This window comes from Lepus europaeus, chromosome 7, assembly GCF_033115175.1.
Source record: "Lepus europaeus isolate LE1 chromosome 7, mLepTim1.pri, whole genome shotgun sequence".
NCBI lineage: Eukaryota > Metazoa > Chordata > Mammalia > Lagomorpha > Leporidae > Lepus > Lepus europaeus.
Window position 1 is genome coordinate 80,549,501 of NC_084833.1, and position 1,129,851 is coordinate 81,679,351.

The 1,129,851-nt window shown below is 40.6% G+C and overlaps 3 protein-coding genes, 1 non-coding gene and 3 pseudogenes across 5 annotated transcripts; 6 read left to right on the forward strand and 1 right to left on the reverse strand.

The window, feature by feature from the left end:
* Positions 1 to 89,747: 89,747 nt before the first annotated feature.
* LOC133763864 (large ribosomal subunit protein eL15-like) lies at positions 89,748 to 156,169 on the forward strand (annotated as a pseudogene).
* A 41,160-nt stretch (positions 156,170 to 197,329) lies between these two features.
* Positions 197,330 to 198,744, forward strand: LOC133764627 (MICOS complex subunit MIC19-like). Its single transcript, XM_062198304.1, has one exon. It carries the CDS (start codon positions 197,381 to 197,383, stop codon positions 198,062 to 198,064), a length of 684 nt encoding a protein of 227 aa, XP_062054288.1. The 5' UTR covers positions 197,330 to 197,380; the 3' UTR covers positions 198,065 to 198,744.
* A 216,237-nt stretch (positions 198,745 to 414,981) lies between these two features.
* Positions 414,982 to 948,817, forward strand: FAT3 (FAT atypical cadherin 3). Of its 2 annotated transcripts, XM_062198305.1 has the most exons (27): positions 414,982 to 418,273; positions 578,836 to 579,150; positions 753,694 to 753,755; positions 814,161 to 814,475; positions 816,800 to 817,010; positions 824,801 to 824,940; positions 843,993 to 844,268; positions 846,878 to 847,088; positions 851,933 to 856,006; positions 860,522 to 860,718; positions 862,330 to 862,483; positions 865,003 to 865,236; positions 893,394 to 893,787; positions 896,335 to 896,545; positions 897,881 to 898,018; positions 898,907 to 899,050; positions 901,991 to 902,188; positions 904,952 to 905,750; positions 916,075 to 916,209; positions 918,641 to 918,798; positions 925,798 to 926,266; positions 939,300 to 939,453; positions 941,219 to 941,880; positions 944,845 to 944,958; positions 946,927 to 946,986; positions 947,540 to 947,575; positions 948,195 to 948,817. In XM_062198305.1, exons 1-27 carry the CDS (start codon positions 414,982 to 414,984, stop codon positions 948,815 to 948,817), a joined length of 13,776 nt encoding a protein of 4,591 aa, XP_062054289.1. The 2 variants fall into 2 exon arrangements, with proteins under 2 accessions (XP_062054289.1, XP_062054290.1); XM_062198306.1 differs by lacking the exons at positions 946,927 to 946,986; positions 947,540 to 947,575.
* LOC133764628 (small ribosomal subunit protein uS10-like) lies at positions 647,970 to 648,369 on the forward strand (annotated as a pseudogene).
* On the forward strand, positions 741,186 to 742,119 carry LOC133764630 (phosphatidylinositol N-acetylglucosaminyltransferase subunit C-like; annotated as a pseudogene).
* On the reverse strand, positions 763,806 to 764,005 carry LOC133765017 (U2 spliceosomal RNA). Its single transcript, XR_009866560.1, has one exon. It is a non-coding gene; the product is annotated as a U2 spliceosomal RNA (small nuclear RNA).
* A 103,070-nt stretch (positions 948,818 to 1,051,887) lies between the features above and the next one.
* MTNR1B (melatonin receptor 1B) lies at positions 1,051,888 to 1,123,512 on the forward strand. Its single transcript, XM_062197580.1, has 5 exons — positions 1,051,888 to 1,052,110; positions 1,063,566 to 1,064,433; positions 1,066,132 to 1,066,260; positions 1,121,864 to 1,121,921; positions 1,123,447 to 1,123,512. The coding sequence occupies exons 1-5, from the start codon at positions 1,051,888 to 1,051,890 to the stop codon at positions 1,123,510 to 1,123,512; spliced, it is 1,344 nt and encodes a 447-aa protein (XP_062053564.1).
* The last annotated feature ends 6,339 nt before the right edge of the window (positions 1,123,513 to 1,129,851 follow it).

Sequence of the window (1,129,851 nt, forward strand, 5' to 3'; positions counted from 1 at the left end):
TTATTGATTTGGGTCTTTTCTTTTTTTAGTTAGTTGGGCCAATGGGCTGTCAATTTTGTTTATTTCTTCAAAAAACCAGCTCATCGTTTGGCTGATTTTTTTGTAATTTTTTTTTATTCAATCCTGTTGATTTCTTCTCTGATTTTAATTATTTCTCTTCTCCTACTAGATTTGGGTTTGGTTTGCTGCAGATTTTCTAGATCCTTGAGATGACTTGAAAGCTCATCTATTTGGTGCCTTTCCAATTTCTTGATGTAGGCACCTATTGTTATAAACTTTCCTCTTAACACTGCTTTTGTTGTATCCCATAGGTTTTGGTATGTTGTGCTGTTATCCTCATTTACTTCCAGAAAATTTTTGATTTCTCTTTTGATTTCTTCTATGACCCATTGTTCATTCAGGAGCATGTTCTTCAATCTCCATGTATTTGCATACTCTCTAGGGATTCCCAAGTTGCTAATTTCCAATTTCATTCCTTTGTGGTCTGAGAAGCTGCATGGTATGATTCTAATTCTTTTGAATTTGCTGAGACTTGCTTTATGGCCTAGTATGTTGTCAATCCTAGAGAAGATTCCATGTACTGCTGAGAAGAATGTAAATTCTTTAAGTGTAGGATGAAAAGTTCTGTAGATATCTGTTAGATCCATCTGGGCTATAATGTAGTTTAAATCTACTGTCTCCATGTTGATCTTCTGTCCTGTTGATCTGTCTATCTCTGAGAGTGGAGTATTGAAGTCCCCCAGTACTATTGTATTGGAGTCTAAGTCTCCCTTTAAGTCCCTTAACAAGTCTTTTAAATAAACCGGTGCCCTGTATTTAGGTGTATATACATTGATAATCGTTATATCTTCCTATTGAATGGATCCCTTAATCATTATATAGTGCCCCTCTTTGTCTCTCCTAACCGTTTTTGTGGTAAAGTTTATGTTGTCTGATATTAATATGGCCACACCAGCTCTTTTTTGGTTTCTGTTGGCATGGTATATCTTTTTCCAGCCTTTCACTTTCAGTCTGTATGTATCATTGTTGAAAAGATGTGTTTGTTGTAAGCAGCAAAAAGATGCATTTTGTTCCTTAACCCAATCAGCAAATCGGTGTCTTTTAACTGGAGAGTTGAGGCCATTAACGTTCAATGTGACTATTGAGAAGGAGTAACTTTGCCCTGTCATTTGCCAAAGATATTTTCTAATATCTGGTTTGAGATTCCTGTGATCTTTTGCTGTGAGGTTTCCTTCCTTTACCTTCTTTCATATTGGTGACTGTGTTTCCATGTTTCTTTGTGTAACACATCTTTAAGCATTTTGCAGGGCTGGATGAGTGGCGACAAATTCTTTCAATTTCTGTTTGCTGTGAAAGGTCTTTATTCCACCTTCATTCACAAATGAGAGCTTTGCAGGATATAATATTCTGGGCTGGCAGTTTTCCTCTCTTAGTACCTGGGCTATATCTCACCATTCCCTCCTAGCTTGTAGGGTTTCTGATAAGAAGTCAGCTGTGAGTCTACTTGGAGATCCTCTGAGAGTAATCTGGCGTTTCTCTCTTGCACATTTTAGGATCTTTTCTTTATGTTTCACTGTGGTGAGTTTAATTATGACATGTCGTGGTGAGGATCTCTTTTGGTCATGTTTATTAGGGGTTCTATGAGCTTCCTGTACTAGGATGTCTCTGTCTTTCTCCAAACCTGGGAAATTTTCTGCTAGTATCTCACTAAAAAGGCCTTCTAATCCTTTCTCCCTCTCCATGCCTTCAGGAACTCCTAGAACCCGAATGTTGGGTTTTTTAATAGTATCCTGTAGATTCCTGACAATATTTTTTAGATTTCTGATTTCCTCTTCTTTTCTTTGATTTGACTGTTTTCTTTTCTGTTCTCTGTCTTCTGAGTCCGATATTCTCTCTTCTGCTTCACTGACTCTGTTTTTAAGGCTCTCTAATGTGTTTGTCATTTGATCTATTGAGTTCTTCATTTCATTATGGTTTCTCATCACTATCACACTTTCATGTTCTACTAGTTGTTTCATTTCACGTTGATTCCTCCTTAATATTTCATTTTCACACAAGAGATTTTCTATATTGTCCATTAAGGATTTCTGTAGTTCAAGAATTTGTTTTTGAGAACTTCTTAATGTTCTTATCAACTTTTTGAGATCCACTTCTTGCATTTCCTCTATCTCTTCATCTTCATAATCTTGAATTGGGGTGTCTTATTCATTTGGGGGCATCATAGTGTCTTCCTTGCTCTTGTTACCTCGGTTTCTGCATTTGTTGTTTGGCATATTGGAGATAATTTATGGTTTTTTTGCTATGGTGTTTTTTTCCCGTTATACTATGCCTCTAGATTAAGTGGGCTGTCTGCTTTGATGGATCCTTAGAGGCTGTGATGGGTGTGGCCAGAGAGCTCTGCTTGATTCTTCAGGTTTAAGGCTGTGCAAAAAGTGACTCACCCAGATTGTTCCCTCCCTTGCTTGCTCTTTTTCCTTTCTTTCTTTTCCGTTTTTTTTTTTTTTTACTCAGTTGGGAAGTAATTCCGCACAGCTGAGTGGAATTGAGGGTAGTTGAAATCTAGCCTCTGTGGGTATTCATTTGATCTATCCCAGGGACCTCACAAAGAGTTTATGCAGCCCTCAATGTGTTCTCAAATTTCTCCACAGTCCCAAGGTTACCGAGTTTGTGTACTTGGTGATTTCGCTCGCCCCCCCCCCCCGATTTTCACAGTTTCAGATTGTTAGCTTCACCTACTTTCACTAGATTCTAACCTCCTGTTATTTCTCCCGAGCAGAGTCAAGTTTTTCTGCTTGTCTTGCTCAGCTTTGTAAGGTGAGTGGAGAGAGAGGCTAGTGTCCATGCTGGTTCCCCTTATTTGTTTGTTTTTTTTTTCTCTCCTCCAATCAGCCTGGTGAACTTTCCCCAGTGGGGCCTCCAGCCTCGTTCTGCCTTTCCCCACCAATGTCTCGGGTTTCTGAGGTTTTTGTCTTACCTCCCCTTATTGCGCTGGCGAGATTCTGTGGCTCGGCTCCCGCGGCTGGGCTTCCATGCAGTGGGCTCCCCGTAGGTCCTCTCTGTCTCATCCACTAGATCCGGAAGCATTTCCTCTGCAGTTTTTTTCTTGAGTCTTTTCCTGAGGCTATGGTAACTCGACTTTTATTAAACTATCTTTTCCCAGACTATTGGTGCACACCCTCACTATCTGCCATCTTGGCTCCGCCCATATCTATTGAATTTATACTGTTTTCTTATCAAAAGAGAATATCCAATTACATTTCAGCCAAATTATCTTCATTTTATTTAAGTTCCACATGATTTATGACCTACATTTTATATTTAGGAAAATTAAATTTTGTATAGATCCAGTAAACATATTTAGCATGGCTATTTTATACAGCTTACACATCAGAGGTGCTCTGCCAGGTTCTGGCTTTCTTTCTTTCTTTCTTTTTTTTTTTTTTTTTTTTTTTTTTTTTTTTTTGACAGGCAGAGTGGACCGTGAGAGAGAGAGAGACAGAGAGAAAGGTCTTCCTTTGCTGTTGGTTCACCCTCCAATAGCTGCTGTGACTGGCGTGCTGCAGCCAGCGCACCACGCTGATCCGAAGCCCGGAGCCAGGTACTTGTCCTGGTCTCCCATGCGGGTGCAGGACCCAAGCAATTGGGCAATCCTCCACTGCACTCCTGGGCCACAGCAGAGAGCTGGACTGGAAGAGGGGCAACCGGGACAGATTCAGGCGCCCCAACCGGGATTAGAACCCAGTGTGCCGGCACCACAGGTGGAGGATTAACCTATTGAGCCGCTGCGCTGGCCCAGGTTCTGGCTTTCAATGCTTTTCAGACAGGACTACTGAATGAGCCACATGGTAGACCTCTACTCTTGCACTGAGAGCTCACCTCTGCCTCACATGGATCTATTGGTTATTATGCACAGAACTCTTACTTTTCCTACAGAGTTTAGAGAAAATTTCCACTGAAACAAATGCAGTGTCTCAAAATCATACTGCAAGAGTTTTTGTTTTTCTTGATTGTTTTGCTTTTACTTATTTGTTAATGCAAGCAAATGATAAGTTTTTACACCAAAGGGTATACAAAGAAAAGTGTGCACTATTTCACCTAGCTCTTAATCCCACACTCTGGAGACAACCATTGTTAGTGTTCTTTGTGTATTCTAGAATAGTGATTTAAAGGGAAAGGGAAAGCTGATAAATGACAATCCAAATCAACAAGTAAATCCACTTTTGTGTACTGAGTACCTACTAGCTTCTAGTACCATGCAAGGTTCTCTTGTTGGGCCCCTCCCCACTTCACAAAGCTTCTAGCTAAGGGGAGTACCACAAGCAGGATGTTAGACCATGGAATAATTAGTGCAATAATTGTAGAAGTGCCAGGTGCTGGGGGAAAACACAAACTTCCTAGAAATGATAAAATCCACTACATGGTTCCAGTAGGAAGGATTTTTGTCAGACAAAGAGGAAGGAAACAATCTCTACAGATAACTTTTGGAAAGCCAAGAGTTAAGAGTAAATGTCTAGAAAGTTTCACAAACTGGAAACAAAAAGGTCAATTTGGTTGGAATTTGTGAGGAAAGAAAGGACAAAGAAAAAGAGACTATAAAGGGAAAAAGTAACTTGGTAGCACATTTGGACTGCCCTTGTTATCATATCATTGAACAAAAAATTGCATGTGGAATAAGAGAACCAAGTTTGAAATACTGGTTAGTTACCTGAAAACTTCAGTTGTTTCATGTACAGTGGAGAAGAAATCAAATTCACCTCACAGGGTTATGAAACAATTAAAGTCAATTATATGATTCATGTAGGATGCCTAAAATTTCTCCTGGCACATCTTCATCTGGTAAAGCATCACATGTAAAGCTTTGAAGTGCCAGGACACTGATGGCCAGGGAGTCCATCATCCCAGGAAAACCGAGAGGCCATGGTCTGCCGTCTTAGTGGTTCTACCTTAAAGCCTGGGATATGTTTGGAACTCTCCAAAGTGTATAGTAAGGTAATATACTGCCTGCCTCCTAAGGGCTGGTATTACTTAAAACATTACTGCTCGATCAAATGAAAACACTATTACACCTGGGAGATGGCAAAACATCTCTATAGCTTGGGAAGCAAATAAAGCTCAAATCAAATCTCCTGATTTTCAGATTGACATTATGTAACTGGCAAATGTTTAATGTTTTAAAGACTGGTTGTAGGCCAGTGCCGCGGCTCACTTGGCTAATCCTCCATCTGCGGCGTTTGCACCCCAGGTTCTAGTCCCGGTTGGGGCGCCGGATTCTGTCCCTGTTGCTCCTCTTCTAGTCCAGCTCTCTGCTGTGGCCTGGGAGGGCAATGGAGGATGGCCCAAGTGCTTGGGCCCTGCACCGGCATGGGAGACCAGGAGGAATCACCTGGCTCCTGGCTTTGGATCTGCGCACCACGCCGGCTGTAGCGGCCATTTGGAGGGTGAACCAATGGAAAAGGAAAACCTTTCTCTCTGTCTCTCTCTCTCACTGTCTAACTCTGCCTGTCAAAAAATAAATAAATAAATAAATAAATAAATAAATAAATAAAGACTGCTTGTATTCTTGCATACTTGCTTCTTGTGTAGCCACAGGTAAACAAAAGTACTAGCAGAAAGATTATTTGATAACGCATTATCTTTAGAGAAATAGAGCACTCGAGTTCTTTAGATGGTGATGCTTGGCTTATCATCTTTATTGAGAATTTCTATGCAGCAACTGGTTTTGTGCAGAAGACTGAAGCATCACATCGCTGTAGCTGTGTACTTTTGCCCTCTAATTACTATTAGTTTGCACCAGAGTGCTTACAAAATGAGTGTGAAAAATGAAAATTAAGTAGTAATTAGAGGAGAGGAGACATACTTGTGTGATTTCTGACATCCAGCACAGAATTCCAATAATAAGGGCAAATTAACTATTTATAGTTCAGGCATCTGATCCACTTTAAGCCTATGATGAAAGCAAGGGAAATCCCAGGAGTTAGAATTTTGAGAGTTGGAGAGACAAGAATCTACATTTGAACATATGAACTTGTAGAAAGTCCATAAGTTTTATAGTATTAGAACTTTATAACTTCTTTAAATAATCTTGTAGGTGTCTTATATGCATATGAAGAAATATGTAGACCTCTTTGTAATGACTGGGTACTGTTTACAGTATGCCAAAATCAATAAGTAGGTGATTTTAACCTTGCTGCAGACAGCAATTCATTCATTTGTTCATTCACTCATTTATCCAAGTCATGGGCATTTCTTGAGCACCTACTAAAAACTTAGGCTAGATACTAGATCCTGGAGAGTCCACAATAAATCAAACATAATATCTAACTTCAAGAAACTCATAACATAGTGTACCAAGAGCTACAGAAAAAAATTAACCATTACTACTTTGTTTATAAAGAAAGGGAGGGAAAGAATTTGATCAGGTATCGAACATGCTAGGTACATGATTGATCAGGATATAAAAATAATAAAATGGGGGCAGCATTGTGGCATAGCAGGTTAAACTGCTGCCTGTGATGCAGGCATCCCATATGGGTGCCAGTTCAAGATCTGGCTGCTCCACTTTCTATTCAGCTCTCTCCTAATATGTCTGGGAATGCAGTGTGAATAAACTCTAAGTGCCTGGACCTCTGCACCCACGTGGCAGAACCAGAAGAAGCTCTGGGTTCCTGACTTCAGTCTGGCAAAGCCCCGGCTGTTGTGACATTTGGGGAATGAACCAAAGCATGAGAAGATTCTCTCTCTCTCTTGCTTTCATTCTCACTCTCACACTAGCTCTCGCTCTGACACTTGCTCTCGCTCTCATACTCACTCTTGCTCTTTGTCTCTCCTCTCTCTGTAACTCTACCTTTCAAATACATAAAAATAAATCTTTAAAATAAGTAATAAAGTAATTATTAATTCAAATCCTATGCATTTATCAATACAGAGGTTACTGTAATTTTGACTCTACATAGAAAATCAAGATCATTGCCCACCTAAACAAAAAGGAAAAAGTTGATATAGAATAGCATTTAGTGACTCTTACAGTTTCAACCACAGAGTATATCTAAATTATTTGATAAAAAACCTATTATTTTTTAAGTAATAGTATCTTGAGTTTAGTATCCAATATTCAGTCGTATGGAATTTTATCCACTGAAACTCTCTTGATCTCTGCAACCCAAAGTTAAGCCCTTTGGGCTGGCGCAGTGGTGCAGTAAGTTAATCCTCTGCCTGCAGCGCTGGCATCCCATCTGGGTGCCGGTTCTAGTCCTGGCTGCTCCTCTTCCAATCTCTCTATGTAACTCTTTCAAATAAGTAAATAAATATTTTTAAAAATATAAATTCCTTTGAGTTTCTTTTAAGAGTACTTTAAAAAAGATTTATTTTATTTATTTGAAATGCAGTTACAGAGAAAAGGGGAGAAATGGATAAAGCCAGTAGTCGGAAACTCTATCTAGGTCTCCCATGGGGGTGTCAGAGGTCCAGGTATTTGGAACATCTCCCAATGCTTTACCAGGTGCATTAGCAGGGAGCTGAGTGGAAAGTGGGGCAGCCAGGATTTGAGCCTGTACTCATACGGGATAAAGGTGTCAGAGGCTGCAAGTTAACCCACTGTACCACAACGCAGGGCCCTTAAGAGTTTCTTAAAGATTCCCCCTCACCTTCTTTGATCAGAATACATCTTTTCCCAACATGGAAGGAAAAGAAGTTTTGAAGACTCCAAACTAGCCCTTTTTGATAAGCATTTTTTTTAGGGATGTTCAAGTTCACACTAACCATACATACTTCATTGAGTAATATACATCTTTGAAGTTGTGTTAAAAGTGATTTTATTAAACTTTGTTACATCAGTGTTTTTCAATAAATCTCTCAAGATGATACTTAGGGTTGGATAATTTCTTATTCATATGTTACTATGTAGTCAGTAACATGTAGACAAAATGGGAACTGGAACACATAATTATCTTTTTGTGCAAAAAGTTTTATGTAACTAGAAAAGTCAAATATATGATAACAGCATATGAAAGAATTTGAGACAAATCAGTGGCTTACAGTCTATCCAAAGGAAGGTGTCTTACAAATTACCCAGATCTCTCATTTTAAATTCGAGGAAAGTTAAACCAAGGTGGAGAAATCAATACTTCATCTTGGGCTACATAGCTCATAGCAAAGATAAAAATAGACCTGTGTCTTTTGACCCTGCTTTGTATCATATGCTTAAAGGGTAGTAATGGTTTGGGGATGAAATATTCCCAAGTTATCTCTAATATATCTAACATATGATGCTAAATGCCACACATCTAGAAACAGAGAAATTCAATGATAAGTTCAATAAGTGGTGTAGGATGATGAAGCAAGATTATATAAAGAAGTTTATTGTCTTTATGATTATCCTTAAGAGACCTATAAAGTGTGTGTTAATGAAAGAGTGAGGATAGTCTAGGTAAAACCAATTAGGAAATTATATACCAGATAATGTTCTGGGAAAACTGGAAAACCATGATCAATGAGAACAAGCTCTCCACCCTGATACAATCTAACAAGAGTATTTATTTGCACACAATGGATAAAAATCCTGCTGGAAACAGGGTAGACAAGGGATTATTCAGGGTATTCTGAAATGAGAAGGCATAGGCTCAGAAAAAAAATTATGTAGAGGTGGTAATGCTTAATCAAGTTTGAAGGACAAGCATTTATTTAGGAAGAAGGAGAAGGTAAAAAGGCCTTCTTAGCTGAAGAGACTCAAAGTATGAAGATACAGGGTCATGAAAAGACACACATCACTGGGGAACTCCAAGAAACTAGATGTGGAGGTGGACCTTTGGTGCACTGCTTAACATGCTGCTTGGGATGTCCACGTTCCCCATGAGAGTGTCTGGGTTCAAGTCTCAATTACATCCTACTGGAATGCACATCCTTAGAGTGATGCAGCAGATGATGAATCAAGCACTTGGGTCCCTGCCATTTACACGGGAGACTCAAATGGTTTTCAAGTCTCCTGGCTTTGGCTTGGCTCAACCTGGTTGTTATGGGAATTTGGGGAGTGAAACAGCAAATGAGAGATCTGTCTCTGTCCGTGTATTTCTACATTTGGAATAAATAAAAATGAACACAATTTGTATTAGAAAAGAACATCCATGTGTCTGTGTGAGGAGATGACAGGAGTGAGGTTGGAGCATGGGGGTCTCTATAGGTGGCAGAAAAGACTTTCAGGAACAAGTGAAACTCTTGCAGATTTTTACTTACTAATTTTTTTTTTTTGCTTCCTAGTGTTCTAGAATAAGTTTAAGACCTTAAAATGGTTAATATCCTGTAAGGAGAAGGACAGATGGAGGCCAGATCATGATGAGGCTTGTATACTCCTGTGCTGTGCTTGAACTTAATTCTGAAAAGTATGAGTTACTGTAGCATGTGAAGCATGGAAATTGTAGGATCAGATTTGTATTTTAGAAACGTCAGCTTGCAAGAACAGTGGAAGATACATTGGCAGGAAAAGAGATTGGGAACAGAGAATCTAGTAAGTAAATTGTGACAATAATCCAGGTTATCAGAGGAAGGACCCAGAGTAAAGCTATGGCCAGGATATGGAGATGTGAGAGAGAAAAGCAATAGGATTTGAAGGACAAGGAAACGTTATGTTCAGCAGGGCTGCAAGGATGAGGAAGAGGGAAAAGAGTGTGCCTTGTTGAATTTCCATGTTTCTTTGTTTGAGTGACTGAGAGAGGTGTTGTCTTTAAATGCAAAATGGGAAGCAATGAACTTATCAACATTTGTGTGGTGGTTGATGCCACAGAGTAGATGGGACTTTCCAAGGAGGATATCCAGTAAAAAGATGGAGTGAGATGTCCTTAAGGAACTAGCATGAAGAGGCAAGAAGAGGACTGTGAAGGGAACTGACAAATATTGTTGGGAGAAAAACCAGAGAAACATAAAGCAAAGGGATCGGAGAGATAGGAATAAGCAAAATGTGGTGTGGAAGGAAAAATTGTGAGAATAGCTTAGTTGGAGCAGAGTGTAGGTAATGGGTTTGTAACAGTTCTTTATAGGACAAAGTCCAGTGGAGAGGGGATGGCAGCCTGTGTGCGGAATTTGTCCAATGTAGAAAACACCGTGGTGATAGTAATTCAGTACATTTTCTTGGTAGCAGTAATAATAGTATCTTTTTCTTTTGCTTTATCCCATTTTTAAAGTTCTTTCACAATCATTAATGTTCTCACCATCTCTTCTGGGGAGACAGAGAAGAGCTAATTATGCCTACTTCACAGATAAGGAAACCAGCTCCCAGAAATAGCTGAATGATTCAGCCTCACTTACATAGCAATTAAGGGCACAGCCAGGACTGGAATTCTGATTCACATCAAATATTCATTCTAATGTACATCCCACCAACCCCCAGGCATTGGAAGCACAGCAGAATGCATATGTCCTTCCTAAAACCCAAGGAGGGCCACCACCCCTCTGCCACTCTCCTGAGTCTCCCATGACAGCCAGAAATATGTAAAACCATAACCCTCGCATGGCTTCTTGAGAGAAATCAAGCAGAACCTCCACTAATCCCCTGCTCCCCTCTGGCTGCTCTGGATGCTCTCCAGAAAGGTGAATTTGCAGCCACTGCTGCTGGTTTTCACATCCTGCCTGATGAATGGCAAGGAGCCACCAAGCTAGACATGTGGGGAGCAGTTCTGTTTTAGAACTCAGTTCAGACATACAATTCTGAGGAGTGCAATTAACAAGATGAAAACAAAGCTCAATTCTTCAACACAGTTCTGCATGGACCAGTTATCACAGCCTTGCCTTATGGCCACACTCTGAAACCAATTCCTATTTGCTCAAATGCACACCCCTTGCCAAAAAGGTTAGTAGGTGAGGGACTGACAGAAGGTTGTTGCATGCATGGAAATCCATTCCTGCCACAATAAAAATACATAACTTGTTTAAAATGTCAGAACTTTTGGAAGAAATCCACAACACTCTGCCATCAAGAGTTTGAATCTGGGGCTAAAAGCCCTGAACTGTGATTTCTGAATATTGAAATCACAATGAAATAACTTTTAAAATGTGCAAGAAAGCACTTGGACATTCTGGTTCCTACTCTGTGTCATTCAGAAGCTAATAAATCTGGAGAACCAAATGGATTCTATTCTTGAATCTCCCATTAAACCTTTTAAGATCTTAAAACTACATGCAGTAAGTCCAAATCAATTTCATAAAAGAACTGGTAAAATAGAACCAAAATTTTAGCTACAAAGGAAATGGAAAGTATACAAAAATACTAGCTGAAATGCAAGCAACCTTACTCTATGCCCTGACTAACTAGAATAAGACAGCTGTGGAACATGAAGAATCAAAAAAAAAAAAAAAGGCACACTGGACATGGTGCCTGTAAGTGTGATAGAGATCCAGGAACAAGCAGAGCAACGGTAAGCGGGAAGTGTGGTGAGGGGATCTTCAAGACAGGGAAACTCACATTGGTGTGTTAGGAGTCAGGATAATACAACTGATTTTTCCATCCTTCTCAAATGTCAAGGGTTCCTGTGACCTTTAATAGCCTTGGTTCCATTGGATTTCTGAACCAAGCTTAATTAGAACAAAACTAGCATTTTGCCAACTGCCTTACCAGGAGGGTAAGAAATTAATCTTGAGGTCATAGACCCACCACAACAAATCAGTTTGCTTCAGGACAAAATTGCTGATTCATTCACAGTATACCAGTTACTGCTGTTTTGGACCAATCCATATGATTGGGCTTCTATTTCACTTCCTGTTTATGAGTACAGCTTCCTGAAGATCAAGGATCTGAAAACTGCAGCCCCTAGGCTAAATCCTATCCTCAACCTGCTTTTGTAAGTAAAGTTTCAAGTCACACCATTTTCTTAGGTATTGTTTAAGGTTGAGTTTTTGACCTGTGATGATAGAATTGAGTAGTTAGTTATGACAAAGACCAGGTGACCTACAAAACCTAAAGTATTTACCATCTGGCCTTTGGTAGGAAACAATTTGTCAGTCACTGCTGTAGTGATGAAAACTCTGACCCAAATCCCAGAACATAGATCAAGCACTCTCAGGCACTATGGCTTGTTGTACATACTCCCTGCCAGACCTGGCTCCTATACTATCCCATACCTCCAGTCACTCTCTAGGTGGCAGCATTAAATGGCGAGAAGGCCGGCGCCGTGGCTCAATCAGCTAATCCTCCGCCTGCAGCGCCGGCACACGGGGTTCTAGTCCCGGTCGGGGTGCCGGATCCTGTCCCGGTTGCCCCTCTTCCAGGCCAGCTCTCTGCCGCGGCCGGGGAGTGCAGTGGAGGATGGCCCAAGTGCTTGGGCCCTGCACCCGCATGGGAGACCAGGAGAAGCACCTGGCTCCTGGCTTCAGACCAGCGCAGTGCACTGGCTGCAGCGCGCCGGCTGCGACGGCCATTGGAGGGTGAACCAACGGCAAAGGAAGACCTTTCTGTCTCTCTCTCTCACTGTCCACTCTGCCTGTAAAAAATAAATAAATAAATAAAAAATAAATGGAGAGAATGCTGGAATCAACTCCTCTGGAGATAAAACCTAGACCAAATCAAAGTGCCCGGTCGGGGCACCGATCCTGTCCCGGTTGCCCCTCTTCCAGGCCCGCTCTCTGCTGTGGCCAGGGAGTGCAGTGGAGTATGGCCCAAGTGCTTGGGCCCTGCACCCCATGGGAGACCAGGAGAAGCACCTGGCTCCTGCCATCGAAACAGCGCGGTGCGCTGGCCGCAGCGCGCTACCGCGGCAGCCATTGGAGGGTGAACCAACGGCAAAAGGAAGACCTTTCTCTCTGTCTCCCTCTACTGTCCACTCTGCCTGTCAAAAAAAAAAAAAAAAAAAACCTAGACCAAATCAAAGTGGATACACTACAAGGCCCAGATTGAGCCATTCCACATCCACAGTGCATACAAGAAAACTGTCCTGGGTTTTGGGAGGATGATCTGAAAGGGCTACATTCATGAACTCCTATCTCAAAGCATGAGATAAAGATGATAGATGGGCATTTATTTTTCTACCCTTCTCAGTAGTCTTGGCCGCCATCTAGGACCCTTGACCGAAGTCATGGAGTCAGCTAGGCAGCTCTTTCCACAGAACATCTGTCTCCAGTTTCTGAAAATTGCCCCCACCCCTAGCTCCTTGGGCTTGCAGATTGTTATGGCCACCACTATTACTAATTCAGTGAATTGCTCTATCCCTTTTCATTTTCCACATTCTGCCCATATCCTTGTTAATGATTCCTTTATCAAACTCTCCATAATTATCCAGTTTTACACTACCATCTATTTCCTGTTAGAATCCTAACTGGTATGGCGATTGGACTCAGGATCCCAGGAAGCAGACTCAATTATGAGTCACTTACATAACTGAGGAAAACATAGACAACTTCCAGCAGCAACAGAAGCTTGCATAATCCACAAAATCTGTGGCAATGAAATCACTCAAATTATCGCCAGTATTGGCATGAGGACAAAATGCAGATAGAGAGCAGGCAGGCTATGACACTTAGTTGCCATAATCTCAAAAGAGATTATGGAACCATCTACCTTCTCTTCACAGTGCTAGGAAGCCAAAAGAAAAAAAAATAGAGAAAAATAGGAAATTGAAGCTATTCAATTAAGGATACACTGCGGAAAACCATAAAGCTTTAAACAACTTAGAAGGATTTCCCACTTTGTGAAAATAGTCACAGAGTAGCTGTTACTGACATCCCAGACGTGATGGTAAGAGTAGAAGAAAAGCATTCTAACACAGAGCTAAAGCCCACCAGATCACTTACACACTGGCTGGGAAAAAAAACAGGACCTTGAGATGTATCCTAAATCTACTTGTAATATTTTATTGGCAAAAGAGACCTGTTTCCCACTGTGAGAAAATCAGAGTTCACCTGTGTGGAAGTTGGGCAATGACTGAAGCTCGGACAGTGCTTCACCAACGGTGCCAATTTTCCTGAGAGCCCCAACATAGCATTGATTATTGCCTGCAGGGCTCAAGTTAAATGGGAGTTAAATTCCAATAGAATCCAGATGGAGAAACACATGGGTTTCTCAGGAATAAGATCGCCTGTATACAGGAAGATTTCTACAACTACACCATTCTTTATCTCCATCAGCTTGCAGCTTATGTTATAGGAGTAAATTCCACATTCAATAAATAGAAGACAAATTTAAGTTACAATCAGCTCTAATTAAATAAGATGTATTTATTTGACCTAATATTTCCACAAATGCATGAGACTGACATTCATTAACGGGTAGGTGGTTTATAGTTAATGAGATAAAAATGCCAGAAATTTCCTGATACGCCTTAGAGGAAAATGGCTGTATCAATCATATATTTATTTTCTATACCTTTTGATGTGTTGACATCTTGCAGACATGTGGATTGAGGGAGGGACTGCCCTTCCCAAAGATAGCCAATTCCTAGAGACAGCAAACAACTGGCCTGAAACCATGCTGTGATATGGAAACCATGCATATACCCAGACACTTCCTTTACCATACTCTCATACCATGCCACTATTTCCCCTAAGAGTCAGGTACCTGAAAACTGGGGATCCCCCCTAATATCCAGTGTCCCTTGAAATTATCCAAATCCTCCAAACCTAAATTTACTCAGCATATCTATCTTTCCTTGATAATTTCTTCCCATGAAATCTATAATCTCTCCTCTGCCTCCTAACTGACGCTGGTTCAGATTCCCTATGTGGCTCTGAAAGGTAAGGCATGCCCTCCTTTTTTTAAGAACTATAAATGATAAACTCTTCTTTCAAGGTAGTTCCATATCTGTCATCTTCCCATGCCTGATTGAAATAAATTCCTGGGTAAATTTTAGAACAACATCTAAAGTCTTAGAGATAGAGGGTAATAGAATGAATCAATTGTGTGTTCCTTAATCACATAAACTATATTTTACTGAAGGTCCCAGAAGATACTTGTTTCAAATGTGAAAGATATTAATGATGGAGAACAGAGATGGTCAGCTTTCATAAGAAAAAATTCTGTCTTGCTGTCCTCTATGATGGAAATTGCTACACTGAACAGTTTTGAATTCAAAGGGATTAATGGAGTGCTAACCTAGGTCATGACACTTAATTCTCAGAGTAAAATTGAGTGCAACTATAAGATATGGAACAATGCTTATCAGAAGTATTTTTTAAAGATTTATTTATGAATTTACTTGAAAGAGTTACAGAGAGAAAGGAGAGACAGAAAGGGTGAGAGGAGAGGGAGCTTCCACCTGCTGGTTCACCCTCCAGATGGCCACAATAGCCAGGCTGGGCCAGGCCAAAGCCAGATGCCAATGACTTCATCCTGGTCTCCCACATGGGTGTTAGGGACCCAAATACCTGAGTTATCTACCATTGCTTTTCCTAGGCCATTAGCAGGAAGCTGGATTGAAAGTGGAGCAGTTGGGACACAAACTGGTGCCCATATGGGATGCTAACATTGCAGGCAGTGACCTTCACAGCTCTGGCACAATGCCAGCCCCATCAGAAGTATTTTGACCCATAGAGATCTGTTGCAATAGCTAATTGATCACAGGTTTCCTAGGAATAGTATAAATAAGTAGCCCAGTAAAATATAACTTGGCACACATAGAGTTCCAATGGTCAGAAACGTAATTCAAATATCAGTAATGAGGATTCACAATGTTTTACACAATTTCCTGATCTAAACCAGTTAGGTGGCTGTGTCCATTCAACTAAGGAGGAGTTAAATGGTTTAATGAAGAAGTGACATGGGGCTGGTGCTGTGGCACAGCAGGTTAACACCCTGGCCTGAAGCACCAGCATCCCATATGGGTGCCGGTTCTAGACCAGGCTGCTCCTCTTCTGATCCAGCTCTCTGCTATGGCCTGGGAAAGCAGTGGAAGATGGCCCAAGTCCTTGGGCCCCTGCACCCATGTGGGAGACCCAATAAAAGCTCCTGGCTCCTGGCTTTGGATTGGCGCATCTCCAGCCATTGACACCATTTGGGGAGTGAACCAGTGGAAGGAAGACCTTTCTCTCTGTCTCTCCCTCTCACTGTCTGTAACTCTACTTCTCAATTAAATAAATAAAATCTTTGAAAAAAAGAAAGAAGTGACACTAATTTGAAATTTTTAAAAATTTTATGTACTTTCATTTTATTTGAAATTTTATTTGAGAGAGAGAGAGAAAAAGAGAGAATCTTCCACATCCCTCTGGCTCACTCCCCAAACGCCTACAACAGCCAGGCCTGAGTCAGGACAAAGTCAGGAGTCTAAAACACAAACCAGATTTCTCAGGTAAGGGGCAAGCATCTAAGTACTTCATTCATCATCTGCTGCCTCCCAGGATGCATTAACAGGAACCTGAATCAGAAGTGGAGGAGCTGGCATATGAACAAGACACTCTGATATGGCACACAGGCACTCCAGCCAATATTTTAACTCTCCACCTCTCAAATATATTTCTGAATGTTGAATTTTTAGAGAACAAATCAACTCAGTTCTTGGAAACTGATATGCAATTTTTAACTTAATCCATGTTTTCCCCATCCCTATCACTTTTTAAAAGCAATCAAAACCAAGTGTCCTTAACTTGACATGGACAAAAGCGTATGTTTGCCACCTTGTCTGAGAGCTTTATCAGTTTTCCTGTTTGCTGTCACATAGGTCAAAAGGAACTTCACTATCTTACTAATTCACAGAACACCATGCTGTCAATTATATCAGTGGCATATAGACTTGATAAAGTGATAGTATAGATATATACTTATGGTCAGTAATGATTTCTGAATATATCAAATAGAAAAACATGTTATAACATAGTTCCTTATTATGATTTTTTCATAAAGAGCTTATTTTTGAATGGATATATATATATATATATACAGTAAAGACTTCAAAAATATCATCCTCAGATGTAAACATTTATCCTTTACTTTTTGTATCATTGAATTTGTAATAACACTTTTATTTCTAATAAGCATTTTTAAAAACTAATTCAAATTTAGAAACATGTAAGAAGCACTTTCCACAACTTGAGTTCAACATTTGAGAAAGACCTGTGTCACAACAGAGAATAAAGAATTTTAATAAGCTTTGTACAATCTCCCTAATAAAATATGTAGGCTAATAACTCATGCTGGAATGAACATACAGTTGATGATTAAATGGATCCTGCCAGGGTAATTGTAGACATTCAGGAGCAGGGATGGAGGAAGGGGCTATGAGTTCTCCTGCTAGAATTTCTAAGGTGGGAGTGAGCATTGGCATGCCCACACTCCACATCAGAATGCCCGGATTTAAGTCTGCCCTACTCTACATGCCAGCCACCTGCTGATGAGCACCCTGGGAAGAGGCAGGTTATGGTTAAAGTGGCTGGGTCCTTGCCACCCATCTGGGAGATGCACATTGAGTTGCTGGCTCCTGGCTTTGGCCTGGTCCAGCCCCAACTGCTGCAGGCATTTGGGGATGGAGAAATGGATGGAAGACTTCTCTGTCTGTCTTTGATTCTGTCAATGTATTTCCTTTTTTCAACTAAATAAGACAAAATTTTTAAAATGGTACAAGGAATTCCTAAGATACGTACACACTCTAGTGGTCCCACAAGGGGAACAGAACCATGAGGAACTGCAAACTCTGAATGAAAATAAGGAATAAAGTAGATATGTCTCACAAATTTAATAACCCCTGCCTCCTGATTAAATATAGAATTATTTCATCCCACATATACATTTCAACTAATTCAATTTTATTGTGTCAGGCACTGTACTGGATATCATACATAAAAATCTGAACAAAACAGAAAAATTGAACTAGCTCCTGTCTCCATTGAACTTGTAATCTAGTAGAAATCAGGACAAAGGACAATCATAATGCACTCAAATGACATGAAGAGAAAGTGAGGTGGTAAAAAAAGGCACAGCATTGGACCTGACCAGTGTTATAGTACAGAGAGTTACACTGCTTAGACACCTGTATCCCGCATGGGAGTTCCTGGTTCAAGTCCTGACTACTCTATGTCCCCAATCCAATTTCCTCCTAATGTACCTGGGAGGCAGAACATGATGGCCCAAGTACTTGTTCCTGCCATCCATGTATAAGCCAAACAGCACTGGTTGTCACTCTGCCTTTCAAATAAATATTTGTGAATGCACTTTAAAAATATCATTGTATTAGAATATGCAGTATTGGATAAATTCTAGAGAAAGGAAACATTTTGTAAAGGATCTGAAGAGTGAATGGGAGTAAATAGTTGTAGTGAGAGGGGATATAGAAGGTGATGTTGGGGTACAAGAAGTGAGTCTTGTAAGTGGAAGAAATTTAAAGTTCTCTAATGAAAGTCTTTTTCTGCTATATGTATATTCCCTGTAAGTACTTATGCTTAAATATTTTTAGCAATAGGAAATTGCTTCCTCTCAAAACAGTCAGTTCCATTTTGAACAGCTCTACATGTTTGAAAGCACTTCCTTAAATAGAGCTGCACATTGCATCTCTACCCACTGATCTTCTGCACTTGGAGGTTGTACACAATGAGTCAAATTCCTCTTCCATGTAATATTCTGTCCTGTATTGGAAGTCCATCAACAGATTCTCTGCTCACAACTCTACTAACAGTTCTCTCCTCTTCTTTCTTCATGCTAATTTAAAACTCACTCAAAATCCTAGTGATGGTCCACTAGACATCCTATGAGATGCCAAGTTTCTTCGTAAATATTTAAAAATCAGTAACAATAATGTTGCCAGTGACATGAAAGGGCTAAGGCATTAAGTGGGCAGTTTCTGACCATGTGGGGCTTATATTCTAGTAGAGAAAAGATTAGATATACTTATAGATAGATGATAAACAGGTAGATAGACTAACATATTATTTTAATTTGTGAATCGTATTACTGGTAGGCATAATAACCTTTTGCATTTTGTGCATTCCTTGTTTATGTCCTTTTTCATTATTCTGAAAGTGTTTTATTCATGTCAAATATTTGTATACTTTGTCACATAATGACATTAAATTTGTTTCTGCTATATGTTAAAAACAGTTTATCACATAGACGTGTTTGGAAGCCTTAGATTTTATCACTGTAAAATCTATCCTTCATTTTCCTCATACTTTCTGGTCCTGGCTTCCATATAGTTCTTAGAAAATTCTTCCCTACATTGTCATATAAATATCCATCTATAATTATTTCTGATTGTTCTATTAATTTTAAAGCCTAATAACATTTATTTATTTATTTATTTATTTTAGTAAATACAGTTACGCGAGAATCCTTGTTTTTTTTTTTTTTCTCTTAGGAGAACATTCCAATCATGTCAACAGTATTCTAGCCCCATTTATTTTACTTTATTTATTTTTAAAGATTTATTTATTTATTTGAAAGGCATAGTCGCAGAGAGGCAAAGGCAGAGAGAGAGAGAGAGAGAGAGAGAGAGAGGATTTAGAGTTCTTCTATCCCCTAGTTTACTCCCCAGATGGTTGCAATGGGTGGAGCTGTGCTGATCCAAAGCCAGGAACTAGAAGTTTCTTCCCAGTCTCCCACACAGGTGCAGGGGCTCAAGGACTTTGGCCATCTTCTACTGCTTTCCCAGGCCATAGCAGAGAGCTGGATCAGAAGTGGAGCAGCCAGCTTTACTTGCTATGCCACAGTGCTGCCCCCCACCCCAAAATTATTTTAAAACTCCATTGATCCTTCTATTTATCATTGCGTCTGAATAGATCACATGTAGATCTAGATTTTTTTAAGTATGAAAAACAGAAATATAAGAAACTCATTCATCCACAGCTCTATCTGCATAGTGGCTGCCTCTTTTAAACAAAGCATATGTGAAGTCTGCCTCTCACTATACAAAACCAGGCACCACTCTGTTCCTGTAGGTGAGTGTGGAATTCTGCCATAGGACACTTTCATAATCATCAAGATTGTAACTCTATTGAACGTCCATCTAAGCTCTGAAACACCTGGAATCCTAAAAATCTTACTGATATTAATAAGAATGCCAAAACCTCTCTCTACAGTAGCAACACCTGTACATCTGGAGAAAAGTAGCTGGGATTCGGGTGGTGCAGCTTGCTCCCACACAGAAGTGGCTGCTCTGAATTTAAGTGGTTCCTGAACAGAGGGGAGGAATCTACAGTTACGGACATGCCAGGGTGCTGATAAATGCAGGTGTCTAATTTAGTTCTACAAAATAAACTAGATAATATGACTAGACAAGAGTGGCAAGTTGGTACTTTTTCCTCTTCGTTGGTTTATGCGTGTTCCTTATATATGCACCCAGAAGCTGCTGCTGTGGTATATTTTTCATCAGGCAGTCACAAAATCAGCACCCTTAATGCAGGTAAAATGCTCCAAGTTCTAGGGAAGCCCACAGACACCACAAAAAAAAAAAAAATAGCTTGTGGCCCCACCATCACAACCAGCTATCATGTAATGGAAGTGAGGAAACAAATAAGGGAGCAAATGGAAACGCAGACTCTGCTGTCAGGATTGGCAGCCCAGGTATCTCCTGCTGTTTTCTAAGCTCAGAAGGATCACGTGAACCTGGCATTAGTCCCAAACATAGACGACATCTTAAATAACAAATGTCTTAGCAAGATGACTCCAAGAAGCATATCTTCACAATTAGGAGCAAAAACAATTAACTCTGCAGTTGATGGTAAGGAGGAAGGTATGGGAAAAATTAAGAGAGGAAATAAGAGAGGAAGGAGGAAGGGTAGGAGCACAGGTGGGAAGTATTGTGATGTTCCTGAATCTGTGTATATTAAATATATATATGAAATATATATTTATATATTATATATATTATATATTACATGTATTATATGTATATTAAATGCATATATTAAATACATGAAATTTGTATATCTTAAATAAAACCGAAAAAATAAAAAGAAATGCAGGAGTTTTAAATAAGAAATTGCCCTTTGTAATGTGGGTGGGCCTCATCCAATCGGTTGCATGTCTGAGTAGCACAAAATGTGTGACTTTCTCCAGAGGGAATCCCCAGCAGTCTTCCACTGGACTTCCTCTGCATCCCTGGCTCTCCTGAGTCTCCAGGCCAGCAACCTTTGGACCAGAACACACCTTCAGTGTTCCTGCCACTTGAGCACGCCAGCGCACACTGCAGATGCAAATTTCCTGTCTCCAAATCGCATGAGCTAATTCCTTAGATGAAATCTCCTTCCTTATATGTGCACACCAGGTTGATCCCATTTCTCTGGAGATCTCTGACTAATGCAAAGGTTAATTTTCATTAGGGAAATTTTTGAAAAGTCATCATACCTCATTACCAAATTAGTCATCCACCTCTCTAGCCTCTGAAAAAAAAATACACAAGATACATAAGCTCCATGTAAAAGGCAAAAATAAACAAAAACTCAAATAAAATCAATTCCCTCCTGCTGCAGATATCTGAGCATCTGAAGGGCCCCAGAAAAATCACGGACATGAAGGGAAGACGTGGAGGAAAGCAATAGAACTGAAGGCAGACCAGCTGGCATTTCTTTTCGTAGAGCAACACCTGAAAGTAGTAAATAAGAAGTAAATACGTAAGATGCCAGCATTGGTGGACTGTGTTGGGGTCCACAGATCAGAGTGATGTGAGTCACAGGACAGAAAGTCATAGGTGATTTGTCTGTATTAGAGAGACCACTGGACAAGAACAACATTGCTGAAGAAGCTATGGCATGTACTAGATCCCTATGAAATCCTATTTTTTTTTTTTTAAGGCAGAGTTACTGAGAAAGAGAGACAGAGAAAGGTTTTCCTTCCGTTGGTTCACCCTCCAAATGGCTACTACAGCCGGTGAGCTACGCCGAACCAAAGCCAGGAGTCAGGTGCTTCCTCCTGGTCTCCCATGCGGGTGCAGCCCCAAGCACTTGGGCCATCCTCCACTGCCCTCCCAGGCCACAGCAGAGAGCTGGACTGGAAGAGGAGCAACCAGGACAGAATCCGGTGCCCCAACAGGGACTGGAACCCGTTGTACCGGTGCCACAGGCGGAGGATTAGCCTAGTGAGCCGCAGTGCTGGCCGATGAAATCCTATTTTAAAAATTAGAGAGTGAGGCCAGCGCCGCGGCTCACTATGCTAATCCTCCGGCTGCGACGCCAGCACACTGGGTTCTAGTCCCGGTTGGAGCACCGGATTCTGTCCCTGTTGCTCCTCTTCCAGTCCAGCTCTCTGCTGTGGCCAGGGAGGGCAGTGGAGGATGGCCCAAGTGCTTGGGGCTGCACCCGCATGGGAGACCAGGAGGAAGCACCTGGCTTCTGGCTTTGAATCAGCGCGGTGCACCGGCAGCAGCGGTCATTGGAGGGTGAACCAACGGAAAAGGAAGACCTTTCTCTCTGTCTCTCTCTCTCACTGTCCACTCTGCCTGTCAAAAAAATAAAATAAAAAATTAGAGAGTGAAAAAAACAACAGTGGGCACTTTAGTAGTCTTATACATGGTGAAATTAGAAAAGAAATTATTTCTTACACTTGCCATTCATGAGATCATGGGTAAATTATGATCCTAATCTATCAAGAACAATGGAAAAATAATTCCTACTCAGATAAATAAACATTATTAGTTAGAAAAATGTATCTAGCGCTATAGACTCTAAATATCAGATTCTTTAATTCTGATCCTAATATTAAAATTCATATCATAGAATTTTCCTTCTAAATATTGCTCTAATTTTGAATTCTGGCCTAAAAACCAAGTCATTATGAGACTTTCAACAATCAAATGACTGCCACTTCATGCCTTTCCTTTGTGAGAGTACCAACAGGCCTGTTTGGTACTGATGAATTTTTCAAAATAAATGTATCACCAGTATCCCTCCAGTCACATAAAACTAACAGACCAAGATGGACAGTGGTTCCCCCAAGTTACCTCTCACATTTGGTTGGTTCCTCAGTCCTATGCACCTCACCTCCACGATGCTCATCTCCATGTTCCTCCCTTTGCTTCATTCCCAAACTAGTTGAAGTCTCCTTATTGCTTGTCTTCACTATGACACTTGGCTCTCAAATAAACCTTTCTGAAGCTTAGGTCAAATGATGCCATCCTGCTACTTCGTCTTCCCTGAAAAAAAGAGATAATGTTAAAACACAGTTCAAAGATTAATTGAAATAATACCTATAAAAGCTTTCAAAAGTGTACCTAGTTACGGCATATGAACACTTGGCTCTCATCATTATTATTTGTAGCATCATAGTCATCATCATTATCATCACCATTGTTATTACAAAGAAAAGAATAAATAAGTCTGTTGCTTACGGGCCTCTTAGGGCTAGCCTCAGCCTATGTTTTCACCCAAGAAGCAAACAGTGAGGAACTGCCTGTCCCACCCTCACCCTGGCGTTTGATGAAATGGTAAAGTTCCAGGCACCCTAGATATCTAAGAACGGTGCCGGGTGTCTGGTAGACAAGCAGGAAGGATGCAGAAGTCTCAGAATTTCTGTGCTGAGACACACAACATCTGTGTATTTTTGAATCCCATTTATCATTCTGGTGAAACCTAGTAGCTCTTGCTATTCTGGTGATGAAGCTACAATTGGCTGAGAAGAGGAGGTGGGGCAGCCTTCAGAGAGCCTACACTCATTCATGCCATGGCAGTCTCCCATTCGGTATAGAAACACAACAAGCTCCAGGGTCTTTTAACCTGACTTCTGTAGCTCATTATAATGTGGCATTAGACTATTATTTAACACCTCTCTGTGACGCAAATTTCTCATGATAAAAACTATATCACAAAGTTTTGTGAAAAATAAATGGCTTAGTACCTACAAAGAATAGAAAGCAGTTCCTGGTATATGATCAGAACTCAAAAATATCACATACGACTGCAAGGACTTGTCCCCTGCATCCCCTGCCTCCCAGGGACTGCTGCACTGCTACTGCCTCTTTCCTCATCCTAATTCCAGGCAGTGGGTTCTGTAGCTGTCTGATTACTCTCGTCACTGTTGCAGTTTTTAATTTCTATGTGTCACCGTAAGACTGTCTTCTTCCCCCAAGTAGATTTCATCCTCACTAGAGTGGAGATGACACCTGTTTGTTCACTTCTGTACACCCACTGACTAACCACTAGAAGAAATTCAGAAAACATTGCTAGAGAATCGAGTAAATTAATGAATAAATTACAAAAAGAAGATAATTCTAAAATATGATACACTTTTTCTGAATATTGTTTAAACTAGAAGACCCCCACACAATTAATATCTCTAATGTTTTTCTCAGAAAATATACAGAATTTCTTGAACACTTCTATTACATTTCAAAATTTCTATTCCATGATAACATATAAGTAGTTTGCCTTTATTAAAAATAAAGGAACAAGGGTAAACATAAGAAATTTAAAACAACCACAATTCAGTAGTCAGAGGTTATTATTATGTATTAGTAATATATATATATATATGTGTGTGTGTGTGTATATATATTTTTTTTCTATGGTTTTTAATAAAAAATGGAGAAACCCTGACATTTTAAAAGAAATACATTCCTTGTTATGCTTACTTTATCAGGAATATATTACTCCTTTAATAAAGAATTTAAAATAGGATTTAGTCACTACATTGTATTATTTTTCATGGATGTGTCATAACTTGTTTTCAGAATATTGTGTTATGGTACTAAATAAGTTCATGGCTAGCATTCTCTATCTAAAAATCCTGGAAATTAAAACTTTGTGAACACACTTGATGACTTTCTTGGAATCAAATCTTATATCTGGAAGTGTGGGTCAAAGTGTATGCAAATTTCTAAAGCCTTTGGCACATGCTGCCAAACTGCCCCCAGAAAGGTTGCAATAACTTGTCTCCATCAACAATGCTGAGATGCTTGCTTCTTTGCCATTGTGGCAACACTGGATATCATCTGCTTTTTAAATTTTTGCCCATTTGATAAATAAATATTATATCCATGCTTACTTGGATTTCTTTAATAAATGTGGCCAAATATTTTTCTGATGTTTATTGGCATCCATAGTTTTTTTTTTTTTTGTAAGTTAATTCTATTCTTCTCTTGATGATGCAAGGTTTTAGTTAAGAATGTAAAGTAATTTTTTAAGGTGAAGGGGATGTGGAGGTGTTTCTCCATACTCTCAATACTTTAGCATGAACTTTCAGATTTTCTTTTACTGCACATTTTAGGACAAGGAAAGGGGTGTAGGAGGGGTGCTCACCCTCACGGAATCATCAGCATACAAAACACCAAGGGGCCTACTTACCGAAATCAAGGGGGGATCTTGCCAGTCCATCACACTGTCTCTCCCTCACCCACACTGGACACCAGATGTTGCTGTGGATTCATTCTGAGAGGAGAAATGTGGTGGAGGCAAGAGTCGTGGAGTCACCACACAGACACTGGGAGTCAGGTGAAAGCGGGCTAGAGGCGAGCAGATCACAGACTCATTTATTTCAGTTGGTACAGCAGCTTATATAGCTGAGGCTGCCAATCTGGTCAAGGGGCAGTTTATGCTCTAACCAATCACTGCCTGTTGCCAGGCAGGCTCCTTTGCCAGGTGGGTTCTGCCGCCATTTCCTGAGTAACTGAGGCTCGCTCGCCAGCGCCATCTAGGTACGGCCTTCTTATTCCACCACATCTCTTAACTGTGCATCAGCTATCATTTCTTTCTACAGCCCTTACATATTGCCACCAGTTCATTGTACTTCCTTTTTCATATCTTATTTCTAGTTTTCCACCTGCTAAATTCACAAACTGAAGATTAGGAAAAAAAACAAGCTTAAGACAGTAGCAAATGAATAGAAATGTCCCGCATAATGATGTTTGAAAAATTCAATTGTGGGGCCAGCACTATGGCACAGCAGATTAAAGCCCCATCCTGCAGTATTGGCATCCCATATGGGCACCAGTTCAAGTCCCTGCTGCTCCACTTCCAATCCAGCTCCTTTCTAATGTGCCTGGGAAAGCAGCAGAGGATGGCCCAAGTCCTTGGCCCTTTCACCCATGTGGGAGACCTGCAAGAAGCTGCTGGCTCCTACCTTCTGATCAGCTCAGCTCCATCATTGCAGCCATTTGGAGAGTGAACCAGCAGAGGGAAGACATCTCTCTCTGTCTCTGTCTCTCTGTAACTCTGTCTCTCAAATAAATTTTTTTAAAAAATTTAAATTGTAACAATTATTCTGGTAGTTGTGTATGACAAAAGAAAATTTGTAAAACTGCTGTCATGGAAAATAAAATTTGTATCAATTCAGTTTAAAAATCAGAAAAAAAATAGCAAGATAATCAGCTTTGTTAAAATCTTGCCAACAAAATGTAAAATGAATTCTGAAATTAACTCAGGCAACCCATCTGCTGCCCAGGCCACACTGTGACCGGCTTCTTGGTGCTAATGGTGACACAGAAAATGCACATGCCCAGGTAAATTCTTCTGAATGAATAAGAAGTACTGGGTTTGCATTTGTATCTTCCTTATCTAATGGAAACTATCTAGAGTTCTGAAACATTGAAAATTCTGAGAAATTTTGTCAGTCCACAATTGTTGGGAAACAAGTCCCAATTAGAACCAAAAAGTCCTGAGAATCCCCTGACAGCTTTTCCACAAGAACCTTCTGGCCACCCAGGGAAAATCAGAATAGCTCCTGCCTGCCTCATCATGGGCTCGGATTAGCAAGAAGAAAAAAAGTTCTCAGGAGGTCTTACCACTAAATTTAGTCACTGACTTTCAGACACCTTCACTGCATAAATAGGCTAAGCCAGATTGTTCCAAAAGCCTCTGAGAAAGGAAGTCAGATAAACTGTAACAAACTTGAAAATGAGCCAGAAGGATTAATAGAAGCTGTTTCATTGCTGTCTTGTTTCTCTTTCTAATTAATATTTATGTGCACATATTCCAAAGACACTGGTGTTTGCTTAAGAATACACTATTGCAATATTGTAGGCTACAGCTGTTTTTGCAATAAGAATTCATTGAGCAGCCTAAAATTGACAGATTAATACTCTGGTAATTAAATTTCCTAAATGGGAGGAGCTATTTCTCCCCCCAAAAATGGGAAGGGGGTAGTAACAACAATAGGTGGAGAAATATCATAGATCTTGAAATGCCAAAAGGACTTTTGGGAATCAGAAGCATGTTAAATTTCTGTTCTCAAAGCACTGTTATGGGATGAAGACTCTTCAGGGTGAGTTCTTGTTCTCCAGGGACAGGACAGACATGAGAGTCAGGAGGGATAGGAGAAGCAGGTAGAGTAAGCAGTTGTGAAAAGTCAATGCCCTTTTCGAGAACCAAGTTTGTGCTGCTAGCAATTGCTGAATGTCTTTACAGCGGCTTTATTATCACAGCTCCACTGCATTGATCAATCCCATTACCAAGAAGTTTCATTCGTACCAATGAGTCATGAAGCAGGCTGGTTTTGACACAGCAGCAAGAATTCAGAAGGATCAGGAGCAGCCTGTGGATTGCAATGCCTCTAACAATAACACAATGACACAGGGAAGTTATCTGAGGACTTCTGTGCCAGCAAAACCCCTAGGAAATCCATTGTGGTTTGTGGTGAAGGACCCATGTCACCCAGACACCTGAAAACCAAAAACCTTTCTAGCTGTCTGCTGGCAAAGCTACATTTGGCTATAATCCTCAACCGAATTCCAGCATTTTTGTTATTTAACATTTACATAAATCTTAGTACTTTCCAAGTGCTTTGCAGTCATTGATTAGTTATTAGCCCACTCATGATGGATGAGCACACAGTTCCTAAATTACACTCTGCACCAAGCGAAGCAGACCAAATGAATCAGTAACTCACTCTCCCTCTCCCTTTCTCCATCATCTTCCTCCCTGCCCCACCCCCAGTTGCACGCATTCATTCTGGTCTGATCCACTCTCAGCCTGATGAGGAAGCTCTCCATCATGGCAAACCTGGACTCCCTGAGCCTGTGACTGCCTCCACCCAAAAGACTTCTCCCAGCTGCTCCCTGATGCTGCACAGTAAAGTCCCTTCCATCACCAGGCCTGTCAGTCACACGTCCCTTGTTGGATGTTACAGTTTGGCTTCTTTTGCCCTCCCAGACTCCAATAGCTGGGAACAGATAGTGCTGTAACTGCATGTTTATTAATAAAACATTTGCCTCCCTTAACACAAGCAGTAAGTAATTCGAAGTGACATTGCTGTTATGTTCACAGCTATTTCTCAGTACCACTGAGAAATGTATATATTTGTCTCTGTTTTGGGAAAGTCAAATTTACACCTTTAGTTTTTTTGTTAAAGGCACACATCACCCTTTGTAGTTTGCCTTCCTTTCCAGCTGCATGTTTTGGTTTGTGCCATGTCTGTAGGTACCTGTCACTGGAGATACTTGGGGTAAGCAGAAGAGAAATATTGAGTATTTTGAAATCTTACCAGAGGCACTGTGCCATCTTTTCCTCTATTTCAAATGATATTTTTAATTGCATAAAGATTCCAAATTCTGTGGAAGTATTTATTTTGTTAAATACCCTGAGTGATCCTTGATATGATTTCACTCTTTGTCTGAAAATTGGCTTAATATCAACTTTGTAGCTGCTTACAGCAGTATCGAGGGAACATAACAGCTCCAATGCCACCACTGGGTCTCAACAATCAGACCCATTTCAGACATGTGGCATCTCCTCCAGGTTTCACTTCTTGCCTCCAATTCAACAATTACTTTGTATGAAAGTGTAAGGCTTTAATTGCTCCCCCTTTGCTGGCTAACACCAAGAGTAATAATTCAAAGAAGCATTCTTGCAGTATCCCCACTGATTCCAGTTAATTTGCATTCATAAGGGTCTTACTTCATGGTATCCTGACTAATTGCTTATACCCAGTCTTCACTTGAATTAGGAAAAAAAAAAAAAAAAAACTTGTAAGGAAAACATCATCAATGTTTTCTGTTTGAATTTTTTTTTTAGCATACTTGAAGCTTCTGAATGCTCTTTTCCCAGAAGGATTTCAGACCACGGGGATCGTCCTTAAAGCAGAGATCAGTTGCATCTATAATATTCCTGGTAACATGTGCATTAGTAATGCTGTCAACTAATTAGCCTGGGCTATACAGCAGGAGCAAATCTTGTTGCTTCAACTGCACACCAAATAACCATCTCTGCTCCTTCGAGAAAACTGATTAACCTTTATCTCCCAATTTAAGAGTCTAGAATAATGTTACAAACAATTACCTCTTGAATCAATCATAATTAGTTCACTTGTTTGTAGTGAAATAATACCTTGAAATTCTAAAATTTGTTAATTTGCTAAAATATTTATTGAGTACTCACTATTTGTCAGGAATGGACTAGATTTTGGGGTTGTCAAAAATTGATGAAGCAAGTAGTAAATGGTCTATGGCAATAGATTTACAGAGGGATTAATCAGAGAAATGGGTGGTAAGCAGAATAATGGCACATAAAGGTTATACTCTAACCCCACAATGAAAAGATAGTAGTGTCTTAGTGAACATGTTGCTTTATTTGAAAAGGATGCTTTTCAAATGTGTTCAAGCTTACAGCCTTGAGATGATTATCCTGGATCCAATCTGTAAATGAAAGTCTTTTTTTTTTTTATTAAACTTTTATTTAATGAATATAAATTTCCAAAGTATAGCTTATGGGTTACAATGGTTTCCCCCCTCCCATAACTTCCCTCCCGCCCGCAACCCTCCCCCCTCCCGCTCCCTCTCCCCTTCCATTCATGTAAAGATTCATTTTCAATTCTCTTTGTATACAGAAGATCAGTTTAGTATATACTAGGTAAAGATTTCAACATTTTGCCCATATAGCAACATCAAGTGAAAAAACTACCATTGGATTACTAATTATAGCATTAAATAGCAATGTACAGCACATTAAAGACAGAGATCCTACATAATTTTTTTTTTCAAAATAATTTTCTATGCCATTTCCATTTTAACACCAGGTTGTTTTTTTTTTTTTTCATTTCCAATTCTCTTTATATACAGAAGATCACTTCAGTATATAATTAGCAAAGACCTCATCAGTCTGCGCCCACACAGAAACGCAAAGTATAAAAATACTGTTTCAGTACCAGTCCTAGCATCACTTGGCTTTAGACGACACATTAGGGACAGATCCCGCATGGGGTGTAAGTACACAGTGACTCCTGTTGCTGACTTAACAATTTGACACTCCTGTTCATGGCGTCAGTAATCTCCCTGGGCTCTAGTCATGAGTTGCCAGGGCTATGGAAGCCTTTAGAGTTCACTGACTTTGATATTGTTCCGATAGGGTCATAGTCAAAGTCTTTTAAAATTGGAAACCTTCCCTAACTGCATTGCAAAAGAGATACAATGATGGATCAGGATCAGAGAGATGCTGTATTGTTAGCTCTAAAGAAGGAAAAGGGGACCTTTAAAAGCTGGAAAAGGTAGGAAAGCCAATTCTTTCAGGGAACCTCCAGAAATAAGTAATGACACTCTGTATACCTTCATGTCATTGCAACAGCAGAAAACAATCTTGTTTTCTGGATTTAAAGAACACCTGTACTGTTAGCTGTGCAATTTGAGCATTTTGATCTTCTCAGTGTCTCAGTTTCTTTATCTATGTTAGAGATGTTTCCTTTACTGGCTCATGAGGAGAGAAACAGTGAGGATCATGCCAGAAAGTCATGAACATTTAGTGAATATTACTGAATGTATTATTGAAACACAACTCTGGAAGTCATCTATACCAAGTCAGAAACACATTTAGTATAATGTGTTTATCTATGTTAGAGATGTTATAAATAAATGTCCTCTTGTGCAGACTTACAACCACACAGGTTTCAAGTAGCCAACAGAAGTGTAGAGATGATTTAGGAATGAGAGAAGAGGACCCTACCATGAATTCAATAGAGAATATGCTACAAAATGTGCCTGATTAAGGCACATGATCGCTTTTCTCATTTCACCATAGCTCTTGAGATATTCCATTGCTTGTGCCAGGACCACCGCTATTTATCAGAGACTACAATCTATATTCGGCCTCATTCCTGAGCACCTACCAGAGTTAAAGCACACATCTAACTACATAGAGTTACTGGTTTCTCTCCATTCACATCAATTCTGTCAGTAGTGAAGATGCAACTGAGGCAGCACTACAGAGAATCCATAGTAAACAAAGTGATCTGGATGTCCCAGTGACATATATGGTTCTCCTGACATTGGTTGACAGTCTCACAAACTAAGAGCAGAAGTCTGGTTAAATGAAAATATAAGCCCACAGAAAACAGACTTTTAGTTAATTAAAGAGCCTTTTCATTGGCAGAAAACTTAGTGGTTACTGGGCTCAACCTATTATGGATAAAGCAGGAATGGAAGGAGGAAGCAGTTCACAGCGGTTTGAGGAAGACTGGTGAATCTCTAAGGGACGCAAGCTGGTGACAATATTTTAGCATGGCTTTCCATAAGGTGTACATTGAAGATTAATAGCTAAAACCTCATAAAGATAATATATTTTAGTTACCCATGAAACTCAATTGTTAAGAAAATTTTCTCAAATGGAATGTGCAATTTATAAGGAATAAGAAGTAGAATCTTCAAACAGAAGAAAGATTACAGAAAATATTCTTGAATGTGTAAGGGAAGATGAGGTCATACAAAAGATAATTTCCAAAGCTAAAATTGGACGTTACCTTGAATATATCCTTAGTCTTTTGAGATTATACACCTAGAAAAGAACCTTTTTTGAATAAGAGGTTAACCTAGTGAGATGTATACTTAAGAACAACAAGGAACTTTAAGTACTCTTTAAATTTCCCACTGATTTAATGTTAAGTCCTAGAAGAAAAACTGTGGCTAGTTTCTTGATATTTTAAAACATACCAGAGTTCTAGAAAAAATGTTTCAAGCTCCATTGGAAAGAAGAAAATAATCAAAATTGGCCAAATAAAGCAGCACAGTTTTGCTGGAGAAATACCATCCTAGAGGCTGGAAAATAAACTCTTTAAGGAAGAACAAATAAATTTTGCTTTTTAAAGAGGCATTAATTATGCAGCTCAAATGCTTCAAGTATGTGTCTTCTCTTTAGATCAAATACTTTTTACAGAATCTCTTCTGTGACCTTCACAAAAGAGCTGTCTGAAATCTCCTTTCCCAATAGTTTCCATGTTCCCAGCACAGAAATAAAAGTCTTGTCTTTCTGTTTATTAAATCTCTTCTTCTCACTTCAACTTTCATCCAAGAAACCCCCAAACTGGAAAGTCATTTATTTTTCCTGGCGGCAAAACATTATATATCTTTGTGACTTTGATTAAACTCCTTCATTCTAAAATTAGTATAAAACTACCTATTCCTGAATGATTTGAGTTCTCCTCCAGTCCCTCCACATATTTTAAAGTATTAGTATGAAATACCCTATGAATTCATTTTATTTAGTCAATGTGTAATTCATATACCCAAACTATGAGCTTCCACCATTCTTGCCACTGATAATTGGACTTGTACACAGCCGATTTCCAGGACACTGTCTCAAGAACAGTTTCTTCTGACCCAGCTCTGTTCTACTTATTTTTTTTAATATTAGAGATGTGTTTATTTATTTGAAAGGCAAAGTGACATAAGAGGGAAAGAGACAGAGAGAGACCTTCATCCACTGGTTCAGTCCACAAATGGCCACAACAGCCAAGACTGTGCCAGATCCAAGCCAAGAGCCAGGAACTCCACCTTGGTCTCCTACATTTGTCACAGTGGCCCAAGTACTTCGATCACCTTCTGCTGTCTTCCTGGGTGCATTAACAGGAAGCTGGATCAGAAGAATAGAGAAGTCTCAAGCCAGCACAATGATACAAGACGCCATATTCTAAGCAGCAGCTTAACCCATTGTGCATAATATCATCCCTTTTGTTTCCTTTTTTGACACACCACCACTAACTGCCTTTGTTGATAAAACTCACTATTTTGATGTACTCAGCTGTCATTACCAGTTACCACAGTTATGACCACCAACTCCAGCCTCAGAAGAAATGATAGAGCTATTACTTTTAAAAATATTGCCATTGAAAAATGAAAGCAAAGAATAAGATATGACGGTAGAAGTGTGGCCAGGAGGCAGGATAGGGTGGAAAGTATCATTATGCACTTAAGTCTGCAAATGTGAAACACATGAAATTTTTTCACCTTATATAATTTTTAAAAGTTATATAAAAAGATTGTTCCAAATGCACAACATTCCCTTTCCCTTAATTTCTTACACAATATGAAAGACCAACCTATAACTTATAATGGAAGATCTAGGAATAATGGAATACAAATAAATAAGGCAAAGAATGGTTTTCAGCAAAATTACATGAGTGCAGACAGCTCCTGATGTTTCCTAACAGCAGTATCCCTGCCTCCCTCTGACTGCCTCCCTGTAGCCAAACGTAGATTCCTATTTTTTACATTTTACTTTTATCCTTTTACCCAGGGAAGGGTAAAAGCTTTTCCCTTAGTTCACCATGAAATCTGTATCTTAAGATGACACTTTTTATGTTAATATGCTCTTCCTTCCAGAACAATTAGATAATAAGTTGAGGCTGGTCCTTCAGGACTTTAAGACAATTATGGAAAATCTCAAATCTTTGTATTTTTCAAGATGTGTTATCATGCTGTAAAGTCTAATTGACAGGTAAAAGTGGTGTTGCAAAACCAACACCTCATTACTGAATTCATAACTTGGGCTTTTTGTCAAACATATCACACAGGCTCAAGTTGATACATAGTAAAGATCCAGGTATGACAGTGGTTATCCCAGGTTTGTGAACAAACTTAATGTACAAATCACATTGGGCTCCATCCTACTGTGGAAGATATTCTTTCTAATAATATGCAGAGAAATGCTGAGTGGTTTGAATTTCCTCTATTTGTACATATCAGTCACATGTATGTTTTTATGGTGAAACAGAACAAAAATTGACATTCAGAAATTATATGAATTTTTAGATCTATGCAAGGGGACAAAGTAGAAGATAAACTTTTTCAGTCACAGGACAGAATAAGTTGCCTTCTGAAAATCCATCAGCTTTTTAAACTCATTATTCAGCAGCATATATAAAAGCCAGAATGGAAAAGTGGAAATGGAGCTAAAATTTGATGAAAGCCAAGTGTATAGGAGTGAAATTGACATTTTGAGATACAATTACAGCCCTTGCCTCTAGAGTTGAAAAACAGTGTTTTCCTATTATTATTATTTGTTGAAATCTTTACTTAACATACGGTTAATTTTATGAGTGTAAAGTAACTAAAAGTAGATCATTGTAAAAATTAAGAGAGGAAGGAAGAGAAAGGGTAGGAGCATGGTGGGAAGGAAGAGGGGTGGGAAATATCACTATGTTCCTAAATCTGTGTAAGAAATACATGAAATTTGTTCACCTTACAATAAAATCAAAAATAAATAAATAAATAATGAAAAAAAGGATAAAATTATTTACATAAGCTATCTAATTTAATCACAACAACAAACACTTGAAAGGTAAGCCTTTTTCCCCTCTGTGATGGATTTTATCTTTGGACTATGTCTCTGTGGATTAGTGGAATGTCTGCTCTTTCAGCGATTACCCTGAGGCATGTGTTTGGTGTGGCCATAAAGCTCTGTACAGTGTTCAGGGTGAGGGGAGTGTCCAAAGTAACAAAATGGGTGTGGTAAATCTCTCTTTTTTTAATCGGAAGGTAGGATTAATCTGCTCTGTTGGCATAGTCTTATGTTCCTCTCCACCCCTCTAAGAGACCAATACATGGTCACTACCCCACAGTGGGTATAATATTTGTTCACACCACCACAGAACCACACAAAGGATCTTTGCAGTCCTCAGCGTAAGTACAGATCCTGCAGCAATGACCCTCACCAGGGAATCAGAGAACCTCAAACATGTGGAGCAGTCTGCAGTGACTACCCAAAGACCCAGCCACACCCTGCACCCTCACACGCAGCCACAGTGTTTTCACAGTCCCAGCACACAAAGCTCCCACAGTCAGCCCCCTGTCAATTCTTGTCTCCACTTGACTGGTTGCTGGACATGTGGACACAAGCTGGTGCAGGTGTTACATATGTCCAAAATGGCACCTGCCCTCTCTTGGCTAGTTTTAGGACACTAGTGCTGGATGGTTGGGGAGAGACAAACATTCCATCTTTTTCTTTCCTCTAGGTTAGCAGGTACACTGACACCCACAGGGCTCCAAGACATACTCAGGCAGGCTCTTCCCACAGCTTTATCTCCAATGGCTTGGGCTACTGCAGTCTGGTCTGATTTTATTCTCCAAAGCTGGTGCTGAGGCTCTTGGCTGCTGGAGTCCTGAGCTGTACATGTCCACACCCTCCACATGGGTCCACAGTGTCCCTATAATTTGCATGGAGTTCCTTCAGCTGTTTTCTAACTAACTGTTCCCTAAGGGGGAAAAAAATAAAACAAGTATCTCCACAAATGCCCAAAAAGAAACATAGCAACTTAAGAAACAAGAATAAGGAAGACAACATGATGCTTCTAGAGGAACACAACACTTCAATACTAGAATGTGAAAATGAAGAAATGCTGAAAACAGAATTCAAAAAATTGATCATAGGATAACTTAGAAGTACTCAGAAGCAAATCCATGAATTAAAGAAATCCATACATGACATGAATGAACATTTTTCCCATGAGATTGAGATTTTAAAGAGAAATCAAAATGAAATATAGGAAATGAAAAAGTCAATAGAACAAATAAAAAATGTGATGGAAAGCCTTATCAACAGACTTAGTGAGGTAGGCAAAAGAATATCCAGGTTAGAAGACAAATCTCTGGAAATTTTACAGGCAGACCAAAAATAAAAAATAAAAGGGAAGAAATTGGAAAACTAAAACACAAACAGTGTTGGAGATGTATAGGATACAATCAAATGACCCAACATATGGGTCTTAGGAGTTCCTAAAGGTGTGGAAAGAGAAAATGGATTAAAAGGTCTTTTTAGGTCCCACAAATTAAAATGTATCTTTGATTGATTTTAGCAGCTTAAATTTATGGACAATCTTATCTATAAGCCATTTAAAATAAACCTCTTAATAAAATTTCCCCATGTGGACATACAATATGTACACACATATAATATAGCATAATAGACCAATATAGCAATTTTAATGATAGCTTTTAAAATCTTTAACTCTTTTTGTAGATTGGCAATTGATTTGAATTGCTTTTTGTTTTTAGTAACCTCAGTTAACCATACTTTCTCTCAGTTGGTACTGTTAATACATTATTGGCTTCATCTGTTTACATAGCCATCCCAAAGTACTGAATACAATAAAAGTGGCTGGAAAAAGTCCATAGGAACCTATAGGAGGACAGCTAAACACAGAACCAACAACGCTTTAGTTTTATGAGCAGCACATCATATATAACTGTGGATGACAAAAGACTTTAAGTTGCCATGTTTAAAATTATAAACTCATCAACCAACAAGAGGCACTTGCTTACTTCACAGTATTTTTGAAAGCACCTGTAGGATTTTACAAGTATTTAACCCTTTAGGCCTCTGGGGCTTTCTCATTAAGATAACTATCATGTCTAGTAACACAAGATCATTAGACTTTTTAATTCTCAAACATTTGTATTAATAGCATTTTCCATTATAGAAACTTAAAGTCTGGTACCACTCAAAGATACATTTTAATTTGTGGGACCTGAATCTGTGTATCATATGTTTTAGACTTGTTGGTAGAAAGAAACTAAAAACGTTTTAGATGGTTGTGCTTAAGTTTACTGGCTAAACAAACTACACCATGTTAGATATTTAAGAGGTGTTTTCAAATACATGATTCTTAAAATTTAGAGAAGGCATTGGACCTTCTGGTAAATGTTTTCTTAAGTTGTTATCTAATGGTTGAAATGGTTTGCTAAGTATTCATGTGATATTGCTATTGTCAGCAAGCGATCTAGGACTTGCTCCCTCATTTCTCTATTCTAAGCTCAACTTGTTCTTTCATTTCTCTATTCTCTTCAAGGTAGGAAACTAATTCTATTATGAAGGAATCTGTAGGATGCACAATTTAATCTTCAGACCTTATAAAAGAGATGGCTAACAATTTTCTGCAATAGCATAGCCAAAATAAGAACTTAAATAATAATCTCATAGCTAGATTCACTTCGCCATCAGCCAAGTATACAGTAAGTAGAAAAAACCTCCCTTTCAGACCAAAGGGAAAGAAAGTTTTAAAGTGAGAATATAATTTTCCTCATGGGCATTGTCTACCTTAGAAAAACTACTACAGAACATGCCTGTGACTATAGACTTGTAGTTCAGGCCACCGAAGATTAGAGATGGGACACGGGCACTCCCTTGACTTGCATCCTCTGGTCTGCTTTAACACAAACCAGGAGGAAAAGAAAGCTAGGCATCAGAAGCAATGGGTGGCAGGCCTATTAATGGCTGATCTGTACAGTGATCTGCCCTCAAGGAGACCCAACAGGCCAGTCCACTGCAGTGGCTTTCCATGTGGTAAGCCTGGGCTTCAGCAGAAGTCAGCTTGTGAAGAGCCCTGGCAGCTCTGCCAAGAGTTGGATCACTGGAAATGGACCTGCCCTGGAGTCGAAGGATGCCCAGGTCAGAGCCACAGATCTTATTGGCTCTAAGCTGAAAAGCCCTTCACTCAGCCCAACTTCCAAAGTGACCACTGCAGCTGAGGGGATGGTCAAGTAGGGTCAGCAACATTGCAGGCAGAACTGTACATTTCTTGTTAGAGATGCCCCCTGCCTTTACCTGGCCAGCTCTCCTCCCAGGCCAGCCAAGTCATGAAAGTCAACAGAGTGCCTTCCCCTAGGAGGTTCACACCTCCCTTAGGATATACCCCATGTGAAGAGATAGATAGGTCTGGGCCTCTGAATTTACAAGGCCTAAAGCCCACCAGATTATTATCAAGCCCCTTCTATCAGGTTCTATTTGCCTCTCAATCAGAAAAATTACTTGTAGCTTAGACAGCACCTTTCTTAGCTCCTCTAATAATGACTCTGTCCTTTGTTCTAGACCCTGTCTAGTGCACTTGGGCCTCATTCCTTCGTAATCATTACCTCTACTCTACCTCCAATGGCTCTACTCCCAACTTGTGTGTACTGATGGTCCTCTTCCCCACTTAATGCTGTATAATTGTTCAAACCTGGTAAATGCCACTCTTAGGATCATTGGTTACTATCCTCACTCTGTCTTTTATGACCTTGTCTAAATACGATCAGAGTCGGCAAACTTGGAAGGCTTCCATAGCCTTGGCAACTCATGACGACAGCCTAGGATGGTTACTGGCGCCATAAACTAGAGTGTCAATTTGTTGGGTCAACAACAGGAGCCACTGTGCACTTGCTCCTCATGTGGGATCTCTGTCCTTAATGTGCTGTACATTGTGATTTAATGCTATAACTAGTACTCAAACAGTATGTTTCACTTTGTGTTTCTATGTCGGTGCAAACTGTTGAAATCTTTATACTAAATTGATCTTCTGTATATAAAGAGAATTGAAAATGAATCTTGATGCAAATGGAAGGGGAGAGGGAGCGGGAGAGGGGAGGGTTGCGGGTGGGAGGGAAGTTATGGGAGGGGGAAGCCATTGTAATCCATAAGCTGTACACTGGAAATTTATATTCATTAAATAAAAGTTAAAAAAATAGGTCTTTTTAATGATATAATGACAGAAAACTTCCCTGATTTGGAGAAAGAAAAGGATGTCCAAGTACAGGAAACATATAGAATTCCTAATAAACATGACCGGAAAAGCTCCTCACCACGACACACTGTAGTCAAACTCTCCACAGTAAGACAGAATGAAAAGATTCTTAAGTGTGCAGGAGAGAAATGCCAGATTACTTTCAAAGGATCTCCAATTAGACTCACAGCTGGCTTCTCATCAGAAACCTTACAGGCTAGGAGAGAATGACGAGATATATTCCAAGTCTTAAGAGGAAAAACTGTCAACCCATAATACTGTATCCTGCAAAGCTCTCATTTTTGAATGAAGGTGAAATAAAAACCTTCCATAACAAATAGAAATTGAAAGAATTTGTCACCACTCACCCAATCTTACAAAAGATGCTTAAGGATGTGTATACAAAGAAAAATGGTCATCACTATGAAAGAAGGTAAAGACAGAAATCTCCCAATAAAAGTACAAAGTAAATCCAAAGTAAACAACAGGGATATTTATGGAAAAATGGCAGGTAAATTGAACTTACTCTGGTTTTTCTTCTGTAGTTCCTTAGATTTCAGAATATCCTGACACTGGGAATCTAGCCATGTATTAAGGCAATGTTTTTGAATCTTTTTAAGAAGAAGAAATTTATTACATTGGTGCATCTTTTTTTTTCCTTCTCTTATTAAATACCATTTGGTGCTTACAGTGTTAAGTCTTAGTTCTTATGTCTGGGCAGAAGAGTGTATCAGTTTTCTTAAATGAATTTCCCCCTGCCTTTGAAGATCAGTCCACAAGTGTGTTGTTGGCGCAAAAGAAATACTTGGGTTTGCATTACTTGACTACTTGAAAACTGAAATTGATAATATACATTATGTAACGGATTAAGTTTTTGTTTCTGGATAAAATTAGAAATGAAATAAAGATTTGAACTACTTAAAGGATGAAAATAATGAAAGTGCTTATAAGCACTGAGTACCCTTTTGTGTCTGAGGAGTCCAAAATTCAAGTGTTTACTAGATTTTTCTCCTGAAATCCTGCTCTTCTTTTCTTTGCTTCATGTATTTGCTCTTATTATTGATGTGGTAAAAGAGCAGGGTTAAAGTGTCATTATACATGTGTACATTATGAATCCTACAGCTTTTCTAGTTAGAAAAGAAATAGTCCCAAAAATACTCGTAGTGTCATTTTTGTTAATATTTTAACCACTAATGTTATTTTAGATATCTTTAATCATTTAATAAGAAGTCTATAAAAATTGGAAACATTGCATATTTGAATTTGTTAGTGAAGAGTAAGAAAAAGAACTAGCTTATTTAGACTATAGATGCTCCATGAGTTAAATTTCAACTTTTTTTTTTTTTTTTTTTTTTTTTTTTAGCGTGTGTGGGAATAGTTTATTTTGTTCTCAAGGAGGCATCTCCAGCTTTGGGCACTCAGTCATCAGGGCAGCTGATGGCCCTGATGGCTAAGAAAGCAGATGACTTTAGATTGATCTTCCACAAGGTTCGTACAACCACAACGGGTTCTCATTCTGATATCTTTTTCTCTTCTTAACCCACTGTGCCACAACACCAGCCCTATTTTCTCTTCTGAATGTCCACAGCATCTGTATGTTGTAAGTGGAAAAAAGGAATAGTCTTGTGTGGTGAAGCTTCTTTTTTGTTTTGAAAATTTAAATGAGGCAAATGTAACATATATGCAAGTTGCTTTCAATGCAAGACTTTTTTTTTTCAATCTTAGAATTTGAAGTAAAGGCTTTCTTCAATTTTTTGTCTAAGATAGGAAAATACAAATGACATTTTGATCTCATTTCAGATCTTACTAGGAAAGGCTTGTTGCTGACCTAAATCTGGGACAGATTCATATTGTGCTCCCGAGTCATACTTAGCAGAGTCTTATTTTAAATACAGCTTCTAGTTCGTAATTATTCACTTTGCAGTCTGATTAAGTAGAGCTAGTTACTTTGGTTAGTGCCAGGTATTCTGTTGATTAGGAGGAAAAGTGTTTTGTAGTAATGAAGGAAAATAGCAAGAATTTGTCCACCTGAGGCTGAGGATTTTTTTTTATATAATTAATGGCAATGCTTGCCTGATCTGATACAGCACCTTAAAGGCTGTTGTATTTATTTTGTCTTCTTTGGCTAGGCACAAGAACTAACACTGAACTTCATTTATTTTTTTCTGCTTTTCCATATCTGTGTGCATGTACCCATATTACTGCTTCCTTCTGCTTAAATTAGGTTCAGTTGGCTGTTCCCTTTCAAACTTTTAAGGTGAAAACTTAGCTAACTGATCTGAGAAATTCATTTCTCATATAATCATATGATGCTATAAATTTTCCTCTAAGTATTGCTTTAACTGCTTCCTCAAATGTTATATATTTTAATTTTTACTAAGGTTAAAATGTTTTAAAATTTTTCTGCTGATGCCTTCTTTGACAGTGGGTTATTTAGAAGTATGCTTTTTAAATCTCCAAAGATTTGAGGATTTTTTCCAAACATCTTTCTAAGTTTCCACTTTAATAATCGTGTGATCAGTAAACATGCTTTATATAAATTCAGTTTTAAAATTTATTGGGGCTTTTTTAAAAGAATTGTTTAGTTTATTTGAAAGAGTTACAGAGAAAGGGAGAGAGAGAGAGAGAGAGAGAGGGATCGTCCATCCTCTGGGTCACTCCCTAAATGACTGCATTGGCTGGGGCTTGGCCATGCCAAAGCCACAAGCTAGCTCCTAGAAGGAGCTCCTAAATTTCAACATTTTTAATAAAGGAACTCTCAGAGATAGGTTGAGACCCAATGGTATCCATTAAACTAACTCCTGTGACATAGGAAGAAGAAACAGCAAGAGGGCATGTGAGGGCATTTATTTGTCATGGTTGCGGTTGTGGTATGTTCATACTTAAATACAGGTAGTGACACACTGACATTTTTGTTGCCAATAATCTGAAGTAGTGCCCTGCATTTATCTGTACTAAAATAACTAAATTAATGGAATCTACAAAGAAGAAATTTTATGACTATACTGTATTTGGGAGCCTTTGTACAGCTAGGTAAAGTTTCCATGATATAAAATATTTGGATTTTTTTTTATTAAACTTTTATTTAATGAATATAAATTTCCAAAGTATAGCTTGTGGGTTACAATGGCTTCCCCCCTCCCATAACTTCCCTCCCGCCCGCAACCCTCCCCCCTCCCGCTCCCTTTCCCCTTCCATTCATGTAAAGATTCATTTTCAATTCTCTTTGTATACAGAAGATCAATTTAGTATATATTAGGTAAAGGTTTCAACATTTTGCCCATATAGCAACATCGAGTGAAAAAACTACCATTGGATTACTAATTATAGCATTAAATAGCAATGTACAGCACATTAAAGACAGAGATCCTACATAATTTTTTTTTTCAAAATAATTAATTTTCTATGCCATTTCCATTTTAACACCAGGTTGTTTTTTTTTTTTTTCATTTCCAATTCTCTTTATATACAGAAGATCACTTCAGTATATAATTAGCAAAGACCTCATCAGTCTGCGCCCACACAGAAACGCAAAGTATAAAAATACTGTTTCAGTACCAGTCATAGCATCACTTGGCTTTAGACGACACATTAGGGACAGATCCCGCATGGGGTGTAAGTACACAGTGACTCCTGTTGCTGACTTAACAATTTGACACTCCTGTTCATGGCGTCAGTAATCTCCCTAGGCTCTAGTCATGAGTTGCCAGGGCTATGGAAGCCTTTAGAGTTCGCTGACTTTGGTCTTATTCCGATAGGGTCATAGTCAAAGTGGAGGTTCTCTCCTCCCTTCGGAGAAGGGCATCTCCTTCTTTGATGGCCCCGTTCTTTCCACTGGGATCTCACTCACAGAGATCATTCATTTAGGTCTTTTTTTTTTTTTTCCCATGATATCTTGGCTTTCCATGCCTGCTATACTCTCATGGGCTCTTCAGCCAGATCTGAATGCCTTGAGGGCTGATTCTGAGGCCGGAGTGTTGTTTAGGACATCTGCCATCCTATGAGTCTGCTGTGTATCCCACTTCCCATGTTGGATCTTTCTCTCCCTTTTTGATTCTATCAGTTAGTATTAGCAGATACTTGTCTTGTTTGTGTGATCTCTTTGACTCTTAGACCTATCAGAGCTATCAATTGTGAGCTGAAATTGATCACTTGGACTAGTGCGATGGCATTGGTACATGCCATCTTGATGGAATTGTGTTGGAATCCCCTGCACATTTCTAACTCCACCATTTGCGGCCAGTCCGATTGAGCATGTTCCAAATTGTTCATCTCCTCCCTCTCTTTTTCCACTCTTAGATTTAACAGGGATCACTTTTCAGTTAAAATTTAAACACCTGAGAATAATTGTGTGTTAATTACTGAGTTCAACCAATAGTACTAGAACAACAACAACAACAACAAATACTAAAAAGGATAAAGTATTACATTGTACATCTAAAGTCAGGACAGGAGCTGATCAGTTCATTGTTGCTTATAGTGTCCATTTCACTTAACAGGTTTCCTCTTTGGCGCTCAGTTGTCATCGATCAGGGAAAACAAATGATATTTTTCTCTTTGGGACTGGCTTAATTCACTCAGCATGATGTTTTCCAGATTGCTCCATCTTGTTGCAAATGACTGGGTTTCGTTGTTTCTTACTGCTGTATAGTATTCTATGGAGTACATGTCCCATAATTTCTTTATCCAGTCTACTGTTGATGGGCATTTGGGTTGGTTCCAGGTCTTAGCTATTGTGAATTGAGCTGCAGTAAACATTAATGTGCAGATGGCTTTTTTATTTGTCAAATTAAATTCCTTTGGGTAAATTCCAAGGAGTGGGATGGCTGGGTTGTATGGTAGGGTTATGTTCAGGTTTCTGAGGAATCTCCAGACAGACTTCCATAGTGGCTTAACCAGTTTGCATTCCCACCAACAGTGGGTTAGTGTCCCTTTTTCCCCACATCCTCTCCAGCATCTGTTGTTGGTAGATTTCTGAATGTGAGCTATTCTCACCGGGGTGAGATGGAACCTCATTGTGGTTTTGATTTGCATTTCTCTGATGGCTAGTGATCTTGAACATTTTTTCATGTGTCTGTTGGCCATTTGGGTTTCCTCTTTCGAAAAATGTCTATTGAGGTCCTTGGCCCATTTCTTAAGTGGGTTGTTTGTTTTGTTGTTGTGGATTTTCTTGATTTCTTTGTAGATTCTGGTTATCAATCCTTTATCTGTAGTATAGTTTGCGAATATTTTTTCCCATTCTGTTGGTTGCCTCTTCACTTTCCTGACTGTTTCTTTTGAAGTACAGAAACTTCTCAATTTGATGCAATCCCAAATGTTAATTTTGGTTTTGACTGCCTGTGCTGTTGGAGTATTTTCCAGGAAGTCTTTGCCTGTGCCTATATCTTGCAGGGTTTCTCCAATGCTCTCTAATAATTTGATGGTTTCGGGTCGTAGATTTAAGTCTTTAATCCATGTTGAGTGAATTTTTGTGTAAGGTGATAGGTATGGGTCTTGCTTCAAGCTTCTGCATGTGGAAATCCAATTTTTCCAGCACCATTTATTGAATAGACTGTCCTTATTCCAGGGATTAGATTTGGATCTTTGGTCAAATATAAGTTGGCTGTAGGTGTTTGGATTGATTTCTGGTGTTTCTATTCTGTTCCATTGGTCTATCCATCTGTTTCTGTACCAGTACCATGCTGTTTTGATAACAACTGCCCTGTAGTATGTCCTAAAATCAGGTATTGTGATTCCTCCGGCTTTGTTTTTGTTGTACAGGATTGCTTTGGCTATTCGAGGTCTTCTGTGTCTCCATATGAATTTCAGCATCATTTTTTCTATATCTGAGAAGAAGGTCTTCGGGATCTTGATGGGTATTGCATTGAATGTATAAATTGCTTTTGGGAGGATAGACATTTTGATGATATTGATTCTTCCAATCCATGAGCATGGAAGATTTCTCCATTTTTTGGTATCCTCTTCTATTTCTTTCTTTAAGGTTTTGTAGTTTTCATTGTAGAGATCTTTAACGTCTTTGGTTAAGTTTATTCCAAGGTATTTGATTGTTTTTGTAGCTATTGTGAATGGGATTGATTTTAGAAGTTCTTCCTCAGCCGTGGCATTGCCTGTGTATACAAAGGCTGTTGATTTTTGTGGATTGATTTTATATCCTGCTACTTTGCCAAACTCTTCGATGAGTTCCAGCAGTCTCTTAGTAGAGTTCTTTGGGTCCCCTAAATAAAGAATCATATCATCTGCAAAGAGGGATAGTTTGAGTTCGTCCTTCCCGATTTGTATCCCTTTAATTTCTTTTTCTTGCCTAATAGCTCTGGCCAAAACTTCCAGAACTATATTGAATAGCAGTGGTGAGAGAGGGCATCCCTGTCTGGTACCAGATTTCAGTGGAAATGCTTCCAACTTTTCCCCATTCAATAGGATGTTGGCCGTGGGTTTTTCATATATTGCTTTGATTGTATTAAGGAATGTTCCTTCCATACCCAGTTTGCTTAGAGTTTTCATCATGAAAGGGTGTTGTATTTTATCAAATGCTTTCTCTGCGTCTATTGAGAGAATCATATGGTTTTTCTTCTGCAGTCTGTTAATGTAGTGTATTACGTTGATTGTTTTGCGAATGTTGAACCATCCCTGCATACCAGGGATAAATCCCACTTGGTCTGGGTGGATGATCTTTCTGATGTGTTGTTGCATTCTATTGGCCAGAATTTTATTTAGGATTTTTGCATCTATGTTCATCAGGGATATTGGTCTGTAATTCTCTTTCAATGTTGCGTCTCTTTCTGGCTTAGGAATTAAGGTGATGGTGGCTTCAAAGAAGGAATTTGGGAGGATTCCCTCTTTTTCGATTGCTCTGAATAGTTTGAGAAGAATTGGAGTTAGTTCTTCTCTAAATGTCTGGTAGAACTCAGCAGTGAATCCATCTGGTCCTGGGCTTTTCTTTGTTGGGAGGGCCTTTATTACTGTTTCAATTTCTGTGTCAGTTATTGGTCTGTTTAGGTTTTCTATGTCTTCCTGGCTCAATTTAGGGAGGTTGTATGTGTCCAAGAATCTGTCCATTTCTGATAGATTTCCCTGTTTGCTGGCATACAAGTCCTTGTAGTAATTTCTGATGATTCTTTTTATTTCTGTGGCGTCTGTTGTTACGTTTCCCATTTCATCTCTGATCCTATTGATTTGGGTCTTTTCTCTTCTTTTTTTAGTTAGTTGGGCCAATGGGGTGTCAATTTTGTTTATTTTTTCAAAAAACCAGCTCCTCGTTTGGCTGATTTTTTGTAATGTTTTTTTGGATTCAATCCTGTTGATTTCTTCTCTGATTTTAATTATTTCTCTTCTCCTACTGGGTTTGGGTTTGGTTTGCTGCAGATTTTCTAGATCCTTGAGATGACTTGAAAGCTCATCTATTTGGTGCCTTTCCAATTTCTTGATGTAGGCACCTATTGATATAAACTTTCCTCTTAACACTGCTTTTGTTGTATCCCATAGGTTTTGGTATGTTGTGCTGTTATCCTCATTTACTTCCAGAAAATTTTTGATTTCTCTTTTAATTTCTTCTATGACCCGTTGTTTATTCAGGAGCATATTGTTCAATCTCCATGTGTTTACACGTGCTCTAGGGATTCCTGAGTTGCCAATTTCCAATTTCATTCCTTTGTGGTCTGAGAAGCTGCATGGTATGATTCTAATTCTTTTGAATTTGCTGAGACTTGCTTTATGGCCTAGTATGTGGTCAATCCTAGAGAGGGTTCCATGTACTGCTGAGAAGAATGTAAAGTCCTTAGATGTAGGATGAAATGTTCTGTAGATGTCTGTTAGATCCATTTGGGCTATAGTGTCATTTAAATCTACTGTCTCCTTGTTGATCTTCTGTCCTGTTGATCTGTCTATCTCTGAGAGTGGAGTATTGAAGTCCCCCAGTACTATTGTATTGGGGTCTAAGTCTCCCTTTAAGTCCCTTAACAAGTCTTTTAAATAAGCTGGTGCCCTGTAATTAGGTGCATATATGTTGATAATCGTTATATCTTCTTGTTGAATGGATCCCTTAATCATTATATAGTGCCCCTCTTTGTCTCTCCTAACAGTTTTTGTAGTAAAGTTTATGTTGTCCGATATTAAGATGGCTACGCCCGCTCTCTTTTCATTTCTGTTGGCGTGGTATATCTTTTTCCAGCCTTTCACTCTCAGCTTGTATGGATCATTGTTGGATAGATGGGTTTCTTGTAAGCAGCAAAAGGATGGGTTTTGTTCCTTAATCCAATCAGCCAATCGGTGTCTTTTAACTGGACAATTCAAGCCATTAACATTCAATGTGACTATTGAGAAGGAGTAACTTTGCCCTGCCATTTGCCAAAGATATTTTCTAATATCTGGTTTGAGATTCCTGTGATCTTTTGCTGTGAGGTTTCCTTCCTTTACCTTCTTTCATATTGGTGACCGTGTTTCTGTGTTTCTGTATGTAACACGTCTTTAAGCATCTTTTGCAGGGCTGGACGAGTGGCGACAAATTCTTTCAATTTCTGTTTGCTGTGAAAGGTCTTAATTTCACCTTCATTCACAAATGAGAGCTTTGCAGGATATAATATTCTGGGCTGGCAGTTTTTCTCTCTTAGTACCTGGGCTATATCTCGCCATTCTCTCCTGGCTTGTAGGGTTTCTGATGAGAAATCAGCTGTAAGTCTAATTGGAGATCCTCTGAGAGTAATCTGTCGTTTCTCTCTTGCACATTTTAGGATCTTTTCTTTGTGTTTCACTGTGGTGAGTTTGATTACGACGTGTCGTGGTGAGGATCTCTTTTGATCATGTTTATTAGGGGTTCTCTGAGCTTCCTGTACTAGGATGTCTCTGTCCTTCTCCAAACTTGGGAAATTTTCTGCTAGTATCTCACTAAAAAGGCCTTCTAATCCTTTCTCCCTTTCCATGCCTTCAGGAACTCCTAGAACCCGAATGTTGGGTTTTTTAATAGTATCCTGTAGATTCCTGACAGTATTTTTTAGATTTCTGATTTCTTCTTCTTTTCTTTGATTTGACTGTTTCCTTTCCTGTTCTCTGTCTTCTAATTCCGATATTCTCTCCTCTGCTTCATCCATTCTGTTTTTAAGGCTCTCTAATGTGTTTGCCATTTGATCTATTGAGTTCTTCATTTCATTGAGGTTTTTTTTCACTATCGCAATTTCCTGTTCCACTAGTTGTTTCATTTCATTTTGATTCCTCCTTAATATTTCATTTTCACGGGAGAGATTTTCTATCTTGTCCATTAAGGATTTCTGTAGTTCAAGAATTTGTTTTTGAGAACTTCTTAATGTTCTTGTGAATTTTTTGAAATCTGCTTCTTGCATTTGCTCTATCTCTTCATCTTCATAATCTTGCATTGGCATGTCTTGTTCACTTGGGGGCGTCATAGTGCCTTCCTTGTTCTTGGTAGCTCCGCTTCTATGTTTCTTGCTTGGCATGTTAGAGATAATTTGTGGTGTTTTTGTTTTTGTTTTTTTTCTCTCGTTATACTATGCCTCTAAGTGAGCTGTCTGTTTTGTTGGAGCCTTAGGGGCTGTGATGGGTGTGGTCAGAGGGCTATGCTTGTTTCTTGAGGTTTAAGGCTGTGTAAAGAGCGACTCTCCCAGATTATTTGCTCCTTGCTGGGACGCTCTCTCTCTCTCTCTCTTTTTTTTTTTTTTTTGTTTTGACTTAGTTGGGAGTGGGGTTGAGGGTAGTTGAAATCTAGCCTCTGTGAGTATTCGTTTGATCTACCCCTGGGACCATACACAGCGTTTATGCAGCCCTCAATGTGTTCTCCAGTTTCGCTAAAGATACTGAGTTTGGCTGAGCTTTACATATGTAAAATCGCGGTGCTCTTTGTTTTGCTTGGTGAGTGAAGGAAGAGGCCTCTGTTCCCCCTCCCCCCAATGTCTCGGACTTCTCAGGTCTTTTGTCTTTCTTACCCTCCTCCGTTCCCGCTTGGCAAGTTAGAGATAATTTGTGGTGTTTTTGTTTTTGTTTTTGTTTTTGTTTTTTTCTCTCGTTATACTATGCCTTTAAGTGAGCTGTCTGTTTTGTTGGAGCCTTAGGGGCTGTGATGGGTATGGCCAGAGAGCTATGCTTGTTTCTTGAGGTTTAAGGCTGTGTAAAGAGCGACTCTCCCAGATTATTTGCTCCTTGCTGGGAAGCTCTCTCTCTCTCTCTCTTTTTTTTTTTTTTTTTTTGACTCAGTTGGGAGTGGAGTTGAGGGTAGTTGAAATCTAGCCTCTGTGAGTATTCGTTTGATCTACCCCTGGGACCACACAAAGAGTTTATGCAGCCCTCAATGTGTTCTCCAGTTTCGCTAAAGATACTGAGTTTGGCTGAGCTTTACATATGTAAAATCGCGGTGCTCTTTGTTTTGCTTGGTGAGTGAAGGGAGAGGCCTCTGTTCCCCCTCCCCCCAATGTCTCGGACTTCTCAGGTCTTTGTCTTACCGTCCTCCGTTCCCGCGCTGGCGAGATTCTGTGGCTCTGCCTCCTCTCCCGCCGCTGCCGCTCGGCTTGTCTCGGTTGGTTTTCCACGCGGTGGGTTCCCTGTAAGTCCTCTGTGTTTCCTCCACAAGATCCGGAAGCAATTCCTCTGCAGTTTTTTTCTTGAGTTTTTTCCTGATGCTACAGTAATTCCGCTTTTATGAAAGTTTATTTTCCCAAACTAAGGCACACGTCCTCACTATCCGCCATCTTGGCTCCGCCCCCCAATATTTGGATTTTTAAAATTTACTATTATAAGGAAGAAGACACTGCATTATTCCATGTATTTAAATGATAACTTGCGGCCTGCACCGCGGCTCAACAGGCTAATCCTCCGCCTGCGGCCCCGGCACACCGGGTTCTAGTCCCGGTCGGGGCACCAGATTCTGTCCCAGTTGCCCCTCTTCCAGGCCAGCTCTCTGCTATGGCCCAGGAGTGCAGTGGAGGATGGCCCAAGTCCTTGAGCCCTGAACCTACGTGGGAGACCAAGAGAAGTACCTTGCTCCTGGCTTCAGATCAGCGCGATGCGCCGGCTGCGGTGGCCATTGGAGGGTGAACCAACTGCAAAGGAAGACCTTTCTCTCTGTCTCCCTATCTCACTGTCCACTCTGCCTGTCAATAAATAAATAAATAAATAAATGATAACTTGCTTATTGAGTTTCAGAAGAAAAAATATGAAAGGAGTAATTTTCACTGCATTAGCTATAATGTGAAATTAGCAAGTTCTAGCATAAAGCTTAAATCCCCGCTTCTTAAATATGAACCAAAGTAGTCTAATGCTGCTTTGTATTTACTGTAAATGCTACAAATAGTCTCAGCACTGAACATGTATTGATACCTCTCAAATGAATGCAAGCTCTGATGGAGGTGTTTCAATATGCCTCAGAAAATATCTGCGTGTCTGCAAATTTGTTAATCTGCTTGATAATGAAGATGCTTCCTTTTTTCTGTTGTTGTTCCATATTTCCATGTTTAAATTTGAATTTTTACATGTTTACTACTGTTATTTTAAGTAAAATTTGTTCAGTGGTTAAAATGGAGTTGTCAGTAAAGAAATTTAACAACAGCCTCATTCATGCGACTGCCTAAGTAAAAACTACATTTTGTGTTCTATGTTCATACACTTTTAATTATCTGTAACTCTCTTTAAATTATAAATGATGATGTTTAGGTTTTGTTTTTGTTTAATAAGGATTTTTATCTTTGAATAAATGAAGAACTGTATCTTTTTGAAGATATTTATATTCTATAAACAAAAATTGGTGGAAACAATAAAAAGGAAATAAATAAAAAAGTAAGTTCTGTTATTCTAAATTTAATGAATAAGAAGAATGAGATTCATAAAGAATATGCAACTTGGAAAGTGTCATGCAATTAGTAAATAGAAAAGTTTAGATTATTTAAAACTTCTACTTGGCAGCAGTGACTGTGGTCTGTCTTTAAAACACCCACTAAGTTGTAAATAGTAAGTGAAATTTAGGTCAGGGGGTAACTATTTTAAAATTTTTGTAAAATAAATCTTTATTTGTTTATTTATTTTGCAGAATTTCCATAGCCACAGATAACTTGGGCTTCCATGTGATGTGGTTCCATAAGGGATGCTTCATTAGCTCCTGTTGTAAGTGAGGAAATGGCCTGAAGGTTGATGAGGGCTTGCTCTCCAAGAGAAGAAGAATGAATTGCAAAATGAAAATGTCCAGGTTGTTTGGTACATCAACATTAGTGAAAACAGAACCTACTGTTGCCTGATTTCCTGACAATTGAGTAGAATTTTAGAATTACAAACACCATATAGTTGCTAAGAGCTCCTATTTGAGCTCATAAATCCTATAAGATCCCTGCCAGTGAAGTACATATGAATGATATTTATTATGTACACTTTACAGGTGAGGAATCTGTGGTTCCAAGAAGTTATATAGCTTGCAATCAGTGAGGGACAAGAATCAAATCCAGCATTGTCCAATTCCACGTTAAGAGAATTTTACTCTACCATACAGAATCAGAGATTTCAGGCACCATTTACAATTTGATATGGTCAAGAACAGGAGAGTGTACACGTATCTGAAAGAAAAATTCACTCATGAAGCCGAATGATCAGTGGTGCAGCACCAAGTCAGTGTACCATGAACAGATTTTTCCAGGGGAATTTCAGGACAGGAAGGCTTACTTTTTTGTCAGTTAATAGACCCTAGGATCATTTACCTCCTGGGAGTGGAGCAGTAATACCAGTACAGGTAGCACACTAAAGAAACAGAAACGAAGAATTTATGTTAAAAATTAGAGGAAAATCTATAAACCAAAACGACGAGACCAATAACATAAAACTTTTTTCCCAAATGCTAATGGACGAACATATAAAATATTAAATATGAAGCAATAAATATTAAATTCAAAAAGCAAGAAATCCTGTTATAAATTTACAAAAGGAAAACACTACCACCAACAATTAAGTGTATTGTGCTATGTTTTTACTGTCATTATGTAGTCAAGAACTACTTGATTGAATATTTTTAAATAAACATATTATGAGGTGTTACTCTTCTCAATCTGGCTAACAGGCTTAAAAAAATGGATCCTTCAAATAATTTGTCAGAAGGAAGAGCATTTTACAATTGGCTTAGGAAATGATTTAGATACTTTAAAATGATTTGGTTGCTTTCAGTTATATTCTTGATTTAGTGGTAAAGGTAGACAGAGTATGTAAAGGAAAGAGAAACAAAGCAAAATCTATACAAGTATTCATTGGATGCGTCTTTTAAATATGAGGGGTAAATGCATATTACAAAAAACCTACACATGGATTTTTTAAAAAATTTTAGCCAAACAAACTTGCCTTTTTTGATCCAGGAATTTAGCCTAGTGGTTCAGTCACCCATGCCTCACAGCATAGTTCCTGGTTAAATCTTAACTCTGGTTTCTGATTCCAACTTTCCTACCATTGCAGATCCTAGAAGGCAGCAGTGATAGCACAAGTAGTTAGGTTACTTCTGCCCTTTATGGTTGACTTGTATTTTAGTTCCAGCTGGTGACTATGGTCCCAGTCCAGCCCTGGCCATTGTGAGCACTGAGAAATTGAACCAGAAGATGGTATCTCTCTCTCTCTCTCTTTCTCTATTTACCTATATATCTTTATCTCTCCCCTCTCAAATACATTTTTTTTTGACAGGCAGAGTGGACAGTGAGAGAGACAGAGACAGAGAGAAAGGTCTTCCTTTTCCATTGGTTCACCCCGCAATGGCCGCTGTGGCCGGCGCACCGCACTGATCCAAAGCCAGGAGCCAGGTGCTTCTTGGGTGCAGGGCCCAAGGACTTGGACCATCCTCCCCTGCACTCCCGGGCCACAGCAGAGAGCTGGCCTGGAAGAGGGGCAACCGGGACAGAATCCTGCGCCCCAACTGGGACTAGAACCCAGAGTGCGGGCGCCGCAGGTGGAGGATTAGCCTATTGAGCCAAGGCGCCAGCCTCAAATACATTTTTTTTTAAATAAGTTAGTTTATCTTTTAGTTCCATTTCCCATGAGTTTTTTGAGGTAATCTCATACACATCAAAGAAGAGGGGATGAGAAAACAATCAAGTGATTCATACATGTTAAAAGTTCAAAAAACTGGCCAGCGCCGTGGCTTAACAGGCTAATCCCCTGCCTTGTGGCGCCGGCACAGAGGGTTCTAGTCCCGGTTGGGGTGCCGGATTCTATCCCGGTTGCCCCTCTTCCAGGCCAGCTCTCTGCTATGGCCCGGGAAGGCAGTGGAGGATGGCCCAAGTGCTTGGGCCCTGCACCCGTATGGGATACCAGGAGAGGCACCTGGCTCCTGACTTCAGATCAGCGAGATGTGCCGTCCACAGCGGCCATTGGAGGGTGAACTGACATCAAAGGAAGACCTTTTTCTCTGTCTCTCTCTCACACTATCCACTCTGCCTGTCAAAAAAAAAAAAAAAAAAAAAAAGTTCAAAAAGCCTAAAACATGTCTCAATTGTTTCTGTCCTTAACATTCACAATGAACAAGTGAACAAGTTTTCCTGTGTTAGGTTGCAACACATTCTAGCCATTGTGTGGCTTGATCCTTGTTAACACATGAGAAAATCTTTGACAAAAAATGAAGATGGTTATGTAATCTGGTCATAAGAAAGGATCTGAATTTAGAAAAAAAGTTTGTATCATCTATGAAAAATTCTGTCACAAATATTTCTGAGCAACAGTTATGTGTCATTGTACACACCATGCGAATCTGCACAGCCTTTGACTGACGTTGAATTCTCTACCCTGTAACTCCAGCTCACAAATAACTAAGGGCACATGAGGTGAATTTGAATTTTTAATAGGACTAACTGACATTTCTACCATCAAGAATAGGATTTTGAAGGACTCCCCTTTCCTACAATGATGGATTAACTAGTACCAGACTTACCTTCCTGCCATAAACAAACGTTTCATAAATTATGAGGGGCTATGGTTGTCAGACATTGGCTAACAGCATGACTCTGGAATCCCAGAGGAGTAAGCTCCAGGAACTCTACTGATGTTTGTCTGGATAGCAAAAATTTCCTAACCACCACACCAAGAAATAGAACCCAAGAACAGCTGAGCTAAGGAGTGAAAGAGCAGCATGCAAGCTTCCCAAAGCACTTGGAAGCTGCAGCACAGATTACCACAGAGGAGGAAGTTGTAATGTGGGAGACAGCAGGGTAACATGGGAAGGCCAAGGTGAATGGTGCTACAGAGTGGAAACACTTTGTTATTACCTTGATCGGGTAACTGAAATACCAGAATTACCATACATCACTATGTAAAACCATAGTTCAGTGGAAAGCTGCGCTCCACCTGCATTTACAACAACCAGAGCCCCAGTAGAATGAATGGCACCTTCCAGGATGGAATAGGCTACCAGAACAAAATTTAGGGCTTATAAAAGAAGACAATATACTCCCAACTCTCTGAAAGGTATATTATTTTCAATGTCCAGCATAATTTTTAAGACATTCTAGACATATAAAAGTGCAAAAAAATATGATCCATAATCAAAAAGAAAAAACCCAAAGTAGAAAAGTACTGAAAGATCCCAGATGTTAGAATTAGTAGAGTTATCATAAAGCAGTATTATATATGTTGAAAATTTTAAATAAAAATATAGTGTTCATAAATTTCCTGATAGGGAAGCTCTTCTAGGAAATGGAAAATGTTTTGTAAATCTGGTTAGAAATACTAACTTGGAAAATTTCTGCTATAGTTGGAATGGATTGTTGCTCCTACCCGAGTTCTGTGTTGGGATTATCTGTCCCTTAAATTCATCTGCTGAATTCTGATCCTTAATGCAATAGTATTAAGATGTGATGATAATAGAGATCAGAGCTGTGTTTGTGTGAGGAAAAGTTCATTTCCATTCTAAAGGAATATTCTAAAATACTAACAGGAATGATCTCTTTCTGGATTTACACTTTTTTCAGGATTGAACTCTGTGCCCAAAATCTGTGCATATCTTCTTACATAAATTATGGGAGGGTAGAAGGGAGGGTGGGACATATCATTATGTTTAAAACTGTATATATGCATTGTCTCTATATATTAAAATATAATCTTTTAAAAAATAATATATTTTAAATGTAAAGGAACATAAGATAATCACAAAGAAAAAAGAATATTACCCATAATCCTGTCATGCACAGGTAATTATTTAAATTTTTATATATTTGTATCTTTCCATAAGTTTTTCATACTATAAATAACATTCCATGGCCTTTTCATTTTAAACTTTAGTAGTGTTTAAAGCATTTTGCATAAATAAATGTGCTCTGTTTCAGCATTTTAAAATGGTTACATAGTATAAATATCACTGAATTAAAGGTTCATTTAGATATACAAAATATTTAAATATAGCAATAATATCAAAAACAGTTCTTCACTGCAAATTTCTACTGTTGAATTCTCCTACTGAAGATTAAACTTTTTTAATTTTGCCAATTCAAAGCACCACCATGTTTATATTTAAAATATTCACTTCAGGATAATTACTTTTTTTCAGGATTTCTTCCCACATCTCTTGGATTCTCCTTCCCAGGCTGCTGTCTCAGTGCACTGATGATACTCTTATGGAATTACGTGAGGGACATCTGGGTCATATGATATAATGTGCGTATTTTCAGGATTCACTAGATTGCTGATTGACATGACTGGTCAATGGTTGTCCTCCCCCATTATCTGATATCAGGTATGGGAAGTTCTGTCTGATCTTTTCAAAGGCACACTATGGTCCAGAGGTGAGGGCTGTGGATATTGCCCTTTAAGTCCTTGCAGTTAATCTTTTTGTCTGCAATCAAGTCTCTCACCATTTGTAAATAATACATAAAATACTAACCTTCTGAGTTGAAAATCTGGTTGTTAATTTTGAAGTGAAATTATTTGAAACCCAAAGCAATGATGTCATGCTCGTTTTCTTTCCAGAGTCAATAAGCTCAATCTGAAGGCCTACTGGTAATGGTAAAGGATTGTAGGACCAGGACTGACCAAGAAGGAAAAATACATTATGCCAAACATCAAAAAAGAATCTGGTTCCAATAACATTCCATAGAATGCATGCCCTCAAATGTGTTTTATCTCTCTCCTACTGTCGCACATTTAGGTTGCTGCTCATTTTCTTTTTTCATTATCATTTTACTTGAAAAGGGAATTTTCAAGACTCAAGAGCAGGGTTTCTAGAGAGAGGATACAAAGGTATGGGTAGACGAACAGGCCAGTGTTGTCACAGAATCCCTTCCCTGCAGACGACTCACTGGCCTTACCCTTGGAACCTTGATTTGCTGCACAATGAAGAATTCAGAGTAGAAATGCATTCTTCGGTATTCCATCAGAACTTCTTCTAACAAGCTCTTCAGTGCCCTGATACATGGCCTCACTTCCTCAGATACAATCCTTATAATGTCATGGCAACCCCAGTCAGCAGTCCCCTATATGGGGAAAAACATAGATTTACAATCCACAGTGACTTACCATTTTTAATAAACTAAATGCCAGGCATGGACTCAATAGGTGTTTTTGAAGACATTTCAATCATTTACACTTTTTCTTATTGAAGAGCTGTTATCTATTGAACACACCCTTACCCTACTCACCACACCTTATCCATCACTAAGTCATGTAAATTCTGCCTCCAAATTCCTTCTCTGGTTTTGTGTACTGCTCTTCATATCCAGTTCCATTATGCCAGTTACATCTGTTTCTTCCATGAATTCTACTCAATCTGATGACAGTTTTTCCTCTTAGACCCTATAACCTTTACGTAGCAGCTAATTACCTTATAAACACAAAACAGAAGCTCCTCCTTTTCTGTTTAAACACTCAGTGCTATAAAAAATGCAAATAACCTATCTAAAAAGGCAGTGAGTGATCTGACTTCTGCCTTCCACAATTCATGTCATATGGACATAATTCCTCAAGTTACATATGGTTCCTTTCTGTTCCTTGAACAGTGAGAGCTCTTTGCTGCCTTTGGAACTTTACATTTGCTTTCCGCTCTACCTGGATTCCTCTTCTCCTTGCTGTCACCATAGTAGACTTCTTCCCATCCTCAAGTCTAACATCAAATGTCACCTCCTTAGGGTGGCCTTCTCTTGCTAATACTATCAATGACTCCTCAAGAAATTCTTGTACTTCTCTCATATTCATCACCATCCGAAGTTATTTTTGTTGGTTTTGCTCCTCATTGGTTATTGCATCTGTTTCCAACCAAGACTTTTAAGGTCTCTAAGGAAATACACTTTTATGTCTTCATTCCTAGATTCCTAATGCCTACCTGCAACCTGACACATAAAGGTATCTTATCTAAATAAATATATGTTAAATGAATGCATTAATTACTTTGTTTTGTTCTCAAAGTGCCATAATTCTCAATGTGGGCTCAGTGACCAGAGGCATCAGCATAATCGTGGAACATACTAGCAATATAACTCATGGACACCACCTCCACCAGACCTACTCAGTCAGAAGTTCTGGGTGTCCTAGCCATCTGTACGTTACAAAGTCCTCTAGTTATAATTAATCTTTTTCATTTCCCCCACTTTGCAAATTAAGAAACCAAGAAGGGTTGAATAATGGTTCAAGCTAGATCTGGACAACTGAACCATACTGCTGTAGGGCTCAAAAATTTAAATAGCAGTAGAATAAAGTGTCTGCCTTCATGATACGCACAATGTGCCAAACATATGGACAGATAATTGTAGATCTATGGGAAAATGTCTACTGTTTGGACTATTTACAAGTTTCTAAGAGAGCATAGGGGCAAGACAATAAAAGTCTTCCTAGAAGGATGACAGCAAAGTTTAAATCATACTTCATTACAGGTGTGCCTTTAATAACAGGTGATAATGAGCTTAACAGAAAAGGAACAGTGTGGGCCATTCCACTTACTTTGAAACCGTGGCTGAGCTGAATTGGGGAAGTGGCAGAATTTGAAAGACTGTAAGATGCGCCAGACTCTAAGTGACTGTGAGCTACACTGACTTGGTTTACAATGACAAAATATCCAATGCAGGGGCTTACACACAGACATTCTTTTTCTCAAAGTTCTGGAGGCTGAGATATCCAAGATCAAGGTGCTGGCTAATTCAATTCCTTCTCAGATAGTTTTACTGGCTTGCAGATGATCTCTTTCTCACTATGTCTGCACACGCCTTTTCCCCTGGGTGGGCATACATATGGGGAGAGAGAGAAAGATAAAGAGAGATATACTTTCGTGTACAGGGCCACCAATCCTAGCAGATTAGGACCTCAACCTTTTGACTTAATTTAAATGTAATTATACACTGATAGTCTTAACTCCAGACATCGTAGTATTGTAGGTTAAGGCTTCAACATATGAATTTGGAAAAGACATAATTCAATCCACAGAGTCCTAACCCTAGCCCCCAAATCTGTGTCCTTTTTGCATGCAAATAGAAATATTATGCCCCAGAAAATCCAAATGTCTCAACCCATTGCAGAATCAACTCTACTGAGTAAAGACACCATGAGGCAAAATTCTTGTCTATCTGTGAAGCTATCATATACTTGCAAATTATATATGTCCAAATTATATTGGTGGACTTCCCAACTTGAACCCTACAGATTGGCCCCAACAAAGAGGAAGTCAAGAAGAAATGTCATTCCATCACTAATGAGAATGAACTATCACCATTACCAAATGTAGTTATGGAGTGGGCTGCAAGAAATGTAAACTTAAGGTACTTAGAGAAACTCATATATTTACCACGAAGAAGGGGGAGATTCTGCATGTATGCATTGATATCAGGCCCAACAAAGCTGTATGAGCCAAAAGGATAGGACTATCTCATGCTGTATCCACATGAAGTTGTCCAGAAAAGCATAATGAGAATAAAGATTCAACAAACAAGTTCTCTATTTCATTTTCCTGTTTATCGATCACCATTTACAAAAATCCACTGACATTCAATGTGAATGAGAATTAATTTAATTTTCAAAGTTATCAAAGCACAAAAAAAGTATGGATGGAGGAGAGAGAGCTCTAAGATGGCGGAATAGGGAGGGAGCACACTGATTGTCTGGGAAAAGATAGTTCAATATAAGTGGAGATACTATAGTCTCAGGGAAGAGTTAGGAAAAAAATTGTAGAGGGGCCGGCACTGCGGCTCAATAGGCTAATCCTCCGCCTTGCAGAGCCAGCACACCGGGTTCTAGTCCCGGTCGGGGTGCTGGATTCTGTCCCAGTTGCCCCTCTTCCAGGCCAGCTCTCTGCTATGGCCCAGGAGTGCAGTGGAGGATGGCCCAAGTGCTTGGGCCCTGCACCCCATGGGAGACCAGGAGAAGCACCTGGCTCCTGGCTTCAGATCAGCACGGTGCCAGCTGCAGCGCACTGGCCACGGCGGCCATTGGAGGGTGAACCAACTGCAAAGGAAGACCTTTCTCTCTGTCTCTCTCTCTCACTGTCCACTCTGCCTGTTAAAAAATTTTAAAAAAAAATAAAAGAAAGAAAACTGCAGAGGAAACTCTTCTGGAACTAGTGGGACACAGTAGACCTATGTGGATGGCTTGGGCACCAATGGAAAGGAAGGTGAAGCGAAACCGCAGTAGCCAGACACTGGCAGAAAAGCAGCAGGAAGAGTTTAGAAGGAACGAGGCTTGAAGACCCATGGGGGAAAGTTCACCAGCCTAACTACAGGAGAGAAAAAAAATAAAAGGAACCAATACAGACACAATTCTCTCTCTACACTCACCTCACAAAGATGGGGAAAACATTACAGCAGGCAGCATTTTGGACATACCTAACAGCTGTGCCAGCTCAGGGCTGGGCCTGCCCTCAGCCAAGCAGAAAAACCTGACTCTGGTGGGGAGAAATAACAGGAGATTAAGCCCTAGTGAATGTGTGGAGCTTATGAACTGGGACTGTGGAAAAAAAAAAAAAACTGAGGGTGTGTTGGAGGACTCACGGTGTGCCTGAGATGTACTCTCAGTGGGAGATGCCACAAACTCAGTAACCTTGGCAACCCGGTGGGAGACACTGCAGGGGAATCTGAGCTTACACTGAGGACTGCACAGATCCTTTGTGTGGTCCTTGGGATAGAGCAGATGAATATTATACCCACTGGGACTAGTGCTCAGGCACTGATTGCCATCAAGGAGAATAGATCAGCGGAGCAGAATTACTTCCCTTCTGAAGAGAGAGATATATAGAGAGAGAGATACCACACCAAATCTGGGTGTGCAAACTTTGACAAACCCTTAACCCTGAAGAACAGAACTGAACAGAGCTCTGTGGTCACACCCACCACAGGCCTCTAGAGATTTACCAAAAGCAGAGAGTCCACTTAATCTAGGTTCATAGTATAATGAGAAAAAAAATTTAAAAAAAGAAACCAAAGAATATCTCCACAATGCCAAACAACAAACACAGAAACCAAGGAAACAAGAACAAGGAAGACATTATGATGCCCCCAAATGAACATGACACTCCAATACAAGATTATGAAGATGATGATATAGAAGAAATGCAAGATATTAGAAGTATCTTTGGGAAAATGGCAGGGCAAAGTTACTACTTATCAATAGTCACATTGAACGTTAATGGCCTAAACTCTCCAGTTAAAAGACACAGACTGGGTGAAGGGATTAAGGAACAAAACCCATCTATTTACTGCTTACAAGAAACACATCTTTCCAACAAAGATGCATACAGACTGAAAGTGAAAGGCTGGAAAAAGATATACCATACCAACAGAAACCAAAAAAGAGCTGGTGTAGCCATCTTAATACAAGACAAAATAAACTTTAACACAAAAAACTGTTAAGAGAGACAAAGAGGGGCACTATATAATGATTAAGGGATCCATTCAACAGGAAGATGTAACTATTATAAATGTATATGCACCTAATTACAGGGCACTAATTTATTTAAAAATATGTTAAGGGACTTAAAGGGAGACATAGACTCCAATACAATAGTATTGGGGGACTTCAATACTCTACTTTCAGAAATAGACAGATCAACTGGACAGAAGATCAACAAAGCAATAGCAGATTTAATCAACACTATAGCCCAAATGGATCTAACAGATATCTATAGGAGTTTTCATCGAACACTTAAAGAATTTACATTTTTCTCAGCAGTACATGGAACCTACTCTAAGATTGACCAAATACTAGGCCATAAAGCAAGTCTCAGCAAATTCAAAAGAATTGGAATCATACCATGCAGCATCTCAGACCACAGTGGAATGAAGGTAGAAATTAGGAACTCAGGAATCCCTAGAGAGTACGCAAACACATGGAGAATGAACAATATGCTCCTGAATGAACACTGAGTCATAGAAGAAATCAAAAGAGAAATCAAAAACTTTCTGGAAGTAAATGAGGATAACAACACAACATACCAAAACTTATGGGATACACAAAAGCAGTGCTCAGAGGAAAGTTTATAGCAATAGGTGCCTACATCAAGAAATTGGAAAGGCACCAAATAAATGAGCTTTCCATGCATGTCAAGGGTCTAGAAAAACTGCAGCAAACCAGACCCAAATCTAGTAGGAGAAGAGAAATAATTAGAATCAGAGAAGGAATCAACAGAATTGAATAAAAAAAAAAAAAACATGTCAAAGGATCAGCCAAATGAAGAGCAGTTTTTTTGAAAAAATAAACAAAATTCACACACCATTGGCCCAACTAACTAAAAAAAGAAGAAAAAAGACTCAAATCAATAAAATCAGAGAGGAAAAAGGGACTGTAACAACAGACACCACAGAAATAAAAAGAGTCATCAAAAATTACTACAAGGACTTGTATGCCAGCAAATAGGGAAATCTATCAGAAATGGATAGATTCCTGGACACATACAACCTACCTATATTGAACCATGAAGTCATGGAAAACATGACCAATAACTGAGACAGAAATTGAAACAGTAATAAAGGCCCTCCTAACAAAGAAAAGCCCAGGACCAGATGGATTCACTGCTGAATTCTACCAGACATTTAAAGAAGAACTAACTCCAATTCTTCTGAAACTATTCAGAACAATCGAAAGAGAGGGAATCCTCCCAAATTCTTTCTATGAAGCCAGCATCACCTTAATTCCTAAGCCAGAAAAAGATGCAGCATTGAAAGAGAATTACAGACCAATATCCCTGATGAACATAGATGAAAAAATCCTCAATAAAATTCTGGCCAATAGAATGTAACAACACATCAGAAAGATCATCCACCAAGACCAAGTGTCTATTCAACAAATGGTGCTGGGAAAACTGGATTTCCACATGCAGAAGCATGAAGCAAGACAACTACCTTACACCTTACACAAAAAGCCACTCAACATGGATTAAAGATCTAAATCTTTGACCCAACACCAACAAATTATTAGAGAACATTGGAGAAACCGTGCAAGATATTGGCACTGGCAAAGACTTCTTGGAAAAGACCCCAGAGACACAGGCAGTCAAAGCCACAATTAACATTTGGGATTGCATCAAATTGAGAAGTTTCTGTACTGCAAAAGAAGCAGTCAGGAAAGAGAAGAGGAAACCTACAGAATGCGAAAAAAATATTTGCAAGCAATGCTACAGATAAAGGATTAATAACCAGAATCTTCAAAGAGATTAAGAAACTCCACAACAACAAAACAACCCACTTAAGAGATGGGCCAAGGACCTCAAGAGACATTTTTCAAAAGAGGAAATCCAAATGGCCAACAGACACATGAAAAAATGTTCTGGATCACTAGCAATCAGGGAAATGCAAATCAAAACAACAATGAGGTTTCACCTCACCCCAGTGAGAATGGCTCACTCTCAGAAATCTACCAACAATAGATGCTGGAGAGGATGTGGGAAAAATGGACACTCACCCACTGTTGGTGGGAATGCAATCTGGTAAAGCCACTATGGAAGTCAGTTTGGAGATTCCTAAGAAACCTGAACATAACCCTACCATTCAACCCAGCCATCCCACTCCTTGGAATTTACCCAAAGGAAATTAAATTGGCAAATAAAAGAGCTATCTGCACCTTAATGTTTATTGTAGCTCAATTCACAATAGCTAAGACCTGGAATCAACCTAACTGCCCATCAACAGTAGACTGGATAAAGAAATTGTGGGATATGTACTCTATAGAATACTATACAGCAGTAAAAAAAATGAAATCCAGTCATTTGCAACAAAATGGAGGAATCTAGAAAATGTCATGCTGAGTGAAATAAGCCAGTCCCAAAGGGAGAAATATCATATGTTCTCCCTGATCGGTGACAACTAACCGAGCACCAAAAAGGAAACCTGTTGAAGTGAAATGGACACGATGAGAAAAAATGACTTGTTCAGCCCTTGCCATGACTGTTGAGGAACAACTTAATACATTATCCCTTTTAGTATTTTTTTTGTTCTACTTAATACTATTGGTTGAACTCTGTAATTAACACACAATTATTCTTAGGTATTTAAATTTAACTGTAAAGTGATCCCTGTTAAATATAAGAGTGGGAATAAGAGAGGGAAGAGATGTACAATTTGGGACATGCTCAATCAGATTTGCCCCAAATGGTAGTGTTAGAAACATTCCTGTGGATTCCAATTCAATCCCATGAAGGTGGCATGTACCAATGCCATCTCACTAGTCAAAGTGATCAGTTTCAGTTCATAATTGATCATAATAATAGGATTAAGAGTCCAAGGGATCACATAAACAAGACTAGTGTCTGCTAATACTAACTGATAGAATTAAAAAGGAGAGACAATCCAACATGGGAAGTGAAATACACAGCAGACTCATAGAATGGCAGATGTCCTAAATAGCACTCTGGCCTCAGAATCAGCCCTTAAGTCATTCAGATCCAGCCAAATAGTTCATGAGTGTATTTCAGGCATGGAAAGCTAAGACACCATGGCAAAATAAAAGAAAAAAAAAAACCCTAAATGAAAGATCTCTGTGAGTGAGGTCCCAGCAGAAAGAACGGGCCATCAAAGAAGGAGGTACCTTTCTCTGAAGGGAGGAGAGAACTTCCACTTTGACTATGGCCTTGTCTAAATAAGATCAGAGTTGGCAAACTCAAAAGGCTTCCATAAACTTGGCAACTCATGATAAGAGTCTAGGGTGATTACTAACGCCAAAAACAAGAGTGTCAATTGTTAAATAAACAACAGGAGTCACTGTGCACTTACTCCCCATGTAGGATCTCTGTCCTTAATGTGTTGTACTATGTGAATTAATGGTATAACTAGTAACCAAACTGTACTTTACACTTTGTGTTTCTGTGTGGGTGCAAACTGTTGAAATATTTACTTAATATATACTAAATTGATCTCTATATAAAGATAATTGAAAATGAATCTTGATGTGAATGGAATGGAATGGGAGAGGGAGTGGGAGATAGGAGGGTTGTAGGTGGGAGGGAATTTATGGGGGGAGGAAGCCACTGTAATCCAAAAGTTGTACTTTGGAAATTTATATTTATTAAATAAAAGTTTAAAAAGTTATCAAAGCACAAAAGAAAAAATTTGCAGTTGTGGGACATGATAGGATAGATTCAATGCAAAAGTATTAAGTAGGATAAAGGAAAGAAGAGTGATTTAAAGCAAGACAAAATACTGCTAGTGCAAATGCCATTAGTTATTAAGGCTCAAGAATACTCTACTTTGACTCGATGTCTTACTTTCCAAGTCCACTGTGGCAATAGATTCATCCTCTTGTCTCTGCAGGAGCAACCCTAACCTTGCCTGGTTGACGTACCACCACTACTGCTCTCTGTAACAGCATCACCAACACAGCTCTCTGCAGTGACTCTATCCTCTACAACTGAGAAGAACCGTCTTGACCCAGAGCCTGTGATGGAAGTAACAGCCCTGATCCTGAGTCATCTCTTGGAGGCATTTTTGTCCTTTCATTGAAAAATAGCACATATTCACAGCTTAATAGCTAATTGGTATGTTCTTGTAAAAGCTAAGAAATGCAACAGCCTTCCTTCATCCCATCCTACTTTATCTGTCCACATGTGTTCACGCTGTTATTGTTGCTGCTGGCATAATGTCATGCCCATTTATAACTTCTTCTGATAAACATAATAGATAATTTTTATATGGACTGATTGGCTTCACTACTGGTGTTCTCTCTGGAATAAAAATCCTCATTTACTACAGTATGGCCAGTCTGAGAATTTAAAAAAATTGAAGTTCTCTTTTCCTTAATAATTCTTTCTCAATTTTTCTCACTGCATTCAAATTTACCAAAAGCATTCAGGAGGAACCAAGCTGCTTTTTCAACACTGAACTTATAAATCTCTTCTATTAAATATCCAATTTCCTTGCTTATGAGTTCTATCCTCCACAAAACAATGTAGTACAAATCAGCCACGTTTTTTGCCACCTTATAACAGGAATTACCCCTCATAAATCTTCCAATAACATGCCCTTCATTTGTATCTGAGACCTCAGAAGAGGCCTCTTCATGTCCATATTTCTGTTCATGGAAATATAAGGTTTTTTCTAACAGCCACATAAAAACTCTTCTGGATTCTAATTTATCCATTACTCAGTTCCAAAACCACTTCTACATTTCTAATCAGTTGTTATATCAGCACCTCCAGTTCCCTGTATGAAATTCTATTCTGGTCTACTAGGGTTGCCACAAAAATATACCATAGGCTTAATGTGGTCTAAGCAATATGAATTTATTTCTTACAGTTCTGATGGCTGTGAGATACAGGATCATGGTGACAACAAGGTAGCTTCCATTCTTGGTCTTCTCTTGGCATGCAGGAAAGCATCTTCTTGTTGAGTCCTCACATAGCAGGGGACAAAGGAAAAGAGGAAAGAGATTGCATAAGCTTTTCTTAAAAGACCAATTCCAGAAAATTAGGAATCCACCCTTGTGACTTTATTTAACCTAAATTATCTCCTGAAAACTACATCTCCAAATACAGTTAATATTGAGTGTTAGATATTTTGCATTTGCATTTCAAAAGGATACAGTTCAGTCCATAACCAATAGGGAATTGTTGATTTTAGTAAAAAGGCAACTACAATGATTCTTTTCTTATTCCTTCTCAGCAAGGATATGCCATTTAAATTCTTAAAAGTTGGTTCAATATAATTCTAAATAAATAATGAGGCAGCAATGGAGTCATGAGTACTCTTGCCTAACTGAAGTGTAGAGCAAATTTCCTGCTATGGCACTTGTCAGAGGCACCTTCACACTCTCAGTCACTTGGATTCTGCACTGACTTCTCTATACATTTTTTTAAATCATACTCTGCCCTTCATTGGGAACTATGTTGTATTTGGGAACTAAGCTTAATTAAACGTCATTTCATAAAACAATCTGCAACTGATGATAAAGGGAAGTGACCAATCTAAATTATGTGACCTTTGTATAATGAGGCAGCTTGTGGGGACTGACTTTCCCAAATGGATTGAGCATAAATTAGGAATTTTGTCTTGGAGTCATGGAATGATACTTTAAAATGCGTGTATAAAAATTACATGTACTTTGCAAATAATTTGACAGGTACCTGAAATTATACGTATGGCAAAATTTTTAAATGTTTGTTCTTAGTTCTTAATATGCAAATTCAATCTATGCATGAAGCATTTCCCTAGCATATCTTATACTCTGAAAATTTGAGAAATAACACATTATCCAGAAAATTTCTTGAAAAAATTCTGGAAAAATTCTACACACGCACAAAGATTTTAATGTGAGGTATTTTAATGAAGTCCCCATCAACCACAGATCTCTTTGTTGCATCATGAGTATGACTCTATGTGAATTGTGAAAAAGAATCACATCATTGGATATGAGTAAGACCATCTGATTTATGGAGATTCAATTCAGTTAAAAAGAGAAAACAATATATGAATGAGTCAGGTACTCAGAATTGCATCACAAATTGGAACACAACTATGAAACTACATAAAAAGTCAAACAAGTTTAACTTTTAAATGCTGCAAAATGTGTGGTTCATTAAGGCCTATCATCTTCCAGAAGACATTCTTCAGGCTCAAGCTGAGTTACAATAATAGCATGCTCCCAAACTGAGCATCATGAACTTTGGAATCATTTTGCAATTGGAAATTCTTTGGAAATTTGCTGTTAAAAATTGTTGATTCCTTGCTCTGTTTTTCCATGTCACCTACACAACTTGAAAGAAAATATAGACTTACTGGAAAAGATGGCATATTGTAATTGTTGATTTTCAAATGTATACACTTAATTAAGTGGAAGTGTACCAACTGATTAAAATTGACTCTTTTGGGTTTTTTCCCTCTAAATTTAAAATGAATCTAACATCAGTTTGGAAAAATACTGATAGATCTGAAGGACTCTGACTATTCCCAGGGCAGGAAATGGGAAATGCATAAATTCAAGAATCAAGCAGGAACCTTTCTGTTTCCCTATTAGTGTCTTTCCATTAATCCTAAACTCATAGTGTGGGATTTAACTAAATCTAAGATGCCACCAGTTAATTTACACACCTCTATAGTGGACCCCATTGTGTTCATTGAATGTACTGGATCTCGCCTGATCCCCTGTGCTATGCTGCTTCTCCTCCTGCCATGTTCAGAGTCTACAGCTGTTCCCTGGTTATAAGCATGTGGTTAATATCTAGCTCTATGCTTTCCAATGCACAGAGCCAGATTCCATTGTGTTCACTATGGTGGCATCTCCTCAGCCCCTGCTCACAAAGTCAATCCATCCAGATGCCCATAGGCCTTCTCTTCACAAGAATTTTCCTGGAGAGATCAATAAAACAACCCAGAAGTGGGGTTTTAGTTATTTTGACCCATGAGAAATAGGTTATGTGAAGGAAATTGTTCACAATTCCACTACACACATCTAAATATTCCTCAATAGAACGGTTCCATGTAGGTTTGGCAGACCCACACTTTCTGAACTGGAAGTGGCTGGTTCTCTTGTGAAGAAGCTACGACCTGATTGATAATTTATCTCCCATTTTGCTTCTCTGCTTTCCTGACTCATTTTCACTTTGCACTTCTCTTCAGGATTGAAGTCGTTCCCTCGCCCCACTCCCCGTTATAAAACATCAGTATGAATTCTTCATCTCAAGCTCTATTTTTTTTTTTTAGCTAATATGACTGGACACAATGGTTTTAAGTGAATTCTCAGTTCAGATATGTTATAATGCACTAATGCTTATAAAGCTAATGCCAGACATTGTGCTGAGCATGCTGCAAATTATTGTTTGATTCCCCATTGTATCTATTTGACGTAGGTAGAGTTTATGTGACTTGTCCGAGATTGTAGACGATTGGTTGACAAAGTCAGATGAGAACCCAGTTGTGCGTGTGTGTTTTATGCAAAATCACAGGCTTTAATATCTACACAATACTTTCCATGCCCTCCTTTTCATCGACATTATTGATTCAGCTTAATTCTAGAAAAAACTGTCAGTGTGTGGCCACTGGGACCCTCACTTGCTTAAAATACTTATTTTAAAAATGTATTTGTGGGGGCCAGCGCTGTGGTACAGCAAGTTAATGCCCTGGCCTGAAGTGCCAGCATCCCATATGGGCGCTGGTTCCAGACCCGGCTGCTCCACTTCCGATCTATCTCTCTGCTGTGGCCTGGGAAAGCAGTAGAAGATGGCCCAAGTCCTTGGATCCCTGCACCCATGTGGGATACCCAGAAGAAGCTCCTGGCTCATGGCCGGAGCTGAGCTGATACAAAGCCAGGAGCTAGGAGCTTCTTCCAGGTCTCCCACATGGGTGCAAGGGCCCAAGCACTTGAGTCTTCTTCCAATGCATTCCCAGGCACATTAGCAGGGAGCTGGATAGGAAGTGGAGCAACTGGGAATTGAACCGGCATCTATATAGGATGCTCCACAGGTAGCAGCTTTACCCATTATGCCACAGTGCTGGCCTTTATCATAATACTTACAGTTACTCACCTCAGTCAATTATTCAGACTCTGGGGAACAATTTGTACATTTATTATTGCATGCATTACACTATAAGGGGACTGGTAAAGCATCATAAGTAATCCATTATCAAAAAAAATCTATGATTTCAAGATATAGCTGATAATATTAACTATCTGATTATTTTACTCCAATAAATATTTGGAATCTCAACTTTTTTTAAAGATTTATTTATTTATTTGAAAGTCAGAGTTCCACAGAGAGAGGAGAAGTAGAGAGAGAGGGAGAGTGGTCTTCCATCCAGTGGTTCATTCCCCAATTGGCTGCAATGGCTGGAACTGCGCCGATCCGAAGCCAGGGACCAGGAGCTGCTTTCAGGTCTCCCAAATGGGTGCAGGAGCCCAAGGACTTGAGCCATCTTCTACTGCTTTCCCAGGCCATAACAGAGAGCTGGGTCAGAAGTGGAGCAGCCGGGTCTCGAACCAGTGCCCATATGGGATGCCGGCGCTTCAGGCTAGGGCTGAGATCTCAACTTTTTAAAAGCAGTTATTAATTCCTTAGGACAGCCATGAGCACTAGATCAACCACTTTCAGACTGTTGACTCTAGCCTCATGCACAGATTCCTAAATACCAACTGGCATTTCACTGTTTCACTGACAACTGGCATTTAAGTGTATATGCAACGCTGGTGGGCTCATGTGAAGCCTTCTACAGAAACTGATCTTTTCCTATACAGAATAAGATTGTTTCTTCACATCTAAACCAGTAGGGAAATGGAAATAATTCCCTGAAAGATGGATCTGCTTTCCTTTATTTTTTAACTATTAAGTTATTTCAGTCTGATTAAATGATGTATGGAGTTGTGGAATGAGATGTCCCAGCAATAAAACTCCACACCCTGCAGGTCACTATCCCATCAAACTAACAACCTTGATTTCCAACATTACAGAAAAATCCAGGGAAGGTAGGCTGCAGAAATTGGGGAAAGGGGAATAACAGGATAAGCATAATAGGTTTTTTCTAATGACACTAGATTTATATCTTGAATAATACGGTACTTGACTTACCCTCCATAGCCAAAAATAGCATAAGCTTATTTTGCTTGCCTATTATAACTCCAAATCTAATTTATCATCCTTTAGCAAGACTCCAAGGTCTTTTTCACTATCACAGCTTTCCAGGTTTTTCTAAGCCATTTAATATCTGTGTTTTACATTATTTTGTCCCATATGTATCAGGTTGCATTTGCCCAGACTGAATCTTTTTCTATTGGTTGCTGTTGCTGATACTGACCTTTTCAGACTCCCTCTTATGACTTTTCCAGAAAGAGCCCTCACCACACTCCAGTACAAAGCCTGTCTCATTTTTGATACAGTGCAATGTGTTTGCTGACCAGTGACCCTGTATAATAATAAGTATAATAGCAATCCAGCCTCCATATGCATACTAAAATAATCCAGATCCCTGGGCACCTATCACACACACAGAAATGCACCCCAGGCTATTTTCTTCTAAAGGCATGCATGGATATACACCCTGGAATGAGTTCTTTGCCAAACCATAAGGATTATCAGGAATTGCAGTACTCAGTTACAATCATTGACCTTGCAGACACATTAACCTGAAAAAATAAAATGACTTTATTATAAGTTCCAAAATCCTGAAATTAAATATGCAGCATCTTCCAATTCAGGTTTTGAGTCTCAAAGTTTAATCTTGGATACAAACAAGCATTGACTTAAATACTTGCTTCCCATTTCAAACCAAATATTAACTATATAATCCCCTTAAAAGTCAAGTGATATAATGAATACAATAATCCATAAGAAAAATAGAATTATCCAAGTGATCTGACAGGCTAGAACTCTGAAAATTACAATGGATATAGTGTCTTCCAATTATAGAAATGTGTTTGTCTGCTCTGACATTTTCTGATTGGTAGGCATCTTGATGGGTGGAAAACAGAATCATTCAAGGGGGGAACCCCATGACTAGCATTCACTCATGAACCTCCTACCCTGCTAGGCAAGTCAATACTTCTCTTGTCTGCATTTTCACTAGTAACTGCAGGGTGAAGGTAGGCCATCTTAAGAACAGATAATAATGTGATATTTTGCAATGTATTTTAAATCTATTGAATTCTGCAATAACTCAGTAAGCCTGGATAATAATTTTTCTTATACATAACCAGTAAAATCAAAAGTAACTTCAAGAACATAGGTCTATTATCTTTTTAAATAAAGTATCTGTATTTTTGTGAAACAAATTTTATATCGTTAAATAATATTGTAACTAGAGTCTGACCAATTCTCATTGTACAGAAATAAATTTTGACTTTCAAATACTTCCACTCCCAAATCTTCTAATGTAAAACTCTTACCATAACTATTTTATTGGAGACTTGTTAAGCAACAAGAACCAATACACTAGACATCTATTTTATTTCTATTAATAACGATGAAAACCCTCTATCTTACCTGTGAATTAGATAAAATGAGACCAATTAACCTGTCAGAGTCATATTATATGTGCCACAATTCTAACATATAATACTAAAACTAAACTTTTATATTTTGCATTGAGTCATTGTATAGTCCCTTTATAGAATAATACTTAAGAGACCTAAAAACTTTGGTAAAGAGAGACAAAAACATGCCACTGTTGTTGCTATGAAACTTTAAAATTAGATGCAATGGAAGGCAGTTGGCTTCGATTTAATCTACTTCATTACAGGTAGTATATCATGTATATGAGAGCAGTTATGAGGGATTCTCCATGACATTTCAACTCATGTCACTAATTTTACCTTAAACACTAAAGAAATGCTGTAATCAAAATCTCCAAGTCTATCACAATTTTACAATGGCAGAATAGAAGGCTCCAAGTGGGTGAGTGACTTGCCGATGACCACTGAAGTTTTAATAGGCACAGGATCTGTGCTCTGGCTGGACTCCTGGGCATATCCTCATAAAAGTACTAAATGCCAACTTTAATCTGTTAGCTGTGTGTTAATGGGGCAAATAACATTGAAGGCTTTCTGATACTTACCTTTGTAATGCTTGCTGAAGGGCTTATCATCGAACTTAACAAGAACAAATTCTGGACTGTCTAAACACCTAGCCTAAGACTAGCCTAGAAAGTAGCAGGCCCAAATGTAATGAAAACTCCATTGGTTTGAATTTGGAAAGCCTAAACTAGGATTCCAGTTCCATTGTCTGCTTTAATCCCTAAATCTCTTGATTTGCTCATCTGTAAATTAGGATTATTGTGAAAAGCACCAGGAATGTGATTGGTTGTGTATCGAATTTAGTTGTACTCCATCATTTATTTTTATCCAACTGGAATCTTCACAAGATGAAATTTTATGTGGTAATAATACATTTTAACAGTAGCCCTCATCATAGACCCCATGTTAGGATGATGAGGAGAGTTAAATATATATCTGTGCCCCAACACAAGAGGTTCAGAGTGGTTGGATTTGGAGTGGAATTGGGCACTGGGCATTGAGTTTTGTATAAGCTCCCCTGGTCATTCTAATGTGCAGCTAATGTTAAAAGTTAATGAATCCTTGTAAACAATAAGCATCACCACATTGTAAAGCATTAATACTCACAACTTTACATGGTAATTATTTTGTTTTGCTTAAGAAGAAATTATGATTCCATTAGATAACTTTTAAAAAGTCACATAAGAAGGAAATGGGTTGTGAAGATCTGAATTTGAGTCCTTGTCCTTGAAGCCCCTGTTAGTAGCTAACAGCTAATGCCATGAAGTCACAGACCATTGGTATGACGCTATGAGTCACATTCTCTGTTTCTCTGTATTGTTAGCATCACATTCACACTACAGTGTAAACAATCATAATTTGTTCCTAAAAGGAGCTAAGCTAGACAACAGGGATCAAATCACAGGCCAACTATAATTTGGCAGTGCCAAAATTTTCTGCTGTTTCAGCAGCAGAGACCTATACAGAAGTAGAAGGCGTCCCAGTCTTTTGCATGTTTCTCTGACTCTATTTGCTGATCACCTTTGCCTGCCGCCTCATTCCTCATTCAACCACATTGCCAAATGGATCAATGGAAAATTACAACTTGGAATCATTCAGTGTCACTCCAAATGTGCTTGGCAGGAGGGAGGGCAGGGTGGAGGGAATTGGTGGTAAATGAGATTGAATGACAAGCAGAAGCCTTGTCAGAGAGACTCAGAACCGGGAGACAATTGATTAATGCCCAACTCCAGCAAGAAACTGAGGGTGGAAGACATATTGTCTGACACGGTGCAATAGGTCCCCATTATTTCCATCACCTCCCATTTAGCATCTGAGTCTCTCAGGGGTTCACTCTAGTTATTGGCCCTTGTCTAACACAGAGTGCAGTCAGCGGAAAATTTTAAGTATTCAGCCACATTCAGGAAAAATCTGAGCTTCCTCTCAAGAGATTTTCTCTGACTTTCTGTGACTTTAGACCCTCATTATAAGACTGAATTAAAAACTTTCTAAGAGACAAAGGGCTACATCAGTAACCTCAGAACAGTTAGGTTGGACATTAAGCCCTGGGTAACCCAAGCTTCCTTGTCATTAACATTTGTATCCATCATTCAGCAGGAGGAAGACTCTGATCCATCAGAGAGAAAATTTCATTGGAAGCCTGACATTCTTATATTGGTAAAATCAGCACAACTTAGTAAAATGAGAGGAAGGTGCGCATTCCAGCTGACTGCATTGTATGCCTGCGAACTTGAGCAAGTCCTTTAAACTCACATAAATTGAAGATAAAGTGACTTCCCCCCAGGGTTGTTGGAGAAGCAAATGGACTAATGCATAAGACGGTCCTTACAAAGCACTTGCCATCATAAGGATTAGCTGCTGTCTCCTGCAGCTGCAGAGAATCTGTACCTGTAGTTAAATTAAAAGTCCCTGCTGCCAGCCACACTGAAGCAGGCAGCACAGAGAAACCCAGCTGAGAAGCAGCCTCCACACAGATCAATGGAGACTATTGAAAGCACCTACCCTGGCGACTTTCACTTTAAGGCTCTATTTGAAAGCATCATAGGTTTTCTCATTTGTGTGCCATTGTTTCCCTGGGTCCAGATCACAGAGTTCTTCAGTGATCCTCAGTTTTAGCAATTGCAGAGAATGACTCTTAGTTGCTCTCTAGAACCTATGCAAAATTACTCTTGCATATGCTACATATATTCTTAACTCACATTATACAATTCCTAACACGCATCAAAAATTGGTGAAAACCCATCAAGCCATTTTTACAAGCTGTGAGAATTGTCAAGGATATAGGAAACTAATCACTTTGATTAACATTCAGTTAATCTTTTTTTTTTGAGATTTTTATTGATTTATTTGAAAGGCATTGTTACTGAGAGAAAGAGAAAGAGAGAAAGAGAGAGAGAGAGAGAGAGAGAGAGAGAGAGAGAGAGAGAGAGAGATCCTCCATCCACTTATTCACTCACCAAATGGCCAGGATGACTGGAGCTGGGCCAGGCAAAAGCCAGATTGGAGCTTAATCTGGGTCTCCCAAGTGGTTGCAGGGGCCCAAACACTTGGGCCATCTTCCACTGTTTTCCCAGGCACATTAGCAGGGATTTGGATTAGAAGTGGAGCAGCCATGATTTGAAGCGGTGCCCATATGGGATGCCGGAGCTGCTAACTGTGGCTTAACTCACTCTGCCACAGCACCAGCCCCAATATTCAGTTAGACTTAATAGGCTTAGTTGATGATGCTATGGTAGACATTATGTTGTATGCTAGAAATATAACAGGACATATTTCCAAATGTATGGCTTCCCAATATAGTGGGGAATACTTACAAAAGAGGTAAGTTCATGTACTGAGGCATGTTCTATATTAATGTTTATCCTAGATGCTATGGGAATACTTTGATGGGTGTAAAATATTAAGAGAGACAAGTGGCTGGCTTGGATTAGCAAGTTTTGACTGATCTATTTTTTTAATCCTAGGGTGAATCTAAGTACATGATATAAATATATAGGTACTTGTAAAATCTGGGAAAGTTATACTTTTACAAAATTGTAGGCATTTCTTTGCTCTTTCAATTATTCAGTCAATAGTAATACCAAGGATCCATTAAGTGCTAGACAGTGTGCTAAGATTTGAAGGTAAACAGAAATGCAACATATTCTTTGCCTTCAATGCCTTCCTCTCTAAGGAAAAAGGAAAGCATGTGGTGGAATAGATGCAATACAGTGTGATAAATTGAATAATAAACAAATATACAAAGCATGTTGTTGGCCCAAATAATTTTGAGATTGAGACTTCTTTTGTTGGTCAGGAAAAACATCATTGACAAAGAAACATTGAACTGAGTTCTCAGAGGCCCCAGATAAGGTGGGGTAGAGCCCTGAAGAGGAGGGACAGGGAACAACACATTGAAGGCAGAGAAACAGAGTCACACAGTATTCCCCAGGGAATGAGAGCCCCCATTCCAAGACAACTTACTTCCCCTCAACCCTCATCCCTCTGTGGCATGTTCACTGAGTATATGACAGCATGTCTCTCACACAAAACCTAGAAAATGATCCTGAGCATTAAAACATGAGTGATTATGTCCCTGTTTGACCTGGCTTGTCACGTAACTGAATATGTCTCATTCCCCTTTTGAGTCTCCCTGGCTAATGGTCTCAGTTGTCCCCAACTCCTCAACATCTCAAGCTTTAAACAAAGCTATTTTTTAATAGATTGGAAAACGAAACCCAGAGAAACCTGAGTATGTAAGTAGTTGGTGACAGAAAGATTAGAATCCCAGTCTCCTGACTTTTAAGGCAATACTATTTTTTACCATGCCTAGGCAATGAGACTGGAGTGCAAATGAGATCCTGGACATTCTCAGTTCACCCTTCTCAGTCCACCTTTTGCCCTGCTCCTCTGTGCTCTCTGCAGAGAGCTGATTTCCATAGACTGTGTTAACCATACCTGTCTGATTCTTGGTTTCCCACCGGCCTCAATGGGTCATAGAGAAAGAGACCAGAAAAGGGATGGAGGCAGAGGTCAGGGTATTTACCCTCCTTTAGCCTGCTTTCCCCCTTCTTGGGGATTTTCCTCTGGCAAAGGCCATAGCCATTGTGCAGTGGCCCTCTGCTGGGGACTCGGATAGAGTGCTGGGAACTACACCCGCCAGATGACACTTCAGACCTGGCGGTGCTTTTGATTCCTCAAGACAGCAAGTGCAACAATGCTTATATTCGTTTCTTTTTGCTGTCCCACTATCGCCATGAAATTGGGTAGCTTAAAATAGCAGTAATTTATGGTCTCACCATTTTAGAGGTCAGCAGTCTTAAAGTCAGGTGTCAGCAGGACCATACTCCCTCCACAGGCTCTAGAAGAAAGTGCATTTCTTGCTTTTACAGCTTCTGGCAAATGCCTGCATTCCATGGTTTGAGACCACATCACAGGTATCTATGCCTCCATCTTCACATTGCTTCCTCCTCTTCAGTGTTCTCTCCCTTTGCGGCTTTCTTGCAAGGACACTTGTGAAGGCATTTAGGAATCACTTGCTTAATTGCAGATAGTTTCTGTATCTCAAAATCTTTAATTACATCTGATACCATACAATATATTAGAAGCAATATTTACAGTTCCGGGAATCAGCACACAGACACAGGCATTGGGAAGGCTACCATTCAACCCACTAAAGTGCTACCCTAGTCTGTTAGTTTCCCTTAGCTCTCCATTCCCTATTCAAAATAGTGCCTTCCACAGACACTTGTAATTACTCTCTTTCACTGTGCCATCATTTTTACTCAATCTACTGTAAATATTCTTTGGCTAACCTTGTGGCATTGATGGAGTATGGGTATAGAAAAACAGAATTAAAGTAATGTACCTGTTCAGTAATCAATTTTATTTAACAGCAAATTCAAAATATGACTTTTCTATTTAAAAAACATAGGAATTATGTGAAATTTATGTGACTTTTAGAGATAAGACATAATTTGAAAGAAATAAATTTTCCAGTGAAAGTCATTTTTGGGGGCTGGCACTGTGGCACAGCAGGTTAAAGCCCTGGCCTGAAGTTCCAGCATCCCACATGGGCGTGGTTCTAGTCCCAGCTGCTCCTCTTCCAATCCAGCTCTCTGCTGTGGCCTGGGATAGCAGTGGAAGATGGCCCAAGTCCTTGGGCCCCTGCACCCACCTGGGAGACCCGGAAGAAGCTCCTGGATCCTGGTTTTGGATCAGCGCAGCTCCGGCCGTTGCGGCCACTTGGGAAGTGAACCAGTGGATGGAAGACCTCTCTCTCTGTCTCTACCTTTCTCTGTAACTCTGTCTTTTAAGTAAATAAAATAAATCTTTTTTTAAAAGTCATTTTAGCGGCCGGCGCCGTGGCTCAACAGGCTAATCCTCCGCCTTGCGGTGCCGGCACACCGGGTTCTAGTCCCGGTCGGGGCACCGATCCTGTCCCGGTTGCCCCTCTTCCAGGCCAGCTCTCTGCTGTGGCCAGGGAGTGCAGTGGAGGATGGCCCAAGTGTTTGGGCTCTGCACCCCATGGGAGACCAGGAGAAGCACCTGGCTCCTGCCATCGGAACAGCGCGGTGCGCCGGCCGCAGCGCGCTACCGCAGCGGCCATTAGAGGGTGAACCAACGGCAAAGGAAGACCTTTCTCTCTGTCTCTCTCTCTCTCTCACTGTCCACTCTGCCTGTCAAAATTTAAAAAAAAAAAAGTCATTTTAGCTACACTTTCTATTGCTTTCATCGAAACCTAGGACAACTTGACTCTTCTCTGCTATAAGATTGGAGAGTTTGGCTTACCCTAGGATAGCTCACCTTCAATTTTTGGTATATTTGCTGGTTTTAGTGATTAGTTTACATGTTTGGAGGGTTTTGTCCATGAAAAACAGGGGTTTTATAGTTCTGATCCTTTCCCTTGGGGACTAGAAAACTCATTTCACCCTTTTCTCTGGTTTAACTGCTTGTGCAGTGAGTAAGATGATCAGGTTGGGTAATGAGGATATTTTGGTCATATTGATGAGATTTTCAGTAGTGGATCATGGGAACACTTTCATTAAAGGGATTTTGGATAAGTAGTCATTCTAATGTTTTCTCTGGTTTCCAGAGCTCTGAATGATGAGTGAAAGGCAAAAGTGAATGACCTACAATTTAGACGACAAGTGACAAACAAAAGGCTCATGGTTACAAAATCCAACAATTTTGGATTGGCCTCCATGCCAAGAAGACATGACAAAAGAATCATAAACAATACATTATCTCCCCTAACATATACTTCAGTCACCTAACTTTGCCATTTTCAGTACCTAATTTTGCCATTTCTGACTCTTTCTTCTTTGGCATGTCTTACATGTAATCCATCAGCAAATCTTGTTAGATCCACATAAAAAAACAAATCCAGAATCCAGATACTCCTTACCAGCTTCCTGAGCTACATTCGCTCACATTCACTCTGTATGATTCCAGAGTATACAAAAAACCAAACAACCTCCTGCTTCTGCTCTTCACTCTATAGATGATTTTAAATACAGCCAAGAGGTCTTTCAAAAATAGGAACTGGATCATGTTCCTCTGATGAAAATCTTCCAGTGGCTATCCACATCACTTCTAGCAAATGCCGAAAACCTTGAAATGGTTTTCAAAGTCCCCACTCAGTGTTTCTCAGTGAGGTGGTGATACAATGAAGGAGGCCTTTGAAGACCCTTCAGGACCTGGCTGGCACGCAGAGTGCCACTCCTCTGCTGCAAGATAGCCTGCGTGAGTGGATGTCCTGCACACTGAAGAATCCTGTGCCTTCTACATGACTTCCTACTATCCTTTCTGGAAACTATGCATCACTGCATTTGATCTTTATCAAGAATTGTTCTTTTGGCTGGCGCTGTAGCTCAACAGGGTAATCCTCTGTCTTGCAGCGCCGGTCGGGGCGCTGGATTCTATCCCGGTTGCCCCTCTTCCAGGCCAGCTCTCTGCTATGGTCCGGGAAGGCAGTGGAGGATGGCCCAGGTCCTTGGGCCCTTTACCCGCATGGGAGACCAGAAGAAGCACCTGGCTCCTGACTTCGGATCAGCGTGATGCGCCGGCCGCAGCGGCCATTGGAGGGTGAACCAACGGCAAAAAGGAAGACCTTTCTCTCTGTCTCTCTCTCTCACTATCCACTCTGCCTGTCAAAAAAAAAAAAAAAAAAAAGAATTGCTCTTTTAACAAAGTTGTATCCACAATGGCAATGAAACTTGTGATAGTTGAGTCACTACTATATCACACCTTCAGCCATCTACATATTCATATCAAATTTATGGTGATTCTGACTAAAAGCGAAGCTTTTGATTACTTCATTATTTCTTTTGGTGTAATCAAACACTAGTTTACATATTTCTATTAATTTCTCACATACATTGCTATTAGGGGGTTAAATTATTCTAAATTATATACATAAGTAGATCATGTTATCTATGAATTGCAGGTAAGGATAACAGAACAGGTATCACAAAATATTTGTTATAGAATGGGTTGTATGTCTGACAGGTGATTTATTTGCCCTGTGTAATTTGTAGTGTCTACAAGATCCTATCCCCTTCACCTGCAGTAGTCTCTCTTAAGTAGGGGCTTAGCACTGGCTTTTTTTTTTTTTCTGCTTAGAATGCTTTCTTCTCATATATTCTCATGAGTATTTGAGTTATTTCATTTTTTAATATTGACTATTTATTATTTTAATTGAAAGAGTCACAGATGGCTCACTCCCCAGATGACTATAACAGCCAAGGCTGGGCCAGAATGAAGCCTGGAGCCAGCAACTCTATCCAAGTCTCCCACATGGGTGGCAGGGACTCAAGTATTTGAGTCAACAACTGCTACTTCCCAGGTATATAAGCAGGGAGCTGGATCAAAAGCTGAGAAGCCAGGATTCAACCAGGCGCTCCAATTTGGAATACATTCATCCCCATCCGTGGCCTATCCTACTGCTCTACAAGGCCTGCCCCTGAGTTACTTCAAGTCTCTGCATAAACATTAAGTGGGCAGTGAGGACTTCCCTGACAACCCTTTATAAAAGCGCAACCTCCTATTCTAGGAATCTCCTTACCCCATTTTACTTCACCCTAGCACTCATCACCCAGCTGAGAATCTCTGTTTTACCCGATACACATTTGATCATCATCTCTCTCTCCCTGGTACCATATGAGATGCCAGAGGTCAAAGTTTTTTTCTTCTATTAGTGCTTAGACCACAGCTGGCACATAGCAAGCATTTACTATGTGTTTGTTGAACAAAATTATTGCTCTTCATATTGCTTTAAAATATTGACTTAAAGCTAAAAAATATCTTATAATCAGTGATGTAGGCAGGGAGGTAGCAAGAGAAAAGGAAGTGAGGACTACCAGCAACTGCACTGCAGCCCCACTTGCACCACTCAACCCCTACCCTCTTCCACACAAACACAGCTGCTGGAGTTTTGCCACCTAGAAATAACCAACATGGCTGCAGGATGGGTTCCAGGACGACAATTAAAATTACCATGCCCAATTAAAATTACCATGCACACAATGCTGTGACACATCCGAGATTTCCAAAAAAGTGTAAAAATGGCTAATTCAAATCCTGACCAAGACTCCACTCCCATTTGATAAGGGTGGAGCCCTCAGATACCTCCTGTCCTATAAAAGCACCACCCCAGACTTTGTTAATTGCAGCTCTTTCTCATGAGAGTGCCAGCACTTCATCTTAAGTGTACACTTACCCTCTGCCTTTAAATAAATTTGCTTCCCTGCTCACTTGTGTTGATGTCTCCTTGAATTCTTTCTTGAATGGAGATAAGAACTAGGACCAAGCCTAGCCAGGGCCCACCCTCTCAACACACACACACACACACACTTATTTAGGAACTCTTTATTGTTTGCTACATGGTCTTATTTTTTATAGTATCCTGATCTTATTTCATGAACATATTTTCATGACTCTAAAGATGTTAATGGTATTTTTATTTGTGTTGTAATAATTTCATCTTGCATTTTCTGTAACTGGCACTATGCAATGAAGAGTTACATGTATCCACCATTTTCTGTCCCAGGCCTCAGGATTTCACCTTTCTGTGCTTGTCATGCCATCTCCCCTCTCTGATTCCATTCAGCCAACATCACTAATTTATTCTGGGTATAAACTATAAGCATAGAGGGATGCATCATTCCTTATATAGAATTTCAAATAAATCTGTCTCACACACACATTTTATTTTAACTCCTTGGTGCTTAGTACTGCAAATCCATCACTGTACAAGTTTGTGGGGTAGATCATGGCATTTCTCACAGGTGTCACGGTCTGCAAACATTTACTTTAATTTTCCTCTCTGTCGTGAATTGACTTATCATTCTTCCATTTGTCACAGAGCTGCATGGAAGACAATGTTTGTGTTTTGTCTTTCGATCTCCTTGTTTGGGGGTGATCTATAAATAGCAGGGAAAAAGTAAAAGTCTTTACTCCACGATTTTGAAATCACTTGTCTTTAATAATGATGTATAAGATAACAAATGGGGAGATTTTGTTTTCATTTTTATATCATCAAATACTGTTTTTCTTGGTTTCTTCTGCTGTCTAATTCACTTGACATAATATTCTTTGAGTAGTCAATGTGTGTTAAATGATGATTGGACACTAGGGTAAGTCAGGTAGACACAGCCTCTGCTTTCACGTGAGATTTACTGCAATGTGGAGACGGACACCAACTTGAAGTCGCATGTGAGGAACGTTCAGAATGCTATGCAATCATTCTGAAAGGTACTCATCACAACTTAAAGTATTAGAAATGATAACTAAGCTGGCTTAATGCATCAGGTTTCGAGGTTGGGATTTGGGACAGGTGTAGAAAGGAGAAATAGACCATCCAGAGAAGGCAAGAGCAAACCAAAGCAGCAGGCAGGACCTAGCCCAGGATTTTCAAGGATCTGAGAGAAGTCCACTAGTGAGGAAACACAGACTCAGAAAAATGATTCTGGATAAGAATAAGAAATAGGATGAGATCATATTTGACTCTCAGATATTAGTCTAAAAGTACCGGAAAGTCATCACTCCAACCAAGGATTAGCTATTTGGTTATGTGTGTTACCTTTATGTGTGTGTACATGTGTTCATTTAATATTAAATGCTAAATATAATTAATTAATCTTAATTCACAAGGGTTCTATTTTTATATAGGATTGGTGCAGGGGGGAATGCGCCTATCTCGATTTTCTTTTCCAAACAGAAAAATTTTCAACACTTATAATGCCTCTTCAGCCACATATAAATTGTTACATAAACTCAAGTTGCCTCTGAATTATCTATTCTATTTCACTGATCTCTCCTACTATTCTTACACTAATTCACAAGATTTAAATCACTCTGATTCTCAAATATCTGCTCACACTGGCAGATCAATTTCTTTCTAATTACTCTCATTCAGCATTGAATTGAATTAGAAAAATCTTGATGAATTTATATTCCTCCACCAGAAGATGTTAAGTCTACATACACAGTAAAATTTCTATTTTCTGTTCAATTTCAGAAAATGTAAAGAGCAACTCATGTCAAAGAACCTTCTCATTTTTAGATAATAGCAACAAGAGCAAGCACTCGTTCGACACTTAGCACTCTACCAAGTGATCTGTATGCACCAGCTTGTGTAGCTGGCCCTCTCCCTGCTTGGCAATCGTCCCATGTCCCAGTCCCAGTGCCAGTCAACTCTCCCCATGGAGATAAGTTCTTTAGCTATCTCCAATTTTCATTTGAAGAAACTAAGGCTTAGATAGATTAGTTAATTCACCCATAAAAGGTCACCTGGTCAACAAGAGATAAAACCTGATGATCTTTCTTTTTTTATATAAATGTACTCTATAGTGCATATTAATTTCTATTCCCAATACCCTAGAAGCCATGTGTTTAAGTTTCTATTACTGCCCTTACAGTGCTCATTTGCATTCATGTGTTTCTCCATGTCTCCTGCCACACCTGAGAGGACAGACCCTTTATTCATGTCTATGTGCCAGTATATAATACAGTGATTTCACTGTCACCAGGCAAACACTTGTTGAATGAATTAACTGTTTACTTTTGCTTAAACTGTACCAGAGACTGAGCAATTGGGATTGGAAGTCAAAGGCAGGCAAATAAACAGTAAGAACAAGAAATGTAATACCTTCTATACAATCTTACTAATTGATTGGTCTAATACAAGCAGTTATGGCTCCTGCTTTACCTCTACCTTATAAAGAATGAACATTAGAACCAATGGAGAAGCATCTTGGAATCAGTACATGTGTGTCTCCACAGCCCAAACCCCAGACACAAAAGACCTTACATTGTGACAGCTCACCTCTGTCTAATGCTGGAAATATTTCAACATTGGCAGCTGCAGACTTGGAGTTTATTTAAGTTTAAATTCTGGGTAATGATACACCCTTCGTATATTAGCTGGTGCCCCACACAGAGGTAACCCCAAATGAGAAAGAAATACATTGTCTTCATAGTTTCAATGGTGTTTTATAAAATTTCCATCACTTAGCAACCACAGCTACTTTATCCTCCCTTCAGGACCCACTGCCATCCTATTAAAACCAATAATCAGTTTCAATATCTCAGAAAATCTCCAACAACTCAATTGATATTTGAGATGAAACTAAAAGCTGAAATCATATTTATTTATAAGCATGTTTCCTCTTCAATTTAGAACAGCAGAACAAGCTAAGTAGCTTTCTTTTGGAAGAGATGTCAATTTTTTCATGCTGCCAGGTGACAGGTCTATCCATTTTTTGTATTCTATATTAGAAATGTTCTAAACATGTACTAAATGGCTGTTAGTGTGGGGTGCACAGTGGAGGATACCAAGATGAATAAGACAATGCACTTGTATATGGGATTTGTAACCTTCAGGGAAATGAAAACACAGAAAAAAATTAAATTATAACAGGATAAGGAATTTTTAAAAATATGAGTAAAAATTTGTGACAAAAGTGTTCTTGTCAGTTTGGTAGCAGAGTAAAGCCTTCACAAGAAAGATCCCCTGCATCAATAATAGGTGGTTAAAAATTTGGCTAGCAGATGTGAGGGTAAATTTTTTTGATGAATAGATAAAGAGAGAGGAGAGAGAAAGAGAGAGAGAAGGAGAGAGAGAATCTTCCATCTATCTGTTGGTTTACTCCCCCAAATACCCACAGCAGCTAGGGCTGGGCCAGATGGAAGCCAGGAGCCAGGAACTCCATCAGGGTCTTTCACATGGGTAGCAGTTTTTCAGGTACTTGAGCAATCATATGCTGATTCCCAGACACATGAACAAAGAGCTGGATCGGATCGGAAGCAGAGCATCTAAGACTCAAACTGGCACTCTAATATGAGATAAAGGCATCCCAAAGGGACACTTAACCTGAGGCAGCAGAGCCTATCTCTAGATATCAACTTAATCAAAGCATTAGCTAATTGTTATTAAACAGATGTGATATGCCACACACTGTGCTAAAAGCTTTATGTGCATTTTCTCATTCCACAAACAACCCTTTATGAAAAATACTTTGATTCATTTCATAAAAGCCTTGTGACTGAATACCATGTCCTAGCTATTGTTCTGATAAGTAACATCACCCTTAAAGATGAACAAGTTGGGACTTAGAGGATCAGGACAATTAGGATTGGAACTCAAACAATCTGCAGGCTGACAGAAGCACTATCCATTACTAACTCTCACAGAGAAGCATTTTAAATCTGGCTGTCCAATCTGGGAACCACTAGTCACATGTGGTGACTGAACACTTGACATCTGCTGGTCTGAACTGAAATGTTCTGACTGGAAGTGTAAAAGCACACCAGATGTTAAAAGCTTAATGCATTGTTAAAGCTCATTTCCTCCAATATTCTATTTTTTTAACATGATGAGTAAAATTTAAAATTTCAAATGTGGCTTACATCATGGTTTTATGGAACTGCCCTAGAGTTGACAAAAGTGAGTACAGAGATGCCCACAAGATGATTGCATTGCAACCTGGTGAGGGGATGGGATTGTGTACAGAGCTGTACAATACAATCCAAGGCAGCACTGCCAGAGTGGGGTGCATAAATGCTGGTTTTATTTAATGAGTCCACAGGAGATAGCATTTTCTTCTGACTAGGATAATTGGGTAACTCTCTTGTCTTGGTTATAATTGAATTTTCATAGCATTCTAAACCCAAATATTTTTTCTAACCCATGGGTTATCATGGAAATATGAAGAATCCCGAAAGCTTAAAGGAAACATCTGATTACGAATTCTGATGGCTCAATCAAGACTGAAAATAAAATAGATCAATAAAATTCATGGCAACTCCAGAACCCAGTTAGTTCAGAACTAATAAGTAGCAAATTTCCTTCATCTAGAAAATTTCTTCAGAGACTATCCAAACTAAGACTAAGAGATTATAATCATCATTGCCCTAGAGGGTCCATTTTGCCTTCTCTGTGCACAAATTACAGATTATAATGATAGGGAGAGAACGGAACAAAGGTAAAAATGGGTACAAGGCAGAAAGTGGGGGGAAGCAAGTACTCTGAAAAATCCACAATTTCAGCTAAGTAGCCTCTGATAGTGAAAATTAACTATATGCACATATTTCCATTGGGACTTTTCTGGCTTTTTTTTTTATTAATTTAAAGATTCCCAATCTATTTTATGAGCCAGCAAGATGTTTCGAAATATAAACAAAGCTGTTGGCCATTTGAATTTTTCCTGGCTTTGTCCAGCTCCAATTTCAAGTTTACCTCATTCTCTCAATTGTTATGGACTACTTACTCTTTGACAACTCAAAGAACCAGATGTGTTTCAAACCAAGAGGCCAAATTCTTCTCCTGAGAATTCTCCTCCACGGGAATTCCTATAAAAGGTGCTATAAAAAGTGAATCTTCCTGGAACATTTTGAAGGAGAGCTCTTTACGCCACATGGCATCAAGTTACCTGGAGACTGCTCAGCATTTATGGTTCCTGAGCCATAATTTTCAAATGCAAATGTGATACAAGCAAGACCACTTGAGATGTGAGAACATATTGAGATGTCATTGTAATTACATAGGACTCAGACCTGGACAGCAAGCCAGGACTATGTACATGCATGGGTGGTTTGCTTCCAGCTAGCTCATCTCCTCAACTCCCAGAGGTCCAGACAAAAACACAGACAAACCAAAGCAGCATGAGTACTTTCTGGAATTGTAAACACTGACAACAAACCCTCCGAGTGTGAGCCAACACAGTCTCTACCATATGCCAGGCACACCACTGACTTCAGTTCTTGCAACAGTGCTAATTAAAAATTATTACTTTCCATTTTAAAAATTAAGAAGTTGTGGTCCACATTGTGGCATAATAGGAAAAGCTGCCACCTGCAATGACACCATCCCATATGGATGATATTTTGGGTCTCAGCTGCTCCACTTTTGATCCAGCTCCCTGCTAATTTGCCTGGGAAAGCAGCAGAAAACAGTCTGAGTGTTTGGACCCAGACACCAAAGTGGGAAAATTGGAAGAAGCTCTGGCTCCTGGCTGTTATCTGGCCCAGCCCTGGCCATTACAGCCATTTGGAGAGTGAACCAGGGGTTGGAAAATCTCTGTCTATCCCTCTCACTCTGTATCTCCAACTTTCAAATAAAAAAAGATAATAATTAAGAAACTGAAATACAAAATGACTAGGAACTATAGAATGAGTTAAAATATTTTATTGTTTTTTTTTATTAAAAGATTTATTTATTTATTTGAAAGAGTTACACAGAGAAAGAAGGAAAGGCAGAGAGAGAGGGAGAGAGGTCTACCATCTGCTGATTCACTCCCCAGTTGGCTCCAATGGCTGGAGCTACGCTGATCCAAAGCCAGGAGCCAGGAGCTTCTTCCCAGTCTCTCACGCAGGTGCAGGGGCCCAAGGACTTGGGCCATTTTCTACTGTTCTCCCAGGCCATAGCAAAAAGCTGGATCAGAAGTGGAGCAGCCAGAACTCAAACTGGTGCCCATATGGGATGCCAGCACAGCAGGCGGTAGCTTTACCCACTACGCCACAGTGCCAGCCCCAAAATGTTTTCTTTTAAAAATGTAAGGTTGTATGCTATCTTCCATTTTGCAAGGCAATTTTATATAATTGATCAAATTAAGACATGGGTTAGTTATGTTTCCTATCTTTTTGAATGGGTCAATGGTAACAATCCACCATAATATCTGGTTCTTAAGAGGTTATATGCAGCCCTTTATTTAATTTAAATGCTTTATTTTATTTAATTAATTTAATTCTACTGAGGGTTTGCAATGACTAGACAAGTTAAATAACCCCTCTGGGCCCCCATTCTCCATCTACAAATAAGGGTAGTAACACCAACCATGTACCGACACCTGGAGTTGCTGAAATAACGCATCTGAAAACACTATTGCTAGGTGCTGTATTAGTGTGATTTTACAGGTAAGCATGAGAGCTGATGAAGAGTTACAGAATCCAGGACCTTATTTGATTTCTTCTCTTAACCCATAAAAAAGACGAGTGAAGTGAAACTGAACACTTCATTCTCTTGTTTTTCTTTCAGTTACCCACAAACTTGGGATGTACTTCTTTCAGTTAATTCATCCTGACACTCATAGCTTCTTTCCAAGGAAAGATGATGGCAGGGCTCATCCCAGAACCTACTACCTGCAGGAATGTTTCTAGAGCAGAGAGTGACTACTGAATGGGCAGCTTTGGGTTACTTCGCAGAAATCCCCCAGGTATTGTTTTCAGGACAGCTCCATTCTACAAGTAGGGTCAGAGAGTAAAGTGAAGCCCTCACAGGTAAATATTGAACCAGGTGTTAAAACACCACCAGACACCATACATAAATAGCAGCTGCTAGATGGAATGTAGAGACCTCATCACCTGGCAACTGCTCCAAAAAAAGGCTTCCCCTTGAGAGATGGTAGGAGAAAGAAAATCAAACATCCATGGTGTGTGGCCAGCCTTCCATGTCTGCACACATCGAATCTTCCTCAAAAATGTAAAAGGGGTTACTTAAGGACTATTAGCAAATGGCAAGACCGTGGGATGGGAGAGTGTTGTTCTTCTGAAATAGTAAGTAGGAACGGAGTAGGTCAAACTCTTTTCTGCACTTCCAATCTTTCTATAATTCTTTGTTCAGCAATATCATTGGGGAAACTTTCCTGATATGGCTCAGATTTTCATCTTGTGAAGTTTGTACCAATGTCACACATATAGGAGAGAAAACAAGGAATTAGCATTTATTGAATGCCTACCATGTGCCATGTCATGTGCTAGCTGGTTACTTCCCATTGTCTCATTTGATTCTCACAAGAACTTCACAGTTTTCTGAAACCGAGACTCGGAGTTATGCTCAGACTACAGCAAGTCAGCATTCAAATCCAAATCTCTGTTTTTCCAAAACCCCATATTCTTTCCACTTTACCATGATCCGACATTGTCTCAGCAGTAACTATAACTAATTGAACTTTCTCAGTGTTCATTCATCCATCATGAAATACATGATATGAAGGGCCAGCATTGTGAAACAGCAGGTTAGACCTCTGCCTGCAATGACAGCACCCCATATGGATGCCAGTTCGAGACCCAGTAGCACCACTTCCAATCCAGCTCCCTGTTAATGCATTTGGGAAAGCAGCGAAAGATGGCCCTGGTCAATGGGCCTCTACACCCATGTGGGTGACCCAAGAGAAGTCCTGAGCCCCTGGCTTCAGCCTGGCTCAGCCACAGCTATTTGGGGGAGTGAACCAGCAGGTGGAAGATCTCTCTCTCTCTCTCTCAATCTCTCTCTCTCACTCTCTCTCCTCTCTCTTTCTCTGGCTCTTCTCCTCTCTGTGTAACTCTGCCTTTCAATTAAATAAAAAAATAAATTTTATAAAAAAGAAATGCATGATATGAGACTTGAACTAGGATCTTGAGCTGAGCCACGTTAAACCATGATCTCTGGTCTCCTAAAAGTTTGCTCTAGCATGACTCAGGTGTCTATTTACTCTATTTTGTTTGTATCCAAACAGGGTTTTAGGTGGAAATCCTGTAAATCTATGGATATAGAAGACTATTGCTTAAAGGGTGGTAAAAAAAATGGTCCAAATTCTTTAATTTTAACAATGAAAAAAACTGAGATACTAAAGGTATTAAGAGTATTGATTTGGGGTCACATTCTTAGTAGAAGATAAGAATGAAGCCCAGGGCTATGTCTATATCTGGATACTTTAATATTGTGTGTGGTATCATCTAAAAGCCATAGGAATAAGTGGAATAAATCTATACACACATACAAGAGATTTTCAGTTTATGGAAAATTCACAAAAAATGTTGTGTGTGTGTGTGTTTGTGTGTGTTTGGGTATCTCCCATCAGATGTTAATTGTTTACTGTTTCCATCTAAAGGGAAGATAAGACTTATTAAGCATAATTCATAACAGGAAAAAAGCCAAAAACATAAACTCAAGTAATCTGGATTTAAATTCATTTGCTTTGTGATTTTTTTTCCTTAACAAACTTTTGTTGTAGCCTACAAGTCTCCCTCCCAAGCTGCCTCATAGCTCTCCTCAGACCCAACGCAAGGCAAGCTGACCACATCTTGTACTTTGAGGTGGGGGAGCCTCCTCACCTTTGGTCTCTGCCCCAGGACACCAGATCTGCTGTAGAATTAGAATTTGTAAACCTATACCAGGATCAGGGCTAACATCCCACCAGTTGGCTCTGGCCAAGAAGCAGGGCCTTGGCAGCTCCTAAGACTCCATGGGAGCCCCAGAGTTCATGGACAGGAGGTACTGCCACAACCCCTTCCTTAGGAGTCAGGTAATAGGGGTGGGAAACATACCAAAACCCTGCAGAGGTACCTGCTGGGTAGAGTAGAGCTTAACTGGGAGAAGCCAGAGAGCCAGGCAAGATTTCCTCTGGCCTCTCTCCTTGAGGGCAGTGCTGCCAGTCCCCTTGGCCTAACCAGGAGCCAGGGCCCCCTTGCATTCACACCAGCCAATAGGAAGCAAAAGCAGTGAAAACAAACTTAGTTGCCAGGAAAAAACAACAAAACAACCCTAAATATTAAAAAGTAAACTTCACACTGAAGTCACTAAACCAGCAGTGAACTGAGGGGACCTTGAATGCAGACGCAGCACCCACCTATCCCCATCCTATTTCTCCAAGCCCTGGGGTCCCCAAAGACAGGCAGAGGGAGCAGTGGGGCTGGGTCTGTCTCTCCCCAAGAGGCAGCAGCCAGGGAAACAAAGGCTAGGGTATAGGCATCAGGGTGTCCCAGCCCAGAGTGCCTTTCTGGATAAAGAAGGAGCGCTGTGGTGAGGAAAGAACACAAGCCAGCACTCAGTGTCAGGCACAATGATCCCTGCCGAGGGGCTCAGTGTGAGGGGCCAGAATGGGGCATGGTGGGGAGCTGGATGCAGGGGGCTCCAGGAGCCAAGGCTCTGCAGGTACTTTTGCTCTGCCCCTGGTCAGCATCTGGACTCTTCCTGGGCAGTGAATTAGCCCGTGACCTCCCCTCCCTAATTGAATCTACCAGGTCAGCTCAGACCACACTGCCCAGCCCAGGACCAGAGGTCAGGTGAGCTCCCACGAGGCCTCACCCCAGGCCGAGGGCAGAGCACCTGCTCCAAGAGTGGGTGACTGAAGGATGCAGTCCAGGACTGTCAGGAGAGCCTTCGAGGGCCCAAGGCTGAGAGCAGCACCTGCAGGCCATGCAGGGGCCCTGAGTACTGGACCAGCTCACCCCACTGGTTAGACAGATGCACCTGATTCTTCACTGGTGGCACACCCAGCTGGCTTCCATACCTGCTGCTCCCAGAGGCAGGCAGGTCTGGAGCAGGCCAGCTCCCTTGGTAGATGCTGGAGGAAATAGCCAGGCTCAAAAGTGGCGCACCACAGCAGAGCCTTCTCTGTCCACACCAGGGTCCCTGTCAGCAGCCACCAGGACCACGACTGAGTGCATGTGTGCTTGTCAGACCACAGTTCCTTATGAGGGCCCCCCTCCCTAGGTGAACTGTGGGCCCAACTGAGGTCTGTGGCCAGCATGAGGCCCATGCTGGGTACATCAGATGGGGCCTGGCACTCAGGCTTCTGGGGGTGCACCCAGTCCCCAGAATCCCCTTAGAACAGGGCATGCTGGAACCGGCAAGCCTGAGCTGTATCTGAGTCAGTCTCTCAGTCATAGAGTTCTCAGAGGCCAGCATCTCCCAGAGTTGCAATTCCCCAAAGCCATTTCACTCAGCTCTCAGGACCAGCTTTGACCATGATTTCCGCAGGATCAGGCCCCAGTCTCTTCAGGGCTGGGCCTGACAGCAGGACCTGGGGCTTGTATTCCCCAGAATCAGGAGCCCTGATGACTTTGTGGCAGGCCCTCCCCCTCCTGGTCATGGCCAGGCCCTGCCTTCAGCACCTGCACCCAGTGGGTGCTGAGACCTCCAGGCAGAGCAGCAGTGGTGCGACCTGGGGTCAGGAGCTGAGCTGGCAGGAGTGACTGAAAGGTTAGAGAGGGTTGTTCTTCCAGAGGGCATTCATTCTCCTTGGGCTGAAGGGCTCTGGTAGATGGGGAGGACCAGATGGTTCCCAGGATGCATGGCCACCAGTGGCTGTTCCATCTCGCTCACCACCAAGCACAGGTGGTCAAAGCTGGCCCACAACTTATAAGCACAGGCCCAGGCCCCGACAAAACACACAGCAAAGGTGAGCCCCTCAGCAGCCTCCATCAGCTCCACCTGCAGCCCTCCAGGGTAATGAGACCTAGGAGGTGGCACCTGGCATGGTCATCGAAGTAGAAGAGTGCATTGTGCATGGCAGGAACCAGTGATGCTGGGAGGCCACAGGAGCACACCCTGCTTGTGCCAGAAGCCAGCGTGGTCTACCTGCTCATCACACATGGTGTCAAAGGCTAGGTAGTGTTTGTTCAGCTTCATGGCACTGAGCCTGGGGCCTAGCAGACGTTCAGAGCCTCCTAGGCCTCTGCTCTCCTGGACTGTGCCCTATGCCCACATCCAGGCTTGGGTCCCTCTGCTCCAGGCTCAAATGTTGATTCCACAGGACCTGGTCTGGGTGACTGCAGGCAAGCTTTTAGTCGTTCTGGATCTCTCCTTCTTTGTCTGTGTCCTATTTACCAGCTCTCAGGCAGAGAGTGTGGTGTGAATTCCTAGCCAAGTAATAGGTGCTCAGACACCTCAAGCAAAGAAGTCGGAACAGCAGGTGCTGGGATTGAGCCCCACTGCCTGTAAGTCCCCTAGCTGTGGGTGTGGGGGAGAGGTTGTGATCACCCAGACTCACTGTGCTGACGTAGGTTGTCCACAAGACTGGAGGCACAGAGCTGGGGGCTGGCCCAGCCATGGCACAGGATGAGCTTGGTGGCCATGGAGGCCTTGTTTTATTTGCTATTTGTGGTCTTGAAGAACCTATTCAACACCTTGAAATTTTGGTTTCCTTTTACATAAAATGGGAATGTTGATTATTTTTGAAGATTTCCTGATTAATGCAGACAAAATATCTGGCACATAGTAACCATAATTCAACTTTAGTTCATTCCTCTTACAAATTTGAGAAAGGAAGAGAAAGCAGTGATGGCACTAATGCAGTGGTGAATAATATTTTTTCAGCACACTTAAATTCTAGAACTATGTGTGCAAACTTAAGGGAAAAACCTCACAACTGCAAGTTTTAGACTAGTAAACAAAACAACTACCCAATCACTACTACACATAAAAATATAAAACCATTCTGGTGAAAGTAGCAATGGTTATCCCACTACACTGTCACCTGCATATTAGTATTGAGTCTTATTTTTTTTTTGTTTTTTATTTGTTAACTTTTTTTTGACAGGCAGAGTTAGACAGTGAGAAAGAGACAGAGAGAAAGGTCTTCCTTTTTCTGTTGGTTCACCACCACCCCCAAGTGGCTGCTACAGCTGGCGCACTGTGCTGATCCGAAGCCAGGAGCCAGTGCTTCTCCTGGTCTCCCATGCGGGTAAAGGGCCCAAGGACCTGGGCCATCTTCCACTGCCTTCCCAGGCCACAGCAGAGAGCGGGACTGGAAGAGGAGCAACTGGGACGGAATCCGGTGCCCCAACCAAGACTAGAACCCTGGGTACCAGTGCCACAGCCTAGTGAGCTGCAGCGCTGGCCAGTATTGAGTCTTAATACAGATCGATTTTCTTTAATTTTCCTAAATGTGCTCATCCAATGCTCACCAGGTGTATGTCTCAACTGATACCAGATATGTCTTCTTTTGGCAACAGTTTGACATTACACTCTGCCTTTTCCTTTTTGCAACAATCAAATCTCAATTTTATTTCAATCAACCTATACCATGTCCTGAAAACAATGTATATACTGGGATGTAGCAAAACTAAATGGTATTAATTAAAGGCAGCAGCACACCTATAAAAGCAACCAATGCCTAGCTATGAATGAGGCAATGGTGTGCAAGTGACCTGCAAGATCAGCCTGCCAATGGGTCCAGATTCATCAAGACTGAGAAATCTATAGAAGCCGCTCCACCCAGAATTTAAAAGTCTGTTTGAGTCCTAGCTACCCAGGATGGAATCCAGGAAATGTCCCAGTATCTCACTTTCTACTTCCTTCGGATATGAATGATATCTTACTGTCTACAAATCAGCATAGTACTCCAAAAATGAAATCTTTTAAGGATGCACTTAAGAATTAAGTTTTTAATTATATAGATTATGTCTCTAATACTGTCTTCTTCATACAGAATCACTGCATTTGACTCACAGAAAGTGGCAGGTCATTCTTTGCCATGTAGGATATTAGTTCAAATTTGTCATTGCAGATAACGACAGGCAATTGTCTCCAACTGCATGCTCTGTTTGTTGGTTTTAATTGAGTGTACACTGAACAAATATTCATTGTCAGGGAACTAACTCCACTTGATCTCCCTGGCATTTCCAGCAGTGAGAATGAAGATAAAGAGGGGGTGACAGGAGGAAGGGAGGGCAAGAAGAAAGAGGGGGAAAAATAAAATTAAGCTCTTCTCACCTGCCAAGACTCAAAAAATTCTGAATGTCATCAGTAAAGATATTAGAATTGAAATAGAAAGGTTGGCCCACACTTTATAAAGGTGTCTACAGGCCATTTTATGAGGACATGGTTTCTTGCCTTGCTCTGCCTCACCTGTGACCACCCACTTGGGATACATCCCCTCCCAGGGAACTTAGCATTAAAGAAATCCTTTCTACTTGTATGTCAGACCTCATTATTGGGTTTCTTTATTTTTTCCTGTGATCAGGTTATACACCTTGTATTCTTATCCTAGAATTTGAGTTCACATCATTTCCAGGATTAAATCCCTGCTCCTCCAAAATTATCACCTAATAAATCATTTACTTAAAGAACAAAATAGAGTTATCCATATGAGCTGAACATCATGTAAAATAAACCTTTGTACCTTATTTTGACCCTCACAAAATCCATTGAAGAGAGGTATAATTATCTTCGTACTATAGAGAATACTGAAGTTTAAAGGGATTACGTAGCAGTAGTAGGTAGGACAATGGGATTTGGAATAGTTTTCCACTCTAGAAACTAATTTGTTTTTAACTGCACACCACAGTAACTCCCTTATTCCTGCCTTTTTGGGAATCGCAATGTAGCACTGCATGGAGACAACAAAATAAATAGCACATGAACTTGATGACAGGTGCATGTAAACCATGTCACATTAGCAGGGGAAGAAGCAATTCATTCTTCCTAGTGAGCCTGTGGAAGGCTGCTTTTTAAGAGGAGTCGAAAGAAGAGGAGGAGGAAGCATGACGATGGGATTTCAGGGAAAAGGAGATGCACAAACATCCAGTAGTAATTTAAGGTCAGAATTAAGGTGTTTGGTTCCTATGTGGTTCCTATGTTCCTACGTGGCAATGGAAGAAGCAAGAATGATGTTGGATACTGATTAGAGAATGATTTCAACATTGCTTTCAGACAGGGAGGATTTTAGTAAAAACTATCTTTGCTCAGTTTAAAAGACAGATGAGAGCCAAGAGAAAGCCAAAGCAGAAGAGCTTTTAAAATACACACTAGGGACCGGTGCTGTGGCGCAGTGGGTTAATGCCCTGGTCTGAGGCGCCAGCATTCCATATGGGCACCGGTCCGAGACCCAGCTGCTCCACTTCCTATCCAGCTCTCTTCTATGGCCTGGGAAAGCAGTAGAAGATGGCCCAAGTCCTTGGGCCCCTGCACTGTGTGGGAGACCCAGAGGAGGCTCCTGGCTCCTGGCTTTGGATCGGCACAGCTCCCACTGTTGCGGCCAATTGGAGAGTGAACCAGCAGATGGAAGACATCTCTCTCTCTCTCTCTCTCTCTCTCTCTGCCTCTCCTATATCTGTGTAACTCTTTCAAATAAATAAATAAATAAATAAATAAAATACATACTCAGGTTACAAAGCCTGATTTGATCTGTTGTGGAAGAGTAGAAGAAAGACAGTTTGGAGATCAGATTTGAAATTCTGTAATTGATGGCCAGTTGAGTTAAAAGGATGGAGGGTGAAGCATAGTTGAAGTTTCTAATTGGGCAATAGTACCAGAAAAGTCATTTCCCTCAAACTAAAAAGTTTACATCTTGAAGAACTGAAAGAGCAGAATAAGAGAAAGTACCACATAACCATATAACATGCTTAGGAAATGTGTAAACTCATGAGCAGCTACTCTAAAAAAGTGCTTCTCAAAATTAGTATGCACTCAAATCATTTGTAAAAATTATTCAAATGTGTATTCTGGTTTGGTGGTGCTGATGTGAGGTCTAACATTCTGTATTTCTAACAAACTTCTAGTGATGCTGATGCAGATGCTGGCCCAAGGCCACACCTTGAGGGACAGGATAGAATATACAAAAAAGATTTCAAGGCTTTTATACAGATGAGGTAGATGTTTTATGCATCAAGAAACAAAATAGGAATGGAGGGTTTGGGGGTGTAAAGGGGTAGAATTCAATCTTCTCTTCTGAAGATGCTCTGTAGAGACTAGCCAAGGCTTCTAGTGTCCTGACTGCGACCTTGGAGGCCATCTTGGCAGCTCTTCCTCGGGGTCTTTCCAATGGATGAGATGAAAGAATGAGCTCCTTGTGACTGCAGAACTATTTCCATCACAGCCAAGAATGTTGACCTTCTATAAAATAGAGGGTACCTTGGCTTCTTCCTTCGTCAAGACTCAAATACTCACACTGGAGGTGGAGATGAAAACGTTTAGCAGTAGGTGCCCTGAAGGTATGCTGAAAATATACCCCAGGGATCTTTACCTAAAATTTAATAATTATTGTTTGGCAAGTGGTTGGAGTAATGGATGGAACATTCCATAAATCGTATTTCCTCTTTTCTTACCCATGACTATCTCCTTATGTTAGTTTAGAGGGGTTATTTTTAAGTATTTTTTTGTTTGTTTGTTTGAAAGGCAGAGGTGCAGACAGAGAGGGAGAGACAGACAGAGAGATCAGACATCTGTTAGTTCACTCCAGAATTGGCTGCAATGGCGAGGACTATGCAAGGTCAAAGCCAGGACCTTGGAAATTGTTCCACGTCGTCCATGTGGGTGAAGGGGCCCAAGCACTAGGGCCATCTTCTGCTGCTTTCCCAGGTGCATTAGCAGGGAGTTGGGTTGGAAGTGGAGCATCTGAGACTTGAACCTTCACCCATATGGGATGCTGGTATCACAGGCGGTGGCTGAACCTACTATGCCACAATGTCATCCCCTTAGAGTTATTCTTGTTGTTATTGTTTGTTGGTTTCTTCCATTTTAACCTGGTTTCTTACAAAGGTATCTAATAAAAATAATTTTTAGGAAATGCGTGCTAACTTCCACTCCCTAAATGTGTCATTTCTGTAAAATTAACAGCTCCAAATATTGAAGAGAACCTTTAAAATTAGCTTAGTGCTTCTATATTGATATTCAGCTAAGTGATTGACTACACTTTGCTTGAATATCTCCAGTGCTGGTCAGCTTAGCACCACTCAAGAGATCACACTACACCTTCATAAAGCAATTTTGGGAATTTTAACTTATGTTATCCCAAGCTGGATTCATGAATCTTTCAATGATTGGTCATTGTTTTACAAAGAAAATTGTAACCACTCTCTCAAATAGTAGTTCTACTATGTTCTTGTAGAGCCCTCGTGTATCCAGGTTAAAAATTCTTTGTTCTTATAACTGTTCCTCATATAAAATGAATTCAAATCTCTTCTGTACCTGATAGCCTGTACCCTAAAAATGCTCCATTTTCCTCTTAAACCGTGATGTTCTCAATCAAAGGTAAAACTCCCAGTAGGACTCTTAGTAGCTTAGACTAACATAGGTCTTCCATTCATTATTTTTGTCACCATAACATATCTTGAGATCACACTACAGACTCAGGAAGAGAAAATGAATATGGGTCCAGAGGGAGAAAGAGAGAATGAGGAGGAGATGGACCTGAGATTAGTAAAACAGCTCCAAATCTTACTAGCTATATGAACAAGTTCTTTAATCTTCCTAAACTGAACATTTCCATCTATAAAATGACAAAAGTTAAACTTAGAAACTAAGGGTGGACCTGAGATCCACAAATAAAATATGCAAAGACCCTGACATTACCTGACACAGAGTAAACATAATTATTAATTTTGAAATTTTGCAAGACATATTTCTCTTCAATCTATATATCAGATAAAAATTTCTAAATCTTTTTATTTACCACATTTTACTAGCATAAATATTTTACTGTGGAACTAGTGACACAAATTTAGCTTTAGCTTTATACATTTATTTCTTTCAAATGTTAAACTGCTGCTTCAGTGTTCGGTAAATTCTTTATGGATAATTGTGGATCCAAATATTTTAAGTGCTCTTCTTAACTTATTATCAGACATAAATTCTGGTGTTTTTTTTTTTTTTTTTTTTTGGGTTAGACAGTGAGAGAAGAGAGAGACAGAGAGAAATGTCTTCCTTCCTTCCATTGGTTCACTCCCCAAATGGCCACCACTGCCGGAACTACGCCGATCCAAAGGCAGGAGCCAGCTGCCTCTTCCTGGTTTCCCACATGGGTGTAGGGGCCCACGCACTTGGGCCATCCTCCACTGCCCTCCCTGGCCACAGCAGAGAGCTGGACTGGAAGAGGAGCAACAAAGACTAGAACCCGGCACTGATACGGGATGCTGGTGCCGCAGGCAGAGGATTAACCAAGTGAGCCATGGTTCCGGCCCCTGAGATAAAAATTCTGATAAGCTTCATGTTCTGATTTAAAATATCATGCTTAAAATGTAAGAAAAATAATAGAAAAGGGAACATGGACACAGTGCCCCCTACACACACACACACACGTTTGAAGACAAGTCCGGTGGCTCTAGAAGAGTCATAGTTCAAGTATTCATCCTTTGAATCTAGCCCTCAACCTTCCTGTGGATTAATTTATTTATACTAAATCATCTCACTTCTTTTCACCCAGTCACAAAAATGTTACAAGAGACTAACTTCATGTTGAAATCCAAATATGTGCTATGTATGCCTGAGTCACCAAAAGGAAATGATTCTAACAAGTGCGGTTTGTGTTTTATGAACCCAAGAGTCTAACAGTCATAACTGCTTCCTTCTCCAAATACTTGTAAAATCTCTTCCTAACAGTCCATTTTCAGTTCTTGCTCAGAATCCCAAAAAAGCAAGTTCTGTGTCATTAATTTGAAATAAGAAAAATGATTTCACATAATCTTTTAACAAAATTTCTAATCTAGCAAGATATTTTTCAAACACATGTTACAGACAAACTTATTCTAGAATGATGCTCCATTTAAAAAGGTATTTTATAAGTTTTTCAAATAAGTTTGGGAATGGCTAAAAAGCTATGAATGTTTTGGTAAGTCTAAATCAACATTATGAAAGACTCTAAGAATTCTTGTAAACAAATGAATTTCCTTTTTTTTTCTTTTTTATTTAATAAAGGAAAAAATTCATGTCTTTCATATATACTTTTTGAGAATATAGTGATACTACCCCCCTTACCCTCCCTCCCTTGCTTTCACCCTACCTCCACCTTCCTTTCTTGTTTCTCTGTTAATTTTTGCAATGACACATTTTCTTTTTTAAGATTGATTTATTTATTTGAAAGTTAAAGCTACACTGAGAGAGAAGGAGAGGCAGAGAGAGAGAGAGGTCTTCTATCCACTGCTTCACTCCCCAATTGGCCGCAATAGCTGGAGCTACCAGATCCAAAGCCAGGAGTCAGGAACTTCCTCCGGGTTTTCACACATGGGTGCAGAGGCCCAAGGACTTGGGCCATCTTCTACTGCTTCCCTAGGCCATATTAGAGAGCTAGATCGGAAGTGGAGGAGCCGGGACTTCAACTGGTGCATATATGGGGTGCCAATACTGCAGGCAGAAGCTTTACCCACTATGCCACAGTGCCGGCCCCTACAATGACATATTTTCAATTTACTTTATAATCACAAGCTTGCAACTTCTCAATATATTTGGCCTCAAATTTATACTTTGTAGGTTCCATATGAATGCATCCTTGGATTTCTTATTTAATTTTATTTGGTTAGTTCACATACTATAAAATTTCAAAGTATTTAGATTAATTGAGACTTGTCTTATGGGCTAACTAATAGTATATCTTGGTAACTATTTGTCACATAATTACAAAGAGTACATATTCTGCCCATGTTGGATGGAATGCTCTATACATGTTAAGTCAAGTTATTTCTGATTTGATCTCTATTTTGTATTCACAGATGCTGAGAAAGAACTTTGAGATCTCCAAATATAACTGTACTTTAAATCTGCTTCATTTTCAGCTCTGTCAGTATTTGCATCATATATTTTGAAGCTCTTTTATTAAGAGTGTTGAGATGTGTTCTGTCTTAATGATGATCTATCTTCTTAATCATTAGGAAAATCCCTTCCTTACCATGAGTAATGTTCTCTATTTCTGAAAATACTTATTTTGACACTAATATAAGCTATTTTTCATGCTTTTGTTTCATATTTGCTTTTCCATTAGTTTAACTTAAAGTAACATGTAGGTTCATATATAACTGGATTTTATTGCATATAATATTTTTAATCCTGTGTAATTATGTCTTTCATTTTTTTAATTTTTGTTAATGCAAGGAAAACAGATTTCAGATATTTCATAGCTACAATTCTAAGAAGATAACCATACTTCCTTCCCTTCCTCCTTCAGTCCCCATGCTTCATTCTTTTTTCCCTTTAATTTTAGCAATAGCATAATTTCAATTTACTTTATACTCACAGGCTTAATGCACCACTAATCATAATGTTCAACAAGTAAAATGTAGAAAGATCATGTTCCACAGATGTACATAAAGGCTAAAAACAATAATCAAATCATAAGATGTCAGTTTCATTTTTATACTTTTTTGTACTCTATATTAACTACCACATATCAAAGAAAACATGAAATTTGTCTTTTGAAGACTGGCTTATTTCACTAAGCATTATGGTCTCCAGGTGCACCCATTTTGTAGCAAAAGACAGGATTTTATTCTTTTTATATGTCTGAATAGTGTTTCATTGTGTTTATGTATGTGTGTGAGTATATATAATATATATATAACATTTAACATATAATATATAATATATACATATATTATATATATAATGTTTTATTTATACACTTATTAGTGGATAGATATCTGGGTTGATTCCATATGTTAGCTATTGTGAATGTAGCTGCAATTAACATGGGGATGCAAATAATAATTTCACATTATGATTTAACTTCATTTGGGTAAATTCTCAGGAGTAGGATGGCTTGGTTATATGGCAGATCTATTTTGAGATTTCTGTGGAATCTCCATACTATCTTCTATAATGGTTGATCTAGTTAACATTCCCACCAACAGTGTCTTAGGGTAGCTTTTTCTCCACCTCTTCACCAGCATCCATTATTTTATGATTTTTGAATGATAACCCTTCTGACTGGAGTGAAGTGAAATCTTATTGTGGTTTTATTGTGAGTTTCTATGATGTCTAATAATATTAAACATTTTTTCATGTATTTTGGCCATTTGCATTTCTTCTTCTTCTTCTTCTTTTTTTTTTTTTAAAGGCAGAGTGGACAGTGAGAGAGAGAGACAGAGAGAAAGGTCTTTTTCCATTGGTTCACCCTCCAGTGGCCGCTACGGCCGGCGTGCTGTGGCCAGCGCACTGTGCTGATCCAAAGCCAGGAGCCAGGTGCTTCTCCTGGTCTCCCATGCGAGTGCAGGGCCCAAGGACTTGGGCCATCCTCCACTGCACTCCCAGGCCACAGCAGAGAGCTGGACTGGAAGAGGAGCAAACAGGACAGAATCCAGCGCCCCAACCAGGTGCCGGCGCCGTAGGCAGAGGATTAGCCTATTGAGCCACGGTGCTGGCCTATATTTCTTTTTTTTTTTTTTTTAAGATTTATTTACTAATTTGAAAGTCAGAGTTACACAGGGAGAGGAGAGAGAGAGAGAGAGAGAGAGAGAGAGAGAGAGAGAGAGAGAAAGGCCCTTCATCCAATGGTTCACTCCCTAATTGACCACAACGGCCAGAGCTGCACCGATCCAAAGCCAGGAACCAGGAGCTTCTCCCAGGTCTCCCATGGGTGTGCAGGGGCCCAAGGACTTGGGCCTCTTCCACTGCTTTCCTTGGCCATAGCAGAGAGCTGGATCGGAAGTGAAGCAGCTGGGTCTTGAACCAGCCCCCATATGGGATGCCGGAGCTTCAGGCAAGGGCATTAACCCATTAAGCCACCACACTGGCCCCAGGCCATTTGTGTTCCATCCTTTGAAAAATGCCTGTTAATATCCTTTCCCCATTTCTTAACTGGATTCCTTGTTTTGTTGTTTAGTTTTGAGTTCTTTATAGATCCTGGGTATAATCCTTTATCAGATACCTGATTTGTAAATATTTTCCCCCATTCAGTCAGTTGCCTTTTCATTTTGTTGATTGTTTCCTTTACTGTGCAGAAAGCTTCTTACCTTGATGTAATCCCATTGATCTATTTTTGCTTTTATTGTCTGTGTTGCTGGGGCCTTTTCCAAGAAGTCTTTTCCTATGTCAATGTCTTGTATAGTTTCCTCCATGTTTTCCTCTAGTATTTGTTGGTATCACATCACGGATTTAGATCCCTAATGCACTGCGAGTTGATTTTTGTATAAGGTAAGGTAGAGGTCTTGTTGCATATTTCTGCATGTGGAGATTTAATTTCCCCAGCACCATTTGTTGAAGAGACTTTCCTATCTCCAGACATTCATTTTATCTTATTTGTCAAAGATTAGTTGATTATAGATCTGTAGATTAATTTATGAGGTTTCTAATCTGTTCCAATGGTCTATGCGTCTATTGCTGCGTTAGTATCAGGCTGTTTTGATTAAAGCTGCTCTGTAATGTGTCTTAAAACTCGATATTCTTATGCCTCTGGCTTTTTGTCATTTAATATTGTTTTAGCTATTTGGGCTCTCTTGTGTTTCCATATGAGTTTCAAGATCATTTTTTTTTTTTTTTCTAGAATTGAGAAGAATGTCCCTGGTATTTTGACTGAGATCGTATTGACATTTAGATGATATTAATTCTTCCTATTCACAATCATGGAAAATTTTCCTATTTTTTTGTGTTTTTTTTCTATTTCTTCCTTTAATGTTTCTTAATTTTTATTGTAGATATCTTTCACATCTTTTGTTAAACAGATTCCAAAGTATTTAGTTTTTTGGTAGTTGTTGTGAATGGTACTGATCTTACAATTTCTTTCTTAGCCACGGAATTATTTGTTTACAAATGTCATTTTTTATGTGCGGTGATTTTATAACCAGAAACTTTGCCAAACTCTCTTATGAGTTCCAATAGTTTGTTTTCATTCCCCTATTTATAGGATCATGTCATCGGCAAACAGGGATATTTTGACTTCCCCCTTTCCAATTTGTATCCCTTTGATTTTCTTTTCTTGCCTAATGGCTCCAACTAAAACTTCCAGAGTTCTATTGAATGGTGATGGTGAAAGTAGGCATCCTTGCCTGGTTCTTGATTTAGTGGAAATGCTTCCAGCTTTTCCCAATTCAACATGATGTTGGTTGTGGATTCGTCATATATGGCTTTGATTGTGTTGAGATATGTTCCTTCTATACTCATTTTGCTTAATGTCTTTATCATGAAAAGATACTGTATATTACCAAATTCCTCCTGTGTTAAAATAATCATGTGGTTTTTATTTGTCAATTTGATGCTTCACATTGATTGATTTGCATACATTGAATCATCCCTGCATCCTTAGGATAAATCCCAGTTGGTCCAGATGCATGATCATTTTGATGTGTTGTTGCATTCTGTTAGCTAGAAAATTGTTGAGGATCTTTGCATCTATGCTCATCAGAGATATGGGTCTATAGTCATTTTACTTCATTGTGTCTTTATCTAGTTTGGAACTAAGGCAATTGAGGCTTCATAAGATGGAATTTGGGAGGATTTCCTACCTTTCAATTGTTTGAATAGTTCAAGAATTCAGAGTAGTTCTTTTTTAAAAGTTTGGTAGAATTCAGCAGTGAAGTCATTTTTAAAAGGAATACTTAGACAATATATGTTTAATGTAATTATCAGCATGATTAATTTTAATTGGTCTTTGTTTCCCACTTATCTCTTCTATTTTTAATTCCTTTTTCTATTTTTTCTGCCTTCTTTTGGTTTAAGTGAACTCTATGATTTCATTATATTTCTATTATTGATTTGGAGTGTTTATTAGCTATGTAATTTTATTTTAAAGTAGATGATCTAAGGCTTATATATTCATCTTTAACTTACAAAGTAAAATGCAACTTCACATAAAATGTAAAAATTTGACAGCATGTTTTCATTTCTTCATTCTGCTTTTTTGTGCTAACACTTTAATATGTTTTACTTATACTTGTGCGATAAGTTCCAAAGGATATTGTAATTATTTTTGCTGTTAGCAGTCAGTTATCATTTAAAGAAAAAGGAAGAAAATTCATAAATGCTTATCATTTCTGCTGTTTTTTGTTCTTTTGTGTAGATCTATGGTTCCATCTGGTATTGTTTTCCTTCTGTCTGAAGAATTTCCTTTAATATTTTTTTTTCTAGTGTAGATCTGTCAGCAATGGATTCTGTCAGCCTTTATTTTCTGGAAAAAGTATTTTGCTCTCATTTTTAAGATGTAATTTTGTTGGATATAGATTTCAAGGCTGAAAAATGTTTCCTCTAATCACTTTAAAAAATATCTATTGTTCTCTGACTCACATTGTTTTGGATAAAATTTTGAGGAACTTCTTAATCTTTTTCCATCTTTCTATACACTTTTCTTTGTTTTTTTTTTGTGTTTATTCTGCTTATAGGTGATTGAAATTCTTGTAGTCATGTATGTGTAACTTACTTCAGATTATCACTCTCCAATAAAGTACTATAAAGCACTATAAAGTAAGGAGTGACATATTTTTCTCACATTTTTCCCTGCTGCCTCCTGGATTTCAATTGTACATTGACCAGCAGGTCACAGAACTTCTCTTCAATTTTTTTTTTTTTTTTCCTGCTCTGTGCTTCAGATTGGATATTTCTGTTGCTAGGATTTCTAACTCAGCAAACTTTTCTTCTGTGAAATCTAATCTACTGCAAGTTGACCCAGTGAATTTTGCATTTCACAACTAAATAAGACCACTGTGTCCTACTTGCCTTGTGCCCTCCTTGCCACGGTTTATAAATTGGTTCCAGAAAGAAAGTTAAAGTGCTTGATGAAGGCACATCCGCACATTCTCCTTTTCTTGGGGATCATAGACTTGTATAGCTGCTTTGTCAAAAAAAAAAATGGTTTCACGCATTTTCTCAGTGTAATTGTAGTTTATATTATAAAGACAAATCCCCTGTCAGTTTCTGCTTCGTGATTAGAAGCAGAAACCCTCTGTGTAATTGGGTAATGCTGAACTGGAGAATTTACGTGGATGCTTTGGGAGTTTTCCGTATTTCTGCTACTCGTACTTTCTGGTAATTTATTAGAAGGTGATAAATATTCATAGGAATTTTTAAAATGCAAAGTTTATGTCATAAATTGGTATTTAATGACCAGGAGACAAATGGCATGTATATCATTTGAGGAGGAAAAACACTTAAATTAAGTCAAAATATTTTAAATATAGCTGATCCAGGAGACACAAATAGTAAGATCATATTGCATTTAATTTATCAGAAGTTCTTACTCAGTTATTAAAGAAATTATTCTTGTGAGTTCCTTAATTAAAACATTTAAGTCAGCCATCCAAGAGATCACCCAATATTAGAACCAAAAGAAATATGTGCATCATCCTTTGCAACCCTCACATTTCACAACTTTGGAAAGGAGAGTCAGAGAAATTAGGGAACTTTTTCATCCAGACAAACAGCATAGCCTACAGTTGGAAGAGCCAATGCTTCCTAACTCCCAGTCCCATGTATCACACACTGTTCACTTTCACCTCAGAATTCATGGTACTGATGAAAGAATAATCAATGTAAACCAATAAAGTGTTATCTCTCTAAGAATTAGAATTAATTTCAATTATCTTTATGCTGTATTTTCCTTAAATTGTTAATTAAAACAAATGTTAGATTAAATTCTAGTACATTTTGCATTCTTTACAGCCAATTACAACTTCTACAAAAATTAAACAGTGAAATATTGGTACAAAGGAAGTGGGAAAGGGATATATCTTTTTGAAACCATTTGTTTCATCTATTCATTCTTTAGCACTTTGCAATGTTACATTGACCTAAAGTCAAAAAAAACTGTTATTGTTTGAGCCAATGGAGAGTTTGTAAGGAATAACATTTTTCTTAAAAACCCATGTCCTTATAAAACATCTGATCCCCTCAAGAGGCCACTCAAAGTTTTATTTTTATGATTTTACTTATAAAGCATTTAAAGAAACAATTCATCTAAGACATCTACATAGTTGAGTAGAATCTTCAACAAGCTTGGTTAGAGCGATTAAATAGCGTCCTAAATGATGTTTAAACAATTTAGAATTAGTGATTGTAAAAAAAGCTTATAATTTCCATCACTTATTTCAATGAGCCTTGACTAATATCTGAAATACAGAAAATAAAAAATCCTGGCTAGGATGTAGAGAAAAGAGAATACTTATACACTATTGGTGGGAATGTAAATTAGTTCAGACACTGTAGAAAACAGTATGGGGATGTCTTTTAAAACTAGAAATAGACTTGCCATATTATCCACCAATACCACTTCTGGGTATGTAGCCAAAAGACGTGAATACATTGTATCATGTTTTAGAAGCACTGTTCGCAACATCCAAAACATGGAATCAAACAAGATGTCCACCATCAGGTGAATGGAAAAAAAAAAATATGGTACAGAATCTTATTCAGCTATAAAAAGAATGATACTTTATCATAACAAAATGAATGGAACTGATGGACATCATGTTGAGTGAAATAAGCTAGATACAGAAAGACAAATACCACACTCTCTTCCTTATATGTATAAGTTAAAATTAAAATTAAAAAAGAAAAAGCAATAAAATAGCCAAAAAAAGAGAAAAAAATGACTGTGTATACCAGTATTGATGCAAAAATAGTTTTGTTGAACTTTGTTTTATATTTTTGTCAAACCAATGGTTAAGAATGTTATACTACTATAGTTTTAATTATCTTTGATGATCTTATTTATTTTTTTAAATTTGATTTAAGTTATGCAAGTTTCATGTATTTCATGTATACAAATTAGGAACATAGAGACTTCCCACCCTATCCTCCCTCCAGCCCATGCTCCAATCCTTCTTCTTCCTCCCTCTCCCATTCCCACTCTTATTTTTACAAAGATCTATTTTCAGTTCACTTAATGATCATAAAGTTCACCACACAGAAAGTAAAAGAGTTCAACAAATAGTATGAAATAAAAACTCTTCCTCAAAGGAAGAGACAGGGCTACAAACAATCATCAAATCTCAAAATGTCCATTTCAGCCGGCGCCACAGCTCAATAGGCTAATCCTCCACCTGTGGCACTGGCACACCAGGTTCTAGTCCCGGTCAGGGCACCGGATTCTGTCCCGGTTGCCCCTCTTCCAGTCCAGCTCTCTGCTGTGGCCTGGGAGGGCAGTGGAGGATGGCCCAAGTCCTTGGGTCCTGCACCCGCATGGAAGACCAGGAGGAGCACCTGGATCCTGGCTTCGGATCAGTGTGGTGTGCCGGCCGCAGTGCACCAGCCGCAGCGGCCATTGGAGGGTGAACCAACGGTAAAGGAAGACCTTTCTCTCTGTCTCTCTCTCTCACTGTCCACTCTGCCTGTCAAAAAGTAAAAAAAAAAAAAAAAGTCCATTTCACTCCAATACATTACATTTTAGGTACTCTATTATTGATTACCTCAGATCAGGGAAAACATATGATATCTGTCTTTTTGGTACTGGCTTATTTCACTAAGTATATTGGTTTCCACTTGTGACCATTTTGTTGCAAAAGATAGGATTTCATTTTTTATAGCTGAGTAGTAATCCATAGTGTATACATACACCCTGATTTCTTTATCTGATTAACAGCTAATGGACATTTGGGTTGATTCCATATCTTAGCTATTGTGAATTGTGCTGAAATGAACATGGGGGTACCAAAAACTCTTTCATACACTGATTTTTTTTTGTTTGGGTAAATTCTCAGGAATGGGATGGATGGATCATATGCTAGGTGAATATTCAGATTTCTGAAGTACTGCTATACTGTATCCCACAGTGAGTACACCAGTTTACAATCCAACCAACAGTGGATTAGGGTACCTTTTTCTCCACATCCTTGCCAGCATTTGTTGTTTGTTGATTCATGTTATGAAAGCCATTCTAATAGGGGTGAGGTGAAACATCATTGTGGTTTTGATTTGCATTTCCTTGATGACTAGTGATCCTGAGCATTCTTTCAAGTGTCTGCTGGCCATTTGAATTTCTTTTTTGAAAAAATATTTATTTATTCATTTGAAAGAAAGAGCTACAGAGAGGCAGAAGCAGATAGAGTGGTCTTCCATCCACTGGTTCACTCCCCTGATGGCCACAACGACAGGAGCTGTGCCCATCTGAAGCCAGGATCCAGGAGCTTCCTCAGGGTCTTCCCACATGGGTTCAGGGGCTCAAGGACCAGGGACATTTTCCACTACTTTCCCAGGCCATGGCAGAGAGCTGGATATGAAGTGGAGCAGCCAGGTCTCAAGCCGTCACCCATATGGGATGCTGGCACAGCAGGCAGCAGCTTTACCTGCTCTTCACTTTATAGCTAAGTAAACTGATAGTCAAGGACTCTAAGTAACTTGGCCAAAATGAAACAACTAGCTAAGCACAGTAAGGATACCAATCTACCAGTGCTTATCTCCAAAACCTGTGTTATTTACTAGGTTCTATATGCTTCATGACAATAGTTACTATTTTTTAACACAGGCTTGTGTCAGGCTTTGCACTATGCACTTCACAAATATTCTGTAATTTAGTTCTCACTGTGACCCAACTATGAATAATGTTGTTATCACCAGTTTTCAAATGAGAGGTATGAGGCTCTGTAAATATAAGACACTTGTTCAAGGCCACATAAAGGAAATCAGTAGTGAGAGGAAACAACCAGATCCATCTGGTTTATCAGTCTTTCTGCCACATCACACTGTTGAAGGAGAATGTAATGGGACCCCAAAATTGCACATCAACACAACATTCCTTTGCTATTCATGAATGGGAACTTGTATTTTCTGTTTAAGAGTTTTTGGTGACAAGGTGCTCACTATTCCATGATTTGGTACACTTTCCAGTTGGATATTCTACTAGTAAGGAATGTATTTATTCTGATTCAAAATTGTCCTTATTTAAACTTATTTTGGGGATTCTATTGTTTGTTTCCCAAAGAGCAACAAAATGTTTTCTCTGCCTTTTCCACAGCACAGCTGTCTGAGTATCTCATTCCTTTCCAACTCTTTAGTTTACATCTACTATGTGCTATACAGAGGCTGAGAGGCTACAGGTATAATAGTGAGAATACAGACACAATATCACTTAGCTTACTAATAAACCAATGAAATAATTATACAAATTGAAATACAACTACAAAATATGGTAATTAACATATATTAAGGAAAAATATAAAGGCTGTGAGAAGTACATTTTAGGGGAACTTAGTGTACATTGTGTTGTGATGACATCCTGGAAGGCTTCCCAAAGATAGGATATTTAAAGACTGAATAGACATTAATAAGGCAAAGATTAAGTCAATAGCAATTTCAGTGAAGATTTAGTAGTAAGAAAAGCACATGGAAGTCTTTGAGGCTGGAGGGAGTACAGGACCTTTCAGCCACAAAAGGAAACACAATGAGGTTAAACAAAAAGAACAACTGAGAGGATCAATTCAGAGAAGTTCACAGAGGAATGCAGGATGTGGCTCAGGCATGAAGCTCCTTACCTGCCATGGTAATAATTTTAATCTTCAGTAACAAGTAAATTTGGCACACAGATCTTGGTCTCTGATACTGTTTTCCAACAAGAGGAATCAAAGCTCCTTGGCTATAGTGATATCAGAGAATGAGCCCCTAAAATCTATACAAAAATGTGGCCCCTTAAAGTTCCCTGGAAGCACCATCTGGGATGCCACATATGCTACCAGAATTTGGGGTGCCATACGATATCACCATATGCTTACTAATAAATCCCCAGTATTAATAAGCCTGAGAGGATTCTTGCCTAATATTTAGAGAAGAATTCTAAATACCAGCATCCATAAATGAGGTAGCATAGTACATTTTAGGCTTGGCAAAGGTATCAGGTAGGGTGTGAGGTCACACAGGGGCATGGCGAAGGCGTGGTCTTCCATCTCACAAATCTAATTGATTTTAACTTATATGGCTACCTACTTTAATAGTAGTAGAATAAGAAATATAAAAGGTGAATTTATAATATAACATGATGTCAGTAAGAAAGTGCTAAAAAAATTTTAAATATGGAAAAATAATGTTAGGACTATGTCAAAAGGACACAGGAGGCAACTGAAAGGATTTGAATAAAACAGAAAATATAGTGCTATTGGATTATAACTCACAGTATAAAATAAATATCCATGAGTCTATGTTCATACAAATAAATGATTTAGTCAATACAGAAATGAGAGAAACTAAAACATCTCCCTATGCACAAGAATTCCAAATAATTTATGTAAATGTTGTGCCCTCAAGAAGATAAAACATAATTCCCATTCTGCAAGTATGTGCTATACATAATGACATCCTTCCAAAGGGATCAGTAGGGAAAACAGACAAGATATTTTTGAAGTAGAAAACTGACAAACACTATCACGTCCAGGTGACTGAAGTCAGCACTGACAGACATAAATCATATTGACGATATGTGCTTTGATATGACATGATTAGAAGGGTACTTAACATTGTGATCTTAACAAAAATCCATATCCCCCACCTAATCAAGAGAAAAAGATCAGACCAATCCCAACATAGGGACATTTTATATCTTGTTGACTTTAAGTCCCAACCTTTCCCCTCTCCTTGATTTTCTCAAGGGGAATTTCTTCCCACCTGAAAAGACTGTCCATTCAGCTCTAACTTCCTCAACTTCCCTCTCTCTGTCCCGGCAGGACCACCCTCCCTTACAACTGTTCTCACCCTGCTCACATGCTTGCTCTCTCAAACATCTTCTCATCTCATCTTTCCCAAGAAGAAAACTCTCCAGGAGTTTTCACTGCCACCATTCCCCACCCCTCAAGGTTATTTGAAAGTCCTCTCATTTCCTGAATGTCTTGTCTCCTTATCTTTTCTCATGATCTCTCTCTCTCTCTCTCTCTCTCTCTCTCTCTCTCTCTCTCTCTCTCTTTTTCTACTTCACACTATTCTACATTCACTTCTTCACTTGGCCTTCAAACTTTTCTTCATCCTAAAGAACAAGTTTTGGTCAATGTATACTTCTGATTGTCAAACAGTGATATTCACTTCATTAATAATTTATATGTTATTTTGTTTGCTAAGCATATTTTTTCAAATATGAATATAAGCAAAGAGGAAATATGATAATAAAGCAAATAACATACTGGCATTTAAAATGTGGGAACCAGAAGCTGAGATGCTCTATAGCTGCATCTCGGTTTGCATGTTCCATAATTCAACTCTAACTTATTCATTTGTCTTTCCAGATCTTCTGGACAGGGACATTGCTACAGAGCTCACATCATCCTGTCTCCTATTTTATTAGGTTGTTGACTTGTCTACAATTTTCCTGAATGAAGCTTTCCTATCATATTTATCTTTAACATATGATCTGATGTTAATTAGTCATTATAGAAAAAAGGATGAACTTTGTTCCGAAGTATCTGTTACTATTAACTTTTAAAATAATTTTAAACATTTTATTCCTAAAATGATTTGAGGTTTTTCTCTTCTTATTACAAAATATAAAGAAATAAAATTGAGCACAGCCCAAGGACCTAGATAATATAGAAAATCACCCTCGCAATTCATGTGATGTAGATTCTACAAGCTACCCAGGTAGGTTCTTGAGAGCAGAACCTATTTTGCTTTATCTTTTGTACAGTGCCTAAGTCGATCGGAATTCATGGCAAATAAATCAAGGATGAAAGCTATGCAACTGATGGATACAGACAGTTGAGACTCCTATCATCTATTTTCAGCTGCAGAATTGCATAGATAGCCTTTGGCCTCAAACATGGGGCTTTGAAAGTTAAATTCTTAAACCTAAAAATCAGAAATGATACATGCACACTTAGCTGGTTTCAAATGATTTTTCTTAGGGTAATGACCACAAAAGAACAAAGTATTGCCTTTTACTGAGCAGAATAAATAAATAGCCTAGAGTCTCAGAGAGTTCTATAGAAATATGACAAAACACATTCTATCCATTCTTCTAACTTCTTTGCTTCCAAATAGTTGTATTTGTATTCCTTTTTAATTAGAGCTGCTGGTTTTCATAGTTGCTTAATTAATTTGAGAGAATATCAATTTTCAATGCCTTTAGGAAAGTGGTTGCAATTATAGGGCCAATCTGTTAGAAAAAGTAAAAAGAGGCCAAAATATTTTAATAGTAAAGTTACTGGGAACAAAGGATGAATATAATAAGTTAGAGGCATACTCAATAATTAGTCTATTAGCTATGTTTTACAAGAGTTTCTCTAAGAATTTAACTTGAAACTCTTATATGCAAGGGATAGGTATGCAATTTAGCACACAAGTAGTTGTATGGTCTACTTTAGTGGTCATTTGTAGATACCATAGTGAAGGCAAAGCATTGCCCATGCTATGGCAGATCAGACACTTAGCGCAAGTAGTAGATAGGTCAACCTTATTCACAGGGACCCAGTCCATGCTGTTGAACTCTTTCATAGTTCTCATTTGTACCACCCCAACTGCTCCCTTGTTGACCCATTTTGCAATCCTGGGGTGACTAAAGACAGAAACTGGCCTGCATCACCCAAGCCATCTGACTTTTCAATGCTTTTCTGTAATATATGCTCTCTATTAGTTATTTATTGCTTCTTAACAAACTAACTCCAAAACCTGGCATATTAAAACAGTACATGTGTATTATATCATAGTTTCTGTAGGTGAGGTATTTAAGCATTTTTTTTTTTTTTTTTTTTTTTTTTTTTTTTTTTTTTTTACAGGCAGAGTTAGACAGTGAGAGAGAGAGACAGAGAGAAAGGTTTTCCTTTTTCTGTTGGTTCACCCCCCAAGTGGCTGCTATGGCCGGCGCATTGCTGCCGGCGCATTGCGCTGATCCGAAGCCAGGAGCCAGGTGCTTCCTCCAGGTCTCTCATGTGGGTGGAGGGCCCAAGCACCTGGGCCATCCTCCACTGCCCTCCCAGGCCACAGCAGAGAGCTAGACTGAAAGAAGAGCAACTGGGACAGAATCCAGTGCCCCGACTGGGACTAGAACCTGGGGTGCCGGTGCCACAAGGCGGAGGATTAGCCTAGTGAGCCAAGGCGCAGGCCTCAAGCATGCTTTTCTTGGTCCTCTGCTTAAAGCAAAACATCAACAAAGTGCCATTCAAGGCTGCAGTCATATCCAAAAACTCCATGGGGGAAGGCTCTGTGTCTAAGCTCAGATAGTTGTTGGCAGAATTCATTTCCTTGCAGGGACATCAACTTACCTTTGCCACAATATACTGATTGGACATATTAGCTAGGCCATATCATAATTAAGGAGGAAGATTATACAGGGTATGGATTATAGGAGACAGTGGTCATTTGGGATAATCTTAGAATATGCCTACCAAAGTATCCATTCACACACGTGTTTCCCAGATCTCCCTGACTCTTCCAATATGGCTCCTCCAGGCTCTTGAACAAGCTAAGACATTTGATATTGCTCAGGAATCCGTGTGTCATCAGCCTTACCTCTGATTGTCTACAAGAGAGAGTGGATGACTAGATGACTCTTCAAAGCTCTACACACTGGAAGGATTTCCCCTCATTGTTCACCTCTGAGTAGAGTTGTCATATAGAACACTCTATTAGCTCGCACTAACATGTCAAGCCAATATATTCATGTGCTAAGTCTAGGTTTTGTCTTGACTTTTCAGTTTAGTTTTGGTTTTAACGTGCATTTATTACATTATTCCTAGTTTCAAATGACATGTTTTAACTATGGATGTGTGAATAGTAAATCTAAACCAATAAAAGTGTAATCATTTGTGACTACCTCCCAGAAAAAAACAAATACTTGTGTGTGCATGTATATGTGTGCGTACATGTTTGTGTGTGTGTATGTGTATGGAGAAAGAGAGAGAGAGTTGGATCTGGTATTTGATTTGACCTCTGCTGCTGCTGTTTAAAGATACAGACAGGAGACATAACTTCCTGGGTCATAGACCAAGAATTTTGTAATTCAAGCAGCCTGAACATCTACATAGTCTACACATTTGCATAGCTCCCCTTGTGCTCAAGTCCCATGGGAATAATTTGGCAGGCATAAGTTTTTTCCATTTCTATCAGGTGAACAGAGAACCTACCCCCCAAAGATAAGTATGAGCTGAAGTTGGGAAAAGGAGTGGTGCTAAAACAGGTGTAGGTAACTTGGTATTCTGGGATACTCATTCTGGTAAATGGCCATGCCTTCCAGACTTGATTTGATCTCATTTCTATTGTACAGTTTCCTTCATATAATGAGTTCTTCCTATGCCTTCCCAAATATATGACTTGTAGAATCTGACAATACTTTTGATGGATAATTCCAGGTATATAGTCACTTGATGGTCCATGGTCAGGAATTTAGTCACTGTTAAGAACCAAAGCCCTTTGAACAGTGATTAGATATGCTACAAAAGGAATGCCCTTGTTCTAGAGCTTTGATAATCTGCACTAAACCTAGTTAATAACTAAATTAATATTTAACTTTCTCATTAAAGGCAGATGTCTTTTTTAAAAAATGTATTTATTTATTTGGAAGTCAGAGTTACACAGAGAAGGAGAGGTGGAGAGAAAAAGAGAGAGAGAGGTCTTCCATCCACTGGTTCACTCCCCAATTGGCCACAACTGCTGGAGCTGAGCTGATTCAAACCCTGTAGCCAGGAGCTTCTTCTGGGTCTCCCACACAGGTGCAGGGACCCAAGAACTTGGACCATCTTCTACTGCTTTCCCAGGCCATAGCAGAGAGCTGGATCAGAAGTGGAGCATATGAGATGCCAGCACTATAGGTGGTGGCTTTACCCATTACACTTGTCTGCCGGCCCCATAAAGGCAGATGTCTTTAGCACCAATGTATCCATTCAATCTTGTTGTCCAAGAGGCAGAACAACACACCACAGTCTCAATTTGTTTCAAAGCATCAGTTTTTCTGAATCTGACTCAAAACTTCCAGCTATCTCTGTCACTTTATAAATAGGTTTGAGCAGTATTTTTAATTGTAGTATAAGGTATTTCCAGGCTGATATTGTGGCATGGTGGGTAAAGCTGCTGCCTAAAATGCTGGCATCTCATATGGGTGCCGGTTCAAGTCTCAGCTGCTCTACTTCCAATCCAGCTCTCTGATATGGCCTGAAAAGTGGTAGAAGATGGCCCAAGTCCTTGGGCCCCTGCACCCCATGTGGGAGACCCAAAAGAAGTTCCCGGCTCCTGGCTTCGGATAGACCCAGCTCCGACCATTGTGGCCATTTGGGGAGTGAACCAGTGGATGGGTCTCTTTCTCTCTTTCTCTCTCTCTTTCTATAACTCTTTCAAATAAATAAATAAATCTTCTAAAACAAAGCTATTTCCAAAAATGTCACACGTGTCTATATTTTATTCTTAATGGTTGTAGTTACATATGTGAAATTCATGTTTTTAATTTTTAAAATAATTTCCTTATACATCCTAGACTACTTTACCAATAAGCAAGCCTCTTAAACACTGTAAGGTTATCTTGCATGCTCTGGTACCTTTCCTGGGAGCTCATACGTGTGTTTGCTACTTTCTACTCACTGTATCAGATTGATTTGATATCATCAATATAGTAGACCAGGGAAATGCTGGGTTGGAATGCACATGAATGGCAAATGTCAAAAGGAGACAGTCAATTCTGTGGAGATAGTCTCTAATCCCAAAATACTTTAACTTGGGAAAAGAGAAATATAAAAAGCAAGTAACAATAGATTTTATGCGGTATTTGTCAAATTTGTAGCAGGGTCAAAAAATTATATTAGTTTAAAGAAAGGCAAGTGTATTATAAATTGGGTGGTTATATAACACAACACATAGACCCAGACTTGCATATTGGCGTGGACACTAATGAGAGTATTTTTAGACACACACACACACACACACATATATTTCAAAGAATTTCCAAATCAGCTGGAGGAGTCTACTACACATCTATGCAGAAATATAGGCATGTAAAAAATTTACCATGCTCATTATCTGCTTTTCTGTTTCACCCTGGATGCTATTAGTGGAAAGGAAGCACTTTCATGTATACACTAATTTTATGGATCTGCGAGAGGTTCACCTTACATTCACTCTCACATTCTATTGGCTTCAACTCAGTCAAAGAGCCAAAGCTAACTATAATCAAAGTTGAGAAATGTGTTTTAACTACATGGTTGATTACACAATTAGCAAGACCATTCAAAATGGAAATATGGGGACCTATGTTCAAAAAGCAAGAAGAGGCCGGCGCCGCGGCTCACTAGGCTAATCCTCCGCCTTGCGGCACCGGCACACCGGGTTCTAGTCCCGGTTGGGGCACCAGATTCTGTCCCACTTGCCCCTCTTCCAGGCCAGCTCTCTGCTGTGGCCCGGGAAGGCAGTGGAGGATGGCCCAAGTGCTTGGGCCCTGCACCCCTGGGAGACCAGGAGAAACACCTGGCTCCTGCCATCGGATCAGCGCGGTGCGCCGGCCGCAGCGCGCCAGTCACGGCGGCCATTGGAGGGTGAACCAACGGCAAAGGAAGACCTTTCTCTCTGTCTCTCTCTCTCTCACTGTCCACTCTGCCTGTCAAAAAAATTAAAAAAAAAAAAGCAAGAAGAACTGCATTGTTGTCAAACATAGTAACATAAAAAAATTTTACCCTCTTCTATGGTCTCCTCCTTTATTTGTCACATAGTTTTTTTCTTATTATTGGCACTGAATGTCATTTTAAGTAGAGAATTAAAATTTTTAATTACCTGCATAAATTCTGCTATTCATCTTTATGTTGTGCAATGTCAGCTTTAAATGGAAAAAAAAGTATTTGATTCATAAGTAGAATCATTAAAATTCAAATTTTGCATCATAGCTTGCATATGTATACATAGTTTTTCTTAACAGAACAGTGGACACAAACTATACAGAACGAGTCAACTATCAACCGTTTTTATTTCACTTCTTGATACGGTACAGTCTGCCAACACTATGTTTAGCTTGATAAGGAAGAACTGAAAGATAAAGTCCTTATATGCATCATGTTCAGTGACATTTATTAGACAATATAGGGAAGGAACATAGGAAAGGATATAATGGAATTTCCTACTACATTAATTTCTACTCTCAACACAAGTTCAGGTTGGAAGGGAAAGCCTGATCTCTCAAGGTGATCAGTAACCACACTCCTTTAATCACAGATATAACCCACTTACTTTGTCCTTGAGCTGAGTTCCACATAACCTGGATACACCAGAATTGTGTACTCAAGAGACACTGTAAATGCAATGTGTGAATAGTGCAGCCAGAAACAATAGACAATTATATGATGTGTAATCTCTCTGATCCAGCACATGTTCTACTGTGCCATTGGATTTCACTTACAAGATGAAAAATAAAATTAGTGAGATGTTTTAGGATGGTGACAGAAGAGAATCAAACCAAGCACAGGTGCTTTTGAGCACACTGCACCTGCACAGGTTGTACACTTACAAGGTCAGCCTTGTCTAGTTGTGTGTCCAGAAAGATGTTAAGAAAAATTTCATCTTATGAAGTGAAAGCTCTATGTAAGAGTTGGTGCCTGAGAAAATCCCAGTATGTAAATCATTCCCATGCTTTATTTATTTCCCATTTACAAGTATGGAAGTCATACATTTAATGTACACTAGCTATACAATCATTGCAGGAATTGTCTCTAACTTGCAAAACTGAAAACATTCACATTCCTAACTACAGATGAAAATCTGATGTTCATAGATATTATGAGATTTCTCAGCGCCACCAAGCTATCAAAATTAGTCAACGTCCATTTCACTATAAACTCTTGTTCTTTGTACTGACATATCCATGCCATATATATTGTCAATAACCAAACTAAATCATTTTTCAAGATCTTTTCATTACCAACAGCATTCACATTATCTTCATCATTTGTTTCCTGTATATAAATGGTCAAAGACAACCCTAATTAAGGGACTTTTGGTCTAATGAAAATGATTCCTTTCTATTATCACAGTAAGTAGTTATTCATCAATTGTTTAACTCTTCCAAGTGTTGAAAAACTTACTTATTCTCAGATAGATATTCCATTAACAGAAAGCTCCCATCAAAGTAAATTCAAAGCAAATCAAGTGCAAAAAAATTTTTAGACTGTACATTTTTAAGTCATAAAACACTATTCCAAAGTAATATTAAGCTAAGGAAACATTATATTTTAGGGAACACCTATGCAATAATATTGTTTGAGGGACATGGAAAATTCTTTTTCTTCTATTCATATCAGTGATATCCAGTGCAATAAGTTCCCAATGAGAGAACAGCCTGGCTAGCAGACGGCTGGGGTACAGGTGAAGGAGCTGCAAAGGCAGCAGTCTCTTGCCTTTCATGTCCTGCCTTTTGATGGATTTGTGAAACACAACCTGAGAAACAGAAAAGAGCAGAGCGGAGGGTCTGAAAGGCATCTGGATTCGAATCTCAGTTCCTCAGCCCATTCTGTGTCTCACTATCCACGTGCAGTTGGAGTAGAAAAGAGCTGCACCTGGGCTCTGCTTCCTCATCTGAAGATGAGGAAAGTTTCATGTTCTTGACAGAATCATTAGGTGCACCAGATGGAGTCAGACAAGTTGATATACATGAGTCATCTTTATAAATAACAAGGTGCTACCAAAATATAGATGTCATCATGACCTCCAGTACTTAAACCCTGTGAATAAATGTGAAAATAAACTGGAAATGAGAGAGACAGACTAAAAGCAGTGCCAAGAGAGAAGAAGAATGAAAAAAAAAGTGGATGACTGAAGTTGGGAAAGCAAACAATAGACAAAGAGGACAGCTGTCCTGCATTCTGCTTTATTAACATCACTATATGCAGTATTGCTAAATACTATTGGAAATTTTGTGAAGTAGTAGAAAAGGTGGTTCTGATCTCAATGAGGGATTCTGCTTCAAATTTGGTGACAGAAGACCTCAGCTTCTTAGTTACCTGACTTGTCCTGTGATTGTGGTCAATGCTACAATCAATTTGACCTTCCTTTCCTCATCTTTAAAATGGGAATGATAAACATCTATATTCCTGAATTGTTAATGAAAATTAATTCAGAAACCATCTGGGAAGATATATTATGAATATGTTGGCTATTACTGTGTTTCTGTTGATAAGCACAGATGGGCTGGTAAAAATATTGACAGGGAAACAATTTGGGTAGGCTAGGCAAGGACTGCAAGGCTGTGCTATTACCAAATGATATTTGAAGCATGAACCAGGGAGAAGCAGAGCCATGATCAGGATAAAGAATCTTTGAGAAATCATATTTATCTTCCTGTGCAAGTACGGTTAAGATTTTGGACTTGAGCTCAAGGGGAGAGAAGGGAGAAAGAGGAAGAGAAATAGAGAGCAAGAGAGCTGATGCCATCAGGCTGTGTTCCAGAATTTCAGATTCCAGATATACACTTGGAAGTCATCATCTTTGTTTGACAAATACAACCATAAACCTAAAACAGGAGAGTCAAACTAAATTAAAAACTAGATGACTGTTCTGTAATGAGAAGCAAGATTTTTCCATTTTTAGATCTTAAAGCCTTGAGCATTGCAATCTGGCCTAAGAATATTAATACAAGAATACAATTCAGGTAGAGAGATGGTGATTTCAGTTGTACTTTTTTTTTTTACCCTTTAGATTCCTTTCAGATCAAGTTCTTGGACTTTTGTTTCCCCCTGGTGCTAATTCAGAGTATTTAAACTCAGGGGATTTTTGCCTATTTGTTCATTAGCATAGCATTCCTTGTTTCTCAGTAAAAAAGCGTTGTTATTTACATTGGTATAATTGGCTTTTTAACCCCATGTGCTCCTGATGGACGATAAATAATGATATCATTACTTTTTAGAGGGGAAGATTCAAGTTTGCCCAGTAAGATATTGAGTGAATTGACAAAAGAATTGAAAAGTTGAGTAAATTGACTTATTTTGTTGTGTTATCTGATGAGGCTGTGATTAACTCTTCCTGCCTGGATTTCCCAAGAATTCTCCTGCTTTAAGGCACTTCTAACAGTGGTTTCACAAATGTTCCTATGCGGTTTTGAGTAAACTCATACACTTCCACTAAACAATTTACTTGCTTAAGTCAACCAGAATAGGTTTATGTTGCTTACAACCAAAACAAACCAAAAAATGCAATGATAGACTATTCTGGTAGTGCTGAAAAGCCGTTATCCCAGTCAACTATAAGACTTGTAAGAACAAGTATTATTCTAATTTATTTTCCCTTTGTACTATTCACACAGCAGAAAATCTGTAACTAAAATTATCCATCTTTGCAAGGCATGAATTCCAGATGTTCCTGTTTCACAGATGAAAGACTATTCTTTGGTGGCATTTAATAGACCAGTTGAACACAGTCCAATATAGCTATTTTTTAGCCTCTGTTTTTGATGTCATATCTAAGAAATCAAATTGTAATTTGAAGTATGAACTTTTTTACATTTTCTTTTAGATTTTTATAGTTTTAGATCACATGTTCAGTTATCTGATCCATTTTGAGTTAATTTTTGTATATGACATAAGGTCACAAATGGAAATTTAAGGTCTAATATACAGGTAACTATAGTAACAACACTGTAGTGTATATTGAAAATTTGCTGATAAAAGAGATTTTAAATGTTCCCATCACAACAAAAAAAAGCCATGTAAATTGATGGATACATTAATTAGGTTTAGGTTTATCGTGGTAGTAATTTCACATTGTATATATGAATCAAATCATCATGTGCACACATTAAATTTATGTGATTTTTGTTGATCGAAAACAAAATGAAGAAAAAAGTTAAATGTTTTGTAATAAAGAAAAAACACTTAAACATAGATACTATTATAGCTATTATCTAAGAAAACTGACACTCTTTAGTAAAATTTCTGACAAAGTTTGTCTATTGAATCAGGATCCTTAATCAGGAAGGAATAATATATTGTCAATTGAGATAGCTCTTCAGGCATGGTATAAGGAAACATGGATTTGGTAAGTGTGGTTTTGACACTTCCCCATAAACTTTATAAGAATCTAAGGTGCCCTTCTAGCACTCAATCTCTGCCTTCTCTTTATCCTTCAAGGCCTACTCTCTGGACTTCAGACAAGCGATCACCAATGCAAGTGCTAGGAAACAACATTTGTGGAGCACTTGATGTGTGCAGGAAATTTCATTATCTCCCTTAATAGCATTTGAAAATTTTGTTCTTATCTGCTAAAGACATGACTGCAAGTGCATTAAAACAGAGAACTCAAGGATTAAAAACAACTTTTAAGCCTATTTATTCCTTCCCTCATATATTCATTTGTTCTTGATTTTTGGTTAAAAAAAAAAAAAAAAAAAAAAAAAAACTTAGTACCAACTATGCCCCAGGTACCATGTTGAAATTTAGAAATACAGCTATTAAGAAGCCCCCCCCAAAAAAAATAAAAATAAAAATAAATAAATAAACTCTAATGTGGATGGTAGAGATAATGCAATGATTCATTAAATATAAAAAATATTGACAATGGTAATTGCAAATATCATATTTTTGTGCAAATACTTGAATAAAAAATCTTGTGCCTATATCTCATAGTACTCTATTCATGAAGTCTGTCCATACTCTGCTTCTATCATTTATTATGGATATAATCGAAAGTGAAGCCATAGTATTAGGAATTTTTACTGGGTCAGAGACCAGATGGTACAAATAAGCAGGAGGAACCAGACCACTGTGTCTCCTAGAATATCCAGTTACAATTCAACTCAATAATCTCTTATTTTCATCATGTCTTATCATCAAAAGATGACTTCCCACTGAAAGTTCAATCAAAACAAATATTGAAGTGTGTTTCTATGTTAACTGCAGCCCGAGCCACAGGTGTCACTGTGTGGATGGCTAACAGGTCACTGGGTTCCCCCCGTTTGGTGCCCTGACTTTGTCCACACTCTTCAGTCGCCATCTCAGGCATTAAAAGGTGTCCTAATCTTGTATTTTAAAACAGATGTAAATCCACAATGGAGATTGTCTATGGTTTCATGAAGACTTTTTCCTGAGATAGATGGCAAAACTTGCCTTTTATAGAGGTTTTGATTTTTTTAAAGTCAGGATTTGGTTTTGTTTTTGTTCCTCTTTCTTTTTCCGACAATTTCTACATTTTGTTTTGTTTCATTTTTCCATGTGGGGTAGGCTTTTTCTCAGAAGTCTGTCAGGCAACTCCAGGAGGCAGTGTCCTTCAACATTTTCCTGATGCCAATCCCACAGGGGATTGTCAATTTAGAAAGGACCACAAATTCAAACAGAGCCAGATGACTCATTTGATCAGAAAAATGAAGTACACTAAACCAAACTGCTCTGCATCTCAGCTGAGAATGGGGAAAGTGAATGGTCTGTGAGGAAAGCATTTGCAGACAATGGAAAGATATCTAAAGTGGATCAACAGGACAGACACACCCATACTTCGTGTTTTCCGACACACACAGACACTTTAGCACCACAATGGCTTGTATTCAAAAGATGTCAAGCTAATGAAAACTTTCTTCAGACTTTTTGAAATATCTCTCTAATGAGAAATTAAAGCTAAGAGAGCGATAGCTATCAGAGAGATTTTCCCCCCTACTTTCCTTTGATTGGGAAACAAAATCCCTGAATACTCTTTTGTGACTGGACTTACCATTTCTGGAGGCCTGGAGGAATTTCTTTATGTGGTCATTTAGAAGACTCGATTCAGGTGGGAAAGGTTGGGAGGTGTCAGCTAATTCATCTTTCCCCAGAGAGAGCTCAAAAGGAAGAAGAGAGTGAACACTGATAGACAACACACAGGAAATGCTATTTGCTGGGTTCAGAGGTGCTCTTACTTTGTCAATATCCTATTTTCATTTATTGAGCAACTGCACTCCACAAGGCACCTGATCAAACATTGACCCAGCTGAGATTTCAGTTCCTAAATCATAAAAAATGAGGCAGAAAGCAACGGCACAGAAAGATGAGAACATGAGAATCCAATCTACCTAATCATGCAGGATTAGGTAAGCTACAGAGACCAGGCTTTTGTCTGCTTCCTGAAGAAGTAAGAAGCATAAATGACCCAGTTTGGAAATGCAGCAATTCAAAATTCAAGTTACTTTTCTTCCAAGTAGATAAGCTGACTACCACACAGCAGCCTGATCTGTGCAAATGTAACTCATTAAAATTCAAATTTATACATACTCACAGAATACATTTAAGATTTGGAGGCCTCTTGTCGTTGAATCGTTGAATCAGTGGTATGACCTAGTGTCTGAGGCCCACTTTGCAACCAGGATAGACCCTGGCTGTCTCATTAATCATTGTGTCCCCATACCTGGCACAGTGCCTGAAACACAAAACATTTCAAAAAAATAAATAAATAAATAAGACAAATGAAGAAAAGACAGAAAATAAATGCCAACAAACCTAAAGCTATTATCAGTATGTGTTCTGTGACACTGACTTCAGTTTGATTAGAACTCTGGCCACTTGTTCAAGTTTTGACTTTCCTTTTCATTTGATTTGATAGACTAGAAGTTCAAATATCAAAAGAAGATGTTTTTTTTGTTTTAGATGAAGGCTGGGGGCACAGACCATGGAAATCATATTGGGTCCTTCCAGCATGACAAGGACTTCTCCTAATTTTTGTCTGCATATCATCCCCTGTCTCCACCCTAAGGGTATAGACATACTCATGTTTCTAAGAGGAAGAACATCATATAAGGACATAGCAATTAGACTCTGGAGCAAATATATCCATGCACCAAAGGAATAAGAAAATATGAGGGGTGTTCTGGCCATCTGTCTTCTTCCCTGCTTTTGCACTGAAAGGAAGCATCTGTTCTACAAGCCTTAGGAAATGAGCTAAGTCCCGCAGATTGCTTCCCTTCTTTCTCATTCCATATCCCCTACCTGAATTCTCCCTGCCATGCATTTTCTTTCTTTCATGCTATCTTTAATTCCTTTCTTTGTTTGTTCTTTTCTAAAAGTTTCATTTGTTTATGTTTCTCAAAGTCAGAGAAAGGAAAGAAAGAGAGAGAGAGAGAGAGAGAGAGAGAGAGAGAGAGAGAGAGAGGACTGGATATACCCAGTGTGCTAAGTCATCCCCAAATCCCCACAACAGCTAGGGCTGGGCCAGGCCAAAACCAGGATCCAGGAATTCAGCCTGAGAGGGATTCCCACATGGGTGGTAGGGACCCGACTACTTGAGCCATCATCTTCTGCCTCCCAGAGTGGCCCTTAGAAGGAAACTGGAATTGGGGACAAGGCCAGGACTCCAACCCAGGCATGCCAAGGTGGAATGCAGGTGTCCTCTGTGCCAGATGTGTGCCCCAACGGTCTTTCCTTTCCTTCTCATGGCGAGAGCGGTGAATTCCCCTTGTTCAGACAATCCTCTCCTCTAGGAGGCTCTGAAGCAGAGGCTGATGTGGCTCTTCCTCTAGATCTCTGTTGCTTGTCCCATGTTAAGTTGCTTGACCCGTTTAGATCTAAGTGTGGATGAGTTCAGTGGTTCTCCTCCAAATGCCACTTAGATTCCCTGAAAGCTCTCCTACACAAAAATTCCTGTCCCTAGGCTGCCATCCCAGCATGCTGTCCTCCCACATAACTCAATAAGCTCTCATTCCTTCACTGAGGCAATGTTAAAAGGATCAGCAATAAAAGGCCAGTTCTGTCTATGACAGAAATGATTGCTTTTTTATTTTTGATTTTTACTTATATAAAGGGAACAAATTTCATGTATTTCATATGTACAGCTTTAAGAACAGAATGATGCTCCCCACCCAACTCTCCCTCCCTCCCTCCTCCTTCCTTTTATTTTACTCTTAATGTTTGCAAATGACACACTTTCAATTTACTTTATAATCACAAGCTTAACCCTCAACTAAATAAAATATTCAACAAGTCATAAGTAGAAAAACCACCATTCCTCAGGAGTATAGACAAGGGCTATAAACAATAATCACATCTCAAAAAGTCAAATTTGCTCATATACATTGCATTATTTTGTATTCTGGGTTATTGTCAATCAGTATAGTGCAGTGATGAATAACATAAACTGTGAGCTCACACTGGAATTTCTTTTTTCTTTTTTTTTTACTTGACAGGCAGAGTTAGACAGTGAGAGAGAGAGAGACAGCGAGAAAGGTCTTCCTTCCATTGGTTCACCCCTCAAATGGCCGCTACAGTCGGCACACTGAGCCGATCCGAAGCCAGGAGCCAGGCGCTTCCTCCTGGTCTCCCATGAGGGTGCAGGGCTCAAGCACCTGGGCCATCCTCCACTGCACTCCCGGGCCACAGCAGAGAGCTGGACTGGAAGAGGTGCAACCGGGACAGAATCCAGCGTCAAAACCCGGAGTACTGGTGCCGCAGGCGGAGGATTAGCCTAGTGAGCCGCAGCACCAGCCCACACTATGGAATTTCAATCTCAAGTCCTTCATTTACAGCTTTCAGACCCTGGACAAGTTACTCCTCTCTGTCCCTTAATTTTATTATCTTTAAAAATAGGTTTAACTATAATACCTATCACCTATGGTTGCTGTAATGACTGAATGAGGATAGATACACAATTAATATATACCTATATATCAATGTAAATGAATTTATACATAGAATAATAATTGGCACATAGTTTTCAAGATGCCTTCCCTATCATAGTTATTATATAGAGCTTTAGAGTATTAAGTACAAGGCAGGGAAATCACATGAAACCTAAGAACCAAGGTGATCCAGAAGGTCAGGCCTATCAATCAAATAGTAAAAATAAATCATATATTTTCAACAGGACATCAGTCTCTTAATAATTAGATAGTTGGTTAAGTGCCAAAGGGCTCACAGGGATTTAGGGTCAATAAGCAGGTTAACATGCACAATGCTTGACACAGAAAGCTTGCAAAAAAAATTTTTTTTAATCATCTTCATTGCGTGGTCAGGAAGCCCATAGTGATAAGATGAACTTTACTTCGTGTTTTCGCAGTGTGGGTTCATAAAGGGCAAGAAAAATCCTTCCCCCCGAAAACAGCTATGATAAAGTACCCTGGGGTTCTACTTTCAGAGGGCTCTCAGCATCTTTGTCTGCAGTTGGAAAGCACAAATATGTTTTTGCACAGCAATCATACCACTGTCATTTGGCATTCTGTGGTGCAGCCCCATGACAGTCATTTGCAGTGCAAATTCGAGTCACATCCCAGCAATTTTGCTATCACTCTTAGTGTGAAGTCACCTTGCAGGTTTCCTCTATGAGGCTATGATTATTTTTCAACTTTTTTGCTAAGCTGATTTGTTTTCCATTTGCTTATTGATGAATTTTGCTGTTAACCAAAAGTATTTGTTTAGTGGTAGTAATAAGTCCAGGGAATCTTTACAGGACAAACCTTATGAACCAGCAGGAAAAACTAATGGGAATGCAGCTCTCATTGTTCATTCTGAGGCTACTGTTCCAGGCACTTATCCATTTATTCTACCGATAAGAATGGCAAGCTCACAACAAAGTCATAGAGAGTGAAAAACAATACATCTGTGCCCATTATTTATTCATGCCAGACCACATAGATGACAAATACTAACCATTACCACCAGAGTGGTAATCTTTTATGGTAATTGTGCCTTTGCTTTCTTTACCATTGACCTCCACGGTTGCTACATGCAGCAAACAAATGGTGGTTTGCTAATTAGTTATTAGTGATTCCTCCCCCTTAAATGTGGGTCCAGAGAAAATAGTGTCTGACTGTATCTATATTGTTGCAATAAAATACACAAATGATGGAATTCAGCCCAAACTATAATCTACATAAATGATTGTGTTCTACATGCAAGTCAACATATATGTCATAGATGTGTTGTCATGGTTTATATCCTAGGTTTCTAAAGTTTATTTATGATTAAACTGATACAATCATATTTAGGAATTATTCCAAATAGTATGTTTAAAATCTTGATGCTTTTTGTCCCTCCAAAAATACTTACTATTTATATAATAAATAAATAAATAAATCTAAATACTAGATTTAGACAGAGAGAGAGAGAGAGAAAGGTCTTCCTTCCATTGTTTCACCCCCCAAATGGCCTCTGCGGCTGGCATGCTGCACCGATCCGAAACCAGGAGCCAGGCGCTTCACCATGTGGGTGCAGGGGCCCAAGCACCCAGGCCATCCTCCACTGCCCTCCCAGGACACAGCAGAGAGCTGGACTGGAAGAGGAGCAGCCGGGACTAGAACCAGGTACCCATGTGGGATGCCGGCGCCACAGGCAGAGGATTAACCAAGTGAGCCATGGTGCCAGCCCCTTTGCCTCTTAAATAAAAAGAAAAATAAGTAAATGTTAAAAATATTTTCCTGCTTCATAAATTTATTATTACTGTATAAGCAATGTGATATTATTATATATTTAGTACTACATTATTTCCTTTACACTAATATGGCTTTTATAAAAAAATAGATATCATCCTCACATCAGTTATATATCTTGTTTTTCAAAAGTATTATTTAGCAACATTGGTGAGGAAATCATAAAAATAATTGCCTACACAAGGGTAGCCATTTCAGTTCTGACTTTTGCTCTTCTGTGTTTGCCATTGTTTAAAGCAGAACAGTGTGGACTGCATCTCTGGATGGGTAGGCACTCCTAGGACCTGCAGCAGCATTCCAGTGAGGGACACTTGGAGAACCCTTTTATCAAGAAGGTATAGATTGCAGCAGGAGATGAAGGGACAAAGTGCAGAGGGCAGCACGAGGAGAAAGGTAGAACTGAACAATAATTTGTCAAAAAGAAAACCAAGGTACTGCTGCTCATTACATAGATTCCCATGCTAGAAAAGATTAGAAAAGTTTCTGTATAATGATGGAACAATTAGAGTGAGTTTAAGGCAGTCTTGTTATTTATGATTGAGCAAGGTCAACCTGATTAAGTCTCTTCCATTATTTATAAGTTTATATGTGATTATTGTAAATTCTAGGTGTTTTGTGTGTTGTAATAAAATTCGTGGTAATGTTATTTTGGGCCCTCATGATGCAGCTGTTTATCCCAAAATTTTAGTCACTGAACCAAAAATACACACAGTATGCTCTGACATTAATCAAAGCAGAGCAAAATAATTTTTGGCATACTAAATATTTTTTTAAAAAGCATAGGATAATGAAAAGCATAGTCATTTTTATTCTTTGTCCTTTAATGGTGGAAAACAATTTTTAAAGTAGTTTACATCACACTCTTGGCTTGAATTTGTTGACATGCTGCTTTTGGTGGCCACTTATAATTAAGCACACAACTCCTATGATTAATCTCAATGTGGTGAAATGAGTCAATTGTTAAATCAGATATAGTCATGAGGTGTAGGAATAAGCAATGAAGGAGCATGCACCTCTAAATTTGCCTAACTTTTTCACATCAATAGGGAAGTTCATTTATTGCGTCTATTTCAGACACATAAGAATTTGATTAAACTATCAACCACCATGGAACAAATATCAACACAAGAAACCATGACCTAACTATATTGTGAATTTTAAACCAGAGATAAAAGTTGTTCTCTAAGTCACTCATATTCACTGGTTTCATTTCCCAGAAAGTTAGCAAATATATTAGAAATGAGATATTCTCTAGCAACACAGGTAAGGGAGACTAATCGCTGATGTATTACCAATTTTTGTCAACATCATCTAAAATACAATTTAATAACAGTGCAAAGATTTAGTTAAAGAAGATCAGAAGTTGGAGGAAGGAAGGGAGGTTACATTAGAAGACAGGGCAAAAGTTTTCATAATTCCTTCCTAGCAGATAAAAACTAAGATGAATCCACATCAGAGCCTTGACCTTGTGATCCCACCTGTTCTCTGACTGCAAAGGAGAGAAGCTGTGGATGTGTGTATGAGAGACAGGGATAATTCAGAGGAATAGTTGGTGCTGCCATAAGGGAGCCCACCCTGTCAGTTTCCCTTAAGTTAGCTCTAAATAGTCTCTAGAATGTGCTGGTAGCTCAAAGACCCATTATGGATCCAGAGCCTTTCTCATACTACCTGAGAACAGTGTGGAAAAGAGGTTATCCATCAGTCTTCCTGTTTAAATTATACATGTAGTTATGATCATTCAGAGGTGGAGCAATACTGGAAGATAAAAGTCTGGGGGGGGGGGCGGCATTTGGAGCAGTGTTTAAGCCATTCTTTGTGACACTCACATCCCTTGTTGGAGAGCCTGGGTTTGAGTCCCAACATTTGACTGATGTTCACCCTGCTAATGAGTACCTTGGGATCAGCAGGTGATGACCCACTTGGCTGAGTCCCTGCCCCCCACACAAGGGACCCTGGTTTTTAGTTCTCAGCTCCTAGCTTCAGCCTGATACATTCCTGGTTACAGCAGGCATTTAAGGTGTGAACCAAAGATGGGAGAGCTCTGTCTGTCTCTCTGCCTTTCAATTAAATAAATAAATGCAAATTTTAAGAATAGAACAGCAAGTTCTGTATTTGCCATTGTGAGCAATAGGATGTCATCTTTATGGAATATGCTAAGTAGGTTCTCACTTCTCATGTCTCAGGCATACTGCTCTCTCATCCTGCCATACCCATAGGATGTATGAGTTCTGTCTTATTTACTGCCTTGTACTCAAAATTGATTGGTCTCTTGCTAAGAAAACAATGGATAGTTAATTGAAAAGAAAAGACAGGATTGGCATTTTATGAAATGATACTACCAAATCACAGCTGCAAGAATCTTGTTTGCCATTAATCTAGCAACAGGATCACACATCTCACTGCTCCACACATTTGTCCTATATACTTGGTACTGCAGCCACACCTTACTCAGACACATGTACTTTATCTCCCAGACTTTGCTCCTGCTGGGTGCTTGTCCTACTGCCAGATGCCCTCCATGTGCCTCTTCTCCATCTAGCAAATTCACAGTCTTGCCTTCCTGTCTAGCTTGGGTATCTAACCAGGCTGGTCCTCCTTCTATGCTCCAAAGTATTTGCACACACAAACTCTTCAACTGCCTTAGCATGCTGCATTCTGACTTAGTGTATGTATTCATGTGTTCTTTTGATTATGAATTCCACCACAAAAGAGATCTTGATACAAAGACAAATCAATTCATGCAAAAATATCTTCAACAGAGCTATCTTTCAATAGCTCTGGACTTTCTTTAATTAAAGTAGGTGTAACCTGGGGGAAAGAGAAGGAATTAATATTCCTGTTTTCTTTAGAGACCCTTTTCTTAACAATGAACAAACCATGCTAAGTTCTCAGTCTACCACAGTATGAGAGTAGCACAATAGCCCATTAAATAGATTGGACACCTGTGGTGTTGAAACCACATTAATACTCACAGGGGAACTCAGAGATTCAATTTATTTCGAAGGACACTATGCACTGGAAATAAGGGTTACAAACTAGCTATATCGTTCACTCTGGGCAGGTAATTAGAGGTATAGTATGTATCTGTACAGGACTGGTATCTGTAACAGTAACCTAAGGATGAAGTCCCAGTCCTTTGTCAAACAGAATATTTAACTTTGTGTTCGTGGCATACAGGATTGGCTAACAAAAATGTGTAACTATTTAAGAACTGCTACAACAGCAAATGAAAATTCACAGTATTTTTTCATCCCTTTAATATTCCATATCAGCCTTTCTAGGTAAATAAGCTAAGAGAAACTTTTCTGTAATTTATGAAGCTTTAAAAGAGCTGAACTAACACAAAACAGAGCAGTTATATATCAAATTGCAATGAAAATAAACTAGGGAAAGTCAGAGATCTATAATCTTCATGAAAACACGTGGTTTTTTTTCTCTCTGTTGATATGCTCATGGAAAAATCCCACTTAAAACAGGATCCCTGTAACCAGCAAGCTTGTGGGTGGGTTGCAGTCTTCTTAGCAATCATTAAGGTCCATATGCTTCCTCACAGCTGCTAATTACATTGATTTTTTTTTCATTACTAGGAAAAATAATGCATTGGAGGAAGACACTTTGTTCCATGAAATTGTAATGTACAAAAACCCAGAAAAGGACCATTCAGAACTGGGTCAAAAGTTCTCTTAAGTACATAATATACAGATCAGGAAGAGCGGTCCATGTTAACCATCTGTGATTCCACTCTCCCCAGTGTCTCTTAAATCCACTGCATTCAGAATCTTCTTCTGAACCTCCCTCATTCTTCTCAAACTCACCATGACTCCCACATCACTAAACCCAATAGCCACTTCTCAGTCCTCATCCTAGGAATCTACAACAGTATTTAACACAGCTGCCTCACATCCCCACTGATGTTCTACCCCAACTCACTGGAATTTCTACCTCCTTTTCTAGACCATCCTTTTCTCCAGCCTTTTATATGGGAGAACTCCAGAGCTCAGTTTTTGCTCACCATCCCTCTGCTTGATAAACTCACCTCCTGTAAGTACCATGTTCATACCAGTGAGTCTAAAGCATATACCTCCAACATAGACTCCTCAAAGTCCAGTCTCACCCTCCACTACTCACCTCAACATCTCCACTCACATGTGTACACAAAAATGTCAAACCTAACATATCAGCAACTGAATTTGTTCTGATCTTCTCCTTTGAGCTTATTTTAAGCTTTCTCTTTTGCTGTTCATAACAATGTCATCTGTCCAGTTGTTTAGGCTATATAATACAGGTATCCTTGACTAATTTCTTCTCCAGACTCCCACATCCGCTTCTTCAGCCCTTTCTTTGGGCTCTATCTTCAAAATATCAATCCAAAGAACCAATCATTTCAGAAATATCCTTGGGAAGAAACCACAGTTTTCTACATCAAAATACACATATAATGTAAGCATCACTCCATGCCCATCATCACATGGACCTCTGTATCATGTAAGATCCCATTGAACAAACTGCATCTGCCATCTGAGACAATCATGTCTGTGACCATGCATAACAAAAGAACACTCTTTGAGCTTAAAGTCTGCTTTAATTTTTTTCAAAATATCTTTATTCTATAGTTATCATAATTAATTCAGTATTAGAAAGTAGCTTGTATTTCCAACCCCCTTCCCACAGAAGAGCATACTACTATTACTTTGGCATTCCAAGGAGTCTATTAATCCAATTGAAAGTATGGGAGAGTAATCAAAGACATACCACTTTTAGCTTGATGTGCCTGAATAATAATTAGTAAGAAAGAAATCATTGATTACCACCTGTTAATGATTGCATATTTCTTGTTTTTATTTTTTTCTATCTAATGATAAAAGGCATATTTATACTCTAAAGCAAACATGTTGCTCTTTTTCTCTGTGTGTGTAAGACACATTTTATATCAGACAGGGTTGCAACATTGAAAATAGTACATATTAACACACTTGTCTCCATATTCTATAGAAAGAATATAGTAAATGAACTTAATGACACTCATCCTTTGCATTTATTAATCTATTTAACAAACATGTTTTAAACAAAGATAATGTACCAGGTACTTTGCTAAGGACTGGTGATTCAATTGTGGTCAATGCAAATATACTCTGCTCCTAAATACAACTCAAAAATCTAAGGGATAGTTACAGACAGAAAAATGGATCATTATACCACCATGATCTACCTGTTCCCTATTGAGATGGGTGAAGAATGGAGTTTCATAGAAACACAAAGGAGGGAGACCAAGTATCAAATCAGCAACAGCCTATTAGAGAAAGTTACTTTCAAAGTATGATCTGAATGATAACTAGGAAGAGCCGGCTTATTAGGGAGGGAGAATAGTGTTTTAGTTAGAAGAAATATCTTGTGCAAAAGGCCCAGAATTGAAACAACACAGTCTTTAAAATCCTAGAGGTTTAAAGTATTCAAAGAAGAAAGGGGTACTGAGAAAATGAAACTGAAAATAAACTAGGACCAATATAAGCCATGGCAAAGAAACCTCACTTTATACTAAAGACAATAGAGAAAACTTAGGCAAGAAAGTAAACAATCAAATGTGTGTTTCAGAAAGATCACCCTTACTGTTTTGTGAAGAAAATAATAACAACGAAACAAGATTGGAAGCAAGAAAACAGAGAGTAGTTGGCATATTCTTAGAAATCCTGGTAGTCTAAACTAGGACAATGAGACTAGGCAGAGGAAAGTGATTTTAAAAAAAAAAATCCTACAAATTTTAATCATTGCCAAAAAAAAGTTTGGCAACACTGGAGATCGTAAATTTTAACAACACATTCGCTCAAACCTGTTGAGCATGTATTATTAAAGTATGCAAACCATCATCTGGAAAATAAGACTCCAAGATATTAATTGAATTAATTAAGGTCACACAGATAATTGCTGGCATATCTGAGTCTAATATAGGTCTTCTAGTCCAGTGATTACAGTTCAATATTTTATATGTAAAAATGCTCCAGTTACCTCAATAAAATGAATTCACACCCACTCATCTAAAATGTTACTGAAGTAAGGTTATGAACCACATGTTTAAAATGAGCTTAATTCTGATCCTTAAAATTCACATTTTAGAAATGTAATTTGGCTGAGCACCTTCCCCCAAATAGTTGAAGTCCCTTTGAATTAGTCTGTACATACAATTTCATCTTCAACCAAGAACAGACTAATACTGTCTGCCAGAGGCTGCCTCTGGCCATGCCAGTCAATTGTTAGTGCCATTAGCAGACAAATTTATCACATGCATTAACCTGCTGCCTTGAATAGAAGGTTACTGAAATAATGACTAGGAGTATCAAAATCATGAATAAAATATGGGAATCAGTACTGCAAGTTCTGATAAAGTTCTTTTCAAGCCTATAGACTACATGTGCTTTCAAATATGGTGGGCACTTCCACCTTGAGTGATACAGATACATTATAATGCTCATTTTAAAAAGAGTAGAAGAGCAGATTAGCACCTTAGGTTGGATTCTGTTAACGTTGTTATCAGAAGCAAATAAAATGTGTTATTTTTGTGTATGTGTTTTCTCAGAGTTCTCAGCTGTGAAAATGGAGGTGTCTTGTGGAGCAGAAGATATTAAAAAGTGAAGATAAAATAGGTCTTCCAGGAGGCAAAAAGAGTATGGTAAATGAAGAGAATATTTGGTTAAAATGAATTTTTTCTTAATGCAGAGATACATTATTAGCTTGCTTAGAGAGAGCGAGCACGGAAAATACAAAGTAAATTTGCCCTGCTCGTGTGTGATGGGTAGAGGAAAAAGGTGTGGCATCGTTCCACAAAAGGAGAAAGGCTGTATGTTTAGACTCCTGATTTGGCTTATCTAGATAAGCTTTAATGAAGCCAGAAATATTTTTAAGTGGTCCTGCTGACTCCTTACAAATTCATTCATAATCTAAGCACTTCAGAGAAGCTGACAATTTTTAAAAGCCTTACTGCTGGGGCTGGTGTTGTAGCTCAGAGGGTAAAGGCTCTGCCTGCAATGCTTGCATCCCATCTGAGTGCGGATTCATACAGCCGCTGAGCTTCTCATCCATCTACCTGCTCACGTGCCTGGAAAGGCAGCAGATAATGGCCCAAGTACTTGGGCCCCTACTACCCACATGGAAGATCTGCATGGATTCCAGACTTCTGGCTTCAGCATGGCCCAGCTGCAGCCATTGCAACCATTTAGGGAGTGAACTAGCAGACAGAGCATCTCTCTCTCTCTCTCTCTCTCTCTCTCTCTCTCTGTAATTTTGCCTTTCAAATAAATCTAAAAAAAAAAAAAAATGAGTCTTACTGAGAAGGTTCAAATTAAGCAGACCTGACTGCCTGCTGTCTGTTTTGTGCTTAGACTCCGTCATGAAGGTCAGCTTTGAGTCTGCTTGATCTCCAGAGCAACTCGGCTTGTTTGTGGAACTTGATAGGGAACTACAGTCTGTGTTTGAAGGCAATGGCTTGGTTGTTTTTAATTACAGGGAAACAAAAATTTCACTAATTCTTTACTTATTTGAAGGTGCGATTTTTCATCTTTGAATCAATACCTTTGTATCAGGCAGGTAAAATCATCCTTTGTACAACACGGTGAAGAGTAATTTTTCTATTTCTTACAGGAACTCAGTGCTTTCAAGCCTTTTAAAGTACCAATTTACAGAGAAGTTGGAATGGTAGTAGCTCAGAGAGGAAGGCCCAGCCTATTATTAGGTGCTTCCTAACATTAGACAGTAAAGGAATGTTCCTTCTCACATCTGTCTCAAAAGTGTAGACCTTAAAAATTCTATCTCCTCCTTATAATTCAGGAAGGATTCATCTTTCATCTTTTCTCCCATACCTAATGATTTAAAATCTTTCACTGAATCATTATAGCAATGCTAACAAGTAGGGTTAGTTATCCTCAGACTGAGGCATTTACTCTTTCAACAAGTGTTTATTCAGTACCGACTTTGCTGGAGGTGACACTATCAATAATGGGTGGCACTGGAATTATTAACAAATCTGATGTTGGACGTTTTCATCAGACCAACTTGTATGGCAATCTCCTTAATTTAGTAACTTTATGAATTGGGCAAGTTTCCTAAATTTTTGACACTCAATTTCTTCATCTATACAATGGGGTTAACAATAGGACCCACTGCACTCCCTGTAAGATAACTCATGTGAAGAGTGTTGGTGTTGGCTTTAAGCTAAAAGTGTTGTGCATTTCCCTTTATTCTAACCTGAGAGGATATATTGGGATCAGACTCAACATCTTCTAGTCACTTAGCCATCAAGTGGAGTCACCCAGTAGAATTTAAAGACCATTATGTCTGGCTTGATCTGGTTCTCTTTAATTTTTACCTGGCATCTACGTAGAAAAAAAACTCAGGGTTTGCTTGGTTTTGCTCTTATGTTTCTCTCTCTCTCTCTCTCTCTCTCTCTCTCTCTCTCTCTCTCTCTCCACCCCTACCACTACCACTACCACTACCACAACCACTCCCACTACCACCACCTTTCCACATTTTTCTGAATTCTTTGGCAAAGGGAGGTGAAGGAGCTAGACTAGACTAGCTCTGGTCACTGGTGAAACCATCTGTCTTTTTCTGTCTCTACTACCACTTCCTGTTCCTGGAAAATTTGTTTTGGATGGCCTTTCCTCCCACTAACAGGAAAGAGAATAAGTTCTGGCTTGAGCTTGGGAAAAGTTGGAAATGCTGATCTTGCATCTCTTTCCTTCTGGAAGATTTTATCCTAAATAGTTCAAGGGGGAAATAGCCCTTTGGATTAGCTAGTGGGCTGGTATAATTTGCTGGATCAAAGTCCTGAGAAATAGAGTTATTTCAACAGGCTTCAATTTTTTTTGTATGGACTAACCTCAGGCACTTCATATCAAGGAAGCAAGGCTGAACAAAGGCAAAAACAGTGTGTCTGTCTTAGTCCATTTTGTGCTGCTACAATAGAATACTTAAGACTGGATAAATCAAAATCATTTGGCTCACAATTTTGGAGGCTGAGAAGTCCAAGAGCATGACACCAGCATCCGGTGAAAGCCTTCAAGCTGTGTCATCCCATGGTGGAGGCCAGAAAGGAAAGAGAGGGTGAAAGAAAGACAGCAAGAAGAGGCTGAACTCGCTATTAAAACAACCTATGCTTGAGACAACTGAGGCTCCCCCATGCTAATAACACTAAGCCATTCCTTAAGGCAGAACTTTCATGGCATAATCATTGCTTATTATCCCTACCTCCTGAATCTTTGTAAGTAGAGATTCAGTTTCTAATACATGAAATTTTTCTAGCACATTCATATAAAAACAAGTATCACAATACTCTTCCATTATTATCTCAATATCTGTTATAGTCATTAACAAATTATTTCTCTCCTAGTCCCAGTTTCTGTAATGTGGGGCAAAGCCTTAGTGGTTTAGTTTATCTATGTGTTTCTTATTTTAATGACTGCTCCACTTATAGAATCAACATTGTATAAAAACAAACTAATTTTAAACGCCTCTTCCAGGTTAATATGTAGTTGCTAGCCTACACCATACCAAGGAAATGTCTTCCTGAGTAATTCTTTAAAATGGCATTTTATTTTGTAAAGTTTTATGTATTTGAAAGGGTGAAAGAGAGACAGAGAGAGAACGAGAGTGAGAGGGAGAGAGGTGTCATTCATCTGCTGATTCACTCCCCAATAGCTGTGGTTAGGCGAGGCTAAATCCAGAGGACTGGAACTCCCTATAGACTTCTCATGTGGATACTCGGGACCCAAATACCTAAGCCATTAACTACTGCCTCCTAGGGTGCACATTGGCAGGAATCTAGATTGGAAGCAGAGGCAGGACTTGATCCAAAGCACTCCGATACAGAATGTGGGCATCCCAAGTAGCAGCTTAACTCTAAGCCACTACGCTCATCCACTGTCTGTAATTTTATCTCATTGTAAAAATATTACATTTTTGTAATATACATTCAGACCTTTCACTAATTTGCACTGGTCTTTTTCGTAGTCAATCCCAAATAGTGTTATTTTTTACTCATAGGCTTTCTTTTAACCTTTATTTATTTCAATCCCAGACTCAGCTTTATTATCCCTAAAACAGGAGTGATGGAACAAGGTTTATTTCCTAGCACATGGAATTCTCTAAATAAAAAATGCTGTGTTCCAATAAAATGCTTTACAGGAAGGGTGTAATGTGACTGAATGAAGCATGGAGAAATAGTCATACACTTAGAGCTTGAGTAAACAAAATAACGCAGACATTTCAGTTAAAATTACCTTCTCATTACAGAAACTCTGCTGACATAAGCTCTGTTCCAATTGTGGAAAACTTGATTTTATAATCAAGTATTAGCCTTATGGGTTTTCCCAGCAAGCTGTAAGATTTCATAGTATCATTTTTAGCTATATAATCAAATGGCCATAACCCAAGATAGTCAAGTGGCTTTAAATGGCACTCCTGATGCAAAATCTTTCTAAATTATTGCTTCTTTTAAATATACAAACTCTGGAAACAAAGGAGACTTGGGGGATAGGATCTAACCAGATGAATAAAAGATTCCAATATTGTCATACAGATAAAGTCATTGAAATGCTTGATAGACAGGCATAGTGATCTATGATTGAAATATCTTTTAATTTAGCAAACATTTATTAAGTGCTTACAACATGACAGCCCGGAACTAAGTTACACTCAAGAGTTACAGGAGCAAATTAGCCATGACTCCAGCCAGCAGGAATTCCCAAGTTAGTGGACAACGTTACACGTGTACAATACATTGGGACTCGAATAAGTACTCATTGTCTATACATGAAACTCGAGAGTAAGCTGCACTCAGTTCAGGGAAATTTTGTACCATGAGTTACATATTTCCAAACACACTTTCCTGGGTAGCAAAAGAACAGATGCATTGAGATATGAGGAACCAACATTTATTGACTTCTTGAAACATCATATGTATCATTTCATTAATTCTTCTAGCAGGCCTAAGAGGCAAGGCATTATTATCCTTCTATGGGTAAAGTGATCCAGGCCCTGTGCCTAACAGTTGTCTCTCTTCTCCTGCTATTTCTATATGGCAATCCTGGGATGCATGCCCAGATAGGTTTGTTTCCAAAGCTTGGTTCCTTCTGCTGCTCCACATGCCTTCTATTATGGGTGGGGAAGTCAGGCTTGATCTGAATCTTGTGGGGAAAGGAGCCCTTACTTCCGTTTCAGAGAATACACGTGGTACATGGGTCAAATTGGCTGCAGAGAAAAGAGCCAAGTAACCTACTTGGCTCAAAAAAAAAAAAAAAAAAAGCAGGATCCTGGCACCACTCAATATACATAAATAGATGGCTGATGATGCATGGACCATGTTTGCTAATTTGCCATCCTTTCTTGCCCAGAATGTTGCAACATACAAGAAAAGGTCTGAGGGGCCCAGGCTGTGGCACAGCGGGTTAACGCCCTGGCCTGAAGCACCGGCATCCCATGTGAGTGCCGGTTCTAGTCCCGGCTGCTCCTCTTCTGATCCAGCTCTCTGCTGTGGCCTGGGAAAGCAGTGGAAGATGGCCCAAGTCCTTGGGCCCCTGCACCCTCATGGGAGACCCAGAAGAAGCTCTTGGCTCCTGGCTTCGGATCAGTGCAGCTCCAGCCATTGCATCCATCTGGGGAGTGAACCATCAGATGGAAGACCTCTCTCTCTGTCTCTACCTCTCTCTGTAACTCTGCCTGTCAAATAAATAAAGTACATCTTAAAAAAATAGGAAAGAAAAGCTCTGATATACAAAAGGGCAAAAAATGGCAATAACAGTTATATACTATATTGTCTATTACAACAGTCATAATAGATTAAATAGTGCATCTTTACTGTTAGCCCAAATATAAGTACTGGCTCCATGTCTGGTTCCTTGGCAAAAGCTTGGCAACTGACAATGATTTCACACAATAGAGTCTTGATATTTGTTGAAAGAAAGAATGAATTATTGAATAAATAAGTGATAGAAAGAAGCACACAGAAAACATCTACCTCAATACAAATTGCAAGCCACGTTTTTCTTTCTTAGTCCAGCGACCCAAGATCAGTGATTGGGCTTGTGAGAAAGCCTTTGGCTCTGATGCACAAGCTCCAATTTACTTCCTTACAGACATCCACTCTCATCTGCATCTTCTTGTAATTTCTCTATTGCTCAGCTGTAACGCCTGCTTAAAGGGCACCCTTGGTTCTTACCTTAGAACTTAAATGCCCAGCAGTCATAAGTATTCTCGGAAAGCTCTTCTGTGTTTTTTATAAGGAGACAGAGCTTTCTTTCCAGGCATGTCTAGTCTACAAATCAGCATAGGTAAATAAATAATGGTGCAATCTCTCAGAATCTTCAGCCCTGTCTGTTCCTGGGAATCAATCTAATTACCACTAGGAGTGCTCGATTCTGCAGTACATATACTAATTACCACTAGGAAGAAGCAAATAAGAACTAACTCTTCAAATGACCTTCCCTGTGTGAATGAGTACAGAGAGAGAGGTAAGGGGAATGAAACAGGTAGGGTGCTTCAGCTTCAGAAAAGCCATACGTGTGCATTACAGGAGTTTTTGCATTAGTCTCACTGTGGTCATAGGTTAAAAGATAAAAGCGAGCATATCTGGGAGGTAGTATGAAGCGGAAAGAACATGGGCTTTGATGACTTACAACTTGGGTTCAAATTCTGCCTCTGATAGCAGCTTTGCCATTTGACCACGGACAGGTTATTTCACTTCTCTGGATTTAAGTGAACTCATTCATCAACATGAATCATTGCAATACCTTTGTGGGTTATGGTAAGACTTAACTGAAGAGAACTATGAAATCAAAATCAAAAGTACTTCGTTCCTAATAAAAACCTCACAGACATTAGAGTCTTTCATTTCTCTTCCTTCAAAAAGAGGGAAACATCATTTGCTGAGATGTTCCTTAATTTGGGGTTTTCTGCTCGCTATTTGCTGAGAATCAGTTTTGTCATCATTGCTAAATCCAGAACTAACAATCAAGTCATAACATTTAAGGAAACTTTTCTGATTACCTATTAGAGACCTTGTTCATCTTGTCCTGACTACATCAAAAATACTGTCAGAAAAAGCCCTTACCATAAAGCAAATACCATTATCATTAAGATTTTCAGTGACCTGTATGTGAAATTGGTCACAGTAGCCACAGCATCCATGTAGAGAGCACCCCATCAAGAAGGCAGAGTTTCCTGATAATAGGGAATGTGGATTTTGGAAATCTCACTCACCCACCAACTAACTGCATTTTTCTGGGCAATATATCTTTCTTCTTTACGCTTTGGTCACCATACTTATTGGTGTAATGTGAGAATAGGGATAGGGTTTACTTTATGGGAATGTTGTCAAGACTAAATGAGATATATATAAGACAGGCATTAGAGTAACATCCACTCTGTGGTACATGCTCAGTATTTGTTAACTTTTAATGTTATTTAGTTGATACTACAGACATCTAACTTAATCATTTGGGCCCACTGTAGTTGAGGCCACTACAATTCAGAGAAGTTAAGGAATTTTCCCAGCCTCCCATACTATCTTTTCTTTATTGATTGTGCTCCTTCCATAAGGTAACTTCTTCAAAACTGTCCAGAGCAGATAGTCACCTGCAGAATAAAAAGAGCACCCAAGTAGGAGCTGTGAGACAGTTTAAGCAGTGATTACTCCACTTATGGCTGCATACATGGCAACTCTCTTCACCACTCTGCAAATGAGAAGGTTTGACAAGGTGTCTGCTCAGGTCCCTGCTGGCTCTGACACATGGATTTCATGTGACAGGCTTAGAGACTAGAAGCAGCACACACATCCCCAGGGACCTGTGTAGGCCTAATTGATTGTGATGACATTACTGGGATCTTCACCCTGCTGCCTTTGCTGTTCCACACACAAGGATGGCCCTGTCAACCCTCTTCCCACAGGGAATGGAATGAGGTTCTCATTAGAATTCAACTTCCTCATCTGGAAAAGCATATTTCCAAACAACAATCAGGTTTCCATATGTAGCAAAGAGCCATTCATTTCCTCTTTTTGCTTCTTTTGATTTTTCATCTTCAGTCTGTGTTGTCACAAGTTGGGCTTCCTTGGATATGTTCAGGTTATAACCAGTAGAAAAAAATAGCCAGGGACATAAATATTAAAATCATATATATCATTGTGAATCCTAATTCTAAGGGTAGATTTAGATTACATTGATTCTGAGGAGTGGTTCTCATTTAATACTAAGATTAAAATGTAAAAGTAGTACTAGGTAAACTATTTAAATTAAAATGATGATAATCTCAACATACAGGTAACCTGTATTATTTATTGCCTTATAGTATTTAGCCATGTGTCATGCACTATGCTAAGAATTTCGTAAGACCCATATTTAATTTTCACAGCACCTGATTATTCCTGAACTGCTAATAACTTCATTTTATATATAGGAAAACTGAGAGAGAGAGATAAAGAGAAAGAGATCTTCCATCCACTGGTTCACTATCCAAATGGTCCCAATGGCTAGCGCTGGGCCAGACCAAAGCCAGGAGCCAAGAGCTTCTTCCAGGTATCCCATGTGGATGCAGGGACTTGGAGCCTTCTGCTACTTTCCCAAGCACATTAGCAGGGAGCTGGATCAGAGGTGGAGAAGCCAGATTCAAAGCAGCACTTATATGGGATGCTGGTGCCACAGCGGTCAGCTCAGTCTGTTAAGCCATAGCGCCGGCCTCAAACATATGTTTCTTAAAACAGAAGATGACTTTATCTGAAAGGCTGCAAGAGCTGGCTCACAGCATTGAAAGTTCCTGAGGCAGCCAGTGGCGCTATGCAGTCTGTACAACTTGATGGTGAGAAGCACGGCCATATTCTTTATAAAGCCATTGGTTTAGAGCCTTTTTTCTGTCCCCTGTTAATTTTCTTGAGCAGACAATAAAACGTAACAGAAGAGAGGTCAGTAATGCCAAGGTTTCAGACGGCAACCGCTGAAAGACAAACTCCCTCTCAGCTGAATTCACTTACACACAGATTACGCTTAAACACTGGTCATTATGCAGGCCTAGATAAGATTTCCAGATGTGCACATATGGGATACTGCATGTTAGAAGACCGGACTGAATTGTGTTTTCTCTGATGATGGATGATCTCTTCACCTGTGGATTAACTCTCCGGGAAGATAGGGACCATCATGTCTGGTCACCACAGGGCTAATCCCCAGGTCTGAGGCAAATGTGAGGCTCCCATCCCAGCTAAGGCAAGACCCTCATCCATCAGTGAAAGGAAATCTATGTTCTTTAGTACAGTAAGTTACTAAGGAGACTTGGAATGTAGGAGAGTGGGGTGGCTAGAATTCTGGAGCAAAATCTAGAGTTCTCTCTTCTTGTGCAGACTCTAAATCATTCAGGGTATAAAACACTGCCCCTTTATCTCCTCTGCTACTTTTTTTCACTAATAAAAATGGAGTTGTGATAGTGATACCTGTGTCTAATTATAGCAAGGGAAAGGATTATGTAACACAGTTCAGTCAAGATGGTTAAAGCACTTTCAAAATACAGTTCAGCCATCCTCTCAAGCTTCTTCCATACTCATAAGCCAATTTCTGAATGCTAAAATTATTTTAACAGGCACAGAGCATGGTACATTAATAAATGATCAAAGAGGGTGCATTTTCTAATGTCCCTTTGGCCTCCATAAAGAAACAAGCAAATATTCCATTAACCACAAGCCATGGAGTCATTTTTTAAACTTGAAAGGTATTTCCCCCATCTCATGCTGAAGGTGGGTCACAAGCATTGCTTAGTTTATGCACTTGAAAACTGGCTTCTTAAAGAAAAAGGTTGCAATGGATTATTTATGAATAGGCGTAAATTATGTAGTGATTTCATTGAGATTTCTGGGACTTCTATGAAGTAGAATGTCCCCTGTGGTGGCCACATCTCATTTAATCCATCCATTTCATCTTTTCCTCCACTTCAGAGACTTCCCATATTTTAAGGTTCACTTTGAAACAATAGTTCATTTTGAAATGTAATTTAGAAATCTATTTATTATGTGTTCTTGTGTAGCACAAAATACTGCTTTAGGAAAAAAAAAGACATCTATGTAGTAGACATGAAAAGAAAACTGTACTTGGGAATAATCATTCATGATAAGAAGATATGTGTGTAGGGGGGCTAATAACATCAGGCAAAACGGCATAAAGCAAGAACAATGAGGAAAAGTGAAAAATAATAGACTAAATCGAGCTATGTGCAGCATCATTCTTCCTGTAGTTGCATAAATTCTCCTATCTCCACTAGCAAGGATGGAAGCAAGTTTAGTTTCATTTTATCAGGTAAATATTCAAGAACATAGAGTTAAATCACACACCATTCCCACAAAAATGAATCACTTGCAGAATAAACATCAGAAATCTACAAAAAGTATTATTTTCATAGATGAACTTCCATAGGGAAAGGAGTCTCTGATGAAACAGGTAATCCAAATATATGAATGGGTGAATGAATGAGTATTTGCATCCATTGAATTGCCTTCTTATTCCCACATTCCATTCCTTCAAAAATGTTTCAAATCTTATCTCCATTGGAAACTCTGGTCTATCTCAACCTGAAATAGTTTCATTGATATCCTTCTTTATGAATAAACTATTTCTAGTAATTTTCACTGCTCTGTGCAGTTCTCTTATAATTGTTAACTTTATTTGTCAAGTTGACTGTGCTATGGGACAACAGATTGAATATTATTTCTGGGCAGGTCTATCAATGTGTTGCTTCCAGATAAGATAAGCAGTTGAATCGGTGGACTTGGTAAACTGCCTTCCTTTTGTGGATAGGACTCAGACTGGATTTATGACCCTGGATTTACACCGGCTTTCCTGGGTCCTCATATTTCTGACTGCAGATCATGGGACTTCCAAGCCTCCTTAGTGGTATGAAACTATTCCTCATAAAAAACATATTTTAATCTATCATTTAAAAAAGTATTATTTTCATCTCAGCTGCAGAGTTACAAGACATGAATGACTGGGTCTCTTTTTGGCCAGCGTTCCAAGAAACACTTCCATATAAACAATTAAATAAATTTGCATAGTTAAACTCTATGCTTACATATGTTTATCATTACCTGATCACACAAGCAATATCTAAAGAGGTAATATTGCAAAAATATGTTCATTAAGCATTTTATTACAAGTTTTGGAAATTACTTTAATAATTATTAAAAGATTATATTCACACAATAAAACACCAAGTAGAAATTTAAAATATCTTGAGATTGGGGCCAGCACTGTGACATAGCAGGTAAAGCTGGCATCCCATATGGGCACCAGTTCCAGACCCTGCTGCTCCACTTCCTATCCAGCTCTCTGCTATGGCCTGGAAAAGCAGTAGACGATGGCCCAAGTCCTTGGACCCCAATAACCCACGTGGAAGACCTAGAAGAAGCTCCTGGCTCCTGGCTTCAGATTGGCACAGCTCTGGCCATTGCAGCCAATTGGGGAGTGAACCGCTGGATGGAAGACCTCTCTCTCTCTTTTTCTCTACCTATCTCTATAACTATGTCTTTCAAATAAATAAAAATAAATAAATCTTTAAAAATATATCATGTGATGAAAATCTTTATTGACATAGAAAAATGTTCTTATATTGTTGAAAGAAAACTAGATATCAAAATAGCACTTAAGTTACGATATTTATAAAGAAGAATTATGAAAAACCCTGGCAGATCATGCACAAAATTTTAACAGTATTTATCTTTAGTGATAGAATTATGACTGTTTTTCATTTCTCTATAAATTTACATGATTTCTAATGGTAATATATTGTTAACTATGGTTGAAATAAGAGGAAAATCACAAACTATTTTTTGAAATATAAAAAAAAAACTTTATAGAGAGGACACGCCTTGTATACCAACTAAATGATGTGGGGGATTCTAGGGATTTTGTTCTAGAACTTCCCAAGTTTTGCACTGGTTAAATATGTACTTATGGCTTTGAGGCCTTGGCTATCAAGTCAAAAAGGAAAAGATCAGGATTTTCAAAGGCCTCCTCCTTAATTTTCAAAATACACATGATACATAAAATGAGGAAAATTTGATGTGGATTTCTTCATAAATCTACAATTCAAAGCATTCATGTTCAGAACTCATCAGGAGATGCCACATAAGGCTTTGAGGTTATTATCATTCAATGTCTAAGCTGGTTCAATTGTTTAGCTTAGTTCAAACAATATTTATTAAATATGTAATAAATGCCAGCATGTGCCTAGTGAATGGCGGGGGAGGGGAGCAGGGGATCAATAAGACAATACGCTTCAAATTCCACTGTGAAGACTGTGTGTAATGCAAAAAAGCATAGGCCCCTATGTTAATTCAGAAAATGGGTCTAAATGCACTGGGGGTTATGAGAGTAGAGTAAGGCTCGCTCTAGCTGATAGTTTGCTACTAGTGTAGTTATGTGATAGAACTTGAAGTCAAAGACAAATAGAATTGACATCAAATGTTATTTTCGTTCTTTCAAATGTGCTGGCTCCCACTCATGCTATCATGACCAAGCATAACTCTTCCTGTAGTTAAATTACTTAAAGAATAAAAAGAGAATGGAAGAAAGAGAAGTCACAAAACAGAATTGTGAGGACACCAATATTTAAAATAACAAAAGGAAGAAAGTCCCAAAAAGAAAATGATAACAAGTCAGTTATGGTTTTATAGACCTGAGTTCAGGATTTGGTCAGAGCTTATTGCCACAGAAAGCAGTGACATAAGAACCAACTCTCCACTGGAAGCAGCAAATGGGATGGAGCAAATTGGAAACCACTGGTGGTCTAGAAAAAGGCTTTTCCAACAGACTCATAGAATGGCAGATGTCCTAAACAACACTCTGGCCTCAGAATCAGCCCTTAAGGCATTCGGATCTGGCTGAAGAGCCCATGAGAGTATTTTAGGCATGGAAAGCCAAGACACTCTGGAAAAAAAAAAAAGAAGAAGAAGAAGAAGACCTAAATGAACGATCTCTGTGAGTGAGATCCCAGTGGAAAGAACGGGGCCATCAAAGAAGGAGGTACCTTTCTCTGAAGGGAGGAGAGAACTTCCACTTTGACTATGACCCTGTCAGAGTAAGATTGAAGTTGGCGAACTCAAAAGGCTTCCATAGCCTTGGCAACTCATGACTAGAGCCTAGGGAGATTACTGATGCCATAAAAAAGAGTGTCAAATTGTTAAGTCAACAACAGGAGTTACAGTGTACTTACTCCTCATGTGGGATCTGTCCTTAATGTGTTGTCCAATGTAAAGTAATGCTATAACTAGCACTGAAACAGTATTTTACACTTTGTGTTTCTATGTGGGTGCAAACTGTTGAAATCTTTACTTAATATATACTAAATTGATCTTCTGTATATAAAGAGAATTGAAAATGTATCGGAGGAGCGGCAAGATGGCGGAATAGGCAGGGAGCACACTTAGTCCGGGGGGAAAGAAAGTTTAATATAAGTGGAGATACTGCAGGGTCAAGGAAGAGTAGGGGATGAAACAACAGAGGAAACTCTTCCGGAACTAGTGATTCACAGTGGACCTGCGTGGAGAGCGTGGGAGCCCAAGTTCGGGACACCAGCGGCAGACTCAACGCACCAGCGCTGGAACGCGAGGTGAGCCGAACCTCAATAGCCCGAGAAACCAGCGGGCAAGCGGAAAGAGGAGGCTAGAGGGAACGAGGCTTGAAACTCCGTGGGGAAAAGTTCACCAGGCTAACTAGAAGGGAGATAGGAAAAAAAAATAAAAAAAGTGACCGATACAGACACAAGTTTCTCTCTCTCTGCTCACCTCTCAAAGGCGAGCAAGACAGAGCAGGCGCCATTTTGGACATACGTCATAAGCAGGGCGACATCAGGTCTGCACCAGCCCTGAGCCTAGCAGAAAAACCTGACTCTGTGGGGAGGGGTGAAATAACAGGAGATTAACATCTAACTTGGCAACCCAGTGGGAGACTGCAGGAGAATTGGAGCCCACACTGAGGGCAGCAGAGATTCCCTGTGTGGTCCTTGGGAAAGAGCTTCCAATCTCTGGCTCCTGAGGGTATATCATTTGCCTGCTAACTACCTCCAATTACGTTCAGCTGTGCGGAATTACTTCCCTTTTGAATCAAAAAAGAGAGAGATTTACCACACCTAACCTGGGAGTGTCATCTTTGACACACCCTCAACCCTGAGGAACCAAACACAGCTCTCAGTCCACACTCATCTCAAGCCTCTGGGGCTCCACTGAAAGCAGACAGTCCACTTGATATAGAGCCATAGTGTAACAAGAAAAAACACCACAGTGAAGAAACCAAATATCTCCAACATGCCAAACAACAAACGCAAAAACCAAGCTAACAAGAACAAGGAAGAAACTATGATGCCCCCAAATGAAAAAGACACCCCAATTCAAGATTATGAAGATGATGAGATCGAAGAAATGCAAGAAGCAGATCTCAAAAAATTGATAAGAACATTAACAAGTTCTCAAAAACAAATTCTTGAACTACAGAAATCCTTCATGGACAAGATAGAAAATCTCTCTCGTGAAAGTGAAATATTAAGGAGGAATCAAAATGAAATGAAACAACTAGTGGAACAAGAAACTCTGATAGTGACTAGAAATCATAATGAAATGAAGAGTTCAATAGATCAAATGACAAACACATTAGAGAGCCTTAAAAACAGAATGGGCGAAGCAGAAGAGAGAATATCAGACTTAGAAGACAGAGAACAGGAAAGGAAACAGGCAAACCAAAGAAAAGAAGAAGAAATTAGAAATCTAAAAAATATTGTCGGGAATCTACAGGATACTATTAAAAAACCCAACATTCGGGTTCTAGGAGTTCCTGAAGGCATGGAGAGGGAGAAAGGATTAGAAGGCATTTTCAGTGAGATACTAGCAGAAAATTTCCCAGGTCTGGGGAAGGACAGAGGCATCTTAATACAGGAAGCTTATAGAACCCCTAATAAACATGACCAAAAGAGATCCTCACCACGACATGTTGTAATCAAACTCACCACAGTGAAACATAAAGAAAAGATCCTAAAATGTGCAAGAGAGAAACGTAAGATCACTCTTAGAGGATCTCCAATTAGACTCACAGCAGACTTCTCATCAGAAACCCTACAAGCTAGAAGGGAATGGCGAGACATAGCCCAGGTACTAAGAGAGAAAAACTGCCAGCCCAGAATACTATATCCTGCAAAGCTCTCATTTGTGAATGAAGGTGAAATTAAGACTTTTCATAGCAAGCAGAAACTGAAAGAATTTGTTGCCACTCATCCTGCCCTGCAAAAGATGCTTAAAGATGTGTTACACACAGAAACACAGAAACATGGTCACCAATATGAAAGAAGGTGAAGGAGGGAAACCTCACAGCAAAAGATCACAGGAAGCTCAATTTCTCTTTGACATAGAATTAAACTCTGATGCTCTGTTAAAGCAATGTGTTAAAGTAATCTATTATGTTCTCTTGATGTCTGTTAAATTCTAATTGTTCAAAAACAGCTGAATTTTTATTAAGAGCTATGGATTATTTAAATATGTGCTTTTTTCAAAAATTTGAATAATCACCTTGTAACAATGATCAAAGTTGGTCTATGTTATGTCATGATTTTAAGGAATCTTATTTCAACCAGATATTTTGGATTTTGAGCCTTCTTGGCATTCTTGACAGGCATTCAAAAAATCAAAGTTTCAAACAATCTGGTCTCTAAAATTTCCAGTAAATCCTGGACTTTGGTTTTTCCAGTTTGGGCCCAACTGAAAAAATCGAAGGACCTATGTCTCTCATCTTATAGAGACACCAACTAATCAGTCTATTTGGAGTATATTAGAAGGACTGTCAAGATGTGATGTGGTACCAGACTTTAAGTTTCTATAATGGAAAATGCTATTAATACAAATGTTTGAGAATTAAAAAGTGTAATGATCTTGTGTTACTAGACATGATAGTTATCTTAATGAGAAAGCCCCAGAGGCCTAAAGGGTTAAATATTTGTAAAATCCTACAGGTGCTTTCAAAAATACTGTGAAGTAAGCAAGTGCCTCTTGTTGGTTGATGAGTTTATAATTTTAAACATGGCAACTTAAAGTCTTTTGTCATCCACAGTTATATATGATGTGCTGCTCATAAAACTAAAGCGTTGTTGGTTCTGTGTTTAGCTGTCCACCTATAGGTTCCTATAGACTTTTTCCAGCCACTTTTATTGTATTCAGTACTTTGGGATGGCTCTGTAAACAGATGAAGCCAATAATGTATTAACAGTACCAACTGAGAGAAAGTATGGTTAACTGAGGTTACTAAAAACAAAAAGCAATTCAAATCAATTGGCAATCTACAAAAAGAGTTAAAGATTTTAAAAGCTATTATTAAAATTGCTATATTGGTCTATTATGCTATATTATATGTGTGTACATATTGTATGTCCACATAGGAAATTTTATTAAGAGTTTTATTTTAAATGGCTTATAGATAAGATTGTCCATAAATTTAAGCTGCTAAAATCAATCAAAGATACATTTTAATTTGTGGGACCTGAATCTGTGTATCATATGTTTTAGACTTGTTGGTAGAAAGAAACTAAAAACGTTTTAGATGGTTGTGCTTAAGTTTACTGGCTAAACAAACTACACCATGTTAGATATTTAAGAGGTGTTTTCAAATACATGATTCTTAAAATTTATAGAAGGCATTGGACCTTCTGGTAAATGTTTTCTTAAGTTGTTATCTAATGGTTGAAATGGTTTGCTAAGTATTCATGTGATATTGCTATTGTCAGCAAGCGATCTAGGACTTGCTCCCTCATTTCTCTATTCTAAGCCCAACTTGTTCTTTCATTTCTCTATTCTCTTCAAGGTAGGAAACTAATTCTATTATGAAGGAATCTGTAGGATGCACAATTTAATCTTTAGACCTTATAAAAGAGATGGCTAACATTTTTCTGCAATAGCATAGCCAAAATAAGAACTTAAATAATAATCTCATAGCTAGATTCACTTCGCCATCAGCCAAGTATACAGTAAGTAGAAAAAAACCTCCCTTTCAGACCAAAGGGAAAGAAAGTTTTAAAGTGAGAATATAATTTTCCTCATGGGCATTGTCTACCTTAGAAAAACTACTACAGAACATGCCTGTGACTATAGACTTGTAGTTCAGGCCACCGAAAATTAGAGATGGGACACGGGCACTCCCTTGACTTGCATCCTCTGGTCTGCTTTAACACAAACCAGGAGGAAAAGAAAGCTCGGCATCAGAAGCAATGGGTGGCAGGCCTATTAATGGCTGATCTGTACAGTGATCTGCCCTCAAGGAGACCCAACAGGCCAGTCCACTGCAGTGGCTTTCAATGTGGTAAGCCTGGGCTTCAGCAGAAGTCAGCTTGTGAAGAGCCCTGGCAGCTCTGCCAAGAGTTGGATCACTGGAAATGGACCTGCCCTGGAGTCGAAGGATGCCCAGGTCAGAGCCACAGATCTTATTGGCTCCAAGCTGAAAAGCCCTTCACTCAGCCCAACTTCCAAAGTGACCACTGCAGCTGAGGGGATGGTCAAGTAGGGTCAGCAACATTGCAGGCAGAACTGTACATTTCTTGTTAGAGATGCCCCCTGCCTTTACCTGGCCAGCTCTCCTCCCAGGCCAGCCAAGTAATGAAAGTCAGCAGAGTGCCTTCCCCTAGGAGGTTCACACCTCCCTTAGGATATACCCCATGTGAAGAGATAGATAGGTCTGGGCCTCTGAATTTACAAGGCCTAAAGCCCACCAGATTATTATCAAGCCCCTTCTATCAGGTTCTATTTGCCTCTCAATCAGAAAAATTACTTGTAGCTTAGACAGCACCTTTCTTAGCTCCTCTAATAATGACTCTGTCCTTTGTTCTAGGCCCTGTCTAGTGCACTTGGGCCTCATTCCTTTGTAATCATAACCTCTACTCTACCTCCAATGGCTCTACTCCCAACCTGTGTGTACTGATGGTCCTCTTCCCCACTTAATGCTGTATAATTGTTCAGACCTGGTAAATGCCACTCTTAGGATCATTGGTTACTATCTTCACTCTGTCTTTTATGACCTTGTCTAAATACGATCAGAGTCGGCAAACTTGGAAGGCTTCCATAGCCTTGGCAACTCATGACGACAGCCTAGGATGGTTACTGGCACCACAAACTAGAGTGTCAATTTGTTGGGTCAACAACAGGAGCCACTGTGCACTTGCTCCTGATGTGGGATCTCTGTCCTTAATGTGCTGTACATTGTGATTTAATGCTATAACTAGTAGTTAAACAGTATGTTTCACTTTGTGTTTCTATGTCGGTGCAAACTGTTGAAATCTTTATACTAAATTGATCTTCTGTATATAAAGAGAATTGAAAATGAATCTTGATGCAAATGGAAGGGGAGAGGGAGCGGGAGAGGGGAGGGTTGCGGGTGGGAGGGAAGGTATGGGAGGGGGAAGCCATTGTAATCCATAAGCTGTACTTTGGAAATTTATATTCATTAAATAAAAGTTTAAAAAAAAATGTATCTTGATGTGAATGGAATGGGAGAGGGAGTGGGAGATGGGAGGAGTGCAAGTGGGAGGGAAGTTATGGGGGGGAAAGCCATTGTAATCCATAAACTGTACTTTGCAAATTTATATTTACTAAATAAAAGTTTAAAAAATAATAAAAAAATTAAAAAGATACAATTAAGTCATTAAAAAAAGAAAAAGGCTTTTCAATGGAGAATTTTAATGAAAGGCAAATTATTACAGGTCAGGGAATAAATGAGAAAGAGATGATAACTTGGAAGTGAAGGGAAAGATAGGAAGCAAGAAATAGAGAATTGGTAGTCAAGGTCAAGGGAGAATTTTCCTCATGCTTTTTACCTTATACTAGTGGAGGAATAGGAATATTTTAGTCTGAGAGAGGAGGAATAGCAGACATTGAGGAAACAGAGCAAGGAAACAACAGAGGAAATCAGATCTTGGGGTACAAGAAGTGCCCAAGCAGAGATGGTAGGATTAGCTTGGGGCTGCCTTCTTCTGAAATGAGAACAATATAAAGAAAGGCGGTTGAGATAAATAAGACTCCTCCAAATTGTAAGAATTAATCGCCTCTGAAAGCTATGTGGATTATGCTGTGCTCAACAGATCCTTGGGCTTAAAGATTATTTAAAAAACCAACAAAAAAGAGATTCTAGCATTAAGATATATTTAAAGTCTATAACATATTTAAATAAATTTTCTCAATCATTTTCCCATCCAGAATATTATTCTATTATTCTAATGGAAGAATCAAGAAGAAACATATCATCTCTCTCATAAACCCTGCTGATCTTAAAAAAAAAAAAACAGAAATTTTCTGAGGCCAAAACAACAATTAAAATCATAAATATGTATTGCTACATCAAGTCAAACAATTGGAAAACTCATTAAGAACATTTTAGTCACCTCATTACTTCTGTGACTTGGTTGTGTATAAATAATATAAACTCTTCTCAGCTTACATTGAAATAAAAAACTTGACAAAACAAATCAGTTTTTGTTTTGTTGTGTTTTTTCTCAAGGTAAAAGCTAAAAGACCTGGGTACTTCCTAAGGGATAAACCTTTCAACAAGGAAATAGGATGAGGAAAGGCATATGGACATAATGACATTTTGGTTTAATTATTGAGAACACTGTACAAACAAGTGTTGTTAACAACAAAACAAGTCTGCTACCAGGTTGCTGTAAACAAATAAATGAAAAATGCCACCCACAGATGATACTCTAATGTAGAATGCTAAAAGTGGCCTTTTCAGGTTTCACAATTAACTTGATTGCTGGAGATTCACTTAGAGCTGTCTTCACCTTGCTGATGCACAAGCTTCCCTGAAAGATGTGGGATGGACAGTCCTACATCTGAATTGCAGCAACTATCAAGGAAGTGGATAGAGTCGTGCATACCAACATCACCCCCCTCTTCATCTCACTTCTCTCTCCCCACCCTGCCCACCCTAGGCTGGCCATCAGTCTTTATTTCCAGCCCCAGCCACAGGAGAAAAAAGGAGTAGCTTTCAAAAATGACAAATACATATTCTTGCTAGAGTTTCAGTTGTTAGCTTTGCAGTGTGCTACATCACATTGTACCATCGGCCTATAGTCTGGTGCAACAAGATGTATTTTCAGAGTCAGTAGGTAATGGAAACAATGTGAATAAGGCTTTGCTTCACATTCACCTGAGAAATAAGGAAGGTTTCTCTCCTCCACAAGCCCAACAGTGTCACTGCCACCAATCACCAGGATACTCAGCCAGGGCAAAGCAAGGAAAGTTTTCTAGGAGATAAGTGGTTAATATTGCACTGTGCACAATGCCAGCAGAGATGAAGGTTGTTTGCTCTCATTGATTTTCCTTTACAAAAATGTCAGTGCTTTCAGTCCAAGAATGGTTTAATAAACATGCTTATTTAAAAATTTTTATAACCTTAGAAAATATATTCTGTGTATGTTAAAAACACATTTGGCCATTCATCATGCTTATTATTATAGCAGAACAAACACAAAAGGTAACTTACTCCTGACCAGACCAGGAAAAGTTGTTTTGAATAGAAAAAGGCTTTCAAGAATTAAATATCACTGCCTCCTAGGGCAAAAAGCCAAAAGTGGGTAAAGAAAGATTTTAGCTTCAAATGGAAAGAAAAAAGTAGTGTATGTGTCAGGTAGGGGTCATAGAAATGATTTTATTCCATAGTCAATGTCACTGAAGTGACTGATGGCAAAGATGGGACCACTGTCCTAAGATGATTTCAGGCCTAACGTTAGCAGAAGCCTGGGTCCTTCTATCCATCTATCTATCTGCTCTATCTTCCCCTCACACCCGTGCTCAGGACACCTCAGACAATCCGCCCAGCAAGTGATCATCACTCCTGAGACAGATAATAGACACTCTGAGCCCATTATTTTTTCAGAACACTGAAGAGAAGTCAGAGGAAATCTGAACACTGTCCAACATGTGTCCATTCATTCACTTTTTCAGTTAACAATCTCAAAATGTTTATCAAATAACTTATGAGCTTGATGCAACTCAGAATAGAGTGAGGGATACAAAAGGTAAATAGTTCCTATTGCTCAACAATGTGATCACTGCAGGAACAGCAGCTTTGGGGTATGGATGAACAATGGGAGTTATAAGAGCCAGAATCATGTTGGTTTGGTTCATCACTGTCTACCAGCACCTTGCAGATTCCCTAGAACCTGGGAGATACCCAACACACAACACTGAATAAGTGTAAAGCAACCTCATAAGTGTGCTAGGCACTATGTGAGGTGGGGAAACAACAGTGATAATGGACACCACAGTCACCTTACCACTTGGTGGGATCATGGGGTACCAATCCAAAAATTAGTTCAGAGACATTGAGTGCTCAGTTCTAAGGGCTCCGTGTTAATCTTGGATGGAGTGGAAGTGGGGATGCTAGCAGAAAGAGCTAAATTTGAACTGAGATCTGAGTCATGAATGACTGAACTGAATGAAGGAAAAGTCCTGATGTGAGAGAGAATATGGAGCAATCAGGGAACTGGTCCAAGTGGCTATAGGGCAGAAAGGCAGAAATGGACCCAGACTACACAGTATACATGCAGGGAATGTTTCAAATGAACAAATGAGTGAACAGGTAACCAATTACATAATCTCCCAGGATTCCAGCCATTTCCTCATCCAACAATACTCAATAAAATCCCACATATTTATTTATTCTGCTATCTTCTAGTTTGCTTTTTTAAAATCCAAGTTTAAGGAAAGTGGGGAACTTTGATGGGAAAAAAATTAACAAACAAAAAAAAAAAACAGGGCCACCTTCTGCAAGACATGCAAACCGCTATGGGAGAGAAGTGAATGCAGAGCCAGGGCCAACAATCCATGCACACACAAAAAGCAGAGTGTTCTGTACTTCAACTAACATTTATTGGGAAAACATTTAAGCAAATCTATTTTTTTAAATTAATTTTACTTATTTGAAAGACATGGTTATGGAGAAATGTATGGACAGTGACGGGGTGGGGGGAGGCGGGGGGGGGTCTTCCATCTTCTCATTCATTCCCTCCCCAAATTGCCTTAATGGCGGAGCTGAGTTGATCCAGAGCTGAGCTTATCCAAAACCAGGAACCAGGAGCTTCTTCTAGGTCTCCCACTTGGGTGCAGGGATGCAAGGGCTTGGACTATCCCCCACTGCTTTTCCAGGCATGTTAGCAGGTAGCTGGATTGGAAGTGCAGCAGCTGGGATTTGAATCAACACCCACAAGGAATGCTGGCCCTGCAGGCCAGGGCTTTAACCCACTGAGCCACAGTACAGGCCCCTAAGCAAAGTCATATAACTGTTCACTGTTCAATTCAACTAATAGGTTCCAAGCACCTGCTTTCTGTTGGCACTTGCTAGATATTCTGTGATATATATTAATATGAATATGAATATAAGTATAAAATAAGGTTGTTCTTGTTTCAAAGCAACTCAGAATATAGTGAGAGTCACAACAAGTAAATAGCTCCTATTTGCAGGACAATGTGATCACTGCAGGAACAGTAGTTAGCGGGTATGAAAGGGCAATGGATATCCTAGAACCCAGAATCATGGTGGTATTGTTTATTACTGTTCACCAACATCTCACACATTCCCTAAGACCTGGGAGATACTCAACATACAGTACTGAATAAATGTAAAACAACTTCATAGGTGTGCCAGGAACTTTGTGAGGTGGTTCCATATGCATCATCTTATTTAGTCCTCACAACAGTCATAAAAGATAGCCATTATTACTGTCATTGTTAAAGGAGCAGAAAGATTGTTACCTCGCATTAAGTCCTGAAACTTGAGTCCTATGCAGGTCCATTTTCGAGATTAGTGATTCTCCACTGGGGCAGTTTTACCCCCAGTGGAATATTTGACAATGTCTGGAGACACTTCTGTTTGTCACAAATTGTGGATAGAAGCCAGAAAGGCTGCTGAACATCCTACCAGACACAGAACAGCCACAACCAACAACGAGTTACCAGGCTGAAAACAGTGATAGTGACCAAAGTGAGAAATCTCTCTTTACACTCTCTTCTGTCTTTGCAAAAATAATTGTTCCTTTCTGTCTGCTGGCAGCCATCAGGTAAGCCAAGACATATATATCCAGGAGCTATGGAGAAAGAACTAGTGGGAAGTGATGCACTTTCTCCTGAGGGTCAACTGCTGGCAGTGCTACCAGTTCTCCTCCCTGCCCAGGGTGATCTCCCTCACCCAGCCCAAGCTGCACAGACTGGGATACAAAGCCAAGGAAGGCTATTTCATGTATAGGATTCATGTGTGCCTAGTTCCTAAGGGTATAACCTACGGCAAACCTCTGCATCATGGAGTGAACCAGCTAAAGTTTGCACGAAGCCTTCAGTCTGTTGCCAAGGAGCCAGCTGGGTGCCACTGTGGAGCTCTGAGAGTCCTGAATTCCTACTGCATTGGTGAAGATTCCACATACAAATTCTTTGAGGTTATCTCATTGATCCATTTCATAAAACTATCAGAAGAAATCCTGACATACAGTGCATCATCAAACAGTCCACAAGCACAGGGAAATGTGTGGGCTAACATCTGCAAGATGTAAAAGTGGTGGTCTTAGAAAGGACCACAATTTCCACCACATTACTTAGGGGTTCTCATTGTGCAGCCTGAGAAGGCACAATACCCTTCAGCTGCACTGTTACTGCTAATATAGATAATGTTTGTAAAATTCATGCCTAATAAACCATTTAGGACAGTCAAAAAAAGAAAAATAATTGTTTTACCTCCCCACAGCAGCACAAATTAATGCCTTGCAGGAAATTATGAAACCATTAAATGATGACTTTTTTGTCAAATTTATTCTTATTCTCACTGAGAAAATACTTCGTAGCACAAAGTAGATACCCAGTTATCATGTCTTCTTATTGCATTGAAATTGATTATTTATTTGATAAAAGGGGTTTGGTGTCTTCCAAGTTTAAGAGTACAGGACATACTATCAAGGTAAAGTGGTTTACAGTAGTAGCCCAAGGTCTTGTCCGGAGTGAGACGTTTTCTCAATCTCAGAGGTGACCAGGATTATAGGAAATCATAACTACAAATAGACTCAAAATGTTGTGTCCTAAAAAAATCATAGCTCTAGAATCAACATGATCTCCATGGAAGAATAAACTTCATTTACACTGCAGATTAAAAAGACATTTTTCTTTTTTTAAGATTTATTTATTTATTTGAAAGTGAGAGTTACACAGAGAGAGGAGAGGCAGAGAGAGAGAGAGAGGTCTTCTATCCGATGGTTCACTCCCCAATTGGCCACAGCAACTGGAGCTGTGCCAATCCAAAGCCAGGAGCTTCTTCTGGGTCTCCCATGGGGGTGCAGGGGCCCAAGGACTTGGGCCATGTTCTACTGCTTTCCCAGGCCATAGCAGAGAGCTGGATCAGAAGTGGAGCAGCCAGGTCTCGAACTAGTGCCCATATGGGATGCCGGCACTTCAGACCAGGGCATTAACCCACTGCGCCACAGTGCTGGCCCCCTAAAAAGGCATTTTTCAGCTCCCCATTTCTCCTATCTCCCAGCCCCTGGTCACAACCCTTCTAATATCTATTTCTTTGAGTTTGACTTACTTATTTACAATATTTTTTAAAGGTAACCACAAAACAGCCCAACTTTCTAAAAATTTAATTAATTAATTAAAAATTTATTCTATTTATTTGAAAAGCAGAGAAATAGAGATCTCCCATCTGCTAGCCCACCCCCACAAAGGCCCAAAACACACAGGGCTGGGCCAGGCCAGAACTGAGAGCAACAAACTCAATCCAAGTATCTTATGTCGGTGGCAGAGAATCAACGCTTTGTGCCATCACCTCCTGCTCTCCAAGGTGCACATCAGCAAGAAGCTGGAATGGAGTGCAGAGACAGCACTGGAACCCAGTCACTTTGATATGATTGTGGACATCCCAAGCAGTTTATAACCCACTACAACAAAGGCCCACCCTGAGACTCAAGGTTTTTAATTCCACATGTAAGTGAGAAAATACAGTGCTTGTCTTTCTGTGATTGCCTCCTGCACTGAACATAATGTTCTCCAGGTTCATATGTGTTGTCACAGATGGCAGAATGCTTTCTTTGTTAAGGCAGAATAATATGCCTTTATATACTTACCACATTTTCATTGCCCATTGATGGATATATACAATGCTTCCATATCTTCAGTTGACAGATTGTGAAGCTATTGTAAGCAATGCTTCAGTTAACATGGGAGTGCATATTCACACAATGTACATTTTAATATAAGTATGTACAATATAACTGGGGGAAATGCATTTCAACAAATTGGCACAGCCATTTTGGAAACAGTTTGGCAATCCCTTGAAAATTTAAACACAGAGTTATCATATCATCCAGTAATTTTGCCCAGGGGTACATACCAAGAGAATTAAAAACATATGTCTACACAACTATTTTTACATAAAGATTTATAGCAGAAATATTCATAAGTTAAAAAATTGTAAAGTACTTCAAATATCAACTGATAAGTAGGTAAGAAAAATGTGGCAAATCCATAGCAGCAGAACATTATTAAGCCATGGAATGGTAAAAGTTACTATACATGCTATAATATGGATGAACTTGAAAGCATTATGCTAAATAAAAGAAGCCAGACAAAAATGCCACATAATATATACTTGTATTTACATGAAGTCTCCAAAACCATAGATACAGAAATAGATGCATAGTTGCCAGGGGCTGTGGGAAGAGGGACTGGAGAGTGACTACTCACAGGAGAATACTAATTGTGGGGTGATGCAAATGTTCTAAAATTAGATAGTGGTTTATGTTGCACAACTTTTATGAATATACCAGAACCACTAAACTGTACACTTGAAAATGATGCCTTTTATGGTATATGTTAGAATATACTAACAACTTCCATATCATTCTTAGCTCTTTGAAGTGTTTTGTTTGTTTATCTTTAAATAGATAACAGTGATTCCAAATCCATTTTGTGACTTTGTGATTGAAGAATACTGTTTCTGAAGGTGACTTTGCCTGTCCCATGGAGTTGCAATCCTTAAAGGACCTTTCCCACCCTCATTCTCAGAATAGGCTATTCCTCTCACTTCCTCAAGGGACCCACCCTCAGGGATGTCATCCCTGTGAGCTGCCCTAGGGGTGTCACAGGACCAGACCAGATAGAACTGAAAGCTGAAAGGTGAAGACTCTATGATGTTTGATCAAAAATTATTATTAAACCACTGCCTAGAGAGTGAGAGTACCTGTTTGTTTGTTTGTTTTCTTGTGTCATCTATGTTGAAATCTTTTCAAGATTACCAGGGAAACTATATTTTGAAAAACTACGTCTATTCTCAAAGTCCAATCACTTCTAATCCTTCAACATTTCCATCCTGGTGTTTATTAACTATATTAGTAGGGAGAACTTTAAAGATTAAATTGTAAAGGACACTAAGATGCCACTCCCACTCACTATTTCTTACAAACCAGTGGCCTTTCTTATACCCTTGCCAGCCGGTACCTTCCAAGGAAGGAAGGAAGTAGTCATACACTTTTTGATTTTTCCTAAGTTCCTTTTATGAGCCCAGAGTAGTCAATCCTTTAAGACATTCAGCAGAAAAAGGGAAGACTAATGTAGAGAAGATAGTGGGTTCTGAAATTCTGACTTCCACATCAAAAATATTGACAATGAGCACACAAATGGGTAGCACCATGATGCCACCTGGAGCACTTGAGTCCTTCCTACACTGCAGGGATCACTGATGCCTGGAGGTGTCAGAGGCTCAACTTGTCATGAAAATACAAAATTCTGGCCGGCGCTGCAGCTCAATAGGCTAACCCTCCGCCTGCGGCGCCAGCACACCAGGTTCTAGTCCCAGTTGGGGAACCGGATTCTGTCCTGGTTGCCCCTCTTCCAGGCCAGCTCTCTGCTGTGGCCGGGGAGTGCAGTGGAGGATGGCCCAAGTCCTTGGCCCTGCACCCACATGGGAGACCAGGAGAAGCACCTGGCTCCTGGCTTCAGATCAGTGCAGGTGCGCCAGCCACAGTGGCCTTTGGAGGGTGAACCAATGGTAAAGGAAGACCTTTCTCTCTGTTTCTCTCTCTCTCTCACTGTCCACTCTGCCTGCCAAAAATAAATAAATAAATAAATAAGAAAATACAGAATTTAATGGGGGGAAGGCTGAACATGAAATTTCACATCTCACCCCAAAAGTAATTATCTATGCAATATCTTCATAATACCAGAATGAGAAACTCACTACGTGGGAATAAAGTAACTTAAACTTGCTTCCCTGCTTTAGAATTAATGCAACCAGGTGACCTTTTGTAGCAGTAGTTAAGATGCCATGCGAGAGGCCACATCCAATATCAGAGTCCCTGCATTTTACTCCTGAAACTGCTTGTGATTCTGGGTTCCTGCTAATGCTCACCTTTGGAGGCAGCAGGTAATGACTCAAATACTTTCATCCCTGTCACTCACAAGGGTCGTCCAAACTGAGTTCCAGGATCCTGACTTCAACCTTGCCCAGCTATGGCATTCAGAAAGTAAACTAGAAGATGAAATAATTATCCACATTTAAGATAAATTAAAGGATCCAGCAATGTGGTGCCGTGGGTTAAGCCACTACTTGGGAAACCATTATGTATCAGAATGCCAATTTGATTCCCAGCTGCTCCACTTCCAACCCTGCTTCCTGCTAATGTGCCCAGAAAAGCAGCTGATTATATTCAAAGTGCTTGGGCCCCTGCCACCCACATTTGACACCCTGTTGAAATTCCTGGCTCTTGGCTTTGTCCTGGCCCAGCGCCAGCCAATGGAGCCACTTCAGGATTAAACCAATGGATAGATCTCTCTGTTTCACCCTCTATATCTATTACTCTGTCTTTCAAATAAGTAAATAAATCTTTAAAAGAAATAAGATATAAGTAAATAAAATTATAAACATAGAGCATGTTTTCATCTAAAGTTTAATTGTAATTGTAATTTTATCACTTACCAATTATGTAATCAATATTATACTTGTTATTATTCCCCACTCTCCCTTTTAATCATATTCCCATCTTCCCTCTCAGAAGAAGTGGTGGACCATGTAGAAAAGTCAGAAATGTTGTGTTGACTTTCTGCCCACTTCAAGTCTGTAATGGGGCCAATGCTGTGGCTTTGCAGGTAAAGCCGCCACCAGCAGTGCTGGCATCCCATATGGGCACCCATTCAAGTCCTGGATGCTCAACTTCCAATCCAGCTCTCTGCTATGGACTGGGGAAAGCAGTAGAAGATGGTTCAAGTCCTTGGGACCCTGCACCCACATGGAAGACCCAAAAGAAGTTCCTGACTCCTGGCTGTGGATTGGCTCAGCTCTAGCCATTGCAGCCATATGGGGAGTGAACCAGCAGGGGAATGAACAGAAGACTGCCTCTCTGTCTGTCTCTCTCTCTCTGCCTCTGCCTCTCTGTAACGCTGCCTTTCAAATAAATAAATAAATATTTTTTAAAAGTCTGCAAATAATAGAGCAGAGCAACTGATTAGTAAACACTAAAAAGTACCATACATCCTTAAGAAAATTAGATAGGGAGCTTGCCTCCATCTAAATCTATTCCAAGAAAAAGAAGTCCAGGTTGTACTGCGTAATTTAACTGCCACCATTCAGAAGACTGAATGCAATCTGGTCACTGCCCTTGAGAAGGAGGCCTTAAGCAAATAAGAGGCAGAGCATGCATGAACATACAGAGGAGAGCCTGATCTATGGCATCAACTCTTTCACTGTGTTTCAAGATTTCATTTAGGTTTAGGGGGGATATTTTTCCCTAATCATATGCTATGTCATAGATTATTGAGTAGAAGAGAAGGAAAGAAAAATCCATTTAATATTTACTGAGTAACCATAAAGTGCCAGATTCTATGTCAAGGTACATTACAACCAAGTCCTTACCAAGGCAACAACTAAAACCAGAAGGTAGAACTGAAGCCAGGTATTGAGGCACAAGCCAAGAATCTACACTGCTGCTGAAGCATTCTCCAGCCCTCATCACCACCAGAGGATCAGTCAGACTAACCTGTGTCAGTAACCAATATCCTCCTTGAATCTCTGATTTTAAAGCCCAAAACAAGCAGTGCAGTTTATGAAAGTTTCCCAGTACAACCCCTAATTCTGAGATGGAGGAAACCAAGAGAAATTATTTCAACAAAATGAAGCAAAGACTCCCCGAAACTCACAAGTAGCCACTCCTTGAATGCAGCAAGTGAAGCACCATAGCATGGCTCACTGTTCTGTCTCTGGGACAGTCTATGCTCTGTAAGTCATTCATTGAAAATGTTTTGTGTCTTACTGTGCCAGGCACAAAGTAGGAACTTGATTATAAGCAAAAATTTGTCTCTGTGTTATGGAGTTAGTACTTTTTTAAGAAAGCTGGGAGCGTACAGCTATCTCTGAGAATTGAGATGTTGCCGGGTGCTGCAATAGAGTCTAAACAAGCTGACAATACAACCTAAAGGAAAAGATCAATTTCTACTGCAGCAATCCAGTAAGCTTTCCCCCAAGCTGACCCTTAGGAGAGGCCTAAGTAGGGTACAATGTCATTATTTGTAGAAAACATAGCATTAATGGCATAAAAGTGTTTGAGAAGTTATGTAGATTACTTGATTATGAAGAACATACCTTGCCATTGAATAAAACCACTGTTAGACTACACCAGATTATGTTAGCAAGCTTGGCAGCTGTCACATTTTGATTAGTGTTAACACTGATACTGAAACATGTAGAATGGATTCACCAGGGAATGAGAAGACAAGAGAAGTCAACAATGTCCTTGAACAATGTCTTAATATGAACAATACTATCTTCTTTTCTTTTTTTAAATATTTATTTATTTATTTGAAAGTCAGAGTTACACAAAGAGAGGAGAGGTAGAGAGAGAGAGGTCTTCCGTCTGATGGTTCACTCCCCAGATGGCCGCGGAGGCCACAGCCGCGCCGATCTGAAGCCAGGAGCCAGGAGCTTCTTCTAGGTCTCCCACACAGGCTCAAGGGCCCAAGGACTTGGGCCATCTTCTCCTGCTTTCCCAGGCCATAGCAGAGAGCTGGATTGGAAGAGGAGCAGCCAGGACTAGAACTGGCGTCCAGGATGCTAGAGCTTCAGGCCAGGGCTTTAACCCACTGAGCCACAGCGCCAGCCTCAAACAATACTATTTTCAAAGAGCAATTATGAGCTCAGAGAACCTGGACTGACTGGCCATATGAAGTAATTTTCAGCTGAGTCTTGGATACAAATTCAGTAACTAACAATATGAATGTTAATCCTAGCAAAGGCTAAACCTTTCCCTCAAAGGTGAGTAAAGATGAAAAGGCAGCAGAGCCAAGGGCACATTTTTAGCAACATCTTAAAGTCTGGTTTATCCAACAATTAAATAGTACATTTGATAGTAAGGTTTGATTAAGAACATTTTGAATACTATATATATATATATGTGTGTGTGTGTGTGTATATATACACACACACATATATAGAATACTACATATATTATATATAGCATATATACATATATATATATATATATATAATTTCTCAGGAGATGCTGAAAAGCTCCCAAAGGTTTTGCTTAGAATTTGTTGGTCAAAGCTTTTCTTAATGAGGTTGATATAGATAACCGAAGATAGAAGTGTTTAGAAAAAGAATGGAAAAGAGAAGATCAATGGAATGCTGTAATAATAACTAATTTTATTGGAGCATGTAATTACTTTTATATGCAATATTCCACTTAAAATTTACTTACAATGTCAAAGCTTACTTGATCTTCTTTGAGGAAACTATGTGTATGAACTATGTGTAAGAAACTATGCTGATTATGACTCACAGCTTCAAAACTGTAGAGCTGAGACATATCCATCCGAAACAGTATTTGAAATCCCAACACAGGATAGCTCCTGACATATAGTAAGTACTCAATGAAAATACTGAACTACTTTATTAAATTTTTTGAAATTTTATTAAACCATGTTAATCCCAGGTCCTAGATACAACATATATTCAAAGAATATTTTCTAATTTTTGCACATAAAAATTGATGTATTATTCTGTATTCTAAGTTCAGTTGGAAGTATGTCTTGCTCAAATTCATGGAGAGCCAGGAAATGCATCTGATTCATCTTTGTGTGTATCACAAGACGTACAAAATAGTGCCCTCCACAGAGAAGAGATTTGGCAAACACACGATGAATGAGTGAATGGGTGAATGAATAAATGGGTAACATTTGCTAAGTCATGTCTTCTTTTCAGCACAGGTAAATTTCAACGAATTTTCATGAAACACCCAAGGCACATAACTGACTCAGAGTTCTCAATCAGATAATTCCTTCCATTTTCTTTTCTGATGAGAATCTTTATTGGATGTTACTTAATTTAATCAGTACATTCATACTTTCTTTATAAAAGCCCAGAGGCTCTTAGGTAGCAGGTTTTGTTAATTAAATTAAATCAAATAATAATGATTTTTAATTTCCTAAAATCAGGATCATCGAGCATGTGTGGAGCATTATTTGACACATTTTTATGATGTTCTTATTTCTATGTTAACAGAGTTATGGGTGGGCTGTTTCTACTCAAGACCTAAAAAGTCTCCTTACTTTTATTCTCACATCAACTTATCCTGCTCTCACCAACTTATCCCTCTGTTTAAAATTACGCCATCAATATAGTATTCCTTTGAGTCAACAGGGTTCCCTTTCAAAATGCAAATAAACCTTGTCAGGGAAAGCAAAATATCATGAGATTTATCATTTTGCTTTTGTCTTTTTCTGCACAGGGGAAAAAAAACAAGCCAATATTTATTCAGCAATATCTATATAGTAGGGTTGTACTAGGGACTTAAAATTCATCATTTCATTTAAAATTCACAACTCTATGAAATATTTCTTTAAAGGTGAGACACCAAGGCCAGCTCTGTGGCATAGTGGGTAAAGCTGCAGCCATGGGCACCATTTCAGTGGGACTCCACTCCCAATCCAGCTCCCTGCTAATGCACCTGGGAAAACAGCAGAGCATGGCCCAAGTGCTTGGGCTCCTGCTCCCACGTAGGAGACCTGAAGAATGGAAGATCTGTGTGTGTGTGTGTGTGTGTGTTCTCTCTCTCTCTCTCTCTCTCTCTCTCTCTCTCTTTCTCTCTCTCTCTCTCTCATATACATACACACACACTCAGCCTTTCAAATATATAAATCTTTTTAAAAAGTAAAAAAAAAAAACTTTCTCTTTCTCTCTCTCACTGTCCACTCTGCCTGTCTGCCTGTCAAAAAAAAAAAAAAAAAGTAAAGGTAAGATCCCTATAACTCAAAGAAGGTAGGTAAAATGGACAACAGGGAACAGCTGAACTGGGGTGTTGGATTTGTTTTTTCCTGACTTGGTAGTACTTTTTACTCTATTGTGCTACCTTCTCTCTTTTATATATGCCATTTCACTTAATTTTTACTTGGAATACAAGAATGACATAGTAAGCCTATACCAGAGTCTATAACAAGAGACTGAACTTCTGGTGAACACCTGGGGTGATTGAAAGGATTCCAGGAGAGGCCGGCACCATGGCTCAACAGGCTAATCCTCTGCCTAGCGGTGCCAGCACACCGAGTTCTAGTCCCAGTCGGGGCGCCAGATTCTGTCCCGGTTGTCCCTCTTCCAGGCCAGCTCTCTGCTGCGGCCAGGGAGTGCAGTGGAGGATGGCCCAAGTGCTTAGGCCCTGCACCCCATGGGAGACCAGGAGAAGCACCTGGCTCCTGCCATCAGATCAGCGCAGTGCGCCGGCCGCGGAGGCCATTGGAGGGTGAACCAACGGCAAAAGGAAGACCTTTCTCTCTGTCTCTCTCTCTCTCACTGTCCACTCTGCCTGTCAAAAAAAAAAAAAAAAAGGATTCCAGGAGAAAGAGAGATAATTAGTTCATTATGGGGGCAGCACTGTAGCATAGCAAGGCAAAGCGACCATCTGCAGTGCCAGCATCCCATATTGGCACCAGTTCAAGTCCCGGCTGCTCCACTTCTGATGCAACTCTCTGCTATGTGCTGGGAATGCAGTAGAAGATGGCTCAAGTCCTTGGGACCCTAAACTCATGTGGGAGACCCAGAAGAAGCTCCTGTCTCCTGGCTTCAGATCAGTGCAGCTCCAGCCTTTGTAGCTATCTGGAGAGTGAACTAGCAGAAGGAAGACCTCTCTCTCTCTCTGTCTCTTTCTCTCTCTGCTTCTGCCTCTCTATAAACTCTGCCTTTCAAATAAAGAGAGAGAGAGAGAGAGAGAGAGAGAGAGAGAGAGAGAGAGAGAAAGAGATGGTTAAGAGATTCCCTGGCCATAGAATACCGTAGGTCAACATTCTTTATGGAATGTCTAAAGGTTGGTTAGTAGCAGCAGATGCTTGCTGACAAGTCTCATTCTTTACGTATATAAGTCAGAAAATGCAAAAATATATTACATTTTTTAACTTAGCTCTTTGTGAAAAATTATATTTTGAGGGATCTCCCCAAACTTTAAACATGTTTACACACCATTGATTCTGAAATATTCAGAGGTCTATGATGTAGATTGTGAAGGTAGAATGGAAAATTATTCAGCCATACGAAAGTTGTACCAACATTTCGACCTGACTCAGAAACAAAGACTTCTTAACCTCATTCAGAATGATATGTGACATATAGTCTGAACCTTACAATCAAACATGCCCCCAAGAGAGTGGCCTGCATAAAACTTGCAAGATATTAGAGCTACTTGTTCAGCTTTAGTGCCTTTTCTGAAATGGGCTCAATCAGCCTGCATTTCTCTCAATTGCAATCTTTTGGCAGCATTTCACCTTCAATTTTACAAAACTCACTTTGGAAAAACTGTGATTTTTATATTTTATATTTTTCAGTGTAAATTAATTCTTCACTCTTAATTTTTATGCTCATCAATAATAATTATAGAATTGGAACGGGGGGGATGTTAAGTAGCTAGCAAAATTAGCAAGTTTAAAGAGCAACGATATCTAGATAAAAACAACATGCAACTTTATCTTGGGTTTATATTTTACATCTGAAGGAATTGCCTCTGCCCAAGTCCCCCTACAATCTACCCCTGTGAGTGGGAAATGGCTCCAGTGAAACATGTACATCATTTTGTGGTAAATGCATTGTGAGTTGCTGCTTACAGAGACACCGCAGGGTCAATATTGCAGGGCACCCTAGTGCACTATATTATTGTTAACATCCTGCTGGCTAGAATTCAGATTTCCATTTAATTGTATTCTCATTTAAAAAGTCTGCTGCACTTGTAGCCAACTTGATCAGTATTAGCTACTTGCCTTTTATTATGTACATTTATCAACACTGAAAACTTTAGACACATTTTTGCAGAGATGCAGACATCATAAATCATGAGATGATAACATCTCACATGAAAAGAAAGTCTTCAATAAAACCAACCCAGTGTTGTAAATATTGAATTTACCAGCAATGCCATATCCCTATGGAGGCTGGACAATAGGCCATGTCTTAAATGGCAAAAGGGATGAGCTCCCTTCTTTATCTGTATTCACTTTTCCTTTTATTTCATTCCTGGGAAAGAGAAATGCCAGAGGAGAGGCTTAAAACAGATTAGCCTGTGAGTACTGTATATAGGCTATTACATCATAACTGTCTTTGAAAACTCTCAAACAGCTGACCTGTTTATATTACAAGACAGGGTCAATTTCCATTCTAGCGACTCTTTTGATGTTTGTGAATACTAATGCTCTCCCCAGAATACTGGCTTTAGAATAACAGCAATTGAACCATTCAGCCTTCTCTGATGCAATCTTTCTGCAGCTAGATAGGATTCTATACATGGATTTCATTGAGCCACACAGCTTGGCATGATCAAAAGCTTTGCTGGAGCCGTCAGTAAATGATGTTTCAAATAATATAGTCATGCTGATGCCTACAGTTTCTACTCTAGACACTGAGACTGTGTGTGTGTGTGTGTGTGCGCGTACATGTATAGCACAAAGCCACAATATTGCTGCTGTTGGAACTCAGTATGATTAAACATCACAATGATACAACAGGGTCATTTTCTTGGCAAATGTCTGAGTAAACAAAAGAGTTGTACAGCTACAGAAAATATTATACAAACTGTGTGGCTTTAGTGCAAGCAAAACACTGATTTGACTTAAACTTCCACATTTTGTCAACTGTGGGAACTCAAGCAATTTACTTGACTTAGGCCCTTGATGCCTTATTTCTAAAATGGAGATGACATCATGAACTTCTCAAGGTTGTAAAGCAGAATAGCATACAACAGCAAAATAACGACAATCATAATGGTCAACATTTCCTGGAAAATTCTCGTTTTCAAGACAATTTATGACCATTATCTCAAAATATTCTTCATACCAGTCTCATGAAGTCAGTGCTATATTTATTCCATTCTACATATAAAGAAACTGAGACTTAAAAATAAGATGTTCATCAGTGAGTAAATGGTTTTCCATACATACCCATTCCCCTTAAGATAAACCGAACAAGCAAGTTATTATATTCTGCCTGTGTAAACCTGAGCGATTGCAGGCTCCTTAATAAAGAGACTGACTCTTCCACTCAACATTTTATCTTTGAACATCAGCACTGGAAATTTCTTTACAGTCTGTGTAGTCCCAAACCTCAAAGTAAGAATTCAGATATTGTCATCCCTGATCACCATCCTCTTCACCATCTTTCAGCACCAAAGATCTCCACCTCACAAACAAGTCTATTCCAGGGTCAGAGAATGCTCCTTGTTAGGAACAGACTATAATCTGTTCCATACATACTCGACCCCTCAGCTCTCAGGAGTTGAAAATATCTGCCCTTCAGTTATTGAAAAATAGTCTTGTTATTTCCCCTAGATGTTCCCAGGGCTGAGCACCATTGACGCTTCTCACTAATTGTTATCACATTCTCAAAATGCATCTCCATTTTTCAGTATTCCCCTCAAATATGACAATCACTTTCTAGCCTTAATAAGCCTGCATTCTCTTTATATTGTGCTTTTTAATTGAAAGTAATTGGGAGTAGTGCTATTTTGGAGATTTATTTTTTAAAAAAATTCAACTCTTCATTTCTGGAATAATCAACACAGATTCCAAATATTCTTCTCTCCAAGACTTAGTCTTCTACTGGAAGCTTCACTGCCACTTCCACTTGCACCAGAGAGGTCTTGCTATTCAGAGGGAGGCAAATTATGAATTATTTAAATTGCATTTAAATACCTTTCCAGAGTTTAATCTTCCTCAGCCAGCTGGGCACCAAATGTCTGATAGCTTCGGTGTTGTACTGGCAGGTGAATCAGACAGAGACTTCCAATGGAAATACTGACTCTAAAAGCTTAATCACTGAAATTATTATTTGCTCCCTTTAGGGCAGGTAGGGGACCTGAATTAAAGACATTTTCTTGCAAAGTAAGGGATTCTTTTTTATGGCAATGGTCCCATGGTTCAAATTGATTAAAATTTTATAGTATTTTTTATTCCACTTTGAGATAGTAGAATATTTCAGTTCTGTTATTATCTGGTCTTACTCATATTACTGTGGATACTTTTGTGTATCAATCCTTCATCTATGGAATGGGTATAATATCTATCTAAACAAGCATGCTCTGATAATTAAGCAAAATATTTTATATGAGAATATAAATATTTTAATATAATTACCAGTGGGAAGGAGAAGGGGCCATAAGGTAAGAGAAAGATGTGGCAGAAAGAAGAGGAGGAAATTAATATACCAGAAGGGGACAGTCAATCATTTTCTTTGCAACAAGTTAATTTACTCATGAACAATGTATTGTATGTGTATGGTTATTTTGCTTTTATCTACACCTTTTAATGAACCTTAAAACAGTCCTGTGATTCATGTTGATCCATGCCACCATACTTTACAAGCATGGAAAGAGAGGCTGGAAGAGATTAAGTATCAAATCCCCATGATCACTGAACCCAATGAGACAAAGCTAGACAAATTATACACCAACCTTCAGCTTCAGTTCTATTTTCCGTAAGATTCCAATAATAACAGCTATTTTTCAGCCAGTGGTCACAGGAGAAACTATATACATAGAAATATATATGTATAGCTTACACTATCTATATAGATTGATTGATAGACATTTAGGAACATATATAGACACAGATACATAAAGACAGAGACTAAGGAATGGGCACATAGTTGTGGGGAGGAGCAAGTCTGAAATCCCTAGGGCCAGCCAATAGGCTGGAAATTCATACAGAATTTCTGTGCTACTGTCTTGAGCAGAATTTTTCTTCCCCAGGAATCTTGGTTTTTCTCTTAAGTCATTAAATTGATTGGTTTAGGTGCAGTCACATTATTGAGGATAGACTTTTACTTAAAGTCAACTAATTATAAATGTTCATCACATCTACAAAATGTCCTCACAGCAACATTTAGACTAGCGTTGGTCCAAAGAAATGGGTACCATGTCCTAGACAAGTCCACACATAAAGTTACCTATCACAATAACTTACAGAATGTTTGTTAGATGTAAAAGAATTATTATGTGTGTGGCTCAAAATAGTGAGAGCTGGTAATAAGCATAGGGCAATCTGGGAATCAATGAGTTGCTTAAGATACACACAGGGTATCAGGACAGAATTCCCAAGAGAAGACATGTTTCAAAAAGTCCACTTGCCACTTCCCAGTGTCCACAGTCAGAGATGGGTTCAGGCATAGAAGGCCTAAAACGTCTAGGTTTTGGAAGTCCTTTTTTAATAAAAAGTAGGTATAGAGGTGAATATTTATGTATAATGAAAAAGAATCACAATAATTACAAACTTAAAGCAAATGAAAAATTACACAATTATGATTTGAAGAACCATGACTCATTCTTTCTTTTTATCTCTTAAATTTACTTATTAAAGAATGGTGAAAAATCACAAGTTAATATATGAAAGAATTGTGAATAAGACAAACACTGTACTCAATAAAAAGCATTTGGCATGGAGTGAAAAATTGCAAAAATACTACCTATACTCAATGCAGTAACTTAATAAGAAAGAGAGATGTATTTTGAATGGCAGTAATGAATAGACTTCAAGACTGTTTGGTAATCCAGTTAATAGAAAGGAGCAATTCATATGACATTAGCAAAATATTTTAATTCTTGTTTATTTGATACTTCAATTAGAAAGACATATCAGACTTAGAAGACAGAGAACAGGAAAGGAAACAGGCAAACCAAAGAAAAGAAGAAGAAATTAGAAATCTAAAAAATATTGTTGGGAATCTACAGGATACTATTAAAAAACCCAACATTCGGGTTCTAGGAGTTCCTGAAGGCATGGAGAGGGAGAAAGGATTAGAAGGCATTTTCAGTGACATACTAGCAGAAAATTTCCCAGGTTTGGAGGACAGAGGCATCTTAGTACAGGAAGCTTATAGAACCCCTAATAAACATGACCAAAAGAGATCCTCACCACGACATGTTGTAATCAAACTCACCACAGTGAAACATAAAGAAAAGATCCTAAAATGTGCAAGAGAGAAACGTCAGATTACTCTTAGAGGATCTCCAATTAGACTCACAGCAGACTTCTCATCAGAAACCCTACAAGCTAGAAGGGAATGGCGAGACATAGCCCAGGTACTAAGAGAGAAAAACTGCCAGCCCAGAATATTATATCCGGCAAAGCTCTCATTTGTGAATGAAGGTGAAATTAAGACTTTTCATAGCAAACAGAAACTGAAAGAATTTGTTGCCACTCATCCTGCCCTGCAAAAGATGCTTAAAGATGTGTTACACACAGAAACACAGAAACATGGTCACCAATATGAAAGAAGGTAAAGGAAGGAAACCTCACAGCAAAAGATCACAGGAAGCTCAATTTCTCTTTGACATAGAATTAAACTCTGATGCTCTGTTAAAGCAATGTGTTAAAGTAATCTATTATGTTCTCTTGATGTCTGTTAAATTCTAATTGTTCAAAAACAGCTGAATTTTTATTAAGAGCTATGGGTTATTTAAATATGTGCTTATTTTCAAAGATTTGAATAATCACCTGTAACAATGATCAAATTTGGTCTATATTATGTCATGATTTTAAGGAATCTTATTTCAACCAGATATTTTGGATTTTGAGCCTTCTTGGCATTCTTGACAGGCATTCAAAAAATCAAAGTTTCAAACAATCTGGTCTCTAAAATTTCCAGTAAATCCTGGACTTTGGTTTTTCCAGTTTGGGCCCAACTGAAAAAAATCGAAAGACCTATGTCTCTCATCTTATAGAGACACCAACTAATCAGGCTATTTGGATTATATTAGAAGTACTGTCAAGATGTGATGTGGTACCAAACTTTAAGTTTCTATAATGGAAAATGCTATTAATACAAATGTTTGAGAATTAAAAAGTCTAATGATCTTGTGTTACTAGACATAATAGTTATCTTAATGAGAATGTCCCAGAGGCCTAAAGGGTTAAATAACTGTAAAATCCTACAGGTGCTTTCAAAAATACTGTGAAGTAAGCAAGTGCCTCTTGTTGGTTGATGAGTTTATAATTTTAAACATGGCAACTTAAAGTCTTTTGTCATCCACAGTTATATATGATTTGCTGCTCATAAAACTAAAGCGTTGTTGGTTCTGTGTTTAGCTGTCCTCCTATAGGTTCCTATGGACTTTTTCCAGCCACTTCTATTGTATTCAGTACTTTGGGATGGCTCTGTAAACAGATGAAGCCAATAATGTATATACAGTACCAACTGAGAGAAAGTATGGTTAAGTGAGGTTACTAAAAACAAAAAGCAATTCAAATCAATTGGCAATCTACAAAAAGAGTTAAAGATTTTAAAAGCTATTATTAAAATTGCTATATTGGTCTACTATGCTATGTTATATGTGTGTACATATTGTATGTCCACATGGGGAAATTTTATTAAGGGTTTTATTTTAAATGGCTTATGGATAAGATTGTCCATAAATTTAAGCTGCTAAAATCAATCAAAGATACATTTTAATTTGTGGGACCTGAATCTGTGCATCATATGTTTTAAACTTGTTGGTAGAAAGAAACTAAAAACATTTTAGATGGTTGTGCTTAAGTTTACTGGCTAAACAAACTACACCATGTTAGATATTTAAGAGGTGTTTTCAAATACATGATTCTTAAAATTTATAGAAGGCATTGGACCTTCTGGTAAATGTTTTCTTAAGTTGTTATCTAATGGTTGAAACGGTTTGCTAAGTATTCATGTAATATTGCTATTGTCAGCAAGCGATCTAGGACTTGCTCCCTCATTTCTCTATTCTAAGCCCAACTTGTTCTTTCATTTCTCTATTCTCTTCAAGGTAGGGAACTAATTCTATTATGAAGGAATCTGTAGGACACACAATTTAATCTTTAGACCTTATAAAAGAGATGGCTAACATTTTTCTGTAATAGCATAGCCAAAATAAGAACTTAAATAATAATCTCATAGCTAGATTCACATCGCCATCAGCGAAGTATACAGTAAGTAGAAAAAAAAACCTCCCTTTCAGACCAAAGGGAAAGAAAGTTTTAAAGTGAGAATATAATTTTCCTCATGGGCATTGTCTACCTTAGAAAAACTACTACAGAACATGCCTGTGACTATAGACCTGTAGTTCAGGCCACCGAAGATTAGAGATGGGACACGGGCACTCCCTTGACTTGCATCCTCTAGTCTGCTTTAACAAAAACCAGGAGGAAAAGAAAGCTAGGCATCAGAAGCAATGGGTGGCAGGCTTATTCATGGCTGATCTGTACGGTGATCTGCCCTCAAGGAGACCCAACAGGCCAGTCCACTGTAGAAGCTTTCAAAGTGGTAAGCCTGGGCTTCAGCAGAAGTCAGCTTGTGAAGAGCCCTGGCAGCTCTGCCAAGAGTTGGATCACTGGAAATGGACCTGCCCTGGAGTCGAAGGATGCCCAGGTCAGAGCCACAGATCTTATTGGCTCCAAGCTGAAAAGCCCTTCACTCAGCCCAGCTTCCAAAGTGACCACTGCAGCTGAGGGTATGGTCAAGCAGGGTCAGCAACATTGCAGGCAGAACCGTAAATTTCTTGTTAGAGATGCCCCCTGCCTTTACCTGGCCAGCTCTCCTCCCAGGCCAGCAAAGTAATGAAAGTCAACAGAGTGCCTTCCCCTAGGAGGTTCTCACCTCCCTTAGGATATACTCCATGTGAAGAGATAGATAGGTCTGGGCCTCTTAACTTACAAGGCCTAAAGCCCACCAGATTATTATAAAGCCCCTTCTATCAGGTTCTGTTTGCCTCGCAATCAGAAAACTTAATTGTAGCTTAGACAGCACCTTTCTTAGCTCCTCTAATAATGACTCTGTCCTTTGTTCTAGACCCTGTCTAGTGCACTTGGGCCTCATTCCTTTGTAATCATGACCTCTACTCTACCACCAATGGCTCTACTCTCAACCTGTGTGTACTGATGGTCCTCTTCCCCACTTAATGCTGTGTAATTGTTCAGACCTGGTTAAGGCCACTCTTAGGATCATTGGTTACTATCCTCACCCTGTCTTTTATGACCTTGTCTAAATATGAGCAGAGTCGGCAAACTTGGAAGGCTTCCATAGCCTTGGCAACTTATGACGACAGCCTAGGGTGGTTACTGGCGCCATAAACTAGAGTGTCAATTTGCTGTGTCAACAACAGGAGTCACTGTGCACTTGCTCCTCATGTAGGATCTCTGTCCTTAATGTGCTGTACATTTTGATTTAATGCTATAACTAGTACTCAAACAGTATGTTTCACTTTGTGTTTCTATGTCGGTGCAAACTGTTGAAATCTTTATACTAAATTGATCTTCTGTATATGAAGAGAATTGAAAATGAATCTTGATGCAAATGGAAGGGGAGAGGGAGCGGGAGAGGGGAGGGTTGCGGGTGGGAGGGAAGTTATGGGAGGGGGAAGCCACTGTAATCCATAAGCTGTACACTGGAAATTTATATTCATTAAATAAAAGTTAAAAAAAAAGGAAAGACATATCATTAACTTTCTGGATTTTGTAATGCATGAGTACTATCAGATTTTTTTTTTTGGACAGGCAGAGTGGAGAGTGAGAGAGACAGACAGAGAGAAAGGTCTTCCTTTTCCGTTGGTTCACCCCCCAATGGCCACTGCGGCCAGCACATCACGCTGATCCGAAGCCAGGAGCCAGGTGCTTCTCCTGGTCTCCCATGGGGTGCAGGGCCCAAGCACTTGAGCCATCCTCCACTGCCTTCCTGAGCCACAGTAGAGAGTTGGACTGGAAGAGGAGCAACCTGGACAGAATCCGGTGCCCCAACCGGGACTAGAACCCAGTGTGCCGGCGCCACAGGCGGAGGATTAGCCTAGTGAGCCGCAGCGCCAGCCAACTATCAGCTTTTAATCATGTATTTTTGAAATTGAATTCACTGAATTATTGAGAATCTTCCAGACAGGAGAGAAACACTTTTACCAGGTATCAGAAAGAAATGAATTCTCTGCTTACAATTTTGTATGCATGATGTTCAGAAGAATTCTCCATAGATCAGTTTCTGGCCGCATACATATTAAACCTCCCTCTCTTCCACTACCCATATGCTTCCACTGATGGGTCATGTTTATGTGGGATGTGCTCTTATTACAAGGTAACTTCCAGTCCTGAATTTTTGGTTCATACCACTTGTGTCAGCAATGAGCAACAAGAATATTCTTGGAAATTGTCCCTGCATCAAGATGACTAGCAATAATTTAACCTCACAGAGAACTAACTGTGAACCGCATGTCTCTGACCCACCACATGCAAATTCTCCAGCCAGCCCATTACCTGTTGCCACCTCTGTCCAACACAGGGTGGAAAGAAATGAACAACTAATAGTAGCACAGTCATCTACCTAAGTTCACCCATGATGACATAAAAGACAACTTTTATGGCTCTCCTCAGATTTCTGGGATTCTGGTCACCTTATCCTGCTGCCATAGAAAAATCACTGGGAAGATCTGGGAAGCTCTGCCTCCCCCTGCCAAATAGTTCATTCTGATCACCCCTAACTCCTCACATTAATAACTGCTGGATTCTTATGAACTTTCGTGTAACAGGATTTGAGATTTGAAATCTCTACATGGGACAAATTGTTACCAGTTGCAGACAGGATAAAGTGGGGAAGCAGAAGATAAATTTCCTCTGCCTTGCTCCCACTGATAGTCAGACTGGAGGTACTGTACTGTTTGTCTGGAGACATCCTACAAGGTGGTGCTATTGTGCCTAGCAATTGTAGATCCTTATGCCATAGTGACAACACAGCACTGCACCCTATGGCATGATTTTCCTAATTGCTTCACTTCTTTTTTCATTCCCAATATCTAGAAGGGCATCTCCCAAAGAAGGCACTAGCAATTAATCACGTTCTAAGCCTTTGTATTTTATAGAAATTAGGCTAAGACTGATACCATTAGTATTGCCATTCTCCCATCTTAAACATGAGGAAATTGGGAGTCAAAGAGGATAAGTAATACTTCCAAGGTGTCATAGCTGAGTGAAAAATTCAAGATGTCAAATAAGGATTTTGTTTTTCAGCTACAAAGCATATATTTTCTTTTGTTCCTTCTATATTATGCGGCTTCCTTAAGAAGTGTAGGACCTAGGAAAATTGAAAAACAGGGCTCTACTCCTAACTGCACCAGTGAATTAAATAAATAACTACTGGTGATTTAATTCAAGTGGCAATGTGATAATATTAATAAGTATTCAACAATAATAATTTCATTTTACATAATAATAGCTAACAGTTATTGAGTCCTTGGCATGTGCCAGGCTCCTTTTAAAGTAATTTATATGTGCTAATTTAATTTCTTTAATTTTAATTCAGCCTTATACTATATTTATTTATCTACTTTTTACTTATTGGAAAAGGAAATCCCAGGAGAAATTTTTCATTCAGTGATTCACTCCCCCACATACCTGCCAATCACTGGGTTTGAGTCAAGGTGAAGCCAGAATTCTATAACTCAAGCCAATTGGCAGGGATACAAGTACCTGAACCATTATCACCTGCTGCCCTCAATGTTGTACATTAGCAGAAAGCTGGAATTGGCATCAGAGTCAAAAAGATGCAGGTAACCCAGGCAGTTTCTTAATTGCTGTGCCAAACACCCACCCCCAACCTCATAGTATAAGTAGCATTATCAGTACTTTATGGGTGAGGATAGATGGCACGGAAGGCTTAAAACCAAAGTTTCCACAGATACTAAGTGGTGTAGTCTTTGTATGCCTCATTTTTCTTGCCTTTTAAATGTGGACATAATTCCTCTCTTTTCAAACTTACAACATTCTTAATCAAAACAATGAGGGATGTAAAATACATGAGTTCCATGATAGGCCACTGTTGATTGGCCCCTGGACAAACTAATCACAACTGGGCTCTGATGACTCCCTGATTGGTTCATGTAGAATATCTCATTAGCATACACCTCAACCAATCAGATGAACTTCCTTGTTTAGAAACCCGTAAAAATCCAAGTCAAGCAGACCTGACATACAGCCAACTTTAACTCTCAACTTTGAATCCTGGCCTTGTTCTTTTCCCTACGTCTCAGAAACTAGTCATGTTCCTTTATATCATATTTTATATATCAGAGGCATAACTAAAGAGCACATAGTACAATGCTCTCTAAATGGTAGCATTAAACATTGTGGGCTGATTGTACTTGAAATGAAATTATTTCTCAATTGTATCCTAAAATTCATGATTTTGTATTGATGTCAGTTGCTATAGTTTATTTCTCAAAACTGAAAATGTAACACTCAGCTAACATAAGTTGTAAAGTTTTATGAAGATAGAGACTGTTCCTTTTCTCTAAAGTCTGCTTTATCTGATAGTATCATAAGCACACCTGCTTTTTTTTTAGATTTATTTATTTATTTGAAAGTCAGAGTTACACAGAGAGAGGAGAGGCAGAAAGAGAGAGAGAGAGAGAGCTCTTCCATCTGATGGTTCACTCCCCAATTGGCCACAACAGCTGGAACTACACCAATCCAGAGCCAGGAGCCAGGAGCTTCTTCCAGTTCTCCCACATGGGTACAGGAGCCTAAGGACTTGGGCCATCTTCTACTGCTTTCCCAGGACACAACAGGGAGCTGGATCAGAAGTGGAGCAGCCAGGTTTCAAACCAGCGCCCATATGGGATGCCGACACTTCAGGCCAGGGCGTTAACCTGCTGCACCACAGCACCCGCCCCACACCTGCTTTTTAAAAACTTGTTGGCATAGTGTGACTTTTTCCATTCTTTTACTTTGAACCTACCTATGCTATTGTATTTGAAGTGAGTTGCTTGTGGACATCATAAAATGAGATTATGTTTTTATCCACTTTGGCAATCCTTGCCTTTAATTGGTATATTTAGACCATTTACAGTTGTTGATAATGATAAGGCTTACATCTGCCACAGTATTTGTTTTTTTCTTTGTTTACTCTGTCCTTCATCCTATTGTTTCCCTTTTTTATGGGTTGTGTAAACATTTTTTACAATTCCTTTGTGATTTGTAGTATTTTTTTAATGTCACTATTTGTTGTCTTAGTAGTCTCTCTTGCTATTGCAACTCATGTTCTACTAATGTCCATATTTTATCACTTCAAGTGAAGTATAGAGATTTATTTCGATATAGATCTCTTTGTTCTTTCCATGTTGTAAATATACAGGTGGTCTTTAATTGACAATGATTTCCCTTCTGATTTTTCAACTTTGCAGTAATACAAAAGTACAACCATACAGCAATGTTTTCTAATTTTCAATATGTATTTCAATAAATTACAAAAGCTATTCAATACTTTTAATGAAATACACTTTGTCGTAGATGATCTTACCCAACTATAGGCTAATGTAAATGTTTTGAACATGTTTAAGGTAGGTTAGGCTAAGCTATAGCATTTGATAAATTTGGTGTAGTAAGCATATTTTGCCTTATGATATTTTCAACTTATTTTCAAGGTAGGAGTAGAGGCTGTCACTGAGCCTCAGTGGAACCAACATCGTAAAGAAATCAGAGTACTCCCTGCTTCTTCTGGATGAAGGGTAGAAGAGAAATTTCCATTCAGTCTGCAAGCACCATTTGGTGAGAGTTGGAATGCTACCCACCTGCCTCTTCCAGGCAGCCTAGTTGGCCCAGCTGACATCAACCAATGGTGAACTGGGCATACAATGTCTATTTCTACAGGGTGGGAAATGGAATGCCATATTATCTAATATTTAGTCAGCTGAAAGTCTGAGAAACATATGGTATGTTTTTATTTTCAATTGATGTTTGGCTGGATTAGGGTAGATCTTGCCAAAAAGGTTCTATGTTGTATGGTACCTTTTTTTGTAGTCTCTTTTTCTAATGGTAAAATTCCTGTGTTGGAGATTTTCCTCTGTGCCTTTTAGTGATTCTGGCTTGAAGCCTTGTGCAACACCTTATCAACTTACCACCACAGTGATCTTTCTGTTCCTTGAGTCTTGATATCCATAGGAACCTCAGCTTTTCTTTCCATCTTTCAGACTTGCTAGGCTAATTTGTTTTGTCAAAGTTGTTTAGTCAAAGGAGGGAGAATCTGGGAAGAATAGTGCTATTCCATCTTGCCTGACCTCTAAAGACCATTCCTTGTTCTGAAAGTTTGTGTACATTAGGAGACTATCTGGCATGCATGAGACATTTCAATAAATATTTAACCTATGAATGATAGAGTTACAAATGCAAAGATGAATATAGTACACTCCTTTCCTATAGTAGTTCAGATCTGAATTCTTTCCAGTCAAAATTCACATTCTAAATCTACAAGTGATCAGTTTAGGCAATGTCTTAAATGCTTTAAGATTTATTATCTATAAAATATATATTCTAACCATTCCTGTTGGGAGTAAGTGATCTTACCCAACCCTGAGGCTTCTTTCTATGTCAAAATTGCTTCATTACCAGGATAAGCCTGGCCTAGCTCCCTAACTTCCTTTACTCCACACCTGGCAAATGGAATGATCTACCTGATCAGTGAGTTTGGAAGAATAAGTTGAGTGTGCATATTGAAAATGTAAGTTCAATATACAAATTATCCATATAGGTGCCAATAGCACTGGACAGGATCATGTCTCCCACCACAGCATCAGAACCTCCCCTGTAGGATCAAGACATAATGCTTGTCTCAACCAAACATTTTATTTCAAAAGAGAAGATGACGAACTCTTCATGCCCAGCACCAGCATCCTCTATTGGCACCAGGTTCTAGTCCCAGTTGTTCCTCTTTCAGTCCAGTGCTCTGCTGTGGCCCGGGAAGGCAGTGGAGGATGGCCCAAGTGCTTGGGCACCTGCACCAGCGTGGGAGACCAGGAGGAAGCACCTGGCTCCTGGCTTCAGATCAGCATAGTTCTGGTCATAGTGGCCATTTGGAAGGTGAACCAACAGAAGAAAGACCTTTCTCTCTGCCTCTCTCTTTCACTGTCTAGCTCTGTCAAATAAAAAAAAATAGCTTATAAACTTCTACCTCTCCCAATTCACTGTAAGTTCCTTTAAACTAGCAGTAAATCATTTAATAAATACTTCTGGAGAACTGACCAAGGGCCAGAAATTGCGTTATACAATGACAAATATGTTAAGATGTCTACCCAGCATAGCACATAGCCTATTTGGAAAATTGGAAATACAAATTGTAATAGGCAAATAACTTCTTAAATGCTGTAACAAAAATATGAAAAGTATGGTGAATTGACCCAAAAGTGTAGAGCAGACATAAACTTTGACACACATTAACAAATTCAACAGAGCTACTCCCCACTTACCCCCAAAAAGCCATGGGAGTTAATTGTAGTAATAACCTCAATACTATAGACTAACATTTAGATAAAGGGCTAAGTGCTTTATATGCATGTATTTCTTAATTATCACAGTAACACAGTAAGGTTGGCGTTTTCCTACCTTGATTTTATGATAGAGAAAACTAAAGCACAAAGGAGTGAAGCAGGTTTCCCAGGATCACATAGGTAGCTAACAATGGGTGTACCTATCATCGAAGGTATCATTTTAACCACTCAGACACACTGCCTGTTATGCAAATGAAGACATTGTGGCTTAGTTTTATTCATTTTTGCATGCCCAGTACTTTACAGCATTTCTGGCAAATGTCAAGAATTTAACAACTATTATGGGATTAAAAAAAAATTTCTAGGAGGGAAGAAACACAGAAAGGGAGGTTCTCTGACTTAGAGAAAAAAATCATTAGCCAGAAAAACAGAAAGATATATGCATGTGGCTTTTGTGATAGTGGTAGGACAATTGTCACCAGGAAGCAGTCATTGAAGGACAACATATTTGCAAATATTTAGCGTTCTGGTTTGACTTGAAAAGGGTATCCTGCATACACAGCTGCTTTCACTTTTGGATATTGTTTAGTCTATAAATAATAGCAGTGTAGTGTAGAGACGGTTCTGAGGCTATGCATAGCAATTATTCCTGAGTTCCTTATCTCACCCCCAAGCATCCCAGATTTCTGTGCCTAGGTCTACATCACAAAATAAAGATGTTCTATGCTATTCAACCCTGGACAGAGAGTTGGGACAACATAGACCCTCATCAGAGGAGGAAATTAATAACAATGGTCAGTGCTTGATTTTTATTTAGTAAAAAAAATGTGTTAACTCCATGAAACCATATTTTATTTATGATTTGCACTTTTAGTTCAAATTAATTAAAAGTTTTAACACCAATTAGAATTAATTAATTCTTTCAAAAACAATGTAGTGTTTTGGTTATTTTTAATTATCTTTCCTCTCCCATATATTATATTAAATTATTCTCATGTGTGCCTGTCTGACATCCTGGATATTCACACTGTATTGGTAAAAGATTAGTCTTTGTTTTATTGTTTTAAATGTCTTCATCCCCTGTTGTGTGCATAATGAGGATATAAAATGATGCATGAAATCACTCAGTAAGTGACTGAGAAAAGCATGAGTAAAGTAATCTTTAAATATTCAATTTGTCCTCATACCTCCCAATGTAGACTACTAGGAGGTTGAGTATTTTACTCAGAAATGAATGTAGGACTTAATGTGTCCTCAGCTCCCCCCTTCGCTACCTTCCCAATCAATCCATTCAATCTTCTGAACCCATTTCCTGCACATCACCTTCAAAACAGGAGATTGGGCTGCATATTTTCTAAAACTATGTTTTCTCGCATGGTATCCTCTATTCACAAAAGTCTGTTTATATTTAAATTGGTTAACCTTAAGTTATATTAAATATTCAATACTTCATTCACACATGTGCCATTTTACAGGCTCCATGGCCTTGCATGACCGGCAGCTACTGCAGGGGTAGCACAGATGAACAACACTTCTATCCTCACAGAAAGCTCCTATGGATGGTGCTGGTCAAACCACCTGGGGCAGTCCTCAGCTCTTATGGTCACAACTTCATTGAGAGGCTAGTTTATACTTCTCTCATATACATCTATGTTTTTAAAATGCACAGAGATGACTGTTACAATTTTTCAGAGTAACCTGGAGGCAGGCACAGAAGTGGTAGGAAATGTCTAGGGAGCTATTGATAAAAGAACAGACTGATGGAAGTGTCTGGGAATGACTGGGTTCCACATGTGAATCAGCTCTCTCTAGGACCTGTGTTACTTGAGCAATTACATATCTAGGGTTAGATGATTTACATTCTGATGAGGTTGAGGGGTCAGGTCAAAGAACAGTGCATCACTCCATTCTTCTCCTGCAATGTGAGAGAGTGAGTGTGAATCATTTATATTTTCCCATAAATATTTATAGCAGGTAATATTTATGTATAGACATATGTATATATTTACTCTATGTATATCGTTAACATTCATCTACATTAGATTTGAAAGACTTAATGTTTACAGGCTGCAACAACTGTTGTGTGACTAGAAATCACTTTGAAGGAAGGAGTGTTGGGAGGATGCCCTTGCTGAGGCAGAGCTGCCAGGGGTGAGCAGCCTGCAAACAATATGCCTTTTCCCCAGTCGTATTTTTTCCACCCTCCCATCATTGGTATTGAAACCATCGCTGTGGCTCTGTGGAACTGTCTGCCTAGTTCATCATGGTGTCCCCATGCTTGTCAGGCTGCTCACTCCCATCGCTTCCCTTGTGGGAATAAACCATAGAATTTCTTGTTATCCACTCACTTGAAAACCACTTTGATGGGAAAAAATGCTTTGCTGAAATAGGCTGGTTTTCAACATTGCTTTATCTGTATCAAATGGAAATATTGCTTCATTTACTGTGAATTTATTGAATGCTGACTGCTTACCGTACCCTAGCTTTATTGGACCAAAAAGCTTACTTGATCATGAAGATACTCCATAAGGGCAGTACTAGTAACATACCCATTTGAGAGATGAGGCTATTGAAGCTGTGATAAGTATCTTTTTCAAGGTCACACAAGGTAACTTTCAAGATTCTGATTCAACATAAAACACACCATTTTAAAGACATTAGAAAAGTGGGTGACTCGGAATGGAGGAAAGAGGCTCTGGTGTTGTACATCTTTGTGATTTATGTGTGCAACGGAACTGCCATTGTCTAGGGACACTTGCCTAATGTGGAAAGGCCATTCGTGCCCTGAACTTGACACTGACTCTATAGTGTGTGTTCCTGCTGTTATTTCCCCATGGACATGATCATTTTTCAACCACAGTCTTCCTCCTTAGTTCTAAAACTGGTACTGTGCACAGTAGCAGAGCAGAACATAGGTTTGTAGATTGGTGAATTCCCTGTGCACATTCCTCAATTTCCTCAGCTTTCATTTTCACACTCCTAGAAAGAGGCAGTGGCAGACACCTAGGGAGAATAACTGAGCACAGGCTATCTCTGGTTTCAGATAAGACTATTCACAAAGACAAAAGCCTGGATAATTTAACAAATGCAGGTACAAGCAGTCAGTTCAGCCTACCAGGGGCAGGAAAAATAGATTACAGTGTCAACTTAATCAATGGTTCATCACTGCACTTTTTCAGTGTTTGAACCTTATTAGGATTGAGGCTGCATTGCCTGGCTGAAAATCAATCTGGAATTTTTCAAACAGCTCCAAACTGCAGAAATACAATTGCAAATAATTTGATAACTTTTCAAAAGGGCTTGGGAAAATCCAAGCAAACATAAGCGAGGCTGGTTCATGGATGTCTCCGACTGGGGCTTAGGGGTTGGAAAAGGGCAAGAAGTCAGCAGAGTGCATGGTGCAGGCAAATTAACTGAACTCGGTGTCTTGGGTCACTTTTGAAGATGCAGTGACTGAATTCAGTGGTATGAAGGTTAGGCTCTCTCAATACAAAAACTGACTTTAGGCTAAGATTGGAGTAACAGATCCCTTACAAGAATCATTTAATTTCTTGCTGAACCTGACTAAGCATCAGAAATGGCTCCAGGGATGTTATGGATTGCCAGGATGGAGGAAAAGGGACAAAGTGACAATAAGACATGAGCTGACCTAACAAAGGGGTGAAAGAGAGTCTTTTTTTATGATTTAGTTATTCATTTGAAAGGCAGAGTTACATACAGAGAGAGAGAAAGACAGAGACAGAGAGGAACAGAGACAAAGAGATCTTCTATCCTATTTGCTAGTTCACTCCTCACACGGCCACAACAGCCAGAGCTTGATCAATCTGAAGCCAGAAGCTAGGAGCCAGGAGCTTCCACCAGGCTCCAACATGCTTACAGTTGGACCATCTTCCACAGCTTTCCCAGTTGCATTAGCAGGGAGCTGGATCAAAAGTGGAACAATGGAATTTGAACTAGTGCCTATATAGGATACTAGTGCCACAGACTGCAACTTTACCTGGTATACCACAGAGCCAGGTCTGAGAGACAGTCTTACAGAACATAGCCCGAACCAGGTGTGTAGGCTCAGTTAGGCTATAACTAAATATATGACACAATGCTCAATGTAGGCATTGGGTGAAGAACCTCTAAAGTTATGAGACGTAGGAGTTACAATACAGTTTACAGGCTCACAGACATTAGAAAAGAGAAATGCTTGCATGTGGACCTTCAAAATCAGTTAGATTAAATCCAAGCCCCATCATTTAAGTACAGAAAATGATATTTAAATTCTTTGAGTTTCAGTTTCACAACTGTTAATAATTCTAACAATTCCCACCACGCAGACTTGTTGATAAGGTGAATAGAAATAATTAAATTCTGAAAGTCATTATTGGCAGATAATGTATTCCCAAATGGTAGACTTCAATGTTACCATTATTGGAAAGAGCAAATGTAGGGTTTTGGTGTATTCATTGTTAGGGGTTGAATTGTATATCTGCCAAAACATGTATGTTGAAGCTCTAACCCCTAATGTCTGAAAATGTGACCATATTTGAAAATAGGCTTTTTGCAGTTGTAATCAAGTTCACATAGTGTCATCAGAGTAAGTCTTAAGCCTATCTGGCTTATGTCATTTTAAGAGGAGGAAAACACAGAGATATGCACAAAGAACAGACGAGACAGGGACATACAGAGAAAAGATGACCATGAAACCAAAGATAAAGATTGAGTTACCCAGCCTGGAGCCAACAAATGCGTGAGGATAAAACAAGCCAGAAGATCCAAGAAAGGACCGTCTCATGAGATCTCTGAAGGGAGCGTGGTCTGGCTAACACAATGATTATAGACTCTGGCCTCCAGAACTCTGAGAAAACAAATTTCAGTTATTTTAAGCCAGCCTGTTTGAGGTATTTTTTAGAGCAGACACAAGAAACTAATACAGTCATAATTCTCAGCCAGGAAAATCTCTCCACTTAACCAGGAGTTTATTAACTGTTTATCAGCTAAAAGTGCTTTGGTTCACTAGGAAAGTATGCAAAAATACAAGAAGAATATTGTAACTTGGTGATGCAAAAAGTATTTTGGTTAAGCCTGTTAACTTGGATTGTCTTAACAAAATACTATGGATTGGATGAAATTTATTTTCTCACAGTCTTTGAGGCTGGAAGTCCAAGATCTGTCAAAGAGGGGTGAGGTTCTGGTGAACATGATCTTTCCTTTGGTGGAAGGCTATGGACAAAGAGAGAAGAAGTTCTCTGGTGTTCTTATTCTTCCTTTTTAAATTTTATTTAAGGTATACAAATCTTATGTATTTCATGTATACAGATTTAGGAACACAGTGATGTTCTCCACCCTACCCTCCCTCCTGACAAAATCCCACCCTTTCCTCCTCCTTCATCTCCTATTCCATCTCTTAATTTTTCAATGATCTAGTTTCAGTTTATTTTATACTCATAAGATTAATCCTACACTAAGTAAAGAATTCAACAAATAGTAAGAAGAAAAAAAAACATTTTTCTTTAACAGTAGAGACAAGGGCTGTAAATAATCGTGGAAGCTCAAAATGTCCATTTCACTACTATATATTACATTTTTGGTACTCTATTAATTACCACAAATCAGGGAAAACATATGTATCTGTCTTTTGGGGACTGGCTTGTTTCACTAAGTAAAATGGTTTCCAGTTGCATCCATTTTGTTGCAAAAGACAGTAATTCATTCTTTTTATGGCTGAGTAGTATTCCATAGGGCATAAATATCATAACTTCTTTGTCCAGTCATTAGTTGATGGACATCTGGGTTGATTCCATATTTTAGCTATTGTGAATTGAGCTGCAATGAATATGGGGTACAAATAACTCTTCATGTGCTGACTTCACTTCATTTGGGTAAGTTCTGAGGAGTGTGATTTCTGGGTCATATGTTAGATCTATTTACAGATTTCTGAGGAATCTCCATATTGTCTTCCACAATGGCTATACTAGTTTTCATTAGTGGATTAAGGTACCTTTCCCCCCACATCTTCAACAGCATTTATTGTTTGTAGATTTCTGTATGGGAGTCATTCTAACTGGGGTGAGGTGAAACCTTGTTCTTCTTAGAAGGGCATTAATCTCTTCCTATAACTGACTAATATCCCATTCTCATGACCTCATCTAACTCTAAATACAAACCCAAACCTATCTCCCAATATCATCAAATTGTGAGTTAGGGCCTCAATGCATGAATTTGGAAGAGCAATATTTAGTCCACAAAATATGTGCTAAACTAGCAAGCTGTGTATCATCACTTTCTCTCCCAATTATACTATGAAATAAAGTCAATGAATTTCAAATAACTTTGGTGGAGAGGGGCAGAATATTCCTAGGGATGAATAACACATACTGCTGTGTCCCCCTCCCCTAGTCATCTTACTGACTAATGGGAGAGATTGACTGGTAAAAGGACTTTCTGATATAATGTGGTAGGTGCAGGGCTTGGGGGAGCCCCAGGAGCAGGAGAAATTAATCTTCATGTGGGAGCCACTGAGCTAAGAAAAGTAACCATGTCTCATTATTTTTACCCATGAGAGAGCCTAGAATCCTATAGTTGGTACTTAATAAATACTTGAAAAATGAGTGAATAAATAAATGAAGCATATTGTCATTAAATAGAACACCTAAAATCTTACTGAGTTCAAATGTACTCTATATCAAAATCCCACTATAACATTCTGGAGCATAGATTGATGTAATGAAGGTAACATATTGGCAAAAACACTGAACTAGAAATTTGAAGAGTAGGTTTTAGTCCTGACTACTTTCACTAGCCCTGGGACCCTGAATAGGGGACTGAAGGATAGTCATTTATCTAAGAGTGAAGGGATCACACAGCTCTAGCCAGGTCTAAAACTGTGATTATGCAATTCCCTCCCTGAATCCTGTCTAAAAACCCTAATACCATTTGAAATGTTAAAGGGAATTCTTTAATCACTTTAAGGTGGTAACCCCTAAATGGGTCAAAATAATCCAAATAATTGTCACAAAATAAACATTTGTTGAATCAAAAGAATAGTATTCATTTAACTACAGTGAAATGTCAGGCTAGGAGCCAGATAATGATATATACACATATTTATGTCTTTATATAAAGGGATATATATAGCTACACATACATAAATTTTTAAACACTAAAATGTATTTCCCCCAAGAAATTTTCTAAAGGAGTCTTCAAACTTTTTAACCTGAGTGTTCTATCTCCACAATCTTCAATTACTATTATTCTAAGGCAAGAAATTCCATATAATGCTTTTAGTGCTTGGCTGTTATATCTGAACCATGTGGTTGTTGTAGTTGACAAACCCCCAAAAAATAGCTTTTACTCCCCCTTAGAATTTAGAAAGTCTAAATAAAGTTATACTTTATGTCCAGTTTCTTGAGAAGTCAGTCTGTTTTGTAAATCTCTTTGTATTCAAGTCCTTTTCAGTGCCATTCAGATTCCCTTTTGACCATCTCCTATGTCCTAAAAAGATAATAGAATTTAATTATAAAAAGGAAATGTCAATCCGAGTCTTGTCGACTCTCTGATCCAAAGATACCCAGAATCTTAATGATAAAGTGTCCATAATTTAATCCAACCTCATTTTACAGATAAACGATCAGTTTTAGAGGAACGAAGCAATTACCCATGGTCATTCAACTAACCACAAGTAGAGCTGAGATTACAGCCAGATCTCCTCACATTGAGCTCACAATCTCTCCATGAAACTATACAGCCTCATTGTTTTGTTTATTTCTGTCTTTTGCATAATTTGGCTCATGACTATAGACAATCTCAGATCTCTGCCATCCATCCTATCTGTCTACCTCAGGGACTTTTTCAAACTTTTTCTATTATGGGCAATATAGTAAATACTTTAGGTTTTGAAGCCCCTGTAGTCTTTTGTGTTATCTACTCAACAAAATCAGCCATATACAATATGTAACCAAATACATGTGCCTATGTTCCAATAAAACTTTATGAAAACAGAAAGTGAGCCTGATTTTGCCACTGGGCCATGGTATGGCTAAGTTCTATCTTTTCTACTCCTGATACTAGAAGCCTATTTCCTCTGCTTCTCAGGGATATGAATTAAGATATTGTCTTTCTGCCCTTATTTTAACATATGATTCTGTCAATTTAACACATGGACTCAACAAAAGCCTAATGAACACCTAGTCTATGGAAAAAGAGTAAAATCAACTGTACTACTAATAGTGTTTTATCTATTAAAATTCCTCGCATGTCTCAGTTAACATTACTGGATAAAGTACTTTAGGAATATGTCTTTCATTATCCTGTTAAAATTTCTTATTACTGCTAAGATATGTAAGACTCTGCAGATCTAAGAAACTCATTCAAAGGCACAAAGCTAGAAAGTCCTACTGCTGGGATTTTAATCCAAATCTACTTTGCTCTTACCAATGTCATCTACTGACATCTTGAGATTATGAGTGGTTTGGTTACTTGTTATAAAGGAAGCATAGCTTTATACTTGGGTCTAAATTGCCTGTGTTAGTGCAATGGTTGCATCAATCTATTCTTCCACCTCTGCTACCTTGTTTGGCATTCATTTGTGTCCACAAAGCAGTAAATTATTTGAGCTATTGAAACAAAGAACTAACAGAAAATCATGGTTGTATATTAGTCTAGGTTCACAAAGAAGTTGATAGAAAATACAAATATATGGGTGTGCATGTGTGTGTTTGTACATCTGTGTGTATTACAGTGATCTGCCCAGCAAAACACAATTTCAGGCACTGCCACTCATACAAACAAGATTTTGGATTGGAGGCTGAGGATTTCAACTATTTAGCATAATTGGGGCCACCACCCTGAATATTGGTCCTTATCCATACTCCTTTAACAAAAAAAGAGAGAACTTTGGTAAACTTTAACTAAAGCTCCTTCTGGCTCAAATATTCTAGTTACTCAGTTTACAAGGAAGTTTAAATGCTACACAAGCAGCCTTTATGGGCTTTGGAATTCTTTTATGAATTATTCCTGCTCCACAGTGTCTTAATACAGATAGTTCTAGAAACTAAAAATCAATGAAGAGCCCACAACTTGTATGCAAGGGATGCACATGCATGAATGTGATACATATATGTAGACGTTTGCCCAACACTATAATATCTTGGTTAATAGCACAGACTTGGGTCTCAAACAACCCTAGTACCCTACTGTGATTTGATCACTTGTAACTGCATGCCTCCTGCAAAGGGAGCATTAAACTAGACTGGACAATAGATATTTCCTAGATAAGATTTGAAAAGAGGAGGACTCTAAGGGATCAATGTGGTAAAACATTGAAGCACTGGTGACTATGGGGGAAATATCAGATCCAAATACATCTTAAAAGGAAAGGAAATTAATACAATGGCAGTGAGTTTCTTGTCTATTGAAGAATTCACATACAGCTAGATAGTAACTTTCTGAAATTTATAAAAAGGGAATTCAGGTACCTGTTAAGGATGTTTCTTAATCTGAAATTCTGTGACCTGTGGAAGAATGAAAGTTATACACTTGCTCATCTCTTAAAAAAATAAAATAAAATATGGAATAGTCCAAGGGCCATTTAGATATAGATTCACTGTCTTAGAGGATCATGAAGAACACTTAGCAAGGCCTTTGAGCATCCTTCAAGGGTATTATCTTCGTGCCTTATTTCACTAAGTATAATGATTTCTAGTTGCATCCACCCTGTTGCAAAGACAGGATTTCATTCCCTTCAATGGCTATGCAGTATTTCATAACACACACATATATATATATGAAATATATATACATATATATATGTATATATATACCATAACTTCTTTATCCAGTCATCAGTTGATGGACATCTGAGTTGATTCCGTATCTTAGCTATGTGAGTTAAGCTGCAATAAACATGGGGCACAGGTAACTCTTTCATATGCTGATTTCATTTCATTTGAGTAAATTCCGAGGAGTGGGACAATTGGATCATATGTTAGATCTATTTACAGATTTCTGAGGAATGTCCATACAGTCTTCCACAATGGTTGTACTAGTTTACAATCCCACCAGCAGTGGACTAGGGTACTCATCAGCATTTATTATTTTTTTAAAATTTCTGTATGATAGCCATTACAACTGGAATGATGTAAAATCTCATTGTATTTTTATTTGCATTTCCCTGATGGCTAAAGATGCTGAGCATATTTTCATGTGTCTATTGGACATTTGAATTTCATTCTTTGAAAAATGTCTGCTCAAGTCCTCTGCCCATTTCTTAACTGGATTGTTTTGCTGTTGTTAAGTTTCTAGAGCTCTTATAGATTCTGGATATTAGTCCTTTATCAGTTGCATAGTTTGCAAATTGTTTCTCCCATTCTATTGGTTGCCTCTTTGTGAGTGTTTCCTTTGCAGTGCAGAAGCTTCTTAGCTTGATGTGAGGGTGAGAGTGTGGGTGGGAGGGAGGGTATAATTGGAAGTATTGTTATGCTCCTGAATCTGTTTATATGAAATAAGTGAAATTTGTTCACCTTATATAAATTTAAAAATTAAGAAAATAAATGTGTGCCAAGGTGTTTCAATGTAAGACGTTGAAAAAATGAAAGCACAAGAGTTAATTTATCCCTACTACATCATGCCTTATAATTCTTTCCCTTGATATTTTAGCTATTCTCCTATTGTAGAAAGAACTATGCTACCAAAGACTTAAGGTGTGAGTGTTGTAGAGAGTGTTATGTAGGGTTTCCTAAAATTCATTCAACTGGTTTATTCAGGAAGTATTCCCAGAAGTAGAGAATGAATGATACAGGATAAATTAGGGGAAGAATAATCAAATAGTCTCAGCTAGACACTACTTTCATTCAAATGTCACAGAGAAGCTTTAGATAACACATTGCACAGACTCAGTCCCAGCCTGTGGCAAGTGGGTTAGGCTTTTAAATTACTATGCCAGTGAGTCTTTAACTGAAGATTTCCCCAAAGCAGGAAGGGAGAGAATAGATAGTCTTGCAGGTGAGATGGCTCTTTTTCAGACTACTGCAGTTCTCCAAAGAAGGGGACACCTGTTCATTATCTTAGCCAAGATCACCAGCAGGAGAGTTATGAGTACAGAGGTTGACTAAAGTATTTGGGCCAGACATCAGCGGAATCCATAGTAACTTCACTTCTTCCAGATATAGCTTCTTCATAATTATGAAAAATTCATATTTCTCAGAGAATTTACATGAATATGATTAATTGGGATGAAATTTCCTGCTTCTGGTGCCATTAAGGCATAACTGATACAATCCCAAACTTCTAATGTCATTTTAGAAATAATTTTTCTTGGACCAAGATTTTCACTAATCTATATGAAGTATCTGGTGGTTTGCTCCAAATTTTTAGCCCTAAATGATCTGAAACCCTGGATATTATGTTCTTCCTAGGCCAGGCTTGCTCTGTTTTCCAATTTGAAGTTACAAATGGGATGCTATTGCCAAGAAATGCCAAGGTGAATTATAATTGTGCTAAATATATTCCTCCTTGACTTATCATGTGGAAGCAATCCTTCCACTTCATAATAATCAGGTCAAGTATTGCTGGCACTTTCTAACTTTTTTGCTTTGGATGACAATCAACTAATTTGAAAATGGCTAGCACGATCATGTGACATTCATAGGTTTAGGTTGGTAATATTTTTATTGTGTCCTCTGGCATAAACATCCCCTTCTTGGGCTTGGAACATCTAAACCTATGTATGGATTTCAAAAATTTTTGCACCAAAATGGCTTTTAATTCTGTCCCACATGGTACTATTGTTGCATGTATAGGCAATATAAATCAACTGAGAAGTTTGTGTAACTGATTTGGATGTTTACACTATCACTTAACATGATCCATTGGTTTTGGTAGGCCTCAGAATGACAAATAAGGGTATGACAGAAATCACCAATCCTAAGGTCAGTATGTTTTCCTGTTTTTGTTCATTTAAGGAGACAGTTTTGGTGATTTCATCTTGGCCTTTCTTAGAATAGTCCTTACTGTAAATAACAAGGAACCAGTGTAAGGGTTCTGTTAACTGTTAAGCATGCCTCTTCCAATTATTTGTTTGGAAACATGGATGAAGACAGATGGATTTGTGACATTAGTGTACCTACATATTCTCTAACACCATTGTATCTTCAGACTATCAGACAGATCATGGTGGTACAAATCAATATAAACTTAGAGTCTGTAGCCAAAAGCTACAAAAGCTCTCAAAAGATTTAGAATTTATGTATTTCCCTTTCCAAACTGTATACATACTCAAGGAAATAGCAATTAGGGAAGAGCCACAGGAATTATTATTGAATATACCTGCCATAATGTGTCAGAGTCTTTCATTATGGGGACCAGCCTCTTCAGGGGATGGCCTCTGAGACTGGAGTAATCTCAGGTACAGAAACTATGTAGGATATTATGGCTTCCATTAGGGCAGTTAACCTCAGCCTTTTGTTCACTGATTTGTGGTCTCTTAATTAAATCTATTAAGAAGAGAAAGGAAGAAAGGAGGGAAGAAAGGAAGGAAGAAAAGAAAAGAAAAAAAGGAAAGAATGAAGGAAGGAAGGAACAGAAGAAGGGAAAATCAATATATTCTTAGAATTGTACTTAGCAACTACATTGAATCCTTTAAAAACTAAGAAATAAGAAATAAATTTATAAAAATAAATGTATTTTAGCTCCTTATTTCACTCATTTATGAAATCCATGTTCAACAAGCCATATCCATATGCAATTCTGGGAGAAGCCCCACCTCACCCCTGGCTGACTTCCAACTTGGTTACCCATGACAGTAATTACATCTCCTTGTATCTGATTGTTAGGTGCTATCACCTGTCCTCTGTTATGATTCCATCATCTTGCTGCAAGCACAGAGACCAGTTCTGTAACAGAATCTTCTATTCTCAGCCTTAGTCTGTACAGAAGAGTGAGTAGGATCTTATCAATGATATCAGAGTTTCACTTACCAACACATTCCTTATTAGCCAGTCAATGAGGTATCTTCTAGGATTTCCTGAGGAAGATGATCATTTGTTGACTTTTCAAGTCTTTTGTAGTTGTCCAATTCCAGCACACCTAGTTCTTTGAACATTTTATTCCTCCCTCCACAGTTTGCCACAGAAATTCTGGCATTCTGTTTTGTTTAATGTGGACCACTACTTATTTCCAACAGTGGGAAAAAAGCATCCCAACACTCTGAGTACTTGTCAAGGCACTAAATCCTGTGTCACTGCCACTTGTTTCATTTTGGACTCTATCCTGAGGAGCTATTCACAAATACACTTGTAGTCTTCAATTCCTAGCAGTACATATTAGCACCGTCCTGAAGCTATTCCTGCATATAGTCCCTCTCCTAATTTTGTATGACAGCTGGATTATATTTTAATTTGGCCCTGGTTATGCATATGGGGACAAGAGTAGTTAGGGAAGGTTCTGTGTTGTCTTGAAAGGTACCTGAATCATTTAAGGTTTTCATGGTCTTCAAGCAAGGGCCAGGATAGCAGTACTCTGTCTCCAATAAAGTGAAAGAAGTTACCTCTTTTAGCCAAAAAATTCAGAGGAATTTGGAGACTCAAGATTCTCAAGGACATCCATTAGGTTTCATTATTGCAGGTCTCAGAATACCATGTCTTTTTATGAGACAGAGAAGTCTTGATTTTGGCATAGAAGTCTTACATGGGCTGAGATTTCAACTTTCTCTGCACCTTAAGCTCTCTTCTAGTTATGTTCTGTTCCCAATTTTCATATGTGCTTCCTCAGCAGACAAGGACTGTTTTTTTAAAAACTTCCCAGGAAATACTTTGCCTCTCACTTTTCTTTAAATCGCTGATAGCTGTATCTGAGACTGTGATTTTCTGCTGTGCATGATTCAGTGGTGCTTAGAACAGCTACCTCATTCTGTAATCCTTGTAGTTGCCGTTTCCTCATACATGCCCAACATCCAAGATGTTGCATCAACTAGTACATCTCTTCCACATGTAGTCTATCCCAGTTCAACTCAGGCAAACATCTTGGCAACTGCACTGCCACTGCATGCCAGAGACTATCAAGATCCCACTTAACACCAGTAATGGAATTCTCATCACCATCCTGCCAGTGAATGATCCTGTGCCAGATTCCTATCCCAGGACCATTTGTAGTACCAGCTGCCCCATATCTTGAAGCAGAGCCTGAAAGGGAAAATAGAAGTGCTCTCAAGAGAATGGCAGCAATAGAAGCAGGGTCAGGGACACACAAATGCTAAGCAAGAATGTGACCTCAGTTGAAGACAAGCTTTGATTTGATCCCACAGGCACACTGAAGCGCACAAACAATGCAGTCAACTTCACCTCGAGGCAAGTGGGCAGACCTGTGCTAGTCTGTCATTATCTAAAATGTGCAGTAGGTAAAGAGAAGGAGCACAGCAGTGACCACTCTAATTTGTCCAATAGGTAATTCTGTAGAGCCAGGGCAGCTGTTAATTGGAATAATATAATCCTCACTACAGCTGGTAGAATTGGTGTACAGCAGATAAGGGGAATCTGGCTGAGCCCCAACAGCATCCATTATACAAGACAGTAGGATTCTGTTCAACTAAATTTCAAAGCTTCTAATAGAATTAACTATTTATTAGTATACTACTAATAAATAAAATAATTGATTTTAAGTTAATTGAGTCATCACCAGCAAGGTTGAAGTCCTTTTCACTAGAGATGCAATCTGTTCTGGCTGGTCATTTGGAACTGGCAAGTCATAAGTCCAGCTGGACTTTAAGTTCCTTCCCACATTCAAGAGAGAAATACCATATTTCAGTGGAGAAAGAAAGACATGAGACGTGATTAGGAAAGAAAATGTGTTGAGAGGAGACAAAAGGATATCAAAGAATAGCATATTTTTCTGGAGTCATCAATCACAGACAGGTTTGAGGGTACTTATGAACCCTTGAAATGTTATGCTAAATTGTGTTTGAATGTGAGAGAACATCTTAGCAATAAATTAGTTCATATTTTCTCTTTTTTTCTCTTTTTTTTTACATTTGCAGGCCTTATTTTATTTATTTAAATCACAAATAAAGTTGCAAATCAAAATAATTTCATATGGGGCCGGTGCTGTGGCATAGCAGGTTAAACCTCCACATGTGGCATTGGCATCCCATATGGGTGCCGATTTGAGTCCTGACTTCTCCACTACTGACCCAACTCCCTGCTAATCGCCTGGGCCCCTGCACCCACATGGGAGACCTGGAAGAAGCTCCAGGCTCCTTGCCCTAGATCAGCCCAGCTCTGGCCATTGTGGCCATCTAGGGAGCGAACCAGTGGATAGAAGATCTGTCTCCCTCTCTCTGTCTGTAACTCTGCCTCTCAAATAAGTGAATCTAAATAAAAATAATTTCACATGATATAATTTACATCTTTTTAATGAAAACTGTAGGGCAAGCAATTTTTTTTTTTTTTTGACAGGCAGAGTGGACAGTGAGAGAGAGACAGAGAGAAAGGTCTTCCTTTTGCCGTTGGTTCACCCTCCAATGGCCGCCGCGGTAGCGCGCTGCGGCCGGCGCACCGCGCCGATCCGATGGCAGGAGCCAGGTGCTTCTCCTGGTCTCCCATGGGGTGCAGGGCCCAAGCACTTGGGCCATCCTCCACTGCACTCCCTGGCCACAGCAGAGAGCTGGCCTGGAAGAGGGGCAACCGGGACAGGATCGGTGCCCCGACCAGGACTAGAACCCGGTGTGCCGGCGCCGCAAGGTGGAGGATTAGCCTAGTGAGCCGCGGCGCCGGCCAGGGCAAGCAATTTTATTTCTAACTTTCTCAACAGTATCAATTCCTTTTTTTAAAAAATTATTTATTTTATTAAAAGTCAGAGTTACAGACAGAGAGGAAGAGACAGAGAAGTCTTCCATCACTGGTTCACTCTGCAAATGACAGCAATGGCCAGAGCTGAGCTAGACCAAATATTTTCTTTTAATATCATCAGAAGGGTCTGTGCTATAAGCATATATTAAGAACACAGTGATTAGGGAGTCCTTCTTAGAGAAGTAGAAATTCCTCACTGGGTACTTCTACGTATCAGGGCTGGGCTTCCCTTGCACTGTTTTGAACAAGTGTTGACTGAATTTCTCTGAGAGAATGAAATAAGAACAACAGAGAATAGTCTATTTTTTCGTAGAGCTAATAAGTTTTAGACTGAGATTTTTCAAGATTATAACGCTGACAGAGATAAGGAGATCAAAGTGACTCAAGAGATTTCATTTGTGCTAAATCTGAAACAGGGTCATGCCTGGTGACTGCTACCACAACATAATAACCCATCCCTTTGCCATATATATTTTAACTCTGACTTCAGGGGGAGAAAGCTCAAATTTGGGAAGAAAATTACAAGGGGGATGGGGAAGGATTGCCTTAGAGAACAGAAAAATCCCACTGTATAGGTCACACATTTCTCTGGAATCCAATATATCTCCACTCTGTGTCTATAGCTCACGGGAAGAGGATAAGACATGCAGTTCTTCTTCCTCACTCAGCAGCCCCACTGCATAACTCAGCAGTGAGCTTGGATCTGACCTGCAGGGCATGCCCTTCTGTGGTTTTTATGATGACAGCCTTGATTTGGTTTATTGGATTGACTCTCAAAAAGGATTTTGTGATTCATCCAAACGACTTCCTCATTTTCCCAATAAATAAGCTGAGGTTCACAGTAAAGAAGTGTCATGTTCAAGCATGGCTGAAGTGAACTTAGTCACAGATAATATTGTTCAGAACTGAGAGCAAAGATCCTGCAGCCACATTGCCTGGGACTAAATCTTGTGTCTGCTGTTTACTTCACTGCAGGTTATGGGATTTGCAGCAAGCTGAGTAACATCACAGTTCACTCACGTGTAAAACACGAATAATGATACTGCGGAACCCTGGTGCATGACATTGCTTAGCACGGGTATACTATACAGTAAGAACTCAGTTAATATGAGCTCCATTGTTGTTATTTAAACATAGACCAGCTGCCCGGCACGTTGGCGCGCGTGTGCGTGGAGTTGTGAAGTGCCTGTGGTCCGTGCTGGATCCGTGCAGGAGCGGAGGCAGGAGCCATGGGCGAGACCGCCAGCACCCGCCGGGTCACCTTCGAGGCGGACGAGAATGAGAACATCACCGTGGTGAAGGGCATCCGGCTCTCAGAAAATGTGATTGATCCAATGAAGGAATCCTCTCCATCTGGTTCCAGGTCTCCGCGGCATTCTGGTGTTTACGGAGCCTCAGTTTCTGATGAAGAATTGAAAAGGAGAGTCGCTGAGGAGCTGGCATTGGAACTAGCCAAGAAGGAGTCTGAAACTCAGAAACGACTGAAGCAAGATAAAGAGCTGGAGCGAGAGCGGGCTGCCGCCAACGAGCAGTTGACCAGGGCTATCCTCCGGGAGAGGGTGGCGAGCGAGGAGGAGCGCGCCAAGGCCAAGCACCTGGCTAAGCAGCTGGAGGAAAAAGACCGGGTGATACAGAAGCAGGATGCCTTCTACAAAGAGCAGCTGGCTAGACTGGAGGAAAGGAGCTCAGAGTTCTACAAAGTCGCCACCGAGCAGTATCAGAAAGCCGCTGAGGAAGTGGAAGCAAAGTTCAAGCGGTACCAGTGTCATCCAGTGTGTGCTGACCTGCAGGCGAGGATTCTCCAGTGTTACCGCCAGAACACCCATCAGACCCTCAGCTGCTCTGCTCTGGCCAACCAGTACATGCACTGTGTGAATCACGCCAAACAGAGCGTGCTACAGAAGGGAGGATAGTCACCTCTCAGAACGCATGGAACCCCTGCAACATTAATTCCAGAGGCGGAACTTTTTTTTTTTTTTCCTAATAACAAAATAACCCATTTAAACAGAAGACCCCCAAAGAGAAGTCCCGGAAAGTCGAGTCAACCGAATCATGTCACGTCTCGGATCAGCACCAGTTGGAAAAGCCAAGGCCGAGATCCTGGACCAGTCATCCCAGGACACCGCGCAGTGTTCGTGAACCCCATTTATGATGAATAAAAGACCCCAGCGGCCTTCTCCCCCTTTTTGTACTTTCTCTTCAATTTCTACCAACCCTAAACTGTGTCCCATCACTGCTGGACCTCAGCTCGGACGGAGCTGGGAGGCTCGGCTCCCAGAGCGGAGAGAGGGGAGCTTGAGCCCGGCGGCCCTGCCTGGAGGGGTTGTCTAAGCTGTGGCACCTGGGTTTTCCCTCTCTCTCTCTCTTCTTCGTTGATTGTGTAAGAGCGATTTCATTTTAACTTATTATTGTGATCATGCAAGTAAAAAGACAAAAAGGAGAGAAAATGTTCCTCTTTTACTGGAATAATGTTTATGATTGAAAGTGAAGTCAGGCATTTTTATCAATATGAAAGCAACCTTGACTTCTGCAACCTCTGTCGTGAATACTGACATCTCTGCTTCACTCGCTATCAATAATAAATATATTTTCTGACCAAAAAAAATAAAAAAACATAGATCAGCTGACTCCAAATTCAGAAAAATGTCTGCTCAGATCCTTTGATCTCTTTTAAAATCGAGTTATTTGGAATTTCCTATTACTTGAGTTCTTAATCTACTTTAAATATTAATCCCTTATGAGATTTATGATTTGCAAATATTTCTTCCCATTTGGTAAGTTGTCTCTTGACTCTCTTCATTGCTTTCTTCATTATGCAAATGCTTTATTTAATACAATTCCATTTATATACTTGATTTCATTGCCTGTGCTTTTAGAGTCTTAAACAACAACAACAAAACCTTGCCCTTGGGACATTGTGGCACAGTGCATTCAAATACTCCTGGCAATATCAGTATCGCTTTTTGAAGCACCAGTTAAAGTCTGATCCAACTCTAAATAGCCCAAGTACTTGAGATCTTACCACCTATATGGGAGACCTGAATAGAGCTCTAGACTCCTGGGTTTAGCCTATTCCAGTCTCATCTGTTGTGACCATTTGGGGAAACCAGCAGATGGAAGATTTCTCTGCTCTCTCTGTCTCTCCCTCTCTTTCTCTGTCACTCTGTTATTAAATAAAAAATTAATAAATAAATATTTTTTTCAATTTCCCAGACCAATTTCAAGAAGTTTTATCCCATCTTTTCTCTTAGATGTCTTTTATTTTCATGTCTTAGGTTTAAGTCATTAATCCATTTTGAATTAACGTCTGTGTGTAATGTAAGGTAAAGGTCAATTTCACCCTCTGCATGTGGCTATTGGGCTTTCACAGTACTATTTATTATAGTCCTTTCCCCATTGTATATTCTTGGCATTCTTGTTGAAGACAAGTTGATCATAGATATGTAGATTTATTTATGGGCTCTTTCTGGGTACAATTGGTCTCTGTGTCTGTTTCTGTGCTAGTGGTAAACTGTTTTGAGTAATGTATATCTGTAATGTAAATTGATATCAGGAAGCATGTTGTCTCCAGCTTTTTAATTCTTGCTCAAGTTTATTTTGGCTACTAGATATCTTTTGTGTTTCAGATGAAATTTTTTATTGTTTTTCAATTTTTGTGAAAATATTAACAAAATTTTATTAGGGTTTTCACTGAATCTGAAAATTTATTTGTGCACTATGACCATGTTAACAATATCAATATTTCCCCAATCCATGAACGTGGGCTAGCTTTCCATTTATTTATGTCTATTTTGACTTCTTTCATCAAAATCTTATAGTCTTTGGTATATAGATCATTCACTTTCCTTGATAAATGTATGCCTAACCATTTTACTATACTAGATGTTATTGTAAATGAATTATTTTTCTTGATTTCTTTTTTCAGAGAGTTTCTCATTATTATATGGAAATACAACTGATTTTTGTTTGTTGACTTATGTATATTGGCACGACTATATTTGTTAATTTGTTCTAACTGTGCTTCAGTGGAATAATCAGTGTTTTCTATATAAGAGACATCAACAGAAAATATAGGCAATTTCACTTATTTGCAATTTGAGTACTTTTTTTTTTATTGCCTAGTTGCTCTGGCTAGGACTTCCAGGTCTATGGTAAATAAAAGTGGCAAGGGTGATCATCCTTTTGTTTTTCCTAATTTTAGAGGAAGAGCTTTCAAATTTTCATCACCTAGTATGATGCTCACTATGGCCTTATAATATATGGCCTTTATTGTGTTGAGGTACATAACATCTCTATCTAATTTGTTGAAATATTTTATCATGAAAGGTTGTTGAATTTTTTCATGTATTATTTCTGTATTTATTGAGGTGATCATATGGCTTTTGTCCATTGTATTAATATGATAATATATATTATATGGAGATATTCAAGATGTTCATTCCTCTCAAGATGTAGGAAGTATTCAGTAATTGTTTCTTTAAATAAACTTTCTCTCCTTCTCTCTCCTTTTCTATCTTTCTATCTCCCCTTCCTCCTCACCCCTCTCCCTCTCCCTCTTTCTCTGACCTCTTTCTTAGACTCCCATAAAGCACACAATGATTTCCTGATGCTATCTCATTAACTCTAGAGCATTTCTTTATTTTTTTTAAATTCTCCTTTCTTTTTTCTCCTCTAATTGTATGATTCAAAATGACTGTTTTTTCAATTCTCACATTCATTTTTCTGGTTAATTGAATCTGCTGTCAAAATTCTCTATTTAACTTTTCACTTCTGTCATTAGATTCTTTAGCTCCAGAACTTCTTTTTCTAATTTCTCTTTGTTCAACTTATTTTGTTCTTGTGTTGTATCCTAATTTCATTATTTGTCTCTTTGTTCTCTTGCAACTATTGAAGTTTTATTAAGACAATTATTTTTAATTTTATGTCAAAAAATTCATAAATCTCAATTTTGTTGTGCTTGGTAATTGGAAAATTACTGTATTCCTTTATTTTTCATGTTCCTTGAATTTTTAGTTTTGTATCTTTGCATTTGAAGAACAATGTTTCTCCACCTTTTCTTGATTGACCTCAGGAGAGAATGAAATTTATCAGTCAGCTTGTCTAGAAATTCCTGGGTTCTCTCAGACCTTTTCTATGGATAAACTTCCTCCACTGTCTTTATTCCACAGGGTAGGGGGAAGTTTTAGGATTGTATGCCTTCTCTTAATCTTAAAAAACCAAGATGGATGTTGTGAGTCACTTATTTTCCCTGACTTAATGCCCAGAACTGGTTACAATTAAGTGCCTTCCTCCAATCCAACAAAATCAAACTAGCTGTGTGTGTGTGCACGCGCATGCACACACATGTATGTGTTTATATGTGATCTATAGAGGCTTGCACATGGCAGTTTTGATGTTGTGGGAGGGAACATGCATTACTGGGGCATGCATGGTTTAGTTGGGTGGTAGAGCCACAAGTGATATACTCAGCTAGGTCCATTGATATACCCCTTGGCAGAATCATAAAGCAGTTAGTAGAAACCATGCCCTGCTTTTTGTGAACCCCACCCTTTCTCCTTATGCTTAGTTACCTCTACACTGTTAAGTCATAGTGATCTGCTCAGTTCTCTGAGTGAGTTAGAAAAAAAAAAAAAAAAGGAAGTTGGCCTCTTTGAAGCAGATCACATGGCAGGGGGTAGTTAGCCTCTCTCTGATATCTTGCTTTCCCAAATGAGTGAAATTGGAGGCTGACAGGGAGCTTCCTTGGCTGTGAGCTGGGATACAATGAGAGAAGGGTGACATCAATAAGGTTAGAGTATTCTTTTTATCCTCTTCAATGTGTTTATTCTCATATTTTTATACAAAAGAACTCAGGGATCTCTTTTCTGAACTCCTAGGCTCTTGTTTGTGGACAGGTGTCAAAATAGTATTTGCAAGGTGGTTGTAATGATATAGTGAGTTAAGCTGCTGCTTGGGACACTCCCAATCCACACCAGAGCGCTGGTTGAAGTCCTGGCTACTTTGCTTCCTTCTGATGTACCTGGGAGACAGCACAAGATGGACAAATAACCTACATGGAAGATTCAGATGAGTTCCAGGCTCTTGGCTTCTGCCTGGTCCAGGCCTAGCTGTTGCAGGAATTTAAGAGTGCTAGTGGATGGAAATATCTCCCTCTCTCCCTCTCTCTCTCTCCTTCTCTCCACTCTTCCTCCCTCTCTCTCCCTCTCTCCCTCTTGCTCTCTCTCACTTCCCCCATTCTTCTCACACTCCTCTTTCTGTTTAATTTCAAGTAAATAAATAATAGTAGAGCTTCTGTGAAGGAATGACAGCTGAAAATTCTGTTATCTTGAAGACTTTTTCAATGTTTTACATGATAAATCACATATAATTTCCACAAAGAAAAATCTGAAGGGGAAAATATTAACATACTCAACCTCTGGATGAATACATTTAGGCTCAAAGCAGTGAAGTAATTTGTCCAAAGACATTCAGCTGTTAAAGGATGGATGAGATGGGACGCAAATTGAAATCCAGGTCCTGAGCTTAAGCTCTTAAACACCATACTAAAAAGACAAGCTAATAAACTTTATAAAGCTGAAGTAAGGGCCAACAACAACAAAAAAGCCCACTTTTATAAATACAAAACAATTTTACAACATATGAAAGGAACTCAGTAGATGGGCTTTGCCTGGCCTGAATTACATTACCAGAAAAAAATAAAATATTTTTAGTTTATGGTTTTGTCATCTTCACATATGGATACTGTCTCCATTTCAAAGTTTTACTGAGGAATCTGAAGGGATTTATGATCAAGTTTACCTAAGTATTCCTACCTCAGCTAGAATACACCACTTAAAAAAAAGAAAAAAAAATGGCTTCTAAAGACAATGACCCTCATCCCAGGGTATTCTAGAAAGGAAATTAAAATAACATTTCAATGGAAAAATTTGAATTTATAATCTTGTATATTTCAATCTGTTCTTTTGGAGCTTGGCAGTATTACAGATTTATAGGCACCTTCTTTAAAGAAAACACTGTTGGAAATCTGACTGGATTATTTTTACATAGCCATTCTCATACTGGCCCTATTTAGAAGAGGGTAATCTTGAGGAACATTTATCTCTATTTTAACTTAAAAACAAATCAGAATAATTTCCCTTCTCCCAGAGAAAAAGTTTTCAATGCATTTTAATAAGGCTCAAACTGTCCTCCCGTGTACTTTCCCTTCAGTTTTCCATTTTTAATTGTCTCTAGATCTTGGCATCTTGATGCCATGGATAGGAACTGCGGCTCTATTCTTTCAGTCTGCCCCACCTCCTTCCTCATATGTTCACTGAAATAGGCTTAGCAGCCATCTGCATCTCTATGTGGAGGCAGGCTAAATGCCACCCTCCTGTTGGCTCCACAGAAGAGAGCTCAGTAAGACCTGCTGCTCTTGCACCCAAACTGCTATGGCCCTTGCTTTGTTGGGTTGTTTTTTTTTTATTATCATTATTAATATTTTAGCACTTCAGTTGCATGTGCTGGAAAAGCACTTTTGTCTTGGTAGGGAGCAAAAGATAATCTCAAGTCCAGAGAGTTTCTCTCATAGATAGAGTACTGCCACTTAAATATGAATAAAGACTACAGTCTCACTAACTCTTCTCTGTCGGGGGCTTAGAGGGACTAAGTGCTCATTTTAAAATTTAAGAAAGGCAAGAGAGAAAGGGGGAGAAATATACATGGAATAAAATATTGAGTACAAGAAAAGAATGGGAGAAGGAGATGATAATGAAAAAAGCTAAGATAGAGAAGGCAGAAAAGAAAGTAATAATTGTGGAGAAGAATGATGACAGAAGACAAGGATGTAGCGTCTATGCTTAGTATTGAGTTTCCAATGCTAAGTAAACATAAGCAGAAAGGAAATAGTGGTACGAGGAGACAGGAAGGAAAGAAGAATGAAATGAAGGTATCTGTCATGCCTACTATTTATCAGGCATGTGTTTGGGGCTTATGATATCCACTTCCATCCCATCTTTACCACAAACAGACTAAGTAGGTATGAAGAGAGTTAGGCCTAGAAGATTTTCAAAGTTGCCTAAATTTCAAAGCTAATAGCATAATCACGAAGCAAACATTTGTTTAACACCTTTTAAAGAGATGCCATATGCTGTGCCAGTTGTTCAAATAAGAGATACACCATCTCCACTCTCCAGAATATCACCATAAATTAGAACAGATTTATCTGACAACAGGTGGAAGTTTAAACTCAGGTTGACTTCACAGAGCTCACAATCTGGAACAATCTGTACAATGGAAACTGGCCTCTGAATTTCAATATCCAATTAGGAGGTAAGGTTCATTTTGGGTTGTATGAAGTTGCTCTATGTTGTTCACACTGTTAATGGAAGCTCCTTAGATGTAGAGTTTGTGTATTACCTTAAACTGGAGGGTTTAGCTGAGGTGAATGTTTCCCATACTTAGGGAAGTCATTCTTGAACATATTTGGCTCACGGTATTAGACCACATAAGACTCTCAGTCTTGTCATGTGAAAATGAAGAAATAGTTAAGAATGGCTGAATCTAAAGGAATATGGAAGAATCAGATAGACAAGTAAAGATTGTAAATTTTTGCAAGTGTTTTAGATTTTAACCTAAACATAAAAAGAAGCCATGTCGAATTTTAATCAGGGAAATTATGTGATCTAATTGTGTGTTTGGAGGTGACTTAAGATGGTGGAGAGAAGGGCAGATGAACCACTAAGGAAATGAGAGACTATTTGGCAAAGCAATTTAGAAATCTAGGTAATAAAAGATCATGACTGGAACTGGGTAGTAACAGTGGAGATGAAGCGAAGAGGTTCAGATTCATAACAGTGATGTGGTCAATGGGACTTTCTGATCATTCAGATGTGCGGGGAGAGAACAGACATGGAGGATGATTTTTGTTTCTAGTTTGGAAAACATAGTGGAAAATGGTGTATTTACCAAGACCTGAAAGAGTGGTTAAGAAAAGAATTTTCCATTGTTGCTGTTAAGCAGTGATTGGCATGTAGAAACAGTAATTTTCTCTTGGACTTTTTAGTTTGAAATGCATGTTAAATACACAATTGGAGAAAACTAGTAGGCAGTTAGACATGCAAATCAAAATTTAACTGGAAAACCAGGAAAGAGGCACAAATTGTGAAGTCTTCAGCAAACGCATGAATGGCGGTATAGACAGACAAAAGGGGAGACCAAGACCTAAGGCATGATGTACCCCAACATCTAATAGGCCAAAAGAGTAAAAAGAACAAGTTCAAGCTCAGAAAGGATCACTTTTTCTTGCTGAGAGGTAAGAAGAAAATTAGGAAACTTTGGTGTCAAAAAAAAAAGAAAGAAAGAAAGAAAAAGAAAAGAGAGTGTTCTTCTAGGAAAGGAGTGGTCAGAGTGAGCTATATACTGCTAAAAAGTTCTGGAAAACGAGAGCAAGAGATAGCCATTAAATTAGTCCCAGATAGAGATCACTGGTGACATTGAGAGGGGCAATTTCAGTGGAGGGCTTATTTTGGAAGTATGATGAAAACAGTATGAGCAAGGAAACAAGGGAGAATTAGAAGCAAATTAAATTAAGTTAGAAGATTAAAAAATCTGTAAAAGGGCTAGAGCAGGTGGACATTTTGCAAAGCAGTTAAGATGCTGCTTGCAATGTCCCCATACTCTACCATAATGCCTGGGTTCGAGTCCCAGCTCTGCTCCTGACTCTGCTAATACGCATCCAGGAGGGCAGCCATGATGGTCAAGTCACATCCACGTGAAAGACTCCGACTGAGTTCTTGGCTCCTTTCTTCAGCCTCGCCCAGCCTGTTATTCAGACACTAAGGGTATGACCCAGCAGATGGGAGATCAGTGTCTGTCACTGTCTCTCTCTCCCTCTCTCAATTTCTCTGATTGTCAAATATATAATGCATAAAAAAGGAGCAGAGTTTAGAGATGAAACCACAATTAAGAGAGTATTTTTTTTTCCCCTCACAATGCAGAAGGTGTTGGATTAGGTTTCCTTGAGATGAGAATACATGAGCAAGTAATTTGTGGTGAAAGCATTCCCATATGAGCCAGCATTGTGGTGCTGAGATTAAGCTACTGCTTACAATGTCTACCTTTCATATTGGAGCAATGGTTCAAGTCTTGGTTCCTCTGCTTCCAATCTAGCTCCTTGCTAATGTGCCTGAGAAAACAGCAGAAGATGGCCAAGTATTTGGAGCTCTGTCACCTGTGGGGGATCTGGATGCAGTTTCTAGTTTCTGGCTTAGGCCTAACATTGACTGGGCTGTTAGAGCCACTTGGAGAGTGAATCAGCAGATGGAATCTCTCTCTCTCTCTCTCTCTCTCTCTCTCTCTCTCTCTCTCTCTCTAATTCTAATTCTAATTCTAATTCTAACTCTGCCTTTCAAATAAATGAACAAATCTTGGAAAAAGAAATAAAAAAGCATTCCCAGGAATACTAATAAGGGAGGGCTGGGAACAGGATGAGATGAGAGGAAATCCAACAAGGATAAGATCCTTGGAAAAATCCTGCTGGGAGTAGCACCAGCCTGATTCTTGGAAGAAATTAAACAGTGTGAGATACTCTCGCAGCTTTCCTGACCAGAGGCAGAGGGAGCTGGGCTCTCACAACCCTGCCCTTTCCCCACCCTGAAAGCACATTCCAGGCACTTTTGGATTCCTAAGAGGACTTTAGAAGAACAAAGTTCAAAGGAAACAGAGGGGGTCTCAGAAGAGCACAGGATAAGGGACTGATCTCCTTTCCCGAAAGGAACTTCAGGGAAGACAGGCCACTCTGTCCTCCTATGCAGCGAAGATTTTCATTTCAAAGATATTTACTGAAGACATAGTACGTGTTTGCAATGAATTTGCACTTCCATATAGGTGGGTTTGCAGAAAGGCATGGTTTTGGGGGGTCTCGCTATACTAGGCTGTGTGATTATCTTAATGTGAATGCAATTACGTGCAGTCCAAAAATGAAAATTTGCAAGGATCAAAGTGCTTTAATCATAACTTTAATACTCATTCACAGTTTACCTCTTTTAACCTCAAGCCCTGAGTACTTACCTGCTGTTTAGTTTTTTTGTTTTTTTTTTCTTTTTAAAAAGTGATTTTCTTCCTGCCTTTGTCCAGAAATAAAGATTTTAGAATTCAAACTCTGATGACAATTTAGTTGTTGGCATGAGAGAGATAATGGATTCCTTCTCCCCCACTGTTCTATTGATGAACGAAGAGCATAGCTAACACCCACAACTTGCAGGAAAAAGACAAGAGGATTATGCAGTCCAATTTCATACACCCCTGCTTTAAGTCATTTTGGGTGACAACAAAAACACATATTCAATCTTCAGTGTAGCCTATCCTCTTTGGTACTTAAACTGCAGAGATAAGACATAATCTGCTTTTGAAAAGCTAAACAAAATCCAAAGATAATGCAGAAACATGTACTCTCAGCAGACATCAATCTAGAACTAAGTTTATCCATTCTCATTTCTGTCCTTTATAAATTGCTCATTAGCATTCACTCTGGAATACTGTGCTATAAAGTTTCCTTAATCTCATTTTTTGGTACTTCCTTTCTTTTCCATATCCAGAACTGATGGTTTATTTTACAATTTTGTTTTCTTGAACAAAGAAACAAAGAGTGATAATACCCCCAAAAGAGTCCTAGACCACCTTGAGACCCAGCTCTATAATGTTGCTTAGTATTTAGGGTAAGAGAGTAGGCATGCTTCCTGAACAGGTGCAGATCTGCTCCCTCTGTCAGTTTCTTCAGACATTCTCAAGGTAGCCTTATGTGACTGTCTATTTCATTGCAGGGAGGTATAGCAACATCAGAGGTGTAAGAGTCAGTCAAGGGTGGCTTAGAGGAAACTCTGAGCCAGCATTGGTCAAAGCTGGAACAAAAAGTCTCCTCCATCCCAGCAGCATCCTGGAATTCTTTTCGTAATGCTATGATGTACCCCTACTGGCCCCAGTCCAGGAATGAGGCATGCATCGCATTGCTGCTCACTGTGTTGGCAACTGTATTCCTTTCCTAAATTGCAAGAACAAAATACCTCACAATGGCTGACTTCAGCAACAGAAATTTGTTTTCTCAAAGCTCTGGAGGCTAGAAACCCAAAACTAAAACGTTGGCACTGTTTGATCCTTAGGAGGGTTGTGAGAGCTGAGTGTCTGTGAGCTGAACATCCATTCCATACATCTCTTCTAATTTCTGTCGTCTCAGGCATTCCCTGGTTTATAACAAGCAATCCCCCACGACTTCATAACATCTTCCCTCCACATGTAGCTGTTTCTATGCCCAGATTTCTCCCTTTTAGTAGGAACACTGGTCATATTGATGAGGGCCTAACCTGTCGAGCTCCTAAATTGAATCACCAGCAAAGACCTTTTCCCAAATAGGTGCACATGACAGGTGCTGCAAGTTAGGACTTCAACATCTTTTGGAGGTGGCACAGCTCAGCCCATGACAACAACTGAAAACTCACAGATAAAAACCCTCCGGATGCTACTGTCAGTTAAAGAGAGCCAGCTCTCCCAAGCTGCCCTTTCCTGTGTCAACTGCATCCTCCCAGTGGTCAATGAGGGAAAATAAAGGCCTAAACTGCCAGCCCTGACTCGGAAAAATTCTGAAGGATTATCTCAGTTCCAAATCTCCCTATAATTGGCAGCGATCTCTGCGTGGTCTTTATTCTCTCACGTCTAAGGCTGGAGGACATACCATAATAAACTTCCTGCATGCAAATACCCAGGCCAGCGTCTGGTTCCCCACTCATACCCCTTGGCAGCAGTGCTTCTCTAAGCTTGTCCTGTGTCAGGTGCTGCCGTGTCCTGCCCTCTGAGAGCTTCTCCAACATCAGAAATAGGATCCAGTGTAGAAAGAAAACCTTGGCTCACACAAGACCTGTGTTTCCTGCCTCCACATTACTTGTTCTTCTCTCTCATCTCCACCAATGATCACATCCTTCTCCCTCATCAAAACTTTTTCTAGAATGAATAAGTAAAGACAAATTATTGTCAAAGCTGACCTTGAGCTACACATTTTATATGCAGGCTCATTTGATTCTCCCAACAATCCTATTGCCTTCGTGGCACAAACAGAGACACAAAAATTCTAAGAGGATCAATTATCAAGGGCCTATAAGTCTTGTTTGTGACAGATCCAGCAATATTAGGATCCAAGGGTCTTTTGACTGTAAAGTCTGTGCTCTTTCTACCACACCATTGGCTCCCAGACCTACATTATATAGGCCCAGTGAATTTTTTTAAAAGTTGGCATACACAAATAGAGTTAGTAATTTTGGATTTTCATCAGAAACATTAAAAAGTAAAAACTTCAATTTACTAACACTATCATTTCATAATAAACGGGGCATTTAAATCCAGGAAATGTAGCAAATCTCAAAATAGAGAATCAGCACTTAAAATTAAATGAATTTAGTTTCTTGGGACTTACCATATTGTCCTTCGTTTTATTCATTTTGCCACAAAGCAGTGTATATTTTTAAAGATTTAAGATTTTAGAATTAATTACAATCATAAAATACAGCTTGGAAATCATCTCTAAGAGGTCTAGGTTTTATTCACACGGAAGTGTAAATGACCTTTTAGAAAAGTTATTTACCGGCCGGCACAGTGTCTTAACAGGCTAATCCTCCACCTTGAGGCACTGGCACACCGGGTTCTAGTCCCAGTCGGGGCACTGGAGTCTATCCCGGTTGCCCCTCTTCCAGGCCAGCTCTCTGCTATGGCCCGGGAAGGCAGTGGAGGATGGCCCAAGTGCTTGGGCCCTGCACCCGCATGGGAAACCAGGAGAAGCACCTGGCTCCTGGCTTCGAATCAGCGAGATGCGCGGTCCACAGTGGCCATTGGAGGGTGAACCAACGGCAAAAAGGAAGACCTTTCTCTCTGTCTCTCTCTCTCTCACTATCCACTCTGCCTGTCAAAAAAAAAAAAAAAAAAGTTATTTAGCAAAATATTTTGAGTGTTATGGAAGTTGTATCTAAGTTAGATATGATCAAACATAACTCCAGGCTACAAGGGAATGCTACATTTCAAGGAACAAAGTGAAACCAAAAGGAAATAATATTTTATAACTTAGCTATTTTCTTTCCCCAGATCCCAAAACTCTCTCAGAACTCAAGAGCTGGCAGGGGTCCAGTCTTCAATCAGAAGATTTTGCTTTGACCCTATCCATTTCTATTTGAATTCCCTTTAAAAGTTACCTTCAACAATTCTTATTCTACCATGTTAACTTTGACAGAGAACAAAGGTCAGAAATCACATTGATAACGGAAAGTTTGTAAAATGCCAGATCAGAATTGAAAATGGATGCACTCTATAATATTTGTTGCACATGCTTTCTAATTATTGGGAAAAGTATAATGAGCTAATATATTCAGTAGTGGCAACAAATGTCTTGTGCAGGAACACTGACTTACCTTTATAAGCATTTTTTATCTGGAGGGCTCCCAAAGCACCTTAGAGATGGCATAAAGATCAGCAGCCTGCCAGTAAAAGGTGCATGCCTTCGGGTGAAAACTCGTGTCTGAGGTTTTATTAGTGCACAGAGCACACTGCAGTATTAACTTGGGTGAGGCTCTAATTCCCCAAGTATTACAGATTTAGAACTGACGTGAGATTTCGTTTGAAGAACAGAGTATTTTAAGAAGCCTGAGTGCAATTTTGAAGTGGCAATCATTCCTTACAGGCAGCTTGTCATCATTGAAAGAATGAAGCCTCAGGAGTTCATCAGAGCTGGGTCTGAATCCGAACTGCACTGCTTACTCAGAGGGGTAACTGGGAACGCAGCCCACTTCCTCTTTGCAAAAGTGGGGATGATAATGGTGCCTCCTCAGGAGCTTACTGTAAAAATGGAATGAAAGATTGCACCCAGGAAGTGATAGCTGTTGTTATTATTTTGACTGTGGAATGGAGATAGTGTGGATTTGAAAGTGTTGTCAGATTAATAAAAATGACAATAAGAAACATTTAGTGAGGAGTTATGTGACAAGGAATGTGTTTGGTGCTTTACATGCATTATCTCATTGTGTCCTCACAATAAATACAGTTTCACATCTTTACAAATTGAGTCATAAGACAGAAAATTATTTAGCCAGGGTAGCTGCACAGTTAGCAAGTGCATAGTGTTTAAGTGCATGGATTGGACCAAACAAATAATATTTGGTTAATGTCATTAGAGAATGTCTTCGAATGCTTTCATCTTTCATTGCTTTTTCCGAGCTGCCCTCTTGTTGAACAATCCAATCAGCTCTCACTGCCAGTAAAATAAGTCATATGACCACAAGGTTCGCCTTAAACTTCTTCCCACTTATCTTTCCAACTTGATCTTTTCCCTTCATTCCAAGAAGAATGGTCTACACATTGTTGCCAAGCATGAGATAAATATTATCTCTACATCTATGGTAGAATAAAAAGAGCATTGCACACAATGCACAACTTGGAGCAATCTAATGTCTATTATCACTTCAAATTCTAGGACTGATATTACCTCCAACTTCTGGATAGCTCCTGTTGGCCTATTATCTAGGTCCTGCTTCCAAAGCTTGATATCCCCAGCAAACCATGCTGGACTCTCAGCACTTGCTGGCAATTCCGTGAGCATCTAAACGTCTTCAAATAAATTCTCTTTTGCCCAAGTAATCAAGAGCATTTATGTTGATTTTAATTATACAGTGCGTGGCTTACTTGGTTAATTCTCCACCTGTGGTGCCGGCATCCCATATGGGTGCCGGGTTCTAGTCCTAGTTGCTCCTCTTCAAGTCCAGCTCTCTGCTGTGGCCTGGGAAGGCAGTGGAGGATGGCCCAAGTGCTTGGGGCCTGCACTCACATGGGAGACCAGGAGGAAGCACTTGACTCCTGGCTTCGGATCGGCACAGCACCTACCGTGGAGGCCATTTGAGGAGTGAACCAACCAGAGGAAGACCTTTCTCTCTGTCTCTCTCACTGTCTATAATTCTACCTGTCAAATATATATATATATATATATATATATATATATATATATATAATTATACAACTTTAACTCAAACACAATCTTCCCTTCATCCTTTACTCTCCCTTCCTTTCCTTGGACACTTTCATTCTTCACACCTCTCTAAATTTTCCCCAATTAAATTCTAAGACCTTTTAAAGCAGAGACCATGTATTATAATTTTTACATGTCTCTCCAAATGCTTGGGATAGTTTCTTGAATAAAACACATGTGATTTGGGGCCAGTGCCGTGGCTCACTTGGTTAATCCTCCGCCTGTGCTGCTGGCATCCTATATGGGCGCCGGATTCTAGTCCCGGTTGTTCCTCTTCCAGTCCTGCTCTCTGTTATGGTCCAGGAGGACAGTGGAGGATGGCCCAAGTGCATGGGCCCCTGCACCCACATGGGAGACCAGGAGGAAGCTCCAGGCTCCTGGCTTCGGATCGGCATAGTTTCAGCCATAGCTGCCACTTGGGGAGTGAACCAACGGAAGGAAGACCTTTATCTCTCTCTCTCTCTCTCTCTCTCTCTCTCTCTCTGTCTAACTCTCTGTCTAACTCTGTCAAATAAGTAAATAAAAAATATATATGTGTGTGATTTAGTTGGGTAATTCACTACCCCCAGGGGTTCAAAGTCACCTTTCTGTATAAATTGTCCCTATCATCCTGACATCAAACTAGTTATGGAATTTTTTCAAATCATTAGTAAACTTTTACCAAACGAAACTAAACTATGATGGACAGGAAGCATCCCCGTGCTGTAACATTTCCCTGATGCTGTTGCTTATTGAAGATTGCAGCCCTATGAACATCTGCTTAACAACAAAAACCAAATTACTACAGATTAACTTGATTTCTGATCTTCCTCAATAAAAATTTTAGACTCCAGTACACATCAAAGCATTTTTAAGTCCCACACTGCCACTGCAGAACACAAACCCACCCCTTTTCCTATGCTCAGGAGGTGATGGTTGGGCTTAAGAGTCACAGGCCCTCTCTGCAGCTCACCAGCCTCCATTCAGTGCCATGCTCATTATACAAAGTATGTACTCTTGGGTACCAATGCTGATTTTCATGAGTGGAAAGAATGTTGATAAACCAAGTGAATTTACTATGAATCTTGCCTTTCTAGTTACCATATGAAAAACACACCAAAATCATACTACAAAACTAAAATATTTTTAATCTTCCTTTTGCAATTTCATATTACTTTAAAAGTAATTTCACATATACTTTAGAAGTATCTATTTCTCCAGAAAGAGATTTCAGAACACCTGGTACAAGGATTTGAATCTAAGCTATTGAATTTTGATCCTGTTTATATAGCTCAAAGCCTCAGACCTTTCTCCACAGAGTTTGGAACATATACCAAGTAGGTACAAACATAGTAAGTATAACTCAGTCTTGGGCAAAAATTTTGAAAATGTTCAGTAAATTTTAGTGTAATGAAAATATCTTTCCTTCCTAATTCTTGTCTCTTCACTCTTCAGTCCCTGGGAACTTTAAAAATGGGGGTGTACATATATGCAAACACTGATAACCTTCAAGATTGGACTTAAGGATTGACAAGGAAAATTGTGCTCAAACCTGAAGCAATCTCAGTGATGGTTTTTCCTTGCAGGTAACATTTCTTCTTTGATATTGTAAAAGAATTCATCTCGGGGTTACATTAAGAATAAACAAATTATCTTCTAGAGATCTTAATGCTAAAACTCAGACAGTGAGTGACACAATTTAGATTTCATATGAAGTCTGTCTCCATCAAGAATTCCTTAGACAACCAAGTACTACTTTTAGAGCTCTTATTCTCTCCAGCACAATTGAAAGTGTCACATGCACAAAAAAGCCAAAGTTTAATCATAAGAAAACAATGTGACAATGTCTTGTCTTCCTTCTTTATCTGACTACTTCACTGCTTATTACTATTATTATTTATAATAAGCATTCTGTACCAGTAAAACATTCACAGAACTCTTCATCTATAAGCTGCTTCTCAACCCTTGCATGAGAGGAATCCATTATATACCTATTTTATTAACAGTAAAACAAAGACTGAGGCTTAATATAACTTGCTACTTCTAAAATTCTTTCATTTAACAGAAAGAAATTAGAATCAATATTTTTTTGCCACACATTAACACCCTGAAATACTACAAGATACAACATGCGCATGAAAAATCCACCAATTTATTGAGGTTATGTTTTTGACAAATAACCTCAAAGATAGTTCCCTGAGTCTACAGCTTTTTCTCTGCAATTTTATCAAGGAGAACAAATGTTAACATTGTACCTAGACTTATCTTAAACCTCTCTGAACAATTGCTTGAAAATGCTGCTTTTAATTATGAAATTTAAAGTCATTTGTGACAGATCGTGACAGAAACCTTGTTTTACTCAGAACGATGGAGCATTCTAGCTGTGAAACCAACTCAGCTGCCAATTTATCACTCATCACAATACAGAAAACACACAGTGTCTCTGGCAACTCAGTAATGCATGGGTGCAATTCCAAAATAAGACATTTATCAACTGCTTGTTCCTAAAACCCCAAATGCTGAAAGCAGAACTACAAGGTATTTTCAAATGTTTGTGGAAAATGTCTATCATGAAAAAACTTTGCATGATTTTCAAAAATGTCCTACCAAATTAAATGTATCTTTTGATTTCATTTTCCAAAAACTTCTTGCAGTATCCTGGTGCTGGGTGGTTCTCCCCCTTAAAAAAAAAAAAAATGGTGTCAGCTCATCATTTCTTTAAACACAAACAGTTGAAAGAGAGAGAAGAAAAGAAGAAAGACAGGCATGGCTTTGGATATCTGTTGCACATCCAGTGCCAATGATCACATTCCTCCTGCAAGAGATTATGTACCTAAGCATCTAACATGGAGTGTGGCTTGCAGACAGTAATCTGTAGTCGATAAAACATTAACAGAAAGAGGAAGGGGCCAGTACTGAGGTACAGCAGATTAAGCCCTGGTTTATGACAGCAGCATCTCATATCAGAGCAGCAATTCGAGTCGCAGCTACTCCAATTCTGATCCAGCTCCCTGCTAATGCGTCTGGAAAAGCACCATAATAGCTTCTGCTGGGGCCTGCTTAGGCCCTTGCCACCCAAGTGAGAGACCAATATGGAATTCTTGGCTCCTGGCTTCAGCCTCAGCCAAATCTGGCTATTATGGCCATCTGGGGAGTGAACTAATAGAATGGAAATTTATTCTCTCTTTCTCTCTCTCTCTCTTTCTCTCTCTCTCTCTCTCTCCCTCTCTCCATTGCTCCCTTCCTCTGTCCTACTGCCTTTCAGATAAATAATTCTTATAAAAGATGAAAAAGTCAATGAATTTCTCCTCTAATTGGCATTTGACTGGTATAAATGCAATAGGCATTTTTTTTTTCTTCTTGTCCTCTAAGTGTTTATTTCTAGAAGACTTGCTGTGCTGACTGAGATTTAGTAAGGCCCTCTGTTGTCTCTAATTTACCCATATGCTTTAAACCATGTAAGCAATATATTATATAGTTTTTTAAAAACAGAAAAGAGTCATTTTTTGGAATTTTGATGAAAGTAGAGAATCATGTCAGCTCACAACCTTATGTTCCTCATCCTATTCCCAATGTAGAAGAACAAGGCTACCCAATAGCCACTGTCCACCGAGAAACTCCTGCAGGACATCCAGTGATCAGCCATAGGGATGGCCCTACCTGGATGCTTGCTGTATGGTAGCCCTGTAAGATTTCTTGGCAAGCATACAGGACTTCAGAGTAGATACAACTTACAGCAGGTGCAGCCTTGATGACTCCAGGGCTATGATTCAGCAAGGATCTCTGGCTTTTCCAGTGGTGGGAGAAACGGAGTTGTACTGATGGGTCTCAAGGGATCACTCTGACTAATGAATGTAGTGACAACTGTGGGCATTAGTGCCACGATGACTGGCCTTTATGAAGGACTCAGACCTTCACAGTGGGCTCGGTCACCACTTCCTAAGTTTGCTGGCCACTCCTTGCTGCAGCTATTCCCTTGGACACAGGAGCTTTTCCTTATTGCTGTCTCCCCCTGAAACCTAGGGAAAAGGGCTAAGAGCTTAATAGCTTAATAGCTCAACTAGAGAAATATAGTAAACTATAACAATCTTCCGCTTGAGTAATATTGACCAATATAAAGAAATCTTGTTTTTGTCTTCTATTCTTTTCATGTCAAGGCACATCCATTAAATGGCTCTAATTTTGGCCTTTATGACTTCCATTATTCTTTACTTCTAATTAAGATCAAAATGATTCTTTGTAGGAATATTCCTGATATACAGACTGGCATATACATTACTTTTTTCTGATCCTTTAGTTTAAATAATTGCAAATAGAACATTAATATTATACATATATAGCATTTTTCCATTCAGTTAATAATGAGCAGTTTTGTAAATGCTAGTGATAAGCAAGGAAGAGCTGCCTACTGCGCTTAAGGAGACAAAAATCTGTTTTCAGGATATTAAAAGGACTCAATGCTTTTGCCAACCTAAATTCTTCTAAAAGGGGAAAGCATCTCAACCAGTAGGAATTCAGCAGTGTTTAACTGAGGGTAAAGAATCATCAGTCCCTCATGGAACTGACCCAGTATTCCAGAAATGTCACTATACATGCAGACTCCTTTTTTAACCTTCTCTTATCAAAGTGAAACTTCACCCCAGCATATTAGCTGCAATGTGCATACAGGTCCCTTACTAAAAGTGTAAACATGCACCTTGCAGCATGCTGAAGATACAATTCCTGGCATTGTTTCAACTGCACATTTCAACATGGCATTATAGCTCCATGGCGGGGGGGGGGGGGGGACAAAAAAGTCTGGATTGTACCAGAGACAACCGAAACCCTACAAATCAGGAACAATTGATCATGTTCCACATTGATCCCAAGATTCGAAGTTACTTAAAGAAAAAGCAAGGGCCTTCATTGTGCTCCATGTGGGGACTCAGCAGTCTCAGGTCCCAGGTGTCTCAGGCTCAGATGTCTACAGTAGCTTCAGTTAGAAATTTCCCTAGACTTCCAAAAGGACTCCATGAGTTGAAATCAGCTGAAGCCCAACTCTCCAGTTTGTTACCTAGAGTAGGCCTATTGCTACGCTCAAATGCTCCCATAGCTCTTATCATCTTAATGCACATTACCTCTATGCTTCAGGAACTTTACCCATGGCGGGGCTTTCCTAGACACACACACACACACACTCACACACATGTGCACACACACATGCATGCACATGCACATGCTTGCACACAGACACACATATACACTTCACCACCAGGGAAAATTCTTAATTATCCTGAAAAGCATGTACCAAATTTTGATTCCTCTATGTCAAAATCTCAGGGACAGCATGCCCATGGTACAGTATTCATTTTTCCAATTAGAAATTCCACACGCTATATTGTAAGGTGACCATCTCCATATACATAAAGGTTCTCCAATTAGACAGTAAAATCCTCAAGGCAGGAAGTGGAGTCTATTTACCTTTTATCCTCAAAGCCTCACAAGATGCTTAGAGCTCAGCAAGTGTGTATGAAATATTGAATGAATAAATACATGAGTGAAAAAAGCAAAATTCTCCCATCCAAGATTATGTCATAGCCCTGTGACCCCAATGGTTATCCATCCAGACAACCATTTTTTTTTTGGGGGGGGGGACTTTCTTTTTGACAGGGAGAGTTAGACAATGAGAGAGACAGAGAGAAAGGTCTTCCTTCCGTTGGCTCACCCTGTAAATGGCTGCTACAGCCGGCACTGCACCAATCCGAAGCCAGGAGCCAGGTGCTTCCTCCTGGTCTCCCAAGCGAGTGCAGGGCCCAAGCACTTGGGCCATCCTCCACTGCCTTCCTGGGCCACAGCAGAGAGCTGGACTGGAAGAGAAGCAACTGGGACTAGAACCCAGCACCCCAACCGGGACTAGAACCCGGGGTACTGGCGCCACATGCAGAGGATTAGCCTAGTGAGCCACGGCACTGGTCCCAGACTACCATTTTCAAGTAGAACTACATTCACTTTAGATCTGGAGCTAATCTTGAGAACATCAGACTCTGTGAGACTTTGAGATGTCAGCCTTAAGTTTTTAAAATTATAGCTAAATATATATTAATATAGATATAGATGTGGATATAGATAGAGAAATAGATACAGATCTAGATATGGATATGGATATAGATGATATAGATATAGATAGATATAGATATAGGTATAGATATAGATATAGGTATAGATATAGATATAGGTACAGATATAGATATTCCAAGAAGCTCTGGAGAGTTTGGGAGAGTCTAAAATTCAAGGAAAAGAAATGTTCCATCTCTGGCACAATCTCAAGGACTGAGGGCTGAGACTTCTTAATGAAGTGCTAATGAAGCATTAGCTTAAGCCCAGAATGTTGTTAATTTGCACACTTCTTGGTTAATAATGTTAAAATGGGATTTCATAGATGCTAAATCTTGTTTCATTTTATGGAGCTAAAAATGCCTGTTAATGTTATGGATTCTATCTCTTAGTACAGAATAGTCTAGTAAATTAAAACATTCATTTCCTTACTCCAGAATGGTTATAATTTTAAATTTCAAACAATACATTACTTAATTGTATTCAGAAACTTAAAGACTGGATGGCCTAGAATTTCAGAGACAACATCTTTTTCCTAAGACTTTGAGATTTTTTAAACTGAAGAAAAAATTAATAACCAATAGGCCCAAAGTAACCACAGAAGCATCAGAGGAAAGGCATTAAGTGCCACTGGTCAGATTGCATCACTGTGTTTTGGAAGAGTAATTACCTTCTGAAGTATCCTCCATCAGTAAAGTTATATACATAGTAAGTACACATAAGGTAATTGCCGTTTGACTTCCTCAACATTTTCCAGAAGATGTTCTCTTGTTCCATGGCCACACCTACTTCCCTAGTTTAAATTTTCATCTTTTCTCTTCTGGAGCACTCCTATGCTCTGTAACTTCACTATTTTCTCTTTTGAATCCATTCTCCAATCTGTTATCAGTGATTTATCTAAAATCCAAACATATTTCCTGATGTGAAGCCATCCAATGATGGCTTATAGGACACATTACTTATAGGACAGGTTCATATTCCTTAACATGGCGATAAAGAAGTGACCCTGTTTATCTTTCAGTCTCATCTCCAATGATCCCATGTACTATTTTTATTTTTTTAAAGGTTGATTTAACACCCAAATTCCATATGGGTGCTGATTGAAGTCTGGCTGCTCTACTTCCAATCTAGCTCCCTGCTAATATGCCTGAGAAAGCAGAGGAGGTGGCCCAAGTTCATAGACCCCGAACTCACATGAGAGACCCGAAAGAAGCTCCTTGCTCTTGGCTTAGGGTCAGCCCAACTGCAGCCATTGAGGCAATTTGGGAGGTGAACCAACAGATGAAAGATATTCTCTCTCTCTCTCTCTCTCTCTCTCTCTCTCTCTCTCTCTCTCTTTCTGTAACTCTGGCTTTCAAATAAAATAAGATCTATTTATTATTTATTTGAAAGGCACAGTGAGCAGGAAGAGGGGATGGGAAAAGAGAGAAAGAGATTAATCTTCCATCTGCTGGTTCATTTCGCAATTGACTTTAACAGCCAGGACTGGGCCAGGCTGAAGCCAAGATCTTGAAACTCCATCCTGTCTTTTAATATGGATGCCAGGGACCCAAGTACCTGTGCCATCATCTGCTACTTTCCCAGGTGCATTAGAGGGAGCTGGATTAGAAGCAGAGCAGTCAGGACTCAAACTAGCATGCCAGTATGATATGCCAGCATTGCAAATGGCTGTTTAACCCACTGTACCACAATGCCAGGGCTGTTGTTTGTCCACCAAACACTGAGCTCTATGAAGGCATGAGCTGTTTTATTTATCCTCCAACCTAACACATTGCCTGGCAGATAGTTAAATGAGTAAAAATGGAGACATTATCAATCACTCCTTACTGCTCTTAAGAAAAGAATGCATTCGATTCTTAGGCCAGAGAGGCTGGTTGAAGTTCTACCACCTGCTTTTTTGTCATTCTTCTCTCCACTGTTCATTTATTTCACTAATTCTCATAATTATGCTTTCCTCTTCCCTTGTCTTAGAGTTTATAAAACTAATTCCAGAAATTAATGACTTAAAGATGGTTTTCATTACTTTTGTTTTTACAGCTCTAAACACTTAATTTTCTACTGGATATAGCAATTCAAGATTATAAGGCTGAGGGTCAGTGTTGTGGCATAGTGGGTTAAGCCACCACTTGTGACACTGACACCCCATATCAGAGTGCTGGTTCAAATCACAGCTGCTCTGTTTCCAATTCAGCTTCCTGATAATGTTGTTGGGAAGGCAGAAGAAGGCAGCTCAAGTACATGGTTCCTGAGCCACCAATGTGGGAGATCAAGATAGAATTTCTAGCTCCTGCCTTTGGACTAGCCCTTGCCCAGCTATTGACCTAGAAAATAGATCTCTCTCGATCTCTCTCTCTCTCTCTCACTCTCTCTTTCTCTCTCTCTTCCTTCTCCTGCTTTTACAAATAAATAAATCTTGAAAAAGATGGAAAAGTATAATAAACACACTCTACCTTCACCTTCCTAGTATAATTTCTAACTTAAATATTACCTGAACGATGTCCCCAACTGAGCAGAAATAATTGTCCCATGTATGAATTCTGGCATTATACTAATGTACAAGGAGCTGAAATATAGCAGTGAATAGTATATTATCTTATTTTCTTTTTTTTTTAATTTTTATTTTTTGACAGGCAGAGAGGACAGTGAGAGAGAGACAAAGAGAAAGGTCTTCCTTTGTCGTTGGTTCACCCTCCAATGGCCGCTGCAGCTGGCGCACCACGCTGATCCGCAGGCAGGAGCCAGGTGCTTCTCCTGGTCTCCCTTGGGGTGCAGAGCCCAAACACTTGGGCCATCCTCCACTGCACTCCCTGGCCACAGCAGAGAGCTGGCCTGGAAGAGGGGCAACCGGGACAGGATCGGTGCCCCGACCGGGACTAGAACCCGGTGTGCCGGCGCCGCAAGGCGGAGAATTAGCCTAGTGAGCCACAGCGCCGGCCCTATTATCTTATTTTCATTAGGACTTGTGGAAACAGTTGTAATTCAGTTGTTCACCAGAGTTAGTTTTTGAGCTGGAGTCCCAAAGACAGAGAGCTGGGGTTCAGGAGAACAACTGATCTCCACCAGCAGTCAGTACCCACATTGCTCTAACACTGCACTGCCTGCTCTGCCTTATGCCCAACAGAGGAAGGCCCATCAGTGTCCTGGAAATGATCAGTAGATGTGTTTTAGCTCTTCAACCACAAAACAAAAAAGCAAACTGCTGGCACTGCCTTCACAGAATAGCCTGTTAGGAGGACCTGCAATTCTCAGGATAGAATTTCAGGTGACTCAAGTGAGAGGCACCTCCTCAAATTCCTGACTGTGCTCCTTTAGAAGAGACAATGATCAAGACCTGGCTCAACTTTGATTCATAGCTCAGAACAGCAGTTCCCTTAAGATTCATGAAAGTGTTGACAACTAAGCCACTGCTTAGAAAAGACCAATGTAAATTTCTTAAGTGTGTTAGCCAACTAGTTAACCTAATCCTGAAGAAACTTGGGATGGATACATGAAGTTCTTTCGTGTATTTACACATTTATTCACTTAATAGATATTTATGGAAAGACCTCAGAGTATGAGGAAATGAGGTAGAAAACGGAGAGACAATTATTAATAAGACAAAGCCTGTACCCTCAAAGGTCCACCATTTACCAGTTCAAGCAACCTGAAAATTATAATAGAATATTCCAAGTGCACATGATGCCGTGTGACTCTAGGAACGGAAGATAACCCACGCCTGGGGTATCATAAAAGCTTCTCAGTCAAGGTAATCTCTACATTCAATCTTAAATGAATAAGAGAAGGACTTATGGACTGATTTCCATTTGCCCTTGCAATGTCCAAATGTCTCAAATCTCCTTTGATACCCCTGTGTATCCATTATGCTGAAATGCTGGAGATCTTCTCCTGAAAGAAAGGGAGACAATTTGCAGGGGCAGAGAATGGGGTTCTCTCTCTGTGCAGTCTTGCTAAATGAATACCGGTCCCAGTTGTATTGGTTACAGAGTAGATAAAAATATGGAAATGCTTTATTATTGTAAAATTATTAATGAATATATTCTTCATACAAACCACACTCCTCTTTATCTAAACTTGTGAGGCACAAAAATTTCTGTCTTAATTCTGGAAATCTTTATCTATATTTGCCTAATTGAATGAGCCAGTAACAATGAGGACAAATTTATATATTTTTAACTTTACCAACTGTATTGATTTAACCAACTTTATTGGTTCTGAAATGAAAAGTTGTTAGATACATTATGCTTTTCTATAGAAAGATTTTAATATTATTTCTTATTTTTAACCACAGCTTAATAATCAGACATATGAATTTAAGAATACTTTAGTGAACAGTTGTCATTGTTAACAGTACAAAATCTTCTATAATGTACTATCAATATTTTCTTTTTGTGATGGGCCCTTAAATTGTTGAAACTAAATAGTTATCAAAATTGTTGTCTTGTGTTAAAATGCCACCTGGGTTGCCTGCATCCTATATTGGAGTGCCTGGATTCAAGTATTGACTCTGCTCTTGATTCCAATCTCTGTTAATGCACACCTTGGAAATAACTTGATGATGGTCCAAGTAGTTGGGTCCCTGATACTGAAGTATAGAGACCCAGATAGAATTCTCAGCTCCTGGCTTCAGCCTGGTTCAGCCCTGGTGCTGTGGACATTTTCAGAGTAAACCAGCAAATGGGAAGTGTCTCTCTCTCTCTCTCTCTCTCTCTCTCTCTCTCTCTCTCTCTCTCTCTTTCTCTCTCCCTTCCTTCCTCCCTCCCCATCTCCTCCTGGCTCTCAATAACAGTAAATAAGTTTTTAAGTCTGTCAAAAGAATCGCATATATGGTATTGGGGTAAGTTTCATTTTTCACTTTGAACATTTCAGAACTTGGACTCTCTTTTGTAGTAATGAAAACCATAATAAAGATGGAGGCCATGACACCAGATTTTAACTCTACTATAGGACTCAGAAGAATATATTTCCCATTTCTGGAAAGTTTTTTGTTACAGAAGACAGATAATTATAAAGAAATATTATATTAACTAAGATTCCAGGTGTAATGTTGCATTTAAAACTAAGCCCATGTTATTACCATAATCTCCCTTTTCCATGGGTATCAGAAATATAGTATATGAGAGCTGTAACACCATCAGCAAAAGAAAACATAAAAATAAATGAGCAGATAATTATGCTGACACCAGTTTAATCTCTCCATTAAAGGGCACCCTCATTGGCATATTTCCAGTTATGAGACAAATAAGCGAACAAGGTGCCTGCTTTTAAACTTCTGAAGTATTTTCTGTTTGCTAAATCTTAGAATTATGAATTCTTCAAAGAAGAATCATAAAAAAGGCATGGGACCATCTACAAGAGTAATGCAAGTAATATGAAATAGATTTAAAAGAAATCAGGTACTCTCTATATGACCAGACCATGGTACCAGAAAACATAGGTTGACATCAGAGCAACTAGCTGAATGTGAAAAGAAAATCTTATTTATGGAAATACACAAATTTTCATATCATTCAGTGGGATTGTCAGCAATTTAATCTGTAATTGATAGAAGAGAAATAAATGGCAGAAGCAATAACCTAAGGTAACTTCATGTGATTAGATTATTTTACCAGCCTAGTCAATGCATACAACTTATTGTAAACCACTGGGATCCAGGAAATCAGTAAATGAGAGTTCAAGTGATGCCTTTAGTATTAGCTGCAACCTTCAGAAACATACTTCATGTCTGTAACATGAAGATGACACTTGCCTTTGGGCATCATAAGGCATTTAAGGGTGCAGCCAAGGACTTCTTGCAAGCACTTGAGAAAAGTCAGAGTTCTTTCATTAGGGAAAGAGCAACTTTACCAAAAGATTCTACTACTTCCCAAGCTCCTAGTAAAATAGGTTGGTCTTCTGATTCGTCTTTGTTGTGAACACTCTTAACTTTCATAGCAAACGTTGACTGCCTACCTCATGTCTGATGCCTAAAACATGGAATGGCTGCACCCAGGGCAGTTGCAAGAGAGTTATATTATGAATTGTTTGAGATGTAGCACCTGCCAGGGACTACTTTAAGATATTAAGACGTTGGATGTTTGAAAAGAACAGTCTAATGAGGATGTTAAAATATTCGTCTTTCTAGATTATAACACTTTAAGTTAAATCTTCAGGAAGCAATATACCTGAATCAAATTAACACAGTTCTCCATATAAATGCCTTCACTGATTGATGATATGAGGTTTTACCCTGAGCCTTTACAAAGAGTCGATATGAAAACTGTCTCATCAGTATTTCCGCTGTTTTTTGTGAAACTGTTGTCAGGTTGTGTCCACCATGCTGGCAAATATTGGTTTTTTTAAAGGAGTCCACAGAAAATCACTTCACTTCATTCCAAGAAAAGGATTGATTCTGTCTGCAAACTGTATTCTTTCTTTTATCTGCAGTGAACACAATTTAATGTTAACATTAATTTAATTAGCTATCCCTTTCACCTTAGATAGCAGGAAACCAGGAACTAGATTCACACACTCCTTAGAAGTTAACTCGCCTTAGGTTATGGTACTATGTTCATAGTGGGGGTTATTTTATTTCCATATAGTTTATACTATTGCAATCATCAAAACCCATTTTGTGTGTTTAATGTAGAAGCTGCTTTCTATCTTTTCCAAATTCTATAGGAATATAAATGAGGACAAGCAGAAAAGGAAACAAAATTGACTAAACATTTACTTTGCACAGATAGTTTACATATATAGCCTTAGGGATTTAGATAACACGATGTCCTGGTTTAAATGAGATTCAGGCACATCAAGTGTATTTCAACTAATTCTTTCTGTTTTTGTCCAAGGTACATGCTTCCATTTAAGGTATAATGTATAACTATCATACAGGACTTCTTAACTGTTATAATCTTGTTATGAGCTTGATTATAAACTTAACTGAATAATTAACTTAGTACCTATTCCCCTTTGTAGTATTGTGAAAAAATAAAACTAAGGAAATGAAAGCACTTTGAAGAATTGTAAAATGGTTTACAAATGTGAGGTGTTTGATTATCTGTTGTTCTCCTATACTTCCGATTGCAAGGTTTGAATCATTATATGAAAACTTGATGGTACAATGTAAATATGAAATTCTAAATCTTGAATGCCCCACTATTCACTCTATTAGTACTCTCAACAATGACTTTCAACCAACTGGAAAGCCAAAACCAGTTTAGATAAAAGTCCTTGGATGTGAAATATTTTATATGAGTTCATCCAAAAATGACCTTCTAAAATAAACTTCAGTTCATAAAACTTCTGTTCTGGTAAAGAAATTATTCCTACAGCACATATATAGTACCTTCCTGCAAGCCAACTGAAGCCATTCACCTGGAAATCCTACAATGGTCCTCTGACCCACAAACAGATATATTCTCCATGTGTGTGTCAAAAAAAAAAAAAAAAAAAAAAAAAAAAAAAGGCGGGCTAAAGAAACTTCCTTTCCTGTGTCCTGAGAAACAATCTCTGACTTGATGAAATGATCAACCTTCTCTAAACACAGATGAGAATTGTCTCTTCACTCTTTATCCCAGCCCAAATCCTCAGCCAATATTAAATGCAACCTCATCAGACTTGATTCTATTTCATTAATAAGTTTCATCCCCTGCTCTCATTCCAGTTCTTTATCCTTCCAGAAAATGACTTTCGCTATTGGAACTCTTGATGCTAATTATGTTTCTCACTTGGTGTGTGAGTCCTAGTTCCCTTAGCTTGTCAGCAAGAAAATATTTGAAAATATACTGCCTTTAAAAGCCTGAGTATTCTTCCAAGCCTCAACTACAAGCATCATACAATGAAAACATCACTCTATTGAAAAGATGTTGGTGCTGTTAACTATTAAAAAGACAAACAACTCAGGAAGCAGACTGCAGGAGTGGGTGCTATTTAAATAAACCCTCATTCTTTCAGGAAAATACTACACAAACTGTTGACTAAATATTTTCTCTATCCTATTTTTAGCTTAATGAATTGCAATAATATCCTAATCTAACCTTTGAACATACTTTAACATTACTGGTTGTGGGAATGAGAGTTTTTTCTAATCTCATTTTTCTATGTATTACCAGGGGTCCTTGGGCAGTATCTAAATCATGTGGTAAGAAATGTCACGTAGGCTTCCGATGCCATATTTGTCATAAATACAAGTGAAATAATCATAACACATGACTTTTGGAACCAGGATAACAGTACTTTTCCAGTGAGTCACAGGGTTAGAGAGTAGTGGCAGAAAGGAACGTTTAGGCTACAAAGATGAGAAGGGCCATCACTTTCTGAGAGGAATAGCACTGATCCCACAGACCAACTGAGTGTCAGTCCAGGAAGTGCGGTGACTCCTTCAAAGCCATGGGGAACACAGAAAAGTAGCCAATGAGCAAAGAAGCTGGTGAGTGTGCTTGTCAGGTTCCCTGGAATTGGAGCCTAAGGCAGAGATCAGGGATGTAATTGGTGACAGAGGGAGGGGAGTAGAACATCAAATAGAAAACACAGAAAGGACTTGGTGTCCGGTGAAAGCCATCCTTGGCCTGATGCTTTCCAGATAAGTGAGGCTCTAGAAAAGCAGTTAGCAGTCTTTGTGTGTATGTAAAGGGCTTGCACCTCTGCCATAGCGGCATGAAAACAGTTAATAGACAATAAAATAAATTAGCCTGGCTCTGCTCCAAAACAAAAACAAACAGTGTGCTTAATTTGATGATTTTCTGACTCCTTCTCCAGAGTGCAAATCACATCCCAGAGTTTCCACCTCCCTCCAGCCACAGGGGCAGGGAGTTTGGACTGCTGTGTCCTGTATCAGTCAGTCACCAGCTGTGATGACGGGGCAATGTGGTCACCATCATTTGCACATGGTGTCAAACTTCTCTGTGAATCAGAGTCACAGAGTATTAAAACAGATTTCTGCACCACAGCCAAAGAGAATCTGATTCAGTCATTCTAGAATGGGGCCTGAGAATTTGCAGTCTAGCAAGTGTCCAGGTGATACTCATGCTTCTTATTTTTAAGTCACTCTGAAATCACTGAGCTTGGATAATTTTCTGGATTAAGGGGAACCTATGGGCCTTGTTGAGCCTTAATGGCCTAGAGGCCAGATGTACTGGCCTGGGAAAGGAATCTAAGCAGGGCAGCAATACCATCCAGCAAACCAAGTGGCTGCATGGAAAAATGTGGATTTTAAAAAATGTTCATTCATACCACACTCTATTTTTTGTGACACTGCTCAATTTTGAACTCTCCTTCTTGCCTAACATACTCTGATTCAGCTGCTTCTTAATATTTAGATATGTCCTTCTGAGCACGTATGCTCATTTCTTCTTCCACTTGCTTATTGAACCATTCCTTGGTATGCACTGGCATACGAATCTTTGTTAGGTTCTAATCTCCTTGAGAGCACAGACCTTGTGTTTTCCTAATTTTATAACTAACACTACCAAGAGTGGAGAATTCCATATACTTCATCACTTCTCTGAATCAATATTTCCCCAGGGAAAGTGAAACTGGTATCGCTGAGAAAGTAAGTGCTCTTTTATTTAGTTCTTCTCATAATTTCTTTCTTGTTCTTCCCCTCTATTTCTGTTATCATAAAATACATTCCCAATTGACATTAACAGTGTAAACAATGAGTCTTTCCATAAACTTATCCTCTAACATATTATAGTCCCTTTCCATGAGCACTCTAATTCCCATTCCTTCCCATGAGCACTCTAATTCTGTTTCATGGAGTTGTGGTAAGGAGATCAAAACAGGGGAAAAAAGAATAATCTCAAAGTGTGCCTTATGAAGTCAGTTCTCCGAGGTTCTTATAATTTAAGGACAAAAAAATAGATTACTGTGTCCTGGACTGTGTACCTAAAAACTGACTTCATCTTTCTTAACAATCTTGAAGAAAATGCAGAAAAAATGTGGCTTGCTACTGTGACTAGTTAACTAGATAGGCTTTTTTTAGAGTAAAATTATGTTTACCTAAAAAATAATAAGTTATTTCTATTCAGTGGTCAGATATAGCACACACAGATTAGCCAAGGAATAACTCTCAATTGGTATGCAATGGGTTTTGGAGACTGAGGAGATGAATAAAATGAGATGTAGTATACCACATAGGTGGAAGCAATACAAGCTACAGGAGCAATCTCAGGCCAAAATATTTTAGAAAGTTCTTGGAGTCAAAAATCAAGCAAATTAAGTAATAAGATCAAAAGAGAGAAGAGGTGGAATGTAAGCTATAGAAGAACCCATGTTTAAAAGAAATAGATGGGGTTAGAACATGAGATCATTTAAAAAGGAAGGCTAAACACATGGACATACGTGATAACAAAAAGGAAGATAAACATGAATGATGTGTGATGCTTTCCATGTTTAAAAGGTGTGGGGCCATACATTAAAAATCAAGGCAAAGTTTTTATTTAGTGAGATCAAATGTTAGCATAAATGCCGTACAACCTGGCAACAATTCTAGATATATGTTACAGAAACCCACTAACATTAACTGACAGATGTGGGCAAGAGTGTTCAAAATGGGGGTGTTCATAAAAATAAATAACTAGAAACAACCCAAATGCCCATTTATAAAAGAATAGATAAATTGTGGTATCTCTGCTTAGTAAAATATTATACAATGGGGGAATGAACTTTAACTACATATGACAACATGAATGAATTTTAAAAATTTAATGCTGGGGGCCAGCATTGTGGTGCAGCAGATTAGCTTCCACCTGTATAGGCACCAGTTTGAGTCCTGGCTGCTTCACTTCCAATCCAGCTCCCTGTTAATGTCCATGGGAAAGCAGTGGAAGATGGCTCAAGTGCTTGGACCACTGCACCCACATGACAGACCCAGAAGCAGCCCTGGGATCCAGTTTTGGTCTGGCTCAGCCCTGGCCTTTATGGTCATTTGAGGAGTGAACCAGTGGATGGAAGATCTCTCTCTCTCTTTCTCTCTCTCTCTCTCTCTCTCTCTCATCTTTGTCACTCTGTCTCTCTTTCTCTCTCTCTGCCTCTCTGGCTTTCTGCTTCTCTCTGTACCTCTGCCTTTCAAATAAACTTTAAAAAACACTATAAATATAAATGTGTGTGTGTGTGTGTATAAAATGTTGGGCGAAAAAAGTAAGTCATATAAATCCTACTTAACTCTAGAAAACTGCAAGACAATGTTGTTCCATATTAATAATAAAAGAACATATAAATACATAATCATAACATTTTTTGGAACCCACCAGGGGGATAAGGTCATAAGGCAACTATGAGAACTGAATTCCAAAGAGACTAGACCTTCCAAGGATAGACAAGACACAGAGATTATTTTACCTTTGTCAGAGCACAAGAGAAATAAGGAAGCCACTCTAGAAGGTGAGAAGAAATCAGTTAATATTTTCATAAATTGCTAACAGCCAAATGTGGGCTAGCAAATATATTCAGAATAACTAAGGGTCTCAGACATGAGGGTAGTTCATACTCACACGCAAGTTCTTCTCCAGGAATTTCGAGTACACACTCTCAAGAAAAGTTATAGGACTTAAACACTAGTGAGAAGTCCCTTCTATGGTGTCAGGTTGCAGTAGGTGAACTTCTGCTTAGATTCAAACACAAAGCAACATTCTCTCCCCTAGACCCTCCTCTCATTAAAAATCAGAAGCCTTAAGCCACTTGGGGAGAGACAGCAAATCTTACCACAGCCAGAGTCAACAGGCAAAGTCAAGAAGTAAAACAGATCTGCCTTTGGAGTATCAGCATGACACAGTCTTTCCATTTTGGAGAAGAGAAGAAACAAAGTTGCCTTTCCTGGGGAAGGAAAAGGAAAATCTGTATATCCCAGCAACTTGCACTAATACAAAGAGGAGGTCTTGCCCAAGATGTTGATCTAGGCAATGGATATAAAATTATGAATAAGACGCCATACTTAACTTTGAATAGCTTACAGCATGGTGGGCAAGTCCACTGTCAAGTCCCTTGAAAATAATACTTTGAATTTGATTTAAAATCACCCGATGATGGGGGTCAGAAGGGTGGAGAGAGAAAGAGAATGAGAGAGAGAGGTTTTTAGACAGACAGAGTAGGTTCAGGTACAGATGAAACAAGGTTGGCCAGGTGTTGACAATTTTTGAATCTACGTGATGGGTTCAAATGCTCATTAAACTATACATTGTATATGTTAGAAATTTGTTCTAAAAAAAGAATTTATTCTGTTTTTATTTTAAAAGATATCTTGTTTACTACTTTCAAATAAACAAGAGGATAGGAAATTGGTAAACCTTTAAATCAACAGTGAAAATATTGGGTAACAGCTTCATTTTGCAAATTTTTGACAAGCTAGGACAAAAGTTTAAATTTAGAAAAAGAAAAATGCAATACAAAGGCAAGAAAAAAAAGACATACAGGTTAAAAAGGAAAGCAGAAAACTGTCTCTGTTTGTAAATGACATGATTTTCTATGTAGAAAATTTCAAAGAACCTAAAGAAATCTATTAAAACTAATTATGAAGTGTATCAAGGTTAATCAATCATATTTCCATGTACCATCAGTGAATAATCATACATCTGAATTTTTGAAGGGCCATTTTTAATAGCTCCAAATAGATTCAGGATAGTTATATACAAATCATACAAAGGTCTGGGCCTCTTAACTTACAAGGCCTAAAGCCCAACAGATTATTATCAAGCCCCTTCTGTCAGGTTCTATTTGCCTCTCAATCAGAAAACTTAATTGTAGCTTACACAGCACCTTTCTTAGCTCCTCTAATAATGACTCTGTCCTTTGTTCTAGACCCTGTCTAGCACACTTGGGCCTCATTCCTTTGTAATCATAACCTCTACTCTACCACCAATGGCTCTACTCTCAACCTGTGTGTACTGATGGTCCTCTTCCCCACTTAATGCTGTATAATTGTTCAAACCTGGTAAATGCCACTCTTAGGATCATTGGTTACTATCCTCACCCTGTCTTTTATGACCTTGTCTAAATATGATCAGAGTCGGCAAACTTGGAAGGCTTCCATAGCCTTGGCAACTCATGACGACAGCCTAGGGTGGTTACTGGCACCATAAACTAGAGTGTCAATTTGTTGGGTCAACAACAGGAGCCACTGTGCACTTGCTCCTCATGTGGGATCTCTGTCCTTAATGTGCTGTACATTTTGATTTGATGCTATAACTAGTACTCAAACAGTATGTTTCACTTTGTGTGTCTATGTGGGTGCAAACTGTTGAAACCTTTATACTAAATTGATCTTCTGTATATAAAGAGAATTGAAAATGAATATTGATGCAAATGGAAGGGGAGAGGGGAGGGTTGCGGGTGGGAGGGAAGTTATGGGAGGGGGAAGCCATTGTAATCCATAAGCTGTACACTGGAAATTTATATTCATTAAATAAAAGTTAAAAAAAATCATACAAAATAAGCACAGGTTATGTATGTTGGAAACTTTTAAAACATCAAGGAAATCAAAGAAGACCTAAATAAATGGATAGACTTATGAGTTCATAAATCAGAATATTCAATATTGTTAACGTCAGTTTTTCACAAACTGAGCTACAGAGTCAACATAATGCCAACAAAATTTTCGGTATATAAAGATAATTGAAAATGAAAAAAAAAACTTGGTTTTAAATTGGACATTGCATAGAAAATTAATCAATTATTTAAAAATATCATGTAGGATCTCTGTCCTTAATGTGCTGTACACTGTTATTTAATGCTATAATTAGTACTCCAACAGTATTTTTCACTTTGTATTGCTATGTGGGTGCAAACTATTGAAATCTCTACTTAATATATACTAAACTGATCTTCTGTATATAAAGAGAATAGAAAATGAATCTTGATGTGAATGGAAGGGGAGAGGGAGCAGGAAAGGGGAAGGTTGCGGGTGGGAGGGAAGTTATGGGGGGGGGAGCCATTGTAATCCATAAGCTGTACTTTGGAAATTTATATTAATTAAATAAAAGTTTTTAAACAATTCAGAATGATTATTTTTAGAAATCAAGAAACTAATTTTTAATTTATATATGAAGTCAAAGGAACTGGAAAAGTGAAAACATTTTTTTAAAGGAGAACACACTTGAAAGTTTTACATTACCTGATTTTCAAACTTATTATAAAACTACAGAAGCCAGACCTCTGGAGAAATAAACCATAGGTATATAAAGAAATGGGATTTGAAGAGAGTCAGAAATATACCCATACATATACTACAAGTTAACATTTTGTAAAGTCTCAGAGGCAATGCAATGGAGAAAGGTTTTTGTAGCAAATGATGATCTGACAATTGGATAACAATAGGAAAAACTTTAATAAACCTCAAAGCATTCTTTCTACTCTATAAAAACATTAACTAAATGGATGGTAAATTAAAAAATCTAAAGCTGTAAGAATTCTAGGAAGAAATTCTAGAAGAAAAAATAAGAGAAAATCTTTGCCTTCTTGAATTAATGATTTATTAGATATAACATCCAGAGTGCAGTCCAGAAAAGAGAAGATTTGACAAATTGTATGTACTTGAAATTAAGAAGGTCTACTTTCAAAAGACAATGCCAGCAGAATTAAAAGAAAAGCCACTGGCCCATGCTGTGGCACAGTATGGTAAGTTTCTGCCAGAGGTGCCAGCATAGCATATGGGTGCTGGTTCGAGTCCTGGCCACTCCACTTCCAATCCAGCTCTCTGCTATGGCCTGGGAAAGCAGAAGAGGATGGCCCAAGTCCTGCACCCATGTGGGAAACCTGAAAGAAGATCCTGGCTCCTGGCTTGAGGTCAGCATAGCTCCAGCCACTGCGGCCATCTGGGGAGTGAAACAGTGGATGGAAAACCTCTCTTCTCTCTCTGCCTCTGCCTCTCTGTAACTCTGACATTCAAATAAACAAAATGTTAAATTAAAAAAAAAAAAGTACCCATGTAGAAGAAGTGTGAGAACTAATAATTAGTTCAGTGCAAATAAACACTTTTGGGTGTGGTCAAACATAAGGCCCATTCAGATCTATTAAGATATACAAAGTTCAGAATTAAGGGTGAGAGTTGTGTTATATATTAATGTTAGCCATCACAAAACACACCGGGCACCGGAGTAAGGGAAAGGGTTTATTGGGGAACACCCAACAGACCAGAGTGAAGGGGCGGCAAAGAGAAAGAGAGAGAAAGTATAAGAGAGAAGAGAGATGAGAGGAGAGGAGCCAAGAGGGAAGAGCCGAGAGAGCGCAGGAGAGAAGAGCCAAGAGAGAAGAACCAAGAGAGCACAGGAGAGAGGGGCCAAGAGAGGACGTGTTCAGGAACAGGCCCTTTTAAAACTTTGCCTGAGGGCGGACAGGGAAGCAGGAGCAGCAAATCCCATTAGGATGGGGGTGGAGCCTGGCTCAGGTAGCTGGGCCATGTGGCCACCTGGCTAAAACTGCCAGTTTCCTAACGAGTTGTACCCTATTGTTCTATAGTACTGAGATCAGATCTGGGGCAGTAACAGTACCAGACCAGATGGTAAGTAGATATGAACCAAATACCACTGTCTGTAATACCGCTCCAGCCCATGTGAATCCACTACATGGCCATTCACCACAAAAGGTATTCAAACAGAGGTGAATTTTGAGTGACTTAGTGAAGTCAGAATGTAGGAATTGGGTTTGTTTTTACATCCAAATCAACATCAATAAAACACCTACACTAGACCAATAACTTTATAGGCATGAGAATAAGCAATGAACAAAGTAGATGTATTCCCAGTGAAGCCAAGACCTGGTTGAAGTTGGAAAATTAAACATCTTTCCCATAATCTCTACAGTTAAGATAGAATTGCAGGGAGCAGAACCTCCTGACATATTATAATTATGTCAGGAAACCTTAAAGTCGACATGATTGTGAAAAGTCAGCCAAGTTCTAATTGAATGCTTGTGCTGTAATTCAGTTCTTGTTTTGGTCTGTTCTGTTCTGTGTTTGTATCTTGGATACTAAATCTGGACTTTCTCAGCATGCTTACTTCTTACCTTGAACCTCTCTCCAATTAGTATTTAAAATGATGTTACTACCAAAGCAGAGACAAGCAGTTTATCATATACCTCTGCTTTTACTGAATCTCATTATATGCTTGATGGCATGTAGAACAAAAACCCAATAATGGTCTTGTTCCATAGCTTTGGCACTCCAAGTAGAAGCTTTTTCCACTTGTCATATTGCACACATTTGTCATATTGCACAATGATTAACTTTATACATCTGGCCATGACTTTCCCTTGCAAATGCACATCTCTTTGTTAATAATTTCTTAATCACTTAGAATTTATTATAATTCATTTATCAACTAATTAGCTCACCTGCATTTATCAAATGACTACTATGTGCCACTTAAACCGCTAGGGTTTCAGGTACCAAAACATAATTGTTTCACAAAATGGGAAAAATCATTTTGCTTTAGTAACTCAGACCACTGGAAAATGTATTGCTGATTTCATTTTCAAGCTGATAGCTTTTTCTTTTTCAAGCTGATAACCAACACACAAATATTTAATTCACAGTAGATAAACCTACATTTCACATCACACATACACACACACACACACACAAGTAAAACACTTGTTCCTCACTTTTTCTCGTGGAAATCTATTTTAGTTTTTAAAAAACACCTCATTTGTGAAGGTTTCTCCAACTTTCTTCAGCCAAAATGGTTTTCCTTTTAGTGATTTTCTTTAGTTTTTAAAGGTTTATTTACTTATTTTAAAGGCAGAGAGAGAGAAACCACCCATATACTAGTTCAATTCCTAAATGACTACAAAGGTCTGTGCTGGATCATGTCAAGACCAGCAGCCAGGAACCCCATCTGGGTCTCCTGCATGAATGGCAGGAACTCAAGTATTGAAGTCACCATCCACTGCATCTCAGATGTGTTAGCAGGAAGCTGAACTGGAAGCAGAGCCAGGACTCGAATCCAAGCACTGTGCTTTGGGGTGTGGGCAGCCCAAGCAGTGTATTTACCACTATACCAAATGACTTCCCCTGGGTATCATGTCTTGACTCAAGCTGCAAAAGAATAAATTTCAACTTACTAACCCTATTTTCCATGTTCCTGGTCACCCTCTCCTCACTTTTAGATTTCTATTGATCTTGTTTCACCAACTTTAGAAAGTACATCTTGACTATTTTTTTTTTTTTGACAAGCAGAGTTAGTGAGAGAGAGAGACAGAGAGAAAGGTCTTCCTTCCATTGGTTCACCCCCCAAATGGCCGCTACGGCCGGTGCACTGTGTAGATCCGAAGCCAGGAGCCAGGCGCTTCCTCCTGGTCTCCCATGCGGGTGAAGGGCCCAAGCACTTGGGCCATCCTCCACTGCCTTCCTGGGCCACAGCAGAGGGCTGGACTGGAAGAGGGGCAACCGGGTCAGAACCAGCGCCCCAACCAGGACTAGAACCCAGAGTGCCAGCGCTGCAGGTGGAGGATTAGCCTAGTGAGCCACTGGCGCCGGCCCACCTTGACTCTTAAATGATCAGTGATCCTACCATTTATTTCCCCTCTCCTCACTCACAGAGAATGTTCCTACTATCTGTGTCAAAGGGGTGTATTTGTGTTTCACCCTGTATATTGTTAGCTTGTATGATACTTCTTTTCTTCATCTTTGGACCATGACTTCTGGTATAATTTTTCTTTGGTTTCATTTTCTCAGTAGTCTGTCATTGTCTTTCTTTTTTTCTTCACAATAATAATAATATTTTTCACTAATATTGCTGATTTCCCACCCTCCAATTGTTCCCTCTATTGTCAATTATATACCCCATTCTCTTTCATAAGGCCTTTTTCATAGAGCCTTCTGAAAGTCTTGCAATTTACAACATTTGTTTTCTAGACTTGTAACAAAAGTTGTCATTACAGGGTATATCTATCATTCTCTCAGCTCAGTCCCACAATTTCTTGATGTTTTTCTCCTTTGTTGGTTTTCAATAACATTTTTCTGGAGTCCAGTTTTTAGGAAGAGTGCATGGAGGTGTGGTGTGAAGGACCTACACTGTGAATGTATGAAGATATTTTTAATTTTCCCCAAAAATACTGTGTCTGAGATTGGCATTCTAGACTCCCAAGTTTATCCTGTAGAATAAATAATACTAAAGGCATCTTTCTGTTGTCATCTTAAGTCAGTGTTGTTAAGAATTTCTGCCCACTTGATTCCCCTACGACTGTAGGTAACCTGTTTTGATTTTTCTCTCTCCAGAAGCTTTAAAGAACTTCTCTTTTTGTTTGAAATTTTGAATTTCATGGTGATTTATCTCAGTGTGTCAGTCGGGATCCTAATAGGAATAGTCAGCATATTCAAATCAATTAAGGCATTAAGTGAGATTGAGCATGGAGTGTATTTATAAAGGTATTGGAATGGGAACAGTAGCAGAACCACCCAGAGTGATGAGAATGCCATCACGTGGGATTAGTAATTGCAGAGCTGCTCCCAATTCTAAGCCTAAAGGGACATGGAAGCATGGACTCACTAGAACCTGGAAAGAGGGAGCCACCCACAGAAGACCACTTCAAGAACCGTCACCTGTGTTTGAAGAGCACGGTCAGCCTGAGGAGATGCCATAAAGGAGAAAGGAAATCAACACCCCACACCTGCCCTTCTGCCTCCCTCCCATCACTAAGCACAGTGTCCTGTGGACAAACCCACCCAAGGACTCAGGGAATGAGGACCAGATGTTGTCCTCTACGCATGTTAGGAAGTGGTGAGCAACGGGGAGTGAAGGCAGAGGGACAAACAGAAGGGAGCCAATGCACATTTTATGGCCTATTTCATCTGTCTTGCTCTGTACTGAATGGGTTCTTCCAATCAAAAGGCTTCTCTCAACTTAGCTCTGGGGAGGTTTGTTCTACTTTTTTCTGTTATAACTCCCTCCCCTCCCCACCCAACCTTGTTCTTCCCTTTGTATTCTGAACTCTTTGTTTTCTCCTTCGGCAATACTTTATTTTTTTGTTGTTGTCACAAAACTAAACTTCAGGAATACAAATTCCTTAATATCTTGTCTACAAAGGCAACCAGCACAGTAGCTTGAATACAAATGGCCCTAAGAAAAATGTTTGCTAAATTGAATCAAGTGTAAACAGTTTTCACTTTAGGTAGTGGATGCTGCATAATGTTTGAACCATGACCATAAGTATTTAGAAGGAAAGGCCTGCAGTAGTAATATGTACAAACTGTATTTTAATTCTGAATTTACTTTCAATTTGATATTAACACTGGCTCACAAAAGAATCATGGCTGATTTGTTAAATGCTTGAATTAGAATGAGAAATGATTATATAATTATTAACTTAAAATGCACATAACACTTAAATCTTTACTAAAGAGGTAATAAAGAACTAATAAATTACTGAATTTGCACTTCATTTGAAATAAACTTTAAATATTTTAAAGACCCTACTGGGATTTTGTGGTACAATTTAAGCTAACATGATGCAATCTGTGAGTAGAATCCTTTATTATTACACTTTGCTATTTGAAATCTTGAGTTCTTTCATTGGCAACAGATATTTAGAAACCAATCAGGTTGTTTTTGTCTGATAACGGTAGATCATGTAATTCCCACAGTTTCTGAAATTAGATAGACAAATTCCAATCCAAGGTTTGTATTCTAATATCACCCCTCATGCATTGAGAGTAATCAGTCATATTATTATCTCTGAATTCCAAATTCCTCACTTGCAAAGTAACTTAGATGACAATTCATTGTGAAATTATGAAAAATACCTTGGTGTCAATTCTGTCAGTCACCACTCCAAAAGGATCTGCCCCCACACATGTAACTGTCTAATAAAAAAGACAGACAATTAAGTAAAGGAATTACTTAAATAAAAAAATATATATATATAGTGAGGATATGACTGGAGATGTTTGGAAGACTGAGTACAGAAAACAAAAGAAGCGGTTTTAGGAGGGCAGATCATAATAATGAATATGACGAGTGGACTAGGATGGAAACATCGCATTGGAGGCATATGGAACACCAAGTGTGTGGCATGTAGTTAGTGCTCAAAACAGGTAGCAAATATTATTCAGGTGCCTACTAGAGTGATGGGCATAAAGGTAAGCAGTAGAGCAAATAAACAAGGCTTACAGGGCAGTGCAGGCACCGCCGTCCTCTGAGTAATCATATGATCTGTTCTTCCCTTGAAGTGAGTTGAAATCTCAGTCTCCAAAGTTTGTCCACTCACTCTTAATATAATATGTGCACACACACATGCATACACAGAAAAATATAAACTAGTTATCATCAGTCCAAAAATGTTCTTGTTTTAGTAATGAATATCCTATTTCAGTATGATAAAGTTAGTCAAAATTAAAGCTTCTGTGAGCTACTTCTTTCCTCCCCTCTCCACTCCCTGGGCTATGTAGGTTCCTCCAGAGTAGAAGCCAAGGAAGAGAAAAGGCATAGAGAAGACATAAGGGCAGTGCACTGATGTAAACTACAATACTAATTCTAGGCTTAACTGACAATGTTAATCTACATTTGGCTTCTGCTGGATTTGGAGCAAGTGTAAAACTAAGTCTTTTTGGATCTGGGGTTTTCATGGACAGCATCATTACTGGCATCTTTCACCTGAGTCCCTGTAACCAAAATGATGACTCATCTGCCTGGTGCCTTAAATTACCCCACCTGAATCTACTTCCAATAGCCTCTCCTTTTAGAGGCTCATCACCCTTCCTTTTTGGAAACAACCATTTAAAAACAGGTCTGGCAGATTTGGGTTCTTGATTGGTCTATACCTCCTACTCTGGTAACTGTCATTCCCTCAAACAAACTCTTGGATTCAGATTTCTCACACTCCATCTCTCTTCACTCCTTATGGACATGACTAACCACAGTCTCCTAACCTTAGGTCTGTCTAGGTTGACCTAGAGCTTCAGAAGACACAGGACAGGTTCTATTAGTGGTGGCTTTGAAGCTCTTCTCACCCAATGTGGGATGAATGCGGATGGAGTGGGGAGTGAAATGAGTGAAAATGCCACAATATTCCAAAAATATTCTCTAATTGCCACCTATAAATTATTTTAAAGGCAAGTGTTTAAAAACTGAAGTTTAAAACCTCTTTGCAAATTCAACGCATTTACTCACAGAAGGACATTTTCATCTGCTGATTTGGGGTCTCATCCAAAACTAATTCAGGAATGGTCCTTTTTAAACATACTATAACTCTTAGACTCAATAAATAATATTCTGCCAGTAATTTGAGTGGGAGATGACTCCAATATATGTAAAATAAGCAGCCTCTAGGGAATAAAGTGTCAAAAAGATAAAAATATTTTAAGGCACTGGTACTAAGGATTGCCCCTATTGGGCAAAATTGAAATAAATAATAAAATAATAAAACTTACAATACTAGATAAAGTAACAATACTTACCAGTTAAAATTTATTGTATTCAACCACAATGTCAAGCATTTAATAAACAGGATCTCTTTTGAACCTTAAGCAATATTATGAATTAAATATTATTGTCTTAAAATTCACATAAAGAAAACAAGGCTGGGAGAGGCTGAACAACTTTTCCAAAGTCATAGTTTTATATGTGTAAGTTATAAAATCCTTGTATAATGAAGTATAAGGACTGAAAGTCCTCTTGTAAAGATATTTTGGGATATTGTTAAATGGAAGATTTGAATTCGTAATACCCAAATAGCCATCAAAAGCCAAGATTCTGGAGCCTGTGCTGTAGGTCAGGTAAAAACAGCAATCATTTGAGTAACTAAATCATTTCTACTTATGTGAGGGTACTTTAAAAATGTTTATAAAAAGGATTTAAAAGATAAGTTTATTTTGCTACAAATAAATTTAAATCCATTCATAGTTTTTCATAATACACATGTTCATGAACTTTTTAAAGACCACTCATGTTTATGGCATCACATTGTAAAATATTCATTTGTAGAAAAGAAACTAAAAGTATCTTCAGAGACTTCATAAGGTAGATCTTCTAAGATATAATTTCAATATAAATTGAACCATATAAACTGGATTTTCCCCAATTTAACCCCTAGCCTTTTTTTCTAGTTTAAGGAAAAGCCATTTTTAATAAGAAGGAAAAAAATCAAATATCAGGCATTTCCTACAATTCGTACGGTGTCCTTGTAGAATTTCCTGACACGATATGTCTCTGATGATTCAGTGTGATTTGACAGAAGTCCCTTTGAATGCTATTCTTGCTTCTATGTTATAGTTCCCAAAGCTCTTTTGTTTCTTGGATATCTTGTTGCCTGTCATATATTCTTTAATTTGCTTTCTGAGATTTTAAATTTACCTTTTATGTTAGTCATCTGGAAAGAATATCAACCTCACAGCACCACACGTGAAAATACCAAATACCAAATATGATTAAATAAAAGCATTCTTAACCTTTTACTCATCACTGCCAAGCACCCACCAATCCCCAAAGCCAGCTCCTCCTCTACGCTCTTATTTGAACAATGAAGATCAATAAATACAACTCACAGGGGTAATGCTTCTGACAGGTGTTCAAATCCATTCTTGTTCCTTCCTCCTGAGTCCCCAAACCTCTCCATCAAATCACATCAGTATCCCGCCAACTTTTTTTTGTTTTGTTTTGTTTTTTGCAAAAAGCACGTGGTTTTTACTGAACGTTTGCGCAAACCAGCCCCTACCTCAGGCAGTGAGGAGCCCTGAGCGGCAGTTTCACACAGGTTATATAGGCAACGAATTAGCATATTCCTAATGCGCATGCGTAGGATTGGTCAGTTCAGAGGGACCATTAGCATATGGGAGAATGCTGGCGAAGAACACTGGTGGAGAGTGCTGGTGTAAAATGCAGAGGTGGCACGGGATTGGCTGGTTCGGAGGGACAATTAGCATACCGGAGAATGCTGAGGGAGAGTGCTGAGGTGTTACAGGATTGGCCGGTCGCAGTGACATCATAAGTGTGCGCCTAGAGACTCTCCGAAGGGGAGGGGCAGCTCTGCTCTGGGCGCGCCCAGAGGTTTCCCGGAGGGGAGGGGCAGTTCTGCTCTGGGCGTGCCTAGAGATTCTCTGAAGGGGATTGACTTTTCCTTCCCAGAGAACATCCTGCCCGCTAGACTCTGGAGAACATCTAACCTCTTAAGAAGCCCCTGATATTTGCCCAGGCCTAGTTTCTTGTCCCTCTCCCCCATAAGGGTCCTTCACTACTGCAGTGAAATACCTGGGACAACAACCTTTTATAGTTATTTATAAATTTTCACTTATTTGAAAGGTAGAGAGAGACATAGACAGAGAGGGATCTTCCTTCCATTGGTGCACTCCCCAAATACCTGTAACAGCCAGGGCTGGGCCAGGCCAAATCCAGGAGCTGGGAACTCAATCTAGGTCCCTCATGTGGGTGTTAGGGACTCAGCTATTAGAGCTATCACCCTTGTCTCCCAGACATACATTAACAAGAAAGTAGAACCCATAATGGAGCCAGGACTTGAACCCAGACACTCCAATATGGCATGTGGGTGTCCCAAGCAGCATTTTTTTTTAACTTTTATTTAATGAATATAAATTTCCAAAGTACAGCTTATGGGTTACAATGGCTTCCCCCCTCCCATAACTTCCCTCCTACCCGCAACCCTCCCCTCTCCCGCTCCATTTCCCCTTCTATTCACATAAAGATTCATTTTCAATTCTCTTTATATACAGAAGATCAGTTTAGTGCATATTAGGTAAAGATTTCAACAGTTTGCCCATATAGCAACACAAAGTGAAAAAACTACTATTGGAGTACTAATTATAGCATTAAATAACAATGTACAGCACATTAAAGACAGAGATACTACATAATAGTTTTTTTTAAAAAATTAATTAATTTTCTATGCCATTTCCAATTTAACACCAGGTTTTTTTTTTTCATTTCCAATTCTCTTTATATACAGAAGATCAATTCAGTATATAATTAGTGAAGACCTCATCAGTTTGTACCCACACAGAAACACAAAGTATAAAAATACTGTTTCAGTACTAGTTATAGCATCACTTCACATTAGACAACACATTAAGGACAGATCCCACATGGGGTGTAAGTACACAGTGACTCCTGTTGCTGACTTAACAATTTGACACTCCTGTTCATGGCGTCAGTAATCTCCCTAGGCTCTAGTCATGAGTTGCCATGGCTATGGAAGCCTTTAGAGTTCGCTGACTTTAATCTTATTCCGATAGGGTCATAGTCAAAGTGGAAGTTCTCTCCTCCCTTCGGAGAAAGGTACCTCCTTCTTTGATGGCCCCGTTCTTTCCACTGGGATCTCACTCACAGAGATCTTTCATTTAGGTCTTTTTTTTTTTTCCATGATATCTTGGCTTTCCATGCCTACTATACTCTCATGGGCTCTTCAGCCAGATCCAAATGCCTTGAGGGTTGATTCTGAGGCCAGAGTGTTGCTTAGGACATCTGCCATTCTACGAGTCTGCTGTGTATCCCGCTTCCCATGCTGGATCTTTCTCTCCCTTTTTGATTCTATCAGTTAGTATTAGCAGACACTTGTCTTGTTTGTGTGATCCCTTTGACTCTTAGACCTATCAGAGCCATCAATTGTGAGCTGAAATTGATCACTTGGACTAGTGAGATGGCATTGGTACATGCCACCTTGATGGGATTGTGTTGGAATCCCCTGGCACATTTCTAACTCCACCATTTGCGGCAAGTCAGATTGAGCATCTTCTAAATTGTACATCTCCTCCCTCTCTTTTTCCACTCTTAAATTTAACAGGGATCACTTTTCAGTTAAAATTTAAACACCTAAGAATAATTGTGTGTTAATTACAGAGTTCAACCACTAGTACTAGAACAACAACAACAACAACAAATTCTAAAAAGGATAAAGTATTACATTGTACATCTAAAGTCAGGACACAGCTGATCAGTTCATTGTTTCTTATAGTGTCCATTTCACTTAACAGGTTTCCCCTTTGGTGCTCAGTTAGTTGTCACCGATCAGGGAAAACAAATGATATTTTTCTCTTTGGGACTGGCTTAATTCACTCAGCATGATGTTTTCCAGATTGCTCCATCTTGTTGCAAATGACCGGGTTTCGTTGTTTCTTACTGCTGTATAGTATTCTATGGAGTACATGTCCCATAATTTCTTTATCCAGTCTACTGTTGATGGGCATTTGGGTTGGTTCCAGGTCTTAGCTATTGTGAATTGAGCTGCAATACACATTAATGTGCAGATGGCTTTTTTATTAGCCAAATTAATTTCCTTTGGGTAAATTCCAAGGAGTGGGATGGCTGGGTTGTATGGTAGGGTTATGTTCAGGTTTCTGAGGAATCTCCAGACAGACTTCCATAGTGGCTTAACCAGTTTGCATTCCCACCAACAGTGGGTTAGTGTCCCTTTTTCCCCACATCCTCTCCAGCATCTGTTGTTGGTAGATTTCTGAATGTGAGCCATTCTCACGGGGGTGAGGTGAAACCTCATTGTGGTTTTGATTTGCATTTCTCTGATTGCTAGTGATCTTGAACATTTTTTCATGTGTCTGTTGGCCATTTGGATTTCCTCTTTCGAAAAATGACTATTGAGGTCCTTGGCCCATCTCTTAAGTGGGTTGTTTGTTTTGTTGTTGTGGATTTTCTTGATTTCTTTGTGGATTCTGGTTATCAATCCTTTATCTGTAGTATAGTTTGCAAATATTTTTTCCCATTCTGTCGGTTGCCTCTTCACTTGCCTGACTGTTTCTTTTGAAGTACAGAAACTTCTCAATTTGATGCAATCCCAAATGTTAATTTTGGTTTTGACTGCCTGTGCTGCTGGAGTATTGTCCAAGAAGTCTTTGCCTGTGCCTATATCTTGCGGGGTTTCTCCAATGCTCTCTAATAATTTGATGGTTTCGGGTCGTAGATTTAAGTCTTTAATCCATGTTGAGTGAATTTTTGTGTAAGGTGATAGGTATGTGTCTTGCTTCAAGCTTCTGCACGTGGAAATCCAATTTTCCCAGCACCATTTATTGAATAGACTGTTCTTATTCCAGGGATTAGATTTGGATCTTTGGTCAAATATAAGTTGGTTGTAGATGTTTGGATTGATTTCTGGTGTTTCTATTCTGTTCCATTGGTCTATCCATCTGTTTCTGTACCAGTACCATGCTGTTTTGATAACAACTGCCCTGTAGTATGTCCTGAAATCAGGTATTGTGATGCCTCCGGCTTTGTTTTTATTGTACAGGATTGCTTTGGCTATTCGAGGTCTTCTGTGTCTCCATATGAATTTCAGCATTATTTTTTCCAGATCTGAGAAGAAGGTCTTTGGTATCTTGATTGGTATTGCATTGAATGTATAAATTGCTTTTGGGAGAATAGACATTTTGATGATATTGATTCTTCCAATCCATGAGCACGGAAGATTTCTCCATTTTTTGGTATCCTCTTCTATTTCTTTCTGTAAAGTTTTGTAGTTTTCATCGTAGAGATCTTTAACGTCTTTGGTTAAGTTTATTCCAAGGTATTTGATTGTTTTTGTAGCTATTGTGAATGGGATTGATTTTAGAAGTTCTTCCTCAGCCGTGGCATTGCCTGTGTATACAAAGGCTGTTGATTTTTGTGCATTGATTTTATACCCTGCTACTTTGCCAAACTCTTCGATGAGTTCCAGCAGTCTCTTAGTAGAGTTCTTTGGGTCCCCTAAATAAAGAATCATATCATCTGCAAAGAGGGATAGTTTGAGTTCTTCCTTCCTGATTTGTATCCCTTTAATTTCTTTTTCTTGCCTAATAGCTCTAGCCAAAACTTCCAGAACTATATTGAATAGCAGTGGTGAGAGAGGGCATCCCTGTCTGGTACCAGATTTCAGTGGAAATGCTTCCAACTTTTCCCCATTCAATAGGATGTTGGCCGTGGGTTTTTCATATATTGCTTTGATTGTATTGAGGAATGTTCCTTCCATACCCAGTTTGCTTAGAGTTTTCATCATGAAAGGGTGTTGTATTTTATCAAATGCTTTCTCTGCGTCTATTGAGGCAATCATATGGTTTTTCTTCTGCAGTCTGTTAATGTAGTGTATTACGTTGATTGTTTTGCGAATGTTGAACCATCCCTGCATACCGGGGATGAATCCCACTTGGTCTGGGTGGATGATCTTTCTGATGTGTTGTTGCATTCTATTGGCCAGAATTTTATTGAGTATTTTTGCATCTATGTTCATCAGGGGTATTGGTCTGTAATTCTCTTTCAATGTTGCCTCTCTTTCTGGCTTAGGAATTAAGGTGATGGTGGCTTCATAGAAAGAATTTGGGAGGATTCCCTCTTTTTCGATTGCTCTGAATAGTTTGAGAAGAATTGGAGTTAGTTCTTCTCTAAATGTCTGGTAGAACTCAGCAGTGAATCCATCTGGCCCTGGGCTTTTCTTTGTTGGGAGGGCCTTTATTACTGTTTCAATTTCTATGTCAGTTATGGGTCTGTTTAGGTTTTCTATGTCTTCCTGGCTCAATTTAGGTAGGTTGTATGTTTCCAAGAATCTGTCCATTTCTGATAGATTTCCCTGTTTGCTGGCATACAAGTCCTTGTAGTAATTTCTGATGATTCTTTTTATTTCTGCGGCGTCTGTTGTTACGTTTCCCTTTTCATCTCTGATCCTATTGATTTGGGTCTTTTCTCTTCTTTTTTTAGTGAGTTGGGCCAATGGGGTGTCAATTTTGTTTATGTTTTCAAAAAACCAGCTCCTCGTTTGGCTGATTTTTTGTAATATTTTTTTGGATTCAATCCTGTTGATTTCTTCTTTGATTTTAATTATTTCTCTTCTCCTACTGGGTTTGGGTTTGGTTTGCTGCAGATTTTCTAGATCCTTGAGATGACTTGAAAGCTCATCTATTTGGTGCCCCTCCAATTTCTTGATGTAGGCACCTATTGATATAAACTTTCCTCTTAACACTGCTTTTGTTGTATCCCAGAGGTTTTGGTATGTTGTGCTGTTATTCTCATTTACTTCCAGAAAATTTTTGATTTCTCTTTTAATTTCTTCTATGACCCATTGTTCATTCAGGATCATGTTGTTCAATCTCCATGTGTTTGCATGTGTTCTAGGGATTCCCGAGTTGCTAATTTCCAATTTCATTCCTTTGTGGTCTGAGAAGCTGCATGGTATGATTCTAATTCTTTTGAATTTGCTGAGACTTGCTAGAACACAAATCATTCTCTGATATGGGAAGATGTTTGGAGTTTAACCATTCTGCAGGTTAGTGAATTTGTCTTCAATGTAAGTAGAGTTATATCTCTAGATTTTGTTTCCTTTTTGGAAAAACTCTCTGGAGCCTACCCTTTTCCTTCCTCACAATGGGTAGCAGAGGTGGAAATGATCTTTCAAAGAAGCTGGGACTTGAACACTTTGTAGAAGCAAGGCCTAGGAACTGGTATGCTGAAGCCAGCTTATGATGGCTCCATTAGGAAATTTTTAAGGATTTTACTAGATAATTGCTAAATTCAGGGATTATTAAAATTAAATTATATAATTTTATCATTTAAATAAATTTTGTTCAAAGTAAAGAAAAAATTCCCAAAACTCACCATTCCTTAAACATAATGCTATATTTTACTATCATATTTATTGTTGAAGTTATTTAGGTTTCTTATGTCTTTATAATAGAAATACTATATAATAGTAAAATATCTCTTCTTAATTCTATGTTTGGTTAAGCCATGATGGTTATATTTTTAATTTTTTATTTATTTGCTTTCATTTTGTTTGAAAGGTATATAGAGAGAAGGAGAGAGGGTGAACCAGGGCTGGGTAAGGCTGAAACTTGGAGACTGAGATTCAATCTAATTCTCCCACATGCGTGGCAGAGACCCAAGTCCTTTAGCCATCATCTTCTGCTTCCCAGATGGTGCACTGGCAGGAAGATGGATCAGAAGTGGAGTAGGTATGACTCAGACCAGGGACTCTGATATGGGATGTGGACACCCCAACTAGTGACTTCACCACTGCACCAAATGCCCACACTAATGATTGTATTTTGTAGCAACTATGGTAAAACAGGACTTTATTTACTGTTTTATTGATTTTATAGACTTAGAAAAATAATGCAGAAGATGTTGATTCCTATTAAACTTAAATATATTATATGTCTATGTCTAATACATTATGAATAGCACAACATACTACAAAAATATCCTTTTAGTGTTCAAAAACTAATATTCAAGTTGGCAAACAAGTTGTTGTCACTGATCAATGAGTAAATATCTGACATGTTTCTTTTGTTTAACTTTTGCTATACTCTTCAGTGTAAATATCGACCAGTATTTATGTAGGATCCATACTTGTTTGTCAATTGCAATCATATGTTGTCCATAGGCACTAAAGTTCAGCAAATCAATGATCTTATAAAAATTGAATGTTATACAGATTTTACCATGAAAAGCATGTATGTTTTATAATTATTGTAAATCATGTGTTACATATCCTGTTAGTAAAATAATATATAAGTTATATAGAATTATTTATATATTAGTACATACATGTTGTTTCCTGGAGATCCCATTGTTGAATCAGTGCATCACCATGTGTAGGCTACTTGGTGAAGAATGAAATAGTGAAACATTAGTGAGACATTAACACTGATCTTCATGCAAGAGTAGGATGAGGCCTCTAACTACTTGTATTTGTAAATTAAAAATGAGAGTAAACCCTGAATCCTGGTACTATCAGGCACATCTGTGTTACATATTTGTAAAATATATATGCATGTAGACAAGGACGAGGTAGTAATGTATATCATGAAGTATAGTTTATAAATAGGTTTTACCTTTACCTTAAATATCTTTTATTATCTTGAAAACATATAAAACATAAGTACATGATTGTAAAGAGAAGTAATTTTGTCCAACGCATTAAGAGTACACAAGTTCAAAAGATTTGAAATCTAGCTCTCAACTTGTGACTAGCGTGGGTTAAAGAGTTTGGCTTCATTTATTCTGCTTTTTTCCCCAAGAGTGAAATAGCAACCTGGCTCACCAGGTAGCCTTGAGGAATAAGCAATGCAGTGGCTTGTCAGCTTGATCTCTTAAAAGAGTGATAAATTGAAAAAAGAACACTCTACATTATAGGGATGCTAGAGGTAAAGCTAAACTATACTTAAATATATTGTTTCTTTGGTGGTCAACAGACATCCTTTATCAAATCCAATACTATGAAATACCTAACATCTCTCTCTGGACAACTCTTCATTAATTCACCTAAGTGTCATTTCCATCATTAACTTGGAAAAGTAAGAAATATATTCTAATCAGAGTGTTAATTATAGAAAGTACTTTATTTCCTAACTTGGTAAACCTTGTAAAGCAAATGCTTTGCACTCTATAACAACAAAGATGCAAAGATATTTATTCTTTAAGGCTGAAAGTGACAAGCAAAATTCCCAGAAATGCCACTGGATGACATGAGGTCCTAAGACTGACCCTGATAACTTGGGAGGTTTCTTTTATTGTAATAACACTTGATTTCTCATCTAAAATTTTATATAAATTGATGATAATATTTAAAGGTAATTGCTGTGTTAGATGAGGATAGAAATTGACAATATGACAGGTAAAAGAGGGTTGCAATTTGCAGGAAAAAACAAGTATTTATTTTAATAAGTGGCCTTGTTTAAATCTCATTATTTTTTGTTACCTTCAATTGGTGTCAAGTTGAGATCAATATCTCATCCCTACCTAACAGGACTCCTGTAAGAATTAAGTGATGCATAAAGTGCTTAGAAGAGTCACAAAATGCACATTATAAATATGTTGCTATTGTACTATTATTCATGTTGACTATAAAAATTGGACTTCCACTCAGTGCCTATCTGGTGATGCATTTCCAGGGTACAATTGGTTATATCTTAAATATGTCATTCCATCTCCTTTAGTGGTGTTTGCTTTTCTAACTACTTTCTTGTTGCTTTAGCCAGTCTTCTTCATGATTCCTTGGCTGCCTCATGGAAATCAGGGGTAGATATCTAGTCCAGGAGAGGCATCTAGGTAGTAGATCTCCTAGGTCTTGGTTCAATTAAAATTTATAAATTCCAATGATGATTGTGATTGCTTCTCAGGATTTTGTCTCATTGTTTTGTATGGAATGTTATTTCTTATCGTTTTATTTTATTTCTTTACTTATTGTTCTTAGTAGTAAATATAGAACATTTTTTCTACTTGTTATATTTTTATAAGTGGCCAGTTATCTTTCAGTTATGGAATTAAGAAGAAGAGTCTGAGCCGGCGCTGTGGCTCAATAGGCTAATCCTCCGCCTTGCGGCGCCGGCACACCGGGTTCTAGTCCCGGTCAGGGCGCCGGATTCTGTCCCGGTTGCCCCTCTTCCAGGCCAGCTCTCTGCTGTGGCCAGGGAGTGCAGTGGAGGATGGCCCAAGTGCTTGGGCCCTACACCCCATGGGAGACCAGGAGAAGCACCTGACTCCTGCCTTTGGATCAGCGCGGTGCGCCTGCCGCAGTGCGCCAGCCGCGGCGGCCATTTGGAGGGTGAACCAACGACAAAGGAAGACCTTTCTCTCTGTCTCTCTCTCTCTCACTGTCCACTCCGCCTGTCAAAAAAAAAAAAAAAAAGTCTGAAAGATTAAGTCAAAGTTGTCATTGAAAGTCAGATATTTCATCCAAAACTTCCATTGAAAACCTCACACATCTCATATCAAACCCAAATAATGGGCATCTTTTTGTGTTTTTCTTGTTTTTAATCCATTTGCCCTTCCTGTCATGGGAGTGGTTAACTGACATAGGCTGGTCAAAGTACCTTGTCATTCTGGATACTGCATGACCCAATGGTGAGCATGTGATCAGTATAATGCTGATCACTGTTCTTTGGAGGTTAATTTGGATGACAGGAGAGAAGCCATGCTCTTAGTACTTAAAGCCTAGAATCAGTTTAGTCACCACATGGAGAAGTCCTCACCAGAGAATTTAGTGTATTCTAATTAAAGCAATATTTTGCATTTGTTGTATACAGGACACATGCCAGGCATAGTGCCTGGTACTTCAGAGTTATTTGATCTTTGCAACACTGTTTTGAGATAGGCATTGTTTTCCATTTGTTGATGCAAAATTCAACACTCAGGAAAGTTAAGTTATTTGGCCAATGCTACATCACCCTTAAATGGCAGAGCAGGACGACTCTGTGTCACACACCATGCTGATAAATAACCTCTGTGAAACTGAAAATCATCCAGTATCTGAAACAACCTTCTTCCCCTCAATGAAGAGGATGAGTGTTCCTGTGGTGAGGGCTGAATTGGTATACGACTAGACTGCTATTATAAAATATCATAGCCAGGGCACTTTGTAAACAAGAGAAATTTATTTGTATGAGGCTGCCAAGCTGATTCATAAGGGCTCAATTCTCATGATCTAATCACCTCCTAAAAAGTGGTGGTGAGGATTTCAATACACCAGTTTGGAGGCAAAGTTTATAAATATTCAGATAATAGCAGCTGGAAAAAAAAACCACGTCTGCCCTTGTTTCTGCTTAGTGGAGACACACTACTACTTTGAAATGCACCCACTTACTGGCTGTGATGAGAGCAGTCACACCTGGCCTCTGATTGCCAGGCTGCATCACCAGATATGCATGGACAGGGAGCAGAGCCTGAATGTTGCTTATGAAGATTTACAGCCAATGCATGCTAGTAGGAATTCCCTGTATCTTTCAAACAGTGGGTCAAATTCAGATTGACAGTAATTTTGGTGTCATGAATGATGAGTTCCTTCTGTGCCTTGGAGTAAAAGAAGTAAAAAAAAAAAGAAGAAGTAATATGAGAAAGCCACAGACTGTGCCCTCTGGAAGTTGCCAGTCCAATGGTCAAAAGAGAAAAGAGTCATGCAAATAAAGAAAAGGAAAAAAAAAAAAAAACAGTCACTGGAAACTGCAGCCGATGCTCTGATTGAGTTATATGCTGCCTGGGGTTTTCCAGGAAGCTGAGATGAATTCCACTTCTGTTCTGATTGCTGATGTCATTCTATTGATTTAATGTGTCCTGACATAAGAATGATTGGATTCTCTTCCAATGAGTTCTTCAAAGTGCAAAAATAATTTCGTTTGTACACACACACACACACACACATACACCCACCCCTAAACCTCCCGTCTTTTGTTCATCTTTCTTCTCTTCATGATGCAAATTATTCGTGACATTACTTTGAAACCCTGCTTACTGTGCTTCCTACCTTTGCAGGGCATTTCTGAAGACACAGGACTGAAATCAACCAGTGGAGAGCTTTGCCCTGTTCCGGTCTGCAGCTCTAGGCAAGCCCTGACTATAGAGTGTGGCAGTGAGTTAAGTGATTTACACCGTATTTTCCCATCCAAAGGGAAGAATCATTCTTTTTTCTCTGCTCAGTGTTCCTTTTAAAAGCACTTTTCTCTGGGCTCCCTCCTACTCTCTTTGGTATTTTGTCCCTTTCCAACATAACTCATTGTCCTCTCCCCATTTCTCATTTTCCTGATCTGTTACCATACAGTATTGAGGCCTTATTTCTGTTACCAATAGAGGTGCAGTGTAGAACGAGCAAGAGCAAGACAAATTCCTCCTAGCTCTTTTTTTTTAAAGATTTATTTATTTATTTATTTGACAGATAAAATTACAGACAGTGAGAGAGAGACAGAGAGAAAGGTCTTCCTTCCGTTGGTTCACTCCCCAAATGGCCACAACGGCTGGAGCTAGGCCCATCCGAAGCCAGGAGCCAGGAGCTTCTTCCTGGTCTCCCATGTGGGTGCAGGGGCCCAAGTGCTTGGGCCATCTTCTGCTGCTTTCCCAGGCCACAGTAGAGAGCTAGACTGGAAGAGGAGCAGCTGAGACTAGAACCAGCGCCCATATGGGATGCGTGCACCACAGGTGGAGGATTAACCTAGTGTGCCACTGCGCCAGCCCCCTCCTAGCTCTTAATACAACATGCATGCTGGCCATGGTGGCTCTGGACCAGTGCTGCTCCTTGGTCTAAACTTTCCTAGAAAACCCTGAACTCCTGCGAGCAATAACAGCATTTGTCACAGGTCATTCACTGTGGTAAATACAGCAAATCATCTTGGGTGACCCACTAAGTGATCCTTTCGAACAGTATCTCCATTTGCAGATGAGGACCCCATAAATATAAAAGAGATGCTTCTTACTTAAGGTCACAGAGCAACTGACAACATTTACACTCATACCTGTTTTCCAGTTCCAAAGCCTTCATTTTTAATATTATTTCTTCCTAAGGGATATACTAGAAATTTGGACTCAGAGGGCCTGAGTGAAAACCTCTGTTCAGGGGTCGGCTCTGTGGCATAGCAGGTAAAGCTGCTCCTTGCAGTGCCAGCATGCTACATGGGTGCTGGTTTGAGTCCCAGTTGCTCCACTTCCAATCCAGCTCTCTGCTACAGCCTAGGAAAGCAGTAGAAGATGGCCCAAGTGTTTGGGCCCCTGCACCCACATGGGAGACCCAAAAGAAGCTCCAGGATCCTGGCTTCAGATCGACCCAGCTCCAGCCATTGTGGCTATTAGGGGAGTAAACCAGTGGATGGAAGACCTCCCTCTCTGCCTCTCTCTCCTTCTCTGTAACTCTGCCTTTCAAATAAATAAGTAAATAAAAACAAACAAACAAACAACAACAACAACAAAAAACACCTCTGTTCAGCTTCTTATCTGCATTGTGGGCTTGGATATAATTCACTTTCTCAGTCAACACACCCTCCCTCTAAACAACCTGCAAGTCTTCGAGTCTGCCTTGTCCTTGCTGACCTTGTTCCTTCTGCCTGGAATGCCCTCCCACACCAGCCGTGAGTGGCTAAGAATCACCCCCTCTTCAGCCTCAACCCTGATGTCCTGTAATATAGGTTGCTGCCCCCTCAAGTAAATTCCCATCTTCTACACTCACTTTGTCAAATGCCTCATCAGAATGCCCTGCAAGCTCTATTTTTTGGCATGGTCTCCACATTTTTTCAATATTTGCATCCTATCAGGGAACCACATTTGAGTACATAGAATACATATTTATGTATTTATGTAAAATTTGCAGCACTATTTTCTGATATATAATGTATAGTATAAAACACAGAAAATTTCAAAAAAATGTATATGGAGTTTTATAGAAATGATGTTAATATCAGAAAACTGTAATATCTTCAGACAACCATTCTTGTCAATAGTCTAGGGCAAATTGTCTACTTGGGGGGATGCCCATTATTAACAGAGTGGTGATAATTCAGCATTTTAAATAGACACTTCGATGTTATATTTTTAGGTGAGTCATCAATAGATCTGATTAGAATGACATTGGTCGCCATAATGTGGCTGACAATATATCTGGCTTGCCATTTTTACTAGTATTATTAGTATTATCTTCTATCCCTTCTTTACTTGAAAGGATTTTTTCAAGCTGTTTCTCCATTTTGTGAGACATAGATGTCCATAAATCCACTTAACAGACACCCATATGACATGGCACACACAATGAAGGACAGTAAATAAGTAAATAAAAGAAACTTCCTTCTCCCTTGTGGGTTGTAGAACTGCTGCTATTCCAAAGTCACCTTCCACTCTCTCTGCTCTCCAAGAGACAGCCTGTGGGTCCATGGAGGCCCACGCAGAAACGATTGTGATGGCCTCATGTATTTCCCTTTTTGGATGAAAGAAAAATGATTAAGAAAGATAAGTGGGATTTCTCATTTTGTATGATGATCCATAGCACTTGCACCCAACATTAGAAGAGCGGTGCTCTAGACAAATTCCTAGAGGGCAAGGACTGTGTTCTCCTTATTGTTCTTTTTAATTCAATCTGGAAGATTTTCTTTTTAAATAATAATAAATAGACAAAATTTTAAGCTATTTTACCCTTATCACTTAATCCTCTCAGGAAAAGTAGAAAGTAGATATCTTTATTATCTCTGATTCATAGAGAAAAAAATGAGTCATAAAGAAGTTCAATTTTCTAAGATCACATAGTTAGTGGTAGAGCTGGGATTTGAACCCAAATATTAGACTATCTGATCCCATAGTCTTCTCAACAATTTTATTCTGCCTTAATAATATATATGCCCTATGAACACAGGTACATACTATGAAAAACAGCAGCAATGGGTAAATCCAGCCACAATCATACCACAATACTCTCAATCTCATTTTTCCTGCATTTCACCCTGTGCAGCATTTATCACCTTCTAACACATCATAGAATTCAATTTACTTATGTATTAAATGTATTCTATCTCTCCCCAACTAGATTTCAGAAAAACAGGGTTATTCATCAATTTTATTATTTGCTGTACCCTTAGTGCTTAGAACAGCGTCTTTTCCTACTTAAAAATATTAGTTGAATGAGTGAAAAAATTCATGGATGGATGTATAGAAGCAGCACGGTGAGTGAGGTAAGCAGACTAATGGCTTAGTACATCATAATCCCAAGACACAGTGAATGTTATCTTATGTAGCCAAAGGGATTTTGCAGACATGATTGTTAAGTATCTTCAGAAGGGGGAATTATCCTGGATTAGCTGGTGAGCCCAAAGTAACCAATCACAGTGATCTTTGTGAGAGAAAGTAGAAGGCATGAGTCAAGGAGATACAAACACAAAAGCATATGACGGAGTGATGCAGTTGCTAAGGGGAAGCCATGAGACAAGAAACATTGGAAGCCACTAGAAGCTGCAAATACAAAGAAAAGATTCTACCCTATAGTATCCAGTAGAAAGGCAGCCTTGCCTACACAGTGATGTTAGACCACTGTGATTTCTGACCTCTAGAACAGTAAATGATGAATTTGTATCATTTATTCCACTAAGTTTGTAATGACTGTTATAGAAGCAATAGGAAACTAATACAATGAGAAGGTAGAGGGCAGTAGGAGGTTAAGACAAGGCAATCACTAAGGCCAGATCATGTCATTTAGGCCATTCTTAGGACTTCAGATTCTACTCCACATGATACGGCAGCCACTGGAGGGCTTAAAGCACAAAAGCACATGATCAAATTTATGTTTTGAAAGGCTCCTATGCAAGATGTTGGGTGAAAGATTAACAGGCTGGGGCGGTGGGTGGGAATAGAGTATAAGGTGCAGTGTTGAGCGAGGTATGGTCAAGATGGAACTGGCCACTGATAAAGACAATTGAAATTAGCAGTGAAAAAGGGGAGACATATCAAATATTTGTTGATGGACTAGAATATAATATAAAATACTAGAAGAAGTCAAACAAAATGTCAAAGTTCAGCCTGGGCAACAGGAAGTACAGAGTTGCTATAAATAAACTGAGGAATGTCTTCCAGGTAGGTTTGGGGTGAGAGCACTGAGGTGTGGTAGAGATCAATAATTCAGTTGGAATATGTTAAATTTATCATTTGCAAAGGCAGCTGTTTGTCATCATTCTAAACAAAATTGAACTTACTCCTTTCATTTTCTGATTTTTGTAATTTTCAACAACCATATTTTTCCTGGATGATGGTTGTCTTCCCAACCTGCCTTCTTTGTGAAGTGATGCATTTTTTACTGTACCTCTTTTAAAATCTCCCTGATAATTTGGAAGTCTTAGGTTATATGTTTATTCCTTACTGTGGGGAACTGAAGAGAATATAGAAAATGCTAAGATATTTATAAACACGTCCGAGAATGTCTTACTTAATATTTTCATTCTTTCCTAAACAACTCAAGGAACTTGGTATGTTTTATATTTTAAGTATTCACTGAAGGCCTCTGAAATTGTCACAGCTGATTTTCCTTATTATATAGTTACCTAGAGTTTTTCTCTTATTGTGAAAGACAACAAAACAAAATTAATTCCACCAAAATTACAAATTTCCCTACATTTTATCTGTGTCTGCTCATTTTCCTTTCCTCTGTTTCTTACTCATCCTTCCTTTCTTCAACTTCACTTTTCTGTTTTCTGTAGTGATTTTTTCATGAGACTCTGAAGGTGATAAACTCATAGTCGTTCTATATCTGTACACATATCTTTTTGCCTTTATTATTAAATGATAGTCTATCTGGGGTATATAAATCATATAGGCAGTTACTTTTCTGTATAACTAAGTTATTGTTCCATCAGACTTCCAGTAAATAGTTTAGCCGACAAAAAGCTTCTACTTCAGTTTTGTTACTGTTCCTGGTAGATAATCTGTCTTCTGTCTTTGATAGCTTTTAGTATATTATTTTCATCCTTAAAGTTGTGGGTAGGTGTGTATTTTTGTTTGTATTCATCTTTGTCATCATTCAAAGTACGCTTCTGATCTGAGGGCCCTGGTCATTTCTCTGTTATAGAAAATTTCTCCCCATCACTTCCCCAGGTATGGCCTGGAAAGTATCACTCCAGGGCTCTGTTCTCCCCCTGAATCCATGCATGTTATACAACTTGAGCTGGTAGCTCAGAGTTTGCACAACAGACTTGTTTCCCTCCATTCTCTTAGTCCCTTTGTCTAAAATTGCTATTGGGCATATTCTGGTGCCTTCCAATCTATCCTCAATCTATCATTTATCTGTTTTCTTGTATTCATTTGTTATAATGAATATCACATATACAAAAGAATGCTACTATGTAAGTAAGATACACTTTATCAGTAATCCCCAACTTTAACACCTTTTCCCACAAGAAGAAACCAATAATGTAGATTTTGTATGGAAGTTCCTTGTTTTTCTTCGTAGTTTCACTACCTTTTCATGTATCCCCAAAGTTATTAGGTTTAGAACATTTTTAAAATGTATACAAATGATACGCTGTATATATTCTTCCATTTCATGATTTTTCACTTAACATAATGACTCATGACATGTATCTTTCATAGCTTTTGTTTATTCATTCTCACTACTGTGTATTGCTTCATAATAAACATATCACAGTTTATTTCTTTGAGTCAATATGCTGTTGCAAATAATTTTGCTAAAGTCTGCTAGTGAATATGCATAGGATTTTTTTCAAAGGTACACATTTTATAATTACAATATTCACACTAGTATTGTATAAGAATCTCAGTGATCTAGGGGGACCTGTTCTGATGTGATAGGTTAAGCCACTACTTAAGATGACTGTATCCCCTATCTGAGTGCCTGGAATTGAGTCCTGCCTTTACTTATGATCCAGCTTGGGAGGCAACATGAATGTGCACCATGGGAGGCAGCAGAGAATGGCTCAAATACTTGTGTTCCCACCACCCACATAGCAGACCTCTTTGGAGTTCTTGGCTCCTAGCTTCAGCAGGGTCCAGCCCCAACTGTTATGGACATTTGGGGAGTAAACCAGTATATGGAAGTTCAATCTCTATCTCTCTCTCCTCCCACTCCTTCCTTTTCTCTCTTTCTTCTCTCCCTCTGTTGTTCTGTTTCAGATAAATAAAAATAAATACATAAATTTAAATTTACAAAATAACTCCAGTGATCTATACATACTTACTCACATTTAATATGTCACTTTAATTTTTGCTAATATGTTGGGTATGAAATCATGTGAGGGTCTGGGGAAAATAGAATGAGCAAGTAAGCTTATTTTGGTGGAAGAAATTTGAAATCCATACATTTGTATGTTTTGCATTTCCTTCATTACTACTGAAGCTGACGCCATTCATATACATATTCTTTGCAGCTTTGTTTGATGAAATGCCTGTTCATGTCTTTTTACTGTGTTCCTACTGAGATTTTTTAAAAAGTTGATTTGTGAGAGTTTTCATTGATTTGGAAGAGTTCTCTATATGTTCTCATATATCTTTTTATTGACCTGTAAATATCTTTCCTCTAACAGACCTTTATATAATATTCTCAGTTTTAGACTTATGTAGATTTGCTGCATATATATATATATATTTTTTTTTTGCTTCATGGCTTTTCTTTTCAGCTTTTAAATGCTGTCTTTAAATTTTAAAACAAGCTTTTAATTCCAATAATTTTTTGAATCTTATTATACTGGCTATGATCTCCAACATAATGTTCAAGAGCATTCATGATAGTGGAATCTTTTTTCTATGTCACATTTTAAAAAGAATGCTGTTAATATTTTACCATAAAGAATTATATAGGAAAAAAGTAAAAAAATTATATAGAATATTATTTTAAATATCTAATATTATTTTTAAATATCTAATTATTTTGGTTTATTTCTACCTTGTTTGAAAACACTTTCTGATTTTCTTTTTAATGGAGATATCTAATAATTTATTTCTTAAAAAAACAAGCATACTCATTATATCATCTACACTCACATTCTTCAATTTATTTACTCTGTGTTCAGTTCATCCTTTCTTTGTGAACTTTTTGAACTTCCTTAACTAGTTCATTTGTTTTCAAATGTGCTTTGGATTTGGGGAATTGCAGATTTATCTTGATAGAAATGTTTCAATTTCTCTCTCCCTTTCTCCATCTTTTCCTTCCCTTTCTTCCTGTTCCCTCTCCATACAGGATTGCCACAAGGCTTAAAGTAGTCAGGTGTGACTCTTGCCTTTGGGTTTTGTATTTTTCAGTTAGTTTTGTGCCATCGGAGTTAGTACCTTGAGAAATGTCTCATGGTTAGACAGGAGTGTGTGGGAGGAAAAAAGATCTCACAACTGCCATTCCCCCTAGTCTGAGTGGCTTTTGCCTCAGGGTAGATTTTGGGTGAGAAGTCAGGTACTTCATAATTGGAAGGAGGTTGTGAACTCCAGACTTAGGAAGGAAGTCACTGGGCCTTGGGATGGAGGAATTCTCTGTCGGGTGGCGTATGCCAGATCTCTAAGCTAAAATAAAATGAGATGCTTTGTGTGAAAGAATTTAAAAACATGCAATCCTAAACTTGCAATATGGAGTTTCAGAATCAAGCAATGTACTTAACCTCTCTTTGATCTAGTCTCCCCAAACACAAATCCTGAGGTAGAAATTTTCTGCTTTTCATAACCCCATAGCATGTATTAACAGTTGGTTAAGGGTGTCAGTGAAACACTTTCAACCTACTGGAGGAGAAAAGGGCAGCTCTGTGTATATTAATTTTTAAGTGCTTTCATATTGATATTACCAGTAAAAGATTCAAAATATTATTTTATGAGTCCTTCTGATTGAGGTGTTTATTGCACATGCTTCACAATTTGGTTATTATATTACTTTTCCTTAACTTTATTTTTCTCATATGTAATTTAAACAATTTAATAGTAGAACTTGGTTAGGAAAGGCACTAAAACTCCCATTCCCTTTGTTACACATGATAAAACTTAAATATCCAAGGAGAAATATATTTTAAATATATCTGTATTCACCATAAGGCAAAGTTCTGTCTCTACTCCCTCTTTGAACCTGAGAAGCATTTGCATATAACAGATGATTTTGGGGTGGCCATTTTGAATGGTGGCTGCTCTAAGACTATAAGTAGAGTCATATCAAACCCCACCATACCTGTCAACTTATTGCACAATGTATATTTGGCTGAAAAAATGCTCTTTTGTAATACATAAAAATAAATGCACTCATTAAGGGGCCAGATGCTATGGAAATAATTCTGCTCAGTTTGAAGGTGGTTTCATGAACCACGATTTTCAGGAATGAGAATTTGTTTCTGATCAAATGTGAATAATCAAAATAAAAACAGTTCTAAAGACAAAAGGGAAGTTGATGTGAATATTCTCAGAAAGATGCATTTCCTAATAGGAGGTAGCAGTTATAATAGGAGCCTACAAAATATTTGTCATTTATAAATAGATTATTTGCATTCTTTCCTGAATCCAAATACCATACTATGATTTGTATCAAACAGTTCAAAGGCTATGAATCCTGATAAAATTTAACCAAGAGTTATTGTACTTATGTCATTACAATAAGAAATCCCTTTTATTGCTTAAGGATCTGTCCACATTCATTTTAACCCTGATTTCTGCAGGCTTTTCATCTCACTATATAACCATGTAAAGTGTTGGATTCGACATAAATTCTTTAGAGGTTTAGGTTTGTACCAATTTTTTCACTTCCTTAATCATTTTCACATATTTTACAGTCATTTCTATACAACAAATCAATTTGACATGAAGATCAGAATATTCTAATCACTTGGGTTTCAAAAAAGGTAATATTTCCATTCTACGTTGAATTACTAATTTATTGGGTTTAAAGTCTAGAATCTGGCATTTAGTAATATTTTCTGATATTACTATTTTCAGGTAGTATGTATCATTTGATCCTTAACACAGTCTTATAAAGCAGAAATCCCACCTCCAATTTTATCAGCAAGAAAAGGAAGTCTCAGAGAAGTTAACAGACTTGCCCAAGGTCACAGAGTAAGCAAGTGGAATATACAGGAGACAGGCATGCCAAACTCCTTGATGCCCACACCTTAACCTGTGTGGTTAATTGCATTAGGAGGAAGCTGGAGTCAAGAGTCAGAGATAGGATTTGAACTCAGGCATTCCAATGTGAGATGTGGTCATCCCAATCAGGGCCTTAACCACTGACAAACACCCATCCCTTTCCTTATGAAGAAGGAAACCAAGTCATTCACATTAGATCAGAATCCACCCTAATAACCTCACTTTGAAGATCCTATTTCCAAATATGTTTACACTCTGAGCTACTGGAGGCTAGCATTTCAACAGATCTTGTCCGGGGAGAAGGTAGTCACAGTTCAACACGTAATATTGAGTTAAAGCTGAAAGGGTAGTTTGAGAACTACTGTGAAGAACCATTCATTTAAAAAATATTATCACATATCGCAAGCCAGACATTTTGCAGGAGAAACAAATGGTTTCTACTCACAAGGACTTCAAAGTTATTTGAGTTATAATACAACAGATTTAGTTTGTGGAAACAGAAAGCGCATTGTACCAGGAAATGCTCTTTAATTCATCATTCCACACTTGGTGGTTTAAAGCAACAATCATTTGTTACTGTTCATGCATCTAAGGGTCAATTGGGGGCCAACTGATGCAATCTGGGCTTATCAGGATAGGTTCTGCTGTGTCTTCCACCCTCCTGATCACAGACAAATCCAGGGCATGTTCTTCTCATGACAATGGTAAAGGAGCAAGAGAGCAAATGGAAATAACAAAGGATATTACATTTGCTCACACATAGTTGGTCAAGGTTAAGCTCAAGATTTAGAGGGAACAACTGTAAAGTCACAAGTCATGGGAAGCAAATACAGGAAAAAGGTGAAGATTTGGGGTAATCTCCATATGGGTTTGTACTCAGATAGCTCTAAGATGAAGTAAGGATATAGATAAGTAGATTTTCTATATCCTTTTTCTTTCTTTTTTTTTTTTTTCTGACAGGCAGAGTGGACAGTGAGAGAGAGAGAGAGACAGAGAGAAAGGTCTTCCTTTTCCGTTGGTTCACCCTCCAATGGCTGCTGCAGTAGCGCGCTGCGGCTGGCACACCGCGCTGATCCGGTGACAGGAGCCAGGTGCTTCTCCTGGTCTCCCATGGAGTGCAGGGCCCAAGCACTTGGGCCATCCTCCACTGCACTCCCTGGCCACAGCAGAGAGCTGGCCTGGAAGAGGGGCAACCGGGACAGGATCGGTGCCCCGACCGGGACTAGAACCCGGTGTGCCGGCGCCGCAAGGCAGAGGATTAGCCTAGTGAGCCGCGGCGCTATCCTAACATAACACACACACAACCTTTATATATAACCCTAATGTTAATATCAAACATATGATATGTTACAATTTAATGTCAAAACTCTTCTTTCATTACTTCTTCTCTTTTCTACTTGCCCATAATTTGTTGTCTAAGAGGGGAAAAGCTGATATTCAGGTTAAATGATAAGGACTGATGATGGTATAATATAGTATCTTCCCAGAAACACATTGAGAGCTTCTGCCTAACTTGGTGGTAGGTATTGTTTAATCTAACACAACAAAGTGATAACAGAATTTCAGGTATCTGTGACAAACATTTGGATTGGCAAATTTCACTGCCTGGCAGTGATTTACCCATATGTAAATAATTTACCCATATGTAAAGAAACTGCAATGCTAGGGTATATAAAAAATGTTTCTGTATTCATTTATCCTTATCAATCATCATGAATGGATAGTAATATCAAGGCGTGTCAGGATTCCTTATAGGAATGTGAACAAAGTCTAAAGCTGGAGACCATGTTTCCCTCTATGCTCTGCCAACACCTTAATGCTGTCAGCACTCATTCAGTGCTCTACCCATCCCCATTGTTACTGTCATCCATTTCATCCTCCCTCTAGAGAATCTACACTCAGCCTCCCTGACATAGCATCTCCCACACATCTAAGTGTGAAGCCATCCCTGAGCTGCTAGTGGTAATTGAATTATATCACAAATCCTACACCTGTGTAAAGGCAAGGCTCTGACTGTCATTGTGTTCCATCAGGCAGATGCATACATTTGCTATTATGGAAGTAAAAATTAAAAGGAGGAATAAATGACTCTTTAGGTTCATTCTTAATAGCTAGGAGATTTGTCTCTAATTTTATTTATGCTTAAGCTTGTTTATTTATTTATTTATTTATTTGAGATGCAGAGATAGAGAGAGACAGAAATGAGAGAGATAGGAAGACAGAGAGGTAACTCCCATTCACTAGTTCACTCCCCAGATGTCTGCAACAATCAGGACTGGCCTGAGCTGAAACCAAGAGACAGGAATTCAAACTAGGAATTCCTCCTGAGTGGCAGGGACCTAATTGCATGAGGATCTGCCTTAGCAAAAAGCTGGAGTCAAGATCCAGAGCTGGAACCAGGTACAAAGCAAGGTCTTCCAACGTGGGACACTGGAGTACCTTATCATCTAACTGGTAACTTAAGTCGTAGACTAAATGCCCACCTCTAATTTTAAGAGTAGAGTATGATCGTAGACAATTGAAAATTTTCTGTAGGAAATTGTAGAAAGGCACAAAGTAGAACCACCTATAACATCTTCACCCAGAGATAACTATAGTTGACATTTACTGTTTTTCTTGACTATTGCTCTTGTATATGGGTAAATATAATGTATATAATACACAAAGTGAGACCACAGAAAATAGATATCCTACTTTTTATTTACCCTTAGTATTACAGGCATTAACCCAGATAATTTCATTAGATATTCTTTAGGAATGTGATTTTTATGGCTTCAGGGTACTACAGCAAATAGATCAATACATACTCACACATTTCATTTTTTCAAGTATGTTTGGATATATGTATGTTTGCTTTTATTTGAAAGGCAGAGAGAGATATCTCCCATCCACTGGTTAATTCTCCCAATGCCCATGAAATCCAGGGTTGGCCAGCCTGAAGCCAGGAATTTGATCTACAGCCCCCATGTGGGTGGCAGGGACCAAAGCTTTTGAGCTATCAAGCGCCTGTCTTCTGGTTTTGGCCTTGCTCAGTCCTGGGCTGTTGTGGCCATTTGGTGAGTGAACCAGTGGATGAAAGATGTCTCTCCCTTTCTCTAGCTCTGTCTCTCCTTTGCTATCTTTTTCAGATAAAATACATATATACATATTTTTGTAAAAATGGAGAACAAAGGCAAAGACACAGGGAAGGAAGGAGAGAAAATACAGGAAAGTCACAGGACTGTCCAATAAGCTGTAAAATCAGAATCACAAGATCACACAGAGGAAGATGGATGGAAGGGATTTTATCTGTATGCACCCATCTCCTGTTGAACATAAATTCACTCACATGGTGCTAATTCTCTGCCCTTCTGAGTGCCACGTGCACAGATACCACGAGCAGTCCTTGACCACTGACCTGAAGTAAAGGACTGTCCATCTGGGTCTGCTTGAAGTAGGAAGAGCTGGTGCCCAGTGGCATCCAGAAATAGGGCAGGTGGGCCTGATGTGGGGCAAAAGAGATGTCCGATTCAATGTCTTGTTTACCCTAGGCCTGTACCTCCATATTCTAAAACTGAAACCAAAAAAAAAAAATACATGTTGTTTAAAAGAAATATTTTATTGTTATTCTTGCAACATTAGAAGATAAACAGAAATAAGAGAGAAGAAATCCAAGGGGCAGAGTTGGTATCATATCCTAGTAGGACAGTCACAGTTATCCACTTTCTTTTCCTTCAAAATCAACCTAAAAATAAGTGCTCTAGGATGACTTTATTTATTTCCCACAAAGGAGCATTGTTTGTCTGATACTCTCATGGTATTTTTGTGTTCTCTTCCTACTTCACTCTTCATGACAGAATAGCAGGTAGATTCTCAACTGAATAGACTACAAGTTTCTAATAATGACTATTTAGTCATATATAGGTATGGTTGTATATGTGTGTGTGAGTATGTGTGTATGTGTGTGCCTACTCAGAACTGTGAAACAATTTAGAGCAAAATTAGAGCTAAGGGAGCTTTATTTCAATATATAAATAATATAAAACTCCCACTCTTTAAATAGCAATGTTTTGGGAATTTCAGTAGACATTTAGACTAATTAGATATGGCAGTATGTCCAGTAATAAGGTAGCACAAGTATTCACATGTTTTATCCAACAAATACTACATGATTTTATCATGCTTAGCATGACTAAAACAAATAAGAACCAGATATCACCCTTTATTTCAAAAATTTTACTGTAGAAGAAAGAACACTCTACATTTGATGCAGGCTGTAAGAGTGTGTGTGTGTGTGTGCGTTCATAACAACCCTGGGAAATGGAGGCTAAGGCTCCAGTCTCTGGATTAGGATAGAGGTAGTTTCAAATTTGGTTTTCCCACTATTGGTAGGGTAGAGATGGAATTCCAAACCTCACTTATGACTAAAAATGAATAATAATAATAATATGACAAAATGAACTTTGTTGAGTTGCTATGAGAATAAGATAAAATCATCATGCATGTAAAGCAGTTCCTACATTGTCAAGCTAATAGTAACAACAAATTTTAGCTGTTATATTATTCTGATTTCATGGTGAGTTTAAATACATTGTTTAGAATCACATGTAACAGCCAGGGCTACAATTATTGTCTGTCTTCCCTTCTAGTGATATTTCTTTTGAGGCCCAACACTGAAGAGAGTGGATGCTAGTTCCAGACTTTCAACACTGACATCTAGCAAGCAATCTGCATATAATGGATAGTCAATAAATACTGTTGAATAACTAACTGGTGGCAGACTCTAAGTCAGATTATAGAGTTGCTAATGTATAATAAAAATAAAATGTGCTTCAGTGCTTTGCCTGGCATTGCTTTAGAGAGTATTAAAGAAATCAAACCGTTTGTTCTTTTGGTCAACCATCTGGTGATAAGAATTTTAGGTACTCAGACTGTGAACAAATCCTTCAAGGGTACATTTTGCTTTATCACAGTTGGGCTGAGCACCAAGCTGTTTAGGGGATAATTCAAGTTCCTAATGTCTTATCAGATGAAAACCAGGGGGGACTGTCTGAGGATAGGAAATGCTTTTTGGTTCTGGCTGAGGGGTTATCTGTGGCAGAGATGCCTCTTGTGGTCCTTGCATCTGCGAAAGGGGAGACTGCTCCTGGATCACTAGCATCTAACTCACTGGTCTATGACAAGCATGCTAAGCCCACACAGGCACTGAAAATTTCAAGTTACTGAAGCCCAAGCAAATTAGAACAAAATGATAGAGGATTCCTTGCCAAAGATCTGTGGGATGCAAAGCTATATTCTGAAATGTAAACCCATGCTTGTTCTACAGAAATAAATGGTTACAGCAAAGTATGTAGATGCACATTTTCTATTTCATTACCTGATTATTATTATTATTATTATTATAGTGAAGATTCTAGTCACCATCTAATGAGCACAGGCCATGTACCAAGCACTGGACATGCATTACCTCATATACTTCTCCCAATTCTCCTGTATGCATGAGGAATTAGAGCTCAGAGTATGGGTTTTGTCACTTTTGCTCATCTCTACACCCTAGTGCCTAAGACAGTGCCTAGTAGAATAAGTTCTTAGCAGTCTTTACTGGAGGATAACTATTACCATTCAAACCTGAAGCTCAGCTTTAAGAAATGGATGAGTTGAATCTAAAGCCCAGATCCCATGGGTTCCCAATCTTTCCCTTGGCCATTGTACTAGTTGCTGTTATCAGTTTCAAGGCAGAGTCCATGCCCCCATCATTAGTTACCAATAACACTGTCTTCCTTTTGCATTTATCAACTAAACATCCCCTGGTCTCTTAGCATGATGTTCAGATCCTGTGACATAGCATTACAGGGCTTATAAAATTTGGCCTCCACATTCTTACTTTGCACCAGAGTTCTCACAGAAAAGCTCTAACCCAGCACTCTCATTATCCCTTGGGTTGGTTTTGTGCATTTCTGCCCTCTAAATCACTTCCCTTATATGTCTTTTGAGATGACCAAGTCATTCTGCTCAACCATCTGATTTCCCTCCAATCCTTCAGGATTTAACACAATTGCACATCTTTTATAAATTTTTCCATGTCAGCATGAAGTAATTTCTCACTTTCCATAAATTTCAAAATACCTCATCATATGCCCCTTTCTCTAAGATATTAAACAGTGTCCTTCACAATTACAGGAATTTGCTGAAAATATAACATATTTCTCCACAACTAAAGTGACACATAATGAGAGCAAGGATCATGACCAGAGCAACCTTGTACCAGTCCCCATGTTCAGCACTATGTCTAGCACATAAGAATTAGAATGATTAATGAAGCTAAGTCTTTTAGGAAAAGCTAACTAGATGTATGAGATTATTGATTTAGCATAAAAGAAAGCTCTAAAACTCACATTTTGATACTGGAAAATGTCTCTTACTTTTTCTCTTTCTTTGCTCCTGGCTTTTACCTACTGGGAGAGCCCTTGTGTATCCCTGTTGCAGGTTAGAGACCACCAATGCTGGGATGCACCTGGCTGAGAGAGAAATCCAGGGTCAGTGACACCAGCCAGGATGGGTTAGAGTCCCAAGATCATGGCCATGATTTCAAACTGGCTCCATTCAGGATCTAGGACTTTTGAGTGACAAATTTTGCTTCAGGATTACTGCTGACAGTGTTTCTGATTTCAACAGATAGCACCAACAATGTCAAATCAAATTAGGAACTGGCATTGTGCAAAGAAAGAATTAGGAAAGATAACTATTTATCAACTCTTACTAATGAAAGAACTTCTTTTTTTTTATAAAGATTCAGATTTTTTAAAGATTTATTTATTTGAAAGTCAGAGTTACAGAGAGAGGAGAGGCAGAGAGAGAGAGAGAGAGAGAGAGAGCGAGCGTGCCATCTTCTACTGCTATCCCAGGCTATAGCAGAGAGCTGGATCGGAAGTGGAGCAGCCGGGACTGAACCAGTGTCCATATGGGATGCTGGCACTTAAGGCCAGGGTACTAACCCGCTGTGCCACAGCGCTGGCTCGAAAGAACTTCTTATGTTATACTTCTTGTATTTAGGATGGAAATATCATTCAGACTAAGCACAACTGCTTTAAATTAATCAATTGCATGGAAAATGCAAATTTAACTGCAAAATGTACACCATGCTACAGAAGAGGTAGAGGAGATGCCATCTCCTTTTTGCTTTGGCATATACCATGACAATAAGTAAATAAAAAGCTGCCTAAGCCCGTTCTGAGAAGGACTGTTTCTATTTCACTTAGAGTAAGGGAATGGTTTGTGCTGAGTAATTTCCCATCAGCAGCTGTTCCTACTCTCAGAGGAATCCAGGTGTTCAAGGGAAAATATTATTTGGAAAAAACCAACAACCTGGGATTCTTCAGGAACCAGATTGGATCCTCAGTACCATATAGAGCAGAGACAGATTTGAAATACTAGTAGCTGATTGGGAAATGTTTTTCAAATAGTAGTTCACTTTTTTGAAAATTGGTTTTCTTTTTTCTGTACAGTTATCAGAGCAGGTTGGGGACTTAGAAATACTCTCAAAAGGATAGTCACTCTGAAAAAGAAATAAATGTACATAGTACCCTGACTAGAAGCTGAAACTATTGACTTGTCTTCCAGGTCCTGCACTGGTGTGTGAATGTAACTAGAGTACGATGCAAGCTGCCTGATGTAGGAGCTATGTCATGTTAACCTCTAGGCTCTCTGCTTCTGGAACATCACGAGCTCTCAAGACTGTTTGCACAATGGGTTTACGCTTGTACAAGTAAATACATAGCTAATAAACCAACAATAGTCATGGTCTTTTTTCTATAAAAGCTGTTATTGAGTGAATTAGTTCCAGGTCATCAGAACTTCTTTTCTTCTTCTTTTTTTTTTTTTGTTAACTATCACAGATAATACCAAAATATAGAATAATTAAAACCTAGTATTTCCTGAATTTTCTGTAGCTTCCAAATATTCTAACCATGAGGAACTAAAAGTAAATCTGTTTACTCAGAGTGTTCCATTGGGAACCTGTTCCCAACTAAATTCACAGAACAAAGGCTGTGGTATGAACACTCTGTTACCTTCAGGAGCTGGACAATGCCTGACAGATTTGCGGGATATTTTCACACTGCTCCTGCCCATGCATTAGCTTCTGAGAGCACTGCTTCAATACTTTGCAATGCCATTACTGTCACTTCCAAACAAGCTCAGATATAAGTACTGAGAAATGAAATTTTCTTCAGACATTTCTTCGACTAAGCCTTCCAACTCTGGAGGATGGAAGGCTCTATCAGGTGAATCAATTTTGTCTTAAAAGCAAATAAAAAGTTATTGGCACCAGGTTTCAAATATCTCATGGGAAGTAATACTTGAGCATGGCTAAAAAAAATTAAGTTTCTGATTTGGGGCACAATTTGATGAAAAAGAAAATACTTTCCATGTAACTCTGTAAGCATTCTTTTCATTTTCCAAGTGCTTAATCCTTGTAAGTAATCTGATTACTTCTTATTACTGACTAGGATGCTTGTAATTACTTGCCTCAAAATTCCTCTTTCAAGGTTTCAGAAATAAAGCATGCCCCTGTGTATAGGAGGGCAACAATGTTCATAAGGTGCAATTTCAGCCCATGCAAAACTGCACTTCCCAGGAAATGTGAGGATAAGCAAAAAGAATTTATCCCAGTGAGTTAATTCCCTTCTACCATGGTTCTATATGGGTAGATGCTTCCTAATGTACTTGACAGTGTACCCCAGTGCTTTTGCCACTCCTGAGTCAGATATCAGTAGCATAAAATCATAGGAACCAGGGTGTGAAAGACAGAAACCTGCCAGTTGGTCTGAGCAGATGCAGATATGGGCTCTGTCCTCTCAGTGTCTCATTTGCTCTCTTCAGCAGGTATCTAGCTGGCTCCATTTTGAGCAAAAGAGTAGACAACACATTTAGGCTACTGTGAATGGGTGTTGCCTCCAGCAGGGCCTACCTAAGCAAAATGAATTGCCTAATTGGAGCAATTACCTGGCCATTCAAACCCAAATACTCACCCCACTGGGAAGCAGGGAGATAAATTGGAGTTTTCTGCCAAATTAGTCAGATTAACTGGGTTAAAAGGGTGTCAAACTTTTGGCTTCAAGGACAAAGGATAAAGGTCCACCTGAAAACCCAACTCTGTCAGGAAGACCTGGGTTAGTGGTTCTCAAATTTTTGCAAGTAGCAGAATTTGCATCATGGCTCATTGAAATGCAAATTTATGGATTGTACCCCAGGATTTGATTCACTAGGTCTGGCCTGAGACTTGGTATTTCTAGCAAGTTCCCAACTGGCAAAGATGCTGCAGTATGAGGTGCTGTGTTTTGAGAACCACTGCTTTAGACTTCCCTCTTAGGAAATGTAAGGCAATGTAGGACTTCTTATGGTAACCCCATTATCTGCCATCTCCAGAAAATCCAAACAAATGACACTGGATTATTTTTTATTCATTCAAAAAGCACTCAGAATGGATTAAATATGGCCCTAAATATGGGCCTGGTGCTGTGGCGTAGTATGTAAAGCCACCGCTTGCAGTGCCAGCATCCCATTTGGGCACTGGTTCAAGACCTGGCTGCTCCACTTCCTATCCAGCTCTCTGCTATGGCCTGGGAAGGCAGTAGAAGACGACCCAACTCCTTGGGCCCCTGCACCTGCGTGGGAAACCTAGAAGAAGCTCCTGGCTCCTGGCTTCAAATCAGCACAGCTCCAGCCATTGCGGCCATTCTCTCTGTGCCTCTGCCTCACTGTACCTCTGCCTTTCAAATAAGTAATAAATAAATCTTAAAAGAAGACCTAAGTAACCATAACCATCAAGTTATTAGAGAACTTTGGGGAGAGCCTGAAAGACATTGGCATAGGCAAAAACTTCTCAGAAAAGACCCCAGAGAAATAAGTAATTAAACTCAAAATAAACAAATTCTCATCAAATTGAGAATGTTCTGTACTATAAAAGAAACACTCAGAAAAGTGAAGAGGCAACCAACAGAATGGGAGAAATTATTTGCAAACTATGCACCTGATAAAGGATTAATAAACAAAATATATAAAGAGATCAAGAAACTCAACAACAGTAAGACAGATAACCCAGTTAAGAAATGGGCAAAGGACTTAAACCACCATTTTTCAAAAGAGGAAATCCAAATGGCCAATAGACACATGAAAAAAAATGCCATCAGGGAAATGCAAATCAAAACCACAATGAAGTTTCATCTCACTCCTGTTAGAATGGCTGTCATACAGAAATCAACAAACAACAAATACTGGCAAGGTTGTGGAAGAAAAAGCTACCCTAACCCACTGCTGGTGGGAATGTGAACTGCTAAAGCCACTATAGAAGACAGCAGAGAGAAACCTCAGAAATCTGAATATAGACCTACAATTTGACTCAGTCATCCCACTCCTGGGAATTTACCCAAGGGAAATGAAATCAGTACATGAAAGAGTTAGCTGTACCCCCATGTTTATGCAGTTCAATTCACAATAGCCAAGACATGGAATCAACCCAAATGCCAGTCAATTAAAGACTGGATAAAGAAACTATGGGCTATGTATACTATGGAAAACTACACAGCAGTTCAAAAAAAAAAAATGAAATCCAGTCATTTGCAACAAGATAGATGAATCTGGAAAACATCATACTTAGTGAAATAAGCCAGTCCCAAAGGGACAAATACTATATGTTCTTCCTGACCTGTGATAACTAATAGAGCACCTAAAAGCAATCCATAGAAGTGAAATTGACACTTTAAGCAGTGACTTCATCAGCCCTTGTCTTGACTGTTGAGGAATATTTTTTAAACTATTTTTTGAACTCTTTACTTAACATAGAGTTAATCATATGTGTATAAAGTCAATGTAAAATAGATCTTGGTGAAAATAAGTGTGAGAATAAGAGAGGGAGGGGGAAAAGGAATGGGAGTATGGGTGGAAGGTAGGCATAGTGGGAAGAACCACCATGAGCCTAAAGTTGTAATTATGAAGTGTATGAAGTTTGTAACTGTTAAAAAAAAAAAAAAAGAGGCCCCAAGTCTGGTAGGGAGATAGACCCCAAAACGTGAGGATGAGGCTAAAGCAGTGTGAGAGTTGATGCCACAGAGACAAAGGAGAACACCAAAACTCCACCCACTAATGGTCATCAGGTGCCCCTCCCCTGGTTTGATGGGGTAGCAAATAATTGAAAACACGGGTGTTAAGGTTGCAAGATGTGTCAGTATTATGAGTCTAAGGGCAAGGCTAGACCAATGGGTAAGTTTCCTATGTCAAGAACCATTTATACCACAATGCTGTCCAATACCAGCATTCTGCTCAAAGTGATTTTTCAGCATATAAGTGACTTGATGTCAATGCTTAGTACTCACAACTATGTATAATAACCACCACCCCCCAACCATGGCAAAATATACTGAGAGAAGAAGCTTGCTTCAAATTGACTCCTAAATCAGAGCCAAAGGAAACCATCTTTTAACCACCACAAATCTGATTTGAATTTGGACTGGTAGATTTTTATTTTTGTAATTTTGTAATTTTAATTAGTTTTTTAACAGATTCAATGTGATTTGTATATACAATTCTAAGAACATAATGATATACCCTTCCTCTCTCCCTCTCTCCTTCCCTCCCCCTCTCTCCTACCTTTTCTCCCTTTCTTTCTTTTTATTTTTTTTCATTTTTCAGATATTTTACATCTACATTATAGCACAAAGGCTTAATACTTCACCAAACAAGAAGTTTAACAAGTAAGAAGCAAAAAGACCCTAGTTTAGTGGGACTATAGATAAAAGCTACAAACAATAATTAAATGGAAAAATGACCATTTCAACCACAAACAGTAAATTTTAAGGTAATCACAGATCTTTAAAACTACAGTAGTATAACATTCTTAACCACTGGTTTGACAAAAGTATAAAGCAAAGTTTTAAAAAATTATATTTACAGCAATACTTATACACACATTTCCTTTTTTCTCTCCTTTGTTTTTTTTTTTTAAATTTTAACTCCCACATATAGGAGAGAACATGCAGTATTTGTTTTTCTGAATCTAGACTGATAGATCTTGAAATAACAATAATAAAAAAAACACACCTGAATCCTATTATCAACTTGTTGAACCTGCTACACCTTGATAATCGGATCTTTCACTTCACTGAAAGTCAACTGTATTTGGTAACTAGTGATTTTCATGTCTACAAAGTTACCAGATATAAAAACAGATTAGTTTCTTCCAGTTTATTCTGGATGGCAACCACTGGAAGTAAGGTACTTGTTCACAGTACCAATTTTTTTTTTTTTGTAAATGTTTTGAGTCATTTTACTTTAGAAAAATTGTATTGACAGTTATGGCTAACATTTGGCCTGGTGAAATGAAATACTTTACTCAAAGCATTCAAAACATTAATGAATTAAAAATGAAAAAGATATTGATGTGTATGCCTTAATTCGAGGTGATATGTAAACATTTTATTTATTATTTATTTTGACAGGCAGAGTGGACAGTGAGAGAGAGAAAGACAAAGAGAAAGGTCTTTTCCATTGGTTCACCCCCCCAATGGCCGCCGCAGCTGGCGTACCGCGTTGATCCGAAGGCAAGAGCCAGGAGCTTCTCCTGGTCTCCCATGTGGCTGCAGGGCCCAAGCACTTGGGCCATCCTCCACTGCCTTCCTGGGCCACAGCAGAGAGCTGGCCTGGAAGAGGGGCAATTGGGACAGAATCCGGTGCCCCAACCGGGACTTGAACCCGGGGTGCCGAGGAGAGGCAGAGAGAGAGAGAGAGAGAGAGAGAGAGAGAGATCTTCCATCTGATGGTTCACTCCCCAACTGGCCTCAACAGCCGGAACTGCGCTGATCTGAAGCCAGGAGCCAGGAGTTTCTTCCAGGTCTCCCACGTGGGTGCAGGGGCTCAAGGACTTGGGCCATCTTCTACTGCTTTCCCAGGCCATAGCAGAGAGCTGGATGGGAAGTGGAGCAGCCAGGTCTTGAACTGGCACCCATATGGGATGCCGGCACTTCAGGCCAGGGAGTTAACCCACCACGCCACAGCACCAACCCCACCTCAAGTTTTTGTTAGCCATATTTCCAGCACATAGCAAAGCTATGTCTATATAATCTTTGAATCAAAGTGAATGATGGAATGAATAAAAATATCCTATAGTCTAAAGACTATAGTCTAAAGACTATAGTCCTATAGTCTAAAGACTATAGGATTGTGTTAAAATTAATGTATGGAATTACATTTATTAGTCTCTGGGTAGCCACAGAGAAGGGGGAACAGTAGCCAAAGGCAGGGATGTAAAAAGAATTTCCCAATAGGCACAGTTTGCAGGTAGGACAACTAATCTGGTGAAAACTAAATGGTTGGATGTGTCTTAGTTTAGTTGCAGTTGCAAAATAAGAGGGACCAGAATTGACCAGCCTTATGTCAGTAAAGTGGCAAAGAAGACCAGGTTAAAATACAAGTAATGAGGTACCAAGAATGGACAGGTGGGATAGGTGTGCACAGCACACACGTGGAATCCAGCAAGGAAAAGTCAGTCTGTTTTTTAGTATTACTATATAACTGCAATTTTTAAAACATCAGTGACAAAATATTCCTCCATAACAAGATTTTTTTGGGTCTAAGTTCCAAAAAAATTCATGCAATTACTGTTGATTTTTAATTACACATGGGTAAATTCCAAATTAGCACATTTTAATTACTTACGCCTTAATAAACCTTGGAGTCTAAGTGGGAGTAATCCCAACAACTTCTAAATGTGCTCAACTACTACAGTGTTTGTTTTCATCATTAATTGTTTTCATCATTAATTCTTAAGCATTTTGAATTTTCCAAGTTTATTTCACATATAATTTATGTTTCCAGTTCCTACAATACTAGATAGTCCTCTATCCAAACATTAGACTTAAGAAAGTAATGCTTGCACAATAACTAAACAGATAAGGGAATAGATTTGGAGACGTGGATTAAATTTTCTCCTGCACAAAATTTTTCTTAATCTGGTCTCTATGGAGGGACTTCAGAGGAACATGGAAACTACAGAAAATGCATGTCTTCTTTAAAAATGGCTCCATAGGTTTAATAAAATGGGGTCTGTGACCCAAAACCCACACAGAACCACTGAGATGGAGTACATGTAATGTCATTTGCATATCCTACATTTACATGGTTTTATTATCCTACATTCATGGTGTCATAATACACAGAACAAAATGAGAAAAACATTTTCCATAAAAATATTTGAATTAAAACTATAGTCATATATGACATACATATGATGTGTGTTATTTCAGGGCAGCTGTTGTGGCACAGCAAGTTAAGTTACCCTTTGGGGTTCCTGCATATCATATTCGTGTGCCTGAGACTGAGTCCTGCCTCTGCCTCAAATGCAGGTGCCTGGCTGAAGATGATGGCCCCTGGGTTCCTGCCACCCACTTGGAGGACCTGAATGAAGTTCTTGGCTCCTGGCTTAGGCAAGAGCCAGCCTTGCTGCTGCAGTAGATGGGAAGTCTTTCCCTCTGTGTGTCTCTGCCTCTCTGTTACTCTGCCTTTAAAATAAATAAGTCTTTTTTAAGAGTGAATGTGAATCTAACAATCTAATAATGTGAAATCTAATGTTAGTAATGAAGAACAAAGAGCACATAAATAACTGTTCTCGTCCACAAGTGGGCCCTTTAAATAAGTTCTGTGGGTTGTGTGGTATTAAATATCTGGAACATCATCATCTTGCTGTTATTTGAATAAAAGTTTGACTTTTATTCAATAATAGCTACATAGATAATACAATGTAATTCTAGATCTAGAATTAAAATCATAGAATTTTAGCATGGAAGTTATACTACTGGAGCCTGAACTTTTTTCTAACTTCTAGCAATTACTCTAAGCTTAGAAGATATAAAATAATTGCCTAAATGGCTAGTCTCTAAAAGAATTATAATAGCTACACTTTTTGAACACATGATTTTATGAGTCATCTATTTTTACAATAATCTCTCAGAAATTTACCATTATAGATTCTATATTACATAGGAAGGAACTAGGGCCCTGAGGAATTAGGTAACTTATCCTAGATAATGCAGCTTTCAAGTGGAAAGTAAATTGAGGTAGTCTCTCTAGAATGTGTCAACTAAAATACCACACTACAGTGACTCCCAGTCGTAACAGAATTGGACTTCATCTGTTTTATTAAAGAACTTTCCTACAATTGTATAAGAGTCACCTGGCCTTCACTGAAATACTTCCAGGGAAGGAAGTAACCTTCCTCAATAGCCCATGCTGGTAACACATTCTTCTTTCAATAAAATGATTATTGAATGCTTATGGCAGGGTAACAATCAAACACTGCCTCAAATGTCACTCTAGACAAGTTCTTCCCTGGTTACCAGTTCTAGGAATTCTGAATGGGATTAATGTGAACAGATTGAGGTAGAATATAGTTGGTTACAAGGAGATAATGCATATTTAATACACATACATAAACATACATTCATATATGTGATCAATTCTATAAATTATATGATCAATTCTATACATATAAATTATATAGGTAGTTCATATGTATTATGCTAAAGGACATTTTGAAAAATCATTACTGGATGTAAATATTTCAAATTGATAGGTGTCTTAGTCTGGAATTGCCAACAACTACAGCATGATGTAAGAACTTACTGAAAATACTTTATTGCTCCCAGGGAGGGATAGGACAGGGAAGTCTGGACAACCAGTACAAGGATTTGTTATCAATCTGGCCACTACTTTGGGAGAATGGCTGCTTCATTCATTATGACAATCCAAGGCACCAGCATTTGGTGCAGCACCGGGATGCCCCTATCTTGTACTGGAGCTCCTGGCTTCCTGGATCCACTCCTGATTGCTGCTTCCTGATACTGATCCTGCTGGGATGCAGTGAGATAACTCAGGTGGTGGATCCCTTCTACCCATGCAGGAAACCTCAACTGATTTCCCAGTTTCCAGCTTTGGTCTGACCCAGCCCTGACTGTAGTGGGCATTTAGGGGGTGAACCAGTGGATGGGAGATTTATTCTGTATCGCTGTCTCCTCCTGTCCCTATCTTTCTTTTTTGCTCTCTCTCTGCCTTTCAAACTGATGAGAGAGAGAGAGAGAGAGAGAGAGAGAGAGAGAGAATCTGAGAAGCTAAGCTGGATGCACATTTTTACGATCCTCTGATTACAGAGAGAGGAGAGCAATTTATCCATGCACTTTGTTTTCCATTGGTTGAGGACTTACCATGGAGTTTTACTCTCTCACACTTGTCCTAGTTCACACCAAAGCATCAACCAAGAAGCCTCTGGATGGGAGGCCAGAAGCAAGAGAGGCCTGGGGCAAGGCACTGTTGATTACACTCATACAAAGCTTGTTGGAGCCCATTTAGAACTGGTGGTCTCTATGGCTAAAAGGGACAGGTAAGGAGCAGAGGGTGTGAAGGGGCACATGGGAGGTGTGATAAGGCAAGTGAATGATTTTATTATTGTGTGCAGTTGTTCATGTTTTGTCTTTTCTTGGGTGGACTTTTATGTCTTGTATACCATATTCATTGGGTCTAGCAGAAGATTCTCAAGCTTCCATTCATTCTATGAACATTTATTGAATAATTACTTGTGTCCAGCATTAGGGGTTAGAAATGTAAACAAGAGAAACAGATTCTCTGCTGTCATAAAGCTATCAACCCTACCATCCATAGTACTGCTGCATAGTAGGCAGTTTTTAAATAAATAAACTGGACTTCTAGTACAATCATGGTTATTAGCACAATGCCTATCTGTTATGACCAAAGGGATATCTCACTAGATAAACCACTCTACTCTTCTTTGCAGGAATTCTCTTACCCATGTGGCTATAAATGCTCATGTCTGCCCTGGGAGTAGAGACTGTTTGCTTTATTATCTATGCACTGCCGAGGGATGGGGAGGCTGAAATCTGGACAGATTTTTGTACTTATCTGTAAGGCACCTCTGAGGCATAGAAGAACATTTGGGGGAACTGAAATCCAGGAGCATCAGCAGCGGCGGCCACTCCTTCCCCTACTCACCTGGCAGCCTTCCCAGGCAGAAGGTGGAAGACGCTGTCTCACTGCCAACACTCCTTCCTTGAGCATCCCAGTGGCCAAACAACCACCAGCTGACTCTACCCCAAGTGCCTGGTTTCAGGAGCCAACTTGTTTCAGCACTCTCACAGAAGCACTCGGGTGGGAAATACATTGATTCATTAAAATCTGACGGAAAGTTAGCGGCATTGTGTCCGTTACATGGAAGATGCCATACCGAGGACGTGTTTATGTGGCGATAAACTTCTAATGCTTTAGAAAGCTGCTAACCGAATAAAAATGAAATCAGAATAGAATTATCCAAAGGACAACAGTTTGGAGAGCAGGTGTCAGTTTTTTTCTGGCCCTGTTAGTGGTTCCCTTCAGTTCAGATCCATCTTCTGGCCTTCGTGACAATGAAGCCCTTGGTAACATCATGCTTATTACCCCCAAATTAGCTGATGTATGGGGAGCTGTCACTGCTCCTTAGTATTCCCATTAAACTCTCAGGGTGGAGTGACCAGAGCATACTCGGTGCTTTATGGGGCAGTCAACACAGCGAGGCTGCTGGAGGCTTTCAAGGGAAACTTTCCACTGGCAGGGAGGGATGGGCCTTTGTGAAGCTGCAGCCAGAGCAGACGCCCTAGGTTGGGAGCCTGGAAGCCAGAAAGGTAAACTCACTGTGCTCTTCAAAGGGCTTGTTCTAGTGACTGAGCACAAAGCCCCTCATAGCAACTCCTACTTTCCTTCCAAAAAGAGAATGTCACAGTGCGCCAAAAGGAGCGAGTTCCCCTGGGGACGAGATCTGCAGGCCTGGCATGCCTCTCCCTCCATGCCAATGGTAAGTGTCAGGAGAGAAACTGCCTGGGAGAGAGCATCCAAGGCAAAGCACTGGCTTGCACGCCTGCTTTGGAGACAGATGTGAGTTGCCGCGTGGGTGCTGTAGGGGGCCAGGAGGGTGTGAAGTCTGCCTTTGTGCCAGGAGGGGAAGGCGGAAGTGCGAGGATACACAGAGCAGGGTGGGGTGGCGTGGGGTGGGGGCATGAGGGTGGGCCCAGCTGCAGCAGCATAGGATGGGGACAGGGATGCGCACAGCACGGTCAAGGAGTCCCAGGACTTGTGTGGATGGTGAAGACAGGTGGGCCTTGTAAATCAAGCCCCAAACCAATCACCGATGCCCCTTCAAAGTACCGCTACTGCAAGTAGGAGGCAAAGGAGGGAAGAGTATGCACACCCTGTTAACCTCTTTTGTTTAATGCCCTCTGCCACAAGGTACTGGGAGGATGCCAGGATCCAAGTATGTGTAGGGAATAGTAGCCCTGTGTGGGCAGCAAGAGGCACACCGCTTGATGGTTTAATATCCACCCTGCAAATTAGACTTTGGACCTCAGGTGCAACACGTTAACCTCGTGGCGCCTCAGGTTCCTCGTCTGTCCCAAGGGAGGAATACGTTCTCTGCCCGGTGCTGCGGCGTGAGCGAGCTCGGGGAAGCCGGCAGCACGCTCCTCCCGCAGCAAGAAGGCACGCTGGTGCGATCCTCCGGCCCCGAGAGAGGGCTGCGGGGAGACTCGCGCTCTAAAATTAGCCCAGCTCCAGGCCCCGCGCCGGGAGCGCCCTCCCCTCGCCGCGCCGCCCCCGCAGCCCCCTCCCGCCCGCCCCTGCTCCCCCGCGCGGCGCTCAGAGATCCCAAGTCATCCCCGACGCCGAGGCTTCTCTCCCCCTCGCCCCTTTCGCTCGCGGTTCGGGAGGAGGAGACAGTGAGGGAGAGCAAGAGGGGGAGACGAGAGAGAGAGTGAGAGAGAGAGAGGTGCTTGGCCGCGCGTCGGCGCCGGCTGCGATGGGGAGCCCCGAGCAGCTCGGCGGCGGCGTGCAGTAGCGGCGGCGGCGGCTCAGAGCAGACGCGGGAGCACGCTCTCCTCCCGGCAGGCTGCGCCGGGATCTGGCTGCGGACTGGGATCTCGCGCCCCCGGCCCTCTCCTCCCGCGGCCGTTCTCCTCCTCCCGCCTCCGCCTGCAGCTCTGCCGCGGCGGCGGCGGCGTCCCGAGCGCCTCTCTCCGCGGTCCCAGTCCCGGGGAGCGCGCGCAGGCACTGCGGCGGCGGCGACCGTGTGGCCCGGCTCGCCCTAGGCGACAGCGCCTAGAGAGGAAGACCACGGGAGAAGCGCCAGGTGGAGCCGTGGATCGCCAGCTGAGGCAAGGGTGCGTGGGGGCTTGTTAGCGCGATTATTTAGCTGCCTGGTGCGCCGGCCGAAGCGCGCCTGCCCAAGCACAGCCCCAGTTCCAGGTGTAAATGGGCTGCGAGGTGGGTTCCGGGAAGCATGAGCCGGCACAGCGCGTGGGGGAAACTTTTCACCTTGTTAAGTTCCTGCTTCGGTACCGACCGGAGCTGGGGGCCGCCGCCGCTACTAGCAGAAAGGGCGGGAGGCTCGGCCCTGCGGCAGGAGCCCAGAGGTTGACACGAAGAGTTGGCTAAGTTTGGAGGTGAGGATTTGGGGCGGGGGTGCAAGAGAGCTTGGAGGTGGAAGCACCCATCCCTGCAGGCCGCCTCCCCGAACTCGGGCCGCCCGCCCGCCCGCGGCAGGTGGATGAGAAGGTCTAGGCAATCAGCCTGCTTGGGAGTCGGTGCTTGTCGGGCGCTGTGGGTATGTTCAGATACCAGTGGAAGCGCAAGTTGGGTTGTCTCCGGGCACCGCGAGGAGTAGGGAGCCCCATCTCCCCTTTAACTAGGAAGGGGAGAAGGTTCCCACGCGGTCTGTGGTCCTTTCCCGGTGCCGGACTCCGTCTGCCAGGAGCCGTGGGCAGGGTGTGATGCATTGAGTTTGGCAGCGGCTCTCGGACTGGGGCGACAGCCGTTAGAGAGTGGTCAGGAAGAGAGGCTGTTCCTGCTGTCTTGACAGAGGGAAACGCAACGCTTTGGAAAAGGGCTTGTTTTTTGGCGGGCGTGCGGGATGGCTGCTGCTCTTTGAAAAGAAAGCAGCGTGGTCTGACCGTCCCGGAGGGTGCGGAGCAGCCTTCTCCATGTCGGGGGTGGAAAGGCGAGGGCGCACTGGCTCCGCGCTCAGGGATTCTTCCCTGGGAGGCACTGGGTGCACCCCTGGCTGGGACCAGTGTGTGTGCAAGTCTAGGGTGTTGGAGCAGGGTGAGGGGGGAGGTTGGGAGGGTCTCAGGAGCGCAGCGGAGGAGGCAGCTAAGGGGGTTTGCACCGGCTTGGCTGTGCTCGGCGCGACTGGAGCGTGAGGATTCCGCCAGTGGGGGTCGCTGAGCTAAAGTGCATCTGGCCCCCGAGCCTGCGGGAAGTGGCGAGCCCGGGTATTTTTAGCAGTGCTGTGGTCTGAATTCTCCACTCCGCTCTCTCGGACTTGTGTCGCGTGTGCTTTCCGAAATGGTTAAACATTAGCCACGATTAAGCTTCGCCGAAAGCAACTTCTATTCACTTTTTTGCAGCACGCTCGTGGGCGGGGGTGAGCTGGAGGCAAGGAAGCGGGGGTGGCGGGAGTTTGGCTGCGACCTAAGGGACCTCTTGTATAGCCTGCAAGGAGAGGCGGGGTGGGGGTGTTCCTTGGGTGTGCGCGCTAGCGGTGGCATCCTGAGGCTGCAGCTTGGCTTGATGGGGGCAAGCCAGGCGGAGCAGGGGATGGGCAGCTTGTGTGTGCGCAGGGGAAGAGGCTGCGAGGAACCGGCGCGGTCCCCGGGGCGGGGGGAGGGTACGGACAGGAGAGGTTCCCCGGAGCGTGGGCGGCGGGTGGCCCTGGCCCGCGGGTGTCTGGCCAGCTCCTGGCGCCTCTCGCCACCGCCTGCGCGCGCCGACTGGACTCGGCTTCGCATTGGGCCAACCTGCAGCAGCCACTGCTGGAGGGAGGGAGAGACCCGGACGGTACTAATGATTCCAGAGAGTCTTTTCTCCTCCTCTCCCCTCCTCCCACTCCTCCCCGCCCCCAGACTCCAGCGCGTTTGTTTCCAAGTTGGATCCCACTTCCATTTACAAGTGTCAGACAAACCGCGCGAACCTCCCCCACTCGCCCGGGCCTCAGCCAGACGACCCAGGGCGCGCGGGAGGGGGGAGGGGCGAGCTGTCTGGGTAGCGCCTAGTGCGATGCGACGCTCCCACGGGGGGCGACACTGGCTTGGGCTTCTCCGTGTGAGGCCCTGATGTTTAAAAGACACCCATGAGCGAATAAAACCCAAACCTCTCCTGGCCACTTGTCTTCCACCGCTTTTTCTCCTCGCCTCGGACATATTAATTTTCTGGGCCCGACGTTTGTCTTTTCAAAGGCGAGTCGGGGTGGTGGGAGGAAGGGGGCGGGGGGAGCTGGCCGACCAGTTCATCACGGTGGATTTGTGCTCCTGGCTTTGTTGCTAGGATTAGATTCTCTGGTTGCGTCGGGGCCGAGTTAAAATAAATGCAAAAAGACTGCAGAGGACTTTGCCCTAATCCAGGAGGCAGAGTCAGGTGGTGGAAGAGGGAAGCCCGCCATCTAGGAATTGAGGACCAAGACGCCCGCATCCCGGTATCGATCAGAGAGCCCAGCGTTCGCCTCCTCAGGCTTGCGCAGAACAACTTTTCACGTTTATCGAACCAGTGCTAGTGGGATTGGGGTGGTTTGGATAAAAGGAACAGACAGGAGGGTGAAGAGAATGAAATTCTGCAGAATTCTAGAAATTGCACCGACGGAGCCGATTGCTTCTGCTTTAAGTTCTGGTTCCTAAATTGGAGCAGTTGAACAGTGAAAATAAAGAACAGCCGAGAAAAGGAGGGCGCCAAGAGACAAAGACCAAAAAAAAAAAAAACAAAACAAAAAAAAAAAAACAAAACCAAAACAAAAAAACAAAAAAAAAACCATGATAACTTAAAGCACTTTGATGTGCTTTCTGAGTTGGAATGGGGGAAGGGTTTTTTAAAAACATTTTTACAACAAGCAAAGTTGTCTTTTAAAATTAAACCGAATGCTGGCATTCAGTCATAATTCTCTGTTGTTGCCTGCTTGGAACTTAGAGTATGCGATATGCTGAGGCCAGCTTCTCTGGATGTGAAGTTCCCAGAACTGTCCAGGTATGATGTCTTCATAACTGAACCACACCGAGGACTCCACGTGAAAGGCAGCTGGCTCAGATAAGAAATTGGTCAGCTGCTCCGAAGGTTCCTTTCTTGTCTGCAGGATTTTCACGACCAGTATCAGTTGACCAGTGACTGGCTATGAAGCTTTTTTTGGTCTTTGTTTCAAATATTTTTCTGATTCTTGGCAATCATTTTGGATATATTTTTAATAGTCAGAACCCAGTTTGTCTCTTCCATAGCAATTACAGTTGTGCTGAGCTGCCCGGAAATGAAATGAGTAGCAATAAACAGAGTGGATGCCCACTGACCTGTATAGTGTGTGATTATTTTGCTAGCCCACAGCCTTATGTAAAACAGGGACTTTTCATGCAGCCCACATAACATTTTTGATGTGTCAGGTTGTGTTATCCCTGCTTTCTTCATACGCTGCAGAATGACCTACTCTAATTTAGCTGATGAATTACGTCAAATAGAAAAAAGCAGGCAATTACCAGTAAGGAGAGGGTGTTTAGTCATTACCAGCTGGTCTGAGGAGCATTCACCATGGGTGGCTGTTGTGTTATGCTACCTTAATAACTCACAACACAAAATGACCATATGACTTCATCTTTCTGGGTGTGGATCTGGGTATGACATGTCTGTGTATCCACATGTGTCCAGTTGACAGCAGTGTTGGCTTTTCCCTCCTAAGCAGGAAGAAAAATGGTAACAGCGGCCATGTTTGTTCCACTGTGGGTCATTCCCAGGTTTTTTGTTTCTGCAGAGCACAGAATAGGAATCACCTGATGGGATCAGGTGGGCCAGTCCATTGTGATTGATTTCCTTTGATTGCTTAGGAAGGACTATTGATGAATTGTTGTCTGCTGATTGTGACAAACAGCAGAGTTGGAATGAAAATTTAAAAAGAAATCTGACTACAGACTTGGAAGACTTGTGTCCTGCCTCGTTCCTTCCTGAAGATAGGCAAGCCTCCTATTCCCACAGATTTGCATAGCCTGAAAGGTATTAAAGGAAGAAACATAGCTCCTGTATAGCTTACTCAACTTATTGGTAAGGTGTTCTGCAATGCAATTTTTTGTTTTAATGATTTTATTTATTTGAGATGTAGAATTACAGGCTGAGAGGGAGAGACAGAGAAAGGTCTTCTGTTGGTTCACTCCCCAAATGGCCGGAGCTGTGCTGATCTGAAGCCAGGAGCCAGGTGCTTCTTCCCAGTCTCCCATGTAGATTCAGGGGCCCAAGGGCTTGGACCATCTTCTGCTTTCCCAGGCCACAGCAGAGAGCTGGATCCAAAGAGGAGCAGCCAGGACTAGAACTGGCGCCCATATGGGATTCCTGTGCCAGAGTTGGAGGATTAACTTGTGCCACGGAGCAGGCCCCTCTGCAATGTAATTTTGATCTCTAATTGCTGAGTATGTAATTAGCAGAATTTTCCTACACGATTGTGAGGATTGTATCTGTATTTTATAGCCTGGCTTTTGAGGATTACCAGAGGGTGATACCTTCCACTGGGAAAACTCTGGAAATAACTATCTTGTCTGTGTTTTGGTCAATTTGATTCTATAGGCTTCTCAAATTTATTTGTTCTTCTGTTAGTTGCAGAGTAGCTACACATTCAGTATGATTTTACCCTTGTATTTGTTATAATTATTTATTTTGACAGGCAGAGTTAGACAGAAAGGTCTTCCTTCCGTTGGTTCACCCCACAAATGGTCAGGAGCCAAGTGCTTCTTCCTGGTCTCCCATGTGGATGCAAGGCCCAAGGACTTGGGCCATCCTCCACTGCCTTCCTGGGCCACAGCAGATAGCTGGACTGGAAGAGAAGCAACTGGGACAGAATCTGGCGCTCCAATCGGGACTAAAATCCGGAGTGCTGGCACCGGAGGCAGAGGATTAGCCTAGTGAGCCACAGCGCTGGCCCTAGCCTTGTATTTTTAACATTGTTTTGCCTTCCCCAAATATCTTTCCAAGAATAATTTTAGGATAGCTTATCTTTTATAAAAATTTCAGCTCAATGCCACACATCAGATTTATTGAACATTTTTGACACTTGGCTAGTGGCTTTGAGCCAGTTTTTGGCCAACCAAAATAAACTATCAGTTCTATCTAACAGTGACAGATTACCCATTTTGGTAGTTCAAATTGGAGTAGCATTTCCAGGTTAATCTTTACCTCAACCTATTTTAGGATTGAGGTTTTTGTTTTTTCCCTGTTAAGTGGGAGGGATGAACATTTGAGAATGGGGGATAGATCATTGGCCTAGCCTGTTAAGAGGCTGGTTAGGACTCTCAAATTCCACGTTCCTAGGTTCCATACCTGACTTTGTTCCCACATCCAGCTTCCTGCTAATGAGCATCCCGGGTGAAAGCAGATGGAGGAAGACTCAAGTAGTTGGGTTCCTGCCATGCACCTGGAAGTTCCTACTCCTGACACAGCAAGAGGTGGTGTTGAGGGCAGCTGAGGAATGAACCAGTGGATGTCTGCCTGTTCTCTTTGCATGTCTGCCCCTCTGCCTCTTGGGATTAAAAAAAAATTAAGAATGAATATCCTAACATGATCAGAAAATATTTTAGTACTTAATACTTAGGTTTTTTTAACTTTTATTTAATGAATAAAATTTCCAAAGTACAGCTTATGGATTACAATGGCTTTCCCCCGCACCCATAACTTCCCTCCCACCTCCCACTCTCTCTCCCCTTCCATTCACATCAAGATTCATTTTTAATTCTCTTTATATACAGAATATCAGTTTAGTATATATTAAGTAGAGATTTCAACAGTTTGTACCCACACAGAAACACAAAGTGAAAAATACTGTGGAGTACTAGTTATAGTATTAAATCACAATGTACAGCACATCAAGGACAGATTCTACATGAGGAGTAAGTGCACAGTGACTACTGTTTTAACAAATTGACACTCTTGTTTATGGCGTCAGTAATCACCCTAGGCTCTTGTCATGAGTTTCCAAGGCTATGGAAGCCTTTTGAGTTCGCCGACTCTGATCATATTTGGACAAGGCCATAGTCAAAGTGGAAGTTCTCTCCTCCCTTCAGAGAAAGGTACCTCCTTCTTTGATGACCTGTTCTTTCCACTGGGATCTCGCTCGTTAGGTTTTGTTGTTGTTGTGGTTGTTTTTTTTTTTTTTTTTTTTTTTTTTTTTTTGCCAGACTGTCTTGGCTTTCCATGCCTGAAATACTCTTATGGGCTTTTCAGCCATATCCGAATGCCTTAAGGGCTGATTCTGAGGCCAGAGTGCTGTTTAGGACATCTCCCATTCTAGGAGTTTGCTGTGTATCCCACTTCCCATGTTGGATTGTTCTCTCCCTTTTATTCTATCTGTTAGTATTAGCAGACACTAGTCTTGTTTATGTGATCCCTTTGACTCTTAGTCCTAGCATTATTATCAATTGTGAAGTGAAATTGATCACTTGGACTAGTGAGATGGCATTGGTACATGCCACCTTGATGGGATTGAATTGAAATCCCCTGGCACATTTCTAACTCCACCATTTGGGGAAAGTCTGATTGAATACTCAAGTTCTTTATACAAGCAAAGTGTTACTTGTTTCACTAGGAAGGTACATATCAATATGGAGACTCCAGGGGAAGTGTGGGAGTTGCTGGGCAGCATGTTGTGAGGATGTTGCCTTCCCAGGGCAGAAAATTCATATAGATGACCTGAAAAGGATCTTTGAGAAAACTGTAGTATTACTCCTCAGTAAGCTTTCAGTTTAAATTCTGTGAATCAGACCCTGTTTAATTGAAATTTCCTTAACTCTTGCTCTTAAACATGTCTTTAAATTATCACTTTTTTTCTGAATTAAAAAGATTGATTTATTTGAAAGGCAGAAAGATCATCCATTTGCTGGTTCACTCCCCAGATGGCCACAACTGCCAGATTTGGCCCAGGACTAAGCCAGGAGCCAGGAACTCTCCATCCTGGTCTCTATAGGTGGCAGAGGCCCAAGGACTTGGGCCATCTTCCATCGCCTTCTCAGGCACTTTAACAGGAAACTGGATCAGAAGTGGACCAGATTGGATACTGATATCGCAAGCATCAGCTTAACTTGCTGTACCACAATGCCAGCACCCCACATGGAATTCAAGGTCATTTCTCTCTCTCACTAAAACGTTCATTTCTTTTGAAGTTCATTTCACAGCTATTTGCTGAGTCAGTTTGTCTTTTACAAGGCAGTAAGCAGGATTCAAAGTGAAATATATCCATAGCTATTGTGCATTTATTGTTTTGCTGGGATGATGGGGGGTACCCAGGTGTGTACAGCAGAAAACATAGTAGTATTTATTTATGATAGAACAATGTCTCTGAGCAGAGACAGAAGAATAGGAGCTAGAGCAAAGTTTTAGGAGTCTAAACTGATTATGACCCAGTTTAATAGTTCTTAGGGAACCTTTAATGTTAAGACATACAATTCATGCTTTCATTTCTTTAGAGACTCAGAACACTCGCTTTTGGATGAGTGTATTTACAAGACAGGCCACATTTGATGTTGGGATGTAATTCAGTGGTTTCAGAAGACTGTAGAATTTCAGGCCCTTATTTCATTATCTTGTTCTCCAAACCCCCAGTTCAAACAGGGCTTTAGGCTTTGTGACTATGTCTGGGAGCCTGCATGCAGGTGCATCTGGTGGATTCTTAGTTCTTTGCCTTCCTATGCTTGATGCTTGCTTATGAATCCCAAGGTGAGCTTTGTCATATACTCTGAGGTGTTCTGTCCTTTGAGAATGTAGTACTTAGATCTGTTGCCTGTTTTAAAACATGAAGAAAATCAAGTAAATGGTGTACCAAGTAATGGTAGCTTTCAGCATGTGGATAAAAGGGCTAAAATTTTTACCTTGAATATTCACCATAACTTGTTTGTTTTTGCTTTTCAGGGCAATTGCAAATAATATTTTAGTTATCCTTTGAGGTGTTGGAGAAAAGCATGTCTCTTGAATGAGGTACAGATATGAAAGGATAATAAAGTGCAGTTGTAACTTCAGGATTTCAATTACATTGAATTCCCAACAATGATAAAAAATCAAGACTGCTAGTACCATGGAAGGCTAAAAAGAAAGCACTCTTCAGCAGCCACTAATGTCTCACATTTTGAAATAAACTAAATTATTAATATTTCTAAATATCACTGAACATCACTTATTTGTAAACATCTGAAAGCATGCCAAGTCATACAGATTAAAGATAGTGACAAGTGTGCTTAATGCTAGTGTAAATGTCAGGTATTTTTCTATTGTATGAACCCTGTGTGTGCATGTGGGTTAGCTTTGAAAGCAGAATGAGACTATATCTTAGGAAGAGGAGTGGACTGATCTTTTCTGAAACTAGAGCATCTATGAAACATTCTGTTGAGTTTCAGTCTTAAGTAGGTGATGAATATTTTGGACATGTGAGTCTATTTTTAAATCTGGCTTGAAATTCTCAGTTTGGCTCTGAGTGACGACTAAATGATGGCAGTTGCTGTGAGGGGCTGAGAGTTGTGTTGTGTGATTCACGTGGCATGGTCCCATGCCTGGCTGGGTTTTGTAGCTATGGTTTTGTCAGATTGGCTTAGCTGTAGAAAAACCTCACTGCAAAGAAATGTACACATGAAAGTGGGCAATTGCAGACGCCTTTAACATTGCTCCTGTTGTGGATGGAGTAGAGGTGAATCTTTCCCAAACATAACATAATGTTTGAGAATAACAGTTTCAATCAGAATTCAGGAGTGTGTGGTAATCTCCCTTGAGAATTTGGTACCTATCTGATAGGACTGTAAAGGCATTTCAGAATGTCAATTAAATGGAAAAATATGCCTGGAATTGAATATAATTAAGAAATGTTGAAGCCTGGTGTCTACATATTCAGACACTGTATAAGATGGTTTAATTAGTGAACACGGATTGGGATTTATTGACAGAAGTTTTCTTTCTCATGGCGTGTTTCACTCATTAAAAGCTCATAATGTCTTGGATCTTTTTAGTTGTTGGAACTTGACCGTTTGCCATTTTGTGCTTCTTGACTTCAGCACTGTGTGCTTTTTAAATTTTTTTCTTTTCTTAGCTCTGCGACAGAGTAGGATGATGTTTTCTTCTGTTTCATGGCTATTCCCATGAAGCGAATGCATGGTTTCTCTAATGTTTTGAAGCATCAGTACTTCTGCAAAGCAAGGATTGGGAAATACAAATATTATAGTGAAATTTATGCTCTAGCAACCTAGAAGTAATTTGTGAGTAATTTCATCTTTATAACTGGTTTTATATTTATCTGTCATAATTTATGCTTAAATTCACATTTCTCTGAATCCTGTATGGTTTTGTGATTGGTGGTTTCGCATACAAATCTTTTTAATTCTTGAGTGTTGGGTTGAAAAGTTTCCAATCATACAGAAGATTGGAAAATTCTTTTCTTTTTAATATCCCTGTTGTGGGATATATTTCTTTTTAACTGCATTTTAGATTATAAGTGCTTGAAAGTACTGCAATTAGTAGAAATAACTTGGGAATGTTGACAGGTGAGGAAGAGAGAAACATGGTTCACTGACTCCTTAAGGATTTGTCAGAGCCTGTTTACAATTTAAATTTGGGCTGTCTCCCATACTGGTATTAATTTGAATAGCTGGTTTTATAAGATTCCTCAATTTCTCATCTTCATAGGTATGGTCTCTAGCTAGGAGCTGTTTAAAGTAATCTAGCATTCCATCTTTCCTATAGACACAGCAGATCATTCACAGTCTGGTTAAACTAAGTACACATTACATTGTTATTCTCTCTAAAAGCATTTGCTGGGCTCTTCAAGTCCATGCTGTTGGTGGCAAAAGTGTATTGAGTGCTCTTATTACCTTGGACTAATTTTTGCCTATGGTATATTAAATTTGTTGCTTGACCCTGCAAAAGCTAACTTTTTCAGCTGGATGGTATTTTCTTAAATAGGGATAAAGGAGGACATAATGTGTGTGTGGTGTTAAATCACTAACACGGTGAATTAAGTCATTCCATCTGCTTGGAAGTCCCTGGATTAACAAAAGACAGGAATCCCTTACATTTAGATTCACGAGACAACTACTATGATGAGGAAATTGGACAATCTAGGTATTGAGCAGGAAATGGAAAATAAAAACATGTTGCCAGATCAGTTTCCTAGATCTTGAATTACCAATAATTAGATAATTTTTTCACACGGAAGTGTAGATACTGTATGTGTAATTACTTGCATTACTTTATTCCCAAATTGTATTCAGCAGTGCATACCTTCTATTCAATTTACACTTTGTATATTTTTGTTACATAGGTAGGATTAATAACATACTATACTTCCTCTCCAAAGAGATGGGGAAATTCAGGTATTTTAGGAGATTAACCACTTTCATATAGCTCATCAATGGTTATTGTGATTATTAAAGTGAGTAAGCTGGGGCTGGCACTGTGGCATAGTAGGTTAAGCCTCCACTGGCAGTGCTGGCATGACACAGGGGCTCAAGTTTGTGTCCTAGCTGCTCCACTTCTGATCCAGCTCCCTGCTGATGTGCCTGGGAAGGCAGTGGAAGATGGCTTAAGTGCTTGGGGCTCTGCACCCCTGTGAGAGACCTAGAGGAATCTCCTGGCTTCAGACCTGCACAGCTCCAGCCATTGCAGCCATTTGGGAGAGAACCAGCAGATGGAAGACCTGTGTCTCTCCCTCTCTAACTCTGCCTGATAAATATTTCTTTAAAAAAAGTAAATAAGCCTAGATTGCTCTTAAACAAGATATGTATGTAATAGGAATGGTTTATTGTCAGATGGGGGGAAGCCTGAAAGGCTGAGGGGAGAGGGCAAGAGAGATCAGGAGAGAGGGCACCTGTGTTGAAAGCAGGTCCTGTTGTACCTTTGCAAAGGGTAGGGAAATAGCAAATTCCATTAGGGTTGGGGTGGAGCTGACACCTGTCATTGGGCCATGGGGTCACCTGGCTTCCAGCAATGGTGGTTGGGCTAGAGCCTAGGATGGTGTTGGGGTGTAGATCACGCCATAGATAAGACTGCACCATTTTACTAATATTCCCCCACTTTTTTTATGAAGAAAGTATTGTATGGGATTCCATCAGTCCCAAAAGTCCAGGAGGGTGGAGGGACAAAGATCTATCTTTAAAGCTACTTCCTGCTGACTTGGGGATGATGACTCAAGCTACAATCTCCTGAGTGGGGAGACAAGTATATCCCTGTAGCAGGATCTGGTTGACTGCCTGTTTGCTGAAGGCTTTGGTTCATTGTGTTATCACCTCCTATAAATGCTTAAACAGATAAGATAATGTAAAGACTAGGGTGAGAATAGCAACTAATTGTCCTAAGAGTGGCATTAACCAAGGGGAGAAGGAATGGGTGGGGGGATCTATAGATCCTAGTGAAGACTGTTTGATGGATGTGATTCTACCTGGGCTGATTGTTAACATAATAACAACACTGTTAAGGCCCACCTGTCCCATAGTACCATGCTGTTAGTGAGGTGGTATGGCCTTGGAGACCTCAGATGGCATCAGCTGAGATCCCGGTGCACCTAGTGACCTCTTGTAACTGTTAGAGTTGTTTTGGAGTCGGTTGCTTGAGATAACATTGTGACCCAAAGCTGTTCCTGAGATCACTACTGAGGAGAGAGAGGCTATGAAGCTGATCCCAACCAAGACTGCGAGAAAGGCCGCTCATCTCTTACTGGTAGAAGGGTTTGTCTGTATAAGAATTCTGAACATTCATTCAATGTTAAGTGAGGGAGAGGTCCATCAATACACATGGGTTGCAAGTAGAGCCATTGATGGAAGAGTAGAGGGTATGATTACAAAGGAATGATGCCCCAACTGGGCTAGACAGGATCTAGAACAAAAGACAGAGTCATTAGTAGAGGACCTAAGAGAGCTGCTGTCTAAACCATGAATAAGTTTTTCAATTGAGAGGCAAAAATAGAAACTGACAGAAGGGGGCCTGATATCAGGTGGGTTTTAAGGCATTGCCAGTTATCTCTCTACACATGGGGTGCATTCTAAGGGAGGTGTGAACCTCCTTGGGGAAGACACCCTGTTGACTTCCATTACCTAGCTGGCCTGCGAGGAGAGCTGGCCAGGTAAAGGTAGGTGGCATCTCTAACAGGAAATTTCAGTTCTGCTTATAATATTGCTTGACCCTACTTGGCCATCCCCTCAGCAGTGGTGGTTACTTTGGAAGCTGGGCCGAGTGAAGGGCTTTTCAACTTAGAGCGAACAAGATCTGTGGCTCTGTCCTGGGGCTCTTCAACTCCAGAAGGGCAGTTCTGTTTCCAGTGAACAACTCTTGGCTGGCAGAACGGCCAGGGCTCTTCATAAGCTGACTTCTGCTGAAGCCCTGGCTTCCCTCATCGAAAACCAATGCAGTGGACTGGCCTGTTGGGTCTCCTGGATGGCAGATCACTGTGTAAAACAGCCATTAATTGGCCTGCCATCTATCTTTACATAACCTCTGATGCCTAGTTTTCTCTTCTTCTGGTTTGTATTAAAGCAGACCAGAGGAAACCTTTAGGAGGGTGCAAGTCAAGGGGGTGATCAAGTCCCATTTCTTTGGTGGCCCAAACTAGAAGTCTACAGTCACAGGTATAATCTGATAGTGGTTTTTCTCTGAGTTAGACAATACCATTGAGAAAAGCTTTCTCTACTTTTGTTTGGTCTGAAAGATTTTGCTTGTTTACTTTGCCCATGGCAAAGTAAATCTAGGCGTGAAATCATAATTTAAGCTTTCATCTCGGCTATGCTATTACTACAGAAAAATGTTAGCTATCACTTTTATAAAGCCTAAAGATCAAATTGTACATCCTGGAGAGTCTTCAGTATAGAGCCGTTTCCACCTCGAAGAGAATAGAGAAATGAGGGAATAAGTCAGGGTTAGAGTAGAGAAATGAGGGAGCCAGTCAGGCTTCTCAGATTGTTTATTGACAACAGCAATATCAAATGAAAACATAGTAAGCAATTTTAACTGTTAAATAACAACTTATGAAAACATTTACTAGAAGGTCCAATTCCTTCTATAAATTTTAAGACAACACATGTGTTTGGAAATGTCTCAAATATCTAACAGTGTACCTGTTTGACCAACAAACTCGAACACAAACATGTAAATGACTTAAACATTCTTAGTTCTTTCTACAAACATTTAAAACATTGGATACAGAGATTCAGGTCACATGAACCAAGATGTATCTTCAATTAATTTAGCAGTTTAAATTTATGAGCAATCTTTTATCTATAAGCCAATAAAACAGTTCTCAGATTTTCCCATGTAGATGTACAATATGTGTACACATATAACATAACATACAAGATAGAATAATAAAGCAGTTTCAGTAATAGCTTCTTAAAATCTTTAACTGTTTTTTAAATTACCAATTGATTCGAATTACTTTCTGCTCTTAGTAACCTCGATTAACCATACTTTCAGTTGGAACCTGTAGTGCCTTATTGGCTTCATCTGCTTACAGAGCCGTCTCAAAGTACTGAATACAATAGAAGTCGCCGAAAAAATTCTTCAGAACCTATAAAAAGACACAGTTAAACACAGAACCAACAATGTTTTAGTTGTACGAGCAGTCAATCTGATTTTAGTGTTTGGTGGATAACAAACTGGATGACAAAAGACTTTCAATAGCCATATTTTTTTTTTTTGACAGCAGAGTGGACAGTGAGAGAGAGAGAGAGAGACAGAGAGAAAGGTCTTCCTTTGCCGTTGGTTCACCCTCTAATGGCCGCCGCGGTAGCGCGCTGCGGCCGGCGCACCACGCTGTTCCGATGGCAGGAGCCAGGTGCTTATCCTGGTCTCCCATATTTTAAAATTCTAAACTCGTTAACCAACAAGAAGAGGCACTTGCTTATTTCACACAGTATTTTGAAAGCACCTGTAGGATTTTATAAAACATTTAACCTTTTTAGGCCTCTGGCCCTTTCTCGTTGAGATAACCATCATGTCTGATAACACAAGTTCATTAGGCTTTTTAAACTTTCGGACATTTGTATCAGTAGCATTTTACATTATCATAACAAAATGCTCAGGCAGCTGCTGGACAGGTCCCAAGGGTGGCTATGGGCTAGGGGTCGATGTGCCAGGGACAGGAAGTCCACTGGAGATTGTTCACCATTATGTTGGGTTAATGGGAGAGGCCATCTCCCAGAGCAGGTGGCTAAGCCTCCAGAGATTGCTGAGGAGGAGAATCTGATAGGTGATGGAATAAAGGGCAATTAGAGAAATGCAATATGTCTGGAAATAGTAATTCACCTGGTAAGCCTGTTGAGTTGAAGGGCCAGTAGTCTTGATCGTTATTTCACATAGGCTGGGAGAGATATATATCTCAGGGTAATGTGAACACTGCTGGGTAGAGGGCTTCAGGGCCTTCTTGGTGCAGGGTGGGAGAGATGCCAGGGTGGCTAGGTTAGGAGGGAGGTTTAGGGAAAGAGTCAGTTTAGATTGGGCTGTTAACTCAGAGCTAATGACAAAGTATCTAGGAAATGCTCCCTAATGGGACTAGTCTATAGGCATTGAGGAGACCTGGTGAGTTCAGCTTGACATTCAGTTAAAGTGGGTACAAAACCCATCAAAAGATCTGATTATCCTGTCTGACTTGCTCATGATAAAAGAGCCATCTAGCGGGCACTGTGGCTCAATAGGCTAATCCTCCACCTTGTGGCGCCGGCACACCGGGTTCTAGTCCAGGTCGGGGCGCCGGATTCTGTCCCGGTTGCCCCTCTTCCAGGCCAGCTCTCTGCTGTGGCCCGGGAGTGCAGAGGAGGATGGCCCAAGTGCTTGGCCCTGCACCCAAGGGAGACCAGGAGAAGCACCTGGCTCCTGCCTTCAGATCAGCGCAGTGTGCCGGCCACTGTGGCCATTGGAGGGTGAACCGACGGCACAAGGAAGACCTTTCTCTGTCTCACTGTCCACTCTGCCTGTCAAAAAAAAAAAAAAAAAGCCATCTAAAGGGTGGGATAGGTGACTTGAGAGGTCAGGAGGAAGGATTGCAGCTTCCTTGCTATTGTTATGGTAAAATTAGAACAGGAAGGGGAGGGGCAAAGGGTGATGCCATGGAGAGGGCCCACTCCCAAGCTTGCCTTTGCCTCTCTGAGAGGAGGGTGTTAGGATCATAGGGAATAGGCTTTGGACAAGGGCTGATTCTGAGATAAGGTTGAAATTCCTGGGCAGGAGGGGGACGAACAGTGAGACAGTGAGCCAGAACTGTGAACATAGAAGAAAGGGGTTTGGCTTTTTAGCGAGAGCTTTGGAAGTTAAGAGAACTTGAGCCAGAGAAGGTTTAGAGCTGGGATAGGAGAAAGCATAGACAAAGGAGATTTTCTTCCACTTTCCTGAACACTCACAGAAGTGATAAAGTTCTTGAATAGTGTTAGGGTCAAACGTGGACTGGTTGTCGAGGTAGGAGACAACAGAGAGGAGGTATGGGTGGAATGCTGGTTGGAGAAGCTCCCCTGGTGACCTATGGAGTCAGACTGGTGGATATCGGGTGTCCCCAAGGTCATGGCTGATGGGGAGGGTACTGGAACAGAGTGGGGGTTGTCACCCACATACCCAACAGAGCCCAAGGCATAGAGCCTGTGGAAAGGCAGAAGGCCCTTGGAAGGCATAAAGCCCATGGGAGTTTGTATGCCTGTACCAGGACTTCAAGATGAAGCAGAGTGGAACCACAACCCATGGTAGAGGTTGCTGTGAGAGAATTCCCCGTTCCCCGACTTCCTTCAGGATTTTGAATGGCTGATGTGTGGATGAAGATCACAGAGCATTCAGTGGCATGGAAGGAGGTCTGGGGATGTGTTTTGTGACTGGCATAAATCTAGGACCGCAGAGCAGCTCAGATCCCAAGGAGAGAGCAAGATCAATGGAAGAGCCTGGATCTGAGTCACAGCACCAGTGTAAGGCACCACAAAACACACCAAACACCAAAGTTAGAGGAAAGGTTTATTGGTGTGGGTGGAGGGGAGGGAAGGGCGAGAGGGTAAGAGATCAGAGAGGGGCAAAAGATATATTTTTAAATGTTGAGATTAGATCATATTTTTCAGAGCAAATTAGTCATTTAATGAGGGGAAAACACACTAAGCAGGTTGGTGACAAAATGTTTTATAAATAGGATTCTTAATTTCTCTGTCTTATGTGGTTTTTTTATGTTGAATCTCTTGGAGACAAGACTTACAAACTTTGAACGTGCATTTTTCTTCCAAGTTTATGATAAACTTAAAAGAGTTTGATGTTCTCTCTCAATATACAACTTGAAGCTACCTCGGAGGGAAACCTGAGAGAGAAAGGATTAGAGTTGGAGAAGATAGAAATGTCCACATCTTTTATGGAGAAGTTGGAGACGTGTTGAGGTTTAAGAATTTCCAGAGAGTTGGACCAGACTAGTTCAACCCAGGAATATACCGCTGACAGTAGCAGCCCTTCTGTGAAGATACTAACTACTCAGCCCTGTTCAGTCTCTGGAGCGTCCTGAGAAGCAATTTCAATTTTAGGGCTTCTTGCCTCCCAGGCTGCCTCCTTCCTTTTGCTCTCCTGGTGCTTGTTAGTCTCTCTATGGCTCCCCACCCTCCCTAGCTCCTGTTGTCACTGGTGGGAACCCTGTATCATTCTGAATATTTTAAACCTAGCCGTTAGGTTGCTTCTTCATGCCTCTGCTCCCTGGTACCCACTACAATTTGTATTACTATCACAATACCATTACTATGTACCTTTTAATGGAATTACTTGTGTGAGTGTAGCTTTCCTTTAAAGACCATTGTTCCTGGAGTCAGTGGTATAACTTGTTAACCTTTGGTCTTCCACTCTTACTAGTACTACATCTTGCAATGTTTAATATTTAAAATAGAGTGACCATATTTGTTTGTGTCCAGCTTGGGTAGTGATTGTCGGCTTTCTTAGCATCTGTGACCAAATATCAATATACTTCTGGTGAGGTGTCGAGACTACATTATGATTCTGGTACTGGGGGATGTGGTATAGTGGAGGTGGCCATTTTCTACTTGAGAGATCCTCCAAATGGATACAGCCAGGTTCTTGATTGGTTGGTTTGTCTTTAAGTTCTTGATGAGTGTGGTAAAGACACAAAGTATGCAGAACATATTCTTATGTCTGGTTACCTTTCTGTATCTTTCGAGAAAGACCTGATAGAGGAACTACTTACCTAATGGTGCATTCTCATGCATTTTGAGGTTCACAGTCAAAGGTAAAACAGGTTGGAAGATAAGAGCATGTATTGGTGTCACACTATTTCTGTCAAGGAACCATGAAACATTACTTCAAGGGTCTCTGGAGTCTTTCTGTTTTCAAAAATTAAGTCATTTGTTAACACCTGTGCTGTTACTGTTACACTAACTTGAATACAAGGCTCCTTATAAGCGATTGAGACATTCCAATGTATTCTGAGACAAGGAGGTCCCAAGGGGTGTCGCTTACCCTATTCTGATCATTGTGGGCCAGAGAATCTTGCTTTAAGGACCAGATGTAGAGTTTCTAGTACATAATAAATGCTGCCTGTATATAAATAAATGTGTGAAGTTACCTGGCAGTCAGTACTAGAGTAGATGAAAATGCAAGACTTTACACATTGCAAATCCTCCTTCCCTTTCTTTCACTTACACTGCACTCTATGCATTATTTGAGGGGCAGGCTAGTAAAATCAGCATGTGAAAGTGTGTGTCTTGAGAATGTCATTTTACAAAATGTTCAATAACTTTCTAGAATTAATAGAAATTGGAAAAGGCTGAGCCTGTCTTTTAGACACTTTGTCATTTGAGCTTAACAAACAAAATCTCATTAACACCAAATCCATGGGAGCATGAGAAATGTGTAATGCTCTTAATTTCTTATTAAGTGATCAGTGTTTATTGAAAATTGGCTTGAAGGTACACTGATCATAATTCATACTATTGAGTTTAGGTGAGTCTGGATCCCTCCGTCTTTCCTAGGCTTAGAATTTGCTTACAGTTCAGTATTGGCATAATGGATAGGAAGAAGGATATCTTATTTCTGGAAGGCTTTACTGAGATACGATAATGAGTTAGACTTGGGAACTCTCTGTCATGCTCTTGTGCTTTTCAGGTTTGTGATTGTTTCAGACCTTTTTTTCTCTAGGCGTACTTTGTACGTGTCTGTAAGCAGATGAGAAGGAGAACAAGGGCACATAGGGGCTGATAGAGGCAAATGTAAATCCCATTTTTTCCCTATTAACTCATGAGGCCTGCTGGGCAGCAGCAGGCATTACCAGGCATTTAATTGTGTGCTAGGTAAGGCTGGCACAACTCCAGCATCATGGTGAAGAAAGAATTACACTAATCAGCTGGGATATACTGCATATATTGATTAGAGTTGGATTTTGTTATGCAAAAAAAATCCTTATAAATAGTGGGAAAGTAATTGAGAGTAATTAAAAAGGCAGAGAGTTAATTCACAGTCTTTTAGATGAAAGGGCATTTTGATCCTTTGCTTCCATGCAGATTTCCGGGCAGGATGGAGCAGCTTGTGAGTGCTGAGTCTAAATAGTATGATCAATGTTACCACTCAACTGGAAAGAAAGTAAATGGGCAGGCTGTGTAGATGATGCTCTGCTGACCACTTTCCAGCAGTTTCTTGTTGGTGACCTTCTACTGATGGAAGTCTCCTTTGTTTGGGTTTAGACCTTTGCACTTTTTCTCTGGGATTCTCTAATCCCTTTTCTAATTGATACCTCTGAGGAAAGCTGAGTTGGGATCCTGGTATGCTAGTGAACTCTGGAGATGTTAAGCTACACTGCACTTACTTGAAAATCTAGCATGGTTTGACATTGTTTTTCTGATGGAAAACATTTCGTTGTTATGGCTATCACAGAAAATGTCATCTGTGGGAGACCTGGATTGAATTTTAGGCTCCTGACTTTGGCCCCAACCCAATAGCCAGCGTTTGAGAGTGAACCAGTGGATGAGAGTTCTGTCTCTGTCTCTCTTTCCCTCTCCCCTTCTCTTTTTCTGTCTCTGCCTCCCAAACAAAAATTTAATTATGTTGATTTTACAGTCTGTTCCATGATAAACTTGTTTAAATTCAAAATATTTTAACTTCATTACTACTTTGTTGCTGAAATATATATTTTTTAATTTATTGATTTTATTTGAAAAGAGACAGACATGGTGGGTAGTAGAGAGAAAAAAAGAAGCAAATGTCTCCCATCCTGGTTTACTTCCCAGTTGCCTGTGACAAGACTGGGAAAGGCCAAAGCCAGGAACTCAGTCTGTGTCTCCCACATAGGAAGCAGGTACCCAACTATTTGAGCCTTCACCTGCTGCCTCCCAGGGTACACATTAGGAGGAGGATGTAATTGGAAGCAGAGCCTTGAGCAACTTCTATTTATTTACTTATTATCTATCTAACAGGTAGAGTTGCAGACAGACAGAAAGGTCTTCCACCCAATGGTTCACCCCATCTAATGGCCACAATGGCCAGAGCTATGCCAATCTGAAGCCAGGAGCCAGGTGCCTCTTCCTGGTCTCCCATGCTGGTGCAGGGGCCCAAGCATTTGGGCCATCCTCCACTACTTTCCTGGGCTACAGCAGAGAGCTGGACTGGAAGAGGGGCAACTGGGACTAGAATTCGGTGCCCATATGGGATGCCGGCGCCGCAGGCGGAGGATTAACCTAGTGCACCAAGGCGCTGGCCCAGGGCAACTTCTTAACCACTATGTCAAGCACCTGCCTCTGAAATCTTTAAGTAACTGAACCACTTAACAGTTGCTCCAAGTGTATCCACAACACCTCTGGAACTTCCAGATATGGAATCATAAATCATAGATGGTATTCTGATTGGAAAGGTGGACTTAACATATTTCTTAGAAACAAAATTTCGAGATATGCTTTTTTTTTTTTTTTTTTTTTTTTTTTTTTTTTTTTTTTTTTTTTTTTTTTTTTTTTTTTACAGAGTGGATAGTGAGAGAGACAAGGAGAAAGGTCTTCCTTTTTGCTGTTGGTTCACCCTCCAATGGCCGCTGTGGCCGGCTCATCACGCTGATCCGAAGCCAGGAGCCAGGTGCTTCTCCTGGTCTCCCATGCGGGTGCAGGGCCCAAGCACTTGGGCCATCCTCCACTGCCTCTGGGGCCATAGCAGAGAGCTGGCCTGGAAGAGGGGCAACCAGGATAGAATCCAGCACCCCAACCGGGACTAGAACCCGGTGGGCTGGCGCCGCAAGGCGGGAGGATTAGCCTGTTAAGCCATGGCGCCGGCCCTTCTATTTTTTTAAAGATTTATTTATTTATTTGAAAGAGTTACACAGAGAGAGGTCTTCCATATGATGGTTCACTCCCCAATTGGCTACAATTGCTGGAGCTGTGCCGCTCTGAAGCCAGGAGCCAGGAGCTTCTTCAGGTCTCCTGTGTGGGTGCAAGGGCCCAAGGACTTGGGCCATCTTTTGCTTTCCCAGGCCACAGCAGAGAGCTGGATAGGAAGTGGAACAGCCGGGTCTCAAAGCGGCGCCCATATGGGATGCCAGTGCTTCAGGCCAGAGCATTAACCTGCTGTGCCACAGTGCCTGCCCCAAAACATGGTTTTCAAAATTTAGATTGTGTGCTTATTCAAGACTCACCTAGGTGTGCTAGAGATGGAGGGCTCAGCTTCTGATTTCATCTTTATCCAGGAGCTTTAAGAACCGTTGTTCTAACTGCTTTAATCCAATTTTCAGAAACCCATGTAGGAATATAGTGTCCTGAATTATTTGAATAAGAACAGTGATAGCAATGACAAATAATGTGCATGTGGTTAATTAGAGAACCTTGATTATGCAAATTTTACTTTAGGATTAATAGTTTATGGAAGTAACTTAAAGAATATGTATAAAGAATCCTGAAAAAAATAAATGATTTCCAAACTTTGCAATGCTCAGCTGGTGCTGAATTCATAGGTGAGTATTACAAAGGAATTCTTGACAATAATAATAGTAACTTGTATTTGCTTTGAACTTTACTATTTACAGTTTCAATCTTTTTTTGCATTTATTAGTAAGAACTACTGTCAATGAGAACTTTATGTGTATTAGCTTGCTTATCTCTAGAAGTGCTATCAGGCAGATACTATTGTCGATGAAGATACTGTCAATGAAGATATTGAGGCTCAGAGCTGATGAATGACTCGCCCAAGGTGATACCATTTAGGCAGTGTCAGATTCAGGATCTTAACCTGGATTTATCTAAATCGACAGCCTGTACCTCTTACTCCTGGGAACACCTTTCTTTCCTTACTGGAGTTCTGAGCTTCTGGCATGTGTCCAGCGTTAGTCACTTACTGTGATCCTGCAGTGATGCTGGAGAATCATTTAGCTTCTTTAGACTACAGTAACCCTTAAAATGCCTGCCAGTGCATGGCAAATATGGTTTCATTTTGTAAGGAAGGAAAAGTTTCCTCAACCTCCTAGGGTTTCTATATATGTCTGAAATAAAATTGATAATGGGAGGCAGCACTGTGACATAGCAGGTAAAGCCACTGCCCACAGTGCCAGCATCACATATGGGCTCTGGTTCAAGTCTTGGCTGTTCTACTTCTGATCCAGCTCTCTGCTGTGGCCTGGGAAAGCAGTGGAAGATGGTCCAAGTGTTTGGGCCCCTGCACCTGTGTGGGAGACCCAGAGGAAGCTCCTGGTTTCAGATTGGCACAGCTCCGGCCAGTGCGGCCATTTGGAGAGTTAACCAGCAAGTGGAAAAACTCTCTCTCTCTGCCTCTCTATAATTCTGCCTTTCAAATAAATGAATCTTGAAAAAAAATGATAATGACAGATTAACAGAAGAAAACATTTATTTCATCAAAGATTTACGCAATATCGGAGCCTTCAGAAATGAAGATTAAAAGACCCAGGGAAAGCTGTTTTTTAAAGATTTATCTTAATTATTTGAAAGACAGAGTTAGAGGGAGTGATTGATCTTCCATCTGCTGGTTCACTCCTCAAATGGCTATAATGACCAGGGCTGGGCCAGGCTGAATCCAGGTGCTTTTTCTGGGTCTCTCATGTTGGTACAGGGGCCCAAGCCATTGGGACATCCTCCACTGCTTTTTTTTTTTTTAATTAAGATTTATTTATTTGAAAGAGTTACTGAGAGAGGTAAAAGGAGGTCTTCCATCTGTTGGTTTACTCCCCAGATGGTCGCAACAGGCCGGAGTTGCACCAATCCAAAGCCAGGAGCCTCTTCCAGGTCTCCCACGAGGGTGCAGGGGCCTAAGGACTTGGGCCATCTTCTGCTGCCCTCCCCAGGCCATAGCAGAGAGCTGGATCAGAAGAGGAGCAGCCAGGTCTTGAAGTGGCACCCAGATGGGATGCTGGGGCTTTAACCTGCAGCGCCACAGCACTGGCCCCCTCCACTGCTTTTACAGGCTATTAGTAGGGAGCTGGATCAAAAGTGGAGCAGCTGGGACTTGAACCAGTGCCCATATGAGATACCGAGATGGTATGCGACAGCTTTACCTATTATGCCACAATGCCGGCCCCAAATCTGACTATTTTATGCATGGGTTCAGTGAAGATAGACAGCCGTGTAGAAATGCAGTTGGACAAATAGGCTTCATCTAATTGTAATAAACTGAGGAGAAAGCACAACCTTGTCTGTGAAGCATTGCTTCCTTCTGCTTGTGGAATGAGAATCTTATGATCTACTTTCAGACAAGGTAGGCAAGAGATTGTTTAATGACCACCTCCTACCAGAATGACTGGGCAAGGTTAGAGTGAGAGTTCTACTTATTAGGATTTTCCTTGGGAAAAGGAGTTCTGGTTTCTTTGACTTGAATTGTGGGGTGGAGGAGTACAGATGAAAGGGGAGAAGGTCAGGAAGATCTCACTTCTGAGACTTTTGGATTTTCTTCCATTCAACGTGTTCAGTATCCCAACGTACCATATTTTGAGATAGCATGTTCTGGGCCTGCGTAACTTTTTTTTTCTTTTCCTTTCTGCAAGCAGAATTAGAGACAGACAGAAAGGTCTTCCTTCCATTGGTTCACCTCCCCAAATGACCGCCACAGCCAGCGCACTGCACTGATCCAAAGCCAGGAGCCAGGTGCTTCTTCTTGGTCTCTCATGTGGGTGCAGGGCCCAAGCACTTGGGCCATCCTCCACTGCTTTCCCGGCACAGCAGAGAGCTGGACGGGAAGAGGAGCAACCGGGACAGAATCCGGCGCCCCAACCAGGACTAGAACCCAGGGTGCAGATGCCACAAGTGGAGGATTAGCCTAGTGAGCCACAGCGCCGGCCTGCGTAACTTTCTAAGATCTGCATGTGCACTCCAGTCAGCAGGAAGCAAATGGAATGCCCCCAGAGATTGAGTGTGCCCCCTATTGGACAGAACTTTTCCTTTTCAGGCTGTTTGAAGGCAGAACTACAATGAGAAAATTAACCAGGGTCCCCTTTTTACTCTGCCTGAGTAATTGACCACCTGCTAGAAATAACTTCAGAACTGCTCTTGATCCATCTTGTTTTAACCCCTATGAGATTCTTGGTGACTGTCATGCCACCGTTCTCCATGGCTGAGAGGTTGAATCAAGAAGTCAGAAGTGTACTGTTTCTTGATGTTGGCTTCTGAGCTGAATGTAAATAAAAAGATGGGAGATAAAATGTAGAAAATTGCATTAGCTTGATTAGGGTCTTATTTGCATAAAAGAGTCTTTGAATCACAATTACCCTCTGGCTTTGGACCCTGCTTTTTTTTTTTTCTATTATCCAGTCCAAGGTCATTACTAAAAGGCTTCCTGTTTCATGGAAGAAGACTTATTGAAATATTAATTTCATTGCCCAAAGTAAATTCATGATGTCTGCTGAATAACTTGAAGTCTGTCAAAATCACTAAGGTAAGAGTTATTCTTTATGCTTTCAGAAAGGAAGTTTAGGAATTTGAGCAATAGGCAGCTAAAAGTTCACTTTCCTTTTGCTGTCTTTATAGCAGAAGTGAATAAATATCTTTATGTTCTTTGGTAATTACTGCAGTGAAACAAGCATAACTGTCTTAGTAGTTCAAGGCATCTTGGAGAAGGCTTTTTGTTTTTCATTGCATTGCACTGTGACTCGGTTTGAAGTCTGAATATAATGTAAAAGGCTTGGAGAGAAATGAACTTGTGACATTTGCAGCTTGGGAACATTTTCCTTTTTTTTTTTTTTTTTTAAAGTCAGTGGAGGTTGAATACTCAAGAATTTATCAAATGTATTTTCTGTTTGTAAGTACTTGTAACATAGAACTTGACTTAAAATGCTGTTTTTCCTTGTTCATCAACTTTGTATGCGTAATTTAATCCAGTGTATTAAAAGTTGGATTCTTCAATGGCAGAGGTAAAATCCCCCACTCTCCCTTCCCTAGTATTACCTAATGATGATAATACTTGTAAATGCAGTTTTTTAAGGCAATAAATCAGAAACTGTAATTGAAGGCTTTTGCATAAATATAGACAATAGCCTAAGGCTGTAACAGATGTACTTTGAGAGAGTTTGGCTCATTCTATTGATACATTGGTTTGCCTGTTGTAAATAGATGAGTATAATTCTTGGTCTCAAATAGCATGAATCAGTTGACAAAAGCTAGCAACTTACTTACTTGGTCTTACATTGGGAAATATCCCTTGAAAGTTATTTTTGCTTTTCAGCTGGTTTTGCTCAAAGACTGACTCAGTGGCTCTTTTTTGCAAATCTCTTTTCTAGTCTGTTTTATAACATGCATCATGCCCTCCCCCATGCTGGAACCATTTCTGTTTTTACTTGAAAAACCAGTTTGCTTAATGTCACAACAAAATAACGCATGGATTAGAAACAGCATTGCAGTTTCAGACTTAATGCCTTTGTGACATCTCGTTGCTATGCAAATGAGATTCAAGAAGGTCATCCTGTTAGCAGTTGCTGTAGCCCTGGTATCTACTTGATATTCCTTGGCCAAACTTACTAAGCATTCATGACTGAGCTATTCTAGGTGTTTAACTCTTTATTGGCTTCCCACCTGCTATATGAGGCTGCTAAGCCTGACAGTTCCTTCTCTAGTGGGTGGTTTTCTTTTCTGGGACCTCTATGCAATTTTTTTTCTGCTCCTCAGCATTCTGGGTCCCTTAGAAAAGCAAAAACTCCTATTGCAAGATCCGCTTGTTTTTATGCCAAGTTAGTATTGGGAAAGCTCGTTTGTGATATGTTTCTTTTGCTGTCGCAAGTATTTTTATCATTGCTAAATACTGTATTTTTAAATAGATGTTTTATTCAGTCACATCTGTGATGAGTTCTTTGAGATATTTCATAGAAAAATGCGAGTCTGCTGGTAAATGTTCATGTAATACTTTAAATTGTCTGAAATTCAAATTTGATTTCATCTGATTTAGCAGATGTGTTAATAGTAAGTAGTTGCTGAAAGTGGAGGAATCTGATTTTAATTCAGCAGGAACTAATGGCCTTAATGAATATAGATTATTGCTGGGGTTTTGTTTGCTTAGTTAAAGGGTGTTTTTTGATTATGTTTTTCTTCCCTGTTCTGATAGTTTTAAAAATATATGTACATAGCTATTCAGGTATGAGCCTGCTCTGAAATAATTCCAGCTTGTTGTGTCTTTTGCAGTTTGAGAAAGTTGCCATGGCCATATTTTATATAGTTTACTCATTAAATAATTATTCTTTTAGTGTTAATTCAGTCCAGTATATAGTGCAGATACAGAGTTGCCTAAACACTGAGTTTACACTGATATTTTGGCTAACATTACTGCTAACTCAAGGAAGGCACACCTTACACTTGGTGTGAGAAATCTTAGAACTGGGAAAAAGAACATGCACCAAATTCTAGTTGCCTACACATTGAGAACTAGAATGATGACATTGATGGCAGGGGTGATTTGAGTAACTGTTTGTGTTTGACACTGAGAATTCTAGGATGAGAGGTTGATTCTTTTTTCAAGGATCAAGAAGGCATCTCTAGATTCATGTATTGAATCAAACAGAAAAATCTTCAAAGATGCTACTTTGGCCTTTTATAAGCCAATACTTTTCTGGAAATGTCTTGTCTATTATTGGTGTGAAGGACTCTGCAGACATCCGATAAAGGCAGGTTATCATGAATTTGGCTGAGAGAGACATTCTTCTTTTATAACTTTGATGAAGAACATTAGAAAACTAGTAGTGAGAAGACAGCAGATGAGTATTTGAATGACCGGTTCAGTGTGACTTTTACATGAAAGGCTTAGAATCATCTTTTGTGTATAGTTTCCCACCTTCTATCCTATCATTTATGTCTGACAAATATCCACAGGACCTGTTATACAGCAGGAGCCAGCTGGATGCTAAGAGGGTCAAAGAGAAATAAAACAGTTTTTGATCTCAAAAGGGTTTAACATCTGGGAGTGAGATAAGGCCTACAGGCAATGATTGAGAGGTAGAAAGCAGTATGGCTGTAGCACGTGTGCTCTGCTTATTCAAACACAAAAATGTCTTTCTATATGAGTGGGAATTGGTTTCCCATTTGAATCTGAGCATTGCTTCTAAGACTATTTCTTGAGGAGTCAAAGTTCTCAACTTGTTGATCCTGATCTGTCCTGGAAATGATTACTTATCCAAGGAACCACTAGAAGTGAATCTTAACTCAGTGGTATATTCTAGGTGGGAAAATATGTAATATTTGGAGGAATACTTTTTTTTTTTTTTTGGACAGGCAGAGTTAGACAGTGAGAGACAAGAGAGAAAGGTCTTCCCTCTGTTCATTCACCCCCCAGATGGCCGCTACAGCCAGCACGTTGAGGCCGGCATGCTGTGCCAATCAGAAGCCAGGAGCCATATGCTTCCTCCTGGTCTCTCATGCTGGTGCAGGGCCCGAGCACTTGGGCCATCCTCCACTGCCTTCCCGGGTCACAGCAGAAAGCTGGACTGGAAGAGGAGCAACCGGGACTAGAACCCAGCGCCCCAACTGGGACTAGAACCCGGGGTGCCGGTGCCGCAGCTGGAGGATTAGCCAAGTGAGCCACGGCGACGGCCAAGGAGGAATACGTTTTAAAATGTGAAATATTTTTAAAAAGTCTTACCAGTTACCTTCTTAGAGACAACATAATTTATGCTCTATAAGATTGTATGTATAAAATAATGTTAGAATTTGCAAACCATTTATTTGAAAGGCAGAGCAACAGATAGAGACAGAGAGAGGGAGATTTTCATCTGCTGATTCACTCCAAAAGGCCACACGAGCCAAGTCTGGGAAGGCCAAAGCCAGGGGCCAGGACTTCCATCCTGGCCTTCCATGTAGGGGACATGGCCCAAAGTATTTGGACTATTTTCCACTACCCTCCAATGGCACATCCGCAGGAAGCTGGATGGGAACCAGAGAAGCCAGGACTTGTACTGGCACACTGATAGGGTATATCAGAGTCCCAAGTAGCAACTTAACCAGATTGTGCCAAAACACTGGTCTCAACATTAGAAATTTAAACTCAGAAATGGCTGTATCAAGTTGCAGATTGTCCTGAGGACTGCCATCTGTCTTTTCCCGGTGGTCCTTCTTTTTCCACCTAAACCAGATGTTGAGTGGAAGAACTGTAGAATTGAAATCAACTTAGATTTTTCAAATGTAAAAGGAGACAAAAGTATGCATTAGCTAAAATGAGATAGTCTGAATTTCATTTGTTTCTGCTGCTTATTTCCATTACCACAGATGATTCAATTGGATGTGTTCAGGCATGGGTGAATTATAGTGGCACTAAGTTTTCTTTTGGAGCTTTTGGGAAAACCTTTAAAAAATGAGTTTGCTCAGTTAAATAGAAATGTTCTTTGCCAAAGGCTTGATTTTTTTTTTTTAATGCCTTGCTTTCTGTTCTAGGAAATTGTCTTTTTCCTAAAGAGAGAACTGTCAAAACTTTAAAGAAAAATTAGTTAAATATTTTGCATTCTACCCAATCAATTGTTTTAGAAATCTACTTTCTCTCAGTTAAAAGGATACTGGTTTTCTTCTCATTGTTGACAGCAGTGTTTGCAAATACACCATTGAAGATTGCTTCCTGGATCTTCATCCTGCTAATAGGGGAAAGTGCTACCAGATGAGTGGCAGTGCTTGGGTTTGTGGTCTGGAGTCAGTACCATAAGCCAAGAAATGTAAGTGTAGATCCAGATTCCAAGCCATGAAATTTTCATTGGGTATCATTTTTATTAAAATAATAAAGATGTAAGTTTAAAGATAGGTATATCTGAGTATTAATACCTTTCTATTCCATAATTATTCATATGCCAATCTTTTTCTTATACATACATTTGATTAGAATGTTCCTCTCTACTTTGCTACTCTTCCATCATTCCAGAGTCAAAATCTCTTGCTCTCACTCTTTCTTGGGATATTTAGAAGGGACCTATAGGGTAACTTACCTCAAAGATATTATAGCTGTCAACTGACATGAGGGAAGAGGGAGGTTTTAGGAATGTGAGATTTTGAGATTATCATTATTTTACACTGTATTTTTATTGGCTCTATATTTAAATTTTGTGATTTTTTTTTTCCTATAGAAACCCTTTTAGTGCTCATTTTATTACTCCTGCATGGGATTATAGATTCAGTAAACAAAAGTGCTAGACTCCTAATTGAATTTTAATTTCAAATGTTTCATAATTCTTTAGCATAAGCATGTACCAAATATTGCATGAGACATTTCTACCTGGTAACCCAGTCCCTGTACAGATTACAGCTTGTTCTTGTAAAGAGTATAGAGAAAGGGGTTGTAGAATGACTAAATGAGCCTCCAGGTGGAAATGTATACTTCAGAGCGTAGTACAGCTTGATTTAAGAGTCACAGTCTCTTTTGTAGATTGTACTAGAAGCTCTGACTGTAGTCTAGGATGATTGTGTAGACCAGCAGTTCTCAGGGTTACCTCCAGAATCGCCTGGAGGATTTAAAATGTACGTTCATGTGACCTACCTTACAACTTCTAAGTGGACTTAGGTAGGGCACAGGAGTTGTGTTTCTCCCAAGTTCCCTGGCAATATCAATGCAGCTAGTTTGGGACAACACTTTGGGACGCACTGTGTAGACTCTCTAAGGAGAGAATGGCACATATTTTCTTTAAAGGGCTAGAGAAAAGTATTTTAGGCTTGGGTACTATCCCTGTTTCTACTGCTCACTGCTACTTTGATAGCTCAGAAGCAGCCCTGGATGATAACATAAATGAAGGAATATGGTACTGTTTCAGTAAAATTTGATTTGTAAAAACTGACCACTGGCCAGTTATGGCCCATGGGCCCGGATTTCCAACCTATTCCCTAGAGGGAGAAATGATGAGTTGAGGATGGTTGAACTATGGGAATGTCCAAGTTTAAGGATTGGTCCAAGAAAAAGCAATCAGGGCTGTGGTAGAAGACCCAGACTATGGGAGTATCACCACAGCCAAAAACTCGGATTTTTTTTTTTTTTTTCAGTGAAAACATGAATGAAAGCACGTGTCCCCCTCATCTGCTGTTGCAGGGTGATTAAGGATGCAGGAGTGGATGAATGCTGAAAGAGACCATTGGATTTGGCAGTTAGGCCATAATGACTGCCCGTTCTCTGAGCAGTTTCAATGGAGTGGTGGGAAGGGATGCCTGCCAGATGGCACTGGGCTGAGTGAAGGAGGAGGTGGAGGCAACAAGTATTGAATACTCTGTAGCAAAATTTGGCGGTGAAGGAAAGGAGGAGGTTGGGATGGATGCTCCTGGAGAGAAAGCTGTGTCCTGTAAGGGTTTTTGAGAATAGGAGGAAAACAAGTATGTTTGTAGGTAGAGAGGAGGGAAATGATAAACAGGAGCCTGGATTGCAAACACTTGGCTTCCTAAAAAAATGGGATCCTGTGAGTACAGACTGAGAAGGGAGAAGATGAAAATATAGAAAAGTAGATAATTAACATTTCTGCAAAGTGATAGGATGAGAAGAGATTAAGAGGGCTTATCCACGTTGCACCTTTGACTGGAGAGCTACTGCCTCTCAAATAATAAAGTAAAAGTGAGGTAAGGATCACTCAACAGGTGTAAGGAGCTGGAGGAGCAAGAGAAGGAAAGTAAGGGTGTTCCCAACTGATGAAGCAGGCAGCTAGCCTAGAGTAAAGCAATTGTAGGAAAGGTCAGGATTCTAAGGCAACTGATGGAGATTTGGAGTAGGCGATGTGGCGGTGAATTATACTGAATGTAAATACAGTTTTCAAGGCAGCTGTGTTGGGATTGGAACTCATGCATCATACAGTTATGTGGAAGTTCCTGCAATCCATAAAAACCTGGGAACTGTAGGCAGCAAAACACAAGAGGCATTCAGAATTGCAGGTCATCAAGAGATGTGGCTCAGAAGGACATATAAGGTGAAAGCATTTAAGATGAATGAGAATATTAAGGGAAACTAAGTGGAAAAGGAAATGAAACCAAGGCTGGAACATTTGCCACAGGTTTAAGATAGGGACGTTGCTTTATATGAAGAAAGAGTTGAGAGGGAGCTGGAAGGAGTAGGGGAGGTAGATGGATTGGAATTTATAGGCCAGAATTTAAGAACTGTGGCAATTTGAAGGAAATTGTGTAGCTGTGAAATTAGGCTACTGAAGTGGAGTTTAGGTGAGTGTTGCCAGCAATGGAAAGGAACATGTTGGATAAGATAGCCGGGCTGATCATGAAGTAAAAGATCATCTAAGGAGGAAAATGTAGTTCTTGCCACATCAGGGAGACCTGACCCTCTATCTGCCTGAGCCTTGTGTATATGGCCGAGCCTTGAGAACCCATCTTCTCTTAATGTTGGTAGGGTCCCTCTCCTTTCTCCCTCCCTCCCTCCCTCCCTCCCTCCCCTGCCTCCTTTCTCCTCCCTCCTCTCTTCCCCTTTTTCTTTCTCTTTCTCTCTGCTTCTGCCCTTGATTTGCATGATACACCACTTATGTGACTGCTGCAGTAAGTCAACACACATTTTTCACTCTCTCCTCTTCTCCCAACTGGTAGAAACTGGAGAGGTTTCAGATACTGCAGTATCTGTGTTCGTTATCTGATCATCTGAGACTGTCCTGTATTGGAATCATTTTCATCGTCCAAGCTCCCCCATCCAACTGAGTATTACCAGTTGTTAACAGTTGCTTAACATACTGGTGGCTCCATTCACTTATGACTTTTTTTTTAAGTTCTTTTTTTTTTCTTGTTCTTTTGTTTGTTATATAGTTATTTTTTATTTCATAAATGTGAATTTACAAAGTGCAACTTTTGTATTGTTGTGGCTTCCCCCACCAACCTCCCTCCCTCCCGTGGGCCTCCCCTCTCCCACTCCCTCTTCCATCCCGCCCTTCATAGAGTTTCTTTTTTTTTCCACTTTCTTTTTTTTTTTTTTATTTCATAAATGTGAATTTACAGAGTGCAACTTTTGTATTGTTGTGGCTTCCCCCACCAACCTCCCTCCCTCCCATGGCCGTCTCCCCTCCCTCTCCCATTCCACCCTTTATCGAGTTTCATTTTCAATTGCCTTCATATACTGAAGATCAACTTAGTATATACTAAGCAAGGATTTCAACAGGCTGCATTCACACAACCGCACAAGGTATAGGGTACTGTTCGACTAGTAGTGTTTTTCAGTTTCATAGTAAAACACATTAAGGACAGAGATCCTACGTGGGGAGCATGTACCCAGTGACTCCCGTTGTTGATTTAACAACTGGCACTCTTATTTATGACGTCAGCAATCACGCGAGACTCTTGCTATGAGCTGTCTAGGCTATGGAAGCCCCTTGAGTTCACCGACTCAGAACTTGTTTAGTCAAGGCCGTGTCACAGTGGAGGTTCCTTCCTCCCTTCAGAGAAAGGCTCCTCTCTCCTTGATGGCCTGTTCTTCTGCTGGGGTCTTGTTCACCAGGGTCTTTCATTTAGATTGTTTTTTTGCCATCATGTCATGGCTTTCCATGCCTGTGAGACTCTCATGGACCTTTTAGCCAGATCCGAATGTCCCAAGGGTTGATTCTGAGGCAGGAGTGCTGTTTTGGGCATTTGCCATTCTATGAGTCTGCTGTGTGTCCTGCTTCCCCCGCAGGATCATTCTCTCCCTTTTAATTCTGTCCATTATTTGCTTACCCTGGTCTTATTTGTGAAATCTCTTCAACACATACCCTATCTTTTTGATCGGTTGTGTATTTATACTTATCACTTTACCAAGTGTGCTGGCATTGGTACCTGCCTCCTTGGTAAGATTGATTTGAAATCCCCTGGCACAATTCTAGTTCCACCATTGGAGGTAAGTCTGAGTGAGCATGTGCCAACCTATATATCTCCTCCCTCTCTTATTCCCACTCCTATGTTTAACAGAGATCACGTTTCTGTTAATTTTAAACACCTAAGAATGATTGTGCATTGATTACAGAGTTCAACCTTTTAGTATTTTTGTTGTTGTTGTTGTTGCTCTGTTCTACGTAAGACCACTGGTTGAACTCTGTAATCGCTTATGACTTCTTGGAGAAGACTGCCTGCTGTTAATAGTTTGGGTTCCCCTGTCATCAGTATTCAAGCTTCAGATTTCAGACTACTTTGTAAAGATGAACTAGACCCCTTTCTTCTAAAAAAAGAAAGTTCATGTCAGTAAAAATTTTAGTGAATTAGGAATAAAAATGTAACATGTGGGGCCAGTGCCATGGCACAGAAGGTTGATCCTCCGCCTGCAGTGCCAGCATCCCATGTGGGTGCCGGTTCTAGTCCAGGGTGCTCCTCTTCCAATCCAGCTCTCTGCTATGGCCTGGGAATGCAGTGGAAGATGGCCTAAGTGCTTGGGCCCCTACACCTGCATGGGAGACCAGGAAGAAGTGTCTGGCTTTGGATCGGCATAGCTCCGGCCGTTGCGACCAATTGGGGTGTGAACCAACGGAAGAAAGACCTCTCTCTCTCTCTCTCTCTCTCACTCACTCTCACTCTGCCTCTCAAAATCTTTTTAAAAAATGTAAGATGTAAGAAGAGTTTAAAAAGTCGTTAATGGCCCAGTGCTGTGGCATAGCAGGTAAAGTTGCCCCCTGTGGTGCTATAGCATTCCCCTGTAGGCACCAGTTCAAGTCTCGGATGCTCCATCTCCAATCCAGCTCCCTGCTAATGGCCTGGGAAAGCAGCAGAAGATGGCCCAAGTACTTGGGCCCCTGCACCTATGTGGGAGACCCAGAGGAAGCTCTTGACTCTTGGCTTCAGCCTGGCCCAGCCCCTTTCAAATAAATAAATTGTAAAATAAATAAATAAAAACGGTTAAAGTGCTTTCACTACAGAGGCTCTGTCTTTTGAAAGGAGCATTTCCCCGTTACCTCAACCCTTTTTCATCCCTCCCTTTCTGCCTCACCTTATGGCCATTTTCTTTCAACAGCAAAAGAGGACTCCAATTCCTCTTTATCACAAAAAAATTTTTGTAGGAATGGTTCAATTTATATCTTACACTCATGTATCAGTTGAAAAATCAGATATAAATTTGGAAGAGTGTAACATTTTTAGCATTTGGATCAACACATGGAATTGCCAAAGGATAGATGTAAATATGGAGTGTTGGAGGAAGATTAGGATATCTGATATTATGAAGACTACATTTTACTGAAATGCCTGCAAGTTTACCTATGATTGGGCAGAATAATTGACACTGTACTTGACATGTATTGAGAGTCAAATCATTAAGAGTAAATTTAAAATTTTTTATTTTCTTTTAAAGCTCTACCCCAGCTTTGTTTATAATTTCATCGTGGAAAACATTAGATGTTAGAAATAATTGATGGGAATGGTATTTGTAATTTAAGCATAGGCGCTCAAAACTGTTACTGCATTAAAATAATGCATTCATACACATTTTAGTAAGGCACAGAGTTTGGTGTTAAAATGATCTGTACTGGATAGACATTTCCTCAGGGGCAGAATAAATTTCAACAGTAGAAGCACATTAATGATCCCCCAAAGATGGAGGGATCAGAACTTTAGGACTGAAAGCAATTTAAGAGTGCATCTGAATTAATCTTTTCTTAGAGATGCACTGAGATTCAGAGAGGATGAATGGGTTACTTAATATCAGATAATTAGGGAAGGAATCCAGTATCCTAAAAGTTGAATTCTGTGTTCCATCACAAATTGACCGTTTAGATGGAAGCATTTCAACATGTTCATCTTTTCAAGTGAATTTTAAAGTTGTGGCCACTTTGGAAGACTTCTGTGGTTTAAAAGTAAGTCAGGCCGGTGCCACAGCTCAACAGGCTAATCCTCCACCTTGCGGCGCCGGCACACAGGGTTCTAGTCCCGGTCGGGGCACCGGATTCTGTCCCGGTTGCCCCTCTTCCAGGCCAGCTCTCTGCTGTGGCCTGGGAGTGCAGAGGAGGATGGCCCAAGTGCTTGGGCCCTGCACCCCGTAGGAGACCAGGAGAAGCACCTGGCTCCTGCCTTTGGATCAGTGCAGTGTGCTGCGGTGGCCATTGGAGGGTGAATCAACGGCAAATGAAGACCTTTCTCTCTGTCTCTCTCTCTCTCACTGTCCACTCTGCCTGTCAAAAAAAAAAAAAAAAGTAAAAGTTTGTTCATTTTGCCCCTGAGATATGGGGGCATTTTGACAGGTGCCTCACTGTGGAAACAAATGTTGCCACCTCAGATGAACTTGCAGGGAGTAACCCGGATGGCAATGATGATCAGAAGGGGAGTGGGAGACGCAACAAGGCAGCCTGTGTGTGTATGTACAGAGCCACCACCTGTGACTTAGAACTGAAAACGTAGAGGCACGTGCAATCTGAAATGTCTCTCACTCATCAGTCAGAGTTTATCAGAATGGGAGGTCTTAGTAAGTGAACTGAATGCTTTCAATCCAGACATGTCAGTAATTGCCATCGACCAAGTGTCTGTCACACCTGCCTGCTTTTCTTTCTTTTTCTCTTTACTTCATTACATATTGATTGACTTCTTGGGTTTTACAAGTTCATAAATCACCTTCTTTTTAGAAGCTTCTTGGCTTTTGTGTGTGTAGACTGAGAATACTGGGAAAGATTGATACTTGAATCATAGTAACAAAGAACTTCATCTTCCCTCAGCTTCGTATGCAAGAGCAAAGCATCCAAAGGCAATGTCATTCTGATGAAACATTGAAAGACTGCACAAACACCTTATGAAAATGGCAGTGCCAGCAGCCTGCCCTCCTGGGTGTGATGGGGGTGCTCGGCTTGCATACCTGGAAGCCATTGGAGAGAGCTGGAGAGCCTTTATGGCCAAGTAGAGGGTTTAATATTAATTACAGAATGAGATGCCATTTTTGTAAAATAACTGCAGATTTTATTACCTGAATACAAAGCCATAATTTTGGTATAAGACTAGGTTTGAATCTGATTTGGGGGAGGGTACATTTTATATTACCTACGGAACAACAGATGAGATGGCACCTGTGTTCTCTTCTCCTAAGAACTACTGAATGAGTAAATCCTAGGAAGTGGAGTTTGTTGTTTTTACTGTAGAAGATTCATAATTCTGTTATGGATGTGTTTGATTCTGGTTTTATACTTGAATCCCAAGTCATGAATTTCTTAAGGAGCCAAAATGGTAAATATAGAAACTCTGACTGGATTTTTCCCTATTTGTAGCATCTAAATGTTTTTGATTTTAATATAAACCAATTATATGACATTCTAAATTCTTGCTTTATAGTTGGCTCTTAAAACATTCATTTCTTGCTGTTTATGAATATAAACTGGTACATGAATACTGAAGGGTAGTTTTCTTTTTATTTCCAAGCACTTTTGATTATAATATAAAGCAATTATAGGGCACTTTTTACAGAAAGGCCTATGCATTTGTTCAATATTAATGACCACTGTCCTTTTAAATAACAAGTGAGTCTATTTTTTAGGTTGGTTGTTCAGTATTAGCAACAAAAATTTTGTATTCCAGGCAGTCTTTAACAGCTGATTTAATTTGAGATATTTGGTCATTTCTTTCTGAATTAATTTAATTTCTGACAGCCAGTTTAATACATCAAAAGGGAAAAAGAAAGCAAAACTGCATTTGAGGAGGTCTGTAATTAATAGAGCTGACTTCTGAAGAATGGTTAAACCTCACATGTGAGAAGTGGCTTATACTGGAGGCCGAGTGCTTTGAAAGAGGAAAACGGCCGAGGCTTGAGAAGGGGGTCTCTGAACCAATTTCCACTTTAGTGATTCAGAGCCATTGCTTTTGTTTTCCCTGTGAGGATGAGGCAGGAGGAGGATGAGATGTGTTCTGGGAATAGCTGTCACTTCTTAATGGAGTTCGCAAACATCGTTTATAGGCATAAGTGTGTCTTTTGCACCATTTTAGTAAAATGACATTCACTCTCACAATGTTGCTACAGAAAGTCAAATCAACAAAGTGATGTGATAAAGATAGCCATGTTTACTGTGGATCAAATTCTACTGTGCATGTGGTGTTTTCTTGAGACAGTTTTAGTAAATAAACATTTAGAGAAATTCCCTTTAAAGCAGAATAAAATTTCAAGCAATTCAGTGGTGATACACATGACTATTATTTAAAAGCTGGCTATGTGCAGATATTATGCTAAATACTGCCCAGACATGATCCTGTAAGCCTTGTCACCTCTGAGGTAGGTGGGTGCCCATCTTTCTGAAGGAGGTTTTGCACTCCTTGATGGCTTCACACAGAAGTGATGGAGCTAAGCATGTTGGAGACTGATATGTAACTGTGGCATATATCATGTTCTATTAGCTGAATGCATCCATTTGTCTTAATTCCTTTAGGAACATTTAGAATGTAACATTTAGACAAAGAAGTGTTTAATTCATAAAAATAATTGAAAATAAATTGTCCAAATGAAATCACCTCATAATTATTTTATACCAGATTTTTTTCCCCATATCTTGGTTTCCTTATCTTCTATAGTAATCTGTTCATAGAATTCAAGTTGATCTTGGTATCAGTGGTAGTAAAACTCTAAATTTAAAAATAAAAATTCTGGGAAGAGACTCAATGAATTATATTTCATATTTATGAGTGACTTTTTGAATTACTTCATTGAATAAATGAGAAATTAGTTTGCCCACATTGTACCAGACTTTCTTAAACCTTCTAGGATAAAATATAAGGTCTCTTATGAAGATTTTATATATATATATACATATATATAATGTGTATATATTTAGAAAATACAAATAATAAATAATTAAAGGTGATCTAATTTATGTTCATCCCCTATTTTGAATTACCCATGCTTCATAAACTTCCTAGAAAGAGCATACGCTAAAACTGCTGTTGGTTTACTTGGAAAACTACATCTTCTATGTTGGGTTGATGAGATTGAAAGTTGCACACAAGTAACCTCTAGGTTACTCTTTAGAGATGTTGAGGTTATCTGGGGTTCGGTTTCCAACAGTTACTAATACATGATTTGTAAGGCTCAAGGGGCCTTTAGTAGGTCCCAGTGTGTCAAGAACTCAGAAGCCAGTTGGGCAGGTGGTACAGCTACAGAGACGCCAGGGATTAAGAACAATACAACTGAGAGAAATGGAGTGCCAGAGAAGGGGATGCAGCAAGCAGTTTAGTAGCTTCTGACTTAGAGATGAGAACATGGAGATCCCAATTAGCATGATTTCATCAGTATGTATTGTATCTGTGTGTTGAAATATTATACTATACTCCAGTAATGAGTGCACACTTAGTACATTAAAATCAAAAATGATAAAAAGATTTTTTAAAAATATCTATTTATTTGAAAGAGTTACACCAAGGAGAGGCTAAGAGATGTCTTCCATCTGATGGTTCACTCCCCAATAGGCCCCAACGGCCAGAGTGTGCTGATCCAAAGCCAGGAGCTTCTTTTTTGGTCTCTCAGGTGGCCGCAGGGGCCCAAGGACTCGGGCCATCACCTACTGCTTTCCCAGGTCATGAGAGAGAGCTGGATGGGAAGTGGAGCTGCTGGGTCTCTAACTGGCGCTCATATGGGATGCTGGCGCTTCAGGCCAGGACGTTAACCTGCTGTGCCACAGCGCTGGCCCCAAATGATAAAAAGATTCTAGCAGCTTTACCTGACTCCGGACTTCTGCATAATACTTGGAATGGAAAACTTTTCTACTCCGTTGTGTATCTGATCTAGGCAGGGTTAGTGGAATGGAGCCAGAGGAGTGAAGCCCTTTAGGCTCAATTGTCTTTTGTCTGTGACCATCTCACCACACTAAACATCTATATTTCCCCAAAATGGCATGCTTAAACAGCTGCAACGCAAGAGCTGTAGCTTCCAGACTCTTTCTCTGGAATCCTCTCACATCTAGGAGAGAACAATATTTCTATAAATCGCATCAGCCAAGAACCTCAGATAATTTACTTGACTGAAAGCCCTGCACTGGAATGGAGTACCCTTTCCTTCCCTTCCCACTGCCATAACCTGTCCACCTCTCTGATGATGCTAACAATTATGAACCAGAGGGAAAGGTGTTTCCTAACCTGTGGTTCTTAGACCTAGTTGTGCATAAGAATCAAGGGAACTCTTAGAGACAGATTCCTAGGTTCCAGTAACTTTGACCACTTAACATGGCAAAGAATAAGCAAGTAAGTTCAGGTAAACTTTCCTCCACGAGCAATGAGACAAATTATTTCTCTATGAACTCCCATAAGCAAAAGTACTGGGAAGTCTAATTTCACCAGCCCCCACGCCTTCCTGCTTTGTACAAGTTTCTCCCAGGGATTGGCTGTCACACTGAGGCCATGAAAGAAGGCTGGGTGCACCCTGCTCCTTGTCAAATTCTTGCCAGACTTGCTTTTCCTCACTGCTTTGGACCTGAATCAAACAGGGTTTTCCAGGGTCACTCACCTCTCTCCCATTGCCCACAGGCAGCCCTTCAGGGTACCTTTTCTTTCCTTTGGGAGGCTTAGAACTCTCACAAGTTTGCAACAAGAATTTTTTAAACATTTTATTTGTTATTCAAGTTTCATGTATTTTATAAAATATTTTATAGAGACTTACACAGTGACACTTCCCACCCTACCTCCCACTCACACTCCAACCCTTCCTCTTCCTCCTCCTCCCATTCCCACTCTTGATTTTTAGAGATCTTTTTTAGTTTACTTAATGATCATAGAGTTAACTCTAAGAACTCAACAAATAGTACAAAGGAAAAAAATCATTCCTCAATGGAAGAGACAGGGGCTATAAACAATCATCAAATCTCAAAATGTCCATTTCACTCAAAAACATTACATTTTAGGTACTCTATTAGTTACCCAATATCAGGGAAAATGTATGGTATCTATCTTTTTTGGACTGGCTTATTTCACTTAGTATAATGGTTTCCAGTTGTGTCCACCTTCTTTCAGTTTTTTTATACCCAAGTAGTACTCCATAGTGTATATATAAAAAGATTTTTTTGTTTAATACAGTCAACAGCTGATGGGTGTTTGGGTTGATTCCATATCTTACCTGTTATGAATTGAGCTGCAATGAACATGGGGGTACAGATAACTCTTTCATATGCTGATTTCTTTAGGTCTGGGTAAATTCCCAGAAGTGGGATGGCTGGGTCTTGGCAGGTCTATATTCAGATTTCGGAGGTATCTCCATACTGTCTTCCACAGTGGTTTCACCGGTTTACATTCCCACTAACAGTGAATTAGGGTACCTTTTTCCACGCCATCCTTGCCAGACATCCTTGCCAGCATTCGTTGTTTTGATTTCTCTGAGAGCCATTCTAACCTGAGAAAGGTGAAACCTCCATATGGTTTTGATTTGCATTTCCCTGGTGGGAAATCCTCTCTTGAAAAATGTCCTTCACCCATTTCTTCATTGGATTGTTTTGTTGTTCAATTTCTTGAGCTTATTATAGACTCAGTTATTAACCCTTTATCAGTTGCATAGTTTGCAAGGAATTTTGTTGCAATGCTGAAGCCACTTCACCTTCTCTGTTGCTGAGTGGAACTGGGCAATATATGGGTATCCACTCGGAGTAAAACAAGTCCAGCACCCAGTGAGGCCTCCCCCTCTCCCTCACCTCTTGTGGGAAGAGGAGCTTCTCCTTCCCTTCTTTCCTGTGCACTATGGATGTGGTTCCTCCTGTTGGGGGTGCTATTTTCAGTTGATGTGTCCTCCTCTTGATGTATTTAAACATGGCATGGAAAACACTAGCTTTCTAGTTGTCAGCATTATCCTTTGTTCCTAGTATCATTTGCTTTCTTCTTTGGTTTCTGCTCAGTTTTTCCTCCATGGACTGGGACTTGGATTTGCCAAGGGTACTTCAGACATATTTATTGGCCCCGTGGTAAGGAAACCAACTGGAAAGCTTACGGATAACTGTTCAGTACTTTGGATTTATAGAGTGCGTTTCTTCACAGTAACTCAGTTTTCTTTTAATGTGAAATAATACTATTCGTAGTCAGAATTGTAACCATGATTTAGCAGTGTATTTTCTCTGTAGTATTTTTTAAAAGGCAACCTTTCAGAAAGTCAGCCTCTGTAAGAAGTTTGTTGACTACAAAAATGTCCAAGGTAGATCATCCAGGATGAAAGCAGAATCTACTAGGAGGGGCTCATTGTTTCAGTCTTCCAGAAAAAGATTTCCACTGTTTTACTTTTGATGAATTCTAGACTTAGAAAACGACATTGTAGATTCTTGGATTTAATTCACTTGTTTTTAGATACCTGAACTAATTCAAACAAGTTATCAGAAGTTCTCTAAACATTTATAGTGATGGTACCTATCCTATATATGGAAATACTCCCTGGAAGCCCTAAACTCAAAAGTTCCCTGGTTGCTTGGAAAGGGAGCTTCACACTCTGATTTAAGAATTTTTTATTCCTTTATTTTCATTTTTGAAAGACCAAAAGAAATCTTCCATCTGCTGTTTCACTGCCAAAATGCCCTCAATAGCCAGGGCTCAGCTGTGCTGAAGCTAGGAGCCCATAACCCAGTCTGAGCCTCCAAGGTGGGTGGCAGGGACCAGGTATTTGATCCACCATTAGCTGCCACTCAGGGCATGCATTAATAGGAACCTGGATTGAAAGTGGAGGCACTAAGACTCAAACCAGTCTCTGTTAAGGGATGCAAGTGTCCCAAGCGGCATCTTAACCACTGCATCAAGTGCCTGCTCCAGGAGTTTCTATGTTATTCTCTGTCCTTTCTACCTAGTATGCTGAACTTCTCGCTGAGAGATGGTGGAAGCAAAATACAAACCATCAACTCTGCCTTCTCTCTATCATTAAATGATACAACCTCTTCCACACCAAGGGCTTTTCTCATCTAAATATGGACTTTGAAACAAGATGAAAGAAATGCTGACATCCTGAGTAATCTTGCAAAAGGATCCAAGATCTTTAATTAATCAGAGATAAGTTTTATTTACTAGACTGTTTAAATCTTTCTAAAATGCATTAATATAGAGTTTTAAGAACAAAGTAAAGGAAAAGTTTCAGTCATTTAAGACCATACTGAATGCAAATAATTACCCTATCCACTGAGCATTTGAGAACTTTAGATGTTGTTTATGAAAACTTGCAAATCAAAGGCAAGAAGGGATCCTCCATAAATTCCGAGGTGATATCAGATGCTAAGCTAGAAGGTAGAGAAGCAATTGAGATTTTAGGGCTGGGGAAAGCATTTATTTACACATTACCATATTGGATCTTTGTAGGTTCTCTTCTAACACCTAGGAACCATAGGAAGTTAGGGTGATTGGGAAGACTGGCATTTGGAAACACAGTTGGAAGCCATCTTGTATTTTTCAAAAATCATCAGCAATTTCCTGAACAGTCCACTGGGCAGGAATCAGACGTCCAGGTTTTATGGAAACAAATACAGTGGCCACTTTGCTTTTGTAGATGCTATTGCTGAAGTTAACCCAGTCCCCATCCCTGACACCAAATGTCTGTGTTCCTTTATTCTCCAGCCCGGTTTGGGTACCTCTGCTTTGTCTGTACACAGACCTCTTCATGGGATTGTCACGTTTGTCCTGGTTTTATTTAATTGCTTACATACTTATTAATTTTAGTTTTAAAAATTATATGTAGTTATTTTAATTTTTAGGGCTTTTAAAAATTCTCATTAGCACACAGACTTTTTTGAGCAGATACAGCAGGTTTTCTTCATTATTGGACTCTGCTTCCTAGTACAGTTCCCGCCATTTAGTAGGGGTTCAATTTAAAAATGTGTATTGAACAAGTGAATGAGAGAATTTGTCACTCCAGAAAACAGACTTCTACACGGTTATCAGTGGAGAAAATCAAGGAGGCAGTCTAATGGAGTGGTTAGGAGCAGATTTCTGAGTACAGAATCTAGCTGTGCTATTCCTCAGCTGGTAGGATGTTGGGAATTCTCTTAACTTCTCTGTACCCCAGTGTCCTTTTGTGAAAGAGGTGGCAGCAATAACACCTACCTAGCCTGTAGACTTTTTTTTTTTAATTATGTATTTATTTGTAAGAGCTGCAGAAAGAGAGGGAGATATCTTCCATTCACTGGTTCACTCCTCAGATGGCCACCATGGCAGAATGGTCAGGACTGAGCTAGGCTGAAGCCAGGAGCTTCATCTGGGCCTCCAACATGGGTATCAGGGCCCAAGTACTTGACTGTCTGCTGCTGCTTTTCCCTGGGCCATTAGCAGGGAGCTGGATTGGAAGTGGAACAGCGGGGACAAAAACTGGTGCCTAAAATGCTGTCTCCACACCCCCAAACCCCACCCCATAGATCTTGTTGACTGTCAGATGGGATCTGACACATAGTGGTTGTTCCATATTTGAGGGGAAGGGTTTATATGAAAGAACTTGATCAACAATTAAGTAAGGGAAAAGCTAGACTGTTACTCATATTTCAAACTGTAGTTAGTACCAGTGCTTTTGCTATGACAAAGATGTCAGGAGGGGGTGAAACCACATAAAGCATTCACTGCCCAAATAGCTGACATGTTGAGGTGATATTAACCCTCATTACAGAAAAAAAAAAAAAAAGGAAAACTAGAATATTTAGTTTTGACACAAAAATAACTTTTTGTGAAAACTGTTCTAAAAAGTGCAAAAAAGCTACCATTCTATCCAGATAAGAAATTTTGGTAATAGATAAACCCTGTTGCAACTAAATGACACTGAGATTCTTCGGATGTTTGTTTCACTACTACTTTTCCCTTCCAGCATGAAAGGAGTTAGTATCCATCAGTTGGCAATAGAAATGCTGTTGGTCAGGTGTGGAGTAGGGTGTGGAGCTTCAGGCAGAAGTGAACATGTGGTGTAGACCACCTTAAGAAGAGTTCACATTTCAGTTCCTTCAGCAACAGAGGAATTGCTGTAGGTTGAGAATTCAAGAACCTGAGTAGAAGACCAAAGAAGAACTACACATCATTTGGCATGTGTGACTATGAACCTTTCCGAATCCAGGGTGCCCTGGTGGTTCTGTGAGGTATAATGGTGATTTAAAAGTTTGTGTTAACATTAGTCTTTGTCACGGAGTTAATTTGGGCCACAGCATATTTTGGGTTAGGCATTTAATATATATTGTGTCATGTTCATCACAATTCTATGGTTAAATAGCCTGTGCTCATTTTTGGTCAAGAAATTATAGCTAACAAGTTGTGGAGGCAGGATGTGAACCCGGAGCTGCCCTGATCCCAAGACTGTCTACTCTTGACCACAGTTAGGCTGTAAATCATCTAACCTGAGCCCTCGGGGAAGTTCAGATTCCTTGTAACACTATAACACTAGTCGCGGGTCCTAGGGTGGTGGGCAAACTTTACTCCTCCCTCTTTCTGTTTTTTGTTTTTTGTGTTTAGAATTTCTAGCCTGATCTTGACAATTGCGTTGATTTAGAAGAATTTCAGTTAAAACCTTCTTGTCCTGGCTCAGATGTTATCGCTTCTTTTGAGAATGACAAAATGAATAAAGTAAATGCCTGTGTGTTAAGACTTGTGGGAGAGCAGCTACGATCAGACTAACTCAGAAATGCCTGAAATACTGACGTGGTCTTTTCCATTTGTGCTTAGGATTGTCTTGCCCCCATGCAAAAAGCAGAGATCCTGATTTTAATGACTGTTTGCAGTTTCAGCTTGGGTCCTGTTATAAAGTTTACATTTAAAGCTTTACCGTGGTACCAGGTTCAGGCCAAATTTGAAAGTAGCTGTGGGGGAGAGGACTTTAACATTTCCCCAGGGAAGTGGACTGGAAAATTGCTGGAGAGTAAACTGTAGGGAACAATCTTGAATTGGTCTCTAGGGCTGGACATAATTACCTAATGGATTTTCCATCTCAAAATTTTAGGAAGGAAAAATTGCTTTAAAATAACAACAAAAAAGTGAAACTCACAACTTCTTTTTCTCTTTAGGATTATAAACTCAAGCCCTTTCATTGATCTTTTGAAGAATGGGAGCATCCTGGGGTAGGGACAAGCAAAGGGAAAGCACGTGGAAGAGAAGATGAGATGCATTGTGGTTAAGGCGGGTGTTTGCCGTAGCAGTTAAGACAGGATGCCATTATCTAATGTTGGAGGGCCTGGGATTAGGTCCCAGCTTTGGTCCTGATTCCAGCTTCCTCTCATGCAAATCCTGGGAGGCAGAAGCAGCAGAAGAAGATGGCTCAAGGAATCAGGCCACAGCCATCCAAGTGGGAGACTAGATTGAATTCCCAGCCCTCAGCTTTGGCCTGAGTCAGGCTGTTGCAGTCATTGGGGCAATCAACCAGTGGATAGGAACTCTGTCATTCATTCTCTCCCGCTCTCCCCCACCCCCCATGTGTGTGTGTATGTGTGTGTGTGTGTGTGTGTTTCTGCCTCTTGAGTTGATAAGTAAACAAACAAGCTAAAGTTGTATGATTAAAAACACAAACAGAAATTATATAGCTCTGTTTCCCTCCTCTAAATCATTAGCAATTGCTGAAATTCAGCTCCTTTTAAGATTATTTTGGGTGCAGCTGGAACTGTATTTTAATGAGCAGTATAACCTAATTAAGATTGAACATTTTATTTTTTCATGGGCTCTGAAGGTATTTGTTGAGTGGCTTAGCTGTTTGCATACCAGGATTTCCCAAAGAGGCCCATTATGCAATCAGTTTTCACCCAGAACACCCACATCCATATTCTCCCTCTTGCTTAGAAGGCTTTGGGACTACAAACATTAAACCCAGTTCTCCCCAACCCCCTGGCTATATCCCAGTGCACTTCATGTTTAAGTGTGATGTATGATTCATGATTCCTCAGGAATGGCAAACCATCTACTTGTTCTACCTCTGTTTTATGATTGGCTGATGTGTGTCAGGCCATGCTTGGCATTGGGAATGAATATGGAGGTATTCAGCCTCTATCACCCCAAATACATTGATCTAGAATAATAACAGCAAGTGCTTGCTATATATCTAACATGTACAGTTGGTACACATGTGAGGGAGGCACTGGCACATTGCTTTCTTGAGGGGTGGAAGTCATTTAAAGGAGGAACAAATGCCAGGCATAGAATGGTAAGAGCTCTAAGGGGTCAAAGTGCTATGACATTCAGACTTGAGGGATCATGGGAGAGACGGGAGAGGCCACCTGAATTAACTGCAGTCTTGACTGCACCGAGAAGGGATGTTCCCAGTGAGTACAGAAGCACAAGGGCAGTTCCAGGGCTGGGGAGCACAGGGTTCCTGGCAGAGGACTGTTCATGGCTTCAATTGATTGGAGTTTGGGTTGTGTAGAGATGGTAGTGAGAGAGAACATTGAAACTAGCTTGTTTTGGTTGTCAGGCTTCCCTGAAGAGAACTGGAAAAGTGTTTTAGTATTCACTGTGAGAACCTGGGTAAGGATGGAGTTACATGGAGGCTGCCTGGATAGGAGGGACATGAGAAGAGAGACACCTGCTGGGGCAGGTGAGTTAGGATGAGTGTTAAAAACAGGTGGACCTTGGGGCCGGCACTGTGGTGCAGCAGGTAACTCCCTGGCCTGAAGCGCCTGCATCCCATATGGGTGCCCGTGCTAGTCCTGTCTGCTCTTCTTCCCATCCAGCTCTTTTCCATGGCCTTGGAAAGCAGTAGAAGATGGCCCAAGTCCTTGGGCCCCTGCACCCACGTGGGAGACCCAGAAGAGGCTCCTGGCTTCGGATCAGTGCAGCTCTGGCCATTGGGGCCAACTGGGGAGTGAATCATTGGGTGGAAGACCCACTTCTCTCTCTCTCTCTCTCTCTCTCTCTCTCTGCCTCTCCTCTCTCTCTATAACTCTGACTTTCAAAAAAAAAAAAAAAAAACCACCTTTTTATTTTTTTAAAAACAGGTGGACCTCAAGCAAGGGGAATGGATAGGAGGACCTGAGACAAGGGACACTCTACAATGAGAATGAGGAGAATGAGTACCAACATTTTAACCACTGATTCAATGGTTGTAGGAAAAGACAAAGGATTAGAAGTTGGATGGAAACAAGAAAGAAAAGTGTTTGGGACATGCGTGTGAGGGGGGTGTTGCTGGGAAGGAAAAGAGCTGTGGCCAGGATGGCTCTCTTTCTGATTCAGATCTGACATTTCTTACCAATAACTGTGAATAAGTTGCTTTACTTTCCTGTGATTCATTATTGCAAATGCTAGTTGTATAAGAGAGAGAAAAGAATAGTTCAAGAACGTCTGGGAATCTAAGAACAGGAAATTTCAGTATGGAAATCTTCTGACCTTTGTCCTGCTGCATAGGACTTAAGACACTTGACATTCAAAGAGGAAAATCATAATTTAAATGAATAGCAGAAGGATATGTTAATTAGTTGGTGAAGATGCAGAAGACTCTCCTTATCCACTTAAGGTGGAAATAATTTGGGGCAGCACCTACACTGGCCATGATTATGATTGAAGCTAATTGTGCAATGGGTATTAAATAGGAAGTGGGTTGAAATGGGTATTACATAGGAAGTGGGTAGACCACACTGATGGACTTTTAGAGATTCCAAACAAGAGAAGAAACCATACCTTCAGGTTCCTGTCTTTACCTTGCTACTTAGTAAATGTCCCAAGAAGAATCCAGCTGTAGAGCGTCTGGCACTCAGAACTCAGCCCTGCAGAAAGAACTGAAATCCTTGTCCACAACTAAAGTCTTGCAGGTAATCATATGGCTTCTAAGTTACTTGAAATGTTGACTTGAAGTGAATTGAAAATGAACCAGATCTGCTCCGGAAAACCAATGGATGGAACATTCCTAAATGCTGAAGGGAGCCTAAATGACTTCCCCAGCTTTCAAAGGAGGAGGTTTTCCACCTGCCTTTATTGCCTCTTCCTTATTGGTGCTTTTCAAGTGCGGGTGGAGAGCAGAGATGTGGTTGATGTTTGTAAGATGGGACTAGAGTTTACCCTTAAGTCTTCTAAGGATTACACAGTTTTATTTACCAGGGTGAGGATCTATTACATCCTGAGCAGCTGCTATTTTTGAGGCAGGAAAATGAAGCTGAGGAGCTTTGTACAGCTGTCATGCAGAATTCTAAGCACTCATTTGATAAAACCTGTCAGCGTGACCCGGTTTCTTGGGCAGATGCTGCCTTTGGCTGTAGCCTCTTCCCTTTTAGCCCTCTTTTTCATCACTTTTGTTTTTATTTCCTCTTCAAACTGTTCCAAATTTAGCAGCTTAGAAGTCGTGTTGGGTTGTGTGTGTGTGCACACACGTGTGCATGCTTTAAGAGTATTTAGGTACCTGAACTCAGACACTCATTTGTCTTCCAGAAGTCATGTTAATTAAAAAAAAATCCAGACTCTGGAAATTTTATCCTACAGGGAAAAGAGGAGAAATCCTTACCAGCTTTCTTATTTGTTTATAAGAGTGGTAGGGCATGAAATTGGAACAGATGGCATAAAAATAGCTAGACTTATCTCCTTTAAGTGCATTTTGCTAACAATTTCTGTAAATCCTTATGAATTCCACATACAATGGTTCTTTAAGGAACTTTAAGGCCCTGTGTGTAAATGTGTCAGTGGAACAAGCCCTCATCCAGGTAGATTGTAGGAAATGGGCCATGAACTAATTCAGGATCCATGATCTAGACCAGGAAGCTAATTTTCTCCATTGTAAAGTTAATACATCACCTAGTCTCTTGTCTATCTTGAAGTTCAGACAGTGTCGTTATCATCTTCGGCTATACTTGAAGGGTGGGCTATATGTAGTAGATGACCTCTCTTTGGAAAGTTAACATTGACTTTAAAACATTCTTTAATAGGAGAGTTGGTGTAGTTTTGAGAATTGCAAGCTGTGACTGTGTGAACCAACATATAGGACATCAGATAGACAGCTAAATAACTTAAGTAGTGGGTATCCTATTCACTTTTTTCTGCAGATACTAAACAGTATGAATAGCTGGGAAAAATTGTTATATCATTATCTGTGGATAGTGTGTTGATAGTTTATTATAGGGAAGAGTGACTGAAAAAGCTGTATCATTATTCATATTTAAAAAATACTGTGACAGTATACCACTTCAGATGAGTGTTGTTCCCATTAATCCCAATTCCTGTACTCTGGGGAATTTTGAAAAGTGTACTTTGTTGCAAAGTTATTTTAATTTCCTCATGGAAGAAATTTTAGAATATGAGGAGGAATTTAAGTAAGAAAGCCATTTAACTTGTTCATAAGCTTAAGTGGGAGGTATATATCTAAACCCAGGGTAAAGATATCTTAAAACAGCTCTTCCCCAACTTACAGCCTCAGACTAGAATGTATAGCTGATGTGTATTGTCTGCTGATTGCATGAATTAAAATTCAATTCTTTGTTAGGATTAAAAGGGTCTCATGCTCATAAGAATTGGAATTATTCTCTAAGGTAATACATCTTATAAACAGTGCTTAAATTTTATATTGCACTATGTTTTTGCCTTTTGCCTTTTATTTATAGAATTTATGCTAAAAAATCTTAATGTGTGACATTTTAGCTCAGAACTACACAAAAAAGAGCTACAAATTGGATCCAGTTTAGGATAGCATTTAGTCTGAGTCTTGTAAATCCAAAGCTTTCTATTTTTCCAACCCTGGTTAGCTGTGTACCTTATATATTAAAATACTTGATTTTTTTTCAAAAGATTTCTTGGGGTCGGCACAGTAGCTCACTTGGTTAATCCTCCACCTGCGGCGCCAGCATCCCATATGGTTGCCGGGTTCTAGTCCTGGTTGCTCCTCTTCCAGTCCAGCTCTCTGCTGTGGCCCAGGAGGGCAGTGGAGGATGGCCCAAGGGCTTGGGCCCCTGCACCCACATGGGAGACCAGGAAGAGGCACCTGGCTCCTGGCTTCGGATTGGCGTGGCGGCCATTTGAGGGGTGAACCAATGAAAGGAAGACCTTTCTCTCTCTCTCTCTGTCTATAACTCTACCTGTCAACCGGTCAAATAAAAAATTTCTTTTTAAAATCCTAATGGTGCTACAAGTAAGAGTTATGTGTAATATGGTGGAAACTCCAAACAAGTAGTTCTGTGACCTGCCCATGTTATTTGGATAAGGGACTGTCATTCATTTCATTATTTTTAAAGATTCCTTGAATTCATGCCTTCTGATTAATTATACATTTATATCAATCCTATCCTCATTTAAATCTATCCTCTTCCACTTGCATTCCGGATTTCCTTATGTCTGTATTGTTTATTTTCAATATGCATTTACTTCTCTGTTTTCAAATGCTTAGATCTCAAAAAAATGGAGTCAAGCATTCTTTTGCTTCCATGGGATGTAAAAAAAGCTTTCATAAAGGCAGCCATGTTACATTAGCTTGGGCTTATTTACCACAGCAGTATCTGAAAAGATGGAATAGTGGTGAGCACCTCCTAAAAAGTAACACTTAGTTGGAAATCCTATTGACAAGCTCAGGAAATAGAAGACCTCTTCAGCTGCCCTTGATCAGTGATGGCTGCCTGTCTGGGGCGTTAATGGCCTTCAGAATTCTTGATCTTCCTCCTCATATATTTTCTTGTAAGTAGCAATCTCATTTCAGAAGCAGTTTCAGTGAATCTTTTGAGGACTGGGTACAAAAAGCAAGAGTATCCTCACCTTTTTTGAGTTCAATAGAGTCACTTGACCTGTTAGACTTTTCCTGTCCCCCAGGGAAACCTTAGCCATGAATTGAAGACTCAATCTTTTGATCATGAGATACTTGTAAGGAATCCTTGGCTTGGTCCTTGTTAAAATTCAGAAAAGAGCATCAGTCCCTGTAATGAGACTTCCAGGATCTCAGGGAATTAAACAAATTTTTTTCCTCATCCTGTGGAATTTTTTCTAGACCTTTAAGAAATAAGGCACAGCATGACATATTCCAAGTAATTTAAATAAAGTGAATGGAAACAAGGTTTGCTTTGATAATTACGAAGGAGTTTTGTTCTTGCCCTCTTGAGAAAACTAGATCTCACATGGGATTACAGTGAGACCAGGGTTAGGACACTGTTCCCAGACAAAACGATAGGGTGACACTCTCTTTGTCTCTGAATCTACAACTGGCTGAGATGCAAGTGATTTTAAATGTTTCTGAAGGGTGTTTGTCAGTGCCATCACATAAGTAAAAGAAAAATAGAAACGTAGAACACCAGCAATGATTACTGTGGTCAAGATGGCCACGCTGAAGTGTTTCTATCTACCCCTGTTGACTTGCAATTATGTCTTTAAATTTTCTCTCCTTTTCTTTCTTTACTTTGTAGCTAGATGCTAGAGCCCACATTTGTTTCCTGAAAAGTAGAATAATGACTATGCCTACCTTAAAGTCCTTGGTGACTTGTTCCCAGTGTCCACAGCTCAAGGCTGAAAAGTTGACTACTTGTGTATTTGGATGTTTTTGTTTAAGTACAGACAACATTCAGTGTGCACTACTGTTCTCATGTTTCTGTCCATTTTTTTCCAATTCATTTAACCTGGTTTGCCTCAGATGCCTCACAGTCTGGAATTATACAGCTCGTGTTTGCCCTTATGCCACATTAGATAGTTGTAAATAGGAAATTGATTTCTTGAAAAGAAATCCTGTGGGAGCAAAAACCGTATCTCTGATTTATGAAGATTTTAAGAAGTTTGTGAAAAGCTGTTCATTCTTCTCTGAAATTTCATTTTTGATGTGAAGATTGGCTCTTCTGAATAAAATTCTAAAAATAATGTTGATAAAATAAATGTGTTTGAATGTAAGTATACATGCATATACATATAATTTTAATTCTAAATGTTGAAAAATGAGCAAATTATGGATAATTTCCCACTATATTATCTGTCAGAGTTGATCATCTCTTATATTGTGTTGCTTTTATTCATTTTTTTCTCTTCTTGACTTTGCTTTTCTGGCTACATTTCTAGAGCGTCAAAAAGCAGAGATCTGAATTTGACATTAGTAGCTTATAAAGTGAAAGAAAGCTGATGTATGAGAGGCTTTTAAAAACTGGGAACAAATGAAATTAAAAAGTAATGTGAGTTTTCCATGAACTTTTGAAGCTGCTCTTTCACTGAACAGTTACTGAGTTCCAGGTGTTGTGCTGAAGATGTGATGCTCAGAATTTCTTCAAGGTAGATATCGTTACCCCTGTATAACAGATTGAGAAAGTGTGCTGCAGAGTAGTTGGGTCACTGTATGCCCATGAGTATTGGGGGTGATGTGTGGGTTGAGGGGAGAACAGGATATTCAAGAAAATGAATGAGACTAACGTCATGTGTCCAGAGAGCTCATAACTTATAAGTATGAAGATAACTGACATAAAAGGCAGAATATGATTTGGACCAGTAGTTAGGTTGGAGTTACCACCATATCTAAAATCTCATTTTGATCTTACCATTATGTCTCTTCTATTGTGCATCCTAGATGTCATTTTGTTGACTCTGGCTAATTTAATGATAGAAATGGTAAATATCAGAATAGCATGATATTTTGCTTGTCTGGGGATTAAGCCCAAGGACCTAGCTTCTGATGCTAATGCTTACTTTAGATTTTTAACTATAGTACTTTGTGACTCAACTCTGAGCCTTGTTTACACCTTTCAGGACAGTGGGGCTTCCTGCATTGGTTACTGTGGGTGAAAAACAGAATGTGAATGGCTATTTGCAGTGTGAGTGAGATTGTATTGGAATGGTTAAATTGTATAATCGTGGGTTGTTTTAAGGACATTAAAGTCACTTCTGCCCCTTGTCCTGTGGAGAAAACAGTACATTTAGAGGGAATTTAACTAGTGATTCAGAATGACCACTATCACATACCATATACTTAGTGTGGGTTAATCCAGGTTGCTATGACAGTGGAAATATTTTCCTTTTCTCTTCTTTAGACTATAAACATGTGAATTCTGACTATTCCTTAAGTTTGCACTTCATATTTTTGTTTTTTGCCTTAAAGCTACACAAACAAATATGTGGAGAAGATATAAGCCATACATCTTCTGAGTTACACCATTGATTTTTCTCTTTCATTCCCAGCTCTTCTTGGAGGTCCTAGAACTCGCCTGAGCTGTCTGTAGGTTACTCAGACATCTGTCCTGACAGACATGGCAAGACATCGGACATTTTCCCTTATGTCTGTTATAAATAGAAGACTAACACAAGTTTATTTTAACTAGGATTTGAAATCTGAATTTCCTTGGGTCAGGAGGATTCCTGGTCAGAGATACTCCCTCGTTTCTCTTTAGATTGTAAGGACTTAAGGCTACATATATCCTGTGGGAGGCTTTCTGGGCACCCAGAAGGAAAAAACAAAAACAAAAACAAAAAAACGAATAACTGCTGAGTCAGTCTCTTCATGTTGGTTATGTTCCATGGGACTGGCTGTGAGAGTTAAGGGGACCACTTATGAGTTGGCTGTAGATGGCTCAGCTATTTTTGAGTTACCTCGATCCTGAAGCACTGTATTTGGAAAAATAAGAAACCTTATTGCCTCCTGCTCAACTAGGCTAAGAAAAATTTTCTTTTTCAGAGATTAAAAACAACTAATAAAACCATTCTCTCCCTAGTGCCTGCTCTTCTCTCCTCCTTCCTCGAATCCCCAATATTGACTGACTGCCAGGAACTGTGTTGGGAGGTGCAGATTAAGTAATATATGAGGCAGACTTCTTTTTCTGTCTTCCTAGAGTCCCAGTCTTCTGGGGACAAATGCAGTGTGGTACTAAACATTCCATGGGAGGGCAAAGTGAACTCCAGGGTCACAGGTGCTGAGAAGGTCTCCTGGGGGATAGCTGAGGTTGGGCGCCTCAGGCCACTCGGGCTGTTGTAACGTGAATCAGAGTTTATAACCAATTTATTTCTCACAATTTTGAAAGCTGAGAAATCCTAGATCAAGGCTGCAGCAGATTTGGTATCAGTTGAGGGCACATTTCCTGGCTCATAGATGGCACCTATTTGCTGTGTTCTCTCATCTCTGGAGTCTGTCTCATAAGGGCAATAATCCTACTATTAAAGCTCTACCCTCATGTCTCAGCTACCTTCCAAAGACACCATCTGCTGGTATCATCACCTTTGGGGGTAGATTTCAATCATGAATTCTGGGGGAACAAAAACTTTGCAATCTTAGCATTGGGGAAAGGACGGGAGGTGCAAGAGGCTTCTTTTTTCTTATTCCTCCCTATTTCCTCCATCATTTCTTCCTGCTTTTTGGATGTAATTTGAGCATTTGTTCCAGCTAAAATTATGGATCCAATAACCACTTTTTATTATTAAACATAGGATGCCATTTATAATATTTTCCAACAAGTCTTTAACTCAGGAGATTTCTCAGGTCCTAAATGGCTCTTTTAGAGGAATACCGATGGGTTTTTCATTAAGATACAAGGATAATAAATAAGCTACATTGCTGTTTCAGAATTCATTGAAGTAACTCTCTGAGCAATTCATACTGTTTATTTCATTCTCTGATGTGAGACCTGGCCTCACCATGAAAAATTATGTCCAAATATCTTTAAAACTGCCTTTTCTCTTTATTATGTGCAAAAGCTAAAGAAGTGTCTTCAACACCCAAATGTTATTTATTCTGTGTTTGACACGAACAAATCCCTCTTGATAAAGTGTCATTAGGGAAGCATATTGAGCTATGTGGCCTTGGTTGATAGGTACTTTTCAGCTTTTATTGCTGTCTGTGTCAGAAAATTAAGTGTAATCTGGGGTGCTTTCATTCTTAACTCTAGTGGGTGTATTTTATATTAGGGAACTTGCTACAACATTTTGCCTTAGAGAATGTGTGTCCATTTCCACACTAACAGCCTCAGCCATCTCAGTCTGCAGTGGCTGTGGCCTGAGAGCTTTTGTGCCCACCCTTAGCTGGAAGCCCTCAGTGGAGCATGGGCCGCAGTGGTTTTCAGAGACTTGCCTTCCTACTTAGGCTTTGCAGGCAGAGGGATGGATCATCTGTTTCCAGGGGTGGTGGCCACTCGTCAGAAGTCTTAGTGAAATGCCGTCTGAAAATGTGGTGTGCTTCCTGGGGTGCCTTCCCCTGATTTCCCGTGGTGATACACATTCTCTCTGATGTAGGCTCCCTGATTGTCCGTTAACCCTGCCATATCACTCATGGAGCTGCATTCCGTGAGCAGCGACCCATTAGCCGGTGTCTGTGTACCACCCTGTGCTGGCATAAATATTCTGGAAGAACTTGGGACTTTGCCACTGCTCCAGGCTGGTGTGTAAGGCATGAAAGGCTGCCTGCCTGAGATACCTTGTCTCTTTCAGGTATAGCTCCCTAATTCCCCACCCTGCTGACTCCTGTACCTACTCACTGATTGAAAATGCTTCATGGAAAAGAAACCTATGTGGTATTTGCAGATTTAACATACCGTTATTCAGGATGGAAAAAACAAATGGGACAGAAGAGAAATCCTTATTACGTGTTCTTGCACTCCTCAACAGGGTAGAGATTGCTAAGGGCAAACACATTCCTTCTTGTTCTCAAAGAATTTCTCAGTAAATGCAGAAACTTCCTACCAGAAATATAATTAGTTAATTAGCTGTAATTAGTTAAATGTAAGAAGAGAATGATGGATGTAATTTACTGGGGAAAAGAGGAATGAAACCACAAGAGCTGTCAGTTCCCTAAGTCGCCTGGAAGATGCACAGAGTTTGGCAGAGGGTTCTTGGGCTAAGAGTGACAGCTTGGAAACAACTACTTTTAGTAAGCAACAGCCACGTTTAGTAAGCAACAACTACAGAGTTTGGGTATATGGAAAAAAAGTGGTGGTGACAGGAAATGGTAAGAAATAGATCCATCAACTGGATCTCTTGCCTCTTGTCTCGGTTTTGGTGTACTCTCATTAAGTTGCTGAAAGATAGTTTTACCTGGAAGTATATTAAAATAAAAATCTTTGATTCTGTTAGTTCTCATTCAGAAGCTGTTGGTAAGAATTATTTACAGATATTCCTCTTTCAGTCCAACATCTTAATATTCTTGAGCAGTCCGAGTCTGTAAAAGCCCTTTATGGGACTACGAAAGTCTGTGTTCTTTGGAGGATGACATATATGAACACTTACGTTCTGGGGAATTGGGTCTCCACATTGATTGAAGTAATACATCCTCATGCACCTATTCAGCTTACTGAAAATTGAGGTCTTCTTTCCTACAGTGTACATTAATAGCATTGTAGACTTTTAGAGTGAAAAGGGAATTTTGTTTTCTTCCTCAAGTCCCTCATCAACAAACCAAACACATACATACACACACACGCACACATACACACAAATGAGTAAGGAGGAAACAAGGGCAAGGAAAGCAAACATTAGTTCTGTTTTCAAACTGAAAACTTTGAGTACTGTGACATTTAATCTTAGCCCTGAAAAGTAGCTACCATCCCCATTTCAAGTGGGGAAGCTGTATTCAGAGAGGTTAAGGAGCTTGCTCAGGGAACTACAGCAAGAGACAGATGGGTTTAGAAATCTAGATCTGTCTAGGGCGATGCACATATTCTTACTGCTTGCCCAAGTTGAGGCCCTTCATTAAGTTAGTGACAAAGAGATTGGACTGAGACCCAGGGACCTTAACTCCACTAAATGATCTTTCCAAAACATGATACTGTTTAACTTGGAAATATTTGAGCATGTATGCCAATTGTAAAAGAGATGAGTAATGAATTTCTTAATTTTTTAAAATGTAAGAATAATTTTTCTTGAGGCTGTAATTTCAAAATCTCTCTCTCTCTCTCCCCCACTCCCCACCCCCTGGTTTGGCTTCTTACATAGAAGCTAATTGAGCTTTCAGATGCATCACTAACTTAATTTTAATCTCTGGTTGCTCTTCTGTATTTATTTCCTTTCCGTCCAGATGATCAGTATGCAATTGTGGTTAACCTGATTAATGTTTTACATATTTCCCCAGGCATTCGTGGAGAATTGACTAAAATATAAGTTACCCTTGGCTTCAAAACACTTCTGATTGGCATTTAAAACATGCACAAAATATACCCCTTGGTAAGTGCTGTTCCAACTTAACAATTTTTTCTTCCTTTTAAGGAAAAAGGAAGAAAAAAAGTGGAGATACTTGAAAAGAAGGGTTTTGATTATAGTAAAGAGAAACTATGGTTTGAAACCATTATTTTTTTTCCATTTTACCCGGCATGGGAAAAAATTAAAGGATGGATGTATTCAGGTGTTTTTCACATGATGAGTTGGAATGGAATGCAGAATCAGCCCTTTTCTCTTCTTCTTCTCAGAACAAAAATATCACCACATCTTAAATTTCCTTGGGTCAAAACACTGTTTTGAATTATTCAACAGTTTGAACTGGTGGAATTAGAGGATTCATTAGACTGAAGGTCAGAAGTTAAGTTAAAAACATTTCCTTACAGTTACGATATGATTCACAGTGTTGACAGATTCCAAAAGGCTGCAGGAGCTGAGCGATGCATGATCCTAATGAGCTAGAAGCATTCTTTCTTCTGGTCAGCTAGCCCCCTAATCAATCAGAAGTGCACTGATTCAAATCACGAAGTCTATATTCAGACATACAAGCAAGGACTCCTGTGTTTTGGGTAAGATGCCCACTGGTTCTGTTCACAAAATATTTAGATGAGAATGAAAAACGATCTTAGTGATTTTCATTTTCCTGGTTTTGTCGACATCCCATGAAAAAATGAGTCTGGGTCACTTAATTTGAAGAAGCAGCACTTTGCTCTTAGATTGATCTTTAGGTTATTGTTGGAAGAGTCTGTGGCTGAAAGCCATTAGGTGGAAACCATATTAAGAGGATTCTCGATAGTAGAGATAGAAAAAGAATAACTATCCTTTGTATGTCCAGAGTTCCAAATTCTTGGGCGTTAAGATATTGGCCCACCTTCTTTCTAATTCACTTGTATGTAGAGAGTACTGACGTTGAGTATCAACATTTTAGAAATGGGAATATGTGATTTTTTTTTAAATTAAACTTTTATTTAATGAATATAAATTTCCAAAGTATAGCTTATGGGTTACAATGGTTTCCCCCCTCCCATAACTTCCCTCCCGCCCGCAACCCTCCTCTTTCCCGCTCCCTTTCCCCTTCCATTCATGTAAAGATTCATTTTCAATTCTCTTTGTATACAGAAGATCAGTTTAGTATATATTAGGTAAAGATTTCAACATTTTGCCCATATAGCAACATAAAGTGAAAAAACTACGATTTTTTTTTTTATTCAGAGCTTGAGAACTCCATTCTTTTGAGATCAATCTACCTCTTCCCATTTTGCAGTTGATCAGAAAATTTGGGCTCAGGAAGTGTTCTATATTATGTTCTCTTGTACACCCCAAAAATTCATTTCTTTCTGTTGAAGCTCACTTCTTTAAGATGCATTAAGTTATTACTTTGGATACTTCAACAATAATTCATGGTAAAGTCATCTGAGGAATAAGATGTTCACTTACTGCCTTGGCTGTGGCTGCTGCCCTCTCCATTAGGGCTCGCTCTCTCTAGCAGATTGATGTGTTCTTCTTGATCTGCAGTTGAAGATTCTAAGCTGCCAGAGGGGATGAGGTCTGTCAGCATGTGGCACATCTGGCCACTTCCTCCTCCTCCTCAAAACCCCTTTCTTGTGGGCTTTGCTCACATTAGCCTGCTCTGGTGCTGTTTGCTTCTCACTGGTCTATTCATCCCACCAAACTCTAAATATTAAGGGTTCTTCAGAACTTGAACCTAGGGCTTCTTCTGTCTTTACCTACAATATTCTGTCCCACCTCTAGTGATCTTACCTGATCCATTGGTCGTAAATACCATCTGATTATTCTTAAGTTTATATATCCAGCTAGATTCCCACCTAGATATCTAAGATATCAGATACAGACAAGGTTAAAGAAAATAACTATCCCACCTCTAAATTTACTTTTACCCTAGGCTTTCTAGTGTCTGTAAATGGCACCAGCATCCAAGTCATTTCTTATGGGAACAGGGACAGCCATTGTTCCTGCCGCCTGAATGTTCTCCACTGCAAAATCCAAGTACTGGAGCAGATGTCATCAAGAGCGGACTCTGGAGAGCTGGCAATGCTGTTTCTCCCATTGCATGTGGGTTGCACGGCTCTGCTCAATTTGTGAAAATCCACCAAGTTGCACACTTAAAATCTGTGCTTTTTTGTGCATGCCCTTCTTAAATAAAAAGTTTGCATAAACTAGAAAAAAGATAGGAGGAGTCAGCAGATACGAGACAATAAAATTTCTTAGGCCAGAAATCTCAGCCATCCTCCATTCCTCTTTCCCTCATTTCCTACATCCAAACCATTAAGCAAATCCTATGTTTTCCTTTCAAAGTATGTCCCACACCAGACCACTTCTAGCCATCTCAGTCATGGCAACCCTGTGCAAGCCATCAATCTCTTTGCCCTGTGCTCCTGTAGCAGCTTCTACACCTTGTCTCCAGTCCTGCACTCTTCCAGTCCACCCTCCACGCTGAGTCGGTGGTCATGAGACCACATCACTGCCTTTTTAAAAACCTTCCGTGGCTTCCTATGGAGATCTGTGTAACATTTAGATTCCTTCCCATAGCTGCCTCACTGATTTTCATCTCCCTCTACTAAATCCATGGTTCTCTTTGCCCAGTTAACCTTCTCTGTACCTTACTACCCCTTCCCCCCCACCCCAGATGTTCCTGGGTCTCTTGGCCTTTGTCTCAGCTGCTCTTCTGCTTCTTTTTTGTCCAGGTCTTCCCTGTGCTGCTCTGTCTTCACCTTTGACTCACCACCTCCCCAACCCCCAGCAGCCTTTCCTGACCATCCTGGCCAAAGCAGTTCCTTCTCTGCTATCCTTTCTTAGGATGATCCTGTCTTATTTTGGTGGCAGCACATTTTAGCACTTCAAATGACCTGTGTTTAGGGGTCTTCAAAATGTTCGTGCACAAGGCGTATTATTAGAAAACTGGGCATAGATTTTTACTTTTTTCCATTAATTTTTTTAAAAAATTGAAAGAGTTAGGCAGAGAGACAGAGGGGAGAGAGAGAGGTCTTCCATCCACTGGTTCACTCCCCCAAATGGCTGCAATGGCTGGAACTGGCCAGTCTGAAGACAGGAGCTTCTTCCAGGTCTCCCACACAGGTGCAAGGGCCCAAGGACTTGGGACATCTTCTACTGCTTTCCCAGGACAGAGCAAAGATTTGGATGGAAGCAGGGCAGCCGGTACTTGAACCGATGACCATAGGGGATGCCAACACTGCAGGCAGTGGCTGTACCCACTATGCCCAGTACTGGCCCTGTAAACTTATCTTTTTAATTCCATTTTTCCACAAACCTTTTGAAGTGCCCTTGTATATCCACCACAAGACTTACGGATCTTGGTGGTAGAAAATCTGTATATTCATTGCTCTTCCTGCAGTGCCCAGAAGAGCGTGTGGCATATAGTAGCTGCTAAATACATACTGGTTGCCTGAATGACATTTGATGCTCTACATTTGCCTTTCCATTTCTGCAGCTCTTTTGATTTATCTTTTAAAGAGAGAGGTAACAATTCCCTTTGATATGCTGCACTGAGCAAATTGGGTTTGCCCCATTCATTTGAAGAAGCTATGCTGCCAGGTACCATTAATCTTTTCAATGTAACTTGGCATAACTTGGCTTTTTCTGCCTTCCTCTAGATACCCATTTTGGAAGTGGATTTATTTTATGTTGCAATACTGTTGTCCCATTTTTCAACCTGTGTATGACAGCTCTTGGAAGAAGACTATGCTGCTTCTTTCACTTCTTTCTTAGATTGGGAGTGGTTTGCTGTGCAACTGCACATTTTCCATCATATGGCTGAGTAAGAATTTATATGAACTCTTCCATGTAGTCCTTTTCCTCCATCTTACTCCTCTGGAATTGCAGAAGGAAAGCTCCTTAGCTTAGTTATCAGAGTTCACAGTTATTGATGCTGTCTTAAAATTCACAATCAGATATAGTACTGTTGGTGAGAAGGAGCAGTGAAGCCACCATGAGGTTCTGGAGGATAAATCGGTATATATGGGAGGTTCCCAGTGTCTGTGGTACCCTGCGTGTATGGGAATCCCAATTGTCTGGGATTGAAAATCGCCAAGCAAGGTAAAAGTCTAGCATATGGGACTGGTTGGGCTATGCCATCTTTCTGGTTAAGTGTTCCTGTTCTAGCATGAACGTTGTATTCCAATGGCATAGGTAAACCACTTCAGAGTTCCTAAAAAGTGTATGGAATTTTGTGAGTTATCGAGCAGTGGTGGTAATGGGTATGCTGGGGGGACAGGATAATCTGGAAGTTAAATTAGATACATATCATGTGTTCAAGTTGCTGCTAGTTGGTTAACATGAAAATAACAGATATAAAAGAGTATGATTTAGACCAGAAAAACAGAAATGTGATGGATGTTTAAAAGGGTGTAGGGAATCAGATGTGAGTTAGAAGGAGGATAGGAGACAGTGAAGAGAAAGTTGCATGGAAATGGTGCAGTTTAACAGAAATGTGTGCTATAGGGCGAGTCAAACTGGAGAAAAGTCCCAAATGACTGGAGTATTAAAGGAGGGGATCCTCAGGTCTCCCCAAGGTCTCCTGGACATCCCAGTAAGGGAAATGTTTGCCAGGGAAGCCAAAGATAGATCTGCTGAACCAAAGTATTCATCCCACTGACAGACGGGGATCTGGCCACGAGCCTTGCCAAGTTTTGTGTCAGAAACAAAACATGGGCCGGCGCTGTGGCTCACTAGGTTAATCCTCCACCTGCGGCGCTGGCATCCCATATGAGCATCGGTTCTAGTCCCAGCTGCTCCTCTTCCAGTCCAGCCCTCCATTGTGGCCTGGGAAGGCAGTGGAGGATGGCCCAAGTGCTTGGGCCGTTGCACTCGCATGGGAGACCGAGAAGCTCCTTGCTTTGGATCAGTGTAGCTCCGTCCGTAGTGACCATTTGGGGGTGAACCAGTGGAAGGAAGACCTTTCTCTGTCTCTCTATCTATAACTCTACCTGTCAAATAAATAATAATAAAAAAATCAGGAAGCTCACCCCATGGGTCCCAGAAGGTTGGGTTTCCCACAGTTAGATGCTCTTGTGTCATCTTGTACTGTTTGCTAGTGATGGATACTTCCTGTACCATTACTTACATCATATGTTTTTCTTCAAATCTTCTATTTTACTTAAGTACATCTAATTCTACCCTAAACAGTGGTATCTGCAATCTTGACTCTGAACCAGTTACATGTGCTCCCAAATTATATGCCACCTGCATTTGTCTCATGTAACTTATACAAGTGATGCCGTATCTGCTTACAGAAAACCTGAATTTCTGCCTTTAAAGTCATCTCAGATTTTAGAAAAAATAAAATTATTTCTTCAACATCTTTGTAGCCATCCCATTAGGTCAGTCCTCCCCCTCAGATCGCTCTCTTGCTTCTGATATTCCCCCCTCCAGATTCTGCAGCATTCTCAACCCGAAGGGATTGTAGAGGACATAATGAAAATGATCTTGGGTATTTTAGGATTTGAAGTGCAATGAAAGGAAATTACTGCACACTGAATCGCCATTTAATGGAAGATGGTGATATCGATCTGGTAATGTTTCCTGTGGTCTTAGTTGTAATAACTGTATAATATCATGCACTTCATCAAAATAATTTAAAAGCTGGCAAATAAAGTTGTTATGGAGCCTCTGAGAAAAATGAAATGAAAGTCAGAGGGTATAGAAGATGGTAAGGGGGGAAGAAGAGGAGAAAAGTCTGTAGAACTAAATTAAGGGAAGACCATGAGGTTTGGAAGCCAGAATAGATTTCTGAGGACTAAACTAACGTCTCCACTGTCTTCCTGGGGCACCGATTCTGTGGGACCCTGTTGTTCTACAGAATACAGAGTGAAGCCCCCACCACCTCATGTGCTCTCACCGTTCTTACTCTTCTGTGCTGACATAAGTTAGCGTGTCAATGTGCCTGATCTGTAGATCATGATTATGTTTATTAGAGCATTTCTCGTATAATAAACTGACTTTATGAGGGGTCTGTTATCAGAGGTTGCAAGTTTAATGCAGAACTCAACACATTGATTTTTATAGCCATAATGAAGCGCCTGATATTACCAAAAATGTAATGAAAATTATGATGGTATTCCTCAGCTTCCTTATTAAAAAATCAGGTCTCAATATTTCTGAAACTTTCATTATTACTTTAATCACTTATCCTTCTTTGGCAGGAAAGTTCTTGAACTTTCACCTGTCAGTATTTCTTCACTGCTTTCTTCATGTGCATAATCCAGAATAAGACTAGACAAGTGATGGAGCATGCTTAAAGGATATTCTCCTTCTTAGAGAAAATAAGCAGCACTTGTGTGTGTGTGTGTGTGTACAGCCTTCGTAATTTGGTCTTCAATTAAAAATCTCTAATAACTTAGTCACCAATGTTTGATTTTTGCATGAGTGACTAAAAACCGGGGGTTCTAAAATTAAATAGTAAAAATACATTGTAAATGATAGGCTTACATTTACAGTCCCAGATTTTTGAGCACTGCAGTGGCATTAATTGGTGGACCACTTCAGGTTTATTTGCAAATCTTACCTTCTGTAAATGTGATATGTCAATTATAAAAGATTCCTAAATAATTAAACTGGTACCTTTTATTCTAGAAAATGTTTTGGCCAAGAATATTACACATATACTTAAACCTTTAAAAATTTTAAGCCTTTAAAATTATAAAAATTTAATATTCCATTATATTTCTATTCTTCCTTTACCATTTTGGGAGCAGAACTATAATATTTATCTTAATATCTTAATAACACAAATTTACCCATTTTTGAAACCCAGAGGAAACTAAAACACTAAATTCTTGACTTTCCCTCTGACTCCATGGGCATTCTATTTATCCAACCTTTCTTATTTGTTTTGTTGAGTTTGCTTCTGTGGGTGTTAGCATACAGTGCTTTTCACAGATGTGGCGAACCCTTAGGTTCCTATAAAAGAACAGCAGCTTTTGTAAATGTGTTTTGACAAGAGATTTTTTTTAAAAAGGCCCATTTCCACGCATACATGATGACTTCTGTATTTTAGTTATGTTTGCTGAGTATTGAATGCAATGTGAATAAACAATAACAAGGAACTTTCACTGCGTGTGCCATGAACTCTAAGCCCTTGACTGCAGTCTTCCCAGGTAACACACTGAAAACAGGTGCTCCCATCCCTGCCTATCCTTTGGGGTGCTATAATTTTTGGCCACACCCTCATCTCCTTATCTCCTTATCTCATGCCACACTAGGGCCATAGCCCTTTCCAAGATTTCTGTGTCATTTTCCCTTTCTCCCAAACAGTCGCTCTGTTTTGCCATGGTAATTTCCTAATTGTAGCCATTTTCAACCTTTAACTCCTTCTCAATGTCAAATCCAACCTCTCATGTATGAATTCCAAATGTATGATAATGGGCTTCAATCTCTGTGTTCAACCCTACTTTCCTCAAGGGAAAGGTCCTTCTGCTCATCTGTGGTTCATTCTATCAGTTGACAAACATATCGTGCTTACTATTATGTGCATGGCATTAGTTAGGCCCTCTCTGCTCCCAGCTGGACTGTAACATGAGGATACGTAGTTTGGTTTAAATATCTGTCGGGATTGACTTGGCCGCTGTCCATGGTGTGATCAACCCCAGTATGTGACTCGGGCTCTCCGACTGACTGCTGCTCAAACTCTCATCTCCTCCACACGTGCAGAGAATAAAGTGTAGGTCAGTTTGGAGACAGAGCCCCAAGGTGTTGATCACATTATCTGTCAGGAGTATGAAATAAATGTTGACAAAGGGAAAATCTGGAGAGACCCTGAATAGAGCATTTGACATTAGGGACAAGTAGAAATGCTTTAGCATTTACATCACATGCAAGCTAACCTCTCCCTTTTAAATGGGAGAGGCCATTAATAGAGTGTCAATTTGTTGGGTCAACAACAGGAGCCACTGTGCACTTGCTCCTCATGTGGGATCTCTGTCCTTAATGTGCTGTACATTGTGATTTAATGCTATAACTAGTACTCAAACAGTATGTTTCACTTTGTGTTTCTATGTGGGTGCAAACTGTTGAAATCTTCATACTAAGTTGATCTTCTGTATATAAAGAGAATTGAAAATGAATCTTGATGCAAATGGAAGGGGAGAGGGAGCGGGAGAGGGGAGGGTTGTGGGTGGGAGGGAAGTTATGGGGGGGGGGAAGCCATTGTAATCCATAAGCTGTACACTGGAAATTTATATTCATTAAATAAAAGTTTAAAAAAAATAGTTATCCCTCATCCAGGGTAACTTGGAAATCAGTCACCGCATCTTGCAGGCTGAAGTAGCTTAATATACCTTATATGTATTTCTTTTTTGACTAATTGGAATAGTAGCTCTGTTTAATTTTTTTGAACTCATAGTATTTGTCTTTTACTTTTCTAAGTGCTTTGCACGTCTTAACTCAGCAAGTTATCACATTTTTTGAGAAGATCCTTTTTTTTTTTATCTCCCATTAAACTGATAATGGAGATTAAGCAGTTTCTCAAAGTAGGTGTTTAGTACAGCAGTAAAGATGCCTGCATCCTGTATCAGAATACCTGGGTTCCAATTCCAGCCTCTGGTTCCTGGCTATGGCTTCCCACCAATACAGATGCTGGGAGGTAGTGGTGATGGCTTCAGTAATTGGGTTCCTGCTTCCTACGGGGGAGAAGTGAATTCCTCTTCCAGCTTCCATCTGTAGAACCCTGCCCAGTCATAGCTGTTACAGACTTTTAGGGAGTACACCAGCAGATAATAGTTCTCTGTCTCTGTGCCTCTCAAGTTAATTAAACTTTTGTATGGATAATTAGCTTTGATTTTCTTTCTTTTCTTTCCTTTATTTGGAAGGCAGAGAGAGAGAGAATGAAAGAAAACTTCCTGTCAGTTTACTAGCCAATGAATGCAACAGCCCAGGCTGGGTCAGGCCAAAGCCAAGAGCCAGGAGCTTCATTTAGGTCTCCAACATGGGTGGCAGGGGCTAAGTACTTAGTCTTCCATTGCTTTCCCAGGTGCATTAGCAGGGAGCTAGATGGGAAGTGGAGCAGCTGGGGCTCAAACTGGCAGTCATTTGGGATGCCAGCATCACAGGCAGAGGGTTAATCTGCTGTGCTACAATGCTGGCTTCCTCAAATTAGTAAATTTTTTAAAAAGAACATTTCTCAAGGAACATGGTAAGTTAGAAGTAGAGATAATTTGAAATGAATCTTGAGCCACAGTCTTTTGAATCATTATTGTTAATTGACAAGTTTTTTTTTTTCAAGGAAAATATTTTTTTCCTAAAAATAAGGGTTTATAACCCATCTTTCTTTTATTGATCTTATATAGAATCAGGCATCCATGACAAAGCTGACCATAGTCTTCACCCAGTACCATAGCTTCCTTCCACGGAAGAAATAACGTTCCCAGTTTGCTGAAGGATACAAGACATGAGTGGAGGTTTTCCTGATACCCGGTTAGCTTTTACATTATATCTCATAAATGTAATATCACAGAGGCCATCATAGCAATTATGAATACTGGGTATAGGAGAGAAAGTGATTTAGAGATGTGGATATAATAATTTGAAATACTTTTTTTAAATGTTCAGAAGATTTTGTGAGCAAATTGAAGAAGTACACTTTTCTCTGACACTTAGAAAGTGTCACTTAAATATAGCAGAGATCATTTCAATTTATCACAAATTATGTTTTTGCAAAAATTAAAGGGTAAGGAGAGGGTTTGAGGGATGGAGGAGCGGGGGAAGTATGGTTATCTTAGAATTGGATCTATGAAATACATGAAAACTGTTCCCCTTATATTAATAAAATTTTTAAAAAGCAGTAATTAATGAGAATGGGAGCATTAAACATGTGTCAGTATCCCTTTTTATACATTACTGTTGTCTTCTGGTCATTTGTTCTTCCAGCTATTGCAGTAGTCCTCAAAGGGGTCCATGTTGTCCCAAGTATCCCTATCTGTTGTTGCTACCAGCATGGACTTTCTAAGTCACAAACATTATCATTTTCTTATTTTCCTTAGAGTATCTCATGGGTTCTCCCCACTCACTCTGTGATGGAATTAAATCTCCATAACTGAGCTCTCAAGGCTGTTGGTTTTGGCCCTGTCTCTTAAGCTTCACTTCTGTCCGCCACTCCCTTACCCCAACATGCACACCCCTTTGCTTTAGCTCTCACCAGATCCGTTGGCATTCCTGGAGGTTGTCATGCTGTTTCATGCCCACGTTGTTTCATACAGACAATTCCTTGTGTCACACTGTTCTGTTTCTGCAGTATTTTATTCACATTTGTTCTTTAAAGCTCAAGCCTATTTACAAAACAGTATGTTTTCCTTGGCTTCATAATTCCACTTTTAAGAACCTCTTTTAATGGATCAAATATTTATGTGCAAATGCATTTATTGCTACCAATAACACTAAAAATACTGTACTTGAAGCAATTAAATATCTAACTTTAAGGGAATGGAGTAGTAAATATTGTGTGATAGTATATTGCTGTTGGATTTATATTTTCATAGATTTTTATGACATCAAAGAAAAACATCAGTGAAAAGAGTACTGAATAGATCTGCATACACACAAAAACACACATATTCCCATTTATGTGTTTTATGTGTTTTTTGTGTCTGTAACAATGTTTAACAGGAAGGGAAATAAAGATTGCAAAAGATCATTTGAAGGAAATATATTAACATTAATAGAAGCATTTTGGGTGATAGTATGATGGGGTTTTTACTTTTTCTTATAATTAGATTTTTTGAAAGTTGCTACAGTATGGATGTATTTTATGATCAAGAAAAAAATTTTAATTAAACACATGCAAATGAGTTCAAGGATCTGCCTGCCTGGAAAGCTTCCCACGAACTCCCCTGCTGATTTGGACGCCTCTTTGCATTTCCGCAGGCCCAGTGCTCAACTTTGCTTGTGCCTTTGTGGCACTGAATGCTGATCACTGATTTATTCATCTCTCCCCAGTTTTACACTATGATACCCTTAAGTGCAGGCATGAATCTTACATGATGTTTCCTCAGAGTCTAGGACAGTAACTGTTCTATGGTGAGTGCGCAACAAAGGCAATTAATGAATAAACTGGAAATGAAGCCTCTCCCAGAGTTAGGCAGCCACCCTAATCATTCTCTGCTTGCCTGTGTGATAATGTTAGCCCTGGAGAGAGCTGGGTCTTGGAGGGAAGACTGCATGTTGAGATCATCCTCTCTCCTAACACATTGAACTTGAGTTCTCATATTCAGGGGTGCTAATTTTGAAACCCCGCTCTGTTCCATCTGACTTGGACCAACCGTGTTCCTTCTTTAAGGTCTGTTTCAAGTTCCGTGAACTCCTTGGGGCCCTTCCTGATGTTTCTAATCTGATCTGTGGAATTTAAAATCTGTCAGGATTTATTGTCTCCTGCCTGTGGTGGCCATTTTTGTCTGCATTGTATTTTTGCATAAGAGTTTAAGGACTAAATAATTCTCCAGTGATACCATAGATCAAAATGACATTATACATCCTAAGAATATACAATTATTCCTTTCTCTAGTTACATTTATTGAGTTTTTTTTAGAAGGCTTTAAGGACCCTACATGTACAAAGCAGGTCTTGTACAGAATTCAATCCTTAACAGCACATAATAGTATTTTTAAATACATAGTGGATGCCTTGTAAGTGATTGTTACTTGTGTCATTCATTCTGATTTATGAATTTTTTTTCACTTGGGCCTGCTCTGCGATGATCATTTAAAGTTTTACTTTTGCTTTCTTGGATTTTCATCTCTCTGATCCTTTTTCTCTTTTGTCCTACAGTAATCATCACCATCAGACATACTGGTTGTTTGTAACAATAAGTAACTAGTGGAGATGACTGTGTCTTGTCCATGGCTATATTCCCAGAGCCCATGACTGTATCTGTTACATAAAAGGTGCTCATTAAGTATTTGTAGCACAAATGCTGAAGGATGAATAAATTCAGTTCCATTCACCTCAACAAGCAGGTGCCAACTATATACTCTTCAGAAAGGCATCGTGGAAAGAATTTCTGATAACCCGAAGATGCGTGGCTTCTGATCTACGGTGTGGTTTTTCAGCCTCTTGTGAGACACTATCTATAGATAAGATACACAGCATGGACTTTGATAAGTACAGTGCTAAAAGTACTGACGGCGTCTGGTTGCGGGGAGGGTCAGGAGTAGAAGACATGATCATCACTAAATGTATCTATGAAGGCCTGTTGGAAGAAGTGAAATGTGAACCAACTCTTTAAACATGGGTAAAAACTGAAAGTAGAACCTAAAATAGTATGGCCTATAGGGATGACTGGATGAAATAAAAAGTAAATGATGATGGGGTGAAGAGAAGGCAATAAAGAGCTTATTTGTCTTAATTGAAGCGAAATATATGGGAGAGGTTAGTAGAGGAAAAGATCTGGAATTTTATGTAAGGACAGGAGGCAGACCTGTGGGTACTGAGCAAGGTACTAATGTAGTCTTAGGAAAGGCAATAAATAGCTGGAGTTAGAATGAGGCCAGGGAGCAGAGAGATCAGGTGGGAGTCTTGTGGAATTCACCTACTGTGAATTGATTAAGGGCTTGAATTGGGTGAGCATATCATAGAACCAGAATATTAATTCTTTTTGTCTGGTTCTGCATAGAAAGCATACCTTAATCTGTGCTCATCATTAACTTTTTCTGTGAAGGCAGGTAATCTCAGCAGTGTAGGAAACCTCAGTAACCTTCTGACTATCTTTTATCCATTTCATTTGCTGGAAATTTATAATCTGATTTAAATTGTACAAAATAAAGCTTTGAGATAAGCATGCTTGCTTGATAGATTAGAAAGCTAGAGGCTGAATAATTTCTTCACAGCCACATAACAAGAGCTAGGAGGCTAGCACTGGAATGTGGTGTTTGGTATGCTCTCTCCTGTACAAATCCTATCCAGTGCTCTGTCTGCAGCCCAGCTCAATTCTCTGAATATCTGTCAAAATCTTCCTCCATTACTGTGTGTTCTTTAGGAAAAAAAATCATACCACCAGCCATATTATTTCCATTAAAGCAAAATCATATCTGAGATTTCCTTATCAGTGACAAGCCTTGCTTATGGCTTGGGAGGCTTTCAAGGTTTTTCACTTGACATGTAGGTTGGAGCATCATAAAGTTCACCAGTCAAAATTTTTGACACCAAATTGCTACCTTGAGAATTAAACCTTAAATCATTTTCTGAGGCATCTGAAGGTACTGCAGCAGTGAGGTAAGCCTAGTTCCTATCAAGACACAAGCTCTAACACCCCCAAGATTTTCTACCCATTAGTCTACACGGTTTGGGTTTCAGAGGTTTTTTAGCTGGCAGTTCAGTGAATGCCCAAAGAGTTGAATCCAGTTTCTTTTGCAATTTATAGTTAATGATGGCCTATTCACTTGAATAGGCTTCTGGTTCCACCTTCAATTCAGGAACAACCAAGCAATTTACTTCTTGCATCCCTTCTCCATGGGACTGGAATAACATGTCTTCATGGTTTCTGGGAGCATTTGTTAAAGTCGCCTGCGCATAAAATGAGATCCACAGGGTGAATTTGATATTCATTAATTTATTCATAGATGTAGTTCCCTATTTCCCACACTATTTATTATGCAACTCCACCTTGAGAGGGCTGAACCAGACATTGATCTGGGCCTCAAGAACCTTAAAGTCTAGAAGGAAGGATAAAACACCTTTTTCTGGAAGTTTTTGCTGACTTTGCCCAAGCAGGTGGTATTCTTACTTTAGGAATGCATTAATTCCTTTTTCCTTTGTAATGGCTTTTTATATATGTCTTTGTGAGTTTCCTGAGGGAGTAGAACAAATTGTAATCATTCATCGCTACCTCTACCTCTACAGTACCAAGCCTAGCACAGGAGAGACCTTCAATAAACATGTGATTTATAAATAGTTGAGCAAGATGGGCATGAAATCAAGTACACATCCAATTGGAGGTTGGTAAAGGAAGAGGCATTTGAGCTGTTATGGATGAATGAAAAAAAAACAGAGGTAAGGCATTACAGCAATGAATGTAGTAGATCAAACATATGGAAGTGGAAAAGTGTAAGGCCTCTGTGAATTGTAGGGAGTCATTCTAAGTGGAAGGGACATAGACAGGGTTCCCAGAGTTCCCGGAGGAGGAAAATGGAAATAATTTTGAAAAAAAGGAGCTTGGGGTCCAGTACTGGTTTTGTAGAAGAGGCAGTAAATAATTAATGCCATAACTGCTCACTAGATGTGGCTCCAGTTCTGGAAACTGAGTTATTTTATGTTTCAAGGTGGAAAATGTGAAGGAGTCAGAAGGGGACTGTCATGTTGCTAGAGATCAGAGCCTGAAAAATCCTTCATGGAGCACTGGACCAAGTAGGAATAGGGTGGGAAAAGTGCTTGCCTTCAGTGGCCGGTTACCAAGCAGCCAGGGCTCTGGAAATGGGCGTGTTCCACCTGAGATTCTTGCATGTTGAATTCATCTGTCAGTGTTGGGGCTCACTGTGTTTGAACAAGCCTTGGGTTAGAACTTTCTGGTGAGCTTGGCTGAGCACTAGGAGGCCTTTGTGGCTCTTCCCCTTAGCTCTCTTGCATGCTTCCAACATAGTACCTCAAATACTGGCCTAGGAATGCTTTGGGGTCAGTGTTCTCCAGGAGGTGGTTGGGACTGGATGGTGCTTCTGAGTTCCCCCAGAACTGAGTACAGTGCTGGCTCCAGGAAGTTCCTCTGTAAAAACCCTCTGAGTGGGGTGGAGTTGCTGAAAAATAGCCAATAATACTGTTACCTCAGGGATGTCAGAAACAGGAGTTCTCATCTGGAGTTAGGTGCTTATAGTTCATGGATGAAAGAATCTCCTGTGAAGAAATGACATTATGTATATGGCATTTCTGCTTCCTTTATGCAATGGGAGTGGAACCATAGGACACTGGGTTGTGATATTTGTAGTTGTCTGAGATGTGGATTTGGGAATATTCAGAAAAGCTGAGGTTGCATACTGAAGGTAGAAAACGGATATGTTCTGTTTCTAATAGAGAAATGAGAGAATTCAGAGTATATAAGATAGCTATGCAGGTGCTGCTTGTGAGTTATGTGTGTATAGCTACAGCTGTACCTTAGGAAAACACACCCAGTCTATTTGCTTTTTGTTAGACAGCCACTTGTGAGCATTCAGTTTTTTTTTGTTTTTTTTTTTTTGTTTTGTTTTGTTTTGTTTTTTTAAGATTTATTTACTTGAAAGAGTTACAGAGAGGAGAGACGGGGTGGGGGAGGTCTTCCATCCGCTGGTTCACTCCCCAGTTGGCCGCAATGGCTGGAGTTGTGCCAATCTGAAGCCAGGAGCCAAGAGCTGCTTCTGGGTCTCCCACATAGGTTCAAGGGCCCAAAAACTTGGGCCATCCTCTACTGCTTTCCAAGACCATAGCAGAGAGCTGGATGGGAAGTGGAGCAGCCGGGACTCGAACCGGCGCCCATATGGGATGCTGGCACTGCAGATGGTGGCTTAACCCACTACGCCACAGTGCGGGCCCCAAGCATTCAGTTTCTATAAAGGACAAGCTAGTATCCATTAATGTGAAATTAAGAATATTATTTTGCCAAAAATTGGGCTTTCTATAGTGGAAGTAAACTGAATATATGGTGCAAACTTTTGTGCGTGTGAAGGAATGAGAAAGAGCTAGGATACTGGTCAGAAGTTATGGCCATTACAGGTTGTCAAGTGCTGAAAATGTCTGTTCAGGGGAACGCTTCCACTTCTTGTGGCTCCAGTGCGGCTTGACTGAGGAGTGGCTATTTCATCATCTGTGTAACATCTGGGCACAGGCAGTTAGATCTTTTCTGCTTTTCTAAAATAAACTATCTTAGCCAAATCTGAAAATTTGAACTTTATGCTTAGGGAAAAGCAATCATACGACAGATGAGTCTTATGTCTGGTCCTTTTGTGCATGCTCTGTTTTGTCTCATAAGTATTCGTCTATTTTAAATTCAGTGCCAAAATTAAGAAAACGACTCTTTCCACACTTACGTATTTGTGCATGCATGTTGAACTGAGGCATGAGGTGGTAGAAATGGCAATGAGCTTATTTGGAGGAGTTAGTCTGTTTTGTTTTCTAGAATGTTCCACCTTACTTCCCTGCCCCTCCTGGCAGGATCATGGGGTGTGGTGGGCAGGATGGCAGGCAGCGGGTAAGCAGCTTGGCAGCATCCTTGAGTACCACTGCTAATGCTCTTCCCTAAGACAAGAGCATTGGCACAGACCGCTGCTTAACAACAGCGTGACGCCCCCTCTCTCTGGAGACGGACTGTCTTCTCTTTTTTGTTGGCCTGAGGCGTTAGATCAGATGGTTTCTAATGGGAAACTCTCCCCGGTTTTGGCAGTGAGGATACACATTGCTGGGGATGTTCTGTCATTCTAGCGGCTGATTTATTGCGGAGATTCACTGTGCCGTGTCTATGTATGGGAAGGATTCAGGGTTCAAGTCTTTATTATTGACTTCTAGGCAGATGATTCCTTCAGTGACAGAATCAGTCCAGGCATGTTGATTTTTGTGTCACAAAGTCTGGATAATCTAGCTGCTAGGTTAGTGGGAAATGGATGTAGTGCTGAGATCCTGGTAATAGCTTTGAGAACCTTTTTACACTCATAGAGGGAACTCACTCTGTCCATTTGGTCTTTTATGCAGTCAGCAAACACATAGAGCAACTGAGTGGAATGGATCGTATAATTCAAATATAGATTGTGTTTCTTGTGTAGCTGTTTCTCTGAATGACCACACTTGAATTAGCAAGTCTCTGATAACTAGTTTGTTTAGAAACGTGTCACATTTTCCTTGTTTTAATAATATGTACTACACTTAGGGCATGGTTATGGGCATCTTACTACAGTGATACCATGAGAGTAAACACTTGAGCTGCTGCCAGCCGTCTTTTGGTTATGCACTGAGAGCTCATTTGCCTTTTGCTATTAAGGCTTGTGGCATCTGTTAGGGAAAAGCTGCTCCTGGTGGTTTGGACTGCATTAGGGGGTGCTGCCTGAAGTAGTCAATGAATCAAACTGTGACTACAAGTTGGCTCGTCACTCCCTCTTGAGCAAAAGATAATATGTGGAGAATTCTGATTATAGCTCCAATCTTCAGGCTTAAGAAGCTGCCCTTTGAGCTTGCTCTGTAAATAGTGATTAGTTGCAAACCTTCAATTTGGGTCTTCCACTACCCAGAATGGTGCCTGGGTACTGAAGAAAGGTGCTTTTCCCACTGCAGAAGCACTTTAAACAGTGGTTTCTTTTGCAGGGAGTCTCAGAGAGGTTTCCTATTGTTCAAATGGGTGTTTTAAGTGCTTTGCAGGTGTATCTTAGAGAATAGAGGTATTTATTTTTAATGAGAAGAACTGAAGAATAAAACAAGCACAGCCTTGGAGAATTGCAGATCAAAGCTTTTTACATTATAAAACAAATGAAGGCCTCCATCCTAGGAGCTGGCAAATTCATTAATTTTTAATAGATGAATGAGCTATAAATGGTAATTTAATTCTTTGGGGAGAGGATCCTTTAAGTGGTGTTTAGAAATCTACATACTTAGGTGGATTGGAGTGAAAAACCTGCTGTGACATCCAAGGTAGTAAATGTACAGTGCAGTTGAAAAGCTTGTTCGGATGCACTGTGGGTTTTTTGCCACTGCTCTGTTCCTCCTTGGGTATGGCGCACTATTTTGTACTCGAGCTATGTTTAGCTGTGGTTTTGGAGCTGGGTTTCCCACCTTGCTGTTTAAATTAGGAATGCCACTGTCAAGATGTGGAGTGTATGCAAGAATAGCAAGTAAATCCCAAACCTTTCAAATCTTCTATTCCGTATTTTTCCTAATGGATCAAGATCTCCCTTTACCCTTCCATATACTTGGGCTCCTCCTTAAGTGACCCCATTGGGTGGTTTATTTTACTCTTTGGCTAGCAGCTCTAATATTTATTTTTTAATTATACTTAAGTTATGCAGGTTCTGTGCAATTCATATATACAGATTTAGGAACATAGTGATACTACCCAACTTACTCTCCCTCCCACCCACACTCCAACCTGTCTTCCTCCTCCCACTCCCATCCCCATTATTTATTTTTACAAATATCTACTTTCAGTTTACTTAATGATCATAAGGTTAATTCTAAGAGTTCAACAAATAGTATGAAGAAAAAAAAACTGTCCCTCAACAGAAGAGAGAAGGGCTGTAAACAATCATCAAATATCAAAATATCCATTTCATGCCAATACATTACATTTAGGTACTCTATTAATTACCCCAGATCAGGGAAAACATGATCTGTCTTTTGGGGACTGGCTTATTTCACTAAGCATAATGGTTTCCAGCTTCATCCATTTTGTTGCAAAAGACAGGATTTCATTTTTTTTAGCTGAGTAGTACTCCATAGTGTATATATACCACAATTTCTTTATCCAGCCTTTAGTTGATGGAAGTTGAGTTGAGTCCATATCTTAGCTATTGTGACTTGAGCTGCAATGAACATGGGGGTATAGATAACTCTTTCATATGCTGATTTCTTTTGGTTTGGGTAAACTTCCAGGAATTGGATGGCTAGATTGTATGGTAGGTCTATATTCAGCATTCTGAGGTACCTCCACTATGTCTTCCATAGTGGCTAGACCAGTTTACATTGAAAAAGCATGTTCTGTTCCCCAAATGATAGTCATGTCCATAAGAGAGCCAGTCTGCTCAAAAGTGCCATAGGTCCATGCGGCAGCTGCTCCAGAAATGTGTCTGCTATGAACTGAACTGATTGGATTGGTCAGGCAGTTGGATTCAGTGATGATGTTTGTTAATGTGAGTTTAGAATCATTTTGAAGGCACAGAAAAATTTGAGAACAAATCAGTTGTGTGCGATGTAAGTATGTAGATGAAGGGATGCATTTGTAAGATAGAAGGCACTGCTGTAATGAGAAATGCATTCTGGGAAAAAAATTGTGAAATCAAAAATGTTGAAGCAGGTTCATCCACAGATGATGGGGTCAAGAAAATATGGTATATACGTAGAGTGGAATGCTATTCAGCCTTTCAAAAGAAGTAGATTCTGTAATATATGACAACATGAATAAATTTTGAGCATATTATTCAATGTGAAAAAGCAGTCAGAAAAAATTGCTAAGTTCATAGTATCAAAGTGTGGGTTGGTGTTTGCTAGAGGTTTGAGGACAGGTGGAATAGGGAGTTACTATTCAGAGTGGGTTTCAGTTAAGATTAGTAAGTTCTAGAGATCTGATCTACCTATGCTGTGGACACCAATGGAACATCAACTGATTCTATATTCAGCTTTAGAAATGAGGAAACTCTGGTTCATAGTGATTAAGGCCTTGAGTCTTAAACCAATCAGTATCCGAGTCTCGATCATTTCCAGTGTGTTAACGTGCATGTGGGTGCTGACATAGTTAAGTATTTCCTTGTCTTAAATTCTTTCCTGGAATAAGGCATCATATATCTGAATGACTGAGTTTACAAATGTGCTGTGTGCTTTAACTTGTTAATTCTTACCAACTTATGTGCATTATAAATCTGCAAGTTTGCCTTATTTCCCTTCTCTTCCCCATCTATAAGTTTAGAGTTGCATGAAGATAAGAACCTTGTTTAAACTCAAATAAGCATGCAGCATTTAAAATTCTGTCATGTGCCTATAAGTATTCAAAAATGTTGCTAGGGAATGCGCATCGTAAATGAAACAGAGGCATTTTTATTTTCTAGTTTGTTGGACCTCACCGTTAGCTCTTGAGTGAGGGGCAGCCGTCTCTTAGCTAGCAAGAAGAAAGCGCTCCCATGACGCTGCCTCCATCTCTGTTGCTTGTGACCGTGCGGACAGCTCTGCTTCTGAACTGCTGGAACCTGCATAGCAATCTGCTGTGTGCTTCAGGCCTTGCTTGAGGGGCTCTGCCTCAGCTGGGGTCAGGCGTTAGCGCAGAGGGATTCAGGGCGGAGAAAACAATCATAGATAGCCCTGTTGTGGTCCATCCAAGAGTACGTGTGCTCCAAATTATCTTTTTTGGTGGTTTTGATCACATACTGTGGCTGGCAGTTCAGAAACTGCTAGTTTTTGAAGGGTTCACCTTCTGGGGTCAGAAGTCCAGTGTTTATCCAGGTTTGGGGGATCTCTCTTCCTTGCCTCTAACCAGTCTTTTAGTTTCCATATACTCCAGGCTTTAGTATAACTCATGGTTGCTCCACATCCTAAACAGGATCGTTAAAGGTGTCTTTAAAGGGTATCTAAAATGATGTCTCAGAATGGATTGCTGGCTCTTTGTGCATTAGATGCTGCTTCTGCCATCTTACTTTTCCAATCTAAATGACAGCTCCATTATTCTGGAAGGATAATGCCAGGACTTGATGTCTCCAGGATGGACACACACACACACACACATGTGCGCTTCTATTTCCAATATTGCATCAATCCTGTTAGCCCTATCTTCAGAATACATCCAGAATAATCCGACTACTTCATGTTGTGACAAGCTTAGTCCAAGTCCTATCTCTCTAGGATTATTAGAGTAGAAGTTTATTTTTAAAGATTTACGTATCTATTTGAAAGTCAGAATCACACAGATTGAGAGAGAGATCGATTGATTCTCCATCCTCTGGCTCACTCCTCAGTGGCTTCATCTGAGTCTCCTATGTGTGTGCATGAGCCCAAGCACTTGGGCCATCCTCTGCAGCCTTCCCAGGAACACCAGCAGGGAGTCAGATCAGAAGCGGAGCAGCCAGGACTTGAACCAGTACCTCCATGGGAACCAGCATGGCAAACAGCAGCCCAACCCACTGTGCCATAGGGCCAGCCCCTGCGATAGACCTTTTTTATTTTTTAAGATTTATTTTATTTATTTGAAAGATTTACAGAGGCAGAGAGAGAGAGAGATCTTCCATTCCTCTGGTTCACTCCCCAAATGACCACAATGGCCAGAGCTGAGCTGATCTGAAGCCAGGAGACAGGAACTTCTTTGGGGGCTTCCACATGGGTGCAGGGGCCCAAGAATTTGGGCTGTCTTCTGCTTTCCCAGACCATAGCAGAGAGCTGGATTGGAAGTGGAGCAGCCAATACTGAAACCAGCACCCATAGGGGATGCCGGTGCTGCAGGCTGGGGCTTTAACCTGCTACGCCACAGCGCCAGCCCGTAATAGACTTAACTGGTCAGCTTGCTTCTCCCATTCTTTGTTGTTCACAACACATCAGCTCCATGATATTGTTAAACATTTCTCCTCTGCTCAAAACACTAATGGGTGTCTAACTCAGAGTAAACATCACAAAGGCACCAGCTCATCTGGTCCCTCACTTCTCCGTGACTATATTTACCATTTTCGACTTGTTGACTTTTGCCACACAGTCTTCTCTTGTTCCTGTAGCATTCCAAGCCTGCTCCCCATTGTGGTCTTTGCTGCAACCCTGTCCTCTTCCCTTCTGTCTACAGAGCTCACTCCCTCATCTCCTTCAGGTCTGTGGCTGCGTGTCCTTTGTTCAGTCCCACCTTACTAAGTACCCTATGGAAAACTGCCTGCCTGTGCCCCGCTCCTGCCCTCTTTCCATAGACCCTGGCATCGTTTGAAATTCATATATTTTAGTTATTGTCTTCATTTCTTTTCTGTCTCCCTTCAATGGAATGTAGACCCCTTGGGGACAAAGTATATTGCCTCTTTTTTGTCTGGGCCTGTGTCACTGGCTCCTTAATGGTGCCTGTCCTATAATATGCCATCAGTAGATTGAATCAATGAATGGATGCCGTTCAGCAAACTCTGCTGTTTCATGGCCCAGAGGTTCTGTTTTCTGGGGTGTTAATATTTAATAAGAGGTGTTCCAAGCTTACTGGCAAGAGCAATGGATTGGGGTTTATAAAGCTTTCTTCAGCTGCACACTACCTTGTAACAAAATTATTTCTTCTCTAACAGGGAAGCATTTCGTGTCATCATAATGGTGATATTATAAATAATAACTTAAACTGGGATTTACTGCCATGTATGAGCAGCTGGGTGCTCTTCAATTATTAGTTTAAGGGACCAACTACAGCAAAAATATCTTAATGCTCATTGAGCATTTACTACAGATTATACTGTGCTAAATGCTTTTTTAACACACACACACACACACACAGGCCCCTTACCCCTACCCCACCCCCACCCTGGGAGTTGAGTGGGTGTTTTCTCCATTTTCCAAATCAGGACTCTGGAGGTGTAAAGAGCTTAAGCAACTTGTTGAATTTAAAGGTTGGTAGGTGGCAGAGTCAGGATGCCTGTTACCCTAGCTCTCCACTTTGCTCTGGAGAGCTTCACCTGCACTTCAGCATTCAGCCTAGAAAAGAACACAATTGAAAACTCAGTTAATTTTTCCAAAGAAAAGTGAGGACAGTTCACAACATCACGGTTTGCTTTTACGTTTGTAGTTTATTTGCAAAAACTATTAATTTATGAAAGTAGTGCAGCATTTGGATACTAGCATTTGAAGGTATGGTTAGTCCTTCAATCTCATATCTAATGCAAGCAAAATTAGGATATGAATTCCAAACAAGAATATTTATTAACAGGCATCGATGGCCTGTAATCAAAGCTCAGCCTGTTGGTTAAGCATAATCTTAGACTAATGAAAAACACGGGAATCATCTTTTTAAAGACACAAATGCTAAGTGTGTGTCTTGAGCATAGATGTGTGACTATCTTAAGCATTATTATCCTTAGGGAGAAAAGGCGTTAGGTTACTTTTTAATGAATCCAGATGTCTAGAACTGAATTTTTCCTAGAATCACCTCCAGCAGCAGTTTCCAAGCTGAAGCTGTTGAACATGACCATGGGGATGGTAAGGGAGGTGAGACAGCTGCTTTTGTCTGTAAGGAAATTTAATTTGTGTGACACTTGCCTTCTGTCTTCCAGAAAATTAGCATGTATAGTTTTAAAACACAGAATGGAGATACTATAGTGTTAATTACCCAAATCCAGTTTATGTCCCTGTATATCTGTGTGACTACACACAGAAATGTTTAGATTGCACTGCATGTAGCAAATTCCACTACCTGAAATAATCCTTTTATTTAAAATGGGTGTTTAAGTGTGGGGCACAGTAGGAAGGCAGATAATGGAGTTTATTGAGAGTTGGCATGAATGGGCTAAGATGCATGCTTTGTGTAAAAATTGGCATTTCCTGCTAGACGCTGGCGTGAGAGGTGATTTAAGGACAGAATGATGGGGATGTGGTATCTTAAAACACTTCTGGATTAAGTAAGCTCTCAATTGTCTGGAGTGACGGAGAACAGCAAGGTGGCGCCAATGCAGGTGATCTCCCAGAGGCTTTTTTGGTTGCTCAAGATTGGGCAGAAGGGACTAGCATTGTGGCATAACAGGTAAAACCACTGCCTGCAATACCAGCATCCCATTTGGGTGCCACTTGAGTCTCAGCTGTTCTACTTCCAATCCATCTCCCTGCTAACATGCCTAGGAAAACAGCAGAAGATGATTCAAGTGCTTGGGCCCCTGCACCCACGTGGAAGACCTAGAAGAAGCTTCTGGCTTCCACCTGGCCCAGCCCTTGCCTTAGTGGTCATTTGGCGAGTGAACCAGCAAATGGAAGATCTCTTTTTCTGGGTCTCTCCCCTCACTGCCTCTCACTATTCTTTCAAATAAGTAAAATATATCTTAAAATTCTGCCTTTTAGCTCCTGCCCACTTTAATTAAGGAGAGGTTGTAGAGAGGGGGATGAGGTTCCCACTTGCTCTAAGTCATGTTCTCCTCTCTGTTCCTGCTGGAGAGAGGTTTTATTATGATATCAGTGGGCAGGATATTAGTCTTTATTTTGAAGAGTGAGTAGCCTTCAATTTCTTCGTTTCCCTTAATTTAAATTTAATTCAATAATTATTGGATATTTATATACAAATATAAGCTAGAAAATTATAATCCTGCCCATGTACATATAACACTGATAGATGACCCTTGCTATCATTCTGAAGTAGGCCTGCAGATATTAAATATATAGCTTTTTCTTTGTCTAATTTAAATGTAGTGTAACATTCTTCTCCTGATTGGTTTTCTCAGCTGAGCAATTGAGTAATAAAAGCCATGTGGGTAGAAGAGGACTCAGAAAGGATTAGGAGTCCTCCTAGTCCTTGCTGTCATTGGAGATGATGAGACCATCAGAGCACAAAGGCAGGATCCTCAGCTCTCCTGTAATCATAAAGCACCAGAGCCTCATGCTCATGCAGCCCTTTAATTATTCAGATGTCTCTGACTCTTACGGTATCACTAGGAGTAGATAAAGGAGGTTTGATCTTGTCCATATGAGAGATGAGGAAATGAGATATTTGGCTATAGCCACTTGCCCACAAGTACATAGTTGGGGAGAGATCATATTTCTAATGCAGCAGCTTCTCCACCACATTATTAAATCCATCAATTTCTTGTTGTCTTAGTCAGCTTGAGCTGCCATAACAAAATATAGACTGGATGACTTATATAATATGCATTTACTCATGGTTCTGTAGGTTAGGAAATGCAAGATCAAGGTTTGGGCCAGTTTTATTTCTGTTAAGGTCTCTTTTCCTGTCTTGCAGACAACTGCTTTCTAGGTTTGTCCCAACACAGCCTTTGGTACATGCATGTGGAAAGAGAGAATGTGCTCTGATGTCTGTTCTGGTAAGGACACTACCGCATTCAGATCAGGGCCTCACCTTTATGACCTCATTTAACCTGAATTATTACCATATAGGCCCCCTCTCCAAATACAGCCACACTAGGGTTTTGGGTTGCAGCATATGAATTTTGGAAAAAACACATCTAGTTCCTAACATTTGTCCAACAATCATCATTTGGTGCCTATTGCTGTATTGCTAAGGAATCTAAGAAGTAGAGATGTAGATGTAAGCAATTGCCGTATTATGCTCTAGGGGAGACAAGTTGAACCTGGATAGGTCCATAAGTTAGAGAAAGCAACCATTGGGAAGTGACATGTGAATCATGCCTTGAAAGACAAATAGGTGTCAGAGGAGGGACAGCCACCAAGGGTTGACTCTATTGAGTCTATTTTTGCAGAATTTGTTTTTGCCTAATCTTGTTCTATATAACTTTATTTTGCTAGATTGTAGGAAATTTTGTAAGCTGTGTAAATCCTCCACTCCATCCCTTTGTTTGTAAAAGTAGAATATGAATAAATGAAATAGAGAACCTGGCATCAGAGTTGTCATGTTAATTCCAGGCAGGTGTTCCAGTTTCCCTCTTCCAAGTCTTGTTTTTGTAAAGAGGTAGTTGAAAGGTTTGGTACTGCTTAGGTAATCTTTATCAATCCCTACTGATCTCTTCTAGTAGCTTCCTTGCTTTATTTAGTGGCCATAGGCATGGGTTCTTTAAGTGTCTGATCATCTCGTCAGGTGCAAACCTGAAACCTCAACGCTACTGCTAAGGAAAAGACAGCAGAAGGTTTTCTGTGAAATGTATTTCTCATGTCACTATCCATTTACTCATTCAATTCACATTTACTGAGCCTTTGCTACTTGCCATTTTAGGTAAAACTAGTAAGTATGCAGCAAAATTAAATAATTCTTTACCCTGAGCTGCATGTAGGCTAGTGCAGTGATGCAAAGTACTGTTTAGCTTCTACACAGACTTCACAGAGGCTGCTCAGAGTACCTATAGAAGAGATTTCTGAGGCTACATTAAGACTCAGCTAGGAGGCTACACTAGATTAGTAGGGGCCACCATGGGTCATGGTTAAGGAGTTAGGGGAAAAGGAGGTAGTGACATGGAAATGGCATACTTTCCATCCTGGGCTGGGCCATGTCCAGATACAGTACTCTCACTGAATTAAGGATGCAGGATGAAAAAAAAATGCATCATCTTCCAAGGAGAGAAAATACCAGTCTCCAATAATGATAAGTTATTTTGTTTTTAAGTTTTGGTTCAAATACACTTTGATCCTTTGAAACTTTTTCTCTCATGATTTTTCTTCCTTGTCCTCCTTAAAATTTGGGTTACAGTTGGGAAATTGTTCTGTTCCTGAGTGAGCAATCCATCATCAGCAGAGATTTATTAGTGTGCTTCTGCAAAAGCCTGGGATGAAGCTAGCTGCTCTGCTGACTGAGGAAACAGGGGGCTTCACATAAGTAATTCTTTTTCTTACATGTCCAATAGAATCAGCTTGAATGCTCTGAAAAACTCAGGATCCACCCCAGACCATAGGAACTGTGGGTAGCATGCAGGCATCAGATTTCAATTTGCAGCCTTGGAGAATGACTGTCTTACGGGAACAAGTGCACCCTCCACCGGATTTTGGTTGGTCAGATGGTTGGTCTGACACAGCTGTCCATGGTTAACATAGGGGATGGGACATGGGAGGAGAAGGCCACATTACAGTTTCTCCTGGGTCAGGAGTCACTGGAGAAACAGCATGGACAGATGGTAGACACAACCAAGTTTTCCTTTCCAGTTCTAGCCTCTCAAACTTTCTGCTATACCTGGAATAAAAAACCTAGAATTGTCCCTATAATTTCCACATAGTCTCTGGGAAGTAATACAGAATTGAGGTAAGAAGCACATGGTTAAGACCATAGACTTTGGCGTTAGAAAAAAGAAAATCAAATGCTGAGCAAGTGTGTGGCCTTCAGGAAATTACTTAATGTTATCATGGCTTGGTTTCTATCTGGAAATTGATGTATGATACATGCATGTAATGAGTATTTGTTGATTGCACAATGAGCAAACACTTTATCTTCCTGGGTGACGAGGGGAATACTCAGTAAACATTGGCTCTCATGGTACCAGTATAGCTAGTGTGGTGGTCAACCACAAATAGTGGGCTACTGTTGCCACCACAGTACTACCAATGCTGGGGTATCACCATCCACCTGATTACTGGGGAGTAGGAGACAAAGCCTGGAAGCTACTCATGACCAAATTCATGTTAGGTCCAACTGGTCTGGATTCATGTGTTTCAGAAGTTTTTGACATGTAAGGTACTGTGACCAAGATGGGAGCTGATCTCAATGGTCAGCCTGCCTTTTCCATCTCATCCAAATCCTTCCTACTTTCTGAGATGGTGCCCAGGCTGCTCTCATTGATGATTGGTAAAAGTCTGCATGCCACAGCTTTCACTAGATAGGAGAACTGACCTCCCTCCCTGGTTTGAATGTATCTCCTGTGCTATTAGACAATACAGTGACACACAACAGTGAGCACCGAGTGATTCCTATATTTGATTTTGGTAATGAAATTTTGATAATGAAATCACCCAAACTTTAAACAATGAACAAAATTATACCTTAAACTTTATCTTACCTATACCCTGTCCTGTAGTAATAGACAAAGCAGTTTATGAAAGGAAGAGGAGGAACAACAAAATTAAATTGTTCATCCCGAGTACTGGGATGTTGAAATTGGCACAATTCAGTTCCTGGACACAGGCTTCTGCTTCATGAAGCTCTCCTTCAATTCCTGTCTTTGTCCAGATTCTGCAAGGTCTTGTCTCCTAGTGGTTCACTGACTTTTTGATGCCAATTTTTCTTTTATGGAAATTATTGGTGCACATATTTCTATAAGCTTCTGGGGGGAAGGTCTCGTGTTATTTCTTTTATCCTCCTTAATAGCTAACATGGAGCCTTTTCTATAGGCAACATTTGTGAGCTAAGTGGATACATGCTTTTGAACAATCACAAGAAATGAACACATTCCATCAAGACTCACTCTTACTCTGACCATAAAATGACACCTGCCATCTATTTTTTTTTAGGTATTTAATTGCAATGCCGATATTCAGACCATTCAGACTCCCTTTAAGAATTTTTTTTTTTGATGCCTAATCCATTCTCTTGAGAAAACCCTTGGTCAAGAGCAGTGAAGAATTTCCACCATTAATTTTTCCCTCCAGATCCACTCCTTTTTCTAAGTGTGCATTTGCAAATGTATTGTTTTCTGTGTTCTCCAGTTTGAGTGTAGTTATCATTTAGAATTCTCCCACCTGCTTCCAGATGTCAAAGGTGGGGGGGATTACTCTTGAGAGCTCATCAATTCTGCTTCAGTGGATGCTGGGAGGATGTATGATGGATAATTTTGCCTGCAAATTCTCTTTTGAAATCTTAAATTGTCCACAATCTATGGCAACTCTTACTTTATTAACTCAGTGGAGAAGGTAGAAGGTAGGTAATTTGAATAAGAAATTCTGTCCAGCAGAAGCTGGACATAATAGACCAGTATTTGTCTTTCAGATGGAAAGCTCTGTTTGGAAGAATAAGCTTGTTTCTGTGAGCAAAACAAGGAAATGGGGGTGGTGAAGACATCCAGGATAAGACAAGTGGTGATTGACAGCCCAGCTGGTGGAGATGGGTAATTGGAAATTCATGGCACATAAATCTCCCAGTACTTATCTTGAAGCACAGGAAGAGAGGAGATCTGAGCGGGGGAACATTTAACTCTTTCAAAGGGATCTAATAATATAGCAGATCTTTGAGTTCTTCATTTTAACTTTAATTAAATTACAGTTTTCTGTCTTGCAGAGATAAATGCACTCAGCATAAGGAAATGACTGTGCCTTATACATGGCACTGTGCAGAACTGTTTGGAGAAGTTCTTTGGTTGTTTACTTAGAGTATGGAGTCCTTTCCCATGAGTCCCATATCTTCAGAGAACAATTGTTTCCCTTATTCTTTATGGGCTCTGGTTTCTTTGTGTACAGAGCTCTTTTATGGTCTTAAGTTTTGAATTTTCAAACTAGTGTTTAAAAATGAGGTATGATTCAGATCATTAGTAAGTTGAATTAAAAACAGCATATAATGGAAGGTACCGTCATCATACTTGAAGTCTCATGCTTTTTCTGACGGTTTGCATCTTTGACTTAACATCACTGAGCTAAACAACCACCTTTCATTATCTTCTTCATAATAGATAGCCCGTATTATTAAAGATCACTAAATTACTTCTAATATTTTTCCAAGCCAGACAACTCAATTCAGCCTAAGTAATGAAAAATTTTCAATATCAACAAAGTTGAATGTCATCAACTTGTCAGAATGTGAGTGAGACTGGAACATTCACCGAGTCTGATGGATGGGCTTCCTGACTCCTTTCTGAATATGGGGGTTGGGTCTCTTCAAGGAGTGAATCTGTGTCATCAGCAGGGCTATCACAGTCTCTGTCTTTTATTGAAGTTCAGAATATTTATCTAATCTTGACGCCCTGTATGTGTGAAGATTTGTGGCCACATCTGTGTTATTTCTGGCTGGCAAAGTGCTGCATCTGTTGCCATGCCAGAGTTCCTGCTGGTGAACAGAACTACACAGTAGGAAGCTGGCTTCAGAGCTTCCATGAGCATCATGCCCTAACATCTGGCTGATGTCAGCAAAGGGAGTAGAGATCAGAGAGGTACACTGGAGTACAAAGACAGAAACGATGGTGGGATACAAGGTGTATTAATCAATCTGAGGGAATGCATTGAGCTGTGGAAGCACTCAGCCCCTGTGTTGATCATCCTGGAAGCATTCGAGAAAGACGAGGTATGTATCCTGATGCCTTGGAGTTGCGAGACTTAGGTTGTACTATTAGTCATCCCAGGAACTGATCTGGTTACCTGGGTTGGGCTAGATCTTTAGGTGGGATGAAAGCATTGAACTACATAATAGGGTGCAGTAGAAACAAAGATGCCACAAACTTTTTTACTTATTCCAAATAATTAAGCCCACTCTATGATACTAATGTGTGATTTGTGTTATCTCACATAATGTCCTTTGCCATGCACACAATAAATACATATGGATTGACTTAATTCATTGTGGAACAAGGTGATGGCAGAGGAGTGGGTCACAGAGAATGGGTAAAGATTTACATTTAACAATCACAGCGGAAAACCTTTAGCAGAAGTGATTATCAAGCTTTTAAAACCATGTTTCAAGTCTTCAAAGGCACTACAATTAATATATGTCCCCAGGGAAGGAAACAAAAGGCACATCTTCATTTAAACAACGTCAGCCACAGCTGTCAGAGCTACCAATAAGGGCTTTCCAAGTAAGGCTTCCCAGGTCACTGGTAGGTTACATTGACTTTAGTTGCCTGAAGATTAGTTGTAAGCTGTAAAGCCTTTGGTGACCTCCATAACCACAGTCCAGACCTTCAGCCTGCCACACCCCAGCCTTCTTGAGCTGCTGTTGTCCTTTCTTTCTACTCCTCATCAACGGATATTAACTCACTTTGAGTGGCAGGGATGGTTCAGATACTCTACAAGTGAGTAGAGTATATGCTAAGTGAGTTTCATTTTAGAGTATGTACGTTCTAATAATGGAGAAAGTGTGAAACTCATGTAATCAGATACTTGTAAGTTACAGGAGTAATTTAGACACAGTGCCTGTTCAGGCCATAGATGTGTCACACACATTCATGCCACTGCTCCTTTGCTCGTTGTTTTTCCTGTGCTTAGAACCATGTTTTTATTTTATTAATATTACTTATTTGAAAGGCAAAGGAGGAGAGATGGATCTTCCATCTGCTGGTTCACTACCCAAATGACCACAACTCCTGGAGGTAGGCCCATTCAAAGTCAGGAGCCAGGAATTTCTCCCGGGTCTCCCACATAGGTGCAGGAGCCCCAGCACTTGGGCCATCTTCTTCTGCTTTCCTAGGCACCTTAGCTGGGGTCTGGATTGGAAGTAGAACAGCCAGGAATTGAACAGGTGCCCCTATGGGATGCTGGTGCTGCAGGCTGCGACTTTACCTGCTATACCACAGTGCTGGCCCCAGAACTGTGTTTTTAATATGTCCTGCACTGAAACCCAACTCCCAACTCTTCAATCAAGTTCAGGCTTACAGATCACTTCTACAGACCTTTTTCTGTTGGCGATCACTTGAGAGTTTGTGTGTGTACTTGCTATGGCACTGGGTCTCTGGTCCCCACTGGACCATGAGAACTTCAAAGGCAGAATATTGGTCTTGCCCACCTTTGAGAAGAGCAGGGACACCCTGACAGTTTACCAGACTGCAGCCAGGCTGCTAGGCCAGAGACTTGGAGATTGCTCTCCCCTTTGTCCAGCATACTCTCCCCTGAGACTGTGGAATGGATGACTTGCTCTTGGAGAGGTCTTTCTGACTACCTTATCTAAAATTCATCTTTCATTTAAGTCTCTCTTATCACTTTGTTAGGGTGGGTTGCCTGTAAGTAGCACAGGTTACTGTGTGACATCCCATATTGTCATCTACTGCTACTCAGTGTAAGCTCTCAAGGTGGAGATCTTGTCTGTCTCGTTCCCTGCTTATAACCTGCAACTAGAACAGTGCCTGTATAAAAAATACTGTTTCAGTACCAGTCATAGCATCACTTGGCTTTAGACGACACATTAGGGACAGATCCCGCATGGGGTGTAAGTACACAGTGACTCCTGTTGCTGACTTAACAATTTGACACTCCTGTTCATGGCGTCAGTAATCTCCCTAGGCTCTAGTCATGAGTTGCCAGGGCTATGGAAGCCTTTAGAGTTCGCTGACTTTGGTCTTATTCAGATAGGGTCATAGTGTGGGCGCAGACTGATGAGGTCTTTGCTAATTATATACTGAAGTGATCTTCTGTATATAAAGAGAATTGGAAATGAAAAAAAAAAAAACAACCTGGTGTTAAAATGGAAATGGCATAGAAAATTAATTATTTTGAAAAAAAAATTATGTAGGATCTCTGTCTTTAATGTGCTGTACATTGCTATTTAATGCTATAATTAGTAATCCAATGGTAGTTTTTTCACTCGATGTTGCTATATGGGCAAAATGTTGAAACCTTTACCTAATATATACTAAATTGATCTTCTGTATACAAAGAGAATTGAAAATGAATCTTTACATGAATGGAAGGGGAAAGGGAGCGGGAGGGGGGAGGGTTGCGGGCGGGAGGGAAGTTATGGGAGGGGGGAAGCCATTGTAACCCACAAGCTATACTTTGGAAATTTATATTCATTAAATAAAAGTTTAATAAAAAAAAAAAAAAAAAGTGCCTGGCCCCAGCGGCAAGACCTTTGGTATGTATTCGTCAAATATGTGAGTGACATTTGCTTTCCTTTTTATCTGCTTGTGTTTGCAGTCTAACACATCTTTTTAACTATTAAAAGCAGAGGCCTTCACAGCTTTTCATAGTGTTTTCTGCTCTCTGTGGGGTTGTTTGAGTTGCTCTGGTACCTTGAAGATAATGGCAGCAGGGTGGCATTTTGCTTTGCCACATTTGGCTCCGTGCTGTTGACCTTTCACAGAATTTTCCTCAGCAGATGTTGCACAGAAAATGAGATCTTTCTGAATTGCGGAGGCTCAGACCCTCCACTCGTGTGCTCTTGGTGTCTGCCAGCCTGGGGTCAGGGTTTGGCTTCTGATCTCCTTTGCCTTTCACAGCTGTTTGTCTCTGTCGAGTCAGCTGGCTCATGCTGATAGAGGAGTTACATTTGAGAGGGAAGAGAGATGACTTTTTCTTCTTTCTTTTTTGATTGCTGACAGCTCCGCAGGGAGTAAGGATAGGAGATGAGGTATTACAATGGATAAGCCTGTGGCTGGGAAATCCTGGAGCACCATCCACGTGAGTATCCCAGTGCAGTGGATTGGAGGTCACCTGGCTGGAGGCAGCTGGTAGCATCTCTTTCTTCCTCTGTGAGATCTAATTTCTCTTCTTCTCAAAAGGAAGCAAGGGGAGAGAAAACAAAATGCTCCAAATCGAGGTCCACAGCTCTCTGCCAACAAATCATTTTTACACTTTGTCATCGTCTTTGTAGTCTAGAGGTGGGTGATGGAGGCAGGGATGCAGAACCAGCTGATGGAAATCCAGCACTACTCTGTTGAACACACGTTACCCATTAGTCCTGGAAGAACCAGTTATCATTGTTGTTTCTCTGTTGTAAGTGAGCTTAGAATTTCACAGCTGTTCAGGGTAGTATTGCAACGAGCGGATCTCAGCTATTGAAGTGCTGTACATCATAACCAGATCACCATTGTATGTCTTACAGTGGATCTATTACTTTGTGACAGATGTTTGTTTAGAGTAATCTACAAGCACAAGGTTTCATATTGTTCCCTACCTCTTTCCAAAGAGCTCTAAAAAACTCTTGGCTCATTTTATATACTAACTGTGCAGCCCATCCCAGAATTCCGCTGGCCTGATCCTAATGAACGAACATCAGGGACTAAAACAGAAGGAGTGATTGCAAGTGTTCTGCAGCGCAGTGGAGGGATTGTAGTTCATGATCACTTGTTAAGCATTTTATGGAGAGTTTAGAGAAAAGAGCTTAGAACACCCAAATATGAAGTGATGACAAGGAGATGGGATGGTAAATTACCATGATTTGCTTGGTGCACATTGTGTGAGTATGAATTTACTGAAGTAGCACACTTTACCCCACAGATATCTGCAATAGTGAACTGTTAATCTAAAAAGTTCAAGATGGAAATACTAAATAACCTGATTTGGTCACTTTACATTGTACATATGTTTCTAATTATCACACTGTACCCCATAAATAATTACAATTAAAAACTTTGAAAAGATTGAGGGGTTAACCCCTCCAGTCTCTGATTCAGGACTGGGAATGTGTGCCTGTGCGTGCACACACACACATGCACACTCATGCACTCACGCACACTTGCACACTCACTCATACACATCATGACCCTCTCCACCATTAGGAGAACATGATTGCCTTGTGTTTGAGTGGTGATTATTAGCATAAGTGGCAGAAACTGCCTTACAAAAGATGCAAAGTATTTCTCTAAGAAGTTTTAAATTAGCACCGGGTAATAATATTCAAGCCTCCTGGTGAGTTTGTGTCACAGAAACTGAAAATTCTAAGGAAAGAAAAATAGCCTTTGTCTGTAGCGGGGCTACAATAATGAACTAAACTAGTTTAGTCAGCTGAAAAAGCTCTGGCAGTGTATCGTGCAGGCGTAAATTGTAATTTTCCTAACCTTTTCTCGTGTTAAGCTTGCTATTCAAAAGGTTATTTTATTTTCTAATTTTTTTTTCTTTCAGCATTGGCTCTACTGAATTGTATATTAAGTTTAATTTGGGGAAAAGAAAAATTGCTAAAATCAATTGGTAGTAATCACCTCTTTGTGGGATGTTATCTAACTTCTGTGGTTATATAGAACATTCTGTGTTTACAAACAATCTCTACATTGAAAGCATAGTTTTAACACCTGCAGAAAAATCTGAACAGACTTTTGGTTCTACTTTGAGTAATAGTCTCAACTTGGAATTTATTAGTATAATCACTGTTTTTATTAATCATTTAACAGTTATGTGGTGTTGATTAATTTTCTCACAGTGTTATGTTAATAAGATTTCCAGGAAGGGAAAGAAGTCATTTCTTTATGTGGATTTAGTTTAATTTTATTCACCAAAATGGTATTTACTTGGTAACAACTATAGAAACCAGAACAGACTGGGGCTTTGTCATCTTCCATGTTAGTGCCTAGCTGCTGAATAGAGTGGGTGCTTGTGAGAAACAGGTTGGTGGACCTTTTCAGGGGTGTGAGTCATTTGGACGTGCTCCGACCACATTAGTGTTTGCAGTTTGGATCAAAGACATTCGATGTCTACCGCGGTGTGATGTGTCCAGGGATGCTTGGTTGATACTGATTAATGAGGATTGAGAGCCCCTGTACAATTTTGAGTCTGTGCTGCTTTCTAAATGCACATAAGGAATCCCCCCCAAGTTGAAACTTTAGTTGGTTTTCCAAGAAATTTATTTTTAAATTTAGAAGGATCATTTAGAATCGAACCATTGGCCCTCATTTGAAATGCCGCTGCATTGCTTTTTTTAAAAAAATTAAAATTCATTTTTTTGGACAGGCAGAGTTAGAAAGGTCTTTCTTCCGTTGGTTCACCCCCCAAACGGCCACTATGGCCAGCACTGTGCCGATCCGAAGCCAGGAGCCAGGTGCTTCCTCCTGGTCCCCCATGTGGGTACAGGGCCCAAGTACTTGGGCCATCCTCCACTGCCCTCCCAGGTAGCACAGCAGAGAGCTGGACTGCAAGAGGAGCAACCGGGAAAGAACTGGTGCCCCGAACGGGACTAGAACCTGGAGTGCCGGCGCCATAGGCAGAGGATTAGCCTAGTGAGCCCTGGTGCCGGCCTAATTCATTTTTTAAAACATTTTTTTGTTAAACACAAGTTTCATGTATTTCATGTATAAGATTTAGGAATATAGTGATACTTCCCACCTTATCTTCTCTCCCTCCCACCCATGCTCCAACTCTTTCTTCCTCCCTTTCCTTTTCCTACTCTTAATTTGCCTTTTCCTCTGTTGTACGGTGACAGATTGCTTTTTGTCAAAAAGGATGCTACATAGCAGCCACCACTACCTTTCTGTCCTTGAGGTTGGGAGCATCTTGTGAACATCTTTAGAAATCATCCGCTTTTCTAACTCTTAAAAGTACCACACAACAACAATAAAACACATAAGCAAATTTTTGAAAGCACCATCTGCATATTTAATGCTTTTAGGGATTAACTAGACTTAGGATTTGAAGAATTGAGGCCTATCCTCTCAACCAAGGGATAGGTATTGCTTCAGTATTTTTCTTAAGTCTGGAAGGTCTTTGAAATTCTGCCCATGAAAATGAACCAAAGAATAATACATTTATTATTTAGCTAAGAGTCCTGTAACATACCTTAGGTGCTAAACTATCTTAACTTTTTTCCTTTGTGAAATATTTGTAGCTTGGGATGAATAGAGAAATGATAACATCCTAATAGGTGGTTTGGAATCATCTCATCACCTTATTTCATTTTAAATGACAGTTTAGCAGCTAATGCTGCAAGCCTTGAGAAAGTATTAAAAGCCTGTTTAGTTGCTATTTAGAGAGTTTTAGACCCAAATAATTAATATAGAAACCTGTTTTATCAGTTGTGTTGTATAAAGATTTCAGATTGTGGACACCCATGGGGTAATTGACAGAATAGAATCATCTGTTGATTAAATCATAGTATCATCAGTGTTAACTTTCTGTCATTATTTATATGGTTGTTCAAGATGTTAATATCCAGGAACTCTGTTGTCAATTTTCCAGATTTTTTTTGGGGGGGGAGGGGTTAAATTTGAAATTGCTTTAAAAAGAAAAAGCAAAACTGTTTTCTTTAGGAGACACTAAGCTTTACTCATTAATTCCCTCATGCCCTTTCTCTGCACACAGTGAACCTAAGCAAAGCACCCATAGACTTCCATTTGATGTTATTGTGTTACTCAAATATTTGGCATAAATGGTTTTAGCTTCTTCAGGTGACCCTCTGCTCCTGTCATCCCCAATAAGGAAACAGATCTGCAGTTCTGTGGGAGATGGGGCAAAAACAGCTTTTCCCTGTACCTGGTCTTTCTGTCTGCTGCTTCTGGCACAGTCCCAGTGATGGGAGAGCCAGGCTTACTATGAAGTCATTGTAGCTTAAGTTTTGGAATCCTTGACCATGGTGGGATTCTGCCAATGTCCTCATCTTAATTTTGTATCCATAATCTTGGGTTCTTCTCCTAGAGACGGCCCTGCAAAGGGAATTAAGCATCAGGCCCCACCATACCTAGATCTGCTGCTGCTCATAGGGACAACTTTGCTTGAGGCAGCCCTGTCCAAGGCAGCACAGCCTGTGTACATCCTGGCTCGTTTCAAAACAGCGAAGAGCAAAACAACAACATGTTGAAGCCAAAATAGGATATTTTGGATGTTTCCCTTTGTTTAATTTGGCTCACTACGTGGCAAGGCAGAAATACAATAAATGAAACACAAGTACATGCAAATGCAAAGTTTTCTTGTAAGCAGAGAGAAATTGAGTCCGTTTAGTGGGAAGATCAGCATTGCCTCATCCAGCAGATGAGGAGTGCACTGTCCAGAGGAACGCACTTTGGATCCTTGCAAGTATCACTCTGCCTTGAAACTGCAGCTGAAAAGGCCAGCTGATCCTTGTGACCGTGGTTCCTCTGCCATGGCCACCAGGCCACCGAAACATCCCACTGCACTGTGTCTCTCAGATAAGCTCACAGCCCAAGGTTCTTCAACCTTCGATTCTAAAATACCAGACCTCACAAGGGGTGGCAAACTAGTCTCCTGTAGAAGTCTGTGTTAAATAAAACACGAGATCAAGCCAAGGAGCATGAGATTTGGAATGGTGTTGACAGCCCCTCATTCCTGTCACTTTATTTTATTCCTCCTCAACTTGTGTCATTGCCTAAAAATTATTTAAACACAGGCTTTCCTATTCTGCGATTTAACTCTTTAGAACCTTTGGTTGCACATGGGAATTAGTGATCACTTTTTTTATGACCGTTGTAAACTGAGCTTTTTCTGTTGGAAATTTGATCTTTAGTAACTTTATCAGAGGGATTTTTTTGGTTAAATGTAAACCTAGCCATTGTAGCTCTGAGCTTATTGTGAACATTTTTTTTTTCTGGTTTTACACTTTTGAAATCAGAAAATTAGAACTACAATATCAGAAAGCTGGCACTGACTTTGAAGTTGCCCTCATATCTCCTGATACTACAGTTTGTGTGTCTGTGTATGTGTGCTGGTGGTGGGGCAGACACAGTTTTGGGAAATGTTTGTTCTTGCTACTTTGTTGCACAGGATGGTTGAATATCTGTGCTTACAGGGTAGGCTGAAGACAGGATGTAGCAGTGGCTTGAAATCAAACTATTTGCACTAGGAATGAACTGCCACAAAATGAATAGCTGTTGGGAAATCAATCGTCACTTGGAAAAAAAGTTTTTTAATGACAAGCTTAAATATACCAGTGCTGTTTTGGTTGTTTTATCTCTTGGATATGGGGAGAAGAAATCAGTTGTTTGGTAGTGAAATGAAATCAGAACCAGAGAAAGAATATAATTTTTTTAAAGATTTTATTTATGTATTTGAGAAGTAGAGTTACAGAGGGATAGAAAAGGACCTTTCACAGAAAAAGGTCTTCCATCTGCTGGTTCATTCCCAAAGTGGTCACTGTTTCTGGAGCCAGGCTAATCCGAAGCTAGGAGCCAGGAGCTGCTTTCAGGTCTCCCATGTGGGTGCAGGGCCCAAGGATTTGGGCCATCCTCTGCTGCTTTCCCAGGCCATAGCAGAGAGTGGCAAGAGGAACAGCTGGGACACAAACTGGTGCCCATAAGGGATGCTGGTGGCCCAGGTTGAGGTTTAGCCTACTGTGCCACTGCACTGGCCCAGAGAAAGAATATCATTTTTAAGAAAGACTTAATAACTGTAAAGTTAACTGTGAGAATCGAGCTATGTTTACCAGAGTTCTGTAAAATGTGTCTGAGTCAGTCATTTGCCAAAACACCAGAGCTATATGATGAAGAACCCTGAAGTCATGAGATTCCCTTGTGAGTTTCACCCAGAAAGGCTTGTGAGTAAAACTACGTACTGGCATCAGAGAAGGAGGGTGCAGGAGCGAGGATTTCACTGACTTCAAAACTCCGTTAGATCTAAGGTTCTTAAATATGTTCAACCAGGTCTTGTACTTCTTGTCCTTGCTTAATGTCTGATACATGTGTGGCTACTCCCTCCCACCTGACTTTGGCTGTCACTCTACAAAAGAAATAAAAAGCAGCAGACCCAGTTCCCAAGCTGTTTTGTTTTATGGAGATGCTAAAAGGCAGCTTATTTCATATTGATCATACCAGGGAGCTAGCCAAGTATGGTGTTAATTGGGTCCTCTGGAATCCTACACCCCTGGGACTGAGAGCTTTCTAGAAAGGAGAGGAATAAACCCACAAGCTGCATAAAAATGAAATCCAGGAGCCCACAATAATCCCACGTGCTGATTGCTGGTGACTGGCCCAGTTCATTTTGTATCCAGTTTGCTTATTTCAATTAGCTTGTTTTGTGTTGGTTCCCTCACACCCCACTTTCCTGCAAAACTGTGAAGCCTTGTTTTGAAAACTGCTGCCCCAGAGTGCACCAGCTTGGCAGTCCTGGCCTCATTGTTCTAATGCTCATTCCATATGTGGGTCACATCCTTGCTCTCTCCCCACCCCCCACCCCCAAGCCCTCCAGCCATGCCCCCTTCCCTTCCTTGTCCATATATTGGTGTGTGTTTCTCTCTTGCACACGCGTGGACGTGTGCTCACTTTTCTCCTGTTAGGAGGCAGAGGTAGGGCAGATTCTTTCAGGAGCTTGCAAGCAGGGCCATTGAAATTTACAAAGCTGGTAGCTGTGCATTTAGTTTATGGTAAACACCACTTCACCTTCATGAAAGAAATTATTCTGTTCTTCTCCCTTTTTCCTGCATCCCACCCCTTCCTTGCCCCTTTCCCTTCTCTTCTTCCAGGACAAAGGGTTTTTTTTTTTTATTTCTTTTTTCTTTCTTTCTTTTTTTTTTTTTTAAGAAACTAAGATTGCTGCTTTGTGCAGCCCTTTCTTGTTACCCTGGTAGCGGGTGTCTCAGTGAATGAAGGATGCAGCAGGCCGGCTGGAGTTTGGTTGTGCAGTTCTTTGGAGATTGCAGAAGTCTACTTAGAAATGTGCATTGCAGGCATGCCTGCTGAGTTTATTATGCAGGTTATCTGTCACTTATTCTGACTAAAAGGTAAGGGCTTCTGTAATTTGTTGCTACAAAGAATTGGTGCATTGTTCTCTTTCTAAGACTTCCAACTAATTGGTTCTTAAGGGAAGATTGGAATGAGAGTTTTGCTTGGCTTTTGTAACTTGTTATATCTTTTTTTTAATATCTGAAGGATAAATATTCTTGCCAATCTATGGCTATTGGTGGAATATCTATTTACTTGTTTTTAAAGAAAGAAGACTTTGAGTTTCATGACTTTGTTTCATTTAAAACTTTTCATTTACCAGTGAGGGAGAGAAGTGGTGTATGTGTAGTCAACATTTTCAATGATTTCTGTAAACTTTATGAATAGGAGTTGTAATCTTACACTAAGATAAGAATGATTTAATTCAGAAGATTGCATTTTTACCAATTGAAAATCATAGAGCATTTTACTAATCAGTGAGAAAAGTTAGACACCATTTAAATAGAGTAGTAACGTTTACATTGATTAGTCAGTTCCTCTTGTGTTGGTAAATACATGTTGATAAATATAAATCACCAATTAAACCTCTTGTTATTCTGTGTGTTTAGAGGAAATTTTTGTGTTAAGAATTTCAGTGTGAATATAGGCGAGAAGAATTTTAGTAAAGTATTAGGCATGTAAATCTTAAGGTTATGTTTTTAAATTTACCTGTTAATTGAAACAACAATGTCAAGTACTTATTATTGCCATGAAAAACTTATTTTTGGTTGAGAAACATAATTTCAAAAAGCTAATCACTATGGAATCTGTGCTTGGAAACCAACTGAGATTTATTGAAAAAAAGAAAAGGTTACATCTTATTTTCTTAAGGGCTGGTGATTTATAAGGGCTCTGGTAGCAGTCTAGGAAGTATTTTATTGGGAATGGAGATCCCTTTAAAGATATTTTCTTTTATGGCTACTACTCAGGGCTTGTGATGTGTGTTGCAATCTAGCTCTACTTATCAATCTGTCTCCTGAGCCATAAATGAAGGAAAGGTATATGTTTGGATACCCAATTTAAGTCAACCTATTCTGTTTATTACCTCATAGAATTTTGTCCACAGAACATGTGGGAAATGTTTCCACCACAAAGACAGATTGATGCATTTAGTTAAACAACCTGGTGGTGTTAGTAAAACTAACTAGGTTTCTCTAATGATTAGACTTTAAGGCAATAAAAGAATCTAGATATTGAAAAGAGGATGCAATCTGTAAAAGGGAAAAGTTTTATTTCTTTGACCTTGGCGTACAACTTCATATTGCAACTGTTGGAAACTGAGTAGATGAAGTAGGTCTCAGATTTTAGATCCTGTTTCTCTTCTGGCACCTGACCCTCACCTCCGTCCTCTGTCAACTAGTGTCTTTCTCATCAAGTCTTCTGGTTTCCTTGTTGTGGCAGCAGGAGGGCTGCACCTTCCTTTCAAAATCAATGTGGGGTGGCCTAGAGCAGCACTCACCTGTGAGTACTTGAAGGTTTTTTTACTTCTGAGTTTTATCACAAAGCACTCCTACTGTTTAATAAAAAGAAAAATTAACAAGGAAAAAAACTCAGATGTTTCTGGAACATACTCAATTTTTCTTCTGTGTGGTTTTTTTTGTTTTGTTTTGTTTTTTGACAGAGTGGACAGTGAGAGAGACAGAGAGAAAGGTCTTCCTTTGCTGTTGGTTCACCCTCCAATGGCCGCTGCAGCGCACCGCGCTGATCCAAAGGCAGGAGCCAGGTGCTTCTCCTGGTCTCCCATGAGGTGCAGGGCCCAAGCACTTGGGCCATCCTCCACTGCACTCCCTGGCCACAGCAGAGAGCTGGCCTGGAAGAGGGGCAACCAGGACTAGAATCCGGTGTGCCGGCGCCACTAGGCGGAGGATTAGCCTGTTGAGCCACGGCGCCGGCTCTTCTGTGTTTTTAAACTTTGTTACCTTTCCAAACTTTGAATTTAATGCATCCCTTCCATAAAATCTAGCAGTTTTATGATATTCCTCCATATACTGCGTTAGCTGTCAACCTAGGGGTGTTCAAAGGAATTAACCTGTAGAGTATTTAAATAATGCAGATTCCAGGTGCCACCCCCTGAGAGTCTGATTCTGAAAGTCTTCTTTAGAGCCTGGTCCATGGTAGGTGTTCAGTAATATTTGCTGAATGTTAAATACTGATAGATTTTCCAAGTAGACTCTGATGGGTTCTGTTGGATAAAGCTCATTGTAAAATCTTTTCCTCTTCCATTGAACTTGGGGGAAAAAAAGGCAGTTTTTTACTTCTGTGCTTCCTGCAAATATTTGCGGAAAAATAGGACTTCTTTGTCAGGGTTTTTTGAACTTCTGCAAGTAAAATAAATCAATTTAAAGGGCTAATAGAATCTGTCATTTTTCCACCACTAAATACAGATAGTAACTTCTGTATCAGTAATGCTAGTAACGACCATTGTAGAAGTGACTGTGAACATCTCTGCATAACTGCCATGAACCTCAAAATGGAGAGAAACCAGCAAGTGGAGAAGATTCTCTTTATATAAACACATGTTTCAGATGACACTTCTTACTTAGTAGTAGTGTGTGTGTTGGACAGTAATCTTCTAGGACACTTACACTCAATCCGGTGAAACACTACAGCCATGGACTTGGAATGGGTCCATGATTTATATACTTGGTTTTTCCCACTGTAGTTTCTCTCCTCTTGTACCTTAGCTACTTTAGATTGAGGAAGTATGAGTCTCTGAGGCTATAGGAGCAAGTCCCTGGGGAAAAAACAAAAAATAAAAAAATGATGCTCATGTCTTAATAGTTTCTATAGAATGAAGACTTCATTTCAAATATATGATCCTTATGTCCTTCTCAGCTCTCTAATCTCTGCATTAATTTTATTTCTTTGAAGAGTCTCAGTAGAGTCAGTTATGCTACAACACTTGTTTTGAAACTGTGAATCTATTACAAAGCAATTGATGTATTAAAGACAAACATAAAGCAAATGTATGTTTGCTTACGTGTGATTTCCTTCAAGAGAAACCCTAGGTGAGTGTGGAAAACTGAAGCCAAACACAACAGAAGAATGCCGTAAATGCACCAGGTATTAGGAGTCACACCCACTGATGCTGCACTTTCCCTTCAGTCCAGCACACCTGTTCCCAACCACTTCACAGTAACTCACAGACCACTTCCTTCACACACCCACTTCCACAGCAAAGTCTAGGTTGTTTGTGAGCTGCATGCCGTATTTACTGAGGTAATGTGTTGCACCGATCCGAAGCCAGGAGCCAGGTGCTTCCTCCTGGTCTCCCATGCGGGTGCAGGGCCCAAGCACTTGGGCCATCCTCCACTGCCTTCCCGGGCCACAGCAGAGAGCTGGACTGGAAGAGGAGCAACAGGGACAGAATCCGTTGCTCCAACCGGGACTAGAACCCGGTGTGCCAGTGCCGCAAGGCGGAGGATTAACCAAGTGGTTTTTACTCTTAAATATACGTAGTCTAATTTATTAGTAAACTTCTGGTTGAAGACAGGGAGCCTAAGAAATGATATTGAGATACATAAAAATCAATCAGGAGCCTAAAAACGATCATGCTAATAACTTTGTCATTATTCTGGGCAGATTTTCAAACTGAGATGATCAAGGTTCTGATGCAGTACATCAGGGGCTAAAAATATAAAATACACTGCCTTTCCTATCCAGTTTGGCTCTTCATTTAATTAAAATTATTCATACCCACTGTATTTGTCAAGAGGTACTTGAAAATCAAACCCTGAAATTGTGAAAATTAATAAATTTACATGTATTTAAGTTGTTGAAGCATATGCAAACATTTCAACTATCAGGTCACAAAGTTTGTTCATTTTTGACATAATTTTGGGTAGTAAACTCAAAGTACATTTTAATATGTGCTTGATTCTAAACAACTTGAGGTAATATTTAAAAATTTTCAAATTGTAGACAAATGATTTTTCTTACAGATAAGTAATGCATGTTGTTTAAGTGGGGGAGGTTAAAATTTGTCTTCATAATGAATACTATTAAAATTGTCTTAAATGAACTTTGTGATAAAATCATTAATAATGTATTGATTTCAATTGAAATGCTTTGTTTTAAATCCTTTATCATATACCATGCAAAAAAAAAAATGAAATCATTAAGCAATTCCCTAAGGGATTTCTAGTGATTTCTACATTATTGTAAAATTAGAAAAAAGGCTTCTCAAGCAAAACAGTGAATAGAGATATGAGGCTGAAAGATCTACTAGCCCTCTGTGGAGTTTACAGTTCTCTAATACACCTTGAACAAAGCAGAATTAGAACAAAGACAGGTAGGAAGAGGAGATTACCAGGAGCTATAAGAGAGATGTTCCTCTTGGAGTCCAGTAAATACAGAAGATCTCACTTAGCTGGAAAGAGTGAGGTTTAAATACTCGGACAAAACCTGTGTCCAAAGTTAACTTGTGGGTTGGCAGCGGTGTGATTGTTGGTTCTTAAATATATAACAAATGCCTATTAATTAGCTATTTTGATGAAAACTAATTTAAACATGTTTTGTTTTTCTGTTGACAATGGTGGTCTCGATACCATGCCAAAAATATACTCCCAGCTCTGCGTTATCATTTTGAACTTGGGATGGTTTACCTCTTGAGTACATCTCCATTTATGACTTCTGTTAGTCTTGGCAAAGTATACAACCAAATTGCTGATCTATTTTCTGATGTCTCAGCAAAATTAAACTGGAAAAATGCATGCAAAAATAAATTACTGCTGGAATTTGAGTGCCCACCTTTTTCTTTAGTTAAGGAAAATTATTAAATACAGTTTTGCAGCTTTATAATCAACTGTAGTTTCTTTGATCATAGGTCTAGATGAGGGAAAGTACGTAAGAACACAGCTTAACTGTGTGCTAAGCTGAATAAACTTTAATAGCCACACAGTGATTTCTTATGCAATAATTTCCTAGATTCCAATCTTTCTCCACTCTGGAGCCAGCCTTGATGGGAAATGGAAAACCCATGGTTTAAAATTGAGCAAAGAAGGAATTAACCAGTCGTGTTGAAAACATGTTCCACAGAATATGTAGCCTGTGCCACGGAGGAAGTGGCAAATGAGGAACCTGAGACCTCATGACTAATGATGGTGAAACTTGATATGGCATTAGACACTTTGCAACAGGAGCATATCCTGCTTAGGGCTACTACCGAGTATTAGAGTGAGACCATATAAATGAAAGAGAATAACAAAGAAAACCATGAGCATTCATAATTAGAAAGTGATCCTTCCTCTCCCCCTAAACGTGAGATTTAAGTAAACTCTTCCTTTCCTTTAATTCTATTCTTTGTTCTCAGGACTGCTTTTTTTTTTTTTTTTTTTTTTTTCAGTTGAAGTTAATTTTTGCATACAGCTGAGGGATCAAAGGTGGGCAATTTTGCATCAAACCCAAAGGGTTTTGTGGCTTGTACTGTGTTAGCATCACAAAGGAGAGTTGCCTGATGGTGCTATCTAAGATAACCTTGCAAAATAGACAGGGCTGGCTTGATGGGGAGAGGAGATTCTTTGGGAACCTAGCAAACAGGGAAGTCTGTATAGACAATGAATAATAAAGCCATGCTCTATTAGATATTGCTGAATATCACATTCTGCTTCTGGGTTGGGGTGAATCTATCGTAAACGGTGACTTCTTTATTGTCTGTATATGTTCAAGACTAAATGGTGACTTCTTGTATGTTCTGGTGCTCAAAGCTTTTTCAGAGTCCTGTTGCTTTCTTCAGACTAGAATTTTGCTTTCTAGAGGGCACATGGGGGTAAAGGGAGTTCCTCTGGCCAGGACCAGGAGACAGGGTCTTGGGTGCTGTTGCTGCTCAGAATCCACCTGTGTGAAGTTTTCCCAAAATGTCCTCACTGTTGTCAGTCTTTGATTAGCTTTATCAGTCTTTAAACTGTGGTGCCTTGATTCCAGTAGTCTTTATTTTTTGCTTTGCATTTGTTCAGTACCAAGGCTCCCACCTGTGAGGGAGGTGAGCATACAATGTCTGGTTGGAGTTTGAGATGCTTTACTCTTTAGCAGGGATTGTCTTTACTCTGAGCATTTTTTGTGAAGTGTTTTGCAAATGCAAGCTCACATGATATCTCTGTGGTCTCATAGCACCAATATAGACAGGTAGTGCGGCAACCTCCACACTAATAGTGACCTTGTGATGAGGCAGGAAGCGATGGTCTCTGAGATTGCAGAAAAGTACAAGTTATCAATCCCTAGGAATGAGGATAGGATCTTCTGTGCTTTCAGCTTTTTCTTTTCACTTAGTCAGTGCAAAGCATTCTCCCATTTTTGCAGCTTTATTAGTAGTACTGTTCTGGGGATTAGCAGTAGTAGTCTTTTGAAACTAAGTGATATATGTTATGTAGGAGAAATGGAGAGTTTATAGGGTGCATTTGCACATGGTTCTGACAGAAGAATCCCCTCCTTTACAGATTATTTAACCCTAATTACCTGTTTCCCCTTTGCACTATCGACTCCTGGAAGACAGATTCCTTGAAGAAAAACTCCAGTTATATGGAAATAAAGTCCCTTGCTCATAGTAGTTACTTGGAATTGCTATATCCATAAGGGTAAAGGCATTGTTTATCTTAAATATATTCAACAGTATTGACCAATCCAGAGGTCTTTCCTGAATTATTGGCTCAGTCCAGGAAGAGGGGATTGTGGAATAGGCAGGACCTGCAAATAGGATGCTAAATACTGCAACTGCATCACCACAAAAACGCATGTGCTTAATGTGGAATTCATTCCTTAATTCATTTACAACTATTTACAGAGTGCATCCTGTGTGCTGGCACCACTACAGCAGTGAACAATACAAATGTCATTTTCTCATAAAATCGTCATTCCTAGTGGGAGAACTTGATCAAATGTGCATGCACGCACACACACACACTCTCTCTTGCTTCATCTATAAGGAAAATCCAAGTGTTTATTGGATAGCTGTGAAACAGACTAGACAATAAAATATCAATCATGTATCTTTTCCCCCAGGTGACTACAGTGTTTCATAATTGAGGTGTAAAATATCATAAAAGCTTTCCTCTGAAAAGTATGGTAATTTCTATTAATGCTCAAATAGATTGAGATATACGAAGTTGGTATTATGGAATGAGTCAATGTGACAAATCTTGAGTGAAACATGTACAACAGGTAATACTTAGCCATCAAAAAGCACATATTAATGGAATTCTTATATTTTTGGTTGCCTGATACTTTAGGCAATGATAAACCAATAAACTTTAGGCAATGATAAAATAAGTGCTTCAACTCATGTTTTTTATTTAAATATTTTTTTCATTTATTTGAAAGGCAGAGGTACAGAGAGAGAGAGAGAGAGATTACATCCACTGGTTCACTTCCAAAATGGCTGCCTGGGTCTCCGACATGGGTGCAGGGACCCAAGCACTTGGGCCATCCTCTGCTGTTCTCCCAGGCACATCAGCAGGGAGCTGGATCGGAAATGGAGCAGCCAGGTCTCAAACCAGTGCCCATGTGGGATGCCAGCACTGCAGGTGGTGGGTTCACCCACCACAGCACAGGCCCCAATTCATATTTTTAAAAAAAATAGTTCTAGACTCCTTGAATCCCTCCTTGTGTTTAGCAAGTATAATAGTATGAATCTTCCTTCCATAAGCTCCAACAACATTCATTCATTTTACACTTAGTGCAGGGTATTGCTGATAGAAAAATGAGTAATACATAGTCACTACCCTTAAGGAGCTTACAAGATTGGGGATTGGAGGTATTATGAGAATCTGCTTCTGAAAGTCATTTTTTTTCTTTTATAGCTCTGTAGATGTATGACTGTGTATAGGGGAGATAGGAGACATTAAGCTATGAATACGAACCACACTGTACATATTCAGGAAGTCCTTTCCTAATAAGCATCTACTGTAGATTTGTCTGCTAGTAACATTTACTGTTTCTGATCAGGTAGGAAGAAGATTCAAAAGGTTCATTGCAAATACATGTTATCTTGTAATTTAATGTTTTTTTTGCATTCCTTCCCCCTTGTATAAGTAAAAATGAAATTGAGATTTTAAAGGTTCAGAAAATGCTGAATGTACTAGTGTTCCACAAAGTTTATTCAATAGAATAATGTGCATGGAGCAAGTAGGGGTATGGATGGTTAAGGAGTTTGTCAAACATTGGGCTCAGGGAAATTGGCAAACTTTGATGCATGCTTTTCTCTAACCTTTAATTGGCTGATGTGTATTGTGAATCTCTGACATGGGTGCTAGCAGGAGTTCCCAAATTAAGCATCATAATCACAGAATCCTAGTGCTCATAGGTTCCTTGAATCAAAATTCTGGCAATGGAAGCAGTTTTCATTTAAAACACATTTCAGAGATTACTGATAGAGAGCCTTAGCCTGAGTTACTTTGGGGCAGAGGTAGTCTACTTCAGTACTGGTCCCAGGTTCTACTGAAGCAGAGAGCAGCCCTCCTCAATGTGTTTAACAGCAGAACTCCTCGTTCCAGAAATGCACATTGACATTTGTGGAACTCAGTTTGGAAAACGCTGCCTCACACATTCTTTATTAAAGGCTTAAAGAAAAAAGCGATAGTTAACAGGTTTATTGGTTTAGGTCTTGATACTTGAGTTATATATTTTGTGTGTGCTGGTTCAGATAGCACTGAGGATCAAGCCCATGTTTCTGAGCCCACATTGATGAGTTATTATGTTTAAAGTAGTTCTTCACTTACGTTATTCTAGTACCTTTTAAATTTTTTTCCACTGACATTTCCACAAAAACTGGATGTCACATGGAGTAACTTTGTTCTCTCACTTTGCTGGAGAATAATGCTTGAAAGCTATTGGATTGCTGAAGACCAAATCCTTTAAGACTGGAAATCGCATAATTAGAGTATATTTCATATGGTCATGGCATGAAACAGGTGAACCTTTCAGGACACAAGAGAGTGAAAGTGTTTTTAAAATATCTTGTACATTTAAAAATATCTTGTACATTTTAGACTATTATGCTGAGGGGTGTTACAGTGGTGTAATTAAAGGGATATAGTTGGATAAAAAATTTACTGATCTTGAAAAGATGGTGATTTGCTCAGGAAAAAAAAAAAGGGCAAAACCTCTCCAAAGAGGCTTAACTTTCTCCTCATAAACACATCAGTGCCACTGGTCAGAGCAAAGCTGTTAGCTGGGCTTGGGCAGCTACATAGCATTTTCACGGGAGCCTTGGAAGCAATGAGTCTTGAGTGGAGATAATAGTCCATAAGGGTAACCCCGGCCACAGCCTTTGGCATCAGATGGATCTAAATGCAGCCTTCTTTTTACTGTGTGTGTGCTGTGTGGGAAGCTTATTTTTATAAACAGCCATTTGAGTTCTGTTTACTCACTTTGTTCATTTAAATGAGTGTGGTAAAGACTGCATGTCAGGAACTTTGAGATTATTGGTGTATGAATGGGCTTTGAAACTCTGGACAGTTATCACTGAAAACTTTAATTGCTGAAACACGGATTCTAGTTAGGTGTAGACCTTGTCTCGACGTCCAAAGTAAGATTTGAATAGAAGATGGCAAGTACCATCCTAGTGCATGAATGGTGGTGGCCTCTTAGCCATTTCATGGCTGTGACAATTGATCTAAAAGTACAGTGAAGAACAGACCAATTACTGCTGAAGTTCCTGCAAGCTGGAACTCTTTGTAGGTTCGCCTGAGGCCTTCGCTGAAGACTGACACCAGGAATTGGAGGATGATTCTAGCAGAGATATTCTTAGAATGGGACCTTTAATCTGGTAACATTTAAAACCTATTTCAAACATGTTAGGCAAATCATGTCAAGTCTCTGGGGGGATGTCTCTGGAATTGGAACATTCTCTGGGGAGCCTTTTTTGACATTTGGAGCAGGTAAGAGTCCTAGAGCTTGTAAAGTCATTAAGGTGCAATTATGACAAGCTTGACTTGATCCATTCTGATTTGCCTGCCAACCTTGACAGCTCCAAACAGCTGGTGGGGAAGTGAAGGCACTTCTCTGGCTTCTTAAACTGTAAATGGTGAAAATATTCTGCCTGTGGCTAGAGCCACATGAAAGAAACTTTTGCTGAGGAAAGGTAGACGGCCCTGAGGTTGATGGTTGCTGTTAAGTTGGATATCTTGGCCCTACCAGCAGTGACTCCCTAAATGTACAGAACAGATATAATAGTTTTTCTTTTCTTACTTTCCTTTATCTTCCTTTTTTTTTTTTTTTTTTTTTTTTTTTTTTTTTTGACAGGCAGAGTGGATAGTGAGAGAGACAGACAGAGAGAAAGGTCTTCCTTTTTGCCATTGGTTCACCCTCCAGTGGCCACTGCAGCTGGCAGATCCTGCTGATCTGAAGCCAGGAGCCAGGTGCTTCTCCTGGTCTCCCATGCGGGTGCAGGGCCCAAAGACTTGGGCCATCCTCCACTGCCTTCCCGGGCCACAGCAGAGAGCTGGCCTGGAAGAGGGGCAACCGGCATAGAATCCGGCGCCCCGACCGGGACTAGAACCCGGTGTGCCGGCGCCGCAAAGCAGAGGATTAGCCTGCTAAGCCACGGCACCGGCCCATCTTTTGTTGTTGTTGTTGTTCACATTTTAATTAAAGATAGATGTTTTCTCATTCTGTCAGGTCACACCTTACCTCAGCTCTTGATTGACGTTTGGCTAAAATTATGTCTCTGATTTTGGGATGCAGGATGGTGGCTCATCTGACACAGATTGAGTGACAGAGATTAAGGGTCATCCTTTATTTGTGCAATGTATGCATTGCTGAATGCATGCTTAAGCACTCATAGCTTAGGGTCTGGCTTCCAACTGTAATAAGCATGTTGGTACAATAGTTTAAAGCAGACAGTACATGTTGAGTAGGGAACATGATGTTGCTGGCGAGCAGCACAGAGCGCTGGGACCACAGAGACTCCTTCAGGACATAATTATGCCACACAGAATATAGAGTGCAGCTTTGAAGCCTCAGTTTCCTGATCTGCTTACCTGTGCAAGTGCCTAATTGAACCTTCCTCATAGGGTTGTCTTAAGGAGAAATGAGACAGTGCATTTTAAACACTGGGCAGTATCAGGTACACAGGAAGTAATTTCTAGTTACTGTGATTACTGTGTGGAGTCAACAGCACTAGCATAAAATACATGCTTTATTTGATTTTAGAGGACAGGAGTCTTAGAGTCTATCACCTTACATGATAAATGCTATGAATATGAAAGGGGAATAGGCTTTTTTTTTTTTTTTGACAGGCAGAGTGGACAGTGAGAGAGAGAGAGAAAGGTCTTCCTTTTGCCGTTGGTTCACCCTCCAATGGCCGCCGCGGTAGTGCACTGCGGCCTGCGCACCGCGCAGATCTGATGGCAGGAGCCAGGTGCTTATCCTGGTCTCCCATGGGGTGCAGGGCCCAAGCACTTGAGCCATCCTCCACTGCACTCCCTGGCCACAGCAGAGAGCTGGCCTGGAAGAGGGGCAACCGGGACAGGATCGGTGCCCTGACTGGGACAAGAACCCGGTGTGCCGGCGCCGCAAGGCGGAGGATTAGCCTAGTGAGCCGCGGCGCCAGCCTGAAATAGGCTTTCTAAATTAATGCATCTCTGCTCCCAGGAAATTATCTTGCTGACTTTGACTATGACTGAAAACAAAACAAAGAGATTGGGACTTGTCAGTATCAGCAGACTTTAGATTACTAGCAGTTTTTCATATTCCTTAATTTCTCCTTTTGCTAAGGTCAAAGATTTTCCTCCTTTAGTGATGCATAAATATATTTTATCAAGTGAATAATTTTAAAATAAGTTAGAAAATATACTGATCATAAATGCATGTGGCAACAAGTAATACAAAGTCCAAATATGGCAGCTTAAATATATAGATTTTTCTTTCTGACTCTACAAGGAGTCCAGAGGTGGGTGGTTGCTGGCTTTGGTTCAGGATTTCAGCAGTATGAGAGCCAGTGTTTCTGTGATTTTGTTAGGTTTTCCTTGTGGTTTGTTGTTTGTTTTTAACCACATGGTTAGAGTATGGTTGATCTACTCTGCACATCACATTTCCATTTAAGACAGGACAAAGGAAAGCAGTGGGAACTATTTTGCCTGCCACCTGATAGCTAGAAAACAAAATGTTCTACACACTCTTCTCCCTGTCCTTATTTTTGATAGTTCCATGGGCCTGAACTGAATTCATCCTAGCCACAAAGATGATCAACAATGATCATCACTTGGGTTGCACATATTTTCTCTCTAGATAGTTTATTTAAGTAACATCAAGGTAGTGAATATTGGGTTGATAAAAAGTATGCGACATTATACACTCCAGTCTAGTTTTGTGCAAGTTACCTTTTGAGTTAGAGGAATTAATAGCAGGAAATGGTTGATCCTAATTATTCTAAGCGTATTTCATGTGAACTGAACATATTAAATGTCTGGACTATTTGTTAGAGTGGACAACAAAGAATAGATTTAAACCAGCTACCTGTATACTCCAAACCCCACCCTTTGCTTTAAGTAAGCATCTCTTCCATCAGGAAGCTTATAGTTGATGGTGATACATTGGATATGATGTTGGACTATATTTATTCTGGCTGGCTCCCCAGCAAAGGACATCCAAACCAACAAACATGAAGCTGTTACTCCTGACCCACCATGTTGGGACCAAGTACAGCCTCCTGGTGTGTTCTTGCATGGTCTTCAGGATCTTAATTCTCCCAGCCCCTTCAACAGACTGCAGGCTTATTTCCTATTAGCTATTTCCCACCAAGATTCAGAAAATAGGACCCAGATAGACTCAATTATTATCCAGATTATTAAGTCAAAGTTTAATAATTCTCTAATAGGTTTAGCATGACTAGAGCTTTCTGAAATTACCATTCACTGGCCCGGCACCAAGTAGGTAGCTGCTTTCTTACCCTAGTATTGCACTTGGAAAGCAAACTTCCAAGTTTCCTTTCTTGTACTCTCGTCATTTGTAAGGGGAAATTGGCATAATAAAAACTTTAAAATATTCCTTATGTAGTGTAGATACCTTTTAAGTAATATTTACTAAAAGATATGGAGTTGCTTTTGCTTATTATGCAACTTGTTACTGACATTCTCTTTCTTTATTCTTCATAGAAAAAAGAAGACTTCTGTAGGCATCCCATTAAAAAGCACCTCAGCTGAATGGAAAGTTTCTTTTTATTATTTTTTTTCTACTTGCAAAGCAAGGAGTCAGAAGTATGGAATCAGATAATTCAAGTTTCTTTATAGTTCAAGCACAGTGAAGGGAATGGACAGAAATAGGTCATATTGTGTTTGAAAGACCATGACTTCCCAGGCGTGCTTAGACTCTGATTCTTATTTTGGGAGAGAGTATTTTGGAAAATTTGGAAATCAAGGATTACAGTGTACAGTAGCCTGTAAAACATTTTAAAAACACTAGTCTGCACACTTTTCTAGTAAATTGTCAAATTAGCAGTTTTCTTAAATCACTTGTCAAAGATGAGTGAATGCGTTTCCCCAAGATGATTAGAGGGTGGGTTAAATACATGGCTCTGGCTGCCTGTTGCTTTGAATGGTTTTCAGACATCACTAACTCCCTAAATGTTTAGGTAAAGGAGACAGTGGTGGTGGCCCTCTCAGAGGCCGAGAGCCCTGGGTCCTTGCTACAGGAATTGCTAGTAACCAGCCCATCAGCAGTGACTTTGAGGAAGACATTTAACCTAATAGAGTTCTAACCAATAAAACAAAGCTATTTGGCCTCTTCAATTTGTCAGGTAGAATATGTTCTCACTTTGAAGTGTTTAATTTCAAGATAACCTGGGAATTTGTGGGTCATTGCTCTGGGCCTAAAAAGTCATTAACCATGAGAAGAGATGGAAGCTTCCAGGAGTCCTTTTGCCACCTTTGTTTTTCCCACTTCCCACAAGAGGACATAGTGGTACCTGGGAGGCTGGTGGTTCTCAGTTTGCAGATCAGTTCTGGGTGTAGTGTGGGCGCCACTTTCTGTCCTGTTCTTGCTGCCCTTCAGTTTAGGATGTGGGTACGTTATTCCCTCTGCATCTCTTCTGAGTCCTGCCTGGACATTCTTCAGACTTGCCCTCATGCTTCCAAATGCTGCCCCTTACCTACCTCTCATCGATTTCTCCACTCTCCTAGCAGGAAACCGAATTTAGCTCTTTGACAGATCATTGGTTAAAACAGTGGCCATTATGGTGACAGATGGTGCAGGGCTTCAGGGGTATTTGCATTTTTGGCATCTTGTACCCTGAAAATTTTCTCTATCTAGAGAAGATCAGAATAATAGCTTATATACCACTTTCATCCTATGCAAAAAGCTTTCATGTTACTCATCACATTTATAATAATCCTCACATAAGTGATATCATCTGGGTTTTTCATTGCATTTTGTTAACAACTCAGACTCAAGTTGGGCAGAAATCATTCAGGGTCATCTTGATAGAACAAGAACTTGCATTCCAGTTTCTCCTCTGATGCTGTGGTTTTCGTAAGAGACACCACATCACAAGTGCCATGATAAGCTCCTCATCTGCTTTTACCCTGTTGAATCAAGTATGCTGGCCACTTGACAGTTGTGTTTTCAAGGGGCATGCTGACTTTAAAAATTGGCTGCCAGATTGGATACAACTCTGTCAGCTGTGGGCTCAGGTTTGCAGTAGTAAAACAGGTACTACCACCTTTTAGACGTGCATCATCTGGGCCCTGCGCTGTGGCGCAGTGGGTTAATGCCTTGGCCTGAAGCACCAGCCTCCCATGTGGGTGCCAGTTCTAGTCCTGGCTGCTCCTCTTCCAATCCAGCTGTCTGCTATGGCCTGGGAAAGCATTAGAAGATGGTCCAAGTCCTTGGGCCCCTTCACCCACGTGGGAGACCTGGAAGAAGCTCCTGGCTCCTGGCTTTGGATTGGCACAGCTCTGGCCATTGTGGCCAATTGGGGAGTGAACCAACAGACGGAAGACCTCTGTCTGTCTCTACCTCTTTCTGTACTCTTTCAAATAAAATCTTTTAAAAAAGTGCATCATCATTTACAGGTGAATTCAGTGAATACAGAGTTGATATTGTTTGGCTGAAAGACATAGGAATACTTTATACCATGGCTTGGGCAGTTGTTTACTTGGTGATAGAAGTAGGGTAATATGACCTGAGGATAACTCAGTGGAATCAGGAACAGTACGGGGCCATCACCTGTTTGGTTCTTTAAAAGATTGTATTTAAATGGTTGTTTGAAAATCTTCAAAGAATAAAGAATACAAAATGAATGTAAAGTCTGTACTGTTCCATTCAAATTTGTCTTCTTTTGGATTATTTGAGTGGCTAATCTTCTGGAGTATATACCAGTCAAATACATGTATGAATAAATTTTAAAGAATGATTCTTAGTTGCTTTGCTTACCCCCTCCCCCAACCTCTGTTAGTTTTCCCTATTGGTAAAAATGAGATACTGCTAGAGTTTATCTGTGGTTTGAGTGTGGCCTCCAACGTTCCTCTTGCTGGAGGCTTTGTCCTCAGTGTGGCAGTGTTGAGGCAGTGGATACCTTTAAGAGCCCCATGGAAGGTTAGTGGGTCATGGGAGTTGACCTTCATGAATGGGTCAATTTTGTTTTGCTGGAGTGAGTTTGGTCTCATAAGAGTTGATGGCTGTGAGAGCTGATTGGTCCTCCTTGCTTGCTCAAACACATACTGATTCTGCCCATTCCCTTCTCCATTGCTCTGCCATGTTGAAATGCAGCCAGATGGCAGGGCATATACAGCCATCTGAATTGTGAGACAGATAAACCCCTGTTTGTTTTATACATTATCCAGTGTCAGATACTCTGTTAGAGCTACATAAAATGGGTTGAGCATAGACTTACCTGATTCTTCTAAATGAGTGCATAATAGTCCACTGGATGGTTCACTGGAGGTGTTTACCCTTTCCCTACTGAAGGGCGTTGAAGTGTTTATCAGTTCACCTCTGGTATACATAAACTTCCAAAAATGTATTATGAGAGTATTTTGGAAGATAAACATGAAGTGATGAAATTGTAGGGTCAAAAAATGTATTCCATTTAAGTATTAGTAAAGGCTGCCTATTTACTCTGGAAATCTCATCCCAGATTACTAGCAATATTTGAATGAATCCTGTTCATCAGATTGGACAATGTCAATTTGGTTTGCTATTCCAATAAATAGGAAATAGGCTCTAGATTGAATTTATATTTCCCTGGTCATATGGTTATTTTATATATATATATAAAAGCAAAACCACAAAACATCTTGTATGTTTATATACATACAGAATGTTTTGTTGTTTTGTCCTTAAAGACTTTTTGATTTTTTTTTTTTTGAAAATTTGTTTTTATTTGAAAGAGTTACAGAGAAAGGGAGAGGTAGAGAGAGAGCAAGTTCTTCCATCTGGTGGTTCACTCCCCAAATAGCTGCAATGGCCGGGGCTGCGCCAGGCCTAAGCCAGGAGCCAGGAGGTTCATCCGGGTCTCCCATGTGGGTGCAGGGGCCCAAGGACTCGAACCATCTTCTGCTTTCCCAGGCATATTGGCAGGAAACTGAATCAGAAATGGAGAAACTGGGACTGGAACCACTGAACCACTGCCCATTTGGGATGACAGCATTGCAGGTGGCAGCTTAACCCATTATGCCACAACCTGGCCCCATTGTCATGGTTTTGTTTTCTGCTATTTATGTTGTCGTTTGTAAAAGGCTACTTCATAATCTTGTTCTAAATTTGTTTTGAACTATTTGTTTTCCTCTTAATAGTTTTAATGGATAGCTCTTACTATTATCTTTTTTATGCATGTAGGAAAATTTTCTTCCTGGTTTGTTTTTTTCTGTTTTAATTTTGGTTACAGCATCTCTTGTGGTTCAGAGTTTTCAGATGTATATATGGTCAAGTCTGATAGTCCTTTTCTTCTGGCTTCTGAGTATCATGTCATGATTAAGGAAGACTACTCACCTGCCAAGATTATATAAATATAATCAAATGTGTTTCTAGGAAGTTTAGAGGTTTTTCTTTATTGTTTTGCTTTTTGTTTTTGTGTTTAGATTTCCGATTTGCATAAGAGTCCATGTAGATTTCTAATTTTGCTTTGAAGTTCTCTATTTGACAAATTGTTTAGGAAAGAAAATAAAATTTCATCAAAAACCAAAGTGTACTCTTGGTGTAGTTCAGGATTTGTAAAACAATTGAGGGTAGAATTTGTGAGCCAAATCACTCACAGAGTGCTGGTGTCCCCTGAGGCAGTTTTGCCACCAAGATCATGGAAGCTGCAAAGTAGGGCATGTTACTTTTTTGAAGTCCATGAAGATGTGCTTCTGGACCAAGTCACTAGTGTTTCGTGGCTTAGGAGAAAGATAATGGATCAACTGTTTGAACTGATTTCTGAGAAGATAGTGTAAGAGAACAGATTTGCAAAAGGAAGCATCTTGAGATTAAGTGGGAGGTTTAGTGGAATAAATAAAAGACCCACATTAAGGCTGGACTTAAGAATTTGTATTTCATTTAAACAACCAATAAGGAGATGCAGATATTCGAGGTACAGAATAAGAAGCCAGCAGAGTTCATGAAAGATGTTCAAATAATATGAGCTCAGAAACATTCAAAGATCATTAAATTGGAGAATTGCTTATAGAGGTAATGAAGCCAGAAAAAAATGCATGCAGAAGGGATCCAACCTCAGTAAGTCATTCTTAGAAAAACAACCATATTTTAGGAGGATGGTGGGCTGCAAGACAGTTGAAGATCTTTTGATCTAGTGTGAGATCCCCGAAAATATCTTTAGGTCCATGAAAGTGAGCAAAAATGAAAATTAGGCTGTGAGGGATGTGATCATCACAAAGGTAGGAGATGAGATCAGCAAGAGAGTTCTCAGCTCAGTTCAGTCCCTGGCCATGCTTTTCCTCGGAGTGGACAGCCACACATGACAGCTTGGCATGCCACAGAGAGGGCATTCAAAACTTCTCCATGTGAAGAGATAGATAGGTCTGGGCCTCTTAACTTACAAGGCCTAAAGCCCAACAGATTATTATCAAGCCCCTTCTATCAGGTTCTATTTGCCTCTCAATCAGAAAATTGTAGCTTAGACAGCACCTTTCTTAGCTCCTCTAATAATGACTCTGTCCTTTGTTCTAGACCCTGTCTAGTGCACTTGGGCCTCATTCCTTTGTAATCATAACCTCTACTCTACCACCAATGGCTCTACTCCCAACCTGTGTGTACTGATGGTCCTCTTCCCCACTTAATGCTGTATAATTGTTCAGACCTGGTAAATGCCACTCTTAGGATCATTGGTTACTATCCTTACCCTGTCTTTTATGACCTTGTCTAAATATGATCAGAGTCGGGGAACTTGGAAGGCTTCCATAGCCTTGGCAACTCATGACGACAGCCTAGGGTGGTTACTGGCGCCATAAACTAGAGTGTCAATTTGTTGGGTCAACAACAGGAGCCACTGTGCGCTTGCTCCTGATGTGGGATCTCTGTCCTTAATGTACTGTACATTTTGATTTAATGCTATAACTAGTACTCAAACAGTATGTTTCACTTTGTGTTTCTATGTGGGTGCAAACTGTTGAAATCTTTACTTAATGTATACTAAATTGATCTTCTGTATATAAAGAGAATTGAAAATGAATCTTAATGTGAATGGAAGGGGAGAGGGAGCGGGAGAGGGGAGGGTTGCGGGTGGGAGGGAAATTATGGGAAGGGGAAGCCATTGTAATCCATAAGCTGTATACTGGAAATTTATATTCATTAAATAAAAGTTAAAAAAAAAAAAAACTTCTCCAAAGACATTTCCCAGGATTAAATGTTCACTAAACCAATTATAACTTAAATCTACTGAAGAAAAACACAAACCCTGATGCTGGATTAATGTTTGGCTTCTCTGTCTTGGGGCATAGCTGAGGTTATTTAATTATTTTATTTATGCCATGGTTTCAATGTGTCTCCCAAGGTTCTTGTGTTGGAGACTTAATCTCCTGGTTTGTTTGGAGATAGTATTCAGCAGGGGGGTGGTGGGGAGGCATTTAGGGTTAAATGAGGTCATGGGAGTAGGACCCCTGTGATGGGATTAGTGACTTGTAAGAAAAGGCAGAAGAGCCTGAGCTTGAATGCCCTGGGGTTGTGTGGTCCTGGGCTGCCCCCACCATGTTGTCACACAGCAAGGTGGCCCCGTTAGAATGCCAGCACTGCAGCACTGGACTTCCCAGCCTCTAGAACCAAGAGCCAAATAAATATTAGTGGTCCATAAATGACCCAGTCTCTGGTATTCTGTTACAGCAACATAAAATGGGCCAATACATTTGGTGTCTTGAGTAATCAAGGCTGCTGTGAACCAGGAGTCTGGGGCTGTTGGTCCTTGCTCTGGGCTGTCTGAATGGATTGACTTGCCCAAATCCCTGGACTGCATTGAGCTCCAGCTTCTACATCTGAAAAAAAAAAAATGCCCCCTTCAAGCAGCTGCTGAGAAGACAAAGCTAGCTGTGTATTTAAATATTTCCTGAATAATTTTAAGACCTTATGAGGATGGCAAAGATTATAAAATATATTGGTGCTATGAATGATTGTAAGCCTGTTTTTGAGGATTTCTTTCTGATATGCATCATGTTTCTTCTGGTGTCAGTAAAACTTCCACTTGCTTCATTGTATCCTGAGGTACTTGGCATTATAAATAATCTTTGTCGGAATCATGATATTAGAAGGGGGATTTGAATTGCATTTTACACACAGTAGAGAAAGGTGTGATAAATTGAGCTTTTCTAGGGCAAAGATCACATCATCTACTGTTTTATCTCCCAGTGTCCTGTTGGCAGGTGCTAATCTCCTGGAGGGCACCCAGTAGAGGTTTGTTGATGCCCCCAGATGAATGGGCCATGCTCCAGGTTCAGCTGGGTTACAAATGTCCTTGTTAGAATCTCTTAGTACCTCTGTATTGCTTCTCTACCTGCCCAGATTAAAATTCTGGGATTTCAAATGGGTCAAAAACCCTCCCACCTCTTGTTTTGAGGGCATAAAGGGTGGGTAGAGATGGACACTGGACATCCATCCACTGCCTTTGTCTACATTGTGAACTACCTGCCGTAAAGACCTGTGACTTCTCACTTGCCCTAAAGCTCACATTTCCAAAAACCTGACCTTAGAGAAATTTATGGGAAACAGATCTTTGCAGGCAATTCCTGGACAGACATTAGTCTTTCTCCTTTCTGCATTCATACATCTCTAAGAGTTGTTTGCACCAAACACAATCTTGACAGTTAAAACCTTGAGCCAGCTGAGCCCTAAGGACTCAAGGAGTTGCTGGGGGAAAAGCTGCCTGTGTAGGCTAGCTTGTTTTAACATCAACTCCTGAAAGTTGGGGGCCACTTAAATTCTTCCTGTTAAGCTGCTGTTGCTGGGCACCTATCTTTCTTTGTTCCTTGTCTGAGACAGTAAATAGAGGATAATGGTTGCACAAGCACCAGGCTCCTTTGTGATAGCCTGGGAGCTTCATGCAAAGGATTATGCACAGGTTGCAAGAGAGAGGAATGCAAAAAACAAAACAAACAAAACAAAAAACACTGTCAAAACAAAAAATAAGTCACAACAACAGAACCTCTCCCTCCCATGCTAGCTTGTTAGATTTTTCCAGCTTTAGCCCAACAGTTTCTGCAGCAACAATAAACTGTCAAGGAGAATTGAAACTTGCACACTGAGTGATAACCTAGGATGCTCTTACCTGTCCCTGCTAACCTTGGGCCTCATTTGAACATATTTTTCACAGTAGCTAGAAATAAGTTATTACAAGTATTAAAATGGATTTGACCTTTTAATGCTTTTAAGTGAACTTTGCAAGCCATTAGAAAAAGACAAACAAGAGACAAGTTCCAAAACAGTTTATATGTAGCAGAAAGAGAACTCAAAAAGTAGGAGACCCTAATTCTCTTCCCAGATGCCATTCAGACCTTCAGATTCCTTAAATATGGAAAGATGATGCTGTACCTCCCATATGGAAGTGAAAATAAAATGCTAATTTTTTGAAATGTCACAAGACTCTATGTATGTTGAAAAAAATAGTGCATTTCTAGATTTACTTTTGTTGTAAAAATATTTGAAAGATGAGAGAGAGGGAGGCAGACAGAGAAATCTCCCACTTGCTGGTTCATTCTCAATTCTTTCAACACCAGGCTTAAACCTGGAGTTAGTAACGAGAACTCATTTGAAGTCTCCCAAATGAGTGGCAGGGACCTAAGTACCTGAGCCATTGTCTGCTGTATTTTAGGGTGTGCTGGAATTGGGAGCAGAGCTGAGACTTGAACTCAGGTACTATTATGTGGGATGCATGTGATCCAAGAGGTGTGTAAACTGCTGTGCCACCTGGCTGCCTGTGTTTCTAACTTTTCTGATGGCAGAATTTGGCACTGATTCCTGGAAGCTACCCTGTCTACCGATGTCCTAACATTTGTTCACTTATTGGGGATGCAGCGCAACTTTCTTAGCTCTATTGTCCTCTGTTTTTTGACTCTGAGCTGGAATTTTTTTCTCTTGTGTTCAGCTTCCGAAGTGGTACAATGAAAGATGCAACGTTTTAAATTTTAGAGTGCTTCCAGATACACGATTTCTGTGCAGGAGGAGCAAGGTCAGCAGAGTGTAGATGTTCTGCACATATGATAAATAGGAATGCAACTCACATCTTTGGCTCCATGGCCAGTTTCTTCAGCTCTGCTGCATGCTTTGGGTTTATTACAATCTCTGAGGACATAGCACTGGGTAATGGGCAAAAATAAGCAAAATGAATGGAGTATTTTATTGCTTCATTGCTATTTATTTGTGTAAATACTCATTTGAATGTTGCTATTATGGCTCCAAAATGTGTAATTGTTTTATTATTGAGAACATTAGTACTTTGGAAAGAAAGGCTTTAAATATCTGATAAACACAGCAAATATTGAATAATGTGAAGTATTTTAATGAGTTTCCATTGACTTTAGTTTGCAAATTATGGTAATTGGAGTAAAGGGAGGGATTTCTTTTTAGGGAAACTGACAGGAGTATGGGGTGTTTGTGTGCATGTAAGTAAAACATGTACAGCTACATTTATAGCTGTTCAGATATTATTGAATACTACACACAACTGTGTAAATACTTAAGAAAATAAAAGCTGTAAAGAAACACTTTATCATGTCAAATGGAATCTATACTTAGGCTGAAAACTTATCTCAACTAGTGCTCCTATCTCTAAGATGTAGGATCAAGAGTAATTGAACATTATTTAGCACTCCTCTTGCACAGTTAAACTTTATCTATGGTTGAATGGGTAATGAGATGTTGTGCACAGAAGGTATGCTCTCTTCCTTTTTTTCTTTAACAAGAGTTCTGCTGAAACCTCTCTCAGATATTAAACGTCCTTTTCTGATCTGAATAAATATTTTCTCTTCAGGTAGGTCATATATTACAGTTTGTTTAACCAAATAAAGGCTTGTGGCAGAGGCATATGAAGTGTAGATAATGGTAACCGGGCACTGGACGTAAATCCCAGGGCAGGTGCACGGTGCTGTTTTAGTGAGAAAACCTTCCTATTAAATAGCCAGACATGGTGCTTTAGAAGCAGCTGACCTTCTTTCTAACCAGACTGGCTGTAAAGCACATCCTTGCTGCTCTGCCTTTGTTGCAGACTAAGATGCTCCAGGACTGAGATGGTCATTGTCTTGTCTTTGGCTATGTGAATGTCACAACGTAATGGAACCTAAAGTGAATGGAAAACTAGATTTATACCTGGCTTTTAAAAGAATAGAGTTCTTCTTTCTTTCTTTGTGAGGCTCAATTTTTTTTTATTTGATGGAGTTACACGGAGAGGGAGAGGTAGGAAAGAGGGGCACAGCTTTCCATCTGCTGGTTCAGTACGCAAAGAGCCACAATGGCCAGGGCTGGGCCAGGTGGAAGCCATCAGTCAGGAATTCCATCTAGGTTTCCCACGTGGGTGGCAAAAGCCCAAGCACTTGGGTCATCTTCTGTTCTCCCAGGCACATTAGCAGCTAGCTGGATCAGAAGTGGAGAAGCTGGAACTCCAGCTGGCACTTATATGGGATGCCTGCATTAGGGTGGCTGTGCCACAGCACTAGCCCCAAGCTTCAATCATTTTTAAAATCAATTGACTAAAGGTAGTATTGGCATGGAAAGGGGGCTTTATATGTGCCCAACTGTTGCATTAAACAACAATCTATAGAAACTACTGAATCTGGGATGAACTGACTTGATGAAGGACTGTGATGTTTTCTGTAGATGGCTGTTTCCCAGCCTAATGTTCCTTTCAAACCTCTGTGCCTTGGTCTATCTGCTTCTCTCCGTCATATCCCACACACATTGACTACCAAAGATTTAACTTTCTTGAAGCACACTTCTGTCATGATTCCTTCCTGATGAGTAAGGGCGGGGTAGGGGGGATTCCAGCGTGGCCTCTAGGTCAAGGTTCAAGATCATCTTCTGTCCTGATGCTTCCTGCAGTCCGGCAAGCTAGCTCACTCATTGCTCCTCAGGCATGTCTTGCACTTTTCACAACTGTGTTGTTGGTTCCTTTGCTCCCTCTGGAGTTGGAACCAGAAAGGTTTCAGTTAACTATTAGAATTCTTTTTGTCCTCCGTGACACATCTCAGATGAGAGGATGGTAACATGGTGTAAGGGCCCGAGCATTGATGCCCCATGTATTCGGACTGGAATTAGAGTGCTCATATGTGAAGGAGAACACAGGCAAGGACCTGAAACTCTTTAAACCTCAGTGTCATCTGTAACATAGAGATGGTGGCATCTTGTGAGTCTATGGTATGGAAAACAAAATGCTATACATGAGGGATATATGACCACCATGCCTGGTGTTTGGTTGGCACTCAAGAAGGTATACTTTATTCAACACTTGTTCCATGAGATTGCTCTGTTTTCATGTTCCCACACAGCAACTTGTCCCCACTCTGTTTTCACAGTGCTTTGTGTGCCTACTCTCCAGCACCTCCCATGTTTCATTGGCATTTTTTCCTTCTTTTAAGCTCCTTGTTGTTGATATCTGGTAGGTGTTTCACAAACATTGGTTGCATTAAGTTGAACTGCAGAACCAATACACTTAATGACAGTGGGGTTTAAATGATTTCAGCATGAAAAAATGGGAATTTTAGATAATTGATGGTTCCTAGGTCTTGCCAAGGATCCTAGCATCATGGTTATATAGTCCAATACCTGGAAATTGAGCTGAAAATCTGCAGAATAGAAGGCCAGCTACTTATGTTGTAAGTGCTCTGCAAGTGGGGAAGATTGAAGTGGCCGAATAGCCAATTGAAGGTTACTCAGCTAGTGTGTAATTCCACATAGAACCACATCAAGCTGTTTAGGCTGCAGCACCTCTGTTCTGTACCACACCCTTTGTAAAATTGCAAATATTTAATGTAATAGTGACTCTTACAAATTTTAGATTTCATTATGCCATATTAGCAATATTATTTCCTTATTATAATTAGTGGTTTACCTGTAACATTGAGATTCTAGTGTAAAAGTGTCAAGGATTCAAGGACAGGGGCAGCTGGCACTGGCACTGTGACCAGGTAGGAGGCGTGGTGACTAATCGGTGTGTAGTGTAAGCATCACTCTGCCCCTCCACCTTGCCTTCTCTCTTCTGGATGTAGATGTTTTCTCTGGGAATCTCCTTATCTGCCACAGAGTTTGAGACTTCAAGATCTGGAAGTTAATCGTAATTCTAGTGTTGAAGTACCAAGCAGCAAGACTGTGCCAGTTTCTTTTAAGCTCTAATCATGTTCAAATTACCATCCTTCCTACTCTGCCTTGTAACTGTAAGTCTTAATTTAAAGGCATATTTTTTTTCTCCATCAAGACAGGGGCAAGACATCTCTGAAAGACGGACAAGATGTTTGGGCTTCTTCCTAGTTACGTCTCACACACATGAACTACAAAGCATTAATACTCTTCCTAAAGCTTCTCTTTAATTATGAGCCTCCTGAACCCTCCCGATTAAAAAATAAATAAATCTACAAGGGAGATAAACTTTCATGTTCTCAGTAATGCAGATTGCATTAGGTCAGAGAACTGAGGGTGAAAGCACAGCAGTTGATCAATTTTCTGTTTACAGATTTGTCCTCTTTTAAAGTGAAATGATGAAGAAAGGAGAGGAATAACTTACAGGGGGAAACACCATTCTATTTGGTAGAGCTTTGAAATTAAGAGAAACTTACATTTAGTATTAAAATTAACTTTGGCTAAAACAGTGCCTTATGACTCTTGTCGGGATTCACTTTTTTCAAGATCAGTTACACACTTTCAAAAAATAACAGACGACTCTGAGTTTTTCTTGCTTATTCTTGCTTTTAATTTCAAAAATGTAGAGGGAATATGGAGGAATGTCTCTGCCCATGAGTTTAAGAGCTTGTCCTACATGCGAGTAATGGCACTCACATCTCACGATTCTGTTCCTGGTGGACTGTGGAAGCACCACCTTGAGGAGTGAAGATAACTGTCTCAATTATGGAAAGGCTTGGAAACAGCCCCAGGCCAGCATCTGTGGAACCTGTTCAGAGCTCCTCTCTTGTGGCTGTGAAGAGCTGACTCAGATAAGAATTTGTCACAATTAAATTAGATTTATGTGAGGGATGTCAAGCTGGAGGGACTGCACTGTATGTTCACGGTGGATTAGGCTTTGGAAATTCTCCACTGGAAGGGAGAATTGGTTTCCAGGCTCTTGATGAACTCAGCATCTAATAGGGAGGAGAAACATCTAGCACATCGAATGTCTGATGATGCCACAGAGGCAGCATTAGACCCATAATCATCTCTGTCACCTGCTTGCTTTGCTATCTTGCTCTCATTTTGTGTGTTGGATCCATCATCTGTTGGTCTACATGAGGAACCTAACTACTTGTTTTTGTTTTAAAAGGAAAAGGAATCCCCCCAATGTCTTTCCCTCCTGATTTAGACAGTGAATGTATACCAAATTCTCAAAGCCTCTCCGATTGAAGGTTTCACTGTCTGCCTTTTATTGGGGTTAACTGGTTGATTATGGCTTTGTTGACAGGCCATGGGAGTTTCCAGTCAGTGGGATGAGGGACAGAAGGTGATGTATTATTGTTACTGTGTACTTCCTTGAGCCTGAGTCAGGTAATTGTTTGGAATCATGGAGTCTGTAGTAACTGTTTTCCTCCATCCTGCAAAAAAAAAAAAAAAAAAAAAATGAGGTTCTGGTGCAAAAGTCAAATGCTCTGCATTGTGTGTCAGCATATAAATCTAATGTAAAAATACTGAAAAGTATCCACCTTGCAGGAAGTGCATTAATTTTTTTAAATTGTGGTAAAAAATAATACACAATTAAGTGTGTTATCCATTTTTGGTTCAATGCTGTTAAGTGTATTCAAACTGTTTTGCTAGATTTTCAGGTGGTTCTGGTCCAGAGTCAAGGTGACATATTGTGTCATATAAATCATAAGCATGTTATAAAATGAAATGAAATGAAAATTAAATCAGTCATTTTAAAACCAAATAACCAGTAATTACTTGATCACAAAACCAAGCAACTCTAAACTACAAAGTAATGTTTCTTGATGGTTTCTTAGTGAGTAGGAAAAGCAGTGTTGCAGAATATTTGGCTTTATCTAATATTTGGCTTTCATCTAAGATTCCGTGAGAGTATGATATACAAGCATACTTTTCAAATTCCCAAAAATAATTTCAAAATGTAATAGTATTATAACTATTTTTGGTCTGGAGCTGGGCTCTCATCCCAGTGCTGCACTCAACTCTGAGCTCCAGCATTGGACTTCCACGGCAAGGCTACAGCTCTAAACCAAACCTGAAGTTCCTACCTCTCAACATCCCTAACTCTAGAAACACAATCTGCAAGTTATCTAGATGATACAGCAGTCATCCACAAGATATGGCAATGTGGTAAATGCTTATTCTGTGTTAGCTATTACTATTATTATTATTATTTCCCAATTCACATATTTTTGACTGCCTAGTATTTGATCTTGCAGACTCTATGTGAAGTAAATGATAGGTGGTAGACACCCAAATATCTGGTTAAGGACTTTTATTCCATGCAATTTTTACTAAAGTACTTGTTCTTCTAAAAGCATATAAGTAATGGAAAAGTGTTATATTATCCACTGAGAATGAGAGCCAACATTTTTTTTTTGACATGGAAAATAACGGTTGTTGAAGACAGTAGTATAGACTAATAGATTTTTGAAGCTCGGAACTTGAAGTGCTCTGTGTGCAGACTTTTCTGTTGCTCAGTTCTTTATTAATATCATTTACTTTTGCCCTATAGCTGATAACACTTGGACATTGAAAGGCAAACTTCTGTGCTTATATTTATAGTGGCTGAATGACATTTGCTCATGATGGTCAGATCACTAGGCTGCTTTTTTTTAAGTTAGAATAGGAACTGGGAAAGCCATGTTAAACAGAGCAATAGAAATTTATTCTAAAGCAAAATTCAGATTTGAACCCCTTGGGTGGAATATAGTTTGGTAAAGGTTAAACAAACCTTCTCTCACTCTTATGGGATTTTAAAATAAATTTCATCTAAATTCTTGTCAGCTTCCCTGTACAGCTGTCCCTAAACATCTGCTGTGGATGCTCAAAACTACTCCTTCCCCCTTTCCTGGTTTACATATGCTTGTGTAAACTATTTATTTGTAATATGTAATTAGTGGCAAAGTGTATACTTGGTTTTTATCTATATATACTCATGGATGGACTAAAGGAAAACTATCTACTTAACTGTGGGGAATGAGTCAACTTAGTTTAAGGATTGTTGGAGCAACACTTCCATTCACTTTCCAGCAACTGTTGATATTTAATGGGTGTTTTAAAATCTGTTTAAGTTACTGTAGCTTGAGGTAGAATTGTGGGAGTTGTGCTCAGTTTCTCAATCCAGGGTAGTGTTTGACAGCTACCACCTTATAAACCAGGCTGCAGGGTAAAATTATTCCCCCAAAGTCATGGAAAAGTGAAGCCACTCGAATACTTGGGAGGCTGTGGTCTTAGTAGTTATGCAGAGAAAATTATGTAAACCTCTGGAGCTTTGGCTCTGTGTTGACCTGGAAAGATCGATCTTCCAGGGTCTTGATTTTGTTGGCAGAATAAATGCTTCTGTAGAGAGTGAGATCCAAGTCAGGTTGGTTGAAAAGTGGAGAACATTAGTCCCCAGGAGCAAATGGGGATTCTAGCTGTCAGTGTGACTGATGGCTTTGCCACATGTGAATGCTTCCTGTAGAAGCTGGGTCAAATAGTCTGCCACCGAGGGGTAGAGGGCTCCCTTAATTCTCTGCAGAACCCAGTCAGGTTCACATTGTGGGATAAAAAGTCATTCTGGCCATCACAGAAGGGAACCCAATTTTTAACTCCAGCTTCCTAGAGCTTACATCACCAGGGGCATTCTCCCAGGAAGTTCTCAACAGCAGAAGTGCTCAGTGCGCTATTATTGCTAAGCAACCATTCTTCTTGGAATTGTTTCTTCTATAATTTTTGGCTCTATCCTTCTCAGTATAACTGCACCAGTTTCTCTAATCAGAGTTTCCTAATCTTAGCATGACTGAGATTTTAAGGAAGTTAAATCTTTGTTGTGGAGGCTGTCCTGTGTGCAACATTTAGCAATGTGTCTGACCTCTACCCACTAGATGCCAGTAGCACCCTTCTCATTGTGGCAACAAAAAATTCCTGTTGTGATTGTCAGATATTCCCTGAGGGACAGAATTTCCCTGATTGCAGGAACAATCTCCATGAGGCTTACATTTTCTTGGGGTTTTATAAGATACTTAAAGGTTATCCAGCAACAGATATTTAGTGAATAACCTCTATTGCCAAGCAGTATGTTTGGAATAGAGCAACAATAATGTACATCTGAGACAGTCTTTACTTTTCTGTAATTTATAGTCAAGTTGGGATGGCAGATATTAAATAGTCTTAGTAAAATGTCACTAGAATTGTATTGTTACAAAGGAAATGCTCTGAGTGTTTTGAGGACAACACAGAGGGACACAGATAGTTGGAAATCTTAGGGATATAGAGGTTGAGATGAATGTATGCATGTGTTTGCATGTTGGGAAATTGGGAAGAAGAAAAGGATTGAACTTAGGGGAAACACATGCAAAGCACCTGGGACAGGAGGTGCTCTGCCAGGAAGAGAAGAGAGACAGGTGTGCCTAGAAATCAGAGGGTTTGAGACGAGGCCAGAAAAAAGAGTGGTAGAAACTTCTCAACTAGGTTAACGACTCTAGACTTTATAATGCATTAAGTATGTGGCTGGTTGGTTGCACCAGAAATGCAATGGTGGAGGCAAGAGTGGGTGTTTTAAGCTAGTGAGGATCTTTACGCAGAGCACTTGTGTCTGGAGGTTTGCGCTATTCCATCTACGAGGTCCTGGATTAGAACTCATCAGATTCCTATATATTATTATTTTTTTAACCTGGTGTACTTGATTGATTTCTCACTTCGAGTTTTAATTTCCAAAAATGTTATCAGAGTTCCCAGGAGATGGGATTGGGGAAGCAAAACAAGTGCGTATCCTTGGTAATGGACCTTATTGCAAGGATACAGTGTGTCCCAGGAAGCCCCTTCCCTAGTCCACTCACACTTGGCTTTAATTCTTAGAAAATTAAGATGTGCAGCAGGAGTCTTGGAGATCCAGAAAAGCCATTCAACATCTCTGAGGGTGAGCTCCATTGACCTACATTGTTCATTTTTAGTTTTCCAGAGAGGATCTTCTTCCCTTGGAATGCACTGTGGGAATGCCTTTATGGGGCAGCATCTTGTGTGGCCTTGGTGTTGTCACACCTTCTCTGTTCATGGCTGCTTTGTGATATCAACCTGTCTTGGAGCTAGTATCTCAGGCTGGATGGTATTTATGCTGAAAGCAACTAGCTGGGGGCTCTTGGACAACTTCTTCAAGTTGTATCTACAAAAGTGTCTACAGTTTGGCCACCTGCCTGCCACAAAGGAAGTGTTTTAAATGAGTGTAGAAGAGGAAGACCCAGCTGACTGACTATTCTGCAAGCTTGAGGCTTTCAGTTGAGATGGAGGGTAGTTGAGAGCTGCCTGCGCTGATGTGTTCTAGGAAGATAGGGTTGTCTCGCGTGGGAACTGAACTGCTAACCTGGGTCTCATTAGTGCTGAGTACTAATACAGGCAGCACTAGCATAAATACATCAGTCGATAACAAATAATGTTAATGCAGGACAGGGGAGAACTGAAGGAACCATATTTGCATTTTTTCCTTGTTTATTGAGACACATTTTCAGTGATAGCAATGTGAAGAGATGCGACTGACAAGATTTCTGGGTTGTCAGCAAGCTTGCAGACTGCATTCTTGACCATCATGCAAGGTGTCTTAAATCCTGCCTGCTTCCAAATCATCTTTGTCTCCTCCCATGTTACAAATTTCTGTGTCTCTCCATGGTGGACCCTTCCTTCCATACATTATATGATTTTCTCATCTCTTCCCTTTTTTAAAAGTATCAGGATTACTGTCAAAGATTGAAGTGTCAGCCATTAATGTGCACAGTTTTTCTCCTTCCCCTACCTGGCAACAAATACATGGTATTGTTGTTTGAACTGGGTGTGCGTCTCTTCCCCATTGGATTCCTGTAGCAGTTTTACATTGTTTACCTACTGCGTGGGGAGTCATTGACAGTGCTTTACATTCTGGGAGTGATGTGTAGCCACAGAAACAGGCACTTCCATAACAGCCCTCTGCAGTCTGTGGAGTCTGCTTTGTCCAGGGCGAGCCCTGTGAAAACCTGGGAAGAAGCGGAATTGAATTATAGTATATTCTCTCATAAGTGCTCCCTCAGCTTCAGGATGTTTCATCACTGATCACGTTTTCCTTGGAGTCTCAGCTCTTGGGAGAAGGAACACCAGAAACCCCAGTACCTCATTCACTTGGGAGAGCTCTGAGTGCCCAAGCCCTCCTGACAGCAGGCACTGGCTTTTGGCTTGCCCTGCGTGACCTCAGCTTTCTCAGCAGGGAAGGGGTGCAGTGTAAAAGCTGCCTCACTCTGCCTTCCTCACTGCAGGCTTTACCACGCAGACACCCTTCCTTGAAGGAGATGCATTTCTAAAAGGGAGTGGCAATGGGGATGGTGAGTGTGAACTTGTGGACATATGGCAGAGGGCAGGAACATGACAGCAGTAAGTATCCACTGGGTCCAAAGTGCAAGCAGAGACTGAACACCTTTCCTCCACAAGCCACTACTGGAGTTAGCACTGTTTAAAGGTCCTACTCACTTTTAGGCAGCTATTCCAAAGTAAGGGCTGGCACTGCACTCTAACTCAAGCATAGAAGAATACTAACATATTTACCCGGCACCCCAGAGAAATATTGAAATCATGCATTTTTCTGGAACCTTTGCACAGACAGCCAAGCATAGGAGCAAATTATATCCTCTCTCTTTTTTCTTTTACACAATGATGAATTTCTTTCTCCAGAGAGAGAAGTGATTTTTAAAAGGCTTGAACAACATGCTAATCTTTCCTTCTGATAGCCCCTGGTTGAATTACCCCTGCATTTGAAGCATTTACTGATGAAATGATACTTGACATTAACCAGTGTTGTATGGAAATATTCCCAGCACCTGGGGAGAAAATAAAGGAGGGTATTCATAACACTGCCGCTGTGTGGCTGGATCTTCCATTTTTCTCAGAACCAACTTGAATTACGCTTGCTTCATGCTGACTGACTTTTCTCCTGAGAGACCACTTTCAGACAACAGGAAGATTTGCACCACTGGAAAAAGGCAGAATTTACAGTATTATTCTAATGAAAAGGGTACGGCTTGGGTAATGGTCTGCCTGGCTAGTTGGCAGAAATGACTGTGGGCTTTGGTTTGAGATTTTTTTTCATTGTGCAGGATGACAGAAGGTGATATTATATCCTTGTATTATTCTTTTAAAGCTTTGCTTAGATGGAGGGTTCACGGTATATAAGCAGGAACTTCCAGAGAGAGGTGCAATATGAACTTAGCTTTAGATTTTGCATCTCAGGGTATTTTCTGGCCTTTGACTAAGTAAAAATATGTAATAGAACTTATGAAAATGGATGCATGAGTATCAAGTATTAATAAAGTTCTTTCCTTTGTGTAGCTCACAGAACTCTGAAATTACTAGTTTTGTTGTTATTGGGAAAAGAAAAATAGCAGAGCAAACTGTTCAACAGTTATTTCATTGTTCAGTTACAATATGACAAGTGTTAGAAGTGTTATCTTCAGGGATAACTCAGTTTAGTTATAATGAAAACTATTTCCCCATGCTATGATGTAAGGAGAATAATGAACTAATCTCATGAACCCTAGGATTACACCCACCTGCAAAGCTTTCCAGGTTGACGTTTGAGCTGCAATACATAGCTGTCTGAACTACAATACGTAGCTTAGACTCAACCAGTATTTCCCGAACTGTATTCCACAAAACACTCTTCTGTATGCACTGTAGATGTGTGTGTGTGTTGTGTGTGTGTTGTGTGTGTGTGTGGGTTGTCAGCTGAAGGAGGGCTGGTGGTAATGGAGGGGGTGATTCATGATCAGATAAACTTTAGAAATGGTGTACATTGTAGCCCTAGGAATCACAACTGCATAGTAGGCTTGTGAATGCAGCACATGTTTGTGAAATCCTGACTCTGCACCATGAAACGTCTAAAAGTGAAAATTTATAATGGATATACACTGTTATTTTGTATGGCGATAAAGTAGGACAAGTTTATAGATTACTAAGAATTGAAGATAGAGAAAGTTTGTATTGGAGTATATTAAAGCTCCAAATTAATTAAATCTTTACCTTTGTTCAACCAGTGTTTCATAAAGAGGCTTCTAGTTGCACACCTAGTCATATCTAATGAATTAGTGTCATGGGATGCAGTTTGGGAAATGGTGGGTTAGCTATTTCCCCCACAGTCTCCAAATGTTATGATTATAATCCTTGACTTGTCTGACACTCATTTTCATCTTCTTGGAATAAGCTTCAGAGTTAGGGTATGTGTTGACTAGCCCAGTTCCATTGAAACAATTGAATTTTTGCCTTTTCAAGGCACTTTGTTGGATACTAAAAAAAAAAAAAAAGGCTTAAGAATTTCCTGTAGGGAGATTATGGTCTACTATGTAATTCAAAGACACACAGAAGCACGAGGAAGTAAGTGCTTTTGGGAAAGCTCATGGAGACAAGTACAGTGGCTCTGAAAGTATCGTCACAGGGCCAGCATGTCCTGGGGCATTGTCAGAATTGTCAACTCTCAGGCCCCAGCCCAGACTGACAGAGTCAGAAGCTCCAGGGTGAATGGAGCCGTGCAGTTCTGCCACCGTCTGTAGCTCAAGAGTTCAGCTGTGCAGGTGGGGCTCACGTGCCAGTGGCGAGAGTTTGCGATGGCTCTGTAGAGTAGGTGGGGGACAGTTTAGCGAAACCTTAGAAGATGAGTTAAAACTTGTAGATGTGGGTGAGTAGAGACCTGAAGTCCTAAAGGAGGCAAGAGCAAAAAAAGAGAGTTAAATTCACAGTGGAGAGTGAAGGTCCAGTTTTAGCATTTTTATTGCTGAGCTGTATGACTTTGTCCAAATCACTTAGCTCCTCTCAGTCTTTCCTCAGTGGTGTAAAGCAAGGCATAGGACGACACGGTTGTAGGATCCTTTGGACTGTAAAACTCGGGGACTTCACATGGCTTTGTTCAATGTATGGTTTTATAACCTGAGTAATGGCATGAGTCACTGGTGATCCAAATACTTAGTATACTATCGTATATAGTCTGTAGCTACAGTGGTTTATGTAAAACTAATATATATATATATATATATATATATATATATATATATATATATATATATACACACACACACACACATATATATATACACACACACAGAATGAACTTTTTTTTTTTTCCTTTCCAGGCAGTCATTAGCCAGAGAATGAAACTTCATTCCCAAGTGTGTCATACAGTCAGTCTATAACCAATTCCAGGAGCAAGGACCCAGAACATGAAGTAGTGCCAGGAGGATGGTAATTTGAGCAGTATCACAAGAGGCTCCTCTAGGAGATGGGGCTTAGCAGCATCTGGCTGCTCTGAGACCCACCATCGTACAGGGAACTCATGGTCACACTCCTCAGGAATTAAATGCTGCTCCAAGGACTAGCTCCCCAGGGCAACTTTGCTAAGTTGCAGAGAGTACAAGAGGAAGTTGGAATCAATTACATAGCTGTGGTAATAGCCCTTGACCCTTGTCACATGCATAGAACCTCTCTGAGACACTGCACTGCCGCCCCCACCCCCAGCCCTTGATGGGAGTTGGGGATCTGTGGAAGGGTGGCTTTCACATTTGTGAGAGTCTCCTTAGATCCTTTGTACTTAACCCAGTTTCTACTAGTTTTCCATTTTGTGCATGTACTTCTGAACACACTTACTGTGTGTCAGATGCTATGGGGAGCCTTGCACACAGAGTGAGAATTCTTACAATCCCCATTTTAAAGATATGGAAATGGAGACTTAATAAGCTTAAAGTAGTAGCCTCAGGACAACCAGCTATTAAGCAGCAAAGTCTGCATTCAAAAATCCACCTTAGTTAATGATAGCAGTAGCTAATGATTGCATATTTATGGGCCATAAGCAGTTTTATGTGCTTTATATTTGTTAATTCACATCCTAATAAGTAGGCGCCATTGCTCTATCTTAAAAAAGAAGGAACTTAGGCACAGAGAGGTTATATAAATTGCCAAAGTTTGCACAGCTATTAAATGACAGAGCTGGGATTCCAACTCCCATACTCCAGTAACCACTGCATATCCTGCCTTTGTGTTGGTGAGGGGTGTGAACTTCACACAGTAAGTAGTGACCTTCAGGTTGCAGTTCAAACACAGGTCATCTTGATGAGGCCATCTGTAAGGGAAGACTTGTCATCTATCGCCTTTGTTTCACAACTTATCATAGCACACTTCCTGAGTACCCTCACTGTCATGTTAAAAACAAATTATAGGACAGGAAGAGATGGAGTGAAAATAGAATATTTTTCCAAGATTCCTTCTTGACTGTTCAGAACGCTCAGCTATTTGGGGGGGGGGGGGGGCAGTTAATGGTGGCAGAACACAGATTCGCAGCTGGCTAAGGCTGGAGCAGGCACTGATAGTGTCCGGGCTATCCCAGAGACTGCCCTCTGGTTCTTGCTCCCTGCCCCCACGCCCAGGTCGTTGGCACTTGTTCAAGTTGGGAAGAATGAGGTCTGCATGTCTTTTGAGGCCCCCCACTAAGACCATCCTCAGAGCAAGGAGGGCCAGATGGGGAGGCCTACCAGGAGAGCCCCTGAGAGAGAAGGGTCTCCGAGATTGGTGGCTTGATGTTCTCTTTGGAGATGATAACAAACATTACTGATTATGGTACTGAGTCATAGGAGATAGACTCAGAGGTTGGAAACTAAGTGCTTTCTTTAAAATATTCCAGAAGCAGTAAAATAAATCAATGTGCAGAGCATCAAAAAAATCATAACTATCATATTGGCGTCACAAATAGCTTAGCCTCAATATGCAAAAAAGCGATATTCTTGAAGAAAATGCACCAAAACAGTTGTTTTAGCATGCTAAAAAAAGCCCAAATATTATTTTAGTATTTGTAATATTTTATAATATTCCTAACTTTTAGCACTACTTTATTTCCTAAATCAATGGAAAAGCTGTAAGATTTTGAAATAATTTGTGACAGATAGGGCTTTTATTTTTCTTTTGCAAAAATCAAGAAACAAAAGCCTTATGAGGTATTTCAGTTCCAACAACTGAAATTGACAATCTTAGCACTGCTTAGTTGTTTTTTTTTTGGCATTAAATTCAAATTTCAGTACACAATAATACTACTCCATTTAAGCTTTGTTTGATGCATTTTCTGTTTACATTTAAGACCATTGATTCTGGTGTATAAGAAAGAATTTCAGTGATGTATCTTGCTGAAAGGAGAACTCAGTACGCAGAGGTACCAATTTTCAAATAGTTAAATTGAACGATGCTTTTTCATATTATGACAGCATCCTTTACTTTGAAAGATTCACAGAAGGATTTGTAAAAGTTACTACACCCTGGGGGCACTTAAATGATTTCTTATAAACAATTAACTACCTAGAAGAAGGAGTAGCACCAGCGAGAGTAGTAAGGTGTCAGAACGTGAAGATTGCTCTGCAATGATGACAAACCACAGCTCTAAAGTTGTTCTGTCCCTCAGTGAAAACTAATTTGATTGTCACACGTGTGGGTTTGGCAGTAGCTCTGAACCTGGGAGATCTGAGAGCTGGTAATAGGGAAATGTTTTCATCTTCTATGGGCCTCAGTTTCCTCATCTGTAACCTTAGGAGGTCAGGCTGGATGATCTTTACAGCTCCTTTGAGCCTGTATAATGTCTTCATTCTGTTCTGCGGAGTAAGACGTGCTTATTTTGGGGATTTGGAAGCTTCCCTGAACGGCTCCTGGGTCTCTGGTTACATCTATGCTTTAATGCTCTCTGCTCAGCAGGTTGCTATTGTTTGCCACCTATGTGGCAGCACTGGACCCTGGGAATGGAATGATGCACAAATGTAGCTCCCCTGGGCAGCATTTCTTCAGGGGTGGCGCAGGGTGGGGATTGGGAGGCGGACTAAGAAAAACTTCAGATAAGTCGCTTCTACCTTTGTGGAGATCTTGCTCTCTGGTGTTCATGGAGTGTGGACTCCTTGGACAAAATACCAACAGAAGCACTCTCATTTGCAGTTTCCTCAGCTGCAAATAGTGGGAAATGAGGCAGAACTGGACTTTGTATTTCCCTGGAGGACTAGGGGAGTAGCCACAGTGTGTTACTTTGAGAGAATGTAGCATGGCCTTTGCATTCCTTCTTCAGAGCCTCGTCACCCTCCACCTTGCACACAGTGAACCAAAAAACCTACACTGCTTTTCAGCGTTTTTAGATAATGATCTACGAGTCTGTTGAAGCATATGGAGTATCTTTAGAGCTCTTGCTAGTTAGCAGCCGTGATCACTAACAAGAAGCCTGGTGCACCCATATCCCTGCTGAGTGTGTGCTGCAAAACAGGTGCCTCAATCACACCAGTACTGTGAGGTTCTCTACTCTCTGAATTTGAACATTTGAACCTGCTGCATCCAATGTATAGTTTTCCTACCAAAGATTCCTCCGAAGTGACCTACAGCCCATTGGTGTCTTTCTATGAACCTAGTGAGTAAGGCAACGAACTGCCGCCTGACTCGGTCCTTGTGCTGTTCTCTGAGCCAGTAGCTGTATTCTGCCTCTTCCACGGGGTTAGCATGTGAGTGGTTTCCTAAGGACAGATTGTCTAGAACTGCATGTGAAATTAACTGTCATGCAATGCTATCCCCTCTCTCTGCTTTGCAGTTCTTGTGTCAGTTCTGCCTATAAAAAATCCCTCTATGAAACCTGGGATTTTTTTCCTATCTGCTATTCATGAGTTTCTAGGTACTTCAGCACATAAGAGCAGTGTGTTTCATCTGAGTTGGAACTGAACAAATGCGTGTCCAAGGCTTTGTTTTATCAGAGTATCATGTAGAGCAGAGCTGCATAGAATTGGAGCGTGGGGGGTTGTGCATATAGAGACAGCCTGAGTTCTACTTCCTTTCTGCAGTGAGGAAGATGAGGTCTGATGTTTTCTCTACAGCATGGCTATAGTAATACTGGCTTTGACAGACTTGGATATGAAACAGTTGTATAAACAACAAAAGCAATTTATGCTATTTTAAGATGTTGAATTTCTATAGGATATTTTTTAAGCTTGCATTCAGTAATTGGACTTAATTTAAAATCAGAAAGGAGATAAACAGGGAGAGGTACTGGATGGGTTTTATGCTTTTTAATTAACAATAATACATAATAATTAGCTCAATAGAATTAAAATATGACAGGTGCCTCTAGGAGCCTTAATTATTTCCTTGTTTACAAATAATTTAAAGAGAATGGTAGTGGGGTGGAGGAAAATATGGATGTAAGAGTTAGAATGCTCAGGGTGTAAGATCCTGTTTTGCTGCTTACCAACTGGGGGACATAGCTTGAGCCAGTATGCGACCCATGTAGACTAACTCCTCTAAACCTCATTTTTCTAATATACAGTTGGGAAAAATAATATGTATATTAGGTTTGTTTTGAAGATTAAGTATAACAAAGTAGAAAACTAGTTAATACGTTGCCTAAGTTGTTGGGTGACTGCAAAATGATAACATTTCACAATGTGCCTCAGCTCCTTGGGTGCTGTAGAAGAGGAAGAGGAGACTGTTGGGGGCTGTAGAGTATGGCTTGTTTTAAGAATTCATATTTAGGGATTTCCAAAATCTGAGCCATCAGGATGTATATAAATTTAACTGTACCTTGATAAATAGCCACTTCCCTGAGTTCCGCCCCATTTAAAATACTTGATAGATTTTACTGGTGACAATAGGAAAGTGTTTTTAATCTTTTCATATGCGTGGTCATAAAACTGGCGAGAGATGAAATTTCATAGTCACTCATGAACATAAATGCAAGTGCCTCTTATAATCCCTTAAATTTTTCTTGAAAGAAATCTCTTCTTTAGGATGAGGTGTGCAGTCCAGCAATGGATGTAACTTAGGTCATGCCACTCCTTAGGGACTGTCTCCTCTCTGGTGTCTGTGATACTTTGCTCATTCTCATGTCGTTGGATGATGTTTGCATGTTAACTAAAGTAAGCAGGATAAAGGATGGTAATATTTTCAGTATTTCTCTAAGAGATTATAATTATATAAGGAAGTATATAACCATTGATGAACATTGTTCATGGGAGACAAATTAGCAAATGCAAATATACCCCCAAATCTCACAATACAGTTAATCTACTTTAAACATAAAGGTGAAATTATACTTACAGATGTTTAAATAATAGTACCATACCCCATATGCTGTTTGGTGATCTTTGGTTTTGTTTAGCATTACATCTTTTTCTAAAAAAGATGTATTTATTTATTTATTTGAAAGAGTTAGAGAGATAGAGGGAAAGATACACACACACACACACACAGAGGGGTGGATCTTCCATTCACTGATTTACTCCCCTGATGGCTGCAACAGCTTGGGTAGGGTCAGGCTGAAGCGAGGAGCTTCATCTGGCCTCCCAAATGAGTGTCATGTCCAAACTCTTGGACCATCTTCATGTGCTTTTCCCAGGTCATTAACAGGGAGCTAGATTGGAGGTGGAGTAGCTGGGACATGAACCAGCACCCATAGGGGATGCTGGTCATGCAGGTGGCAGCTACACCCACTACACCACAATACTGGCCCCAGTAATACATCTTACTGCATCTGAAAATACATATCTTTTTATTATTTCCATTGACTGCATAATATTATATAAATGTATGATGAATTGTTTGATTCTCTGTTGATAGACATTTAGTATCTTTTCTGTCTTTTTAAAGTATGCTGTAATGAACACTTGCCTAAATATCTTTATAATAATTAACTTGTATAGAATTCTAAGTCAAAGGTAAATGCACTAAAGGTCTCTAAGACCTATTTCTAAATTGACCTTCAGAATGTAAGAAGCCTCACATCAACAGTGCAAAAGTGTCATTTGAAAACATTCAAACAAGATAAGATTAAACCCTCATGATTGTGAATTCTATATTATCTAGTAGTGGTAAGGTTTCTCATTTTTTCCCAGTATTGATGTTTTATTAAAAAGATTTTATATGAAGTTTTCAAGAAGCTCAGCTTCATGACAGTTATTTCTTATTCCATCTGCTCCTCTCTTCCAGGCTAATTTATCTTTTTTTCTCTTCCCTCCAGGATGAAAGTATGATGTGATGGATATAATTATGGGACACTGTGTGGGTACACGACCTCCTCCTCCTTGCCTCGTCCTCCTGCTCCTCAAGCTTTTGGCCACTGTCTCCCAGGGGCTGCCAGGGACTGGAGCCCTGGGCTTCCACTTCACGCATTCCATTTACAATGCTACAGTGTATGAGAACTCCGCAGCAAGGACCTACGTTAACAGCCAGAGTAGAATGGGCATCACCCTCATAGATCTGTCCTGGGATATCAAATACAGAATAGTGTCTGGAGATGAGGAAGGCTTTTTCAAAGCAGAGGAAGTCGTCATTGCAGATTTCTGTTTCCTCAGAATAAGAACTAAAGGTGGCAATTCTGCCATACTGAATAGGGAAATTCAGGACAATTATTTATTGATAGTAAAAGGTTCTGTCAGAGGAGAGGATTTGGAAGCATGGACCAAAGTGAATATACAGGTATTAGATATGAATGATCTGAGACCTCTGTTTTCACCCACAACATACTCTGTTACCATAGCAGAGAGCACACCTCTAAGGACTAGCGTTGCTCAAGTGACAGCAACAGATGCAGATATTGGGTCCAATGGGGAATTCTACTACTACTTTAAAAACAAAGTTGATCTCTTCTCAGTTCACCCCACTAGTGGTGTCATCTCTTTAAGTGGACGATTAAATTATGATGAAAAGAATAGGTATGATCTGGAAATTTTGGCTGTGGACCGGGGAATGAAACTCTATGGAAACAATGGAGTGAGCAGTACTGCAAAGCTTTATGTTCACATTGAACGCATAAATGAACATGCTCCAACCATCCATGTGGTCACTCACATACCTTTCTCATTGGACAAAGAACCAACATATGCAGTGGTGACTGTTGATGACCTAGATGAGGGAGCCAATGGAGAGATTGAGTCTGTCTCCATTGTGGCTGGCGACCCTTTAGACCAGTTCTTCCTGGCTAAGGAAGGAAAGTGGATGAATGAGTACAAGATTAAGGAGAGGAAGCAGGTTGACTGGGAGAGCTTTTTCTATGGCTACAATCTCACTCTTCAAGCAAAAGACAAAGGGTCACCTCAGAAGTTTTCAGCATTAAAGATGGTCCATATTGCCAACCCCAGAAGAGACACTGTCCCAGTTAAGTTTGAAAAAGAAGAATACGATGTGAGCATAAGCGAGTTTTCCCCTCCTGGTGTCATGGTTGCTATAGTAAAATTAATTCCTGAGCCTCCAGATGTGGAATACAAATTATCTCCTGGTGAGGATGCAGAGTACTTCAAAATTAATCCTCGATCAGGGCTGATTGTCACAGCTCAGCCACTGAATACTGTTAAGAAGGAAGTTTATAAATTGGAGGTGAAGAACAAGGAAGGAGATTTAAAAGCACAGGTAACCATTGGCATAGAAGATGCAAATGACCACACCCCAGAGTTTCAGCAGCCATTGTACGATGCTTTTGTAAACGAAAGTGTTCCTGTGGGAACCAGTGTTCTGATGGTTTCAGCTTATGATAAAGATAAAGGAGAAAATGGGTATATCACCTATAGTATTGCCAGCCTGAATTTGTTACCATTTGCCATTAACCAGTTTACAGGTGTTATTAGCACAACTGAAGAACTGGATTTTGAATCCTCTCCAGAAACTTACAGATTCATTGTTAGAGCTTCTGACTGGGGTTCACCATACCGCCATGAAAGTGAGGTAAATGTGACTATTCGAATAGGTAATGTCAATGACAACAGCCCCCTCTTTGAGAAAGTGGCTTGCCAGGGAGTTATTTCATATGACTTTCCAGTTGGTGGTCATATCACAGCTGTCTCAGCAATCGATATTGATGAACTTGAACTTGTAAAGTACAAAATCATTTCTGGCAATGACCTTGGTTTCTTTTACTTAAACCCAGACTCTGGTGTTTTGCAGCTTAAAAAATCACTCGTGAACTCCGGCATTAAAAATGGTAATTTTGCCCTGAGAATTACAGCAACTGATGGAGAGAATTTTGCAGACCCCATGGCTATTAACATTTCAATTCTCCATGGGAAAGTGTCTTCAAAGAGCTTCAGTTGCAGAGAAACTCGTGTGGCTCAAAAGCTGGCAGAGAAACTACTCATTAAGGCAAAAGCAAATGGGAAACTGAATCTGGAAGATGGATTTCTTGACTTTTATTCCGTTAATAGGCAAGGACCACATTTTGACAAGTCTTTTCCTTCTGATGTGGCTGTGAAGGAGGATATGCCAGTTGGTGCTAACATTCTGAAGATTAAAGCCTATGACGCCGACTCTGGCTTCAATGGAAAGGTGCTATTTACAATCTCTGATGGAAATACAGATAGTTGCTTTAACATTGACATGGAGACAGGGCAGCTTAAAGTCCTCATGCCCATGGATCGAGAGCACACAGACCTCTATCTCCTTAATATCACCATCTATGACTTAGGGAATCCACAGAAATCTTCATGGAGGTTGTTGACCATCAATGTGGAGGATGCTAATGACAATAACCCAGTTTTTCTTCAGGACAGTTACTCTGTTAATATTCTGGAAAGTTCAGGCATTGGTACTGAGATTATTCAAGTGGAAGCCAGAGACAAAGACTTGGGTTCTAATGGAGAAGTGACTTACTCAGTCTTGACGGATACACAGCAGTTTGCCATTAACAGCTCAACTGGAATCATTTATGTAGCTGACCAGTTGGACCGGGAATCCAAAGCAAACTATTCTTTAAAAATAGAAGCCAGAGACAAGGCAGAAAGTGGTCAGCAGCTGTTTTCAGTTGTTACTCTTAAGGTTTTCTTGGATGATGTCAATGATTGCTCCCCCACTTTTATTCCCAGTAGCTATAGTGTGAAGGTTCTTGAAGATCTCCCTGTTGGCACTGTCATTGCTTGGTTGGAGACTCATGATCCAGATCTTGGATTGGGGGGTCAAGTACGCTATTCTTTGGTCAATGACTATAATGGGAGATTTGAAATAGATAAAGCAAGTGGTGCCATCCGCTTGAGCAAAGAGCTAGACTATGAAAAACAGCAGTTCTATAACCTCACAGTTCGGGCCAAAGACAAAGGGCGGCCTGTCTCTCTGTCATCTGTTTCCTTTGTTGAAGTAGAAGTAGTGGATGTCAATGAAAATCTCCACACCCCCTATTTCCCGGACTTTGCTGTCGTTGGATCTGTAAAAGAAAACTCACGCATTGGAACAAGTGTGCTACAGGTGACTGCTCAAGATGAAGACTCTGGGAGGGATGGAGAGATCCAGTACTCCATCAGGGATGGCAGCGGGCTTGGAAGGTTCAATATAGATGATGAAAGTGGTAAGTTTAATATTTTATGCTGCAGGTGATACCTCTCTTAAATCATCAAAATTGTAAAAAGGGATATGGGCATTATAAAATAGAGTGATAAATGATACTACATTTGATATAGAGATGCTCAAGTTAAAGCTTTTTCTTAGAATGTGTTGGCTTGTAAGATCTGTTCATACAATAAGATCCATGCTCTCCAGTGGGCATTTCACTTTAGTTTTGTTTTTTTTTTCTTGCTCAGCTATACTGCTACCAGGTTGTCTCTTGATAAGCATAAGTAATTGTAATTTCTGATGATTGTACTTCTGACCCTTACAAAATGAAGGGCTCTGATAAAGTAAATTAGATTTGAATTGGCTTTAAATTAGAGATGTGAAATGGATTTTCAAATGGATCTTATAGAATAGAAAGCTTTTCCTTTACATTAGGGCTCTGCTGAAGAGGTATTGAATTAGTTTCTTGGACTTTCATGGTTCATAGATACATCTGACTCATGAATGATGGGCATTTGCACTGTATATGTGCCACTAATATACAGATATGTGCTTTCAGAAATGTTCTCTTAGGATAGAGGAGACTTGAGAATTTTATTAATAGTTGATTATAATATTGTATTTGTAAGAATTGTTTTATAGAATACTTTAAAATATGGAGAAAATTTTCCAATATATTCATTTTTCTCTTATTTATCCTCCATCATAGACACAGACATAAATTTTTTTGAATTCTTATTGTCATTTTTCTTTAAATGTGCTTGTGTCTGGATATATGCAGGTGTGTGTGCACATGGGTCTGGACACATGCATGTGTGTGTTCCTATAATAGCACAATGCATTGAGATTTTCTACAATTTAATGATGTCATTAAACTGTGGAAATCTCAAGAGAGGGGCTGTGTCTTCTCTATTGTTTATGTAGGTGATGTTAAAACTTTCAGGGCATGTTTATTAGATAAATTTCTAAAAATTCATAGAATGCTTATTTTTTACCATTTACACATATTTTAAATATTTCACAAAATATTTAAAAGTCTTAACTATTCAACCAACTCTTTATGGTTTGAATATGTAGCATCTTTTTTAAATTAAGGTATACAAATTTCATGTATGCCATATATACAGATTCAGCTTTTCTTTAGTTAGCTTAGGTTGCTATAACCAAAGCGAAAGACTGGGTGGCTTAAATGACATGTGTTGATTATAGTTCTGGAGCCTGCAGTGCTCTGAGATCAGGATGGCAGTGTGGTTATGGGGAAGGCCTTAGGCAGGGCTTGCCGAGTGACCACACTTTATTGTGTCCTCACATGGTGGCTTTGGTCTCTCCTCTTATGAGAGGAGGGTTCACCTTCAAGACTTTATCTATATGTAATTACTTCCAAAAGGCTCCCCTTCTAAGTACCAACACACTAAGGTTAGGGTTTCAACACATGCGTTTTGGAAGGACACAAACCTTCGGTCCGTGACAGCCCCAGTGACGACAATGATTAGAACAGGTAGCCAGGTAGCAGGAAGTTGTCATTTTAGAGGTGCTGTTCATCAGTAACATTAGAAAAAAGGTTTGAAAAGCTGTATTGAATATAACTAGGGCCATTGTTGTGGTGTAGTAGGCTAATCCAGTGCCTCCAATGCTGGGATCCTATCTGGGTGCCAGTTCCAGACCTAGCTGCTCCACTTCCAATCTAGCTCCCTGCTAATGCACCTGGGAGGGCAGCAAGCATGGACCAAGTGCTTGGGCCCCTGCAGCCATGTGGGAGACCAGCAGGACACTCCAAGCTCCTGATTTTGGCGTGACACAACCCCTGCCATTGTGGCCATCTGGGGAGTGAACCAGCAGATGGATGATCTGTTTTTCTCCCTCTCTCTTTCTGTAACTCTGTCTTTCAAATAAAAAACCTTAAAATCAAAACTGAAGGCACCATCTCAAATTTAAGCTACAATATTTTATCCATTGGTTCTAATTATAGCTAGGGTAAATTTCAAAATTGGTTTCCAAAACCATAATGAAAGAAAATGTCAAAATCAGGAAAACTCAGTCCTGAGTTAGGCACATACTGTATTTTATTGTTACTTCATAATTTGGTTGGAATGTATTTGTACCTTTGAAGTACAAAATGAGAAAGGGAGAGTTAACCTTTAATGAGTGCCTATTCCATGCTGCTACCTCGAATAATAAAGACCTCATCAAGTACTTACAATGTGTAAGACACTGTACAAAGGGTTTTATAATCAGGTATTATTTAAATGTCCCAACAGCCACATGGGGAAGGACTAATAATTATGAGCTCATATGAACTCATATATAACATAATTATAAACTCATAATATGAACCTCATGACTGAGGTTTAGAGAAGATAGAAAACTTGGAGCCAGCTTTCAAACTTTGTCCTGAGGACCTACAGTACACTGTGCTATCCCTCCTTTAAAGATAAGTAATGGATTTCCTTGTATAATTACAAATACACTTAAATTTGATCTAAAATCTCAGGGTGATAAAGTGTTAAACAGATTTCAAAGTTCTTGGAATCATGGACCCATTGACTGATGACAGTGATCATCCTTTCGTTTTTTTTTTTTTAAAGATTTATTTATTTATTTTTAAAGATTTCATTTATTTATTTGAGAGGTAGAGTTACAGACAGTGAGAGGGAGAGAGAGAGAAAGGTCTTCCTTCTGTTGGTTCACTCCCCAGATGACCGCAACAGCTGGAGCTGCGGCGACCTGAAGCCAGGAGCCAGGTGCTTCTTCTCTGTCTCCCATACGAGTGCAGGGGTCCAAGCACTTGGGCCATATTGTACTACTTTTCCAGGCCATAGCAGAGAGCGGGATTGGAAGAGGAGCAGCTGGGACTAGAACCGGTGTCCATATGGGATGCTGGCCCTGCAGGTGGCAGCTTTACCTGCTGTGCCACAGTGCTGGCCCCATACTGATCATTCTTTCTGTTTTCTTTGTAGTCCCATTGTTTAAGTGATGCTCCAGCTAGGGAACTTAGCTTTGCAATTCGATTAGATGTGGGTAGATAGGTCAGTAGGAAGAGGTTGTGCTGAATCATTAACCACCATTATCTGAATGACTGCACCAAGCCATATTGAGTTATTTTTGTCGGGAAGTTGAATCTTGGTCTTACACCTGGATAAAGTGAGAAACAGGAGCAGTTCAGTGAGAGTGGCCTAGATTTTGCCCCTATGTACCATATTATTTGTTTTTACCTTGAGTGTTATTTTAGAAACAGTATGCATAGTTTCATGTGATGATAAAACTGCTCCCAGAATTCTTGACTCCAAGAATTTGATATCCTTTGCCTCTGTTGAAACAACTCATTGCCCTACATTTGTTCTGCTACATTCTGAATTACAGAAAATACATTTTGTCACTGATGATGATAATGGCACTTAGTTTTGACATTCCTTGCTGCCTTACAAAGCTCTTTCCTTATAAACCTTAACTCCCTTGGGTGAAAAAGTGGCTCAGTGAATCATGTAAGGTCACATTTATATTAGAGGATGTAAACAGGACCAGAACCCACATTTCCTCAGTGGTAACCCATTGCTCTTCCATTTGCTTTTAGTGCATATGTTTCTGATTTACCTCCCCAGAGGATGTTTTAATTTTTAAAAATACAGTCACATTCCCCTTGCCTCATTATATTTTCAGCTTCCTTCGTGTAGAAAAGAAAACAAGTTTTTTCCTCTACTATAGGGAGAGGAAAAGGCTTGAACTTCTTGATGTTTTTTTGTTGTTGTTTTTGTTTTGTTTTGTTTTTTTTTGACAGGCAGAGTGGACAGAGAGAGAGACAGAGAGAAAGGTCTTCCTTTGCTGTTGGTTCACCCTCCAATGGCCGCTGCAGCTGGCACACCGCGCTGATCCGATGGCAGGAGCCAGGTGCTTCTCCTGGTCTCCCATGGGGTGCAGGGCCCAAGCACTTGGGCCATCCTCCACTGCACTCCCGGACCATAGCAGAGAGCTGGCCTGGAAGAGGGGCAACCGGGACAGAATCCGGCACCCCAACCGGGACTAGAACCCGGTGTGCCGGCGCCACAGGTGGAGGATTAGCCTATTGAGCTGGGGCGCCGGCCCTTCTTGATGTTTTTGATATAGATTAGGATTTCTTTATAATAATGTTCTTAATTGGGCAGGTATTAGGTATAGTTTGGGACACCCCCATTATGTATCAGATTGCCTGGATTTGATTCCCACCTCTGCTCTTAATTATAACATTTTATTAATGTATTCCCTGGGAGACAGCAGGTGATGATTCAAGTATTTGGGTCTCTGCTACCCATGTGAAAGGCATGGATTGGGTTCCTGTATCCTGAGCATTTGGGGAGTGAACCAGCAGATGGAAGTGTATATGAGCTTATCTGTCTCCCTCTCTAAAATTAAATAATTTAAAAATGATAACCATCTTTCTTCCTTCTCTCTTCCCCACTACTGCTTGAAGATTTTAGCCTTCAAGCTCAAGAAGCTAAAAACGACTGATTGTCTAGACTTGTGCAACAGTGATGCTAGGGTTGAAGAGAAGTTTGGAAATAGTATGTTCAACAAGAGAATTGTCCTCTCGATACTGCTGGGTCCACACTACTGTTGAATGATCATCAATTGTTTGCCTCCCACTGCTAAATATCATAATTTACGCTTCTGGCAGAATGATGGCCAGTTAGCCCTGCAGACTCTGTCACCTTCACTTGATCTGTGGGCAGAAAGTAGATTTTTATTTTCAAAACCTTATGGTTAGCAGCCGTAGGTTACTCAATGACTTGCATTGAGTAGTAGTCCTCAAACTTACGGTGCTCAGGAATCAGCCTCAGAGTGTGTTAACACTGATGCCAAGGCTACATTCCCACAGAATTCTGATTCACTAGGTCTGGAGTGGGAGCCCAGGGACCTTCACATAAGTACTCTTGTGCTTAGTGGCTTAGAAACACTATGCTGCCTTCCCATACCTGATTGTATCTTTTCTTTAAAGTCTCAGGAGTTGAGTTCTTGCCTTAGATAAATTTCTTTTCCAGTCAAATTTTACAATCCAAATAAATCTTTTGTTACTCCCTAGTGGTAATGTTTTCTGAATGCCTTTTCTATAGATCAAAAATCTTTTTCTTTGCTTCAATAATTGCAAGTGCTCCTGTTTTGTGCAGGTGCATGTGTTGGGATTAGTTAATGCTTTTAGAACTTCATGCTCTTGACTTTTTGGAGCTCAGTGAACAAAACCACACATTTGACATACTTTAGCTTGCACAAGCATTTAATAAATGTTTAATAGTGATCATGGTAAATGGATTAACTGGGCACCTACTGTAGATTTGATTGAAATTTAAATCACTAGTCTGGAAGATGCCATCTAATAATTTTTTCTTCACAAAGAATGCATTCTTTTACTCTGACAAAACAGGGATTCTAATTTGTGACTACACAGAGGTTTTAGAAAGCACATTGTGTATTTCAAACTGCAGTTTTCTACTAGATGCTTTTGCAAGCTCCAGACTTGAGCCATGATCTCACTATTTACCTGAGGTTTGTTATAAAGAAATATTTAATTGAGATGAAGAGTTTCTAGTTCAGCATGTTAATAAGCATGGATAATTGGGAAGATACTGTGCCATCCCTTATTAATTGTTATTTCTTCCTTTTATCAACTTGGATGTCGGGCACTGTGATAGGTGATTTCTAGATACTGTTAATAGAGTAGTCCATGGAGGAAGAGTTAACTGAGGCTTGCCCAATCAGGGTGATGTATCCGGTAGCTATCAGGGATGTGGTTTGAACTCTACTGAATTGGACCCTGAATCTTATGTTACTTCCACTTTTTTATTCTAGCATGCCTTTACTACCTTGTTAATATGGATTAGTCAGATTGTTCTGTATTATTGCTCCATAAAAAAATTCACAAAATGTTAATGGCTAATGGAAACATTTTTTCCTTGCTTAGGAGTCTGGGAGAATGAAGCAACATTGTTGCAGGTAGTTCATTGGCTTGTGATCTAGCGCACACCTGGTCCCACACTGGGGTGTGGTGTTCCTAGTGTGGAGGGCAGGAGATAGTGAAGACTTGCAGGGGCTCTAAAAGCCTCTGCCTGCAGGGCCCATATACCCTTAGAGCAGGTCTCAGGGCTAAGCTAAACATCAACGTGGAACACAAGAGCATTCTCTTTGCTATGGTCTGTTGATGACTCCATCCCCTGCAATTCTTATGTTGGAACCGGTACCCACTGTAGTAATATTCAGATGTGGGACTTTGGAAAGTAAGTCATGAGGGCCCCACCTTTCTGAATGGGATTGTTGCCCTTAGGAAAGAGGCTCTGGTGAACTCCCTTGTCCTTGTCCTGCCTGTAAGGTGTCTTCTATGAGGAATGGGCTCTCGCTAGACAGTCTACTGGCACGTTGGTCTTAGGCTTCCCAACCGCCAATCATGAACAAGAAAGTTCTGTTGTTTATAGATTACTCAGTATAAAGTATTTTGTTATAGTTCTAAAATAGAGATCCTCTTTTAAGAAGGGAAAGGGAGATGAATAATTACTGAATAATAGGGTGGTCAGACAACCTTCACTGTTATCTTCATTAGCTGACCTTAACTGATCACTTCATATATGTGAAGCACTAGGGCCAGGCACTGTGACACAGAGCGTCAGGTGTAAGACATGGGGTACTCCATAGTGGGACGTTTGTCAGTCTGTCGGAGAGGTCAGAATGCAGGTATGGCAGTCACAGCGATGGTTAACATTGACTGAGTACTGTTTGTTTGTGTGCCAAGCGCTATGCAAAATGTTCTTTACAGATGGTGTCGTTCCATCATTCCAGGACGTGGAGATTGTTATTTCTTTACTTCTACGCATGTGCTTTTATCTTAGGAGGAGCTTACATGCACAGTGCAGATGCATGTACATTGATCTTTCTTTGTATTGCTCCAGCAAGCATTTCTCCAGTTTCTCTGAACAGACAATGGTTTCTTTATTCCAGGTGTTTTGATAGGAGACCTAATGTACACTCAGATTCAATGAGATGCCCCAAAGAGATGTCTCGAGCATGTTAATTACTATAAAATTAATGCCTACTTTTTATAAACAGATTATTCCAACCACAAATAAATAGAACTTTGTAATCATGCTCGATGTTGACTAGTTCACTCCCTGTTGCCTCTCCAGATCCCCTCAATGTCCTTTCTGCTCTGTGACCAAGAGGCTATCATCCTTGGTTAGTGGGCTGTTTTGCTCTTTGACATCTGTTGATTCTGCCAGTGAGAACTCAGGGAGAAGACTTGGGTCAGGATAGTTACCCCACTTGCTCTCACCACATGGGTTACTGTGGACTGGTTGCCTCCCTTGACTGCAGTAATATTCCTGCTGTGATCAGCCCTGGGGTACTGCATCATTGTTTGTTTTATTTTACTTTGCCACACCTTGGTTTGTTAGATAATCCTGTTACCCAATTTGAGTAAGCCCTTTGTTTTCTGCCAGGATCCTGACTGATGAAACATTTTTCTTATGTAGATATTTCTAAGGCAGATTTTAAGTTGAAAAATATTTCTAAGACTGATGTTTTCCAGCAATTCCTATTAATTCCCGATTCTGTAAAATGGTTCTGATGCATTGGCACATTTTACTGGCACGCTGGAGAAACATTAGAGAAATAATCTCTCATTTTAAAAGGCAAGAAGGTGCCGGCGCCGCGGCTCAATAGGCTAATCCTCCACCTTGCAGCGCTGGCACACGGGTTCTAGTCCCGATTGGGGCGCTGAATTCTGCTGTGGCCAGGGAGTGCGGTGGAGGATGGCCCAAGTGCTTGGGCCCTGTACCCCATGGGAGACCAGGAGAAGCACTTGGCTCCTGCCATCGGATCAGCGTGCTGCACTGGCTGCAGTGCACCGGCCACGGTGGCCATTGGAGGGTGAACTAATGGCAAAGGAAGACCTTTCTCTCTGTCTCTCTCTCACTTTCCACTCTGCCTGTCAAAAAAAAAAAAAAAAAGAAGAAGAAGAAGGTGAAGCCAGAGTACTGTATCTCCCCATCAAATGTATGCTGTCCAAATCTTTTCTGTCACTAAAGGACAACTTCTACATTGCTTAAGACCCCGTCCCACCAGACATAAGGAAAAGGGGGTTCAGCTGGATGGTAGGGGATCAGAATCTTTCAAGCTCACAAACACTGTGATGCTGGATTTTTTTTGTCTGCAGGTAGAAGGATTCATTTTAGCTGGTGGCCAAGGAAGGAGTGAAGACATAGAACTGATACCGTTGGTTTATTAGTGCTACTGAAGAGCTGTGGACTAGCTGCTGCTAGTGCCCAGACAAGTATTGCTTACCTGTAGTCACTGATCATCAAATGGTCAAGAGCAGGTGACTGAAAGCCCAGACAGGACAAAGCTGTGCTATGAGGAAACAGGAGGTGCTCTTTGTCACTTCAGTCACCCTGGCCCCAGCCCAGTCATACAAAGAGGTAGTCTCCACAGTAGCATGCCTCTTGCGTACTGTAATGTAAACTTCCTTTCTCATATTCAGAAACACCAGGGTCTTATTTATCCTGTGGACTGTTGTTAATCTTCCTAGCTTCTTTTTCTCCAACTTGCCTGGTAACTCCTCTTTGACATGTTGAGGAGGAAGACAGATGTTATTTGGCGGCTTTGGTGTAATTCATGACAAATCTGGACTAAATGGTGTTCGCTGTCCTCATTCTTTTTTGTGAGATATGTATTTTTTTTTATCCCCCACCCATCTAAATCAAAAGAAGTTCATTGAATTTTGGCCCAGGCTTGCCCTTAAATTTTCCCCTTGGGACCAGAGCAAGCGAAGGAAAGAAATGAAGTTATGATCAAGTGACAGCAGAAAGTTTTCTTGGCTCTAGACTTTTTGTCCGTAATTATTCAGGAGAGAAATAATGCTTCCCAGAGGAGCTGTAAACACTGTACAGCATTCTGATGAACATGGTAGTGGTCATGAGAGCCAGGTGGGAGAGAGGATGAGAAGCTTCTGGAAAATAATGAACAGCATGTTTTCATTACTGCTTTCAGCAGGTGCCGCCTTCTTGACCTTTCCTTAACTGTTGGCTGAAGACAATTTAGGTTTTCAGAGACGATTGTTGGTTCAGATCTGTAATTACATCTGCATTGTGTATCCAGCTTGAGCTGCTATTGTCCTTGTGTAACTAGTGAATGATAAAAAATCACGGCCATAAAGAAGCCAAATAGGGTGGCAAGTCAGGCATTTGGAAACTTGTGTGATCTTTTCTAAGTAGTCCTCCTTTCATAATTAATGATAGATAATTTCAGTGGCTAACTGGACCTTCAGGTCAGTGTCTTCATTTTACCTGTGCTAAGTGATTCTATATTGTTTATATTTCTTAATTGACAAAGAGTAAAATTTCAGAAGCACAGTAAGCAGAGGTTAGAAAAATTACCAAATGATTGCTTCCTGTATTAGTGGTCCTCCAGAAGGTAGGAGGAGAAATTTATTGCCCTCCATGACTTTGGATAGCTTGCATCTCATTTCAGTCTTCTAAAAATGGTTCTTTAGAGGTATTTTGTATGCGCATTGAAGGATACTTTCATTTATCATTACAGTTGGAAGAATTATAGAGTTTGATAAATATTTATGTGATGCTACTACAATCACAATGTTTCATTGAAAAGAAAATAAAATGAAAATGAAAATGGGCTGTAGTCTGTATTTTTAGCTTGCCAGGTTTTATGAAAGCATGTTCTATCAGCAGATAGAATCTACAAAAAGTTGTGTGCAGGATTTAGTTCAATTTATATTAAATTCTGGGCAATGGTATACAAATTATTGACTATAATAGAACTCTTCATATTTTCCCATTGGACATTGTAGGATTTAGTGGCTCCTCTGGGCCACTCTTTGTGATTAAATTCACAGATTTTCATTTGCATAGCATAGTTAATATTCTAGTTGCTTTTAAAAAGGCAATACAGTGTTGAGAATAATACTGAGTAAAATAACATGTCCAATGTAGGACGTCTCGAGCTAAAGAGTGTATAAAATTTGAGATAAATTTGAGATCTACACACATACAAGCACATTAAAAGATACTGTGGGAAAAAATAAACTTTATGGTCTACCCTCAAAATCGATATGATAGAGTTTAAACCATTTTCACAGTTTTTTCCTCCACTTCCTTCCTTAAAAGCCTGCCTCCTCCCTCCCGCCTGGCATTGCTGCTTTTTGCTAGCCCTTTGCCTCTTCTTTCCTCATTCCCATCTTTCCTGCATCTGATCTCTGAGGGCGAAGGGCTTTACACGGAAGAGGCTGCATAGAAGATTAAGTTAAGGACTGGCAGACAGAAAAGCATGCAATTGCAAACCATGTTGATATGTAAGTGACATAACACAAATGAGTGTCTTCTGCTAGCCATTCATCATCTTTATCGTGGGCTCCACATCGCCTTTTGGCATTGTGAGACGATTTTTACAAATTCCAGTTGGAGACAAGACAGTATGAAAGATAGCCAGAGCATTAAAGTCAGTTGATGACATACAGGCAAGGCTTAATTATCAAAAAAATGGCTAATCCCAGAGATGAATTGGTTTTGTGGAGCTTGGTGCTCATACGATCCTGGGTAACTGCTTTGAGCAAAAGAATAGGAAGTGACAATAACAAAATCGTGTCTTGGTTGAGAAGTAGGGAAAATCACAGTAACATATGAATTTAAAAGTCAACAAATCAGATTTCATGTAACGCAGAAAAAATTGCTTGTATTGATGAAATATCTGACACAACCCTCAAATGCTTATTTTCCTGAACTTTTTGGTTTGACTGACTTCCTGTAGGGTAACAATTCTGTAATCATAGCTGCGCAAAGATGATGAAGTATTTCTTCAGGGGAACTTGGTTGAAATTTGTTTATAATATTGAGAGTCCCTTCATGTTTCCCCAGAGTCACAACTTGCTGTTGTAATGCTGTGTTAATTTTCAGCATTGATGTCAAATCTAGGAAAGAAAAAATACACCTCTATCAAGTTTCTAATATGAGCTATTGCCAAGATTATTCTCAATAATTTTGCCACAGATTTGTGCTCCATCAACAATGAAAAAACTTCCAGTAATGTCTACTTCGCTGAATCTGATCAATTACAGACAGACATTGTAGAGTGTTTTTAATTTGTATGCTGCATTATCTGGGAGAGATCTTCCATTAAGACTCTGTAAGTGACAACCAAACCTTTGAATTTTAAATTTTCATGTCCAGTGATTGAGGAATTTTTCACAGATCAGCTTCTGGCCCTGTCTTTGGTGCCTTGTTTCTCCCCCATCCTTGCCACAATGCAGGTGCAGCCACAACAGGATGTCATCACATAAATGATACAAGTCCTGGTCACTCTGTGCTATAATGCTAGGATTCTTGGTGCAATGGGGAGTAGGAGTATTATTGGAAGCCATTCCTATACTGGGAGTGTTAACAGTTTGTATGTGGAATTGATGATGATTCACATAAATGCTAGCACTAAATGCAAACTAAATGTATCCTCAATTCATTTATCCCTTAGACAAATCCCCAAATTGCCTGTGGTCACTCTGTCTGGATGATGTGGACTGTGAAAGTGGAGGGGAAAACCAGAGAAGTTTTAAATCGTTGTCATTAAAATATAGTACTTTTAAAATAGTTACCCTAATCAGAGGTGTGTCCAAGTGAACCATTGCCAGGATTCTGCTTGGAACTTGAAAGTGTCTACTTTGATAATTTTGTGTTAAAAATGCATCTGTGCAGCTATGTTCGTAAGTGAACTTTTTTTTTCTGAAAGAAGTCTTCAAGATAACAAGAGGGAGAGTGTCTGAAATAAGCCAGGCCACAAGTCTCATCTTGATTTGAAGACTGGTACTAGTGATATCTAGACTAGGTCTCAGATTTTTGGCACGCTTGTGTGTGATGGAACCAACAGGCAAACAGTATGGAGGACCTAAGATCAAGGTTTCACCTGGCTCCTTAATGTCTGTCTCAGGGAGATACCCTAGGTATTCTATAGCCAAAGCAGCTCTTCAAGAGTAAGAAATCTGCAAATTCAAGAAGCATAGGGGCCAGTGCTGTGGCTCAATGGGTTAAAGCCCCAGGCTGCAGTGCTGGCATCCCTTATGGGCACCAGTTCGAGTCCCAGCTGCTCCTATTCCGATCCAGCTCTTTTCTATGGCCTGGGAAAGCACTAGAAGATGGCCCAAGTGCTTGTACCCCTGCACCCAGGTGGGAGACCCACAAGAAGCTCCTGGCTTTGGATCAGCTCAGCTCTGGCCATTGTGGTCATTTGGGGCATGACCCTGTCTCTCTCTCTGGCTCTACTGCTTTCTGTAACTTGGTCTTTCAAATAATAAAATCTTTTTTTTTTTTTTTAAGATTTATCTTATTTGAAAGAGTCAAAGAGAGAAGGAGAGACAGCGAGGTCTTCTGTCTGCTGGTTCACTCCCCAACTGGCCTCAGCGACAGGGGCTATGCCGATCTGAAGCCAGGAGCTTCCTCTAGGTCTTCTCATGTGGCTGCAGGGGTCCAAGTACCTGAGCCATTTTCCACTGCTTTCCCAGGCCATAACAGAGAGGTGGATCAGAAGTGGAACAGCCGGGTCTTGAACTGGGCCCATATAGGATGCCGGCATTGCAGGCGACAGCTTTACCTGCTATGCCATCGTGCTGGCCCGAAATATTGTTTTTTTTTTTTTTTTTTTAAACAGATCCTTGGGCTCACAGCCTTTTTTTTTTTTTTTTTTTTTTTTTTTTTTTTTTTTTTTTTTTTTGACAGAGTGGATAGTGAGAGAGACTGAGAGAAAAGTCTTACTTTTCCTTTGGTTAATCCCCAAGTGGCCGGCGCATTACGGCCAACCGAAGCCAGGAGCCAGGTGCTTCTCTTGGTCTCCCATGCAGGTGCAGACTTGGGCCATCCTCCACTGCACTCCGGGCCATAGCAAAGAGCTGGATTGAAAGAGAAGCAACCGGGACAGAATCTGGCGCCCCAACCAGGACTAGAACCCGGTGTGCCAGCGCCGCAGGCGGAGGATTAGCCTATTGAGCTATGGCGGCGTCGGCCAGGCTCACTGCATTTTTTGGAGGGCCACTGTCTTTTATAACGTCTCTTCGGGAATTCACTAGAGATAATATGCCAGTATCCTGGAAGCTAATGAAAAGGGCCTTTGAGAACTGTGTTAATTTTTTCAGAGTTCTTTTACTTAGGTTATCAGTATTCTAAAAGTATAATGTGGCAATTTCTCCTGTCTCCTGAATCTTAAGGATTTTAACTTAACTATTTTTTGACAGAGTTAGAGAGACAGAGAGAAAGGTCTTCCTTCCATTGGTTCACCCCCCAAGTGGCCACTACGGCCAGTGCACTGTGCCTATCCGAAGCCAGGAGCCAGGTGCTTCCTCCTGGTCTCCCATGTGAGTGCAGGGCCCAAGCACTTGGGCCATCCTCCACTGCCTTCCTGGGCCACAGCAGAGAGCTAGACTGGAAGAGGAGCAACCAGGACAGAGTCTGGCTCCCCAAGTGGGAACAGAACCTGTGGTGCTGGCGCCGCAGGCAGAGAATTAGCCAAGGGAGCCGCAGTGCCGGCCACTATATTTTTTTAATTCTTGGAAATCCAGGAGCTCTGTTTGGTCTCCCATATATGTGGCCAGAGTCCAGATACTTGGCATCTTCTGCATTCCCAGGCATATTAGTAGGAAGCTGGATAGGCAGTAGAGCAGCTGGGACTTAGAGTTGGTGTTGTTAGAACTTATTATAAACAATAATTTAATTATGTGCATGTTAGCACATCTTTTAACTGATTATTTCTTTTCCTATGGGCCACTGGGTTTTGTAGGACGATTCTGGTTTCATTGATGGGCACCCAGATAATACATTATGATTAGTAAAAAACCAGCATTTCTTTGAAGTCAGATTTGATAGGGAATTCTATATTTGGTGCATTTAGATATGAGGCCCTGAGATCATGAATGGGCTTGCTGTGGAGATGGAAAGGAGGCTAGTCTCTTTATTATGTGTTGTTGGCCTTCTGTTCTTGGATGGATCACACATCTCTCCCCAAACCTGTGATGCATTTCTTTGTTGTGAGATACCTCTAATGAAATATTTATATCTAACAAAGTATAAATAAATTATAACTGATAATGACATAACAGTAAGACTGAGCTTTGAAATGAAAGCACAGTGAAAAAATATTAGAGAACCAGTTTCTAAAATACTGCTATAGATGCCAGTATATCAGGTGTATTCTTTCTTGTGTCTGACTGGCGTTTATCATAATACAGCAATAAACAACCAGAAATGGAGTGAGTGCGAGTTCTATTTATGGTCACTAAAGTTTTCTGTTTCACAGTTAGGATAATGCAGCCATCAATGGATGTTAATGCGGTGCAATATTCTATATTCCACAGGCATACACCATGACTGAAAAGTGAGTCATGGTATTTTAGTTAATTTGGAACTTCATACTTGTTATGATTTACTCAAAAACCAGGATGTAAGCAAAAATTGCTATTGGGAGCCTTTTCAGTTGCCTTTATGAAGAATTTGCACTAATCTACAGTATCTTGTGTGTTTACACAGATCCTGTATATTTCTACTTTGCACATAATTCTAATAACACAGACTTGAAGATAGATCATCCTACAATATTTTAGAAATGGAAAAGCAGAGATGTTGCCTCGGTTGGCAGGCTGACAACAGTGAGAAAGACGCTGCTAACCAGGCAGCAAGAGAAACAGATAGCTAACTCCATTTGTGTATTTACTACCTGGTAGATATTGAATAGTAGCTTATTTACTTTTCACAAAAAAATTAAAAAGTAGATATTCCTATTATCTATGTCTTACAGATGAAAAAAAAAGAAGCTTGATTTTTAAATTTCTTGTTCGAGGTTCCATAGCTCGTGCCAGAGCTGGGATTTGAATGTGGTGGGTGAGCAACAGTGCGTGTGAGTGCTTAACCAGGTCGTTCAGACACTTCCTATAGAAACAGCCCTAAGCACCTCCTGCAGGGTTCAAGTCCAAAGGGAGCTCATCACTTCATTACCACACAGTGCAGTAGCCAATCATTGTGGGGAAGGGTCAGAATCATTGTCATGGCCCGGGTTCCCTGGAAAACGGGGCCTGCATGCAAAGTCTCAGTACAGGATAATGTTTCATTAAGCGTACAATCCCAGGGGAGCACGAGTGAGGAAAAAGGGAAGTCGGGCTGCACAGAAGAGACACCAGATATAAATTGGTTGCAATTAAATTGGTCAGTGCTTCGTAGCACTGAGGCTGCACGTCTCCAAGGAGGCCACGGAGAACCCCTGCTTCTTGAACCACGCAGCCTGGATGTGCGTGGCAGGACAAGCCGTTTCTTTGCTGGCTGTTTCCCATGTCTGGCCTCTTGCTGCTCCAACCTGCCACACAGGGCATTGACTCAACAAAACTCAGGGTTTGTGATTGGTGCACCTGGGAGTGTGGGGAAGCTGCTGCTTTTGTGGGTTCAGTGTTTCCCCATTACAACAGCCCTTTGTCAGTGAGTGCTGTCAGGGAGCTTCTGCCTCTGTCTCTGCAGCCCTGGAGGCTGATTGGGATTCTTGGAAGGAAGCAGGGGACCCAGTGCAGGTTCAGGCCACTTCAGAGCAGACTGGGCCGAGCAGATCCTGGTGGTGTATGAACTGTGTCTGGGCTGGGAATTACATTTTGAGAGGAAAAAAAAAAAGAAAACGGACAAATCAAAATAAAATGCCTACAATTATCTGCCTGCCCAGGGTGATTACTCAACTACTTGGAAAACACAACACAAAATGACACATTTCCCAAAGTTTGGGTAGAATGCTTAGAACTACAAGGGAAAAACCACTTTGCATTCTGTTTAATATGAGCGGTATAGAAACACACACACACACACACATGCGCACCTGTGGCTTTCACTTCCCAGATGCCTGCAATGCCCTGCCCTGCCCTGCTCAGGCTGGGCTGAAACCAGAGCCTGGGAACTTAATCCAGGTATCCAGATGAGTGGCAGGAACCCAGCTACTTGGGCCATTACCACTGCCTCTGCATTAGCAGGAAGCTGGAATCAGGAGCTGGGATGTAACACCTGAACCAGCATCTTAACTTCTAGGCCAAATACCCACCCCACTTTGTATTCTTTGGCTGATGGGGGCAACGCATCTTTTTATATTCCTCCTTTCTTACAATCATCTACAAAGAGTATTATTTCCTCCAGTGTATGTTCATGAAATGATGGACTAAAAATGGGAATAGAAGTGGAAGAGGGACTGGCTTGTGGGGATTTGAGAGAGCTTCACCTTCTGAGCTTTCCTGTCATCTTTCCTAGTCACAATATTCCTCCTCCTCCCTCTGCTTCTCTTCCACACTGTCACCACATCATCTAGCACGAGACAGCTTTCTGCTACGTATTCTGCAAGGTGTGGCACATACTTAAGCTCGTTCAAACCTCAGATTAACATTAAGGAGTAGGTACTCCTATTACACCAGATTTATAGACATAAGAATTTATTTTAGAGAAGTCAAATAGTATTTTCAAGTTCTCAAAGCTAGTTAGTGATAGAGCCATTATTTCAACTTGGCCTCATCTAACTCCAAAACTGTTTCTCTTGTCCGAACCACATGTTGAACCTTGGGTCCTCTTAAAACAGTGCAAATCCCCTCCTCCATATACATGCCATTTTCTCCTGTCTTTGTTGACAGGAGCTGAAAGGGAATTATCTGTATCATTCATTATAATATGTAGTATATACAATGCTATAATGAACATATAAATTATAGACCACTAATACCAAGAATTTGTAATATAAAATAGTATGTAGTACATGTACTCTATAGTCTGCCATTGGCATATATGATATGTATTATGCCTATTACATATTAATCACATATGTTCCTAGCTTTGTTCTATGCACTGAGTTAAAAAATGTTCCAAATCAACAGAAATCTATCCTTGCAATGTTGTATATTAGTGTTCTCCATAAAGACTGGAAAAAAAATAGAATGCAGTGAGAGGTATACATAGAGACATGAGAGAGGATGTATTAGGGAATCTCAGGAGCTTATGAAGGTGGAGAAGCCCCATGATAGACTTTCTGCAAGGTGAAGAACCCGGGAGGCTGGTGGTGTGGCTCAGTGTAAGTCCAAAGGCTTTAGAATCAGGAAAACCTATGATGTAACTCAGTCCTTGGCCAAAAGCCCGAGACTCTGGAGGCAGGGTGGGTGCCAGAACAAGTCTTGGAACCCAAAGGCCAGAGAACCTGTAATTCTGATGTCCACGGGCGAGAGAAAATGGTGTCTCCACTCTTAGAGGGAGAACTCACCTTTTCGATTCTTGTTGAGATCCCCAGCTGACTGGGCGGTGCCTACTCACATCAGGCGAGTGCAGATCTTTCTTGCTCGGCACACTGACTCAAAGGCCAGTCGCCATCAGAAACGGGCTCACAGACACTCCCAGAAATAATACTTTCTGAGTATCCTTTAACCCAGTCATTAGTGAACACACACGCACCATAGCTAAATTACTAATTTTCAAATAGAGTAATATACTTCCTGATAACATTATAATCAATTTAAAAAAATTGATTTTTCATTGGAGTCCGTAGAACCTAGTGCCTGAAGTGACATTTGAGCAAAATTAGACCCAAAGTAACTTTGCTATGGTCCGACAGCTGCTCTTGGTACAGCCAGCTGAGCCTTTATCTTGGGACTTGTAACAAGGGTGCTCATTTGCTCAAAACTATCTTGATCATTTAGAAGGTGTTTTGATGTGTTAGGTTGTCTTTGTTAGCTGTGTTTATTACTAAGTTCTAGAGTTACTAATGTGGCTGCAATAAATATCATGTTTACTCTGATGCCAGAGTTGACTATGTTTGTGCTTTGTACTATTGATATAACCATCACTTTTAGTACTTCGTTTTCCTTATTTGAGAGAGGCAGATAGAGAGCTCCCATCTACTGGTTCACTCCCCCAGATGCAATGCAATGACTAGGACTGGGCCAGGCTGAAGCCATGAGCCAGGAGCTCAATCTGGCTGTCCCATATGAATGACAGAAATCCAGTTACTTGAGCCTTTTCTTGCTGCCTCCCAGGGTCTGCCTTAGCAGGAAGCTGGAGTAGGTAGCTAGAGCCAAGAATCAAACTCAGGCACTCTGATATGTGTCTTAACCCCTAGGTTGCCTGCTTCCTGTATGATATTTTATGATACTTTACAACTTAATAGTTCACATTTTGTTGTGAACTAAAAAACCCTCACATGAACATCTGAAGCAAAGATGAAAGCACATTTTTAAAAATCGCACATCTTCAGCTTTCGGTTACAGAATTCTTTGAATTGTCATAAACATGTGCAAACACTTCTTTTCCCAAAATGGTTTTTTTTTCCACCCTGCAGTTATTATGTTTTTTTTTGCTAAGAAAAATGAACTCAATATTAAAACACTAGACATTAAAATCAGACATAGTAATGTTGTTAGAGAATATTAGAGAGCCTTGCAAAGCATCAACAAATTCAGAACATCCTCCTTGTGGCTGCAGGCAGTGAGTTTTAAAATGTCACCCCCCTGTGCTTCAGTGGATGTGTCACTTTCCTGGGATGGGTGGAGAAAGGAAGACTTCTGCATTATTTTTTGTTTTTTGTGGTTTTTTTTTTTTTGGTTTCTCCAGCTGTGAGGTCCAGTTTCTAGCTCCTTCAGAAAATTAAATTGTTTGCTTTGTGTATTATCAGCTCTAGTTTCAGGCAGACCTCCAAGTGATGGTAGGAAAACAACTGGTGTGGGGAACAAGAGCAAATGTGCTGTTGGTGAATAGAATCATTCTGGGGACCTGAAATGCTCACTTAATAATGTGGAATTTGGTAACCAGCTTTGTGTTGATGATCTGTCATTCTTAAGAAGACATCTCTCTATTGCCAGGGAATATTTCCTAGTCTGCTCATGGGATTCTTAACTAAGATTTTGGAAGCAGCCGTCCTGCCTGTTTTGGCTTCCAGTTGGAAGGTGAACAAAGGAGAGAAGGCCACTGTCCCTCTCAGCCAGCTCCTACTGTCTCTTGTCTCTGATAGCAAGAGTGCTTTTGTTTTCTTTGTTGTTTGTTGTTGTTGTCTCCTGTCCTCATGTTTCTGAGCCTCTGTGGCTTGGCATAGACATGTGAGCCCCAATTAATTATAGTGAAAAATACAGAAAATATTGAGCAAGAAGCTCTTGGATTTCCATAAGTAAGCACATATATTCCAAGAGCTCATGGGTGAAAATTGCTTTTATTTAATGAGTTGCTTTTATCAGAAGGTAATGATTATGTCTAGGGCATAAATACGGTATAAATTTTTTTCAGTGGACCTTAAAAAGATGATTCTCAATTGGAAGCAGCTTTTTAAAGGGCTTAAGGATATTGAGGTATAAATTTTCAAACCAACCCTCAGCATTCTGGATGTGGGTGAATAAGAAGTGAGTGAAACCCATCAAGGTCTCCAAGATGAGAACAAATGTGTATGACCACAGCTTTGGCTTCATATAGCAACTTGAAGAAGGGCATATAATGATGCAAAGTATGAGGGTTTTAAAAGTATTGTTGTATGCCTTGGGTTATTGTCAGAGGTTCCCTATTGGTTATCTCCCTCCTTTATATAAACAAACAAATTGAAGTGCAGGAAGTTAAGTGACTTTGCCTAGATAATATTTTCAACACATGTCATGCTGCTGCTTTTTGTGCTGTATGAATGTATAATTTTAACAGATAGTAATTTAAATAGGAGTGCTCTCCAAGTCTTGACTTTTCCTTTTAGGAATATTCAACTAGGAATAGGATTTCTTGTGAGTAAACCTAATTTTCAGAATTATTTTTAAAAGATAAAACTGTGGTGGGGGCAGCACCGTGGCGCAGTAGGTTAATCCTTCACCTGCGGCGCTGGCATCCCATATAGGTGCCCGTTCTATGCTGTCTGCTCCTCTTTCAATCCAGCTCTCTGCTGTGGCCTGGGAAAGCAGTAGAAAATGGCCCAAGTGCTTGGGCCCCTGCACCCACATGGGAGACCAGGAAAGAAGTACCTGGCTCCTGGCTCTGGATTGACACAGCTCTGGTCATTGTGCCCACCTGGGGAGTAAACCAAGGGAAGGAAGACCTTTCTCTCTCCCTCACTGTCTGTAACTCTCTCAAATAAATAAAAAGTATTTAAAAAAAAAAAGATAAAACTGTGTTCATCATATCCTCGGGAAATAAAACCTGTTGTCCAGTCCCTGAGTCATGTTCCGATTCTATGTTCTACATTCTGTGTTTGGATTCTGTCTCTCTACACTGACAGCAAATGATGAAACTTATCCAGCTGATCTTCATATTGCAAAGATACATCACTCTCTGTTCCCCCTTAGCTCTGTAGGCTCAGCTGATTTCATTAGGATTTCCCAAGCAGTCCCAGCTTGAACACACACTGGCAACGTTTTGTTGAACTGAGGTTCAACCTCAGTTGTATATTTGTCTTCTTCCTTCTACTTGATTTTAATCTCCTTGAAGGTAGGCTTTATTTCTCTTTTTTTCTTTCAAGATTTCTGTGTTGATTTGAAGGCAGAGTAAGAGAAAGAGAGGTAGTGACATATTAGATAGTGATTTTTCTCTGCTGATTCACTTTCAAAATTGCCAGAACATCAAGGTCTGGGCCATGCTGGAGCCAGGAACCAGGAGCCAGGAATTTCATCCTGATCCCCCATATAGATGACAAGAACACTAGTATTGGGCCATCTTCTGGTGCCATCCCAGGCATGTTAGCAAGCAGTTTGATGGGAAGTGTGGGACAGCTGGTACTCAAATCTGTGCTCTGACATAGGATGGCAACATCACAAGTGGCAGCTTAACCCACTGTGCTAAAACTGCAGCCCCAGGATTCATTTCTAATGTTCCATCATGTACTGTGCCTGTCTCAGTCAGAGCCTGGCGTAAGCTCAATATTCAGGAGGTTTTTTTGGAAGGAGAGGAAGGAAGAAGGGCACGGGTGGGCTTAACGTATGCAGTGGCAGGCCAGTGTCCATGTCTAGTTCCTTTCCAAAGGTTGAATTAGATGAGGAAATTCTTACTGGACATTAGCTTCACCTTTGATTATGTGACAATCTGTTGCTGTATCTTTTATCTTTTATGGTCTGTGGCTCTGAATAATCTAGATGTCAATAAAAAATAAATTTAAAAAAACTGAGACATCAAGGAGCTTTGAAGCAATTGATTACAAATTCTGGAGTCTTGTCATTTTTTTCTCCAGCAATTTAAGGTGATCCAAAAATGATAATGGCTCACTTTCTAAAACATTTGACTTTTCAGTAACATTCACTATGTCTCACTGATGCCAGCAAGGATTTTGGCTTCTATTTATGACTTCTTTCTTCAAACTCCAATAGAGCCAACAAAACATCTATGTATCTGCCTATCACTTTTTTAAAAAGTGAGTTGCTCAGATTTCCAGTGTTTTCTTGTCACCTGACAAGTGCTGCTCTCATGTATTTCGAGTTCTCTTGGCCACTTCTTAGGCTGATACTTTTTGTATTTCTATTATCTGGAAAAAACTGTATCCTCAAGATAGATACTTTATTAACTTTCTCCTCTTTTTCATTAGAGCCTCATAAAACTTTTATTGGTGACTGCATCTTGCCAAGCACTTGCATAGTCTTACCTCCCTTCAGCAGGTGCTCTCTCATAACCTGGTTGCAACTTTGGGTTCATTTCAGCCTTCAGTTTTTTATTAGGCATCCTATATTTCCTCAGCTGTGCCAAAGCCTTTGATTTTTACCACCTCCTTAGATTTTTTTTAAATAACTTCATCCTCGATTCCTCCAACTTTTATTTTATAGGCATTGATCTCTTTTGGTATTTCTTTGCAAAAGTTATTTAGTACTTGTCTTAGTCCAAGTACTTAGCAACAAAAATTGGGCTGCTATACTAGAATTCCATAAATGGAGTAGCTTATAAGCAACAGAAATATTTACTTCGCCTTTCTGGAGACTGGAAGGTTAAGAAGCTCGCTCCGGCTGATTTTCTTATTTTCTGGTGGTGGTGTCTACTGGTGTTTTATTTTTGTTAAGATTTATTCAAGAGGCAGAGTTACAGAACGAGAGACAGAAAAGTCTTCCATCTACTGCTTCACTCCCCAAATGACCAGAGCTAGGCCAATCCAAAGCCAGGATCCATGAGCCTTTTCTGGGTCTCTCATGTGGGTTCAAGGGCCCAAGCACTTGAGTCATCCTCTACTTCTTTCCCAGACCATCAGCAGGGAGCTGGATTGGATGTGGAGCAGCCAGGACTCAAACCAGTGTCCATATGGGATAGTAGTACCTCAAGCTGAGGCTTAACCTACTATGCCATAGCATCAGCCACTCTACTGGTTTTTTTATGTGGTGAAACAGGTGACAATATTTTTGGGGAGGCCTCTTTAATAAGGATGCTAAATCCATTCATGAAAATACTACCCTAATAATCTCATCACCTGCCTAAGATTCTGCTTTCTAATGTCTACCTTGGGTGTCAGGATTTTAACATGCAAGTGTATTTCAAAAACTTTCTGGAAAAATGGCATTTAAGTTCATTTTGGTGAAAAATATTGAAATCCATACATAGGAAGGGGTCTTCAAAAGTTCATGAAAACCATGTATGATGAAAGAACTATGCATGGCTTTGAAAATTTTTTGCACTAAAATAAACTTACCCTATAATTCCATTTTCCATTAATTTTTTTGAAGTGCCCTTGTATGAATTTGGGTAGGGGGAGATAAAATCATTGAGATCATAGCAATGTTTTCCTATTTAGTCATGACCTCTGCCAAGTTCCATATGTTTTCTGTAGGCAACATTATTCTGACTTCTTGACCTCATTAAAATATTCTTTCTTCTCTTTGAGCTTGGGAAAAAATAGTTTTAAGCTTGCTTCACAGCCAATTCCATTGTACGTGCTGAGTTCTATCATTATAGCACAGAGCTCAATGCCTGGATTTCCTATATTTCTATTTCAACCTTTCACATTCCAGAAGACATTCATAAATTTGAAAGACAAAAGCGATAAATTTTCAAACATTTCCACATTTACAAAGCTATAGCTTCATTTTTGTCCTGACAGGTAAATAAGCTACTTTTGATGAGGTTACCCTATTTGATGGGACCAGGACAAAGGCCCCATGTTCATGGACCAGGGGTCTCATTCTTGCTCTCACTAGGAAGTTGTAATGCTATTGGTAACCTGACTGAGGCAGATGATTCTGTACTTGCATCCGTAAAAATCACCTTGCTGAACTATGGGTGGGGTGGGGGGAGGCCTCAAACCTTGGACTTGGGATAGCTGGAGGACTTCTATGAACAAATGAGGGACAGGTTTGCAGGTCATCTCCTGGCACCTGCAATTGTTCACAACTTAGAATCTTAAGGGGCATGATGAAAAATACCAGAAGTACTAAGGGGGAAAATTCTGTTTTAAATGTTGGATCTGAGTCTTATGCCTCTGGCTGTTTCAGAATTGCTAAAATGACTAGAACAGGGTCTTTGGAGCAAAAGAATTGGAGAAAGAAGCTGAACATGGAATCAGAGAAGGGGCTGTTAAGATTGATGTCCAGCCTGTGGCTGTGAGGTTAGGAGAGGTCAAAGACCAGCATAAAGGAAGTAGTTAGGTCATGAACAGGAGGAACATTTGGCGGAAATAACCCTGAGAGACAAGAGGGATGGTGCTATTGTTTGATGATGTGGTTGAATCAGAATGCCATCAAATAATCAAATTCCTGTGTGTGTGTGTGTGTGTGTATTTAAGGAAGGAATGAAATACCACAGGAGTGGTTCTACTCTCAGGATAATTGGTGTTAAACTTTGCAGCGGAGATTTTATGTATGGAAGGTTAAATTTGAAAACAACGTGAGTGCACCTGTCACTTGGAGTGAGTGTCTTACCTTCACAATCCCCATTTGCAGTTGACCTTTGGCACGGACTGCCTGTCGCTGATGCCTGGAATGAGCGGCTTGGACCTGGCACATGAAATTCCACTCGCTCTGTGGCTCCCAGTCCTTTGTGGAGTTTCATCAGTCCTGCATGCCCCTGTCTTCCTCCTCTGTCAAGATTCAGCCATCTGCTTGATCTGTCAACTGCAGTTTGTGCAGCTGTTTCTTTTCTTCCTTTTGAACACCCCCAAAGAAACCACGTTGCCCGTACTCTGTCATGGGAAGTAGTGTTCACGTGATGCTCACAGTAACCCCAGGAGGCATAATTATCTACACTTCAGAGATAGGAACACACAGCCATATAATTTATCTTTCCTAGTGGAGCTGAGGCAAAACTCAACTCCTCTAGCCCTCAGGCCAACTGTCTTTTGAGAGATTACCTCTTGGTGACACTTTGCTTTTCGGTTTAACAATGAGAATTCTTTTGTATATTGAGGGAGATGTGGGGTCACATTTTCATGAGTGGCTCCTGGAATCCAGACTCCCACCCCATAGAGGCATACTCTCCATTGACTTCTGCTGATGGGATGATATATTTAGAGAAACATTAAAATTGCCCTGTTTTTGTTTTATTGAAGTACAACTCACATACTGTAATATGCTTCATTTTAAAGTGTACTACTTCAGCAGCATTTACTGTATTCTCCATGTGGTGTAACCCTGCCTCTAAGAGGTACCCAGGAATTCTCAGAACCATACTAAGAAAATCCTGTACCTATTCAGTCATTGCTCATTCTCCCTCCCTGGGCCCAGGGTATCCGCCAGTCTGTTTTCTGTCTTCTGTTTTCTTCCTTTTTTTGTTTCATCAGAATAGAGTATGGCCGTATAAAAGAATGGGAAGCAATGTCCTTCAATTATTCCAAGATTAAAAGAAAAAGTAGGATCTTTGGGACTGGGACTTTTTTATGTTATAAATCCAGAAGTTGGGTTTTAAGAATATAGCTGCATTTTGCTTTGTCTGCCCTTTAATAATGAAACAAGACTTTGGTTTTTTAAAGCAATCTTGACATGACTTTGAAGAATGAATAGATTTTTTTTTTTTACTTTACACAAATAACCAGGTAGCCGAAGCATTAATTTAATTAATTATCTTGTTTACATTTTAAGCTGATTTTTAGTGTTTGACTCATCTTAGTAATTATCTGGAGGGAAAAATTGGAAATGTATGGGTTTCTACTGCATTACCACATGCCACTTCATTTTTCAAAAAGGGAAATATTTTTGAGATGCTGATTGAATATTCATTATGGGAAGATAAGTGCACCTGATATTAAAAGAGAAGAAAACAGAAGGAGCTGCATTTTTCTCAAACACTGACGGTTAGTTTTTGTCTTCTCAGCAGATTTTTGCTTCAGCAGATTTCACTGGTTCTTCACTGAAGCACTGAGGTTACTTTCAGAGGGCTAGCTTCATAAAATGCCAGGATACCAAGGAGAAAATTGTACTCTTTGGCTCAGCTCAGTTGGATATTATGTTAGGAGACAGAGGTTGTGTGAAAATGCCTCATGTGAAAAGGCAGGAGCTGATTTCTTCCTTTGATTCCAGATTTGAATATCAACTTCTAGTATTTAGTGATAAAAAGACATGGCTTCACATGTATTTTTAATTTCCTCAAGTTTGAAAGTTGCATGAGACTTAAACTGGCCCTTAGAAGTGGATTTCAGAGTTGGTATGTAAAATATAAAAAAACACAGAAACTCCTAATGGGGGTATGGGCCGGAGAGTCTGTTTACTTGGTTCCTTGTTCAACGTTTTGTGCCGTTTTCATCTGGGAAATCTGGTTGTTGTGAAGCTGACCAAACTAATAGAGTTACCTGCTGATGGAATTACCTGATGTCTCTCCCAGGAAGGCACTGGCACTGAACCTTTCTTTTACTTAGGGAAGACTGGCTTTAGTTCCTGCCTTGCAGGAAGCCCCCTGCCTGGGGGTCACTGGCCCCTGCCTCCCCAGGGGCCAGTAATCTTTCCCCACCATATAGTGCCTGGCAGTCTCACCTCGAATTCATTTCAAGAGATGCTCCTTAGTCTTCCCTTGAGTTCAAAGCAAAACTTTCTGAACATTTCTTTCCTCCTTCAGGTTGTACTAATTTTGAGGGAGCCAGAGTTTAATGGTCTTTTTTTAATGTGTGTATAGAGAAGGATGCTCACAGACACGCTGACTTAGAAGTCAGGATCTACCCTTTCATATGACCATGGTCTGGTTCATGTATTTCATTCTTTTTTTTTAATTATTTATTTGAAAGGAAGAGTGACAGAGTGAGAGGGAGAGACAGAGAAAGAGGGATTTTCTATCTGCTGGTTCACTCCCCAAATGGCTGAAGTCAGGAGGCTGGAACTCCATCTGGGTCTCCCATGTGAGTGGTAGGGACCCAAATATTTGGGCCATCTTCTGCTTTCTCAGGTGCACTAGTAGGGAGCTGGATGGGGAAGCTGAGCAGACAGGACTTGAGCTAGCACTCCAATGTGGGATGTTTATGGTGGCTTGAATTGCTGTGCCACAATCCTGACCCCAGTTCTTGTATTTCAAGAGGGGTCTGCATGGACTCAGCAGGTGTGACATGACCAGGCATCTGTCTCTTAAAAGCCAGCATTTCTGATGATTCTGATGTAGGCAAGATGCAGACCACACTTTGAGAAACATCCTCTCAGCCTGTTGAAATAATATTTAGCCCTTCGTTTTCTTGACCAGCATAGAGGTTGCCCCCTCATAGGTCTGAATCATGTGAACATTTGGCGAGAAATCTGTGACCTCATCTCGTCATTAGGAAAAATGTTGACAGACACAAGAATGAATTCAGAGCCCTGAGGCAAACCACTGGAGACTTTTCTCCAGGTTGACACTTGCCTTGTGAATACAGAAACTCAGTCCATTTTAAACCATCTTCTTTGGCTTGTCTTTCAGCCCACAGTTTCCTTGTCTTTTCCTCTGGGATGGCATGAGAGATTTTTGTCAATTGTCTTGCTGACATCCGGATATTTCTAATCTACAGAATTTCCCTCATCCATCAGTTCAACAAACACGTTTTAAAAGGGAAAGAATGAAGGGGGGGGGGGACAAGAAGGGAGGGACAGACAGAGAGATGAAAATAAGATGAAAAAGGTGGGAAAACACGGTTTAATAATTCTGTAAAATACCTTTTCCTGCTGATCCAAAGATACAAATTTAACACAAGTTTCTGAAGTGATTTCACCTGGTGCCCTCCAATTATAAGGCATACTTCACAGCAGACATTACTGCTTACCAAAAATACGTGCATTTTACAAAGAGAAGTTCCCGCCCCACAGGAATATGTACAGACCTAAGTAAGTATAAGTCACTAGTGCCAGCCTCCTCCTCTATGTTGGGAAGGGAGTAGTAGGGCATTAACTCGGAAGCAGTGATTTGGGGGAGGGACATTTTCCTGTACAACTCTGGAAGGCTTCAAACCTGTCTCTGATGTTGTCAATCAAAGTCACACCCCTCCTCCTCCCATCACGTCTCAGTGGTCCAGAGAAGTCTGTTCCTCCTGTGTTCTGGGGAAGAAGCAGGTGAGCTGCTGCCCTTCAATAGGGCAGTTCTTAGAGCACATTTGAATGACAAAGCTGTATTCCTCAGCTGATGTATTCCTAGCAAAGGGGGTGAAAATAGAAGGAATAGATTTGTCTTGAATTCTGACCCTCAAACCACAGAAGTCTGACCCATAGCCCATTTAAGCTAATTCTCACCAAGCCCTTTGCCTCACAATGTGGTGATTCATTGTGAAAATTTGTAGACAACCAAATTTCCCCACATGCAGAAGCCAGAGTGCTGGGTGTCAGAGATTTCACACGCTGCTATCATTCCTGGAGGACTGAGAGCCAAAAGGTCCTGCTGATAGTCTTCCTGATGTACAGATGAAAAAGAGGGGAAGAAAAACTAATTACATTCAAATAGAGTTTAAAGGAGACTAATCGGTGCAGGAGAAGAGAACCAGAGCTGTGTACAGATGTGCCGAAATGTAGGAGAATCAGTATTGGCTTTGTCTGGAAGGAGGAGTGGGGCACCTCCTCTCCAGCTAATTAAAATGGGCTTATCTGTGAATTTAGTTATTCATAAGGCTTGCTTCCACTGAGCTGCTGATTTTCTAAAAGGATGGGAAGGCTGAGTTTCTGCAAATGTGGGTCAGCCGTGTGATTGAGTGACCCAGATTCCTACAGACACTCAGAAGAAAGAGCAAAGAGAGAGGATCTGCCAACTGGATCCAAGCTGCACAGCGCAGCATGGGTGCACCTGGTGCCTACTCCATAGGCCAAAGGCAGAGCTTGAACTTAAATGTTTTCACTTAGAAACCATATCAGAACATTCGTCCTTAGAAAAACAAAAGGGCAATACTAGCCACCAGGTCTTTCTATTTTCAATTATATGTCCTTCTAAAATCTGGAGGAGACCTTTTAAGCATTTAAATTATGGTACATCATCATGGGATGTGGCTGTGGTTGGATTAGCTGGCACCACAAGAAGTGGACTGATGTCCCCAAGTGTCCATCAGTGTTGAGTCTGCACTCATGCTGGTTTTGGACAGCTCATCTCATTAGCACATTATTATCTCTCTGCACGTTTTCTCTATAACATAGCAAGTGTTTTCATTGCATAGACAGTTTTTCTGTTATAAATTAAAGATTACATGGTTTCCTGTTGAAAAATCACACAATATGGCTATACAAAACACTATAGAAAATAAAAAGTGAGAAATCTCATCCTTCCTACCACTACTCAGCAATAATTGTTATTATTTTGAAGCAGTGAGCAAGAGGCACTTTTGCTGCCTGGTTGGAAATGATCGCTCTGTGGCTTCTCAGCTGTGGGATTGAGCAAATTATCGATCTTGTTTTATTTCAGTTTTCTCATTGGTAAAATATGCCTTGAAACACTTAAAAGACTTGTAACATAGTGAACATTCAGTGAATATTTGTTGGAAAAGACATTCAATGATGCTCAGGCAAAACATTTCCCATGTGATATGAAGCTGTTCATGTATCCAGTCCTTAGTCCATTGCTATACTAAAAATCTAATGGAACTTGTATAAGCATGAGCAGTGGACATTTTATGAGTGTGAGTTATTGTCTGGCACATTATTAGTATTTATTAGATGTTTGTGCAATGAATGAATGTTACACACTGCCTATGAATAGTTTAAACTTGAGAGCAAGACAAGATTCATGACACAAGCCACTTAGTGCCCAGTTTGAGGGGAGAGTTCCCTAGGGACTGTTGTACTGGGAGTCGTGTTGGTGTGTTCACTTCATGAAGCTGCTCCCATGACAGCTTGAGTGATACTGGGTAATTGACCTCAGACCAGATCCGAGATCATCCCACCACAAATGGGGAATATATCACGGCTTCCTTCATTCGTCTTTTTCTTCCCTTGTCAACAAGCATTTCCTGAGGGCTTACTGAGTGGCAGGAGCTATGTCAGATTGTGAAGATCCAAAGATATTTGTAGAGGCCATGGTCTCTTGAGGGAGACCTGTTGCTCAATGGGGGATTGAGGAGAGTGGGCAAGCTGGGAGGATGCACACCCACCATAGACCTATATAGTGAGGGAACTGGGTTGCAGAGGAGGTATGAAAAGTCTTCCCTAAGTTTGATGGTAAATGGGAGTAGCTGTACCTGAATGAGTGGTTTTAAGCCAGAAGTGACATGACTGGAGTGACAATTTTGAATGCTACATGAAAGCCACGTGCCTGGGCTTGGGACTGGACTAGAGTCAGGAAGACTAATTGTAGGAAATTCAGAAATAAGGGCCTGGGGATAAGCATTTTTCACAGTGGCTAAGATGTCACTTGAGACGTCTGCAACCCATATTGGAATGCCTGGACTTGATTTCCAGCTCTGCTCCTGACTTGGCTTCCTGCTAGCACACACTCTGGCAGTTAGAAGGTGATAGGTCAAGTAACTGAATTCCTACCCTCCATGTGGCAGACCTGGATGGTCTGGCTCAGCCCTTGCTGTTTTGGGCATTTGAGGAGAGAACCAGCAGATGGGAGATATTCTCATTCATTCTCTGTCTCTCTCTCTGTCTCTCTCTCTCTCTGTGTCTCCTTCTCAAATAAAAAACAAATGAAAAGTTTAAAGAATGAAATAAGGGACTGGAGTAAGAGTGGGAGAGCAGTAATGAAGTGAAGGGACCAATTAAGATATTGAGAGGCTGGTGCCGTGGCTCACTAGGCTAATCCTCCGCCTGCGGCACCAGCACCCAGATTCTAGTCCCGGTTGGGGTGCCGTATTCTGTCCCGGTTGCTCCTCTTCTAGTCCAGCTCTCTGCTGTGGCCCGGGAGGGCAGTGGAGGATGGCCCAGGTCCTTGGGCCCTGCACCCGCATGGGAGACCAGGAGGAAGCATCAGGCTCCTGGCTTCGGATCAGCGCAGCGCGCTGGCCGTAGAGGCCACTTCAGGGGTGAACCAACGGAAAAGGAAGACCTTTGTCTCTGTCTCTCTCTCTCACTGTCTAACTCTGCCTGTCAAAAAAAAAAAAAAAAAGATATTAAGGAGGGAGAAGTCCCAGATTTTAGCAACAGATAGATATATCTGTGTGGCTAGAGGGAGGGGCAAGTGACTAAAAAGGAATTAATGGTTCTCAAGTGTGTGACTTGTCATGGTCTATGTGGAATGGTGAGACCTTTTGATCAGATTGAAACTGTAGAAGAGAGAGTAATGTTAAGGTGGGAAGATGATGTCCAAATGGATTTTGGTGAGCTGCTGACACATCGGATAGAGTTTCCAAGTAGAAGTGGCACTGAGAAGCAGCTGCTACGGAGACAAAGCTAGAAAGCAAGGATGTCTTCATGTGTTTCCTCTTCGCATTTTATCAGTTCATCTCTCTTGATTTCTCCTCAGTAAGTAGCTACCAGCTTACATTAAATTCTGTCTTTCAAGAGTAATTGTCCTGTCCATAAAGAACCATGGTATGTTCTTATTTTAAACCCAGTACAAAGATCTTTGCTGGCCAAGGGACTTAATCTTATCAACAAATTTCCATTTTTGGGCTTTTTGCCAGGCTATTTGAGGCAGCACTTAAAAGAAGTAGATTAGTACTGACTATGGTTTTTGATGTTTTCTCCAAGCTGATAAAGTAATGAAAATTTTATGGTTTCAGCACAGTTTTGTGGATGTGTCACAATTATTTCTCTGCTGTTTTTAAAGTAAATGAAGTTAAATTCTTTGAGAAACTGTGTCCTCACCTTGCAGCCATGTCTCTGCCTAGTCCCGCCCACTACATGATGTCATTTTAAGTACAGGGGAGAAGCCTTCTCATCACCTAATGCTCACTGAGGAGTTTAGAAGGCAGTACTTCTTGCCCATTGGCTTTCCAGCACTTCATGCCTCTGGTCAAAATAGCTCCTGCAAGAGCAGTAATAAAGAAGGGCCATCGCTGTGGCTTAGCGGGTATAGTTGTGGACTGCAGGGCCAGCATCCCATATGGGCACCAGTTTGAGTCCTGGCTGCTCCACTTCCTATTCAGCTCCCTGCTAGTTTGCCTGGTAAAGCAGCAGAAGATGGCCCATATACTTGGGCCCCTGAACCCACAAAGGGCACCCAGAAGAAGCTCCTGGCTTCATACCAGCCCAGTTCTGGCTGTTGTAGCCATTTCAAGCATGAACCAGTATATAGAAGCCTTTCTCTCTCTCTCTCTCTCTCTCTCTCTCTCTCTAACACTTTCAAACAAATTATTATTATTTTTTAATGATAAAGAGGCAATGTGCAGAAAGAAAGGTAAAGACATGGCCACAGTGTATTTCTTAATTGTTCTGTCATTGTAGATTCCAGACATAGAAGATAAATAATTGAGTTTATGTTTCCACCACATCTTTTAAGACATATTATTATGTACTAGGTATTATTAGATTGAGTTTCTTGGGATGGGTGAGAATAAGGAATTGCCTAGGTGTGTATATAGTCTCAAAGAACAGGCATGGTAGTTCTGACCTGGAGAATCTTATCAACCTCCTAGGGAAGGTGGGTTTCCAAAGAAATAAATACAAAACAGTGAGAAAACTGCTGTAATCATACTATGGGAGTTCAGATCGTAACATCCTGGACACAGCAAGGAAAGACTTTCTTGAGGATTGCTTTCTAGGCAGTGTGCGCTCTGGTCTGTCTTGTTTGAACCGAATGGCAGCCATGTCGAAGGCCGTTTACCTCCCCTGCAGTGAAATTTCTTTCCATTTATCTGTGCCTCCAATGCGTTACCTTGGCTTTGTAGCATAGTTTCTTCGGTATGACTCTTTGTTCCTCCACTCTGCTGGAGCATCTTCAGGGCAAGACCTCTGTTTATTCAGCTTTCTTTCCCCAGCCATGCACAGCGAAAACAGGTATGCATTCCCACATTTCATTCTCAGAAAAGTACTATAACATGATGTTTTCGGCCCTATTTTTTCCACTTAAGAAAACTGATATTCAGAGTCTTAAAAAAATTTTTTTTCAGTATATCTTGATGAGTCTGGGCAGTTTTACCAAAATAGCATAGAATTGGTGGCTTTATAAATAAAGATTTATTTCTCACCGTTTTGGAGGTTTGTAAGGCCAAGACCTGCATGATCAGGTGAGGGCTTACTTCTTACTTGTAGACAGCTGAGAACAAGAGGGAGAAGAGAGCAAGCCCTACCCTGTGTCCTCATGTGCTCTACCTCGTGACCTCATGACCACCCAAAGCCCTCCACCAACGCTAATGTCATCATGTTGGGGATTAGGGTTTCAGTATGAATTCAGCGACACAGTACAATATCACTAGTTCAGCAAGAATCAAGTCAAGATCCATATTTTTATGACTTTAACTCTGAGGCTTTTTTTTTTTTTTTTTTTTACTAAACTACCCTATTTGCTTGTATTCTCATGCGTATTTGGAGATGAATATATAATTATATCCCTGTAAACTCTTGGTAAAAATGGATCAATATTTATATAGGAGTTCCTACTGCCTTAGTTTGGGCTTCCAAGAATGTGAATTCTGTGAGGTTTTTTTAAAGGGGAACCCTGATGGGAGCATCAGCAAAGGAAAGCAGCTACTAAACGACATATTATTCATTATTTACAACAGCAGAGAAAGTCTGAGAAATGATATAAAACACAGTTCAGAATTTCTCCATTCAGGGGATGAGGGAACTGGGGTAGTGAGGTACTGTGTCCATCCAGTCTTTGATGAAGGGTTCCTGGGAGCTGGAGATCTTAGTGCCCTGCCACATTCAGCCTGTGATGAGATGGCAGAATGACCTTAATTCATTAAAAAAATTCAAGACTATAAATGCAGCAGGAGGTCATCCAAAGCATTCTGAATTGCTAAGGTCACAGAGATGTCAGCTAGGCACTGAGAGTGTGTCCTCTCCCTGTCCCTGCCTTGCATGGACCCAGGGTCCTAGCAGAATTTCTTGGGAACACAGATTTTTGCCCACAAGAGATCCAACAGTGGTAGCTACCATTCTCTTACTGGGCATTGGCTTAACTATTCATGAACACTTCTACTCAGTGTGTACAACCTCACAAGGTAGGCTACTATTATTCTTGCTTTAAAGAAGAGAAAATAGTGGACAAACTTAAGATCGAGTTTGGGAAAAAGGAGATACATGGAATAAATGTTAAATAAAAATAGATTTAAATATTAAAGACTAATGGTATTGGAAATACCTTAAGGCAGAACAGACAGTTGCCAAATGTATGGTATATAACAATAACTACCGTTTATTGGGTGGAATGGATGTGACATATTCTTAGTAAAACTCTTTATAATAATTTCATCTTCACAGTAGCAGTTAGAAGTGAGGACAATTACTTCTGCTTTTACTGATAATAAAATGGAGACATAGAAGTTAATTACTGATAATCGCATATGAATAAGTGTCAGATTAAGTGTCAGATCTGTCTCTTTCTAGTGCTCATTCTGCCAACTACATAATCTGGAATTATACAGTGCAACACCTGGAGCTATTAAAGTGAGTTTTTGCTTTCTACACAGTCTTATGCCTGTTTTTTTCCAAGCAGCCGGTGGTCTCCGTATTACCTTGTATAAAATCAGGGGCATTCTAGGTAGGGAGCAGAATAAGAGGGAGGCATGTCCATAGAAAAGCAAAAAAAGACTACTTTTTTTTTAACTTCCAAATAGGCTTTTGAAGCCCACATCAAAAAAAAAAAAATGACAGTTTTAAAAGCAGAGTTTCTGATCTTAAGAGCAGGTTTTGTTGGGAGAAGAAAAGCCTCCTGAAATAAAAATTGAAGGTCTCTAAAAAGCCAAGAATAGAATTTATGCCCTGATAGATTGGAGAGAGACCAGAGAAAGATCTAAAAGCTTCCCTTATGCCTCTCCCAACCCCCTACAATTCTCCCAAGACAAACGTAGCACCCTGAGGCCAGCAGAGAAAGAGAGTGAGACAGGGCTTGCTCAGGGAACAGGCCTCAGGCTGTAGAGATTGGACTAGTCTTGGGCTTCTCTTTCAAGGAGAAAAGCAAAGCCAAGTAGAGGTACTTTGCCCAACACCAGCCGTGGCCATCTGTGGGACCTCAGCCAAAACCCTACTCTCATACACCTTTGGAATGAGCACTGTAAGTCCCCTGTATCTAGAAGCTATGATGGCTTCCCATCAGGCCTTCCATCAATGGCTGGCTGTGTACAGCATCTGGCATGCCCACCCGTGTCAGTGTCCCTTCCCTAGGCTCTAAGCCTCTAAGCCAGGTATGAATTACTCAGTTTGGGCACTTCCCCTCAAAAAACTTGTTTGTTTATTTGAAAGGCAGGGTGAGTGAGTAAGCAAGTGAGTAAGAGAGAGAGAGATTGGTCTTACATCTGCTGGTTCACTTCCCAAATGACTGTAAGAGCCAGGGCTGAGCCAGGCAGAAGCCTGGAGCCAGGAATTCCATCTGGGTCTTCCACATGGGTGACAAAGGTTGGACCATCATCACCTGTTGCCTTCCCAGGTGCATTAGGAAGCTGGATTGGAAGATGAGTGGCCAGGACTTGAACTAGCACCCTGATATGGGATGCTGGCACAGTGCTGCACCTCTGGGTATTCCCCTTTTTGTGTCTCAAGATACTGGAAGCCCTGTAAATGAAACCCAATTCCTTTTTTTTTTTTTTTAAGGTTTATTTGTTTATTTGAAAGATTTACACAGAGAAGGAAAGGCAGAGAGAGATGTCCTTCATCCACTGGTTCACTCCCCAATTGGCCTCAGTGGCCAGAGCTGTGCTGATCCAAAGCCAGGAGCTTCCTCTGGGTCTCCCACATGGGTGCAGGGGCCCAAGAAATTGGGCTATCTTCTGCTGCCTTCCCAGGCTGTAGCAGAGAGCTGGATTAGAAGTGGAACAGCTGAGTCTTGAACCGGCACCCATATGGGATGCCAGCACTGCAGGCTGTGGCTTAACCTGCTATGCCACATTGCTGGCCTCGAAACGCAGTTCTTATCAGGTATGACGGATTGTGTTCCCAAAGAAGTGCAGAGTACTGTAAGATGGCTTCCTGAGACAGGTGGGATGCAAGCAGGATCATGGTGGATGGATCAGAGTGAGAAGGAATGAGGGATGGGAGAAGCCTTCAAGTCAGGGACACAGAGTGAACAAAAGCACAGTTGAGAACAATTATAGCTGATGTTTTGGAAATACTTCAATCTGCTGGCTAACTTTGGGGCCAGAATCTGACATGGGGTGTCTTAAGTGCCAGAGTAGAGTTCTGACTTCAGTTTGTGCATATTGGGAAAGTATTGAAGCCTTCTTTCGCTGGTCAATTTCTATAATGCCTTGATGAAATCCTCTAGCATTTCACAAAGATACAGGACTCAGTTAATATTCAGGAACAGCTCCAGAGAGGTTAACTCCATGTAGCCAAAGGCTACATAACTGGGAAGGAGTGGAACTCTGGCAGAATTTGTATTTACATCTGCAGGAGACACAAAGGTGAGCTCTTCCAACTCTTCCAAGCTGCCCTTCAGCTCCTACCCCACCTCTGACAATGCTGGGGTCAAGAGCAGCCAGACTCCAGTTGGTGTCCAGTGGACAGAATGTTGAAGATGCATTCCTGTAACTTGCCAATCAGTGTGTTCCTACCACCACCAACCTTGCCAGAGTTTTTTTTAATCTGGTTATTCCCAGGTTGTGTGGCCCCTTGTTCTAATTTCTGCCTTGACTGGAAAGTGAAATCACTGTCAGTCACCCATGAACTTGGACCCCAGGGTTGTATGGAGAGACTTCTTTATCTCAATATCTTACTTCCTAGATCTGTACTTTGTAAATTCTCACTTCTTCAGAGTTACTTCATTCCTGCATTAAGGATAGATGATTTGTATTCCTTCCTGTGAGTTCTTTTTTTATATGTGGTTTATGTCTGCATCCTGTGAGCTCATTAATTTGTCTACTTTTCGTCAGTTAATGACAAATGTGGGCTATGCAAATGTTTGACATTCAAAACAGACAGCTAGGCAGTTTTGTGCTTTTAGAACATTTATCCGTCCTGACATAGAGATTTGTCTAAATTAGCATGACAGTGGCCACATTTCCTTACATTTGCACCTGTCCTTTCTGGGGTTCTTCTTGGCACCTCAGAGTTAGGAATGGGATATGTTAACTTCAACAGTCCTTTGAGGTGGACAGGGCAAGTGTCCTGGTGATCTTTTCACAGAGGAGGTATTCACAGCACACATAAGTTACAGTGTTGTCAGTGGAGTAGTGACTGTCCTGGAAACACTCACCTCTGGGTCAGTGGGGTAGTGACTGTCCTGGAAACACTCACCTCTGGGTCAGTGGGGTAGTGACTGTCCTGGAAACACTCACCTCTGGGTCAGTGGGGTAGTGACTGTTGCTGGATACACTCACCTCTGGCCATTCTGTTATCATTTAGAATCCCACTCAGGTGGAAGTAACTTAGACTTCTGTCATTAGGTGCCCAGCTCCCTCCCCCTCCCCCTGCCCTATCCTATCCCCCCCTCCCCCTCCTATCCCTTCCCCTCCGCCTCCTCTATCCTATCCCTCCCCTCCCCCTCCCCCTCCTCTATCCTATCCCTCCCCTCCCCCTCCCTCTCCCTTCCCCTCTCCTTCCCTGTCTCCCTCCCCCTTTCCCTCCTCCTCCCCCCACTACATTCTAGCCAGATTGAGCCGTGTGTTCCAGATGTTATTTCCTCCAAACTTCTGCAAGTGTTGTTATTGTTGATAATAATAATAGCAACAATGATAGCTATCAACTGTTACATGCTGTGCTCTTTACTCACATTTTCTCATTTAGTAGTAATGTTTTCCAACTTGAGACATGAAGAATTAAGGATAGGAGAATTTGATGAACCAGGATGCATTTCTGTCTGCCCCTCCTGCCTTGGCTGTGCTTCCTCCCTCGCCACCTAACTCTTCACATTGATCCTTAGGACTCAACACATCCACCTCTCCTCTCCCGAACTCCACTACATTTCCAGTCTGTATTGAGCATCTCCAGCACCCTGTATCTTTATAGCGGCACTTTGCACACTCCCCTGTGTTAGCTGAATCACCTGGCTAGGCTAACTCCTTTACTAATGACAAAGATCACCATGTCTATTGTGTTCAGTTTCCTGTCCTCAGGCTGAATACAGTGCTGCAGCCTCATTGCTTAGTAAAGGTAGAGCGAATGACTGCAAATGACTTGGCAGTTGTGGATGGAGAATGCCCCCCAGGACCCATCAGCTATTTTGAGGACGAGACTCTTGAAGACCCTCCTTTCCTAGCCTATAGCAGATGATCAACACATATTTGTTGACTGAGTCTGATGAAGATGGATCTGAACAATTTGTGACAGGGAGCCTTTGGGACATGGCAGTGCCTCAGACCACCAGGGGGGTTTGGGGGTGGAGGTCAGGTGTGGGAGAATGTAAGAGTTGGGGGTGGAGGGCTGTCCCTGAGTCCACCTCTAAGTTGGTAACAGGCCATCATTTCTTTGGTCTTTGTGCATTTGATGGGAGGCTGACGGTGGCTTCCTGGTTTCTGAGTGGAAGCTAAACAGTTATGCAAGCAAAGAACAAAATAGCTCTCTAGTTGTTACTTCTCTTCCAGCTGGCTTTATATCAGTTGAGACAGATGAAAGACACCTGTGGAAGGCAGAGCTTACCTGATTGAGGGTGCACAAGCGTGTGTGTGTGTATGTCCCCACACTCGTTCAGGTCTGTCTGGGGGGTTGGGAGGGTTGTGTTTTGCCACCAGCCTCTCCAAAAGGCATTGCTGTCATCACAGTGAAACATGTGGCATCAAAGCAGCAGCAGCAATTATGCCACCATTTGGATGTCTGTGCCACGGCAGCATCTGCTGATGCTCTGAGACTTTTCTGCCAGGATGGTGCCTGCCAAACCATCCGAACCATATGTTCTCATCAGCGGGAAGACTCACATCCCAAGTTTTTCAGGGGCGAGGCATCATAGATCAACGACCGACATCTCGATCTGGATAAGCAAAGCTAGTGTTTGGCTTCGCTAACAGAGGAGAGAGGAACAGGATGCTTTGCAATTTGGGTGTGGGAAACAGTAGGTATTAAAAGGAATGCTGAATTTACTTCTGATCCACAATAATTGACAGTGTAATTAATGGATTAATTAATTACAACGAGTGCTGTATTTTTCCAAGGCCTAATCTGTTGGCTCATTGTTAGGGAGAAGCATCATTAAACAGAGTAACATGTAGGGCTTCACTCAGAAGCAGTTGTTTTTCTAAGGGGCAGGTGCACATCTTAACTTGTGTTTGGAGAAGATTGCACTTCCCCTTGGCACTGACAGGGATTTTATGTGCTGCTAACTTCATATCTTTCAATATCTCAAGAATCGCTTTTGTTTGCTTTCTATTTATTGAAGATGGGTATGTTTTATTTCCCACCCCTCTTCCTCTAAAAAACGGGATAAGACTGAAGGATAAGGACCACATACTCTATGTTGTTCCTTTCTGCTGTTAGGAAGCTACTATAGTACTAATCACTGAGGAGGTATTTGATAAACTACTCACTAGAAGAATAGTATTGGCGATTAAGATTTATTTGGGAGGTGTTATAAGCCACTGACATAAAAATTCAAAATTTGTATTGAATGGTTTTCTACAAAGAAGAATAAGGCATAAAACTCATTTTTTGAATTATATCCATAAGCTTTCCAATTTCTTGAACAGTCTACAATTAATAGGAAAAATACATTTGTGTAATATATATACCATAGAGTATTTGTACCTACCTAAGCAGATGAAGGCTATTAGAACTTTTAAAAGGGGTAAACATTTTTTAGTTTCCTATTCCTTCATAACATTTTAAAATAAGACTTAGTAAATATGTGCACAAGTCAGCCTCTTTTCAGGCAGAGATGCCCATTTTGTTTTCTGTCTTGCCTCTTGGCTACAGGAGTACTTGGCGCATGGTAGCTATTAAATATTTGCTGAATTAATGATTGAACCCGGAATCCTTTATAACCCAGCTGAGAGTAGTGTATAGTAATCATTTTCTTGCTTAATGCTGCAGTGTCCCTTTAGTACCCTCTGGGTACTGGCTTCTAGAATTCATCTCAGGTACGAGAATCTACTAATATTCAAGTCCCCTAAATAAAATGTCCTAATATTTTTGTATATTCAATGGTATCCTGCTATACATTTTAAAGTATCTCTAGATTTTGTATAATACCCAATGCCATGTAAATGCTATGTAAATAGTTGTTACACTTTATTGTGTGTGGGATAACGACAGGAAGGAATGCGTCTACACATTCAGTACAGATGCGTTTGTTCCAAATGTCTCCATCAGTGTTTGGTTGACTCTCAGGATATGGAACCCAGTTGCACTAGTTACAGTGATTTCAGGAATACTAAAAACTCTTTACTACAGTTTTCACAGATATATTCCCTCCCTACCTTTTTACTGGTTCCTTGTTTTTTCTCTATAAAGTAAAAGAGTTGAGGCTTAAAAAGACACTGAATTGATTGACAGTATTGACATCACTAAGCACTTGGAGTCTTACCTGTCACAAAGTGGATATTCCAAACAGTACTGTGTGGTCAGGCTGATCTTCCATCCCAGCTTTCTCTGCCCAGAATCTAGCACCCCCCCCACCCTGCCTTTACCACCTTTCTCACTGTTCTACAAATACACTCCTTGTTTTCATGCCTTCCTTTGCCTCCCTGCTTTGCATCAATTTGACCCAGATTTAACGGCCCCATTTTCTGATGTCTCCCTCAGGCATCCTTGGGTCCTTATTCCTCCATAGGTGTTACTGTTTTTGTTTTGTTTTTTAAGCTCAATGTGGTCTTTCCCAAAATCACTTTTTTTTTCTCCCAAAGAAACCTTTTATTTAAGGAATACAAACTTCATGCATTTTATAAGTACAGCTTTAGGAATAGTCATTCTTCCCACCATAGCTGCCTTTCCACCCACTCTAACAGCCTTCTTCCTCCTCCCTCTCCATTTCCAGTCCCATTCTCCACTAAGATCTATTTTCTATTAACTTTATTTACAGAAGACCAACTCTGTACTAGGTAAAGAGTTCAATTTTCATGAAAAAAAAAAAAAACTGTAGAGACAAGGTCTGTTCAAAGTCATTGCATCTTGAATGTTAATCTCATTTGTCTCTCTCTCTCTCTCTTTTTAGAACCTTAATTAACTTTAAAGAAGCACCCAGGAATGATACATCTTTTGTGAGCACTTAGACATAATTATAATACAACTCTTTGAGGGCAGAAGTTCTGCATGAGAAGTTAGTGCACAGTGACTCTTGTTAATTTAACAATTAACACTCTTATTTATGATGTCAGTGATCACCCAGGGCTCTTGCCATGAGCTGCCTTGGCTGTGGAAGCCTTTTGAATCCACAAACTCCGTCAGTATTTAGACAAGGCCGTAAGCACGGTGGAAGTTCTCTCCTCCGTGGGTGTTAGTGTTTAACTACTAGCACTGTCATGTGCACCAGTCTGAATGTCTGTGTCTTTAGAGGAAGCTAGCTCTTTCACCCTTGCAGCCTTCCCCATGTCCCTTCCTCTACAGCGGTCCCACCCTGACACCTACTCTGTCCCCAGCATACTTGAAACACTGTAAAGGTTTGCAGAAAGAAAAGGTGATAGCTTCCCTCATGTACAAGGGTAGCTGTCAATGGAAGTTGCATTGAATAAATTTGAGAGGAATGCGAATAGTGCATATCCGTGATGTAGGCATTTTACAGTGTTAATCCTCAGAAGCTGAGACGTGAGTCTGATGACAAAATAACTTTATTCTGAGGAATCAGATGTGGAGCTACTGACGGTAGGGTTACAATGTGAATCCTTGCAAACCACAGTTTGTTGTCTGATCTAAGCCTTTCTTGTTTTGCTTGTTGCTGTCTTCCTGTTTTATGTATGGGTGGTGTGTAGCAGCCAGAGACTCAAAAGGGAAAAGGGAATCCAGTAGCTTTCATCCAGCCTGGCCGTGGGAAATCCAGTTTATTTATGTGGATAACATCATGGAGTGGTTTGCTGCCAGGGGAAATTAGCTGTTGGGGTGTGTTAAGAAGCAGTTTTTTTTTTTTTAATTTATTTCACAGGTAGAGTTATAGACAGGGAGGGAGGGAGACAGAGAAAAAGGTCTTCCTTCCATTGCTTCACTCCCCAAATTTCTTGTCCCATCCTGGAGATGGAGAATGGCCAGTGGTCCCTGCTAAAGTGTTGTGCCAAGGCAGGCAGCTCAGGAGCACAGCATCCTGGTTTACCCATCTTGCCTTCCTGTTCTCAGTAGCAGACTACATCTCCCTTTGTGCTCTTGGCCATGCACCTTATTAAATAAATGAAACTTGGGAATCATTCAGTTTTTCTCTAATAATGATAGTATGATACCATGTTGTAGGAATTTTGTGCCACTTAACTTGTGTGACCTGTGTGCTCTACACCAGACTGTAGCAAGGCTAAAACTGTTTACAAAGTAATTTTTGGTTTGGCCTTTATTTAAAAAAAAAAATTAACAGGGATTTTTTGGGGGGATTGAGGCATTAAGCAGTACATTTGCCCAGATGTTAAAAGTTAATTTCTAAGGGATGGGAAGATCTTGTTTATGGTACATGAAGGAAGCTTACAGGGAATTAGTTTAATTGTGTAAGAATATTAGGCAATCTTCAGCCGTCTGCTGTCAACAGTGTATGGGTCCCTTAAGGTCCGCTTTTCCATTATTCTGATTTTCTCCCTGTCTGGATGGAGTGCTCAGTATCATTAACATGCCTCACATAGTTTCTCTGGAAGCTTGGGCTGGGATAAATCATTTTTACTTATGCAAAGTGGATTGGCTAAAGCCTTTTTCTAAATACCTGCCAAAATCAGCTATTTTGTTTTCTCTTGCAAGAGACACACGGTCAGACTCCAAGTGGATCACCAGCCTACCAGCAGCTCTATTTAACTTCCCACCCTCCTTCCCAGAAAAGCACCCTCTCTTTTGGAGCTTCCCTTCATCTCCCCTGCCACAAAGACCCCACCTCTTTTCCTTCCTAGAATGTTCTCCCTTTCTCATGTTTCAAGAGGATTGCCCAGATAGCTATCAGTGACAATCTATTTGCCCTTCTTGTGGAACACTGCCAAACTTCTTTGGCTCACAGTCCACAACAGGAATTATTTTCTGTTACAAGCCAGAATACACACACTTAAACATACATGCACGTGTGTGTACAGGCACTGTAAAGACTTTCTTATTTTATGGGTTTCCTAGGACTTCCATAATAGTGTTCAAAAACTAGATGGCTTCCAAAATAGAAATATGTGGTCTCATAATTCTGGACACGGGGAGGCTGAAATCAAGGTATCTGAAGGTCATACTCACTCTGAAAGGACTAGAAGAAAGTCCTTTCTCATCTCTTCCGAGGTTCTGGTGGTCAGCAGCATTCCTCAGGGTTCCGTAGCTTGTAGATGTGCCGCCCTGGTCACACTGTGAGTTCACATCCTCTTTACTCTGTGCGTGTCTGTCTCTGTACCCACATTTCCCCTTTTATGAAGAACATCAGTTGAATTGGATTTGGGTCCACCTCTGTGACTTCATTTGTAACTTAATTGCTTCTGTAAAGACTCTGTTTCCTAACAAGTTTGCATTCTAGTGTGTCTTAGAGTCAGGAATACCTACTCACATAGCACTACAACATTTGTTTTTTAGGGAGACCCAATTCAATTTATAACAGTTAATCCTTAAACAATGCCATATGTCTATTGTGTTGTTTTTTAGAAAATGTTGGTTGTTTCTCACTAAGTCAATTTCATATCTGTTTGAAAATACTGTTTAAGGGGCTTGGTGTTCTAACACAGCTGATTAAGCTTCCACTTGCCACGCTGGCAGGCCATATGCGAGTGCTGGTTTGAGTCCCAGCTGCTCCACTTCTAATCCAGCATCCTGCTAATACACCTGGGAAAGCAGTGGATGATGGCTCAAGTACTTGGGTCCCTGCTACCCACTTGGGAGACCTGGATGGAGCTCCTGGTTTCAGCTAGGCTCAGGCATGGCTGTTGAGAACATTTAAAGAATAAATCAGCAGTTGAAAGATTCTCTCTTTTCTCTCTCTCTCTCCCCCCGCCTTCCCTCCTCTTTTCCTCTTCCCCCTTCCTCCCTCCCCACAAACACATTCTGCCTTTCAAATAAATAAGTCAATCTTTTCTTTTTTTAAAAAAAAATATTTATTTATTTATTTATTTATTTATTGAAAGGCAGAGGCCGGCGCCGTGGCTTGACAGGCTAATCTTCCACCTTGCGGCGCCGGCACACCGGGTTCTAGCCCCAGTTGGGGCTCCAGATTCTATCCCGGTTGCCCCTCTTCCAGGCCAGCTCTCTGCTATGGCCCGGGAAGGCAGTGGAGGATGGCCCAAGTCCTTGGGCCCTGCACCCCATGGGAGACCAGGAGAAGCACCTGGCTCCTGGCTTCGGATCAGCGCAATGCGCGGTCCACAGTGGCCATTGGAGGGTGAACAAATGGCAAAAAGGAAGACCTTTCTCTCTGTCTCTCTCACTATCCACTCTGTCAAAAAAAAAAAGGCAGAGTTAGAGAGGTCTTCTATTTGCTAGTTCACTTCCCAAATGGCTGCAATGGCTGGAGCTGAGCCTATCTGAATCCAGAGACTTCTTCCAGGTCTCCCACTTGGGTGCAGGGGCCCAAGGACTTGGGCCATCTTCTACTTCCTTCCCAGGCCATAGCAGAGAGCTAGATGGGAAGTGGAGCAGCCAGGACTTAAACCAGTGCCCATATGGGATGCTGGCACTGCAGGTGGCAGATTTACCTGCTACACCACAGCTCCAGACCCAATATGTCAACCTTCAAAAAAAAAAAAAATGAAAATAATGGTTAAGATAATGTTTAGAGTTTAAATCCTGGCTTCTCTGATTTTCACTCTCTTAAAATATACAATTCTACTTTACATAATTTTAGTGAATACCAAGAAAACATGAGAAATACGTAGTAAGTTAAAATAGTCAAAATGACCAGAAAATTCTGAACATTATTAGACAGTTCAGTAAAACATGGGAGACCAGGATAGGCACCTGGCTCCTGCCATCGGATCAGCGCAGTGCACCAGCCGCAGCACGCCGGCCACGGCGGCCATTGGAGGGTGAACCAACGGCAAAGGAAGACCTTTCTCTCTGTCTCTCTCTCTCACTGTCCACTCTGCCTGTCAAAAAAAAAAAACAAACAAACAAACAAAAAAACACCAGAAGATCAGCCCTTCACATCTGATATGATCAGGACTTTTAATTAGTTATTAATAAAAGCAGTGAAATCATAGGATTATTAATTATATGCACATAGGCAAGCATACCTTAAAAGCTATATCTTACTTATTTTTCCGTAGTTATATAAGAGAATTTTGCTTTTGTTTTTGTTTTTTTGATGAGAGTGCCATGGTTGACATTTCATGTTATCTTACTTACAGAAAGCCCATATCATCTACAGTTTCAGCTTGAAGGTTTTTTAAAGTGGAACAAAAATTAAAGACAAAAAAGAAACTGAATGTAGAAGTCTAGGTTTTCTCAACTGATGCAGTAATGTTTTGCAATTGTCTTATTCACCTCTGATTGATATAAAAAAAGGATTCCATTCAAATTAATTTGTTTTTGTCTGCACCCATTTTCTTTGACTTATGAAATCTTTTTACTTGAATTATAAAATATTGTTAACGTGCCAGAGGATTCCAATTAAAACCCATCAAGGTGGCATGTACCAATGCCATCTCACTAGTCCAAGTGATCAATTTCAGTTCACAATTGATGGCTCTGATAGGTCTAAGAGTCAAAGGGATCACACAAACAAGACTAGTGTCTGCTAATACTAACTGATAGAATAAAAAGGGACAGAATGATCCAACATGGGAAGCGGGATACACAGCAGACTCATAGAATGGCAGATGTCCTAAATAGCACTCTGGTCTCAGAATCAGCCCTTAGGCATTTGGATCTGGCTGAGGAGCCCATGAGAGTATTTTAGGCATGGAAAGCCAAGACACCCTGGCAAAAAAAAAAAAAAAAAGAAAAAGAAAAAAAAATCTAAATGAAAGATCTCTGCAAGTGAGATCCCAGTAGAAAGAACTGGCCATCAAAAAAGGAGGTACCGTTCTCTGAAGGGAAGAGAGAACTTCCACTTTGACTATGACCTTGTCTAAATAAGATTGATGTTCACGAACTCAAAAGGCCTCCATAGCCTTGGCAACTCATGACAAGAGCCTAGGGTGATTACTGACTCCATAAACAAGAGTGTCAAATTGTTAAGTCAACAACAGGAGTCACTGTGCACTTACTCGCCATGTAGGATCTCTGTCCTTAATGTGTTGTTCAATGTGAATTAATGCTATAACTAGTACTCAAACAGTATTTTACTCTTTATGTTCTGTGTGGGTGCAAACTGTTGAAATCTTAATATATACTAAATCGATCTTCTGTATATAAAGATAATTGAAAATGAATCTTGATGTGAATGGAATGGGAGAGGGAGCGGGAGTTGGGAGGGTTGTGGGTGGGAGGGAAGTTCTGGGGGAGAAAAAGCCATTGTAATCCATAAGCTGTACTTTGGAAATTTATATTTACTAAATAAAAGTTTAAAAAAAAAACACAAAATTGCTATAAAAGAAAAAAAAAATAAGTTTTCATAGTTGGGGCCATAGCTGATACGTGAGGGGTATTGTCAGTGAAAGCAGAAGAGGAGATGCTCTGGGGAAATGCCTGCTGGTCATGACCCTTCAAGCTGACCATGTGCATGGGTTCACATTTTGCATAGGGAATTGAAAACCACAGCTGTTTTAGTGAGCTGGTTGAGTCAGTGGGTGAAGGGAGCTTGTATATTTTGGCAACACTCACACAAACTGGGCCTCAGCTATGGACAGCCTAGGTGGTTTAACAGACTGACTTCTGCAATTCTCCCCATCTATGTCTCCAGCATACAAGCAGCGTATGTGACTGGGGAAACAGATCTGGCAAACAGGAGGTACATGAAGAGCAAAATAGTACAGAGAAAGGGGCCTGTTGAGTGAGTTTCTGTGTGCCTGCTGAGCCTCAAGAATGCTCTCCATATGGAATTGAAATATATGCTCTTATGTAGGGGTGGTTCTTACCCAATATCTCTGAAATTGTCAGGAAAATAATACACATCTTTTCTGCTGATGTAGGTAAACTTTAGATGTCAGTATTTTCATGTAGTAAAATGAGTTTAAGATGAACTTAAAAAAAAAAGGCAGATGTGTAACTTCATTATGTATTTATTATGAGATGTCAAGTGGTGATTTATTCACATGGTGATGGCATGCCAAAAAATCCATAGGAGGCTTCAGCCTGGCTTGGAGCAACTGTGAGCCACTGTGTTATAAGCGTCTTATGCTGGCACCACTTACCCACAGAATGAAGATGCTTCTGATTTATTGTGTTCTTGTAAGTGTTTTCTCAGCAGATCACAGTCCTCCACGAGTAGGCATACTGCTCAGAAGATAAGGTTAGAGCGAGATGGCCAGCATTGTATGTGAGCCAGATGATGAAAAAAATGCAAAATAACAGTGTCTGGAATGATAACTGTGGTAGATTGACAACAAATAGTCCTGTCATCTCCCAATCTCCCAGATGAGTGCATCTCTTGGTTTTTGTGCATTTTCTTCAGCCCAGTGAAGAAGGCACGTTCTATATGCCACCCCCTTCAAAGAAACTGAGCCTTAGACATTGAAATGTTAGGTAAGTAATAACCCACCCACCCATACAGAAGGAAAACACATACAGAAGTTAAGTATAGCATATAATAAAATAATGAAATTAATTGATGTGATCTATAAGTAAAAGGAAACAATTCCTGCAGATCATCAGAATTAAGATCCAGATATTCCTACCACCTGATGACATCTGGTGGTGATAAAAGAGTACATAATTTCAGGTTTAGTAGAAATTAAGATTTATATGTATATATGCACACACTGACCAAAAGAAATAGAAGAAATAGAAACCTGAGAAGATTAAAACCATATAGCTTCCTACTAAGGTGGCTGCAAAGGCAGAAGAGGATGGCCTAAGTGCTTGAGCCCCTGCCACCCACATAGAAGACTTGGATAGAATTTGGGCTCCTGGCTTCAGAATGGCTCAGCCTTGATGATTATGACCATTTGGGAAGAGAACTAGCAGAAGATCTGTCTGTCTCTTCCTTTCTGTAACTGCCTTTTGGTTAAATAAATAAATCCTAAAACAAAACAAAACAAAAAAAAAAAACAAAAACAAAAACAAAAAAATGATAAGACCACAGAGATGGAGACTGTTGACACGTAAAAGGTTTGGATGTTGTTAAACTCATCATTACAAGAAAGAAACAAATGGACAAACTGGAAATTGATGTTTCTTAAAATTTAATTACCTGGAACAGAAACTGCCAGATGCCATAAGGTGATAGGGATATTTTGATGATAACTTTGTTGAATTACTGGAGACTAGTGAGAGGTTGAGTGCCTCCCAGGGACCACTATCCACAGGGGTCCTGTCCACTTTCACAGGTGTTCCTATTGGAACCCTACCAGGCACTCAGAGGGAAGACTCAAGAAAGCTGCAGTCATGGCCCTGGAACAGGAGTTGGAGTGGGGCAGTCATAAGTAAACCATCCTAGATTCTTGTCCCCGACAAATGTATTGACTCCAGGGGGACGAACTTCTCCAGAGCACAGTCCCAATATAGCATGTCAGCTGGGAAATGGGGACCAGGCCCCTCTCTGGCACCTTCCAGTCTTTCTCAGCATGTCGGTAAACTAGTACATGAAAGGCACAGTCAGTAGGGCACTGAGCTTCAGGGAAATAGACTGGGGCTGTAGGAGACAGGCAGAAATAAAGAAGCATCCTGGAAATGAAGAGAAAATACTTCTAAATTTTATTTCATTTTTTTAGAAAACTGTTATTTAATATGAATTTTGAAAGCACAACTTTTGGATTATAGCAGTTTTCCCCCCCATAACCACCCTTCCACCTGCAAACCATCCCATCTCCTACTCCCTCTCACATCTCATTCTTCATTAAGATTCATTTTTAATTATCTTTATATACAGAAGATCTACTTAGTATATACTAAGTAAAAATTTCAACAGTTTGCACCTACATAGCAACACAAAGTCTAAAGTACTGTTTGAAGACAAGTTTTACTGTTAATTCTCATAGTACAACACATTAAGGACGGAGATCCTTCATGAGGCATAGGTGCACAGTGACTCCTGTTGTTAATTTAACAATTGACACTCTTCTTTATGACATCAGTAATCACACGAGGCTCCTGTCCTGAGCTGCCAAGGCTGTGGAAGCCTCTTGAGTTCACAAACTCTGACCTTATTTAGACAAGGCCTTAATCAAAGTTCTCCCCTCCCTTCTACATTTCAAATCTACACCTCTGAATCTCAGGGTCAGGAAAAATCAGAGTTCATTAGCCTATTTGAGAATGCCCTCCTCCCCTACACCCTACCAATACAATAACAAACCCCCTGGAATAACAGTGGTGGAATTCAGCCAAAACAAACAAACAAACTGCAAGGTGGACATTGTTTCTGAGGAGCAATAAAAAGGGAAGCTCTAAAGCTAGTAGTACAGGAGCAAAGAATTCATTCTAAGAATTGGGAAGCTTTGCTATCAATAGCTACAATAAATCTCAAACACAGTTTATCTCAGATTAACACACATTCTCACGCTAAAGGACCATGTGCTTCAGTACCCATTGTTCTATACAGCATCTCACTTTCAGCAAGAAAGGAGGACAGTGCAAACGAGGAGACAAGAAGAACAGCACAGAAGTGTGATGATATAAAGCAGTCCTCAGAACCAGACTCTCATGCAACACAGATTTTGAAATTATCAGAAAATGTCAAGTGATTATGGATAATATATTGAATGTACTAGTGAAAAATTATACAGTATATAAGTGCATATGGGTATAGTAAGCAGAAATATGGGGTCTCTAGAAAAGAATCAAAAGGAAATGTTGAAAGTAAAATACATAGTAACCAACATACAGAATACTTTGAACAGGCTCATAGATAGGCATAACACATTCAGGCAAAATGAATGAATAAATCAGTGAACTTGAAAATAAGTCGGCCGGCGCTGCGGCTCAATAGGCTAATCCTCTGCCTTGTGGCCCCGGCACACCACGTTCTAGTCCCGGTCGGGGCTCCGGATTCTGTCCCGGTTGCCCCTCTTCTAGGCCAGCTCTCTGCTGTGGCCAGGGAGTGCAGTGGAGGATGGCCCAAGTCCTTGGGCCCTGCCCTCCATGGGAGACCAGGAGAAGCACCTGGCTCCTGGCTTCTGATCAGTGCAGTGTGCCGGCCGCAGCGGCCATTGAAGGGTGAACCAACGGCAAAAAGGAAGAACTTCCTCTCTGTCTCTCTCACTGTCCACTCTGCCTGTCAAAAAAAAAAAAAAAATCAACAAAACAGATGTAAAGAAAAAAGGGATGAGAAAAAAAGGGACAAACAGAACACCCAAGAAATGTAGGATTATGTACAAGATATATTTATATAATTAGAACACTAGAAAGAAGAACAGGTAGAAGAATTAGTTGAAATAATATTGGTCAAGAACTTTCCCAAATTAATGATAATTAAAAAAATTCTAGGTCTGTGAGCTTGGAGAATACCAAACAGGGTAATATGAACAACAGCAGCAGCAAAATACAGCAAAATCTCTATACCTAGATGTATAATATTTAAACTGCAGAGAACCAAAGAGAAAATCTTGAAGTAACCTGGGTGTATTAATCTCTGTAATGAAATGCTTGAGGCAAGCTAACTTTTTAAAAGAAAAGGGGTTTATCTTAGCTCCTAGTTCTGGAGGTTCACAGTCCGTGTGTTTGACTTCTGATTTTGATGGTATTCTGTTGGCAGAGTCCCAAGGTGCCACTGAGCATCATGTCTCTAGAAAAAGGGCCTGTGTCTATGTCTCTTACAGAGCTTCTAGGATTCACTCATGGAGACTTCTCCCTAGATCTAATCCAATTAATCACTTCCCCCAGAGCCCTACTGTAAGCACCCTAACTATAGTCCCTGCCTTCTTAGTACCATTAACATAGGTCTTAGGGACTTATCTCCTAGGTTTGGAAGAACAGATATTCAAACCATCACAGGAGGTGAGGACCATAAGTGGAATCAGAAGTCAAAACTGTCCTATTTTTCCTTCCCACCACCTCTGCCCAAATATAACTTCTTCATTAACAAGATGAGCTTTACAGCCAAGTTTTTCTAACTTTTAAGAGATCCGTAATTTCTATTTTGTGCAAAGTCTCCAAGGAAATTAAATAAGAAGAAACAAGTGGGATAGAAGGAAACGCCACCATTTGTTTTATAAGGCTAATCTTTTCACCAAATTGAGATCAGCACAGGAAAACTGTAAGCAATTCTCACTCGCAACTCAATCTGTGTGACCTCTCAAGTAAAATATTAACAACCTAATTCAACAGTGCGATCTAAAAGCTATGTTGTGTCCAAGCAGCATTTATTCCAGGAGATGGTTCAGTGTTAAGAAATCTGTCAATTCAAAAAACTGGTAAGCAAATTGAAGAGGTAAAGTAACTGGCACAATCATAGAACATTTAATTGGTAGTGCTATAGCACCTTGCACCTCCAGAGCCTAAGCTCTTCTGTATTCTGTTTCTCAGGATAGGCAAAAAAAAAAGGGGGGGGGAGACTGGGACAAACACAGCTGTAATGACAAGTTGTGGTCTCTGAATAAGATGTCTGATTGCATTGATTTTTGTAGGTTTTATTTATTTCTTTATTTTACCTAGTATTCTGAGTTCCTACCCTCAGTGTCTTCACAAACTGTTCAATCTGCTTCCAGCTGACTTGCTGTGTTTCCCTAATTGAGTCTTACTCCCTCTTACTCATAAAAAGGAAAGTTTGCCTTTGTGGTATAGAGAAAGTCCTCAGATATAGTGAATTAAATATAGGTCTTTGCAATATGTGATTTTGTACCAGGTGGATGTTGAAGACCATAAACACAACAGGTTTAGAAGTAAGAACCAGGTGTGGGATTGAGAAAGGTAAAAGAGTTAGACTTGAGCTGGGTGTTGAAATATGTCATTGCCATTTGCAAAGGTAGAATTGACTTGCATGGGCATTGTTAAAGGGCCAGAGGTAGAAATACGTAGTATGATGTCCTGGCCAGTATGTTCCATCTGGAGAGAAGGGTTTATATTGAGGCATGGTAGAAGTGTAGAAAAATTTTGTTATGGACTTTGTTCTTTAAAGAAAAACAAGTAAAGATTTTGGAACATTGATCCATGAGTTCATCTATTAGTTCTTCATTCAGCAAGTATCGAACATGTTTTCCAGGCCAGTCCCTACACTGCCACTCCAAGTCTAAGTATTAAAAGCTTTATAGCTATGACAGATGTGTGTCTAACTAAAATACATCGTGACAGGTGCTGTACTGTGGAATGTGCGGCTAGTTCTGGCTGGCCCAGCAAAAGGAGTGGTGATCAATCTGTCAGGCAGGAGGAAGAATAACAGAGCTAGGAGAATGTAACCCCAAGTAAACCACCCTGGATAATCCCAAGTAGAGCAGGCGTCTTTGTCAGATTCCCAGCACTAACTTTCCCTGAGAATTCAGTGGAAGTTGGAGATGTTCTGTTGCACCCTAATCCTGTTGTGTAAAAGCCATGACGTCAGAGCCCAGTTTGGTGAGGGAATGAAGCTGGCCTACTGGCAGTTGCTCCAGGACACCTGTGATGGTAAATTGTAGGTGTCACCTTGACCAGGCTTTGTGGTATCCAGAAACGCTATTTCTGGATGTGTCTGTGAGCATGTCTCAGAAAGACATCAGCATTTGTATCTGTGGGTTGAATAAAGAAGTTTACCCTCAGCCCTGTGGGTGGGTGACACCCAATCCGCTGAGGGCCCACACAGAAGAGAATAGCAGAGGAAGGGAAAATTGGTTCTCTCTTAGCTGGGCCATCCATCTACTCCTGCACTTGAACATGGAAGCTTCTGGTTCTCAGGCTTTCAGACTCGCACAGGGACTTACACTGTGGACTGCACTGGTTCTCAAACCTTTGGGTCTGCACTGGTTCTACCCTCCTGGCTTTTGTAGGCCTTCACTGGCGCAGAACAGATTGGGGACTCCTCAGCCTCCATAGTGGCGTGAGCCAGCCCATCCTCATAAATCCCCTTTCTGCAAGTAACTGCAGAGCCCTGAGCCCTGACTGACACAGCATCCCTTCCTGTGTGTTCTCAGTGGCCATTCCTCCTCCACGGAGCATTCCTGTTTGACAGATGCCCCATCCCGTGTGCATGTGCACCACCCTGTTGGAGGTTGCCCTTTCTTGGTGTTCTAGAGGAGTGAAGGGTTTGTTGAGAGTGTACTGGCAAGCATTGTTAGAACAGCACCTGTTAATATGAAATTCATTGTGGAACAGTCTGTCTTAGACCCTGACCACAGAGATTTACTGTTCAGCCAGAATTTGCTATAGTATGATGGCAACTAGTACTCTTCCCGGTGGCATCTAAGGGTGGCATTTGAACAAGCCTCTTGTTTATACGCGAAGATCTGTTCCTCAATGGGAAAGCTTGTAAAAAAGTGTATATTGAAGGAGGTGGGAGTAAAGAGATGAGGAACAAGAGTAGATAATGTTTTTGTGACCTTAGGCAATTTGTAGAAATTTAAAATTTTCAATGACTGGTGTCATTGTATTCTGTTTTTAACAAAATTGCTTTGCTTTCATCTTTTTCTTGATTTTCTTGTTAGATCTGTGAACATTTTGAAACTAAATATTTCAAGACACAGTCTTAAAATTTCAAATATGGCTCTTTATTGTAAAGCTTTACAAAAGGCTGAATTCCTTGGCTCGTGAGTGCACATGGCCTCAGTCCGGTAGTGCTGTTTGTGGATCTTTCATAATCCTCTCTAGGAATTCAGTTGTTATTTTTTAATCTGGAAATAGCAGATTCTTTAAAGGGAGGCTCTTTCAACACTTGAGGCACACTTTGCATGACTTTGTCTTACTACTCCTATTGAGATGGTCTTGTTCTCTGAAAAATAAGCTACTTTGGGAGCTGCTATTCTAGAGACTTAGATATATTTTATTTCTGATTTGTTGTGTTGTCATAGGCCCTTGTAAAGCCATATTTTAATAGCAGTTTTTATGCTTCCTCATTAATTATAATTGTGACACACAGGAATCCTTAAAAAATCCTTCATAACTAAGTGTCCCTTTCTTAAGTGTTCCTTTCTTAGTAAATATGTTAGTGCCTCCTAAATTGGAGTAACCAAGGGAAATGGTGTTCTCACTTTGCTGAACATGATCTGCTATCTTCGATCAGTGACCATGGATCACTTTGTTGGCCCAAGGCCATACAGACGGCAGTAGACTTATAGAATTGTTTCTGAAGGGAGAGGTAACTTACATGGATCCTTCCTATAAGGTGCTGGGTGTGAGGCTGGGCTGGAGGAACGTTTTGGTTCTCATCCCTTTCCATGAACCAGGAACAGCAAATCATAGCAGCTCCCCAGTGAGCAGCCTTGAGCTTCTTCGGAAATCTCCAGTGTGGGTCAGGTGGATGAGTCCTCATAGGCAGGGTTTGTCGTTTTTTCCTTATCAGCTGAAGAATCCATCATGCAGAACCTCATGGCAACTCACTCTGCTCAGGCTTAAACTGGGTGAGGAAAGCTAAGACTTCTTTAGGAGATAATGCAAGAGAGTAGGAGGGGCAGACTGTTTGAGAGAAAGAGAGATGACTAGCAACAGTTGAGATTTTTTTCTAAGAAAATCCATCTGTTGGAGTAAATATTGATCTCCAGATGATATTTTAGGATCTGGGGATACAGCGGTGAGAAGGCATAGTGAGCAGAGTTTGGGTAGAACTTCTTATAGTTCTGCTTTGTCATTTCATATATCCCCAAAGCACCTAGAACACTGCCTACCACCTAATGGGTGCTTGCTAAGTATTTGCGGAATACCATCAATTTACCATATATTAGTGATGTGTCTTCTAAAATTTCAGCACCTGTACCATAGCTTTGGTTCATGCATTAACTGTAGTTTGTATAATTCATGGTTGATTTGAGAGGAAATGCCCTTGATTACAGAAATACAACCAGTCAGGACTGATCAGTCTGAAATCTAATGTAAGCACCTAATTTAATGAGTAGAGAAAAAATTACCCAAACAAGAGGGTGTGTAATTATGCTAAATTTCATGACTTCAGGGTCATAAATGGATTTTTCTTGATGTTCCTCTGACATGAATTAATTCTTGTTGTTGCTGACTGTTAAGCAGCAGCTTGCAGGGTCCTTTATAATAAGAGGGCATTAATTCCTGTTAAATTAGGATGCGCTTCCTGCAGAATTACACATTTCATTTATATGGATGTCGCTAATAAGGATATAAGAGACCAGGAGAATCAGAAAGAAGCTTTTGTTGCAGATGGGGTGGGGATGACCCTTCCCATCTCATGAAGGAAACTAATGGGGTGAGCTCTGGAGCGGGCATGTCCGTCTGCTGGGGCTGCTGTAACGGAATGTAACACAGCGGGTGACTTCCTGGCAGAAGTGTCTCTTCTCCCAGTTCTTGAGGCTGGTAATTCAAGGGCAAGGTACCAGCAGGATTCAGTTTCTGGTGAGGACTGTCTTCCTGGTTTGCTGGTTTGTTGACTGCTTTGTCCTCGCAGAGGTTTCCTTTGCTTTCTTCTTTCTTTTTTTGTTTTTTGATACTGAGAAGAGAGAGTGTGCAAGTGAGCAAGAGAGCTCTCTGGTATTTCTTGTTATAAAGACACTCTGTGAGATCGGAACCTCACCCTTATGCCCTCACTTAACTGTAATCACCTCCATGTAGGCTTCAAATGCAGTCACATTGGGGTTGGGATTTCAGCATGATTGGGGGAGGGGCAGGAATTCAGCCTGTAGCTTCTGGTTTGCTCTTCAGTTCTATCTCCACCCAGCTGCTTGACTTCTGGCCAGTTGCTTAGGCTCCTAGAGACATACACTCCCGTAGTTATACCAGGGGAGTGACAATCACAACCTGAGTGGAGGATCACAGTGAATTAAATGGTGTATGAAAGACCTCACACAGGCAGGGCACCAAGTGGACCCTCACCAAATGCCAGCCCTCTGCCTCCTCCCTTGTTCCGTTTTGTCATCCTTTGCCTGAATAGGCTGGGTTTGTAATTTGCAGGGACATTGTTGGTACTGTTGCCCCTCTCCCTGATTAGTGGATCATATTCCAAGGGGGCAGAAAAATCTTCAGAAGCATAGCTCAAATCTGGGATGTGTGGTTATCTAGGTAAGCGGTGATGTTGAGAAAAATGAAAGGATTAGTAAATGCGTTAATTCCTATGGAAATTATGGCATAGTGAAGCTAGGGAAGGCATTTTTAATGATTTGAATAAATGAGAGAGTGACCTTAATTCTATTCTTTCAAATTATGGGATTAAGTAAAGGGTTTGCTTTGATGAGAAAATAAAATGGAATAATTTTCAGCAGAATTTCATTTTAAAATTATGCCCATCTTTAAATATTTTCCTTTAATAATCCTGTCAACCATTAATGAATTAAACATTATGTATAGAAGTGTTGTTTTTATTTCCTATGCTGCAAATAAGTCTCATGGGAAAAGATTCTACATCTTTGCTGGGCTTTCTTCTTGCAGGTTTTGAAATTAATTTCCTCTGGCCAAGTGTTGTATGTAATTCTTATTCATGATTTTAGTACACATGTTAATAAATGTCACCACAGTGTATTTGCTTTCTTTATTAACCTGAATTAATGAAGCTTTCATATACATATAAATAAATACATATAATATAGACATCAGTATAGCTGAAACATCAGCCCTTTTAAAGGGATATGCATACATTTCTCTTCCTTTGTACTTAAGAACATTTTATCTGGTGTCTTGTTGTGTTCCAGTAGATTTTTGTTAAATGCGCTGCTTGTGCCCTTTGTGATGAGCTTTCTAATGAGCTAGTAACAGTTCTCCACTACAGCTTTTCTGTGGAATCTCCTCAACTCAGCCAGTGCATCTTCTTTCATTCATTCGGCCATGGAGCAGTTGTCAGTTGCTACAATTTAGTGTGGCAGGAGGGAGGGAAAAGAGCTGTGCTTTAAAGTGCTGTCGAATTATTATCATTTTTTGGTTCCAGTCCTTATATTTGGTATTCAAAAGAAGCCCTTTATTTTAGGGCGCTGAGTACAAAATTAGATCAGTTCCATATGATAATGAACATATTTCACTGTTACGAGCCAGTCTGATTGCAGGGGAGTGCTTACGGCCCGGAGTTGCTCCTCCTTGTGCTTCCCAGATGGAGTGAACTCGTATTTTTTATTTCCTTTTGTGTTTTACCAGCCTCAAACAGCGTTCCATAGCAGTGGTTGGGATAACAGAGCTTTAATTTTTCTGAATAGAGTATAGTGGAATGGACATAATCTTTGTGACTACTGCATTGTTCTGGTGCATTGGTTTATCTACTCATTTGCGAGAAGAGGTAAACAGAAGCGTGCATTGTTCTATCCCGAGAAAAGAAGGAAAAATTGCATGCACAAAAACCCAATCAAAATGTAGGGAATAAAAAAAGTAGTTCTGTTTTCAGACTTCTCTTACCTGAGGGTCTTTTCATGATTACGACTTTATTGCTCTGTGTGTGGTGGTTGGTGATGTTTTTATCTGATGTACTGCAGCTGTGAGATTCCACAAATCCAGAAATCCTTTGTGCTATTTTCTGCCCTGACTTCCTTACCTGCATGCTAATTCCATTATGTGGCCACTTAAAAGTTCACTGTATTTGTGTTTTGTCCTCTGTGTGTGTGTGAGAAAGAAAAATCACTCTGGGACTGAGTTGGGGGGGCGGGTGGAGCTTTAGCCATGCTCTGTGCCATCTTGAGAGATGATGATTGGTGCATCAGTGCTGGCCATACAGTCTGACAGATACCTTTGTTGAGTCATCTTTAGTTCACTTCAAGCCCAGTGGATTTTCCTAGTGGTCAGTGTAAGGGGTCTTATTTTGCTGCTCTAAATGATTGTGTCATTTTTTGCTTTTTGTTCTTAGCCACTAAGTAAACTTAGTAGCTGGTAGATGAGAGGGTGAGTTTATTGAATAATTTTCCAGCTCACTTTCTGCCCAGACTTCAGCAGCAACTAGCATGATTTCAGGCATGCCAAGTCCTTATTTGCACATTGACCCACCTGGCCTTCCTGCCAGAACCAGGCAAAATAAACAATAAATAAAAAGTATGGCTCTTTTCCTGCCATTTTCTTGGAATATAGTCTTGGGAACTTATGCCAAACCTCTACTCTAATGAGGAAAAATAAGCCTTATGGGAAGGAAATTTTTGTATAAATCATACTATATTTTATTTATTTCAAACATTAGGTACAGCGGGTATACAGGATAATTTTCTATGTGTTGAACAGAAATTTTTAAGGTTATGGAATCATTTAAGCTAGGAAATAAGGCAAGGAAACACATGACAAATTATAAAATCAGGAAAAAATCTCTTAGGTTGAGCCTTTTTTAGAGAAGTGGTAAAAGCTGTGTTTCTTGAGTCCCTCAAATTAGTGGTGCTGTGCTAATCCCTGTAGAAACTCCACAGTGTACTCAAAACAATATCTAACCATAAAAATATCATGATGTGAGGGTAATGCCAAATGCCCAGAGAGAAGAGATGCATTTTTTGAGAGGTAAGAGTAGGGAGAGATTGTCTCTGGTTCCTTGTTTCTGAAGGAATCTGCAGACCAAATGCCTGCTAGAAACTTAATTTGATGGTCTTCACTTGAACCACCTATGGATATTGGGCCCAGAAATCTGTATTCCAACAAGCCCTCTGTTATTGAAAATCTGCATTTCGACAATGCTTGATAAAATTTGATGATTGCTTCTGTTCAGTGTAGACGGAGAGAATCCAGGGGTTCCTGGAAGAGGTGGTGTTGAAGTTGGGTTGGAGGAGCTGGCAGAATGTAAGTAGCACAGCAGCAAGGAAAGTTCTCAAAGTCCTTAAGCCGCTGCCTGGTTAAAGGCCTCTAACTTCTAGAATGAAAGATTTATTTTGTATTTAATCTAAATTCGTCGTCCTTTCTCATAAGCCTGTTTCCTCTGTTTTCATTCTCAGTGGAATTGTGAATCACAGTGATCATATTTTGTGTAATAGCCTTTGCTATATTTCAAGGAATATATTAAGTTCCTCACAGTCTTGTTCCCCAGGCTAATTAATCCTCATTCGGCAGCCTTTTCTCTTACCTTCCAACCTTTTCATCATTTTCATTGCTCTTGTCTGGGCTTTCCCCAAATTTCCATATTTCTTCAAAGTTATAGCGGCCCAAGCTAAACCTGGTACCATGTTGAGACCTTTGCCTCTGCAGATAATGTGAATGAGACTCTTGGCTCCCACATGTTCGTTTTCTTTGTGTTTACCCAAATAAGTAGCAGAATATAGGGTAATATTTCCAGCATGAAGCCCTCAGATTCTTGGGGGATTGGAGATTGTTAACATGGGAACCCTAGATCTCTATAGGTGCCAACCATCATATGGAGATTCAGGAACTATCATAGTTTCAACATGGGTGCATTACTTTTTCCTAATACATTGATATGTAATAGGAATTAGTAAAATTCAAAATCTCTTTTATCATATTTTCTTAACAAGGAGTAAAAGTCCAACTAAAATGGTGAGATTCTACACTATTTTTTTAATGTAAGACTTTAGAACTTTAAGAATAGTTTTGAGTTCACAGCAAAACTGGGAGGAATACAGAGATTTCCCAACTACCCGTTTTCATACCTGCTTAGCCTCTTCCATTATCAGCATGTACCTATAGAATAGTACTTCTGTTTCACAAGAGGAAAACTGTACTGATACATCATACCCAGCCTCCACAGTTTACCTTAGAGACCAGCTACTCTTGCTTTGTACACTCAGTAGATTTGGACAATGTATAATATCGTGTATCCATCCTTAGAGTATGCTACAGAGTAAATTTGCTGCACTAAGAATCTAATCTGTGTCAACTATTGATTTCTTCTCCAACTCTGAATCCCTAACTACCACTATTTTTTTACTGGTTCCACAATTTTGCCTTTTTCGTATTGTCATATAAATGGGAGTAGACTCTGTAAAGTTTTTAACATCAACAAAGGTACCCCATATTTTGAAAACATATCTGTTGAAGCATTAAGCCAGATGGTATATGTGGTAGCCCATCCTTGTCTGTCCAGGAAAGATGTCATTCATTGTTCATGAAACTGACTGTGGTGATAGAGAGTCACTGTGTGTGTTAGAGCGTAGTAAACATTTAGCAGATAGCAGTCACTTTTTGTCTGCATTGACTGTTTTGTTGCCTTTGCTGCCTTTCAAATCACCGTGATCATTTGTTCTATAATCCCTAATGTATTTAAGTAGCATTTATCAAATGGGGCCACATTTTTCTCCAAGTACACTTCTGTGTTCTTATCACTTTCTTGCATTTATGTTCTTGTGTGTAGGGAATGGAGAAAAGGTTCAGTTCTGAGAATTTCCTCTGAGTTGGCCTTCTCTATGAAGATCCTTGCCATGAGGCCCCTTCATACTCTATTGAATGTCTAGAATTTCAGCTTGTCCTGTTTAAAAGCAATAAAAAAGGAAATACTATGGGATGCATTTGGTGAACAGTATAAGTTGAAATTTAAGCCACTTTCATATATAATCATTTGAGTTTTCACCAAGAACATTATTTCCATGTAGGTTGACAGGCAAGAGAGGAGAATTTCTGATCCCGGAGTGTTTGAACATGTTGAAGACTAAATAAATGTTTTTAACAGACCTGAGATGAAGGCATGGCTGGGCTCTGCAGGTGTGCTCATGAGGAAGATGTAGTTTCACTGGCCCACTCGCCCCCTAAGTCTGGAATCTGTGCGTGTTTGTTGGTGCTGTTAACACAGGTTATCCCTTCAGTGGTTGCTATAGAAGCGGGTGATTGCCACACCCACCTTCTCTGGCTACTTTGCATTTTGTGTGAGGTCATCGAGTGTTGCTGTGATCAGCTATCTTTGCTCCTTTGATGGAGGTAATGTGCCTTTCTTAGGATGTCTTCTCATTCTGCATGCTGGAATGGATTACCTACCCTGTCATTACTGTTTGCCTTCTGTTGACGGGGCTTTGCTTTGAGCATTCTTGCATACACCAAAATTCACCTATCTAAAAGTGAGCTGAGAGAGATCATCCCTCCACCTTATCCCCAATTCATTACCAAGGAACCAGGAATCCTTGTGAAGCCAAAACATCTCTAGAAACCATGGGACAAGTGAGAATTTGATGGAGAACCAGAAAAATGCCCCATGGATTTGGTAATCTGGTCAGTATAGGATGCTTGAAGTTGACTAGGAAGTTAGACATCTCAGCTAGTTTGCTTTTTGTGTGTCCCAGACATTGGTACCTTTCATCTGCAAAATAAAATGTAGTTACTTTCATAGAATTTTTAAGTTTAGCTTGTCATTATTTTCTTTTTTAGAACTGTTGAGTAATTTTTTTATTTCTCTGCTACTTCTTGACCTAGGAGAAATACAGCACATGGGACTTGGCTGATTTTATTTTTTGGAAACATACTCAACAAAGCTGTATATAATAAAATGATTTTCTCAGCAGGAGAACAAAACACTATCCTCCCACAAATGGATTTAAAAAATTTAAAGAATACAGTTACTTAAATAATTTTGGCATGCATGTTAATATTTTTGCAGTTACATCTCTGTTTCAGAACATTATGAATTGAAAAATATAAAGCTTTTTTTTTTCTCTTGGTGTGCTGGAGGGAAAAAGATTTTGCTGCCAATTTCAGTATGAATATCCATGGTGCCTGTTTAACTTGTTCTTTTTGTAAGTTATGAGTTAGAAGAATAATCCTGCCAGTTCATAATTAAAAATGGGTTCTCATTTGATCTAATTTATTCAGCAGTGAGTGCTGATGGCATTGCACAGAGTGATCAACCTCTTCCTTGGTTGCATGCCTTGGGTATTGCATTCCTAGATGTTTGAGTGTTGTTGCCATGTCTGAATCAGGATGGGCATGGAATCAAAATCCTTGGAGTGGGAACAGATGCCTCAGGCCACTCACTAATCTCTTCTCCTACTTTACTGGAGCAGCAGAATTGTATTTCATTCACTTCATGTTAGACACAATTTCAAGATGGGGCTACATCAGACCACACTCTTCCTCCATGCTTTGAATGTCAATGACTCTGCTTTAGGAAGACATTCGTTCATCATAGTTTAAAAAAGAACATATGTAATGTCAGAAAGGAGCAGAAAAATTGGTAGGTATAATTCCATGTGCTGACAGATGGTTCAAAGCATCTGAAGTACAGAGCTAATTTGTGGGGTGGTGTTCCCTTGACACTGCTGGCTTTGCAAGGTCCACCTTGGCCCGTGAATTTGGCTTTGCTATAGCCTCTACCACTTTGAAGGTGAGAAAGGGTGTGAATCACCATATCACAAAAAGTACTAGTCTTCTAGGGTAAGAATTTTTCACTTTATTTTAAACCACATTTCTTACAGTTCAGAATCAACGAGCTCTACACATTTGGATGGGACCCTTTAAAGTCTTTTTTTTTAAACAAACTTCCCGTGTTAACATTAATGATGATTTATACGACCCTCCAGTTAGTATCTTCTATTTATTGTTCTCTAATTGGGAAAATGGATGTGCTCTTCTCCCAAGTTCACATGAGAAGCCTCTGGAAGAGCTCCCCTTCAGGTTCAGAATATGTCCATGTTTTGCCAGTTCCCAACACTGACTTGCTCTTAGCTATAAGCCAGTTCAAATAGACAGTTTTCACCAGTACCCAGAAATCATTTTAGCATTCTACCCCCACAGACTGGGCCTGATGAATGAGATGTTAGTGGTGTGAGATACCTGTGATAGTAGGTGCCAACCAAGAGGACAAGCATATAAAGAAATGGACAAGACTTTGAGCTGATGCCTCCTCTAATGCCCTTTACAGATGCAGATCTGTCCACACCCTGCTGAGAAATATGAATGTGCTTGGCCTTTGCTTGGAGCACAGGATGGGCAGCAGGACAGACACTGGAGGTTAGACTGTCTGGAAGCACTTGGCCAAGGCAGCGTGGATGTATGCCTTGGAAAATACCACTTAGGACAAAATTGGGGCCAGAACAGGGGAATCAAAGATAAAGAGGGTACCAAGGCAACTGTTTGATTCTGTAGGCTCTGTCTTTGGAGTCAGTATATTTTTAGTCATTACTGTTTTTGCACAACCTGCTATTTTGAATAGTTCATAAGAATCTAGGGTTATGTTTTTGTTGAGTTTCCACTTTAAAAATGCTAACATATTATCCAAATTATTTCTAAATCACAGCTGTGGGGAAGAGTTCACTTAGCTGCTAACAGGGTTGTGTTTCTCATTAGATAATGAAACTCATTCCAGGGATTTGATTTTAAATTGTATAAACCCTAAAACTCAACACAGGAAAAAAAATATACATTCTTGTACCTCTTAGATGCTACACTGGGTTCTGAGAATACCAAAATGAGAAGTGAAAAAAGTTAAATAACCTCCTTCTTTACCCAAAAAAGGGAAAAAAAACCCACATTTTTTTCATATAAACCCTAGACATCCCTTAGACTCTCTGCCTTGCCATGTTCTGGTTGTTATTCCTCAAGTGTGACCTTGCATGCCAAGTCATCAGAAGCCCATCTTTGGCAAAAGCACCACTTATAGAAGGTCTTCCTTGCTATGCTTGAAGGTCCCTTGCACCCTGTGAAGTGCTGATCAACCGTGAGCTGCTGAGGGTGTTCATTCCTGTTTATGGTGACACATGCATAATTTAGGCTGCTTAGCAAATCTGTGTGGCTTCTTTACAGAATCAGGTTCTGTTTCCAAGCTTTGTGTTGTGTTGTTTTTTGGATGGGACATACCTTCTTTGGAATTGCCTTAGGTGGAACATGTTAGGAACAGAGATAGAGCCCCTCCCCCTTAAGATGCTTTTAGTCTTTGAAAGATGAAGTCATCTATTGGTCTGTTGTAGCTTTTAGGAAAGCATTGGGTCTGTAGAGAAAACACTTTTCTGGTATCTGGACCTCCAACCAAACATCAATCTGTGCTTTAAAAATTGCAGACAAAGCAAAGGAGTTTCAGCAGAGGCTTTGACCTTTCCCTGGCCCCCTCCCAATCAGACTCTTGACATATTTTATGAATGACAGGCCTTGCCCACAGGCTCCTTACTCCCCAACCTCCGGTTAATATTGCGTGTTAGATTATTAGCATGTCTAAGAAAACTTCTTCAGAGACCATTGTCACCTTTGAGATTGGATTTTTCTTATGTAAGTGTTCTAATTATAAAACAAGTTCCATGAAAGTTTCATCTGTCTGTTGCTGGTGACTTAAAACAATTTTTTAAAAGACAAGTGGAAAGAAAGTGAAAGGGAAGGAGGTGGGGAAAGAAAAGGAAGGGGAGAAAGAGGGCTGGTTCCATACCCAACTGTTCACAGTGGCTGTCTGGATGGGACTGGGTCCATCTGAAGCCAGAAGCTGGGAACTCAGCCCAGGTCTGCTGCAGGGATGGCAGGGATCTAAGTGCTTGATTGGTCATTGCTGCCTCTAAGGGTGCTCATTAGCAGGAAGCTGGAACTGGGAGCAGAGCTGGGACCACAGGCACTACAGTTTGGGATGTGGGCATGATAACCAGTGACTTAATTCATAGGTCAAGTGCCTACCTTGGTGGTTAATTGTTTTTAAAGTTTTATTTATGTGAAAGTCAGAGAACTGGAGGGGGAGATAGAGATATTCCATTCACTGGTTCCTTCCCCAAATGGCTGCAACACTCAGTTCTGGGCCTGGTGGAAGCCAGGAGCCAGGAACTCTCCCATCCTGGTGTCCCACATGGGTGGCAGAGACTCAAGCACTTGAGCCATATTTTGTTGCCCTCCAAGGCACATTATCAAGAAGCTGGATCAGAAGTCATTTAGTCAGGACTCAAACCAGCACTCCGGTGTGAAATGCTGGGGTTGTATGTGGCAGTTTAGCCCACTGTGCCACCACCCTGGCCCCAAATGTTAACTTTCTTTTTTAATGTTTCTTGGTATGCTCTGGTGCTATTTTCTACTTTATATAGCTTCCTTAAATGTGATTTAAAGGACTTCTATGTTTCTTAACAGACATGGTTTCCAGGCAATCTTGTTTTAGGTTGCAGTTGACTGGCAACTGATGTACATAATATAGGACAGCTCATGGGGCTCTATTTTTTTGTTAATTCTAATATAGGATGTCTAGAGCATAAAGTTAGAGGCTTGAAAAAACTGAAGATCTCCATGAAGATTAATTGTAACATATAAAGCAGAGATAGGAGGAGGATATCATATTTCTCTTACACCTCTTATTTAATCCCTAGCTGTGTTACAATAGTGTTTATCTTCGTGATTGGATTCTTAAGATGGTGGAAGAATTTTGAATTTCCACACTCTGCCTTCCAATACTCTATATTTATTACTGGTGTTGCTATTGTATATTTGTTCATCTCCAGCTGTGTACCTGTCACTAAAGTCAGGGCCTCTGACCATTCTTGAAGCAGATAAATGAGAACCTGGAGCTAGTGAGTCCATTTTGGTTAGACTTTTTCATTTATCTGAGATACGTCATACCATCCCTCAAGCTAAGTGACAGAATCACAGCCTGTTGGGATATGTGACATCTTTGGAGACTAACATCTTACAGTCCTTAGAGAAGGCAGGAAGCGTGGTTTATATGAAAGATAATTTCCCTGAGGGCATCAAAAGCAAGAGAAACACAGAAATACCAGGGAGATTTTAATCCCATTCATGTCTCTGTAGGTGAGCTGACACTTGACTTCAGAAAGAGTATTCATGGGACACAGCTTTGGCCAGGCAAGGACAGAATGTAATAGCTTGTGAGTAGACTCTCAAATTCTGAAACATTCACTGTTGGACCCTTTTCAGAAGAAGCTTGCTAATCCCTACCTTAGAGTACTGGGACTTAATATTTACTAGGTCTGATGAAATGATAATTGTAAATCATAAAAAGAAGGATCTCATTGATAAGTCCGTAATTATGGTTTCTTCTGCTTCCACAGAAGTGGCTGAACTTTTTCTTTTCTTTTCTTTTCTTTTTTTTTTTCCTCTTCTGCTCAGGGAGAGAAGAAGCTGGGTAAAAAAATTTAGGTGGCCAGCTACAGCCAGTCTTACTTCAGGGAGACATCCTGGCACTTCTGTTCTTGATCCCATCCGATTTAAGATCAAGTAGCATTCCACATCAGAGTGCGGTCCTGAAGGATTCCATAGTGGCAAAGATGTGGCTGAAATGAACCGTGACTCAGCTTTTTCAGCCCTTACATGAGGGTTCAGGGTGGAGAGAATTACCCAGCACGGCTAAGGCTTCACTAATAATAGGCATTCTACAAATTCCAGGACTTTGGCATTTGACTCAATAAATCTTTACTGCCTTTCAATTTTTTTTTTAAGGAATATACAAACAGATAAAATGCACTTACAAACCCAGCTGGCTTGTTTTAAGCTCCCAAAGGAGCACTTTATTCCCAATTACACTATTTTTCCTTTTTATCAAATTGCTGAGAAACAGTAACTCAATTGATATAAATGATTTCTCTCACACACAGCCTTTAAGACTAGTAATCGGTTTATTATGCTCAGTCATAACGATGGCATTTTGCTTCTATGAATGTATTTTCAGCAGTGTTCATGAGGTACTCAGTTTGACTTCATTTATTAACTTTCTCATTTTGCATTAACTGATGTTTTCCTGTCTCAGATAATTCTCCTGCCTGTTGATCCTGCATAATTCAATGGAAATGTGTCTTTCATAAGAACAAATACACATTATTTAAGGTTGGGTTAAGTTAACTATTTGGATAATTCCCAAATAATAATTCTTTAGTTTTTGTTTTATTCAAATTTCACTTTTAATGTTTCATTGTCACTTATCACTTTAATTGTATTAATTTTGATGGCTTGCTATTTAATATGTTCTGCTGAGACCCTAAACATGAAGATGAGCCCTTCTTCCCCTCCCCGCTAAACTTTAGATAAGAAATGACCCCATTTTCATTTATTCAGTTCTGTTGTTAGCAAAAATGATTAGAAAAGATGTGTATTAATAGGTTTATATTTGGTGTGTTTCAGTATTTTTCAGTCTGTTTCTGAGCAATCTAGGCCTGCATAAGGCATCTGAATTATTTTTTTAGCTTCCTCCTGTTTTATTGGCAAGTGACCATGTGTATGGTAATTGAACAATTGTGTGCTTACATGAGTGTATGAAATTTGCATGAGCAACTTTTGGAGATTGGAAAATTTTGTCTCTAAGCAGACTTGACAAGAAATCATTCTAAAATACTGTCTTATGGTTAAAATACATTTTCTGTTTTACTGAGTGACAATATACCTCAAAATATTGAGGGTTTGTTTCCCATTCCTCTTGGCCATGTCTTGTGTTTCTTCCTTTTGGAGCCTGAGGCATCTATCTGTATGTGGGGGGATAAGAGAAAGGAGGGGAGTCATCAGCTGAGCGCCAGGCAGGAGGCCAGGTGGCCATCGTCACAGCTTCTCTCCTTGAGCTGCTGTATCCCTCCCTGTTGGACACATGAGACACTATTTCGACAGAAATAACCTTTTTCTGAGTCACCTACCAAGTGTGATAAAACAGAGTTTGGAACTCGGTTTGAAGAGTACAAAAGGCTGTTCCTCATGCCCTTCTGCCCACCTGCCCATCAGTAAGGAAACGCCTATGGCATGGTTCATCCGATGGTGGGGTCAAATTTAAATATGCCGTCAAGAGAGACATCTAGTCCTTGCCGGAGTCAATCGCAAAAACGACTTTGCTTGCTTGCTTTCGTAGCCTCTGCCCACACAGCTGTTCTCCATGTTGGAGTTCTGACTTTATTCCTGCAATAGACCCTCGTGTTTTCCACCTGCCACTTCAAGGCCCATTTCTGCTTCTGTCTCTGGCTTGTAGGTCCCTGCGCCTCCTTCACCTTTTCAGCTCCCAGGGCCTCTTCTGATGGGAAAGTGCTTTGTTGATTGCTGCCTTTCTTAGCTTGAGCCAAGTCCCACCTTGAAGCTATGCCACTTACTCAGCCATTGAGACCATCATGAGAAGGCCCTCTGAAGTGGTTGAAGTTGGAATAGGGCTTTAAAGAGAGGGATCCAGTCAGGGCATGTGGGTTGGAAAAGGTCGAGAGACAGTCCCTTTTGAGGAAGGATATGGTTGACCAGAGGCTAAGAGCAGGAGGTGATGGTGTAGGCGTAGGGGAACATCCTGTTGGCCACAGAAGTGTGTGTGGTGAGAAGAACAAAAAGGCTGACTAGGAGGCTGAGACTGGGATATAGAGCCTGCAGGTTGAGCGTGGATTGTAACTTTATTCTGTTTGCGGTAAAGAGCTGCTGGGACGTAGTGGCAGGGAAAATTCTGCCTAGTACTATCCTGGCATAGGCTATTTGTGGATGATGATTGCCTGGCCAGTAGTCAGATCAAGACAATATGGGTCCTTCTGCAAGCAAAATTCGTAAGATTAGAGGTAAATCAAACTAGAGGTGGAAGAACCCAATACATTGCTAATGCTACTCATTCTTCCCCTTCTCTCTGTGTATCATTTTATAGAAAACTCAGCATACACTAAAGGAAAAACATTCTAGAATCATATTCCTATTTGTTACACCTGCACTAATATTGTTTTAATATTTAGGAAGAATAATAACAAAGGCTGAATGCAGTAGAAAAAGTAAAATCTCTGAGACACAAGCTTCTTGCTTCCTCTTCTGCAGTCTTCTGTGTGTCCTGAGACAATGATTAGCACTCCATGCTGGACAGCCCTGAATTCCTCTAAGCCAGTGCATTTCAAACTGAGTTATGACCTGGCCATGGATCATGCCATGATATTAGTGGGTTGCAAAGAGCATTTGAAAGGACACATAATAAAATATGAAACAGTCCATTGCATTGCACATCATGAGGGTCAGTTTTGTCTTGCAACATAAAATATGTTTCTCACTGTGAGACTGAGAAATTTGAAAACACCATAAGTGAAGGGACCTCATTATTTTGGAGCATCATAAATCTGTCTTTAGCTCTGCATGTAAGGTGATTGTACAATTTGTCATCCAAACCAGGGTGCGATTCAAAGGGAAAGGGGTATCTCTTTTAATTATACCACAACAACAAATGTAAACTGGACTGCCTCAAGCTGGTTAGGAGATTTGGTCACTCTGCTGTGTTAGGCATGGTTTTGTAGGCAATATTTATGCACTTGAGGCTACTTCAAATATATTGCAGAAAAATGCAGGCAAGGCATAACTTTATTTTGGTATGAACACTTTTTTGAAATCATTCTTTTTTGGAGAACTTTGCACTTAGGGCCTTGGACCAAAAAGATGAATTCCACCTATATCATAAACCACAATCTGCAGCCGGCACTGTGGCTCACTAGGCTAATCCTCCGCCTTGTGGCACTGGCACCCCAGGTTCTAGTCCCAGTCGGGGCACCGGATTCTGTCCCGGTTGCCCCTCTTCCACGCCAGCTCTCTGCTGTGGCCCGGGAAGGCAGTGGAGGATGGCCCAAGTGCTTGGGTCCTGCACCCACATGGGATACCAGGAGAAGCACCTGGCTCCTGGCTTCGGATCAGTGAGATGCGCCGTCCGCAGCGGCCATTGGAGGGTGAACCAACGGCAAAAAGGAAGACCTTCCTCTCTGTCTCTCTCTCTCACTGTCCACTCTACTTGTCAAAAAAATAAATAAATAAATAAAATAAAAATAAACCACAATCTGCTTTACTCAAAGACCACTGATTACAAAAGTTAATACTATGTAAAAATCCTTCATCACAATGTCTAACCTGGGGTTTGACTAAATACCTGCACACTACAGCCTAGCCAAGTTGTCTTATAAAATTGATTATCACGCCATTTAAGGAGTACAAGTAGAAGATGAACACAGCTATGAATTTTTTTCTTTTGTTTTCAGAAGCTTGTGCAAAGGCCGAGTCATTTGTTGTGGTTGTTTTGGTCTTGTGAACCCTAGCTAGGATGATGAAGAAAGACTATTCTGAGCCATCTTAGAATCTCACAGTGATAGCTGTTTACGTCATTTCTGTAGTAAGGGCTCATGTTTTAAGTACTTCCCTTTACTCTTCAAAATTTATGCTCTGTGGTGTAGCAGGTTAAGCAGCTTCCTGTAGTGCTGGCATCCCATATGTGCCTTGGTTCCAGTCCAACCTGCTCCACTTCAGATTCAGGCCCCTGCTGATGCACTTGAGAGGTACATCAAGATGATTCAGATCCTTAGGCCCCTGCACCCACATGGGAGACCAGGAGGAGACTCCTAGCCTAGTTGCAGCTATTGTAGCCATTTGGAAAGTGAACCAGCAGAAGGAATATATCTCCTCCCACCCCTCTCTATAACTCTTCCTTTCAAATAAATAAATCTCTATTAAATAAATTAACAACAGGAGTCATTGTGCACTAACTTGCCATGCAGGACCTCTGCCCCCAGAGAGTTGTATTATAATTACGTCTAAGTGCTCACAAAAGATGCATCATTCTTGGGTGCTTCTTTAAAGTTAATTAATTTTCTAAAAAAAAAGAAATGAAATTAACTTCAAGATACAATGACTTTGAATGGCCCTTGTCTTAACTGTTGAGGAACAGGTTCTTTGTGTCTCTGCCCGCCCCCACCCCCATGCAAATTGTTGAATTCTTTACTTAGTATAGAGTTGGTTTTCTGTGTATAAAGTTAATCAAAAATGGATCTTAGTAGAATGGGATTGGGAATGGGAGAGGGAGGAGGAAGAGAGGTGGGAGGGTGAATATGGTGGTAAGAATCACTATATTCCTAAAGTTGTACTTATGGAATGCATGAAGTTTGTATGCCTTAAATAAAAGGTTTCTTCGATAAAAAAATAATAGAGGGAAAGATGGGGTCAGTCATTATAGTTTAATGTGAAATTGCTTAATAAGTCAGTATCTCTAGCCTCCCAATTCAAATAAAATAAAACTCCTTTCTGCTTTAAAAAATAAATAAAAATAAAAATCTGCTTTAACCTAGGCTGCAAAAGGGGAGTAGATTTTCAACAGGTGTCAATGTTCAAGGAAGGAGGACACAGAGCCAGGGAATGGAGGGTCTTAATGGGAATACTGGGAGTAGTCCAGCTTGGCTCTGCTGTGTGATGCAGGGATGCAAGTAGTGAGAGGCCAAGGATTTGAAACCTAATCTGTCTGTTGAAAGCCAAGATATGAAATCTGAACTTCAGTTACTAGTCTGAGGAACAAAATGGAGGTCTCTAAAAGACCTTAATTGATGAGAGTCAGAGACAAAAAGAAAACAGAGACATGGAGATGATTACACATGAGCTCGGGGAGTATAATTGGATCATGATGTACAAGAGGAGAACCCACCTTTGTAGAAGTAGAAGCACTTGTTGAAAATTTGAAAATGAGCCTCTGTTTGTCCCAGCAATTCTGATTTTAGAAAATTTTGAGGGGGACCGATTGTGGTACAGCAGGTTAATCTACTGCCTGGGATGCTGGCATCGCTTATGAGTACTGGGTTCATCTCCCAGCTGCTCTACTTCCAATCCAGCTCCCTGTCAATGCACCTTGGAAAGCAACAGAAGATGGACGAAGTTCTTGGACCCTGCACTCATATGGGAGTCCCAAGTGGACTTCTAGGCTGCTGGCTTCAGCCTGGCTCATGCCTGCTGATTGTGGCTAGTTTGGGAGTGAACCAGTGGGTAGAAAATCTGTCTCTCTACTCTCTGTAACTCTGGTTTTCACGTAACTAAAATTTTTAAAAAATTGAGGAAGCAATGGTTTAAAACTAGGGATGAGTTAAATATCTAATAATCTGGGCTTGTTTAAATGAATGTGTTAAATAAATAGCAAGAATTTTAAAAAGCAATTTAAAGATAGTTTTAAGGAATTTCACACTATCTAGCCATTACAGATGATATCATTTGTGAACATAGATCACAAAGATATTGCTGAAATATTAGATAGCATGATCCTAGTATGTATGTGAGAGGGCTTATCTTTATCATTCATAAAATTCTAGAAAAAATATAAATGAAATGTTTACAGTGGTTCTTTGGTGATGTCATAGGTGATTCTTTATATTGTAGTAAAATATATAACAAAATCCTTGTATGATAAGAAGACAAATTCTACCAGGAAGTATTCTTCAAGAAGAAACACATGGCTTTATTTTGGGCCATTTCTAGCATTCACCTTTTACAGTGACTTTTAAGGGATGTCACGACATGCAAGCACAGTTGCATGAATGAACATGACATTGTATATTCCCTTCCAGAAGCTCCAGATTTAGTTCCTGGATTATAGTGGAAGTAAATACTACTGAGGAAGCCCCTACCCATCCTTGATTCCTGGAGTGTTCACTCTGGCTCTTCCACCTTGCCCTGTGTAAGCAGAGTGCCTCTGAGTTCTGTGTGTTCACAGTCAGAGCCTTTAACCCGTGCAGAAGAAAGGAAATAAAATGTTGAGAGTGGCCTCCTCTCTGTGAGTGGTGGAGGCATCAGTCAGAGAAACTGGGAAGAAAAGGACAGAGATAAAATAGAATTACATGTGTTGTTTGGGAGTCAATGAAAAGAGTTTCACTAAGAAGGGGAAATGGAAATGTTTTACCGAACAAAGGGAAGTCAAGACTGTACTTTACAACTCTCATTTCTCCAAATATGCGTTAACCCAAGTGGTATAATGATTTGTCCCAGTAGGTTGATTCCGGTTCTGGCTATACTGTTATTTAGATCTGGTACCTCAAGTACATCCCTTAACCTCTATCTCCAGCTCTGTTGTGTGAAATGGGCCATGTTTCTGTTCTCTTGTAGCACTAAGATGAAATTTGTATGAGTTCAAAGATGTGGTATGACTGCTACCTTACTACTTGTCATTTATTGAGTTCATAAGTGTATTGCATGTTAAACAGAGAGGTAATCTAATTTCACAGTTAAATAAAGTGCTAATTTAAATTACTTTTGAAATTAAAATGTTAATGGAATACATTTGCTGGGTCTAATAAATGAACTCTCAAGCATTCTCCCTTCCCCCACCCATTCTCTGAATCCTTCACTGTGTTTGGTCTCTCTCTGCTTCTCTTCTTCCACTCATCTTGGGCTCACAAACTATTTTCTTTTTTTAATGTTGGATTACTTTTATCCATTGCTATTTTGGCATCAGAAATTATATCCATTCACCTGACATAGAGTTTTACATGGAGCATGTGTTTGAAAGATTAATATAAGCAGTTGCTTCTGGAACAATTTAATCTTGCTTTCCATAGTAATAAAAAATGAATAATCAAAAGCAGTAAATTGTGTCTGGGAGATAATAAATACTTCTTAAAGAATTTTAGCACTGACTGTGAGTTATAGCTAACCCCCACATTGGGAGGGGCGAGTATGACCTATTGGAACTCTGTGGTGTGTGCCAGCCTTTAATATCAGTCTGCAGCTGCTTGATTCATTTCATCGCTCCCTATCACAACCCAGAGAATCTGCTGTCTGTCTTGCTGATTTAAAACTAAAAATTGCATCCCATGTCAATTAGGGGAGTGTGTTTAAATGGACGTAAAACAATGTCGCTCTTTTTCTGCCTCTTGGCCAATATACAAATCTAAGTAGACCTAGGTCAGAATTTAAAATATAAATGGGAATAGCCTGAACTAATTCTGAATTCAGCTACTGTAGATAGGAAGCTTCTCAGGTGGTGTTATATACAGAGCCTCGACTGTGAATAACCTCTGGAAACATCCCTTAGAGGCTTATCTATCCTTCAACTACACACTTTCTACAGATGCATTTATGATCCAGAGGTTACCAAAGAGAGGAGTTGTTTTAGAAATCAGTGTATTTTTCTAATGAGACATTCTCTGAGGTAGGGAACCCTGAAATAAATGATAGGCTTCCTTTTTAGATGATAGACTCAGGAAAAAAATATATATTTATATTTTTATATATAGCATTGTTACTGATGTGTAATATTTATGCATAGTTGTGGTATGCAGGATGACAATATGATACTTGCATATAGTGTGTAATGATAAAACCAGGGTAATTAGCATTTCCATCTTCTTAAACATTTATCATTTTTATGTATTGGGAACATTTAAACTTTTTTTTTTCCTATTTTTAAAATGTATCACAGATTGTTGTAGACTGTAGTTGCCCTATTTTGCTATAGAGCACCAGAACCAATTCCTCCTGTGTAACTGTATTTTGGGACCCTTATTCATCCAGTCTCAGTCTCCACCCTCACCCTGCAACTTGTCCCAGTCCACTATTTCACCCTCTTCTATGAGTTTTTTTTTTTTTTTTTTTTTTTTTTTTTTTTTTTTTTAAGCTTCCACAAATGAATGAGAATGTAAGGTATTTGTCTTTCTGTGCCTGGCTTCTTTCAGTTAACATGACATCCTTCAGCTCAATCCCCAACTGATGGAATTGACAGAACTTCATTCTTTTTATGCAAATAATATTCCACAATATATCTTTTTTTATCTGTTCATCCATCAATGGACATTTTGCTAGATTTCAGAGTTGGCTGTTGTGTTTATGTTGCAATAAATGTGGTAATGACATTGTCTCATCTGCCGATTTTATTTCCTTTGGATATAAATCCAGAGTGGGATTACTGGATCATTTGGTGGTAAACAATATAATCATCTTAATAGATCCAGATAAAAGCTTTGGATGAGACTCAATATTCCTACGTGATGAAAACCCCTAACAATTAGGAATATAAGGAACATATCTTGACATTATAAACATTCTTTATGACAAACCCGCAGATAGCACAATACTGAAAAGGAAAAATCTCAAACTGTTTCTTCTAATATCTGGAACAAGGTCCAGGGTATCCAGTTTGACCAGTCCTATTCAACAAAGTATTGGATATTTTAGCCAAAGCAGTTAGACAAGAGAAAGAAATAAATGGCATCCAAATTGGAAAGAAAATAGAATTGAACCCCTATGGTTCCAATTGCTAAGTAATAAAAATGAGTACATAAATAAGAAAACAAGTCCATAAATAAATAAAATGCATTTCTACCATCTCTGTCTTGAAGAAATTTCAAGATTACTCAGCAGATGTAGACAATGTACTTTACAAAGTAGCCGTAAGTCACAAACGCCAAGAATTTCCTGAAAAACAGACTGCAGGGGAATCCAGACACGGCTGAAGTCAGTATCTTTCACTGTACTTTTGTGTTTCATGTGTTTTTGTGCTTTTATAGATGTTTGCTTCTCTAGTGCCCTGGGAGGCCTTATTTTTATACTATTGAACATGAACCAAAAAAAAAAAAAATCGTAACGTGTCCTCCTTCACTGATGAAAGCCCACTGGGAATTGTCTACGTCTATGTAGTAAAAAGGAGCCCAAAATGCATCTCTAAAAGTTCAGTTTCTTTCCGTGCTACCTATGACTTGAGGCATATGAACTGAGGCGTTTGGCTTCCGCAAACCTCAGCAAACTAAAATGGAGATAAAACTGCTCTTCTCTTTTATTTCCTAAAGATGGTATCAATCAGAGATGAAGCGGTGCATGACATACATAAGCCTTCTGACAACTTGGCACTGGTAGGCAAACACAAATAAGGGGTGGTCTGTTAATCCATCTGACAAAGGTTAACTCCTTGGATATGTCTGTTGTGGTTCTATTGTAATCGTAAACACAGCTAGAGAAAAAGTTTAGTCAAGAAATAGTTGTGCGTTTCCTACTTTTTCTCAAGTTTGTGCTTTCAGATCGAGAGGTGCAGTTTTGAAATCTTCGAACTCTCGGAGAGAAAAATCAAGGGAGCAAGCCAGTCTTAGGGAGAGGAGAGGCTCTTCCTAGTTTATTGTTTCTAAAAATAAGGTCTCCTAATTTGGCCCAGCTGTTGCGGAGCAGAGATGGGCTGTGAGTAGCTAGAAGTCCCCAAGTGCAGGCTGCACTTGCTGTCAGGTCCACCCAGAGCTCCTGAGAAGATTCCTGGCATGTGTGTCTTGTGCTAACAACTTAACACAGCTCGCTTTTTAAAGCCTCTTTTTATAGAAATATTCAGGTTCTCCTGAATGCCTTTGAACATTGGCCAGGTTGTGGTGTAAGCCCTCAACGTGGCCATGAGGACAGAAGTTGAAAAGTAAAGCTGAATAACCATGTGGTGTCTCACACATGAGAACTGCCCAGTTAATTTTTCAAGTCACACAGCCGGTCTGGAAGGAAGCATGCATTTTATTTTCATTCTAAACACGACATTTTGAGATTATTTCCCGAAGCACTTTTGCAAGAAACCAATCCATTCTGTATGGAAAGACAGCTATTTCTCAGTGGGCTGTTCGCTTTTAATCACGGGTCTCAAATTGCCATACTGTTGTGGTGGTGTAATAATGATGAGAAGGATAACGAGGAATCCAAAAACAAGCCCTGGAGATTGCTTATTTTTTATCACTAACAAAGTGATTCTGTATGTTGGTGTCTAATAGGACATGTGAGACACCCCCGTAAAATAGTTGATGTTGCACGTGAGGAAACTCTAGTTTTAGATGGATTATTCTCTATGATACAGCTTAAAAGTGGCAGAGGTAGAGTTTGTACATCTAGATGAAGGTCTGGCACTTTTTTCTACAAAACGGTCGATTCCATGTCTGCCTTCATACCTCTACATGAACAACTAGGATTTTGTGGGTCATATAAATGGAGGATCTGAGCTGTTGTGGTTGTGCTTCCTTGCTCATCTTTCTTTTCTGGGGTGCCTCTTTCTGAGTTTTACCTTGCAAAGGTGCTGTGCCCATTAGGAGTTAGTCCAGTTACTTGGCTGAGAATCTGAGTCCCCAGAAGGTGAATCACACAGTTCTGAAAGAAAAGACCTCAAATTTGAACCCAGGCTTCTGGGATGTTATTTTTGCTATTATATTGATTAATTAATCTTTTTAACAATTGCTAAACAATGTGAAGTTTAAGTAGGAACTAATTATTTTTAAAAGTCTCAGATCAATGTCCTCTACATAATAAGTGCTCTATAGAAATGTTATAAATAAAAGAAATAGAATATTGTGTAATGAGATGGAACAGTAAAACATAGGGACTTGCCAAAGCCCATCTTCCAGTGGGGGGAAACGTTTACTAAGCCCCCAAGAAGAAAAATGCTTTAATGATATTAATAAATATTGGGCAAGTAATACAAAATACAGTTTATTATTTTCCCAGTGGCACACTGATTTTCAGCAGTGGATGAATCAGGTTTACTGACCAAAGTCATAGACAAATGCTCAGGACTTCTGATAGTGACAGGTGTCAGGGCACATGCCCTTCCCTGTCTCAAAGACACCTTGATAGGAAATTAACAGAAACTGTGCATTTGAAGTATAAACTCTCCACTCTTTCAAGGACTTCTGTCTTAGAAAAGGTTCCATCACCGAGGGGGACACAGCCTGGAGGAGAGGCTGCAGAAGAAACTAGTTCTACCAATAATTTGATCTCAGCCTTCTAGCCTCCAAAACTGTGAGAAAATAAAAGATGTTGTTAGGACAACCCTGGCAAGCTAATGCACTGTGTTAAGTCAACCTCTCTCCAACTTGCTATGTTTTAGAATTGCTTTAGGAATGATTTTCAACACTCTGCGCTCAGGGCACCATCCCCGAGCAGTAGAATCAGTCTCTGGGGATGGCCCTTGGTGGCTGTGTTTTTCAAAGCTTCCTAGGAGATTCTGATGCAGTTTGGGTTGAGAATCACTGGTTTGCATTGCTCTCGCAGGAGAGTTTCCCAGGAGGGAAAACAAATCTTCCATCCCTTCTGCCTTGTTAAGGCTGCATTATAGAGCAGAGTGAGCCTTCCCACATGGATCAGCAGTGCCCGTCCTGGCTGATCCTAAGTCATCTGAAGATGTATTTAAAAATACAAAATCCGGAGTGGGTCTTTGCGATACTTAAGGTGCCACATGGGAAGCCTGCATCCCACATCAGAGCATCGGGTTCTAGTCCTACCCTGTTTCCAATCCAGCATCCTGCTGATGCACACACCTTGGGAGGCAGCAAGTGGTGGCTTAAATGCTAGGGTCCCTGCCACCCACATGGGAGACTCATTTTGAGTTCCAGACTCCTGACTCTGGCCCAGGTTATGTTGTTGGGAAATAAAACAGTGGATGGAAGATCCTTGTCCTCTTTGCCTTTCAAATGCATTGAAAATAAATTTAAAAATTTAGAAATACAAATTCACAGAAATTCTAATTCTGTGAATCTTTGAAGCTCGAAGGAGGAGGGTAGGAGTTTCTATGTTTAGACAATCTATAAATGAGCCCAATGACATTGTAGAATATATTATGAGTGGCCTCATACTTTTATGTTTGGATATGTTAGTATGCATGCTTCTACATATGTTTGGATGTATTTTCTTCCATAAGGAACAATTACCTGTAAATCCACCAAGGTGGATTTCTCTTTCTTGGTCTCTTTCTGGTCTCTGATAGTTTCTTTAGGGTTTTTCTTCATTTTACTTCTCAGTGATGAGAATGTTAAGGGTGGTGGAGGTGGTTTTTAACAAGTAGGTATGGGATTTCACAGTTTGGTGTTTTTGTAGTAATGACCTGTGTTAATCGGCATTCTATCTTTCTAAAACCTGCTGTTAGGGCAAAAGGTCTGATGCCTACAAATAATGATTACAATTGAAGTGTAAATTGAACTCCTAATTCATGTCTTTGCTAATCATCCCTCTTTGTGAATACTATGATCAGCCTCTTTGGGGAATTTATCTGTTGTGGGCCATTGTATATACTTGCATTCATTAACCTAAAGTCATTTATCTCCAGCCAAAATAGACTAAGATTACACTGGAAGATAATAAAAAGGCTATGGAAAAGTAAACTAGATCATAACTCCCAAGTGTCCTACATTCTCGGTGGTTAAGTGCATAATCACAAAACAGGCCTCTGAGATCTGTTACTGTCCGGTTTTACAGATAAATTATGGACAGGTGAGTAACTCACCCAGTGTTACTGGTCTGGAAAGTGGCAAAGGCAGTCTGATTCCCAAGCCCATGCTTTTGATAACTATTACTCTCTACTGACCCAATGGATTCCCATTAACTCCTCCATGAGTTCTTTTGTAAGGTTGTTTTGTTCTCTTTGGGCCCTAATTCTAGTAGGGCAGGCTTTTGGGTCCTCTAACCACTATGAAGTTAGAACAAGCTTCTCAGTTAAAAAATAAATAAATAAAGCCAGAAATTATGAACTAGGCATTTCTGGGTAATTGGTCCCTTTACCCAATTTTTCTTCTTTTCACTTACAAAAAAGCCATCCTAATATCTTCTTAATTACAGTGAATTTTGTGTACTACATCTTTTCTTGCATTAAATTGTAAAACTATCCATAAGCTCATAGACTGTATTCATATCTATTCCTAATATGAAAACATTTTTTGTTTTAGCCTAGGATTTTAGCCTAGGATCTTCTAGTGTTTGAAATGCTGGCATCTTTGTATATGATAAATGGAGATATGTATCTTTATATTTGGTTTTTCAGCTATGAAAACGTTTTCTGTGGCTCAGATAGTCATCAAAGGAAACAGCTACAAATGGTGCTTTGAGACGATAGACTTGAATTTGGTCTTATGTCTGTGCATTTCCAGCGTTATCTTAAAGTCCCCTGAATTGGAAGTTTTTGGTTGATTACCCTGTTTAAAATTTATCTCTAAGTCTGCAGAAGTTGGCATGCTGCAGAGCGAATTAAGTAGCCAAGAAATGGTGCCTGAATGCAGCCTAATAATTATGACTAAAATATCCCCTAACTACATGAAAATGATACCCACTTATGTGTGCCTCCGTACAATGGCACTTCAAAACGTTCATGAACAAATGGAATTAAGTTTATATAAAAAATTTTGTAAATCCACTCATAGTTTTTTCATAAGGTATTTTCAATGAACTTTTTGAGACTCCTTGAAAACACAATTTCAAAATTTTTTGCACTAAAATGAACTTTCAGTTCTGTTTTTCTTTGAACATGTGAATGTGTGTGTGTGTGTGTGCGCAAATGCAGTGGTTCAAGCACACATTTCAGAGCTAGGCTGACCTGTACTAAAATCCTTGTTCTGCTGTTCACTCCCTGAGCCACCTTGGGGAAGTCACTTCCCTAGTCTCAACTTTGCTTTCTGCATACAAAGGACAATAATACCCACTTACAGGTGAAGATGCATGCTGTTAAAGGTGGAGTGCTTCAAGCTGAGCTGTTCTGGACCACTCAATGCCCAGTAACAGCTTGACAGCATTACAGTATCAAACAGCTAGTGCTCATTGTTAAAAATTCCATAATTCACTTGTCTCAAGCTAAATTTATAGCAATTGCACACATTTAAGGTAATGCCTTTATATATAAGGGCAATGAGAGTGAGAGCACAAAGTGAAATTTCCCTGGTCTCCTTTGGGAAGAGGAAGCAATGTGTTTGGCTGAATCTGGTTGGAGTATCTGCTGTGTGCTAAGGTTGCCTTATGTGCATTGCCAGAACAAGCAACTTCATGTGAACTTAGCCACTAACTACTGTCAGCCAGGGCTAGCAATCAGGGATGTGGAAATGTTTTTAGAAGTGGAAATAAAAGAACCAGAATGGCTGCTGTCTTTGAACTAGGTTAATCCCATACACAGCAGGAGAATCTTAGGCCAAGCCAGAAAGGTGGATGTCGAATAAAAACCTGCAAACACAGTGAGAAGGGAGGACCCAGAATTAAGTTCAATTTGACTTTAAGGTTTTAAAAGTCATTCAGCTGAGGGGGGAGGGGCTTGTGGAAGGCAGCAGAGTAAAGTTGCTCTGGGATCAGATGGCCTGGGTTCACTTACTAGTTGGGTGACCTTACATGAGTCTTTTTGGTTTTCTGTGTCCAGTTCCCTGAATTATAAAGTAGAAATGAAAATAGCAATTGTCTTCTAGGATAGTTGTGACAATGAAGTGAATATATGTATGGAAGTACTCAGGATGATACATGGCAAAAAAAAAAAGGGGGGGGGGAGTATTCAATAAATATTGGCTATGAACATCTACCTACTTCAGGGACGGATGTTCAGTTTTGCCCTCTCCAAAGTCTTCCGCCTGCCCTGATTTCTGTCATGATTTAACCTGGACTTATGTGAATTTCCATTTTAGAGGTGACACAAGTTGCTGGTTTTCTGGGGACAGATAAATGTATGACATGAATTATAGGTCCTGAGCCTGTGCTGTCATTAAACCATGTCATAGAAATAGTTGATTCATATGTGAAGAGCTACTTATCATCATCACTAATCTTTCAGATGTAAAATCTGTACCAAAATAGGCATGGTTAACACAGGACACATTTGTAAGCAGAACACATGCTCTAAACAGTGTAGCATTTTCTGAAATTAGAACCTGAATTAGTTCTTTAGCAAAGGTATTTGCTCAGGATTCTCATCACATGTCTTGTCCTCTGTGATGAACTCCTTCTAACCACAGCTGGAGACCTTGGTAGCTCTGGACCTCCCTGCCCCTTCATGGCTGTATTGTCCTTGTTGCCTGCTGGAAGTGTACTGGGAAGATAGAACTGGAATCTTCCTGCTTCCTTTCCCCTGCTGTTTTGCATTCAGAATCTCAAGGCTTGTCAATAAGCCCAGCTTAGAGACCCTGATCTTTGAATTCTACATTAGGCTGTCCATGCTGTTACTCCAGAGTGAAGCAAAGGCTTAGTGGTGGTGCTCCCTAGGCAGTTCCAAAGGGCAGCATGGGGCTGCTTACGTGCCAGGCTCTGTCTTAAGTAGTGGAACATGTATAACTGACTGGTCCAAGATGCTGGGCCATGTGGGTCGTGAATTCAGCAGGGAGTACCAGATGCCCATTGTGCCAGCCTTTAGTGAAATCTCAGGAAGGGGCTCAGTTTGGGCAGTTTTAGATGTCCCCTCATTTACCCCTCACCACATCCTCCTTCCCACTTTGCAGAATGTTTGATACCTGAGTGAGGTCCTAAAAGAGCCTCACTGCCCCCAGCCTGAGTTCTGAACAAGTTAAGAAATAAAGTTAAAGATCAGAGAGAGGCCAAACGATCATCAAAATATCTAACAGTGTGGCCCTCCTGTTACAAAGGAATTAAATGATCCAGTTGGGAGAGTGGCCTGGAGTAAATTTAGTGAAAATACAACATCATGGAAATCAGTATAGGGCAAGATTCAGATGAGGAAACTGAGGCACAGAAAAATTGAGTAACTTTCAAGAGGCTTCATGACTCCATAGCTGTGGAGTTGAACATTGGATACAGTGTTTGCACCTTGGAGCCTTTCTCCAAACTGAAAAACTGGACTATGACATAAGAAGGGGCTTCCTTTGTCTTTGGATTCAGAATCTCAGGGACTTGACTAGTTTCTCATCCAGTTTATAGCCACATGTCTCTAAATGCTACTGTTAGATTCACTTACTAGTTGAGTATCCAAATTTTCTTCTTTGAGTTTTTTGAGTATTTGCATTTGCTAGTTGCTCTCTGAGAGTTGGGCTGCCTTTTCCACAGTAGAGGTCACTCCTTTCTTGTGCAATTACTCTGATCAGAGGAACTTCTTTCCTCTGAAATGGACATGGACTTGGTTCAGTGAAGCCTGTGCCTTCCTTCCACACTCCATCTCTTGTCCTCCTGTTATCACCTCTTTAGCCAGAGGCAAATGCGGCTGCAGCACCAACAGGCTGTGTCAACGATATAAATACCCACTGCCCAACCTCACAGTGCTCAGCACTGTCAGGCCAGCCAAGATCCCGCTCATTGCCTTGAGGATTTGCTAAAAATAAATCTCCTTTCGCATGTGGTTCACATGATGTTTGATATTTCAAATTCTTAATTGCATTTTTAAACTTGGCTTTGGATTGCTAGACTGCATCCTCTTCGAGACAGTGGGTGCAACCTTCCTGTAGGCGTGCAAAGAGCTTCAGAGTATATTCATGATAAGAGGTCTGATTCTTTGGCGTTGTATGTAAGGGGAGGGCGGCATTTGTGCGCACACTTCCCATGAGGAGAATTCATGGAAGAACTTTATAAATGAGCTAGAGAGAGAGACTGAAAGAGACATAGTGCCACAGCCTCTGGTTCCTACAAGGCTTTAGGAACCACTCACAGCTGGAAACAATTAGGGCCAGCCAGATTTGCAGTATGTGGAAAAGTAGGAACAAAGAGGTAAATCTTGTAACTAGAGTTAGAGGTGGGAATTTAGAATTGTATCTCCTTCAAGTGAATTGAAAGATATGTTCTCAAAACCATGAAATACCAAAGATTACCTAACTCTTCCATAGTAATTTTAATTTTTACAAAATTTATTAGAACTCTCCCATCTACTGGTTCACTCTTCAAATGCCCATAATGGTTGTGCTGGACTGGGCTGGGCAGATGAACGCTGGGAACTCCATCTGGGTCTCCTATGTGGGTGGAAAAAGCCAATGACTTGAAGAATCCACACTAGCAGGTAACTGGAATCAGAAGCCATGGTTAAGTGCTGAAACCAGGTACTCTGCTGTGGGATGTAGGAATCCTAATCTGGTGTCCTCTTTAAAAAATTATTTATTAATTTGCAAGAAAGAGAAAATATGAGTATCACTCTTCCATCTAGTAGTTGACTTCTCAAATGGCCACAACAGTCAGTTCTCTGCCAAGCCAAATCGGGAGTCTTGGACTCCAATCTGATCTCCCAGATGAGTGTCAGAGTCTCCGGTACTTGGGTCATTTTCTGCTGCCTTCTCAGAATGCATTAGCAGGAAGCTGGATCAGAAGTGGAGACTTGAACACTGGCATACTGACTGGTATATTCACTACTAGGCTAAATGCCCATACTGTCTTACATGGTAGTTTTAGAATCCTAAAATCACCTTTGCCCGTGTGGCTATGATAAACTGGTATATGTGTTCCCTATTAACGAGATAGATTTGCATGTGCTTAGGAGCTAGTGCTTTACTATGGTCCAATTGAGTAGCATTATTGAAAATCCTGTTGAACTTTGTTTTTCCAAAGTTGGAGTCCTCAAGAAATAAAGTTTTCAAAGAGAATTGTGGCCCTTACTGGTCAGTTTCTTGAAATATTTACCTTAGAGATCGTTTTTGCAGAGACTGTAGAGCGGTTATTTTTCAGAATTCTACAAAGCAATTCTTTTTCTGTGTTTTCCTCATGAGAGAAGCCTCAGTAGATGAGCAGGAAGCTTTAAGTGGTTTTGCAAAGTGATTGCTCAGGCTCTGGCCTGTCTGAAAGCGGCAGCTTTGAGGGACCTTGGAAATAGAAATGCCCCTTTCCACTAGGAGTTTCCCACCGCTTTGTGGGGAAGACGTGTTTATGATTTATGACCAGGTTCATCGCTGGGTCACTGTGGGGGAGCTTGTCCTGAGAGGTTTAATTTGGGTTGTGGAACTAGTGAAGCTCCAGCACAGCTCTGCAGATAAGGTTGTAACCAGCCTTCCAGAACAAGTCCTGTCTTTGATTCCCTTGAGCTAGCAGTATTCTTTGGACTGTCAAACTGGCACCTTTGGATATTTCTATGACCTTGAAAATTAGGATAATTAAGTTTCCTCTGGCACAGCGGGACTTGATATGCGTAATTAACAGCAGCCAGGGTTCCCTGGGGACCAAATTTATGAAAGACATTAAAGAAGGAAAGAAGAAAACCTTTTTGAACGTGGGGAAGTGAACATTAGTTATGTGAGTGTGATAGTAAGTGGATGTTCCTTATGTGCACATAGATAGTTCCATGGAATTGAATAATGCGTTTTCTCTTTATTTTTCTTGGTAGCTCATATCATGTAAAACAAGGGAAGTGAATAATAGGCAACTGAACTAATGAACAAGGACAAGAACTACAGTAACTTTATTGCAGCAAAAATAATTTTTAGCCCACAATAATTGTGTATACACATTTTGTGTTTCTCAGCTGTGACAGCTTAGTATGAGTTACTCACATAGTGAATGTCTAAAAAGTGGGCAACAAATGTTTGTGAATGCATGTCTTTTTAAATTCTTCAAACAACTCTGATCCTTACTTCCATTATAATGTCTGAAATTTTCTTTAGGGGTTTATAGCTAGATAGGCTGATGGAGAGAGAGAGAGAAGCTGTTTATTGATTACTCTAAGAGGTATTGGTATTCCCATTCATCCTTGGGAGTTAGAAGAGCAAACTGCAGATATACACCCAGCTAAGGAGTGTTAGTGTTCTGTTCTGTAAATGCTCTCTGCTGTTGAGCGCTCTTGTGATGATATATCCTTCCTCTGGACTTTCTTTCTGGATTTTATTTTGTGGTGTTGGAACTGATGCCAAAAAGTACACAAGTGATTGTGTCTCACTTCATGGAATATCATGCTACTTGCAGAGTCGTGGATTTTACAGATACTTCCAAGGAAATGATCAGTAATCCAGCAACCCAGCAGAGCACTAGAGATTAGCTGGAGTCCTTTGGTGTCATAAAGGATGTCATCGACATCTCTAACACTTGGGAGGGTGTCCTTCCATAACGTAGGGGTGGTAGTTGGTAGAGCATGTGGCAGGAAAGAGGTTTTACACAGATTGTGGAAGGCTTGTTAAGAATGATGATAGGAGGGGCTGGCGCTGGCCTGAGGCACTGGCATCCCACATGCACCATTTTGAGACTGTTCCTCTCCCAATCCAGCTCTCTGCTATGGCCTGGGAAAGCAGTGGAGGATGGCTCAACTCCTTGAGCCTCTGCACCCGTGTGAGAGACCCAGAAGAGGCTCCTGGCTTTGGATTGGCACAGCTCTGGCCTTTGCAGCCAGTTGGGGAGTGAACCATCAGATGGAAGACCTCTCTCTCTCTGCCTCTCCTTTTTCTGTGTAATTCTGACTTTCAAATAAATAAATGAATCTTTTTTTAAAAAAAGAATGATGATGGGAACACATCCTCATAGGGATGGTGCTGCCCTACCTTGTATAACAGAATTTAGTGAGAAATGCAGAGGGTGAATATTCAGTCTGATGGAAATGATTAATGAGGTGGGGACAAGGATTGGATGTCCTACAAATACCCATCACTTTCACATCCTGACTTTTGCTCTTGATCTCTACCCACCAACACTCTCATCCTTGACAGTAATCTCCTCTTTTCTCCCCAAATGAATCAGTATTGAGAGGATTTGAATGTTAAGAAATTAACCAAAATATGTTCTCAGGGCCTAGAGTCAATGAATAAGTCATAGCAAGATGAATTATTGTTCAAATGATACTTTTCCTGATGTTCAATAAAACCAAATTATATAAGTTAAATATTCATCATGCATCATTACCAAGTCCTAAAAGCCAGGCTAAATGGTCTGCTCCCCTATTTTTGAGTCTTTTCATCACTAGTCCAAAATCTGACTCAAAGTACTATAAAGTTTCATTTTACTTATTCAGATTTGCAGTTAAAACTACAACTACTTCCCAAAAAAATTCTCTGGGGGGGGGGGGGAGAAAAGTGTGTGTGTGTGTATACATATATACATATGTATATATGTACATGTACATATACATATATATATGTATATATATATACACACACATATATAGGATCTAATGTATTTAAGAATCACTAATGGGGCTGGCATTGTGGCACAGGGAGTTAGACCATGTCCTACAGCGCTAGCATCCCATAAGGCAATGGTTTGTGCTGCGCTGCTTCACTTCTGATCTAGCTCCCTGCCAAAGTGCCTCTAATGCCAAATTTGTCCAATGGGGTATGAACACAGTTGGTACAAGCCTCTATGTCAATGAAATCAACAGGAAAGGATCCAGAAACCTCATATGGCCTCACAGGATAAAATTCAATTTTATTTATATTTGATCTTTGAGTTCATTGCTGTGTGTTGCAAACTTTATAGGCATGTGAGATACATAAACACACACACACACACACACACACACCTGTACCTATCAAGGTTTTAGAGACTAACTCATTAGATATAAGTTTTTATACTGGACTTCTAAGGCCAGAAAAATTTCAAATGCAAAAGTTTAGTTGAAGTAGAGATGTGTACATATCTGAGTTGGGAATAGTAATCCACTAATAGTAATGTTTAACCTTTACTTCATATTTTCCATGTGCCCTGCCTTGTGTAAAATGCGCTGTGTCTTTTAATCCTTATGAATCCGTGAATGCCTCATTAGACAGATGAGGAAATAAGGTTTAGGGAACTTAGGGAAGCTGAGCAAGGTTCCACAGTCATTGGTGGTGTATAGTGCAAGAGTCCAAGCGCTTCTAGAACAGAGGGTTCCTTTAAGACTCTGCAACCCTTGGGAATCAACTGAAACTAGGCACAGGCAGGGTGGTTTGGCTGTAGACAGATGACGAATTCCTTAGGGGAATAGCCCTGAGTATCTGTGACACTAGGATGATTCCAAATATTTTCTTTAATTCTACTAATGTAAAGATCATAACATTTCAGTTTTTAAAAATTTGAGGAAAGTCTGAACCTAGAGAGTCAAGATGATGCCCTGGGTCTAGCTTCAGTTTACCCACAGCTTGCAGTTTTAACATGATGACTCTCTCTGTTCTCAGAAATTGTGTCTCTGACAAGCTCCTGCTGCAGTCACTTCATTAATCTTACTCTACCAGGACACCTGTTCACTACTGTGCAGTGTCGGCTGATATCATACGGTAATTATGTTGTTAATTCATGGGCTGATGTTTTCCAGGCTGAAGCATGGCTTCCTGTAGCTAGTGATCTGGGAAATCAAATCAAGGAGGCAAGGAAAACCTTGAAAATTGTCTGCTTCTACTACCTTGCTTATATGACATGACTTTGGACAGAAAGAATGCCGTTTGTTGAGTATGTTCTTTTTCATAGACCCACTGCTAGCAGTCATGCTGTTAGTTGGATAGTGATATAAAACATGGTTTGCTGAGTGAGATTCAATTGGATGTGAATCCTAGCTCTGCTCCTTACTTGGGGATCTTGAAGTTGCTTAAATCCCAATGTTCTTATTTGCATGATTGGAATAAAAATAGAACCAGCAGCAGACACAAAACCTTAGCCCCATAAACAATAAATTTCATTGCTATTATTTAGAAAATATGTGCTGATGCCTCTCTTTTACTGAGAAACAGGGAAAAGTTTCTTGGAGGGCATGTTAGTCTAGTTTAGTTTTTATTGACGAAAGTAAATAAATAGGTGGAGATAAGATAGAAAAGTTCTCCAGATGGGTGAACATGCAGCATGTGTGGTCTGCGTGACTGTGATCCTTGAGCCCTGAGAATCTGCAAATGGTATTTTCTGCTTCTCAGTTCTATGTGATGTTGTGATATCTGAAGGACTGCACCAGAATTTTGGCTCAACTACTTAGCTGAGCGACCCTGAGCAAGTTATTTGCTTGGTTTCTTTTAAAAGTGCAGATAATAATAGCATCTACCTCAATGTGACATTTAACAAATAAAACAGACTACTGAACTAGTTGCTGGGCTAGTAAATGCCCAAGAGCAATTAGCTAATGTTTATTATAATAACATTATTACTTATAAGGGTTAGAAGGTTACTGGGGAGGCAAACTTAGCCCATGAAAGAAGAAGTAACTTGTGATTCACTGTCACGTGTGTGGTATAACATACAGTCAAGGGGAGTAATTTCCAGCATTCTTGCTTATAGTAACTTCCTCATTCCTTCTACTGTTATGCATAAAACAAAATGGGAAAGAAATCTTTTGTTTTCTGATGATAAAGGCAATGAATGGACAGTATGGACATTAGAAAATCATATAAAGTGAAGTAGAATGAACTAGACCCATAATCCCAACACTCAGAGATAACTGTTGTTAGTTCCTTGATAGATTGGCTTGTCATAGCTTTGTCTTTGTGCATACATATATTGATTGCTTAAAAATGGATGCAGTTTGCAACATATCTTTGAATCTAATAGGTACAAATTTATTAACAAATGTTTCTCAATTTTTAAAATGATTAAGTGCTATTTCATTATGTGAATGCACTATAATTAATTCAGCTAGTTCAATTAAGGGGTTTCCCATTTGTGTGTACATGATATGGTAAGCAGCCCTATGATGAGCTGTTTTAATCCTAGATGGTTACGCAGTCTGTTCTAGTGTTTGGTTACACTTACTCCTGAGGGAAGAGCAGGTCAGGAGTGTAGTTGGGTGGTAGGGGTCAAGGTGAGGCTGTTGTCCATTCTATTCCTGGGCAGGAGAGGACATAGCAATAAGACACTCTAAAATAGAGGGCAAGTGGGGTATAAAATGTGAGATGTGAGAAAACAGGCAAAATAGTAAGGAAAAAAATGATGTGTTGATGACTAGCAAGCACCTGCAGTTAGCAGCAGAAGCCTTCGCTGGAGCACCCCCCCTCGGAGCCTCTCCTGTGAACCTCTGTCTGAGCAAAGCAACAAGGTAGCTCTGTGACCTGGGGTAGCCAGGAAACACTCCTGAAGCAGTTGTTTGAGGAAGTAAGCAAAAATCATTGGGTAGGGAGGAAATGTAAGTGTGTCTCAGATGGGGAAATGGCATGTATGGTTTGTGTTGTTAGGTATGGAATAGCTCAGGGTTCTGGCCTCTTGTACCTCCAGAAAGGAGAGACGGAAAAAGGAGACAGAGGCTGACCTCATCAGAGACAGGTTGATTTCTGGAAGCAAAGAGGTTGGTGACAGTCTGTTCTTGAGAAGAGACTATGCAGCGGGCGTGTTTAGAACTCAGGTTTTTATCTAGTCAAGAAGAGAATTTGCCACTGGGGGTCGGAGGGTGAATGGTAGAAGGCAGCTGAACAAAGTGGGGACTCTGAACAGGGAACTTTCATCTGTTTCCTAGCTGCCCTGTTCAGTTTGTCTGCTTTGCCATTTGCTTTGCAAGGAGTTGAGAAGGGTCTGATTAGGCACCAAGGATCTCAACAAAAGGGAGTAAATGGGACAGGGGTAGGAGTGGGGCAAGGGGAAGCTAGAATGTGTGTGTGTGTGTGTGTGTGTGTGTGTGTGTGAGAGAGAGAGAGAGAGAGAGAGAGAGAGAGAGGAAGGGAGGGAGGGAAAGGAATTACTCAGGGGATCTGTGGGTGGCTTTGCAAAGGGAGTTCTGGCCCACTCTAATTGTCTAGAGAAAGGAGGAAGAAAAATTAATGAACAACAGTAGATATCTTTGCCTTTAATAAAAATTACCATATCCATTGGGGCCGATGTTGTGGCCTAGTTGGTAAAGCCCCCACCTGTGACACTGGGATTCCATGTGGGCTCCAGTTTATGTTCCAGCTGCTCCACTTCTGATCCAGCTCCATGCTAACAGAAGATGGTCCAAGTGTTTGGACCCCTGCCCCTAGTGAGAGACCCGGATGAAGCTTCTAGCTCCTGGCTTTTGCCTGGCCCAGCCCTGGCCATTGCAACCATCTGGGGAGTGAACCAGTGGATGGAAGACAGCTCCCCTGCCTCGTCTCTTTCTCTCTCTCTCTCTCTCTCTCTCTCTCTAACTCCGACTTTATGAAAAAAAAAAAAAACAAAACAAAAACAAACAAAAAAACTTTAACAAATTACCTTATCCGTATCAGTCTGTTACCGGAGAATGCAAGGGTTCTTGTCTTCAGGCAAAAACGAATTCAGGCGTGAGACAGAGAGTAAGTAGAAAGCAAATAACAAGGGTTATTAGGGTAGAGACATCCTAGGGTAGGGACATCCATAAGAACGGATGGGGGTACCTCTCCAGACAGAACCTGAGAGAGTGCCCAGTCACTGGGACTGGGGAAGAGCAAGGTTACATGTAGAGTGGAGAGAATACACCTGGGCAGGCCAGGCAGGCAGCTCAGAAGAGAGGCAGAGGGCTGAGCACGCAGTTCGATTGAGGCCGGGGGTTTTTTAAAGGGATGGGTCTCGCCTCCCGACCTCTGCTCCTCCTGGAACAAAGGACTTTTTGCATGTAAATATGAAAAATTCCCATCTGAGTTTTCCCCCTGAAGTCATCAGACAGGGGGAAGCCTGGCTGGCATCGCCCGGCCTTAGAGGAGCCTTAGAGGAAGGATGGTTATGGGGTAGAAGGAACAGGGCGTTTGAAATGCAGATACTGGGCTGCACCTGGAAGGTTATCAGGATGACTTTGAGATGAGGATGCTGGACCTAGATGTCAGCTCCTTAGGGCCTTTGTCACATACACATAAGCTCATATCTGACTTCCTGCCTAACAAGTCTAGACTGCCAAAGTAAGACTGCATTTAGTATAATCATACATAAACATAAACTACAGTGTCTTGGACCAGTGGGTCTCGTTTAGGACAGCAGCCCATGTAAGTCTCACCTGGCTGCCGCTGAGAAGGTAGCATCACTTTCCTCTTCAAAGCCTCCTACTTAGGACCAGAAGAAAACCTCTGGTTTTGCACAACACATCACCTTTTGTTAGCTGGTTTACATTTGTTATTATTATTATTACATGCTATGTCAAACACACAAACCCTTAGCTATGATGAGACTGTGGTATTGCAGGTCAATTGTTTGAAATATTTTAACTAATGGAGTGTTATGTTTTTCACTCTCGGTACTTGAAGCCTGGGCAGAACCACACAGAGCTCGCTGATAAATGATAAACACCATCACGCCCATTTGTCTAGATTTGGAAGCACTGAATCCCTTGCTTATTCAGTGTTCTGACATTTATTTGTACTCTTCCCCATGCGTATGGAGGTTTAAATAGCTGTACTTGTCATGGAAACATTTTCTTTAAATTTCCAGAACCTGTAACATGTATTTTTCTCTGCTACTTAACTCAGTAGGGAAGAATGTTTGTATTAGAATGAGGTCAAGCTTGTTTTCTGTAATTTGCCATGAAACTCAGAGAATTACAGTGCTCTTATCTGGACCCCCTTATTTCTGCAAGTCCTGTGCCCAGCCAACAGCAAGATCACCTTTCTGCACCCATGTCCCTCTCCTGTGCTGTTCCAAGGTGATGTGGGACACGCTAATTGTAGTTTTAGGAATAAATGGCTTGTCATTAGCTCTCCCAAAGATGTTTCACATGGTGGGCTTTTACACTGTGTGCTGTTCTGTGGAAAGAAACCTCCAAGAGGCATCACAATTTTGTTTGATTGGAGCAAGCTATGGGGCAAAGATGGGACCAGTCCTTCAAACACCAGGGGCCTGGCTCTGTGATTTGTGTCTGTGTTTGTCTGTTGCCTTCATTTGACAGGACTGACTAGCCAGCATTGTGCCTGCCTCCTGAGGGTCCTGCACAGGTGCAGCACTTAAATTTATGTAAAGTTTGTGACTTTATTATAATGTACTAAGAACGATTATATTTCCTCGTATCAAACTGCTGACAACTTTGAGATGCAGACACCCTCTGTGCTAATCCTCTGACCTTTTTCTGTGTCATGGTCCGCTGGGTTTTTGGTGGTAGAAGGACCCTGTGGGAGCACAGCCCAGGAAGGGAAGACGCTTGCATCATGCTGCCCCCCGCACTTGTGAACACAGCAGGACGCCCCTCCCTCAGTGTGCTGTCAGAGAGCTGGAGGGCCTGTGCATCCAAGCCTCTGAGGAGTTCCAGGTGGCCCTCAGAGCTGCTCCTGTGGTGCCCAGGAGGCTGAGGCCACAGAGTGGTGGGAAGAGTGAAGTGATTCAATGCCTGGCTCTGCTCCTTGCCAGTTCTACAGCTTGGGTAAGTCTCAACACGTCCTTCAGCCTTAGAATCCTCTTCCACGTTGTAGAAATGGTACTACTTGGGTCCCTACCTTCTGGGCTGCTGTGGGTTCCATTAAATGAGCTCCTTTTTCCTTTAAACTCTCCCCACTGTATTGCCTGTTCTTGGAAGAGGAGGTGTTCAGAGTATGTAATGCTAAGGTGGATGTAAAGTACTACAGGGACAGTGTTGGTCAAAGTTTTCAAGTTTCAGAACAGGTTAGAGTCTGATTTTTTTTGTTCATTTGAAGGTAGAGAAAATCCCTCACTTGCTTAATTGGGGGAGCAGCCAACAGTGGTTTGATGTCAGGATACATCCTGTCTGACCAAACACAAAACCTGGGTTTCCCTGGGGCCCAAGAATGGGGATCTGGCTGTGGTATGACATGATGTGTTTTTGCCATGGCTTCAGATACTAGTTGATCTTTCGCTTTGCATGCCTTATCTGCATGCCTGGACCTCCTTCAAAGTATAATACTGAGCTAGAGAAGCTATGAATAGTGCAAGTAAAGAAAAAAAAAGAGTGTTTTCCTTTGTTTTGTCTTTGGCCTAGAGTTTAAAACTGCCAGGGACCTATTTATTAGCCAGCTTTAAAAAGCAGCTGTTCTCTGTCTCCTTGCTGCATCCAGTAATACCTGCCTTGAATATTTGGGCTCAGCTTAATGTTAGACGATGCTCCGTAGGGTGAGTCCTGGGGAATGGAGTGTGTGTCTTTCAGAGGTTAGAGAAATGGAAACATAAATATTGAATCCCCATATTAAAGAGAGGGTAGATAATTAAGCTCTTGTCTGGTCCCTGGCAGCTTGTTGATGTGTTTTTATTTTCTAGTGAATGAGTGATGTTCTTCAAAGGGAGGTGCCATCTGGGAAATCAGGTCTCTGCTGAAGCGTAGCAGTGATCCCTGCATTGCCGTGTTCTGCACAGGTCCAGCACTCACCCACAGACGGACGGCAGGGCTGGACTAATTACACAGCTGTCAGAATCACACAAATGAATGGACTGGAAGTGCTGCTTCCTTGTCTGTGACAGTGCTTGTTGATTTGATCTCAGTTTTTTGAGAGTGGTATTTTAGCAGGCAAGAGAGTGTGTGAAATTGAAAACTTTCTGAAAATAGTGTTAAAAATTGTATTTGTACATGTGTGTGGCCCAATGAAACAGAGCTCACTGCCAGCACAAAGCCACCAGTGCTCATAAGACAAATGGATGAAATTGAACTTCATCCTGTGACAGAGTGACCTTCATAACATGCAGAAACCTACTCACTGCATACATACAGCATATGCACCCGCCACTCTCCTGTCATTAGGTAACTGTCATGGATGTTGCACGGTTGAAGTAAAATTATGTTGTGGATGTGTATTGGGAAACTTTTTGATATAGGATATTTTTCTGAATAGGAGAGGAGAGTCTACTCTTAAATAGACCATCACCACTGCCCTTCAGATAGGATGTGAAATCATGAAATAATCTAGAACACAAATGGGAGGCCCTTTTTATGCTGAGCTGTGTGAACCAGCAAAGTATTTGAAAGGCTGTACTGTGCCTGCCTGTATTGGAGCCTGTGGTCAAAGGAAAAGTCAGTGTACAGAACTTATTTTTATGTGAAATACTGATAATTTATCATGGATTTCATCCATTTTTTAATTTTTTTAAAAAATTATTTACCTAGATAATGAGTTTGTGGCATTCTTTGAAATTTTATACCTGAGGTTAGTGCCTGATTTGTCCCATCCTAGACTCATTTGAAGGGGGTCCTTTGCATTTCTCTGTAGGAAGAAAAGGGAGAGACAGGAGCTTTTCCCTTATTGTTCCTGCTGCCCAGAGACTCTGCTCTCCTTTCCGCTAGCCTGGCTAAAGGATGGCAACTGAACCAGACATAGTCCCCACATTCATGGAGTTAATGGTCTGGAAATAGCAATCAACAAAATCAAATTAAACATGTTTATAGAAATCAAAGTAAGCACATTCATAATTTGATTCTTACAAAATGCAAAGCACTGAAAAATTTGCATCATGACGTCACAAAGAGAACCTTCCTTAAAAAGCTGGAGCAGTCACACAGATGAGATGACATTTCAGTTGTAACCTGGAAAGAAGCCATCCACAATACCAGATGAGGAGAAAGCACTCCAAGTAAAGCACCCTGTGTGGGTGGCGAGCCAAGGCTAGGAAAAGATTGGCTGCTCCAGTAAGTGAGTGTTAAGTAGGGCAGGGATGGAGTAAGGGAAGTGAGGGCTACAGTCAGAGCAGCGGCCAGATTCCTGGGGCCTTTGAAGGGAAAGGTCTGAAGTCCAAATGGAATTGATGGTGTCGAGGGCACCATGGAGTGGCTTTCCCTAATCCACCCCCCTTGCTGTGCCTACAGCTGCCTCTATTAGCACACTCATCTCAGTGTAGTAAATGCTTGGCTGTGTGTTTGAAGGCACTCTGGCTTTTTTTTTTTTTTTTTTTTTTTTTTTTTTTTTTTTTGAATAGAAAACAGCCATCTGCCAAAAAAAGAGATGTAGGAATCAGGAAAGCATTTTTTTTCAATTTCCACAGGGAGTCTTAGAATCAGAAACCCATAGTCTGAACATGAGTCTTTTTCTGTTGTGTATGTTTTTCTCAGCTAATTCTCTTTCTCCTTGGCTTATGAAGAAGATGGCGGCTAATTTTACCCTTAAAGGAAATTTTTACCTGGAGTGTTAAGGATTTTGAAGAACTGGCAGAGGCAGGTGACCCTAATGTGAGCAAATGACAAGTATAAGAGTGGGAGCACTCAGAGAACTTCTCCCAAAGCAGAATCCTCTCCCTTCCTTGGTCATCTGTGAAGCCCATGTTGTTTTGTACTGTTTCACCCAAGCACGTGCTTTCTCTTATGCCGAAGTGTCAATATCTAAGTGATTAATTCGCTTTCATCTTTTAATTTTCTGATGTAATGAGTGACTTTCCTTTGTCAGTGCTTTTCATTAAGAATTGTGTTTTAGAACTGGAATTCTACTAAAATGTCAGAGGCCAATAAAAGAGTGTTTGTCTTATTCCGTAGCCAATAGAACTTGCAACGCTTTACTCTTATCTGTCTCAGAGAAAAAGACTACTTTCTTGCAGCCAGCTCACTTGTCCTCTGGGCTTCTCTTATGCCCTTTATTCTTCTGCAGTGGGCTGAGAGCTGAGCTAAGCATCAGGATGCCCAAGCCTTACACTGGTGTGGAGGCATCCACCCTTGCTGATGTGTAGGGGCTAACAGAAGGTGCTTCCTGGTGCTCTGAAAGCTTGGTAGGGTATGGTTTATTGTGTGTGTGGACATTTTGGGAAGTTTCACAGAGGAGCAAATATTTGTGCCCACATTTGAAAGATGCCCTTACAATGTGTGATACTGATCAAGTTTATATACTGCTGGCTAAAGATAGTCTTTTTTTTTTTTTTTTTTAGTGGGAGGTAAAATAGCAAGGTTTATTAAGAAGGAACATCTGTAAGGACGGATGGGCACCTCTCCAGACAGGACCTGAGAGAGAGTGCCCAGTCCCTCAGACTGGGGGGTGGGGGGAGGGCTGCATGGGTGAGTGGAGAGTACACCTGGCCAGGCCAGGCCAGGCCAGGCGGGCAACTCAGCAAAGATGCAGAGAGCTGAGCGCGCAGTCCACTTGAGGCTGGGGGTTTTAAGGAGATGGGTCTTGCTTCCCCACCTCTGCTCCTCTTGGAACAAAGGGCTTTTTGGATGTAAATAGAAAAACTTCTCTTGAAGGTCTGAAACAAAGGACTTTATGGATGCAAATGTTATCTGACCTGAGGAAGGGAGCAGGGTGTTTGAGATGCAGATACTGGGCTGTGCCTGGGAGATTGTGGAAGATTTATCAGGCAGGAAGCAGGAGGGGTGAGGGCCTCCACCTGGCAAGATAGTCTTTGGAATGCTCTCATTTTATATCAATCTTTTGTATTCAATTTTTTTTCATTGACATGTAATAGTTGCACATTTTTAATGGGGTTCTATGCAATGCATCAGTCTTCTGAACAAATGAGTGGCAGATACTCTACCATACGATTGAATCAGTTATGAGTTCATTAGGAGAGAATGTAGCATAGTTGTTAAGATTACTGGTTCTTGAACAAGACAACCTACATATTGATTCCAATTCTAATATCCTCTACACTTTAAGTTCCTTGTGTGTAGATTAGGGATGGGACCTCAGAGTTCCTGGAAAAATAAATAATTCATGTAAAGCACTACTTAGTAACTGGCAAGTTGTCTATGTTCAATAAATGGTAGCCATTTTTGTTAGTATCAGATTTGACTTTGGGAGTTTACAAATACTATTTCTTCAGTTTCCTTGAGGCCCACTCAGTCAACTTTTCTAGATAACTTTTGAATATATGTTTCTAACAAGTACCCCAGGTTGTGCTTACATGAGCAGTCAGGTACGCATATCTGCCCCAAGGCTTGTCAACTACAGCACTACGAAGGGTAAATATTTGGACTTCAAAGATGGAAAAACATGGATGTCACTGGCTATTATCAACCCTTTCCTGTGTGACTTTGATGTTTACCTTATTTTCCTGATCTTCTGATTCCTAACTTGTCAGAGAGACATAGTATTCTGAGAGGCTTAGAGTGACACTACATAACTGTGGTACAGCGATGGATGCCAGATGATTACCATATGGTTAGGTACTTCATAAAGTATGACTGCTGATCTCACAGGCATGCACCAGACCCTGCCCGGGTCAGGTGCTGGGGATGTGAAGGCACCAGACTTCTTCATGTTGCAGTCGCAAGTGTAAAGGGTGAGACTAGGGGCTGGCGCTGTGGTACAGCAGATTAAAGCCCTGGCCTGAAGTGCCGGCATCCCATATGGGCGCCGGTTCTAGTCCCAGCTGCTCCTCTTCTGACCCGGCTCTCTGCTGTGGCCTGGGATAACAGTAGAAGATGGCCCAAGTCCTTAGGCTCCTGCACCCACATGGGACACCCGGAGGAAGCTCCTGGATCTTGGCTTCGGATCGGTGCAGCTCCGGCCGTTGCGGCCATCTGGGGAGTGAACCAGCGGATGGAAAACCTCTCTCTCTCTCTACCTCTCTCTGTAGAAATATCTAAAGACAGATGTCCTATCCCGTGTGAATTTAATTTTCCAAGGCAACATCCCTGATTCTTGTATAGAATGATTTGGGACCTTCCAGTGTCTACACTAGACTCCTGTGATCAGGGTTACTAGCAGCCACAAAGGAAGCTTAGAGAATGGCCATCATGGTGTGGGTGCCCCAGCAGAAGTGTTTATAGGGCCCCTTAAAAAGCATGTGTGGGAGGCTGGTGCTTAGCGCAGTGGGTTAAAGCCCGACTTGCAGTGCTGGCATCCTATATGGGTACTGGTTTATGTCCCGGCTGTTTCTCTTCTGATCCAGCGCTCTGCTATGGCCTGGGAAAGCATCTGATAATCCTACACTGAGCAGTAATACTGGGGTGTATGGATTATATAATTGTTGAAGACTATTGAAAGGAGGAGTAGGAAAAATAATTGCTTCATACTGTGCTTAAAATAAGCCACTCCTTCATTTAAGACTCCAGTTTGTGTTTCAAAGGTGTTTCTTTGGAAGGTTGAAGTATTTCTAGCACATAAAGCTCATCTGGCTTTGCTGTGCCTATAACAAATAAAATGCTCTGGGACCTGTTAGGACAATGCTATTTAAACTCTGAGAGCTAATGGGATGGCCAAAGCATACATTTGATAAGCTTTGTCATCTTTTTGTCTGCAGATCATAGACCTTGCATTTTAATTTACTATACATAATGCTTTCTTAATGAGTTCCAGTGGATGGCCATTGAAACATGCTGGAGCAGCTGCTGACGTGATTATAGGGGGTGGGGGTATCAGTTATTTGATTTATGCAATATGCAGTTAGGGTAACTAATATTTGCAGCCAGGGTACAATAACGGCAAGGGAAAATACTTCAGTATTACTGTGGATAGGAGAAAGGTGCTAAATCAATTTATTTTTCCCGTACGTGTGAAAACTACTAATTGCAAGCTAATGGAATTGCATTTTAAATATTGAGTGTCTTGCTGGAGTATGGTTTGCTTTATGCCAGAAAGTTCATATTAAGCCAATGCAATTATCAGAATTATTTTTTAAGTGAAAATTGAGTTGAAGCTTCCTAGCATTGATTTTGGCTATGTTATAAAGCATTGCCTTAAAAAATAAATCATGGTTTCGAGGAAGAGAAGAGTATAGATTAGAGATAATTCCTGAGAGTAAGACATGAACAAAGTCACATACAGAATCATCATAATCTCAGACAGTATTTATAGGGTTTTAGTGTTAATAAATTTTAAAAAGCACTTTCATATAGATCACCTCATTCAATTCTCTTAACAGTCCTTATAGTAGATATTATCCCATCTTCCAGATGGAGAAACCAATGATTTAGTTGCTTAATTAAATTATCCAAATTAGAAAATGATCAAACTGTGATTTAAACTTTGAATTGCTGACTCTAAACTTCCTGTTTAGGAATATTACCTGTCCTAATACCATCAGACATTGTTGTCTCAGTAAGTCAAGTTATGAAAGTATTTGTGGAGGGGTGCTGTGGCGTAGCAGGTAAAGCCACCGCCTGCAGTGCCGGCATCCCGTATGGGTGCCAGTTCAAGTCCCAGTTGCTCCACCTTAGCTCTTTACTATGGCCTGGGAAAGCAGTAGAAGATGGCTCAAGTCCTTGGGCCTCCACAGCCACGTGGGCGATCAGAAAGAAGCTTCTGGCATCAGATCGGCCCAGCTCTGGCAGTTGTGTCCATTTAGGGAATGAACCAGTGGATGGAAGACATGCTCGCTCGCTCGCTCTGTCTCTCTCTGTGTCTCTCTCTCTCTCTCTCTGTAACTCTGCCTTTCAAATAAATAAATCTTAAGAAAATAGAAATCAAGCCATCCAAGACCTAAAGTTGAGGAGTGCATATAAATAAGAATAAAATGATTTCTGGGTGTTGAGTTACTAGATTGTAGGTCTTATTTTTGAAAATATTCAAATCTGTCACTTCTACAATCAGCATCTCCATCGACCCTAAAGACGGGTCTTGGCCAAATTGTCAAAACTTTGCCTCTTTTGCTTCCTTTCCTGATGACTTTTGAAAGGGGACCCTTTCGTTAGTACGTTGCTTCTCCCATGAATCCTTCCTTTCCTTGGGTTAATCAGAAGAGTTGTGATTCCAGCTTCAGCTCCTACTCAAGATTATCTCCACCACCAGTCCTCCAATGCCCTTATTTCCAGGCCTGTATATAACTTAAGCAGTCATGTCTGCATTTGTACAGGCCACATTAATTGTATGCCTGTTTCTGGTGTTGGTCTGTTGTGTATTGCCTGTCCCTAAGATTGTGCTCCATACAGCATCCAGAATGGACCACTTGGTTGTGGTGAAATGAGAAGGCCATGCAAAGATGGCCGCTGGCAAGCAAGTGTCAGTTACTCAGGAATGGCTTCAGAAACCACCTGGGAAACCACCTGGCAACAGGTTGTGATTGGTTAGGGCATAAACCACCGCCCCTTGACCGGATTGGCTGCCTCAGCTATATAAGCTGCTGTACCAACTGAAATAAACGAGTCTACAGGCTGTTCCCTCTGGCCTTCTTTCTTTCTTTCTTTTTTTTTTTTTTGACAGGCAGAGTGGACAGTGAGAGAGAGAGACAGAGAGGAAGGTCTTCCTTTTTGCCGTTGGTTCACCCTCCTATGGCCACTGCAGCCAGCACATCACGTTGATCCGAAGCCAGTAGCCAGGTGCTTCTCCTGGTCTCCCATGCAGGTGCAGGGCCCAAGCACTTGGGCCATCCTCCACTGCCTTCCCGGGCCATAGCAGAGAGCTGGCCTGGAAGAGGGGCAACCGGGATAGAATCCGGCACCCCAATCAGGACTAGAACCCAGTGTGCTGGCACTGCAAGGTGGAGGATTAGCCTGTTAAGCCACGGCGCCGGCCCCTCTGGCCCACTTTCACCTGACTCCTGGGCTCTGTGTGGTGATTCTGTGCCTCTTGCCCCCACCATGCTCCTCCTCTCAGAATGAATCCATAGCAATACTTGGTGATGAGTGTTGGTGAGGGCTGAGCTTACACTATGTCCTTCTGATCTGCAGGAAGCAGCATCACTGTTTCTCAACATTTACCTAAATTTTCTTTTTCTTTTTTTTGACAGGCAGAGTGGATAGTGAGAGAGACTGAGAGAAAGGTCTTCCTTTTTGCCATTGGTTTACCCTCCAATGGCCGCTGCACTGCAGCCCGCGCACTGCACTGATCTGAAGGCAGGAGCCAGGTGCTTATCCTGGTCTCCCATGGGGTGCAGGGCCCAAGCACTTGGGCCATCCTCCACTGCACTCCCAGGCCACAGCAGAGAGCTGGCCTAGAAGAAGGGCAACTGGGACAGAATCCGGCACCCCAACCGGGACTAGAACCCAGTGTGCCGGCGCCACAGGCGGAGGATTAGCCTAGTGAGCCATGGCGCTGGCCAGTTACCTAAATTTTCTTTCTCTACTTCTAGGCTGCAGCATTAACTTCCTACTTTTACTCTGTTAGAAGAAAGGAAAAGATAAATATTAATGCAGTAGTCTAAAACCTCTGGGACCAGATATGTTTCAGAATTCAGAATTTTCTGGAATTTTCAGAAGGCAGTGGACATAGGACATAAGGAGTCACACGCATAATATATGTCTGACATTCTCAACAGAGTCTTGTAATCGGATACTTTAATATTTCAGTGGCAAAACATATGGAGAGTCACGTAAGTGGGTTGAGGGTAATAACCTCACATAGGGCCAGGTCAGGTTTAATCATTAAATGGCTTCTGGTTGCATCAGATTTATAGTTAAATGAGTTTTCAGAGCTTTGGGGATTTTAGAATTATTAGTAGAGATTCTAGCCCTGTTATAACCAAACCTTCACTGTATAAGGTAACTTAACCATGGTATGTGTCTTGTTATAGGAATTTTACCTTCCATTTTCCATACAAAGGTGCACATTTATATAAAATAAAGTTTATCAAATGATAGCATGGCTGGCCTTTCCTGGTGCTTTATAAGCCTAAAACCTAAAAGAAGCTTTAGAATGTTCTCTTGCCTTATATAGCCTTTCCTTCTTTTCCTTTTTTAAAGATTTTTTTTTTTTTTGGATAGGCAGAGTTAGTGAGAGAGATACAGAGAGAAAAAAGATTTATTTATTTATTTGAAAGGTAGAGATATAGAGAGGCAGAGGCAGAGAGAGGTCTTCCATCTGTTGGTTCACTCCCCAGATGGCCACAACGTCCAGAGCTGGGCCAATCTGAAGCCAGGAGTCCAGCACCCATATGGGATGCTGGCGTTGCAGACCAGGCTTTTTTATTTATTTATTTATATATAATAGTTATATCTTTATATAAGATATAAATTCATATATATATATATATATATATATATAACCCCTTATATAACCTTTCTTACAGCATCTTTAATGGACTGGCTGTCAGTATATTCTTAAGATAGATGTACTTCTCTTCTTGTTTTCCTCTGAGAAACTGAAGCAGGGTTATCCCAAGGCACATTGTAATTGTGCCGTACAGTACACAATCTTAGGGACCTGCAATGCACAATAGACGAACACCAGAAATAAGCATACAACTATCACAGGCAGAGATTGGAGGGTGCAGGCTGTTGTAGAGGCCCTGTGCCAGTCTCTGTAAATCACTTTATTTCCCTGATCACATTCCTAAATGTGAAGCCAAAGCTGAGCTGTCAAGGTATCTTGCTATCCCAAAGTCATTTTCAGACATATTCTGAATTTTAGAGCCAAATAATAACTTCTCAGTATGGTTTCATTGTCTGTTAGGGTCATAACTTAACGAACCATAGGGCTGATCAAGGTCATTGTATGTTAGTGATGATTACAAGAGAAAAGGCACGCATGTGGGATCTTGATTGTTTCATTCGAAAACCCAAAATCATTCAGGAACTCATAAATTAGCCCTGTTTAATGTTTATGAAGATAATTAGGGAAAGATTGCTTCAAAGTAATAACTGCTGTAAAAATGAGACCTTTTTAAAACCCTGATTTATAAAGCACTTATTTGCCTTCAAGAATTTTGGGGGCTGATTTATAAGCTGATTCACCATCTGTCTCTTCTTGGCAAAACAAAGGCAAACTGGTTGGATACTATTTTAGAAGCTAGATTAAAATATTAATGGTATATTTTATATGAGCAAGAAATATGGGGGAGCTCATATTTTCCTTTGACCATGTGTGACTCCTCTTTTTTTATAAAGTATCTTTGAAAATGTTCCACTTTTACTCAAAGAAAACAGACTCTGAGTAGGAAAAGTAAAGCTTGAAAATAAATGGTATTATTAACAGGCTTTTAATCAAATCTTCCCTAGTTTTGTTTTGTTTGCATGTTGTAGCAGTTAAATGTCTGAGACATATCATCCAAGGTTCCACCAGGGGAAGGAGCTGCTACATTTGTGTGATTAGTGTTGTCTGCCAGCCTGTCACACCTAACACTTGTTTTCATTATCTTTGAAGTTCCAGCAGCCACGTGGGGCTTATAGTCTATTATTATTCCCATTCTATGATGAGGAAATTGAGGCTGAAGAAGTTGCATCTGCCCAAGACTGTCCAAATCTGAAGGAAGTTCTTTCTTCCATTCTACACTTGACCTCGGTTCTTTCAGTTTTGCATAATTACAAGCAAGTGTCTCGTAAAGCAAAGACAACTATTGCAAGTGGTCCAGACCGTCAGACCTTGGGGTCAAGGTGCTTTGGAATCAGTGTGCTTCTTCTGAGTTTATATCTGAGTTGATACAGCATATTCACCTTATTTTATAACCACTCGGAATCCATTATAGCTGTGTTTTCTACTTAGCTCTGCCTTGAATCCCCTTAACTGTCCTGAAATGTTAGCTTGAGCATAAAGACCACATGCCCACCCTATGCCTGGGGTACAAATTGCCTTTCCCATCTCTTGTCTGTTTGTCTTAATTGTCTCATCTGTCTTACTTAGATTGTGAGTCCTTTGGGAAACACCAAGCTCTGCTGTATATGGAATCCACAGAACTTCTCTGGTTATTTTTTTCCATTAGGTGAGACAGCAGTGATCCAAGGGTGATCATTTGTGTCTGTGTGTGTGTGTATGTGTATTTGGCTGGAATGTCTGGCATTGGAAACAGAAGTCTGTATGTGAATACACACTGGTCTTATTTGTAGCGTTCAGTGCTGCTTGCAATCTGGTGCTTTTACACATTCTCTTAGATTCAGTTTTCTCCTGATATAGTTCTAAAAGAGTCTTCCCATTAAATTTATATCGGTAACTTTTAAAAAAGTCTTGTACATTCTTTATAGAATTTTTCAAAAAACACATAGCAGTAAAAAGAAGAAAATATATGCGTAATCCCGTAAAGTAGCAATCATTGAATTTGTCATATTTTTTCTTGAGAATTTTTGCAACCTGCTGTATTCAATATTTTAAACATTTATTTATACATTAAACATTTAGTTTTAATGTCTTCAGTACATTTTATGAATATCTAATCCCTTTTTCCTGGAGAATATAATATTTTTATGGCTATTCATTGCTTATAATATTTAGAAACAGTGCTTTAATGAGCATCTTGGAAGCCTAAACCCTTTGTACATTTTCATTAATGTTTTGGTTTTTGTTTCTGAATATCTTTGAGTCTTAATACATGGCATTAATTTATTTTCTCTAAAAATTTTAACAAAGTATTGATATTGACATGTAAAAAGGAACTAGACAAATTTTGCAAAAAAAAAAAATTCAATAGAAAGAAGGGCCAGTAAACATGAAAAGATGCTCATCTTCACTAGGAATCAGGGAAACAAAATTATAAGAACCATTTTATATCCATCAGATTGACAAAGATTAAATTTAGCCATAGCCAAGTGCATGTGCGCCTGTGAGACAACAGAAACTTATCCATGAATGACAAGAGTGTGACATTCTTCCTACAGCTTTGGAGAACAGTTTGACAACATCCAGCCAAGGACATTTGAAAATGTACTTACATTCATCAGCACCCAAGAAATCTCTGAAGTGCTTGAAAGTTTATTACAACATTGTTCCTTAACAACAAGAAGCTAGGAATAACTTAAAAGTGGTTCTGTGGAATGGATGTTTAGCTTACTAGTAAAGATGTTCACTTTCTGTATTGGAATACATTGGTTCTATGCCTGGCTCTGACTCCTGACCTCAGCTTCCTGCTAATACTGACCCCGGGAGGCAGTAGTGATGGCTGAGGTAATTGGACTCCTGCCACCCTTGTGGGAGACCTGGATTGAGTCCTAGGTTCCTGGCTTCTGCTTGGCCCAGTCTTAGCTGTTGCAAGTATTTGGGGAATGAACTCTCTTTGAGGGCATTTGGGAATCAATGTTGGGTCTGTCTCTTTGTCTCTTCTACCTCTCAAAAAAAAAATCCATCTTGAACATATGTGTGGTGTTTTCATGCAGTTGAATTCTGTACATCTGTGAATGAATGAGCCATGGATTTTTGTATGTAATATATATAATATACAATATTTTATAATATTTAAATGTTATGTATTATTTGAGGTGTGTCACATGTAGTAAATGTATTAAATAACGTGCATGCAAATGAGAAATTTGGAGCAGGTATTATGGTGCCACAGGTTTAAATTATGTGGAAGCCCATGTCCCATATCAAGGGCCAGTTTGAGTCCCAGCCACTCCAGTTCAGCTTTATGCCCATGTATTCTTGGAGGCAGGAGATGATGGCTCAAATAATCGGGTCCCTACCACTCACATGAGAAACCCAGATGAGATTCTGGACTTCTGTCTACAAACTGGCCCAGCTGTGGCTGTTGCAGGCATTTGGGTAGTGAACCAGCAGATGGAAATGTGTACTCTCTCTATGTTGCTCTTTCAGAAGCATAAATAGGCTTTTTAAAAATGAGAATTGCTGGGAACGTGATGGTGATAATGTGTGGAGGGAAATAAATGGGTAGGGTTGTATAAGCGTTTCAGTTTCATCTGTAGAGTTTCAGCTCTGAAGCTAAATGGGTAGTACATGGGTATGTATTACACTTTTGAGTGTTCCGATTGTCATTTCCTCCTACCCTTGCCAACACTGACTGCCCTGTTCTCATGGCTATGTGTTAACTTTGTGTTCCTAATTTAATTTTGAATATTTTTTCTTCCAATCATTCTAGATTTGACCTACCTGGTAGATCCACTCTCTTAATAGTCTTTCCAGTATAACCTACAAGCATTTTGAACATACTGACAAGATCCATGGGTATGTTCTAAGGCAGTGGAATAGGTTATTCTCCATAAAATTCTCCCTGACCCCTGGAGACATCCAAATTGTTTCCAGCTACAGTAATAATTCAATTTAACCCATGTTTTCGAATGTCTACTAGGTGCAGCATGCAGTGCTGTGAGCTCCCAGTGCAACTGAATTTTCTACATAAAGCTCCCTTTCCCTGTCAGAATTCACCTGTCGTCAGTATGAGCACATGTTAACTGCCATTGCACTTGGCCTGCGTACCACCCCTGGTTCACTTCCACTTTGCCTAGCTCACTCATGTCCACTGAGTGAATCCTTCCAGAGGTGCTGCATGATGTTCAGCTCCTTAGATTGGCTTCTTGATCTTGTATGCTGTAAGTCCTTTGCACTGGATTCCAGCTCCCATACTCTGCAGATGCATGTAGTTCTCAGAAGGCTGCTTGTTCCTCCATCTATTTGCAACTTTCAGTTTGTTCTGCATTTTCCTAATTTTCTTCTCTCCTTTATCTGCTTGGTAAACCCTACTTATCCTTTAAGACTTAGCTTAAGTGGAGATTCCTGGGGAAAGTCTTCCCTGAGTGTCAGCCTCTCCAGTATGCTCACACGCACGTGTCAATGTGTGTGCACAGTGGCCCTCAGTTGTGACTCTTGGTTTGTGTATCTATCTCCCTAATTAGGCTTATAAGCTGCTTAGAGTCAGGGATTCTGTTCTTCATATTTGTATATTTAATTGGCACTGTACTTACCATAGAGCAGGCACTCAGTAAATGTTTGGTATTTTAATTGGAATTAACAATGTTCTCAGTTTTGTCTATGTTGGGTTTAGTGGCTTGAGAAATCCTCCACTTCTAGTGCATGAGGAGAGAGAGGGAGGGAAGGAGAAAAATGAGGATAGAGAAAAAGATGAAATCAACCAACTGTAATGTTAAATTTTCACTTCTTCTGTCTTTATCATTTCACCTTTTTTCTTTGATACCTGTTTTGAGTGGATTACAATTATTTTGAAGTTTTATTCAATCATAGGATTTGGAATGTCACTTAATTTAACTTCACCTACAAAATTAATAAACACATGCTTGAACCTTTCATTTTAGTCGTCAGTTCAGATGTAAAAACAATAGTGAATTTTAGGACTTAGTCCTGAGAGAAAGCCTGGTAAATCTCTCCAAGTGCCTCTGAGACATTTGTTTCCTTGGGTTTTGCATTTAAGTTTTAAGTACTAACTCCTAAAGCCAGAAATCCCACAAATCACGTGCTTTATGCCTTGTAGACGGAAGAGAAGAGGAATTCAGTCAACACATCCTCTCACAGAGAACGCTATATGGACATACAGACTGGCAAGAAACCTGGAATGTTATTTTTTTCCCACATAGTTAAAGGAGTATAGCATTCCTACAGTCCAAGCCCAGATGATGTTGGTGCTTCATGTGTTGAAAAACTGTAGAATTACCCCCTCAGGCCTTGTTAGGAAGTTTGGAAGTAGCTATCACTTGAGGCTGCCTTCAGGATACTTGTGCTGCCAGCATGCCTGAGAAGCCACAAATATTGCATAGAAGTCTGATCATCTGGTACTGTTAAATTGGAGAATTTAACATCTAATTGTCAGAGGATAAAGATGTGTCTTCTTTTCCTTTGAGATGAAAGAAATTCTCCCCCATTGCTCCTATGGTCTCTTACCAACCCTGTGCTGGTTTCAAGTGTGGTGTCATTTTGCATACAGGGCCTCTGGGACTACACAGCAGGTAACAGTAATCACTCTGTTAATGAGTGATTGGCATGACAGATTTCTCCTTCAGAAATTTATTAGCTGGAGCAGATACAATATATGAGAAGGCACATATAACATATAAAAATAATAGTCAATTCCCATGAAAGTCTCAAGCCACTAAACCCAAAATTCTGGACTTGGGATTAGTAGGATGTGCGCGGATTCAACCTCATCTGTTCAGAATCCATACACTGCATGTATCCTGTGTGCTGGGTGTCCAGGGATGAAGGAGACAGATGCATCTCAGTCCTAAAGAGTTTAGAGTGCAGTGAGGTCGAGCAAGAGGCTCTAGGCAGTGATGATGGGGCATGAAAAGGAGACTCCAAGTGCCCAGGACAGAAGTTGACTACAGGGATATAGAAGCCTATTCAGGATGTTCTGAGATGGAAATCAGAAACCAAAAACTAAACCCTGAAGCTTGAGTGGTAGTTATCAGGAAAAGAAATTAAGGGAAGAGTGTTTCTTTGGATTTGGATAATGCCAAGGGTTAAGGCTGAAACCAGATCAGTGACAAAAGTGAATTACTCCTAGATCAGTGACAAAAGAGAATTAAGAAAAGCTGGACAATGGAGAAAATACTGGAGAAAATTAAAAATATGCTCCACTGTCTTTCTAACTTCTTGTTCTTCATGGATTCTGTTCATGCTTTGCTCTCTTTGGAAAAACACAAACCATAATCTCTAAATGCCGGCCTGCCCTTGGCAGGCCTCATGGGAAAGCACCTTCCCCAGACATTCACTTCTCTGTGTATTTCTCACTTCTCTGTACCCACTGGACAGAAGTGGCTGTCATAGTTCTTATCACCTTGGGTCTTGATTGAAGGGTATTTGTGTTTGCCCCTCACCATCTTCAATGCAAGGGCCTTCACTGTGGGACTTGCGTTGTTTCTGTATTTTCTGGGGTCCTGATCTTCCTTAGTTCTCAAGTCTAGAGATTCTGATATTCTAATAGTGTGTCTTTGTTCATCCTTGTGCTGCTTTTAGAGACTTCTTCTTAGCCATTCTACTCATCTCCTGGCACAAAACACCAGATACCAGATATTTTGTTCAGGCTGTCTATCTTTTGTCCTGGGTCACTGATGAACAATTGATGTGGATGTATCCTGGGATACTGCACTGGGCTCTTTCATTGTGTTAGTCCAGGGTCAGAGAAAAGGTGAACCCTTCAGAAAGAGCTTCCATATACATGTAAACAGCTGATGAGATGCCGTCCACCACCAGGATAAAGTCATGACATTCTCTTATGCATAGACTTGGCAAAATACCAGAATTCATTGTTATTTAACATTTAATTGTTGACCAAAGAAAGGCAAAAACAAATAACAAAGAACCAAACACACAGCATCAGCAGAACAAGAAACAGGAGAATATTCCAAATTCTTGGAGTTTTGATTATCATTAGTTCATTTACTTATAAGCATGTGTTTGGAGCATAATATTTTAAATCTGAAATTCAGGTTCAGAATAGTCATCATCAAATATAAATTGAATTTTTTTAGGGAGTCACTTCAAGTCCTCATAAAAAGGCTTTATAGAGAGAGTAGGTCATAAAATCAGGTGAAAAGGAAGAAATTAAACACCAGAGGTTAATGTGAAGCAAAAGAAGAAGGTTAAGTGATTTATGAGATAACTCAAGAGAGAAATCAACCCCCCTTCAAGGTTCATGTGTCAAATGGAAGTACTGGGCTGGCCAGCATTAAGTGTATAAAAGAGCAGGAATGCACAAGTGTTGTGAGAGAACATGTGGCAAGTGTGGGAAATGCCTCCCGGGCTAGGTGAGTGGGCAGTAAACACTGAAAGCATGATTTGGAATGCATGTAACAAATGGGCAGATTTGGGGACAGGCATTGTGGTGCAGCAGGTTCAGTTGACCCTTGGGAAGCCTGCATCCCACATCAGAGTGCTGGTTTGAGTCCTGCCTGCTCCACTTCCAGTCCAGCTCCCGACTAATGCACCTGGGAAACAGCACATGGTGGTTCAAGTACTTGAGTCTGTGCCACCCGTGTAGGAGACCTGGATGGAGTTCCAGGTTCCTGGCTATAGCCTGCCCTAGTGCTGGCTGTTGAGGCCTTTTGGGGGAATAAACCACTAAGACATCTCTCTCTCTCTCTCTCTTCTCTCAAATAAAATTTAAAAAAAGAAAACAGATATATTTTAAATATTGTAGAAGCCACCAGAAAGCAATGACCAGATGTAGATGTTAGAATGGTAGTATCAATCATTTGTGTAGCTCCGTTTCAAAATCTTTCACACAAGCCATAAAAGTACGTTTGGGTCATAACAAAAGTTTTTGTTTCTTCCCTCCTTGGACTACTATCTCTGCTAATGGAGGCATGGAGAAATCTTGGAATTGTATTGGACTTATCAGCAGACTGGCAACAACAATACCCAATCCATACACTTAAACATGCAGAAGGCACAAAATAAGACAGTAAATGAGATAAAGCAGAAAATGCAGAGCGTGTGATTTCAGAAGTTTTCTTGGGAGTGGTATGGAAGACACATAAATGCATTTTCTCTATCAAAACCTGGTTAGGGGTTGGGTGGCGGGTACTGATCTCTGAGAATGGAAAGCGAACATCTACCCTTGGGAAACTCATAAGCTGTATATACTAGGATACTCAAAGAACTTGGCTCAGGGGAGAATCCCAGCATGAAGGGAGAAGGGAAGCTCACGTGGACTCACATGTGCCAGGTATCTTCAGCATTCTGCATTAGAGGATCAATGAGAAGAAAGCAGAACCTAGGGTCTCAAACTGACTAAACTTCTTCAAGAAAGTATAGAAAGTTGTCCATATTAGATACATTTCCTGTGATTTTTTTCTACACTTGTTTATTTCTTTTGCAGCCTTGCCTACCACACGAAGCCTTATTTTGGGCAGCCGACTGTTTAATGGTGTTCGGAGAAGGAGGCAATGGAAAGTGTAAATAGTGTACTTTAATTGTGTTGAAAAATCCTCCATATGCTATCTTTTAGTTTCTGAATACCTGATGGGAAGTTCACTAATGAACTTTATTAGCGAATCCAAAGGGAGCATAATTGGTCTTTCATTTATTATTTTTAATTGAGACTGTCTGACAGCTTTATTTAAAAAACTTCCCTGCAAAAGAGAATGGGGATTTCTATGGTAACGTGAGACCATTTGTTCTGTTTAACATACAACGATGTGGAATCCACTATTTTGTAGTTTCTGGTGTGAAGTGTATTTTTGTCCATGGCCTCATACCTTGTGTAGGTGGCAAATACAGGATTCTAAAAATACAAACTGTCAGACTCCTAGTTCAGTGAATTGAATAAATGGGTAAAAAATGCTCCATGCAATCTAAACCCCCAAATTGTGTCTTTCTTCTGTCTTCTGGATAATTCTTATCCCTTTCCTTCTGTAAGCCTTTGTTCTTACAGACACGTCTATAAGTTTTCTACTGTGTTCTTTTTATAGCACTACTTATTATCTCGCTGGAATCCACTGCCTACTCACTACTTACACCTGCATGTCCTCTAGCACTTTGTTTATTATCACACTTATTTAGTTGATTATTTATGCTCAGGCATCAAGTTCTTCTTGAAGGCAGAAAATGTTATTCAGCTTTGTAACTCTTACACTTAACACAGCTGGACCCAACTCTTGAGCTGCCCAGCAAATGTACAGGGTTGGCCCTGTTCAAGGTTCACTGAATTTTTCTCCGTTGTGTTAGGACATGAGATCAGTTAGACAGCCCAAGCTCTGTGAGTCATAATCAGCCTTGACCTTGCCTGACTCACAGGAGCATGCTCTGGGAGGTCTGTCAGAATGGCAGCATGGCAAGTGTCTGGGAAACCATGTGGCTCATTAGAAGTCAGTAGTGTTGTCCCAAGTCATAGCCTTCAGTGTAGAAGCCAGCAGGCCTCATACACTTGATAGTAAGCTAGAAAGGCTCATTACGCTCCTGAAATATCCTTGGGGAAAAATTACAACATGGAGAAGTTACTTAAGGTAGCTAGCCGTAGGTTAAATCCTGGGTATGAGAGGCCAAGCACTTTCAAAATGAAATGTTTTCCTAGACCTTGAAAGCACTACTTTCAATATTCAAGATATTTATTTTTAAGCTAACATCTATAGCCAGTAACCAAATTCATCACTTTGGCTCTCTTGAGCCAGTTTTTCTCTTGATGTAGGTGACAGCATGATTTTCTGTCACCCAAACTTGATTTATGGGAGTCATTTTGTATTTTGAATTAGTGACTCCAAAAGGAACACATTTTTAAGTCTCTTCTTGAGCTCAAACATTCTGTAGACTTAACTGCAGCATGATGTTGGTGTCCGTCTGTCTCCCAGTTCTATCAACACTGTTCTGCAGGTCAGCTGGCCCTTGTCACTACATATTAAAACTTACACAATGAGGCCCTGACTTCCTTACTGAAGAGCTAGCTTGGGAATCTTGTCTGCATGTGCTAGGTTAGGGCTATGAGGATGTCCCTTAACTTATGGAACCACAGGGTTTTGTTTTTTTTCCATTGAAAAATGAGGTTAAGGGGCCAGAGTTGTGATGCAGTGGGTTATGCCTCCACTTGCAATGTGGGAACTTGTATTGGAGTGCCAGTTCTTCAAGTCCAGGCTGCTCTGCTTCTGACCCACTTCTCTGCTATTGTGCCTGGGAAATCAGTGGAAGGTTGCTCACGTTTTTAGGACCCTGCCACCCATGTGGGAGAGTGGGGTGGAGTTTCTAACTTCTGGCTGCAGCCTGGCTCATGGCCAGCTGTTGCAGACGTTTGGGGGAGTGAACCAGCAAATGGAGGATTTCTTTCTGTTTGTGTATCTCCCTTTCTCTGTTACTCTGCCATTTAAACAAATATTTTTTTAAGAAGAAAAGGAAAATAAGGTTAATAATTGTATATAGTTCTTGGATACTGAGACTATTAAATTGGATATGTTGGGAAACCAATGAAAAGCCCACATTTAAAAGAAAGATATTAGCATTGACGCTAACATACCAGCAAATGCTGATTTGACAAGACACAGATGAAAATAGTTATTCAGATGCAGGTGCAGTTTTCTTTTAACGTCATTGCTGTTGTTTAGGTAATAAGAAATATTAAGTAACTGACTTTAGATTTTGTAATTTTTTTCCCTGAGTTCCTGCTAGATTTCGTATTCTAGTAGTTAATATATTTTCAGTGAAATGTAAAAATGTTCCCGTTCTCTTTGACCAGTATTAATTTCTTGAGATCTTACTGCTTGTCACTTGAATCCTATAGCTGTCATACATCTCTGGTATAAGCAACATTTGATTTCCAAAGTGTGTAGACCATCTCTTCATATTTTCAAGATGTAATTTTACATTTCTGCATTCTAAGACCAGTTTGGCCATAATCCTAGACACACACTTCTAATTCTGCACATGTGACCTTTGTGAACAGAAGTTTGCATGTGTAATCTGTGTTTACTTGTAACTTTCTGGTTATATACTGCTTATATCTGTGGATTCAAGTTACTGAAGTGAATACCAATAAAAAAAAATCCCTAAATCAAAATAGTTATTTGAAAAATAAGCTATTTTATGTATACATTTCACAGAAACGCAAACATATTATTTCGCACATAACAATGCTACATAATTTATATTTTAAAGATTCATTCATTTATTTATTTCAAAGACAGAGTTTTGAGAGAGAGAGTTACACAGAGAGGTCTTCCATCCTCTGCTTCATTCCCCAGATGGCCCCAACAGCCATGAGTAGGTCAGGCAGAAGCCAGGAACTCTGTATGGGTCTCGTTTGTGGGTGGAAGGGACCGAGTACCTGAGCCATCATCCACTACTTCCCAAGCACATTAGTAGGAAGCTGTATTGTAATTGAAGTAGCCAGGATTCAAACTCTGATCTGGGATGTGGGAGTCCCAAGGGGCGGGGGTAACCCTCTGAGCCACAACACCTACCCCATTGCTACATTGTTGACTTCCTCCTAACCCTTCTGGGTTTTTTTTTTTTTTTAACTTTTATTTAATGAATATAAATTTCCAGTGTACAGCTTATGGATTACAATGGCTTCCCCCTCCCATAACTTCCCTCCCACCCGCAACCCTCCCCTCTCCCCTTCCATTTGCATCAAGATTCATTTTCAATTCTCTTTATATACAGAAGATCAATTTAGTATAAAGATTTCAACAGTTTGCACCCACATAGAAACACAAAGTGAAACATACTATTTGAGTACTAGTTATAGCATTAAATCAAAATGGACAGCACATTAAGGACAGAGATAGGGTTGTTAACTATTTTATATACTGTTTCTCTTTTATTTTATTCCCCTAGGAAGATGTAAACTACTTAAGAGCAGAAACCTAATAGTCTACTTCCATTCATATGTAACATGTGAACTAGCTGAACTTGACAATTTTAGGTTGCTTTTGACCTCCAAAAATGACAGTCTTTGTTAGTCGAGCCAAATAATAGTGTGCTCTGATAGCTTGATTGACAATTAAAAATATGTGTTTTAAATCCTTCTCACTCATTTACTTTTAGTGGGAAGAATTTCCCTTGAGGAAAATATTTTACTCTCTTTGGTTATAAAAATACTCTCAAATATTATAGGACTGTATTTAACTCATCATTTGAGCTTTAAAAATTATGTTGCTTTGCTTTTGTTGTTCTTGTCAGCAAGGGAACCTGCCATTCTCAATTTTGTGATAAACAGATACACATCACAGAAAAGAGCACCATAAAAGACAAAGGAAAAAACATAGTCTAGAGGCCCCAAATCCAGTTTCGTTAGTGGTGAGTGACGTAACTTTGGGCAAGTCATTTGTGTCTTCAAGTCCTCATCTTTTCAGTAAATGATTAGGGTAGATGACTTCCACAGCCCCTGCCATCAGCAGGAGTCCTCAGTTTGTGTGAAGCTCCCCAAAAAGTTGAGAGGCAGCATGTGGCACACAGGTTAAGGTGGCACTTGGGATGCTAGCGTCCCACATTGGAGTGCCTGGGGTTTGAATCCTGGCTGTGCTTCAGATCAGCTCCTGCTAATGTGCGCCTGGGATGCAGCAGGTGATAGCGCAACTGACTGGGTCTCTACCACCCACATGGGAGACAGGGACTGAGTGCCAGTCTCCTGGGTTCAGCCTAGTGCAGCCCTTGCTACTGCAGGCCTTTCGGAAGTGAACAAGTGGATGAAAGATCACTCTTTGTGCCTTTCAAAGAAATAAAATCTTAAAAATACAAACTTGAGAAATTTTCATGATAATTTATTTCTCATAACAATAGAGAAAACTTGTTTTCTTGGACTTTTCTTGCTGTGCCAAATTGCCTTTTTATTGTAAAGGAATATTCATCCATTAATGCTGAAAACTTCCTTCTTGCTGGGTAAGTGAATTTTTTTCATACAATTGTTCCTGCTAGAGGCAGCTCCTGGTGGGCAGGGAGCAGTATAATGGCCCGAGCTGTGTGATTCACTGGCTCAGGTCCTCTGCCTACTCTAACAGGCAGGCACTATCACAGCTGTGAGGCTTGCCCAGGGGAAGATGGGACGGAGGAGCATAGCTCTGGACTTTCCTGCAACTGAAGGAGAAGGCAGAAGTTATAATCACTTTTGTACTCTTCATTTGAGCAATACCTACAATTTCTGAGTGTGCTTTTGTAGCTGTTATAATACTTTAAACATTTTTGAGTACTTACTGTGTCTCAAGCTTTTGTGAGACTTAGATAGTCTCACCTTGAGTTGTAGGATGCGCTAAAGGAAAATGTTTGGCTGCCTTGAAAGCATTTGTAGACAATACTTTACTTCCTATTGCACACACAGTAAGGGTGTGGAGCCATGTATTGAAATAAGGACAGCATGGCAAAGATGAGAAGATGATGGGGAAACTATGACCAGGCCAAGCAAGACTCTAAGACTCTCAAAGGAGGCGGGAAATTATCTACCTCTGTTAGCAATTTTACTCACCCAAACAACCTTCGGAGATAAACAGAAAAGGTACCATAGTTCCTGTGTTATGAATTTTACGAATCACCAAAATGCAGCTAAGATGCTCGGTGACTTACCCTTGCTCATGGGACAAATAGGACAGATTACAGAATTTCAGAACTGTTCTACTTTCGGCAACTTCATTCAGTCATTCACACACTTAGCAAGTACTGATGAGTATTTACTATGTGCCTTTGGTGTAAGGACTAAAGTTAAGGCTTAATATTATGTGCTGCTTTTATATCTAATAAAATTAGAAAGGTTTAAGTGACTTAACTGCAAATTCCTCTCTTCCTTCTGCTTTTTTGGAGAGGGAGAGCCAAGCATCCCTCTTTATAAAGGGACTGGGTGAAATCCCTTCTTGTTCCAGATTAGCTGTTTTCAGTTCCCTGCCAACCTGCAGAATTAGTGAAACAAGCAAATCTTGTCATTCCATGAGAACCAGAGGGCAGTCCGTCCTCTTTGAACCACAAAGCCTGCCTCCTCTTCCCCTGGTTGCTCTCTCTTCTTAAGTACAATCACTGTGTGTCCTGGTATGACATGCAGTATTCTTTGCTAGACTGTGAATGTAACTGAGGATCTATGTCTGTCAATCGCAGCTGTCTAGGGTTAGTGTCAGGAGGTCATCTGTACTCACGCTCCCAGGGTTAGGATCCCTCTCCAACCAACACAGAAAGAATCAACTGCAACAGTGCAATAGATGTAAACTTGAACCAGAAGAAGTTCGAAGATTTAATGTGTGTTTTGGCACTGGCTGTCTGTGACCCTTGAATTTATAGACCAAATTAGTACTAGAGCTTTTGCTCTAAAATTAAGGAAAACATTTGCATTAAAGAGCTCCCAATACCAATATTGCACTAGTGAGTACTATTTTTTTTAATATAACTCGTAGAGTGAAAGGCAAGAGGAACAGTGACATTGTATTCCACTACATGAAATAAATTTCCTCTCAGAGTACCAAGATGAAGTCTGTGATCCTACACAAGACCTCTCTCCTTAGCAGTATGATGCATGTGGCTTTTCCCAAATCAGAGAGGTTCCTAGGCTCATGAAAAAAAGAAAGCAGTGCACATTTTTCTGTGGCTGTAGGTGAATGTAAAAGCTTAGTTACAAATACAAGGGAAGTTGTCCAGTTGCTGATTTTGACTTTAGCAAAATCTTTTCATTGACTGCTGTATAACCGAACCCATAATTAATCGTATGGAGTGAAATGAAGATTTCATGGAAAAGTCAGTAAGAGAAGACACTTAAGGGAGTCCCTGTAAGACATGTGCTGTACAAATGAAACTGAGGAAACTGCAGTGATGGATATCTTATTTTGTTCATTTGTATAAATGGCAGAATACAGTTGCATAGAGTTTTTCTCCTGAAAAAGATGATGAAGATTATGTTCATGTATGCGAAGCTGAACTGTTGATCAGGAAGAAAGATGTGGATTTCCAATATAATCTTTGCTTCATTTCTCTATTTGCTGTGTTGATGTCAATGTAAATACACTTTGCAAGGAAAATTGGAATCATGCTGCTTCCGCCTTGTGCTCACACTAATCAAAATGCCTGGAGAATAGCAATAGTTAAGTTATATATAACATGAAAAAATGATTTTGTGACTAATATCTACCTATTCTTATTGTATATTGGGATACTGGTAATGTTTCTAGCTTTGCATTATTAGTTCAGAAATCAAATTCCCTATCTATGTGTCTGTGTATGGGGGGGGGGGAGCGGCAGAGGAACAATCTTGAGGTTATAGGAAAAACAAAAATCCAAGGGAGTAGTGTGTTACTTGTATCAGAACATGTGTGTGTTCCTCTGGTGTATTTTATTTATAAAAATTTTAATGAATTAATGAATTTTATTAGAAATCTACCTTCTGCTGGTTCACTCCCAAAATGCCCACAACATCCGAGGCTGACCTAGGCTGTCACCCAGAACCAAGAACTCAGTTTGGATCTCCATGTGAGTAGCAGGGACCTAAATGCTTGAGATGTGACTTGTGGCTTGTCAGGGTGTGCATTAGCAGGAAGCTGGAGCCCAGAATGAAACTGGGGATCCAGGCTGTCTGATATGGAATGTGGGCATCCCAGTGGGCATGTTTACTGCTATGCCAAACACCTGCTCCTTGTTTAGAAATATTTTTGGAGAGTGTTTCTAATTGAAGGTGGATTTGGATGTGTTTGCTGGGGTTATCCAAAGAAAGATATAAAGTAATATTGCATTGGATCAGGTAAATTGCCAGGATTTTTAAAAGCAAACTGACTAATGAAATGGGTCAACATCTAAAATACCAGCATTTTCTGTTTGCAGCTCTGGTTTTCTTTATTAATACTCTTCATGATTCTCTACTTTGTGAAATTTCAGAACATAGAGGCTTTAAGCTGTTGACCAGAAATCAGAAAAAGACCACATATTTAAGTCTGTGGACAGTGGGGCACCATGCTGCAAACAGACTACTGGGAATAAGAATATTTTTGAAAAGCTCCACCATCCTAAATCTGCTACTTTAAAATGATAATAAGATCATTACAAGATCATTACATTTTGTGGAAATACATGCATGCACAAACTGTAATTTAGAAAATGAAATTTTCATTTATTTTTATTCTGCAGAGAACACTTTTTAATAATTAGGTAAAATTTTCAGATATTTTGAAAATGTATTTTATTTGTTTGCTCAGAGCAATGAAATGGTACTTTTGTGTTATGTTACTTGGTCTTTTTTACGGAAGTGTAGTTTGGACATCTGCTCTGACAGTACACGTGGATCTCATTCATTTTAATATAATAAGTATGCATTCTACCATGAATGCTGCTTTTGTTAGTAAACATTGGGATTGTTTTCCATTTTTCATCATTTGCAACATTATTACAGTGAATTGTCTTTTCCACTTAGGGGAATATCTCTGAATTATTCTTGTAGTAGACATGATGGATTTAATAGTAATAGCAGTGGCTGTCAGAACATTTGGGTCTTTATTGCAGGGCAGGTCTGCCACATGTCATATTCCCTTTTAGTTCTTACAATGACCTGTTAGGTGGCTTATTTTATGTTTATTCATTTTACTGCTGATAAAACTAAATCTGAAATGATTAAATAGCTGCCCGATGTGACCTAGCCTGACTTTCCAACCTGTCAGGTTCTTCTGGCTCCCATGACCATGCCTATACCACATTATAATTCTTCCATCCACATGCATGTCTTTCCTCAGTTGAATTTCTTTTATTCTTAAAGATTGATTAATTTTTTGCTTGAAAGAATTGGTGGGGAGGGAGAGGGAGAGAGAGAGAGAGAGAGAGATTGAGATTGAGATTGAAAATGAGAAAAGGAAATATCTTCCATCTGTTGCTTCAGTCTCCAAATGGCCACAATAGCTGGGGCTGGAACTGGGGCTGAACTGGGCCTGGACTGGGGCTGAAGCCAGCAGCCTGGAACTCCATCTGGATCTCCCATATGGGTGGTAGGGACTCAAGAACTTGGCCCTTATCTGCTGGCTTTCGAGACACATTAACAGGGAGATGTATTAGAAGCAGAGCTTTGATATGGCATGCAGACATCCCAAGCAGTGGTTAACTGACAAAAGCCATGATAACCATCCCTTTGTAGAATCATCTTAGCTTGGCAGTCCTGGCAGTCTGATCCAGAAACCTATATAACATCTCTTTTTACCCTTGTTTGGGAACCAGGACTAATTGGCCTATCCCTTACTTGTTACAGTTGGACCTTCCTCAACAGCTCATCAGCCTCCATCACTAAAGTTGCAGACTACCTAAATCTGGAGAGCGAGATAGAGAAGGTTCCCTCTGGGTTTCCTGGATTTGGAATGACTTTGCTGTCATCAAACAGATCCCAGCTGACCAGCAGTCTCAGAAGCAGTCACAAAGAGCCAGTATCATCATAAATCATGGCAGAAATGAAAGACTGCATGTAAAATATGGAAAGGGTCATAGGTGCTCTTTGGTGGTTTAAATTACACCAGCAAAGCAGCTAAATAAACAGACTTGGAGATGTTGGCATTGGCATTTGGTAAAACTCACTGCAGAAACAACCAGCACAGTGCTGCTGTTTGGACAAGCTAAAATTGTGCAAATGTGCAGGTCCTACCTTCTGTGCATGGGCTCTGGGAACCCAGGGAGGTGTGCATTTGGAGTTTTTTACATGCCCATCATAAAACAATTTCTTTCATAATATTTCCTTCTTTCCCCATCAAACCTTTTTTTTTTTTTCTGGCTTTTTCTTCCCTTTTGTTTCTGAACAAAATTATCTTCTAACATTTCATTATGTGGCTTTCCCTACCTGACCACAAAATCTCTGAGTAGGGATCCTTTCTTTCTTTCTTTTCATTCTCACCTATGTTTTCATCTATTCTTCTTCCTTGCTTCCATCCAAATTTATTTTAAATCTCTCTAGGGTTAAAGTTGGATAATGGAAGTCGATAATGACAATGCATCTATTTTATCTTATGTAAATTACTGAACCACAGGGGGAAAATAATTTAATCTGAAACCCACAAGAGGATTGGGTGTTTAGCCTAGTGGTTAAGGCACTGGTTAAGAAGTCTGCAAGTTCCTGGGTTCGAGACCCTCCTTCAGCTCCTGACTCTAGTTTCATACTAATGCAAACCTTGGGAGGCAGTAGTGACTGCTCAAATAATTGGTTTCTCCTCACCCCTGTGAAAGAACTGGATGCTGTTTCTAGCTCCTGGATTTACTATTGATTCAGTCCCTGGCCTTCAGAGATGTTTGGGGAGTGAACAATGGATGGGATCTTTCTCTCTCTGTTTTTCCCTCTTTCAGATAAACAAACAAGAATTCTTGAAAGCAAACCCACAGATTATTATATATAAGTTCTATTAGAAGCACTGAGTCACTTTTGCTCTTTTTGTGTAGAGCACTAACTGTAAATTTCAACCAGTGTGTTCACTTCTACACTACATCCTCAGCTAATAACCACCATTAATAATATTCTGAAATCAGACTCCTGGGTTGCTAGAGTGTAATTGTAGTGCATCTGTAGATAAACTGAATTTATTTGTTCATAAAGAAGTTAATTGGACTAGTAATTTTTGAGAGATGCCATTGGAGATGTGTGTAGTAAGAATATGTGAATGAATGTTCATATCCATATTTGTACGGTCTAACAGCTTAGTGTATAATTTCTGGTAAACATTATTTTTTAAAGGCTATAGTTAACTATATATGTGGGCACCTAGGAGGAAAATAGTTCACTTTTAATATTCAGTAATTTCAAATGAAGCTGTTCTACAAATTATAAATGAATTTTTGCATGTGTCACGGTAGACAATAGTGTAACAAAAAAAGGGCATTTTTAACTCCCTGGGATCCTATTGTGTTCATATTTGTGTCCACTACTTGCTGCTTGAAACTGTGGCCCATAGTAGATTAAAAAAAAAAAAAAACTGCAGATTGAAGAATTTTGCTCGTTTCAATTCATTTGCCTATTGGCATATTGCATATTGGCAGAAGTGTCCCAGATACCCTGAGCTTTGGTCTTCAAATTCATACTTCTTTAAAGACAGAAAGAAGACCAGACTGAAACTATTATTTACACTGTTGAAATAATTGGACCACATATTGATAGACTGGCTTATTTTAATCAGCTTAATGAGGACACCATACCTAATAGATTGCATGGAAATCAAGGAACCTGATCATGAAATTAGTGGCTGAACAACTAATTGTATGATCATATGTGTGTGTATGTGTATATATGTATGTGTGTGTGAGTGAAAACATTTCTACCCCAGTCAACACACACACAGGGACACAAATACAGTTACAAACTCATATGTTCTAAGTATGAAGAGAATTCTTAGTCAACTGCTAGAGAAAACCAGAAAGTCGTGGAAATGATTCTTCTCAATTGCAAAGAACGAAACCCTAGCTTTTATGTGCCGTAAGAATTGTACTATATGAAAGTAACCCCTAATTATTTGATGACAGGACTTCTAATTGGTTAACTTGCCAATTGCAACCTTATGAAAAGCCTGTAAATCCATTTCTCAATTGATACCTTTCATGAATAGGTAATTCTGAGCATGTTCTGCATGCAAGGAATAGAAAAGAATAAATCCACAGACTGGATTTCATACAGTGTTGTTGTACTTGAACAAAGGAGATTCAGGTTTGCACTATCTACTGTAGGTAAGAGATAGGGGAAAGATATGGATAATTTCCATGAATTTCTCTAAGGACTCATCTGTGAAATAGAGGAGAGTCTGTTTTTTTGGTAGACTCATCTTTGTTTTGCTTTAATTTGCTCTCAGTATAAAGCACTCTAGAATTGTCCTTTAGGGGGCTGTTACTAAGGATTGGTTAGTTACTTTATTGACTGTGTATTAACACTCCCTGAACTCCGTGTTCTGCCTGTTTCTTTACTAAATTATGCTTTCCAGCATAGGCAGATGGTAGTGCCTGTTCTGGAGGGATATTTTGGTGTGCTTCATTACATGATTCTGCTATTTGTTGGGGTCATGCCCACCTTGTATTTCAGTCCTCAATAATGAGAAATCAAATCACAAAGTATAGGAAAGGGACTCGGGATTTTATTTTATTTGTTCATCCACGCCTTTGTGTATTCTACCAGACTTTATTAAGTACTTTCTCAGTGTCAGATACTGTAATTGAGTACAGTTTTTTAAAACCCCAGGATTTCTGTCGTCTCTTTGCCCGTTTGGACACCATTTGGAACTGCAAAACCAATGGCTACAAGAATCTTCTCTTTTCTCTGTCTGTTGCATCTCATCTCTGTTCTCCAAGTCTGTTTCACTTCTGCATGGCCAGAAATTCATTTAAGCGAGCAAAACAGCTTTTTTTTTCCCACAAAGATGGATTTTGATTCCTACCTTTATGGGCCCTGAGTTTGAAATTGGGTTTTACTTGGGGATTACCCAGAGCATTCCCAGTGTGCCACTGTCTTCTGATTTTTACTATCAGTCATTTTCTTAAGTGAAATGCTGTTCTCAAATATTGGAAATACTCACCTTGACTGGATAAGAGGAGGGGGACACAAGAACACAGAGGGTGAGAGAAGAGAAATATTTTAAAGCTTTCAAAAGAAGCTTTTCACCTTTACGCAGGACAGCTGAAAAGTATTCATATAATCTAATAGAGCTATGTTTAGCTCCCAGTCCTTTTTGTCTGATCTTCTATATATGTCCTATATGCATATTCTAGATTACTGGTCTTGAACTTGAGCATGCATCAGAGTCATCTGGAAGGCTTGCTAAAGTAAGGAATGTTGGGTCTCTGGTGGGCAGCCCCTAAGGAGGCTCCTAACACTCTCCTTTTGGTCTTCATATCTTGGTATGATCCCCACCCCTGTGCAAGGGATCTGTGTTCTTGCATCTAACATAGCAAAGGTGTTGGAATGTCACTGTCATGATTACAGCGTGATATCTAGGACTTAGTTCTGGAGACTCTGCTGGCTGGATGCAGTAACCAGCCATGTTGAGGAAGCTCAAGTGGCAAAGAACCATGCACAGAGAACCAGAGCAACCTCCATTACAACCACCAGCAACAAGTGGGGGCTCTCAGTTCCACATCCACAAATGACATCTCAGGTTGAGCCTGCGGGCGATAACGTGCTCTGGCTGGCATTTTGATTGCGGCTCTCATGGATCATGAGGAGGGGATGCAGCTAAGCAGCACCCACACCCCTGCCCTCCGGAGCTATGAAGCAAAAATATATTTTAAGTTGCTAGGATGGTGGTGATGTGTTAGACAGCAGTAAGTCAGTGACACCCCTCATTGAGTTCTGACTCAGTAGATTTGGTGCAGAAATTTTCAATTATGTGAAGGACCCACAGGTCAGTGATGCTGCTGGCCCAGGATGACCCTTGAAGGACCACTGACTCCGATCTGGACAATTGCATTATATCCTCTGGTTGTCTCCAGACCCCATCTTGAAAACCCATCTTTCATTTTCTACACTGTGGCCAGAGAATTTCTCAGAACACAAATTGTGTGCTACTGCTTACTAAAAGCTTTTTAGCGACTTTCCATTGCTGTAAAACAAAAACCCAGATCAGTGCCTAGTATGCAAGGTGTGCAAGGCTGTAACTGCCCTCACTCCAACTCCCAGGCACACAGCCCTTCTTTTAGTCCCCCAGCTTCTGGGCTCTGCCTGGAACCACCCCCGTGCCACTTTTGTATGAACTTGTGACCTCCTGTGGATGCTCACCTTTCAGCTTTAGTGTTACCTTCTCAGCAAAGCCTGTTCCCACTCAGCCTGGAGGAACAGTATTTGTTACATGCCGACTTGGGTGGGGAATCCATCTGCCTGGGTTTGAATCTCACTCCACCATCTATCAGCTGTGGGATTATGGACACAAATGTTGACCTTTCTGTGTCTCGATTTCTCCATTAGAAAAATTAACATCTTCCACGCTGAAATTGTATGATGGTGGCAGGTTGCTTTACCAATTTAGAAGGATCAGATGAGTTGGTTGCCAGGAACCATGTCCAGTATGTGCTGTGCTCTCAATAAATAGTGGTGGTGGTTGCTTTTTGGTGTGACTAATACTCAGGATCTTCTGTTTTTCTTGTATTCATTTATTTTACTCCTGGAAATTCTGTCTTTGTTGATGTGAATGTCTATCTCCCAGATTATAAGCCCCACAAAAGTAAGAACCAGGTCCAGTCTTGCTTCTCATGCTAGCCCTATTGTCTGGTACCTGTTCCACATGGACTATCAAGGAATTACACTACGCGTTTGATGATGAATTGGGGGTTACCGGGTAGGATCAAAGTCTGGGAGATCTATTCTCAGATAAGCAAATGTTCTTAACACCGGGGTGGAATGCAGTTTCCCCTGCATTTTGTCCCTAACTGCTCCAGTCTTTTCATCCTATGCCCCATCAGCCAGGTTGTGGTGAGGTCAAACGAAGAGTGTATTAAGCTTCCCCTTGGTCTGGGATTCCGGTGGAGTCTGTGCCATCAGGCAGAGTTTGTTTTTGTGGTGGAACATTGAGGAAAGGTAGTCAGATAACTGTACTCGGGTCAGCCACTTGAGCATATTTTGATCTTGAGACTTTCCTTCTTTCTTTAATGTCTTTCCAAATTTATAAATTCTACCAGGTGCTAATAGGACTTTACTGCTCTAAACCAAACTGTATCAGATTCTCTGAGATCAAGAACTCTGTGTCTAGAACACAGATACTCTGTCAGGGCTGGTCACCATGCTGGAAAACGCATTGTGACACAGCTCTTTTTGTAGGGGTCTAGAGAATAGACCCTTCTTGATTTCTACAGAGAAATGTGTTTTGTAACTTTTCTTCTTTCTCCCAGGAGCAACTAAAGAGGCCTCCCAGAAGAGTGGAGTCTGTAAGGTTCTCTGGAGATGTTTTCCCTTCCTACCCCATTTCATTAACCTTTCTTTGGAAACTACTTTTGACTGTCTGGTTTTAATTAAGAATTTCTGCGTGGAGTTATTAAAGAGCCCATCTCTACCCTTGGCTTCTTCCTGTATCTGATTTGGGCTGAATGTATACATTTTTTTGAGAATTAATTATAATTGCTTTTGACAAAAGAAATAGCTCTTTTTATGTCTGCAAATCCTTAATGCTGGCTTATATGCAACTAATGATGATAGCCATCGACATAATCATTTCTAATGGCCTCTGCTGTCTACCTAGTTTTGCATATTGGAATGTAATTCGAATTTCAGCAAGACTGGGACTGAATGGCTCTTTGTTCTGCACTTAAAATATTACTTCAGTGTTCACTGGAGAGAAGTTTGTTATTGCAAAGGGAATTTGAGTCTCTACTTTCCATCTCTGGGAGCATAGGTGGCTCTTTAGTTCTCTTAGGCTGTCTTTCCTCCCTTACCTACCATTTTCCTGGTAAAGACCATCAGAAGGTAGCATGTGTGCAGAAGGACTCTGTAAACAAAGTATTCTTTACCTGTGGTTACTGTTTCTCTAGATTTTTTTAAATTTGATAGATGTCAGAGATCTTCCATCCACCACTTCAGTCCCCAGTGAGGGGTCAGACTGAAGCCCAGAGCCAGAAGCTGATTCCAGGCCTCCCACATGGGTGGGAGGAACCCAGTCACCTGGGCCATCACTGCTGCCTTCCAGGATCTATATCAGCAGTCAGTCAGAAACAGGAGCCACTCAGTATGCTAATCCTCCGCCTTGCGGCGCCGGCACACCGGGTTCTAGTCCCGGTTGGGGCACCGATCCTGTCCCGGTTGCCCCTCTTCCAGGCCAGCTCTCTGCTGTGGCCAGGGAGTGCAGTGGAGGATGGCCCAAGTGCTTGGGCCCTGCACCCCATGGGAGACCAGGAGAAGCACCTGGCTCCTGCCATCGGAACAGCGCGGTGTGCCGGCCACAGTGCGCCTACCACAGCAGCCATTGGAGGGTGAACCAACGGCAAAGGAAGACCTTTCTCTCTGTTTCCCTCTGCTGTCCACTCTGCCTGTCAAAAAAAAAAAAAAAGAAAAGAAAAAGAAAAGAAACAGGAGCCAGAGCAGGATGCCAACTGCAGCCTTGATGTAGGAATGGGTATCTTAACCAGTGTCTTAATTACTAGGCTGGATGTCCACTCTTACCTGTGATTACTAATTCTTTTTGTTTTTAACCTAGAAGCCTTTTGTTTAAGGAATAGGAACCATGCATTTTTTAGATACAAATTTAGGAACATAGTGATTCTTCCCACCCTACGCTCCTTCCCACCCACATTTCCACCCTTCTTCCTCCTCCTTCTCCTATTCCCATTCTTTTTTTTTTTTTACTAAGATCTATTTTCAATTATCTTTATACACATAATATTAACCCTACACTAAGTAAAGAGTACAACAAATGTGATAAAAAAAAAAAAAAAAACCCTGTTCCTCAACTAGTTCTAATTTAAATTATCCTCCCAAGGAATTTTCTAATCTATTTTTCTGCCACATTCAGAGAAAAAAAAGAAATTATTTTTAATTAGTGATTCTTTAATCAAACAGTAACTCCTAGAATAGTTTAATACTTGCAGTTTATAAAATATTTGTACAATTTATAAAGCATTTGCTCCCATATTAATCTGTTCCTTGCCTCCAGTAGGTCAGGGGAAGGCAATTTTACTAGGCATCCAGATGTATATATTTCACTTGCTCCAGAAACTTTGTGAGGTAGCACAAATTACATTCCATTTTCAGATAAGAAAATTTGAGATCAAGGTCCAAGGTCATACAGTTTGAACTTTGATCTTGATAATGCATCATTCTCTTGACTTCCCATGCATAATTTTCTTCTGAGAGGAAACTTGTAGATGAAACTACAAGGGGCCTTGATTTTCCAGAATGGACCACTGTGAACATTGTCTTGTTATGTCTTAACCTTCTCCTCTGTTAGCAGAGAAACATGGGATTAGAAGGGACCTTCAGTGAGTTTTTTTCTCTGCATAGGACTAAGGCAGAATAATCTTAACAGTGGCACAGACCTGGTGCTAAAATATTTTAGGTCAATGTCTCTCAACTTGTGATTGCCTCTCCCCCACTGCTGCCACGGAGATGTTGGACCATGTCTAAAGTCATCATTTTGTCCCAAGTGGCCAGGTGCTGCTGGCGTCTAATGAGTTGAAACCAGGGATGCTGCTCAGTGTATATAATACACAAGGTTCCCCTAACTCTCACAACAAAGAACTAGACCATTCAGCATGTCAATAGTGCTGAGTTGAGGAACGTTATATTGGTTGGTGGAGTTGGGGAATGCTTTCTGGAGAAGGTGGCACCGGCAGTGGAGTAATATATATATATATATATATATATATATATATATATATATATATATATATATATATATATATAATGCTTCAGGCAGACAAGGGAGGCAAAGGGCTTTCCAAACAAAGCGTCTAGCATTTGCAGAGGATGCAGGCTGGAAGTAGTGCTTCAAATGTAGGGATTTCTCAGCTCTGTGGCCTGGCTGTCACTTCTCTGGGAGAAGTCGTGGGATGACACTAGAGGAGTGTTTTGTTATTTTTCACCAACAGTAATTCCCATGAAGAGTTGAATTAGAAATTTCTTTGTTCCTGGGGGTAATTCTTTCTGCCAGACAGTCTGTGAACATCATCATCAGTTCTTAGGAGAATCCTGCAGGGCCTGCTTTAATGTGGTACAGGCAACAGTCAAGTCCAGCTCTGTGGCTCCTCACAGACCTGTGCACCTTGCTCCTCAGTGGGCACTGGCAAGGATGCAACCACAGGGAGGTGACGTTCAATCCTGAGCTGAATACCTTTTTCCTAGCTGTTGTATCATTAACCTCTGAATCCACGTTTCCTGCATGGTTTATACTCCAGAAAAGTTTGAAGGGACAGAAGTGAGGTTTAGCATGTTCTTAGGGACTGATACAGGGCTGTGTACTTCTTGCCAATAAAATTGGTTTTCCCTAGGTGAACTGGAACCAATTTATAATCATCTGTCATCCCTCCCTGTCTATGCATTCCATATCTGTAGATTCAACCAACCATGACTCAAAATATTTTTAAAAATCACATTTGTACTTAACCTGTAATGGTTATTTTCTCTTTTTGTTACTCCCTAAACAATATGATATAGCAACTGTCAACATACATTTACATCATATTAGGTATTATAAGGAATCTAGAGATAACTTAAAGAGGATGTGCATAGGCTATAGGTAAATATGTATAAGGGACTTAAGCATCCAAGGATATTGGTATCTCCAGGGGTCCCAAAGCCAATTCTGAAAGTATAACGAGGATCAGCTCTCTGTGTGCTCATAGTAAAAGATTGCCCTCCTTTTTATCACACCACAGCTTAAATTTGGCTAAAATAAATCCTGTTTAATTTATTCATCAAACATATTTATTTATACACACATTCATATATGTATATCTCTCTCTGTGTGTGTGTGCACGCACACACACTGCAACCCTTAATTTGAATCCTGACTTTGACAGTTGTTTGCTATGTGACTTCTATAAGGTACAATTTCCACATCTCTGAATTGGAGATCATAAAACCCAGCAAGGTTGTATTCAGGGTTAGAGATAGAATGCAGAGAATCTAAATATATGGTGGTGCATATGTTAAATAAGAAGTATTAGTTATAAGCTTCATTATTGCTGTTGGGCCACAGTGATGACAGTAAGCAGAGCATGGTGATCTGAGGCTTGGAGGACATAAAGTTTGATAAGATGCATTCTGCCTTTTGGAGCTCATACTAAGAGCCCCCCATCTCCAGCCCACAATGACTGCTGATACAACAAAGCCTTGCCATCTAAATATGATACAAACCCACAGACAACACCATCAGCCTGAGCTTTGTGACCTTGGGTAAGTTATTTAACTTCTCTGAACATCAGGTGATTTGCAAGAATTAAATGGAACTAAACATTTGAAATTCTTGGCACATAGTAGATGCTACACAAATGCCAGTCCCCTTCTCCCTGAGGCAGTCATCATCAAGATGTTCTGTGGATTTTATTGTTGGATAAAACAAATGAGGTTAAATAAAAGTCAGAGGTGAAAAAAGGGGGAATTAGAGTTTCTGTTTTGTTCAGCTTTGTTTTCTTTAACTTTTTTTTAAATTTACTGATATTCATCCCTCTCTCAAATGGAAGTGGATTTCAGATTATTTGCTATTTGTTATTCTCCATACTCATTTTTCGACTTTCATCTCCCCTAGATGGATTTGACCTTGGATAGAGATGTCTCAACCCTGCCTGCAGCTTTTTCCAGCGTTGTGTACTCTCCCTGCAATCTCAGCGTGGGTTCCAAGAATTAATCCTCTAGCTTAGTCAATTCTGCCCTGGCCTCTCTGGGTAGGCTCACATTAGACCTCCAGGTAGTCAGCAGAATTTCCCCTTGTATGCCAAGAGCTCTTGCCTCCTTTGGATCTCAGCTTCACTCTGAGCTGTAGACCCTGGGTTCTTGTTGTGTCATTCCTATGCTAACTCCTTGGAGTTCCCTTGACCAAGATGGAACTATACCTAGACTTCAGTATCCTAAGTGAGCTTTTCCTCAGTCCTTTGCCGTTTTTTGAATATGCTAACACTTCATCCCTTCTGATTTTGTTGCTCTTATAGTCTCAAGAATGGGCTTGTAAGTTCCTTTAAGGCCTCATCTGAGAGTCCTTTGCTTCCTCCCACATAGCAGTAGTTGACATCTTAATCATGACAGTTACATTGCGTTGTTTCCATATGTGTCCCCAGCATGATTTTGAGTTCTTCAGGCAGAGAAAGCGAATCTTTACCAAGTCTCTTAGGATGTTCCCTGATGCATATATAATTTTTTTAAATTGATACTTTTTTTCTTTTATTTATTTGACAGGTAGAGTTATAAACAGTGTGAGAGAGAGAGAGAAAGGTCTTCCCTCCATTGGTTCACTCCCCAAATGGCCGCAACAGCTGGCGCTGTGCTGATCTGAAGCCAGGAGCCAGGTGCTTCTTCCCGATCTCTCATGTGGGTGCAGGGGCCCAAGCACTTGGGCCATCCTCCATTGCTTTCCCAGGCCACAGCAGAGAGCTGGATGAGAAGAGGAACAGCCAAGACCAGAACTGGCACCCATATGGGATACCAGTGCCACAGGCATTGGGTTAACCTACTGTGCCACAGCGCCGGCCCCTCTAATGCATATATAATTAAGGAGATATGGAAGAAAGCAAAAGGACTTAAGGCATGCGAAAAGACCATAGCAGAAATGCAACCATACCTAGGTCAGTGATCCTGGGAGTTAACCATATGGCAAGTAAAGACATCAGGAGGTGTGGGAGTCTCAGAGGCTGAGCAGAAATTAGCAATGGGCTAAGAGAATAGCTTGGAGAATGAACAAGCAGCTGCTACACAGGGCTGGGACAAAACATTATTCTGTAACTCAGCATCTCTGTGAGAACCTGCAAGTTCTTTATGTTCTCTCACCCTGTTTCTAACTTTTGGTTAAAATGGACTTTGTTTATCTACTTGGAGATGATTCATTTGGGCCATAACAGGTACTCAACAAAATATCAGTACTGTTGACCTCAAGACTGATGGCATGCATACATACTCCAATGTGGGAATGAATTCAGCTTGTCCCCTGTCTGTATCTGTCCCATTGTATTTGGATACCATAGCTTCTACTCTTATGGTTGACATCATCATAAGTTTTTTAAAGATTAACTTACTATTTTGAAAGAGTCACAGGGAGAGGGGAAAGACAGACCCAGACCATCACAGAGAGGGAGATCTTCCATCTGTTAATTCACTTCTCAGATGGCTGCAATGGCTGGGGCTGGGCCAGGCCAAACCCAGGCATCAGGAGCTTCCCCCGGATCTGTCACATGGGTGTCAGGAGCCCAAGCACTTGTGCCATCTTCCTCTCTGTTCCCCAGACCACTACTAGGGAACTGGACAGGATGTGGAGCAACTGGAACACAAACTGACACCCATATGGGATGCCAGCATTGCTGGCAGCAGCTTTACCCACTATGCCACAATGCTGATCTCTATCATAATTAATAATATGCATTTATTATGCCAAACATTATGGTAGGTACTTTATGTACATCTTCTAATTTAATTTTTTCAATCCTGTAATTCATACCTATTCCATAGATAAAGAAATTATTCAAGAATGTAAGCAACTTGTTCAATATTTCCCATAATAAGTAATTGGGATTTAAAACAAGCCATACTATTGCAAAATCTGCAGTCTTTGCCAGTGTTTCACAATGATGCTTCCAGCATTCTGGTGTCTTTTATATAAAATGTAAAAAAAAAATTTCCTACCTTACAAAACCTTGCATTTCAAGGCCCCAAGTCTCAACCACCCAGGAATAGATAGGCCATAGGACCAGTTAATCCCAATACGTTAATAACCGTAATACATGTGTTATCTCCCTAATTGATATGACTGGACATTACTTAAGGGCAGCGTGAAAACTGGTTTAGGAAATGGTTTTTATTTTTTATGTCTTTCTTTAAAGTGCTCAGGTCAACAGAAATGTATGCATATTTGTATCTTAAAAAAATCAAAACCTAGCATTTTCTCCTTCTAGACTGTAATTTCCACAAGGATAGGTAGCATCTTCTGTTTCATAACCAATTATTGTATTTGCCTAGCAAATTATACTTTCAAAGTGCTTTTGTAAACCCTCTTGTTTGATCTACATAGCAACCCAGCCAGGTAGGCAGGGCAAAGGACATTATTCTTTATGAATTGATGAGATGGTGGAGGTGCTTAGCAAGACTGAGTTATCGAAGGTCACACAGTTAATTAGTGACAGAACTGGTGCTGAAATCCAGGTCTCTGTGCTCAGCAGGCATCTCCCAAATGCCTATTTCCGTGGGATTGGACAGCTGCAACAATTTGTACACAATGAAATTTTCAACAAATGTTGACTGGCTGATTTGGCTTCAAACAATTGAAGATATTTTTCACTATGATTTTCATTGCTTCTCTTAAAGTAGCCTTGGAGCTTGTAATCTCTAGTTTTCTGGTGTTCAGGAGAGATACAAAGAACAACCACTGATCCATTTTGAAAGTTGTTTTCATAAATGTCTAGAAAGTTTGCAGAGCAGAGAATTTCACTCACTCACTGGCTGAAACAGCCTCTGCTCTCTCCAGTCCTGGCTGGGAATGATCACTCTGACTGTGGTCAAATGGAAGCCAGCTTCATGTTGGAGAGGACACGCATCCAACTCCGGTGACTTTTGAGACGTTACAGCCATCAGAAGGTCCTGGGAGAGTAATAAAACTATGTGCACAGTGTACTGTGTTTTCAGATCCTTGATAGACTTTTAACAGAGTTCTTTGTAGTATGAGCCACAGTGGTTGTGGATGGCTTTTGGTCATTAGCTCTTAGCTATGTGAACCCAAATCACATCAGCTGGTTTAAATCAGAGTTGCAGAGACGTTTCCAAGTGTTAGCTATTTACCCTAGTAATCTGTAAAATCTTCATTAGACGTGCATTTTCTCTGGTGTTGATCCATCCAAAAGATGAGCACTGACAATTTTCAGTGCATATATTTGGGGACTGTTGATTGATTAAATCTGTTGTGTGGAGTTTGGGTGAAGGCCTGGGTTAGTAGCACTCTGCCAGCACATTACCACCCTGTCAGCTGTCCCACCTACTGGGCAGACATCTAACAAAAGCCAATGGGTTTTATAGAATATGTAGCATTTTGCTTAAAGAGTATTTGGACTAAATGAAGATTTTGCCCATGATTCTACCCCTAGTGGTTGGCACATAGCAGTCAGTAAATATTTGTTGCATGAATACATTGTAATGCCATATTGTTTCCATCTGCTCCCTCTACCTCTCCACCTCACCCACTGCTGCTGCTCCCATCCTTGGTGTCTAACCTGGACTTTATTGCTTCTTGGAAAAATATCTTCTCTCATAGCCCTCTCTCCAACCTGGAAACCTTATTCATCCTGGGAACCACGATCATGCTATTTTCTTTTACGGGATATTCTATGGTACCCTCCAGGTCAGAGCTGACAGTGGCTCTGTTTGTGCCTCTCTTCCCCCTGCACTTCATGGTGGCAAGCCTGACATAGCTCTAGGCTGCTAGGCTGCAACTAGGAGCTCAGGGCCTCTGTCCTGCTCTCACAGTGCTGCCTCTAGGGTACTGGTGAGCACACCATAGACTCTTGCTAGTTCCTAGTTGGGTTGAATGAAGGAGGAACTACTGCATGCATCCCAGAGGTGTTAGGCTTGCAGGTTGCTTTACGAAAGGAGGAAGGGGATTACACATGACAGCCAGAGAGTTTGAAGAGATTCTGTGGGCCACAATAGAGCACCCTGAAGACGGCACACGAAATCTTTGAAGCATTAGAAATGGTGCCTGGCATCTGGGGTGGTGATGTCATGCTTTACCGTCTCGGCAGTGATTACTTGAATACCTAGCATGCAGCAGGTTGGTTTTTTCCTTGGCCACTTCACTGGGATCAAGGGTGTCTCTCACTTTAGAGTTTTAGCTGACTTTGGTGATGGGATTCCATAACATTTGTGTAGATTTTATCTGAAGTTTGATGGCCTAAGTCCATTTCTCTGGTACTAGTTTCCTATCTAATGTTGCATTTCATCAATCTTTACCATAGTGACATTTTCTCAATTTCTGTGCCCCCCTCCCTTTAGCCATTTCACCATATCAGAGAAAGGACAAGAGCCATCTCCCTAGTGCCTGGCACTAAAGGTCTGAGCCATTTTTGTTACGTAGTGAATCTGTGTTGGGAGGAATGTTTTTGCCTTTTAAATACCACCAGCAGATGCATAAGGAAGAGCTTGGGTTTGGAAAACAATATTTTTTTTTGTAGGAGGAATTTTATGCAAATAAAAACTGAAGTCAAAGCAGTACTTGCACACTCATTTCCCTCAAGTCTCCTAACTCTCTTGGAAAGTAGGTAAAACCCTCATCCCAGTCTTACAAAGGAGGAAACTTGACTTGAAGAAATCTCATAGTTGGCTGCAGGTCACATAGCTACCGAACGACACTGTCAGACCTTGACCCAAGTCTCTCTCTGGATTTTATAATATGACATCATCTTGTAATTGAGGTGACACCACTTAAATTAGTCAGAAACTATCAATCAAGAGGACAAGGGGTACTACATAAAAGAATCCAGCTTCTGGTCCTTTTTGCAAGGTCTTGCTTATAAGCAAAAGGTGAATAAGAGGGATTTTCTAAGTTTCTTCTCTCTACAGCTCTGCAGCTGGATGCCACATTGGGTGTGGTGTTTTATATTTCTAATACAGGGAGTATACTTATGAAGGAGACAAAGAATTCAGTTTTATGATCCCTTTCACTATCTTTTAAGATTATTTAACTGGTATTTCCGAGTAGTCCCCATTGTGCCAGGTGCAGTATGCTAAGTCCTGGGGGTAGAGCTGTGTGGCAGGAAAAGACAAACCTGCTCCTGCCTTTACAGAACCTCTCTCCTACCGTTTTATCTACTACTACTGCTTTGCTCTTAAATATAGCTTCTCATATGTGTAGCATAGTTGTTTGTACTGCTCCTTTTGCATTTACACTGCATTTGTCTCTGTTAGTGCTGTTTTGGTATATTCTTTAAGAGACATTTATTGAAGACCTGCTATGTGCTGGGCACTGTTGCTCCAGAGGAACTTACTATATGACCTCTGACCTGGAGTAATTTATTAAATGAGAAATTGTTGTATAGATGGCGAGTGCTTCATTAGTGGTATGCGACATTTGTTTTGGAGATTCAGATGAAATGATTAATGCTAGTTGGAGGAATCGGAAAAGAAATTGAGCCAGTCTCCATAAGGTGTGTCTTGATGCTATCATTCAAGTTCATTTCCTGTATGGTAGCTTGGAATCATTTATTTTATTGTACATGAAGTGCAACTGTCATTTTGCTATTTAAATGTTAATTATAGATGATAGCTATATGAAACATTACTAAATAGTACCCATAAGAATGTACTTTTAGTATTTGTGGATTTAACATCAGTGATTCTGACTTTTTAAGAACTGCTTTACCATTGCCTAATATGAACAATGCTAATTTTGGCAGAATCTGATTTTTATCCCCTGGCTTTGGGATGCCACATGGAAGAAAAGGATTTGTAGAGATGATGATCCTGTTGTTGGCCCTGCTTGCACATCTGTGCCTAGCTCTCTTATTCTCTGGATCATCTTCAACCATTCCATGTGTGAACAAAGTCTTGATGGCTTTGTAGGAAATTAACAGTATCTGTGAGATTAAACCTTAGAGAACATAGAAAGTCAGTAAGTTCATTTGTCATATAAGATGCACAAGAAATGTGCCCTATCTCAGAAAATGATAGCACAGAACTGTAAAAGACCATGACAGCATTTGAGACTTGGGATGTTAATGCAGGGCTTCTATTCCCTTTATGAATGTCAGGATCTGATAGATGTAAGATTTTCTGATACTCAGATTTGCCTGTACTGAAGACTGAGTGATATGCTAGTAATAGTAAGGGTGACTAATGTTGTAAAATTCAATTTCTTTTAAGTCTCCTTGGGGTCTCATATTCTAGTCTGGGCAGAATAAAAAAATACCTGTAATGCCATGGATGCTCATTCAAGATTTGTTGACAGGGATTAAAAAGGTTCATTGACATTAAAATGCTAAGACTCTTCATACACATTATTTATTTATTTATTTATTTATTTATTGCTTTAAGGATCTGTGCCCAAAGATTTGTAATGGTCCCCCCAGCATCACTTTAGATTAAGTTATTATATAATTTAATTTTATTTTACCTAAGATAAAGTCATAGGTAATCTTATTTATAAGGTTTTCTTTTCTTCTAGGGATAGATTTATGTGGGAGATTAAAAATACCCATATTTAGAAGATAGCATTCATGCTCTAAAATTCCGGCCAACATGATTATGCTGATTCTAGAAGAAATTTAAGGGCAGAAAAATAAATATTTCAAAATCATGACATCCATTAACTTACATTCAGTGCCTGATGTGCATTTTCCTTTATATTTCTGTCTCTTGCTCCTTGTAACCCTCCTCCCTCGAAGTTTCTCTCTTATCAGAACAAAGTAGTAAGAGGTGATTTTTTTCAAGCCAGATGTGACAGAACACACATCATCATTCAAGAATGGGGCTTTTGCAGTAGGTAACAGTGTAATCAGTTTTGCCAGCAGCAGAATGTGCAATCCTATTAGAGACTGGGGAAAGGGAAAGTATCACCTTAATTTACCTCCAGGCTATAGAGCAATGACCTGCGATACTTTAGGGCTGCTTGTGTAAAGATATTTCAATCACACTGTAAAAACATTCTTAGTCTTCTGCCTGTTATAGATTAGGAAAGACTCTCATAAGTTAATAAATGAAATTTATCCAGCATACAGTCTGGCAGTCATGATGTGCTATTTTTTAATCTTTGTCAGCATTAAATCTGTTAAAGAAATTTCACAGGTTACAATGAGATCAATTTTTCTCTACATTCCCTTGTTCATTTCAGGAAAGAAATTGATGATGACTTTTGTAAGAGAATGATGGTGCACAAAAAGGAATTGCTCCGAAATTAGGGAAGTCAGATTTTTTTCCACAACCTTCAGATAAAAACTGCTTTCTATTGTCTTGTACCTTTGAGACTGAACTCATTATAGTAACCATCAAACTAGAAAGTCTTCAGCTGGGGGTCTTTCTCATGTTTGCTTTCTGGCTGTATGGGGACTGTGATCTTTAATTAGTTCAGGTTGTAAAATATTGCAGCAAATTTCCTTAGCATACTTTGCTTTGTCATCTAGGTCAGAAAATGCAATTCTGTGTTAATTGTGGCTGAGCTATCGTCTTAGACTGGTACTCCTAGAGTGCCTTTTACCAATTAATGGTAATATACTACTGGGAAATCATGTTGCCTTGTGGAAGTCTGTAAATAGCAATGCCCTAATAGGCTGTCTATTAATAGTAATACAGAGTCAGGGACCTAATGCCATTAAATGGTGGTATTCATGTGTGAAAGCCTTCTAGTAACTACTTTAAGGGATTTCAACAGCCAACACTGTGTGTGTGTGTGTGTGCGAGCGAGCGAGCGAGAGAGAAGAGAGAGAACAAGCACATCCCAGTTGTCTTCTCTCTCCTTTGTCTGTTGGGCTCTCTTCTAATATGAATTTCCGTTTTCTGTCAACTCTGTGATGGATTGGGTTCAGGGAAGCAACATGTGCCAGTCATTGCCTTTGAACCTGTACTTCAGATGTGTGGCATTTCATTTCCTCTCCTGCCTCTTGGCTTATCATTAATTCTAGCAGGAGATTTTGACATGTGCAAATTAATAATCATTCAGTCCAAATGAATATGGTGACCCCTGTGCCCACATGATGTACTAAAAGGAGAAGAATGCAATGCTCATGAACTCGAGCTTACAGTTTAATGAGAAGAACAGAAATGCGCGCGTGTGTGTGTATTTCTGCCTGTCTCTAATAGGCTGTGAACTTATAATTATTTCATGTAACCACATGATTTTTATATTTGCATGTGATAGACTCCTGAGAATAATAGTTAATTTGTGAAAGACAGAATTAAGAATTGAATTGACCTCTCTTGGCTTAAAACCTGGGCCAGAAGCAAGGCAAGAAAATATTATAGGGACAGGAATAAGTTGATATGAAAAATACCTTGTTTTAGGTGATGATAATCTGAAAATGATGCAGAGTATATGGTAGTTCTTAGCAAGCCTCATGCAGCCTCCAAGGACTGTAATGTACAAGGATTGGTTTTAGATAAACCAGTTCTATACTATGTTGTGGGCAGGCCATGCAAATTAGGAGAATTGTATTAAGAGATATTTTCAGGCTGAATGTTATCTAGAAGAAGATAAACGGCTTGGGGAGGGAGTGGGTGTCAAGCATCTCATTAGAATAATGTCCAAAAATCATGGGAATGTTAAATCTAGAGAAGGAAAGACAGAGGAAATTTATTCATGCATTGTCTTAAGATGCATAAAGTGGAAGGGCTAGCTACATATTTTGTACAGTGGCAGTGGGTGGAAAGTGTAGGCAGGTGAATATGTGGACAAGAGATGAGAAAGAACTTCCTATCAGTCACAACCACTGTAGAGCACAAAGGCTTGAGGAGTAATGAGCTCATGAGTATTGGGCCTTCAAATCCAGACCCAAAGGAGGCTTAACATTGAGGCCCTCCACAGGTGGACGTTTGAATTTGATGACTCGCCATGATGAGTTTCTCAAGATATGTCAAATTAATATGGATGCAACTTCCTAGCAATATGACCTCGAAGAAGTTACTTAAACTTCCAAACCTGTTTCCTTATCTCTAAATAGGTCTAATATAGTACCTGTAATTAAATATAGTGTAGAAAGCCATCCAAAAATGTAACTCCAGGGTTGTAGTCTTACACATCTACTCTGCTTTCTTGATGTTCATCTGAAAAGTGAGCTTGGTATCAGTTAATGGAATCCTGATGATGTAGCTCAGGTCACATCCATCAGTGTTTCTAGCCAGGGTTCCAGTTTTTAGCTAACTGTCAAGAGACGGCAGTTTCAATCAGATGTGCCCATCTACTTTGTTTAGTTCTGTTCATAGAATTTGCTCATAGAATTTGGAAAGTAATATTTGATTATTACAATTTAGGAATGTACCATCATAAAATCCAAGAACAAAAACAAGAATAGTAATATTTTTTTTTGACAGGCAGAGTGGATAGTGAGAGAGAGAGAGACAGAGAGAAAGGTCTTCCTTTTTGCCGCTGGTTCACCCTCCAATGGCTGCTGTGGCCGGCGCATCTCGCTGATCCGAAGCCAGGAGCCAAGTGCTTCTCCTGGTCTCCCATGCGGGTGCAGGGCCCAAGGACTTGGGCCATCCTCCACTGCCTTCCCAGGCCATAGCAGAGAGCTGGCCTGGAAGAGGGGCAACCGGGATAGAATCCAGCACCCCAACTGGGACTAGAACCCGGTGTGCTGCCGCCGCAAGGCGGAGGATTAGCCTGTTAAGCCACGGCGCCAGCCAAGAATAGTAATTTTTAAGTAACACCAATGGTAATCATTGCTAATATGAAAGAATGCTTATTTTATTTACCAGGTACTATGAATATTTTATGAAATAGGGGCCAGCCTAGTGCTTCTACCTCCTGGGAGGTAGAAGGTGATGGTCTGAGTATCTGGGCCCTAAAGTGCTTGTGGGGGATTTTGATTGGGTTCCTGTTTCTCTGCTTCAGCCTGGCCCAGCTCCAGCTCTTGCAGGAATTTGGGGAGTGAACTAGTGGATGAGATTCTCTCTCTCTTTCTCTCTCTTCCTCTCTTTCTCTCTCTCCCTATCAAATAAATACATAATTAATTAAAATTAAACCAGAACAGACATTTAGCCTGGTAGTTATGATGTCTCCGTCCAAAAAATAAAAGTACCTACATCCCAAATTAGAGTGCCTGGGTTCAAGTCCAAGCTCCAACTCCAGACTCCAGCTTCCAGTCACTGCTGGAGGCAGCAATAATGGCTGAAGTAATGATGCTCCCACCACCCACTTGAGAAAGGAGACGTGGACTGACTTCCTTGCTCTGGCTTTAGCCTGACCTTGTCCCTGCCATTGCAGGAATTTGAGAGTGAGCCAGTGATGGGAGCTCTCTTCATCTCCCTCTCTCTTAGCTAATACATGTAAAAACTTTAAAAAGGTATTCGCTATATAAAAGATATTGTTGATACTTTTTTGCAATGACTTGCTGTATTGATTTGTTTGTTTATGTGATTATTCCACAAATGTTTATTAAATACCTACTATGTGTGAAGGTAAATCCTTTTCTTATTGTAATTCCAACTGTTTTATGCTACAGTAGTAACAAAAGTAATTCCCCTCTGGCTCAATGTTTTATTTTAAACTTGTTTTCTTTTTTTTAAGATTTATTTATTTATGTGAGATGCAGAGTCACAGAAACAGAGGGAGAGACAGGGAGACAGAGGTCTTCCATCTGCTGGTTCCCTCCCCAGATGGCCACAATGGCTGGAGCTGGGCTGATCCGAAGCCAGGAGCCAGGAACTTCTTCGAGGTCTCCCACACAGCTTCAGGGGCCCAAGCCCTTGAGCCATCTTCCACTGATTTTCTAGGCCTGTAGCAGGGAGCTGGATCAGAAGTGGAGAAGCTGGGACTCGAACTGGCACCCATATGAGATGCAGGCACCACAGGCAGAGGCTTAACCTACTACGCCACAGCACTGGTCCCTAAAAAACTGATTTTCTGCTCTGGCATTGTTTTAGTCCTCCAGATGAATTTTGGAATTATGTTTTCTAGTTTAAGTGAAAGAATTCCACTGGAATTTTAAAGTGGAATTGCACTGTTCTGTAGAGCAGTTTGGGATGACCTGACAGATTTACCACAGGAAATTTCTTCATTTGGGAAGATGGCATACGGTTCTCCATTTATTCAGATCTTTTTAAAAAATATTTATTTACTTATTTGAAAGGTAGAGTTATATGTAGAGAGAGAAAGAGAGAGAGACAGGAGAGGGAGATCTTCTATCCGCTGATTCATTCCCCAGACGATTGCCATGGCTGAAGCTGGGCCAGGCTGGAGCCAGCAGCCAGAAGTTTCTTCCAGGTTTCTCACGAGGGTGCAGGGGCTCAAGGGTTTGGCCCGTCTTCCACTGCTTTCCCAGGCTATTAGCAGGTAACTGGATCAGAAGTGCAGAAGCCAGGATTTGAACTGGCACTCATATGGGATGCCAGCACTGTAGGCAACAGCTTTACCAATTATGCCACAGCGTTGGGCCCTCAGATCCTTCCTTTTGTATGTCCTCAATAAAGTTTGTTCCTGTGTATTTTGTTATTAATTAAATCACTTTTTCTAACAACAACAAAAAAGGACCAGTGCTGTGGCTTTGCAGGTTAAGCTTCCGCTCAGGTTGCCTGTATCCCATATGGGCGCTGGTTTGAGTCCTGGCTGTTCCACTTCCAATCCAGCTCCCTGCTAATGTGCCTGGGAAAGCAGTGGAAGATGGCCCAAGTCCTTGAGCCTCTGCACCCAGGTGGGAGATCTGGAAGAAACTCTGGGCTCCTGGCTTTAGAGGCCCCTTTGTGGTCATTTGGGGAGTGAACCAGTGGACGGACCTCCACCTCTGCTTTTCTGTAAGTCTGCCTTTTGAATAAATAAGTAAATCTTTTTAAATAAGACAAATAAGATTTGCTATCATTACTGTGATGAGTGGATTGAGTGCATTATTTTAAACCTCAAGCAACTCTACATGGTATAGCATCCCTGTTTTATAGACAGAGAAACAGGTACTTAGAGACATTGTTACCTTCCCAGGGGCACAGTGTCCAATGAACAACAGAAACAAAATTAGGACCTGTCGGCTGAACTTTGACTCTGCATCCTGATTCCAGAAACTCTTTTTCTCTCTCGCTCACTCCCTCTCCCTCTCCTTTCTCTCTCTCCCTCCACTCTCTACTCTGCTACTCTTCCCCTCATTCTCTCTCTCACATGTTTTTCAAAGCACTGTTTACCCATCCTACACATAGCACATGCTGATTTTTCCATTTGATTGTACTTCATTATAAAAAAAGGTACATAGGTCAGATCGATTCCATTGATTTTGCATTTCATTAAGTGATCATTGCTAATTGTAATTTTAAAACAAAGCACCCTGGCTTTTTCTTCCTGTAGGAATAAAATGTCTCAATAAAAATGGGGTGGGTTACAGTACTCATTATGTAATAGGATTTGCTTCTGGCTCTTGTGAGATGGTCCCAGGAAGTGGTATCATTTCATAGTGGCAGAGGCTATGGTGAAGGAGAGGTACATTATATGAATTACATTGTCCAAATGAATAACTGCTGTCATCTAAATTCAAAGAGATACATTGTTCCAACTGAGAGTCCTAAGTGACTTGAACATTTCCATCAGAGATTGTGAATTATTATGTAATGGAAGCTAAATAGTTGTAGTTTTTCATTTTAGCACAGCTATCACTGTCAGGCCCAGATCATATACCAAAGACAAGTTGTGCCATGGAAAATATGGTGTGTGAGCCAGAAGACCGCCCAGCGTCTGTGAATGAGCCAGACTTCTTGGGAGGTCAGTGCTCAGACCAGGGCATTCAGGGAGCAGGTCTAACTTGATTTAGTGGTATTTTCCACCCATCTTTTTTTGGATGGTTCCCAGCTACTACTATGCCTATTTGTTTAAGCAGCATTTGAAACCTCTCTGGTCTCTGTTCATTGCTCAGGGCTGATAGCAGAAACAGAAGTAGGGCATTCCAAAGGCCTGTAGGTTGTGAACAACTGTTACTTAGGAGTTTAATATCATTTCTCGGCAGGAAAATTTGCAAATGGCAGATTAACTCTACCCACTAAAAATAAAGCATTTTTATAGCTGATTTCAAAATTCTGTGTCGGCAGTGTCTTTGAAGTACTCCTTTAATTGGTTATGAATAAATAAATTACACTTTAGCCTCCCTGTCCTCGCCATAATTTCTCTTTCTACAAGAATAGTTATTCTGGTGGATTTTATGATCTTCCTGACAAGATTTACCTGTTGGCATGTTCCCTGGCAGAATATTTCTGTGTGTAGCTGCAGTTCCAGAGTATCTTTTCTATTTAATACACATTCACTGACTGATAGGTGTGTCAGATCGGAGGAGGACAGAAGAGGAAAAAAACTTTGCTCTTCTTTAAGACACTCATTAGAGAGTCAGACCTACAAAGAATGATGCAGAATGGTGTATTCAACACCGTAATAATGGCCAATGCATGACCAAGTCTACTTTGGAGATTAGTAACTCCACAAAGCAGAAAGTGTTCCATTTTTGTCTTAGAGTACCTGTTTGCATACTCTCTGTACCCTGGGTCACCTACCCTCACATAAGCTGTTCACACACACTTTTTAGTAATGGGATGCATATATAAAGAAAAAGAAAATCATTTTATGCTGAATTTTGACAGTAGTCCAGATAGCATGCTATTACTAAGAAAAAGTTGCTAAAATAGTGATTTGTGATAGTGTGTACATTACTTGCTTCACATGGGCAGTCCTTGAGAGAGAAACGTTTTTACAAAGGGAGGAAAATCAGCATGATTATTCATTCCTTTCTTGAGGCAACTGCATAGCAATTTATTCACAGATCTCTATAATTCATTCTAAAGCCCACTATGATCTATATTGCTGTGTATATACATTACAATCATTAAGCACATTTAAATATAGAAATTTTAAAACAACTTAAATTATCTGCATAGAAGCATCAGGTAACAGATCAGTCTTAATACAGACTCCCCTTTTCCTGTACTTTTCCTTTCTTGGTGTAAATTAACAACTACCAAATATGCAAGCAGTGTCCATATGTACACTGAACTCTTTTAATGATGGAAACTAGATGAGAATTCTTTTGTTTACTTGTAAAAGCCTGGTCTATAAGACTGAGTTAGAATTTATATGTGGCTTGTCAGCGTCTGTGGTGCTGTGACAGAGCAAGTGGGCACATTTCATCTCAGTTACAAATAGAAGATGAATCTGAGGTGGAGTGTATGCGTCAGAGGTTAGAGTCATTTAATGGGGTGCGATGCGAATGGAAATTGGAAAACAATCCAAGAAATCTATAGAAGATGAGAACTGGAGGAACTCAATTAGAGAAAAACAGTACTGTTTCCTCCTTTTGGACATTGGTTTCTTAGTGCTGTTACAGCAGCTTACTAGGTTATAAATGGAGAAACAAAGAGTTTAATATTTTCATTGCAAAAAATTAAAGTGATTTGGAAGATTTCATTCTAATATATGAATACAAACAAACATGAACACACATACACAAACACACATATATACACTATATAACCTAATCAACACATCCCGGTTACGTAAGTATGACATTTTCTGTATGATTCTGGTAATACTTTTCAATAGAAAATGCAGTTTGGTGAGATTTAATCTGAAAAGATGAAACAAAAACATAGAATTTATGGAGGGTACTTTTCCCATGGTAAACTTTTATAAACTTGTCATAATAAATGTAGTCATGAGTTTTTAACACATGCAACATACGTACTTGAAGGGAACAACAATATTAACTTAGATCCAAATCCATCTTCCTTTGTCTGGTTCACTTCCATCACCTACAATGTTTTGTCAAGGGAACAAATTCATCTGTTTTGGCAAAGGCAGCCTCTGTATCACATGTGCAGTTATCTGTGCAACCCCAGTGAGAATTTTTCTGGGTAAACATGAAATCAACTGTGGAAGTCAGAGTGCATTCACTTGAGAGAAGCATAAGTGTGCCGTGTGCTTTTGTTATTTTATTAGGAAGTTACTCAGGGCTATTACTCCTTGTGGAGTAGTAACTTAGAGATTTGTATCTAGGTGGATATAGGTTTACTTAGAGTTTTCATATTCTGATATGGGAAAAATGAGGGAAAGTGACCAAAGTGTTTCTTTTGGTTTGGAGAAAAAAGCCTCTTGAAAGGAAGATTGCCTTAAAGTTTCTTTCAGCTAAGGAGCCCTTTGACTCAATCGGTTCTGCTTCTAAAAGTCAACTTTGTGCTCTCCCACCCTGCACGGAGCAGATAGATGCATGTGCTATTGTGCCTACATGGGTATAGGAAAACCCTACTAAGCATCTGTTTGAATCACTACAGTTTAGGAACTCTCTTTTTTTAAAGTCTGACTTCTTAAAAGAGAAAAGCCTTTTCTAAGAAAAAGTAGAGAAATTCATATTCCCAGTGCAAATGATCAAGGACCCCAGATACTGTATATGCATACATAGATAGTGTCGGTAGTAAATACGTCTAAAAATTAGACTGAAATTCAGGTAATATCAGACAGCACATCCACCTTGAAATATTCTTGCTTAACGAACTAAAGATTATGTTCTGAAATGTCATTTAAAAATTCTAGGGTAGTGAGCATTTAGCTTAGCAGTTTTAAGATGCCTCCTCTCATGTTGGAGTGCCTGGGTCCTAGTCCTGGCTCTGGCTCCTGACTCCAGCTTGTAGCCAATGCAGATCTTGGGAAGCAGTAGCAATGGCTCAAGTAATTTGATTCTTGCTGAGAGACCTGGACTGAGTTCCTAGCTCCTGGCTCCAACCTCAGCCCAGCTCCTGGTGTGATAGGCATTTAGGGAGTGAGCAAGTAGATGGGAACTCATCCATTCTCACTCTCTAACTCTCAAATAAATAAAGAAAATCTTAAAAATCTAAAAAATGAAGATAAAAAACATTTGACAACACTTTCATCACTGAAGCATTTGGTTTTCTGAACAAAATTTAGTTTAATCGAAATATGACTTACAGAAACTTTTTCTTCCTGGGAAAATCTTCAGTGTAATCTCTCTGTGTTTGGTCTTACCACAAAGCATGGAATTTTGTCACTGAATCCAATGGTTAAAATACAAAAAAGAATTGTTTAAAGTTGTTAATTCATAATTTGTTAATTCATAAAGGTTACCTCTTTAGGTATTAAATTAGAATGTGTGCTTTTCCTCTGACAAACAATACAAATCTTATAAATATTTAGTCAAGCTGTGATCAGCAACTTGGGGTGCCAGTATAATTGGTGCAAACTTTCCGGAAGGCAGTTTAATCAAGCTCATTTAATGATGTGTATATCCCTGGGGCCATGTGGCATAGTGGGTAGAGCTGCCACCTATAACGTCAGCATCCCATATTGGCTCCAGTTCATGTCCAGGTTGCTTCATCTCCTAGTCCTGGCTCCCTGCTAATGGCTTGGGAAAAGTAGCAGATGATGGCCCAACTGCTTGGGCCCCTGCCATCCACGTGAGACATTCCAAAGAAACTCCTAGCTCCTGGCTTCAGTGTGGCCCAGCCCTGACCATTGTGGCATCTGGAGAGTAAACCAGTGGATGGAAGACCTCTCTGCTGTCTCTCCCCAACTCTGTAACTATGACTTTCAAAGTAAAAATTAAATATTTTTTATAAAGTATAAACCCTTTGACCCACCAATCCAAGTTCTGGGAACTTAAACTAGGGAATAATTTTTAAAAATTCAGGTACAAGCTTGTTCAAAGCATGAATTATGATTATTAAAATATTTTAAAATAACCTAACAAGAATGACTTCATTGAATAAATAAGAACCATCATATGAGTATTTCAGCAGCCATTTATTGAACATCTAGTTGTGCTAGCTGATGCTCTAGGCCATCCAACGGTGACAAAGCAAGAAATTCTTGCACTAAGGAGTTTGCATTTTTGTTGTTGGGGTATTGGGAAACTGACCAATATTATAGTCATTAAGAATAAATCATATAGAACTGTCATTATTAGTGTGTAAAAATATTCAGTATGCTAGGGTGAGGATTCAGGTTAAAATAATATCAAACAAAGGCAGTACACCAAGGATATATAGTTATTATCTCTGGACAATGAGATAATAGGACTTTTTAAAAGCTTGCTTATGTTTCATAATTTTCTATACAATGAACTATTAAGGGTTTTTAGCACAAAGATTTAATTGGTAACCAATTTGAATGCTCCAAATTTTCTTGCTAGGCAAAAGATTGTTCTATCTGTCTATCTACTATTTACTTATCTACTATCTATTTATCTCTGTAAATCACATTTAAAAAGAACAAGACACTTGTTTCCTTCAGGTAGTTTTTCCCTTGACAACCATTGCTGTTAGAGCATGTTTCTGGATATCAAACCAAATTCTTCATGCTGAAGTTGATGCTCATTTTTTCTTCTCAAGAGATAGAATGCAGTCACAACTCTTCATGCCACAACCTTCCCATTTTCAGACACTCAACACTAGCTGCTGCTTGACCTTATTTCGTATATTGTCTGGCAGTATTTCTTCCACAGCTCTAGGACTCAACTTGGTTCTCTAATTGGGCAATCTGGGTCATTGTTCTGTGTGTGGTGGGTGTGCAGATTAGCACAGACCAAAGAAAGGATTTGAGGTTGGCTATCGCTTCTCGGCCTTTTGGCTAAGATCAAGTGTGGATTTGAGGTTGGCAATAATTGGGTTTACAGGGGGAAACCTGAGTGAAAGCTGCATAGGTCACTCCTAGCCTGGGCTGCTGTCAGATTCCTGTTTTTAGGCTACTGGTGCCCTATACCAGCTACATAGACTATAATAAATATACAGAGAACAGGTATGCATTTTGAATCCTCTAAAAGCTGATTCCAAAGCATTTATCTTTATACATTATGGAATACTACTTACCTGTAAGAAAGGACGAAATTCTGTCTTTTGCGATAAAATGGGTGCAACTGGAAACTACTTTACTTAGTGAAATAAACCAGTCCCTAAAAGACAAATACCGTATGTTTTCCCTGATCTGTGGTAACTAATAAAGTATAAAAAATATAATGTATATGAATGGAATTAACAGTTTGAGATTTCATTATTATTTATAGCCCTTGTCTCTACTGTTGAGGAACAGTGTTTTTTTTTTTTTTTCCCTTCTCACTGTTTGTTGAATTATTTAATTAGTGGAGGGTTAAGCTTATGATCACAAAAAATCAACTGAAAGTATGGTATTGTAAAAATTAAAAGAAATAATAAGAAAGGAGGGAAAAGAGGGTGTGAGTGTGGGAGAGAGTATAGGGTGGAAAATATCACTATGCTGCTACATCTGTATGTATGAAATACATGAAATTTGTTCACTTTATATTAAAAAATTATTTATGAAAGAAAATCAAGTGGCAGTTGTGTTTTCTCAGCCTGCAGAACTTCATGGTTAAGGGAGTTTTTGAGCACAGGGCTCAGTTTCAGAATTCTTGGGTCCCATACAGACAAGAAGAGCTGTCCATTTTCATTAGCTCCAAAGAAAAGCTTGAATCCAGGCTGCAGCCCCTTGCCTTAGTCTTAAGTGTGGCTCCTCTGCTTTGAGCCCCGTGAAATAACATGGACTGAAGGAGGCTTGCATTTCAATACATCATTGTTCCCAGCAAACTGTGGTGTGGGTTTTTCTTCTCCTTCTGTAGAAATAAAAGATGTCCCATCAATGGATGTTGGCAGGAAGAGCAGGGAACAAAGCAAAAGGAAAAGTGTCCATGGAGAATGGGATTCTGTGGGGGAGCCCACTAAAAGTGTCTTGTTGGTGCTTAGTCTGGGGGTCTGGAGGTGTTGATTCTGAGTGCCTTCAGGGTGTACTTGTGGGAAGGGATGTGTTTTAGTGCAAGAGAAATTCATCTGATGTCTTTATTAAACTGCATTTTGTGTTAAAGCTTGGGGATACTAGCGTGGCGCTATCTGCATTTGGAGTAGCAGATGGGCAGCCCCAAACTGGAGATGCCTCCTATACATAGGGAAATTCACAGAGGGAGAGTTGTATTTCCGAGTCTATTAATTCCACATATCCATCAGAGAAGTCAAACATCAGTTCCGTTTTTTTTTTTTTACATTATTCAAAATTGCATTCAGCTTTAACAAATAGAAAGCAAGACTTCTGAAAAAAACGTTTACAATTAGATATAAAATACTTTAGAAAATATTTCGACATTCATAGTGGACTTTTTTTTTGAAAAATAAGTTTTGCTAATGCAGCTTAGAAACAAAAGCGTATTTATAACTACAGTTTAATAAACCAGACTGTTAATGACAATCCTCCCTCAAGATGGACAGTTAGCATTGCCGAGTAAGATTTACATACACATGCTTTATAAATAATGGTAAATTTGATTCAACTAGGTAGAAGTTCAGCTACCATATGGCTTCCGTGACTGACAGCACCCATGGATATTTGCTTACCCAAAGTTCCCAAACCATTTTAATTAAGCATATTTCAATGAAGTACAGAACCTAAGTAAGTGCTATGAAATTCTGAACAAGAAGTCTTTATTGTGGCAGTTATTTCCAGCAAGATATTTGAAACAGTCTTCCCTCATTCTCTTTTGCCTGGGGATCACAAAAGAGCAAACCATCTAGTTGACTTAAGTTTTGTTTTTTCTAGTGGAGTTCATCCTCAGGATGCTTGTGTTTCAAGAGCCAGCCATCCCACCTTGCCTGAATTTACCAAATGTTAGTAATGCTATCCTTCATTTATATTATTCTGCATTTATAAGGTTCCAAATTTCAAGCTGTCACCCCAGGATAGAGAAAAGCAAGACAAAAATATTCCCTAGCTGCAGGGAGCTCACAGAGCAATGAAAATAAAGAACATTTTAACACCAGGTTGTTTTTTTTTTTTTTTTCATTTCCAATTCTCTTTATATACAGAAGATCACTTCAGTATATAATTAGTAAAGACCTCATCAGTTTGTGCCCACACAGAAACGCAAAGTATAAAAATACTGTTTCAGTACTAGTTATAGCATCACTTCGCTTTAGACGACACATTAGGGACAGCTCCCACATGGGGTGTAAGTAAAAATGGAAATGGCATAGAAAATTAATTAATTTGAAAAAAAATTATGTAGGTTCTCTGTCTTTAATGTGCTGTACATTGCTATTTAATGCTATAATTAGTAATCCAATGGTAGTTTTTTCACTTTATGTTGCTATATGGGCAAAATGTTGAAATCTTTACCTAATATATACTAAACTGATCTTCTGTATACAAAGAGAATTGAAAATGAATCTTTACATGAATGGAAGGGGAAAGGGAGCGGGAAAGGGGAGGGTTGCGGGTGGGAGGGAAGTTATGGGAGGGGGGAAGCCATTGTAACCCATAAGCTGTACTTTGGAAATTTATATTCATTAAATAAAAGTTTAATAAAAAAAAAAAAAAGAAAAGAAAAGAAAGAACAAGATAAAAAGCAGAAGAGGCTGTCCCTAGCCCTAGCTGGCTGGGTGAGAGAGTGCTCTCAGAATCCTCTTTGACTAGTGTTTAGGTTCCTGCACCCGCATGGGAGACCAGGAAGAAGCACCTGGCTCCTTGCTTCCGATTGCCGCAGTGCCGGCCCTAGCGGCCATTTGGGGAGTGAACCAATGGAAGGAAGACCTTTGTCTCTGTCTCTGTCTCTCACTGTCTATAACTCTACCTGTCAAATAAAAAAAAGAATCCTCTTTGAGCCATGAGAAACAGAGAAGGTAATTTGAGGGGGTAGAGACAGAAGGAGCAGCCTGTGTAGATGTACACAAAAGCTAAAGAATGAGGGATATTACAGGGAGAGTTCTCCAATTTGCATGATCTCAAGCCAGTCCAACATCTGAAAATCTTCTGAGAAGATACAAAAATGGATTCAGAGAAATGCATTGCAACAACTTTTAGAAAATGATGAAAATATTGAATTTTCTATTACCAAGAACTGATACAAGTACAGTTTGAGGACCGAGGAACTTACAGATTTAAAATTGCCTTCATTTTGTGACAATGGTGCATATGGGCAGATTTAGTTATACACCTCACATGATGAAAAGAGGGCATGACTCCTATTCCATGCTCCACAATCCAGGCCTGACTTTGTCATTTGGTTAGCTAAGCAACTTGCTCAAAATTCTCTATTTACAAAGGGATAAAGAATATATTTATGTCAAAGATGTGATGTGTAAGGTATATATGAGTATATGCACAGATAATATGTAGAGCCTGAAGTTCATTTGAAGCATAATAAGATTTTCTCTGTCTACCACTTCTCTGCTGGTCTCGGTTCACACTTGTCAGCTCACTCCAGTTGTGCCATTTATTTCCGACTGGTAGCAGCTATAGATGTGACACCAGAAGTGCATGGAGTGACCCTCGTTGGTCCTGTGTGAGTAGGACCCCCATCTTCCTTCATTAGTACCATACTCTGTGCAGAACAGTGATCCCTATTAAGAACAAGAGCCTGACACAAGTTCAAGATGCATAGAGAAAGGAAGAAAAATAGTATCAAGACTTGACCTTTTTTGTCTGTGGAGCCTGTGAAAGATGTCTATGAGTTTTTAGAAATGAAATAATCCTTGGCCAGCGCTGCGGCTCACTAGGCTAATCCTCTGCCTTGCAGCGCTGGCACACCGGGTTCTAGTCCCAGTCGGGGCACCGATCCTATCCCGGTCGCCCCTCTTCCAGGCCAGCTCTCTGCTGTGGCCAGAGAGTGCAGTGGAGGATGGCCCAAGTCCTTGGGCCCTGCACCCCATGGGAGACCAGGATAAGTACCTGGCTCCTGCCATTGGATCAGTGCGGTGCGCCGGCCGCAGCGCGCTACCACGGCGGCCATTGGAGGGTGAACCAATGGCAAAAGGAAGACCTTTCTCTCTGTCTCTCTCTCACTGTCCACTCTGCCTGTCAAAAATTAAAAAAAAAAAAAAGAAATGAAATAATCCATTTAAAAGTACTGGGGCCGGCACCATAGCTCAATAGCCTTGCGGCACCGGCACCCCAGGTTCTAGTCCCGATTGGGGTGCCGGATTCTGTCCTGGTTGCCCTTCTTCCAGTCCAGCTCTCTGCTGTGGCCCAGGAGTGCAGTGGAGGATGGCCCAAGTGCTTGGGTCCTGCACCCCATGGGAGACCAGGAGAGGCACCTGACTCCTGGCTTCGGATCAGCGTGGTGTACCGGCTGGCGTGGTGCGCACCAGCTGCAGCGGCCATTGGAGGGTGAACCGATGGCAAAGGAAGACCTTTCTCTCTCTCTCTCTCTCTCTCTCTCTCACTGTCCACTCTGCCTGTCAAAAAAAAAAAAGTGTACTGGACGCATTAAACGGGGGGGAGGGGGAGTCTGTGGGGATTGTGTGGGGATTCTATTTCTTTGTCTCTTCCTGTGAATCTGTAATTATTTTGAAATAGAAAGCTAAAAATAAACTTTACTGAGAATTGGGAGTTCATATTTTAAATGATTAAAAATGATTAAATATATCACGCAGAAGTAAACAAACTCTCTTAGGAACATCTACAAAAATAGGCCATCAAGCCATTCTTAATTTTTTTTGTTTGTTATGGTAATCTTCGCAAGGTAATTTTGATCATGTTTTAACCCCCAAACCATTGCCTGTACCCGCTGGGGACAGGTTGAGCTCTTGTGGCCTTTTGGGTGTCATTCTTTGAGGGCAGGGTGTCATTTGAGAGGTGGTGCATGGCATAAGGGGATATGGCTAGAAGGTAGATGAGTCAGATACCCACAGGGAGCATTCATCTGATCAGGAACAGCTCCAGACGTTTTCCCTTTCATCTCAAAAAATGTTTAGAGCTGATTCAGTGAGCACAATGTATGTATATTTTTCTAATATTTGTGAATAAAAAGGAACAATTATGGCTAGTATGTGCTACATGCTGGGATCAACTAATTCAAGTTCAAGCTGTGCACAGTTCTGCAACAACAAATAAACTCTGAGTATCTGCTTATACAATTAAATATTAAGATGCCTGAAGAATTCTGCATTGTTACTGCCTGTATTATACAACAAATAAATATGGAACAGAAAAAGAATAATTTTTAAACAAAAGCAGATCTAAACAATTCAGAAATGTTTTAAAATTCCAACTATCTATTTCTTTAAAAAAAAAACTTTTATTTAATGAATATAATTTCCAAAGTACAGCTTATGGATTACAATGGCTTCCCCCCCTATAACTTCCCTCCCACCCGCAACCCTCCCCTTTCCCGCTCCCTCTCCCCTTCCATTCACATCAAGATTCATTTTCAATTCTCTTCATATACAGAAGATCAGTTTAGTATATATTAGGTAAAGATTTCAACAGTTTGCACCCACATAGCAACACAAAGTGAAAAATATTGTTGGAGTACTAGTTATAGCATTAAATCACAATGTACAGCACATTAAGGACAGAGATCCTACATGATATTTTTTTAAAAATTGATTAATTTTCTATGCAATGTCCAATTTAAAACCAAGTGTTTTTTTTTTCATTTTCAATTATCTTTATATACCGAAGATCGATTCAGTATATACTAAGTAAAGAAACTGACGAACTAACTATCTATTTCCAAAGAAATGGCAAGTTCCTATTTAGCAGGATCATCTGGGTATGTCAACTGAGAATTGCAGGGGTGGCTGACATGGGAGGGGCAGTGTGCATTCCCGTTTGGGGTAATCACTTGAGTCTCTTTCACTGGGAGGCACTCCTTGGAACATGAAGCTTACTGTGAATGGGTTATTTCCTAATTGGTGTTGTTAATCTACCCCCGTTCAATATGTACTTGTGAATGGAAAAAGGTCATATTTTACTGACTCAGACACAGAGGTCAGGCTGAAGAGAGAACTAGAAGCCCGTGTGGCACACGAGGAAGAATTCTTAGCTAGAGAAGAGTCATCCTCTCCTACTTCAAGAGCTGCCCTAGCTGAATGGTTGTTTGCAGGTTTGTTCTGTTTTGTTCTGGAGGTACAGGTAAAAATAGCAGGTGCAATTATGGAGCCTGTTTGCCTCAATGTATAGACCCCTGTACTCAATAGAACTGCCTAGTGGTGGTGAAAGCTCCATCACCTGACTCATCCAGAGCTGGATGCTGGCTCAGGAACACCTCAGTGGGAGGGATACTTTCATCAGGGGTCAGTTGCACCAGGCATGTGTTGCAGTCCCCTGTAGATCAGATTGAATGAGGCTGGCTTATCCCTTCAGTGGTGTAAACTTGTCTGCTGCTGATTTGGTGTTGTGAACACATATTTATTGAGTGTCTGCCATGTGCAGCACTGTTGTTGGCAGTGAAACTAGAGCAGCTATGCGAGCAGAGGTCTTGTCTTTACAGAACCTATTTTCTATTATCACGCAGATGGAAGGAGACACCTTTCTGGGGATGCCCACTGCAGGACTATGCTGGGTAATGGACCAAGGATAAATTTTGCATATCTTTGTAAATCAAAGCAGATTCTCTTTGAAGGGCTTCAGTACTGCTTTTTCTTTTACAGTCATGTTCTAAAGGGAAATACCAAAGAAAACCAAGAAATATCTTTTTATGATATGTATACTCCATGTGGAGAACCCTCATAAGAAAGTATAATAATAACTGAAAGTTGTTTTCACTGTTCATATACTTCTCTATCAGAGGTGAGTGGGGGGGACTTCTTTGGACCAGAAATTCTTAGGTGGATTTTATATCTACATACATTAAGCAGACAATATAATTTTTATTAATAACTGGTCTCAAGTCTGACATACCATAGTTTGAGGAATGGATCTTAAATTTAATACTCAGGGATCATTGATAATTTACTTAACCCAATCTGTTTTCTTATCTTTAAAATGGAGACAAAAATAGTCACTACCTCAAGAGTACATGTATTAATAAATATTTACTGAATGAGAGATTGAGAAAATTTAATGTAAATTCATTTATTGCATTTATTAGATGCACAGTGATTAAATGCTGATTGGGTGTAGAGACAATAGTAAGGGCAAGCAGTTGTCAAACTGTCTATTTGAAGATGATGTGATCATCTATATAGAAAACCCTATGGAATATATATATTCATCTATATAGAAAACCACCCTAGGACTGGTATGAATTTCGGGATAGAAGATCAACATACAGAAATCAATTTCATATATTGACAACAAGAAACAAATTTTGGAAACAATTTTGAGACAGTGTTGTGGTACAGCAAGTTTAGCTGCTGCTTGGGATGCCTGCATCCCATACTGGAGTGCCTGTTTTGAATCCTAGCTACTCCACATCCAAACCAACTTCTTCATTATTGCCAGAGAGGCAATGGATGATAGTCCAAGTACTTGAGTTTCTGTCACCCACATGGGAGATCCAGATGGAGCTCCTGGCTCCTAGCTTTAGCTTGACCTATCTCTGGCTGTTACAGACATTTGAGAAGTGAAACAGCAGATGGAAAATCTTTCTTCCTCTCTCTCTCTCTCTCTCTCTCTCTCTCTTTTCTTCCTTCTCTCCCTCCCTCTACCTTTCTTTGTCTTCTTCCTTTCTCTGTCACTCTTTTAAGTAAATAAATATTTTAAAACAAAATGACATTTTAATAGTATCAAAAATAAGACGATTTTATGGAAAAATTGACAGCAAATGTGCAAGTTGTATATTCTGAAACTATAAAACATTGCTTAAATAAAAAGATGAATGGAGAGAAGTGCCATGTTATGTATCAAAACACTCAAAGTTGTTCAGATGTTAATTCTATGCCAATTGATCTATAAATTCAATGCAATCCCAGTCAAAATCCTAGTGGGCTTCCTGAATTTCTTTTGGATTCTAAAAGTTATTCCACATTTCATATGGAAACACAAAGGATCTGAAATAATGCAAACAACATTGTGAAAGAACAAAGTTGAAGACTTACACCTTCTCATTTCAAGACTGATAAAGCAGAATTAATCAAGACAGTGTGATAGTGGGACAAAGATCAGTGGAACAGAATGGAGGGCTCACAAATAGATGCATGCATATGTAGTCAGAGGTGTTTTTTTTTAAGATTTTTTTGACAGAGAGAGAGAGAGAGAAAGATCGAGAGAGATCGAGAGAGATCGAGAGAGATCTTCTATCTGCTGGTTCACTCCCCAAAAGGCTGCAATGGCTGGGGCTGGGCCGGGCTGAAGCCAGGAGCTTCTTGTGGGTATTCCACGTGGGTGCAGGTGCCCAAGTACTTGAGCCATTTGCAGAGAGCTGCATAGGAAGTGGAGTAGCTGGGACTTGATTCGGTGCCCGCATGGGATCGCAGCACTGCAGGTGAAGCGTTAACATTCTACACCACAGTGCCAGCCCCAGTCAGTGGTTTTTGATGGAAGTACAAGGGCAGATCAGTAGAGAAAGGGCTGTTTTCAGCAAATGGCTGTAACAGTAAACATCTACATGCCAAAAAATCAACATGGAACCATACATTGAACCATATTCTAAACTTAAAATGGATCACATATAGCACCTAACACAACAAAAGCATGACCTGTAAAAGAAACAATTGGCTGTCATCAAAACATATTTTCTTCACTGAATTAGACCATCTACATGACAATATACCCTTCTTTCTGCATTTTATGATCATTGTTGTCAAATCCACATTTTGTGATACTCATATTCTGGTTTTCAAGAAAATATATACATATATATGTTGATGATATATCTACATGTGAAATGAATAAGGCAAAATGTTAAAAATTATTAAATCTTAAACTGGTTCTAGGAGCACAAAGAAAGAAATGTCATTGTAGATGATAAATGTGTCTAATTATTAATATTTTTAATTTTAAAATTTTAAATTTATGCTCTTCAGATTTATTAAAAGTCACAGACTGGGGAAATATTTGCAAATCACATATGTGATAAGCAGCATTTATCTAGAACATGTAAAGTGCTCTCAAAACTTAAAAAAATCCCATTTTAAAAACATAAATCATTTGAACACCTAAGGAAGATAACTCAGATGAAAGATGAGCCTTTTAAAGATGCTCAACATTATCAGGAAGATACAAATTAAAATTATAATGATATACCCTTACAGATTCATTGAAGTGTCTAAAATTAAGGCAACCATCCCTGCCAACTTAACCTCAATTGAAGATATGGAGCAACTGGAACTTGGCACATATGATGCAAGTAGGAATATAAAAATCTGCAAACATACACCCACAATGTGATACAGGTATTCTATCACTAAGTATTACTCAGGACTAATGAAAGTATCCATCTCATGAAACTTGTATGTAAGTGTCCTTAGCAACTTTATTTGTAATAGCAAAATGCTAAAGTAACCCAAATGTCCATGCACAGGTCAATGTTTTAAAAATTGTGATGTATCCACACAATAGAGTATTACTAAGAGATGATCTAATGTCATATACACACTAGTCTGGACTAATCCCTAAATAATTATTCTGAGTGAAAAAATAAAACAGAAGAAAATGATTCAAGCTCTATATGCCTATAAGAAATACAAAGTAATCTGTAGCAGTAGAAGGCTAATATGTGGCTGCATAGAGGTACACAGAGTGTGTTGTGAGGAATTAAAATTTAGAAGGATGTGGCCAGTGCTGTGTCGCAGCAGGTTAAGTCACTGTCTGCGGTGCTGGCATTCCATATGAGCACTGGTTAGAGTCCCTGCTGTTCCACTTCTGATACAGCCCCCTACTAATGTAACAGCAGAGGACAACCCAAGTGCTTGGGCTTCTGCATCCACACTGAAAACCCTGATGAAGCTTTTGGCTTTGGCTTGGCCACTGCAGCCATTTGGGGAGTGAACAAGCAGATGAAAAAAAAAAAATTCTCTCTCTCTCATCTCTCCCTTCTCTCTCTCTCTCTCTCTCTCTCTCTCTCTCTCTCTCCTGTCTCTCTCCTGTCTCTCTTGTCTCTCTTTCCTTTCTCTCTCTCTCTTATGTCTCTCCCTATCTTACTATAACTTTTCAAATAAGTAAATAAATCTTTAAAATATTTAGAAAGATGGGGCAGGTATTTGGTGCAATGTTAACATGCCTCTTGCTTTGATCACACCCCATATCAGATGGCTGAGTTTCTGTCCTGGCTCCTTTGCTTTTGATCCAGCTCCTTCCTAATCTGTATCCTAGGAAGCAGATGATGGTTCAAGTACTTTGGTCCCTGCCACCCATATGGGAAATCCATACTGAGTTCCAGGTTTCTGGCTTCAGCTTGGCCTAGCCCTGGCTGTTCTAGGAATTTGGAAAGTAAAGCAGTGGATAGATGATTGTTGTATCTCTCCTTCCTCTTCTCTATTTCTCTCTCCCTCACTCCTTTTCAAATAAAATGAAAATAAATGAATGTGAATTTTTAAAAATAAAAATAGAATGCAGGATACTTTGGAGGATACTAGATATGTTATCTTGATTGTGGTGATGGTTTGATGCATATCCAAATTTACCAAATTGTTTGCAGTTTTTTATATGTTAAATAATATTTGAAAAGCAGTGAAAAATGCAAGATGGTTGTCACAAAGCTTAGGCGTCATGATGTGTGATTTTGGCAATCGTTGGCTAACCTCAGAAGTGACTTTTTGTTCATAAGAGGTCATGTGGGTATGTATTTCAAGTTGTAACCACATACAGCGTGATTAGCTATGAAAGTGTAGAAGGAAGCAAGAAAATCATAATGCTGGATGTTGGTGGTGTTAATATGGAGACTTGCATGAATCTTATAATTAACACATTTCAGAGTCATCCTTTTCATTTGTCCTCAAATTTTTCGATCATGAATCTTACGCCTGAACACTCATTTGCACTTCTAGATACTGAGTAAACATAGCCATAGGTGTACTTTATTTTAATAATTGCAATTTTTAATGAATGTGTTTGATCTTTCATTTAAAAGAGTGTAAAACCCCACCACTACATTTTAATTTGCCTTTCATCCAAGGACCGCTCAAAATAATTCAATTTCCAAAGCTTGTGATGTAGCATCTTCCAGTTTAACAGATGGAAGGAAAAAGAGTTAAATGACTTCCAAGGATCACAAAGCAATATTGTAACTGTAAGTCTGTGTGTGTGTGCTTGCCCCTGTGTGAGTGTGCAAGTGTGTGCATAGTGAGTGAGGCAGGCAAGGTGACAAACAAAAACTATTTCTTTGAGTTTGTTGCTTATTGAGTTGTGTTTTCTCTTTAGTGATTTTACTCTGCTGTTCCCTTCCAAATGCCCAAGTACTTTTATATGAAAGTGTCATATAATATGATTTGTCTCAGACATACATTGAAACTCTGTTAACAGTTAATGGGTTCATGATGATGATTGAGTTAGTATAATTGAGTATCTAAACATAGTGTCTTTGGGAAATGATTGGATTGGATATGCCTCATGATCATATCATTTTGGCATTACATGGAGAGACCACATGGAAGGCAGGTGATGGGAAACCACCCCCACCATGTTGTCTCTGCTTCTTGGTTTGCCATGTAATCATCTTGACTTCTTCTACCTCATCAGATGCCTGAACAGTTGAGGCTGTTCCATTTGAAATTGTGAACCTTCAAATTATAAGCAGCAATAAACTTTCTTCCTTCCTAAGAAATTCCTATCTAGTATTTTAGTTAAAATAATGAAAAACTGACTCCTACGTCATGGCAGATCACAAAGAATAAACAGGAATACCATATGACCAAAGAAGAAAAAGGGAAAAAAAAAAAAACCTAATATGAGAGCCCATGCCAAACTCCTCACCTTTCAAGATTCTCCTCTGTTTTGGAATGTGCTCACTATTTATAAATCTCATGATGTTACTTTTGAGGCACTCAACATCTATTCTTTGGCAAGAATTTTACCAAACTCTTTGCATGCTTTTAATGATTATCACAACACTGAAAAATGGATAAGAAAACTAGACTTGCTTTGATTGAACCCCTTGTTGTGGGTCAAATAGGTAGCGAGTAATATATTCTAGATTTATAACTGGGATATTCGAGGCAGAGACGTTAGGGTTCTTCTCCAGTTACCTGAGCAAATTACCCACTTGGGGCCTAAGCTATAAAAGAAGATTATGAAGTTTATATTACAGGGAAGCCATGTTACAAGCGACCCAGAAAATTATGGCTCCTCAGTGATGCTGTTTTCCTTGCCTCCCACCATCTTCTGGTTCTAGACTCTTTGCCCTTCTCCTAGGCCAAGCAAAACTCTGTCCTCTTGGCTGTTAGCTCTGCTATAGCACCCCATTAGTACAGATCTTCTCATTAGAAATCTGCCTTCATGGAAGGGAGTCTCTTGAGGATGGAGGACAGAGACGCTCTTGCTTCTCTCTCTTCCTCCATGTCCAGTATAGAGTCCAGTAGATGCTGGATGTGTCTCACTCAATGTCTGTAGATCTGCTTTTGTAACCTGTATCCCCCACCGCTGCTCATTTCTGTCTGATTTATGTTTGCATTCTAGAGACTGCTTGATTCCCTGTCACTTCTCCATTCTTTGACTTGCAGAGTTCTGACTCCCTTGGGTGGCAGCACCTCTCCTGTCTGTGTGGTGGGTGGTTCCTGACCGCTCTGAATGCTCCATGAAACTGGGCCTGGTTCCTGTACTTATATGTGCTCACACCTGCCCAGGTCTCCAGTCTTCAGAATCCTTTTTGTACTTTAACATCATGTTGACATTCTATTCTGACTCAACCCGATTAATAAGACTGTTACTATTCTTTCAATGCAGGAACACACATGACTGTCTTTACAGTCATAAGTCACATCTTGTTTTCTTCCTGTTCTATTATATGGTGCCTCTTCTTCTAATTTCATATGGGCATTTCTATTCTGACTCGCAGGCATCACCCAAGATTCTACAGTAGCTCCTGTGTTTACCTATTTCTGTTGAAGGTAATTAAAGTTGTGTTTTGGCATGTGGCATATCCTATATAGCATTCTTTGGTGAATAACTTTTGGGGCTGAAACTTTGACAGCAACTGGGTTATATCCCTTCAAATATTTTAGCTATTCTGAGTTTTAGGCAACTTTGAATATTCCAATCTTTTTTTGATTCGATGCCTTCCTAAGTCTTAGCTGCTGTATGTGGCACTTTGCTTATACAGGGCTTATAGGCCAAATTATGTGCCTAATTTAGATGGAAGTTCAACAGGAATACTGAGGATAGAGGAATCAGGGCAAAAATCAAGAACTGCTTGTTGAACGTTTCCAGTGATGTCTTTTATGGTGTGGGGATTTACATGAATTCCACACACTCCATGAGTATGCACACCCTGTTTACTTTTAGTGTTTTTATAAACTGAATCTCAAGAGTTTTCACATCACTTTGGACATTGCTTCTGACCTTGTCCCTGCCGTACATTTCTGCAGCCTGGTGATTTGGGTGAGAGCTATGAAGATATATGAGAGTACTGTATTTTCTCTTTGGCTTCTCTGGCAGACATCTAATTTCCTGGTTGGCACTTGTTTCAACTGTAAAATAGGAAAGGTGTGAGAGAACACACCAGGCATTTTTGCGCTCCTATTTTAAAATGATTGGATATGAGCATCTCCCAAAGACCCTCAGAGTTTTTCTTAGAGTCCTCTCTAGAGTTCCTGAGGAAGACCGAGCCCATTCAGGAAATCTCACTGTGGAGTAACTGATACTTGATGTGCAAAGAAGTAGGGTGAAAGAAGCTTACATACTTGCAGGCGAAATATTTTCTTTTCCTACAGGTAAAAGAACTTTAAAAAGTCTTTTTCACTTTTTGTGAATACCCCACAGCAGCTTTTTGTTGCAAAGAAAATCAATTCAATACCTGATCATTTGGAGGTGTTGATTTGATATTGAACCAATTTCCCATATAGCATGGGGACTGTTTTGACACCCAGCCATTATTTTTCTGTCCCCCCATATTGTCTCCTTTGTGTGTATGCATGTGTGTGATGTCTGCCTCCAAAATTCAAATAAAGTATTTGTGAATGTGATTATGCTTCAGAAACAGAACTATTTAATATATATGACCCTGCAGAAAATCATTTCTGTTATGCCAAGAGTCATTTTAATTTAATCTTATCATTTTTTTTTTCCTATATGCCAAGACTATTTAGCATGGCCCTCTGGAATTTGGGGTTTTTCACTTAATGTCTTCTCATTTTGCTGTAGCATTCATGTTCTCTGTTTCCTTTTTTAGGGGTCATCACTGCTGCAGACATTCTTGATCGCGAGACAACGGGATCATACTGGCTGACAGTGTATGCCACAGACCGGGGCGTGGTTCCACTCTATTCTACCATTGAGGTCTACATTGAAGTTGAAGACGTGAATGACAATGCCCCACTGACCTCAGAACCTATTTATTATCCTGTTGTCATGGAAAATTCTCCCAAGGATGTATCTGTCATTCAGATCCAGGCTGAAGATCCGGATTCCAGCTCCAATGAAAAACTGACATACAGGATTACAAGTGGGAACCCTCAGAATTTTTTTGCCATGAATATCAAGACAGGTAAAAGTATGACTTTTTCAATTGGTAGTTCAGCTTTTAAATTCATTCGCCTGATGCTTACTACACACATTTATTTAGAGAATAGCATCTTCCTTTCTAGGAGTGTTTTCTGAAAAGGTGAGCATTCAGTATGTTTGGTATGTTTGATTTTCACCTGACACAGGTGACGTGATCCCATAGAAATCTGAGACTTTCTCCGAAAGCTGTATATTTGCTTTACTTGTGATAATAAGAATGTGATTTCAAAGCTCCTGGGAGAGCCAACTACCCCCTTCTCGTTCTTGGGAGACAGTATCCTGTCCTGTGCTGAGTTCTTTAGGTAGGCTGGCTTTGCGACACCTTGGGCTGGGAACTTCTCCCTTGCTTGGCCTAACTGAATCTCATAAATGATCTGCTTAAAGCCTTAACTTTAAGAATGTTTTGCAATTCCTGTACTATCCATTAAGGAAGTGTTAACACTTAAAAACAAAAACAAAAACAAAAAACCTTCCAGTGTGTTAGTCTTTGTAGAAAATGTGTAAAACCTTCGTTTTCTGATCTGTTGCTCAAAGATTTTCTAGAGATTATAATAAAAACTCTGTTGTTGGAAGGGTCAGAAGTATCTAAAGATCAGTAACAGGGCTGTGGTTTGCTGACTGCATTCTGAGACAAGGACCTACATGGGACAAATGATTTGCAGCGTCATTGTTAGAGATTCATTACTTGTGATTTCCTCTTTTAGAGCTGACTCAGAGTTGCAATGGTTGGGACCTCCAAGCACTGGGTTTTAGAATGCTGTAAATTACTTTTACCTTGGTCAAGTGAGTTGATACCAGTCAATAGTTAGGCTAGGTTGGTTTTGTTGTTGGTATTTTTGGTGTGGACAGTCTCAGATTCCAGTGGAACTACTGATATAGTTTTCTGTGTTTATTAAAGTAGAAGGATATGTCTGACTTCAAGTATTTCATAAATGTCAAGTTCTCACTAACTTAATTTGAAGAGAATGCTAGGTGTTTTTTTTTCAATTTTAAAAAAATTATTAATATAAAGGCAACAGATTTTGTGCATTCCATAGGTACAGTTCCAAGAAAACAACCACACTTCTCTCACTCCACTGCTCCCCCACACCATCCTTTTTCCTCTCTTCATTAGTCTTTCAGAAACTATTGGTTTTCTCTAATGGTGAGTCCCTCATTTTGATTAGCAAACTTCTGCATTCTAACAGTATTGAATTAAGATTTGACTTGTGCTTCTTTATAACACAAAGGGAGGTCTGATGGAGACCTGCATATGTGGATGAGCGGACTCTGCAGTTTGGAACCTTGTCCAACCTTTCAGAACCATATTAAGTGGGAGAATGAACCCAAAGAATGAACCCCTGCCCTGTGCTAGGAAGCCCCTCCTCATTCACTTTCTCCTACCACAGAGCTCTGAGGAAGGTGACAACAGGGAAAATCATTTGAACATTGTGCACATTCAAGAGGCCCCGTGGTAGGGGAGGAGGGAGAGAGAGTAGGAGAGAACAAAGACAGACAGTGTCCCATCAAAGTTGACACAATTGCTGCAGAAGGGCAGTTTTTCAGCAGATCTCTTGGACCACTTTGCGCTGAAAATGAAGAAAGAGGAACAGCCACAAGAAAGAATTGGAGTTGGATGTGAAATTGGACTGCCCTTTACATGCATAGAAGAATATGTACTCTTATGTAACTGGAGCTTCCTTTTGCATAGCTCTTAAAAGTTTGCACGTGAATTTTAAAGAAGCCCAGTATTATCACAGTTTGGCATATGCTGCATAGTAACAGCCTTAGTCATATTCATAATCTCTCTATTTCCATAGTTTTTAAAAAACATTCTTGCCAAGAATGACATTTTTGTCTGATTGTCAATTGTCTGAAAAAAAAATACACAATATTTCTGGCTGATGTTGTGGAGCAGCAGGACTAGCTGCCACTTGCAACGGCAGAGTGTCAGTTAAAATCCTCGCTTCTCCACTTAGGATCTAGCTTCCTGATAATGCACATGGGAAGGCAGCAGAAGATGTCCCAAGTATTTGGCCTCCAGCCACCCATGTGGGAGACCAGGACAGAGTTCTTGGTGGCCTGACTGGAACTCCTGGCTCCTGACTTTGGCCTGGCCCAGCCCTGGTTTTTGCAGCCACTTGGCGAGTGATCCAGCAGATGAAAGATCTCTCTCTGTCTCTGTCTTTTCCACTCTGTCTGTTGCTGTATCTTTCAAATAAATAAAGCTTAAAAAAATACACAGCATATTCTATAGTTCTCATGCAAATAAGAAAATAGTAGACTTGATTTATCCATGTATTCGGTCACTAGGCTTTTATTGTGTCTGTTAGTTTTCAAACAAGCTCTTATCAGTAGAGTTATAAACTTAAGGTATGGTCCAAGCCTTTGACGAGCTCAGAGTACCATGAAATTAAAAGGATGATGAACAAATATGTATTGTGTGTTAAAATAATGAAATGGTTGTGATGGGTTAGTGAACATGATGGTCAGAGAGTACTTCATGGAAGAAGTAACACTTGGGCTTAGAGGTCTTGGATTTTAAATCCTTGTTTTGCATGTCTTAACTAGAACACACCGTGGGCCACAACAGGGAGAGCAGACTAAATGGGACAGTGCTGACCTCATGAGCTTTGTAACCTTGAGCAAGTTATTAAATCCCCCTGAAATCCCATTTGCCAGTGAGAAAGCATGTTGCCAGGAATCTGTGAGTCCTAATGTGAAATGCTTAATGCATGCTTAGTGGATTGAACTCCTGCAACAGAAGTTGATATTCCATCTTGACTGCTTTACCCCAACGTGATATGTCATTTAATCTCTCTGGACCTCAGTTTCTTATCTGGAAAAGGAGAATGACCTTGCTTATCCACCAAGGTTGCTCATGAAGAATGAATGTCATGTGTTTGAAGGCTGTTGGTAAACTACAAAGTGATATAAGAATCATGTTATTACTATGCCTAATATCAATGGAATTTGAAGAACTGAAGCCTAGTGATACTCTTACTAAGCATATTGCTGTAAGTATCACAGTGTCTGCACAGAAAGCTTAAACTAGCTCAATGAACTCTATCATAGAAGCTGTAATATTTGGCATTTCTTCCTGTCTCTCTCAAGTTATTTGTCTGAAATAGTCCTATCAATATAACATTTCTAAAAAATAAAGCAAGAGATGTAGCTTACCACTATTTTTAGGCAAGATGTATGCTTTAGAAATTTTCAAATGACTGTTAAATCTGAAAAATTGACCTTTTATGCCTTCCTCTGCAGTAGAGCTGAAATATATAGAGTTTTGTTTTGTTTTGGCAATGTACCACATAATAAAGATTAAACCAATTAACTCAAATGAAGTCAATAATTATGGTCTACAGCTTCTAGCAGATAACAGATGTCATGTTCCCAAACCAAACATGGAGAAGAAAAATTTCTATTTGAACATTCTGTTCCCTACCCAAAGAACCATTTGGGTTTTTTCTACCAGACCTAGAATTACTTAGAATCAATAGTCTATGGACTTTTCGCAGTAGTTCCTGTAGATTCAAAAGAAAAACAAAAACTGTAATTCTGTGAGGTCTTAATCAAGAGGACGTTTGATTGATTCCAGGCACAGCCGTTGAATTCAATCAGATACAGCTTTAGGTAGTGGATGCCTACACACATGTTGAGGAGGAGATGCCAGCACATTAATGTTCACTTGTCTCTTTCCTGGTGGTAGGAGCTTTGCTTCCTTATGGAACTTGCAGGGAGATTCAGGCTGACCACTCAGTTGTCATGCAGGCTGGATTGAGGAACAGGGGTGGGAAGTTGTTTTAGAGCTTCAGAATGTGTATTTTAGGTTTGTCCATAGCATAGAAACTACTTAGTGCTGGGTCAGCATGCCAGCATTTAGTACAGCACTCAATCAGTATTGGCTACCAGTATTGTCATTCCATATTCCCCACAGGAAAGAAGTTTGTGTAAAGCGCAAGCAGACTGCCTCCAGACTCTGCTGTCTTTTGGGGAAGGCACACTTGGTGAAAGGCAGCTATGCCTTGCCTTACTGTTTATAGGAACCTTCAATGCAGTTTTATAAAGTGCATTGTATGTTGCTGTTGTTCTACATTCCAGGTGTTGGTGAGTGTTACAATAAAAGTATACATCGGCTTGTGTACTCACACAATTTTGTCACATTGGAAATATAGGACAATCACACATACGGTATACTTGTAAGGCCACCGTTCATTAAAAATGAACACTTTAACTCTGTGGACAATAAGCTGTGAAAGGGAAATATGTCAAAGCAGGGCAAGTGACGGAGTGGAGAGAGGTTTATAGACCAGATATGTGCCATGAGGAATGGGTTGATTAGCAGAGAGCAAGTGAGCCATATGACTACTTGGGGAATATAAGCAAGTTAAGTCAAACTTGAAAGCCCATCCATAGCTATTTGAGCTAGTTTTCAGAGGTATAGTAACATTAGAAAGATAATTTTTAAGGAGTCATAAATGTCTGGAGTGTTATAAAGTATTAGAAATAGCAAATAGGCACATCTCTTTTATTTTGCAGTCTGATGATATCTTCCATCTGCTGGTTCACTCCCCAAATGGCTGTAATAGCCAGAAGCCAGGAACTCCATCCAGGGCTCCCACAATAGTGGCTGGGGCCCTCGCCCTTGAGTCATCTTATGCTGCTTTACCAGGTGTACTAGCAAAGAACTGGATCAGAAGTGGTGTAGCCAGACCTTGAACTGGCACTCCAGTATGGGATGCTGGCCCCACAAACACTGGCTTAAATCACTCTACCGCACCAGTTGCCCTGAAGTCCATTTCTTAAAAGAATTATTTTAGTGGGAAAAATATACATGAGCAAGATCCTTTGCTCTTTTCCTTTGCCTCTGCACTTGTGGTATTGAGTATGTATCCACAAAAGGTATCCTTGCTCAGAAGATCTTCAAGGTTTCATTATCCAGGGTATGGACTTTGTAAATTCCTTTCTGCAGTTGCTGTGTCTCCCTTTGACCCAAGCTCTGTTCACTGCTTTCTCTACCTGAGCACTTAAGGGTACACCTGAGTAAGTGGCCTTTATGTGTAGTTGGACTACACCCTTCCCAGGTGATTAGAGAGGAAGGAACCTTCTTCCAAAGTGTATCTGCTGCAGGAAACCTTGAATTCAACTTTTATCAATTGATTCCTCTGGGTGTAGACTTTTTTTTCTATTACAACAAGAGCAGATATCTTGTTGAAATATTGGGTCTCCTTTGTTTTTTAATCTACTCCAAATAATAGCACCCCATCATTCTTACCTTACATGGCTGGAGTGTTGAGAGTTGACTGGAAGTTAAAAGTGCTCTCCCTACCCATCCCCAGTCAACTTTGGTATTTTTGCTTATACTGCCTGTTTTATTAAGCCGAGAAAATGGATAATCCTGTCTCTTTAACTGTCCATAAGAAAAATATCACAGATTCATAAGATGCATAAGATGTGTGGTTAATAAAAAAAACTCTGGATTATGCAATTTTAGATAGACTTGTGTTACCTCCAAATATTATAAATCAAGCAGAATGTGTTGCTAAGTGGGGTTCAGACCTACTTTAATGAATAAGCAAACATTATTCAATTTTAGTATATCATTGTTCAAAAAGTATATGATTATAAGATAGCTCAAAAGTTATCATTTGAGGTTTCTGGGGTAAGCTAAGCTTTATGTTTATGCACCACTCTGTTTAGTGATAATCTGCTTAAGCAATCATCTTTTCCAGGAAAACAGAAGGAAATCTTACTTTACAGAAATTTAAAGAAACAAATAAACAAGATGAGGGACATGAGTGAAAACTTTGGAGTTTGTTGTTCAGTGTGAACATTGGACATTTCTTGTCACTGTTATTCCTCGGGTAGGCTGGCGTGCCATTCCTGATGGAAAGCTAAGTTCTTGGGGATGGGTAGGAATAGACGCCAGATGAGCTGATATTCGTAAGTACAGACAAAAAGCAGGTAAGGTAGCAAATGAGTTTGTAGAAAACTTTAAATCACCCTTGCTTACTTCTTTCAGCCATGAAAGGAGGCCTTGTCCTATAGAACATTAAATTGTGTTCATTTAATCCAACAAGTCCATAGAACAAATCGGGCTCATGCAGATTTATCACAGGGGTTATTTAAATTCAGCAGCGACCTTTGCATCCATGTGAATGTGCTCCAAATGAACAAGGGCAAAGGGATGCTGTGCGGTACCCTTTGACCAACTCACAACCATGGGCTATCGCTGGATGGTGGCTGCAAGGGTGCAGAGGGCTCCTTTGAGGCAGCGGGCATCCAGAGAGGGAGAGCACGCTGTCTCCCAGAGTGGACTCTGTCTCTGACTTCCTGTGGCTTGGGTTAGTTTGGATGCATGTTGTGATGTAAATACCAGTTTCAGAGTTTCTGAGCCCCAGTATGGTTGACCTTCTGGGTCAGATCATTCTTTGTTGTGGGGCATCATTGACCTCCCTGAGATGCCAGTAACACCTGCCTACACGTTGTCAAACATCCCTTGGTGGGGGGCATTGTCCCTACTGAGAGCTACTGAACTCATCTGGAATAACTTATAAGACCCCATTTCATGCAAGCTTGTACAAAATGGATGACCAGCTGTGAGGGTGTGATTATATTGTTATCTAAAAAATATGCATATGACTACATGCATATACAAATGTATATACATATAATAATAATAAACAAAAGAGGGTAAGAATCCAGAGCTACCTCTCCCTTCCCTCTGAAGCCAGGTTCTTTGTATTTTAAATATTCTTTGAATACTTGAATTCAAACCCATTAAGAAAAAGAACAAAACAATAACAAAACTTCAAACAGAATAAATATGGAAGAAGTTATTGTTTTCTCAAATCCTTAGTGTTTGGAGAGGATTTGGCTGGTAACAAAATTCTCATCAGAGTACATTTTGAGCAGCTTTCTCCAAAACGCAGCATGAAGGGATTATTTTGAGAGTTCCAGGGTTTATTCCCTTGAAATGCTTAAGCAGCTCCAAATCCTGTTCTTGCTTAATGTCAGCCTTCTGACAGATAAACATATGGATTGTTTCATCCCTGGAGTAAAGGTGAGTGAGAGAGGGGATAAAAGTCTCTTTGACCTCGGTTGGGGTTTCTACAGTCATGTATCTACATTAAGGGTCCCTAAGGGCTTTGGCATTCCTTGCCAGTAGGAGCAAGGAATTTACAAGCCTCGAGGAGGCTGCAAGACTCCTGGGAACTTAGACCAGTGTTCAAGTTCCCCACCTTCAGGCACATGGTGGAATTCTGAAGACTTCAGCAACATGGGAGCTAGGGCCACCATGATTAATACAAAGGAATTGGCCCCCGAATTCAGTCAAGTTGCAAAGGACAGGGCTGCTAAACAGGCAACAGCGTGTGTTGTACCCCATTTATGAGAAACAGGTACAAATTTTCCCACTAACATGATTGCTACTTGTACAAGTATTCCTAGGTGCTGTTTCATTCTGAAACTGAGTAAAAGTAAAGATGGGAGGCTTTGGCAACAGGAAGAGAGAAATGAGCTGTCAGAAGCCTAATGTTGAGAGCATAAGGGAAAGGATGTGATGGCCCTGGCTGGGTACCCACCCTGGCTGTAGAGGCCAGGGTGGGGGCATGGGGGGAGAGGTGTTGCGTGCTGTTCATTCTGTGAGGCCAGTGGTGTGACTCCACCTCCTGGGCTGTTCTGTGTCCCACTGACCCACCAAGGAGAAGCAGGGACGAGGGCTGATTTTTCTGCAGAGACTGCCTTGCCCCTGGAGCTCAGCTGTGGGGTTCACTGCTGCTGGAAACGACTGAGAATTATTTGGGAGGGTGATAGAGTCACGTAAATAAAGCAGATGATGGAGTTGTACTTATGTATAAAAAAAGAGATTGATTAAAGTCATAAATTTCTCTTTTATTTCTTCTATCTGGGTGTTATTTCCACAGCAGTAATTTACTGCATTGGTTTATTACTTTCTTCTGTTCTGAGGGAAAGAGTGAATTTTAATAGAAACCACTACCCGCCTCTCTGCATTCTTGGATTCCTCTGTAAGGGAGATTCCTAGATACAACCAGGGTATGTGGCCACTTCCTCTTGATGGGAAGAGGAGCCTTAACTCTGAGCACATCTCTGCTCAGTGCCTGAGTCACGGCGGTCCATTCACGTTTTAGCTCCTTTAGCGATCATCCAAATCTTGGAAGGAAACTGGGGCTTGGGGTGCACAGGTGGCTTTTCCAAGATCATCCAGATTGTCATTGCAGGACAAGGATTTGTCTCATGGCCCTAGTTTTAAGGAAAATGCTGTCAAATTTGAAAGATGAGAACAATCGTTTGGAGCTCAGGGAAATCATTTGGATGGTTGTATGCGGACTGTTTTCACAGATGTGTCAGGGATTGAACCATGTCCCACCAAAATATAGGTTGAAGTCCCAACCCCCACGCCATACCTATGAATATGACCTTATTTGGGGCACAGGAAGGTCAGAGAGACCTTCCACCTTGTGTGGTTTTTGCAGTTTTCTTCAGCTAAGGTGCTGTGGTTTGGGGTATCATGTGCATCTCCAAATTGCACCTCGTGTTGCTTTCCTGGAACTGTTGTGATAAAGCACCACATGCTGGGCTGGCTTACAAAAACAGAACTCTCGTGTAGTTCTGGAGGCTAAATGTCCACAGGTGTCAGATCCACTGCTCCTTCCGAAAGGAGGATTCCCCCTCTCTCTCGCTAGTTGCTGGCGGTTGCTGGAAATCCTTGGCATTTTTGACTATGTCTTCTCCCTCAGCGCTTTCTTCATTTCACACCTCTTGCCGGGATTCAGGACATGATACATGGAGGCTAATAAAATTTTATCTCATAGGGTTTTGACCATCTACCACGTTGATCATGACATATGGGCTCATCTGATAACCGAGATGCAGCTGATGAGTGAACTGGAAGAAAGCCCAGGAGGGAGCCCTCTCTCAGGCTCTCCTTACTTTAAATATTTCTACTTCCCAGGGATAAAGTAGTATGATGCCTTGAAAAGAGCACTCATAGTAGTAATTGGGTTATCCAGACTTTGTCCGGTCCCTGCCACTAACTGCTTCTGTTAGTCACCAAGTTTTCATTGTTTCTCTAGACCTGGGAATCTTCACCCATCATCAGAGTTGGAATGAGAATCAAAACTGTTACCACCGGACCTACGTGCTGCTACTCTACTTCCTGTTCATTGATTGTAGCAGCCTTTCATCCTCTGCCCACACTTGACATCCCCTGCCAGCCAGCACTGATGGGGAGCTGGTATGAGAAGTGATGTTTATTTGCCATTGAGGGCACTGAGGCCGTCTGTTCATCTGACAGTGGTTGAGTCTATAAATCCAGCAACTTTGAAGAGAAGTAGGAAGGGGCTGATGAGAGGCAGTGGAGAAGTCTAGTCCAGCAGGTCTTGATGGCCAGAGGAGAGACAAGCCTGAGAGTCAAAGACAGTCTTTAGGCTGTAGTGAAAACAAGTGCCAAGACAGAAACCACACTGAAAAGACACCAGGACATACACAACCCTGGCAATATCTGCAGAGCCCACAGTCACAACCCCTTTATTCTAGGACTGACCCCCAACCCTTCCTTCCTGTTTCACTCCATTTGACTGGGTTGAACGGTGGCAAAGCTTCTCTTGTTTAGGAATCTGTTATTGAGACTCATGTATAAATGCTGGCTGCAGTAGGAGTGTTATAAACCTGAGAACCATCGCATTCCTGTGTGCATGAGCAACTAAGAGAGGCAGGCAGGCAGAGAAACTGATGGGCTTGATCGTGAAGGTTTTCCAATGTCTGATCCAGGCATTCATGAGTGTCAGCTGTGGTCTCTGTCCTGTGGATCTCTAATATATCCTGTTCCTAATACATAATCTTGCCACTGAAATTAGAAATAGCTTTCTCTTGGGCATGGTGCTGTGGCACAGTAGGTTAAAGCCCCCGACTACAGCTCCAGCATCCCATTTGGGCATCGGTTCAAGTCTCGGCTGCTCTACTTCCAATACAGCTCTCTGCTAAAACAGCTGGGAAAGCAGCAGAGGATTGTCCAAGTGCATGTGCCCCTGCACCGTCCTGGGAGACCCAGAAGAGGCTGCTGGCTTTGGCCTGGCCCAGCCCCCGTTGTGGCAGACATTTGGGGAGTGAACCAGCGGATGGAAGACCTCTCTCTCTCCTTCTGTCCCTCTGTCCCTCTCTCCCTCTGTCCCTCTCTCCCTCTCTCTCTCTGTAACTCTGCCTTTCAAACAAATAATAGATTGTTAGTATGGAAAGCAAGCTAGGATGGAGACTTGAGAGAAGAGGCTTCCCCTAATATCACTTGTGGTACTAGGTCTTACCGAGTATAAGAAGACTAGATTGGCAGTTAGGTGAGAGTTCAGTGAAAGGTACGGATCTTTATAACCCATGTTGTTGCGAAGTTTTCATCTATGTTGCTTGGATGTTGGCCTTTGCTTTTTGTCTTTCATTTATAAAATTCTGTAGGCCACAACCTAAAACAGAATGATCTTCAGCATGTGCTTGAGTTAAGCCCGGTTTCTGTTTGCTGGGAGTTCTTAGATGGATATTTACTTGCTGGTTTGTATCTTTTCTATAGTGTTCCATAGGAAAATTTGCCAAAAGTTAGGTTAAAAGTGAATTACTCTATTTCAGACAACTCTGCTTATCTTTTACCTGTTGAAGAAGACTAGAATGGTGATCACATGTCTTTTCAGAAATTCACCATGTGAAACTCATTACGTCCATTAGAAGGGCGTGATCACCTTGATGGGAAGTGTACCTCACATTCTAACCATATGGATTTCTTAACTTCTTGTAATTAAAGTTCTCCATCAAGAAATAGAGGTGCTAATTGAGTTTTTGCAAGACTAAATGAGCTATTGTGTTTTATAAAGCACTTAGCTTAGCCTTGTACATATGAAGTGCTCAGGGAATTTTATTATAGCTATTACTAAATGCTTTTGAAATTATTGTCCTTCAACAGAAGAAACCATTCTTGAAAACTGATACAATCAGTGTGGCTAACTGTCTTGAAAGTCTGAAGTATATACTACATGATCATGTTGTATGAAGGTCTACAGTGGGGGCTGGGGTGGGGAAGGCTTCAGCAAGTTCATGGAAAAATGGAATTCCAAGATAACATCAGGCACTGTGTTAGGCACAGAGGGTATACAGGAATAAAGCAATGACCCAGCCCTTAAGCTCTACAACCCAGAGTTATGTCAGTGAGTGATCACTTGCTGATGCTGTCACACAGCTTTAAAAAGAGATTAAGTAAATAATATTACATTTTTAAATGGGATTTTTCTGGTTGTAATAGATGGTTATAATATTTATTGGTTGTTTTAGAAAGGAAGGCCTCTAAGAACATGAGTGAGGAGATGTAAAATAAATCCATCACTTTAGAAACAGACTATTACGGGTAGAAAATGCTGAGACGTTGCCAGTGCACCATTTTTAAATATGTTGCCATTACAGATACTTCAGTTAAGCCAGACAAATCCAATTTTACCTCCTACCACTTAAGTAAATTTTCCCTTCACTGTAACGTTTCCTGTTTTATAAAGACATACTTCATCTCTGCCGTGTACATGCTAAATTGTTCATTTTTTACTTAGTTAAATTGTTTTCTATCATGGTGAGAAATGCTTTCTTCTGAAAAAATGATGTTCATTCACAGGAAATAAGGATATTTATAAAAATGGTTGATTAGGAGACTAGATTTAGATATATTTCTGTACTTTTCATATTTAAGTATTTCTAGTATACAGTGAAATGACGTCCGGTGTGAAGTGGGCCTTGATGGCCAGAGTCTCGAAATTCTTGCTTTTGTATTTAATTCAGTATGGTTGGTGGAATTATATTTGTATACTTATGTGTTGGAATATGTGAGCTGTTTTTGGTAGATTTTTGTCAATGGTTTGCTTGGCCGTAATAGCTAGTAAATGGCTTAAATTATTTGGTGCTTTCATCCCACTCTAACTTAATAAGCTTTATGGATTTTGGATTCTGTGCAGGGGAGGAATACAGAAGAACAGGAAACTTCTCAGGCCTAAAATAAACGTGCTGTTTAAGAGACAGACGCACTACAGTGGAGGAAAGCCTGTGTTTGAGGGTGAATCACACACTTGTTATCGAAGCTGAATTATGGAATTTTAGTCATGTCTGATATCTTCCAAGACAGAACTATACAGTGTTTTTGAGATAACTGAAGTTTGTTTGAGTGTAAACAAATTAACCAAAAAGGATTTTTCCCCTGGATTTCTTTACAGAGTGTACAAAATGTGTCCTTCCATGTTCAAACATAGTCTACTGAGCATAGTGATGCAGGCAGGGCTGGCCTCTTGGGCCTGGAACCTGTCTGTTCGCTCAGAGCCTGGTGCTTACAGGGGCTGCATGCTGGCATCAGCTCTGCTCTCTGTCTGGAGTCTCCCTGTGATGTTTGAAGGAGGGGCCCGACATTTTCATTTTGCACTGGGCCCTGCAGGTTATAAAGCCGGCCGTGGATAACAGGTTTTGACTGGGGCTGTCCATTGTTGCGTGGGGCCATCCAGGCAGTACTATTTCAGTGTCCTCCCTTGGGCCCAGCTTGCCAGCCCACTTCTGTACCCAGTGTGCCTCGCTCTTCCTGGGCTCTGTCCTCTGATTGGCTGCTTCTCCTCTGCTGAGACATCCTATAAATAAGGTATTCGAATAGTAAGTAGGCTGAGAATCGCTAGACCCTGAAGGGTGACCTTGAAGACTCTTTGCACAGTGACAGGCAACCACGCGGGTAGCCAGTCTTCATAGCATTTAATTCTGGCATCAGAGGCTGGTGTTGCTGAAGCGGCTTTATAAACCCTGGGTGGAACCATACAGCTCTGACACATCTCTAATAGCACAATGTTGTTGTAAGCAAACTCTTTGTAAATTAAAAATGTTATCTCAAAAAATAATGCTAAGTTAAAAAAATATAAACTCCCTTTTTAAAACATTAAAGAAGATGTTTCTTTTCATTACAGTGCTTTTACCTAAATTGTATAAATTACCAAATTTTTGCTGTTGACTATGACAAAACCTTTGGGATTCCAATAATCTCTGTGTCTTCAAATTGTTCCTGTACCTTCCCAGTGCTGCTATGTCTTGGTCGGTGTCCTCTGGTGCTACAGTGAACCATAGCCAACCTTTCTGACACAGGTCACAGATGCTGAGTGTTCTGTGTGCTCCCACAGCTGTATTTCTCACTGTCCACATAGACTCCTTTGAGCTAAATTGCAGTTGGAAGTATCTCTCTTCAATGATTGCTGGTTTTCTTCATTTTTTCCCCAACATTGAAACTCCAACAGGATACCAATCAGATAGATGTCTGTTGTTATTTTAGCCTATTCCTAGTATAGGGTATGTAGTATAGGATATGTCCTGGCATTTGTATCACAATGAAGCAAGATTCCTCAAAGTGGGGAAAGTTTTTTTTGTTTGTTTGTTTTTTTACAAAATATTTATTTACCGGTATAGTCTTTTGGCATTGCTAATTGAGCACCTACTATGTCTCAAGCACTGTGGTAGACACTGGAGTACAGTGAGAATGAAGACGATAATCCACCCAAAGATGGGACTTTATACATGTCAGATATTCTAACAAAATGCTGAATGAGTGAATGGATACAGGCTGTGGGTAACAGGTATCATTAATACGGCTCAGGTATTTCTGTATTCCTCTTTGGAGCAAAAGGTACTTATTCCTTTCTGAAAATCTAAGCAAGGCTGAAATTTCTTGACTAATTGCTTTTGTCTAAACTTCCATTTGACATCTGTACTATTTTCAAAATGTCATCTCTGGATTCTCTTGCCTCTGAGGAATGCAAAGAAATTTAATACTGACATTGTTTGCAGGTTGTCGGAATGCACACAGTACTAGCGATTTCATAAGTGTTCGTAAATAAAATGAAGAAGTCCTTAGTCTCTTTGTAAATTAGTTTATCCTCAGTAATCCAAGCACTTTGGGAATCGCTACATTAATTTTGTGCCAGGTCTTAACATTAGCAGAAATGTTAAAGGCTTCGGCATGGTTAAAACAATGTCACAATGCCCTTCTGCTGTGGCACTATCTGTCTATTACGTTGGATTTGACATGGGGTGGGGAAGAAGGTAACTATTTGGGAAACACCATTTACTTTCATAAATTTGAGAAATACAGGAGCTGGTCTTTGCTAATAGAAACCATAACAGTAATTGTAGTTATGGTTGTAATTTAAATGATGCCTCACAATATTAGGACACTGGAGTACTTGCATACTTTATTTATGATAGATTGATTTTACAAGAAGAAAACATACAACCTATAGAAAAGTTTTGGAGTTAGAAATTTTGTACTCCAGAATCCAGAGAAACAGACAAATCAGTTACCAGATCACCACATTTGCAGCCTCTGTCTTTGAGAAAGGTCAGGACTGGCAGGTAAAGAGTTTACTTGTGGAGTTTACTTGTGGAGTTTTACCAGTATTATTCTGAACAAAAGCAGTGGGTTGTATGACTTCTGAGTTTAGTCTGTTTCATTAACTGATGATAAATAAGTGGAGTACACCATTTGCAAGCTTCTGATCATGGCTTGATGATATTCCTGTGCCTTGATTTGTATATTAATTATGAGTTACTTATCATTCAAGTGTGAGAACCCTACTGTATTTCAGGCTCTGCTGTGTTCTGGGTCGCTCATATAGGGAAAGTCTGTCTGTCAGGACACAGTTTTCTGCTGATTTGGTTGACGCTTTTTGTGGTTCTTCCTTTCATTTTTTTTTTTTTATTGATGCCCATTGAACAGAGGCCCCTTGTCCTTTATAGCTTTGATTTCCCCCACTAGCTAGGTTCTGTATGAAAACTAGAACAACTGTAAGCCAGCACTTCAGTGCACTTGGGGATCTACTCTGTGTGTGAACCCTATGGTCAGCCCATTTATGCAGAAAGAATCTCAGATGGTTCTGTCTGGGTGTAGAGTACCGTCCAATATTAAAATGCTCACATTTCTAAAAGGATGTAGGGTAGACACTCTTCTCTTTTCAAAGGTAAATGCTGAATAACCAGTTTGTTATGAATGCCATTCAAATGTGCTTGGGACAAACCTGTTTCGCTTAACCCAGGGAATGGATTGCACTGTGAAAGCCAGATTTTCAGCAGGGTTAACCCTGGCGTGCATGTCCCACAGCCTTGCTATTAAGCAGAAAAGCTCAGAATTGACAGAGACTCCAGGTGCTATCTTCCAGGGGCCAGGAAACAGTGACAGGCTGCCTGTGTCCTTGGAAGGAAATTTGTGGTCAAGCAGCACCAGGATTTGTATGGTTAAGTGCTGTTTCACCAGGTTTGGAGGTACCTGTGTGCCAGATGCTGTGTTAAGGACTTGAATGTTCACAGCAGTCCGGAGGTATGTGCTGTAATGTTCATTGCTTTTTATAGGTGCTTGGAAGAGGCAGCCATTGTGGCACAGCAGGTTAAGTCACCTGTTGGGGATGCCCACATCCCATACCTGAGAGCCAGTTGGAGTCCTGGCTCCTCTGCTTCTAATCCAGCTCCCTGCTAATGTGCCTTGGAGGCAGCAAGCCCAAGTACTTGGGTTCCTGTCACCCATCTGGAAGACCCAGAGGAAGTTCCTGGTTTCTGTCCCTGTGCCTTTCAATTAAATAAATACATCATTAAGAAGAGAAATTCAGTGTGTGTGATTCAAAGCCTTGCTTCTTTCCTGGCCTCTGAGGACAGATCTGATTTGCTCCCTTTCTGTTCTCTCCACATTGTCCTGCTATAACCCCTCTGTCCTCACAACCCTCCTATGCCACCTGAGCACTCTTATACTCTAGGACTGTTGCACCTGCTATTCCTGCTGCCTGAAACTCTTCCCTTGATAGCCATGTGGCTGGCTAATTAGCCACTTTTGGGCCTCCCTCAGTGTCACCCTCTAACATGGCCTTGCTTGGTCACCCTATCCATTATTGCAATTCCCAGTTCTTCCTATAGCCTTTACTGTTTTATTTCTCTCTTTAGCACTCATCTGTATCTGACAAAGTATATCTGTTGCCTATTAATTCAGTCTATTTTTCTTTTCCATTTATGCTAGAATGGAAGCTTCATGAAGGCAGGTTTTTTGTTTTTTTTTTGTTTTGTTTTTTTGACAGGCAGAGTGGACAGTGAGAGAGAGAGAGAGAGAGAGAAAGAGAGAAAGGTCTTCCTTTTGCTGTTGGTTCACCCTCCAATGGCCGCCGTGGCCAGCACACCGTGCTGATGCGAAGGCAGGAGCCAGGTGCTTCTCCTGGTCTCCCATGGGGTGCAGGGCCCAAGCACTTGGGCCATCCTCCACTGCACTCCCAGGCCATAGCAGAGAGCTGGCCTGGAAGAGGGGCAACCGGGACAGAATCCGGCACCCCGACCGGGACTAGAACCCGATGTGCCGGCGCCGCAGGCGGAGGATTAGCCTGTTGAGCCATGGCACCGGTGAAGGCAGGGTTTTGGTCTGTTTGTTCACCATTGCACACCCTGCCTTGAACACTGACTATCCTGTAGAATGGATTTAGTAAATTTTTGAATGAATACATGAATGAAAGGACACTTTAATGACAAAATAATTTGCCAGCATTCTTATATTTTTTTACAGATTTATTCTTTATTTATTTGAAAGGCAGAGTTACAGACAGAGGAGATGAGACAGAGTTCTTCCAACCACTGGTTCACATCCCAGATAGCTTCAACAGCTGGAGCTGAACTATGCCAAGGCAAGGAGCCCAGAGCCTCTCCTGGGTCTCCCACATAGTTGAGGGACCCAAGACTTGAGCTATCTTCTGCTTTTCTCAGGCCATTAGCAGGGAGCTAATGGAACATCTGGGACTCCAACCAGCACCCATATGGGATGCCAGGCTTAACTGGCTATACTGCAGTGCTGACCCCCAGAGTTCTTATTTTCAAAAATGTAACAAGTAATGGGGTCCAAATTTGTACTCTGTCAGAGGCCTTGCACTAACCTTCCAAACCTAGGACTCACGGAGTAAGATCGGAACTTGCTGTTAAGCCTGAGTAGGTGTTGTTAAGTTGGTAAATGAGAGAAAAGGCAAGGTGTGTGTGTTTGGGGGGGTACCCAAGGAGGGGCACCCAATCACAGCCCTTTGTCCACTGTCTTGGATTATTTGGAAATTTGACTTCCCAAGGATGTATTTAAAGGCAGCCACTTCCCCTTTTCAGCTGGGGGCTTTTTGGTGCAATACACCAAAGCTTTTTCGGAACCACCTTTGAACACGTTGCCAAATAACCTTTCTATCCGATAGTTGCGTGTGCTGGGCATTTAAGAAACTAAGCTTTTGAGCCCGGAAACATTCACAGCTCAGAGAAATCGTCATCCCCCACCCCAGACTCTTCCCTCCACGTGCTTGTTAGATTTTTCCATACGTTGTTTATCGTAACTCTTCCCTGTGGTTGAAGATAACAGATTTTTGCTTTTAATTCAAGAAATGTCGTCTGCTGTAATGTTTTGCAACATGACACTTTCCAAGTTTCAAAGTGCCAGTGTGTTTTCTGATTGTGTTTTTGCATGTGAAACTGGAGGAATGGTGAGATCCCCACAGTGGCAGTGCACACATCCTCTGCCCTCCCTGCCCTGTCAGTGCGTTTATGCAAACTAAAGAATTTTTTTTGTCATTGTAATTTAAATTCAGAAGGAGTCTATTTGTATGGTAATCATCAGCTAAGGAAAACAGTGTTCCATTTCTCTCTGGGATTTGTTTTCTGACATCTTCACATTCCCCAGTACTTTAACCTGGCAACAGCAATATTAACAGCAGTTCCTCCTCTGTATTCTAACATGTAGAACAGTGCCCAACAGATTAATACATGATGCAGAGAACCAGGGATGAAGGGAGTTTGGGGCCGTCATTAATTTTGCTTTCATACACCATATGCTGCTGTTTCCTGATCTTAACTGAAATTAGGAGTTTTCAGTATTTTTTTTAAAGATTGCACCCAGTGAAGCACAGGCAGCATTTCCCTTCTTTTAAAGATTGAGCTTCGACAAGAGGGTGCAGGTCGATGGTGTGCTCATCATTTGGATTCAGTATTTTTCAACAGAGCTTTTTTGTTTTGTTTTGTTTTTTCTTGTGAGGAAGAGGATCCCCCTAGGATCCCTGTGAGGAAGGAGTTCCTACACTCACTGCTCATCTGGCTTGCCCTGAGCAGAGGAAAGCTGTGTAAAGAGACTGCTCTTCCAATTTCTGTGATTACTGCACGTTCTTGTCTTAAGTGAGAGTCGTGAGGCTAGGGGTTATGTCGTCAATCACACCCAGTGACACTTGCTTGTTCACAAAACAAACTCAATTAGATTAATTTCCCTGGGTGATCCTGTTAGAGGAGGTGATTCAGCTGACACCACAGGCCTCTGTGGATCAAGGGTCTTATGCTCAGATGTCCATCCGGGCAGATAGGTAACATTTGGGAATGAAAAGTGGCTGGTCAGAGAGCCCCTCCTCTATGGGAAGCAGGGCATTGGCTGTGTAGTTCCAGCCAGAAGCTTTACTGTAAACCAGTAAAAGTGGCCAAATAGGCAGTCTAAAAGGGGGCAGCTGCTGTTTAATCCCCCAAAATAATTGAATCTGAAATGTTACACGGGGCCGGCGCTATGGTGTAGTGGATAAAGCCATCGCTGCAGTGCTGGCATCCCATGTGGACACCAGTTCGAGTCCTGGCTGCTCCTCTTCAGATCTAGCTCTCTGCTATGGCCTGGGAAAGCAGTAGAAGGTGGCCCAAGTCTTTGGGCTCCTGCACCTATGTGGGAGACCGGGAGGAAGCTCCTGCTTCCTGGCTTCAGATCAGCTCAGCTTCAGCTGTTATGGCCATCTGGGGAGTGAACCACTGGATGGAAGAACATATGGGATGCCAGCACTGCAGGTGGCCTAACACCTACCAAACATCTGTAACTCTTTCAGCCATAGTTATTTGCTTAGGTTCTTCTGGTTAAGTACAAGGCATTCTTGCTATTTTTGCCATTCTTGAATAGTCTTTCTCTTTTCTACAAGGAAAAGAGCAAGAGACAAAGAAAACTGCTTAAACATGGAAAGTTCATGACTTTTCCTGAATCTGATGGTGGTAGGTTTTCAAAATTTTTGGGTCCTCATAGCCATTTCCGAAGATATGTATATTTTTTATTTATTTTGAGAGACACAGATAAAGTGCTTCTATCCACTGGTTCACTCCCCAAATGCCAACAACAGAAGCTGGAAGCCGAGAACTCAATCTCAGTCTTCTATGTGGGTGGGAGAGACCCCATTACTTGAGCCATCAGTGCTGCCTACCAGGGTCTGCATTAGCAAAAAGCTGGCATCAGGAGCCAGACCAGGTATTGAGTCCTGGTACTCTGATGTGCAATGCAGGTGTCTTTAATTACCAGGCTAATGCCTGCCCATGTGTGTAATTATTAAACAGTTGGTACAAAAGACTGAACACACAGATTCTTGGCAAGTTCCCTGGAAACCTACACCAGTGTGACTTTCACGAAATCTCCTCAGTAAGAGATCTTTCACAGAAGGCTTTTTGTTTCTGTTTTCAGAATGGAAGGGAAAAAAGGGAGGGATGTTTTTATTCCTAAGAGGATAGTATTTTAAAGAATTTAAATGGAAGCTTTTCTTAAGTTAAAAGGTTGGCTATTGATGTGGAATTTAGAATACAATAATGGGGTGAGAAAAGTTGGCATTTGCAATATTTATTGGCCAACTGCAAAGGCTGTTGAGTATGAGTATCAAAAGTATATTCTCTCATTTAGTGTATTAGGACAGTTGTTTAATAAAGAGGCTGGCTAATTAGCCTAACACGAACATAATGGTAACTGTCTGGTTCTAAGGCTTTGTAAACCTGAAAATGCCACTACAGATGACTTATTTGCAGAAGAGTTCCAAGTGCCTAAAAATGTCCTCATTATCCCTTCATCTGAGAAAGATAATAGATACTATTGGATACTCTGTCCTTCATAGACTCGTTCATGTTTTTCTTATCTTATATATTTTCCCCACTATGAGGACATTTTCGTTTAAGACAAACTGTAGCCAATATTTTGGTACATGTAGGAGATCATCTACTATAATAGAGTATTTCAAATCAAGAAGCCCATTCAAAATGTTTTCTGCTGCCTTAATCACAAAGGGGCCATTTAATTTCAAATGTTAGAAATTAAGGCTTTTTTATTGTTTTTTACTCACCATCAGGCTATCCCTGAGTAGCTGCCTCTTCTCATCAGTTATATGGCCTCAGTGATGTGGAAGATGGATTTTAGAGTGGGATTCAGATAATGGTAGGACAAAATATATGAGAATGTTACGACTTCAGCATTTAGCGAAGGTAGTGATGATAATGATGATGGTAACAAATTATACCTTGGTATATTTTCTAAGCATATTTAATATCTATTACTTTATACTTGTTATAACACACTGAAGTATGTGATATTATATGATCACTCTCAATTTATCATTGAGGAGCCTGAGGTTCAGGATTGTAACCTCAGTGTTGCCGGTGTTGTTCAGTTTGTAAATAGCAGGGTCAGTTCTCAAGGCCAGGTTCATTGACTCCAGATCCTGTGTTTTTCTAATACATCACAGAGAGATAAATGATAGCCGAAATATTTTAGTAATAGGAACTGCTGCACACCTACAGTCTCATTTCATTTCATTCCAACAAGCCAGAGGAGGATATTATGACTAGCTGTGTTTTATAGGCAAGAACACTAAGGCTCAGAGAATTTTAGGAATGTGCCCAAATCACACAGTTTGTAAATGTAAGAGTTGGGATTAATCCCAGCACTGCTATACTCAGACCTTCTAGAGTGCACTATTGCATTTGACCAGAAAGTGGGGGAACCTTCAGAAATTAAAAGTCAATTTTTTTTAAATTACCTTATATGGTATTTGGCAGAAAATGCTAAGGAATTAAGCCATAAAAGGTATGCCAATGTGTCTATAGTTGAATTCTTCAAACATTTCCAGCAGGAGCTTTTTTTTCCAGTTGTGTGAACACTGAGCACTGTGTACTGTGTGAGCATCCAGCTTAAATGAGTAGACCACTGGCCAAGAGAAAAGCTGGCAGTCTGCTCGCTGGGGATCTGTAGGTGATCAGCGGTTAGTGTGCTAATTATTAATTTTGTCCTATGATTTATTTTGCAAAGGAAACATGTACCTGCAAATTTAAATATGCACGCACGCGCACACACACACATACACACACACACACCCTAGCTGGAGAATCGGGATCTTTTCAAGAGGAATTTTCAGCCCTCTTTGTAAAGTTGTGCTCTGTGATTTCCTTTGCATTAGGCAGTGATGACCACTGGGAGTGTTGGCCAAATCCTCTTCCCTGCTGACCCAAGTAGCCTCTCTGCAGAGTCCCCTGCTAAGACAGAAATTCACAAACAATAGGTGGCCATTGCCAGCAATTTGAGCACAGCAGTCCTGGTGGCTGGCAGCAGTTACCAGCAATTGGCAAGATATTACCCAAATTCCCTGCCAAGAGAAAGCGAGGACTTCTGGAATTACCTTGTTCCTTCACCTGGTTGCCACATTTGTCTCTTTTTTAAAAAATAGGCTTTGTGTGTGGAAGCATGCCTCTTTATAACTTTCATGCTGAAATTGTCCAAGGCATGGGCTTGTTTCTAGCAGGTTCTTGGCAAACTGAGCACCCTGTTATAAAGAAAATCAGTCATTTTTTTTCCCCTTGGGTATGAGATCTGATCCGAAAGTACTCATCGTCTTCGTATTTTATTGGAATCTTGATTTTAATTAATAAGAGGAACAATTGTATATGTGTCAACACAGTGTCTATCCATGCATGAAGTGGTGAGGCATACCTGTTTTCTTGTCAACATAAGTATGGAATCAAAGGGATTCAGGGTTAATGTAACAGCTTTCCCTCATAAAGAAACTGAGACATACATATTTAATTGATTTTCATAAGCTCATGATCCTAATTTAAATTTTTTTTGTTCGTTGACCTCCTGCTATGTATAGAATGGGATGGTATTGAAGAAATTAAGAATTTAAAGTATTTCATAGATGAAATACTTATATTTATGTGAGATAAACAATAATATAAGTGTTTAAGTTTTTGTTATCATAACTGATTCTTGGGAAGAAAAGGGTTTATTTTTGCTTACAATTTGGAGGTTCATCTCCATCTTTAATCCATAACCATTAATGTAAGACTTCAGGGTTCAAATAGCTGCATGAGCTTGCTGAACCAAGACCTGTTTAGCCCATAACAATCAGTGTAGTATAATTTAGAAATAAAATGTTACTATGGATGGTAGTTGCTCTGGTAGTTGAAAATAAGGAGAGCTCAATGTAAAAAGACCACAGAAGGTGGAGCATCTGAGCTCATTCCCTTTCTTACTGACTCAACAATGATGTACCTACCACGTGTTTACTATGTGCCAGGTGCTGCCTGAAATTTGAGGATAACCAGGCAAGCAAGCTGCCATCATGGAGCATAAGGTCCAATGGGACACAGAGATAAAAAAGGATGGTACAGTGACAAGAGGATTCCATGGGTTGATGAGCACTGAACCCAATTGCAGGAATCTGGGGATGGGTTGTGTAGGACATAAAAAGTAATCTCAAGATTCCTAGCTGAGATCCGTGTAACAAAAGACAGATTACCAAGACAAAAGCCAATAAATTGAATTTCATAAGACTTCCATGTAGCATGAAAGACTTCGGGAGTGAAGACCTAACGAGATAGAGGTTTGATGAAGAGTGGAAGATTATATAGAAGTATGATTGGACAAGGCGGGAACGATAAAATGGTAATTAAGGGGAGGGTTTAGCATAGCTTGTCTGTTCAGTCTTCTTGGTGTCCCTGTATGACCGACCTTCCTTCCTTCCTTCCTTTTTTTTTTTTCTTTTTTCTTTTTGACAGAGTTAGACAGTGAGAGAGAGAGAGACAGAGAGAACGGTCTTCCTTCTGTTGGTTCACCCCTGAAATGGCCGCTACAACTGGAGCTATGCTGATCCAAAGCCAGGAGCCAAGTGCTTCCTCCTGGTCTCCCATGCGGGTGCAGGGCCCAAGCACTTGGGCCATCCTCCACTGCCTTTCCAGGCCACAGCAGAGAGCTGGAAGAGGAGCAACAGGGACTAGACCCAGCGCCCATATGGGATGCCAGCGCCGCAGGTGGAGGATTAGCCAAATGAGCCATGGCGCTGGCCCCGACCTTTCTTTCTTTCAAGAGTAGGACAGAACACCAGTTACTTGAGGGTCTTCAGAGGTGAAAGGAGGGAGAAAGTCAGGGAGTTTCCTTCCTAGGTTTTATGACCTGCTTTAGAGAAGGTGAGAGCTATTGTTTTCTTAATTTCCAAAGACAGCATTTCTTGCACTGCATCAGTTGTACATATATAGATATTTCTGGGAGAGGACCAACATGACAAGGAAAAATTCATGGGATGACTGGGAGGAGCCGTGTGCTGAGCACCTGCTGTTCACTTAGCCTGCAGTTTCTGTTCTACTTCCCTAGCCATGTTAAGTGTGTACATTATTAAATGGGGTTAACTGACTGGCCCTAGGCCACATAGCAACAGATAAAGCAACAGGATTCTAACTTAGGTCTATATCATGCAGAGCTGTACCCTTAAGAAACCACTTATGGAATAAGATATTAATTAAAATTTAAAACAAGGCTACTTAAGCAAACATGTGTCTGCAGACTGTGTAGCATTCAGAATGGAACCCTGGGGTGGATGAACACTTTTAGGCTCTTTTTTTTTTAAGATTTTATTTATTTGAGAGGTAGAGCTACAGACAGAGGGAGAGACAAGGAGAAAGGTCTTCCATCTGCTGATTTACTCCCCAAATGGCTGCAATTTCCAGAGCTGGGATGCTCCAAAACCAAGAGCCAGGAGCTTCTTCCAGGTCTCCCACACAGTTGCAGGGGCCCAAGCACTTCTGCTTTCCCAGGCGATATGCAGAGAGCTGGATCAGAAGTGAACCAGCCAGGACTCGAACCAGCACCCATATGGGAGGCTGCTACTGTAGGCAGAGGTTTAACCTACAACACCACAGCACTGGCCCCACTTTTAGGTACTTTTAGGCAGCACTGTCTTTTAGACCCACCTTCAGTGTGTCCTTATTTTGCTAGTAGCTCACAGTGGGGCTTCATGGCTCCTGTCCTCCCTCAACAGCAACCCAGCACCTTAGCACCTCAGCTGCACCACTTCCGGCCTGTGTGGTCCATGCTCATCCTGCTCATTGATGAATCAGCTCTTATGTTCTGCTCCTCTTTGCTGTTCTTCAGCCCCTCCCCCTGCTGGGGATTACACCTACCTCAGTACTTGAGCATGACCCAACCTTTGGAATCTGAACATCCAAGGCCCAGATGAGGCTGAATCTCAGACAGAGTGCTTGTGCCTTTCCACCATCATTCTCTGTATCCCTGATCTGAGTCCTCTGGGCCAGGGCTGAGCCCTTCGGTGCTATGCAGCAACTAGGGGTGAGGAAATACCTTTTTATTTTAAAGATATATTTATTTATTTGAAAAGCAGAGTTACAGAGAGGGAGGGAGGGAAAGAGGGAGAGGGAGAAGGAGGGAGAGGAGAGATAGAGAGGAGAGCGAGAGGGAGGAAGAGAGGGAGGGAGTGAGAGAAGGAGGAGAGGGAGGGAGGGAGGGAGGGAGAGATCTTCCATCCTCTGGTTCACTCCCTAAAAGGCCGCAATGGCTGGAGCTGTGCCCATCCGAAGCCAGGAGGCAGGAGCACTTGGGCCATCTTCTGCTTTCCCAGGCCATAGCAGAGACCTGGATTGGAAATAGAGCAGCTGGGACTCATACTGACGCCCAAATGGGATGCTAGCACTGCAGGCTGCACCTTTACCCTCTAAGCCATGGCATAGGCCCCAGGCAATACCTTTAGTATCAGCAGCTCTCTTCATCCTTCTTGCCTGTGGGTCATTCTCTTTCAGAACATGCATTTTCTAGGACATTTAAAATCTCTCTTCTCTGGGAACACTGTTCTGAGTGCCCACCAACCTCTGCTACAGTTAACCCTTAAGCTGATTCTCCTGGCCACCCATCTCATTGCAACTTGGGCCCAGGTGATCTTTATTCCTTTCCAGGTTGTGTGCGTGTCTGTGTCTACATTCTCTCATCAGTAACTGGTTCTTCAACCCTTTTGCTGAAATAAAATGGATAGACACACAAACCATGAATAAATAACAGATAAACACAGGGTCCACAGAACCTGCAGTCCAACTTCCCATATTTTGCATCAACTCCCAATATTACAGAAACAGAAGACAATTCAGGGACTTTTCTCCTTATTTTTGTTTATTTGAAAGGCAATATTACAGAGAGAGAAACAGAATGCCAAAGAGAGATCTACTATCTGTTGGTTCACTCCCCAAATGGCCACAATAGCCAGGACTGGTTCAGGCTAAAGCTGCGAACCTAGAATTCCATCCAGGTCTCCCATGTGGGTGGCAGGGGCCCAAGCATTTGGACCATAATCTGCTGCTTTCCCAAGTGCATTAGCAGGGAGTTGGATAAGAAGTGGAGCAACTGGAACTTGAACCAGCATTCTAACAGGGGATACTGGCCTTGCAAGCAGTCACAACACTGCTATGTCACTACATTGGCCCCAGCGGCTTTTCTTCTTTTATAATTCTGGATTGCCTTAGAATACTCAAGGAAGCTATTTCTTAATGAAACTGATGCACTTGATCCTGTTATTGTGTGAGACATTTTGGGCTTGTTTGTTGGATAGTGTAACATCTTTAGAATAAATTTTAAATTGTTCACCTAGCTAAGGTATGTTGCTGTTCAGTAATTTTTCTCAGGGGCCACTTTTTTCAAACTTCATTGTTATTTTGTTTTATTTTTAACTCTATCAAGTAAGAATAGTGTGTGACAAACCCAGTAAGAGTAAGACAAGACTGTCTTTATGTGTATCAGAGCAAATAATACTTTATCTCAGAGCAGGCTTCCTGCCTTTGGTATGCTCAAAAAATTAATTTGACTGTTTATGATGTTATTTAATTTTCAATAATTATTGAAGCATATATAACCACAATCATCTATGTAGTAGGCAGATGGATCAGCAATTGTGCATGTAATTAGAAATAAGCCTTGAAATACAAAAGTAGATTTTAATATTCAGCATCTAAGAATTGCTAACATTACAAATTACCCTTCCCCTCGGGTTGCAGGCAGGGAGGTAAAGATTTAAATGTGAGTATTCAAATGAAAAATTCAGTCTTCTCAGTGGTTATGGAATCACAGTAGAAAATAATGCACAAGTCACATGAAGGAATGTTCTTTCTTCCTTTAACATAAAAATGTGATACATTTGTAGATTGTAACTTGAGGAATTAAATTATGAATAATATAAATTGCTGCATCTTTTTAAAATAAAAGTCACATACTCATGTGAAAAAATTGAATGAGAATCATATTGGTAAGTACCAATTCACCTTGAAGAGAAACTAAAATATTCTGTCTTTTAAAAATAAAGGATGAGGGCCAGTGCTGTGGTGTAGAGGGTAAAGCTGCAGCCTGCTGTGCTGGGATCCCATATGTGCACCAGTTCGAGTCCTGGCTGCTCCACTTCTGATCCATCTCTCTGCTATGGCTGGGAAAGCAGTGGAAAATGGCCCAAGTCCTGGGGCCCCCGCACCAACGTGGGAGATCTGAAAAAGCTCCTGGCTCCTGGCTTCAGATTGGCACAGCTCTGGCCATTGAAGCCACCTGGGGAGTAAACCAGCAAATGGAAGACCCCTCCCTCCCTCCCTCCCCCTCCCCCTCCCTCTTCCTCTCTCTCTCCCTCTCTCTCTCTGCCTCTTTGTAGCTCTTTCAAATAAATAAATAAATCTTTTAAAAAAATAAAGAATGGATCTCATGATTCCTATTGTCAATAAATACAAGTATAGTACTTCATTTATTGTATATAGAGAGAAAAAAAGGAAGAACCATATGATTAAATGAATTCTGGTTTTAGATGAGTGAATTCTGGATTTGAGTTCACAGTCTGCTATGTGTAAGATAAGTATGTAAAAGCAAAGCTCCTGATCTTAAACTCTCAGGATTTGTTGTTATTTTATCTGTAGTAGCTATTGTTTTTCTAAGACTCTAATAATATCTTAATAAAAATTTACTTACAAAAGATGAAGAAAAAGGGATTAGAACTGTAGAATATAATAGAGTGACAGGAATGGGAAGATTAAAAGAAAAACAGATTGAGAAGAATAAGAACACTGATTCATTTCTTGTCCTTCCTAAAGACAAAAAACAAAACCCTGGTTTGCAATGAATAATATTACCACCTCATGGCCTTTTATAATAGTGCTGCTAAAAATTAACATTCCAGTTGTATTTTTGCAACTGTAAGCCTCACTTCTTTGTTCTTGGATTGAAACTGTCTTTTTGAAGCAATGAGACAGGTGTTCAGTGTATCATAAATGCTTCTAGAGTTCTCACTTTGAGTCAAGAGCTTTGTGCCATACAAAGATGAATGAGACACTAGCACTGGCTTCAAAGAGCTTAGAGTTTTGGGAGGCTGCCTCTTCCAGAAGGAAGGAATTCGCAGCTGGGGTGTTCTGATATGGAGCCTCTGAAAGTTCCAGGCATCTGTTCTGCCTTAGAAAGTGGGGATGTTAGTGTTACACGTGAAAACCAGAGGGTTATGTTCCAAATAGGGATGCTGGGCCTTTTGCAAGTGGATCTAAGCATCAATGGGGGACATTGAGGAGAAAAATCTAGAATCCACTCTACTTTCTCACTGTGGAGAGCAAGGCAGGGTAGGAAAAAATTTTGTTCTGGTAGAAAGACAATGAACTGGAGGAGCTGGCAGCATTAACTGTATTTTAGACCCATAACTAGAGGGGAGGCAGACATAGAAGGAGGTAACCACCAGCTTAGTGGATGAGATGAATACTTGTAGCTACCACAGCCAAACTCTCAACCCAGCTCACAGCCTACTTTCTGCAAGCATACAAGTCCAGAAGTAGATCCTTGGCCTTTCTTCCGTGACAGGCCTTGTATCACCCATTGCCCATGCATGCTGGTTACAAGTCAAGAGGCATTTCATTTCCTTATGAAAAGCCATGGCCACATATGTCATGTCTGTCTTTGCCAGTCTCATTGCTAGCCATGTGCACTGCTTGTCTTTGGGGGAAAATGTGAAACAACTTCTCCACAGTTTGTAATTCTGCCCTGTCCATTTCACGGAAGCCCCTAATTTCCTCTGGGATTACATAGCTGGTAGCACCTTTGTATTTGTTTTGTCTGACCATGCTAATTCACTAGTATTTTAGAACGACAGTTTGTTCTATCACACAGAGATAGTTTTAAATCCTACAGTCATGACAAAAGCTTTGAGGGCACACACATACACAAGCTCAACATTTTTCCCATGGTATCTAGAACTAGATGACGGTTCAGGTTGAAAATTTGCAGAGATCCTACAAACCCAGATGCATGTTCTCTTCCTGGCAAACGGGATGACTTGATGAGAAGGTTCTGAGATTTGTGTTGCCACCAGGACAGTGTACTGTTGCATTAACAGTTTTAAGTAGCTGAGTGCAAAATGCGAAAATATGCTTCCCTTGGTTATGGTTAGAAATAATCTTCTACAACTTTACATTGAAAATGACTTGAACTGCATGCCATAAAATTAGTTTTAAATAGAAATGGGAAACTGTGGTTGTTTGATGATGTTTTCCTTTTATACCAAGCCAAGTGCCCTCTGGGATAACATTTTGTGTACCTTTAACTCCTGGGCCAGATCTGGGTTTTCTTTAAGGCTTGTATTGGTTTGTTCATTCAAGCATGTCTAGGCCACCTTCTGGTCAGTTCCTTTTCAGCAAACTCCCAGAGCTGAGCTGAGCAGAGAGGCTGTTCTCTTATCGCTGCCCCTTTGTGCCTTGTGTCTGAGCATAAAAAGGAAAGCAGTGGCCTGTGCTGACTAATCCTGGCAGCCACACTTCCTTCTCAAGCCTGGGCCAGAGAATGGCTCAGCTCAGTCACTGGCAGAAGCAGTAGTATTCAGAGATGATTTCTAAGATGTTTGTGCTTTATGTGTTTAATAAAAAATACACAAACATGCACTACAACACTTACACTCTAACCTTGCGTCTTGTCACCACTGTCTTTAGGCTGTTGGTTATGAGAGTATACTTGGTGTTTCCTCCTGGTTTTTCTACTACTGGCTTGTCACCAGGCAAATTAAGCATAAACTCAGAAAGCCTCAGTATTCTCATTTTTGCAAAAAGATTTATTTATTTATTTGAAAGGCAGAGTTACAGAGAAGCAGAGAGAGAGAGAGAGAGATCAATCGATTGATCTTCCATCTACTGGTTCACTCACCAGATGAATACAACTGCCAGAGCTGGGCTGATCTGGAGCCAGGAGCCAGGAGCTTCTTCCAGGTCTCCAACACGGGTGCAGGGGCCCAAGGAATTGGGCCATCTTCTACAGCTTTCCCAGGCCATAGCAGAGAGCTGAATCAGAAGTGGAGCAGCTAGGACTTGAACCAGTGCCCATATGGGATGTCGGCACTGCAGGTGGTAGCTTTACCCACTGCACCACAGTGCTGGCCCCAGTATTCTCATTTTTTAAATGAGGCTAGTGATAGTACTGTTTGGGCTAGGTTATAGTGAGAATGATGTGGCTCATTCATGCACAGTGGAAAACAATGAGTGCCTGACAAATGTTAGCTACAATCACTGTTGTTTGATGAGACTACCCATAGCCAGTTCAGGACTGCAGAGGCATACTCTTTTCAGGGAATCATCTCATTTAGAGAATGTTCTATTATGAATAACATGGAGTAAATGGATTCAAGGTAGCATATACAGTATTCTGTTGTCAGTGCCTCTCAGATGTTTCCCTGCAAAGCGTATGCTCTGCACCTAGCCTATCATCATCTTTTCTGTCCTTGCCCTCACACTGATCTCCAGAGCCTACAAGGCCTCCATAGAGGATTACCATAAACCCATCATTTTAATCCAAGCCATCTTCTCTACTTTTCAGCTCATTTCTATGCCAAAGCTTTCATGTTTTCATCAGATTCTGCCTCTGAAACTGAATTCTCACAACCCTTTGGCCTTCTTTCCCTGTTCATCTTTCTACCCATTGAAAAGCCATGGTGATTTATTCGTTCAATAATGTATTCATCCTCTAATTCCAAAAACTTCTAGTAAAACCCAACTCTCAGCATGGTACTATCCAAGGTGCTGGAATATAACAAAGAACAATATACTGAGTTTCCCCACCTAAAGTGTCAAGCTATAACTTTGGGTCAGTGCAATCCTTGGTTTTAACTGCTGTTTATAGCCTGTGAAGCCCCATTAGAGAAAAGATGACATCATTGCTAAAGAACTCAATTACAGATTAGTCCTTTACAAATACCCCATGATTGGCCCAAACGTAGCAGTTATTATATCCCAAGATGTAACTTCCCATTTCCTTCTCTAAAATTAGCTCTAATCTGAATTCCTGACACTGCCAATGTGGCTGTGCCTATGATCCAAACTTGACCTACAGTAGATATTCAATTAATATTTGTTTAACTCATATCAGTTGATTTATTTTTCATTTTACCTTTCTAACTAGTCTCTACCTGCTGCTTGGCAAATCAGTTTTTCGTTTTCCCTTATGACCCATCTCACGCCTCCAGTTTCTGTTTCAAACATTCCTGCTTACCTGTACCTGTACTCCTTCACCTTCCAGTTCTGTGGAAGAATTTTGCTCAGGTGTCATTGAGGATGTTGACTCCATCTTACCTGAGCTCTCTGGTCTTCTCATTAAGTGGCTTCTACCATCACAGTAGTTCACTGCCATCTTATTATGGGAAGAAGCAGGAGAGATCTCTACTGTCTCCTCCATCAGTGCCTCCTCCTGTGCCCAGGACAATGATGGACAGCACAGGCTCAAAGGAGGTTGGTTAAATCTATTCAGGGAACTTTCCAGAACACTTACCTCAAATGGAATAAAGGTCTTCTTGGGTATGTACTTTATTTTCTTTTAATTTTAGTTATTTACATTGTATTTGAAATAGAGGGAAAAGAGAGAGAATGAATATGAACTGAGGAATGAATGAGAAAGAATGCATTTTCTATCCACTCATTCACTTCTTCTTCTTTTTTTTTTTTTTTTTTGACAGGCAGAGTGGACAGTGAGAGAGAGAGACAGAGAGAAAGGTCTTCCTTTTTGCTGTTGGTTCACCTTCCAATGGCTGCCGCAGTTGGCGCGCTGTGGCCGGCGCACCGTGCTGATCCGATGGCAGGAGCCAGGTGCTTACCCTGATCTCCCATGGGGTGCAGGGCCCAAGTACTTGGGCCATCCTCCACTGCACTCCCTGGCCACAGCAGAGAGCTGGCCTGGAAGAGGGCAACCGGGACAGAATCTGGTGCCCCGACTGGGACTAGAACCTGGTGTGCCGGCACCACAAGGCGGAGGATTAGCCTATTGAGTCACGGTGCCGGCCCATTCACTAGTTAAATACTTGCCACAGTGAGGGCTGGGCCACGCTGAAACCAGGAACCCGGAACTCCATCCAGGTCACCCTGATGGGTAGCAGGGACACAAGTACATGTGTCTTCTTCTGCTGCCTCCTAGGGTGCACATCAGTAGGAAGTTGGGTCACAAGCAATGTAGCTTGGGTTAGAACCAGACGCCTTGTTACGGGATGTGGTATCCCAAGTGGTGACCCAAATGTGCCAAACATTTTATATTTTTGTATCTTTACTACTGTGACCAACTGTCAAGCCACAAGTCAGCCAGTTTCTTTCCTCTTTAATCCTAGCCCCCTGAGCTCCTTAGCCTTGGCCCTGCTGAGATGAGATTAGTCTGTTCTTGATAAACTGTGGTGTCAGATGCCTAGGTCTTACAAGACCCAGCCACAGCATGGAGATAGCCTGCAGCTCTCTGCCCCAGTGGCTGTAGGGTGCCTCTCTAATTTCCTGAGCAGTAGAGAGTGTGATGCAACTTACATTTAGTAGGGCTGTTCTGGTTTGGGAGGAAAATAGAATCCAACAGTGCTTTACAATGTCCTGAAATCTTGGCCTAGAAATATTGTAAATTTAATAAGGAAAATAAAAGAGCTCATCATCTATTCCTGGGGTATAGATTCACCATGACTGTCTTTGACAAAATGTGAAAGTTTCATAGGCCTGAAAGCTCTTTCCATGTATTTTATAGGTCTTAGTTTAGAGTGGCTTCTATTATTTGGCCTGGGTAGATGTCTCATGCTATCATAGTCGGGCACTTTCTGCTGGACCTAGGCTTGAGAGAAATGCTTAGAATTGTAAATCACCCAGTAAAGTGTCTCCTTCTCCAGGAAGGGCCTGAGCTTGCCAGGTCTGAATGAGACCAGTCCCCAGGAGATGGGAGGATGTTTTCTCTCCTCTCGGAGGCACTTGGTTATCAGGGTGCTTATTCCAGGAATCATAATTACAAACCACTAATAGGAATTTATTTTAATAACTCCAGAAAATGTTTGTTTAGGTAAAAGGGAATTTTTCTTTCCTGAAGATAAGCTCTTGCCTAGCCAGCATTAAATTACCTTTCAAATAGTCTCTCAGAAGCCAGCGTGAGTGCAATGTGTAATACACTCATGTGCAAGTGGTGTGTGTGTGCATGTGTGTTTAATCTTCTGAGTCCTTCAAGCCTGCTTTTGTATTTTGAGGGTTATTTCTAGTAGGAGATGAGCCTGTCCAATTTATCTCTGGCACTGAGCAAACCCTATTTGTCTCTGGCATGCAGCAGGCTTAGCTCATCTGGTGCCGTCTCTGGTTATCACACTACTCAGCAGGGGTAATTTGTTTTGTTTTACTTCTGTCCCGAAAGGTAATTAATAATATAGAGGCAAAATTGTTTGTGTGGTGTTTTTATATTTTTGATTATCCAAAGAAATATTTTTCCAGAGCCTTTCCAAATAGCTGCTCTGCACCTGGCTGGAAAGCTGCTCTCCTCGGCAGCAATGCTAACACTTGGAAAACTTCCAGGTGTCCAGTCTTGACACCTGCATGCCCCACCAAGCCCCGTTTAGTGGGGGTCAAGGAGGATTTGGGAGGGAATTAATATCTGCGGATGACCGTTGGCACATAGTAACACTGAGCCAGAACAGTTTTCTGGGCTCTGCCAGTGGTTTGAAGAAATCCTTCTGATCACAATTACAATTACATGCTAGGCATTGTTCTCAGTTCTTTCCATACATCTTATTTAATCTTTACAACAACCAAAACAATCTCTTCTGTTATTCTCTGCTTCAGAAGCAGGTAAATTGAGAGTTATGGTGACCGAATGTTTAAAATCCACTTGTACATTTTGAGAGTAATTTTCCTAGCCCTGTGACCTAATTCATTATCCCAGAAGTATTTCTGGAAACTCACTGGCCTTGGGCCTGGACCTGTAGGTTGGGATTGTGGCTGACTGTAAGCCCCTGCTCCTCCTACAGCAGCAGTTGGTGTTCTGCATGTTTGTGGTTGGCAGAGACAGTGTGGGCCACTGAACCCAGGAAATCTGTGATTTTGATTTACACTTGCTTATTGGCCAATGATGTTAACTCTCTTCTCATGTGCTGCTTGGGCTGTTAGTATTTCATCTTGCTTTTTTTTTTAAATTTGAATTTATTTACTTTCTGATGGTACTTAATGTGATATTAATACAAGGAGAACAGAGTCAGTGTAGTTCATAGATATAATTCTAAGAATATAATGATATTTCCTGCCTTCATGCTTTCATCTTTCCTTTCCCCCCTCCTCTCCGCTTCCCTCTCCTCCCATCGTCCTTAGTTTTTGAGACAAAATATTTTTAATTAAAACTACATTACAGTCTAGGGGTTAAATATCTAAATTGTTTGCCCATTTTTAAATTTGGTTATTTTATTTTTGTTATTGAGTTGTAAGAGATCTTTATATATTCTACATACAAGTATATTATCAGAGTTATGATATGCAAATATTTGAGTTGTGTTTCACTTAACAGTTTTCTGTATAATAGTTTTTAATTTTAATTTTTATAAAGTCCAATTTATTGTTTTCCTTTGTTTTTTGTTGCTTCGGTGTCTGAAGCAACAAAAAGTCACAAAAATTTACAGCTATTTTTCCTAAATTACTTTACATTGTCCAAAAATAATTGTTTTTTTATGGTCACATGCTCCAGTTCTAGGCTTCTGGAATTTTTTGAAAAAACTCTTCATTCTGTGCATGATCATTAGAACTTCTGTCATCCAGTTTTAGGCTGGGGCTTTCTTAAGACCTCATTCTCCATGTCAAACATCATTTGGGTTTATGACAGGTACTGGGGGACCTCTGTATATTGTGCCTTTGTGGTTATTCATTGGTCATATTTGAGTCATGTACTTAATCTCCTGTGTTTTATCTGTTCTGATGTTTGTTTTCTATTGTTACATTGTGCTCAGAGAGTGGTTTTAAATAGTATTCTTTCAGAAATACTGGGATATTTACTCCAAAAACTTCCTATTTTAAGTGTTCAGAAAAGGAAGAGTTATTATCAATCTGCTCCTGCTTATATTATCAGCTTCTTTGACAGAATATTTAAAATGTGAGTTAAAGTTGGTTAGGCAGCACTTATCTGTGGTAAAGAAAATTTCTCTTTCAGTTACTTAATAGCCTGTGTGAGGAACTTGCAAGGAAAATTCTCCACACTTCACCAGTGTTTTCATCACTCCAGAACCTGGTGTATACAGCATGGCTGACCCTTTTAGAGCTATTCTACTTTAGTTTTGACGGTGTCTCTGATGTTTCTACTTCTTGTGTGTTTGTTTACCCAAAAACAATTCCATTATGGTGCCTTTATCTACCTTATGTATTAGTAATGTTCAAAAAGCTCCTCAAAGGAAAATGTGATATTTATACAAAGAAAATCAATTATTTATTTGCTTAATACCCATAAAATTCCCAGCAAAGCCTATGATAGTAAAAGTTCCTTAGAATGCGAAAATTTACTTCTCTACATACAAGACTTTATCCATCCCCATAAAAATCTTGTTTCTCATAGTTCTTTTGAATCTCTCTCTCTCTCTCTCTCTCTCTCTCTCTCTCTCTCTCTGCAGAGGGGATACTGATTTGTTTCAAACAGGCATCATCCATTTCTTAAATTCAAACAATAAACCAAAGTGCCTCTTACTCTTGAAGGAGTGTTCGGTGATTTTCATCATAGTAACGCCTGTACTGACACTAAATGTTGTATGTAGGTAGCCTGGTAGCCTGGGGCAGGTATTATATTCTGCCCCTGCCATGTTTTCTGGATGCTTTCTCCTCACAGTGGAAGCCACTAAACTCTGTCCTGAGTCTGCTTACTGTAACTGTTCCATTAGCCAGCCCTTCTGTAGCCAACTTTCACATATGTATAGGAACCAGAACTTGAATATTTACATTCATATGTGATGTATATATACAGCTACCCATATATGAGGTAGTTACTTATACCATACAGAACAGGAAATTCCTTATGGAAACTGTCCTGTTCTCTTTCTCTTTCTCCCTTCCTCCTCCTCCTCCCTTCCTCCCTTTTGCATGTCATGTATTTTCCAGAATAAAACTTTGTGTGGAGAAGACCAAAATAAATTGTTTTTTAATCAGTGTTCTCCCAGTTACTTTAATGTAATTTATTTAACCTTGCTGAGCCTCAGTCTTAATATCTGTAAAATAAATATATTATCTCCCAGTTTGTATTAATCAGGTATATTAGTCAACCTTCCATGATTTTAACAAAAATACCCAAGAGAAGCTCCTTGAGAAAGAAAAGGTTGATTTAAGCCTATAGTTTAGAGGTTACAATTTAGAATTGAGTGGTACCATAAACCAGTGTCTCATGACTGTGTCTGGTGTAGACTGGTCATGGTGAGTACAGAGGAGTTTTCACATGGTGAGATGGGAGAGACAGCACTTGAACTTGAACTCAAATAATCAATCCTCTAATGAGAACCACCCACTGAGTACAACCCCTCCTCATGGCCTCCCAGCAGACCCATCACTCAGACACCATAAGTAGATGAAGTCTCCATCCTTAATCCATCAGCCCTTAACATTTAGACAGCAGAACGTAAATATCTTGCATGAGTTTAGGGGAGACTTTGAGTACAGATCCTGCTGTACTCAAAACACAATTATCCAGAGAAGCGGAATCAATACTATATAAACGTATATATGAGGAGATTTGTTATGAGAATTATCTCATGCAATTCTGGGGGTCAGAATTTCCCATGAATTGGCCAAGAGCAACCTAGGAAAACTAAGCATGCAACTCAGCTCAAGTCTGAAGACCTTAAAGGTGGAGGGTCAGGGCATAGTACTTACCTGTGTAAGTCCTGGAGTACATTAGGACTTCATTAAAACAAGTTATTTTTTTATGCTGCCAATTATTGTTTATATTTCTTGGCTAAAATTTAACCTTGAGACTTTTTTCTATTAACAAATATCAATAACCATAATATATTTGGATAATCTTTAAGTTGTTGAAGTTGATTGATATAAATCTATTTTTCCACCAATCACAAAATGCTCAAGTGTGCTTCTTCATGAGGAGTACATGACCAAATGAAGTCCTAATGGATTCTGAAATACGAGGGCAGGAAAATGAAGAAGAGAGATGCTTTGCTCCTCCTCCACGTTTTTGTTCTATTCAGGCCCTAAGTGGATTAGATGATGCACACTTGTGAGGGTGGATCCTCATTACTAATCTAATGGTTCAAATGCTTAGCTCTTCCATAAACAACCTCATAACCATACCCAGAAATAATATTTTGCCGAATTTCAGGGCATCCCTTAGCCCAGGAAACTTGATGCTTCAAATTCATTGTTACCCAGTGTTACAGTGAATATGAGTTGAAAACATTTTTTATGAATTAATTTGAGTAGATTTGCCAAGAGCTGGAGAATGGGGTGTCTGCCTCTTGTTTCTGTGCTATCTTCCCCTCCCCAGTTTCTTTCCCAAGTCCAGTGTTATCTGCAGAGTAATTGATCAACAACATTTTCTGACTGATTCCTGGATAGCTACTTAATTAACTAAATATTAAGATAATTCTCTGTATATAATATGAACTATGTAGAAGCCACCACAATATGTGAGTAAGAGGGAAGGCCTGTGAGTGATTATAGCAGCTTGCTCTCCAAATAGTCTCCTAGCCATTTGGTCATGTACTCCTCATGAACAAGCACACTTGAGCATTTTGTGACCAATCAACTTCAACAACTTAAAGATTATCCAAATATATTATGGTTATTGATATTTGTTAATAGAAAAAAGTCTCAAGGTTAAATTTTAGCCAAGAAATATAAACAATAATTGGCAGTATAAAAAAAAAAAAAACTTGTTTTAATGAAGAAATTCTTGAGACTGAATTTCCCTCCACCCTTCCTAGTTTGAAACCCCACTTAAATATCCACCCCACTCAGTCAGTTTGCAAATATCTATTGACTTTGTCTGCTAGATTGTCTGGCATTATTCTAGAAGAATACAGCAAGGAATCAATCTCTATGATCTCAGCCCTTTTGCAGGTCAGCCTGTTTATAGCAGATCAGAATATACTTTGCAGTTTCTAAATATATTTATTTTAGGCTCTCTGTGGAAAAAAAATCAGAAGAATAAATTTTGCTAATGTCTGATAAACAGATTGACATTGACATGGTTCTTTTACCCAAGAGTTAAGTGGTGACCCACTAGATGTGGATTCACTTTCTGGAAGGCTTCATCAGATACTGAGAAAGTGGACTATTAAGCATGTTTTTTCATGTGTGCATATGTTTTATAATGAGCAAAGAAATCATTTGTGTATGAAAGTGCTTCACAGATATTGATGCTAGCAAAAGAAGAGATGGAAAGTAAGTCTTTGTTAGAAACAAATGTACAAAACTGTAACAAATGAACATTGTGATTAGCCTGATTATAATATAGCCTTTCAAACCTCGTGTCCCTCCATTCTGCTGGGGTGATGTCCACACTGCTTGGCCTGCCACACACGGCCTTCACTCTCCTGTCCTGGCGGCTTCTGTAGTCTTGTTAACATCTTCTTGATGTTTGTACATGTCCGGGAGTGTCATCCTCACACTTTCACCTGACAGTTCCCAACCTGTCCTTCAAAACTCTGCTGAAGGGTCATGCCCTCTGTGAAGTCTTCCCAGACGTTTCCGGACAGGTACTCACGCTGTGTTCTGACCCCAGTGACATCTTCCTATGGATGCCTGTCAACCGTCAGCTCACTGTATTTTAATTACCTTTACTTCTCTCTATCCCTCACTGGACTGTAGACTAGTGACAACACCCCATCCTCAGGAAAACTAGAGCAGTTTTGCATTGGGGGCCATTCTAGTGCAGTTTAATATTTGGGCATTGAAAGATCTTCTCTCCCACTAGGCATATCATAAGTTATCACGTGTCTGACCTCCATTGTGTAGATTCCCAAGCCCTCCATTTGTCAGTAAAAGCTCTAAGGCCTGCAGCATAGCCTCCCAGCCAAGAGTGGGTGTCACTCAACCTGGAAGGAATCCTTGTCCACTGCCCTGTGACCTTACATTAATTAAAATCATGCCTTGGTTTCCTTTTCTATAAAATGAAGATAGGCATACCTGTTTCATGACATTATAAAGCATGCACAGCACTTACAGCATCCAGTACATGCTGGCTATTGTGATTAAAATGTACTCTATGCAATTACACCCAAGTACCTGCAACCTTCAGTTAATGTAGAACTGACTTACCATGCTTTGAATAAGCTCGATAATGTAGACAGGAGGAGACAACTTCTTTTTTTTTTTAAGATTTATTTATTTGAAAGGCAGAATTATGGAGAGAAGGAAAGACACACACAGTGAGAGAGATCTTTTATCCCCTGGTTTGCTCCCCTCCCCCAAACTGCTGCAGTGCCTGGGTCTGGGCCTGGGCCAGGCTAAAGCTGGAAGTCTAGAACTCCATCCAGGTCTCCCATGTGTGTGGCAGGGGCTCAAGTACTTGGGTCATCTTGCATTGCTTGTGCAGCCACATTAGCAGGGAGCTGGATCAAAAGTGAAGCATCTGGGACTCAACACGGGGCTTTTATGGGATGCCATCATCACAGGTGGCAGCTTAGCTGGCTGTGCCACAACATTGGACCCACGAGGAGGAAATTTCAAGCCTCCCCCCCACCCAAAAAAAAAAGAATGAAGATGGAAACAGTACATCACAAATACTGTTGCCAGGTTTCTCCCTCCCAAGAGAAATTGCTGTTTGGTTGATTTCCTGTTGTAATGGTGAGACATTTAGAAACACTGCTGCTCCTGAATTTTAGCTTTTGTTGTTTTTACTGTTGTTTTCCCCAAGAGAATCTGTTTTCTACATATCCCACTGAATTCATGAGAAATTTAGTAGGTACATTTGCTCTCAATTAAAGTCTTCCCCTTTAATTTTATCATTCTGCATATTTAATAAAGCTACAATATTGGCTGCCTTCACTGAGAGCCTGGTGTATGCAATGGGAATTGCAAGCCCTTACCATCTCAGTGGCTCAGCACAGTAATTGGGGAGGAAAGTGATTTCCAGCAGCTCATGCTTCAGAGCTACAACTTTGAGTGCTTTATCTCACCGCAGGCTCCGTTGTCAGCCTGTGATACGTTATTGCTCTCTTTTGTCTGACTGTATGTGTTCTTTTAAATGTCTCTGTCTGACGGCAAGGTCTCTGGAATCCAGTTTTGGCTGGCAGTGAGAACTATGGTCAGTGTTTATGTCCAGTTGCTTTGGCACCGCGTAGTAAAATTGAGCAAGATTTGTTGAGCGATGGACAAAGTGATTATGTGCAGTGGTTGGCAAATGTGCAAGACTATGAGTGATTGAAACTGCATTTACTCTTTAGCCTTCCATTTGCTGATGGTGCTTTCTAGCACCAGCCCTGTGGTTATGGTAGGTGCACATTTTGTGTCTCCCCTCCAGATGGTGGGAGGGAAGAAGACAGGCCCAGTCCTTGGTCATCCCCTGTGCTGACACAGAGAGCAGCTTCAGCACCCATTAAGTACTCGGGAAATGTGGCCTGTGGGAGAGGATCTAAGCATCATGTTGGGTGACCGTTAGAGTTGTTACCTTGAGAAATTTTGATAAAATTTTGACTATGAAAATTCACAAATGTATGCAAAAAGAAAAAGAGTATGTTTAACCCCATGTACCTATCATCCAGATTCAATGCCTTCCATCCCTGTCTAGTCACTTACCTGAAGATAATTTAATAAATAAATAAATAAATACATGGCCTAATTTTCATTCAGCCTTCAAAGGCATGTTTGCTACGAGTAAGATCTCCATGACATTTTTAATGCCTCTGATTAGAAGAAGCACAGTTGTTATCTGTACAGTTTTAACCATACAGAACCAGGCATTCCTTGTTCTGTCTTTAGTGGAGCAAGGTATGATTTCAGTGTCAGAGCCTGGAAGCCTGTTCATTCCTTCCTTCCTTCAGTCTTCATATGTCTTGTAAAAGTATACTTGTAAAAGTATCTCTGCCCATGGAGTTGCTCTGAGGATGAAATACCTGGAGAATGTTCAGTAAAGATTATTGATTACCACCTTACAGTTACCAGTTCTAGAGACTATGCTGAATGCAAAGATTAGCATGTGCGCGCACACACACACACACACACGCCTTTTTAGAACTCTCAAGCTAGAGCATCAGGATCCTTTTGGATTCCATCACGAGGGTCTAGTAGTAAAGAATGAAAGAGGAGAGAAGAGGTAAAGACGCAGGGCAGGAAAAGAGTACTATGTGTAGTTGTGGGCTGGCTCCTCAAGTATCCCTTGCCCCTTAAGGTGGAGATTTCCATCCCTAACCTGTGCTGTTGGGGGGGGGGCATGGGAAGCCAACCAGGAGAGGGAAGGATGGGCCTTGGTTGCCTCCTGGGCTCAGAGAATCGATTATGGGGTAGCATTTCCAACACCTACCCACCAGCAGGCTCCTCCTTGCTGTGGGGGATATCTTTGCACCCTGTTTGCCCTAACTGGAATGTCACTGTTTTATACAAGTGCTCTCACCACCTTTTGGTAGCACCTCACTTCTGTTTGTAGATTTTGCTATGAATTAAGATAACATTTTTTTTTTTTAATTTTTTTTTTGACAGGCAGAGTGGACAGTGAGAGAGAGAGACAGAGAGAAAGGTCTTCCTTTTTGCCATTGGTTCACCCTCCAATGGCTGCCGCAGTTGGCGCACTGCGGCCGGCACACCGCGCTGATCCGATGGCAGGAGCCAGGTGCTTCTCCTGGTCTCCCATGGGATGCAGGGCCCAAGCACTTGGGCCATCCTCCACTGCACTCCCTGGCCACAGCAGAGAGCTGGCCTGGAAGAGGGGCAACCGGGACAGGATCGGTGCCCCAACCGGGACTAGAACCCGGTGTGCCGGCGCCACAAGGCGGAGGATTAGCCTAGTGAGCCGCGGCACTGGCCAAGATAACATTTTGTAAAATATCACCCTCGGCCTAAAATGTGAATATGTGATTCCGTTGTAAACTCACTTATTTGTCTTTTGTATAAGCCTGGGAAGACTAGTATAGCTGCTCTCACTTTTTTTTATTCTGTACAGCTAAGTTCTCTCTGCTTGTCTTTTCTGGCTGTCAGTTTTCTTTCTCTATGTAAATCTCACTTTTCCTGTGCTGCTACTTCCCTACTCAGCTTCATTCTGCATTTCCTTTCCCACCACCCTTTTCCCTGTTTTCTCCCAGATTTGTTTTTGGGTAACTATGAAAGGGTATTCAGAGATGTAGCCTTTTGTAAGCCAAGGAACATCTGAGGACTTCAGCATTTGCCTGTCACATACTTGAGGCTAGAAGGGGAACATGGTACCTCATCCTGGAATCGGCATTTGTCTCTTGTAGCCCTAACAGGTGCTGACAAGATACTCTTTTCTGCATTCAGACACGTGAGCTGTGTGCCCCTGAATGCCCGGAGCTAGTGGTTTCTGTGAGTGTGTAGGAGACAACAGCTTCTCCCCTCACCACCTAGGGTATGTTGTGGTGAGATATTGTGCCCCTAAGAGACATTTAAGTATATCTTATACTGAGTGATCTTATTGGGGGTTTACAATTTAAGGATACTGTTTGCTTAAGTAACAATATCATTCTGTCAACAAGCTTCACCAGTAATTTTTATGTTCAAAAGCTGATGGATTCTGAAATGAGATTCAGCCTGAAGCCAGGCAGGATAAAATAACCCTGAGCATCTGACGACAAAAATAAAATGAAATAAGCGCTAGGGATCGTTCAGTATTTTTCTCACCCACACACTAAATGTCAAGGGATATTTTAAAGAAAGGTGCTCCTGTGTTACTAAGAGCAGGTTATTACTATCTGACTATGGATTTTTTTTAAATCCATCAATCCTGCAGCCTTTGTGATCTAGTGAAATGAAAGACAGCATGTGGCAATGCATCCTTAGAACCATGAACATGTCAAAAAAGATGTAAAAATTAAAATCTCTCAGGAATGAAGGAATTAAAATGACTATGTACTGTGAGGTACTGTCAACTAGTTAACTAATAACTGAAATAGCTAATTACTAAATGAGTAAGTGTTCCTTGTACAGCCTGTTCAGTTACCATGACAACAAAACCATTCATCTTCCATAATATACATTGAATTTTTCCTATTTAAAATTTAAGCATTTGATTTCCTCATGGATTAATTGACAAGCATGCAATATCTTGCTAACCAAATTAAAGAAACTGATACCATGTAAAGATGGTGCATAAATCCAAGTGATAAAAGAGAAGTTACATTGTGAAAATTATATCCATGTTGAAACTGAGAAATGCTGTGGCTTGATTAGGCAACAACGGTGAATTGTACAAAACTGGGGCTGTTTTATCTTCTTGCCTACATTTCATTTCCTTTAATTTCCCCTCTACTTTCCTTATCTCTTCAACTGTGTTAATTTAGCAAATTAGGATGTTCCAGGACCTAGACAGGTACCAAAGACAGAAAGATGAAAAAGGACATTCCTGTCTCTCAGAAGCCAACAAACTAGTGGGGAATCATGATCTACATTACTGTCTTGGGTCATAAATGCTTACGTGAACAAACATGGGAGGCCCTGTGGGAGTGACTGGTGAATTGTAGTACCTAAAAGATAAGTCCAAGTCCTAAGCCCTGGTACCAGAGAATGGGACCTTGTTTGGAACAAGTTCTGTGCAAACCGTATTTAATTAGGGTAAGGATCTTCAGATTGGATCATACTAGAATTTAAGGGGAGCACTAAACCAATGATGAGTATCCTAAGAAGCAGAGAAAGAGAAGGTTGAGAGAGACAGAGCAGCAAGCCATGTGAAGGTGATGGCAGGGGACTGGAATCACACAGCTGTAGCCAACGGTTCTCAGCAGCTGCCAGAAACTGGAAGAGAGAGAGCCTGGGACGGATTCCCTCACAGACTCTCATTGCCAACCAACCCTGCCGACATCTTGATTTTGAGTTTCTGGCCTTCAGAATAGTAAGAGCAAAACTGCTTGCTGTTTTGAGCCATTCAGTTTGTGGCCATTTGTTATGGCAGCCCTAGGAAACTAATATACCAGTTAATTTAAAAAACCAATAAAGAAAATTGAAATCACCTCCAATAGAGGGTCTCCATTCAGCCACAACACACTTGCCTCTCAAGGCAAGTTTAATAAAAGAGCAAGCATTTATTTTCACAAAGCTGACATGCCTTAAAACATCCCAAGGGCTTTAAGCAAGAAGAGAAATTTGATTTATGTCTCTGCTGGTTGAAAATGATGTAGCAGTGGGTGAGGCTGCTTGGCAGAGTGCAGTGTCCCACAGTTGTTAGGAGCATCATGATCTCTGGTGTCCACAGTTAAATATCTGAGATAATGCAGTGTGAGAAGAGGAAATAAAATCTCACTCCAAACTCTTGTTCCCACACAAAGGATTTGAAACATGTTCCTGGCCCCTGCCAGAGACGATAGAGGTACCTCTACCAATGACATGGTCCCCTTCAATCTCGGTGAACTCAAAACCTTGTCCTAGTAGCTGGCTCATAAGACAGAGCCCCGTGTCCTCCACCACGTGTTCCAGAATCTGGGGTTTCACTTTGCAGGACTTCTTTCACTATTGTTGAAGCTGGGAATAATAATATCCATCATAGGAAACGCTACTTACCAGAATCCATAATGGTGATAAGGCAGTGCTATTTCTCCTCCACGGCTGATTTGGTTGATTTGGCTTTTCTAACACAACCTGTAAATCATGAAACAGATATTCTTTTTTTTCCTCTTGCTTTAGTGGCTTTGAGGTTGAGCCAGATCATCGTGAGCTACTAGTGAATGTGCTGGGCCTTTGGCACACCCCTATTCTTTGTCTTTAGAACTGAGAGCTGATAGTCGTAGAGTGTTCCTGCATTTCAGACACTGTGCACAGCGTTGAACATATATGTCTTGTTTTAGATCTTACAGCAACTCTGTAATGGGGGCAGAGGTGCTCTCATAAAACAAAGATACTTAAAAGCATCAGAGGTCTTGCCCTTTAGGTTATATTCAAATGTGTCATATTTGGTTTGAGGTTTACATACTAAGTATAGTATACTAATTATTAGTCTAATAATTAGCTGTCATATATGAAAGAATAAATTGGGAGTTTAAACAGGTGTGGTGATCCTAAGTATAACCTCTGCCAAGGTAGGTGATTGTTTAGACCTGGAAGTGGATTCTATAACTCATATGAAAATCTAGGAGTCATTTCTTAAGAAAGGAATTCAGGTTCTTAAAGGGTGAAACCTAAGCAGGAGCAGTCTCTTGGCAGGTGCCTGCTTTGTCACAGAGCTGGTGCTTAGGGGCCCTACTCAATTAATTCCTGGAGAACATTTAGTTATTTGGTTGGGGTTCAATTGTTGGTCCCCAACCTTAACAAGGCCTTGCCTATGTCATTAAATAGCTTCTTGCAGTGAGGTCTTTGGGACCTCATTTTTACAAACAGGTGGATTATACCCTGTATAAATTTATAAATCTTTACGCCAAGAGGAGAGTTCATATTTCTGTGCTATAGATGATGTAATCATTCCCAAATAGATGTGTATGTTTTCAGTACAGTCTTGAAACACTTTTCTACCATTGCCAAATTGATTCAAATTCTAGCGTCTGTGATCAAATGCTAAAACCTACAGATTTGGGCCAAGCACTTTAAGTTTGCACATTCTGTGAACAGCACTTGTTAAAGTCAGCAGCAACTTCAAGGCAAAGTTTCCAATCAATCGGGCCTTTGTCACATAGAGGAGGCAGAAAGAACAATTCTGTCTTTTCTGCAGAAGGTAAAAGAACAGCTTTCTTTAAAGAAAAAAAGAAAACTTCCTTCTCTAACTTAGATTTTGCTTCTGATAACCACAAAGAAAAGAAAGAGGCAGTATATTCGTTATGCTGAAAGTTTTAATTTCCTTAAAAAAAGAAAGTTACTTTAGAAAAAAATTGCAGTGAAATTCTTGCAGTCAGGCTGCGTAGGGCTCAGCAAAGAAATTCACAGGGTATCAGAGTATCTGGAGGTACCTAGTCGATTTATATATATTTGTACATATGTATATGTATATATACATTTTTTATATTTTATACATACATATACATATATATATATATACTTTTTTTCTTTTTGTGGTAGACAGTTTTTGATGGTTTTATTTTCTTTGTGCCCTGTGAGAAAAAGGAAGGAGACTGACACAGGTATTTCACATGCCCCCTCACATACCTGTGCCTACCTCTGTGCATGAAGGGACATAAAAACGTTCATAGAAAATGGAATTGAAATATAAGTTTATTTTGGTGCAAGCATTTTTGAAATTCATGTGGAAGTTTTTATAGTGCACATTTTCCATGAAATTTTTGAAGAGCCCCTGTGTGCTTGAATTTCCAAAATTTTCACCAACATAAACTTATGATTTTTTATTTATTTATTTGAAAGTCAGTGTTACGTGGTGAGACAGAGAGAGGTCTACCTCCTGCTGGTTCACTCCCCAAATGGCTGTAACAGCCAGGGCTGGGCCAGGTGAAAGACAGAAGCCAGGAGCTTCTTCTGGTAGCATCTTCCAACATCAGTGCAGGGGCCCAAGCACTTGAACCATCTTCTGCTGGTTTCCCAGGCACATCAGCAGGGAGTGGACAGGAAGTGGATCAGTCATGTCTCAAACTGGCACCCATATGGGATGCCAGCATCACAGGTAGTGGCTTTACTTGCTATGCCACAACACTGGCCCCAATAGACTTACCTTATAATTCCATTTTCCATAGCTTTTCTTTTTTTCTTTTTATTTATTTTTTATTTTTTATTTCATAAATGTGAATTTACAAAGAGCAACTTTTGTATTGTTGTGGCTCCCCCTCCCCAACCTCCCTCACTCCCATGGCCCTCCCCTCTCCCTCTCCCATCCCTCCCTTTATCGAGTTTCATTTTCAATTACCTTCATATACTGAAGATCAACTTAGTATATACTAAGCAAGGATTTCAACAGGCTGCATTCACACAACCGCACAAGGTATAGGGTATTGTTTGACTAGTAGTGTTTTTAAGTTTCATAGTAAAACACATTAAGGACAGAGATCCTACGTGGGGAACATGTACCCAGTGACTCCTGTTGTTGATTTAACAATTGGCACTCTTATTTATGACATCAGCAATCACCCGAGACTCTTGCTATGAGCTGTCTAGGCTATGGAATTCCCTTGAGTTCACCGACTCAGAACTTGTTTAGTCAAGGCTGTGTCACAGTGGAGGTTCCTTCCTCCCTTCAGAGAAAGGCGCCTCTCTCCTTGATGGCCTGTTCCTTCTGCTGGGGTCTTGTTCACCAGGGTCTTTCATTTAGATTGTTTTTTGCCACCATGTCATGGCTTTCCATGCCTGTGAGACTCGCATGGACCTTTTAGCCAGATCTGAATGTCCCAAGGGTTGATTCTGAGGCAGGAGTGCTGTTTTGGGCATTTGCCATTCTATGAGTCTGCTGTGTGTCCTGCTTCCCCCCGCAGGATCATTCTCTCCCTTTTAATTCTATCCTTCATTATTTGCTTACACTGGTCTTATTTGTGAAATCTGTTCGATACATACCCTATCTTTTTGATCGGTTGTGTATTTATACTTATCACTTTACCAAGTGCGCTGGCATTGGTACCTGCCTCCTTGGTAAGATTGATTTGAAATCCCCTGGCACATTTCTAGTTCCACCATTGGAGGTAAGTCCGAGTGAGCATGTGCCAACCTATATATCTCCTCCCTCTCTTATTCCCACTCCTATGTTTAACTTCCATAGCTTTTCAAAGTGCCTTGTGTATATATGAAGAGATTTCAAAAACGTTCATGTTAAAATGAAAGGTAATATGAATTTTTCCATGAATGTTTTGAATGTGTGTGTGTGTGTGTGTGGAGAGAGGGGCAGTGGAAAAAGAGAGCATGTGAGCGCCAAAGAAGAAAAAGTTCAGAAACAGAGAGATAAAGATAGAGAAATACTGAACTGGAGAATCCACACACTGGAAAGTAAATTGCTTGCAGGCTATATTACATATACATATATATGTATTTATATACATATAATATATAATATAACATATATAATACATATATATGTATTTCATATATATATCTACAGATATTTATGCTATTGTTGTTGAATGCAGTGTGATGAGACTCTTAGCTAATAGCAAGGTCTTCTTTACTGTTGTACTTAAAAATTGTGTGCAGGCTAATAAATTATTGACTCAAAGAAATACTGAAATAATCCCCAGAAAATATGCTTTGGGTTTTGAATTACAAGGTTTAGAAAAAACATGTTTTGACCGACACAGACTAGTAGTATTCATAGAATTACTTGGTTCTGTTTGTTTAATAGATAGAGAGCATGTTGGATGTTTTTGAGTAACTGTGCAATGCACTAAAAATGAGGGGGCTTGAAAATGGTTTGCCCATTTGTAGTGACCTCTTCTGCAGCCAGCTGGGAAGTGCTCTTGTTGACTCCCTGATTTGCCCCATGGGTCACCTATTGTTGGCATGGCCATTGTGCCAAACAGAAACCCAGAGAGCAAAAGTGATCTTCCTGGAAGCTGTACATGTCAGAAGCTGTGACCCAGGACTTCAGACTGCAACCCACGTGGGCCATCCACTGGGCCATGTGGCACCCTGTGCAGTTCCGCTGAAAATGTTCCTCTTTTGATAATGGAGTGCAAATTTGAGAGCGTTATTACGCAGTGCTGCCTTCCGGCTGCATTAGGCTGCAGAGATCCTGGAGAAAGCAGCCCAATCCCAGGCTCTGTGTTACTAGTCTCCTTACCTTAATCATGTAATCTTCCTAGACCTCACTTTCCCTGTTTATAAAATAAGAGGTAGTAAAAGCTTCCATCTCTCAGGGATGAGTGTTTTAAGGACACATTAGATCACTTAGGAGAGGAGCTTTATGCTCTTTAGAAGAAAAGTACACAGCAAAGTAACATTTTTCACCATAATTGTCCAATATATCATAAAAAACCAATGCTAGCAAGGTAATTAAGTATCTGGCTTTGACGGAGGAGTTGAAAGGAATGAAAAACTGATGAAAATAAAAATGGTTTTCTTGATGGAATGGTTCTACCTTATAAGGGCATTTCTGAGTCACCAATTCACTAAAACAGCTCTTTATTAAAAACAAGATTAGTATCTATAGCTCTATTAATTGTGTTGTAAGCCAAAATCCAGATTAATCCGGGAGTAAAATTTGTAACACAAGAGATCAGTGGCCTGTTCTTAATAAACTGCTTTCTCAGGATCCTATAACAAATGAAATATTTGGGTAAGAGCAGGAATGGATCAGAGAAAATGATTCAAGAATTAGAAAACAGAACCTTGCAAGGGAAAGGCTGGAGGAACAGAATGAAGTAGAAGATAAGGCTGCAAGATGAGAGTCCTTTGAGAGGCAGATGGTGACTGGAGAACAGAATGAAAAAAATTGGTTTAAATTATGACTGGCAGATTATAGGCAGTGCCCAAGGGAGACCCTGATGCTTCTGAGAGTTGTAAGCTACTGGAATGCACTATTGATTGAACTTATGAAATCTCCTTTTTTTCCGGAGATATATTCAATAATAGGCCACGTTTCCATCTCAGCAAATTGCTGGAGGCTGTGGATAAAAGGGTACATTCTATCATACATTGTGGCTATGCCCTAAGATAATTAAATTTGGGGAGAGAGTACTTCAGTTTGTGAAGTCTATCACGAGAAGAGCTGTGATATTTCAGCACCCCAGTCAGACACTACTGGACATATTAAGTAAAGGCCTGTGTTCCACCTTAAAAATATATATAATTATTGTTCCCCATAGCTACCGAGTTCTGACTACCTTACCATTGGCATCAGAGAAATCGCTACATAATCAGCACCTGTTAGGACAAGATATTGGTGCTTATAAGATTAAACTGTATAGGAGCTTATGAAACACCTCTGTATCCTAAGTGGGAAAGAGAATTAGACACCTTCTTCAGTGATTTCTAAAGTTTATGAAAAGTAGTAATTATATAGCATTTGAGTTTTTCAAAATGCAGAACGCACAGTCAACATAATTTGGCATAGACCAGAGAATGACATAAACGTAGTTGTTCAGGGTCCATTATACACCTGTTCACCACTTAAGTTGCTTAAGGCATGTAAAAAATCATGGGCAGTAATCTTTTTTCTTATTTTAGTTAAGATAGTATGGAAAAAATAAGCTTTTGTTTGTGTCAAGAAAAATAATAGGATGACTAATGACTTATGTCTTACTGAAACTCTCACTTTACATCTTCACTCCATTATTTCTTTCTTTTTAAAGATTTATTTACTTATTTGAAAGAATTACAGAGAGGCAGAGGCAGAGAGACTGCTTGCATCCACTGGTTCACTCCCCAATTGGCCGCAATGACTGGAGCTGCGCTGATCCAAAACCAGGAGCCAAGAGTTTCTTCCAGGTCTCCTACACATGTGCAGGGGCCCAAGGACTTGGGCCATCTTCTACTGATTTCCCAGGCCATAGCAGAGAGCTGAATAGGAAATGGAGCAGCCGGGACTTGAACTGGCATCCATATGGGATGCCGGCACTGCAGGCAGCAGCCTTACCTGCCACGCCACAGCGCTGGCCCTCCATCATTTCTTTCTGCCATCTACAGCACATCTTTACTTGCATCCTTTAAGACTCTTAGGTTCAATGTGTTAGCCAATGTCCTATTTCCTCCAGAGTCGCTACCATGATTTTTGGAGGTCATCTGTGTTTGAAACATTCTTTCCTTCCTGCTCAATGTGCCTGTAAAAATCCTACTCATTTTTCAAACTCTAATTCAGAAAGCCTTTATCCAGTTTCCTCAATTTGTTACAACCAGTTGCCACCTTGAATGCACCAGTGATAATTTTTCCATGCCCTCTCTTGGGTGCTTATCAGAATCTGGTTTTTATGTTATGGTTCTCTGTTTTATCCTTGATCTTTCTCATATTGATCAGGAACATTCTTGAATGCATTAATGTCTTAGTTATCCTTGTCTGCTCTGCAAAACCTGCTTTTCTTAAGCACATTGGGTGCTTACTAAATGTTGAATTGGCTTCCCCTCTTATTTTCTCTTCACCTGGAATCTGGTTTCATGGCCTTGGACTCAATGTTTCTGTCCACTTTCACTTTTGCCATCGCAGTCTGCATTTTTCTTGGTAATTTCAGGCTGAATTCCTTTCCCAGCTACCTCAGCTGAGCCGGTCTGGCTTCTTTGGCAGTCTCAACTTCTCCTGCCAAGCTTTGGGAGCCCTATTCAAACCTCACAGCTCTAAGTTGGCAGCTGAAGGAACTTTTTCAACCACTGCCTTCTTCCTTCTGTTCCACATCCCCATGTTTGCTTTGGGGCTCCTAGTTTCTGACTTATTTCCACATACTTGGTTTTGGCCCCTGTGGCTGTAATTCTGTCATATCATTACCCAAGCTTGGACAGCACTTGGCTTTGTGTTCCATTTCAATAATGCCTAGGAATTGGCTCCTGGCTCTACTTCCCCTGCATTTGTTACAGCCCAAATGCAAACCTGGCCCTTGTCCTTCACCATCCCATGTACTCTAGACTCCAGTAGGGTGCAGAGCTTTTTTTTTTTTTTTTTTTTTTAGTGAGATACTAGCAGAGAATTTCCCGGGTTTGTAGAAGGACAGAGACATCCTAGTACAGGAAGCCCATAGAACCCCTAATAAACATGACCAAAAGAGATCCTCACCACGACACGTAGCAATCAAACTCACCACAGTGAAACACAAAGAAAAGATTCTAAAATGTGCAACAGAGAAACGTCAGATTACTCTCAGAGGATCTCCAATTAGACTCACAGCAGACTTCTCATCAGAAACCCTACAGGCTAGAAGGGAATGGCGAGACATAGCCCAGGTACTAAAAGAGAAAAACTGCCAGCCCAGAATATTATATCCTGCAAAGCTCTCATTTGTGAAAGAAGGTGAAATAAAGACCTTTCATAGCAAACAGAAATTGAAAGAATTTGTCGCCACTCGTCCAGCCCTGCAGAAGATGCTTAAAGATGTGTTACACACAGAAACACGGTCATCTTTTTTGCTTGTTTGTTTTAGGATATCCAGGGCTTTATTTTGTAATGCAGAGGCCATGCTGTGGCACCAGCCCCACTTCCCACCCTGCACTTATTAAATGTTTATCACTCTAGGAGACCCAGCAATCCCCTTCATGACCTTTTGAAGATCATTGAACTGGAAAATTATACCCTTATTTCTCTTAAACAGATCAATAGCATTACTTACAGAATTCATTTTACATAGATAGCAAAAGTTATACTAAAATTTTCACCAAACTATATTTTCCTTGCTTCAGTTTCATTGGTAAACATCATCACAATGCCTTCTGGCTCTCATTTTCTTGGTGCTCACAATGTCCTTATCTTTCTTTGGATCTTCTGCCTGTCTCTTGACACCTGGTGTTACTTTCTGTTCAGACTCACTCTCCACAGAGTCTGCACCAGGCTTGAGATTAGTCTTTCTGGATCTCAAACTCATGAACTCTGTATTTTCAGTTACTCCTTTCTGATTCTTCATGGATTCTTCTCAAGAGATAGATACATATTTCATCATGTGTTTTACAAATGAGGAAACCAAGACTCAGACATTGAATAATTTGCCCAGAGCTATATATACTTCAGATTAAATCTGTTAGTATATAAAGGCATGTGGTCTCTAAGTAACAATTTAGCTTAGTCAATGTGAAATAGTGTGGTGATGTGTTCCATGACATGACACTTTTGCAGGATAACCTAAATTCCATCTGTTTTAAAGGAGTGAATTATGTAACCTCTGGTTCATTTTCGAAGCTTCTGGTGATAAGATAGATATATTCAATAGTTGGTAAATTTAGTACTCTGAATATTATTTTAAGTAAAAATGATCCTCTCTTGAGCATGGAGGCAAAATGTAGGCCTAAAACATAGCCATTATAAGGTTTGTAGGAAGCAGTATAGATAAAATATTCTGTACTTGATAAAACACCTTTTCAATACTCCTTTACCAGCTGTGTGTTTCATTTAATATATTTCCCTGTAAATACTGGTTCCCTTTATTATACTGCTATTACAAGAAAATCATATTAGCACTTTACAGAATATTTTTCCAAAAAAATCACCATCTCTTAAAATTACTTTAAATTAAATTAAATTCAGCCTCCCTTGTCTAAAGGAAACTCTGTCTACATTTAGTGGATCTAATTAGCATTAGACAGCCCTTTCCCATTGGAGGAGGGGACTTGGACTCTTTCCCTTAAATAGAGAAATGTGTTTCCCTATTAATGAAGAACAGAGAAAAGTGTAGGGACTTCACATGCTTCCTGAGTCTTCCTCTCCTTTCTGCTGAGTGAAGACACATGTTTGATGGGAAGCCTTGCACTGGGCTGGTCTATGGAAGCCAGACTCAATGGGAACAGCGGTCTGTAGCCTCTCAAACTAAGGCACTAATATATTAGCTCAGAGAAGATCTACGTAAGGCAAGATTGGACTCATCTGTGCCCTCAGGATCCTTAGCACAAGTGCAGTGTACAAATAAGTCTTTCTTGGCCTTGTTTCCTCCCATTCTGATCTTTTCTGTCTTCACTGTTCTCTTGATGACCTCTGGTCTGAAAAGGTTCTCATTTTCCCCTGTCCTGTCTGAAGCTCCAAAAAGACCCCTCCCACTTCATGCCCTTCAGTTTCATGCTACACCCCCCTTGTCATGATTGTTGGCATTGATGGAGTAGCTGTTCTATCTAAAGTAGTGTACCTAAAAACTGAACAACTCCTAATAGTTCTTTTCATAGGAAAGCATTTTAAAAGTGAGGTTACCTAACTCTAGTTGCCTATTGAAAGCCGGAAAGACAGGAAATGCTTTACTTGAGGCATGTAGATTAGACAGTTTAAAGTTCCTATTGCTATTCAACAAAGAAAAATGCAAATTTTTGTGGCAAGGCAAAGATTGTCCTTAGATAGTACAGGGTTTAAATTCTAGCTCTGCCCCCTTGCTTTCTGGGTGACCTCAAACAAGTTTTCATATACTCTTTGATTCTCTTGTTCTTTGTCTACAAATTGCATTAGAATAGCTCTACCTTTCTGTAATTTGTAAAAGATGAAGGAAATTATATGGCTTGGCTAGTTTTGATTCTTTGTCAATGATAGCTGGTACTGTTGTATTTATTAATGTGGTGGCTGAGGCCAGTGGCGCCATTCACGCCATCAGCCATTTTCCCACGGCTCCTCAGCTCCCTCACAGGGCACAATATATTTTCTGACAACAATGTTGGTCATTATAGCAGTCCTCCCATTCTGCAAAGACCCATTCTGTGTATTTGTAATCATTTTTTAAAAAATGGTTTTAACTATCATTCATGGAGCTTTGAAGTGGTTTCTTTAGTGCAGAAAGCTTTCTTTGTGACTTGACATTTACCAAAGTCAGTTCCTGAAAGGCTGAGAAACACATTTGGGAGCTTCTTTTTTTTTTTTTTTTTTTTTTCCTTCCTTATCATGATGTTGCCCAAATGCTCCTGAACCTGTTTGTACAGCCTGAGGTGAGAGCATGTGTTCCTTTGTGGCCACATTAATGCTACCTGTTTTTGAAGCAGTGAAGTCCAGAATAAGAAGCAGAGGCTGAAACACGGGGTCCTTGTTGGGCAGTTGACAAGCTGGTGGTAATAGTAGACGGGAAGTGGAGAATGCACATGTTTTAATTCTTTGGTAATCTGTGATCTGCACAGATGTCTGTGCAGTAACTGTTTATACAGGAGAATGTTTCTTTAGGGACCACTTCATTTTCTAAACATGCCCTCTCAGCTGGAGGGCAGTATTTTGCCTTGAGCTGTGTTTTGAATAGCCTGTGGATTTACTTAGGTTATTTGAGCTAGAAATTTGTAATTTAAAATGATATCCCTTTGTATTTATGTAGAAGCATTCATTTTAGAAATGCTAACTACTGGAAGAAATACCTTATCTTACATCCCTTGGGAAGTGAAAAGATAGAAATGATAATAGCAGCCATTGACAATGAGTTATTGGGGAAATAATTAATATTTGCAAATCCTTTATACCTAAGATAACCTAGATTTTATTGTTAGGATGTGGGCATTCTATAGAAGAGAGAGACTGGGGAACAGGAAGGAGTCAGAGCTGGATATGATAACGAGTTTCATTTTCAGTGTTTAGATGTTGTTGACTGTCAATTTAATTTTGTGCTGTTTTTCCCTACTTTGCTTCATCAGCATTCCTGCCAGGTAAAAAGCTTGGCTGAGCTCATTTGTACTTGAAAATGGTTGTCTCATGAGAGACATCTCTTATGGTATCACTTTAAGGAGTGAGCTTATGATCGTCTATACAGAAATAATATAAGTCAACAACGTAAAGGATATTACAAAGTAGCAAGCGCTCTAAATACTTTATGTATATAAATGTGCTAACCTTATGGCAGTCCCATAAGACAAGTGCATGATTCCTGTTTTAAAGATGGGACAAGCAGAGGCACTGAGAGGCAAATTGGCCCACTTGCTATCACTGATAGCAACTGATTTCAAGATTCAGACCCAGCAATTTTGATATCAAAGTCCAAGCTCTTAGCTGTTATTCTTTGCTGTATCTTTTCTCCTGTCCTCCTTTGACCTCTACCTCCTCCTGTGGCTCCTCTTTCTATTCTTTCTTTTCCTTATTTTCTATGGAAATGCACCATACCTATTGCTACTAAAGGAAATTTCTTCCTTTCTTCCTTTTCCTGCCTGCCTTCTGCAGCCAGAACTATGCATGCCAAAGTGAAGTGGGGGGTGGCTTGGGCCCACTCAAGGAAGGATCCTAAGCCTGGTGGCCCGGAGAGGTCGAAGCAGGAGGGAGGAAGGTCCAGGGAGGATCTATGGCTGTCCTCGTCAGGAATTGAGATTGGTGATGTGATGGATATCTAGCGAATAAGTTGGTGGCTAATAGACACTGTTTGTTTCCCTTTTGAGGAAAAACAAAAACGCTAGGGTGACTCCTCTGATGTTGAGTTGGAATTAAGAGATTTTGATGTGATTTCAAGGTGTGTATTTAGTCATATACATAAGCATGGATGCAAGGGTGGGCACATGTGTGTGTGCCCACAGTTGTAGCAAAGACATTTCTTAGCTCTGAGTGAGAAGACCTGAAATAATGGTAGTACTTGAGAGGCAGTGAGTGTCCTGAGATCTCAGCCAACAGAACTCAAGCATGACAAGGCTCCAGGGGGGATTGAAGAATGTCTTCCCAAATGAGGCCGACTCACAGACTTTGACCCGCCAGTGCCATGTGCAGTCCTGGATTAGATTTTCACTGAAGAGGAACATATCAGGATAGTTAAACTTTTTTTTTAAGATTTTATTTATTTATGTGAAAGTCAGAGTTACACAGAGAGAAGGAGAGGCAGAGAGAGAGAGTTCTTTGATCTGCTGGTTCACTCCCCAAATGGCCACAATGGCTGGAGCTGCACTGATCTGAAGCCAGGAGCTTCTTCTGGGTCTCCCATGAAGGTGCAGGGGCCCAAGGACTTGGACCGTCTTCTACTGCTTTCCCAGGCCATAGAAGAGAGGTGGATGGGAAGTGGAGCAACCGGGACTTGAACCGGCACCCATATGGGATGCCGGCACCACAGGCGGAGGATTAACCTGTGCCACAGAGCTGGCCTCCAGGTTGGTTAAACATTCAGAGCAGTTTCTGTGTAGCAGCTACGAAGAGTTCTTTGCACTCTTCTTGAAAATTTTCTGTGAGCTTGAACATATTTTAAAAGAAACATTTAAAGAAAAATAATCATAATAATGGCCAGAATAATAGTTATCTTGTTACTCTCTAGTTCTTTTTGTCTATAAATTAAAAATTCTGGAATTCAGCCAAATCCCCAGAATCAGAGATGAGGAAACTCCACTAATCATGGATAGAAAAGTCTCTGTTAATTGCATATAATGAGTCTGAATAATGGCAATATTTTATACTTTCTTTTGAGAACATGCCTTGCTTCACTGAAATACCGTTCTTTTAAAGAAAGTGGCTACATTCCAGCAACCTATTTCTCTGCATCACTTTTAGAAAGTAATGTTTCTGAAAGATACTGAATGGGGAGGGTTTTAGGACATTGGTGCTAGGTCATTGAGGAAAAGTTGCTTTCCTTGCTTGGGAAGAATTTCAAATGTGAGAGGCAGGGCAGCAATGAAATGTACAAAGCTACACAACAGGTTTCCTATTAGTACATGTTTGCTTGGACTAGTAGCCATGAGAAATTTCTGACAGGTGATTTTCTCTTTTCTCACTTCTTCCAGAGATGATTGCCTATAACTATTACATTTTCTATAGGTTTTAAAATTTGTTTAATTTGACTTACTTTAATAATCCTCTTGTATTCACATGAATTCCATAAACTCTCTTCAGGATCTGCAACCCAGAAATTTTGATCTGCAGGAATTGAGTCCCCAATCCTGTTAAACAGGTTATTGGTCCAATGTCATTACAGAAGGCCCATGTACCACCTTTTCTGATGTGTCCCATGGCCAGGATCAGGCTGCTTTTTTATTGTTTTGCCATCATTTAAATGGCACTGTGAGCAACGTCCTTATAGATTAATTTGTTTTTCTTGTCCTCTAGAAGTAGACTTACAGGTCAAAGAAAGACACATTTTGAAACCTTTGATAAATGTTTCCAGGTGATCTGTAGTTGCCTAGACTAAGATGCCCTCCACCCATTAATATGAAAAATGCTGCAGTGTTGCATATCTAACTTGCTAAAATAAAACCCTGAGTTTGAATATTGCACTCTGTTGCCAGAATGGTTAGTCTCTTTGCCCAGACCACACCAAGGTGCTTGAGAACACAGGATCCTTATCCCCTCAGGGGGGCTTCAGAGAAAATGGGATGTAAGCTGTGGCCTCCCAAGAGTAAGGTAGAGGGCTGGGGTGCAATGTGATGTTCCTTCATTTTCACTATAGAAAAACTTGGCCCTTCATACCAAGTCTCTGATTTGTTTACCTTTCATTAGGAGATAGGCCTAAAATTGTAGGAAAAACATCACCCTTTCCATCATAAGCCTTTTCTGACCTTATCTAAAACCGCATCTGAACAAGGGACACATTTGTTCAGTTTTCCTAAACAGTGGCATTGGAAAAACTTTGGCCAGCCGCACCAACTAATAACCCTCCACGTACTACAACTCTGTTGTACAATCCCTCATTGCTTCTCAGAGTCCTGAAAATCTCCAGGTCTTTAGGCAGTCAGCCTCCCGCCTTGCTTCCCCCTCAATCTAATAACCATGTGGATCAGAAAATCTCCATGTTCTATGCTTTCCCAACAGGGTTATGCTCAAGACTTGGAGAGCCTGCATATTTGCAACTGCAGTGCCTTTTTTTCTTCCACCGTTTACCTTGCATCTATTTTTAGAACATCAGTGTTTCTAAAGATGGCCTCTGTTGCTAATCATCTTTGATGCCATTTTGGCACGACATACACATTTTTCATTTGCTTTGTACAATAAGATGCTGTTCTAGGGCAAAGATGAAATGTTTTCTTTTTCCAGTAACTTGCAAGTGTGGTACATCCATTAACTCCAGTTACACATGTAACAGAGTATACTATTGTTATTGGCAGTGACCTCATTGATTAATTACAGGCTGACCCTCTTGTCAAGTTCCTACTGATTTTACTTCCTGAGTAATTAGTTCCAATGTGGCTTATGAAGTTGGAGTGAAGGAGACTTACAATAATAGTGCTGCTTTGGAACACTCAGTTTTACTGACATTAAGGAACAGAATACTCCACAGAAGAAAGTGAGTCTTTATTCTGTCATAGATGGAAAGGGTTAAAAGGCTTATAGCTGACCATTCAATAAATCAGGGATATCCATGAGATGGAATAAGAAAGTCAGCCATTATTTTATTAGACATCAGCCAAATGGGTTTGGGTACAGTTAAAATAAGCCAAAGATCCAAGGAACAGGAGAGCATATTTCTCACAGAATTTGATTATCTGTAGCCTGCTCCCTGTTCGAAATTTAGATGGGAAGGTAAAATCCAACACCTACTAATAGGATGGAGGTGGATTTATGTTATGAAATTAATGAGGAGTTGAAGTCATTTGATTACAAAATTAATCTGTCATTAAAAAAAACACTCTTGAAGCCTAATAAAGACAGTTTATTTCTCTTTAATGTCATGTGTCTGAAGTGACAGTCTGGGTGTTGATGGGAGGCTCAATTCTGTGCAGTGAACAGAAGGCTATTATGTCTCCATCTTGGAATCCTACCATCTCCTTGGGGATGGGTCACTGGTGCCATGTTTCAGCTCATAGAGAAGAGAAGAAGAATCCCAGGGCACACATCCTGATTTTTAGTTTGGAGATGACCTGAAAGTTGTCGTCCATTGGCCTAAACTAGCCTCACCGAGCTGTAGAGAAAACTGGGAAATGTTAGGTGGCTTCCAGCTAGTTGACCATGCTATGCCATTACCATGAAAGGAGACAACAAATATTGGTAAGCAAGTAGCATTCTCCACCACAGATTCATTTGCTTTGGCACTTGTCCTTCACTACTAAATAACTTTTAAAAGAGAGCATATGACTAGCACTTAAAGGTACTCAATATATTTGTTGAATCAATTTGTTCAGATATGAAGGAATACAGCAAATTCCAGTTTACAGATTCTAATAAGTCCTGACCATGCCTAAGCATGTGCTATCTAGCCACAGTGTTCCTGCCTAATTTAATCATGCTGCTTACTTAAGCCTAAACTTAGTTACTTGCTCATCAAAATAGATGTAACGTCTTTGCTTTATTTGAGTAAGCCTTTCTTCTTGAATGGGTTTTGATGCCCTTGCTCTCCCTCTCCCTCTCTCCCTCTCCCTTTCTCTCTCTCTGGCCACATAAATATCATTTCTTCCCCTCAGATCTCAATAACAGAGATATGACATGTATAACTGAAGCCTAATTGAGGCTATTCATATTGTGAGGCTGCTGTCTACCTCTATATCAAGCACAGTTTGTCAGAAAGGGATGCTTAAATACAGGAAATCAATCTTGTACCAACAGCAAGCACGTGGAACTCCAGCCTGCTACATCAAACCAATGTAAGTACATGTCTGCTTGCTCGTCGTTAGCCCAAATGACCTCAGTTAAATGTCAGTAGATTTTTACATGGGAACAAACTTCTCTCTCTCTCTACTTCACCTTTGTCTTCACTCATTTCTTATGTATCATTTAATATCATTTCACTAACTCCTTTTTAAGGTTCAGCTGCAATTCAGTTTCATGTGCAATTCTGGACCGGAGAAGGTGAAGGCTGGCACATCAAAGGGTTTTAGTGCAGAGAACATACTTCTAAGTGGAATAATCTAGTGACGAACAGCATACTCTAGTAGTACAGGGAGGGGACAGATTAATTCAAAATGCGAAGATCCGATGAAGGTCTTGAGAGGAAGAAGATTTGAAGTTGGCCTCGAACCTTAGCTGGCGCATATTGTAAGAAGACTGTGCCTAGCAGGAGGAGATATTACTATTACTATCAAACCTAAAAATAGCCAACTGCATATAAAAACATTAAAGGGAAGAATCCTAGAAAATTAATGTTTATTTATTCATAGAACTGTTCTCCAGGTTGCTGTAATCTCCCAGTTTGGTCAGGTGCAAGAGCTTCAATGAGCAAGAGCTTATTGCTTATTCATCATATGCTGTGCATGGTTTATTGATGCAGAAGGACAAAAATAAAGGAGACATATGTAGCAGGCATTGGTGGCTTTTTACTTACATCCTTACTTTTCTGCATCTTTTGTTAACCCAGTATTTTAGTATATGTTGTCAGGTAAGCTAGGATTTTGATACAGAGTCTAAATGATACTCAATTGATTATAAAGGAAAATAGGGTAGAAAATGGGAAAGCCAGTGCCACGGCTCACTAGGCTAATCCTCCACCTTGCGGCGCCGGCACACCGGGTTCTAGTCCCGGTTGGGGCGCCGGATTCTGTCCCGGTTGTCCCTCTTCCAGGCCAGCTCTCTGCTGTGGCCCAGGAGTGCAGTGGAGGATGGCCCAAGTGCTTGGGCCCTGCACCCCATGGGAGACCAGGAGAAGCACCTGGCTCCTGCCATCGGATCAGCGCGGTGCGCAGGCCGCAGCGCGCCAGCCGCGGTGGCCATTGGAGGGTGAACCAACAGCAAAAGAAGACCTTTCTCTCTGTCCCTCTCTCTCTCACTGTCCACTCTGCCTGTAAAAAAAAAAAAGAAAAGAAAATGGGAAAGAATCTACACAGGTCCATTTTCTCTACTGGTCAGGTAATTTAAACACAAGCCCAATTAGTTGGACCACTGTGTGTATTCTCAGTCACATCCCAAAGAAAGGCAAGCCAGTAGTCTGGACAGTTTATGAGGGGGCAATTTCTGGAATGCTAATGCAAATGCAAGACTGTTTGAAGGAATTCTATTACCAAGTGAAATGTAAATTTATCTGCCTTAAGAACAATGCAATAAAATCCATTTGAAGTACTTTTCATGGCCTTCTGGCTTTGAAACTGTGGCTTTGGTGACCTCATATCTTCTTAGGCTGAAGTTTAATATCCCTCTTTTTTAAAAATGAGCTAGCTAAACTTATTGCCTAATGGGCCCCTGCACTTGCCACAAATGGTTGGGTTTCTTCAGTACAGGCCTTAAGTATTATGCATGTAGCATATCCATTCAGGGGCAGTGATTTTGGAAGTATTCAGGAACACTGTGAAATGTATTCATGTATTCCCATCAACCCAGAGAATCTGTTAGTTTAACACAACAGCCGCATTAACAAAAACAGAAGCGTAGCAGACAGAACACGTAATATGTTAATTACATCATTCTTAATCTCCTGATTTTGCCTATAATGCTATCTTTTCAGAAAGAGTTTTCATGTCAAATGCAGTTTCACTGTTGCAGAGACTAGTAGGAATACCAAGTCAATTTTTGCTAAATTATAAGCATACCAGCTGTTTTACAAAGCTTATGACAGCAGCTTAAAATATTTTTACTCCCAAAAAGGCATTGAATTTTATCATTTTAGCTGCAGGCAGAATAACAAGCATCTAGCTTCTGACACATGAATTTTTGCAAAAGAAAATGAGCATTTTCTATCTCCGGTTCTTTGGACCTATCTTAACAGTAGTTAAATTCCGAATTTATCCTGTGTTCATTCTTGGGCTTTAAGGATACAGAGTAAATAAGACACAACTCCATTAGTCCTGTGGCAAAGAAGCATGTACCATTTCTTAAACTTGTCTGGTCATTGATTGTTTTGTAGACAACCATATCACCCAATGATAGGCCGTGAATCCTCGAATTCATTTTATAAGAGTGAGAACTAAGTTTTAATGCTAGGGCCAGTGTTGTGGTATAGCCCATAAAACCGCCACTGGTGATGCAGGCATCCCACATGGGTACCAGTTCCTGCTCCAGCTGCTCTACTTCAGATCCAGATCCCTGCAAATGGCCTGGGAAAAGCAATGGAAGATGGCTCAATATTTTGGGCCCCTACCACCCATGTGGGAGACCCAGAAGAAGTTCTTGGCTCCTCAAGTTGGCCTGGCCTTTGCAGCCCTCTGGGGAGTGGACCAGCAGATGGAAGATCTCTGTTTCTCCCTTTCTCTCAGTAACTCTGACTTTCAAGTAAGTTAATCTCTTTTTTTTAAATTATAGTTATAAGAAAATTGTCCATCTGAGCACTGATAACAGTCTGATACTAAGAAATTATATTTCTTTAGGTATTGTGACTATTTTGTTTTTCTGGACTTTATTTTTCTGTTAATTAGGGTAAAATAGGCAAGTAAGATAAATAATATCATAATACAAATTTATAACATCAAATTTCCCATCTTAACCAACTTTGAGTATACAATTCAGTAGTGTTAAGTACAGTCAGATTGCTCTATAACCAATCTCTGGAAGACTTCCATTTGCAAGACTGATGCTCTATGCATTGAACAACTCCTAAGCCTTTACTCCTTCAGTTACCTGGCAACCACTTTCTGTCTCTAAACACTTGGCTAATGTAAATGTCTTATGTTATTGGAACCATATAGTATTTGTCTTTTTCTGTGAGTGGCTTATTGAACTGAGCATGATATCCAAAATGTTATATACTGTGTGATTTTATTTATTAAACTCTTTAAAAACTGTAGCACAAAAGACACCTCAAAAATTTTAACATCTTAATCACTTCTAAGTGTATGGCTCAGTAGTGTACATCAGTACAGGAATGACTATCTCCTTTTATGGCTGCTTATTTCACTAATTCTAATATCAAGATTCATCCCTGTTGTAGTATGTATCAGAATTTCCCTCCCTTTAAAGGCTGAATAATATTCAGTTATATATACCACATTTTGTTTATCTGGCCTTCTATTGAAAATCACGTAGGCTGTTTTTACCTTTTGGCGATTATGAATAATGCTGCTGTGAACATGGGAGTATGGGCTCTGTGTTTCTGCTTTCAGTCATGTTGGATATATACCCAGAAGTGGAATTTCAGAACCATATGGTAATTCTGTTGATAAACTGCAAACTCTTTTCCATAGCAGCTGTACCATTTCACATTCTCACCGACAGTGCACAAGGTTACAACTGTTTCTCGCTACACACTCACCACACCTGTTGTTTTCTGTTTCTTTTTTTTCCCCCTCAATAGTGGCCATCCTAGGGGATGTAGATGCAGAGCTAGGCTGCACCTGGCTCTAGAAGTATTTTCTTTATAGTCAATTGGGTAATAATTTTTTGTTGGCATCAGCTAAGGATCTGTGCACTCTGTATCTCCCACATTCTAGACTGGTAACTAACATATGGATAACTAACATGCAATGTTGACTCTGTTGCAAGATTTAGCATTCTTTGTCCCAAGTCTTCACTAAAGAGGAGTTTCAAGATTATGAGCAGGTTTTATTTAAACTATCTTTATTAACCTATTGTTGGAGTACATGGCCCTATAAGAAATGATTCAGTTCCCTGACAAGGCCAGGAAACTCTGTTGAAGAAAAAAAAAAAAATAAAGGTTGGTATGATGGATGTTTGTTAATAAAGCATCATTTTAGTCACATATGTTTCCACTTCTAGCTTGTGATACCAGAAATAAGATATCCCTGCTCTACATTGCACACACACCCTTAACCTTGGCTCTCTTCTCCCCATTCGTAAGCAGTGATATCTGTTAAGGTGGGTGGGGCTCCCGACCAGAACTGAAAAGAATCTTGATTCAGGATTCAAGAGACTGGCAGAGTGTACACTGCACTATTTGAATACCTGTCTTTTAACTTTTGCTGCATAAGAGAAGGATTTGATTTAGTCTCCCTTGTTTCTCAGATCTTCTGATCCTTGAAACAATGGCCATTTCTCACCACTGTGTATGAATTTCTTTATTACCTTAGGCATCTGTTCATGTATTGAATCAACTAGCCACACGTCTATTGAACACATATTTTCAATACATAGTTTGTGCCAGGCAGTGTGTTGGATGCAGATGGAAAGGACAAATGAGTCTCTGAACTTAGGGCACTTAGGTTCCATTGGTATCTATGCATTATTCACAAGTCAGAGGCTCTTATTCTAAGGACTATCTGAACATTTTGAAATAGTCTCATGGATTACCATAAAACTTAGCCTCCCCTTTCTTCCTCAACCTTGATATTTGCTGCCAAAACCCACAGTATGCTTCAGAGTGCTTTCTATTTTGGTAGTGCTTTCAAATGAACATGAGGTGAATTGCTTATAGGGAAAAAAAAATATATATATATATATAGTACAGTTTAGAATAAAATACAAGATTACCAAAGCATACATATTAAAAGGCTCATTCAGCATATATACAACTGTGTGTGCATGTAACCTTGTAATTCCTTTGGAACTTGACATAAGAATTCTCGCTCTTTTTTTCCCAAGGCCTAATTTCCCTTAATAACATGAAATCTTCTGTGTCAGGAATGATAGAATTTGACCAGGATGTAAACCTTTTGGCTGAATCTGACTTCAGTACTGCATGAGTTCAGAAGAGGGTGGTATAGGTGGAATCTTCCATGAGGAGTCCACATCCCCATCCCAGCTGCCCTGACACCTTCCCTCCCCAGCCTGTGTGTCCCTTTGGCTTCACCTTAGTCTGCATTTCTGAGAAGGCTGGAATCTGTTGAATTGAGTACAAGGATGTGGGCAACTGAACAAAAAGTGTTTTATTTATTTCCTGACAGGCTTTTAACAGGCTGTGGTTACAATGGGAGAGCAATGCATTCTGTCCACAACACAAATTGCTTTTCTTTCTGAACATTATGGTACTACTTCCTGGCCTAGGAGTCCTCTGGTTGTTGAATTTGGTCTTTATTTTGTTGGCCTATGAACTGAGAAAGAACAGAACAAGACTTTTGTAAGCCATGTAATGAAGTAATAATTAAGTCCTTTATAAAGGAAAGCTTATTCCCACATCTTATTCCGAGATACAGCACATGCTTTCTCATTAGGAAACATTTTCAGTTTTCATTAGTAGTGTATCAGGTGTTAGATAGAATGAATAATGTAGGGCTTCACCTTTTGCACACACAGGCAAGTCCTTAAATGCCATGAATGCTATATGGTAACAGTGTTGGCCATACTCCCGCTGCCATGTTAAACTGCTCAGGATTCAGGATCCTCAGACAGGAAGGTGTGATTGACAGCTGCCTTTTCTTGACTAGCCTAGAACAAGAGAAAGCTATGGGCGGTGTTTGTGTTTGTGGCTCAGAAAAGAATAGAAGAACTGGGGTAACAGAGAGCAAGCTGGTGGGAGGTTTATGGGAGTGATATCCCAGGGTGTCCTAATCAATACACAGTTCACACAGAATAACTACTTTGTTGGTAAGAAATAGATACACTTTTACAGATAATTCTCCTTTCAAGAATTCTTGAAGAGTGCCTACCTTTATGAGGTAGGAAGATCATTAGTGAGCCCTTCGCCATTGAGTAACCTTAGACCCTGACTCTGCCAAATCCCATATTCTTAAGAGCACCACCACTAACTCTAGAATTTTCAGGGGTCTGGGGGGATGGTCTAATTAGGAAGGATTCGAGGGACTCCAGCTGCATTTGCAGTCTCAACATGATTTCTTTCAGATTGCATTCACATTCAAGGTGCCTCAAAGTTATGGGTGCCATGCTGTGATGAAGCTGTCATCCAGATTGGATAGTCTTCAGACACGTTGTTCCAATACAACAAGCCACCACCTGTTCAGTTTATGATAAGAGGGAGAAAACCATCTCTCTGTTGGCCCACTCAGGCAATGATGGCGCAAGTGAGTGATCCGTGGACACAGTGAGGATGAACATCATTCTCTATTCTGTCCAATAAGATACCCTGCTCTTTAGTATCCAGTTATATGACCAACAAATTCCCTTCTTACTGGCTATGTTTACCATAACTTTTTGACTTAATATTATATATCAGGCTTCAATTCTGTCAGACATCCAGCTTCTTATAGTACTCCTGAGTGCTGGTACCCAATTCCCCTCCACAAGGCCAAGTGAGTACTCATGAATTTGATTGCGATTACCATACAACTCTCTCCTAGTAAGCCCACCCTTTTATTATTGAGATTTATGAATTTCTTTCCCCATACTCTTTTCAACATTGGAGTAGATTTTATTCTCTTCACTTTCTACTTTAACTCTTCTTCTCTGGGCCTGTTCCTTATTTCATCCCTTTTATCACCTCCACTCTGTCATTATTCTTTCTTTTTACACCTGTATTAGTGCACCTTCTGGCATATACTGATAGTTTATAACTATTTTCATTAAATAGCAAAATTGTTCATTAAAATATATCTGATATTGGGGCTGATGTTGTGGTGTAATGGATTATGCCACCACCTGAAATTCAAGCATCCCATATGGGTACCAGTTTGAATCCCAGCTGCTCCACTTTCAATCCAGGCCCATGCTAATATGCCTGGGAAAGCAGTGGAAGATGACCCAAGTACTTGGGCCCCTGCACCCAAGTAAGAGACCCAGAGATGAAGCTCCTGGCTTTGTTGTGGCCCAGCCCTGGTCATTGCGACCATATGGGAAGTGAAGTGACAGATGAAAGATACATCTCTCTCTCTCTCTCTCTTTCTGCGTAACTCTGCCTTACAAATAAATAATCATTAAAATATAATACAAATATATATATATAAATATGTGTGTGTATTATCTATCTATCTATATCTATATCTGATGTCACCAGTAACTTGTGTTTTCTTTTTGAAAATGACTCTTCCAGGAATCTTCTCTTATAGTGCATTAAGCTATAGCTTAACCAATCATTATTCATCATTTTTTCAAATTAATACCTCCACTTCTATCAATTATTGTGCACATATAATAATAAGCCTTATCTAAATTTCACAAAAAAAACCTTAGGACATCATTATTCCCAATTTACAGCTGAGCAAATGAAAACTCAGGGTTTAAGTCTTTTGCCCAAATGCACATATCTGGTCAAGGGGTAGTGTTGGCCTCTGTGATACTAGCCAAGATCACCAGTGTGCATTCTGGAAGCCTCTTCATGGATGGAAAGTTACTGGCTTTTGAAAGCTCTTTTGCCCATTTTTCAAGCAATTTTTTCTCAGCTGCTTGTTTGCATGAAGAACAGGAGTAAGACTTGGTTTGGTATTTTCAGGAGAGAGTGCCAAAATTGTTGACCCATAGTACATTCTGAGAACTGAAGGATTTTTACTCAGAAATGGCTCCTATTACATATTATTGATAACAGGATACAAAAGTAAATGACCCAGGGATGCGTGACTAGCCTCAATTGTAAAACTAACTTCAACATGTCAGACCAATATGAATTAAAATGAGAAAAGCCTTTGGGAAAATGGCTGAAATATTAAAGTAGAAAAATGCATCCATCACCCATGAGAATACAAATGGTCTCATTCATTCAAAAGATCTGTATTTCATTTTGAGTTTCTTAAGAGAACAGTCTCCACAGGATATATTTTTCTTTGAAGCTTGTAGTTGGAGAATAATTTTGAAATCCATATTGAAGAATCTGATGAGGCCTGGTGAATGACCAAACATGTGAACTTGTGGTGTAAAATTGAGCCAGCTTTTTTGTCTTTAAAATAGTTTCTTACGTATGAGAAGGACATGATTTTGTCTGTTTGTGGTATCTGTTGTTTGTCTTGAAGCTATCACATATTCAGGCATGCAGGGCTTTCTACATAAAAGCTTCTACAGGATTAGAAGACTTTTGAACTTCACAAAATCTTACGGAGGAGCAAGTGTGAGCGTGTTTATTCTCGGTGATGGAGAAAACTGAAACTCAGGAAGGTTATGTGATTTTCAAGAAAGACTAGAAAATGGCAGGAAGGATGGAAGCCAGATCTGGGGAGATATAATGGCATGACCATAAATGGGGAGACTTCAGGGTTCTACAGTTTGGCATCGAGGCCTGACACCCCTGTTTACCAGCTACAGAACCTTGTACAGCTACTAAGCTCTGTATCCCTGTTTCTTCTGCTGCATGATGAGAGGTGATAAAGACCTATTCAGACTACTGTGAAGATTAAGTGAGGGGGGGACTGGCATTTGGTGCCGTGGTTAAGATGTTGATTGGGGTGCCGGCAACCCATGTCAGAGTGCCTGAGCATCAAACTAATCTCATTTCCAATTCCAGCTTCCAGCTAATGCACACCCTGGGAGGCAGCAGGTAATGGCTCTTGTACTTTGGCTACTGCCACTCATGTGGGAGACCAGGACTGAATTCAGGCTCCTGACTTTGGCCTGGTCCAGGCTGTTGTCAGTATTTGGGAAGTAAATAAGTGGGTAGAAGATTCTCTCTCTCTCTCTCTCCCTCCCTCTCTCCCTCCCTCTCTCCCCCTCTCTCCCTCTCCCCCTCTCTCTCATTCCTTCCACCTCTCCTCTATTTCTTTGTCCTTCAAATAAGTAAAAAAAAATAAGTTGTTTTTTAAAAGATTAAGTGAGATAATGGTCAAAAGTACTCAACCCAGTTCCTAGCATAAGAATAAATCCTCAGTAACTGTCAGCGCCTCTGGTAACTGTAACTCCCATCCTGTGTGCTTTTCTTCACACCACCCTAATCTTGCTGGTCATACAGGGTGCATCTGTAATCCTTTGGACCAAGAACAGATCACTGCCACTTTCAACCTCTCTGTTTGGTGTTACTATCCAGGAGCATGTCTTTCTTGCACAAGGGAATAGGTTTCACATCCTAGGATGAAAATAAAAAGAAAGCCTTAGAAGTTCGAGTAACTAATACCCATCATTACCTCATCCAAGTATCAGAGCAAACCATTGTCCCTCAGCAATATGAACTGCTAATTGCAGAGATTAAAGATCATATTCTACTTTCTGAAGACGACGCGGTAGCCCTAGGTGCGGAGCGTGTTTGCGCCCGCTCCTGCTCCTGACTCATCACTGTTCGCTCTCGCTGAGGAACAAGTCGGTCAGAAAGCCACGCCGCAGCCATGGCTTTTAAAGACACCGGAAAGACGCCCGTGGAACCAGAGGTGGCCATTCACCAAATTAGGATCACCCTGACCAGCGCAACGTCAAGTCCCTGGAGAAGGTGTGTGCTGACTTGATCAGAGGAGCAAAGGAGAAGAATCTGAAAGTGAAAGGACCTGTTTGGATGCTACCAAGACACTGCGAATCACTACAAGAAAAACCCCTTGTGGTGAAGGTTCTGAGACATGGGACCGGTTCCAGATGAGAATCCACAAACGGCTCATTGACCTGCACAGCCCTTCTGAGATTGTGAAACAGATCACTTCCATCAGCATTGAGCCGGGAGTAGAAGCTGAAGTCACCACTGCAGATGCCTAAGCCCCCCCCCCAAAAAAAAAATCATATTCTAGGCTTGTCTCCCCCAGAAAAACCTATCTACTAGTAAAAATTATGTGCCCAACCATGTGCTAGGCATAGAGCAAAAATATCTTAACTTGCTTACTCGTTCTCATCAGGGAAGAGAGGGAAGCACCTCAACACACAAAGAAGAAATCTACACAGTGAAACCCATACCTTAAAATATTTATATGTCAATGAACTTCTTATTATAAACTTTTGTAACACATATGATCTTTTCCTGTCCCTTTTAAAACTGATCATGATTAAACTAAAATGTTAAGTGATGGCTTCAGGTCATCAATAAAAATGTCATTATCACACTGTGCTATAATGCATTGGCTTTTATGACACCATGGCAAAGTTGAGGTAGATATATGGTTGGTCTTCTCCATGAAATGCTATCTCTTCTATACACATCTGCACCTTTTGTCTCCTACTGTCATTTTTTTTTCTTTTTTAGCTTCCTTACCCCTTCCTCTTAGCTGTCACATCTTGTTGTTAGAGCCTGCTTCTAACAGTCCTGTTTTCCCCATGTAATTCCTCCATTGTAATCCTCTGTTGTGAGTTGAGAAACTGTAAAATCACAGTTGCTAAAATTGTGCCTAAGAATCATGTATTTGAAAACACCTCTTAAATATCTAAGATGGTGTAGTTTGTTTAACCAGTAAACTGAAGCACAACCATATAAAATGTTTTTAGTTTCTTTCTACCAACAAGTTTAAAACATATGATACACAGATTCAGGTCACACAAATTAAAATGTATCTTTGATTGATTTTAGCAGCTTAAATTTATGGACAATCTTATCTAAAAGCCATTTAAAATAAAACTCTTAATAAAATTTCCCCATGTGGACATACAATATGTACGCACATATAACATAGCATAATAGACCAATATCAAAATCCAAAATATCTGGTTGAACTAAGATTCCTTAAAATCATGACATAACATAGACCAAATTTGATCATTGTTACAAGGTGATTATTCAAGTCTTTGAAAATAAGCACATAGTTAAATAACCATATATTCTATAAAATTTATAGAAGGCATTGGACCTTCTGGTAAATGTTTTATTAAGTTCTTATCTAAGGGTTGAAACGGTTTGCTAAGTATTCATGTAATATTGCTATTGTCAGCAGGTGATCTAGGACTTGCTCCCTCATTTCTCTATTCTAAGCCCAACTTGTTCTTTCATTTCTCTATTCTCTTCAAGGTAGGGAACTAATTCTATTATGAAGGAATCTGTAGGACGCACAATTTAATCTTTAGACCTTATAAGAGATGGCTAACATTTTTCTGTAATAGCATAGCCAAAATAAGAGCTTAAATAATAATCTCATAGCTAGATTCACATCGCCATCAGCGAAGTATACAGTAAGTAGAAAAAAAAAACCTCCCTTTCAGACCAAAGGGAAAGAAAGTTTTAAAGTGAGAATATAATTTTCCTCATGGGCATTGTCTACCTTAGAAAAACTACTACAGAACATGCCTGTGACTATAGACTTGTAGTTCAGGCCACCGAAGATTAGAGATGGGACATGGGCACTCCCTTGACTTGCATCCTCTGGTCTGCTTTAACAAAATATGAGTACTGGGCTCTTAGTGAGAAACAGGTGGCCTCTCCTCTGAGTTAAGTGCATGAACTTCTGGTTATTACTGACTTGCAGCTGCATTTTAGATGGTCAAGATTTCTATCCTCAAGAAAGTTAAAAACCTGTTGAGAAAGAAATCAAACAGAACAAGTCTATCTGTGATAAAGAGCTTAGTTCAGGGGTTGGTATTGTGGTACAATGTGAAAGGCCATCCACTTAGGACTTCTGCCTCCCATATCTGAGTACCTAGAATCAAGTTCTACCTCTATTTCCAGTCCAACTTCCTGCTGATACATCTGGGAAGCAGCAGGTGAGAGCCCAAGTAAGTACTTGTTTCCTGACACACATGTGGGAGACTTGCAGTTCCTGGCTCCTGGTTTTGGCCAGGTCTAGCTCCAGCTGTTTTGGGCATTTGAGGAGTAAACCAGCGAATGGAATTCTGTCTATCTTTATTTCTCCAAACTCTAACTCTTTCAAATAAATGAATAAATGAATGAATGAATGTTTAAAGTGCTAAGTCCAGATAGTAGATGCATTAGAAGTTTAAATTATTTGAGACCATTACAAAAAAGCTTCAAAGAATAAGAGCAACTTAAGCTAGATCACAAAGAAACTCTGAGACTTGCATATTCACTTATTCATTTATTAATTTATTCAGTAAATTCTTAGAGTGTCTGCTAGGTCCATGATTGTGTTACAGGTGCACAAGACATAATAGATAAGCTAAGCAAGGTTTTTGATTACATGAAGCATACACTGTACTGAGAGTAGAAAGATCACAAACAGATAAGTCAGAAAGAAACAACATTTCAGAGAGTGAAAACTGCTGTCCAAAAAATGTCAGAAAAATAGAAAAGAGAATGATAGAAGTTGATAGAGTAGATCATGAGGGTCTGCTTTGTAGTTAGTGGTTGGGGAAGGCACAGTAGAGGTGAGCTTCTGAGTAGATGATAGTTGAATGATGAGATGGATCTAGCCATGGGAAACATGGAGAAACAGTTTCTGTAAAGGGAACAGAAGTTCAAAAGCCTTGAGGCTGAAGCAAGCTTAGCAAATTCAAGAACCAGAGATAAGGCCTCAGAGACAAGAGCCAAGGAGTGGGCAGAAATGCCATCAGAGAGGGAGGTAGGGTTGATGCACATAGGAACATAGATTTTAATGTAAGTGCAACAGGAAGCCATGAGATTTTAAGTGGTGAGCCAACTGTTGTTGAACAGTATGAACCAACTGTTTTCTAAAAGGTCCTGTGGCTACTATGAGAAGAAAGTAAAGTGGCAGCAGGGGTGCAGGTCAGAGTAAAGATGGACAATTAGAGCATATGTGTCATGCAGGCATCTTCTTGTAAGAGCATAGCATGCAAGGGTTGTGTGCATGCATGCATGATGTGGGAAGATAGTCTGATAGGGAGGAAGGGAAAGATGAATGATATCATGTTGGAAGGAGGGGCATAAATTACATAAAGAACAAACTTTTATTGCCAAGAGGGCTATTTCTCTGTCCTTCTGCGAAGGAGCTTGGAATTCATATTCACACCATTAATTCCAAAGCTTGATTGCCTCTGGAAATTCCCATAAAAGAAATAACAGCACTGCCAGCTCCTGACTGCACAATGTTAGTACTTCAAATACACTGGCATGTGCACCCTGTAGATGTGGGGGATTGGAAGACTGAAGATTTCAGCCAGGAATTTACAATACACACAGATCTGCTTCTCTCCCAGTAAGATTAATAATAGTTGAGATTTATTGAGTCTGTACTGTGTGCTAGGCATAGTTCTAAGTGCTTACATGGATTACCTTTTGAAATTGCCATATTCTTTTTTTATGCCAACTTTGCAGGTAGGGAGACAGGTACAGATTAGACAGTTAGCTTGTGCAAAGTGACTTATACATAAGAGGTGGTGCCAAGATTTGAACCCAAGAGTTTGACTTCAGAGCCCATGTTACGAACAGCTGTATACCCCACCAACATCTTTGGTTGATGCCGTATTTCTGCAAACATCTTCTTGGATACAAGTATTGCCAAAGCATGCAGGAGATCTGAGTGACTCAGATGAGCATCCCACTCTGTGCCTCTGGAAAGAACTTACAATTCAGCCTGATGCCATTCTGCTTGTGTCCTTTGTTATTGAGCAGCTACTGTAATTCACTCCAGCTCAAACGTGGCTTCTTTCTCAACAGACAGATAATAGCTATTTATTACTGGGATAATTCCAAAAAAAAGTAAAATAGAGCAAGCTTTCTAAGTACTGTGAACAGAAGATTTGGTGGACACAGGGTTGGTGAATTTTCATTCCACTTATTTGTTGGCCCTGTGAGATGTCAGCCTAAAAATAAAAGTAATCATCCTGGCAGCATCTAGGTACTTTTCAACAAAGATTTAATAGCCCCATCTACATGAACGGTTCATATTGCAAAGACTTCATAACTTGCAGTATACATACTGTGAGACAGAGTGATAAATCAATTAACGCAAACTTTGCTAACCAGAATAAATGTTCAGAAGTCATGTTGTGATGGCTTATGTTTTTCAAGTAATTCCTGAAGTTTGGTAAGCCCCACTGGGCTTCCAAGTCATTAGTGAGAACTACAGGCTTCTCCAGCTCTCTGCTGCTGTCCAGGCTACCTCTTACAGCAGCTATTCCTGTCCTGTGCTGCCCTGGGAAAAGCATTTTGATAACAACTCCTTCCTTTCAAGAGACTAGATTGTACATAAATAAGTTAAGCTAAAAGACCTGAACTCACAAAATTCTAAATGGGACAACAATGAACTATATTTGCAATTTCTAAGGTTAATTGCTTGACTACATCAATAAGAGATTTTTGTTTTTTATTAGATTCTTATGTGATAAAATTTTTTATTAGAGCCCTGTATTGCCTAAATTTCAGCAAGATATTAGAAACTCAGAAGTTCTGCATTTCTATGATGCCATAGATTCAATTTAGATCGTTAGATATTCAGGTTTATACCATTTAATTCTCCCCTCAGTGGGATCTCATTTTGTTCCACTTATTTTTTCATGCCCACATGGCAACTATATCTTTGGATTGTCAGAACACTTATTCTCAGAGTTTATATACAATAGATATCTATTCAATATTTATGTTAAATAGCTCTGAGCAGTTTTCCAGACTGTACTTAAATAACCATCATTGAAAATATAGTACAGGTTGAGTCCCTTTATCAGAAATGCTTGGTGTTTCAGATTTGGGTTTTTCTTGGGAGGGAGGGGCAGGTTTGGGGATATTTGCATAGACACTACATTGAGCATTCCTAATCTGAAAATCTGAAATCTAAAATACTCTGTAATCTGAAACTTTTTGACCATATCATGTTAGCTCAAATTAGGGTTTCAGATTTTCAGGTATGAGAGGCTAAACATATAACAAACACACAAGGGATTCTTCTAAAATACACTTTTCTTTTTTAAATTTTTATTAATATAAAGATGACATATATCAAGTATTACATAGATCTAATTCTTTTTTTTTTTTTTTTGGACAGGCAGAGTGGACAGTGAGAGAGAGAGAGACAGAGAGAAAGGTCTTCCTTTGCCGTTGGTTCACCCTCCAATGGCTGCCGCGGCCGGTGTGCTGCGGCCGGCGCACCATGCTGATCCGATGGCAGGAGCCAGGTGCTTATCCTGTCTCCCATGGGGTGCAGGGCCCAAGCACTTGGGCCATCCTCCACTGCACTCCCTGGCCACAGCAGAGAGCTGGCCTGGAAGGGGGGCAACCGGGACAGAATCCGGTGCCCTGACCAGGACTAGAACCTGGTGTGCCAGCGCCGCAAGGTGGAGGATTAGCCTATTGAGCCACGGCGCTGGCTTACATAGATCTAATTCTAAGATAACCATATTGTCTCCCTCCTTTTCTCTTTTTAATTTTGCAATAACTTTTTTATTTCATATATACAGTTTTAAGAGCATAATGATACTTCCGACCTGACCCGCCCTTCCTTCCTCCTCCTTTTCTTATTTTTTTTAATCTTTACAATGATATACTTTGAATTTTCTTTATGGTCACAAGCCTAACACTCCACCAAATAAAGAATTCAACAAGTAGTTAGTAAAAAAAAACACTGTTCGCACTCTGGCCTAAGAATCAGCCCTTAAGGCATTCAGATATAGCTAAAAAGCCCATGAGAGTATTTCAGGCATGGAAAGCCAAGACACTCTGGCAAAAAAAAATGACCTAAATGAAAGATCTCTGTGAGTGAGATCCCAGCAGAAAGAACTGGCCATCAAAGAAGGAAGTACCTTTCTCTGAAGAGAGGACAGAACTTCCACTTTGACTATGACCTTGTCTAAATAAGATTGGAGTCTACGAACTCAAAAGGCTTCCATAGCCTTGGCAACCCATGACAAGAGCCTAGGGTGATTACTGACACCATAAACAAGAGGGTCAATTGTTAAAGCAACAACAGGAGTCACTGTGCACTTACTCCCCATATACAATCTCTGTCCTTAATGTGTTGTACTACGTGAATTAATGCTATAACTAGTACTCAAACAGTACTTTACACTTTGTGTTTCTGTGCGGGTGCAAACTGCTGAGATCTTTACTTAGTATATACTAAATTGATCTTCTGTATATAAAGATAATTGAAAATGAATTTTGATGTGAATGGGATGGGAGAGGGAGCGGGAGATGGGATGGTTGTAGGTGGGAGGGAAGTAATGGAGGGAAAAAGCTGCTATAATCCAAAAGTTGTACTTTGGAAATTTATATTTATTAAATAAAAGTTAAAAAAAAAACTGTTCCTCAAGAGTGTAGACAAAGGCTATAAATAGTAATTAAATCTCAAAATGTCAACTTTACTTTTCTTCTACTTTTTTAGCCACACCAGGATCTCTGTTTTCACATCCACTGGATTTTCTTTCCTAAAAACAGAGATACAAATTTCATCTCATCCTTAATCCTCAGTCTAAAATATCCTCCCAGCCACTTATATTCAAAGTGCTGTGATATGCTTCAGACTTTTCTTGTGAGGAGGCCAATGCAGTTTTCATTTTCATGGAAATGGATGTCTTATTTCTTTGGTATTCTGTTGAGGTTCCCCTCAGTGTTTGAAGGAGATCAAGACTTCTGCTTTGGTCTGTTGAATGTCAGGTAGCTGTCCTATGTTACCAACCAGAAGGACTGCGTTTTTTTTTTTTTTTTTTTTTTTTGACAGGCAGAGTGGACAATGAGAGAGAGAGAGAGAGAAAGGTCTTCCTTTTGCCGTTGGTTCACCCTCCAATGGCCGCTGCGGCCAGCGCACCGCGCTGATCCGATGGCAGGAGCCAGTTGCTTATCCTGGTCTCCCATGGGGTGCAGGGCCCAAGCACTTGGGCCATCCTCCACTGCACTCCAGGGCCACAGCAGAGAGCTGGCCTGGAAGAGGGGCAACCGGGACAGAATCCAGTGCCCCGACTGGGACTAGAACCCGGTGTGCCAGCGCCGCAAGGCAGAGGATTAGCCTAGTGAGCCGCAGCGCCGGCCTAAAACACCAATATTTATAAATTTGAACCAACTTGTTGGGTACAGATGATATCCTTCTCTCTCAAAAATTATATATTCAATGGCACAAAGGCTGAGAGAGACATAGAGACTGAAAGATAGAGATGGCCTACTGGCTCACTCTCCAAATGTCTGCAATGGATGAGTGTGTGTTGGGCTGAAACCAGGAGCTGGGAACTCAATCTAAGTCTTCTACATGGGAAGCAGAGATCCAACTATTTGAACCATCACTTGGTGCCTACTAGGGAATGTATTAACAGGAAGCTGGAATTGGGAGTGGAGCTGGCACTTGAATGCAGCCACTCTAACATGGGATGCCAGTGTCCCAACTGGCATCTCAACATTTATGCTCACTATTCACCTTGGTTTTCTTTTCTTTTCTTTTCTTTTTTTTTTAATTATCAATTTGTGCTCTGGGAATGCAGATTCACTTTAAAAACTTAATTATATTCAATTAGTCTTTAATATCTTCTGTATCTACAGTACTTAGGCTGAGAATCTTGAAGAAATTAATGATGCAAGAATTGTGCTTTCTGCAAGTCATTAGTCTGTATTCCTCTCTGGGTAAGACTATAGCCTCTAGGCCCATAGTCTTTCCCTTGGGCCAAATCTTGCATTGCTTTATGATCCTATCACTGTTCCAAAGAGAGAATTGCCTTCCTCTGCTTGAAACTTACATGGGGATTTTGGCAGTCCCTGCTCTTTAGTAATCCACCCTAATGTGTATACCCATCTCCTATCACCTTACTCTGTTCCCAGCAGGAACTTTGAACTCTGGGTTCAAATAGATACTAGCTGAATGCTTATGAGCAAATTACTTAACCACTTTATACTTGGTTTACTGCATCTGAAAATGTAATGCCTCCTGTGCAGTGTTAATAAAGATGAAAATGTAGTGAATGTGTAAAGCACTAGATGCAGTTCTAGGGTAGGTGCTTTGCTCAGTGCATAAAGCTCAAAACAGACCCTGCTCTTGGAAAGCCTTCCCCAGTGCCCCCAGCATCATTGTTCCGTTCCTCTTCCTGCACTCCGGCTCTCAGCCTCTGACTTTCGATAAAGCAGAAGCATGAATTTTGTCTTAAACACACCACCCAATCTGAAAGACAGGAAGGGCCTGGCCAATGCTTATTAACTGTTATCTAAGTGGCAAAAGCAGTCCTCCCTCCTCCTGCCAAGGGCACCAATCAGCAGCGTGTGTGCCAGAGTAGGCCATCATGGAGCACCACAGGGGGGGACCAGGCTTCTCTCAGTTCAAGGGTGGACTTTACAGTGACTGAGGCCACAGATACGTACCAATCACCAGCTCTCAAGGAACAGAAATGGATGAGACAGATGTCATCTCTACCCTCAGACAAGTTATTTTTTGGTGGGGAAAAAGCCTATAAACACAGATGTGCACACACACACGCATATATAATGAGAAGAAAACAAAAGTGTGTCCTGAGAATCAGTATGGGAAGGAAGGACTGATATGATTTGGGAATTCTGGGGACTCTCCTTCGAAAGGTGCAAATGGCATAATCACAGTTGAAACCACTTACAGGGATTGTATTTTCTTATAGGCATCACAAAAGTAAACCTTGCAAAAATCACCATGAAATTAATGTCATAAAATAGCTGTGACTTTCCCCCCTGCTCTGTTGCAAGTGAGAAAACTAAAATTTAGGCAAAATAATTCGTACACATGTTATCCCCTACTAAGTGGCAGAGCTGGGACCACTGCCAAGAGTATCCAGAGCCTTTGCTTATGGTTCAGGGACCAATTTGTCCCACACCTTGCTCAGGTCTCTCTTCTAGATGGTTTGCAAGCATCAGATCTCAGGATGGGTGGCCAGCCAGGGAAGCATGCTTGAATGGGATGGACAGTAAGTCTGGTGAACACAGAATGTCATCCTGTGACCAAAAGCTCATATTCTCGCCTCATTTACAAGCTGAATGAGTTGGTGGTGTGATAAATCCTCTGCTTTTTTTCCCCTCATTAGACCGTCAACAAATGGTGACTAACTCCCTTTCTTCCCTTCCCTCATGGTTTATACTTAATTCTGTGAAGTCAAGAAAGCATCATAGTGGTTTTTTTAAGATTTATTTTATTTATTTGAAAGACAGAGATACAGAGAAAGGTAGAGACAGAGAGAGGTCTTCATCTGCTGGTTCACTCCCCAAGTGGCTGCAAAGCCAGGAGCCAGGAGCTGCTTCTGGGTCTCCCACTTGGGTGCAGGGGCCCAAGGACTTGGGCCATCTTCTGCTGTACCAGGTGGTAGCAGAGAGCTGGATCAGAAGAGGAGCAGCCAGGACTAGAACCAGCGCCTTTATGACATGCCAGTGCTTCAGGCCAGAGCGTTAACCCGCTGTGCCACACTGGTCCCTCATAGTGTTTCCTCAATCAAACTACTTACAAGATTTATGTTATTGCAGGGTTTGTGCTTCATAACTCAGTCTCAAGAGTCTCCTAATGAGGTTTTATTTTATTTTTAATTGCTATACATAAAATGCTGTCCTCATTTGGGATGAAGCCATACCCTCACTTCCAGGCTCATCCAGTTTGCAAGTGTGTCTCCTTCTGTTATAGGAGTGCAGCACGTGTGACCTTCTGCACAGTGGAAGCTTCCCACAGTCAGGGATCTGATACCAGCCAGACTTAGTATTTGGGCATTGGCTGGAGGAGCTCAGACATGCAGGAGACGTGCTCTGCTCTGGGCTGCTGCTGCCCTTCCACCTCTTTTCCCACTCACTGATGAGCAAATGTCTCACTTGCTGTAGATGATAATAGCAATAATAAGAGCACTTTCATTTGTTGAGTGCTGTCTCTGTGTCAGTTCATTCTGCTAACTGCTTTATATGCATGGTTTAATTTAATTCTCACCACTCTTTGCTGAGTTCACTATTATTAAATCACATCTACGAGCTGAGGAAACACAGATGAAAGTGGTCAACTGATTTGCTTAAGACACACAGTCAGGAAACTGTGGAACTAGGACTGAAACCCAGCTCTGAATCCCAAGTCTGCTTCTTAATCAATTTGTTTGGGCTTTGGAACAGAGAAGGGTGGGTCACACCCATACTGGACTGCAGTATCCCATCATTTGCCTCTCTGCCCATCTAAGATATACAATGAGGGACAAGTGACCCTAACACGTTGTTAGATTCCCGAAGAATTTTAGCAATTGCTTGTTGCTTCATTCTCTGTTCCCAGTCACCTCACCATTAGTAACAGAGAGGCACAGCCAACCACCACAAACCACTGGTGTCTCTAGTTTTCCTCTTAGTCTTCTATCCTCACGTTTGCACTTTTGGTTGAAAGGTTCCAATTGCAAACTGAATTTCCTGTGTTGCTGAGCTATTTTTGTTGCTGATCAATAACATTCTCACTGGTTCTTTCCATGTCATGTAATTTCCTTTGTACTCTCATCTTTCTGTGTACCACCCTGGAAAGTGAGGAAGTGTGGCCTCAGAAAGAGGGAAATGAACTGCCTAAAGTCAGGCAACTAGCCGACTTAATCTTCCCACTATTTGATTAAAGAAACATGTCAAAAATTACAGTGCTGTTTGGAAATTAACTTGGAGAGAAATTCTAATACAGCATTTGGTTAGTAGTAGAATATCTCGTCTCTTTGGGGAACTCCATCTTCTTTCTCCCCATTGTTATTAAACCAGCTTTAAAACAAATGTTTAGGAATTTCTTGTATATATGAAGGGATTATTATTGTTTTGCTGTTCAGTCTTAAAACAAATTAGTCAAGCAGAACTATTTTTTAAACATGTAGTTAACAGTAAGATAAACAACTCAATTGTTGAGCAGCCTCTTAAATACCATGTTACTAAAATTGTTGTCATATTTCATGTACTCTACTATTACAATATTTTTCCATATAAGTCACATTATTTAATCATACAATTATTACTTTTTCCTCATTTAACTTCAAAATGCAAAAGGCAAGAATTTATTTCTTCTGCTTATTTATTTTTGAGTCCTGTTCTCTATGAACCTTTGATAATACTGTCTTCCTCCTTCCATACTCCTAATTTCCTTTGTCTTGATAAGACTTTTAGCCAACATCTCTCATATCTACCTACATTTCCTTAGATGCGTTGTCAAGTAAATAGCATGTATTTTATTTTTTTGAACACTTATTTTTTTCTACCTTAAAATGAAATACTACAAATACCATGACATCTAACACTGTGGCTGAGATTTTTAAGTGTGTTCAGGAAATTAAAAACTGACATCCCTGTAGGAACCACAAGAAAATGATACACGGATGATAAGTGTAACAAATTCACATGTATCTGAAAGAGCTGAGTCATCACTGCTTTTTGCTGTGAACAAATACCAATTCCCTGACCTTAGAATCTTCAAACGTTAAGTTAATGCATTTTATTTCCATTTCCAGTGAGTTGTTTGAGGCAGTATTACACACATGAGTTCTGATGGGTTTTATATTACCAGGATATTGATACTTGCCAACGCTCAGTTAATTTACTTTTCATTTTCAACCCCTTATGGAATGATATGCTGTTAGTTGTTACTTTTCAATCTTGTGTTCACGCTTTCACATCGCAATTACTCAGCTTTTAATAGAAAGCTAAATGGAAAAATCCTGCTTGAGTGTGAAATATGTGAATTTTCAGGTTACGTATTTTCTGCCTCTTTCTTCTTCTTGTACCATACCTCAAAACTTCTATCAGCCTAGCTCCTGTCTCCTGACAGCATAATGAAGCAGGATATAGCATTTACAATGGGCTAGCTGATTGCATAGCAGCATTCCTGGGTAATTATGCCTTTGAGAATCAGAGAATTGATAAGAACCTGATAGTTGAGATAATGCTCTCCATGAAAATGTAGTCCCCAGTTCAGCAATAAAAAAATAAATAAAGCCTCTGTATCCAACACAGCAATATTTTGCAGCACCAATCAATGCCTAAGGAACAGCATCTCTGTCAAGGAGGGTGAGGGTGGCAGTAACTGCAGTAAGTCAGAGAATATTCACAAAGCTTCCCCTTCTCAGGAGTCTGCAGGAAGAACTTGGGAAGCAAACCCAGCAAGGCCCACCTTTCAGGAGACTACATCATCTTGGCAGGAAGCAGGCAAGGAAGAGCATTTAGATAAATTAGATTCTTTCTCAGAGACACTTGCTAATTTTGCAATTTTTATACCTGTGGTTTATAAATGCTGTCGTTTATGAACTCGGCTCTTTTGTTTTATTTATATTCTGAGTATTATATCCTTGTGCATTTACATTGTTGCTTTCTTCCTGATACTTATTTGTGATTGTTGAACAAATAACTAGATTATTTGATTATCGGAGCTCTAATGAAGTACGTATACCTTCTGCTCCATGGCATCTCTATGTCATGTCCTTAGCAGAACTGAACTTTCTAAAGGTAATTATTTTATTTATTTTGAAAGGCAAAGAGGGATATCTTTCATCTGCTGGTTCACTCCACAAATATCTGCTACAGCCAGATGTGGGCAAGGGCAAGGCCAGGAGTCAGGAACTCAATCTGGGTCTCTCACAAGGGTGGTAGGGACCCAAGTATTTGAGCCATAATCTGCCTTCTCCCAGGGAGTCATTAGCAGAAAGTTGGATTGGAAGTAGGCCTGGGACTTGATCCCAGCCACTCTGATACTGGATGCACGAGTCCCAAGTGTTGGCTTAACCTGCTGCATCACAATGCCTACCCAGAAATGAACGTCTAAGTAATCCCTTGAGAATAACAAAATGCTTACTGAACTCAAAATGGGAGAGGGTTTCTGATTATTAACTAGTATGAATAGAGATTAAAACCTGTTTCGAATTTGCAGGAAATTGCACATGTTTTGTACATGTGACAGTGTATACACATTTGGTGTGATGGACACAAATCTTCATAATTTGCCTTTTATATACATACTGCCAAATGCCTGGGTGGAATCTGAATTTGGGCTTGTTTTATGAATTTTTGAAAAAGCTTATTGTAGCTCAGGTACTGTTTAAGCAGATGAAAGTGGCAGACAAAATTGTATAAGAGTATTTTTGCATCAAAGCTTATTTTGCTGTTAGGAAAAAAGACCCTAAAGATCAAATATGAAAGTAAAAACCAACAACTGTCAGGGCTGTAAGAAATACAATTGTTCATCTTGTAAATAACAGTAGACAGGAAGGATACTCTGTGTGTGTGTGTTTGTGTGTGTGTGTGTCTGCAATTGAGCATATTTCCTCGTGATATTGTCTCAGTTGTGCTCTACAAATGGGCCTGGAAGCTGTATCATTTATTATCGTTTTGTAGGGTTCAGACAATGGATAATTGACATCGAACTACTTGAAATAGGCCGACTAAAGCTGTCTTTCCTTGTTAGTCAGTGAAACAAAGATTTATTTATGAGCTTTGAAACTTTGTCAATAATTCTAGAAATAAATTCCCATCCGGGTTTTTCACTTTTCCACATAAATGGTGCACAAAGCATTTTTAAGCTGATTCGTTTTTAACTTTTTCCTTCATTTACTATGAACTTGAATAAGTTGATATTAAGTGAAAATTTGAGGTAATTTAATTATTGATTGATCTGACATTTAGCATTGCTTTGGTATAAAAGATTCGCTAACTGAATTAAATTATTTAATCCATAGTAAAAAACAAGAATTATTTCACCCTTTCAGGAAATATTTATTGAAGACAAAGTTTATGTACAAGTTTCTATAAGGCACAAACTTTCCTTAAAGACATTGTTTTTTGGTATTCTTTAGACACCAGTGGGACTTTGAAGAGTAGTTCTGAGCTAGACCAGAACACAGGTTTGTGTTATCTGTGAAAATGATACCATTTACTTATGCCATAACTTACTTTTTTTTAAATAGTAAGATGTACTCCTTTTGAAATACTCTGTAATTTTACATTATGTGTGTGGTTCAGTCCAGTATTTTCCTTCTCAGACTTTTCACTGTTTCTTTTTGTTTCTTCATCATTTCCTACTCAGTTTCAGGCTTCAGTTCTCTTCCTTTTACCTTTTCAGTGCCAGTTTAAGTCTTCTGACCCCAAGGGCTTTCCTTGGCATCTTAGAGCAGTTTGGTCTCCTTGTGTGATGTCAAAGCACTGTGTTTCTTTTTAACACTTACAATTGGAATTATATAATTAAAGTGCTTTCTTCCTTTCGTTGCTCTGCTAGGAGCTTCATGGAACAGAAGAAGCCATGTCGTTCCTGTTCGCTGACAGAGCCTTGCAGAGAGAATGAATAAAGACCGTGGCAGGCTTCAGTCCTCTGCCTCGTTCTTATGAGATGCTCTTGTCTGCACATTAAGTTAGTGTTTGTAGAACAGTATTTCCAAATGCAGATTTAAGGGTGGAGTAAGCCAAGTTTCCTTCTTTAACATGGAATATATCTAACGTGCTGTTCTGTTGCCCTCCTCCCCCTTTGCCTCTGATCTTCAAACCCATTTTTTCCCTGGTTCAGGGAAGTTCTTAAACAACAAACAGGAAGATTATTGAGTGACTGTCTGTCTTTTTCTTGATCTGCTCCAGTGGTGTAGGAATAATGGAGGCAGGGGGAGATCAAGTCACAGTGCTCTCAACAGAAGTTGTTTACAAAGTACTGCGAAAAACCAAAAAGGCTAAGCATCTGTGCACCTGATAAGGAAATCAATAAGTAGTTGAGAATGTGTAAGGAAATTTGACTGGCACATATGTTACCATAGGGTAACTTTGGAAAAGTGTCTTAACCTTTCTGTGCCTCAGCGTCTTCGTTTTCAACATGAGGAAAACCAGACTTACCCAGTAGATTTTATTTTAAAGATTAAAAGGGATAAGGTTGTTCTGCGTTGCTCAATCATCGCATTACTAGGCACACAGTGAGCACAATTACTAGTAGCTCTTTCATTCTTTTTCTGTATTTTAAGTTAACCCAGAACCACAACATCCCTGTGTTTCTTTCCCTTTTCAGTTCCTCCGGTGTTCTTCTGTACTAAACCATTTCCATTTCCTACCAAGCCTTTTGCTCTTTGTCCCAGAATCACCATAGACAGAGCAATTGTTTGCTTATCTCCCCCCTTATCTCTTTGCACACTGACTCAGGGCCCACATCTAATAATGAGAATGATGAGAATCCAGTTTGTCAGGTCCACTAATGGGATTTTTTCTCATTTAGAAGAATAAGAGAAAGTTGGAGAATATAACAGGGTTTTGAGTTATGCTTCATTTGAGAACATAAATAGACACAGCAAGTAAGAAATACTAGAAGAGAGAAAAGCAGATTTCTCGTGTCTGAATGCAGCCGGGATTTAGATGCAGTTCTGTCAGAAGTCCTTTCTTAATGTGGGGATTGAATTGGTAAAGATGGGTTAGAAATAGCACAGATCATATTGGAGAGGAGATGGTGTTCTGTCCAATTTCAGAAAGACACAAGAGGCTGCTAACTTCAATTCGAGTATGGGTATTGTGTGCGCTGTAACACATAATTGAATTAGATGTACAAATAAGTGCTGAGTGAAGTTCACAGTTGGAAGAGGTGGCACCTTGGGAGAGACCTACAGATGCTTCCTGAAACATACTGGCATTGAAGTAGGACATTAAGGATGGGGGAAGTTTTCTGAGGTGTACATAGAACCATGAAAGAACACTGCAGATCCAGGAAGTGAGGTGAGCAAAGGCACAAGGGTGGGGAGCTGTGTGAGAAGTGGTCATATTTCCATTAAGCATGGATATAATTTTTGCATCTGTTGAGAGGGAAAGATGGAGTAACAAATCTTCAAAAGCAGGATGCCATCAGAGTTAACCTTACTCACCACACTGAAAATATCTCCTGAATCTGGAGTCGTTGATTTTCTTTACTTGGAAGTCATGGCTCTGGTAGACTCAAGGGTCACCTTCAGTTTCCTGCAGATCCATTCTATAGACTCTGCATGACCAGCCCTTCCGTTCTGTCTGCTTTAGTCTGGTTTAGAATAACACCTCATGGCCTTCACGATAGGAAGATTTCTGAGCTCCCAGAATGAAGTCACACTGTTGTGATTTACAGTTTCTTCATTCTCCTCACTTAAGACATTATAAACCACTCTAGCTGTTCAGTCGAGGACTTCCCAAAACTTCAGAGTTCATCTCCAAACACCTTTTTCGAGGGTGAGAATATTGAACTTGTTATTAATTTAAAACAATGAACTGAGTTTAAAAATAGCACAATTACCCTCTAAACCAGCTGTGAATTAATTTTAAAGGTAATGAGAGGGGAAAAGAGATTCTAAAGAACTCTTCTCTTAATCAGTGTTATTTAGCATTTGTTTTTAAAGTCACATGAGCACATAGGTACTTAATTTAATTGCCCACCTACATTGCTTTCTCCTTACTCCTTTGGGATCACTCTGTAAACCTCACCTGCTGGCCTCTTTTTGGGAATTGGCCCAGGAGAATGAGGCAGCTGCTCCCCCAGGAGCTGTCCTCATGTAACTATGACATGTAACTAAAGACAACTTTATTAGGAAATTGATAATTGGTATTCTGGACATAAAATCAGCAATGCTCTGTGTGCTTTATTGGTTTGCTTGTTCTGTGAAGGGCACAATCCAGTGATTTTTGTAAAGTCACAGCATTGGGTGCTCATCCCCACCATCAAGTTTATTTACTACCCCAAAAAGGAAGCATCATACTTATCAGTAACTCTGCATTTTCTTCTTTTTCTAAACTTTTATTTAGTAAATATAAATTTCCAAAGCCATTACAATGGCTTCCCCCCCCCCCATAACTTCCCTCCCACTCGCACCCCTCCCATCTCCCGCTCCCTCTCCCATTCCATTCACATCAAGATTCATTTTCAATTATCTTTATATACAGAAGATCAATTTAGTATATATTAAGTAAAGATTTCATCAGTTTGCACCCACACAGAAACACAAAATGTAAAATACTGTTTCAGTACTAGTAATAGCATTACTTCACATTGGACAGCACATTAAGGACAGATCCCACATGAGGAGTAAGTACACAGTGACTCCTGTTGTTGACTTAACAATTTGCCAAGGCTATGGAAGCCTTTTGAGTTCGCTGACTTCAATCTTATTCCAACAGGGTCATAGTCAAAGTGGAAGTTCTCTCCTCCCTTCAGAGAAAGGTACCTCCTTCTTTGATGGCCCTGTTCTTTCCACTGGGATCTCACTTGCAGAGATCTTTGATTTAGGTTTGGTTTTGTGTTTTTTTTTTTTTTTTCCCAGAGTGTCTTGGCTTTCCATGCCTAAAATACTCTCATGGTTCTTTTAAACCTTCTAGCATTCTTTTCCAAGACTGTTTTGGTTATTTTGTCCTTTATGTTTCTATGTGTATCTGCAGCCCAACATGTTAGTTCTTTAACTTAAAAAAAGCCAATTAATGGGGCCAGCGCTGTGGCGCAGTGGGTTAACACCCTGGCCTGAAGCACCCGTATCCTATATGGGCACTGGTTCTGGTCCCGGCTGCTCCACTTCCGATCCAGCTCTCTGCTATAGCCTGGGAAAGCAATAGAAGATGGCCTAAGACCTTGGGCCCCTACACCCACGTAGGAGACCTGGAGGAAGCTCTTGGCTCCTGGCTTTGGATCGAAGCAGCTCTGGCCATTGCGACCAATTGGGGAGTGAACCATCCTATGAAAGATCTCTCCCCTCCTCTCCCTTCCCCTGTAACTTTCCTGTGTATAACTCTGACTTTCAAATAAGTAAATAAATCTTAAAAAAAAAAAGCCAGTTACTGTGTTTAATCTTTGGATAAATTTGAGGAATATTTCAATCTTAAAAATATTTCATCTTCTGATCTACAAACATGGATGTCTTTCCACTGATGTGTTATCTTTAAGTTCTTTCAACAATATTTGGTAGTTTTAAGAGTACAATTCATGTATGTATTCAATTCCTAAGGAATCATTACCTTTTGAGACAGGATTGCTTTATTTTTGACAATATTTTTATTTTTGAATTAATATGATTGTACATTCTTATGGTGGGCAGTACAACATTTCAATATATACACATAGTGTAAACTGATCAGATCAGACAATTACCCTTTCCATTCCTGTATTTTGTGTTGGGAACCTGCCACTCCCTCTCCTCCAGTTCTTAATACAGGACATGGTTCATTATTCTGTGAACTGTGTTACCGTCTCCCTCTTACTGCATAACACCTGCACCTGTTAGGTCCATCAGAGTGCATTTCTGTGCCCATTTCCCAATGTCCCTGACCCCACCTACTTCATCCTTCCCCATCTCTATCCTCCAGTAATCACTATTTAATGTTCATAGAGACTATTATATTTTATAACTATTTTCATTGCTATAAATGTGCATACAAATACAATGGTTGTTTGAATATTGAGTAACCCTGTAACCTTGCTGAAGCTCTTAACTCCAATATTTTTTGAATGTTCTTTAATGCTTTGTTTATACAAAATCATTTCTACCTTTTCTACAAATAGGCATTGTTGTAGTTCTTTTTTCTAACTCAAATGTCTTTTATTTCTTTTTCTTGCCCAACTGCCCTACCTAGAACCTCCAGTACAAATTTGAGTAGAAGTTTTGAGAGTGTATGTCTTTATTTTATTGCTTATCTCAGAAAAATATTCAGTTTTTATCACTATATAATTAATTTTTAAGATTTATTTATTTGAGAGGCAGAGTTACAGAGAGAGAGATGTCTTCTATCCAGTAGTTCACTTCCCAAATGGCCCCAACATCCAGAGCTGGACCAATCTGAAGCAAGGAGTCAGGAGTCTCTTCCGGGTCTCCCATGTGGGTGCAGGTGCCCAAGGACTTGGGCCGTCTACTGCTGCTTTCTCAGCCATATTAGCAGGGAGCTGAATTGGAAGTGGAGCAGCTGGGACTCGAACTGGTGCCCATATGGGATGCCAGCATTGCAGGCTGGGGCTTTAAACCGCTGTGCCATAGCGTTGGTCCCTCACTATATAATCTATTAATAGAATTTTTGTCACAGCTTCTCTGTTACAAGTTGAGGATTTCTTCTATGTGTTGCTAATTTGTTTCATGTTTTAATTCTGGAAGAAGTGATGCATTATATCAGTCTAGTGGGATGATTGTGTGTTTTTTTCCTTTATTCTACTGAAACTGAATATTAATAAGCTTTTCAGGTATTCAGCAAACTTCATATTTCTGAGAAAAACCCCACTGCAAAACCTTTTTAAATTTTGTTGGATTAAAAAAAATAAAATAAATTGTTTGTATTTATTGGTAATTTTTGTGTACTTATTCATAAGATATATGGGTCTTTAATTTGTTTTTCCTATGATGATTTTGATATTTAGGTAATACTGTCTTATAGAATGAACTGGATAATTTTCCCTTCTTCCTCACATTTTGAAAGTTTTGTGAAGAATTAGTATTAATTCATTTTTATTTTATTATTTATTTGAAAGACTTACACAGAGAGAGGAGAGGCAGAGAGAGAGAGAGAGAAAGAGAGAGAAAGTTCTTTTATCTGCTGGTTCACTCCCCAACTGGCCGCAATGGCCAGAGCTGTGCTGATCCGAAGCCAGAAGCCAGGACCAGCTTCTGGGTCTGCCATGTGGGTGCAGAGGCCCAAAGACTTGGACCATCTTCTACTGCTTTCCCAGGCCGTAGCATAGAGCTGGATCAGAAGTGGAGCATCTGGGACTGGAAGCAGCACCCATATGGGATGCCGGCACTGCAGGTGGTAGATTTACCCACTATGCCACAGTGCTGGCCCCAATTCATTTTTAAATTTCGTAGAATTCATCAGTGAAAGCATCTGGGATTGGGATTTATTTGTGGGAAGATATTTTGTTTTTAATTAATGATTCTATTCTACACTTGTAATAAACTTACCCAGATTGTTTGTTTCTTCTCGGGTTAGTTTGGGCAGTTCCCATCTAGGAATTTTTCCATTGCTGCTATGCTTTCTAATTTGTATGAATATAATTATTCATAAAACTCTCCTAAATCCTTGTGTAAGGTTGATAGAAAAGCACCCGCTTTTAGTCCTGATTTTAATTTTGTATTTTCTCTTTTACTTAGTCACTGTAGCTATTTTTTCAATTCTATTGATCTGTTCAAAGAAAACAACTTTTAGTTTTATTGATTTTTCTCCCTTTCTTATTTCACTGATTGTCACCACCCTATGTGTTATTTCCTTCTTTCTACTTGCTTTCAGGTTAGTGTGCCTTTTACTAGCTTCTTAAGTTAGAAGTTGAAATTATGAAAATATTTTCTATTTTTTAATATAGTAATGTAACATTGAATTTCCTGTTAGGTACTGCTTTAACTACATCCCATGAGTTTTAGTATGTTGTGCCTTTATTTTAATTTATTCCATGATAGTTGTAATTTCTCTTGTTATTTCAGTCTATGTATTCCCATGAATTATTCAGGAATGTTTGGATTTTGATTTTCATAGATGTGAGGATTTCCAAACTTTCCTTCTGCTACTGATTTCTGATTGTTTCCACTGTGGTAAGAGACCATAGTAGGTTTTTAAATTAATTGAGACTTGTCTTATGGTCTACTATATGGTCTATCCTGAAGAATTTTCTTTGTGCACTTGAGAAAAATACAAAAGCATCTTGATTTATGATGGATTATATCCTGAAAATCTCATCCGAAGTAAAAAATAATCATAAGTAAAAAAATGAATTTAACACCTTGATAAACTAATCACAAAGTCTGAAAACTATTGCTTGACCCATAATAAGCCCAGATTCTCCTCAATTTTTGCTGAGATTATAGCTTGGTAAACTCCTTAAACTATAAGTACACTGTAACTGATGCCATCGAAAGTTGGAGACTGTATATTGTGTTGTCCCTGGGTGGAGTGTTATGTAGATGTTCCTTTGGTCTACTTTCTTTCTCAGGGCATAGTTGTTGGATGGAGTATGAGCTTTGATGCAGAAATCTTAACAGTATAAATTTCACACTACTTTAGGTCCCATGCTTTATTTTTTAACTTGTCTTCCCAGTAGTTTCTTATAGCAAAAAAATACTTAGCCATTTTACCAAATTACATTTAAAATATCTCCTAAGTACATTTTGATTTAATGCTATAACTAGTACTCAAACAGTATGTTTCACTTTGTGTTTCTATGTGGGTGCAAACTGTTGAAGTATTTATACTAAATTGATCTTCTGTATATAAATAGAATTGAAAATGAATCTTGATGTGAATGGAAAGGGAGAGGGAGCGGGAGAGGGGAGGGTTGCGGGTGGGAGGGAAATTATGGGAAGGGGAAGCCATTGTAATCCATAAGCTGTATACTGGAAATTTATATTCATTAAATAAAAGTTAAAAAAAAAATATCTCCTAAGTAGGGAAGCAATTGTTTCCTTTTTCAGCATACTCTCATTGACTGCTAATTTTCTATTATTTTTTTTTCTTTTCTTTTCTTTTTTTTTTTTTTTTTTTTTGACAGGCAGAGTGGACAGTGAGAGAGAGAGACAGAGAGAAAGGTCTTCCTTTTGCCATTGGTTCACCCTCCAATGGCCGCCGCGGTAGGCGCGCTGCGGCCGGCGCACCGCGCTGATCCGATGGCAGGAGCCAGGTGCTTCTCCTGGTCTCCCATGGGGTGCAGGGCCCAAGCACTTGGGCCATCCTCCACTGCACTCCCTAGCCACAGCAGAGAGCTGGCCTGGAAGAGGGGCAACCGGGACAGGACCGGTGCCCCGACTGGGACTAGAACCCGGTGTGCCGGCGCCGCAAGGCGGAGGATTAGCCTAGTGAGCCGCGGCGCCGGCCATTTTCTATTATTTTAAAAAATAAATCTTGCAATTTGGTTTCAGTTGACAATTGTGCCTGGTTTCATTCTTGTTTAACTTTTAAAATAGTTGTTTTCTCCATCATTGCTTTTTTCAGGCTGTTTTAATGGAACGGTCATAAAGTAGTCATAAAACCATAGCTTGGCTGGCTTAAAGAACAAATATTTATTTCAGTTTTGGAGACTGAAAAGCCAAAATCAAGGAGTTGGAGGATGTGGGGTCTGATGAGAGCACCCCTGGGTTTGCAGATGGCTGCCTCACTGTCTCCTTACGTGGCATGACACAGAGGGAAGAACAAGCTCTCCCATTTATCCTCTTATGTGGACACTGATTCCACCAGGAGGCCTTTACCCTCATGACTTCGTTACCTCCTAATTACCAAAGGCCCCACTGCCTAATATTGTCATGTTCAGATTAAGGTTTCAACATATGAATTTGAGGGGCCACAACATGCGGTCCATATAATCAAATCAAAGCTTGATCTTAAAAGCTTCCTGTTTTTATATTTCTTTGTTTATCTGTGACTCTAAATTTCAAATAGAGAGATGGAGAGACACACAGAGAGATGTTCCATCTGCTGGTTCACTCTCCAGGTGGCCACATTGGCTGGGGCTGGACCAGGCCAAAGCCAGGATGCAGGAGCTTCATTCTGGTCTCACACATGGGAGCAGGGGCCATCTGCTGCTGCTTTTCCGAGGCTATGAGCAGGGAGCTGGATCAGAGTTGGAGCATCAGGGACATGAACCAATGCCTATATGGGATGCCAGCATCCCAGGCAACAGCTTTACCCACTATGCCACAGCTCTGGCCCCATTACTTCCTGTTTTGATTGCAGAATTTAACTGCTTTTATCCTTATCAGAATGTTTCCTCACAAATCATCTAATACAGTTCAGTGTACTCTGAGTTCATCAGGGAATTAAGAGCATCCAAACACCCAGAGAAATGGAGACAGTGGAATTCTTTTTTGCCCTCAACTTCTGCATTAGACAAAGTTGCTTTTTAAAAAATTAATTTATGGCCGGCGCCGCGGCTCACTAGGCTAATCCTCCGCCTCGCGGGCGCCAGCACACCGGGTTCTAGTCCCGGTCGGGGCGCCGGATTCTATCCCGGTTGCCCCTCTTCCAGGCCAGCTCTCTGCTATGGCCCAGAGTGCAGTGGAGGATGGCCCAAGTGCTTGGGCCCTGCACCCCATGGGAGACCAGGAGAAGCACCTGGCTCCTGCCATTGAATTAGCGCGGTGCGCCGGCCGCAGCGCACCAGCCGCGGCGGCCATTGGAGGGTGAACCAACAGCAAAAGGAAGACCTTTCTCTCTGTCTCTCTCTCTGTCCACTCTGCCTGTCAAAAAAAAGTTCATAAAAAAAATTTAATTTATTTGAAAGGATCAGCAAGAGAGAGAAAGGGCTTCCATCCCCAAATGGGCTTCAATCCCCAAATGGCTGCAAGGTCAGAGCTGGGCTCATCTGAAGCCAGATCTCCTATGTGAATGGCAGGGACCCAAGTACTTGGGTCATCCTCTGCTTTCCCGGGTGTATTAGCAGGGAGACGAATCAGAAGTAGTGCAGCCGGGACTTAAACTGGCACCTATATGACATGCTGGCACCCAAGGCAGCAGCTTTATGCATTGCGCCACAGCGCCGCCCTGAGAAAAAATGTTTTAAGGTCTTTAAGAATGATTCTTTCCAGGTGGACAAAATCTCTGGCACTTCTTATGTTTATGTAAGGCTTATATTTCATTCCTAGATCGTCCTCCTTGTAATACTGAAGTTCATCTAAATGGATCCATTCTCTTGGGGTGATGGAAAGAACCAAGTGTTCCCTAGGAGTGCTTGGTGTAAGCTTCCTGTGTGATCTGGCTCATTCCTCCAGACACTGCTACAACACCATTAGCTTCCCCAGTAGCTGCGGCTCAGGGTCTTGTTCCTTTTCCTGTTAATGATCAGGATTGTTCTTCTACTTGTGCTGTAAAGGCTTGTCTTTGTAAAACATCCTGTTCCTTGCATGTTTGTGATCTCTAAGGTCTGTTCCTTACATCAATTGAGTTTATGTGATTAGAATTCTGTGTGCCTCTAAAAAAAATTCAACCTCAAAGAATATCTAAGTGTGGTTTCTCGTGCTTTGCTGGGTGGATCCTCTCTATCAGAAATTCTTCAAGTGCTTGTTTGGAAAACAGATTTGGGCACAGTAGCTCTAGGTTGCAGCCCAGGAATCTGCATTTTAATGCACTAACACGTAAGATCCACTGATTTATGGCTTGTTGAGTACATACTCCGAGGTATGTAAGGATTCTTGTTCTCACTGTTATCCCCTAGTTAATTTTCCCCCAGAACCTTAAACAATTATTAGAATGTAATTATGAAACAGTTCTTGAGATTAATGCAGTTAATTAATCTCTTATTAGTGCAATTACTTTTTGAATTGAGTGTTATTTATTGAGCATTGATAATATCGCCTACTAACCCCTCACAATTTGTTGGAGTTAGTAGAATGCATAAAACATCAAGTATTTATATATGAAAAAAGAGAGAGAGGATGAGATCATTGTTGAGTAAGATTTGTGAATCCATCATTTCTGCTTCCTCAGCCTTGACTCCTGAGAGTATCTGAGGTTTTCCCTTGTGATAAGAAGCCGGCATGCTATGTTTATTTATATAGCAACTTTCTAGCTGAAGCATCACACATCAGAAGTCACGCATGATCTGTTTTCATGAGATTTAGGAAGAAGTAGTAGAAAATCAGCTAAAAGGAGGGGTGAAAGAGTTTTTCAATTATGAGGTCACATAGAGTTCTTGGGTGAGCCCTAAGTTTCATAGGGAAGCCATGAAGTTAATAGAAAACAAAGTTTCAATCTTCCCGGGATGATGTTTTTCTTTCCTGGGACTCCCATAAGACGCTTGGCTACAAAAGCAGCTTCACGCCTGCTTCTGCTGTGTGAACAGCTCCCTCTTAAAGAATTATGACACTGTTCCTGGGTGGTTCCATGACAGTATATCAGTCACTGAAGCCCAGATCCCCCATAAGGGCCTCCTACCAAGTTAGGATTCAAGGCACCTCCCACAATGAGAATGACCGCAGTGATGTCTTTGAGGGTCTGTCACTCTCTACTCTTGAAATGCTTGGTGTTTTGCCCTGATGTCATCTATAAAACTTAGAAAAGAACTCAAATTCAGAAAGTTTCTATCATGCCAACACTCATTAGTTCCTTATAGCAGCTCATTCCTAACTAAATATTGCAAAGGAAGAGTATGTGCTTCCTCTAGTGATCTGTGAGCTTACTGAAGACAGCATCTTAGTCTTACTCATTTTAGCATTTTCAGTCTTCCACACACTACCCTACCTTCCTTGCCCTGACTCCATGCCATACATAATGTACAACACACCGCAGTACTCACACTATATACATGCTCATTGGAATTGCACTGAATTGACAAGAAGGACTGGTCTTAAATCACATGAAGTAGCAGAGAATATGTTGATTTGTGATTTTGCTTTTAAGTACCAGAAAAAAAATACAAGAAAGGTATATCATTGTTGTATGAGAGTGAGATAATTAATTTTTATTACCTGCATTAAAAAGGGGTACTAAATTGGAAAAAAGATTAGTAATGGCAATAGATTCTTACAATTATAACATTTAGGGTGTTGTAGAATTTGTATCGCCTGCTTTTAAATATTAAAATTTTTTACTTCCTGTTACTGACATTTGTAAAATTGTTACTGTGTGCTGGGTGTGATACTAGATACAAAAGCAAGAATGCACAGACAAGGACCAGCACTGTGGCATGGTGAATAAAGCTGCCACCTGCAGTGCTGGCATCCCATATAGGTGGGTTTGAGTCCTGGCTGCACCAATTCTGATCCAGCTCTCTGCTGTGGCCTGGGAGGGCAATAGAACATGGCCCAAGTCCTTGGGCCCCTGCACTTGTGTCGGAGACCTGGAAGAAGCTACTGGCTTCGGATCAGTGCAGCTCTGGCCATTGCAGCCCATTGGGGAGTGAACCAGTGGGTGGAAGACCTCTCTCTGCCTCTGCCTCTGCCTCTCTCTCTCTCTCTCTGTTACTCTGCCTTTCAAACAAATAAAGAAATATTGTAAAAAATGTACAGACAAATAAAACATGGCCTATGTTCCTAAGGAGATTGTGACAAGACGCTGTCACAGTATATTACTATATTTACTCTATAGTAAATTTTGTGAAAGCCATGCAGACGTGCTTGCTATAAGAGCAGTTCGGAAAGGAACTCAAGCCTACTTGGGTAGGGGGCACCTTCCCTGTGACAGCCCTGAAGGTAACAACACCAGATTGTGGTTGTGCAGTGATTTTCCAGGTATAGAGCAAGGGGAAAGCCATTCCCTTGTGGAAGTAGTAGCGGGAACACAAGCATGGGCAGCATCTAGCCAGTTTCAGGAACTGGGGAAGTCTGGAACTTTGGGCTAGAGGGAGTAGAGACTTGCTGGAGCAGATCTTGAAGAGCCTGACATGTTTAGGCTGAGGACGCTTTCTCTAACCTAATGTGAGGAGGGACACGTGAATGGTTGGGAGCAGATTTACAATATAGAAACACTACCTTGACAAATATCACCTTTAGAATTGGAAAGAGGCGGAATTCAAGGGCCTGTGGTGGTGATTCAGGTGAAAGATTATCGTGACCTTCATTACACTCTAGTGATGGGGTAAAGAGAAGTAAATGGACCCTGAAAAGATTAAGTATATATAATCAGTGTGGCTGTAGACAGCTTGACCATAGGTTGAGGGAGAGAGGGAGAGGGGAGAGGAGAGAGGGAAAGAGGGAGAGAGGGAGAGAGAGGGAGGAAGGAAACATCAGACTTTGGCTTGGTGTGTGTTTTGGTTTGCCAGAGCTGCTGTAAAAAGTCCCACGAGCTGAGTTAACCAGTGGAAATGTGTTATTTACAGTTCTGGAGGCTAGAAGTCTAAAGACTAACACTGCAGACATCCTTTCTGAGGGCTGTGAGTGTGGGTCTGTTTTTTTGGGTTTTTGTTTGTTTGTTTGTTTGATTGTTTTTGATAGGCAGAGTGGACAGTGAGAGAGAGAGACAGAGAGAAAGGTCTTCCTTTTGCCGTTGGTTCACTCTCCAGTGGCTGCCGCGGCCAGCATTCTGCAGCCGGTGCACCGCGCTGATCCAAAGCCAGGAGCCAGGTGCTTCTCCTGGTCTCCCATGGGGTGCAGGGCCCAAGGACCTGGGCCATCCTCCACTGCCTTCCTGGTCCACAGCAGAGAGCTGGCCTGGAAGAGGGGCAACTGGGACAGAATTTGGCGCCCCGACCGGGACTAGAACCCGGGGTGCTGGCACCGCAGGCGGAAGATTAGCCTATTGAGCTGCGGCACTGGCTTTTGGGTCTGTTTAAGACCTGTTTCCTTGGTTGCATATGGCCATCTTCTTCCTACTGTCTCTCATGTCATCTTCCCTCAAAATTCTCTCTCGGTACCCAAATTTCCCCATTTTATAAGAGCACAGTCATATTGGATTAGGGACAACTTTAATGACCTCATTTTCTCTATGAAGACCAAATAGGACAGCCTTCAGCCTGTGGCTGTGTTGGGGTAGGGGCCATTCCCTAAGACAGAGAAAAGAAGGAAATATGATGGATACAGGGCAAGAGGATGAGATTGTTTTCAAGCTGTGCTGCTCATGTTGAATTTTTCTTAAATATATGTTAGTATTTTGACCCCATAAGCTGCTTGCTTTTGTGACTTTCTGTTATGCCTATGCAGCACCTTTGTTTGTGTGTTCATCTTGCTTTATGGGCTTGGGCTCTCAGAGTGCATAAGGGAGTGAGCCTGTGGAGAAACCATGGCTGCCTGGCTTTAGACACAGGCTGTCAGATACCATAGCATCAAAGCCATTCTGCTTGGATGACGTTAATCTGTGTTTCAGTGCTCCTCCCCAAGACAGTGGCTTTCATCACTGAGAGTGACACCTGAGGCCAACAAAACCAGCCTCTAGAAGCTCTCTACAATCATATTGTCAGCCAAAGTCCATAACAAAACTCAGACCTGGCAACCCAGAGAGCAAAGATGTTGCTGTTAATTTTAGCAACTAAATATACTCAGATATCATGCTGATGACTAAAGTTGTCATTGGCTGTGACTATTTGTTGCTCTGAGGTAAAAGTAGGGTGAGTAGATTGTCATCCCCCAGGTCAGTAAACTAAGTATCTGTCCTTTAGTTATTTAAAAAAAAAAACAAAGTGGTCAATATTGACCAAATGCTGAGACACGCTTAGCTAACCCTAGCTCCGATATTCCTTTCCTTTGTCACTTTGAAACGTTGGTCCTGTTGAAGGTGAAGATGAATTGTAACCCAGAGAGTAGAGTAACATTGGGCAGAGGGACTTCCTGGGTTTAATTAAAAAACAGAAATTGATGAGCATTATAAGTGACTTGCCAAATTGCCTAACAAAATGATGTCCACAGATAACTCCTTGTTTTCAGAGAAATGCAAGGAAGTAGCCAGAGCTTTGAAGTGAACCAAACAAATGACATCCTAATGGAGGATTATCTGGGAGATGTCTGAAGTTTGGAAAATGACCAAATATTACTCTGGAAAACTTGTTTTATTGTAGCTCCTGGAGCAGACCCAGAACCTGACTTTGGATTTATTTAAGGCTGCTTTCTCCCCAGTTTAGACAAGGCATTTGAATTATGTTCCCCTGAATTATTATTATTGAGAGTTCATTTTAAAGAAATACAATTGGATAATAGTTTTAAAACTTGAGATTTAATTTGGCAGCCTGAATTAATCTGATGATTTAATCAGGGAATGTAGCTAGGACTTTTTAGGTTAGAAAGATCAAGAAAGAATTTAATGCATTATTTTTAGCTAAGAATTGAATGCATGATTTTTAAAGGTAGAAAAGAGAAATTTGAAATTGACATGACATTTCCCAATTTGTTTTACTCTTCAAAAATAGAACGAGATGCTTTTCTTAGTTCATTTATACCATGACTCAAGAGACTCCTGTTTCTGACAGTTGCGTGGGGGCCATTAATTACATCCCAGAAGACACTAAAGTATCTCTAGAATGAGTAGGGGTAAGGAGTAATTCTAAAGTGTTTTCTGGATGCAGAATTGAAGAGAGTTTTCATGAGGAATGGGAGTGATTGTGAAAATGTTTGGATTTTCTCCCTACAAGAACAAAGGGTTAAGGAAAGCCTAGAATAAATGGGATAGTTGTCAGGGCTGATACTGTCTGCTCCATTGGCTCTGCCAGCAATCAAGTTTGCTTATTTCACTTTCTGTGAACTGCACATGCTGCTTGCTCTGCCATGGAGGGAGCCCAATCACTAATGTTCTTCATCTTAGTAAGAGTGACTTAATACAGATACTCCATTCATTCATTCATTCATTTGTATTTAAAAGTCTGAAAGAGACTGAGCTCTTCCATCTGCTGATTTACACTTCAAAATCCTGGAGTTCTAAACTCAGTCTAGATCCCCTACATGAGAGGCAGGGACCCCCAGTACTTGAGCAGTCACCTGTTGTCTTGCAGGTGTGCATTAGCAGTTAGCTGGATTGGAAGTGGAGCTGTGACTTGATATCATATGTGGGCATCCCCAGGTGCATCTTAACTTCCATGCCAAACACTCTTTCTGTAACAGTACGTTTAATTCACTTGCTGATATAAATATGGAAAAAGAAGCAGATGTTGATATAGGCATAGACTTTCTCACTCAGTGAATTTTAATGAGCCTTCAAATCTCCATTTATTAGTTTTGGATAGTCTACTGATGCCTTACTTTTCAAAGTTCTTCAGAGCAAATTAAATGTAGTTAAATCACTGGAGTCTTCTTTGATAAGTGTGTAGCTCCTGTTAACATTAATGAGTGTTTGTCATAAATTAATGAGAGAACTCTTTATATAAAGGTTACTAAGAAAAAAGGAGTGATTTCATGTGAGTAATGTTGATGACTTGATTCATGGGTGAAAATTCTATTGCACTGGAGAAGAAACATACAACCAAGCAGATATTACTTTGTGCTGGGCTAGGGAGGGGCCAAAAAAGCAACTGCATCCTCTGCTTAAGAGTTCATAACCTGTAGGGGTGTCTTTTATGAAAATGTTCACTGGGATTTAAGCTTTTCTCATTTAATGTGATTCCTAAATTTGCTGGAAGTTACAGCTAGATGAGGACAGGGAGACGGGAAATGATAGGGGATAGAGATGCCCACTTAGGAAAATAATTTATTGTTAATTACTAACAAAGGTTAGGTTATAGGGGTTCTGAGAAAGGGAGAAGCTCTGGGTTGAGAGCCAAGGGATGACCCTGATTCTGATATCACTTCCTGAAATGACTAGACTTGGCCAGATTCTCTTGAAGTCAGTGATTATGGAGTAGAGAGCCAAATGTGCACGCCATTGATAAATACGGTGACAGCATGATAAGGATGGGTTGACATTAATTATGAAAGGATTACAAGAAAAAAAATACAGTATGAACAGCTCTGTGAGCAAGGCAGTACATAGAAGTACAGAGCCCAGGGAACAGAATGTGGGGCTTTGAGAGTGGGAGACAGACCCAAATAACAGCTTGCCATTTACTGTGTGACCTACAGGAAGATTATTCTCCAGCATGATTTCCTCATTTAACACACAGGACAATGCAGTATTCCTTGATAGGGCATTACATGTAATATCTGCCCACGGTGAGCCATCAGTGATGGGGCCTTTACTACTGAGTGGTGCACATGTGGACTGACTCACTAGCATGTTTAGCTAACATCACCCCAAGTCATGGTTTAAATAATGCTTAGGATGTAAATTTTATATTATGTTCACTAGTAGAGCTTGCAATTTTGAAGAAATCTTGCTGGATTCCCTTCATAAGAGGATTTTTATAATGCTAATTATCTACTTGTAATTTATCTGGTTTATTAACTTTATTCAGCTTCTGTTCTTTGGTGTTTCCTTAAAGTGGAGCAAACCTGAGAGCTTACTAATATCTTGCACATTCACACTCACTCTCTTTTGTGAGCTGCAGTGATGATATGTGATGATTGACTTGAGGAAAAATGCCTCTGTCCTCCCCTCTTGAAATCTTAAACCAGAGGAAGCTTTTCTTCCAGTGATTATTCTCATAGGTTGAATGGTCTTTAAATTGCAATTGACAGAGTACTTAGTGAAATGCTATATTTAGGAACTATTGTGTACCTATGTCTATTATCTGTGTTTCCTTTTCTTCTCCACAAAGCGGTGTCTCCATGGAAAAAGCGCATTTGTTGCTTAGGAGATTGTCATTCTTGTCTTCTTGCTTACCCTTCCCATTTAGCCCAAGACGAGTTTGTAATAGCATTCACAGTTGCTCTGGAGACTGTTACAATGTCATGTGTGTAGAACTATACTTACCACCCAGATCTTTTGAAGCAAGAAGGGTGCATGTACATGCACACATGTGCGTAAGCATACAGGGGCGTGGCGCGCGCACACACACACACAGCAGGAATGCCTTCTTGAAACAATCCCATCATAGACTTTTTGAAAGCAGAAGTGCAACAGTCTGTGCTTTTCATAATTTAATGGAATTTATATTCTGCTCTCAGGATGGCTTCTCAGTCATTCAGGATTAAAATAGTGACAAGAGAAAAGAAGAAAGTACAACTTTCCTTACATAAGATACCTCCTCAAGATGCAGTAGTCAGTACCAGGGCCAATTACTTTGTAGCATTATACCCAGAGCTTTCTCCACAAGCTGATCATTCTTTATTAATCAATGTAATGGGAAATGAATCAAGATCCAGTGGTTGTGGGAGAATTCAGTTACTCATAAATAAGTTAGAAATTTCATTTTGCAAGCAGAAAATGAAAGGAGAAGTAACTAGCACGTTATTCAGTTCTGTGTTTCCAGCAACTAGCATCTGCAGGGTCCTCTGTCTTTCCTGGCACCTTGGCCTCCTCTTCCCCTTCTCCAACACCTACCTGTGAATATGCCCACGTGTCTTGATCCCATCCCCAGTGTTGTGAAAGAGCAGTCTACCGTTCCCAACCCAGCTGCACATCTAGCTGAATGCCTGGCAGGTGATCAATAGAGTTAAATAAATGAAAGCATGAGCCATCTGGCACATGACTTCTTTGGAAATTCTTACAGATCAAACATGTAAAAGCATTGAGCTTAAGGGCCAGAGTGTTTAAAATCCAAATTTTTTAAACTTTTATTTAATAAATATGAATTTCCAAAGTACAGCTTTTGGATTACAGTGGCTTTTTCCCCCCTATAACTTCCCTTCCACCTGCAACCCTCCCATCCCCCACAACCTCTCCCATCCCATTCACGTCAAGATTCATTTTTAATTATCTTTATATTCAGAAGATCAATTTAGTATATATTAAGTAAAGATTTCAACAGTTTGCGCCCACATAGAAACACAAAGTGTAAAGTACTGTTTGAGTACTAGTTATAGCTTTAATTTACATTGTACAACACATTAAGGACAGAGATCCTACATGGGGAGTAAGTGCACAGTGAATCCTTTTGTTGATTTAACAATTGACACTCTCGTTTATGGCATCAGTAATCACCCTAGGCTCTTGTCATGAGTTGCCAAGGCTATGGAAGCCTTTTGAGTTCGCAGACTCCAATCTTATTTAGACAAGGACATAGTCAAAGTGGAAGTTCTGTCCTCCCTTCAGAGAAAGGTACCTCCTTCTTTGATGGCCCCTTCTTTCTACTGGGATCTCACTCAGATCTTTCATTTAGTGTTTTTTTTTTTTTTTTCCAGAGTGTCTTGGTTTTCCATGCCTGAAATACTCTCATGGGCTCTTCAGCCATATCTGAATGCCTTAAGGGCTGATTCTGAGGCCAGAGTGCTGTTTAGGACATCTGCCATTCTAAAATCCAAATTGCTAACAACCATCTTGGTATTAGTTTTGAAAATTTTGCAATTTTTTTCTTCATGTCTTCAGAACCAAACTAGGTCAGCTGGAATCTTTCCTGACACTGGAATATCTGGCAATTTTGTTTAGAGGTGACCTTTCTCTTGTTTCATTGCTATGAATCTTAGCTTCTCAATGACTTACACAGAGCTGTATATTCCTCCTGACTGCTTCAGATTCGTGCTGAATTATGGGCATTTGTCAATGTGCTTTGGGTCTTTTCTGTCACACAGGTTTACCATGGCAGTCTCATTGCTGGGTCTCTGTTTCCCTGTTAGAAAGTTGAGAAAGTAGCAGTAGTTGCTACAGTAAAATGTTGTTGTGGAACTAAGACCTATGTTTTTTTTTTTCTTATGTATACTATACACTAGCAGAAGCATAACTCAGAATAGCAAATGCTTGCCCAGTCAGACAGTAACTTGGAAGAGTTGAGAATTTCTTTCTCCTTCTTTGACTTTATGAAAGCTACCGAGCATCCCTCTGACTCTGTATCTTCCTCTGTAAACCTGCCAGGTTTTCTTGCCCTTTGCTGGATAGCTGCATCATGTATAAGCAGTAGTTTTAGTATCTTGGAGGAAATATGTCAAATTAAATAAGAGGTTATTAGTGTTGCCATGGATGATAGGTGACACTTGAAAGCCTATATTTATAGTTCCTGTTTTAGGATTATATTTGCAGTATTTTCTTTGCTTCAGTCACTTTTTATGAAAGATCAGCAACTTAGAACATCTATGTGAACACTTGCAGGATAGTTCATTGTGTAACCTTCCATGTAGAAAATACAGCCATTACAGCAAGACCTTGACTGTCCAAGCTAATGAGGACTAGGTCTTCTATGGATAATTTAAACCTACAGATAAAATAAAAATCTTGTGTCACCTGGTATTTTTATCTTCTGCTGTCAAACCAGCAGTCATTTGAATTTCACATCCTCTTCCTTCCAGTACACTATCATGAAAGGTGCTAATGAGAGTCAAAAGAGCCAAGAGGCAGGCGGGTTACTGGGGAAGAAGCTGCAGGAAGGGGATGAGCCAAAGCAACAACATGATAATCAACTACTGAAAATTTGAAGCAAAAAAAAAAAAAAAATCACATCACACTGATCTCGATTGTTCCTGAAGGTTAGATAGTCACTTCTATTCTCTGGGCATGAAGAACTCCCCACCTTGGGGCTAGGTCCTGCTCAGCAGGACATGGGTAAAGAGAAGTTGAGAAGGTAAACGAGACAGGGTTGTATACAAATTCCTATAGTAGAGCAAGACTCAAGAACAGCATCACAAGGGGAATGCCACGTGCTGCAGGTGTAGCAGCAGGAAGCAGAGAGGCATTGATGGGGTTTCACCTTCTGGTTGCTACCTTTGTTCTTCCAGTTTTCACTGTGTTTCTATAATCCGAGGTTGGTTCATATTCTACATCATTAGTTAGACAAGAAGTACCTGTCTTTCTTTTCAAGTTTTTGGAGAAGCACTTCTTAAGAGCACACAGGAGCAGAGGGCAGTTATCAACACTGCCTCTAACAAAGTGTCTCTAATTCCCAGTACGTTTTCCCTATTTTGTACCTACTACCTTTGTTGATATTAATTAAGTGAAGTCTTTATATTATGAGATGCTGTTTTCATTTGGTAAGTTGCCTGTGTTTCTTGATTTTTCTTTCATTCTTTAATACTTTATGACACATGTGAAAGATTAAATGCTACCACCTCTATTTACTTGTACATAAGAGGCTTCATGAACAAAAGGCACTCCTCACTTACAAGAGGATACAATTGAGAGATTTTTAATCCTTTAGGGGTCAACAGCTGTAAATATAGAAGAAGAACTTTCCCAGCATTGGTATAAGGGAGTTCCAAGTGAGCTCAGGCAGCTGCTCTCTATCTGATGGGTGTTTCTAGAAAGAAGTATATTTTATGATTGTGTTTTCCAAGCAAACAGCCAAATATGTAGTCAGAGAGTGACTTTAGCAATATTATTTTGTTTGCCCAAAAAATCAAACTCTACTAACCATGAGACTGTTGAATGGTTCTCTCTTGTGTCATTCATTCTCTGTATTCTCAAATTCAGAAGACTGACATGGGAAAAAGAACAACAGTTTGGGTGTGAGGGTAAAAGGCAGTGAACGCTCCCTTTAACAATACACTGATCAGAAAACCATGTTCCAATTGGAAAGCTCTTGCTCCTCCGGCTGCTTATTGGTCTTGGAAGTAAAAGGTGGAAGGAGAAGGGTATCACTTAGTTTCTTCTCTCAAGGTGCTTTTACTAAGGTAGAGACAGATGCACCAGCATGCGGTGGTCATGCCTGTGCCTTTTCAGTCCTTATGACCTGGAGATAAGGCCTCTCTACAACTGCTCAGTAGGATTCTGGTGTAATTGTGTTCTTAACTACAGAAGCCTTGCACAGCTGAGGACAGATTCAGAAATGCAGATATACCAATGATTTTTCGCCTTTTTCTTTGGCCACTTTGGACACCAGCCTATTCACTCTATCTCTTGGGAACCCAAATTCCCCTTTGGTAATCTGTTTCCCTGACAGTCCTCATGCAGTCCTCAGCAGAAAACTTGTATTGTCAAGGAGTCTATCCATTATGTCTCATTTAAATCTCTAGTGTTGAACTTTTTCTCCTACCTACCCTCCAGTTGCTAAGTTATATCAGGGACTCTTCTTCTATCAGTGGGAAATCTGTTATTACCTTGTCCACAATCCATTTTCCAGGAGCAGTAGGGAATGGCTGGCTAGAATTCTATTCATGGGCCGGTGCCGCAGCTCAATAGGTTAATCCTCCGCCTATGGCGCCGGCACACCAGGCTCTAGTCCCGGTCAGGGCGCTGGATTCTGTCCCGGTTGCCCCTCTTCCAGGCCAGCTCTCTGCTGTGGCCCTGGAGTGCAGTGGAGGATGGCCCAAGTGCTTGTTCCCTGCACCCTCATGGGAGACCAGGAGAAGCACCTGGCTCCCAGCTTCGGATCAGCGCCGTGCGCTGGCCGCAGCACGCCAGCCACAGTGGCCATTGGAGAGTGAACCAACGGAAAAGGAAGACCTTTCTCTCTGTCTCTCTCTCTCTCTCTCTCACTCTCACTGTCCACTCTGCCTGTCAAAAATTAAAAAAGAATTCCATTCATAATATCCCCTAGACTGAAGGTTACTAAGACACCTCCATGTTCTCTTCTGTTAGCTGAATAATATTTTTTTCCTTTTATCTTTCTTCATAATTTTCATGTTGTAATCATTGAACCATGACTACTGCTCATCTACTGCAGAGAGCAGAGTGCAGGTCTTCTTACAGGACCTTGGCAAGTGGGGCAAGTGAGTAAGACCATCTACAGGATCTCTCATGGCCAGTCATGCAAACTCTAAGGGCCTGGTACCACACACGGTACAGGTATGAGATGATCAGTGCTATGGACTGAATATTTATGTCTCCCCAAATTCATGTTGCTGGAATAAGCATTTGGCGCAGTAGTTAGGATACCTGAATTCTATATCGGAGTCCTGGGTGTGATCCCTGGCTCTTCTCCTGATTCCTGCTTCCTGCCAGTGCAGACCTTGGGGGCAGCAGTGATGGCTTGAATGACTGAGCTCCTGGTATCCACATGGGAGATCTAGGTTAAATTCCTGGTTTTTTTTTCACCCCAGCCTGGAGCCATTTCAGGCATTTTGAGGAGTCAACCAATATATGGGAGTATTCTCTCCTCCCCATTCTCTCCCTTTCTCTCCTTTTCTCTCTCTGTCTCTTTCTCCCCCCGTCCCTCCTGCCCTCCCTCCCTCCATGCTCTCTCTCCCCTTCTTCTTCTCCATTCTCCTTCTCCATAAAGTAATTGTTTTAAAAAATTCACATACTGAAAACCTTAATCCCCAGTGTGTGAGTATTTAGAGATGAGGCCTCTGAGAAAGTAATTAAGGTGACTTGATGTCATGGTGTGTGTTGTAGGGGTGGGTGGAAAGGGCTTTTCCAGTAGAATTAGTGTCCAAATAGGAAGAAACACTAGATCTCCCTGCCTGCCCCCATGAGCACACACAAAGCAAAGACCAAATGAAGTCATGACAAGAAAGTGGTCATCTACACACCAGGAAGAGGGCCCGTATCAGAAGCTAGCTATGCTGGCACCTTGATATTAGATTTTGAGCTCCAGAGCTGTGAGAACATTAATTTCCAGTTTAAGCTGTCTGATCTGTAGTCTGTTGTTAGGGCAGCTCAATACACCAATACAAGCCATTGCTGAGAAGCCACTGTGCTGCTCCTCTGTGTCTTCTTGTTCATCGTGAGGTTTGCATCTTCATGAGCACCCTACGTTACTCAGACTAGTTTTCCTTTCTCTCATTCTGACCTGCTGTCCCACAGAATAGTTAAATCAAGTTTTCAACATGACATCTTTGTATTACAGACACTGAGAAACTCATTTCATAGAAGAGTTTATTAAACCAGTCTTTTATTGTATGCTGTAGTTTTCTACTGGGATTGATTTAATCTGTAGCGTATTCAAATATAATAAGAAGCTGTATCATGAGGGCATTCTGGTATATTATTAAAATATCAGAAGTCACAGTCTGATGAGGTCTTCAGTATTATGTTTTAATTATATATGGAGAAAAAGAGTTCTTAGCCTTCAACTCGGGGTATAATTTTTAAAAAATTATTGAAATTGACTTTGAAGCACCTTCTAGCCAATTTTTCAACAGTTAAATTCCCCAGAATGCCTGCTGTTTTCTCTCTAATTTTTGACATTATTATCTTTCTGGAAACAGAACTGCTATTTAACTCAGCTAGCTCTGAACAGAAACTGATTATTCTCTTTTGATGTAACTGGAGTGACTTAAATACTTACAGTCTTTTGTGTTAAGGGAAGATTAAAGCATAGGAGAAAAGTGCTCTTACAGCTCAAAATAAATATTTCAATATGAAGTGGCTATAATTTCTTTACAAAAAGCATTTGGAGTCATTGGGTGCTTAGTAGCAGCTTCAGAATAGAGTACACAGTTCCTGCAGGGTCCCCTGTTCCTACAAGAAGCAAAGGTGTGCTTTGACTTTGGTTATGCTGCGCGACTAGACAGAAGAAGACGCTGAGGCTAAGTTACAACGTGGACTCTTCTTTCTGTAAGTCAGAAACCTGTCATTACCTTATTCACAGTCTGTATTCCAGTCATAGTTCTTCATAGATCTTCAGAAGTGACAATTCTTTTCAGTCACTCCATCTCCTTACAAGACTTACTGAATCAGAGACAAGAATATGTTGAGAAATCTAGTCATTGTAACAGTTGGACAGCAAGTTCTAGCATTTATATAAACATCAAGGACATCTTTGGACATTTACTAATCTCTAAGAAACCAAGATTCAACAATAAAGGAGAAATCAGTGTGTTACTGAAAATAATGTCAGCAAGGTTCTTAGCAGCTGTTGTCGTTTCAGTTGAATAGGATAGTTTAGAATTTACTGAAGACCTTCCTGTACTAATCTTGAGACTTCCTGATCATTCCTTTTGCTTAGGTCAACAGTGCAAACTAGATTACTCAGTAAGCCTGTTTCTGATGACAGCCCAGCTGTTTCCTTCTCAGTGTGAGTCTCAACCATTTTGTTCTTCAGATAAATTAGTGACAAATCCCAAGTGGGATTCAGTTACCTTGGCTGCACACATCAGCATCACCCTTGACTTTGGGGCAGATCTTGCTTCTGCTCTCCACTTGGACATCTGGGCATCACTGCAGACTCAGCCTGGGAGTCTCAAAATTCCTCAGACTCCTCTAACTTTCCATTTATGACTTAGCATTCATAAGATCAGTCCATAAACCACATCAAATCTTTACTGAGCTAATATTTCTTGCCAGGAATTATGCCATGAGAACCAGGATCACATTGAGAAGAGGGGCACAAAGATACATGGAAGGGAAAAGACAGTCCCTAGCTCATGTAGCCCACAGCCTGTTTGGGGCCATGAGCTGTGCAAGAGAGAGAAAATGAGTGAGTGAAAAACGGATGTTCCACCCAATAATGACTTAAGAAAAAGTATAAGACTTCTTGTGTGCCTCTTCTTCTCAGAGCCCTCTATCTGATTTACAGGTACCAAGACCTGTTCGTAGAAGAGAAAATGGCTTAAGAGAGATGGCCAACAGAGATCAGAAACATGGAATCCTATTTTAATAATATTCGTTTCACTCAAAACAAAATGAAAGCATTGAAACTTGTTTCTTCCCTTGCTGAAAAAATTAAGCTCCCTATTACATTTGCAATGAGGTATCACAAAGAATAATAATGATGGGAAATTTCTCTCATTAATGGTGTTATAGTCATGAATACAATCCTGTCAGAAAGACTTGGCCAACTGTAACACAGTATTATTTAAGATAGATTATTTATTTAAATGTAAAGGCAGAAAGAGTAAGATATGTCCTCTGATTCACTCCCCAAATCACTGTAACAGCTAGCACTGGGGCAGGCTGAAGCCAGGAACCTGGAACTCTGACCAAGTGTGCCATGTGGATAGCAGAGACCCAAGTACTTGCGCCATCATCTGTTGCCTCCCAGGGTGCTCAATAGCAGGAATCTGGATTAGAAGCAAAGCCAAGACTTGAACCCAAAGTGCCCTTTCCTATATGGGATGCAAGTGTCCCAAGCAGTATCTTAAATGTTTTATTTTGATTTTTTTTTTATTTTATTCAATTAAAAGAGCGACAGAAGAGGAGATGGAGATGGAGAAAGGGAATAGAGGGGGGGAGAGAGATAGAGAAAGAATCAAAGAAGGAGACAGAGGAAAGATCTTCTATCTTCTGCTTTACTCCCCAGTTGCCCACAACTACAAAGGCTGGACTAGACTGAAGCCAGGAGCCTGGAACTCATCCATGCTCCCATGTTGGTGACAGAGACTCAAATACCTAAGCCATTATATACTACCTCCCCTGGTGCACATTTGTAGGAAAACTGTATCAGAAGCAGAGTGGGGACTCAAACTCAGGTACTCCAAAATGGGATGCATTTATTCCATGCAGTGTTTTATTGCTGCACCATCACACCTGCCCCCACAGTTTGATTTTCACAGAGAATCTGGGTAACCTGTTGGTTGGCATGAATATGTAGAAAGAGCTGTAGGTACTTTTTGAATGTCCAACTCCATGTCATTATGAAAATTTCCCAAGAAAACAAGCAATAGCTGTGAACCATGAAATCTGTTTTTCCTTGCTGAACTTCTGAATATTTTCTATACTATGGAAATGATTCTGACTCTATCATGTTCTGGATAATGACATCTCCTCATTATACAGGACCTTTTGTTTTTTTTTTTTTTTTTGAAATAAATGAACTAGTTATGTCAGTCATATGGAGTTCCAAGAAATAAATTGGACTCTCAGCAAAAGCTGCATGTTTGACTCTTACCTTCTCTATTCCTTAATACCTTACACATACTTCCTTCAGATTATAGGCATTGTTGAGGTTTGGGAAGCCCAGGTGCTTCATGCTATGTTTGGTGCATACTCTGGAATGGATTATAGCCATGTGGAAATATGAATCTGACCATATGTATTTTATTGACTTCACTTTGCAATAAATAGAACTCTGAAATGTTTTTCAAAAAGGTTGAGGGATCCTAATTAGATGGGATAAGATGAATTTTATCTATCAGATTAAGCTATATTAAGTAACATGGAGATCAAATAGGAATGTGTATGCAAGCATGTGCATGCCCTAACTCATAGGTCTTTTCATGATCTATTGAACATGATCTTGACCCAAATGCAGTAAAGTAGTCAGAGGCATGTTAAGACCTTTTCTTTTCCTTAGATCTTCTTTACTGTTGTTTCCACATTAGCTTGTGTGAGCTAAGGTCTCAAGTATATCCCATTGGCTTGTCAGTTTTGATAGCATCTCTCTTATTCTTGCTTTATCTCTAAGGAAATTTAAGCAATGTTGTATCATAAATTTGGATGTTTTGACTCCAGATGTTGTATTTGGGGATATAATATTTGTTGTTGTCTTTAAAGCTAAATGACTATGAGTTCTGACATGTGGTTCCTTCCACTTCTTTCTACATGTTTGGACCCTCTGGTGGATTTCACAATTGAGTCAGAAACTTATCAGCATGCCTCATAGCAAATGGCAGTGCCAGTAATAGTTTTCAGAAGTTATAAAGACATTGTGATGCGAATTTTACTTTTGTGGTCTGTATTCTTCAAGGAGTAAGTGAAATGTGATGAGTTGTGTGGGGGCATCACTAACTTCCATTACTTGCCAATCCCTTTTTCTGAAATCTCAACATAGTGATGCAGTCAAGGTTCAGACTTATAATGGTACTTGTTTACTGATGTATCATTAGGCCTTAAGAGCGTCTACTAGTCTGATACAGGCCATGCCTAACCGAGACCCATCCACAAGCATAAAAGGACCTTTTAGTACCCATGTACCCACATTTCTCCAGGTTGATGCACCAGTGACTAATTCTAATGCTGTGAGTACATTAATGCTAACACAGAGAGGCAAGAACACAGATGAGTCAGTCTACCACCCAGACTGAGGCCCCTCCTACTTACAAATTATCCACCTACACGTTCCTTCATCTGTGAATCAGTATAGGCATAAGGGGGTGGGAGTTAATGACCTTAACAACTTTTAAGGATCTCAGGAATTTTACTTAGTATCTGCCACTCTAGGGCAAAGTTCCTCAAAACAACTTAATGTCTGCCATTCTCCTTTTGGTGGGTAGCAACTGAGCCTAATTTCTGTAAGTCCAGTAAATTATCCTGTGAGGAATGTGCGTGCTGAGAGAGCTGGTGCCTCTGCACAGCTCAGTGAGGGTCACTGAGTCATGAAGTTCTCTACAAAGAAAAAATGATGCTGAAATTCACATGGAGACACAGGAGACCTCGAATAGCTAAAGCAATTTTGTACAACAAAAACAAAGCCGGAGGCATCACAATACCAGATTTCAGGACATACTACAGGGTAGTTGTAATCAAAACAGCATGGTACTGGTACAGAAACAGATGGATAGACCAATGGAACAGAATAGAAACACCAGAAATCAATCTAAACATCTAGAGCCAACTTATATTTGATCAAGGATCTAAAACCAATTCCTGGAACAAGGATAGTCTATTCAATAAATGGTGCTGGGAAAACTGGATTTCCACGTGCAGAAGCATGAAGCAAGACCCCTACCTTACACCTTACACAAAAATTCACTCAACATGGATTAAAGACCTAAATCTATGACCCGATATCATCAAATTATTAGAGACATTGGAGAAACCCTGCAAGATTTTAGCACCGGCAAAAACTTCCTGGAAAAGACCCTGGAGGCGCAGGCAGTCAGAGCCAAAATTAGCTATTGGGATTGCATCAAATTGAGAAATTTCTGTACTGCAAAAGAAACAGTCAGGAGAGTGAAGAGGCAACCGACAGAATGGGAAAAAATATTTGCAAACTATGCTACAGATAAAGGATTAATAACCAGAATCTACAAAGAGGTCAAGAAACTGCACAACAACAAAACAAACAATCCACTTAAGAGATGGGCCAAGGACCTCAATAGACATTTTTCAAAAGAGGAAATCCAAATGGCCAGCAGACACATGAAAAAATGTTCAAGATCACTAGCAATCAGGGAAATGCAATTCTAAACCACAATGAGGTTTCACCTCACCCCAGTTAGAATGGCTCACTTTCAGAAATCCACCAACAACAGATGCTGGAGAGGATGTGGGGAAAAAGGGACACTAACCCACTGTTGGTGGGAATGCAAACTGGTAAAGCCACTGTGGAATTCACTCTGGATATTCCTCAGAAACTTGAATATAACCCTACCATTCAACCCAGCCATCCCACTCCTTGGAATTTACCCAAAGGAAATTAAATTGGCAAAAAAAAAAAAAAAAAAGTCTGCACCTTAATGTTTATTGCAGCTCAATTCACAATAGCTAAGACCTGGAATCAACCTAAATTCCCATCAACAGTAGACTGGATAAAGAAATTATGGGATATGTACTCTATAGAATACTATACAGCAGTCAAAAACAATGAAATCCGGTCATTTGCAACAAAATGGAGGAATCTGGAAAACATTATGCTGAGTGAAATAAGCCAGTCCCAAAGGGACAAATATCTTATGTTCTCCCTGATCGGTGACAACTAACCAAGCACCAAAAAGGAAACCTGTTAAAGTGAAATGGACACTATGAGAAACAGTGACTTGATCAGCCCTTGCCCTGACTGTTGATGAACAACTTAATACTTTATCCCTCTTAGTATTTTTTTTGTCTGTTCTACTTAATACTATTGGTTTAATTCTGTAATTAATACACAGTTATGTGTTTAAATTTAACTGAAAAGTGATCCCTGTTAAATATAAGAATGGGAATAAGAGAGGGAAGAGATGTACAATTTGGGACATGCTCAAGCTGACTTTCCCCAAACGGTAGTTAGAAACATACCAGGGGATTCCAGTTCAATCCCATCAAGGTTGCATGTACCAGTGCCAACTCACTAGTCCATTTGATCAATTTCTGTTCACAATTGATCTGAAAATACTAACCGATAGAACAAAAAAGGGAGAGAATGATCCAACATGGGAAGCGGGATACACAGTAGGCTCATAGAATGGCGGATGTCCTAAACAGCACTCTGGCCTCAGAATCAGCCCTTAAGGCATTCGGATCCGGCTGAAGAGCCCATGAGAGTATTTCAGGCATGAAAAGCCAAAACACTCTGTCAAAAAAAAAAAAATGACCTAAATGAAAGATCTCTGCGAGTGAGATCCCAGTGGAAAGAACAGGTCATCAAAGAAGGAGGTACCTTTCTCTGAAGGGAGGAGAGAACTTCCACTTTGACTATGACCTTGTCTAAATATGATCAGAGTCGGTGAACTCTAAAGGCTTCCATAGTTATGGAAACTCATGACAAGAGCCTAGGGTGATTACTGATGCCATAAACAAGAGTGTCAATTTGTTAAGTCAACAACAGGAGTCACTGTGCACTTACTCGCCATGTAGGATCTCTGTCCTTAATGTGTTGTTCAATGTGAATTAATGCTATAACTAGTACTCAAACAGTCTTTTTCACTTTGTGTTTCTGTGTGGGTGCAAACTGATGAAATCTTTACTTAGTTAAAAAAATTTTTTTTTAATTTAAAAAAAATCCTCCCCCCCCATCCTCCTCCCCCTCCTCCCCCACCTTCTCTTCCTCCTCCTCTATCTCTATCTCTCTCTGTCTCTGTCTCTCTCACTATCCCCCAGTCTATCCCTGGTTTGTGATTTAATGTCTGAGCATGGTGCTTGACAATATATCTGAGCACAGACACATCAGAAAATGTGTAAGGTTGTGCAGACACAGCATCAGAAACGTGTAAGACGTGTGTGCCTCTGGCTAACCATTGAGGAGGCTGACCTGAGGGGCTGTGTGGGCCTTAGGAGTGTCCGACTGTCTTTTGTAGTGTGTTTGTTTATAGGAAGAATGCATTGTTGAGAATGGCCACTTAGTCTCATGTGCTATGTGGGTTATACTCACACTTAGCTATTTTCCAAGTGTGTTTTCTAGACTGGAAATGTTTTCTTAATCATCTAGAGGAGAGGCCTGGGTCTGTACTCAGGTTCATGAGTTTGGCATTGGAGGTGTCTATTGCCAGTGCCAGACTAGGTTCATAAACTGTCTGCACACTCCACCTCCATATCCCCTCACACTCCACCTCCACATCCATTTCCCCTACTCTTCCATCCAAACCTTCCAGTTCCTGGGAACATTTGTTTAGAATTGTGATTTTTTTCTGTCATTTTTATCTCTTCAAATGTATTGGGGCCGAGAATTTGGAGAGGCTGTATCAGCATCCAATAACCAATTTTGAGGACATAAGAGAACCCCATAACAGATTATAGGTTCTGCTTGCCTCCCAGGCCTGCTGTGTATGGCTTGGAATCAGGAGCTTGGAGCCCAACAGCTGGGCACAGAAACCTATCACTCCTATTCATTATAAGGGGAGTCACCTCATCATACTGAACAGGCCGCTCGCTTTTTTATGTGAAAAGCAGATACTGAATAGTGATAGATTCCTCAGAGGATCTTTACATGGATTTCTTTAAAAAGATAAGGCACATAAATGGTTTAGCCTGTTGCCTGAATCATAAGAAATGTTTGGCAATTATTAATTATGACCATTATAACTTATTGCTGTTAAAAGACCAGGTTAGAAACATGAGAAAATTTTACTCTGAATGCATACGTATAAAAAGCAAGGACATAGAAATGGTATCTGAGCTGTTACTGCCAGTTTCATGCTGTATATCCCTTTAAATACCGAGCACACAGTACCTTTGCCTTTGGATACATACTTTGTTAATGCAGATAGAACAAATTCTTTCAGATTGCCCAAGCTGGCCTCATATCCAACGATTCTGTGTAAGAGATCACTCTGTGTTGTTTTCCCTTTATTAATTCCCATTCAGTGGGCCCCAGGGTCATTGTTTTTTTCCCCCATGTCAAAGCACAATTGTTGAATGTGGTTAGTCCACCATGCAACATAAAATCCAACAATTGTTGAATGTGGTTTTGTGTCTCATCATGCAACCCAGGGTGATAAAATAATTTAAATCCCACGTGATAAAACAAATGTTTTCCATGTACTCATTCTCTCTCTCCCTCTTTACACACACATAGACACACACACACATTTACATTTACAGGAATACTTCAAAAAGTTCATGGAAAATACAATGAAAAGATAAGTTTTAATATGGTGCAAAAAAGTTTGAAGTCCATCCATACAAGAGGGTATTCAAAAGTTCATAGAAATGGGCCGGCGCCGCGGCTCACTAGGCTAATCCTCCGCCTTGGGGCGCCGGCACACCGGGTTCTAGTCCCAGTCGGGGCACCGGATCCTGTCCCGGTTGCCCCTCTTCCAGGCCAGCTCTCTGCTGTGGCCAGGGAGTGCAGTGGAGGATGGCCCAAGTGCTTGGGCCCTGCACCCCATGGGAGACCAGGAGAAGCACCTGGCTCCTGCCATCGGATCAGCGCGGTGCACCGGCCGCAGCGCGCCTACCATGGCGGCCATTGGAGGGTGAACTAACAGCAAAAAGGAAGACCTTTCTCTCTCTCTCTCTCTCTCTCTCACTGTCCACTCTGCCTGTCAAAAAAATAAATAAATAAAAATAACAGTTCATAGAAATGAACATTATGGAAAACTTGTAGATGAATTTCAGAATATTTTGTACCAAACTAATAAACTTATTTTAATTCCATTTTCCCACATCCTCCTTCATATATATGTACTTATGTAATAAGTATTAAACATCTGGATTTTGTGAACATGCTGTTAATTTATTAGTTTCTGGGAGTTATCATAACAAGTTACCACAAACTTGAAGCCTTAAACCATCAGAAACTTATTCTTTCATGAACCCAAAGGCCAGTTGTCTGAAATCAAGGTTTCAGCAGAGCCATGCTTTCCCGAAGACTGCAGGAAAGGGTTCTTCCTTGCTTTCTGCAGTTTCTGGTGGCTCCAGAAACTCCTTGGTGTGGGGTACACCACTCCAACCTCTGCCTCCATCTTCACATGGCCTTGCCCTTGTTCTAAATCCTCTTCTGCCTTTCTCTTATAAGGACACCTGTTATTGGATTTAGATTCCACTCATATAATCCAGAATGATCTCATCTAAAGATCCTTTACCTAATTCTATCAGCAAAGATCCTTCTTTCCTAATGAGGTCACATTCATAGCTTCTGAAGGTTAGGACAGACTTGCCTTTTGGAAAACTGTCATTCAATCCACTACATACACTTTAAACCCATCTTGTTTATTTTGCCATTTCTGTTCAATTTGGAATAAAGTTTGTAACTGTAAAACTCAAATTTAATGATGGTTAATAGCTGAAAATTGCATTCATATACTAAGTCCTACTGGAATTCTGAGATGTGTGTAGCATGAGGCTAAAGGCAGTCACAAGGTACACTTCTTGGAGCCATTTGAGGAAGACTGAATTCTTATGAAAGGCACTTCTCCAGCCTGCACCATCCATCCTCCCCCAGCTGACACCAGCTGTGGTAGATCATGAGATTCACAACTCTGAAAAGGAGACTTGTGAATCTCCCCTAGATCTGTCTTTGTAAAACCTGATCCAAGACAACCGTGGGTACAGGTGGGGGAAATGTTCCTGCTGGATCTGCCTTGGCCTCAATACTTATCCGTTTTGCCATCTTCACAGTGTGCTATGATTGCATTTGGGCCCCAAGTACCACAACTCGGAGACACCCTCATGTGGGGAGCATGGCCACCCCACCCTTTAGTTGGCATCAGTAGAGCCTGGCAAGTTGGCAGGGACACTCAGGAGCAGGACACAGCACTGATACAATTTCACATTTTGACCTCCAGTAGAAAACTGGACTGTCATCTCAGTTATTTTCTGGGCCCCACTTAGCTGGCAGAAAGCCCACTGTGCTAAGCAGATATTGAAAGGATTTTGGATTTCTTCCTAACCGGAGAATTCAGACTACATTTAAATCAGCAACAAAGTACGATAATGAAGAGATGGTGGCTAATATTTTTGTCTCTTTAATTTACATCCTTAAGGGAAGACAGTGAAGCACAACTGCCTGTTTGAGTATTGACTGAGCATCTCTGTGGAGCACAGGGACATGACTTCTCACAGCTCACCCCTTGGGAAATAGCAAACTATGTCATCCCTGGAAAACCCCTCTGGCCTCCTCCCCAGCGTTTTGCCAGCAGCAAGCTCTCCCCAACACCAAGATTTCTGGGACATTCTCATAATCAGAACTCTTAAGAAATCTTCCCCTTCTTTGCAGAGTACTATACAACTCATAGGCAATTCTAATGGAGGGAGGAGAGAGCTAACCCTCACTCTGTGCCAAGTGTTTTTCATCTCATCTCATTGGATTCTCTTAGTGGCCCTGTGAGGAGGTATGAATGAATACACAATGCAGAATACATGAGTTCAACCTCAGGAAGCTTATGTTTGGCTTGCAGTTGCTATACACCCACAGATAGAAGGATCTGTTAGGAAGCCAAGTCCTAAAGCAGTTATGCTGCTTGATGAAACTTACCTGGACTAGGCTGAGACTGAAACCTGTGCCTGCTCACTAAAACCCACTGCTATCTTGGCTACACCAGGTTGCTGATGAATGCAGATATCTTGCTCCTGATCTGATTCAGTTCCTCTCCCCTGGGCTTTGGGATGGTATCCTTGGGAGCTGAGAGACAGTCAAGGTTCCAGGCAGCCTGATTCAGCCGAACAGCCTACTCAGAAACCTCTGCCATGTCCTGTCCTGGTACTCAACCTTCCACTCTGAGGTTTTGGCTAAAGTCCCCATCTGACAGGGCAGAGCGTGAAAATTTTGTGTATTTCTAGTCAGAAGATGTGCATAGAAGTCCTGCATAGGCACCTTACTTGCCGTATAGCTTTAGCAAGTCCTTTAATATCCCTAGCCTCTCCTTTGCACCAGTAAATATATACAAGCAATCTCTTTGGCTTCCAACAAGAAGGATTATGAAGGATAAGATACACTGTAGCCTATAACACTGTTGTACAAATAGTGAGGTGCCATTACAAAAAGACACAGGAGGCAATGCGTTTCATTCCAAATCCCCCAACTGTGATCACTGCCTGCTACCACCCCAGACTGTAAGAGAAACCTCCGAAGCAGACTCAGCTACTGCTTAGCTCATGCATCCTAGATCCCCAGTACTGCTCTAAGCACTTTGGCTCCAGGACAGCATTGGGTGGATTCTCGGATGCCATTTCTGATGGGAATCTGACAGTATCGGTAAGGTCGGTGTCTTGTTGACATCCGAACTTGGCGCAAATTGCTTCCCTAGTGTGTCTCACTAAGTAGATACCTAGTAAATATGTGTTAAGAGAATGAAAGAATGAACGCAAGCCTGCAGGATTCTTTTCAGTACACTGCGAGGTTATTGCTGTCATCTCAGGATAAAGTGCTGACCTTGCATCCATCCCGTTCATGCCTGGGCACCTGTGCTCCAGCCTCCCAGGGCAGCCTCGGCAGTCTCCCCAGTTGAGGGCTCAGGGGGCAGCCCCTGATCCACTTTTCTGTGACTCAGGCCAGGGAGGCCACCTCTGAAGCTTGCTTGCATTGACATACAGAGTGTCTGTAGAAGTGTCTTTCCCTCTGTCAACTGTTTTTGGAATTTGTCCCTGGGACCTGTGAGCATGGTGGTAAATATTTAAGTGTCAAGCAGACGAACATTCTTGACCTCCTCACTGGGGGGTGCTGAGGAAGAGGCGTTTCTGATACCTGTCACTGTCCAGGTCTATTCCAGCCAGGAAGACACACGTGCGCCCCCTGATAAGTCTAATCTTTGGATTCAGGCCTAAAATAAAGTGATTCCTTCCTAACACCCCTTCTCACGTCCTTCTCACCGGAGATAGATTTTGATGAGTTCTCTTTTCTGAGTTCACTGGTGCCTGTGATTACCTCCCCTTCACTTTGCAGTACAGAGATGTTGTTACCATGTGTCTTGCCTGTCCCGAGGCCATAAAACCCATAAAGATATGTACCAGGCTTGTTATGTGCACTGCTACGTTTTCATAGCTTCTCCCCAGCCTGGGGAGTGCATGTGGGCAGCAGAGTCAGAAGTTAATTGAAATGGCTGCCACATCCTATCTTGCAGAGGGTCCTCTCTCTAACATGCGTGACTGGTTATGTCTCCATGTCGAAATTCTTCTCTTTTGCTGTGCAAAGCAAATAAGTGGAAATATAAAATCTCAGCAAATAGGGACTTTCTTCTTGATTGGAGTGACAGTGTGACAGAGGCAAGACTTGTAGAAGTACTTCTGTGCCTGTCAGCACTTTCCTCTAACACAGTGAACCCTTTTTAAAAAAGTGATTTTTTTTAATAATCCTCGTGCACTTTATTTACTTCAGTCTGTGTTAAGAAGTTTTCTGAGTAGATGGCAAAGACCAGTTCTTAAAATGTGTGAATACCAAATGTAAGATAAAAAACGTAATTGCAGTTTAGACTTCAGATTTATTTGAAAAGGGGATAATGATAGTAATTACCCAGTTTGAGTTTTGTAGAAGGCTAATTAGATCCCCAAAGCATTTGTATGCACAAGGAAAACCATAAATACAAAAGACCATCTGGTCCTTATCAGCTTACAACACTAACACTGTCTGTAATTATTTTTTCTATATTGTTTTGATGTTGACATTTTATGGAGCAATATGTTCTACACTGGTTAACGGATAGCCTACATGTCTGAAAAGCTAGGGGTTTGCCCTCATTTTCCTAATAAAAGTTTTAGGGCTCCACGGGCAAAGGAGATGGTACTTTTCAGAGACCCAGGTAAACATCTTATTGTACCTATTGTACCAGAAATGTGTTGTTGATAAACTTCTCTGGCTTATCTGACCTGTCTTGTTAGTAAGTTGGTCTTCCTAAAGCTTGGATTCAGTGAAGTTTTGTGTTTGTTGTTGCGTGTATTTCATTTCGTTCTGTGAAGGAAAATTCAGACTGACACATAGAGCTGTTGTTTCTGCACAGAAGAGTACCCTGCCTTGTCACTTTCTGTAGTCAGCACTGTGCCTGCTAATTCAGATATTACCAGAAGTAATGCTACTTGTTCCCATGTTCACTGTCTCCCCTATTCAAACGCCAGCTATATGAGGGGCAAGATTTTGTCTCATTCATTGCATTGGTTCTCTGGCTCCTACAACATTGCCTGGTGCATGTTGGGTATTCCACAGGTATGTGTTTAAGTGAATGAATAAACAAACTTTTAGTTTCTGAATGATTACAATTGCTTTTCTGTCAGTTGTTGCATAGAAAACCATCCCAAAGTTTAATGTTTTAAAACACCCAACATTTCATTTGATCTCAAGATTTTGTGCAAATTCTAGGAGGAATCAGCTGAGAGTTCGTTTGTTCTGCGTGGTTTTGATGGAGGTCAGTTGGTGGTGTCCTGCTGGCAAATGAACTGATCTAGAGAGTTCGGGACAGTGGTATTTTACGCTTCTCAGGACAGGGAAGGAGAGAAGACTGGGCTCAGCTGGGGGTGTTGATCATAATGCTGCTTGTGACCTCTTCTGTGGCTTACAGTTTCTGTAATATGGCGACACGGTGTTCTGAGAGGCTAAGACAGAGCTCATCACTTGTTGGAGAGGTTAAGTCTGGGATTGGCATAGCATTATTGCCACCATATTCTGTTGGTGGAGCACATCACTAAGACCAGCTGAGTTTCCTTGGGAAGGCAACTACACTTTGCCTGTCAACAGAAGCAGAAAAAACAAAGTGGTATCTTTAGTCTGTCAAACCATGTAAACCAAGGGAAAGCCACATTTATTGAAAAAGCCTAAAATAACGTTTATAAGAGAATAGTAAGTTCCACACACATAACAATAAAATGAATGTAGAGTAAGAAAATCAGCATCTGGGGGCCAGCGCTGTGGCATAGCAGGTAAAGCCATTGCCTGCAGTGCTGGCATCCTATACATGCGCTAGTTCAGGTCCTGGCTGCTGCACTTCCAGTCCAGCTCCCTGCTATGGCCAGGGGAAGCAGTGAAAGAGGGCCTGTATCTTTGTGCCCATGCACCCATGTGAGAACCAGAAGAAGCTCCAGGCTCCTGGCTTCAGATCAGTACAGCTCTGGCTGTTGTAGCCGTCTGGAGAGTGAACCAGTGGATGGAAGACCTCTCTCTCTCTGCCTCTGCCTCTCTGTAACTCTGCCTTTCAAATAATCGAATAAACCTTTTTTAAAAAGAAAGAAAAGAATATCAGCATGAGGGAGGAAGCCTTCATCAAGTCTACTTGTGAGTTTTAAGCTAATTCTGGAAGAAAGGATAAAGTTTGAAAGCATGAACATCATGGAGCAGGGTCTGCCCAAAGAAATAGACCATTTGCTTAAAGATGGTGAGAAGCCAGGATTATCAACATTGGTAATGCTGCTTTCTCCAGTAGCTATTAGTCTATAGTACCTTAGATATGGTACCTTAGATATTAGTCTATAGTACCTTAGATGGCCAAGGCCATCACCATTTTTAGAAAGGCACTGTAGCAAACAACAGTTCCAACTGCATTTTCTTTGAAATTCTAATTGCATCATTTCTTATAGATTTCATTGTGAGAGTTACATTCCAGCATCATGAAAAACCTTGGCATAGCTTTGTTAGATCTGTTCTGCTTTCTTCTTTCTGGCAGTAATTGGGGCAATTCTTATTTTCGTTTTCCCATTGGCTTCTGGGAGACTCAGACCCAAAATGGAAACTCAGACATTCTGTTGAATCTTTTGTTTGGCATTTTTGAAACATCTTCTTTTCTCTTATGTGAATGATTTACTTTGCTTTGCATTTTGCTATTTTGTTATATGAACATTTGCTTTAATCTACCTCAAAAATTCTTTCACAAAGTCAATTGAGCAAATATGTACTGAGTGCTTAATGTACATGCTAGTCCCTAGAATAATAAAAAAGGATATGTGAATAATTGTGAGCAAATCAAACACATTACTATTGTATTCTTACTTAGAAATAGAATATGAGTATAGTTTGCTTTGGGATTCAGGTGCAGGAGGATGTTAAGGACAACACAGCAATGTGACAAACAGACTTACAGTGAGGTAATTCCTAGAATAAAGTCCCTGGTCCTAACTGGAAAGCCCTACCTCAGTATGACATAGTATTTCAAACTGATACATCATGTCCTTTTCTCAAGGAGTGAAGTATTTCACAGATATTTTTCTCTAAATTGTTCCCTTGCCTAGAGAGTAGATCAGAATTCTTACAACATTTTGTATTCTAGTAGTATTGTTAACCCAACATGAACAACATCCTCTATGAGGAGTTTGGGCGATGTTGGGATGGGTAAGATACAATTTGTCCTTCCACTGAGCTTATAGTGTGATAGGGTCAGCAATACTTTGGTTTATTAGCAATCAACAGCCTGTCAAGTAAATTGTATTTCCCGCATTGTGTTTCTGGATCTTAATTCCTCTGACCTTCTTCACAAGGAGCATTGGTAATAGTAGACATTTGCCTTCTGTTTGATGGCAGAAGATTGTTCCAGCATAAGCAGAGTTTCTTAATAAATGTCAAGTATATAGAATAACAAATCATTAAAGGAAAGGACATGTGCTTATTTCCTATGTTATCTGTTCACCTTTTGAAAAAAAAAAATGTGCCTAGTGTTATTTCACTAATAGGCATGATTTTATTTGGCTGTTTTCACTCCTTAGGAATAGAATAGCTTAATGGGGATTTCAGCAGAAATTCACCTGGCCATCTACCTTGAAAATGAAAGTAGTCAAGAGACTAAGAACACTGGAGGTAGATTCTGAAGGTTTGGTTTGTCATTCTATGTTCTGGTAAGGGTTGTGGTGGGTGGGTAGGAAAGATGGCAAAGTTCTTTTTGGGGTACAATTAGCAGATAAGTCAAGTTGCTGTGTTTTATTTAAGAAGAATGATACTTTCTTCAGAGAAGGTACATGAGGATGGTTATCTAAAGAGCCACTATGCTCAGTGACATCACTAAAATTCAGACAAATCAAGTTAATCATTTTGTGTATGAGCACACCTTTGATGGCTCTTAACTTGGACTCTGTCGGGTGCCTTGGTGAGCTGTACAGACCACATCAGGATTGAGTTACTCATTCTTCCTGCTGACAACCAGTAACTCTAAATTGATTCCATCTGTGAGAATAGCTGTCAGGTGAAAAAAGCCACCTTGCCCTATCCAGGGAAAGTTTATGTGTGTGTTAAGGCCTGCCTGTCTCAAGGTAGACTAGTACTGTCTGGCTATTCCACCTCAAGCTCCTCCTGGATCAGCTCAGGCCTTGGTTGCCATTCAGTTCCTCCCTCCACCCAGTCCTAATCCATTGATTGCCATACCACTGTTGATACCTGAACCTGATAAACCTACATACTAGTCTCCATCTTGGTCTAGCTCTTGGGGCAGGGATCTGAGCCCAACATATGGACCATCTACAAAACTGTGTCCCAGGAACACAATTTGACAAGCAATTTTTGCAGTTTACTTGTGGCTTGTATGAATATGCATATTTAAATAAGACCTATGAAGACCAAAGCTCTCAGGGAACAGCAGAATCACCAGGGAGTACTGCAGAGTATCACTGGGTATCTTGCTGCAGAAACAAGCAATGCCATTCCTTCTCTCTATTTCCCCTCTATTTCCATACTTTTTCTCCACAGCCCTGTTTTGGGTTACTCCACCTCCATTTGTCTTGATAACTCAGCTTCATGTACCTGCCCAGTGAGGCATAAATGGTGATATTTCTCTTTTATATCTAGCAAGTGGCAAAGTGTCTGGGGGCATGATAAAACAGGTCTCACCCTGGATTGTGATGAAGACCAGCGTTTCTCACTAATTATAAAGAATATAGGATTCCTGGATCTATTGATTTCCATTAACCTTGTGTGGGGATATGAATCTTAAAATGGAAGTCCCTGGCTATAGATACCTCCAGATAGTGTTTTATAGCAAGACTGTAGAAAGTACCATACAAATCAGCTTTTGATGCTTGACTTAAGGTTTTATGACTTAAAGAATTGCTTGCACTTTATCCACAAATGTTTCCCAGCTATCTTCTGCAGTACTGGCCTGACTATGGGAAAATGTAGCACTGTAGAGTTCTCCTGAAACTGGCTCCTCCCTTCTTTCACTCCCTTTGTTTTCCTCTTATTGAGGATGTGTCTCTTTTTCCTATTGCCAGTAGGTTCCTGCTCTGGAAGTCTATATCACTTATGTTATGGAGAAAACCTGCCAAAATCCCATAGCCTAGTTTCTTGGCTGAGTATTTGGCTAAACTCTGGTCTCAGTGGACTGAGATATGGATATTAGGTGTTTAGATATTAGAGATCACATTGAAATCCTAAATGCATCTTCCTTCATTATCTTTCTCGCTCCTCCTGCAAGCACTTGTTAAACATTCTATATCTTCACACAGAAGATATACTCCCATATATATTCCCATGTATACTCCCATGTATACTCCCATATACTCTGTCCCTTTTTTTCAATTTATTTCTCCCTTTATACTATACTACCATTGGAAATAAATGAAGAAGTCAGGCCCTTCCGAAAAGGCTGCTTGGTTCTTGTCTTTGGGTACAGAGATGAGCAGGTTTCAACCATCTACCTGGGAATGACCAACTATTAGAGAACAGTGTCAGATCTAGACTGAGCTGTTTAAAATGTCATTTTCTGCCATTAAAATTGGGTATGTTCCTTTCTAAGTATCAGAAAGCTGGTATTTGCTTTTCCTCCCAGATATCATCATAAGACTGCTGGTATTCAGAGAGGGGTTAGTGGCTGATCTTGACAGATAATGTTCCAGCCTGTGGTAGAGACTATCTATTTATTCCTTCTGCTTTGTAAGACCTTTCTGGTAACTTGGGTTTTCCAGATACAGCATTTGTTCCCTGTGTGTGGGTGATTTCCTGGAAAATCTTAATATTCATTGTTTTTTCTTCTTGTCTCCCTGCATACCTGTCATGTTTACAGTCATCACTACACATGACCTTCCTCATTTTAATACGTAGCTATTACCAAGTTCATGTGCTTTGTTTATTGAATACATATGGAGTAGTGGCTCATTAGCACAGAACGGAAACTTTTAAATCAGACAGCCCTAGGCAGGGGACAGGCTGGTAGGAATTCTGCTGCCCCCCCCACCCACCATAAATCTCTTACTTGCAGTGCTTGCTGGTTTCTGTGTTGTAAATACTCCCATTGTGGCTAATTTCAAGCTACCAAAGTAAAATAACTGGACACAGACTTCGAAAAAGATAAGAGCACAGTTGGTTCTTGTGAGCTGATACCAGACACCATCAGCTCCAGGACTGAGCCTAGGATCCATCCTTTGTTAACCTTGGGAAAATTACTTGTATTCTCTGAGCCTTAGCTTTTTCATGTCTGGAATAGGTTAATATGAAAATATTTTCCCTAAAGGGCTGGTGTGGGAATTAAATGATATTTATATATAGCACTTAGCTATATATGAAATGTCACTTAATTGATAAACCATAATTGGTAACCAGCCAATAAGAAATAGCTAATGTGCTAGTATTAAATAGCTTAATTCATCAGTAATCCAGCTTTCTCTCTAGAGCAGTTGTTATTTCTGATGAAGTTCACAGTATCAACCAACCCAGCTCGTGATGTTGGCTTCAGTTGTGGAGTAGCTTGGCCTCCGTTGGTTTAGGAATGCACTTGACCATCCAACTGGAGCTGGGAGCCCTGATAGCCTTCTAAATTTCACCATCCTATTTACTTAATTATTAAGTGGCAGCTGTTCACAAGACAGTATGCCTTGCTAAATATTGGGCGGATTGATATCTGGACAGGTCTGTTATTCAGTTTATAATGTAGTAAACCAAGACAAGCATGTGTAGAAATAACAGAATTAGGAAGATGGCTAGGCTGAGGTAAGTTGGGAAAACACCATGGGTGCTGTGGACAACTCTTTCAAAAGAACTCTTTAGGCTCAGTCAACACCGCAGCTTCAGGGCCAGGCAATAAATGGGACATGCTTTCCTGGTGTGTGAATCCTTCTTGATTGTAGAACAAAAAGGCCTGTTGGCCTGCAAATCTCTTCTGGGGTTGTGCATACACTACAGCCTCATTGGGGAAGTTTTCATCTTTTAATGAATTGGAACAGATTTTTTAAAAATTTTGTCTCAGAATAAAACCATATGCTCCTTAAATAGTTGTTTTTTGGTTAGTCAAGAGTCACAGGTGCACAACACATTGAACTGATGCTGGGGTCAGCGCCTTGGCTCACTTGGTTAATCCTCCACCTGCAGTGCCGGGTTCTAGTACCAGTTGCCCCTCTTCCAGTCCAGCTCTCTGCTGTGGCCCATGAAGGCAGTGGAGGATGGCCCAAGTCCTTGGGCCCTGCACCCGCATGGGAGACCAGGAAGAAGCACCTATCTCCTGGCTTCGGATTGGCGCAGCACCGGCCATAGCAGCCATTAGCAGCCATTTGGGGAGTGAACCAACTGAAGGAAGACCTCTCTCTCTCTCTCTCTCTCTTTCTCTCACTGTCTATAACTCTGTCAAAAAAAAAAAAAAAACTTAAAAAGAAATGATGCTGCTGATAAGTGCAGACTCCTCTGCCCAAAGAGTGGATGGTGCCTTGTGTGCTTCTAGATTTCCCAGCATTTTCTCCAGTCTATTTTACCGTTTTTGAATTCTGTGAGGAATGTAAACCTATCAGGTTAGCGTTTGTCTCCCTCAGGCAATGCCAAAGCTATACTGGTCAAAATTTTACTCTCCAGTTCTTTAACATCTGAGGATTCACATGGTGTGACTGATGTCAAGGTGATGTTTTTGGAGATCAATTTGATGATTTGCATAAACTATTTATCTGTCTCCCCATCTGGACTTTAGATAGTAAATACTTTTTGAGACTCAGTGTTCGATGCCCAGTCTCCACAGAGAGCTGACATAATAGAACATCTAAACTCACTTGTACCCCTTAGGGTAACCCTATAGGGAGGTACTGATTTGATGCCTTTTGTATACATATGGAAACATAGTATTTGGGATGAGCAGAGGCAGTGCAAAGTTGCTCAAGAGAGTGACGGCCTTTTTTAGTGTATGTGCTAGTGTTATGGTCTGCATCTTCCATTCAGATATAAAAGTTGGGGAGATACTCCTGGAAGGTGCTTCCACCTCTTAGGCTCTGGCTCCAGCTCCTTTGTTTTTGCCCTGCATTTGGCCCACACTGTGCTTAAAATTCCATTTTCTGCTTATCAAAAAAAAAAAAAAAAAGTGTATTCCCTTCAACAACTACTAAAATGTTTCTCTTCCCAGGAGCCTAATTTAATCCCAAAGCCTTCAGGGTTCTGTTCAGTAAAGGCTATCAAATCAGTTTTCTACTTTCCAAAAATGTACTAAAATATAAATGTGTTGGAACACACAGATATCCCTTTATTAAAGCAATTGCTTGTTCTGACTATATTAGGAAACAATGTATGGTTCACCATAGCTATTTTTGTTTTAAATTAAAATTGGTTTTTATTTATTAGAAAGACAGGGAAGGAAGGATGCAGACGTCTTGCATCTGATGGTTCATTCCTCAGATGCCCTCGATAACTGGGGATGGACTAAACAAAAGCCTGGAACTCATGGGCCAGAAGCCAGGAGCCCAGAACTCAAACCATTTCTCTCATGTGGGTGACAGGAACCCACAAGTACTTGCTTGAGCTATCACTTTCTACCTCCCAGTTTATGCATTAGCATGAGGCTGAGATTGGATCTGGGACTCAATCAGGCACTGTGATATGGGATATAAGCTTCCCAGACTGTGTCTTATCTGCTGCACCAAACGCCCATCCTCCCCATAGATCTTAAATGATTATGTTCCTGTTTCTATGTATTGCAATTGGAAAATCCAGTTCCTATTAGTATTTTTTCCTATTCTGAACCTAACAAATTACATTTTCTCTTTTTGGCTATCAAAGTATGATCATAATTAGCATTAATTCTTGAATGAATTTTAAATATATCCACTTTCCTATTTTTTTCAATAGATTAGATTATTTGTGCTGCCTCTGAAACAATGTCTCTTATGGTTCTAGAAAAAATGAATCCTACACATGATGTGTAGCACTTAGAGTGCTCCATAAAGCCCAGGGGAATATTGAAATCCTTTTAAACCTGTTGATCTTTAGTTTTAAAATTTGATTATAAATTACTAAATCTCCCCATTGTAAGGGACTGTTCAATTTTTATCCTGAAGCATATGTTCACATTATTTGTGAGATAATTCTTTGCAAGTGATAAGAGAAATCCACTGACTTAAGGGATTTAAGGTATTACACCAAGGGCAGTGTTTAAGAAATAAGCTAATAGGAAGCTAATTAATTATGCATTTCCTCTAGAATCCCAACCAACTTTTCGATGTGGTTCTCATTATGTTTTTGCCTTTTCACTTCAAGATATAACCAGGATAAATGTGATTTTGAAATCAGACCTGAATCTGAGGCTTATATACATAGATGACTCCCAAAACTGTACCACCAGCCTGTATGCTAAAATGTAATCTTTACATTGGTGTTCAGATTTGTTCAACATAAGATGCATAAAGCAAAACTCTTGATTTGAATATTTTTGATCCACTTACACCTGCAGAAATTTGTTCCTCCATGTTTATTCCCCATCTCCATAATGGTGCTTTTTCCTAGCTATCCAGGCCAAAATGAAAAATACAATAATGATAAATTAATATAAAAAGTTAGTAATTATGAGTCCTAGTCCCTGTTGGGGCGCCGGATTCTGTCCCGGTTGCTCCTCTTCCAGTCCAGCTCTCTGCTGTGGCCCATGAAGGCAGTGGAGGATGGCCCAAGTGCTTGGGCCCTGCACCTGCATGGGAGACCAGAAAGAAGCGCCTGGCTGCTGGCTTCCGTAGAGGCCATTAGGGGTGTGAACCAACGGAAAAGGAAGACCTTTCTCTCTGTCTCTCTCTCTCTCTCACTGTATAACTCTGCCTGTCAAAAATAAAAATAAAAAAAAATTATGAGTCATCATTATTTGTCATTCTCACGCCTCACTTCACACCCATCAGTACACTTGGCATATGCCTAAACCCAGCCACTGTGCTCTCCACTGCTAAAGCCCTGGTCCAGCAATCCTTTTCTGACACCCAAATGATTGCATCGCCAGCAAGTCCCTCTGCTTCTATTCCTGTTTCCTACTAGAGTTTCCATGTAGAAGGCAAAATATCTTTATAAAGGTTAATATTTGAAAGACATAGAAGCAGAGAGATCTACCATCTGCTGGTTCATTCCCCAAATGCTTGCAACAGCCTAAGCTGGACTAGGCCAGAGCTAGGAGCCAAGAACTCAATATGGGTATCCCACATGAGTGGCAGGGATAGAACTACTTGACCTATCATTGCTGCCTCCCATGGTGCATATTAACAGGAAGATGGAATCAGGAGCAGAGTTAAGACTTGGACCAGCACTCATGGTTATCCCCTTAGGATCTATTATCTTATGTTGTGAGTATCCCAAGCAGCAACTTAACCACTACAACAAATGCCTACCCTAAAGCTGATCTCTTAGAAGCATACATAGGATCATAACGGTTCCTTATTTATCAACATCCAATCGATTTTTATTAAAAAAATTAAAATCCAAATTGCTTAATATCTTATATGCTATCATCAAGTCACTTCCTACCCTAAATCTTCATGTAGTATAGTCACCAAATTCTTTCAATACCTCCTGCAAGTTCCCATCTCAAAGCATAGGCAACTCCTCACTGTATAAAGGTCTCTCCAAGATTTCTTCAGGTTTGCCTTCTTCTGAGTGTCAGCTCACGTGACACTTCCTTAAGTGAGGCCTTCCATAGGTTTCTTAGGAAACACTTCCCTCACCACATTTGCATACTCATTCAGCACATTTTCATTATCTTGCTGTATTCTCTTCTTGGTATTTATCAATAGCTAAAGAAAATAAACAAATGAGTACATACGATTGTCATATCTCAAGAGAGCACAATTATTTTTAGAGAGGGGGTGCAACAACAGATCAGTTTTGTTAATCTTTTTATCCCCAGAACTTGGAGCAACACCTGGCACTTTGTAAGCAGTAAATATTGATGAATGAATGACTGTGATCAAATGAGTGCAGGAGTGTTGACACTATCACTCTACAACCATGGACATACTATTTTTTTTGAAAGATTTATTTATTTATTTGAAAGTCAGAATTACACAGAGAGAGAGAAGGAGAGGCAGAGAGAGAGGTGTGTTCCATCCGCTGGTTCACCCACAATTGACTCAAGCCATTGACATTTCTCCTTTTGACATATGTTCCTACTAGTAACTTTGGCCACCAGGTCATCTTGGGTGTAGAAACAAAATTATACTGCATTCAGTGCTATAAACGTGGGGCCTGGAGGTTGAATTTCTGTTTGTTGAAACTGTGAGGTACAGATACTGTTAATAGCTAACCGTTGATGAATTTACTTTGTTTCATTAAAACCCATGCTAGTGCTGATCTAGTCCTGCACTGAGTCCTGCACTGGGCTAGGTCCATCGGCCTCCAGAGTGTAGATGTTTCCTTTTCTATTCCATTCTTTACACCTGAAAACCTTGCATTTTTCTCTGCTGTATTTGTTTTATAAGCCAAGCCACCTGTTTATTGCATATCACCCTTCTCCTTGACATAGCCAAACCACCGGGCCCAGATGTAAAATTTCCACTTTGATGACCTGGACCATCAGTTCTCCTTTTTTTCTTTTCTTTTTTTGCCATCCCAGTAATGGATTCTCAGATTTAAAATTACCCCCTAATTTAGAGCAACTGTAGTTTTGCTAATTACTTTAAATGGTTTCTGTGTAAAAAATAGTTAGCATTAATGGCATTGGGGGGGGGATTAAGAGTGAGTTACATTCATTAATTAGCTAATTAATACAGCATTCTGGGTGGAGGACTTCATCAGCTTGGATTCCATTTTATCAATGGAAGAACTGGGCCAGATTTACTCAGACCTGCCTCTTGCAGCACTGTGTTTTATAACTGTTGGCTAGTTCCCTCTCTCCTGTGCTCATTATATGACAGTTTCTGTCCCTGTAATCACCGGACTTGGAGGTTGCAGTGTGTAGGAATGTGTGTGGCATTCAGACAAGTAGCCTAGAGAGTATAGCTGTGAAACAAAGGAATACTTACTGAACAGTGCCAAAAATGAAACTGGAGAAGACCTTATTCTATACAAGGAGAGGGTTTGTTGAGGCCAGAGTTTGTTTCCATAGAAAAGTCATGTAGGTAGGTATTTTTCAGATCACTGTGTGTGATGCACAGCTGTTTTCAGAGGCGTTATCCAAGATCCCATACCAGTCCCAGAATGCAATTGGGCTGATCTCCTATTACACTTGAGTGGCTGACTAGCCCCAGAATACATCTCCTGCAGTACGTCTAGTTGTCTGTCCAATAAAGTAAAGTGAGCAAAAGGGCAAATGCGTTTGTTTCATGCTTCCTGGATGACAATTTGCTGGCAGAAGTTCTTTTGAGTCCACAGTATCTGATTTCTCTGTGTATTGTGGGCATCTAAAAAGGAAGCAGTGGGTCACCTGTAGACCATGAGGTATCCAACTTTATGGGATGATTGTAAGTCATCACAGAGTACAGATGAGATGCTTCAATGGGACTGTGAAAAGAGATGGCCTCACTTTTCCAAATGATGGCAGTAAACTGGAAAATGCTGTGGAATCCACATATCCTCTTTGAAACTCTCCCAGATGAATCACAAAGAATTTTATCATTTAATCAAGTAGGAATAGCTATCAAATTTTCAGAGGACAGAGATGAAAGTGAAACTGAATACTTTCAAATATTGCATCAGGATTTGGGGAAACTTCAGACAGCAAGAATAAATTCATGTTATCTAAATTAGTGAAAGACAGATACAAATTTAATGTATGGCTCCAAAGACTCTGCTCTGTAAGTTTCAAACAAAAATCTATAGAGGATGTAACATGCCCAGCACATTTTTGGTAGTCAGACAATATCTGGAATTTTATGGTCAGTTCTGAATTGTATTGACCAGTAGTCTGCAATGGCAATACGACAGGAGTCATATGTAATTTTAAATTTTCTACTAGTTACATTAAAAAGCTAAGGGCTGGTGCTGTGTGCATACAGTTAAGGTGCCACTTGCAATGCTGGCATCCAAGATGAGCACCAGTTCCAAGTCCTGACTATTCTACTTCCTATTCAGCTCTCTGCAAATGTACTTGGGAAAGCAGAGGAAGATAGCCCCAGTGCTTGGGTAGCTGAAACCTGTATGGGAGACTAAGATGAAGCTCTAGGCTTCTGACTTTAGCATGGCTCAACCCCGGCTGCTGTGGCCATTTGGAGAAAGAACCAAGAGAAGGAGGCCCTCTCTCTTTTTCTCTCTTTCTTTCTGTCACTAACTGTTTTCAAATAAATAAGTAAATCTTTTTTTTATTAAAAGAGTTGAGAATGGGCAAAATCAATTTTTTATTTAACTCAACATACAGCAAATTTCATATGTAATAAATATAAAATATTAACATCCTTTTTGTATAAAATATCTTACATTTTTTTTGATACTGACTTTGAAGTCCAGTGTGTGTTTTATACTAACAACACATCTCAATTTGGATGTTGTTTTCATCAGGAATTCTTTATCTATATTTAGATGTCATCAAATTTACAGTTGAAACAAAAGATTCACATATCCAAGTTGGTCCAAACATATATGAATGTTTGCCAAAGACATAATATCAGTTTTTTTGTTTTAAAAGTGAAATTTAAAAGTTCCTTCAGTTACACTGCACTGGATCCATTTCATACATTCAGTATCCACTTGAAGCCAGTGGCTGCTAGACTCAGAGTCATTAACAGTATGGTCACCAAGGGGAGGGAGGGTCTCAATGACCAGAATTTTGGGCGGAGCAGCTAGAGTTGTTTGATATCTCTTGGGAACAGTGGCAGGAGGTGGGACTGGATGTCCTCTAACTTGCTCTGAGTGCATCCAGTTTTTCAGAACCTGGATCCAGTAGTCTTGCCATTTTGCCTTCCTGCCTTCCCAGAGGCTGACAACTTGGTGCCGACTTAAGAAATCAAAGCCTGAACAATCTTAGTATTTTTGTATAGCTAATATGCTCTCTGTTTCCTCCAAAAGTATGCATGCTTTAGCTTCCCTAAGACCATAGCCATTTCCTGAATAAATTCGTTTGCAAAGACAGCTGACCCAGCATGCTCCATCAAACTAGTGTAAGACTTGTGAAATGATCTGTATGTGCCTTGTGAGTAAAAGTTTCAAAAAGTGCTGCCCTTCATGCCTTGTCCATTGTTGTCATCCTCCCCCTTCTCCTCCTTTTCCTCCTCCTCATCATTACCAGTGTTATCATCACTCCGCTACCCCTCTCAGTCCATCAAAACCTAGGTAGCTGGGGTGGACATTGTGGCACAGCACTCTAATCTGCCTCTTCAGATGTCCATATCCCACATTGAAGAGTCAGTTCAGGTGCTGGCCTCTCTGCTTCTAATGCAGTCGCCTACTAATGCACCTGGGGAGCAGTGGATTGTGGCTTGAATATGAGTCCTCTGTTGCATGTGAGAGACCCAGATGGAGGTCTTGGCTCCTAGCTTCAGCCTGGTCCTGGCCCAGCTGTTGTGGGCATTTGAGGAGTGAACCAGTGGATGGAAGATCTCTATTATTCTCACCATCTCTTTCTCTCTGCCTTTCAAACAAATATATATATTTAGAAAGCCTTACTATCCAGTTGCAGGCCTCTGTTTTGGGACAGGGCAAGCTAGATTTTTGTACCATATCTCAAAGGTATGAAATTTTGGGGAAAAAAGTGAAACAAAACTAAAGCATGATAGGCATAACCCTCCCAGAGAGAAAGATGGTCACCTTTTCCCTGCCTCTTTTGTAACCATTAAGAATAATGTACCTGTTCACACAGGTTATCCAGGTCCTCCTAATCACTCAGCAGGGCTCAGAGGGAAACTCAAGTAGGGGCTGACTCCAATGCCCATGTTATTTCTGCCATTCATCGCTTTTGAAAAGTAAATCCCAGAGAACTCAAAAATACAGCAAGTCCTCACTGCGCCGTGACTGTTACGTGATTGTTGAGTTTCTACAGCCAAATGAGAGTGCCCGTCATTAGCCTAGAGATCTCAAGGGAAAACTACTTTCCCACCCTTTTGTCCTTTTGGTGTAAATGCATGGCCCCTGAACATCAAATAGGATTCTTCTTTCACTTCCTTTTTCAGAAACGAACTCACAAGTGTTATGAGTTTCCTCACACTTCCTCATAAGTGTCCTTAGGTTACAGATGAAAAATTCAGGAAGTTTCTGAGAATAAAAATAGGTGGTAGGGTAGGAACATTTGGGGTTGTTGTTGTTGTTGTTGTTGTGTGTGTGTGTGAAATAATATCTCAATGGGCTGTTGCCTAGGTTCAGACCCCCTGTTATAAATCCTAGAGCATAATCAAAAAACAAAGGTGGCACTGATGATGGAGGATGGCCTTGTTCAGAGCATAAGTGCAGAGTGCCGATTTGCAATGAGGAAAGAATGCACACAGCATAGAGGGGCCGTGCAGGGGAGATGAGGCAGCACCTATGCATGCTGCATATAGGGGCCGTGCAGGGGAGATGAGGTAGCACCTGCTGGAGCAGCTCAGAGAGCCAACTGCAACTTCTGCACCTGTGGACACTAAATCTAGGAGAACGCTGTTATGATGCAGTAACTCCATGAGGTAAAATATGCTAAGAAAAGAAAAAGGGGAGGGGGGGCGCAGCTTCAGCCAAGATTCAGAGCTCTTTTTGGGAAGTTCCACCCAGACGCATGTTGAGAACATGGCTGTACTTTCAGGAAACTGATAGAAGAAACTTAAGAGGGGAATTAGGGAATACTTGAGGTAACAATGGTGTATACCACTTAAGTTTCATTTCGTTTTGTTTTCTTAACCCAATGAACTTTAGTGAACTCCATGCAAATATGAGCACAATAGGAACTTAAATACCTCCCTGACTTTCTGGCAATATTTATTTGTGTATGGTAAACTATTTAAACATTTAATCAAAGAGTAACTTGCTGATTTGAAACATATACACATTTGTGGTGGGATGCTGGGGAGTGATAGGGAGTGTTTAAGGGTAGCTTCAAATGCATGAAAGAAATGATTTCCCAAATTGATTCTGGATCCCCATGAACAAAGACACTAATGAATGTCTCAGTATCACAACAATCTAGAAAGTGCTGAGGTGGTGGTAGAGGGCAGCAAGGGGCGAGGTGAGGAGATTGACAGGCATTATCATGTTCAGGTTCAGAGCAGAGGTCTGTCCACTGAGATACACAAAAGCAGTAACCAGTCATGCTTTGCCTGCATGACATGCTACTCTTGCTAATGAAGCCTTGTTTTAAGAATGATGGAGAGGTGTCCATGGTGGCAAATTTGGAGAGTGGTTTTAATTAGTCTAAGAGCTACTGTGAAGCCAAGAGGAAAACAGGGAACTGAGGACTGGGTTTTTCTCATGATGTAATTTCGTTGTGGTCCTAAGGAGTAGGAGTAGCCTGGGTTTCCTGGCTTTAAGACAACGGTAAATCATAGATTCAGCTGTCACTGACCCTAGGGCTGAAAGGCTTTCATCATAGAACTCTCAATTAAAATCTGCAAAGTCACAAGTACATAGACTAATCTTGTTCTAGATTCTGTCTTTAAAAGCAACAGCTGTCTTCACAACAGGATCTTAAATATATAGGGACAATGGAACTTAGTGTTGTATCAAAGACCTAGCAAAATTTAATCTTCTAAAAAACTCTATTTTACCTCTATTGCCATGTATTTATTTATTTTTTTAATCTGGGAAATTTACTATATAAATACTTTACTGTGAGGGAGGAATAATCACAGGACTAAAGCAAAATGTTGATTGGTATTGGAAGTGGCTCAGAGCCCAAGAGGAGCCAGGGAGGGTGGGAAATGAGGAAGGTGATAGGGAGTATTGAGGAGAGGAGGCTGGCTCCCCAGGGAGGGCCAGTGAAATAAGGTAGCACTGATTGAGTTTATCCCAAACACACCATTATAGTGGAGTACAGGATTCACGAAAATAAATGTTAAAGGACTAAACTTCAGACAACGTCGTCACAAGAACAGGAGAGAAAGGTGTGTGGTCTTATGAACCCAGGCCATGGCTCATGATGTGTCCAGAACTGCCCCTACAGCTCCGAGGGGAGATGCCATTACCATATGCAGCAGAGGCCTGACATGAATTCAATTCCAAGATCCACATCTTGCCTCCAAGGACCCCCTCAAGTCATGACGACAGTTTCACACATGGACTCTGAGACATAATGGATGAGTATTGAATTATGCGTTGGTCAGTGCTTTTTATCCTTAACAGTCTTCCATGATGCACTCATATCTTCTTTTCTTTTTCTTGTAAAGCGTGTTGACACATGTCCACTCACATAAATAAACATTCCTGTCACCACTGATCTGTTTGGAAGCATCAAAAAATTCATGTAGAGCAGAGGGGGATTCATTTGTCTCTAGAAACTGAAAAAGTGGATGTTTCAGAAGGAAGTGGAGAGAGGGGGAAGAGATGTTTTACAAATTATCAATAAATCAGCATCTGATTTTTAACTAAAATAAGCACTGGTTATTTATATAGTCCAGGTGGAAAATGTGAGAAAGGAATTGCAAGATGGAAACATACAAAGAATCTTTGTGTGTGTGTGTGTGTGTGTTTTTTTTTTTTGAAAGCCAGAGGATCTTGAAGCAGATGTAAGATACATGCCTCACACATGTGTGAATGTGGGTGATTATTATACAGAAAAGTGACCTTCTTGGTAAATGAGCAGATGATCTGTGTTTTTTCTACTGCTATATTAATGTTGCTACTACTGTTATTGTAATTATTAGAAAACAACATGCACAAGCAGACCAGCATGTAGAAGGAGCTGTATATTATAAACCGAAATCCAAAGCCATCTTCATTTATGCTGACACTCAGAATTCAAATTACTAATGGCCTGTCAACTTATTTAAAGGGAGAATGGGGCATTGTATACCAGGAGCAGGCATAGGTGTGGTGTTAGTCTTGCAAACACAGCAGTAACAGGGTAGGGAGCATCTTCCTCCCTATTTGTGCTTCCCAGATTCCTGGCTTATAAGAGAATTTACAAAGAAAAGGCTACCTCCACTCTGAGGTCCACTCTTCATTAACATGATTCTAGAGTAATTCCTTTAAATATTTATTTTTTCTTTATTTGTAGGTGGAGAGAGAGGGAAATAGTTATTCCACCCACGGAATGCCTGCAACTACAAGGGCTGGGCCAGGAAGTAGCAAGGAGCCTGGAATTCAATCCAGGTCTCCCACGTAGGTGACAGGGACTCAAGTGCTTGAGCCATCTCCTGCTATTCTCTAGGATGCGTATTAGCTGGAAGCTGGGTCAGAAGTGGAGTAGTTGGGACCTGAACTGAGGCACTCTGATCTGGAATGCAGGCATCCCAACCAGGGTCTTAGCCTTTGTGCCAAATTCTCAACCTCAAGTAATTTCTTTATACATAGAAGGTCAAGTTACATTGTTTTCTTGGAAGATATTAAACTGTCGACAGCTGAGGTTACAGCCTGAATTTAGCCAGAGTCCCAGATGCCTGTGTCTTTATGCAGGAAACAGTAATCGTTTCAAAAGATACAGAGTAACATAAACATCATAAACTCACAATTAAATTGCCAAAACAAATATACTTTCCTCCTCCTTGTGCCCTACACCTGGAAGTCTCGACACCCCAGACTGGGCAGGAAGGGTCATGACAAGTAGAAAAGCTGGATGAACACCAAAGAAAAAGGAAGGTCTAATCTTTGCAATTTTGTCAGTTCACTTAGTCATTTGTCATGTTTCATCACATCATGTTGAGTCCTCTGTTCCCCTCTGGGACCTGACTGATCAGTTCTGATGCTTTTAGCTGCCGATGTGATAGGAAGACTCCATGCTCTCATAAACAGAGCAAAGGGTGTTATAAGCTCTCAGCCCAAGGAACCAATTCCACTCAGCACTCCTTTGTTTAGCATATCCTTTGGGGATATTCCTGCTCCTTATAAACTCCCAGACCAAGGGAGGAGAACAGCCTGTGACCACAGTGATGGGGGCAGGCTGGAGGAGTAACCTCTAGAAGACCATGAGATTGTTTACTACTGAGGGAGTCCCGAGCACATTGTCAAGGGCAAATTGGCATTTGGAATGAAACCTGAGACGGCCCATTCAGTGGAGTAAAGGTGGACAGAAAGGGATTTCTAAGTTGAGGAGACAACAAATACCAAGCTATGCATTCAGGGAATGTTGGGTGGTTTCCTTTTTTTCTTAGGAACATCCAGGTTTCGAGAAATACAGATGGGAGGAGAGGTTGAAAATAGATCACAGAGTGCTTTGAAGACCAGACAAGTGTTCGCACCTCATCCTATGGGCAGTGGAGAAGCTCATGGAGGTTATTAGTCAGTGACATGTTCAGAGACACAGCCTAGGAGAAGTTAGCTGATGACTGACTGCCAAATACAACTGCTCTCTCCCCACCTACATTTTCTCCAGCTGCCTCTTGAGCAGTGATTCCATCTGGATTTCTCATGCCCCAGAGTTCTACATCTAAATTTATTCTCCCTTGTTGAGAAATAGTATGTCCACCTACTCAGTTAGTCAAACTAAAAAAAAAAAAAAAAATGGGAAAAATAAAATACACATTTCATCATTCTAAAATGCCCTGCCTCCCACTTCTCACCTCAAGCCAGTCATGATATCTGACAGATTCTAATTTCCACTTCATGAGTCTGTCCATTTCCTCTTACTCACTGCTGTCCTACTTTCTTAAAGCCCACATCAGCCAATTCAGCTCTGTTTTTTGTTTCTTTTTTTGTTTGTTTGTTTTTTGCAGCCCAGTCTTCGTATGACTGTTGCTTGTTATTTGAAAATAGAGATAAGTTCTGGTAACTTGAGAATTGTAAAGTGATCCCTGACTCTCTACTGCCAAAGGATAAAACTTGCTCTGCAGAAAACCATAAAAGAACCATCATAATTTGTCTTTCTCGATCTCTTCTTCTTCCTTCAAATCTCTACACCTAACATACACAGGCCCTACAAACAAACACACCATAGCTGGGCTTATGTTTTTCAGATGCATAGGCTTGTTTGCATCTCCACACTTTTAAATAACAATGCATGCTCAGCATGGCTTACCCTTTCCCTGCTTGGAAAACTCATATTCATCCTTGAAAACCCAACTGGATTCTTTCTTTTGTTCTCCTTTCATAGTGATTGGCTCACTACTTTATGCTCCAGTAGCTCTTGTCACATAAAATGGTGAGTTTGGCATTTTCTGTTTATTGCGTTGTAATAAGCTATTCTGTTCTATGGTCTTCTCCCACCACTATGTGAGCTACTTGAAGGCAGTGACAGATAGATCTTAGTTCTTCTGTCACCTGATACTAAGACAAGAATACTCAAATGTGTGCAGACTGAATAAGAACAGAGATGACTGCCATCAGAATTTGAATGTGGGATTGATAATTGACATGCCATTTCTTAACCAGGCTCTCAACTCTCTTTTACTTTTTTTTTTAATCCCTCTGAGAAATGAGATAATAGAGATAAATCATTGAACACAATGTCTGTCCTTACAAGTGTGTAATTTCCAACACATATAGAAATGTCTCAAGTGATCATTTATATCTTTCTAAATAATAATAATTGCTAGTGTAGCCTATGAAAGGGGACATGAAATAGGTAATGAGTTTGATGTCTAATTTCTTCCCAGAATTTTAAACATTAAACTGATTTCTTATCTTCCTTCCATGATGTACTCAAATATTAGGTGGTTTATTTGCCATTTGACATGGGTGCTTTAATGAATCCCTCTTCCCTTACTCTTGCCTTCCCATCCTGTCCCCTCCACTTCCAGCACAGACAGGTGGGTTATTTGTTTGGGATTGTGTTTGCAGCATTGGTTTAATAAAGAGGAGCAGTTTTCATATGGTCCTACATTTGGTCTGAAGCCCCTAACCTAAAGCTTCCCAACAAGAAGTCTCATTTGTCTCATTTGTCATCCAGACAGTTGCACTACAGATTTGTGCTCAAACTCCTCCAAGAGCTTGTTAGGTCATTTTTATCTAATTGTGTCCTACAGTCAAAATAATTTTAATACTGTGAGACAGAAGAGGTTACACAAGTCTCTGTTTACCTAAAAAATAAGCAAGGATTCCTTCAGATCCTCCCACAGATGTATGTTGGCATTTGGTTTGAATGCCACGGCCTGTGCTGGCTGACCTTATGTTGTCTCTGTAGTGCACATGCCAGAGATGAACAGTTGACCAGATGCCTCTCTCAATGTGATGTTGTCAAGTATGGAAGAATGACTCCAGTGAAAATAACAGATTTTTAAAATTTAACAAGTACTGACTGGAGTCATGTTCATCTTATTCTGCTGACCGTAAAGTTTCTCTTACTAATTAATAATAAGAAAAAAATGCCCAAAATAAGAAGAACAAGAGCTAGCAATAGCTCTGTTTCTTAAAGGGCTCCTGAGAGTAGTTCTCCTAATTTTTTTTTTTTTTAACTTCCATGAATTGAGTTGTAAATGAATTGGTATCACTTCATTTGCTTGTCACTGAGGCCTGAAAATTTAAGGGAATGACCACAGAGCAGACAAATATGAACTTTGCTTCCTCATTTCGTGGTCTGAATACCAGGCTCCATGAACATAGATTCTTTTGACTTTCATGGTTCTCCCCCCTTTCTTCTCCTCCAGGGCCCCTTGAGAGCCACTGTGTTCACATTCTTGGGTAGCTGATGGTACCCAAGCCTGGTACAATGAAGGCAACGTTATCTGTGTGAAGAGATGATAACGGTTCCTCTCATTTGGTCTTCCTTTTCTTCCAGTTGGAAATTGCGAGCACTCTGTTTTTATTTCCCCCTGTTTGGCACTCTGTTCAGAAATACCTTCTTGTTCCATTTGATGTAAATTTAATGATTATTACCTGTTGGCAGCACCTCTAATAGTTATAAAAATAGTGAACTAGGAACACCAAGCTTGAGAGGAGTCAGAATAAAACATGTGTTTGATGATTTAAATGATAAAGATGTTAAGTGGCCGGGAAGCAGATACTATTTGATAATTTATCCAGATGTTTATTTCTAATCCATAGTTAGGGATCATTTTGAAGGACATTTAAAATGTATCTCTAGGGCTGAGTTGCTGGTGTATTTGCTCTGCTGAAGTGAAGGACAGCAGTCTGGCACAGCACTGGAGTGGGGAGTAAGGGGAGGGTGGGAGGACTGAGTCACACTACACTTTAATAACTGACCACACCAGGCCAACACAAGGCAAAAGCGTGAAGCAGAGGCAGGGAGGCTATCATGGGCCAGCCTGAGCACAGCGTACATCCTGTCTCCTCACATACCATTGACTTGAATCTGTCACATGGTCACCTCCAGCTGCAATGAAACTTGGGGAGTCTAGTACAGCTGTGCAGCCAGGAAGAAGAGGAAACCAGCCATGGCAGCAAGCTAGCTGTCTCTTCCAGGCACAGGACCCGGACCAGATGGAACATTCTAGGAGTCGGTTTACTCTCCTATAAAATGAAGGGTGATGCCTAATATTTGTGATACCAACTTGGTAGTAGATTTGGTTCTGCTACACCATGTGCAGTTAATTCTTGGAGGACTTATCCAGACTTTTTTTTTTTTTTTAATTTAAAAACTGGTTCGATATGAGCTACGTTAGTTTTGCACAAAAGAGTATTCTGTGTGATCTCTTCTCTGTTCCCCTTGCCAGGGATGAGAAAAGGCTTCTGTAGCTCTTCTCCACAGCCCTTTCTACCCTTTCCCCTCTCCTACTTAACCCCAGCAAGCTCAGAAACAAAACACGAAGAGAACATCACCACCCTACCATCACGCCTCCCCTCCAAGGTAATTTTGAACACAGGCCAAGTCCCTTGAGGATAGAGGCCAAGCATTTTGGCAGATCCCTTTGGAGGTTTGAGCTGGAGTGCTGACAGTTGAGACCTTAGTGAATGGGCCTGCAGAGGAGCCAGTGCTGATTAATGACACACACACAAGCTGCCCAAAGAATGTTGGCTCTCACTGGGGCGGTGATGTAATCCCTAGCAACAGGTGGCAGCCCCCTTTCTCCAAGCCCTCCTTGCAGAGGTCCTAGTGTTCCCAGTCATGAATGAGGAACAATAAGGCATCCACGGGGTTAACTGCCACTTTCACTCACTCCTTTGTAGAGTTGGGGCCTTTCCCATAGAAATGTCATTGGCTTGAACTGATTTCTGTTTTTTCTGCTGCCCAAATGTCAGACTCTCATATAAAAGTGGATCATGAGCAACTTTCGCCACTGAGGCCTTTTCAATGGCAGCAAAATGATGTGTGTGTTTTCCTTGTACAAACAGAGGTGAACCTGTCTCCGGGAAGGGTAGAAGGATGTGAGCCTGCCCTGGCTCCCCATTAGGAATGATCATCAGAGCAGCATGAAACCTGCATTGCCTGTTGGGTTTATATTTTACTCTTTAAAAAAAAAATCTCTAGGAGCACAGGATGTTTTTATGACTCAATGGCAGCACAACAAAATTATGAGTTGTTTTTTTTTTTTAATAGGAAGTTGCCAAATTGCTACCTCCTGATAATTGCCAGTATCAGGATTGAGGTTGCCAAATGTGACCTAAATTGATTGCTCCTGATTCTGTTATGCCAATAAGATAACTTTTTTAGAAATGCACATCCTCAGTGCTTTCTATGTACTTGGCACAGAACATGAAAGACACAAAGTATAATAAAAGATTTAGGATAGCAAGGTGGGCCTGGGAATCTGTTTTTACAATGATCCAGGTGATTCTGATACACAATGGCCCGGGGCTCTTGACAGATTCTCCTTGTAGAAACAGAGTACTGTGGGGGTGGAGAAATAACACTGGGCTCACATGATGTGGGTTTGGGTTTGGATTTGATCTATAAGCGGTGTGATCTCAGTCAAGTTATATAACTTTCCTGAGCCTCACTTTCCATTATCTATAAAAATGAGTAAAACAATACATTCCTCCGGAGCTGTCATGAGATTCAGCATTAATGTGTGTCAGGCTCCTACCAGCAGGCCTGAAATAATTTCAACTGCTTAGTAAGCAGGTCTGTCTTTATTCTAGGCTTATCCGTTAAGTGTCAAGGGTGGACCAGGTGACTTCTAAGCACTCTGGCATTGCTATAAACCTTCAGAGTGGGTTGTGTCCAGCTGGAAAGAACTCCCTTTCCTATGGCCTGGGGTAAAACTGGAAGCCATAAGCTGAGCAGGGCACCTAGGTTACAGCACCAACAGTGGCCTGTGGAAGACACAGCTGACTTTGGTGACTTGAGTTTACCTGATTAGCAGGGCCTTGTAAAGCACCTCTGAAGACATCTGTTGCAGTGCCATCAGCCATGCCTTAGCTTATTTACAGTTTCAGCCTATTCTGTGATCTAAGGTAAAGCATCTAATTGGACTCTTGACATCTTTTTAAATTTTTTTTATTTATATAAGGTGAACAGGATTCATGTATTTCATATATACAGATTTAAGAGCATAACAATACTTCCCACCCTGCCCTCCCTCCTGCTCTCACTCTCACCATCCCTCCTCCTTCCTTATTTTTCTTTAATTTTTTACAATGATGTACATTCAGTTTATTTTATAAACACAACCCTAACCCTCCACCAAATAAAGAATGTAACAAGTAGTAAATAGAAAAACCACCATTCTTCAAGGGTATAAACAAGGGCTATAAACAATAATCAAATCTCAAAATATTACTCATATACATTTTCTGTGCTCTGTATTTATCACAAAACATGGAAAATTATGATATTTGTCTTTTGGGACTGGCTTATTTCACTAAGGGTAATAGTTTCTAGTTGCATTCATTTTGTTAAAAAAAAAAAAGTCAGAATTGCACTCTTTTGTGGCTGAGTAGTATTCCATTGTATGTATATACTAAATTTTCTTTATCCAGTCATCAGCTGATGGACATCTGAGTTGATTCCATATCTTAGCTATTGTGAGTTGAGCTGCAATAAACAAGGAGGTACAGATAACTCTTTCATATGCTGATTTCATTTTGTTTGGGTAAATTCCCAGGAATGGGTCATATGGTAGATCTATTTTCAAATCTGAGGAATCTCCATACTATCTTTCACAGTGTCTGTACTAGTTTACATTCTACATTGAGGTGTTACCTTGCCCCAGTTACAATGGCTATCATCCAAAAATCAAAAAATAAATGCTGGTGATGATGTGGGGAAATCAAGGTCCTTAATATACTGTTGGTGAACCTGTAGGCTCTTATATATATATATATATATATATATATATATATATATATATATATATTTAGTAAATATAAATTTCCAAAGTACAGTTTGTGAATTACAATGGCTTCCCCCCCATAACTTCCCTCCCACCCTCAACCCTCCCCTTTCCCGCTCCCTCTCCCATTCCATTCGCATCAAAATTCATTTTCAATTATACAGAAGATCAATTTAGTATATATTAAGTAAAGATTTCATCAGTTTGCACCTGCACAGAAACACAAAATGTGAAATACTGTTTCAGTACTAGTTATTGCATTACTTCACATTGGACAACACATTAAGGACAGATCCCACATGAGACGTAAGTACACAGTGACTCCTGTTGTTGACTTAACAATTTGACACTCTTGTTTATAGCGTCAGTAATCTCCCTAGGCTCTAGTCATGAGTTGCCAAGGCTATGGAAGCCTTTTGAGTTCGCCAACTTCAATCTTATTCCAACAGGGTCATAGTCAAAGTGGAAGTTCTCTCCTCCCTTCAGAGAAAGGTACCTCCTTCTTTGATGGCCCCGTTCTTTCCACTGGGATCTCACTCACAGAGATCTTTCATTTAGGTCTTCTAACCCCCCCACCCCCACCCCAGGATTGTCTTGGCTTTCCATGCCTGAAATACTCTATTGGGCTCTTCAGCCATTTAGGACATCTGCCATTCTATGAGTCTGCTGTGTATCCTGCTTCCCATGTTGGATCATTCTCTCCCTTTTTTATTCTATCAGTTAGTTTTAGCAGACACTAGTCTTGTTTGTGTGATCCCTTTGACTCTTAGACCTATCAGTGTGATCAATTGTGAACTGAAATTGATCACTTGGACTAGTGAGATGGCATTGGTACATGCCACCTTGATGGAATTGTATTGGAATCCCCTGGCACGTTTATAACTCCACCATTTGGGGCAAGTCAGCTTGAGCATGTCCCAAATTATACATCTCCTCCCTCTCTTTTTCTCATTCTTATATTTAACCGAAATCACTTTTCAGTTAAAATTTAAACACCTAAGAATAATTGTGTGTTAATTACAGAGTTCAACCAATAGTACTAGAACAACAACAACAAAAATACTAAAAGGGATAAAGTATTACATTGTACATCAACAGTCAGGACAAGGGCTGATCAAGTCACTGTTTCTCATGCTGAGTGAAATAAGCCAGTCCCAAAGGGACAAATATCATATGTTCTCCCTGATCGGTGACAACTAACTGAGCACCAAAGGGGAAACCTGTTGAAGTGAAATGGACACTAGGAGAAACGGACCTGTAGACTCTTAACATCTTTTTTTTTTTTTTTTTTAAGATTTATTTATTTATTTGAAAGAGTTAGAGAGAGAGAGAGGAGTGGCAGAGAGAGAGGGAAGTCTTCCATTCACTGGTTCACTTCTCAATTGGCTGCAACGGCTGGAGCTGCACCAATCTAAAGCCAGGAGATAGGAGCTTCTTCCGGGTCTTCCATGCGGGTGCAGGGGCCCAAGGACTTGAGCTATCTTCTGCTTTCTCAGGCCATAGCAGAGAGCGGGATCAGAAGTAGAGCAGCCGGGACATAAACCGGCACCCATATGGGATGCTGGCACTGCAGGCGTCAGCTTTACCTGCTTGGCCACAGCGCAGGCCCCGACACTTGACATCTTAAGTGATAACTTTCTTTTTACTTGTAGAATGTGTTCGCCCTTCAGATCTTGGATTTGCTTTCAGAGAGACCCCAGCTCCAAAGTTTTTTTGTGATGTCATCTGGTACCTTAATACTTTACAAAATCCACATAGTGCAACTATTTTATAAATTGCAGAAATAATCCATACCATTTGCAAGAACATGAGAATGTCATCAGTAAGTCCCCTTTTTGATTTCATGGGCCTGCCTTTGTTGCATCATTATCTTTATGAACACACAAATTTTTGGTCTTCTCATGCCTGTTGCTTCCAGATGTGGTCTGCCCTACACAGAATCTACTTGGAGCACATAAATTACCATTTCCTCAGTACTTTTCCTGTCTTTGTTTATGGCCCATGTGAGCAAAACACTTCATTTTTCCCTTCTAGGATGGGATAAGGCAGGTTAGCCATTGTATTGAGAGGCTGGGTAGCCTTTCCAAGGTTTTAGGGACAAGTGCTTCTGAGATAGACACCGCCAGCTTCCAGTTCTAGTCCAGTTACTCCAGGCCTCAGAGCTATCATGTAATGTCTGAACCTCTGTTTCTGATCCATGAAATGGCAACAGTCATTCCAGCCTCACAGTGTGGTTGTGAAGACGACGGAGCATATAAATGCAGCAGCTCTTATTTCTGTTGTGCAAAATAGGCAATGTAGACTGTAGCAAGAAAGTGGCTCAGAGGTCAAAGGTCGAGTTTTGACACCAACCGGCCATAACGACAGAGGATCTGTCTAACCGATTTGTGTCTGTTTTTTTCAAGCTGTCAAAAGGCATGGTATTTTCTCTCATATGGATGCCACAGTGGTGTTTCCTAACATAAAAGTAGTGTCATTTTCATTAATACTCTCATTATCTCTTTTGGTGCTGACCAGAGATTGCATCTATTTCTGGTGACGTGGCACATACTTTATAAACATGCTTGGGAGGCACGGACAGCCCCTATTGTTTGTTTAAATAAGTATATTTCTGATTAATACCTTTTGGTTGAAATAACTGTCCTCCATTCTGGGACGTTGTATAACATCAGACCTCACCTTTACAAATTTCAGGTGACTCCATGCTGTTCCACACCAAAACCAGGGTCGTGCCCTGTGCAGTTAGACAGAATCACTGTGTGCCTTTTCTACATAGGGATCTGCAACCAGATTACATGGTTCTTTATTAATGAAACACTGCAAATAGCATCCTTTTAGAGGATCCTCAGATTTCCTGTGGGAGGAAGCACTTTGTTAATGAGCTGAGCTGTCTTGTTTGGGGGGATGTGTTGTGTTGACATATCAGGTATCCTTTTGAGCCAGCTTGCCTAGTGCCTGGGAATTGGGGCCAGACACTGTTTCATGACACGAATTTCCTGAATTCTGTTGCCTGAAATCTTCTGTAGCAAAGTGGGGAGTAGATTATTTACACTCTGATAACATCTGCAGAAGAAATGGCTTGAATTTCAAAAGAGAAAAAGCATTTTATAAATGGGTCACACCTGTGCTGGGGAAGTGAGACAGGTTAGGGTGGACAAATTGTCTGGACACAAAAACACCCTGTGTCTAGCCGGAGCTTTCTCACAACACGAGAGGAAGGAGCAGGAAGCCACTGATTCCCATGCTGATAATCAATCATGTCACTCCTTTCCTCAGAAACCCTTAAGTAGCTTTCCATTGCTGTAAAAATGAATTAAAAAAAAAAAAAAGGCCTAAGCCCAACATAGAAAGCTCCTGCAGCCCCTCCAGCTTCATTCCATTGCTCCCTGGCTCACGCTTCCAAAGACACACTGCCCTTTGCTCAGTTCCGCTAACACAGAGTTCCTCCCTGCCTCTGGTTGTTACCACATGCTGGTTACTCTCTAGAATGTTTTCCCCATTCTCAGGTTGAATAATGTGTCCATCCCCCAGGTCTCCCCTTTAAGGTCTTATGCAAACTGCCCACCCCCTTCTGCCATAATGTTAAGTTTGGTTCCCTTTTATCCTTTGTATTTAATTTATTAGTTTTTCTCCAGAGCACTCAGTGTAGTTTCAAGCCTATGTTATGTGCTTATTTGTTTAATGTATGTCATTCCCAGTGGACTATAAATTCCATGAAGGCAAGGATTGAATATGCTTTTCTCTCCATGGTGTCCCCTGTACATGAGAGTAAAGTGCTTACATAATAATAGTTAGTGGCTTATTAATTAACTTTTGGAATGAATTAATGAATGAGGTCTTTTGCATGGTTTACTGCTAGGCAAATGGAACAAAATATACAAGTGGCCTTTAATTGTTTTGAAAGTGGAAATTAAAAAGTAAATTATTCCTGGCAAAAAATTTTCAAATCCATGTCTAGTTTTTTTTTTTCATAATGTGCATTTTCCATGAACTTTTTGAAGGCCTCTCAGATAGTGAGCATCCCCAGACCTATCTGTCTAGTCACAGTTTATAGGACATGGTAGGCTAAGATCACTGTCACATTGGAAAGGTCTTTTTAGACAAGACTGTCCAGATGGAACATGGTCTGAAACCTGCCCTTCCCACCATGTTGAAAATCTAACATTTTTATAGCAGAAGTAGACTTTGCAATGTTGCCAAACATTGGAAACCTTGAAGTGAATACTGCTGAAGACTCTGTGGTGTGCAGAGATTGTCACATGTGATGGGAAAATCTCTGGCAGCCACATTGTCATTTTGTCCATGGGAACAAACATCCCAGGCAGAATGTGAGCTGGTCTCAGTACCAATTTGGACCACAGAAAAAAGAAATTATCCACCATAATGGTGGTCCTTACCTTTGCCTCCTGATCTGACCAGATACACAGAATAGGGAGATTATTTAGAAGAGGGTGACCATAAGATGTGATCTGAAATTCTGAAATCAGAACTTAGGCATTTATCCTTGAAATACAAACAAGTGTGATGTTTGTATTAAGTATTCAAACAAGTGCTCTACCAAAAAGGATTAGATTTTCCCTTGTTCTGCTGGAGGCCCAGTAGGTAAACATTATAGAAACACATATTTCAGTTGCTATGTGGAGGAACTTATGACTCCAACTTTGGATTCAGAAGTGAGGGGAGACCCTTCATGGAGCCGTGAGGAGAATTCAGGCAGAGGTTGATTGACTACTGTAGGAATATTACAAAACTGATTTGTATGCTGATTCTTAGATGACTTATAAGATTCTTCCCAACTCTAGTAATTATGCTTGTTCTATATGGGGTCATTATTTAAAATTCTTTCAGTTTGATTTGACTTTTGATTTATGCTATTTTCCTTTGGTCCTTGGGATCAGAACATCAGGCTAATTTTCCATATTGATTACAAAAGGAATTAAATTGAAAATTATTTCCTCAACTTTATAAGACCAATTTATACTCTGCAAAGAAATCATCAAGCTACCAAACTTTTCCATGTGTTATTTTAATTTATTTTTAAATACCCAACAATGCCCAATTAAGTAAATGTTAATGAATACCTACTATAGATATTCATCTGTCAACCTAAATTGAATGGCAGAGGATTCACTCATCCTAGATATAAGTGTCATGATAGATTATGAGCATATCTGGGTGATGGGGAGAGAACAAGGATCTTTTAAGGTAAAATGAGGAAGGTTGCCTACATTGTTCCAAAACAGTTATCCTTGGGTATGAGGATCAGTAACAAAGCTAACATCAGTTTGAAGTTGACCAGGCAGTTGCCCAGTAGACATCCTCGTAGATATCTCCCTACCCCACCCCGCACTGTGACAAGGCTTTGGAGGCCTTTGTGTGAGGTTGTGGTTGCAGTAGAGACTTTTGTGTGTTCATTTGTTTAGTCAGGCAAAGATGCATGACAGCGCTCTTCCATGACCTCCCAAATCTTACTTTTTTATGAGTTCAATAAGTGACTCCATTTTTTTTATTTTGAAAGCTTTCATACAACGAATCTCTATTGCATACTTACTATGGGCTACACTGTATTTGGTATTGGAAACAAAGTCCTTGTCTTTAGAAAAGTCACTGTCAGGTTCAGACAAGTACATCACCAATAATAGGTGCTTCCTTGTGGAGCTGCATGAATGCAAAGAAGACTATGTAAATTATCCTGGCTGAGAATGGGGATTAAGGAGACTTCTAAGTAGAGGGTAGCTTATATGTGTTCATATGCGAAGAAGGATGAGTTGTGTTTTCTTTCCCAGAAAGTTTGCAATTAAGATACCTAAATGTTCATGGGGTGGTAAGCTAGTTCCTTAGATACTGTACTATCATCTTATTTTCTTAGCTATGACATTATCACTATTAACAAGAAAGAACATTCCAGGGAAACTGAAATAAGATGGTCCCAAATATAAAGATTGTTAGGAAATGAGGTGAGTGAAGAGTTTTCCTCGACTTGTCCTGGTTTATTCAGTTTACTGATAGGAATACTTCTCATGATACAGACAAGGTGCTGGGTGTGAGGGCAAAAGGAAGAAGAATTTGGAGATGTGGAGGATGGAGTATTGGGATATTGATGTCTCTTATAACCATGAGCTCCTGACATGTAGGAAAAAGAGATAAAGGAAGAGCTTTATGGTGTGCACTGTGGTATACGAGAAGCATGGGTCCCATTGCAAATTATTGAGAAACTGAGGTCAAGATGTTATGACGCCCCTGACCCCAACCCTGCCTCTTGGTCCTTAATGATATTATTTTATGTTTCTTCTTAAAGGCACAAAACTGTCTAGAAAAAAATATACATAAATGGAATTTGGGAAGGAGTAGGATAAATGAGTTCTGTTCATTAAGATGTCTTCATAATTATTATCTCCTCTGAGAATTAGAACTGCTAAGTTGTGCTCTTTGTTGCCCCTCTGGAATGGATCGCCCTCTGACTCAGTTTTCTTATCATTTTAATGGGATAAGAATGCTTGTTACCTTCATAATCTGAAAAGGTGTCCTGAGGATTCATTTCCTACACGTTCAGTAGTCAGGAAATCTAATTCTCGAGCAGGAAGCGTTGAGAGTTATTCTCTTTGTTGTTCTTGAGAAACATTTATTATCTGTTTGCTATACTGAGGATCCAATGAGTAGTGAGAAAAACATCCTCTTAGGTTCAGAGAGAATCTCATCTGTGCAGTTGGAGAAAGAAAACAATTCTAAATGTGTTTGCTAGGTCATTTGAGAATCTGTGCTTTGTGACTGCTTAGTGGTGAACTCGGTATAGAAGCACCTACCGTCCATCTCAACAGCACTTAAACTTAGAACTCAATGGGTAGCAATTAGGAGAAATTTAAAGCATACACAGGAGGCTCCAAAAGTAAATATTTCTCTGGGCAGATGTGTTATAGCTGAATTAACTGGGTGTTTGTGCAACTGCAATGAATCGGAGAGATAACAGTCTTTACAGCCTGTAGATGTAGCCTGTGATTTCAAAATACAAGTGGTGTTAAATGTTCCCAGTAGAGGTTCAGACAGTTTGCTAAGCAAACCATTGCGGCTGCCAGGTTATAATCATGCTGCCTTAGGTTATTTGTCCAATTCTAAGTAATGAGGTTCCCATCACCCTCCATTTGAGGTGTGTTTATCTTACGAGAACTTGGGTCAAATTGAACTTAAATTTCACTTGATGGTATTCTCTGTTGAAAACAATTCTGAGAGAAGTGAAACACAAGATTCATTTCTCTTACACTATTTCTTGTTTAAGGGTTTTTCAGGAGAAAAGATGATCTCCCCTTTTAGATTGATTGGGTAATTTGGGGTGATTACTCCAGTCTCACACTTTAACAGGGGAGTTGCAAAGAGGATCTTGCTGCCTGGATGCTCTGCTATTTTCTGTTTTCATTCTGAGACCATTGACAGGAGAGACCTCTTGTGAGATCCTGGTCCACATGATAATAACGAGGGAGGGGGTGATAAGTATAGAAATGGAAGCCATAAAACGAACCATTGAATGCCTGCAAAGCAGCATACAGAAAGTATCTGTTTCAGGTTGTGATAATTGTTGTTACCTTTGTTCTAATACCGTGCACTTCACCAAGATGAAGACTATTCCAAAAGGGAACTGGTTTAGTTTTTGCTCAACTGAATCAAGGGTAAAGCATGTATTCAGATACACTCATCACCTAAAATGTCTAACCTTCATGCTAGATATTTTATATAGTTTATATTTCCAATAAGCACATGAGATTGTATCATTCCCCACCTAACAGATAAGGAAAAAAGAGTCTCTCCGATTTCACACAGCAAGTAGAGAAAGGCTTGGACTGGAATTCTGTTTGTCTGATTCTGTTCATCTTAAATATGGCTGAGATTTGCATGACTGTCACAAAGACAATTCACACTCAAGGACATGAAATGGCAGGAATCACATCCAAAGAGTCACCCTTGAAAATTTTCTGAAGAAGATAAAGATCCCTAGTGCCTAGCCTGGTAGCATTTAATTTCAATACATTATTGTTGAGTGATTTAATGAACGAGATGAAATTTATACTGGGTTTTGAAATGGTTAAGACTGAGAAGAAGTGGATCTTAGTCAAAATGGGATGGACTTTTAATCATAGACTGGCCAGAGATCTTATTGTGTATTCTTTTTGTTAAGATTTATTTATTTGAGGGGCCGGCACTGTGCCACAGTGGGTTAATTCTCGGCCTGTGGTGCTGGCATCCCATATGGGCGTCGGTTCTGGCTAGTCCTGGATGCTCCTCTTCTAATCTAGCTCTCTGTTATGGCCTGGGAAAGCAGTGGAAAATAGCCCAAGTCCTTGGGCCCCTGAACCCAAGTGGGAGACCTGTAGGAAGTTCCTGGCTCCTGGCTTTGGATCGGCACAGCTCCAGCCATTGCGGCTATCTGGGGAGTGAACCAGTGGAAGGGACACCTTTCTCTCTGTCTCTCACTCTCATTGTCTGTAACTCTATCTCTCAAATAAATCTTTAAAAAATAAAAGATTTATTTGAAAGGTTACAGAGAGAGAGATTTTGCATCTGCTGGTTCACTCTCCAAATGGCTGCAATGGCTGGGGCTGGGTCATGCTGAAGCCAGGAGGTAGGAGATTCTTCTGGGTCTCCCACATGGGTACAGAGGCCCAAGGATCTCAGCCATCTTCCAACACTTTCCCAGGCATATTAACAGGGAGCTGGATCAGAAGTGGAGCAGCAGAGACTCGAACTGGTGCCCATATGGGATACCGGCACTGCAGATAGTGGCTTAACCCACTGTGCCACAGTGCCAGGCTCTTGCATATTCTTTTTCATTCACATTTCTATATTTAGCACTGAAATTTTTTTCTGAAAGTGATATTTTTATTTTAAATAATTTTATTTGAAAGTGGGCTTATTTGGACTTTGTCATTGCCATCCAACTTATATTTATTGCAACACCATCTACAGGCTCAGTACAAAGGGGAGTTGGACTAGAAAGGAAGGCTGGGGTCTTAACAAAAGGCTCTGATTATTAGGTTGAGTGAGGACTTTAATCAGTAGGGTACTAAAGACCTGGTGGCAGGGGCTGGCACTGTGGTATAGCAGGTAAAGCCACTGCCTACAGTGCCGGCATCCCATATAGGTGCTGGTTTGAGTCTCGGCTGCTCCACTTCCAATCCAGCTCTCTGCTATGGCCTGGGGAAGCAGTAGAAGATGGCCCAAGTCCTTGGGTCCCTGCACCTACATGGGAGACCTGGAAGGAGCTCCTGGCTCCTGGCTTCAGATTGGCATAGCAGCCATCTAGGGAGTGAACCGGCAGATGGGAGACCTCTCTCTCTCTCTCTTTCTCTCTCTCTCTCTCTCCCTCTCTCTCCCCCCTTCCCTCCTTCCCTCCCTCCCTCCCTCCCTCCCTTCTTCCCTTCTTACCCCCTCCGCCTCTCCTTCTCTCTGTGTGTAACTCTGACTTTCAAGTAAATAAATAAATCTTAAAAAATAATAATAAAGACCCATTGGCAAGGACGTCATGAATGATGATCAGTGGACTATCTGTGCGGTTACAGTAATTACTACTACTCCTACTGGTCATGTGACTTGTATAAGATCATAGAGTATTTAAGAGGAGAAACATGGATGTAAATCTCCATTCTCTGAACTCTGGGTCCTTTTCCATTATCTTCCACAGCAGACTTTCTTACCAAAAGTCTTACAAGCTCTTACCAAAAACGGGCCAAGCGGAAGAAAAGAGACAACTAGAAACTTCGAACCCCTGGCTTGCCAAGACCAACCAAGTTTATGTGGATAAATTTGATAATTTATGACTGATTCCCCTTACTCTGAAGTTCTTCCTATTCCATTCTCACATAAAGGTTATTCCTGCCTTAAGATTTTGTCCTTGATCGAGCAAACATCTGGGAAAAGCATGAGAGGGAAGGATATTGGCCAAACAAAAGGGATTTATAGGCATATGTAAGTGATGCTTGCCCAGAGGAGTAGAGAGCTGCTCTGATGATTTCATTTGCAGTAGGTGAAAATGAACTTTGAGATATGAAACCAGCCCTTTGACCCAAATGAGATAAGATCTTTTCATCTTCACACGGACCTCTTTTGTCTGAGGGCAGAAATTATATCCATCTCCTTGGAATTTCCTGCCCGCACGATGCCGATCTCGAAGCCTGGGATCAAGCTTTCAATAATGACTTTTCCTGATAGTTGGCCCCATAAGATTTCTGATTTTTTTTTTTTTTTTGTAAAGAGGATAGCAAATTCCAAGGTTTTTCTGAATGTATTCCAAGTTCTCTATCTTCAAATTAGTAATTTCAGTGATTTGTATTTATAGCTGGGTAACTGTGAAACTATAGTAGTTATATATATATATTTAACAACTATATAGAGGAAAAGCAAAGAACACAGTGAGTACTTGGTATACTGTGTTTTGTGCACATTTCATCCCATTTTATATTTTTCATGGTGCCTGTAGATAGCAATGAGCTTTCTCAGTGTGTTGGTAATACAAGAACTGAAGCTGAAAGAGTTGTAATCACTTGCCTAAAGTCATTTAGCTGGGAACGCTGGGAGGCTTGGAACTAAACTCAGACCTTTCCTACTCCTGTTGACTGTCTTCCAGGTTAATACCCTGATGGAGAGCATCCAGACCCTTTTAGAACTTCAGGACAAGAGTAAAAGATGGTACTGAAAATATTCCCTGTGAAAAGTCAAAATAGGACAAAAAATATGTAAACTTTTAAGTGCAAAAACAGGGGGACTTTAGAAAGTTCACAAGTATCTTTCAAAGAGGCATTCATTCTTTACTCAGCAGATTTCTATCAAGGATCTGCTGTGACACAGCACTTCTGGGTGCTGCGGATGTGACAGTGCGTAGGGCAGAGAGGGAGCACTTGCTTCTCAGGGCTCCTGTTCTAGGGAAGTATGTGGACAGTAGGCAAGTGGACATACATTCCAAGTGGTTGATTCCAGACAAACAGGATGGGAAGAAACAAGGGGTGAGGGAGACTCTGGGTGTGCTGACCAGAGAAGGGAAGGGATCTCAGGAGGTCACATCTGAACTGAGGTCTGTTTGATAAAGGGAGAATTAACTACACAGACACCTGGTTGAGGAAGGCGGGAAGAACAACATTGACCAAGGGAAGGTCAGGAACAAAGGCTTAAGGCAGGAATGAGTTTTATGCGGTCAGGCAACAAGAAGAAATACAAGGCCGGTGCCGTGGCTCAATAGGCTAATCCTCCGCCTTGCGGCGCCAGCACACCAGGTTCTAGTCCCGGTTGGGGCGCCAGATTCTGTCCCGGTTGCCCCTCTTCCAGGCCAGCTCTCTGCTATGGCCCGGGAGTGCAGTGGACGATGGCCCAAGTGCTTGGGCCCTGCACCCGCATGGGAGACCAGGAGAAGCACCTGGCTCCTGCCTTCGGATCAGCGTGGTGTGCTGGCCGCAGCGCGCCAGCCGCGGCAGCCATTGGAGGGTGAACCAACGGCAAAGGAAGACCTTTCTCTTTGTCTCTCTCTCTCACTGTCCACTCTGCCTGTCAAAAAAGAAAAAGAAAAAAAAAGAAATACAGAGTAGCTGGAAGCTGGTGACAAATTGCCAATACTTTGGTGACTGGAATGTATGTTAGGTATCAAGACTTTGCTTTTAAAAGAAAGAGGTTATCAAGAGATTGAACCAGAGGAGGGCAGAACCTGAAGGAGGCTCCTCAGAAAGAACTAACAAAAAATCACAGTGGTGAAGGCCTTGGACAGAGTTCTTAGAGAAACCCTTTGGGTCCACTTCAGTTACTGGGTTCCCCACAGGACATTTAATTCAGTTGTTATAGGTAACAACTCCTTCAGACAAAAATACTGCCCATATATCTAATTTGCACTTTCCTTGAAGCCGTATTGGAGTGGGAGGGAGGGACATGGGACCCCAAACCTACTATGAAGCAAAAACGAAATGCAGACTCTGTCTGAAACCGATTTGAAGGAAATGAAACAATGGGATAGAATAGGAATACAGGATGAAGATGCGAAAATCATTCCCATGCATTTTCAAATATTTTGGATAAATCATGGAGTAATTTTTTATAGGTCGTGGAATATAAGAATTAAAATAAAGGATTCTTGTATCCTTGTGTCCTCATGGTTAAAAATAAAGATTTCTATATCAGACAACTTGATAGAGTTTTAAATCTCTGCTCTTTACTAATTGCAAATCCTTCAGCAAGTCACTTAGCCTTTGCAATCTCCTGATCTGTAAAATGGAGATAATAATAGTATTTAGCAATTTAGAATTGTTATGGGAATTAAATGGAATTTTGCATGTAAAATACTCAGCATACCACACCTGCAATGTAGAGACTAATCAGAAAATGACATTAGTTTTTCGCTGCATTAGAAGGAGACCATGGAGAGCTTTTAGAAACATGTGATTATGTGACAAAGACGAAGAGAAGTCATAAAGCAATTCAAGTCCTCTTGAACAGAGGTGTTACCCGTTTGGAGCTAAGCACTGTGCAAATGAATTTGATAAATAGCTGCTCCTCTCTGACCTTTAACCTTTCTCATCTGCAAATCAAAGTAGACACCAGGGCACAGTACAGGACACTCTCACGTGGGGACAGCCTTGGAAATGTGTTGGAAAAGTCACAGAGACCCAGCATTTGGTTGGAATCTAAAACTAGGGGGACCAGCCATCCCAGTTTTCCCTATACTGAGGGATTTCCTGGGACATGAGGCTAAAACTTTCATGTAAGAAATAGGACAGTGTTGGGCAAACTGGAATGGCTGGTCACTAAGAGGTGTGCTGCTGCCAAGAGAAGGCAGGCTTGTGGGAGAAAACTCTGTTGGAATAGTATCTCACTGCTGCTCTAGTCTTATCCTGACCCACTGCTTTGTCAGGATCAGGCACTTCCTTCTAGTGTGACCTATGCCTGTCAGGGGATTTTCCCCTTGTCGCCCACAATGCTGTTCCTTGTAAAAGCACAACCACATTAAAAGTTAAGAAAGCCCCTACAGAGCTGACTTACTGCACACTTGCAAGGAGAAAGGTATCATTTTCCTTCCATTCCAGATATTTGTATATATGCATACACAACAGCATATAAAACAAAATTCCAAAGCTTCCTTTAAGATCTCCTAAAGTGACTTAAAGACAGATTGGGGGTCCTTTTTGCCTGTGTGTTTCTCCCATCATATTAGATATGATGTGTCTGCTTGTCTACCTGGCAAACTTGCGCCCATTCTAACCAAATAGAACTTGCACCCCAGGTGTTGTTAAAGGCTGATGCCTGTCTGCCCCCATATAATCTCTATGATTCTACCAGAGCCTGCATTCATATAGGTATATCTATTCACTGCCCTTTCCCCATTCTTCATCATTCCTTGAAAGTCAAGTACTCCAATGCCAACCTAGTGGTGGGTGGGGTCCACGTTGTAGTTCACACTGTATCAAAAACCCAGAGCTACTCCAAAAAAGGCCGAAGTCCACATTGGCTGATGAGACTGTGGAACCTATCCTGCCTGCCTCTGTCCTTTCTAAAGCTTCAGTTTGTTAATGCAAAACCCTTCCCACAACTTTCTTTTCTGTGTAAAGAATAAAACCTGTTCATATCATTCCAAACCTTAGCTGAGCTAGCTTGAGACCCAGGTTTTCTAGTGCCAAGGCATTAATGTAACTCCAAAGAATTAAAATTACAGTAAAAGTGAATAATCTTGTTGAGTGGATGCTAAACCAGGTGCCAGTTCCATGACATGTAGCTTCGACATATACAAGTACTAATTATCCCCTAATTACAACCACAGTAGCATTGAACTCGTTTTCACTGAGAATGAAGAACTGACATAGTGTTGTGAATGGTTTACACATTCATTCTCAGCCTTGGTGACAGCCGTTTGTTCAGAAGATAGTGAATTTCTCAGAGTGTGAACAAAAAAGACAAGCATTTCTGTTAATCTGATGGCATGTTTGTGTTGCCAGTTGGTTTATAAATGGATACTTCTTGTGTACCTTACCTATTGTGGATCTTTAGTCCTTAAAAGAGAATACTACTAAAAATGTTAAATAAATGTCTTACGACGATGCTTCTGGCCTCACGGCTGACTGCATGGGAGAGGATGGAGGTCAATCTTGGGAAGAGGAGTAAAGGAGTACAGAAGGAGAGGCAGAGGGACCCAAGCGTGGTTGCCTAGCAGACCCACCACCAGCTGCACACCTTAACTCTAAACTTGCCAAGGGCCGTGCCACTTCAGTTCTTCTGTCAAAACTCCCAGCCCTGAAACAGGAGGGGAACTTGAATTAACCTTCAACCTCCACCATGGTAATGAGTAAAGAAGAGCCAAGAAAATAATTATACTAAACTGCCTATGGGCACAAATTGAGCAGTCAGACCCAGCTCCTTATAATATAGCAATTTGTAAATGAAACTATTTGTTGATTTTTTTTTAATAAATGTGGAATATTCAAGATCCAGTGAGAGGTTCTACAGCAGCTCTCTGGGCTGCTCACCTACCACTCCCAGTCTCACAGATACAGTACTTGCTGCTCTCTGCTTTCTTCCCCGGCTTACCTAACTCTTACCATGATTGACTGTGTTTTTGTTGTTACTGCTTTTGTCTTTTTCTGGATAAGAAACTAAAATCTCTCTCCCCACTCACCCTTTTGATTAGACGTGGCTGATGGACACCGTTAGTATAGTCCTTGCTAGATTCTTGGTAGCGTTTTGGAAGGAGTAATTCTTCAGACTCCAGGTAGGGCATGTGACCCTGTGAGGTCTGGGGCTCATCCTCCATTTTGAGGTTTACCAGGGAGAGCTTTGTGAGTTCAGACTCACTTGAGTTTTACAAGCTTCCCCTTCCTGTTTTCTTTCCCTCCCCACTCTTTCTTTTTTATTTTTTTAAAGATTTATTTATTTATTTGAAAGTCAGAGTTACACAGAGAGAGGAGAGGTAGAGAGAGGTCTTTCATCCATTGGTTCACTCCCCAGTTGGCCACAATGGCTGGAGCTGCACCAATCTGAAGCCAGGAGCCAGGAGCCAGGAGCCAGGAGCCTCCTCTGGGTCCCCCATGCAGGTGCAGGGGCAAGGACTTGGGCCATCTTCCACTGCTATCCCAGGCCAAGAGAGCTGGATCGGAAGTGGAGCGGCCAGGTCTCGAACCAGCGGCTATATTGGATGCCAGCGCTTCAGGCTAGGGTGTTAACCCGCTGAGCCACATCGCCGGCCCCCCTCCCCACTCTTTCAATGTGTTTATGGAAATGAAATATGGGCAGAGCCCTCCCTGACTGGTTACCAGTTCCTGCTTCTATGTGGCAGATTTGTGGATAAATAATATAATTTAGTTAAACAAAAAGCAAAAGCAAAAGAGAAATAAAATGCATATTAGAAAGAGTCAAGAAAAACTCATTAGCATTGGCAACCTGCCATTTCCCCCCACTAACCTCAATTAACCACAGACTGCAGGCTCTGACATATGATACAAAAAAGCATGGCTTTTTATGAACCTGTAACATTTTTTGTTAAAAACCCAAAACAATAATTATCACAGTGCATAATTTCATTTGGAATTTATTTGGAAGCTTTCCCCAAAAGTCAAGAAGGCTTTATAAGCCATAATACAAATGCTAAGTGAATATTCCCACATATATGGACCATTGCTTGCCTTGGATTGTGGTATGTGTGTGTACATGGGCACACACATTTTATTAGCCTTATATAATTTTTATCTCATTATTCAATCGATTATATATTGTTATAGTTTATTCATTCAGTAGACCAATATTGATTGATTCCTCTTCATATACTAAGCACTATGTTAAGCATGAAAGACTGACCTCTTTAAAGGTATTCCTTTAATAAACCTTAAATGAATAAAAGCATGGTTGCCCTGGAGAGGCCACAGTCTATTGAACAAAACAAACATGCAAACAGAATACAAAATGATACAATGGAATTGTTCATAAATTCTCTACAAAAGCATAGAAGAAAAGAACCTTTCTTCTCTGAATTAGTTCAGCATTTCTTCCAAGGAATTATACGTGATTCTTGTCCTCTTATTTACATTTACTTTCATATGAGAAAAAAATATCATCTTACCCTTAGTGAGAAGGAGGCTATTTGCACTGTGTTGATAAATTGATTAAAGTCAAATTTCATCATTTTTTCCATAGATGGTATTTCTTCACAAAGAATAAACCATGAAATAATATTAATGCAGACCCTTAGCAAGGAGGATTTTTATGAAATATTTGTTTGTTGGTTGTCTTGAAAGGCATAGTGAAAAAGAAGGCAACACAGAGAGATCTTCCATCCACTGGTTCACTCCCCAAATTGCCACAACAGCCAGGACCATGTCAGGCGGCCAGGAGGCAGAAACTACATTTGGGTCTTCCACGTGGGTGACAGATTCAACTACTTGAGCCATCATCCACTGGCTTCCCAGAGCATTAGCAGGAAGCTGGATTGGAAGTGGAGCAGCAGGGACTTTAACCAGCACAGTGATATCAGATGCAAGTGTCCACAATGTCAACTTAACCCACTGCACTGCAACGCACTCCTGTGAGGAGGATTTTATAGCAATTGAAAATGTGGGTTCTAGAACATTTCAAGAACCACACGTTTAATGTTTTCAAATAAATATATGAAGTTAATGCTACTATTAACATAGTGTTGCCCAACAGAAGACCTGCTTGGACAGACTAATGAATACTTACATAGGTTACATAGTCTGTTTGCAATTTAAACATCAAAGTGGTGGTTGCTAGAGTACTTCTGCAAATGGTTTGTCTTGAGTATATTAACTGTTCTCCTGAAACCTTTGTATCCTACTAATGGACCTAGATAGTACAAAGGTAAACTTCAACCAGTTATGAAACTACTCCATGTTCTCAGAGATGGCAAATGAAAGATGATGTGATTTTATAATGCATACATAAATTTAGGACAAAAGGAAAGGTTTTAACCATGTGAAAATTAACTGGAAAATGTGTGGGGGTTTTTTTAGAATGCATTATCATTCTTCTGATAACGTTTAAGGTTCTCTATAACAAGTGATATTTTCCCCAGATTTTTAAAAATTTGGTTTCAAAACATTGCTGTAACCTAAAAGGTCTTGTATAAATTATAGAGCAGAAATGATCTTAAGGAATTGTATAGCTACAAAGCACACATACATTTTCAAGACTTTACACATTCTTGGAGTAATTTGCACTTTATCCACCCTCCTGATTGTATCTGTCACATGAAAACAGATGTAGAAACAAATTATTCGCAGTGAAATGATTTCTAAGGCGAGTGCAGTGGCTGTTTTCACACCTCTAGAGTGTGGCAGGAATTAAAGAACTTTATAGTTCATTTGAACAAACAACTTCAACTTTTAGTTATCTGGTTATTAAATTTCCAGACATTGTTGGGGTGACTAGAGACAATAAAATTTTTTAGAGATGGTACTTCTTTGCAAAGAATAGACAGTGAAATACTATTAGAGACTCTAAGATTTTCTTTTTGAATATAGTCAGAAGTAGTACCCAAGTGCTCTTACAGTTATTAATAAAAATAAAATAGAATTCACTGCTTTTTATAGATGCTGTTTCTGCTTTTCAAATCAAATCTGCTAAGTATAACACACCATGCTAAATACTTCATCGATATTATTTCTAACAAAGCCAACGGGAAACTTGATACTAACCCCATTTCGTATATGACAAACCGAGATTAGAGACATTATGTAAATTCTCTGTGTTTTTACTACAAAGGGGCAGATGTTTGGCATAGCAGTTAAGATGCCACTTGGGCTGCCTTGGCCATGCAGCCCTAGGAACTTGTGGGCAGGTGGGCCCCCTGTGGGCAGTAGTTCCTGGGCCTCCTCCTCCTCTGTGGTTCCTTGCTGGCCCAAGGCTGGGTGAGGGGTAGGGGCCAGCAGAGGTCCCAGAGGGAGAGTAGGGCACCCCTGGGGACACCCTGCCCTCCCCTCCCCTAGCTGACGCTGGTCCAGTCCCCAACCCTGCTGGCATGCATTGCACTTTTCGGTACTGTAGACCCTTTTGCCCAGCTGGCAGCGTGAGATGCCCGAGCTGGGGGCCATGCTGCATTGGGGGGGGGGGGGCTCCCAGTGTAATAGGCTTGGAAAACAAAACCTATCATGATCTTCATGGAAGAAATAAGGAACTTGACTGTGTTGTCCTGCCCAGAGAACAAATTCATCTTTACAGACCTAGCCTGGGTTGCTGCCTTTGAAAATATGTAGAGGTCAGTAGAATGTCAACCATAGCACAGCATGGAATTTCCAGAGAGGTCTGTCTTCAAAACCTCATAAAGAACAAGAACACATGGACTTTTGCAAGGGAGATTGAACTGGCCTGAGTGAAGGAGAGGATAATGTGTGCCCAACCTGTAACTAACACCAAGGAGGTCAGGTGCAGAAGGTCTTAAATGAGCGACAGCCTTTCCCTGGTAACTAGGTAGACCGGAGGTTCCTGGAAGAGCTCTGGAAAAATATCTATGCTTAGAAATACCAATATTGGGCTGTAGTATTTGAGTCCAGTGTCATGGTACAGCAGCTCTGCAGTATCTATGTTTTTTTGTTTATTTGGTGGTATATGGACGAGAGTCTTCTGTCACCTCACTGGCTTTTTGGGACTGGCATGGCTTTTCCATTGATTGGGTACATTTTGTTCAATCTCATTGATGGAGGTGAAGGGTAGAAGAAGAGTGGGCAGACCCAGTGAGCTGACCTGAGGAGGGCTCTGGTTTTCATTACTTTCACTTATGGTTCTTCCCCAGTGCTACAGACCCTTACAGGATCTGTCGGCCCTGACACCATCTATGCCGCATCAGTCTTCATGCTCTTAAGCCACCTCATCTTCTTTGACTACGGTGCCAGTGCTGCCATTGTGTCCAGCATGCTGTCGTTGAACCTGGCCATCTTTGCTTCCATCTGCCTAGCCTCATGCCTTCCCCGGTCCCTACATGCCTTCATCATGATGACATTTGCCATCTAGATTTTTGCCTTGTGACCCATGTTGCAGAAAACTCTGAAGGCATGTACCCCCAGCAGTTATGTGGGGGTCACATTGCTCTTTGCACTTTCAGCCTTGGGAGGCTGCTGTCCATTAGGGTCATGGGAGCCATCTCATGTCTCTGCCCTTTCTACCTCATTCGCCTGCAGCTTTTTAAGGAAAACATTCATGGGCCTTGGGATGAAACTGAAATCAAAGAAGACTTATCCAGGTTCCTCAGTTAACTTAGGGATGTTAAAGCAAGTTAACAGACTAGCCTTCTAACAAATAAAAAAATTGAAGGAAAAATTCCATTCTTGGAGCAGCAGACTGATGGGGAAGAGAACAGAGTTCAAAAGAAAAACAGAAGCAAAGGCATGGGTAGTGAAAGTACTTGTCTGTTGTGTCATTTTGTGGATGAAAAAGCTTCCTGCACCCCTCTTGAAGTATTGCCTCTCATTTACTATTCACTGTAACAAATGCAGTGGTGTTTCTATTAAAACAGTAACAGCACACACACATATACACAAAAGATGCTACTCGAGAAACCCACATCCCGTATCTGAGAGTGCCTGGATTTGGGAATCTGATCCAGCGTCCTGCAAATGTGCACCCTGGGAGACAGCAGGTGATGGCTCCAGGCCTTGGATTCCTGCCACTCATGTAGCAGACTCAGATTGAGATCCAGGCTCCTGACTTCACCCAGCTCCTGCCTTTGCAGACATTTTGGGAGTGAACAGCAATGGGAGGTCTGTTTCCCTCTCTCCCACTCTCCTACCTCACCCCCTCTTTCTGTGTCTCTCATCATTCCACTAAATAATTAAAGGAAAAAAAAATAAGTGACAGAGTCAGGATTTAAACCCAAGTTTACCTTTTACTTTAAGCTTCTGTTTCATTAATTTCACATGGAGATTTGACATTTTCACTTTTTTCTCTAAATATCTTAGAACCTTACCCACCATTAAAGGCTAGTACAGATGTAACATTCCTTTTCCAGTTGCACAATTCAGCATTGCTCTTTCTGTCTCTAGGACACTCAGCATTCTCTTGGGTGATCCCATCTTGTGCTCTGCTTATCACAATTCTTATGTCTCTCCCTCACTGAACTGTGAGTTTCCTGAGGGCGGACATGGGGCTTTATTGTGTCTTCTTGGCTCTTCCCAAGGTGCTTCACATCCAGATAAGCTTCTGTGCGGGAAACAGAAGCATCACCGTGCAGGTGGTGTTCTACGCCTCACTCTTGACAGAATGCTAGACTCACCTGGGAGATTTTTAAATCCCTATGCCAAAGCCCAAAACCATACCAAATAATTGAGAATCTCTGGGTGTGGGATTCTGCCATTAGTATTTTTGAAAACTTCCCAGATGATTCCAGTGCACAACTAAGATTAAAAGCTAACAATGATCTAAAACCAGACTGTTTAAAATGTAGTGTATGTACAAGTTACCTAGACTGGAAGAGCCTGCATTTTCAAATTTTCCATTTTGTTTAAAAGGCAGAGAAAGAGAAGGAGAACGAAAGAAAATGAATGAAAGAATGAATCAGTCTTCCATCTGCTGTCTGACTCACTCCCCAAATGCCTACAACCACCAAGGCTGGGCCAGACTGAAACCAGGATTCAGGAATTTCATTCAGGTCTCCCACATGGAGGGTAGGAACCCAAGTTCTGAGCTATCACCTTCTGCCTTCCGGGGTGCACATTAGCAGAAAGTTGGATAGGAAGCTGAGTACCCAGGACTCAAGCCAGGTACTCTGATATGGGATGCAAGCTTCCCAAGCAGCAACCTCACTGATTACTACAGTCCCGCATTCCTAACCATCTTCCAGGTAGAGCTCACCATGCTAATCCATGTAACAGTCTGAGAAGCAAGGGTGAATATCATCCTATCAATAACAATTCCTGATGAAGGGTTGCTTATCAAGATGAGTCTTTCAACAAATTGCCTACCTTATGAGCATCAGTTTCCTATTCTGGCAGATGACAGGGTGAGGCATAGACATTTGACAATTTTTGTTGTCCAAGTAATTAGAAATATTAGAGAGAGTTCTTAGGATGGGAAGGAAACAAGGCTATACTACTGAACACATATGCTACTCTAGGCACCATTCTTGGAGCTGACAACAAGAGTAATAGTATTTGGACATTTTGGATATGTCAGGAACCAAGCTAAGGATTTTAACTTTATTATTTAATAAGTTTTATTTTACAGATGAGGAAGCTGAAAATTAGTGAAGCTAAGTAACTGGCCCACAGACACACAGCTGCCAGTGTGGGAGAGGGATGGCAAGCTGGGCAAGCTGATGCCGAAGCCTGCGTCCTGGTTAGTACATGGTGAGCCAGTGCCCCACAATGCTTCCCAGACTAGATTATCACTAATGCCCATCTATATAGTGGATTTTGGTCTGCCAGCCACTTCTGCTGTCTTACTTTGATCATCCAATATTCAGAATTATACCCCAAACAAAAAGTCTTGGCAGAAAGTGGAAGGAAGAGATAGGTGCCAATTGCACATCTGAACACACACATCAGTGCTATGTGAACAGCGGCACCTAAAGATGGCATCATTTCATATGACGTCCTTAATATTGGTTCACCATCTGCAGCTTAATTTCTCTGAAGAAATCCAATATGGCATTCAAAGTTTAGCAAAAATAGCCTAGAGACTTCTTCAGGTGCATAAATGCCTGCTCATCTAGGCCAAATCAGAAGGCAGAGCCCAAGGGCTCAGTGTGATTGGGAGGGAGAGCCGTGGGGATTAGTGATGAGGAGAGGAATTGCAGAAAGAACAGATGGGACTGGGAAGTATCCAGGCATTCTGGCAAAATGAAGTGCGCATGCAGCATCTCTGGTACTAACTGCATGTGTGTGTGTGCATGTATCCACATGTGCGTGTGTGTGTGTGCGTGCATACATGGGATTTGGCAAGACCACTGGGTATAGAAGAGAATTAGATGGAGGAGAAGGCTTTGGAAGTATTCTGCACCATGCATCGTCTTCATTACTTCTCTTGTTGGCTCCACCTTATCCTTCACTCTGACAGTTGCCTTAACCCAGATGCCCCTCATTGATCCAGTCTGTAATGAGTGATCCGACAAGGGAGCAGGGCTTACCAGCGAGCCTCAGAACTCTCCTCCAGCTTCTGGGCACCTCCATCTGTCCACTAGGCCTGAAGGGATGATGCAAAGTGTATGCCAGCCTCGACTCCTTCATAAGCTGGCTTCTTCCCTCTGCTACCTTAGCAGCTATAGAATCCCGAGTCCAAAGGGGAAACTGTTTCTGGCAGAAAAATACTGCCTGAGATTTTCTTGCTGCTAAGGCTGAATTGGGAAATGGCATCCATTGGCTTTCAAAGATGGAAAATGAAGTGTATCTGTTACAGAAAAACAACAGCTATGAACCACATTTGACCCACAGCATCTTGATGCTTTGGTTTAAAATGCACCCTCACTTTTGCGGTTGTAAAGCTTCCATTAGTATCTTGAAAATCACTATTTACAAAGAAAATTCCAAGTTGCTGGCTATGCTCCATCGATGGTTTCCCCTGTCAAATTTTCTTAAGAAAATTTAGTAGCAGCACTGTGTGCTCAATCGAGCAGCTCCAGATCTTTACACCTGATGAGACAGCCCTTACTTAGGAAGCATGCCTGATGGGACCCATTTCCAGAATCATTTTTAACCCCTCATTACTGATGTAGCTCTTTTTTTAAATTTTTATTTAGTAGATACAAATTTCCAATGTACAGTTTATGGATTACAGTGGCTCCCCCCCCCCATAACTTCCCTCCCACCCACAACCCTCCCATCTCCCGCTCCCTCTCCCATTCCATTCACAACTAATGTAGCTCTTGCATGTTTTTTTCTTTTGGGTTACTCTTCTCTTTTCAAATTAAGATCATATTGTCTAACAACACATATAGTTAGTTGTTTTTAAAAAAAAAACAGACTTGATACATGTCTTTAATTTTCCTTATAATTCTGAAATTTGCATTTTTCTTCAAATTCGGTGCAGAGCCTTATCACTACATGCTGTACATTGTGATTTAATGCTATAACTAGTACTCAAACAGTATTTTACACTTTGTGTTTCTGTGTGGGTGCAAACTGTTGAAAGCTTTACTTAATATATGCTAAATTGATCTTCTGTATATAAAGATAATTGAAAATGAATCTTGATGTGAATGGAAGGGGAGAGGGAGCGGGAGAGGGGAGGGTTGTGGGTGGGAGGAAAGTTATGGGGGGGGGGAAGCCATTGTAATCCATAAGCTGTACTTTGGAAATTTATATTCATTAAATAAAAGTTAAAAAAAATACCACAGGGAACATGTTTAGGCTCTTTAATTGTCTGAAAAGAAAAGTGAAAAAATATATTCTGCGTGGCAGGATCTTGTGGAGCAGATGATATATATGGGACTAACCAGAATGGGTGTGTGTGTTTTTCCTATTTAGAAGCACACACTTACAATTAACTGATATTTTAACTTTCCTCCTTTTAAGACTTATGCATGTGGATTATTTTTTGTTGTTGTCGATTTCATGGGTGAAAAACGCCAAACCACAGAACCTCTTGTTCCTCCTTGAGTGAACGGCCCACGTCCTGTACCACTGGCCCAGGGACCATTGAGTGAGGCCAGGTGAGGGGACAGGAAAAGAAGAAGAATTTTCTTGGAATGCTTTTTATTCTGTTGTGGACTCCTGACAATGAGGAGGCTTTAGGCTATTCCTAGATGAGGACGCTGCGGCCTATGAAATGATGTGATCAACTGTAATCGCACACCAGTTACCAACAGAGCCAATACTGGAACACAAGTCTCCCAGCTCCCAAGCAGGTGGCTTTGCCAACACTTGCATCTTCTGCTGGGCAGACAGTGACAGAACTGTGGAATTAAATTCCCTGGTTTGAATTCTGCCGAGTCTTTGGTGACCTTGAGCGAATTATTTAACTCAGTTTTCTTCCTATAAATTGAGTAATAGTTCATATTTCTCTGAAGTTTTAGGATTAAAGGAAGAATTGGAATTGGAGTGATGACATATATTAGATCTGTTCAAAGGAACAATGGAGGTGGATATTAGCACAGTGGTTAAACTGCCACTTGGGATGGCCTGCATCCCATTTTGGAGTGCCTGGGTTTGAGTTCCAGCTCCACTGTCCATTCCAGCTTCCTGCTAATGCACACCTTGTAAGCTAGAGATGATGGCTAAAGTACTTGGGATTCTGCCACCCACATGGGAGACACAGACTGAGTCCCTAGCTTTTTGCTTCAGCCTGACCCAATTCTGAATGCTGTAGACATTTGAGGAGTAAACCAGAGGATGGAAGATCAATCTCTCCTTCTATCCCTCCTTCCCTTCTTCCCTCTCTCTCTCACTCTCTCTCTCTCTCTTTGTGTGTATGCATGTGTATGGCTTTCTGTGTCCCTTTGCCTTTCAAATACAAGGAAAATAAATTATTTTAAATTATTAAATAAAAATAAGAAGAACAAAGTAATGTATGCTCTTATATTAGGTAGTATCTGAACTATTGTGAGCATCTATGATACGATGTACGTTGACTGTATTAAATATTCTCTGGCACATTGTACTGAACAAATGCTCGATGTTACTACATTATTATTTTCCCATCTTTCCTCATAAGTTAGGTAGAAATCAAGATATACTATGGATTGACCACAAAGCCCCTGTGCATAAGATTTCATATGAAAAGTCTTTAGTCAACAACTCAAAATGTACTTCCCCCTCAAAAGAACCATCATGAATTTCACTAATGACCTCTAATATAATGGGGAAACATTAGGATTGTCCAGTAAATGGAGGAGATCATTTATAACACTTTAAATGATACTGTTAGAGAAAACTGCATCCAAATCGCCCTCACTCAGATTGTTACTTGGTACCCACAATGGGCCAGTTCTGTTTTAAACACCAGGAACACAAGATAAGTAAGATCTAGTCACTTTTAACCTTGTGTCTTAAAAGAAGAATGACTCTAATAAATAATTCAAGTAAAATGTTTGGGGTTGTAAAGAGCAGGATTTAGTATTTATATATTCTGCAAGGGTGGCAGGCGCTGATCTAGGTTCTTGGACTGAAGTAGTAGCTACCCCAGTTTCTCCCTTTCTGAAACTGTGATCTATAGGCAGACAGACAATAGATGAGTCACATGCAATGTAGCAGAGGAGGAAGGGCTAAGCAGGTTCACTGAGAAGATGGACTTCCAGAACCATCTGGAAGGATGGCGAGGGGCTTACCAGGTGGCTGACAGTAGACACACAGGAATGCTAAGCAGAGGAAATGGGATATGTCAAACACAGAGAGGGGGCCCTAATTGTAGCTTGCAGGGCTGCTAATTCTACTTAGATTTTTTAAATACCAAACCCAGCTTCCAACAGTCTTGGAGAATTACGCTGAAACAGCTAAGACCTGCACTGCTTCAATTAGCACTTAAAGAAAATGTGAATGTCGTGGCAGCGGATGACACAGCTGGGACTGAGGACACCCACGGGACGAGAATCAGGGAAGAGGCCATCCTCAGAAGTGTCACTTCTCTGACCGTAACTACTTAGAACGTTTTGAGCAGGCAGCCACATTTTTGTTCTCGGCTGCATCTCAGAGAGAGAGTGTTAGTCTAGTCTCCACAACAAAAATCAAAAGCAGCCATTTTTAAAGTAATTGCATGGTTCCAGCCATGTGCTCCCCCTCCCCCTTTTATTGAGTATCATTCACTTAGGACTGGCGTGATTCCTCTCCTAAATTGGAGGTTTGCGTATGCAATTATATCAAATGATGTGTTTGTTTATATCTTCAAACCACATTCAAGCTTGCCTATGATTTTTCTTTGAAATTCAATTTCATCATGTCAGTCCCAATTTACTGTCCCTAGGGGTCTACAGTTACATGTGTGACGTACACACCTCTCACTTGCATGGATTATAGAATGGGATTGCCTGCCACACAAATGAGTTAGAAAGGTTGAAGAGGGAGGTTGCTTTGTTTTACCATCTTCCCTGTCCTCAGGCCAAAGGCATTCAGCTGAAGCAAAGTTGTTAAAAATGAAGATGCAGTACCGGTGATTTTAACTAATTTCTCTGGATGGTGAAGGCTGGCTCACTGCATTCCTAGCCCACTATAAATATTAACAGTGCTGGAGAGGGCATTACGGAACAGAGAGTTAAGCTGCCACTGGGGCCATATGCAAACCATATCAGCATCTGCACGGAGTCCCAGCTACTCTGCTTCTGATCCAACTTCCTGCTAATGTGCCCGGGAGATAGCAGATGATGCCTCAGGTACTTGAGCTCTTACTACCTGTATGAGGGACCCAGATAAAATTTCTGGCCCCTGACTTGAGCCTGGCCTGGCCCTGGCTGTAATGGGCATTTGAGGAATGAACCAGCAGGTAGAAGATCTCTCTGTTTCTCCCTCTTTTTCTGTCTCTGTTTCGAACAAAAAAATATTTTAAAAAAATGACAGTCCTGCTGAACATCAAAGCTCATCCTAAACATGTCTCTTTAGAAGAAATAACTTCTGTGCCTTCTTAGCTTAGCTGACTTTGGCTTCATAACAAGGCTTATTTTTCAGTGCAAATAATTACCAGTAGTTTTAACTCAGAAAGTACATTATTTCTATGCTCGTGAATTCCATGGATGAAGATGATCACGGTACTCATCCAACTCTCTCCCTTAGTGTCTGATTATTATACTAATTATACATATATTCATTCATGTATTTCTAAGCATCTGCCTATTCTAAACACAAAAGACATTTTAAAACTTAAAAAAGGTATTATCTACCTTTTAGAGATGTCAGGGATGACAATTTGAAAAGGTGGAATTAATCAAATTAGCTAGAGTTCTGAGTCCTGTCTATAGATCAGTTTCTGTAACCCTGATCACAGTTCTTTGATTTATGGGGAAAATGTCATCTGGCTTAATATGTTTGATGGCCTTCACAGGTGGCTGTCCACAGCACCTCCCCTTCCTTGACCCATGTACCACTGGCACTACTCAGAGCTGGGTTCTGTGTCCCTTCCCCTGACTCCTGACTGCCATTCCTGACAGCCCTCAACCAGTAGAATGGGGGTGAAAGGTTTCCCTGGGTCTCACTGTTAAGACTGGCAGTTTCCCCCTTTGCTCTCTTGGAACCAACCCAGCTACCCTGCTGTAAGGGGCTCTGGGCTGTCCTGCTGAAGAGGAGGGCCACAAGGAAAGGGCCTTGCAGACGAGCTATTGTGCAGAAAAGAAAGACTTCTGAGGAAAATCTATAATGCCCCAGCCATGAACCAGCACCCTGACCACCAGATACAATGAGCCCCTGCCCCCTGAAGGCACCACCCCCAGCAGAGGAACTGCCTAGACAGCTGACAGCACTAGGAATAATAATAAATTATTTGAGCCACCAGAAAAAAAAATACCCTAAGAAAGCAGGAGCTATGATTTCTGCAGAATCTGTAACTGTTTTATTGATATGTAATTTGTATACAATAACATTCACCCATTTAAGGTACAGGATTTGATTTTTCAGAATATGTATTTATAGAATTCTGCATTTTTTCATCATCCCCCACGAGAAACCTTGCACCCCTGAGCAGATGCTCTGCATCCTCCACTCCCCCCCACCCCAATCTGTCTTCCTCTTTGACTTCAATTTCTTTTCCTTACCTTTTACCTTATGTCTATGAAAATAAAGGTGGTAGGAGCCCAGTGGGGCCCAAAGTCAGCAGAGATTTTTCTGTATCTTTTCCCGCAGAAATAGAACCCGCTTGGCTTTCTCGCAATTCCTGGTCCATTGATGTATGTATTCTTTGATACTCTTCAGGGAGCCTGCCCTGTATATATGATGGAACTTCAGAAAGTTCATGGAAAATGCAGTGAAAAGTAAAGCTGATTTTTATGCAAAAATATTAAAATCCATGCATATGCACAGTCTTTAAACAGTTCATGAAAGTGTATATCATGAAAAAGAATACATGGGGATTTCAAAAAAAATTTGCACCACAATAAACTTACTTTAACTGCATTTTCCATGAACTTTGTATAGTTGCCCACCTATGTGAAAACCAATGTATAATGATAAAGGGTTCTGGGTAAAGGTGTGGAGATGGAAGGAGACCACACTGTTTCCCCAGTTGCAAAAACTGTGAAAACTGAGTGGATTCCCAAAGGAATTGCCCTCAGCACCATCAGGACAGAAGTTCACCTCTTCCCTGTGCACAGTCACACCCCAGGGGTCAGCAGCCCCGTGACCGTGGTGCAGGAGAGCAGCAGTGACAGCAGGGTTCTCAGAAGGGCAGAGGGCAAAGGGCCCTGATCTTTTGTGCCTAAAGAGCAGCTGGGTGGAGGCCCACAGGCCTTTCATCCCTTTATAGCCCCAGTGTAACAAGCGTTCCTGCTCTTTGTGACCTCCAACAGAGGATGCCCCACCACAGAGGGAGCGATCCTTGGCAAAAGCCTCTCCCGCCAGCCACTCCTCACTTGGGAAGAGCCTCGGTGACATATGACCTTGTCACATAGAATGGCCTGAAAATGAAGGTGTCAGGTGGGGTGTTAAGCATCTCCTACTACAACCCCAAAGACCTTTAATAATGGGAGTCACAAAGCTGTGTGCCCTTGTATTCCTTCTTTATCACCCCCACCCACAAGGACACTCACACATCATCTCCATCTCTCCCTCGCCTGCCCTCTACACCCTATACACACACACGCTGAACCCAGGGGTCAGATCCAAATGCTAGAGCAGCTCTGTTATTTCATTCTGGGCAAAAAATAATAATAATAAAAAGTCATAGTGAGATTCTACAAAGGATAGAGAAATTAGATGGCACCTTCCTTTCAGAGGCTGGTTCAGGCGTCATCAAAGAAATTAGCATGTGGTAAATGAGGGTGGAGTGGAGGGACAGGATCCGTGTTTGTTAAGTTCCCAGGGGATTCCATGGGCAGTTAGGAGCTCTCACTTGAAAACTCTGGCTGGCAGCCTTCTCTCCACCATCTCTGATGATACTTCACCTTCATCAAGACTGCCTGGCATCCACCCTTTCACTGAATGAATGGAACTGTCACACACACCTTGGCTGCCCACTCACAAGACAACAGCCTCCTAAAAACACATTCTAAGATTTGAATATAATCGGTCCCTTCCATGGCCAATTTTGGTAACAACATCAATGAGTTTCTGTTCTGTGTTTCAGGTAGACAGCTAGCTCAGCACCAGAGCTTCGGGATGGAAGGGCAGGCTCCTTTCCGTGAAGTAACCCATCAATCTGTCTGCTAGGAAAATACAGACATGGGAACAAAGGATGGTAGTATGGGCCAGAGTATATTGGTTCCTTATCAGATGGGCACTGAGCCGTATTAAAAGGGGTCGGTGAAGGCTAAGACTGGAACTAAATTTGAAAAAATGTGTGTGTTGAATATAGATGAAAACAGTATGTTGAACATTTCACAATTGCTAAGAGAATAAACTTCAAAGTCCTCACCATAATAAAGTGCTGATTCATAGATACATTAATTCACTCAACGTAATAATACTTTATGGTACACATAAATCACACAGGAGCACTTTATACCCCATACAAAACGTATATATCCGTAAGTTGGCCATTGACAATACAAAGATTTAAAAAGGGAAAATGTGTGGGTGACACAGGGTGGGCCATATTCATTGCAGAGTGAATGCATGGATAGGTGATCCTTTGTGCAAGGGAAACATGGCTTTCCCTTCCCGGGGGGAGCATACAGGTGGAGGGGAGCAGGTCCACCCCATGGGGAGCCATGTAACTGGGACTGGGATATTAGTCTGGAGGTTTGGGGGAGCATTCATTCTCCTTTGGCCCCTTTGGCTTCCCATGAAGTCCATGTACCTCCGCCCACCACTTGTGCCTCAGGCAGATGCTTGAGGTTCTGCAGACCTGGGTGAATTCCTTTTCCTGCTTTCATGGACTTTGCCAGCTTTTTGTATGATTTTTCTGTTTTTGTCCTTATCAGTCAGAACATGCCATGAAAACTTCCCAGCCCATATTCTCTTCAGGGATGTTGTGGAATCAAGAAGTTGAAAATAAACTTGACCTTGTAATTGCCCATTTGACAGAATAATAAAACCCGCAAAGGACAAATCACAACCGGTGCAATATCCTGGGAAACCTTGAACTTTGGTCTTCTCCTTCCTTCTTTTTTGTTTTTGTTTTTGTTTTTGTTTTTAGTCTCAAAGGGATGATTCGTTTAGGAGAAATTCAGTTGGAAGGAAAGCTAGATATTTTCTATGTGGAACTTATTTTGTAAAAAGGTTTAAACACATAAGATGACAGAATGAAATCTTTGTACAAGAGTTATTAAATTTGAAATAATTATGTATACAAGTAGTTATTACAGGAATAATCTTCTTTGTGAAGGATAACAAAAAATTATATAAGCATATAAAAATTAAATAAGAAAGTGCTGTTTCATAGCCTGAATCTAATCAGCATCAACAGCCTATTAATTGTTCAAGAACTCGAAAGTCTTTAATGAGGTTCCCACTGTAGAATTTCAGTCATATGTAAATGAATCATTGAAACTCCTCATTATCAGAAAAACAATGGTGCTTTGGTGAGTTTTATATCCCCAAAGTGATTACAATACCTCAACTGTGGTAAGCAGAAGGGAAACAATTGTTTCAAGTTTTTTTCATAAATTTGGTTTAGGAATGATTTCTGAGACCATTTGATTGTCATGGGAGATTGAAGAGTTACCATTGCCCATGCTTCTCCTTTAAGCAGAATTGTTTGCCACACTCAGTACACTACTTACCCCACATATTTAAAAGTCAAATATTCTGATTTCTACACAGGTCTGATAACAACAACTTCAAGGAAGCTGGATCGAGAACAGCAGGCAGAACATTTTCTGGAGGTAAGCCCATGGAGGTGTTCGTTAAAACTGACTTTCACTGAACTTTTGTAACCTTCGACAAAAACAGGAGCTTAATGTGTGTGAACAGCCGGTTTGGAAATTGAGATATTTCTCTGGGGCTAATTGGTTTGGAATTGGGAGGTTTCTGATATATTCCACTCATGATTCTTCTGTGTGTAAGGGTAACAGAGCAACCTTTGTGCTTTGCCCAACCTAGGCAGGGTGTGAACATCTCTGGCTGGATCTATAATCAGAAGAGAAAATCCAGGGCCAGAGCCACTGTGTGTGTGGCCCTTTGTGAGAAGGGGAAAACAGCAGTGCTGCAGGTAGAGTGGCCGGCATCCCTGGGCGGAAGCCCGGCGCCCACCGCTTTGTTTCTTTTGCTGGGGAGAGGGTTGAGGAGGAGAAGGTTGCTGCTTGATTCACTGCTCAAGATAACTATTTCTGAAGCCATAAAATGTTCTCCTATAATTCATTAAGAAACAGCAGCAATATAAACTCAAAGAGCATTATTTCTGGAGATGAAAAGCACCATAGGCAGAGGGTGAGAGAGTAGACATGAGAGAGCTGTGCCGCCATCTTCGCCACGTGTGGCGTGTGTCCTTGATGAGCCTGCAGTCTGGGTGTGTGTTTGATGCTGTGATTTAAGTACAACCGTGTGACATGGACTGGATGGCAGTGCTCACTAGTTAGGGCTTGGTTAAGAGTCTACGGTGTGTCTATGCTTCCGGAATGATCTTTGAGCCCCTGAAAAAACACTTAACCTCAGTCCACTGCTTCTGCTTTTGCACACACACACAGCAAGCACTTCAAATCTTACGATACACTCTCTTTTGGTGGCCTCCTTTAAATCTGTTTGCCAATAATGACTTATTTAAAGGACACTGGACTGGGAGTCAGCACTCCTGAGGCTTGGAGCTCCCTAATATGATTTGCTTGAACCTTGGGTAATGCTGTTCCATTGCCCTGTACCTACAGTTTCCCCTACTGTGAAATGTAGCAAAGAATTAGTATTCCGTATAGCCCAAAGAATCGCTATGAAGATCAAACCTTACATTTTGAATCAGAGTATTTTTAAAACTCTGAAAGCATTATGCTTAATAAAGGATCATCATCATTATTATCATGTAGCACTATGATAATCCTTTTATAACATTGCTATCATCTCATAAAGATAAAAGACTCCAGGCTGCCAAAAAATAATTACAATCATTCTTTTTTCAAAATTATATTAATAAGCTGCAGTACCTAACTGGTCCAGAATTAGAGTAGATTCACCAGAAGAATAACACCTTATATTACATTTATGTGCTTCTATCTTTCCGAAGTTGAGTTTGGGACACGCAGGGAGTCTGTGTTCTCAGATAGGTGAACCCATTACCTCCCAGCAGGAGGAAGGGACGGTTTCTCATTAGCTGGGACATCTGGCTGAGATCACTTACTGCCTTGTCCCTGCAAGGTAGTGTCCCCAGGAGGTGCTTTGTGCAGTATGCCTGTTTACAGGGTGGATCTGTAGTAGGGAAAAAAGGCAAGAGTGTTTTCCAGGTATATGAACGCCCCTCCCCAGAGCATCCTTAGTGGTTTTACCTCCTTCACAGACTTAACATAAGTTTGCTGAATGATATGTACTTTGGAATAACACAGATTGGGATCTGTGTCAATTTTTCATACTTGGTATAATCTATACAGTGAGTGGGGGAGCATAGCCATTGACAAAATTACAGGGTTGTTGGGAAATTGAACTATAAAATATATGCAGCACTTTCAGCCCAGGCTCTAATGCTAAATAGGTGCTCATTGAGGTATAGGTAGAATTGTTTGGATTTTAGTCACTATCACATTAGTGATGTAACCCTTGTAAAGATTTAACTTCATCTTCACACTCTGCAGAAGGAGCCCCAGGTTGCAACCATGAGCCTCAGCCTGTGTGCTAGGGATTGCCTTACATCCAGGGAACAAAGTGTTAGCAGGAAGCATGGAGAGGCACATCATAAATGAAAAGCTGCTATAACATAGGAGCGAGCTCTGTGGGGACACTGGGAGATGTGAATGTGACAGTGCCTGGAAGTGGGGATGTGATAGGCCATGTAGGAGATGGCATTTGGTCACATGATGCCAGGACTCTGTTCAAGAAGCAGAACCACAGCCATTGGAAGGACAGATGTAAGAGTAGAATGTGGATGATGAGATATCAAGTTCAGAAAGCAAATGGGAGGAGGGGGCCGGGCTGTGGAGGGGATTCTGATGGTTTTTCCAGAGTGCAATGGAAAGCCATTAAGCAGGGGTGACAGATCTGATTACCATTGTAGTGAACAGTGTTAGGCTGGGGCAAAGCACCCATGGCAGTGGGGAGAAAGTGAAGAGCTTCTGTAGAGATCCAGTTTAGAGAGGACGGGAGGTCAAGAAGGGATCTAACGCAGACGCCATCATCATTCCAGCCAACAGGAAGCAAACCAGCTGCTCTAAAGTCTGCAAAGTGGAGGCTGTTAACACTGTAGGTCATCTGAGTCCCACCATCTTGTCCTCACACATAGCAGCTCATTGCTCTACCTAGATCCCAAAAGTGCACAACACATATGCTCTCACGTGTGTCAAATGTCCTGCTCAGGCTTCCAAACCCAGCTGAATCTCAATCCTTCTTGCATTCTCTCTCTCCCTCTCCCTCTCTCCCTCTATCCCTCCCTCATACTCTCCCTCCCTTTCTTTCTCCTTCTCTTTCTCCTCTCCCTTCTTCCCTCCCTCTATCCTTTCCTCTTTGTCTCCCTCTTTCAAAACCCAGCCACATTGTATTTGTTTTATACAACAGTCCTGCAAGACTTTGAACAACCTTCATTTTTTTTTCTGAGTGGATCATGAAAGGAATATTGCTTTAATTTAACCTCACAAAAAAAAATGAGTGATATAATATCCTAGAGAGTGCAGAATAGAATCCTCTGTTGTACACAGATTTCTGTATCTGCTGATATGTTTTGTGATTTGTAAGGGCTGGGTGTGGGTAATTAGCCTCCTGGAGAGTGTTTAATTGCCAAGATAACCTTATGCTCCTCTTAAACTCATGTTAACCTTCTGACTCTATTTCATATCTCTCCTTCCCAATAAAATAAAGTTGACTCTTCTTGAAAGGGCCCATTTAAGAAGCTGACCCAGAAGGTACACTTCTGAATAAGTAACTAGGAGGACATGAAAGACTAGTTTGTAGTTTGCTCTTCCCATGATAGATCACTTTAATTGCACATTGTATGTACATTGATTTACGGTATGTAGTTTGTGTACAGGCTGTAAGAGTTTTTGATTCTGCAGAGCATTTTCCTTAAATCTATGACTGTAAAAGGAAAGTTGTCATTATCAGAATCCAAAGGACTTGCTAAAGCAACAGGAGCAGCAGAGAACTGCAGGAAAATTCACAAGCACAAGCTTATACTTCTTTGTGAATTTCAAGTGTTAACTCTTGACTGGTTTGGGAGTCTGTTATGTGAAAATATTGGCTTGATCTTCTCTCCCTATATATAAAATGCAAAAATACTTGGTTTTCAGATTATTGAAAATCACACACATTTCTTGTTAGCCACTTATGATTAAAGAGGAGGTTGCCTCACACACATGCAGACCTGATGATGGACAAGTGAACGAAATAGTCAGCATTCAAGCTTAGTGGTTGTGACTTTAGCTCTCGTGACTACTTCGTCAGAGAACACATCTCTGAAATAGGGATTAATTGCTTTACCCCTGCCTTATGGTATAATCAGTTGCATATATTGTTTTCTCAACTACTTACTTAGCTGATTAAGCTTCCCATTGGCATGAAATTTGACTTTTCATGATAGTGCATAGAGGTAGTATGTGAAAGCTTGGAGGTTAATTTCAAACAGGCCTGAGGTTATGTGTGGTGCTGTTCACACAGTTTAGACAAACTGTTCACATCCTCATCGGTAAATGAGGATAGCAATTGCTGCCAAAGGGTTGACATAAGAATACGATGAAATGACAGCTGGAATATACTCAGAATGTCATCTGTTAGGCAGGACAAGTTCCATGAACAGTGGGACTGTGGTCAGCACAGGCTGTGTTGGGGTCTCTGTATCCAGAGCATGTGGTTCTGTATCCAGAAAACAGTGGACACAGATAAATGCTGCATCAGTGAATGATCACTCTCAGGAAACTTTGTCTCATCCTTAAATGAGATCATGGAGAGGGCACTTTGAGCACATAGGACAGATCACAAGTTTAGAGACAGAAAGAAGGAATGTTGCACCTCTTTCCATCTTTATTAGCTTTTCCAAGTTAAATTAGCTTCTATCTTTATGCTTATCTGTGAAACAGGATTTGTAATAATACCTACTCCATGGATAACCTGTAGAGAGGGTGTGGCATGCATGGACCCACAACCCTGTTTTCCTTCACTCTTTCTCATCCCCCTTTTCTCTCCTTGTCCTCAACAGATAAATTGCCAGTTCCCTTTATTTTCCCCTGCCAGCTCCCATACTTTAAATGGTTTATAGCAGTTTGATTATCCTTAAAAGATACAGCGACCTAAATAATCCTACAGTCCTGGCTTAATTATGTGTGAATCTTTATCTTGCTTGCTGAAGGAGTATTATTTTGCCTCCCTTTTGATCTTAAAATGCTCATCTGTTCAGGGCGGGTTGGTTCTGATAAAAGTCTCCTAGAGAGAACAGAGAGTATTTTATTTGCAAATCAAACAAGATGACAAGGCCCAGTAACCAGTATAAAGACAGCAGATGAGAGATGATGTTGTATGTGTACATATAACTTGGAACAGCCTAGAGATTGTGGTGAGATTTTATAGAGAAGTAGGTGTAAATATCAAAACACATTATAGAGGAGTACGCGAGAGCTATAGGCATGTATATTATTTAGTATCTGTGCTTTTAACACACTCATCCATCTTCCACTGTAAGGTACAACTCATGTGTCTATTTCTCCTTCCTGTCTGAAATCCTCACCTTTTTTATAGTTTTATTTTCTAAGGAAAAAATACTGCTGTTCAGTAAGTTTTTATAGCATTTCCTCCTGCCTTAGGATGCAAATTGATTTCTTCAGTGAGTGTACATCCTTAGTGGTTTCTTAGTTTGGTAAGAAACATCTGCTTTTGAAATGATGACAGTTCCTGGTGGAGAGGAATTGGAGGCCAATCTCAATCCATTAAGCAGTCCATATTTTCATCATTTAACTCCAAGAGAAATGGAATTTTCCCTCATTAGGCTCTTCTTTGGGCCACCCTCAAGAAACTGCATGAGGTATCCAAAAAAAAAAAAAAAAGCGGTGCACCCATGCATGGGAACAGCAGCACACACCAGTGTCAGCCCGAGGAGGGACATCATCACCACTCTTGTCTAGCTCCCAGGAGAGTGTTGCACACAACTGTGGCCGGTAACCACCAGGTGACAAGCCTGCTGACCGCCCTCCAGCCTCTCCTCGCGTTCTGTCTCTATGACCACCCCTCCGTGGGCCTTAGTGTTCATATTCTTGCTGTATCAGCTTCAATCCATTAATGGAAATTCACTCTTTCTGGGTTTTCTTCCTTTTTTAAGAGCTTTATCAAATGCCTCTTCTGGGTCCTACATTGGGCCAGGCACCAAGGTTATGCTATTGGAGCTAGCAGGCTTTTTCCACCAGATATTTTTGTCTATTAGGGTAGGAAGCTCTGAAGATTATGTAAGAAGCTAATTTGGTTAACAGCCATCTTGTAATCAAAAGGCTGTTTTTCACCCATATCATCCAAACTGTTTCCTTCCAATTACACAGATGGATAAAGAGACCTAGAAAGGAGGAAAGGCCCAACATCATACAACCTCTTCGTTGGAAAGTCTTGGGTTTAGGTCTTCATCTTTTCATAGAACAGAGATGGTCCTTAACACCTGTCAGCACATTGCAATGTGGCAAATTGTATCATCTGTTCCCACTCTGGTTGTATAGTACCAGATGGACCAGGTGTCAGCTCAGTGCACCCTCAGGGATCAGTGTCTGCCCATCGAAAAGGAGGCAGCTTCCTTTTATGCTCTTTTGTTGTCTAGCCATCACCCTTTCAGCTCTGTCCCAGAGTCTAGGAATCTGCCCATTCCTGCTGGCCCCACTCTAGACAGCTCGCTCTGCTTCCTGAGCTCCAGGCCAGAGTCTGCACTTCAGACCCAGCATGGACTCTGGCAAGTAATGCCTGTAGAGCAGGTGCTATGGACTGACTGATGTACCTCCAGAATTCACGTTACATGCCAGCACCTCCGACTGTGACTGTATTTGGAGGTAGGGTCTTTAAAGAGGTCACTCAGTTTGAATACAGTCATTAGGGTAGCCCCTAATCTAATCTGACTGGTGTCCTTGTAAGGAAAGGAAATTTAGACACAGACAGGTAGAGCGGAAGGTGACCTGAAGCTGCAGAGAAGACAGTCAGCCATAGGCCAAGGAGAAAGGCCTCCTAAGAAACCATCCCTGCCAATGGCTTGGTCTTAGACTTCCAGCCTCCAGAATCAGGAAAAGAAAAAGTCCCATGATGTAAGCCACTCTGGGCGACTTTGCTGTGGCACCTGTAGGAAACCAGGTAGCCATACCACCATTTCCTGGCCTGCCCGAGGCCCTGCTGACCCAACCATCTACCAAGCTACCAACATGCATCAGACCTAACAAAGGGACTGGGACAACTACAGTTAAACCATGAGAGAATAAAACTTCCATATAAGCACACTCATTTCCATCCTTCCTGTGTCCAGGAAAACGCATCTCCCAAGTTAGACTTCTCCACAGACGGCACCCTCATGGCTCCTGCCTGCCTCCCAACCCCTTGTCCTGGGGTCTCATTCCTCTACCCTGTTCAGCAGGTGTTTTTCAACCCATGCTCCCAGAATCCCAGACTTTTACCCACAAGAGTCATTCCTGCCCAGGAACGTACCCCTCCCAGCAGTACAATTCACCATACCAGTCAGGGGTGGCCTTTGGTACTCCAAGTCCAGATAAACAAGGAGGCAGTGGCCACGGTAATGGTGGTTTGCCCATAGGGTGAGAGTGCAGCTTGCCATTCATAATCCTACAGAATATCCCAGGTTGGTGTAGACTCAAGAATGTTCCTTTTTGACATCATCCCAGCCTTGTGAATTGCAGCTGCACCACTTAACTTTCCCAGCTGACCAAAGAGTAAATATTGAATCAAACACAAGCAAATTTTTCAAAGCAAATATTAAGTTTCAGAGTTAGTACCTTCAAAATAGAGACTGTAAGGTGCCCACAGGGCCAGACAGGTAATTCAGAGAGGATCATTTCTGCAGGAAGCTGGGGACAGGAGTGGTGGAAGGTTGGTGTGGTGGGTTTCTCCTGCCCCTTCTATACAGGTTCAGTCCGCAGCAGGTAGAGAAGTAGGCTGCTCCAGGAGCATCAGAAAGCCTTTTTTTTTTCCTAAAAAAAAAGAAAAAAATCAGATTTGTATGCAAAGTCTCCCTTTATCAAATGCTGAAAACTCCACTTTTTAAAACCAGTAGAAGGCAATGAGCCTCATTTTGTAACATTTGATAGAAAGGAATATTTCTTTTCCTACCTGCCTTATAATTTGCCATCCTCTCACAAAAAAAGTAATTCACAATTTTGTAGAATGGAATTAGTTTTTCTTTTCCCTCCACATGCTTTCTAAATAGGCCTATAAAAAATAAGACAGGATCCCATGTCTGTGTTTTAAGAGATGCGCTGAGATGGGAACTGATGGCATGTGGGTACCTGGTTAGGCTCTCAGCCCAGTGCTGTCTTCACACCGCACCAAGGAAGCGAGAGGAGGCTTTGGGCACCTGGATTACATAGAGTTGTGTGGATGTTTTGTCTGTTCTGTTTCTCACTAGCAACAGTTCTTCACTTTATAACCTTGCTCATCTGTGAACCTGGTTAATAATTTGCAGGCACACACTTATACTAGGAGATCTGCCTGGAAAGAAGAAAAAAAAAAAAGCTGATTCCATAAATAACCACCTTTGATTTACCTATGTGTGAAAAGTTGCATTCGTTTTGTTTCCCCTTAAATCTGAACGCTGATTAGTAGAGCCACAGCAGCTGAAACCTGTTCACTTGGAACTGGGTCTGGCCTTCCATGCAGCAGCTCTGTCTGCAAATGGAAATGAGCCGGCTTTGGTGGCTCTGCTCAGCTGCTCTGCATAGGCAGATCATTGCTGCAGGCAGGTCACAGCTTGTTGAGCTGTGCACACAGGCTGTAGGGAGCTGAGGTTCTGCTTTGTTTTCACTTGTGAATGCTTTCCAAATGTGGTGCTAGGTTGCTGCTTCCTGTAAGTCTTCCAGGGCAAGCAACTGTAAAATCCCCAAGGCTTGGTTGGGTTCCTGGGGGAGTGGAGGGTAGGACCTCTTACCCGGAAGGTCTTGTACCAGACAAATGGCTTATCCCTTCTCAGAGAACAAAGGCTCAGGTTTCTCTGCAAGCTCTGAGCACTCACGAGAACTCCCAGTTGTGAGTTACACATCCCAGGAGCCCACCCTGGCTTCTCCCCACCTCATGCCACATGCAAACACTAATTCAAATCGTATCTCGGGGTTGGATGTCAGAGAGAAAACTGTGAGACTCTTAGAAGGAAACCGAGTAAATCTTCACACCTTCATTGATGGAGGCTTGAAGAGGGTGCCCAAGGATGCTGAACAGTCCAGTGATGCTAAATTGACACTCCGCTATTCGCTTCTCCAGCTCTTTTCCTTTGTGCTGCCTTCCTAGTTTATTTTGTGCAGCACGCTCTCAGAGCCACGGAATGACCTGTCCAGTCCAATTTCAGCTGGGCCCTTCAGAAGCCCAAACCTGACGTCAGACAGGGATGACCCAGTTGAGCTCTCGGAGTCTCTCTGTGGGAAAATAAAGAAATACAGCAGCCGCAGACTCAGAACATGAGATGCAACTCCAGGGCCCCTATTAATAATGGGGAAAAACTGCTGTGGTTTGCTTCCTGACGACACCAGACAGCTTTGTTCAAATAAGCTGTTGTTGCAAGACCTCTCTAGTCACTTGCTTTTGTGGCAGACCGGGGGCTACCAACCTCATTTATTTTGTGGCAAGACTCGTTTAGTGAAATTCTGAGGAGTTTGTCAGCATAAGGATGCAGAGAAAAATAAGTCAAGAGGGCTTTAGATGTCTGAGCCAAGGAAAATAGATAGCATGTTGGGACAAGTATCATCAGTTTCTTCAAAATTGGAAAAACCTATAATAAGCCTGGCAATTTTATTTTTGGAATGCAGTACCCTATGTGTTTTGTATGGTTATTCGATCTGACTCGGTGAAAACTAAACGTCTCCAATGTAACAATGTCCTAATTTTATATTCTTTGTAAAGTTTTTGCCGGAGTAAGCTTTACTGTATGTACAGGTTGAGATGGCCAAAGCACAGGATTTGGGGACAGGTGGACCTGGCCACTCAGTAACTGTGTGCCCCTGGGCAAAGTACTTAATCTAAACCTCAGTTTCCTCAAATGTAAAATGGGGACAGTAACGAGACCTTCTTTAGGGTTGAGTGAGGTTGGAGTGGTGCAGGTGCACTGCACATATTAAGTGTTTAATATAGGTCAGCTGTTATGATTAGAAGCTTATTGTGGCTCCTTCTGAATCAGCCTTCTTGTGACAGAATTCAGAATACTTGGGACATTATCTTATGCATTATATTCATATTGATGGCTCATAGCGACTGAATATACTCACGGTGCTTTAGTAACATAGTCTACACACGTGCCTAGAGAAGTTTCTGTACATGGTATGAACTCAAAGGAATGTTAATTCCTTCCTTCCTTTTCTGAAGAAGAGCCTGAAGTTTCACGGATTTGTCAACTTCTATTTGCCAACACCCAATTAAATGAATTATGGCCACATAAGTAACAATAACTCGTTCTCCTAAGCAGGTTAATGAATCAACTCTGGGGCTAGTGTGTCTGTGAAGATCTCTGGAGCTCCTGGCTGGACCTGCAGTCCCCCTTCCTTTCTAAACCAGAAGCTGAGATTGTGTCCAAGCCATCCAAGGCTCAAATGGCAGAGTGCAGCACTCTCGGGAATCCAGTAGCTCAATAAATTAGTGAGTCTGGAGACTAGAATGGGACAGACAGCTTATTTCTCCAGGTCAGCCATATCCAGACTCATCCAGCCTTGTCCCTAAGTCCTGAGCTTTTCCTCAAAATCATTACCCTTTTAATGTCTCAAGTTGTGTGCAGTTGTTATTAAACCAACAAGAGCAGATACTATACTTGATCTTAACCAAAAGGCCAAGAAGCTAATATGTATAGTAGTTAATGCAGTAAGTGTGTTTAGTATTTAAACACCTAATGGGACTTTTCGCTGCTTCATTCTGATGTCATTATCTCAAAATTGTGTAGAAATAATAAATTGAATAAAGGATTCAGGAGTGTTCTCAGTAGAGGTAGTGCATAGCATGGCTGATATCCAGCAACAGATACCATGACTCAGGTACCACCTGCCTTTAGAGCATCCTCAGCCCTGTTAGCAACCTGCAAGAGGAGCTCCGTGGAGATTCCACATCCCCTCCCTTCCTGCATGTAGCTTTGGGTGCAGGTCGTCCTAAGGGGAAGGTCACAGTGAAGGATGATCTTTGTAACCCCAGCACCTAGAATGGTGCTGGGGGGGGCATTAAGTAGGCATTCAGTGAATGTTGGTTGCAGTTATGTTTGAGCTTCAGGTAATCCATAAAATAGTTAATCCATGCTCCTCAGGGTAGAGGTCTGTACTGCCCAGAGAGCCACAGAAAGTAAGCTGAGCATGCAGAGGGTCCTAGGCTAGCAGAAGCTGTCAAGGTATCCCTGGGTGCTGGCCGACATGCACGATGGTGGAGGGCTTCATCCCATTGCATTCCAGTCTGCAAAGCAGCTACACTGCAGCTCACAATTAGAGCCAAAAAACAGTTTCTAAATCAATTTTATCTACCTGAAATCTGTCATCCCTGGGAGGTCATAAACATATTATTAAGAAGGAGATTTTAGATTTGTCAGTAAGTACCCTGTTATAACTCCTGACATGCTACCATGCATGTTTTAAGATTTATTTTATTTAAAAGGCAGCTTACAGAGAGACAGGGTGGGGGGAGAGACAGATCTTCCATCTGCTGGTTCCCCAAATGGCTACAACAGCTGAGGCTGGACCAGGCTAAAGCCAAGAGCCAGGAGATCCATCTGGTCTCCTTTGTGGGTGCAGGTATCCAAGCATGTGGGCTGTCTTCCATTGCTTTTCCAGGTGCATTAGCAGGGAACTGGATTGAAAGTGGGATAGCATTGACTCAAACTGGCACCTGTGGGGTTTGCCAATGTTCCAGGCAGTGTCTTAACCTGCTATGCCATACTTTGAAATCCTAAAAATTAGACATAGAGCACAACTTTGTGCTGATCATTGTGTAGCTAAGACAAAATCTACTTTGGGGCAACTACTTTCAAATAATATAGGAAAAGGTCCATATTTTAAAAAATGTGAAGTACTCAGAAGTTATCCTCTTCTTTTTTAAGATTTACTTATTTATTTGTAAGGCAGAGTTACGGAGAGGCAGAGAGAGAGAGGTGTCTTCTATCTTCTGATTCACTCCCCAAATGGCCACAATGGCTGGACTGTGCCAGTCTGAAGCCAGAAGCCAGGAGCTTCCTCCAGGTCTCCACACAAGTGCAAGGGCCCAAGGACTGGGGCCATCCACTACCGCTTTCCCAGGCCAAAGCAGAGAGCTGGATCGGAAGTGGAGCAGCCAGGACTTGAACTGGTGCCCATATGGGATGCCGGCACTGCAGGCAGTGGCTTTACCCACTACGCCACAGCGCTGGCCCCCTCATCAGTGACCCTCTTAAGAAACTTCAGGAAGACAGAGTCTTTTATACAAGGTTACCAGTACCCACCAAGAAGAGGGCTTCTGACCCATCCAGAGTTTCTTCAGACTTTCTCTCTATAGAGAGGGATTTAATTTGTTTTATTGCTTTTATATTGAATGCTATAAAAACTACTTTTGGCCCTATAGATTACCAGATAGCTGTTTTATCTCCCTGGTACATAGCAAGCTCCTTGTCACTGACTGTGTGTATGGCAAGGTTTCCTATTTACATTTTGTATCATTACCATCTAAAGGCCTAAGGACCTCTTCTCACATGGTAAAGGAGGAGAAAGGTTTCAGTTAAACTTCAACATTACAGGCTTGCTGGCAGGGAGCTGTAAGAGCAGCAGACAGACTCTCGTGTTTTTCAGATCTACAGACATGCTTGCTTGGTTCAGCTAGAGAGCATTTTTTTTTTTTTAATTTAGCAATTTTACAACAGGAGATGTTGTTCCGTCTCTATCTGTGGTAACCAGGGCGTGCTTGCTCCATCTCTGGATGAATAATTACAAAGCTGTCTGTGCAATGCTGTGACAGACCCATGATGTGTGTTTTGATACATGCATAAAAACTTTTGCCTATCTTCAAAATGATGCTTCCAGGAGCAAGTCATTTAAAAGTTACTATCCTACTGTAAGGACATCAGCACATAGGGAAAAGTGAAGTCAGTGTCTCATGTGTTGATGCATATGAGGGGTCTTCAACAAGTTCATGGAAAATGTGGATTATGAAGAAAATATGCAAACTTCCAAATGTTTGTAGACCAAAATAAGCTTATTTTTTAATTCCATTGTTCCACTACACTTCAGTTAAAGGAAGAAAATTAAGTTATTCCAAAACTCTTTTTTTAGAAGTTGTGTAGTGTTTATGAAATGATTTGTTTGTAAATGCAATTATTTGCATTGTAGAGCAATCTAAAATATGTAACTATGATGTAACTGAAATGTATAAAATATAATAAGAGAAATATAAAAATAAGCAAGAAAATTTTAAGAATAATTTTCCTTGAGCAATAGTGATCACCATTTTATTTGGAATATCTCAGATTTATTTTTATATTTTTATATATTTTATATTACACATATATTGCATATAACCCTTCATAAAAAGATGGCAATAGTGCTCTACATAGTGTTTTTATCCATTATAGTGTTATTAACTTACTTTGAACATTTCCATATTCATATTCAGTATGGTTTTTTTAGTTGCATGAGATCTCTTTGAATAGAAGTATTTGACAGAGTCTGCAGTGACCTTAAATATGTGAGCAATCATCATTTTTTTCCGGAGAACTGGATGGATACATCCGATGTCCCCATACCCCCTGTTCACATTTCTGTGATGTAGATCTGTGCCCACTTTGGGATCATTTCCTTACCCTCCCTTCTGCCTGTGGATCAGCTAAGATGACTCTGGACATTATCTAATTTAGCAGACTGTTTCAAAAACTTGACGAGCCTCCACAGACATATATTGGCTGGAGTTGTAACACTGCTTTATAACATTCACTCTTTGAATGAAGTTTTTGAATGTAGGAAGATATAAATATCTTGAAACATTTGGAAACAAATTACTGCATATTAACAAATGTCATTGGGAAAACTATATCAGAATCCCAAACAGGTAACCTAAATATGTAATAAGCATCTGAGCCATTTACCCACAAATAGGAACTACTACCTTTCTTCCATTGTAGAATAGTACTCTTACTACATTTTCTCATTGAAGAAGAAATGATATGTTGTAAGCATCTTTGCACAAAAGCACACATAAATCCTACAAAATAATGAAATTTCAGAGCTAAATCATATCTTAGAAATCATACTCGCAATGAGGAGCTATTTAAGTCCCAAATTAAAGATCTGGGCAAATATTTGCCAAATGTGGGCATGCGAGTGATATTCACATTTGGCATAGCTGTCTGTATTCCCTCCTGGTGACAAATAAAAAGAGGGAAAGGATCCAAACCAAACTAGCTGGGGCTTGACATGTTTTTGAGAGGGCACAAATGCCTTCCTGTGTTTAAAAACAAGGTCTCATCAGATGCTGCAAGTAGAACCAGCTGAGGGAAGAGCAACCCTCTACTCCTTGTGCATGGTGCCCATCAGCTGTGGCTGGATGCCACTCTCATACAAACTTGAAATGTGGTTTTCAGTGATGGAGGGCAGGAAAATAATATGTTGCTATGAAATAACTCTTTTAGGGGAATAAAAATTTTAGAGAAATAGGAGTCTTCTTTGAGGCCACAATGACTTATGGTTCTTAATTACTGATTGTGTTTTCTTCCTGGTACTGAGTTTATCGTTATTAGATTCTAAGTAAGTACTGGCCAAATTGAATTGCAAATGTGTTCTTACCTCCTCATTTTCATTGTGTTTATATAAAGGAAGGGGAAAATGAATCTCAACCCAACTTTGCAGTTAGTTCTTATCTTGGATAAGCTTTTAACTCTCCAGGCTTATACCCAGATATTTCCAAGGACGTAAATAGGGAAACTATACAGACACCTCCTGAATAGAGACCAGTTCAGAGACCATAGAAGTAAGCACTCTCTATGGGGTTGCCAATGGATAAGACAAATGTATCTGGACTTCTCAAGACTTCATCTTTATTATGTCATCCACAATAGGGTTACTTGTCCCTGGAGTGCATGGCTCTCTGCTTCCTAGTAAATGCTGTTATACAGAGACACCTGCATTTCTAAAGACCAGTCTCTGCTTACAGTGCTGAAACCAGCATGATCGCCAATTTACATATGACATTGCATACTGCTTACCATTTGACACAGGTGTTCAGGCATAAGATCTGACACTGCAGGTTCAGATGGCAAGCTGGTGGAAAGTACAGCTACTGGAAGTGACAAGTAGGTCCAGAGATGCATTCAAGATCTCAGGAATGATAGCTGAATCTTTGAGACTGGAGCTGCCCTGGGTTGTCACAACTGAGATTTGGACTAAAAGTTCAAAACAGCAAAGAATTTTTAGCAAAGGTGAAAGCATTGTTCTCACAGCTTTTCCGTTCTCTCCTTGATTGTCATAGATATCAGTGGAATCCAGATGTTCCATTATTTTAGCTACCAACTTGGGAAATTACATTGTAGCTACTTTCAAAGTTGTCAGAACACATAAAACTCAACTATGACAGTTTATAACTCATTTTCTTTAAAGTGCTCAATTTCTTTTTCTTAACCCTGATGAGCCCCCACTTAAATAGGCAAAGTTAGACTTGTGCTAATCCACATGTATATTGGCTCTTATACTCAAATACTGGGTACACTGTGCTATAACTGTTCCTCTATTTGTGTTTAGATTTGTTTAAAAATGGGAAATTTGCTTCATGCTTTGACTTTAAATAATTGCATTCTTGAAGATTAAATTCTTCTGTGATTCAAGTGTATGTATTTTCAGAAAATTCAAGGGTAGTTATAAAGATCAATATTATTAATTTTAAAAGTTCATATTTTCCAACTGAGTCAAAAACATACTGGTATGAATAAGTATATCATATTTTACAACTGATGTATTTAAGGTTTTCTAAAACTCTTAATCTGTAATTTTTAATTGCAAGAGGATGGAGTTCTGCAGTTTAATGCCTAAAACATTCTTATGGTAATTTCAAAATTGGGAAACTTGGCCATAGTTATAAAAAGTAACTACAGAAAATTGGCTACTTTCAAATCAAACAGAAGCACAGAGAACCTGGAGGATACTTTTGCAAAGAGGACAATATTTCTACCAAATCTACTTGGAGTATTTATTGCTAAAGCAAATGAATGGGAGAGTTCTTATGACTGCTATTCCCTGTGTGTGTGTGTGTGTGTGTGTAGGCTGCTTGTATTATCTGTCTTACAGTACTTAACACCCTATTGAACTCAATAAATGTGCAGTGGTGATAATATTATTGCTCAGAATTCATTTAACACTTTCACATGTTTTGAGTGTCACAATGTTCTGCCTACTAGGTGTAGGGAATTTTAATTTAATACTCATTCTGAGGCTTAAAGCTTGGAAGTGTAATGACCCATGCAAGATAATCCTCTACTCCAGCAGGACATTTTTGGAGCAATGCCATTGAGTTGTCCAAGAATTAATTAAAAACCTGAGAAACCTTACTTCTCACACTTAAATTTGGAGTCTCAGTGTGCTGGCTTTGCTGATCTCTGCCTTCCAAGCCATCTAGGTTATAATTCCTCAACACACACACATACGCACACACACACACAAAAGGATAGAAATAGAGAACATTTGACTAGATGTATGATAATTAAAACACCAAACTACACTCCATGGCAGAGGTTGGAATTGAACTTCTAAAGCAGGTTCTGTGTTAAGTAGATTCAGTTTGTTCATCAGCTTAATTCAGCTCTCAGAAGACTTTGGAACACCTGACAATTTCCACATATTCTCCCCTCAGGTTGCATTGAATGTATCCACAAAAGCTTTGATACCAATAATATTTAGTATCTTTAGTGCAGAGACAATTTCTGGCACAATTGATGAAAAAAAATTCTTTTTCTTATTTCATTTGAGGCTTGCAAGAGTAACTAGCCTACTTTTTAAAAAATCTGACATATCAAGAAATGTAATAAAATGTTCTGGGAATATTTGAATTGATAGTAAATCAGTGTAAATTATAATTCGTGAGAATACACAAATATTTGGTATGAAATATGGTTAATAGCCCATCACTGATAGAATCAATCATTGTAGACATACACATAAATGTATGCACACATGCTCATGTACAAATAGACATAATTGTAATATTCCCAAGGTTACTCTAAAACAAGCAGTGTACCATAGTAACACAGATGAAGCAATAATTAACTAGAGGACTTTACATAATAGAATTATGTGCCCAATTGTGAGAAACAACTTATGTGTGTACTGTAGGATTAAGGGCTATACTTACGAAGGGAGCTTTATGGAAGCTGGATAAGAAGAGTGGTGTAAAAGAAAGAACACGCTTGACTCAAGCATAGCCATGAACAAGGATGGGAGACTGTGATAAGAGTAGAATAACTGTCAAAGAAAGTAGGAGTGGAGAGCTGTAGAAGAGGGAGACAAAGATAGCTTCAATGACAAACATGAGGAAATATAGCACCACAGGAGGTGTTTGTGCAGAAGAGTGTCCTAATGAAAGTCATATGCAAAGATAACCTATTTGGTAAAAAGAGGACTTTGCATTTAGAAAGGAACTGATATTATCCCAACCAGAGGACGTAGGTCTAGGTGTGCAAGTATTGTTACCCAGCCACAATAACTTAAAGGCAAGGGTAGTTCTCTCCCACACATCACAGAAGCTAGTATTTAGAAGCAGACCTGTAGACATTCTAAGTTTGGTTCACTACATTTGTATTTCTTCCCTTTAAATGAAGTGATGTGATCATCCTGCCAGCTGCTGCCTGCTAAAATAGCTCCTTCTCATGCACCATAGATTTATGACCCTAGGATTAGTCTTCTGTTGTGCTTGGAATTTTTTAGTGAAACAAAAAGTAGCCCTGCATAAGAATTTTCTGGAAAAAAAGATAAACATTTTTTAATCATAAACCTATGTGTGTTTTGGTATTTCTCATTTCCATAAACTTCACTCTGGGAACTGCAGTGTTTCTAGCACAGGTGAGCTTGACTCAAGGTCTATGTGTATTTATTCTTCATTACATGTATACTTGTAGTGAAGTATTTGATACCAAGTATTTGATACCTGTATTTGATACCAAGGCAAAGGCACTTTACTCACCAGAGCCACTTTGATGAACACATCGTCCCAACCAATTTGTTGTTATGTAAGAATGGAATCTAAAAGGGAAGTTGTTTGGGAAAATAGGAGAGTTTCCCTTTATGATTGCAATAGTTTTCTGATGTTCTTACAGAGAACAGCAACTGATAGAACATTTGCATAGAAGGAAGAAACCCATTGTTATGGAAAGAGGCTAGTTACAGGTTCAGATTGAGCCAAGTTTGAATGAAGATTCTGCCATATATTTGCTGAGTGATCTAAAGTAATACTTATTCTATGAGAGTTTCCAGGTCCTCAGGTATAAAATGGGGATAAAAAGAACTTTGTTGGCTTATTATAACTGCTGTGTATTGGTAGACAGACTCACAGAATGCTTTGCACGTAGCCACATACCTTGCTTTGTTAGTCTCCTTGTTGTTTTGAGGGCAAGAACCCTTCATTGTTCCCAGTACTTAGAACAATCTTAGCATATTCAGTAAGCATTTTGCTTGATATATAAAAAGCAGGATGCATTTTAAAGACCAGGAAAAGTTGCAGTATCCCACATCAAACTGCCCTGTTTGCCTTCCAGTGGGGGATCCTAGTTCAGCACTTCCACTAAAGCACTTCTCTGCAATTGTGAACATGAAAGTGCTGCACTTCCAAGGGTGCACGGTTTTATCCTATCCCACAGACCTGTCCAGAGGCTCATACTGACTCACCCTCCTACACAGCAGGTGGTTAGTTGTGTTAGCACAATGTCAGGCTTATCTGGAAGGGCTTTGTCACCCACCTGATAAGAGACCACAGTGTGATATGGCTGTTAGAAATGGCTGCAAATTTTGGACATTGTTTGAGAGGATTATGAACATCTATGGAAGGCTTTTTGTAGACATTTTATGACAACCTAGGATATACAAGTTCTGTGCTCAGTGTGATGGAAACATAAGGTGAATCACATTTGGTTCACTTCATCCCAGCCCCCATCTCTTGAAGAGTGGAGAAACCTTTTGTCAGGACAAAATTGCCAGCCATGATCTTCATCGGGTGATTTTTACTCATAATGAAACCAGTAAACTGGTTGAGAGTGACCTGGATTCAGCTAGATCATCACTGTGCATGGCAAAAATAGCCACTCAATTTTGGAGCTCTTTCTATTAAGAATTGGAGACTGTCTCCTCACCCTTGGCTCTGAGCTGGCTTAGTGACTGACTGTAACCAGTAGCATGCACTGAGAGGGACACTTTACAGTTTCTCAGGCTTAATCCCAGTGTATCTGGCTTCTGCTCTTACGTGCTGTAACCTCAAACAGTGAGCTAGTTTTGTGATGTGGTCACTCCCAGAGGCAAGTTGGATTTTCTATCCAAACTTTGGTTCAAAGATCAAAACTCCTGACCCCACACATAACCAAGATGGTGTGAAAGGGACTTTTATTCACATTTGAGCTTCCTATGGAGAGCAGGATAGGCTCCAAAGCTCTTCCAGAAATGGCTTCAGAAAGTAGGAAAGGGAGACAGGCTTTGGGTTCCTTGGGACTGGATGAAGCTCCCTATACTCAAGCTAGTACTGACATGGCTTGAGCTTCCTGCCAGTACCGAAGCAGGGAGTACCTTAGCATGCCCACATAGGGGGCAGAAGGGAGCAGAGTATGGAGGACAGGAAGGCTCTCAGTAATCAGACTAAAAAAGTGGAGTCAAGTGTGTTTTTAGGACTTTGTGCTTGAAATCTTTTCAGAAAATTGATTGATTGTGTTTTCCTCTACCTTCTCCATCCTCCACCAATTACAAGTTCAGTAATGACTAGGACAAAGTCTGTATCATTCTGTACTCAATCTCTGAATCTCTCTCTACAGATTAGTGATTAGTATGTAGTAGGTTGTCAGAAAGCATTTGTGTATGAATGAGCTTTTACAAGTGACCATTTGTTTTGCTGTAAGCAATCCTGATAAAGTCCCATCACAGAGCAATTGTGCTGCAAGTAATTGTGCTAATGTTAAGTTTGAGTGACCTGCTTTATTATCTCCTATCAGCTGATACTCCCAGAGGAATGACTAAGAAATATTAGCCTTTGAGTCTTCTCTATGTTTTGAGCTATATCTTTGTATCAAATCAGATTACCAAAACATTGTATACATGGGTTGGATCACTGTGGCTTTCCATGGAAATATTTTTATAGTATTGTGTTCTTGATTATTATTGAAGTTGTTAGACTACACAACCACATATATCTAGTTTGAGAACACTGTCCTTTATAATGTACTGTTTCCTAGGAAAGATCAGCACAGCAGGCTCCCAGAGTTGGAACTTGGGATATCCTTTCTTCTATTAGATGAAGAGGTTAGCCATCTGTTACAGAATGAACCATTGTTCTAAATCCTAGTAACTTCCCTTGTCTTAGATTACTTCAAGTGTTTCTCTCTACCATACCATAAGCTTGCTTTTTTTTTTTTTTTGACAGGCGGAGTGGATAGTGAGAGAGAGAGAGAGAGAGACGGAGCTAAAGGTTTTCCTTTTTGCCGTTGGTTCACCCTCCAATGGTCGCTGCGGACAGCACATCTTGCTGATCCAAAGCCAGGATCCAGGTGCCTCTCCTGGTCTCCCATGGGGTGCAGGGCCCAAGGACTTGGGCCATCCTCCACTGCCTTACCGGGCCATAGCAGAGAGCTGGCCTGGAAGAGGGGCAACCGGGATAGAATCCGACACCCCAACCGGGACTAGAACCCGGTGTGCCGGTGCCGCAAGGCGGAGGATTGGCCTGTTAAGCCACGGTGCCGGCCATACCATAAGCTTTTGTCTTTTTATCGTTCTTTTAATTTGATATGTGCGTGTGTGTTGGGGGGATGCCTCAAAAAGTTTATGGAAAAATGCAATTAGAAGATAATTATATTTGGTGCCTCAAATGTTTTAAATACATGCATAGTTTTTTTTCATGATATACATCTTTCATACACTCTTTGAAGACTCCACATCTGTGTGTATATGTATGTGCATATATACACACATACACAATCAGATATATATATATATATATATATATATATATATATATATATATATGAGAGAGAGAGAGAGATGTATTTTCCCCTCCTATAAATCCTCTGTAACCTTCTTTGGAAGTAGGCATGATATTAATAATGAAACTATGGATGCTTCTTTCTCAGACACTCTCATTTTCATGGGCCTTTCTCTGATCAAGGGAAACGTGGCACTTGAGGAAAAGCAGAGAGTAGTTCAGGAAGGTTTCTCCACTAGTTTTGTGTTATTCACCTTATGTCTCTCATAGCACATTTAAGGGATCACTAAATGTTTGTTGCCTTGCTCCTCTGGATTTTGTTTCCATACCACAAGGACTTCATGAATTCCATTCAAGACCAGGTCTTATAAAAAACACAGATCTAGAATTTGAAGTATATTCTCTTCCCAGATATATCCTGGAGGATCTTTTTTGGGTAGAGTAAGAAGTTGGTTTTCAACTGTACCTTCTCAGGGCTTCACACAGTACCTAGCCCCTTGTTCCTGAAAACTATTATGGAATAATTACTGATTGATCTCCAGCAGTACTTTAATATCTTTGAGTTTCTGGGATTGATTATCTTTTAAAATTAAACTATTCTTCTGACTTTTTTTTTAACACAATATGCTTTTGCTGAAATACATATCTTAAAATAATGACCTCTGATACATTTTGTGAAGGACCTTTAGTTTAACAGTATTCCACACTGCCTGCAAGAGTGGTAAGAATGCTTTCTGACACTTTTTGAAGTCTTAAGTTGAAAGCAAATCCATTTATGTATACTCTTTCCTTCATTCCCATTTCCAGATCCCACACTGAAGCTTCTGTCAGTTAACTCTTCTGTATCTTCCTAATAGCAACTTTGGTGTATTAATAATCATCTAATTTTTTGAATTGTTTAATTTTTTGAATATTTAAATGATTTATTAAGCTGTCCCAATCTTTCAAACCCAAAATCTGCTAAATAAACACCCTAAGTGCAAGTGATGTTTGAACTTAATGTTTATTATCCTCTAAGAATTTCTATGCAATAGTCCAGGATTCCAGATATCAGCGCTTGGTCCTTAAGAGCAAAATGCACTTCATATGTTGCAGTATGGGCACATCAGGCTAATGCAAGAACTATGTAATTACAAAATTAAATGAGAAGCTAAAGGATCTCATCAGATATAAGTAATAGAAAAATATGAAGTTAAAAAGCTGGATCCATTTCAGGGTGATGAGAATGTTCTAGAATGAAATTACAATGATGGTTATACAACTCTCTAAGACTATTAGAAACAGTTTAATTGCACACTTTAAATGAGTGGACTTTATGGTGTGTAGATGATATCTCAATAAAACTGATTTTCTAAAAAGCTGTGTGGTGGTAAAGAATGAAATAATGGTTTAAATTACCTATACTTATGGAGGCAGCAATCATCTTAATAAACCCTCAGTTGAAACAAATAGTTGTAACATTAAAGGTGTAAACACAACTGCCCTAAGAACTATGTGAAAGTCCAGCCTCACTGGGTCTCATGAGGTACAAATACCACATCCTTAAATACTTGTGCCAATCAGTAGGTATTTACTTACCTCCATTTTGATAGACTGTTCTCAAAGAGCCAAAGGTTTCAAAGGCACCCAAAACACAGAGGCACCAGCTACTTATTGCCACATAGCAAAATTTGGTGGCTGAAAAGAGCCATTTCACTTAACTCAGGGTGTATGGTTCTCTGGCTTGTTCTTGTCTGAGCTCACTCAGGTGGTCTCTGCTGGGCCTCTTCAAGAGACTGTGGTCAAGTGGGGAGAAGGCTGACTGAGGATTGGGGATAGACTCACTCGTGTCTAGCAGTTGGCATGGCTTCATGTGAGGTACTTCGCTCTCTCCCATGTGGCCTAATTAACCACATACTGATTTTCAGTTTCCAAGTACACCAAGAGAAGACACTACTGAGCCCCTTGAGGCTCAACACTGAGTCTTGCACCATGTCACTAGACTATATTTTTTGGTCCAAGCAAGTCACCCAGCTAGCTCAGATTGAAAGGGTAGGGAAATAGAACCTATGCATTGATAGAAGGAGCTTCAGAATTTGGTGGCTTTTGCAATTCACTACAGCAATCTAACTAAATCTGCTTTGGTGCTACCAGTTTATCTCTTCCATTTCAATTAAGCTAAGTCTCATGATGATGATGATTTGGCCTTGGGTACTGTTAAATATGCACATTCATAGTATTACATTTATATTAAACTTTGAATTAATCATTCCACCGAAAGGCAAGAAAAACAGCAACTTTTGCTAAAATTTTTTAAATGTTGCTTTGTGTTTTGCCATAGACTTGTCAGGCATAAAGATTGCTTTGTATTTCTAGAGTACATGCCATTAAATAGGAGCCCAAAGCTAAAGGAGTAGGGCAATGTAAGATGGTATTAAAATTATAATGTGGTCAGTCAATAGGTAATTGAGGATCAACTCCATTATAACTTACGTTCCAATTCTGGTCATTTGCCAGCTACAACTTTTCTCATAGCCATAGGAAAAGTCCTGTTATAAAATAAAGAATTCATATGAATATACCAAGAAGCACAAGAATCTTCCAAACATCCTAAACCCTGCTAAGTTAAAAAATAAGTTGATAAAATCTGTGATCTCAGTTAAGCTCCTCATCAAAAGGTAAGTGGGCAGCAGGTAGTGAGAATTCGCCAAATATGATCTCACAACCTTTTTAAAATGGTGAGATCATCATCCCACTCCCAGTGGTCCCTCCTTTCTCAGAGATGGAGTACACAATGCATTGGGCTAGCCACAAAAACTGCTGTTAACCCCACTGTTGCCAGACATTAGCTGTGTTAGAACTAATGACCCATGTCCATAGCCATTACAAATGTTCTCAATCCAACTTGGAAAATCTTCAGTTTAAGCTCAGATCTCAAACAAAAATCTATCTTCCAACTAATTGAAGCATAGTGTTCATTCTGATTTCTATCCCTAGGTACCTATTTTCTATAAAAGCAGCTCCCTGTGTGATGGTATCAAATTAAATGCCCACTTCCAAGTTATCTGATAGAAGAAAAAAAATCTTCATTAGTAGTTTTCTTTAACCAATTCTACACATACAGAATGTAGTATCTTAAAAGGTGCCTTAAATAGCTCTTGTCTTTCTGTATTCTGTTGCTTTGTATACCACTGAGATTTTTCTAATAAAGTTTTTAGGCAAGTCTCTTAGTAGTGTTCTAATTTAGCCTGATGTAGATATGTCATATTTTTCTTCAAAACCGACATCCCTTTCCTCTGCTATAATGCTGAGGTCAATACATTTATGTGCAGACTCCTTGTCAGTGTGTCTGCAGAGCCCAAGGAGGGATAATGGTAAAACTTTGTCAGGGTACCACTCTGGGAAGACTTTCAGCTCTCGTTTATCCCTCTACAAATATACTGCTTATTAAATTTTTGAAATTTTATGATTTAAAAAATAAATCGATCACTAGCATAACTCTAGCTAGATCACTAAGTCACTTCACTAGATTTTCTAAAGGACCACCTTTGGAGTTTTATAGAATTTCTCCTTGGATGGACTGGCTTTAATAGCTTTGACAATTTCTATTAAATTCTAGTTTAAGGTTTTGCTTTTCTGTATTTAGAATAACATTTTAAGGGATATTCAGTTTCTCTAAAAATAAAGACCACAACTCATCCTTGATCTTCTTATCAGTGTGTTTAATATTCAGAAAGGCACATTTTATCATCAACAGCCAGTTTTAGGTATCCCCCACATTCCTCATAAATATTAGTTTGCTGTGAAAGATCCATATCAATAGAAAATAGTGATATTTTGGTTAGTAAATGTTAGAAATACAAATCTTGCTGATATGCCCTGTGGATCATTGGTAAAAGAATGATAAAATGTGTAAAATTCAGAAATTTTATTTAAGAGGCACAGAGCCAGAAACAGAAAGAACTTCCATCTACTGCTTTACTACTGCAAATGTCCACAATGGGTAAGGCTGAACTCGGCGGAATCTGGGAACTGAGAACTCTAGGTCTCCCACGTGTGTAGCAGGGACCTAATTACTTGAGCCATTACGTACTACCTCCAAGAGTGTGCAATAGCAAGAACCTGGACTTGGAAGCAGAGCTGAGACTTGAACTCAAATACTCAAGTGTAACATGCAGGAATCCCAAGTAATGTCTTAACTGCTACTCCAAATGCCCACCCTCAAAATATTTTAAATGACTTTCAGAGGGTAGAAAAATACTCAGATGTCTAAAAAAAGGCCTTCACATATTAACTGATAGTGTTTAGCTAGTGAGTTGTCAGAAACACCAGGTTAAGGCTGGTAAATGATTCTGGTTGAAAGTGTAAGAATGATCAAACTCTGAATAATAGACAATGACATTAAAAACAAATAAAGAAATCTGAAATAGTCAAAGCCATCCCATCCCAAATGGTAAGCTAAGTAGTTATCTAGTGACTGGATATGTAATAAATAAGATTTGTCAATATGATAGCAGTGGACAGCCAGATTCAACATAAGAAAAGATAGCCTAAAGCAGTAGAAAGGATGAGGTTACTCAAGAGAACAGGACACTATCAAATTTATCTTAAGATTAAATCTATTCAATGTAAATGGAAATCACACTATGGTTCTTAACGCTGAGTAAAATGGACATTCACTAAAGTGCTTCTCTTAAGATAAAATGGAACTATAGTCATCTGAAGCTTCCCTTAAAATCTTAAATAGCTATTAAAACCACCCAATCGAATATGAATTTTCATTAACTTCATAAAGATTTACAAGAAAAAAATGTTTTGGTAAATTTAGCACATTGATTTTTGGGATTGGCTTCTGGCAAGCTGGTTATTTTGTATATTGTTTATTTCAGCACATTGATTTCTAGCAATTTGGCTTTCATCTGATATCTGATGCCCTCAGAGAACAAAACTGCGTAATCAAAGACTCATTTAAAAAGAAAAACTGAGTACCAGCAGTCACTGGCTAGGAAACAGGCAAGTAATTATGTAGCTGGAGTTGCAGTAAGTGCTTTAAAAAAAAAAAAAAAAAAAAGCAAGGTATGAAATAAGAGTGTCTGAGAGAGGAGGAACTGATAGTGGAGCATTTTTAGTGTTACTTGGGTTTTTTTGATTGAAAATTCTGTAAAACAGAAAATTGAGCCTCTGCTAAAACAGACTAGAAGATTAGAGTTGAGCATCACCATGACATGAGGTGTTGGGTGTGATGTGGGTGGGCTACAGAGCAGGTCTCTAGTGTTCATTCACAAAGGGGTCCTTTGCATTTCCTCATATGCCCTAGAGATGACTTTGCCTTTGAGTTGACATTGTAAACTTCCCACATACTGATATCTTCGCCTTACCCATAGACGCCCATCTTCCCTCTGCCTCATGCTCAATGCTCCTGTTACCACTCACCATGGCCACCACTGGTGCTGATCTCCCCAGTGGCATTACCTTGTCTTCTCATGCTTCTTACTCTTGGCAGTTCAGTGTCACTTGCTGTCACTCTCAGGGTTCTCAGAACTCCCATGTCTCTGAACCAGTGAATGAACAACTTAAATTCAGCAGGTGTGGTCTTTGCACACCCAGGGAGTGTTGATATTGCTGTGATGTTCTAGAACTTCTACTCCCAGATAGTCTTTCTTAGAAATGCAAGGACTACTGCAGTCTAGGTTTGATATCACCAGTGTTTTACCTCAACTAAAACTGGAAGGCTGTTTATCTGTATTCCTAAGAGAAATTCTGAACATTTAGAATTTGTTAAAAAGCTAAGTGAAAAACGAATGTTTGGTGTAGTGATAAAGATACCATTTGTCCAGGGCTGGAGCTGTGGGGTAGCAGTTAAAGCTAACTGCCTGCAACCTCAGCATCCCAACTACTTAGGATCCTGCCACCTGTGTGGGAGACTCGGATTCAGCTACTAGCTTCAATCTGACGCAGCTCTGGCTATTGTGACCATTTAGGGAGTGAACCAGCAGATGGTTCGGTCTCTGTCTCTCTCTGTTTCTGTCTCTCCCTCTCGCACTGTAACTCTTTCAAATAGATAAATAAGTCCTTTTTTAAAAAGGCACCATTCGGGATGCCTGTAATGCATATCAGGGTGCCTGAGTTCAAGTCTCAGCCCACTCCAGCTTCCAGCTTCCTGTAGGTTTTTGGCAAATGGACCAGCAGATGAAGATCTCTGTCTCTCTGTCTCTCTACCTCTTCCTTGCACATTAAGAAATAGATAAAAAATTATGTAAACAAGTGAAAGACTAGACATGAAAACATGTGCAATATGATTAAGATATACATATAATATAAATATGTAGCATGCAAATAGCTATATTTTTTAAAAAATCATAGTCAAAAGCATTAAGGTAATAACAATGTTTTCCCTAGCAGTGTTTACAAGGAAATTCAGGCTTCACAAAATCCAGGCTGCTGGAATAAAAGACACTGTCTATGTTTGTTTTTGTTTTTGTCTGTAAATTGAGGCACATTTCTGTCCTAAGGTTTTTGTAAAAATAAATTGCTGTGGACATGTGGGCTTAAAACAATAAAAAATGTATTCTCTCATAGTTTTGGAGGCCAGAAGTTCAACATCAGTTTCACTGGGTGAACTAAGGTGTCAGCAGGGCCAGGTTGTCTCTGGAAGCTCCGGGGAAGGACCTACTGCCTGCCTCTTCTAACTTTGGGTGGCTGCCAGCATCTTTGACATGTGGCCACATAATTCCATCTCTGCTCCTCTCTCCTATGTGTCTGTCTTATGAAGACATTTGTCATGTCATCCAGGGCCCAGCAGGCTAATCTAGGATGAGCTCTTTAATTCAAGATCCTTGACTTAATCTGTAAAGATCATTTTTCCAGATAAGGTAATATTTGCAGGTTCCAGAGATTTGGATTTGATGTCTTTGGGCCATTGTTATGTCACTACATGGAGTTGTCATTGTTTTTTGTTGAGGATCACAGTTCACAGAAAAGAACCCCAAGCTTCCTTTATTCTGAAGTTAGGGTATTTTGTAGTCTTGGTTTGCTTCAGAATGTAAGTTTTTGTTTGTTTCCCCTGATTGTGTTAGCTGATATGCTTGATTGTCCTGGCAGAGTATAAGGTACCAGTGTTGCTCTCAATTGTACATTTTAAAGCAAACTGACTGGAAAATGCGGAGTACTCAATAATTGTTGTTATCACTACATACAGGAAAACAGAAGTTCTAAAAAAGAAAACACTGAGATAATAATGGTGGCTGGGTGACTGGAAGAATCAGTTATATTACTTTTTTTTTAAAAAGATTTATTTTATTTTTTGGATGACAGAGTTACAGAGAGAGGTAGAGACAGAGAGAGAGGCCTTCCATCTGCTGGTTCACTCCCCAGACAGCCGCAACAGCCGGAGCTGCACTGATCCGGAGCCAGGAGCTTCTTCTGGGTCTCCCATGCGGGTGCAGGGGCCCAAGGACTTGGGCCATCTTCTACTGCTTTCCCAGGCCATAGCAGAGAGCTGGATTGGAAGAGGAGCAGCCGGGACTAGAACTGGCACCCATATGGGATACCAGCGCTTCAGGCCAGGGCTTTAACCCACTGCGCCATAGTGCTGGCCCCTCAATTATATTACTTATAAAAATTAAAACTAAATTAAAAATTGTTAAACATGTATTTAATCTGAATACTCTTGAGACTGTTATAGTATTCACAGTGAATCCTTAACATAGAATCTATGAGATCCTAGTTATCTCTGAGTAATGGTGTTGAGTGATTTTTTTTGTATTTTTCTGTGTTCATGATTGTCATACATCCAAATGCATTTATATAAAATGGATTACAATTCATGTATTCTGTTGGTCTTTAGAGTAAAAATTACTTTTATATTCATTATCTCACTTAGGTTTCCTTAAGGTCAACATCATTTCTGCAACAGGAAGATGAAGATGCTTAGTTCAGAGGGATGTAATACTGTTGCAGGAAAGCTAGTGAGATGAGTCTGAGTTTGTGTTGTGGTGTCAATGACTGGGAGAGTAGAAGAAGTGAATATTTAAGTAAGAAGAGAAGCCCTGAACAGTAGGGTCAGAGGGAATGGTAGAAAGAAAGACCAAGCAAGCCACTGTGGTCTCACAGTCCAGAGGTATTTGTTCCTTATCTCCAAGGAACAAATAGAAGTTACGTATTAGTTGCTGTGAAGGTGGGGTGGGGGGCAGTCTTAAGGAGCCCTTTCTATCTTGTTTTTAAGTAAACCTAGATCTAGTCATGGAAACCTAGATCTTGTCATCATTGATAAATATTTGTTACAAGAGGCTTCCATGCTGTTCTGTTTATTGTTGGGAAAGTTCTACAGTTTGTACCTGCAGGCAGGGATCTGTGGGATGGCATTAGTCTGGTCTGTTTCTAGTCCTGAGCTCACTCATTTTAAGGCTGCATATAGTAAAGGAAAGAAAAGAAACCCAAGCCTTTATTTTTTGACTCCAAAAGTATTTTTAATTTGTTTTTGCTAGAAGAAGCTGTTGTTCATCCAGTTCCAATCTCCTTGTGGAATCCTTAGAAGTTTCTGAATCTGTTTATTAATTAAAATTCTGTTGAAGCTCATAAAAATGATAATTTCCAGGATATGCCCATTTACATGTTCAGTATGTCCCATTAAATCTAATAAAAGACAGTTTTCAATAATGTAGATTTTTTAAAAGTAATAATTTTGCCCCCCTAACTTTATCGTGTTATGCCCAAGAGCTAATGTAATTTCTCTAAGATGAGCAGAATAGGTTCCTTCCATGACAGTTCATCCTGAAGTATGAGATTTGGCTCAAAGTTGATTTGTGTTTGGGTTGTCTCCCTGGGCCCCCTCCAATTTGCAGTTACTGAATCAAAATCATTCCAAATGTTTGTGGTGCCCTAAAATGTCCTTTTGGCCCCACATTCTTGCTCATCATTCTACAATTCGGCATTACTAAGACGTTAATTGATGTTTTGCTCTTCAGTTACTCATCAAACTTGCAATGTTTCAGAAACATTGCATAAATCATTGGTTCTTTACTGTGGCCACATTTGGTCCCAGGGGGCTTTTGGTAGTGTCTGGGGTTTTTTTGTTTGTTTGTTGGTTGGTTTGTTTATTGGTTTTTTGGTTTTGTTGCAATAGAAAAGGGTGGACATATAGTGGCTGGGAGCTAAAGGTGCTGCCAAACACCTTCAAATGCAGGAGATAGCCCTACAATAAGGAATTATATGACAAATCATTGATAGTGTCCAGACTGAAACTGGCATAGATCAACAGCACCTGTCCTTTAGTTTCATCTTGAAGTGTTCTGAGCTCTCCTCCCACTGAAGAGAATGGAGGTATAGGCTTTACAAAGTATGTACCTAAAGTGGAAGCCACCATCATTGGAGTGATCCATAGTCACTCTTGCTTCTCCTTCCTGGTAACCTTTGCATAACAAGTGGTTTTTATGCCATCTCAAGTCTAGGGTAGTGTAGGTGAATTTCTCTCTAGTGGCATAAGGATTTTTGTGAGGACTTAGATTATTTAGAACAAAAGAAATTTGGGCAATAAGAGGTCCCTCTTCCCCAAGAAACATTTGAATGTGGCTTCATCTGTATACTTCCTTTATATCTGTGGTATAACAGGTTTTGTTTGTGTTGTTATTTAATGTTTTAAAGGTGGTGCTTTGGTCTCTTCAGTAAATTAAATTGTGGCATAATGCCAAGTACCTAGCATAGTAGCAGCACATAAAAATCAGTTAATAAACATTTGCTGAGTGGATGACTTTAATTATATTGTTTAGACTTTTGTGTTCAGTAATGGATCATAAATTCCAGTAGCCTATAGTTTCCCATCACCTTTCTCACAATTACTCTGCCTCTGTCTTCTGTTTTACTTCTTTTTTCTGGCTATATTTTTGCCATCTGGGAAACTTAAATTGTATCAATTTAATTAATTCATCAGTTTACTTATTCTTATGTTAGGTGCTGATAGAATTGGCAGAAATGCATAAAGTCTTTCAAGAATGTGAAGAAAAATTTGAGTAGCAGAAGTATGTAATTCAGCTATAATGAAGAATGGCTGATTGCCCTAAGAATCTATCTATCTCAAGATAAATATAGGATTTGAGTCATAGAGGAGGAGCTTGTAGAAATGAAACGACTCAGTCTCTGATCTTGAAAGTTGGATAAGGTTTGAACAGCTTTGCTTTTTGTTTTGTCCATTATTCATTCAGTAAGCATATTCTGCTATGAGTCTCGGGACTTAAATGAATAAAACATTTACATCCTTGAAAAGTTTGTGGTTTAATGAGAAAAAAAGCAGTAAATAAGCCTTCTGGGACAGTTTGATAAGTCTCATGTAAGGGACCACAGAGCAGGTGTGCTTTACCTGGAGGGTGGAGAGCTGTGGAAAAACAGTTTCCCTGAGAGGTAACCACTGAATTCGATGCTAAAATGATTGACAGATACACAGGAAATTGGACAGAGTGTTCCATACATCCACACAGCAAGCTGGTTGGGGTGGAGATAGATGACAGAGCCTAGGGGCAGGGAGACATGGAGTGAAGAGCAAGACTGGGACAACAGGGACATGGGAAGTGATGACTGAGGCATGAAGTTGGACGTCAGCAGGCTTTGTGGGCCTTGTTACAGAGTTGAAGTACAATGAGAAGCCATTGTCAGAGATAATCACCTAAGAAGTGAATAAAAAAAATTCTGTGTTCTGGGAGATTAGGGGTGAAGAATCAAATGAACTTGGCATATTCTGGTGTTGCTAGCCCAAGAATGGTATTTGAAAGTATGGGAAATCAATTTGAATAGGTGGGATAAAGCAGGATCATGATGGAATTTGGTAGTCTTGGTGGTGTCTCATAATTAAAACACAGTAAAGTGTTTTATCATTGTGTGTACAATGTCCGTGGTGTTTTAACTCCATGTCTACAAGATGAGGAAAAGATGTTAAGCTTGGAAAACAAAACTGATGGTTGTTTAATTATCAAACTATAGGGACCAGACTAGAGAGAACAATTAACACAGAAACAAAGAAACTACTCTTTTGGAAGGAAGAATCAATAGTATAAAAAGGAAAGGGAAGAACATAAACTCTAAACCTAGATAAATGAAAGCATGGTGGTCCCTCGGTTGAACAGGCATAGGTAGTTTGAGAGAAGCTGTGAGGAGAATTTGACATGTTACCTTTTAGATATGTGGGAGCCAAAAAGTGAAACTTCCCATTGGGACCTTGGATACATATAATAAATATTTGGCAAGAAATTGAATACCAAGGTACAGAATTAGAAATCATCTAAGTAGAAATGATTATTCTAAGAGTACTTAAATGCTTCTTGATGTTCCTTTTGTCTGTTTTTGAAAGAAGTTTATTTAGTATGTATTAGTTCGATTGGTCTGATATTTTACTAAAAGAGTGGGTTTTATTATACTTCTCTTTCCTGAAAACATCTTTTAATAGGTTCTACTTCCTAATATGCAAGGAAGCTCTGGATCCTCAACCACCTTTTTGTCATAATTGGTACTGTTGGAAGCTGGGTGGTGGTTTCTAGGCTCCAGGCATTCTATGAGTGTCTGATATTTGAAAACACAAGGGAAAATGTCACTAGCTTAATTGTGGTAAGATTTCCTACAACCTGGACCCTGTGTATGGGAGTCTACCTGCTTCTTTTTGAAAAGGGGTCACTCTGGAGTGGAGAAAGAAGCAGGTAATTCAGTTTATGTCACCTGTGTTGGTGGAATCCGACCTCTTTGAATGCCTATAAGCATCAGGTATTGGAGTAGATATTAAGGATATAAAAAGTTCTTATTAGGGCAAGTCAGAGAGATCTGTACTAAAGACTGGAAAACACCAGAAAGATCAAATGCTGACCTTACACAGGCCCTAGGGTAAAAAATTGCAGTGTAACAACAGGAATTCAAGCCTACAGGCTAAGTAACATTGATTTAGTCAATTAAATGAGATAATGTCACTTGCTCACCAAATAATAATGCTCTAAAAAATAGTCAATTAGTCTTTTTTTAAAAAAATGTACTTGTTTTCTTGGAACATTTTCAGGGCCTCAAAGATGAAGAGGAAAAAAAAAGGTGGGCATTTTTTGGTAGACAGAGGGAAAAAGGAACAAGATATGTATATTCCAAAAAGGAGAAGTAAGGTGTTTGTACAAAAACAGAGACACAGCGTAGGCATAGTGTACAAGTTAGTTGGAAGATGATACCAAACATGTTGGTGAATGAGAAAACATGTTTGCTTTACAAAATGATCTGTGAGCACGAAAGAAGGAGATTGGGCTACATTGAGCTTGAGAGCAGGTAGAAAGAGACCAATTAGAAAGATATTACCATCATCTAGATGTGAATGAATGGGAGTTTGAATGAAGGGAAGAGATAGAAAAGGTGAATTGTAGAGACTTGGGTAGTAGAAGTAACAGATCCAGTGGATAACTAAATATGGCAACTAACAGGCAAGAATTCTAGGATACCACCATGTAGGGGCTCCCAGTGGCATTTGATCGTGTCATGTCTGACCTAGAGCATGTGTATCTGACCCGTTTGTGCTGAATGATAAGCCTGATTTTTCCAGCACCAGTACCCTTCTTGATTGTTTGCTTGACACTTTGGAAAGTAGCATTAACACTTTTAGATCACTAGGGGGCTGATCATAGCCACTTCATGATTGTGAAACTGAATTGCAGTTGTGAGAGAATAATCATGCTAATTCACACAGGGGTCTTTAGAAGATGTTGTTACTGTCTTTGGACAAAATCATTTACATTAAAGACCATTCTATGAAGCTGGTGTCATGAAAATTATTTATCCAGCTTTTACTTTCAAATACTTAACCAATCCTGAAATCCACTGAAAACTAGATCCTTAGATGTATATGTGTTAAATGGATGAACACAGACTATGGACAAGTGGATGATGAGATGGCTAGAGATAGATAGATAGATAGATAGATAGATAGATAGATAGATAGAAAGAAAGAAACAAAGAAACAAAGAAAATGGATGGTTAAATGGATGGAGATATATAGGGAGGGAGGAAGGTGGTAGGTTGGTTGATTAGCAGATAGTGTACTTTTTCCATTAACATGTAAGCGATTCTAAAGGAAAACTGGTTTACAGTCATTTAGTAAACACAAACCTATACTTAGGAAACACTGGCTACATGCAAAGTAAGCACTGTGTTTGATTTTTACACACTACAGTCAAAGCACTTGGGAGACACAGGTGGAATGTTATTTACCTTTGTGTCCCTAGTGCCTAACCTAGTACATAGAAAGCAGTGAGGGCATTTTACATGTTTGCTGAATAGTTAACATGTTATTTCATGGAATTCTGATAAAATCTCTGTGAGGTGATATTGCTGTTCCCATTTAGCACGTATGGATGTTGAAACATGACGTAAATTTGCCCGTGGTTGAACAAGTCAGCAGTTATAAAGAAATCAAGACTCCCACAGAGTCCTTGCTGGTCTAGAACTGTTATTTCTCTCTTTTTCTCCACTATCATGGTGACGGCTCTTGGAAGGCATTGTATGCTCCTACTTGAGTTTCTTAGCTCCTCATGGGAGCTAAGTTACTCCTTCAGACTGAAGTCTCCTCATTCCTGGCAGCTGCCTTGTTTATGCTGACTCAGATATTTCATATCAAAGCTGGAGCTGCCCTGTGAGAGGAACAGCAGAGTCCAAGCTGAGCCCAGCCCACCAGCCTCAGGAAATGATCAAGTTAATGGCTGTCATGACCCCAGGCTCGCAAGGCACTCCCCAAGCCCATGTGAGCACCTTTTTGCAGAGCAACTCGTAATTCCTCACTCACACACCACTGGACCATGTTCAGAAACCATGAAAATGATTCCCATTGATTTGGTAGGACCCAATTACACGGCAGAAGGGTGAAATGAAGTAGAAGAATGGCATTCGGAGGCAGAATTGTTAAGTCACAGAAAATAAACAATGCCAATTGACCCCTGAGGTGTTTGATCAGACCCACATAAGCCTGCAAAGAGAATGAACTAGTTTTAAGGGATCTGCATCTTCTCTTTGAATCTGAGGCCGCTAATCTTAGAAAAGAGTCATAAATATAATGACACCTATACTCTTTGGAAAATGAAAGATTCCTAGTGTCTGGGCTATGAAATCAGAATCTGATCCATTTATTTAAAAGAGCCATCACTCAGATGCAACTTCTGTCACATCTAGGGTGGTCTTTTATTTTTTTCCTCCTTTCATACATGTAAAAAGCAGATACAATCCTCCCACCCCTGCCCATTTCACTGATGTCTTTAGAAATCTGGAGCCACACTGATTACAGACCTTTGTTGCCATAAAGAGACAACAAAATGTGGTTAAGGAGAAGAAAGGGCCTTAACTATGAATTCTTTCCCAGTGATGGCTAATTTTTTTTTTCCTCTTATACCTTTCCAAAAAGGTGGCAAGGTGACATCTACTTAGAGTGTATTTAATTGTAATTTTCAGAAGACTGAAACAGTAATACCTCACAGAATCCACAGTCACAATTCAAAATGTTTGGAAAAGCAGAAGATGAAGTATACTGTCAGCAGAGGGGGAAGAAATGGAATTGCGAATAATCTGCCTGGCCTACTGATTACACCCTGTAACAAAGAGGATACCAGCCCTTGATTTTAGTCTCTGATTTGCATTCATCTGGGGTCCTTTCATTATGATCTAGGTCTCCCTGGGTAGACATGCTATTTATGGCCTACAGAATAGCAAAGAGCATATTCTTCTGTTATAATGTGATGTCAGATGCAGTAATTAGATGGCACTTCCTATCTACAGCAATCCAAAGACAGGTGAAGGACCTCAGTCAGAGCATCTTCGAAGTCCACAGTTAAAGGGTGTGTGCGTGCACATGAGGAGTCAGGGAAATAACATACTGAAGGAATTATGTATGGCTAACATTTTTTACATGAAAAATAACTTATATTTTAATATTTTCATTTTTTTATTTGAGAAAGACAGACCTACAATCTGTTGGTTCATTCATCAAATGCCTAGGAACTGGAAACCCAATCTGGGTCTCCCATGCACGTGGGTGTCGGGGACACAACGTTTTGCATCATTACTTGCTGTCTCCCAGAATGTGTGTTAGCAGGAAGCTGGAATGGAGGGCAGAGCTAGGACTCAAAGCTAGGCATTGCAAAATGGGATGTGGGCATCCTAAGCAATATATATATATATATATATATATATATATATATATATATATCCTAAGCAATATATATATATATATATACACACATACATATATATATATATATATATATATTGACAGGCAGAGTTAGACAGTGAGAGAAAGGTCTTCCTTTCCATTGGTTCACCCCCAAAATGGCCGCTATGGCCGATGCACTATGGCCAGCGCACTGTGCTCATCTGAAGCCAGGAGCCAGATGCTTTTCCTGGTCTCCCCTGCGGGTGCAGGGCCCAAGCACTTGGGCCATCCTCCACTGCTTTCCTGGGCCACAGCAGAGAGCTGGACTGGAAGAGGAGCAACTGGGACAGAATCCAGTGCCCCAATTGGGACTAGAACCCAGGTGCTAGAGCCGCAGGCGGAGGATTAGCCAAGTGAGCCACGGCGCCGGCCCTAAGCAATATTTTAAATGCTTTACCAAATGCCCATTCCATTTATCTTTTAATTCCATTTTCTACAAACTGTTTGAGGTACCTACATACAACATTGTGTACTTATGTATGAATGTTTATTTTTGATGGAAAACACAATGTAGTCTTATGTGAATCACAGACATTGGTGGCCCACCCATTAGATAAGAATTGGCCTTGCTTAACTTTTTTTTTCATTTATTAAACTTTTATTTAATGAATATAAATTTCCAAAGTACAGTTTATGGGTTACAATGGCTTCCCCCCTCCCATAACTTCCCTCCCACCCGCACCTCCTTTTTCCCGCTCCCTCTCCCTTTCCATTCACATCAAGATTCATTTTCAATTCTCTTTATATACAGAAGATCAGTTTAGTATATATTAGGTAAAGATTTCAACAGTTTGCCCCATATAGCAACACAAAGTGAAAAAACTACCGTTGGAGTACTAGTTATAGCATTAAATAACAGTGTACAGCACATTAAAGACAGAGATCCTACATAATATTTTTTTAAAATTAATTAATTTTCTATGCCATTTCCAATTTAACACCAGGTTGTTTTTTTTTTTTCATTTCCAATTCTCTTTATATACAGAAGATCAATTCAGTATATAATTAGTAAAGACATCATCAGTTTGTACCCACACAGAAACACAAAGTATAAAAATACTGTTTCAGTACTAGTTATAGCATCACTTCATATTAGACAACACATTAAGGACAGATCCCACATGGAGTGTAAGTACACAGTGACTCCTGTTGCTGACTTAACAATTTGACACTCCTGTTCATGGCGTCAGCAATCTCCCTAGGCTCTAGTCATGAGTTGCCAAGGCTATGGAAGCCTTTAGAGTTCGCTGACTTTGATCTTATTCCGATAGGGTCATAGTCAAAGTGGAAGTTCTCTCCTCCCTTCGGAGAAAGGTACCTCCTTCTTTGATGGCCCCGTTCTTTCCACTGGGATCTCACTCACAGAGATCTTTCATTTAGGTCTTGTCTTTTATTTAGCATTACTAAAAATAAAGTCAGAATTCTCAGCATATACCAGGCAGCTTGGTTTAAATCAGTGGAATTAATTACTGTAATTTCGGAAGAATAATCTTCGTTTTTGTTCAGACGATGCTTTATTCACATAGCTCATATACAAAGAGTCCAAGCACTTCGTTGGTGCTGAGAATCGTATAGCTGTGTGGCCTTGCTATCAAGAAGTTTCATTCCTCTGCCTGCTGTCGCTGGTGTTGGTCATCCAGACATTGACTCCCCTCCTATTTCTAAGAAAGGTTTTCAGAAACAACCAAAGCTACTGGTTCCCTTCTTCATGTGGGCAATATCAGAGGACAAATAATCTGGCTGTCCTACAATCTGTGATTCTTACTCTAATTTTTTTAAAGATTGATTTATTTGAAAGGTGGAGTTACAGAGAGGCAGAGAGAAAAAGAGAGAGAGAACTTCCATCCATTGATTCATTCCCCAAATGGCTGATCTGAAGCCAGAATCCAGGAGCTTCTTCCAGGTCTCCCATGTGGGTGCAGGGGCCCAAGAACTTGGGCCATCTTCTGCTGCTTTCCCAGGCCACAGCAGAAAACTGGGTCAGAAGTGGAGCTGCCAGGTTTTGAACTGGTGCCCATAGGAGATATAGGCACTGCAGATGGAAGCTTTACCACTATGCCACAGCACTGGCCCAATTCTTACATTTAAAGAGGATGTATAAAATCAATGATCAGGGCCAGCGCTGTGATGCAGCTCATTCAAGCCCCAGCCTGCAGCACCAGCATCCCATATGTGTGCCAGTTCGAGTCCTGGTTGCTCTACTGCTGATCCAGCTCCCTGCAAATGTGCCTGGGAAAGCAGCAGAGGATGGCCCAAGTGCTTGGGCCACTGTAACCACGTGGGAGACCTAGAAGAAGCTCTTGGCTTCTGGCTTTGAAGCAACTCAGCTCTGGCCATTGTGTCCATTTAAGGAGTGAATCAGTGGATGGAAGACCTCTCTCTCTCTCTCTGCCTCTGCCTCTACCTCTACCTCTACCTCTCTCTGTAACTGTCTTTCTAATAAATAAAATAAATATTAAAAAAAAATTTCCTTTATATAATGTTGTAAGAAGTAAAGGTCTTAAGGATAAGAAGAGCATTTGAGAAATTCTATTGACCTCCCTCCAAGATAACACAGATGTATCACTCCAGATATATTTTAAAACATATCATTTTATGAGGAAGAATTCCATAGTCACCTTATTAAAAGAATTCCAGGATACAGGTTTATTAGGAGGGATGATTAATTTCCCAGTAGTAAAGAAACAGTGTTTTCTTAAAATCAGGTTCTCTTGGACACTAGGATGATATTTTAAATGGCACCACATCATCCATGATCTCATCAGAAACTTCTGGCCTGGCTACTTTCATACACAGCCCTCGTACAAAGTTCCCTCCATCCCTCCATTCTTTCATTGTTTCTTTTTTAAAAAAAGACTGACTTACTTACTTACTTATTATTTGAGAGAGAGCTACAGGCAGAGGGAAAGACAGAGAGAAACATCTTCCATCCACTGGTTCACTCCCCAGATGGCCACAGTGATGAGTGCTGTCCATCATCCTGGATTTCACAAAGTACAAAGTCTCAGGAGAACATGCTGTCACCTCCAGACTGAGCGACTGTAGGCAAAATTTTTGACTTTGTTAGGTCTTTCATTTGCTATCAAATGGGATTACTACTGCTTGACCAATTTTCCCAGTTAGGTTGTCAGGAAAATCAAATAGGAAAGTGCTCTGAAGAGATGGCCTCAATATCATCACTGCTGCAAAAACCAGAACTGATGGGCCCCATCTCCCTGTAGTTTTCAGTAATTAATCTCCTTAGAAGCAGACCCACCAAACTAAAAGGTACCAGAAAGAACACGGACTTGAGCTGGTTCAGGGATCCTACGTCTATCCACGGAGAAGCTGGATGAGGTGACAGGTGAGTTCACACTCAGCCAGTCTTGCATTGCTGTAACTATTGCTCTATCAGATTTTGAAATCAAAATGCCTAGACGTTGGAGAACAGCACTTACCTTCAGCTACTGCCCCAGCAGTTTCCTGATGCCTCATGCAATCTTTTGGTTGTATTGTTTTTGAAGATTTCAAGGAAGGCTTCAAGTGTACACATTGTGATAGTGAGCCAATATATTAGAGCATATAAAGGATAACTTTATGATCAATAAATATCTTCTTTTCTTCAATTATCTACTCAAGAGTTTTCCTAGTCAAGTGTTGGAGAGTTTTATCATAAGCTTCAGTAGAATTTTTTTAAATTCTAGTAAAAATCTAACCCATTTGTGAGATTCCTCAGCTTATTCCTCTTGCATGGCTTATTCCTCTCACTGTCCTACAAAGCTTTAGAGGACATTATATAGTTTGGTGGGCGATTTTCTCCTACCCTAGTCAAAATTCTCTGACATTCCCATTTGACAAAACCAGATGGAAGAGAAATGCTTATTCACGAAGTTGCATGGGTAAGTCTGAAACAAGATTTTTTTAAGACAACTGGAGCAAATAACCTCCTATGAGTGTGCACTGTGGTGTTAAATCTCGCCAAGTGCTTGGCAGTGTCCACTGCTTCTCACACATCCTGTAATGTGGTTTGGGAATATTTCTCCCAAAGTGCTTTCGCTATAAAGTAAAAATAGCTTTGGCTGCCCGCTAAGTAGAGTTCTTACAAAGAGACATTCATTATTCATTGCTCACTGCTTCTCAGGGCTGCCCACCAGAAATCTCAGAAGGTTTTGCTCACAGGTACTTGTAAGCTTGACCTTAGGGGAAGAACATTTGGGGAGAAATTGGAGAAAGTAGGACTGTCTTGGCAATGTCATGACCTACTTCACAAACTGAATCATCATGAGGTTATATGAGGAGTCTTCAAAAAGTTCATGAAAAATACACATTATGAAAATCAACTATACATAGATTTCAAAAATGATTTTGTATCAAAATTAACTTACCTTATGAATTCCATGTTTTCGCCAACTTTTCTGAAGTGCCCTCACATGCCCGTTAAACAAACACATGGATGACTTTGGCCTGAGTTAATAGAGCTGATCATGGGAGGTCAGCACTGATCATCAAAATAACACACTGAGTGAAGTTCAAGACTGTAAAACACTTTCTGTAAAATCCACTTACCTTGTATTTTCAATTGTCAAAGAAACTGAAGCCTTTTGGGGGTGTCTGTCTTTACAAAAGCTTTTCAATGGCTGTGGCTTAACAAAAAGGCTATTTCTAGATTTACAGGTACACAATTGAGTTATCCTTTTTAATTGGCTCCTGGGCCAGTGTGACTTTGGTTTGTCATTTATGATTTAGCACTTTTAATGCATTGAGCTTTTGACATAGGCAGAGAGGACACCAGTCACCATTTTTTATGTGATTTTGGCTTGATATTGGGGGCTGCCTGGGGCTCAGTTAGCTGTTTGCCTCTACTTGTTGTAAAAGCAAAAGTAAGAAATCATTCAAGGCGTTGAATGGAATTTAAGCAGATGATTGTTTGAGAATGGAGTGGCTATCTCAACCTATTTTTTTTAAAGATTTATTTTATTTATTTGAAATCCAGGATGATAGAGGGAGGGAGATGATAGAGCAATAGTTATATCCTCTGGTTCACTCTGCAAATGGCTGTGACAGCCAAGGCTTGGCCAGGATGCAACTAGAAATCTGGAACTCCATCTGGGTCTTCCACGTGGATGGCAGGAGCCTTAGTACTTGAACCATCATTTGCTGTTTTCTTGGGCACATTAGCAGGAGGCTAGATTCGAACTGGCGCTCCTATGTGAATGCTGGCATTACAGGCAGCAGCTTAACCCACTGCACCACAAGCTGGCCCCTGTCAACTTTAGAGGAAAATTCTTTTAGGAGGTTATTCATTCCTTAAGTTACTGGATTTCTGAATCCATGTGATTTCATAGTCAAAAGGTAAATGCTATCTCCCCCCTTATTTCAGTGATCACAGCTTTTTAAAATCATGTAAATGCTGAAAAAGAAGACTTCCACTTTCTTTGTTACATTCATTCTAAATTTTTAAGAACATAACAAAAAGGATACTAGAACACACATGTTTATTACATGATTATTACAATCTTAACATTTTCAGGTTTCTCAGATCACTTTTATATTTTATATTTGTGATTAGTGTCATTTATGAGATGTACAAAATTATTTTGTTGCTAACATTTTTCATGTCTCAGTTTTCTTATCATTGGCATCTGTTTTTTTTTTTTTTTTTCATTTATTTTCTTCACTTTTCCTGTCCTGGGCACTGGTAATAGAAAGGTTGAAAGACCCACTTGTTGCCTTCAAAGAACTCATATGTATGTTGGGGGAGACAAAAGAATAGTTTTATTGTAGGCTTATAGCTTATAGATAGTTTGATGGAAATGAACATAAATTCTAAAGGAACACAGAAGAGGAATGTAGGGTGGACCTGGGGCAGGGAGTCTTTCATGCTCCTAGGAGGGAAGAACTGGTAAATATAGATACACATGGAATAAACCTGCCAACTACAGCTATGTGATGAATACTTCCTACTATTGGTTATTGATGACAGTGTCCATCCTTGAATTTGTCTGAATCTGTTTAAGACTTCTGAGCTGATCTTTATTTAAAATTTACATAAGCTCCATTTCTAGTGAAGGTAATTAAGACACGTTAAGTATCTAGGACGAACCATTTACTCTGTTAGCAGCTGTATCCTGAGACATATTTCCCTCAGGATTTCAATTTTATTATGTTTGAAGAACAAGTATTACCTGTTGTGTGATGACTACTGGAGTACACAGGCCTTTTAATAGCTCAGTTAGTGGGATAATAAATAATGTTTGTAGCCACCAGGATAGCTACCTAATTTGTTAGCAATCTAAGATTCTTGCTATGACTCAGAATTAAAATATACCATTAGAACTAGAGAAACAAAGGAGGATAAATATTTTCTTCACTGACACAGAGCCTTGTTCCTCATGCCTCCTGTGGGAACCTAAAAAATGTGATGATGTTAGCTTAGCATAGTTTAGCATGTGTTATGAATTGGAATGTAGTGTTAGATAATGTCAATACGGTGGTTGATAAAATGACATTGATAACGTGATAAACTTCCATCCCCATGAAATTCACAAACTAGCTGATACAGGGGAGTTAAAGAAGACCGACATATAACAACTGGATGTGTGATTGGGAGCATGTTGATGTATGAAAACAGTCAAAGCATTAAATGAAATATTTTACCTGAACGTGGTCTCTGAAGGGCATCAAAAAGGCACAAACAAGCACAGCAGACCTTGGAGGATTTTGTGAGAACTGCTAGAATAAGGGAGTAAAGGGGATTCCATGTAGTGGGAGCCCCAGCAAAGCTGCAAAGGCCTTGAAGTGTATGCGCCCTGTTGGAACGCATGGACTCTGAGCTCTGTGTGGGAAATGAGCCCATCATGCTTCCCACTGCATACCCAGTGTCTAAAGCTCCTCCCACAGGAAGAGAGCCATGGTCCCCAGGAGCAAATTTCTCTCTCTCTGTGGTCATGTGGGCACTACACAGGACACTGGAAGTCAAAGTGATGGGGTCTCATTTACCTGGCACACTTTTAAAAAAAGAATTCTAGTTTTGTATTTTTACCTGTGGGTGGCTTGGGTAGAGATTTTAGAGACCTCTTAAATAAAGGTACAGAGAGTCAATCTGGCTCCAATGCGCAGAACAAGAAGTTTAAGCAAAGAATTAAGAATTCAAGTTGGGGGCTCAGTGTTGTTGCACAACTGGTAAAGCTACTGCCTATGAGGCCAGCATCCATTATGAGCAGCAGTTTGTGTCCTGGCTGCTCCACTTCCTATTCAGCTCTCTGCTGTGGTGCCCAGGCAAAGCAACAGATGATGGCCCAAGTGTTAGGGCCCCTGCCAGGAGACCTGGATGAAGCTTCTGGCTCCTAGCTTTGGTCTGGACCAGCATTGGTCATTGTAGCCATCTGGAGAGTAAACAAGTGGATAGAAGATTTCCCTCTCTCTGTCTCTGTGTCTCCCTCTCTCTATGTAACTCTGACTTTCAAAATAAATAAATAAATCTTAAAAAAAAAAAAGAATTCATGTTGGGAGAAGTACAGGTGTCTTGGAAACTGGTATTCTATTATCCTGTAAATAGGATACCAGTCAAGGACTTTAGTGATAGTAAGCAGCATGCAGCTGACCCTTTGAAAGGCATCCAATAGATGTTCATTGGATAGAAGATTTAAACAGCATCTTTCTCTAAAATTCTTCAAACCAATAAATAAATAAATAAAACACTGCATATCATAGGTACTGGCAAATATGTGTTGAATTAAGTGATCTGATTGTGTGGGTGATTAGAATGTTAGGTATTGCACAGATGGAAACTGGGGGCTAAGAATAGCCTAGTGTCAGGGTACATTAACACAAAAGGATCTGTGTGTTAATGCTAAAGAATGTGGACTGCATCCTGTCATAAAATGCTAGCAAAAGTATGTTCCTGAAAGTATCAGACCTGAAGCGGGGTTAGTAAGCATCCCTCAGGGTTCTGCCATCAACTAAGTTCGGGAAACACTGGCTTAAACAACATTAAATTGGCTCCTTTGCTTGGTTTTTCTCTGAGGCTTTACTCTGATAATCTGCACTGTAATGCTATAAGTGGGGTCCACAGTGTTCTTCAAACATCCTAGACCCTCTCATAAGACAAGTGCTGTGCAGGCCAGGGTTTCTTTATGATAAATTTTTGAAATCTGCTCCAAGTCTTGAGAAGCCATTGAAGAGCCTGCAGTGGGGGAATGACACAATTTGTATTCATTTTAGAAGACTGCCTGCTCTCTGTTGAATGGAATGAAGTAACTTTGGAGGTATGAAAACTGGTTGAAGACAAGCACAGCAGTTTATGGCAGGAGTTCATAAGGGCTTGACACCAAGGATTAAAAAGGGGCCAAGGAGTCTGACATTTCAGAGGTAAAGCTTGTCGGGGCTGTCGTAGTTATACATATTGTGCCCTGCACAGGGATACTTAGCCAAGGGGCCCAGGGCTTCATCAATTCCAAGGAGGCTGCTTTATGCATTCACAACTAGATATATCTCTAATGACGGATAGTGAGAGGGAGCAAGAAAAGTATGCAAGATGACTGATATTTTTAGTCTAAGCATTTATATTTAAAGCTAAAGATGTCTTAATTTTGGGAAACTCTACTGTTGGTAGACATGTAAATTAGTGTAATCACTATGGAAAACAATATGGAGATTCCTTCAAGATCAAAAAATAGATCTACCATATGACCCAGCAATCCAACTACTGGGAATATATCTAAAAGAGATGAAATATTCGTGTGAAAGAGATACCTTTACTCACATGGTTATTGCAGCACCATTCACAATAGCCAAGACATGAAATCAATCAAGGTGTCAATCAATAGACAAATGGATAGAGAAAATTATATAGATACATATATATAAATGAAATACTATCATTTGAAAATTAGATGGAATTGAAAAAATTGTTAAGTTAACCTAGACACACAAAAAGACCAACACTGCATATTCTCATTCACATGTGAAAGCTTAAAAAAACAAACAAAAAGACAATGCTGGTCTGAACCTAGAACCGTGATCACTGGAAGCTGGAAGGGGTAGAGGACAGAAAGTTAGAGGGAGACTGGAGTACAAGCACCAAAATAGGCAGAAGGAATATATTCCTGTGTTCCACAGCACAGTGGAGTGCTATAGTCAAATATCTTCTTACATATTTTCTGGGAAAATAGAGGAGAGGAGCTTGAGGGCTGCCATCATGAAATAATAATGGGAATGGGGACACATTCATTGTCCAGATTTGATCAGTGTACCCTGTATATTTGTTGAGGTGTCATACAAATTTATGAAGAATATAAATATACACGATTATTAAGTTTTGGCCAATAATTTCATTTAGAAAATATTTAAGGAGATGGAGATGCTAACCAACCTAATTTGATCTTTACTATTTGAAAACATATATTGAGCTATTGTACATTACCCCATAAATATGTACAATTAAATAATAGTTTTGAAGATACCTTTATTCTTTTTCAAAATTCTGTTAAGTAGTCTAGAACTATAGTCCCTGAAATCGTGATACCTGGAGAAATAATGAAGAATGTATACCTCTACTTCTCAGAGAAAACTCTGCCAAGAGCCATGGTTTTATCTTTACCACACATTAAAATGTATATACTACCTCACCACAGAGAATGATACCAAGACCTTGAACCAAGGGTTGCAACCCAAATGCCTACAGAATACATTCAGGCACCATAAGTGATGTGTGTGGAGGCTAAGTGTTTACCCATTAAACTTTCGGGAATGTTCCTCTTTTACAAAAAGAAATACACTCCCATTTGAATTTAAATATGCAGTCTTTTCATCCATAGTTTGATAGGAACTTGCATGGTGACAATTTCTCTATTCTAAGAAAAACTTCTACACAACAGTGATGATAAATGACATTTGACAGGAATGCAGTGTTAAGACACAGTAAAGACTGGTGGACCAGTTATTGGGTATATTCAGGAGATGCTGAGAATTTAAGCTTTTAGGTGACATCTCTTGTTTCAAGTTTTATACTCCGCTGTATGGGCCACATGAAAACAGGCCACAGCCACCAGATCCTGATCTGTATCTTCCTCCATGTGCACTGCCATACATGCACATGTGCCTGATTTCTTAACTTGGTAAGTTTAGAATTTATATTTTTAGGTAGACAAGGTGTTAAATGACCTGCTAAGATGCCCTGTAAAGCCATGTTGAATTGCCGCTGGAGAGGAGAAAAGCCACATGTCCTGAGCTAGTAGTTAGCGCAATGTCCTTATTTTTACATTAAATCTTTACTGTGGGAAGAAGGGCCAGAAATCTGGTGTCTGGTGGAGAGGTTCATACCCATCAGCAGAGCTAAGGTCTGAGAGTCTGCCAGGATAAAAGTAACATGAAGTGTGAAGTCCGGTGCTGTGAAATAGAAGGGAAACCTCCAATATATGTTTTCAATTGTAATTCATACCTGCTGGATTCTGTTTCCCAGAGAGCGGAATGTGGAATAGTACATAGACTAAGCCCTCGATGTCCAGGGAATTGTGAAATAGTGCAGGGGGATTTAGTCTTGCAGTTAATATGATGTCACATCTTGGTTCATGGTGGAACTTTCTTAATGGCCCACATGTGAGCACATAGATTGGGCCCATCTGTTTCAAAGGGGGAGTTAGCACATGGGTGGTAATCACCATCCTTCCAAAGAAAGTTTGAGGAGGTGTTTAGTTCCTGCTGATAGGGAAGATTAGAATCAAGCAAGTTTTATGAATAGAAAATGATGAGCAGATGAGGCTGCAAGGAAATGGAAATGTGATGAGATTAGTAGCTGATGCATGCCTCTCTGCAGGGGGAGAAAAAAAAGCCCGAGGAGATGTGAGGCTGGGAAATACATATTTCCTGAAGTGCAAAGAAGAGATATGGGCAACCCTGTGATATTGCAGCCGCTGCCCAAGAGAATTGCTCAAGGCTCTTCCTAAAAAACCTGCCACTTAGCAGTTACTGTGTCTGAACATGAGGATAAGATGTCTTCGTTGTCCTGGGATACTAGGATTTACACATGCATTGACCAACAAATACTCAATGAGAGTCAACTATGGGCTAGCAATGAGCTAGACCCCAGAGTCCCTCAGACACTTGTGAGGATCAACACCCTGTTGAAAGAACTTAAGTACTCGAAAGGAGTCCCCAAATGAACTGTGAGCTGATTTTGTCCTGGAGCATCCCAATATTGTGGCATCTTTAGAAGAGAAAGCTCACAAAGAAGAATAATGTGATCCAGTGGCCACAAACCCTCGGTTCCTGGCTCCAGAGATCACAGAGTGACTTCTATTTGAGTGTCTGTGGATCACGTTCTTTCCTAAACGAACAGCTTTTTTCAAAATTGAACTTTCTGAAACCACATCCAAGCTAACTCTTACTAGGTGGTTTTATCTAATAGTCTCCCAAAAGATTGGCCATCACAATGTTTAAGAACATTTTCCTGTTTCCATGCCTTTGCAAATAGCTTTTCCTGTATAGAAGGGAGTAAGCCCCATTCTTTTCAGAAAACTGTTCTGTGCCTTCTGATTTTTTTTCCCCAAAAGTTTATCTCCCTGCCTCTTTCCCATTTTGTTCCTCCTCTTCTTTTTTTCCTCTTCCTCACTCCGTACTTGAATCCTGTTAGTCCTGTCTTTCTCCTTTCTTCTCTTCCTCCTACCCTTTATTTCCTTGCATCCTTTGGACATCTTCTTGATTTTAGAAAAAAAGATTTTATCAAATAAGCTGTTCCTTAATTTGGTTCAACATAGTAGCCATAGAACTCCTGAAACATCTGATTTTAAACTCAGTAACAGGGACAGGTGTATTCCACAGTGTTCCCAGACACTAACTGTATCCCTTAACTGTACCAACTAACTAGTAATGCAGAGTGAGGAAGGTAGAGACAAAGTAATTGGAACACCTACCCGTCTCCTGTTGATTTCATAATGCCAAATTATGGGTCAAATAAGAGGAACTATGTGGACTCAAACTGAGGGCGGATGGCTTAATGCCAGCTTCCTATTGCTTTTCTTCTTAGAGAATGTGGGTTACAGGGCAGGTTAATTTTAGTTCAGTGACTTCACCTTTCAAAAAGTTTATCGCCAAGTGTTGCTGCTCCTTTGAGATCTACCCTTTAATTTCCCGTTTGCTCGTGTTTTCTTTCCAGAAATGGCAGTAGGTTCTTGTCTTCCCAGGAATGCAGTAGTCTGAGCTTATAGGCAGAAAGGTCTGAATTCTAGCTCCAGCCCTTTTATCCACTCCTGAGATTTCTTTGAGAAGGTCATTTCTGTGTTTCCTTACCTGTGAAGAAAAGATAAAGTAGCTTTAAAGTTTCCTGTTATCTTTGAAAGATTAAGTATTTAATGTCTGTGAAACATTTTGAAGATAAAAAGTGGACTGTAAACATGAGGTCTACTATAAATTCAGTTTTTTTTTTTTTAAGAGCTCAGCATTCTGGAAAATATCTAAATTAAAACATCTACAATTTTACATGTGAATAACTTAGAATTTAGGAGTTCAGGCCTCTTTTAAAGCTGAAAATCCAGCTTGGAATTGTGAAACCAATCTCTTCGAAAGATTAAGCTTTTTTCTAGTTGGATGATGTTGGGCTAAGACCTCAGTTTGCTCATCTGTAAAATGAGTGAATTGAACCAGAATTTTGTCTGACTTCCCATTAGCTCTGAAGTCCTCTTAACCTCTGGTTGCCCAGTGCTTTCCTGAGTACAATAGCAGCCTATTTGTCTCTAAGTTCTTCAGTGTGCATGAGGATGAGACGAGGGTAGGAAAACCCACAGCATGTCCCTTCATCCACTTCTGTATGTGTGGGCTGAGCTGGAATGGAAATGCGCAAGCACACATACATGGTAAAAGCTACGTTTATCACAACCAGTCTTGTCAGTAAGTAGTGTAAGTAAACAGATACCCTCATCAGAATTAATTTTCCAGAGCCATAACATCTAAAATCCTAACCATGGAGAGTGTGTCCTTCTAGCCATATTATTTTAAAAGTGAGCAAATCCAAGAAAAAGTAGCAGACTTACATTATTAGTAATTTAACATAGGATTTCCTAGCTTTCATGATGCACATTATGATTACATGTTGATAGTGGTAATATTTCTACAGTGCCTTTATATAAAGAGAAGGCCAACCAGAGGTGAGTAGCCTAATGGTCCACCTGCATGAGGTCACTCTCTTCTACCCATGAGCTAAGAAGATCAATATTGTAGCACATCTGAAATGTACCTGCTGCATGTGGTCAAACACTCTTCTTCGGTCTAAATGGCTTTAATGTTAGATATCACCTTAGCCCAGAACCTGTCTGGTAGGTAGGCACTGAAACTTTTGATAATGAGATAGGGAAAGAAGTTACAAATCTCTTTTGAGTTTTGTCTTTTACTTTAGAAGAATAGCAGGTGCAAAAATAGTCCACAACAATCAGATCAGAATAAAGGTACAATGTACTGGGGAAAAGGATGGAGTGTTGCTAGAGTAGGGCAAAGGTATACAGCCACCACATATAAATGTTGATAGCTTTGTTTGGGGTAGAGGTTACACCTAGAATGAAGAGTATGTAACTGAGACACTAGCGGATGAATTGGTAGCAACAGCTGTCTGAAGAACATCATACCTTCAGTATGAAAGTGAACTCTCAGGGCTCACTGCGGCCTCTAGGTGCTACTGGCAGGATGGAGCAGCCATACCTCACGTGCCAGATACTTGCCATTGTGACCCAGAACATGTTGAAATGATGGTACAGAGGCCAATGAAAGCACACTTTTTCAAGATTAATTAATTTATTTGAGAGGCAGAAGCAGAGAGAGAGAAGTCTTTCATCTGCTGGTTCACTCCCCAAATGACCGCAACAACCAGAGTTGGGCTGATCCAAAGCCAGGAGCGTCTTCTGGATCTCCCACATAGGTGCAGGGACCCAAGGACTTGGGCCATCTTCTACTGCTATCCCAGGCCATCGCAGAGAGCTGGATCAGGAGTGGAGCAGCCAGAACTTGAACTGGTGCCCCTATGGATGCCGGCACTCCAGGTGGCAGCTTTACCCACCACGCCACAGCACCAACCCCAAAAATATATGTTTGAAGTATGTTCAGAGAAAGGAGAATGTGGCCGTGTCCACTGAATCAGGGCAGGCGTTTACATGAAAATTAGCATAATGTGGTGGCTATCAGCACAGACCCCAGACTGGGTTGAATCCCATTTTACTCCACCATTCTGTGCCTCTGCTTCTAATCTGTGCTATGGGAATAATGATTGCATCTCCCCTTTGGGACCAGTGCATTAGTTGATATTTGCTAAGTACTTTAAAGTGTGCCTGATAAATAAGAGATGACAGTAAGAAACAAAGCCCTCCCCCCATCCCCATTGTCCTTCCTCCCATTTTCACAACCAGGGAGAAAATAGTTGAAGGGTAGAATAGATTTTAGGGAGCTAAAGATGTTTAAGAGAGGGTCTAACTGCACTAAATAAGCTTGGGTTCCAAATCCTGGGGCGCTGAAAGATGTTGCAGCTGTACATTCATTGCAAGGGGGCAGCTTTTAAGTAATCGAGGAGAATAGGAAAGGTGCCCAACAGTCAAAGATGATCCCGATTTTCAAAGGAGTCAAAAGGTTTGATTCTAGAGCCACGACTAAGAGCTTGATGTGGATCCAAAGCCATACAAGGGAGGGGATTTTAAACAGATGGTGAGCAGATGCTTCTACATCAGCTGTGCAGGATAGGGGAAAGAGCAGGAACTGTGACGATAAATGGATTTGGGTGCAAACCCTTGTTCTGTCACTTTCTGAGTGGTCCTGCAAAAGTTACTTAACTTCCTAGCCTCACTGTCTCCAGTTGCAGAAGAAAAGTGGCAAGGCTGGCAGGGCTCCTTTGGAAAAGAGTGACAGTCTTATGTAAATCACCAAGTAGAGGCTTGTGCAAAGCAAGCTTGCAGTAAGTGATATCAACTAAGGATAAGCATCCCTTGTCTGAAATCCTTGGGACCACAGTATTTCTGATTTCTTCAGATTCTGGAATATACGTGTGTGTGTGTATGTAAAATGAATATATGTGTGTGTGTATGAATTTATATATATAAAGTATATATATATATAAAGTATATATATATATATATAAAGTATATATATATAAAGTATATATATATAAAGTATATATATATAAAGTATATATATATAAAGTATTATATATATATATATATATATATATATATATATATATATATAAGTTATCCTGGGGATGGGATCCAAGACTAAATAGGAAATTCACTTCTGTTTCTTATACACATGGCCTGAAGGTAAGTATATATAGTATTTTTAGTGACCCTGTATCTATTGCATGAGGTCATACGTGACATTTTCTAATTGTGGTAGCAAAAAGTTTCAGATTTTAGAGCATTTTGTGTTTCAGCTTAAGGATGCTTTACTGAATAACCAGAGGCAGTAGAACCTAATGGTTAGACCAGAGGTTAGCATTTTCCTTGTAGGATCATATTAGTGTAGGGGTAATCTTATGAGTACAAAGTTAACTGAAAATAGGTCTGTAAAAAATAAGAATGGAAATGGGAGAGGGAGGAGAAAGAAGGGTTGGGAGTATGGGAGGGAGGGAGGACGGGAAGGCTCACCATGTTCCCAGCTTTGTATATTTGAAATGTGTGAAGTTTGCATTCCTTCACTAAAATAAACAAAACTGTAGATGTTTTAGGCTTTGTGGCCCATATCGTCTTTGTGTCCGCTACTCAGCTATGCCTTTGCAGTAGGAAAGCAGCTGCAGATAATATGTTAATGAACAAGTGTGGTTAAATCACAGGAAATTTTATTTATAAAAAGCAGCAGCCAGATTTGGCCCTCAGGTTATAGTTTGCTAATCCTTGGTTTATAACAAACTGCCAGGGTTCAAACAAAGCTCTGCACCACACATGATTCATGTAAGTTTTTGACAAGTTCTTTGGTTTCGTTATTTGTCCAATGGGTATACTCTATCAGGTTGTTGTAAAGATTAAAGAAGGTAAGGCATGGGTTTTGCTTTTAATGCATGTTAGCTGTGATTGTTATTATTATCCAAACAGCCTAGAATAGGAAGTCAGAATTTCAAGTGAAATGACATTTAATAGGGACAAATATAAAATCATGCACTTCAGCCCCCAAAAGGAAACTTCATATTTATAGTTTCTTGCTTTTTACAAGAAAAAGAAAAAGCCTAAGTGGTTTAATTTTTTCATGTTGCAGAACTGCAGGACATGGCTGCCACCCAAAGTAAGGTCATGAATTGAATACATACACATGTGTTTTCTCCAGGACAATGGAGGTCGTTTGCACAGATCTAAGCTTGATATGCTATTCTGTCCAGGCCATCTGCACATGTGCACTCTGGGAAGCAGCAGGATGTGGCTCAGGTTCAGTCCCTGCCACCCACATGGGATACCCAGACTGAGTTCCTGGTTTCTGGCTCCTGGCTCCTGCCTGGCCTAGCCCTGACTGTTGCAACGATACCAGCAGTTAGATCTCTTTCTGTCTCTCTTTATATGTTTGTGTATGTGTGCATTTGCTCATGCCTTTCAGATAAAAATAAATTTTTAAAAAGAAGGAATGTGTTATATGGGAACACATTCTGAAAGAAGTAATCAATGTAATGCATATTGATTATATACAATGAACAACCTGAGAGAGAATTATATGAACTAGGGTTTTTCTGACTCGAAGATTTTAAAATATCCTTAAAAATATTACAAATATGTCAGTTTTAAAACATACTCTCCCAAATTATTGACACTTCTCTGATCTGGAAGTGAGGTCTGTGACTCGGCTGCTAAATCGGAACTCTGGAACCATTGACCGGTAGAGTTCTGTGCAAGGGGTGCTGTGCCAGTTTCAGAGCTCACCGTCAGAAACTGGCAGCTGTCACCTTCTATCCTCAAAGCCATTTGTTCTTAGATGCCAGCTGAGGTCCCAGCCAGTAAGCACCACTGACCACGGGCATGTCCAGTGACTGCAGGTCCAGCCGTCTATGGCTGGCCTTTCGAGGGACTTCAAATGCAAACAGCTTCATTCAGCCCATACAACCTTGAGGGGAAAAACAAGATTCCAGCTATTTTAAAATGCCAAGTTTTGCCGGCGCCGTGGCTCAACAGGCTAATCCTCCGCCTTGCGGCGCCGGCACACCGGGTTCTAGTCCCGGTCGGGGCACCGATCCTGTCCCGGTTGCCCCTCTTCCAGGCCAGCTCTCTGCTGTGGCCGGGGAGTGCAGTGGAGGATGGCCCAAGTGCTTGGGCCCTGCACCCCATGGGAGACCAGGATAAGTACCTGGCTCCTGCCATCGGATCAGCGCGGTGCGCCGGCAGCAGCGCGCTACCGCGGCGGCCATTGGAGGGTGAACCAACGGCAAAAGGAAGACCTTTCTCTCTGTCTCTCTCTCTCACTGTCCACTCTGCCTGTCCAAAAAAAAAAAAAAAAATGCCAAGTTTTGTGTTACACAGCAATAGATACACTGTATCAATATGGAAGAGAAATTTGGCATTTTCTGTGTACAGTTCCAAAGAGTAAAACTAGTCTGTGGGAAGCCAAAGGCAGTCTAGAATAAGTCCAGGGTTCAGTGTGAAGTAGAGCCTTATAAAGTGTTGGCGAGCATCAGGAGAAAAGTAACCTGTGCCCCATTGGTGGGACAGTATGAAGTTTCCTTGAGAATTTTTAAATAGGAGCAGGCATTCAGCCTAGAGGTTAAGATACCAGTTAAGACACCCGTGTCCCTTATCAGAGTACCCGGGGCTGGTTCCTATCTCCAGCACCCTGCTAGTGTGGATCCTGTGAGGTAGCAATGATGGCTCAAATAACTGGGCTCCTGTCACTCACATGGGAGACACGGATTGAGTTTCTGGTGCTGAACTTGGCCCAGGTCCAGCCATTGCCAGTGTTTGAGGAGTGAACCAGCACATAGGACTGCATTTCTCCCCTTCTCTCTCTCTCTCTCTCTCCTCTCTCCTCTCTCCTCTCTCCTCTCTCTCCTGTGTATGTTGATATGTCTCTCAAATACTTTTTAAAATTAGAAATAGAACTACTGTGTGATGCAGTAATCTCACTTCTGAGTAGATGCCCAAACATTAAATCAGTGTGGCGAAGAGTTATCTGCGATTCCAGTGTTGTCTACAGTATTATTCATAAAACCCATGATACAGAATATGCTGAAGTGTCTATTAGTAAATGAGTGGATAAACAAAGTATGGCATACAAGAAATAACAAATGTTTGTGGTGATGGATATACCATTTACCCTGATCTGATTTTTATGCATTATATACATGTACTGAAATGTCATACTGAACCCATAAATATGTCAACTAAATTTTTGCTTGTCAATTTTTTTTAAAATATCTGTAAAAATAAGTATTGTATGTATACACAAAGTGATACCACTCAGTCTAAAAAAGGAAAGAAATCATTTCATTTGCAACAACATGAATGAATATTGGATATTATATCAAGTGAATAAGCTAAAAACAAATATGGAATCTTTAAAAAAGTTCAAACTCATAGAAATATAAAGTGGATTGTAGAATAGAAGTAGAAAATAGATTAGGGGTTAGAGGCTGGGAGAAGGGTAGAATGGAGAGATGTTGATCAGAAGATAAAAAATTTCTGTTAGGAAAAATACCTTCGAGAGGTCTATTGTATATCATGATGATTATAGTTAATAATATATTGTTATATACTTGAAATTGCTAGGAGAATAGATTTTAAGTGTTACCACTACCAAAAAAGAGCTAACAGTGTGAGGCAATATGTAGGTTAATTAATTTAGCCATTGCACCATGAAAACATGTTGTATATCATGGATATATGTAAAATTTTAACTTGTGAACTTGGAAATATTTTTAAAAGAATAACTTTGTGAAAATTGACCCTATCAAGCAACAAATGGTTTGCATCATGAGACACTGAATTCTTACCGAGTAGTCTGACTATGATAGATGTCTGGGACACAGGAAAGGGGTAAATTTGATAGAAATTCATGTTGGCTGGTTGGTTGCTTGGTGTGTCTTCCAATTTGTCTCAAAAAGAGTTTTTTTTTTTTACCTAACAGGCACTAAATAGATATTTGTTTATTGAAAAGAATATTTAATGATTGCATACTACTTTTTAGGCACTTTCGTGGGTGTTAGGGATATATCTGTGAACAAAATAGGTGAAAATACAACCTTTATGGAGCTGGTATTCTAGTAAAAGCAGATATGTAATAAATAAACCAGGGAGGTTAAATGTATAATATATAATGATAAAGTGTAATGGAAAAATATAAACTGAGATAGGGGATCTGAATCCCTAAAGATGTTTTATGACTTTAAATATAATGACCTAGAAATAGCCATTTCTGATGAATGAATGATTGAAGAGGATGCCATATTTAAACTTTCCAGTAGAAATACTGAATTCATTCTTGGACACTCATAATCCCTGAGATTAAGGCAGTGGAAAAGACCCAAGGTCTGTACTCTTCAGGAAGCTTATATACTGCTAGAGAGAAAAAGACAATGAAAATAAATATGACTACATTAGATAATTTCAGTGAGTAAAAAGTGTGGTCTTGGCCTGCGCCATAGCTCAATAGGCTCATCCTCCACCTGTGGCACTGGCACCCGGGTTCTAGTCCCGGTCAGGGTGCCAGTTCTGTCCCGGTTCCTCCTCTTCCAGGCCAGCTCTCTGCTGTGGCCCGGGAGTGCAGTAGAGGATGGCCCAAGTGCCTGGGCCCTGCACCCCCATGGGAGACCAGGAGAAGCACCTGGCTCCTGGCTTTGGATCAGCGCGGTGCGCCGGCCACAGCACGTGAGTCGCAGTGGCCATTGGGGGGTGAACCAGCAGAAAAGGAAGACCTTTCTCTCTGTCTCTCTCTCTCACTGTCCACTCTGCCTGTCAAAAAAAAAAAGTATGGTCTTCTACCACCTACCATACCCTGTAATTCTTCGTGTTGATCCAGTTTGGTCCAAAATGCTCTTGCATCTGAAAACAGATTTCTCTCTGCAACTGTGTCATCATAATCCCTGGGCCACTGTTGATTACCTCTTGTTCTGCTTAGCAGTCACAGACCACAAGGGCATAAAAAAAAAATGGACTTCACTGTCCTTTCAGTGTACTAGTTGCAGCTCCTTTTGTTAGTTGCTAGCTTTTAGCACCTAAAGAAATTAATCTCTAAGGCTTTTGATTAATTGCCAGGATGCTGATTATTGATCAACAGTGAAAGCAGAAAATCTAGGTTACGATAGATCCGTTTCTCTTGCCACATTGAGGCAGAGCAAGAGCACACATGGATCACTCCTAACCATAGCGTATTCCTTGGGAGAGGGATGGGGATTTATCTCAGTAATTTTTTTTTTAAACTCCAGTGCTGCTGTTCCTTCCATATGGATCAATTCCAAGGAGTGGTAGAGGCCTAGGGCATGAAGTACAAGTTTGAGAATCTGTTGGCATCATCAATGATTAATATGCTAGGTGCTCACATGGCAGGGCAGATGAGTGGGTCCAGAGAAATAATAACGGAAATTAAGACTTCAAGGTTAGTAATGTAGTTCGGTTCAGCAAACATTTATTGAGAGTACACTGGGTTCCAGGAAAGAGATGAAAAAGACAAGGTCCCTGCCTTTGAATACCTCATAGTGTACTGAAGAGGCCGAATACAAGAATAAATCAGTCCAGTAGATTATCAATAAATGTCCACAAGAAAAGCACCATTTGTGAAGTGGCAAAAAAATCACTATACATAGTCTTAGAATTGGTAGTGTTCTTAGTGATGTAAATTGAACATAAACCCCAGAGTGCATGGTTAAAACTATCTGCCTCTACTTAACCCCCATGAACAGAATCAGAGCTAGAAGGACTTGGAATGTCGCATGTTCGTTTCTTATTGAGACTCCTCAGTGTCTGAATGATCTTTTCATTTATGATCTCAAGGAAAAGTTTTAGGGAAACTAATTCTTGATTTAATTCAGCAGCATTTATTTGGCACTTAGAACTGGAATGGGTACCCAAACACAATCATGAGAAAGAGACAGTCCCTGACCTCAAGTCGCTCAAGGTCTGGGAGGACTGAATGGGGACCAACAAGTAAAAAGACACATAAAATGCAAGATTATAATTAGTGTCTTACAACTGTGCCTAAGTGGACTTGGGAACATGATGAAGGCTCGTGTATCAGACTGCAGGAGGCAGGGAAACCTTCAAAGAACCAATGTTGGAACCAAAGCTTCAGAAGTGAGGCAGGTACACTCCCAGGAGAAGGCATTCCATGGAGGCCACTGGCTGTGCAATGGAGGCGAGGTGTAGGATCATGGCATTCTCCTGGCCGCCCAAACTCAGCTTGTAACTGAGGATAGTGTGGTGAAATGGACAGTCAGTGCATCAGGATAATCAAGGCTCGCCAGATCCACAAGGGATCCAGCCCAATCCTGTCCTCAAGGAGCCATGATCAGAGGTGGACTCATGTGACTCACTCAGTGGAGGCATCATTCCATCAGACAATGAATACAGGAATAGGGGGAGGTGTGAAGGTAGTGATTTCAGTGTGTCACTTTCGGGGTGTGTTGAAATGTGCAAGAGAAGTCCAGAGAGTGGATTCCTAGTAAATAGCTGACCATGTTGGTTTGGCTACAATGTGCAAGAGATACATTAGAGGATTATTAGCATATAGGTGGGAAAAGAATGTGTTCAAGGAAATGGAGGATGCCCTCATGGCCTGAGGGAGCAAGGGCACGGGTGCTTGAGGTGCAGTGTAATACAGGAGACTCTGATCACACCCAGGAGCTTCTTCACGACCCTCTGTAGGTACTATCCTACCTGCTGGTAGACAGGCGCCACGAGGGCCGGGTTCTTAAGTCTAGGTCTACTCCAAAAGAAAATATTTTTATTGCAGTGGGATTCTCCAGTGAGCAGTGATCTGATGCCAACAGACTCTCTTTGCCTCAAAGCCACCTGGCCCTTCTAGAACTCCATCTCAGAATCCATTACAGGGCATTTGTTGACAATCAACAAGGAGGTGATTTTGTGCACTGTGAGCACAGAGAGAGTTGTCTGGATTTGGAAAGGGCAGCCGAAGCCAAAACGAGATACAGAGGAGTTGAGCAGCCAAGAAATCAATGTGTTTTGGTCAACACAGTTCACCTGGGAGTCTAATATTTGGATTCAGCCTCAGCAGCAGGACGTGCCTCTTAAGAACTCAGCATGTCCAGGAAATAGCTGAAGAGTCAAAATGTAGCCTTGCCACTTATTGGCCCTGATGTGGTTATTTGTGAAATATAACAAACCAATTGGGAAAATAACTTTGGAAGGAAACTTGATTGATTTTTCTCAAAGAAAACAAGAGTTCCTATGAAAATATATCTAAGGCTATTAAAACTACTTTCCTATTTGCTTGTAAGAGAAACTAAACTAGCTTGCAGTTCCATTTTGCAAAAAGACTTTGATTTTTCTTTCCCCACATTTCTGGCTTTTTTTTTCTTCCAGTTATTCCTATAGCTTGCTTTATACAGTTAAAAAAAAATGGCTGACAAGGCACTCTGACTCATTGTTGTTATTCTCCTGTTGCTGCTGAGTTCGTAGTTATGTTCCTTCCAGCCTCCAAATATGTAATTTGAAATAATAAACTGTCTTGCTCAACGCAATTATTTAAAGATTAAATACAGGTTCTTCCAGGTTTTGTGGTTAAACAGAACATTAAGAATTGCCGAAAGTTCAACATTCAGCTTTAGCACTTAAAAACAACATGACCTCCAAGCCTCTCTTCTGTAGAATGGAATTAAATAAAGCCGTTCCTACAGAGAATGTTTTTGGAGACAGGATAAGATAATGCTTTATAAACTGTCACACCTTCAGCATGTTCAATACTGATATCACCGTGATTAGATTCACCATAATCAACAAGAAAACTATTTACAGTAAGACTCAAAGACTCCTTATATCTACCATGAGCATTCTTTATGTGTGCTCTGTTCATTAATCCTCTGCCTGTTAGTTTTCACAAGTAAGATTAGCATGCACAGAAATGGAAAGAGGTATATTTCCCAGAGAGAAAAAAAATTTATGAATGGTAAAAACATTTAGCCATCGAATATACTTAGTAGGAGCCATCTAAATCATGAAGTCTACATCACAGTTTTCCTTTTGTTCTGCAACAATGTAAAAGTCACAAATTTCATTTGAGATTGTGTGATAGTATGTTGGGGTTCTAGTAACAAAACACCTAGGCTAGATGGCTTAAGCAGTAGAAATTTGTTTCTTAGACTTACGGAATGTCTTTGTTCAGGCAGCTATAACCAGCTACATTGAACTGCGTAATTTACAAACAGAAATTCATTGCCAATAGTTTTAGAGGCAGGAAAGGCCAAATAAAGGCACCAGCATAGTCAGCCTCTGGTGAGGTCTTGTTCCCCCTAGATGATGGCACTATCTGTGTCCTTGCAGGGCAAAAGGAACCAACAAATCTGCTTATCCTATTTCACAGAAGCACTGATCCCATTCATAAGGGCTCTGCTCTCATGACCTAATCACCACCTGAAGACCCCACTTAATGCTATTGCACTGGGCATCAAGTTTCAACATAGAAATTTAGGTGTGTGTGTGGGGGGTCATATTCAGGTCACAGCACAGAGACCAGGAAACCCAAAGTAAAAGTTTTAGCAGGAACCTGCTGCTGAGAAGGGCTCTCTTTCTGCAGATAGCCATCTTCTTACTGCCACATGGCAGAGGGAGATAGGGATATCTGGTATCTGTTTTTCTTTTGTAAGGATACCAGTTCTGTCAAACCAGGGCTCTACCCTTATGACCTCATTCAACCGTAATCACTTCTTTAAAGGTTCTATCTCCAGCACATCCAGGGGAGGGTGGTGGAACTTCAACACCTGAGTTTTGGTGAGACATGATACAGTTCATAGAAAGATAAAAAAAAAAATAGGAAAAAGTGACTAAACCAGGTGGGATGTTGACAGCGTTGTCTGTGAGTTAGAAGCACCTATGGGTAGCATAGAATAATAGTTAACACTCTATTTTTTATGTCTGTTGATGGGGGCCATATTTTAGATCTATTAACTCCATATCAGCTAGTGTATTTTATAAAATCATTCCTAGTTCCTCTCCCTCTCCACACCACAGTGAGTCCTCACTACTGCCTGAATGTCTGTGTTTCCCATATTGGTTGAAACCTAATCCCCAGTGTGATGGTGGAGTCTTTAGCAAGTGGCTAGGTTATGAGGTAGAGTCTCATGCATGACACTAGTGCCCACACTAAAGAGACTGGAGTGCTGGTTAGCCGCTTCCATCATGTGAGATCATAGCTTGAAAGTGCTATGAGAAACAGACTGGACACTTCAGTATTTTGATCTCAGAATTCTCAGACTCCAGAACTGTGAGAAGCAACCTCCTGTTGTATGAAAGTCACCCGGTCTGTTAACTTGCTGTAGCTTCCCAAACAAGAGTTCTGCTTCTCTTCTTCACTTTCTTCAAAGATTTCCATTTCTGGATTGGGAGAACTCCTATTTCTATAGGTAAATCATGAAAGTTTAACATTTTATGTCAACCATGGCAGTAAGAAAAGTTGAGATGCTTTAGTGTACAGAATGGCCCTTTGTGGAGTGAGCAAGGGGAGAAACACTGAGAATAGTTGTTCTTTCTGATTGCATCATGCTTTCTGTTTCCCAACCCAGGTGACTGTTACAGATGGCGGTTCCTCTCCCAAACAGTCCACCATTTGGGTGGTGGTCCAGGTTCTGGATGAAAATGACAACAAGCCCCAGTTTCCGGAGAAGGTGTACCAGATCAAGCTGCCAGAACGTGACCGAAAGAAGAGGGGAGAACCAATTTACAGGGCGTTTGCATTTGATAGAGATGAAGGTCCCAATGCAGAAATCTCCTACAGTATCGTGGATGGCAATGATGATGGAAAGTTCTTTATTGACCCTAAAACAGGCATGGTTTCTTCCAGAAAACAGTTCACAGCAGGGAGTTACGACATCCTGACGGTAAGATCTTCTGAACCCCAGCAACACTGCTGGGCAAAGGGGTTACTTTCTTATTTGTGTATATTATTTAGAGCAATAAATCTTTAATAGTGCAGCCTCAAAGTTGTGGAAGGTGAGTCCAGGTGAGAACTCTTGCCTATTTCTGCGATATTCTTAAATAATGAGACGGTTTCCTTTGGTTGTGTCCTGTCAGCAAATGTACCCTGTTTCCAGTCACGTGCTCAGCTACAGTTGCCACCACATCACATACTCATCATATTCTCTTCAGTCCTAAATCATTTTCAAGGCACTGAACATAGATGCAAACCAAGGGTACTGGAACAACAAAGAGATTTATCTCCCACAGCATAGAACATAGCACTCAATGTGTCCCCAAGACCTCCCAAAGAACTTTTGTAATTGTTGACAATGTGATAGAACATGGATTTCCCTGTGTAAATTGTGAGGTACAAATCACAACTATGTTTATTCAGCAACAAGTGAAAAAAGCTTGAGTAAAAATGGATTATTAAGTTAGAAAATTAAAACGTAAAACTAGCAAAGCCATCATCTCAAATAGAAATGGAGCCACAAAGATTGAGGTGCCCCCAGCTCTAGCCACTTTAGACCTGGAATGCCTGTGCTTCTGGTCATCTTTCCAAGTGATGGGCACTTTCTGGAGCCATGACAACTGTCAAGAGTTGTCGATATTCACCATCCTTCTCTATCTCTCCAGCCTCCTCTGCTGTTTTCAGTTACCCCTTTATTATTTTAAAGGATAATCTGCATCCTTTGACTTGTCTTTTCATTCCTAAAGAACTGGAGGTCTTTTCCCTGTTCAGTAACACATCCAGAACAGTAGGCAAAGAAAATAAGAAAATGAAATCCCAGTCCAGTTGCTACCCTTGACAGCTCTGATGGAACATGTGCTGTTGCAGCTGTGTGAGACTTGCCTTTTGGGAGTCCCAGAGGACTAGATGCACTCTAGAGGATACAGTTGATGTCCTGCCCAGAGCCTTTACCACACTGGTCCATCAGTCCCCCAGCTGCTGTGAGTGTTGGCTGCCAAGGGCCCACAGCTGCCTCCTCCTCTACAGAAGCATCCTTGGCTGATTGTTGACTCAAGAGACTGCACTCTCCTTCCCCTAGCCAAGCAGCACACAACCAATGACTGTGACAACAGCATATTAAGATCCAACTCTGTCGTGCAATTACTGATACAGGGCTCCTCATGACATCCCTAGGATATCATTGCATAGTCCCTAACCCCACCCATCCTGATCATTTTACTCCCTTTCTTTTGAGAGCCCTCTCCCAAAGAAAATCACTCGCACTAATGCTTATCCCAGCTCCTGGGGAACCTCACACAGATGCAGGGAATCTCTGGGACAGCATGATAACCTATAAACACATAGCATGAGGCTGCTGTGAGTTGGCTCTGTTTACAAAAGCTACCACTGCTGGCTTATGTGTCCCCAAATGGTACTTTTTAGATGCAATACCAGAAAATTCTTGCAAAATTTTGACTTGTTTTGATCTTTTGGTTTTCTGTTCATTGGACTTTTTGACTCTCTCATTTGAGTCTGGGACACCACAGTCGTTCACCTGAACAGCTGGATGAGGACAATCGCTTTCCCCAGCCCTTGTATCAATCGACTTAGGAGCAGAAAACATTGACAGCAAAGTCCTTAGAGCCATGCTTCCCATGATGCTGCATCCAGGAACCCAGTTTGCCGCTGAGAAAATGCACTGCGTTGCTTTGCAGTTGGCATAGCTGACATCCCTCTAAGGCAGTTAGACCAAGGCTGCTGCCTTTCCCCATCACTCTTCTGGGGCCCTGTGTGAGTGGAGTGCTTTTCCAGAATCAAGTAGAAGTAAGATCTGCAAAACATGAACACACACACACACACACACTATTCACATGTCTTTGACACAGAAATAAGGATTCACAATGTACTTTATTCCTTTTCAAGAATCAACATCAGAGAGGAGATTCAAGGCCATGCCATAAGGAGTTAGATTAACTATCCTGCTCATGTGACTATTCTTCAAGCCCATAAAGCACTGCAAACTGTAAGGGCAACGTTTGCTCTTCAGAGTTTTCGTATCTATAAATCGGTGGTGATCCAGATTAGCCTCTGGTGAACAGGGAGTGAGCATCCCACTTTCCTGACTCAGCTGCCCCCACCCGATTCCTGACCCACTCCCTCCAGGTCTCCACTGTTCTCTTTGCAGACACTGTGATGAGGAGGGACTCCAGGTAACAACATATGACTAACAGATCCGAACTTCCACAGCATCAGCGCTCTAACACATTTTCCTGTGTTCTCTCTGTGTTTGAGTAGATTAAGGCCGTGGACAATGGGCGCCCCCAGAAATCCTCCACGGCCCGCCTTCACATTGAATGGATTAAGAAACCACCTCCTTCGCCTATCCCATTGACCTTCGATGAACCATTTTATAACTTTACTGTCATGGAAAGTGACAGAGTAACTGAGATTGTGGGGGTGGTGTCCGTGCAGCCAGCTAACACCCCTCTGTGGTTTGACATAGTTGGTAAGTTTGAATCATCCAGAGCAGTTTCGGGCAATGCAATAATTGACTGTTTGGAGCAACTAGACAACAAATTATTAAATAAATAAAACAACTAATGACTAGTACTAAGATTAAAAATGTATAGTGCTGGAATGCAAAAGAGCCAGTAAAATGAATAATCAACCTGTGCTTTCGTTCTGATTCTGTAGCTAAGCTGAACAGAAAGTGCTCTCTGGCTGGATTTTCCATAGTACGTTATGTACTGCAATCTTAATGTCTTTCTGTGTGTCATTTAAATTCTATTGTCACACTTGGCTAATCTCATTTCTAAATGTATTGATGGTACTAGACTTGCTGTCCTTCATTTCTCTCTTTTTCTTCACCTTTTTTCTGCATTCTGTTCTTTTTTTTTTCTGCTCCCGACTGCCCTGCTTCAAGGTGGCAAGCATGCTCGAGAGATGTTCTATATTCTACAGACAGCTTGTGGGCAGAACTGTTCAACAGAAGGTACCCTTAGTGCAAACACATTTGCTAAAATACAGCTATCCAATCTGCCTTTTACGGGTTTTTTTTTTTTTTTTTTTGGAAGCAAATTGAATTACATCTTTCATAACTGCCTGTGACAGGCTGAAGTGCAGACACAGATTTCATACATGCCTCTAACAGCTATTGCATTACTCGTGTCCAATGACTCCTTTGTTTGAGGTTTGGGATTTGGGTGGGGGTGGGTGGTTCTGATTTTTTTTCTTTGTTTTTGAGGAATGTGGGCTTTTGTTTTGTTTTGATCTTTTTGTAGGTTGGTCTATTTAACTGGGCCTTTTCCACTTGAAAGTAAAATTAAAATGTATTCTAGCCCCTTTGTTTTGCAGCAGCAATGCCACTTATATACCAAAAAGTTCCATCAGGAGAGTCACCTGGCCACTGTCCATACAAGGAAGGGCAGGAAATGGAACATAAATGTATAGCCAGTAACCGTCCCACACAGGCTGAATAGGGAAAGCAGATGGAAGCATGCAGGATAGACCTTGGGAGCCAAACTTGGAATTCCTTGAAAGCAAGCAAGTAAGCACGCCAGGCTGCAAAAGAAAAGGGCAAAACAACACTATTGCCCTCGACAGACCGGCAGCGAGAGGCACTGGAGAGGAAATGAGTGTGGAGGAAGGGAAAACAAAATAGGCTGTTGCTAAGAGGAGAGGGGAGGAGCATGCGCCACCAGGACCTGACTCTGGATGGAGCTGTGGCCAGCTTCCCACGCTTCTCAGTGGGAGGCAGGGGATCCAAGAGAGAGCTGGTCTGGGGGAATCATTTCCTTCCACACGTCACTGCCTGAATAGGATGGACAGGAACCTGCCTCTCCTCTCAGGAACAGCTGGGTCTGCGGAAAGCATTTAGATAGATTCTATATCTGTTTTAAGGAAACAAAGAAAAAGGATGCTCCATGCACCACCCACACACCTCATGGTAGAGAGCCCTCTGACCTCCCAAAAAGAAAGGGCTTATTTTCTACATTATTTGTATGAGCTGATAGCAACAAGTCTTTATTTAATTAGCATGAATTTCACTATCCGTATCCACCGCTGTCTTCATACAAGCTTTCGATTCCTTCTTCATTTTCACTAAATGTATTGGAAATGGAAACTCTTCTGACCCATGAAAGAGATCTGCCCTAGTGCATCTTCACAGTAATTTTCAGTTTCTTTCCTAGTGCAAAGAAGGGTTTTAATATTCATCGCTCACTTCTTTCTGCAGCCATTTTCGCCACCGCCCCCATGGAGAGTCACAGAAAATGCATTTCGGGTTCAGTATGTGTGCCTGTTGCAGGGCCTCCAGCATCGTGTGCATCTTGTGCAATAGTGATTTGTTTAGAATGGCCCAGAGAAGGATGCACTGGAAACCAAGCAGGCAATAGGAGGCTTGGTGTGCACTGAGCAGTCCTCCTGATGAAGACCTCTAGAGCTGTCTCTCCAGTCGGATGCTTCTTTCACAGAGATTTCACTGTAAATCTGGTAACATCCAGCCAAGCTTCTCTTGCAAATTGAACTTACTGGGCCTGATGCCCAAACAGAACATGATTGGATTTCCATCCCTACATGCAGCAAGCAGCATCTTGAAACACCAACTCTTTATTTCACCACAGAAGTAAAACCCTTTCCCCAGATGCTTGTAATATTGATATTCTCTCTCCCCCACCAAATCCCCTTTTTGAAAAATCTTTCCATTCTGTTAGCATCATTTTTTTTCCTCATTCTGCTGACAACATCTTTCCTCTTCTCTAAATACCTATTGTTTTCTTTATCATATTCAGATGTTTCGTTTTCACTTTAAAGATTTCTTGCTTATTTATCTTTGGCTATGGGAACTCTCATCGGTTTCTCCCTTTCTTCTTTATCTCAACATCTTATTTGGCCAAGATCTCGTAAAAGGAACAGAGAGGGAACAATTCCCCTCAGTGCTTAAGACACAGCCGTGCACTATGGGGAAATGCTAACAATAAGCCCAAGGCTCGCAATGTGAGCCTGGATCTGAAATGAGGTCTCACGGTGAAGTACAGGTACTTACTCTTAGGACTCTTGCAAAGAGAATCAAGTTTGCTTCCATTTAGACCAAGTGCCAAAAGACTCCTGTACAGACACTGAGACACGGATAGCCAGCATGTTGGCCCAGCGCTCAGAGCCTAGAAATGCTAACGAATTCTCAAGTAGGCAGAAAGAGTGATTCTGTATGCTCCCCCCCACCCCGAGGATAATCTCTTCATTTCTACATTTCCACATCTACCCAGCACTTGTCCAGCTGCGTTTCTTTCCTCCTACCATGATAGAAACTCACCAAAACTGTGTCTGGACCTTTCCCTGAGGATCTGCCAGACGTCTTGTGCCACCAAAGAGATCGCTGCTCATAATGTTATACAGCTAGACTCTTCGGCTGCCAGGAACAGAAGTGCTACTTGTAACTAGGTTAAGAAAGCTGTAATTAAAAGGAAACATAATAAAGTTCAACTGTTCTGTGTTTAGACAGCCCAGTGCACAGCATGTTCCCTTTCTGTGTAAAATGGAAAAGAAAATGAAGAGAACAGAAATAACCCATAATCCTTTGTGGCTTTATCACATATCTTCACACTTCTCAGGAGACTATGATTTCAACTCAGCAGCTCCTTGATTTACATACTCTCTAATGTGCACACAGTCTGGTTCACAGTTCAGTTCCCATGTCTTTATTCTGATGGCAAATTTTGAATTGTAAAGGCCACCATTATGACACACTTCAAACCATTCCTCTTTGCCTACAGTTGTTTGGGGGCTGCTGCAACTGTTTTGTTTGTTTGTTTTTAGTTTTTCACCTGAGTTTAGACTACAAAAATGGTTTTCTTTGCAGATAGTAAGCACCTAACATGTCTTTATTTGACTTGTCCAGTGATTTGAAAGGAGAAAGACTGTTCTGTGGGAATAATCCTGATGACTGCTAGCACACAGCAACCACTCTGGCAGGAATATCTTTCTGTGCTGCAGATAACCTCAAGGAAATCTTGGCTCTTGGTTTATCACAGGTCCCTGCAGACTTGGGGCTCCTGGCTGCTCCTGCTCATAAGTCCATGCCTTCCTTCTTGAGCTTCATTCCCACAGGAGCCATTCCTTATTTGGGGCTGAATCAAATAGGCTAAACTCTCTGATGGCGATAGCAATGGCTTTGTCATCCAACTAGAGTTTGGGCATCTCTGAGTCTTCCCTAAGCAGGAAGCCATACTTGTTCATCACAAAGCTCTTAACTGCCCCTCCTGAAAGAAGCCACATCCACTTTCAATACACCTGTTATTCCATCAGGGTGACTGCTACTGAGAGTCATTCAGCTGATGTCCAAATTTCATTTCTCCCATTCTGCCATCTTTTGCTAATTTGATGCCTAGTAGGCCTCTTGTTTTCTGCATAACAACTGTCTAGTCCATAGGAGCACATCTGAAGAGCCTTTAGGGAAATAATAAAAAACCCTAGAAGTACTTCATGCATTAATTGTTTTAAGAAACTGAAAACTAGATTCTAGTAAGGACTTTATAGAGCCTTCCTACCACTGTTTCCTCACCTCTTTGTGCCACCTGCCTTCCATGTAAATATCTTTTTCAGCCCTGAGTGCTTGCTTCACTCTAAGAGAGATTATTCATGATCAAACCATAATTGGTGTTTAACAGTGTTCTTTTAAGTTTGCTGTACATGCCGAACTAGAATGAACAGCTTGTGTACGACTCCCTTAATTCATTGAGATCCAGCAGCCTAGTGTTTTAGAAGCTTCTTGCATAACACTTTTCCCACGGTGACTACTACATTTGGGTTGTTAATTTTATAATGACACGTGGAGTGGGATGGAGTCATATGCTAGAAGAACCAGAAGCTTCCCCAGGGGGAAGCTGTGGGATTTTTCACTATTGGATCTCTTCATAGAGATACCCTGGTGCTTCACACCCATCTTTAAAGAAAAAACTTGACTAAATTGTGGCCCAGTACCCTGCTGCCCAGCTCAGTCAAACGGTGGCTGCTGGCTCAAAGTATCTTCATTCACGTCCCATTTTTAATGTCTTTTATCAGACTTTCCTATTTGCTATTTTAGCTTTGGAACCCGGTAGAAATCCAGTGTGCCACTTCTGCTTTTTGTTTACTCTAGGGCACCTGCCTTGACCAACAATGGTCAAAGGGAAATGTCCCTGATGTGAATTATCTGTTATGTGGGCTGTTCACAACCTCGCTTTTAACCATCTCTGCCGCATCCCCCTGCAGCAATGCTCAGGCTGTGACTTTTCTAATTCCCCACCTTGTTGACAGTCAGACCAGCTCGGCAGTGTCCTCCCTTCTCCTCGCCTTTTGTTGAGCCTCACGCTGCTGCACCAAATACACTCTGGCTTTGCATGTTCTGTTACTGGCTCTGAGGAAGCACACCTTGTTTAAATGGAACGCTTCTAGTGAAAAGGGACTCCTTGCATTTGGTATTCTCACCCGGGATGATTCGGACATGGTTTCCTCTGAAAATGAAATCACCGTTCAGGCTAAAAGGGAACCTGAAAAATGAGACCTCGGGGAGAGATGCGGAGTCGTTTATGAAATGGGATGCTTAAGTGGTAGGTTATTAAATTGCGGGAGGGTTGATGGTGAACTGCTGGTCTAGATTCTGTGTCCCTTGTCAGAAATTCATTTTGAGGCTTAGGGAAGTTTTGTTTTACATGAAATCTTGGTTTAACTAGGAGCAAATGTACTGGAAATGGGTATCTATCAGAGGCTGCTAGCTGTACTGATAGACTAAAAGATATCCCATGGCTCACTCCCCAACACGCTTCAACTCTGCTTTTCCAACAGTCTATCTTCCCTACTCCTTTAGATCTTTCTATGGTGAATGAGGGAGATAGTCACACAAATACAGTCACATACCCACATACCTGCACACACACACACACCCCTCAGAGATGACGTGAAATATGACGACCCCAAAACTGACCAAAAACTGTATTTAATATGAAGAAAGCTTAAGAAGAACCATAAAATCTGCATTTCCTATATAAATTTATACCACTGAGCAGGTGAAATGGTTGTGTCCTTTATATCAAGCCTTCAGGAAAACACAAGTATCAGCCAGTGAGAGCACACAGGAGCAGCCCAGTTAAGCAGGAACTGATACTGGAAACTTATGCTTGCATGTTCTCTAAATGTTATTGTCATATACCTTTAGACTGTAACAATCTAAGGTTTTGTAGTTATAATTTCCATTTTATCTTGGTCTACAAATACTGACCTTCTAAAATAATTGACACAGGAGGAAGATTCCTTTCCTCCATATGCTCTTCCACCAAGAAAATAAGTCATGCTCAGATTTAAGACAGTAAAAACTTGAAGAAAACATTCTAAAGGTGATTTAGAATGTGATTAAATACCCACCAGAAGCAGTGTGACAAGATGTATTTTATCATTCCTTTGCGTCCTGTGATGCAATTTTAAGACCTTTCTTTGAACCTCTCCATGGAAAAGTTTTTTTTTGTTTGTTTGTTTGTTTTTGTTTTTTGTGTTTTTTTTGTTTTTTTTGTTTTTTTTTTTTTTTTTTTTTTTTTGCTGTTCGTTTGGTTTTTTTGGGGGGAGATTGTTTTTATTTTTTCACTTTGCAGAATATACCACTTGATAGAAAATGGTTTTACTCTGCTCATTAAGATGGTTATTCTAGACACTGGGATCAGCCTTCCATGTTGATTTCATGTGGCTGTTAACATGAAGCATTCCCTTTGAATGAGAAATAGTGACCTTAAGTTTGTTTCCCTTTTTTCCTAGATATCACCTCATTTTTCCTTATCCTAGTCTTCAGAAGATTTTTTTGGATTTAACATTTACTGCTTCTGAGTAAATCAATTAAAGATATTAATTGGAAGATGAGTCTCTTTTTAGATGAAATTTCTGAAATAATATATCATCTCCAAGCAATTCTCTGGTATCCCTGTATCTCCATAACTTTAATTAAATGTCAAGGGCAATTATGTTCTCTCCAGCAATTAAATAATCTTAAGTGTATATGACAGCTGCAAGCAATAAGTATTTGAGATATATAACCACTCTTTTTAAAACTAAACCATATTATTTATTTTATGTCACTATACATCAAATGCTAGTAATTCAGGTAAATTTCTCCTTTCCCTTAAATCAGCTGCCCATCTATAGTTGTAATATCATAGAAATGTATTGTTCATTGATCAACAAAATGAAATGCAAAGATTGTAGGATAAAAGTCAAGATTTCTAAAATATAAAATCAATAAATGCATTACCCCACATACTGTAGTTAAATTACTCTCCACAACCAAAATTAGTTGATTCCATGATATTTCAGACTACATAAATAGAGCTTGTAAATATAAACCGATGTTTAATTAAAATTTTTCCAACGTTTATATCATCTTCTCTCCCTCCTAACATCTGTATTTTGGAAACACCTTAAACTGTACCTTGATTCACCAGAATGGAGACATCAGCAGTAATTTGAACAATGCCTATGTTGTTCTAGGCACACCATCCACAAACTGTGTGTTCTCTCTGGTGGAGGGAGAAGAAAGTAAACTGTTCTAAACTTTATATAAATTGTTCCATACGTTGATGTTACATAAGCTGATGCTTTCCTCTACTTCGTTCTCAATTCCATTTTGTGAGTCTCCCATAAACTTCCTACATTTTTTTAGGAGAAAAATAATTCCCAGTCAGGAGGGAAGGAAAATTTCTGTTAATATCTCAGCTTGCCAAAGTAGAATTTTTAATATGAAAGCACTTTTTTGCTTTTACCTGTTTTTCTAGTATTTATGGTTTTATTTCTGACGCTCACTTGAGGGAATCTGAACTCTACCAGCCAAGTGTTTACCATCAATCCAGGAATAGATTTAAGAGTGTCTATTCATTGTTAATGATAATAATTAGACTGTTTGCTTAGAATTTAATCTACTTTTGAGAAAAACGAGAGGATCTACAGATTCTTAGCACAGATGCCACAGGGCTGGAAGGGTCATTAGCTTTCTGAATAATTTATGGAGTCAGTTTATGCTTCACTACCCTAACATTACTGCTGAGGTTTTCCTTTGCAATGCATTCTTTTTTTGGAGACATTTGTTATGCACTGTAGAGGCTGTGTTTTGAAATATGAATTAAGTTAGAAATAAAGAAGTCCCATTTCAGATGTACAAAACTGAACCATAGGGATGCCTGTCAAAAATATTTCTATGTGAGAGACCCTTTTAAAGATTATGCTCAGCACATGTAATAATTTCTCAGATATGCTAATGTCATGTTGTTTCTGTGAAATCAGGGGGGAATTTTGACAGCTCTTTTGACGCAGAGAAAGGTGTTGGGACAATTGTCATCGCAAAACCTTTGGACGCAGAGCAGAGGTCTCTCTATAACATGAGCGTGGAAGTCACCGATGGGACAAATGTTGCTGTCACTCAGGTGAGATGTTAAATTACTACTCGGTCATTAAAAAAAGAATGAAATCCTATTTTTTGCAACAAAATGGATGCAATTAAGCTTAGCGAAATAAGCCACTCCCAAAAATACAAATATCATCCTTTGTCTCTGATATGTGGTAGTTAATATACAATACAAAAAAAACGTATAGGAATGAAACAGACATCTTTAGATTTGATTGTTTTTAGCCCTTGTTTATGCTCCCGTGGAACTGTTGTATTGCCATTTTTTTCTTGTTAAATATTATGGCTAGTGGTGCATTAAACCTATGATTATAGGATAGACTGAAATTATGAAAAACTCATTTGAGTGAACAATCTAGGAAAAGGATTCTCTCAATGGTATTGGGTAACTTAAGTTACCTCTTTCCCGAATTTGCTCATGCATAGAAGAGTGATACACATTTTCTTCCTGAGCATTTATTATAGATGTATCTCTGACAACACAGTCAACTTTCCTTGAATTTATCAAGATGAAGATGACCATACCATCTGGCTAAACACTCTGGTATTCTTCACCTCCTCGGATTTTTTTTTTCCTTAAGATTCAATTTATTTATTTGAAAGGGTTACCTAGAGAGAGAGACACACAGAGAGATCTTGCATTTGTTGGATCACTTTCCAAATGGCTGCTCTGGTCAGGTCTGGGCCAGACCAAAACCAGGAGCCAAGAGCTTCATCTGGGTCACTCATGTGGGTAGCATGGGCCCAAGCACTTGGACCATCTTCCATTGCTTTCAGAGGCTCATTAGTAGGGAACTGGATTGGAAATGGAGCAGCTGGGACACAAACTGGCACCCATATGGGATGCAGGTGTCACAGATGGGGGGGTTAACTTGCTATGCCACATTACTAGCCCCTCCCAGATTTTTTTATTCACAGGAAGTTAAAGCTATAGAATACCCAAGGGTCCAGATTCACTTTGCACAATAAGATCAGCTAAGAAATATGCCCAAGGTCACACAGCCTTAATAAAGAGCACGAACCAGGATCCAGGTACCCTGACACCTCCCATTCCAGCCTCTACACCAGTGGTTCCTTAGTTGTAGGGGGAGGTTAGAAACACTAATGGCTTTTGTCTCTATCCCCCAAAATACTAATCACTTGCAACCAGGATTGATGACTGCCCTTTATACTCTGCAACTTACATACATATAAAATGCAAGGAGAAGGAAAAAGAGAAAAATCTCTGGGCTTTTCACATGGCTCAGTATATCTTCCTGAGTGATACTAACACAATGTTAGTATTAATATGGGGCAGACTTGCTCTAAATATGAGAAGATTTTGTTTTATTCTTTAGCACCAGAAACCTAGAGCAGACATGAGAGCAAGCCAATATATACGTGTATGTTGTAACCCTTCTCCTCTTTCCTGCCATTCCTACATCTCCAAACTAGCTGACCAAGGCCCTTTTCTCTACTGAGTGCGTGTTTCCTCAGAATCTTTCTCAACACAGTGCTGCAGGTAATGAGAATGAATTTTTTTGCCAACCCTGAAGCAGGCATTGATTTATTTTAAATACTTCCCTGACTATGGCTTTTAAAGGGGGAGAGGTGAGCATTTCATATGTTTGTTAAGCCAACCACCTCTTAATTTGAAGTTAATTAAAAAATGTAATGACATGCCTTTCAGTCTGTTCCTAAGCATAAAATATTAGTATCTGAAAGAAGCAACAGGGTTCATTGTAGTACAACCCTTTATTTTTTATTAGAGTAAATCCCAGAAAGGGGAGGTGACTTACACAGGATAAGACAACTCGTACGTGATCATTTCTGATCCTGCAAGCTGTGTCCTTTCCCAGAAACTTGATAAGGCAAGCAGTGTTGATAACAGGACTCCATTTGCCTTACATGATCCTGCTTACCCCTGTTGCACTGGCATGATTATTAGTAGTACTCCATCCACTAACAAAATTGTCTCAGTGGAGGAAATAAATTGTACAGGCACCCTACTTAAACCACATTAATCAGGGTGCTTTCAAGACTAAAATATAGACACATGGTAGGGATCCAGGCTGAGGACCAGTGGAAAGCACACAATCTAAAACTATAACCAAAGACTAACGCAAAGCAATCCACTTGTTGTATATCCAAGTCTTTAGTGCCATTTCACTTTAAGCATGAATTTGAATTAGTTTCTTAAATTAATCCTATCTTAGAATATCCAACATAGACTTTTTAGTGCCCCTTAAAAATATAAGGTACAAAGGCCAGCGCTATGGTGTAGCAGATAAAACCACTGCCTGCAGTACCCACATCCCATATAGATGCCTGATCAAGTCACAGCTGTCCACTTATGATCCAACTTATCAAGTTACTGGGAAAGCAGTGGAAGATGACTCAAGTCCTTGGGCCCCTGCATCCACATGGGAGACCTGGAAGAAGCTCTTGGCTTCATGCTTTGGATCATCCCAGCTCCAGCCATTGCAGGCATTTGGAGATTGAATCAGCAGATGGAGGATACCACCCCCATCCCTTGTGTCTCTAACTCTGCCTTTCAAATAAATAAATATTTTTTAAAATTACAAGATATATAACAGTAAAAATGGAATTAAAATATGTTTATTTTAGTTCAAAGACCTGAAATCCATGCAGTTGTTTTTCATAATGCATTTCCCAATAACTTTTTGATGACTCCTCACATTTTAATAAAATGTAAATAAAGCATTGAACCATATTAATTATCAGACTTTTCTCCAGAGTTTTATACCAGTGGAATTAAATGGTTTTAAATGTGCCTAGAATGTTATAGATACTCAATAAATACTTTTAGAATGAGTAACTGAAGAGTAGACATTACACATTCGGCACAATATATGTGGCTTGTATGCTGGATCTCCAAAGCACACATTGATTCACGGTCATCAGAAAAGGAAATAGGGGAAGGAAGGGAGCAGGCATTATAGTACAGTGGGTTAAGCCACCACTTGGGATCCCCCCATCCCACATCAGAGCACTGTTTTGAGTTCTGGCTACTACACTTCCAATCCAACTTCTCCCTAGTGAGCCTGGGAAGGCAGCAGATGATGGCCCATGTGCTTGTATCCCTGCCACCCATGTGGGAGACCAAATGAAATTCTAGACTGTTAGCATCAGACTTGGGGAGTCAATCAGTAGACAGAAATCTCTGTGTCTCCTCTCTCTGGCCCTTTGCCTTTCAAATAAATAAATGAATCTTTTAAAAATTACTAGTAAAGCTTTTGTTTTAGAATTTCATTAGGGCCAGATGAGAAATAACTTGCCAGTGTTTATTCTACCAATAGTTTGTGAGTTCATCCCATGTCCTAGGAATTTCACTGGGTGCCTGAGGTTGCAATGATCCAATGTTGAATTCAGATGACTGATATCTCATTTAAAAAAATAATATAAAGCATATATTACAAGACTTGAATGTAAACATGTTTGAATTCCATTCTTGTTGATTTTCTGTCAGACTAATGTAGAGTTATCTCCAGAGCAGTTCAGAAGAAGTTTGAGCATCGGGGTGAACTTGAAGTTCCCTCTTGGCAGAAACAAGCTAAGGAGGTTAATAAAAAGTGTTAAGAGATATTCTTTAGAAAAACATCAAAGTCACTGTGTGTCCCTAGAGTCATAACCTTCTTAAGTGAGAACTAGCAGCTTCCAAAGAAAAAATTTTTATGTCATCGTCATTACCATCAAATTTAACTGTGTCTATTGAGCTGTGTTAAGACCTGACTTCCACAGCAACCTCTGAGAACCTGGGCATCTCCCACATTTTCCCAAGCTTCTCAGACTGTGGTGACAGGAATAGTTCTTTGAATTAGTCAAAACCCTTGGTGTCAAGGACATTTTTCACAAAAAGACGCTTTTCGAAATAAAAGGCATTCTGGATTTCCAGTCCATGACCCTAGACAACTTAATGATTTCACCATCAAACAGAAACTTTTCACCATGCAGCTAAATAAATGTCCTGTAGCCCCAAAACACCTGTTCAGTGTGCCTTTGGGAACTTTTATCTACTTTGTTCATTTAGAAACATAAAACATGGTATGACATGGGCTTCAAATCAGCCATAAACAATATGTTGAATTTTACTTCACAAATGTCAAATAAATCAGAACCTCCGGGATTCAGTGTCTACATGAAAGCCTTGCCTTCATCTTCAGTTTGGGCCTGTTCTCCCAACTCTCCCAGGATTCCTGTGCCTCAGAGCTATAATATCTGATGACGAATAAACATCCTTTTCTTTCCTAAGATTCCCTAGTGTGGCTACAGAATGTAAAGAGGCCTTGTGAATTTCAAGTTATAAAGATTCAGAACAACTACATGCAAGAGCAAAGCATCTCAACATTTACACAACCTTTGGGCAAGATGAGCAAGGGCCTCACATAAAGTAGAGAGTATATTGTGAGGGCTGTGATTGTAGTTTTTCTAATACAGTACTTGACCTTGTGGGCTTTGAAGTAGATAAATCTGTGTTCCAATCCTGACTCTGCCATTCTGAGTCACCTCAAGCAAGTCACTTAATTTCTCTGCACCTCACACTGCTTATCTGTAAAATGGGGGCACCAAACCTGTGTCTAGTGTTGCGATGAAGATGACCTGAGTTTACGCGTGCAGAGTATTAGCACGAGGTCTAAATGTAGTCAGTACTTAGATTCACCATGATAATGAAATACCTGAGGCAGGCTAGCCTTATAAAGGATAGCAGTGTGTTTTGCTTTATGATTCTGGAGGTTCACAGTCCAAGATTTGGTGGGTTCGTTGTTCACTTCTGGTGATGGAGTTCTTGCTGGCAGAGTCTTGAGGTGGCACAGGGCATCATGTGGGAAGAGGGAGCCCATGTTTCTGTCTATCTCTGTCTTTCATTATAAAGCTAACAGAATTCAATCACGGGGACTCTACCCTAATGACTCAATCCAATCTAATTACTTCCCAAATGCTCCGCTTCAGCTTCACACACTTTATAATCAGATTCAGTTCCTTAGTCTGAGCTGCTATAACATAGAGATTTGCCCTATAGGTTATTGTGAGCAATAAAAGAGTACCTGAGAAAGAGCTCTGATGAGGAGGATGATCCAGTGGCTGCAGCCCAGGCCTTGAGTGCACAGTTATTCTGGGTATTTTCTGACTTGGGGTGGAAATTACAAGACAGGACCTTAAGGTACTTTCAATGTAGATGGATGAAGGTACAACTTGGGCAGTTTGCCAAGGTTCTGTGACTATATCAGGCTGCCAACAATTTGTCAAGGTTGCTGTGACTGTATCAGACTTAAGGTTTTCCCGGGTCCTCATGAGCCATCCCAAAATGGCCGCTCTTGGCAGCACTTGGGCAGTCTTCTCTTTTCCTAAAGCCCAGCATCATATTTTAGTGTTTTCTGTGTTCCAAGATTTATCTCATGTTTTTAAAGGCTACTTACATTTTTCTATTCTTAGTCATGGGATAGTTCATGAGCTGGTAAGAGAAGTAGCATTGCTCTGGACCAAAGAATAAATGATGCTCGGGGAAACAATTTTAAACCAGCATCCTGCTTGTCCAGACCACTTATCCACCCTCAAGTCATGCCTTCTCCAACAGGCCAGGGCAAATTAGGACCTAGTTATGCAAACTAAACTCTTTTTTAAAAGATTTATTTATTTATTTGAAAGGCAGAGTTACAGAGAGGCAGAGGCAGAAGGAGAGCGAGCGAGAGAGAGGTCTTCCATCTGCTGGTTCACTACCCAGATGGCTGCAACAGCCAGAGCTGTGCCATTCCAAAGCCAGAAGCCAGGAGCTTCTTCCAGATCTCCCACATGGGTTCAGGGGCCCAAGGATTTGGGCCATCTTCTACTGCTTTCCCAGGGCTTAGCAGAGAGCTGGATCAGAATTGGAGCAGCCAAGATTCAAATCAACGTCCATAAGAGATGCCAGCATTGCAGGCAGTGACTTTACCGGGTAAGCTATAGTTCCTGCCCCAAGCTAAACTCTCCAAGATAGATTAAGGTCCTAAAGATACCTGAAGGCTATGAAATTGTTTATAAACTTTGATGTGTATGTGGATTTTTCTATGTCAAAAGTCAATAGTTTTCATCAGCTGTCCAAATGGCTATGTGGCCTAAAATAAGTGAACGCCTTAGCAGTTTCTCATTACCCAACAACTCTAGTTGGAAATTTAACCTACAATCATCCGTATTTTCTAGGATACTGTTGCTCTCGCTACTAGATGGGCAATTTCCATAGGGTCCCAAAACACTATTATTCTGAGTTAAGAAAGAGGCTAATTGTGTCCACTGAATGCTTAGATAGCAAACAGGAGGTCAACTTCATTAAGAAAAATATTTTTTTTTTAAAGAAGGATGGGCTGGGGGGTGGGAAATGCACACAATTCTCTGGCATTTTAGAAGTGTTCTCATGCTGATGTCTTCAAAGCCTAGAGATGAGTGGGGATGTCTGTCGAAGGCAGGATGAACGGTTTGGTTGGTGAAGAGGTGAGGAATCACAAGGAGCACTGACTGTCATAAGCAGGTGACAGTATCAGACACATAGGAGCAGGACTAGGGAGCCAGTATTGTGGTGCAGCTGGTTGAGCCAGAGCTTACAATCTAATGGGCCTGGGAAAGCAAGAGGTGATGACATAAATATTTGGGTCCCTGCCACCCATGTGGGAGACCTGGATGGAGTTACAGGCTCCTGGTTTTGGCCTGGCCATTGCAGCCATTTGAGGAGTAAATCAGTGGATGGAGTCAATTTCTCTCTCCCTCTCTCTCCCTCTCCTTCTCCCCTTCTCCCTCTCCTTCTCTGCCTTTAAAATAAATAAATCATATTTTTTTAAAAAAAATTAAGAGCAGGACAAATGACATCCCAATGAGGATGGGGTTGGCATCCTTCCAAAAACAAAAGAGCACTACAAAACTGTTTTAAGTTGGATTCTATTCCTGGTTCCCAGACTGTGGTTTTTACATACATTTTACCATGGAAAGGAACGAGGACTCTTTGCATAAATAGCTAATTCCAGGTTTGGGGAAGGAGCCTGGGGCATCTTGTCTTGCTAGAAGAGACCACTGGAACCATGTTAAAAGGTGATGGGCAGCAACTTGAGCTAGCTTTCCCGGGTCAAAGATGGAATAATTGGAAATCAAAAAAGATCTTTGGAATAATGACTGTAATGGGCTGAACATGTGAAAAAGATGAAATCCTCGTGTTTATATTGATCCTCAAAAACAGTCTCATTTAACTCTGACAGTTATGCTATAAAGCAGGTAGTAGGTACTATGGCAGGCTGAAGGGTTCTCTTCTGCCTCCTCCAATAAGATGTCCATCTCCTAATCTTTAGAATTTGTGAATATATTGTGTTCTATGGGTAAAGGGCCTTTGTAGATATAATTAGCTTGCAGACTTTTTTTTTTTTGACAGGCAGAGTGGACAGTGAGAGAGAGAAAAAGAGAGAAAGGTCTTCCTTGTGCCGTTGGTTCACCGATCAATGGCCGCTGCGACCAGCACGCTGTGACCGGTGCACCGCGCTGAACCAAAGGCAGGAGCCAGGTGCTTCTCCTGGTCTCCCATGGGGTGCAGGGCCCAAGCACTTGGGTCATCCTCCTCTGCACTCCCAGGTGACAGCAGAGAGCTGGCCTGGAAGAGGGGCAAGCCGGACAGAATCTGGCGCCCCTACTGGGACTAGAACCCAGTGTGCCGGCACCACAAGGCAGAGATTAGCCTATTGAGTCGCGGCGCTGGTCTTAGCTTGCAGATCTTAAAATAGAAAGAGGATCCTGGGCTATCAGGTAGGCCTGATCTAATCAAATGCACTTGTAAGCAGATAACTTTCTCCAGTTGGATTCTGAAGTGTAGCAACAAAAGTAGAAATCAGAGATTTGACGTGTAAGAAGTGAGACAGCACTGTGAGTTTTAATGTGGAGGAGGTAATATTACAAAGAATACAGAGAGCCTTTTAAAGAGCTGAGAGAGGATCCCTGCTAACAGCAAGGAAACAATGACATGAGTCCTGAACCACAAGGAGCCAAATGTCTAGTCAACCACCTGAGTGAGCTTAGAGCAGATTCAGCTCCAGAGCTTCCAGAAAGAAACACACCTCTGCCAAGCCCCTTGCTTTCAGCCTGACTCTAAAAACAAAAATATGACATAATGAAATAGCACTGCTGTCATCCTCATTTCATAGATTAAAAAACAGAGGCAAAGCAGTACATTGAGAGATCATTGGTTCAGACCTAGGCAAGCAGGTTCTTTCAACCTTTACACGATGCGGCCTCTCTTATGAGAGATTAAATCTTTGATATCTGTTCTAAGGCAGGAAAAGAATTTACCTTGCCCTGCTAGTAACAGGGGTATGTTTTTTCAAGATGACTGCCTGGGGAACATGATGCTGCATGTGGGTATCAGAAAGTCTTAGCCAGCCACACATCCTGGGAAGAGGAAACATATCCCAAACTCATCACAACCCTTGCATCAGTCCACTGAGTTGTGAGACCCAGAGACACACATTCCTATGGATGGGGTGTTAGGACTTTCAGGAACTATCCTGATGCATCTAGCAAAAACATCCAATCTAATGCATCTCCATAGCAAACTTAAACAGATCGAGAATACAGTTCTTCCAAAGGGTCATTGGATGAAAATACATAGGAATATATAGCACCTGATGCTTGCATTTTAAGACCTTACTTGGGGCAGTTGTTTGGCATAGCAGTTAAGCCACTACTTAGGACATCTACATTCCATATAGGAGTTCCTGGATTTGAATTCCAGCTGTACTCACCATTCTAGCTTCTTTCTATCTTTCTTTTTTTTAAGATTATTTATTTGTTTGAAAGAGTTACAGAAGAGAGAGAAAGAAGAGAGATCATTCATTCACTGGCTCATTCTCCAGATGGCCACAATGGCCAGAGCTGAGTCAGTCCAAAGCCAGGTGTTTCAACTGTGTCTCTCACATTGGTGGCAGAGATCTAAACACTTGGACCAGCTTCCGTTGCTTTTCCCAGGCCATCAGCAGGAAGCTGAATTAGAAGTGGAGCAGCCAGAATAGGAACCTGCACCTATATGGGATGCCAGCATCTCAGGCGATGGCTTTATCTGCTAAGTCACAAAACTAATCCCTCCAGCTTCTTGTAATGGGCACCCTGGGAGGCAGAACCTGATGGTAAAAGTACAAGGGTTCCTGCCAACCACATTGAGTTCTGGGATCCTGGCTTTGGCCTGCCCAGTCTCAGCTGTTATGGTATTTGAGGAGTGAAACAGCATATGAAAAATTTCTCTGCCTTTCAAATAGCTAATAAAATAATTTTTTAAAAAAATTTACTTGATTGACAAGTCTCATTCATAGGTTTCATTTTCATATAACCTTGGGGTGGTTAAATCAGGAGTATTGCACTTATTTTCCAGTGAAAATTGAGGCACAGACAGTTTGGATGACCTGCCAAGGTGTTCATAGGTAGAGATTCAAATACATGTCTTCCTTCTCAAAAGCATATGCAACCCCAGAAACTTTACACATGTATACATACAAGTGAATGCATTAGAAGAAGCATATACATGGTATAGCAACAAGAGCACTGATCCTGAATCAGGTGGCCCAAGTTCAACTCTGTACTTGACTGAATGCTATCTGTGTTACCAAAGCAGGCAGCGAAGTCTTGCTGTGTCTCAATTTCCTCTGCATAGCAAGGATAAAACCTGGCATGTCTCATAGGTTATTGTGTGGATGAAAAAGAGAGATTGTCAGAGTGTTCGTTTATCTGTAATATGTGGAACACATACAAGTTTTATTAATAAAGTCTGGTTCTCAGCTAACTTAGAATAACATACCTTATAGCTATAAATTATGTGTCTGGCTTTTATTGTTATTCATGAAAGAAAGCAGAGATAGGCATGGCCAAATAATCTAAAAGTTACATTGATTTGATTCACAGACTCAGGATGTGTGATTTTGTGATTTTAATACTTTTTTTTTATTTGAGTCATGCTTTGGATTTACAATGATAGGAAAGCCAGCTTTTATTTACATACTCCATTGACAAATCTGACATTAAAACCCTCCTTGTGATAATCCCCACAAAGGCAGTTAATTGAGATTGGCCATAGTCTTTCTGCCACTTAGTCTGCATTCCCTGGGGCTGGAAGGACTGTAACCTGCATGTATTCCTCCCCCATCTCGAAGTGATGTGTTTTGAATTCATAACTGGCCAACTGCCTTAAAAAGCACATCATCACATTGAAGATTTGGACCTTGTCTTATCCCTTTCCTCCACCCTGACACATACTTAAAAAGGAGAAAAAGAATCACTTTTGCTAAGACTGCTCCATGATTCTGTAGATCAAGGGATTCTCACAGGACATCATTCTCACCAAGTGTTTTCTTTTGTCTCCTTTAGTGTCCTCTGCTTCTTAGCAGGTGAAAGAGGCACTGGCCAAAGCTTCTTTGTATATTTAGGTTAGGAAATTATGACAGCAACTGCAATTGGATATAGGTAAAATAGGACAACAAGTAACTTCTTCAAATATGAGACTTTCTGTTAAAAAAAATTTCTCTACATGTAATAGATCTGTGCCTAACAACTTATAAGGAAATCAATATTTGATAAGATCAGAGTTGGCGAACTCAGAAGGCTTCCATAGCCTTGGCAACTCATGACAAGAGCCTAGGGTGATTACTGACACCATAAACAAGAGTGTCAATTGTTAAGTCAACAACAGGAGTCACTGTACACTTACTCCCCATGAAGGATCTCTGTCCTTAATGTGTTGTACAATGTGAATTAATGCTATAACTAGTACTCAAACGGTACTTTACACTTTGTGTTTCTGTGTGGGTGCAAACTGTTGAAATATTTACTTAGTATATACTAAATTGATCTTCTTTATATAAAGATAATTGAAAATGAATCTTGATGTGAATGGAATGGGAGAGGGAGCAGGAGATGGGAGGGTTGCGTGTGGGAGGGAAGTTATGGGGGGAAAAACACCACTGTAATCCAAAAGCTGTACTTTGGAAATTTATATTTATTAAATAAAAGTTAAATCAATATTTGAAAATGAATTCTAATTTTAAAGGCAGCAGAGGACTTTCTATTTCAAATAGTCTCATGATTAATGTTCATGATAATGGCCATGTCAATTATATATATTTTTAAATTAGAATTTGTCTATAGCAGTGTTCAAATTACATGCATATATATTTGCTCACATATGAGTGTTACATACATTTATTCATAATATGTATCTCACTTAAGTGCTCATCGAAATGATATGATAGAATGAATGTAGAATTGGCTCTGGAGGGCCCAGGTTTGAGCCTGGCCTTGCCATTATAATTTTTGGAATATCCCTTAATTTCTCTGATTTTCATTTTCATCACTGGAAAATTAAAAATAATAAAGCTGTAAGACATGGCTATGACACAGATTTATAAATTGTAAACCAGGTACAAGCTGACATGATTTTTCTGTTATGTATTCAAAAACAAAACTTAAAATCTTAGGAAGAACATAAGAGCATCACCCTTGAGACCACTACTGAAGAATGCTTTAAATATGGTCGAGAAATGCCAGCAGAGGCAGAACAGGATTGCAGTAATTTACGATTTAATTAGTTGAAGTAAAAGACAGAGCCTTTACCCTATGACTCTTACTGTGGACATTTCATACCATGAGCCTTTGTAAAGCAGGGCTTGGCTTCTGTCCAGAGTTAGCTTAGAGGAGCCTGCGAAACCCAAAGTGTTTGTGGTGGGCAGCATTGAAACCAGCTCTGAAGAGACTTCCTATATTCGGGTTTCCTCCTGCTTTGATTCCATTGTGTTTCTTTGGGCATTTCAATTACCATTTTGAACACAACATCTTTGAGAATTACTTTGCTTTGTTTGTTAGTTCAGGAGCTCACAAATGGCCCCAACTGTGGGAAATAAAAAGCAAATAAGGAGAAGGAAGTCTTTTACAGAGAAATGCTTGTTCTGACTGTAGATTAGGCTCAGGACAAAGCAAGCAGAAAGAGGCAAGCTTTTCAAGAGCACATCAACTTTAAAACTTCATGAAGGTCACGGCAGGCTTGCTGGCCAAAGGCTTTTTTTTTTTTTTTATCCCATGGATATAACTGCTTCTGTGAACACAAATATTTTAGCATCATGACTAAGTTAACTTGAACATTTTGAAAGAAAGAATTGACATCCAAACAACCTGGTATGGTTGTACAAAACAGTGGAGATAAAAAACAATACACAAAACTCTTATCTGCATACTTCTTTTTTTTTTAACTTTTATTTAATGAATATAAATTTCCAGTGTACAGCTTATGGATTACAATGGCTTCCCCCTCCCATAACTTCCCTCCCACCCGCAACCCTCCCCTCTCCCGCTCCCTCTCCCCTTCCATTTGCATCAAGATTCATTTTCAATTCTCTTTATATACAGAAGATCAATTTAGTATAAAGATTTCAACAGTTTGCACCCACATAGAAACACAAAGTGAAACATACTGTTTGAGTACTAGTTATAGCATTAAATCACAATGTACAGCACATTAAGGACAGAGATCCCACATGAGGAGCAACTGCACAGTGGCTCCTGTTGTTGACCCAACAAATTGACACTCTAGTTTATGGCGCCAGTAACCATCCTAGACTGTCATCATGAGTTGCCAAGGCTATGGAAGCCTTCCAAGTTTGCCGACTCTGATCATATTTAGACAAGGTCATAAAAGACAGAGTGAGGATAGTAACCAATGATCCCAAGAGTGGCATTTACCAGGTTTGAACAATTATACAGCATTAAGTGGGGAAGAGGACCATCAGTACACACAGGTTGGGAGTAGAGCCATTGGTGGTAGAGTAGAGGTTATGATTACAAAGGAATGAGGCCCAAGTGCACTAGACAGGGCCTAGAACAAAGGACAGAGTCATTATTAGAGGAGCTAAGAAAGGTGCTGTCTAAGCTACAAGTAATTTTTCTGATTGAGAGGCAAATAGAACCTGATAGAAGGGGCTTGATACTTCTTAATTCTTTTTCTGACATAAACTTTAGAGCAAAGCTGATTCTATAGCAAGTTTACACCCAAGGTCAACTTGTCCCGGCACATAGTTGGTAGTACTACTGCCTTCTTTTTTCCTGGAAAAAAAAAAAAAGCATATCTGTACGAAAGTAAATACTTTTCTGGAATACTCACTAGAGAATCATTACAGCCTTTCCTATCAGCTAAGATTCACAGAACATCACCATGCCCACAGCTATGCATCATTGTGCTCTAAGCATCAGTCAATGCTGTTAGACAAAATAAAGCAATTTGTGTCATAAGAATTATAAAGAAAAAGGTAAAGCTACCTCTATTTCCCTGTTGTACAGTCATAAGTCTGAAAACCTCAGAAGAGCAAGGAGAAAAACTAGTGCAAATTATAGGAAAATTTGGTTAACAGGTTATGAAGTTAAAATACCACATTCAATATGTAACGTATACAGTAAAACAGCAAAAATGTTTATTGGGAGGAAATAATCCCATGTTATATTGTGTGTGTATAAACTTTAAAAAGTGTTAAAACATACCTGAGTAAAATTTACCAGAACAACAAAATAATAAATTTGAACAAATGAAAAAGAAAAGTCTGGGGTTGGAAGACTTATTTTTTGGTAAGATTTATTTACTTACTTGAAAGAGTTGGAGAGAGAGGAGAGAGAGAGAGAGAGAGAGAGAGGTCTTTCATCTTCCAGTTCACTCCCCAGTTGACCTCAACAGCCAGAGCTGTGCAGGTCCAAAACCAGGAGCTTCTTCCAGGTCTCCCACGTGGGTGCAGGAACCCAAGAACTTGGGCCATCTTCTACTGCCTTCCCAGAGCATAGCAGAGAGCTGGATCGGAAGTGGAGCAGCTGGGGCTCAAACCAGTGCCCTTATGGGATGCTGGTGCTTCAGGCCAGGGCCACAGCACTGGCCCCCCTCTCCCTATGTTTTTAGCCTAATCCCAATTTAATATCCTATCAAACTTCTGCCAGGCACGATACAATTTGATTATAAGGTTCATTAGGAGGAAGAACCCTGAAGAGCAAAACAGGCCTAAAACATGACTTAAAGCCTGAATAATTAAAGCATTTTGATGTATGAAAAGACAGATGAACTTATGGAACAGAATGTAAAATCCAGAAACATGTTGATTGCATATATAAATTTAATATGCAATAAAAGCTCCTCAAGTCAGTGGAAAGTCATACTCTTCTTAAAAAGGGCATTGATCTCAATGGAGACTCATGTGGGGAAAAAAACTGGGACTACTCGTATAATACACCAATAAAAATTCCAAATGAAGTACAAATGTAAATGAAAGAAAAGGAAACATTCAAATGCTATTTTTTTCCCCAAAGTTGAGGGCAGTGGGCATTTGGCACAGCAGTAAAGACACTGGTTGGGATGCCCATATCCCAGATCAGAATGCTTGGGTTTGAGTTCTCCATCTGCTTCCAATTCAAACTCTCTGTTACTTCACACCCTGGGAGGTGGCAGGTGATAGCTCAAGTATGTGGGTCCTTGCCACAGCTGCAGGAGAACTGCATGGAGTTCAGTCCATTATAGCCATAGCTCTTGTTGATATTTAGGGAGTAAACCAGCAGACTAGAGGACACTCTCTTTCTGTCTCTAGATAAAAATGAATAAAATTTTAAAATGGGTGTGTTTGTCTATAATTTGGAAATTCTTCCAAGTGTTTGAAACTCTAACATTGAGAAATACTAAGGAAAACAAATTTATGTACTCACTTTTGCAGGGTAAAAATCATTGTGCAAAATATATAAAAATTAAAAACATTTGCAATTTATACCACCAAGCTTCCAAAAATGAAACAAAAGACCATCTAACTCATAGAAGAGTAAGCTGATACAAGTTAAAAAGAAATGCAAATGGCTTTTAAATATAAGGAAAAATTCTCAGCACCATTGGTAATAAGACAAATGCAAATTAAACTACACTAAGATACCATTTCTCCTCTATCACAGGGGTAAAAATTTCCAAAAGTCTTAATAAATACCTGTTAGCAAGGCTGCCTGACGGTCATTCTTATATATAGTTATGGGAATGCAAAATGATAAAAATCTGAGGAAGGGAAAAATATAGAAATACCTAACAAAACTATATAAGCACTTGTCCTTTGATACAGCAGTCCCAATTCTAGTCACCAAATATTTACTAGCATGTATGTGAAAAGGTATGGGCACAAGACTCCTCTCTAAACACTCTTCCTAAGAGCAAATATTGAAACATCTTTTTTCAAAAAGTTTACTTATTTGAAAGATCCATCTTCTGTCCACTGGTTACTCCCCAAACATCCACAGCATCCTGCAGGCCTGGGCCAGGCCTGAGCCAGGCCTGAGCCAGCAGCTTGGAATTCCATCTGGGTCTCCCATGTGGGTGCAGAGACATAAGCACTTGAGCCATCTTCTGCTGCTTTCACAGACTCATTAGCCAGGAGGCTGGATCAGAAGTGGAACAGCCAGGATTTAAACTGGCCTCATATGGGGTGCCTTATCACAAGCAACTGTTTAACCTGCTGCACTACAACACCAGTCCTGGAAAGATTGGAAACATCTTAAATAAACACCAATAGAAGACTAGTTGAATTAACAGGGATACGTTCACCCACTGAAGTATGTTTACACTGCTGTGGAATCGTCTTCAGGCTATAATGTAGGGTTTCTTAACAGAAGTATTAACATTTAGGGTCAAATAATTACTTCTTGTTTGGGCCTGTCCTATACATTGGAAGATGTTTAGCAGTACACCTGATCTGCAACCTGTAGACATCAGGAACACCTCTCCCTCCAGTTGTGGTGAGCAAAATTGACTCCAGGCTCTGCCAGATGTTCCCTGGGGGACAAAATTGCCACCAGATGAGAATCAGTGTCTTGTTAATTGCAGTTTTAACAATGTTAAGTGAAATAGCATGTGAGGATGTATAGAGTATGTTTTTATTAACAAAATAGATGGGTAAACCATAACATTTAAAATAATTATCTATAGGAGAAGAAGGGAATAAGATGAAAGAGAAAGTTATAGGACCTAAAGTTCTTTGACTTTTTTTTTTTTTTTGGTAATTTTTTTTTGTAAACTTGACTCTGGTACCTTTATTTATAAGACACAATTAAATGTTAGTAAAATTTAAAACTTCAAAGTAAATATAAGCAGTCGACCATAAATGTGTATCTTGTTGTTGACTTGTCTGTAAAGCAAAGGGCTATTCTAAGCACTTCTGATCAGAGTAATTCAACTGCAGGTTCCTCGCTGACCAAATCTAAAAGCAAAATGACATTTTTGTAAACATAATTGAAAAGTAGTTATAACAACAATTTTGGTATTAGTATTCTCAGACTTTTGTGCATGTAATTTCAGAAAAAGCAGTAAGTAATTATGATGTCATTGGGTATGAGAAATGACAGCATAGGAGTAAGGAGAAACAAACATAAAAACAAGAATATTAAGTTAAAAGCCTTCATTGCATAATTTTGACTTAATAGTATAAGAGTTGATGAGATACTTATTAACAAAAAGAAACCCTTTCCTAACTCTGTCCAGTGAATAAAACTGAAGTATTTTATCCAATCCTGTAGCAAGAAGTCCTAGCACTAGATATTAGTCTTTAAGTACTAATTGTAACTTTTTTTTTAGAAGGGGGCCTTTTGAGAAATGATGAAATGAGTAATTCAAGGATAGGGTAGAAAAAATGCAAAACAACCCTGGAAAATATTACCAGTCGCATCTAAAAAAAACCCAAGGAATCTGTTGAAGAGTAGAACTAGGGTTCTATTAAAAGATCTCACAAGCCAACTTGAAGAGATTCCACTGGGCAGTGAAGGCTGTTCATCAGTTAGCTGCAATGCACAAAACATATGATTTATAATTAAATTCATGAGCTCATCTTAACTCTCGAAAAATATTTCGTTGATCACCTTGGGAAGAGCTAAGGAATACACTCATCATTTCAAAATGGTAAAGGAAAAGAATTTAGTACTCATGCTGCCTTTCCTGTGTGAAGTTCACTTCAGAGTAATGAAGCTGTTGGAAAACTTCCTTTTATAGAACTATTCCAGCTAATAATTGAGGAAGGAGTCATGTAATTGGAACGTTAACATTTGGGATTCTTTGACTCATTAATGGTATCATCTATGTAATAATCATCAGTGGCTAGTAAGATCACAGCATTAAGGTGAGGAGCAGATAGTATGTATCTCCAGGAGGAAGATTACTGTATCACTCATGAAGGATTCTTGTCCAAACAAGAATGAAGAAGAAAATGGAAATTGAACCAGAATCCTATCAAGCCTTTCAGCTCAAACTACCAGTTTAAAGGAAGTACAGGGAAAATAGACATAGGAAACAAAAACAGGGGCATGTAATGAGAAAAATTCAGACTGGGAACTGAAGAGAAAATGGCTCAGATTTGTGAACATCTATTTTAACAACATAAAAAATTGTACAGAAATAGAAATAGAGGGAAAACCTATAAATTATAGTTAAAGGACATACCAACCAAATGTGGTATTTGGGCCTTGTTTGCACAAACTGGTTAAAATAATTATAATATATACACACATAAAATACAACACATTAAAAACAATTAGAGAAATAGGAGCATTAGTTGAATATTTGATATAAAGGAGTTACTGTTTATATGCAACAATGGTGTTGTGTGCACACATATGTGTTGTGTTTATACTGAGTCTTCCTATATTTTAGAAATAAGTGCTGCAATCATATGTTGGATGAGATTTGCTACAAAATATTATGGGGGAGCAGGTAGAGATGAATAGGGGAACAAAGATAAGATCAGATATGCTATTTATTGATTATTATAAAGCTGAGTAAGGAATATGTGGACATTCATTAAACTGTTATTTTTTTTAAAGACGTATTTATTTGAAAGACAGCATTATAGAACAAGAGAGAGGGAGAGACAGAGAAAGGTCTTCCAAATGATAGTACACTCTCCAAATGGCCCAAACAGCCAAAGCTGCACTGACCAGGAGCCAGGAGCTTCTTCCAGGTCTCCCATGTGGGCGCAGGGATCCAAGCACTTGGGCCATATCCTACCGCTTCCCCAGGCCATTAGCAGAGAGCTGGATCAGAAGAAAAACAATCTGGACACAAATCGGCGCCCATGTGGAATGCTGGCACTACAAACTATGCCACGGTGCCAGCCCCAAACTGTTATTTTTTTTTTTTTAGATAGATAGATAGATAGATTTGCCAGAGTTATAGAGGCAGAGAGAGAGAAGTCTTCCATCCACTGGTTCACTCCCCAAATAGCAACAATGGCTTCAGATGAGCCAATCTAAAGCCAGGAGCCAGGAGCTTCTTCCAGGTCTCCCATGCGGGTACAGGGGCCCAAGGACTTGGGCAATCATCTACTGGCTTCCAAGGGCATAGCAGAGAGCTGGATTGGAAGTGGAGCAGCTGGGACTTGAACTGGCACCCATCTGGGATGCCGGCACTGCAGGTAGTGACTTTACCAGCTATGCTACAGTGCCAGCCCCCAAACTGTTATATTTCAAAATTTTTATGCTTTGTGAAAGAAAATACTTTGGGAACTTTTGTATTTTAACTGTAGTTCATACCGTGTTCTTTGCTAGACCCCTCCCGTCTGAAGGACAACCTCGGTGTGTGGACACTGCTGTTGAGGAGCCCTGATGGCTCTGAGTCCAGCTCTGGTCATCTCTCCCTTTTTTTTTGACACCTCTTTGTTCTTCACATTCGAAAACTGGCTCCACGTAAGGTCATTGTGAGAAGCACATAACAGAAACTTAAGATAATAGGAACTTAACAAACCAGGGTACCTCAAGATAATTTCTATTGTGCCTCAAATGATTGTGTGGAATTATGACCTTCAGCTGTTCAATTAATAGAGTATTGATCCCTTATAGTTTATGTTCCTGCTAATGTGAACTTCTGCTTGATTGTCAACCTCTAATCACAGACTGTTTTTAAAAGAGCGCTTCCTGTGTGTTGAGAAAGCTTCTAGAAGAGGATCAAAGGACATAGAGGGAGAACAAGAAGGAAGGGGATGCTTTTATTAGCAATGAGTGAATTGGCATTGGTTATCACTCTTCTTTTAACTCTAGGTATTTATCAAAGTGCTGGATAATAATGATAATGGCCCAGAATTCTCTCAGCCGCATTACGACGTGACAATTTCTGAGGATGTGCTTCCAGACACAGAGATATTACAGATCGAAGCCACAGACAGAGACGAGAAGCACAAGCTGAGCTACACTGTCCACAGCAGCATTGACTCCATCAGCATGAGGAAATTCCGGATTGACCCTAACACTGGCGTGCTGTACACTGCAGAGAGACTGGACCATGAGGCCCAGGACAAGCACATTCTCAACATCATGGTAGGATGAAACTGCTAATTTGCTTTACTGACACTGCCATTATCCATTCAAGTCACACATCTTAGTCCTCAGAAGTGAAAGGCTCATAACATTTGCTAAGTGCTGGTAAATTTGGTCTTTTTACAGCTCAGTTGCATTCATTGTTGCCTTTTCAGGTCAATGAAAAATTACTATTGTTACACAGTGACTCTATATTTTTGCCAAAGTTAAAAATTGTTTAATTTCTGCAGACAGTGGCTTCTTGGTAAATGCTGTTCACAGACTGGTTTGAGAGGGAAGAAATAGACCGGGTACCCAAGCTCTGATATTGGTTTACATCCATAAAATTTTGTGGATAAGTTAAAAGAAGTTCGTTGAGAAGTTGATCACAAGGTTAATCATTTGCTCAGCCTATGCAGTGCTCAGTCTCTGGAGGGATTTAGAGATCAATTTGTTATTTATTAGACCGGTGTTGGAGCCAGTGGTGAATACTGGCACACGAAAGAGATTTCAGAATACACTGAAGCCTGCAGAGTGCTAAATCTGGATTTGTGTTCACGTAGCCTCCAAATGATGTGGGAGAAATTGCTCTGCTTTTAAAGTGCAGTTGGCCAAATTCAGATAATTGAGTGTAGAAACTGATTGATTTTAGAGCCCGCAACATGTTTCTTTAACAGCCCCATGATCACTGCACAGCTACTGCCTGTAAGACCCCCTACTGCATTCCTTAAGACTGAACAGGGTGACAGAGGCTTACTCCTAAAAATTGATTGACTTTATACTTAAGATTCTACCAATTCCTAAGCAGCTGAAGGCAGTTTTTCTACCAACACTACTCTTCTTCACAGGACTGGAAATCTTCCTAGGCAAGAGTAAGTTTGGGTGCCCTCAGCAATGGTTTCCAAGCAGGATTCCAGGGAACAGAAGTGACTCATAGAGGTGATCCATTACATCCTGCAGTCTGAGTCATTACATCCCTTCATTCCATGGCTCTTTCTGAAGTTCCTACTATGTACCAAGCACTGTTCTGAGGCACAAGACACATTCAGTGAGAACTGACTGGCTTTCAGCATTCCCTAAAGGAAGAGTTCAGCTTAGACTTTGGGTATGGCAGGCCACTCTACATTGAAAGAAGTTTATTTTGTATGTGTTCTCTTCAATTGAAAAACCCTTGTGCTGGTGCTAGCTTCATTGTCACAATTTTTCTGGTCATTTCTTTTCATTCTTTCCCTAAACACTCAGAATTCAGCTTGGTCACCCCCCCACCATTGATCCTTTATATAATTGAATATTTATAGTAAACAACTTCTTTGTGTTGCCTTTCTCTAAGCTAATCCATTTGAGTCGTTTTGCTCACTCCTTCTAGGTACTATTTCTGAAGACACCTTTCTCTTTGGTGATTCTTCTTTGTGTCCTTTCTGATTTATTCACGACAGTCTTGTTCAGTTTAAAACTGAACAAGAGGAACCAGTTGATTAGTTCTAGCCAGAGCACTTGGTTGGAGTCAAAGAGTTGATTGTGTATCAGCTTCAGCTATATGCAAATGAGGACATTTTAAAGCTTTCAGACAAGATTCTTTGATAAAGTCAAATAGAGAGTCTCCATTTCAGAAATTAGGACTATGATTTGATACGTCTTCCCCATGGTCAGAGTTCTTTCTCAAATCTAGACTTATATATTGGCTCCTAGGTGAAAGTGCCAGACACCACCATCACCATTTAACTACTTCTGCTTGTTGTTGTTTTCCAGGAAAGCTGAATGCTAGGGTGAGTTTTTAGCACCCACTGTGAGAGCAGTTTTAGAGTATGCCAGGCTGGCACTTATACCTGAGTGTTAACACCCATCTGTTTACTTGTTTGTATTCTCCACTCCACACTAAGCTTCTTGAGGGGAGGGATTATACCTAATTCACTACTGAACACCAGGGACTCAAGCCAGAGACTTGACAAATAGTAAGCAACAGTAAATGTTTGCTGAATGAATAAGTGGCAATGCCAACATTGTGTTCATTAATTCCATTCTTTGCTTTCCACTTTAGAAGTGCCTCCACCTACCATTATGTTAGTAGCTGTACACATACTAATCAGGTGAATGTGGCTATGTGAAGGAAGCCAAGGCAAAGTGCTTCCAGGCCAGCTCTCTGCTGTGGCCAGGGAGTGCAGTGGAGGATGGCCCAAGTGTTTGGGCTCTGCACCCCATGGGAGACCAGGATAAGCACCTGGCTCCTGCCATCGGAACAGCGCGGTGCGCCGGCCGCAGCGCGCTACCGCGGCGGCCATTGGAGGGTGAACCAACGGCAAAAGGAAGACCTTTCTCTCTGTCTCTCTCTCACTGTCCACTCTGCCTGTCAAAAAAAAAAAAAAAAAGTGCTATGTTTTTGAAAGCAAAGCCAGTTCTAGTCACTGAGTGCAAACCTTATGCTAGACATCAAGCTAAGCAGTAACAATTGGTTTATTCACCAGCAGTTTCTTCTCTTGAAAGAACCACTTATTGAGTACCTACTAGGTGCCCGTGACTGGGTCATGCACTTTATGTGCATAATCACATATTATTTTAACTACCAACACAGCCATGTGAATTCTTTGCAATTCAAGATTTTAGTCCTACTACTTCTTCTATTTTGCCTAAAGGTCAGAGATCAGGAGTTTCCTTATCGAAGAAACTTGGCCCGAGTCATTGTGAACGTGGAAGATGCTAATGATCACAGTCCTTATTTTACCAACCCACTGTATGAAGCATCTGTGTTTGAATCCGCTGCCTTGGGATCAGCTGTTCTGCAAGTGACCGCTCTGGACAAAGACAAAGGGGAAAATGCAGAACTCATATATACCATAGAAGCAGGTGAGAGCTGTCGCACTGCACAGATTTCAGTGTAATGCATGGAATTTGACCCATAGTAGTTTTTATCACCTTATAAAATTCATATTGTTATCACTGGAACCTCTCTAAATGAATTTTTTGGCCAAGCAACTTTCCTATTTGCGTGATGATACATAGTATATAAGTGCTTGGCATTTCACTAATGTGTTTCTGTCATTGACAGCAAGGAAAGAGTTTCCTTCATTGTGTTCAATCTCAGATTTTTCTGGAATGGAGAAGAGAGAAGAAATGTGTAATAAAATCAGTGGCTTTTACCCATGGGTCAAGAAGCCATGGCCTCAGATTAAAATGACCAGTCTCCCATCACCTGAGGGCTTCTGGGCTATTCTGTAAATTGAATCTTACATGTCTTTGTTTACTTGTCAATGGGTGGACTGAGAGCTTAAGAAATTCCTATTTCCTCATAATTAGTACAAATTCACTTCAATGGAGGCAGTGTGAGTAGTAAAGTAGTTGGTAGATATGGAGTCTGAACTGTCTGCTTAATATGACAGAACAAGAAATACAGGCTCTCATTTTGTTAAATTTGATATTTAAAAAAATCAATTTTAACATCCATAAGACAAAACCTTAGTTTACTGGTGGTTTGGAGATCAATAACTAGAAAACATCCATGACATAGAGATGAATGTCTCAGCAAGAGAAAATACTGTGACCATAAAAATAACAAATATCCTGGATCTGCTCTATTTTCCTCCTCGTGTTCTGTCCTTTTTGGATATTCAAGCCACATATTTCCAAAATGTTCTGCAACATTATGTCTGTCATGCTTAATGCCAAGTGCAATCTCCTTTCAAGCCAGCGATGGAAAGGCTCCTCTCCCTTCATTTAAATGTAGAACATTTTTGTGAGTAGTTGAATTAAAATAGGAATGCTAGGATGACAGTTTTAGACTAGAAATTTTAGAAAAAAGCCAACAAACCTTCTAAAAATAGCCCTGTGTTTAATGATTAACTACAACTATTTCCAGTATAAGTCACCACATTTTACATGGGGCTTTGCTAAGCTCTCTATCGGAAAAGAAAAAGGTGTTGGTCTGTAACAGCCAGCTGCCCCAGAAGAAGTCATCTGTTTTGCTTCTAGGTTTCCATGAGATGTTCTTTGACCGTGACCAATCCTCAGAGATGCTATTTTGCATCTCTTATTTAACACAGGACATTTTTATTATTTAATTATGTAGTCCTTGTTCTTTTGGTTCAACAAATATAGGGAAGCTTTTCCTAAAAACTGAATGTTTAAATAACATCACAGAGAATGTCAGATAAACCAACGAATCAAATTCTCTCTATGGTTCATTCTAATCTTGTGTTTTTTTCTTTTCCTTATATTGATTTATGCATACATATTGTTTTATGTCACAGTAATCATCTAGATAAAAGATTTTATTTCTACTCTTATCATTTTCTAAACATTTGTGTATCTAGCTGCTTTTTTATGTGTCATTAAGGCTACTAGTTTCACTTCTCTTTGATGGTCAGATAATTTGTAAATCAATTTGGAGATTGTTGAGGAGTAATTTAACTTACCCTGCAGCTGAAAAGACTGTTTGGCTTATCTTTTAAACTCCATGTATTATAGCATGGTGCTCAGTGTTTTCATTAACAACTTAAAAAACAAAAGAGAGAAGTTATTTCCTTAAAACTTCTCTTGCAGAGAAGACATGAATTTTCAGAAAACCACAGGAATGATCAATAACTTAGCATGTGCTAATCACAGCCTGCACTGCCAATCTCCAGAAGCAGGTGGGCCCAGTCACACTCAAATATGCTGACAGTGGGTCTGGGCCGACTCTGCCCAAGCAGGTTTCTTTCCAGGTGATGAAGGAAGAAAGATCCCTGATCCTTCAGCATTTTGAAGCAAATGACTATTAATCTGTGTAGTTTTATATTTTTATTTAACTTCTCTCCCAGGCCTCAGATCTGGAAATTATAGTCTGTTTACTAATGGGTTATAAATTTCCTATCTCCTGATTGACTGCTAAAGCAACTACTGAAGCTTTTTATGTTGGCCTAGGTTTTAGGCAGAATTTGAGTGAGAGTGCCAGGCCTAACATTTAGTTGGGGTTTGTGTTTGGTGCCAACAGTGGTCTTTGGGCAGGACAGGACAAGAGAGATCAGGACTTGTTGAGGTTGATTCGTTCTGAGAAGAGGAGCAACAAGGACTAAGAGTTGAGTTAAGATAAGGGGATTTTGAATCCCAAAATGCATACAAATAGAGTGCAAAATCTTTTTTAGATCCACCTCACTGCTCAGTCATTCAACACAGAATCATTTGTGGCAGTCACTGTCCTGTGTACCAGATAAATAATGAAGCTTTTGCCCAGTTGCCAAAAGACTATAAGAAGCCATAGATTCTAAGAGCACTGCAGGGGTTAGTTTCCAAGGATTCAAGTATAGCAGGAGAGCAGAAGCAGGAGGTGGATTCCAAGAGAACTGATCATGATGAAGAAGCAAAGAGGACAAACTGATGAATGAGCACAGCATGGAAGTAGGGAACCAGCAGGTCAGCATGCACTGCACAGAAGGGCTGTGAAGTTGCACTTTAGGTCAAAAGCTGGCTCCCATTCATCCCCACCATAATGTATATTGCAAAGTGTGAAAAACTATGCTGGACCTGGCGTGATGAGGGAGGATTTCCCTAGAAACTCCACAATGGGCTATGATCATCAGTGAATACCTAGAGACTTGGCCCTGTTGGCATTCATCAGTTAGGGTTGCACGTTGGTCCTGTTACTGGAAGGTGGCCATTGCTTACATGAAACAATCACTGAGTCCCTGAGAGATCTGGAAATCAAAAGTTGTACCAAGGTGCAATTCCTTGCTGCTATTTAATGAATATTTGAAAGCTTATTCATAAGATCATTGAACTTTTTTTGTTGTCATTACAAAATGGTCATGTTTGGATAATAAAGTAAAAATATCATGCTAAGATCAAAGATAGCATTGTTTAATATTCATATTTTAGGAATCAAAATGACCTCTCTATTAGATATACTTTCTCCTTAAAAATAAACAGGATCTTATTGAAACATGACCTTTTAGTGCTTAGACATGGAAAGGTTTATTCAGTACTTTCTATAAAAATTTGTACACAGCTACATTTGCTGTATATTTCAATAAACACATAATATAACTGCCCTCTGAATCCTGGTACATGTCTCAATGATTTTGACATTTACATGGTCTATATATCTGCCATGCTACATTACTCAAAAAGAAAAATCCAGGTAAAGTTGAGTAACCAAGGTCTTTAACTTTTGATTTAAAAGAATTTTAAACAAAAAGCATGTATGTTCTTAGAGAAGTGTCAGAAAACCTGATGAAGGAAGGAAATAGTGTCTTGGGGAAGGATGCAGCTCATGGTGTCCAGTACTTCTGAATTTCATGTCACCACCAAATTTCTTTGCATTCTTCCAGTTTTGTCTTCCTCATTCTCTCTCACATTTCACTCATCCCTACCAATCCTTGACTTCAAACCTCTGCATGTTTCAGAGTTTCCAGGTCTTTAGAGTGTCATGGCCCATAGCTCTTCCCATGTCAGATATGTGCAAGTGGGCTCCAGGACTCATTTTCATTAGAGTTATGCCTCAAGTTCTTTGTTGCAGTGATGGTCAGATTAGCAACAATTTCCTCCTTCTCTAGAAGCCTCTCAAATGCTTGATGGATAGAATTATAACACGTTGGAATAACTGCCTTATACATTTTGTGGTTACGTTTTTGTCTATATTTGTCCTGGGACATGAGGGAGAGAGAGGAGTGAAGGATACAGGGCAGTCAAAAAAACTGGTCACCACATGCAAAGCAAACAGTGACTTAGGGAGAATTCTCCATGTCTGATCAATACTCCCTCATCAATATTTTGGAGGACGTCCATTTTAATAAGGTGAGGTGGTACCATTTACAAGAGGCAAAGCCTTTCTTTAGGATAATCAGACTACAGCTGGTAACTGCTGAAGACTGATGGCCCTCTTGCAGTTGCTGTAGGTTCAGAGCCCATGGTTTTGCTAGGTAAGTCAGATAGTCTGCCACAGTTGGAAAGTCCAGTTTCTGGAAAGCAATGTACAGGGAGTGGTGCTGAAGAGGAAACTGTATTTTCTGCTTTTGAGGGAGCTTTATGGTAGAGTTGAGGAAAAGGCTAGTGATACCGTTGCAAAAAAATGTGAGTTTAAAACACAGCAAATTAAAGTTAATCAAATTATAAACTATTTTATAGTCCTTTATTTTGCACTATAGAATCAGGGATTTTGATACTTACTGCTTTACATAAGTTCTATTCCCTTGATAATTTTCTGCATACAAAAATAATCAAGTATTAAAGTCTGAAAAAATGTTTACATTATAGTACTCTGAAACTATTCCTACAGTGCTCTTTATTTTAACATAAAACACAAATCATGGGACTGATTTAGTTACAAATACCTTTTCACAAGTGACATTGGTGTGTGCCAGCCCATTCTCCCCCCTTTTCTCCCAAGGTTAGGTATGAGGAAGACCTACACATTCTTAGCAGAAAAGTCTTTCCTAAATCCTCTATTCTTTCCCATTTTTATTGTATACACTATTATTGTTGGCCTAGATTAAGAAGTCACTGAACTGAAATTGACTGTTTTACTGGAAAACTCATTTCGGTGCTTTTTAATATCCTTAAAAGAGAAGTCTTTTTTCTAGAATTATGTGGAATGAATACAAACAATTGCTTTCTACTTGCCACATGCAGTAAAGTACCTTTAGATGACAGATTAATATTCTAAACGTATTTTAATGATCCATTTGTAACTCATTTCCCTGATGATTTCTATATTTTAGGGAACACTGGGAACACGTTTAAGATTGAACCAGTCCTGGGCATCATCAGTGTTTCCAAAGAACCAGATATGACAACAATGGGTCAGTTTGTTCTGTCAGTCAAAGTCACAGACCAAGGCTCCCCACCAATGTCTGCCACTGCAATTGTGCGTATTTCTGTCACCATGTCTGATAACTCTCACCCCAAATTTACTCACAAAGACTACCAAGCAGAAGTAAATGAAAATGTTGATATCGGAACATCAGTCATCCTAATCTCTGCCATCAGCCAATCTACCCTTGTTTATGAAGTCAAAGATGGAAACATTGATGGGATTTTTACCATAAATCCATATTCCGGAGTCATCACCACTCGGAGAGCTCCAGATTATGAGCGCACTTCCTCTTATCAACTCATCATTCAGGCCACTAACATGGCAGGAATGGCTTCCAATGCCACCGTCAATATTCAGATTGTTGATGAAAATGATAATGCCCCAGTGTTTCTCTTTTCCCAATACTCAGGCAGCCTGAGTGAGGCTGCCCCAATCAATAGCATTGTCAGGAACTTGGACAACAGCCCGCTGGTGATCCGTGCCACTGATGCTGACAGCAACCGGAATGCTTTGCTCGTGTATCAGATTGTGGAGTCCACAGCCAAGAGGTTCTTCACGGTGGACTCTAGTACAGGTGCCATCAGAACAATTGCCAACCTGGACCATGAAACCATCTCCCATTTTCATTTTCATGTTCATGTGAGAGACAGTGGTAACCCCCAGCTGACTGCAGAGAGTCCTGTGGAAGTCAACATTGAGGTGACAGATGTGAATGATAACCCACCTGTTTTCACTCAGGCTGTGTTTGAGACTGTCTTACTTCTCCCTACCTATGTTGGAGTGGAGGTTCTGAAGGTTAGTGCCACAGACCCCGACTCTGAGGTGCCCCCTGAACTGACATACAGCCTAATGGAAGGCAGCTTGGATCATTTTTTAATTGACTCAAATAGTGGGGTACTCACCATAAAAAACAATAATCTCTCCAAAGATCACTATATGTTGATAGTTAAAGTGTCTGATGGAAAGTTCTACAGTACATCCATGGTCAACCTAATGGTTAAAGAAGCCATGGATAGTGGCCTCCAATTTACACAAAGCTTTTATTCCACCTCCATCTCAGAGAACAACACTAACATAACCAAAGTTGCTATTGTCAATGCAATTGGAAACCGCCTTAATGAACCCTTAAAATATAGCATTTTAAACCCAGGAAATAAGTTCAAGATAAAATCTACCTCAGGAGTCATTCAGACTACTGGAGTCCCCTTTGACCGTGAAGAACAAGAGTTATATGAGTTGGTGGTGGAAGCCAGCCGTGAGCTGGACCATCTTCGTGTGGCTAGGGTGGTAGTGAGGGTTAACATTGAAGACATAAATGACAATTCTCCGGTCTTTGTGGGCCTCCCTTACTATGCTGCTGTGCAAGTTGATGCTGAGCCAGGGACTCTGATATACCGAGTGACAGCCATTGACAAAGATAAAGGTGCAAATGGAGAAGTGACCTATGTCCTGCAGGATGACTATGGCCACTTTGAAATTAACCCCAATTCAGGGAATGTTATTTTAAAAGAAGCATTCAACACTGACTTGTCCAACATTGAATATGGAGTCACCATCCTAGCCAAAGATGGTGGAAAGCCCTCTTTGTCTACATCTGTGGAACTTCCCATCACTATTGTCAACAAAGCCATGCCTGTGTTTGATAAACCCTTTTATACAGCATCCATAAATGAAGATATCAGAATGAACACCCCCATTCTAAGCATCAATGCCACTAGTCCAGAAGGCCAAGGCATCATATATATCATTATTGATGGAGATCCTCTAAAACAGTTTAACATTGACTTTGACACTGGAGTCCTGAAAGTTGTTAGTCCTTTGGATTTTGAGGTTACATCTGCTTACAAGTTGACTATAAGAGCCAGTGATGCTTTGACTGGTGCCAGGGCTGAAGTCACTGTTGACTTGCTAATTAATGATGTAAATGACAACCCCCCTATTTTTGATCAGCCCACATATAATACAACATTATCTGAAGCATCTCTCATTGGGACACCTGTTTTACAAGTTGTCTCCACTGATGCAGACTCAGAAAACAATAAAATGGTACATTATCAGATTGTTCAGGATACCTACAACAGCACAGATTATTTTCACATAGATAGTGCAAGTGGCTTAATTCTGACAGCACGCATGCTGGACCATGAGCTAGTACAACATTGCACATTGAAAGTAAGAGCAACAGATAATGGCTTCCCATCACTGAGCAGTGAGGTTCTGGTTCATATACACATTTCTGACATAAATGACAACCCTCCAGTTTTTAATCAACTCATTTATGAGTCATATGTGAGTGAGTTAGCCCCCCGGGGCCATTTTGTAACCTGTGTTCAAGCCTCTGATGCAGATAGCTCTGACATTGACCGGTTGGATTATAGCATTTTATCTGGGAATGACCGGACAAGCTTTTTGATGGACAGCAAGAGTGGAGTGATCACACTGTCCAACCACCGGAAGCAGCGGATGGAGCCTCTTTACAGTCTCAATGTCTCTGTCTCTGATGGGCTGTTCACCAGTACTGCACAGGTGCATATCAGGGTACTTGGGGCTAACTTGTACAGTCCTGCCTTTTCACAAAGCACATATGTAGCAGAGGTGAGAGAGAATGCAGCTGCTGGAACAAAGGTAATTCACGTTCGAGCCACAGATGGGGATCCAGGGACATATGGGCAGATCAGCTACACCATCATCAATGACTTTGCCAAGGATCGATTCCTCATAGACAGCAATGGGCAGGTCATGACAACAGAAAGGCTAGACCGGGAAAATCCTCTGGAAGGAGATGTTAGTATTTTTTTGAGGGCCCTTGATGGTGGAGGGAGAACAACTTTCTGCACCGTGAGGGTGATTGTTGTGGATGAAAATGACAATGCTCCTCAATTCATGACAGTGGAATATAGAGCCAGTGTCAGGGCTGATGTTGGAAGGGGCCACTTGGTCACCCAAGTTCAAGCCATGGATCCCGATGATGGAGTAAATTCAAGGATTACTTATTCCCTCTATAGCGAGGCATCAGTCTCCGTGGCTGACCTCCTGGAAATTGATCCCGACAATGGCTGGATGGTTACAAAGGGAAATTTTAACCAGCTGAAAAATACAGTGCTGTCATTTTTTGTCAAAGCGGTAGATGGGGGAATTCCAGTAAAACATTCCCTCATTCCTGTCTATATCCACGTTTTACCCCCTGAAATATTCTTGCCTTCATTCACCCAGTCTCAGTATTCCTTCACTGTTGCCGAAGACACAGCCATTGGAAGCACAGTGGACACCCTGAGGATTTTGCCCACTCAGAATGTCCGATTCAGCACAGTTAATGGGGAACGGCCAGAAAATAACAAAGGGAGTGTTTTCATCATAGAACAGGAAACGGGCATTATCAAGCTTGACAAGCGCCTTGACCATGAAACCAGTCCAGCTTTCCACTTTAAAGTAGCAGCCACAATACCCCTGGATAAAGTAGACATTGTGTTTACTGTCGATGTAGATATCAAGGTATTGGATTTGAATGATAACAAGCCAGTTTTTGAAACGTCAAGCTATGAGACCATCATAATGGAAGGAATGCCCGTTGGCACCAAACTCACACAGGTGAGAGCTATGGATATGGACTGGGGAGCCAACGGGCAGGTCACCTACTCCCTCCACTCAGATTCCCAGCCTGAAAAGGTAATGGAAGCATTCAATATTGACAGCAACACAGGCTGGATCAGTACATTGAAGGACCTGGACCATGAAACAGACCCCATGTTCACCTTCTCCGTGGTGGCCTCTGACCTTGGAGAGGCATTCTCTCTTTCTTCCACGGCTTTGGTCTCTGTAAAGGTGACAGATATAAATGACAATGCACCAGTCTTTGCACATGAAGTGTACCACGGCAATGTGAAGGAGAGCGACCCACCAGGTGAGGTGGTAGCCGTCCTCAGCACCTGGGACAGAGACACATCTGACATTAATCGGCAAGTGAGCTACCATATTACAGGTAAGTCTCAACAGCCACAGTGTTCACTGTGTGCTCTGCTTTCTCAAGAAAGATGGACGATAGCAGTGGGTAAAAGTAGGAGAGAAGAAGGAAGATGCAATGCGGAATTGAGTGTAACAAAGCCTCTCTGGGGTGGAATAACAGTAAAGTTAAGTTTACCATGGTTGGGTCTTGGTAGCTAAGCCTTGGTCTGAAGTTCATTGATTTGCCCACACTGGTGATTACCCACATTGGTACCGCATTCTGTGTCCCTCTTATTTTAAAATGGAGTCCAGCCAAATATCACTGTTGATGAAATGAAAATAACAGCTGTTTTTGGTGGGTAGATATGTTTTTAAATATATTCCCTTTTCCTTTTTGGGGGGAGTGTTAAGAAGAATAATTTCTGGATACCAGTTAGCTTTGCATATAAGCCTCTCCTGATCATAAAAACACACATGCACATACATGCACAAATTTGAGATCACAGTTTGACCTTTAATAATTTTAAATTATAGCTCCAAACTAACAAATATTTATTCTGACAACCCAGTTTTTTTGGATTTCTTTTATGTCTTTCCAAATAGTAAGTAGCAGTTCAATGGAAAAGCCCGGATAGATAAATGAGGTCTCCAAGAGTACATAAAAAAAAAAGTAACCATTGCTCAGAGGGCCACGGGTTTCACATCAGAGAAAAATACTGTTTTCACTGATCAGGGATTGTTTCTGGCTGTAAGCTGCAAGGGACAGGGATGGTGGTCTGGAGGCAGTCTTCCTAAAAACTATTGGGGGAGGGGCTGTTAAAAGTAATATTTTGTTATTGTATTCAGAGACAGAACATAAGCAAAGTGCCAAAAGATTTTAAAGAATCCATCAATACTTGTAGTCAGGTGGCTTTCCCTTTAGAAACACCACATTATTCAGAGTGAAAAATGAATTAATTAGAATGCCCTTAGGACCCAGAATCTGCTTAAGTATGTTAGTGGAAAAGTTAATTAATCACTACAGAAAGGATCCACAGCCGAGCAAATGTGTCAGTGCTTGGGATTGCTTCGTTTTGTAGCACTATTCTCCATTTTCTTCTCGGAGCTGTTTCCTACCATTTTTGATTAAAATGCTATATGCATTTTACTGCTTTCTGATACCAATAATTTTTTTTTATTAAAAGGTATATGAGGGTACTTCTAAAAGTTCTTGGCAAAATGGAACTAAAAGAAGTTTGTTCTGGTGCAAAAAGATCTTGAAATCGATGCATACCTTTTTCATAAAGCATATGTCCCATGAACTTTTTGAAGACCCCTGGTATTTCTGCAATTAAAATTTAAGATAGTGATGAGGAAAGAAAGGTGAGTGAAGCATCCTTTTGATTTAGTTGTGTTTAGTTTCAGAAAATAAAAAGCTTCTTGGATATTCTAAGGGGTACTTTCCTATGTGGAAGAGTTGTTAAATGGCCTTAATTATTTATGGACAGTCTGACTTCTCAATTGATGATTTAAAGGGACCATCCCATTGACTTTACCAAAGTAATGAGCACCGAGTAGCTTAAAGCTACTGTTACTATTAGTGGTGCCAACCACCAACTGATTTTAATTAGATTTAACTTTTGCTCTTGATGTAACACAATTTGCCTGTGCAGCCTTGGATTTACAAAGGACCATTAATCATTTTACACAACAAAAGAACGGTGTGGGCTTGCCTGCACTGAAAGCATTTAATAAGAAAGGTTAAATCTGTGTGTGCTGAAATAATATTCAGCTGCAGCATAATTGAATCTTAGCCAGTGGTGAAGGAAAGTGATATCCCAGGGTGGACTGGGCCTCCCTAGAGCAAGGTTTCTCAGCCACACGTAATTGACAGTTGGGCCTGAATAATTCTGTGTGGTGGGGGCTATCCTTCATAGGGTGTTCAGCTGCAACTGTGGCCTCTACCCACTAGAGTCTAGTAACACTCAACCCTCCCATCAATGTAACATTCATCAGTGCCTCCAGACGTTGACAGCTGCCACAGAGAGGGAAGGGCATGATCCTCCCCAGCTGAGAACCACTATGCAAGGGGGAATGGGCAGCCCTCACCTTTTCTGCCCTCTCTCCCAAGTTTGGTCCTATTTATTCCAAGGATACCCCACAGTCCTGAGGCTGGAGGACTGTGTTCCCTTGCCTCAGAATCAAGAGTGCAGTTGGGCACTCAGGATCTCTCTCCTCGGGGCCGGCGCCATGGCGCACTAGGTTAATCCACCTGCGGCACTGCCATCCCATATGGGCGCTGGTTCTAGTCCCGGCTGCTCCTCTTCCAGCCCAGCTCTCTGCTGTGGCCCGAGAGGGCAGTGGAGGATGGCCCAAGTGCTTGGGCCCCTGCACCCGCATGGGAGACCAGGAAGAAGTTTCTGGCTCCTGGCTTTGGATCAGCACAGCTCTGGCCATTGTGGCAAATTGGGGAATAAACCAATGGAAGGAAGACCTTTCTTTCTGTCTCTTTCTCTCACTGTTTGTAATTCTACCTGTAAAATAAATAAATCTTTTAAAAAGTTAAAAAAAAACATTAAAAAAAATCACTCCTCCACTCTCAACCTCTCCAGTAAGACGATGATTTCTACCCTGTCTTCCCTCTGTGTTCCAAGATCTGCTATAAGAAGGTGAGAAGGCTCTACGTTTAGTGAAGTAGCAGCCTGCACACAGTATGCTTTCCTTATTTCTTTATTTCTGGTGTTAAAAGATACTCAGGCCCATTCGAAGTTTCAAGAGTTTATTTGAACAAATAGCAATCCATGAATTGGCCAGTCATAGATCACAAACTGTACAGTGCTCCACCCAAGCATCATGTGGGTGTTCTCAGAGGCAAGACGAAATATTTGATTGGCTAGAGTAGAACGGTAACATAAAATTCCTGAGTAGAGGTCAACTAGTGGTCTCTGATTTACTAACGTTTAAGTTTCATTTTAGCACTGAGCTGAGCTTTCTTCTGTCTGCCTACGTAGGAGCTCAAGGCACTAGAGTCATCTCCAACCTAATGGCCTCCCAGTTCTGTTCACTATTATCAGTCTTCCCCTTTGGAATGTGAGCTCAACCATGAGAGCAGAGATTTTTGCCAGTTTTGCCCATTAGAATAGCCCTAATAGCTATAACAGTCCCTGCCCAGAGAAGGGGACAAACACTTGTTGAATGTCCATATAAGCAAAATGTGATCTTCCAGCTTGACTCTGGACTTCTTGACATTTGTCTCAGTCTATCTTAGTGTCTGAAATGACATAATTCCCCCTTAGGAATAAGAAGGTCAAAGTGGTTTTCATCCTCCATCTTCCTTCCTTGTTTGGCAAGCTGTTCGTATCTCCGTGTAATTGAGTGATGTGGAAAAGTCATATGGAAAAGTAAAAGTAAAAAGTAATATGGACCACTGTCAGTGTTGCAGCATCGTTAGAAGCTGTCCCACTTCCTCTCTTCTTTCACTTTCACCAGCTTCACTCGGCTAAATCTCATCTAATTGTAGTACTTATCTTTCAACTGCTCCTTAAATGACCCCTCATTAGGGCTATTTAATACTAATGGGTCTTCCCCTGTCATATAAACTTTTCTCCCCAAACTCCAGTCCTCATGAGAACAACGCAGCTGTATGATGAGGCTTCATTAAAAGATTGCTTAATAGAACTGACTGCCTTTCCTTGATTGCATAATCAACAGCTAATGAAATTGTCTTGGTTACAAGAGCTATAGTGTATTACATCCTCTCTTGAGACTAAGTGGAAAGACAATTGTATCATCCTGAGAAAACGATTGATAGTTCACAGTTTGAATTTGATTGTTCTTAAGGGGAACCAAAGAAGAGATCATCTCCAGCTTCTCTAAGTGGATTTTATTCTCTTGGAAAGTTACTGTTTTACTTTCCATGCAAGCCGAGAATATAAATACCATGCTTTGTTACCTAAGATTCAAAAGGAATATCAGTTTTTTTCTCAGATCATAAATATTGCAATTGGAGGGGCATCTGGATGACCCCACATGGGCCTCACATATAGGTGGACCTCAAGTCAATTCATTGCACATCTTCAAAATCTATTGTGTTTTTATTTTTGCTTAAAAGAATGTAAGTTTATTATTTTATAGCACTGTGGGCGAGAAATCTAATTGGGTTAAAGTCTGGCTGTCAGGGCTATGTTCTCTTCTTTTGAAAATTATTTTTGCAAAGTTTTGGTTAGCATGTGTTGTTTGTACATTTTTATGGGGTGCAATACTTGGACACATATATTCGGCATAAATCAAGCAAGCCAAGCAAGTAGCATTTCCATTTCTTTATCTTTGCATTTGGTGCCTTCTGAGTGCCTGTCATGCAGTTCTTTATGCAGTATGCAATACATGAATGTGAAATACAGTCACCCCATTGTCCTGTGGAACACTAGAACTTGTGATTCCCTCTGCCTGTGTTTGAGCACCTATTTTCCAACCTCACTCCCACACTCTTTCCTCTATCCTCCCAAGACTCTAGAAAGCACTATTCTAAGTTCAGATCCACTATATTTTTAAATGTCCACTTTCGTCCCTGCAGGAGGAAATCCCCGAGGAAGGTTTGCCCTGGGCCTGGTGCAGAGTGAGTGGAAGGTCTATGTGAAGAGACCTCTAGATAGAGAAGAACAAGACATTTATTTCCTCAACATCACAGCCACTGATGGGCTCTTTGTCACGCAGGCCATGGTGGAAGTGACTGTCAGTGATGTGAATGACAATAGCCCAGTGTGTGATCAGGTGAGATGCAGAGACATAGCTCTGTATTTTCACTATGCTTCCCTAAAGTTAAGTCAGCACCCATTTCACTGTTCTTCATAAGGCTAGGCTACCTTCTGCTCTTATCTCTGGTAAGTGCCTCTATAAGTCTAGGATAAAATGTTCTAAACATGAAAAGAGGGTAGGTGACAAGATCAGGTACTTAATTTGGGCCTCCTCTAAGCAAGAACAAAAATGAAACAGTAAGTCTTAAAAAAAGTAATTTTTTGTGGGGGAGGGGACACTTGGTGCAGTGGTGAAGCCCCTGCTTGGTTTGCCCACATCCCATGTCACAGGGCCCAGTTTTGAGTACTGGCTCCACTCTGCATTCCACCTTTCTGCTAATGCATACCCTGGGAGGCATCAGGTTGTGGCTAAAGTACTTGGGTCCCTGCCACTCACATGGGAGACCTGGATTCAGTTCTGTCTCCTGGCTTTGGCCAGGCCCATCCCTGCCTACAGTGGGTATCTGGGGAGTGTTTCCTCAGAAGGGAGGTTGCTTCCTATCTGTATCTTTTTCTCTCTCTCTTTCTCTGTCTCTGTCTTTTGAATGAAATAAAATAAATGTAAAATTAAGTACTGCAGAATGGATATCATGAATAGTTCTATCTAAATCACTGGTATGATAAAAAGAAATGGACTGCTCTACAGGCTATAATTGGTATAATTTTACACAGCTGATTAGTGGCAACATGGGTATTGAACATAGGTCTCCAGTACTCTCCAAAACATGATGCTAATTCAAGGTCCCAATACACAGTTTTGTTTTCTCACTGAAACTAAAATGCTATGATTTATTTTACATTTACCACATGGAACAAGAGACAGTATGTATTTTTAGAGAGGTGTTGCAGGGCCAGAGCTGTGACATAGTAGGCTAAGCCTCCACTTGTGGTGCCGGCATCTTGTATGTACACTGGTTCGAGTCCTGGCTGCTGCTTTTTTGATCCAGCTCTCAGTTTATGGGCTGGGAAAACAGTGGAAGATGGCCTGGGTGCTTGGGCCCCTGTACCCTGGTGGGAGACCCAGAGGAAGCTCCTGGGCTCAACTCTGGCCAGTGTGGCCATTTGGGGAGTGAACCAGCAGATGGAAGACCTTTCTCTGTGTCTCTCCCTCTCTCTGTCTGTAACTCTGCCTCTCAAATAAATAAATTTAAAAAAGATAAAATAGCTTTAATTTATCGTGCTAATGCCAGATGTTACTATTGGCTTTCTGGAAAATTGAAGAGTCCCAAGGATCCATGACACTCAACAGAAAAATAGAGCACGGTCAATATGTGATGTGTGTCACGGGTCCACAGGGCAGTGGCTTTTGTCTGTTTTCCTCATCGTTGTACTTTTGGCATTTCTAGTCATACCTAAGAAATAATAGGTGCTCAATAAATATTGGCTGAGTGAATGGTCTTGTACAGGGGAAGACAAATGAAAATATCACATTTCACCTTATATCACCATATGGTTCTGTGGTGAAGGAAAAGTAGCACAAGCTAAATTGTACACATGAATTTTAAAATAAATCATATGTAATGCTAAATATAGCAGTTGTCTTACAAATTATGAGGGACTTAATTGCCTTTCATCACCTGTTTCCCAGGTTGCATATACGGCATTATTTCCTGAAGACATTCCATCAAATAAAATCATTCTGAAGATCAGTGCCAAGGATGCTGATATTGGATCCAATGGAGATATACGATACTCACTCTATGGATCTGGAAACAATGAATTTTTTCTAGATCCAGAAAGTGGTAAGGTGAAATTTATTCTTTGGATAAATGCCATTCTTAATCCATAAGGGAAGTTAAACCCTCGTATGATGTCCTCACTAATAGGTAGTTTGAGAGTAGAACCTTGATGGGATGCTTGCTCTGGATCTTGAAAGCACTAGGAGCACATGAAATCCAAATATACTCTGGACCACACAGACTTTCGGTGATTTTTAAAACTCACCTAGACTTCACCTACGTTAATTAGCATCAAGGAAGCCGACATCTCTGTTTGTTTCTCATACCTGTGAGTTAAAGCATTTGCTTATAAAAGGTCTGATTGCATGGCAACCTGCATTTATGATGTAACTCAAGCCAGGTAGCAATACACAGCAATGAGGGTTTCTTTTTCTTTTTCCATTTTTTAGTCCTCTTTGAGTCCCTTCCTGATTTTTATTAATGCAACTTGTCTGGTTTTTATCAAACATCCCTGCCTAGTTTCTCCAAAGCTGTGAGCCCTCAGATTTGCTTGCACATTCAGGTAAAATTTACCAAGTGAAAGGTTATGTAAACTCAATGCAGATGCCTACAGTGAAGGCCAGAGCTAATGATCAACCCATTTTCTATGGAAGCAAACTATTTTACCATTATGAATTGGATCCTCTAACCAATGACAATTTTAAATAAAGAATAAATATTTAGTTACTTGTATATTTCAAGCAATGTATTAGTCCTGGTGAATAATAACCATAAATTAGCTTCTACCTGCCTCACTTTCCTGTCACTTATATCTTCCCTGGAGGCACTGACATGGCAATATCCATCCTTGTCACCTATATGGTCCTGACGATTGTTTATGTGATAGGTAACATTTGTTGAGTAGTTAGTAAACATAGAACACTTTATGAGGATATATGCAGTATACTCCAAAATAAACAAAACCAACCATACCCAAGAGATATTATAATCTGGTAGGGAACATGGACAGAGAAGATAATAAAAAGAAGAATTAACTGAGTGTCCTGGAGAAATATAAAGGGAACTATATGTAATACTTTGATGAGAGGAAACTCGTAAGGAAGAGCTAGCACTTGAATGGAGCCAGGGTTCTATCCGACAGTGCAGCTCACAGGGATAGCACTAGCAGAAAATGCAACCTATCCAGGGAATGCCAGGTAACAAAGTGGCAGGAAAATGACTTCAGGCCAGATCAAGGAAGATCTCCACTGTCCCACTGCAGAACCACTGGCTGCTTTCTGATTGGAGAGGGAAAGGATCCAATCAGTGCTTAAGGACTGGTTGGCTGTAACAAAGAAATCTTTTAAATTTAGCTGCTTGGCCTAAGTAATGTCTAATACTTTTCCTTTAAGAGTAAGACTTTTATGAGCCATACTTTTTCCACTACATAGAGTTTAATCAGGTTTGTCACTGTAGTTGTTTTCATTATCTATTGAAACTTAAACAACAGTAAAATCTCCACATGGGATCTGGTATCCTGCCCCCAGTACAGCTGTTCCAGTTGTTAAAAGCAGACAGAGCATGTCTCCCTGCTGGTTGCTAGACAGCTGCTTCTCCAAGCTCCTCAAGTTTCCCCTGGCTTGAGCCCTCCCACAGCAACCCCAAGCCCTTCCACCACCCAGCATGTAAAGCAGCAAGCTTGGCACAGCACAGTCAGGTTCCTTCAAGACCACATTCACCTAAGGTCAGCCTCTAGGTAGGTTATCGTATTTTCTCTAAAACGAGAGGTATATGTGTCATATGTAGAAACGAAGAGACTGCCCTCTGAGTCTACAGGTGACTGATATCATTGACCATAAGGGAACTGGAAACATAGCTACATTCCCTATCCTTTGTCAGGAAATAGAGCAGAAATCCACAGGCTGATCTCTTGAGCAGCTCCCAGGAAGATGAAAGAGGTATAGGACTTAGCCAGGTAACCAGAAGATGGCAGAGGATTTACAAAAGGGTTAATTAATTTGAAAGTCATACTGTTGGTTTATTTTTGTATCCAGGACTCTGTAAGTTTTGCCCTGATGTCTAAAAAATTGAATTTGTTCTAGTTTTCAAAGATGAGCCACTTTGGGTAAAATATCACTGGTCCTTCCTGTGCTGGAAATTCTTTAAATAGGTGATTCTTGGCCGGCGCCGCAGCTCACTAGGCTAATCCTCCGCCTTGCGGCGCCAGCACACCGGGTTCTAGTCCCGGTCAGGGCACCAATCCTGTCCCGGTTGCCCCTCTTCCAGGCCAGCTCTCTGCTGTGGCCCTGGAGTGCAGTGGAGGATGGCCAAGTCCTTGGGCCCTGCACCCCATGGGAGACCAGGAGAAGCACCTGGCTCCTGCCATCGGATCAGCGCGGTGCGCCGGCCGCTGCAGCCATTGGAGGGTGAACCAACAGCAAAGGAAGACCTTTCTCTCTGTCTCTCTCTCACTGTCCACTCTGCCTGTCAAATATATATATATATATATATATATATATATATATATATAGGTGATTCTCTGTTCTTCAGAGACATACAGTTTTCAAAAAGCCAGACCAGCCATGCTACTTTTGTTTCCACAGGTGAATTAAAAACCTTTGCTCCGTTGGACCGGGAGAGGGTCCCTGTGTACAATTTGATTGCCAGGGCCACTGATGGGGGTGGCAGATTCTGCCACTCTGACGTCCGCCTGATCCTGGAGGATGTGAATGACAACCCGCCTGTATTTTCTTCAGAGCTCTACAATGCCTGTGTCTATGAGAACACAGCCACCAAGGCTCTGTTGACCAGGGTTCAAGCTGTGGACCCTGACGTTGGTAAGTCAGTTGCATGGACCAGCATCTCCATGTTCATACACTGGATGTGTTGACTTCCGGTGCTGCCTTTCCTTTAGTTTTATAAAAACCCTCTCACTGTTCCTATCCCATTTCACCTTGTCTGCTGATACATTTCATATGCATAAGAGAACTCTGCAAGCTGCCCTCCCTCCTCTTTCCAGCATTTGAAGACCAGGTACCATGAATGACTTCACCTCTTAACAAAGAGTTTTGGATTGCATAGCTTGAGCTTTTTTTTTCCTAACCTTTCAAAAAAATAATAATAGCTTCCTTACTTGTCGATTCTACCTAAACTTAGTTAAAATGCTGTGCTGTGTGGCAAAGAGAATTCTTTTCCATTTCAATGAAGAATTGCCTCACATGCCACAGCTGAAATATGACAATCTCAATTTATTGTGGTGGCCCACCATGCAAAGAACAATCCCTAAATGTAATGCCAGTCCAATGTGGATTTTCCAAACTGCTGTGTTCTAGTGTTTTTGTCACATGGAAGCTAATATTTCCATGCTAAGTCGGGGTGGGGGAGATGAAAAGGAATTAGAATTCAAAGTTGCTGATAAACTTTGTGTTCAAATCCAGTTTACATAATGAGATGATGAGTTACAAAAGACTGGAGTTAATTGCTAGGTGGACCTTCTGAGAATGTGCAAGTTATTGAGGTGACTCCATGATGGAATATAAATAGAAAAGGGCATATACCAGCCTCTTGGTTGAGCGTTTTAAAAGCTGTAAATCAGAGGGCTAGGGAATGATGGGGTGTGTCTGCTATGCTAAAGAGGCCTTTATATAATTCAGTGTCTTATGGCTTAATTCTGAATTGAAAGAAAAATTATTGGACTAATGGAAAAGTAAATACATGGTAATTAGTGGAAAACAAACGTGGAGCTGAGGATCTGCATATTTCCCCTTAGAGAAATTACTGGCTACACTTTGAATTATTGCTCATCTCTCATTAGTATAATTCTCAGGGCTGACAACCAACCTTCTTTAAGTCTGCATATTATAGCGCTTCATGAAAAATGGCACACAAGAAAATGTTATTACTGATAAATAATTATGATACCTACAAACACTCCTTTTTAAAAGAGATTGAAATCCTTCTCTAGACTTTTGGTGGTAGGATTTGGAGTGGGGAGAAGAGGACGAGGACACAATTAATGGAAATGATTTTTTAATTTGAAATTTGATTTTCAGAGTGTTTAATTAGGCTATAAAAGAAATTTTTAAAAGCTAAAAGATTGGAATTTTCTTCCTCACTTCCTTTAATAGAAAAATTGGGTACATTCCATCAAGCTGTTAGAATTGTAATTGGTCCACATGATACTGTTTCAGACAGCACAGGCATGGGCAGAGTATGACATGGCACATCGAGCTGTTTTGCAAGTAATACTAAAGTGTGTTCATTTAGCTATGTCTTCCTTCACTTCTTTGAAGTCACCTGGCCAGGTTGGGGAGGAAGAAATTTCTGAACTGTGAGCATTTAACAGGCAGACGTGATAAAGACTTTAAAAGACCAAACTGGAGTGAGGATCTAATCAACACCTTGATCTGCTATTTCGCTTATGTTAAGAACTCCAAATAGTGCGTGGTGTTGAGGGTGCTGCTGACAACTAATAGAAAATGTATTCAGCAGGCCAGTTGTCTCAATGTCATGAAAATTCTAGCATAAAACACCACATCAGAGTTCATTTCTATTTCCCCAATTTTTGCAGAAAATGTAAGTTAACTTTTAAGAATAAAAGAACTAAGATAGCAAGCAAAGAGCAAATGAACGCTGCTGAAAAACACAAAATGAACACTGACTGTGTCCCAGGCGCCATGCTGAGAAAGTGACTATGAAGGTCTTGGTCAGGGCTTGCAAGAGCAGAGATTCTAAGAGCAGCCGTGGCAGCCTGAGCTGCCATCAAAGAAATGCTGACATTATTTGGAATCCCTGGGTGTCTGGGACTGGTGGCTCATGACATATTCATTACTGGCCTGAGCAGAACACTTTCCCAACAGCAACCATTTCTCCATTTTTGTAAGGAATACAGACTAGCGTGAGCTGTGCACTGAGTGGGGAATTTATCCTGGAGTCAAACTGAGGCACGATCTGAAAGCTGAGTTTACACACGTGTGGCCATTAGACCAAATCCAGCCCTCGAGTGGCTCTTTAGTTTGGTGTATTCAGTGTTCAAAAAAGTTAGGATGGTGATCAGTATTTCAAAGTCAAATTGTTGGGGCCGGTGCCATGGCTCACTTGGTTAATCCTCCGCCTCCAGTGCTGGCATCCCATATGGGCGCCGGGTTTTAGTCCTGGTTGCTCCTCTTCCAGTCCAGCTCTCTGCTGTGGCCCAAGAGGGCAGTGGAGGATGGCCCAAGTGCTTGGGCCCTGCACCTGCATGGGAGACCAGGAGGAAGCACCTGGCTTCTGGCTTCAGATTGGTGCAGTGCCAGCCGTAGCAGCCATTTATGGGGTGAACCAACGGAAGGAAGACCTTTCTCTCTGTCTCTCTCTCACTGTCTAACTCTGCCTGCCAAATTAAAAAAAAAAAAAAGAAATAAAAAAGTCAGATTGTTATTAGAAATTTAGTTTTCCAGCATCTTTTCAAGACCACAGCACCCAGAAGACTGAGTAATCCCAGAGGCACAGATCCTGTGCTGGAAGGAACTCAAGAGCACCTGCCTTTTCCATGGCGACCACAGCTCTCCCCTCCCTGTTATGGGCTACTTCACCCACTTTTGTTACCACCTGACCTGTCTGCAGCCCCTTCTCTAAAGTGGCAAGGAAATGTCTTATTTTTTGAAACATGTTATTTTGAAATAATTGAAAGTTCACCAGAAGCTGCAAAAATAAGCAGGAAGGTCCAGTACCCCTTTCACTTTGCCCTTTCACCAATGGCGACACCTTGCCTAACTAGTTTCCTAGTATCAACATGACGCAGCCGACATAGGCCTGATTCACAGAGCTTACTCAGATTTCAGCGTGTACATGCACCATTTGTGTATTTTATGCCATCTTATCTCCTCTGTAGTTTCATGTCACCACCAGCTCTTTCATCTATCCTTCTCAATCCCTAGTCCACACCGAACCCTAATCTCCTTATCTGTAATTTCCTTGTTTAAAAAAATTTTATTCAGATGAAATCATGTAGTCTATAACTTTAAGAGAGTAGCAGTCTTTTTCACTAGCAAACTTCCCTTGAGAATCACCCAAGTTGTCTAATTGGTTTCTGATCCTCATGACAAACATTGGCTCCATATGTGTAAATGACAGAGAGGTTCTGTTCATGAAACCTCTTTTGTTAAGCATATCCCTTTACCTAAAGTTGTAAATTATTTCACCCATGCCGTGAGCTGAATGTTTGTGTCCCTTCAAGCTTCCTAGTAGAAATCTAATCCCCAATGTGTTGATGACATTAAGAGGTGGGCTTGGGGTGGTTGAGTTATTAAGGCAGAGGCCCTGTGAATGGAATTGGTGCCTTTATAAAGAAGGCTGGAGAGGGCCTGTTTGTCCTTTCCACTATATGAGGCAACACAGAAGGCAGCATCCTCCATGAACACACTTCCTGCAGACACTGAATCTGTTGCTGCCTTGATCTTTGACTTGCTAGTCTCATTGCACTAGAGCAGTAAATTTCTGTTCTGCCACAATCCACAGACTACCACAACCTGCATTGGATCACAGTTACATACAAGATCACTATAAGTTGCAAATGAAAAACGAGGATATAGTAATCTGAAATCTGATTCCATAGCTTCATGAATCCAAAGCCTTTACCATGACTCACTAAACCCTCATATTCCTGGTTTTCTAAGTTTAAAATGTTGTTTTCAAACAACCTTCTCCTATGAATCATTCATAATGCACTAACATCACTATAAAAATAACTGACCTAGGTCAGGAATAAAATAAAGGTAGAAGACAAGCTAATTTTAACACCCATTTTCTAAGTTCTAAGAAATGTCATGGCAACTGTCTAGATTTTAACATTTAAGTTTTTACTTTTCCTATAAAAATGGAAATAGCTTGAATCACATAAACTAGGAATATGATTTAATGACCCAATATTTATAAAAATCTAATGCTTTCAGTAAAGGTGAGGAAACCTTTTATTCTATTATCCCTTCGAAGTTAATATCCGTTATTTAGTCCACCTCTTGGAGGTAGGATTTGTTCTGATGTTTCCAACATTGATTATTTTTTTGAACTAGCAAAGGGAACAACCAAAGATTTTGTAGCCATTTTAGGCAAAGTGACATGACAATGAAATGCAAATTTATGCTGGAAATCATGATAACCCATGATTTGTGAAAAGGCCAACATTCAGATATTTGATATTTGAGAGGACATTTCTCCTCTTTGAAGATTGGAGCCTTAAAGCAAGGAATTATTCTAATGGACAACTCCTTTTCTATAAAATATATCCTGCAATATTTGGAATTTTGAGGGTTTTAGAGAAACTTGGAGCCTCGGAACATATGTTATAATTATTTCCCACTTGATTTAACAAATATTTGATGAGCAGCTAATAGTCACTACTGAAGGAGCTGCAAGAATCTCAAAGGTGAGGAATATGAGTGGCAGGAGATAGTCATTGTAAAGGAAAGGATTCAAGAACACACATACCCTTTACAAAAGGCTGAGCTCCCAGAATGAATAGAGTTTGAACAGCCTGAGATAGGAATGCATTTAGGAAAACAGAACTTTGACTATGTAAAGTTGGGCAAGTCTTAGCCCAACTGAATCCAAGGGAGAAAATCATTTGTCTAAGGTGGAAGAGATAGAGATGAAACAGGAAAACTAGACCAGGACTGATTGGGGTTATTCAAGAGGGCCAGGGATCATATATTTAACTCAAGAGGAAAAAAACAAAAACACCTCTGAGTACTTTTGAGAAACTAAATCAATTCTGGGATTGGGAAAGGACTGCCTTGAAACACATTTAAAATGGACTGGAAGGCAGCAAACCAGTAGATGAATGAAGTCCCTAGGTGGGGATTGAGCAACACCACAATAGCTGAAGTGGAATGGTGGCTTTGGGGTTTAAAAGAAAGCAGATGAGAGTCAGATTTAGATTTCAGATGTGAAATTTGTAGGTTTTGACAGGTGATTGGACTGTGGTCAACATCGACTGACAAGATTTCAGACTTGGGTACCAGGCAGAAGTGCTGCTGATCAGAAATAGCACAGGTAGTATAAAGTACAGCCTGATACAGAAAGAAAGATGCAAACTTGGGGTCACATTGGCAATTAAAGTGAGCACCTCCAGAAAGAAGTCAAGGATAAAGATAAATTTGCTAATCAGGAATAAATGGGTCTTCCCTTCAAGGAGTTTACAGTGGGAATAAGTATAATGCATAAATGAATGTTCCAAACAAATGTAAAAGTGTGCTAGAATCACATCTGAAAAGGTAGGAGTTTCTAAGGATTCCTCAGATAGAATATGTAAAACACCAACACAGGTTGTGATAGACATGTGAAAACAAGGGCAATGAATTTTCAGCTGGAGCAGCTCAGGAAGTGGTACTAGCATTTATTTGAGTCTGATAGTGAGGCTTGAATTTGGATAGAGGAGGGAACGATGGAGTAGCAAGAGGATCTTATTAGCCAATGTGAACTTGGGAAAGCTAAAATAATATTTTTAAAGTCTCAACGGCTTAGCCCACAAAAGTTTAATTCTTTTCCATGTTAAGTGCAGGTTGATGGGGTCCACTCATTGACCCCCAACCTGTCAACCATACCTTCTTGACCTTTGGCTTACAAGGCCACCGTGGCAAAAGAAGAGAATGAGGGTGGCATGCCAGCTCTCAGTGACCTCAGCCTGAGCAAGACCCACATTGTCCCATCATTGTCCACTGCTCAGTGGTCACACAGCCTGACCCACAGCATGGGAAGCTGGGAAGTATAGAGGAGGTCAGGGGCGTGCGGGAAGCCCTCATTATCTTTGTTGCAATGATGACAGCAGGAGAGGGCAACTGCTCAGTAGGTCTCAAAGAGGGAAGAGAGAGTGACAGTCCTCATAATGGATACTGAAACTCAAAGGAAGAACCTAAAAGGGGGTGCTGAGGAAAGCCCAACAGGGGTCTCATCTCTGCTTCCAGCCGTCTCGATGCAGTCAGTGGTTCTACCATCTGAGACCAGCAGGGCAGCAGATTCCACAGATGTGCAGTGCACCCCATGAGTAGAGTGAATTGCATTAATGGAAAATATGAAAAATGCCAAGTCTTCTGGGATGATGCATTTCTCCCTAAAGTTAGTAGTTAAATTCTCATATTAACAGAGAAGAGGAAAGGGATTGATAAAATTTATCTCTTGGCAAAACTTTTCCATGTTGACCCACGTGTGTTTCTGCTGTCCTCAGCATCCTTTACTCTATGCTGATGTTCACTGTTTAATGTAAGCTTGCTACCCGTGTTGGGAATTCACGTACTGCAGCAGATGGATCATCACCCATGTGCTGTGTTCTCGTGGGGCTGGAGTTGGAATGAAGTTGCTTTTCCAAAGCACAGATCTTGCCAGAAGATATGCAGGGCTGGCCCTGTGTCTCAGAGCGCATGTGCTCCAAGTGTGGCTCCGTCTGGAGGAGGAAAGTACTTATCTGAGAGGAATGTTCACAGAAATAACCACTGAGGGCCGATAGACTGAGAAACGCTCATCAAACCTCTTGAAATGAATGAATCAACCCACTCTTTTCCTGTCTCTCGTGACTCTTCCTTGCCTTTTTTGTCTGCTGTATTTGAGAGCCATACAAAGAGGCCTGGGAAGAAAATTGAGAGGTGAGATAAGTCCACAGTAAAGTGCCCTGTACTAGGTGTGAGAACTCCAGTGAAGAAGCATGTAGAGTGCTCTAGGCTTACAGTTCCTTGTGTCTTCCCAGCATAGAGGCTGAGAAAGTGCTGTTCACACCACACTGTAAGAATCAGAGATGTTTGCTCATCTCCACCTGAGGCTCCAGACACTCCACTTCAGTTAGATGGCCAAAGTAATGCTCCAACTTCCTGTGATGCCATTCAATTTTAAATCTCCCAGGGTCACCTTCTGATCTCAAATACACATTCAACATATGCTCTCTGAAACGCCCCTTTGCAGAGGAGTTGGCTAAATATATCAGGATACTTAAAAGAGTTTATGGAAAATGTATAAAAAGTTTATTTTGGTGCACAAATATTAAAATCCATGTGTGGTGTTTTCATAATATGCTTTTTGCATGAATATTTTGCAGACCCCTCATATGTAATTTTCACTGAACCCCAAAAGAGAAAGAAGGCACACCTGCCAGAAGTAAATTCTGAAGCATCTGTTTCCACTGCTTGAGGCACCCATGTGTGAAGAACAGGCTGTGGGGTCTGCAGTCACCATGTGTGCCACAACAGAGACCTGCGACTATCCTGCCATTTCTTCCTTTTAGGATTTCCTAAGTAGACAGTTTCCTTGATGCCTCCCACTCCAGCTGAGACAGATCTCCTGGTCCCCTCTGGACCATACAGATCAGACCACAGGGCTGTGTCCCCAAAGAGAAGCATCTCCCAGTAACCAAACTGGACAAGAGGCCACATGAATGTGGGGAGAGCCCTGGGTGACCAGTGCCCTGTGATCGTGGGCAAGTCTTGACATCCCATTACTTCACTTGCCTCTTCCATAATGAGAGGATGACGGCTAACTTTGCCTACCTCAAAACATCAGTGTCAGCCTTGCCCAAGAATGAATGGAAAAGTGCTTTGATAGCGTCAGGCTACGTCTTTCCTCAGAGTTAGATCTCCCTGTTCTGAGCTGCAGCAGCACCCCTGGCTGTCCCGACACAGACCTGATGGCGTAGCTCTTCTCTGCCAGTCTTGAACCTTCCTTGGCCAGGTTGGTGCTTCATAAGAACTTTAAATGTTAATAATCTAATATGGCTGTTAACATCTACTTCTGGGCTTCTGCTCCATGCCAGGCACTGTGCCAAGTGCTTTTGACACATTATTTCCAATTCACATAATGAAATATGCAAGTTGGCAAATTTTTTGTTCTACTTAATATGGTAGTAAACGCTGAGGGGTTAAGTAACTTGCCCTGACCTCCAAGCTAGTCAGGAGCGGGGCTGCAGACATTAAAGCAGGGCCCACGAGAAGGGCTGCTGGACAGATACCCAGCTAACAGTGATGCTGTGGTCTAGGGAACTGGTTCTCAAAAAGTGGTCCCTGGACCACAGAATCAGTATTAACGAAGGCCCAGTTGGAAATGAAAATTCTGGAAAAGAGACCCTGAACTAATGATGTCAAAACCCTGGTGAGTCTCAGAATCAATTCAGGGACTTGTTGAAACAAGTTGCTGCACTGCTTCCCCAGAACTTCAGACTCAGTGCGTCTAGGATTGGACTTGATAATTGCACACTACTTGCCTGGCAGTGTTGATGCTGGTACCCCCCACACCACAGATTGAGAACCACAGTTGCTAAAGATCCTTAATATGTTGTTTCATGAACATCCTGGCAGTTTGGTGACACCTACAGATAGCTTCTCAAAATAATGTTGTATGACTCCTAAGCTAAAATACAAAAGCTTTCAAATAAAACATATTTGTCCTTTACATTGTTATATAGTAACATGAACTTCTTCTTTAACACATTAAATGGAAAGATCTTCCATAGTAGCTCCGCTAACTTCCATATCTTGAAGTAGTAGTAAGCAGAGATGTGTACAACAACCATAATGTCAAAATACCTGATTACTACTGGTTACAAAATCATAGTTACTGCTCATATTACAGTGATTGTTGCCTGTGTTAAGAGTTGAATTCAGGAGCCAGCGCAGTGACTCACTTGGTTAATCCTCTGCCTGTGGCGCCAGCATCCCATGTGGGCACCAGGTTCTTGTCCCAGTTGCTCCTCTTCCAGTCCAGCTCTCTGCTGTGGCCTGGGAGGGCAGTGGAGGATGGCCCAAGTGCTTGGACCCCTGCATCCACGTGGGAGACCAGGAAGAAGCTCCTGGTTCCTGGCTTTGGATCGGCACAGCACTGGCAGTAGCAGCCATTTGGGGAATGAACCAACAGAAGGAAGACCTTTCTCTCTGTGTCTCTCTCTCACTGTCTATAACTCTACCTGCTAAATTAAAAAAAAAAAATTGAATTCAGGGGCTAGCACTATGGCGTAGTAGGTTAAGCCTCTGCCTGCAGCGCTGGCATCCCATATGGGTGCTGGTTTGTGTCCCAGCTGCTTCTCTTCAACCCAGCACTCGCTTGCAGCCTGGGAAGGCAGTGAAGGGTGGCCCAGGTTCTTGGGCCCCTGCACCCACATGGAATACCTGGAGGAAGGTCCTAGCTCCTGGCTTTGGGTGGGCTCAGTTCTGACCCTTGCAGCCATTTGGGGAGTGAACCAGTGGATGGAAGACCTCTGTCTCTTCCTCTCTCTCTGACTCTACCTCCAAATCTTTAAAATAAATGAATGAAAATGATAAAAAAAAAAGATGTCAGTTATGCCCCCAGTATAGTTAAGCAGCCTCCAAGATGGCCCACAATGACCCCAACTTCCTTGTATTCACCCACTTTCTATTGTGTGTAGCCTGAGCTTCTGGACCACTTTTTTTTTTTTTTTTTTTTTTTTTTTTTTTTTTTTTTGACAGGCAGAGTGGATAGTGAGAGAGAGAGAGAGAAAGGTCTTCCTTTCTTCCTTTTTGCCGTTGGTTCACCCTCCAATGGCCACTGCAGCCGGCGCATCATGCCGATCCGAAGCCAGGAGCCAGGCACTTCTCCTGGTCTCCCATGCGGGCGCAGGGCCCAAGGACTTGGGCCGTCCTCCACTGCCTTCCTGGGCCATAGTAGAGAGCTGGCCTGGAAGAGGGGCAACCGGGATAGAATCCGGCGCCCCGACTGGGACTAGAACCCGGTGTGTTGGTGCCGCAAGGTGGAAGATTAGCCTGTTAAGCCACGGCGCCGGCCTGGACCACTTCTAATGAACAGAACATGGCAGAGTGATATCACTGGTGAATTTCAGTTGTACAAAGACTGGCTTCCATCTCTGACTTCCATAACCAAGTGCTGTAGAATAGCTGGATTAAACAACAGAAATGTATTTTCTCATAGTCCTGGAGGCTGGAAGTCCAAGTTCAGGATGAGCAGAATTGGGTTCTGGTGACAGCTCTCTTCTTAGCTTTCAGTTGATTGCCTTCTCACGGTGTGTGCACACAGCTTTTTTCTCTGTGTGTGGAGATAGAGAGATAAAAATAGCTATGATTTTTTTTTCCTGACTACAAAATCGTAGCTACAATTCATCTTATATGTGAGATCTTCCTCTTCTTACAAGCATATCAGTCCCATAATATTAGAATCCCACTCTACGACCTTATTTATTTTTGAAAATTATTTATTTGAAAGGCCAAGTTAGAGTGGGGGGGAGGGGCAGGGAGAGAGAGAGAGCACAATAGAGAGAGAGATATCTTTCACCCATTCATTCATTCACTCCACAAATGACTGCAATGCTTGGGGCTGGGCTAGACTGAAGCCAGAAAACTGGAACTCCTCCCAGTCTCCTATGTAGGTACAGGAGCCCAAGAACCTGGGCCACCTTCCAGTGCTTCCCCAGGCTCATTATCAGGGAGCTGGATGGAAAGTGGAGCAGCCACAACTGGAACCTGTGCCCATGTTACAACAGGCAGTGGCTTAACCTGCTGTGCCAAAATGCTGGCCCCTTAGGACATTTTTTAACCTCAGTTACTTCCTAAAAGACTTGACTCCAAATACAAACACATTGCAGGTTAGGGATTTTAAGGGAACACAGTTTAGTCTAAGGCTCTCTTTCTCATTTTCACTTGGGTTCCTTGCCCCAGGGAAAGCAGTTGTAGTATTGTAAGGCAGGTTTTGGAGAAGGAGCTGTTGCCTCTTTATTTAGCCTGTGGGAGGCCCACATAGCAAGGGGTCAAGGCCTACCAACAACTACAGAAGTGAGGTTGAAAGTAGACCCCCATCTCCACCCCCATTCAAGCCTGTCACCTGTGTGACAATGTGACTGCAACCTCATGAGAAACCCTGAGTCAGAGACAGCCAGCTCAGCCACACCTGGATGCCTGGCTCATAGAAACCAGAAGTTAATAAACATTTGTTGTTTTATGTTGCTAAATTCTAAGGCAATGTGGCCCAGAGTTATGGAGAACAAGAACCCTGGTACAGGTTTCTGGACATTCTGAATTCTGTTTACAAACCCTTAAGAATCCCCTACTGTGACCTCTGCATCGTCCTTTCACGGGCTCCACTTTCTGAAATCAAACAGGGGCTCCCATGCAGCTCCGTGGCCATCACAACAGGGCCTCCCCTCAGGAGAGCAGTTCAGCCTCACTGGGAACAGAGCCATCTTGGCATAGGCAGGGCATGAGTGTTGCCATAACAGCTGTTGGCTACGCCTGTGTGTTCATGGACTCTCCCTGGGTACCAGGCCCACTTCCTATGGAAACTGTAGATCTTAGAGTATTGCCCCTGGAAAGATCCAGAAACAAAAGTCCAGGCAGAACCCTCCTTTTTCTAAGGAGGAAACTGAGGCCCAGGGACTAATGTGCTCACACCAGGTGACACTTAGCAGCAGGTGAGTCTAAAAGGCAGGCATCAACACCTGAAATCAGTGCTTTTCCATAGTCCAGTAATGCCTACCAGAAAATGTTTCAAGAAGGGGTCTATTCTGATTTCATCCTTCTGTTAAGTATCACATACTCTGTTTTTCTGAGTGCCTTAGAAATTGTTACAGCTAAGCTGCATAGGTCAGTGATTTAATGTTTTCTTTTTCTTCCCCAAAGCTCTGTTATTCTCTGAAGTGTTAAATCTTTAAAGGTGGCTGAGGGACTATTAAAATGTCAGTAAAAATTAAATAGTCTTCCCCAAAGACTGAGAGACATGAGTCATTCTCTGGAGGATGTGGTCAAAGTCTTTTATCTGTTGTAGATATCAAAAACTACAATCTTATGTTTAAAGCCTTTCTCCAGAGAGTTCAAAAACTTACGCATGCACTCGTACTATGGAAAGAACAGACCTTGATGCTCCCTCTTGTAGATGGAGAAACTGAGGTTCAGAAAGGTTAAGTGGCACCCCCCAAGGCATCTGTTAAGAGAAGAGTAATCCCAGCAAAGGGCCCTGGAGCCTCCTTAACCCTCTCCTGAATTCTTCACCTCCTGCCAGTATCACCACACCTCCTGCAGAGCTTGCAGCTGGAAAGCAAGACACAGTGCTTCAGGATGAGAACTTACTGAATATCCACTTCCAATACTTACTAGTTGACTAAGTAAGTTCATCTTTAATTTATTAATCTGTTAGAAAAAGAAAGTTCACATTCACTTGTTCACTACATAGATGCCCTCAGTGCCCAGGGCTAGTCTAGGGTTGGAGCCAGGAGCCAGGAACTCAATCTAGGTGGGTGGCAGGTACCCAGTTAGTGGAACCCTCACTGCTGCCTCTTAGTCTGCATTGGCAGGAGGGTGGAGAAAAGAAACAGAGCTGAGAATCAAACCCAGGTGCTCTGATGTGGGACATGGGTGTCTTAACCAACATCTTAACAGCTGAGCTAAATACTCACCCCTTCAATGAGTTCCTCAGCCCCTCTGAACCACTACTTTCTCTCTGGAAATGTTACCAGCCCTTTGCATCAAAATCCTCTGAGGATCTTTTAAAAGCAAATGGGCTAAATAAACAGGCAACAGCTCCTTCTCCAAAACCTAATTCAGAAAGTTCAGGATAGCACTGGACTTTTTTCCCCACGAGTGAACTATGCCTTGCCTGATTTAGGAGTCTTTGCATTTGATAATTACAAGTGATATTTATTAGTACCCATTTTAAAATCCAATTTCTCCCACACAAGGGGTCAAAATAGTAGTTGCCAACTGAAACAGCTACTTGCAGGTAGAAAGGGGTATCTTAGAGAACAGTTTCAGCAAGTTTCTCTCTGGCTGAGAATACTGATTTTGAACAGTTGTTCACAATGTTTTTTTTTTTATTTTTTCCCATGAAAAGCCCCTCAATCACATGCCCTTCACTTACAGATGCCCGGGTTAGTAAGACATCTCTGAGCTGCTGCTGTGGCCAATCAATCCTGCTCCAATACACAGCAGTGCAGAGGACGGGTAGAAAGGGGTGCTTGTGTGGCTGTGGAATTTTCAACCATGCTGGGCGTTTTGCACAGAAAACCCATGAAGCCCCAGCTTTGCCTCCTGCCTCTACAGGACACGTTGAGGCGAGCCTGAGTGTGTTAATCAGCCTTGCCACAGGGTGTTCCCTCTTATTTCACCTGGCAAAGCTTCCCAGACAGGCACAAGTATATGGCTGATCATCTGCTGGTGAGCTCTTTTAATAATTTCTCACATATCACAAAACACGTTCCACCCCCCCCCCCCCCACACACACACATCCTCTCCAACTTATTTGTTCTGATCTGCCTTCTCTCTGATAATGTAGCCACTAACGGAGTGCCAGGTTTTAGTTTATTCTGGCTACAGTTGGTTCTAACAGCTCTGATTCCTTGCAGTTGGCTCTGGAAAGAGATAGCTTCAACTATTATCGTTCCAAGCTTGTGATTCAGCAATCCTGAATGCCTCGCCCTCCTCTGAGTACACCTCAGCACTCGTAACTTCACGTGTGTTCCTGTTACCTGGAATGCCCCGTCTGCCTATTACTTTTCCACCCTGGTGCTCCCGACACTCCCATCTCTCCTTTAGGACTCGATTCCATTGTTTTTTTTCCCTGTTCATATGTTTGGCTCCTGGGTGATGGGGGCCCTCTGAACATAGAAGTGCTGGAGTCAGCCTTCATGTCCTCTCCGGTGCCTAAAATGTGCAGGAGTCCCGAAGTGTTCTTCGGATGGGTGAACTAATCAGTCCGATGGTTTCGCTTAGTGGCTCACATAGGAAATCTTTTGACTGTGATTGTTGGGAGCAGTCCAGCACACAAGTTCTATGGACCAATGAAGATGCAGCTTTGAGTGCTTGTTTGATGAATTAAGGTACTTAACTGTCCCATGCGGAGCACAGTGTCAAGCCATAGGCACTTGGAGGAGCTTCTAGGGAGTAGCACGGCAGCTTTTTTAGTATCACAGAAAGTAGTCTTACTCAGTGAGGATGCCAGCTTTAGGAGTGTGCAGCCTGTGTGATTGAACAAATCCCCTGCTTGGAGAAACCCATGCTTGTTTTAATGTGGAATTTCTTCTTCTTCTTTTTTTTTTTTTAAACAAGGGACCCTGCTTATTCATTTAGCATGGAAGCCCATAATTGTGTTGCTCACCCTAAGCAGCAGAGCTACAAACAGATCAACTGGCAAGGCCTTTGGAGATTCTTGGTGCAGTCATCAGGATCTCCCTGATTCTGTGACTGGCGCGTCTTCCTGCCTCGCCCCCCCCCCCCCTTTTTTTCTTTTTTCTTGGTTTTAAACAGCCATGGGGCTGCCGCCCCTAGGAGTTGGTTTTCTGCCCATGGGAATGTGCTAGCATTGTCATCATTCACAGGAAAACTTTTAAAAGGTACTAAAAACAGAAGTAATTAGAGATTGTATTTAAAAGAAATCGCTAACTTAAAGTAATTGCTAATTCCATGGACCTCCTCATAGCAACTTTTTATTTTATTTAGTATCATTCAAAGGCATATTTCAAAGACAAAAAAAGAGCAGTCAGTTAAAGCTGTTTCACTAAAATGGGGCTTTATTTGCCTTCCACAAAGATGTAAGAATTGTAAGCTAAACATTCCTTTGGACTACTTAAGTATAAAAAATTATTTGAAATAACATCACAATGAGACCTTTGACAATGATAATTTCTTGGCAACATAAATGACTATCTAAGGATATAATAAAACGAGGAATGAAAATATTCAGTGAAAAAAAAAGCCTTCTATAATTATTTCAAATAACATGTTAAAAATAAAATTTTGCTGGAAAATAACTTGAAAGATTGACTTCTTCCCCAAATTGATATCAAAGAATTATTTTCCATGTACATGATTTTTATAATAGCTCTTTTACTTGTGACAAACATACTCTGTGTCCTCTCAGGGGTGAGAAAACTTTTGTCTGCCAAGGGCCCTTTGGTTATGTATAATATCATTCATGGACCGTACAAAATTAACAACAACTAGCCTGCTGTAGATTTGTGGAATTCTGAGTCCTGCCTGCACTTGCTTTGGAAGGCCCAGACCAAATGATCAGGCCAGCGTTCCCCACCCCTGCAGGAAAAGCAGGTTTCAGCCTGTTAACCATTCTGAGAGAAGTGCTTCTGCCAAATGGGCTCACAAACTCGATATTTTTGAAATCTGTTCTTTTTTTCTGTCGACTTGCAAATATATTACTATATGACATTGTATTATAGTATTCTGTATACAAGGGAAATTCAAAAAATTCATGGGAAAATTAAAAAGTCAGTTTTGGGGTATACAGAAATTTTTGGAAATCCAAATCTGTGTGTATATTTTTCATAATAAACATTTTCCAAGAGCTTTTGAAGTACTCTGGAAAATGATATGAATGTACCATAATTTATTCAGCCAGTCCCCATTGTGGGAAAATTAGGTGATTACCAGTATTTTTTATAAATGCAGTCTACTTAGATATAACTGTTATATCTAGGAATGGTTTCTTTATATTTTTAAAATTTTTTTTAAAAAATTCTTTATTTGAAAGAGAGAAAGAGGGGTCTTCCATCCATTGGTTCGCTCCCCAAATGGCCACAACAGCCGGTGCTGGCCCAGGCTGAAGTCAGGATCCAGGAACTTCTTCTGGGTCTCCCACATGGGTGCAGGGGCCCATGGACTTGGGCCATCTTCTGCTGATTTCCCAGGCCATAGCATAGAGCTAGATTGGAAGTGGAGCAGCCAGGTCTTGAACTGGTGTCCATATGGGATGCTGGCATTGCAGGTTGTTGCTTAACCTGCTGAGCCACAGCAAGGACCCCTTTAATCTTAATATTCATTATTCTTGATCTCTCCACAGTGTACTCTTTCAAAGGTCTTTAATTCTTTTAACAGATGCATTTGCAATGGGCATATCTGTAGCGTTTGTTCACCGTCTGCATACATTGTGTTAACATGATCATATACTTATTTTGGTCTTTTGGTGGTCTCTTCTGAAGTTCAGCATTCATTACTCTATATTTGCCAGGCTGTGCTGAGCGTGATGATGAGTATAGCACAGGTTTTTACCTAATAGGCACATTACTCTAGGGGGAGACAGGAGCTACTATAAGTTATGATAATGCAAAAGTAGAGTCAAAAGTCATATTAAAGGAACAGAGAAGGAATTGATGGAGGAAATTAAGCAAACTGTTCCAGAGGAGAACCTGCAAAGAATGTGTAGGTTTTGACCCGAGAAAGCAGGGAGAGAGCATTCTGAGGAGAAGGCAAAGAACAGGCCCAGCCCTGGCGATAGCAAAATGCCTTGCATCGTCAGGAGTAACTGGAGTAGACAGAACATGCTGCAAGTGGAGCAGGAGATGACACTGGAAGCATGGCTTGGAACCAACCTGTAAAGGACTAGAATGCCATTCTCAAAAGTTTTACCTTCATCTAAGAAGTGAGAAGTCTGTAACTCCCTGGAACCGCTGGGGCAGGCCTGGATCCAGAGTGTAGGAACCTCTGGTATGTTTGGCCAAGAGAGAATTGATGCTGTGAGAGTTGGTGATTAGGAGTCCGTTGCAGCCATCTAGTTGAGCATAATGTGGGCCTCATCTGACTGTGAGTCCTGGCCACAAGACACTTAAGGAATCACTTAGAGGCAGAATCAAAGGATCAACATTCCAATCCATGGAAGAGGGGGAAGCTGGATGAAACCACACAGGGAACTCTAAACTATCCAGTATAAGTAATTTCTCATCAAATTGCTAAGCTCCTGGAGTGAGGAATGATATCTCTGGGACTCCATATCCTATCATCTCAGTGCCTAGAGTATACAAACAAGCAGGTGGCACTTGGCAAATCTTCATTAAATGGAAATATCATAGTGAGTGACTCCTGTGAGAAAGACACCTTCCAATTCTAAAAACAAATGGTACTGTCTTTTAAGGATAAGGCCATTGCAAAGGAATGCAATGACATATTCAAGAACCAAAGCTTTGTTTATCATTTTTCTTCAAAGGATAATCCTCATGGCTTAAATAAGAGCATGACTTAATCACCCAGCCTGGGTCATAAAGACTGTGAAACCTAAACATACTTGTGGGATTTCAAGTGCTGATGACTAGACATTAATAAAGGCAGGCTGGAGAAAGTTCAAAAACAAGTTATTAGATTTCCTGGGGCATGAGGTCAGGAACTGACTACACTGGGACATGAGAGAACTTAAAGGGTGACTAAAATGTTGTTCTAAGTCTTGATGAGGACAGTGGTTCCATGAGGACACAGATTCTGCATTTAAGTTACTGTAAATTATGATTTACAATAGATTGATCTAAACTTAAGTGGTTAATAGTGTTACTAGAGTCGGAGGACTGAAACTGTTTCTGGTTATTTCTCCCTCAGACACCTACTCCATGCAAATTCAAGTGCTGTGATGAAAGGGAGTTTACAGCAATTTGGCACAGCCCACATTTTTTGTGTGCCACCTGTGAGCAAATCCTTTGCTGACATAGAGACAAGACCCTGTAGAGAAGGAGCTGGAGCGGCTGCCAACATAAGACACCAGGGCAAGCATAAAATAGCTGTTGCTGGTTCCTTAATCCTAAAGAGCAATTCTCAGGGAGAAAATGGTTTTTTAAAGACCAGGTCAAAAATTCTCAGGTTTTTTTTTTTTTCCTTTTCTGTTCTGTTCTATTCACAGTGTACTCACTATGATTCTTGCAATTTGCTTTCTGTGCTGACGCTAACACATTTTAGCAATCTCAAATATAAAGCTGAGTTATTATGACATGGGTTGGTGTTAGCTCTGGGGATTATTTCTCACTAAAGTGTAAGAGTCTATATAAGTGTAAGCTGCAAGTATGAATTCTAGACATTTAACCAAATGGTACAGATTTGCAGTGTTAAACTTCTTTCCCATCCAGAAGATTCCAGTAGCTCATTAACATGATCCAGTTTAATGTGGCTTGTTGCTGGGTTGATGCTGGTCCACACAGGTCCAGGTCCATCAACTTAATGAGCAGCTGAGGGGGCAAATCTATTGGAAATAGAAATTAAATCAGCTCCATTTGTGTGACTTGGAATTAAATAGAAGATCATCTCAGACCTCAACCGGCACCCATATGGGATTGCAGCACTGCAGACCATAGCTTAACCTGCTGTGCTCCAGTGCTGGCCCCAGGATTCTGCAATTCTTATGCAAAGACCCAGGAAAAATAAGGGACTTCGCAGATACACTTGCATAATTTTGGCAGACCGTGGGCTACAGGCAAGAGTTCTTGTCTTCTAGGGCTAAACCACACTGGCTTCATTTTAAAGCATTTGCAAACATTAAAGGAAAAGAAAGGAAGGAGGAGGATTGAGGGATAGAGCAGGGGAGGGGAGAAAGTATAGTTAGCTTCTTAGAACTGTATCTATGAAATCTGTTCTTTTTATATTAATAGTTTCTAAAAATCTAAACTTTTATGTATACCCCCATGTCCAAAAAGTCTACTGTTCCTTTCTCTCACTTAGCAATAGAAAGAAAACTATTTAGGAGCCTTCCAAGGGAGAGAATATAAATGTGTTGGGCAGCCCCTCCCAGGATTTCATAGCTTTGGCTACTGAAAATTTTTATGTGCTATTTCTTTCCTGCAACCCACTCCACAAAATGCCACTACCTATTACTTCCTTTGAGCAAATAGAGATTTTAATCATTCTCTTTTTACTTGATTTTAATCCTCTGAAGGCCTGCCTGCTCCATTTGCCACAGTTAACGTGCAGAAACTTCACTTGCAATGATAGTCATACTTCTCTCAGTAGCCTGGCATTTCAGCATTTTAAGAAGCTGAGTAGCTCCACACTCATTAAATTAGGCTCAAATTGGAGAAGAGAATTACATACTTAGAAACACAGACACAAAATGATGGATTAATGTTATACCTTGATATAACACATTGTGACATGCAGTAGGAGCATTAGACCAATTAGCAAGCAAGTCTTCTGCTTGGGTTCATCTTTTCAGCTAGGCATGTAGCAAAAGGGATGGCAGTTTGAAGGATGGCATTTATCAAACCCTGTTGGATAGAAAGTTCCCACTGTCCTGACATTACCTGCATTCATTTAATAAAGACTGCACACCATTGCCTGGTAACATGGCAAAGACCCAAGTGCCATACCAAAAGTGCTGTCTCCAAATTGGCATTTATGCTTCTGACTTTATTGCTAAAAATTATTGAAATCCATTGCAGTCGTGTCTAAATTGGATTTCAAATGTGTTCCAAAAATACATTCTGCTCTTTTCTTGAGAGCTAACAAATCAGAAGTGATGCTGTTTAGTTTTTTTTTTTTTTTTTTTTTTTTTTGGTCTTGAGTCCTCTCCCAACCCCCAACACACACACACACACACACATACACATACACACACATGCACGCACACACACATTTACTTGGTGTTGCCTTCATATCAGGCTGCTTGCTAAGGAGAGGAGAGGGGAACAATAAATCTCCCAGCTCCTCCTGGTGTGAATTCCCAAGATACCGTCAGAAATAAAATGTATGGGGAGGTTGGAGGAGCATGGGTCAGCATCTTAGGTGGGGGGTGGTGGGAGCCTGAAGGAATGGTTTTCTGTGAGGGTAAAGCAGAAAAACTGTCACCGAGTTTAAATTAACAGAATCTGCCCGCAGGGGAGCCATGGTCTTTGTGTGGCTGATTAATGTCAGCCTAGTAAACACAGCACTCCAACAACAGGGCTGGCCTGCTGGGCAGGGGCTTGGAGAACGGGGAATCTCCTATTTAGGGGCTCTGAGCCCAACTGAGAGCCTCTGAACGGGGCTGGAAGAGAAAGCGATAGATCTGGAACACAGGTGATATTTTTAATTGGATTTCGGCTACCTATCCCAGGGAAGAAAGCACAGGTAGCCCTTGAAAGCACCTTCCCTTCTGACCTTACTGCTGCACAGAGCTGCAGTGTGCAAATCCAACCCCTATGTCTATGACTAAGCTGGCCGAAGTACCACGGCTTTGAAACCAGAGTCCGAAATCACCTTCCTCCCTAACTGATCTTTGGACCTGGAGAGGGGAAATGTCCCGAAATCCCCAGGGAGATATATCAAGGCTTAGGGGCAGCAGGACTTTCCTTGGTGTTCTTCACACTTGCCTAGAAATGCTGGTGGAACCAGCTGAGTCCAGCAGCCCTTGATTTAGGTCTCGGTGAAATGGATTTTGTGGTTTCCAGCATGTGCTCAGAGGGAAGGCCCTGCATGCATTTCCTTCCTGTTTTTTTTTTTTTTTTTTTTTTCATGTTGGCAAGAGCAGTGTGCCATATGGCGGGGGTGGAAGTTGAATCCATAGGGGATGTGTGTGATTTGAAAACCTAGGTGGTGTATTTGTGTCGATGGCTGCTGTGCTTCCATAAAGGCACTCTTGCGACACTGAGGGAGTATCCTGAGATATCCTGAGACCATCGTATGAGCCAAGGCAGCTTCCAGAGTACACAACCTATTCTGACACCCAAGCAGGGCTGTTGTTTTCCAGGTGCAAACTTGGTCACCTATGCAGCCCGGTGTGAGTTCACCCCGGGAATTGATGTTGAAGAATTTAATCTTGCAGCTACTCCGGAAATAGCCAGGAAGCATTCTAAAACTTGTGCTCTGGAGCCTTACATGACGGGGCCGCAAGAGAAGAGGAAGCCTTCTTGTTTATAATCCCAGCACTGATAGAATCAGAGGTTGATGTTTATACTTCACAGGGTGGTTGTTTTGAAAGATAAATAAAAGTAAATGATGGAACTTTGGAAAAAATGGACTCTCTGGAATGAGACCAAGAATGAGCTCTCAATGCTGACCTTTTGGTTAAAGCCACATAATGCAATTTATGTCATCCCCTACAGATATATGATTTTATTGGTTTGCTGGGAATTTAGGCTTAAGGGAAATTGCATATTGGGGAAGTAAAATGTTTAACTCTTATTTTTGCCAAGTGCCTGTTCACTTGGTAAGGTGTTAAAACAGAAAACACACATGCTGTTAGGCCTTCTGCTCTAAGAGCTTATAGTAACAAAAGATGTGTACAGATGATTGTCACAGCTAATGACCCCGGACTAGTGGATGTCTTCATTTAGAACATTTAGGATCAGAATGGTGCTTTTTCAGCCTACCAAGTTATACTATGCATCTTATAAATCTTAATGAATAAAGCAAAGTAGAGCTTTTTAAAAAAATTTTAAGTTTAGGGTATACAAATTTTACATATTTCATACATAGGGATTTAGTAAAATAGTGCTACTTCCCAACCCACCCTCCATCCCGCCCCATGTTCCCACCTGTCCTCCTCATTCCTTTCCTATTCCCTCTCTTAATTTTTGATGATCTGCTTTCAGTTTATTTTTTTAATTTTTTTATTATTAAACTTTTATTTAATGAATATAAATTTCCAAAGTACAGCTATGGGTTACAATGGCTTCCCCCCTCCCAAAACTTCCCTCCCACCCACAACCCTCCCCTTTCCCACTCCCTCTCCCCTTCCAATCACATCAAGATTCATTTTCTTTCTTTTTTATTAAACTTTTATTTAATGAATATAAATTTCCAAAGTACAGCTTATGGGTTACAATGGCTTCCCCCTCCCAAAACTTCCCTCCCACCCACAACCCTCCCCTTTCCCGCTCCCTCTCCCCTTCCAATCACACCATGATTCATTTTCAATTCTCTTTATATACAGAAGATCAGTTTAGTATATATTAGGTAACGATTTCAACAGTTTGCCCCCATATAGCAACACAAAGTGAAAAAAAATACTGTTGGAGTACTAATTATAGCATTAAATAAGAGTACAGCACAAAAAGACAGAGATCCCACATAATATTTTTTTAAAAATTAATTTGCTATGTCATTTCCAATTTAACACCAGGTTTTTTTTTTCATTTCCAATTATCTTTATATACAGAAGATTGATTCAGTATATAATTAGTAAAGATGTCATCAGTTTGTACCCATGCAGAAACACAAAGTGTAAAAATACTGTTTCAGTACTAGTTATAGCATCACTGCACATTAGACAACACATTAAGGACAGATCCCACATGGGATGTAAGTACACAGTGACTTCTGTTGCTGACTTAACAATTTGACACTCCTGTTCATGGCGTCAGTAATCTCCCTAGGCTCTAGTCATGAGTTGCCAGGGCTATGGAAGCCTTTAGAGTTCACTGACTTTGATCTTATTCCGATAGGGTCATAGTCAAAGTGGAAGTTCTCTCCTCCCTTCAGAGAAAGGTACCTCCTTCTTTGATGGCCCCGTTCTTTCCACTGGGATCTCACTCGCAGAGATCTTTCATTTAGGTCTTCTTCTTTTTTTTTTTTTCTTTTCCATGGTGTCTTGACTTTCCATGCCTACAATACTCTCATGGGCTCTTGAGGCATATCCGAATGCCTTAAGGGCTGATTCTGAGGCCAGAGTGTTGTTTAGGACGTCTGCCATTCTATGAGTCTGCTGTTCTCTTTATATACAGAAGATCAGTTTAGTATATATTAGGTAAAGATTTCAACAGTTTGCCCCCATATAGCAACACAAAGTGAAAAAAAAAATACTGTTGGAGTACTAGTTATAGCATTAAATAAGAGTGTACAGCACATTAAAGACAGAGATCCTACATAATATTTTTTTTAAAAAATTAATTAATTTGCTATGCCATTTCCAATTTAGCACCAGGTTTCAGTTTACTTTATACTCATAAGATGAACCATACATTAAGTAAAGAATTTAACAAATAGCAAGAAGAAAAAAACAGTGTTCTCCAAGAGTAGACACAAGGGCTGTAAACAATCATTGAATCTCAAAATGTCAATTTCACTCTGATACATTACATTTTTGGAACTCTACAGGTTACCACAGATCAGGGAAAACATGATATTTCTCTTTTTGGGACTGGTTTATTTCACTAAGTGTAATGGTTTACAATTACATCCATCTTGTTGCAAAACACAGGATTTCATTCTTTTGTATGGCTGAGTAGTATTCCATAGAGTATATATACCATAATATCTTTATCCTGTCATCAGTTGATAGACATATGGGGTGATTCCATATCTTAGCTATTGTGACGTGACCTGAAATAATCATGGGGGTACAGATAACTTTTTTCATATGCTGAATTCTTTTCGTTTGGGTGAGTTCCCAGGAGTGGGATGGCTGATCTGTGGTAGGTCTATATTCAGATTTCTCAGGTGTTGCAATACTGTCTTCTACAGTGGCTGCACCAGTTTACATCCCCACCAACAGTAATTAGGGTACCTTTTCCCCCACATCTTCACCAGTATTTATTATTTGTTGTTTTCTGTATGAGAGCCATTCTAACTGAGGTGAGGTAAAACCTCATTGTGGTTTTGATTTGCATTTCTCCCATCCAAGTACTAACCAGGCCCGACCCTGCTTAGCTTCTGAGATCAGACAAAAATAGGGCGTGTTCAGGGTGGAATGACTGTAGACTTGATTTGCATTTCTCTTATGGCTAGTGATCCTGAGCATTCTTTCATGTGTCTGTTGGACATCTGAAATTCCTCTTTTGAAAAATTTCTGTTCAAGCCCTTTGCCCATTTCTTAACTGGATTGATTATTTTCTTATTGTTGAGTTTCTCGAGCTCTTCATAGAATCTGGATATCAATCCTGTATCAGTTTCATAATTTGCAATATTTTCTCCCATTCTGTTGGTTGTCCTTCACTTTGCTGAGTGCTTCATTTGCAGTGCAGAAGCTTCACAGGTCAGTGTAATCCCATTTCTGTATTTTGGCTTTGATTGCCTGTGCTTCTAGGGTCTTTCCAAGAACTCTTTGCCGATGCCAATGTCTTGCAGAGTTTCCCCAATGTTCACCTCAGTTAATTCCATGGTACTGGCCAGCGCCATGGCTCACTTGGCTAATCCTCCACCTGTGGCGCCGGCACACTGGGTTCTAGTCCTGGTTGGGGCACTGGATTCTGTCCCGGTTGCCCCTCTTCCAGTCCAGCTCTCTGCTGTGGCCCGGGAGGGCAGTGGAGGATGGCCCAAGTGCTTGGGTCCCTGCACCCACATGGGAGACCGGCACCTGGCTCCTGGCTTCGGATCAGTGCAGCACCGGCCATGGTGGCCATTAGGGGAGTGAACCAACGGAAGGAAGGCCTTTATCTCTGTCTCTCTCTCACTGTCTATAACTCTCTCTCTCTCTCTCTGTATCTCTCTCACTGTCTAACTCTGCCTGTCAAAAAAAATAAAAATTTAAAAATTTAGAAAAATTCATGGTATCGGGTCATAGATTTAGATCTAGAAACCTTTTGATTTGATTTTTGTGTAAGGTGTGAGGTGAGGGTCTTGTTTCATTCTGCATGCAGAGATCCCATTTCCCAGCACTATTTGTTGAAGAAACTCCTTTTTTCAGGGATTGATCTTAGCTCCTTTGTCAAAAATTAGTTGGTTGTAAATATATGGATTGATTTCTTTAATGGTTTGTAATTTTCATCATAGATGACAGTTTTTTTCTTTTAAGACTTGGACTATGTCTTTCAATTATCTCTTAGCCTGTAGGGTTTCTGATGTGAAGTCAGCTGTGAGTCTGAAACTAATCTGGCATTTCTCTCATGCACATTTTAGAATCTTAATGTTTTACTATTGAAAATTTGACTACAATGTGTGATGGTGAAGATCTTTTCTGGTCATGTCTATTAGGAGTTCTATGTGCCTTGTGTATTTGGGCATCTTTTTCTTCCTCCAAATTAGGGAGTTGTGTGTGTGTTTTATTTTTATTTCACCAAATAGGCCTTCTAATCTGTTTTCTCTACTGACACCTTCAGGAACTCCTAAAACCCATATGTTGGGTTGTTTGATAGTATCCCATAAATCTCCAGCTCTTTTTAATTTTTCCAGTCCCTTCTCTTTTTTCGATCTGAGAAATTTCCAAAGATGTGTCTTCTACTGGGATATTCTTTCTTATGCCTCACCAAGTCTGTTGTTGGGGATTTCCAGTATATATTTTTATTTGACATATTGAATTCTTTATTTCTAATATTTCCATTTTATTTCTCTTCAAAATCTCAATCTTATGGTAGAATTTTTCTTCTATGTTGTAAGTGGATTTCTTTAACTTGTGAGTTTGCTTCTCATTGCTTCTGAGTAATCTTATGATTAATTTTTAAAATTCCATTTCAGACATTTGATCAAACTTCTCGTCTTCATATTCTAATATTAAAGTGTTTTGTGATTCCTTGGGGGAGTCATGTTTTCTTTCTTGTTCTTGTTTCTTGAATTTCTGAATAATAATAATAAATAAGTTTGTGTTTATTTTTAGGCATTTAGGAAAGACTTAGCTTTCTCCTCTGATGGCTTTTACCTTTGAAGTATGCCTCTGTGACTTAGTGGAATGTCTGTTCTTTCAGAGAATACCCAGAGGCATGTGTTGAGTGTGGCCAGGGAGCCCTCTGAGGTGGGGCAAGTATCCAGGATGACACCCAAGTTGGGCATGGTAGGTCTCCTCTTTTCAGTGGGAAGAAGGATCTGATCACCTTTGTTGGCATCATCACACCTTCACCTCCTCTCTCCCAAGGTGATCAATGCCTGGGGTTAGCCCAAAGTGGGTGCAACACTCATCCATGCTGCATGAACTGCACAGAAGATCTGTGCGGTACTCAGTGTGAGCACAGATCCTGCTGCAGTGACCCAATCCAGACAGTCAGGGAGCTCTGAATGTGTGGTGCTGCACAAAGTGATTGCCCAGAGACCTAGCTACACCCTGCTTCCTATCATGCAGTCACAGACTCCCACAGTGATAGGATATAGAGGATCCTCTGTATCCCGCTAGCCTGTCCCATCCACAGAGAGACAGAGACGTTCCCAGAGCTAGCCGCCTGTGTATGCTCCACTTTCGCGCTTTGAGCCATGGAGCTTGTGATTTGTTGAGAGGCGGGGGCACTTCACTGTCCTACATGGGTGCCCAGCCCCATTTCAATCCTCCCAGCCAGGCTTAAAGTCTCCTCTGGTAGAAATCCTGGATCATACACATGCAGAAGAACCACCACAGCCACTACTGATGTCAGAATGGTGGCTTCTCCCTGCCTATTGCCAGGCATGCCCAGAAGAGCTGCCACAGTTGCTACTGATAACACAATGGCACCCTCTCCCAGCTGTTTGCTGGGTGATGTTGTCAGGGGATGCAGGGAGAGAAACGTGCCCCTTTTTTTGGCTGAGTTATGTGGGTATCCTGCCCCCCCCCCCAACTTTGGTCTCCAGGCTGGACTCAAAGACAATGTACCCTGCCAGGCTCTCCCTCTGCTTATCAGTGGCATGGGCTGCACTGTCCTCACCTCACTCTCCAAAGCTGGAGCTTCCTCCAGCTCTCCATGGTGGGGGTCCTGTGTTGGGTCCATGCTAGATGCTGCGTGTCTGCACCTTCCACACTGATGCAAGGTGTCCCTCTTCATTCTGTAGAAGTTCCACTGCAGATGTCTTTCCAGCTCTCCCCTGGGAATGCACTTTTTTGCTACTGTTCTCCCTTAGTCTAATTGAGCTTTAGAAACCATTTGAAAGTGCTGAGGTCACTAGTGAAAATAATTAAATCAATCTTCAGAGCCAGAAGTGGATCCAATCAGCATTCACCAATTTGTTGGTTACTGATGGACATTGCCTGGCCGGTGTTTTAACTATAATATTTTTACCACTAAGATGAAATGATATTTTGGTAACAAAGGGCATGGCTTGAAATAGTAGAGCAGGAGAGTGCCCTTGCAGTAGGTCCTTTTCCTTGATGGAGAACTCTAGCTTACTGGCTCATGGTTTTATCTTTTCCCTCTTCCCTCTGTACTGCTGTCTAAGTTCTCTGTATGTGGATGATCCTCCAGTTTATAGCTCCAGTTTGGGCTCTCCCTTGAACTCCAGCTTCTCTAACTTCTTACTTGACATCTCCATTGAAATTCAAAAGCTGATCTCAAACTTAAATTTGTCTAAAATGAAGCTTCTGGTCTTTCCTCCACAACCTAGTCTTCCTGCAGCTTTCTAGTTCAGCTAAGGATAATTTCTCTTTCCAGCTGCTCTGGCCAGAACTGAAACATCTCCTGGAATCCTCTCTTTCTCTCACATCCCACATCCTGCCAGGTCTGCAGCATGAAAACATTCTTTTCTCACACCTCCAAGTTCAGAACACATCCAGGGCCTCTCAGTTTTCACACCTGAGTACTCAGAATAGCTCTGGAACCCAATCCTTTCTTACCACTTCCAACACTGCCATCTTGTTCAGGTCACCACTATTGCATGCCTGTGTTCCTATAGGAAACTACTCCTGTGCTGCTTGCTTCCTCACAGGCTGCCCTTCAGTTTGTTCACAGCATGCAGCTGGAAGGCTCCCATTAAAATTTAAGCTACATCCCATCACTCTCTCTCAGAGCCATCCAGTGTCTTCGACCTCAACACAACAACCTCACAAGGTTAGAACAGTTTCTTGAAGAAACATTGAGGTCTGATCCATTGCTAGAACCTCTATCGTGTACAATTATTCCCGCCTGGTAGATTTTAAGTCAATAAGTGTTGATGTAATTAGTAATTAATTTCTATTTTTATAACACAACTTTACTCACCTATCAACATCTGAGACTTTTTCTTAAAAGATTTGTGCGTATGTGTGTGCAGGGGTTATATATTAAGAATAACTGACTGTTTCAGATACTCGATGTCAATATTTTTTTATTAGGTAGAGTTACAGACAGTGAAAGAGACAGAGAGAAAGGTCTTCCTTCCATTGGTTTACTCCCCTAATGGCCACCATGGCCAGTGCTGCGCTGATCCAAAGCCAGGAGCCAGGTGCCTCCTCCTGGTCTCCCATGCGGGTGCAGGGCCCAAGCTCTTGGGCCATCCTCTAATGCCCTTCCGGGCCACAGCAGAGAGCTGGACTGGAAGAGGAGCAACCGGGACTAGAACCCGGTACCCATATGGGATGCAGGCACCGCAGGCAGAGGATTAGCCATGTGAGCCGTGGTGCCAGCCCCTCAATTTCTTTACCTTTTAATTTAATTGTATATTGTGTGGCCCTTCACAATTCAGCACAGCTGTAATATTTCAGGGTAGAGTGGTGGTCATTCTTATTTGTTCACCCTCTTGTGTTGTCTCCACAGGTATCAACAGGAAGGTTGTGTATTCCTTAGCAGACTCTGCTAACGGATTCTTCTCCATTGATGGCACATCTGGCATCATTATCCTGGAGCAGCCGCTGGACCGAGAGCAGCAATCTTCCTACAACATCAGTGTGCGGGCCACCGACCAGAGTCCAGGACAGTCCCTGTCCTCTCTCGCCACTGTCACCATCACCGTCCTTGACATCAATGACAACCCACCTGTGTTTGAGAGAAGGGACTACCTGGTAACAGTGCCTGAGGACACGTCCCCTGGCACCCAAGTCCTGGCTGTTTTTGCCACCAGCAAAGATATTGGCACAAATGCTGAGATAACGTATCTCATTCGGTCTGGGAATGAACAGGGGAAATTTAGAATCAACCCAAAGACAGGTGGGTAAATAGAACAGACTGGGAATTCAGGACTTTACTCTATGCTGCTTATTTTCCCAATGCTCTCAACAGCTTTTGTGGTGGGCTCTTTGTTCTCCTTCCTCCCTCACAGTGGAAACAAATGTTCTAGTATCAGAGCCCATGAGCAAACCCCATAGTGCCCTCCAGGTCTCTGTAAGGGAGACCCCTGCAGAACATCAAGCTCCTAACTGTTGGGTCACTTGGAAAATTCTTACCCTCCAAGTTGGCTCCAGGTTTTCTAGATTAGAGGGCAGCAATGTGGTTCCCCAGTGGGGAGTTGAAATAGTATTTGCATTTCAAGCACAAGGGGTTTATTTGTTTTGCTTTTTCCATTGTGTATGTGTGTGTGCATGGATGTGTACACATTTGTTGAGAAATGCTTCTGGAGATGAACATCCACTTGCCACTGTCACACGTAGATATCTACTCTGGTCACTGGGCAGGGCAGTCATCGATCAGGGATGTGCACGGTGGCAAGCAGGAGTCCCCAGCCCAGAACCCTGAGAGGTTTCCTATCAGTCTGTGCTGTGTTTGACTCAGCTCATGATGTCAGGTTAGAGCACAGCCATTTTCACCACAGTCTTTTCAGGCAGTGGGGAAATATGAGCATTACCTAAGGGAGAAGTACCTGGGGCAGGGGGGGGGGGGGCGGGGGGAACAGAAGAAAATGAGAGCATTCAGGCTTGCTCTTCATCAGTGAGTTCATCAGGCTCTTTGGGTATAAAATGATAATTCAGAAAACAGATTTGTATATTGTATGAAGAGTAAACATACCCACTCTTGTGTTGTCATGGAGTGATTAGATTTCCATTACTAAGCCTTTTTTGTGGATATTCTCACTCATTTACCGATTCTCCTATGACTAGTCCAGGCAGTTACCACTCTACAGATCTCCTTGCCTTTGAACATCTTTTCCTCATCGTGGAGGACACATGCACCTGTGGAGCAATGTGGCAAGGAGACTCTGTCCTTTGTGAAGTCCAGTAAATATTTATTAAAAACTACCATAATTAGCAACATTCAGCACTGCAAATGACCCAGGTTCCTAGTAAATCATAAAGTATATCTCACATTTTCCAAATGAGAAAAACAGAGCTTCATGGGGTTCAATAACTTTGCCAATGTCCACCGTTAGAAGTGGATTATCCAGGATCTGAATTTAGATCTTCCTGACTTAGCAATGATGCCCCAACCTCAATACCCTCTATAACACTGCAGTGCTCTGAGGATACAAAAAAAAATGCAGAAGATATAGTCTCACTCTTAGATTTAGGAAGGTGGAAACATTGATGGGGGAATCGCATTGGTGCTTCTCTCAGCAATAACTGTGGTTAAGGTCATTACTTGAAATTAAAATGTGTAGAGATATTCCTCATTTAAGTATGTGTTAGCCTGAGCCTGTCTAGTTATGACTATTGTTTATGAAAACCATGAGAAAATGGTTAAGTATTACTTAAATTTAGCACTGGACAATAAGACTTGGATACACAATAAGGCACTTGGGATGGGGAGTGGTAAATGGGAAGAAAGAGGCGCTCCTTACAGGTCTGACTTTGTTTCTCACTTTAAGAGCCTATTGACAGTCTTAGCGACTAGGGAAGTTCTCTTTCTGAAGCCATGAGTGAACATGACCTTCCCACCTGTCCTAATGATTGTTTTTTTGGGTGAGAGAAAAGCGTACAGGCTTGAGGACTATTCTGCAGGCAGCAAAATCACCAGCTACAGGTTGTAGAATGCAAAATTGGCTTGCATCACTAGAAAGGGTTAGGATGTCAGGGCTATAGTACTCATGTAGTTTCTCTTAGAAGGGGCACCCAGCTAGCAGATTTCACTTATTCTGCTGGCATAATTCAAGCAGCTCCATGACATAGGCATTATAATATCTGTTCTATAGTCGTGGACACTAAATATACACTTAATATTTGGCCCCTGGGCTGTCAGATTCCCAAATAGTATTCCTTTTTCATTATGTCATTATACCTTGAGACTTCTGAAATCTTTTCCCTCTTTGTACCTTAATAGTTTTAGATAGTACATTGTAACTTGGCAAGGCATCTTTGTGTTAATTCAGTTCAGTTAAGTCTGCAAGTATTTACTTGCTGAAAAGGAGCAGGGTCATACCGCCACAACCCTCCCCCCACAGCCCATTCTCGAACTGTCTGGGTACACATGAGAATCAGGAGATACTTATGAAGGGATGGTGGTTGGTACCATCCCTAATCACTACTTCCTAGGTACATTAGAGTGAAAAATACCAAAGGCTTTCCAACTGCTTGAGAGATATACAGAAATGGTTATAAGGAAAAAAAAACCGCTTCATTTCTTCAGTGTTATATTTGATGGATAGTTGTGCTTTAACTGACAACATTAATCACACTTCTAGAATGCTTTCAGTACGGCATTAAATAAACAAACTCCTGAATACCTAAAATCCCTTGGCTAGAGATGATGTTATAAATATTGCCGCAATTATAAAATGACCAATGTTTTTCCTAATCAAATGAAGCCCCCCATTTTTCTTCAAAGGGAGCATTTCTGTCTCTGAAGTCCTGGACTATGAAGTATGTAAAAGGTTTTACCTTGTGGTAGAAGCCAAAGATGGAGGCACCCCAGCTCTCAGCGCCGCGGCCACTGTCAGCATCAACCTCACAGATGTGAATGATAATGCTCCCCAGTTCAGCCAAGATGTCTACAGTGCTGTCATCAGTGAAGATGCCGTGGTGGGGGACTCTGTCATTTTGGTAGGTGCTGGGAGGTAACTAAATGTCTGTGAGCTGTCACTCTCAACAGATTAAAGAAGGAAGCCAAATCTACCCAGGACTTTCTTCACACTTGCCCCTTTCAATGCCCATGTGTCCCAAGAATGCTCATTAGGAACTCATCTTCCAATGGCCCCTTCTCCAGTTTCTACCCTAGAATGAGTCGGGTAGATTAACTGATATGGTAAAACAGACTGATAATCACTTTTCTCCCAGGAATGCATATATTTTGAGGAAGCAAAACTGCCTATGGAATGAACTTCCAATTAGTTCCTATTAGTTTGGGAACTTAGATGGTAAGTTATTGGATGGCTAGAAGGAAGAAGGTTCTATAGAATTTTTTTTAGATCAGTTGCATAGCACAGTGAATGAATATTGTTAATAATAGTGTACTGTACATTTCAAAATCACTAGAAGAGTAGATTTAAAATGTGCTCATCACGAAAACAATGAGTGATGGATATGTTAATCAGCTTGATTTAATTATTCTACATTATATTCATAAATCATAACATGACTCTGTAGCCCATAAATATACATATGTAACTAATTTATCAGTTTACAGCAAGAAAGTTATTAGTCGGCTAAGAATAAATAAACTTCCACTTCCCTCATCAACACACAAAGTGGAACAGGTATGAATGGGAGCAAGTGTTAAGTGGATTGCTCACTCTTGTAGGAGCTTTCTGGGAGGAAAACATGCCATCTGTTCTGAGAACTCAGGTTTAATTAAACCACACATTACATTTTGCAAACAATTAAGGCCCATCTTTACCATCCCTAGGGTGGACAGCTCTGTTCCATCCATCTCCTCTCATGGCCAGTTTCTGCAGCATCAGGTGGCCTATGGCTACAGCCCTCTAATGTCAACAATGCAATTTTTATCTATCAGATGTGGACTCCCTGGAACACTCTGTCTATCTGTTTAAATTCTAACATTACCATCATGCTTGCTTTGTGGCTTCCCTAATGTATAAATTCATAGGTTTAGAGAATGCCTGACTCGTTGGTAGAAACCATAGTTTGCAGATTTGGAATAGAATCAGGAATGCATCTTTTTCAGTTAGCATTGCCTTTTATCCTAGTTACAGCATCAGGCCATAGACAGATAAAAATTAACATAGAAATAAAAGGGGGGCTCTTGTATTAGTGCTGCCTCTCTTCAGTCAACCCATCAACTGTGCCACTGGGGACATCATCACTGCTATTGGTGAACAGAGTCCCTGAGAAAACTTTCATGGCCATGCCCATTTCCCTCTCACATGCCCAATTCCCTCTCACATCGTGTCTTTTATTTTTTGCTTGTTTTCCATGAAGCTAATAGCAGAAGATGTAGACAGCCAGCCCAATGGACAGATTCATTTTTCCATTGTGAGTGGAGATCGGGACAATGAGTTTGCTGTGGATCCTGTCTTGGGCCTTGTGAAGGTTAAGAAGAAGTTGGACCGGGAACGGGTAAGCCCCTTTAGACCAGCTCCCTTCTCGCCCACACCTACGCCTTCACTGGAATCCGGGGCACGGGCCCCATGAGTTTAATTCTCAGGTTCTCCATTCTAAATAATTAGAGTAAGCAGGCGTGGCCTCGAATGCAATGTGAAGTATCTGGGTCAGACTTTGAAAGAACTTTCTGCCAAAAATAGATGCTGGCAATTTCTTACTTATGGAGACTTGAAAGGAAAGGCAAATATGGATCTTTCTGGATGTTTGAATTTCTATCTCCCCTAAAACAAGGAAGCAGAAGACTTCTTTCAGTGTTGGAATTCTAGAGTCTTGGGTTCATGAGTAACTTTAGCCCTAGGTAAGCAGGAACAAAAGGATTACTGGAAAGTATGTAGATCAAACAGAATAATCCAGAAAACGGCTCTGTCAAAAGTTAAACTAAGTCTCTAAATATTGTCTTTATTAACCAAAAGTATGGAAAAGTGTATCATTGTAATGATGCTAAGAAGAGATAAACTCTACTAGACAACATATCCCCCAAGCCCCAGAAATACTGGTACTGATAAATAAAACAGATTAGCAAGACAACTGTTGAACAGAGACCCAGAGTCATCGTTCTACTTGGGGAGTGGTTTTGTACCCCAGGAGACTTAGGCAGTGTTTGGAAGGGCGGAAGATGATACTGACTATACTGCTTGACTAAGTCAGGGAAGCTGCTAAGTATCTTACAATGCACAGATCAGCCCCCAACAACAAAGAATTACCTGGCCCCAAATGACAGCAGTACAAGGTTGAGAAACCATGGTCTAGAGAAAGGCACCATGTTAACCTGTAGTTCCTCTTGGTGTGCACGGAAGGGAGGAAGTGCCACACTTCTCTACGGTGACCCCTTTGCCTTGGCAGGTGTCAGGATACTCCCTGCTGGTCCAGGCAGTAGACAGTGGCTTTCCTGCAATGTCATCAACTGCAACTGTCAACATTGATATTTCTGATGTGAATGACAACAGCCCAGTATTTACACCTGCTAACTATACTGCTGTGATTCAGGTAAGCAGATCGTCCCTGCTAGATACTTGTCCTAATGCATTTAGCTTCCTTCCTCTGCTTTTGGTTTATTCATTATGGTTTATTGTTACTATCATTCACTGTTAACTTATCTCATCCTAGGACAGGTATTAAAAGAGCCTGATTTTTCTAACACACTGAGTAATCAACATTGATCAAGAGCCATTATGGTTGGGTTATTTCCAGTACTGGGTGCTTTATGCATAACTTTTGTTGCCAAAACAATGCCATAATGAGGAATGGTGGGTTTGCTCCACTTTATACTTGAAGGAGTCGAGGGTCTGTGATATTAAGTAGTTCATGCAAGGTCATGCAGCTATTGAGTGGCAGAGTCAGGATTTGAATTTTTGTCTGTCTTCTGCAAAGAGGAGGAGAAGGAAGAAAGGGAAGGAAGGAAGGGAAGGAAGGGAAGGAAGATAAGGAAGATAAGGAAGGGAAGGAAGGGAAGGAAGGAAGGAAGGAAGGAAATAAATTTGTATCTCCCTTTTCCACATAATAGGTTGCAATTTTTTGTGATATTCAGGCAGGGGAGAGAGATTGATGTGAACCATCTCATCAGTCAAAGGGAGATTGGGCATCAGGATGGAGCTGCTACTCATTAAAATTAATCTTCCATAAGCGATTTGTTTAGCACTTTAAATCTACCTGCTCTTTAAAATTAGACTGCAGGATAGAATAACTTACTGCTGATATTCTGCTATCAGAGGGAATGACTCTGCCTCTGGTCAGTTTTTTCTTTAGAAACTATTTTATGAGCACAGTACTAGGTGCTGAGCTTCTTCTATTCCACAACATTTCTAGAAACTGGAGGCCCAATTTGAGGAAGGTCAGGAAATCCAGACCAGGGATACTATAGTGTGGAGGACTTAGAGGAGACAGAGGTTGACATACATATTTTGAGTAACCACCGATATTCCAGAGAAATCAGCTCTCCCTGAATACAATTTGGCTCCAAAATTGACTGCAAGGACTCCCAGGCCTGGGCAGAAGTTAATGAGAGTGGCCCAGGCCTTGGGGACCCCTTTATTATAAACTGAAGACTTCGAGTCTGCTATCCATAGCCACTCTCCTCCCAGCCCCATGTCGCTGAGCTGCTCAGGAATCAGGCTGGGAGGCCTGTTCCTTCCCCAGTGACAGTTTGATTTCCTCTCCTGATGCTTTTTTCAGCAGCTCTGTTCTGACTGCTCTCCTACTTCCACAAAGTTTGACCCCAGGGTCTACACCTCCCGCCATTCTCTCTCAGCTGTCTCCACAACTGTTGCCCACAACGGTGCTTACTGCTTCTCTGTGCTTCTGTGTGCTCACCCCAAGACAAAATAGGCTTTGCCTATTCAGCGTTCAGTTTTATGACATGCATGCATCAGTTTGATAGGCTGCTTTCGGAGGCACCAAAAGAGGCCAGAAGTAAAAGAGCTGAGTGCCTCAGCTGCATGCAGTGGCTGGCCGCCCTCTCCACAGGGCCAGGCCTATCTGTGTTACACTGCACCTTTCTTTCTCAGATGCTGACCCCGAGGGCACACATATTCAATCAATCTCTCCCTCTGACTCTCTCTCGCTCTCTCTCTCCTGCTCTTCGATGAAGGAAACAGCCTTTATAGAGCGAGCAAACAAACCAATAAATCTTCTGTTTTGTGTGGTGCTGAGTACGTTGTCAGTGTGAAACAGTACGTCTCTGCTGGGCAGAGGCAGCTCCAGGACTGATTCCAGAAGGGGATGGTGCCCAGTTCTTGATGACCGAAAGGGCACTTGAAAGAAGGAGCAGAACAAAAGGGCACTGAGCTCCTTTTATCTTTCTCCTTAAAAAAAAAAAAAAAAAAAAAAAAAAAAACCTATCTCCCTTTTCCCAACCTGGAATGGCTTCCTTATCCCAACACATGGTTTTCATAAGCCTAATTCAGCACATAAACCCGGAGTGGGCCTGCCCTCCAAACTGCCGTGTATCGCCAGCTCCATCTCGGTGACCCAAGCCATTTAATCCTTCTGCCGATGTCTTCAGAAGGGCTGAGCTAATAAAACTGACTTGGGGCCTGAGCTGTGGAATCACGCATGTCTAAACAGAGTGGGCCAAAGACACCAATGCCTGAGCTATGGAGGATTTATCACAGCATTTTCAAAGGCAGGATAACCTTTGACTCAGGAGAGAACAACAATGAGTCTTTGTGTTCCCATTTTTGGGAAAACGCAGAGGGATTGTGAAAAATAATGCTCACATAACGGCAGCAGGGCTTCCAAAGATTCAGACGAAGTTTAGGATTTGCTTTCTCTTCATTCTTAAAATGCAAAGTTTTCCCTTTCCTAAAGAAACAGCAAAACTGGTTCTGAGGTTAAGTGTTTTATTTCTTTTAACTTTAATTTCATCTAGAAGTACATTTTAGCTTCTCAGTGAAAGAAATTCTAAATATCTAAAATTTTCACAAATATTTAGGCTTAATGAACTAAAGTTTTAAAAAATTTTCCAACAGTACCCCTATGTTCTACCTGAAGTGTTCCTTTGTACATGGACTGGGAATTTGCCAGCATGCCCCCAAAAGTGCACTGTTGTGGTATCGTCGGGTCTCAGCAGAGTCGTGCTGTGCCAGGCATGAGGAAGCACCTTTCCATCCCAACAGGGCGATGTTGCCTCGGCCTGGCCGCAGCACAAAGGCTGCTGAGCACTATGTATTCCCAGAACTCTTCAGGAAAACTCAGGGCTTTGCAGCCTGAGGGAATACAAGGAGTCCCCAGCACCATGCTTGGCATCTGTAAACTCATTCAACCCAAGGTCCAAGAGTCTCATCTACAGAGAGTTAGCTCATGGGGCAGGCGTGGGGAGGCAGCTGCAAGCCGTGTTCCAGCAGAGCACTTCCACCATAATTATGGGGATTTTTAGATATGAAGAGAGAGATAATTTTGTCTTCCTTTTTACCGCACCCTTTTATGCAGGAAAACAGGCCGGTGGGCACCAGCATCTTGCAGCTGCTGGTGACAGACAGAGACTCCTTTCATAACGGGCCTCCCTTCTCCTTCTCTATTTTGTCGGGAAATGAAGAAGAGGAGTTTGTGTTGGATCCTCACGGGGTCCTGCGCTCAGCAGTGGTCTTCCAGCACACAGAGTCTCCAGAATACGTGCTGTGTGTCCAGGTACAACCCACTTCCCTGTGTGCCTTGTGCTGTCTTTCTCTCCTGCGCTGGCTTCTCTGTCCATTGGCTGTTTTCTCTTTGTTGAACAAGTCAACATAATTCATTACCATGCAGGAATGTTCCCCTTTTAATCTCAAATTCAATTTCACACCAATAGAAGCTGCCTATGTGTGTGAAATTGAACAGGGAGGAAGGAAAGCATCATTGTTCAGGATGGGCGTTCCTATAGAATATGCCCAGCAGATAATCACTGGACTCCAATCTGTGATCTAAACATCTTAGGGCTCTAACAGGCCCCCAAAGATAAATCACTGGCCAACACTTGCTGCTTTATACCACATATTCCTTACCCACTCACCAGACTTGGGGAAACTGTCAACCAGTGTCTTAATCACAGTTAGCTTCGTGGCCTCTGCTGGGTGAGCCTTCCCCTGAGTAGAAGGGAAGGGACGAGTGAATTAGCTGGCAAAAGCTCCCTCAGAGCATCTCAGTTCTTAAGGCCACTGGCCTGTGTGAAATGAAATGGGACAAAAAGGCAAAAGTGGCAGGCATGCAAAGGGGCTGGACAAGATCAGGAAATGGGAGAACACCCATAAGTTCCTGTGCCCACTCTATGATCAACTGAGACTCATTATAAATAGTGCACTGATAGCATTCTTTATATGTGTACATCACTGAATTCTATAAATGACCTCTTTGGATAAGTGAATGACTGCTGTCTCTCAGTATGTCTGTGACTTCAGTTGCCACCACTCCTCCAACAATATTATGTAAATAATTTTATTTCACAGTATAAGTAGGCACTCCATTGCCAGAAGAGATTTTCAGCACTCTCTCACAGAAGTTAGGATAGTCCTTTGAGGATTCTGTCTACTTGTTGGAGAGCAGATACCGCATCTTGAGTTTGGAATCTCCATAGAAGCCTCTCTCCTCCAAGTCCTTCATATTAAACCAGCACCAAGGCTGGGTTGTCTTCCTTCATAAGGTCCCTTTGTGCATCAGTTTCATTCCCTGTGCCACTGCCCTTCCTTATCCTCCCTTGTCCCATACCCATACGGTATTGCTGCTGGAGCCTCCTTGATGATTCCTGTGGCTTCAGCCTCATTCTCCCCATATCTGTCCCTACACCACTTCCAGATCATTCATTCCATTATTTCCCTAAACCAGGCATCAGCAAACAATAGCCCCTGTGTCAAATCCCACCCTCAGCCTTCCTTTATAAATAAAGTTTTATTTGGGCACAGCCTAGCTCATTCATTTTCATATGCTCTATGGCTACTTCTGTGCTGTCAGGACAGAAATAAGTGGTTGTCTTAGAGACCATGCAACCTGAAAAGAAGCCTAAAATATTTATTATCAAACCTTTTAAAAAAAGTTTGCCAATCCCTGCCCTAAACTAAAATTATCTGTGACTTCTCAGGGCTTGGAAGAGGCCCTGCAGGCTGAATATTGACCCTAGACTTTCAAATTTTAGATTTCAGGGTACTTGCACAGAAATCAGCCTCCAGTCTTTCTCTGGCACAGCTTCATTACTCTGTTACTTAACACCAGCAGCTGTATTCCTTCCTGCCATCTTTCTGGCCTCAGGCATTTGAGTGGGGCAATCCCTGGCCTATAATTCATCACTGTCCTTTTGAGGCTGTCTACAGTTTAACTTCAAGTTCAACCTAATTTGCCAAATTATCTCCTTCTACATTAATTTTGCTATTTCAGCATCTTTGGTTTACCAAATGAAGTGTGTGGTGATGATAAGAAGGAAAACAGCAACAATCATAGGATCTATCACATTCTGTTTTTCTATGGGTTTGTCCTGTGCTAAGTACATTGCAATAACTCTTCCCCTTTTAATCCCATGATGTAAGAACCCAGTGAGGTCAATCCTATTGTTTTAATCATGTTAGATATACCGAAAATTGAAGCTCAGAGAAGGTCAGGAATTTATTCAAAGGCAGACATGCAATGAGTGGCAGAGTCAAGATTCACACTCGGGTCTGAGTGATACCCAGGCACCTGCTCTTTTGCAGCCTTCCACATTCCAGTTCCCACCCACCAGCACAGCACAGGCTATGCAGCCCCAGATTTTCAGACAAATGCCCTGTGGACTCAGTCATGGGAATCAGTCCTTCTCCTGAATCCTCACACCCTAAAATTTCCTCCACATATGTGGCAGGTGTGAAATAATGATCTATTGTCCAAGTGGTTGTTCCATCAGTTCTTACATGAAGAAGAGGAAAAAAAGGTTTTAAAGGGCTGGCTATTTTTCCCTTTGGTGTACCTTATTTTTATTATAAACCTTACTCTGATGTAATTCCCACTGAAATAATGTTTCTCAAGTGTGCAGAAAGGTGCCATCTGGTCCAATCAAAAAGAAAGAATCCAACAGAGAACAGAGGTTCCTTCTCCAATTGAGAATGCCATTTTATGAGGTTTCCCCAGGGTTTCTGCCCAAAATGAAAACAAGCCAGTCCGTTGTGTGCATGTTGGAACTTGTGACACCCCATATCCTGCTTTCCTATCCACCCCCAGTGGCTTTATTGTGTTGACACATTTTATTGTCCATAGCAAGGTGCACATATGGGGATTGAAGGTGATAAATCACTCCTGTTACTTAAATGCACCTCCTCAGCATTTTTGACAATCATGGCAGGAGATGGAAGAAAAAGCAAATGTAGTAAAAGATACAGATGTCTGCTATTTTTTTTTAATTATTAGGGTTTTTTTTTTCCTTCGTTCCTTGCATTTTCCCCTTTTTGGTTGTTTTAGGCAAAGGACTCAGGCAAACCCCAGCAAGTCTCTCACTCCTACATCCGTGTGCGGGTCATCGAGGAAAGTATCCACAAGCCCACAGCCATCCCTCTGGAAATTTTCATTGTCACCATGGAGGATGACTTTCCTGGTGGGGTCATTGGGAAGATCCATGCCACAGATCAAGATATGTATGATGTGCTCACGTTTTCCCTGAAATCGGAGCAGAAAAGCTTGTTCAAAGTCAACAGTCATGATGGGAAAATCATTGCCCTGGGAGGCCTTGACAGTGGCAAGTATGTCCTGAATGTGTCTGTGAGTGACGGCCGCTTTCAGGTGCCCATAGATGTGGTCGTGCATGTGGAGCAGCTGGTCCATGAGATGCTACAGAACACCGTCACCATCCGCTTTGAGAATGTGTCCCCCGAGGACTTCGTGGGGCTGCACATGCACGGGTTCCGGCGCACCCTGCGAAATGCAGTCCTCACCCAGAAGCAGGACAGCCTGCACATCATCAGCATCCAGCCTGTGGCAGGCACCAATCAGCTGGACATGCTGTTTGCAGTGGAGATGCACAGCAGTGAGTTCTACAAGCCAGCCTACCTGATCCAGAAGCTGTCCAATGCCAGGAGACACCTGGAGAACGTCATGCGCATCTCAGCCATCCTGGAGAAGAACTGCTCAGGGCTGGACTGTCAGGAGCAGCACTGTGAGCAGGGCTTGTCCCTGGATTCCCACGCACTCATGACCTACAGTACAGCTCGCATCAGCTTTGTGTGTCCACGGTTCTACAGGAATGTGCGCTGCACTTGTAATGGTGAGTGCTGCTTAGAAAGCTCCCTCCTACCTCCCAGGATATTAGGAGCAGCCTGGACTGCCATTCCCGGCATGCATACATAGAACCACCCAATCAGTTACACTTTAATTGACCACCTACTGTGTGCCCAGTAACTTTGACAGATGCTGGGGCTATATGATTAGGTTAGACAAGCTCAGTCCTTACTACCATGTGACTATAGCTTAGTGAGCTGCACAGCCAGGCAAGCCCGTGTCATAAGAATTGTTAAGAGAAGCACAGTCCTGTAGGAGGAGGTTTTCCTAAATGGAATATCCTTTAGGTTGAGATAAAAGTCAAGAAGGAATTCAGAAAGGGGAGGGAGAGTGTTCTAGACCAGGAGCAGCTTGTGTGAGAATGGCTCAAGGATAAGAGAAGAAGCTACACTCAGGAGATTGAAAGAGCTTTCCCTTTGGCTGGAAGGAGTGGGCAGTGGTGATAAATGAGACTTGAGAGCAGGTCTACTAATCACACAAGGGCCATTAGCCAGAATGAAGAATTTAGAAATTATCCCAAGGTGGTGAGAGCCACTGGCTGATCTGAAGTAAAGAAGTGACGATCAGATCTAACAAAGAGTGCCCAAAGGGGAATGGATGAGAGGGGACTAGACCAGAGGCAGGGAAGCAAGTTGGGAGTCTGTTGCAGAGGGTAAAGGCAGGTCGATTTACTTTAGTGAGAAATGGGGCCCAGACGTCTGGGAGCACAGTCAGGGGATGGATTCAGCCCTCAGAGCCGTGAGGATGAAGGGGTCCTGTTGGTTGAAGGAACTAGAGCTGCGAACATTGACCCTCACTGATCAAAGGCCATAGCTACCCAAAATCACACATCCACAGTGGTCAGTGAGAAGCATACTACTTCTTTCCCTTCTTTTGACTTGTGGAGACATAAATTCACTGAGTACTTCTAGGAATATTGTACCCAGAGTGTTTCTGGCAAGTGTGAACTTGGTCCAAGGGGACATTGTCTGGAAGGGAAGCCTCTGGTGGAACACCCCTTTAGGTAACTGGGAACAGGCAGGGCCACTGCCTCCTCCATGCAGTTTGGAGAATGCTTTGATCAGAGAGAAGCCCTAGGGATCACAGCTCCCTCCAAGAGATACTGTGACAGCCTCTAGCAGCCAGAAGCATTGCTGCCACTCACTCTGTAGCACCCAGTGAATCCATCAGCCAGACAGTGATGCCCAGACCTGTGGAATATGTCAAGTAACAGTAACTCACAACATATATGCTAGGTAAAATCCACTTCTGGCAGATGCCACCAACACACAGGATTTATGAATGCCAGCTGTCCGGGGCCATACCTGGTTGTCTTGTAGGCAAACTGATTTATGTCCCAAAGTTGTGCTAGGGCCTCCATGCAGTGATTCACAGCAGTGCTCATAAGGGGTTCAAGACAAGACAGGGCAGACCCTGCAGGAGAAGAATACCAGTTAATTAATCCTCGTAGTCTGAAAACTCATTTCTTTTACCCAACATCTGTGGAGGCAGCAATGTCCTAGGCACTGAAGATTCAAAGTGAGAAAGATACAGCCGCTGCCCTTAGGGGCAGGCTGACTTCAAGTCAGTTTAGCAGCCCTTTGCTATAGTGATGCTCTAGTCAATGCTTGGGAGTGATAAAGGACAGTCCCTCCTGTGGCCAAAGGAAAGCTTTCTGTGATGTTTGTACACGGGAACCACCTAAGGGCTGAATCTCTGTAGATACATCAGTTCATCAAGAAGAAGCAGGGAGGGAGGGCTTTGCAGACTTCCCTCAAAGAAAGGATTGAGAGAGGTAATTTTTGTTGGGGTTTGGAGGGCTGGCGCTTGCTCACCACTTTGCATAAAACACTGATATTCTAAATGCAGTAGGTCTCAAGGAGATTTCCCTGCCCAGGACTCCTATCCTCTAATCCTTGTCAACCTTTCTACTCCTGGCAAACGATGAACGCCAAGAGTTTTTGTGACTTGCTCCCAGACAGCCTGAGAGGAGACGTTCTGGGTTTGAAAAGCAAGCGCTTGATCAGTAAGCAAGCATTTCCTTGGCAATGTCAGGCCATGCTCTCAGCCTCCTTTCACCTCCAAGTCATTCTTATAATTAAGCTGTAAAATAGAATTCTCGATTTTAGTGGTAAAAGGAGCTCCAAAGGTCATCTTGCCTAGTCTTGTCTTCAGGAGGTGATGTATGATAATGTCCATTTTATAAATGCAGTATGCAGTATGGCTGTGTGCCTTGCCCAGGGCTACACAGCTGGTGAGAGTGGCATGCTGATTCAATAAAAGGTCCCTTTGGGCCAATGTTTTATTATCTGCATCCTAAGAGCAGAGACTGGTCCATTTTTTATGTGAATTGTTATATCAGTGCTAAGGACTTTATAATATAAGAGTTCCCAGCCTCATCTTCTTGGCAGACTGATGGCCAAGTTCACAGTACAGATCCAGTGAGACAGAGATTCCCTCAGAGTCCTGGGGGGTGGGATTCACTCAAAACTCTAGGCCCCTCACTCAGATATGGACAGCAGATTTAGCATGGAGCCAAGGAGTCCACCTTATAGCCAAAGTGACAACATCAGTAATCAAGAAACTAAACTGAGAAGTCTCATAGCAGGGTGAAAAGGGAAAAAAATAATGTGTCCATGTTCAGGAGGGAAGCTCTTAGTATAATAGGATGGCTCTCTCATTTCTTCAAATGTTTTCTTTTAGATAAAAACACCATGAAGAATTGTTAAGATAAGCACTAGGCATTTTTAGGCATCTTCTCATTTACTGGAAAAGAGAAGTAACTGAATTCAAAAGGTGTCCTCCTGCCACAGCACACACAGAAACAACTCATATTGGCACTCATCTGTTTACTCTGGGAGGTCACAGATCATTAAGGGACTTTCCCATCACTGGAATAATTAGCATGATAAATAGAGTCAGTTGTCCATTCTGAGCTGTGTAGTCATGTTTATAAAGATTTGGCCTTAATATTCTGTCCTCCTCCCAACTTCCCGTTCATCTTTTTCTCATGCAGATTTTTGGGTCCAATTATTATCATTAGCATCTTGAACTAAAATGCTGAGTGGCCCTAACAAAATGAAAGCAGACTTGAGTTCCTAGTGCCAAATAAGCTCATTAAATTCCAGCCACCGTTAGGCACCACATTTGAAGGGAACTTTCAAGAGATACAAAAGTTCTGATGCCATGAGATGATGGCTCCTGGTAGGCTTCAGATGTTCAATGAACTTTGTCACTTTAGTAAGAAAGCCTGACTCCAACTTCAAAAAGTGGGGAGTCATAGAGGGCCTCAAGCACCTACAGGGGAAGCAGGAGGAAAGGGAGCTGTGGCAGCATGTGGGACTGTGCTGATCTATGTTTGAAAACTCCCATTGACTTTTCAAAAGTCTGATATAGGAATGTAATATAAAGGGGACATTTACCCAGGAGAATGGACTCCCAAAGAAACCATCAGAATTCCAGATCAGTGTGTTGATGGGAGTGATGGCAGGGCTGGACTCCAGATGCATCAGACATCACACAGAATGGAACTTGGAGCTCCTAGTGAAATGAATGACGTGTTCACCAAAGAGTGAGACACTGTGCCAGGTAGAGATGAGAAAGCAGCCATGCTCTGACCCGGAGATGGAGAGCATTGTCATAAGGGTATGCCCAAGCTATCAAGAGAAGCATTGAAACGCCAAGGCAGTGCCACTTGAATGAGGTCTGAAAGGATGCCTAGAATTAGGTAGGTGACCAGGATGGAATGGTCCAGGCCAAGGAGGCATGAAGGTGAGAAGTCGCATAAATGAGTACACAGACCAAGCAGCGACAGATATAGCAACTAACATTTACTGAGCCAGGACTGGTTACTATGCTGTTTTTCATGTATATATAATTGCATTTAACCTTCACAATAATCCTGAAGAGTAGGTACTATTACCTCCTTTGAATAATTAACAAAACCAGGACCTGGAAGGATCAGTTACCTTGCTCAAGGTCACACAAATGATAAATGACTGAGCCAGTATCACACCAGTTTTACTCAAAGCACTTCTTAACCACAACACTTTTTATTTCTGCCCAGATTTGGAAGAAGCTTGGAAGTCACCCAATCCATCCTCCCCACAACTGCAGACTTCCTCTTGCTATATTCCTGGCACAGTAATTCAGCCAGGGTTTCAGCACCAGTGCCAGGAGCCCACAAGTCAGCCCTGAGATGAGCTTCTGCCTTATACAGTAGTGCACCAAATCCACCTACTAGTCCTGTCATCCGGCTCTACTCTTCAGAGTCACACAGAACCTGACCTAAGTCCTCTTGAGATAGCTGCCCTTGAGACAGCTGAAGATAGTTGCTATGAGACCTTTGAATCCTCTTTTCTTAGGCAAATGCCTGAGGTTTCTTTGTTCCTTGGCTGTAAACAAATACTTGCTGTAAAGAGTTATAGGTAGTATAATTAAGGCACAGAGGAAGCATAAAGGAGGAAGTTATCAGTTCCACTTGGAAGAGTCCAAGAGAGGCATTGGAAGCAATGAAGCTTGTTATAACAGATCTTTGCCAGGCAGGGAAAGCATTTTAAGTAGAGCAGTCAGTAAACAGAAGGCCCAGAGATGTGGGGTACACTTTTTCTTGCTTATACACTCAGAAGTTAATTGAATGCCATTTTACATCAGGCCCTAGGAGGACCCTGGAGGTCCATGTTGAAAAAGGCCCAATGTATCCCCCATCCCCAAGGAGCATGAAACAGCATCATGCATCAGGCTGATGGCAAGGAGCCGGACTGGGCTGGGCGGTACAGTGAGAGGTCCTTGGGAGGAACACAGAAGCTCAGGAAAACAGAGCCTGCTGGTGGATGGCTATGGCCGTGCACTTCTAATAAGCATAATGAAATAAAACGATGAAGGCTCTGTGAGGCAATAAGAAACCTAGAACTTCCCTCTGATGGGTTTTTCTTTTTTTAGAAGTGGAGAAAACCTGAGTTTGGATCTGCTCTTGGACTCATGCTAGTTAATGCTAACTGAGGGAAAAAACCAACAGTATCTATCCCAGTGGTTTGGAATAACCCTCAGTGACATCCCTAGAATCTTAAACAGGTTCCCCCTACAAACTGGGAAGTGCTTATTTTTCATTCGTAGAAATCTCTCTCTGCCGATCCCTCATCTCCAGGATGCAGGAGGATGCTTGCCCTTAATGAACCCATAGAGAGAATAGGGTAGAGCCAAGCCAGTACCATTCTAGGAGACCCTCTGCTTCTGGGGGACCACGTGAAGCTGAGGCTTCAGGATGAAATGTCATCAGAATTCTTGCAGGCCATGCATGAAGGTGGGGAGTCTATTACTTAAGTGGTATTTGCCAAAATATGGAATCTTGGAAAAGCACATGAATTCTGGGTGTGGGACGTTTACCGTTAGTTACTTGATTCTTCAGTAAAGTGAGGTAGCAACATAAATCACGAGGCTGAAATTGACTCTTAATGGCAGCATAGTAATCACAGCTAGATACTGATATATTGGCTAAAGACATAGACTTACTGCAAGGAGCATGGGCATGCTGGAGAGATAGTGAAAGTCATACAGAGCAGGCATTTGGCACAATGGTTTGGGATGCCCACATCCATACTGGAGACCCTGAGCCAAGTCTCAGCTCTGCTCCTGATTCCAGGCTCCTGCTAATAAGCACCCTGGTAGGCTTCAGGTGAGGGAGCAAGTGATTTGTCTCCTACTACAAACACGGGCAGCCTGGATTGAGTTCCCAGCTCCTAGACATTTTGGGGGTGAACCAGTAGTTTCAATCTCTCTCTACCACTCCTCTCCCTTTCTCCTCCTCCTGCCCTCTTCCCCTCTACACCTCTCCCTCTCCCATTGAAAGAGTAAAATACATAAATACAACCTTAAGGGGATTTCCCCTTATGTTCCCTGTGTGTTTTACAACTCTGGAGCTTCAGTGAAAGTGAATCATATGTTGTTGATTCTGTAGAAAGTGACCTAAACTTCCAGCTGTGTGAACCTCTGTTCAGAAAATTGCCATATTGTGTGCACATTTCTCCTGGTGTAGAGGCTATGTGGAAAGAACACCTACATCTAAGACAGAGAAGGTGGTAAAGAGGCTGACATGGCTGTGTGTGCCCTGTGACGCTGATGACTAAAAATCTCCAGGCTTTATTTTATACCTCCAATGAAAACAGTATTTCCTATCAACTTACAAACCATGAACATGACCCCAAAAGGAGAGCAAGAAAAAGATTACACTTGAGTTCAGGGCTCTGCCATTTTGCTGAATCAAATGAGTATCTCCAGTATTGAGTCCTTGTAGAAATTTGTTTTTATATATATTTTTTCTCTACATGTTAGTTTAACATACACTAGCCCACTTAATTTCCACAATTCTGTGATGAATCATAATCACGGTTTTTCAGAAAAGGAATCCAGATACACAAAAACCAAGTGGTATGTTCAAGGCCATACAGCAAATAAACTAACCAAGGCCAAAATCCAGATCTGCAGCTTGCTGAATCAGTACCCTTGCTGTCCTACTGCTGCCTTCCCAAGGGGATCTGTAACCGGGGAACAGAGTTTACTCTGGGTGCTTTAGATTGTGACGGCAGTTAGAAGCGCCTGGTTCCACCCCAGCATATGATTAGTGGTGTCAGTTGGTTTGATAAAGTGGGACCCTTCTCCCTTCAAGCTCACTCTGGCATCAAATTGATGGGTGCCTGGAGTGGCAGAGCATGGAGGTCTATGAGCCTCCATCCCCCCAAGCTATCATTAAACACAGCACAAGTTCATTAAACCGGGATTATTTAATGATAGTTAATAAGATAAACTTCCTCCTAGAAGCCAATGGGAGTTGAAACTGTTGTCTCCTAACCGATACTCCGGAGTAGATGAGGCACTGCTAGCCTCCAGAGAGGGAAGATATTTAAGGCTCTTAACAATAAAAGGCATATACACTTCCCTGAAAAGGTGATGGTATAAACATTGATTTCTGAAAACAAGTTAACCCCTCAACATCTAGTGAAAGCTGGATTTTATGTAGCTGAGAACTTAAGGGCTTTGACTACAAAGAGGTTCATTGTCCCCAGCAAAGTGTCCCCAGGACCCAGACCTAAGTACCTCTGAGGCCAAGGGGCACATGACATTGCTCAGGTTTGGCATACAAAGGTCGAGCCCTTCTGACAACATGTATTTGTAGAAGGACCTAAATTTTCAGGTTATAAAGAGGAAAGAACTGCAGCATTGGAAATGGGGAGTAGATAGTTTTGAGGAACTTGTTTTTCTATAATGAGAAGTCTTTACTGGGAGTAGACTGTGGTTTATGCACACGATCGCCTCTGTCCCCAGCTAAGGGAACGTTGCACTTACACCAACTAGCAGGCTCTCGTCAGCGTTCATACCTCTTGGAGCCACAAGAGACTGGGCCAGCGTGCCGAGAAAACGCTGGAGCGGAATGTTTGTGCTGAGCATTTCCCAGGCTGGGATCGGGGACGAGGCCCTGGAGGATTTTCAAAGCATCAAGAGACACATCCTGTGCCAAAAACTGTCCTCTTGTCCCGAAAGAGCTTCTAAAAAACAAAAAGAACCTATCAAAGCCAGTGCTGCTGGAATGAATGTAAATATCCAATATTTTGTGTCTAATAATTACATTATTCTGGAATATACTTATAAAATTTGTATTAATGTATTTTTATATATCCCTTGAGCTACAGTTTTGAGAGTGGGGATTGGACTTAGCATAATCCTGTTAGTGTTTGTGAGTTAATTATATGGGCTGCCATGAGATAGAACACGGGAAATAAGAAAAAGAGCTGTGAGTTTGAGCTCCAGTTGCTGGTCTAAATGGCTTGGTCCTTTCAAAGTCAGAATTATAGATGAAATATTAAGAAGCCCTGTACTAATTACCAAGGTGGGACTGAGGGTCAAAGAAATGCCTAAAACTTGTGAATACAAGTTGGAAATTACCCAGATGATGTATTTGTTCTGAAGTTCAGTGCTTAGCCCTTATAGCTCTCTTTTAAAAATCATTACCACAATTCCTATAGGAATAAAAAGCTTTTCTATCAAATGTCTGAAATTATCTAGTCCTCTTTCCCCCTTTGAAACTGTTTTCAAAACTGAAATTTCAACAGTGCAAAGTTTTTTAATGCAATCATGACATTATAGCAGAACAGACCATAAAATAATATCTAGAGCTGATCTCAGCAACACAGAAATTTACAGAGAGGGCATCCTTATGCTGGCTAAAATAGAAAGGACAGAGGCCTGCCCATGGAATGGAAAGTAGTAGGTTTCTGAAATGCATGGGCTGTTGTTTCTGTGTGTAATCGGAAGAGAATCCAGAAGTTAAATTTCCTTGATGAGGTACCGCTTTGTGATTTATGCACATTGCCACCTCCATGTGGCCAAGGCTAGCGGCATGCTCAGTTTGCATGTTTGAGCATATACTACCAGTCAACATTCAGGTGCACCCCAGAATTGTGCAGGCTGCCGTCAGAGACAGAGATGAAGCCACAGCTGGAGGCAGCAGAGTCAACCAGTGGAGTCCTGAACTTATTGTGAATCAACTTTAAAGATATGCACAAGGTTAAGCCGCTATCCATGGTTGGCTCATTCTTTTCTTACGCAAAAGATCTTACTCTTCAAGCCTGAATTAAAACACTCCCTTCCTTTAGGAAGATGTCTGATATTCTCCCAGGAGACAGAATTGTTTCTCCTCTGATACTCCCATTACTCTTATATCTCTGCCAAAGCAGTTATCTTCTTGTTTTGCAGTCATGTGTTTGCATGTTATTTCCTGGGGAGCAGAAGAAGAGCTGTGAGCTGTCATTGCCTTCATCTTTATATGCCCAGGCCTATCACCTTGTTGGTCCTGATGAATTATTGTTCGGTGATTTTTTTTAAGAAAATTGTTAAATGAATTCAGTAAGTTATTTGTTGAGCAAATGCACCAAAGGTTATTTAAAAACTGGCTATCAAACCATCTTGAAACAGGTCATGAGATGGTCACACAGCTGTTTTAAGTTCCATAAATATTGATAAATACATGGCAGAGGATAAAGATTTGGGGGAAAAACTGGAAGATATATTTCAGGGCACTTAGGTCTTAGAAAGAACCATTTGTGAGATCATTCTAAATTTTCAGCTAAAAATGCCTTCATCTTACAAGACTTTGTAGGCTGGATTAGTGCCAAGAATGTGTTTCATGACTGAGCTATAAACCAGTGGAAAATAGGATTTATGAATTCTGAGTTTGCTAGTGCTACTTATGTTGCTCCTCTCAAGGATTATGGGTCTTAAAATATTGATATGTAGTTAGCATTACATTTCTACTTTCTCCCAAAGAAACGACTGTGTCATGGGACGATATGCTTAATGACAAGGAAAGAGTTAGTATGGAAAGGAGGATGATCATGGGCCTGACTGTGCCAAGACATGAGCTGGTGACATCCAGCGCATTTTGGGTTCACGAGAGACTCCTTTAGTCCACTGCTAACCTGTTTTGGGAAATTGCTGTTGCAGTTGTGGGTTATTTTTCATTTGTGACTCTTTTTTATAATCCTTTCACCACTTCAACTCTTACCAGATTGAAAGTGGACTAATTACGTTTGACATATCCAGGCCCTTTGAACAATGTGCTTCCATCCATGCACTCCTATTTACCCTTACTACAATTCTGACATCATTCACTTGGGTCCTGAATTCTGCCTTAATCATTTAATCTGCTGTCCAGGATTTCCTTCTGAGGGATTAACCTTTCATCTTTCCATGAACAGCAAGCAGGTAGAAAGGAAGCCTTTCTTTGCCAAGGCTAGTTCTACTTTCTTGATAGCTGTAAGGGCATGTTTACAGCTAATCAATAAGACAGTGTGTAGCAGAAGGGATTAGGAGACAATGGAAATTGTGTTTTCACAACTTAGATTTAGTCATACTTTTCTTTAGAAACGTCATTTTTCTACCTCTAAAATCAATAGCAAACATGTCTTGAGGTCTAGCCCCGAATTTTTCAGAACAAGAGGAGGATGTAGAAGAAATAATAAATCCAAGTGATACATTCAAGTAGTCACAAAGATGCAGGAACCCTACTTTAATAAACACTATAACAGCTCTTACATAGAGCTGTTTCTTCAGCTGAAAGTGAATCAGGTTTAATTGGTTTATTTTAGCCTAACAGGAGGAGCACAGTTCATTCTTTGCACCTAACCTGCCTCTGGCAGATAAAGGGGCATTTGATGGGCACCTACAACAGCTGAAGCCCATTCAGGTCTTTTTCCTTCTGGGGCAGCCTCTTTGTTACTCAACTCGGAGCCTGTAGAACCCCTTTGTGTACTGACTGTGTGTGTTCCCCTTTGTCACAGGAGGACTGTGCCCGGGGTCCAACGATCCTTGTGTGGAGAAGCCATGTCCAGGGGACATGCAGTGTGTCGGTTATGAAGCCAGCAGGAGACCCTTCCTCTGCCAGTGTCCACCAGGAAAGCTCGGAGAATGCTCAGGTGCAGAGAGGGGTGAAATGATGAGGGTCTAATTTTATGTTTCTGAAACACTTGCCCTTGAGTAAATTAGCACTGCCCAAGTCCTCCAGAGGACACTTTGTCTGCATGCAGCACTTTCCTTAAGAATGGACCCTCGCACTGACTTGGGATTTATCACCGCTACAGCCTGTACTAAGGGAAAATGTAAAGACAGAGACTCCTTATCCAATTGCAGACGGCTGCATGTGTTTTCAATGGTGTTATGTGGGTGTAATGGGTGTGAACTTAAGGGAAAATAGAAGACTGTTGATTGAACAGAGAAGTCACAGTATCTGTGGCATGGCCTTTGATATTCAGGGGGCTACACAAATGCATAACCACAAAACAGAGATCAATGGAGAATGGAAGTAAGCCAATCCTGTTGACCTTCTATAGAGTAAGCCAAGCCAAGAGCACCAAGCAAGCTGAGTCTCCACTAGGAAGGTATAACTCAAGTTCCAGATAGAAGAGCCATGTTTTCCTTGTCTTAAAGAAAGAAAAAAAAAACAGTATATATGTTATTTTAATTCAAATGATCCTCTTTCTCACTATCAATTTCAACACTTCTTTTCAATCACGTATTCTCTACCACTTCTTTCAACTAAAAAGAGTATTGTTCATTTTTAGCACCAATGGAATCCTCTTTTTATTGTAGGGTATATTTAAAATATAGATGCTGATACCAATTTTGGAATCCAAAAAATACTTATTCATTGAAAATAATAGTAATTATATTGGGAATAAAAAATAATTATGCCTAATATGTGCAAAGCACTTTGGTACATATTAGGCTTAAAAAATTCAGCCTTTGCAAAGAGAAACACTTCATAAAAATGGAAGCTGGGGCAGGTGTTTAGTATCTGCCTCCAGCTCCTGCCTCCAGCTTATTGCTAATGTTGACCTGGAAGGCAGCAATGATGGTTTAAGTAATTGGGGTCCTTCCACCCAAGAGAGACTTAAATTAGTTTCCTAGCTCCTGCTTCAGCTTCAGCCCAGCCCCAGCCATCACAGGTATTTGTAGAGTAAACCAGCAGATGGGAGTGCACTTGCTCGCTTGCTCTCTTGTGTGTGCTATCTCCCTATAAATAAATTGATTTTTAAGTGGAATCCAAAGCTCTTTCCTAGTTGGTTTTAAAAAGAGAGTAGCCCATGAAGTGCAGAGATGACCAGGATGCTTGCCTAAGTCATCTAAAGTTTAGACTTAGAAACTGATGCTGCTGCCACACCAATACTCATACTATGCATGCACACAGCAGGTGGATGTGTAGAATGACAGAAAAGCCAAGTCTCCTGAATTTTGATCTCACTTTCTTTTCTTTTTTTTTTTTTTAATTTATTTGACAGGTAGAGTTATAGACAGTGAGAGAGACAGAGAGAAAGGTCTTCCCTCCATTGGTTCACTCCCCAAATGGCCGCCACGGCCAGCGCTGCACCGATCCGAAGCCAGGAGCCAGGTGCTTCTTCCTGGTCTCCCATGCAGGTGCAGGGGCCCAAGCACTTGGGCCATCCTCCACTGCCCTCCCAGGCCACAGCAGAGAGCTGGACCAGAAGAGGAGCAGCCGGGACTAGAACTCGGCACCCATATGGGATGCTGGCACCGCAGGCGGAGGATTAACCAAGTGAGCCATGGCGCTGGCCCCTGATGTCACTTTCTGACAATCTCCCTTTTCCTTTCTATAGAAAGCTGTTTGATTGTCCACTTGATATATTCCCACACTTTCTGCCTTTCACCCAGGAGAGCAGCTTTTCAACCATTACTTTACTTGTTAAAACTTAAAATTGGTGGCAAGTTGAAATTTAAAAGAGAGTGAATGCACAATTGGGATAGGGTTGGACTAAAGAGTCCAGGAAAGGAGCATCAAATTTAATATCAGAGTGGAATTGTGACTGCACAAAAGTTTCATTTATATGCGTTCCCTTGCAACAACATTACTGCAAATGATATAACTCACCATGTGGCATTTAGATATTTGAGGAATGTGACTCTTATTTTAAAATGCATTGATTGCCTTTCCATTGTTTCATAGAAATAAAAGTCTTGAGTTTCTGAGTGATGATAGTAGAGAGGCATGAGTGGGTGTCGTAATAACCCTAATTTTAGAAACTGGGAGTTGGGAATTTGGTGACACTAAGAAAATCTAAGTTATGGAATTTACCAAGTTGCCCTTAGAATAAGACAACCAAGATTTTTTGGTGGCTAACTGGTTAATTTTTTTTTTTTTCATTTTGAAATAGGAGACTCTGATGTGAAATGGGGAACCAATATTCCTCCTCAGCACCTTCATTATCTCCATGTGGTGGTTAACCAGTTTCCTTGGTGGGTGGTGGTTGGGGGGGGGGTGGTGATTTCATGTGTTTCTGCTCATTTCTGGATGTTAAAAATATAAGCATCTTCTTACAATGGTGTTTTCAGGGCATACTTCCCTCAGCTTTGCTGGAAACAGTTACATCAAATACCGGCTTTCTGAAAACAGCAAAGAAGAGGACTTTAAGCTAGCACTGCGTCTGCGAACCCTGCAAAGCAACGGGATTATAATGTACACAAGAGCAAATCCCTGCATAATTTTGAAGGTACTTAAAATGGGTTATCTTTGCTTGCAGTCAGTTCTCACGTTCATGTTTTGGCTCTTGGATTGGGAGCTCTTGAACTTGTTTTGTCTTTCAAGTTCCGAAGACCAGAAGCAACTTTAGGGCAAAGGGAAGCAGCAGCAGAGCTGGGAAGAGTGCCAACATCCACTTCTTTTTGAAGAGTAAACTTCAAAATTGGCTCGTGGTAGAATGGGCATCTCCCTCTAGAACAGGTTCAAGGGCTGGCCTCCTTGGCTCCATAGTCACTCAACAGCTCATTAGAACATTTCTCCTAATCAGTTCCTCGACAGGGGTGGTCCTTTGAAAGGATTGGCTTTATCCTCTTTCACCATGTGTGTCTGCCCTCACTGAAGGCAACTTTTGTTCTTGCTCAGGGAGGAAGTTGATGAACTGAGGTATGGAAGATTCCGTATATCCTATCCTGACCCAGGTGGCCCAATTTTAAATTATTTTCCCAGCATCAGAAACCCTCCTAAGGCAGCCAGATTACCTGTAGAACAAGCTTGGTATTTTTATTCATGAAAACAGAATCAACAACAGTAATTGAGTTACTGTTAATAGCTGTTATAATAGCAATAGCAATAGCTTACATTGTGTGTACCATTTATTTTTATTATAAAGTTAATATAATGAATTCCTTATATATTGTCATCTACATTTGATCAAGAAGAAGACAACAGTTTAGAATAGCTGAGTCACGTACCCAAGGTTGCACAGCTAGTACTTGCAAAGCCTGGACCCACATCCCAGGGTCTTTCAACCTGAGCTCTAATCTCCATGCAGTCTTCAGCTCTCAGTCTTGACACTAGAGCTCATTGTGTCAAAAATCACATCCTTGGTATCTGTAATACAGGTTCATCCTTCTAATAGGGGGAGACTTTGTGTCGCCTAATACCATTCTCAGCAGGCCGTGATGTGAGCCCATGGCACGTGCACTTCAGAAGCATTCACTCTTCCGTAGAAAGTGCCCATCCAAGTAGAAAGGGCTGAAATGTGCTTCTTCCCAGGGTTCAGGCTTAGTGGAGACTGGCATGAGCCTTTCTAGCTTCTGTGCTTTTACAGTTTGATAGGTGGCAGGCAGGCTTATGAGGTATCCTAGGCTTTAATCCTGAAGGCATAAGGCAAAGTGGAGAAATATGGAGGATATTAAATGCCAGTGACTCCTCTTATCACAGACTTTTTCTTACCCATTTCTGATGCCGCCAGGTAGTTGCCAGAGTGAATAAAAAGGAAGCTGGAGTTTGAAAGTTGGCTGCTTCTGTGGGGAATGTCTCACATTCCTTATCCATTCAACTCAGATAATGATTTTTAGGTCCATGAAGGAAAACAGTGCTTTCAAAAGAAAATAAGAGAAGCACTTTGAGATGCAGTTTTGAGAACAATGCATTCAAATAATGTATTCAGAGTAGAAGAAAAATTGAAAAACCCAAGTCCTGTCTTTATTCCCACTTGATTCCTGAAGCACCTTGCTTTGGGTCAGGAAATGGTTTTCTGAATCGTTCTGAGATGTGAGGGTTTATACAGTTGCAGCAGCCAGCTCCTAGAGGCTCTGCTTGCATCTCACAATATTCTTCACTTCTCCTTCAGCTCTCACAGGGCTGCTGGTCACACAACATCCTTAAGACGCAACTCTCTTACATAGCGCTGATTTTGAGAGAGAACAAAAATATTGGGCCTGAATGGCTTGATCCTAATGTGAAGCTTGTCATTTGACACTTAGCAAATTCCTAAAATGTGCAAATCCCTGGGGAAAGGAGGAAAGAATAATTAAATCGTTTAGGCAGCTCTAGATCCAAAAGTGTATTTCATGAAACATATTTCTGAAAAATTGTATTTTCTATAAAGTTCTATAAATGGAATTCTAATAAACTAGGGGTAGTTGCTATTTGAAGGAAGTCTTCCTTCCATTAATCCATCTGTGGTATGAATAATCAGCCCAATTCTGTCTGTTCTATAAGTTTGCTTTTCATATGTTGGGTTTGCCCAAAGCAGGACCCAGCTGTACTGAACTATTGCAGGTATTTTCCTACAGTCACCAGCAATATCCACTTAGGGGATTTGAATCTGTTTGCTTAACATTTTCAGCCTCATGCAAGATTTAATTTCATTGGCTTTAGGTACAGTATGTGCCCTGTACTTTGGTTCAGTGACTAAGCTGAAGTGCTTTGTTTAAATTGCACCTCTTGGTTGTGTATATTTTCCTAGTCCAAGCACAGTCATGTTAAAGGTACTTATACAATCAGTGGGGTGAACGGCACCCCTTGAAGACCCCTAAAGAATTGCATGGAGACCTTGAGAAGTGAAAATGCTCATGGATAAAGAGTATGATTGTCTCAGCTGCAAGAAAAGGCACTCATTTTTCTGTTCACCATTAATACCCTGTCTTCCAAACGAGATTCTAGACTTACCATAAACACCCAAATACAATAAAAATCAACGCACTATTATGACATAAAGAAAAGGTTAGGGGTTAACCAATAAAGTAGGGAAGAGTAGAATATCATTATTGAAAAATCTAGATCCAGGGTAACTACTTTAGTTGGGCACAAATTAGAGCACTGAGTTTCCTGGGAGCCAAAGCATCAGGAGAAACAGTGGGATAGATTCTGTGACTCTCCTCACACGTATAAAAGAAACACAGCAGGCCACCAGAAGATTTAAGGAGAAATCACAAGAGAGCCAGCTTTTTCTCTGTGTCAGTCTTGGGGCTCCAACATTTTGGTTGTTCACCTAGAAGGATCATGTGTCTTGTCTTTTGGGGAAGTTATAGGTGATACATTGCTTCATTCTGATGATTCTTAGACACAGCTAGCTTGAGATCCCAGTGGAAAAGGGAAGACAGGGGAAGCTCATTTGGTTTGCAAATTAGCCCATTTGAAATGAGGACATGTCCCCAACATAAAGTACAAGAGTAGGAGAGAAACTTTCCAAAATTTGAGAGTTGCAAGGACCTGTATAGGCATGTCACTGAGAAGAGTTAGCTTATAAGCTTCACAGTTTACAATAATGATAAAATGTCTAATAGTTAACCAAGTACTTTCACATGCATAGATCTTTGATTGCCACTCCTCTGCCACATGGGTATGAGTGTCTGCTTTTTGCCTGTGAGAGGCTGAGACTCAGAGTGATTCAGGGACTTGCTCAAAGCGGTTTCTAGTTAGTGTGGGTCTGTGACAGGGGCCTGCGGGTTGAGGGTACTACAGTAGTTTATGTAGAAATGATCACTTATCCATTCATTTATTCATTCACAACATATTATTTGAGCACTTACTGTGTGCCAGACAGTTGTTAATGGCAGCCTTGAAAATGGGCTTTTAAAAAGACCTTTTTTTTCCCAAAAACTACTTAATCACCCTCTTTCATGTACAACAATTAAGCTGTTATTGCTACAGCCACACACCAAGGATCCGAAGCAGTAAGACTCTGTGCCATAATTTACACATTTTACTGAAAAGTCTACTTTCCTACAAATTTGACTTCTTAGAGCTCCTGTTTCTTATCTCCCAAAACCCTAAGCCACTAAAGATCCAGGTTAAAGCACATCACTGATCTCAAACAATCCTGAGGAGCCTAAATATTTTATGACATTATGGCAGTTCTCTCTGAATTATGCATTTCATTGAACAGATTACCTAGCTGCACCCCACCCCAGCACATCATTTCCATTCCATTGCTATAGACTTCACCTACTGTTTCAGGCGCATCTCGGTGTGTATTAAAGCAGCTTGCCCTCTGATTTGAGAAAGCTTCATTCTCCTCAGAGAGAGACCTTCTAAAACTAGGCAAACCCTGTTCTGAGGAAAAACAGCTAAATGTGATCAGAGTATATTATTCCATCCATATGAGAGGAGATTAGATATGAAAAGAATAAAGTGTTCTTTTCTCTCTCTGGCATAATATGCCAATGAAATAGCAAAAGATTATCAACTTTTTACAAGGTAACTCTTGGCATCAGCATGCTAGTTTGTCAAATAAACAAGGATGATGAATTCAGAAGATTTTTGTAAGAGGCTAAGAATCACACAGGCATCTGGTTTCCTTCATTCAGCAGTGTTGCTACTGTTATTTTTCAACAGAAAAAGAAAGATTCTCATGCTCAGTGCTTGTGTGGAATAGTTTTATAGCCCTCGGTTACAGGACGTCCATATGTGTGAGTATAGCAGTCACTCAATCTCCTGGATGAATCTACAACTTGGCTATTATTCCAACAAGTAGGGGGTGAGGGAGGGGACCGAGTAATATATTAATTGAATGGCCAGTTACACAAACTTACATGGATTGCACCCTCACCACCAGATTTTTCCATTATAGACAGGGACACTATTTTGCAGCCCTGGAGCAAAGCAGCAGATGGACTGCACCAGAGGAAAGTAGTCTCCAAAGTCACATTTGATCATTTTATTACTTACACTAAAATACAAATATGGATATCATCCAGGTGTTGTCATTGGTATGATTTATAATATCTATGCAGTCCATTTTGTTTGAATGAATGAATGAGCAATAGCATAAGATTACATGTGAAAACTCGGGAAAGAAAATATTTGTGTCCAGCCCTTTTATATTCGTACATTTACACCACAGAGTAGTCTGTAGGCACAGGGTGTATATGATGTAGCTGACTATTATGTAGTGGATACAGTACCCTTATAAATAAACTACAGCAGAGCCATCCTTCTCAGGTGACCTGGGTGGTACACAACAGACCCTAAGAAACTGTTGTCTGTGGAGAATAGAGAAATACTTAATTGGGAAACATAACTGGTTCTGTGATGCTTGATAACCAGTCTATTAGCAGGGAAACATTTTGGAAAGACTGGTCCAGCCTATTTCTGTGAATTCCTTTGATATTTATGCTGCCTCAGCTGTTAGTGACCTACAGGTCTGTGTTGTCCTCATTTTGCTTCCTCTTCTTTTTTCTTTTTGTCTCCCAAAAAGTGTCTGCTCTCTGTATAGAACTACCAGTGCCTACAGATCAACAAAGGCCAACCCCGCCCCCTCGGACCCTGCCCCTCATGGGATCCTCTTGCTGGATCATAGATAAAGGCCAGAAAACAAGCTTTTGCCTCACAATTCATGGCTATGAATCTCTTCATAGCCAAATATAAATGTGTTGGCAAGCCAAAAGTTCTCATTCTCAGGATCCTAGAGCCACCTTGCATTTCTGAGAAATGTAGATAAGGGTGGACTACAGAGACTCAGTGGCCAGCCCATCTCCTCAGCAACAGAAAAACAGAAAAAGGTCTTTGTGAAGGTCCAGGCCCTGCCTAGCACCTCCGTGCCAGCGAGCATCCTTTAGATTTCATTCTTCTGTATAATGTACCCTGGAGTTAGCCCACTGGGGGCAGTTCTTTGCCCCTACTGCCCTAAGTATTCCTTCACCATGCAGACTGTGGATGGCAGGCTGGTGTCACTGAGGAAGCAGGCAGGGCTCCATGGTAGAACCCAGGACCTGGAGCTACAAGGATCTACATGATGTGAGCAGTTAACCAGTAGATTATTCTGTAGAACCCAAGAGACTTAAATACAAGGGTACTTCAAAAATTTGTGGAAAGTGGAATTGAAGATAAGCTTATCTTGGTACCAAGAAATTGAATTCAAGCAGTTTTTTTTTTTTTTTCAAAATATCATTTATCATGAATCTTTGGAAGAATCCTCATATGCATGATTTTCAGAAAAAAAAGTTTATACCAAAATAAACTTATCTTTTCATTCCATTTCCCATGAATTTTTGAAGTACCTTTGTACAGCTGTCCCTCAGTGTCCTCCAGGGAATTTCAGGAACCCTCACAGACACCAAAATCTGTGATTGCTCAAGTCTGTTTTATAAAAATGCCACGATATTTGCATGCAACCTACACTACCCTCCAATATACTTTAAATCATCACTCGATTACTTACAATGATTAGTATGAGGCAAATGCCAGGTAAATAGTTGCTATACTGGATTATTGAGAGGATTATAGCAAGAACAATGTGCATGAACAGTACAGATGCAGTTTTTTTAAAAATATATTTCTCATCTGAGTTTGTTTGAATCCATCAGGCAGGCCAGAGCCTGCCAATACAGAGGGCTGAATGTCTGTGTATGTAGATGCTAAGCAAATGGCCAACCATTTTGTGAGACAACCATTACGTAAGTGATGAGCAGCATCTTAAAGGATTAAGAACACACGGGTGTTTATTAATATAGAGATGCTTCAAAATCTTAAGTATACAGCCATGCACCGGAACATGACAATATGTGGTCAGCAACAAACCACACAGACAATAGTGGTCCCATAAGATTATGCCCCCTGGTGACATCGTAGCTGCCTCAGTCCGTGTAAGCACACTCTACGATGTCCACCCCTGTGACCTACAGGTCACATCCCCTGATATATCCCCTGAGGATGTATCCCTGTGGATAAGTGATGTGTGACTGTATATGAAGCTGAGAAACAGGAAGTCTTTCTCTCTACCTGCTCTCTTTCTCCCTGTAGCACACTCACATTGCATATTCTGGGAGTGCATATGCGTCTGTGTGGTTATTTGAAGTATATGCCAGCTACACTGTGGTGCTGTAGTTGTGTGGTCTCTACAGTACCCTGCATGCTGCGTAGCACATAGCTGTTCAATAAATATTGAGTGAGCAAAAATCACTCCTGTGGTGAGAATGACTAAGAAGGGCCCAGAGAATAAACACCACTACACATGATACTGCTGTGGATTTTAAAAGGCTGAAGACCCAAAGGATAGGAACAACGTGACATAGAATTGTGGGTTTCTGACGCATGCTCATATTACTCATTTGTAAAATATCTGGCACACACTTGCATGACAGCTAATGGGGAGGGGGTGTTATAAATCAACCGACGGCTGCATAAAAGCAGTGTCCACCTCCGGTGAAGCTCCCGGAGTCTTGGGAACAGGCTGGTGGGGAATATAGAGGTGTTGCCGGAGGCCCATCTTCAAAGGATCCCTTGTTCCTTCCCCATGCAGATTGTGGATGGCAAGCTGTGGTTCCAGCTGGACTGTGGCAGCGGCCCTGGCATCTTGGGCATCTCGGGCCGTGCTGTCAACGATGGGAGCTGGCACTCCGTCTTCCTGGAGCTCAACCGCAATTTCACCAGCCTGTCCCTGGATGACAGCTACGTGGAGCGGCGCAGGGCGCCCCTCTACTTCCAGACGCTGAGCACTGAGAGTGTCATCTACTTCGGTGCCCTGGTGCAGGCGGACAACATCCGCAGCCTGACCGACACGCGGGTCACGCAGGTGCTCAGCGGCTTCCAGGGCTGCCTGGACTCAGTGGTGCTGAATAACAATGAGCTGCCGCTACAGAACAAACGCAGCAGTTTCGCAGAGGTGGTGGGCCTGACGGAGCTGAAGCTGGGCTGCGTGCTCTACCCGGATGCCTGTGAGCGGAGCCCATGCCAGCATGGCGGCACCTGCGCCGGCCTGCCTTCCGGTGGTGAGTGCGCCTGTGCCTTGGGCGTCTTGCACGGTGCAGGGGAGGGCGGTCGGGGAGAGGGGGCTGGTGTGCAACACACCTGCAGAAGGTCCTATCCTCACAGCCACAACTCAAAGGCTCTCCCAGAAAGCGATATTCACAAGGCTGCTCCGGGAGTTTGCTAATTTGCTTTGCAGAAGTCTCGGCTTGCCACCTCAAGAGTGGCCAGTTTAGCCAACTGTTTGTGGCATACCATAGGTGCAGTGTGGTGGTCATAGATCAGAGATGGCCAACTCACACCCTTCCGGGCCTCAGCAGCTTGCATGAATAGAATCTCCTTTTAAATACAAGTGTATTTCAAAAGGCAAGTGGAAATAATGGACTTAAGTATGTTTATTTTAGTGCAAAAAATGTTGAAATCCACGTGGTTTCCATAATACCCACTTTTCATGAACTTTTTGCAATCCTCATATACATGGATTTTTAAAAAATTGTTTGTACCAAAATAACCAGATCACTTAATTCCATTTTCCACAAACTTTTTGAAGTACCTGCATATGTGCCAACTGCATGTCACTGCAGAATGACAACGGTCTGAGTCGGAATGCCCGCATAATCCTTCCCCTAATTGGAATTGCTAACCTGGTACAGACACAGTTTACTCAAAGCTAACGGGGGTGGTGGTGAACCTACCACCCCAGGAACAGACATAGAGTGGAGACGCCTGCAAGCAACCTTTTGAAACGTGTGTAGTAAAAGTAAGTCTACTGCAGCTCTACAAAGGAGTAGGAAGTCAAGAATAAGGAAAAGGAACTTAAATGAAATCTCAGGACAATAACAGCCAGTAAGGGCATGACACGCTACCTGTAGGTTTCCACTGAAAGGTACATCATGAAAAAGAAAGAAAGGAGTAACTCCTTCCCCACCCCCCTCAAAACAAATTTATAGAGGGCTTCTATTGTTTGAGGGGAAAGCCAAGATTATTTAAGTCCTGGGAGTGGAAAGATAAAAGCAGCCCCGAGTTTGCCAGATGCAGCGTGGATGTTAATGTAAACTAGGTCAGGCATGCTCCTGATTGAAGGCTCGTACTTCCCAATAGTCCCAACCGCTGACTCCACGTCAGCCCCTGTGCAGAGCGGCTCAGCAGTCCTGTGATTAGAGAATTTAAGCCTTCCTCACAAATCACTTAGAGATTCTGCTGTGTGCATTACCATCTCATGTTCATGAAGCCCAACTCCAAATTTAGAGTCCATTTTATTATTAGATTGTTATAAACTGTCCATGAAATGATGCACTGCTGAAATACAGACACCAAAGTTGTTTAGACTTGCATATGTTACTGCCACAATGAGGGCCAAGTACCCTGGGGGAAAATTTCTGCCGTCTCGATTTAAGAAATCTATTTGCTGTTTTTACTGTCTCAGCAGTATATGTAAATAAAGGGTTGTTATGGTGCCATAATTCCCGGATGATGGGCAGTAACTATACTTCAGTGGTTCTATAAACCAGCCCATTATGACAAGTCATGGCCAGCTTTTCACCAGGCAAAACAATTCTGCTAGTGTGAGCCTTCTACGATATATAAAAAGAGCATATAATTAAATTGGGTTGAAATAGAACACCACTCCATGTCAAATCTTGGGTACACAGCCACAAATTGTAACATACTTTTAAGGATGGCAGGTCGTTGTTTTAGCTGGCAAAGCTATGGGCTTCCAAAATGGTTATCTTGAAAAGAATCACTACAGGAAGGAAAAAGACCATGGAATCTTGCTCTTCTGTGTGCATTTAAACTTCATTTCCAACTGCCATGAAATTCTTCAGCTGAGTGTCCAGTATAAGTGTGTTAATTAAATGACTATCACTCAAGTGAGAAATAGCCGTTTTCTCTATATTGTACAATCTTTTGGTTTGACTAAATCTCAGCACTGAGAACCCACCTGCTGCATAGTTTTCACGTGACCTAAAGAACTTCCCTTCCCTCCCCAGTGTCCAACCTTGCTGGGGAGCCCACTCTTTATCCCCTCTGTTCTCCCACTTCCTTCTGTGATTGGACTTGGGAATGGGATTCCATACAGGTATGCTTTATTCCAAGCTGATACAGCCTTATTATCAGTTCTCCTATTTAAAAAAAAAAAAAAAAAACTTGTGCTTGGGGACTCATGGTTTCCTCAAATGAAGATCTTTGCTGAGATGAAATATCTTTCCTATCTCCAACCACACAACTCCCTTCTTTCAAGCCCACCACATCAGTTCAGGTGGCCCAGCAGCAGTAGCTCCTCTGCCAAGGCTGCTCTCAAGCCTAGCTGGGTGGTTCTTATCTCAGAAGCTCCCCGATTAAAGACCCAGATGGGGCAATCTAAGGCTCTCAAGCACAGCACTGCTGGGCCAGAGCCAGCAGACTCCTCACCACACAGCAGGAAATCCAAGAAGAGGAATTCTGTGCCTTCTCTGGGGAACAGGAGTCCTCTTCTGATGTATAAGGAAGGGCTTAGCAGCCCTCGGTTGGCTGAAGCTTCATAGATAAGAGGTGAGAAAATCCATCCGCTTGACCACATTGTCTGTTCATATCACAGGATTTTTTTTCCTAGGTCCCTGTTTCATGTCTCCGAATTCTGTAAATTGATGCCAAACTGGGGAGGTGGGGGCAGAAAAAAAAAAAAAAAAACAATTTGGACTTTACTTCATATCCATGAAACTATGTGGCAAATTATAAAGAACTTAAAAAATAAAAACTTCCTAGGTCTGAGTGGTAGTTTAAAAATGACAGTAAGACTTTAAAGACAGTAAGTCTTTAATGAAAGAATATGCATGCCTTTAAGAAGTCGCTCTGCTTGTCTAATCACAGGAACAGTCTCGGGCCCCCAGAGCAAAGACTAGGATGCATGCAGTACTCAAAGAGGAAATCTGGGCTAGAGAAAATGGAGCGAGGCGCAGAAGGTGTCGTTCCTTGCAAGAGAAGACTGAGCACAGAGGTTTACTATTTGAATATCATTCTGCTGTTGAGACCCACTTCTATGTGTTGATCTAAAATTTCTGGACACATATTTTAACATGACCATCCCCTTGAGCACTGAAGATGCTAGAGTATTGGCCACTGGCTCTCTTGGTGACAGACTCCACTCTCAAATTGTGGCCATCCTAGTGCATTATTCCAGAACATTCAGAATATTTAAAGCAGACAACCCACAGCAAGAAGCATTCCTCTCAGTGCAGCCAGATTCTGTTACAACCACCCCCAAACCCAATCAAACCCTTGGCATGAAGGTCCAAGAAGCCACATCTGCTAGGTTGGAATTCCATAGTCAGCAGATTTGACCATTGTGATAGCTCTGGCTGTCCCAGGAGCCAGCCATGGGAACCCCAGGGAGTCAGAGCCCAGAACACTGACTTGTAATAAGAGCATAAATGTGATTCTAAAAATCAACCACAGAGGGATGGCCTTCTCGTGGTAAAGCCTTAAAATTATATGTATTTCATAAACATGAACTGGAAATAGCAACCACCATGGAGAACTGGCCAGCGCTCATTCTGACCCCTGAAATCTGCAGACCAGTGAGAAGGGAGCAGTTTGTGATCACCCATAACCTGAGTAAGGAGTGCACAGTCTTTGATGCCTTAGTGTGCTCAGCTTCAGCCCATTCATGGTAAACATAGTTGAGGTTAAGCTATAACTTTGCTCAGCAATGCAGCAAGTCATGCAATCACCATGCCAAAAATAGTATCCAGACAGCTTTATGCCAAACTATAAGTCCAAATCCTGAAATGAAAAGTTGGATAAATTTCTAAAGGTAAGGGCTACTGTTCCTTAGACCCTCACTATGTGGTCGGTGCTATGATAAATTCTTACCTTTCAATCCTTATTCACTGGGAAATTTAATTCTCAAAGTAATACTCCGATCAATTCCCTCCTATATACCCACACTCATTTCATAGATAAAATAAATGAACCAGGGAGGCTAAATAACCAACCTGGCATCACAAAGCTGTTAAAGTGGTGAAGCCAGGACTTGACCCAAGTTTTTGGGAGCCTCTCCCTGCCTCGCCTGTGCATTTATTCCTTGCTACTCTGTGTGTGTTCTATGACCCAGCAGCATCAGCATTGTTGAGAATCTCAGAAAAGCAGCATCTCAGATGCCACCAAACCAAGGGAATCAGAATCTGCATTTTAGCAAGCTCCCTAAGTGATAGCTTGATTGTCTCTTAACTTCCCTGAAATATGAAAACGTGTACACTTTTTGTTTCATATTGCATATGGTGGTTCTCAGACTCTGAGACACATCAGCATCACCTGAGGACCTTGTTATGGAAAAGGCTCTTGATGGTTAATACAAAAAGGAAATGTTTATTTGCCTCTGTCATTTGCTGTCTGTATCAGAGGAATCTTTTGACAAGTCACTGAATCGAAATTGCAAATTCCTGAACTTACAAATGCTAAGAAAAGTTAATGGGAAGGAAGCATCAAGCCTACAGAATCAGAATCTATATGGATAGAATTCAGGTATCTCATGTTTTAACAAGCCTCCAGGGTGCTTCTATGCACATCTAACTTTTAGAACCACTGACAATTTGGAATCCACTAATGGCATTTGCTAGAACATTAGCGAATTCCAGATGATGTAAATAGACATAGAACATTCCGAATCTGAAGGTCAGGTGCACAGTCTGCATTTTATAAACTTTTTTTTTAATGTAAAAATGTAGTTTTGTTTATTTGTCAGCATTTTTGGACTCTTTAGCTCACCACCAAAAATAAAAATAATAATGTCTATCCGCTGCCTCTGAGCCATTGGGAATATTCTGCCTATAAAGTTGCATGAAACAAGTTCATAAACATTGCAGACAATTGGTCATCAAAACGTTTTCTGCAGCAGAGTCCCCTGTGCTACTCTGGGCCATGTTTTGCTGAGTATTATGTGTCTCTAACTTGTAAAGGTCTGGACAAATTCATCAAACTTTAATTAAGTTTAATTAAGTGCCTGCTCTGTGCCCTGCTCACTGTGGAATGCTGGGTCCATTGCTGTCTGTGACCAGTAGACACCACTTGTGTAGCCTCCATTCTCTCACTGCTGGTTTAAAGGAACTGAACAGGGTTCCCATATGTGCTATATACCCAATGACCCAGTGGGCGCAGACGCATAGAAAGGGAAAAGCCAGACTCAGTGAATATCCTTGTACATAACTTGGGTGAGCTTTTCAGCTTATAGGAAAAAATATGCTTTTTCTAAATGACTTCTAAATCTGAGCTCATTTGTTTTGTTTTGTAACTTGGGCAAACTTCATGGTAACAGCATGAATTATTATAGATACTAACAGCAAAACTCAAAGCTATCAGGTGGCTTATAGTCAGACACAAAAGAGCATACTGCAAGGTGAGAATTTACTGTGCACCTAATGTTGTTAATACATTAAAAGTTTCCAGATCCTGAAGGAAAATATGAGAGGCCTGGCCTCATGTGCAATATCTGAATTGCAAGCCAGCTCTTCTGGGGAAAGTTGTAGGTCTCACCTTAAAGGGCTTACATTTTACAAGGGCTAAAAGCATTAAATGTGCCTTGCTTGGTAAAAGAAAAGAATGCCTGAATGTTGAAATAGCGCAGTAAAGACAGAGGTGGTGATCTGCAGCCGAGTTCACCCCGACATGTCATTAGCCTCTCACATGGCAGTGGCCCACCATTTTTCTCATACGAATTGAGGTTCCCATAGACTAGAGGTTTCACTGTTTTCAATATTTGAGGTAAAAGTCAAAGTAAAAAAGTTATGGCTTTGAGTTGTTTGGCCCGTGAGCACCACCAACTTGAAGCTGATTTCAGAACCCACAGTAATTATAATAATTACAGCAATAAAGCATCTAATATTTGTGGTTCAGAATCCAGAAGCCTTATTATAACCTCCCATGAAGTGGGCACCATTTATTAGATCAAAATAAGGCGGTTCCTGGAGGTCAGGAACCCATGCGATGATCATATATAGTTGGTAGGTTACAGACACAACTGAACCTTGTACCCAGGGCCTCACCACCACATCACAGCTACCTCCAGAAGTTCTGTAAGTTCTTGTGGTTTCTAAATGAAATCCGTAATTGAGTAAGCATGGTGGTTGATGCTGACTTCAGGTCCCAAGTGCTGGTTGTGCATTTGTCATTACATCTACCTTTGTGCAATAAGCAGATGTTTCCTTATCAAGGCAGTTAAACTCGCTCAGAATGATGCTCACCTTCCCAGGGGAACAGGGCAGAGGATTGAAGCCGTTACCTAGATGAAGCAGGTCGGGAAAAGACTAGTAAGTCAAATGAGTAAAAGAGGAATTATCTGGATTACTTACCCTCACAGCCCAAAGTCACTGTATAATTGCTTATGCCATTTCTATGTTCGCATTTAATGGGTTTTGTAATGTTCTTTGAGCAAGGAAAGGAGGCATTTTACATTTTTCTGGATGCAGACTTCAAAACCATCTGTATGTGTTATTACTACAAGGACTATAAACAGGAACACAGCTTAGAGGCAAGGCTTAAATAATACACTCTTCATTTTGCAAGAATTTGAGGGGAAAGAAGCTATGGCATATTCTGTATATGTACTTATAAAAGTTCATGGAAAATGGAATGAAAAGATAAGCCTGTCCTGATAGGAAAATTTTTTAAATCCTTGCATAAAAGGAATCAACAAGTTCATGAAAATGCATGCAGTGAAAAACTATGCAAGGATTTTGAAAAATGTTGAACCAAAATAAACATTTTCATTCCATTTGCCCATGAGCTTTTTGAAGTGCCCTTGTATTCTATCAATGCTGATAAGGCCATTCCATTTTAAAATCTGGAAACTGGTCTATGTTCGTCTGCCACTCATTGACTGTGTAACCTTGGAAAGCCATGTTTTTTTAAGTTTCAGTTTCTTCATCTGTAAAATAGCTATAAGAATAATACTTAAGGCATACAGTTGTAAAATGTTAAGTGAGAGATAGGCACAAACTGTTCTCAGAATCTTTTCATATAGTAAGCTACTGTTCTTGTTGATGACTTCCTTATTTGACATTCTCAAGAAAAAATCTATTATTAATGACTTTGGGATTATCTCTGAATTTTTCTTTTATATTGAGGAAAGTGTTCAGTATTATTTATGATTAGCTTCCTATCTCCTGAAATTCTGCTCCCTTTGTTGTGTTTTGCAGCAACATATGGTAATGCTTTGGAAGACTGCAGTTTTATTATGCTATTATCTTTATTATTTAATGACTCTTTTTGGTTCCCAGAAGAACCGTGTGATACTGTCCATCTCACTGCATCTCCTGTGCTTCTCAGAGGGATGCAGGAAGCAACTACAGGCCCCTCCTTATTCTCAGCAAGCAACGAGCTCTGGCTCACTGACAAGTTCTCGTCCCACTGCAGTCTTTTAGAAAGATCTGTGCATCAGAATGCCTGGGTTCAAGTTCAGACTCGATTACTTTCTAGCCACACTACATCCTTAGAAAAAACCCACCTTGCCTTGACAATGCCCCTTGGAACTGGGCATTGTTAAGGGAGCCTCTTCTTTCTCCTTCATGGGATTACTGTGACCCTTTACAGAAGGACCGAAGTGATTTTAAAACACTAACACATCAGATCACTTAGTATCATATGGCAGACTTACTGATATTACAAAAATTATTAATAATAGAGCAGATGACAGGATAATGAGACCATAAATTTTGCTTTGTGAGAACAGGTTAATTTTGATAAACAAGCCTTTCACGGAGGCTGAACAATAGCTATCACTCTTGTTTTATTAAAAAAAAAAAACTTATCTTGCTACTTCTTTAAAATACAGTTTCTTTTTTCTCTCATTGTATTCACACAAAAACACCACATTAAATGTTCTATAAGCAAAATTGCCTCCAAAGGACCTCTGACTCCTTTGCCCGTGGTTTAAGATCCTAAGAACAGATCCTAGATACAGTTCACTTCTCTGTTTGATTAACAGAGAACTCTAGACAGGAAGTGGTTGTTAGAAATACAGTTCAGGACAGCACTGAGCAGTTCAGGACTCTTGTGGCCAGACTGCCTCGGTTCAAACCCACAACATCTTTGTGAGCATTAACGATCTCTCTGTATCTTTGTTTCCTCCTCTATAAAGTGCTCATAGATTGTGCTTTTTCCATCTTTGTATCCCCAGTGCCTGCCATAGTCTCTATTCCAGGCATGTGCTGGTAAACTCTCGCTAAAAATGAAAGCCTTGATGTGCAGTGTTTGCTGGTCATGTGGTGTAAATGCTCCCACCCTGGCTGATGTCAGAACACCAGTGGTTTAATAACTGGCTTGCCACCTTCCTGAATATTCAACAGTCGTCTCTCATGACCCCTTATGAGCTGGCTCCTGCACACCACCGCCTATTACCCAGGCACTCAATCAGTGTGGCTCGGTTAATCAGTCAAGCTGGCTGCAGCATCAAGTAGCACTAGATATTCCACAAAAGATAATGAAAATGACAAAATGCAGAGGGAAGTGTGTGTGAGTAAAATAGTGTGTAAGAGAAGTGCCTCATTTTAAATTCTGATTTTCCAAGGCTCAGAGACATCCAATTGCTTCTCCGCCATCAGATAGGAAATCAGTCCCATGACCCAAGTTAGAATCCAGTTTCCATGATAGTGATTAAAATGGCCCTTATTTCCAGATAGCTCCCTCCTTGTACCTCTGCTGTCTTCAGCTGCTTCTGAAACAGTTTTACATAAAAAATTGTCAGAGGCCTTGCCAGACAGAAGCTGTGAGTGTGTGTGTGTGTGTTTATGTGTGAAGGGGGGAGGGGAATACCTGTTTTTTTTAACATGTTTCCCACCTTGTCTTAGACTCCCCTTTCTGGGACTCTCTGCTCTTCTTGCTGTGCCTCTGTGCCTCCTAGACTCCTGTACTGTGATTGTCCTACTCCTTCCTTTAGTCTAAAACAAGAATCTAATTCATCCTGACAAGCCACTCTTATCTCTAAGTAACATGCCATCCTGACCAAAGACTAACCAGGTGACATAAAGGAGCATTTTTTTCCCAATCTTAACCTGCTTTCGGCAATTCCCAATTCCATTAAAGTGAGCGGTGTCCCAGATAGGAAAAAATAACCCAAGTCAGCATAATTTGAAGCAATCATAACTCAGACTACTGCCTCCTGCCCACAGACCTCAGGCTGGCCTTCTTTGGATGCAGTTTGCATAACCAACATCAACTCCTTATGAGTTCCTTGTTTCATTGGCATTGTATTCAGGACTTTTCCACATATGAAGGATCTTCAAAAAGTTAATAGAAGTGCACATTATGAAAAAAACTATGGTTTTCAAAAAATATTGCTCTGAAATAAATGTATCTTTTAATTTAACTTTTCCATGAACTTTTTAATGTTCCTTCATATGCATGCCTCTCTCTGATCCTCCACCTCTGGTCCTCTAGATTTTCTGGGGCCAGGGAGGCTGAGGCTACACAGTTCCCACCCCCTTGAGAATGTAGATTTCTCTCTTGCCTTCTGCAACTGCCTTCAGAAGATTAGACTTGCTCTCTCTAGGCCAATGAGCACACACACTATTCTAATGTCCTCCCATATGTGGAAGCTCTTGGCAATGTGGATTCAATAAAACATCCATGAGAGCACAAGCTATTGCAATCTATAGATTTTTGGCTACCTTATAACTATAGAGCTCAATCTGTAAAGTCCCCACATCAGTCACTGACCATTGGTGAGCAGAGATTAGTCCAAGAGCTCTTCAATTAAGAGACATGATATGGTTTTTCATAGCATTTTCAAAAGAGCATAGAAATGAGGAATGCCTCAATGGCTGCTTCACTGTAATGGTGGCAGCTTGCAGTCACAACAGCACCATTATGGAAGTCAAGATATTTTTAATAAATCATGACCCACAGGAGGGAGGAGCACTGTAGAGGAGACAACATTAGCAGATGGTAGGGAAGAGAGAAGAGAGGCCCTGAGAGACCTGGATTCTAACTGACAGAAAGGAAAGCTGCAAACTGGATCCCCCCCATACACAGGAATTGGAGGCGTTAGTCACTTCAGAAGGGGAGGTGATGGGGAGAAGGTTTTAAAATAAGAATTGGTCGAAAACCCAATCTGGATTCCCACCATCCCTCTGCACAGCCAGGTCCCCCAGACCATGGCCACAACTGCCCCTGATGTTGAAATGCAGTCTCCAGACTGCACTGCGCCAGGTATTTTTCTGCCCTGGGTTAAAGTAAATACATGGTGCTCATTGGGTGCTGAGACCAACCACCACCTCTCCTCCTCTGTTCAATACCCCCGGTGTTAGAACCTAGCTCTTCATCCTCCCACTGAGCAGGTGAGTAGAAGAGCCACTACTATTCTTAGGGACATTGATGAACCCAAAGGTAGTGGCTCAGTTTCACAGATGCCAAACCCCACAAATGTGCTTGGAGCTTCCCATTGGATTTCTGATTTTCCAGGGCCCCTCTCTTCAATATGAACTGGTAAACAAGGATTACCAGACAAGGAAGGAAATATTCTAAGTTGGAACTTAGAACTGAGGATGCATTAAGGTCTCCAGAGACACCAAGGATGTATATACATGGAGAGAGAGACTTAAATTAAGGAACTGGCTCCCATGCTTGTGGTGCCTGTCAAACATGAAATTCATAGGGCAGACCAGCAGGCTAAGTAATTCACACAAGAGTTGATTTCGCAATCTTGAATTCAAAATCCTCAAAGTAAGCCAGCAGACAGGAAATTCAGGTGAGAATTCTTTTGTGTTACAGTCTTGAGGCAGAATCCTTGAACTGAATAGATAAGGCCTATTCACCTAATGGTGAGTAATGTGCTCTGCTTAAAGGTAACTGATGGCAAATTCTAAGCACATCTGTAAACATCTTTACAGCAACCCCTGGACTAGTGTTTGGCCAAATAATTGGGTGTCAAATTAGCAGGCCACCTAGTTTATACATAAAATTAACCATCATGTTGGTCAAAAAACAAAAAATCAACTTGGAAGAAAACATGCAAGGAGAAAATATTATAAAATATTAATATCCTGAGAGAATATATCCTAGTAACAACACAAGAGCAGGATGCTATGTGTGAAAAAAGAATAGTAGTAAATAGATCTTGGACAATGACAACACAATTGCAAATCTCATAAAAAGTTTGAGAAGATGAAAAACTCCCTTAGGAGTCCAAACAGGACAGTACCTCAAAAAGTTCAAGGCAAAGCAAAAATAAAAGTTCATTTGAGTACAATAATTCTGGAACTCAGGCATAGTTTTCTCATACATCATATTTTCCATGAACTTTTTGAGATACCATTTTAATATAAAAAGATAAGATTAGAGGAAGGCCAAGGAGATTGAGTTCCAAACAATAAAAATTCCATAAATACAGAACAGAAAAAAGAAATCACCATTCAACTAATAAACTTTCCCAGTGATAAAGGACAAGAACTTTCAGATTGCAAGAAGCCACTAAGTATCCAGTACTGGTTGGAAATAAACCCACAATGTACATAATTATGAAACTTCAGAAAATCAGAGCCCTAAAGAAGATCTTCCAAGATATTGGAAAGAAAAAATAAACAGTTTACATACATGTTTCAGGAAAGAAAATGACTTTGGAGTTCTCAAAAGCAACTTGGAGGCCGGCACCACAGCTCACTAGGCTAATCCTCTGCCTGCAGCACGGGTACCCCAGGTTCTAGTCCTGGTTGGGGTGCCGGATTCTGTTCAGGTTGCTCCTCCCCCAGTCCAGCTCTCTGCTGTGGCCCGGGAAGGCAGTGGAGGATGGCCCAAGAGCTTGGGCCCTGCACCCGCATGGGAGACTAGGAGAAGTACCTGGCTCCTGGCTTCAGATAGGCGCAGCATGCTGACCGTAGCGGACATTTGGGCGGTGAACCAACGGAAGGAAGACCTTTCTCTCTCTCTCTCTAACTCTGCCTACCAAAAAAAAAAAAAAAAAAAAAAGCAACTTGGAGAGGGTTGCTTAGAATTTCTTATGCAACCTGACTCTCGTTGAGTTACTTGTAAAGGTTCAACTATGTAAGATCTCACAAAATTTACCTCTAAATTCGTGGGAATCTATAGTAGAATGTGTTCAGGAGTGAATCAGCAAATAGAAAGCCTCTGTCTGTCTCTGTTTCTGTGTATCTTTGCCTTTCAAATGAATAGAAATACATTTAAACATACTAACCACAAAACAGCAAAATACCATGGAAGAAAATACTGAAATAGTGAAAGTGTGCCTTAATTATGTCTGAGGAAGTATAAATGGGAGGAAGGACTGCTGTTTTACAAAGTCAAATTTATAGAACTACCTGGATCTTTTCTATGTATGTGTATAACTTTAAAAAAACAAAGGTCCACAATTTTTTTAGAATTAAAGTGGGGGAGAAATATGCTTACTCATTATTCACCCTTTCAATCTCTGTAGATAATGCTGTTTCCTCGTAGATTCATACCTCAGCTAATATTCAGCATTCTCCTTCTTGGGGCTGTGACTACCTATTTCTTCATGATGGGTTCATGAAAAGTGAAAAAGATGCATAAATCAGGATGGGAATAGGGGTACTGATTGAAGGCTAGAATTCTTCCATTACTCTGGCATGTGTCAATCTGAGGTTCACTTAAATTGACAAATACCCTCATTTTACTGGTTCTTCCCTCACTTCTCCAGGTGAAGTTGTTAGCTCTAGGCTAAGGAGACCAGGAAGAGAAGGCATGGCACCAGTGGTAATCTGGCCTATCTGGAAACCACCTGCCTTTCACAGTAGTAGTGTGGTGGGGAGAAAGTGTCTTCCCCCTTCCCCATGCCTTCGGTGGCTCTTACAGTTCTCATTCATGCATGTGGTTTATCAGGCGATTTTTATGTGGACAAGCAGGGAGTCCAAACTGTAACTTAGTGTTTGTGTGGCAACATGTGTTCCAAATATTCAATTTGTTGATCATCTTTGGAATCTGGGCCCTGCCTACAATATGTTTCAACAGGAATTGGGGGAGGGTGCAGGGTACAGGTTACAGCTGAGTCCACACACTCTGAACTTTACCAGTGGCATCCTTGGTTCATGTGGTCCTCTGTTTTCCCAGGCTATCAGTGTACCTGTCTCTCACAGTTCACGGGGAGAAACTGTGAGTCTGAGATTACGGCCTGCTTCCCAAACCCCTGCCGGAATGGGGGATCCTGTGACCCAATAGGAAACACTTTCATCTGCAGCTGTAAAGCCGGGCTCACTGGAGTCACGTAAGTGAGAGTGTGCTGAAGTCTCTCTCTCTGTGCTAAGTGCTTATGCTGAGAAAACCAAAAAGCAACTCACTGGGATAAAATATTTACCATTAATAGAACATTTCAAGAGTTCATGTCTATAGTATACAAAGAGTGTTCACATGTGATTGATAGGGACTGTCTCTGGGCAGGATGACTAGGTAATTTGTATTTTTCACTTTATACTTTGAAAATATTATTATATATTCTGTAATTGAGAATACAGTTCTTTAAGAGAAAGACATCTATACCCGTACTACTGTGGATATAATTATGAAGCAGGCACTCTCCATTTCCCTGGAATCCATTCATTGGATTCTACTGCCTCACACTTTATGGTCATTCTGAGAAACTAAAACTTACCTTCCCTATGCAAACCAGGTGTTTTTTTTTTTTTTTTGTCTCTAAAGTGTGAAATTAAAGTATTAGCCAAATGGAAAGGAAATGTCTTAAGTTCCTCGTAAAATATCACTTTCAACTGTCCCCATTCGTTTTAGAGGTATATGTAAATATATATACGTGTGTAATCTCAAGCAAGTGATACTCTAATTACAGATCAGTCTTACGTATTCATTAGAGCAAATCTCCTGAGGACTTTACCAGGAAATACTTAGCTGGCTTTGAATCGCTGGATGTAATTTCAAGTAATAAAGATGCATTTACTTTTAAATACTCTGTGATTCTGACTAATTTCCGGCTGACCTGGCCTCAATCTGTTCAAATTAGGGACGTTTGACTACATATAAAAAGGTGGATTACCAAAAATATAGCTGATTGGGCCTTTTCAATGAACATATCCCAACAATCGCTAGCATAGAAAAAGTGAAGAAGGAAAGAGGGTCTATAATCTCAAATAATGTTGAACTAAGATATAATGACTTAAATGCTTGCCTTGTAATTATATCAAAGCCAAATATGGCTGCTTTAAAGAGAATAAGATGATTTAATTATTTTTCATTAAAATGCTGGAGTCGTTTCTTCCTAATAGTCTACATTACCACTAGCTCTTACATAAGCATAGACTCTGGGAGGTATGTTGCCCTTCTGTCTCTCCCGCCCTCCCCTGCATTCCCCAGCTTCCCAGAGGGACCAAAAATTACTGTAACCATTAGAGGAAAATGCCAGAACCAAAGCCGTCCCTCTTAGAAAACCCTATAGTGGGCACGTAGGTTCGTGGCTCTTTATCTGCCAAGGCTCTGAGGACTAAGAGTTTTCAGTACGTTTGTGGAAAACGAATTTGGTGGCAAAAATCTGTCCAAAACTACAGTGGGGCTCTTCCTTGTCTTAGGTCTCTCATTCAGTGTGGATATCCCTACGACTACCTGCAGAAACACTGGCCTATCTGTTGTATGATCTGGAGGATCATGGGGTCCTCCAGCAGCCCCAGTTCCTGTTGGAGGGCAGTGGTGTTTTACATAACGTGAGATGTGTTGTATGTCCCTTCTAGAATTGCAGTTTTGAACTCTGCAATGCCTCTGGCCCTGAGGATTTGAGACCAGCACCCCTCTCCTACCACATTCTTTATACCCCTTACGTGGGAGAGACTGGGTTAACGCCGCCGATGATGGCACCGCAATGGGCCCAGAAATGCCTCGATCACACCCACCCTCACCCCCACACCCATTTTTGTTATGCTTCATCCTTTCCCTTGGATGCCTTCTTTTCTAAGACAGTGGCTTTTCCCACGTGCTCACCTGTGCCTCCAGGTCCTGATGGGTGGGACTTGTGTGTTCTGTGCGTGCAGGTGCGAGGAAGATGTCAATGAGTGCGAGCGCGAGGAGTGCGAGAACGGCGGCGCCTGTGTCAACGTGTTCGGCTCCTTCCTGTGCAACTGCACGCCAGGCTACGTGGGCCAGTACTGCGCGCTGCGCCCGGTGGTGGTGCCCAACATCCAGGCTGGCCACTCCTACGTGGGCAAGGAGGAGCTCATCGGCATCGCCGTGGTCCTCTTCGTCATCTTCACACTGGTTGTGCTCTTCATCGTCTTCCGCAAGAAGGTCTTCCGCAAGAACTACTCGCGCAACAACATCACGCTGGTGCAGGACCCCGCCACGGCCGCCCTGCTCAACAAGAGCAATGGCATCCCCTTCCGTAGCCTGCGCGGTGGCGGCAGCGGCGACGGCCGCAATGTCTACCAGGAGGTGGGGCCCCCACAGGTCCCCGTGCGCCCCATGGCCTACACCCCCTGCTTCCAAAGCGACTCCAGGAGCAACCTGGACAAGATCGTGGATGGGATGGGCGGCGAACACCAGGAGATGACCACCTTCCACCCCGAGTCTCCCCGCATTCTGACAGCCAGACGCGGAGTGGTGGTGTGCAGCGTGGCCCCCAACCTGCCGGCCGTGTCGCCCTGCCGCTCGGACTGCGACTCACTGCGGAAGAACGGCTGGGACGCAGGGACTGAGAGTGAGTGGGAAGGAGTGGATTGGAGGGAAGAGGCATCCTGCTACCGGGCGCACATGATTAGGGAAAAGCCAGCCATTCTGCTTGGCTGCAATGCAGGGTCCATGGGACAAGGCAGGAGGAGTAGTCTGCCCGCAGTGATGGTGTTTCTCTCTCCTTTGAGCTTTACCGGGCAGTATTTGAGTCAGGAGTGCAAAGGCCCTGGGGTGGAAAAGATTGTGTGTTGAAAAACACCCAGGATGCCAGTGTAGTAGAAGCTTGGTGAAGCCCAAGGCAGAGCTGGACGCGTTTTCACAGAAACACCATTGCAGGTGTTTAGGCAGGCAGGTGCGAGGTCTACATTGTAAAACCCTGCCTCTGTCTGATCCTGGAGAGGACAGTGAATGGGACGAGCAGAGAGCCAGTTAGGTAGAGTCTGCGAGCCTCTAGGTGAGAGACAATATTGTTTTCTACCCCTCGGCATCAGTCAGGATGTGAATAAGGAAGCCCTGTGGTACCCTGTGGCTTTCCATCAGGGTCGGAGGCTTTGCATCCCATCAGCTGCAGTGTTTGGGGTACCACAGGTTTCCAAAGGTTCCAGTTTATATTGGAGGGAGATGCAGGGGACTCAAGTCTCAGATGGAGCTGGAGAGCTTGTGCTGCCATGGAGGTAGGGTGCGTTCTCATGGAGAGAGTGGGCATCCAAGACTGCAGCTGAAATCTGCTGGAGAGGGCTTTCCAGAAGCCAGCAGCAGCTTGATCAGTGTAGAGGATGCCCGAGGGTTTACCCAACAGGGGTCTAGAACCATAGTTCAGGAGAGAGGTCAGGGCTGCAGGCAAAAGTGTGTACGTCATAGGCGTGCAGATTGGTGGACTCTGTACCAGGGTGAGCTCACTGAGGAACAAGACAAAGGAGAAGGGGTCCTCTCAGACCTCCCAAAGAACCTTAGAGATGCCTGCATGTGGGCAGTGGTCCTTGGGGACAAGAGGGGCAAGCAGGAAGGCAGAGAAACTCCAGCCAACCAGGGGAGGAGGGAAGAAGGAGAGGATAGTCATGCAGAAGCCGAGAGTGTCAGCAAGACCAGCAGTATCAAGAACTGTACAACCGTCAAGGAGACACAGGCGAAAAGAAAGAAATCTGTGCATACTGAGCTTGACACTTAGATGATTCTTCAGATTTCAAGAGCTTCCCAGTGGAGTCATCCAGGCAGAAGTCAGAGAGCAAGAGTTAAGGTTGCAGTGATTTGTTAAGGCAGAGACAGCCAATGAATATAAAGCTGTGTGCGGTGTCATCTCCTTAAACTGTCACAGCCTGCCCCTCGTGGAAGCTGTTACCAGCCCATTATTTCATGGAGGAGCAGTCAGGTTTGAACAGGTGAAAGAACTTGCCTGAGGGCCTGTAACCAGCCAGAGGAAGAGACAGGATCAAGTCTGGTGTGTCAGGCCCCAAAGCCTGTCTTCTGACCAGCGCTGCTGGTAGGAGCTTTGCTAGAGAGGAGAGAGGGGATTTATTAATGATAGAGGCAGCTAAGGATGAGTTCCTTCTATTCTAGTGCTGCCCAATGTGCTGTATGCTGATTCTGTGTTTCTGTAGATTCCTTTATGTATTTTAAGTAGTTGCCCTTAGATTTTCACCATACATGTGCTCCCTCTCAAATTATCTTGGAATAAGGCTCTATCAGAATGTTGCCAATCAACTAACAGCTCTTATTTGATTAGCAGTGAGAAGGAGAATGGCATTTTATGCACAACAGTGTGCTCGCCATGGTGGATCATTTCCGTCTGTGTTCAGGGCTGAGCTTATGCACACTTTGTGCCTTTCTGAGGCCCGCCTTGTCATGGCTGTTGGGAGGTGAATTTCTCCTTGGCGTCTCTCTCTGCTTTGTTTGTATCAGTTGTCTATCCAGTTCATCATTTTTCTGTGGCTTCCACTTCTGACAACAGAGGCTGAGCCACCGCGCCTGCCCCTGCCTTCCCCGTTGGTGGAAGAAACCATGATTTCTGTGGCCCTGGAGAAGAACGACTGTTGCCTTCATTCCAAGTCCGGGTCTCTTCGTGCCACCACATTGCCTAATGATTTGCAGCTTTTCCTGGTCATCATTTCCTCCCCCACCCACTTCTTGATGTGACAGTTTTATTTCCAGAATCCACCTCAGGCAAAAACTCACATTTCCCCCAAAAGTGTTGTTGGGTTTTATTGATGACATTTCCTTCTTTGTCGAGCAAGGCAGAGTTAGATGGTGAGACAATCTCTGGGCAACTAATTCATTTTTCATTTGACAACCTCAAGATATGGGCTGCTTTTATTGCTTCCTTTAGTCAATCAAATAAGAAAGTGACTCCTCCAGGGTGTGTGTGTGTGTGTGTGTGTGTTGTTTAGACTGCTGTAGTGCAGCAAAGAGGGAAGAAGTATGTGGCCAAGAGCACATCCACACCACAGACTACCCTCCTGCCAGACACAGGGCATGGAGCATTGTCATTCCTAATAAATGATGCAACACTGCCCCCTAGGCGGCCAAGCTGAAAACTCCACTCACTCCCCAGAGATGGAAGTCAGGAGAAATGTGATGGCATTCTTCCCTATAAAATATTTATATCCCTATTTTAAAAGTAATCTCATTTAACCTGGTGTTGACACCATCTAGGTTCGTGTAAATGATATAAATTAACTGTGAATGGCAAAGAGCAGTGCAGCCACTTCATCCTCCTTTCACTCTTACTCTAAGGAAGGAACAGCTACTTTCTGCTGTCAGCTATTTGGAAGCTCATTTACCATGGGCTAAGGGTTTTGAATCCATAATGTAAACCACTTGATTGACAGACCTTTGCCCCCAATGGCACAATCAATTTTTTATTATGGAGCTAAATTATTTTCTCTAAGCAAACAGAAAAACCCCGGGAAGTGAACTAGGTGGAGGCGTGGGGAACAGGACAAGAAATATGCACACAGTAACCAGTGTCATTTCTGCTTTCTCTTTATCCATGAAGGCAAAGGTGTTGATGACCCAGGAGAAGTGACCTGCTTTGCAGGCAGCAATAAAGGCAGCAACTCTGAAGTCCAGTCCCTCAGCTCTTTCCAGTCGGATTCTGGTGATGACAATGGTAAGGGGCCTTCAGATTTGTTCTGTGCAGGTGGATTCTGGTTTTCTTGGTGCTAGAAAACAGTGTTTATTGGGGGTAGGGGAACGGTATTGCAACTGGCTTCGTTTCATGGGCTTTCTGGTTGACCGCATTGTTGAGTGTCTTTACCAAAGGAAACCCTTATTGAGCTGCAGCCATGAGCACGCCCGGGTCTGTCAGGGGCTGACAAAGTTCCCTAGAAGCTCCAAGGGTGAGCCCCCTTTGATTTTGAACCACCTAATCCCATCTCATAACCAGCGATTTGTCTATTTCTCTCAGTTTTGTCAATGACCCCTTCCTCTTCCACGGTTTACCCGGTCTCTCCATCATTGGGAATTAGTTAAGGGACAAAACCAGCTTCCTGTAGTACCAGTAGTGGCACCCTTATTCAGCTGAATTTCCTTTATAATCTTTTGGGGCAATGGGATTCTGTGAAGCAGAACCTTAGAAAAATTGCCCAGACAGCCCAAATACTGCACGTGGTTCCCAGCCTGCATTGGCACTGCAAGCTGCTGTCTCTGCCTCCCGTGAACTCCTGCCTGGAGAGAAGGTACTCACTCGCCAGGTTTTCTGAGCTGAGGAAGCAGCTCTGGAGGATGGGTTGTTTTCCTCAGGGTGGGGGACGGAGGCAGAAACCGTCATAAAATTGTGAGTATCTGCCATGGGCTGATGCACCAAGAATACTTCCAAAGAATCAGCCACAGAGATAAGCAGCCCTACCTGTATGTTTTCTGTAGGTCATTGCCCCACTTAGCAGCAACTGACAAAAATGAGATGTTTACTAATTTATGTAAGCACTCACCCTGTATATATTTGCGAAGTATTTCCTCTGTCCGGAGTCTAAAACTGGGCATTTTGTACGGAGAAGTACAAAATGGCATAGTTCTCACCTCCATGGTAAATTCAGGAACAGGTGCCATCTGAGCCCATTGAATAATCATGGATGTAAAATAAGCTACTTCTACCCCCACTGCCCAAATTTCTTCCACCTCCTTCCCCAAAACCTGGCAGTTGGGAACAGTGCAGAAGCCTATTTATCTGCCGGGAAAATAAACTGTGTAACAGTTGACTTCTTCTGACTCTTCTCAGAAGGTCAAGGGCACGCCCCAAGCTCTATTTGCCTTGATGCAGCCTTCTTTGCATTTTATGTGGAAACACTCAGGAACGTACAGGTTCCAAACTCCAGGCAGCAGCTCCAACATTGATATGCAGTGACTGTCCTCATAGACTATCTGTGTGTGCCTTCAGGGTCACACACTTGCTCAGTGTGCTCAACACTGTGGGTTGGCCTCAACTAACGTGGGTGGAATTAGGAACTTTCAGCAAATTCACTTTAAGTTTGATCAGCTTTTCACAAACTGCAAGTATCAGGTGTAAGGTAGTCCATGTAGACAAAGAGCTTCACAATTCTCCCTGTTTTAGAGGTCAAACTCAGTTCTGCCCACACCTTTCCTAGTTGGGGCTGGGCCCTGGGTTGTTCTAGGTTGGGTGTCACCATAGGAGTGAAGCTATCAACCCTGAAAAGGTTACGCTCCTTCTCTGTCATTGGGTTCTAAGCAGCATGACTGACCAACAAATAATTATCCCTCGGCACAGTGAGATGTTCCTCTGAAAACCTTTGGGAGTTGCTAATGAGAAATTAGCATGAGCTCGATGAGCCACTGCCTCCTTCAATTGATTTTACTGGACCATGAGATGTGAATTTATGATGCAGCCATCCCTGCTGCTCATGCCTTTCAGCAGAGCTGGCCCAGGATTTGCTGCAGTTTCTCCTAGATAGAAGTACCCACTGACATTCCCTCAGGGACTGGTTGTGGGGAGGCTTGGGTATTTGCATGCTGTGCCTTGGTGGTGGTTGTGTTAGTGGTTAAAAGAAGTTAACATGTCTTGAAAATACACAACTAACCTGAAGCTGTCCTTTCCCTCCTGTCTTCTTTTCCTGACCACAAGCATCCATAGTGACTGTCATTCAGCTTGTCAACAATGTAGTTGACACTATTGAGAATGAAGGTATTTACTTTTTTTTTTCTTCTGTCCAATATCCTGGTGCAAAGAGTTACCTTGTAGAAATGATGTCAGCCAGCTAGGAGAAGAGAGGGCAGTAAACAGGTGGAGTCAAATGAGATTCTGAATTTTTTTTTCCTATGGAGTAAATGTTAAAATTTGGAAAGAAAAATCTAGTGCATGATTCTTTGAATATGGTGTGTGCTCTTTGTATAAAATTCTTTTCAACGTAAGAGTACCAAGTGAGTGTCCAGATGAATATTTAAATTCATTCTTCTATCAATATATATTCATCAAGCACCTACTATGAGCCGGGAATACTTAATAAATGATTAAATCAGGTAACTCTCATTAGCGATTTAATAGCATAAAGGCAAGAAATAGATGGGATTCATGTCTCCAGTTCCTAAATAACAATGGAGAGAAACAAAAAAGCCTGAACTTAATCATTTCCTGTAGGCCTTTAGAAAAATTTTTTGTACCATCTGGAATGTTCTGTTTTGTCTTTTCATGCGTGACTTGGCTTGTCAGTTTTACTTTCCACTTTGTATTCAAACAGTGTCTGTCATGGACCAAGGGCAGAACTACAACCGAGGTGACTGTGCCGCACCCCTAGCATTGCACTGCTGAGTTTGTGCCTACCCTGTCCTTCTCCCTGCCTCCTAAGTTCCTTTTATCTGAATTTTGCATGTTCCAGGTGTCTTGTGTATTCAGTGTTGCAGGTGTAAGCTCCACCACCATTCTCCCCCAGCATCATGCCCTGCACGTGAGATTCATACCTCTGCCTGCACATCCTCCCACATCCTGTGGCCCACAGTGCAGTGGGTGAATCTCTCTACCTCTCGCTCTTTCTGTCTACTGGGAGCATGATGGCATCCTGGTTCTGTACCTAGCATGTGCATAGGAAGAGGGAGTGATGTAGACGCAGAGGTACTAGAACTATGCTTCCTCAGCATGTCCCCACTGGCCCTATCACAGCCTAGCTGACAGTGAGTCTGCTGCAATCAGGTTCCCCAGCACACTTGTCAGTGCCTTTTCTCCCAGGCCAGAGCATGGCTTGCCCCGACAGACCCTTGCAAGGAGCATGTGGCTGACCCTGGCCTCCTCCAGGCTCCGGGATGTTAACAAATTGCATGTCAGGTCCCTTCACTCCTCCTGGCCCTGCCCCAGCTCCCGTCCAGAGGAAGTTAACTGCCCTGGCTTTCTTCTCACAGCCTATCACTGGGACACCTCTGACTGGATGCCAGGGGCCCGCCTGTCAGACATAGAGGAAGTGCCCAACTACGAGAACCAGGATGTAGCATCTGCACAGCAGGGCAGCACACGCGAGTTGGAAAGCGACTACTACTTGGGCGGCTATGACATCGACAGTGAATACCCACCTCCTCACGAAGAGGAGTTCATGAGTCAGGACCAGCTGCCTCCTCCCCTGCCCGAGGACTTCCCGGACCAGTATGAGGCCCTGCCCCCCTCCCAGCCTGTCTCCCTGGCCAGCACGCTGAGCCCAGACTGCAGGAGAAGGCCCCAGTTCCATCCTAGCCAGTACCTCCCTCCTCACCCATTCCCCAATGAAACAGACCTGGTGGGCCCACCTGCCAGCCGTGAATTCAGTACTTTTGCCGTAAGCATGAACCAGGGCGCAGAGGCCACGGGCCCAGCAGACAGCGTGTCTCTGTCCTTGCACAATTCCAGAGGCACCTCCTCCTCGGACGTGTCGGCCAGCTGTGGCTTTGACGATTCCGAAGTGGCCGTGAGTGACTACGAGAGCGTGGGAGAGCTCAGCCTCGCCAGCCTTCACCTCCCCTTTGTGGAGACCCAGCACCAGACCCAAGTGTAGAAGACACATCCCGGGTGCTTGGCCCTGCTTGTTCCGAAAGACTGGAAGGAGACTGGCTGGGCTCGGGTCTTTCTGGAGAGTGGTCTGTGCAACAAAAGAGGAAGCGGGGGATTTTTCCACAAGAAACGTCACAAGTCATATTGTCACAAGCAAGCTTGATCCCAGTAAGGGGGACAAAACGGCTCAGAAATTGTTTCTGAGGGGCAACTGATAATCCTCGTAGCAGCTGCCTGGGTTGAGGGCTTAGCATGGAAGGATGGGGGATTATTTCACCCACTAAATTATGTCCTAGATCTTGTATGACTTTTTGCAGTATTAAGAACTGGCAACAATCAGAGGGGCATTGTTGCATGTAACCTTGAGCCAAGGAAATGAAAATAACTTATGAGTGTTGGAGAAGTTAGTCCCTTAGGTGAAAGAAATAAGAAACAATTATTATTCAACAAACAAGAAAATGGGCTGAAGCCTTTAAAATCAACTTTTTTTTTTCATAAGCTGCCCAATTTTCAGCTATAAAATTAGGTGTAACATATTTAGTATGTTCAGTTATCTTTGTGTTAAGCATCCAATATGATATAGATGGGTTTTATGAGAAAGATATTAGTGAAGAGCCACGTGAGGCTACTTGGGCTCTGGTTTGTATGTTGGGGAGAAGGTTAATGTTCAAACATTGGAAAGATTGTGATTATCTGGTTTTGTTTCTTGGCAAACATCTCTGGCCATAACCACAATTTTGATATCGCTGATGACATTGGCCCTTTGTTCACATACTGTTCTCTAGAATGAGACAATTCAAGTTTAAGCAGAATTCACAAATTCAGGGGGAAAAATAAATTATGATGCTTTCAAAGTTTTCATCCTGGATAATCACAATTCTTGATAATGAAGATAAAAGGCACATGTTATTCTAAATTGGTAGCACTGTCACTATAAACACAGTTACATTTTAAAGGAGAAAGTAGATTAGTTATTGTGTATAAATTATAATAGTGTGTGTGTCTGGGCGTATGTACAAATATGTGCTTGCACTCATAAGGCTGCTCTGAGAAAAGGAAACGTGAAGGATTTAGGAAATGGACCGTGTAGAAAACTCTGCCAGGGAGCATGGCCTCCCTTCCAATTTCTTTGACCTCTGATGTTAGAGGAAACACCAAATGCCATATTTTACTCCAATTCAGTTAACTTTATTTTGGTAGTACCCTCTATATTAAGGCCAAATTGTGCTTTTTAAAAATGGTATTTTGTTATAATTATCCAGAACTAATCTCTGTTTGAAAAAAAATGTGTCATGTTTCATTACACTCAAGGGTTCTCCTCCCCCTTTGGAGATGTGGGCTTTGGCCATGACTTTCCAACACTGACAGGAGAATCATTCCACTGGAAATCCAGTCATTCACTACTCAACTCAGAGTTGACAAGCTGAGTGACTTTCCTCTTTGGCTTCAATAAGATGATGGCCTGTTCAGTGGCCAGGGTAAGTAAATGCATATTTGCACTATCTGCTTAATGAGCAAATCTCTGTGTTCACAATCTCTGGTGACATATGGCATTGGTGTGTAAAGTGTATTGTCCCAAGTCTGCATGTCATCTGCTCAGCCATGTTTTCAGTTGTTTCAATGTACTCATTCAGTCCACTTCTTTGTAGGAGTCAATGTTTCTGAAAGGTATTTTTTAAATCCTTTTTTATTCCCAAACTTCCCTGAGTAAATGAATACATCTCACAGGTATCCTTTCTCTTCCTGTCTCTTGGTCAGAACTACTCGTGGGAGGCATTGTCCATACTGTGGTCTTGAGATAAATGAATTTCACTAAGACTGCTTTTGCAAATAGTCTGGTATTTTTCTTATGTAAGAAGCACATTTGCAAGGATTGCATTGAAAATGACAAACTAATGGTCTAGAATGGAATCACCACTATGCTTTTAATAATGCAGTGACATAAAAACCATCAAAGTAAAACCAACAATTCATTTCTTGCCCCCAGGATATATTAGAATGAGATTAACGCCGATGTGTCACTGTTGCTTACACAGCATTTCTTTGAGGGAAAAATGCCTGCCTGACACACTAGTGAAGGAATAAATAGATCCTAGTGCAGTTGAGAAGTCACCGAAGAAAATTGTGCCCACCCTTCGCTCTGACCTGTATAAAATACCTCTTTCTTCAAGATATCTTCTTCCCTTGATTTTCTGCAAAATAGCTCTACAGCTAAATACGTATTAGACAATCGTGTGTTGTGTTTTGATTCATTATCTTTAAACATATGATACCTCTTCTGGTTTGCAGTCAGGCCATGGATGGAAGGTAGGAGGGATAACCATTGACTCAAAGAACTGAAAAGTCCTTAAGATTTGGTTAATCCAACCCTCATATTTTATAAAAAGGAAAACATATCTAGAGAGGGAGAGATGATTTCCCAGGCTCACATAGGAAGTAAGTAGCTGAGCAAAGACTAGACCTATCCATCTATCCAATCTCCTTTCTGTAGTACAGTGATTACCACTCTACTATCTTGAGAGGGCAGCCACTTGCTTGTGATGGGCCCTTGGTCTTCCCACCTTCCATTCTTTGCAATATGCAAGAAATCTCATGGAGAAAATTTCTCTGGAAGCCTCATGAGCTCATGTTTCTTGGCAGCCCTCTAGGAAGGGTGTAGCTACAGAACTCACACATTTCTTTGGACATTTACCAAAATGTTGCTTTTGCCAAATGAATGTTGCTAAAATGAGGGTGGAATGATAATTGCAGAAGTGAACTCAGACCAGTCATCAATTGTAGTGGAATGGGTGATAATAGTACCTGCTAGGTACATGTCTGATTTTGGTTTTTTCCTTCACATCAATACCGGCTGATGTTTTCCTGGCCATTTTTCCACTATAGTGAAACATGTGGAAAATATTTAAACTAATTAGAAGCTTTCCTTTTTTTTTTTTTCCTAACATGTACCTGCAAGCCATTTTCCACTACCTGTTATAGGCACTTTACTTGCATTGCACACATTCTGGTCAGGTTGTTGGTTTGTGGGGCAGCAGAAAGTGAATAATGGAATTACTTCCTTCATTCCCTTACCTTTGTTGGTATTGTGCTGCTGATTTCCATTCCATGCCAGCTTTCCATGTAGCCATGCACCACCCATTCATGAAATGCTGTTGTAAAAGATAACGTGAAGAATAAGTCAAGTCTATGCATTGGAGGTACAACACGACAGATAGTTTGTGTGAAGTCCTCGAAAGGGAATTTATTCCTGGGATTTACCTGGAACAGCCCCTTGGCAATCACCTGTACAGCCTGGGAAGAAAGAAAGGAGGCTTTGTATGATCTTTGGCTCTCCCCTGTCTCCTACTTTCCTTCTATCCCAACTGCACCCCATGAGTGCTGTGTCTAAATCATCAAAGTCAGGGGAACTGAGAAAAGAGACCATTAAAATAAATCACGTAAGATCCAGAAAACACTTCCCTATGAATTCACCCAGGAAGAGGTAGAGTTCGTTGTGCGTGGACTGTCCAGATGGGTGTCTGGCCTCTTCACTGTGCTGCCCTCTCAGTACAGATGTTGCTAATATGGCTGGGCTTTTAGGGTTTCAGTTTTTGGTTTCCACCCATGGGAAAAGGATATTCAAAGAGGCATTTCTTAAATGTCATCATTTTGTGTGGTCTCTGAGAAGATGGTTATGTGTTTTTGCTGGTTTGTGCCCTGCAATGTTCAACTGCACATTATTCTGATGGAATCCTGCAATGTCTTTGAGCTTCTGCTTGTACAATGCTGAAGTTTAAAGTCATTATTTGTGGGTTTAGCATCAGGTAGTATTTAGCCAACTGGCTAAGAGATAGGAAAAGAATAAGGTATTTCTTTCCCTATGTAATAATGAAAAGCAATAATTACAAGTATATAATAATACACAAAGGCCATAATTAGTCTCTTCCAGTGTTTAGGATGCACTAGAGGATTTCATAGACATGTGGAGTGTGTTTGGACCCATTAGTCTGTACAGTAGTACCCTTTCAGCAAGCAAATACCTGAATTGCTACTATTTAACAGTTTTCTGAGCCCATACTACTGCATTTGGGGAGTGACAAATGTGTTTGGAAATGGAAGCAGTTCTTTTTAAGCACTGTATTGGAGAGATTGTCTTGTACATTTACCTGTTGCAAACAGGCTGGTTTGTAAAAGATGTATGTTTTGGTGTTTAAAATGTTTATAAAATTGTATATATAAATGGTTTCGATTTTCCAGGCTTTTGTAGATACTATCTTTGATGCCTATCAGGATGCTTTAATTTGGAGGGTCGAATATAATTCCAAGTCATTTACGCTGTTGGTCTGCAAACATTTGAGGTAACTACACATACATTAAAAAATGGATTTTAGGTTTGAAAATAATGTTTTTTGATCATTTCAAAATGTACTGTAATTTTCCTTTGGTGTTGTATTCATTGACATTTTTAAAAACAAATTTTTTCCAATGATTAAGTACTTGATTTGTTTGTGATTTCAGAGTGAGAATGAAGCTTATCATTTCTTCACTCACCTGCACACTCACCTAAACTTGCACACACATCACACACCAAACTTTATGCAAGGGGAAAGCTGACACTGAAAGTGGCATCTTTCCCTCCAGGAGATGAATTGTTCCTGCATAGATTGCTGTTGGTAGTATTCAGTCTTGTGGTCTTTTTCTAAAAAAAAGAAAGAAAAACAAAGCAACAAAAACAAAAAATAAAAAAGATAGCCAAAAAATAATAAATCAACAGTGTACAGGTTTGTAACTGCCAAAATTTGAAAGTTAAACAAGTTTTCAAGTAAAAAGAAAAAATGAAACAAGAAATTGTGTTGACTTTTTTTTTCTATTAACATGTATTATACATTTCATGGTGTATGGTGTAACATTCCAATACATGTTTACCAGTGTTCAGTGATCAGGGTAGGCAATTCTCATAATAAGCATTTCAATTTCCTTGTCTTTTCTTTATGGTTGGACCTACCAACTCCTCTTATAGTTCCTTACACAGAATATGATACTGTATTGTGAACTAGAATCACCCCCAATACTGTGAGACACCAGAAGCCCCTACTTTTATCCTCCTTCTCCACCTCCCAACCTCTGGTAGTCACCATTCTAAGTTCAGATGGACCTTTTTTTTTAAACCCCACATGAGAGAGAGCATGCCTCGATTCCTTTTAAGTATTTCCTTTTGTTTATCTTTCATTAACTGCTGGTATGGCCATTCAGTAGGACATGGTGCAAAGGCCAGTCAAAGCCCTCTAGGCTGGGTTGACTCAAAGGTAGCGGTCTAAGGCGTGCCCTCTCTGATCTAATGGGGATATTCTTGTGTTTCTGTGGTTTCCACCATCCCCTGCCCCCAAGAACGTCTTACCTCCAGGGAGACTTTCATTCTTACGTAAGTTCTGACTGGAAACATATTTTATGGTATTTCTTCCTGATGAGAAGTCCAACTACTCTGCTTGTGTGATCCGGCTTCCTGCTAATGCACCTGGGAAGGGAGTGAATAATGGCACAGTTGGCACTTTTCTTTTCCAAAAACTCCAGAAATTTTTCTGTATACAGTACAACTCAGTTAAAATGTACATTGTACGTGAAGAGTCGGGGTGGGTAGAATGGAACTCACACTGATAATTTGAAGAGGAAATGAAATCACAAGTTATCCTGAGACTAAGAATAACACTGGAAGAAGAGGGGTGCCCTCTCCCTTACCTTTGTGAGAGGGAGGCAGAGGCTTGAGGTCTGCACACCAGGAAATAAAGGCCTTTAGAGAGGGCCGCGCTAACCAGCAGCAAAACTCCATCTGCCTCACCTGGACCAGGATCCTAGAGCAGAGGAGCCACTCCCCAGGGAATAGTCACAGCTAGACATTTTCCTTTTCCTTGCTTGAAATCCCTGTTGATTGCAACAGCTCAATTTGGCAGGGCTCACTGCCTTCTGGCTGCTTCTCCATCTACCCCAGTGTTGTGCAGGTTAATGTTTGACAACCACTGAACCAGGGGAGTGCCAATTTGTTGAATTTTTCCAATTCCTTGGTGTAAATACTCCTGGGCTGGCTGATTTCAATCCATCAAGGCAGTAGACACTGGCTCATGGGAGCCAACTCCAGCACAAGTTCTCCCCTACTACTCCATAAATTGATTGAGGACAGAGTACTGTATTTGTTATATTTGTATCCCAGATTCCCAGTGTATATCTGGTGCTCATTTGTAGTTGAAAAATTCATGTCTCCAGCTAAATCACTTTATCCTAAATCCTTCTTCATTTTGACAAATTTAGCAACTTCAGTGAGAAGGATTTCAAGAGAAGCAAGTGTTGAAAATGCTGGAAGTCCCTTGACTTTCAACCCCATACCACAATGATGTGTTCATGAATTGAGCAATAAGAAAATATTGATGTATTTCATGTGGCCACCCCTAGCAGAAAGAGAATTAGTTTAAATCTCTATCCATACATCAAAAATGGTAGAGAAACCCATAGATGTCAATTAAGAAACTGCACTGGTCTCCTAGGGGAAGGGGAAAAAGAAAAAAAAAAAAATGTCCTCACTGCTGTTTCTGCAGGATAAAAGAACTGGCTCCTAGCTTGGAGATAATTCACTCTGGAAAGGTCACTATTTTTCTGCCCCCTGGCTGGGGTTCCCAAGACCATGCCCAGGTTTGATGACTCACAGGATTCACAAGACTTAGCATATGGTCATACTCACAGCTATGATTTTTTACAACAGAAGGATACTAAGCAGAATCAGTGAAAGGAAAAGGCATTGGGGCATAGTCAAACCAGACAAGCTTCCAAGGATCCTTTCCCGTTGGAGTCACAGAGAAGGTGTTCTAGTAGCCCATATGTGAAACATTGCCTACTAGGGATCCACTAGAGATTATAGGCTTTTTTGGGGGACTAGTCAGGCTGGCAGCCTCTGCCTCAATGTACTGAAATTCCAGATCCCTAGAAGGAAAGTAGTTGTTTAACATAAGTGAAACCATTTGCACAGCATAGAGTGAGCCACTCTCAATCAGTTCTGGAAATGGTAGGAACTCTCCTGACATCCAAGTCCCTGGTCACCACTCAAAAGTTAACCGTGTAAACAGGCCTTTTCCAGAATAACAGATTTTCTATGCACAGTCTTGCTAAAATTTCTACCAAAATGACACTCCTTTATCTCCCCAAACTTAGCAATTAAATTTTTTTTGCAATATATGCAATAGGCTCACATAGGCCTACTCCTTTGCAAGTTTTTCTCCATGGAAGGGTCTGACAGTTCACAATTTTCTGCTAAAAGCTTCCTGAATGAATGCAAGCTGGTCAATAAAATGATTCTGTCAAATCAGTAACAGGTGCAAAAATTATCTGGTCACTAGTTTGGAATAACTGGCAGTTTCGGTAAACAAAATATAAGTTTTCAACACAGACATGCAGTTCAAAGCGTCTGGGCCCATTTTTCAAAGTTCTTCCATTTTTGTCTGCATTCACCTTTAAAATTTGAATTAGTTTTCAGCCAATTATGTCTACTTTATACTGATCTCAAATATTTGGATCAACATATCTATATAGCAATAAATGATATCTTGGAACAAGCTGGAAAAAAAATTAAAATAACCTAACAGAGAGGAACAAGTGGTTTAAAAATAGAAAATTTTGGAACATTTTGTGAAATGTTCCTTTAAATTTTTGTGCTGTTATTTTTGTTTCTTCTTTCCAAAGCAATGCAAGATCATTACAAAATATAAAAATGAGGAAAGGCCCCAAAGGTGTCATAAAGAACCACTACATATGTCTTCAATGGTGATAACCAATATTTTATCAGAATATATGCTTTCAAGCCATTTTCTATGTAGATAGATACTGGACATGTGTTTTACTAAAAGGAGAATACTTATACTTTTGGGGAACAATTTACTTCAAATAGTAGATGACTTTCTCACAAAAAGATAGGAACAATACAATGTCATGCAAAGAAAAACATGAAGGTCCCCTTGACTCTGCATCATCTTTCTCACACTACTTCCAATCTCACTAAAAACAGGATAACTTCTTTAAAAATATCAGAGGCATTTTAAACCCCACATATTCAAATTATCCTCTCAGCAAGTGCCTTTCTGTGGTTGTCCTCATTTATTTGTCATGTGTTCTTACCCATCAGTCCCTCACTGGTGGCATTCCACAAGATTCACCCAGCTCTCCCTCGGTTTGGGGGCAATCTTGCAGCTTTGCAAGATGTGCCCTTTCATTGTCAATCATATGCATTGAGCTGGCACTAAGTTTACGAAGCCCCCAGGCAGCGAGAGCAACACAGACTTTGATGCAAGCCTTCCATGCTAAGCAGGAAGAGGTCTAGGAGTGGAGACTACAAGCACGTTTTTGAGTTTTCAGTTCACTGGTGAATATTTTCTTGGCATGACTACTTTTGCTTCTCAATCTTATAATTTGAGAGGTTAAATAAGAAAGACTATGGAAAATTCATATGTTGACATCCTTAGGATGCACTTTGGACAGTAATGAATGGGACTCATTCCTTTATAAACAGGACCCCAGAGAACTCTCTTGTCTAAAATACCATGCCTGAATGCTGATCTCAGACTTCCAGACTCTGGAAACATGGGAAATGCGATTCTGTTGTGTAGAAGCCTCACAGCCCGTGGTAGTTTGTTATGTCAGCCTGGGACAATGTCAAAGTGCACTTGCGTTGATGGGAGGGAGTTACATAACAGCATCTTGTTTCACAAATGGCCCTGAAACTTGCCGAGTTCACTTACTGATGTCTTGGACATCTTCATGGACCAGTGCTGTATTCTTTTTAGTGACTGTGTTTACTATTATGGTCATTCCATAATTTATTGAATCACACTCTTACCAATAAACTGTTTTATGTTTTGGTGTTACAAACATGCTCCTATGAATATCCTGGTACAGCTATATACACGTGTTAGGGTTTCTTTCTGAAAATAGAAATTTTAGGTCAAAGGACATGTCTGTTTTTAAGTGTTAGGCCTTAAAAATTGTTTCCCCTCAAAATAATCCCACCTCTAGTTACAAATACTTTGTAGTAACCTATATAACTTTCCCCACCCAGGCATGGAGTTGACTCTGTGGAAGACATGCTACTCATCTAAGACATGCTCAGGAGATTCTGGGTTGGGGACTGTTGTGGTTCCTTGCTGCTACCATGCGACTTGGCCCTCTAAGCCTCAACTTCTATAAACATTGTAACCTGTACTACCTCTTTATGCCTGTACAGGACAGCTGCACAGAGGAAGGCCAGATGCTGACAGGCAGACCATCAAGAACCTGTTGTCTGAAGCAGCGAATGCCTAGCTCTCTGGCCATACATTTAGACAGGAAGGTTCAAGAAAGACAGACCTTGCCAAGAAAATACAGGCAGATTCTGTGGAGTTTGCCGAGGCACTGAGAACATTAGCCGATGTCAGAATGATCAGAATTTTACAACCTTTAGCCTTGATGTTGTTCATCTCCACAAAATAGAAAAACACAAAGGAATCATAAAACATTAATTCCCATATGAGCTTTCATCAGTTGAAATGGAAGGGGAACACTGACAGGATGTAGAGTTAAGGTCTACCACCTTGCCCCTCAAATTGTGGTCCATAGAACAGCAGTATCAATCTCACCAGGGAGCTCCTAGAAATACAGAATCCCAGAAGCACTGGATCAGAACCTGCAGATTAACAAGGCTCAAGGCAACTCATTGGCATGCTAACAACTGGGAAGCACAGCGTTAGATTTTTGTCCTGGACTTGATACTTGCCAGCCATGTGAACTTGGGCAAGATACTTCATCTACAAGATAGATTGATTTTAAGGCAGCAACACAATTCATTCAAAGATCATAATACACATACCCACAAATTAGAGCACTCAAATGATAGACACATTATAGTTTTCCTGATTTTCCTCTAGGCTCTATTTTGTAGAATGGACTTTAATCATTTCCAGGCATCCCATCTAGTCTGGCAGCTGGAGGAACAGTTCAATTAATAATGATTAAAATAAATGAAAAAAAGGAAACATACTAGGAGTTAAAGCTCAGACGTTTTCTGAGAACGTCTTTGTAGCCTTATCCAGCACCTCGAGTGTTTTGCACAGATAGGAGGCCCAGGGCTTTGATGCGGTTGCATATCCATATTGAGGCGTATCATCTCTCCCACCCCGTTTTCATTAGAGAGTTAGTCATTCTCTAATGAAGTCAAGGCTCTGATCAATTTTCAGAGCCACTTCTGAAGGCAGAGACTTTAGGACTGTATCATTTCTGTGACCCAGAAAACAGCAGCTTTTAAGTAGGTCACAGAGGAATTTGGTGACAGGTGAGGGGATAGTAATGTGGAGAAGACTAACTGTTGGGACACTTTTTCTAAATGGTAGGAAATTGACTTTGAGAGGAATGAGATTAAAATGACCACGAGGGCAGCAGCAACTTCAGGGAGAAAACCGAAATTCAGTGATGAGATTTACTGTGTAAATAATTCACCCAGCACAGAAAAAACGACTTAGGATGAGCTCTGAACATAAAGGGACTTTTTCATGTCTCAGAATATAATTAATTAAGAATTCAGGATACAAGGTAATTAGAGAAGCTGTAGCCTAGAGACATATTGCTGAATTATTCTCACAATTCTTAACAATGAGAAAATTTAATTTTCTGGTTATGTAGCATAGATTTCAAATTTGGGTAATATAAAGAGCAATGTCCATACAGTATAGTCAGCAAATTAAATTCTCTCTTTTGATTTGGATTTTCCAATGAAAATAAGGAGCAAGTGATCAAACCTCAATCATAGAAATGATCGTAGGAACTGAAAAATGCTTGAATTAAAAATGTGCAAATTGTAATTGAATCTCATGCCTTCCACAACACCAAGTCGCCGCTGTTGCTCCCTCAGTAATTACTGCATGTGTGTGTGTATGTATTTCATTATTTAATGTTAGGTGTGAGAACAAGAGAAAATGAATGTAATATATATACATATGTGTACACATATATACATATATACATATACTATATATACATATACTATATATACTATATATGTATATATGTACATACATATATATATTACACCCTTTTTTAAAAAGATTTATTCACTTATTTGAAAGTCAGTTACACAGAGAGTGAAGGAGAGGCAGAGAGAGAGAGAGAGGTCTTCCATCTGATGGTTCACTCTCCAATTGGCCGCAACGGCCGGAACTGCGCCGATCCGAAGCCAGGAGCCAGGAGCTTCCTCCAGGTCTCCACAGGGGTGCAGGAGCCCAAGGGCATGGGCCATCTTTTACTGCTTTCCCAGGCCGTAGCAGAGAGCTGGGTGGGAAGTGGAGAAGCCGGGACTCGAACTGGCACCCATATGGGATGCTGGCGCTTCAGGCTAGGGTGTTAACCTGCTGTTCCACAGCGCTAGCTCCCACCCTCTTTCTTTGACAGGTAGAGTTTGCAATCACTTATTTTAGTCTCCAGTTGGTACTCATGTGGTTAAAGATTAAGAACTAAATTCACTTTTTAATGAACTCATTGCTCATACATTTGCTACAACCTACTGGACTTAGTGAATTACCTATTTTTCACATGACTTTACGTGTTCCTTACATGAATATTCCCAAGTATTCTTGGGTTGCTTTTTATTAATCCATCAGTTGTCTCCAGTGCATTTTCAAGACTATCACAATGACTTTCCAGTAGCTGTTGCCTCTTGCTGCATCTATGCATCTATAAAATCCTTACTTCAGTTGTACTATCAACATTTCCAAGGGCCCCACCTGAGAGTATAACTTTGGTTTCAGAGAGATACCTAGACCTGACTCCCTCTGCTGTGAGTTGCATTGAGTCCCACAAAAATCCACGTTAAGTCCTAACTCCCAGTGACTGTGAATGTAAACTTATTGGAAATAGGTTCTTGGCAACTACAATAAAGTTTAAAATGAAGTTGCATTTGATAAGACACAAAATTACCATTGGGTTTACAGGAGGAAGAGAGGCATCACAGACAGGAAGAACACAGCATGGAGATGGAGGCAGACGTCAGGTGATGTATCCCCAAGGCAGAGCAATACCAGGGATTGTTGGCTACCACCAGACACTGAGAGAAGCACAGGACAGATTCTCCCTCAGAATCCCCAGAAGGAGCAATGGTTCCGACACCTGTGTTTCAAAATTATAGCTTCCAGAACTATGAGACAGTACATTTCTGACCCAGAGCCACTCAGGTTGTGATATTTTGTAATGGAAGCTCTAGAAAATTAATACCACTTCTCACTAGTGAGAGTTTCTGAATAGTAGGTTTACAAACAATATTTACTACCTCAGAGAATCAATGTGCTGGTAAAATGAGATAATGCTGCTTACTGGTTCTTAGGATGGTGCCTGGAACATGCTAAGATTCTAGTTTCTCGGCCGGTACCATGGCTCAATAGGCTAATCCTCCGCCTGTGGTGCCAGTACCCAGGGTTCTAGTCCCGGTTGGGGTGTCGGGTTCTGTCCCGGTTGCTCCTCTTCCAGTCCAGCTCTCTGCTCTGCCCCGGGAGTGCAGTGAAGGAAGGCCCAGTTCCTTGGGCCCTGCACCCACATGGGAGACCAGGAGGAAGCACCTGGCTCCTGGCTTCAGAACACCACAACACACCGGCCATAGCGCCATTTGGGGGTTGAACCAATGGAAAAGGAAGACCTTTCTCTCTGTCTCTCTCCCTCACTGTCTAACTCTGCCTGTCAAAAAGAAAAAAAAAAAAGGTTCTCGTTTCTCTTCAGCTCAAGTAGCCTGGAAGCAAGATAGACAAGCTCAAAAGTGACCTGTCCTGTCCTCCTCAGGATAAAGGATCTCATTGGTGCTTCTGTTTTGACTGACAAGTACCAAGAGCAATACTGCACAAGCTTGCGATGGAGGCAGAGGGGGAGAGAGGGAAGAACTCCCCACAATTTCTACCATAAAAGTCCCTGGTTTTATTTTCTATTATTACTTCATAGTCTTTTGTTCATTTGCCTATCCTTTCATATTTATAATCACAGTATAGACATATTCTGTGGTTATGTTTTTGCTCTGTAAATTTTACATATTTCTCTTGCTTCTATGAAGTCATCAACATTAAGCTTTAATGGTTGCCTTCTTTATATTTGAGAGCTGTAAATGAGCACATGGATAATGATGCTTTCTATGTAGAGAGTTGAAGGGAGGGTAAGAAAAGGGAATCTTCAATCTTCTGTTGCTGACGGAGCGTCTCTGCCCCTTTCCGTGGGACATCCTTGGATCATGGGCCTGCTGTGTTCCAGAATAAGAGCCCTTGGAGAGGGGGATGCTGTCAAGAGGCTAGGGCACAAAAAGATTACACACCTAGATTATACATATAGATTACACACTTTAAATCTGAAGAGTAAAGGCAAACTAAAATCCACATGCCCTTTGGTCACAAGAAAGGGATATTTTCCAAATCTTCATACCTTTATCTCCAGAGACAACCTCCCTGGTTTTTAATGAGGACATTCATGAAAAAGCTGTTTTGCAGAACAAGCACACTCTGGTTTCATGCCCATTTGGACTGGCTGAAAAAGGCTGTGGTGCTCTCAAACATGCTTCTTTTAGTGCGCCCTTGGTACAACCATAGGTTCAGCCTTAGGGTCCATGCAAAAGAAGCACCCTTTCTCAGAGAGTGAAACTAGAGCACTACATGTTCCTTGTATCACTTGGGGTTCTCCAAAGAAACAGAGCCAATAGTACAATGACACTTCAAAAAGTTTGGGAAAATTTAATTAAAGGATAAGTTTAATTGAGTCCAATCAAATTTTGAAATCCATGCACAGTTATTTCACAACATTGCATTTTTCACCAACTTTTAAACGAGCCTCCCATATCTATATATGCAGAGATTTATTTTAAAGAATTGGCTCAGGCAACTGTGGTGGCTTGGCAAGTTCAAAATCTGATAAAGTTAACAGGTAGGCTGTTGACTCAGGGTAGAGTTACCCTGGAAGTGTGTTGACAGAATTCTTCCCTGCTTCTAGAGGTCTTTGTTCTAAAAGGCCTTCACTGATTCAATGATATCCATGTAATGCAGGGTAATCTGCTGTACTCAAAGTCAGCCAGTTTAAATGTCAATCTCATCAAAAATAAACCTTTACAAAATGATGTTTGACCAAATATCTGGCCAAGTTGACAAACTGAGCTAATCAACACAATCTTAAAGGGCAGAAACCACTCTCATTAGTGCTGGGGGTGGGGTGGTGATCTATGTTCTTCATATACTGTAATTTTAACTACAAAAAGATTACACACTTAGATTATACATATAGATTACACATTTTAAATCAGAAGACTAAAGGCAAACTAAAATCTATCTCAACTTATTTCCAAAAGACACAGCGAATACATTATTTTTATTTTTAAATTTATTTGACAGAGAGAGACAATGATATAGAGACAGAGATAGAGAGTGCACCTATCCACTGGTTTATACCCCAGATGTGTACAATGGTTGAGATAGGGCTGGGCTGAGTCTAGAAGCTCAATCCAGGTCTCCCAAGTGAGTGGTAGGTGTCAACTACTTGAGCCACCACTGCTGCCTCCCAGAGTCTGTATTAGCAGGAAGTTAGAGTCAGGAGTCAGAACTGAGCATCAAACCAGGGCACTCCTATGCAGGCATACCAGCCAACAGCTTAACCACCCTCAGACCCAGATAATATTTTGATGAAAAACCTTATGGTCTTTTTTTCCTATTATATACATAAGCAATCCAATTTACAAATACGAGATCTGATTGTGTGTACTGTTCTGAAACTTGTCCTTTTTTTTTTTCACTTCACGGGAATCCCCAGACATCTTTTCATCATCAGCACATGTCTAGCAGTCACAGTACATTCCACTGCATGGAATGACCACAATTTATTTAATAATCACCTCATTGAGATAAAAATATGTATAGTTATCATGATTTCCAGTTTTGGACTATCAATAACAATTCATAAATGAGAATTTTTAGCAATGTTGTCCAAGTATTTTGTGTGGTGAATATCCAATGATAAAATTATTAGATAAAATGATATACCCATTCTAAATATTGCCAAATATTATCAGATTCATAGGTGCTTAAGAAATGTTTGTTGAGTCAATTTAAAAGACACAGAGTTCTAAAGCCAAGACAGCTGATAAGAAGGGAGAGAGAAACAGGAGTAGGGGAAAAGCAAGATTAAGAAAGTGGGGAGAATATTTTAATCCAAATTTGCATGTTGCTCTATTGCTGCTTTACACAATACACTGGATTGATAAGTGGGCAAAATTATTCCCATGAAGTTAGTTCTACAAAGGCATGGCTCTGTTTTGTCACTCATATAACTCAAGTTCCTAGGACAGAGCCCACAGCAAAGAAGATGCTGGATAAAACCTGAATAAATGAGTGTATGAAAACCAGGACTCATTGAGGTTCAGTTAAATAAGATATGAAAAGTATCTTGCATACCATATGCACTCAGTGCCTGCTAGCTGCCATAATCATACAGCAGCTGCTGAATTGTGCTGCTTACAGTATCTGTTTATAATAGCAGACTGTATGTAAGATTATAAATAATCTGCTTATAAGAACAGATACTACTACATCTTGCTGACGGTGAGCATAGGAACAGTAAAGAAACCCCAATTTGCTGTGTCCAAAGCAAATGCCTTCCCACTTCCCCACATGGAGTACCCTTGACTGAGACTAGTACTACTCTAGAGGTAGGGTGCAAGTCTGTGCAGGAACCGAAATTCATACAAGAATAGGGCCAGTTAACTGCCAGCAGCACATTAAGGTGTAAGCAAGGCAAGGGGGTCTTACAAGATTTAAGCCTGGCCTTGGGCCATATTTTCACTCAGCCGGTGGTTTGATTGCAGTGTGAAGCAGGAGGAGGAAACACAAATGTTTTCCTCTGAAGAATTTCCTCTTACAATGCACAGAGCAGTTTCCATCATGATATTGAAAGAGAGTGGCATGAACGCTATGTAGGTTCTGCCACATACTCTGTAAGTGTGGCAATTATACCATTTTGGATAATTGTCTTGTAATTGCTGCTGTGATTTAAAATCTAATGTTATCCTCCAATTGTTCTGATGTCTTTTCATGAATAATGCAATCGTCCCATGAGCCCTCTGCCAGTTTCTCATTTAGATTGGCCCTGTGTTTGAGTTATGCACCATTGTCCTATGCACCATTGTCTCACAAAACTAATGTGGCAGAGACAATGCAGGAAATAATTAGGACTTGGCTAATTATGGGAAATGGGAATGTGAGCAAGTAAGGTATGAAGCTATCTGCTGGAAATGTTTCCAACCCCCTTTGCCCTTTAAGTAAACAGAAGTTGGGGCAGATTTTTATTTGAGAATCTTAGCCCGCTCTTATCTGTGTGTGCTGGACATAATTTTCTGTCTGGTGTGGTAGATTTTTCTTTTCAGAACAGAAGGAAAACAGATTTTTCCATGGGGTGACTTCTCAGTTGTATTATGTTGTCATCACCAAATGTAAACAGCTCTGTAAACATGAGCTGATATATCTCCCTACAAGACCGAAATACCAATCGTTCCTGTGAATGGGCAATGGCAGCCTGGATTTTTGTTTCTAGCATCTGGGACTTGCTTTAATGGGGCAAGAAGAAATCAATTACATCCAGACAGAAGGCAATACAGTCATTTTAGAATCAGTTTAGCTTCTACCCACGGAAAGGGCCATCATTTATTCATTTGCCAGTGACCCAGATGCCATCATTTCTGGGCCCTCTCATACCCTGGCCCTGTGAAAGTGGCATGGGATGGGGTGGGGTTCCCCAACCCACCTTGCAGCCAATGGAATGATTAGGTCTGATATGACCATAGTATTCTTTTTGTGTGAGGGCCCAAGTTAACTCTATGGGAAAGCTCACAGCTTTCACTTCTCAGAGAAAGAACACTCACATAAGCACACCCTAGGGTACCTCTCTGCCCTCAGGGCCACATCAAGACTTCCTAGCTTGACATCAAGGCCCTTCAGTGACCTGCCCTTCTGTTCATACTCCCCACCGCAAGGTAACCCTATTGCCCTCTCTGACTCCCATCTGGCCCACACCTGAAAGTCTATTGTCTCCATCATGCATATTAGAAAAGACTTCAGCAGTGAAATGAGTAGAGTTCAAGAGATGAGGGTTGAATAGAATAATCATAGAAGCATCTTCCTAGATGAACAGGAACATTGTCATTGACCCTTTAAAATAGCAGCTAAGGCCTAATATGACTATCCTGTTGAGTCATTGCTACAGAACTGTTCCCCTGCCAGAATGCTGGCTGAAGGATACTGCCTAGACACTGCCACCTGCCTGTATCGTGCTCATCAGAGACGGAAAGGACAGGGTGCTGAGACTATCTATACGGCACACACATGACCCTTTTGTGATTCCTAATAAATGTACAAGAGTACTTAAAATGTTCTTGGAAAATGGATTTAAAAGTTTATTTTGGTATTAGACATTTTGATATCCACACACATGGACAGTGTTCAAAAGTTCAAGAATAAGTGATTATGAAAAAAATATACTGTACACGTTTCAAAACTTACCTTTTCATTCTACTTTTCTATGAAATTTTGAAGTACCTTCATAGGTAGGAGCCTTCAGTCTGAGATTTGCTTTCATTGAACCACTTTATGGAAGGGGTAGGGATGGGAGAATTTAACAAGAGAAGGTCTCCAATATTTGCCAAAAAAAAAAAAAATCATTATTGACCAAGGTGGATTATATCCATTTGCAGCATTATGTTAAGAACTAAAAAATGGGGCCATGGGCCAGCAGACATTGGCTTCAAGACCCATGAGAAGCTGGCCACAAAGTCCTCTTATCAGATAAGAGCCCAGCGCTCACATGAATTAGTCTGCACTGTTATATCCATATTGTACTGCAAAAATGCAGGCAATCCTAGCAGCTCTCTTTATATGCAATACTGCACAGAAATGCTCTTGGAGTTTCTAATGAGACAAGATCACCCACTTAGGAAACATTTTATGTTATATTCATTGGAATAAGTGTTTTTGAGTTCCCACTCCAATGAGTAGAGACATCACTTGGAGAATTAACTCCAATATTTTAAGTTTTCTGTTCAAATATAATTTTAAATTATTCCTAAAAACACCCATATCACAATAAGTCTCAATAATTAAGAGTAAGTTCAGGTGATCCCTTTGACACTTATCCCTATCTTTGTGATCAGTTATGCACTAAAACTGATCACTTTAGTAAGATGGCATTGATGCCTGCCAATAATGGGACTTAGAGTCCATGGCAAGTTTTTAGCTTTATCCTTAGGGTTAAGTCTGAGAGAATGTGTGCCAAACTGTACATCTCCTCCCTCTTTTATTCCCACTCTTATTTTTAATAGGGATCAAGTTTCAATCGGATTTAAACACTTAAGAATAATTCTGTGTTAAGTAAAGAGTTCAACCAATGGTATTAAGTAGAAAAATAAAATAGTAAAAAGAATTAAATAGTAAGCTGTTCCTCAACAGTAAGTACAAGGACTGATCAAGACATTGCTTCTCATAGTGTCTGTTTCACTTCTACAGGTTTCCTTTTAGGCGCTCAGTTTGTTGTCACAGATCAGGGAGAACATGTGATATTTGTCCCTTTTGGACCAAATGTCTGCCAATACTAATAGGTAGAATTAAAAAGGAGAGAATGATCCAACATGGGAAGCAGGACACACAACAGACTCATAGAATGACAAATGCCCTAAACAGCACTCTGGCCTCAGAATAAGCCCTTAAGATATTTAGAGCTGGCTAAAAAGCCCATGATAGCATTTCAGGCATGGAAAGCCAAGACACTGTGGCAAAAAAATGACCTACATAAAAGAGCTCTGTGAGATCCCAGTGGAAAGAAGGGACCATCAAAGAAGGAAGTACCTTTCTCTGAAAGGAGGATAGAACTCCTACTTTGATTATGGCTCTGTCTAAATAATGTCAGAGTTTGTAGACTCAAAAGGCTTCCATAACCTTGACAGCTCATGACAAGAGACTTGGGTGATCGCTGACATCATAAATAAGAGTGTCAATTGTTAAATCAACAACAGGAGTCACTGTACACTTACTCCCCATGTAAGACCTCTGTCCTTAATAAGTTGTACTATGAGAATTAATGGTAAAACTTATCTTCAAATAGTACTTTATACTTTGTGTGTCTGTGTGGGTGGAAACTTTTGAAATCTTTACTTAGTATAGAGTTGATTTTCTGTATATAACTAAAAATGAATCTTAATGAAGAATGTGATGGGAGAGGGAGTAGGAGATGGGATGGGAATAGGGGTGGGAGGGCGGGTATGGGGTAAAGAACTGCTATAATCCAAAAGCTATACCTATGAAATTCATATTTATTTAATAAAAGCTTTCTAAAAAAGTAAATAAAACAACTTCCTTGATGCTAGTAAAAAAAAAAAGGAGTAAATTAGAATTCATTCACTTATGTCAGCAAATATTCATTTACTACTCATCAAATGCTTATTGAGTATGTATTAACAACCCAAATATTTCCTGGTTAGATGTTTAGTTCCCTAAGCATTTTTTTAAAAAGCTGCATATGTGATTTATGTAAGTCTAAATAAAGTGTTTTGGACAAGCCCCAGAAAGGAAGTGGGAAATAGGTAAGTGTTCTGCCTTCTATTTTTACCACAATCCCTGCACCTGCCAGCTTCCCCATACAGGCTGGGTGGCCTTTGACAGCATTGACAGGCCTAAGGTGCTCCAAAAGTTGGTTCAGGTCCCAGTAGGCAGTGATTCATGCTGACAACAGCTGGAATCTGACAGGCTTACCAGAACCAGAGACAGGTGAGCCTCTTGAAGCCTGGCCTGGTGACAGCTCTGATATGTCATTCTGCTATCATTTCTAGGTTTGTGTTGGGTCTGAGGTTTCCCAGGAGATTTGCACTTGAGAAGGAACTGACACAACAGGTGGGAATAGGTAATATTATTGATCAGAGAGGAAAGCTGGCCACTGTACTCTTGGTCTAAGCTCAGGATCTCAGGAATGAGCAGGAAGTCATGATATCCTCAGTTAGTTCAGAAAGGGTTCTCCCAGAAATTGATCCATTTCATAGTCAGAATTCTCAAATTTGCACCTTGGTAGCCTTTCCAATAGAAAACTAATGGCAATGGTGCAACTGATGGATTTGCCCTCTGTGGTTACAGGGTCTACGTTCACATACTGATACTTCCCAGCAGGTACCCAGGGGAAAAGAATGCTGCTTTCATGTAGATTTACTTCCATGATTATGTCAGCCTTGATCTCCCCCCTAAACTCCAGGCCATGTCTAAACTCCAGCATCTTTCTTTAGCAGACTATTCATGTCCACTTCTCATCACAGAGACTGCATCCTTCTAATTCCTCAGGCTCCACACTTAGGTATCACTGTTGGTTTCCCTTCCTCATACACCACATCTGATCTTTAAAAATTTCTGTCAGCTCTACCTACAAAACATACTTGTGACCACTTGTAACTACCCCTCTGATCCAAGTCACCACATTGCTTTGACTGGTGCAACAGCCTTCCTTTCTCTCCAGGCTTTGCATCCTTCTTCAATGATTTCCATCTCTCCCAATTTCTCTCCTTGTTTCCTCCTGCACTACCATCTGATATTTGCCTTCTGTCTCCACTCACAAAATAGTCCATGGGGTCAGAACAGCATCTGGAACATGGTAAGTGCCAATATTTGATGGATGAATGCATAAAAAAACACTTCAGGCAGACCTGGGGTTCTGACTCCTACCATATGCAGAATGGGCACAGAATCTAGCTTATTAAGCTACATGAGTAGTTATCCTGTTGCATCTATTAATGGGAACAAAGGCTACATCCATTGATTCCTTATATCCCAGGTATGTTAACTTTAGACTTAACATGCTGTGCATCAGCTTCTGGGCCCACACTTCCAATGAACTATTTAGAGTCCCCACTACACTCTGTTGACAGTAATCTTTGGCATTTACTGTTATGTAAGAGTTTTGAATGGCATACATAGAAATCACAAATACAGCACTGTTGGGTTAACCTATGAGCACTGAGATTCTATTCCTATCTGTGCTATGGTGAATAAGCTTTTCACATCTCCAATCTAGCCACCTCACAGGGAAGACAGGACGGAGAGAAATGAGAGAAAATGTTGGCTAGAACCTTGGCTAGGAGAATGAGGTAGATGACCCTGAATACCCTTTATAAGCCTTTATTTTCTTGGAGGCAGGTTTTGTGCTGCTTGGGATTCCCACACCCCATATCAGAGCACTATTTTTAGTATCAGCTCCTCTGCTTCCAATCCAGCTTCCGTCTAATGCATCTCGGAAGGCAGCAGATTATGACCAAGTGCTTCGGCTCTTGACACCCACATAGGTTATATAGATGGAGTTTCAGACTCCTCACTTTGGCTTGGCCCAGCCCTAGCTGTGGCAGGCATTTAGGGGAATGGAACAGCAGATGAAAGATTCCTTCCTTCCTCCCTTCCTTCTCCCACCCACTCCTCCTTCTCTGTTGCTCTACTTATAATCAGATGAAAATTAAAAAGAAATAAACATTATTTATTATCCCTAAAGTTCCCCAGCTATCTCATGTTTCCTCTCTCCTTGGGAGAAACCTTGACAGTCAAATTTTACTAATGCAATTTGGTAAGTATATAGAACAGTTACCTATCTGAGCAAGAGCTAAGGGAACTGCAGGGGGCAAGCCTCATCCCTTGCTGTGCTTTGCTGATGACCTGGTGACCTTATTGGCAATGGAGGATTCTTGTTTAAAGCCTTGTTGATTCCAGTCTCTACTGATTGTCTCATGTCCCACATTGAAGAATGGTCTGCAAGGAGGATAAAGAATGAGATATCTGGGAAGCACCACAGAAGGAGACCTACTTAGCCAGCCTGTGCCTCAGTTGCAGATGGAAGATTATGCTGTCTTTCCAGGACGTAGTAGCAATTCCTATCTTACTTGGAGGCATGTACACAGAGAAGGTCTCTATACACTGGGTATTTCTGGGGATCATCTGTAGAGGAGCTGTATCACCAGACTTCAGGACCTTGGGGTTGTCCTCCAGCTTCTTATCTGAGTGCTAGTTATTCTTTTCCTTCAATTCAGCAAATTTGCAGGAGATATGGACTATATGACAGTCCAGCACTGGGGAGTAGCCAGTGTGGTTCTGCCTAGGGTAGTTCAAGACTATTACCTGGCAGGGGCTCAGGATAGAATTAGAGACAGAGGGCAGCAATGATTTTGCCATATGATCTGAGGCAAAATTTACAAATTTGGGTCCTCAAACTAAAGCATTTGAGAGACAGAGAGAGTGAACTTCAATCAGCTGGTTACCTAGCCAACAGCAGGGGATAGTGGGGGAAAACACTGAATCCAGAAGCCAGAAATTCAATCCAGATCTTCCATGTAGGTGGCAGGAAATCCCAGGGTGCACATTAGCAGAAAACTGGAGCCAACAGCTGACAACACAATCTAGGTCTCCCACATGATTGAAAGTGACTTGATGGGGCTGGCACCGTGGCTCACTTGGTTAGTCCTCCGCCTGTGGTGCCAGCATCCCATATGGGTGCCGGGTTCTAGTCCCAGTTGCTCCTCTTCCAGTCCAGCTCTCTGCTGTGGCCCAGGAAGGCACTGGAGGATGGCCCAGGTGCTTGGGCCCTGCACCCGCATGGGAGACCAGGAAGAAGCACCTGGCTCCTGGCTTCGGATCTGCGCAGTGCCGGCCGTAGTGGCCATTTGGGGAGTGAACCAAGGGAAGGAAGACCTTTCTCCCTGTCTCTGACTCTCTCACTGTTTATAACTCTACTTGTCAAATAAAAAAAAAGAAGAAAGTGACCTGATTACTTCAGCCATTGCTGTACCTCCCAGGGTTTACACTAGCAGGAAGCTGGAGATAAGAGCCAGAACCAGGTATCAAACCCAGGTACTCTGAAATGGTACACAGGCGTCTTACCCAGTAGGCCAAACACTTAACTTTCTTAAATCACCATTTCCTACCTTCATCCCTAATAAACTGAGAAACAAGAAGGTCAGAGAAGTAAGGTTTCCTTAGGAAACATCTCATTCTTCCACTACCCTTTGTATAGAAGAACCGAAGGCTTAAAGAGATAAAGAATGTTCCAAAGTTTCTGTAGCTTCTTGTTCCCCCAGTCAGCCCCATTTCCTCATCCAGTTACCTTCTAGAGAGAGAGAAAAAAGGCAGAGCTGTTGAGCTCATTCATTCTTTGCATGAGCTTAGCTCTGCCCTGGGAGCCTTGGACACAAATATGAGTGACACAGTCCCTGTCTCTGAGAGGCTGACATGCTGGTGGGAGAGGCAGGTGACTACAAAGCAACTTTCCATTTAGTGGATGAATAATACAAGTTGTGAATGAGGCACAATTAAGGATTCCCAGGTGCATGGGGAGGTAAGGACGGCTTCAGAGAGGGGAAGCTGTATCTGGTCTTCAAGATAAGTGAGCATCTCAGAGCCAGCGAGAAGGAGCTGCCTGCCAGGCAGAGGAAGCAGAGGAGCAGTCCTGCCTTCTGTTTTCCTGGAGGGCAGGGAATGGGGTGGGATAAAATAGAGGTGAAGAACATGAAGAGGGAGACGAGACTCATTACACATAACTCCTTAGGTTTAATTTTTCTACACCGTAAATCTAACTCTGTAATTCTTCTGCTTACATTCTTGCCTACCCTTCATCGCCCTTGGCAGGAGGAGTGGGGGAGAGTGTTTTACTCAGTTCATTGTGTGGTGAGAAGTGAGGGAGGCAAGTAAAACTGGGGGCAGGGAGCCCCTCGGGAGGCAGCACAGCATCCTGGAAGGACTGATAAAGCCTGAGCCAGGCAGTACAGGTGAGCATATGTAGAAAGCAGTAGCAGAGAAGAGGGAGGGGATGCCCCAGCACAAACGAGAGCACATGTGCCATCAGGAGGGGAATAGGCCTTTGTCATGATCCTCTCCCTCAAAAAGCCCCTCACCTGGGCCCCAGGGAGCTCCATTGTCCTCTAGACAAGGGCCAAAATCTAGGTCCCTTCCTGACTGTGCAGGCTATCCTCTAAGCAAAGCTTCTCTCAGGGTCTGAAGTTCCCCAGTGTTTTGTTTGTTTTTAGCTGACATTTTAATAATTATACATATTGATGGGGTACGGTGGTGATAATTCAATACCTACATACAATGTGTAGTAATCAGAGTAATCAGCAGTTCATTTTCCTTAATCACCATTTCTTTGCATTAGGAAGTTTCTAACTCCTTTCTTGCAGTTCTGTATAAAATATATTGAAAGAGCATGGACTATAGTCAACTTACTGTACTGTACAGCACTAAAACTTGTTCCCCCTGTCTAGTTGTATTTTGGTGCCTCTTAAACAGCCTTGAAATTTCCCAGTTTCACCATGATATTAGAACACCCACTTGGGGTTTTGGCTCTATGAAATAACACAAAGCTAAATTAAGTTTGTAGAACAGTTCACGTTGGAATCAGGTAGACTAGAGTATAAATCCTGCTCCCTCTCTTGACTGCCTGAACTTAACATCTCTGCAGTTTAGTTTCCTTATCTTTAAAATGGGGATGAAACTAGACTCCCATCTTGCAAGAGAATTACATGAGATCCTTCCCTTGCATGCACAGTGCCTGATCAGTAACTGACCTCTATTATTGTCTTGTCTTCCCCTGTCTTGGGTTGCTGGACATCACTCACTATGATGTCAAGTGCTCACACAAATGAAATGATTCACCCAAGGTCACAGAATAAATTAATGAAGAAAGACGATGACACTTCTCAGTCTATAGGTTTCCGACCTTCCTCTGAGACAGACTTGTCTCCTCATTAAGAATTATTACACTTCTTCCATTTGAGCCATTTACATAGCATCTCTGTGGTCTTGGCTAGCTCAGAACTGAAGGAATAATCAAAATTAAGAGGTTTTCTGACATTGAAGTAAGCTGTAGGGTAAGTGTTCTTGATAGAATGACTTTTCCTGTCTGGTATAATTGGCTGTTGCTAGGGAAATATCCCATTATTTACAAATTTGAAGGGCTCTGGCAATTCTTCATTTTATTAGAAATCATATTTACTATTCATAAATGTAAAGCCACCAGAGTTTCTGGAGTGGGACGGTTAATAATAAGAAATGAATCTGCAGTGACTATAATGCAGGCTTCACACAGGATAAAATATAATCATTTAGAATGACAAGCACAATACAATGAGAAGTCACTGAGATAAATGGAGCTACATGGTCAAGATGCGCTTGTTGGGCAACTTCATAAATAAGAGGAGGCTTTCCAGTTAAAACCAAGTAGGGAGTGTTCATTCCTTATTATTATTGAACAGGGCACGGTACCTCAAACTCCTTCAGACATCTACACCTCAAAGTCTTATGTTAAATTAATGGATTACCACTCATGCTTGATGGATGAGGTGGGGACTTGATCCAATTATGGCAGCTAGGAGGTGGGCCCAGCAGGAGTTCATTAGGTCGCTAGGTATTTGCCCTTGGTAGGTAATTCTTGTGAGGGAGTTGGTTATTTCAGCAGAGCTCTGCCTAGCCTCTCTCTCTGCTTTCTGGATCACCATAAGATCATCCCGCTGGACGTGCTCCACCATTGCAAGCCTCCACCTGACTCCAGATTAATGGGGCTGCCTGATCTTAAACTGTGAACCTCTAAACTATGAGCCAAGATAAACTTTCTCCTTCCCAAGAAGCTCCTGTCAGGTACTTTAGTAAAAGGAACAAAAAGCTGCATAGCACATTCCTAAAGCACTAGATAATGTAACCAGTGTTGGCATAGGGAGTAGCCAAATCTATGAATTAATTTAACTACCTAGATAAGTAGTATTCCAAATCCTTTGTGAGCTATATAGTTAGGGAGCAGCAGTATAGCTATTAGATTTCTCTATTTATCCAAGTGTCTAGACACAGTGAATCATGTACATTGAGTCTTACAGGAGCACCAATCTACTTTAAAAGAAACAGAAAAAAAAAAACAAACTGCAGTTAGCAATGGAGGATCTTAAATATTTGACACTTAATATGGAGAAAAGTCTTAGTACTTTGTCAAGAAAGCCACAGTAGTTTGCTGTTCTTAAGCCATGCCAATAAAACTCATTAAAAATTTTTTTGAAAAGAAGATAGAGATAATCAGAAATAAAAGGGCTGCCATCCACTTGTTCATCGCTGCAATGACAGGGGCTGGGATGGGCCATGGCTGGGAGCCAGGCACTTAATCCAGAGCTCCTGCTTGGTGTCAGGAACCCTGGTACATGAGCCATCATTTCTGCCTTCCAGGGTATGCATTATCTGGAAGCTAGGTTCTGTAGCCAAAGCCAATAATCAAACCTAGGCAATTTGATATGGGGTTATGAGTGTCTTCACAAACATCTTAACCACTAGGCCAAATGCCTGCCCCAATAGCACCAACAAACTTATAGAATTGCTTGCATTGTAAACCTGTCATCTGTATCCCAACCATCCCCTTGGGGTGAGGGTTGTGGCATAGCGGGTTAAGCCACCTCCTGCAACACCAGCATCCCATACGGGCAACAATTTCAGTCCCTGATGCTGTACTTCTGACCCGCACTCTGCTAACACACCTGGGAAAGCAGCAGAGAATATCCCAAGTACTTGGATCCCCACCATCCATGTGGGAGATCAGAATGAAGCTCCTGGCTTCAGCCTTGCCCAGCCCTGGCCTTTGTGGCCATTTAGGGAGCGAATCAGTCGGATAGAAGTTGTCTCTGTTTCTGCTGTTCTCTCTCTGTAATTCTGCCTTTCAAATAAATGAACAAATCTTTAAAAAGAAAAATACCTTTTGATGTTTAAATTATTGGTATCTCTTATCAGAAGTTAGCTTAAGATGAATAAGTGGAAACCATTTTTCTGATTCCTGTGCTACCCAAGCTTCTCTTATTCTAATTTAGAACAGCTAAAGAATGATTTGAGTTAGTTTATCTCTGTTCCAAGTGTGTGACCCAGCAGAGAACCTGACTTTCCCAGAGTTTGCTCATCTGAAAGATACTCGGTTTGCAGATTTACAGAGACAGGAAAGTGAATCCTAAGTAGAAAGGAGCCTTTCTTTACAACAAATACTTATGGTGCATCTTTCACTTGGTAGTCTTGCTGCATAAAACAGATAGTTATATATTCTCTCCCTGGGTAAAACAGCCTAGGTGGAAAACAAGGACAGGGTCACCCATACTGCATCTTCGAAGCTAGAGGAGATAATGGACTTAATATTTCAATAACCCTAAGTTAGTGATTTCTGCTCAAATAGATCTTGCTTGGGGGATGGAGACAAATAGAGAGGGCCCTGTCTTTTATATTCTATATTTATGTTCTATATTTTATATTCAGTTTAAGGGAGCCACATCTGTGTGGGAAATCCTGGTAAAGCCCTGGTGAAATGGGAAGATTTCCCTCTGAACAACTGTTTCCTGTTGTGACTGAGGCTCCACCCCAATGCTGAGGGAGGGCATTTTCACCTGACTTTCATTTTATAGATGGTTCAGGGAAATAAAATGTAGGCACCAGAGCTGGAATTTTAACTGAAAAAAAAAAAAAAAAAGATGTGCCCCTTTCTGAACTCTTCCTACACACAACTCTCTTACCACAGCGAGGACAGGTTTTCTCTTTAGCAGACCTCTGGGCATCACTCTCGCACAGCATCTTAAACTTGGATATGGAAACTGAGACCTAAGCAAGTCATATTCAATCTGACATGAGTCCATATACACTTATGTGCCAAGAAGAGTGAAAGAAGGATCACTGTCTCTAGAAAAATCTCAGGCCAGCAAGAGTTGTCTCTTCAACAAATGGTATTGGGAAAATTGGATCTCTGTGCATAGAAGTATGAATCAAGATCCATATCTAATGCTTTACGGGCGGCGCTGCGGCTCACTAGGCTAATCCTCCGCCTTGCAGCACCGGCACACCGGGTTCTAGTCCCGGTCGGGGCACCGATCCTGTCCCGGTTGCCCCTCTTCCAGGCCAGCTCTCTGCTGTGGCCAGGGAGTGCAGTGGAGGATGGCCCAAGTGCTTGGGCCCTGCACCCCATGGGAGACCAGGAGAAGCACCTGGCTCCTGCCATCGGATCAGCACGGTGCGCCGGCCGCAGCGCACCTACCGCGGTGGCCATTGGAGGGTGAACCAACGGCAAAGGAAGACCTTTCTCTCTGTCTCTCTCTCACTGTCCACTCTGCCTGTCAAAAAAAAAAAAAGATCCATATCTTATGCTTTACACAAAAATGAACTCTAAATGGATCAAGAACTCAATATCATCAAACTACTAGAGCAGAACATTGTGGAAACTCTACAAGACATTGACATAGGCAAGCACTTCTTAGAAAAGACCCCATAAGCTCAGGTAATAAAAGCAAAAATAGACCAATGGGATAACACCAAGTTAATAAGCTTCTGCACTTCAAAGGAAACACTCACCAAAGAAAGAGGCAACTGACAGAATAGAAGAAAATATTTGCTAACTGTGCAACTTATAAAGGGCTAGTATCCAGAATCTATAAAGAGCTCAAGAAACTCAACAACAAAACAATCTAGTTAGTAAATGGGCAAATGACTTGAACAGGTATTTTTTAAAAGAGGAAATTCAAATGGCCAACAGAAAACTGACAAATGCTCAGGATCATTATCTGTTAGAGAAATGCAAATCAAAACCACAATGAGTTTTCACCTCACCCCAGTTAGAATGGCTCTCATTCAGAAATCAAAACACAGTAAATACTAATCTACTCTTGGATTCCATTGTGGAAGACAGTATGTGGATTCCTCAGAAAATTAATATAGAACTACCGTATGACTCAGCCATCTCACTCCTGGCAATTTAACCAAATAAAATGAAATCAGCATATCAAAGAGTGATTTGTACTCCCATAATCATTGCAGCTCAATTCACAATAACTAAAATTCAAAGTCAAGCCAGATGTCCATTAAGTGAAGACTAAATAAAGTAATTATAGTATATATGCACTATGGAATACTATTCAGCCATAAAAAAGAATGAAATCATGTTTTTTGCAACAAAATGGATGCAACTATAAACCATTACACTTAATAAACTAAGCCAGTCCCAAAAAGACAAATACCGTATGCATTCCCTGATCTGTGCTAATAGAGTACAAAAAAATGTATAATTTTTGGCACTGCAATCTGCACAAAATTATTCCTAGCATAAACTTTTGAAAGGGAATGGCTTAAAGTCCAAATAAACTAAATTATTATCTTGTAACCACACAGATAATATTTAGGTGTAACATTGTCATTTGTTTATTTCATTGAGAGAATTTAGAAATGACTAATTGACCAAAAATTTTATATGGGTGAAATGGTCATTTTTTTCCATTAAAATAGTGGTTAAACAAGTTGTGTATATTTCTTCTAAACTAGGTATTTTGCTTTTTAGTTGTTAAACTTCTCATTCAGTGAAGATTTAGCCTTTTTACAGTAATGAAAATGTAAAATATGTCAAAACTTAAAGAAAAAGTTAGAAAAATAGAATCAATGAGGCTAAGAGAGAGGGAGAAAGGGAAAGTGGAAGGGAATATCATTATGTTCTTAGACTTATATGTATAAATCATATTGACTCTGTTAAAAATTAAAATTAAAATAAGAAATAGGAAAAAAGAAGCTAATTGAATAGAATACCAACCTATGATTATATAAGAAAGAGGTGTTGAAATGAAGTTAAAGTGCATAACATGTATTTATCTATAAAAGCTCAGGGTTTGAAATTTTCCCTGGTTAGAAATAACTGATCTTCTCATCAAGCAATATAAATCATCTCAAAGACTTTTACCTTCTTGTCAAGTTCTTCTAACTTCATTTCCATAATGACTTGGCCAGTAGTTTTCATTCACACCCAGTCACTGAATATCAACTGTGTACCACACACCATGAATTCAAAGATAAATAAGATTTCATCCCAGCAATCCAGGAGTTTGCTTCCTAAATGTGAGTCCATGCTGTTCCTTCTCCTTCTTCATTATTTGTTGACATCTATTCCCAGGACACCTTCTGAGCAGTTACTTGATCAATGCCTGTCTTATGTCTCTATGCATGACTTACTGCTCTTGGAGAGCAAGGATTATGAACATTATCTCACCAGCACAGCCCTACTGCCCAGCAGAGCTTCTGATACAAGTAGACATTGGTACTGGTTTGATAGTATTACCCCAAAATAAATATCCATCCAGAACCTGAGAATGTGACCATATTTGCTTTAACAATTTTTGTTTTGTATATTTAAAACTCTTCTGAAATAAAGTTTTCCAAAAAAGATCTTAAGAGTTCTTTCTGAGGCACTATGACTGGCAATGTCAAAGATGGTAGCTATAACACTAGATTGGGTTTCTAAGTGACTACAAAGTGGAACCCCATATACCAGCCCACCAGGACCAGTAGTATGTGAATGAGAACACAAGCTATTAATTTTTAAGTAGCTGAGATTTGGAGGGGGCTATTTATTACCATGACACAACAGAGTGCAATCTAATTCAAGAAAATAAATAGATGGAATGTATACATATAATTGCATATCATCTTAGTATAAACCTGAATACAATAGCATTATAGGTCTGAGAGAATATTGAATAGCAGTGGTGAGAGTGGGCATCCCTGTCTGGTACCAGATCTCAGTGGAAATGCTTCCAACTTTTCCCCATTCAATAGGATGCTGGCTTTGGGTTTTTCATAAATTGCTTTGATTGTATTGAGGAATGTTCCTTCTATACCCAATTTGCTTAGAGTTTTCATCATGAAAGGGTGTTGTATTTTATCAAATGCTTTCTCTATGTCTATTGAGATAATTATATGATTTTTCTTCTACAGTCTGTTAATGTGGTGTATCACATTGATTGTTTTGCGAACATTGAAACGGCCAACATCCTATTGAATGGGGAAAAGTTGGAAGCATTTCCACTGAGATCTGGTACCAGACAGGGATGCCCACTCTCACCACTGCTATTCAATATAGTTCTGGAAGTTTTAGCCAGAGTTATTAGGCAAGAAAAAGAAACTAATATGATACAAATTGGGAAGGAAGAACTCAAACTATCCCTCTTTGCAGATGATATGATTCTTTATTTAGGGGACCCAAAGAACTCTACTAAGAGACTTTTTTAACTCATCGAAGAGTTTGGCAAAGTAGCAGGATATAAAATCAATGCACAAAAATCAACAGCCTTTGTATACACAGGTAATGCCATGGCTGAGAAAGAAATTCTAAGATCAATCCCATTCACAATAGCCACAAAAACAGTCAAATACCTTGAAATAAACTTAACCAAGGACGTTAAAGATCTCCACAAAGATAATTACAAAATCTTAAAGAAATAGAAGAGGATACCAAAAAATGGAAAAATCTTCCATGCTCATGGATTGGAAGAATCAATATCATCAAAATGTCTATTCTCCCAAAAGCAATTTGTAGATTCAATGCAATACCATTCAAAATACCAAAGAGATTCTTCTCAGATCTGGAAAAAATGATGCTGAAATTCATATGGAGACACAGGAGACCTCGAATAGCTAAAGCAGTCTTGTACAACAAAAACAAAGCCGGAGGCATCACAATACCAGATTTCAGGAAATACTACAGGGCAGTGGTAGTCAAAACAGCATGGTACTTGTACAGAAACAGGTGGATAGACCAGTGGAACAGAATAGAAACACCAGAAATCAATCCAAACATCTACAGCCAACTTATATTTGATCAAAGATCCAAAACCAATCCCTGGAGTAAGGACAGTCTATTCAATAAATGGTACTGGGAAAATTGGATTTCCACGTGCAGAAGCATGAAGCAAGACACCTACCTTTCACCTTATACAAAAATTTACTCAACATGGATTAAAGACTTAAATCTATGACCCAACACCATCAAATTATTAGAGAACATTGGAGAAACCCTGCAAGATATTGGCACGGGCAAAGACTTCTTGGAAAAGACCCCAGAAGCACAGTCAAAGCCAAAATTAACATTTGGGATTACATCAAATTGAGAAGTTTCTGTACTGCAAAAGAAACAGTCAGGAAAGTGAGGAGGCAACCGACAGAATGGGAAAAAATATTTTCAAACTATGCTACAGATAAAGGATTAATAACCAGAATCTACAAAGAGATCAAGAAACTCCACAACATCAAAACAAATAACCCACTTAAGAGATGGGCCAAGGACCTCAACAGACATTTTTCAAAAGAGGAAATCCAAACGGCCAACAGACACATGAAAAAATGTTCAGGATCACTAGCAATCAGGGAAATGCAAATGAAAACTGCAATGAGGTTTCACCTTACCCCAGTTAGAATGCATCACATTTAGAAATCTACCAACAATAGATTCTGGCAAGGATGTGGGGAAAAAGGGACACTCACCCACTGTTGGTGGGAATGCAAACTGGTTAAGCCACTATGGAAGTCAGTCTGGAGATTCCTCAGAAACCTGAACATAACCCTACCATACAACCCAGCCATCCCATTCCTTGGAATTTACCCAAAGGAAATTAAATTGACAAACAAAAAAGCCATCTGCACCTTAATGTTTATTGCAGCTCAATTCATAATAGCTAAGACCTGGAATCAACCTAAATGCCCATCAGCAGAAGACTGGATAAAGAAATTATGGGACATGTACTCCATAGAATATTATACAGCAGTAAGAAACAATGAAACCCAGTCATTTGCAACAAGGTGGAGGAATCAGGAAAATATGCTGAGTGAAATAAGCCAGTCCCAAAGGGACAAATATCATATGTTCTCCCTGATCAGTGACAACTAACTCAGCACCAAAGGGGAAACCTGGTGAAGTGAAATGGACACTATGAGAAACAGTGACTTGATTAGCCCTTGTCCTGACTGTAGATGTACAATTTAATACTTCATCCCTTTTAGTATTTTTTTGTTCTGCTTAATAATATTGGTTGAACTCTGTAATTAACACACAATTATTCTTAGGTGTTTTACTTTAACTGAAAATTGATCCCTGTTAAATATAAGATTGGGAATAAGAGAGGGAGGAAATGTACAATTTGGGATATGCTCAATTGGACTTACCCCTAATGGTAGAGTTAGAAATGTGCCAGGGATTCCAATACAATCCCATCAAGGTGGCATCTACCAATGCCATCTCACTAGTCCAAGTGATCAATTTCAGTTCACAACCGATCACACTGATAGGTCTAAGAGTCAAAGGGATCACACAAACAAGACTAGTGTCTGCTAATACTAACTGATAGTATTAAAAAGGGAGAGAACAATCCAACATGGGAAGCGGGATACACAGCAGACTCATAGAATGGCAGATGTCCTAAAAAGCACTCTAGCCTCAGAATCAGCCCTTTAGGCATTTGGATCTGACTGAAAAGCCCATGAGAGTATTTTAGGCATGGAAAGCCAAGACACTTTGGCAAAAAAAATAATAAAATAAAAAAAAACACCTAAATGAAAGATCTCTGTGAGTGAGATCCCAGTAGAAAGAATGGGCCATCAAAGAAGGAGGTACCTTTCTCTGAAGGGAGGAGAGAACTTCCACTTTGGCTATAACCTTATCTAAATAAGATTGAAGTTGACAAACTCAAAAGGCTTCCATAGCCTTGGCAACTCATGACTGGAGCCTAGAGAGATTACTGATGCCATAAACAAGAGTGTCAAATTGTTAAGTCAACAACAGGAGTCACTGTGTACTTACTCCTCATGTATTGTATTGTCCAATGTGAAGTAATGCTATAAGTAGTACTGAAACAGTATTTTACCGTTTATGTTCTGTGTGGGTGCAAACTGATGAAATCTTTACTTAATATATACTAAATCGATCTTCTGTATATAAAGAGTATTGAAAATGAATCTTGATGTGAATGGAATGGGAGAGGGAGTGGGAGTTGGGTGGGTTGCAGGTGGTAGGGAAGTTATGGGGGGGAAAAAGCCATTGTAATCCATAAACTGTACTTTGGAAATTTATATTTACTAAGTTTAAAAAAAGAATATTATAAAGCTATTCATAAAAATTATCTCTAGTGAATGGAAAAGGGAGATTTTAACATTCATACAATTCTTTATGGCCTTTTAAAACTGTGCATATAATGTTACTTCAAAAATAATTTCTAAAAAAAGACTTCCACAACCATGAAAAAAAAAAAAGAAAAAGAAATCTGAGATGTCAATGGACCTGCCCATTCATTCAAGCAGCAATAGGGAAAGTACCTATTTCCAATTGTAACTTCTTACTTGTGTAGCATGTGATGGAGGAGAAACCAGACAGCAGATATATCCCATATTTATGAATATCCTCCCTTCCATCAATTCCAGACAACTGAGTTCATGTTGTGTCTCTCCTTTCTCTCTGTGTGACTTTGGATAACCCAATGACACTTTGTATTACAAAGCTTTATACCCATAGAACAGTGCTGATAACTATTCTTGTCCTTCCCTTTTACCAGTGGATAATGTGATGGAACCAAAACTTCAGGGTAGATGAGGAATCCTCAGAGCAGCTACACTCAAAGTGAGCAGACGTTTGGAGCCCTAAATGTAACTCTGCAGTGCTGGCAAAAACAGCTGTTATTTCCAGAGCACTAGAGGAAAACATGATCATATAATATTACCTGGGATTCCCTAACACTGAAGCTCAAGGATAATGATAGACTCTCTGATGTTTCCAAGGATCCATCCATGCCATTCACACTGATTTCGAACAAAGAGACATTCCATTAGTGAAGATGGAATGAAATGCTCAGATGTTAATGAGGTGTCAACTTACTAGGTAATATATAAAGCACCTTATACACACGAACTTGTATTGTTAGTCTGTGAGTACAGACATGCTTTGTGAATACCTTGGTTTGCTTTGCAAATCATTTATTTAGTATGCTGAGAGATAATAGACACAGAAAACACTAGATGATACCACTGGGGGGGAAAATAGAGTTGCCTATGTATCATGTGAGCAGCTAAAACACAATCTTGAGAAATGTTGGATTCTGCTGTACTGTGCTTATAATTTAACTGTTAGTTACCATTTGTGGATATTATACATACTTGTAAATTGTTTTGCAATCACTTTATAGCTGCTCTGAGAGATAATTAAAGCAAAACCAGTTTAAATGAAGCTACTCAAAGGGACAAAGTTGTTGTGCCAATAATGTACTATATAAATGCAAACTATCAGAATTCCTATTACAATGAAAACTTCTTATATCACTTTGTTCATGGAATTCACAAGTAAATATTATAATAGTTCTGATTTGTAAAACACTTTTCTCCCTAAAAAAATAAACATGCCTATCCATGCATTATTTAACAGATCTTCCTAACTTACTATTCTTCTCAGATCATACAATTGCTCAGCTCAAAATAGGTACTCAGTGTTTGACAACTGAATGAATGACTGAGGTTACATTTTAAGAAACTCCATTAGTACCTTTCCTTCAGAGAATGCTGACTGTGGAGGAGGGGAGGGTGGTCATGAAATGGAAAAGGTCACAGCATTTGGAGAGATACTGAGGAGTTCCAAAGACTTGGCAAAAATAGAAGGAACAAGAACAGAAGAAAGCAGGGAGGAGACTGGCCAGGTGAGTCGAAGCTATCATCAGCATATGGAAGAAATCAAGTTTTCTCCCTTAGAAAATAAAACTGTGAAAAAGAAAATATGACGGGAAAATTCACTTGTAATTGGCGAAGTTAACGTTCTGGAGAAATAACCCCAACTGAGCTATAATCCATACATTTTAAGTGCCTCAGAAGCCAATAAAATTGTAATCTCAGGAGAGTGTCTTCATTAGCATGGGTAAAGCTGAAGCCTCAGTAATGATGTGAACACAGAAATCCACACATTAGGTTCTATAGAAACCCCAGTTTACAAAAAGAAAACTTATATTTCTAATCTCAACAAATCTGTAAATCCAAAAATGGTCTTTAGCAACTTTCCTCTGTGAAATAGGTCTTGAAAAATGGAGAAGCCAATCTTGGTAATGGAGAAAACAATTCTACTTTAAAATCATTTTTAAACGAGATAAGATATGAAAAGCCTCTTATCATACTGACACACACATAATTGCTCAATAAATGGTAAGTGTTAGAATTATTATTTAAAATTGCACAATGCAATAGAAAGGATAGAAGTAAATTAGACCTCTCTCATACCCCAATTCTAAATCAAAGTACGTGAATCAGAATCCTCCCGAGTTCGAGACAGAGACAGTTCATGTGGGAGTCCTTGATGCAAAGAGAACCCATGTGAGAAAACCAGCCCCAAAGGTAGGAAGGTCACTGCTGCTTTAACGGGTCACAGTTAGGGAAAGGCCATTGGTCCAACCCTCGGGAAGAAAGAGCAGCAGGTGAAAAATGGAGATTTGCCACAACACATGAAAGACACTGACATGAAGCCACACACATTTGGAAGTTACCATCAAAGTATATGTCAATGTGGAAATAAAGACACCACTGAGCCTGGAATAAAGTCACTACCTGCTACTTCAGTGCAGGAGGTAGCAAACTGGACTGCCTCTGCTTCAATACAGCTGATGTACAAAGAATGGTTTCTGCATTTTGAAATGACTGAAAAAATTAAAGGAAGAATAATCCTTTATGGTGTATGAAAATCAGACATTCAAATGTCTGTGCCCATAAGCAAAGCTGTATTGGAATACAGCCACACCATTTTGTTTACAGACATACATGGCTGCTTGGAGGCTGCACCTGCAGGGTTCAGTGGCTATGAGTGGCCCACTAAGCCTAATAGTAAATATCTGGACTTTTACAGAAGTTCACCCTGGTTTAGATCACTGTGATTTTTAGCTTTTGTTATTCATTCAACCTTCTTTTTGTCCAGGCACTGAGAAGACTGGCAAGGAACAAGACACAACTAAGCAGAGATGAATTCCAAAGGCAAGGGAATGCCATGAAGGAGTAATGAACTGGGGTGGGGGCTCTGTGATGGCTTCAGGAAACAGGTTAACAGCCCATCTTGTTCTCACACATGTCAGCCACACAGTCAGGGCTGCCAGGCAATCTGCTATCACTACTTTGCAGATGAAGATAAGAAGCTTCCAGAGGCCAGAGGCTTGCTTTAAGTCGACTGGGAAAGCAGGGTAAGTGCAAGGGTTCCAGGCTTCCAGTTGCAGGCCCATGTGACCCACGGAAGCAAGCTGTATGACAACAAGAAAGAACTGTCATGCAACATGGTAGAAGCTGTGGGGAGAAGCTTCTGCAGGTGCAGATCGTATTTTGTTATGGAGACAATTCCTAGAGGCAAACTCCACATGCTTGCTGGGGAAAGACCAATGTGATTTCAGAATGATCGTCTAAGATCGCTGGCAATTGCTTTTTGCATTGCAAGGTGCTATCCTGAAAGCTTTGTGCTGTTTGTATTTTAGGAGAACTGATGCCAAAGCCTGGATTTTGTTACCTTCTTTGGAAATGCTGGGAATATCCCAAGTTTGGAGTCTGGTTTATTTCTACCACTCTGGTTTGGGATGCATCCATGGAAGCCTGGAAGGGAAAAGGGTTGTCCTCTTAAGTTTAGTCATTTTTCAACTGTTTTTTTATTTGCTTTGTTTTAACAAATGTGTTAAATGTCTGCCATGTGTTAGGAAATTTTAGATTACATCATTTCAATAAATTGTGATAACTAGTCAATGGCAATTTTGCTGAGCCTATAAATGCTTCATTTTATTCTCATAACAACCCTGCAAAATACAGGTTTATAAATTTGTAAGTGGAAGATCAGAATGAGTGGAAGAAGAAGTGGTAATTGATGTTGGTTGGTTGCCAGATACAAAATGCAGCAAATTCGCTATTTTTTTGTGATAATGAAAAATGCTGCAGAGAATAACATTGAAATTTTTAAAAGTTTCTATTGTGCAAGCATATTTATCTGAAATTTTAATTAACATTGAAACTGCCCAGATTCCCTCAGTGACCTCTGAATGTCTCTGAGCATGAGTGTATGTTAATATGCTGAATTGACCCATGGGAATGACACCATTTTCCCCACACACAGAGCAGAACCTGAGCATCTTTTGAAAATATGTAGCTCGAGGCATAACTGTTCTAGGGACTTCATAACCTTGAGCAGAAGCCCAATTCTTCCTCCCTTCCTTATTCCCTCCTCATTCTCATAATCTCTGCCTCTGGGGGGTCCTTCTTGAAGCTGCTACCAGTGAGCCTATGGCCCAGGATTAGGAGGCAGGGTGCTCTACTTGCACGATGGGATTTGTGTCTTCCTATCCTAACAATGGAAATTCACTCGGGTGGAACTGGAGCATTTTCAGAGAGTAAATATTCTTACTAATTAAAGTTTACAGCATGTGCCTCTGAAAAATGCACCTTTAAGGAGCTAAATTTATTTTCCCATTCAAGACACTTGGTGTCATGATCAGTAAATGAAAATCCAATAACTTTCTTTACCATGAGATGCTTTGTCTTTTCTCTACATCCCTATAAACCTTAAGAGGAAATTGAATGCAAAACTTGGATGAAATACTTCCCAGCGGGGGGATTAATCATCCTGCTGACTAAACTCCAAATTTAATTCCTGATTATTTCTCATCTCTTGCAAAGGCAACTTGGCATAATGGAGTATGGCCCTGACACCCCTAGATCCTGGCTCAGTCGCCAAAGTCTCTCAAGGTTTGATAACAAGAGAGGTACCTCCCAAAGCACAGGCTTTCTGGGAAATCAGCTTCGTGACTTACAAGCTGTGTGACCTGGAGCAAGTCACCTAGCTTCTCTGGGCCCTAGTTTTCCCTCTGTAAAATGGGAACAATAGCAGTACCTACCCAATAGGATTGTCAATCCAATGAATTAATCCATATAATGGGCTTTAAACAATTCTGAATATAGCGCCCTATAAATTTTAGTTATTATTACTAATACTATTTGAACTACAGAAATAGAGCATTCAAGTAAGAACTGCCCTAAGGAGAAGATATCTCAACCTTCAGAGACAGAGTATATATTCAGAAACTGGGTCTTTACTTTAAATAAAATGCACTTGCTGTCATGGGGATTTATTTACTTCAACCATCTATTTCTTTCATCCAGTCATTCCATGCTGCAAACACTGAGATACAAGATAAACCTACTTGTTTATTTATTCATTCATTCAATAAACACTCAATATCATTTTCTGGGCTAGGATACAAATGGAGGTCCTCACAGCATGTATCTAAACATTTAATAATTATAAATCAAGGTAAAAGTCGATGTATAAAATGCTTTATCCTACTTTGACAAGTTCACTTTCAGGATGCCCTCAAAGCCCAGATTAGAATTCAGTATTCTTAGAACTCTGAGAGGTCTGTGCCCAGATGTGGCAGTGCAAAGATTGTTGGCATCAGCCCCACTGCTCATGCCTGACACCTGCTGTTCCTACTCAGGTTCAGTTCTGTATCCCGAATCCTTGCATATAGGTGTGTGGAACCCTGGCTAGCATGTCCAAGTTGCATGCACAGCTTTACCCCCACCACTCCACGGGCAAACTCAGGCCTCACAGTATTTGCAGATGGCATCACCCACCCTGTAGGAAAGAAGGACCAGGACCCAGGCAGGGTCCTCCTTGTTTGGGTCCAAGATCAGTACCAATTGTTAAGCCTCTTCTTTGTGTCCACAAAGTCCTCAAAACTGGAGATATTATGGTAAGAAGATAGATACAGTATGGAGTTTATATGATATGTGTTCAACAACTCTATATGAATAATGGATTCTAGCTGTGATGATGCCATGAGATAAAACTCAGTAGTAATATGGTATGTGGGGATGTGTGGAGGGAGTTCTGGCCTTATCTAGAAAATGGGGAGGTTTTCCTGGGAAAACTGCAAAACTAAGACCTCTAGGATATGAAAGGTAAAGAGGATGTGAGACAACCTTCTAGGCAAAAGGAGCATCATGTGCAAAGCTGCACAGGTGGTAACAAACCAGAGAAAATGAACACTTTTGGAGTAAAGAGAAAAAATGGGAGGCTGTGGGTGAGACTGAAGAAGTAGGAAGGGGCAAGATACTTTAGTGGTGATACAAATGTTTTCCCTGTCAAGGATATGATCTGATGAAGCCTGCATTTTTTTTTAAGATTTATTTATTTGAGAGAGAGAGAGAGAAAGAGAGAGAGAGAGAGGGAGAGAGGGAGAGAGGGTGAGAGGGAGAGAGAGAGAGAGGTCTTCCATCCGCAGGTTCATTCCCCAGTTGGCTGCAACAACCAGAGCTGAGCCGATCCAAAGCCAGGAGCCAGGAGCTTTCTCTGGGTCTTCCATATGGGCACAGGGGCCCAAGGACTTAGGCCACCTTCCACTGCCTTCCCAGGCCATAGCAGAGAGCTGGATTGGAAGAGGAGCAGCTAGTACTAGAACCAGCACCCATATGGGATGCCGGCACTACAGGCCAGGGCCTTAACCCACTGTGCCACAGCACCAGCCCCAAAGCCTGCATTTTCAAAAAGGACTGGGGTGAAGGGTCACAGGAGTCAGGGTCACTTGAGTCCAGTTGGGAGGCTAAGGCAAACCTGATTGTGGCTTTAGAGAGAATGCAGAAAGGAGTGGATGAGTGCAAGATGTGGAGCCCAGTGAGTGTGAAAATGAAATAGGAGGAACTCTTGGATCTCCAAGAGCTTGGCATGGCAACTGAATGGGTGATGGTACATGTTGGGTAGGGGCAAGATAAGCTGTGTTTGAGGTGACTGTGAAAAAGCCAAATGGACATAGTGAGAAGGAGCTCAGAGAAGATGCCTGGGCTGAGCTGCCAATGATTAGATGGCTGACAAAGAGGAAATACGGTTACTCAAGTCACGTCTCACTCCAGGACTCAACCTATGGAGAAGCAGCCAGGGTTACTGAGCCCTGCGCTTTCTACATTGGGCAGTCAGACTCCCTGACTTCTATCACCCTGACAGAAGTCAGCACTCTCCCTATTCTCCAAACAGCAATCAGAGTGGTCACATTAAAACACAACATCGGGGAGTGGTGTAGAGTGTTGAGCCTCCACCTGCATTGTTGGCATCCTATATGGGTGCCTGTTTGAGTCTCAGCTGCTCCACTTCTGATCCAGCTCCCTGCTGACACACCTGGGAAGGCAGCAGAGGATGGCAGAAGTGCTTGGGCCCCTGCACCCATGTGGGAGACCCAGAAAAATCTCCTGGCTTCAGATTGGATTAATCCTGGCTGTTGTGGCCATTTGGGGAGTGAGCCAGCAGATGGAAGAGCTCTCTGTCTCGATTCTCTGTCTCTACTTCTCTCTCCATAACTCTTTCCAATAAATAAAAAATAAATATTTAATAATAAATAAATAAATAAATAAATAAATAAAACAGAACATTGGCTCATGTTTAACCTTGACTCAAAACCTTCTGACAGACTCCAGCTTACTCATAGTGAATGCCTACATCCTCACAGTGGCTACAATGCCCCACCAAATTCAGCATATACACACTCCTGTGGCAATCACCCCTTTGGTCTTACTGCCAACTTCTCACCCTCTCATCCCTGTAGCAAGGCATTTGCACTGGATCATCTCGCTGCCTGGATACCGAGCTTGCTTCCTTAGCTCCATGTCTGTTTTCTAATCACACAATTGAAACCCATTTGCACCTTACCACTATACTGTGGGTTTCATGAATGCATAGATTTTTATCTTTCTGTTCTTCATTGCTATTTCCCAATACCTAGAAAAGTGTCTTTCACATCCTTTAACTTTAATAAAACATAATTACTGGATTGAAAAAAAATGAATGGAGAAATTAAAAACCCCAGTAGAATAATAACTTGACAAATGAAGCTAAGATAATAACCCAATTAAGAAAAATGCCAGTAAGAGGTATTTTTAAAAGAAGTAAGTGATCAGCTCTCATTGAAGGTGAAGTAAAACAAAAAGACTGAAATGTTCCTTATGAACCTATTGCACTCTTGTATTTTTTAAAAGATTTATTTATTTGAAAGGCAGAGTTACAGACAGAAGCAGAAGCAGAGGCAGAGAGAAAGAAAAGAGAAAAAGAGAAAGAGAAAGCGAGCAAGGGAGTGAGGGAGTGAGGGAGCGAGGGAGCAAGCGAGATCTTCCATCAGCTGGTTCACTCCCCGGATGGCTGCAATAGCCATCCAAAGCCAGGAGATCCAGGTCTCCCATGTGGGTGCAGGGGCTCAAGGACCCGGGCCATCTTCCACTGCTTTCCCGGGCCATAGCAGAGGCTGGATCAGAAGTGGAACAGCAGGTCTTGAACTAGTGCCCACAGGGGCTGCTGGCACCACAGGCGTTGGCCTTAGCCACTATGCCACAGCGCCGGCTCCTGCACTCTTGTTGATGAGCTAGTAAATTGCATAAAGGCAGCCTTCTTTGTTTAACTGCGTGTGACACATTCCAATGATGGACAGTGTCTGCAGGGTAGTAAATGCTGAAACATTTACCTTGAGCTTACTGATAAACTGAAATAGCTCAAGATAAATGAAATAGAGATCATTCATTGGTGACTGTGGAATGGGATGGGAGGATCACAGGAGGGCTAAGGCAGGTGAGAGGAAGAGAAATAAAGTGCCTTGAGTTTGGAAAACTCCGAAGAGAACTGGCAGTGAAGGAGAGGAGAGAGATAAGGGAGTAGCTAGGAGAGATATGGGATCAAAGAGGGTTTTTATCAGGTTTTCAAGATGGAAGAAACAGGGGCCAGCACTGTGGCGTAGAGGGTTGAGCCTCCACCTGCAGTGCCAGCATCCCATATGGGTGCTAGTTTGGGTCCTGGATGCCCCACTTTTGATCCATTTCCCTGTTGGTACATTCGGGAAAGCAGTGGAGGATGGCCCAAATGCTTGGGCCCCTGCACCCACATGGGAGACCCAGAGGAAGCTCCTGGCTCCTGCCTTTGGCTTGGCCCAGCCCTAGCCATTGCAGGCATTTGGGAAGTGAACCAGTCGATGGAAGATCGATCAATCAATCTTTCTCTTTCCCTCTCTCTTTTCCTCTCTATGTATGTCTTTCAAATAAATAATCTTTAAAATAAAAATGGAAGAAACAGAGCTGTATGCAAGTGCTAATTAAAGCTAGTGGAGAGAGAGAAAGATGTGGGAGAAAACAGGAAAATCAGTACAATGTAGATTTCTTAAGAATGTCCCATGTGGGACCCAGATGTTACATTAGAATAGGATGCTAATCCCCTAGAACAGGCAATACTGAGGGGACAGTACAATGGTAGGTTAGTCTGTGGAAACTACAGGCATTTCCTCTGATGTTTCTCTTTTCTCTGATAATGGTAGAGACCATGGGTAGGAAAGTGTGAGGGAGAGAGAGTTGGAGCTTTGAAAGGAAAGAAGACTGGAAAGTTTGAACATAGAATAGCAGATTGGGTGGTGGTGGAGTTAATAGATGTGACATTGTGATACAATAAAAAGAACGTATTGTGGTTTTCATTCTCCCATGCATCCCCCCTACCACCCTCAGAATCCTCAAAATGATACTTTTGTATGCTTAAGGGATGACTTCCTACTGGGGGCTCCTGTAGTTTCATTACAGGAACTGGTTGCCAGGGGAAGTAAGCAAGTGCTTACAGAGTTGGAACTTTCATCCCCCTTGCCAACTTGCAGGGAGGACAATGGGACTAAAGGTTGAGTTTATCATCAATGACCTCAATGACCAATGGCATAATTGTGCCTGAATGATGACACCTCCATCAAAAAAAAAAAAAAAGGATGGGATTGCTTAACACTTGGGATTATCTGGAGTGTTGTATGCCCACAGAAGGCATGGAGGATCTGCACCCCTTCCCACAAACCTATCCCTATGCACCACTTCTGGCAGTTCATCTATATCCTTTGTCATATCTTTTGTAATAAACTAGTAAACGAATGTGAGGTCCACTGGTTCTTTGAGCCATTCTAACAAATGGTTGAACCCAAAGAGGAGGTTGCAGGAACCCATGATTTATAGCCACCTAATCAGAAATACAGGTCACAACCTTGCACTTGCAATTGACATCTGACCTGGGGAGTGGGGAGGTAGTCTTGTGGGACTAAGCCCTTAACTGTTGTGTCTGCCCTAACTCTGTGATAATTACTATGAGAATTAAATTGGAAGATAGCTGATTAGACTCCTTAGATTATTGGATAACAGCTTATGTGGAAAACCTACACATTTAGTGTCCAAGGTGAATTAACAGAATAAAGAAAACAAAGATTTTCCCTATTCAGTGATAAGATGCTAGGTGGGTCCTAAGTGTGAAAGCCTCTGGTTACTAAATCAAAGAGCTCAAAACAAATATAGGAGTGTGGGTCAGGGGTCAAAATTCTGTGAAGCTCAATTTTATTACCCATTTGGAGAAAATTATCTTAGTGCTTTGTTTTATAATTCTCTTGGAAGGTATCAGAGCAATGATGTTAGCTTTCAATGGCACCTTAAGGTAAATGAGAGATGGAGATCCAAAATGGTTGAATAGGGAAACACAATGATGTGCTGATTCTGACCACAGGAAGATGACAGATAATAAGGGGAGAAACTGTAATCCCAGAATACAGTTGGAGACAAGTTTGCAGTGAAAATTCTACAAAAAGAAGAGACATCCCATGGAATAGCAGAGACAGTACAGTCACAGAGCAGCCAGCAGGAAACCACCAGTGACTATCACAGCTAGGGCCTGGAGGGGATGCCATTTTCCTGAAGCCAGGTACCTGGCAATCAGCAGGGAAGAAACATCTTACTAAGGCAAGTAGAAGCTGCCACAGTCTGTGTACCACTGGGGATTTTATCAGAGAGATAAATCCGTGATCCCCACTGACACTGAGCCTGGCTAGGAGGGTTGGCGGTGGGCAGGGCACCCACGCAGGCCCACAAAGTGCTCCCTTCTACCCACTCTATTAAGGTGCCTGGACTCAACTTGCCAAGGTGGAGCAACAACCAAATCCTATCACTTAGGCAGCTGGCTCTGGGACAGGGGAGGCTTGTGGGGCTGAAAGTAGATCCTACACTTCCTGTGACTATGGGAGACCTGTACCCTATAACTGTGGGAACTTTGACTGCACACATGACAGGGTGTGTGATTGTGTGTGGCTGGGTCTTTGGGCAATCACTATGTCTGGTTTCAGAGGCTTATGGTTCCACATTCACACTAAGCACAGAGATCCTTTGTGTAATTCATGAGCCTGTGTGGGTGAAGTGTCTAGGCACTGAGGGCTCATCCTGTGTAGCTGGATCACCTTGGTGTAGAGGGGCTGACACTATGATTATGACAGCTGGTGTGATCATGCCCTCCCCTCTGCTGAAAATAGAGGCAATCTACCATGCCCAACTTGGGTGTCACCATGGACTATTGTCCCACACTCAAGCACTAGGAAGAGCTCCCCGGCCCCACCCAACATATGACCCTGGATATCCACCGAAAGAGCAATTATTCCGGGGGGCGGAGCCAAGATGGCAGATAGTAAGGACGTGCGCCTTTAGTTTGGGAGAATAAAGTTTCATAAAAGTGGAATTACTGTAGCCTCAGGAAAAGACTCAAGAAAAAAACTGCAGAGGAAACGCTTCCGGATCTTGTGGATGGGACACAGAGGACTTACAGGGAGCCCACCGCGTGGAAAACCAACCAAGACGAGCCGAGCGGCGGGAGAGGAGCCAGAGCCACAGATTCTCGCCAGCGCGGGAAACGAGGAGGGTAAGACAAAGACCTCAGAAACCCGAAAAACTGGGGGAGGGGGGGAACAGAGGCCTCTCCATTCACTCACCAAGCAAAACAAAGAGCACCGCGATTTTACATATGTAAAGCGCAGCCAAACTCAGTAACTTTAGCGAAACTGGAGAACACATTGAGGGCTGCATAAACTCTGTGTGTGGTCCCAGGGGTAGATCAAACGAATACTCACAGAGGCCAGATTTCAACTACCCTCAACTCCACTCCCAACTGAGTCAAAAAAAAAAAAAAAAAAGAGAAAGGGAGCCAGCAAGGAGCAAAAGAGTGAGCAATCTGGGAGGCTCTTTACACAGCCTTAAACCTGAAGAGTTTACCTGAAGCATAGCTCTCTGGCCACACCCATCACAGCCCCTAAGGCTCCAAGAAAGCAGACAGCTCACGTAGAGGAATAGTATAACGAGAAAAAAAACACCACAGCAAAAAAAAAAAAAAAAAAAAAAAACCACCATAAATTATCTCCAACACGCCAAATAACAAACATAGAAGCTGAGGCAACAAGAGCAAGGAAGACACTATGACGCCCCCTAGTGAACAAGACACTCCAATGCAAGAATATGAAGATGAAGAGATAGAGGGAATGCAAGAAGCAGATCTCAAAAAATTGATAAGAACATTAAGAAGTTCTCAAAAACAAATTCTTGAACTACAGAAATCCTTAATGGACAAGATAGAAAATCTCTCCCGTGAAAATGAAATATTAAGGAGGAATCAAAATGAAATGAAACAACTAGTAGAACAGGAAACTGAGATAGTGACAAAAAACCACAATGAAATGAAGAACTCAATAGATCAAATGACAAACACATTAGAGAGCCTTAAAAACAGAATGGGCGAAGCAGAAGAGAGAATATCAGACTTAGAAGACAGAGAACAGGAAAGGAAACAGTCAAATCAAAGAAAAGAAGAAGAAATCAGAACTCTAAAAAATACTGTCAGGAACCTACAGGATACTATTAAAAAACCCAACATTCGGGTTCTAGGAGTTCCTGAAGGCATGGAAAGGGAGAAAGGATTAGAAGGCCTTTTTAGTGAGATACTAGCAGAAAATTTCCCAGGTTTGGAGAAGGACAGAGACATCCTAGTACAGGAAGCTCATAGAACCCCTAATAAACATGACCAAAAGAGATCCTCACCACGACATGTCGTAATCAAACTCACCACAGTGAAACACAAAGAAAAGATCCTAAAATGTGCAAGAGAGAAACGCCAGATTACTCTCAGAGGATCTCCAATTAGACTTACAGCTGACTTCTCATCAGAAACCCTACAAGCCAGGAGAGAATGGCGAGATATACCCCAGGTACTAAGAGAGAAAAACTACCAGCCCAGAATATTATATCCTGCAAAGCTCTCATTTGTGAATGAAGGTGAAATAAAGACCTTTCACAGCAAACAGACATTGAAAGAATTTGTCGCCACTCGTCCAGCCCTGCAAAAGATGCTTAAAGATGTATTACATACAGAAACACAGAAACACGGTAACCAATATGAAAGAAGGTAAAGGAAGGAAACCCCACAGCAAAAGATCACAGGAATCCCAAACCAGATATTAGAAAATATCTTTGGCAAATGGCAGGGCAAAGTTACTCCTTCACAATAGTCACATTGAATGTTAATGGCTTGAACTGTCCAATTAAAAGACACCGATTGGCTGACTGGGTTAAGGAACAAAACCCATCTTTTTGCTGCTTACAAGAAACTCATCTTTCCAACAATGATCCATACAGACTGAAAGTGAAAGGCTGGAAAAAGATATACCATGCCAACAGAAATGAAAAAAGAGCGGGTGTAGCCATCTTAATATCAGACAACATAAACTTTACCACAAAAACTGTCAGGAGAGACAAAGAGGGGCACTATTTAATGATTAAGGGATCCATTAAACAGGAAGATATAACGATTATCAATGTATATGCACCTAATCACAGGGCACCAGCTTATTTAAAAGACTTGTTAAGGGACTTAAAGGGAGACTTAGACCCCAATACAATAGTACTGGGGGACTTCAATACTCCACTCTCAGAGATAGACAGATCAACAGGACAGAAGATCAACAAGGAGACAGCAGATTTAAATGACACTATAGCCCAAATGGATCTAACAGATATCTACAGAACATTTCATCCTACATCTAAGGACTTTACATTCTTCTCAGCAGTACATGGAACCTTCTCTAGGATTGACCACATACTAGGCCATAAAGCAAGTCTCAGCAAATTCAAAAGAATTAGAATCATACCATGCAACTTCTCAGACCACAAAGGAATGAAATTGGAAATTAGCAACTCGGGAATCCCCAGAGCACGTGCAAACACATGGAGATTGAACAACATGCTCCTGAATGAACAATGGGTCATAGAAGAAATTAAAAGAGAAATCAAAAATTTTCTGGAAGTAAATGAGGATAACAGCACAACATACCAAAACCTATGGGATACAACAAAAGCAGTGTTAAGAGGAAAGTTTATATCAATAGGTGCCTACATCAAGAAATCGGAGAGGCACCAAATAGATGAGCTTTCAAGTCATATCAAGGATCTAGAAAATCTGCAGCAAACCAAACCCAAACCCAGTAGAAGAAGGGAAATAATTAAAATCAAAGAAGAAATCAACAGGATTGAATCCAAAAAAAACATTACAGAAAATCAGCCAAACAAGGAGCTGGTTTTTTGAAAAAATAAACAAAATTGACACCCCATTGGCCCAACTAACTAAAAAAAGAAGAGAAAAGACCCAAATCAATAGGATCAGAGATGAAAAAGGAAACATAACAACAGACACCACAGAAATAAAAAGAATCATCAGAAATTACTACAAGGACTTGTATGCCAGCAAACAGGGAAATCTATCAGAAATGGACAGATTCCTGGACACATACAACCTACCTAAATTGAGCCAGGAAGACATAGAAAACCTAAACAGACCCATAACTGACACAGAAATTGAAACAGTAATAAAGGCCCTCCCAACAAAGAAAAGCCCAGGACCAGATGGATTCACTGCTGAGTTCTACCAGACATTTAGAGAAGAACTAACTCCAATTTTTCTCAAACTATTCAGAACAATCGAAAAAGAGGGAATCCTCCCAAATTCTTTCTATGAAGCCAGCATCACCTTAATTCCTAAGCCAGAAAGAGACGCAACATTGAAAGAGAATTACAGACCAATATCCCTGATGAACATAGACGCAAAAATCCTCAATAAAATTCTGGCCAATAGAATGCAACAACACATCAGAAAGATCATCCACCCAGACCAAGTGGGATTTATCCCTGGTATGCAAGGATGGTTCAACGTCCGCAAAACAATCAATGTAATAAACTACATTAACAGACTGCAGAAGAACAACCATATGATTCTCTCAATAGACGCAGAGAAAGCATTTGATAAAATACAACACCCTTTCATGAAGAAAACTCTAAGCAAACTGGGTATGGAAGGAACATTCCTCAATACAATCAAAGCAATATATGAAAAACCCACGGCCAACATCCTATTGAATGGGGAAAAGTTGGAAGCATTTCCGCTGAGATCTGGTACCAGACAGGGATGCCCACTCTCACCACTGCTATTCAATATAGTTGTGGAAGTTTTAGCCAGAGCTATTAGGCAAGAAAAAGAAATTAAAGGGATACAAATGGGGAAGGAAGAACTCAAACTATCCCTCTTTGCAGATGATATGATTCTTTATTTAGGGGACCCAAAGAACTCTACTAAGAGACTACTGGAACTCATCAAAGAGTTTGGCAAAGTAGCAGGATATAAAATCAATCCACAAACATCAACAGCCTTTGTATACACAGCCAATGCCACGGCTGAGGAAGAACTCCTAAGATCTATCCCATTCACAATAGCTACAAAAACAATCAAATACCTTGGAATAAACTTAACCAAGGACGTTAAAGATCTCTACGATGAAAACTACAAAACCTTAAAGAAAGAAATAGAAGAGGATACCAAAAAATGGAGAAATCTTCCATGCTCATGGATTGGAAGAATCAATATCATCAAAATGTCTATTCTCCCAAAGGCAATTTATACATTCAATGCAATACCAATCAAGATACCAAAGACATTCTTCTCAGATCTGGAAAAAATAATGCTGAAATTCATATGGAGACACAGAAGACCTCGAATAGCCAAAGCAATCTTGTACAACAAAAACAAAACCGGAGGCATCACAATACCAGATTTCAGGGCATACTACAGGGCAGTTGTTATCAAAACAGCATGGTACTGGTACAGAAACAGATGGATAGACCAATGGAACAGAATAGAAACACCAGAAATCAATCCAAACATCTACAGCCAACTTATATTTGATCAAAGATCCAAAACTAATCCCTGGAATAAGGACAGCCTATTCAATAAATGGTGCTGGGAAAATTGGATTTCCATGTGCAGAAGCTTGAAGCAAGACCCATACCTTTCACCTTACACAAAAATTCACTCAACGTGGATTAAAGACTTAAATCTACGACCCGAAACCATCAAATTATTAGAGAGCATTGGAGAAACCCTGCAAGATATAGGTACAGGCAAAGACTTCTTGGAAAAGACCCCAGGAGCACAGGCAGTCAAAACCAAAATTAACATTTGGGATTGCATCAAATTGAGAAGTTTCTGTACTGCAAAATAAACAGTCAGGAAAGTGAAGAGGCAACCGACAGAATGGGAAAAAATATTTGCAAACTATACTACAGATAAAGGGTTGATAACCAGAATCTACAAAGAACTCAAGAAAATCCACAACAACAGAACAAACAACCCACTGAAGAGATGGGCCAAGGACCTCAATAGTCATTTTTCAAAAGAGGAAATCCAAATGGCCAACAGACACATGAAAAAATGTTCAAGATCACTAGCAGTCAGAGAAATGCAAATCAAAACCACAATGAGGTTTCACCTCACCCTGGTGAGAATGGCTCACATTCAGAAATCTACCAACAATAGATGCTGGAGAGGATGTGGGGAAAAAGGGACACTAACCCACTGTTGGTGGGAATGCAAACTGGTTAGGCCACTATGGAAGTCAGTCTGGAGATTCCTCAGAAACCTGAACATAACCCTACCATACAACCCAGCCATCCCACTCCTTGGAATTTACCCAAAGGAAATTAATTTGGCTAATAAAAAAGCCATCTGCACATTAATGTTTATTGCAGCCCAATTCACAATAGCTAAGACCTGGAACCAACCCAAATGCCCATCAACAGTAGACTGGATAAAGAAATTATGGGACATGTACTCCATAGAATACTATACAGCAGTAAGGAACAATGAAACCCAGTCATTTGCAACAAGATGGAGGGATCTGGAAAGCATCATGCTGAGTGAATTAAGCCAGTCCCAAAGAGACAAATATCATTTGTTTTCCCTGATTGGCGACAATTGAGCACCAAAGGGGAAACCTGTTGAAGTGAAATGGACACTATAAGAAACAATGACCTGATCAGCTTTTGTCCTGACTCTAGATGTACAATGTAATACTTTATCCTTTTTAGTATTTGTTGTTGTTGTTGTTGTTCTAGTACTAGTGGTTGAACTCTGTAATTAACACACAATTATTCTTAGGTGTTTAAATTTTAACTGAAAAGTGATCCCTGTTAAATTTCAGAGTGGAAAAAGAGAGGGAGGAGATGCACAGTTTGGGACATGCACAATCAGTCTTGCCCCAAATGATGGAGTTAGTAATGTGCCAGGGGATTCCAATACAATCCCATCAAGGAGGCATGTACCAATGCCATCTCACTAGTCCAAGTGATCAATTTCAGTTCACATTCAATGGCTTGGATAGGTCTAAGAAACAAAGGGATCACACAAACAAGACTACTGTCTGCTAATACTAACTGATAGAATCAAGGAGGGAGAGAAGGATCCATCATGGGAAGTGGGATACACAGCAGACTCATAGAATGGCAGATGTCCTAGACGACACTCTGGCCTCAGAATCAGCCCTTAAGGCTTTCGGATCTGGCTGAAGAGCTCATGAGAGCATTGTAGGCATGGAAAGCCAAGATACCATGGAAAAGAAAAAAAGAAGAAGACCTAAATGAAAGATCTCTGTGAGTGAGATCCCAGTGGAAAGAACGGGGCCATCAAAGAAGGAGGTACCTTTCTCTGAAGGGAGGAGAGAACTTCCACTTTGACTGTGACCCTATCGGAATAAGATCAAAGTCAGCGAACTCTAAAGGCTTCCATAGCCCTGGCAACTCATGACTAGAGCCTAGGGAGATTACTGACGCCATGAACAAGAGTGTCAAATTGTTAAGTCAGCAACAGGAGTCACTGTGTACTTACATCCCATGTGGGATCTGTCCTTAATGTGTTGTCTAATGTGCAGTGATGCTATAACTAGAACTGAAACAGTATTTTTACACTTTGTTTTTCTGCGTGGGCACAAACTGATGAGATCTTTACTAATTATATACTGAATCGATCTCCTGTATATAAAGATAATTGGAAATGAAAAAAAAAAAAAACCTGATCTTATTCCGATAGGGTCATAGTCAAAGTGGAAGTTCTCTCCTCCCTTCGGAGAAGGGTACCTCCTTCTTTGATGGCCCTTTTTTTTCCACTGGGATCTCACTCACAGAGATCATTCATTTAGGTCTTTTTTTTTTCCATGATATCTTGGCTTTCCATGCCTGCTATACTCTTATGGGCTCTTCCGCCAGATCCGCATGCCTTGAGGGTTGATTCTGAGGCCAGAGTGTTGTTTAGGACATCTGCCATTCTATGATTCTGCTGTGTATCCCGCTTCCCATGTTGGATCTTTCTCTCCCTTTTTGATTCTATCAGTTAGTATTAGCAGATACTTGTCTTGTTTGTGTGATCCCTTTGACTCTTAGACCTATCAGAGCTATCAATTGTGAGCTGAAATTGATCACTTGGACTAGTGCGATGGCATTGGTACATGCCATCTTGGTGGGATTGTGTTGGAATCCCCTGGCACATTTCTAACTCCACCATTTGCGGCCAGTCCGATTGAGCATGTTCCAAATTGTTCATCTCCTCCCTCTATTTTTCCCACTCTTAGATTTAAGGGGGATCACTTTTCAGTTAAAATTTAAACACCTAAGAATAATTGTGTGTTAATTACAGAGTTCAACCACTAGTACTAGAACAACAACAACAACAACAAATACTAAAAAGGATAAAGTATTACATTGTACATCTAAAGTCAGGACAGGAGCTGATCAGTTCATTGTTGCTTATAGTGTCCATTTCACTTAACAGGTTTCCCCTTTGGCGCTCAGTTGTCACCGATCAGGGAAAACAAATGATATTTGTCTCTTTGGGACTGGCTTAATTCACTCAGCATGATGTTTTCCAGATTGCTCCATCTTGTTGCAAATGACTGGGTTTCGTTGTTTCTTACTGCTGTATAGTATTCTATGGAGTACATGTCTATCGGAATAAGATCAAAGTCAGCGAACTCTAAAGGCTTCCATAGCCCGGGCAACTCATGACTAGAGCCTAGGGAGATTACTGACGCCATGAACAGGAGTGACAAATTGTTAAGTCAGCAACAGGAGTCACTGTGTACTTACACCCCATGTGGGATCTGTCCCTAATGTGTCGTCTAAAGCAAAGTGATGCTATAACTAGTACTGAAACAGTATTTTTATACTTTGTGTTTCTGTGTGGGCACAAACTGATGAGGTCTTTACTAATTATATACTGAATTGATCTTCTGTATATAAAGAGAATTGGAAATGGAAAAAAAACAACCTGGTGTTAAAAAGGAAATGGCATAGAAAATTAATTAATTTGAAAAAAATTATGTAGGATCTCTGTCTTTAATGTGCTGTACATTGCTATTTAATGCTATAATTAGTAACCCAATGGTAGTTTTTTCACTTTATGTTGCTATATGGGCAAAATGTTGAAATCTTTACCTAATATATACTAAACTGATCTTCTGTATATAAAGAGAATTGAAAATGAATCTTTACATGAATGGAAGGGGAAAGGGAGCGGGAAAGGGGAGGGTTGCGGGCGGGAGGGAAGTTATGGGAGGGGGGAAGCCATTGTAACCCATAAGCTATACTTTGGAAATTTATATTCATTAAATAAAAGTTTAATAAAAAAAAAACCTGGTGTTAAATTGGAAATGGCATAGAAAATTAATTTTTTAAAAAATAATATGTAGGATCTCTGCCTTTAATGTGCTGTACACTCTTACTTAATGCTATAACTAGTACTCCAACAGTATTTTTTTTTTCACTTCGTGTTGCTATATGGGGGCAAACTGTTGAAATCGTTACCTAATTTATACTAAACTGATCCTTTGTATATAAAGAGAATTGAAAATGAATCATGATGTGATTGGAAGGGGAGAGGGAGCGGGAAAGGGGAGGGTTGTGGGTGGGAGGGAAGTTTTGGGAGGGGGAAGCCATTGTAACCCATGAGCTGTACTTTGGAAATTTATATTCATTAAATAAAAGTTTAAAAAAAAAAGAGCAATTATTCCACTAAGTAACAAAGGCATACTTCAAAGATAAAAGACATTAGAGAAGAAACACCAAGAAGTGATTGTCTAAGTGCCTAAAAATAGATGTAGAAATAAAAAAAAAAAACATGAACAAGGAAGACAATATTACGCCTCAAAAGGAACACAGTAACACTTCAATATTAGAATGTGAGGACAGAATGATGAAATACCTGAAAAAGAATTCTGAAGAATGATCATAAGTTTACTCAAAAACACAGAGAAGCAAATACATGAGTTAAAGAAATCCATACATGACCTAGATGAAAAAGTCTGTCAAGACATAGAGATATTGAAGAGAAATCAAACTGAAATATTGAATTTTTCATTTCTGATATTTCAAACAAAAATACAGTGAGAAGCTTTAAAAATAGTCTTGCGTGAGGCAAAAGAAAGAATATCTGAACTAAAAGACAAATATTTGGAAATACCTCAAACAAAAAAAAGGAAAATATTGGCCGGTGCAGTGGCTCACTTGGCTAATCCTCCACTGGTGGCACCAGCACCCCAGGTTCTAGTACCAGTTGAGGCACCAGATTCTGTCCCAGTTGCTCCTCTTCCAGTCCAGCTCTCTGCTGTGGCCCGGGAAGGCAGTGGAGGATGGCCCACGTGCTTGGGCCCTGCACCCACCTGGGAGAACAGGAGGAAGCGCCTGGCTCCCGGCTTCAGATCTGCATAGCACGCCAGCCGTGGCGGCCATTTGGGGGGTGAACGAATGGAAGGAAGAAACTCTCTCTCACTGTCTAACTCTGCCTGTCAAAAAAAAAAAAAAAGGAAAATATTAGAAAAGCTAAAAATAGTGTTCCAGCTTTATAAGATACTATCAAATGACCAAACATATGTCTCTTAGGAGGTTCAGAAGGTGTGGAAAGAAAGAATGGATTAGAATACCCATTTAGTGAAACAAGCAGGAAAATTCCCTAATTTAGAGAAAGAAAGGGAAAACTAAATGCATTAAGCACATATAACTCCTAAAAGAGATGATCAGAACTGAAACTGATCACTTTGACTAGTGAGATGGCATTGGTACATGCCACCTTGATGGGACTGAATTGGAATCCCCTGGCACGTTTCTAACTCTACCATTAGGGGTAAGTCGAAGTGAGTATGTGCTGAACTGTACAACTCCTCCCTCTTTTATTGTCACTCTTATATTTAACAGAGACCACTTTTCAGTTAAATGTAAATGCCTAAGAATAATTGTGTGTTAATTAAAGAGTTCAACCAATGGTATTAAGTAGAACAAAAAATACTAAAAGGAATAAAATATAAGTTGTTCCTAGACAGTCTGGACAAGGGCTGATCAAGTCACTATTTCTCATAGTGTCCATTTCACTTTAACAGGTTTCCTTTTTGGTGCTCAGTTAATTGACACCGATCAGGGAGAACATATGATATTTGTCACTTTAGGATTGGCTTAATTCACTCAGCATGATGTTTCCCAGATTCCTCCATTTTGTTGCAAATGACCAGATTTCATTGTTTTTCACTGCTGTATAGTATTCTATAGGGTACATATCCCATAATTTCTTTATCTGGTCTTCTGTTGATGGGCATTGAGGTTGATGCCATGTCTTAGCTATTGTGAATTGAGCTGCAATAAACGTTAAGGTGCAGACAGCTCTTTTATTTGCCAAATTAATTTCCTTTGGGTAAATTCCAAGGAGTGGGATCGCTGGGTTGTATGGTAGGGTTATATTCAGGTTTCTGAGGAATCTCCAAACTGACTTCCATAGTGGCTTTACCAGATTGCATTCCCACCAACAGTGGGTTAATGTCCCTTTTCCCCCATATCCTCGCCAGCATCTGTTGTTGGTAGATTTCTGTATGTGAGCCATTCTAACCAGGGTGAGGTAAAACCTCAATTTGGTTTTGATTTGCATTTCCCTGATGGCTAATGATAATGGATCATAATGATAGGATTCAGTGTCAAAGGCATCACATAAACAGGACTAGTGTCTGCTAATACTATTTGAAAGAATTAAAAAGGAGAGAACAATCCAACATGGGAAACAGGATACACAGCAGACTCATAGAATGGCAGATGTCCTAAACAGCACTCTGGCCTCAGAATCAGCCCTTAAGGCATTTGGATCTGGCTAAAAAGCCCATGAGAGTATTTCAGGCATGGAAAGCCAAGACACTCTGGCAAAAAAAAAAAAATGACCTAAATGAAAGATCTCTGTGAGTGAGATCCCAGTGGAAAAAAAAGGGCCATCAAAGAAGGAGGTACCTCTCTATGAAGGGAGGAGAGGACTTCCATTTTGACTATGGCCTTGTCTAAATAAGATCACAGTTGGTGAACTCAAGAGGCTTCCATATCTTGGCAGCTCATGACAAGAGCATTGGGTGGTTACTGACGTCATAAATAAGAATGTCAATTGTGAAATCAACCATGGGAGTCACTGTGCACTTACTCCCCATGCAGGATCTCTGTCCTTAATGTGTTGTACTATGTGAATTAATGGTATAACTAGTAATCAAACAGTACTTTATACTTTGTGTTTCTCTGTGGGTGCAGTCTGTTGAAATCTTTACTTAGTATATACTAAGTTGATCTTCTGTATATAAAAATAATTAAAAATAATCTTGAAGAATGGGATGGGAAAGATAGTGTGAGATGGGATGGTTGTGTGTGGGAGGGAGATTAGGTGGTGTGGAAATGCCACTATAATCCAAAAGCTTTTATTTGGAAATTTATATTTATTAAATAAAAGTTAAAAAATAAAAAAAATAAAAAAGAGATGATCAGAAAAGAGTTTCACTGCATCACATTGTAGACAAACTTTTAAAATTATAACAAAGTAACTATTCTAAAATGGGCACAAGGGAAACACCAAATTACCTTCAGAAGATCTCCAATTAGACAGCTAGTTTCTCATCAAAAACCCTACAGTCTAGGAGAGAATAGAGAGACATAGTATAACTCCTAAAAGAAAAAAAAACTGTCAACCTAGAATACTTCATGTAACAAAACTCTCATTTATAAATGAAGGTGAAATAAAGACCTTCCAAAATTAACAGAAATTAAAAGATTTTGAAACTTCTCATCCAGACTTACAAATGACACTTAAGGATATGCTACACATAGAAACAGAGAAAGATAGTTATCATCATGAAAGAATGAGAAGGTAGAAAATCTCCTAGTACAAGTACAATGGAAATACAAAAGAAATAATAGGAATACTTACGGAAAAATATTAGGGCCAAGTTGTTCCTTATCAATAGTCACCTTGAATGTAAATGGCCTAAACTGTCCAATTAAAAGACACAGGCTAGCTGAATGCATTAAAAAAACAAGAACCATCTATTTGTCACATAAAAGAAACACAACTCACCAACAAAGATACACACAGATTGACATTGAAAGGATGGAAAAAAGATATTCTATGCTAATAGAAAGCAAAAATGAGCAGGAATAGCAATCCTAATATTAGACAAAATAGACATTAACACAAAAACTGTTAAAAGATACAAAGAAAGTCGTTACATAAGGATTAGGGGATCAATTCAACAGAAGATATGACTATAGTAAATGTATATGTACCCAACGCTAGGGAACCTAGCTATTCAAAACAAATGTCAATGATCTAAAGAGAGACATAGGCTCCAAATAAAATATAATGGGGGACTTCAGCACCCCACTTTCATCAATGGATAGGTCAACTAGACAAAAAAAAAATCAACAAAGAAACAGTACTAATATATACTATGGACCAAATCGATTTAGTTGATATCTACAGAACATTTCATCCCACAACTGCAGAATAGACATTCTTTTCATCAGTGCATAGAATGTTCCCTAGGAAAGATCATACACTAATCTATCAAGCAAGTATCAAAATTCAAAAACAATTCAAATTATACCATGTATCTTTTCTGACCACAATGGAATGATTATGGAAATGAACAACTTAAGAAACTCCAGAAAATATGCAAATACATGGAGATTGAACAACATGCTCCTGAATGAACACTGCATCATAGAAAAATTCAAAGGGAAACCAAAAAATTCCTGGAAATATATGAAGTTGGCAACACAACATATCAAAACTTAAGAGATACAGCAAAAGCAGTGTTAAGAAGAAAGTTTGTAGCAATTAGTGCCTATAGCAAGAAATTGGAAATGCATCAAATAAATAATCCAACAATACATCTCAAGGACCTAAAAAAACAACAACAAACCAAATCCAAAATTAGAATACAAATATTAAAATTAGAGGATAAACAAAACTGAAAAAAAGATACAAAAGAGTAGCGAAATGATGAGCCAGTTTTTTGAAAAATTAGAATTGATACATCTTTGGCCCAAAAAAACAAAAAAGGGGAGGAGGAAAGAAGATCCAAATAAATAAAATCAGATCAAAAAGGAGACGTTACAATGAATACTGCAAAAAAATATGAATCATCAGGAATTACTACAACGAGCTATAAGCCAACACACTGGAAAGTGTAGAAAATAGCTTCTTGGATACACATAATCTACCAAAATTGAGTCATAAAGACATAGAAAAAATATATACCAATAACTGAAACCCTCCCAAAAAAGAAATGCCCCAGATGAGATGATTTCATTACTGAATTCGACTAGACTTTTAAAGAATAACTAATTCTAATTTTTCTCAAACTATTCAAAATGATTAAAAGGAAGAGAATCCTCCCAGACTCCTTCTATGAGGCCCACTTCATTATAACTATTATAACTCTAAAACCAGAAAAAGACACAATAACGAGAAATATAGATCAATGACCATAATAAACAGATGCCAAAATATTCAAAAAATGCTAGCTAATTGAATCCAACAAAACATTAGAAAGACCATTCACCAGATCAAGTGCAATTTATCCCTGGTATGCAGGGATTGTTCAACATAAGAAAACTGTTAATTTGTGGTACATCACATTAACAAACTGAAGAACAAAAACCATATAATTATCTCAATAGATTCAGGGAAAGCATTTGATAAAATACAACATGTTTTAATGATAAAAACCTTAAGCAAATTGGGTATAGAATGAATGTTCCTCAACACAGTCAAGCCAATATATTACAAACCCATAGCCAGCATTATATTGAAAGGGGAAAAGCTGGAAGCGTTTCCATTAAGATATAGAAGCATTCAGGATGCCTACTTCTAGCCTTGCTATTAAATACAGTTCTCTAAGTTTTAGCCAGTGCCGTTAGGCAAGAAAAAGAAATAAAAGGGATAAAAAATTGGAAAGAAGCAAGTAAAACTATCCTTGTTTGCAGATAACATGGCTATATATAGGGAATCAATAGACTATTGATTCTTAAGAGTTTGGTAAAGAGTTTGGTAGTTATAGTATATAAAATCAACAGACAGACATCAATAACTTTTGTGTGAACAGACAATGCCATGGTTTAGAAAGAACTTGTAACATCAGTCCCATTCAGAATAGCTATTAAAAACCTTAAATACACTGGAATAAATTTAACAATGGGTGTGACAGGGCTCTACAATGAAAATCACAAAACATTAAAGAAAGAAATAGAAAAAGACACAAAAAAGGAAGAATCTTCCATGTTTGGGGATTGGAAGAATTAATATCTTCAAAATGTCCATACTACCCAAAGCAATTTACAGATTCAGTAAGAAGCCAATAAAAATATCGGAGCCATTCATTTTAGATCTAGATAAAATAATGCTAAAATTCATATGGAAACACAGAGAACCAAATAGCTAAAGCAATTGTAAACAACAAAAACAAAGTTGGAAGCATCACTATTTCAGATTTCAAGATATACTATAGATCACTTATAATCAAAACAGCCTTTTATCAGTGCAAAAGTAGACATGTAGACCAATGGAGCAGAAAACAACCTTCCAAAATTAATCCATGCATTTCCAACCAATTAATATTTGAAAATGATCTAAAAATCAATCCCTGGAATAAAGACAATCTATTCAACAAATGGTGCTAGGAAAATTGGGTTTTCAAAAGCACAAAATGAGACCTTAAACTTTATATAAAAATCAACTCACAATGGATCAAGGATCTAAATCTATGACCTGATATCCTCAAATTACTAGAGGAAAACTCAAGGAAAGTCGGCAAGACATAGGCATAGACATCAACTTCTTAGAAAAGATCCTACAAGCATATGCAATCAAAGCAAAAATAAACAAATGGGATTACTTCAAGCTAAGAAGCTTCTACACTGCAAAGGAAACACTCAACAAAGTGAAGAGGCAAATGACATAATGGGAGAAAATATTTGAAAACTATGCAACCTATAAAGGATTAATATCCAGTATCTCTAAAGAGCTCAAGAATCTCAACAACAAAACAAACAACCCAGCTAAGAAATGGGTAAAGGACATAAACAGGCTTCCAAGGATGAAGCACAAATGGTCAAGAGACACATGAAAAAAAAAATCCTTAGGATTACTAGCTATCAGGGAAATACAAGGCTTCACTTCACCCCAGTTAGAATGGCTGTCATACAGAAATCAATAAATGTGGGTGAGGATGTAGGAGAAAATGTACCCCAATCCACTGTTGGTAGAAATGTCAACTAGTATAACCATTATGAATGACAGTATGGAGATATCTCAGAAAGCTGAAAATATATTTACCAGCCATCCCATTCCCAGGAATTTACCCAAACAAAGTAAAATCAGCATATGAAAGAGTTATCTGTACCCCCATCTTTTTGCAGCACAATTCACAATAGCTAAGATATGGAATCAACCCAGATGTCCACCAACTGATGACTGGATAAAGAAAAGATAGTATATAACAAACTATGGAATATTATTCAACCATAAAAAAGATGAAATATTGTTGCAACAAAATGGATGCACTGGAAACCACTATGTTTAGAGAAATAAGACAGTCCCCAAAAGACAAATATTATATGTTTTCTCTGACATGTGGTAGTTAATATAGAATACAATAAATGTGTAGGAACAAAATGGACATCTGTGATTTGATTGATTTTAGCCCTTGTTTATACTCTTATGGTCCTTCTACTTTTTATGGTTAGTTGTACATTAAAACTATGCTTATAAAGTGGACTGAAATTACATTTTTGTAAAAATTTAAAAAGGAGGGGGAATGAGGGAGAAAAAGAAGGAAGGATGGAAGTATGGCTAAGTATAAAATATGTGAAATCTGTTCTCTTTATATTAATAAAAAATAACCCCACAAAAAACATAAATGAAAGAATTGCCTTATCCCAGATAGAAATCTGATTACTGTCAATAGGCATGGGTCTTTTGACACTTCCCAACCTCTCCAGTAACCAATAATGAATTACTTGTATTTCCTGATGGAAGGAGCCCTGTAAGCCTCTGCTTTCCAAACTGTGAAGAAGACATAAGCCCAGCCAATTGCACACAATACTCTGTGAAGTCATCACCTCTCTTTGCATCAGCCACTATTTGGAGTGTGTCTTATGCTCACTCACTTTATCTTCCCCACTCTCAGGGAGAAGATTATTTTCATGCTTACTTGACTGATAAGGAAACTGAGGCACAAAGATTTTGAGGAACTTGCCCTGCCCACTCAACTAGCAAGAGTCAAGCCAGTGTGACTGCAGGGTTGGTGTTCTTGCACAGGCGCTGCAGCTGTTCAGACACCAGTGGGACTTACCACTTACTGAGGCCTGCATGCCTTATGTAACCATTACATGCAGTTACCACAATAAGCTGCAGTGTCATTATCACAGCTCTCTCCCTAAGGTTAAGCTGCTTATTCAAGACTGCAGAGCCACTCGGTGGCAGAGCTGGGCATAAGCCAAGGATTATTGGCTTCTAGAGCCTGATCTTTCCCAAGGTGTCAAGGTGCCCTATCAAAATAAGGTAGCACATGGAAAATACTTGGTCACTCATAAAACAATGCACTAACAATGGTATTGCCATCCTTAGTGGTTCTGGCTTTATCCCAAATTCAAAACTTTGTGTTGCTTTTACAGAAAAGAAAGCCAAGTTTCGGGGCAACTGGTTAATTTTTCAATATCATACAGATGGGAAAGAGGAGGGGTGGGATTGAGCCAGGTCTCCCTAGCCCCATGGTGGCCACTGTGGTCTTTATGCCCATAAAACTAGAGGCCCTTCATTTCACAGGTAATAGGTAAGGTGCTTTCTATAAAAGATGGTGTATTATTCCAGAGTTGACATTTTTCAAAGATTTGAATGAAAAACCATTCTATGTTAAACATAATGACACACTAGTATAGCAAAATAGAGCATTCATGCGAGTCTTTATAATAAAAGACTTCGAAACTATTTTTTGGTTACTGCAGCATAAGACCATCTCTCCAGGTCACCAGGGAGACAAGTTTGTCCTCTACACATGAGCAGGTACACGGTGATGTCTGAGAAGCTCCTCCAACATCATGCTGCCTTTCCTAGGCCATGCACTCTTTACTCCTGTACCCCTCACTAATAGAGTATGAATCCTGGCCAAAATCTAGGGGATATAGCTCATAAGGAGGCTGTGAGTTCTGAGAATATTTTGCTTTATAATAAAAAGATGTTACTACCTCTCTGTACCAAATTCATTTGTTCTGAAATCTCTTTAAAAAATCATTATAATAAAATGTGTTCCTTCACTAAGTCTCTAATTCACCCCAAATTTCTCTAGATAAACAGATTTTTATCCATACCTGCGAATGTTTCAACATTCACCTTTAGTTAGGAAACTGGGTTCTAGCCTAGAGTCTCTTTATCTTGTTCTGTGACCTCGGGCCAAGCACACAGCTGCCCTGGGCTTCAGTTACTCACTTGTAGGAGAAGGGAATAGATAACCATTAAGGTGTCTTTCCAGTCTGACACAGTCTGAGACTCAGGATCTAAGAATATGATGTGTTCATTGTTCAGAACATACAGGGCATCACAAGTTTACTATTTGTTGAATGAATGAATGTCATTGTTTCATGTGTTGGAAATTCAACCTTCAAATTTATACAATGATGGCATTTGGAGGTCAGGTCTTCAGGAGGTAGTTTGGACTAGGTAAGGTCTCAGAGTGGGTTCCCTGTGATGACTTTATATGAAGAGGAAGCAAGACCCAAGCTGTCACACATTTGCTCTGTCTCAGCACACAATTCCCTCTGCCATGTGGTGACACAGCTAGGAGAGCCTTACCAGAAGCCAAGCAGATACTGTGATCTTGCCTTTGGACTTTGCAGCCTCCAGAATCATAAGCTAAATAAACTTGCATTCTTTTATAAGTTGCCCAGCCTGTGGTATTTAGTTATAGTAAAGGAAACAGACCAAGGTACCCCTCAACCGCCTGCCTTACAGAATCAGGGGAAAAAAAGTCCAAACATCCTGCCAGCTGATAGGGAGGAAACTGGCACTGGGTTGACCTTTGTCCCCATCTCCACCTTCTTGAAGCCCAGAGCTGGGTTGAATTTTTCAGTTGTTTTGAGGCTAGTGGGCAGGCCGCACTGGAGTGGTCTCATTGTATTTGGCTCTAGCAGGCCCCCAGCTCCAAAAGGCCGAGATTAACATGTCAGTGGAACAGGACCCTTATCTTCTAGCTGTTGCAATGCCCGTTGCAACCTGCCTTGGATGTGAGTAACACTGCTCGGAACACGGTGTGAAAGGCAGATGTTTTATTTCTGTGTGTGTTGTTTAAGCCCCCTGGAGACACTGTGTTGCATTTACAGTCTCAGTGCAAGCTCCAGAGGTGCTGAGGCACTTCCTTTCCTTCTCCCCTACCCATGGCATCACCACATGTAGTTTCCCTTCTCTACCACTGGGGGTCACAAGTGCTCACAGTAATGCTCCCTTTTTTAAAAAAAATAAATAAATAAATAAACAAGTTTCCTTTTGTGAATGAGATTTGCACCTTACTGAAGCAAGATCACTTTGCTCCTTCATTGATGAAGACTTGGCAAGGGGAGAGGGCAGGGATTGGTGTGGTGGTAGAATGGGGTCTGTTTCCAAAGGTGAGAGAGGGCCTCCTCTCAGAGAAGCTATTACCTCCCTGCTACTGACACTGGGGTGGGCACATGTGCATCCTAAGGCACATGTGGGGTGGTGGACACCCACAGGCTAAATAGCCTTCACAGGTATTGCCAGTGGGCAGCCAGAGCCAAGAATCACTGACTTAGCATGAGGCCATCTTTACTTATTTTAGAGACAAAACCCATCTTTTCCCCATCATAGTTACATGATTTACCTCATCACGTGGATTTTCTTAAAAAGGTCTGCTTTACTTGAACTAATCTTGATTGTTAGCCAACTTAATTAGAATGTCTTTTGTATAATAAAACTGATGAGTTTAACAAGTGAAAGTAAAGAGAATCTACTTATAAAACAGTGATTTTCGTGAGAGAAAGAAAGGTGCTCTAAGCTCGGTGTACTGCAAAGTCCGTGCATGTGGCCAGAATGATGAGTGACTGAGGCTTGGAAAGCAGGTTGCATCACATCTTTCTCCACGAGGCCGCACACCTCTGTGCTCCTTATCTTTGCATTCTCCATGCCTGGTGCAGCTCCTGGACCACTGTCAACTCACAGCTTGTGCTAGAGGGAAGTAGAGAGACAATGAGGAAACAAGAGACAATGGAAGAGAGAAAACATGGAAGGCACGAGTGGGGAGAAGGCAAAAGTGGCTGGTGGCCGCCTATGATTCCCACCCTACTTTGTCCATGCCTCTGTTAGATAAGATTTGTATACTCATCTTCCGCACTAGGCTCCAGCAGACCAGAGCAAACCAGAATGCAGTCACTCATCTTAGGTGCCCATTGATCAAACTGAGCTGCAAAATGAGCCAGTTTTCAAAAAAGAAAATGAAAAATCCAACGGACTGACAGCTACCAAATGAGAGTTTACCTCAGCGGCATGGAAAGGAAGTCCTCTCCACTTTAACTCCATAAGGAAGTGACTCTGACATAAACAATCCACTTCTCGTTCTCAGCTTCTGCTCTCCCCTGCCCTTTGCTGTCTGTGAAGCCAACGTCCTATGCTCAGCTCATCTTAAGATTCCTTCTGTTTTATAGTATATGGTTCTTGCCCAACTCTAGAAAAGATAATTTAATCTTCAGGCTAGATTTGTTGTCATTCTTTTGATCTCTTCCCCTTACATTATGGGCAGACCTAGTGACTCACATCAGAAGTGGAGATTGGTCACTTCCTTATGAGAAGGCTGCAACTCCTGTCTTGCACACTGTTTCTCATGTACTGTTTTGGGTTGAGGGAAGCCAGCTGTCAAGTTGTGAACTGCTCTATGAAAAGACCCATGTGTAAAGGAACTGATATCTTAGGCCAGCCAATAGAGAAGACCTGAACCTGGCCAACAGTCATGCTAGGAAGTGTGTGTCTCACCCCATGCATAGTCCTTATGAAAACCCTGCATCAAAGTTCTCCACCAAGCCACCCCTCAATTCCTGACCCACAGAAACTATGAGAAGGCAAAGGTTGTCTGCAGGTGCTTATTTTGTGATAAAATTGTTTGGATCAAAAGGTAAGTCATACAGATCTTCGTATGTGGAAGTAGGAGTGGCTGTAACAGATACTTAAAAATAAAGATGTTGGGGCTTGCGCTGTGGCACAGTGGGTTAATGCCCTGGCCTGAAGTGCTAGCATCCCATATGGGCACCGGTTCTAGTCCTGGCTGCTCCACTTCCAATCCAGCTCTCTGCTGTGACCTGGGGAATTATTAGAAGATGGCACAAGTGCTTGGGCCCCTGCACCCACGTGGGAGACCCAGAAGAAGCTCCTGGTTCCTGGCTTCGGATAGGTGCAGCACCAGCTCTAGCAGCCATTTGGGGAGTGAACCATCAAATGGAAGACCTCTCTCCCTCTCTGCCTCTCCTCTCTCTGTGTAACTCTGACTTTCAAATAAATAAATAAATCTTTTTAAAAAAATAAAGATATGAAGGCAGTTGATTGCAGCCTGGAAAAATTGAAGAGAGGGTTCGAACAAGCCTAACCTGTTTTGGACACAAACCTGGGCTTTGAAGTCACTGCTTTTAATTATATTTCAATTCATCTCAGAAAATGCATATGTTTTGCACATAAGAAAGAATCTTTATGCAAATGTATGTCTTCCTCTTCATCAACCAGAGCAGTTACTGCTTTTTATGTTTTTAAACATGAGTCTGCTACTTCTGTAGTTACCCAACAAAATTTAAGTTTCCTGTGTGTGCTGCTTCTGTAATTATCCAGCAAATATTTAAGTTCCCTGTATATGCCAGGTACCATGCCAGATGTGGACAAGATAAAGAGGAATAAAATAGGTTCTGCCCTTGAGAACATAATCTAGTCAAGGTTTTTGCATTTCTTTTTATCTTTGTTCTAAAAGCTGGTCCCTGGTTGACAGTCTTGCATCTGAGGGCTACAAGTATTGATGCTACTGAAAGCAATGATTGTTCCAAAAGTCTCTACACCCTTAAGGATGTGGGCCGATTGGAGTGCAGTGTTTACACTGAAGGTCTTTTCTCAGGAGTCATTTCTCCATCCTGATGCCATGATGGGATGGCCGCAGGACTATATCCAAGGGTGGGACAGGTCCACTGGAGTACCTTAGGTGTGTTTTCTCCATACCACATATGACCCAAGGAGAGTTTACAAAAATTTGCAGACCTCCAGGAAATAGAACTGGGCTGAGGGTCAGAAGACAGAGCTTCAAGTTTCCCCTATGCCTTTGATCAAATCATTTGAGTGCATCACTTGGATTTTCTGTACTCAGGAGCATCAGTGGAAATAGAGAAAGAAGCCAGCAGGCTTATCGTGAATGTAACATATGTAACTATAGGTGACAATGTCTTGAAACAATGTTTTGCTGCTCATGTGCATAGTTTTAATCTTGCAGTATTTGTGGGGAACATACTATAATCTCCCTCGTTTTTCCTGGCATGTTTTTGTGTTTTGGAAACCTCACAGTATTACAGAGAAAGACTGCCCATTAGCCATTAAAATGTTGCAGATTGGACAGCAAGCCACTAACACTGTAAAAGCATGTGAAGGCCTCTTGCCCATTTCTTCCCGTCGAGACCCAGCAAGGCACAGCATCTCTGCACGCTTCCACACCTTTCCCCTTCTGTCTTCCTTCTTCTCCTCACCCTTGTAGGGATGGGAACTAAAATTCATTTGACCAAATAAAACAGAGAGGTAGCATTTAAAGTTAGCAAGGAAATGGAAAAATGTGCTTTCATACTCCTACAACTTGGTATAACCTTTTAAGAGCACCACTTCACTGTGCTTATCAAAAGTTTAAGTGTACATAGTCCTTGACTCCTGACAAAGTCCACTTCTGGGAATTATTTATACAAAAGCTACTAACATATATTATATAGAAAGACAGATAGTCAATGCAATGCTCTTTAGAAAAATGCAAACGAGGAGGGCACCAAGATGGCAGCTGAAGAAGAGGCCCTGGCAACCTCTTCCCTGCAGACATGTCAATATGAAGAGCTGTGCACACCCTAGTCACCTTCACAAGAGCTACAGGAGCCAGGGCAGAGACCACAGTGCCTTGTGTTGCTAATAAGAAGGAAACTTGCCTTGAAGAAGGCAAGAAGGGAAGAATGGCCCATGTCTCTCCTCCCCTAGCTCTGAGGAACACTTCATGGAGAGATGCTTCCTGCTTGGGAGAGGAACAGGGAAGGGAATCTCAGTGCCAGGCCCACTGCAGAAAAATTCAGTCAGAGTTTTCCCATTCCCCAGCACCCAGGACCCAGGACTCAGACCTGTGGAGTGAATACTGGGAGCTTCCATGGCCAGGTGGCTCTGCCACCCCTTTCCCAACCTCCAGCAGAAAGCAAGACTCCAGTCCCACATGCAGAGGCCAGAAGAGGGAATTTAGGACCATGCTTCAGAGCTCGGGGCCATACCTACCACATCAAGATCAGCCCTGATAAAGCCCAAAAGCTTCTATCCCCCCGGCCAGGTGCTGCTGACTAAGCTGCTAGACCTGTCTGGCATCAGATGGAGACCTGTACTCTGCAGGCTGGAACTTACTTTGGCGAGAGTCTGCTTGGCTGACTTTGCAGGGATGTATGACTGCAGGGCTGGAGAGGCTGCCTTCATCACTCTCCTCCAACCCTGGGAAGACAGCAAAGTGCCACAGGACTGTGACTTGGGGCCAGTGCTTGAAACAAGTATCAATGAGAAAAGGAAATCCTTGTGCACTGTCCTTGGGAAGGTAAATTAGTGTGGCCACTGTGGAAAACAGTATCAGTGGTCCTCAAAAAACTAAAGATAGAGCTATTATGTGATCCAGCAATCTCACTCCCGGATATATAGCCAAAGGAGCTGAAATCCATCTGTTAAATGACATCTCTACTCTCATGTTTATTGCAACAGTATTCACAACAGCCAAGGAATGGTAATAATAATGTGTCTACCCACTGATGAAGAAAACTCTCTATATGTGGAATATTCAGTCATAGAAAGGATGAAATATTGTTATTGCAACATGGATGAAACGAGGTCATTCTGTTAACTAAGTCAAGCACAGAAAGGCAAATATCACATCATTACACTCATATGTAGAGTCTAAAATCATGTGTTCTCAAAGAAGTTAAAAGTACAATGGTGGATACTATAGGCTGGGAAGGAAGGATGGGAAAATTAACAGGTACTAGATTATAGCTAGATAGCAAGAAGTTCTGGAGTTCTATTGCTCAGTAGGGTGACTACAAATAATGTTAATATACTCTATTTCCTTGCTTTTTAATTTGGACATTACACAATAGATACGTGTAAGAAAACATCACATAGAAAAAGTATGTATATGTATGGGGTACTATGTGTTAATATTTAAAAAATAAAAAATAATGCCAAATAGGAACAAATGTAAGTGCCATGGGGCTGTTTGTTATGGTACATTAATACTACATAGTCATTCAAAAGAATTCAATAGATCTCTGCATACTGATGTAAAAAAAATATCTCTAAGACTAAAAAACAAAAAAAAACAAAAAATATTTCACCATTCATTTTCCTCATTAAGTAAGTCAGTGTTCTTTGACTTCTGGGTCAAGCACTGGTATAGGTGCAGAGGATACATCAAAAAATAATCTGGGAAAAATCTCTGCCTTATGGAGTTTACATACCAGTTGCAGATTAATGTTTAATGTATAGATCATTTAGGTCAAAAATAATCATATATGTAAATGTTTATAAATGCTCAGGAATTGATTTGAAGGATTTAAGTAGGTCTCTACTATTCTGGGCTTTCCATGGGCAGGAAAGACCCTCTTGGTAAGAGTGACAGCATGAGCTCAGAGGCAGCTATATGGGCAGCCAGTTGCCCTGACTACAGGAAAGTATCCTGGGACTTGAGGCAAAATTTGCGTCAGGCAGTTGTGGACCAGAAGAAAAAAAACTAAATGCTTATTTTTCTCCTTCTATACCTGACTTTCATGTACAAATAAGTCATCATTGAAGATATCCACAATTCATGAGAGCTCTATGAGATCACGGCCTGTGTCTCATGTTAGAGTAGCATTTGAGAAGTTTCTGTACTTCAAAAGAAACAGTCAGGAAATTGAAGAGGCAACCAGCAGAATGGAAAAAATATTTGCAAACTATGCAACAGATAAAGGGTTGATAACCAGAATCTACAAAGAAATCAAGAAAATCCACAACATCAAAACAAACAACACACATAAGAGATGGGCCAAGGACCTAAATAGACATTTTTCAAAAGAGGAAATCCAAATGGCCAACAGACACATGAAAAAATGTTCAAGATCACTAGCAATCAGAGAAATGCAAATCAAAACCACAATGAGGTTTCACCTCACCCTGGTGAGAATGGCTCACATTCAGAAATCTACCAACAACAGATGCTGGTGAGGATGTGGGGAAAAAGGGACACTCACCCACTATTGGTGGGATTGCAAACTGGTTAAGCCACTATGGAAGTCAGTCTGGAGATTCCTCAGAAACCTGAATATAACCCTACCATACAACCCAGCCATCCTATTCTTTGAAATTTACCCAAAGGAAATTAAATTGGCAAACAAAAAAGCGGTCTGCACCTTAATGTTTATTGCAGCTCAATTCACAATAGCTAAGACCTGGAACCAACCCAAATGCCCATCAACAGTAGACTGGATCAAGAAATTATGGGACATGTACTCTATAGAATACTATACAGCAGTCAAAAACAATGAAATCCTGTCACTTGCAATAAAATGGAGGAATCTGGGGGGCAGAGCCAAGATGGCGGATAGTGAGGACGTGCGCCTTAGCTTGGGAAAATAAAATTTCATAAAAGTGGAATTACTGTAGCCTCAGGAAAAGACTCAAGAAAAAAACTGCAGAGGAAACGCTTCTGGATCTAGTGGATGTGAAACAGAGGACTTACAGGGAGCCCACCGCGTGGAAAACCAACCGAGACGAGCCGAGTGGCAGGAGACGAGCCAGAGCCACAGAATCTCGCCAGCATGGGAACCCGAGGAGGGTAAGACAAAGACCTCAGAAACCCAAGACATTGGGGGGGGTGGGGAACAGAGGCCTCTCCCTTCACTCACCAAGCAAAACAAAGAGCACCGCGATTTTACATATGTAAAGCGCAGCCAAACTCAGTAACTTTAGCGAAACTGGAGAACACATTGAGGGCTGCATAAACTCTTTGTGTGGTCCCAGGGGTAGAACAAACAAATACTCACAGAGGCTAGATTTCAACTACCCTCAACTCCACTCCCAACTGAGTCAAAAAAAAAAAAAAAAAAGAGAGAAAGGGAGCGAGCCAGCAAGGAGCAAGTGAGTGAGCAATCTGGGAGAGTCACTCTTTACTCAGCCTTAAACCTGAAAAATCAAGCATAGCTCTCTGGCCATCCCCATCACAGCCCCTAAGGATTCAACAAAGCAGACAGCTCACTTAGAGGCATAGTATAACAAGAAAAAAAACACCACAGCAAAAAAAAAAAAAAACCAAAAACACCATAAATTATCTCCAACATGCCAAACAACAAACATAGAAGCCGAGGTAACAAGAGCAAGGAAGACACTATGACACCCCCAAGTGAACAAGACACGCCAATGCAAGATTATGAAGATGAAGAGATAGAGGGAATGCAAGAAGCAGATCTCAAAACATTGATAAGAACATTAAGAAGTTCTCAAAAACAAATTCTTGAACTACAGAAATCCTTAATGGACAAGATAGAAAATCTCTCCCGTGAAAATGAAATATTAAGGAGGAATCAAAATGAAATGAAACAACTAGTAGAACAGGAAACTGAGATAGTGACCAAAAACCACAATGAAATGAAGAACTCAATAGATCAAATGACAAACACATTAGAGAGCCTTAAAAACAGAATGGGCGAAGCAGAAGAGAGAATATCAGACTTAGAAGACAGAGAACAGGAAAGGAAACAGTCAAATCAAAGAAAAGAAGAAGAAATCAGAACTCTAAAAAATACTGTCAGGAACCTACAGGATACTATTAAAAAACCCAACATTCAGGTTCTAGGAGTTCCTGAAGGCATGGAAAGGGAGAAAGGATTAGAAGGCCTTTTTAGTGAGATACTAGCAGAAAATTTCCCAGGTTTGGAGAAGGACAGAGACATCCTAGTACAGGAAGCTCATAGAACCCCTAATAAACATGACCAAAAGAGATCCTCACCACGACATGTCGTAATCAAACTCACCACAGTGAAACACAAAGAAAAGATCCTAAAATGTGCAAGAGAGAAACGCCAGATACTCTCAGAGTATCTCCAATTAGACTTACAGCTGACTTCTCATCAGAAACCCTACAAGCCAGGAGAGAATGGCGAGATATAGCCCAGGTACTAAGAGAGAAAAACTACCAGCCCAGAATATTATATCCTGCAAAGCTCTCATTTGTGAATGAAGGTGAAATAAAGACCTTTCACAGCAAACAGACATTGAAAGAATTTGTCGCCACTCGTCCAGCCCTGCAAAAGATGCTTAAAGATGTCTTACATACAGAAACACAGAAACACGGTCACCAATATGAAAGAAGGTAAAGGAAGGAAACCTCACAGCAAAAGACCACAAGAATCTCAAACCAGATATTAGAAAATATCTTTGGCAAATGGCAGGGCAAAGTTACTCCTTCACAATAGTCACATTGAATGTTAATGGCTTGAACTGTCCAGTTAAAAGACACCGATTGGCTGATTGGGTTAAGGAACAAAACCCATCTTTTTGCTGCTTACAAGAAACTCATCTTTCCAACAATGATCCATACAGACTGAAAGTGAAAGGCTGGAAAAAGATATACCATGCCAACAGAAATGAAAAAAGAGCGGGTGTAGCCATCTTAATATCGGACAACATAAACTTTACCACAAAAACTGTCAGGAGAGACAAAGAGGGGCACTATTTAATGATTAAGGGATCCATTCAACAGGAAGATATAACGATTATCAATGTATATGCACCTAATCACAGGGCACCAGCTTATTTAAAAGACTTGTTAAGGGACTTAAAGGGAGACTTAGACCCCAATACAATAGTACTGGGGGACTTCAATACTGCACTCTCAGAGATAGACAGATCATCAGGACAGAAGATCAACAAGGAGACAGTAGATTTAAATGACACTATAGCCCAAATGGATCTAACAGATATCTACAGAACATTTCATCCTACATCTAAGGACTTTACATTCTTCTCAGCAGTATATGGAACCTTCTCTAGGATTGACCACATACTAGGCCATAAAGCAAGTCTCAGCAAATTCAAAAGAATTAGAATCATACCATGCAACTTCTCAGACCACAAAGGAATGAAATTGGAAATTAGCAACTCGGGAATCCCCAGAGCACGTGCAAACACATGGAGATTGAACAACATGCTCCTGAATGAACAATGGGTCATAGAAGAAATTAAAAGAGAAATCAAAAATTTTCTGGAAGTAAATGAGGATAACAGCACAACATACCAAAACCTATGGGATACAACAAAAGCAGTGTTAAGAGGAAAGTTTATATCAATAGGTGCCTACATCAAGAAATCGGAGAGGCACCAAATAGATGAGCTTTCAAGTCATATCAAGGATCTAGAAAATCTGCAGCAAACCAAACCCAAACCCAGTAGAAGAAGGGAAATAATTAAAATCAAAGAAGAAATCAACAGGATTGAATCCAAAAAAACATTACAAAAAAATCAGCCAAACGAGGAGCTGGTTTTTTGAAAAAATAAACAAAATTGACACCCCATTGGCCCAACTAACTAAAAAAAGAAGAGAAAAGACCCAAATCAATAGGATCAGAGATGAAATGGGAAACATAACAACAGACACCACAGAAATAAAAAGAATCATCAGAGATTACTACAAGGACTTGTATGCCAGCAAACAGGGAAATCTATCAGAAATGGACAGATTCTTGGACACATACAACCTACCTAAATTGAGCCAGGAAGACATAGAAAACCTAAACAGACCAATAACTGACACAGAAATTGAAACAGTAATAAAGGCCCTCCCAACAAAGAAAAGCCCAGGACCAGATGGATTCACTGCTGAGTTCTACCAGACATTTAGAGAAGAACTAACTCCAATTTTTCTCAAACTATTCAGAACAATCGAAAAAGAGGGAATCCTCCCAAATTCTTTCTATGAAGCCAGCATCACCTTAATTCCTAAGCCAAAGAAAGATGCAGCATTGAAAGAGAATTACAGACCAATATCCCTGATGAACATAGATGCAAAAATCCTCAATAAAATTCTGGCCAATAGAATGCAACAACACATCAGAAAGATCATCCACCCAGACCAAGTGGGATTTATCCCTGGTATGCAAGGATGGTTCAACGTCCGCAAAACAATCAACGTAATACACTACATTAACAGACTGCAGAAGAACAACCATATGATTCTCTCAATAGACGCAGAGAAAGCATTTGATAAAATACAACACCCTTTCATGAGGAAAACTCTAAGCAAACTGGGTATGGAAGGAACATTCCTCAATACAATCAAAGCAATATATTGAAAAACCCACGGCCAACATCCTATTGAATGGGGAAAAGTTGGAAGCATTTCCGCTGAGATCTGGTACCAGACAGGGATGCCCAACTCACCACTGCTATTCAATATAGTTCTGGAAGTTTTAGCCAGAGCTATTAGGCAAGAAAAAGAAATTAAAGGGATACAAATCGGGAAGGAAGAACTCAAACTATCCCTCTTTGCAGATGATATGATTCTTTATTTAGGGGACCCAAAGAACTCTACTAAGAGACTACTGGAACTCATCGAAGAGTTTGGCAAAGTAGCAGGATATAAAATCAATCCACAAACATCAACAGCCTTTGTATACACAGCCAATGCCACGGCTGAGGAAGAACTTCTAACATCAATCCCATTCACAATAGCTACAAAACAATCAAATACCTTGGAATAAACTTAACCAAGGACGTTAAAGATCTCTACGATGAAAACTACAAAACCTTAAAGAAAGAAATAGAAGAGGATACCAAAAAATGGAAAAATCTTCCATGCTCATGGATTGGAAGAATCAATATCATCAAAATGTCTATTCTCCCAAAAGCAATTTATACATTCAATGCAATACCAATCAAGATACCAAAGACATTCTTCTCAGATCTGGAAAAAATGATGCTGAAATTCATATGGAGACACAGAAGACCTCGAATAGCCAAAGCAATCTTGTACAACAAAAACAAAGCCAGAGGCATCACAATACCAGATTTCAGGGCATACTACAGGGCAGTTGTCATCAAAACAGCATGGTACTGGTACAGAAACAGATGGATAGACCAATGGAACAGAATAGAAACACCAGAAATCAATCCAAACATCTACAGCCAACTTATATTTGATCAAAGATCCAAAACTAATCCCTGGAATAAGGACAGCCTATTCAATAAATGGTGCTGGGAAAATTGGATTTCCATGTGCAGAAGCTTGAAGCAAGACCCATACCTTTCACCTTACACAAAAATTCACTCAACGTGGATTAAAGACTTAAATCTACGATCCGAAACCATCAAATTATTAGAAAGCATTGGAGAAACCCTGCAAGATATAGGTACAGGCAAAGACTTCTTGGAAAAGACCCCAGGAGCACAGGCAGTCAAAACCAAAATTAACATTTGGGATTGCATCAAATTGAGAAGTTTCTGCACTTCAAAAGAAACAGTCAGAAAAGTGAAGAGGCAACCGACAGAATGGGAAAAAATATTTGCAAACTATACTACAGATAAAGGGTTGATAACCAGAATCTACAAAGAAATCAAGAAAATCCACAACAACAGAACAAACAACCCACTGAAAAGATGGGCCAAGGAACTCAATAGACATTTTTCAAAAGAGGAAATCCTAATGGCCAACAGACACATGAAAAAATGTTCAAGATCACTAGCAATCAGAGAAATGCAAATCAAAACCACAGTGAGGTTTCACCTCACCCCTGTGAGAATGGCTCACATCCAGAAATCTACCAACAATAGATGCTGGAGAGGATGTGGGGAAAAAGGGACACTAACCCACTGTTGGTGGGAATGCAAACTGGTTAAGCCACTATGGAAGTCAGTCTGGAGATTCCTCAGAAACCTGAACATAACCCTACCATACAACCCAGCCATCCTATTCCTTGGAATTTACCCAAAGGAAATTAATTTGGCTAATAAAAAAGCCATCTGCACATTAATGTTTATTGCAGCTCAATTCACAATAGCTAAGACCTGGAACCAACCCAAATGCCCATCAACAGTAGACTGGATAAAGAAATTATGGGACATGTACTCCATAGAATACTATACAGCAGTAAGGAACAATGAAACCCAGTCATTTGCAACAAGATGGAAGGATCTGGAAAGCATCATGCTGAGTGAATTAAGCCAGTCCCAAATAGACAAATATCATTTGTTTTCCCTGATTGGCGACAACTGAACACCAAAGGGGAAACCTGTTGAAGTGAAATGGACACTATAAGAAACAATGACCTGATCAGCTTTTGTCCTGACTCTAGATGTACAATGTAATACTTTATCCTTTTTAGTATTTGTTGATGTTGTTGTTGTTCTAGTACTAGTGGTTGAACTCTGTAATTAACACACAATTATTCTTAGGTGTTTAAATTTTAACTGAAAAGTGATCCCTGTTAAATTTCAGAGTGGTAAAAGAGAGGGAGGAGATGCACAATTTGAGACATGCACAATCAGTCTTGCCCCAAATGATGGAGTTAGAAATGTGCCAGGGGATTCCAATACAATCCCATCAAGGTGGCATGTACCAATGCCATCTCACTAGTCCAAGTGATCAATTTCAGTTCACATTCGATGGCTTGGATAGGTCTAAGAAACAAAGGGATCACACAAACAAGACAAGTGTCTGCTAATACTAACTGATAGAATCAAAAAGGGAGAGAAAGATCCAGCATGGGAAGTGGGATACACAGCAGACTCATAGAATGGCAGGTGTCCTAAACAACACTCTGGCTTCAGAATCAGCCCTTAAGGCATTCAGACCTGGCTAAAGAGCCCATGAGAGTATTTCAGGCATGGAAAGCCAAGATACCATGGAAAAGGAAAAAAGAAGAAGACCTAAATGAAAGATCTCTGCGAGTGAGATCCCAGTGGAAAGAACGGGGCCATCAAAGAAGGAGGTACCTTTCTCTGAAGGGAGGAGAGAACTTCCACTTTGACTGTGACCCTATCGGAATAAGATCAAAGTCAGCGAACCCTAAAGGCTTCTATAGCCCTGGCAACTCATGACTAGAGCCTAGGGAGATTACTGACGCCATGAACAGGAGTGTCAAATTGTTAAGTCAGCAACAGGAGTCACTGTGTACTTACATCCCATGTGGGATCTGTCCTTAATGTGTTGTCTAATGTGCAGTGATGCTATAACTAGTACTGAAACAGTATTTTTACACTTTGTTTTTCTGCGTGGGTACAAACTGATGAGATGTTTACTAATTATATACTGAATCGATCTTCTGTATATAAAGATAATTGGAAATGAAAAAAAAAAACCTGGTGTTAAATTGGAAACGGCATAGAAAATTAATTAATTTTTTAAAATATTATGTAGGATCTCTGCCTTTAATGTGCTGTACACTCTTATTTAATGCTATAACTAGTATTCCAACAGTATTTTTTTTTCACTATGTGTTGCTATATGGGGGCAAACTGTTGAAATCATTACCTAATATATACTAAACATCTTTTGTATATAAAGAGAATTGAAAATGAATCATGATGTGAATGGAAGGGGAGAGGGAGCGGGAAAGGGGAGGGTTGTGGGTGGGAGGGAAGTTTTGGGAGGGGGAAGCCATTGTAACCCATAAGCTGTACTTTGGAAATTTATATTCATTAAATAAAAGTTTAATAAAAAAATGGAGGAATCTGGAAAACATCATGCTGAGTGAATTAAGCCAATCCTAAAGTGACAAATATCATATGTTCTCCCTGATCAGTGTCAATTAACTGAGCACCAAAAAGGAAACCTGTTAAAGTGAAATGGACACTATGAGAAATAGTGACTTGATCAGCCCTTGTCCTGACTGTTGATGTACAATGTAATACTTTATCTCTTTTAGTATTTTTTTTGTTCTAGTACTATTGGTTGAACTCTGTAATTAACATACAAATATTCTTAGGTATTTAAATTTTAACTGAAAAGTGATCCCTGTTAAATTTAAGAGTAGGAATAAGAGAGGAAGGAGATGTACAATTTGGGACATACTCAGTCAGACTTACCCCTAATGGTAGAGTTAGAAATGTGCCAGGGGATTCCAATACAATCACATCAAGGTGGCATGTACCGATGCCATCTCACTAGTCCAAGTGATCAATTTCTGTTCACAATGGATGGCTCTGATAGGACTAAGAGTCAAAGGGATCACACAAACAAGACTAGTGTCTACTAATACTAACTGATAGAATCAAAAAGGGAGAGAACAATCCAACATGGAGAGCGGGAGACACAGCAGACTCATAGAATGACAGATGTCCTAAAAAGCACTCTAGCCTCAGAATCAGCCCTTAAGGCATTTGGATCTGGCTGAAAAGCACATGAGAGTATTTCAGGCATGGAAAGCCAAGACACTCTGGGAAAAAAAAAAAGACCTAAATGAAAGATCTCTGCAAGTGAGATCCCAGTGGAAAGAATGGGCCATCAAAGAAGGAGGTACCTTTCTCTGAAGGGAGGAGAGAACTTCCCCTTTGGCTATGACCCTGTCTGAGGAAGATCGAAGTCGGCGAACTTGGAAGGCTTCCATAGCCTTGGCAACTCATGACTAGAGCCTAGGGAGATTACTGACACCATAAACAAGAGTGTCAAATTGTTAAGTCAACAACAGGAGTCACTGTGTACTTACTCCTCATGTGGGATCTGTCCTTAATGTGTTGTCCAATGTGAAGTAATGCTATAGTAATGCTAGTAATGAAACAGTATTTTACCGTTTATGTTCTATGTGGGTGCAAACTGATGAAATCTTTACTTAATACATACTAAATCGATCTTCTGTATATAAAGAGAACTGAAAATGAATCTTGATGTGAATGGAATGGGAGAGGGAGTGGGAGATGGGAGGGTTGCGGGTGGGAGGGAAGTTATGGGGGGGAGAAGTCATTGTAATCCATAAACTGTACTTTGTAAATTTATATTTACTAAATAAAAGTTTTAAAAAAATAAAATAAGAGTAGCATTTGTTTCAAATTTATATTAAAAAATGAAGCTGTTTCTTCATTTGTAAAATGGGAAACTTCTGCTTCCAAGGGCCATGAGGATTCGATCAAAGAGCACAAGTGAAAGAGTTTTGCCATCTGTAAGACATGAAAATAAAAAATATGCCTGTTTCCTACATGGGGACAGATTGAGCAAGTGGTGGAAGTTTCCAGCAGGTTTCAGTTAGAGTTCTCAACGCCTACTGTTGAGAGAGCAGGGACAGGCAGCTGGGAGACTGGTCAAGGTCTGCTGTAATATAGAAGTAAGGGGTGTTGAAGGGCCTGGCACTGGGGATGTACTGAAAGGATCAGGGTAAAGGAGGGGCTGTGGGGAGGGAGACAGCAATGGTGGCTCTGAGGTTCAAGTCTGAGTGACTGGGAGGATAACCATGCCATGAAACTAAACTAGCACTTTATTCTGCAGTGTTGATTATGCAGTACCTAGCTTTAGTAATTATCAATTTGCAGCCAATTCATCAATACTCCTACCCCTCTCCATCCCCCGCATTGACCTACCCTGACTTATTATGAAGCAAATCTCAGATGAAACACTTCATCTGTAAATATTTAATATTTTAATATGTATCACTAAAAGAGACTTTTTTTTTAGATACACAGCAAGAATACCATTTTCACATCTCAAAAATATCAACAATTCTTTACTATGTTGTTCACAAGGCCTAACTACTCTAAGGCTGATGATGTCAATCTTGAGTAAAGTGCTTATGTATGCTCTTTAGTAATACTCCCACCCAAAGTGAAGACCAACCCAGAACAATGTATTTGCAAATCTGTGTATGGTTTCTGCCTTGTTACCAGGAAGAGACAAACAAGAAACAAGTAAAGAAATTGGTGAACTAGACAACTCAGTGCCAAGAGCAAAGTGATACAGGGTGATGTGTTGGTGCTCTCTAGAGAAGGAGGTAACTTCCTCTCTTCAAAAGTAGCAGCCTCAGGCAGAGATGGGAATGTTGGCAGGTGGGCAGCAAGAGCAGAGGCCAGCTAATGCGCTGAATAAAAGAAGAGAAGGGGACATGGGCAGGAGATGAAGTCAGATCCTTCAGCCATTGGAAGAGCCTGAGTTTTATGCTTAGGGTGAAGGGAAACCATTGGAAGATTCTGAGCAGGAAAATTAGCAGACATATAGCTTTCAAAAACAGCCATGGCCACTGTGTGGAAAACAAGTTGGAGGCAGGTCAGGTGGGAACAGAGGGACTAGTCAGAGGCTTTTGCAATGGTTGTCCTATATCCTCTGGGCTGGAAGCAGCAAGATGGAGAGAACTGGGTGACTATGGGGGGTCTTTAAGGTTAAGGAAAATCAAGCAGGGCTGGGGCTGGGGCTATGTTTGGATAGGACTTGTCTCTCAAAGCTTCCATGTTAGAGGCTTAGTTCACACAGCAGTGGAAACAGGAAGAGATGGTTTGCCCTGGGGGATCCCAAGGCCATTGTTGGCATTGTCCTTGGAAGGGACTGGTGAACTCCAGCCTCCCTCTCTCTGGCTTCCTGTCTGGTGACATGATCTTCCCCTCACACACAAGTTCTCATCATAGACTCTGCCATTATACTTCTGCCATTAGACTCCCAACAGAGGCCAAACACATGGAGTTGCCCAGTCTTGGGCTTTCAGTCTCTAAAACAGTAAGCTAAATAAACCTCTTTTATTTATACTGTCAGCCTGCCTCAGGCATTTCATTATAGCAGCAAAAATCCCCACACTAATAGAGACAAATGTGGTAAATTCACGTATATCATTAGAGATGAGGTGCTGGTGAACTGGCTTGAGGTGTGGTGTGAGGGATATTTAACAGTGCTCATCAAGATAGCTGGTAGGCCTGCACATTGGGAGACACTCTGCTTTCAGGAGCCTTGTCTCCTGCAAGTCACCTTACCTGGGGAGTGCATACCCTAGTATGTTGTCTATGACAATATTACAGTTATGCTCATCCATGCCTAACTTCCTTCACAGAGGTACACCCCTACACTCCAAGAAGAATATGCCAGAGTTAATGCCTTAAGGAATTATGAGTCTTTAGTTCTTTTCATTTAAGAGCCAGAGAAAAATTAATGGAGATTTCTCATCTACTGATTCACTCCCAAAATGCTTCCAATAGCCAAGGTCAGGCCAAAGTCAGGTTCCAGGAATTTAATCCAAGCAGGTCCTCTGTGTGAGTGACAGGGACTCAACTACTCAAGTCATCACCTGATGCTCCCCAGGGTATTTATCAGCAGAAAACTGAACTCAGAAGCAGAGCTCGGACATGATTCCAGGCACTCTGGTATGGAATGTGGGCATCCCAAGCAGCATGCAACCACTAGGCCAAATGCCTGCCCCTGAGTCTTCAGTTTTGAGAAAATAAATCCTCTTTATGAGAATATTAGTCTGTTTTCTGTTACCATGATGAAGTACCCCAGGCTGGGTAACTTAAAAAGAAAAGATTTATTTAGTTCACAGTTTGGGAAGGTGACAGTCCAAACAGCATGTCCGCAGCTCTGACAAGGGCCTCACAGCAGATGTCATCATTGTAGGAACACATGTGGAAGTAGATCACTTGGCAAGACTGGGGTCCCATGAGCACTACCATAATCCCTTTCAAGAAAACACCCCAATTACCTAATGACCTCACACAAGGTCCTACTCTTAAAGGTCCCACCTCCATGTCACATCACCACACAGAGAAGTAAGTTCCCCACACATGAACCCTCAGAGAGACACTAAACTCACATGCAAACCATAGCAACTAATCTTCAAGACTTAGACTAAAATAGGTAGGACTTGAATTGAAAAACACTGGAGTCAAGTCTGGTTCTGGCTGTTTTCTTCCAATTCATCCCTCCACCTAGAGTCTCAGTGTTGAGGAGGTAAGCAGTGAAGAGTAGCTGTGATCAGGGACAGAGTGATAGATGGTGATCAGAGTTTTCACTCAACAGAAAAATATGTGCATTCAGTCAAGCAGTTTGTTAAGCATTTACTGTATGCACAGTACTCTGTCAGGCACTAATGGGGCAGAAAAGAGAAGCAGAATGTATATTCTATCCCCAAACTATTTTGATCTAATGAGAGAGAGGATGTATGTTTATTAGGAGCCAGTAGAGAATAAAAAATAAAGTTGAAGTAGACTACAGAGAGAGGTAATAGAAGACGAAGTAAACTCTAGGTGCAGGCAATAATGAGAGCATAAAAGAGGATATTAAATAAAGGTAAAGTAGGCTGCAGAGATGTAGCATAAATAAGAAGGGAAATGAACGTGTCTCCAGAGATACTTGAGGAGTACATATACCTGGTGCTTCCAACCCTAACATTATCCCTTCAGCTCAGCCTCAGAATTCTGTCTTTCCCCCAGAAGCATCAATTTTCTTAGAAAAGGAGCTAAATAGTTTTAACTATCATGTTTTCTATACCAAAAAAATCTGGACAGATGGTGTGGCAGTGAATTTTTCCTCCTTACTTCTTAAAATTATTTACATGAAAAGATTTCCAAAGCCATAAGAATTAGATCACAGTTGACTATCCAATTAGCAAACTGTTGAAAAAGGTACAATTAAGTATGCTGGAAAATCTGAAATGGGTATTCTATAATATTATTTGCTGCTCTGTCAATGCTTTCCCTGTCCCACCTTGGCCTGTCAGAATCCAGCCTTTTCTCTGAGAAAAGGGACCCAAGCTCAGGAATTTAATAGATTATATATCAATTGGACCACAGCACTATAGCTGTTTATTTCTGACACAGACTTAGTTTATAACAACCCAGTAACTGGGACTCCTTTGCCATAGTTTATTGATAGAGTATTGCTGAGATATGTTTGGAACAGTTCCTGTATTTCCAGTATTTTAGAGGATTAGGGACTAACTAGTCAAAAAAGGCACTGACAAAGGGCTCCTTCTGGGCCACAGCAGGAAAAAAAGGATGGAGAATGTGGTAGAGCAGGCATTGCACAGTGAGGCTGCTTGGGAGGATTTACTCCATTCTTTCCAGTCTTTTGGGAGTTTCAGGGTACATACCACACATCCAGCTTTAGCACCATGAGAAACTGAAAAATCATTCAGTTAAATGGACTCACAAATGCAGATGCTTACAAGGAAAAGGGGGCAGGATCAATGAATTAGTGGTCAGAGCAAAGAACATTGTCTTACTTTCTTATGTTTGAAATAGTTCACTTTTCTACTCACTATAATAAAATACAACCAAGAAGACAATGGCAGTTGATATGACTTTGTTATCAAGAATACAATAGGGAGTGGTTGAAACTGCAGTGTGCAGGCCCCCTGTAAGGGTAATGGGAGTGGCAGTCCCTATTACATTCTGACTATAGGCAGAGCAGACACACTGGATCTCCAACTTTTCACAGAAACCAGATGCCCATATTTTTATGTGAGTTCTTCATATTCTCTACTGTTGGCATCCCATTAAAATACAAAAACAGTACTCATGAGTCATAATTCTATGGTCAAATTTGGTTTCATTCCCTAAAGGCATAGACTCTGCCCTTCAGCTTAAGACATACATGCAAACTTACTATTTAAATAATATCTTGATATATCTGGGAGTTCCAAGATGGCGGAATAGGGAGAGAGCACACCAATGGTCCGGGAAGGGAAGGTTCAAAGAGGGGCGAGAATTTGTAGTTTTGGGGAAAGGGAAGCTCTTCTGAAACTGGGGAGACAGGGTGGACCTGCGAGGAGGACTCGGACGCCTGAAGAGCAGGACACCAGCAGGAGTGTGTACGCACCAGCGCTGGAAGCCAAGGTGAGACAGGGTGCTTGCCCAGCACCACTGTAACAGCCGCTGCTACCCCTCCCCCAATCCACCCTGGGACGGACACTGAGACATGCACGACTGAGTGGGGGAGGAAATAGAAAATGGAACAGAGTGAGTAGTGCCTGCGGAAAGAGTGCGCGATTCAGGGGGTCTAATTTAGGGACTAAACAATCCAGGATCCTTCCCCCAAATCTGAGCTGCAGCGGGCGGGAAGCAGCCATCTTGTTTGTTTACATTCATGTTTAAAGGAGAACTGCCTCTGCCTCCGCATTAACCTTCGGGGGCAGAGCCCAAAGGTGGAGTGGAGTGACAAGACACTCCTTGCGCAGGGGCGGGCAGCGAGGGAGGGCAGCTCAAAGCCCCGACACCAGTGTACTCAAGTTACCAGAAAAAAATAAATTGAATAGCGCCCATGGGAAGAAGGCAGTTATCCAGGAGGACGAACTGAGGAATCAAAAATGCCAGGATCCTTAGGAGCCTCCCAACCCACAACCAGAGCTGCAGCAGGCAGAGTGCAGCCATCTTGTTTGTTTACATTCGGGCTTAAAGGATGCTGGCCTCTGCTCTGAAGGAGGAAGCAGCAGGGGCGGAGTCCAAAGGTGGTCTGGAGCTACTTGACAGTCCTCATGCAGGAGGTGCAGTGAGAGAGAGTGGCTGACCAACGAACCCCAGGCACAGACACGTAAGGGCGAACAAAGGAACAAGGAAACCGGCCCCCAAGGGGCAGAGATTGGCACCTCAAAGCCCTGACACCAGCCCACTCAAGTTACAAAAAATAAATAAGTAAAAAAATAAACAAACAAACTCTAGAAGGCAGAGCAGCCTGCTCACACTGGATATTGGTACAGATTCACAGCAGCCCATAGCAGAGGGAAATCAACCTGACAAACCACCCAGACAGAATGCCAAAAACCAAAACAAAAACCCACAATAAGAATATAGAAGAACATATAAACTCGCCAATGGAGCAGGCTAAACCAACCATAACAGAGGCTGAAGAAGAAGAAGAATTTGAAACCATGCCAGAAAAAGAATTCAGAAAATTAATAATCAGATTACTTAGAAATAATGAGAAACAGTGTTGAGAGCTGAACAAAAAACAAACCCAAGGATTAGAGATCCTAAAGAGAAGCCAGAATGAAATACTGGAAATGAAAAACTCAATTGACCATATAAAAAACACCGTGGAATCCCTCGGAAATCAAACAGATGAAATAGAAGACCGAATATCAGAATTCGAAGACAAACTTCCAGAAATAATAGTCAGTTCAAACGCAGGAAGAAGAAATTAAAAAATTAAAAAATATGGTCGGAGACCTACAAGATTCAATCAAACAGTGTAATGTTCTGATAATAGGAGTCCCTGAGGGGGTGGAAAGAGAGAATGTATTGGAAGGTGTTTTCAATGAAATAATATCAGAAAACTTCAAACAAAGGCAGCTGGATAACAACAGGCAAATTCAACAGATAGCCAGGACTCCAAACAGGGTAGACCAAAAGAGAAATTCACTGTGACACAATGTGGCAACACTCAGCTCAGTGACACACAAAGAACAAATCCTAAAATGTGCCAGAGAGAAATGACAAATCACATTCAGGGGTAAGTTTATCAGACTCACCCCAGACTTCTCATCGCAAACACTACAGGCAAGAAGACAATGGCATGATCTATTTCAAGTTTTAAAAGACAAACAATGCCAACCTAGAATATTATACCCTGCAAAGCTATCATTTATGAATGAAGGGGAAATAAAGATCTTCCAAGACAAACAGAAACTGAAAGAATTTGTATCCACGCGTCCAACCCTACAACACTTGCTCAAAGACATGCTGCACACAGAAATACAAAAACAAGAACTTCACCACAAAAAAAAGCGAATGTAGAGTAACCTACAAACAAAGTTCAAAATACATAAACAGCTGTTTAGGAAACATGAGTGGGAAAAGACAGTACTTAACAGTAATCACACTGAATGTGAATGGTCTTAATTCTACTACCAAAAGACATAGACTAGCTGATTGGATCAAGAAAGAGAATCCATCTATATGCTGCCTTCAGGAGACACACCTTATCAGCAAAGATGCACGCAGACTGAAAGTGAAAGGATGGAAAAAGATACTCCAAGCTAACAGAAATGAAAAAAGAGCTGGTGTGGCCATCCTGATATCAGACAAAATAGACTTTAACATAAAAACTATTAAAAGAGACAGAGAAGGGCACCATATAATGATTAAAGGATTTATCCAACAGGAAGACATTACTATTATAAATGTATATGCACCTAATTACAGGCTGCCTGGCTACCTGAAAGAATTACTAAAGGATTTATAGGGAGATATAGATTCAAATACAATAGTAACAGGGGACTTCAACACCCCACTCTCACCAATGGACAGATCAACCAGACAGAAATTCAACAAGGAAACAACAGAGTTAATTGATGCTATAGACCAAATAGACCTAATTGATATCTTCAGAACCTTCCACCCCATAGCCACAGAGTTCATGTATTTCTCCCCAGTACATGGAATGTTCTCTAGGATTGACCATATGCTAGGCCATAAAGGGAGCCTCAACAAATTAAAAAAAAATTGTAACTATACCATGCAGCTTCTCAAACCATAGCGCAGTGAAACTCGAAATCAACAACCCAAGAATCTCTATACCATATGCAAATATATGGAGAATGGACAACATAATCTTAAATGAACAGTGGGTCATCAAAGAAATTAAAAGAGAAATCAAAAGATCTCTAGAAACAAATGAAAATGATAACACAACCTATCAAAACCTGTGGGACACAGCAAAAGCAGTGCTAAGAGGAAAGTTTATAGCAATTGGTGCCTACATCAAGAAGCTGGAAAGGAACCAAACAAATGAACTCTCCATGCACCTCAAGGATTTAGAAAAATAGCAGCAAATCAAGCCCAAATCCAGCAGGAGGAAAGAAATACTAAAGATCAGAGAAGAGATAAACAGAATTGAAACCAAAAAAACAATACAAAAGATCAACAAAACCAGGAGCTGGTTCTTTGAAAAAATAAACAAAATTGACACACCATTGGCCCAACTAACCAAAAAGGGAGAGAGAAGACCCAAATCTGTAAAATCAAAGATAGTAATGGAAGGCCGGTGCCGCGGCTCACTAGGCTAATCCTCGCCTTGCGGCGCCGGCACCCGGGTTCTAGTCCCGGTCGGGGCGCCGGATTCTGTCCCGGTTGCCCCTCTTCCAGGCCAGCTCTCTGCTGTGGCCAGGGAGTGCAGTGGAGGATGGCCCAAGTCCTTGGGTCCTACACCCCATGGGAGACCAGGATAAGCCCCTGGCTCCTGCCATCAGATCAGCACGGTGCGCCGGCCACAGCAGCGCATTGGAGGGTGAACCAACGGCAAAAGGAAAACCTTTCTCTCTGTCTCTCTCTCTCACTGTCCACTCTGCCTGTCAAAAACAAAAAACAACAGCAACAACAACAAAAAAAGATAGTAATGGAAATGTAACAACAGACACAACAGAAATAAAAAGAATCCTCAGAAAGCACTACAAAGAGATGTATGCTAACAAATTGGGGAACCTGGAAGAAATGGATAGATTCCTGGACACATACAACCTTCCTAAACTGAGCCGTGAAGATATAGAAGACCTAAACAGACCCATAACCATGGAAGAAATTGAATCAGTAGTAAACACGCTACCAAAAAAGAAGAGCCCAGGACCAGATGGCTTCAACGCCGAATTTTACCAGACATTTAGAGAACAATTAACCCCAGTTCTTCTCAAGTTATTCAAAACAATTGGAAGGGAGAGAATCCTCCCAAATTCTTTCTACGAAGCCAATATCACCTTAATTCCTAAGCCCAGAAAAGGCGCAACAGAGAAAGAAAACTACAGACCTATCTCCCTGATGGACATAGATGCAAAAATACTCAACAAAATTCTGGCAAACCGAATCCAACTGCACATCAGAAAGATCATTCACCCGGACCAAGTGGGATTTATCCCTGGTATGCAAGGATGGTTCAATATTCGAAAGTCAATCAATGTAATACATCACATTAATAAACAGACACATGAAAAAATGCTCAGGATCCCTAGCCATCAGGGAAATGCAGATCAAAACCACAATGAGGTTTCACCTCACTCCGGTTAGATTGGCTTACATACAGAAATCAACCAACAACAGATGCTGGCGAGGATGTGGGGAAAAAGGGACACTAATACACTTTTGGTGGGAATGCAAACTGGTAAAGCCACTATGGAAGACAGTTTGGAGAGTCCTCAGAAACCTGAATATAGCCCTACCACATGACCCAGCCATCCCACTCCTTGGAATTTACCCAAATGGAATTAAAGGGGAGAAAAAAAGAGCCATTTGCACCTCAGTATTTGTTGCAGCTCAATTCACAATAGCTAAGACATGGAATCAACCTAAATGTCCATCAACGGATGACTGGATAAAGGAACTATGGGATATGTACTCTATGGAACACTACACAGCAGTGAAAAACAATGAAATCTGGGCATTTACAACAAAATGGAGGAATCTGGAAAATATCATGCTGAGTGAAATAAGCCAGTCCAAAAGGGACAAATATCATATGTTCTCCCTGATCGATGGCAACTAAACGAGCATCTAAAATGATACCCATTGAAGTGAAATGGACACTATGAGAGACAATAACATGATCAGCCCTTGTCTAGACTGTTGAGGAACAACTTACTATTTTATTCCTTTTAATATTTTTGTTCTTGTTGTTGTTGTTGTTGTTCTTGTTCTTGTTGCTCTGTTTGTTCTACTTAATACCACTGGTTGAACTCTGTAATCAATGCACAATCATTCTTAGGCATTTAAAATTAACAGAAAAGTGATCTCTGTTAAACATAGGAGTGGGAATAAGAGAGGGAGGAGATATGTAGGTTGGCACATGCTCACTCGGACTTACCTCCAATGGTGGAACTAGAATTGTGCCAGGGGATTTCAAATCAATCTTACCAAGGAGGCAGGTACCAATGCCAGCGCACTTGGTAAAGTGATAAGTATAAATACACAACCGATCCAAAAGATAGGGTATGTGTTGAAGAGATTTCACAAATAAGACCAGTGTAAGCAAATAATGAAGGATAGAATTAAAAGGGAGAGAATGATCCTGCAGGGGAAGCAGGACACACAGCAGACTCATAGAACGGCAAATGCCCAAAACAGCACTCCTGCCTCAGAATCAACCCTTGGGACATTCAGATCTGGCTAAAAGGTCCATGAGAGTCTCATAGGCATGGAAAGCCATGACACAGTGGCAAAAAACAATCTAAATGAAAGATCCTGGTAAACAAGACCTCAGCAGAAAGAACAGGCCATCAAGGAGAGAGGCGCCTTTCTCTGAAGGGAGGAAGAAACCTCCACTGTGACACGGCCTTGACTAAACAAGTTCAGAGTCGGTGAACTCAAGGGACTTCCACAGCCTAGACAGCTCATAGCAAGAGTCTCGGGTAATTGCTGACGTCATAAATAAGAGAGCCAATTGTTAAATCAACAACGGGAGTCACTGGGTACATGCTCCCCACGTAGGATCTCTGTCCTTAATGTGTTTTACTATGAAACTTAAAAACAACACTACTAGTCGAACAATACCCTATACCTTTGTGCGGTTGTGTGAGTGCAGCCTGTTGAAATCCTTGCTTAGTATATGCTAAGTTGATCTTCTGTATATGAAGGTAATTGAAAATGAAACTCGATGAAGGGCGGGATGGGAGGGAGTGGGAGATGGGAAGGCTGCGGGAGGCAGGGATGTTGGGGGGGAAGCCACAACAATACAAAAGTTGCACTTTGTAAATTCACATTTATTAAATAAAAAATAATAACTATATAACAAACAAAAGAAAAAAGAAAAAAAGAACTTAATACTTTACCCTTTTAATATTTTTTATGTTCTACTTAAAACTATTGAACTCTGTAATTAATACACAATTATTCTTAGGTGATTAATTAATGCTATAACTAGTACTGAAATAGTATTTTACACTTTGTGTTTCTGTGTGGGTGCAAACTGTTGAAATCTTTACTTAATATATGCTAAATTGATCTTCTGTATATAAAGATAATTGAAAATTAATCTTTACGTGAATGGAAGAGGAGAGGGGGTACGAGAGGGGAGTGTTGTGGGTGGGGGGGAAGTTATGGGGGGGGGAGCTATTGTAATCCATAAGCTGTACTTTGGAAATTTATGTTCATTAAATAAAATTTAAAAAAATAATATCTCTGGCATGCAATACCTATTTGGCATATGTTCAATGTCTTCTTTTTCTCATAAGACAAAATTTGTGTGTCAGAAAAAAATATCACTTTCTATATCACTCTTACTCATTTCTAAGGAAGGTGAATTCCCTCCCTTTTGTTGTAGACAGAGAACAAATAAAAGCAGCACAGATTATTTGTTTTGCTGAGGATGGTGATGAGTAAGAAGTTCAGTAGAAAACTACATTTCTGTGTTCAAGAACCAATTCACAGACAATATATATATATATATATATATATATATATATATATATATATATAAAGGAAGAGGAAGAAGATTAGGGCACAGGGAAAATAGCAGGAGAGAGAGATTCAGAGTAGTTGCTGATAGAACAGGAATTTTATAAAAAGGAAGGGGCAGTAAAATATTTTGCTGTGTCTAAGACCTTTAAAAAGAACTCACAGTGGTCTTCCGCTTGTTTGTAGTCATACATGCATTTCTGTAAGAATGAGCTTAGTGAGCTAGCTTGGACTGTGCAACAATGAATGGTCATAACTAAAGGTGACTGCTAGGGTTTGAGTAGGATTTGGCTCCTGAACTCATGCAGGTGCTTAATCCCCAAAGTCATAAGTTGATGGTGTCAGCCTACCACAAAACATACCAAACACTGGAGTTAAGGGAAAGGTTTATTGTCAGGTCAAGGAAGCCCAAAGGCTGGGGATAGAGGGCAAGAGAGTAGGAGAAAGTAGAATCAAGAGAGAGAGCACACATGTACAGGAAGCAGGTCCTATTATAACTTTGCAGGGGGCAGGGAAATAGGAGTAGCAAATCCAGTTAGGGTAGGGGTGGAGCTGATACCTGTGGTTGGGTCATGGAAGTGGTGAGGGCTTCTAGCAATGGTGGTGGGGGCTAGAGCCAAGGATGGTGTCGGGCATAGATTGCACCATAGATAAGACTGCACCATTTTACTAACAAATGGTACCAAGAGAGTTAAAACAGTTAAATTATGGTGTTTAGGAGGTAGGCCTAGCTGGGGGTCCTTAGATCACTGATGAGTGCACCCTTATAAGGTAATCCTCATGAGGTTGATTATAAAAGTCAAGTTGGCTACTCTGCTTTGCTTCTTAGCTCGCTATGTGATCATGTCTCCACAGACTCTCTGGCCTCACCAGTTGGCTGAACCAATGAAGGATGACTGATCTTGGATTGTGAATCTCCAAAGCCATGCACCAAAATAAACTTACTTCCTTAAAAAGTAGCTTCTGTCAGATATTTTGTGATAGCGACAAAAAGCTAATACAGAAAGTTGGTACCATTAGAGATGTTTCTACTATAACTATACCTGAAGATGTAGAGAAATCTTTGGAAGTGGTTTTCTAGAAAGGATTCGAGGAGTAGGGAGGAAAAGGCAAAACAATAACAAAACAAAGCAAAACAAAAACCCTTAAGAATGCTATAAAGAGCCTTATGGGTGATTCTGGTGAGAACTTAGCAGGCCAGAAGGCTGATAAGACTGTGGCCAGTAAAGGTCTTAATGAAAAGGACTCAGACAGAAACCAAGATTCTACTGGGAATTAGACTCAAGGCCATACATGTTCCAACATGGCAAATAACCTGGCTGTGTTATATCCTTGTCCTGAGACTTTATGGAAGGCAGAACTTAAAGACAGGATATTAGTTCATTTGACAGAAATTTCAACAGAACAAAGCATTCAGGCTGCAGCATGGGTATTATTATCTGCTTTGAGTCACTGTATAGTAAGAATCAGGGACAAAAGTGAGCAGAGCAGAAAGATTTGAAAAAATTGCAACCTGGTCTGAGAAGTGAGGATGAGAAAGCAAGAAATAAGGTAGAGAAACCACTGGCAAAAGAGATTAGTGCAAGCAAAAAGAAGCCATCTGGTAGGACCAGACGATGGGAGATACTTCAAAAGCATTTCCGAGATCCTTGATGCTGCCCTTCCCATCAGGGTCCCTGAAGCCTGGAAGGGCAGAATTGTTTGACAAAATCCCAAGGAACTTTCTGAGCACCTGCCAAAAATGACTTTGTGGTTTGTTTCCCTGTGTTCAACTGGCAAAGCACTCCAGGTGGCAGCTATGGTTCAAGTGGCCTCAGGTATGGCTCTTTATGGCAGTAGACCTGGTGGTGTTGACGTACACATGAAGCCGATTTTACAGGTGTGAAGAATGGAAGAGTTTTTGGAGTCATGGAAGTTTCCACCAAGCTTTCAAAGAAAAAGCCCACACAACTGTAGCCCCTGCATGGAAGCCATTGATCGGGCGATGCCTAGCGTAGCTGTGGTAGAGATTCCAAAAAGGTAGAGGTACTAGCGACATGAAGCCAAGGAAAACTCCAGCAGTGTGACAGGCAAGGCTTGGAAAGCCACCAACATCAGCATGCAGACTTGGAGAGCAGTCATGTGGGCAGAGAACAACAGAGGCATGGAGGCATAGCAGTGTCAAGACCACTTGGATTTCAAACGATGACTACGGCAAGTTGGAGGCCTTGGCAGGAACTTTTGCAGGGGTGGAGCCATTGCAGAGACCCTGCCATGGCAATGCCTACTGAGACTACAGAGACCAGGCTCCAACCTGTGAGAACTGAAGCATGAGCTGGGACCAGCAAAGCCTTAGGGGTGAGGCTGCTCAAGTCCTTGGAGACTCACCCAACTCAGTGTGGTCAGTGTGCTGAACCTGAAGCATCAGGATTTAACACTTACATTTTGGACTGTTTCTCATGTTTAAATACATTTATTTTATTTATTTCAAAGGCAGAGTGACAGAAAAGAGACTGGAGATTGGTGAGAAAGAGACAGGGAAGGAGGGAAGGAGAGAGAGATCTTCCTTCCACTCATTCACTCCCCAGATAGCTCAACAGTTGGGGGGCACACACCAAACCCAGGAGCCAAGAATTCCACTTGCTGCACGTGTGGCAGGGGCCCAAGTAGTTGTGCCACCCTCCCTGCCTTCCCAGACACATCAGCAGGAAGTTGGATAGGAAACAGAGCAGCTGGGACTCAAGCTAGCACTGACATAAGGGATGCTGGTGTTGCAAGTAGTGGCTTAACATGTTACACCACAATGCCAGCCCCCTATTACTCTTTCATTTTCTTGCCTCTCCCTCTGGAATTAAAATGTAGGATCTTTGAATTATAGACTTACAACAGAGAGTTTGCTTTGAATCTCACGTAAGACTTTGGAATTTTGCATTAATATTTGATTAGGCTAAGACTTGGGAATTGTTGGTACTGAAATAATTTTATGCCATAGAGATAGTAACATGAGTTTCAGGGAGTCAGGCATGAAATTCTAAGCTTCAAATAGACTATGGCTCCCAAACTCATACAGAATTTTCACTCCCAAGCCATAAGTTAATGGTACTAAGAATGTGGAAACTTAGTCGAGTCATAGTGTTTAGGACATGGGCCTGGTGTGAGGTCAATGGGAGTATGCCTAAGAAGACAGTTTTTGCAGGAGGGTTGCTAAAAAAGCCGAGTTAGGCCTAGCTATTCTGTCTGCTTCCTGATTTGCCCTGCCATCATTCCTCCACGTATGGTCTGGCCTGACCAGGTAGCCAATGTAACAGGGCCAATTGATGTTTCACTATTAACCTCCAAAACTCTGACTGAAAATAAATCTTCTGCCTTCATAAGTAGCTTCTTTTAGGTATTTTGTTACAGAGATAAAAAAGCTGACAAATGCAATGACAAATGAATGCTGGCTGCATTTTTACCAACCACAAATCGGACGAACTCAAGGTCTTACAATCGAGTAAGTCATTTAACTGTAAAGAAATACCATGAAGATTCTAGGTCCTAGAACTGACTGTTACAGTGAAAAGAGAAAGTTCGTTGAAAGGTGAGGGTAGAAGGTAGGAGGAGATGAAGGTTTGCCTAGTGCATCCTATCCTGGCAAGTGTATAGAGCTAGGGGATATATACAGAAGCTTTAAGATTAGTATATGGCTCCTTCTCATGTAAGAAGAGAGATTCTGGGTCATCATCAACTGTAGCTCATTTCAGTTCTGGCCGAGGCTACAGCCTTGGTGTGTTCAATGTCTGTAGGTAAGACTCTCATTACCATGTCCTTAGAGACCAGACTATCAGACACAGTAGCTCTAACATTCCAATTTTAGAATAACCCATTAAAGAATGCGCAAAATTCCAAACAAAACTGAATAAATATAATAGCTTAAGTGAAATATAAAGAAAGAAAAATAAGTCATTTTTACGTAGGCAATGGGCACTGGAAGCCACACTGATGTTAACAGACAAAATTATAACACACTTAAAGATCTTAATTGGATTCTATTTGCTATTCTGGAATTGTACAACAATTTGCTCTGTAAAATAGAATGAGTGTTCTGAGAAGCTGAACAGAGAAGGTTGGCTGTATAGACAGGAAAGGACTGAAGAAAGCAGAATGGAGAACAAAAGCAGGTTGTTCATTTCTGAGTTAGTTTCCTTGTAAATGTTAAGGCACAAGGCACCTCCTTATCATGCTGGCTACAACTTTCCCATCTGGGATTTGGCTATTATCTGCCTCTCCCTCCTGGTTTCCCAGAAGGTCAGATAAGCAACTTAGTTTTGAGTTGGTGGTGTGGAACTTCAGTAAGACTAAGTCCATTTTGATTTGGTCTGTTGGGCCTACTACAAGAATTTGGTCCAAACCAATAACCTCCCGCACATTTTATTTAACATTGGCTATAGTTTACAGGCCTGCAGAAGGTGGGTTCTGGCATTAAATATGGGAGCTGCCCAGTTCTACTGCTCATGAGTCAGCTACCTATGTGAGCTGGTGTCAATCAGTCCAAACTCAAACTGCAAAAATAAAAACTACTTTAGTCATGAATCTTAGGAATTGCAATATGGGAGATCCAGGTTCAGAAAGCATAAAATCAGTGTTTTGAGGAAGGGAGGAAAAGCAGACTCTTACAAGGGATATGAATGTTGAGAAGGAACAGGGGCTGTATGAAGGACAGAATGTAGAGAAAAGGATACATAAACAGAATGGAAAGGCCTACAAATCCAGAATCTGATAACCTTTTGAGATGCATCTTTTTTTTTATTATTTGACAGGTAGAGTTATAGACAGTGAGAGAGACAGAGAGAAAGGTCTTCCTTCTGTTGGTTCACTCCCCCAATAGCCGCCACGGCCAGTGCTACACCGATCCAAAGCCAGGAGCCAGGTGCTTCCTCCTGGTCTCCCATGCGGGTGCAGGGCCCCAAGCACTTGGGCCATCCTCCACTACCCTCCTAGGCCACAGCAGAGAGCTGGCCTGGAAGAGGAACAACCGGGACTAGAACCCAGTGCCCATATGGGATGCTGGCGCCACAGGCGGAGGATTAACCAAGTGAGCCACAATGCCAGCCCCCTTGAGATGCATCTTGTGTCTCTGGGCACAATGTAATTGGTCATTCCATTTCATTCCACATGTCTGTGTGATAGGTGGAGGGGACCAAAGTTCACATTTCCAGGCAGCAACTGAAATGGTGCTCAGCCCTCCAGCCTGAGAGCTAATGCAGGTAATGACAAGCAGCTTGGCTTTCTATGTCTAATCCATGTCTTCAGCGCCTCGGGAGGTTTATCTGGAATGGCGACACTTGGGCCATATTATCAAGGGCTGCTTCTCCACACAAAGTATTGACTCAAATAATAAACCCTAAACTTGGATGTAGGCACTAGTTGTAGCCTAGGACAGGCCAAGCCTTGGCAACTTATTTTGGCTCACTGGGTAAATAACCACAGAGATAACCCAGAGTGATTCAGTCTTGTTTAAAATTCTGTCCCCAGGCTGGGTTTCCCATTCAGTACTTTGGAGGAAGAGGTGCAAGAGTACTGAGATTAATAATATCCAGTATAGTGGAAGAGGTTTGGTCTACCAATGGTCTTGGGAATAGATGAAACTTCAAGAATGAGTGGTTACATATCCCATTCCATCCAGCTAAGGTCCCAAGACTACAAGCCAGTGCTTTCTGCCACATAAGCACCTGAATTGCATTGTTCCTGGTAGGATGTTGCTTGCCCAATAGCCTCCCCTCACACTCAGCTTTTGAAGACAAGCATTAAGTTTCCAAAAGTGATTGTCCTGTAGAAGTCAAAATCATTACCCTGTTGATGTGGTCCTTTCACTTGAATTTTTTTGCTTATGGTTTTTGCATTATAATTTATCTTTATAAGGAAAATAATTCTATTCTGGTAAACTATTAACTATTTTAAAAAAGGAACTTCCAACTCAACAAAACAATAATTTTAGCTACAAAATTATATATAAATGTATATTTGCTAAATTTTATATAATATATAACATATTATACACACACATACTTGCTAAGCAATCCTCTCTAGATAGTATAGAGATAGTATAGATAGAGAAACAACAACCTGGGCTTACTCAGGGTTTGGTATATCCCGAGGGATGGGTCAGGCCCTTCTGCTTGAACACTGAGCTGTTAGATTAGATTCAAATCTGAAATAACCAGGACAGTGACTCTAACTCTGTTTCCCCCGAAGGGAAAGAAAAAGTCAGAAAATGTAAATATCATGCAAGCAGCAGTGGACAGAATTTGCCTGCTCTGACCCTGCCCAGCCAGCCTGGCCATAGGATCACTTGACTTTTTTCTGCCGTTGGCATGTGCTGGAAAATATAAGGGAGAATGCCCAGAAAGTGGGCACTTTTGCTTTGCTTTATATTTGCTCTTTTCTTCTAGAATATCCCTCTTTCCAGACAATTCTTCACTTCAGGAAAACACTGGAGCAGCTTCATGATCCTAGGCAGTGAGGTGTTTTTGTCCATGTTCTATGAAAACCATCATTTTCAAAGCTGCCAGAAGGAACCACTGGAGTCTAATTCCCAGGGTTCAACTTTCCCATTGTCACTGAGCTTCCCTGTCCTTCTCTTAAGATGGGAAAAGAGTCCAGAGATTTTAACATTCTTCAATCAAGAACAAAAGAGCACCAGGTTTTGCATCTCAACCCTCACTCTGAGACCACTAGCAAGGCAACCTGGACCAAGTCTCTTAACCTCTCTAAATCTCAGTTTTTTTCACAGCACATAGTAAGAATATCCATGTCATAGACATATACGGATAAAACAATGACAATGACAGAGATCCTATATGTCTCGTATGTCTGATGCAAAATAAACACTCAATCTTATATGAGGCTGCTATAGTTACTGCTTGTAATATTATTAGAGGGGTACCCGGTTTTTTCAGCCATTTTGCAAGCTGATTGCCAAGTGAAAATTTTCTTTATACTCTTTGTATACTTTGAGTATTTCATGTGGAGAGAGGAAAAGCCATAGCGCATTTAACAAAAGCAATGGGTTCTATTGGACAGCTTGCTATTTATCAGCCCCTACACCTGGCAAACTACTTATCTCTGACAGTGTATCTCCTCCTTCTCTGGTTGCACCAATAATTCTCTTCCCTCAGAGTGTCCTTGTTGAAACCGGTTTGGAAAAGGTTTCAAGTACTGTCTGAAGTGAAGATATTACTGTCAGGATGCAGAAAGCTGAGCTTCTATTGGGAAGATACCAATTTGAATTTTAACTTGGGATAAGTGTAAGGAAAATGAGTCCTGCTCATGTTTGTAATTCTAGGACATTCTGTAGGTGTTCAAAATGTTGATTTATTTTGTTGAGAAATCTGCTAGGAATCTTGAAACTTTTACCTGTGTCTCTCTCCCTTCCTTTCCCTGGGGTTTGATTTTTTTTCTCCCATCAAACTTCTTTTCACTGTTGTCAGCAGCTATTGGTTTTGCTTATTGTGAAAATAATCCTCTTTCCTTAAGAAGGCATCAGCCTGGAGCACTGGAAGCAATCATCACTCTTCTACATGTGATGTCAATGCAAGAACTGCTCTCTGCAGTAGAAATGCTGTCTTTTGGATAATGTGTTAGGCTGTTTCCTATTACTCTAATGAGATAGTGCAAGTAGGTGTTTTATCAAGAAAAGATGTTTATTTAGCTCATAGTTTTGGAGGTTTAAGGGCATGGTACTGGCCTCAGCTCAGCTCTTATGAAAAACTTGTGGTGGATGGCATCACAATGGTAGAAGAGATCCCATTGCACGATAGGATGCTAGAAAAAGAGTTGGGTCCCCCTAAGAACTATCTGCTGAATCCCTTCCAAAGACATGACCTAGCCAGTCAACTCCCCCAGGCTCCCCTTCTTAAAGGTACCAGCAACCTTACCATCACCATGTTAAGCACCAAAGGGGCACACTGAAACCACATCCAAACTATAGCAGAAGGGACTCTGAAAAAAGAACTCAGTGCGAGATGCAAGTCTGTGACAAACCCTTCAACAACTTCCTCTGTGCTTGAGATCAAGTTCAGAATCCTCAGCCTGGCTTTGGGGGCCTACATGCCCACTCCCCCAGTCTCACCCGAGCCCACTCCTTCTAGGTTGTCTTAGTTCTTTGAATGTGAAATTTTTTTCTCAGAAACTTGGGCATCATTCTCCATTACTCAGATCTCAGCTCCAATCTCCTCACCAACAGGGACTTTCTCACTAAATTTACTTCAGTTCGTTTTTTTTTTTTTTTTTTGATAGTGAGGTAGATTCTGTTTTGCTGAGGATGTATGACTCCCAGGGCATTTTTACCCTCCTTAGCAACCATGATCTTTCTTTTAAGTGGGTATTATTTGGGGCAGGTGTTCGGTTCAGCAGATAAGATACCACTTGGGATGCCCATATCAGAGTTCACGTTCAAACTCCTCTTCAGATCCAGCTTTCTGCCATTGTGCACCAAAAGCAGATGATGACTTAAGTCCCTGTTTCCCTGCCACCCATGTGGCAGATCTGGAATGAGTTCTTGGTTCGTGGCTCCAGCCTGGCCCAACCCTGGCAGTTGTGAAGTTGTGAACATCTGGGGAGTGAACCAGTATATAGAAGGCTCCCAACTCTATTTCCCACAATCTGCCTCTCTGCCTTTCAAACAAAATGAAAGTAAAAGATTTTTAAATAATAGACTTCCCTTCATTGTTTGAAGCAGTTTTAGGTTCACAGAAAAACTGACTGAAAATTATAGAGTTCCTACATACCCCTTATTCATCACAAGCACAGCCACCTCCACTATCAACCTCCTGCAACAAATGGTACACTTCTTGCAAGTCAAAGGTCCTACATTGACACATCACTGTCACCTAATGTCATAGTTTACATTGAGGTTCACTTTTGGTGTGGTACAGTCTATGGGTGATACATACTGACACAAACTCACCATTACAGTATTATACAGAAGAGTTTCACTGCCCTAAAAATCCTCCAAGCTCTCTCTGTTCCATCCTCTTTCTCAAACTCCTGTCAACTACTGATCTTTTTACTCTCTCCATGGTTTCATCTACAGGAATGCCATACAGTTGGAATCATATGCTATGTAACCCTTTCAAAAAAAAATGGACTTTTTCATTGATTCATATATATATATGGGGTTCCTCTGTGTCTTTTGATGGATTAACAGCTCATTTCTTTTTAGACTGAATGATACTCCATTATCTGGATCCATTTACCTATTGAAGAACATCTCAATGGCTTCCAAGTGTAAAAATTGTGAATAAACCTGTTAGAAATGTCTGTGTGCATGATTTTTATGGACATAAACCTACAACTGAATCAGTATTAAAAAGTAGGATTGTTGCATTGTATATTTGAGTCTTGTATGGGTATGTTTGGTCTCTTAAGAAAAGACTGCCAAGGGGCTGCTGCTGTGGCATAGCGGGTAAAGCCACTGTCTGCAGTGCCAGCATTCCATATGGGCGCCGGTTCAAGTCCCTGCGGCTCTTCTTCCTAACCAGCTCTCTGCTATGGCCTGGGAAAGCAGTAGATAGCCCAAGTCCTTGGGCCCCTGCACCCACATGGGAGACCTGGAAGAAGCTCTTGGCTCCAGATCAGTGCAGCTTCAGCTGTTGCAGCCATCTGGAGAGTGAACCAGTGGATGGAAGACCTCTCCTTCTGTGTTAACTCTGACAAGGAAGGAAGGGAGGGGGGGGGGGGAGGGAGCACTGCCAAACTGTCTTCCAAAGTGGCTGTCCCATTCCCCAGCCCTGTGAAGGCCCAGCCTGGGAGGCAGGGCCAGGATGCAGCACTGACTTCTTAGGTGGAGGTGTTTTCTAATTCCTGGTGCCTAGGGGTCTTGAGATTACATTGCTATGCATACAGGCAAGGTGAACTATGGCAATGAAAATGCAGTACAGGGCAAATTCCTCTCCTTCCGGCTCATTTAACCAAATGTGCCTGAGCTAAGTCTGTGTCTGGACTGAGGCAACTTAGACTGTATTCAACTCTCCTAGGGCTGCTCTAGTACACAGCAGTCCCAGTATAGTCTGCATGGAAGACCAGGAAACCCTGGCTGCTCCTTCTCCCTGGAAAAGCCCCTCAACCCTCACACTGCCCTGAATGTCTTTCTCCTCGTGCTCACTCCTCCCTGACAGACCCCTGGGCATCCCGCTTCATTCAGTGGGCATGTTCCCCACAACCAGCAATTCCTTGTCCCTCACCACCTTAACGTCCACCCCTCAAGGCTCAGTTTTCTGACCTTCACATCTCTAGCAACTTTTTCTTCCACCATCTTGAAGCCACCCATGCCTATAATAACCCTCAGAAATCTCAGCTTCAAACAACTCATTCGCTCAATACCATAGCTTATTAAAAATTCACTCACCACAAGTCTGCAGGACTTCGCATCCCTTGTTTCTCGCTCTTTCTCAGCCCACCAGTCTCTGTTTTTCCACCATTTCTTTCACTGAATCGCCGGGCCCATCTTCCCCTCCTACCTTTGCACTTTCTCTTGTTGTTTACTCCTCCCCCGTACCCGTCAGTCACGACTGAATCCCACTCTGCCTTTTCTGTGCCGACCCTGAGCAACTCCAGCTGCTAATCAACAATCACGGACTAGGCTGACTGGTTTCAATTAAAGCTATGATCTTCAGCTGCCCAGGAACACGCTCCTGACACACCTGCTGTGCTTTCCTTTCGAACACTCCAGATTTCTGAAATGACATTTCATACCTTCTCTTGTCTTCAATCCTCCCACCCTCTCTTACCCTGAATTCTGGCTAATGAGGCAACCTCAAATTCTGTAAGAGTATCCAAGTAGAAGTGAGAGAAAGATTCTCTCTTCTCCTCATACCATCTAGAGACATTCTAAATCGGCACCTGGCTTCTGCTCCCTTCCTATTTTAAGGAGTAAGCCTCTCTCCTCTAACAATAGCATTCCCTCCTTGGCTCTGCATGGGCTCACCTATCTTAGGGGCTCATTCTGATTGTTATCCACTCTATCTGCATCATCAGTCTCTCCTCCATCATACCCTTCCTTTTTTTTTTATTTTTTGAGGGGAATTGAAGAGTATATTTCACAATAAATAACATATATAAAATAACACCCTAGAAATTACATTGTGCTCTTTTTCAGTCAGTCTCCACCCCATTGGCAGCCGCTGTTCTGATTTTTATCACCACAGATAATTGTTTTCCCAATTTTGGGCACCATAACAATAGAATCTTGCAGCATGCATTCTTTGGTATCTGGCTTCTTTTGTTCTAACATGTGATGTTGTTTAGATTAATCTATGGTGTTATACGTATCAGCATATCAATAGTTCCTTAAAATTATCTGAGAGAGAAAGATACCTTCTGGTTCACTTTCCTAATGTCTGCAATGGCAGGACCAGGTGGGGCTGGAGCTGGGACTCACATATGGGAGGTAGGGGCCTAATACTTGCACCATCACTGCTGCCTCCTTGGGTCTGCATTGGAAGGGGGCTGGAATCAGGAGTGGATCTGGGTGTCAAAGCCAAGTACTCTAATATGGGATGCAAGTGTCTTAACTGCTAGGTCAAATACCCACCACTGTATCAGTAATTTTCCCTGCTGAGTAATATTACTCTCTGTCGATGCACCACAATCTGTTCACCCATTCTTCTGCTAGTGGAGATTTGGGCTGTTTCTAGTTTCATTATCAATAAGTCTGCTCTGGACATTCTTGTACAAGGCTTTCTTTGTTAAGGTTATTTTCATTTTCATTTGGAATCTGCAGCCCTAGGGTGGGTAAATGTTTAAATTTACAGGGAACTAGCAAGTATTTGTAGCCATTTGCATTCTCATAAAAGCAATGTAAGGGGGCCAGCACCGTGGCTCACTTGGCGCTGGGCACCAAATGGGCACCAGGTTCTAGTCCCGGTTGCTCTTCTTCCAGTCCAGCTCTCTGCTGTGGCCTGGGAAGGCAGTGGAGGATGGCCCAAGTGCTTGGGCACCTGCACCTGCATGGGAGACCAGGAGGAAGTACCTGGCTCCTGGCTTTGGATCATCGGCGTAGCTCCAGCTGTAGCGGCCATTTGGGGGGTGAGCCAATGGAAGGAGGACATTTCTCTCCTCTCTCACTATCTAACTCTATCTGTCAAAAAAAAAAAAAAAGGCAATGTAAGACCTTTCTAGTTGCCTCACTTCCTCCACTAATTTAGGATTAACAGTCATTTTTATTTTAGTGATGCTAAAGGGGGTTTAGGACAGTGCTTGGCATAAAATTAGCCCCCAAAAGAGGTTGGCTATTATTACCAGAGTGAGTGCGCAAATACTTCGAATAAAGGACACTTGAGTTCCTTCTTTCCTGGAATCATGCCTCTCATTCTTGTTCCAATCCTTCCAAATGCCACATAACAACCCTGAGTATTTACCATACATCTAGGTGCTATGCTTCAATAGGTATTCTCAAAGCTGTTAAACTATTGGCTTTATGAAGACCTGGCAGAGATCTCACCATCACCTGCTACTATACACAGCAAGGGCACAACAAATTGCACCTGTTCTGCTGCTTCTGCAGCTACCTAGAGTATAGCATTCTATCCTGCTTTGGGGGTCCATCTCCATACCCCAGGAGTTAGGTTCCCTTGGGCCCCTGGGGGCCTCAAACTTTGCCTTCCGACAAAGGTCAGCATGTCCCCACCACCTGTACTGGGTGTCCACACTTAGGCACAGCTGCTCTGGGGGACGCTAGGAAGGAAATCCGGGCTCGGTGCTAAGGAATAAAGGCCAGACACGCTCTAGGGGCTGAGCCAGGCACGTGCTGGGCTCCAGGTGGCAGCGCCCGCGGCGCTATCCTAGCTGTTCTGGAGCGCGCCGCTGAGGGACGCACTCTCTTCCGCAGCGCCTGCATCCCAAGTCCTCCTCCCGCTCAAGTGTTTTTCCCCGCCCCCTGCCCACGCTTAATTAATGATCTCCTCTAGGTCCCTCCACACTGGACTCCTTCCTCGACCGCGCGGGCTGGGCTGGGCAGAGTGTGGCGGGAGCGCCTGGCTCAGCACTGCGCGCCCTGCGGCGATACCCGGTGGTGCGGCGGCCTGCGCGCGCGGCGCGGGAGGGTGCACGATGCCGGAGAACGGCTCCTTTGCCAACTGCTGCGAGCCCGGTGGGCGGCCCGTGCGCCCGGGCTGGTCGGGAGCTGGCAGCACACGACCCTCCGGGATCCCCCGCCCTCCCTGGGTGGCACCCACGTTGTCCACCGTGCTCATCGTCATCACCACGGTGGACGTCGTAGGCAACCTTCTGGTCATCCTCTCGGTACTCAGGAACCGCAAGCTCCGGAACGCAGGTGAGCGCCCACGCTTCGGGACCGGCCCTTCCCTGCCTTCTGTTCTGGACTTGACCCCGTGACCCACCGCCTTTTGCTAGGGGGTCCTGAGCGCTCCTTCCCTTTCACTCCAATCTAGCCCCGAAGTTTGGCTCTGTGATCAAAAGTTAGGGTGAGTTCGGCCATTTCTGATGTGGGGTGGTTCTGGTGCCAGCCACTCGCCGCTACCTGGGACGCGCTTGGCACTTCAGCGTCCACGTGAATTAGGCCAAGTTCCTCCTGCGCGCTTTTTGGCAGGGGCGCTGGTGCTGTGGGATCTCCCAGTTGTGCCCTTCCAGATGGTGCCCACAGAAATTCCACGACTCTCGACACACCTCTCCCTTCCCTTCTCTGTGGCTTCACACAGTAGGTGCTTAGAAAATACTTGCTGAGAGGGCGAGGGCACCCAAGAGAGTCTTCCAGTGGGCATTGTGTCAGAAACTTAGACCCAGGTCAGCTGGATACTTGTTTCCAAAGGAGAGGGCGTGCAAACAGAAATCTCAGGTTCTGCTTGGACTGAACGAACTTGCTTTGAGAATGTGGTCTTTTCTGAAGACAGGCAATTCGTGGCATCACTGTGAAAATTAAGTTTAGCTAAACCCCGTGGCAATCCTGAAAATGACACCCGCCTCCCCGGGTTTCTAATCCACTCTTATTTCAATTGCACCATAGACAGGTTTGCAAGAGCAAAAACTCAGAGGGAAGAAGGATCTGAATTCAGGTCCGGACAGCTCACTGGAGCGTACTGGCCATTTCACCCTGGTTTGAAGCTCAGTGACCATCTGGTTAATTTTGTCATTTTGCAGGGCATATCTTAAGGGGTAACCCAAATATTTATCTTAAGGGGTAACCAAATATTAGTATGAATTAAAATGGAGAGAGGGCAGCAAATCAATTGTAATGCTTAAAAATGCTTTTCTATGTGGCTGGACCATTCAGAAAGGCTACTTTTCATAAATGATTGTATATATATATTTTTGTGTGGTCCTGTGACTTGAGAATTTTTATCTAAAAAACAAGTCAACAGAAATACAAGCTTCTGTCATATGGAAACGTTAACATTAAGAGGAGTTAAGCTTTGAGACTCCAGAATATCCATAGCAGTAGCTGATATTATCTGGAATGCCCTTTTGAAGAGCAGGTTTGTGTTGGAAAACTATGTAATATTTTTGATCACGTTGTCCCTTTGCAGCAGCCACAACATTCATTTCCTGTTCAAGGAGGCAGAAGGGAGGCAGCCACAGGCTGGCTTCCCTGTGGGAGGCATGGGCCCCAGGTTCTGACCAGGACCTCCTGCATCCCCGGCTCACTGTGAGTGGAGAGCACCTGCATTCTGGCTGCCTGTGCAGCAATCTGGGCGGCCAACCATGAGAAAGGTGGCTGCGAGAGCTTCAGGCTGCCTTCATGTGCCTGAGGGAGACCAGCACCCCGCCTCCACCCTACCACGGCTGGCAGGTCCCACAGAAACGGTATTGATCCAAGCTGGGCTGAGGCATGAACGACTTCCATTGCTGCCACATCCTCCATGCTGTCCTCCCTACCTCTTGACACGCCTGCCACAGACTAGCACTGTAAAAAACTTTCACAACATATCTATACGACATTTATCCCTGCCACCTTGGTAGTTGTAGCAGTCATGCAATATAACCAGTTTTTATATGACCTTCAGTTTTATTGATAACAGTCATGAAAGATCACAGCATTGACTTAATCTATATGAGTGAGATTTCAAAAGGTGCCTACAAAGCTACAACACTTTTAATGGCACCCATTCCACTCTGAATCAGGCTTTCTCTTACTGAGGAATTTGGCTTTACCCTAAGAAATATTTATCCTGTACCTTTCTGTTCTTTGGCTTCTCAGTTCATCAGTATTAAGAAATTAGGTTTTTCTTCAAGGTAGACAATGCCCATGAGGAAAGCTATGTTAAAATGATGACCACCTTATTTAGAAAATTTTAAGTCATTAGTAAAACTTTCCCTTTGTTTGGTTTAAAAAGGGAGGTTTTGTCTGTTTACTGTGCCCGTGGCAAAGTAGATCTAGCTGTGGAAGCGTAATTGAAGCTCTCATTTTGGCTATGCTATTATTACAGAAAAGTGTTAGCCACCCCTTTTATAAAGTCTAAAGATCAAATTGTACATTCTAGAGAGTCCTTCAGAATAGAATTAGTTACTCATCTTGAAGAAAATAGAGAAATGAGGGAACAAGTCAGGCTTCCCAGATTGCTTACTAACAATAACAAAATCAAATGAAGACTTAGCAAACAATTTTAACTGTTAAAAAACAACTTATGAATACATTTACCTGAAGGTTCAATGCCTTCTATAAATTTTAAGGCAAGAGTTCACGTTTTTGAAAGCATCACTTAAACATCTAACACAAGCGTAACTCGTTTGACCAGCTAACCCAAGAACAAACATACCTGTGACTACAGATTGCTAGTTTAGGCTACCAAAGATTACGAACAGAGCACCCCCTTGACTTGCATTCTCTTTAAGATTTCCTCTGATCTGTTTTAACAAAAACCAGGAGGAAGAGGAAGCTAGGCTGCAGAAGCAAGGTAATGATAGGTGGCAGGCCAATTAAGATTTGCCATGAAGTAGACCAAACAGGCCAGTGCACTGCATTGGTTTATATGGAAAGCCAGGGCTTCAGCAAAAGTCAGCTTTTGAAGGGCCCTGGCAGCTCTGCCAGCCAAGAGTTGGATCACTGGAAATGGACCTGTCCCAGAGTCAAAGGGCTCCAGGCCAGAGCCAGAGACCTTTTTTGCTCTAAGCTGAAAAGCCCTTCACTCGGGCAAGCTTCCAAAGTAATCACTGCTGTCGTGGGAATGGCCAAGTAGGGACTACAACATTGCAGGCAGAACTGTATATTAATTAATAAATATCTTCCTTTTAGAAATGCAACCTACCTTCTCTTCAATCCAGCTCTCCTCCCAGGCCAGCTAGGTAATGGAAGTCAACAGGTTGCCTCCCTTATACCACATGTAAAGCAATATCAACAGATCTGAGCATCATAACTGACAAGGCCTTGAGGACCACCTGATTATTTTCAAGCCCTTCTGTCAGTTGCTATTTGCCTCTCAATGAAAACAAGTTGCTCGTGGTTTAGACACCTTTCTTAGAGCCTCTAATAATGACTCTGTCCTTGGCTTTAGATCCTATGAGTTTAAACTGCTTGTTAGATTTGTTTTCTCCAGACTCAAAAAAGTAAAATTCTAGGTGGCCATGCACATGAAACCTCCCATAGAAGCAGTTTCTGTGAGCTGGCATTGCATCCCCCTGGAGAAGCCACCTCCTGCTGGAACCCTGTCTTGGCTCCCCTTCCCAAAGATGCCCCTTTTCAGCATAAAGCAGCCAGAAGGATCATCACCCAGTTCCCCCAACAGAAGAGAGTTTCAGTCTTTGGGAGGTGGGATGTGAGGAGTCAAAGGGGTAATAGGCAGTCAGCATGGTCCTGTGGTAGAAATTTGGAATAACAAGGTGCCTGCTCCCTGCAGAAGGTTAACTTTAGCAGAACAAAGTATCCTGCTTCCTTAGGAATCTCAAAATTTACAAATCTACCATGAGAATAGCAAGGGAGTGGTGATTTCTCCCCTGCCCTTCTGGATGAATTTTTTAATCATAATCAAGCCAGACAGGATGGAGAATTGTAAATCAGGTCTTTTGTTGAGTCTATCTCCACCTTGTTGATAGACAGTTTGGTCCCCAAGATTGTATTTAAAAACCCAAATGCTATAGGACCTTTTGGGTTCTTTCCTTCTCTCAAAAGCCCCCTCTATGCTGCTCCGGCTGGAGGTCTTTGATTCTAATAAATCCTTTTAAATCTCAAAAAAAAAAAAGAAATAAAAGAAATTAGGATACTGATGTTGAAAATACATATCTTTCCAGTAGCCAAGGTGCATAGCCATATTGAGGTTACAGTGTGTCTCCTAAGAGGCACCATATCCTTCACTTGATGATTACACACCCGGGTCTCTGTCATTCACAGCAGAAGTGGCACCACAGTAAGACCGACAGGGGGCAGTAGAGGGAAGGCAGGAGGAAGATTGAGGGCCTGACCTTAGAAGGTAAGGCCAGATGTGTTTCACAGTTGGCTGCATTCCCAGAGCTTGCCACAGCACGCGGCACTGGGCTGCAGCCTCACACCTGCCAATGTGCTTCCTGGGGGACCGTGCCACACTTGGGACTCTCCTGAGAGCACTTGAGGACTTTTCCTCGTGCCTACCACTGCCACTCTCACCCTTGGTCTCAACCTCACCAATTTTTATCCCTTGTATTTTTGATCTCTTGCCCCCCCCCCCCTTTCTGGAACCTTCCTCCATCAGGTTCTTTCTCTTTCTTCTATATTTTTCATCCTGTGTCTCTTTCAGCCTGTAGACATATAAACACCCCCAAATTCTTCTGTTTTAAGAGGAAAAATAAGGCTGGCACTGCAGCTCAATAGGCTAATCCTCCGCCTGCGGCACCGGCACACCAGGTTCTAGTCCCAGTCAGGACGCCAGATTCGGTCCCAGTTGCTCCTCTTTCAGTCCAGCTCTCTGCTGAGGCCCGGGAAGGCAGTGGAGGATGGCCCAAGTGCTTGGGCCCTGCACCCGCATGGGAGACCAGGAGGAAGCACCTGGCTCCTGGCTTCGGATCAGCACAGTGCGCTGGCTGTAGCGGCCATTTGGGGAGTGAACCAATGGAAAAGGAAGACCTTTCTCTCTGTCTGTCTCTCTCACTGTCTAACTCTGCCTGTCAAAAAATAAATAAATAAATAAGGAAAAATAAAAGTCTCTTTCCCTGGCTTGTGTACCCTGCCCAGCTCCTGTCCCCTTACCTCCCCTCCCCATCTCGGACAGGTGACATCTACATGGAACTCTCTGCATTCACCGATTCTGCCTCTGCCTCGGCACTTCCCCCTCCCTCCGCAGCCCTCTGGGTCTGCCTTGCATGCTGTGGGGGAGTCTAACAGTGACTCGATCCTTGGGGCTGTTCTTCCCCTCAGCTCACCTGGGGCTGGGCCCTGATTCTGCTTCCTCTCTTCTTCTCCCAGGCAACCAAAAAAACCCTGGGAGGGCTCTTTGCTCCCTTTTCCTTCATTCCTCTAATCCCATTGATTTTTGCCTCATAGTGTTGCTCAAGTTCCCCTCTCCTATAGCACCAGTTTCCACCCTTGCCATCTCCGGATCAAACTCTGTCCATGGTATCCACATAGCTTCCCCTGCTCCATGCCCTAGTCACTGTCACCCCTGCCTCCAGGGACTCCAGAGCTCAGCCCACCTCACTCCCCTCTCCCATGCCACCCTGAGAGGCTGCGCTCCCTAAGCCATCCCTGCTCTCTGAAGCATTCTCTCATCCTAAGGGGTCCTTGGCCTCCTCTGCCTCTGTCTCCTCTGTATCCGCTCCTCCTTCATACCCTGCCCCATCTCCCCAACAGGGTTGTTGGTGTCTGTTATCCACAGCACCAGGAAAGGTCCGGTTGCCTGCCCCCAACACAGTACCCCTTTCCTGGCTTTGTTGTTACCTGTCTCTCTCCCTGCTGGGCTGCACACTTACTTAGAGCAGAGGCTTCTATTCCATCTTTGTCCACAGAGCCAGGCACACAGTAGGAGCTGAATGCACCTCCAGAGAAGCAAATTGAAAGTGGACAGAATACCAGGAAAGCAGTGGGACAGAAAGAATTAACGTGGCTTCGTGAGGCGGGGCAGACTCAGTAACACTCTCGGCACTGCACATGTAATCAGCAGAGCTTGTTTTCGGGGAACTGGATCCCTTGGGGCACTGAAAGCCCCAAGTACTCCTCGCTTTGGTTCTCAAAAATGGACTAGTGCCATCTTCTGCACAAAAGTGTGCCTGCCATCTGATTGCCCCCATGTGGCCAAAGCTCTTTGGCGGGCTCCAGCTGCACTGTGATTCTCTGAAACTGTGTCCCAGCCATACCCCTCAGGGAGTCTGTCTCTTGCTGGTCTGCCCTGAAGGTGCCACCTTTAAGCTGCCTGTAAAATGTGACTCTCTTGCAAGTATTATGTGCACCATCTATCTGGGGTGGAGAATTCCAGCCCACAGGCCATATAAGGCCCACAAAATCATTTGGTGTGGCTCTGTCTGCAAAGGCAACTGCAGGCAGGACTCAAAATCCAATACATCTATAGCAGGCTAATTTATAAATTGAAATTTTTATATGGCACACAAATGATGTTATAAATATCCAATTGGCCTTTGGCAGAAAAAAAGGTTCCCTACCTGTTAGCCAGTCAGCCACAGGAGGAACACGTTGCTACCGTAATATCCCAGTAGTGTCCCTTAGCAAAGGCGGGAGCACAGCAGCTTCAGTGACCCCTGGCTCTGCAGGCGCAGCCACCCTAGACACCCCAGTAATGACAGCTGTCATCCAACAGTGGATTTTAGGGTTTCAACTGGGATAAGGTGTTGGGAACATTGGCATTTCTAGGGTGTTTCAATGATTTGGAGAGGAGGAGGATATGAAATATCTGACATTGGGATTGGCCAGGAAAACATGGAAGATCCACTTACTGATGATTTTCCTCCAGCACCCAGCAAGGCTCAGAGTCTGCAACATCTGTTATCCAGAACTTACACCTGCCTGAGAGGTTCCCAGGGAAATCTTTTCCCTGTGCACTCCCATTTGGATGACAGAAGAGCCTGCAGTGTAGCCCCTTTCCTTGCCTCTTCTCTTCCTGTTTGTTGACTGAGGACGTGAACGATGTATAAATAAGCAAGATGGTCCTGGATAAAGGCTTTTGGAAAGACTGGAGGGAAGATTTTGCTAAAAATGTTATTTATTTGAGAGGTAGAGAAATATAAAGAGATAACTCCCATCCATGGGTTCCCTCCCCAAATGTCCTCAGTGACTGGTTGGGCTGCGATTCAGGAACCAGTGCTAGGTATTGAACCCATTTACTGTGATGTGGGATACAGGCATCTTAACCAATAAGCTAAACACCCACTCCGTGGAGGGAAATCCTTAATAGACCCTTAGTCCTTATCTTCCAGGAGTTGGAGGGTATGGTGTATCCCATGCATCCAGGCTTTATCCTACTGAAGACCACTCATTGAGAAGTCACTTGCTGTCAGGTATCTTTTGACTTGTTTAGTGTGCTGGGTTTGGAGAGAGCTTATTATCAACCAAAGACCAAGCCTTGGACTCCCTTCCTAATGTTTCCTGAGCCATCCAACTTCATGTTTTGGCTGTGAATACTTCATTGTCTCTTTACCAAGCAAAAATGAACACCTTTTAAATCCCATAATTATGACTTTAGCTGCATAATCAGTAAAGCTCTTAATCCTCTTTAATTCCTCCCATGGAGCTCTCAGTAGCCCAGGGGTATAAAACTTTCAGGTTCAACTGCCTTTATTTCCAAAATTTGGATTCTGTATTCAGATGTAGTATTTCTCAAAACTCAGAAAATACTGAGTACTGCCATTCAGAAGTGTAATAATTTAAAAACAGTTACTGCAAATAAGTTAAAGGGAGTTGGAAAGTAAAGTCCCAGTTCTTCAGCAGTGTAGAATCAGAGGGGATATCCTCCCTTCTTCATTGTCTTCCTCCTGTACTGCAGCCATGTGCCACATAGCAGCCTTTCAGTCAGTGAGGAACTGTGTGTGAAAGTGTGCATCATTTAGCCCAGGTGTGTAGTATGCTATACCACCAGGTTTGTGAAAGTGGATGCTCCGGTGTCCACACAGCAACCAAATCACCTAGTGATGAATTTCTGGCAACAAATTCCTGTCATCAAGCAACACGTGACTGTCCTTACATCTTATTTCACAGGGATCCTATTCCAACATTATGCTTTCGGCAACTAATAATTGTTAAAAATAGTAAATAATAGCTAACATTGCTAAGTCTGATTGTGCACCAGATACAATGTTTTTTTCTCAAGAGAGAGAAGAAGGGAAAAAACCTCCCCTATCTCCTAATAAAGGGCTATCCGTTTCTAAGTTCTACTCCATCTCTCACCATGTCATGGACAAAGCTGATGGAGAGAACAAGCTACAGGGCAAGCTTTACCCTCCAACCCTCTACACAATGTTCCCTGCAAATGTCACTGCTGAACTCCTAACTGCCAGTTCCAAAGGGCACTTTCCTGTTCTTTCTCACTTTTGTGGATGACCAAGAAACTCCCTACACCCTTGCTGTTAACCCCCTTGGTATTTCATTCCCTGGTTTTTCCTTCTCATTCTTCTCTTTTTCCCTCATAGCTGTGAGTAGTTCACATTATCTGGGTGCCTGTTTTTTATTTATCAATAAAATGGAAATCCTGCTAGCCCTCTAAAAGAATTCTTAAAGTAAACAAGTAAATCCATTTATATATCTGCATAGTATCTATCTTAAGGGGCTATATGAATTGTTGTTACTATTAAGTGAAATGAAAGTAATCAAATTCTACCCATAAGAGTTTCTATGTGATCTCTTTTGATGGTTATAGAATGTTTGGTGACAGTATCTTGGCTGTTTTTGTAAGTAGATGCTTCTTATCCTCTTAAATATATGTCTCCTAGTGATTGAGATATCTGTAATCATCTTTGTGTGTACACTATTCATCTATTTGGCAGTCTTTTTCAGTTTTAATTAAAGCAAAGAAGACTTCAGTTCAGCCCTTGTGTGATTCATCCACATACTCTAGGGTTTTAATAAATAATATTAATTTGGAAGAAAACAATCTCCACTCAAAGAATTGGAAAATCTAATTAGGAGCTTATGTTAAATGCATTATTTTACTATTTGTAAGGAAATCACATTTTTAATAAATTATCTATTCAATTATTTCAAAATTGCCTATGCCTAGAACATAACTAATTAGAACATCTCACTTTCACTAGAAGATTATTATTCTTATTGCTTAAAGCCTTACTTATATAAAATCCTATTTGATCCTAGGGTGGAGGCAGTCGTGTTTCAAGGGCCTTGGTGAGTTTGGCACTGCCTGACCAACCCTTTCCTTTGCCACTGTGTGCAGCTCCAGGACAACCTAGGAATCCACCACTGTTCTCACCACCTTGTTCTGGGCTCACTCTCAACTCTCACCACATTGCATGGATGCACTTTCTGTGTCTGTTTCCACAAAAGCACTCTTGGTGTCTCAATGGCAAGGGCCATGTCTTTCATCCACCTCTGGGACTTACCCAACTGTGGTAGGCACCAAATAAATGTATTAGACATTTAAACAGATAAAGTGATGGAAGAAGACCTTAAGGCCCAAGTCGTTTAACCCTGTCAGAAGTAATAGATCATTGTTAAATTCCCTCTCATAACCCTCCCTGCATCGTGTTTTTTAATGATTTGTCTTCTTCATGAGACAATGAGCTTTGTAAGGGGAGGGGGGCATGTCTGTCTTGCTCACCACGGTTTCCTAAATCCCTGGTACACGGAGCCAGGGTCTAGACACACAGAAATTTGTTGAGTGAATGACTCAATAGATATCTATTTTTACATATCCTTTTAGCTCAGTGACTGGGGAAAACTTAAGTCCAACCAAATTTTTCAGAGCTCAAAGAGCAGAAAGGGATAGAGACAACTTTGCCTTTCAGAGTTTCCCTGTCTGATGAAGCCTAGATAGCTAAGCACTTGCTGGCTCTTTCATTAATGCCCAGATGCTCATTGAGACATTTATTTCCCAGAAAGGAGTAAGGAGGAAAAGAGGATTGTGGAGTGTGTGTGTGTGTGTGTGTGTGTGAGAGAGAGAGAGAGAGCGAGAGAGCATGTGCTTTGTGTTCAAGCACTGGAAGGGGATTCCAAACTAGTGAACAAAGCCTCCTCCCACTAATACACCCTGTCTGGATGGAAGCAGATGGAAATGAATCAAGAAAGGACTTGTGATATAAATATTTATTAGAAGCTCCTGCATAGAGTGACAAGCAATGTTCTGTGCATACTGATTCATTTCTCCTCTGTTTGGGGAAGAAGTGAATGGAGAACTGGATCTCCTCTTGACTGTCATCTAGATAGGACCTAGCCTGTTACAGATAGGAGACAAAACAAGAATTTTATTCCCTTAATTTGGAATTATGCCAAGAAAGCCAGGCGACAGTAGGGTGTCTCAGCACATGAATCTACAGCAGGAACTGGCTGATTTTGCCCTTTCAGGAACACCTGGAGTAAAAGGGGCGAGTAATTGAATAACTAATAACTTTCCATGTGGAGTAGGATGTGTTTTTCCTCACTATCCACAAGCTGTCTGCAGCATTTAGGGCATTACTAGGGGATGAGCCACATGAAGGCAGCAGAGCCTAGCTCAGCTTTCCCAGGAAAACATCTGGCTGTGCTGGCACTGGTTCCCAGAAGCTCTTTACTTTTCTCTGCTCATATTCGTAAGTGCCAAGAGTCTGTTTGCTGCTCAACCAGGAGCCCAGAGGGCCCTGTGAGGACCTCTCTTCCTGTGTTGGAAAAAATTATTTTCTTCATAGAAACAGCCATGTGGGATGTGTTGTGGGAGGGAGAAGGGGGGTTCCAAAAGAAAGGGGGAAACTGCTGGAGTGCAACACTTGGTGAATGAAGCGAACAGCGTTGGGGACAGAGTCAGTGTGGTTTTAGGATGCAAGTGCCTGAGAAGCAGAGGCTGTGTTTTCTTCCCTGGAACTCTGGCACAGAACATGCCTGCAGCATGTTAATTGATGACTGCATGGTTTCCTGAGCCTCTCTGTGGCTGACTGAACTTGATGATGCTGGAGAAGGCTCCATTCTGAAATGAAAGGCAGTTCAGGAAGTCTGTGAATGTGTAGGCTGAGCTGTAGGTCCCCAAGAGGCTGTGAGACAGGGAGTGTTGACAGCTCCTCCCCAGTCCACAAGACTGAGCCTCTGTGCCACCTGCCGGGTGTGTCTGTCAATGTGGCCACACAGCTGGGAGTAGAGGCCCCTGACGAACATACAGGAAACACATGGTTCCCACTCCCAAAACCCTTCTGTAAAAATGAAAAATGCAATTCATATTTAGGAAAATTGTTTAAAGACACTTAGAAAGAAGCCTTTTATTCAGTGGAGAAAAGATGCAAAAGGAGACTGAGGTGTGCAGGGGGATGAGTCAGGGCATGGGAACGGGCTAATAGTGATTGTGAGCCCACATCCCCCATTTTCAGGCTCTCCTCTTGATCCTGGCCAAGCACCGGAGCATCTGTGCATATCATGGAGACACATCTGTGCCTACTCCGTCCCCAAGCATTTGCCTCATTATTTAACTCTCACAGTCATATGAGAAGATAAATATCACTATCTACATTTTACAAATGAAAAAAACAAGGATTTGAGAGCCCGAATAACCTGCCTTAGCCACTACTGAGCAGCAAAAATACATCTTGAGTCCTCAACTCTGTGTCTCTGAAAGCCATTCAGATTCCATTCTCAATGCTAAAAGTTACTTCCTGAAAACTAGGATGTTCTAGAATAGAAATCATGGGGCATGGTGCTAACTCTCACTCCTTGTTTCCTGCTGCAGGTAATTTGTTTTTGGTGAGTCTGGCATTGGCTGACCTGGTGGTGGCCTTGTACCCCTACCCGCTAATCCTTGTGGCCATCTTCCACAATGGCTGGGCCCTGGGAGAGGTGCATTGCAAGGCCAGTGCCTTTGTGATGGGCCTGAGTGTCATTGGCTCTGTCTTCAACATCACTGCCATTGCCATTAACCGTTACTGCTACATCTGCCACAGCGTGGCCTACCACCGGCTCTGTGGGCACTGGCATGCCTCCCTCTACATTGGCCTTATCTGGCTGCTCACCCTGGTGGCCTTGATGCCCAACTTCTTCGTGGGATCCCTGGAGTATGACCCACGTATCTACTCCTGCACCTTCATCCAGACGGCCAGTGCCTGGTACACAGCGGCAGTGGTAGTCATCCACTTCCTCCTCCCCATCACTGTGGTGACCTTCTGTTACCTGCGCATCTGGGTGCTGGTGCTCCGGGCCCGCAGGAAAGCCAAGTCGGAGAGCAAGCTGCGCCTGAAACCCAGCGATGTGCGGAGCTTCCTCACCATGTTTGCTGTGTTTGTGATCTTCGCCATCTGCTGGGCCCCACTTAACTGCATTGGCCTCGCTGTGGCCATCAACCCAGAAGAAATGGCTCCCCAGGTCCCAGAGGGGCTTTTTGTTACCAGCTACTTCTTAGCTTATTTCAACAGCTGCCTTAATGCCATCATCTATGGGCTCCTGAACCAGAACTTCCGCCGGGAATACAAGAGGATCCTCTCAGCCCTCTGGAACCCACTGCGCTGCTTTTCGGATGTTTCCAAAGGCAGCCACACCGAGGGCCCGCTGAGCCAGGCTTCCCCTGCTGTTCACGCCCCACACCCTGTCCAGGCAGATTCCCAGTAGCCTGGATCCCAGGTACACCAATGCAGTGACAAACTCATGAAATGGTGGGAGTGAATCTGCTGCCACCATGCTGACCTGTTCCATGACTGGTGGAACTCACTCCTGTGGACAAGGCCATCAACACCCTTGGCTCAGGCTGGTCCAGGGGTGCCCACATTACCTGGCATAAACTCAGTGGTGTGTTGGGAGATTGCACATTCAAGACCAGGCAAGGGGCAGAATGAGTGATGGTCTGGGGCAGAAGTGACCAGTTCCTTCCTGTGGACTGCACCTTATCCTGCTCTGACCACCTCCCTGCTTCTCCCTTCCCCTGAGAGATGGTAGGAATGCATGGCTTCTGTCAGCAAGGATGGCAGAGCGAGGTTTGCAGAGCTGGAAGGTGGGTAGCCCTGTAGGGGCTTTGGGACTGGGCGAGTACACAGGCAAGCATTCCATGTATGCCCTCCCCCACTGACCCACCCCCCCACACACACACACCCCAACCACACACTATATGCATACCCCTAAACCCCACACCACAAATACTACCCACTCACACCTACCATACTAAAAATACTATACACACATGCATATCACACATGTACTTATACTATGTGCACATGTACCACACCAAAGACATACCACACTAAACACATACCACACCACAATGCACACATATACCTACATATCATATGACACACTATCAACATACACACACCATACATGCACCATGCCACACACATATACCAAACTGTACACTGCCCACACCACACATATACCATACCAAAAACACTCCATACACACATACTGTACATGTACTATAATACAGTCATAGCACACTACACACATACCACATCACAAACTGCATACACACACATACTACACATCATACCACAAACACTCTACACTGCCACCATACTACACACTATATACCATACATATGTATACATATACCACACTACACACCCACTATGCTACACTGCACATGCCACATACACATAGTATACATGGCACACACATACCACAAGCACACCACATATGTACACCCACCTCTCACACACATGCCTCTAGCTCACAAGCACACTACACACACACTTCAGGCATGTGTACAAAGTCTGCATCACTTCCATTCCAGGTTCCACCAGTTACAAATTCTCTGACACAGGACAAGTCCCTGAGTTCCTCACTCCCCAGTTTACAATATTAAAATGGGGATTCTGCTATTAAAAGCATCTCGTGGGCTAATATATCTGATGAGCCAAGGCTGGTGCTTATACATGTCTCACATTCAGTGATCATGAGTTTTGGTTGGTAAAAGCCCATCAAATGAAATATACTATTGAGGAAGTAAAGAAACCAAACACCAAGGTAAGAAGAAGAGAGGAGAGATTGGGCATGGAGATGTGGGAGGGGAGAAAGGGCAGCTCCTCCCCAATTCCTTTCTTAGGGTTGCAGAGGCTCTAGGTCTTCTTTTAGCACCAACAGCTTTAACTCCCTTCTTCACAGTGCCCAGTGTCCTTTGAGGACCAGAGCAGGCAGGGGAAGCAAATGCCATATTCTCTCCCCTGGAGAGGTCATTGCTCATGAACAAGTGGTCACTAGCATCTATTGGGTGTTTTCTTTGTATAAAACACTGTGGTAAGGGCTACACGTGTGTTTTCACATTTCATCCTCTCAAAACTCTCAGAAATAAATATGATTCTCCATTTTAATAGTAAGAAACTGAAACTCCAAGAAGTGCAAGGATTGTCTGAGTTCACAGAGCTGCTGAGCTCAGACCTAGATGGGGAGCCTGATTCTGTCTGGCAGCAGCACCATACTTCTATGTCCCTTCATCCCCCCAGGTATGTGGCAGGAACAGAATGCAACAGGGTAACAGCCCCAGGTTAAGAAGGTGCCTGGGGGCCAGCAGGGGACTCCAAGTGTAGACCTCTTGGCATTAGGCCAGACCTTCTCCATTCCTTGTAATGTGAGGAATCTGGGCTAGGTGCTGTGATCATTCACCTGTTCACCTGAGAGCCTCTTAAAGATGCACGTTCCCTGGCCTTCAACAACAAGGCTTTGATTGTTGGAATCTGGAGAAGGCACTGGGGACCTGATTGTGACACCAGAGGTCCTTGAGCAAATGTTAGGAATGTAGATGTCACAGCCTGGTTATTGCAACATTGGGATCCAGCCACTGAGTATGGAGGATCCCACTAACGGAGGCTCTCTGGTTCATACCTCGCACCTAGACAGAAGCACGGGAGTCTCAAGACTTCTTGAGCTGTGGCAACATTTTGGGCTTTGGGCAGAGCCTGAGGCTGACCTGATCAGGCACGAGTGCCCTGTTTTTGCTGTTTCTTTCCCACAGGCACCACAGAGATTTGCCTCTGACTCTGAATAGGGGAGGAAAAGAGGCAATCGATTTCTTGTCAACAGTGAATTTCACATCTTCCCCTTTTCCCTCTCTTTTAGTGCTGAGCTAAGTGCATGGCATGTCCTTGATGAATAGCGAATGAAGCAAGAGAACTCTCTTCACTTGCCCGGGGCCCATATGTGTCACCTGCTTTGCCACGAATCAGCACTGACAGCCACTAACTGTGACCCTTTCTTATGTCTATAGGTTTTTGCTGATGAATCAGGAACTAAGCGGATGAAAAAAAGTGGAGAAAGGCCACAAATTGGGTGATGTATATACTCAGATGGAATGGCCTCATGTTGCAGGCCTTAATTTTAAATAAAGATGATTTTGCTAAAATTGTGTGAGAACTGTATCTCGAGTCCACCTCTTTGACCCTGGACAATCTGATCAAGGGGGCCACTGGGCTACCTGCCTCAGGACCCTGCAGCTTTGAGTTCTCTATGAAGCCCCCAGCCAGCAAAAAGCTCATGTCCAGGTCCAAATTTCTGACTAGGTTGACAAATCTGGGGTGATCTAATGCCTGGGCTCACCCATCAGGGTCACTGGATCAGGCATGAAGCTGTCTGTCTGTGTCTCTCTGTGTTCCTGTCTCTCTCACAGCATGAAGCTGTTTGTCTCTCTGTGTCTCTGTCTCTGTCTCGCTTGCTCTTTCTCACTCACACACACACACACTCCTTGTGCTTTCCTATATGTTTCTTCTCGGTTTCCTTTGCCTACTTCTGAAATTGCACATGGGGCTGCCTCTAGGATTACCTTTTACTTCATAGGTATAGCTCAAATCTAAGCATGCACATCAGAATTTTACTAAGGGAACACTTGAAAAGTCCAAGATCACAGCCTGTGACAAGTGGGATTCAGATCATCCATATAGTTTGAGATTGTTCCTCAGGTTATTTGCATCTATAGACCTGGCTGAGAGCAAGGCTCTGTGAATGCCTGCATGCTCCTTCAATTCCCAGGGTTATGGTTACCTTCTCCACCTGTAGATCCCCAATACCTAGCAGTTCCTAAGCACTCACTATATGCTGGACACTTCTATGGAGTTTATAATAATCAATGATCAGGTTTAATTCCCACAATTCTGTTGGGAGGCACTACAGTTTCCCCACAATTTATAAAGAAACTGAGACAGAGGGAGGTTATGTAATTTGATGGTGGTCACATAGCTACTAAGTGGGGAACCAGACTCTGATATCAGGTAGTCTGACTACTCTTAGCTGTTGGTTGTACTGTCGTCCTCAGACTCATATCCACAAATGGAATTGCTGAGTCACATGGTAGTTTTACTTTTAACTTTTGGAGCCACCTGCATTTCCATAGCAGCTGCACCAGTTACATTGCCACCAACAGTATGAAAGTGTTCTAATGTCTCTACATCCTTGTCAATGCTTGTTGGTGATTTTTTTGTTTGTTTGTTTGTTTTTGGATTTAATAATGGCCATGCTAACAGGTGTGTGTGCTCATCCCATTGTAGTTTTGATTTGCATTTCACTAATGATTGGTATTGTTGAACACTGTTTCATGTTCCTGTTGCCAATTTGTAGGTCTTCTTTACAGAAATGTCTAGTCACTTCCGCTCTACATTGAATGTTTGTCTGCACAAAATTCATATGTTGATACCTAGTCCCTGATATGATGGTATTTGGAAATGGGGCCTTTGGGAGGTGATTATATCATGGAAGAAGTGCCCAAAGAAGACCCCCAAAGATGTCACTGCCCTTTCCATCATGTAAGCTTATAGCAAGAAGACTCATCTATGACCAAGAAGTGACCTCACTAGACATTAAAATCTGCTGATACCTTGATCTTGGACTTGTCAGCCTCCACAAATATGAGAAATAAATTTCTGCTCCTGATAACTTACCCAGTGTAATGTATTTTGTTCTAGCAGCCTAAGTGGACTAAAACAGAGATCTCCGTTCATTCATAAAACTGGGTTATTTGTTGTTGCATTTGTTGCAGTTGAGTTGAAAAAGTTCCTCATATAAGAGGGTGCTTTCAACAAGTTCATGGGAAATGGAAATTAAAGTTTATTTTGGTGGAAAAAAATTGAAATCCAGTTTTTTTAAAAAAAACAAACATGCATTTTCCATGACATTTTTGAAGATACCTGGAACATTACAGATATTAACCCCTTATCAGTCATGTGGCTTGCAAATTCCATAGGCTGCCTTTCCACTCAGCTTATTCTCATTGTCAAGAAGCTTTTTAATTCCATGTAGTCCCACTTGTCTATTTTTTCTTTTGTTGTCTGTGCTTTTGGTGTAATGGACAAGAAATCATCGCCAAGACGAATGTCATGAAGCTTTTCCTCTGTTTCCTTCCAAGAGCTTTACAGTTGAAGGTCTTATTTTTAAATTTTTAACCAACATTTGAGTAGTTGTTTATGTGGCTACTCAATTTCACAACATCATTTAAAGAGGCTTTCTTTTCCCCATTGCATATTCTTGGCACCCTTGTTGCATCAGCAATAGAAGAAAATTACCTCAATACCTCAATTACCTTAATAAAAGTCATATATGCCAAGCCCACATCTACTATCTCACTCAACAGTGAGAACCTAAAAGCTTTTCCTCTAAGATCAGGACTGAGAGAAGGGTGACCACTCTTGCTATTTCCGTTCAGCACAGCACTAGAAGTCCTAGCCAGAGCAATCAACTAAGAGAAAGAAACAAAAGACATCCTTATTCCAAAAGAATGTGTACTATTATCTCTATTCATAGAGGACATGATCTTATAACCTTAAAGACTTCAACAGAAAAAAAAAAGCCTGTTAGAATTAATGAACAACTTCAGAGAAGTTGTAGAATAAAAAATTCAAATGCATTTCTATATATACTATATACATATACACTAAAAATGGACAATCTTAAAATGAAATTAAGAAAATCACAGTTACACTATCCCCAAAAAGAATATGGATAAATTTAACCAAAGAGATAAAGACATATACACTGAAAACTATAGAATAAATTAACGAAGATAGGAATAAATGAAAAGATAGTTTTCATGGATTGGAAGACATACTAGTGTTAAAATGTTGATACGGTCCAAAGGAATACACAGATTCAATGTAATCCCTTTCAAAAGCTCAGCTGTATTTTTTATGAAAATACAAAAAACCATAAAATTCAAATAGACCCACCATAGGACCCTGAATATCCAAAGGAATCTTGAACAAAGCTGGAGACCTAATACTTGACTTTAAAATATATTACAAAGCCACAGCAATCAAAACATTGCGGTTCTGGTATAAACAGAGAAGCCAATGAAACTGATAGCCCAGAAATAAACCTATCCATATACAATGAACTGATCTTCAAGAAGAGTATCAAGAACACACAATAAAAATGGATTTCATGATAAGTTAGAAGCCAGGTAAATCTCAGTCACAGAGTGAGCCCGGGCTTCCCTACCATGCTTTTCCACTCATAAGTGAATATTCCAGAAGCTGAGAGTAAGGTAAGAGAGTTGAGAGAGGGACCACTTCCCTGAGTGCAAAACCAAGACCTGCTGATGGCTGAGAGAGGGTAAGAGCACTGGGATACGTTCCTCCAGACCACTCCTTCATGGAGGTGTCTGCAACTGCACTATAAGGGATGGAACAGGACAGAGAAATTATTGAAGCACCGTAAGCCAAAGTGGTAACTTTGTGGAGAAAGAATTGGTAGCTGTAGTATGAAGCAAATGAGATATTTCACAGCTCAGAAAGCTGGTGGCTGGGCTATTTATCATAAATCAAACTCCAGTGTCTTCTCACTGCACCCTGATGAAGAGAACCTCATGATCCCACCTGGAAACTCTATGAAGCTGGTGTTAAACATACTCTTATCTAAAGCAGCAGCCAAGCCTAGAGCCAGGTACCTGGCGATTAGATTGACTCAGACGCTCACTCCAGAAGCCTGACAGTAGAATAAGTGCCCTTTTCTTAGGGTGAATATTCTTTACTTCAGATTTGTTTATTCTTTATACAGAGTGTCTAGTAAACAACAGAAAAACTGTTAAAAATGCAAACAGGAAAGCATGTGTGACCCATGAACAAGAGAAGACTCATCCACAGAAGGAGATGCAATTACGAGACATGGTGCAAATGCTGGTTTAAAAGATGCATACTTTAAATATGAAAAATAAATGTCTTAATAGGAAAGGTAGACAATATTGGTACTGGGGGATTTTAGCATAGAAAGGAAATCTATTTAAAAATGGTAATGTTGAAGTGAAAACTGTGTTGCCAGATAAGAGAAATTAATTTTACAGACTTAACAGAAAATTGGATACAGCAGAGGAAACGTTGCAAAGCAAACTGAGCAAAGTGAAAAGGAGTATGGACAAAAATCTGGAATTAAACAGAGGCAAGATTATAAAATTCCTGTCCCAGTGGAGTCACACAGGAAACAATTACTCCATCAATGAATTAGTACAAAACACGTGAAGTCTTGTCCACCATGGAAGCTAGGGAAGCATGGGAGCCTAGGGGTCCAAGATTTGTAACTTGAGGTCACCCTTTGTCTATAATTTTCCAAAATCCTAGAACTCTGGGAAGAAAACATATATTATATTTATTATAAACCTCTGATTTGCAAAAACATTGTAAGTACAGTGGCTCACTTATCAGGGAATGGTGGGAATCCTCCAGAAACCCAAGTTCCCAGACATTAGCCAAGCCCACCTTCTAAGCAGGTTGTTATAAGTTAGCAGTTCTAACCTAGAAATAGCATGTCTGCTATTGTAACTGTTTCTGCACATTTTCTAAGTACAAATCTCATATAAACCTCTCCATGGGTCAAGAAAACTCACAGGGGAAATAATATATTTTGAACTGAATGATAACGTAAAAGTGATGTATCAAAATTTGAAAAATGCAGGTAAATCAATGCTTAGAGTTAAATTCATGACTTTAAGAATGAATTTGACTATGACCCTGTCAGAATATGATTGAGGTCGGTGAACTCAAAAGGCTTCCATAGCTTTGGCAACTCATGACTAGAGCCTAGGGAGATTACTGACGCCATAAACAAGAGTGTCAAATTGTTAAGTCAACAACAGGAGTCACTGTGTACTTACTTCTCATGTGGGATCTGTCCTTAATGTATTGTCCAATGTGAAGTAATGCTATAACTAGTACTGAAACAGTATTTTACACTTTGTGTTTCTGTGTGGGTGCAAACTGTTGAAATCTTTACTTAATATATACTAAATCGATCTTCTGTATATAAAGATAATTGCAAATGAATCTTTATGTGAATGCAATGGGAGAGGGAGCAGGAGATGGGAGGGGTGTGAGTGGGAGGGAAATTATGGGGGGGGGGGAAGCTATTGTAATCCATAAACTGACTGTATTTTGGAAATTTATATTTACTAAATAAAAAAAGTTTATTTAAAAAAAAAAGAATCCATATTATAAAATTAAAACTATATGAAATCAAAAATCTCTGTTGGCTGGCGCCACAGCTCAATAGGCTAATCCTCCACCTTGCAGCGCTGGCACACCGGGTTCTAGTCCCGATCGGGGCACCGGATTCTGTCCTGGTCGCTCCTCTTCCAGGCCAGCTCTCTGCTGTGGCCAGGGAGTGCAGTAGAGGATGGCCCAAGTGCTTGGGCCCTGCACCCACATGGGAGACCAGGAGAAGCACCTGGCTCCTGCCTTTGGATCAGCGTGGTGCGCCGGCCACAGCACGCCGGCCGCGGCGGCCTTTGGAGAGTGAACCAACGGCAAAGGAAGATCTTTCTCTCTGTCTCTCTCTCTCACTGTCCACTCTGCCTGTCAAAAAAAAAAAATCTCTGTTTACACCCCTAGAAAGGCTAAGAAAAAGACAGTGAAATATAGGAAGATAAACAACAGCAAATGTCAGGAATTAAAGATGAGCTATCACTATAAACTCTAAAGACACTAAAATATAATAAGTGATTATTATGAACAACTTAGACATGATGGAAAATTTCTCTGAGAGCCACGAACTAACAAAACTGAGTAAGGGGAAAACAGAAAAAGTTTACTTAGTGCTACATATGTGAAACAAAAAATTTGTAATGAAATATCTTTCCACGAAGAAAACTATTGCCCCTTTTAGTTTCATTGTGAATTCTATCAAATGTTTAAGAAAGAAATACTAACTTTACACACTTGGAGAATAGAGGAAGTACCTCTCAATACATTTTGTATCTAGTATTATGTCTTAACAAAAAAATTACAAACCATTATCCCTCATTAAACAGACGCAAAATACATAATAGTCATGTAACCGATAAAGGTTTAATAACCAGAATCTATAAAGAGATCAAGAAACTCCACAACAACAACAAAAACCCACTTAAGAGACGGGCCAAGGACCTAAATAGACATTTTTCAAAAGAGGAAATCCAAATGGCCAACAGATACATGAAAAAAATGTTCAGAATCACTAGCAATCAGGGAAATGCAAATCAAAACCACAATGAGGTTTCACCTCACCCCAGTTAGAATGGCTCACATTCAGAAATCTACCATCAACAGATGCTGGTGAAGATGTGGGGAAAAGGGGACACTAACCCACTGTTAGTGGGAATGCAAACTGGTAAAGCCACTATGTAAGTCAGTTTGGAGATTCCTTAGGAACCTGAATATAGCCCTACCATACAACCCAGCCATCCCACTCCTTGGAATTTACCCAAAGGAAATTAAGTTGGCAAACAAAAAAGCGGTCTGCACCTTAATGTTTATTGCAGCTCAATTCACAATAGCTAAGACATGGAATCAACCTAAATGCCCACCAACAGAAGACTGGATAAAGAAATTATGGGACATGTACTCTATAGAATACTATACAGCAGTCAAAAACAATGAAATTCGGTCATTTGCAACAAAATGGAGGAATCTGGAAAACATCATGCTGAGTGAATTAAGCCAATCCTAAAGTGACAAATATCATATGTTCTCCCTGATCAGTGGCAAGTAACTGAGCACCAAAAAGGAAACCTGTGGAAGTGAAATGGACACTATGAGAAACAATGACTTGATCAGCCCTTGTCCAGACTGTCTAGGAACAACTTATATTTTATTCCTTTTAGTATTTTTTGTTCTACTTAATACCACTGGTTGAACTCTTCAATTTACACACAATTATTCTTAGGCGTTTAACTCAAAAGTGATCCCTGTTAAATATAAGAGTGGGAATAAGAAGAGAGAGGAGATGTACAGTTTGGCACATGCTCACTCGGACTTACCCCTACTGATAGAGTTAGAAATGTGCCAGGGGATTCCAATTCAATCCCATCAAGGTGGCATGTACCAATGCCATCTCACTAATCAAAGAGATCAGTTTAAGTTCAGAATTGATCATAATGATAGATTAAGTGTCAAAGGGATCACATAAACAAGACTAGCATCTGCTAATACTAACTGATAGAATTAAAAAGGAGAGAACAATCCAACATGGGAAGCAGCATACACAGCAGATTCATAGAATGGCAGATGCCCGAAACAGCACTCTGGCCTCAGAATCAGCCCTTAAGGCATTCAGATATGGCTAAAGAGCCCATGAGAGTTTCTCAGGCATGGAAAGCCAAGACACTCTGGCAAAAAAAAAAAAAAAAAAAAACCTAAATGAAAGATCTCTGTGAGTGAGATTCCGGTGTTGAAGGGAGAACTTTCACTTTTATTATGGCCTTGTCTAAATAAGATCGGGGTTTGTGAACTCAAGAGGCTTCCATAGCCTTGGCAGCTCATGACAAGAGCCTCGGTGATTACTGATGTCATAAATAAGAGTGTCAATTGCTAAATCAACAACGTGAGTCACTGTGCACCTACTCCCCATGTAGAATAACTGTCCTTAATGTGTTATACTATGCGAATTAGCAGTAAAACTACTACTCAAACAGTACTCTATACTGTGTGTGTCTGTGTGGGTAGGTCTGTTGAAATCTTTACTTAGTATATGCTAAGTGGATCTTCTGAATATAAAGATAATTGAAAATGAATCTTGATGTGAATGGGATGGGAGAGGGAGTGGGAGATGGGATGTTTGTGGGTGGGAGGGAGGTTATGGGGGAGGGAGGGTGGAAAGCCACTATAATCCAAAAGTTGTACTTTGGAAATTTATATTTATTAAATAAAAGTTGCAAAAAATAAAATGAAAGATATGTCAAAAATACATAATAGTATATTAGAAAACTAACTCCAAAATATAGACTCAAAAAAGAAGAGTTTAAAATGTCACTATTCATAGCATTTGTGTGTATGTTTAAGTGTGGGCATGTGCTTGTGCAGCTTGTGAGAAAAGATTTATAGAGAGAAACAAAATATAAAACCTCTTTCACAATCCAGAAATCATTGTTCACTATGCATCTTGATATATAAGTAGGAATTTTGTGATTAAAATAAAATAAAAAACAAAATATCATTACTCAGAAAAATAGGGTCATTACCTGGATAAGCCAACAAAATCATAAAGAAAACTAATAAGAGAGTTCAGCAAGGATGCTGGATACAAAATCAAATTACCAAAATATCTATAGCAATAACTTAAAAGCAATAATCTAGAAAAGGTAGTTTTTAAAATTAAGAGAATACCACCAATAGATGAATTAGAAACAGCTACCTTTAGGCCTTTTCATGCTACATCAGATTTCATCAAAATTAAAATTCCTGCTCATTACAAGGTGTTACTAAAAAATGAAAGAAAGGACAAACTACAAATCATGAAACATTCACAAAGGATTCATATCCAGAACATATGAGTATATAGAATACATACAACTCAAATTTGAAAAGACAAACAACACAACAAAACTGGACAGAAGAAAATGATGAATCTTGACCCAAACTTCAATTCTTCTATGAAAATTATGTCAAAATGGATAGTAAACTTAAATATAAGATATAAAACTATAAAACTTTTGAGAAAAAAAAGAAAATGTTTCATACATAGGGCTAAGCAAAGAGTTATTCAGCTTCATACCAAAAGCAGGATTCATGAGAGAAAAAAATTTATAAATTAAGCCTCATCAAAATATAAAAGTTTTGCTCTGTGAAAGACCTTGTCAAGAGGATGAAAAGGCACGTTATGACCTGGGAGAAAATATTTGCAAACCATACATCCAGCAAAAGACTAGTAACTAGGACACATTAAAGTTTTCATACAAAGGGTATGAACCTGGAGAACAGGTTCTGCAGTGAAATAAGTTACTCCAGAATGACAAATACTGTGCAACTCTACTTACTTGAAATATCTAGAATAGTCACATTCATGCCTGCATCCCATATCTGAATTTCTGGGTTTGAGTTATGTCTCTACACCTGATTCTAGCTTTCTACTAATGTGCACCCTGGGAAGCAGCCGTTGATGGCTCAAGTACTTCGTTCCTACCACCCATGTGGGAGACCTGGAATGAATTCCACTTGACCCAGCCCTTGCATTTGTAGTGTAAACCAGTAGATGAGGCTCTCTCTCTCCCCTGCCTTGTGTTTCAAATAAATAATATAATTTTAATTTTAAAAATTGTGTATTATGTGTGTTTTAACAAAATAAAAACTAATTTAAAACTAAAATTCAAAATTCAAGGCAAAAAGCCATTTAATACATCTGATTTAAACAGAAGGAAATCTAATCATCAATTAGAATATGATATTTAAACCAAGCAGTATATATAAGATATATAGATGGCAGACAAAGAAGCAAAAAAGATGTCTGACATCATTAGCCACTAGGAAAATGAAAATTAAAGCCAAAATGAGATATCATAACATACCCATCAGAATGGCTAAAATTAAAAATAGTCACACCAGATGTTGTTGAGTATGCAGAGAGAATGTGTGGATCTTCACAGCTGCTGGCGAGGCAGGACTAAGGGGAGTCATTTACAGTTGGTCTGACGAGAACCCAGACAGGCAGGTGAGGTCTGGAAATCTCCTCAAGGACACAACATTTTACATTGCATGGCGGGGAGTTCTCTCTCTGTTTTTTTTTTTTAATCTCTTCTTTTAATTTATTTTTAAGGAATACAAATTTCATAGGTACAACTTTAGGAATATAGTTATTCTTCCCACCATACCTGCCCTCGCACCCACACTCCAACCTCTCCTTCTCTCCTCCTCCCTCTCCCCCTCCCAGTCCCATTCTCCATTAAGATTCATTTTCAATAACTTTGTACACAGAAGACCAACTCTGTACTAAATAAAGATGTCAACAATTTGCACACACGCACACACACAAACTGTTTGAAAACAAGTTTTACAGTTAAGTCTCAGAATACAACTCATTGAGGACAGAGGTCCTGCATGGGGAGTTAGTGCACAATGACTCCTGTTATTAATAATTAACACTCTTATGTATGATGTCAGTGATCACCCAAGGCTCTTGACATGAGCTGCCTAGGATATGGAAGCCTTTTGAGTCCACAAACTCCTTCAGTATTTATCATGGCCATAAGCAAAGTGGAAGTTCTCTCCTCCCCCTTTTAAATGCCAAACTGTACAGTGGAGAACAGATTAGTGGTTGTAGAGTTTAGGAAAGGGTTGGAAAAGGTTAGAAGGATTTGGTGAGTATAAGAGCAACCTGAGGGATTCTTGGGGATGGAACTGCTCTGTATCCTAGCTGCAATGGCAGAGACAAGAATTTGTTACAAACTTGTATAAAACTAAACACACATATATGTAGAAATAAATATATATATAACATTGGAAATCTGAATGCCATGGGGGTAGACTGTGCTAGTGTCAACACCCAGGCTGTGATAGTGTACTATCATTTTATAAGTTTTACTGTTGGTATAAACCATGCAAATGGTCCATAGGATGTCTATTTTTAAACAATTTCTTACTACTGCATATGAACCTAACATTATCTGAGAAAATTTTTAAAGTTTGACTACAGGCAAAAGATATATAAATGGACTATAAAATAGGAAAAGATGCTCAATATTATTAATCATCAAGGAAACAGTGATAATTATATCACAATTTGTGCCTTCTAGCGTGTCTAAAATCAAAAAGCCCAATAGATGATACTGATAAGTATGTGGGACAAGTAGAGCTTTCATGCATTATTGGTTAGAGTATAAAATTATGTAATCAGTTTGGAGAGTGCTTGGCAGTTTCTAATACACGCATTTTTATAAATAGCTGAGTCTTAAGACTTCCTAGGTATTTATGCAAGAGAAAGGAAAACATGTCCACACAAAGACTTGGCTCAGATTTTCATGCCAGCTTTTTCATAATCACCAAACACTTAACCCAAATGTTCATTAATAGGAGAATGAGGGTGGGAAGCAGAGAGGGGGATGGAGGAAGTGAATATCATTAAGTTCTTAGAATTGAATCTGCAAATCACATTGAATCTGTTAAAAACTAAAAGTTAAAATAAAAAAATTAAAAAGTTGATCTCATAAAAAAATAGGAGAATGAATAGATAGCTTTGTACTTTATATTTTCCTAATTTTTTTTTTAAATTTTTCTAATTGGTACTCTTGGGTACCTGTTTCTTTTTTCTTCTTCATCTTCTTTCATCTTTATTTGAGAAAAAAGCATTGACATCAGCACCCAAAGTGAAGCAGCTCTAAGGATGCTCAGCAAGGCTGAATTTTAACCAGACACCCAGCAAACGCAGGTAACAAGTTCACCACTGCCAGGACCACACACAACACTAAGGCAGTAATCATCAGAATTTGAACTGAGCCATTGAATCCTTGTTGTGGTAGACTATAAACTAGAGGTGGGGAATATCTGGTCCATGGGCCCTACAAGACCTGAGAAACAGAGGCTGGATTCCAAATTCAATAAACCTGCCACAGGCTAATTTAAGTTGATAATTTTGTACAGGTCTCCCTCTGCCCCCCTGAAGTTATAAAGATGGCCATTGGGGGGAAAAAAAAAAACCCTTCACTTCTGAAGCCATGCACTTTTTTTTCATTCTATTAAGAGGATTCCACAGTTCAGAAAAACTATGTAGCTGGTTTTGGGAAACTGGCATATTTTCTTGGGATATAATTTACTAGTATTAAATCTTTATCTTTTCATGATAGACTCAAATTTTGAAAATAGTCAAAATAACTAAAAAAAAAATCAAGTGTATGTATTTGTTAAAGAAAGAGAGTGGGTTTCAATCCTGGCCACACATTAGGGTCACCTCAGAAGCCTGAAAAAGTTATGAATACCCAGGTTTTCTGACACAATTGGCTTATGGTGGGCTAGTCATCAGTATTTTCTTGAGGCTTCTCAGACAGTACTAACATGCAACCAAGGTGAAATCTATGGTTAAGATTTGAACTTGACTTTTCTGTGTGGTTATAGACTGACTTATAAAGACAGTTCCCAAAAGGAAGTCTCCACACATTCCCCAGGGCCATAGTGCTTTACAAAACAGAGCATGGCCACTCAAGAGGGTTGTGTTGAAATGCAGCACACATTTGGATGTAAGAATTTTACTGTGCTTTCAAGCAAACATGTGTCTACTTATATTACATACCCAAAGGAGGGAAAATAAATGTAAAAAATCTAGTTGCCTGATTAATTCCCATAGCATATCTGTTTTAGCTAAATGTATAATTTTTTTAAAATTTTATTTCATGAAGATAAATTTCCAAAGTACAGCTTATGGATTACAATAGCTTTCCCACCCCCATAACTTCCCTCCCACCCACAACACTCCCCTCTCCCACCCCCTCTCCTCTTCCATTCACATCAAGATTAATTTTCAATCATCTTTATATACAGAAGATCAATTTAGCATATTTTAAGTAAAGATTTCAATAGTTTGCACCCACACAGAAACACAAAGTGTAAAATACTATAACTAGTACTTAAATGTATAATTTTTAATAATGCATTCGTATTTTCCTAAAGTAATCTAAGCAAAACTATTTTTTGTTTTTGTTTCAACTTGTGGCAGTGAAAACAAGATAAGAAGCACCTATAGAAATATATATAAAAGATATAACTATGAAGAATAAATATCAATTAGGTTCTCTGATTCTTCTTTTTGGAAAACCATATAGACAAATTGTACTCAAATCTGATGTGCATTAATAGTCCATTGGTGCAATTTATTTCATGGTACTATGTTAAAAGCTTAGAATTTGATGAGCTACTTGAAATGTTCTTGGACCAGAGCAAGATGTGCATGACGGCTAATACCCCTGCAGCTTAGGTCAGCAATGAATCTATTGAAATGAAGCAGTGCCCCAATGACCTAGTTCAAGTGGCCACTGTGCACAGGCCCTACCTGAAAGAGGTTTTCAACAGTCCCCACAGGACTGTGGAGGTGATTTGCTGTGTGCCAAGCCAACCGCCACACTCTGTAGTTCTGCGCACTGGCTTACCTGTGCTTCACATTGTGTACAATGTCAGAAAGGAGAGAGGATTAAAGACAGAGTGGTACACAGTCCTTACCCTCTGGGCAGTTCTTGGTCCCTTGAGAATGGACAGTAGAAGCAGAAAGTTACTTTTCTTTTTGAAGCACTCATAACAGATACTGAGGGTTTTGGTCTCCAGTCTCACTTGTGGTTGAGAGAGGCAGGCAGGATGACAGGGATGGAGAAGGAAAGGAATAGGAGAACCACAGGGACAGTCACATGGTCATTTATCATTCGTTGAGTACATGCTGTGGGTCACGCCCTGGGCAATTTAAACCCATCATCTGTTCTGTTATCTCCACATGTTAGTGATTATCACCTCTTCTTGGATGAAAAAAAGAGAAATACCAGGTGAGTAACTTGCCTAAATTTATGTACGAAACCTAGCTGAGTTCATGTGGAAGAATAGAAGGCTACCTACAAGCCTAAGTTTCCCCGTCTATAAAACAAAACAATCACTTCTGCACACCACTGCAGAGTTGGTGGTAGACTAGCCAAGGAAGACAAGCATGCACATGTCCGCTGAAAATATGGCAGTATCTTCAAAGGCCCCACTCTATCCGTGTTTCACAATGTGCTTATTTGGCAAACATTGGTGTCAAGTTACGTTGCCTCCATGCAAGCATTTTTTTCCTTCAAAATGTCCCAAACTTCATTTCACTAGCCAATCAGAAGTATCAGAGGAGGCTCTTTCTCACAGAGAATTCCCTAATTACTCTTTAAAAGCCACAGGAGCACCAAACTCTTCTAATTGCACGTGGAGGTTAAAAAGAAAAGCAGAACCTTAATGTTTGACCAAATTGCAATGATAGCCATTGCCCCATGGTTTGAGCCTGCATGCTGTTGATGATGGATGCGTTCTAAGGAGCACTTGACTACAGCAGAGAAATTAATCTTGATGTGGGCATGAAAGTTCCCCAGCCCTCATGTTTCTTAGGCTATTTATTTTCTTTGGTATGCATTGCAAATTACATCATTTTTTCTTTATACCATGAAGAAAAATTATAGCACATTCCTCAGCTAGTACAATCCATTACACATGAGAGTAGCCACTGCATATACTCACACAGCATCACTCAAGTGAACAAAGTCCTTTCTGGATCAGGAGAAGCCAACAGATGGGATGCAGTACCACTGCAAAGATGCCTACCAGCCAAGGCTTTCTGTCAGCAGCTCAGGGTCGCAGGCTGCAGTGAGCCCTACAGCCTTGGCAAGCATTTGCTCTTTCTCTGGCTGAAATGGAAGATTTAGGTAAGGTGACCAAATACTTTGTGAAATGAAAGGAGGCACTTTTAATCAAGTAAGAACATCAGCTATAAATTAAACTGTACAGTTCACTGGGACATATGGTCTCCTTCAGTATAAGGAAAATTCACTGACACAAGGTGCTATTGGATGAGTTATTTTGGGTCTCCCTCCCCAAATTCATATCTTGAAACATTAATCCTAGGGTTATTGTATTTGGAGGTGAAATTTTTGAGTAGTAATTAGGTCATGAGGGTAGTCTAGTAAATGAGATTAGTGCCCTTGGAAGAAGAGGCCAGAGAGCGAGCTCTTTTTCAGCCATGTGAGAATATAGCAAGAAAACAGCAATCTGGAAGTGGGCAATGGAACCAAACCAGATGTTGGACCTGCCAGTGCCTTGATCTTGAACTTCCCAGCCTGCAGAACTGTGAGAAACAAATTTCCATTGTCTAAGCCACCCAATGGTATTTGGTTGAGCAGCCCAAGCCAAGATATAAGAGAAAGCTGCCAAAAAACTGAAATGACAGATCTGGCAGAACCAGAAACAGTTATGCTAGATTCTGTCTACATGAAGTAAAATACTTGCAGGAAAAATGGAAGAGTTCAACAAATTAACTGTTTTAACTGAAATACTTAGCTAAATGTCTTAATATCCTATCCCCATAGCCATCCTGTCCATAGCTGTGAAGACACAATTGTGTTTGTAGGATGCTTAGATGTACTTGACCCAGAGAGAATACTCTGTGTTACCCAAGGTGGTGCTGCAGATTACAGTGGTGGAGCACCATCAGAAGTAGCATTAACAGTGGTGGTGGAAGAAGCAGTAGTCATAACAGCATGGTTGTACTGCGGGAGAAGTGGTATGATTCAGACTCTTCTCCAAGAAACCATAGCTTTTCAATGGTGATAACCCAGCAATCCAAGGAAAAAGCAGGAATTAGAGGATGGAAGCAGGCTGATGTGGAATGGAGGCAGAGGGACGGTAGTATCTTTCACAATCTGGGTTTGCAGATTTAGCAAACAAGAGGCAGTGGCATTACATGTGTATCAGATAAATCCAGAATTAAATACTGACCTGACACCTATCAGCACTGAGAACTTGGCCTTTCTCTCTTTAAATTTTCTGGCCACAGGCTCTTTATCTACAAAATGTGGAGAACAGTAAGCATCTCTTAGGTTTGCATAGAGGATTAAATGGCTTTGTGCAGTCAAGTGTCTGGTACACAGTGACTGCTCAACAAGTATTTGCTCCATTCTAGAACTTCACATCGAAGGAAGCGGAAACTGCAGTAGGCAAGACTGAGAGGAAACCAGTGTGCTCTGCATTCTATTTTGAAACCAGGGCATTTTTAAAAACCATGCTGAGAACACAGCTTAGAAAGCCATTTTTTAAGAAAGCAAAATCTAAAATACACTAAACCTTAAGATTGTACACTGACTTATAATTTAGTTTTATTCAAAGACATGGGTTGAATGTACCCTTGTAAATTACATGCTTCCTCTTAACTTGGAGGTCAGCCTCTGGCCACAGTGTTCTCACAGCTCTGTATCCATCAAGGGCTCTGGGTTTGATCAGACCTCAGTGCAGTATGAAGGATCACAAGTGATTTTGGACTCAGAGGCTAATAAATGGACTAGAAATAGACACGGAGGATCAGGCTCAGCAGAAGGTTCACTCATTAGAGATCAGCAACTAGGATTGGGTGGTGACATGTTACAGTTTATGTGAGAGGGTTTAAAAATTTCACCAAAAATGGAATTAAAGATGAAAATAAAATATAAACTTTGTAGCTCAACATAAACTCTATCATGATACTTTTGTAAGAAATGATACCATCCATTTAGTCCATCTCTAAAGAAGAGAGGGTCCTGGGGTCCTGGGTATTTAACCTTGTATTGCAGATTTTTTTTTTCCTTTTTGCATTATTCTCTAAAGATATAGGTGCCCTATAAAGACTTTTTTTCAGATTAGGAAACAAAAGGAGCCAAAACAGGACTGTAAAGTAGATGCCTAATGATTTCCCATCAAACTCTCAGAAAATTGCCCTTGTTTGAAGAGAATGAGCAGGACCACTTTTGTGGTAGAAATGGATTCTCTGGTGAAGATTTCCTGTGCATTTTTCTGCTAAAACTTTGTTTTACTTTATCAAGACACTCTTACGAGAATCCTAAAAATTCTGAAAATGTGCACTGTAAAAAAACTATTCAAGGATTTCTGCAAGTCTTTTGAAGTACTCTCACATATTTGGAGAGAGTCTAGAATGTTTGATAGTGTTCTAACATATAGAATAAGCTCAGATTCACCCACTTTTCAGGATTCATAGTGGGTATCACCCACCACAAGACTGAAAGGTCCTAGGAGAGAATTAGACAGAAAATCTCAAGCTAAATTGAATGGGACAGACATTGGTCAGGTTTACGTCTTCTAATTTTTCTTTTAAAAGAAAGGTTTATTTATTTGAAAGGTAGAGTTACAGAGAGGCAGAGGTAGAGAGCATGCGAGAGAGCATTCTTCCACCCACTGGTTCACTCCCCAAATGACCTCAACGGCTGGAGCTGGGCCGACCTGAAGCCAGGAGCCTGGAGTTTCCTCCAGGTCTCCCACAGGGTGCAGGGCCAAGTACTTAGGCCATCTTCTGCTTCTTTGCCAGGCTCATCAGCAGGGAGCTGGATCAGAAATGGAGCAGCCAGGACACGAACCAATGCCCATATGGGATGCCGGCGCTACAGGCCGCAGCTTTATCCAGTACGTCACAGCGCTGGCCCCCTCTAATTTTTCTGAAAATGGCATTGCTATTTCTTATAGGATGTGGTTGTTATGGTGTTGAGAGGCAAGCGCAGGGAGTAGAGTGTGAAGTATGATGCAATCACAAAATGTAGCAAGGTAAACATGTTTATAGGATGTCTGTACTGACTTAACCTGGTTTGAACCTGAAGACATCCATGATACGCCCTAAAAGCTCCAGGACATTTCCCTTCCCTCTCATGCCTCCATGTTTCTCCAGTGTCCACAGGCACTGCGAGTCAGTCCTCCTGCACCTGACTCCTTTTTCTCTCATGTAATGATTTTTTTCTTTTAATGTTTCCGTCATCCTTCAAGGCAGTCTTGCTTCTGTCGCTATCACTCTGGCAAACCATTGATCTTTTTCTACTTATGGCTAACTTTTAATTAGCAACAGAGTAATGGCATCAAATAAGGAATGTGTCTCAGTGCCAGTAGACTATCACCTGTTTTCCATCAGCATCCAAACCTGAACCCCACAATAGCTGAGATATGGAATCAACCCAGATGTCCATCAACTGACGACTGGATAAAAGAAATTATGGTGTATATACACTATGGAATACTACACAGTGGTTAAAAAAAAATGGAATCCTACCATTTGCTACAAAATGGATACAACTGGAAACCATTATGCATAGCAAAACATGCCAGTCCCCAAAAGACAAATATCATATGTTTTCTCTGATCTGTGGTAACTAATAGAGTACAAAATGAGTAATGCATATGAGTAAAATTGGCATTTTGAGAATTAATTATTGTTTATAGTCCTTGTCTCTATGAGGAACTATGTCTTTTTCTCCTTACTATTTTTTGCATTCTTTACTTAGAGGAGGCTTAAGCTTATGATTAGAAAATAAACTGAAAGTATGTCATTGTAAAAACTAAAAGAATAAGAAAGGAAGGAGGAAGGAGGGTAGTGTGGGAAGTATCACTATGCTCCTAGATCTGTATATGAAATACATGAAATATGTTCACCTTGTATAAATATTAACAAGAGTTGGAAATGAATATTTAAAGAAAGTCAAAAATTGGAATTTCAAACTAAAGCAATGTCTCAGGAAGGACTTAATCTTCTAAACTTTAACCACTCACAAGAAATGTGTCCACCGGTACTGTGAACCAGCTTCATGTAACACCAGCAGCATTCACATCAACCACTAGGGTGACCAAAAGTTCCAGTTTGTTTGCAACTTAAATTTCTGAGTCCTCAGAAGGCCTTGATTCTTGGTCAAACTAGAATGCTTGGTGACTCTTATTGCAACACAAATTAGATAACATTGATATACGTAAGGGTTTTGCTTTCCACGGGTAACATGAAGTCCACATATAGGCAGTCTCCAACAGGGAAGCTACTCAAGTGTGTCTTGAAGAATGTTCTATCATCTCTCTCTGCTGTTCTTAGCCTGTGTCACTTCATGGTTGCAGGATCGTTTATTTTCTTCCAGTTTCACAAACATGTTCCAGGCAAAACAAAACAAAATAAAAAACAGATGGGGGAAGAACAACTAGAAAAATTATGTAGCAGAGACCAGCCTACTTGGCCACCTTTCAAACATTTTCTGGAAGCAGGCATTTGGCACAGTGATTAAGATGCTGCTTAGGATATCCACATCCCGCATCAGAGTAACTGAGTTCGGGTCCTGGCTCTGCTTCTGACTCCATCTTCTCTCAACGCACACCATAGGAGGTCACAGATAATAGCACCATAATTGGGTCCCTGTCACCAGTGTGGGAGGTTTGGATTGAGTTCCAGGCGCCTTACTTCAGCCTGTCTCTAGCCCTGGCTATTGGAGGCATTTGGGCTAGTGTCTCTACCTTTCAAATAAATCAAATAAATTTTTTAAAATCTCTGTGAACCCTACCTAGTGCGTTGCCTACACCTCCTTGGTCCATCCTCCATGACAAAGCATCCTGGAAGACTAACAATTTGATGTGTGCCCATTGTCACCCCATTCAAAATCAGATTCCATTGCTAAGGAAAACAGCCTCCTTTCCAAAAGAGGAATTAACAGTCTATGCCACAGGAATTAAGGAAAATGACCACTAAAACAGATATCTCAGAATGGTGGCACTGTGATATTTCAAGTCTCAAAAACTCTTTAGAGATGCTATGATATCCATCAGTCTTCTTCCAGGGAGTGGAGGCGCATGCATCCCCCTGATAAAGAGAGAAGTTTCAGAACCTAAGAATTCTTGTCCCACTCAGTAAGAGATGGCTTGGATACTCACTTATAGCCTGGCCCTACAAACTCTACTGGGTTGTGTCCCTAGCAACAGCAGATTAGAAATAGCAAGGCAGAAGAGGAGGGGCTTTTTGAATGACCCATACTGGCACTAGAATAAAATGAGGCTGAAAACACAAAAACAAAAGAGCACACCCTGTCAATTCTTTTTCCATTGAGGAGAATGTCATCCTAAGTTAACTCTATCACCGCAGTTACTAGGATCATTAACTTCTGAAAAACTTTCACAGGCCACATTTTAATCTTTCCTGACACTGGTAACTATCTCATTTCTCTTATAGATTCACAGTAAGACAAAAGAGTGAATAAATATCCCCCAAACATTCCACCCAATGTATAAAAGACACAGGGAGAAAGAAGACAGATTTAACAACAGGAAAAGATGATCTTAGAATGCCTGAGCTGGGGAGCTTTGTTGTGTGAAATCCACATGTGAGTTTTAGAGTGCAAAAGACACAAAAGGAATCATCAAGCACTTTGAAAGGAACTGGAAGAAGGCTATTTTGAAAAGCCGCATATGATTCTAAATCACAACAGAGAGATCTTATTTTTAGAATTTTGCCTTCAGGGAAAAATGTTAGAATTTCACATTCCCTTTCCCTTCTTCTTCAGTGCTTTGGGAATAATTGGAAGGATTTTTAGAATGAGCAGCTTGTGCCCCAGTGACAGGCAAGGCACAGTGTTGGGGTCTTTGCATGAAGCCCAGTTGGCTACCTCAGCATTTACCCTGAGGAGCTCACAGTCCAGAAGCAACAATAATCCAAATCCAGCTCTGGTATGAGGCAAAGCGAAGGTGGTAATAATAGGGGTATACAAGAGGAGCTCAGAGAAGGAGGCGGCCTCACACAGGGCAGGAAATAAAGAATGTCTCCAGCAAGGAGGCAATGTGAAATCGCAGTCTGAGAACAGCGGGGTTTAAGAGCAGCACAGCAGGCTTTTTTTGCACAGGCAAAGCAGCAGGAGACATATTTGTGGACCTCAGCAGCGAGGTTTGAACTGATGCTTGTCAGCTCCGCACAAGATGAGGAGGAAGCCTCTTGATCAAACTTCAGATTGTTAGATCTGGGGGGGGGGGTGTCAGGGGGAACCCTACATTGAGCACCCAAAGAGAGGAGGCCAAGGTAGGTCCATGTTTGGGCTCTGTGTCCAAGTGGTTTAAGATAGGTCTTTCATTATGGGTAACAACTGGAATTGGACATTAAAGCAAGCAGACCTCAAAAAGTTCATGAATTAAAAGATAAAAATTTAAAATGCAAATGTTATTTATCAACATGAGCTCCATCAAGTTCAAGACAATATCAGCCATTTTGTTCAACCTTAAAGAACTGAGGGTCCTGGGAATTTAACCACATTAGGGTGTCTGAAGAAAAATGGTGCCCTTTAAAGATCTGAAAACAGTAAACAGTCAGAAAGAGGCTAACAGGCCTGAAAGGTGCATGCCTAAGGATTTCCATTTGGAACTTTCACAGAATTGCCCTTTTTTGATTAGAAGAATGGGCTGGAGCATTGTTGTATCAGAGAGGGACTCTCTGGCGAAGGTTTCCTGGTTGTTTTTCTGCCAGTGCTTTGGCTAACTACCTCAAACACTCTCCTAAGAAGCAGATGTTGTTGTTGCTTGGGCCTCCAGAATGTCAACTAGCAAAATGCCTTGAGCATCCTGTAAGACACTGTTGCCATGACCTTTGCACTTTTGCTTTGACTGGAACATTTGCGCCTCTTGATAGCCATTGCATTCACAGTGCTTCTTCTACAGGGTCATGCCAGAAAAGCCAGGTTTCATCTCCTGTTCCAATGCTTAGGACCTTGGTCCTACTTGTTTCAAATTCCATTGAAAATTCTGTCCTTGTCTGCAGCTGATCTAAGCACAATGGTTTTGCACTCACTGACTGGGAGTTTGCTTAACTAAGTTTTCAGTTAGAATTATGTAAGCTGGACCACTGGAGTTGTCTGTGATGTTGGTTATCTTTTCTGTTGTTCATAACTGAACCTCTTGGGTTAGGGTGTGAACAAGATAAATTTTTCCCTCACAAATTGGTGCGGATGGTCTGCCTCTGTGGGTTTCATCTTCAGCATCATCACATTTCTTTTTAAAATGAGTTATCCATTTGTATACCGCTAATTTCTCTGAGGCCTTGTCTCCGCAAACTGCTCCTAAAGCAGCAATAACTCCACCATTCCTCCAACAATTTGATGCTTATTCTTGCTTCACATTAGCGGTTTGTGCTCTAATAGGGGTTCTTTTCAAACTGATGTCTCATCTTTCTTAGAGTCTCAATCTACATCTCATTCAAAAACTTTTTGAAAATCTATGCACAACTTTTTCATCATAAGTATTTTCCATGAACAAGTGGAAGAAGACTCCTTATGCACACTCTATTGCTTGGTTCACTCTATTACCAATAAAAAAATTTTCCTGAAAGACTACCAGTGTATGTGTGAATTAACTACTTTTTCTCATGCAGCTTGAAGAGCAAACAGAACACTTATTTATCTATTAAATGATGTATGGACATCTAAATTTAAACCTACTGTTAGCCTGGATGTCGTAATAAACCCCTAACTATCTCTGTGGCTCTAATCTCACTCCTTTCTAATTTATTTTCCACATTCTTACTAAAGTGACTTTTCCAAAATGTAAAAATTGTCAGTTCATCCTCCAGTGAAATCCTTCTTATGCCTCTTCACATTTCATGGTTTTTACTTCACTTGTCTCCCCTCTGGTGCTACAGTAACTGGCTAAGGTCTCAGTGCTATAGGCTAATGTGAGGCCTGCCCCTTGTCAGGGTTGTCTGTGCAAGGGAGCCTGGCCTGCCTTTTTCACTTGGGGAGCTCGTGTTTGTACCATAGGACCCAAGTTGTTTCTATTCCCCTTTTCTTAGTTCATCTATTCCCCCCTGGCTCACCACTCTCTCTTACACTTACCTTTATCATACTTTTTAAACACGTAATTGTTTACATGTGTCTGTCCCTAGTAAGGCTACAAATGTTTTCAGGGCAAGAATTGTGTCTTCACTATTTTGTCTTTTCTGTACTTAATAGAGTGTATACAACTTAGAGTAAGTGTGTGGTAGGTGTAAACGGAATGAATATATGCACAAACAACTCCTGAGAAGTTTTGTGACAGCTATTGGGAGCAGAATCTGAAGAATTAATCTTTTAAATTGCTCTCAAATTTCAGGCTCACACAATATTTTCCTTGTGTTTCTGTGAAAACTAGTGCATATCCACAAAGACCAGTATACAAATTCTCTTTTAAAATTTTCTGAGGACACTGCACTTGTAGTCACTAGTGTGATACAAATATAAATCAAGGGTAACCACATTCTCTTAGCATGCAATGAACCATTTCAGCCTGGTATCACATAAAGCACACTGCAAAAAAAATAGAAGCAGATCAGTGGAACAGAAACAAGTCCAAAGACAGATCCATATATATTGGGAATGGAGCATTTTAAAATTGTATCACAAATCAGTGAGGCAAGAACATAATGTCCAATAAATTGTACTTATTTTTGGAGAAAATGAAGTAAAATGCCTTATTCATACCATACTAAATATGAATTACAGAACTAAACATATAAATGAAACTATGAAAGTACTAGAAGGAAATATAGAACATTTTTATGAGTTGGAGGCACAGAAGGGCTTTCAAAGAATGGTATGAGATCCAAAGACCTTAAAGGAAAATAATCAAAAAGTGTGATTATGTATAACTTCCAAACTATTACTTAGCAAAATATGCTGTGAATAAAGTCTACAAACAGAATGGAATAAAATGCTTGCAACATATAAGAAAAAGTAATATCTAAATTATAGCTTATGAAATTTTTACAATGTAAACTGTAAAAGTAGCCAAATAGGCAATTATCAGAGAAAAAAACAAAAAAGCCAAACAGAAAAGCTACTCAACCAAAAATCAAAGAAATACCATTTAATACATCATGCTCATTCACCAGATTGGCAATCTCATAAAAGATTGAAGATGCTCAATGTCAGCAAGAGTATGAATGCCATCATTCATTATTACAGAAATATGTTTTTAAAAATTTGGGGGGAAATAATTGTTGTAGTGTTCACCAAATTTTAAATTTGTTGGCATAGCAAGTTAAGCTGCCGCTTGTGGTGCTGGCATCTCATATGGCCACTGTTTCATGTCTTGCCTGCTCCACTTCCAATCCAGCTCCCTGCTAATGTGCCTGGGAAAACAGCAGAAGATGGCCCAAGTCCTTGGACCCCTACACTCATGTGAGAGTCCACAAAGAGACTCCTGGCTTCAGCTGGGCCCAGCCCGGGGCCATTGCGGCCACTTGGGGCATGAATTAGCAGATGGTAGATCTCTTTCTCTCTCTGTCTCTCCCTCTCTTTGTAATTCTGCCTTCCAAATAAATAAATAAAATTTTTAAAAGCTTAATTTACAAACATAGCAATTTAACTTGTGAAAATATTTGTACCTCATTATTTGTAGAGCTAAAATATTAATCCATTTAAGTATACAGTGCCAGGATCATGTCTCAATAGAAGACAGTACCTAAATACTACAGAATATTATGCAGGTACTTAAAAGTATGACATACATTTACATACTAACAAGTAATTGTGCCTATCATATAGGGTTAATGAAAACAAACACACAATGGAAAGATCATATACAATATGGTACCATTTCCCTAAAAATCATGGTGTGGCTATTCTCCACTAATAATGAAATGTACATTATCTGGAAGGACAGAACTTCACTATGTTTGACACATTTCAACAAAGTCAATGGGACAAATTCCACTTTACATCTTACTACAACTATGTATTGATTTTGAGAAAAACAGCAAATTAATGAGAAATACTAAATAATCAAAGGGTGTAAAGTACGTATTAAAACAACTTGGGTACCAAATTACCCAACTACTTTGAATGATCAGGCCTTGTTTTTAGTAGTTTGTAGGACTGGCAGGACACTTCCTTGAGAAATCAAGCACCGCACTGGAAACGCTGCCTAACTTTGGCTTTGTTAGGAATGAGGCTTATTAACTGCAGCAGCAGCATCCATTACTGAAACAAGATTGGAACATTGGAACCACTGAAGTCCACAGGACGTGAAAGTGTAGATATCATTTGCATTTAAAAACTTACCTTTTAACATTACTCAAAGAAACTAAATATGCTCTTTTTAGAAAAATATTAATTTTTGTTTCTGTGTTACAGCTTTTAACTGCATTTTAGAGAAGTATAATTTTGGGTGGGTATTCATTATATTTCTGAATTTTTTACTACTCTGACACAAAGATTTAAATGAGTGGTGATTATTGGCTTTACAGAAATTTCAGAGAATTTTTAATGTCATTAACTATTTAAACTTTTTTGTTTTGTTTTCTGACATACTCTGATAAAAAGCAGCAAACCATTGCTGGATGGCATTCTTGGAGTACGCTGTGAATGTGCTTTTTAAGAAATTAAAAATGCAGAGATCATCTTTAAAAATTATAATTCCCATATATGTGTTTGCTTGTTTATAGTCGGCTCCTTTGGCAGAGCAGAGGAAGATTGTCAAAACACAAGGAGAAGCTCCTAAGGAACATAACCTTTACTCATGGAGAATGGCAAGGCCACACTTAGAGACTCATAAACAAGGCAGACTTAGTTTTAGAACAGTGATAGGATATCATTCACACATGACAGGACCATTGACTAGTAGTGTGGTGCAGGGACAAGTCTACGTTTGAGGGTCAAATTTCCTCAGCTCGTGGTAAGACTGCAGTCAGGAGGGAGAACAGACATGCGCTGGTACCTTTCGTGGTAGATGAGAAAATGCTGCCACTACTGACCGCTTGGTCAGCTCTCCAAAGCTATACAGCTTTGCTTTAGACCATGAATCAAGAGTAGGAATCTACAACATACACTATAGAAATACTAGAAAAGTATTTACTAAATGCAAGGGCTTCAGAATTTCTGATATACTTCTTGGAATAGACTTCTTATCTTGAGGGTTGATTAGGAATAGAGATAGTCTTAGATTACACACATCTCCACAACAGGCCTGAGTTCATTAATCCTGGACTCTCCTAAGCCAGAATCTACTTATAAGTGATGGAGTATCAGGCAAAAATGATGAAACACAAATGCCATCTTAGATTTATGACTTCCTTTATCAATAAAGGTAAGGGCTCCAGGATATTCAGAATTCTATGTTTTTATCTGATGCATGGGACTAGATTAAATGTTGAATTACAGGCTAGCTGAAGGTGGAATTAATTAATGTCAGTTCTCATATAAATTGCTTATGATAAGAAACAATGAAATTAAGGTAAGTAGATGTGATACATCATCATTCCTCTTCATTTAACCCTGCTGTTCAGTGAGCCAGGAAGAAGACCCACTGCATATGTGAGAAAAATGGGCAGAGTTCGTGATAAATCCTCATTCATTTCCTTTTCAAAGAAGTCAGGAGATGCTTCCTTAAGCCTAACATTCACATACAGTGTACAAACTGTCCCATTCTTTCATTTCAAAGTAATACCTGGTTTGTTGTGTTCAGCAATAGTATGACCCTTTAGTTTAGCAATTTAGTTTAGCAAATTAGCAAGGAAATTTATCAATGATGGAAAAATAAATTTATAATACCTGAAATACAGGACAAGAGTGAGGATTTAATGTTTTGGATTTTGTCCACATGAATTTAGAGGTCAAATCAGACTAAATCCAGGAAGAGCAGAGTCAGATCTGAGGATCAGACCTATGGTCTTTTTCTGATCACCCTGTACCTGCTGTCTGCTTGGAATCAGGACTCAATGACCAAGTTGAGATGGATCTTGAGCAGAAGCTCTAGTTTGGCAGGGCTGTATCCGAGTATGCAAACAAGGGGAAAATTACCTGAAACTGAAGATCTCTAGTGCACTGTTTATGTAACCCACTGAAATTAAACCCCAGGTATTTTTTTTTAATTTCTTAAATAAACACATATGTGTAAGACCCCATGTTGGGTGCTGAGGGCACCAGGTGGATACGTCAAGAATCCTACCTTGGAGAGATGAATAGGGTGACAGACACCTAAACAAATGATGGAGAAGGTGCAATGATAGAGAAGGGACAAAATGCTATGGGAGCATTTCATGTGTTTATGTAATTGTGGTTCTATTCAGAGACTGACCTGGCAGGGCTTCAGTGTAGATGAGAGGTCACTTCTCAGAGTTGAAAAACACATGAGAGGCAGAGGGAACTACAAGAGTTTAGGCATTAAGGCCTGAAATATATGCTCTGATCTTTTTATCTATCAGATTATCAACGATTTAAAAATGTATATGATCTTGTATAGGCACCAGTGTTGTACACAAGCCCTCCCATGTGTTTCTGGTTAAAATGTAAATTGGCATGAGTGCTTATTTTTGGCAAATTTTGCAAATCTCCCAGATTACAAATGCATCTTTGTTTAATCCAGCAATTTCTTTTTGAGGAAGTTGTCTTAGAGATCTTTCACCCTTTTACAATAGTGTGTTAATCATGGCTGCATCATTTTTGCTAACAAAAGGTAGGAAATATATATGTATATATCACAGGAAATTGGCAAAATAAATTTGAGTGCAGTTCTACAATTTAATCATTAGACGGAGAATGGGAGGTATGAGAGGTAATTATTTGTGTGGTTAACATGGACAAAATATAATAAATATCAATATTGGATAATTGGTATGATTAATTTAGATGTCCACTTGATTGGGATAAGGGATGTCCAGACAACTGGTAAAACATTATTTCTGGGAGTGTCTGTGTAGATGTTTCTAGAAGAGATTAGCATGTGAATCAGCAAACTGAGTATAAAACATAATTCCTCACCAGTGCACGTGGATATCATCCGGCAAAGGTTTGGATGACACAAAAAGGCAGAGGAAGGGTGAATTCTCTCTCTCCTAGGGCTGGGACACTCATCTTCTCCTGCCCTTGAGCAGTAGAATTCCAGTTTTATCAGCCTTCAGACCCCTTGATTAATATCAATGACCCCGCCCCAATTTCTCAAGTCTTTGGCCTTGGACTGAAAGCTTCACCATTGGTCTTCCCAGGCTCTTGAGTCTTAGACACAGATGAGATTGCACCACCAACTTTCTGGTTCCCCATCTTACAGTTAACATATCTTGGGACTTCTTGACCTCCCTTAACAAATCCCATTGTATATCTATCTCTCTATAACCTATCAGTTCTGTTTGTCTGGAGAACCTTGTCTAGTTCAGAAATGTATGCATCAAATGTCTCTTAAAAGAGCATGAGTGAGAGGAAGGACACAGACAGAAGAGTGGACAGGAGAATATTCACTATATTCCTTTTGAATGCAACCATTTTACTTGTCAGCCACAGTTAGATAACTTTTTTGAAATATAAAGCTTCTTTGGAGATGAGTCTATTATGATTGCTGTTAAATGACAATGTTCAAGCAAGCTAAATTTACCAGAATTTATTTGAGCAAAGGATGACTCGTGAATTGGACAGCATTCAAAACCAGGAGCGGTTCAGGGAGCTCTAACCAGCAATGGGGGCAGGCAGCATTTGTAGACAAAAAAAGGAAGTGGTATGCAGAAACAGGTCATTGGTTGTGGTTTAACATTTGCCTTGTTTGGGCGTGATATGATGAAGCATCTTGCCATATAGAAAACATGGTCTGATCCGGTGAGGGCCTATGATTGCCTGGAACTCAGGTGCTGTGATGGCTGAGAGTCAGCTATTTGAGATATACTCTTAGTTAGATTGTCACTTGTTTATATAGTATAGCAGTCTGCTATGCAGAGATTCAAAGGAGAGAGGTAGCTTTTGGCCAAATTTCATTCAATTTATCACTGCAGATAAGGAGCGTTGATCATGTTGGGCAAGTGGAGTTGTGGAAGATGAGTCCCAGAAGGGTGTGACGTGAAGGTATTTTTATCCCAAGAAGAGGAGAGGTACACTGCTGTGGTGGTGGCGAAACCACTGGCCTTTGTGATGGAGACACCCAACTCTAGAATTGCATCTCTACCACCCCGTGGCCATCTGTGGCTTAGAGAAATCTATTACAAGTTTTCAATCCACACTTACCTCTCAGGTAAGGTGGCTTGTGGATAGTGCCTGGCCCAGTTCTAGGCACAGTAGGCTTTCAAATAAATCCCTCCCTCCTTGCTTTTGCTTTTTTCCTTTCACTATGCTCTAGTATCAGTGAAAGAAAATGTCTGAGTAGGTCATTCTCCACCGATCTGGCTCAGCTGGGTAACAGAAAGTTCACTGAGACAGACTTGAAAGAAGCAGATGGGGGATTGAACTCCGCAGTACCCAGTGCTTTCCCGTGTTCTCTGTTCTGTAATAAGAAAGGGCAGTTAAAAAAAATGAGGTATATCATTCTAATTACTTATTCACCAGGGGATACATCTCCAGAGTTCCATGCAATGCAGAGGGAGGTCTCATGAATCAATATGGCACAGAGAAGAGGCACTGAAAATGAAATTGAATGTGAGAGGATAATCCTGCACACAGGCGTGCACTCAGATCAGCCCAGGCAATTCCATTCAATGTGCTCCTGCCGTCAGGAAACATCATAACTCTGTACTTCACTTCCTTCATGGAGTGACTGAGTGACAGAGCAAGGCTCAAGATGTCATTTGAGAAGTTTATTATTATGGTGGAGGAAAGAAGGGAAGTGTTGGTTAAGAATGCAAGGTCCTTTCTGAGGAACAATGGAGACCATACATATGGACTCTCAGGACCCAAAACCCTGGTGGTGACGTTGCCTGAGGACTGAAGGGAACCCCTAAAACATCCTAAGGTAGTAAAGTGGGTAAATGAGTCTCCCAGGGACTACTTTATTTTGATGAGAGGTGATATTTTGGTTTCTGCATTTTTAAAGATAGATTGATTTATTTATTATTTGAAAGGCAGAGTTACAGAGAGAGAGGGAAAGATAGAGATCTTCCACCTGCTGGTTCATTCTCCAAATGGCTACAATGGCCAGAGCTGAGCCAGGCCTAAGCCAGGAGCTTTATGCAGGTCTCCCACAGGTCCAAGTACTTGGACCATCTTCTGTTGCTTTCGCAGGTGCATTAGCAAGGAGCTGGATTGGAAGTGGAGCAGCCAATATTTTAATCCGCACTCATATGGGATGCCAGCACCACAAGCAAAGGCTTAACCCACTACGCCATAACAGTGATCCCAATTTCTGCATTTTTATAAACTGGAAAATACCTCTCTGCTTTTTGCATTTTCTTTCCTCTTTTTTGTTCTTTTATTAAATACATATTTTATTAAATCTGTTTGATCCTTGTCCCATGGTATTTCCACCTAGTATAGTCCTCTCCCATGCTGAACAGAGCTGACCTGTGTAAGTAACAAGATAATGTAGAATTGACTGTGAACGGCTTCCAAGGCTAGGTCATAAATGATACTGTAGCTTGCACCTTGTGCCCTCGTGGATCACTGGACCTGGAGGGAGCTAATCCCTTCGTCAGGAGGAAGATGTGTCAGCAGTCCTATGGAGTTATGTGCTGCTAAGGAACAGAGATCTCCTGCCAAGATCCAGAACCATCTTGACAGTCACATGAAGCAGCCTTTCGAAACCTGCATCCTCCAGTGACCTATTGAATGAAACCTCGAGACCCAAGTAGGAACTGCAGAACTAAGCCACTCCCACATTCCTAACCCATAGAAATTGTGAGCTAATAAATAATTATAGTTGTGTTTAGCCACTAACATTTGAAGTAATCAATTATGCAATAATAGACAGCATATCATATCAAAAAAGAAAAAATAACAAAGGAATATTCTGTGTTAAAGGAGACTAAAAGAACATGAAAATGAAAAGTAATGTATAAATCTTCAGTGGATTCTGGAACTGACAGATGACTGACAGGCCATTTGAGGTACTATTAGAAAAATCTGGACATTTTTGAGTCCATGTTGAAATTTTTTCAGGGTGACATTGGTATTATGGTATTATAGTGAGTTACACACTGTGCTCTTGGGAGATGCAAGCTGGAGTAATTAAGAGCAAAATGTTATGATGTGTTTACTATCTGATGTTTTCAAATATAAGTGTGTAGAGATAAAGCAGATGTGTTCAAATAAATCCTGGTGAAGATTATGTGTTTATTTTTCTATGCTTTTGATTTTTCTATATATTTTAATTGTTTTGAAATAAAAATTTAGAAGGAATATGCATATAGTACAGGCAGTAATTACCACCCAAGAATTTACCTTAGTGATAGAATTAGCAATAAGCACAAAGATTTTAACTATAAGAATTAACATTGTCTTTTTTACAGTAGTCAAAACCCAATTTTCACATAGATGTCTTTATACCATTCTTTATATTTTAGATATATTTAAAATATGCTCCAGAATTTCAAAATTCAATTGTCAGCTAAGTATTCCACAAACAGAAGAATCATTAAGTTGCAATAATATCATGGAATACTATTCCAGCATTAAAAATGATATTGAAAATGGATAACTATGGTTATAAGAAACCCTATTGTCAAGTGTATAAAAGGCACATGAGAAATCATGGAGATACTCAGATCTTACTTTGAAGAAAACAAATGTATGGAAAAACATCTCATAGATAATTCCACAAGAGATTCCACTGAGGACCTATTTCTGGATCAAAGGATTTTTTTCCTTCTATGTATTTGTCTGCATTTTCTAATTTTCTTCAATGAATATGCATGGACCTTATCACAAATAAAGGGGTAAGGAGGCGTTTTTCTTGATTTCAAAAGATGAGCATGCACATGTTTGGTGCACATAGGCAAATGGTGGGCAAATTGGCTGGTACCCTCCCAGGAGCAATCAGGTTAACCTCTCCTGTAGAAGACATTGGCTATAAAGTGAATCTTGTTGAAGGAAGGATCTACTGTTGTCAAAGGAGTAGTTATTGGGTTAATTAACCCTAATCTGTACTTAATCTGGACCATAAAGTTCACTCACTTATAGATACTTGCTCCAAAATATTGCCCCAGATGCTGCAGTGTCTGAAAGATGCCCTCCTCTAAGACTGAAGTGCTTTTCCATCCACTCATATTTGATTGTCCTAGAAGGTCAGGTCTTCCCATATGAGGGAGAAGGAACTGAGGTCAGTAAGGAAGGAAGGGAGATGGGTCTCTGTTCTAAGGAGGCTACTGGTGTAGAAGGCAGATGGGCTGTCTATGTAGACCTGGGTGCAAATCCTGACCTTGCCATTTGTTGACAGACCAAATAGCAACAGGAAAGTTACCTGATTTTCCTGAATCTTCTTACCAGTAAAATAAAAACACAAGTAGCTAATTAGATTATGATGAAAATGAAAGTACTGGAAGATCATAGGCAGTAAATAAATTTTAGCTTTCTACTCTTAGTCTTTAGCTCTTCTGGCTACACTGTACGGTTTCCCTTAACAGAAACACTCCCAGCCTGGGGGAAAGGACTCTCATTTATGATGAGATAGGTTAACCACAGAAAAGGGAAGTTCATTGCTGTTCGACATAGTCACAGTTGGTGTTCCTATGAGGGGGCTCATGAATTCTAGCATGAACATATGCTGCTGCCATTTGCTTGCAGCAGAAGTCACCTGGAAGCCAGAGGCCCAGCTGTCCTGGGGCATTTGTCAGTTAAGTAGCCAAGCTGTGGAATGTGAGGAGCACATGCAAGGCTGGCTTTGAAGCAGGCACAGGCAACCAGCAATCACAGATGGCAAACAGGAGCCAACAGACTTTCTACCCCATTCAGAGCCTTAAAATACCATTAACACCAGCATTTAAATGCACAGATTATTTCACAAGGAGAATTCTGAGAGACTGCCAGCTCTGCATTTTGGGACTCTCAGAGGCCCACGAAGAGACCATCCAGGATGCTGCCTGTGGAACAGGCGGGTGTGGAAGAGGCTTTGCTAGTTGACAGATCCACTGAGATTTTCCCTTACTTGCTTTCTGGGTGGTAAGGACTCACAGGAGGCTGCAGGCTATGCAAGTAATGACCCGGGCTTTTGTTCAACTTGCCAAGAGTAATAGTGCATGGGATGGAGAGGCAATTGTAAGACACAGTCTTCTTCTGTGGGCTTCTGAGTCAGAGCCAAGCTAACAGTCTGAGACGAGATATAAATCAATGGGAGCAGGTGAGTTTAAAAGCAAGCAGGTTAGGGAATTCCAGACGACTGACATGTGAGACTATCACAGGGATGGAGGGAAGATGAACTTGGAGGAACTGAGTCATAATTCAGATCTGAACAGGGTTTGGCTGGGCCAACAAGAAAGCATTGTTCATTTTAATGCTCCTAATGTGGTACCCGACTCGTGATAGCTACTCACCAAACTCTATTCAATGAATAGCTTATTCAGTGGGGCCAAAAAATAAAGACCAATTCTATGCTTCTCATCAGACCTGCTAAAAGGAACAACTATAGAAAAACTCTCATGCCTTTAGACATAAAGAAATCAAAATAATTAGTTCTAATTAGTTCTATCCTTTTTTCTCTGAAATAGGAGCTATCCTTAATCTTACCAGATAAAATTTGATTAAAAAATTTTTTTGGTCACATCTTTTTTTTTAATTCCTGAATTTTTTAAACTTTTATTTAATAAATATAAATTTCCAAAGTAGAGCTTTTGGATTACAGTGGCTTCTCCCTCCCCATAACTTCCCTCTCACCCACAACCATCCCATCTCCCGCTCCCTCTCCCATCCCATTCACATCAAGATTCATTTTCAATTATCTTTATATACAGAAGATTGATTTAGTACATATTAAGTAAAGATTTCAACAGTTTGCACTCACACAGAAACACAAAGTGTAAAGTACTGTTTGAGTACTACTTATACTATTAATTCACATAGTACAACACATTAAGGACAGAGATCCTACATGGGGAGTAAGTGCACAGTGACTCCTGTTGTTGATTTAACAAATGACACTCTTGTTTATGGCATCAGTAATCACCCTAGGCTCTTGTCATGAGTTGCCAAGGCTATGCAAGCCTTTTGAGTTCATCAACTCTGATCTGATTAGGCAAGGTCATGGTCAAAATGGAAGTTCTCTCCTCCCTTCAGAGAAAGGTACCTCCTTCTTTGATCTTTGATGGCCCATTCTTTCCACTGGGATCTCACTCACAGAGATCTTTCATTTAGTTTTTTTTTTTTTTTTCGCCAGAGTGTCTTGGCTTTCTATGCCTGAGAAACTCTCATGGGCTTTTTAGCCAGATCCGAATGCCTTAAGGGCTGATTCTGAGGCCACAGTGCTGTGTAGGATATCTGCCACTCTATGAGTCTGCTGTGTATCCCGCTTCCCATGTTGGATTGTTCTCTCCTTTTTAATTCTATCAGTTATTATTAGCAGACACTAGTCTTGTTTATGTGATTCCCTTGACACTTAATCCTATCATTATGATCAATTATGAATTGAAACTGTTCACTTTGACTAGTGAGATGGCTTTGGTACATGCAACCTTGATAGGATTGAATTGGAATCCCCAGGCACATTTCTAACTCTACCGTTTGTGGCAAGTCAGCTTGAGCATGTCCCAAATTGTACATCTCCTCCCTCTCTTTTTCCCACTCTTACATTTAACAAGGATCACTTTTCAGTTAAATTTAAATGCCTAAGAATAATTGTGTGTTAATTAAAGAGTTCAACCAATGGTATTAAGTAGAACAAAAAAATACCAAAAGGGATAAAGTATTAAATTGTTTTTTGATAAATATTGTATACTTGGATAATTATGGTCTACAACATGTTCTTTTGATAGTGTGTAGACATGAAATGGCTAAATAAAGCTAATTAATGTATGTATGACATAAAACACTTATTTTTTTACTCTTGAGAACACTTAAAATCTTTCTTAGCAATTCTCCATTATGCAATATATTAGCTATAGTCTACATAATCCAAAATATCACTGGTTCTCCTCAGCAATAAACTGTGCCAATGAATTCCGAGGAGGGTCAGAGCTTTTCCAGGATGTGTGCTCAATGGGATAAAGAGATGGTTTAGGGAAAACAGGACTAGAGGAGGGCAACCTAGCAAATGCCTTCTAGTTCCTACACTGGGGATTTTGAATTACTGGGGAGAAGATGGAGGAGCTCTTGCATGCAAACACTGCCACACAGAAACTGCTCAGAGAGGAAAGCCACTGTTCCTGGGGTCTTATGACTGACACATGGGGCATTTGCTTTAGACTGAAATCTCTTCGTTTCCTCACAAGATCACCTTTGGCTAAAAGGTTTGCAGGAGGTGAACCTGTCAATGGACAAGGCAGACAGGTTTGGACAGGGAGCACTGACTCCATCAACTTCTCCTCCTCCAACTTTCACAGTTAGTTTTGCTTTACTTTTCTCTTTGTTTTCTACCAAATTTTAAGTTGGAAAATAAAATTATAATAAAATAATGTTATCTTATTAGATTTGATTCATCTCTCCAGCATTTCTAATCTTTCCAGATGCTAATTATGCAGTAAAATATATTCACTATTTACTGAGAATCAATTCCATGGCAGGTGCTTTGTATGTTGCCTCAGTTTTCATAACAAGCCCAAAAGTATCATCATCCCCACTTTACCACTCAGGAAACTAAGGCCCAGCAGTGACTTGGTCAAGATAACATGTTGGCCGGTGCCACGGCTCAATAGGCTAATCCTCCGCTTGTGGTGCGGGCACACCAGGTTCCAGTCCTGGTCGGGGCGCTGGATTCTGTCCCGGTTGCCCCTCTTCCAGGCCAGCTCTCTGCTATGGCCCGGGAGTGCAGTGGAGGATGGCCTAAGTGTTTGGGCCCTGCACCCCAAGGGAGACCAGGAGAAGCACCCGGCTCCTGCCTTTGGATCGGCACGGTGCGCTGGCCGCGGCGGCCATTGGAGGGTGAACCAACGGCAAAAAGGAAGACCTTTCTCTCTGTCTCTTTCTCTCACTGTCCATTCTGCCTGTCCAAAAAAAAAAAAAAAAGATAACATGCTAATTTGTACATGAGTAGAGAGAATTTGCAACCAGAATTTTGGTTGTATTCCCAAGAACCTGACTTCCTCAGAGTATGATGCACTGCATTGGCAAATCTGTTGAGTCTCTCTTGGACTTCACCCAGTCACTGATAAAAATATTGAGCCTGATTCCAAGGCCTGGACCCAGGATTAAGTCCTGCCACCCGTACATTTCTTCTAGGTCACTTTTTTGCTTAGAGGCAAATGTCTGAGTATCCTGGAGCTATGCTGTCAGGATAGATGACTTTAAACTAACTAGAAGGGTATCATGGGATTCATAGAGGGCCTTGCCCAACAGAGGTGCTGATGCCTCCGATCTTCTTTATCTAGGGTCTAATCTAAGTCCTTAATAAAGAAGTAAACTGGATTTGTCTGCTATGATTTGTTGCTTAAAGAAACCATGCTGAGACCCATGGTTCTCATTTCTTCTTCCAGGTTGGTATCTGTTCCCTTCTTTCCTCATCATTCCCTCCCTTCCTGCTATTCTTACCTTGTTTTACTAAGGTTTTGAAGTGTCATAAAAGAGAGACATACAATACATGCTAAATGACAAGGAAGAACTATCAAGCAGCATCAAGGAGTTTATTCTGAATATGAAGACTGGCCAGAGGCAGAAAATAGAACCCAATTACACAGACTGTAAGATTGTCATAGTTGATGGAATTAACCCTAAAGCTGTTTCCAAGCACTGTATAAAAATTTTTGAAACAGTATGTTAAATAATTCTTATCAAAACTAAAAAAAAAGTTCATGCTTTGCTTTTGATTTTGTTCTAGAAAAGAATGTTCACATCTGTCTTAGTGTACTAAAATTAAATCTATTTGCTCACAGTCAATCCTTCTCAAAGATCCCATTTGGGGTTTATTTCATCCTTACCTCTTGGAGTCTTGAAAATTAACTTTCTTCCTCTTTGTGAAGACAGAAATTAATTCACCTCGGATACTTTCAACAACTTGTACAAGTCCCCTGGGAGGCTGAGAGGGCTACTTGAAATCAAACAGGAAATTTCCTGGAAGCACAAAAAAGAGTCTTTCAGGCTGTCTTCTGTTCCCATTTGTACAATAACTCAAAAATGCAACAAATTTGAGCATCTGCCATACGTGGGATTAAGTGATAAGATCAATCTTTAAATGTCTTTAAGAAACTTAAAGCAAACTATGTTACCATGGTATTTCACAGAGAAAATAATTTTGATGAAATAAATATTTGGATAGCTTCAGGCTATTTATTGCACTTCTCAGCAAATAAGATAGAGAATGTCAGGGCATATTTTCATTCGGCTGACCACAGGAGCACAGTAAAAAGAAAGCACCATTAGGGGATGATAAATGTGGCAAAGGTCACATTTACATTTAAAATATTGCTTGTTCTGCTTCTTTCCAAGTTATGAAATATAACATACAAAATGATACATAAAATACATATGTGATACATGGAAATTTATATTTACTAAATAAAAGTTTAAAAAAATACATATGTGATACATGGAAACTCCACAAATAATTATGCAGCTACTGCTTTAGTCAAGAAAGTGAATATTGTCAACATTTCCCATCATAAGGCCCTGCACCCCACAGAGTTAACCACTACCCTGTATTTTACACTAATAATTTCTTTGACTTTCTTCATTATTTTATGACCAGGGCACATAACCTAAATATGGTCATCTCTTAACCATAGAGGATTTGTTCCAGGACCTCTGAGAATAGCAAAATCAGTGATTATTCAAGCACTTCATATAAAATGGCATAGTATTTGCCTATAACTATGCATATCTTCTGATATACTTTAAATGATTTCCAGATTACTTAAAATATCTATCCATTGTAAATGTTATATAAATAGCTATTATATTGTACTATTTGGTGAAAAGTTACAAGAATCTGTACATGTGTACTAGAGACAGAATTTTTTCCCAAATATTTTCAATCTGTGGTTGGTTGAATCTGTGCAGGCAGAACCCTTGGATTTGAAGGACTGACTAGTTCCGGAAGAGTTTCCTCTGCTGTTTCATCCCCTACTCTTCCTTGACCCTGCAGTATCTCCACTTATATTAAACTTTCTCTCCCCCCGGACTAAGTGTGCTCCCTGCCTATTCCGGAACTAGTGATTCACAGTGGACCTGCGTGGAGAGCATGGGAGCCCAAGTTCGGGACACCAGCGGCAGACTCAACGCACCAGCGCTGGAACGCGAGGTGAGCCGAACCTCCATAGCCCGAGATACCAGCAGGCAAGCGGAAAGAGGAGGCTAGAGGGAACGAGGCTTGAAACTCCGTGGGGAAAAGTTCACCAGGCTAACTAGAAGAGAGAGAAAAAAAATAAAAAAAGTGACTGATACGGACACAAGTTTCTCTCTCCGCTCACCTCTCAAAGGCAAGCAAGACAGAGCAGGCGCCATTTTGGACATACGTCATAAGCAGGGCGACCTCAGGTCTGCACCAGCCCTGAGCCTAGCAGAAAAACCTGACTCTGGGGGGAGGGGTGAAATAACAGGAGATTAGCATCTAACTTGGCAACCCAGTGGGAGACTGCAGGAGAACTGGAGCCCACACTGAGGGCAGCAGAGATTCCCTGTGTGGTCCTTGGGAAAGAGCTTCCGATCTCTGGCTCCTGTGGGTATATCATTTGCCTGCTAACTACCTCCAATTATGTTCAGCTGTGCAGAATTACTTCCCTTTTAAATCAAAAAAAGAAAGAGAGATTTACCACACCTAACCTGGGAGTGTCATCCTTGACACACCCTCAACCCTGAGGAACCAAACACAGCTCTCAGTCCACACTCATCTCAAGCCTCTAAGGCTCCACTGAAAGCAAACAGTCCACTTAATATAGAGCCATAGTGTAACAAGAAAAAACACCACAGTGAAGAAACCAAATATCTCCAACATGCCAAACAACAAACGCAAAAACCAAGCTAACAAGAACAAGGAAGAAACTATGACGCCCCCAAATGAAAAAGACACCCCAATTCAAGATTATGAAGATGATGAGATCGAAGAAATGCAAGAAGCGGATCTCAAAAAATTGATAAGAACATTAAGAAGTTCTCAAAAACAAATTCTTGAACTACAGAAATCCTTAATGGACAAGATAGAAAATCTCTCTCGTGAAAGTGAAATATTAAGGAGGAATCAAAATGAAATGAAACAACTAGTGGAACAAGAAACTCTGATAGTGATTAGAAATCATAATGAAATGAAGAGTTCAATAGATCAAATGACAAACACATTAGAGAGCCTTAAAAACAGAATGGGCGAAGCAGAAGAGAGAATATCAGACTTAGAAGACAGAGAACAGGAAAGGAAACAGGCAAACCAAAGAAAAGAAGAAGAAATTAGAAATCTAAAAAATATTGTCGGAAATCTACAGGATACTATTAAAAAACCCAACATTCGGGTTCTAGGAGTTCCTGAAGGCATGGAGAGGGAGAAAGGATTAGAAGGCATTTTCAGTGAGATACTAGCAGAAAATTTCCCAGATTTGGAGAAGGACAGAGGCATCTTAGTACAGGAAGCTTATAGAACCCCTAATAAACATGACCAAAAGAGATCCTCACCACGACATGTTGTAATCAAACTCACCACAGTGAAACACAGAGAAAAGATCCTAAAATGTGCAAGAGAGAAACGTCAGATTACTCTTAGAGGATCTCCAATTAGACTCACAGCAGACTTCTCATCAGAAACCCTACAAGCTAGAAGGGAATGGCGAGACATAGCCCAGGTACTAAGAGAGAAAAACTGCCAGCCCAGAATACTATATCCTGCAAAGCTCTCATTTGTGAATGAATGTGAAATTAAGACTTTTCATAGCAAACAGAAACTGAAGGACTGACTATAAAATTGTCTCATTTCATCTGTTTCTACTTGCTTTTAAGCAATCATATTGTGTGCATTCTTTCATACCTCTAATATACATGTATCCTCGTCCATGTGTGTCTGAGTTTTGCTAATGCTCCTGGGAAAGCAGCAGATGTTGGGGCCATGTGAATCACTGCACCCACATGGGGGTCATGGAAGAAGCTCCTGGCTCCCAGCTTGAGACCAGCCCAGCTCCAGCCATTGCTGCCATCTGGAGAGTGAACCAGCAGATGGAAGATTGGTCTCTCCTGCTCTTCCTCTCTAATTAGGCCTTTCAAATAAATAAATAAATAACCTTTTAAAATAATAGTCTTCTTTTCTGTTGGACCACTTTCTCAGTTCTCTTTTCAGTCATTTCAGACCTCAGCAATTCCCATAAGATTTTGCGTATCATCTTGTTGAATCACACAAAAATCTTGTTGGGGATTTCATGGAAATTTCAATCATCTCAAGATAAATTAGGAAAAAATTTACATCTCAACAGTATTGTCTTTGAATCTGTGATTACAGTCTACTTTACAATTTATTTTTGTCTGCTTTAATTTCTTTCACTAACATTTTATTCTTCTCTGTAAGGTCTTGAAAATATTTTATTAGATTTATTCAAGATAGTTGATATTTTTGAGGGAGGAAATCCCATAAAAGTGAGTTCTTTAACATCCTTTGTAACTGAGACAGACATGCGTGAGCTAGGCTTCACAGAGCCGGCTCACCCACGTGAGATTTTAATTTAGAAGGGAGCCTCTGGAGGATGGCAGCCCCAGATGGAGACCATTTTCCTGGTGAGTGCTGTGGCAGAATCACTCAGCCTTGGAAGGAGTCCCAGAGCAGAACGGGCGTCAATGGGGGCAGTAGTGGTTGAATCTGTTTCTTTTTCAGGGAAGCAGGCTGTGTAATCTTAACCAAGGTTTCTGGAAACTTACCATCAACATGAACTACCCAATATCCAAAGTCAGTTCTGTTGTTTGCTACCCAGAATGCTTATCCTTTTGTAAACAGAGCAGGTTTAAATGTAATGTTGTAATGTAGAAATGTAACTCCTTTTCATATATTGATTTTTTTATTCTGTAATCTTTATAGACTCATCAATTTCATTACACTTCTTAATAAATGTATTATCATCAAATAATAATCCTATGTTTCCTTTCCAATTCTTACACTTTTTCTTTCCCCTCCTCATCCTCTTCCTTCCTCCTCATCTTCCTCATTCTCCTTTCTCTTCCCCTCTCTCTTTCTCTTTTTTCTTTATTATATAGAATTTGCCTTTGGAATCACATGGGGCTTGAGTTTTCTATCTGGGAAATATTTTTTCTACCTGTCTTAATTTTTTAAATGGTTTCCACTCTATCCAGTCAGATTTGATAAACTGCATTTACTGTAAACATTTATCTATTTCATAAAAATGTATTACATTAAAATTATTTGTAACATCATCTCACCATATTTTAATATCTACATCATCTGTAATAATGCACTTTTCTGTTCTATTTATCATTTGTATCTTCTCTTTTTTTAATTTAATGAATCTTGCAAGAAAATTTTTAGTATAATATTTCCAGTGTTTGTATTTTTAGAAGGGAAGTTGGTCCAAATAATGCTTTATCCATAATTATATTTCATTTTTTATCTTTATTTTTTATTTATTTATCTTTATTTATTTTGTTACTTCAGAGGCAGAGAGACAGAGGCAGATAAACAGAAAGCTATTAGTTGGTTTAATCCCCAAATGCCAGCAAAAGCCATCACTGGACCCAGCTATAGTGAGAAGCTGAGAACCCAATCCAGGTGTTCTACATAGGTGGCAGGGACTCGACTAGTTGGGCCATCGCCTTCTACCTCCCAGGATGTACATTAATAAAAAGCTGGAATTGGGAATGGAGCTAGAACTCAAACTTAGGCCCTCCAAAATGGGATGTAGACATACTGATTGCCAATTTAACCACTAGGCCAAATGCCCACCCCCACATTTTAAATGACTACTGATATAGGCTTATTTGTTTTATGTTGCTAGAACAAAATACCTAATGCTGGGTACTTCATAACAGGATTAATTTGGCTCGTGTTTCTGGTGGCTAAAGAGTCCAAACAACATAGTGCAAGTGTGCGAGCATTCTAACAGATCCCTCATCTGTGTCACAAGCAAAAGAAGAAAGGGAACAGGCCACATGCAGAAAGAGGACTCAGAGAGGTGCCCGAAAAACAACCCACTGCTGTGGGAAATGGCCTGATTCTGCAAGAACTACATTGATGTCTTCTGAGGATGATGTCTCAGACTAACCTGACTAGTCTCCACTCAGCCCCACTCCTCCAGGTTCTACCACTTCAGTATTGCCACACTGGGGACCAAGCGTCCAGCACATGAAGTTTTAGGGGGACAAACCATAGCAGTTCCACACATATCTCTCCCTCTGTTTCCCATCAGTAGCTCCAGGGCATTGAGAAGCTGGTTGATGGGTCTCCAAGTTACTCAGCTATTAACTACAAACATTCCATTTACTTTCACAGGACTAGAAACAGTAACTATGTAACTGCTATAACCACAAAACCTGTTTAACATTTATTTTAGGAAAATTCATTTGTTCACACAAAGATTTAAATATATTTGTTTAAAAAAGTTGATTTTGCTTACATGCCTTAAATGTACTATGTTCTGAGTGAACTAACTCACAACTCTAACTCACAAGCCTAATATTAGCTAACCCACTACTCTATATATACTGAATGGTTTTTGCCATTGTGAAGAAATCGTCAGATCTAGTGAAGATTTTTCTCTATGTGGTCTTCTTAAAATAAAGAACACCTCTTACATCAAGTTCAAACATAATATTAAGATTCTTCTCCTTGAAGTTCAAATACTTCTGAACACTGGGTGACATAGAATAAACAAGACATGCAGGGCTCCTGACCCCATGGAGCTGACATTCTGAAGCAGGGGTTGGCCAACAACTAGCTGCAAGCAAATGTACTCTGTCTGCCCTTGTCAGCTGCCTGGATGTCCTAACTAGAGTGACCTTGAAACCACATGTGAAAATGGCATCTCTCAACCTATTCTTTGAATGACAAAAGGAGTCAGAGACTACCCCACCATCAATGAGAGGAAAACTTCTATTGAATAAGTCCTCTCCATTTCAGCAATATGGACACACAAGGAGTTCTGGATGATGTATGATATGAGGCTATGCTAGGATAAGATGCAGCAAGAAGCAATGGCAAGAATCAGGTTTGTGGGAAAGAATAATAAATGTGTATGAGACACTGAATTCCATACACCATGGAGAAGACCTATGTGGAGCTCAAATAGAAATTCCTGGTGGAAAAGAACAGAGCTGGAGTTGTCATGATTCTAAAGGTAATTAAAGGGGCAAGTATTTAGCCTAGCAGTAAAGACACAGGTTGAGAAGCACTGTGTTCCACATTTGAGTACCTGGGTTGGATTTTTGGCTCCAACTACTAGCTCTAGATTCCTGCAGAACTGGGGAGGCAGCGGGTGATGACTTATGTCCTTGGGTCCCTGTCATCTATGTAGGGGACCCAGATTGAGTTCTGAGCTTACTGGCTTTGCCCCAAGTCCAGCCCAGTCACTGCAGGCATTTGAAGAATGCAACATGGATGGGAGCTCACTCTCTCTCTCTCTCTTTCTCTCTCTTGCTTTCTATCTCTCCATCTTAAACAAAAATAAATAATTAAAAGTAATTAGAGTTGTTCACGAATAGTATGGCCCAGAAAGCAGTTGAACATTTCTTTTCTCTTCAGGCATAAAACTGATGGTCAGAGACTCATTCTAGTGTTCCAGTTCTTTAATTGTGAAACAGTCATCTTTTCTGAAGTATGCTTTTTGTTATTCTATGAACTGTAATAGAAGTTGTACCTTTCTCTTTGGGAAATACGGAGTGACTTTTTCCTTTCATTACCAAGCCCTGAAGCAAACAGGTGCAGGGTGGCCTCTGCTCCTGGTTCCTAGTAAGTGAATACTAATGAGAATAACTGCCCTTCAAACTACAGAGGATGTGATCAGTCAGCAACTACTTTGCCTCAAGACTGATCAGGAATCAGATTATGATTTCCTTCAAATTTCTGAAAATACTGTCCCTGGAGGAATTTTGCTATTGGAATGAAACTTTCAGTTAAATAAAACTTCCTGAACAATACAGTCTGGACTTTTTTGACTTGTTTGACTTGATGCATGAGTTTGAGGGTAAGATGAGTGATGTTAGTAGTCAGAACAGTTCCCATCACTCTAACTATCTTAAATGCATCTACATCCCTCCATTTCAGTTGCTATACAGGTCACTAAGGAAAGCCATGTGTCACATAATGCAATTAAACCCCAAAGTTCTTTTGTTGCAAGTGCACCTGAGCCAATTTTGTCATTCAGTGATTGTTATGTTCTTCGAGGATTATCAGTACCCCCTATTGATTAGCAGAGATGGAGGCCATAGGGCTCCTCACTCTTAGGTGGCAAATTTCAAATAAAAGCAGATCTCTGAGAAAATTTTACTATAGGTACAACAATTACTAGAATGCAGGCACAGAACAGTCAGGCAACCTGTTGCTGTTGGCTTGGTGCAATCCCGCATTCCGTCCTTAGATACTTCAACAAGTACCTATCTGGAAACTTCAATCCCAGACTGGTTCCATGATCTCCAGAAGCCATTTAGTCAGGATATGGTCCTCCTGTAAGTGGGAGAAAAGAGAATTTTAGATTGGGGGCACCCCTCTGAAGGTGTTAGGCTACAGGGCTCACTGAATTCTTGTACCTCCTTCATGAAAAGTAATTCTCCCCAAGCCCACATCTGGAACAATATTCATTCATTAGTAAAAAGTATTTCTTTACTGCAGCTTTGTATATTTGAAGGATTTGCCATCCACATCTGGAATGTGGATTCCTGATTAATTTTTTCTAAATGCCAACCAATCTCATTAAAGTATAGATCAGGTTATCCTGCACATGGACTTATACCATATTATTCAAGCTAAATTATTTTAACATAGATTGTCATATATAAAATACAATGTTCTCTGTTTTTTCAAAAGTATAAATCTTCACAAAGTCATACTCGTAGTTCCCACCACTGATCTTAGGTGATTGGGACCATTGATGACAGCACAAAAATGCACCTTCTGAGGATTTCCAAGAGGGCAGAATAGTGAAACGACCTTCAAACTCATGAGGGGCAAAATAAGCATTTAAAAAGAGGAGAAAAGTACATGCTTAAGATAAAGTCATGAGAAATCCGCAGCAGGAAACTCAGTGAAAACAATAGAGACAGTCCAGGTCCACATTGATAGAGAAAATATGCATTAAAAAATAAAAAAAAAAACCAGCAGCAGAAGCTTAGACATGAAGATGAGAGCACCAGCCCCAGCAGACCAGGTGAGAAGGGAATCCATGGGCCCATGGCACTGTGGATATCAGCAGAAGGGAGAACTCGGTGAACTGCTTTTGAAGCTATACGCAAGCCCCCTGGAACATCAAAAGCAGGAAGAGAAAACTAACTAACTAAATAAATAAATAAGGAGGTGGTATACCTCTCTCCTCTCTCCCCCACCATGCAACATTATTTTTTTGGTCACAGGCAAGTAGCTGCCACCTTCATCTCCCATGAGCATGCCCAGCAACAGCAGGGGTCACCTTACCCCCCCAACCAAACAGCAAAGGCCACAACAATTCAGAAGAATTCCTTCTCCACTCGTGCAAGCTGTACCATGCCAGCTGTACTGCATCAGTTGCCCAGCATCAGAAGGGGGGGGGAAGCCCCGACTATGGAAATCTCCTACACACCCACGACCATGGAGAAGTGAGAGAGGCTCCAGTGGGCAGGGGTTCTGCTCACTCATAATCCACAGACCTAACCAGAGGAAAAAACCCACCCTGGGAGCTGTGTCTGAAAAAACAGTGACTGCATAAGAGGAGACAAAGTGTGGCTAGACCCTACAGAATTGCTTCCCCACAACCCTGAGCTCCTTGGTTACCTAGAGCAGCTCATAATAGAGGGAAAGACTCCTCAAATCAAACGTGCAGTTCATTAAGCAGCAAATGAGTGCTAAGCACACCAGGGACTAACAGTGGGGCATATCACAGCTGGGAGGAAAAGGGAGGTCACACTATCAGAGGTGACCTTTCTCCATCCAGATAATCAGAGGAGAGCTACCAAGTCCAATGGAGGTTTTACCTTGGATACTTGCTCCACCCTGGAGTACTGAACAGAGCACCCTGGCCACACCCAGCACACACCTCTTGGTATTCACTAAAATTAGAGGTCCCAGTAAGCCACAGAGATGCAGATAAAAGCCACCATACAATAAAAAAGTACAGAAATGCCAAGAAACAAAGGAAAAAACTTAAATAACAGTAAGGAAGACACTATGAGCCCCCAAAAGGAACACTACAACATTTCAATATTAGAAGGTGAAAATGAAGAGATTTAGGAAACACCAGAAATGGAATTCAGAAAACTAATCATTGGCTCACTTAGAAGCAATGAGAAGCAAATTCACAAACTAAAGAAAACTATATATTATATGAATGAAAATTTTCCCATGAAATTGTGATATTAAAGAGAAATCAGAATGAAATACTAAAAATGAAGGATACAATAGCTCAAATAAAAAATGCGGTAGAAAGTCTTTTTTTGATATTCAAATATTCTGCCTTTATTAAAAAAAAAAAAAGCAACAGGTTTGATGATTCAACAAAATCCTTTCCTGGGAATAGTTCATCATATTATGTTCTTACCACAATGAGGAGACCAAGGACAAGGAAAGACCCAGAACATGAGGTACTGGCTAGAGTTAACCACATAGAAACTCCCCCATTCCAGACATGATAATTTTGCTGCTGCTTCCAAGATTACATTAGCTATTCTAGTGGCCTTTTTTTTTTAACTTTTATTTAATGAATATAAATTTCCAAAGTACAGCTTATGGATTACAATGGCTTCCCCACCCCCAAACTTCCCTCCCACCCGCAACCCTCCCCTCTCCTGCTCCCTCTCGCATTCCATTCACATCAAGATTCATTTGCAATTATCTTTATATACAGAAGATCAGTTTAGCATATATTAAGTAAAGATTTCATCAGTTTGCACCCACACAGAAACACAAAGTGAAAAATACTGTTTGAGTACTAGTTATAACATTAAATCACAGTGTACAGCACATTAAGGAAAGAGATCCTACATGAGGAGTAAGTGCACAGTGACTCCTGTTGTTGACTTAACAATTTGACACTCGTGTTTATGGCATCAGTAATCACCCTAGGCTCTTGTCATGAGTTGCCAAAGCTATGGAAGCCTTTTGAGTTCACTGACTCTGATCATATTTAGACAAGGTCATAGTCAAAGTGGAAGTTCTCTCCTCCCTTCAGAGGAAGGTACCTCCTTTTTTGATGGCTTGTTCTTTCCACTGGGATCTCACTCACAGAGATCTTTCATTTAGGTCATTTTTTTTTTTTGCCAGAGTGTCTTGGGTTTCCATGCCTGAAATACTCTCATGTGCTTTTCAGCCAGATCCAAATGCCTTAAGGGCTGATTCTGAGGCCAGAGTGCTGTTTAGGACATCTGCCATTCTATGAGTCTGCTGTGTATCCCTCTTCCCATGTTGGATCGTTCTCTCCCTTTTTTTTTTTTCTTGTTCTATAAGTTAGTATTTTCAGACACTAGTCTTATTTATGTGATCCCTTTGATTCTTAGTCCTATCATTATGATCAATTGTGAACAGAAATTGATCAAATGGACTAGTGAGATGGCATTGGTACATGCAACCTTGATGGGATTGAATTGGAATCCCCTGGTATGTTTCTAACTCTACAGTTTGGGGCAAGTCAGCTTGAGCATGTCCCAAATTGTCCATCTCTTCCCTCTCTTATTCCCAACCTTATATTTAACAGGGATCACTTTTCAGTTTAGTTTCAACACTTAAGAATAACTGTGTATTAATTACAGAATTAAACCAATAGTATTAAGTAGAACAGACAAAAAAATACTAAGAGGGATAAAGTATTAAGTTGTTCATCACAGTCAGGGCAAGGGCTGATCAAATCACCGTTTCTCATAGTGTCCATTTCACTTTAACAGGTTTCCTTTCTGGTGCTCGGTTAGTTGTCACTAATCAGGGAGAACATATGATATTTGTCCCTTTGGGACTGGCTTATTTCACTCAGCATGATGCTTTCCAGATTCCTCCATTTTGCGGCAAATGACCAGATTTCATTGTTTTTGACTGCTGTATAGTATTCTATAGAGTACATGTCCCATAATTTCTTTATCCAGTCTACTGTTGATGGGCATTTGGGTTGGTTCCAGGTCTTAGCTATTGTGAATTGAGCAGCAATAAACAGTAAGGTGCAGACCGCTTTTTTGTTTGCCAATTTAATTTCCTTTGGGTAACTTCCAAGGAGTGGGATGGCTGGGTTGAATGGTAGGGTTATATTCAGGTTTCTGAGGAATCTCCAGACTGACTTCCATAGTGGCTTAAACAGTTTGCATTCCCACCAGCAGTGTATTAGTGTCCCTTTTTCCCCACATCCTTGCCAGCATCTGTTGTTGGTAGATTTCTGTATGTGAGCCATTCTAACCGGGGTGAGGTGAAACCTCATTGTGGTTTTGATTTGCATTTTCCTGATTGCTAGTGATCTTGAACATTTTTTTTTTGATGTGCCTGTTGGCCATTTGGATTTCCTCTTTTGAAAAATGTCTATTGAGGTCCTTGGCCCATCTCTTGAGTGGGTTGTTTGTTTTGTTGTTGTGGAGTTTCTTGGTCTCTTTGTAGATTCTGGTTATCAACCCTTTACATATTGCATAGTTTGCAAATATTTTTTTCCCATTCTGTCAGCTGCCTCTTCACTCTCCTGACTGTTTCTTTTGCAGTACAGAAACTTATCAATTTGATGCAATCCCAAATGTTAATTTTGGCTTTGACTCTCTGGGCCTCCAGGGTCTTTTCCAGGAAGTTTTTGCCAGTGCCAATATCTTGCAGGGTTTCTCCAATGTTCTCTAATAATTTGATGGTGTCGGGTCATAGATTTAGGTCTTTAATCCATGTTGAGTGAATTTTTGTGTAAGGTGTAAGGTAGGGGTCTTGCTTCATGCTTCTGCATGTGGAAATCCAATGTTCCCAGCACCATTTATTGAATAGACTATCCTTGGTCCAGGAATTGGTTTTAGATCCTTAATCAAATATAAGTTGGCTGTAGATATTTGGATTGATTTCTGGTGTTTCTATTCTGTTCCATTGGTCTATCCATCTGTTTCTGTACCAGTACCATGCTGTTTTGATTACAACTGCCCTGTAGAATGTCCTGAAATCTGGTATTGTGATGCCTCCAGCTTTGTTTTTCTTGTACAAAATTGCTTTAGCTATTCGAGGTCTCCTGTGTCTCCATATGAATTTCAGCATCATTTTCTCTAGATTTGAGAAGAATGTCTTTGGTATCTTGGTTGGTATTGCATTGAATCTATACATTGCTTTTGGAAGAATGGACATTTTGATGATGTTGATTCTTCCAATACATGAGCGTGGAAGATTTTCCATTTTTTGGTATCCTCTTCTATTTCTTTCTTTAAGATTTTGTAATTCTCATCATAGAGATCTTTAACGTCCTTGGTTAAGTTTATTCCAAGGTATTTGATTGTTCTTGTAGCTATTGTGAATGGGATTGATCTTAGAAGTTCTTCCTCAGCCATGGCATTGCCTGTATATGCAAAGGCTGTTGATTTTTGTGCATTGATTTTATATCCTGCTACTTTGCCAAACTCTCCTATGAGTTCAAAAAGTCTCTTAGTAGAGTTCTTTGGATCCTCTAAATAAAGAATCATATCATCTGCAAAGAGGGATAGTTTGACTTCTTCCTTCCCAATTTGTATCCCTTTCATTTCTTTTTCTTGCCTGATGCCTCTGGCTAAAACTTCCAGAACTATGTTAAATAGCAGTGGTGAGAGTGGGCATCCCTGTCTGGTACCAGATCTCAGTGGAAATGCTTCCAACTTTTCCCCATTCAATAGGATGTTGGCTGTGGGTTTTTCATAAATTGCTTTGATTGTATTGAGGAATGTTCCTTCTATACCCAGTTTGCTTAGGGTTTTCATCATGAAAGCGTGTTGAATTTTATCGAATGCTTTCTCTGCATCTATTGAGATAATAATATATTTTTTCTTCTGCAGTTTGTTAATGTGGTGTATCACATTGATTGATTTGTGAACATTGAACCATCCCTGCATACCAGGGATAAATCCCACTTGGTCTGGGTGGATGATTTTTCTGATGTGTTGTTGTATTCTATTAGCGAGATTTTTATTGAGGATTTTTGCATCTATGTTCATCAGGGATATTGGTCTGTAATTTTCTTTCAATGCTGCATCTTTCTCTGGCTTAGGAATTAAGGTGATGCTGGATTCATAGAAAGAATTTGGGAGGATTCCCTCTTTTTCAATTGTTCTGAATAGTTTGAGAAGAAATGGAGTTAGTTCTTCTTTAAATGTCTGGTAGAATTTAGCAGTGAATCCATCTAGTCCTGGGCTTTTCTTTGTTGGGAGGGCCTTTATCACTGTTTCAATTTCTGTCTCAGTTATGGGTCTATTTAGGTTTTCTATGTTCATGGTTCAATTTAGGTAGGTTGCGGGTGTCCAGGAATCTATCCATTTCTGATAGATTTCCCTGTTTGCTGGCAGACAACTCTTTGTAGTAATTTCTGATGATTCTTTTTATTTCTGTGGTGTCTATTGTTACGTTTCCTTTTTCATCTCTGATTTTATTGATTTGGGTCTTTTCTTTTTTTAGATAATTGAGCCAATGGTGTGTCAATTTTGTAATTCATTTTTTTCAAAACACCAGCTCTTCGCTTGGCTGATTTTTTGTAATTTTTTTTTATTAAATCCTGTGGATTTCTTCTCTGATTTTAATTATTTCTCTTCTCCTACTAGATTTGGGTCTGAATGCTGCAGTTTTTCTAGATCCTTGAGATGCGTTGAAAGCTCATTTACTTTGTGCCTTTCCAATTTCTTGATGTAGGCACCTATTGGTATAAACTTTCCTCTCAACACTGCTTTTGCCGTATCCCATAAGTTTTGATATGTTGTGTTGTTATCCTCCTTTACTTCCAGAAAGTTTTTGATTTCTCTTTTGATTTCTTCTATGACCCAGGTTTCATTCAGGAGCATATTGTTCAGTCTCCATGTGTTTGCATACTCTCTAGGGATTCCTTAGTTGCTAATTTCCACCTTCATTCTACTGTGGTCTGAAAAGCTGCATGGTATGATTCTAACTCTGTTAAATTTGCTGAGACTTGCTTTATGGCCTAGTATGTGGTCAATTCTAGAGAAGGTTCCATGTACTGCTGAGCAGAATGTAAAATCTTTAGATGTAGGATTGAAAGTTCTGTAGATATCTGTTAGATCCATTTGGGCAATAGTGTTGATTAAATCTGGTGTTTCCTAGTTGATCTTCTGTCCAGTTGATCTGTCTATTTCTGAGAGTAGAGTATGGAAGTCCCCCAGTACTATTGTATTGGAATCTAAGTCTCCCTTTAAGCCCCTTAACATATCTTTTAAATAAACTGGTACCCTGTAATTAGGTGCATATACATTGATAATTGCTACATCTTCCTGTTGAATTGAACGCTTAATCATTATATAGTGCCCCTCTTTGTCTCTCTTAACAGTATTTGTGTTAAAGTTTATTTTTTCTGATATTAATATGGCTACATCTGCTTTTTTTTTTGTTTCTGTTGGCATGGAGTATCTTTTTCCAACCTTTCACTTTCAGTCTGCATGCATCTTTGTTGGAAAGATGTGTTTCTTGTAAGCAGCAAATAGATGGGTTTTGTTCCTTAATCCATTCAGCCAGTCTGTGCCTTTACAGTCCATTACCATTCAATGTGACTATTGATAAGTAGTAACTTTGCCCTGCCGTTTTCCCAAAGATATTTTATAGTATATGCTTTGAGCTTCCTATGATCTTTTATTGGTAGGTTTTCTTCCTTTACCTTCTTTCATATTGATGGCCATGTTTCTGTGTTTCTGTGTGTAGCACATCTTTAAGCATCTTTTGCAGGGCTGGACGAGTGGCAACAAATTCTTTCAATTTCTGTTTGCTGTGAAAGGTCTTTATTTCACCTTCATTCACAAATGAGAGCTTTGTGGGATATAATATTCTGGGTTGGCTGTTTTTCTCCCTTAGTACCTGGGCTATATGTTGCCATTCCCTCCTAGCCTGTAGGGTTTCTGATGAGAAGTTTGCTATGAGTCTAATTGGAGATCTTCTGAGAGTAATCTGACGTTTTTCTCTTGCACATTTTAGGATCTTTTCTTTATGTTTCACTGTGGTGAGTTTAATTACAACATGTCGTGGTGAGGATCTCTTTTGGTCATGTTTATTAGGGGTTCTATGAGCTTCCTGTACTAAGATGCCTCTGTCCTTCTCCAAACCTTGGAAATTTTCTGCTAGTATCTCACTAAAAAGGCCTTCTAATCCTTTCTCCCTCTCCATGCCTTCAGGGACTCCTAGAATCCAAATGTTGGGTTTTTTAATAGTATCCTGTAGATTTCCGACAATATTTTTTAGATTTTTAATTTCCTCTTCTTTTCTTTGGTTTGACTGTATACTTTCCTGTTCTCTGTCCGATATTCTCTCTTCTGCTTCACTCATTCTGTTTTTAAGGCTCTCTAATGTGTTTGTCATTTGGTCTATTGAATTCTTCATTTCATTATGATTTCTCTTCACTATCACAGTTTCCTGTTCTGCTAGTTGCTTCATTTCATTTTGATTCCTCCTTAATATTTCGTTTTCGTGAGAGAGATTTTCTATCCTGTCCAGTAAGGATTTCTGTAGTTCAAGAATTTGTTTTTGAGAACTTCTTAATGTTCTTATCCATTTTTTGAGATCCATTTATTGCATTTCTTCTATCTCAATGAAAGGGTTAAAAGCTTAAAAGTAAAGCCATAAAACTGAAACTTCAAAAATCCATGTGTAGCTACGGTGATAAGGAACCAAATTATCTCTGTTTGAAACATGTGTCTCCATTTGCCTGTGATACTGTCCCCATCCACTTGAGAGATGGCCTTGTAAAACTGCTTTGTGTAACTGTCTCATGCAATAACACTTGCAGGAGTCCAGAAAGAGCTACAATAAGTTCCTGTAACTTAGTGATCTTTGTATGAACACCCCCTCCCGTTCATTTGTTGCACTGTATAAAAACCCTAGTCTTCTTTCACTCAGGGCTGCTCTGTTCCTGAGTGTTCAGACAGCCGCAGCATGCTGGAGAAAATAAACCCTTTGCTGATTGCATGAGAGTGTCTTTTGAAGTCATTCCTTGGCGGTAGACATTCTGCGACCCTTACATCATCATCTTCATAATCTTGAATCATGGTGTCTTGTTTATTTGGGGGTGTCATAGTATCTTCCTTGTTCTTTTTTCCTCGGTTTCTGTGTTTGTTGTTTAGCATTGTGGAGATATTCTTTGGTTTCTTTGCTGTGGTGGTTTTTCTCATTATACTATGACTCTAGATTAAGTGGACTGTCTGCTTTTGATGGATCCTTAGAGGCTTGTGATGGGTGTGTCCAGAGAGCTCTGTTTGGTTCTTCAGGGTTAAGGGTGTGCCAAAGGTATTTGTAAGGCTCTTCATTCTGCGTGGAGACATCAGTCTTCTGGTAAGGTAAGAAGAGCCAACCAGGCTCTATGGAAAACATCAAGTATAGAAATGTGTGCTTGGTAAGAAAGGCTTAGAAGGAAAGAGTGTTGTTGGTAAGAAGGGTTAAAAAGGAAAGAGTTTTTTTTTTAAATAAGGAAAGGACATGGTTTGTAAGAATGACTTTATCCTGATGGCTAGTTTACTCTAGACTGGAATGGAAATGGTGAAATGTTTAAAGTAAGTTGAAGAGGGTATGTGGAAGTCACAAAAGGTTATAAGAAAAAGAAGTGTTAAACATGCTAACTGCTGTTCCAGGGGGTATCTGTGCCATGCTCCAGGAAGAATGTTGTCTCTGAGTCAATCAGACTGGACAGGTACAAACCCAAATTTGTACTTTTCCTGGACAATTCCAAACAGCTCCAGGACCAGGCCAAGCAGGGCTGGGATTTCTGGCCTGACATCTGGTCATGGAAATCCTGACTATTTCCTCTCCTTGGCCCAATAATATCTGTAATCTTGCTGCTTCTCTTTGGACTGTGTGTTTTTAATGCCCTTATTCCTTTTGTCTCTAACAGACTAAAGGCTGTCAAACTCCAAATGGTCATCAGACAAGGCTTCCAGCCCATTCCATTGGATGACCTGAGCAACCCTCTGGACCGAGCAGGACAGTCTTTACAAGGCCACTGTTGCACACCATAAGACAGATAGCAAGAGGAAAATACCCAAATCTCCCTCGACACCCACATGCCAGCTTTGAAGAAGTTACAGAAGACGAAACTCCATCCATAATCCCAAAAAGAATTTTGGGTATTACCTCTTGAGGGGGGAATGTTAGGTAGGAAGTCAGTTATGAGCTTATGTGTGTGTAACAGGCCTAAAGAGAAGACATCTATGTCCAGCATATGCATCTGCATCTCAAAGTCATTCCGATAAGGTTTCAGGGGCAGCCTGTCCCTCGCATCCTGCCCTGCCCCCTTCTGCCTTCCACAATCTCCCAGGTGCAGCCTAGTATCTGCATCTCAAACACCCTGCTCCCTTCCTCCGGTCTGATAACATTTGCATCCATAAAGTCCTTTGTTTCAGACCTTCAAGAGAAGTTTTTCTATTTACATCCAAAAAGCCCTTTGTTCCAAGAGGAGCAGAGATGGGGAAGCAAGACCCATCTCCTTAAAAACCCCCAGCCTCAACGACGGCGCGCTCAGCTCTCTGCATCTTTGCTGAGCTGCCCGCCTGGCCTGGTCAGGTGTAACCTCTCCACTCAAACCTCCCTCCTTCCTCCCCCCCCCCCCAGTCTCTCAGGCTCTGCCTGGAGAGGTGCCCATCCGTCCTTACAGATGTTCCCTCCTAATAAACCTTGCTGTTTTACCTCCAAAAAAAAAAAGGGGGGGTGTGCCAAAGGTGACTCACCCAGGTTGTTTTCTCACTCCTTCGCTAGCTCTCTCTCTCTCTCTCTCTTTTTGACTCAGAACAGAAGTAATTCCACACCGCTGAGCAGAATTCAGGGTAGTCGATGTATGATATCTGGCCCCTGTGGGTATTCATCTGCTCTACCCCAAGGACCACACAAAGGGTCTATGCAGCCCTCAGTGTGGTCTCAAGTTTCTCTGCAGTCTCCTACTGGGTTGCCAAGGTTACCAAGTTTGTGTATTCTGTGTGTTCTCTCGCCTACCCTCAGATTTTCACAGTCTCAGTTCATTAGCTCCACACCTTCACTAGGTCCTAACCTCCTGTTATTTCTCCCCACCAGAGTCAGGGTTTTCTGCTTGGCTGATGGTGGGCACCACTTTATGTTTGTCCAAAATGGCGCCTGATCTTTGTCTTACTCGGCTTTGTAAGGTGAGTGGAGAGAGAGGCTCATGTCCTTGCCAGTTCCCCTTATTTATTCATTTTTTTCTCTCCTCCAGTCAGCCTGGTGAACTTTCCCCAGTGGGGCTTCAAGCCTCGTTCCCTCTAGGTTCTTTCTGCCATTTCCCCACCAATGTCTCAGGCTACCAAGGTTTTTGTCTCACCTCCTCTTCCAGCACTGGTGCGCAGACTCCGGAGCTGGGCTTCCGAGCCGTGGGCATCCTTGCTTTCCCCGTAGGTCCTCCATGTCACATCCACTAGATCCGGAAGCATTTCCTCTGCAATTTTTTCCCGAGCCTTTCCCTGAGACTACAGTAACTCCACTTTTATTAAACTATCTTTTCCCGGACTATCAATGCGCGTCCTAACTATTCCACCATCTTGGCTCTGCCATCTAGTTGGAAAGTCTTCACAACAAAGTAGATGAGGCAGAAGAAAGATTATCTGAACTAGAAGATATATCTCTGGAAATTTTACAGTCAGACTAAAAACAAGAAGAAATTAGAAAACTAAAAAACACTGTTGGAAATCTATAAGACACTATCAAATGATCCAACATACAGGTCCTAAAGAGTTCCCAAAGGCATGGAAACAGAGAAAGGAGTGTAAGGCCTTTTTAATGAAATAATAACAGAAAACTCCCCCAATTTGGAGAAAGAGAGGGACATCCAAGCACAGGAAGCACATTGAACTCCCAATAGATATGACCAGAATAGATCTTCAACAGGACACATTGTAGTAAAATTCTCCACAGTAAAACATAAAGAAAAGATTCTAAAATGTGCACAAGAGAAACACCCAATTACATTCAGAGGAACCTCAATTAGACTCACAGTGGACTTCTGATAAGAAATCGTATAGGCTAGGAGAGAAAGGTGAGATATATTTCAAGAGAACAATAATTATCCACCCAGATTACTATAACTAGCAAAGCTCTCATTTAGGAATGAAGGTGAAATAAAGACCTCCATAACACACAGAAATTGAAAGAATTTGTCACTACCTGCCCAGGATGTGCTACACACAGAAGAGACCTACACACAGGAGACCCTGCCTGTGGGATGGCCATCGCTTGCTACACTCCCTCCAAGATCTTCAGACAAAGCTAACCTCTTTCTTTTTTATTAACACCATCCTGTGATATTGCATCCCACTAATGCAAAATAGGCTAATTCAGATTCCTAAAACAAAGCATTCCATGAGCATGCAAACCACTCAGGATCTCTGAAGGAAGGCACTTGAATCCACAAATCAAGCACAACAGTCCACCAATTTGCTTCTCAAAACCCAGAAACTATTTCATGGGAAGAGTTAAACAAACTCCTAGGAGACTCATATCTGCTATCCCAAGTAATATTTTTTATCCAGTCATTTTGAGGAGGCTAATAATTATAATCAGTACATTTTGTCAACAATATACAGGCAGTCTTTGTCACTACAGGAGAATAGTACCCTTTAATTAAAAAAAAATAATGTATAAAGGTTTGCCTGCATGGTCGTTGGCAGGATAATTAGGAAAGTATGTCCTATTATCTACCACTTAAAAAGGGAATAAGGTTATCAGCATAATCAGTCATGCTAACAGTCAGATGTTGATCTCCATTATATTTAAGAAAGAAACTTTTGGGGAAGGACATCTCTGGAAAAAGAAAACTGAAATGGCATACCCCCCAGGAAGGGGCTGGTGACCTTGTTTGGAGAATTAGAATGGGGGCATTCTGATGTGTTGAGATGACTCAAACCCTTTGTTATTTCTCAGATCATGCTTCCTGAGCCCATTCCTAACAATATAGAACACAGGCACAAAGATCGACTGCTTTTCTAGTAATTGGCCTGGTTATTATAAAGAGAGATGCCTGTCAATTCATGTTTTGTTTCTCCCCTTAGTGGTGGGTGAGAGTTAATCTGAATCTACTCTTTTTCTCTTTGCATTAGAAACTGAATGCATGGCCCACTGAATACCCTGCCAAGTCACCCCAACTAATCCATAAACTTGGGAGTGAGTATCAGACAGTTCTTATACTTTGGAATAATATGTAAGGAGGAAAAGCAGTGGGAGATTTGTGGCTCTCTTTCAATCTATGTGTCCACTTGCACATATAGGACAAGGTAAATGAAAATGACTTATTGTTAAAGTTAGTAGTGCAATATATTTAGAATTGGTTGTGCATACTTCACAACAAGTAATCTAAGCTCTTGTCCTAAGCACATTTGCCTATGCCCTAGGTCATGGTGATGGTTGGTTGTTACTGGAGTCTGAGAGACTGCAATAAAAACAGAGAATCAGATGCCAAAACCACCCCTGTCATTCCCCCCACCCCTGGGGTGGGAGGAAGCATGAAGGGGAGTCTGATAATAGTCAGACATTGTGCCACAGGCATGCATTACCATAAGAAATGTTACAATTTCAAATATGTGATTTTGTAGACAATAATACTTGTGTAGGTTGGCTGAAGCAAACAAAAACAGAAAGCCACCTTGGCATTAACACTGCAAGGCTGCCATCCGTCTTGGAGGAAAAGCTAACTTACAGGGACAGAACTGATGCTAGACACCCAGATTTTTAAGCCTTGGACAGGTGATAAGGTACAGTGTTCAGGGGAAATGTACCCAACATTCCTGAAGGTGTGATTGAGGCAGAGCTGCTGGCTATATATGTGCATGAAGGTACCTCAAAAAGTGTGTGAAAAAATAGGATTAAGTTTATTCGGTGCAAAAATATTGAAATATATAGAATTTTAGAATATGTATTTGCTACAAACTGTGATCCTCTCTGTATGTGTACCTATATACACATATTTGAGGAGCTTTAAAATTTTCAGACAGTCATTCTCTTGTAATGCCATTTCTCTGTGAATTTTTGAAGCTCTCTATGCTTCAGCCTTCTGTGCTTTGAACAGGGAAGGTCCTCTGAACAGCAAAGATCATGCACCCAGTGAGGCTTGCCAAGCCCCCCGAGATGGCCTGGGGAGCATAGCACATCCCCTAGAAAGGCATCTGAACCGTGGGAATCCAGGAAAGAAGCCAGGGCTCTGGGGGATGAGTCAGTAGCCACAAGTAATGATGGGGAGGTGTCTTTTTGTTTTGTTTTGTTTTTTTGAAGATGGATTGATTGATTTTAGGGCTCCTTTGGAGGTTCTAGCAGAGGAGCGCAGCTACTTGTATACTCTTGACCAAAGACTGGTCCCCCCTCTAGTGATGAAGGTTGTCCTTTGACCAAGCGTGCAGCTTTGGGAGGGATGCTCATGGACCAGTGAGGGAGGAAGGGGACATCCGCCTAGCCAGTCTGATCAGCCAACTCAACCCCAGTGATCAATGGGGTGAGCGGGGTCACAGCCAGACTGCCCTCAAATCCGATTTATTTATTTGAAAGTCAGAGTTAGAGAGCCAGAGGCAGAGAGAGAGAGAGAGAGAGAGAGAGAGAGAGAGATCTTCCACCTGCTGGTTCACTCCCCAAATGGCCACAATGACCAGAGCTAGGCCTGTCCAAGTACAGGAGCTTTCTCCACGTCTCCCATGCGGATGCAGGGGCCCAAGCGCTTGGGTCATCTTCTGCTGCTTTCCCAGGCACATGAGCAGGGAACTGGATCAGAAATGGAGCAGCCAGGACTCAAACCAGCATCCATAGGGGATGCTGACACTGCAGGAGCACCAGCCCCTTATGGGGAGGATTTAAATTTTTTGTTAAAGAAACTGAAAATTCCAATGCAAAATTTTCTTAGTGCTAAATATGACCACAAATTTGGTTTTGGGAACCCAAACCAGACGCTCTTTCTTACAGAACCCCGAAGCAGAGGTTTGTGGGAAAGTTAAACCCAAATGCTTCCACCCAGCTCTGGGCATGAGGAGGCGGTGTGAGCAGCCTGTAATCCTTGCATGAGGCCAGCCTGCTGTGCAAGCCCTCACGGCCGATTAGAGCAAAGTCTGGCAAGCATGGGTAGAGGATGAGAACAAGAATAAATGGGGTAGAGTGCATGAAGAGTTAAAAGTCTGTTCTTCAGCAACAGCAACTTGTGCACTCTAAGCACGTGGAGGTGCACGCGTGTGTTGGCACAGCTCTTAACTCCCAGAGAAAAGAAGGAGGTCGCAGGTGCAGCCAGGGGGCCCTTCACAAAGCCCCTTCCTTTCAGAAAAGATGGCACAGAGAGATGGGGACTCATCCGGGGAACATTTGGAGGCAACTGTTAGAGTGACCATGAAAATGGGAACACGGTGTTTCTGGGAGGTCAGCAATGCCCCCAGAAGGTTTTTATCCTTTTATACTCTGGCCATTGTGACAGCATGACAAATATGAGGATGCAGCTTGGCTGACTCAGATCTGTAGCAAATGTCATGTAACTTCTAAGAAAAAGCACTGAGGCAATTGTGAACGTATTTCTCTAGCAGCTGTCCATCATCCCAGCATGCGTGAGAAGCGGCTAAGCACCTCTCCTTGTCCTTGGCTCTTTCAGGGCAGCACAATGGAAAGACAACAGCACCCAGATTCACTTTCAAGGAAAGACATGGAGTGGTGAGTGCTTTCATTGTGTTTTCAATGATATGAAAGTGAAGTTTGTCAAGAATCAACTCAGAGGCTGGTGCTCTGACCTAGCATATATAAAGGCACTGTCTATGACTATGGCAGAACATATGGGCGCCAGTCCATGTCCCAGCTGCTCCGCTTCCAATCCAGATCCCTGCTCATGGCCTAGGAAAAGCAGCAGAAGATGGCCCAAATACTTGGCCTTCCGACACCAATGTGGGAGACCAGGATTAAGCTCCTGGTTCCTGGCTTCAACCTGGCCCAGCCCTGGCCAACGCAGTCATGTGGGCAGTGAACAAGTGGGTGGAAGAGGTCTCTCTCTTTCTCTTTCTCTGTCTCTCCTTCTCTCTAACTCCTTCAAATAAATGAATAAATCTTTCTTTAAAAAAATCGAGTCAGATCAAACTTTAAAATTGCAGTTTGTTGTGCATACAAAAGAACAGCTGGGTAGCTGGGAGACTTGAACTCCAAAGCAGTAATAGGCCCAGCTTATAGTAGTCACAGCACAGTTTGTAAAGCGCAGATAGAGAAGGAAGGAATTTTAACCTTTTCATGATAGGCTGCTAAACATTCACATCCCTTTGCAGACAAGTATAAGGGTACTTCAGAAGGTTCATGAAAAAGAAAATATAATATTATTTTGGCGAAAAATGTTTTGAAATCCAGGCATAGATTCTTTTTAAAAAATATACGTTTTCCATGAACATTCTGATGACCTCATGCAGAGCTGCTTAAGCTGATATGTCTGCAGCTGATTGGTTTAATTTCACCAACTCCTGATGACAACACAAAATGTATCCTCTGTGTTTCATTTAGGATCAGAGGTAGTGTTTCAGGGAATTCAGCATAAGTGGATTTACGATTTCTAGGCAGTTGGCCTCAGAACATATCTGGACTATACCTCCATTTTCATTTTTCCTTAACAGTTACCCACTCTGGGTCATTCTCTCAGTCAGACTGAGAGTCTGATCAATTCCTTAGCATTATACCCAGTCACATATTTTGTTTTCTGCAGGCTTTGGTAGATAATACAGCTGAATCTCAGTAGGCTCTTTCAATGATTCTTGTTCCTGAGTATCTATTATTCAGTCATCACAGAGACTATCTGAGGATCTGGAACATTATTTTTCTGTGCCACTTACAGTTTATTTTACTTCTTAACCAAAGCTTAGCTTAGAAACAGATTCAGGGAGAAAAGGGAAGATATATACTGTTTATAACCTTAATGTGCTTATTAAATCGTTCAGGACCTTTCATAAACAGTTAAGGCTCTTCAGGAAAGGTAGCAAAAAAAAAAGGACATTATTGGTGTGACTACTAAGAGGAGAAACCCAGAGCTTAAAAAAATACCCCAGGTAGTAATCGTATGTGAAGGGGAGAAAAATATCATTTCTTTTCTCAATCTTCTAAGTTCTTAGCTGGGAAGAATATCCTGCTACCAAAGGCAAATTAATAAGAGACAAAACAAACAAACAAGTGATTGTATTATAGAGTGTACATCACATGAGAGAAAAGTCAGAATAGTAACATTTAATTTACTATCAAGAAAATAACTCTCTCAAAGCAGTGCAGGACTCTGTCTTAAATAGTCTTCTGATGAGGAGTGACAAGACGGAGGAGTAAGAAGTGCCAGGCTTCCAGGGCAGGAATCTGTGGGAAGATAGTAACATGTGAGCTCCAGGCCCTCAGGTGTCCGATGGCACCATCTCTGGACTGGCAGGTGGCTGACTCCAGAAAGGGAAGATTTACCTCTCTTTAGGCAAGGAAGAGGGGAAATGGTAGGAAGAAGTTTCGTTTGGGTGAATCTCTGTCCTCCCATCAGGCAAAGAAAAGGAGGAGGTCCTCTTGCGTATCAACTGTCTGAAGCTTAAAAACAAACACACACACACTGCAATGATTGAGGGAGAAATATCCTGGGTTCCTTCACACATATTAATTGCAATAGGTGGAGGGCTGTTTTAAAGGACAAATATCTCTGTGTCTGGCTCCCTCAAATACTTTGAATGTACGGAATGCACTGGGCTACTCACCTCTTGTTCCAATGATGCCAGAGGGAGCGCTTCGGGACCCATGTTAATATTCAAACACATTCATCACTGCTCTGTTCAAGGCCACTTATCACCCACAGCCCAGCGTTTTAGAACGAGTGCAGTACAGCAGACAAGGACTTGGTGAGAGACGGTTCTGAGCCTGAGGCCCCAGGAAGGACGTTGTACACCCGGTCTCACTAGTCCCACTCTGCATCTTCATTCCCTGAAGCTAAACACATTATACAGGACTCGGGTGAGCTGAGGAATGAGGGACACATTCTCCATTTGAAAAAACAAAAATGTCTGAACATCAGAAAACCGTAGATCTCCCTTGTCAGGTCTGAAATTCTACATCTCAGTCAGACATGCCATCTGCAAGAGGAGAGATTTCACAGTGGTGTGAGAAGTAGAAGTTGTCTGATCTGTAGACAATTGTGGCACAGCTACAGGAAGAAGGTATAGACTCTGAGTACAGTTACTCTGCTATTCTTTAAAAAGGTCCCTCAGATGACCTGGTCTACCTTTCAAATATATGCACAGTGACAATGACTCCCTTGGGAGGCATGCAATTCTCTCCTCTCCCTCCCCACCCCCACCCCACCACCCCACTGCTGTGTGTGTGACTGAGCTGTAACCATCACTACCTGCATGCTGGCTTTGTTACTCCCCAGTGGCCACTTCCACATGGGAGCATCATTCTACCTGGTCATCAAGGGCTGAGGTCTCCAGCCTGGAGTGCCTGGAGGATATTCCAGGAGTGCCATGAGGACACTGGCTGTGACCAACGGAGCCAGAGTGAATTTAATGTGTTTTCTCCATAGTTTCCATGCTGGCTTCAAAGAGGACTGTCACAGTGGTGACAGCATTGGAACCACCTATTTGCACCAGGCCTGTGGACACTCCCCTTCTCTCCAGAGCCTCCCTTTAGGACTAGTTTGTCAAGGTAGCATGATTTCCTGTTGCTTCTGGAGCCCAAGGATTGCTGTTTTGGAGGATGGAATAGATGCTGTTTGCTGACCACCAATAGATCAAAGATGCGTGATCGGGCCCGAAGCTTCCAGTACAAGTTTAGAATACTTTCAGGACAAGACGAAATACATACACAGATTTATTATAATTTTTCAGACACTCAAAAACATGATTTTTATCTTGACAAGACCAAACTATACACACTCTAATGCACATGTGTCTTTTTCTGTTCTTCTCCCAAGGGTTGGCAGAAAGCTAATATTTATGCTCCACTGCTCCCAGGCTAAGATCTGCCAACCAACTCCTCCAAGATTATAAAACCATAGCAGGCACTCGGTGTGCTGAAGGAGTACATATCATGCTGAAAAGGGCTGATAAAATTCCAGAGATTGGTGAAGTCTGACATTTTAAAGAAATTCCCACAGATTCTTCTGATGAAACGTTCACCAATTCCACTATAAGCAGGAGGCTCCAATTTCCCAGCCAGTGTGAGAATACCAGACAGTAAACAAAGTATACTGAGAGTTGTTGCTTTGAAAGTAGTAGCTTTGAACCTCCTGCATATTTGTAAGATTGCTGCTGGTGGGGTAAAATTGAACTGTGATTGAACCTTTCCAATACCACTTTAGCGAGACATCTGGAA

What these genes read in the sequence shown, in the direction of transcription:
- LOC133764627 (XM_062198304.1), top strand. Translation starts at nt 197,381, where the DNA reads ATGGGCGAGACCGCCAGCACCCGCCGGGTCACCTTCGAGGCGGACGAG.
- FAT3 (XM_062198305.1), top strand. Translation starts at nt 414,982, where the DNA reads ATGGATATAATTATGGGACACTGTGTGGGTACACGACCTCCTCCTCCT. An exon ending in AGTGAGCTACCATATTACAG is followed by an intron (nt 856,007 to 860,521) that starts GTAAGTCTCAAC and finishes TCGTCCCTGCAG; the next exon opens with GAGGAAATCCCCGAGGAAGG. An exon ending in AATACGTGCTGTGTGTCCAG is followed by an intron (nt 902,189 to 904,951) that starts GTACAACCCACT and finishes TGGTTGTTTTAG; the next exon opens with GCAAAGGACTCAGGCAAACC.
- MTNR1B (XM_062197580.1), top strand. Translation starts at nt 1,051,888, where the DNA reads ATGCCGGAGAACGGCTCCTTTGCCAACTGCTGCGAGCCCGGTGGGCGG. An exon ending in CCTGTCCAGGCAGATTCCCA is followed by an intron (nt 1,064,434 to 1,066,131) that starts GTAGCCTGGATC and finishes CCATTTTAATAG; the next exon opens with TAAGAAACTGAAACTCCAAG. An exon ending in TGGGCATCCTTGCTTTCCCC is followed by an intron (nt 1,121,922 to 1,123,446) that starts GTAGGTCCTCCA and finishes GTTATTTCTCAG; the next exon opens with ATCATGCTTCCTGAGCCCAT.